The sequence below is a fragment of the Armigeres subalbatus genome, chromosome 1 (genome assembly GCF_024139115.2).
Source record: "Armigeres subalbatus isolate Guangzhou_Male chromosome 1, GZ_Asu_2, whole genome shotgun sequence".
Classification (NCBI taxonomy): Eukaryota; Metazoa; Arthropoda; class Insecta; order Diptera; family Culicidae; genus Armigeres; species Armigeres subalbatus.
In genome coordinates this window covers 23,233,108-24,386,540 of record NC_085139.1, presented here as the reverse complement: position 1 = coordinate 24,386,540, position 1,153,433 = coordinate 23,233,108, and the positions used below count along the sequence as shown (strand labels likewise).

Genomic DNA, 1,153,433 nt, shown 5'->3' with positions numbered 1-1,153,433 from the left:
GTGATGGGGTTTCTGTCAAACCCCTATGCCCAGTTGCAGTCGTTCAATGTGAGGGTTTGAATGAAGTTTCTGAAGCAGGTGACCTGATTGTCGCAATGAAATGTCAGTGTTGAGTCGAAAATCATGACACCGTAATTCGGTTATAACAGAGCTATGATGTTGTTGCAGATAAGTCGAGCATGGTATATTGACTAGCGGTCGGTACCCTATCTAGGATATTTTCTCGTCCCTTGATGACATTTACTTGTAATCATAGCGGGAGAGTTTAACGCTTGGGCAGTTGACTGGGATAGTCATCTCTCCAACTTTAGGGTATCTTGCTAGAAGCGTGAGCATGGAAAAATGTTGTTTGGCTGAACCAACCGACTCATGAATCGCGTGTACATCGCACTGGATAGATGACTGATCCAAGATGAAGGGGTGACGCGGGATATTCGTCTAGCAATCATCAGGATCCAGAAAAATATATTAAGCTCGTTTAGTGGAATGTATTAAACCGTCTAAGACGAATTAAGTACTGTCCATTTAATTACACCAGTTAATTTTCGTTATCTTTGCAGATACGTATTTCGACCACAACTGTGTGGTCGTCTTCAATGTCTTGTACTAGTCGAGTCAAGTACAAGACATTGAAGACGACCACACAGTTGTGGTCGAAATACGTATCTGCAAAGATAACGAAAATTAACTGGTGGAATTAAATGGACAGTACTTAATTCGTCTTAGACGGTTTAATCATCAGGATGTTCACTTCTGTATTGACTATATCCCTAGCAGAACAACAAGGTAGATAAGTACTATCAGTGTGACGAGTCACGCGTCCATGCTTAGGAAAGGACAACATAAGGGACACGTCAAACTATGTACTATGATGGAATGACACGGTTGCAGAAATTCGTGGAAATTTTCAAAAAAACTAAAAGAAGGCAGCGACGTGCTAGGACAGATTACGACATAACAGAACGACGGTAGATCTACAATGCGGCTAGGAGTAATATAACGTCCTCTAAAATATTGCTTGATTGCGGGCCTGGGGGGGTCTAGACTAGTGTAAAGGGGTTTCGTTTTAGTGGGACGGGTACGGGTAGGATCAGTTAAGACAGTGGTGCTCATCTAGCGGCCCACGGTTGGATTTGAGAAATGTGAGAACTTCATTGAAAATGCAATTTGCTATTTGATTTGCGTTGGATTTCTTACAGTGCAGTAATATTAATTCTCATAGTTTTATGAGAGAAATTTTCATATTGTTACAAACAGGTGATGAATTGAAACTCATATGTGAATATGTACATTATGTGTTTGTTTGTTGTGTTAATTGTTTCCGTTCTGTAGTTGGGTGCGTAGCTCTGAGAAGTTTAGTGCAATTATTCAGTTAAAATGGAAACCAGAACTAGCAAAAAACGGAAAGTGGCTGATGAAGGACGAGTTTTCCAGGAGGAGTGGTCAGAAATGTTTTTCTTTACGTGCATTAATCAAAAGCCTGTGTGTATTGGTGTGAAGGAGCTAAATGTGAAGCGTCACTACACTGAATATAATCTGGTAGTAAAATTAACAACTCAAGCATGTTCAATTCTACCATATCAGAATATGGTAATTTTTACTATACCCGGGCAGAAGCTATGAACAGAATAACAAAACATGATATGGTTTTGATTGATATAAAAGATAAGCACAAAACCCACCTTCGTACAGTAAAATGGTTGATATCCCAGGTAAGTTGATTGTTTATTTCCCAATAATAAAGGCAACCGAATTTACATCGTTTTAAAAGGGTTTCAGAGTATCGAACTTAGCGCTCGAGAGCAGAGGTCAGCAAGACGATTTTTCATCTGCAATCCTCGCTACAATCTGAACGTGCTTCGGAATGATCATTTACAACGACGTACATTTTTGGCCTTCCCCCTGCAATACTAACATCATTTGATTCAAACGAACGAAGAACAACTCAACATGTGGATGATGACGGAGAAAGGACAACTTTTCAGGAGGAGACTAGATCCGAATCCGCTTACTCAAGCCGCGGAACAGCGGACATGCAATTTGGCGACGCTTCTCAACACGACGATCTGCTAAACCAAATCTGACCCATGCGTAATACAAAATATAGAAAAGCATTCAAATATTATTTATGGAAAGGAATGAAATAAACAACAAAAATGAAAAATTTACTACGATCAGAGTAAAAATGTCTATTGTTAATATTACTATGGTCACACCAAGCGCATGGTAATAGCAACTATAATGTTTACCGCTCTGCATGGTATATTCAACAAAATTATGTAGTCAAATCACAGTGAAATGTCAAAATATACAGCGCAGTGAAATCAACTGCAGCCATGGTAGATTCAATCTTTATTTCTAGACCAACATTTGAAAAGGGCGTAACGGCCAAAATTTATTCTTTCTGAATCTTCGTCTACATATATTGCTATATATGTGGACGAAGAATCAGAAGGAATAAATTTTGGCTGTTACGCCCTTTTCAAAAGTTGGTCTAGATTTGTAGTCTGCACAAATCAAGTGGTAAAATGTTTTTAATTTTACACTCGATTTAGTCGAAATTACCATGTCGGTGTCGGTGTGGCGCTGGCTGGAAAATGTGCTGAGTTGAGGGGAAATTTGAGCAGCCAGCAAAACTTTTTTGTGAGAAGAAGCAAGAAAACGAGTTGGGCACTAATCAAATATAATATATTAACAATATAGCTCACTTCATAAATCTCCATATATTAGGCAACGGACAGCATAATCACACCATCTTGCGTCACAAAGGGTAACTAACGCCTGAAAACGATAGCCAAGGGGTGCCATAATTGCAAAAATTACACTTAATTTACAATGTTTAACTATTTGAATTAAATATTTTTAAAATTTTATTTTCCAACTAAGGTATCAAAATGGGGTCCAAGGATAATTTCTAGCATATTATTTCGACATGTTATACTGCATATTGCATTCTACTTTTAAACACCCCTCGGAAGGTCTCTTTATTACATTGCTTGCCCTTTGTGACACCGCGTCGTTACTGTGTTGTCCGTTGGAATCAGCCAGAGTGAACTATATTGTTAATATAGTTTATTTGGCACTAATGCAAGTTTCAATATCGCAGAAAAACTCGCTTCCCATTCCAAGCCATTTTCTGATGGCAAGCTCGATAAGGAATGTATGGAAGCTGTTGTTCAGATGATTAGTCCCGAAAAAAGCCGCATCTTTGCGCGGGTGACCATCACCAGGCGAGTTGAAGACATTGCTGAAAATTTTGTATTGAGTTTGAAGGAAAATGCTGCTAGCTTTAAATTTTATTCAGTGGCGCTGGATGAGAGCACGGATATATCTGACACAGCTCAATTGGCTGAATTTATCCACGGCATATCCAAGAAATTCGAGAACCATTTTTTGACAATACCAGTTTTCAGCTAAGGGCGGACACAAACACGCGAAAACTGGCCAAAAATTTACACAATTTTTGAAGGGTTGCATACAAATGCATGAACCCGCATAGAAAAATATTTTACATTATTTTTTCCACGAATTTTTTTCACGAATCGTTTTTCGATTATACATTTTATGATTGGATTATTTATGGTATCGTAGTAAATTATGCATCAATTGTACCATGAATAATTTTGACGATAGCCTTTACAATTTTTGAAATTTGGATGATACACTGAACGGGTCGTAAAGTATCGTTACCATTCGAAAACGACCTTTTTTGCGAACATAAAAAATACTGTATCATTGAGGTTACAATCACTTTATCATGCATTCAATGATTCTATAAATCTAGATTGCTTTGAGAATAGGTCGTATGTGCAAAAGAGAGATTCTCTTTGTTCACGCTCTCTTTCACCAATAGATCGGCAAGTTTAGCATTTTCTGCTACATTTTCACTTTAGCACGCTAGACAAAGTTATTATCTTTAGATATCTGTCAAAAAATCCAACATAAATTTGTGTATAGCTTTGTAATAATCGAAAGAGAATGTAACCGAAGAGAGGCTCTCTTTTGCACATACGACCTATTCTCAAAGCACTCTAGAAATAATAATCGTCTGGTGTATGATGGAAATTAAATTATGAATAGTTTGACAGTTTTCATCTGTATCATAAAATCATAAAAGCGCTAATACTTGAAGAATTATCATTCCATAGATAGAAACTGAATAATATTACCGATTCGATGAATGGTTCAGCTTCATAAGCTTTATAAGACTTTCGGCCTTGGAAAACTTATTATCAAATGTACATATTTTCCTATATACGTTTATGTATGCTTATAATTATTTATTAATTCATTTATTTATAAATTATGTTTGAGCTTGTTTGTCTGTTCTCTGCTCCTAATCATTTTAATAATGAGAAAAATATATTCATTAATTATTGGAAAACATGAAGGTGCAATAGGACGGGGCCAAATGTGCTGATTGAAAGAGATGGCGCCACAACATTTGTAGTAAAATTAATTTTCTTGTGTGGACAAATCACCCGTTCTCATTAACTACGCATCACAGCAATATGTGACCTAGGTAAAAATATTTTTTAAATTATTTTTATTTTTGATACCCTTATTGCATTTTACAGCTGAAAACAATAAACAGGATCTGATTACGCTCCATACTATACTCGAGCGGTTTACTACAAATTTCTTTATAACTGCTCTCCACCTAGAGTGTACGCAGCATCGCCACCTGTCGTCTGATAGTGTCAATATCGCAATTTATACCAGCACATTTATGGATAATTCATTTTGGCGTTGATTGAGAACCTATTCGGCTTGGAATCTCTGTTTCGTTTGATAAGAAGTTATGGATATCGAACCTTGTTTGAATGTATTTCACTTATGATCAGCCATCGTTTCTTCATTTTCACTTTTCGTGAAATATTGTGGTAAGCAATTTCAATGAATTGTGTTTTAACGGAAGTTATTAAAAAAACAATTCCATGCACGGAAAATATGGAGATGCTGTAAGTAAAAATGTGGTAAAATTTTATCATCATTATCATTCGCTTGTTTTCCATCGCTTTTGTTACCGCTTAAACCTAGACCAATATGTACACTAATGCACATAAGTATTCGTAATGTTTTCAAAGTAATCTATCTGAATTTATGCGAATACTTTTGCCCATCAGTGAATGAGTCAGGGCACTAGACTAAAAACTGTGTCCCATCCTAAGACGTCGAGGACCCAAGGAGTGTACATTAATCTTCTTAGCAGTCACTCCCAACGATTCGTCAATCATCTTTCCCCCTGAATGTGAAACGGTTGGTACGGCTGTCCTCGTTTCTTCCTTTCGTAGATTCAAAACTCTTCGTTGATCACGTTATTTATTGCTAAATAATTTGATTGCCTAGGAGTTATGGATTATCTCCCAAATTCAAGCCTGCACGGTGGGCCTGGCCGTTTTAATACTTGTGTCATATTTATAATATGCTGCAAATATCAATGCAGACAAGAAAATGCTCGGAAATACAACCGACATTTCCCGGATGCTTTTCAATACTGGCTGTGCATGTGCTAAGACAAGACAAGACAAGATATCGCAATTTATACCAGCAGGTGTACTAGCGTTACTGACTTGATTTGAAAGGGCCTCATGCGGAATTTTAGCTAGAATGCCACTAGTCTCGTCCTATTGCTCATCTTCGAAAATTACCAGAAGCGTTGGAGCGATTCTCCCAGTACCATTGCATCGTGCACCAGGAGAACTTCTGCGCCAAAAACGTGGGATTCAAAGGTGTAATGAAAAATGTCATCAAAACAGTTAATGTCATCCGATCACACGCATTGAACCATCGAGAATTTAAAACACTTCTAATAGACACGGATGAAGAATATGGTAAAGTACCATATTATACTGAGGCACGTTGGCGTATGTATTGCGCTTTGGTCCAGTTTTGCTCCAGTCTAAACAAGCGCGATCTTCAATAGTTTGCAATAGCCATCGAGCATAAGTAAGTGCAGTGCGTGTTTTATTCGTCGGGAAAATAATAAAATATCTATTTGGTATTGCGCTTTGCCCCGGTAAAAGCAAGTGCGATCCTCCATAGTTTGCTGTTGCTATCGGGATAATAAGTACAGAGTGCTGCGCGTCCGTTCGGTTGTCCAAAATGCGATTCTCCTCAGTTTTCATATGCCACCAGGCGTGCATGGTGTCACTTTTTTATAGTGGCGAGACAGCAAATTAGGGTTATTTCCCATCCCATAGATCGCAACACTTACCAAAGTGTATCCAGATAAAGTACCTAATACCACATCCCAAGACAATCGTGGAGATGCAGAGGTGTTCTCGGTCTCTAGTAGTATCGGGAGTCGGACTAACAATCCTTCCCTTTCTATATGACCGTAAGGACGTGGCCGGCGCCGTTATTGACTTCAAATATTTGAGCTCCCGAAACGTGTAAATTGAGAATTGGTAGCTAATCCCAAGCCTCATTTCTTGTGTTCTCTGTACAGTTTCGCAAGTTCTTGTCAATCAAGGAGTAGCAACTACGAATTGTGCGATCATAATGCTCATGGTCATGCTCAGCAAAGGTAAACTAGCGATGTATTTCGATAATGCGGAGTGGTTCGAGTCCCATCGAAGGTGCAAGTGGTTACCTCCAATACATTTTCAAATGAATATCTTCCACCTAATGTACAAATTCACATATGACTTCTCAGAACATTATGAATTAATGTCCAATTCGAATGGTTTAATACCCGGTATACAGGCAATTAACTTTGATTGAACTGGACAAGCTCTTGTTGTGGGAGAAACAGATGAAAAATCTGAAAATTGCCAATTTTTATACTCTCGGGAATGGCAACGTGTCGTCCAAATATTTTCAAAGCGCATGACAAAATTCTAAAACTTATCTCTGCTCCATTCAGTGCTGATGCCGCAGATAATATCCAAATGGTACTGATTGAATTACAGTGCGATACGGGACTGCGAGAAAAAATTTGATCGCCATGGGGTTCTGGAACTCTATGCCAAATTTATTCCGGAAGACCACTTTCCAGAGCTGCGAAAACATGCTCTTTTCGTAGCTTCTTTGTTTGGATCCACATTCTACATGTATTTGTGAACAACCATAATGAAGCATGCAAAGTCAGAAGCTAGAAATAAGAAATAAGATAACTGATGAACATTTGGGCAGTTCCTTGCGGTTTTCGACCTCTGAAGTCTGAAGGCTGATCTTGATAAGCTTGCTCATGAAAAATGTAAGTGATCCATGCATTGGAATGCGACATGTTTTTTCTCTCTATTGATTTTCAAATAAATTTAATGTGATATAAATCTACATTTTGTTGTATACAATTGTTTCATTTTGGAAGAAAGAGCATTGCTTTACATTTCAGAAAGATCAACTAGTAACGAGTCATCAAAATAAGCTGTTTTGTATTAATTATAAAAACCTTATTGCGGCCCGTGGCATTGGCGCAAAATTTCATTTTGGCCCGCTGCAAGTGTGTACCTGAGTACCACTGCCCTAAGCTCTAAGGTATTTGGTCGGGCTAGTTCCGCTGCATGGCCCAATGTGCTTGTAGGCACGCTTCAACAATTTCAAAAAGTTTTTACATTTACATAGGACATAAATATTTGTTTGTGCATAAATATGTATGTATGTATATATGTGATACCGTGAGTAATGAGAACTTCAGCAATTATTAATAGGATTATTAATTGTCCTCCGTAAAACATTGTCGATTTACCGTTAAATTCTTAAAAATCAGAAGCTGAACATTTGTCATAAATTTGCACGCTGGGATTTCGTCAAACAAGTTGTTGGAACAGAGAAGCTTTAATTTCAATTGTTACTACGACGCACTAAATGGTAAAAGCATATAGTATACAGACATATGGTGAACTGAACCAAATTTGGAAGTCGTTTGTTGTAAGCATCAAATATCATATGATTTGATTTATGTTTTGTTCGAATAACTTGTTCAAGGAAATCCTAGCGTGCAAATGACAAATGTTCAGCATCTGAATTTTAAGAATTTAACGGTAAATCGACCATTAGCAATTATAATACTCAGATATCCAGGGAAAAAGAGGAAATAAATATAATAAATTAGCTATATATGTGGACAAAGAATCAAAAGGAATAAATTTTGGCTGTTACGCCCTTTTCAAATGTTGGTCTAGATTTATCTATGTTTTATATTCCCCTTCCTCAGCTCAGCACATTTCTCGTTTAACTTTCATATTGAGTTACGCTATATCGAGAGACTACATGCAGACATCACCTCAATTCGTCGAGCTGAGTATATAACACTAAGGTTCACTAAGGTCTCTAAGGCCTTACACTAACGCTCACTAAGGCCTTATATCAACAATTCGTGTTCGGAGTGAATTTGTAGCCTGTTGCATACACCATTCAAAGTATTATCTAGTCCAATGAACAATAAATCGGAAATAAGACCCTGAAAATACCAGCAACCAAATTGCAAACCGGTATACCTGTATTACATCCAGATCATTTTCGACAAATGAAAACTGAAAAATCTCGTCACCTTTCAAAGCAAAATCAAAACTTCCGATCGATAGATCATCGGGCAAGGAAACATAACCTCCAATAAGTCCAATTCATCCACAGAAGCATTATTTAACAAACTAACCATAAAAGTGAAAATTTTCTCAGCCCCCTATTGGGAACGTAATCGGTTGTTTAAAAGCGTGTCATTTGTAATCATTACATGACACTTCTACCGCTATCGGCAGGCATCCTGGTCGTTCCCTTCTGCCCCATTCATGTTTCGCCTTTTCCCTAAACAACCATTCGCCAAGCAATGAATAACCAACAAAAGCGCACCCTTCCTTTTGTTCGGCTAAATGGGCCAGCAAATGCTAAGGATCCGTTCCGCCCAGCGGGACGTCTTGGCTTTTTGATGCAATTCCGAATCCGCACCGTTTGGTCATTGATGACGAGGTCGGTCATTCGATGCTGCTCATTGTTGCAATCGGAAAGTCATTTCCAACGTCGTCGTCGTCGTCGCACTGGGTCCAGCAAGGGATGGCACATCCGGTCGACGGTTTCTTTGCTTCCGATATATATTGTCACAACAAAATCCTTTGTTGCATTGAAATTGCATTTTTATTTTCGAACAGATTATAAATAACTCCGAAAGAGGCTGTTTTTGTGAACCGAAAATGTGCGTTACGTCGCGATCAAATATTTGCCAGATCCTTCAGCGATCGAGAAAGTTGTTTATGAATCAGACGTTCGGAGAACTGAGAAAATTGTGGCTCACTTGGTGTGGTGCAGCAGCAGCTGGCCTTTTCCTGTCGCGTCGGGAATGAAGAGGCCGCGGGATGTTGCTTGAAGCGTGTTTTTGTATCGAATAGCGGAGGGCAACCAGGGTCGAATTCGTACCACATATATGCATCATTTGGGCATTGATGATCAATTCAGAAAATCTGAAAATAAAGTATATTTGTTCGATCTACCTTATGCTTATGCATACTGTCCCGTGATCAGTTTTAGTAGAATCATACTCAATGCTAATCATTGAAGCCTCATGCATCGCGCTTGAGTTTTTCACGCTGAATCGCATCGTTCGCCCTTTCGCCAATCATGATCTCGTTCCAAAAGGCATCAAAACTCATTATGGATTTATTATCCACTGTTTAAAGCGAAAAAAGTTAACTCAAGGCATTCACCAAGGAAGAACACATTACAATCATGCAATGATGCAAATCACGAGTCAAATCATGAACAATTATCTGGGCCATGAGTTTGGTGGGATTTGCCTTGCGCTTGATTTGAATCGCGCAGGAGATTTGAGATTTTAATATTTTACCAACACTTCCCGTGACAGCTTTGGAGATGCAGGGATGTGTGACACCCGAACCTCAAGGGGTATCGCACTTCTGCTGTTTGGTTTGTTTCACTGATTTTGAGTGAACTTCTGAAAACTTGTTAATCACGAAGTAACTAGCACATATTGTGTGGTCACCATGCTCGAGTTTGTGCATTGCCATCCCAGGTTATTGGTAGTCAAAAATATTACATGCCTTTTTTTTATTTTTAATAATCTTAAATTAAAACTGGAGCATTCAACTTATTTTGCAAATCCCCCATCAAATCCGACTCTGCTACGAGAGATTCACTACTCATTCCCGGGCTAGGGCCACGAAACAGCGCAACGGATGTTGCAACATCCGGTAAAAGGATGGCTCGATGGAAGGAAGTCAGTACCGTCCAACCTACCAGCAGCAGCGCGAATCATAGGTAAACAAACAAGATTTTGCAATTTTCCATTCATGCATATATATTGCTTAAACGGAACTAATATATGGAGCGCCGGCGTGCTGGCTCGTCATGGCGGCCACGTTGTTGCATACCAACCACGTCAACGCGGATGGAATGAGCGATGTGTACGCAAAATAAGGACGAATTTATATTATACATATTGGTGGCTGTTCCAAGTTTTCCTCTATACCTACTTCCGAAATGGGGGGAGTATGCAAATTTTGGATGGATCTCTTTTCGGTCGAATGTCGTCCTTGCTTGACAAATGATGCTCGCATGCTGGGGCTCATATGTGACAAGGGGTACTCCAATGGTTAAAAAGGACTTCGGACCATGTTTTTTGAATATTTAGAATACTGTCCTGATCTCCATCCCACTGAACATATATTCATCTCATCGCGAAACAAAGAAATACAGCACCAATTTTGTCGCTCACCGCTGAAAAAATTACAAAAATAAGAAACAAATCAAATTGCTTTTGATGAGATGAATATCGGAGCTATGAGATGAATTCCAGCAGCAGTTCCCCTATATGGTTTCGAAGAATTTTGTCATTGCTAAATTTGTTGAGGCCGGAAAATGGAAAACCCCTCGTTGGATGTTCAATGCTGATACCAACATATGTGACACCAGCGTGCCCATGCAATCAACTGAGCCAGAATTGATGAATAAGGTGAAAAGGACTATGCCTTTTCTCAATGCTAATGGCGATTATTCGTTGCTTGTCTCTGTGGAAAGCAATACGATACATCTAGGGTAGTCGCATGTATAATTGTGTTACAAGGTACACCTTACATATAGTTCAGGTTTGTTTGGCAATAGTCCGTTTAACGTTGTATACGATGATGTCTTATTTATTCGAGTTGAAAATAAAAGAACAAAAAGTCGAGTCAAGTACGACACACTGAAGACGGCCTTACTGTTGAAGTCGAAATACGTATCTGTCAAAATACAATTAAGTGGTGGAATTCAATGGGATTGTACAAACTCGTCTTATGACAAGAGAAAAAGTGCGATTGCAACCCTGGTGGATTCTCTTTCGAAATCACTGATGGATTCCCTTCAGAATTGCTGATGGATTCCCTTCGGAATTGCTGATGGATTGCTTTCAGAACTCCAGAAGGATTCTCTTAGGAATCCGTGAAAGATTCCCTGCGGAATCCCTGGAGGATTCCCTGCGGAATCCCTGGAGGATTCCCTGCGGAATCCCTGGAGGATTCCCTGCGGAATCCCTGGAGGATTCCCTGCGGAATCCCTGGAGGATTCCCTGCGGAATCCCTGGAGGATTCCCTGCGGAATCCCTGGAGGATTCCCTGCGGAATCCCTGGAGGATTCCCTGCGGAATCCCTGGAGGATTCCCTGCGGAATCCCTGGAGGATTCCCTGCGGAATCCCTGGAGGATTCCCTGCGGAATCCCTGGAGGATTCCCTGCGGAATCCCTGGAGGATTCCCTGCGGAATCCCTGGAGGATTCCTTGCGGAACCCCTGGAGGATTCCTTGCGGAATCCTGGAGGATTCCCTGCGGAATCCTGCAGGATTCCTGCGGAATCCTGGAGGATTCCCTGCGGAATCCTGGAGGATTCCTGCGGAATCCTGGAGGATTCCTGCGGAATCCTGGAGGATTCCTTCGGAATCCGTGAAGGATTCCCTCCGGAATCCGTGAAGGATTTCCTCCGGAATCCGTGAAGGATTCCCTCCGGAATCCGTGAAGGATTCCCTCCGGAATCCGTGAAGGATTCCCTCCGGAATCCGTGAAGGATTCCCTCCGGAATCCGTGAAGGATTCCCTCCGGAATCCGTGAAGGATTCCCTCCGGAATCCGTGAAGGATTCCCTCCGGAATCCGTGAAGGATTCCCTCCGGAATCCGTGAAGGATTCCCTCCGGAATCCGTGAAGGATTCCCTCCGGAATCCGTGAAGGATTCCCTCCGGAATCCGTGAAGGATTCCCTCCGGAATCCGTGAAGGATTCCCTCCGGAATCCGTGAAGGATTCCCTCCGGAATCCGTGAAGGATTCCCTCCGGAATCCGTGAAGGATTCCCTCCGGAATCCGTGAAGGATTCCCTCCGGAATCCGTGAAGGATTCCCTCCGGAATCCGTGAAGGATTCCCTCCGGAATCCGTGAAGGATTCTCTCCGGAATCCGTGAAGGATTCTCTCCGGAATCCGTGAAGGATTCTCTCCGGAATCCGTGAAGGATTCTCTCCGGAATCCGTGAAGGATTCTCTCCGGAATCCGTGAAGGATTCCCTCCGGAATCCGTGAAGGATTCCCTCCGGAATCCGTGAAGGATTCCCTCCGGAATCCGTGAAGGATTCCCTCCGGAATCCGTGAAGGATTCCTCCGGAATCCGTGAAGGATTCCTCCGGAATCCGTGAAGGATTCCTCCGGAATCCGTGAAGGATTCCTCCGGAATCCGTGAAGGATTCCTCCGGAATCCGTGAAGGATTCCCTCCGGAATCCGTGAAGGATTCCCTCCGGAATCCGTGAAGGATTCCCTCCGGAATCCGTGAAGGATTCCCTCCGGAATCCGTGAAGGATTCCCTCCGGAATCCGTGAAGGATTCCCTCCGGAATCCGTGAAGGATTCCCTCCGGAATCCGTGAAGGATTCCCTCCGGAATCCGTGAAGGATTCCCTCCGGAATCCGTGAAGGAATCCTCCGGAATCCGTGAAGGATTCCTCCGGAATCCGTGAAGGATTCCTCCGGAATCCGTGAAGGATTCCTCCGGAATCCGTGAAGGATTCCTCCGGAATCCGTGAAGGCGTCCCTCCGGAATCCGTGAAGGATTCCCTCCGGAATCCGTGAAGGATTCCCTGCGGAATCCGTGAAGGATTCCTCCGGAATCCGTGAAGGATTCCCTCCGGAATCCGTGAAGGATTCCCTCCGGAATCCGTGAAGGATTCCCTCCGGAATCCGTGAAGGATTCCCTCCGGAATCCGTGAAGGATTCCCTCCGGAATCCGTGAAGGATTCCCTCCGGAATCCGTGAAGGATTCCCTCCGGAATCCGTGAAGGGTTCCCTCCGGAATCCGTGAAGGATTCCCTCCGGAATCCGTGAAGGATTCCCTCCGGAATCCGTGAAGGATTCCCTCCGGAATCCGTGAAGGATTCCTCCGGAATCCGTGAAGGATTCCTCCGGAATCCGTGAAGGATTCCTCCGGAATCCGTGAAGGATTCTCCGGAATCCGTGAAGGATTCTCCGGAATCCGTGAAGGAGTCCCTCCGGAATCCGTGAAGGATTCCTCCGGAATCCGTGAAGGATTCCTCCGGAATCCGTGAAGGATTCCTCCGGAATCCGTGAAGGATTCCCTCCGGAATCCGTGAAGGATTCCCTCCGGAATCCGTGAAGGATTCCCTCCGGAATCCGTGAAGGATTCCCTCCGGAATCCGTGAAGGATTCCCTCCGGAATCCGTGAAGGATTCCCTCCGGAATCCGTGAAGGATTCCCTCCGGAATCCGTGAAGGATTCCCTCCGGAATCCGTGAAGGATTCCCTCCGGAATCCGTGAAGAATTCCCTCCGGAATCCGTGAAGGATTCCCGCCGGTATCCGTGAAGGATTCCTTTCGGAAGTCACATAATAAATAATAAAAAAAAGCTCCCTGCAATAGAGTGGCTCCCTTTGAAATATCTACAAAAATACTTCCGGAATCGCAAAAAGATTTTATTCCAAAAGAATTCTCTTCGGATCCCAAAATAGAGCGCAAATTAATCGTAGATCTTGATGACAACCCTTACATCCAAAAACTTAAGAACACTGACGACAAAATAGTATCAGGTGCCCTAACGAGTTTCGTACAAACGATGATGCGTGGCATCGGCATGGCCGTGATGGAAAACGAGTGCGCTACGACGATGTCATCCAACAGGACGTTTCTGCATGGGAAATATGTTTATGTTTGTGTATAAAATTATTGAGTTTTGTTTCGTTTATGTAACACATTTGGTTCAGCTACTTCACATCATCTTCGAGCATATCGATGTTTATTCAACTGCAACCGACTGGATCGAAACGTTTTCTGGGTTTTTCTATTCCAATCACCCTCTGCACTCCACAGAAGCTGCTTGTCAAGAAGCGTGGCTGTCAATTTGTCCCAGAATGATGAACCTTTCAGAAGTGTGACCCTCTATTGTGTATCTCTCTTCAAGAGCACTGTGCTGCATTCCATTCTGTGTCCTGTCGCTCATCGCTATTGTGCGCAATGACCGGATCCAAAACCACAACCAACATTGCTCCTCTTGTTGTAGGCGAGGACGCGTGTGCACAATGGATGTCCGTCCATGTCTTTCTTCAAGTGCCCCCTAGACGTCAGCCGCACTACATCTATCGAGTGTATTTCTTTAGTTCAGTGCGAAAGAGAACAAAACTGTAACAATTTTTCCTATGCAATCCAAATAGCAGAACAGAAGTACAAAACTTTCCTCTGCGTTTGTTATTTCATAGGCACACATTCGTGAAAGAGAAAAACAAACTACACCCTCGAGCGTCTCGGAAAGTTTTTGCATACGGTACGTACTCAATTGTACGGAAAATAGTTCCACCAATTCGAGCAACCTGTTTCCGATAGAAAAGGTAAGGTAATCATCCCGGCGAGCATGCCGGGCCGGTACTACGCCACAAGCAACAACGGCCCATTCGGTTTGTGACTCCCACTCTCGCGTGTTCGATGCCACCAGCTGCGATGCAAAGTGGGTTGTAAAGCCGCAAAAAAAAGGCATGAAAGAAGGGGAAACGAAATCCAGAGAATGAAAGTTTTATTACAAAGGATTAGAACATGTTCCGTTTAGGTCCGTATCTGGTAATACCGATGGTGGGGTGTTAAGTGGTTTGAATTTTACAAATGCCTTTTTCATTGCAATCTTTCCGGCGGTTTTCTTCGGATTTTTTTGCGGCACTATGTGGGGAAGTTTGAGATTAACTCGGGTTTTATCCACAGGCAGTAACGGCACCCCTCTGTCAGGATTGTTGGTCCATGCGTAAGCACTGTTTTATGAAGTGGATATTTATGCTGTGTGACAGTTATTATTGTTTGTGCATTTACCAAGAACAACACTCAGGCCCGGTGAGGATAGGAAGAATGGGGAAGTACCTAAACATACTTGTCCAGATGTTGGACTTTTCCATAGCGGTTGAGTGGTTAATGGGCGAAGATGGAACGAACAGGTCTGCTTTCCAACGTAGGTGAACATTGGAAAATTTGTGTTAACGCCAGTTATTTGTCGTCACAACAGCTGTTTTGGAAATTTTTATGATAGTAGTTGTAATGACCAGAGAAATTTGTTTAGAGGAGCATAAATGTTCAATACAATTATCTTCATACTGCATGGTTCGTGTTGTGAATTCGATGACCCTAGAGAGATCGTTTTGCTTACTGAACAGAAGGACATGCACAAATAATGTTTCACAACAATAAATCGGAACTTCAGGGTTTTGTGAGGTTTTGATAAATTATAATTAAAGAAAACACTTTTTTTTTTAAAGATATTTAATTTTGATACACATAGTTAATTATTTGTCTTAATAGTTTGTGTATCTCCTCTGATTAATTGATATTTCACTTAATCCATAATCTTAGTAGCAGTGGAATTAGGGGCTCGTATATTTCATCCAATACCATTTTATACTTCAATTTACACTAATGATGGGATCCCATGAAAAATGCTCAATTGATTCTTTATTTTATTTAAGGTGAACTTTATTTAAGTTAAACTTTCCCGAATTCAACGACCTTGCCAAGCACTCCTCTTCGGCAGACTTAATCATCAATGTCAATAAATCCGAATCATTGAACGTACACACGGCGACCCCTTCCAGTTCTCCAGTAGTTGAGCAGTGGTGAATTTTGAAAGCTTCCAATATCTTGGTAGCCATATGACGTCAGACGGCGGTACCAAGATCGGCATAGGCGCCTTTGCGAGTTAAGGAAATATCTTTAAAAACATAATCTTAATAAAAATATGAAAGAAGTCAACCGAGATCTAACCTAACAACAGGTTAAAGCGATAGCTGAACATCGCGCAGGATGAAGATCTTTCAAGTCAACCCTTTGCACCACTGGGTGTGTACAGGACCCATGAGTAAGTGAGTAAGTTTCCAAATGAACCCTTATTTTTTGACGCCTCTAAGTATTTTTAAAATTTAAAACAAAAAATCGAAAAAGTGTGCTTTCTGCCGATTTTGAACGAACATCGAGTCATTTTTTCAGGCCGGTTCACACGTTCAGCACTTATTCGGTTTTGTTTTCGATTTTTTTTTCAAAAGGGACTTCAAAAAATAAGCCAATGAATCGACTGAGAAAATAAAGCAAGATAAATTTTTAACAGGAAAGGGCAATTTTAATTTATTTTTCGGGTATGTTACTGTAGCGGAACGTGATCCGGAGTTCGAATCGGAAAATTGAGCTCGTCGCTAAATCGACGATGGATGAGACATCGCTTTCTTTATCGCAATAGCCACCTCTTCCAGTGCCATTACATATTTTGATTTTCCGATGAATCTTTTTCTCCGCATGTTCAATTACATGGGCTACCTTTAGCCGAATTCCGGTCAAAAATTCTCTTGAAAGAAAAGGAACTCTCGAAGAGATTTTTGAAATTTTCTTATCATGAAATTCCGACGAAAGTGTGGAAGAAATTTTTTGACAGATGAGAAAGAAAACGAGAATTTAATTTTCTTCGATGTTTTTTAGGGAGAAATTTGATAAGAGATTTTTTAAGGATGTAATTTGAAGGTATAATTGAACCGTTTGTTTGAGAAACTGCATATGTAACATTTTTGGCCAAATGAGATTTTTATATATTCTAAATCCTCGTCCAAAAATACGTATTCTGGCAAAAAATAGGAAAAAAAAAATTTGTTCAGGAATGTATGATTTTTTTTTCGTTTGTTTGAGAAACTACATATGTCCACGTACTTTGAAGAGCAATTGTGGAGTACTAATTACACTTTTTGCACTGAAAGTGCCCCAGGGTGTTGAGTTTTGCCAAAAACTATTGATCTGTATCGAAGAAATGTTGTTGTTTTCTCGAAATAGTGTAAAATAGACTTATGCAGTTTCTCAAACAAATGATTCAATTGTGTCTTCACTTTCCATAATGAGTGTATAATAATGTGGGAAATATTCTCCATTCTCTTGCAATGACAAGCATGGAAAAGCTTTCAATATATAACTGTTGAAATGCTAATAAAACGCTGAAGTTAAAAATCTGATCAAGTTCCAGTTGGAATGTAGAGCAATATAAAAAGAAGAAGAATCGCATTTGCTTGATTATTTGATTACATTTTTTCAAGGCAAACATTCCAAATCATCCTAATTATTTCAATATCATGGTATGTGCACAATCAACTATCATAAATAAAAAAATACAAATTGCAAAAAAGCTAAAGCTAAAGCTAAACTAAAGCTAAAGCTAAGCCAAATGGTAATTTTTCGGTATATTCGAGGTAATAATGTATATAATTGTAATGTGTATAATTGTAGCATACAAGAAACCCAAAACATGAAACAGGCATTAATTCGCAAACGAAAAACGGTTGACAAATAATTTCCCTTGAAAAAAGGCCAAATACATTCGGCCGAAACGTCGGGTAATTTCAAAATCTAGCCGTTTTGATTATCCTCAGACTGAGAAAGCCACATCCTTAAGCAACTTTAATTCCAGTCGACAATTAACAATAAATACGAGGTAATAAAATTAGAGCATTCTTTATTTTTACACAGTTAAAAATCACAACAATGTTGCTGTTACTGCATATTTTCATCACATCACTGCGAAAGCAAGTTTTATTTTCGATATGAGGATGTTTTGAACAATCAGTATGCAAATAGTTGTCAAAAGACGTCTAGTGGAAAATATGTAAACTAATATTTCTTTTCGCTATAGAAATTTCATTTTTTTTTCTTTCTCTTCAGTCTATCGGAATCCGGTATGAAGAGAAAAAAAAATTGGGAAGAGAAAGAGAATTAAAAAATCTCTTTTTATAAAGAAATTTTTCAATTTTTTCCTGAACCTTCGGAATTTGGCTGCTGATTTCGAAAAATTTGGTTACGCTATGCCATAAAAATTTCCTTTAGAAGTGGAACCAGAACATCTGTACACTCAGCGAACTGGACTATCGAAATTCATAACTGGCGCCTTATGAATCTTCGACAGATTATTCCACCAACAGTGCTTTTTATTTGCAGTTACCTACCTGAATATTCAAGCGTCAATGGGCGTGTGGTCTACATACCGGCCTCTCGACCCCGACGTCCATGGTTCGATCCCAGTCTGCCGCACTAAACTTTTTTTTTAAAATGAAAATCATCGTTCATAAGGCAACATATTGAAATTCATAACGATTCCTTGTGGCAAATTTTCATAAGGCGTTTGATTGAAAATCATACGTCCATTTTCCTTAGTGTACACTGGAGTTCGAGGAATTTGAAAGAAAATTTGCGGGTTAGTCAGCCGCAGAAGCCGTTCGAATCCCAAACAGTTCTTTGTAGGACTACCAATTTTAATGCCAAAAGAGTTAATAAGCGCCAACAAAAATAATTTCCCAGTCACAGGTACCGAACTATGGGGTTCTGGCTAGTACTTTGAAGATATCCTTTAGATAAACTCTCTTTTGTATGGTCATGCACAAGTCCGATTAATTTTCAATCATGCGCGTTTCTCAAAGAAAGCCAAATGAAAATCAAAACCTTGCAAGAAAGTTTTCACTTGTGTACTACTGTCGCCGCAGACGGTTGCTCAACAAGTTTCCATCAAATCACTACAGATGCCAGCGATTTACTGCTAAAATGCTACAGACGTCATTATGGTTTTTGGCTGGGACCGCTACCAATAACTTTCTCGTGGTGTATCAGCTCTCTGATTACTGGTTTTATCGTTTAATGAAAGCTACCAGCAAATAAACTCTCTTTTGCATAAAATGCTGGACCAACAAAAATCCGAATTATGTTGAATAATACGCCTTTTTAATCAATAACAGCATCAATAACATGCTATCATCAGAGAACACTTTCAAATGTTAATTCGTAACAATTTTATTTTCTGACTATTTTACAATCATCCACCCGAAACAGATTCGTGAAACAAGTGAAGCGTATCGTACCGTGGGGCATCAAAATCCGTACACTTAAGCACCTTAAGAAAAAAATCACTAGAAAATAGAAATCGAATGCATATGAAACGCTTGTCATTAAAACAGGAGCATGAAGGCTTCTACTTTTGAAGTGTTTCACATTTTTACACATTAAAATTCACGAAAAACATGATAAAATAATAAATTAAATCTACTACTCGAAATCCGTACAGTTATTTGTTATCTAAATATTTAAATTGAAGCTGACTGACTGACTAACGTACAGTGGTAAATAGTTCAATACGCACCTTGGGAAGCGATCCTTTCGATTTGTATTCTGCTTATCTTATATAATTAATCGCAATTAGCAATTAAAATGCAGTTACTTTTGGGGCCATTATGCTCTACGCGCAAAAAATGGAGGCAGAAACTCCGCCGTTGGTGGGTAGCAATTTGTTTTTTTAATTTTATTGTTTTAATTTCAAAGCCTACTTTTCATTTCAATGCCCTAAAAGCATATTGTCAAGTAGGGGAAACTGGGGTAATATGCACCCCCGGGGCAAAACGACCCTTTGACGTTTTTAAGGACATTTTCGGCAGATTTTCAGGAGTTTTTACAACAGCGCATGTAGTTCGGATCTCGAACTACGAATCTAGCAGTAAACATTCTTGAATGTATGTCTCAAACACCACCAAAAAAGCTAAAAGGTCGTTTTGCCCCGGGGGTGCATTTTACCCCAGTTTACCCTATCTGAACAGGATAAGATAAATTATTTTTAAATTAATTAACTTTAAACCCCTTTAATTTATTCTTGTCTCATGAGGTGGACGGATTTGGGTCCCACACGGTCCTATCGTGCTAAAATTTTGGCACATTTTTTTTATTTCAGCTAAAATGAACATTTTAACAGGCTGAGCCATTCAAATTTCCAATTTTTGCAAAATAAGGGATGGCGTACTTCACGGGAAATTTCCTCTGCTGGAGTGATAAGTTGAATAGTACGGAAGAACGCTAGGTCCAGGAGAAAAGGATGATTCGATCTGTTCTATCGCTGGAAAAACCAATTGAACGTCTATATCAAAGACATCCACTTGCACTACATTGCTAGGTACTCCATCCACAGCTCTATCAACGTCATCTTGAGAGAGTGAATAGCTTGAGAATACACTTGGAAAGTGTTTAATGAAAAGGGTGCATTTCTCCTCAGTATTCAGTATGTCGTGATCGTCCAGCTTACTTACTTTTAAAATTTACGAAAGACCAAAACTTTTTGGGGTGTCGTCGGAGATTTTGTTGCGTGAGATGAACATAATGTTTGTGGCGGAGTTTGTTATCGTCGGAGCGTCGATAATCATTGCTGGCGATGTTGAAGTTCCGTTTAGTAAAGGCATACCGTCGCACAATGGTCGGATTCGTCAAATTTAAATCGATAACTCAAAAACTATCAGTGCTAGAGTTTTGACGTCTTCAGAAGAAATGATCTAAAAGAAAAGATTTATATTTGGTGTTAGTTGCCACTGTCCGTTGTCTAGGTGTTCAGTCTACACGACCTCTGGTCGAAGACTGTGTTTCTGTCTTTTATTCTACCGAATATTTGGAAAATCCTAAAGATGGTATATGTGTTCACATGAAATTCCTTATTTTTCATACAAAACTAATATTATCATCAAACAGAAGTGGACAAAGATGGACAAATGAAATACCATGGATTTGATGGGCCTGCATGTATACTTTCAGAATACGATTGAATTATTTATTATTTATTTATTCAGACTAAGGCCGAAGTGGCCTGTGCGGTATATAAGAGTCTTCTCCATTCGGCTCGGTCCATGGCTACACGTCGCCAACCACGCAGTCTACGGAGGGTCCGCAAGTCCACCTGATCGATCCACCTTGCCCGCTGCGCACCTCGCCTTCTTGTGCCCGTCGGATCGTTGTCGAGAACCATTTTCACCGGGTTACTGTCCGACATTCTGGCTACGTGCCCCGCCCACCGCAGTCGTCCGATTTTCGCGGTGTGAACGATAGATGGTTCTCCCAACAGCTGATGCAACTCGTGGTTCATTCGCCTCCTCCACGTACCGTCCGCCATCTGCACCCCACCATAGATGGTACGCAGCACTTTCCTTTCGAAAACTCCAAGTGCGCGTTGGTCCTCCACGAGCATCGTCCAGGTCTCGTGTCCGTAGGGCACTACCGATCTAATGAGCGTTTTGTAGATTGTCAGTTTGGTACGGCGGCGAACTCTATTCGATCGGAGCGTCTTGCGTAGTCCAAAGTACGTACGATTTCCAGCCACTATTTCACTAGGGTTTCGAAGGGACTCGAGAATGCCCCTGAAACTCGAACTACGCACATCACCCGATCCATGATCGCTTTGATCAACCGTATCGGTTTATCCGGAAATCCGTTTTCGTGCATTAGCTGCCATAGCTGGTCCCGATCGATTGTTTTTTTTTTTTTTTTTTTTATTAGCTTTATTAAGGAGACTTGCAGCCCCAGGCTGGCTCGCCTCCGGAGGCCGATCGATTGTATCATATGCGGCTTTGAAGTCGATAAATAGATGATGTGTGGGCACGTTGTATTCGCGGCATTTCTGCAATACCTGGCATATGGCGAACACCTGGTCTGTGGTAGAGCGTTCACCCATAAATCCCGCCTGGTACTGCCCCACGAACTCTTTTGCTATTGGTGTTAGTCGGCGGCATAAAATTTGAGAGAGTACCTTGTAGGCGGCGTTCAGCAATGTGATTGCGCGGTAGTTGCTACAGTCCAGCTTATCGCCCTTTTTGTAGATGGGACACACGACACCTTCCATCCACTCCTGCGGCAGAACCTCATCCTCCCAAACCTTGCCTCACCACCGTGTTTAAACAGCTCTCCTGGTAGTTGGTCAACTCCAGGGAAATCTCCTCCTGGATTTCCTGGAGATTCGGAGCCGGAAGTCGCATGTCCTGCGCACGTGCTCCTAGGTTCATTACCATACCGCCACCGTTGTCTGCCATATCGCCATTCAGGTGCTCTTCGTAGTGCTGCCGCCACCTTTGGATCACCTCACGCTCGTTTGTAAGAAGGTTCCCGTTTATGTCCTTACACATATCGGGCTGTGACACGTGGCTCTTACGGTTACGGTATGAACGGTTCAACTTCTCATAGAACTTTTGTGCGTTATTAGCGCGGTACAGTTCCTCCGTCTCTTCATGGTCTCGATCTTCCTGCTGGCGCTTTTTCCTCCGGAAAATCGAGTTTTGTCTGTTCCGCGCCCGTTTGTACCGTGCCTCGTTCGCCCTCGTGCGTTGTTGCAGCAATCTCGCCCATGCTGCATTCTTCTCCTCAACTAACTGCTCACATTCGCCGTCATACCAGTCGTTTCTCTGATCCGGAGCCACCGTGCCTAGTGCAGCGGTTGCGGTGCTTCCAATGGCGGATCGAATATCTCTCCAGCCATCTTCAAGAGATGCTGCGCCTAGCTGCTCTTCCGTTGGGAGTGCCACTTCCAGCTGCGCGTAGTCTTGGGCTAGTCTACCGTCTTGTAGCCGCCCAATGTTTAGCCGCGCGGATGACTCCGACGCGTGTTGATCACCGTCGAGAGTTTTGAGCGCAGACATACTGCAACGAGGTAGTGGTCGGATTCAATATTCGCACTGCGGTAAGTGCGTACGTTCGTGATGTCGGAGAAGAATTTATCGTCGATTAGAACATGATCGATTTGGTTTTCCGTTTCTTGATTAGGTGATTTCCATGTGGCCTTGTGGATATTCTTGCGGAGGAAGAAAGTGCTTCGGACTACCATTCCGCGGGAGGCTGCAAAGTTTATGCATCGTTGGCCGTTGTCGTTCGATATGGTATGCAGACTATCCGGTCCGATGACCGGTCTATACATTTCCTCCCTTCCTACCTGAGCGTTCATGTCACCGATGATGATTTTGACGTCCCGCAGTGGGCATCCATCGTATGTCTGCTCCAGCTGCGCATAGAACGCTTCTTTCTCGTCGTCGGATCTCGCTTCGTGTGGGCAGTGCACGTTGATGATGCTATAGTTGAAGAAACGGCCTTTTATCCTCAGCTTGCACATCCTTGCGTTGATTGGCTGCCACCCAATCACGCGTTGGCGCATCTTTCCCAGCACTATGAAGCCGGTTCCCAGCTCGTTGGTGGTGCCACAGCTTTGGTAGAAGGTAGCCGCTCGATGCCCGCTTTTCCACACTTTCTGTCCTGTCCAGCAGATTTTCTGCAGCACTACGACATCGAAGTTGCGGGGATGTAATTCATCGTAGATTATCCTGTCGCAACCTGCGAAACCTAGCGACTAGCAGTTCCATGTTCCAAGCTTCCAATCGTGATCCTTTATTCATCGCTTGATCATTGGTTACGTATGTTGATTATAAAGTCTTATTCTTGTGAGATCTTAGATGTCAAAGAACATATGCTATGCACTCATTCTATTTTATGTATCACAGAAACAATCATATTGACCTTTGATTCCTCGAGTAGACCTTAAGGCGTTACTCCAGGGATTAGTATTACCTAGAGTTCAAAAGAACAATATGGAACAAAATAGTCTACTATTTCTTTTGGATCCCAGAAACCTTTGGAACCACTTTTCTAGGCCTAGAAAACATGGGTAGGACAATGCCTTGACTGTCCCACTCAGCACCATTCATGCGTAGGACATCCTACTTGTCCTACCCACTCCCGGCGCCACTGCTTGTGGCCACCAAATAGATTACGGAATCAACATATCTTATATGCACAATATAGATTTCGTTTCAGTGGAATCGAGAGTAGGACTTTTCCTTAATTGATTCTATATTCTTCTATCACTTTCTTTGCTGTTTATTTACATTTTAGCCCGCATCGTTTGAATTCGCACAAAAATGCAGCAAAATAAAATCGCTTGCTCATAATATAATTGGTTTTTCGTCCAATTTTTTTTCCGTGCTTTAGATGATAAGTTAAATGATGGGCAATCACATTGGAAGTAAATAATTTTGACCATTATCTTCGTTAAATTCAAAGATTTGCCTAAGGTCGCATATTGAACGTCTCTCTCCTACCGGCTGTTAACTGTTTTTGAATCAAGAAAATTATTTAGCTCTTTTTTAGTGAAATGTTTTCACTGTCATAAGACGAGTTTAGTACAATTCCATTTAATTCCACCACCTCGTATTACTTTTACATATACGTATTTCCAGGGGCAACTCGTCCATACGTTCTACCTGTTCATGGAACAGGTAACCATTTTTAGGTCAGAAGTAAGAAATTAATGTCTTGGCAATTAATTATTAGGGCAAATAATTTACTCAATAATTTTTTTAAACAAAGCTTCACGTAATATTTCTAATGATTTTAACATCTAAACATCTAAAGAAACAAAATATTTCGTAGGCAGATCAAGTTAATGCCACATGCCGTACAGTCAAATGTCAAATGCCGTACAGCTGAATGTGTGTTTTTCCGAAAAACCACACCCCATCACATATAAAGCTTTTGCCAGTCGTACGATCTATAATGAAGAACCATCAGCAGCGCTGCCATAAGTCAAATTTTAAGTTTTGCGTCATGATAAATGATTTGAAATAATTTCCTCCTTGGTAGGGTAAGGGAGGTATTTTGGACCACTTTAGGAGATGGCCGAACAATTTTGTCGAATAAAAGTTAGATTTTGTAATAATACTTGATCAATGCCCTATGCAACTAAAAAGTGGTGAATGCTAAGTAGGATTTGTAGGTAAAAATGTTGTAAATCCCACTGAAAGAACCAAACTACCATAAATTCTGAAGATATGTAAGATTTAATTTTGGACCACCTGTTTTTATTTTGGACCACCTGTTGAACATATTTTGGACCACTCGAACAATTTTGTATTGCTTGCAAAGTTATGTTACTATTGGATTAAATTAGCGATCTCCAGCATTTTCGGCGTTTTCATCCTGAAAGTCCTTGTGAAGCAATACATTTTTATAGGCATTCAAAGCTTAGAACAATATCTACAAGCTTAGGGTATTGAAACTAATTTCAATGTCAGTACCACTCGGTACAGCATCATCAAAGCAAAACAAACTTGTGGCCCATTGCCGTGATGTATACACCTGCATACATACCCTGCATATTTTTTATGTAGTTTGTTAGATCTGTTCCATTTGCGCCATTGATAGTAGTGGGTTGCCTGGTTCTTCCTTGCTCATTGCATATTCTTTTTCAAAACGAAACATAATCGTAGAACGCGGAACTCTGTTGCATTGGCAAACAGCACGGACGGAGAGCTATAGCAAAGATTGGTTCTTGGCGAAGAGATTTCTCAACTATTCTGCTCACAATCGCATATTATGGGACAAATATGGATAGGAATTACAGCAAAGGTGGGACTGATATGCGATCATAGGCAGTATTTTCGTACGGAAATAATAAAAGCAGTTACATGTTGGGTTAATAGACATTTTTCTAGGGCTTACATCAATAAACGGTAATTTATAAATGCGGTATGAACAGTAATTTATGAATGGTTTGATACTAGAGAAACAAATGGTTGCTAAAAACAAAAGTTTAAGAGATCTAGAACTTAAAAAGAAGATATGTCGAAAATATGTTCAGTTCAATGAAAAATGAACCTATTTTGGACATGCCTCAGAATACTGTTTTTAAACTTAAAATGTTTTGCTCGAGATATGAAACTGCTTCAATTAGGTTTTAATAAGTCAACAACATCATTCACATGGTTTAAATCTATGTACAAATAAACTTACAGCTTTTGAAAGTTGACTTCAATTTTACAATGTCGTCATATTTTTGGTCTAATCCAGCCGGCATGGGTAAATACGTGAAAATATTCTTAATAATTGCAATATTTTATAAGAAACAAATGTAGGAAATACCTTATGGATAGTTTCTTTGTGCAATAAAATTTAAATATTGCACGTTTTATTTAGTTTTGTGTGATATAAATACAAAATTCAGCTAGGTGGTCCAAAATAAGAGCCCGGTCCAAAATACAGCCGTTACCCTATGCTCACTCGTTCTCCGCGCGCAGAGAACCAGCGTGAGCGTTGCCAGCTTTCTCCGTTTTCTCACATCATCCTCTTTCGCATGCGAAGCAAGCACGTTTAGATGCAAGTTCTGCCATGCGCGCAGGAGTCAAACCCGTTCGACGCGCTGCGAGAACAATCAACGATGCGCGCACCTTCGGTTAGACTCGATCGTAGTGTCGGGCTGTGCTTTGCCGAAAGGCGCACCGCGCACGCTTTCGCGCCGATTATTGGAAACAGAGCCTGAAATATTCATCTTCATGAAGCAACTTCAGTCCGAATTTTGACAAACATCGCATTAATATTCAAAACATAGAATGACATAGTCAGACGACTACTCCACGAACTCATTCATTCGACTGTCACTGAATGTGTTTACTATGTGCAGAAAAAAACACAATTAGCATTGTTTATGTTGATGTTTACCGTTGAAAGTGCCTCGCGGATAAAAATCGGATTCAGTCCTGTGCGATAAATCACTTTACTGCTTTGAAACGTGTTTAGATTTCAGATAATTTATCAATTTGTAAAATGTGCATACATATTCAATGACTAATGTTCAACTGAATATTGACTGTCTAGAGCCGACTATGAATGTGTCTGGAAGTGAACTGACAATTGAAGAAAGGTGGACTTCACCAAAAATTTTCGATTATTTTACACTCTGATTGGAAACAGTTTGTTTTTCTTTTTTCTCGTGATGAATATGCAATGCATCAAGAACAATATTAAATTAATGTTTGCGTTTTCAAAAGAGAGATTAAATAATGCTTTTTTACGAATACTCAAAATCAATCAACATAGAGAAAAAGGTATAGTTTTCACTAAATTTGAAAATTAAATAACTGGAACACATTTCAGCTTCTAAATGTGACTCATTGGCCGTCACAATCTGGGGTCGCATCAAACAATAATTGTATAATTATATACTAATTATATACTATAATTATTATACTAATAATGGTTAATAACATTTCTTTCATAGCAACAAAATATGTGAGAGTTTAAATATTAGCGGCGATGGGACCCGTGTACCCTGAATGGTGGAATGAGCCGATATGAAAGAGCTTTATTCTGAGCAATATCCAATTATTGCCAACTGTTACCAAGTTAGATTTTAGACGATTTGCGAGAGTCTAAAATTTTAAGTGTATCTAAATTTAAAACATTTTTGTAACAAAAATTAGTCATTTATTGTTTTGTAAATCTTTTCTATTTAAATTGTTTTTTTCTAATATTTGGTTAAGTTGTACAAGAAAAGGTTGTACTATTAGATTAAATGTCCAACTTTCATTCGAAACCACTCAGCTTGATGAATTTTTTTTTATCAGCATGGTAGAACAGGTGTAGCAAAAGTCCACGAGACGCCCCTGATTTCGACCTCAACTATGAGGCCGTCTTCGGTGTCTCGTACTTGACTCGACTTGTCGCATCTTACCGCATGGCTACGGAAAGCCCCAACAAAAATAAAAGTAACAATTTATTTTAAAATTTGTGAGAAAATCTAACAGTCACTGACTACGTTTCTAGATTCAGTTTATTTACTTCAGCCAGATGAGTTGAAACCAATGAAATCTTTTCCTGTATGTATATTGTATAAGCAACGCTTCACAGCATATAAGATTGATACTGCTATGATTTTTTCCGCTTCCGACAACTCATTATCAACGGCTGTATTTACATCTAACTACAAACATCATTTAATACAGAAATTCTCGCTGAAAAGCGCTCACTAAAACACCCACGTGATCCTGGCTTTTGATTAATATGCAATATACAGTTTATTCTCATATTAGAAATGATCGAACCAAGAATAATGCTTCTAATTTTTTTAAAGCATAAAAAGAGCATTCACACTGTTCATCGTTTGATCCATATCAATTTGCCTGCACGTGCTCTGTAAATGTCCTGCCGGTTGTCTGGCAAATGCGACAATCCCTGCCGGGGATTAGCCATCGCAATGAATTGAACAATAACAATCCGTCAAAACAATTCCACCGTTGACACGTTTCGTCGCTTCTGATTTGACAACTCGGTTACAGCGCGACGGCGCGGCGGTGGCGGCGGCGGCTTCCGAATCACCCACCACCACTATTCCGTCAGCTGAACAGTTCCATGAAGCGTGAAAATGTGCAATGAGATTTAATCCGGCTAATCGTTATTTGAATACACGCACGGCACACGGACGGGTCCGACGAACCCTTCACATTTGCCTGTGGGTCGATCGAATGTAAGAGCAACCGGAATAATCACCCCACTGGCACTGTACAGCGCCGCACTGCCTGTACCAAACCAATCCTCGAAAGATGAAAATAATCGTTTGTAACCACTTTGTCCAGATGCGAATGAGCTACCGAATGTGTTCGATGCGGTTCCGATTCATACATTCGATATTTACTGGCGCGAAAAAAAAGAACCCAATGCAGATTGGAAGGGCAAGAAATTCAGTTAATCTGCGATTATTTTCGCTGACAGTTTACTTCGGTCATGTGCGTCAGGAAAAACAAAACGAATCGTGTTGCTGTTCCCGGTTCAGACGATCAAAATCCTCCAAATAATCGCCTCCTGCACATAGACAAGTGTTTGCTCGTAACAGCTGGTCGAAATACTAAAACATGTAACGTCAGTCGTCAAAACATTTCAATGGCATGCATTTTCATATTTTTATTGATTGATAATATTGATCTAATAATTGGTTAGTTGATTTACAAAATAAAAACAAAACACTTCACTGTGCGATATTTCCATCACCGTTCATTGTCATCCCATCTCGTGCCGATTCAAACGATAATTCACGCCAATATTTATATGTGTAATGAAACGAAAAGCATCGCCCAAACAATTGTTTTAAATTGTTTGGCCGGGTAAAATATTTATCGCTATAAATATTATTATTAGTACAAGTAATTATTTATGTATGTTGTATTCGTATATTACACGCAAACATACGAGCGACTAAGAGCGATTGCTGCTACTGGCGCAAATTGCCATCATCAGGATTCTACGGGCAAATAGAGGCTCGACGCACACATTACACAGCACACAACAACTGTTGTTGGGTGCGGTGCGATTTGCGTCACTTGTTCACTTGTAAACAATTAAAACAGTTTCCAGGCTGTATCAATGGTGTCTGCTCGGGAGGAAATAGAGGGGAGAGGACATAAAAATAGCAAACTGTAATTGTTGGTCGGAGTAGGGCTATAAACAATCGAAAATCTGGTTGATTTTTTTTTGTATTTTGTTGCTGGATTATACGATAATTCAACACTGTACAAGATTATTGTTATTGTTGTGCTCTGGTATTTACATTTTGATTAGAATTGAAACGCGTCCCTAGACGTCTTCAGACGAAATCGGATGCATGCAAATGTCTAGATTGGGGCTAATTAAGACCATCAAGATTGCAAATGCGTCAATCCTAAGAAGATAGCAGCCAGATGATATGAGATATACCTCTCTTATATCATCTGGCTGCTATCATAACAATCATGATAATCATAGTAATGGGATTATTCTACCTTTAATACTAAATTAATACTACTAATTCCATGTTGCTTGAAAATAAAAAAAAGTAGAATGTCAAGAATACAAATAAGCTGGGAAAACATGGCACACCCTGAGGAGAATAATAAGGTGAATAGAACACAAAAGAATAACAATGAAATTCAAAAATTTTGAAAGAATTTGAAAGTATTTGCTAGAAAAGTAAGAAAGTCGATAAGGTTAAAAAACATGTAATTTGAATGATTGAAACGGTTTTTCAAGTTCTTAATTTTAAACGGAAACGTCTACTCCCACCAAGCATTTCAAATATCAACCGATCAAATCCTGCCACCCATGTCAGGCACAAGGATTCGTTGTTGAAACCATTCAATCTCCGAGTCATCGATAAGGTCATCTTGGGGGGCATTTTCCCAGCCAATTTTCTCCAATTCTCAGCATACCGCCAAGCAACCACTTGTTCGGTATTCATTCGTTGGTTGGCTGTTTGGAGAATGTATCACTGTATACACTTCCCTGAAAGGAGAGCGATGATGGTCGCGTAGTTCTTTGCCAAACATCAATATTTACCCATCTTTAGAGTGTTTGAATGAAAAATGTCCATAAACCCTCCAGTCAGTCGTGTGTCCTGCCTTCCGCCGCGTGCGACCCGGATGGTGGGTCCACTTTTTACTCCAACACTCTCGCAGTCACCCGGGAAAATGCAGCAAATACTCGGAAAAGTGCGGAAGTGAGAGTCCTTCCTCGTCGTCGTCGTCGTAGTCGTCCACGCGTACCTTCTGACCAATAGGCAATGCGAGGGAGCAATGGCGCGAACTCGCACTGTCGCAAGATGGATGATGGTGGATGCTGCCTGCAACGAACAATTGCCTATCTTTGGGGGAAGGTCACCATTGCAGCGGCGCGTCGCTCCACGTTGGTGGGTGAGGGACTTTTTTGTAAGCTCCTGGCTCGTCACGATGGAGCAGCGTTTTCCAAATTATTGGATTCTAGTTTTTATAGGTACTGAGGAAAACACTGTTGAACTATAAGCAGGCACGATATTCTCATTATCATTGGGATAACAAGACAAGTAGCTATGAACACTTCACATAAAGAAATATCATTCATGAGAATGAAAAAAATCATTGGTTAAAATAAAAAGTTTCATTGGTCCTTTTTCGTAGAGAGTTGCGTATCTTCAAGAAAATAGTCCGACAACTGTTGCTTTCAAAGTTTATCACCCTTTCGAAAATTAAAAGTTTGAACTTTTGGAAATTATTCGGAAACACGAGGAAAATATCCAGACGTTCCTGCAGGAATTCCTAAAAAAATATCTCCCAAGCGTTCCTTTAGAAATGCTCCCAAAATTCTTTCATTTCCCTTCGGATATTTGCACCAGGAATCTCTCCATAGTTTATTGAAATATTGGTTCAGAAATTCCTCCAGTTTCCAGAAATTTCTTCGGATCTTCCTTCCGATTTCCTCCAGAAACTCACCCAAGAATTCATCCGGGAATTCCGGCGGAAATTTCCCTAGGAATTCATCTGAAAATTATTCCAGAATTTACTTCAAAATTCAACTCTGGAGTTTCTTCCAAAAATCACCTAAAAATTCCTCCGGAAGCATCAAAACATTTATCCGTAAATTTTCCCAGAAGTTCCTCTGAAAAATCGACTAGGAATCTTATCGAAAATTTACTAAAAAAATCCTTCAGTGCTTTCAGAAATTTCGTCAGAAATTTCTCCAGAACTTACTTTAATATTCTCCCCTCCGGCAATTCCAAAGGAGTTCTTTCATAATGGCCGATGTCCACGTAGCGGTTTTTAAGCTGCACAACTACATTTGCTGCTGGATACCTTGCGTGGACGCTTGGTGCACGCAGCTTAAAAAAAAAACCGTTACGTGGACGTCGGCCCTAAACTCACCCAAAAGACCATCGGGAAACTCCCCAAGGAGCTCCTCCAAAATTTCTCCGGAACATTCATCCGGAAGCTCCTCAAATAATGCACCGGAAATTACCCCACAAATTCTTCCAGGAGTTCCTAAGGAAATTTTCTTCAGAGTTCCTCCAAAAATTTCCCCAGAAATGTCTCCGGAAGTTAATCCAAGATTCCTCTGGTAACTTCTCCAGGAATCTTTCCGGAAGTTAATTCAAAATATTTCTCCAGATATTCCGTCTGGAATTCTTACGGAAATTGTTTCAATGACTCGTCTTGCATTTCTCCCAGGAGTTCTTTTGGAAATAAATTCTTTCAGAAAACTACCTATGAATTCCTTCACAAATTTAGCCAGAAGTCTTTTCAGAAACTCACCCAAAAATTCATCTGGAAATTCTATCAGAAAGCCCTCCGGGAATTCACACCACATTTTTTTAAAAGAATTTCCAAAGGATGTTCAGAAAGAGTTGCAGTAGAATGCTCCAAAACGATTGCTGAACATAGTTCTGAAGAAATTCCGGAGAGAAATTTCGAATGAATCACAAAACTTCATTCTGTATTTTTCAAAGGATTCCTCAATTCCTTAAGGGGATACGGGAAGCACAAACAATCATCAAATCGTAATCATTTTCATCATTGAATGCTTAATTTTTTTTCTACAACAAATATGATTTTGAAAAAGTATCAGCGGCGCGTGCTTACTCTCCATCTACATGCTGATACATTTACAGTTACATCAAACAACTAAAACCCGAAATACGACGCTCCAAAGGTACGAGGTGCTAATGCTAGAAAGAGACAAAAGATAGGCAAAATAACACGGTGTGTAGTGCTTCCCCAAGTCACCTTAAGGATTTACTGGATGAATTTATTCTAGAAATTTAGAAATTCCTGAAATAATTTCTGAATGAATTCCTGAAAAAAAAAATCCAACGGAATTCCTGAACTAATTTCTAAAGAGATTCTCCTTAATGAATTTCCGAAGGAATACCTAAAACAATTTTTGAAGCTAAATTAATGATTTCGTGTGTGTTACTTCTACGTGAAGTTAAACGATTTACAATGATATGGAAATGCTAATATCATCTTCCAAACTTGGACGTACATGTTCATGATAGCATTAGAGGCGAAAGTATAGAATTGATAGTTCCGTTAGGATACGGCAGGCATGAAGTATGTTTTTATAGAAGTCGATTTGAAAGCGAGCGGAGGGCAATATTTGTGATGGCACATATCGCACGACCTTCCTTCTGCCAAGCCCCCGTATGAAGGGGAGGAAGAATATCAGTGTGGAAGCTGATATATCTCCACTGGCAAAAGGAAGGTGGTTTGACTTGCTCATATGCCATCGCGTGCGGAAGGATTTGCTATCGACGAGTACTGTCCCCAAATTTCTAATATGACATCAGCATTTAGTCGAATAGGATTTTATTGCACAATTCTGTTTTCTCATTGCGTCCGTCTCGTCGCAACCAACTTGGCTGCCTCGGAGAGAACAAAGCAGAGAAAGGCACTGCTGCTGTACCGTCGACCAATAACAGCTTAATTGATGGATGCCCCACCAAGGGTAGTACACTAAATTAATGATTTCGTGTGTGTTACTTCTACGTGAAGTTAAACGATTTACAATGATATGGAAATGCTAATATCATCTTCCAAACTTGGACGTACATGTTCATGATAGCATTAGAGGCGAAAGTATAGAATTGATAGTTCCGTTAGGATACGGCAGGCATGAAGTATGTTTTTATAGAAGTCGATTTGAAAGCGAGCGGAGGGCAATATTTGTGATGGCACATATCGCACGACCTTCCTTCTGCCAAGCTCCCGTATGAAGGGGGAGGGAAGAATATCAGTGTGGAAGCTGATATATCTCCACTGGCAAAAGGAAGGTGGTTTGACTTGCTCATATGCCATCGCGTGCGGAAGGATTTGCTATCGACGAGTACTGTCCCCAAATTTCTAATATGACATCAGCATTTAGTCGAATAGGATTTTTATTGCATATTAGAAATTTGGGGACAGTACGTACAAATCGTCGACGTCCAAAAGATGAAAGACATATCAATTGAAAGAGTATTCCTAATGGATTTTTTAAATGACTTTACAACGAAATTTCCAATGCAATATTGGTGGAGATTTCTAAAATATTTTCCGAAGAAATTTCTGTTGGAAATTCGGAAGGAATATTTGGAAGAATTTTGAAATAATTCCTTAAGGAATTCCCTAAGAATTTCCTAAAGAAATATCGTGGAGGAAATTCAGAAGAAACACCAAGGTTTTTTTTTTATTTTATAAAGAATTCCGGCAAATAGATTCCTCGATATTATCTTCATAGTCTCTGTATTAATCTGAAATTTTGAAAGTGGATTGTACGCTCGTCTGTGTGATGGCAGGCTTAATATCAAATTGATTACAATATGGCTATTCTAAAGGCGTTCACAGTAGATTGTCTGAATCTAGTATACTCTACTCCTCTTTTCTTCTCTTGAAGAGAAATAACCAGAAAAGTATTTCTGGTTATGTTGAATTTTGAAAATAAGTATCATCCTGAGACAGTTTGATATTTGTTGATTAACCGTGACCCTTACGACCACAGGTCTGTCGACATTTATCATCGACTGTAAGGTTATCTAAAATAATCAAACTGTCGCGACGAGACCCCCTGCTACTGATCAACTTTGACTGGTCAAGCTATTAGTCTAAACTGTTATCAAATAACCAGTTACGGATGATCGTACGAAGGAGAGATGAAACTAGTTATCGATGATGATGAACACCGACGAATGGACCAAAACAATAAGTGGGAAGAATTGTAAATCATCCAGGTACAACGAAGTTGGTGTGATTCTCTACAAACTAAATCTTCTTATATTAGTGATTAAAATCTAAAATTCTTAAATTTAATATACGGCTAGATCAACAAAAATCCACGGCATATGATGCCTATAGATTAGTGATTACTGTAACTAGATTATGATGATGATGATGATGATGATGGTCTCGCCACATACCCCTACAAAGGTTTGAGCTAGACGATTTATCTTTAAGATATTTAATTGTGATCAATTTAATCAGATTTTGCAAAACAATAAACGATCCGATTATTTTCACAGATATAAACAACAATACAAATTATCATCGCTTTCCAGCAAAAAATATAAATAAGTAAAAAGAACCGTTGAGTTCAACTGCAGATGTTCGCAAGCATCATCAGTGATACAGCGAGTCCGATACAAATACAAAACTTGTGATACCTCTCGCATGATGCCAAAAGTTTCGTCAGGAATCGCGCACTCAAACCATTCTCGCTAGTACCAATCAATTTACTGTACAAAGCTCGACAACATTCAAAACTTGTGTTACCTCTCCGTAGATACCAAAAGTTTCGAGAAAATCGCGTTCTATCTGAGAGCTCCCTACTTTTCTGTAGTATCTTTCAAACAGTTTCAAATATTTCAAATTGTAGTGATAAATACAAAAAGTCATTTATACCTGTATTACGCGCGCGATTCTCAAACTTTCGTAGACTACACATAAAGAATAAAAGTTAAAACACATCAACAAATAAAATACCATCATCATCATCGAGGCGAACAATATAGTCTATAAGCGCCCTAATGAAATAACAAATCATTTACATTCGTCCAAACAAAAATATCCGTTATCACAAACTTCGTCAAGATACACAATTAGTCAATAATAAAAACTTAAATAAATAGCTGTTTAAAAAACAGCTTTCACGTGTGAAATGCAAAGTCTCTTGAACTGTGATAGTGTACTTGCTCGCTTGATGTGTGCAGGCATCGAATCGAAAACATGTATTCCTTTATAAAACAATGAATTTTGTGAAGCACCATGTATAAAATAAGGTGTTCTTATTTCTTCCGCGTTTCTAGTATTATATCCATGAATGTCACTTCCTCTTTCAATTCGATTACACAAATATCGTGGCAGCAATCTATTTATTATTTTAAAAATGAACACCATAGTCAAATAAACAATTCTCTGCTTCACTGATAACCATTGCAAAGCGTCCAACAAAAAGAAGGAGGAAGTGAATCTATTACATCTCAAAATCAAACGCATTACTTTATTCTGCAAACGCTGTAACCTCGATATTTGTGTTTCATTAGTTAGAAATAAAATGGAAGCACAAAAGTCCAAGTGAGGAGAGATGATTGACTTGTACAACTGTATTTTACTCGCAACAGTTAATTCGTTTTTTAATCGACATAAAATTCCATACTTCTTGGCTATTTTCTTGATGACATTGTTGATATGAGAATCAAATTTCAATTTATCATCAATAATCACGCCAAGATATTTAATTTCCCAAACGCGATCAAGTGTTTCATCATCAATTTGAACGGAAACATTACCAATGACTCGATTTCGCGAAATTACCATGTATTTAGTTTTGCTTACATTCAATTTCAACTGTTTGTACTTCAACCATCTACTTAAAGAACGCAAATCTGTGTTCAAGCGTGAAACTGCATCTTCGATAGTTCTAGCTGCAATGAATAATACGGTGTCATCCGCGAATAGATTAATATTACAAAATCGTAAAACCCGTCCCATGTCATTAATATACATAATAAATAAAACGGGCCCTAATACACTTCCTTGTGGAACACCAAGATTATTTTCCATAGGATTTGAAACACAATCATTAAAAGCAGTCTTTTGAGTTCTGTCAGACAAATAGCTTCTAAACCATTCATATGCAGAGCCCGAAATTCCAAAGCGCTTTATTTTTTCCAACAATAAGGGCCTAGAAATTGTCTCAAATGCGCGTTTAAGATCCAAAAATACAGCAATGATAGTATCTTTACGCTCCATGTTCTCTTTCCATTTGGCTAACATCAAGTTCAATGCGGTTTCACAAGAATGTCCTTCTCGATATCCCGATTGTTCTTGTATTAGCAGGTTATTACTATTCAAATATGTAACTAACTGGCCTTTGACAACAAGTTCTAATATTTTTTCTAATGTGTGCAACATGTTGATGGGACGAAACTCTTCGGCTTTAATCGTTCCAGCAACTTTTTGAATAGGAATCACAAGAGATTCCTTCCATACCTGCGGCACGTGCCCGGTTCTCAGTGATTCATTTATGAGGTCCAGCAGTTTGTGTCCAATGACATGAAAACAATCTTGTAGAACTCTAGCGTTAACGTTATCAACTCCAGCTAAATGTTTACCAAAGCAAAATCTTCGGTCTACTATACGGATTTGAAAACCCCCACAACATTCTTTTAGAATTTTGTGAGTGGGTAAGCGATGAATCGTCGATGTACCAATGCAAAACATGCTTCCGTGCTGATTCGAATGACACCCGCATGTTTACATTTGATAAATGTCGCTAGTGGGAGCACTTTCAGTGCGCTGGCGCTGGCATAAACGAAGCTGTGCATAGTCGTCCATTTGTGTGCAAGAAGTGCATCTCTGAGCTACCAGGAAACCAACGAGTGCTGAGATCCCACACCAAGGGAATAACGATCACCAAATCGTCCGAGGCTAGAGCCCTCTCCTCTCGTTATGGCAGCAAAGTATCGTCAATGCGCAGTGGTAGTTCCCGGTCATCAGCCGTGAGAGGACGGCTGAAATTAGCGGAACAAGAAGCCAAGATTAGGCTGAAGGAGATCGAAGAGGAAGAACAACTTCACAAAAGCGAGCTTGCGGAAGCACAGCGGCAGTTGGAAGAAAAAACGAAGCAATTAGAGGAAGAATCAAATTTGCGTCAGCGGACACTGGAGGTGAATCGTGCGCGGCTCGAGAAACAACAATCGATCCGGCGCGAGTCTTTAGAGCAACGGAATATATTGAATCCGGTAGTATTATAGAATCCGTTGCGGATTCTGTCGACAAAGTGTCTAAATGGTTGACAGCTCATCCATCAGGAAGAATGACCCAAAGGAAATCAGCAGGTGTACTATGTATCCCTGCTACCACAATGATTCCTTTGGCTCCGACTGAAGTACCTGGGACTTCGTCCAGTAGGCTCACCAAGCAACAACAAATCGAAATAGCGTTTGCATCCAATTCTGAACAAACAAACGGCCTTCGTATCAGAAGTTGCAGCAGAAATAAAAACCTTCAAGTACAAAGCCTGTTTCGAATTCAGCACCGCCAGCTACCGTCGATAATTTATTTGGTCCGTCTGCGATAACTATGCTCGCACAACGCGAACAAAAACCTCTACGAGACGTTCGTTCGGTTACGGTCAGGGAATCTATTCAACAATTTGTATCAGATTCGCATCCTTTTTACGATACGCGGTCTATCCCCGCCAGGTTGGCGTCGTGTCCACCAATGATGCGTCATCCCTTCGATCGGCATACAGCTGGGGCTAATTTTGTATCGAAAGAGCCGTGATGGAACACACCCATCCAACATTATCCTCGGATGTCATCCAGGAATACGGATCATTGTAATACTTCGGCCGATCCAATAACGAGATCCTCTTCAGGATTACGGTCATCCCATCGCTAGTACAAATACAGGTCAATTGACAAATCCACCACAAATACGCTAAGAAGAGAATTCGTTTTCTCAAGAGAGCAGCCAGGGGTTCTCAACACACAGCAGATAGCGGCGTGGCAGGTTGTAGGAAAGGATCTGCCCATGTTGAACGGAAATCTAACAGATTGGCCGATGTTCATCAATACAAAGATGCTTCACAGGGCATGCTCGGGTGGCCGTGGGTAGCCGACATCTTCTTCCTGCAAATGTACCGCAGGTTGTCAACAAGCTTCGGTTCCTCTACGGGCGGCCTGAGCTGCTAATTATGTCTCTTCACGAAAGAATAAGAAGAACTCCGGGTCCTAGACAAGATAGGCCTGAAACCATTCTTGAGTATGGACTGGCAGTCCAAAATTTCGTCGACCACCTGCAAGCAGCCCATCATCAGGGACATCTTTCAAACCCGATGCTAATGCAAGAGCTGGTGGAGAAGTTGCCCAGCTCCATGCGAATGGACTGGGCGGTATTCAAAGGAACGCAACCGCGAGCTACTGTTGTAATATTCGGCGTGTTTATGTCGAAGCTCGTAAGCGCGGCTAGTGTAGTAAGTTTCGAGCTACCTATGCTTCTGAAACGCCAGAACAACGGGAAGCTACAGCGTTTAGCAAAAACACAGGAGAGAGCGCGAATCCAGACATATTCCACTGAGGAGCACCCTCGTGTCCAGCTAACAAGTGCAAACACACGAAAATTTCCGAAATATTGTGCTGTTTGCGATCGTGAAGGGCATAGAGTAGCTGAATGTTCGAAGCTTAACCCTTATGCGGCCGACGGGGTACCCGTGTTCCTTTTTCAAATTCAAGTGGTGATATTTCAATGAATTTTTATAGCTGAAAGCTGAAACTCGGTGACATCTAAGAACTCCATAAAATGTAGCATCTTTGAGAAAATCACGTTGATACAGTGAGGAGGGACGTGGGGAGGGGCATCTGATTGTTTTTACCACGTGGATGGCCGACAGGGTACCCGTGTTCCACTAAATTGATATTTTCATAACTTTAACAATTTTCAACCGATTTAGATAATTTTGACAGTTTTGGAAACAGAAACTCATATACTTTTTGCCCATAGTCAGGGTTTACAGATTTTGTCCATGGTTATACAAGAAATCTTTGAAGTAAGACTTAAGAGTCTACACACGTAACCGAAGGACTATCAACCAGTTTCGAATATATTACATGCTCATTGCGCTTCTTAGAATAGTCGGTGTTCACAGTATACATTCTGGGTCTTCAAAAACCCCTGGAGTAAGGCCTAAGTCACCCAAAAAATCCCTGGAATAAGATCTTATGGTCTGCTAACGTAACCAAAGGTCTATCGTGCAAATTCAAAAACGGTACATGCTCTTTATGGTGCTTAGCATATAATGCTTTCACAGTATATGTTCCGGGTCATCCAATGACCTTTTCTTAAAACATGTTTGCATTCCAAGTAGTTCTTGTTGCTGTCATTGGTAGTAGGTAGTCTACGAACTCCATACAGTCAAGGTCTTCGGATCAATCTCCGTAATGGAGGCAGTTATCGGAGAATAAACAAGTTGCATGACCCCTTCTTGGTATATGTTTGAATTCCAAGTAGTTCCTGTTGTTGTCGTGAGTTCCAGGTAGTCTATGAACTCCACACAGTCAAGGTCTTCGAATCAATCTCCGTAATGGAAGCAGTTATCGAAGAATAAACAAGTTGTGTAACCCCTTCTTGGCATATGTTTGTATTCCAAGTAGTTCTGGTTGTTGTCGTGGGCTCTAGGTAGTCTACGAACTTCATAGATTCAAGGTCGATGGATCAACCTCCGTAATGGAGGCGGTTATTGAAGAATAAACATGTTTTGTGACCCCTTCTTGGCATATGTATGTTTTTCATGCAGTTCTTGTTGTTGTCGTCAGTTCCAGGTAGTCTACGAACTCCATACAGTCAAGGTCTTCGGATCAATCTCCGTAATGGAGGCAGTTATCGAAGAATAAACAAGTTGCGTGACCCCTTCTTGGTATATGTGTGTATTCCAAGTAGTTCTTGTTGTTGTCGAGGACTCCAGGTAGTCTACGAACTCCATAGAGTCAAGGTCTGGGGATCGACCTCGGTAACGAAGGCAGCGTTTGAAGAATAAAAAAGTTTTGTGACCCCTTCTTGATATATGTTTGTATTCCAAGTAGTGCTTGTTGTTGTCGTTGGCTCCAGGTAGTCTACGAACTCCATAGATTCAAGGTCGGTGGATCAACCTCCGTAATGGAGGCAGTTATTGAAGAATAAACAAGTTGTGTGACCCCTTCTGGGTATATGTTTGTATTTCATGTAGTTCTTGTTGTTGTCGTGAGTTCCAGGTAGTCGACGAACTCCATACAGTCAAGATCTTCGGATCTATCTCCATAATGGAGGCAGTTATCGAAGAATAAACAAGTTGCGTGACCCCTACTTGGTATATGTGTGTATTCCAAGTAGTTCTTGTTGTTGTCGAGGACTCCAGGTAGTCTACGAACTCCATAGAGTCAAGGTATGGGGTTCGACATTGGTAATGGAGGCAGTTATTGAAGAATAAACAAGTTGTGTCACGCCTTCATGGTATTTGTTTGTATTCTAAGTAGTTCTTGTTGTCATTGGTACCAGGTAGTCTACGAACTCCATAGAGTCAAGGTCTGTAGATCAATCTTCGTAATGGAGGCAGTTATTGAAGAATAAACATGTTTTGTGACCTCTTCTTGGTATATGTTTGTATTCCAAGTAGTTCTTGTTGTCGTGGGCTCCAGGTAGTCTACGAACTCCATAGATTCAAGGTCTGTGGATCAACCTCCGTAATGGAGGCAGTTATTGAAGAATAAACAAGTTGTGTGACCCCTTCTTGGTATATGTTTGTATTTCATGTATTTCTTGTTGTTGTTGTGAGTTCCAGGTAGTCTACGAACTCCATACAGTCAAGATCTTCGGATCAATCTCCGTAATGGAGTCAGTTATCGAAGAATAAACAAGTTGCGTGACCCTTTCTTGGCATATGTTTGTATTCCATGTAGTTCTTGTTGTTGTCGTGGGCTCCAGGTAGTCTACGAACTCCATAGAGTCAAGGTCGGTGGATCAACCTCCGTAACAGATGCAGTTATTGAAGAACAACTGGGAGGGACGGAAGGTAGCGGTTTTGCTCCAATACCTTTTCCGAACTTAATCTATTACATGTTGTGCATATGCCTAATCGAGTTTCAGACATAGTAATTAATTTCCACTCCGGTGGCTCAATACCCGGAACATAGGCAATTAACTTTGAATGTACTGAACTCGAAAGGCGATCTCTCTTCGCTTATGTGGTCGGGTTGGGATCTGACGACCAACTGGCGCAATCTCACACAACCCTACTTCATCGAGCGCCGTTGGTGATGAAGCAAGTGTGTAGGAGCCAGATAACACTAAATACTCATCCTACTTGGTTGGCATTGTACAAAAACATATATGAGAGAGTTAGTTCTGAGAATGTATTGCGAGAGTTCGGCTACATGCCCGGTGCTGTGAATTTGGTTTCATCAGTACCCGCTAAGCTGTGGAGGACGACGGAGGTCCTTCGTAGCTTAGTAGGGAAACACCTGTCTAGCGTACTGGTTTCGTTGGATCAAACCCCACCGAAGTTCTCTAGATCAATCTCCGTAATGGAGGCAGTTGTCGAAGAATAAACAAGTTTTGTGACCCCATCTTGGTATATGTTTGTATTCCAAGTAGTTCTTGTTGTTGTCTTGAGCTCCAGGTAGTCTATGAAATAGAGTCAAGGTCGATGGATCAATCTCCTTAATAGAGGCAGTTATTTGAAAATAAGCAAGTTGTGAGACTCTTGGTCTATGTTTGAATTTTAAGTAGTTATTTTCATTGTCGTGGGCTCCGTAATGAAGGTAAGGCAAAATACGTGGATGGAATCCGTATTTTTTTGTCGAAGAGACGTACAAACTTATCAACAGGTACTAATAAATGATTCATAATAAGCTACAGTCAGTGAAAGTTATTTCATGAAAATCTTTATTGTTTGCGGCAAATTGGGTCGAAAACGCACAACTGTATTTTTTGTTGATTTAACTTTGCTGCGTCGCAGCAAGCGTGAAATAATAAAAATGACAGTTGTGCGTTGCTTCCGTATCGAGTGGTGTGCCCCCGAAAACGCGAGCACTTTGAAACTTGGATTCCGTAAGGAGTGACCTTAAAGACCCTCTAGATATTCGTGTAAGCCTAGAAGTCTAACTCCATAAATTTCTAGGATGACCATTAGCATATGCCATGAACAGGCTGATATATCTCTGGTGCAGATCCTAATGCCTTACTTCAGGGTTTTCTTGGATGACCATGAACATTTAAAATGGGTGCATTCTATTCTACGTACTATAAAAGGCATGTATAACTATTCAACTAGGCCGAAGGAACTCTGGTTACGCGTGAAGTTCTTGCTGATTGTTCAAGTGTTCTCTTGGATACCCATGAACATATGCAATGAAAGCGGTATATTCCATGTACCAAAAAGGGCATATGCCACTTTTGAAACAATCCGAAAGGTTACGTGTGAAGATCCTGAGGCCTATTTTAGCATTTTCTTGGAAGACCATAAACATATGCAATGGACGTATTCTATTCTATGTACCTCAAAGGGCATGTACCACTTTTGAAACAAGCCAAAAGATCTCTGGGTACCCATGCAGATTTAAAGTCCTATTCCAGGGTTTTTTTGGATGACCATGAACCTATGCAATGGGCGCAATCTATTCTATGTACCACAAAGGGCATGTAACACTTTTGAAAAAAATCTGAAAGATCTTTAGTTACGCGTGTAGATCTTAAGGCCTTTTCCAGGGTTTTCTTGGATGACCATGAACATATGCAATAAAGGCGTTCTATTCTATGTACCACAAAGGGCATGTACCAGTTTTGAAACAATCTAAAAGATCTCTGGTTACGCGTGTAGACCTGAAGGCCTTTTCCAGGGTTTTCTTGGATGACCATGAACATATGCAATGAAGGCGCCATAGGACTTATCCGAGAGATTTCTTCGATAGCGCAGAACATATGTAGTGATCACTTTTGATTTCAAGATGCGCAAAGAGCATGTACCACTTTGAGACAAGTCCATAGACCCATGGTTACGAGTGTAGACCTTAAGGCCTTACTCCAGAGATTTCTTGGATGACTCGGAACATATACTGTGAAAGCATTCTATGCTAGTACCACAAAGAGCATGTACCGTGTTTGAATTTGCATAATAGGCCTTTGGTTACGCGGGTAGATCTTTAGGCTTTACTCCAGGGATTTCTCGGATGACTAGGATTTCATTTCAGGGATTTTTGCATTACCCGAAGCATATACTGTTAACACCTTCAATTCTAAGAAGCGCAAAGAGTTTGTAGCATATTTGAAACTGGCTGAATGGCCTTTGGTTACGCGTGTAGACTCTTAAGCCTTACTTCAAAGATTTCTTGTATAACCATGGGCATAAGCTGTAAACCTTGACAATAAGCAAAAAGTATATGAGTTTCTGTTTCCAAAACTGTCAAAATTATCCAAATCGGTTGAAAATTGTTGAAGTTATGAGAATATCAATTTAGTGGAACACGGGTACCCTGTCGGCCATCGACGTGTGTTTTTTTTATTGGCCGCATAAGGGTTAAGCAGCTGAGTTTAGATGAGCGTTGGAAGACAATACAATGCAAAGGTTTGTGCAGGACATGTCTAATCAACCATGGAAAGTGGCCTTGTAAGTCGTGGTGCGGATGCGGGGTTGAAGGATGTCAGTTAAAACACCACACCCTGTTTCATTCGTCGTCTGTTTCAGCCACTCCGACTCATTCGGTGAACATTTCCTCGAGCCCGCTTCCATGCGGCCAAAACCAAACACTGTTCAGGATCATCCCGGTTGTTCTTTATGGAATCAAGAAGAGTGTACTATATTTGCATTTATAGATGAAGGATCACAGATCACAATGTTGGAGGAAAAGGTAGCCAAGGAGCTTGGTGGGCAGGAAACTTGAAGCGCAACGAGCGGCATTCACAGGAAAAGAGCATGCAAATAGCAGGAAAAAATAGCAACAAACGTTTCGAACTTCGACAGGCTCGAACGGTGAGCTGTTTAGTCTTGCCCACACAACAGTTGAACTTCCGTGAAATAAGCGATCGTTTTCCACATCTTAAAGGGCTACCGGTTGCAGCATATGATTATGTTCGGCCAAAACTGTTAATCGGGTTGGATAATCTTCGCTTTCGTGTACCGTTAAGACTACGTAAATGGGGACCGCACGACCCAATCGCTGCAAAGTGTCGTCTTGAATGGAGTATCTACGGAAGTACATCGACCAATCCAGCAGTGACAGTTGCAGCCAACTTCCATACTACAGCGGCAGTCTGAAGAGTCTGAAAGTCTGAAGTCAAAGAGTTATTGAGTCTGAAGAGTCTGAAGCAAAGTCTGAAGAGTTATTGAACGAGCAGTTATACGAGATTATTTCACATTGGAAAGCTGTGGCTCCCGCCGACAAACTTGAATCCGAAGAGGACAAAAGAGCAAGGCGGATACTCGAAGAGACGACACGACGTATTGAAACAGGACTTCTCTGAAAATCAGAAAAACCAGAGTTTCTGGACACCTATCCCATGGCCCTACGTCGTATAAAATCACTGGAGAAAGAGTTGCAGAAGGAATCAACGATGATGCAGCGTGTACAAGAGCAGTTGAGCGGTTTCGAACAGAAAGGTTACACACACAAGATTGGCGTTGCAGCGTGGGCTACCGTCGATCAACGGAGAGCCTGGTTTCTTCCTCTGGAAGTTGTCACAACACGGAAAATACCTGGTAAAATCAGATTGATTTGGGACGCCGCAGCTAAAGTCGAAGGCGTAACTATTATTTGTTGAAAGGGCCCGAGCTCCTAACACCTCTGTCGAGGGTTCTCAGAGGCTTTCGACTATTTCCAGTAGCTGTTTCTGGGGATATAAGGAAGATGTTTCTCCAAATTAAGCTACAGCCGGCGGACAGAAATGCACAATTTTTCCTGTTCCGCCCCAGCCCTGACGAAGCGGTGTAGACCTATGCAATTGACGTCACGATGTTTGGGTCGACGTGCACCCCATCATCGGCGCAATACGTCAAAAACGTGAACGCCCAACAGTTTTCCGAATACTATACTCGAGCTATAGTTGCCATCAGATACTTTCAGTAACAGATGCCCAGGAATGGAGATGGGTTTCTTCTGGAATAAATTCCGCTGACTTGGCCACAAAGTGGAGAGCATTCTTCGGGAATTTCGTTCAAAATTTCTTGGTGATTCGAGGTGATCTTTCGAAGTTGCATCCCTGCAGTGCCGGGAAATGTCATTTCGATGTCATGACTCATGGGACTAATTTGCTAGTAACATAGTTAATCCAACACACGTACAATCCCATTTAATTCCACCACTTAATTGTACCTTGACAGATACGTTTTTCGACCTCAACAGTAAGGTCGTCTTCAGTGTCTCGTACTTGACTCGACTAATTCGAAGTCGAGGAAGTACGAGACACTGAAGACGACCTCACTGTTGAGGTCGAAATACGTATCTGTCAAGGTACAAATTAAGTGGTGGAATTAAATGGGATTGTACAAACTCGTCTTATGACAAGTGGGGAAACATTTGTTGATTGTGAACGATTCTATGAACGACGACGGCTCGGCAACTTGCAAATTTGCATGGCCTTGCATGGCCTTGCAGGAAGGTTACCATGTCATCATATTTGGGCGTTGTGTTGTCTCGAGAAACCTTCTTGTCGAACGCGTCTCGAGTGATATAATTTTCATCTTCACGAAGTGTGTTACGGTTAAAACGGTGGCTGAGTTGGTAGACTAAACTCGTACTCCAGCTTTCCGTTGGTTCTCCAAGCTTTTTCAGGATAGCGATGTTCCGATGTGTGATCGCTCCCACCTAGGTTTAGAAGCACTCCATTTTCTCCAACATGACTGGTACTAAATTCGCTTGTTCCTCGGCATCCTCGGCAGTTCCTAATCAAATACTTCAAACGCGGTTATCAAAACGGATAGCAAATTTAAATAAAAAAGTTTGCACAGAGCAGTGTGCCCAGACCACCAGTCTTTCAGACAATGGTTCTGGAAAAGCACAATTATATTGAAATTAGAAATTGTAAATTAAAATTTCAAAGAAAGTCGGCTCCTTAATGCCTAATGGCGCATGAGCCTGTTAAATAAATAAGAGATTAAAAAAAATATATATGCACTTTAATCCATGACGGTTTACTATTTCAAAGTTCATATCACAATCATGATCGAGCACAATTTACATCTACTCCTTTGTCTCGTATCACAGAGCCCAGTCACTAACCAGAACTTGGGAAATGCTGTCGCAGCCCCACTTATCTAATATTGTCCGGTCCTAGTCTTCCGTGCATCAGTCACCATCGTCGTCGTTGCCGACGCGACGGTCGGCCGATGTAAACCCGGAAAATTATTTGTGCAGAAATCTGGCCCGTTACGAAAAACCGCGAGCTCGCGTTCTATTTGTTCGCCATGTTTTATATTTGCGTGACTTTAGACAGGGATTGGATTGGCCGGTGTCCGTAAACTTTTTCCCTCGCTCTCTCTCTCGCATACTCTACCTATTGGTGGACTCTCCTCGTACCGGGAAACACGGAGCTTCTGATGCGGTGAGGCTTTTCTGGTGCGTATTTTTTCTCGGACTACTTTGTTTTCAAAGTGCCTGCCTATTAGCGGCGCCCGCTTGATACTTTTCCTTAGCCGAAAGTGCAGTAGGCGGCTCTTCTCTTCTTTTCCGGTGCGGAGGGCAAACGAGCGAAATAGAAGTGATTACTTTGGCAAATAACGATTATGGATAATTGCAATCGCTTCAAAATTAAGTCGACTGTTTATGTTTACTATGTGATTGGACGAGCAAATGTTTGCGCTCCTGTTGTTTAGGCTTTTGCGCTGCTGCGTTTTTTCGCCAACAACCTGAACGAACGAACGAACGTTACCTCCGCACTGGGAAGCCGATAGGTACCCTACTCTACCAGGAGGTGGTGTTTGTTGATCGTAGAAAATGGGAACGAAAATATTAGCACACTAAACAGAATGCGGGCATCATCATAGGGAAAAAATCACAACCGTGTGCCTGCGTAAAATTAATAAATTGCATTTTCTTGTGTGTGAAATGCTGCTGCAATGGTACTTTACAGAATTGTTTCAGCTTATTTGACTAACCTTCAAGTTGCTTAATATGATATGCTTATTTTTATACGAGGTTCTTATATTTTGAAACTATGTACCTTATTTGCCTAATCAATTCCGGGGGAAAACGCCTTTTGGGTATTCCCTTTTATTATCGTATTTGGCATGGCCGTAATAAAACTAGACCAAAAGTTATGTAGATTAGGCAAAAGAAGTGTCAAAATAAAAGATAGGTAGTTTGAAAAAAAAACGAAGTTTTCCACATTCTGTTGAAATATCTAATATTTCGGCGAGGCAAAACAAAAGATATTTTAGTTACAAGATAAACATTGTCGCCTCGGTTCCCTTTGTTCTGCTGTCCGAAACATGTGTGGTACCTAACTGTCAAAGCGTATGTATTTTTCCTTCATTGACATTTAGATCCCCTATCCTCGACAGCAAAATATGTTCCGGACAGCGAAGACAGCGACAATGTTTATCTTGTAACTAAAATATCTTTTGGCAAAACGCCCTAGGGGAACTAACCTACAATGTACTACGCGTCTCCATGCCACGAATGCGTTTTGCCTCATGAGTTTTCCGGCAACTAAATAACACCACTTTTTTAAAACGTGAATATTATCAATAAGATTGAAATTCTCTTCAATTTGCAAATGACTTCAGCTAGCTATATTGTTTAACTGTTGCATAAGATAAAAATACCCATAAAAATCGTATCAGCTAAATCATTAAAGCTGATCCGACAATTGTATGGGCGGACTATAGAGGTTTATCTCGTTAACCCGACTGTCAAATCCATACAAATGAATCAAAACAAAATCACAGCACAAATTTGAAAACTGACAACATAATGTGTTTAAATGGGTGTTGATATTTTTAAATCCGGAAAATTCTGAATTAGCGAGATCCGGACTAACGAGTCGTCGGTTTAGTAAGGTCCGGGTAAGCGGGAGGAGCCGAAAGATCGGCTTGGTCGAGGTTAAGGAGTACAAGAAAAAATATGTGGATGGGATGGGGCCTAAGTAGCGATGTTGTGGCACGTTCATTGCTGATTGACGAGGTGTAGACAGGGATAAACTGTAATGATACAAACAAACGATTTTTCGAGCGAAGCGGGTGGGAACAAGGTGGACATGGCCTCACAAGAGACAGGGGGTTCAGACAAAGACATTGATTCGTTTTAAGAAATTATACACAAGGACCATGCAATCTAGATCAAGCTTACCCAACACATCTCTGTGGCCTTCCTTTCCTGGTTTCCCTCGGGCCCGGAGGGATGCACATAAATCGGACCTGGCAACATCGTATTTAGGACAGCTCCAGACAATGTGGTTGATGTCTTGGTAACTTGCACCGCAGTCGCATCGATTGATGAGCGTGATGACGAGCAATTGTGAAAAACTCGTTTAGCGAAGAAGGGTTATCGCTCCTGGATTTCACCTCATAGGCCCTTTGTTCATCCTATGAAAAATCAAGCATTTTGTTTTTTTTTTATTTTAGGGATTTTTTCTGCAGTGATAACTTTTTCATGTTAGCGATATTTTGTTTGGCGATGAGATGAATAATATGTTTAGTGAGATGGAAGACGGAACAGTTCCCCAATGTAGTGTTAGTTTTGGCACTGCAATTTGAAGGACTGCATTATCAATTTACCGCAGATTTTTTTTTTTGGATTGGTAACTCTATTGAAAGGAGGCTTCCGAGCCTCTTGAAAGGAGGCTTCCGAGCCTCTTGAAAGGAAGCTTCCGAGCCTCTTGAAAGGAGGCTTCCGAGCCTCTTGAAAGGAAGCTTCAGAGCCTCTTGAAAGAAGGCTTCAGAGCCTCTTGAAAGGAAGCTTCCGAGCCTCTTGAAACGAGGCTTCCAAACCTCTTGAAACAAGGCTTCCAAGCCTCTTGAAAGGAGGCTTCGGAGTCTCTTGAAAGGAGGCTTCCGAGCCTCTTGAAAGGAGGCTTCCGAGCCTATTGAAAGGAGGCTTCCGAGCCTATTGAAAGGAGGCTTCTGAGCCTCTTGAAAGGAGGCTTGAGGCCTCTTGAAAGGAGGCTTCCTGAGCCTCTTGAAAGGAGGCTTCTGAGCCTCTTGAAAGGAGGCTTCGAGCCTCTTGAAAGGAGGCTGAGCCTCTTGAAAGGAGGCTTCGAGCCTCTTGAAAGGAGGCTTCTGAGCCTCTTGAAAGGAGGCTTGAGCCTCTTGAAAGGAGGCTTCTGAGCCTCTTGAAAGGACGCTTCTGAGCCTTTTAAAGGAGGATTTTGAGCCTCTTGAAAGGAGGCTTCCGAGCCTCTTGGAAGGAGGCTTTTGAGGCTCTTGAAAGAAGGCTTTTGAACGTCTTGAAAGAAGGCTTCTGAGCCTCTTGGAAAGGAGGCCTGAGCCTCTTGAAAGGAGGCTTCCTGAGCCTCTTGAAAGGAGGCCTGAGCCTCTTGAAAGGAGGCTTCTGAGCCTCTTGAAAGGAGGCTTCCGAGCCTCTTGAAAGGAGGCTTCCGAGCCTCTTGAAAGGAGGCTTCCGAGCCTCTTGAAAGGAGGCTTCCGAGCCTCTTGAAAGGAGGCTTCCGAGCCTCTGGAAAGGAGGCTTCCGAGCCTCTGGAAAGGAGGCTTCCGAGCCTCTAGAAAGGAGGCTTCCGAGCCTCTGGAAAGGAGGTTTCCGAGCCTCTTGAAATGAGGCTCCCGAGCCTCTTGAAACGAGACTTCCAAGCCTCTTGAAACGAGGCCTCCAAGCCTCTTGAAACGAGGCTTCCAAGCCTCTTAAAACGAGGCTTCCAAGCTTCTTGAAACGAGGCTTCCAAGCCTCTTGAAACGAGGCTTCCAAGCCTCTTAAAACGAGGCTTCCAAGCCTCTTGAAACGAGGCTTCCAAGCCTCTTGAAACGAGGCTTCCGAGCCTCTTGAAAGCAGGCTTAGGATCCTCTAGAAAGAAGGCTTCCGAAGATCGCTTGAAAGGAGGCTTCCGAGCCTCTTGAAAGGAAGCTTCCGAGCCTCTTGAAGCGAGGCTTCCAAGTATCTCGAAACGAGACTTCCAAGCCTCTTGAAACGAGACTTCCGCGGCTCTTGAAACGAGATTTCCAAGCCTCTTGAAACGAGGCTTCCAAGCATCTTGAAACGAGGCTTTTGAGCCTCTTGAAAGGAGGCTTCCGAGCCTCTTGAAAGCAGGCTTCCGAGCCTCTAGAAAGAAGGCTTCCAAAGATCTCTTGAAAAGAGGCTTTTGAGCCTCTTGAAAGCAGGCTTTCGAGCCTCTAGAAAGAAGGCTTCCAAAGATCTCTTGAAAAGAGGCTTCCGAGCCTCTTGAAAGGAGGCTTCCGAGCCTCTTGAAAGGAGGCTTCCGAGCCTCTTGAAAGGAGGCTTCCGAGCCTCTTGAAAGGAGGCTTCCGAGCCTCTTGAAAGGAGGCTTCTGAGCCTCTTGAAAGGAGGCCTCCGAGCCTCTTGAAAGGAGGCTTCCGAGCCTCTTGAAAGGAGGCTTCCGATCCTCTGGAAAGGAGGCTTCCGAGCCTCTGGAAAGGAGGCTTCCGAGCCTCTGGAAAGGAGGCTTCCGAGCCTCTGGAAAGGAGGCTTCCGAGCCTCTGGAAAGGAGGCTTCCGAGCCTCTGGAAAGGAGGCTTCCGAGCCTCTTGAAAGGAGGCTCCCGAGCCTCTTGAAACGAGACTTCCAAGCCTCTTGAAACGAGGCCTCCAAGCCTCTTGAAACGAGGCTTCCAAGCCTCTTGAAACGAGGCTTCCAAGCCTCTTGAAACGAGGCTTCCAAGCCTCTTGAAACGAGGCTTCCAAGCCTCTTGAAACGAGGCTTCCAAGCCTCTTGAAACGAGGCTTCCAAGCCTCTTGAAACGAGGCTTCCAAGCCTCTTGAAACGAGGCTTCCAAGCCTCTTAAAACGAAGCTTCCGAGCCTCTTGAAAGCAGGCTTAGGAGCCTCTAGAAAGAAGGCTTCCGAAGATAGCTTGAAAGGAGGCTTCCGAGCATCTTGAAAGGAGGCTTCCGAGCCTCTTGAAAGGAAGCTTCCGAGCCTCTTGAAGCGAGGCTTCCAAGTCTCTCGAAACGAGACTTCCAAGCCTCTTGAAACGAGGCTTCCAAGCCTCTTGAAACGAGGTTTACAAGCCTCTTGAAAGGAGGCTTCCGAGCCTTTTGAAAGGAGGCTTCCAAGCCTCTTGAAACGAGACTTCCGAGCCTCTTGAAACGAGATTTCCAAGCCTCTTGAAACGAGATTTGCAAGCCTCTTGAAACGAGGCTTCCAAGCATCTTGAAACGAGGCTTTTGAGCCTCTTGAAAGGAGGCTTCCGAGCCTCTTGAAAGCAGGCTTCCGAGCCTCTAGAAAGAAGGCTTCCAAAGATCTCTTGAAAAGAGGCTTTTGAGCCTCTTGAAAGGAGGCTTCGGAGCCTCTTGAAAGCAGGCTTTCGAGCCTCTAGAAAGAAGGCTTCCAAAGATCTCTTGAAAAGAGGCTTCCGAGCCCCTTGAAATGAGGCTTCCGAGCCTCTTGAAAGGAGGCTTCAAAGGCCTCTTGAAAGGAGGCTTCCGAGCCTCTTAGAAGGAGGCTTCCGAGCCTCTTGAAAGGAGGCTTCTGAGCCTCTTGAAAGGAGGCTTCCGAGCCTCTTGACAGGAGGCTTCCGAGCCTCTTGAAAGGAGGCTTCCGAGCCTCTTGAAATGAGGCTTCCGAGCCTCTTGATAAGAGGCTTTCGAGCCTCTTGAAAGGAGGCTTCCGAGCCTCTTGAAAGGAGGCTTCCGAGCCTCTTGAAAGGAGGCTTCCGAGCCTCTTGAAAGGAGGCTTCCGAGCCTCTTGAAAGGAGGCTTCTGAGCCTCTTGAAAGGAGGCTCTGAGCCTCTTGAAAGGAGGCCTGAGGCCTCTTGAAAGGAGGCTCTGAGCCTCTTGAAAGGAGGCTTCTGAGCCTCTTGAAAGGAGGCTTCTGAGCCTCTTGAAAGGAGGCTCTGAGCCTCTTGAAAGGAGGCCTGAGCCTCTTGAAAGGAGGCTCTGAGCCTCTTGAAAGGAGGCTTGAGCCTCTTGAAAGGAGGTCTGAGCCTCTCTTGAAAGGAGGCTTCTGAGCTCTTGAAAGGAGGCTTCCTGAGCCTCTTGAAAGGAGGCTTCTGAGCCTCTTGAAAGGAGGCTTCCGAGCCTCTTGAAAGGAGGCTTCTGAGCCTCTTGAAAGGAGGCTTCCGAGCCTCTTGAAAGGAGGCTTCCGAGCCTCTTGAAAGGAGGCTTCCGAGCCTCTTGAAAGGAGGCTTCCGAGCCTCTTGAAAGGAGGCTTCCGAGCCTCTCGAAAGGAGGCTTCCGAGCCTCTCGAAAGAAGGCTTCCGAGCCTGTTGAAAGGAGGCTTCCGAGCCTCTTAAAGGGAGGCTTCCGAGCCTCTTGAAAGGAGGCTTCCAAGCCTCTTGAAAGGAGACTTCCGAGCCTCTTGACAGGAGGCTTACGAGCCTCTTGACAGGAGGCTTACGAGCCTCTTGACAGGAGACTTACTAGCCTCTTGACAGGAGACTTCGAGCCTCTTGAAAGGAGGCTTCCGAGCCTCTTGACAGGAGGCTTCCGAGCCTCTTGACAGGGGGCTTCCGAGCCTCTTGAAAGGAGGCTTCCGAGCCTCTTGAAAGGAGGCTTCCGAGCCTCTTGAAAGGAGGCTTCCGAGCCTCTTGAAAGGAGGCTTCCGAGCCTCTTGAAAGGAGGCTTCCGAGCCTCTTGAAAGGAGGCTTCCGAGCCTCTTGAAAGGAGGCTGAGCCTCTTGAAAGGAGGCTTCTGAGCCTCTTGGAAGGAGGCTTCTGAGCCTCTTGAACGGAGGCTTCCTGAGCCTCTTGAAAGGAGGCTTCTGAGCCTCTTGGAAGGAGGCTTCTGAGCCTCTTGGAAGGAGGCTTCCGAGGCTTTGGGCTTCCGGAGGCCTCTTGAACGGAGGCTCTGAGCCTCTTGAAAGGAGGCTTCCTGAGCCTCTTGAAAGGAGACTCTGAGCCTCTTGAAAGGAGACTTCCTGAGCCTCTTGAAAGGAGACTCTGAGCCTCTTGAAAGGAGACTCTGAGCCTCTTGAAAGGAGACTTCCGAGCCTCTTGAAAGGAGACTTCCGAGCCTCTTGAAAGGAGACTCTGAGCCTCTTGAAGGAGACTTCTGAGCCTCTTGAAAGGAGACTTCCAGAGCCTCTTGAAAGGAGACTCTGAGCCTCTTGAATGGAGGACTGAGCCTCTTGAAAGGTGGCTTCCTGAGCCTCTTGAAAGGAGGCTTCCTGAGCCTCTTGAAAGGAGGCTGAGCCTCTTGAAAGGAGGCTTCTGAGCCTCTTGAAAGGAGGCTGAGCCTCTTGAAAGGAGGCTTCTGAGCCTCTTGAAAGGAGGCTTCTGAGCCTCTTGAAAGGAGGCTTGAGCCTCTTGGAAGGAGGCTTCTGAGCCTCTTGGAAGGAGGCTTCGAGCCTCTTGGAAGGAGGCTTCTGAGCCTCTTGGAAGGAGGCTTCTGAGCCTCTTGGAAGGAGGCTTCTGAGCCTCTTGAAAGGAGGCTTCCTGAGCCTCTTGAAAGGAGGCTTCTGAGCCTTTCTTTGACAGGAGGCTTCCGAGCCTCTTGACAGGGGGCTTCCGAGCCTCTTGAAAGGAGGCTTCCGAGCCTCTTGAAAGGAGGCTTCCGAGCCTCTTGAAAGGAGGCTTCCGAGCCTCTTGAAAGGAGGCTTCGGAGCCTCTTGAAAGGAGGCTTCGGAGCCTCTTGAAAGGAGGCTTCCAAGCCTCTTGAAAGGAGGCTCCCGAGCCTCTTGAAACGAGGCTTCCAAGCCTCTTGAAACGAGGCCTCCAAGCCTCTTGAAACGAGGCTTCCAAGCCTCTTGAAAGCAGGCTTAGGAGCCTCTAGAAAGAAGGCTTCCGAAGATAGCTTGAAAGGAGGCTTCCGAGCATCTTGAAAGGAGGCTTCCGAGCCTCTTGAAAGGAAGCTTCCGAGCCTCTTGAAGCGAGGCCTCTTGAAAGGAGGCTTCCGAGCCTCTTGAAAGGAGGCTTTCGAGCCTCTTGAAAGGAGGCTTCCGAGCCTCTTGAAAGGAGGCTTCCGAGCCTCTTGAAAAGAGGCTTCCGAGCCTCTTGAAAGGAGGCTTCCGAGCCTCTTGAAAGGAGGCTTCCGAGCCTCTTGAAAGGAGGCTTCCGAGCCTCTTGACAGGAGGCTTCCGAGCCTCTTGACAGGGGGCTTCCGAGCCTCTTGACAGGGGGCTTCCGAGCCTCTTGACAGGAGGCTTACGAGCCTCTTGACAGGAGGCTTACGAGCCTCTTGACAGGAGGCTTACGAGCCTCTTGACAGGAGGCTTACGAGCCTCTTGACAGGAGGCTTACGAGCCTCTTGACAGGAGGCTTCCGAGCCTCTTGACAGGAGGCTTCCGAGCCTCTTGACAGGAGGCTTCTGAGCTCTTTGACAGGAGGCTTCTGAGCCTCTTGACAGGAGGCTTCTGAGCCTCTTGACAGGAGGCTTCTGAGCCTCTTGACAGGAGGGCTGAGCCTCTTGACAGGAGGCTTCTGAGCTCTTGACAGGAGGCTTCTGAGCCTCTTGACAGGAGGCTTCTGAGCTCTTGACAGGAGGCTTCTGAGCCTCTTGAAAGGAGGCTTCCTGAGCTCTTGAAAGGAGGCTTCCGAGCCTCTTGAAAGGAGGCTTCCGAGCCTCTTGAAAGGAGGCTTCCGAGCCTCCTGAAAGGAGGCTTCCGAGCCTCCTGAAAGGAGGCTTCCGAGCCTCCTGAAAGGAGGCTTCCGAGCCTCCTGAAAGGAGGCTTCCGAGCCTCTTGAAAGGAGGCTTCCGAGCCTCTTGAAAGGAGGCTTCGGAGCCTCTTGAAAGGAGGCTTCCAAGCCTCTTGAAAGGAGGCTCCCGAGCCTCTTGAAACGAGGCTTCCAAGCCTCTTGAAACGAGGCCTCCAAGCCTCTTGAAACGAGGCTTCCAAGCCTCTTGAAACGAGGCTTCCAAGCCTCTTGAAACGAGGCTTCCAAGCCTCTTGAAACGAGGCTTCCAAGCCTCTTGAAAGCAGGCTTAGGAGCCTCTAGAAAGAAGGCTTCCGAAGATCGCTTGAAAGGAGGCTTCCGAGCATCTTGAAAGGAGGCTTCCGAGCCTCTTGAAAGGAAGCTTCCGAGCCTCTTGAAGCGAGGCTTCCAAGTCTCTCGAAACGAGACTTCCGAGCCTCTTGAAACGAGGCTTCCAAGCCTCTTGAAACGAGGTTTCCAAGCCTCTTGAAAGGAGGCTTCCGAGCCTTTTGGAAGGAGGCTTCCGAGCCTCTTGAAGCGAGGCTTCCAAGCCTCTTGAAACGAGACTTCCGAGCCTCTTGAAACGAGATTTCCAAGCTTCTTGAAATGAGGCTTCCAAGCATCTTGAAACGAGGCTTTTGAGCCTCTTGAAAGCAGGCTTCCGAGCCTCTAGAAAGAAGGCTTGCAAAGATCTCTTGAAAAAGGCTTCCGAGCCCCTTGAAAGGAGGCTTCCAAGCCTATTGAAAGGAGACTTCCGAGCCTTTTTAAAGGAGGCTTCCGAGCCTCTTGAAAGGAGGCTTCCGAGCCTCTTGAAAGGAGGCTTCCGAGCCTCTTGAAAGGAGGCTTCCGAGCCTCTTGAAAGGAGGCTTCCGAGCCTCTTGAAAGGAGGCTTCCAAGCCTCTTGAAAGGAGGCTCTGAGCCTCTTGAAAGGAGGCTTCCTGAGCCTCTTGAAATGAGGCTTTGAGCCTCTTGATAAGAGGCTTGAGCCTCTTGATAGGAGGTTTCTGAGCCTCTTGAAAGGAGGCTTCTGAGCCTCTTGAAAGGAGGCTTGAGCTTCTTGAAAGGAGGCTCTGAGCCTCTTGAAAGGAGGCTTCTGAGCCTCTTGAAAGGAGGCTTCTGAGCCTCTTGAAATGAGGCTTCTGAGACTCTTGAAAGGAGGCCTGAGCCTCTTGAAAGGAGGCTTGAGCCTCTTGAAAGGAGGCTTCTGAGGCATCTTGAAAGGAGGCCTGAGCCTCTTGAATGGAGCTTTCCGAGCATCTTGAAAGAAGGCTTTCGAGCCTCTTGAATGGAGGCTTTCGAGCCTCTTGAAAGGAGGCTTCCTTTGCATCTTGAAAGGAGGCTTCCTTTGCATCTTGAAAGGAGGCTTCCTTTGCATCTTGAAAGGAGGCTTCCTTTGCATCTTGAAAGGAGGCTTCCTTTGCATCTTGAAAGGAGGCTTCCTTTGCATCTTGAAAGACTTTCGAGCCTCTTGAATGGAGGCTTTCGAGCCTCTTGAATGGAGGCTTTCGAGCCTCTTGAATGGAGGCTTTCGAGCCTCTTGAATGGAGGCTTTCGAGCCTCTTGAATGGAGGCTTTGAGCTCTCTTGAAAGGAGGCTTCTGAGCCTCTTGAAAGGAGGCTTCCTGAGCCTCTTGAAAGGAGGCTTGAGCCTCTTGAAAGGAGGCTTCCGGAGCCTCTTGAAAGGAGGCCTGAGCCTCTTGAAAGGAGGCTTACGAGCTCTTGACAGGAGGCTTACGAGCCTCTTGAAAGGAGGCTTACGAGCTCTTGACAGGAGGCTTCCTGAGCCTCTTGACAGGAGGCTTCTGAGCCTCTTGACAGGAGGCTCTGAGCCTCTTGACAGGAGGCTTCCGAGCCTCTTGACAGGAGGCTTCTGAGCCTCTTGACAGGGAGGCTTCTGAGCTCTTGACAGGAGGCTTACGAGCCTCTTGACCGGAGGCTTCCTGAGCCTCTTGACAGGAGGCTCTGAGCCTCTTGACAGGAGGCTTCTGAGCCTCTTGACAGGAGGCTTCCGAGCTCTCTTGACAGGAGGCTTCTGAGCTCTTGACAGGAGGCTCTGAGCCTCTTGACAGGAGGCTTCTGAGCCTCTTGACAGGAGGCTTCTGAGCCTTCTCTTGACAGGAGGCTTCCTGAGCCTCTTGACAGGAGGCTTCTGAGCCTCTTGACAGGAGGCTCTGAGCTCTCTTGACAGGAGGCTTCCTGAGCCTTTTTCAGGAGGCTTCTGAGCCTCTTGACAGGAGGCTTCTGAGCCTATTGACAGGAGGCTTCCTGAGCCTCTTGACAGGAGGCTTCTGAGCCTCTTGAAAGGAGGCTTCCTGAGCCTCTTGAAAGGAGGCTTCCGAGCCTCTTGAAAGGAGGCTTCCGAGCCTCTTGAAAGCCTCTTGAAAGGAGGCTTCCGAGCCTCTTGAAAGGAGGCTTCCGAGCCTCTTGAAAGGAGGCTTCCGAGCCTCTTGAAAGGAGGCTTCCGAGCCTCTTGAAAGGAGGCTTCCGAGTCTCTTGAAAGGAGGCTTCCGAGCCTCTTGAAAGGAGGCTTCCAAGCCTTTTGAATGGAGGCTTTTGAGCCTCTTGAAAGGAATCTTCCGAGCCTCTTGAAAGGAGGCTTCCGAGCCTCTTGAAAGGACTCGATCCTGAGTCACATCCTTTTATATCACATACAATATAGTACGAGCCGCTCAACGTAATACGCCAAGATCTAGCATATTTGTCAAAATCTATGACAAGGATTTGAATTAAATTTAACCATCATCGAGCTAAGAAGCTTTAATAACGCTAAAAAATAACAGAGCTATGCATAGAAATAGTCATTTCATGCAATTATACTCAGCAAAAGTTGTTTCTCACAAAACTTTCTCAGTCAACTCCGGCTCCAACGATTTTGAGCGGAGTTTTAAGCGATTTAAAATTTCCGGAGGAATAATTTCTTCCAACTTGGGAAGCGGGGTAAGAAGTTTGGGAGTAGGGTGACAAACGGCCGTTTTAAGGCGAAACACATCAAAATCCACTTTTCGAATTTCCTCATGATTGTGAAGATACAATACCCAATAAATAGCAACAGAAATGTAGTTTTCAATTTTATTCAACTACAGCATTTTCAAAAATACGATTTCCATATGATTAAAGGTGTGATGGAGCCCATCGTTTTGGAACCCGACGCGCTTGTCTTTAAATTCCCCTCTCTTCATCAGCGGCCCATTCGTCCGACGTGAAGAGAGGACGGCTTTGAAGAATCGTAAAACGAAACTTTTCGCCTCGTTCGGGAAAGATTTGCGGATGGTGACCAAGGAAAAATCTCCAAGGCGTTTACTTTCCGCTATGTACCGAAAAACTTTGTTAATTAAAATTATAATACTTCTTTGCGATATAACCGACCGACCAGATGGTTCGGGATTGGTGCAGTTGGATGTTGAGTGGGGTGGAGGCGTGTATGAAGTAGGTACGGTACGTTGTAAAGATACATTCTAGGAAATGTGTATCTTCCGCAATTTTTCACTACAGGAAGAAACGAAGTTTTAAAATCAGTTTTGATTTACTCGTAAGAAATGAGATTGTGTATTAATTAGCAAGCTTTTTTAAATTCGAACTCCCTGTTTCTCATTTTCTCAAGGCCCGAAAACAAATCTAACAGTATTGCATATACAATGCATCGCATATACAGATTCTGAAAGGTTTTAATACATACAATAGAACATTTTTATACAGATACTGTATTTGGAAAATGCTAAAATTTATACAGATTTTGTAAGGTTTTTTATGCAGAACTGTTTTTAAATCTACCCGCCACTGGTTGGGTGAACGAATCAAACCGATTTCCGGTTTGACCCTATCACGTTTACGAAGCTATCAAACATCTAATTTTATCATCACATTACTTCGGTTTGTCATTGTTTCCAAATTTGTTCTTCAATTCATTGTTTCTCCAAAATAATCAGTTACTGTTATTATGCAGGCTTCGTTTTCCACATAGGAAACGATTCTCGCCGATTACAATGTTGTAATTAATTTCGCTTCAGGAAACCTTTTCTCCCAGGTCACGTGCCACCTTTCCCCATCGCACATCGTCCGTCGGTTAGAGGGACATCAATCCCAACCGAAGCTCGCTCCTCTGGGTATGTATTTAGTAAAAATAGGGTCATCATCCCGCTCATCGCCAGTTTATTGCGTGCTTAGTCGTTCGTAGGTGTCCTTCCATTGGGACCGTCGACGGAAGAGGTTAAAGTGTTTAAATTAAAAATAAGGTCACGTGCCGTGCTTGTGCCGAACCACCCACCCTCGGGATCGCCATCGTCGCTTCCCGTCCGCGCAGTACCCAAATGAAGCGCAAACTCACACGGAGTGAATTTTGCTCCCTTGCAGGAGACGATGCAGACACGCGACGTATCCTTGATTGAGTACGTGTGATTGGTGTCGTGCGTGGTCTTTGTGGCCTGATAGCCGACCAACCAGTCGCAGTCATCCCGATTCCTATTCTGCCAACGCCTGGCTAGAGCCGACAGGAAAAGTTCGCTCCGAGGTTTATCGCCACCGAGTCAAATGCTTTGTTCTGACAGTTTTGCGTGATCTAGATGAGGACAAGTGGATTTAGATTGATTGGATACAAGCAATTTTTGAAGTGGGATGCTGGAATATTCCGATAAACGGCTGTGTTTCTAAACACCATCATTGGAGTTCTCACAGGTTTTGATTTTAGAAAATACTATTTTATCTATTATATACGAAATAAACAGGTAATTGAATTTCCACTTACATCTATCATCTTTTCTACCATAACTTGTTTGAATTTTTATTCTTGTATATTCTATATCAAAATTATGCACAAATCGCGCCTGTGGACAATTTCATCCCGAACGAAAACTTAAATAATGTAGGCATCCGAACCGAACCGACTCCTTTGGCGTGCCCGTTTGTCTGCGTCTGTGAAAAAGCAAACAAACATTAATGATCAAACATCTGCCACCATTTGATCCTGGCGGGTAGTATCCTGTCGGTATATCTGAATGTTCCACATTATAACACACCTCAAAGCAGGCGCTTTGCAGAAAGGGGCGACCCCGTTGGACGTATGAATGGAACAACAGTAAGCCATGAAGCAGTTACCAACCGTCCGAGACCGGGGAGTGATACCAGTCAAAGCCTACTCGATTGATGTACGGGCACTTTTACCTTTTTACCGTGCGTTCGCTCGCAAGTGATCAGTTTCAACCTTTTATAAAGTTGTTACTTTTTGTGTGCACAGGATGACTGTTTTGGTTGGACAATGAATTTTATCATCGGCGAAATAACGAGGGATGGATTGTTTTGGCTTCATCCACCGTGTGAAGGGTGCGAGTTGAAATCGTATTAAAGTTGATTTAAAATCCAGTGGCAGATCATAAATTAAGGCATTAGGTATTCTGCCCTGCCGATTACATGATTGGATTATAAGTAATGCTTTTGGTTATTAATTGTAATTCTGGCAAAAATTTTCAATTCGATGCATTTGCAGAGGATGAAATTTAAAACTGTGTTTTAAGCATTGTGTGAGAAGTGTTCTGTTGGAATTGTATTCGATGTCATTTGCCAGATTTCATGGAATAACATTTTTGATAGAGAGCGATTGGAAATAATTTTATCTTTCGTCGGTAATATGTTTTAAACGGCTATTAGTTCACTCCTGAACGACATTCCTCAAAGCCCCGAATAATCACATGAAGGGTGGTCTGTATTGGGTATTTTTGTCAATTTCGGTAGATGTAGGTACGCTGACTGAAATAACAGCGCCGTCAAGTGTCAGCATTGGGACAGATACCAACTGTCTTATAGATTGGCATTCTAAACGAAAAAGTGACGCGGCATATGACGGTACTCTTTCTATAAGCCATTTTATGAGACGGGTCAAATGACAAAAGACAGGACACCTTCATTCATTAATCAAGGAACACATGTTAAAATAAGTTCAATGATGACGATTCTTGGCGAAACAAATTGGCATTCAAATCAATTGACCTTTCCCGTTATAATTTTTTGCATAGTTTTATAGTCGATTCTTTGATAATTTTGAAGGCTCTAACTATTATGGAAATTAAAAACACAAAAAGGAAAAAAGTTTTGCACTTTGAACCGGTCTGAAGATTTGGCCTAATATTGGACAAAGCCAGACGAATGTTACGCCGAAATAAAATTGCAGCTGTTTATTTTTTGACATTCTCGTAGGAACACGGCAGGTATTTCCGTCCATCGTCGTAGGGGCTAAAACCAACGAAAACAACGTCCATTTGCTAGAACTGCACTATAGCAAACCGTTTCTCCTGAGTTTACGATTTAGTAAGGATGAGTTTGGCAAAAAAGTGTCTCTTTTATCGGTTTTCGAAGCTATGACGAGCAGACGAAAATGCCTGTCTTAACCTTATACCAAGTTTCCGTAAAGGCTAAAGGATCACTCCAAAACCGAACTTTTGATAGAACGCTCGGAAGCCTATTGTGTTATAATATATAGAAATATATGTTATAGAAATCAACTCAGCTCGACGAACTAAGGTTATGCTTGTCGTTTCAAAAAATCATCGTGTTGGATAGCCGGGGAAGAGTTTCCTTTTCGTTTTCGCCGGACAAATCAATTGACCAAAAATGCCATTTGAAAAAAGGCCATTTGGCTGAAATTTGCAGTTGGCCAAACATGACATTTGACCGAAAAAGTGATGATCCCAACTGTATTTGCTATATTGTATATGCCATTTCTGGGCAAATTTATCCCTCGAGCGGTCATCGGAAAGCCCTCTGGAAGATCCGGAACTTCCGTAAAATTGGCCAATTCTAAAAGTTCATCCCAGAGCTTCGCGATTTTTGATAACTATTCATTCTGGCAAATTGTGAGTTTAATAAACAGTTAAAACCTTCTGTGACCTATAAATGTCCCAGAATTGGTCCTCCGGAACATCCGTAAAAGTGACCAATTCTAAAAGTTAATCCCAGAGCTCCGCGATTTTTCCGTAACCATTCATTTTGGCAAATTGTGGGTGCAATCAATAGTAAATGCCTTCTGTGACCTCCAAATGCCCCAGAAATAGTTCTCCGGAAGATCCGGAACATCCGTAAAATGGTCAATTCCAAAAGTTCATCCCAGAGCTTCGTGATTTTTTGACAACCATTCATTCTGGCAAATTGTGGGTGCAACAAACAGTTAATGTCTTCTGTGAACCCAAAATGTTCCAGAAATGGTCCTTCGGAAAATCCGGAACATCCGTAAAATGACCAATTCTAAAAGTTAGTCCCAGAACTTTGCAATTTTTTCGGAACATCCGTAAAAATGGTCAATTCCAAAAGGTAATCCCAGAGATTCGCATTATTTCGTAATCATCCACCCTGACGAATAATGGATGCAATCAGTAGTGAAAGTTTTCAGTAATTCCAAAAAGCTCCCGAAACGGTCATCCGAAAGATCCGGACCATGCTTAAATGTGGCCAATTTCAAAAATACATCTCAGAGCTTCACAATTCATTCATAACCGAATCGCCTGTGCAATAAATTGTGCAAGTCTTCTGCGACCCGCAAATGTTCCCAAAAGGAGCCGATACCACAAAATCATCCCAGAGCATTGGTATTTTATTCGGAACCCTTCATACGGGCAAATTGTGTACGCAATAAATTGTTTAAGTCTTCTGAGATGACCAAAAACGGCCCTCCGGGAAATACGAAACATTCGTAAAAGTGGTCAATTCCAAAAGTTCATCTCAAAGCAAATTCTCGAAACTGTTTATATCATCGAATGGATTATGCAATCAATAGTGAAAGTCTATTGTGGCCCGAAATGACCACAATACGGTCCTCAAGAAGCCCGAAACATCCGTAAAATAGGTTAATCCTAAAATTTGATCCCAGACTTGAGCACTTTTGTTAGTATTCACGTAGTAGAGGTGAATTATATGTGGAGTAAATAGTGAAAGTCCTCTGTGACCTACCAAAAGTTAATCACATTCGATATTCAGACATTAACATTAACATTGTTAACGGCTCCGGTTCTCCGGGAAATTTGGGATGTCCGCTGAAATTATGAATTCCAGAAGTTTATCCCACAGCTCTGCATTTTATTTCGAAAACATCCATTGCGGAGAAGTGATTGTTCAATCAATACGGGAAGGTGGGGAGACTTGATCCCCGGAGAGACTTGATCACCCCCTGTTTTATCGAGAACTAAAGTAGTTTTGTTCTAGCGTATTTTTAAGTACAGAATGTGTTTTGACTTTCCCAAAGATTTTTTTATTGGCCACGCAAAATTTGAACGACTTTTCATGACAATGACGAAATGCTTTCGTTTTTTCATAGCACAAAGCCATAAATATGCTTAATGATCTGTACTGATGAAAATGTCAACATTCGATCAAAGTTTTAGGATATTTGGATTTGAAGTTATTGCTTCAATATGAGGACCAAGATGAATACACAGCTAGGTGCTTCAATCTGCCCAGTTTATGGGCGAGAAGAAGGCGGGGGTGCAAAATTCATTTTCGGTGCAAAACATAAACAAACTGGCTGGCTCTTCCATACTAAAATCCAAGATGGCTGAATCGTGAATTTGGCAGATTGGAACACCTAGTGGTGTATTCATCTTGATGAGGACACTTGATCCCCCATTAGTTTATTTATTTTATTTCGTCAACCAACGTAAACTAGCACATATACATATACATGTTTGTTTTTGTAATGCTATAGTATGATTAAATAATAGTTTTTTTTTAGTAAAGTGATGTATAATTTTGATTTTGAATTTATATTGCTGAATTTGTAATGTTTGTTCTTTGAAAATATTGTCTAATGTTATGCCGAGACATTGTTAAGTCAATAGTTTCGCAGTGTTGATTGTAAATAGTCATCATTTGGTTGAGTGGCTCAAATTCGGCGTAATTTGTTTGGCAGTGGTTGGTTTAAAATAATGTTCTATGTCGAAGTAGCCGAGAAGGTATGTAAAAATTAAATTTCGATAATTCTTAGAAAGTCTGTGTGGAAATCGCTTATGTTTATTTATTGTTGGTTGTAATACATCGGAAATCAGAATATGGGATCAAGTCAACCCAGTCTCCCCTAGTTGGAATTTTCTAGGACGTCTAAATGTGCACAAAACCGTCCTCCGGGAGATCAGGAATATCAGTGAAAATGGTCAATTCCAAAAGTTCATCCTTGCTGATTTTCGCTTCCATTCATATGGGTGAATTATGTACGCAATCAATAGCGAAAACCCTCCGTGATATGCAATGACAATAATAAAAGTCAAGTCAAGTACGAGACACTGAAGACGGCCTTACTGTTAAGGTCGAAATACGCATCTGTCAAATCACATGGTGGAATCAAATCAATTGGTGGAATCAAATGGAATTGTACAAACTCGTCTGATGCCAAGTATGACAACATTCCACTGATAGCTCAGAATAATTTTCTTATCAATAATAAAAATTCTTTCTTTACGAACATCCGTAAAAGACGCCAAATCCAACAGTTAGCGTAACAGATCATCATTAGTCAGCGACGGCGGCGTGGTGGCGTTCATCGTTAAATTCCTCCGAAGCTTCTCCAGAAGCTCCTCTGGAAGTTATTCAAGAACTTCCTTCGGAAGTTCGTTCAGAAGTTCCTCCGGTAATCCCTTCAAAAGTTCATCAAGTAATCCATCTGAAAGTTCCTAAAGGCATTCCTGTAGAAGTTCTTCTGAGAACTCTGAGAGTTCTTCCGCAAATCTCTCCAGAAGTTCATCAAGTAATTCCTCGGGAGCTGCTCCGGGAGCTCTACCGAACTTCTTCCAGAAATTCTCAACGAAGTGTGAATCCGGAAGTTCCTCCGTGAATTCTTTTTCGAATTGGCCACATTCACGGATTTTCCGGATCTTCCGGAGTACCATTACCGTACAGTACCGAAAACTTTTATTATTTATTGCAAACACAATTCGCCAGGATAGGTGGTTACGAAAATATCCCGATGCTCTGAGATATTCTTTTGGAATTGAGCACTTTTACGAATGAACTGGATCCTCCGGAGGACCGTTTCTTAAGCACTTGGAGGTCACAGAAGACTTTCCCTATTAATTTGAAGTTTTGGAATTGTTCACTTTTACGGATGTTTCAGATCATGTTTCAGGATTGTTTCTACGACATTTGCAGACCACAAAAGACTTTCACTATTAATTGCACCCACAATTCACCAGAATGGATGGTTACGAAAAAATTGCTGTACTCTGGGGTGAACTTTTGGAATGTCCACTTTCATGACATTTTGGAGGCATTTTGGAGGTCACAGAAGATTTTCATTATTGATTGCATCCATAATTCGCCAGAATATATTATTATGAAAAAATACAAAGCTCTGGGACGAACTTTTGGAATTGGCCACTTTTACGGATGTTCCAGATCTACCCAAGGACCGTTTCTGGGACATTTAGGGGTCACTGAAGACTTTCACTATTTATTGCACGTACAATTTATCAGAATGGATGCGTACGAAAAACTCACGAAGCTCCGGGATGAACTTTTGGAATTGGCCATTTTACGGATGTTCCAGATTTTCCGAAGAACCATTTCTGTGGCATTTGACGGTCACAGAAGACATTTACTAATGATTGCATTCACAATTTGCCAGAATTGATGGTTACGAAAAAATCGCGGTGCTCAAAGTTACGTCAAAGAGCGGAAGATTTAAATTGAAAACTGGGCAATTTCCGAGGCTGTCAGGTGAGAACTATTGCGTGTTAGTACTATGTACATTTTCAAAAAAAATCGGCGAACAGGTTGGAGATTCTTTCTGAAGAATCAGCCACAGTGTCTCTGAAGGACATTTCAGCGGGATATTGCTTTGATCGTTTGTGATTCTGTATGAACTTCCAAAAAGAAGTTGGATCTTGTTCTGCTGTCGTCTCAATACGGGCAATGTAACAGCGAAATGCTTCATTTTGACATTCCTTGAAAAAAGCTTTTAATGAACGGAGGTTGCTATGGTTTTCTAGCGTACGGGCTCGAAAATAATGGGCCAAACACAATTGATACGTTTGCGTGCGTTTTGACAGTTTTCCCATGAGAAAACTGTCAAAACGCACGCAAACGTATCAATTGTGTTTGGCCCATAACGCTTACGAGACTTGCGGACAACATTGCGAAGATGCTGTAGCTCAGCTGTCCACCAATGCTTGTATGCGGGTCGTTTTCGTCGTCTGTGCGGAACATGTTCATCTAGGATTCTATACATAATATCGTAAAACGTACCTACCATTTCGTCTGCGTCCTGTTGGCAAAACATCGCTGCCCAATCAATTGCAGAAACAGCATTGTTCAGCTCACCAAAGTTACAGCGTTGAAAATCGTTATTGTTACATTGTTAGTTTGATCCGAGCTTCCACTGGTATACTTCAAATGTGCGTCATTGATGTCAATGCGAAGAACAAATGGCAAGTGATGTGTGTAGAGATGTCGTAAAATCCCGATTAATCGATTAGTTACTAATCGATTACTCTTGATTCTTGTCGATTATTGAATCGATTAATCATTGTATAGCAATCGATTCAAAATTAATCGATTATCACAACGATGAATCGATTAATCGAAATAATCAATTAATTTTCGACATCCTTATGATGTCGTAAAATTCTGATTAATCGATTAGTAACTAAACGATTACTCACGATTCATCTCGATTATTGAATCGATTAATCGTTGGGTAATAATCGATTCAAAATTAATCGATTATCACAACGATGAATCGATCAATCGAAGTAATCTCTAGATGTGTGTCAATATGTATTGATTTGCATTTTGAAAAATATTCGTCTGGGTTTAACCTTCTTTCGTGTAAAATGATGATTCTGAAAAGAACCCTTCTGTTTTCAATAATGCGTTTTTCCAAACTCAAGTCGAAATCTGAATCTTTAGAAAATTTCACTTCATTGCTACTGCCGGCAGTGTGAGCCACTGATTTATCGCTGAAACGCGTTAGACGCCATCCATAATAATAGATGTTCGCAGCATCTCCCTTCAACGAACGCTTGCGCTACTGCCAACGCCTAGCGTTTATGATTTGCGCTTTGAAGAAAATGCCTTGACCCTTGTTATGTACGAGAGCACGATGCCGATGCTCAATGCCGAACGAAAGGAGAGCCACCAAGCCGGTGCCAATGGTACCGGCCGCTAATGGGGCAGAGCTTCGGCCTCCATTGTAATCGGATACTGACGAGTGGAGGTCCGGTTTTAGGGACAGAATCGGTAGAAAGTCGCTCCTGCTCGGGAATCAACCCTTTCTTCTTATTAAATTTTGGTGCTAAAATATATGTACGGATTTTCTTTTCGCAATGCGCCACTATAAGCAACGAAGCAATGGTCCGGAAATTGCGCATAAACTTCTTTTGTGTTCTGCTGCTGTTGGCGACGACAAAATATTAAAGAGTTGGACAAAATTTTAAAAAGTTCTTCGATCAATTGATACCAACATTTCCAGAATCGGTTGAAAGATGACCGAGGCCAATTAGCCAATTTGAATCTGCAGAATGACTCCGCTATCCTCCTAAAGGAAGTCAAAAATAATAACTACTGCCACCATCCAGTCGAGACCACAGAAGTTTTCGTCAAAACTACAGTTCCTCATTCTTAAAAATTCGAACCGACAATCCCAATATTTTATTATGAAGCTGTAACCAAGGAGGCATGCTATCGATCCATGATTCGTTCATTAGTTAGGGTACATGAGAAAGCTTGTCGATCGGGTAGACAACGATCAACCGCACTGCTACAGACCGCACTACGTCCTCTTCAATGCGTCGTGCAAGATATCTTCTGGCCCTGCTGTGATGTCCTGCTGGTTTTGCAGCATGTTGTATGTTATTTTTTTTTGGTCATATATGAGTTGCAGTAACCTAAGTGAAACATATCTGCTGCTAGGGCGCTTGCTTGCAGATTTCGTCTCCACTTTTTCGAATTGTTGTGCTGACACACTTTCATATACGCTCTCGAATTTCTGTTGGTATCGATTTAAGGTTCGGGTAACAGGTAACCAGACTTTCAGTCCAAGGCTGGCTCGTCTCGTACCACATCAGTTGATTAATTATCAGTGTCGGTGTGATCTCTGCACACAAAGTCTCACTGGCGTATAACAACACAGATTTCACATTATAGTTGTAATTCAAAATATGGTATTCGACTAATCTGATTGGAGCTTCATAAGTTTCGTAATTTCGTAAAAGCAGCCCTAGTTTCCTGATCCGTGGTCTTATGTCGATCTTGGCTCCGCTGTCCGACGCTGAGTGGCTGGCAAGATATTGAAAGCTCTCGACCTTCTCCACTGCTTGCCTGGCTACCGTAAAGTTGCAGGGATTGTTCATGTTGACATCCAACGATTTGGTCTTGTTACCAGTGATGGCAAGACCTGCTGTAGAGGAGCGTTCGTCCAGGTCGTTCAGCTTACTCTGTATATCTGTGAGTTGTTGTCATCATCAGCCAAACTAACTTGTTTATGCGTTCCATAGTAATGGGATGTCAAACCAACCTACGGTTTCGTGCACAGTCAATCGCGCCCACCATGATCTCGTCGTTACGATGAGGTATAGTAGCGGAGATGGAACATGCCCTTGACGCACTCCAGCGACTACTCGTAGGGGATCAGACAAAGTTTCGTTATGTAAGACTCTACACGTAATAGCATCGTACTACGCTGCGCTGAAACCGACGATTTTGTCCGCATCTCCCTTGCCTCTAAGCGCGCCCTACAGATTAACGGCAGAAATCTTTTTCGTAGTCCATGAATGCCAAATAGAGGGACTCTTGGAACAATGCAAAGAACATTATGCCCCGCCAGTTACCGTACACCAACAGATCCCCTTTTTTGGGACTTTCCCTAAGGCGACTAGCATCCAGATGGCCAGAAAAATCACGGAGTCCCAGATATTGCAAATTGGTTGATATATAATTTGCGCGGATAGCAAAGGATCAGCTTTGAACATTTTTACTGTTATCTATCAATCGACCTCAGGATTCCAGTAGGATTTTATGCTTCGAATGGCCGATATAGTCTCCTTCCGCGATGGATCTTCTAAGTTGATACGAGTACTGTGTTACTCCGAAGATTCATCGCTGCAGGATATTGAACCGGCCATTCGAAGCACCGTTGACGGATCGTGCCAAGAAATTGATAGCTGGTCAGACCTCGAAACTAGCAAAAGCTGTTCGGAGTGATGGAACCAACGTTTTAGTTGATTAGTTGGATATGTGATTAATTATGGTTTTATCTCGTTTTTTCGACGGCAGCCTTGGATTGATCTTTACTCACCTGAGGCGTCGTGATATATCGTAAATGAGGCAAATATTGCTGGTTGTTGCAGTTTTCCCCTCATCGTCGGCCAGCAAGTCCATCCACGCTCACCTGTCACGTTTGCAGCAGCGTTTGACTTCATGTTCTAAAGCCGAATACCGTTTATGGGTCAGGTGGCTCCTCAGTAGGGTGCGGCTTATTTTTCGAATGTTTCCGAAACCTGGAATTCGTGTGCCCAAACGCTTTTTTTTGGCAAAAAAAGAGTAGCCTCAGAATTTCAGGCCAAAATATTGAAGTTTAGAGGTCGCGCAAAGGCCTTTAAGGTCACTCCTGACAGAATCCAAGTTTCAAAGTGCTCGCGTTTTCGGGGGCACACCACTCGATACGGAGGCGGCGGACAACTGTTATTTTTGTTGATTCAGCTTTGCTGCGTCGCAGTATGCGTAAAAAAATAAAAATGACAGTTGTGCGTTGCTTCCGTATCGAGTGGTGGCCCCCGAAAACGCAAGCACTTTGAAACTTGGATTCTGTCAGGAGTGACCTTAAGGTGATTTTTTGACCATCAAGTTTAGACTTTCATAAAAATAATCATAACTTAAACAATTTTCATCCGATGTACAATCTTTTATAATTAATCTCTTGAGTATTAAATTTGGTTGTGTAAAAAACTTTGTGGAACAAATAGCCTTTATTGGAAGTATTTATTTCATAAAGGTCGTAAGCTCGCAATTCAAAGCGATAGCCGAGCTATGACAGAAACGGTTTTCATTCCACATTATACACATTATGGTATTAAATTATAATCACGCTGTAGTCTGATTTTCTTTATATTTTTGGAAGAAGGATTTTAATATTATATTGATATGTTGCGAAGACCGTAAACCATAAATTCCATAAATTTGTATTGTTTGAAGAACTTAGTGTTAATAGGTAACGTTCTATTAGTAGCTGATCGAAGAACGGTAAATGATTATGCTGGAAGGTTCGATTTACTCATGGTAAATCCGGGACAGTAGATTCATAATAGTTGTACCTTAATCAAAAATGTACACTGAACTGCAATGTAGTTCGGCAATGTTTTGATCATAGTGACTACGGTTTTAATAGACCGGACTGTATGAGCAATGGTTTATTAAGGATGTTCTTTTTTCATCTTGACATATATTTTATAGGAAGAATTCTATCAATATAAGATTGATTGTGGTACGTAGACCATTAATAATGAGTTATCCTCATTTAATAATGTAAATGTAATCGCTGAAACGTGTAGGTGTTCGAAGAACTTGAAAGTCAAAACCACAAATCTCATGTAATGCACCTTTAAATCTTCATGGAATTGGCTTAAAATTGTCCGCGAGATTTCTTTCAAGCTGCCCGACCATTAAAATGGAGGGGTGACACTTTGAATCTGGAATAATTGAAAATAGTAAACAGGTCTTCTAATTTTTAACTGATTGAAGAACGGTAAATTATTATGCGGGTAAGCTCTCATTCTAAACAGCTTTTCATCATGGCATAACATTGCTAATACGTCAAAACAATAAAACATAATGAAATTCTTACAGGTAATGCAGTTTTCTAGTAAATTTACTATGCTTAAACAGTTTTATACGACAACGGTATAATTTCATATGAAAAGAAACTATAAAATTTCAAATGTGCTATAAAAATAATAAAATTATGGCCTACTATGGGGCGTCTTTGTTTAATAAAAAAATTGGTTTGCAGTATTTGGTCTAAAACATTGCAAAATAATGTTTTCATTAACTCAGTTTGTTCTAAAAAAAATAGGATACAAATTTCTCTGTGATTTCACATAAAAATATCCGGATTCGGCTGATATTTGACAAAGTTAGAGCGTTTGTAAAACTGATTTTCCTTAAAAAAGAAGAAATCTTCATCAAAATCTGCATATTACCATCATTTGGAGCTGAATTCAAAAATATCGTGAAAACATTCCATGTTCCAACTCATGTTCTTTGTTTCATGACAAAAATATCTCCACCAAAAACTATCCCCGGCTCATCAATGTTGGTTCTTCGATAGCTGCATCACAGTTAGGTCGAATGAAGTCAAAACCGTTGCCTCTTTGAATTGGAAAGTTTTTTATATTGTATCGAATTATGCGTAGAAGGAACGATTTGTGGTGGTGTTTGGAACGTAAGACTGTGAATGAAACTGTTGTCTACGAAATCAAATTAGGCTAGAAAAACTCCACTTGTCATAAGACGAGTTTGTACTATTCCATTTAATTCCATCACTTGATCTATTTCGACCACAACACTCAACAGTAAGGCCATCTTCAGTGTCTCGTACTTGACTCGACGAGTCTTGACTTGAGTCGAGTCAAGTACGAGACACTGAATACAGTTTTACTGTTTAGGTCGAATTAAGTACGGATCCGGTAAAGTTACAATCAAGCGGTGGAATTAAATGGGATGGTACGAAATCGTCTTATGACAAGTGAAGAGAAGACATTCCACTTGAAGATCTAAATAATTTTCGTAGTAGAATTTATTTGAATTTTTTGTTTTGCAATTCTTGGAAATTTTTGTCTAGGAATTTGTCAACAGTTGCAATAAGGAATTACTTCATAAAAACTTACGCATTATAATATTCAGGAATTGACCCAATAAGTTTTTCAGTATTTATCAAAAACTCTTTCATGGATTCTTCAGAAGTTCCACCAGCAAATGTTTCCCAAAACTTACCTGGATCTTTCTTAACAATTTTATATTGCAGCTCCTCTAGAAGTTCTTTCACATATTTTTTCATAACTAGCACCGACGATAATTTCAGATATGGCTACGCGAAGTCTACAGGAAGATTCTCTGGGAACATATTTTTTCCTCTTTATTTACGTTGTGTGTAACTCCAGTTCATCAATAGCTAGAAATGTACGTTTTGTCATTCTATCTCCCTCTCCTACTGTTCATGTAAAGACTATTAAAGCAAGATACTCAAAACCATATCTTGAGATGTTTTTTTGCACAGCAGGATCCGAATGTGTACACTCTGATATAAAATAAAAATGTATTCGAGTAGTAATCACACTTTCATTCAATGAAATAATACTTTATGCCCTAAGAATGCTCCCTGGCATATGATAAATTTCGTTCCAAACTCGCCAATAAGAGAAACAAACTTCCAAGACCCTATTTCGTTCTATCTCGTCTAGATAACCTTCCAGAACAGGGGCCTTAGTGCAACACCCGAATCGCATCAGTCAACATGGGAATGGGACCGGGTTGGACATTCCGAACGTCACGCGAGCATACAGAAAGATTACAAACGGCACACTAAACACTCTCAAGAGATTGATTCAATATTTGCGACGGCAAATATTTAGGATATACACAACAACTAAGCAGGCTGGGAAGTTTATTCACCACCCTTCAGTACAACTTACACATACCGCATCGTTTGAGCATGTTTATTATACGAGGTGACGCGTTGCTAAGGAAACCGATGTCGGGGCAACAGGTTGCTTGGTATTTGGATTGGAAACCCATTGATTTCCGATTGTCGAAGTTGAACTGTAGCCAGAGCGACACGGACCGACCAACCGTCAGGTGATTCCGGTAATGGGCGATGGCGAACAAATTATTCCATTTGTAATCTCACCGTACGATGCTTCAGTACAGAGCATCGATGCGGTTGAACATTTGGAGGTCGTTCCGGGAAGGTTGCTGGCAACCGGTTTACTGCGTATTTGCTAATTCAGCTCCAAACATGGCTGCCGGCAAATGATATACGGTTCGGAACCGAGAGATAACACCGCCCTTGCCGTCAGCATCTCGTTCTACACGGGATGAGGCGGTGTTTAGTGCTGCTGGTGCTTTTATATCTAATTAATTATTTTATTTGGAGCTATTTGCTCAGGCAACGATGCGACGATGACGACGACGGCGACGACAGCTTAGAGGACAATAATGGTGACAACTGCACGGTCGGTGATGCGATGATGTTGCTTTTCAAGGGTTTGTGCTATGAGATAATCTTTGAATAAGAACCAAAACCCATTGAAATATGATTCGTTCTTAACACATTCACTCGAACATTTCCTCATTACGTCCCTAAAATGTTTGATATATGAGATTGTTCGAAATATCTCATACCCTTAAGGCTGATACCAGGACTGATACTGACTGAACTAAACGAACGTCGTGTTGATGAAGAGATGCAAGCATGTTTGGATGCATTGTAGTGCCACACATATCCTACCTAATTTGCCGTTTTGTGTAGCATTTTAAATGCAGGTACATTGCGGTTTCGCCTTGCGGTGCAGTTCCAGGCTAGCGCTGCGTTTGCCGTCGGGCTGGCCACTCGTCGGATGGCAACGATTCAGGGAAATATGCAATCATTTGAATATGGTTGCACTCGGGTTTGGTCTACCACCACGCTTTTGCGGTTGGATACTGGTTCAATCTAAACAAGGCCCGGTCGGTGTTTGGAATAGATCCCGAGGCAGATCCAGCGTCACAGCGTCAGAGCTATACTAAAAATTGAAATTATAAATATCTCTGCATCTGGGATGAGGAAACGATGCATTAACAGAAGTGGCAGCCATTTGTGCAAATATTTTTTCTCTGATACCTACATTTCTATCTCGCAACCTTGCGGTATGCAGTCGCGTCGATTTGCGTAATTTTTCGTGTCTCATCGAAGTAGTAAGGACAATTGATGTGGGTTTGTCATTCTCAAACGGCCTGCATAAAAATAACTTTCAGGAAAAAAACTTACCATGGGAAAGTGTGCCTTTTACATTGCAAAAGTTCTAACTCTAAGTGTATTCAATACTTATGTAAAACTTTGTGCATTTTAGTCAGCATTCAATGTTTCCAACTTTCCCACTAGGGTAAATACTGGCGGTATGTTACGACATTGATCATCAATTCCAGTTTCACAACTGTACCCACGTGAGCTACACCACTGAGCAGCGAGGCGGCACATTTAAATATGACGACGATTTACTGCCCGTTTAAGACGCCTCACGGAGTACGTGTTTTTCTCGGCATTTATGAGGCCCCGAGAAAGCACACCGTTCTCTTATCTAACGCAAATAGTACGGCGAACTGGAAAAAGGAAATATATTAATATAAATGAAATTTATTGTCCTGTTGATTGCGATAGTCGACTACGTGAGACCGCGGCAACGAAAGCCATTCGTCGAAAGATCATCGCACCCGGTCTGGAAATTGGAACATTATATTCATTCAGAGACCGGCGGCAGCGAATAAATGGGAATGTACATCAGAACTCCATTTGTATTAGCACGAATTAAATTACTCATCTGCTTCAAGTGTAGGGCGCTAAACCAGGCGAGGATCGTGCGAAGCGTTTTCGAGAGTTAAATGGATAAAAAGATGGCGTCTTTTATTCTTCCTCCAACGGTCGTTCGCCACCGCCACTTTGAAGAGCCATTATATTTTAAAACGATTTCCGCCCTGTTGAGCCGCTGCTGGGTAGTGGTGGATCCCCTTCTTACTCTGCTACTCCGAGATTGACTTTCAAGTTGTGAGGCGGTGTGGTGTGGGATATGACGAATTCATATAGCTTTGATAGCGGCGGAAGGAACGTGCGCACATTATCGTTTCTCATGTTTTGTCTCAGACGGCGATGGCGCGGTGGTGGCATATCCCCGTCTGTGTGGTGCGGTGATGCAAAAGTGAGAATTTTAATTGATATTTATGCAACGAGTGGCAAAAAGATGACTTTTCCGGAATTACGTTTATCCAACAAGTCTTGCCAACAGAATATACGAGTCAATATTTCTAATTAAAATAGAAAACCTAACAGCCCTATTAATACAAGAATTCAATGGCTACCGTTCAGAAAAGCTTAAATTGCTAATAAGTTAGGAATATGTATTCATTTTTTGAGAAGAATGGGGGGAACATGTTGATAGTTTTATGCAACATAGCAAAAACCAAAATTTTACAATTTTCAGTAGAGGTGTTTGCAAAGTTTCAGGTAATATTTTATCTTTTTCTTTGGAATCAGTGTTTGAATAAATTTGGGCAGAATTCAATGAAGTCATGTTCAAGAAAACAAGTGTACTTCAGAAGTGATCGGATACAGTTTTTCTTTTCTTTTCGGAAGTGAGAGTTGGGCATTTTTCGTATTTTGTGTTTTTTGCTACCGATCCGGTTTTTTTTTTTTAAATTTCGCTAATGTTATTGTGAAAAGTTTCTGTGGAAAAGGCAGCTATGAATAGACGCTCAAGGTCAGATACACGCACGCGTTAGTCAGAACCTGAAATAGGTACTTGAAAAGTTACTTGCATGATAATTCAACGATTTCCTGGCCAGAAGTCTCCATTACTATTTTAACAATGATGAATAGCCCTTGTTAACCAACTGCTTTGGCGGGCAGTGTAATTCGCCTCCGTGCGGTAAGCACTAGGCGATTTAATGAGTTAGCGAGGCTGATCCCAAGCAGCACACATGTTCCACATGGGTTACTGTAACTGATATGTGACCGAATTCAGTCACAATCAAGTTGGTGCAACCAGTTTTGTCTGACGTGTGCTGCTCGGGATGCCAGTAAGGTCTCAATTAAGATTCAGACAGACACGTTAAAGGTTGTGTGTTTTCGTATATTGTTATATTGGGTAAAGCAAAAGCTGACAGCCGAATAATTCTACTCTCGATGGAGACCTACCGGTTGTCGGTGTTCGGCTGCACGGGAGTGTGCCGATTATTATCATAAATGTTTTTTTTTAGACCGCATCGTGCTTTCGTGCTGTGCGGTTCTTTCTCTATTTGCGGAAGGAAGTTTTTAATACTACCCGAAGCTATTTTAATTTCAACGGTGCTTCTTAGCGCTATTTGTACCCACTGATCCCGTTACGATCTTTGCAAGGACCCGTGCCTTCGTTTTACGTTGGACCCGTTTGCGGAAGTAAAATTCCGACAAGCGGTGGTAATCCTGCAGGGACACCGTTCTGGGAAAAAACCTCTTAGAAGGTCACGTCTCCACGCTCAGCCATGAGCATTAATAAAAACAAGAAGAAGGGGGAGTCTCTGAATTCTCCACTTCCTTCAAAGAAACAAGGTTTCAAGACCGTCCTGCCTAAGCGCGGAAAAAATAGAAGGAAGCTGGAGAATTCAGATATTCCTTCTAACTCTAATATCGGAAATAATTCTTCTCCAATCGAACTGAGCAATCAGTTCGATTTGATTAATGATGAAATTGAGCAAATCGAATCTACCTCTAGCCCAGGTGATTCGATTCATGTGAAAAAGCAAAGGATTCCGCCAATTGTGGTATCTGTTGCCGAGTTTTCTGGCTTCCGGAATGAGATTTTGAGTAACCTTCAGGGGATCAAGGTTTCATTTCAGATTGCTAGGAAGGGTGACTGCCGCGTTTTGCCGGCATCCTTTGACGATCGCAAATGTCTTCTTCACTATTTAACTGAGAAGCGCCATAAATTCTTCACATACGACGACAAAACTGAGCGATTGTTCAAAGTCGTCTTGAAAGGTCTCCCCAGTGATGACAAATCACTGGATGATATTAAAATTGAAATTTCTCAATTACTTGGATTTTCACCAGTCCAAGTAATTAAGATGAAAAAGAAATCGCATTCTGGTACTTCCCAGAGGGGCATTTCTCAAGAATTTTATTTAGTTCATTTTAACAAAAGTGAACTAAATAATATGAAAAGTTTGGAAAAGGCTTGTATTATGTCTCATGTCCGTGTTACATGGGAACATTTCCGCAGGCCTGGGTGAAATTTCCAAAACCCTACCCAGTGCCGTAAGTGCCAAAAGTGGGGTCATGGAACCAAACATTGTCACATGGTTGCTAAATGCATGATTTGTGGTGGAACCTCCCACGCCAAGGATGCATGTCCTTCTGAGAGAAGATTTCAATAAATTTAAGTGCGCAAACTGTGGGGGCAATCATAAATCCAATTTCTGGGAATGCCCTTCACGCAAAAAAGTTTCGAATTCCCGTGCAAAATTGATGACGGGAAATTCCAATCGGATCCCAGATTCGACGGGTAGACATTTTTCAAACGCTCAAATTTCGAAACCGGTTACCGGTCGAGCAATTCATACCCACCACAATTCACAAACAAATTTTGCCGCTCGTCAACGGGTAGCAAGCACTTCAGTAAATTCCAATTTTTCCAATGTACCTACGTATGCAAACATCGCTGCTGGTAGACCAAATTTCTCTTCTCAAAATGAGGTTTATACCCATGTCCCAACGGAAAATAACGGTCATGTTGTTGATTCAGGTAGCATGACTGCTTCCGATTTTGATTTTTAACTGAACAATTGCATCACATGATTGATGCAATGTTCAAAGCAAATACCATTCCTGAAGCTGTTCAGGTTGGTATAAAGTACACACAAAAAATTGTTATCGGACTCCGTTTCAATGGATCCAAATAATTGTGTGAAAGTTCTAAATTGGAATGCCCGCTCTCTAAAGGGTAAGGAAGATGAATTATTCAACTTCCTAACAGTTCATAATGTGCATATTGCCATTATAACTGAAACGTATTTAAAACCAGGACTCTCCATTAAAAGAGATCCAAACTATTTTATCTACAGAAACGATCGTCTTGACAGCGCCTGTGGTGGGGTCGCCATTGTCATTAATAGACGTATCAAACATAAATTATTTTCTTCGTTCGAAACCAAAGTTTTTGAAACCTTGGGAGTTTCTGTTGAAACAAATTTTGGACAATTTTCCTTCATTGCAGCCTACTTGCCTTTTCAATGCAATGGGCAGCAAAAGAATTTGTTGAAAGCTGATCTTCAAATTCTGACTCGCAACAAATCAAAATTCTTCGTAATTGGTGACTTCAATGCCAAATACCGTTCATGGAATAATGCTCAAAGCAATTCCAATGGTAAAATTTTATTTGAAGATTGTTCTGCGGGATATTATACTATTCAATATCCCAATGGACCAACTTGTTTTTCTTCCAGTCGAAATCCTTCTACAATTGATTTAGTTTTAACGGATTCAAGTCAGCTGTGTGGCCAATTGGTAACTCATGCTGACTTTGACTTCTGATCACCTTCCTGTGACATTTGAAATCTCACAAGAAATATTTATAATCCAATCAGCTCTACTTTTAATTATCATAGAGCTGATTGGGATTTAGAGAAACGTATATCGATAGGAATTTTGATGTTGATATTCCTCTCGATACCAAAAGTGATATTGATAATGCTCTCGTATCTTTGACAAATTTAATTGTCGAAGCCAGAGGCATTGCAATTCCGAAATGTGAAGTTAAATTCAACTCCATTATTATTGACGACGATCTTCAGCTACTGATCCGTCTTAAAAATGTGAGAAGAAGGCAATACTAAAGAACTCGCGATCCCGCGTTGAAAGTTATTTGGCGAGATTTGCAAATGAAATTAAAAACGTTTCGCTATTCTGAGAAATACCAACTTTGAGAATAATGTCTCGAAGTTGGATCCCAGTTCGAAACCCTTTTGGAAATTAACGAAATTTTTGAAAAGCATCAAAAGCCAATTCCGGCGCTTAAAGAGGGAAATAAAATTTTATTAACAAATGGCGAAAAGGCTCAAAAACTTGCCCAGCAGTTCGAGAGTTCCCATAATTTTAGTCTAGGTCTCACTAGTCCAATTGAGGATCAGGTTACACGGAGCTTCGAAGACATTCTCAATCAAGAGAATGTTTTTGACCCTTCGTTGGGAACCAATTTGGATGAAGTGAGATCTATTACTAGAAAATTTAAAAATATGAAAGCCCCGGGTGATGATGGTATTTTCTACATACTTATCAAAAAACTTCCTGAGAGCTCTTTATCCTTTTTGGTTAATTTATTTAACAAATGTTTTCAATTGGCATACTTTCCAGATAAAGGGAAAAACGCCAAAGTTGTTCCAATTTTGAAGCCGGACAAAAATCCAGCTGAGGCTTCTAGTTATCGCCCAATCAGTTTGCTTTCTTCAATAAGCAAACTGTTTGAAAAGATTATTTTAAATAGAATGATGGTTCATATTAATGACAATTCTATTTTTGCTGATGAGCAATTTGGTTTTCGCCATGGGCATTCAACCACCCATCAGTTATTAAGTGTAACGAATTTAATTCGGCTCAACAAATCTGAAGGATATTCGACTGCAGTTGCTCTTCTTGATATAGAGAAAGCATTTGACAGTGTTTGGCATGAAGGTTTGATTGTAAAATTGATGAATTTTAATTTTCCTCTGTACATCATTATACTGATCCAAAATTATTTATCAGATCGCTCGCTGCAGGTAAACTATCAGAATACTAAATCTGATAGATTACCTGTAAGGGCTGGTGTCCCCCAAGGCAGCATACTGGGGCCCATATTGTATAACATTTTTACTTCTGACTTACCTGATTTACCACCAGGGTGTCAAAATCTTTGTTTGCAGATGACACGGGCCTTTCAGCCAAAGGGCGAAGCCTTCGTGTCATTTGTAGTAGATTGCAAAAAGTTTGGATATTTTCTCCACTTACTTGCAAAAATGGAAAATTTCCCGAATGCTTCCAAAACTCAGCTTATAATTTTCCCACATAAGCCGAGAGCTTCTTATTTGAAACCTTCTAGCAGACATATTGTCACTATGGATGGGGTTCCAATTAATTGGTCTAGCTAAGCTAAATATTTAGGACTTCTGCTAGATCAAAAATTAACTTTTAAAAATCACATTGAAGGCCTTCAAGCCAAATGTAACAAATATATTAAGTGTCTATATCCACTTATAAACAGAAAATCAAAACTTTGTCTTAAGAACAAACTTTTGATTTACAAACAAATTTTTAGACCTGCCATGTTGTATGCTGTGCCAATATGGACTAGAAAGAAGGCACTTCAGAGGATTCAAAATAAAATTCTGAAAATGATTCTGAATTTGCCTCCGTGGTATAGTACCAATGAACTTCATAGAATTTCTAATATTGAGACATTGCAACAAATGTCCAACAAAATAATTTCCAATTTTAGACAAAAATCGTTGCAATCTTCTATTGCAACGATTAGCTCCTTGTACCCTTAGTATAAATTAGGTTAAGTTTAGTTTAAGTAGAAAACATTGTAATTCCTACATGGTTTAATTTAACCAGAGGAAACATTCTAACTGCCAGAGGCAATTGAAATGTATTAATAATAACTAAAAGCGTAACATAGCAAATAAGGATGATAGTGTTAAGAAAACACCGAACACCTAGTCTAAGAGATGAATGCATGTATTAGATAATTAGCAAATAAAATTAGTTAAAAAAAAAAAAAAAAAAAAATCATAAATGTTTACATTCCTTGCGCCGTTAGATAAGAAAAAAAAGCAATTTGATCTAGAACGCTATTCCCCCTGTTCCTACTTCCCTAGTAGCACAGCTCAGATCGGTTTGATTGCAGCAACTCCAATGTGACTGGATTTGGTCGCATATAAGTCACAGTGATTGATATGTGACAAGTGTGCTACTCGGGTGGTGATATGAAGGGACTGCTTTAGTCGAAGCGTTCCAGGAAGGTGACCTCGTCACTCTCAATGGCAGGTCCACCACCTGTTACAACGGGCACTCTGCCACATTTATTAAAGTCATTGCGGTAAGTAGATCCGTCCTACCGCGAGAAATCCGGTATCGATCTGTACGGTAGCAATCACTACTCTGGAAAGATTTCCACCAGCTTTTCTCCTCCTGTTGACATCAAGAGACGCCGTTGAAAATATGGTGAAGCGGATTGGGAAGTGTACGAGCGCACCATGTCGATCGCTTGCGCGGACCAACCTCCCTTCACCGATTTCACTGTCACGATCCTTGCTGCCGCTCATTGAGCTATCCCGAAGTCCAGTGGTCGTCCTGGCCGTTTTACACTTCGATAGTTGACCGAGGAAACGGCGTGCTGTCAAAGCTAGGCGCAAGGCTTTTCGCGCACTAAGAAAGCTCAGCACCGACCACCCTCTCAGAGCTGACGCCCTGGAATGCCACAAGGAAAAGCACCGATCAGTTGAACCAGCCTTTTTCAGCCTCCGATTGTTCAAACTCGTTAACGATCTTTGGGAAAACCGTACGCTTTTGAATGAGTGGATGAAAATTTTCGTTGTACTAATCCCGAAGAGCAGCGTAACAAGACGTCCAACTTTAGACCAATCTAGCTCTTTCGCGTCCAAAACCGTCGGGAGAATGGTCAACTACCGACTCAGGGGGAAATTGTAAGCCGACGGAAGGTACGGTCACCGGCAACACGCTTCTCGTCCAACCTGTAGCACCAGCTCATATTTTGCCAACTTCGAAGTGTATGAAGAAGGCATGCATTGGCTGCACAGCATCAGACGAGTTCCCCGAAGAAACCGGCGTTCCCTAAGGGTCAGTCCTAGCGGCAACGCTCTTCCTCTTCGCTATGGACGGGGTTTTCAGCGTACCGACGACATTCTCTTGGTCGTGATCAGCAGGAGACCTGGAAGGACCAGGACCAAAACTCAGGCGGAAGTAAGTACCAAACCGTAGAGAAAAAAAAAAACCGTACCAACAATAGAACCACCAGACTAAAAGTTGGACAATCAGAACGTCGACTCCAGGGGCACGTTCACCTCAATTCAGGAGATTTACGCCTGCTTCCGTCTACTCCCGCTGAAGCTGCATACGTTGACGTCTGCATTATTCAATTCCAACACCGGGTTCTGATGGCCGCCGCAGAGCCACTTCTTTCGTGGCTGCCACTTCAGGGAGATTCAGGATCCCTCTCCTCGACGAGACTGACTGCATCCTAGGAAATGTTGCCGGCACCGGGGACCAGAGGTGCAGGTCCACTGGCATGGAGCGAGATGCTAGCTAATGCCTCCTGCAAGGATAGACCACACCATTGCCACCCGGTTGAAAAGCGGAGAAAACATTGACGAATTAAGAAGATCTGCTCTGGAACTGTTAGGAACACGGCTCCAGAACCATGGGATCCGGTACACCGACGGATCCGTCTCCAGCCGCAGGGTCTGTTTTTGGAATCCCCGGACCCGGTATAAATGGATCAGTGTCTAGCCATCTAGTGCTGCCATTTTTGTCGCCGCTACGGTTCCAGCCAACAAGCCGAATGCGATCCTCACAGATTCAGCCAGTGTCGTCGCCGCCCTCCAGAGTAACACTCCCTACATCCATGGATCCAAGGAATTCTCGCTGGCACGACGTCAAATACCTGATTCGCCAGGATCCCTTTGGCATCAGCGGTAATGTAGGTGCCGATGCTCATGTAAGCGTTGGACATGAAGGCCTTCCCTATACTCGCTCCGTCCCGCTGGTTGGCGTTAAAAAGCGTTTAAGAAGTGTCGTCGGCCAGAATTGGGCACGGATTTGGAGCAGCAACAACTCACTACCGTTAAAGAAGATTAGAGGCACTACCGGTCCTTGGAGTGAACTGGCGTCGCAGAAATAATAGACAATCGTCTCGAGATTATGAACTCTCACAATTTTGGTGGGGGCCCTTTATGGTTTCCTTGTTACCTTTGTGAAGTCAGGAACAGCATCTGCAGATGTCCCAAATTCGAGTATCAAAGGGAACTCTATAGGATCCCTGGCAGTATTCGGGACGCTCTAGCCGACAACGAAGCCAAAGTGGCAGCTCTATTCTGCCTTTTTAGGGCTGCTGGGCTCTATTATGAGTGGCTATTATGAGGCTCTATTGAGAGTGCCGCAGTGTCGGTGGAATAGATGTGTTTTGTTTGCGCTCTAAAACTTTTAGTATTTTCGAGTGTATTTTAACGTTTTTAAATTGATATGTGTAGTTAAATTGATGCATCCAATAATAACCAAAGTGCTGCAAGCGGGGGATTGGGATCAAAGAAGTTGAAATAGGAAGAAATTTATCGATTTTCCATTTTGTTATTTATTAACATGGCGTGATTCGTGATCGGATGTTTTCGGACGTTCGGATTGTGTCGGTTCTCACTGCTGTCAATGAAAGTCTAAAAACACGGCAACAATATCCTGAAATGCCGTTCGTGTGAAATATTTCAGTGCTTGTATGCTAGTTCCACGTCGTGGATTTATTAGTGTGGGGATGTGACAAGTGATAGTAACAAGAACTACCTAAAAGTGGGTGGTTCACTCAAAACTGTACCACAGATAACAGATATTGAAGCTAGAACAAATTTTATTGAAAATCCTGTGTAAACTTTTGAATTGATATACGTTGGCCCACTACTGTCATCTACTCAACTGATTGCAGCTGAATTACAATCGTCGAACGCAGCCAATGCATTTGACAGCCGCAATCGGGCTGCGTTTTCAATAACAATGATCCTTGCGCCATCTCCAATCGATTGCCAAACGCGGTCCCAATTTAAAATACATTTGAATTAACGGTTGCGGATGTTTACACACGTATGGGATATCAGCCTCAATATCTGTTATCTGTGACTGTACTATGGGCCAAAACTCAATTTTGAGTCAAATGAAAAAAAAGACAGGCAACATTTGAAGTTTCCGAATGCCTGTTCCACGACGCAAAAATAAAATCGTATAATTTCTGGTGAATATCGTTTTGAAAAATGCAAAATAACTGTGCAATAAGTGTCTTGTGAATATAGAGTAAAAGCTTGCAGTGCAATGCAAGCTTATAAGAGTGTTTATATGTATTAGTGCGAGCCTCAGTTGGACGTTGTTGGTGCATATGATGCCACACTGCATGATTCAGCCTCGGTTGTCTCGAAACTCGTTATCATCCAGGAAATTTGGTGAGGATGTTCCATTATTGCTATATTATTCCAATCGTTGAATATCTTGTGCTATTGTCGTGTATCAGCTCTTTCATTATTCCCTTATCGGTGATGTAATTTATCTGCAGATGTAGGAATAGCGTGTGTAAAGTAGAACTAGGAATAATAGGGGGATTCACTTAACGGCGTAAACATTTGCGTATCTGATTATTGAAAATTTTTATATGCAAATGCAAGGGACATATTTCAAATCGCCTATGAAGCATTTCTGTAAACAGATGTGCAGCAACCTACGACGTTAAGTGAATACCCCTAATGTGTCGCATAAACAGAATCGACTTCATAGTTAACATACTTTCCTTTATTTTTGTTCCGCGTTTTTCAATCTTGTCTTATTTTGATTGTGGACACAAGAATCAATAAATTATATTAGTAGTACTTTTTTGTCTGTATATATGATCGTTGAGTTTCGTCAAAAGCTCTTTCAAAGCTTAGTTTCATCGACAAGAGTCCTGTTCAATGAGAACTGAAAATAGTTTAACTAAAAACATTCAAGTTATTTTCTTAACTATGAAACGTATCTGATTCAACGAGGGGATTGTGTTTAGTTTGAGGTGCGACGTTAGATTTTTGGTCATCATTTTTAAAGTTGTTGAAAATTATAATGTTATTTACACCGAAAGCACCTCATAATATTATAGCACAGATTAGTCTCAATGTTCGTTGAATTCCTAATCTTGCGTATAAATCCATTTTAGGAGAGTCTAACATTTTGTATAATTCTTAGTAATTGTGTTGTCCAATTTCTGTCATTCTGGTTATTCACTAAATACGTTCATTTGTTCTTCTAACCATAGGCTAGGCTTTATTGCAGAAGCGAAAAGCAAAATAGGTTAACCTTCTGTCTGTGCTCAAAAAAACTTACGTTGTCTGTGCTCTGGGGTCAAATTGACCCCAAATTGAAGTTGCTATAACTTTTTAAATGTTTGGCCAATTTTGGATTTTTGGGGCTGTTTCGAAAGATAATTTAATCATCTTTCAGGTCGTTACCAAAGATTGACTATTGGTGGGCGGGTACATCGCAGGGAGGGGTTTTAGTGGACAAGGGTACAAAAACAGTATTTTTTCATGATTATTTTGCTAATATCCGAAAATCCTACCCGTTTTGAACTGCACCTTTCTTAAAAAGGTTATGCAGGAAGGCATGTGCTTTGGCATGAGGCGTTGATAAGTTTAGAGCTCGGCCGCCAGGTGGTGGTATATTTGAATTCATTATTGTAGACTACTCAAGATATTCCGATATATATATATATATATATATATATATATATATATATATATATATATATATATATATATATATATATATATATAGAATTCTTCTCAGTGTAAATATTCTTATCGCACAAATTTAAAAATTGGAAGAAGTGCTCATTATATTGAGCATCGCTTTGTAGTGCTAGACATCCTGAACAGTGTTGCCGAATACAACTTGGGTGTAGGTATGAGGGATCTCAAGCTTAAGCAATATTTCATAAATGCAAGAATATTGCAAGTACACTAGCGAAGCCTATTTGTAAATTTTCTAATTATTTATTCCGTCACATGACAGTTCATTCCTACCAGATGAACTTTGTCGTCAGACGTCATCTTTACAAATTTCAAATTTGTTTAACAAGAATATTTACAATGAGGAAAATTCCATATACATATCGGAATTACTTGAGTAGTCTGAAATAATGAATTCAAATATACCGCTACCTAGCGACCAAGCTCTAAACTAATCAATGCCTAATATCAAAGCACACGCCTTCCTGTACTTTTTTGAAAAAGTGCAGTTTAAAATGGGTAGGATTTTCCGATATAAGTAAAATAAGCAAAAAAATCACTGTTTTGTACCCTTTTTCACAAAAAACCCTCCCCGCGATGTACCCGCCCACCTATAGTCAATCTTTGGTAACGACCTGAAAGATGATTAAATTATCTTTCGAAACAGCCCCAAAAATCCAAAATTGACCAAACATTAAAAAAGTTATAGCAATTTCAATTTGGGGTCAATTTGACCCCAGAGCACAGACAACGTAAGTTTTTTGAAAAAAGTATCGGCGAGTTTTACCAAACTACCAAAAAATAGGAGAATCGGTTGAAAACTAAAAAACACATAACATACAAATCGTAAATCAAGGAAATTGCGTCATACAAAAGTGAGTAAAAAGGTTTAGTATAATTATCAACTTATTGCACGATGTTTTTCTTCATGTTCGATTACCCTAAGGGGATCGTTTTGCCTAATGATTAAAAAGTTTTTCCCAAAATTTAATAATTATATTTTAATAATTATCCCCAGAAAACAAGTCGGAATGTCAGAGTTTCGCGAGTGAATACCTAGTCTAAAACTAAATATTGCTGCCTCTATTGGCTTGATAAATCAAGAACGTTTAAAGAACAAACAATAAATAGAATAGATATAAGTATATACTCTTTCGACAGCCGGCTGGCAAGAGTTTAAATTAGAAACATATAAACAACATATGATATGGGTCGAATTGCCAGCTTGAGGCAAACATCCTTGACCTATCTTACCCTACCCAAACACCAACTCCGTAGAACTTATGAGGGCGTCGCCAAGTCGGGGGCCTCTCACTAAGTAAGTTCTACATCAACATTTCCTTCCATATCCCTAGTTACGGTAAAGATGGGCGTGGCCGGGAGTAGTGATCCTCATGCTTTTGTTATTTTTGTGTTAGACTGAAATCAAGAATCCCTCCCCTTCTTGATTTCTGATAGCATTCTACATAGGGATTTCAAAAGAAAAACATGAGTATCACTAGTGTCCAATCTACGAAGTATATCGTAACAACGCTAACGCTAACGCTAACGCTAACGCTGGGCTCTATTATCAAATCTAGAGTTAGATTCAGCAGGGTAGACGAACTGCTCTTAGTGCTGAAGCATGGAACACAAGTCAGCGTGAAACTCCCATCCGACAAAAGACAGGCCCAAGAACTCCTGATTGAGCGCTTAGAAGAGAGGTCTCTGGGCACCAAAGCATCTCTGCAGTGTAAGCAGCTGGATGAAGCTCGGTGGCAGAGGATCTTATCTCCGCGTCGACGATGTCGACGTTGCAAAGAGGAAGGGCATTTTGCGGAGGCCTGCAATAAATAAGGCGCAAGGCCCCTGGGTGTTTCATCTGCTCGTAACCATATTATGGGAGGACCTACTAGTCGTTTCGGCGGTGGTAACCTACGACGCTGTTCTTGTAGATCCGTACTGTGTCCTTGCCAAAAGGGCAGCCTTCTATGCTTAAAATAATGGTTAATAGATCCATAGGTATGTGAACAAAAAATTACGCTCCGATTGAGTTTTGATTACTTTTGGAGCGTAATCATTTTTCGTGGACTGAGCAAAACTATGCAATTCTGCACTTAAACTCAAACGACGCTCTTCCTGCAGAATCGCAAACGAGATGGAATATTATTCTACCAAAACAGACATCAACAGTCAGCACAGCTGAAGTACGACCCAGGGATGCCAGATACAATTTTTATAAGTCTGTTTCAATCTCAGCAAAATGTCTGTATTTGCTTTTGTAGAGTTTAGAAAATACAGGAATTAGAAAATTATTTAAAAACCATGCACTTTTGACAACGTAGAATAACGAGGTTCCAATAATAAAAAAAATCGGTTTAAAACGTAGTCGAGTCAAACACGAGATACTGAAGACAATTAAGGTTGCTGTTGAGGTCGAAATACGTATTCTTGAAATTATTTGAAGGATATAATCAAGCGGTGGAATTAAATGGGATAATTCATAATACTATCTCGTCTTATGACAAGTGAAAATATGTATGCAATTTTCTAACTGAAAATCCGCTGGGAAGTCCAAAAGAGCCCCGATAGCTCCTGTGTAGCATTGGACAGGCCTAGTATCAACGATTTCGCGCAACTTTTTTTTTTTTAGTCTTTATTAAGGTGTTTTTTTAATCTACAGACTAAGTTCAACACCGGTTTTTGCGCAACTTACAGATGGCACTGTTTATACATTTGTTCGTTTTGCATCATTTTCACCATATGAATTGTATACGTTGCATTCGGTGACTGGGGATAGTTGCATATTGGTGACTGGGGATAGAGCACTTATTCAATTAAAAATAGCCTTCCTCAGCTAAACAACTAGCTAACTCAGCTTAAATTGTTTGTAAGGATGTGACATGGATGGCATTGTCCGTATGTCTCGCCTTCGAAGCACTTTGAAGCATTGAAGCTTTGTGACGATTATGTTTAAGTTTTTTTGTAAACACTCTTTATTACCATGTCAAACAGAGTTATTCTTGCGGGACGCTTTTACTATCTTAGTTTGTTTTGGTCGGCTGATGGGTAATGATGCACAAATTGATTGAATGAAGTAGGTTTGTATCGTTTTTGTTGGAACGCAAACAGATATGCTTGTTTGCCAAAGTCTCTTTTAATTTGTTAAGAGAAACATTTGCATAGATCCGATCCAACTCCGATAATACCCAACTTCTAAGTTTTGGTTTCAAAACAAGTTTATTTTGAAAACTAAATGTTATAATGTTCAAGAGTTTTTTTTTATTGTAGTATGGAGTTTGAGTAGTATTGAGTATTGTAGTTTGAATTATCGAGTACACGTATTCGTACCGTTGAATCTAAGTGCAATGGATGCAATGGAATGTGTGACAGAAATTTTCTACTTTTTGATGGCTAGTGTCGGCTACGAGGTTGGTTAAGTTTCGAAAGATCGGGGTACTTTTTGAATGTTTTTCAACTATCTTTTGGAAAATTTAAGGTGCAATTTTAGATGGGACTTGTGAAGAGAAAACGTAACGTCATCTGCATTCAGGCAAACGCTACCACCACGAACTATCAGATGCATCAATCATCTTTGAAGAGTATTCCAACATAGTCGTAATTCCTGATATTATATAGTTATGAATATGTTTTATTCCGATATGAAAACCATTGCGAAACATAAATTACACTTTCGTGAATTGAAAACACTTATAGCGCTATGAAAAGTTGGTCAACTGTTATAGGAAGAAGAATAAAAGACAAAACCATAAAAAAGAAGAATAGTTTTCGCATGCGTTGTCTTGGGGAGCGATAGAATTCAATAAGAAGAGTTATTGCGAGTTTCCGGTAGCGGATAGAGCAAAACTACCAACGCGGACACAAAGCAAACAAAACTGGAGGGCTACAGCACCAACAAGACAAATAAAGCCACAAATCTCAAATTAATACATATATTTGGGGCATTTGCCCTAATCTTCCTCTCACTACATTCTCATCCCTACTCTCTTCGTCTTACTTCTCCTTCTCTACTTCTTCCATCTTACAAATTAATTTGTTCAGTACTCACGGTACCACCTAACGGGGCGTCCCCCTACGTTTCGCCTGTGCTGCGATCATCTCGCCGCCGCGAATCTTGCATGCCGCTCCCGATGTTCGCACCGACGATACTCCTCTGCTGGAGACCCCTCTGGCCATCCAGTACGACCGGGTTGCTGGATGGGGTCCCTCCGAGGCAGTCGATACTCTCGTCGAAGATGACGATGTCTCCGCACACCACAGCCACCAAACTTGCACCAGTGCACACCACTCGACGGTTTCGAAGCTGGTCCCCACCGATAGCTACGATGCCCTCGCCAAGGCTAGCACGCTCCTTTCCTCCAGCCAAACAGCAACGATCGCGCACCGACGTCGGACGAATTTGATCCGGCACGAAAAACGAAATCCGGCATAAAAACCCTATGGATGTAGGTCCACTATCAAAATGATTTCCTTCTCCCTAAATGCCTGAGAAACTTACCCAATAAGTGGGGTGTTTTGTGCTGCCTAGATTCCGCTCCGCAAGTGGCCTTCGATGCTTGTAGCAGTCCACTGTTATGCGATGCGTCTTGGTCTCGTTTTTCGTATGCCAGCTACGGCGATTTATCGAGAGGTTACTTTTTTGTCGATTCCGACGAGAAATAGGAATTTACCTTATGTTCGTTGAGCTTCAGTGTTCTCGCCGAACGCCGACGTTTCCAATTGCCCTTTTGGCGACTTTCTCCGGCAAATTTCGGGAATTCACGTGCTGTGTCACCTGATTCGGGGAAAAGTGGTTAAGATCAAACCGTTTAGTTTGCCTCCTGCCATCTTACCTCACGTTCCGTACCTCTCACGTGCCCAATGTCCGATTTCCAGTCCCTCTTAACGAGATCCGATGGTACTCGTGCCGTAGGTTTTACCCCGCTTTTTAACAAGTGAACCCGTCTTGGGCTGGATATGGTTCTTCGTCTGTTCGTACGACAACGGAACCTCACGAGCACTTCAAAATCGCAGAACTGGCAGACTTGCACAACTGTTTAATGGTGCGGCACTGGCTAACTTACGGTTTTTGCCACCTTCGAGGCTGACACAATGAAACCGGAAAAAGATTATATTTCTCTCCTACTGCTGCTGATGCTGTGTTTGGTGGTGTGCGTTTGTTTTGTTTTGACATTTGGCGCGCCGCTTTACGAAAGGGCTTTTCACCAGGGTCGGCTTGCTGTGCATTCGAAGTGACGGTTGATGCGTTCTCCGCATCCTAATTGCAGTATTTTCGTTTGTACTTACGCAGGTTCTCAAACTTATCGTGGCTAACAAACTTAAACGTAACAGAGTTTGATTGGTGTAGCCGTAGATGAATCACAATTCTGCGTGGTGAATGTTCAAATTCAAGTGTTTCTTCTGTTTCTTCCTCTGCGTTGGTTGGACGCCCGCAAGAAGTATGGTGTTATTGTGGATTGGAAGAATTACAATTCTGCGTAGTGGGACGCACATTCAAGTGTTTCTTCCTCTACGATGGTGGAACGCCCGCAAGAAGAACGGTGTTACTGTGGATCGAAATGTTCGCAATTTTGCATGGTGGGACGGTCGCATTCAAGTGTTTCTTCCTCTGCGTTGGTGAGACGCCCGCAAGAAGAATGGTGTTATTGTGGATCGGAATGATCACAATTCTGCGTGGTGGGACGCCCGCATTCAAGTGATTCTTCCTCTACGATGGTGGGACGCCCGCAAAAAGAACGGTGTTATGGTGGATCGAAATGTTGACAACTCTGTGTGGTGGGACGCCCGCTTTCAAGTGTTTCTTCCTCTGCTTTGGTGGGACGCCCGCAAAAAGAACGGTGTTGTTGTGGATCAGAGTGATCACAGTTCATCCAAGAGCCTCTTGCTCAGCGATGGTCGATGGCCTACAAGTAGTTTGGTGTTGTGGATCCGAAAGGTCACAGGTACACGAGAGGTTTGATTTAACTGAGAATAGATATTCGGCCATGATTTGGAGCTGTTTATCGTTTTTTTAGTTGCGGTATCTGGTTTTTGTTACTGGTTGTTTGACAACTGTGAATGCACAGTTGATTGGGCGTGTGTTCGAAAAAAAAGAAGAAGTAGTGGTAGTGATTTGAGGTACAAGTGAAATGTTACTTCACGAGTTGCGAGTAAAATTGGGAGTCAAGACGCCCACTGCACCGAAGTTCCTTGAGAGTGGTCTCCCATATTTAGGTGTGTTATGGTGTGCCGGGAATGATTGTTTACTGGAAATTGTTTTTGTAGCATGATGAGAGAGTAACCGAATGATACATAAATATGTCGTAGGTGTTAATTTTTTTTCATGCTGAAGTAAAGGGTGATAGCATTTTTTTTAGAACAGAGGAGGCATTGGACAGGCCTATTATCATGAACAGGCCTAGCATGCAAGTGTCAAATGACAGATGCTGTCAGTCATCGTGAGTATACACATTCGCAGCCAGTCAATCCCATCTTCCTCACGAGTGCAAGCAGTGCAAACATGATGGGTGATTAATATGCGCGATGTTGAATTGCACTGCTCCACTCGGAATTCCACAAGTATTCCTTTCGAAAGTCTAAAAGGAATCCGTATGAAAGTAGAAAGTCCAAAATAATTTCGTTCCGAAGCTCAACAAGGTTCCGTTCGGATAGCCGTGATTTAATTCATGGATTCGGGAACACCAGTCACGTTTTCCAGAACGTTCCAGAAAACGTGACTTTGTTCCCGAATCCGTGGCTGTTGTTCACGAAAAAATACACCGTGAACTTGTTAGTTCACGAATTTATGAACGTTTTTTTTGCGTGTAGTTTTGATTAGTTTTATTAAATTCATTTTAACATTATTTTCAATGAAAAAGAGTGTAAATTAAGCTTTGAAAATACTCAACAAATCACAGTGCTTAAAATCAGTTAAAATGATGCGTGACAGTACCATATTGATGTATGAAGTCACAATCCTGGTATGATCACGGTTGTGGTATTGGTAGTAGTCTGGCAATATCGATGTACCGTCGTCGGGAGTGACAATGGGTCAAATAGGGATGAGAATGGGTCACTGTTTCAGCTACTTAGAATGCTTGTAGAATAGATTGAATGCATCTGAGGGCAAGAAGACCAAAATATAAGAGACCTTTTTGAACGATTTTGCTCTACTACCTCTAGACTGCCGGTGAGAACGATGACCCATTCTCACCCCCCAGACACATTGACACCCCGATGGCGGTATAACAGTCTTTTTTATTGGTCCCAAAACAGGTACTCAGGGATATTTAGCATTGGCCATGGCATTTGCAGTGTAGCCAATTTTCAGAGATTTAATAGAATAATTAGATTCTAAAATTTCAAAGATATATTTATGTATCGACCAACCATTTTTGATATCAAAACTGTATTAATCACAAAGAGAGATCCTCTTGGAAACATCATGGTTGCCGTGATATGACCACTGCCACTCAATTTCCCCCTATATGGGAATCGAATCTTCCGCACGTTTTGAAAATGCCAAATTTTCTATCTTTCGGCAAAATCGATTTTTTGGTAACTTTCATGAACAAATAATTGCATCCAATGACGTTTTTGAATAGCTAATTAAATTCTTTATCAAGTCCATCAAGAAGCGTGCAAATCTGTGCATGTTACATTGAGAAATATCCTAAACAAAAAGTGCGGATCATGTGTGTCCAGTTTCCCCTATAAAACCTAATCGATCCTGAACAAAGTTTCCGTGCTCTAGACTTCATTAGTGAAGTTTTTAGAATGCCAATAATATCTTCAGGAAATTACCTTAGGTAAGACTAGGCTTCATTTGGAAAATCTGTTTTGATCAACTTTATCAAATTTTGCTTCAGTTAGTTCAGCGGATCGCGATTCCCCTATGTAATTTGCTTGTATTCCAGCAACTACACATATAATGATTTAAATTCTGTCTAAATTTCTACTATTGCTTAAAGAATACGTTGACATGCACTAATCCTTCACCAAATGAGCTTTTTCTGCGTATACGTCTAAGAAATCCATATTTTTGAGCACCGCGGCTATCCTGGAAATTGATCTGATCGTTCATACCGCAACATATCATCAGGCTTCACTTATTTTTTCTCGTTCTCATCGCATTTTTTAACCATCCATCCCGCAGTCGATCAGCCTCCATCATCATTCCCTAGAAGCGACCATCGTTCGGCCCATTCGGAGCTGAAACAAAACGAAAGCAAATGCCGAAAACAAAAAGGCAAGCCCATCCCAAGCGGATCTCATCTCATATTAAATTTCAATATTTTATTTCATTTGTTCCCGGCAAATATTTGAGAACAGACATTTTATTTTAAGGCGGTTCACTCCCATGCCCGACGAATCGGTGCAGCCCTCCGAATGTATGATGTTGATGGATTTCGATGCCTGTCCCCACCAATATTTCATTTCATTAGGCATCGCGGAGAAGTTTCGCATTTTCGCGAGCTAAATTAGTGACGCTGTGATGTGGCGTGGGAAAATTAACCACTACAATTGTGTACTCCAGCACGGAGCTTCCAAACATCATGGCAAACAGTTTCGCTAATTAATCAACCAAAGCGAACAGGCAGGCCTAATCTCTAATCCAATCATCGAAAAACTCGGTCAGCCGACGATAATCGTTAGTTAGTGGCCAGCGAAGCAGAGGCCTTCGTTCATGAACCACGTAGATCCTAATTTTGCTCTGTCGTAAGTTCGGGTGGACTTTTCACGATTCTTTCAAGCATTCATGAGACACTAGATAAGACGTTTTGAATTCGAAAATCATCCTTAAAAACGGATTACGCGGTTCTTAAGTGATCCTTTTCGATGCCATCCCTCCACAACCAAGGCAAAGGCTTCTTTGCAGGCTACACATATCCCGTGTGTGTGCCACCCGACCGACTGCCAAATACAAACTCACATAGATCTGCATCAATTTCATAATACGAGCACAAATATTTGCTCCCAGAGAAATCTGTTACGGAATTCCCTGTTGTTGGTCATTTAATTAAATTAATATAATATGACTGAGTTGGTGGCCTGTTTGATGGTTGTTGGATGGTAAAGGCTGGCCAGCTTGGCTGCGCTCGCTATTGCCTGACCGCAGTCCGAAGCGCTGAAATTTCGGAGCTCCGAGCTCGTGCATAGAAGATGATGCACGTTGGGCTCGGGCGGTGCGGGAGCGAGATAAAAAGCCACCCTCGCATTCACATTAGATTAGATATATCAGATGCCACCCAGCCGCGTGCACCACTTGACCACCGCACCGCCAGGCAAACGACTGCGATTGGTTTCGGTTGTACGGTTCGGTTGGTTAGTAATATTATAGGAAATATTTGCCGAAGGCCAATAACAAGGGGCCTACAAATGGACGCTGACGATAGTTTGGCGGCGGCGGTTCTGATTTGGCAGTGTTGCTGAGATTGGGAACGTTGTGTTAGCGCAGTTTGTGTGCGTTCGAAGTTGTCGTGTGTTTGAAGATTGTCACTTCTTCATGACACTCTCCTATCTTAGTTCTTGTTGGAAATTTCAGCCCAACAACCGCCTTAACATCTAGTGTAGATCTGTGTAGATAATCCGGAAACTTCTGCTTTCAGGGCTAACGTAGCTTCATGGAATGTGGTTCATTATTGTTAAATTTTGTTGAATACGGGCATAAGTTTCACGAAAATGCCTGGACTGGAGACAGCTCCAATATCTTGTTTTATATAACAGTTCTTAACTGTTTTTGAACCTACGGTTGATCACAATGTAAAGAGAGCGATAACCGCTGCTATCACAAAAGAGTTTTTCAATAAACCAGGTTTCCTCATTTTCAAGAAAACTTGGTAGCATCTGGCGAAAATTCTCTTTTTATGGACATCACATCAAATTAATACATTCAGTTCCTCAAGTCTGTAATCTTTCATCAGCAATGATCCATTAGAACTCATGCTTCAAAAAAAAAAACTTCTACCGAGGCACATAAAAGAGCAGATGCGTGCTTTGGTCGAAAGATCATTCAAGATTACCTTTGTTTGGGTCCTATCTCACTGCTCAATCTAGGCAATTAGAGGGCGGACTCGCTTGCAAAGGCGGGCGTACGTGAAGATGAGGTTTACGATAGACAAATCTTGAACAACGAGTTTTTCACATCAGTTTGTCAGAGTGCTCTTTAAAGTTGGCGAAGGAATTGGACACAACGAATATGGATGTCGGCTATTTTTCAAAATTTCTGAAATTTCCGAGCTAGCGTCGTTCTGAGGTGGGGATATAAGTGGAGGCAGAATTGACCTTGTCGGTATCAAATTAAGTAGGTGCGGAACCGATTACGATGACATCGATCACGTAGTTTGGTTTTGCTCAAAAAATGAGGCTCAAAATTTTAGGCGTTTCTGGGGATCGTGATGCCATTCATAGTTTACTTTTTGCTTCGGACATCAAAATCTAATACTTTTATTTTTTTATCTCCCGTCTTTTAGTGGAATGTATTCAACCGTCTAAGACGAGTTAATTGGAGAGTACTTAACTCGTCTTAGACGGCTTTCGTCAAATTTTTTCTTTGTATTGTCTCTACCATTCTGTTCCGTAGAGCTCCGTAACTCTGGCCATCCGACCGATGCTCCCAGTCGAACCGATCCTCGAGCACGACGACACACCACTTCTTCCTTGGCGCCATATGCCCAGATGAGCAGCTTAAATTCCCTGATCATAAATCCTTAGTTTCGTCTATCTTTAAGCATTGCAAACCTAACCTCGAGTCATCGAGGAAGTAGATTTGCAGCGAAACCTTGCCCGGCATGTAATCGAAATGGACACAAAATACGTAAGTGTCACAAACTCAAGGAATTGACCGTAACAGGAAGGTGCAAACTAGTGGAGGAACAGAAGTTGTTCAGGCGATGTTTAGTGGGCAACGGCAAATGGCCATGCCGAATAAACCAACCTTGTGGGTTGAATGGTTGCACGGAAATGCACCATAGGATGTTGCATCTAATCCACACTGCGGAATCTGAAGTTGCGTCAGGTCCATCAGCTATAGTCTCAACCCACCATTGCTCGCTACGGTCAACATTATTCAAAATTCTTCCAGCAAAATTGCCTGCAGCCAGAAAAATCGTCAAGACCTACGCATTTTTAGACGACGGATCTAGTCACACGTTGTTGGACCAAGGCCTGGCAGACGAATTAGGCCTTGAAGGCGAAAATGTTCCCCTCTGTCTCCAATGGACAGGAAATGTAACAAGAAAAGAAGCTACTTCGCGGCGAGTAAGTTTGAGCATCTCGAACGTGAATGGAAAAGCTCAGTACGATATGTTCGATGTTCGAAATGTAAAGAAACTTGATCTTCCTCGGCAAAGCGTGGATTATAACCAACTCTCTAACCAGTTTCCGTACTTGCATGGTCTTCCGATCGCGACTTACCACGACGCAGCTCCCCGTATTCTGATTGGTGCAAACAATGCCAATTTGATTCTAATACTGGCTCGTCGTGAGAGAAGAATTGGAGAATTAATCGCAACTAAAACGCGACTTGGGTGGACTGTATTCGGTGGAGCGAAGCGTTCAACTGAATCTGCGAATATCATGGTCCATGTATGCGAGTGTTCCCAAGATGCTTCATTACATGAGCTTGTCAAAAATTACTTCACGATCGATAATCTTGGGGTAAGCGGCCCAGTTCTGGAATCACTAGAGGATCAGTGGACTCGGAGAATTCTCGCTTAACTTTTCAAAAGGTCCTAAGTAACATTTTTTTCATGAATTAATTTGAATAGCGCAATCAACACACCAATATGAAAGCTTTTGATTGCAGTACTCAAATTAATTCATGAAAAAAATGTTACTTAGGACCTTTTGAAAAGTTAAGCGAGAATTCTTCAGGAAACAACTAGGCGCACACCATACGGCAAATTTGAAGCTGGGTTACCGTGGACTAATGATGACGTCGTAATGCTGAACAATTATCACTAGGCAGAAAAGCGTCTGCAGTGTCTTGAGAGAAAGCTACAAAAGGAACCGGAACTGAAATGGAAAGTTGGTATCTACCATTGGGTGTGGTACGTAATCCTCGGAGGTTAGATAGAGTACGCGTTGTCTGGGATGCTGCAGCCACAACAAATTGGGTTTCATTAAATTCTCTCCTATTGCTTGTACCGGATCTACTGACGCCTCTGTTAGCAGTGTTATGCCAGTTCCGTCAACGCCAATACGCTGTATCAGCTGATATTCGTCAGATGTTTCATCAGATTATCATCAAAGAAGAAGATCGACAAGTACAGCGATTCTTGTATCGCTTCGATCATCGCACTACTCCGTCAATATATGTATTGGATTTGGCTACATTTGGTGCAGCTTGTTCACCTTGTTCAATTCCAAGGAAATTCTACGAAAAGTAGGTGAGAACGTTCATGGAGCCGCGAAGAATTTTTCTGCGGAAAAAATGACACTTACGGAGCGTGTTTTGGGAATGATGTGGATGACCGAGAAAGACGTATTTGTGTTTTCAGCACAATTTCGAGAAGATCTACTACCTCTTCTGTCTGGTAAAATTGTTCCCACCAAACGCCAGGTCCTTAGGGTTGTAATGAGTTACTTCTACCCACTTGGAATTATTTTCAACTACACTATCCATGGGCGAGTACTTCTCCAGGATATTTGACGATCGAACGTCAATTGGGATGATCATATCATCGAGAAATATTGTTTGAACTGGCAACGATGGGTTTTGAAGACTCCACAACTAAATCTAGTTACAATTCCTCGTTACTTTCCAGTTACGTTACTTTCCAGATTATGATCCAAATAGCTATGACTCCCTGCAACTCCATGTCTTTGTGGACCCTGGAGACCAGGCTTATAGTACCGTTGCTTATTTTCGCATTGTAGATCGAGGTGTTCCAAGATGCGCATTAGAAGCCGCCAAAACAAAAGTTAGGCCCCTAAAGCCTCTATCCATCACAAGGTGTGAACTTAACGCCGGTGTTATCGGAGTTCGATTAATGAAAAAAGTTGAACATAACTATTCGCTTCCTATTTACAAGCGTTTTATATGGACAGATTCAACCCTAGTAACATTTTGGTTTTATGCTGGTTTTATAAAACTCTTCTAGAGTAAATTATGCTCTTCAAGAGCGTGATAAAACTTAAAATGTTACTTGGGAACTACAGTCCTATCCTGGCTGCGAGCAGATCCTCGAAAATATCGGCAATATGTGGCACTTAGAGTGTTCGAAATACTTACTGAAAGTGATCCGAAAAGTGAATGGTACAGAGGACCCAACTTCCTTCTCCAACCGGAGACAGAATGGATTATAAAACAACCTAAAATTATTGATCCTCCAGAAGAGCTCAAAATAGTCAATGTTCATCAGCAAATATCATGTGCCTCCGCTGTGGACTTCACTAACTTCTCTCAATTAAACCCTTTGCTTAAGAGAACTGCATATCTTCACCATTTTCGAAGATGTTGCGACCTGAAACCAAGACATCCATCTGGAGAAGTCAAGGTAGTGCTGACCAAGGAAGATTACGAATCTGGTGAGAGAAGTTGATGGAGAATGGTTCAGGAGCAAGAATTTCCAAATGAGGTTGCAACACTAAGGAGGAATACAACATTACCAGTAAAATTAAGTTCTTTATCGAAACTGTCGCTCTTCATTGATGATGATGGATTGCTTCGGATGGAGAGTCGAGTTGATCCTGAAGCGGCATATTATGCTTTCAATTTTCGCAATCCTATTGTTCTTCCAAAACAATGCCACGTAACGGAGCTGTTAGTGTTACACTATCATCAGCGATTCGGGCACGCTAATGTTGAAATCGTTGTCAATGAGTAAAGACAGCGCTATTATATTCCAAGGCTCCGGACTATCGTGAAGAGGATCGTGAACCCAAGAAACACCGAAAACATCATTATTAACTAAGATCTAATAATGATGTTGAATAAAGGTCGGGAAAATGAATAACAAAACATGTTATGTTCAAGGAAAGCTATGATAAGGTTTTTGCAAAACATACAGCAATTTGATCAGAGAAGAAGTTTCATACTACATTCTCACAACTTGCTGATAACATGTCAATTTTTGACATTTGTTTGGTTTTTTGAGATGTTTCGTTTTATATTCTCACAACATAAAACATGTCTACAGGAAGATTTGACGAACAAGGTCATAACATGTTTATTGCTTGACATTTGTTTCGTCAGAATATATACCATAATGATAGAAGTTTAAGGTGGTTATACAACAAAGCCACAAATCGGCCATCTTGGAAACCACGTGCTTTTTCTAGTGATTTTTCAAGAGCACGAATTGAGAGAACAACAACGCCCATGAAGATCGCAACATATGTAGATCGTTTGATTACTCATGCTAAGCAATCGACGTTAATTTCAGCATTGTACAAAAAATATTACGCTGGTTTTGGACTTTTGATAACAGGAGTAGAAAACCGTGTGGTGAATTTGAAATTCACCACATGGCTTGATTGTATAATCACCTTAACGTAATTTCAACATCTTTTAAGATCAATGTTATGAACGTTCTTCATCGACCCTGTTGTCTATCGACAACTCTCCATATTGTTTTTCTTTTGCAGATTCGAGAATTTGTTTACAGAGACGTAGAACGATCGACGATCGCGTCCAGACGTGTTTTTTTAATAAGCAGAACGATCGGCCGGTCATCGAAATTTTGTTCTGCTTTGTGCGGTAAGCAGAACGATCGGCCGGTAACCGAAATTTTGTTCTGCTTCGTGCGTGTGAGTAAACTAATTAGAAAGTGAAAGTTTAAATCGCGTCTAGACATGTTTTCTTTAGTAAGCAGAACGATCGGCCGGTCATCAAAGTTTTGTTCTGCTTTGTGCGGTAAGCAGAACGATCAGCCGATCACCGAAATTTTGTTCTGCTTTGTGCGGCCTTTAATATTTTTTTTAATTTGTTTTCATCGATCAAACTACACGCTATACACGGCATACCGTTTACCAAAACGAACCCTGCCACACTCCCTACCCCATATATCCAACATCCCAGTGATTTCTCGTGGAAGTGCAGATGACTCGTCGGCTTCTATCAAAGCGAGTATCACGTCAACAATTTCCCACCTATTCCCTAATTGACCTGTATTCGGACACGGCCGGCGCTGGTATTGCTTATTTTTGGGTCACCAGTTCTTACACATTGAAGATGATGTTAGTCCCAAACTTCATCTGTTGGTTCTCTGTGTAATTATAGCTGACCTGGCAATAACGGAGTAGCAACCGTGGGCGGTCAATCATGCTCATGCTCATGCTCATGCAGATTCGAGAATTTGTTTACATATCAATTTCAAAATTATGCTTTGGCATAGTTATAATTTTCTTCAATCAATGGCGTATGAATTTAGAAGAAGTAAAATGAAAATTTAGCCAATGAAACATGAGCCGCATATAATGTTTCGACCGAGACTTCGAAACAAATTTGATTTATTTATTTAGTTTGTATATGTTTATTAATATTGTTAAAATGATGTTCATCATTTCATGCATGCTCGTTTTCATTCGTTTTCTGTATAAAATTTCTTTCTTTCAACGTGTTGGTCTGCATTTTTGTTTTGGTACCGTCAACTGGGGGGAAGATGATCATTTTTGAGACAAAACATGCAATAACAATGTGTGTTTACATTTTAAATCGAAACAAATATTTTCAAAACATGTACTGCTATAAGTTGCAATAATCAACAACTTTAGTTTTCTGAAATGCGTTCGCATTTATTAAAATAAATTAAATTATCACACATTTTTTGAGTAATCTGGTTTGGGGTGAAGTTGATCAAGACAGCTCTACTAAAATCATTATGACCTAGTAGTCAAAATATACTAGGTTATTTGTATGAATGTTGAATTTACTACGTAAAGAAGTCTACGAAGTCAATATTTGAAACGAAAATAGCGTCATTTATGACTATCTCTCTCTTTCTTCCACAAAATGCATTTTCATGATTATAATCGAAAAACTCGGATTTCTACCTAGCGGTAACATTACTTGAACGGAGAATATTGTTGACTACCGTTTCATAAAAAAATTTGGCACTTTTGACTGACACATCAAATGATCATCTTCACCTCAATGATCATCTTCCCCCCAGTTGACGGTATTCAATTTGGCAGAGCCATGTTGAAAGTCGGTTACTGAAAACATCCTTAGTACTTAAGTTTAGTCTTGTGAATGTGCAATCAAAAACAAGGTTGCAACTAAAAGTTGTTGAAAATATTGATAATTTTTGCGCTGTTCGGTTCGTGTGAAAGTAATCAAAGCAGTTTTTCATACCAAAACGTAACATACTATATGTTCGAAAGATGTATTTTTTACACTCATACAACAAATTGTGTTACTTGGGAAGTGCATGTGGTGTCGAGTACATAATGCTATTTCATCTCCCCCAAAAATGCCAGCACTGCCTCAACCTCGAGTTTAACCCTACATACGCCTGGAAATTGGCATTGATGCAATATCTTACGCCCCTTTACCTGCGTCGGATTGGACTATTTCGGTCCAATGATCATCAAGCGAGGTCGCACAAATGTTAAACGTTGGGTGGCATTGTTCACTAGAGTGGGGCGCAGTCAGGTATCTGGCAACCCCAATCCTACCCACTACGTTTGACAATAGCCAACATCTTTGAGTTTCCCATTGTCCTGTTGAAATAGGGTTTCCCACTGACAATTCTTTTTTGTAAACAAACCACTATTCCGAAGTGATTTTTTCCAAATAGACGTAATTATTTTTCACCATTTTTCAAGAACTTGTGCGAAAGTATGAATGCGAGGTGTATTTCAACAAGAATATTGATGTCTTTAATCAATTTTCATATTTCAATCGACACCAAGCGCTCTACTTTGCCAAAATATTATGTTATTTAAAATATGTTTTCAATGGCAGGTTTCAACGATTATGATTACGCCTTCGTATTAAATTAATCGATGATTTTGATGCTGCACGGAACCGCGAAACAACTCACTTTATGGTTCCTGTGTGGGGCAAGACAGCCCTGTTATATACCACTCTATATTATATACTGTTTATGCCGAGCAAGCAGCTAAGCATCGGCCCTCTCAGTCAGAGTCCAACAGTTATCCGAGTAAGGCGATACCTCCGCCGAGTGCAATAATGCGCAATGGGTGATTTCCTGGCGCAGCAGCAGGTCACACATTTGGCGACAGTGGCAGGTTTTACTTCTCATTTCTTTGTTAGCATCAAGTGGAATAATGTTAAAACAATTATGCCTAATAATAATACTGCGTCATGGAAATCACCCACTGCGCAATCTCAGAGAAAAACGTCAATTCCTGAAAGAAGAAGGAAGTTGAATTTTTTTGTTTACGTTGGAAGCGGTGCTGCGAATAGGAAGAGTCGCGGTAGCGTGTTGGTAAGTGGAACGAAGAAGACTCGAAATTGTTTGCGTGTTTTGAGGACCGCCAATAAAAGATTAAATGATTATGTTTGCGTGTTTGGAGGACCGCCAAGTGAAGATGAAATGTTTTGCGTGTTTTGAGGACCGCAATGGCGTGTTTGGAGGACCGCCAAGTAAAGATGAAATGTTTGCGAGTTTTGAGGACTGCAATGGCGTGTTTGGAGAACCGCCAAGTGAAGATTAAATGTTTTGCGTGTTTGGAGGACCGCAATGACGTGTTTGGAGGGCCGCCAAGAAAAGATTAAATGATTATATTTGACTAGTTTTGATGGCCGCAATGGCGAGTTTGGAGGACCGCCAAGTAAAGATGAAATGTTTTGCGTGTTTTGAGGACCGCAATGGCGTGTTTGGAGAACCGCCAAGTAAAGATGAAATGTTTGCGAGTTTTGAGGACTGCAATGGCGTGTTTGGAGAACCGCCAAGTGAAGATTAAATGTTTTGCGTGTTTGGAGGACCGCCAAGAAAAGATTAAATGATTATATTTGGCTAGTTTTGATGACCGCAATGGCGTGTTTGGAGGACCGCCAAGTAAAGATGAAATGTTTTGCGAGTTTTTAGGACCGCAATGGCGTGTTTGGAGGACCGCCAAGTGAAGATGAAATGCGTGTTTTGAGGACCGCAAAGGCGTGTTTGGAGTATCGCCAAGTAAAAGAAATTTTTTTGCGTGGTTTGAGGACCGCAATGGCGTGTTTGGAGGACCGCCAAGAAAAGATTAAATGATTATGTTTGGCGATTTTGGAGAACCGTAATGGCGTGTTTGGATGACCGCCAAGTAAAGATGAAATCTTCTGCGAGTTTTGAGGACCGCAATGGCGTGTTTGGAGGACCGCCAAGTAAAGATGAAATGTTTTGCGAGTTTTGAGGACCGCAATGGCATGTTTGGAGGACCGCCAAGTGAAGATGAAATGTTTTGCGAGTTTTGAGGACCGCAATGGCGTGTTTAGAGAACCGCCAAGTTAAGATGAAATGTTTTGCGTGTTTGGAGGACCGCAATGGCGTGTTTGGAAGACCGCCAAGAAAAGATTAAATGATAATGTTTGGCGAGTTTTGAGGACCGCAATGGCGTGTTTGGTGGACCACAAAGTAAAGATTAAATGATTTGTGTGTTCTAAGAAAAGAAGTGATATTGTGCGTGTTCTGAGTACCGCAATGGCGTGTTTAGTGGACAGCCAAGTAAACATTAAATGACTTACGTGTTTGGAGAACCGCCAAGTAAAGATAAAATGATAAAAGATAAAATGATTTAAAGTAAAAATGATTAGGACCGCAATGGAGTATTGGGAAGCTAGCCAAGTGAAGCTGAAATAATTTCCGTGTTTTAAGGACCCCAATGGCTTGTTGGGACGACGCCAAGAAAAGTTGGGATTTTTTTCTGTTTGTTTTGAGAACCGTAATGGCGTTTTGGGAAGATCGCCAAGTAAAGTTGGAATGATATGTGAGTTATGATGACCGTCAGATTGGAAGGAAGGTTTGCCAGTTGGAACGCAGTTCAAAGCATGGTGTGGGCGTTTTGAAAGGATTACCGCACATAGTTGAAATGGTTTGATGCTGAAAAACTCAAGGGTGTGTCAAGAGCACTAGAAAGCACAAAGCATGTTTCTGAGGAGACAACAATGGGGCGTTGATCCAAAGTATCTGCTACGTTTTGACCAGGCAAGTCATTTGATCATTTCAGTTAAATTCATTTGACTTGCCAAAGGTTTCTTTTCGTTCAAGTGCGTTGAACGAAGGAGTTTAGACTTTCAAATCAAGCGACTTGGTTAGTTCACTTGCGCAATCTAAGCTTAGTTTAAAATTACCAAAGACTCACCGTGATGCCGAAAGTTTGGCAACAGCGTCCATCGTGCATTCGTGCATGCCGTCGCTACGACACTTCGGGTTGAATGAGAAGTAAGCAGCATGGAGCGACTGATAGCATGCAATGCGACAGTTAGTGCTCTTCCAAACTGACTGCAGCGGAAAGGCTGTACATTTGGAAAGCCTGCTCACCTGTATCAAATATCTAGTTTGTCTCAGCCTAGCAGCCAAAGTATCGGTACCATAAGTGTCAAAATCCATAATAATCTGCCAAATTCTGCTTATTGTAGCATGGTTTGATAAAATGCTTCTGATGAATACGGTGCTACCAGAAGCCTATGCTTCTTCTGGATCGCCGAATAGGGCAAAAAAACGCGAATTAAAAAAAAACTGCAAAGGCACGTAGAGAGAAAGTAATATTGGAGTTTCGAAAGTTGTGGATGCAGCGATGGCGCTTTTGGAGAGCCTTGATGGCAAATTGCAAAATAAAGTACTAAGTTTAGCAATTGTGATGTCCCATCGCGAAGTGCAACTTGGTGCAGCTAATATCGAATGTCATTAATAATATTTAATATATCTTCAACCATGTTGGTTAAGGTTAAATCATACCCAGATTTTAATATTGGAACCCTAATGCTTTGGAAAAAAAAAACTCGCTCATAATATTGAAGAATGCATTATGCTTGAGTTTTATTTCATGCGAAATCACGATGTTGCATTCCAAAAATGATTAAAATCTGCCGAGGTCTATGTTATATTTATACTTCAAAATTATCTCTTGTCTTATGAGAAGAACACTGCGTTTACAAAGTGAAGCATAACGATGATAACCTTACATGTCGTAGTTGCTACTCCGTGATTGACCTGAACAATCGCAATTGCATAGAGAGCCAATTGCTGAATCATGATATATGCATTCCAACATCAATGTGCACAGGGGTCTCCAGTAGCCTTGCAAGCTAAGGCGTAGGATTGCCAATCCGGAGATAGCGAGTTCGATTTTCGGTCCGGTCTAGGATGTTTTCGGATTGGAAACATTCTCGACTCCCTGGGCATAGTGTATCCATTGTACTTGCCACACAAGATACATACTCATGCAATGGCGGGCATAGAAAAGCTATCAATTAATAACTGAGGAAATGCTAATAGAACACTAAGCTGAAAAGCAAGCCAAGTTACAGTTGGAATGTCGAGCTATTGAAGAAGAAGAAGAAGAAGAAGAAGAAGAAGTGCACAGTTTAAAAGCTCTAATGGTGGTTAATAAACGGCGGTGGCCACGTCCTTTTGGGCTACCGAATATAGGAAGGAATTGAAGATGCAGTCACTCGCCCACTGCAAACCAAAACCACGTCTGCACTCGCCACGAGAATTTTATTGGAATCTACGGGATAAGCTCTATGGAAGAAATTCATCTTCATTAACGGGTTGCCAACCTAATAGTAACAAAAGGGTGGAATATTCAAATTGGATGCCGAAGCGATGATTTCTAACCGTTACTGCTAGAATTAGTCAAGTTGTAGATAAAGGATAGAAGATGGAAATGGTATTCACTACATTTCCAATCTTTGCGATTGTTAAAACATTAGAAATATATAGAGAGAAAAAGTTGGAGAATTGAACCTGAGATTGATCCTACGACCTGCTGCGTATGAGGCAGAAGTAACGAGCATATGATCAACTTTTCTTACATGTTATGAGCACATCTCAGAATAGAGTACATAAATCCGTATCATTTTGTTATGTTCGTTTGCTATGGCAGCTAATACACGAATGTGAGATTTCAGATAAACCAGCAAGATTAGTCAAGGCGAGTTTGATCGGGTAAAACGAGTGTTTCAAATTACATGAATGCTTCCGATTCTTCCCGGAATATTCAGAGTTACGCTTTGGTATAGATTCACTCTATTAGTGAGATTTGTATAAGATCCGTTCAGAAATGTCAGCATTGGTGCTTTGACACGTAACTTTAACAAGATGGAGGATATCGTTTCAAATTTAAACAGAATGTGGCACATATAGTGATATCGAAAAATATTTCTAGAGAATGTGTGTGTGATTGAAAAACGGGAGTAAAAAGAGCGGATAAGAAATGCCGAATTTGCTTATCTGCTATATGATGCCGTTAATTTTGCTTGAGTAAGGAATGAAGGCTTTTGAAGGTATGCGAGGATGCACAAGAAAGCGCCGAACTGCAAGCGTGTTTTATCCATGCGAGAGAGTGGGTGTTTATGACATCCTAGCATGCGATATACAGGCAAGAAACCCACATTCGGACATAGTGCGTTGTATTTGCATAAAGATGCGCTAAACAACGCATCAGTTAGTTTGACAAATCACACTTCGAGAGAAAGTTCGGAGCTGCTATTATGGAGATTATTGTATTCGTGTACTTTGTTTCACCGGAGATCTACAAAATCTGTACCAACAAAGGAATTCGGAAACGCATCTGTAGTAGGGGTCTTGGGCATCTTGAGACGGGTATGGTAAATGACATGAACATTCGGTATATACATTAGCCATTAGCCCTAGATGGGATAGTGATAAATGAGAGAATGAGCCTACAGTTTTGTGAAATATTTCGTAGGAGAAGATCGTGGTGTTGAGTTGCTGTGCTTTGCCCAGCAGCTGAAGATGGACACGATAAAATCGTAGTAGAAAATCATACTAACTTTGCACTCTATAAGACGCTCCGACCGTATTAACCACCTACAAAATGTGACGGCCCTCCACAGGTAGAAGACCAGAACAATACTCGTGGAAGCCCAACTTGCAGTTGGAGTCTTGGAGCATATGGAAGAGGTGAATGACCAACTGTTAGAGGAAACTTCATCTGTTCAAACCGGAAATATCTGATCATTGCCTGAATGTCGGGCAATATTCCAGTGGAAATGGTTTTTGATTTCCTTGACCTTTGAATGCCATGTTGCGTGCGGCAATTTAATCTTTATAGTGGTATTATTACCAAAAGTTACAGCTCAATAATACATTTGCAATAAAAGAGAAAACCAAAGACAAGTTATAATTGCAGGAGACCAAGGAATGTAAAATAACAACATTGCCAATGACAACGACATTATCCTCTCTTGTAAATGTTGGGACAAACTCAACTCGCAATAAGCGTTTGTCCCAAACTGCAACAGAATAGGACAATTATCGCCTGCCACGCATTTTGAGAAGTAGTCGGTTTCTGATTATGTTTTTGGTTAAATTAGTATCAGTTATCATAGATTAGACATAAACTGTTTTGACATGATTTGCGTTTTACTTCTAAAATAAACAAGTTATCGCAGTTTGAAAAGTTCACAACAATTACCTCTCCATGTTTGTTGCAAATAAAATGGAACGCAACAATGTCTTTATCCTCTGCAGATGGGGACAAAGGGTTATCGCTATTCTCTTTTGTCGCTTGTTTTTTGCATTTTTCAGCGACAATTACATTCCGTGCAGGAGACTAATGAAAAATCCGGAGAGAAAGGGGGATGTGTGGGGCAAGACAGCCCTGTTATATACCACTCTATATTATATACTGTTTATGCCGAGCAAGCAGCTAAGCATCAGCCCTCTCAGTCAGAGTCCAACAGTTATCCGAGTAAGGCGATACCTCCGCCGAGTGCAATGATGCGCAATGGGTGATTTCCTGGCGCAGCAGCAGGTCACACAGTTCCTTTCACTCAAATCCGGCCTTGCGTGGAAGAAGCCAAAAATAAGTTAAATGCAAAAAAATCTGGTGAGTAATTTGCCTTTACTCCTGTATTGAATTTTCACCCACTATGAAGTTTCACCAACTCAAATTTATGTTATTTTCACTCACTCGAGACTATGGTGAAAACAACTCAAATTTAGCTTCTTCCACGGAACAGCACACGTTGGGTCGATGCAGCTCTCTTTGTTTGTAATATCATTCATGAGAGGGAGTGAGAAAACTACCTAATATTGAGTTAAAAATTTGAGCTCCGAACTCAAAGTTGAGTTCTTTAAACTTTTTTTTTAGGTTCTTTATTTTTTCTGTTTGGCATCAGAAACATGGCCGCTTCGCAGACCCCTGGGCGCAGTTGTATGGAAAAACGCAAACTTTGTCCGATCAAGTGAGATCAAAGTTTTTCTGAAACTTTTTGGGACACCTATCAACTGTGCAAAATATGAGCTCGATTATTGGTGGCGACCTCGCATGCTGCATCGCGTTTACAATTTACATGGAGATTAGTATGGGAAAACTTACTTTTCACATTTTTGGTATTAGCGGCTTCAATTTATCATCAATCACGTGACTCAATACGTTAGCATATAGTCTGGAAGATGCCGAAAGACTTTGCAGAAGAAGGTACGTAGCTGGAAGGTCTACAAAAAATGTTATTACGTTTCGAAACTTGATGGTTCAAACCATATGAAAGAAATCAATGTTTCTGCCAGCACTACCGGACGACCTATGGTTATCGAAGGGCAAACCCATCTTCCTTGTTGTCGGTTTTTTTTCTTTGTGAAATGATTCAGGATAGCTCCCATGAGCTCTAAAACCCTAAAAGAACAATTATTTTGAAATAACACTCAGTTAAATTGTTGGTCTACGTAGTTCGCCAGTGCTGGCAGAATAAACGATTTTTTGCATATGGTTTGAACACTCAATGTTCAAAGCGTTATAACTTTTTCGTGGACGTTCCAGCAACGTGCTTTCTTCAGCAAAGTTTTTCAGCATCCTTTGGGTTATACTTTAAAACAATGTCCCACTTGGTTTACGTTGAACTGAAACCTCTAGTAGTAGAAATTAAGCATATGCGGTATTTCGAAAAATTTCGTTTCAGGCGATTCGAAACAAAATTCCGCGGAATTTCGCGGAGTTTGAGCATGGCGAAATCTGATTTCTTGATTTCGTTTCGCTTCGTGAAATTGCAAAAAATTCGCTTGAAAAACTAGCTTCTTACGAAATTTAACGGAATTCCGCGGAATTTCGAAACAAATTTAAACTTAAACCAGACTTTATATTATCAAAAGTTTTGGCTGCGCCGCTGAACAAAATCTTAAGATTGTTTTCAAAATTTTAGGCTATACAATTTTTTTTATTAACGCTTACTACATAACCCCATTCTCAGTCGACAAATACGTATGTAGTTTTCTTCTATAAAACGTCTTCAGTGTTTCCAAGATTCAAATTTAAATTTGGTGATATTTTTTTACTATTTGCACAATATGAATGCGGAATCGATCGTGGGACGGCAGCTAGTCCGGGAGAACGCGAAGTGAAAAAAATCTACCTCGTGTAGCAGAAATTTGTTTAACTATAGTGTGCAATCGATCGTGTTGATGCTGATCACGTCAGCTAGTGTTGGAGAACGCGAAGTGATAAAACTAATGTCTGCATCGAAGAGCACAACATTATTTAATGCGGAATCGATAGTGTTGTAAAAGCTTATTAAACGCAGCACATTGATCTTGCGTTAGATTGATTTGAAACACAGTTTTCGTCTTCTTGTTTTCAAAATAACTTCGTTTACAATAAATATTTAAATTAATTGCATATTATTCGGCAACTCGGCCGTACAAAAACCATTTTTTTGTTAAATATCTTGGCTGTGCATATGCACAGCATATGTTTCGAAATGGACAAATTGATATGAAATTTGCGAAAAAGAATCCACGTGTCTTGGAGGGACTCGAACCCTCAACCTCCTACTCTCTAGATAGGCGTGATAACCCCTACACAATTTTAAAATTATTTAACAAAAAATGGTTTTCGTACGGCCGAGTTGCCGAATAATATGCAATTAATTGTAATCAAGTGTCGGTCTTTCACCGTCATTAGTCGTCTGAGTACACGCGACCGCTTACGTAAAAGGCAATCAAACTCATCAAATGCTTTAGCCAAGCAAGCCTTTGGCACAGCAGAGTGCGATTGAATTCGCATTCTATACCGTCCCGCCCAGACAGTTACTGGGGGGCATGGAGTGCGATCCTCTCGTTTAATAAACAATGTGCACTCGCTTGGCTGTGGATATACAATAGTAAAAGCACATGTGGAGATTGGACAAATCAAGCATCCGAAAGATATTCAATTTGCAAAAAAGAGCTAACCGCGGTGGAGGTTGGTACTCGGATTCTGATGGCTTTTCCGCAAACGTGACCTTTAAGTGGTCTTGTTGTGTAGGGGTTATCACGCCTATCTAGAGAGTAGGAGGTTGAGGGTTCGAGTCCCTCCAAGACACGTGGATTCTTTTTCGCAAATTTCATATCAATTTGTCCATTTTGAAACATATGCTGTGCATATGCACAGCCAAGATATTTAACAAAAAAATAAATATTTTTTTATTTACTAGCAGACCCGACGAACTCCGTTTCGCCCAAAATTGAGGTATGAAGAAATAGGTGTTTCATTTGTATGGGAGCCCCCCTTTTCAAAGCGGGGAGGGGTCTCGAACCATTTTAAGAACCTTCCCCGGCCCCAAAAACTTTTGCATACAAATTTTCACGCCGATCGGTTCAGTAGTTTCGGAGTCTATAATGTTCAGACAGACAGAAATTCATTTTTATGTATAAAGAAGAAGAAGAAGATTTATCTTCATCTTCAGTTTTAACTAAGCAATACAGGCTTTTCAAGGAGTAAACGTCATAAAAATCTACAGCGTTCCGGCGCATTAAACCTAGTACGGCGAAAGCCTTGGCAGTACTCGTTGCAATATGCTCATTAAAATTCAGCTTGCGGTCAAACGTAACTCCCAGGTCTTTTATGGAGCTCACACTTTTCAGTTCGTTTCCGCATGCCGAGTAACGAAAGTTTATCTGCGTTCTGCATCTGGTACAACTTATTGAGTTGCATTACGACGCATTTATTTCCATACCATTTGAACAACACCAGATGGCTATGACATCTAGTTCTTGTTACAGCGCAAGACAATCGGTCAATGATCGAATAATTCGAAATATTTTCTTTCCAAATCGTCGGCGTACATGAGGCGATGGGATCGAACTTTATAGCATAAGTCGTTCACGAAGATGATGAAAATCAGCGGCCCTAGGTGACTGCCTTGTGGCACTCCGTATGGCGTAGGAAATGTATTGGATGAGACTGTGCCTAATTTAACGAAGAATGACCTACCAATCAGGTAAGAACGCAGCCAAGTGATAATCATGTCAGGAAATCCCAAACGTTCTAATTTCTTTAAAGTTAATCCGTGAGGAACTTTATCGAAAGTCTTCGAAAAGTCGATGTAAATGCTATCAACTTGACATCTCTTCTCCAGGTTAGAATTCAGCATGCTAGTGTAGCTCATCAGGTTTGTTACAGTTGAGCGATTTCGTACAAAGCCATGTTGGTACTCAGAGATAACAAGTTTAGCAGCCACATACATACGTTCATGAATTAGCAGTTCGAGTGTTTTGGCCAGACAACTAAGAATCGAGATTGGACGATAGTTTTCAACATTATGGGAGCCTTATGAATTGGAGTAACTGCTGATATTTTCCACTCATCTGGGAAGACTCCTAGCGCAAACGACATGTTGAACAAAATGCAAACTGACAATCCTAATGCGTCAGCACACGTTGAATGCAGGAGGTGGTCTATCTGGAATAGTGTCTGGCTACTAATGTTTTTGAAATTTCAGCTATGGAGAATACGGGACGCGGAAAGTTCATGTTGTATGCTGGAAGAGAGTTAAGAAGGTCTGTCGAATCTGGAGGAGGGTTCGTATTGTACACCGACTTGAAAAATCTTGCGAATAGTTCAGCAGATTATTATTTGCAGTGATGTTATTTGATGTAACATCAGCAAAACTCACAGTGGATAACATCGCATGCGATTTTTTTCCTGGTTTTAATGAAGCGCCAGAAAGCTGACGGGTTCGATTTAACTTCATTTTGTACACGGTGAACATACTCACGAAAGGTAGACGACACGAGATTTTCGTACTCCGATTCAACGGTTTGATAACTGGTATAAAATTGATCAGATCCGGGAGCAGACGCTCCACGATGAATTCCTTTGAAAGCGGCTTTATCGCCGATTTAACATATGCGGCAAGAATGCGGTGATTTATCACATACTGCCTCTTCTGTTATTATAACTCTATTGGTCGCAAAACAGTTATTTGACTTCGAAAAACTGAAATCAGAATTGCGTACATAATGTAAAACCAATTTAATAAAAAATTCGCGGAAAAAAATTAAATTTCATTTCGCTTAGAAAAATTTCGAAATAAATCAACCTTGATTTCGTATCGTTTCGAAGTCTCGAAAGTAAATCTACATTTTGTTTCGTTTCGATCCGAATCAACGTAGACATTTTAAATTTCGTTTCGTTTCGTTTCGTTAGGAAAAAGTGTGTTATCGCATACCCTTAGTAGAAATGTAAAAATATACGTTCTCCCATACTAATTTTCATACAAACTACCAATCACAAAGCAACCAATCAGTCCCAAATTCTGCACAGTTGTTCAGGACCCAGAATGGCTTCGAAAAACGATTGATTTGAAAAAATGACCATGACGCCCCACTCTATTGTTCACGTACCTGACTGTAAGGGCAGTGCATCTTGAAGTTGTGCATTCCTTATCAACCGAATCGTCCAAAATGGCAATATCACGTAGAGGATCACCGAAAGAGATTTTTTTCGTTTAACTTATATTATGCTTTGTCTCTGTACGGATGGTTCTTCCAAAACCTTTGAGCATATAAAATTTTTTGGGGGGTTAGCTTTAAGCTGCAAATTCATTTCAATTATTAACGAATGCATGAATTATTGCTTATAGGTCTTCTACTCACAATTTTTGGTGACACAACTTTCTAAATGGTATCACGATATTTAGCCAAACATTTACACCTGTTTCAACATTAAATATACTCACGGTAACTAGCAAGCTTATAATAACAATTTTGAAGCAGATTTTAGATATGTAGTATGTGATAGCACGTTATCCTAAATATAAAGTAGCATTAGGTAGGTATTTCAATATAAGTAGCTAATTCTTCATTTTTACCTGTAGATCCCATTGACTACCTTGAGTTTCTTCGAGATTCAGTTTGATTTAGGATTAACGAGACAGCATAGGAAATATTTTAGATTAACACTAATTATGGATATAATATTATAAGACTCTGGTTTAAGGGATTATTAAAATTCCGACTGAAATTGTGATGATCGTTTTCTGCTTAGAACTGGATAGATGACTTTCACTTTTCTTTGTCCTATACCATCGCATTGATACCTAATAGCTATCGGTCACTCTGTTTATATCTGGTCATTCGCTAGCCTTTATAATCGCTCTCTTCTCAACTGAGCGATTCCAAGCAACAGCATCAAAATTTAAGAAAATTTTTAATTCATGATTTTCTATTGAGTTGAAACTTTGCACAGTTTTTCAATTTCATCTAAATCGTCATTTTCGATATCAAATCTTCATATTGAGTCACGACTAACTTTTCAAAAGGGTGTATGTGAAAATGGTTCAAAATATTTAAAAGCTGCACAGCAAAAACGGAATGTTCGATTGTTATGATTTTTTCAGCAAAGTTAGACAACTAAATGGTGATTCTTAAGAAAATGTGCACAGTAAAAAAAAATTTTTGCCTTTAAAAATATCATTTTTGTCACAAAAACTCAAATATCTCAAAACCCTATCTTTTTCGAACGTAATTTTTTAGGAAAACGGTCCATTATATTAGCTATCTACCATAAAAATTTGGTGATGGTAAACTAATAAACAAAAAGTTATGACATTTCAAACATTTCACAATTTTCACATATAGTAAACAAAAAAAATTTCCGTGTATTTTTTTTTCAAGAATCACTGATTTGATGCTGATTTTATTGTTAAGGGCCTTGCGTGAGTTAAACAAGTTGTTTGTATGATATTCCATATTTATGTATTCATCGATATTATGTATATTATATGTATAAATATTATATGTATAAATAAATAAAAATGAATTAATATTATCCTAAGTATTAAATTAAATGTGGCAGTTACACAATGTTGTTATAGAAACTCTAAGAGTTTTGGGTTTGAATTTTGGTATGGGTTATGATATCATGAAAACAGTTTATTAATACTTATTTTTTATTTTTTTATTCAAATTTTTAAAATATCGAACACTTTTGAATTATTATCAGCACAGTTTGAGTATAGTTTTGCTTTAATTTTATTTTCCGACAATGGAATGAAACAGTGAAATGGGTTCCTTGGATCGTTTTCGCGTTATTAAATTGCTCGCTGAGCTCTGAAGCCTTTATTTCGTACTCTTCAGTAGTAGTAAAACAAAATGATAATTTGGTTAAATCTTTTTCTTTTCTACGATTTGCCCAATCAAAAAGTTCTTTCGCAGTTTTAATTGGATGCTCACGTTCTTTGGCTAAACTTGCTCTTGTGGCCATGCGCTTTATTGTTCCTCCAATAGCATCACAAGGACCTTTGCCATGTGATGTAGCAAAAAAATGCCATTCTGCATCAATTCCGTACATTGATTTAAATTGACATAGGCTCGAAAAATTCTTACGATTTTTGTACTGCGACGCTGCTCCATCAGACATGAAATATATCTTTTTGACTTCTTTATGCTTATCAACGCGTAAAAAGTTAATCATTTTTCAATGAACAAGTTTACGGATACTGAATCGTGTCTTAAATCTTCGGAAATTATAATAAAACTTAAGTGTTCAATTTGCGTACTTCCATTAAAATAAATAACGAATGGATGAATTGTAGCTTGTTGTACGTTCCAGTGATGGGACTGCACTTCATCTTGCAATACAAAGCTGTAATTTTCAGAAAAATCACAAATGACTAAAATTCACCATTTTGTAATGTATTTTCGTATTTTTAAGAGGCTGGATTGTTCTGTTTTAATGAAATCGTGAGGGATTAAACTTTCTAATTTCAAGCAAAAATATGACACAAACTCATCTACAGGTTTTACAATAGTTTCTATGTCACACCTATCCGTGGTCACCCATTGCTCAAATGATAACTGATCAATATATTTTTCTTCAAACTCAGCGAATAAAGTATTTTCCAATGATGAAGAATCTGGACAATCCGAACAAGATCGTAGATAGCAATTTGATGTTGTATTTTCACACAAAAGACTACCAGTTAACATTTTAATATCCTTTGTTAAATTGATTCTTTTCAAACTATGTAAAATAAGATTAATATTCTCATGGGTTGTGCACACACACATTATGTGTTCCTGAATTGGAAAGAAGCTTACATTGCCTTGGCCGAAGGCTTGCAAATGAGGAAAAACCTATTTTAATATTATCGTGAATTTCCTTGAAGCGTGTGTACGCTTCTTTCAAAGTCGTCATCATTAATCGTTTTTGGATTGCTTGACGCTTTCCATCTTTTTTTACTGATACATAATCTTTTTGACCAGGCATAGCTCGACTTACTTCATCATCTTCAAAATATTGACAAAATATTCTTTTGTCTCATCTGTTAATGCAGTACTAGACCTAGTATTTTTGGTTGAAAGACAGTTATTCTTCAATTGTTTTGCCTCTTTTACTGTATTTCTATTGGTTTTGAACTCATCAATGGCATCCTGAATAGACCACGAACTTGGCAGCATCGACAAAATCAATAATTTCTAGGAACTTTTTTCAAATGGGCCTAATTGATTCTGACCTTGATTTTTGGAATAGCGATTGGGATCTTAATTCTAACTATTTTGGTCAATTAATGCACCCAACAGAAAGAATAGATTGCAAACTATCGGGTTGTAACGTTAGTTGAATGAAATATGTTGAATAGAGAGAGAATGAGTCGTTTCAAATTTCAAGGTCAAATACAGTTAGGCCTATTTGAAAAAAGTTCCTAGATTTTTCTTTCCTTGTCGTGGCTGCATTCGAGAACCTTTCCTTCATATTTATAATTACCTCATCGTAGTCTGTATTTTCCACATCATCAGGTCCTAATTTGAAGAGGTTTCTTCGTACAGCTTCGTTTATTTCACGGTATTTTTTCTCCGGGAAATAAACGTAGTCCATCTTACTCCATTTAATCGGAGTCACTTTTATCCCAGCTATGCCCTCGTTAAAGCGTTCGATGTTGACCTTTTGGATACACTCATCTTCCGATTGATTTGTTGAAACAGATTTCGCTGATGGTACGGTGGCAAGGCTCTCAGCACTTAATACTTCTGGTAATTCCTCAGTTGTTGTCGATACATCTGGCAATTCCTCAGTTGCTGTCGTTTTCGAACTTCCTGCGCTCTGCTCAACCGATGATATACAGATTGCTCTTTTGTCAACGTTTAGACGGCAGGACGTGCAAATGCGTAAATTTGTATTCAATGTGGACATTGGAGCATAACCAGTCGCTTTCAGTTTATCTATGGTGCTTTCGGTGAGATTTCGTAACTCTTTTGAACACCTTTTTCCATCAAACGGCCTACAACAGTTGAGAAAGCGGCTACTCATGTTGTTCGTAATATTTAAATAAACAAAATCACTTTTAAGTTTTTACTGACTAGTTTGGTGTCATTTGCTTGACTGAAGAAAAAAATTACTATAAGATCTTTAACAACCTTAGTAGTAGTAATTTTTTTGCTTTTTCGTGAAACATTGTCATGGTATGTACCTATCATGCATTTGTTGCATACCGTTTCCTCCCGATCATAAAGTCTATTCTCTAAGAGGTATATTTTTGCAGGTAAACTATAGACGTACACGTGTATATAAATCTTTGATTTTGCAGCTTTTGTCTTAAAAATAACATTTCTGATATGTTTCTATCAACGTTATTATCAACAGGTTTCAACACTATTAAAAGAATTTTTCGCCAGTCACGTGCAATGAAAATTATGACACTATCAATACTTTTGATCACAACACTGGATCGTGTCTAAGTTTCTTATAGATGCTATGAATAATTAAATCAAAATATCATGAAAACAACTTGTTTAAATCACGTCCCTTAACAATAAAATCTGCATCAAACTGCAATTCTCGAAATAACTTACACAGAAAAAAATTTTTTACTAAATGTGAAAATTGTGAAATGTTTGAAATGTCATAACTTTTTGTTTATTAGTTTACCATCACCAAATTTTTATGGTAGATAGCTAATATAATGGACCGTTTTCCTAAAAAATTACGTTCGAAAAGATAGGGTTTTGAGATATTTGAGTTTTTGTGACAAAAATGATATTTTTAAAGGCAAAAAAAAAATTTTTTTACTGTGCACATTTTCTTAAGAATCACCATTCAGTTGTCTAACTTTGCTGAAAAAATCATAACAATCGAACATTCCGTTTTTGCTGCTGCCTCATCGTCCCCAACGGCACAGGGGTTCTCATCGTGACATTCCCCCACCCGTGAACATGGGGGGAGGGGGATCCTGGGGTATCCTTGACGCCTTCATGTTCACCAGTCTTCATGATATCAAGTACCGCTAACTTTACTGCAGCTCGTCGAAAAATTCCCGATGTGGTGCGCACTAGAGCTTGCCTAGTACGTCCATCTCTTCCACTGAATCCACTGATTCTGACATGTTCCACCAACTATCAAGACTAAATCACCTACTTCCAGCTCCCGCGTTTCTGCGTACCATTTTGAACGACGGGCTATGACCGGCGTGTATTCTCTTACCCATCTATCCCCAGAAATCGTTACAGGAAACTTTGCTCCGGTTGGCACGAACGCTGCTGCTCCGAGTCTGCTTCGCATCCGAAGAACTCCATTATCGTCGAGATAAAGCCAAGTTTTGTAGATTGGACTTGAAACGCAAGGTTGTCGTGCCTCCGATGTTCCTTTTGAAGAAGAGAGAACTGCGATTTCCTCGGGGAATGATTCTGCCTGAGTTAGTTTCCACAACGCTTCTTCAGGATTTTTAAATTCATTCTGATTTAGAATTACCAGCTGCAAAGTCGCACCGCTTCTCTTGCGACGCAGATTTTTGATGAAACGATGGACGTATGCCAACGTACGTTGCATTCTTTCAAATCGGCTGAATCTAGCTGCTTGAAAGGGATTGATGACCTATGTATGCACTGGATGGAGTTCTTGTTTTGTTGTAACATTTTGACGGCGTTCAGGTCAACACTCTTCGCTTTGATGCAAAAATGCAGGACCGCTGAACCATGGGTTATCTGCTCCAAAATCTGAACCTTTTCTCCACTTAGTGGCTTTGTCTGTACACCGTCGAGAGTTTTGATCGCAGGTATACTGCAACGAGGTAGTGGTCGGATTCAATATTCGCACTGCGGTAAGTGTGGACGTTCGTGACATCGGAGAAGAATTTACCGTCGATTAGAACGTGGTCGATTTGGTTTTGGGTTTCTTGGTTAGGTCATCTCTATGGCCTTGTGGATATTTTTGCTGAATCGTGACAACTCATGAGTGTAAAACCGACAAAAATGAGATTCTGTGAATGGAATCAAAAGATTGGCAACGCTGTAAGAAGAATTGATAACACTTGCTCAACATATATTGAGTCCACTCTTTCCTTTCGGCTCACATATACCCCGCTCCCTATTTTCATTCATAATGTCCATAAGATCAACATAATTCATTTCCCAAATGACCAAACAACACCGTAAAAGCATCAACTAGCACTCCGGTGCCGGTCACATTCAAAGCCGAAAAACTAATTTAATCAGATCAATCTAATCAAAAACTAGATTTATATTTATTTGAACATGAACCAATTAATCGAAAAATACCCTGACGTTGGCCAAACAACAGTCGCGAGCAATCATCGCATCGGACCCGGCAATGATGATGATTCCTGAAGCGGGAACAACTCCCACCAAAATGTGCATACTCAAACCCCGGGAAAAAAAGGTGCCTAGCGTCCGGCAAATCCCGATGGAACTCGGAGCATTGCCTATTGACACGGTTGAACAAATGAATACCAAATGAGCATGTGCTTTTCCGATTTTCGGAGATTTTCGTATAACCGCACTCGAAACTTGGCAAACAAGCATACCGACCAACCAACAACAGCGGCACCGTGATCGACAAGGTGCTGCCGGAGAAGGGACAGGGGAAGAAAAATCAGGTAAAATCTCCGCAAGCCGATTTGCCGCAAGAAACGCACCAGCAAACAAAGGAATAACATCGGGGAAACTATTCACAACAATCGAAGGCGTGCACCGGGAACTTTTGCGCACATAACAGGATTAAAAATAATTAGCAAAAGTCTTATCCCTTCTTCGTTACGGGTGCCTCGGAGAGAGGAAGAAAATTTGACTTTTATGTGTATCTCATTTTCATTATTCAGAAGATACGCGTTCTTGTTCAGGGGATGGTGCAACCACGGTTGAGGGTATGCAGCATTAAGTTGCTTTACGTCGAAGCCGAAAATAGAACTTTATTATTATTGGGCATTCGTTGAAGCTTTGGGTTTTAAACATGTGTACATTATTGACTCATAGATTCATTATCGCTAAAGGTCGTAATTAACTAAAACCCACCAGTGTAAAAAAAGAACTGGGTGTATGTAATATGTCACTTGAAAAATTATGGACGACAAGTTGTAATCAAATATTGAATTGAATTGATCAAATCCACTTAAATTCCTGTGATTTTTGAGAAACCCAAAAAATAGCTTTGAGGATCGAAATAACAACGATTCGACATACCGCATACCCTCAAAGTTAAGCGCATGTCTTTTGTTCAACACTTTCTCGTCCTTGATTGCTCCGTTGTTGGTAGCGTTTGTGCTGAGGAGCATCCGTCTCTCGACCGAGGACCGGGGATTATTGTCTAGTACTTCCGTTTCGATTTTGTGCCGATGTAAATATCGGAAAGAAAGGGGAAAAGAAATTGGATTTTTTTCTCTGGCAATCGTTTTTTCTTCCATGTTGGCAACTGTTTCTTATTGAGCGAACGGAGAATCCAAAAGATCCCAACAGACATGTAAAAGTGCCCTCAAGTGATGCTACAGGGATGAAAGGAAATGAAATCTTGCATTGCAAATTAATTCCTGATGCGGAGATGATCGGGCAGGTAGAATTGATTTCGGTCTTTTCCTATCATGAGATGAAAAAAATATGTACGTCACGTGTAGGTTTTCCGTTCAAAATGTTAAAAATTGTTATAATATGAATTCAAATTTTTGTGTTTCTTAACGATTACACAATTTCTCATCAAATAAGAATAGGGTTATGCGCTAATTCGTCCATGGCGCTAGCATTCGTCATATCAAATTCTAAATCACTAAATACTCGCGAATCGTAAACTAAAATAATGAACTAACCATCTGGCGAGATAGAAAAAAGTGTACACTACGATCTGCATTCATTTAAATTACATTCCGGTGTTACTTACTTGAAATACAGTTAAATTTAACTTTGCGACTGTGACTTTTTGCACAATTTCCTACGTTATCCGTGCGACGAAGGAAAATCCAGTTCGTTCACTGCTGTAGAAGACGCGCAACACCGTCACCAAAATCAACTTAATTCACTGCTTTTCACCACACTTTTTCACATAAATTTCTCACGGCGCACTAAATAAAAGCAATGTTTATTGCTCAAGTGAAAAATAATTGAAAAATAACTACCGGAAGGCGTTCAAATGATCTGTTTTTCAAACTTTAGAGCGTTTGAAATTTATTTCCTTCGTCGCCTTGTTTATAGTCGAAAACGCGTTGCCAAACTGGCAGTTTGAACTGAAATAATCTTATGTTACACATCTGATAATACATCATGCAGTCAATAAAAGTGGGTTTTTCAATTATTTTCCGCTAGTGTAATAAAAGAAAAGTCTTCCAAATAAATATTTTCCATACACACTCGTCATTCACACTAAAATTTTCCACTATTCCAAAAGTTTGGAACAGGAGAAATAATTTCATAACAGAAATCAGTTGGCAGCACTACCCACGTACATGTTAAGCATGTGTGTTAGTTGTTTGACAGACTGAGGCATTTAACTGAATTAGGGTCTCGCCGACATTTCTCACCAACACGAACGCAGGTTCGTGGTTGCAAACAATCCCATTTGATTTTGCCGTGACAGCTGCTCGTGGTTGCAAACAAACCGAGTAAAAGTGTGAGTGAAACGTGCGTGTACGTACACGATCGCTGAAAGCCTAATGGCAGCACAATCGAAACCATTTTTATGCGGTCGAAATGGGATTGCAATAGGAAATTTTTGTTAACTGGAACCGAAATAAACTTTTAAGTTTGACTTTCAAAATGGACCGAAACGAACGTTATTCTGCATAAAGTCACAGATAAGTCGTCCAGTTATCCAAGAAATGGCTTGAGCTCAGGAACAAAGATTTGCAGTCCTGTTTTAAGTATGGTACATGCTCCTTGTGGTACAGAGAAAGAATACGTAAATGATCAATTTTCCGGTTTCAAATATGGTCCATGCTCTCTGTAGTACAAAGAACAGAATGCGTTCACTGCATATGTTCTTGGTCATCCAAGAAATCCCTGAGTAAGGCCTTCCGATCTACACGCGTAACTGAAGATCAATTTTCCGGTTTCAAATATGGTACATGCTCTCTGTAGTACAAAGAACAGAATGCGTTCTCTGTCTATGTTCTTGGTCATCCAAGAAATCCCTGAAGTAAGGCCTTTCGATCTACACGCGTAACTGAAGATCAATTTTCCGGTTTCAAATATAGTACATGCTCTCTGTAGTACAAAGAACAGAATGCGTTCACTGCATATGTTCTTGGTCATCCAAGAAATCCCTGGAGTAAGGCCTTTTGATCTACACGCGTAATTGAAGATCAATTTTCCGGTTTCAAATATGGTACATGCTCTCTGTAGTACAAAGAACAGAATGCGTTCACTGCATATGTTCTTGGTCATCCAAGAAATCCCTGGAGTAAGGCCTTTTGATCTACACGCGTAACTGAAGATCAATTTTCCGGTTTCAAATATGGTACATGCTCTCTGTAGTACAAAAGAACAGAATGCGTTCTCTGCATATGTTCTTGGTCATCCAAGAAATCCCTGAAGTAAGGCCTTTCGTTCTACACGCGTAACTGAAGATCAATTTTCCGGTTTCAAATATGGTCCATGCTCTCTGTAGTACAAAAGAACAGAATGCGTTCACTGCATATGTTCTTGGTCATCCAAGAAATCCCTGAGTAAGGCCTTCCGATCTACACGCGTAACTGAAGATCAATTTTCCGGTTTCAAATATGGTACATGCTCTCTGTAGTACAAAGAACAGAATGCGTTCTCTGTCTATGTTCTTGGTCATCCAAGAAATCCCTGAAGTAAGGCCTTTCGATCTACACGCGTAACTGAAGATCAATTTTCCGGTTTCAAATATAGTACATGCTCTCTGTAGTACAAAGAACAGAATGCGTTCACTGCATATGTTCTTGGTCATCCAAGAAATCCCTGGAGTAAGGCCTTTTGATCTACACGCGTAATTGAAGATCAATTTTCCGGTTTCAAATATGGTACATGCTCTCTGTAGTACAAAGAACAGAATGCGTTCACTGCATATGTTCTTGGTCATCCAAGAAATCCCTGGAGTAAGGCCTTTTGATCTACACGCGTAACTGAAGATCAATTTTCCGGTTTCAAATATGGTACATGCTCTCTGTAGTACAAAGAACAGAATGCGTTCTCTGCATATGTTCTTGGTCATCCAAGAAATCCCTGAAGTAAGGCCTTTCGTTCTACACGCGTAACTGAAGATCAATTTTCCGGTTTCAAATATGGTCCATGCTCTCTGTAGTACAAAGAACAGAATGCGTTCACTGCATATGTTCTTGGTCATCCAAGAAATCCCTGGAGTAAGGCCTTCCGATCTACACGCGTAACTGAAGATCAATTTTCCGGTTTCAAATATGGTACATGCTCTCTGTAGTACAAAGAACAGAATGCGTTCTCTGTCTATGTTCTTGGTCATCCAAGAAATCCCTGAAGTAAGGCCTTTCGATCTACACGCGTAACTGAAGATCAATTTTCCGGTTTCAAATATAGTACATGCTCTCTGTAGTACAAAGAACAGAATGCGTTCACTGCATATGTTCTTGGTCATCCAAGAAATCCCTAGGTAAGGCCTTTTGATCTACACGCGTAATTGAAGATCAATTTTCCGGTTTCAAATTTGGTACATACTCTCTGTAGTACAAAGAACAGAATGCGTTCACTGCATATGTTCTTGGTCATCCAAGAAATCCCTGAGTAAGGCCTTTTGATCTACACGCGTAACTGAAGATCAATTTTCCGGTTTCAAATATGGTACATGCTCTCTGTAGTACAAAGAACAGAATGCGTTCTCTGCATATGTTCTTGGTCATCCAAGAAATCCCTGAAGTAAGGCCTTTCGTTCTACACGCGTAACTGAAGATCAATTTTCCGGTTTCAAATATGGTCCATGCTCTCTGTAGTACAAAGAACAGAATGCGTTCACTGCATATGTTCTTGGTCATCCAAGAAATCCCTGGAGTAAGGCCTTCCGATCTACACGCGTAACTGAAGATCAATTTTCCGGTTTCAAATATGGTACATGCTCTCTGTAGTACAAAGAACAGAATGCGTTCTCTGTATATGTTCTTGGTCATCCAAGAAATCCCTGAAGTAAGGCCTTTCGATCTACACGCGTAACTGAAGATCAATTTTCCGGTTTCAAATATAGTACATGCTCTCTGTAGTACAAAGAACAGAATGCGTTCACTGCATATGTTCTTGGTCATCCAAGAAATCCCTGGAGTAAGGCCTTTTGATCTACACGCGTAATTGAAGATCAATTTTCCGGTTTCAAATATGGTACATGCTCTCTGTAGTACAAAGAACAGAATGCGTTCACTGCATATGTTCTTGGTCATCCAAGAAATCCCTGGAGTAAGGCCTTTTGATCTACACGCGTAACTGAAGATCAATTTTCCGGTTTCAAATATGGTACATGCTCTCTGTAGTACAAAGAACAGAATGCGTTCTCTGCATATGTTCTTGGTCATCCAAGAAATCCCTGAAGTAAGGCCTTTCGTTCTACACGCGTAACTGAAGATCAATTTTCCGGTTTCAAATATGGTCCATGCTCTCTGTAGTACAAAGAACAGAATGCGTTCACTGCATATGTTCTTGGTCATCCAAGAAATCCCTGGAGTAAGGCCTTTTGATCTACACGCGTAACTGAAGATCAATTTTCCGGTTTCAAATATGGTACATGCTCTCTGTAGTACAAAGAACAGAATGCGTTCTCTGCATATGTTCTTGGTCATCCAAGAAATCCCTGAAGTAAGGCCTTTCGTTCTACACGCGTAACTGAAGATCAATTTTCCGGTTTCAAATATGGTCCATGCTCTCTGTAGTACAAAGAACAGAATGCGTTCACTGCATATGTTCTTGGTCATCCAAGAAATCCCTGGAGTAAGGCCTTTCGATCTACACGCGTAACTGAAGATCACTTTTCCGGTTTCAAATATGGTACATGCTCTCTGTAGTACAAAAGAACAGAATGCGTTCTCTGTATATGTTCTTGGTCATCCAAGAAATCCCTGAAGTAAGGCCTTTCGATCTACACGCGTAACTGAAGATCAATTTTCCGGTTTCAAATATAGTACATGCTCTCTGTAGTACAAAGAACAGAATGCGTTCACTGCATATGTTCTTGGTCATCCAAGAAATCCCTGGAGTAAGGCCTTTTGATCTACACGCGTAATTGAAGATCAATTTTCCGGTTTCAAATATGGTACATGCTCTCTGTAGTACAAAGAACAGAATGCGTTCACTGCATATGTTCTTGGTCATCCAAGAAATCCCTGAGTAAGGCCTTTTGATCTACACGCGTAACTGAAGATCAATTTTCCGGTTTCAAATATGGTACATGCTCTCTGTAGTACAAAGAACAGAATGCGTTCTCTGCATATGTTCTTGGTCATCCAAGAAATCCCTGAAGTAAGGCCTTTCGTTCTACACGCGTAACTGAAGATCAATTTTCCGGTTTCAAATATGGTCCATGCTCTCTGTAGTACAAAGAACAGAATGCGTTCACTGCATATGTTCTTGGTCATCCAAGAAATCCCTGGAGTAAGGCCTTCCGATCTACACGCGTAACTGAAGATCAATTTTCCGGTTTCAAATATGGTACATGCTCTCTGTAGTACAAAGAACAGAATGCGTTCTCTGTCTATGTTCTTGGTCATCCAAGAAATCCCTGAAGTAAGGCCTTTCGATCTACACGCGTAACTGAAGATCAATTTTCCGGTTTCAAATATAGTACATGCTCTCTGTAGTACAAAGAACAGAATGCGTTCACTGCATATGTTCTTGGTCATCCAAGAAATCCCTGGAGTAAGGCCTTTTGATCTACACGCGTAATTGAAGATCAATTTTCCGGTTTCAAATATGGTACATGCTCTCTGTAGTACAAAGAACAGAATGCGTTCACTGCATATGTTCTTGGTCATCCAAGAAATCCCTGGAGTAAGGCCTTTTGATCTACACGCGTAACTGAAGATCAATTTTCCGGTTTCAAATATGGTACATGCTCTCTGTAGTACAAAGAACAGAATGCGTTCTCTGCATATGTTCTTGGTCATCCAAGAAATCCCTGAAGTAAGGCCTTTCGTTCTACACGCGTAACTGAAGATCAATTTTCCGGTTTCAAATATGGTCCATGCTCTCTGTAGTACAAAGAACAGAATGCGTTCACTGCATATGTTCTTGGTCATCCAAGAAATCCTGGAGTAAGGCCTTCCGATCTACACGCGTAACTGAAGATCAATTTTCCGGTTTCAAATATGGTACATGCTCTCTGTAGTACAAAGAACAGAATGCGTTCTCTGTATATGTTCTTGGTCATCCAAGAAATCCCTGAAGTAAGGCCTTTCGATCTACACGCGTAACTGAAGATCAATTTTCCGGTTTCAAATATGGTACATGCTCTCTGTAGTACAAAGAACAGAATGCGTTCACTGCATATGTTCTTGGTCATCCAAGAAATCCCTGGAGTAAGGCCTTTTGATCTACACGCGTAATAAAAGATCAATTTTCCGGTTTCAAATATGGTACATGTTCTCTGTAGTACAAAGAACAGAATGCGTTCACAGCATATGTTCTTGGTCATCCAAGAAATCCCTGGAGTAAGGCCTTTTGATCTACACGCGTAACTGAAGATCAATTTTCCGGTTTCAAATATGGTACATGCTCTCTGTAGTACAAAGAACAGAATGCGTTCTCTGCATATGTTCTTGGTCATCCAAGAAATCCCTGAAGTAAGGCCTTTCGTTCTACACGCGTAACTGAAGATCAATTTTCCGGTTTCAAATATGGTCCATGCTCTCTGTAGTACAAAGAACAGAATGCGTTCACTGCATATGTTCTTGGTCATCCAAGAAATCCCTGGAGTAAGGCCTTCCGATCTACACGCGTAACTGAAGATCAATTTTCCGGTTTCAAATATGGTACATGCTCTCTGTAGTACAAAGAACAGAATGCGTTCTCTGTCTATGTTCTTGGTCATCCAAGAAATCCCTGAAGTAAGGCCTTTCGATCTACACGCGTAACTGAAGATCAATTTTCCGGTTTCAAATATAGTACATGCTCTCTGTAGTACAAAGAACAGAATGCGTTCACTGCATATGTTCTTGGTCATCCAAGAAATCCCTGGAGTAAGGCCTTTTGATCTACACGCGTAATTGAAGATCAATTTTCCGGTTTCAAATATGGTACATGCTCTCTGTAGTACAAAGAACAGAATGCGTTCACTGCATATGTTCTTGGTCATCCAAGAAATCCCTGGAGTAAGGCCTTTCGATCTACACGCGTAATTGAAGATCAATTTTCCGCTTTCAAATATGGTACATGCTCTCTGTAGTTCAAAGAACAGAATGCGTTCTCTGCATATGTTCTTGGTCATCCAAGAAATCCCTGGAGTAAGGCCTTTCGATCTACACGCGTAATTGAAGATCAATTTTCCGGTTTCAAATATGGTACATGCTCTCTGTAGTACAAAGAACAGAATGCGTTCACTGCATATGTTCTTGGTAATCCAAGAAATCCCTGAAGTAAGGCCTTCCGATCTACACGCGTAACTGAAGATCAATTTTCCGGTTTCAAATATGGTACATGCTCTCTGTAGTACAAAGAACAGAAGGTGTTCTCTGCATATGTTCTTGGTCATCCAAGAAATCCCTGGAGTAAGGCCTTTCGATCTACACGCGTAACTGAAGATCAATTTTCCGGTTTCAAATATGGTACATGCTCTCTGTAGTACAAAGATCAGAATGCGTTCACTGCAAGTGTTCTTGGTCATCCAAGAAATCCCTGGAGTAAGGCCTTCCGATCTACACGCGTAACTGAAGATCAATTTTCCGGTTTCAAATATGGTACATGCTCTCTGTAGTACAAAGAACAGAATGCGTTCTCTGCATATGTTCTTGGTCATCCAAGAAATCCCTGAAGTAAGGCCTTTCGTTCTACACGCGTAACTGAAGATCAATTTTCCGGTTTCAAATATGGTACATGCTCTCTGTAGTACAAAGAACAGAATGCGTTCACTGCATATGTTCTTGGTCATCAAGAAATCCCTGAGTAAGGCCTTCCGATCTACACGCGTAACTGAAGATCAATTCTCCGGTTTCAAATATGGTACATGCTCTCTGTAGTACAAAGAACAGAATGCGTTCACTGCATATGTTCTTGGTCATCCAAGAAATCCCTGAAGTAAGGCCTTTCGATCTACACGCGTAACTGAAGATCAATTTTCCGGTTTCAAATATGGTACATGCTCTCTGTAGTACAAAGAACAGAATGCGTTCACTGCATATGTTCTTGGTCATCCAAGAAATCCCTGGAGTAAGGCCTTCCGATCTACACGCGTAACTGAAGATCAATTCTCCGGTTTCAAATATGGTACATGCTCTCTGTAGTACAAAGAACAGAATGCGTTTACTGCATATGTTCTTGGTCATCCAAGAAATCCCTGGAGTAAGGCCTTTCGATCTACACGTGTAACTGAAGATCAATTTTCCGGTTTCAAATATGGTACATGTTCTCTGTAGTACAAAGAACAGAATGCGTTCACTGCATATGTTCTTGGTCATCCAAGAAATCCCTGGAGTAAGGCCTTTCGATCTACACGCGTAACTGAAGATCAATTTTCCGGTTTCAAATATGGTACATGCTCTCTGTAGTACAAAGAACATAATGCGTTCACTGCATATGTTCTTGGTCATCCAAGAAATCCCTGGAGTAAGGCCTTTCGATCTACACGTGTAACTGAAGATCAATTTTCCGGTTTCAAATATGGTACATGCTCTCTATAGTACAAAGAACAGAATGCGTTCACTGCATATGTTCTTGGTCATCCAAGAAATCCCTGGAGTAAGGCCTTTTGATCTACACGCGTAACTGAAGATCACTTTTCCGGTTTCAAATATGGTACATGCTCTCTGTAGTACAAAGAACAGAATGCGTTCACTGTATATGTTCTTGTTCATCCAAGAAATCCCTGGAGTAAGGCCTTCCGATCTACACGCGTAACTGAAGATCAATTTTCCGGTTTCAAATATGGCACATGCTCTCTGTAGCACAAAGAACAGAATGCGTTCACTGCTTATGTTCTTGGTCATCCAAGAAATCCCTGGAGTAAGGCCTTCCGATCTACACGCGTAGCTGATGATCAATTTTCCGGTTTCAAATAAGGTACATGCTCTCTGTAGTACGAATAACAGAATGCCCTCACAGCATATGTTCTTGGTCATTCAAGAAATCCCTGGAATAAGCAATTTGATCTTCACGCGTAGCTGAAGATCAATGTTCCGATTTTAAATATGGTTTATGCTCTCTTCATATTGAATACATTTGTGTTGAACTTGATGTTAAACTTAAAAAACACACAAATAAAGGGATGATTCAAATATGACGTCCACTATTTTTTTAGATTTCTAGACCCCCCTCCCTCCTCTGTCACGCTTTTTTGTATACCTTGTATATGCAGTGTCGCAAAATCTTACAAACCCTTCCCCTCCTAAAACCTGTGACATCATTGTTGAACGACCTCAAAGAAAAAAAAACCCAACTTAGTTCACCGAATAGTGATACTGCCTTTCTCGCATTTAGTCAAGACACCAACCTTATATGTCGCTTATATGGCTCGGTTTAATGTACCATTTTCGTAATAACTTTCAAACGCGATCAACTAGGCGTTGCCTTCTATCGAATAAAACTTGTTGCGAGAAAATCGGCTAAGGATTGCTATAAGAAAAGTTGTCTAATGTTTTTCTTAGCTTTTGTGCACACATACACACACATACACACACATACACAAACACATACGCACACATACACCACCGGAACTGTCGGACCACCTCTGCAACCCGAAGACGAAGACGGCGCAATGCGCGAAAGCGTCCCCTGCGATAGCCGCCGGTAGTCGGGGCACCATCAGTGCGGAAGTTTCCTTCACCGGAACTGGTGGACCACCCTCGACGCCGGGGGAAGTCAGGAGGATTCGAGTGAGGAAATTTGCGGCACGACCGCCGAGGGATCGAGACAACGTAGAAGTGGATCTCAGCAAGCCAGTCGGCGAACTAGCCTAAGCTAGGGGCCGGAATTTTAGAAGAAGTGCATGAGAACAGCCCCCCCCCCAGTGGTCGCAGCATCCCGTGGTACCGGGGGGATCGAGGCAAGAAGGATAAGGGACCCGGTTTATCCGGGAGGCACATTTTTAGCAGGTCGGGAGGAGCCCATCCCTGTTCGCCTTCGATCATAGTGTGGATGCTCGAGGTGTCTGTCGCGCAGATTTTTGGTGGCCTTTAACCCTTGTAAAAAAAATAAAAAATACACACACATACACACATGCATACAGTTCGTTGAGTCGAGTAGATTGGTATATAACACTATGGGTCTCCGGGCCTTCTATAAAAAGTTCGTTCTTGGAGTGAAATGATAGCCTTTCGGTACAACTTTGTTGTATGAGAAAGGCAAAAATAATGGGTACATTATATATTCAAAACAGACCTTTATATCGTTTTTTACGCGTGTCGATCTGAAATGATCCACTTCAGGTATTTCTTGGATATCCGCGAACGGCTTTCATGCGCAGATTCTGTTACTGTGAAACCTCCATGAGTCGATATTAAAGGGACCTTACATTTACAAAACCATCTTGTAGATCATTGGTTATGCATGTAGATCTGAAAGCCTCCACTTCAGGTATTTCTTGGATAACCGCAAACGTCTTCCATACGCAGATTCTGTTATATGTACTACAATGGGTACATAACATTTAAAAAACAAGCCTGTAGATCATTGGTTAAGCGTGTAGACTCGAAGGCCTTCACTTCAGGTATTTTGTGGATAACCGTGAAGATCTTCCATACGCAGATTTTATTATATGTACCACAATGGGTATATTGCATTTACAAAACAGGCCTGTAGATCATTGGTTACGCGTGTAGATCTGAAGGCCTCCACTTCAGGTTTTTTTTGATAACCGTGAAGATCTTCCATACGCAGATTCTATCATAGGTACCACTATGGGTATATTGCATTTACAAAACAGGCCTGTTGATCATTGGTTACGCGTGTAGATCTGAAGGCCTTCACTTCCGGTATTTCTTGGATAACCGCGAACGTCTTTCATACGCAGATTTTGTTATATGTACTACAATAGGTACATTACATTTACAAAGCAGGCCTGTAGATCATTGGTTACGCGTGTATATCTAAAGACCTCCACTTCAGGTATTTCTTGGATAACCGCGAACGTCTTCGATACGCAGATTATATCATATGTACCACAATGGATATATTACATTTACAAAACAGGCCTGTAGATCATTGGTTACGCGTGTAGACCTGAAGGCCTTCACTTCAGGGATTTCTTGGATAACCGTGAAGATCTTCCATGCGCAGATTCTGTTATATATACCACAATGGGTAAACTACATTTACAAAACAGGCCTGTAGATCATCGGTTACGCGTGTAGACCTGAAGGCCTTCACTTCAGGAATTTCTTGGATAACCGTGAATATCTTCCATACGCAGATTCTGTTATATGTACCACAATGGGTATATTACATTTACAAAACAGGCCTGTAGATCATTGGATACGCGTGTAGATCTGAAGACCTCCACTTCAGGTATTTCTTGGATAACCGCGAACGTCTTCGATACGCAGATTCTGTTATATGTACCACAATGGGTACATTACATTAACAAAATAGGCCTGTAGATCATTGGTTATGCGTGTAGATCTGAAGGCCTGCACTTCCGGTTTTTCTTGGATAACCACGAACGTCTTCCATACGCAGATGCTGTTATATGTACTACAATGGGTATATAACATTTACAAAACAGGCCTGTAGATCATTGGTTACGCGTGTAGACCTGAAGGCCTTCACTTCAGGGATTTCTTGGATAACAGTGAAGATCTTCCATACGCAGATTCTGTTATATGTACCACAATGGGTGTATTACATTTACAAAACAGGCCTGTAGATCATTGGATACGCGTGTAGATCTGAAGACCTCCACTTCAGGTATTTCTTGGATAACCGCGAACGCCTTCGATACGCAGATTCTGTTATATGTACCACAATGGGTACATTACATGAACAAAATGGGCCTGTAGATCATTGGTTACGCGTGTAGATCTGAAGGCCTTCACTGCCGGTATTTCTTGGATAACCGCGAACGTCTTCCATACGCAGATGCTGTTATATGTACTACAATGGGTACATTACATTTACAAAACAGGCCTGTAGATCATTGGTTACGCGTGTAGACCTGAAGGCCTTCACTTCAGGAATTTCTTGGATAACCGTGAAGATCTTCCATACGCAGATTCTATCATATGTACCACAATGGATATATTACATTTACAAAACAGGCCTGCAGATCATTGGTTACGCGTGTAGACCTGAAGGCCTTCACTTCAGGAATTTCTTGGATAACCGTGAAGATCTTCCATACGCAGATTCTATCATATGTACCACAATGGATATATTACATTTACAAAACAGGCCTGCAGATCATTGGTTACGCGTGTAGACCTGAAGGCCTTCACTTCAGGAATTTCTTGGATAATCGTGAAGATCTTCCATATGCAGATTCTGTTATATGTACCACAATGGGTATATTACATTTACAAAACAGGTCTGTAGATCATTGGATACGCGTGTAGATCTGAAGACCTCCACTTCAGGTATTTCTTGGATAACCGCGAACGTCTTCTATACGCAGATTCTGTTATATGTACCACAATGGGTACATTACATTAACAAAATAGGCCTGTAGATCATTGGTTACGCGTGTAGATCTGAAGGCCTTCACTGCCGGTATTTCTTGGTTAACCGCGAACGTCTTCCATACGCAGATGCTGTTATATGTACTACTATGGGTACATTACATTTACAAAACAGGCCTATAGATCATTGGTTACGCGTGTAGACCTGAAGGCCTTCACTTCAGGAATTTCTTGGATAACCGTGAAGATCTTCCATACGCAGATTCTGTTATATGTACCACAATGGATATATTACATTTACAAAACAGGCCTGTAGATCATTGGTTACGCGTGTAGACCTGAAGGCCTTCACTTCAGGCATTTCTTGGATAACCGTGAAGATCTTCCATACGCAGATTCTATCATATGTACCACAATGGATATATTACATTTATAAAACAGGCCTGTAGATCATTGGTTACGCGTGTAGACCTGAAGGCCTTCACTTCAGGAATTTCTTGGATAACCGTGAAGATCTTTCATACGCAGATTCTGTTATATGTACCACAATGGGTATATTACATTTACAAAACAGGCCTGTAGATCATTGGATACGCGTGTAGATCTGAAGACCTCCACTTCAGGTTTTTCTTGGATAACCGCGAACGTCTTCGATACGCAGATTCTGTTATATGTACCACAATGGGTATATTACATTTACAAAACAGGCCTGTAGATCATTGGATACGCGTGTAGATCTGAAGACTACCACTTCAGGTTTTTCTTGGATAACCGCGAACGTCTTCGATACGCAGATTCTGTTATATGTACCACAATGGGTATATTACATTTACAAAACAGGCCTGTAGATCATTGGTTACGCGTGTAGATCTGAAGACCTCCACTTCAGGTATTTCTTGGATAACCGCGAACATGCCCCATGCACATATTCTATTCTATGTTTCACAATGTACACATATCATATTCAGAACAGGCCAATAATAATTGAATTCATGTTGTTTTTATTTAACACGGTATGATACCGCATAAAAAACTAATTTGGTGTACTTGTAGAAATCGCACACCAATACCAACAGATTTATTTGACAGCAATCCATCGAGTTTTAGACTGGACGAATGAAAATTCTCATGGACGTAATCAGATTTTCATAAGACAAATTTGAAAAATTTGAAGGGTATTTTTGATTGCCGATTCTCAATAAACTATGATTTGTTCAATGCGCTAATAGTACACAATGAAAACTAGGAACTCTAAAATACGTGTTGCATACAACTTAGTTAGAGTAAGTAGTTGGGCTGGCGTATAAATTAGATTTGAAAACCAAGCACTACCTACTACGACGGGAATTAGCTCACTACCCTAATGCTTGTTTAAAATTCCTCGTTACAGTTATCGGGGTGACACCGGCTTGTAATTCCCATCACGTTTACCGCGGCCATTCAAAATAGCCGTGACAGCAACAAAAATGAGCCTATTTCATTGTCCGTTTTAAAAAAAATCCCCAGCCCTCTTGCGAACAGTACAAACAACTGCAGTTTACTTTGAAGGAATTCATACGTGCTTCGTTTGATTAGAGTAGGGAAATTTCGCTTCGATTCTATGGAGCAAAACTGCTGCCGTTGCTATCTTAGCCAAAATTACATCAGATTTTTTTTTCTGTTTCTAGCACCTGACTTCTTTCCTAGATCAGTGATACCGAGCGCATGCCTTCACTTAGTGAGCAGATGCATTCGCAGTAAAGTTTGACAAAAACATACACGTGGGCCACATCCCGAAAAAGTCAACTTGAGTGCATTTGTAATCTACACAGACCGTCACGGTGACAACGATGACAACCGGTCGGTGCCCGCCGGTGAATGTTCTGGAGATGAAGTTTCGAATTTACGACGTCTCCGCAGACAAGCCAGGAACGGAACGGAACGCAGTCAGTTCCATTTCTTCCCCGGCAGCATGATATCGCGACGCGTGCAAAGTTTACCCAAGGTACACATCCGCAGTTGTGCGCCATTGCAGCAGCAGCAGCAGCTTTTCTCCACACACGGACCGTACAGAGATATTGCACTGAGAACATTTCGCGGGACATTCACACGTGTCCGGAACGGCCGCTTGTAGGAGCCCGTGCGGGAACGAAAGAAGTCTGTTGACAAGGTTCTTTTTAACTAGTCTGACGCATAGGATCGTATTATTGCAAATTAACTGGCCAAAATACTAGAAAAAATATGTTTTATTTTCCACAATTAATTCTCATATGGATTTGTCCTCTGAAGCATCTCCAAACTACAGACAGTCCAGAACAATGAATTGGAAGAATTGATGAATATAAAAAAATAAATGTAAAAAATGATAAGAAACAAGAAACAAGAAACAAGAAACAAGAAACAAGAAACAAGAAACAAGAAACAAGAAACAAGAAACAAGAAACAAGAAACAAGAAACAAGAAACAAGAAACAAGAAACAAGAAACAAGAAACAAGAAACAAGAAACAAGAAACAAGAAACAAGAAACAAGAAACAAGAAACAAGAAACAAGAAACAAGAAACAAGAAACAAGAAACAAGAAACAAGAAACAAGAAACAAGAAACAAGAACAAGAACAAGAACAAGAACAAGAACAAGAACAAGAACAAGAACAAGAACAAGAACAAGAACAAGAACAAGAACAAGAACAAGAACAAGAACAAGAACAAGAACAAGAAACAAGAAACAAGAAACAAGAAACAAGAAACAAGAAACAAGAAACAAGAAACAAGAAACAAGAAACAAGAAACAAGAAACAAGAAACAAGAAACAAGAAACAAGAAACAAGAAACAAGAAACAAGAAACAAGAAACAAGAAACAAGAAATAAGAAACAAGAAACAAGAAACAAGAGCAAGAAACAAGAAACAAGAAATAAGAAACAAGAAACAAGAAAAGAAAAAGAAACAAGAAATAAGAAACAAGAAATAAGAAACAAGAAATAAGAAACAAGAAACAAGAAACAAGAAACAAGAAACAAGAAACAAGAAACAAGAAACAAGAAACAAGAAACAAGAAACAAGAAACAAGAAACAAGAAACAAGAAATAAGAAACAAGAAATAAGAAACAAGAAATAAGAAACAAGAAACAAGAAACAAGAAACAAGAAACAAGAAACAAGAAACAAGAAACAAGAAACAAGAAATAAGAAACAAGAAACAAGAAACAAGAAACAAGAAACAAGAAACAAGAAACAAGAAACAAGAAACAAGAAACAAGAAACAAGAAACAAGAAACAAGAAAAAAGAAACAAGAAACAAGAAACAAGAAACAAGAAACAAGAAACAAGAAACAAGAAACAAGAAACAAGAAACAAGAAACAAGAAACAAGAAACAAGAAACAAGAAACAAGAAACCAGAAACAAGAAACAAGAAACAAGAAACAAGAAACAAGAAACAAGAAACAAGAAACAAGAAACAAGAAACAAGAAACAAGAAACAAGAAACAAGAAACAAGAAACAAGAAACAAGAAACAAGAAACAAGAAACAAGAAACAAGAAACAAGAAACAAGAAACAAGAAACAAGAAACAAGAAACAAGAAACAAGAAACAAGAAACAAGAAACAAGAAACAAGAAACAAGAAACAAGAAACAAGAAACAAGAAACAAGAAACAAGAAACAAGAAACAAGAAACAAGAAACAAGAAACAAGAAACAAAAAACAAGAAACAAGAAACAAGAAACAAGAAACAAGGTGCCGCTTATTTTCTTTAGGTATGCTGAATTTCGTTCATAGACTGTAGCCGACTCCTCTTGTAGAACGGTTACTCTAGTTCCATTTTTCTTGAATACCTCACATGGCGCAGGGTGAAAGGTTGTAGTCAATTTGTTTCCGGGATTCAGATTCTGCATAAAAACCTTATCTCTTTCTCTAATTAGTGATTACGTGGCCTTTAGATTATAGTTTTCTCTTTCACATGCTCTAAACTTGGAAGTGCAATCCCTGTCTCTGTATTCATCACTAGTTGAAGCCATCTCGATGTCCTTTAGCGATGTTATTTTGGTTCTTATTGTTCGACCCATGAATAGTTCTGAGGGAGTTTTACCAGTTACAGAATGGGGAGTAGAATAATACATCATAAGATATTCTTCTAAATCCTTTTTCCAATCTCTTTTTAGAGCGCAACCGATTTAAAGGCGTTTTAGCAAAGACCGGTTTTGTCTTATTACTTCCCCATTCTGTTGAGGCCAATATGGTGTGGTGAAATTGAGAAAGATTCCATTTCCTGTCCTGTCTTGCGTTATCGAGTGTGATCGTGCGAGGAACACCCAACCGCTGGAAAAAATTTCGAAGACTATCAGGCTGTTATTTGCATTATCTCTACTTCTTTACTTCGACTGGAATAGTCGATAATGACCAGAAGATAATCGCCACTCGGAAGAGGTCCAAGGAAATCAATGGCGACATCAGTCCACGCTTCACTTGGCAACGGCCTGCTCCGCATTGGTTCCGGTCTCTGTGGCAGTCCTACTAGACGGCAGCCTTCGCACCTAGCGACAAATTTTGAGATCTCTTTGTCCATCCCAGGCCACCAAACTCTATCTCGGAGTCTCCTTTTCATAGCTGATTCTCCTGGATGTCCTTCGTGTGCGAGATGTAAGAAACGTTGACGCAGACTACCAGGAACCACCATTTTATTTCCTCTTACAACTAGTTCCCCAACAATGCCAAGTTCATTCTGAAACGCCTCAAATGGTTTTAGCTCCACATTATCCCATACTTCACTGCGAAGAGCATCACGAACTAAAGCGATCTCTCGATCATTGGCTGTCGTACTTTCAATCTCGCTAATGTCGATTGCAGTAGATTCGAGTAAGGTACCCCAGGGCAAATGAAAATACGGGGTAAGTGGGTACTATGGCTGCCGATTAATCGGTGAACGTTTTTAATGGTAACAATGTTCTAGAGAGATGAAGCAAAATTATCAACGAATTCGCCTGACACAAAAAAATTTGGAACCAAAACCATTTGCGGCTCCATGCTAATGGTATTGTTTAATCATGACTTTAAACTACCGGCAAAATCTATTACTTTTATTTTAATTCAATGAATTTCCAACAAAATAGTCGTTTCTAAATTCATCATTGATGTGGAAAGTGAATATTTTGAGCAATTAAATAATTGTGTGACATCAAAAACGATTTAAAAGTTTTGATCAAAGCCAAAATCTGCCATTTTCACTTTCCCTTGATTTTTAACATACATGTGGCAAGTGGGACATATTTGAACAACATTTTCGATAGAGCCATTTTACTTGTTGTTAGATTGTTGTCTAGTGAAAAATAACTTCGACACTCATATATCATATGGATCTGAATCAAATGCAGTTGATATCGTTGGTTTGGTTGTTATGAAGTAGTGTACAGTTGATTTACCAAATGTTTATTTTACTATCTGTAAATTGTCTCCCTCATGGAAAAGAGCAATGGTTATAACTATGCAAAATTTTCCGTTTACAGTGCAAACAATCTATTTATTCTACAATAGATCAACAGGTTTTGTCTTGTGTTTTGTTATTTTTAAACTTTGCATCAGATTAACAGATTTTCAGATAAATAAAGTGCTTAAGACATAAATTGGCCATTTCGTTCTATTACAAATTTACAACACCGCCTGAATAAAAACGTTCCTTTTGAAGTTCTCATTTATGTAATAATTTGTGTTAATCAGAGAAACATTCATTCGAAAAGTGAACAAAGATTTGCTTATCCCTTTCGTCTAACACATTTGGTAAGAAAGTAAGCTAATGTAAAGCCAGACAACAGACAATAAAACAGTAAACCGGCTGCTGTCTTGTTTTATTATGTGCTAACATTTTAATCCCTTTCTTTTGCTAAAAAAACAAAATTCTGACAAGCAATAAACCTCCATCCATGATTTGAAATACTACGACTCAGAAATTACATGAACATTATATCTTCATTTTTCAAATTAGTTTCGTTCGACAGTATAGAGCAAAATAGGTCCCACTTGCCTCGTTTGAAGGGGTAAGTAGGTCCCACAGGTAAATTTATTTATGTCACTACCAATATTTTTGTAACTGTGTAAATGGCTTACAACACGTCTTTACTTCAACAACGGAAGCATATAATGATGTATCCGTGGTTAATGTCCTGAAATACCCTGTTTTCTAAGTATGCGTTAGCGGTTTTGCTGAACTAGCGTTTTTTTAGGTCCCACTTGCCCCGGGGTACCTTATGGCGAGAATGAGAAACTTCTCGTTGCCTTCGGGACATTCAGTTTTAACAAGGTGATCAGTCAGTCTAGATAGGGGATCTGCAGTATTCGCTGACCCTTTCCTATACTTTACATCATATGTGAATGACTGCAATCGTAATACCCATCTCTCTATACGGGCGCAGGGGCGGGAAGTAGGTGCGAATATCGTTTCAAGCGGTTTATGATCCGTTTCAAGTTCAAATCGACGTCCTACTAGATACACGGAGAACCGCTCGACTGCTCACACTAGTGCTAATGCTTCTTACTCCGTTATGCGTCAATAAACGTAGGGGAGATGCTACTGTTCCCAAATCCGGTAGGATTGCATAGGTGGACAATTCCAAAAAAAAAAAAAACTTCTGAATTTCTTCGGCGTCTTTTGGTGTCTGAAACGCCTTTAATGCCTCAACTTCATTTTCTGCTGGTTTGTTTCCGTCACCTGAGAGATGATGACCCAAAAAATCTAGCACAGTAACTTTGAACAAGCACTTCTTTGCATTGAGTAGCACAATGCGGTTCTTCAAAATCCCTAACACTTTGTTTAAACACCAATCATGCTCTGCTTCATCAGCGCCAAACATGATGGTGTCATCAATGAAGCTGATACAGTTTTCACACTCTGCTAGTATTTGTTCGATGATTTTTTGAAACATTTCGGGGGCACAAGACACTCCAAACATCAGACGTTTATATCTGTAAGTACCACGATGTGTTATAAAAGAGATGACTCATCTAGTTCGATTTGATGAAAGGCGTCTTTTATATCTAACTTGGATAAACTTTGCCGATTTTATCCGATTCAGAAAATCGTCAATAGTGGGCATGAAATGATATTCGCGTCTTATAGCACGGTTTGCTATTCGCATATCTACACGGATCCTTAGTTCCCCATTGTCCTTCACAAGGACTGATAACAAATCACTATATTGAGTTACCTTTTCAATAATGTCCGACGATTCGAGCTGATCTAATTTCTCGTATTTGCTAATTCGACCGAGCTTTATTCCCTTCATTTTAGGGAATGGTGTTGTATTTTAGAGCTTTAAGATAAATTAAATTGATTATTGTGGTTGGTTATTTGTATATGTTCTTATAATGTCTTACCCGATATACTCCCTCGTGCATCATGGGAGGTCCTAAACGCAAAACGTTCAGTTGTCGCGCCGTTTCCTTACCGAGTAATGGATGATTTCCATCCTTGATGACATAGAATTGCGCTTCGCTCTTGGTTTGATGATCCTCCCGGGCAAGGATGTTAACGATCATTCAGTAATTTGCGTTCGATCATTTAGTAGTTTGTCAATAACAAATTCCAGAAGCCGAATTTCAAAATATATTGTATGGTGGACTTCGAGTGCGAAGGTTTTTCTACAACTCTGCCTAATGGTTCGTTGTTTGAATTCCACTAGTAACGGAGTTATAGCTATAGTTTCAGTAACTTAGACTAAATGATAACAAAATTTCAATCATTTAGTTTAAGTTACTGCAACTAGCGCTCTAACTCCTTTATAAGTTGAATTCTAATAACGAATCATTAGGCACAGTTGTAGAAAAACCTTCGCACTAGAAGTCCACCATACAACATGATTTGAAATTCAGCTTCTGGAATGTGTTGTTGGCAAACTACTAAATGATCGAACGCAAATTACTGAATGATCGTTAACATCCTTGCTCCCGGGAAGATGTCACTCCCGGGAAAACACAACCTCAATACCACTCCGCGCTCGAAATCAGCAACACAATCAAAATCCTTTAGTTCCTCTGCGAACTGGATTCCTTTCTCGGCGCCACTGTTGAGACCTCGGTTGAGACCACGTTTCGGATTATTCGTGAGGATTTATAAAAGAAATTAGCTTGGCGAAACACTTTTATTGTTACGCTCATCCGACCTAGTAAAGTAACTGTGACTGTTTTGTTTATGTTTATTTTGTGTGAATCCCCGAGTAGAAAAATACCAATTTATCTAATGCTAGCATAGGGTGTAACAAAGACAAAAACAAAACAATAATAAAATGTTGGGTGACCCGCAAATCGGCTAACCTGATTCATCTATGGTTTCGAAGCCATCAGCTAGGCTGCTCGAGGAGTAACTAGAGGATGCTTGGGAATTTGTTTCAAGTAATTCGTCTCTCGATGTTATGCCAACGATATCCTCTTCTCGCTGTACGTTTCGATCTGCTGCTACATGGTGTCCCTTAAATGCAAGCTCAACTGCTTGCAAAGTTAGTTCGAGCGCTTGAGGATTTACTGTAAAATAAAAAGGTTTTACTGTATTTTTCAAGGTTGATATTGATATAGCAAAAATAGTTTATTTGTAAATGAAAAACAAAACAAATAAACTGACGAATTTCAATGTTGAAGCAGGATATTAATGCTTACCTCTTGAAGGACCAGGTTCCTGCGACATCTTCCTTCTAAGCTTCTTGTGGATCATCGAATCCAGCTTCATTTGTCTTGGCTGTCCCAAGTGTTGTACCGAATTCGAAGAGTTCGCCGTTTGATGCACTTTGTAGTGCTTATTGTAGTTCGCGGTCGTCACTTGAAATGATGCTTCTCCCGTGATGTTGTAGAATAACTTTATTATGGAAGCATCTTTATGATAAAATCTTTCTCCATTACTTTTCCGTGTTCGGGTATGCCTTCACCTTGGACGAAATTTGCTAATCTTTGCTGGAAACGCTCTACAATTTTCACGATAGTGGCGTCCGAGAAACCGTCATTTGGTGCACGAATTGGTTCAGAAGAAATATTTTTCGTTACATTACTTTTTTGATTCGGCACTTCTATTCATCTACCAGATCAACAAACTCCATTCGTTGTCTCGAACTAATTTTCGATAGCCGTTGAGAGCCGAACGGTATCTTGGTAGTGGATTGTGCTGTTTAAGTAGTTCCTCCAAGTCCAGATCGGTCATCGTTTTCAAGCCAATATAACTGTCGTATCCCGTATCAATGAGGAAATTGCGGATGGCTATTGGTACAGGACCACTCAGTTCAAATACTGCCCAGAGGGAAACATCTGGCTGAGCATCTCCTTTGGGTTTCCTATTCGTTTTAAACACGAAGTTCAACATTTAAAGTCATCATATAATTTGAAGAAAAAGAAAACATAGAACGTTAAATGCAGATTTTTACCATCTTTGTTTAGAACAAACAGGAGGCTATTTTCGTCACTATAATTTCCAAGAGTATCGCCTTGATAATCACCGTTCATGCATCACCTCAGTTCGTCGAGCTTAGTCGTTTTGTATTATTATTATTTATTCAGACTAAGGCCGAAGTGGCCTGTGCGGTATATAAGAGTCTTCTCCATTCGGCTCGGTCCATGGCTACACGTCACCAACCACGCAGTCCACGGAGTGTCCAAAAGTCATCTTCCACCTGATCGATCCACCTTGCCCGCTGCGCACCTCGTCTTCCTGTACCCGTCGGATCGTTGTCGAGAACCATTTTCACCGGGTTACTGTCCGACATTCTGGCTACGTGCCCGGCCCACCGCAGTCTTCCGATTTTCGCGGTGTGAACGATGGTTGGTTCTCCCAACAGCTGATGCAACTCGTGGTTCATTCGCCTCATCCACGTACCGTCCGCCATCTGCACCCCACCATAGATGGTACGCAGCACTTTCCTTTCGAAAACTCCAAGTGCGCGTTGGTCCTCCACGAGCATCGTCCAGGTCTCGTGTCCGTAGAGAACTGCCGGTCTTATAAGCGTTTTGTAGATATTAAGTTTGGTACGGCGGCGAACTCTATTCGATCGGAACGTCTTACGGAGTCCAAAGTACGTACGATTTCCAGCCACTATGCGCCTCCGAATTCCTGTGCTGGTATCGTTGTCGGCGGTCACCAGTGAGCCCAAGTACACAAATTCTTCAACCACCTCGATTTCGTCACCACCGATAGAAACTCGTGGTGGGTGACTTACATTGACCTCTTTTGAGCCTCTTCCTATCATGTACTTCGTCTTCGACGTGTTGGTGACTAGTCCAATCCGTTTAGCTTCGCTTTTCAGTCTGATGTAGGCTTCCTCCATCCTCTCAAAGTTACGTGCCATGATATCAATGTCGTCGGCGAAACCAAATAACTGGACGGACTTCGTGAAAATCGTACCACTCGTGTCAATCCCTGCCCTTCGTATTACTCCCTCCAAAGCGATGTTGAATAGCAGACACGAGAGACCATCACCTTGCCGTAACCCTCTACGCGTTTTGAAGGGACTCGAGAATGCCCCTGAAACTCGAACTACGCACATCACCCGATCCATCGTCGCCTTGATCAACTGTATCAGTTTATCCGGAAATCCGTTTTCGTGCATTAGCTGCCATAGCTGGTCCCGATCGATTGTATCATATGCGGCTTTGAAATCGATAAATAGATGATGTGTGGGCACGTTGTATTCGTGGCATTTCTGCAATACCTGACGTATGACGAACACCTGGTCTGTGGTAGAGCGTTCACCCATAAATCCCGCCTGGTACTGCCCCACGAATTCTCTTGCAATTGGTGTTAGTCGGCGGCATAAAATTTGGGAGAGTACCTTGTAGGCGGCGTTCAGCAATGTGATTGCGCGGTAGTTGCTACAATCCAGCTTATCGCCCTTTTTGTAGATCGGACACACGACACCTTCCATCCACTCCTGCGGCAGAACCTCATCCTCCCAAACCTTGGTAATCACCCAGTGCAGCGCTCTAGCCAGTGCCTCACCACCGTGTTTAAACAGCTCTCCTGGTAGTTGGTCAACTCCAGGAGCTTTGTTGTTTTTCAGCCGGCCGATCTCCTCCTGGATTTCCTGGAGATTCGGAGCCGGAAGTCGCATGTCCTGCGCGCGTGCTCCTAGGTTCATTACCATACCGCCACCGTTGTCTGCCATATCGCCATTCAGGTGCTCTTCGTAGTGCTGCTGCCACCTTTGGATCACCTCACGCTCGTTTGTAAGAAGGTTCCCGTTTATGTCCTTACACATATCGGGCTGTGGCACGTGGCCCTTACGTGAACGGTTCAACTTTTCATAGAACTTTTGTGCGTTATTAGCGCGGTACAGTTCCTCCTCTCTTCACGGTCTCGATCTCCGCTGGCGCTTTTTTCTCCGGAAAATCGAGTTTTGTCTGTTCCGCGCCCGTTTGTATCGTGCCTCGTTCGCCCTCGTGCGGTGTTGCAGCAATCTCGCCCATGCTGCATTCTTCTCCTCAACTAACTGCTCACATTCGCCGTCATACCAGTCGTTTCTCTGATCCGGGGCCACCGTGTCTAGTGCAGCGGTTGCGGTGCTTCCAATGGCGGATCGAATATCTCTCCAGTCATCTTCAAGAGATGCTGTGCCTAGCTGCTCTTCCGTTGGGAGTGCCACTTCCAGCTGCTGCGCGTAGTCTTGGGCTAGTCTACCGTCTTGTAGCCGCCCAATGTTTAGCCGCGGCGGACACCTCCGACGCGTGTTGATCACCGTCGAGAGTTTTGAGCGCAGACATACTGCAACGAGGTAGTGGTCGGATTCAATATTCGTACTGCGGTAAGTGCGTACGTTCGTGATGTCGGAGAAGAATTTACCGTCGAATAGAACGTGGTCGATTTGGTTTTCCGTTACTTGATTAGGTGCTTTCCATGTGGCCTTGTGGATATTCTTGCGGGGGAAGAAAGTGCTTCGGACTACCATTCCGCGGGAGGCTGTAAAGTTTATGCATCGTTGGCCGTTGTCGTTCGATATGGTGTGCAGACTATCCGGTCCGATGACCGGTCTATACATTTCCTCCCTTCCTACCTGAGCCTTCATGTCACCGATGACGATTTTGACGTCCCGCAGTGGGCATCCATCGTCTGCTCCAGCTGTGCATAGAACGCTTCTTTCTCGTCGTCGGATCTCCCTTCGTGTGGGCAATGCACGTTGATGATGCTATAGTTGAAGAAACGGCCTTTAATCCTCAGCTTGCACATCCTTGCGTTGATTGGCTGCCACCCAATCACGCGTTGGTTTGATAAAAGCATCCGAACACAAGTATTTAATCGCATTAACATGAATAATACCACAAAAGTTCAACTCAATGGATGCAGTGGTTCTACGCCCCAACAAAAAAAAGCATGTATAATAAATTATGAAACAGTATCAATTATTGTATTGTCAGAGCAATTCACCAACTTGTGAAATAAAATATGACTTATATTCATCGAGGATAGCTGCAATAGTGTTCGGCGTTCGCTGCGACATCTGTTGAAGTTCCATCATTGAACCAGTGTTTCTCCATTCTTCGGGTTGGATAGCGCCATCAGCATTGATGTCAACTGATCCTCTAGGGGCATAGCGATGATTTTTACATTTCATGAAAAAATGTGAAGAACGCATGCATATTGCAGACACATTTTTTTTATATATTTACCGGTTTATGCTCTAATGTTGTTCGAAAACCTCGCCAGCGAATAGCAGCAAGCCTAAATTCGCTTTCAGAAACACGAAGAGCACTAGAGACGGTAATTTATTTTAAATCGATCATAGATACATTTAGAGTTGCTACAGGTTTCATAAAACGGGTAGAAACTTTGGGGGACACAATCGAGTGTCTCAAAGATTTCTGGGGTATAAGATGTGTAGAAATAAGTCGAAACAAATACTAAAGTGTCGAAACAAGAATTGAAGTGTCAAAACGAAAAAAAAATGAAGAAAGTTACGATAGTGAAGAAATATTGAACTGGTGCAAATAGGCTCTACCAACTAAGAGGAGCCCGAGAGGGTCGACATCATGGACAGTTGGCATAATTCAATAGGAATTCGAACTGCTTAGCAACTTCTGACCATGTTTCTGTCCTGGGGTTCTAGAAAGAATAAGGTCATCTAATTATTGTTTTTTTTTCATTCTACAGGAAAATTATAAAGATGAGATTGTCGAAATTTCGAACGAGTCGTCCACGAACATTCCGGATTCACCTCCAAGCTCATCATCAACGAATCAGGCATCTTCGTCAAAAGCAATGGCTACATCTCAAAAGCGTAAAAGAAGTGCTGTCGACGACGAATGGCGTAAATGCTGGTCAACTCTTATGAAAGAATTATCCGATAGTAAGAGCCGATGTCAGCAATTTGGCGAATATGTTGCGTCATATCTCGACATGATGCAAGAAAACATAGCAGAGAAAACGAAGCCAAACATTCAATTATACATTGCCAAGTTTTTAGCGAATACAGATTCACACGATGTTCATGATGAAACGGTGGAGGAAGAAGTACTCTGCTCGACAGAATGGCTGGACGATGAATAAGCCTTTTGACGCAAACTACGTCTAAGGGGAAGATATCAATCGATTCGCAAACTCTCCACCAATTAGCCAGTGGTATTGAAACTTTTGATTCCAATCCTTGGTAATTGCCTACTTTTAGGGTATTATCAATTATTGAACTGGAGGGTATAAAAGGGGTAGTCCAGCTACTAGACAGTAGAGTCCCTACTCTCTCACAGAGTGGAGTGGGAAGGACTGCTAAAATTGGGTAGTAGGGTAGTAGTGTCGATGGGATGGTTCCTTCTCTTCTATATAGAGTACGAGGTTTTAAGTAGTTTACGTCGAGCGGTCGTGTCTTTTATACAACCCCAAGATTTTTTAACGTAAACTACGTCTAAGGGGAAGATTCGGATGCAGGGTGTAAAATGAAAATTTCAAAATTGAGGACTGTCACAAAATCATGTAAGATTTTGAGCGTTACTAGCGCATTCATCTTTCGATGGATTTTTGAGATTTATATATCAATCGTCTCGGGAGCGCTGCCCCACTGAATTTCTAGACGATGGATGAGTTCATATTTCATTTAATAATTATAAAAGTGCATTGATCTACCAGGTCAACCTCGCCTTTTCATGGATTGAAAGTAACTCAGCATGTCAATACAAGTCCTAAGATCTGTTGCGCATGATTTACAATTATTATTAGTTCAATGCAGATGTTCTAGATTCTCCAAAACGTTCTGGAGTTAAGATTAATTAGTCTAACAGGTCAACCACGCCTTCAGCTGAACTGAGAGCAACTCAACATGTCTATACAATTCCTATAAGCTCTTTCGCATAATTTGCAATTTATTTTATTTAAATGCAGATGTTTTAGATACTCCAAAACGTTCTGGAGTTGAGACGAATTGGTCTACCAGGTAAACCTCGTCTTCTTCTGAACTGAGAGCAACTCAGCACGTCTATAGAAGTCCTATAAGCACTTGCGCATGATTTGCAGCTCTTATTAGTTTAATGCAGATGATCTGGTTACTCCGTAACGTTCTGGAATTCGGATCAATTGGTCTACCATACAGATAGTAGAATATATAGATGAGCGAAAGCATGCTGGTTTCGTTTTTTATATTTTCATTGAAATCGTGACGTCATGCTCGCTTGGAGACACGTTTGACAGTTTGGTTGTAGACAGAGGATTTATCTTCGCTCATCTATAGATTCCACTATTTATAGTCTATCACGTCAACGTCGCTTTTTTTTTTAACTAAAAGCAACTCGGCATGACCATACAAGTCCTAAAAGCTCTTGCGCATGAGTTGCAATTCATATTAGTTCAATGCAGGTCAACTGATGTACCAGGTCAACTTCGCCTTTTCATGGACTGAAAGCAACTCAGCCAAGGATGTTATCGATCACTTAGTAATTTACATTCGATCATTTAGTAGTTTTTCAATAACTCATTTCAGAAGCTGAATTTCAAAATGTGTTGTATAGAGGACTTCTAGTGCGAAGGTTTTTCTACAACTCTGCCGTCTCTCGAATGATCCAAGTGCTTGCAAGTCCTCCTCGAGCATTGTCCATGTTTCGTGTCCGTAGAGAACTACCAGTCTTATTAGCGTCTTGCACATAACACATTTGGTGCGATGGTGAATCTTTTTTGACCGCAGTTTCTTCTGGAGGTCGTAGTAGGCCCGACTTCCACAGATGATGCGCCTTCGTACCCACAAGCATGTACTGCTCGAAGCATTCACCACCAGTCCAACTTTTGTTGCTTAACGTTTCCGGCGAGTGTACACTGTACAGTTCTGCCACCTTTGCAAATGTTCGTCTGACAATGTCCATATTTTCCGCGAAACAAATAATTTGACTGGATCTGTTGAAAATCGTACCCCGGCTGTTACACCGGCTCTCCACTGACACCTTCTAGCGCAATGTCGAACAAAAGGCACCAAAGTTCATCACCTTGTATTAGTCCCCGGCGCGAGTCGAATGTACTGGAGTGTTCGTCCGAATTTTTCACACAGTTTTGCACACCATCCACCGTTGCTTTGATCAGTCTGGTAAGCTTCCCAGGGAAGCTGTTCTCGTCCATAATTTTCCATAGCTCTACGTGGTCTATACTGTCATATGCCGCCTTGAAATCAACGAACAGATGGTGCGTTGGGACCTGGTATTCACGGCAATTTTGAAGGATTTGCCGTACAGTAAAGATCTGGTCCGTTGTGGAGCAGCCGTCAACGAAGCCGGCTTGATAGCTTCCCACGAACTCATTCACTAATGGTGACAGACGATGGAAGATGATTTGGGATATCATTTTGTAGGCGGCATTAAGGATGGTGATCGCTCGAAAGTTCTCACACTCCAACTTGTCGCCTTTCTTGTAAATGGAGCATATAACCCATTCCTACCACTCCTACGATAGCTGTTCAGTTTCTCAGATTATGACTATCAATTTGTGCAAGTGGCTAGCTTTTCCGCGCCCATCTTGATGAGCTCAGCTCTGAATCATCCTTACCAGCTGCTTTATTGGTCTTTAGCTGTTGGATGGGATCCTTAACCTCCCTCAAGGTGGGTGCTGGTTGCCTTCCAACGTCCGCTGAACTGACGTAGTCATCTCCTCCGCTGCCTTGACTTTCACTGCCTGTACTCTCAGCGCCATTCAAATGTTCCTCCTAGTGCTGCTTTCACCTTTCGATCACCACATGTTCGTCCGTTAAGATGCTCGCATCCTTATCCCGCCACATTTCCGCTCGCGGCACGAATCCTTTGCGAGATGCGTTGAGCTTCGGATAGAACTTGCGTGTTTTTTGAGAACGTCACGGCTGTTCCATCTCCTCGCACTCCGCTTCTTCCAGGCGGCGTCTCTTCTCCTGAAAAAGGCGGGTCTAATGTCTCCGCTTCCGTCTATTACGGTTCACGTTCTGCCGGGTACCTTGCTGCAGCGCGACCGCCTGCGCTGCATCCTTCTCCTCCAGAATCTGTCTGCACTCTTGGTCGAACTAATCGTTCCGTCGACTTCGTCCCATCTACCCGACGTTGTTCTCCGCTGCGTCGTTAATGGCTGCTTTGATTGAATTCCAGCAGTCCTCAAGAGGGGCCCCATCGAGCTCACCCTCTTCCGGCAACGCTGCCTCGAGATGCTGCGCGTATGCAGTGGCGACATCAGGTTGCTTCAGTCGCTCTAGGTCGTACCGCGGCGGTCGTCGGTACCGAACATTGTTGATGACGGATAGTTTTGGGCGCAGTTTAACCATCACCAGATAGTGGCCAGAGTCGACGTTAGCGCCACGATTATGTCCTGACGTCGATAATGTCGGAGAAGTGTCGTCCAACAATCAGAATGTGGTCGATTTGTGATTCTGTCTGCAGTGGTGATCTCCAGGTGTACCAATACGGGAGGCTGTGTTAGAAGTAGGTGCTGCGAATGGCCATATTCTTGGAGACGGCGAAATCAATTAGTCGTAGGCCGTTTGCGTTTGTCAGCCGGTGAACGCTGAACTTCCCAATAGTCGGTCTAAACTCCTCCTCTTGGCCAACCTGAGCGTTCAAATCTCCTATGATGATTTTGACGTCGTAGCTTGGGCGGCTGTCGTACCCACGTTCCAGCTGCGCGTAGAATGCGTCCTTATCATCATCAGTGCTTCCGGAGTGTGGGCTATGGACGTTGATTATGCTGAAGTTGAAGAACCGGCCTTTGTTCCTCAACTTGCACATTCTTTCATTGATCGGCCACCACCCGATCACGCGCCTTTGCATATCGCCCATGACTATGAAAGCTGTTCCCAGCTCGTGTGTGTTGCCGCAGCTCTGGTAGATGGTATGATTACCTCTAAACGTTCGCACTATTGATACCTTCCAACAAACCTCCTGCAGCGCTACGATGCCGAATCCACGGTCCTTGAGCACATCGGCGTGTATGCGTGTGCTCCCGATGAAGTTGAGAGATTTGCAGTTCCACGAACCGAGTTTCCAATCGCTAGTCCCTTTTCGTCGCAGTGGTCTTCGCCGATGGTTCCGGTCCGTACTCTCTTGTTGATTGTTCGTTGCCTATGTTTTTAAAGGCTGGTTTGCAGGGCCTGACAACAAACCCCCTAAATGTCCGGAGGATCATTCCTCCTTATTCCCGGTGGACCATGGTGCACAGTTTCATATAGAGTCCCTTGCTGGCACTCGAACGATGATCAGCCGACCCTAACATGGAGAACAGACGCTGTTGTGAGCCGATCCTGACATGGAGAACAGATGCTCAGTAAGATTTGCACCTCCGCAGAGGAGCAAACCCCCCCTTCCCCGAACATAGCTCCCGATCTTCCCTAAGGTTGCTCGTATCCCGGCCAGCACCACGGGGAGGTAGGGATAGGAGTTGCTGGGTAAGAGGCTAAGGACCGCGAGATGGGGTCTATTTTATTCCTTCAGGTACTTACTTACTTACTTAAGGATCCTGTACACCTCCGGTGGTGCAAAGGGCCGACTTGAAAGATCTCCATCCTGAGCGTTGCCCGGCTATCGCTTTAACCTGTTGCCAGGTTAGATTTCGGTCGACTTCTTTTATTTCTTTATTGAGGCTTCGCCGCCATGAGCCTCTGGGTCTGCCTCTGCTGCGATGTCCCGCTGGGTTCCAGTCTAATGCTTGTTTACAGATTTCGTTTCCGCCCCTACGTAGGGTGTGGCCGACCCAGCCCCACTTCCGATCCCGAATTTCTGTTGCTATCGGCCTCTGGTGACAACGACGATGGAGCTCATTGTTTGAGATCCAGTTGTGAGGCCACCACGCCCGAATTATATACCGCAGGCATCTGTTAATGAACACCTGCAGCCGTTGAGTGTTCTCCACTGATACACACCATGTTTCGCTAGCGTATAACAGCACAGATTTCACGTTAGAGTTGAAAATTCGTATTTTGGTGCGTTCACTTATCTGCCTGTTTTTCCAGATATTTCTTAAACTCGCAAAGGCAGCCCTTGCTTTCTTGATCCGTGCGCCTATGTCGATCTTGGTACCGCCGTCCGACGCCATTTGGCTACCAAGATATTGGAAGCTTTCAACATTCTCCACTGGTTGCCCGGCTACTGTGAAACTGGAAGGAGTCGCCGTGTTTACATCCAACGATTTGGTTTTGTTGACGTTGATGACTAAACCTGCCGAAGAGGAGCGCTCGGCAAGATCGTTGAGCTTACTCTGCATATCAGAGCGCCGTTGCGCGAGGAGTGCAACGTCATCAGCCAATTCGAAGTCGTTTAGATGCTCCATGGTTATAGGCTGCCATAACAGCCCGCGGTTTGGTTCACGGTCAATCGCACCTACCAGAACCTCATCGATTACGATGAGGAACAGTAACGGTGATAGGATACATCCTTGCCTCACACCAGCTACGACCCGGATAGGGTCGGACAGGACCCCATTGTGCAGCACTCTACACGAAAAGGCCTCGTACTGTGCCTCGATGAGGCCGATGATTTTCTCAGGAACTCCCTTGCGTCTCAGGGCTCCCCACATATTCTCGTGATTGAGACGGTCGAAAGCTTTTTCGTAGTCAATGAATACCAAGTAAAGGGACTCTTGGAATTCGTTGACCTGCTCCAGAATGATGCGCAGCGTGACAATATGGTCCACACAGGATCTTCCGGCACGGAATCCGGCTTGCTGCCGCCTTCAGGTACGCGAAGTACCAATGGTACGCTTTACCCAGCATTTGCCGTGCCAAATGAAAGAATCATGAGTTCTTTGATTAATTTCGCATGAAAGGCAGTCAATGGCAGAAAAATGTTGTGCTTTATATTAAAATTAAAATTTCTAAATTATTTTAAAAGATATATGCAAAGAATAGTGACTATTCGACAACCTTAACATATTCCTTTAATTCACCAAGTTTAAAGTGGTAATAAACAAAAAATAACACACTTTCATGCCCGGTCACCGACATTTTTTTTAAAGATTTTTGTAGCATGCAATTTATCCTTCGCATTTCTGTAGATATTGAAGGGGCAGATACATAAACATCGCGTGACATCTCTCATTGAGAATGAGAAATTGCAGTACTGGATATTGCTGCGGCGGCCAAAGAAGCTAAACAATGAAAATAGGTCTGTAGAGTTTTTCAAATCCATCTAGAGTTCCAAGTTATTCCTGATTTAGCTTTTAGTGCTAGAGCCTTGCAATCTAAATAACCTAGAGTAATAATTGGGGCCCTCCTTAGCCGTGCGGTAAGACGCGCGGCCACAAAGCAAGACCATGCTGAGGGTGGCTGGGTTCGATTCCCGGTGCCGGTTCAGGCAATTTTCGGATTGGAAATTGTCTCGACTTCCCTGGGCATAAAAGTATCATCGTGTTAGCCTCATGATATACGAATGCAAAAATGGTAACCTGGCTTAGAAACTTCGCAGTTAATAACTGTGGAAGTGCTTAATGAACACTAAGCTGCGAGGCGGCTCTGTCCCAGTGTGGGGATGTAATGCCAATAAGAAGAAGAAGAAGAAGAAGAAGAAGTAGAAGAAGAATAAGAAGAAGAACAATTGGAAATTCGGCAAAATCACTAGAACACTTTTTCTGGACAAATCTGCAGAAAGAAATCCCTTCGAAATGTTTAGATTTGATGCAGCCTTTCAATATGCTATTTCGCATTTGTAAGGATTGTCCAGAAATGCAATGCATCTTTATGGATTTGTTTTATTTAGGAAGCTCAAGATCATACACTCGATTTAGTAAAAGAAAGTACGCACAAATTCTGGAGAAACTTGAAAATTTTAAAGGATTGATCATCTGCTTATAAACTTCATTGCAAAATTCAGGTTTGTTAGAGATTCAACGCTAACCTAAGCAATATTGAGCACCCTATGCAGTGATTCGTACAGTACATTTTTGCTGCTATTATCATGTCACATTGTTTGTACCAGATAGGGTATCTGTTCCCATATTAATAACAGCCCGTATATTAATCTCAACCGTCGATACACCAAATAAAAAATCAATTTGATTACAATTTCTCACATCGTATGTACACAATAATGAATAGACCACCTTCTCCAATGTTTGGAATATTATTTAAAATTTCGTTTGAGTAATGATTTAGTTCACAAGACTCAAATTATTAAAAACAAAATTATAAAACACATTTTTTTCATTTTCATTTTCCTACCTCTGAACTGTTGATTTGATGCACTGCTTGATTGCTACTAGCAGATTCATCTCATTTCACGCCGCTGTTTTCCACTCAATTTCAAGTTAAAACGAATGAATCCTTTCAAAATACACTTCACAACACATAGAGCACATCACAATTTCACTATAAATATAATCATACTTGAAAAACTAACGCGATTTCCCATAGTTTGATATAGGTTTATTTCGAACAACGTCTAAATTATTCTTGTCCGTATTCCAAACTATTTACATGGCTTGGAGCATCGGCAAGGGTTGCCGACCTAGATTTTTATTTCAAAAATGCTTGAATGAACTTTTACTGTGAAATTCAACTCTTATGTTTGTAAAACAAGGTATATCGAAGAGATAAGCTATGACAAATATAAAATTAAACTGAAAAGTTGGAAAACTACAACGAAAACTGGAGTTTTGTAATTATATTTTAACTCAAATACAAAACATTGAATAATTCGGCATCACTGCAATCATATCATTACGTATACACACAAGTAATAGTGTGCGTATTTTATCTTGGAAACAGTATTATTGATATAGGTACAGGCATAGGATTAACTTTTTTTGAATGTTATTGAAATAGGTGCATGGCAGTGATAATGTTTTTTAGCTGAATACTTCTATAATGTGATAACAATTTCATTTTTGAAGTTACCAAATTGTTATCAATTAAAAATGACGTGAGCCGAGCATAATTATTCTCATGTTTCTTGATTATTGGGTGAGAAATAAATGCATTTCATATGCGCATTGGCTTATTGTTATTGATATAGGAACAGATACCCTAGAATGTTGCACAACATTCTCTTGTGACAATTATAGTGTTGTAGACACATGCCATTCATGACAATGAATGTATTACCCGGGAGTCGTTCGTATTATGTGACAATATTCGTGCCGCCTGTGAATGTATAGCTATATCACAGACAAACAGACGTAACTCTTCATACAAACTGTTCGAAAAAATATCGTCATTCGCTTTTCAGAAAACACTACTGCCATCTGTTATCAGAATCGCGAGAAACAGAGTCGGCCATGATTATTTCCCATTTGACGTTTGCTCCTAACGCATACATCTATATCAATCATCATCATCATCGTCATCAACACAGAAAACATTCAGCAGCATGTACACTAATCAAATGTCAAAGCGATTGAACACTAGCGCCTCTCTTGGCACAATCGCGTAGCACAGATGTATTTCAAATCAACCGTTGAACACGTGAACGATGTTGAAATGGGAAGTGTTACGTCTGTTTGTCTGTGGCTATATATTATGATGGTAGTGCAAAATGAATGTTCTGAGCAGTCATAAAGGTATGATGCTTATAGAAAAAGTAAATTAGTAAACAATTTGTTTCGTTTGGCTGCTTTGGGGCCGCAACTTTAGGTAAAGGCTTATGGCGGGTGGGGTAAGCGCAGAAAATAATTTATAACGAAACAATTTTTCATAGGGGAGGAGGTTCAAACCCCGGAGAATTCACTTTCGTACTGAGTGTATCGTCATTTTATATTCCGAGTAAGATTTCTCGAAACAATGAATCGTCAAACGATGAGACACTTCTTATATATTTAAAAGCTATTGCTGCTCTGAAAAAGAATGTTTTTACAGGCTTAAACACCATTTAAATAATTTAATATTTCAACTATTCGAGCCAGATTTATTTTTAACCTGTTTTTGATTATCTAATCTAAATAAAAATGATATTTCTAGACGTATTTCAAAAAAGCACTAAAAACCAATATAAGGCCGTTACAAATAGTTAATTCTAGAGTGCTTTGAGAATAGGTCGTATGTGCAAAAGAGAGCCTCTCTTCGGTTACATTCTCTTTCGATTATTTCAAAGCTATACACAAATTTATGTTGGATTTTTTGGCAGATATCTAAAGACAATAACTTTGTCTAGCGTGCTAAAGTGAAAATGTAGCAGAAAATGCTAAACTTGCCGATCTATTAGCGAAAGAGAGCGTGAACAAAGAGAATCTCTCTTTTGCACATACGACCTATTCTCAAAGCAATCTAGAATTGACTTTTTGTCCTACTGGTCTCCGATTGGTCAAGGGCTGGGGGTGGTTGAAATAAAAAATAAATATTAAAATGAAAAAAATCAAAAAACTCCCCGGATTTGTTAAAGAATGTTTTGAAAATCCTCAAAATTATCCGAATTTTATTTTGTTGCCCCCTCAAAATATTATTTTTTGGCATAAAAATCCGAGGGGGGGGACAAAATAGATTTTAAATATTTGTATCGGCCTAATAACAAAAAATAGGCTCGTACCTTTAATTGTGTGACAAGTAATCTTATTTTCTTGGTTGAACCACATTTGTTTAATTTCAAAATTTTGATTTTTATTGTTGAAAACCCAGGTTGGGGAAACTGGGGTAATAAGCACCCTCGGGGCAAAACGACCCATTTGCATTTTTGAATACATTTTCAGTAATTTTTCCAGAGTATTTACTACAGCACATGTAGTACGGATCTCTAACTAGCGATCCAGTAGTAAAAATTTATGAAAATATTCCTGGAACATCGCCGAATATGCCAAAAAGTCGTTTTACCCCGGGGGTGCATATTACCCCAGTTACCCCTAATTCCGCTAGCGGTTTCCACTTCAGTTTGATGTCAGTTACACCAAATTGAAGAGTCAAAAAACTCCATAAAAAAGATTTTTAAAACAAGTTAAAAATTATCAAATATCAAATAATCAAGAACTATTGCCTAATACGTTACACATGTAGCAGTACTCGTTTTAAAAATATGAGAAAAGCCACTTACGGAGGAAATTATCAATGTTCCTCCGGATCACGGCACTATAGATCGTGGTAACGGAATGATTGATAGAAGCATAATTCGTAACCTGATTGCAGTTCAGGATAGCGATCCGTTTATTGATAATATGTTAGTCACATATGCTGAAGTCGTAGTCAACGCTAGATGTTAGCTTAGATTTTTTGATGTCGTCAGTCAGCACAAACAGCATACTTCTTGAAAAAATATCAGCATAAACACTTTCAAGGACACATGTTTACACTAATTTACTTTGAAAAAGATACACGCCGAAAAAGCTACTAAATCAATATCGATAATCCGTGAACGTGAATTTTGAAATAAACGTAAGAAATGGCTCAACGAAAACGATTTTTAGTGGTTTTTTCCACTTTGTATAAATTAGCGTAAACCATTCATCTTTCTTAAATCTTTTACTTGCTTGTATATGCAAATCGAGTTTTCAAAATATTGTAATTATTGTTCATTTCGGGTGGCCAATACCCGGAAAATAGGAAATTAAACTTATAAATCCCAAAATCCGCGTAAAGAAAGCACAAAAAGTGAGCTCAGCGTATAATTAACTGTACTATTTTCAAATATTTAGCTCCATTGGTGATGCATTCATCACCTTCAAAATTATATTCCATTCGTTTAATTTGTGACACATTTTATGTCGCATAGAAAAATGTCACGGTAGCTCATGACTTCTTTTTCTGTCATGCTACAATAATTTGTGTTACACGACTGTCATACATGCAACACGTGACCATCGTGACAGATTTACAGTTCAAGACAGTACATTTTAATCCACTGACCCTATGCCATTTGAAGCTCAAACAACTAGGCTAGGTGTACCAGTTGTGGCTATAGCACCAGTTATCGCACTAGTGCTTTATATGCGAAATGACCAATAAAATCACTGCGAACCAAGTTCATATCGATAAAGCATATTCATATGACACGATAACACCTTTGATTTCCTCCAAAACAAGCAAAGCATAATTGTAAAAATTGATTTTGCTTAATTTTTAACGTTCTTTGCACCAGTTGTGGCACTAGTGGTCCCAATTTGGCCAGTCCCATAAGAAAACAATGGGATTTGCCAAATAAGGAACCAAAATTAAGAATAGTGCCACAACTGGTGCATGCGTTCCTATTATGGATTAATCAATTTTGAAGGTAATAACAAATTTTATTGTGGTTTTCACAGCTATTCTAAGGAGCATGAAGTAAAACCTTTCGCTTGATATATAAAGTCCACCCACATGCCTTTTACTTATTTTTAAAAAAATAGTTGTTCTTAAGTATGGCGACAATTGGTACACCGACCCTAATACAAAGTTTCATGTTGATTTAATATCAAGACCATACAGGTAGTTCAGTAGTTTACTTGAATTTTCTTTGTTCAATCTAAATCTCAGATATCTCAAAATCTGACAAAATATATCTGGCAATTGACATTGATGAATATCTTTCGTGCTTAGCATACATCTAGCCAAATATAACAATTGCTCGAAGTTCAAAAACCTAATCAAATAGATTCAACTTGCTGTACTGTTTCGAAGAAAGAGATAATGAAGACAATTCATTCTCGGCATTTATGCCTATCAGTGGCGCCGGGAGTGGGTGGGACAAGTAGGACATGTCCTACGCATGAAAATACCTGGGTAGGACAGTCGAAGCATTGTCCTACCCATGATTTTGATAAGAATATACCATATGAATATCTAAAGGGTCTAATTTTATAATTATCAGTACTGTTCTAGATCGAACAAATATCATTCAAAGTTAATCAGAGATTTGAAAGTTTCAAGGTTTCCGTACGGCCGTAATTGTAAAGGAAATTTTTTTTCCAAAAGGCTCCTCAGAGTCTGTGAGGATTTTTGGGTATTCCTTCTATTCCAAAAATGCTCAATGATGTATTGAGATTTTCCAAGAAGTCTTGAAGTTTTTTATAGTTTCTTATTTTCTATAAAATTGTTGAAAAATTTCTGCAAGTCAGGGAGCAGGCTAAGTAAATTTATTAAATTTTAATAGATTTTCAGAGCAGTAGGTGAATTAACCATAAGTTGTAGATTTTCAACAATGATATAGCTTAACTTAATTCATCCTAGATGGTTGTACTTGTACTCCGGAACCAATCAGAACTTGTGTAAATTGCACTACGATCCAAGATAATAATAGTTGGAATCTACCATATTCTGGAAGGAAACTTTTCAGCAGCGCTAAAATATAGAGCCAGCCAGCCAGCCAGTTAGTGTGGAGTTGTTGTTGCTACTAGAGACCGACAGTACCTGTGCATCCCCACGATATAACATTTCGTTAATTCGGTAGGATAGAGATCGATTATTCACAAAGGAATGTTATGTATAGTCTATGCCACATTTTTTTCAAATAGGAATTGAGCCCACGACCTCCTCTCTGTAGTTGCTAGACTAGTTTCCAAAAGCTCAAAATCTAAACAATCTGCTAGTACATCTGCTGTACTACGAAATGGTGAGGCGACATCAGATTTGATATTTTTTAGGTTTCATAACTCACAAGCTCCAATACTCACGCTTCCACAGGTCTTTCGATGGCAACTGACCGCCAGCTTTTGTCCTTCTGACATCAGCTAGATTGAGAGGGTGCGACCTGGGGGCTTGCCTAGGATGTGGTGGAGTTTGACAGTGGGCTCTGTTGAACTTCTATAAAAAGCTACAAGTATCCGCAAGCATGCCCTATCATGCCCTGTTCGAGTCTGTTCATCATGGAGGTGCGGCTCCAACAGCGTCTATGAGAGAAACAGCTCTGGAAACTTCAAATAGATGATTGAAATCTGTAGAAATCACAAATATACCTACGTTTTCATGAAGTTTTAGAAGTTAGTAGTTTAAAATTCGGAGTAACATTATTCTCGAGATTTCAGAAAATGTACTGAAACCTCTAAATAGTACTAAACACCCTGAAAGATTATTGATCGTTCTTTCCTGGTAAATCGCAACAATGTTTTTAAGGCTTTGGTCCGATTCGTGAATCAAAATCGAATTAAACTTAAAAGTGACAGTTCAAAAATTTCCAAAAAACCCTGCTCGCAGAGCAAGATTACTTTTGACAGATATTCAATCATGTTTGATAGATGTTTTGTTGGTCTTGCTGGGTAGCACCAGCCATTCTTATGAGCGGGGGATTTCATAATTTCCGAACTGTCACTTTTAAGTCTAATTCGATTTTAATTCACGAATCGGACCAAAGCCTTAGGCTTTAGCCTTAGGATACAAATACCTTAGCCTTAGGATACAAATTTCTAGAAGTTAGTAATAATTGCTTAATGATCAAATATTTTACAAAATTTAAAGAAATCCATAACCACTTCTAGAAGTTTGTCAAGAAGCTCGAAGATCTTATTTTATGTAAATGCTCTATAAACTCTGGAAATGCAATGTTGCCTGAATAGCCTTAGAGAGTTTTATAACTTAGGGTTCATTCACAAATTACATAACGCTAAAATAGCCCATTTTCAACCCCCACCCACCCCCTCGTAACGTGTTTTGTATGGAAGGGTTCTAAAATTTGTATGAGCCATAACGGTTGGACAGACACCCTCCCACTCCCTAAAGCGTTATGTAATTTGTGAATGGGCCCTTATCTGTGGATGTCCGAAAAATCCCTTGTAATCCAAAAGGATCTCCGGAAAGTCCGTGAAATTTCCTAAAAGTATTTTATAGATTTGATTACCCAGTAATAGCTTAAACTTGAACAGCTAAAACTTGAACAGTCTAGAATAATATTTCATTCATATTGAATAAGAGTAGTTTCAACGTAACAAAATATTATTATGACCTAAAAAATATATTTTCGACATGTGACACACGCGAACTTTGTCATTTCTCTTTTTTGATTTTTTTGTCCTACCCACGTCTCAGAAGGTGGCCGCGCCTCTGATGCCTATATATAATGGAATGGCTAGATATGTGCAATACTTATACAAAACATTTAATACTCTTTCGGGTGCTTGGTATATCCTAGGTGGGGCTAAACCACCCCCCCCCCCGCATATCCACCAAGTAGTTACGCCAATGCATCCACTGGAAAAGTATCACTCAGTTATCTTTTTATTTACAAATCTATATGTATAATATTGCTGTAGCTGGCGTCAAATTTATTTCAATGAATGTTTGTTTGTTTTTTTCTTTATTTAGTTTGACATAATTTATTGAAACAATGGGTTGACCGATTTATTTGAGCGCAACAACAGGCATTCGACGGGGAATTTGGTCCCATTGCATTGTTTACTATTAAATATTAGAAAATTGATCGAATTAGTTTAGAACTTAAAATTTCCTGGTTGACGAGCAGAATTACTGAAGTAGAAACTTTTGACAACTCAAATCGACAGAACGAACCACAGTGCGATTGTTGGACAAAATGGTTTGAGGCATTAATGCACACGCGCCAAATTTGCAGCGGAATTACACTGCAAAAGTAGGTAGGACATGCGGTGATGTGGAAAAGTTTATTCGTCGCCATGGTTTAACCGCTTCCGAGGATACTCTTCCAGCAAGTCATTCTGGTGATTACATTAGGCGCTGCGCTGCCTGCGACAGTAGTCCTAGGCTAGCACAGACCAAACCACTCTTTTGTTACTGCACTGCAGCAATCGCGACATCAGCGTCGGTCTCTTTTCCGTGGGAGCCATTTTTCGCAGTCAAGTCAAGTTCTTCGTGTGTGCGACAAAAAAGAAGGAATGAACCGTGAGACGCATTCGCGAAAGCCAGAGGCCTTTAGGCGCTGCTTCCGTCGCAAATGTATCCCACAGGTTTATGACTGCAGACAGTTGTCGGCAGGGATGATCTGGAACTGCTGCACTGGAACAGATAACAACGTGCTGCTGCACTATGTCTATGTCATCTGGGACAAGAAGCAGATAACACACATTGTAGGTTGCCGTAGTGAGTCGTCGCTCGGTTGGATTGTAAGCTACGCGTACGTGGCGTGAATCGCGAGAGATGTTTGCACAGGTAAAACAAAGTGTAGAAACAATTCTCTGATGGGAAGAGTGAACGCTAATGGCTAGATAGGGAATGAGATTCCGTGGAATTTCATTTGTACCAATGGTTGTTATGTTTTATGATGTGCATAGTGGAAATATGCTATTTTAGAAGAGATGCATAAGAGATGCTATTTTAGAAGAGATGTGTAAAAACTGTCGTTGGAATATTAACCAAACAAGTCTAGCCAGAAAATGTTACCGAACTTCATTGAATTAGTAGATAGTCGGCTGGGTTAAAAAAGGACTTGCTGTGACTTGGTTTTGAAATTGTTTCCAAAGTTTTAAACTCTCATTGCTAGGAAAAAATGACGGAATTTTGTTGTAACCTTTTGTCTGTGCTCTGGGATCATATTGACCCCACATTGAAATTACCATAACTTTTCTATTGTTTGGCCAATTTCCTATTTGGTCTGTTTCGAAAGATAATTTAATCATCTTTCAGGGTGTGTCCTAAGATTGACAGGTGGGTGGGTGCCTCGCGGGGTTGGGTTTTCTTGAAAAAGGGTACAAAAACGGTGAATTTTTATGCTTATTTTACTTATATCTGAAAATCCTACCCATTTCGAACTGCACCTTTTCAAAAAGGTTATGCAAGACACCGTGTGCATTGTCATGAGGCATTGATTAGTTTAGAACTTGGTCGCTAGATGAGGTATATATAGTATATCTCTATTCACCAATTTCACTCCTTGCTCCCCACCTTGCACCTCTCACGTCTGGTTTCTAACTTTGTACCCATTTATCAATTCTCATATTCCTCTTCTGGCTTTTTCACTTCTCATTTCTCACACAAAGTATCTCGCTTAATACTTCTCACATTCTACTTCTTGCTTCTCACTTTTCACTGATCACATCTTTTTCGCACTTCTTACTGCTTACGTATCGCTTGTCAATTATCAATTCTCAGCTTCTCCCATCTCACTCCTCACATCTCATATCTCAAACTCCAGTTTACAATTCCCGATTGATTATAAAATAAGTGAGCGCTTTTGAGTGGCATTCCCAATTTCAACTTCTCACTTGTTGTTTCTCACTTCTCACTTCTCATCACTGACATCTTCTCACTCATCCCTTTTCACTATTATCTTCTCATTTTTCAATTCCTACTTTTTCACTTTTTAATTGATAATTATTTAAAAATAAATTATTAGTGGCACACGCCCATATCATACTATGTCATCTAAAGTCAAGCATATCTGACGAGCGCATTTTATCTTGCATGCAAAGTTTTTATTAAAATGTGCGATTTTTATGAAAAATGTAATAATGTTAACTTTTTAGAAACTTGGCACCATCTTTACTAATTTGTCTCTCCAGACATATACAAAGAATGCCCGAATGGAATCACAGACTATCTAATCACTAGAATAGCACTAGAAATGCCATCCCCTCCTCGAAAAATCTCAAATACTACAAGAAGCTTAATTGTCACTAAAAATCAGGTAGTCAACAGTCTATTAACCTGCTAGATCAACTCAAAAAATGGACCATCAAGACGAAAATAACAAAACGTTAACAGCACCCACATAACTAGCAACAACGACAATAACATCACCACCAATACCACCCACAATCATCAAATTTGCCACCACTTCAAGAAATTCGAATTCATAGCACCCCTTTCTAGGGGGGTCTCGTAGCGTAGTTGGCTACACGTTCGCTTTACAAGCGGATGGTCATGGGTTCGATTATCAGCCCCTCCACCAAACCCTTGTCAGTCGCCGGATGCGCAGCCTATGCGGTGGCGTATGTGGGGTTCGTAAACCCCTGGTCCCCGTACCGGCCCCGGCCCTAGATGTTCCCATTGCATAGACTGAGCCTACACCCAACCAGCGGATGGTAGATTTTGATACAGTTCTGCATAAGAACCTTACAGAAACTGTATAATAATTGAGCATATACAATTTCGGAAGATTTTAATACAATTGTTGTATATTGAAATAATACAGATTTGTATTATTTTAATACAATATTTGTATAAAAAGCTTACAGAATTGTATATGCCCAGATTTTATACAATAATTGTCAGATTTGTTTTTTGGGTGTAGGGCGGCCGCTGGTGCGAGGAAGAACTTGCCTCCACAGGCAAGTACCTCCTCTATTTCGTATCGACGAACATCCACTGTCTTCGATTCTTATTCGGAAGAGAACCAAACAGCCACTCACCAGAAATCAGAAAACTCAATATACTACAAGACAGCAGACCGACTTCAAGTAGACTTAGCGGCTCTCAATCTACAATACCCAGCTGTCATGAAACGTTTGTTTTACAATGGAATAAACGTAGCATGTCGCGAAACTATCCCGAATTCAAGAAAATCGTTGACGACAACCAACCGATAACAATCTGTGTCCAGGAAATAATGACGAATAAAATCTACAATTGACTCATAAACAAATACCACTGGAATATAAGCAGCCGTCCGGAGAGTCTCGGGAAGGGACATCCCTCAACAGTCAAGAACTGACTGATGAATTGAACGTTCTACTTCATACTCTTGAACCTCGCTTCCTTTTCCGTGGAAATTTTATTGCTGCCCATGAAGCATGGCGAAGCACAAAATCTAATCTACCTAGGACAAATGGTATTCCAAGGAATAAACGTCAGTTTTGATGGAACGATAGAGTAAACGAAGTGGTGAAAAAACGAAGGAAAACTAAAGAATTAAAAAAATCTTTAAGATGATGATCCAGAGAAGATCGAGTTCAATAGTTCAACAAAGCGAATCGAGAGCCACCATAGATGCTGCCAAACGAAAGTCCTGGGCAGATTTCCGAAAAATCTTTTCTAAGGGATCTAGCGCCTCCCAGCTATGGCAAAGTTATAGTAAACTTAATGGAAAACACAGATCAAAAGCCCCAGGAGTCACAATCGAAGGAACATACACGAATAGTATTCCACAGCTACATCTGCCACTGCGGGCTATCCGGAAAGCTTTCGGAATTCTAAAGAAGAAAGAAAAGCGGACGAACTGAACCTCGAATCTGGCGGCGAAACTATAATCAACCAAAACTGTACAGTGGATGAATTCTTCCAAGCTCTTTAAAACTCAAATGGGACTACTGTTCGAGCCGATTAGATAAGATAACTTATCTAATAAAGCATCTACCATTCCACTGCAAGGTGAGCCCACTACAGGCCTTCAACAACATTTGGTCTACAGGTAAAATTCCAACAATATGGAAGCAGAACCTGATCATCCCGATTAAAAATGCCGCTGGGAAAACTAACAACATAGGCAACTATAGACCCATATCACTCACTAGTTGTTTATCGAAAATAATGGAACGCATGATAGCCGATACCTTTTTGGAAACGCATGGAACTTTTTTTTTAGTTTGGATTTGCTGCTCCAAATAATCTTAGAATAAGGCTTAAATTAATAATTCAAAAATCAACTATAATTGTCTGTGTTTGCACACTCTCATTTGCTTCTTTCTTCAGTGTTAGATTTTTTAGACATAAACAAACTAATAACGTTTTAATAATGCGTTGTAAACTTTATCTTCTTTTTAAACTATTGTACGTTTCTGTTGCCATAATTAGATAATTAAAGGTACAGTCGCCTCTCTACATTTCGATATTGAAGGGACCATCGAGATAAGGAGAGATCGAGGAATGGAAAGAAAATTTAAATGGGTTCTAGATTGAAAAAGGCTCGTTGCTGTGGAAAACGACAACAAAACAAATGTCATCTCTTGTTGTTCATGTGCTTGTTATTGTAAAAAAATCATCTAGTAGCCTAGAAATATGAATATATCAACATAGGGAAAGACAATCCTGAGCAAAATATGACCAGAACACATCGAGATAGAAAGATATCGAGATAGGGAGGTTATCGAGATGTAGAATGCCCAAATGTATGTAAATCGAAGGGACCGAGAAAACCATCGACATAGGGAGAGATATCGAGTTATAGAACATCGAGATGTGGAGAGTCGACTGTATATGCCTGCTCGTGAAACAACAACCAGATGCATAATAAATTGTTATTTGAATTGTAGTTGAACAAGTGAATTAAGAAATACTCTATCTTGAATAACCTGCATAGTTTAGTTGTCCTCATTTTTATCTCGTTGCGATCCACCAAATAAAAACCTACGTATTCGACTAACCTCAGTCCTCTTACTGCTGCTTCCAAAGGTCCTCCACCAGGAACGCACTCAGCATGTGCCGCAATTCCTCTTTGGCGTATTCCTGTGGCAGGAGCAGCTTCTCCAGTGCGCTTCTTATCAGCGCACAGCTGTTGATACGGGGATCCTGCGCGAAGAACAATCTTATCAGGTACGCTAACCACTGGGCGATTTCGCTCTGACACAGCCGATGCTTCGGCGTTGGACAGGGGAACATTTTTATCACCGAGCAAAGGTCAGACAGCTTGGGCTTCAGCTCCTCGAGACGGACCTAGGCCAACTCATCGTCGATTGCGTCCCGGATCAGGTCGAATTTCTCGTTCAGCTCGATAAAATCCTTCAGAATTTGACCCTTGATGGACCAGTTGGAAATTTGTTTGACGTCCTCGAATTCATTTAGCAGTGACTTCAGGTAGGGTATATCGTCATTGATCACGCAATCCGCCGCGATATGTTCCATGATGACCTCGTGCGCTTGGGACCACTGCTTGGCCTTCAGCAGAAACCGTGCCTGTTGATGATAATCGAACCGCGATCCAGCCCGTACAGCTTTAGCCCAGAAGATCCAGCTCTCCGGAATGCCCAATTCTCCGACGATGAACTGCTCTCGTTGGAGGTACTCCGCGTCCTGCTCGTCGTTGTCCGTGGTCAGTTGTATGTACCGATAGAGCAGATCCTGGATGGTTAACTCCCGCCGTGATCGGTCACTCAGATGCAGCAGAACGTATATCGACCAATGCCACAGACCGTGATTTTCCAGTTTACTGGCGAACGATACGTGCAGTTGGCTTCGGGACAGTTCCGAACAGTGCCGGTATCCGAGTGTTTCTAATATTTGGAGCAAGAACCACGATAGACGGAAGTCGAGCGTATCTGGCGTGTGAGTGACGGGGTTCAGTAGAGACTCCAACGGGTGAGAACGCTTGGAGTATAGTTTTAGGAGATGGAACCGGATGTCGTGGATTGGTTTAGGACTGTCAAGTTTGACTCGCGGAGCATACGCTGGTGTTGGAGGTAGAGCGAAGAATTCACTTGATTCGAAAGACTTTTCGTAGTTGATGAGAGCATCGGTGATGGAGGCCGAGGCAAAGGTACCAGAGATGAAGAGCGAGTGCTTTCAGCCATCCAAGGTTTTCGAAGATGTTGATTGCTCCGTGCGTTGAGGATAACAACGGAATACCAGCGATGAGCATAAAGAGTTTAAGCCGACGCGAGTCAATGAACTTATCCGCTTTAACGTCCTGCCAAGAGCTCAGCTGATGCTGTACGAGTCGACGAACCGTCGGACCCCCGGATATCTGGGCCAACAGCATTGAGAGATTGATGTCGATATTTTCGAATGCTAGCTCGCATGCATCCAGAACTTTGTGGGTGCAAATCAGCACTAGTAATTGATCAAGATAATGTTGTTTTTTGCCGTTCAACGTTGCTGTCACCTCCTTGGAGCTAATATCGGTAACGACCTCCTCAATCCACTCGGAAAATAGATCGCGTCGGAACATGATGCTCATGTAAGCGCTTTCTTCAACGTCTTCCAGCTCAGCTCGCTAAATGATCAGCGAGCGCTGCATGTTTCCCATTGGCCACGTAATGCGGACAATCACTGCCAGGAACCTTACGAACAGTGTCGTACAGCTGAATCTTTAGATGCGCTTCAACGGTTTTAGTGAATTGTATTGTAATTGTATTTCGTCAGACGATCGGATGCTGAGCATTTGCGGTGCAGCCGGGGAGTAGTCATTGCTGGTACGTCCCGCGAAGAAACGATGCAGATCACCAATATGCATTGTTTGGACCCTTTTGAGGAAAGCGCAATTTTCAACCGTGTTTAGCTGAACCAACGCTGAAGGGAAGCTCCAACCGACCTTGAATTTGCGCCCATGGAGAATGCCAGATCCGATTTGTTGTTTAGAAATCTGGCGAGTACGGATTTTTGGAGAGGTATTACGATGCTGTTCGAATGAACCAATTCCACTTGGGGCTTAACGATCAAGGGGAGCGACTTTGGTCCGATCGGACGAGGGATTTCCGAAAAAATGGTAAGCTTGGTTTTTTGTTGTTCCTGGAAGTTTTTACTCGTAGATGTTGTGAAAAGTGGTGCTGGAGTTCCATAATCATCCATCTGAATGGATTCAGCGTCTGCTACTTTTGGTGACTCGTTTCTCATGTACAAACTACTGGCGAGGTTTCTCCCGAGTCCAAAATATGGCTTGTTGGGAACCATCTGATCGGGACTGTCTCGGCCACCATCGGTCATATCCGATATTATGGACCTACGGTCGAAATCATCATCCACGAAAAATGAAGCCTTCATCAGCTGCAACTTGTGTGAATCCGTACCCATCCCAAGAGCCAACGCGGCAGTTGGACTGGTCGGTGCCGAATTATCCGCAACCATCATCAACTTAATTCCTCTTGGCCAACGACCTTTTCCCGATTGATTACTTTACCATGCTTTTCGTCTCCGGCACCGATCATCTTAGCCTTTTTCGGATCCACAGGCACCTCGTCCTCATCGCTGTCACTCAGTCCGTATTTGGAGAAATGCTCCACTTTGAACACCCAGCTTCCCGTGTCAGGGCGGTACTCTAGGAATCTGGTGTCATGTTTATCGCACACGCGGCGTAGCTTTCCCTCATAATCCATCCGCGCCAGACGTTGCGGATCCTTGATCGGTTCATGCAAGGCCTTATCATGGGGCCACACCTGATCTGTGCTTTGCGGTTAAGACCCTGCCCAACCGGGGGCTTGTTCTCATCGTCCGGATAGAGGATCACCTCCTTGTGACGAAAGTGGACAATCTCGTCCAGATTCAAATTGGCCACGTCAATCAACTCGTTGAAGTACACATTACCGTACACATCGGCCAGCATCCTCGCCTTTACCTCCAACGCCACTGGCCGGTTGCTGCAGGCCGACGATCGAGCCGCCCGATCCACTCGGTGAAGATCCGGAATCAATGCATGTGTTCTCTTTGACGAGCGATTGCGAAGCAGACGATGGGGCGAATTCTTTGATGGTTGTTTCCAGAACCGTTTCCGAGAGGCGATTGTTCTGTCGGACCTTATCCAGAGCGTTTGACTGGAGCCAAGAAACGCGACGACTCGTGTCGTGTCGACCGAATGAACCGGGATTTGGTTGTGAAACGATTCTCTGGGGGCATGATCTTCTTTAACGATGGAATCGTTAATTGAGTTTGGCTGTCCTGCACGATTTTGAATCGTGATGGTCGATGTTGAAGCTTTCGGTTTGATGATCAGACGTTTGGCGTTTGGTTTGAGCGAGAAAGATTCCTCTAAGGTGCTGTCATACTCTTCGAGTCCTTCGAATAACGACTTCTTCGAGAAAGTGGCTACCCCAACGGGCTTCACGCGAACACCACTCCCGGCGACTTTGGGGGACACTTTGAACTGTTGATTGGCAACTTCGAGTATTGCCTTCTGAGCTGTTGGATTTGTCGGTTTAAATGATTCAGCCGTGGCTCCGGTCAGAAGTTTTATGCCTTTGAAAATAGGATTATCACCATACGGGGACGTGACCATGGCTAGAATCTGTTGGTGGATGGAAACCGCGGCTTGAGTGGGTTGTCCAACGACTCCCATTCCCATATTAGTACCGGGTCCTGTACCAAAACCTCCGGTGCCGAGAGAACCGAAGGCACCAGTTCCGAGAACCTCCGGTGTTGGTGGTTGTGCCAAATCCACCAAACGATGGGGCCGTCGATGCCGGATTTTGTCCGAAAGAGCTCTGAAGCGTACCAAATGTGTTCGCTGGTTTAGCGCCGAATAAACTTCTTCCCGTGGTATTAGTTGCCGTGGTTGACCCAAAGCCGAACCCAGGTTGCGTTGTTTGTGCTCCTAAACCTCCAAACGGAGTAGCACCAGCTGTACTCGTAGTAGTTCCAGAGAATAAACCTCCAGTCGGCTGAGTCTGACTCTGCGTTCCAAAACCTCCAAAGGTGGATTGACCAAAAGTATTAGTAGCTGGAGTTGCCGTTTGACCAAATAATCCGGTTGTCGATGCACCAAAGAACTCTACACCCAAACCAATTTGCTTTCCGTAAAGGAAAAGGTAAGACAAAATATCTAGCGGAATTAGATGAAATAATTACGGAAGCAGCTAAAACAGAACAGCACTGTGAAATAGTGACCCTAGACATAGGCAAAGCCTATGACAGGGTTTGGCACCGAAGTGTTATGGAGGCCATAGTTGATCTAAATGATGGCTCTTGAATGAACAAATTCATAAATAAATTTCTCAAAGGACGCAATGCACGAGTTAGCTCCGCTGGACATTTATCGCAATCTTTTAATCTAGAAAACGGAGCTCCACAGGGAGCCGTACTCGCGGTGTCCTTATTTTTGCTTGTGATGAACACACTAGTACATAAAATTCCCAAAATCGTTAAAATATTACTTTACGCCGATGATATTGTCACCATTTCTTTTGGAAAACGGTTTTGCTGGAAAGAGGCTACAAAAAGCCATAAACGCTGTAGACGACTGGGCTAGTGACATCGGACTAGAACTATCACCCACGAAGTCAACAACGATGCATTGCTGCAGAATGAAACGCCACAAAAAAATGGCACTTGGAGGGAGCTAACCTTTTACTGGGAAATATACCACTTCAAAGTGAAGACCACAAGAATTCTAGGAATCCACTTCGACCGAAAATGCTCTTTTAACCAACGCGGTAAAAAATAAAGGAAGACTGTCTATCTCGTCTAAACCTACTAAAAGCAATCTCCAATAGAGCAGATCGTAAAACCCAACTGTACATACTGCCGCTAACCGCAAGTCGAGCACATCTGTATATGGGCCTCCATATACAGATGTGCTCGACTTGCGGTTAGCGGCAGCATAGGTGAAGCAACAATTGTTTCCAAGGTTCTCTATGGAGCAGAGGTTATGAGAAAAGATAACTTCATAAATCTTACCAATTCCAGCATTGTGCAACAATTGCGCTTATTAAAAAGCGTGCTCTATTCTGGGAAAAAATGCCCAAAGGTAGAAACCTTATTTGGAAAAATGCTAACACAGCATTTGAAGAAAAAACGGGGAAAGTACTACCTCCTATCCAAAAAGCTCAAACAAACCCTTCCAGACAATGGCACGAAAATGGATCTAGAACTGATTAAAGACTAAAAGCTGAGCTCGGAGCGGGCCAAGCTCCACAACGCGCATATGCGGTCTTCAGAGAACTAGTTGAACGGAGCTACCCAAGCAGCACAAGTTAGACAAAAATGGTTGCAGCAACTTGATTGTGACTCAATCTGGTCACATATGAGTTGCAGTAACCTATGTGGAACATGTGTGCTGCTAGGGTATATTCACCATTCCCAGTGGTATACAGATGGCTCACTAGCACAAGGAAAAGTCGGACTTGGGTTGATAGAACCCTCAACAAGAATTAAAGCAAGCTTACCTGACCAATGCTCCGCTTTCACAGCTGATGCTGCAGCACTAGCCATCGCCACGAGGAATGCTAAAGGTAGTCAGTGACTCAGGCAGTTGTCTAGAAGCATTGGAAACCGGGAAATCAAAACATTCATACATTCAACAAATTGAACGAGAAGCAAAGGGAAAAAATCTACACTACTGCCGAATTCCCGGGCACTCAACCACTCCAGTAAATGACAGTGGAGATAAGGCCGCAAACAGGGTCGCCTCAACAATCGACTAACGGATGCTGTACCCAGGCAAGATCTGTTGAAATGGTGCCTTGGAGAAATCTGGAACACCCACCAAAATACATGGCATGCAGCACCAAGAAGCAGCATGAGAATCATTAAGCCAACAGTCACATAACATAAGTGGATCTTCGAAGAAAATCCAATCCAAAAGTTGACCCCCTTTTGATGAGCCAAAACTGTTATAATTGGGAACGGGAACATCGTTCTGTCATTTTCAAGTGTAAACAAATACCATTGACCATTGCACGAGTCAAAATCTCCATATAAAAAAAATTGTAAACATTGCCCTCATGAGAAGTCACTCCCATTTAAACACGGGTAAAAAAAATGTAAACATTGCCCTCATATGGTTTCCGATGACGTCATGGTGCAATCGTTAATATGATCAGAAAATTATAACACTTTTTTCCAAGACTACAAAGAGCAAGATCTGTAGCCAAAGTATAATGATATTTATTTTTCTATCATCAATTTTTACATTGTTTTTAAAAATGACGGATTGCATCCAAAAGAAGGTCTCTCCTATGCTGTTACTAACTAATTTATATTTGATGAAATCTAATTTGATTTATTTGTACGGTAAACTTCTATTTTCAGGCGATTTTTGATGAAATGTTCGTCTTTTATCCATTTTAACTTTTTTATCATACGAAAATAAAATTTCTCTAAAATTGATATAATATTTTCGAGTCAGCATGGAAAAAAATCTAGATTTTATTCAACATGTGTAGAAAAGTATATTCCTTAGAACTGTTCTACATTGAGAACGAATCTTTGTATACGCAGTCTTCGGTTTTTTCGAAAGGATGACGAGGGATACACCAATGTTTGTCTACGATGCGCAAAAATCACAAAATAGATAGATTAGAAGCAACATTATAAATTATCAATCGTACGAAAGCAAACTCGCTTATCACAATGCAGGAGAGTATCGCAACTGTGAGGTGCTTCCAATTTGGATATCATATTAAATGAAAATGTGATGATTCAACATTGAAATCAAGATAATCTTTATCATGCAATGAAGCACCTAATCTGAATAGGTTATTACGATGTGCGATATTAATGTTATCTCTTTTCATGGCATTCTTTTCATTATTAGAACATTGCTTTTGGGTTGATAGTATTTCGAATACTCTTTATCAAAAGTAGAGCAATTTCAAAGACACGTAAAAAGGAAACAGAAAACACCAAAACTGTTCATTGAACATTTAACTGAGGGTAAATTCAGGTAAATATCGATATTTCTTCAAAATTAACCGATAAATGAAACTCTACTTGTTGTTATTTATAGCTTAAGGAAACATAGTGTAGAAGACTTTTGAAAGACAAAAAGTTGGTTACATACATGTTAGAAAAAAAGTCAAATTCGGGTGCGATGCCACACCACTGGGAGAGACGCCACATGGAAATGTTTGAGAAATGCGGTTAATAAATATGCTCATAGCAATGAAGGAGCATTTCATATGCTTTTCGAATAAAACATAATATTTCAACCAAGCACCAAACAAATTCATCGTTTACTGATTAGGAGCCCGTGCGCGGTGTACGAATGGATTTTGTTCGAGTTTGTCGAATCAATATCAATACAATATTAAATCAGTTACATACCTTAAACTCCTTGCTTTTCTACTTTAATATTGTTTACCCCAATCTCCAATTAATTATAAAAAAACAAATTCAGCTCCTAAACACCCAACGCCACTAGGGAAAATCTTTTGTAGAATTCCAACGCGAATCGTATTCAGATATACAATATAAGTCGCATGACCCCTTGTTAGATCAAATACTGTTATACTATCTTCTGACGTTTCGATGTTCCGTATAACAAATAAAAAGTGTTATAAGGGTACAACTTTTGCTACCCGAGTTACACATATGTTATGTGCAACAGTGCTTAAGTGGAAGGATAGATGCAACAGGAAGGAACAAATCATTCTAACTAGATTACCATATCTTCGAAAAACGAGAACCGGGCCAATGTGACATGTGCAACAGAAGCGTAACCGTCCATCATATCCCGAGTAGACGAAAATAGCTCAATAATATCAAATTTCGATTAGATAGCAAAATGTGATATGGACATGATTGATATAAGAGATAAAATATCAGACGACAATATCAATATTTTGCACTAAAATATCATGAGGAGATCAAGTTATGCTATTTGTAAGAAGTGATACATGATACATAGCATATCTTGATATTTAAATGATATTCTGGTGCAAATGTTTGATATTGTTGCCTGTTCTATTATCTCTTATATCAGTGGCGTAGCCAGAAAGTTGGTCGGAGGGAGGGGGGTTTCTGAACATTTTTTGTAGTTCGAGAAGGTTCAAAAAAAATTTCTTCTAAAAATTTTACCCCGGGGGTGGGGGGTGGGGAGGCTTATGTCCAACACCACAAACCGAAAAAAAAAACGAAAAAAACCAAGTCAAAGCAATTTTTCACGCAGGTTTATTGCGTTTATCAGTTGAAGAAGTGCATGAATCTTGCGTAATATAAATCAAGTCGGCTTGATACACATTTTCAAAGAAGCCTTGATAAATATCTCTCTACAAAACGATGTATTATGGTTGAATTATTGATTAATTGGCATGATGAGCCGGCAGATTACATCCCGTTACCCTACTAGATAACAATAAGAAAACAGAAAAAAATTTCATAAAATATGTCGAATAAATTAGAAGGTGTAATCAATTATAGAGTAAAATATTTTTAGTAAAATATAATATATGATGCATAAATTAGGGTCAATTGAAAAAATGATTTAAGGTCACTCCTGACAGAATACAAGATTCAAAGTGCTCGCGTTTTCGGAGGCACACCACTCGATACGGAGGCGGCGGACAACTGTCATTTTTGTTGATTCAGCTTTGCTGCGTCGCAGCATGCGTGAAAAAATAAAAATGACAGTTGTGCGTTGCTTCCGTATCGAGTGATGTGCCCCTGAAAACGCGAGCACTTTGAAACTTGGATTCTGTCAGGAGTGACCTTAAATTACTACAGTGCCATAGCGTTCTAGTACTTATGCTTTTACTGTTTTTTCTTAGGGCACTTGATGCCAACAACAGTCGATATGCAATCAATCTCCGTCCTGGAATGGTTTCTTGCCAAAATCTAGCCAACAGCAAAACTTGCCCAGAATGCATTTCCCGATTTCATGATTCCTTGAGTGAAGAAAGTGTTTAGCCTTGCCTCACCATTGAAGCTTGCCGACCAAATTAAGCAAACCGGTTTCGCTGTGATCAAGTACGAGACACTGAAGACGACCACACAGTTGTGGTCGAAATACGTATCTGCAAAGATATCGAAATAAATGCTGGAATTAGATGGAGAATACTTAACTCGTCTTGGACGGTTGAAGGTTCCTTTGTTTGAAAATAATGGTTCAAAAGATGCAACAAACCCCCGATAGTTCTATAAACGGATTGAGGATTTTCCATGGCCCAACGTCAAACTACGCGGATGATAAACAACACTATGATGCAAGCTAATTGGATTAGTCAAAGGAATTACTCGGTTGTATAGAGTTGATAGGCACATGTATTGATTTGGATATTTACTCTATAGAGGTGAGCCAGCCTTGGGCTGCAAGCCTCTTTAATAAAGAAACAAAAAAAAAGATATTTACTCTTGCTGTTCTATAGAATATCAATCTTTATTAAATGCCGTTTTCAAAACTATCTTTAGTATCAAATCATTTTCTAGTTTCATTTGCGTTTCGATTGTGACGCTAATGCATGGTTGACCAACCTTCAAGCTCATGGCAACCAATTGTCGTTAACATTTTCTTAGAAAATGGTGAGCATACACAGCGATCGGATGCCTCACCTTCAAGCCTGATCACGGGTATGTAACATTTGTGGAATTCTTTTGTTTGAATTCGATTTCATGAAACCGACCGTACGGTGATGTACGTCAATGATGACTATTTGCTTTTCACACATCGCGTGCATTGAGCGGGTAATGAGAATTACGTTTTCAGTTCGAACGACCAGCTTCTTCTTTGCTAATAGTAGGAATAGTAGGTGATTTCGTGCCCTGCACCATCTGGCGACTTATGATTCTGTTTAAACCCTAATTGATTTTTATCAAAGCAAACTAATCGCATCGATGTGCATTTGTAAGCAGATTAGCTCAGGCCTAATGAACTCGACGGATGAGATCTTCTGTGCCAAACACGCACTGCTTACGACTATTTAGCAGCTCATTCAATCACGATAATACTCTCTGGCCCAACGTCTCACCAACCCTCGGAATCCCACTAATCAGACAATCTAGATCGGTTACGCTGAAATACCTTCCGTCCCTTGTCGAGCTTTATTCGCTTTTATTATCGTTATTCATTGAGTGCACTATGTTCAATAAAACCCCGAGAATGGCCCTAATTCCATATTGCGCATGGTACAAATCGGTGTCAAAACACCCACCAAACCCATCGCCGGCATATCGCCGCCACCGCACCACACCGCCGACGAGAGAAAACCATTGTCGTCGGTTGAAAGGAATCACCCCTCCGCAATTAACGCACGCTCGCAGAGGGACGATAAAACCTGCGTCGCCCGCCGCACACCGAACATATGATATAAATAAACTACCTACCGAGTAACAACAATAACAACATGGGCCATTTGCAGGGGTTTTATCTGGGCTGTGGTCCAACTGTGCTCTGGTCTGGTCTATATAGTTGGGGTGGCGCTGTGATTCTCGGATATGGGTTCAATCGGTTTCGTTTCTTGGGTTGGATTTCGGAAAACAGAGTTAAACGCAAGAGTCGCTACAGCTCTATAAGGGAAGTAAGGCTAATATGTGCCCCTAAGCCAATCACTAAATTTATCGATGGTTTTATCTGAAAATGTGTATTTTGTAAGGGCATTTTCATTGGTAATTTGGAACAATCCTTCCAGGAATTCAGAAGCAATTCGATAGAATTGTCCTCAGAACTTCAGAAGAATTTCCATAATAATTTGAAAAAAACAGAAGAATTATAGGAAAAAAATCAATGGTAAAAACCGAAATAAAATATGATGGAGTTTTCTTTGAAAAATCACGATTTTCCCGCTATTTTCGATATTTTTATTTCCAAATAAATCAAAATTAGGACATAATTTTCTGACAACCGGTTTCACATATGTTTCTGTTACTCCCTGTAAGCCAAAAGATCGCGTAAACTTTGATTTAATATATTAATTATTTGCCATAAACGGTTTGCGTTTTTGTTCGCTTTCTTCCATCGCTGGTCGCCGGTATTCATCCCCTACGATTTATCTCCAGCGCGCTGGCTATGCTGCTGGCTGGCGACCGACGCTTGCTCACTGTCCTCGCGCGCACAGAGGGGTTGGTTGAAAGCGCGCTCGCACTCACTCACCGAAGACTGAATGACGACGACTGTTTTGGGTTTTCAGTAGAGTAGAAACGGTCGGGTGTGTTCGCTTGGCTGGAAATGAGGGTGATTTTAATTTGATTTTATTATATTGCATTTAATTCGGTGCGCTCGCGTTTGCTTCCCCCTTTTATGTCGGCGATGACGAGACGACAACGAAACGGATTCTAGTAGTATGAAAAATCAAAATATACATCCCACCGAGGAAAAGCCAGTTTCTCACTCCCTCGTACAGGCCCTTTGGGGGAGGGTGGCTACGGAAAATGGGAACGTGATGATTGATCTTCGTGGGTTTTGTTTGCCTTTATTCTCTATTTTTCCCGATGACGACAGCCGACAAATGGGGAGGATGATGCCGGAGCCGGGATTTGGGGGTGAGAAGGACTGTTTCTGCGCGCGCGTTTTCGGAGCTCGCTTTGCTCTATCTTTAATTGAATGGGGGTGTTTGCTTTCTGTTATTATGTTTCACTTTTGTCTGGCTCGAGTTTGGGTTGTTCCATATAAAGTCCTCCGCATACAATGTAAGCAACCAACATCATCATCATCATCAGCTATGCTCGGATATAGGATATGAGATGGTGCAGGAGTTTTTCCCTTCGTACTGTATTCGGTTTTTTGAATGGCAGGACGACAGATGATATTTTCTAGGGCGTATAACAGCCGTATCGTATAAACAACTTTTAAATTAGGAACACAAAACTTAGGGATTGGCAAATCGTTAGTGGAACGGCTCATTGTTGTGGATTTCATGGCTAATCGTGCGATAATAAGTAATATCTTAATTTGATCATATGCCATTCGGCAGGGTGTATCAAAGTTGGATATCTGGCAATGACCACTTTATATGGTACATGAAATTTGTGTTCAGATGAAATAACACTTTCGATGACCTAAACCGAAAGATTGCCATCAGTTTCTCTGAACCTTAAAGATCCAGTAATTTCTTTGTTCGTAATTGGAAATTTTCATATGAATCATTTTGATTTCTTTATGGAAAATTATTCTTTTATAATTGCAATTTATTGCTCATACTATGATTCCTCTATTTTCAGATACCTATTTTTTTAATGTAAAAATTCTTATTTTTCAGGGAGAGTTTTTAATTTAGTCATTGCCCAATTGTGACAGTTTGTCCCGAAATCCGTCATGATAAATTGTGCCATTTTCAGTTTTGACGACATTTGCGGGCAAATGTCAACAAAATCGATGAATAAACGATGAAAAAAACTAGACCTGTGCGCCGATAGAAATTTTATCGGTGGCGGTGTGATAGATCACTTTAAGCCAGCGGCGGTGTCACGCCGTTGGTGATCGGCGTAATTCCTCTGGGAGTTCGTAGAGAAGTTCTTCTAGAAATTTCTCCGGAAGCTCCTCCAGGAATTCCTCTGGATGTTCCTCCAGGAATTCCTCCGGAAGTTCCTCCAGGAATTCCTCTGGAAGTTCCTCCAGGAATTCCTCCGGAAGTTCTTCCAGGAATTCCTCCGGAAGTTCCTCCGGGAATTCCTCCGGAAGTTCCTCCGGGAATTCCTCCGGAAGTTCCTCCAGAAATTCCTCCGGAAGTTCCTCCAGGAATTCCTCCGGAAGTTCCCGGGAGAAGTTAAACATTAAACAAATGAAAAAAATCAAAAAACTCCTCGGATTTGTCAAAGATTATTTCGTCATATAGAAGAGCAAAATGTATCCGCAATACAATCCGCACGAGCTATCAAAGGTTCGATAGCGAATCCGATCATTGACTGATCCACTTCATCCAATTTTCCCTCCATTCCTCGATCTCACCCTATCTCGATGGTCCCTTCAATATCGAGATGTGGAGGGGCGACTATAATACTAACTCGTCTTATGACAAGATTGTATAGATAACAAAATTTAAAAACAACCTCTATGATTTTTTTTCTGCGGCGCTGCCGAAATTTTTAGTAATTCGAAGTATGATATTAGTTTAATTTAGTTTGGAAAGATTTCGCCACGCTCAAGTTCCGCGGAATTTCGTTTCGAACCACCTTAAACGAAATTTTTCGAAATATGCTCACATTAGAGAATAATAGAAAAAATATGAAAATATGAAAAAGCAATAAAACTAAGCATTTTTCCATAAATGAGCCCTTCTTTAAAAACGTTTAAAGTTCAAGGAAAATTTTATCAATTTTATTGCTTTTTTGTATTTTTTATGGAAATTTTCTCGGTCCGCAAGGTCCTTGAAGAAGACAATCCTCCCTTGGACGAAATACTTTTCGGGAAGTGCGAGTAGCATTTTTTTTCATTAATTCTTCTAGCCAGATGTTCCTTGTATGTTGCGTATGTTTTGCATGGCAATCAATGAATGCCGAAGTACATATTCCAACTCCCAATAAATCAGCTGAGAATATATAAACGGTCATTTAATCATCGTATATTATTCTGTGGAATTGATCTTTAACATATCATCTGCCTTTGTTGCCATTCTGAGCTAAATCGGGCATACCGAACCAATTTTCTGAACGACAGAATAACGGCGGTGTATTTTCCTAAGCATTTTGGCTGAAACCACCAATCTTCAAATGAAAAGCACCAGCTCATGCAACAAGAGATTGAGCGATTTTTTTTTTCCGTGATTGATTTGCCCACCCACACAGATGAAAATATGTTGTGATTTTAAATGTATTTTCATGCACATATTCGGAGCATATAAATAAACGTAACATTCAATCGATCTCACTATTCTTTCAAATTCAAAGAAATGTAAACGGTGCTTTCTTGTAACATTCAATCGAATTTAATAGAATATCGAATATTAATTCGTTTGATAAGATAAGCTGCAATTTTACATGTCGTTGAATTTTCAAAATAATTTGCTGTGCAAAAGCAAAAACCTTTTGTTTCCTGGGCCAGTCTAATGGCCAGGTACCTATATAACGTGTAACGTATTAACTGAATTTAGTTCCTCAATTTGAGTTCAACATGCGATTACTAACTTCGACCTTGAGTTGGGCGAACCGAGAGCTTTAATAGCTGCTTGGCTATCTGAAAAGAAGCATATTACTTTGCCCTTAATGTGTTGTTGCGTGCGGATTGCGCTCCACACAAAATGGAAAATATTTTCGCTTGAAAAACTGTACAGTGTCTACCCGGTGAGTGGGACTGTTCCTATCTCAACGCACGCGAGTAGACACCTGCACTCGCTCTACCTTCAAGGAGGGAGCCGTCAGTGTAACAAACAATCCTGTCCGACGTGCTTCTCTCTAAATAGGCAGATGGCCACTCATCCCGCGAGGAGAATTTTGTTGAAAATTACCTAAGAGGAAAACTACTAGCGGGTGTGAGATCACTTGGAGAAAGGACAGTTCCAATCAACCATGAGCTGTAACAACGAAGTGTGTGTGTGTAGAATTACGATTTACAGGATTCTCTTCCATGAAACCGAGAACCCATAATCGGTAAGTACAAGAAAGTGCTTCTTGTTTGAGATGTATGTGTGGTGGGACCAGTGTTGCCACTTATTTTTCGAACCTCACCTTCATTTTCAGGCGTAAAAATCTTTTTCACCTTTATTTGTGAGCAAAAAATCTTGAAAAAAATCTTTATGTACTTAAGGCTGAAGCGCATAACATCGTTCGTCATTTCGCCCGTCAAAATTGACATTTTCTCGTGAATAAACTGTCAAATTCGACGAGTTGATTGGCAAACTTGTCTTTGTGCTCCAGGCTTAAACTTGAATAGGTGCTTAATAGCTGAAATATTCACTTTTTTTAAATATACAAATATTTTTAAATCTGTTGGGTTTTTTTTAGAAGCAGGTAGATATTTGTAATGAGAGTATATTTTGAAACGAGTTTCGAGGTATTTTTGTACCATCCCATTTATTGCAAATCAAGGTGACCAAAAGTTATAAACCTTTCAGGTTTGTAGTGTGAATATTTTTACTTTTTGCATTTTGAATTGAATTGCAACGTTAAAGCCATCTTGGCAATTCCTTTCTTTTTAACATAACATTTTTAACGCAAAATAGCATTACTCGTGCTGGTATACCGTATATATATTCAGTCGGTTACTAACCAAAGTTTTAATAAAGTTATTCGGCCAAAACAGCCTTTTGACAGCTGCTGCCGAATGAGGGATGAGATAGAAATGTTGATGAACTTTCTTAATAATTGAAATACCAGCTTTCCTTCTCGCCTTCTTTCCTACCGCCCAGCGATGTCTCGCAACTTTTCGTCGTATCGGCTTGCTCTTCGATCTGATTAGTTTTGCAAAGATTTACACCCCTGAGCTCCGCAAAAGTTTGGAATCTTCTTCAGGATCGAACTGAGACTGGTAATGTTCTCCAAATTCTTTGGATCGATGAGTCAAGCTGTCTTAAGAACGGGATGTTTGCTTCACCAGCTCCACATAGAAATTACATGCGAGAGAATAGAAAGTTACCTTCAGCGGTTAATCAAGAGGTCCTGCCAGATTATCTGCCGCTAGCCCTACGTAGGTCTTCATTTTCTCGTGAAGATGTTGTTCAAAGTTTTGTAAGCCATTTGTCTATGATATTTTTAAGAAATTCATCTTTCTAGATGTTGGAAAGGATAATCAGAGAAAGCGATTTAATTTCACTGTACATGTTCGTATACTCAGGGCTTTCCTATTGGAAAATACGATTGACTTTATTAACAAGCAGTAGGTCATCCCGAGTAGAAGAAAATAGCTGAATAATATCAAATGTTGATAAGATAGTAAAATAAGATATGAACATGATTGATATAAGAGATAAAAGATCAAACGACAATATCAATATTTTGCATGAAAATATCATGAGGAGATCAATTTATGCTATTTATAATAAGAGATCAGTATCATGTGCCATTAGTTTGTTCTTATCCATAGCATATTTTGATATTTAAATGATATTTCGGTGCAAATTTTTGATATTGTTGCCTGTTCTTTTATCTCTTATATCAATCAAGTCTATATCATGTTTTTTATTCTGTTCATGACTTCTACCAGGGATGGGATCGTAGAGGTGACGACGGTGGCGCTGAGCAGTTCAATAATTGTCACAGTTCGAATAGAACATAAAGTACATGATAAGCTTTGAAAAACGATCAACATTCCGTTTAACTACTGAGTCAAGCGATAGCCATCTGGTAGCTGACGGATTATACTAAGTGAAAGCTGCCTTATCGGTCATGATATCGGATTAAAGTATCGGCCAAAAATGAGAAAAAAAAACAGAACACTAAATTTCAAAATGCACAAAAATCTTGAAAAATCTTATTTCTTCAAAAAAATCTTTAAACTTTATATAATCGATGCTTAACGTAATGTCGAGAAGAGATGTCGGTTTTTAAGCATCTGGTGAATCCATTTGATTATTATATTAAGTAGCCCATGACAACGTGCGGCTTCCAATAATGCATCGAAAGACACGTTGTTAAAGGCACATTCAATATCTAAGAAGGCACCCAAGCATGATTGCTTTTGAGAAAATGCTTTCCCGATGACGTAGAGAACCTTGGGTAGAAGAGTCACGGTGGACGTTCCAAATTGGTAAACATTAGAGGTGTGCGCCACCGCCGACAGTTTTTGACAAGCCACTGCCGCCGTTTTAAATTTGTCACGCTGCTAATCGAAACATTTACACGCCGATTTAAATTTGAAAAAGGTACCAGGATTTTTCGTGCAAATTCCGAAGATGCAGCGGTATTTCAGCAGAATTTCCTGATTGATCCCAACAACATAGCGTTGAAACTCCAAAGATTTTTTTGTGAAAATATCAATGATTTCCTTGAAAATTCTTTGTGTGAAAATTCTGAAGGATGTTCCGTTGAAATCCAAACAACTTCTCGTTCAAATAAAGTGTTTGAACAGAGAAGCGTCATTTGTCAGAAAGCCATTTAACCGAAGGCCACAAGGCCAAACGTTGTATGGCAAAATACATCGTTTGTCCGAACATTCGACCGAAGCCCACAATTTTTTTTTTTGCTGAAAATGTCCTCTGCCCGAAGTGATTGACATTCGTCCGAAAGTGTCGTTCAGCTGAATCGGTTATTTTGCCAAACAAATTTAGTCGAATAGGTTATTTGGTAGGAAATGCCGTTTAACCGAACTGCAAAACGAACATTTCTACCAAATGGTATTTCCGGCCAAATAATATATTTCGTCAAAAGATGGCATTTCCAGCCAAATGACCTGTTATGGCAAACAACATTTTCGGCCAAATTACTAAATCACATTTTCAGTCAAACCATTTTTGATCTAATAACCGTTTTGGATCAACGTTCAATTCGACCAAATGGAATTTGGTTACATGACTTTCGCCTCAACGCGTTATTCTGCCAAGTAGCATTAGAACAAAGAGCTTTTCGCCGAACAACGGGTAGGGGTATTTGGCCGAAGCAGTGTTGTAAAATGGCACGGCAAATGCTGAGTAAAGCGTACCATTGATACTTCGCGTACCTGAAGGAATAAAATAGACCCCATCTCGCGGTCCTTAGCCTCTACCCAGCAAATCCTATCCCTATCACCTCGTGGTGCTGGCCGGGATACGAGCAACCTTAGGGAAGATCGGGTAACCAACCCCGGTGGTAGCTATGGTCGTATGCTGACAGGGAAGGGGGGAGGGGTTTGCTCCTCTACGAAGGTGCAAATCTTATTGAGCGTCTGTTCTCCATGTCAGGATTGGCTCTTAACAGCGTCTGTTCTCCATGTTAGGAGCGACTGAACATCGTCCGAGTGCCTGTGCACCATGGTCCACCGGGAATAAGGAGGAATGATCCTCCGGAAATTTAGAGGGTTTGGTGTCAGGCCCTGCAAGCCAGCCTTTAAAAAAACATACGCAACGAATAATCAACCAGAGAGTACGGACCGGAACCATCGGTGAAGACCACTGCGACGAAAAGGGACTAGCGATTGGAAACTCGGTTCGTGGAACTGCAAATCTCTTAACTTCATCGGGAGCACACGCATACTCGCCGATATGCTCAAGGACCGTGGATTCGGCATCGTAGCGCTGCAGGAGGTTTGTTGGAAGGGATCAATGGTGCGAACGTTCAGAGGTAATCATACTATCTACCAGAGCTGCGGCAACACACACGAGCTGGTAATAGCTTCCATAGTGATGGGCGATATGCAAAGGCGCGTGATCGGGTGGTGGTCGATCAATGAAAGCATGTGCAGGTTGAGGATCAAAGGCCGGTTCTTCATCTTCAGCATAATCAACGTCCATAGCCCACACTCCGGATGATGATAAGGACGCATTCTACGCACAGCTGGAACGTGAGTGCTGCCCAAGCCACGGCGTCAAAATCATCATAGGAGATTTGAACGCTCAAGTTGGCCAAGAGGAGGAGTTTAGACCGACTATTGGGAAGTTCAGCGCTCACCAGCTGACGAACAAAAACGGCCTACGACTAAATTGATTTCGCCGCCTCCAAGAATATGGCCATTCACATCACTTACTTCCAACACAGCATCCCGTATCGGTACACCTGGAGATCACCACTGCAGACAGAATCAGAAATCCACCACGTTCTGAATCATGGACGGCACTTCTCCGACATTATCGACGACAGGACATATCGTGGCGCTAACATCGACTCTGACCACTATCTGGTGATGGTTAAACTGCGCTCAAAACTATCCGTCATCAACAATGTTCGGTACCGACGACCGCCGCGGTACGACCTAGAGCGACTGAAGCAACCTGATGTCGCCACTGCATACGCGCAGCATCTGGAGGCAGCGTTGCCGGAAGAGGGTGAGCTCGATAGGGCCCCTTTTGAGGACTGCTGGAATACGAGACGGCGTGGAGCGCAGCGAGCAAGGTGGGCAGACCAGGTGCATAACGACTTGGCGAGCGTGGGGCGCATTCGAGGATGGAGAGATGCGGCCTCAAACCGTATTATGTGGCGTCAAATTGTTGATTCAGTGTTATCTGTTTAGGTGTTAACTAAATAAATGAATGAATATATCAGAGTGAAAAATCTACAGATTAAGTGGATATTTGCGATGTTGATATCATAATTAATTTCATTTTATTGCGCTGAACTACATACATTATTTTGCCGGCGGGTGGTATACAGTCTTATTATTTACTCAGCTTGCACCGTTAATTTAGAAATCGATTTTTTATTTTTGATGCCAAATGTCTTAGAAATGCATAAAACGTCGAGGTTTAGAAAAGTTTTTTAGACATAGAATTTTTTTTTCGAAATCGATTTTTAATGCATCGCAGCATGCGTGGAATAATTAAAATGACAGTTGTGCGTGGCTTCCATTTTGAACGGGATGCCCTTGAAAACGACAGTGCATTTAGTTTTGGATTCCGGGAGGCTTATCTTTATCGTCGTACTCATAATTTGGTTCATAGTACGCATTTCCCTAGTTATAAATTGGAAGCTCAATTCTTGACTGTGGCAAGCTCAATAAATACATTATGCCCAGAATGATTCCCATCCGAGAAAGTCAATTACCTGACGAGGATCGAATTTGCCGTCTCCGAATTATCAATCCTATATGCAACCAGCGTATGGCAGATTTAAATACAGTTCTGCATAAGAAACTGTATAATATTTTGGCATTACAATTTTGGAAATTTTGACCATTGAATTGAGATCTTACAATTTTGTATTATTTTAAATATTTTGATACAATATCTATATCAAAATCTTACATACTTTGTTCAAAATCCTTGTATAATTGTCTTATTTTGGCATATTTTATACAATAATTCGATAATTCGATTGATTGTTCGATTGTTTTTTTTATGTATGCTTTTGCTCGCAAGGCAAACTTGAGAGACGAGGCCTAGACTATTACTACAGGCCGGACTCGATTATCCGGAGGCTCGATTATCCGGGGCTCGATTAAGCGGAAAAAATCGCTCGATTATCCGGAGTAATATTTTTACCCATCTTACAAAAATAGAAGTATTATCTTTGAGTATCCGTTACGTATCCAATATTTGCAAGACATGATAGTGACTTTCTCGGTTTCCTGGGAGCATCCATAAATTACGTAACGTTCAGAGCGTGGGGGGGGGGCGGTTGCCTGAAGTGTGACAATCCATACAAAAATTTGCAATGATTCATACAAAAAGTGTGACATAGGAGGAGGGGGGTTGAAAATGGCCATGGAAAATGGTTTGCGTTACGTAATTAATGGATCTTCCCAAAGGGACTGTTCATAAATTACGTAACGGTTTAGGGGAAATAAGGAAGTCAGACCAAGCGTTACGATCCGTAAAAAAACAACCTTCCATAAGTTACGAGAGGGAGGGTGGGGTAACAAAATTCAACCTGTCGGATTTTGTGAAAGAACCCTAAGGGAACGAAAATCAAGAACATTCATAATTGGTCATTTTATGAATTTCAGTTCAAAGCACCGATATTTTTTTAAGCATTCGTATGTATATTCTGAGTGCAGCATTGACTTTGTGATTCATGCCACCAAATGGTCCTTCGGAATATCTGTAATGGATTCATTCACAAATAACTTAACGCTAAATTTGAAGATTTTGGACCTCCATCCTCCCCTTGTAACGCTTTTTATATGGACGGTTTAATTGGTTTGTATGAATCGTAATGCACGGCCTGACCCTTTCCCTTTTCTTCCAGCGTTACGTAATTTGTGAAGAGTTTCAATATTTATATGAAAAAATAATTATTTCACCAACGGTGGTCCATGTATGGATTAAAACACATAGTCATAGTAACAACAAATGGTGCTGAAAAATCCTTGTGTTTATGGAACATCAGTAAATTACGTAACACTTAGAGGGGGAGGGGGGTTTCCTGAACTGTGACAATTCTTACAATTTTTTTAGATACCTCATACAAAAAGTGTGACATAGGGGGGAGATGGGATTGAAAATGGCAATTTTTGCATTACGTAATTAATGGATCTTACCTAATGATGAAATGAATATTTTCATTTTCGAAAGAATCACTCGGTGGCCACACTGTCCTACCAAAGTACTCTTTAATGGGTAAAAAAGTGCCCATTATGAAGTTAAATAGTTCAACTCATTAAAAGAGTAAAGAGCGTTTACTCATTAATGAGTAAACCGTTTATACGTCAATTTAACGAGTGATTTATACCCACTATCACCGAAAATTTTGGCCGCTAAATGGGTGAAATTCACCCTTTATTATTTTCAAAAAGCATCTACCGTGATGTTAATTTTTCAATTAATTAAACAGTGGAATTATTTGCAATCATTTTATTTATTGCATAATGAATTAATATGATAATACATTGCACTAGTAAACTAATAGCCATTATCCCAAGTCCTATATTCCCGGCGTCAAATCGCTGCGTTTTCCGTCAGCGGTTGGTTTTCCTGGAGATTTTCAGTGAACACGGGATAGCGTAACACCAACAGCTCCTGACGCGGTGTTCCTCCCTGAAACGGCAGGGGATGGGGTGTTCTAGTCAGTGTTATCTGGCCTTCGGATACCGGCAAATGCAGAGAAGGATAGTTTGCTGAAATAATCAAAAGTTATTGTTATATTATTCTAAATGAAATAAAAATAGTACTCACGTTAATTTCGTTCGCTCGAAATTGGTTCCTCCCTAGGATCAGCCTGCCTCGTTAATTCAACATCAAAACGTTCAAGTTGATTTTCACCCATTAATGGGTAAACACATTTTCCTAAGAAATGGGGTAAAAATACGCATTATACAAAATTTCAAAGTACCCATTATTTTGACAGCTTCATATACCATCAAAAAATGGGTCTTTTTAACTCTTTAATGGGTATTGCTGGGTTTACAGTGTAGGAATCCGCAGGGGACAAGAAGGCAAGGTGCGCAGAGAGCAAGGTGGATCGATTTGAGGTCCCTCCGTGGACTACAAAGTTGGCGACGTGTAAATACAGACCGAGCTGAATGTAGATGAATTTTATGTATTGCAGAGGCCTTAGTTTGAATAAATCAAATTAAATAAATTCCGATGTTAGAATGTCAAATGGTACTATGCGATGAAATTCATTATTTTTTGTTTTATTTCATGGACGTTCAGGAATTTTCGGAAGGCCACGACATGTATAAACCAGAACATCGAATGCATCTGAAAAATCTTAGTGCTTAACGATAAAATTTAGAAGTTTTCTTTTTTTTTGATCCTCCACACGGTGGTTAGAGGTGTGCGCCGTCGCCGCCGACAGTTTATGGCAACTCCAGAGGATTTCTCTTGAAAAAATCTATTTTTCTTGAGAATTCCATATATTTTTTCGTTGAAAAATCGAAAACGCTTTTCGTAAAACTAAATGCTTTCATTGAAAATTCTGATGAATTTCCTTCGATATCTCGAAAATACTACCGTTGAAATTCTAAGTAAATTTCTTTAAAAATTTTAAAGAAAGGAAGACAGGATCACCGTCTTTGACCAAAGGTCGCACAGACTGAATACTTAACACTTAGCATTAGACAACGGACAAGACATTCACACAGCACCCAGTGGACCAGCGAAGCGTTTTCCGCATCACGAAATGTTTTATCCTCACTAGGGCGAAAAACAAACTCACACTCTATGGCAGTGATCCCCAAAGTGCGGGCCGCATGCGGCCCTCGAAGCCTTTTTCTGCGGCCCGCGAAGGGTTTCAGAATATACACTACATGTGGCCCATTGACAAACATCACATCCAGGAAAAGCTTTCATCGTGTCCAGTTTTTCGTTGTACTCTGGCTGGCCATATATGCCTACATACATGTCAAGTTCACATCATTATGATGGTCAAGGAACATGTAAGCCAAGAATCTTTTTATCATCATGATTAAATAAATTTCTTACTTCATACATGCTATGCAGGCTAACGACAACATACTTTGATGGTATTTTATGCACTTTTACCAAGCTGAATATATAACGTTCTTAGGTAAAAATAATGTTGTCATACATTGCACCCTAATATGAATTCTTTCATTCTTCAAAATAAGTTAAGTTGTGGCAAAATTCGATTGAAAATTGCTTTATTTATAATTCCTGAAAATGCGTCATGTTAACGTACTTCACACTAAGAAAAATGTTCAACGAAATCAAGATTTTGTCATGCTGCGATTAGTTGGGATGATGGAGAAAAGGTTTCCGGAAAATTCAATTACTTGGAAATAATGGAAACACGGTAAACAGTTCAGAGTTCAGATTTACCGTCAGGTCGCCATTCACCGTAATTTTCATTAGGTTTACGAAAATATTGGAAAATACTTTATTTCAACATCAGCACCATTAAAGAAGTTCAAAAGAATCCTATCGAGTAATTACTGTGAAGTGAAATATAACTGTTCCAACAGCTGTTTTGACGTTAGAGTTTGTTAACATCCTGCGGCTGTCTGCTTTCACCTTTGTTTTCAGCCATCAAGTATAATCTACGCTCGCTCAATATCAGTGGAAAAAGTGAATATTTTATTGTTATTTATCTGTTAATGTCCATGCGATTGAAGTGTCAGGTTTGAATTTTGGTTTTACGTATAAAATTAAGCCATAATGTCGGTAATACTCCATTCTCCACCAAATAAAAATGCATGGCGAAAGGATCCCCCAGAAAAAAAACTGTGTCAATTCACCGGCCATCGAAATCGTGAGTACTATGAATGATACTGCCATAATTTTGTACAGGTTGGGCAGAAACAATGGGGATGGGTTTTCCGGGGATGACTTGTTGGTTATAAGAGTTACGTGACGCTAATGAGCATTGATTTCTGCACCTGCAATATAATTCTTTTGATTGATTATGTCCTTTCTGTGTTGCACAAAAACACATAAACTTCACATGTTTATGCTTAACTAAATGAAAAACACGAATAACATTTTAAAATCAATGTTTAAATTCATATTTTAATTAATTCAAATGAAAAGTTCTTATGCACGGTGAATGCGTACCTACCCACACGGTGAATGGTGCCCTAACACGGCGAAAGGATACTCCAAAATATCACTGAAAAATCATCGACATCCACCTATCTTGCCAAAAACAGATAGTTCCTGATTTTCATTCGAATTAAAACAATTATTTAAGGTTCGTGACGGTGTTCAAGCGTATAATTTTCCATTTGAATTATATGAAGAGCTCTAAGATTTGCTAAATTTCCTAAAATCCACGGTGAATGGCGGCTTGACGGTACTCAATTTTCTATTCAATACTGCTGGTAAGTGGTTGTAGTTCGACTGGCGTAATTGTTCTTATTTTCTGAATTTGTTAGTTAAAGATATTCAAACGGGTTTACATTTGCAGAGTCCGACGTTTCGGCCCGTTGTTGAGTCTTTTTCCTGATGAGCATTTTCCTTGAAAAAAGATCAAATAAACGAGCTGACACGTCGGGCGATGCAGGTATAATCCCGTTTGAATATCTCAGATCGAAAAAGGCAAAAAATAAGTGCTGCTGGTAAGTTCACCTGGCTATAAAAACACGTACAAACATGCTGTCGTTATTTGCAACAACTTTCATTGAACTATAATCATCGAGGATAAAAACAGTTCAAACTCTTAAAATCGGTCGACAGGTGTTTATTTGGTAAAATAATTTTGCCAACTAAGCCGAGAAGATTTTGTTGTGAAAGTAAAATTTCACGTTAAGTCCGCTATCGCAGAAATGTGTAATAATATGAACTAAAACTCAGCTACGCTGTAGAATGTAATGCCCCTTCAAGTATGTTTTTAAAACAGATTCTTTGATTACTTTGTATTATACATACTTCAAAATTCAATTCGAGATGATAAACAAATATTGCCAATATACCGCGTCCCGCTTCATCAGTTCAAAATTGCCTCGATAGTGAGCAGGCTGGGGACCACTGCTCTATGGCTTGCAAATACGCTTAGACTAGTGACGCCACTAACCACACGGCCACGAAGCCCACCAGGTGCAAATTTCATAAATTTCCCGGGCAAATTATAAAAAAATTCCTTTGGGAATCTCAAAGAATTACCTGCGGAAATTTCCAAGAATTTCCTGTTGAAATCAAATGTTTTGACGTATTTATCTGAAACTCGACTGGCATTTGGCCGAAATATACATATGGCCAATAATGTCGTTTGGCCGAATAGGTCATTTGGCTGAAAAGTCGTAATCGAATAGGTCATTTAACCAAAAAGACTTAAATGGTCGTTTGGCATACAAGGACCATTTGGCCGAAATGAACATATGGCCGAAACTGTTGTTTGCCCGAGCTGCCGAAAAAAATCGATTGACAGAAAATGTTGCTTGGTCGGACGAATACGGTCGAAAACTGTTTGGCCAAAAATGTCATTAGGCTGAAGATCATACGGTCGAACTGATAATTTGGCCGAAAAAGACGTTAACTCCGACAGCTCATTTGTACGAAAATGGCATTTGGCTGAATGGGTCAATGTATTTTGCCATATAATCCGATCAGCCGAATAACATTTTCGGCCAAATTGTCCTTCCTGCTAAACTACCGTTTCGGTCAAATAGAATTTTCGACGCAAGGTATATTCGACCAAACGACCCGTTAGAGCATATGGCTTTTTCAGCCTAATGACTAGTTTGGTCGTACCTGTAGTGAGCAGATATTAGAAATCAAACTGTTTAAAATGTTTTGGAAGGAAAAGTTATAGCGATCATTATTCTTAACATGAATGTGAATGCAAAATAACATTCATATTGAATTTCAATATTAAATGATTTTCAATTTCAACTTTGCCCTGTATGCCTGTATTATTCCATGGACTTATATGATACATAATGTAAATACATAATCAACTTAAGTCGACAATGCACAGTATATTCAATGATTTGCATGTGCCAGAGAAGAACAAAAAAAAACAAAGCTGCTTAGTTGAGCAAAATGAGACAGAGCAATCGATGAATGCATATTACTAAGAGCATCCAAATGTGAATGAGCGTTAAATAAAGACGATTGAGAGCATGACAGAGAGCGGCGTATATTTGACTTGGGTTGTATTGTATTTCGAAGGCATTGAGGACGCTCAGTTTATTGACGATTTTTCACGCGGATAGACGTGTTCGGTCAGTGTTCGGCAACATCGAAGTTTGGATACGACAGTACCGTCAAACCGTTTTCCACATAATAACCGTATCGAACAAATGGAATTCAGCTAGTTAGCTTTCGGCTTAACGTATTATTCTGCCAAGTGGTATTCGACTTTCCACGTTCCACCGAATGATTTTCAACCAAATGACCCTTCGTCTTTTGAAAATTTTCTCGTAGAATTTCGGAAGAATTACTAATGGACAACATAAAAATTTCAATTTTGAAATTCCGTTGGAAACAGTTTTTGTGAAAGTTAAAAAAAAATCACAAGGAAATTCTGTTTAGTGGAAACTCCGGAAAATTCTCGACGAGAAAAAAATTCGAAGCGTACATGCCCGGTGGCATAGGCAAACTTCTTAACAATTTCCCGTAAAAATTAAAAAAAAAAAATCCGGTGAAAACTTTAGAGCATTTCCTCTTGAAAGTTCGAAAAACTTGGAAGAATCTCCTGGGGAAATTCATTAGATTTTTCCGGCGAATTAAAAAGATTCTCCCGTTAATTTCTTTAAAATATCCTGAAAAAAAAACTTTACGTTACGAACGTAATAAATAAATCACCAAGCCCTCGCCGACCAAAATTATGACGAACGCCGCCGCTGACGATTTCTGGATCGGCGCTGACCTCTAACGGTAGTCAGAACTCATGAACGCACCAACGACATATTTTATGAGATTTTATATAACTAAAATAAAGATTATTTGAGCAAAAGTTAAATTTTCAGCGACAACAAAAAAATGGCTCGACTATCCGGAGGTTTCGTTTATCCGGAGTAAAATTTTTTTCAGCACTCCGGATAATCGAGTACGGCCTGTAGTATTTTTCGAAAACGCCATATTTTGTCCTGAAAGCGAATCTTGCCCGGAACAGACTATTATGTAAATGTAACAAGAGAAACAAATAAGAGGTGAAAATTGCACATTAGGGAGATAGATTCAGTCCTTTCCAACAATTCACATTTTTTTGCATTGCAGCAGTAAAAAAAACGATTTTGATTTTTTTTCCAAGAGTGGACATTGTGTGTCAGTGTTTTTCATTCAAGCGCTACCAAAGAACTTGCAGATTGATTTCGAAAATGTTACAGACTATTGGTTTGATTTAAACACTTGCTAGAAATATTGTGAAATTGGAGTTGTTGGAGCGATTATTCAAACAGTGAGAAAAACTGGAACAATTGAAATGTGCTTCGTTTAACTATAATGCCAATTTAAAGGAAGTAAAAAGCTCTTTTAACAAATCTCGCTTAGCTTTTCAAAAGGTCCTAAGTCACATTTAATTTGAGTATTGCAATCAACAGATTAACATACGTTGATTGCATTATTCAGATTAAATCATGAAAAAAATGTTACTTAGGACCTTTTGAAAAGTTAAGCGAGAAATCATCACTTTTCGCTGTGGTAAGAGAAGTTCAAGCACTTCTAGTTGACACCTAATATTGAAAATAGTGGAAGGAGTGTCGTCCTCGATAATTCTCGCCGATGCACAGCGTTTCACCATCGCATGATTTACTGACTACCAGGTGGAAAGCTTTTGATCTTTGCCGCACCATCAACAACCAACTACCACCATATCGCCATATCCGCAGGTAATGGGTACTTAATATTTTGCGTCCCATCAGCGCGACTGTAGTGTGCAGATGAGAGTTATCCAGTTATTGCATTATAGTGAGCACTTTGAAGTGCATTCCAACTTGCGGGGCTGGGTTGACATAATCAAGAAACTTTGAAGTTTTCCCCAGGCAGCATTAACAATTCAAATTGCGGTCGAAGAATGTTTGCTACTTTCGTCAAGTGGTAAATTTTAATTGATTTTTTTCCCGGAACGTGACATGATTAACCAAACAGGTTGGAAAATGAGTGCCGAAAACTTGCCACCTCTGCTTACGGAGCCGGCTTGATGGAGTTTTATTCTAATCGAATATACACGGTAGCCACGTTCCAAGTTTCGTCGTCGTTGTCGGCGTGTCGATAGAATGATGGGCTCTAGTGCTGCATGCCAGGAACATGAACGGGCGCTGCGGATTCGAGGCCAATGATACCACATCACACCGTCGTCGCCGAATACGGGGAAGCGTAAAGGGTTGAAGAAAGGATAAATTTTTAATTGAATTCGTGACTTCGTACTAGAAAATACAAAATTGTACTTTCGCTTCGCTTCGCGCGCTGCTCTCGGAGGTCCTTGCTGGAGCGTAAAATTTAATTACTTTTTGGGTAGTAGGACTTTTGTTTTTATTTCATTAAAAAGAGATTTCTCGCTTCACCGGCGAATGATCGTTCGACGCACGGCAATGTGCGTTGGCGTGGGGATTGCGCTCCCATTAAAGCGGCATGGCACAAGCACCCGGTTGTCCTGAAATGCGGGTCCAAGTTGATGTTGAAGTTCGTCGACCGGGAAGTATTCAAATTAACCACTTATGCATTAAGTACTAAAATTTTAATTAATCAACCATTGATCTGTTATAGATTCTACTATGTCAAACATACACTCATGAAGCATTTACGGAGCTTTTTTTGGTAAACTAAAAATGCCACAGTGGCTAGGAAGGTTCTGTTTTCAGAGCGCAAATATTCACCAATCAATTACATGTTGATTATCAACTTTCCAACGACTGTTTGCGGGCAGACCGGTCCCGTCACGCCACAATAGTAATAGCTCTGTGCCGCATCTACGTCGTACATTCACCGCATACACACTTGGAGAAATGTCGGCGCCGCGCGCCGTCCGCCGTCCTGCCAGGCAGCTGGGGGAGACAGCTCCCAGCGAAAAAATCAAAAGCGGTTTGTCAAACACAAATATATTTATCGGTACAAACGGAAAAGTGGAGTGCAATTGGAATGTGTGCCATTTGTGGACAAGTTGTCCTACCCGAGGAGCGTCAAATATTTTCATCGCACACAGAAAAAGTCAAGGAGCTGTGGCAGCTCAAGCCCAGAGGAAAAAAATGTATCGTTTGTTGTGCCACTATAGAACTGAACCTCGATTGCCGTTGTTTATTGTTTGTAGGAGTATTATTATTGTTTCTCGCGCAAACAGTTTAATCAAGGTGGTAGGAAGGAACAATGACAATCAAGAGCTACTCCACTGTCGACTGTTTGATCGGATTGTACATCCCATTAAAACCCACCCAACACGATCCAATCCAAACATCTCACCTAGTTTCGTCTATTAGCATTAGCCTGATCGGTAATCAAAACCAGTGGAAGAATAAATGTTTGAGCTGTTTTTATCTATCGCTAAAGTAGCATGTTTACAGCACGCCTGAATTATCTAATTAGTTTACAAATCCAAAAATCCGAATCAATATTGTCCCAAATACTCAACATGATTATCTTTGGTCAAACATGCGCTATAATCGCCATCGAGTGTACGGCCGGGGCCGAAGCATTTGGCTAGCTGTGCTGGGCCAAAATAGCGCTCTCTCCGCCAGATTGTCGAGCGCTTTTTATCGTTCGCTGCGTCCCGTGTCCCGCGAGTCAGCGTGAATTCAGCGGTCACGATTTTTGGAGTTTTTCCCTTTTTCACACATGTGCGCGATATTAACATCCCCCGCCGGTTCGCCCTATCAACAACCGTCGACAGTCAGAGTTGGTCAACACAGCGATAATAATTTAATACGCGCAACAAAATATACACAACACAAGGTATAATCAGTTATAGAATTCCGTGACTCATTCTTGTTGAAAGGCATGGAAAATTTGGATACCTATTTTAAATCTTTTCTCACTAAAAATGGTTGGTCCAACAGGATTGAAAATGTAGTTTTGAATGATGACCTGTTTAATAACTGATTTCGGTTTTTTCGCGTAAGCATAAAAGAAAAACGCGTAAATCCGCGTCAAAAGCCCGCGGAAATCGTGGCTTTACATTTGTCGTGAAATTCAGCAAATCCGACCTTTGTGCAGAATTTTGATTTCCGGAATCCCGCATTAGGAATCTTTTTGTCGTACGGAACCAAAATAGTCGTCAACACCAAAATAGTGTGGCGGAGCCGAAAAACTCACACATTGGTGAAGGGCATCCGCCCTGGATGCCGGTGGACTTACGTAGTGATCAATGCGGAATATCATTTGCGAAACTGCGTGCCATGTTGAGAAAACTCCGTTAGAATCCAGGATCGGGAATAAATCGAAGCCTTAACATCTGATTTGTGTTGGGGAAGAGGCCCCAAAATGCTCCCACCCCGATGCAAAACGCCTTTCGGGTATTTCCTTATATTTACCGTGTTTGAGATGTTCTTAACAAAACTAGATATAAAATTATGTAGGTTAGGCGAAAAAGCTTTAAAATAATGGGGAAAGGTCGTTTGGCCGAAATAGATTCGGCCGAAAGCCATTTGGCCGAATGCCACTAGGCCGAAACGCATTTGGCCGTAAGGGTCGTTTGACCGAATGGGCCATTTGGCCGAAAGGGCTATTTAGCCGAAAGGGTAATTTTGGCCGAAAGGGTCATTAGGCCAAAAGGGTCATTTGACCGAAAGGGTCATTAGTCCGAAAGGGTTATTTGGCCGAAAGGGTCGTTTGGCCGAATGGGTCATTTAGCCAAAAGGGTCATTTGGCCGAATAGTTCATTCGAAAAGTAAGAAATGAGCAGTGAGAAGTGAGACGTTTCACTCCTCATTTTTCTCTTCTCACTGTAAAAAGTGAGAAGTGCGAAATGAGTAGTGAGACGTTTTACTACCCTCTTCGCACTACTAACTTTTCACAGCGTAAAGTGAGAAATGAGCAGTGAGAAGTAAGACATCTCACTCCTCATTTCTCACTTCTCGCTGTAGAATGTGAGAAGATTAAAATGAAGAGTGAGGAGTGAGACGTCACACTTCTCAATCCTCATTTCTCACTTCCCACTGTAAGTGAGACGTCTCACTACTCACATCACGCTTCTCACTTTTTACAGCGAGAAGTGATAAATGACGAGTGAGAAATGAGACGTCTTACTCCTCACTCTTCCTTTTTCTCCTCTCACTTTTTACAGCGAGAAGTAAGTTATGCGAAGTGAGTAGTGAGACGTCTCACTACAGATGTTATGCCTTCCGCTTGTGAACTCTATAATGTTATCAAGTTGCTCGACGACCACCCGCATTCCGGGTAGTGGCCTGAATATTGTATCCATATCGCAAAGTAGTCACAAGTCTAGATTATAGACACTATAGACAAAGACGAGTGCAGCCAAACGAGTTCTCAATTAGGGTGCCAAACGAGCATGACGTCACGATTGCAATCCAAGCAATGTTATGTGTGGAGTCGAATTCATGTGGTATACTTCTCTATTCGTACTTCTCACATCTCACGTTTTATCTCATTTTTCACTTTTCACATCTCACTTCTCACATCTCACTTCTCACTATTCACTTCTTGCCTCTAACTTTTCACTTCTCGATTCTCACTTCTCAACTCTTTGCTTCTCACTACTCACATTACACACCTCACTTCTTCCTTCTAATTTCTCTCTTTTCGCTTCTCACATTTCAAATATTGCTTTTTATTTCTCACTTCTCGAATATCATATCTCACTTCTTACTTCTCACATCTTACATCTCACTTATTGTATTGAATTTATCACTTCTCAATCCTGCTCCTCATTTGTCGCTTCTCAATTCTCGGTTCTCGCTTATCACTTCTCGTCACTTCTTGCTTCTTATATCTTACATATCACTTGTCGTATTGAACTTCTGACTTCTCACTTATAGTTTCTCATTTCTCGGCTCTCACTTATCATTTCTCGTTTCTCACTTTTCACATATCAATTCTTCATCTCATTTTTCACTATTCACTTCTCGCCTCCCACTTCTCACTTATCGCTTCTCACTTCTCGCTTCTCTCAACTCACTTCTCTCCATTCACTTCTTACTTTTCACTTCTCTCCATTCACTTCTTACTTCTCGCTTCTCACTTCTCACATCTTACTTCTCGTGTTGAATTTCTCACTTCTCAAAATTACTTCTCATTTGTCACTTCCCACTTCTAGACTCTCACTTATCACTTCCCGTTTCTCACTTCTCGCTCCTAACATCTTACATCTCACCTCTCGTATCGCATTTCTTACTGCTCACTTGAAGCTTCTCATTTATCACTTCTCGTTTCTCACTTCTCACTTTTCACATCTCACATCTTTATCTCATTCCTCACTTCTCACTATTCACTTCTCGCCTCTCACTTCTCATTTCCTGCTTCTCACTTCTTACTTCTCACTTTTCCTTTCCCACTTTTACTTCTCTCTTCTCACTTCTCACTTCTCGCTTCACATTCCCCACTTCTTACTGCTTCTCACTTCTCACATCTCACTTCTCTCAACTAACTTCTCTCCATTCACTTCTTACTTCCTACTTCTCACTTCTCGCTTCTCACATTCGCTTCTCACTTCTCACTTCTTGATTCTCGTATTGAATTTTTCACCTCTCAATAATACTTCTCATTTGTCACTTCCCACTTCTAGACTCTCACTTATCACTTTCTGTTTCTCACTTCTCGCTTCTAACATCTTACATCTCACCTCTCTTATCGCATTTCTCACTAGTCACTTCTCGCTTGAAGCTTCTCATTTATCGCTTCTCACTTTTCACATCCCACATCTTTATCTCATTCCTCACTTCTCGCCTCTAACTTCTCATTTCCCTCTTCTCACTTCTTACTTCTCACTTTTCGCTTCCCACTTCTTTCTTCTCTCTTCTCGCTTCTCACATCTTAAATCGTATCTAATTCCTCATTTGTTACTTCTCACTCTTAAATCTCATTTCCCACTTATCGCTTCTCACTTCTCGCTTAGCGCTTCTCACTTATCACTTTTTGCTTCTCATTTCTCCCTTCTCACATCTCACATCTGTATCTCATTACTCTCTTCTCACTATTCACTTCTCGCCTCTCACTTGTCACTTATTATTTCTTTCTGCTTATTTTTTCTTGATTGATGACTTGTGAGGGAAGTCAGATTTTTTTCCTTTTTTGGAAAAGATGTTTAATATTGATACACATAGTTTAGTTTGCCATTTTAAGGTGTTTTTATGAGATATTGCGAAAAATGATTCGGCTGCCAGTGAGACTTGAACCCGCACTATTCCATTAAGTACACGGACGTATTATCAATTATACAACAGCTGCCCTTGCGAGAAGTTGTTCCATAACCAGCTAATAACGATGGGATATCAGTCAATTCCCCGTATCTATCGAATCTACTTTGGCAACATTTGACACCCTGTTCTCTATACCCAACTATGTGTATCAGAATTGAACAACAGTCGGTTGCGTTTGAATCACAAACATGTGCTTCTATTTATTGTATTGAGGCGGGTTTGCTTCTGCAACAACAATAGAGGCTCTAAACATCTTTCCCAAAAAAAAAAATCTACTTAAATTTCACTTCTCGCTTTTCACTTCACACTCCCCAAGCAACGCCGCTTGTTTCTCAGTAAGTAACAACAACTGTAGTGTGACTTACTAAAGGTCTGAGTTATGCTCAACGCGTCGTATTTGGAACTCCTTTGTGACACAAAAAGCGCAGTGGAGTCTATTTGCAACATCTTGCGGCTACGATGAAAATAAAAACACAAAAATCAATCGAAAATCGAACCATGGCCCTTGAGATTTATAACCTTCTACTATAACCATCACATCACCAATTCTATTTAAAGATTCTGCTACAAGTGCACTACATAAACAACAAAGTCATTTGTAACTTAATTGTACCTTATACGGAACATGCAGGGGACTGTCAAAAAAAAAAACTGCTCAGCTGAGTTCAAAGTGTTTTGCAACATATCAGAAACATTGTCGTAACAGCAACGAACCAAAGGGTTATCAATTCTGCAACTTATCTGTTTTGTTTCTGATATGAAACACATTGAATTCCAAATCACCCAAGAAGTCAGATACGTGGCATATTGCGACGCCACTTAAACGGAAATGAAACATCGTGTGTTTCTGAAACTGGAAAGTGGCTTTAATGTGACTCGATGTATTGCCAGTGTCTTCAATGCAATTTATTAAGAACAAACAGCTATTTGAAAGATGTTGCGCATGCTGCTTGGGTCCTCACTTCTTCCATCTTGCTTCTCACGTCTCACATCTCAAATATTACTTTACATTTCTGATTTATCACTTCTCACCTCCCACATATTGTTTCTCACTTTTCACATATAACTCCAGAATTCTAACTTATCCCCTCTCACAATCTCACTTCTCGCTTCTTACATCTCACTTCTTACTTCTTTTTACTTACTTCTCACTTCTCACTTCTTACTTCCTCACTTCTCGTTTCTCGCTTCACACTTCTTACTTCTCTCTTCTCACTTGTCCCTTCTTGCTTCTCACATCTCACATATTAATCCTTATTTCTCATTCTCACTACTCACTTCTTTCTGCTCACTTCTCATTCGGCCTAACGGCTGTGGTCAAATGACCATCGGGACTGACTGCCTTCGCTCTAATGACCCAGCATCGTCTTCTTCTTCTTCTTATTGGCATTACATCCCCACACTGGGACAGAGCCGCCTCGCAGCTTAGTGTTCATTGAGCACTTCCACAGTTATTAACTGCGAGGTTTCTAAGCCAGGTTACCATTTTTGCATTCGTATATCATGAGGCTAACACGATGATACTTTTATGCCCAGGGAAGTCGAGACAATTTCCAATCCGCCAATTGTCTAGACCGGCACCGGGAATCGAACCCAGCCACCCTCAGCATGGTCTTGCTTTGTAACCACGCGTTTTACCGCACGGCTAAGGAGGGCCCCCAGCATCGTACCTCCATCAAATAATCTCCCTTTTTTCGAAAGCTTGAGATCCTTCGTACCTACACCCAAGTTATTTTCGGCAAAATTGTTGTTTTTTTGAGAAAATGGCTTTTTAGGACAAACATTTGTGGGATGTTTTTGGAAATCGATTTTTTGTTGATGCCAAATGTCATAGAAATCCATAGATCTAGTGTCATCTCGAACATTTGTTTTCCAAAATGATTCACTTTTTGGGACTTGAATTTTTTTTCGAATTCAATTTTTTTTTGTGGCAAATGTTTAGAATTTTATGAAACGTCGAAATCTGGTGTTACCTCGAAACAACAGCAAACATAAATGTTGTGGTACAGTCTATTGCGAAAATTGGAAGCCAGCATGTCGGACAGTAATCCGGTGAAAATGGTTCTCCACATCGATACGACGGGAACAAGAAGATGAGGTGCGCAACGAGCAAGGTGGATCGGACAGTAAATAAATGAAAAGATGCTGCTCCGGCCTAATTAAGAATGAAAAAAAAAAAAATAACGCTGTATCATGAAGAAATGAGAATTCGGCATTAATTCGAATTTGTCATCTGTAATCTATTTCACAGACAAGTGAATTGTCACACTAATCCCTAAACCATCCTGCCGTATTGGGTGCGAATTGGAACATATGAATTTAAATTACCCCTGTTCTATTCTGATGGGGAAGTCGTTGCGTTCAGGTTCAAAGTTAGTGGTGATTTAGTCCGCCATATGTACAAACGTACAGCACCTCACTGCACTGACGGATTCCATCCCTTGAAATATTTCCTTCTATGATGCTTTTACAGTGCCGGTCGGACGAAATTAAACTTCTTGTGCAAAACTCTAATATTGAAGCAATGTATTTCTATTTCGATGTAATACTAACCCATGCAATGTATTATTACTTCATCAATATTTGACCGCTACTGTCCCGATCGAGACAAGCATGACTGCCATTAACGCATCAAGCGCAACATAAATAAACATCACCCGCAACAACAATTACACACTCATTGTATTCAATTTAATTTAATCCACCCTCATCGTATCGTCCCGGTCACAGCCGAATCAAGATCCCGCCAATTCCCCCGGTTGGTTGCTGGCACTTGGTTTCTATGTAGCGAGGAAGATATGCGACTGCTGATTGGGTTGCGGCATATTGGCGACGACGACGTCGGCTATTGCTTATCAGACGCAGCGTGGAACACATTTGCAGCGATTTGTCTTCATTATGTTCGGCACTCTGGAAGGAGAAACCGAAAATCTGTACTCAACAAATGGCAGTAGCACAGCGCCGCAGGATATTCCAGCGCCGGAGAAGGGTCGACGGAGGTAGGAGGGAGCTTAAACGGAGATAAAGGATGTTTCGTGGTGTAGCGTTCTCGTTGTGCAGTCGGGGCGCTCTCCGGATGAAGTGTAACACTGCAGGGGCAATAAAATAATAATGACAGTAATCCTTCTTTACTCATCCTCGTCGACAGGCGGATGCCGTTCGGTTCCTGGCTGCGGGCAGAAATGCCGTCTGACAGGCTGAGGCACAAGTGGCACAATTTCAGTGCAGTGAAGCGACGGCAGATTTAATGAATTGTTGGAAACTGCTGATGGCTTCGATTCGGGAAGATCCATTTCAAAAGCGCTCCACGATGAACTGACTTTCCAGGTTGACCCGATCGCCATACTGTGCCAACTCCATCATCATCGGCTTCTTTGCTTCTTCTTGTACTATGCCAAACTAAGTGTCAGCGGAGATTCATTGATGATTTAAATTGTTTTCAGGTGTGCTACTGTGTGCTGTACTGTTATTCCTAGATAAAATGGTTGATCTAAAAAAAAAACACCTGGCATTTATTGTACCAAATCTGTGTACTCTTTTTGTATAATAACTCAGATTGGAAGCCCGAAGAACTTTTTAGCTCTCAGCTCACATTTTAAGTTTTCTACGCAAGCTTAAAACAATATTTGAAATTAGATAAAAGAACTAATTTGAAAAGATTGTGTTGGTCAAGATGCAAAAAGTTTGTACAACATCATACAATTCTATGTGTCGGCATAATCGAAAATATGACGGCACACTGATCTGGTCTTGGAAATAGATCTTTTTCAAGCCTTCGTTTGACACCCGTCTAACAAAACAGTTTCTTGCCCAGGGGCCTATCGCCTATGCCTAGCACCCTGTACCAGCAACTCTGGCAGCACACATAGCCGATGAGAAATCGTGTGGAAAAACAAAAAGTTTTCAAATACTAAAACTCAAATATTTGCTCAATTGACTATTTATAAACTAGAGCACCTGTTCAAATTTTTCCCCTTTGAGTCGTATTTATCGCCGTTTGGTGCGTGTGCTGTCGTGCTGTAGCGCTAAGCAGAAGAGCCTTTCCGGGAGAGAGCCATTCTGGTGGAAATATGCGCTACAACCAGCTTTTTCGCTGCAAACTCGGAAAAGCACGGCGTGAACGTTAAAAACTGGGCTTTCGTTTGGACAGGATTGCTCCGGGTGCCCGTTCAATAACGCCGGGATCCATATTTCATGCCTGACGGTCAGCGACGTCAACGCTGGACAATCTCGGAGGCTCGCGTGCAAAAGCGGCATATTTCTCCGGCAAGCTCAGACAGCGACGCGCTGATGCTTGCTAGAGCTGCCGACAGGGTTTTAAACTTCACCATATGGTTCATTATATTATTGCATATGTGCTGCACTTTGCGCGGTGCGGGCGTAGGTGGACCAGCAGAGAGGGCCCTTCCGGCAGGAGTAGAGGATTCGATGGCACTTGACGCCATCCATCGACAACGACGCACGGTGCACCCTTTTCTCGTTTGATTTTGATGGATAAATATCAACCGTGAACGACTTTTGTTGTTGGCACTGCTAATAGAATAGGCTGACCTGACGGTTCAATGGTAATTGAAGTCAATCATATCTACCGGCGTGGGTATGGGTTTGTAAAACTGCCTTCAGCAGTTATTGAAAAATGAAGATGATTTTTCTAATTCAGGAAAACTTTTAGCTAGTAAAAGAATCTAAGTCTTTGTCAAATATCTATCTAATTTACTATAACTATAAAAAAGCATCACAATGATTGATTGGTAATTATTAGAGCAGAACATTTTAATTTCATCATTTGGTTGTAATGTTCTCGAATTCATCACCTCATTGGCTTTACATACTCCACGGGGTCATTGCCTCCTCGCAGCTCATTCAGCACTTCCACAGTTATTATCTGCGCGGTTTCTAAGCCAATTTTGCCATTTTAGCATTCGTATATCATGGGGCTAACACAATGACACTTTTATGCCCAGGGCAGTCGAGACAACATTGCCTAGATCGACACTGGGAATCGAACCCAGCCAGTCACGAATGCAAAAATGGTAACTTGTTTTATAAACTTCGCGATTAATACCTGTGGAAGTGCTAAATGAACACTAAACTGCGAGGCTGCAATGTCCAAGTGGGTTATGTGATGCCAATTAGCAGAATAAGAACACGTGTTTCACATAAGTTACTGTAATTCATATGTGACAAGATTTAGTCACAATCAAGTTGCTGCAGCCATTTTTGTCCGACTTGTGCAGCTCGGGATGTTCATAAATACTTCCCACAGCAATATTACTCTGATACGTTACTTAACTTCATAATAGGTTGTTTTGCCCTATATAACTTAAAACACTGTTACAATGAAAAAAAATCGATCACAATCTGAAGTACATAATCACAGACGTTTTCTAAAGGTGCAGAGGATTTCTCGAATGGCCAAATGCATGCTATCATCAATAAAAACTTTCATGCTTTTATTTTCTGCAACGTTAGAAGCATCTACCAAAAACTGCTATAGAAATAATCAGCTTCGGAAGCAAACACTCCAGGATAAATTATTTTAATTTTAAAAGTGCTCCAAATGCAGATATATTGGCGGTGATAATGTATTTCAGCTTGTTTTACAAAGCTTTGCAAAAAAATGCCTCATCTTCACACCAACCAGCGCGCTGCAGAATGGTTGGCAGATTTCAATACAGTTCTGCATAAAAATCCTGCAAAATCTGTATAACATTTAGACATATGCAAAATAGGGTGATTTCAATAGAATCATTGTAGGGGAAGTGTACCGGTTTTGGCCACCTTAGTGCCTAATTGGGTTAATCCTGAAAAATGTATATTTTTCAAAAAATATCGATCAGTTTCAACAGCAAAGAAAGATAAGGGATATATCTCCTGTTAGAACTAATGATACCCTCGATAATTGCTTTACTTTTCGAGTTATAAGAGAAACTGGCAAAGTTAGGAACTTCTACTTTTACTTTCTAAGCGTATAGGTGTCGACTAGTTATATGATAGTATAATGAGAGATTATTTATATTTACGAGATATTATTCAGCCATTTTGAGCTCGGGGACATGCGACTCATAATGCATGGTGACTGTCGATTAATCACAACAATTTAACATTAAATTCATTTTATAAATCCAATACATTACAAGTCTTTCGATTATTACTTGGAAAGTTGCTTAAAGGCGTCCAGGATGGTTGTGATTTGTAAATGGCTCCAAAACAATATTTAATATAAAATAATAATATAAAAAAACAAAATTATCATACAAAGTATTGAGACGTCAAGCTAAAAATGATTGAACTGAGTAAAAAAGTACACTGATGTCGGTTTTTACACGAGGGATACGTTCTGTGTAAATCAAAACCACGTAAATGCCGACAACCGCATAAATTCTTAAATCTGACTTCACCCAAAATCGATTTTTCACGGTTTTTCCGTGTTTTCAGCATTAGGAAATGTTATGGAGAAATTCGCGCAAAAAATGCGTAAGTCGCGTAAAAACGAACTCAATGTAAACAATATCATTTTGTTGGAGCAAGTTGACACAATGGAGAACACCAAAACTCTTCCTAGAACAAATAATTGATGTAATTCTTCTCGGTCAGCTGATAGACGAATAACGAAGAATGATGATGCCTCAGAATAAAAGGTTAAATAAATTGAAAACTAACTAATTAATTATTTAAAAAAAATCTTAGACATTCACTAACTTACACTATCACATATTCATATATTAGCTCACTCTTTTTTTCATCTACTCACTAGCTGATTCTCTTACTCATTCATTTATATAACCTGTAACTCTTTCACTTTTTCGCTCAATCAAATTCTCAATCAGTCACTAACTTGCACACATATATGCTCATTATCTCTAACTAACTAACTTACCCACTAATATACTTTTTCATTTGCTTACGTTCTCACTGAATCCACCCACCCACTATCTCGCATACTCACTTGCTCATTTACTCACTCACTTTCTCATCTATTGATTAATTCGTAATTATTCTTACTCTTATTATTATTATTTATTCAGACTAAGGCCGAAGGGGCCTGTGCGGTATATAAGAGTCTTCTCCATTCGGCTCGGTCCATGGCTACACGTCGCCAACCACGCAGTCTACGGAGGGTCCGCAAGTCGTCTTCCACCTGATCGATCCACCTTGCCTGCGCACCTCGCCTTCTTGTGCCCGTCGGATCGTTGTCGAGAACCATTTTCACCGGGTTATTGTCCGACATTCTGGCTACGTGCCCGGCCCACCGCAGTCGTCCGATTTTCGCGGTGTGAACGATAGATGGTTCTCCCAACAGCTGATGCAACTCGTGGTTCATTCGCCTCCTCCACGTACCGTCCGCCATCTGCACCCCACCATAGATGGTACGCAGCACTTTCCTTTCGAAAACTCCGAGTGCGCGTTGGTCCTGATTTCCAGCCACTATGCGTCTCCGAATTTCTCTGCTGGTATCATTTTCGGCAGTCACCAGTGAGCCCAAGTACACAAATTCTTCTACCACCTCGATTTCGTCACCACCGATACTAACTTGCGGTGGGTGGCTCACATTGTCTTCTCTTGAACCTCTTCCTATCATGTACTTCGTCTTCGACGTGTTGATGACTAGTCCGATCCGCTTGGCTTCCCTCTTCAGTCTGATGTAGGCTTCCTCCATCTTCTCAAAGTTACGTGCCATTATATATTTGACGTCGGCGAAGCGAAATATCTGGACAGACTTATTGAAAATTGTACCACTAGTGTTAGGGTAAATGATATATTTTGGACATGTACATATTTTGGACAAGCCTGAGCTTCTTCGATCAATTTTAGATAATGTGTAAGAAATTTTTTATCGAAAGTATGATCATTGCATACTTTTACCTCAACTCTAGCGGCTCCTAATGAGAATTCACAAATCAACTATTATTTATCTTTAAAATTACCTAAAAAGTAAAGCTTTCTACCAAAGTGCCTGCTGGACGCCAGTATGCAGGAGAACATGCATTATAGGACTCTTCGTAACATGCACCTGAAACACGTTTAAATTGGTTCAAACGGCAATCTTGAGGTCTTGCGGCCAAAGTATGATTGTAATTGAGAAACTAACATATTCCAATCGCTTAACATGAACATGAGACGGATGAAAAAGGAGTGACCAAAATAAAGTTATGTTTTTATGCATCAGACATTTATTGGTCACCCCATGTACAGTACATGGATGAACCATTAATTGCCAACTTTCAGGCTGTTTTCAATGATATCGATAAGATTGCGAAACAATGTTAATTTCTGGTTTAATCTATGTCAGTTAAGCAAATAAATGCATTTAAATGAATGTGGATACGTGTAGGTAAGTCATACCATTGAGATCTGTGGGTGGCCATTTTTAAATTAGGAGAAAATGACTCTGTCCAAAATATATGCATTTTCCATGTCGAAATTATATATTTGATGTCCAAAAAGAAAATATTTCAGTTCGCAGTATATCACAGTTTTCAACTAGTAAACGTAATTTACTCAAAAATTGGACAATGGAGATACAAGACTAATCATAGGTTATGTATTTGGATGAACCTAGTGGTTTTCAATTGTTTTATACTATTCAATCTCGATATATTTTCTAATGAATGTCCTGCGCTTGTCCAAGATACATCATTTACCCTAATCCCTGCTCTTCGTATTACCCCTTCCAAAGCGATGTTGAATAATAGACACGAAAGACCATCGCCTTGCCGTAACCCTCTGCGAGTTTCGAAGGTACTCGAGAATGCCCCTGGAACTCGAACTACGCACATCACCCGATCCATCGTCGCTTTGATCAACCGTGTCAGTTTATCCGGAAATCCGTTTTCGTGCATTAGCTGCCATAGCTGGTCCCGATCGATTGTATCATATGCGGCTTTGAAGTCGATGAATAGATGATGTGTGGGCACGTTGTATTCGCGGTATTTCTGCAGTACTTGGCGAATGGCGAACACCTGGTCCGTAGTGGAGCGTTCGCCCATAAAACCCGCCTGGTATGGCCCCACGAACTCCCTTGTAATTGGTGCTAGTCGACGGCATAATATTTGGGAGAGAACCTTGTAGGCGGCGTTCAGCAATGTGATTGCGCGGTAGTTGCTACAATCCAGCTTATCGCCCTTTTTGTAGATGGGACACACGACACCTTCCATCCACTCCTGCTGCAAAACTTCCTACTCCCAAACCTTGGTAATGACCCAGTGCAGCGCTCTAGCCAGTGCCTCACCACCGTGTTTAAATAGCTCTCCTGGTAGTTGGTCAACCCCAGGGGCTTTTTTGTTCTTCAGCCGGCCAATCTCCTCCTGGATTCCCTGGAGATCCGGAGCCGGTAGAATTATGTCCTGCGCGCGTTCCCACAGGTCCATCACCATACCGTCATCTTCGTCTGCCACATCGCCATTCAGGTCCTCTTCGTAGTGCTGCCGTCACCTTTGGACCACCTCATGCTCGTTCGTAAGAAGGTTCCCGTTTATGTCCTTACACATATCAGGCTGTGGCACGTGGCCCTTACGTGAACGGTTCAACTTCTCGTGGAACTTTCATGTGTTATTAGCGCGGTACAGTTGCTCCGTCTCTTCACGGTCTCGATCTTCCTGCTGACGCTTTTTCCTCCGGAAAATCGAGTTTTGTCTGTTCCGCGCCTGTTTATATCGTGCCTCGTTCGCCTTCGTGCGGTGTTGCAGCAATCTCGCCTATGCTGCATTCTTCTCTTCTACTAACTGCTCACATTCGCCGTCATACCAGTTGTTTCTCTGATCCGGGGGCACCGTGCCAAGTGCAGCGGTTGCGGTGCTTCCAATGGCGGATCGAATATCTCTCCAGCCATCCTCAAGAGACGCTGCGCCTAGCTGCTCTTCCGTTGGGAGTGCCACTTCCAGCTGCTGCGCGTATTCTTGGGCTAGTCTACCGTCTTGTAGCCGCCCAATGTTAAGCCGCGGCGTCCGACTTCGACGTGTGTTGTACACCGTCGAGAGTTTTGAGCGCAGGCATACTGCAAAGAGGTAGTGGTCGGATTCAATATTCGCACTGTGGTAAGTGCGGACGTTCGTGATGTCGGAGAAGAATTTACCGTCGATTAGAACGTGGTCGATTTGGTTTTCCGTTTCCGTTTCCGTTTCCGGGAAAGAAGGTGCTTCGGACTACCATTCCGCGGGAGGCTGCGAAGTTTATGCATCGTTGGCCGTTGTCATTCGATACGGTGTGCAGACTATCCGGTCCGATGACAGGTCTATACATTTCCTCCCTTCCTACCTGCGCGTTCATGTCACCGATGACGATTTTGATGTCCCGCAGTGGGCATCCATCGTATGTCTGCTCCAGCTGTGCGTAGAACGCTTCTTTCTCGTCGTCAGGTCTCCCTTCGTGTGGGCAGTGCACGTTGATGATGCTATAGTTTAAGAAACGACCTTCAATCCTCAGCTTGCACATCCTTGCGTTGTTTGGCTGCCACCCAATCACGCGTTGGTGCATCTTACCCAGCACTATGAAGCCGGTTCCCAGCTCGTTGGTGGTGCCACAGCAACCTGCGAAACCTAGCGACTTGCAGTTCCATGTTCCAAGCTTCCAATCGTGATCCTTCATTCGTCGCCTAGGTCTTTGCCGATTATATCGAGTCGCATTATCTCTTATATTGTTCGTAATTATTGGTTTTCCAGGCGGCTTATTGGGTCGGCGCAAACCTTCTGTCTCGCCGGAGGGCCATCGTGTCAGGGCTGTTTAGCGTCCCACCTAACACCAGGACTTGGGCTTGTGCGCGTAGGCGGAGCCTACTTGCGGATACATGCAGCTTTTTATAAAGGTTTAACAGGGCCCACTGTCAAACCCCACCACATCCTAGGCAGGCGCCACAACTCGCAGATGGCCTGGGAGGGATCGTCAAACCCTTGGACATAGGCCCTGCTACCCCGAAAGATAATCTACGTGGCTTATAATGAAAGGGATCTCCATTTTTCAAAATAATCTCCATTTCATACCTAGTTTCAGGAATTGACGGTTTATTATAATATAAGTAACTTTCACAAAAAATATCCAAAAATTGTGCCAACTGATCTTTTGTTATTTCTCCAATGTTTCGTTTAACAACATCAAGAACATCTGAGCTAACATTGCATATTAATTGTATATTTACCTTTTCATTAAGTTTGGTTTGAGGGTTCGAGTTAAAATTGCTAATTTGATTAGTTTTAATATTTCGATTAATTACTGTCCGAATTTCTGAACGCATAATGACATCTCGTCCAATGATAGCATCAACGTGACCAAGCACCCTATCTGGTACTATGTACAACGAATTTAATTCTGTAAAAGATATTTTAAATGTTAATAATTTTAATGCATTCGCCTAATGTCTTAAGCCTTCTCCCACCTATACCCTGATAACGTTTGCTTTTGCAATTTTGAAAAAAAAACATTGTTTATCAAATAAACCACGTCGTATAAGTGAGATATGGCTCCCAGTGTCGAATAAAGCTTTAAAAGAGTTATCAAAATTGTCAAATTTGAATTCTACCAGTCCATTATATTCTTCGTCAGTAAAATCGTCTTTCGAACGCTCATCATTTATAACTGCGTTGATAACGGGCTCTAACTCGATATTCTGTATCTCGATATTTTGCCTAACTCGATGAAATTCAAAGTCCCTTGAATCTAGCATATTGCGCTCCCCCCTTAAGTCGATATCTCCCTTACTCAATATTCCCTAAGTCGAAGTAATTTTCCAAAGCATTTTCACCTCGCTAACTCGATGTTGTCAGAAACAGTACATGCACGACGTAGTTAGGAGTGAAAAGTGATAAGCGAGAAGTGAGAAATGAGATATGAGAAATAAGAAGTTAGAAGTGAAGAATAAGAAGTGAGATATGAGAAGTTTTATGTGAGAAGGGAAGAGTAAAAAATGAGAAGTTATATGTGCGAAGTAAGAAGTGAGATGTGCGAAGTGAGAAGTTAGAAGTGAGAAATGAAACGTTAAAAGTAAGAAGTGAGAAATTCGAAGCGTGAAGTGTAAAGTGAGAAATGAGAAGTAAGAAGTGAGAGATGAGTAGTGGGAAATGAAAAATGAGAGGTGAGAAGTGAGAAGTTAAAAGTACGAAGATCGAAGCGAATAGTGAGAAGTGAAAAGTAAGAAGGAAAAAGTGAGACCTGATAAGTTAGAAGCGAAAAGTGATGAGTGAAAAATGAGAAGTCAGAAATGAGATATAAGAAAATTTTAGTGAGAAGTAACAAGTGAAAAATGAGTTGTGAGAAATTAGATGTACGAAGTGAGAGGTGAGAAATTAATAGTGAGAAGTGCAAAGTGAGACGTGAGTAGTGAGAAATGTGAGATGTGAGATTATTTTCATCGGCTTTTTTCGGTGAACATTAATTTAAACTAAGCAAATTACCGGACGTTTCGACCTACTAATATGTTCGGTCATCATCAGCGTTTTTTAAATACAATATTTTAATTAATGATAACTTACATGCTATAGAGAAAATCTACTCCCATCACTTCTCTGCTTTTGTTTTGTACATCAGTCGTTTTGTGTGGTATGCAGGCCTGGGATTTGTCACCTTCATACAGAGAAACCATGCGACAAAACCAAAGAGAAAACAGTCACCTCAAACTGGACAACAAAACCTAACCAACGTAGCTCGATACAGCGTACTACTGGTCTCTCGCTCCGACAAGACATTTTGAATCTTGTCACATACTTATTTTGTTACGATATAGTTGTCGTGTGACGCTCTCCATCACGACTAAGGTTTTGCGCAACCAGACGGATTAGAATAGTTGTCATGGTTATTGACAAAAAAGTTCGTCATGTCACCTTCGAATTTTGTCGCGACAAAAATTGTTGTCGTTGTCAGCAAAATGTTGTCATTATGAATTGATGACAAAATGTGGGGAAACCACTGAAATGGTGTGGTTTCTGGGTTTATCCGTTGAAGCCGGCTAATGTGTACGGCATAATAATAATGTGTCGAATATTGGTGATTTTAGTCCAGCTCCTCCTGTTTAACCAAAATCCGTCATTTAATTACATATCTAAAATGTATGTTTAAAAATCACGAATGGTTTGTAATGATCTATATCCAGAAATCTTTTAGGCGGGCCATTAACACTCGAGCACACAAGCTGTTGTATTTTGAACAACATAAACCAAAAAACATACCACGCTGTACATAGCATGAACAAGCCCGCATGAGCGTTTCATGACAGTACACTTATCACGTAAGCACTTATGGGGGGAGTACTATCATTTTCTTACTCTCCATATAAATAAAAAATAATGTGTAAAAAAAAATTTTACATGGGGAGGGGGTTTCGAAAAAAACACAGAAAAATGCAGCGTAATAAGTGTACGGCCCCACAACAGTAAATGTATCGAATGTTCCTTAATTGCCCCTAATGTAGGATATTCGCTCAAATAAAATTCCGTATTTCTCTTATACATAAAATATTGCAGTCAAATAAACGTCTATCAGGCAATTGCTACAAACGGTGTACCGGTCAGAATCCACTGAAGTAGATATTTACGCGGACGATTGTACTGCGTAAGTCAAAACCGCGTAAAAACGACTTTATCAAAAATCGCTGTTTCGTTGGCTCCGATTTTTTTTTCAAAACCACGTGAACAAAATCGGTTAAAAAAATCGTATTAATCCAAAACCCGCTTGAAAAGCACGAAAACTCAATAAACCGCGTGAAAAGCGAGCAAACTTGCGTTGCATTAAGGCTCAGTTATTCGACACTGGGGGATCTTTCTCTATGCAAGAGACACTTGTTTTTTTTGTTTATATATTAGGCCGTTACAAATATTTAATATACTTTTTGTCCTACTGGTCTCCGAAAGGTCATAAAAAAATCAAAAAACTTCTCGGACTTCTCTTAAAGAATGTTTTGAAAATCCTCAAAATTATCCGAATTTTATTTTGTTGCCCCTCAAAATAATATTTTTAGCAAAAAAATCCGAGGGTGTCGGGGTGACAAAATAGTTTTTAAATATTTGTATCGGCCTTATTATGTACGTAACAACGCAAAAATTGAATTAAATTTCTTACTTCTAAACAGAAAATCTGTCAAAGAAAAAAGAAATAATTAATTATAAAGTGCCCTTTTCGGTATGATAGGTTTCAAATTTGTCCGCTGCTATTGCTCCTCCACGCAGATGGACAAATAGAAGATGCGACATAACTTACTTTCGGGACCAATGTTGTGTCGTGCACAGAGTAGAAACTGTATGCGTTGTAACACTTTTGTCGCAGATGTGTGCTCTAACAAGACATACAACAAAAGCTAATTGTCGCGGTTGGAAAAAGTTGTCATCTGGTCGTGGGGGTCCAGTCGTGCGACGGAAAACTGGAAGTTGACAAGTTTTTTTTGACTGACCATGTTTTTATGTATCTTGTCAGGTGTCACTGACAAACGCGACAATTCCCAGGCCTGGTGGTATGTGTGTCCTTAGGTTATAGTTGTTTTGTTGTTATTAATTTTTCAATTAGACCGTTATACGTCGATCTGAATCTGATGGAATCTCTCTGCAAATTCACTGTATTCTCTTCTCCTCTAATTTTAATATAAAAGGTTTCTGCTATGAGTCTTGTGTCTGTTCTAGGTATCTCGTCTAGTATTTGTGTTTGTTCAAAATTAAAGCAGTGTCCTTCGTTGATGGTATGTTGTTTTTATGTTGATTAACTATTGATTGATGGTACTAGTCCAATGCTTGATACATTCGGTTGGCATTCACACCTTCTTTGCACATCATTTCTTGATAAATTTCGATCCGGAAACGAATTTGCTGTAAATCCATCACCGTGACCACCACTTGTATAGGCTTGACTGGGTTGTAATGACAGAATTGTAGCATTCATAGTGTATTGAGCAGCGATACCTACAGATTCTTGTCGAACATCAGCCTGTAGTATTCTGTCAGCAGCTTCAGAGGAAGCATTACAATGATCACCGGAAGGATGCAGTTCATTTGATGTCTTCTGACTTCGCAGGAACATCCCACTTCTGATAATGTGGAGACTTCAATAAATACAACCAATCTGATTGAAGTTGTCTCATAGAATAATCTTTATTAGTCCTCATATTGTCAAATGTCCAATGTCTCAGTCCATTGCCTACCATGATCGAGTTACACAGATACATTAATATTATTTACTACACTCCCCAACCTCCCACTAAATTCTGTACGGCGCTACCCGTGACTTTCGCAGCCAATGCATGATCCCACGATACCGAAACTTATGCGCCCGATCCATGAATCACGGACTGCGATTACGTTTCTGTGGATAATCCATCCACACTATGTTTAAGATCCGAAATCTTCCTAGACCATAATCTGTTCCAGGGTTGTTAATCGATGAATTATCGTCGTTAATTTAACGCCAACTTTGATAACGATAATGGTTGTACGATGATGTTTCGTTAACGATAAAGTGAGCGTTGATTTAACGTTATCGTTATCGAGTTGATTTAACGATAATTATCGAGTTAACTGTAACGTATACTACAGTTAAAAGTACAAATATTCTCAAAGTTGGTTTTACAAAACCTATTTCAAGCATAGCATCGCCTTCAAATATTCAGAATCGCGTTTAAATCGTGGATTTAATTGAAATTCGAGAAAGTCACCGAATTTACCAATCATTAAATTTCTTACAAAGTCTTAGTTTTCAATAGTAAATAATCTGAGAATAGTTTAAATGTCTTAACTGTTTAGTTTGGTTTTATTAACAAAACTTCTATTTTGAAGATGCAAAACACCCAGTTAAACGATTATTGTATGACCAACAGTGAGGACAAAATTCCTCAGCCTAACCGAATCATACTGAATAGGGGACGAGGTTAGTTCACCAATTCATTGAGAGTATTTTTACTCGGTGCTAGAATGCAGTAATGCAGGTCGCTGCATCAAATATTGTTTTAGAGTTTTATAAAATATGAACTTTACCCCTGAACATTGAATAAAATCGTTTTTAAATCAAAAAATAAGTTTTCTAATGAAACTTCGAAAAATCCCGGGATCCCGGTATTTCCCGAGATATTCGAACAAGTTCATCCCGCATCCCGGGACAACGAAAATGGCCGGGAAATTGAAACTCTAATTCAAACGTTTATTTTATTTATATTATATGTTAACCATGTTTGATGGAATTTATTTTCAATGTTGTAATCATTTTAATATGTTAATTTAAAGATTTTGTTGTTGTTTTATGTAAAATTATTGGGTTACCCGACGGTTTTTACTTACAAGACTTTCCTATAATATTCGAGAACCAACAAATTTAAGATTTCTTTCACATGAACGTTATAGTTGGGATTTTATATATGTAAATAATTCAAAATACGTAATCATGCAGAAAGCTATTCTACAATTATGAAAATTCCGAGGTTTGCAAAGTATTGAATACTTTGTTATAAAAATGATAGTCAAGCAATTTTTAGTTTCAAGTTCTAATGCTTTGCTAAATCTGAACTCTCACACTAATCTTGCCAGCAATAAAGAACGTGGACACTGAGATTTTAACTGGAAAGGTTGCTTTTTCTCCTGAAAAAGTTGAACTGCGACCTCAGTTTGTTGTCAATTGTTGAGAAGATATTTTTCGTGAACGTAGCGTTAGTAGCATAAACTTATCAATTGTAGAAGGAAACAATTTCCAGTTGCTTTCCACTTCAGATTATTTTTGCATCAAGCGGAGCTAATTGGCGCCCAAAACACCAAAACAAGGTGTCGCAGTTCCGAAGCAGTTTCCTACTTATAAATTTTCAAACCTGATTGCTTTCGGTTCGGATTCTTCCACCCGGCAAACAAATTGACACAAACCACACCGCAGAGAGCCGTCGCTGTCGTCGCTGCTCAGGTATTCGGCGAGGACGAGGCACCGAGAGGGACTAAGGACTCCTTCTCGGTCGAAGGCAAATTATTTACCGTCATCATATAGACATACCATTTTGTGGCAAATATTTTCACTGCGCAAACATTCCATTGGTTCACTCTCTCACTTGCTCACATTCACCGCATCGCATCGGCTGGTCGTTTTCGTCGTTGCCAGTATAGTAGTGGGGTGATGGGCGGCCGAGGTTTGGAAAATGCATGGGGGGTGGCCGAGACGAAAGTGAGATGCCACCAAAGTGAGTGAGTGAAGTTTACCGACATCTTTCTGTTTTTCATCGGATGCAGAACGGAAGGATGGGGCCTGTCGCAGACAAGCAGTGGGCACCTACGGCAGATGCAAAGTGAAAATTGTCGATATGTTTGTTGTTTGGAGCGAAACGTCGCCCATCATCGTCCTTTTGGTGGTATGATGGCCGAGAATGATGGACTTGTTTTGATTTTTAGTGTTTGCATCACTATGAGTAACAATTATCGCTTGTTTAGTCGGCCAATATTATCACTTCGTGTGGTGTGTCACTTCAAATTGGGAAGCAAGCTGATATTGGATTTGTTTCTAAAATAAATTCTTGATAATATTACAAATTTCGATGTAGCAAATATTTACTGTTAAGTTTGATAATTTGTTTAAAAGTCCGATTGTTTGTGCTTGTCAGTGCCAAAGATTGTTCTGAATGCCTACTGAAAAAAAACACCACGTTCGATAGCACCAACTCAATATCCTACTCCAAAGATAGCCGAGCCTCTCGTTGGTCGCCTGGTGGGTGCGCTTCGGTGAATTATTTATGGCCAACAATTATGATTCGACATCCGCAGGGATGCCGATAAATCGAAGAGTGCTTACCACGCACTGAATAATGAAGCAGTGGCAGCGAAAAAAAAGCCTGCCCCAAAGTCAACACAGTCAACCGATACCGGGCCAAAACTGCCTGCGTCCGGATTGTCGCATTAATTTGTTATTGTTGTTATTTCGCTGCTGTTCAGCAGTCATTTTTTCCGAGGAATATTTTTCCACCAACAATGACCCCCGCGGGCCGGCAACGGGAAATAAAACAACATTAAAAGTTCGTTTTCATAGGCCCGGTCAAACAATTTTTCCGAATGAATTTTTAATATCAATATTTAACGTTTATACTTTTTGTTAGCGTATTTGTCTGGCGTTTGAAACGTCTACGGATCTCAGGCCCCGCCAGTACAAGGGAGCGGAAGGGACATTGTTCCGCTCGTTTGCATTGTTGTAGCGCTTGCATTTCAAAGGACAACAGTCATAATAGTAAAACAGCACTCAAAATGGGAGCGGAAAAATCCGATGGTCAAACCGAGTCGCATTGTTTTTGTTTTCCATCAACGGACGCTATTATCGTGCTTAAAACGATTATGATTCCAAACATAAATTTCCATCAATATTTGCGCGAATCAATCAATTAATGAGCATGCGTTCGAGTTGGCGGAATATTTTGAAGCGAGCATAAAAAAGAATGTCAGCAAACAGTTTTTTGTTACATTTTAATTAGTTTTTTATGCCGATCACCGTGCGGCAATTAAAAATTCCATACAAATTAATTGTTGCAATCAGCCATTGTTCGCACTACTTTATGGCCACATTGTTGTCGTGCCGGACAACAACCAACGACGTACAAGTTTATCAAATATTAATCGTTCGGTTCAAATGAGTTGAATAAATTTGTCGTGAAATATAATTTCCACTACAAAAAAAAAACAGTTGTCACCTATTTGTAAATATTTTATGGAAAAGGTTGTTGAATTTCCATAATGTGTTTGTTGGCTGGAAACCATCACCACATTGAAGTCATCATCAGCAACTGCATGATAGTGAAAATATTGTTGCCGAATCAATTAGTAGATGTCTGGTTTGAAGAAACGTATGGTGGCAAGCTGGTGACATGCGAATTCTTCGAATTACTCGAATATCAGACATTAACATTAGAAGTATTAGTTTTCCTTCTATTTATTTCTCTTTTTGACTGTTAATGATTACGATAAATATCAAAAGTTTAAAATATTGCTCGAAACAGAACGATCGATAAAAAGACAAGATGTGGATGTTTGTTTTTAATTTCATAGATTTAATAGAGGACTATAGCGTATTTGAAAACCATTTTTTCGTGCATGCTTCAAGTGAGCAAATGTGAAAAACTTTCACTCCTGCCTGTCGTTTGGTTTTGGAGTTATGTGCCCCTGAAAGCGCCAGGTATAGTTTTGAAATTGGATTACAGCGCGATTCACTTTAAGGGCCCTCCTGACGGAATCCAAGTTTCAAAGTACTCGCGGTTTCAAAGGCACACCATTCGACACGGAAGTAACGCACAACTGTCATTCCTTTTTTTCACGCATGCTACGACGCAGCAAAGCGGAAACAATAAAAATGACAGTTGTGCGTTGCTTTCGTATCGAATGGTATGCCCTTGAAAACGCGAGTACTTTGAAAATTGGATACCGTCAGGATTGTCCTTAAGTGGCGATAACACGTATTAGTCGTATTTTGAATGTTATTTGCTAGATAACTCCTGTGATTTTCTGTGATAGCAAGCCTAGCAGCGGATCTGGACAGTATGATTGTTCACGTGAGCAAATACATAGTTATTTCCAACACTTTTAATGTTAAACTTGCTTCAATTCAAATATGTAGTTATCTTAGCTGAGATAGACTAAATTCGACACACCTCTACCTTTCTCTTTGGAAGCTATTTCAAAGAAATTCCGAAGAAGGAATATTTTCTGTAACCGTATCGACGTTGCGAAATTCGCTTTGTTCGTCAGCTTAAGGGAGTTCAGCAGTGGAATCATTCCTTGACCATTACATACTTGTCCTATTTATTCACGTTCTGTAGATCCGCAGATCACCTATGAATCGAGATAAGAATTGACGGCCTCCTCTATACACACAATTTCTTAAGATTTGTCCCACCTATTCAGTTTATTTGGAAATTCCTGTTTATCAAACTAATATTTGTACTGGAAATTTACTCTCGTTCTCTCTCCGACGCTCATCTGATTTCGATATTTACCACGGCGAGTTGCCTTTCAGATTGCATACGAACGCAGCTCACTAGTATGCCATCTAGTCAGCGCCATCATGCCGTTCCAATCTTGGTGCGTGATATCGTCCGACGAATCGGTCCTCAATCCTAGTCCCGTGGTGACGACGGACAGTTATAGTGTCTATGTTTTGCATGGCAGCGACGGAAAAAAAAGAGAACCTCAAAATTCCGAGTCGAAATTGTGTCTAAATCGGTAGCACATCACTAAACGTACATATGAATATGAATCCATCGATGGTGAGACGGAATCTTTGTTACGATCTGCTTAAAGGTTCTGTGTTACAATCGTAAACATGGTTAGTTTGTCAACTTGTCAACTAACGGCTTTAATTATTTCATACAAAATTATTGCCGCAAACATTTTTGAGAAAAAATGAAAGACAGCGTTATTCAAAACTTTGAAAATTTTGATTTTCCGTCGTGAATTCCATAAAATAGTTTGATATTCGAACGGTTTAAAGGCAAAAAGGAAAAGTGGGAACTGGAGTATTCGGTCCAGGTTTTGAGGTCTGAGGGAAGGGTTTTCCGTTAAAAAATCACGGGGTGCTCTCCCTGAGAAAATCGCCAGATTTAGCCCGCCAGAATGACGTTGTCAGTGTCACCAAAATTATTTCAGAACGAAAGAACGAAAGGAACTGGTAGCAATGGAACCAAAAAAATCCGGATATTTCTCCAGGAATTCTGTCGGATATTAGGATTAGGATTTTTTTAAGCATATTCCTCCAAGCATTTATCCGGGTTTTTTCTTCAAAGATCTTTTCAAATATTTCCTCAGGAAATCCTCCAGATCCTCCAGAAATTCCACCACATGTTCATCTAGAAATTCAACCATAAATTATTCCAAATATTTTTCCAAGAATTGCAAAAGGTCGAAAGACAAAAAGTTGAAAGGACAAAAGTTCGAACGAACAAAAGGTCGAAAAGCCGAAACGTCGAAAGGGAGAGAAAGTCGAAAGGACAAAAGGTCGAAAGGGATAAAAGGTCGATCAAGAGCAAGATGGGTGTATTCCAAAGGAATTTGTGAAATGCTTCAAGCAGTCAATCGAAGTTGAAGAATAAGCAATTTTCAAAGAAGGAGTAATTATCATGAAACAATAATATAAGTACATATCTGGATAGTTCTGCTAAAGATAACAAAGATCGTTGATTCAAGAAATGAATAAAACTTGTATTATACGAGATTGGTTCTCTCCGTTTCTGTTTCTTGTCTACTTCGACCTTTTGTCCCGTTTGACCTTTTGTCCCTTTCGACCTTTTGTCTTTCGACATTTTGTCTTTCGACGTTTTGTCTTTCGACCTTTTGTCGCTTACCCATCCCGTCTGACGTTCCGTAGGATATTTTGTCAAGGATTCAGATATTCTTCCAGGAACTTTTCTGAGTATTACTTCAGAAATTCTTCCCCATATTCCATCACGATGATTTCTGATATTCCTCAAAAAATTCAACCGGTTGTTCTCCCAGGAATTTCTTCAAATATTCAGCCTGCCATTCCTCCGGATGATCTTTCAAAAATTCTTCCGGATGTTTGCTCATGATACTCTTCCTGTAATTTCTCCGTAGATTCCTCCAAGTATTCCTCCTGGAATGTTTCTGGATATTCTTTCAGGAGTTCCTTAGTATATGCCTCCAGGAATTAGGAATTTCTCCGGATAATCACCCTGGCCCTGGATTTTTTTTTATTTAGAAATTAGGTTAAACGCCAAACCGTTGTAAGCAAAGGTGACGTAGGACTTCGTAGCTATACGAAATGGATGGTATTTGTCATCATAGTTTGTGTCTTTTGAGCAAACAGCTCGGAGGAGGTCAATCTAATGAAGAAGCCGAACAGCAGCTCCCAGTTGGATGGACTTTGAGTCTCCAACCGTGGAAAAGGGATTGCAAAGCATCACATCCCCAGAACCAGCGGTTGGCCGAAAAAAAAACGTTTCCATGGTGGAATCCTACTGTCCGTTCAGCCGTCAAACTCTGTGGCAATAAAATGCGTGCTCTTCAGAAAGTTGCTAAGGGGGAACGTAAGGATTCCATTCAGCTTGCGGAGTTCCAAGCTGCCAGGAATGCATCGAGAGTCGTCATAAACAAGGCCCAACAAGCTAGTTGGGATGAATTCATCTCATCCATCAACCTGGAAATCTCATTAAAAAAACTGTGGGACAAAGTCCATAAATTAAATGGACATAAAAACAACAACCCACAAAAATCCGAATCAATAACCAAATCACCGACAACCCATCGCTAATTTCCGGACATCTTGCTGACCTTTTCATGATCATCATCGGCCAACTTTTCAGATCTGTTGTGTCACTAAAAGCTTCTCAAAAATCCTCCCTTACTTGCTTTGATACTGACAATAACAAGCTATTCAAAAATCTTCCACGCATTGGTAAAACCATCTGGATTAGTTTTCCGATCCCTAAACTCGACAAAAACAAATACAGTGCCGACAGTTACCGTCCTATACAAAGCTGTATCGGGAAGATTTTTGAAAAGATGATCAACAGGTGTCTCATTGCTCTCATGGAGTCCCAAGAACTATTCGACAATAGGCAGTTTGCTTTCCACCCCACAGAAGCACCGAAGAATCTCTTGAGAAATGAGGAATCGCAATGGAGCTTCACGGTCATGACCGGCAACACCCGCTCTGAGGTGAGGAATCAATATAATGGAGATCTCCGAGGCCAGACTCTTCCTGATCTGTATGCAGTCCATGATCGATGACATAATAATCTTTTCCTTCCATAACTTCAAATCACTGGCCAGAAAAAGAATTCAATCCGTCGTTAACACTATCTCCGAATGGGCCGATAAACAGGGCTTCACAATGCCCCCAAAAATTCTAACTCCTATACATCAGCAAGAACAGAAAAGTAGTTGGTAAGCTACCCGATACCACCCTGAAAAACTGTCCCATAAAATTCCAAACATCCCTCAAAATCCTTGGTGTCCACCTGGGCCGCACTCTGGGCTTTGTTCACCATGCCGATACCGTTTGAAGGTCAAACGAAAAGCGCTTGCAACTAGTTGAAGTGATCGGATCCACAATCTCAAGCGGACAAAGGACAACCATCATTCAGATCATGAATGCCTGGGTGTTGCCAAAAATGTTCTACGGTGCAGGCCTTTTTAGTAGAAGTGATGAACGCAGAACCAAAAAACTTCGTCCTCTGTATAACGAAGCTTTCCGCTATGCGTATTCATCACCAGTCCCATCTCGCCCATTATGTCTGAATGTGGTTAACTTCCTTTCGAGCACTTCCTGGCGGTCGGCGATGAGGAGGGCTATCAGATGGCTCAGCCTTGGTGGTCGCAAGGTAGTTCCATTAGTCAATAGAGCAAATAACGTACTCAAATCCTTTACAAACAACGAACTACCTCCCCAACATCAGTTCTGCCCTCCCCACCCTCTGTTCCATATTTAGTGATGAACCGTATTATAGCTTCAAACCTCAACACCCACACTACCGACCATCATATTTAGCGACTGATTTAGCGTCTCGAAGAAATGAACTCCTCCTCCTCAAACCATCCCTGGCTTCAGGAGGCTGAAGGACTGGCTGTGGCCAATAACGCTGCTTTCTGCCGGGAAGCTTGCCCTCAGGCTGTCTCTGTTTCCTCCATGGATACCATGAGATGGTTCAAGGAATCTATTCGAGAGCATTGAGACTCCGAATTGTTCTGGTCAGACAATAAAAACCCGAAATATCGTCACACTCTCTCCCGTCTAAAGAAGATCCATAAAGTACGTCACGCAAAAATCGGCGATTTTCAACCCCCGTTTCCCCTTCGTCTCACTTTTTGTATTCAACCTCTCCCTCCCCCCTTAGAGCGTGACGTACTTTTTGGATGCCCCCCTACGAATCGGTCACACCCGCCCTACTCATAGCTGCATACTCAATAAAAACGAACCCCAATTCTGTGCCACTTGCAATACTCCCCTAGTAAACTCCCATTTCCTATCAGAATGTTACGCTTATGCAACGCAACGCTTGACTTTAAACTTGAGTAGCACATCCGTAGAGATACTTTCGCCACCAATGGATTGAATTCCTGAAGGACACCGACTTGATCGACCAGCTGTGAGCATCAACTTTTGGGGATGAATGACCTTCTAGTTTAATATCCCTCAAAAACAAACCAACAACCACCACGCGTGCTATTTTGATCGAGATTCCGCAGAGAGTGGGCCACTCTCCCGGAACCGAAGTATCTCGGAGAGACTGACAAATTGTAAGTGAAATACCCCAACTCCAAACTCACGGTTTGAAACCGACCCATCCGTAAACCTTTGTTCAAGATTTCTGTATTGGTCAAGCAAGAGTTCTGCCATCGAACTTCTAAGTGTCTCTGAATTGTCTTCTCTGTGAAATTGTTGCATTGTCTATGGTGGCTGAAAAGGAGTGGATAGTTGATTGGAAGAGTGGTAAGGTTTTAGAACCACATTACGCGGACATTTGCTACCCACGAATGAGTACGATAACCTTCCCAACAGATGGCTTCTATTTTTTATTATTTATTCCTTTATTTATTTGTTAAGTCACGTGTGTTACTTAACCGCTACTGTGCGGAGATCTACTGGGATATTCTGCTGTGCAGAATCCACACAGAATCTATTTTTAGATTTCCATTATCATCATTGTTGTCGTTGCCAGTCCATCTAATCGTGAGTCCATTGTGTCCGTTTGTCCATGTCGTGCATCCAATGATCCTAGCATTATTGTTCGTTTGCCGTTTTTATCCGGGTACGTTGGAGGAATTCCTTCTAGAAGAACAAGTTGTCAGTCGTCATCAGGCAGCCATGACGATAGGCGCGTCTCCCAATACGCCACCGCATGGACTGCGCATCCAGCGACTGACAAGGGTTTGGTGGAGGGGCTGGGAATCGAGCCCATGACCATTCGCTTATAAAGCGAGCGTATAGCCAACTACGCTACGGGACCCCTTAACAGATGGCTTTTGTTGGTGATAATTCAGAGAATGAAAGTCGCCATGTGACACGAGGAGGATCGAGAATGGGCAGCAAAGTACTCGAGAATGGGCATCCTCTAGCATCTCGGCTGCATACACGTCACACCGACTCTGTAATCGTTGTTCCGGTCCGTTCCGTCGGCTGCCTGCCAGCGAAGCCAACAACGCTTTTACCCCGCCGGCCCAACTATCGCCCGTCGCTTAATACGTCGATCAAATTAAGGAATAAGATTTTCGTAGCGGTGAGAAGATATTGGGTATCTTATTTCGTCCGGACAAGAAGACTTCCCGTTGCAAAGACAGACAGCTCAGCAAACGAAAGAGGGTGGATGATTGGGGAACTCGGCAAGTCCGGCGAAACTCAGTTCAGTCGCTGTTGTTGTCAGGTACAGACGAAATAGTCGTGCTGTTTAGTGTGTGCAGCCTTTGTGATACTGATATATTGCTGATGGATAAAGCGTACAAAACGGCACATGATCGTTCACTGTACATTAAATTCGTCTCCCGCGATGCAATGGAAGAATCGATGAAGAAGAACACAGGAAGTTTGTGTATACAAGTGGAACGTCGGTAGAGGTGCGATTGGAAATCGCAGGGTCGAATGTGGGTAACGTCTGTGTGTTAGATCTGCCGCCGCAGGTTAGCGATAAAAGCTTATCGCTGGTGTTCGGACTGTTTGGAAAAGTAAGAGAGAAATTTCCCCCGGCATTGGAATTAAGACATCTGTATACTGGAGTTTGAGATGTACATATGGAGGTATGAAAGAGTATTCCTCTATCGATAGATGTAGCCGGCATCAAGGGTATAATTTTCTTCGATGGACTTAGGGATACCTGCTTCCTGTGTCAACTGCTTGACTGTCAGACTCGTGTCGTCAAGTACGTCGGATGAGGACTACATTGAAGCTCCAGAAGAAAATCCGAAATCAGGAATCCAGAAGAAATCGATAGCTCATGAGAAGGTACATCCGGAGAAAAAGGTTCGTAGAAAAAAAAGATGATACACTGAAAGAGTTGGCTGTAGCGATAAAGGAAGCGGTGTTTTATCCACCGGCAAGTCAGCAACCTGCTCAACTAACCGGTTCGGGCTCTGGATCAAATTCCGCTTCTATAACACACCCAAAGAGGAAGTGCGTGCGGAGATCGTATAATTAATAGTATTTTATATTTTTGTAACAATACAAAAATTTACTCTTGACTCCGTAGAGTTTTTACAAAACAACTAATCCTAATAAATAAACAAACCGAAAAAAACGTTTAATATCTAGTGGCTATAAGCCTTTGGGAATCTACTGGATAGCCTCTTATTGACATAAGCGATGAAAAACATTTCTCAATATTTCTCTTTTTTTCCCCAGCTTGGTGCCGGATTGACAGAGTCAAATAACTACTCCCTCTGTTCCCTCTTGTCATCTCTTACCTTCTCCTGATGACCAGGGGGAAGCCTTTTTTTATTATTTTGATTTATTTGAAAGGCTCAACCGCTAATAAGCATCACAGAGCCGGATTGCTTTTAATTTGTATAACATATTTCTTCTTATGATTAATTTAACTTTTGCTTCCTCTCGATGGAGCCAATTCACTTTTGCCTGTTACAGCTGCCGCACTTGAGAAACACTGTTCAGGACAAACTTTCTTTTTCTCGTTCGCAATGCGAGCTGACCGCTGTCGCTTCGTTGATCCAGTGATGTCGCTTGAGTTTATTGATTCGGAGCTAGAAGAAATTGAACTATCGTCGCCGTCATCCATATTACCATAGTCGTCATCGGGAGAGGTGCAGTTGTTGCTCACCAATTCAGCAAGAGTACGTTGTTCTGTTTCTTTTGTTTCCTCAGGCCCGTCACGAGAGCTCGAGGATTGAGCGTTGCTTAGTGGAGGGAAGTCTTATGGCTTCTTTTTGTTTCCACCGCAGTACCTTGTGTTTGGTTGGAATTTGTTGGCGTGCACTTTTTTTCGGATGCGCTGCTTGGCCACATAGATGACACGGCGGTTTTTGCCCATTGTATGTGCACAAGCTTTGAAATCCGTTTATTGTGATATAGGACGGTATTGGTTGCTTGAGCCTAATGTGCACCACTCGCACACCGTTAAAGCTGTCGGGGAAGTAATACCTCCATCGTTCTTTTGTAATCGATGTTAACGTCCCGAATTGCCGCATTAAGCCGTCAACGGTGGCATCTGTCACCGTGGGTGTCAGATCATGAACACGAACTGCAGTCAATTCACTATACACATAAACGTGGATAGAAAATTTTTTTTCATCACACCAGAAAAAGTGTTTTAAATTATGCTCCGTTTCGTATCTACAAGCAACTTCAAAACTGCACATTTCGATGCAAACGCACTTGCGGATATTATGAAACTGTATCTGTTTCCCTTCCGATAGTTGCAGTTTAATTTCACTTTCCAGAAACTTGTGTACTTTCGCTGCATCAGGTCGCACGGGAAGTACACTGAAATCGACCACAACCGTATTTGGACGCTCCCGATTCATTGCAACCACTGAGTATTCGTGACGAGATAAGTAACAAAGTGAAAAACACGTCCGATAGGTAGTAGCGCTGGCTGTCAACTGGGGGAAGTATTCAGAGGGCTTTCCTTATGACCCTAAAATAGTACGACGCGTCCCATCTGACCACCACCGATGGGCTCTACGTCCAGGCCGAGTATTGGTTTGCGGAATAGATGACCCCACCTGCGACATCGAGGGCAGTTTTGGGGAAATCAGGATCGTTAGCGGGGTGTTATGTTGTAACGCGGCGTTGGATATTTTTGTCAAAGGACTCCCAGCCGAAGGCATCATAGCATCATTTTGGCCTCTTGGTGATATTGAAGAGAGGCGTTAGCCATGACTTCAATTGGGAAATGGTTGTAATCGTAAAAGTTGGAAGACACCTCCCATTTAAGCACGGGGAGAACGGGACCGGCTAACGTTGGTAGTCGAATGGCCGTTGAGAAAGATGAGTGAACCATCGTTAAGGGGACTAAATCTGTCACCTTGGAAGATTCGAGTAAGGCAACACCACAAGGATCCGAATTTGTACCTCCCCAAGCCGGGTGGTAGGCGTAAACATCTCCTAAGAGAAGGGTGGCAGAAGGGGTGATGTGTCATTCGGCTTTTTAATGCCAGGGTGCGTCCACAAGGGAGGTACTAATTCACCAGACTAATAGGAACTGGGAAGTTGTCGCTTAACTGAGTTACGTTAAAGGGAAACTACTGATGAATTCCGATCAGCAAGAAATACCAGGTGCTGATACCTACCGCCAAATCACAAATACTTCATTGGAAATGATATTAACACATAAATAAGAAAACGTCCCAAATTTCGTAAGTGTCTTACCAACTAAAAATGGTAGTATAAAAATTGAACAAAAATCACCTTAAGTTTTAAAAGTATTGGAATTTTGGCAGTACAGCAAGAAATTTAATAAAAAAAAGCAAATTCATAGGTATTTGACGTGTACAAAGATTTTTTTAATAGAATTTGCGTTTCAAATGTTTTGTCGCAGAAGCTTAAAAAAACATAGTTTCAAATATATTCTATAGCAGAATTTAAAAAAAATCACAAATCAATTAGATTTATTTTATGCAAAACTAAAGAACTAATCAAGTAAACGGAACCATATTTGGTATCTGAGCGGTTTTGAAGACAAGAAATATTTCTGTTGTGGTTCGACACGCTCCCATAAAGAATCCATTTAGTAAAAAAAGACAGGAACACCGTTTTCGACCAGAGGTCGTACAGACTGAACAATTAACACCTAGAGACAACGGACAGGACACATTACACCCAGTGGACCAGAGGAGAATTTTTCAATCACGAAAAGTTTCCTCTTTACCGGGGCGGGAATCGAACCCACACTCCCTAGCACATGCGTCTAGACGATTGATGTCGCTAACCGCACGGCCACGAAGCCCACAACCATTTCTGAAAAAAAAAAAACAAATGTAAAAAATAGAGAATTTATCAATTTTAGGCGAGACGAAGTTCGTCGGGTCTGCTAGTCTTAAATTGAGAAAAATATCCTTTTCGTATATTTAAAATATTCATAGCTAATTCATAATTTCGAGTTGGAAGTTTAATGTTCTTACCCAGGAGGTTTGGGTTGAAGATCTTGCATTTAAAAACTGTATAAACGTGCAATTAACACAAACAGTAGTGAGGCGACATTATCTCGTTTGGTGATGATAAGATGGCAAAATCTATTTTAATCATTTGTAGTACATTGCAAAGCCATAATTTTCTTTTATGTTTCATATACATTTTGTTTCATATGGAACTATTTGATTTTATTTGTAAATTTTTTATGTAGTTCCCGAAAAGTCATTGGTGGGATAAAGCCACAATGAATATTGATGAGTTCGTCAGATTGCTTTAAAATTTGGAAAAGTACCATGGATGATTTTTGTTTGTGCGTCTATATTGAAGATTTTCAATTCAATCAAAACAAACGATTTCAGTTCGTTTCCTATCACCTTCCATTGATACAAAATTGGTAAAAAAGTGCACTTTTTCGGACCCGGCAAACATCATCGTTGGCAGCATCGACGCATCGTAGGTCCAGGATTCTTCAGCCCCCTCCCTCTGTGCATGTGTCTCCACCGATGAGTGAAACGTTTGTCCGGCGGGAATCGTTGGTACCACCATCGTCGGCGGCGTTGTTGGTTGCCGTTCTCCGGGGACAATCTAGTGCAAATAAAGCGCGAGATATGCTCATGAACGGTCGGTCCAGCCGTCACGTTATAGGTTCGAGTCGGACAAGCAAAGACCCAAAAAGCTGATGCACGCCGCCCAGCAAGCGCACAGACGAGACCAAAACAGAGAAAGGAAAGTGAGATAGTGAGAGCAGTGCCTATTTGTTCGATAAACAACGTTGTTTGATCTAGAGTCGATTTTTGTTTGATTTCTTCATGAAAGCATCTCCAAGTGCAGCAGAAACAGCATGGCGGGAGACAGAGAAAGTTCGATAAGCCAGCTGATAGCAGCCCTAGGAGACAGCAAGAACACAGTAGGGTGTGATAAGAGCCACGTCGATGATGATGAGAAGGCGCGGACGAAGCCGATTGGGGTAGTTGTTCAATGTTCATAAAGTCCGTGACATTGGCATTGAAGGGAGCTATGTTGACAATGGAAATCAGTGTCGTTGCCAGCAGCAATTGGAGTAGAATACGAGAGTCGTTGAAATTGCAGAATGAGAAATCTATTGAAATGTTTTACCTATCCGACAAATGTGAGATGAACAAATGTAATGAAAGTGACTGCAGTATGCGACAATCAACAAAACTCACTTAGGCAAAACACGAACTATGCCTCTAATGATCAAAATTTCTAGAACCAATTTGTGCCCGTGTGAGGCAACAAGATTGTGTTACTGGCATCTGCAATTCAACGAAAATGCTACCGTGAGGGATGTTCATTGTTCCTGTTTTGATATTTGATTCCATTTGCAGTTACTATTCAATGTATATCATAATCAATATGTTGGGAAATGCTAGTAACTTTTCATTATTGCCTTTTGAACGCTTAAAATTTTCATTCCAATCCTTTCTCCCGATGCAACAAAGTAGAGTCATAATATTAAATGTAGACTTCACATATCTTCAAATTACGCGCACAAATTTTAAAAAATATAAGAACGCAACAACAAAATACAAAAACGGATGTACTACAAACATTCTTAAGCTAGTTTACATCCCCTGTCCATAACTTCATATCACTACGGTAATTTCCAGTCGAAACGTGCAACACCAGGCATCACTCATGAACCAGAAGAACGGGAGCCTATATTTGCTTCGGCAATCAGGACTTTTTGAATTGGCCCCGGAGCTTCATCAATATTTTCCGACATTGATTGCAACAAGCTCCTGTAGCTCACGTTGCGCTACAAAGAGCGCCTAATGTTGATGGGACATCGGGTCTGCCTATATACGAGCTCGTTACCCCAGTCAATATCGACACCTTTCTGTTTCCCGTTTAGGGCAGCCCTCTTCAGCACCGGCACCGACCGGTATGACGATGAAATTGTACTGGCAGCATAATCAGCATCAAGTTCAATTGTTTGACCGGTTCGCTAATTAAAAGTCGCAATGGTCACCTGACTTACAAACATTGGAAATGTGCCCCCGTAATGGAAAATGTGGAAACGAACATTTCACACTTGAGTGAATGGAAACTTTCTTATAACAGATCACGAGGGTTTCAGTTCGCCGCAGAGAAAAAGGACCTCGAATCATCGCGCCATCGCTATCAAAGTTGGTGACGGACGGCATTGAAGCAGGTCGTTTCATTAGTGGCAAATTGATGTCAATTAAATTTGTTTGATTACTCGTGTAGCTCTGAATTCGATCCGTCTCGAATCACGGTGCGGCTGGCAACGGTCGATGTTTGAAAGTTAAAAAAGCTCCTTTGTTCTCTGGCATACGAATAACAAGTGATAATGAAAATTGGAAAATCAAATTAAAAGTTCTTTCCCTGATGGACTCAAGTCTGCCTTCGATTATCCGGCGAATACTTTTTTTGTCAGGTAGAGATGAGTAACTCGTGTACCTTTGGAATACTAATTACGCGATTTGTGGCTTGGAGAGTAATTGAAGAACATCAAATTGAGTGTGACCAAAGTGTCATGAATTGATCCGTGATGTGAAAATGGATAGATAGTTTTTATTCTCAACATGATGACAACTGCCAATATCTGATTTGTGAATATAAGTTTATATATTTCTCGGCTGAACAATCAGCGACTGTCAAGCGAGGGCGTTGTAAAGCAATTCGCTCATGAGCTCGACGAACCAATTGGACACGTTGGGGCATCAAGATCAACACATCGACCGCAGAAGTACTTGGTACCACACAAGGAAAATAAAGAAAGGCTGGTTTGATGTGGAATGAAAAAGGCAAATCAGGAGTCGCATGCTCGTATCGGCTACATGTTATTAAAGAACAATATAAAGAACACGTCATTTAAAGTTTGTATGAAAATTACTGTGACCCTTTTTTGAAAGACCATTCCGTGAGATGGCCCATAAACTATTTAAAAATCATCAACACTTTGACTATATAAAATACTTCCTAAGCTGGACGGTATTTGTTGTTGCGAAGCAAATTCAAGAAGAAAACAAAAATGGTCATTATCAATATTGATGATTGTTAAGATGAGCTGGTAGTTTTTGCGAAACTGGTAACACTGGCAATGCCATATGCTTCCATACAGAAGCAATTATGCTGAATTGAAACTAGATTGTAAGTTTTTTCATTAATATGTTATGTTTATAAGTTATTAATAATAAATAAATTCTAGCTTTGAAGCTGTGTAAAATGAAGCACACTGCTGTCAAAAGAGTTTCATTCGCACCACACAAAAAACCATCGCAACATTGTTTTATGTCTTTAAGGTGAAGGTGGGTTGAGTACCAAAACAAAGCTTTGAAAGTATTGGTACAATACAAACTGTCATATACTGTGTGTATACTGGTGTCGTATTTATGAAAAAACAAAGAATATTAGTAGGGTGGTTCAAAAAACGACCCAGCTCCACCACGCTCACTTGATTCTGTCCCATGCTCCGAGTGTCCTCCAAAAGCCGATTGGAACAAAAACTGATTGAGAACAAGCCGATTTAAGTTTGTATGAAAACTATTATGGGAAACTAAACCATTCATTACACTGGCTACAGCTCCTCCCCTCCAAACGCTGGCGAAAAGAGAACCCACATAGCTGAAAGCAACATTCCAGAGACTTCACTGAACGCGTGCTTAGGAAAGATCCGTTGAAATAGCATTTTATGCTCCGCTCACCCCCATGTCACACTTTTTGTATGAAGTATCTGCTCCTGGTGAGATAGATATGTATCACAGAAAAATCTGGCTATTTTGTTGAATTACACAAACACAATGTCAGCGGAACGGAAACGGCAAATTTGACGGAAAATATATGAACTAACTGTCATTTTTGCCGTTTCCGTTCCGCCGACATTGTATTTGGGGCTTTATTATCATGCTAAAGATTTGCAACCTCGATTAAAATCGACTCCCAACTATTAGAACGTCCATTTAATATGCATTGTCTAGGGAGTTAAAGTTCTTGAATTTCATCCAGTCATATGGTCTTCCCCTCACAAGCGCCCAATCACGGAGTGCCACAATCAGAATAATGTAAAATTCAACCTCGCCATATCAACTGCCATACAAACCTGAAACGACCTGAGCACGGTAAGCCCCTATTCAAACCAACCGAAACCAGCGAACGACACCCAAAATATGAAACATAATCGACTGAGCGCGGCGGAGCAAAATCAGTTTTGAGCCACCCTGTTTATTAGTTTGCTGCTATCGGTACCGGTGTTTACATTCGCTCCGCGATCAGTTTTTAGTCGTTTTTTTCGAACAAAAATAGCAGTTTTTATTAAGTTTTCGCGTCAAACAAGTGACTGATTTCATAAAGTGATGTTTCATTTGCATTCCATCAACATTTCGGGCTGCTCAAGTGCGGAGAAGTGTGTAAAAAAAAGATTTTTTCAATGCCCTTTGAGAAGAAGTGGATTGCAGTGATAAACCAAAAAAACCGCGGACGGCAGTTAAATTGGCACGAAACTGCTGGTTTAGGCTATATTTCGAGCCGAAATGCATAGAACTTTTTGAAGAAACATGTTAATTATCACGGGAAGTACATAAATATACTGTGAACAGGTTAGTAATCTGAATATTAAAATTTTATTCGATGCTGTTCGATGCATTCGCATGTTGGTGGGAGAGGAGTGAGGGAGGTGTGGGGTTGACCCGTGGAAGGTCCGGTGCCATATTGACTGCCATCGTGGTACTCTTCCAACTATGTCCTTAAGTTTCCCACGATTCAGTATTTCCTTAGAAACTTTTCTTGCAAGCATCAAATCATTTCGCAACAATAACGACCTGTGTCCTTGTAAAATTTCCTTTGTTGCCGATGTACTCATATGTTTTTAGAGCTTAATGGGAAGCGTTGGGGAACGGTATTCCATAAAAGGTACTGGTTTCATAGTGATTTCCAAAAAATGAGAATGTTAGTATTGAAGAACAACACGAAATTGAAATCGCAGTTATTTTGCCTAAAGGTAGCCTCACACCACGGGAATTTGGTCCGCGGATTTTTCCCCCATTTTTTTTTACATATGCGATGTTTTCGGGATTTGGGCACGGAAAATTAAAATCCCGGCCCCATTTAAAATGCACGGGAATGAAAATCCGGCGAAAAATTTATCCGAGGTGTAACGTAGTCTTAACGTCCACCCAGGAACGGCTTGGCTGATAGCCTATCTTGGTTACCAGGTCCTAAGCCCTGGTAAAGGAGGAAGGTTGCGATGGCTGTTATTCATGGCCATCGTGTAAAGCAAAAATGGATAAACCCCAATGCCAAGGTGTCATGCGACCCGTGCCGAGGGCTGAATGGTTGAGGGGGTTCTAAACATGCTCAACCGCGAACGGAGCCTGGGGTGCACCGGGGCGAACACCCCAGTAAGCAGCCCTTACTGCACTACGGCGGGGCACTGGTGCAGCGGACATTTATTTCCCTAGCTACTCGTGGGACCAAAAATGAGTACAAATTCTACAAACAACCCTCAAGGTGACGACTGCCTCTCTCAGTCGTGTGAGAGCGAAGTGGAGAATACTCTGAGTCAGCTTGGCCTTACCGAAGACCAGCTACTCAGTAGTTCGCAGGAGAAGATGAAAATATCCTGCCCCTCAACGCCTATCTCCCGGAGCAGCACATGTTTCGACAAAGCTGATCCAGATCTACAACCCCCCTCATCGACCGACTCCAACCAGTTGGACATGGAAGATAACGAAGATGATGGTATAAGGATCATCATCAACCCCCAAAAATCTTTAGCAAGTAGCAAAGGATCCAAAGATAACAAGGGTTCTACAGAAGCCAAGGGTGCTCCGAGAAAGAAAATCCCCACACTCACACGCTCGCAGAGGAAGCAGCTTAGAACTCTCCGGGAGAAGGGAAAATACCGGAATGAGGCCTTGTCCATAATCCTGAATAAGGAGAGCGAGCCCACTTCCTCAAAACGCTCGAGAAACGACCTAGACAAATCCGCCACAGAGGACCCCAAACAAAAAAGGGTGAAGCACCATCTGGATCCGAGAGAGCGCGCCCAACAGTCCTCAAACCGCGCGCCTCAGAAAAACGTGTCTGGACAACAAAACCCACCCATGAGGAAAACAGCTGGTATCAGCTACAGTGATATGGCCAAAAGCGTGAAGGTCGGGATAATACCCAAAGACTTTCCCACCGTCCAACTCACTACAGCCCAGCTAGACCTTCTACAAGAAACACTCCTGCTCAGAGTAGTTCAACAGCGAAACGAGCCAATAAAACCCAAATTCAACAACCTCATCTACAAGTCCGGTTACATGGTTCTAATCTGTAAGGATCAAGAGACTGCTGAGTGGTTAAAGAGAATATCCCCATCCATGAAACCCTGGGAAGGTGCAGAGCTGATGGCAATGGACGAAGTGGCGATTCCACGTCCAGAGATGATCAGAGCATTCTTCCCACAAAGCTCCAGCTATGATGACGACCGAATAAAGGCTCTCATAGAAAGCCAAAATGACATCACAACAACTAATTGGCGTATTGTGAAACGATCCATTCTGAAAGATATTCATGTTGAATGGATCTCCACAGTAGAGGGTGCGTCGATGGAAAAGTTGAAGAAGTCCAAATACACCCTCAACTACCGATTTGGTGAAATCCAACTAAGGAAGATTACAGATCAACCGACTGCCGCTACCGCCAATCCGACTGGAAGGCCGACCCAAGAGCAATCTGAGGAGGCCTCCTGTTCAAGGCGAGGTTCGGCTAACTGGAAGGCCGACCCAAGAGAAATCTGAGGAAGCCTCCGGTTCGGGCGAGGTTAGTAAATCTCACCCCAAAAAGCACCATAAAGGCTAGTCTGTCCGCCTCTAAAGGAAAAGCTCGAAGCTTACATGCGACCCCTGCTCTAGTGGTACCAAACCAAAGGTATCTAAACAGGGCAAAGGGGTGCAAAAGCGACAGTTTGACCACAGAGGCGAAACTGGCGGGCCAGGTTGCTACAGGGAAGAGAGAAAACCCAGACTGTAATACCAAACGACATCCTGATGATCCGCAACATCCAAAGCCGGACAGTCGTCGTCCGGAAAAAGCGGGAACCCCGGAAATGGCGACTAAAGTTCTGCAAGTGAACCTCCACCATGCTGAGAGCGCCACGGGTGTGCTCTGTCGGAGGTTCACCAAAGAGAATTTAACCGTGGCCCTCATTCAAGAGCCATGGGTCAATAAATCCAGAATACAAGGTATTCCACAACACTCATGTAAGTTGGTATATGATGACAGCCAGCTTTCTCCTAGAGCGGCTATTTTATTACATAACAACTGTAAATACTTTCCAATTTCAGAATTCATAAAGGGACATCGTAGCGGTCAGGATGGAGGTACCTTCCGCCAGAGGGAGTAGAGAGATCTTGGTGGTCTCGGCATACTTCCCAGGTGACGTGGACGAAATCCCTCCTCCAGAAATAGCTGCGCTCGTAGCCTACAGCCACCGACACAACATCCCCTTCGTCATAGGGTGCGACGCAAATGCACATCACACCGTATGGGGAAGTACCAATATAAACACCAGAGGTGAGTACCTGTTACAGTTTCTCTCTTCCAAGAACATTGACATTTGTAATGTTGGTGACAAGCCCACGTTTGAAAACTCCATTCGTCAGGAAGTTTTGGACTTGACTCTATGTAGTCGGTCTATCTCTGATAAAATAAAAACTGGCATGTTTCTGAAGAAATATCAATGTCAGACCATAAACACATCATCTTCGAATGGGAAGGGGTCTAACGATGGAAAAACGTTTAAAGATCCTAAGAAAACTGATTGGGAATCCTACTCAGCTATCCTACGATCCGAAGAGTACATCATAGAAAGTCACATCAAGTCCATAACACAATTGGAAGATGCGTCCAAATCCATTAAACACAAAACCCTTAACGCCTACCAAGAGAGCTGTCCAACTAAATCAACTAGTTCGAGTAGAGACGTTCCATGGTGGAATAAAACTCTTGAGAAGCTTAGGAAAACTGCGCGTAGGGAGTTCAATCGTGCTAAGCGAACCGGCGATTGGAGCCTATACAGAAAGGCCCTGACGAACTACAACAAAGAAATAAGGTCAGCCAAACGGAAATCGTGGATTCTAATGTGTGAAAGCATAGAGAATACACCCGTAGTGGCCAGACTCCAAAAAACTCTTTCAAAAGACCACTCCAATGATGTGGGTAGCCTCCGAAAGACGGATGGTTCGCTCACTGTAGAGCCTAGCGATACACTGAGCGAATTGTTAAAGATCCACTTCCCTGATTCAATCCCTGAGTCGAGCATCGGCGACCAAGGCACTGGAATTGCTGTCTCAGATCCACAAGAGATCCAATCATGGGAAACAATCATGTGGTTGGCTTCATAAAGCTAGTCTCGCCAGAATGGGGGAGTCACATACTGTAACTCAGGATCTCTATTCATCAATAATAGATGGTCTTGAGTTCAGTCGATACCAAGGTATCTCAGTGACAAACATGTTACTGAGATAACTTGCGTATTTCACAGTAAAAGGGTATATCACAATAGTCCTAAAATCTGGACGCAGTGATCTTCACCCGACAAACGAGGAAAAAAAAAAAAAAAAGATAGTTTCCAAGCTATCAGCCAAGCCATTCCTGGATGGACGTTAGGCAAAATAATGATTTCAATTTCGTGTTGTTCTTCAATGGCACCCTGCTTACTTTTCAACTTCTATATACGATTTCATACTTGTCGCTCGCTTGCGATAACTTTCAATTCTATGTTTCATCGTGCTTTGTGAAGATGCTCCCTTCCACTTTGAGCTTAGGTAGTTCGATCTCACCGATAAACGCCAATGAAAATCTATCAATAAGAAAGTGTTTTAGTAATTCCTTTAATCATATCTTTTGGATGCCCATCGAGATGATTTCATCTATATTCATTCAAGAATTCATCTAAAAATGTTTACAGTGATTCAAACCAGGAAATCCTTTTGAAAAAATTCTAGAAATTTCTTTAACAATTTTTTAGAGTTTTTTTTTAAGAACTCCTCCAGGAAATCCATTGGGAAAAAAATCAGAAATTTCATCTAAAATTCCCCCATGAGTTTGTTCTGTAATTTCCATAAGAATTTAACCAGTAGTTTTTTTTTATTCGGGAACTTCTTAAAGAAATCCTTTCCAAGATATCTTTTAAGAACTCTTTTGAGTACTCCCATTAAAAATCCGTCGTGAATTCCAGCTGGAGGAATACATTGGAGCAGTTTTTTTTTATTATACCTTAAGTAATTCCTGGAATTCGGACAAAAAACCGAAACAATTCTTAGAGAAATTTTTTGGGAAATCTAAAAGAGATTTATCTTGGGATTTATATAACAACTATGCTTAATGTAATTTCAAGTATGAACACTTTCACTTAAACTCGAAATTAGGTCATTCATTTCATTGAAAACATCAAAGATCTGAAAATTTACGGACGTTTCGTTAATATTTCGCATGTTAATATGAAACTGTAAATAAAATGACTGAATTTCAATGATTTTTTAATAATTTACTGATAACTGGGAAAAATATCACCAATGAAAATGTAAAAAAGCTGTAGTACACCCAAAAAATTCTGCACGTTGTTTCCACCTGAAAAAGTACGTAGATTTTTTCCACCTGAAATTCACGTAACTTTTACCTGATTTTTCGATAGAATTTTCATTCTACGTTAAAATCAGGTAAGTTCTACCTGAGTTTTGGATAGAATTCACCGGACACATAAGTTTCACCTGAATTTTCTGAAGCATTTGCAGTTACGTGTGCACGTAAAATGTACCTGAAAATTCAAGTGGAAACAACGTTTAGATTATTTGGAGTGTACCTATTTCTATTAAATACTAAGCTGAAAATCGGTAAAAGGCAAACAACTTCAAAAATCATGGAGGCAACTGAGATTAAATGAGTAAGTATATTTCCCGAAGAATTTTAATAGAACTTTTGTAGGAATACCTGGAGGAACTCTCCGGAGAATTCCTGGAGAAGCTTCACGAAGAATTCTTGGGGGAATATCACAACTAATTTTTTAGGAACCTAAGGAAGAATTCCTCAAAGAAATTCCGAAACTTCAGAAGGAAATCACGAAGGAACTTCAGGAGGAATTCCTGGAGGAGCTACGGGAGGAACTTCCGAAGAAATTTTTTGAAAAGATTCCTGAAGAAGTGCTGGAGGAATTTGAAAGGAATTTGTTAGGAGTTCCGTTAAGAATTCTTAGAGAAACCTTCCGAGGAATTCCTGGAGAAGCTTCCCGAATAACCTGTAAAGGAAACTCCAAATTTATTCTTGGCGGTACTTTCAGAGGAGTTCCTGAAGGAACTTTAGAAAAAATTCTTGAAGAAACTTCCTGAGGATTAACTGTATAAATAACTTTCCAAAGAAATACTGGAGGAATTTCTGGGAAAATTCCTGAAGGTATTTCCGAAGGAATTCTTGGAGGAACTTGTGAGGAAATTTCTGGAAGAACTCCCGAAGAAATTCCTGAAGGAACTTTCAGAGGAAATCATGGAAGAATTCCTGGAGGAACTTCCGGAGGAATTCCTGGAGGAACTTCCGGAGGAATTCCTGGAGGAACTTCCGGAGGAATTCCTGGAGGAACTTCCGTAGGAATTCCTGGAGGAACTTCCGGAGGAACTTCCGGAGGAATTCCTGGAGGAACTTCCGGAGGAATTCCTGGAGGAACTTGCGGAGGAATTCCTGGAGGAACTTGCGGAGGAATTCCTGGAGGAACTTGCGGAGGAATTCCTGGAGGAACTTCCGGAGGAATTCCTGGAGGAACTTCCGGAGGAATTCCTGGAGGAACTTCCGGAGGAATTCCTGGAGGAACTTCCGGAGGAATTCCTGGAGGAACTTCCGGAGGAATTCCTGGAGGAACTTCCGGAGGAATTCCTGGAGGAACTTCCGGAGGAACTCCTGGAGGAACTTCCGGAGGAATTCCTGGAGGAGCTTGCGGAGGAATTCCTGGAGGAACTTCCGGAGGAATTCCTGGAGGAACTTCCGGAGGAATTCCTGGAGGAACTTCCGGAGGAATTCCTGGAGGAACTTCCGGAGGAATTCCTGGAGGAACTTCCGGAGGAATTCCTGGAGGAACTTCCGGAGGAATTCCTGGAGGAACTTCCGGAGGAATTCCTGGAGGAACTTCCGGAGGAATTCCTGGAGGAACTTCCGGAGGAATTCCTGGAGGAACTTCCGGAGGAATTCCTGGAGGAACTTCCGGAGGAATTCCTGAAGGAACTTCCGGAGGAGTTCAAAGAGGAATTAATGGAGGAACTTCTGGAGAAATCCCTGGAGGAAGTTCCGGAGGGATTCCTGGAGGAAATTCCAGAGGAATTCCTGGAGGAACATCCAGATAAATTCTTGGCGGAGCTCCCGGAGGAATTCCTGGCAGAACTTCCGGAAGAATTGCTGGAAAAACTTCCGGAGGAATTCCTGGAGAAACTTCCGGAAAAATTTCTGGAGAAACTTCCGGAGTAATTCCTGGAGGAAATTCTGGAGGAATTCCCGGAGGAACTTCCGGAGGAATTCCCGGAGGAACTTCCGGAGGAATTCCTGGAGCAACTTCAGGAAGAATTCCTGGAGGAACTTCCGGAGGAATTCCTGGAGGAACTTCAGGAAGAATTCCTGGAGGAACTTCCGGAGGAATTCCTGGAGGAACTTCCGGAGGAATTCCTGGAGGAACTTCCGGAGGAATTCCTGGAGGAACTTCCGGAGGAATTCCTGGAGGAACTTCCGGAGGAATTCCTGGAGGAACTTCCGGAGGAATTCCTGGAGGAACTTCCGGAGGAATTCCTGGAGGAACTTCCGGAGGAATTCCTGGAGGAACTTCCGGAGGAATTCCTGGAGGAACTTCCGGAGGAATTCCTGGAGGAACTTCCGGAGGAATTCCTGGAGGAACTTCCGGAGGAATTCCTGGAGGAACTTCCGGAGGAATTCCTGGAGGAACTTCCGGAGGAATTCCTGGAGGAACTTCCGGAGGAATTCCTGGAGGAACTTCCGGAGGAATTCCTGGAGGAACTTCCGGAGGAATTCCTGGAGGAACTTCCGGAGGAATTCCTGGAGGAACTTCCGGAGGAATTCCTGGAGGAACTTCCGGAGGAATTCCTGGAGGAACTTCGGAGGAATTCCTGGAGGAACTTCCGGAGGAATTCCTGGAGGAACTTCGGAGGAATTCCTGGAGGAACTTCGGAGGAATTCCTGGAGGAACTTCCGGAGGAATTCCTGGAGGAACTTCCGGAGGAATTCCTGGAGGAACTTCCGGAGGAATTCCTGGAGGAACTTCCGGAGGAATTCCTGGAGGAACTTCCGGAGGAATTCCTGGAGGAACTTCCGGAGGAATTCCTGGAGGAACTTCCGGAGGAATTCCTGGAGGAACTTCCGGAGGAATTCCTGGAGGAACTTCCGGAGGAATTCCTGGAGGAACTTCGGAGGAATTCCTGGAGGAACTTCCGGAGGAATTCCTGGAGGAACTTCCGGAGGAATTCCTGGAGGAACTTCGGAGGAATTCCTGGAGGAACTTCCGGAGGAATTCCTGGAGGAACTTCCGGAGGAATTCCTGGAGGAACTTCCGGAGGAATTCCTGGAGGAACTTGCGGAGGAATTCCTGGAGGAACTTCCGGTGGAATTCATGGAGGAACTTCCGGAGGAATTCCTGGAGGAACTTCCGGAGGAATTCCTGGAGGAACTTCCGGAGGAATTCCTGGAGGAACTTCCGGAGGAATTCCTGGAGGAACTTCCGGAGGAATTCCTGGAGGAACTTCCGGAGGAATTCCTGGAGGAACTTCCGGAGGAATTCCTGGAGGAACTTCCGGAGGAATTCCTGGAGGAACTTCCGGTGGAATTCCTGGAGGAACTTCCGGAGGAATTCCTGGAGGAACTTCCGAAGTAACTGGAGGAGCTTACTTATGAGGAATTCCCGGAGGAACTTCCGAAGGAATTCCGGGAGTAACTGCCGGAGGAATTCCTGGAGGAACTTCCGGTGGAATTCCTGGAGGAACTTCCGGAGGAATTCCTGGAGGAACTTCCGGAGGAATTCCTGGAGGAACTTCCGGAGGAATTCCTGGAGGAACTTGGAAGGAATTCCTTGAGGAACTTCCGGAGGAATTCCTGGAGGAACTTCCGGAGGAATTCCTGGAGGAACTTCCGGAGGAATTCCTGGAGGAACTTCCGGAGGAATTCCTGGAGGAACTTCCGGAGGAATTCCTGGAGGAACTTCCGGAGGAATTCCTGGAGGAACTTCCGGAGGAATTCCTGGAGGAACTTCCGGAGGAATTCCTGGAGGAACTTCCGGAGGAATTCCTGGAGGAACTTCCGGAGGAATTCCTGGAGGAACTTCCGGAGGAATTCCTGGAGGAACTTCCGGAGGAATTCCTGGAGGAACTTCCGGAGGGATTCCTGGAGGATTTTCCGGAAGAATTCCTGGAAGAATGTCCGGAGGAATTCCTGGAGGAATTTCCGGAGGAATTCCTGGAGGAATTTCTGGAGGAATTCTTGGAGGAACTTCCGGAGGAATTCTTGGAGGAACTTCCGGAGGAACTTCTGAAAGAACTTCCGGAGGAGTTCCTGGAATAACTTCTTTTGGAATTTCTGGAGGAACTTCTTGAGAAATTTCTGAAGGAACTTCTTGAGTAATTTCAGAAGTACTTTTGTAGAAATTCCTGAAGGAACTTCCAGATGAATTTTTGAAGGAACTTCCTAGAGGTATTTTCAGTGGAATATCTGGAGGCATGTCCAGAGGTATTTCTTGATGAACTTGCTAACGAACTTGTGAAGGAGCTTCCTGAGGAATTCGTTGAACTTTAAAAAAAAAACTCCGGGGAAATTTCTGCGCTTTAAACTATTTCACGCTGACCCACCCCACCGCGCCGTCATCGTCGATTTCTAAAGGCGTGACGCCGCCACGCTGCCGCCGCTGGCTGATCTATCACGACGCCGCCGTTAAAATTTCAATCGGCACACAGGTCTGCTCGACATTAATTTGTCGATTTTCGGAGCGGCACTATGTGAATTTCGAATGTCTTTAATTCTCCTTCGGTTACACTTTTTCAATGGATTGGATTGGATGAACTTCTATTGGCTAAGTATCGAGCCCAGTTGTCTTGGTAGAGCAGTTGGTTTGAAGTCCGAAATGATTTAGAGAATTTAGGACATTCGATTTGGACATTCATAAATCGTAAACCATGCACATTGTCTCTGAGCGCCAGTATGGACACGATGAATTGCTATTGGCTTTGTACCAAGCACAGTTGACTTGAAAGTTCAATTGGTCTGAACTGTAGAATGATTCGGAGAACTAAGGATATGCGGTTTGGACATATCTGAATCGTAAATCTTGCGCATGGCCTCTAAGGGCCTGTATGGACACCATGAGCTACTATTGGTTTCGTACCAAGCGTAATTGACCTGGTAGACCAAGGCTCTGACATCCCGAATGGTTTGGAGAGCCTAGAACATCTGTGGAAATATTGTCTTTATTAATAATTGATAATTATTTGCGAGCGTCTTGGTGGAAAATGTTACACGGTTAAAAAAAAGCTTCCTTTTACTTCCACTTATTCGTTTTTTGGTATCTACACAGAAACGTTTTTCATGCACCACTTGTGGACATCTTCAGTGTCTTGTCTTCATTCATTATTCGTCATCTTTAAAATAGTATTGGGTATATTTTTGAGAAAAAAACACAAAACAGCTTTAAAATCGTTCAAAGCACGATAGTCGTGTGCAATTTTCGTCCATATAAAAGTGGCCAACTGACGATCCTTCCTTCGAGGATTACAGGATGCAGGTAATGCTGACCAGCAATCTGTGGTCAGTTTCGGAAAATTTATGAGGACAATTTATGATCCGAGCACTGCACTGTGCACCGAACAGTGTGAGTTTTTTTAGCACTGTCTCTCGCTGGCACTCGGACGCCTCGCTGATTAGTCGCCCCTAACATGGAGTACAGGCACTGTTGTGAGCCGTATCTCCTTGACAAACAGACCCTTGGTGGGTTTGACTTTCAGAAAAATATATTAAGCTCTTTTAGTGGAATGTATTAAACCGTCTAAGACGAATTAAGTACTGTCCATTTAATTCCACTAGTTAATTTTCGTTATCTTTGCAGATACGTATTTCGACCACAACTGTGTGGTCGTCTTCAGTGTCTTGTACTCGACTCGACCAAGTCGAGTCGAGTACAAGACACTGAAGACGACCACACAGTTGTGGTCGAAATACGTATCTGCAAAGATAACGAAAATTAACTAGTGGAATTAAATGGACAGTACTTAATTCGTCTTAGAGGGTTTGACTTTGTTTAGTGTAATTTGAGTGGCACACCATTGCTTTGGTAGAGGCTACTTGTGAATACATGCTGCTTTGTATAGAAGATAACCAGAGTACATTGTCAAACCCCACATCCTAGGCAAGCCTCAAAAATCGCAGTACATAGTCTCCGCTAAACTTTGTTTTGTTATAGGTGTCGAAAAATATGGTTTCGTTTAGAAAGTTGAACTTAGGGGCGATCTATATACCACGTGGAAAATTGGGGAAGAGGTGGTATGGCAAATGTCTTTGGTTCATACGCATTTTTCAAAATTGATATGAACAAGTGTCCACGCGGGGCAACGGGGTATCTGAAACTGATCAAAACCTGTCCACGTGGTTTATAAACAGCCTCTTGAATAAATTAAAGAATCGATGAAGCACATAAAATTTTTTGACGGGAAGGGTTAAGAATTGAGCGCTTTGGAGCATTCTGATTCAAGTCGCCAGTTCTAAAATCAGCCCATGATTGATTGGGTGTTCAAAACTTACTTCATTGAGATGCTCTATGCGGACGAGATGCTCGATGCGGACCCCAAGACATCCGTTAAATTTCGTTTCGCAATATCTATACATATTAAATATTTTAACTGCTTAACTGTTAAATTCTAAAAAATCAGAAGCTAAAGATTTAAAAATAAATTTTAACGTTATGATTTCTCAATACAAGTTGTTCAAACACCATAGCTATAAGCGTTTAAATTCCTAAATCCTAACATGCCCGGGGAAGAAAAAAAAACAATTATAATATAGGCCATAGGGGAAAGGTTCGGCACTTCATCTCATAGCTCCCATTTCCATACGATCAAAAACAAAGTAATGAAAAGGAATTTGATTTATTTTTTTATTTCTGTGATTTTTTTTCAGCATTGAGCACGTATGTTAGCAAAAAGAAGCAACGAGATTGGTGCTGTATTTCATTGTTTTGCGATACGATGAATATATGTTCAGTGAGATGGAAAACGGAATGAATTTGCGAAGATTCATAATAAATTCCCGAATTTTGAAGAACAACGACTCTTAAGCGAAACACAGTTTAATGTACTGGAATGCTTGAAAACCACTTAAACCGGATTGAAATCGAATCGAAATTCGTCGCAACCTACATAAGACTTGCAGAGCTCACGAAAAAAACCGTTCGTTTACAGATTGTTCCGATGTTCATCAGCGTTTATTTCTTTTGTTTGATTTTCCAGAAACTGAAACCACTAAATCGACTTGGGAGACCTTGGAATCTCATCCAAATTAGCTGAAATTTGACTAGAGGGTTATTTTAGCATAAGAATTGTGATGTGGGGTTGACCGCTTGAATTATTGATACTTCTTAAAAACATGAAGCAGTATCAAGAAGGCGAGGGCTGCCTTTACGTTCTTTGAAAACATTTGGAAATTCAGGCAAATTGTCAAATTACTAAAATTCAAATAGAACACAGACATTTTTTTTTATTTTGTTGCATTTAGGCCGATACAAATGTAAAATTTATTTTATGTCGCCCCCCTTCAGTTTTCCAAAAAAAAATGAGGGGGCGAAAAAAAATTTTTTTTTGTGTTGTTTTTATTTTTTTTTAAATTTTGAACATTATGCATCACAAACAGTGATGGTGCGAAATATATCATTTATAGTTCATAAATTTGTCGCCAAGAGTATTTTAATAAAAATACGAGCATATATCTCTATTGGCATAAATATTATATATCCTATCAGGTCACAAATATCAAGGGGACTCTTGCTTACAGATTCCGTTTAAGCTCCTATGCAATATGTGGCCGACCCATTTCCATCCAGGTTCTTAAACATTTTTTTTATTGGTATTTGATGGTTTTTATGTGTTCGATATCCAACTGTAAGGTCGTCAGAATTATAAATTTAAGACATCATCTGCGTTATCTTTGCCTATATACAACAAGTTTCGCGATAGAGTAGTACATTCGAATTTCGGTGCGTGGATGAATCCGGTTGAGTCTCAAAATATTTCGAAAACTCGCAAACGTAGCCAGCCTTTCTAACTCGTGCTTCCATGTCGATCCCAATTTCGCCATCTGATGATATCAAATAGTAAGGGTCTGTCTCATTTGGAGAATTAAACTGAAATTAAACTTAAAAGTGACATTTCAATAATTATCAAATAACCCTGCTCGCAGAGCAAGATTACTTTTGACAGATATCGAATCATTTTGCATCGATGTCTTATTGGAATTGCTGGGTAGCACCAGTTATTCTTGTGACCGGGTTATTTGCTAATTTTCGAATTGTCACTTTTAAGTTTAATTCTCCAATTGAGACAGACCCTAAAGATATTGAAATCCTACGATCATCCGACTACTGAGAAGTTTGAGGGGCTGTTCCAGTTTGACACTCAACTACCTGGTCCTGCTTACGTTGATAGTGAGACCCGCCACAAAGAAGCATACGGTCAGCTCGTTGAGTCCAATTCGCACAAAAGAGCGTCACAGCACTAATATAGTATTTCGTGTTCATTAGCCAAATCAGAGTCGATTAAGGTATGGTACACGGTCAATCGCACCCACCAAGTTCCCATAGATTGAGAAGTAACAGTGGAGATGAAATGCATCCTTGCCTCACATCAGCAACTATTCTAAAGGGGTCTGACAAACTTCTGATCCTATCTGAAAATCCGTTGCATCCTTAGGCCAATTCCAACTTGTTTACCTGCTCCATAATGATTCGGAGCGCGCAAAATATTGCATCATAGTTGCTACAACATTCGCACAGACAACCGATTGACCTTAGATGTAATGCCTTGGATGGCTGCTTTTTGAAGAAAACTTAAAGTCCCAGTTTTCTTCAAAAAGCTGTTCAAACTGCCCGAACTAACTTTTCAGCTGTACAAGTCAGTGAGCTGAATTGAATTGAAGCAATAATCTCCAGTTTCAGCAGCCATCCTTTCTTCATCGGTAGGGAAGTCGACCCATGCCGCCTTTCCTGTCTGCAGCAGCGTCCGACTCCTACTTACAGAGATACAAATCGTTGTGGGATTCGTACTTCGATTTGCTCTTCTACACTCCTCAATCTTCCGACGGGTAATCATAATAATTTCTGTAATCCTGTAATCTATTTGCTGAGTGCGCAGTTCACCAAAGTTGTTCTCGTAGGTTTCGATAAAGCATTCTTCGTCGCCCCCTTCCAGAACATCCACTACCCGTGTTTCAATTGCTTGAACAAACGATCTCTTCACAGCTGGATCATCTAGTTCGTCTATGTTGATTCGTTACCCGAGCATCTCCTCCCATCGCTGAAATCGATCAATGCGTTGCCGGATCTCGCGAGTTAGACGATGATAGTCAAACGCGATGTCAACTAAAAGCTATTCTAAAAAAGTAAGTTGCTGGCTGCAGACGGGAAAGGCGGTTTGACGCCCCGGCCGACGATGGGAAGAAAGTCGAAATAACCGGCGATCATCGCTTACTGCTCGATATTTCACGACGCCTGATTGGAACAAGGACAAGTCCGTGGATGCCAGGGAAAGACGCGACATGTCAGTCACTCACCGATCTAACTGATCAGCTGATAAGTTGCTTGACCTTAGCACAAATTCTTCAAGTTTTGACGACTTATTCTAATTCGGATATAGGAAAAGGTTGACAAGTCTCCGACGACAGCAGGCAGGATTCCGGGTGATCATGTGAGAACCATACTGCCAAGCTTTGCGTCATCCTGGAGCAGGACAATGGATTTCAAGAGTCCCTCTATTTGTTACTGATTGACCATGGAAAAGCCTTCAATCATCTAAATCACAAAAAAAAATCTGCAAGACGTCCCTAGAAGCAAGGGAGGTCTAGACAAAATCCAGGCTCCTGCACAATGGAATCGCTAGCGTAAGGCAAGGATGGATGTATTATATCTCTGTTGCTATTGCCCATCGTAATCGAAGAAATCATTGGCCAATCTACCAGCCCACCACCATAGAACAATCGAATGACCTCGACCCAGATGATGATAATGCTCTACCAATGCAACATCGCTCTACCATGTAGAGTAAACTAAATGACCTGGTCGTACGCTCCCACTCATCAACGTCATTAAGACCAAATCATTGGATGTGAACAACTCCAACTCCACGGTAGACGGACAAACAGTGGAAAGGAGGTCGAAAGAAGGTCGTATGAGCAGAGATCAAATAGATTTGCAAATATTCATCAACCGATGTCTACGTTTTACAGCTCGGACCTGGTAGCCTTACAACTGGATCCCGAATGCTGAGCCCCATCGACTATGCCACCGAAATTCGATATTAACAGCAACTCCACAGTATGAACGAACATAGGCCGACCACGCTCACATAAGAACGGTGACGCGATCTCCAAGCAAGCGCTACACAGGAATTCGGCAGGACATCGCAGAAGAAGCAGAGCAAGAATCTCCTGGCTCTGAAACCCTAACAGAAAAATGAACGCACTAGATCATACTTGGGCCCTAGTCAAGGATGGAGATCTTTTACGTTGTACGTTACGTATTTACTATGTACCCCTAAGGGCCGTTTTTTTAGGCTGCGTGGATTTGGATCCCACTTGATGAATGCCACATGTATATGGTTGCTGACTACTGAGAAGAAAACCAATCAAAGTGTCGTATAGCTAATGTATTGTGTAACTTTGATTAACTATTTTTACAAAGTAATGGAGATTTATTTTAGAACTTGTTTGGAAGAATGTTTTATTTTTTATAAAACACGTGGAACTGTAGCTCTCAAAAATCTAGGTTGTTTTCAGTGTTTCGTACCTTTGCACAGTGTTGGGAAAAACTCAAAATCTCAAAATTCATAAACGATTCAAATCACTCGTGAGTTGAAACGCACCCCACTCAGCACATGCATTGATTTAAAATCGCAAATGAGTTAGTTCGCGCGGGAGCGTTCAATGATTAAGTTTTATGAATGATTTTACCAACACTGTGCATGGAGTAAGGTAAACGAAAAACTGCAACTAGATACCTGAGAAGACATCGCAGATCATGCGGGGGTTTGGAAGCGCCCAGGCAGCAACCGTTGTGCATGAGCCGAAATGACTTCCTTACGACTCTTGCATGAGTGAGTTTAGCGTCCATTGCATCCTCTTTACGGGTTGACCCGAGGTTGTATCTATGTCACCAACAAATAGCATGGCATTCCAATAATTTGAGGAACATGGGCTGATATGACGTGCTCCACCGATTCTGCTTCAGACTTCACATGTCTTCCGTAAAGTCGGAGAAGCCTGCAATTCCAAACCTATGCAAGAAATTTATAAAACAGCCAGGTTCAGACTACACATCTGTGATTTCAAAAGTACATCTGACCATTGCCCTTATTGATTCAACCAGTTTGAGTTTCAGACTTGATTTAAACATAAGTCTCTAATTCTAAAAGTACTTTTAAAAAAATGGTTTTATGGATTCAACGGCACTTTTCCAAAAAGAAAAACAAAAATTTCTAAAGAAATAAGCTCCAGATTTTTTTTTAATTTTATAAAGTTTATGCTAAATTCACAACTGGATAAATATGCTACAAATATTCATATCCTTTGCTTTCTCTCTTCTCTGTGAGGAAGTATTCTCTTCTCTGTGAGGAAGTATTCTCGCACAACATTTTTATCCGGATAGAATGGCGGGTGATAAATTCGTGAGCGCCGACTCGCCGGATAATTTAATTTTAATCCACAAATTTTCCTTCTCGTCGCCTCACCAGATAAATTTTACAAGCATATTTACAAAAATTTAGGACCGCAACGGGATTCGAACCCAAAACAATTTTAAAATGTTTAGAGCGCCCACTATAACCACGCCACCACATGAATTGATTGAAAGCGAAGGGAAAAACTGCTGTATTGAACCTTCTGCTTATCGTGGCGCATCGTCAGATTCAATCAGCTTGGAGAGGCAAAGTAAGCAGCATTTGATTTTCGCGAAACATGGGAAGAAGGATAACAATTTTTCGCACCATCGCTTGTGCCGGAGTTTATCGCACTGTAATTTATCCGGATAAAATGCATGGTGGAGTGATCTGTTGTCGCGTGAGTGAGTGAGAAATCCGAACCCTGCTCTAAAGATTCTTTGCTATCATTTTCCATTAAAATTTCAAATTTTTCATGGATTATTTGCATTTTGAACTTTTTTTTCGTTTCCTTGTTATTTTTTTTATTCCCCCCCTCGTACTTTTCAAGAGCTGTCGGACATAAAATAAATTTAATATTTGTATCGGCCTTATTTTGATTTTTACAAGTTGCCATTCCAAAGAGCTTCATAATTCCTCATTATGCGACATGCATGTTAATGAATGCCTCTCATACAATTTGTTTTCAGATAAGGCACCACGGGCCTCCCTTGATCATGAATATCTATTTGTAATTTCCAACTCATTCAACTGACATACGAATATCACCTTCGAAAACGCCCTGATAAGACCACACCAAAGCTCCCAATGCCGCAGGCGCCGATCCATAGCATGGCTACATGCACTCGACGCTGAAGCGGCCGGCTGAAAAACGCCAAACCGGTATCAGATGAAGCGCATTTCCTCGATTCTGGATTGGACTGTAAACAATCGGATTCGGTGTAGTTCGTATAGCATTCTTTTTTAAAGTAAGGAACGGCAAGGGTGCTGATATCGGTGTTGCATGTTTGTTGCGACCTAGGTTAGTTTTGCCTCGGCGATGATTGGCGGCGGCGACTGCGCGCGGAGCAAGAGCAGGGAAAACTGATAACGGAACTGCTCAACTGCTGGTACCCAATTGGGTAAACAGTGCATTCGTGCGACGACGGGTGACTTCCAGCTAGGACGACAGTCTGACACGTGAGATCAATTCTTATCAATTTTACTGGGATTATGGAGAAAATCACCCCTTCGACGGAACAAATCACTTTTCCGGTGAGCTCTCGGCGTAATCCCGGTGCATGATTGAGACTCGCATGTGATAGATTGCGCTTGGAAGGTAGGAACACTATCCCATTCTCAGACTGGTACGTGGAATGAGGAAAGCTCTTTGAGAGCAATATTCGCATCCTTAAATGCTTGCCTTCAATCTGGTCGTCCCTGACGCAAAGGGCAAGTTAACGAAAGTTGGCTCGTAATACACTCACTTTCGTATATAGTTATGGGGGGTATATTTCGGCAGCACGGGATCTAATCCTGGGACTTTGCTGCAGGTCACGAACTTTTCGAATGGAGTGTCGAGGCGTAGAGTCTGCGATTCAACTTAGAACGACGATGTTAGATATGTGATTTAAAATTTAGCAAAGGCTTCAACTCCAATTTTCTGTGCTCAATGGACTGGCGTATGTCTTCGTTCAACTTCGACGCTGTCTGGCGTCATACTCGGTGGTGCAATGCAGAGCAGCACCGAACGTGGTACGTTAGATCCGCTTCGTGTACATATATGTACAAATCCATTTAATTAAGTGCATACGTCAATATGTACGGGAGCAATAAAATTTCCTGCATATCGGAACGAGAATGAACAGACAAAAGAGTGATAGTGTGGATGGAGCTATCAGATAGTTGCTTGAATCGATGGCAAGGTATGCGAAGCTAAGAGAACCGATGTTGCATATTTGGCAGGACAGTAGAATGCGGTGAAAAGATTTTTTTATGCAAAGCACTTTAAAGAGATACTATGGTAGGTTGGTAAGGTTATCCTTTTCTCCCGATTTTGTTTTCGACTGCTTCTGCTTATCCTCTGAGACTCATTTTAGACTGCTCCAGAAGAGCTCGTTCCTGGGTGGGACAGTAAAAGCATTGTCCCAGCCATGATTTAGTAGATTATTTTATGTTATTATTTTAGCTACAATGCTGTTTGATAAATTTAATTAAGGTTAACTAAAATATTATTTCAACATTAGGCAGTGTAGCTTATATACACACATGAATAAATCTCAAATTTTGAAACATATTCACCGAAATCTCAACAGCAGTGTTCTGATAAATAATTTAACCCGTTTTTGGTGGCCTGTGCAATACATAAAAGTCTTCTCCATTCAGCTCGGTCCATGGCTGCACTGCGCCAACCACGCAGTCTGTGGAGGGTCCGCATATCGCCCTCCACCTGATCGATCCACCTTGCCCGCCGTGCACCTCTCTTTCTTGTTCCCGTCGGATCGTTGTCGAGAACCATTTTCACCGGATTACTGTCCGACATGCTGGCTACGTGTCCGGCCCACCGCAGTCTTCCGATTTTCGCGGTGTGAACGATGGATGGTTCTCCCAGCAACTCGTGGTTCATTCGCCTCCTCTACGTACCGTCCGCTATCTGCTTCCCACCATAGATGGTACGCAGCACTTTCCTTTCGAAAACTCCAAGTGCGCGTTGGTCCTCCACGAGCATCGTTCAGGTCTCGTGTCCGTAGAGAACTACCGGTCTTATAAGCGTTTTGTAGATAGTCAGTTTGGTATGGCGGCGAACTCTATTCGATCGGAGCGTCTTGCGGAGTCCAAAGTACGTACGATTTCCAGCCACGATGCGTCTCCGAATTTCTCTGCTGGTATCGTTATCGCGGTCACCATTCTTCAACCATCTCGATTTCGTCACTACCGATAGAAACTCGTGGTGGGTGGCTTACATTCTCTTGTGAGCCTCTTCCTATCATGTACTTCGTCTTCGACGTGTTGATGACTAGTCCAATCCGTTTAGTTTCGCTTTTCAGTCTAATGTAGGCTTCCTTCATCCTCTCAAAGTTACGTGCCATGATATCAATTTCGTCGGCGAAACCAAATAACTGGACGGACTTCGTGAAAGTCGTACCACTCGTGGCAATCCCTGCCCTTCGTATTACTCTCTCCAAAGCGATGTTGAATAGCAGACACGAAAGACCATCACCTTGCCGTAACCCTCTGCGCGTATCTAAGGGACTCGAGAATGCCCCTGAAACTCGGAGTACGCACATCATCAGATCCATCGTCGCCTTGATTAACCGTATCAGTTTATCAGGAAATCCGTTTTCGTGCATTAGCTGCCATAGCTGGTCCCGATCGATTGTATCATATGCGGCTTTGAAGTCGATAAATAGATGATGTGTGGGCACATTGTATTCGCGATATTTCTGCAATACCGTACGTCACCTGATCCGACGAACACCTGATCCGTGGTAGAGCGTTCACTTATAAATCCCGCCTGATACTGCCCCACGAACTCTCTTGAAATTGGTGTTAGTTGTAGGCATAAAATTTGGGAGAGTATCTTGTAGGCGGCGTTCAGCAATGTGATTGCGTGGTAGTTGCTACAATCCAGCTTATCGCCCTTTTTGTAGATGGGACACACCTCATCCTCCCAAACCTTGGTAATTACCCAGTGCAGCGCTCTAGCCAGAGCCTCACCACCGTGTTTAAACAGCTCTCCCGGTAGTTGGTCAACTCCAGGGGGCTTTGTTGGTTTTCAGCCGGCCGATCTCCTCCTGGATTTCCTGGAGATTCGGAGCTGTAAGTTGCATGTCCTGCGCACGCGCTCCTAGGTTCATTATTTAGGGCCATCAGTGAACAATATTGATTGAAATCGCTGTTATTTTGCCTAACGTCCACCCAGGAACGGCTTGGCTGATAGCGTGGGGACTATCATACCAAGACAGGCAAAATAACAGCGATTTCAACCTGCACATATTGTTCGGCGTTTGAGAACGGTTCTAGTGATCAGTGGCCTATTTTACCTGTCTTGGTATGATAGTCCCCACGCTATCAGCCAAGCCGTTCCTGGGTGGACGTTAGGCAAAATAACAGCGATTTCAATCAATATTGTTCACTGATGGCCCTTGCACACTTTAACCTTCTATAAAGAAAAAAATTCATACTTGTCGCTCACTTGCGATATCTTTCATTTCTGTTCTTCATTACTTTCGATTGCTCCCTTCTACTTTGAGCCTAGTGCGTATGTACTCACCGAAAAAAGCCAACGAAAATTTCAAATAAATAATCTTAGATTTCTCCAAGAATTCTTTTGGACATTCCGTCAAGAGTTCGTTCAGAAATCCCTCTAGGAATTTCTTCGGAAAAATCTCCCAAAAAAAATTAGGAAATAAATCTAGCAATTTAAAAAATGTTGAAATTTCTCAAGATATTCCTCCAAAAATTCAAAAAAGATTTTCTAAGAACTATTTCAGAACTTCCCTCAGGAATCCTTTAAGAACTTTTTCAGAAAATTCCTTTGGAATTGCTTCAGTAATTCCTTAGCAAATTCCATCAGGAATTGCTTCGTTAAATCCTCTCGAATCTTCTACTTCTTCATCGCAGGGATATGGTGCGACCCGAAACTCTTTACGTGCAGCACGCGCTGTTAGGAGCGAGCACGTTCGGATCGAGAGAGACGAGTAAGTGCAGTTTGTGCTCGGGGCTCTCAAAGAGCCATGCACAGGGTAGCACTCTAACTGCACTTTTTCGGTTCTGCTTCTGCATGACTTTCGAGCTTTGAACGGGGATTATTTCCCGCTATTGCGTTCTATAAACATATAGGGGCACGGCAGGTATTTCCGTCCATCGTCATAGGGGCTAAATCCAACGAAAGCAACGTACATTTGCTAGAACTCCACTATAGCAGAACGTTTCTACTGAGCTTACGATTCGGTACGCATGAGTTTTACAAAAAAGCGTCTCTTTTATTGGTTTTCGAGACTATGACGAACAGACGAAAATACCTGCCGTCTCCCTAGTTGATCGGAGAGAATATCTTTGCATATTCTTTGTTCGATATTTCATTATAAAAATAAATAAGGCAAATAGGGCAAGTCAATATTTCAAAGAGAATAGTTTGTTCATATGATTGCGTTAAATGCATTCTAATCATAATCACAGATAAATGTATATTTATATGCATTCTTTTTCAACATTGATTTACTTTGAAGCATCTTCTAAGTTTCCAAGAATGACTTTATGTAAATACAAATGAAAATAAATCAATTTTATCCGGAGAATTAAAACGGCCTAATCTCAAAATAAAGGTAAAAACTTCATCAGCAGAAATCAACAAGGAAATCGATATGTGGTGTTACGCATCCCGTTTCTTCCACAAAATCGCGGGGAGAGACAACGTAAAAAATAAAAACTCTCTTGGCAAGCGACTCCAATGTATATTATTATTATTTGGCAGGGCTTTATCATTATTGATCCAGTATAAATTGATAATTTTGATGGTAATAATATAAACGCTACTATTCGGCAAAATTCATTCAGATTCATCTACCGGTGATTAAAACACATTTTTTCAAATGGAAGAGTATTCCAGACATACTATATTCATGGATGATCAGTGTAAATAGAATAATAGTTATTTCTATGAACGGTACATCTGAACGAATCCTTGCTTGCATGAAACAAATTAATTTGAAATAAAAATTACTGTAGCATTTTACCCGCAATTAAACAGAGCCGCAGAGATTTTCAAAATAAAAAAAATATTTCCGAATAACATTCAACTTGAATCGGCTGAGATGTTTCTTTGATTTCAGTCATGTATGTATAACTACATAGTTTTCACTATAACTAACGTACGGGCTACTGCTCCCGAAATAATGCTTGTTTTGAAATAAACAACTGGATCTCATTTTTTTTATTCTATTTTATTTTAATTATTTTCCTTAATGTATATTAAAGAAAATGCAAAAAAAAAGTTCAAAAAATTTGCAAATAAGACGAACGTGTTGGATGGCTAGCATTCTAATGTTAATTAATTATTTTAGAGCGTCTTAGGGGAAATGCTACAAGGTTAAAAGACTATTATTCTTCCATTTACTTCCACTATTAACTTCCACTATTAACAGTTAATAGTGGAAGTAAATGGAAGAATAATAGTCTTTTAACCTTTTAACATTCTAATGTTGTTAAGCGAAAATAAACTATCAGAAACATTCACCGTCTACTTGTGGGAATTAAACATAATTCCTATTTTCTCGAAAACGCACAAAGTGCACTACCCGTGCTCTTCAAAGGGTAGTGCAGCCTTTGACTCGCACGCAGTTGTGAGAGCGCGCGCACCTTCGGCTCCGTAGCTCGCAAGATTTGAGAGTCGCGCTCCCGAAGCTAGGAGCAGCACCAACATTTTTCGCACCGCTCTGAGTATTTAGACAATCCCTGAATCAAAGGCTCTACATTCCAACTGGAATTTGGCCTTCTTTTCAACTTACTCTATTAGCATTTCCTCAGTTATAATTTTTTTCAGTTATTAAAGCTTTTCTATGCCCGCCATTGCATGAATATGTATCTTGTGTGGCAAGTACAATGTATACGCTATGCTTAGGGTGTCGAGAACGTTTCCAACCCGAAAACATCCTAGACCGGACCGAGAATCGAACTCGATATCTCCGGATTGGCAATCCTATCGGATATACCTTCCGAAAATCCTTCACAAATTTCTTCTGAAATATCTACAGAAAATATTTTAGAGGTTCTTTCGAAATTCCTTCTGAAATTCATTTACGGATTCCTTCGGAAATTTCATTAGGCTTAGAAAATTAGCTTAGAGTTTTCATTCGTTTTTTTTTTCAGAAATAACTTCGGAAATCTCTTAGTAATTCCTACAGGGGTTCTTAGCAAGCTCCTTGACAATTTTTCCTGAAATTCCGATAAGAATTATTTCAAAACTACCCTAAGCAATTCCTTGGAAAATTTTCAGGGTAATCTGTAGAAAAATTTCTCAAGTATGCTTGGTAACTTTAGAAAGAAATTTCTCAGGAATTCATTTACAACATTCTTCATTACTTTTGCTTTATTTTTCGGGAATCTCTTTAGGAATTCATTCAAAATTAAAAAAAAGATCAGAATATTTATTTATAATTGCTTCAATAGGACTTGACCGAAAGACCCCTGATGAGTTTCGAATAGCTTCGTTATATGGAGGTTGAAGGGTTTTCAAATTCACTTTGCTACCACTGCTTGTCAAACCGAGTCCAAAAGTCATTTCTGGGATTAGAACAACTTTTGCTACGCGCTGTAGAGTCTTTCTTGATCCGCCATTCATTCGGTTTCCAATTATTTATGCTGTGTGCTGATTTTCTTAGTTCTGCAGTGTGTTTTTTAAAGTTAAGATGTTTATCTACAATAACACCCAGAATACGTGTATATTGCGCTTCCGGAATAATTCGTTCGTGTATTTTAATGGTTGGCATTTCTTGGTGCTTGCGTTTCTTACATATATGCATAAAACTATATTTTTCGGTAGAAATCGTCATTTTCATTTCTTCAGCCCACATCCCTAGCCTATGTGCTACCTTTTGAAGTTTTTTCTCGTGGTTTTATGGTCTTTATCAGTAACTACTACGAGGATATCATCAGCATAGATGTATATTTGTGCTCCTTTGGGAATATGGGCAATGGACCCCTGTGGCACTCCAGTAGCTTGCGTTTTTGCAGTTGAGAGAGAGTTTCCAACCATCACACGAAAACTTCTTTCTGTCAGAAAATTGCGGATGAAATGCAACATATGTCCATTGACGCCCCAGCTTCGATACTATTTGTCCCCTGTATGCCTTTTGAAAATCGATTGTTAACAATTCACAGTGTTCTCCACTATCAAAAGGTTACCGAATTGCTTGTTGGAATCCACCCCTCTTTCGCACCGAAATGCATATTGGTGTCGGTTGAAACAATGGTTGCCCTCCAGGTATTGTACGAGTCTTCTATTGACCATACGCTCCATTAATTTACTGAAGCAGCTCAGCAAAGTTATTGGACGACGATTTTCCACCTTCTTCGAATCCTTCCCTGGTTTCGGTAACGCTATTATTAGCCCCTGTTTCCATGAAGGTGGTATATTTCCAGTGCGCCAGATATCGTTGATTGCTTGGAGCATGGTCAGCTTGATCCTGAATGGGAGATGACGTAACATCGCGTAACTGATGATAATTCTTCAATGGTGAAATATTGATTGAGTTCCGCATCATTATGTAGGGTCGTTTCACCTACGGGTACCTTACTTGGTATGATGGTTGCAGAGACGGATTCAAAGTAATTGGCCAAGTGCTCTGCTATCAGGTTTTGGTCTTCGATAGTTTTATCTTTTACTACAAGAAATTTACTCTTTTTTCCGCAAAATGAGTTCACTCTTCTCCATAGCTCATTTGTGGGTGTGTCGGAGCAAAAACTAGCAACAAAAGCATCCCAAGATGCTTTTTTTGCATTTTTGACAAACTTTTTTGAAAAATTTCGAGCTAACCGGAACACTTCTAAAGCCTTACATTTCCGTGGATCTTCATCAGCCATTTTTTAAGTTTTCTCAACTTTTTGCGCCTATTTCGAATAGCTGCATGAACTTCGTCGTTCCACCAAGGAACTGATTTACTATCAAGTTTTTCAGATGTCCTTGGGATCGCTTGTTTTGCGGCGAAATAAATGCGATTGCTCAGTTCTTCGACAGAGAAAATTTGATTGTGAGGAATTTGTTCCAGCAAGATACTTTCGTATTCGTCCCAATTTGCTTGCTCGTGTAGCCACCTTCTACGTTTCGGTTCTTCAGGTTTTCCATTAGGTAGAGTTATAACTATTGGGAAATGGTCACTTGTGTCATTGTCATCTTCTACTTTCCATTTGAACTTCTCCAATTTCCTGTGACGAAAATGTGAGATCAATTGCTGAAGTAGATCCAGAGCTTGGGTCAAGTCGAGTGTGATCACCACTATTTAGTATAGTGAGATTATGGTTTTCTATGATTATTCCCTTCGCGTCATGCTTGCTACTCCCCCACAATGGGTTGTGTGCGTTAAAATCTCCTAGTAGTACCAGTGGTCGAGGAAGTTGATTGATGAGGTTCTCGAGCTCTGTTTCTAGTTCTCGTGGTGGAGTGTGACACTGAATGTAAATTGATACATAGGTGGCCTTAACCGGGTGATGTACTTGTGCGGCAACTGCTTGGAGAGCGGTATTCCCCAGTCACATTTCAAGTTTTATTCCGCTCTAGAAATGGTTTTCAAGATCAATTTATAAGATCTAACAATAAAACCGAATAATACACGGCAACCTTATGATGACCACTATAAGAGTAAGATATTGCCAAGTGACCCTCTCCAGATAACCACTATAAACCTATTATAAGAGCATTAAGAAACCCTTTTTAAACCACCCGCAAAAAAGGGAATTTGGCTGCGGCAGCTGTCAAAATGTTGCTTTGAAAAAAGAGAAACAAAACATTGCAGAAAAATAATAACAAAATGGATTGCTGATGAAAATTATGATGATGACAACAAAATAATTTTTTTTTCAGGTTGTATTTACGATTCAGTACCATTGAAAAGGTGTGCGCGTTTGGTTTTATGGGTAAAGCTGGTGAAAAAATAAGCTTGAACACCACGCGCCGGCAATATAACGTGGTTCATTGAAATAAAACGAAAATATTTATTACCACAACGTCTAGGATGCCCACTAAATCGATTAGTACTTTTGCCCAAATTATTATTAAGCAGAATCATTTACAAGCAAAAGTATAATACGCGTTGAAAATGTCGTTAAATCATGAATTTCAGTGATATATTTCACTGACTGCGAAATGCTTATCCATTTTCAATATGGCCATCATGGAATTTGATCAGAAAAAAATTACTTTTATTGAACACCGTCATAAACTCTTCGCAATGCAAATATTCTTATGGGGGTAATTCATTTGACCACATTATGACCAAAATTTGAAGCTTTATTCGAGCGTTGAAAATTTGATTCATTACGCTCTTCAACACAACCATAGATCTATTCATATGGTTAATTGGCATTTGACGTTTGGAGCTTTTTTCAACAGACTTTTGAGAGCTTTATTGATAACAATAAGATCGCTAATAAAACTGAGCTATTAGCTGAGTGATTGCTGTCATAAATCCGCAATAAGAATTAGATAAATCCAAGAAGCATGGAAATTGTTACTTGGGTTGAGCATGAGAAATTTGTCTGAAGAAGAACGATGAATGACCAAGCCAACACCGTTTTGGGTGCTGGAAGTTGGGCCAGGACGAAGGGACCAGTCGTATTCGGCATGGTAGAATCGTCTCATGAAATGTACACGTGATAAACGGGTTTTTTAAGTTGCGATGATCGTAGGCTTAAACTTAGCAACGATCGTTTCAAGTAGCGCGCTTGGATTCCATTTATGTTCCACTGGATGGCAACGCACCGATTTTGAGCGCTTGACTTCTCGGTTCCATATAGTGATGTTTTCCGAGATTGTTGTTCATAATTAGGGACGCTACTTGGGTCGCGAATAAGAAGCATGATCGGAATAATATGAGAAGTACCATTAAAGAATGGAGTTCCAGTCAAGGAAAGGGCAGTTATATGCCTGTCCCGATGGGGTGCGTTTGGTTGAAAATTGTTGACATTTGGATGTTCTTGGTGTCTACTAGCGTCTATTTGGATGTTTTGAATGAGGTGATTTGATAATTCAGTTCTGTCTTCGAAGCGAGGCAGACCGCTCTAAGAGATTCATTGTCAACGGTTTGGGGTATTGCATCCCGGACAAATCGTCTACTTAGAGGCGCTCCCATTTCTGAGAGTGGCGGGAGTACTACACATTCCTCACCACCAAGTCTGTCTTCGTCAGTTACGTTGAGAAATAAAGTGTCAAAGCAAGTTTCAGTATTGAGGTCAGTAACATTGTTCAAATTTGGATGTTTATGATTTTTTGTCGTATTCGGGTCCATGTGGGCGTCGTGAGAAATTATGGCTTCTGTTTTCAAACTCGGACATATCGGTATCGGATATTTCCTCAACGATTTCTTCATGGTCAATGAGCTCATTTGTGTCTTCGTAGATTTCCTTTATTGATAGTTGGTCCGTTGTCCGTTTTGGAGGTGGGCTTATTGAATTCGGGTTACTTTCGTTACTGCAATATCCTGGTTTATCGCAAACTTTGCCTTCCTGCATTTCACGCACTCCGCTACAGTTGTGACACCTCTTAGGGCCTGGAAACTTCTTGCCAACATGACCATATTGGAAGCACCCGAAGCATAAAGTCGGGTTAATAAGGACGGTAATAAGGACGGGTAGGGAAGCGTAGAAGGCCAACTTTGACGTGTGTTGGGTATGTCGTGGTTCCGAAGATGAGAATGATCGCCGGAGTGTTCACCATGTTGCCGTCGGCTCGCCTAGTTATTCGTTTAACATGCTTCACGCCTTGGATTTCCAAGTTCTCTTTCAGCTCATTTTCGTCGTAATCAATTAAGGTCCAGCGTGGAAATGACACATTTGCAAGAGTTAAGCATTGGGTTATACCTTATAGTAATTTCGGTTCCATCAATGAGGCTCGTCAACTTCAGCAGTTTCTCGACTTGTGTTGGATTTCTTATTCGTAGGATGTAGCGTGCACCTTGTTCTTCTGTAGATGTCGATTCGATTTGTCCAACAGATTTCTCGACACTCGTTCCAATCAGAAAGTGATTGGTGGGCAATGGAAGATACTTATCGTCACCGATGCTTTTTCCTAACATCTGCAGGATGAACAGGCGACCAAACTCGTTTCTCGCATCCATAAATCCAGGAAGACGAGGGCCTGCAGGCCCTCCGGGGTCGCCCCCGCCGCCCCGGAACATTTTAAACTCACTCACTCCTTTTAGATTTGATGATGTCGGCACACGGGAAAATGAAAAAGGACCAATTGGCAATAGTCACCTATTACCTACCCCAACGTGAGTTATTTTCTTGCGCCGAATACGGATCGATTCGATAACAGTCTCACTGTATCGTTAAAGTTCACTTTTTATGTACAACTGCTTCTATGGTTATCAACCCATACACGCGAAGATGGTTAGATGGGGAAACAAAAGCAACGCTCCGAGAAGATGTGCTTGGTCACTATGAAATGTACTGTTTTTATGCACTATTACGCACTTTCCGCATATCCTTACCAAAATGTATTGCGGAAACTTTGCTTCGAATCGAAATTCGCGGATATTTACTCGAAAAAGATTGTTGTTATCGCGCAGCCAAATGGCATCAACCGTATCCCGAGTACGATTGATGTCCATTAATTGTATTTTCATTAATTATGCACAATGTTTATGGTTTTTGGATCTCTTAATTTACGCTTGATATACGGAAAGCTTCGAAAACGTTATAATAAAGGGGCCGTACTTTCTTTCCAACTTCATGATAATTGTATGATATTCCAAGTTTTAAGAGAACTTTGAAGATAAGGGCTGATGGGGAAAGGAGCTCCATATAAATAGAAAGTAAAACTTTGGGATGGTGAGTTTGAAAGCCTAGGAAAATCCTTCACTTAATAAAAGTAGAAACGAAGATGATTTGTTGATATTTAAAAAAAAATCAATACAATTTTTATAATTGCGAGAGTTTAATAATTCTATTTTTTATACTAAAGACTTGCGGCGTCATACACAACTGAGCGCCCGTCAAATAAAAAAAAAGTTTAAAAAATCCTTATATTCGCACTAATTTTTGAGATGTTGTTCGATTTTTGTATTTTTGTTTTTGTTTTTTATACAATTCTGGAGATATTTTAAGGATGTTTGAAAATCATTGAGATCCGGAAGATGTTATTTAAGTATTGAATTAAAAACACTTCAAAACCGTATTTTGAGATTTCATAAATAAACATGATACTGGGGGCAAAAATACGACTATCACTCGATCTCACTTCGGTTTTCAACAGGAACTACAATATATTTACTGTGAGAAATTCTCGTTCTCGCCAGAGTTTTAAATTTCTGTGATTGCGCATAGTTAGTGGAAACAAATGAACAAATCTTGGGCTTATAATCATAGGGGCGTAACTGTATTCATCGATTTCTCTTAATCGATTTTATATTTTGTTAATTACTCAATTGTTTCAAAAGCTACAACCGTGATTGTTGATTCTGGTGCAAGATGCAATCAACCTTTATCACACCATACAGTAAAATCTTCGGAAAACTACCGCAATTTGCCACATCAATAAAAAGAAAACATCTGAGAAAAGAAAACGATGAATGCAGTTTCTCTCTTATGATTTTATACGCGAGAAATATTGGAATCAATCAACTTTATTTGTAATTAGCTTGATTTTTTATTGTTGTACAAGTTTTACTATTCATTCAGTCTACAAAAGAATTATTCTTCCTTATTCCACAGCTTCATATCCGTTTAGATCTACGTTCTTCGATCTCAACAATAAGACGAGAAAAGGCATATGTGTTATGTTACAAGAGACCGAGTTTTGTTAAACAGTGATCAACTTTGTGGCATACTTGAATAATATCTTATTTCTATTTTGGAGCCGAATTATCATGACCCTGAAAAGAAGACCCAGATTTCGGTGTGCGGAACCTCTCACTGCTCATCGTAAATTTATTTGATCTACATTGAAGATCTTTTGCTCTTCGTGGCTTGGGCAATGGCCGTAGTTCCGTAGATAAAGCTCTAACGATTTCATCCACACAGCAAAACATTTAAAAAATTCATATCTCTTGTGCGCAATACATTTTTGGAACATTAAAATAAAAGATACCCGTTCTTCCTTCTTAAAGGTCAAGATTTGATAGTAAGCCCATGTATGTTTAGTTTACCACTCATGAAACTACCTCATTCTACAAAACCATTTCGCTGTCTGAGTAGAAATTTCTGGCCTGGGTTATTGAAACCTCTCATTGCTCAAGATTATATCTGGTTTTTAGCATATCTTTGATACCTTAATCATATACACCACTTGTGAGGGGCAAAAACTATTATGTATCGGATGGACCCACTGAGACCTTTGAGATGCGAGAACTGGTGTCGTTCTTTTCAACGTTTATAAATTTGGTTGCACACATAGGATATACATTTATAAAATATTTAGCTGTGTGGATGAAGTTGTAAGAGCTTCATCTACAAAGTCCCAGCTGTATCCCAAACCGCGGAGAGCAAACAATAGTAGAAGGTTGCATCCGAGACACGAACGCCAATTGGACGTAGGATTACGTGAAGTGCAAAAGATTTTATTTTGAAATTGTGAATACGTTCCCTGGCGTTAGTTTTCCAAATTGGGGCTGTAAATTCAATGTGGGTTGGAATATCCTCGGCATGTTCGCATATCCTGGAAATAAATAAGCGAAAACCAGATTGTTGCTATAAACTCATTTCGGTTTATAACTAGAAGCACAGTATGAAATAAACAGAAGATCGGTAAACAACAACTTCCTCCATGAATATTTGGTGGCCCTGAAAAGGGCCGTTTGTTTATGTGGGCTTGAAGCCCTTTGAAGTGATGTACGCCGTGGTTCCGATAAATGTTTTCGGCTGTATCAATGCTCTGTTGGTCTAAATCTGTAGAAAACGAAGAAAAGAACAAAACGGGAAGAATGGTTCATATTAAAGACATTATGATCTAAATATTAATTTTGTTACCAAATATTCAAGCTTCATTTTCAGGAGCAATTATCTTTTTTTGCTATGGACTGTACGGTTGATGTCAATGATTAGTCATTCAGTTAAATCGTTCGCTCTGGCCGATGAACTAGTGGAACAACGACGATCAGTGACGATAATCCAATGGTACAAGTGGTGCATGGTGCAGGATGTTGTTAAAATATCTAAATTTCTATCAAAAATTACACTGACTGGAAACAAAAAAGTATAAAATTTTGTTACAATTTTATCAAAAAAAATAACATATCTTGTTTGAAATTTATAACATAATCAGATACAAAACATATTGTTTCTGTGCAGTTGGAAATTTTTACAGGTCGTGACAGGTCTCCAGGTTGTGATCAACAATCAGAAAAATAGTTTTTGTCTGAACAATAATATTTTTCAAGAACATGAAACTAACAACATTATAATTTAGGCAACATTTTCAAATTATATCAGCGTTGTGATATCTTTGGCTGGGAGACTTTGCTACATCTGTTTTAATTGCCTTCTGTTGAGCAATTCGCTGTTAAGCATTTTTCAAATCATATTATGATAAAATCCTGTTACAACATTTGAAAGATAATGAATACTAAGAACAAAATTGTATCAAAATAAGTTATAAATATCACAATATGTTAAAATTATGTTCAGTTTCAGTTATGCCCTTCTAGTCGGGATGGTATGCTACGATCGGCGGTAGCAAGGCTCAGAGTAACATCGTCAAGGGCGTCAAGCATCATAAACAGCTTCGTAAACGACATCTTCGAGCGTATCGAGCTGGCCAAGTCAGCCGTCTCGGCGGGGTTCCAAAGTCGTCGCCAAGCCGTCAGCTCCTAGTGAATGAACGAGGACGTAGCTCCGCTTAAAACGACCCTTTTCAGTGCCCCAGCCCTGTTCAAAGTGGTACCGTACCGCGCACGCAGGAAATCAAAATTTTGAAATGAATTTCCATTGTTACTGGTGAATTTATGATTTGCCGCTGGAACACGATAAACGCCATCCATGCTAATACATTGCTTTGAAGCGTCTCCCTGCAAGGCTGCTACCGACAGCGAGTTTCGCCCGTCACCAAGTGATTGTGATTTGCATTTCGGAAAACATATTTGTCTCGGCTCAACCTTCTTTCGTATAAAATGATGATTCTGTTTCCAATTATACGCTTTTCCAATAATAAACAGCAAAAATGCCGAAATCAGAATCTAGAGAAAATTTTATTTGCTACTAACGCAACTCAATGGTATGAGACGTCATTATTAAAGATTGTGCTGGTGCTCGGATTAAAGACGATATTCAATAGAAAATTTACTCAACTGTTAGCATTTTTCAGACTTATTTGAATACGGCGTTGTTGTATGAATGATGTCAATAAATTTTTGCAGCGTCTCCGAGAAGCGCTTGCGATTCTTCTGCTGACGGCTACTTTCTGCTGCTCCCAAGCAATTATGGGTTGCACTTTGAAGAAAATTCGTCTCAACTCAATGGTTGGTATGATAGTTCTGATAAGAATCAATTTGTTTTCCGCAATACGCCTATTCAATCACAAGCAGCAACAAAGCTTATGATTTGTACTTTGAAAAATATTTGTCTCGGCTCAACCTTCTCTCGTGTGAAGAACCCATTAGTGTTCAGTAATGCACCTTCCCAATCACAAGCAGCGATAAAACCGAAGCAGAATCTAGAGAAAATTTCATTTCATTGCTACTGGCCCCAATGTCAGCCACTCGATAATTTGCTGTTAAAATGCAAAAGACACTATCCATGTCGGGGCCCCTTCTTAGCCGTGCGGTAAGACGCGCGGCTTCAAAGCAAGACCATGCTGAGGGTGGCTGGGTTCGATTCCCTGTGCCGGTCTAGGCAATTTTCGGATTGGAAATTGCCTTGACTTCCCTGGGTATAAAAGTATCATCGTGCAGTAACACACATGTTGTAGAGTAGTTACAGTAACTCTTAGGCATTCAAATTTGGTCACATTTGAGTTGCTGCAACCAAATCAGTGTGAGTTGTGCTACAAGGGTGCTAGCCTCATGATATACAAATGCAAAAATGGTAACCTGCCTTAGAAACCTCGCAGTTAATAACTGTGGAAGTGCTCAATGAACACTAAGCTGTGAGGCGGCTCTGTCCCAGTGTGGGAATGTAATACCAATAATAAGAAGAAGAACCATCCATGCGAATCAATTTTTGCAGCATCCCCCTCCGAAGAGCACTTGTGGAGCTGCCGACGCCAAGCGATTATAATTTGCACTTTGAAGTAGTAAAAGAATGAGATGAAGAGGCTGGTTATGTACGATAGCTCTGGCATAACCAGCCTCTTCAAAGGAACGAAGGCAGAGTCGATGCCAATGATACGGCTCCCAAAGGGGCGGGGTTTCAGACTCAATTCAAACGTATTCTGACCAGCCGAATGTAGTGAATACGATAGACCATCTGATTATTTAATATATGTTTAGACCATTTATGTGAATTTCTCTGAGTGTTAGAAGGTCCACTGTTTCAAAGCTTTCAATTTTGAAAAGTTTAGACAGAAAGCGCATACGTTGATGCACAGATTGACGAATGCGACAAACGTCATTCAATCGTGAGAGGTGCGACTTAGTAATAAAGGAATGAAGGGAAGTAGAATACACCGACACCGAAGTCGGGTTTTATCGATAGAATCGGCAGGACAATTGCATCGCAGCGCCAAACCAGACATCACCGGCGTTGGAAAGGGTGCGGAAAAGGCAACAGCGCTTATGATTGCTACGGGCGGCGGCAGCAACGTTCAGAGAAACATGATCTCATCGAAAGCATCGAGCATTATAAACAACCTCGTAAACGTCATCTTCGTACGTAGCGAGCTGGTTAAGCCCGCCGTCTGGGAGGGTTTTAGAGTCATCACCAAGTAAGTCAGCTCCTACTCCTAGTGAATGAACGAGGACGTAGCTACACTTAAAACGGCCCTTTTCAGGGCCACAGTCCCACTAAAAGAGGAGAGGAGTTTTCGTACCGCGCACGCCGGAAAACAAAATTTTGAAATAAATTTCCACTACTGATGCCACTGTCAGCCAATTTATGATTTGCCGCTGGAACAAGATAGACGTCATCCATTCTTATACATTGTTTTGAATCGTCTCCCTGGAAGGAGCACATGGGCTGCTACCGACAAAGAATTTTGCCCGTCACCAAGTGATTATGAATTGCAGTTTTTGCTAAGTTTTGTCTCGACTCCACCTTCTCTCGTGTAAAATGATGATTTTGTTTCCAATAACGCGCCTTTCCAATAAACGGCAAGAATACCGAAATCAGAATCTTGGGAAAATCTCATTTGACTGCTAACGCAACTGAATGATGTGAGACGGCATCATTGTTTACTTCCCTCAATTTTATTGCAACCTATTCCAACTTTCTACCGTCGCCAAGCGGTTATAATTTGCACTTTGAAAAAAATATTTCGGCTCAACCTTCTCTTGCATACAATGGTAGATTTGAAAAGAATCGATTTTGGTCCACCATGCGCCTTTCTAATCATTTATAGCAAACAAACGATAGTCCGTACCTGGCGTAAAAATTTCACTTTTCTGCTAAGTAGCCACTATTAAAAAAACATTTTCAGTGACGCCACTGGTATCCGAGGACCGTAATCGATGCCATTTTTGCAATCAACCCTTTCTTCTCAAAAAAATTTGGTCCTGAGAAGAACCGATTTTCTTTCCCCAATGCGCCACTAACAGCAACTAAACGATAGTCCGAAGATTGCCGAAGATTCTGGCGACGGCCTCTCGATGATCCGCTTTCTGCTGAGACTGCTGATACGGGCGTCATCGTTGTGTCCGCTCTTCGAGAAAACTTAATTGAACTGAGGATTGGAGTCGAGCCCGTAAGTTGCATGATTTTGATGTCTGTTCTTGCGATGCACATACGCGATTGGTTGGTTTACCGATTTTTCAGTACCTGGTAGAATTCAATTGCTCAATAGTTTTAGTTTAACACTTTGAATGCATTTTTTCCGATAGTTGAGCAAAATTTTAAAGAGTTCGTCGATCGATTAACACCAACATCTTTAAAATCGGTTAAAAGACGGCTGAGTTATTAGCCCATACTTCCTGACCACTTTTCGTGACGGTCTCAAATTTGAAACTGCAGAATGACCCCCCTATCTTCCGGAAGAACGTAATCCTACGTCAAGACCTACGATGTGGGCCAAATAAAATAAGCCTCATAAGTAGGGTATCTCAATAACTAGAACGAAACAAAAGTTAGTAGTATAAATAGTATTTGTCGGTGGTGTTCAAGGATGTTATCGATAATTTAGTAATCTGCGTTCGATCATTTAGTAGTTTGTCAATAACTCATTCCAGAGGCTAAATTTCAAAATGTGTTGTATGGTGGACTTTTAGTGCGAAGGTTTTTCTACAACTCTCCTGAACAGGTCGATGTCCGAATTCCACTGCTAAAGGAGTTACGGTGCTAGTTGCTATACTAATACTAAATGATAACAAAATATGCAATCTACTACTACTACTACAAACTACTAAATGATCGAAGGCAGATTCCTAAATAATCGATAACATCCTTGGTGGTGTTGGTTGAAAAGCAGAACAAGTTTCAGTAGGAATGTAGAGTCATTGATGAAGAAAAGAAAGATCTTAGTAAATAGTATATCAGTCAATTGAAGTTTGAATCGTTGTAATATTTAAATGAAATTATGAATTTTCCTTCATAGGTATTTTATTTAATTTCAACCAGTTTAGTGGATGTGGCACCAAAGCGCGAATCGTTGCTTAAACGAGCTCGCTTCCTAACAACGACTCCAAGCAGCCAGCAGCGACAGCAGCACCGACGGCACAAGCAGCCGGTAGTGCAGTCATCGCGTCGAAGAACACATTAAGGACATGCGCATATTAGCAAGTCAATAAATTCCAACCCCTTTTGCTTGCGTCCGGAACGAACCTTGCCTTGGAGTGGTGGAAGCAAACGACGAAGGCGGGCGGTGTGGAAGCCGGGAATGGCGATGGGGGAGACGCCCGGTGGTGCCCCATCATCATTATCGTCACATTGTCAGTTTCGTTCGAGGTCCTCGAAAAAAAGGCCATTAGCTGGAGGAGCACTTTTGTATTATAGCAGCGCGCGCGAGGGTGGAGTATAAATTTGTAATTTGTAATCTTAACGAGTTACGGTGAGACAACTTGAATCAAACAGAATTTTCTTTCAGAAGTTAGATTCTAATTTTTAAAGCCGTTTCATACGTTACTTTCAAATGCTTATTTTCTGATTGCGAACATTGATTTTTACGATATTGTCAAATATTAGTGTGTTTATTACTTCAAGCAAGTATGTACATTATTGCTAGTAGTAGTGCCAGACTCAAATCTTCAAGGCATAGTTTCGTAAATATTATAAAATTTGTTTCAAAATTCTCAAACTGTCATCTCAGTGTAACCCTTAACTGCCGAGTTCTCTTATCATTCTGGAAACAGCTCCAGCATTATTTCATCGTCATGTCATCATAAATTTCCGAACCGTTTTGCCATCATTGGCAGCGGCAGAAGCTTTCACATTCCACTTCACATGTGCCGTCTGCTGTCTGCTCAATGTACACTGAAACGCCTTCGTCATCACCATACTCCACATATATTTTGAATACAAGTTTATAGTCGATATGCTTTACAGCAAACGCCCGCTCGCTCAACTTTTGTAGGGCAGCACCTACGTGACTACACCCGAGCGAAGAATACTGTCTGTTTATAAATCTGCGATTTGCGGAATCTGCATAACATTCGTATAGAGTTGTATCGAACACCGACAGAGTCTGATTGGATACGTTGAATACATATCACTCGGTTTGACGTAGATGTAGAATCCGCAAAATGGCCCAGGGACCCCGTTTCATCAAAAAAGGCTCCTATCCAGGACCTTGACTCATCCATCCGATAACTCAGCTCAACCCAACGATGCGATGCGGAGTTGTTTGTATTAAAATGTGATTTTGTTTCGGCGAAACAGCATACATATTTTATATATGATATACATTCCCGCCCATTCCTCTCCAAGCAATCAACCTTGAAAGCATCTGATCTGAAATATTCCATTTTATAATACACGAAGCCGTGGTACATGATGAATTGGCGTGTTCTCCCTTTTTCGGAAAAGCAACAATGACAAGCCCGATGAATTTTCGGTGGATCAAGCGAGATTGGGGGTTTGGTGGGTTGCGTTTGCATCGTTTCTGTTTGCCGGCACTCGTGGTGACTGGCAGCAGCGCAGCAACTATGGAGAGCATCATAAATATTTCAGCCGTCATCATTCGTCGATTCGCAAGCCACTAGATTTTCGATGCTGTGGATGGTCGAAAAAGCGTTTCTCTTTGCCATACCGATCCTGTTGTCACGGATGGGCTGCACTGTCGTGCCACTAGCAAAAGTGTTATCTATTTTTGACACAGAATAAGTTCACCCTTCATTGGTTGGATTTTTGAGTATCTGTAACAGATGTTCTCAAACTTAACTTGCTGTGGTACTTACTGTGATTTTACTTGGACACTGCCTAGTCGAAAATGCCAATGGTGCTTATTAATTCTGCCTTGTTACTGACCTGGTTTTGCGAGTGTCGGCTGTGAATTCTTGGTATCAAGTTGGCAACCTCGATCCTGACGGTTGACTCTCAATGCGATGGAGAATGTTCCCGTATGATATCAAATCATCCCCTTCTCTAATGCTATCCCGGTCGATAGCTCGTAGCCGTATTCCGTCAACCAAAATGCCTATTAAAATTTATGCATATCTTTTGAAATTGATTGCCAGCTGCTTACGCATTCCACCTGCGCGGTTTGCGGCCGAGCATGGAAGTGCCATTTCGCACAGCGTTGCTCATCTTCTATAAATAACTGGCTGCGCGCCTTTCCCACCGATGCTCATCTCATATCATACCCTTTCGACTTTGACACATGAATGAAGACGAAACTGTCAGTCAGCCGGGAACCGAAACGAAGGAGCCCTTGAGTGGGTACCTGGTTTCCGAGATGACAAGTGTCAAGTTTTGTTATTCTTACCACCCACCCCCACGAAGAGACGGTTTTACCCATCATCACCCGGACTGCGGTACGACAGGGTACGTAACTGTCCAACGTGGGATGCTGCAGAAGATGAAAACATCACGTTTCTCATCCGAACCGAACTCGAGGTAACCTAAGTTCTCGGTTTCATTCATGAAAAAACTGCACCTTCTCGAGTGCCGGAATCGAATGCAGTTTTTTTTTCTCATTCATCAGAGCTGCATGGGTGGGTGTGAATGGCCCATAATGCATCAATAGGATGTCAAAAAATGAGGATGACACAAACAAAAACTAATTTGGAATTGAGCGATTATGTATAGAGTGATTATCCATATAAGATGTGAATAATTTTTCATATAGGTACCATTTTGTAAAATTAATTAATCCAAATATCAAGTATTTTTGTCAAACTATTCGGAGCTTGTTCAGTGGACTGTTTTAGTGTTTTAATATTGAGAATTTGTTAGAAAACGTTACATTTAAATAAATTTGGAATAAAAAGTTTATACCGCAAACAGCTTCAAATATTTTTATATATTCGAAGATTTTTTCGCTCAGTAGGACTGCATATTGGACTACTCTCCTCCAACATCCAAAGCAAGTCAAAAGTTGTGTGGTACGGCAAGGCGACGAACGCGATGATGGAGTGGATTCTTGCGCTTTCAAGAGAGGTGTGATAGAAAACGGTTGGAATAATAAACGACATCGAGAAAATGTTCGCTCTTGATTGGGCTTCTGCAGAAATGCACCTTTTCTGAAAGGAAAGCACATCTTCCGGTATTGAGGAGCTACTTGAGCGGGACAAGACGTGACTGCGTTGTTGTCGTTGGGAGGTTCCATGTCGATGATTGTTTTTCTTTGAGGTAATTGAATTGCCAGCCTAAATTAGGTATACCGACTAGGCTAGACACGGTGGTGCGCTCAAGTTTTTCCAATTCGATAGTAAGCGTGACGTATTTTATAATCTCGTAACTTGAACTGGTTTTCGATGCTATTTCACCTCATCATTCCTGCTCGAGTGTCCATTATTTATCCCCGATTTTATTACGATTAAAAATTGTGTTCAACTTATCAATTCATTCAGCCATTTCATTTGAAAGTTTGGGGTCAACTTACACTGATATCTTTTGATTTCGTCGTACAAATTCAAAACCAGATGTCGTCCATAATTTACGGTAAGGAAAAATTTTACTTCTAAAAGTTCAATAGACTCTTCAAGTGGTAACCTAATTTGATTGGTTGCCATCTTTTAAGACGGTTGGTTCACCTCTGCATTGGAACTTTTTGGTACAATCAGCATCTCTTTTTTTTTCAAACCTTGCGAAGGTTATTTTGGGTAGCTGTCTAAAGACAATCTGGTCGTCTGGTCTTTTGTAGTTTTAATCATTGTTCATTGCCCAACTGGTCGGTTTTGTATGTCCTTCTTGATGTTCAAAATATCTCGAAGCTCGGTTGTGAAGCAATGCTTCAGGTTTCCTGAAAGGACATTCTTCTGTTTCTTTATTTTTGAGATAGCTATGTCCTGGAGCATTCCCAATAACAGATGGACCTTAAACAGGTTAAATAACAGGTACTGCCGATGCAACCAAGTCCAGAAAGGTACAGCCACGGTACTCTACGGCCAATCTATTGGTGGAATTAAAGATCGTCAATCTTCATCACAGCTGGTCTTGAAAACTGCGATCCAGGCGAATCTGGATATGTTTCGTACCACGTTGCAGAATTGCATAGACGAAGAAAGCTTCCCCGATTGCTGGAAGGGGCAAAAGTTAGTTCTGCTAGTGGTACCGGGTAAGCCACCGGCCCGAGCAGCACACTTGTCATATACCAGTCACTGCGACTCATATGCGACCAAATCTAGTCACATTGGAGTTGCTGCAACAAAATCGATCTAAACTGTGCTACTAGGGGTGGGACCCATCGTTGGGAAGCTTCTGGAGAAGGTCATCCTTAACAGGCTGGCAATCCACACAGAAGGGGAAAACGGGTTTTCAAGCATTTAGTTTGGGTTCCGGGAGAGCAGGTCCATTGTCCATGCCATCTAGATAGAGGTGTGTGCCACCGTGCCACGACGCCGTTGATATATGTGTCGGTGCGCCGCCGTTTAAAATTTGGCACACCGCTGATCTATAATTTTCCACGACGAATCAAATTTGAAGAAGTCCGCAGAATTTTCAGTGGAATTTCCGTGAAATTGAATTTTAAACGGAAAAGGGTAGTTCGGAAGAAAGCCATTTGGCCGAATACAACAAGGCTGAAAGTTGTTTGGTCGAGTATGTCGTTTGACCGAGTAGACCATTTGGTAGACTATCTAGCCTCAAGTTATTCGGCCGAAAATGTCATTTGATCAAACAATTCATTTGGTTGTAAAAAATCGGTTGGCCGAATATGTCTTTTGACCGGAATGGTCGTTTCCCCTGAGGTGAACCAACCCAGGGCTGGAAACCACAATAATAAATAAAAAGAAGGAGGCTTCCGAGCCTCTTGAAAGGAGGCTTCCGAGCCTCTTGAAAGGAGGCTTCCGAGCCTCTTGAAAGGAGGCTTCCGAGCCTCTTGAAAGGAGGCTTCCGAGCCTCTTGAAAGGAGGCTTCCGAGCCTTTTGAAGGGAGGCTTCTGAGCCTCTTGAAAGGAGGCTTCCGAGCCTCTTGAAAGGAGGCTTCCGAGCCTCTTGAAAGGAGGTTTCAGAGCCTCTTGAAAGGAGGCTTCCGAGCCTCTTGGAATAAGGCTTCCGGTCATCTTGAAAGGAGGCTTCCGGGCATCTTGAAAGGAGGCTTCCGAGCCTCTTGAAAGGAGGCTTCCGAGCCTCTTGAAAGGAGGCCTGAGCCTCTTGAAAGGAGGCTTCCGAGCCTCTTGAAAGGAGGCTTCCTGAGGCCTCTTGAAAGGAGGCTTCTGAGCCTCTTGAAAGGAGGCTTCTGAGTCTTTTGAAAGGAGGCTTCTGAGTCTTTTGAAAGTAGGCTTCTGAGCCTCTTGAAAGGAGGCTTCCGGGCCTCTTGAAAGGAGGCTTCCGGGCCTCTTGAAAGGAGGCCTGGGCCTCTTGAAAGGAGGCTTCCGGGCCTCTTGAAAGGAGGCTTCCGGGCCTCTTGAAAGGAGGCTTCCGGGCCTCTTGAAAGGAGGCTTCCAGGCCTCTTGAAAGGAGGCTAACGGGCCTCTTGAAAGGAGGCTTCCGGGCCTCTTGAAAGGAGGCTTCCGAGCCTCTTGAAAGGAGGCTTCCGGGCCTCTTGAAAGGAGGCTTCCGGGCCTCTTGAAAGGAGGCTTCGGGCCTCTTGAAAGGAGGCTTCCGGGCCTCTTGAAAGGAGGCTTCCGGGCCTCTTGAAAGGAGGCTTCCGGGCCTCTTGAAAGGAGGCTTCCGGGCCTCTTGAAAGGAGGCTTCCGGGCCTCTTGAAAGGAGGCTTGGGCCTCTTGAAAGGAGGCTTCCGGGCCTCTTGAAAGGAGGCTTCCGGGCCTCTTGAAAGGAGGCTTCGGGCCTCTTGAAAGGAGGCTTCCGGGCCTCTTGAAAGGAGGCTTCTGGGCCTCTTGAAAGGAGGCCTGGGCCTCTTGAAAGGAGGCTCCCGGGCCTCTTGCAAGGAGGGCTGCGGGCCGCTTGCAAGGAGGCGTCCGGGCCTCTTGAAAGGAGGCTTGGGCCTCTTGAAAGGAGGCTTCCGGGCCTCTTGAAAGGAGGCTTCTGGGCCTCTTGAAAGGAGGCTTCTGGGCCTCTTGAAAGGAGGCTTCCGGGCCTCTTGAAAGGAGGCTTCCGGGCCTCTTGAAAGGAGGCTTCCGGGCCTCTTGAAAGGAGGCTTCCGGGCCTCTTGAAAGGAGACTTCCGGGCCTCTTGAAAGGAGGCTTCCGGGCCTCTTGAAAGGAGGCTTCCGGGCCTCTTGAAAGGAGGCTTCGGGCCTCTTGAAAGGAGGCTTCCGGGCCTCTTGAAAGGAGGCTTCCGGGCCTCTTGAAAGGAGGCTTCCGGGCCTCTTGAAAGGGGGCTTCCGGACCTTTGAAAGGAGGCTTCAGGCCTCTTGAAAGGAGGCTTCGGGCCTCTTGAAAGGAGGCTTCGGGCCTCTTGAAAGGAGGCTTCCGGGCCTCTTGAAAGGAGGCTTCCGGGCCTCTTGAAAGGAGGCTTCCGGGCCTCTTGAAAGGAGGCTTCCGGGCCACTTGAGAGGAGGCTTCCGGGCCTCTTGAAAGGAGGCTTCCGGGCCTCTTGAAAGGAGGCTTCCGGGCCTCTTGAAAGTAGGCTTCCGGGCCTCTTGAAAGGAGGCTTCCGGGCTTCTTGAAAGGAGGCTTCCGGGCCTCTTGAAAGGAGGCTTCGGGCCTCTTGAAAGGAGGTTTCCGGGACTCTTGAAAGGAGGCTTCCGGGCCTCTTGAAAGGAGGCTTCCGGGCCTCTTGAAACGAGGCTTCCAGGCCTCTTGAAACGAGGCTTCCGGGTCTCTTGAAAGGAGGCTTCCGGGCCTCTTGAAAGGAGCTTTTCGAGCCTCATGAAAGGAGGCTTCCGAGCCTCTTGAAAGGAGGCTTCCGGGCCTCTTGAAAGGAGGCTTCCGGGCCTCTTGAAAGGAGGCTTCCGGGCCTCTTGAAAGGAGGCTTCCGGGCCTCTTGAAAGGAGGCTTCCGGGCCTCTTGAAAGGAGGCTTCCGGGCCTCTTGAAAGCAGGCTTCCGGGCCTCTTGAAAGGAGGCTTCCGGGCCTCTTGAAGGAGGCTTCCGGGCCTCTTGAAAGGAGGCTTCCGGGCCTCTTGAAAGGAGGCTTCCGGGCCTCTTGAAAGGAGGCTTCCGGGCCTCTTGAAAGGAGGCTTCCGGGCCTCTTGAAAGGAGGCTTCCGGGCCTCTTGAAAGGAGGCTTCCGGGCCTCTTGAAAGGAGGCTTCCGGGCCTCTTGAAAGGAGGCTGGGGCCTCTTGAAAGGAGGCTTCTGGGCCTCTTGAAAGGAGGCTTCCGGGCCTCTTGAAAGGAGGCTTCCAGGTCTCTTGAAAGGAGGCTTCCGGGCCTCTTGAAAGGAGGCTTGGGCCTCTTGAAAGGAGGCTTCCGGGCCTCTTGAAAGGAGGCTTCCGGGCCTCTTGAAAGGAGGCTTCTGGCCTCTTGAAAGGAGGCCTGGGCCTCTTGAAAGGAGGCCCGGGCCTCTTGAAAGGAGGCTTCCGGGCCTCTTGAAAGGAGGCTTCCGGGCCTCTTGAAAGGAGGCTTCCGGGCCTCTTGAAAGGAGGCTTCCGGGCCTCTTGAAAGGAGGCTTCCGGGCCTCTTGAAAGGAGGCTTCCGGACCTTTTGAAAGGAGGCTTCCGGACCTTTTGAAAGGAGGCTTCCGGGCCTACTGAAAGGAGGCTTCCGGGCCTCTTGAAAGAGGCTTCCGGGCCTCTTGAAAGGAGGCTTCTGGGCCTCTTGAAAGGAGGCTTCCGGGCCTCTTGAAAGGAGGCTTCCGGGCCTCTTGAAAGGAGGCTTCCGGGCCTCTTGAAAGGAGGCTTCCGGGCCTCTTGAAAGGAGGCTTCTGGGCCTCTTGAAAGGAGGCTTCCGGGCCTCTTGAAAGGAGGCTTCCGGGCCTCTTGAAAGGAGGCTTCCGGGCCTCTTGAAAGGAGGCTTCCGGGCCTCTTGAAAGGAGGCTTCCGGGCCTCTTGAAAGGAGGCTTCCGGGCCTCTTGAAAGGAGGCCTTCGGGCCTCTTGAAAGGAGGCTTCCGGGCCTCTTGAAAGGAGGCTTCCGGGCTTCTTGAAAGGAGGCTTCCGGGCCTCTTGAAAGGAGGCTTCCGGGCCTCTTGAAAGGAGGCTTCCGGGCCTCTTGAAAGGAGGCTTCGGGCCTCTTGAAAGGAGGCTTCCGCGCCTCTTGAAGGGGGGCGTCTACGCGTCTTGAAAGGGGGCCTGCGGGCCTGTTGAATGGAGGCTTCAGGGCCTCTTGAAAGGAGGCTTCCGGGCCTCTTGAAAGGAGGCTTCCGGGCCTCTTGAAAGGAGGCTTCCGGGCCTCTTGAAAGGAGGCTTCCGGGCCTCTTGAAAGGAGGCTTCCGGGCCTCTTGAAAGGGGGCTTCGGGCGCTCGTGAAAGGAGGCTTCCGGGACTCTTGAAAGGACCTCTTGAAAGGAGGCTTCCGGGACTCTTGAAAGGGCCTCTTGAAAGAAGGCTTCCGGGACTCTTGAAAGGGCCTCTTGAAAGGAGGCTTCCGAGCCTCTTGAAAGGAGGCTTCCGGGCCTCTTGAAAGGGGGCTTCCGGGCCTCTTGAAAGGAGGCTGGCGGGCCTCTGGAAAGGAGGCTTGCGGGCCTCTTGAAAGGAGGCTTCCGGGCCTCTTGAAAGGAGGCTTCCGGGCCTCTTGAAAGGAGGCTTCCGGGCCTCTTGAAAGGAGGCTTCCGGGCCTCTTGAAAGGAGGCTTCCGGGCCTCTTGAAAGGAGGCTTCCGGGCCTCTTGAAACGAGGCTTCCAGGCCTCTTGAAACGAGGCTTCCGGGCCTCTTGAAACGAGGCTTCCGGGTCTCTTGAAAGGAGGCTTCCGGGCCTCTTGAAAGGAGCTTTTCGAGCCTCATGAAAGGAGGCTTCCGAGCCTCTTGAAAGGAGGCTGTCGAGCCTCTTGAAAGGAGGCTTTCGAGCCTCTTGAAATGAGGCTGTCGAGCCTCTTGAAATGAGGCTGTCGAGCCTCTTGAAAGAAGGCTTTCGAGGCTCTTGAAAGAAGGCTTTCGAGGCTATTGAAAGGAGGCTTCTGAATCTCTTGAAAGACCTTCCGAGCTTTTTAAAGGAAGGCTTCTGAGCCACGAGGCTTCTGAGCTTCTTGAGAGTATTCCGTATTTTCGAGACTCTTGGGAGAAGTCTTCCAGACCTCTTTAAAGGAGCTTTCCGAGGCTCTTGAATGGTGGCTTCCGAGTGACTTAAAAGGAGGCTTGGGAGTATTTCACTTTTGGTTTTTGTGGTTTATGCTAACGTAAAAACAACACGACACTAATAAAACGCGACGTGAGAAAAGACATAACACTTATCGTGTGTACACTCGTCAACTAAGATTTGTTTTAAATTACCGTTTAATTCGACCGGTTTCTGGCGCGATGTTGTCTATCATCAGGACTATGTCCAACCGAAACCGGAACAAAAAATTACCCCCAAATTGGATTAAAACGAGCGGAAGGGCTTGAAGATTGAGATTTGTGAATGATTTTACTAACACTGGAGCTCGTGACTGGTAGAAGGGATGTTTTAAAAGTGACTTCCTCAATCTAGGTTAATTAAGAAGACTGGTTTGACATAACCAGCTTTGAAACAGAAATTTCTTCGAAATATCCGCTGGAGATTCGCTGGAATTTTCACGAGAAATTTCCACGGAAAATTCCTCAAAGCTCCCGCGAAGATTGTTCAAAATGTGTATTTCAACAAAAAAAAATCTTTGTTTACAATGGAAAATTGCTCAGAATTTTCTTTGGATTTCTACAGCAAATTCTATGTATTGTCCATAAGAAAATCTTGGGAAATTCCATTGGTCAAAAGCGACAGACGGCCGAACTGGTAATTTGGCCGAAAAAGAGGTTTGCTCTAAAAGGTCGTCTGGCCGAAACGATGCTTTGGTCGATGAAATCATAAGCCTGATAATGACGTTTGACCATTTGGCATACGGCAAAATGTCAATTACTGAACGGATAATATGGTCAAAAATAGTCACTCGTTTAGCAAAATGGCCTCTCTACACACTTAAATCATTTCACAGATTTCGGTGAATTTTGCTTCAATTCACCGAAATCTCAACAGCAGATTTGTTCGGTAATTATTTCACCGATTTTCTGCGGTATTTTCCTTTGTTCAACTGTCAAAACCACCAAAAAGTCTGTAAAATTTTTACCGAACGGTTCTGCTGTTGAGATTTCGGTGAAATTTCACAGAAATCTGCGATTTATTTTAAGTGTGTACATTTTAAGTCGATACTGGCCTTTAACCCAAAAGTCATCTAGCCAAAATCCATTTCATTCCAGTCATCTAGCCAAATTCCATTTAGCCGAACTGAACGTTTATCTCGTTTATTAACGAGCCGAACTGAACGGCCGAACTGGTTGATTATTTGACCAAAAATGCAATTTGGTAAGAATGATCATTTGGCAGGAAGAGCAATTTGGCCTAAAAATGTCCTCTCTGCCAAACAACCATTTCCTCCAAATGGTATTTTCTGACGCAAACTGGACCGTAGCCTAACGGGAAGGAACACACGTAAAATCTAAAACATTAAAGACTTCTAATGTCGTTTAAACATACCACAACAGATTCACGATACTATAGACCAAAAACCCGCACTCCCGGCTCTTTCCACGGTCTCGGTTGAAATCATCCAGTGTGGTCCCAAATTGCCTCTGATAGGTTATGAGGTTGTTTGAATCGTGTCCGGGGTTGTTGAGGCCTCAAAGGCTATCAACCTTCCCGATCTAAATCCTTTGCCATCATAAACCTACGAATGAAACTGCCATCTCATTCCCTTATAACGTATCGGATCTGAAAGGGTTTTCATCCTTCTGAACCCTCTCAAGTCCCTCCCCTTGGTTTGGAAGTTCACGAAGCGACCTGTGAAGCTTTGGCGGTGTTAATCTTAGATGAACTTGAACGTTCATTCTTTGAATTACGTGGAACATTTAACATACATGCGTTGAGTGAACTTGTCAGGTGTCGAATTGGTATCTATATTGAATATTTTATACAAAAAGATCTAATGAACATTGAACCATAACTTAAATACAAGATTAACATAACAAGAACCAAAATAATTTAAGTTAATTAATATCTATTCCATTTATTTGCCGTAATTATCTATTATAGTTCTATTTACATATTTACAATAGCCATCATGCTACATAGTCGTTTGGCCGAATAGTTTATTTAAAAAAAATCTGTTTGGCCGAAATGGTTATTTTGCAGAAAGGACATGTTTGGGCCTACAGCAGCATTCCTACTTACAGCATTTTCGGTCAAATGATCTATTCGGTCTAACGATTTTTTCGACGAAATCGGCCAGTTCGGCCGAATGTCCCATCCGACTGTATGCTACATTTTCGGGCAGACCATTTTTCAAAGACGAGAACATTCTGGGCATGAGAAAAACCATGTGTAATTAATAATTCAGATCAAAGTCTGTGTTATATAAATTTTTCATTATTTAAGTGTGATAAAAAGTATTCGAGCATTGGCAGTAAAGATCAAACTTGAATTACGGAAGAAATTGGTGGGAAGAAACCGACAGCCTCTTAAACTTATTCAAACAAGTCATCAGTGTTGCAGTTGTCTACCATTATATGAAAGGTTGGCTCATCGTCGGATGCCGTAGAAATAGGAATTGACTGGGGTAGAAGCTTTTGCAAGATCACTTTGTTTGTAATTACTCCTGCAAACGGATCGTTGGACTGGCAATGACTTTAGGGATGGCGGAATAAAAAACCCTTGTATTTTCTCCAAATGTCGCAGAAAATTATGACTTTCAAGAGCGAGCTCGGCATATCGAATGGCATCTCGAGAACCAAAGAAATCATCAGGGAAAGATTTTCGCATGCTGTGTTTATGTTCCGTCGTATGACCGGTTAGGGAAAACGACTTTTCGACCAAAGTAACAGTTCGGCCCAAGGTTCGGCCCGTAAATTATTGAAAGCTTCTGTACGAGTGGTATGATATGATTATGAACGAGCCGCTATCGACCGGCTCAATTTCATCAGAAGACAGCTAAAGAGGTCACAGCTAGAGGGTCTTGTTTCCCGGACTATAAAAAATCCCAGGATCCGGGATTAAATTTTTCGTTATCCCGGGATATCCCGGGATCCCGGGATAAAAATAAAAATACTTGCAAATTTCAATTTCATATATTTATTACATTTTTAAGAATGGTAAAATATGTATCAGGTCAATTTACTAACGACTCGCCCCTTGTCTACTCGCTTGCAATTCGGTGGGTGGCACGACGCCATGTTTTTGCAGCCATGTTTTTTTTTTGTTTTTGCATATTTGCAACATCTCAGTGTAAAATTCATGATAGTATGTGTTCGTTTACTAACATCACATATGATTCTCTTTAGGATACAAAACTGTCGGTGGGATACGGTCGCGCAATGTTGGCTGTAAAACAAACCTACTGTGTGAGATCGGGATGCCACCGGGCTGCTTGTAATACGTTTTAATAAACGTTAAGGCGTTGATGCTTGAATCCGACAATAAATAATTCTTATTAGTTATTTCAGGGGGCAGCAGGGACTATGTCCAAGGGCTTGACGATCCCTCCCCAGGCCATCTGCGAGATGTGTGGCTTGCCTAGGGTGTGACGGGGTTTGACAGTGGGTCCTGTTAAATTCCTATAAAAAGCTGCATGTATCCGCAAGTAGGCCCCACCAAAGCGACCGTGTGCCGCTCAAAGCGCACAAGCCCAAGTCCTGGTGTAAGGTGGGACGCTAAACAGCCCTGACACGACGGCCCTCCGACGAGACAGGAGGTTTGCGCAGACCCAATAAGCCGCCTGGAAAACCAATCATTACGAACAATATAAAAGATATTGCGACTCGAATTAATCGGGAAAGACCTAGGCGACGAATACAGGATCACGATTGGAAGCTTGAACATGGAACTTGCAACACTTGCTTGGAACACTTGCAAGTCGCTAGGCTTCGCAGGTTGCGACAGGATGATCTACGATGAATTACATCCCCGCAACTTCGACGTCGTGGCGCTGCAGGAGATTTGCTTTTTTTTTTTTGGTCTTTATTAAAGTGATTTTTTATATAACAATAAGTTCTTACTTACTTCCACTTACCGCAGTGCGAATATTGAATCCGACCACTATCTCGTTGCAGTATGTCTGCGTTCAAAACTCTCGACGGTGTACAACACGCGTCGAAGTCTGACGCCGCGGCTTAACATTGGGCGGCTACAAGACGGAAGACCAACCCAAGAATACGCGCAGTAGCTGGAAGTGGCACTCCCAACGGAAGAGCAGCTAGGTGCAGCGTCTCTTGAAGAGATATCCGATCCGCCATTGCACAATGGGGAAATCCGATTTCAAAGGTGGAAAAAATTGATAACTTTCTTCACGAACAACTTACAGAAGAGATCAAGACCTTATTCGAAAGATAATTTTGCAAAGAATTCAGTAAGTGCTGTTTCATGGACGTGGAACGCTTCTGTATGTAGTTATCGAGCTCGTTTTGCCCTGATGCTCCATATATCGCGAGTTGCCAAACTATTTGTCATTTTATCTTTAAGACATTGTTCTAAAATTGCGTTTATCTCTTCACTGTGGATCCACAGAAGGGCACTAAATATATTTTGTTGGTAAAAGTTCGAAATTTAAGGGACTTTGGGGTCAAATAAGCATCAAAGTGCATTTTATGTGCAATTTTCATGTATTCTGTAAAAATAGTAATATTTACAGATAAGTGTTGATATTATTGTCTCACAGTGTTGAACAGATATTGACAAATGTTTGCCGAACAAAAATTAATAAAAATAATCGTTTCACAAATGTTCTATTTGGTTATTTATTAAAAGTAAAAAAAGTAAAAAAGTAAAAAACGGTTTTTAAAAACTTTTGAATAGCACCGATGCCAAACATTTCCAAACCATACCCGATAGCAAAACTAGACAGTAATAGTCATATGTTATGAGTCTTGAAGTGATCATAGATAGGAGGTGATGGGAGATACTCTTTTTTCTTACCTTTTTGCCCAAATTCCCCTATGAAACAATATAGCTCAATGATTCTGAGCAAGGAAATGATGTAGTAATGTTAATTTAATTGATATTTTCCAATTATATAACGAAAATAACAAATAATCATATAATTCATTAAAAATATTGAATTATAGGGGATTTAGGGGTCATACAGCTCATATAATGTAATTTTTTATACAAAATAAGATAACTTTTCTCACGAGCGACTCACAGATAAGTTTAAGGGCTTACTCGAAAGCGAATTTTCCAAGAAATTCAGTGAGTGATGTTTCATAGACATGAGACACTTCTGTATGTAGTTATTGAGCTGGTTTTGCCCCAATGCTCCATACATTAAAAATATTCATATTATGGTACTTTCATCTTTTAAAAATTACACTGAAATTCTGTTTTCCTCTTCATTGTAGATCCATACATAGCACTATACATATTTTGTTGGAAAAAGTTGGAAATTTAAGGGATTTTGGGGTCAAATAATCATCAAACTGCATCTATGTGAATTTTTCATGTAGTCTGTAAAAAATAATAATACGCAAGAAATCATTTGCACTATATTACGTCGAATGAACATTTAGGGTTAATATACGGTGATTTAAAGACTTGTAAGCATTGATGTAGCTCTACATATGGTCAATTTTGGCGAAATCTACAGCCTATTGGTTATTCAGATAATAGTTTATATTATTGTCATAAATTTTTTTAACAGAAATTGATACCATAAAAAAAAACAAATATCCATATATTACATTAAAAATGGATTTTTAAGATATTTTGGGACAAATAAGTGAAAAATTCATTAATTATGTATTAAAAAAAAAGTTTCTGAGTCCTGAACCCTATGATTTTTTTTTCAATGCAATCTACGAATATTTGTTATTTTTATAGTATCATTGACAAATTATAATTGAATCAATGTTACTCCATCATTTCTTAACCCAGAATCATTGAGCTTTATTATTTCATAAGGGGAATTTGGGTGAAACGTCATAAGAAAAGAATATTTCCTATTTATTCCTATCTATTATCACATCGACTAATATATTTACTCTTATCTAGTTGTTCAAACGGGTATGGTTTGGAAATGATTGACATCGGCACTTTTCAGAAGCATTTAAAAAATCGGGTTTTACCCAAAAAATCACAAAACAAAACACTTGCGAAATGATTTACTTCATTAGTACAGTCAAACCTCCATGAGTCGATATTGAAGGGACCATCGACTCATGGAAATATCGAGATGTGGAATAGGAAATCCTCGGGAAGCTGTTTGAAGGGACCATCACAGTAGCCCAGAAAATATTTTTTAATATGGCATAATTTGCTTCCATGAGTCGATATCGAGTCATAGAACATCGACTCATGGAGGTTTAACTGTAATTGAAAAATGAAAAATTCGCGTAAAGTGCAATTTAATGCTTATTTGACCCCAAAATCCTTTAAATTTTCAACTTTTACCAACAAAGCATGTATAGTGCTTTTCTATAGATCTATAATGAAGAGGAGAACACATCTTTAGTACAATACTTAGAAGCACGAAAGCACGAAAAATATGATATGAACTGTGATGTATGGGACATTGGGGCAAAACTAGCTTAATAACTACATACAGAAGTGTCTCACGTCTATAAAACATGTCCCACTGAATTTCTTGGAAAACCCCTTTTTCGAATAAGCCCTTAATCTTCTATGTGCGTCGTCCGTGAAAAATGTTATACTATTTTGAATAAAAAATTACATTATATGAGCTGTATGACCCCTAAATCCCCTATAATTCAATATTTTTAATGAATTATATGATTATTTGTTATTATCATAATATCATTGGTAAACTATGAATTAAATTAACATTAGTACATCATTTCTTTGCTCAGAATCATTGAGCTATATTGTTTCATTGGGGAATTTGGGCAAAAAGGTAAGAAAAAAGAGTATCTCCCATCACCTCCTATCTATGATCACATCAAGACTCATAACATATGACTATTCTTGTCTAGTTGTGCTATCGGGTATGGTTTGGAAATGTTTGGCATCGGTGCTATTCAAAAGTTTTTAAAAATCGTTTTTTACTCATTAAATAACCAAATAGAACATTTGTGAAACGATTTACTTCATTAATTTTTGTTCGGCAAACATTTGTCAATATATGTTCAACACTTTGAAACAATAATATCAACACTTATCTGTAAATATTATTATTTTTTAAAGAATACATGAAAATTGCACATAAAATGCACTTTGATGCTTATTTGACCCCAAAATCCCTTAAATTTCCAACTTTTACCAACAAAACATATTCAGTGCCCTTCTGTGGATCCACAGTGAAGAGATAAACACAATTTTAGAATAATGTCTTAAAGATAAAATGACAAATAGTTTGGAAACTCGCGATATACGGGGCATTAGGGCAAAACGAGCTCGATAACTACATACAGAAGCGTTCCACGTCCATGAAACAGCACTCACTGAATTCTTTGCAAAATTCCCTTTCGAATAAGCTCTTGATCTCTTCTGTAAGTTATTCGTGAAGAAAGTTATCAATTTTTTCCACCTTTGAAATCGGATTTCCCCATTGTGCATTGGTAGCACCGCAACCGCTGCACTTGGCAGGGTGTCCCCGGATCAGAGAAACGACTGGTATGACGGCGAATGTGAGCAGTTAGTAGAAGAGAAGAATGTAGCATGGGCGAGATTGCTGCAACACCGCACGAGGGCGAACGAGGCATGATATAAACGGGCGCGGAACAGACAAAACTCGATTTTCCGGAGGAAAAAGCGCCAGCAAGAAGATCGAGACCGTGAAGAGACGGACCAACTGTACCACGCAAATAACACACGAAAGTTCTATAAGAAGTTAAACCGTTCACGTAAGGGTCACGTGCCACAGCCTGATATGTGTAAGGACATAAACGGGAACCTTCTTACGAACGAGCGTGAGGTGATCCAAAGGTGGCGGCAGCACTACGAAGAGCACCTGAATGGCGATGTGGCAGACGAAGATGGCGGTATGGTGATGGACCTGGGAGAACGCGCGCAGGACATAATTTTACCGGCTCTGGATCTCCAGGAAAGCCAGGAGGAGATTGGCCGGCTAAAGAACAACAAAGCCCCTGGGGTTGACCAACTACCAGGAGAGCTATTTAAACACGGTGGTGAGGCACTGGCTAGAGCGCTGCACTGGGTCATTACCTAGATTTGGTAGGAGAGCAGTTTGCCGCAGGAGTGGATGGAAGGTGTCGTGTGTCCAATCTACAAAAAAGGCGATAAGCTGGATTGTAGCAACTACCGCGCAATTACATTGCTGAATGCCGCCTACAAGGTACTCTCCCAAATTTTATGCCGTCGACTAGTACCAATTGCAATGGAGTTCGTGGGGCAGTACCAGGCGGATTTTATGGGCGAACGCTCCTCCACGGACCAGGTGTTCGCCATTCGCCAAGTACTGCAGAAATGCCGCGAATACAACGTGCCCACACATCATCTATTCATCGACTTCAAAGCCGCATATGATACAATCGATCGGGACCAGCTATGGCAGCTAATGCACGAAAACGGATTTCCGGATAAACTGACACGGTTGATAAAAGCGACGATGGATCAGGTGATGTGCGTAGTTCAAGTTTCAGGGGTATTCTCGAGTCCCTTCGCAACCCGCAGAGGGTTACGGCAAGGTGATGGTCTTTCGTGAATGCAATTCAACATCGCTTTGGAATGGGTAATACGAAGAGCAGGGATTAACACGAGTGGTATAATTTTCAATAAATGCGTCCAGCTATTTGGCTTCGCCGACGACATAGATATTATGGCACGTAACTTTGAGAAGATGGAGGAAGTTAAGCGGATCGGACTATTTATTAACACGTCGAAGACAAAGTACATGATAGGAAGAGGTTCAAGAGAAGACAATATGAGCCACGCACCGCGAGTTTGCATCGGTGGTGACGAAATCGAGGTGGTAGAAGAATTTGTGTACTTGGGCTCACTGGTGACTGCCGAAAATGATACCAGCATAGAAATTCGGAAACGCATAGTTGCTGGAAATCGTACGTACATTGGACTCCCCAAGAGGCTCCGATCGAATAGAGTTCGCCGCCGTACCAAACTGACAATCTACAAAATGCTCATTAGACCGGTAGTCCTCTTCGGACGCGAGACTTGGACGATGCTCGTGGAGGACCAACGTTCACTGGGAGTTTTTGAAAGGAGAGTGCTGCGTACCATCTATGGTGGGGTGCAGATGGCGGACGGTACGTGGAGGACCGAATGAACCACGAGTTGCATCAGCCGTTGGGAGAACCATCCATCGTTCACACCGTGAAAATCGAACGACTGCGGTGGGCCGGGCACGTAGCCAGAATGTCGGACAGTAACCCGGTGAAAATGGTTCTCGAAAACTATCCGACGGGCACAAGAAGGCGAGGTGCGCAGCGGGCAAGGTGGATCGATCAGGTGGAAGATGACTTGCGGACCCTCCGTAGACTGCGTGGTTGGCGACGTGTAGCCATTGACCGAGCCGAATGGAGAAGACTCTTATATACCGCACAGGCCTTAGACTGAATAAATAAATCATCCAGTTAAACGCTGTCCACAATCAGAGAGCGCGAATGCTCGATCTATGCTTTGCAAGTACTGATCTTATGCAGTATGTCCCCCTCGTAAAAGAATGCTGCCATCATCCGCCTTTACAGTTGGATATACGGAAATGTGTTCCACACAAGTTTCTACCAGCAGTTGAGCCGCTACAACTACAAAAGAACCAACTTCATAGAAATGAGTCGTTTTCTATCCACTATCAGTAGGGATGAAATTTTGAAAGGCTTGAGTTTAGAAACAGCAGTTGAAGTATACACATCAATTATAGTTTATGCGATTCTGCAAGAATTGCTACCACAACACACATGCATCCACCTTGGTCGAATATCACTCTGAAACGTTTGAAATCTGGAAAAGAAACTGGTTTTCCGGCCACCATGGTGTTGAATGGCAAGGAAGGTTGCTCTCGCTCTTCAATAACAAATATCTTTAGGGAACAATTTTCCTCTGTATTCACAGACGAACTTCTGGATCCACATCATGTTATCCACGCTGCTACAAATGTTCCTTTACGTTCCTCTGCTGTGACAGCCTGTGAGCTCATCCCTTAGTTTCACGAACTACTGTTGAATCTGCGTGTTCCCGCTTGAAAGGCTCTTCCAATCCTGGTCCCGACGGAATACCGGTTCTAGTAATGAAGAAATGCAGCGGTACTCTTTCACAGCCACTGTCATTATTATTCAACCTTTCTCGGTTTGTGTTTCCGGTCTATAAGAAAGGTGACAAACAGAACATTTCTAACTACAATTGGTGCACACTGAACAGAATGAGCTTTAATGCAAGCAAATACTCCGTGATTTCTTTTGCCAGAAAACGCTCAATAACGTCATTCAACTACTGTATTTTTATTATTATCTTTATTAAAGAGGTTTTCGGCCCTGGGCCGGTTCACCTCGTTAAGTACTACTGTATTTCCTCCACTCCAATCAAACGAGAAAGCACCATTAAAGATCTTGGTGTTCTGTTAGATTCAAAACTAACATTTAAGGAGCGTGTCCGCTGCATTACGGCCAAAGCATCCAAGTGCTTGGGCATGATTTTCCGCGCTGCAAAACACTTCGATGATATCCATTGCATAAAAACTCTCTATTGCTCTTTGATACTTTCTATCTTGGAATAAGCTGACGTTGTTTGGGCTCATTACTATCAAAATAGAATTCAACTATTAGAAAAAGTCTAACGCATGTTTATTCGCTTCGCCCTTCGAAGACTTCCATGGAGCGATCCGCTGAACCTTCCGCCTTATGAAGATCGATGTAAGTTAATTGATCTGGAGTTATTGGAGACACGTCGGAATGTTTTGAAAGCCTCGTTCATTTCTGATGTTCTTCAGTCCCACATTGATTGTCCTCGTGTACTAGATATGTTGAATATTGACATCCGTCGTCGTCATCTTCGTTCTCATGCTTCTCGTACAAACTACGGATATAATGATCCTATAAATAGTATGTGTCGTGTGTTCAATCGTTGTTATCCTGTTTTTGACTTCAACTTGTCCCGTGTTACCAATAAGAATCGTTATCGTAAGGTGTTAGCTAGATAGTTAGTTGTTAGTTAGTTAGTGCCTAAGCAGTGACTCTGAAAACTCGTACCATGCGAGGCTTACTTGTGTGCTCGCTCATACATTCAGCCCCTATCGTAAAACCATTTTCGACGCACGATACCAAACCCCGATCCAGTTGAACCTCGCCAATTCTAGGAGCGCCACACTCTCTCAGCGACGTCGAGCACGTGGTGGGAAGGTACGTTTCCATCTTCTATCCATCTCCAATATAGATTGTAAGGCACATTATATAAATTTAAAACAAGAGAACAATTCCAAAAAATTGATTGGCCTTCCCTGGTTCGCTCGAAAGTAAAGAGGTAGGTATAGGGTTACTCAGATTTCCCCGGTCCAAAGCCGACCCTGAGGTAACTGAAAAGGTGAGCTGGCCTGGGCTTATGGACGTCGACACCTCAGGACGTGTGGATGTCCAACCGGTGGTTACAAACTGTCATTTTCATTATTCCACGCATGCTGCGTCGCAGCAAAGCTGAAATAATAAAAATGAAAGTTGTTCGCTGCCTCTGTAGGGGAAGGAGGGGCAATATGCTCTAGCTAAGCAAACACTGCTTTATTGTCTTATTTGAAACGCTATTTATGGGTATTTTTACATTATGCAACAGTTAAACAAGATAGCTAGTTGATGCCATTCAAAAATTATTAAAAATCTCAATCATATAGATACTATTCACATTGAAAAAAAATGGGGATATTCAGTTGCCGGAAAACTCATGAGGCAAAACGCCTTTTAGCTGGCAGCTCCTAGGGAACAAAGCACCACGCGTCGGCGAATCAGCATTCTAGGTGCGATAGTTCGTGGAGACGCAAGTACATTGTAGGTTAGTGCCACTAGGGCGTTTTGCCTCGCCAAAATGTTAGATATTTCTTCAAAATGTGGAAATTTTCGGTTTCTCCGACCTTCTCATACACTATTTTGAAACTTTTTTCGCCTAACTTACATAATTTTAGATCTAGTTTTGTTACGGCCTTTTCAATGACGGTAAATATCAGGGAAACCACAAAAGGCGTTTTGTCTAGGGGGGGGAGCGTTTTGGGGCCTCTTCCCCTATTGAGTGGTGGGTCCAAGCAGTTTGACGAACCAAGCAGTTTGACTCCGCCAAGAAAACGCTTTGGTTGCTGCTTTGTTTGAACGTGTGTGAATTTGTTTGAACAACCATTTGACAGTTGGCGGCTCGGTTGAAAAAAACGAGCAATGGGTAATGTTTTCAACTTAACCGCGAGAAGACGTAGGACTTGTATAAACGTCACGTATTTAAATTTAACTTCTAACTTTTGGATCTATGGAGTTTGATTATAGGTATTGATATTGGTGCGGTAAGACGCGCGGCTACAAAGCAAGACCATGCTGAGGGTGGCTGGGTTCGATTCCCGATGCCGGTCTAGGCAGTTTTCGGATTGGAAATTGTCTCGACTTCCCTGGGCATAAAAGTATCATCGTATCATCATGATATTCAAATGCAGAAATGGCTTAGAAACCTCGCAGTTAATAACTGTGGAAGTGCTTAATGAACACTAAGCTGCGAGGCGGCTCTGTCCCAGTGTGGGGATGTAATGCCAATGAGAAGAAGAAGATTGATATTGGAAACGACAACTCCCATGCTGTGTAGTATTATTAGCAATATGTTTAATCAAAACTTCTGGAAATAAAAGTAATAATTAAACACATAATTAGAATTGCTTTGTTTCTAACTATTAAGCCCTTATTTACTCAAGCAAATATAGGGCATTTATAGATTTCTAATTGATGATACATAGTTTTTGAAGTTTAAAAATTCTATTTATAAAATTTTCAGACTTGGGCAAAATGTGCTATTTTAGGGAAACCGTCCCGTTTTCCAAACAAATAAATGGAAGTAATTATTTTAATAAACATTTTTATTTTTACCAGTATAGTTGATTTGTTTTGATGGGGAATCAGAACCATGTTTTAATGTACGTGTTGTTTAGTACCAAGCACAACTTAACATATGCTCAGTCATATGACATGACTAGTACCCATCCCGGGATCATATGGATGAGCAGACCAAATCTCTCTAATTTTATTTTTCTTCATCTACCACCGCTGCCCTCGCTGCCTCAGCCATCATCGGCCTCTAGCCGTGAACTCCGTGCGATGCGATGGGTGATTGCATCCACCACACCGACACCACTGCATCCGACCATCATCATGCGCAGAATGACAAAAAAATGCGCCCACTTCTTTCATTCATATTCGCAGACCCACCGGCATTCTTCTACCGCTGGCGCTGGTGACTGCATGCTGTCGCTGTGTAGGTAAACACAGCGAACGAACGAAACGAAAATGCGCGAGCAAAAAGCACGTCAGTACGCGCTGCTGTCACAAATTGTAATGACTCGCACACGGCAGGCACTGCTTCTTTTATACACAAAGAAAATCTTCCGGTAGACCCGAAGGCCCGTGACATACCGCATTCTGATGTCCGTGTTAGGAATGCACGGGATTGGTTACATATGAAATTTTTACTGGCTTTGACAAGAATTGAAATTTTCAATAGCTTACCGTTAATAATCTTAAGTTTCAATGAAATAGGCATGGTGGAGAGTGTCCGAGTCGATTGATATAAAATCTTAAAAATCCATCGAAAGAGAAAGGCGCTAGTATCGTTCAAAATCTTCCCTTCCAGCGTAACGCTCTCGATTTCCAAAAATCTAAATGACACCCAGTATAGTAAAGAAAGACGTAGGTCCTACGTCAAAAATTCAGTATAAGTATCTGTCCGGTCACGAAATATTAGCCTCGACAGTGGCAACCTTCCCACTGAAGGACTGCCTGAAATAAACCACAAGTTGGCTCAGCAGGGGATGTAGACTGTATCTCAGCCCTTCCACTGAAGGGCCTTCTAATCCGTGCGATAGCGACTGAAGGAAAACATTATTTTTAACTCTTATAGCCTTGGAAAAGGCTGTTTGCTTCGGCTAAGTGCAAAAAGTAAGAAAACGATCTTTTCAAATAACTGCGAATTTCTAGTAATGGTATAAAAAAGACTGAATGCTCTGCGAGCGAATGCACTTTTCTTTCATACCTTATTTTGAATCTTCTCTGCTTCCCAATTGGTGGGCCAATCAGCTACACTGTTAGGTGACTTTACCCATTAATGGGTACTATGTTATTGTTGATATTATTCCCACCGTGAAAAATTCACCCATTTTCCTTAAAAAGCGCCACTACCCATTAAAATGGGTAGTGCCATTTTTTCAAGAAAATGGGTGAATTTTTCACAGTGGGAATAATATCAACAATAACATAGTACCCATTAATGGGTAAAGTCATCTAACCGTGTAGTGTCGTGTATCCCGCTTCTTTGTCAGCCAAAGCGTCATCATCATCAACGCGTTCGAGAAGGGCTTCTTCTTTTTTACGCTTGTTGCTCGCTGCTGGCGTCTATTTCTTAACGGGACTTTTCGCTTGATACAGGCCAATAAGCCGGGCAAGCGAGCTTAGAATTGCAGTTCAGGTGGGAAGTAGGGTGTTCTTTTCTGAGACAACATTGTTAGTAGTAGAAGGAAATAAACACCCGGACATGGGATTTCGGGTGATAAGATTTAGAATTCATAACATGGGACGATCATTCAGTCACGTTCGCTTTGTGTGCGTTCAGTATCAAACAATATTTTTCTACATATTTTTTTCATCAATGCCAATATTGCATTGATCAATGCATTGATAATCAACGTGTATTTGCTTAGAATTTAGTTTTGGGTCGCGCGGATTTGGCGCAGAATGGATTTTCATGTCGCGCGGAAATGGCGTGGATTTGATTTTAGTCGGCGCGGAAAATATTTCAGGATCTCCGTAATGGAACGTACACACAGTCAAGCAGTTCGACCAACATTGACTCCACCTCTCGTTTATTCAAACATCCATCAAGTTTTACCAACAGCGGCACGAACAATCAATTTATTCGACCAACAATATCACACACGAACGACCGAAGCGCCAACTTGAGTACCAACCATCAAAAACTATATGAGGGTTTGTGCAACTTCACTACAAATGCTCAAACATGTTCGGTGAACCTTGACTCCACCCCCGACAACTCAAACCAAAATCAAACCGTTTTAATTTTTTCCAACCGAGCCGCCAACTGTCAAATGGTTGTTCGAACAACTTCACACACGTTCAAACAAAGCAGCAACCGAAGCGATTTCTTGGGGGCGGAGTCAATGTTCGTCAAACTGCTTGACTGGTGTGTACGTTGCATAACAACCCTGCAATTTCTATCCCGGAGGGAATTGAAAGCTTTGATATTGATCTCTATCATTGGCTCTCTGAAGAACCGTTTGTTTTTTGGACATACATGCTGCATCATGTGGCTTTTCTTCAGCCTGTCTCGGCTCATCACCGATGCCGGCCGGTCTCGGCTCGACTCTGCTGCTGCTGCTGGTATCTGCTCAGCATTGCTGCTTTGTCGGGTCTGTAGGGTGGACTGCTGCTGTACTGGCTAGGTTTCGGCTGATAATGGTGGCTTCGATGACTTCATTCCATGCTCCAAGGTGTGAGTGCTGTTCAATCGATGATGCGGTTGCTTCGCTTGTCCCGGTCAGAATGAAAGGAAAAAATCGCGTTGCGCTATTTTATGGCTTCTCGGCAGACCCAGCGGTTGCTCATTCGCTGGTGTCTGCACCAATCAGAACGTGGTAATGGAATGATGCAAGAATTATGCGGTACCCATATTTATAGGTTCCCTTGATCTTAATGTTTTTCATTGAAAACAGTTTCATGCCTATTGAAACAAGTTTTTCGGATCTTATCAAGCATGGACATGAAAGGCATACTTAAAATCTGTCGATTGAGGGGCTTACAGCAGAAATTCGTCCACTGAGACGAACGCTATTAACGTTTAAAATCTTTCAACACAGCGTAACGCGGTCAATTTGAATATTTTGAAATGACACCCGGTATAATAAAGAGAGACGTAAGTCCTACGTCAAAAGTTTGTCTAGGTTGAGTCTAGGTTCGCCGAACATGTTTGACCATTTGTAATGAAGTTGCATAAGCCCCCATATATTTTTTGATCGTTGATGCTCAAGTTGGCACTTCGGTCGTTCGTGTGTGATATTGTTGGTCGAATAAATTGATTATTCGTGCCGCTGTTGGTAAAACTTGTGTGTGTACGTTCCATAACGACCTGGCCAATTGTTCACCCCCAGACCATTCGGCCCGCCTGGGAAGCAATGTTACGATAGACGGGGATACCTTAGAGGTGGTCGAGGAATTCGTCTACCTTGGATGCTTGCTAACGGCTGATAACAATGTTAGTCGTAAAATTAGAAAGCGCATCATCTGTGGAAGTCGGGCCTACTACGGGCTCCAGAAGAAACTGCGGTCGAAAAAGATTCGCCACCGTACCAAATATGTCATGTACAAGACGCTTATAAGACCGGTTATCCGGACATGAAACATGGACAATGCTCGAGGAGGACTTGCAAGCACTCGGAGTATTCGAGTGACGGGTGCTTAGGACCATCTTTGGCGGTGTGCAAGAAGACGGTGTGTATCCAGAAGGTACCTGAGGCCGGAAGAGTACGGTGGGCAGGGCATGTTGCAAAAATCCCGGACAGCAACCCTGCAAAGATGGTGTTCGCTTCCGATCCGGCGTGGAGCGCAGCGAACGAGATGGGCAGAGTAGGTGCAAAAAGACTTGGCGAGCGTGGGGCCCATTCGAGGATGGAGAGATGCGGCCTCGAACGTTGAGCGCCTTCAGGTCCTCTTCAACTGCAGAAAGCCATCGTGTACGCGGCCTTCCTCGAGGCTTACGGCCTGATAATTTTCCGGCATACGATCAACGTGTTCAGCCCACCGTAACCTGTCGTGTTGTATAAGCTTAATAATATCCGGCCCTTTATACACCTGGTACAACTCGTGATTCATGCGACGCCGCCAGATACCGTTCTCCTGTTTACTGCCGAGTATTGTCCGCAGCACCTTTAGCTCAAACACTCCGAAAGCTCTCCGATCCATGTATCATGGAGGTATAAAGTAACCGGAAGAATCGGAGTAGTGTACAGCGCGAATTTTGTTTTCGTTTGCAAACTACGGGACGGGACTTAAGCTGGTTATCGCACGTCACTAATGTTCCAAGATACATAAATTCTTCTACCATTTCAAATTTTTCTTCGTTTTGCTGGTCTTGATCGTGAGTCGTATCCTCGCTGTCTCTTGCATGGCACGGCGATCAATCCAGATTATATCGATATCGTCTGCAATGCCCTGATGCATATGCAATCTTGTGATAATGGCACCGCTTCTCTAGCTCGAGCGCTATGTTGAACAGTAAAATCGAGAGTGCATCACCCTGTTTCAATCCATCTAAGGTTACAAATGATGTCGAAATTTCAGCCGCAACCCTTACACTTGATTTCGATCCGTCCAACGTTACACCAATCAGCCATATCAGTTTCGCCGGAAAACCATGTGACAGTTCTCAAATGAACTGCTGTCAAAAATTAGGTTACCAATGATGCCGACAGCAAGACTGGCAGCCCTTTGATTTATTTCTAATTTATGGCAAATTCAAATTGAAAAATTTCACACAACGTAGGGTAGAAATAGAACGAAATAATAAAGAATTTAGTTAGTTAGAGTCAAACCGCCAAAAGTGAAGTAACTCAATAAAAGTCCCGCAAAATCTCGAAAAGTTTTATTTTGGTTAAAATATAGTTGTGCCCAGTGAAAAGCCCTAAGGTGTCCGGCCGCACTAGTGTGTCCCCGGCCGTTTGCGAATCCCGAAACCCGTCGGAATCTACGATCCTGCCCTATCACCAAGTTCTGGCATAATTTGCACGTTTCAACCAACTAATATACGAAGAACCCCCGTTGGCTTTCGCAACTTAGCGGCTACTGAATTATCCCTAAAACCCCAAATTGAACACATAGTCGGAATATTTACAATCTATTTTCTGAATCAAAGCTTCCACATATACGTACGGAACGAAGAACAACTCAATGAAAATCCATTGGATATAGAGTGGATAAAAATCAGGTTCGGCCTTCCACTAATTTTGTTTCAGGTTTTCAGCATGATACCATTCTTCCACTCATGGTGAAAATTTCGAAACAAATAATAGTGAGTTTAACACAACAAATGGAAACGGCGGTGTCGTCTTTTAACGATGAGCACCCTAAACTTGGTGCTCGAGAAGTTCTTGTCTACACTTTTTGGCGCTGCTGCCAGCTGAAAATGAAGTCCATCTAAATAAACAGTCACTTTTTCTCAAAAATTGCATTCACTTTTTCATTGAGCCAACTGTAAATGTTTACCATTAGGTAATACGCTTGCATTTGATCTACTTTCTCACCTTTGTATGTTTTCTCATTGCATCAAGTCTGAAATGTTGTATAACATAGATGGAAACATCCCGTGTCGGGACGAACAGCGATTAAAATAAAAATTTATCAATATCAGACTTCAACTGTTTCCATGGTTTAAACATGTTTTAAAGATTCTCTTCAAAATGTATTGCACTCTCAGGTATGGTTTTAATATTCTACATTTCTAATAGCAATATCAATATCCAATTTCGTACCAACTTCCAATAATAGCTCAGAGCAGGCCACATGCCACAGCTTGTGTCGTTATCGTCACTGTCACACGAAGACTCAACCCTAATACTTAAAACAATACCCACTCGAAACGCCCTACTCTAAAAACAGCACCATACGTTCAATTGCTCTCAAATCCTTTTATGGCGCAGTAAAAACGGGAATTCGTTTAATTTCCGCATTCAACCCATTAAGCCAGCAGCGTCATCGCCGTACACTGAGTTCTCTCATAAGTGGCAGCATCGATTTTCAATTATAAGAGTCCGGCGGACTCGTTTCGCTGTCATTACCATTTACTATGCTGGCTCCGACATTCTACCTTGTACAAGCACCCAAATGAACCGAGTTGCATTGCTTTATCCGATTCATCCAAATTTAGTAATTATCGTTCCACGCCGACATCCTCTCGTCTAATCCAACATACACCGAGCAGAGCTTCATTTCCCCAAGTGCTCCCGAAAATTGGAAAGGAAACAGCAAAGGCAACATAATGTTCGCTATCTTTTCAACATTTTCCACTTTTATTGATTTTTCCTATCAATATTTCATGCGCCACACGACGACGAGAGGCGAAGCACCGCAGAGTGAGAGCAGTCAGTCAGGTTCGTTTGGCCCATGGAGGTGGCTCGCTTTCGTCGTTGAAGCGCGCAGACAACACGGGTTCTCGAGTTGACTCGACGGGAACAGAGTACGATGATGATGGTTGATGATGAACAACATTTCACAGCAAACTCTCCCCCACTCATCCAGCTGCCGCCACCCACTTGTTTTCCGACGTATGTATGATGGGGGCGGTGGGTGTGGGTGGACGGAACGGACCAGTAAATCATGCAAGAAGGAAGGACAGCTACGAGGAAAGTCATCCTTTCCCACCAGCAGCGAACACATCCGGAGGACACAGCCAGCTGCTCCAAACGTTTATGCGTTGGGAAGGGAAATCGGATGAAAAACTCGACCGGGACCCAACTCACAGATACTCTTGCAACGAGGGTAACTTCCATGCGATTGTGTGTTGTACGATGTACCGACGACGACGGTAAGGTATTTGCTCTTTGTAAATGTGTCATCGCCATCATCGTATCTCTGGAATCGTTCGAGCGAAGTTCCGCGGCGGGTGGCGGTAACCGGTCCTAGAGGAGAACATGAAGTATAGTAGAGGTGAATTTAAACGAAGAACTATGGCAAAGTGTTCTAACGATACCGATGCAATACTGCCGATTGACCTGTGTTGAGCTGACTTTCAGCAGTAGCTCTGGAATAACGATTTAACTCTTCATCGGTAGCAGATGTGCAAAATTATTACTGAAATGTTGAACTGTATTGGGTTGCTTGACTTAGTGAAACACGACGCACAATGACCAGCTGCTTCCTCCAAATACAGTCATCTTTTGCGCTTGAGCTGGTTAAGCCCATTAAATTTCTAGCTGTTTGTCTGAGATTTTACAGCTTTTACACATGAGACTAACCCAGCCAACAGAAAGTCGCATATGATTGCGAATAAGTATACAAGGTGGATGTGATATATACGTATATCATCTCCGCTTTGTACACTTATTCACTTTGATATACGATCTTGAATTTGCTGGGGGAGATACTTTTGCAAATGGCTCATTTCGGAAGCTGAATATTATGTCTGGTGGATTTATGCTACATATCCTAAATAATTGATCAGCAGTAAACTCGCCATTCGATCCTTTAAACGTTGACGCTCGGTCCTCGTTCATCTGGACTACGTTCAGTATCGCTAGAGACTCTAGCAGGACATGATCTCTAGCGTTAGTGAGCTGAGAGGCCCAATTCACTGCCCACGCGTTGAAGTCACCTGCTACAACTAATGGTTCAAGACTATTTAGTCTCGCTCCAAGATTATCTAACACCCTAGTATACTGCTCTATCTCCATCTAGGAGGACAGTAGCAACTCCAAAAGTAAACTCCGTTTACCTTTGCTGAAACAAAACCAGTGCCAGGATATGACTCTATCTACTGGATGGGGTACCCCCCGCAAGTCCGGATGGTCTCAATTCCGAACTTATCCGCAACCCAACTGCTATATGTTTAGCAGGGATGCGGTACGGGTCGGACAGGCAACATCAGTCTTATTCTAGTGCACCGATTGTTGTAGCAGCGCTTACGCTGCCTCGCAGTGGTTGAGATTTAGCTGAGCTACTTGTATGACGGAGCCTGTCTGGAGGCGGGCAGGCATGCCCACCGGATTGATGTTTGTTGTTTGTGGCAGGATCACGCCAGCCGGTCAGGTGTGAGTCTTGTGACCTTCAGCTCCACACCTCCGGCAAAGCCGACTCCGATCAGTACCTTTGCAGTCATATGACTTATGTCCGTAATCGAAGCACTTGAAGCAGGCCTGAAGTTGTTGGTTTGCGCTCACCGAGCATACCGACCAACCCAGCTTCAGCTTGACCTTATCCAGTAGCTTCTACCAGTAGGTACCTGGAATGAGGCAATCTGCGTTCCAGCATAACCTTACCGCAATCGAATCGAGGTATCCTGTATTTCAACTGATCTCTCAGTGAAGCTACCAGCCTTCAGAACGTCAGCATAGCTCTTACCACCAGCCTTGACGATAATTGCTTCGCCTCTGTCCTTCCTGCCATGACCATTGGAAGGTGTACCCTTTCCTCTACGGGCACTCCCCTTCTTGGCAAATGGCGCTTTCGCCTCCTCTACCGCTTTTCGATTCTGCTTCGCCTTTTTAGGAATCACAATTTCCCTCCAGGGCAGGCCTTCCTCCCGGCGAACTTCGGTAGTCATCGTAGAAGGAGAAACTAGTTTCCGTCGTTCCTTAGGGTCAGCAACCTGCTCAACCTTTTCCCGGCGGATCTTAGTAGCCTTCCTCTTGTGTACTAACGGCTTGGTGCTAGCTTCCTTCAGGTCGGTTGCCATACTGACCTTACTTAGCTTTGCAGTTGCTCCCGTGACAGCCATGCGTCTGCGGAGTTCTGCAGTCTGGCTTTTTGCCAGCTGCTTTTCTTCAGTAAGGACTCGAATCTTCAAATCGGCTTCCTTCCTGACCTCCACCGCTTGGCTCACTGCCAACTCTTTTTCCTCGGTAAGTTGACGGATCTTTCGTTTCGCCTCCTTACTTGCCTACAGCAAGGACCTCCACTCCTGCTTTGCCTCTACAACCATGTTGCAGAGGGTCAGCACGGACTTATTATTATTATTATCTTTATTAATGAGGTTTTCGGCCCTGGGCCGGTTCACCTCGTAAAGCACGGACTTCTTAAGGTCCTTGCTGTACTTCCCACCGTTGTTCAGAAAGGACATGATTACGTCCGTTTCGTCTGTAATCACCTCTATTTTCTGGCCTCCGCTCTCTTTGTGACTGGTCATCACTTTCGTTATGACTCTGGTCAGGGTAGCAGAGATGCTTCTGAAACCGAGAACACGTGTTCGTGTTCATAACGTTCTGAACACTGCACAATGTTCAAGAGCACTGACCTAACTTAGCAACTTGTATCCTAGGAAAACAAATTTAAGCCACGGCATGTTACACATTTTTCGGCAAGTAATGAAACACGTGGGCATCTAACGGTTAGAAATCAAGCATGTTTTTGCATAGTTCCAAATCTAAGGAATCTTAGTCATGGTAACTAAGGTAACATGGTAACGTTTTGCTTGCGTACCAACCTAGTGCACACTGAACTGTGTTCAGCGTTCAAAACTAAGAACACCAAGGCATGCTCTAGGCTCATGTTCTGTTCAGGATGCATCTCTTCAGGTAGCTCCGTCCATCTTGATCTCAGTGGGCGGCTCCTCCGACCTGCCATGCTCTTCTGTATCGTCTTATTGGCGATCGGTGGGGCGACTTGTTAGGGCCACTTCGTCTGTCGAAGGGATCCACCTTTTCGTCAGACGTTTCTCCCTCTTCACTCAATTTGGTTTTTTTGGTCGACATTTTGGTCCCACGAGTCGCGCGAGAGAAAAGGTCCGCCACGCCAGAGCTTCGCAATATCGTGGTAAGGAAACGTTATAAATACTGTGGGGATGCCCACGTACACCGCTCCGTTAGCGGCCTGCTATTTATTTAACCCCTCAGACCATGCATCCCCTTGGCACGGGTCACTTGATTCCGTAGGATTAGGGGTTACGGGACGTCAGATTATTAGCTGCACTGAAGTGCTCCTGATAATATGACCTGATTTACACTGCTACACACTGCTCAAAAGTATTTATATCCCCAGTGTAGCGGAAATACCGTTGGTACTCAGCGTACCTGAAGGAATAAAATAGACCCCATTTTGTGGTCTTTAGCCTTTTACCCAGCAAATCTTATATCCCTACCTCCCCATGGTGATGGCTGGGATACGAGCAACATAAATCTCCCCAAACCCGGTGGAAACTATGGTCGTATGCTGACAGGGATGGGGAAGGTTTCGGAAGTTCAAATCTAATCGGGCGTCTGTTCCCCATGTTGGGAGCGGCTCATAGCTTATTAGGTCTCTTTTATTGAAACTGATGGCGTGATCGTAGCATGCGTTGCGAATGGATATGTTTTTTTTTTTTTAGCTTTTCTAATTTGTATTTTTCGAATTTTGTAAGTTTCTATTTTTTACGATTTTACAATTCAAGTGACCAGAGAATATGAGTTTTAAATCTTCAGTTTTATATAAAATGCATGAATTACATTTGAGGAAGATGATGGAGCGGAGTAAATTAATTCGGTGAGACCAATCTGATTTTTCCAAGGCAATCAAATTAGTTTGCATAAAAACTAGAAATCATTTGGCATGATGTGAAATTTGACTTTCCATATGACACAATCACCTCATTTTTGTTGTCATCGCGTACCGCAACTGGAACATAGTCGCCTTGTGGGTTGTTGATCATATGGTTCGTATTTCGTGTTGCTGGCAGGAGTATTTTTCTTCTCATTCAAAATTGACGTGGCCAACTTTTGAAATAAAATATAAAAAAAAATGTAATAATCAAATTAGCTACATTTCCTAGGATTCCTCTCCTAGCTCACATTCAATCAATTAAAAAATGTTAGGCTTATTTCTTATTTTGTTTTTTTTTGTTTTTATTTTCGAGCTAGCAATGATACGGCACCAGAGAAATCGCAGTAATATGAAGCTAAGCTTTGGGGTGACGAGTCGTCTGACTAGAGGGTCATTTAGCCGAAAATGTCGTTCGGCTGAATTGATCATTTTGACAAAAAAGCCGTTTAGCCGAATAGGTCATTTGGTAGAGAATGCCGACTGGCCGAAATTGTTGTTTTGCAGAAAGAACATTTTCGGTTCAATTGGATCTTTCTGTAAAACGACCAATTCTACCAAACGGCGTTTTCAGCCAAATGAACTGTTAGGGCTAACAACATTTTCGATCAAATAAGCAGTTCGGCTGAATGTGGCTTTCGGCAATTCGATCTTAGGGGTCGTACACATATTACGTAAGCACTTATGGGGGAGGTGGGGGTTCTGTCGTTTTCTTACGCACCATATAAATAAAAAATCATTTGTATGAAAGAAGGGGGGTCGAAAATCCCAGAAAAATTGCTTACGTAATAAGTGTACGACCCCTCATGTAATTTGGCGACTTTCGGCCTAACATGTTTCATTCGAATAAATAAATATTCGCTGAATAACTTTCATCCAAACGACAGGTAGGGCCATGCGGCCGAAAGCCGCAAGCAGTTTTGTAAAATGTCATCTGCATGTCATTTGACTAATATGATAATAACCTTTAAGTTATTTATTATAACACTTGAGTAGTGCTATAATTTCGTCCAAATGTACATTCCACTAATCTCTCTAAAATGTCACGTGTCATTCGAATGACATTTTGCCTCCCACGTTCCAGATTACATATTTACAGCAATGTCTTGCTGGACAAAATTATGGCCACATTTAAGCGCTATAAGTTCGTCATACCTCATGAATTGATAGCTGACTTCTGAAAAAAGTTCTGGGAAAATTATACGAACGAATGCAAATGACATTTTATAACACGTAAGGCCGAAAGGTATTTGGGCGCATATACCTTTTGACCGAACAAACCATCAGGCTAGAACCTAACAAGTCGAAGATTTTATTTAGCTGAAATGGACACGAAAATGTCGTTCGCCGAAAAAGTCGCTAGCTGAAAAGGTTGTTTGGCTTAAAAAAAAAATGTTTTTTGGTCAAACAGGTGGATATTTTTGACCATATACAACCATTTTGGCTAAACGACATTTTCGGCCTTACAACCTATTCAGCCAGACGACCTGTTAGGCCCTCCTTAGCCGCTGAGGATGCTGAGGATGGCTGGGCTCGGTTCCCTGTCCGGACCAGGAAATTCTCAGGTTGAAATTTTTTTCGACTTCTCAGGGCATACATATATCATCGTGTTAGCCTCATGATACACGAATGTGAACATAGCTCGTAGCTCGGCTCTGAATCCTCACAGTTAACAACTGTTGAAGTGCGTAATTAACACTTGACTGCGAGGCGGTAATGTCACAGTTGGGGATGTAATGCCAATAAGAAGATACCCTAGTAGAGTCAAACCTCTATGAGTCAATGCAAATTATGTCATATAATTGTCCGTCCTAACAACTGCCTAATAGCCTATTCAGATTGGGCTATTTATGACTTTGTTAAGTGAGAGGGTATCCAATTATTACGAGGTGTTCAGACTGCAGCAAGATAATATATCTTGACGTTTCCATGTTTCCTCATTTGCACGCTAATACAGGGTTGAATTCAAGGAGAGTTTTAAAATTTAATTTGCGAAATCAAGCATTTGTGTGGCGACAATCGAACATTTTTTTCTGAACAAAGCTTCTACGAAAAAAAAGGGATTTTCGAAGAATATTTGAAGCTCTCATTAAGGATAATGAGCGAAGCTACATTCATTAGTTGGGTGCGCCGTTCTTCGGGGAATCAGACTATTCCTCAACTTATTTTTAAGTTTAAAAAGTATTTTGATTCTGTACTATGATCGAACAGAGATTTGATAGAAAAATTTAGATACTTTTGGGAATTCTCACAAATAAATAAAAAAAAGGACGATTGGACCAATTTTCAAGAAATATTATCGAACTAAAATGTATTTCACCCAGAATCTCCATGTATGAAGGGCAACTCAGCAATTTAATTTTTTTTCAAAAATGGAAACTGAACCATTGCGTTCTACTCGACAATCAATGATACAGCTTCTAACAAAATCGAATCGTTTGAATGTGATATAATTTAAACTGGATTTTGGATGAATTAATGCATTACCAATCCATGTTTTATTTAAGGTTATTCTACTTTATATATACATCCCATTCAAATCGTACAGTTGTCCCACGTGAAAAATGTTGAAATCCAAAGTATATTAAGCCATTCAAGGAGCAGAATTGAAACAATTTATGAAATCATGTTTATTCATCAAATATATTCGTTTTCCAACCATTCCTACGTTTTAAATTGCCTTCCGCATTGGCCCTTGAACTTTGAAAATTTATTCGATTTGTTCTATTAAATCTAGGTTTAAGTTAAATACTTCATGTTAATTCTAGAGAGCATCTGTATTTTAAACAATTCATGTGGAATAAGTGGAGAATAAATAATTATCATCATTATTTTTCATCATATAAAATGCTTTCCACAAAACCATCACAATCAGCGCCTGTGGTGGGGTCGCCATTGTCATTAATAGACGTATCAAACATAAATTATTTTCTTCGTTTGAAACCAAAGTTTTTGAAACCTTGGGAGTTTCTGTTGAAACAAATTTTGGTCAATTTTCCTTCATTGCAGCCTATTTGCCTTTTCAATGCAATGGGCAGCAAAAGAATTTGTTGAAAGCTGATCTTCAAATTCTGACTCGCAACAAATCAAAATTCTTCGTAATTGGTGACTTCAATGCCAAACACCGTTCATGGAATAATGCTCAAAGCAATTCCAATGGTAAAATTTTATTTGAAGATTGTTCTGCGGGATATTATACTATTCAATATCCCAATGGACCAACTTGCTTTTCGTCCACTCGAAATCCTTCGACAATTGATTTGGTTTTAACGGATTCAAGTCAGCTGTGTGGCCAATTGGTAACTCATGCTGACTTTGACTCTGATCACCTTCCTGTGACGTTTGAAATTTCACAAGAAGCCATTTATAATCCAATCAGTTCTACTTTTAATTATCATAGAGCTGATTGGGATTTATATAAAATGTATATCGATAGGAATTTTGATGTTCATATTCCTTTGGATACCAAAAGTGATATTGACAATGCGCTCGTATCTTTGACAAATTTAATTGTCGAAGCCAGAGGCATTGCAATTCCGAAATGTGAAGTTAAATTCAACTCCATTATTATTGACGACGATCTTCAGCTACTGATCCGTCTTAAAAATGTGAGGCGAAGGCAATACCAAAGAACTCGCGATCCCGCTTTGAAAGTTATTTGGCGAGATTTGCAAAATGAAATTAAAAAACGTTTCGCTATTCTGAGAAATACCAACTTTGAGAATAATGTCTCGAAGTTGGACCCCAGTTCGAAACCCTTTTGGAAATTAACGAAAATTCTTAAAAAACCTCAAAAGCCAATTCCAGCGCTTAAAGAGGGAAATAAAATTTTATTAACAAATGGCGAAAAGGCTCAAAAACTTGCTCAGCAGTTCGAGAGTGCCCATAATTTTAGTCTAGGTCTCACTAGTCCAATTGAGGATCAGGTTACACGATGCTTCGAAGACATTCTCAACCAAGATAATGTTTTTGACCCTTCGTTGGGAACCAATTTGGATGAAGTGAGATCTATTACTAGAAAATTTAAAAATATGAAAGCCTCGGGTGATGATGGTATTTTCTACATACTTATCAAAAAACTTCCTGAGAGCTCTTTATCCTTTTTGGTTAATTTATTTAACAAATGTTTTCAATTGGCATACTTCCCAGATAAATGGAAAAACGCCAAAGTTGTTCCAATTTTGAAGCCGGACAAAAATCCAGCTGAGGCTTCTAGTTATCGCACAATCAGTTTGCTTTCTTCAATAAGCAAACTGTTTGAAAAGATTATTTTAAATAGAATGATGGTTCATATTAATGACAATTCTATTTTTGCTGATGAGCAATTTGGTTTTCGCCATGGGCATTCAACCACTCATCAGTTATTAAGAGTTACGAACTTAATTCGGCTCAACAAATCTGAAGGATATTCAACTGGAGTTGCTCTTCTTGATATAGAGAAAGCATTTGACAGTGTTTGGCATGAAGGTTTGATTGTAAAATTGATGAATTTTAATTTTCCTCTGTACATTATTAAACTGATCCAAAATTATTTATCAGATCGCTCACTGCAGGTAAACTATCAGAATTCTAAATCTGATAGATTACCTGTAAGGGCTGGTGTCCCCAAGGCAGCATACTGGGGCCCATTTTGTATAACATTTTTACTTCTGACTTACCTGATTTACCACCAGGGTGTCAAAAATCTTTGTTTGCAGATGACACAGGTCTCTCAGCCAAAGGGCGTAGCCTTCGTGTCATTTGTAGTAGATTGCAAAAAAGTTTGGATATTTTCTCCACTTACTTGCAAAAATGGAAAAATTTCCCCGAATGCTTCCAAAACTCAGCTTATAATTTTCCCACATAAGCCGAGAGTTTCTTATTTGAAACCTTCTAGCAGACATATTGTCACTATGAATGGGGTTCCAATTAATTGGTCTAGCGAAGCTAAATATTTAGGACCTCTGCTAGATCAAAAATTAACTTTTAAAAATCACATTGAAGGCCTTCAAGCCAAATGTAACAAATATATTAAGTGTCTATATCCACTTATAAACAGAAAATCAAAACTTTGTCTTAAGAACAAACTTTTGATTTACAAACACATTTTTAGACCAGCCATGTTGTATGCTGTGCCAATATGGACTAGTTGCTGCAATACCAGAAAGAAGGCACTTCAGAGGATTCAAAATAAAATTCTGAAAATGATTCTGAAGTTGCCTCCGTGGTATAGTACCAATGAACTTCATAGAATTTCTAATATTGAGACATTGCAACAAATGCCCCACAAAATAATTTCCAATTTTAGACAAAAATCGTTGCAATCTTCTATTGCAACGATTAACTCCTTGTACCCTTAGTATAAAATAGGTTAAGATTAGTTTAAGTTGAAAACATTGTAATTCCTACATGGTTCAATTCAACCAGAGGAAAAATTCTAACTGCCAGAGGCAATTGAAATGTATTAATAATAACTATAAATATAACATAGCAAATAAGGATGATAGTGTTAAGAAAACACGGAACACCTAGTCTAAGAGATGAATGCATGTATTAGATAATTAGCAAATAAAATTAGTAAAAAAAAAAATCTTATGACGGCTTCATTCTTGATAACTTTTACTAATAGTTAGGAAATAGGCGTGATGAAGCTCTACTTTGCCACCGAAAAGTGAATCATATAGCTGACTCATAACTAATTATTAGTTCATTATAGATATTGGCAGTTAGCTACGAATAAGCTACTTATTATAGTCTTAGACTACCTTGACAAAGGAATAACAATAAAATAGACTAAATGTATGAACAGCTTCCACTTTTTACAAGACATAACTTACATTGAGTAGTATTGACACAGGACAAAAACCATGAAGAACCAATAATTTAGGCAAACAAAGTAATTCAACGAACGCATACTTCATACCTTCTGACCATAAAGACAAGAATGACATCGTACAGCTCAATCCATATGATTAAGAATGAGATAATGGGAGAGAATATCTATTAAAGTTGTAGATATAATGTTTTTTAAGCCAGTTCAACAGTGTCTTAATGGACGACACGACCCTTGTACGAAAAACTACTTCAAAAGTTATGAACTTGTCATTTTTATAAATCGGGGATTGAACGCTTTCTTATATTTTATCAAAAAAAAACTTCCGTCTCAGTTTATACGATGAAGCATTGGTCAACATGTTCCATATGAAACGGAAAAAGTGCTTCGGTCTATTTTGAGCGCGTACAATGACAATAAACGTCTAAAGAGCATAAAAACTGACAAAATAATTTAACTCTGACAAGAAAATGACAAAAAAGACTTTGAAGTACATATTACGATGTTAGTTAACATGAGACTTGTCTGACTATTTATGAACGAAATTCCCTCTGATTCAGTTGCAACAGCGTCTCCTTGGACGACATGTTCCGTGTACGGCCGGTTAACTGCTTTGAAAGGAATTATGCTACGGTATCATCAAAGGCCTGGTACAAAGGTTTCTACTTTAATCAGAGTCCGGCCAGTAAAACTAAATGAAACAATTTTGTTGTGTAGGGGTTATCACGCCTATCTAGAGAGTAGGAGGTTGAGGGTTCTAGTCCCTCCAAGACACGTGGATTCTTTTTCCCGAATTTCATATCAATTTGTCCATTCCGAAACATGTGCTGTGCATATGCACAGCCAAGATATTTAACAAAAAAAGGATTTTCGTACGGCCGGGTTGCCGAATAATATGCAACTAATTCATAAAAAAAATAGTACACCACAGATACCGAAGGAAGCTCCCAACAATATTCACTAAGCGTTTTAACGCGGTTTGTATTCCAACAATTTTATTCAGCAATTTCGAAATTTTATTTCATGTTGCATCAGATTTGAAGGGTTGTGAAATGTTAGTGTAGTTCAGTACATAGTGAATAGATGTGTATCACATGCGCTTTCAAAACCTTTATGTTATACTTACTGTGGACTAGAATCCTGGTTGGATTGGATCTTTTCCCCACTTCCATGGACATTAGGGTGTCATCAAATAAGTCTCATAGTGTGCAGGTGCGTAAAATTTTCCGTAGATTTTTTCGTTTCATCCCCAAAACATTACATTCAAATTCCAGAATTTTTTTCGTGGAAATCGTGAGAAACTTCACACTCGTTGAAATTTAAAAAAAATTCTCGTTGAAATAGAATTTTTGAACAAAAAAGAGTCGTTTGGCAGAATTCCATTTTGCCGGAGGCCACAACCCAACAAATATTGGAGGCGAAAAAAGCGCATATATCACGAAAAATAGTCCTCTGTCGCTTATATAGCTAAAATTGTTTGCTGGGAAGGCCAAAAGTTGCTTGGCCTAATACAGGGTGTCTGCAAATTATCAGTACAACAAAATATGTTTACATTTTTTTTATATGCGTTAAAAAACCAACATGCATTGTATGTTACTGTCAAACCTCCATGAGTCGATGTTCTATATCTCGATGTCGACTCATGAAAGCAAATTATGCCGTATTTTAAAATATTTTCAAGGTTACTGTGATGGTCCCTTCAAACAGCTTTCCAAAGACTCGTTATTCCTTATCTCGATATTTCCATGAGCCGATGGTTTTTCAATATCGACTCGTGGAAGTTTGACTGTATTAGAATATGTTTACATGAAACAAACTGCATTTGATCACATCAAAATGACCTCCATATCCTGAGTTATACGCCTTTAAATATGTTGAAAAATGATCACGATGATCGCACTTTTAATACCGATACTCCTGAGAAAATTTTGATAAGTATAGGATGATTTCGAATGTCTCAGTGACATATTCGTTGCTCTGCTGACTTCATTGTTATAACTTGCTGAGCTGTAGAACCCACAGAGCTGAGTGAGTCAATAACTTTTTGACCAAACAAACCATTTGGCTGAAACTAGCCTAGAGTTATTTTGCCGAAAATATCATTCGGTCGTACAGTTCCTTTGATTGAAAAAAAAGGTGGCCGAATAGTTTAATTGACTAAAATAGTCGTCTGACAAAAGGGGTATCTAGCCGAAAATATCGTTCGGCTGAATCGGTAATTTTGACAAAAAAGTCGTTGAGCCGAACAGGTCATTTGGCAGAAGATGCCGATTGGCCGAAATTGTTGTTTTGCAGATAGGACAATTTCGGGTCAAGTGGCTCTTTCTGCCAAACGACCATTTCTACCAAACGGCGGGTTCTGCTTAATGACCTATTGATGACATTTTCAGCCAAATGAACTGTTAGGGTGAGCAACTTTTTCGGTCAAATAACCAGTTCGGCCGAATGTGCCTTTCGGCTGTTTGTCGCTTTCGGCCAAACGTTAATTTCGGTCAATTCCTTTATGGACCTAATAATCGGGACAAACATTCAATTCGGTCTTATGGAATTTGGTAGATCACTTTCGGCCTGAAGTGTTGTTCAGCCAGCTAGACGAAGTGGCCTTAATCGGTCACCCCAAAAGTTGCCGGGGGAGGCGATGGTGAAGATCGTGGTGTGTCAGAAGAGGTGCCGGTCGACGTAAAAATGGACGGCCCCACTTTGACCAAGGTCATAAACTCGGTGGTGGCCAACCACGAGGACAGCGGAGGCCATACAATGGAGAAAACCTGGTCCTTAGACACGCTATTCTTGCTGATCCAGATATGTTCAGGGGCTGCCTCCAGAGATGCATGGACGAAGGAAACTTTCCAGATCGGTGGAAACGGCAGAAATTGGTGGTATTACCGAAGCCCGGCAAACAGCCGGGGGACCCTTCGGCGTACAGACCAATTTGCCTACTCGACACAGCTGGAAAGCTGCTAGAGAGGGTCATCCTGAATAGATTGTCGGCTTATACAGAGTGTGCTGGTGGCTTATCAAGTAACCAGTATGGTTTTCGTAAGGGCCGTTCTACCATCGAATCAATTCGATCGGTAACGGATACGGCCAAGATAGCGAGAGGTTTGAATAGGTATTAGGTACTGCGCATTGATTACACTTGATGTAAAAAACGCGTTTAACAATGTTAGCTGGACAGCTATTGTTGACTCCCTGCAGCGATTGAGAGTTCCGGATTACCTGTGCAGGACACTGAAATTTTTTTTTCAGAATAGGGTGCTGATATACGACACGGATGCTGGTCAAAAGTCGATCGCAGTGTCTGCGGGTGTTCCACAGGGATCGATCCTCCGACCGGTTCTGTGGGATATTATGTACGACGGAGTATTACGCTTAAGTCTCCCGGCCGGTGTGAAAATAGAAGGCTTCGCGATGACGTGGAGTGCTACAACAAAAGGGACTCGGTGTAAGTGCGACGTGTCGAGAGAGCAGCATCGCTGCTCAAATGGAAAAAAGCATGGGACACCGCAGTCAAAGGTCGTTGGACCCACAGACTGAATTCCGGATGTGTCCAACTGGGTCGATAGAAAACATGGTCAGGTCAACTTCCACCTATCACAGGTGTTGTCTGAACATGGTTGCTTTAAAAAATTCCTCCACAGTTTTGGCTTCGTAGATTCTGCGGAGTGTCCAGAATGTGTAGGTGAGGTAGAGTCGGCAGAGCATGTGATGTTCGCATGCCCGCGATTCGAGGTAGAACGCAATGCCATGCTGCTTGTTAGCGGTATGGATAGAACCCTGGACAACTTCGTCGAGAGGATGTGCCGGGAGGAAGATTATGTCGAAATTGCAGCGGTGGTGGCGTCTTGAACAAAACCAACGAATACAGTAAGGGCACCTGTGATGCAGTGAACACTTTGCTCACCCCGACAACCAACATGTCGCGGGTGGGCTGCGGGGACCTCCGTATGTAGATATAGAGGTCACTGCGGTTCATGCGCAGTGGTTGTTGTCCGGGTGCTCTTCTCCAACGTGAGATTACGATACGGCTAGGTTACTAAGCATATGCGGTATTTCGAAAAATTTCGTTTCAGGTGGTTCGAAACGAAATTCCGCGGAATTTCGCGGAATTTGAGCATGGCGAAATCTGATTTCTTGATTTCGTTTCGTTTCGTAAAATAACAAAAAATTCGCTAGAAAAAACTAGCTTCTAACGAAATTTAACGGAATTCCGAGGAATTTCGAAACAAATTTAAACTAATTCATACATTATATTATCAAAAAGTTTTGGCTGCGCCGCTGAACAAAATCGTTAAGTTGTTTTCAAAACTATAGGTTATACATTTTTTTCTATTAACGCTCACTAACCCCATTCTTAGTCGTCAAATACGTAAGTAGTTTTCTTCTATAAAACGTCTTCATGATTAAAATTTTTCCATGATTAAAATTTTGTGATATTTTTTTACTATGCACAATATGAATGCGGAATCGATCGTGTTGCTGCTGGTCATGGGACGGCAGCTAATCCGGGAGAACGCGAAGTGATAAAAATCTGCCTCGCGTAGCAGAAATTGTTTAACCAGTGTGCAATCGATCGTTTTGATGCTGATCACGCCAGCTAGTGTGGGAGAACGCGAAGTGATAAAACTAATGTCTGCATCGAAGAGCACAAAATTATTTAGTGCGGAATCGATCGTGTTGTAGAAGTTTATTAAACGAAGCTCAGTGATCTTGCGTTGGATGAGTTGAAATACAGTTTTCGTCTTCTTGTTTTCAAAATAACTTAGTTCGCAATAAATATTTTGTCGCTTACCAAGGGGGTTCACATGAATTACCCAAGTAACACGGTTTGTTGTATGAGTGTTAAAAATACATCTTCCGAACATATAGTATGTTACGTTATGGTATGAAAAACTGCTTTGATTACTTTCACACAACCCAAACAGCGCAAAAATTATCGATATTTTTAACGTTTTTCAGTCGCAACCTTGTTTTTGATTACACATTCACAAGACTAAACTTCAGTACCGTCAACTGGGGGGAAGATGATCATTTTTAAGACAAAACATGCAATAACAATGTGTGTCTACATTTTAAATCGAAACAAATATTTTCAAAACATGTACTGCTATACGTTGCAATAATCAACAACTTTAGTTTTCTGAAATGCATTCGCATTTATTAAAATAAATTAAATTATCACACATTTTTTGAGTAATCTGGTTTGGGGTGAAGTTGATCAAGACAGCTCTACTAAAATAATTATGACTTAGTAGTCAAAATACACTAGGTTATTTGTATGAATGTTGAATTTACTACGTAAAGAAGTATACGAAGTCAATATTTGAAACGAATATAGAGTCATTTATGACTATCTCTCTCTTTCTTCCAAAAAATACATTTTCATGATTATAATCGAAAAACTCGGTTTTCTACCTAGCGGTAACATTACTTGAATGGAGAATATTGTTGATTACCGTTTCATAAAAAAATTTGGCACTTTTGACTGACACATCAAATGATCATCTTCACCTCAATGATCATCTTCCCCCCAGTTGACGGTACTAAGGATGTTTTCAATAACCGACTTTTAACATTGTTTTGTCAAATTGAATACCAAAACAAAAATGCTGACCAACACGTTCAAAGAAATAATTTTAATACAAACACGAATGAAAACAAGCATGCATGAAATAATGAACACCATTTTAATAATATTAATAAACATATACAAACTGAATAAATAAATCAAATTTGTTTCGAAGTCTCGGTCGAAACATTATATGCGGCTCATGTTTCATTGGCTAACTTTTCATTTTACTTCTCCTAAATTCATTCGCCATTGATTGAAGAAAAATATAACTATGCCAAAACATAATTTTGAAATTGATATGTAAACAAATTCTTGAATCTGTAAAAGAAAAACAATATTGCCATTTGTCGATAAACAACAGGGTCGATGAAGAACGTTCATAACATTGAAATTACGTTAAACTTCTATCATTGGGGCATATATTCTGACGAGACAAATGTCAAAAAATGAACATGTTATGACATTGTTCGTAAAATCTTCCTGTAGACATGTTTCGCGCTTAGTTTCATAGGGGCGTAACTGTATTGATCGATTTCTCTTAATCGATTTTACAGTCGCCACCCTCCGGGTACTTCCAGTGCCTGGTTCCCGTGGGGAAGTGGCCAATTTTCGTTCAATCTTGGAACCCATCTTGCGACATGTCAAACTTCATGATTTTGCAAAACAAGTACACTGAAGTCTATTTCGGTGATTTTCGATCGAATTGGCACCTTCCGGGTACTTCCAGGTAGACCTGTGCGCAGATTGAAATTTTACCGGCGGTGGCGGGATAGATCATTTTCAGGCAGCGGCGGCGTCACGCCGTTGGTGATCAGCGGTGGCGTGGATCGCACAGAGGGACGAATCCTTAGAAAGAGGGTCAAAAGGTCATTTTCCAAAATGATGTATTCTATTTTTTAAATATTTTTCTCGCATTATACAGGTTATAAAACATTGTAATAAACTTTGGTTGAGTCAATTTGACGATTGTGCCCATTGGGGTACCTTTGAAGTTGGCATGAAAACTGTTTTTAACACCATTGATACTATATAAATATGAATTATGATATCTTTGCAATATTTTTCAAATTTGTTATTCAATCATTTCAAACTCAATACATCTTCAAAGATAACATAATCAACTATCAATTGCATACATTTTATCACAAATTCATGAAATATTAACCCTTGGCTTATGGAGTTGAATTTGGGCTTTTTTCGAAATTTACTCATTTCGTGGTGTTTTCATGTGGTCAGAAAACAATTTACCCATCATTACCCAGCACTGAAAATCGCATGGCTACTACTTTACATTATATATTTTCAAACTAAACGAAATTTAGGGCCCGCCAGGGCCCGCAGGTTTTTTTCGAGGCATTTGAAAATGACGTAAAATACATGAAAATGTATGTATATGTACTGAATGCTACAATCACAACACTCGTTATGAATGTAGTTGAAAATGATAAAATTTCATCACAGTAAGTATAATAAACCCATTTGTTCTCATTTTAAGCCATATTTGTACTTTTGACCGTCTTTTTTTCAATCCGTCCCACTGTGGATCGGCGTGAACCACTTTAGCATCTTATTCGACATCATATACGATCTTGTGTTGACTGGGACAATATGAAGTATGCTTCAGCATAATTACATAATTCTGAAGTGAACTAAGGTTTTAAACGAAATTTGAATCCGTATATGAAAAATTCCACAATTTCTTTATTTTTATATACTTACTTATATAAAACTGACATATGTAAAATTGAACAGATTCAGGAGCACACGCTCCACGATGAATTCCTTTGAAAGCGGCACAAATGCTGGGGTATTGCCAATGGTATATGCGGCGAGAATGTGGCGATTTATCACAGATTGCCTCTTCAGTTATTATAAGTCTTTTGGTCGCAAAACAAGTATTCGATTTCGAAAAAGTGAAATCAGAATTGCGTACATAATGTAAAACCAATTCAATAAAAATTCCGCGGAAAAAAAAATCAAAATTTCGTTTCGTTTCGAAAAATTTCGAATTAAATGAATCTTGATTTCGTATCGTTTCGAAGTCTCGAAAGTAAATCTATATTTCGTTTCGTTTCGATCCGAATCAACGTAGACATTTTAAATTTCGTTTCGTTTCGTTTCGTTAGGAAAAAGTGTGTTATCGCATACCCTTATAGGTTACTATCATAGCTTGCGATCGACGGGTGGTGAGGATGGATGCAGATTACCGTTTACCCTTGCTCAAAAAAAAAAGGTAATTGGCCCAAGTTTCATTCGAATAAATGGTTTTTCACTGAATGACTTTCGTTCAATCAACAGGTGGGGCCATTCGGCCGAAAGGTGTTTGGGCGAATATGTCATTTGACCGAACAAACCATCAGGCCAGAACCTAACTGACCAAAAATTTGATTTAGATGAAATGGACACACGGCCGAAACTGGTCATTTTGGTCGAAAAAGTCGTTTACTGAAAAGGTTGTTTGGCTGAAAAAATATTATATGGCCAAACCGGTGGATATTTTTGACCATATTACCCATTCAGTAAACAACATTTGGACGTTGGGCCAAATGTCATTTTCGGTCAAATGGACCTTTCTGTCAAACAACCATTTTGGCCAAGCGACATTTTCGGCCTCATATCCTATTCAGCCGAACGACCTGTTAGGCCCTCCTTAGCCGTGCAATAAGATGCGCGGCTACAACGCAAGACCAAGCTGAGGATGGCTGGGCTTGATTCCCGGTCCGGGCTATGAAATTCTCGGGTTGGAAATTTTCTCGACTTCTCAGGGCATAAATGTATCATCGTGTTAGCCTTATGATATACGAATGTAAACATGGTAACTCGGCTCTGAATCCTCACAGTTAACAACTGTGGAAAAAAATAGTGCTTAATTAACACTTGACTGCGAGGCGGTAATGTCCCCAGTGGGAGATGTATTGCCAATAAGAAGATACCCTAGTACAGTCAAACCTCCATGAGTCGATGCAAATTATGTCTATGAGTCGATGGTCCCTTCAATATCGAATTATGGATGTTTGACTGTAATACTAATTTCTACTAAATTCACATCAATTTTTTTAAAGGGAGAAACATAATATATTTGCATTCACATTTGTTTTATATTTTGCAAATGAAAATTTGTTGAACAGGTCTTCATTGAAGCGAAACAGTTCTTCATTAACCGAAATAATTGAATTAATTAAATGACTGTTATTTTATCTAATAATGGTTGCAGAATCGCATCACTTACCAAGGGGAATCCAGATCCGTGTAATTACGTACCTCGTTCCAACAACAATAGTCCTTCCTGTGGAGATGTTCTCGATTGGAACGCTTACTGGTTACATTCTCTTCAGATCAGCACCAAAAGGATTCTTCAAAACACGTTGCCGCCAACGACAGTCCTGATCCAGCAGGCTAACAACACCGAGGCGAATCAAGTTGAATTTTTAAAACACTTAATTGATTTATTACCTTGTTTTTATTCAATTTTCATACCTTATGACAAAAACGAGTGTGTGTGTTCTAAATTATCAGTTTAAATTAATTCTCACAGACCGTGCGGGTTTTTTTGCTGCACGGCTCTGCGTTGCTCATTCGAACGCGTCACAGTGTCTGCGCGCGCGGAGTGACGCCTTGTTCCATCGTAAATTACAATTTATAAGAGAATTTGTCCCATTTTTCTGTTTGTTTTGCTAAAACCTTTCGTTCCAATGTCTTTCTCTTCTCCATAACTTACTTATCTTAGTATAGTACCGAGTCATTCACAATTTGTTTCTTATTTCCATGTTTTTTTTCTATCTGTTCCGCTTGTGAGTAGTATTCTGTGAATTTAGAACGCTCAGATTGTTTGTTTGTTTTTTTTTTCGATTCGATTCTTTAGAGGAAAAATAAATGAGATTTTCTGTTTCCGAACATTTGTCTTGAATTGGTTCAATTAAATATACGAAGGTGTCTAACTACCGATTATAAGAGCTGAAAATAGAGGAAATGCTGATTTGCTTGGTGGCTGTGTACGGATGCTTTTGAGATGTGAGTTTGCACACGACCATTCTAATTCGTATTCGAAATTAACGCCGAATTCTTTCGGAGTGTGGAGCGGGTTTGGCTTACTTTGATTTGCACTACGGTTTTGTTTAGATTTGAAATTTGAAAGTTTACTGTACTTGTGTAATACTCCTAGGGGGAAACGAGATATTGTTGAGAGGAAATAAAGTTAGCTTGGTGGATAACGAGTGGCTGTAGCTGCGATTCTGACTTACTTGGAATGATTGATGATGGAATGATTGGACTATGCACCAGATTAAAACAAGAAAATAATAAAACTATTTACAAGATTCTTTGATTTACTTTGAATACTACTACTAGAGCTTTTGTTTTTGTTTTTTCTTATTCCTCAGCGTATTTTGTTTTGTGTGTGTTGTATATATAAAAGATTCGACTTAGACATAAAGATAATAAAATATGTACACCTTTGATTTAATATTGCGCGAAAAACTAAACGAACAAAATTTGCTTACTTTCCTACGATGACGATCAGAGCGTCCCTTCCCAGTTTATCCCCTAGTATTTACTCAGATTAAATTCACAAAATTAGTTGCCTATTTCTAGTCGATGGACTGTACAAAGGGGCCTTGAAACGGGATTTTCGAAGGATTCTCCGATGGAGGGAAGGGATTGTGGTGATACAAACTACTCATTTTTTTCCTTATAGCTGCTGCTGAAAGTGACGATTTGTTACACGATTTTTTTTTCTTAATTGCACATTTTGATTCCGTTTGCTGCGGGTTTTGGTGGCTCCTTTTGGAGCCAGTAGCTTGCGATGCTCCTATATTCGTCCTAGTTGGTCATAACTTGAAACTTAACATCCTTTTGTTTTCACCGAAGTTTGGTATACTGTTCGATTGTAGAATTGGAAAGGTTTGAATTCGAAACAGAAGCTATTTTAGTTTGACTACTTTGCACTACTTTTGACCGGGTTTCGTTTGTGGGGGCCGAAAAGGAAAATGGAGTTGGTTGAAGAGGAGAAGGAAGGTGAGTTGGGAGTGCGATGAATCAGCTGAAACGGAAGAAGAAATCGTGCGGAGAGAGCGCCGAGTGGCGAACAATGGAAAGGAAGACAGCGAGAGCGTTGACGGCGACGACGACGTCGGTGATAATCCAATTGCCATGTTTGCGATCCAATAATTTAATTAAAACTAAAGAGATAATTTGTTTATTTCACAGGTTGGCTCTAATGAGTGAGTGGTGCACGATCTTTGTGACCGCGGTCGGTGCGGCGGCGGTTTGGCACCATGAAATGCGTCGTCGCCCAATGGTCGCGGCCAGTGAAATGTGGTGCGCGAGTTGATGTGCGGTTATATGGAGGTCAGCTCGACGTCGATGAAGATTAGCGATCATTTTTCAGGAATTATCGAGTATGATGCGTGAAATGGAATTGGAAATTCAAAAATATTTCCATGTGACTCAACAACTGTTGACTCTTCAGAAAACGTCGGATTGATTATCTTTTTTTTTTATCCCAACACATATCTTGAGAGGAATTATATAACCATAACTTGGTTGTTTATGGATTTTGAAACTACTTTCGATCCTATCAATAATTTCTAAAATTGTGCATCATTCATTTCGCAAAATTTCATCAGAAACCCACAGCGCACTTCAACTGTTCAACCGTTGAACAGCTACCGCAGCTGTCTGACGAACTGTCTGGCTGTCATTTGAAACAAATAAGTGACCAAACAGAGTGCCACGGAAACAAACGGCTCATTCACGGGTCCAGAATCCGTCTTTTTTCCCTTTCATATATCCACCATTCAGCAACCATTCATTCATGTAGCACATCAACCGAATGGCTTTATGCCGTCCGTGTCTCCTCGACCGGTAATCACACTCATTAACTAGCAGCAAAAGCTGGCTCCTTACGGTGAGCTGCTACCTGTGCGGGGGGAACCGCATTGGCAGACCGGAGCTCGGAAGCTGGCTCGGGCCGACATGACATGAATTGCCCGCACTATTCGATGCCACCGATGAGGTACATACAACTGTGAAAATGCAATATGACCGGAGGTGACCTCAATTGGGGTCCTCTCCGCTCGCAGACACACTCAGCACAGTATCACGCGTGTACAAAAGGGTTATTGAGCAGCTCGAGCTCCTCCGCACGGGTGCACTGTTGTTTTACCGCGATGAATGTAGGAAAAAAAAAGTACTGATGGAGTCACCTAAGCGAAATCATGCCTTGTCTTGTGGTCCCAACGTTTGCCCATTTAAAACATACTGCCATAAGAATGTTAACAAAACTTCGATTTCGAATTGAAATGAAAGCCTTTCGGAGCAACCTTATTATACGCGAAACGCAAACCGAAACTTACCCAACGTGAGCATCAAGGCTCAAGCGTGCGTGAGTGAGAGAATCAATTAAAAGAAGCCATCAGCTAAAAGTTCGGTCTTGGAGTAGCCCACTTGACCGAGAGTGCTGCGACGACGGACGCGTCGGCCGGCCGTTAGCTTGTTGTTCTCCAGCTCAGGTCGTCACCCATCCACCGAACAACGCCGGTGGGGATGCTGCTGCCGGGATGACGGGCAGGCAACGTAATGTATGTAAATAGGTACGGGTAGACGGCCCACTACTTTCGAACTTTTATCGTAAATGAGTGAAACACGACGCACGTTGTCGATTGAAGTTTTCGAACGAGCAAAGCATCCATCGGCTGAACATTGAACATGCTGAAGAGTTTGACCATAGGCGGAAGCGTTTGTGAGTAGTCGATTCGGGGACGGGTAGCGCGACAAATTGACTGACCTTTCACATTGGCAATTGAATTGGAATCAATCGTTCACAATGAAGATTGAACGGTTGGAGAAGAATTGATGCAGTTAATTGGGCCAGGCACCTAAATTACGCAACATTGTAACACTATCCTCCTTGGAGGAGTTCACGGGAGCATCGTCAGAACATTGTTTTTCTTCACACAAGAACGTTACAGTGAAGTAAAAAGAGTCGAATTCGAATTTCATCTTGCAAACAACTTTTGGGATTTTTTGTTTCTTAATTTTGCGAATTTTATTAAATCTAATCTAATTTAATACGCCCGTTTTAATCTACTCAGAGACTGAGTAAAACTGTATTGTTGTCTCACGGAAATCTTACTAATTTTTCGTATACAGTGGAACTAGGTACTCAAAATTTGTTGGATTTTCCCTAAAAATATGGGTGGTAAACTCCGGTTTTGCATCTCATCTCTTCCTTGATCATGAAATCAAAACAGTTAGGAAACTAAGTTGATCTTACTGCAAGATTATCGATGTCCTGCCAAATTTAGAAAAACGTTCCAAATGAAAAAAGAAATATTTTGAGGACGCCGATTTTTTCAAAATTATTTCATATTATACAGACAAAACATAAGAAAAGCATTTTTTTTCGCCCGATGCTCAACCCAATTATTGGCAATACCAAATCTTCGTAAAATAATGGCAAAATCCCAAGAACACTTTACCAGATAAATCTGCTGAAAGAAATGCCTTCAATATGTCCAGAGGTCTACGATAGGTTGTGTTTAGCTACCACATTTTCGATAATTGATCATTTTCTTCAGATACGCTATTCATCATTCAGAAATAAAGAAATTAAGTGCTCGATTTGGTAAAAAATACTAACGACACTCTGGAAACACTTAAGGATTGATGACTTGCCAAGAATTTCAATTGAAAATTAGGATTTGTTAGAAATTCTTCTGTAACCTAAACGTTTTTTGCTTTTCTGTAACTAAAGCAATTTAAAAAAAATATATATATTGTCTCAATATTAAGACCATGTAAGCAGTTCAGTATTTTAATTCAATTTTCTCTTTCCAATCCACAGTGTCGTCGATTTCACGATCAAAATTGAACAACTTTTAAACCGTTGATTCCGGAAGTTTGATGCCTTCTACTAGATAAAAGTTACTTTAGGTAAACGTTAGACTGAACATAATGGAAAAAACTTGCTTAACTTTGTTAGTTTGAAAGCAAGAAACACTCCATAGTAAATCAAAATTCGTGTTTTGTTGGCCTAAATAACTTTGTAGAAGACCATAAAAATGTAAAAAACGGGTTGAAAAGTTATATAAAAAAACAACTGTGTTTAAGGGGGTCATCCTCATATAACGCTTATATTTCGATACCTCTAAAAGATAGAACTTTGGAATGTTCTGCAAAGTTTCTCGTAATACCAAACTTTACACTTTCTCTTAAGAAACCAATTCTCTATTTATGTTTTCGGCGACAAGAAAATTTTCATCTCACTTCTAGGTGGATTAATCATCAAACTCATTACATAAAAAGATGCGTCTTTTTATGCCTCAAAACTTTGTAGAAGACGCCAAACTTCCAAAATCAACGGTTTATTCAATTTTGATCGTGAAATCGAACACTGTGCAATCAAAATCTCAGAAGTTGTGTTTGTTTTATTAGTCTTTAATTCCTATTATTTGTTCAATAAGTATCCATCTTCTACTTGAGCAATGGCATGTGGCACTGAGAATCAAAAGAAGTAAAAAATCCTTCCTATTCAGCATTATTATCACAAAATGGGTTCGAAATACGAAAAAGATAAAGTAGATTGCTGTAATGTTTCGAAGAGAGAAATGGTACAGCGAAATCAAATATGTGCAAAGTAGCAAACATATTGGGAGGGGCTGATTTTGTCCTATGTGGAGCTAAAATCCCCCTAGCCCTTATATGTAGCTACGCCAATGTCCAAATGTGAATATTGGAAGGTTGGACAGGACAGGATGGACTCGAATATTTAAAGGCTTGATTATTGGTAAGCTCGATTATCCGTATATCGATTACACAAAAAATGGATCGATTATCCGAAATCCAATACACAAAACTATTTGTTTTGGTGATTTCTACTTGGAAGGGTAGCCTTCGATGAATGCGTTTCGTTCAAAGTTTAAGGAAGGTATTTTTGTCTGCATTTTTATTTTCGTCATAGTCTCTAAAACCAACAAAATAGACATTTTTTGCCAAACCCTTCCGTACCAAATCGTAAGCTCAGGAGAAACATTCTGCTCCATGAAAGGCCTATTCTCCTTCCTCTCACCGAGGAATGAAACTTTGGCAACCCTAAGAATTCATGGTCAGATGGTCATGTCGATCTTCATGACCATCTGACCATGAATTCTGAGGGTTGCCGAAGTTTCATTCCTCGGTGAGACAGACCCGGACAAGAATATTATATCACCAGTTTATATCCGAACCGAGTTTATAAGTCGTTACAACCAAGTGACTTGATTTTCTGTACATCGTTAGACATGTCCAGATACTAATCATGGCTGGCGAAATGATCGATCTCGCTAAACAAGCAAATAAAAACTTCCAAAACCACTCTTCCCAAGTAACATTTAAGTTTTATAACGCTCTTGAAGATCATAATTTACTCTACAAGAGTGTTATTAAACCAGAATAAAACCAACATGTTACCTGGGTTGTCATTTCTGAAGAATAACAAAGATTCCCGCCGGATCGGGCCTCATGCCCCCTGCTGCTCGAGGCTAAGGATCTGTTCACAAATTACGTAACACGTTTGGGTGGAGGGAGAGGTCCACCTTGCGTTATACTTTGCTACACTGAAAGGTGGGAGAGGGGGTGGGTGCTACCAAATGTTACGCGTAACACAAATGAAAATTTATGTTTCAATGACTGATTGAAACAATTGCTGCCATGTGTTGATCAAGACGATGAATCTGAATCCACTTCTTCACTACCCTTATATGCATAATTGTCCTTATTAGTCTTCTCAGGTTTTACTTTTTATCTCAAAGTTCTATTTTATGTAAATTTTTCGAAAATTGCTAAAGAAACATTAATAAAATAAAGTCAGCAAACGAATATTGTATTTCATAGCAGAACTAACCGGCTAAACTATTTGAACAATCATGAATGCAAATTCTTTGGCTTTAATGAATTCAATAAAAAAAGTTTTCTTATTAATTTTGTGAGGCAAAGTTACTAAATAGCCTACCGGTTGAATGCCAGCAAAGGAAAATTGTTGACCACACTATAAACGTTTTTTACCCTTATACATACTAGAATTTTCCGGGAAATGCTTTGTTTAGCAGACATTTGGTTTACAATGTTTGTTTTCAAAATCATGTACCCTCAAAACACAAAGTCCTTAATAGTCAGATTTTCGATTTGGTATAAGCATGCCTGACCGGCAGTACACGACCTATTCACAAGCGGCGTCACAGCTCAGAAATCTTGTCGACGGATTTTTTCCTATGTGTTCTTAAAATGTTGGAATGCAACGAGAACTTCGTAACGGGAAAATGGAAATTTCGCTTTTGAAATATTTAGGGGAACGGTTCGGCACTTCATCCCATAGCTTATATTTCCATCCAATCAAAAACAGAGCAATGAAAAGGAATTTGGTTTGTTTCTTCTTTTTGTGATTTTTTTCAGCAGTGAGCACGCATGTTAGCAAAAAGAAGCGACGAGATGGAAAACGGAACAGTTCCCCTGCATGGGAGCTAAAAAATCTGATGCAGCTTTCAGGGTTTGTAAGCAACATTGGATTCCATAAAAAATCGACATGAATTCCCGATAGGCTGTTCCTCTTCCGTACATCTCTTTGAAACCGAATTTTACTTAGCATGTTTCAATAAGCCACATTGTAATCTGTCTGATTGGAATGGAATAGAATAATATCTCTATCAGTTTGGGTTTTGATCATGTGAGGCACAACAGCGAAAAAATCTGCCTTTAAAATGTTTACAGTTACGTGTCACATGGGGGAGTGGAGTATCAAATAAATGTTAGTCTTTGTTACAAGGTGTATGAAGAGGTTAAAACTCTCCTATTTTTGCGTCACGTAATTTGTGAACAAACCCTAATAAGACAAAACACATTAGGCCTGTTCAAATATTACGTAACGCGAAAAATGTTGTTTTTAAGAACCCCCCACCCCCTCATAACAATCCGTAACAATTTTCAGAACCACCCCCACCCCTATGCGTAACGCGTAACAAATGCGATTTTTTTAAAAAAGATCCTAATTTTAGTAGAATTTGAAGGACGGTGCCATATATTATTATCTTTTGTATATTTCATGCTTTTTCAAAGAAAATGAATATTTTTTTGAATTTTTAAAAATATTTTTCCCTTTGGAAATAATTTGTTACGCGTAACAATATTTCGAAGGACCCCCATCCCCTATATCTTGCGCAACAAAGCGTAACAAAAATCAAACAACCCCCCACCCCCTATTGCGTTACGTAATATTTGAACAGACCCATTTCTAAATTTCACAGTAGGGGTCTGTTCACAAACTACGTAACACGTTAGAAATGAGAGCGCGTTATACTTTGTTACACTAGAAAGTGAGGAAGGGGTGGGTACTACTAAATGTTCAGGTATCAGGTATTTTTGCAGATTATATTATTTTATGGAATGACATTATTTTTTTCTAATTCGATCTTCTAAACCAAGTCAAATCTAATAGGGCTCACTAAGTTTGCAGAGTAATTGCATTTTAGTCTACCGCGTCAACCACGTAAGAGCTCAATTCAAACAAAGGAACGGTCAGAGATACATATGTCAACCGTATTAGTCATTAACGAAATCAAGTACAAAGCGGGGCGGACGTAAAAAAAAACACCAGACGTATGTTGCATTTCTAACAGAACTTCCCGAACGAAAAATTAGAATGATTTCAATGAAAAAGAATTTTAATAGCAATTCTGTGGGCCAATGTTCCTGAATTTCCTACCAGTTGGATGCCAGCAATGGAAAATTTTGAACTACATCGTGATTTTCCAGGACATACTTGTTTTAGCAGGTATCTGCCATCCAATGTTTGTCAAACGGGAGGTGGACAAAAACAAGGGGGGGAGTAAGCCTATCATCCAGGAGGCGCGATGCACCGCATATTACCCCCCTGACAAAAACTCCGAATTTTTCCGTTACGTAATTTGTGAACAAACCCTAGGCGGCTGACGACTGAAAACGAAACGAAATTTTCTGTAATTGTCTGAAAGTCTTTCAAATCAAATTGTTAATGACGTTTTGTAAACAAATATTTTTCACGACATTTTTTCGTGCGTAAAAAACCAATGAACCAATCTTTTATTTATCCACACGAAATATGTAAAAGTTTCAATCACCAATTTTGTATGTGTTTCAGATTTTTTTAAACTTTTCCCCCCATTTTTATGAACAGCATTTTTATGTTTAGATATATGTGCTGCTGTAGGTACTTGTGTACACATTCGAACCTCCTCAAATCCTCAAATGGTCGGGATTCTGTCAATACGCACCAAGCTCCAATAAAAAATTACCAAGTTTTGCGTACAAAATTACTTGTAGCAGTCCAAAAAAATCACAAACCGTATCGAACATTTCTCTCCACTCTCGTCTTTTTTTTCTTACAAGATTTTGGTCCCTGTGTATTTAATATAGAAGAGGATTATTAGTTGTCCTTGTCGAAACTACTTGAATTCCGTGGAAATGAATCAAAATACCCATTACGTATTCTCCTACTTGACATGATCATGAAGGTACTCTTAAACATTTCACCGTAAGTTTTTTGTACCCACACAGATCAAAATACGTTGTGATTTTAAATACATTTTGTGCACATATATGAAACAAGCAAAAAATCGGAAATATCAGTTGCTGCTATTTTTAATTCAAATGGAATCAGCTGAGCTTGTTTTTAATGTTCAATCTCGGTAAATTGACTATCGAACATTTATTTTTTCAGTTGCTTTTTTACATGTAATTACATTTCCAATGCATTTTGCCGAGCATATTTTTAATGGCACGAGATTCTTTTATTCTGTCAATTAAATCCTGTCAATTAACATTTTACGTACCCACGTAGCGTATTTCAAATCTATTTAGTTGCAACAACTCGGGTAATCGGGTCGCAGTAACTCGTTTATAACAAGTGTGCTGCTTGGCAATCGTTGAAATTAATTCATAAGGTTCAAAATTATAATGAACCTATGGTCAGCCTATTTCACCGGGACTTTACCCAATTGAATAATTTTGGGCTATCGTACTTCATAAGAATCAAAGAAGAAATCAAGAGAAAGGTGCATCTATGCTGCAAGATTGGGGCAAAAGAAAAGCTGGGGTTGAATTGCTTTAACGTTTGCAGTTATAAAACTTTATAATACTTCCATTTACTTCTACTGTAATCTACTATAGTAACATTTCCCCCAAGACGCTCTAATATAATAAATTATTTTGCGTTTGCTTTAATGTGATTAATATGCATACTGCTGAATATTTTCTGTATTGAGGAGTGATGACAATGATTTCTATTGCAGAATAGGAGTAAATACCATACGAAAATAATTTACGGCTGCCAGAGACTCATGTGATTCGATAATAGACGGAAATAGTGTTTTGTATTAATTGAGATTTTTGAACATTTTGGATGATTTACTGCGTCTGTTTGTATACTGATAAATATAGCGAGCTGATAAACGGAACAGTGGACGAAATGCATTCAATTTTCCACAAAAGTATCAACGTTGTCATCAACAATCATATTCCAAGAAGAGTTCTAAAGTCAAACCCGGTTTTTAGCAAACCATGGGTCACCCGAATTGAAAAATCTTCGAAATAGTCTGAGGAAAGCTCCCCAACGTTTTTATCGCTCAAGATCCAATAATGATAGAAAGATCGTCCGGGATATTTAAATCAAAAAAAATCGCTTACATCATCGTCCTACGAAACATAATCACCGAAAATCTCTATGACAAAGCGTCGCCAGTTCAACGTAGAAATTGCTTTGCACATCTCCCAACTGCGATATTTGTTTGGCTGTTATTCATCTGTCAACGAACGAAGTACTAGAAGCACTGAGTAATCTCGACGCCGCGCCAATTAAAGTGCCAGTACAGTCACTCTGCTTCAAGAAACGCGCCACAACACTTCCACTTCCAATTGCAAAAATATTTAACAGCTCCATACGCAATAAGACATTCCCGGCTAAATGGAAATCCCCAAGAATCACGTCGATCTATAAATCTGGGAATCGTAATAACGTTTGCAAACTATACAGAAATCTCTATTCTGTGTTGCTTAAGTAAGGTTTATGAAAGTTTAGTGCACAAAGCCTTGTACGATGCATACAACAAAGATTTATGAAACACCGATCAACTTCTACTAATTTGAAGATCTACACCGCTGCATTGACACGAGAAATTGAAGCAAGACGGCAGGTTCATTCAGTGTACATAGTCTTCGCAAAAGCCTTCGACACTGTTCCACACATGTTTTAGTGGTCGATAAAATGAAGCTCTTAGGATATCGGGAATGGATCACTGATTGGATTAACTCTTATCTAACACTTATTGAAGCATTTGTAGTAGTGATCAACTGTCGCTCTCGGTTGATCTCAATTGTTTCAAGGCAGCTTGTGCGAACACATGCATTAAAAACGTTTTATTGATCACTTGCGCAGCATCCTAGAATATGTCACCCCCATATGGTGTCCCTATCAAACATCACATATTCTCTCCATTGAATGCGTGCAAAAAAGTTCATCAGCTTTGCATTGACGGAACTTCCTTGGAGGAATCCATCCAATCTGCCACCTTATATGGATCGGTGTCAGTTGAGCAAACTGGAGATACTGTTTACAGGACGAGTAATCAGCAGCGAATGTAAGTTTTCGAACTTTCTATCGGAATTGTCGACTGTCCAGAACTTTTAGAACAAATCGCATCACACGTTTCAACCAGACGACTTCGACACTCCCTGCTTTTGGCTGTTGCTTACCACAGAACTAATTACGGCTTCAACAACACATTTGATTCATGTCTACGAGCATTCAACGATGTGGCAGACTTATTCGGTTTTAATGTGTCGAAAGATGTTTAGAAATTAAGATTGAATTTTTTTCGGCGATAACAGTCTTAATAAGTAGCCAAATACTTTGTTGCTCCTACATCCGACGTTCCGGTTAATTTATTTAACCTCTTCAAGGGGTTCTTAGATAAACATAAAAGTATTTGAAAGTCAACAATTTTTCCCGATTTACAAAGATTTTCTCACTTTTGCCCAACTATCCCTTACTTACAGGAGTATGTATTTTTGTAGTGCCCTACATTTAGTTGTCGTGGTTTTATAATGGCGTCCGCTTTTGCTATACGTGAAATATCGTTATTCGTTGTTTAAATTTTTGTTCAACAGTATTTTATAATATGTTTTTCTAGTGTACTCACTTCATACGTAGCGATTTTTGCGTACGACACTGTATTTAGTTTTTATAGCTACTTTCAAAAAGCTCTCTCTGTACTTGGTTAAAATTTAATTTGGACGCTCAATCGCTACGATATTTCACGTATAGCAAAAGCGGACGCCATTTTAAAACCACGACAACTAAATGTAGGGCACAACAAAAATCCATACTCCTGTAAGTAAGGGATAGTAGGGCAAAAGTGGGAAAATCTTTGTAAATCGGGAAAAATGGTTGACTTTCAAATACTTTTATGTTTATTTTAGAACCCCTTGAAGAAGGTTAAACAAAGTATTTGCTACTTATTAAGACTGCTATCGAAAAAAAATCAATCTTAATAGCAAAACTTCAGTCGTCAACTCCCAGATGATGTTTAGAAATAGAATTAGGGAAATAAAAAAAACTTTTGTTAAAACTTCAGTCTGTAAGCAAATGTCAAAGACGGTGTGAATAAATAAATTTAGTCAAGTGACATGCAGATGACATTTTACAACTGGTTGCTACTGATAATGCTAGCTTAAAATGTATGCATTATTCTTAAGGTATAATAGTGGTCCTAGAGCTCCGTTTAAAATCGATTAGTACTTCTGGAAATCCATAAAAGAGTATAAAAATATGCCACATGGAATGACTGTGTCTTGGCCGGACTCATTTTCACGATCGAACATTTCGAACTTAAGCACATTTTTCACTTCGGAGCTCTTTATGGCACATTAATTGAAATATTTCAATAGATAAATAGATCATTGGGAAGAAAATAAATGAATTAAACATTCATATTTTGCCATGCCAACATGAGCCATGTGTGATTAAAATCCAACCAACTTTTCTCAGCACGGATTGTACGTTTATCCAAGTAGGCTTGATGAGATGGATAAATATTACGAGTGCTGAAGAACACTATTTCTTGCAATGACGAAAAATGGGCGTGAATATTATAAGTATGGACCAAAATTGTTCAGTCTGATTCACTTCACATGATCATTGCCAAAAATACATGTTGCTGCAGAAAACTATCAGAATCTATACCATTTTGGCTCAAATCCCGAACATGGCTCATATTGCGAACACTAGCGTTTTAGTGCCCTGAACTGAAACTTTATCGGATTTCCGTATTCCGAATTCGAGTTCCTGTGGAGAAAATCAAACGAATAAAGCCAAATTGGCCATTTAGAAGCTAGTGTTTGGAATTTGAGTCATGTTCGGAATTTGAGGTAAAACGGTATTATCATCTCACATACCACAGCTCGACTAACCATGAAGCGATAGATGAACCTTTCCTTGGGGAATTTTGCTATCATGACTGTCAAACTATTACATTTATTATGTGATGCAGAAAATACACTATTGGAACACTTACCCAAGCTAATTGAGTAAAACGTAGTTATGTAACTACTGTCGTAATGTTGCATTAAAGCACCAAAATGAGTGCTATAATCGATAATGCCAATTAAAACTCTGTTTTATTGGTAATGAAAAGTAGGCCGTTTATCACCACGGCGCCTGTATGGGGGACCTTATGACAAAAAAATGAGCATAGCTAAAACTTTCACTACTTGAAAATATAGCTCTCCAGCTTTCATTTCGTGACTATTGGAAAAAAAAATGTAGCTAGAGGTTCCGAACAACTTTTTTGTTCTTCCTGAAGCTGAACTTTTTGAACCATCGATTATTTACCGCGTCCCCTATTAAATGAGTATCCTGGATTTTTTATTCTTCCAATCATCATATAAAAACTAAAGGGGAATCGATTATTACCAAGTTGTAGTCTAAATAACTTGTTTATTGGAGCTCAAGCATCAAAGAGAATAACGAAGCCATACTCGATTCATTTATGTTATCCTCTGAAAACAGCTATGAAAGGCTTAGATGGAGATTATGCAATGCATCTTATGCACATATACACCCAATTCTTTACCAACACATGCAAAAATTGAAACTTGAATAATATTGAATAAGTTTAATTAATGTCACAAAATTATTCAAAACGATTGATCATCAATCAATAGATCATGTTAAACAATAATATACCAACAGGGTACTATAGGGGCCTTCCTAAGCCATGCGGTAATATATGCGTCTACAAAGCAACATCATGCTGAAGGTGGCTGGGAATGGAAGTAAATAACAAGCGTATAAAAATCTAAAAAAAAATGTTTGCTGTATTTTGTCCTAGAAATCATATCGCTTCGATGCGTAGTTAATGAGAACGAGTGATTCTAACAAAAAGCAAATTCATTCCACTACAAATAATGTGGCTCTTTCAAACAGCAGCTTAGTTTTCACCCCATTTTTATAACAAATATTAACAAGTTTGGAGAGTCATTAGAAACGATTATTTCCTCCAGAAATACAATACAAATTCAAAATTTAGTTCACTTGTTATTTTCTAGTCGCATTATTGTTATTGGCAATCACTTTCAAAAACATTTAATTATTTAGTCAAGCCCGAGGTCAAGCCAAATATCACCAATAGGAAACTCAAACACAAAATCTGGACGATCCGAATCAAGCTAGTACTGGAAACGATTTTCCAAAGTTTGGATTTTTAGTCAAAAATCCTGCTAAAGGGATGAATTTTATGAAAACAAAATTATCACAAAGTTCAGAATAGTTAACCAACCAACGAGAATCATACTTCATCTGCATTTTCTTCTAAACGACACTTCTTCTAAACGACTTTTTTTCTTATGATTCTTGGAACAACCAGTAGACTTTGAAGTGATCGATGAGCTTCACTTTCATTCATCTATCTGAAGGAAAGAATCTAGATGAACAATGCTCAGAACCGTAATTTCAAAAAGCTTTACCAATAATTAGGCCCCACTAATATTTGTCAAAACTCAATAAAACATACTCCTTACTATCAAAACCAGAAGAAATCATCCCACATAGGAATGTCGAGAAAATAACTAACCTACAAATTTCCTAGACCGAACCGGGGATACAGCTCAGCCACCTCCTGGTCTTGGCATGCTCAAAAAATTGTTTGATAATATCATCCTTGGAAATATGATAAACAATCGTCAGGTTTTCAAAAATCCTTTGTCTTGAATGTCGGATTTCCATCGTTTTTCGAGCTCAATTAATCAATATGAAAAATCTCATGTATTTGGATTAATCTCCACAAACTTTTCTAATTTACATTTAAATCCAAAAAGTGTAGCAAAACAAAAGTATATTGATTAGGGAGAGATTGCATACCAGTGAGTTTAACCATTCCGAAGCTGTAATGTTTGCTAGCAAAATGTTGAATTTAATAATTTCAGCTCCGTTATACTTGTCCACAGGAAATGAAAGATAAGAAGCTATATTTTCACGTAGTTGAAATTTTAGCGATACTCATTTTTTGTGATTATATTGTTCTATCAAACACGCGATCACACAAGCGCGAACTGTGAAACTAAGTATGATCAGGAATTACAAAAAAAAAATCTGTTGTGACACTCATTGTGATGCTATAAAGGAAAACCAGTATTGGAAAAGTAGTAACATGACCACATTTTGCTCAATCCACTTCGGGGAGTGTTCAATTAGTCTATTTTCTGCGTCGTGAAGGCAATCAGACTAAATTCTTTTGGTCCAGATTTTTCCTATAAAATTTTTTGTTTTTTTTTGTCATTGTTAAAAATAATGTGTGCAAATCGTTGCAAAACTCGTTTTTTAGCACTCGTAGCAACGTATAACTCGTGCTGAAAATATCATCTATTTGCAACTAGTTGCACAAACTACTATTAAATCTCCCAGTCCCAATGGGGTTTTACTTGATATGGGCAAATGCTGCCACGCTGCATTGATCACTTTCAAATCTCTTGCCGAGAAAAATGCCGTAGATACTTCAAAAGTATAGGATAAGCATTAAGGGACAATGCTATTTATTGTAGCCATTCTAATTGAATGTTTTGATTTAATTAAATATGCTTCAAATACCGTATACGCAGAGTACATTGATTGAAGCTCCGAATTCCGAAATTCTTTTTCCGAATACTACACAAAATGGGGTTTCAAAGTCTATGAATCCGCTCATCAGAAAAAATCAGTCCCCTTTCATATTTCTGTCCACCAAGCATTCTAGAAGCAAAATCGGTTGGGACTCATTTTGTATTAGTTCCAAAATCAATAACGCCTGTTCTATAGAATTGATAACCAGCACAGGGAATTTTAGAGATTCCGCACAGCTAGCTTTGCATACTTTGACTTGCCAAAATAACGGTGAGATCGATTCTCACTTGCCTGTCATATTTCCGGGGAATGAAGAATCTCGTTTTTCTGGATACAGTGTACCAATTAGTCTGCTGTCATAGAAGCTTTTAATAAATATAAAATATTTCCATTTTGCTTCAGTGCGAAATAACAAAACACTGTTCTACAGCAAACCACACTGAAATTCCGTCAATATTTCATCGATCTAAACCACACTTCCATAGGATTTTTTTTCCTCAAACCGAGCAGCCCCAACACCCATCAGCTCCAGCTGAATAAATATTCCAAGTATCTGTACTTCAAAACTACTCTCAATTGCCCTTCTCCAAAAAACAAAAAAAAAACTGTGCCACTAAACAAGCACGGATCACAAACAATAGAGGACGAGGCACACGCGCATTTTCAAACTTCTATTTTCAGGCGAAAAAGGGCCTCCACTCAACTCCACCCGCGGGTGGACTCCTCACCGAAGGTCGAAAGGTTGTCCGAAACATCAAAGACCCAAGATCAGGCCAGCATTATTTCCTCCATCTCTTGAAAACGGGCGAAGTTGGGCGGACGCGAGCGCGCGTACGCGGGGGCTTTGACTGCAAAGCGAACCGAAGATCAACTTGAGTCTGGTTTCACTGCGCGCGCGGTGCGGTGGAAGCAGATATTATTATTCAGCAGTTTTTGCTTTCGGTTCAGCTTTTTCGGGCAGACAACGACAACGAAAGCACTTACAAAAGACAAATAAGCGCTTTGAGTGTGGAATAAGCAGCCGGGTAAGTGATCGACCGAATGACGGAAGTACGACGGGTGGACGGTGTTACGAACTTTTGAGACATTTCGGCGATTTAGTGGGACGCATTTAGGGTTTGAGTTGGAAGTTCAATCGCCTGTCGAAAGACCGGTTCTCTCTTCCTCCGCTGCTGAGGCAGGTTGTGGCAGTAGAAACGCAAAAAAATTACTCAATAAAGGATTTCATTTAATATGTCGATTGAGTAGTAAGCTCAATGATTGTTCCCCATCGAAACAAAACTAAAAAGTGATATTCCAATCAAGTATTGAACAAGAATCTTCCAATCAAATCGATAATCATCATTGGAATAATTGCAATTCATGCTGTCGCAACCTGCCTCCGCACCGGTTCGCTACCGATCACGCGCACGATCGTGTTTGGGTGTTTTGGGAGAGGAGCGTAGGTGGGATTCAGTTAAACGAGATACAGTCTGTAGGCTGGTTTTAGAATTGGAAACTATGATCAGCATCGGTGCTGCTACTGAAGGATGATCTACTGATAGAATTACCGTTGTTACTACTGTTGTTGTTGTTGTTGTGATGGTTGTTATTAAACTGATGAATGCTATTGTTGTTGTTGTTGTGGATGTTGCCGTTGGCTCCGTAGCAACCGTAGTAGTTCTTAAGTTTCACTTATGCCAACGGGTACTGATGTCACAAGCTCGTAGTTCCGGCCGATGCGTGGTGGTAACCGAGACTCTGGTGGTAGTAGGAGTCCTGTCCTAAAGCGGCGGCCGCTGCGTGTGAGTTCTGTAGAGGGCTTAGGCCGTTGTAGCCGGCGTACTGACTCATGTCGTACATCTTGATGTCTGCCTTGGACTCCGTCGGTAGTAATCGGGTGATGGAGAACGGATGACTAGAGGGCGTGTAGCCGGGAGGTTCCTGCTTCAGGTGCATCGAGTGGTAGTCGCTGAGTAGCGAGGGATGGCATCGATTCACCATGGCGGACAATTCCTCTTGCTGGAGCTGCTGGTGATGGGGCCCGTGCTGGGAATGCGATTGCTGCTGGGCTAGGCAAAGGTCCGCAGTGGCATGCAGCATGGCTAGGGCGTCGGTATCCTTACCGTGGGCGGTATTAAGCATTCCATGCGTATCGACGCTCACTTTGTGATCCCGATGATGATGGTGATGGTCTTCATGGTGGTCCTTTTTGTCCGGACTGGTCGCATCCATACTTTGAGCTGGGCTTTTGTGCATCGAGCGAATGATTTCTTTTTTCTCGTCTTTGAAGCGCTTCTGCCGACGAAGGTAGCACCCGTTTTCGAACATATTACCCGAGTCTGGATGCAGCGTCCAGAAGGAACCTTTGCCGGGTTTGTCCGGAGTTCGGGGCACTTTGACGAAACAGTCGTTAAAACTAAGCGAGTGTCGGATGGAATTCTGCCATCGCTGTTGGTTCTGCCTATAGAATGGAAACAGGTCCATAATAAATTGGTAGATTTCCGCTAGAGTTAACATGTGGTGCGGGTTGTTCTTGATGGCCATTGTGATAAGGGAGATATATGAATATGGTGGCTTAGCGTGCGTGTAACTCCGTCGGTACGTGGCGGTAGGTTTTTCATTCCTTACTCGCTGGAGGGCTGCGGAGTTGGGCGATACTGGTTCACCGAGTACTTCTCGACTACCAGCTACGCTGGAATAGCCGGTCATCGCAGCCATCGTACTCATGCCATTGCCTCCCATGCAGGAGCCCATGTTGGTGATTGGGGATCCCATGGAACTGTATCCGATCGGAGCAGACGTTAGGCATTGGCTCGACATGGTATTCATAGCAGCTCCCATTCCGGCCATTCCTGGACTTCCGAGCACGCCGGTGCCAAAGCTTCCACCTTGTGGAGAAACCGATGACATTCCACCGACCGTCATTCCCATGCTGTTCATGCTGTACGTTGACGTCATGGGACTCATATTTCCGCCGGCCATACTCGGGCTGTTGATCGATGTTTCCGGATAGAGTTTTTGCATTTTGATTTCACTACTGTCTTCGCGCTTGTTATCACTTGGAAATTTTGTCTAAGCCGTGCACAAACAAATCAATCAAAATCACTTCTTTTAATATAACCTCTGTGAGCGACTGTAACCGTAGCAGCATTACTACAGATCAATCATCTCCCGTTCTCAATCGCTCATACCAAATGGTTCACATTCCTGAATGCAATCACCGAAATTGTTTATCACTCCAATACTACACCGGTTATCTACGCCGAACTGTGCTTTGTTTATTTGTTCACACACTCGGCTGATGAATGGCGTTGTCGTCCCGGGGTATTCCTTCGATTTTCAAACTGGGGAGCTGAATCAACCTCCGTAATTTAAAATTCAATAATAAACACAAACAATTCAGGAACACACAAACATTCTCCCGTTCCCGGTCTCTTGTCGGGCTGTTACCGCGCGCGCCAGCTAGTCGAGTACACTACGTGCAGGATACGAGGCAGTTTGGTAATATCTTGGACACTCTGGGGGGCTAGTCACTCCCACACTCTACACACACCGAGTGTTTAATAGTCGATTCCTTTTCGAAAGCGAACACAAAGTGTCAACCGTCGTCTACGCTGTCGATACGTCGAGATGAACGAGTTTTGTGTGGACACAAAAACTTAACTACTTGTACACCGGCTGTTCTCGAGGCCCCCGATGGACTCTCTGGAGCTAAAGTCCTTCTTCACAGTTCACAGGACCGCTGGCAAACAAACTCGTAGAGTACACAGACACACGATGCCGTACCGGATTCCGTTCCCCTTGGGGAGAGTTTCAACAGGTTTCGTAGTCAACGTCGTCGAACGGTCGTCGGTAACTCTTGAGGCTCAAGGCTTAAGCGTTTTTCGGGGTTTCCACTACTCTGGAAAACAACGGTGGCTCCTTCCCTTAGCTCGGTTCGATGTTGACTCGTTGCAACCCAAACACCAGTGTCGTTTTACTGATTGGAAAAGCAAATATGTGCGCTTCTCTCCAGGCCACGCGAGATGGTAATATGGCATCCGGCACCGAGGCCCCAATCTGAAGGACTCTCCGTCGACGTTGCTGGTCACCAACACTACCACCGTCAACCAAGGACCACTACGTGCGTACTCGGTGCGTGCGTGACGACACAGCTTTTCGGCGGCGATAATACTCGTTCTCTTCTCACTCGGTGCGTGTCCACCGAGCTGTGTAAGTGTTTGAAAAATGTCCGAAATTTTCACGAAAAACACTTCAACGCCAATGTGCCGCTACACACATGCCACCGCAGCGCACGACAAACGATCACGGAAGAACACCTCACGAGAGCTCACTTGTATTCCCGCCTCCCGCGGAGCCAATGTCACACTTTCGTCACACGCGAAAAACTCCAAAATACTCGATAATCCCGGTGGAAATCCCGTCGTCGGGAGGAAAATCCCTAATCGGCGCACTTCAACTCCCGAGGAAAAAGCGTCAGCTCGCGCGCGCGAGTGCTTTATTATTATATTATGTTTATATATTATAATGTTGAACAAACTTTGTCTGCCTGCCTCCTCGGAATAACAAGATGTGACTGTTTGCAGAGGGGAATAACTACTATTTGGCTTTCAAACAATATTCGACTGAAGTGCCTAACTAAACTTTAAACACACATCCTCCTCTTGCGTGACGGAACACAGCACTGCAAACGTATTGGTACCGACATTAACGACACATTATCCAATCTCATACCCTCCATCCGACGCGACTCGGCAGTGAGACAGAACCAACGCAATCTCTGCGTCCCACTCTCGCCGGCTTCACCGACCAATCGCAACTGGAACGAACGGGAGAACGAGCCACAAACAAAGAAACTCGAAATTCACCACCGAGAAGAGCTGAATTCACCACACGTTTGCTGCCTGCACCACTACCACAAACGCGCATCATTACTCGTCAATACACCTTCCTCGACCGGTCGAATCACCGAAAAGGGGTGGAGCCAACTCGATTTTTCCAGCTGCGGCTGCATCTGCTTCGTTTGGTTGCATGGACCTTCGCTCGTTGCCGCCAGGACCAAGCGGAAAGACAAAGACCGCACTCGTTTCGGCGCATGCGTCCTACATCGGTGCTCTTCTCTCTCATCCATCGCACCCCATGCCGAAATCGATTTTCTCAAGGGACACGATTCCCTCGCATGCAGGAGCTACCCGTCAGATCAATGTGCGGTGAGCGTTTTCGATGAAATTGGACATTCGAATCCTGTCTGACCTGACCACCTCCCAATTCCATAGTCCCCCGAAAAAAAAGGTTAACAGTGAATTCGACACAATTCGCTGCTCGGCTCCCCACAAACGGGAGACCGCAGTCCATCATCGATCCGGATCGACTGTCGTCGCCGTTGGGTCCGGCCAACCGCAGGAATCGATGTCGTTACCCCACACCACCGCCACCAGCAGCGTCGTCACCTTTCGCTCTAATTGACATTTTATCGGAAAACTGCCGCCGCACCGAGCCACCCCGAAATATCAGACCGACTACACTCGCCACGTACGCCACGGTCGGTTGGTTGGTTGGTTGGTCGGTCGATAGGAGTTGACACTGCTGACACTTCTTGGGTGTCGTGACGAGCCCGCTGTAACTACACCGGGCCCGGATTCCGAACGTGTCATACAATTGCTGCTCAAAGTTGAATGGCTGTCTTCGCTATCGCCAGCATTCCCGATTTTGGGGCAGCTGCCGGGCGATTAGAGAGATCATTAGACGCTGGCTGGCCGGAGTTCTGGTGGATAGTCTTCGACGCAGTCCTGCCGCATTGTGGGAACATTGAATGGACAACTGTAGCTGCAGGTAATCAGGCGACAGACTCGAACGAGGATTAATCAATTAAGTGTGATTCGAGACCTGTGATAAGGCGCATCTGCCCGGTGCCCGTGAGTGGCTTAAAGTGGAAGAGGCCAGTTGGCGCAATAAGCGGCGACTGCTGGCCGGGTGGTGGGCTGATTGGGGTGGCGTGTTGGATCGGTGGGACGTGTGGCGAATACCGGATGTGTTGTAGAGAAGGATTTATGCCTGCAGGGATGATTCACCGTCTTGGAATACGGATTTGCTAGTTTGCAAGCATTGCATGCCGCACTGATAAGAAAATTCTGAAAGTTGTTAATCTGATTACGAGTTTTACGCGAGGATTAACTTGGGAACTGAAATATATTAAACGTACATTTCTAAGTAACTTCCAAGTGTTTGATAATGTTTGTGGTTTTTAGATATTGAGTGTGAGAAGGAAGAACAACAAATATTTATGTGTTGCATCCGTTTAGTGGTTCTGACTCGTTTCAAGAATCCGTCTATTACTCATCATCATTTATTCGCTTTCTTCGAGTTCTGTCAACTTCGAACAAGATTTTCACAGCCAAGAACCAAATTAGCTTTTTATGCTACCTTCCTTTGCTTATGGAAAACGCTTTTCGTGAATAAATTAACGAAATATCGGCATTATAAACAAAACTGACTTAACGTGTGTTTATCATTGTTGTCAAAAATAAAAACAAATTGATTCCAAAATCAAATTACTTAAAGTATAAACTACGTTTTATCAAGCGCATAGATTATCCTGTTGTATTAGTGTTGAACAAAATTATAATAAAATAATTTTTGGATTTTGTTAGGAAGTTAAATAAGTTTGTATATGTTTTCATGCTTATTATTTTTTTCTCTGAAAAAGTGATTTTCAACTTTACCTTATCGAGAAAATATTTCTTTTTTCCACAACAAATGCCTTACTTTTGAAATAAGTTAATTGAAAAGTCTGAAAAATTTATTCTTTAATAGCATTTTAAAGTATCATGGGGTTAGTTAATATCCTTCGACTGCCATGGACCCATTCGTGGGAATGTGCTAGTCTCTATCGATAAGAAACAATTTTTATTTCAATGATTTAAAACAAAATGTTTGCTCACGCAATGAAAATGTGCGGAACATTAAAAAACACTGCTCCAACTTATGGATTGCAGGTAGCTCAGAAATGTTGTATGTTGAACAACCCAATTCTCCACATAGACACGTTTTGGCAAAAATCTATTAATTTAACTCCCCACGCGAACTACATATAGAATTTTTCAACAAATGAAATTTATGTATGGTCTCTAATATGCAGTTATTGAATTTATGTGTGTATTCATATTGAACATATGTTGTATTTCAAAATTGCAAAAATGTGTATGCCACAATTATATTCAATACTAGCTGACCCGGCGAACTTTGTCTCGCCCAAAACTGATCAATTTGCTGATAGGGGAACGGTTTGCCACTTCATCTCATAGCTCCTATTTCCATCCCATCAAAAACAAAGCAACGGAAAGGAATTTGGTTTGTTTATTATTTTTGTGATTTTTTTCAGCAGTGAGCACGCATGTTAACAAAAAGAAGCGACGAATTTGGTGCCGTATTTCTTTGTTTAGCGATGAGATGGATATATGTACAGTGAGATGGAGATCGGAACAGTTCCCCTATATTTGTTTACGTACACAATTTATCTAAAAAACAAAACGGTTTTTCAAAATAATTTTTCCTTTTTTTGACATTATTTCATCATGACACTTTTCGAATTAATTTAGTAGCAAAACCAAAATTAACAAAAATCGATCTTTCCGTTATCTGATGATAATGTCAACTTAGATGACATGATTTGAAATTATCATACAAAATGCACGACAAAAATCATGCAAATTGTATTAAAACCCATTTCAACGAAAATATTGGGCATTGATCTTTAAAGTATTCCATTTAATCTTAACATTTTTCCTCGTAAATAGAAGAAGAAAAGGGATATAAATTAGCATAAATTGGGTTGTCTATTCTTGAGTGATGCGCGGTCGTACAAATGCCTACTTTGTTTTATATATATAGAAGATGAAGAATTTTCTCAGTGATATGTTCTCAAGGACACTCAGTACCGAGTCAACTAATGGTAGTGATATGATTTGCTTACTCCTGCGTTCGAAGATTGCACCAAGCTCACTAAAAACAACTATTCAGTTATCAACTAACATTCGGAAACTAATAATGATCGCCTAGAAGTGCAAATCAAGGGAGGATCATTTATATCTTGACAGCTTCGTGCCGACAATGAAGAACCCAAAGCGAAATTTCATCCTTTTGGGTATGGTCCGCGGTGTATGTTTTCTTATGAATGTTCAGTCTGCACAACTAGCCGATGAAATTGTATTCCCCAATCTTCGGATGTTTCAGTTATTTTCCTGATTCTGCAAATGTTTAAATATTTCGACACTGTTTTTCATAAGGGCGAATGTCGCAAACGTAAACAATGCCTTTTCCTGCAAATTCCTCAACAATTAGGACCGCTCTCAGCTAACAATCACTTGGAACTGATGGCGCTCCGCGCCTTTTATCGAACGGAAGTGGAAAATACCGCCAGAAGTCTCTAATCTTCGTGAAATCAGCAGAAGAAGTCAATGTTTACGTTTGCGACTTTCGCCCTTATGAAACAACAATGTCGATTTGCAGATTTAAAGACAAGCCAAAACTTGAAGACAAGGAATCCAAAACTAAATGCACTCGCGTTTTCAGGAGCACCCACAGAAGCCAGGCACAATTGTCATTTTTTTTATTTCGCGCATGCTGCGCCGCAGCAAAGCCTATGCGATGTGTTCGGAATTTTGGCACGGAAAATCAAAATCCCGGCCCCATTTAACATGCACGGGGACCAAAATCCGGCGAAAAATTTTACCGAGGTGTAAGGTACACTCAGAAATAAATGTATACCAAATAGGTTAAAAGTCATACTAATTGGCTATACTCCATTGCGCAGTGACATCACGCACTACTTTTGACAGGTACTGGTCCTGTTGTTTACATAGGATTTCATTTTAATTTTGAGATACTTCTATCATTCTTTGGATTATTACCTAAACTGATCGATAATTATCTATATTTGAATGCGGAATGTACGGAATGTCTTCAATATAGTGAAATATGCAGATTTAATTTGGACCAAAAAAATTCTAAGTCTGAAACGTAAACAACAGGACCAGTACCTGTCAAAATTGTGAGGTTATGTTTGCCGCGCGCAATGACCTATTCGCCTGGTTGACCCCGTATTAGTTTAAGCTTGAACAATACGGAGATAGTATACAGTCACTCTCAAAATTGAGCGTACAGTATGGATTAGTTGACTACATTCGAAAATCTCAAAGGAAATTAAATGGTTAGGGGGTCGTTCAACAATGATGTCACAGGTTTTAGGGGGGGAGGGGGTCTAAGATTTTGTGACACTGCATATACTAGGTATACAAAAAAACGTGACAGAGGGGGGAGGGGGGTCTAGAAATCTCAAAAAGTAGTGGACGTCATATTTGAATCGTCCCTAGCTCGGTTGTTTTTAATGCATTTCAATATTCATCCCTTCCTTCAATGTATGCGTACATAAAATTGTTGAAATTTTCTCTAAAGTTCATTTATTTGTGAGAGGTGAGTAGCATTGCTATTTAACAATTCAATGCCTGAGGGCAAAATAAATGCTTTAATTTGTATGTTTCATCGGCATCGTTTCTTATATATGATAGATAATCGAAATCGAGCGAGACATACGATTAATTTGTCAAAATTCAGTCGATAAATGATGAAAACAGATGTAAACATACAGAGAAAACGACAAATGTTAGGAATGACATAATTCAAATTTAGTATGTCTTTAACATAAATTTGTTTTTAAGCTCGATTATTGTCTCAGGTCTATCATTAAGAGTAATATTATTGAATCCAATCATTCACAGTCAAATTCTAAAAGTACAAGGTGCATGTTAAGGTACCGAACATAAAAACAGCTTTTCAATCCCTTAGAGCACTTTTGATTGAATATTGAAAAGATAGCTTAAAATCGTAATTTCATAATTAAATTTAGATTGAACTCCACGGTCTGTTACCATAAGGGATAAAATTGGATGATTTCCATGTGGCGAGTAAAAATAAACTTTTTTAAAAGTTCGGCAGCTTATTTAATGATATCTTGGTGAATTTAAATGATTCAACCAAATTTGTTCCTACGGTGACTGAGTCTTGAAATATAAAATGACATCTTATAATGTATCCGTGTGCTCCTCTTTTATTAATATTGTTATTAATGGGTGTCCTGAGCTTATAAGCTACCTATACATCGACTTTTAAATAAAGTTATACTTAATTTGAATTATGCCATTCCCAACATTCGTTGTTTTCTCTGTATGTTTACATCTGTTTTCATTATTTACCGACTGAATTTTCCCAAATTTATCGTATGTCTCGCTCGATTTCGATTATCTATCATATACTAGTCGACCCGGCAGACGTTGTCCTGCATAGTAGGCGAGAATGTGCGTTCCGAACTGCCCATGCAAATTTCGCATAGGAATCACAATTTTAGTTTTTCACGATTTGCTCAACTTTACTCGTAATTTTCGCATTAGAAAATATCATATAAACCCGTCGGAAACTATAACGAATGTTTCTGCTGAAGAAATGAAAAAAATCCATCCAGCCGTTTTCGAGTTATGCGGATACGAACACAGACCATTTCATTTTTATATATAAGATATAAGACACGATGCCGGTGAAATCCATATCTTGAGGCATCTATTTTGCCCAGCAGCATTGAATTGTTAAATAACATTGTTTATACATCTTACTTGTTCGCCATTTTGACCAAAACATGGTTTAATTTCAAAACATTGAATGTTTAAGTAGCGGATGTTTATTATTATAAATATAATCATGAAAAAAAACAATATTAAAATACATTAATCGTGTTTATAATAAGAATTTTTTTAGAAAAACATTAGCTGTACGCTCAATTTTGTCACATCTAATAGGCGTATTTTGAGATTATTTTCAAATAAATGAACTTTAGAGAAAAAAAATTCAACCATTTTATGTACGCATACATTGAAGGAAGGGATGAATATTGAAATGCATTAAAAACAACCGAGCCAACAATTAAATTTCCTTTGGAATTTTCGAATATATTCATCTAATCCATGCTGTACGCTCGATTTTGAGAGTGACTGTAAATTTAATTTATTGGCGCATTCCAGTATATGGGAATAGAATAAACACGTTTTAATGATTTTAGTTTTGTTTTTGATCTGTCATAAACAGTAAATAAAAAATCTTTCTATATCCTTCAATAAAGATCAGGTTACGCATATTATATTTTATTACAGTAGAATATATTTAACTGAGTCATAACATTCTATAATGGAATTGCAACGATAACTTTGTAAAAGGTATCCATGCTCGGTGTGCGAGATATTGGTCTTCCAGACCCGAAATCAACGTATGATGTTCCGGCGGATCGATGATGGCCATCCTATGCTCGGTCAGGATTTCCTCCTCCGTCATCTTGATGTAATTGTTCGACATGGGTCAACAAGTCCCCACTGATGACATCGTTCCACCAGCTGAGTGAATTGCTTCATATTCCAGTGTCCCACAGCCACCGATGCTCAGCAAATTAACCAAACACTAGGTCCGTCTCACCACGAACTACTTCCGTCGAGAACAGCGCGTTACCGTAGAAGTTTTTCATTTGAATTCCGTTCTTGTCCGGTCCCTGTGCGATCCAATTTGCGAGATTCATTTATGTTTGCCTTTCTTTTTGTCCTTCCCCCGATCAGCTTGAGTTCCGCCTTCATTCTGATCAAAAATTTTGATTTTAAATATCTTGTTTTATTTTTATTCCGCATCGATGACAGTCTTTTGCCTGGAAGCACCTGTAAAAGGTAATTTACCCATGTTTATCAAAATGTTTATCATTTTCTGGAGAATTATATCTATGAACTTACGTTTGAAAATGTGTATGATTCGCCATACGCTAAAGAGCTTCTATTCTATTGAACGATGATCAGTTTTTTGCGTTTTCAGAACATAAAACGTATCTCATCACACTTGAGAAAATCTTAGTTATACAACTTTAAATATTCCAGCACAAACCAGCCTTAGTATACATTTGAATATTTGATAGTATACATTTTATACAAAGCTGCTATGTTTTAATGTAAAAAATCACTAAAATGATTAAAATTTAAACTATTTGCGTTTATTTTAAATTCTGAGTGTAGCCTTAAGGCCTAGTACCAGTACGCTGATGATACGGAATGGGCTGACGGAAAATTTGATCAAATTACCAAAGTAAATTTGACAGCTGATTCAGTATGAAAGAAATGTCACTCTTCCGTACGGAATAATGGCACGGAATATTTTTCCGTAAGGAAAAGCGACCCATTTACTTTACCCAGTAGGCGTTATCAGCGTTACGAAATTGCCTGTACTTGTCAGCTCACGGAATTTCAGTAGCGGAATCATTCCTGGACCATTCCGTGTTCTATCTATTTGCACAGTACTTTTCAACAGCTACTATAACCTTAACTCTCTTGATGCGATGGATATTTTTAACAGCTACACTGAAAATAATTTAAACATTCATATTACTGGTTTCACACATAAATCTACACTTATTGAAAAGTATGTGGATGTAACGTGTATTTCCAGTCGCATATGTCAAAAATACTCTGCTGCAGCAGAGCAAAGGGAACCGAAGCGACAATCTTTCTTTGTAGTTTAGAATAAAGTGACCAGACGTCCCGGATTATGCGGGACAGTCCTGGGTTGAGCCTACCTGTTCCGCATTGCCAGGTGTCCTGCATTTTATGATGAATCTGTTACGTCTGGAAAATCTGTGAAATCCGTAGAAAATAGGTTATCTAGAAAATCTGTAACAGATTCGAACAATTAGAAGAAATAATGATTTTTATAGAGTCTATTGAACCTGGAGAATAAAGTTTTGAAGTTGCCAGTTTCGGTAAGTATAAAAGTATCTGGGGAATCTAAAGAATCAATAAAAGTTAGGTTGATTTCTCAGACTGGATTATTAGGAAACTGAAGCATTTGAACAACCTGGATGGTCTAGAGAATGCGCAAATATTAGGAATTTGTATGATCTACGGATACTAAAATATATGAAGATATTCTGAAAAGTTTAAGTCATGATCTGAATAGTAAGATCTTGAGTTAGCTTCAAAAACTGGGAAATTGAATACCGGAAAATGTGTAACATTTGGAGCATCCTTAATTCGGCAAAGATCTCAGAAAAAGCAGGAACACGGCTTACATAAACGGACAGTACCCAGTAGACCAGTAAAGAATGCTTCGTTTATCGCTTTTTTCACGACTGGAGCGTTCATCGGACCTTCTCTTCGTAGTACACTTTACACTATACGCTGAAAAAAATGGCCGATGGAAAGGGTCGTTTGGCCGAAAGTCGTTCAACCAAAAACCATTTGTCCGAATGCCACTTGGCTGAATATCGCGCTTCACTGAAAATCATCTAGCAGAATTCCATTTGGCCGAAACGGATATTAGACCAAAATGGTTTAGCCGAAAATGTCATTTGGTCAAGGAGAATAAAAGTATCATCGTGGCATAAAAGTATCATCGTGTAAGCCTCATGATATACGAATGCAGAAATGGTAACTTGGCTTAGAAACCTCGAAGTTAATAACTGTGGAAGTGCTTAATGAACACTAAGCTGCGAGGCGGCAATGTACCAGTGGGGGATGTAATACCAATGAAGAAGAAGATGGTGTTATTTGAAACTAAATACTTGCAACTTAAACGACATATTTACATGGAATAGAAATAATTTATCGTAAATTATTGAATGAAAATTACTTTAAAAAATCTAGTACAATCTTGTAATCCCCAAACCTTCAGAAAATTAAAATGTTTTGTACTTTGCAAAAAATGTTGGAGAAACGTGCGTTTAGGGTGGCAAAATAAAGTGCTTCTACCCTACCCCGTTTTTTAATCCTCTGGAGCTGATGCAGATTCTCGAAGCTCAGACCAGTTCAGACTTACAGTTTTCAAAATACCATCAGATATTTTCGATTCCGTAGATCATACAAATCCTAATCATTTCAACATGCTCTAGAGCCTCTAGGTTATTCAAATGTTTGAGAGTTTGACAAATCAACTCAACCTTTGTTGATCCTTCGAAATGCTTAGTTTTTTTTTAATACTTTGCAGATTGTCCAAATTCTCAAAATTATTCGAACCTTCCTTCTCCAAGCTCAATAGACCCTTTCAGACTGTCCTAATTGTGACTTTTTTCTGAGTATTCGGATCTGTTACGGATTACCTAAACTTCCCATATTCTACGGATTCTATACTCTCCAAACTTTGCAGATTCAAAAAGGAATGCGGGAAATTTTCCGAGACGCCTGTCACGCATAAGAACTGTTCATTAAAGTAAGTGGACACGTTTTTATGAATGGTTTAAGGTTAAAACTTAACAAAAAATTGGAAATTTTCGGTCTGTGTGTAAAGACATTGTTTACTTTTTTTTTGGAAAAAACCTTAGACATTCTGAGCGATAGGTCGGATCAGTTTATCAACTCGCAGATCAATTCTGCACAAATGGTACAGTGCATTTTGATGGACGACGAGATATAGGGTAAATCACTACTTGGGCCTATGGACCCGATTCCCGGCTCACTGCACAGGAAACTAATGATTTATACTGTTTGGAAGTCATAGGTTTATGATTGATAATTTTTAAAAAGTCTCCCATTTATCTATCACAATACTAAATACATTTCAACCACTTGTTTTACTCCTAATTGATCCAATTGTAGAAAATAAAAATGTAGATTTCAAAACTTCGCTCTCCGTTGCCACACCACTGAGCCGGAGTGATTCTTTCCACTTTTACAAAACGGTATCATCAAATAAACACCTACCTGAAAATCGTCACAGTGCTCGATATAACCATTGCATCACCACACCATAATTCTAAACACACGCACTTCAATTCTTCCTATTAGTTCGTTTCACTAGAACTTATTTAAACATATTAGAATACATTTAAAAATGTATTCTCAAACCGAACAAAAAATCACCTCGGCCCAAGAACTTCTAGCCGCACCGTGCTGCCAAAAGGCCAGGAGTATGAAAATGATCCTTCATCGTTAACATGAAAACTGTCTAATACGTTGACGCTATCATGTTATTTATAATTCTCTCGATTTCAAAAGGTGAAAAGAATATTGTTTTTAATTGTTTGGAAGCAATCTGGATGAGTAAATATATCTTCTCAACCAAATAAAAATGGACGCAATGAGAAAACAGAACTGTGCAATAAAAATCCTATTCGACTAAATGCTGATGTCATATTAGTAATTTGGAGACAGTACTCGTCGATAGCAAATCCTTCCGCACGCGATGGCATATGAGCAAGTCAAACCACCTTCCTTTTGCCAGTGAAGATATATCAGCTTCCACACTGATATTCTTCCCTCCCCCTTCATACGGGAGCTTGGCAGAAGGAAGGTCGTGTGATTTGTGCCATCACAAATATTGCCCTCCGCTCGCTTTCAAATCGACTTCTATAAAAACATTCTTCATGCCTGCCGTATCCTAACGGAACTATCAATTCTATATTTTCGCCTCCAATTCTATCATGAACATGTACGTCCAAGTTTGGAAGATGATATTAGCATTTCCATATCATTGCAAATAAAATTGATTATCTGGCATCTTGTTGTCGTGGAACGTGCATATTTTTGTTTACGCTTCATTTTCCACCGTCCCGAGAGAGAATGAGAGTAAAATGTTGAGAGATCGAGTAAAATTTTGTTTAGGCCGGGAACTTGTTTTACGTGTGCCGGAATGGCTAATCAATATGAATGAAATGAGTGCTGCACCTCGTTATTTTAAATCCAATAAAAGCTTTTTTGAACGATATTTAGCACGAATAGCTATTTTTTAAGCAGAAGTGAACCCCATTGCAGTATTATACAGCCCACAAATTGCTTCCTGTCATAAATATCAATTAAACTAGTTGACCCGGAAGACGTTGTCCTGCACAGTAGGCGAGAATATGCGTTCCGAACTGCGAATGCAAAGTTAGCATACACGCTTAAAATCAATAACACAGAGATATGTTTGCTTCACACAAAACGGACCTAATGCAGAACATCCTCTAGATGAGCGACAGTTACACAGCCACAAAAATAGCTCGTGTGGTTTTATTGAAGGTTGGATTTCAATATTTTCAACAGTATTTGGTTCCTCATGAAACAAGGAATCTGTACAAACGTTTACATGTTGAAAAGGACCGTTATCACGACCGTACGAGGCATTTTTGTGCCTGTGTAACTGTCGCTCATCTAGGGGATGTTCTGCATTAGGTCCGTTTTGTGTGAAGCAAACACATCTCTGTGTTATTGATTTTAAGCGTGTAGGAATCACAATTTTGTTTTTCATGGTTTGCTCAATTTTACTCGTAATTTTCGCATTAGGAAATATAATATAAACCCGTCGGAAACTATAACGAATGTTTCTGCTGAAGAAATGAAAAAAATCCATTCAGCCGTTTTCGAATTAAGCGGATACGAACACAGACCATTTCATTTTTATATATAAGAAAGAAGAAGGAGAAGAAGATAATGCAGTCGTACGCATGTTAGGCCGGGAATGGGGTAAGAAACCCTACGTCAAATTGGACACCAGTGCACTTCCAGGGCCACATTTTTTCAAAGGTGAACAGAGGACAGATATGCCTGATGACGTGCGATATATCCGAACCGAAAAAAATGGGGAAAAGTTTGTGGTACGGCAAGTAATTTGCTCCTGTGACTTAAGAGATCTCCGTATTTCACAAACAACGGTGAAAATTAAAGAAAATAATGTATCAAAAAACGACTTCTAACCATCTACCGAAAGCATATGGATCCTCTATTGTTTTGGTCAGATCTGGCATCGGCTCACTACGCTTCTGTTACGTGTTCGTTTGAAAAACAGGTATCCACTTTCATTAATGAACAGTCCTTAATCCGGGACTTAATTCTAATCACCTATCACATGATTGCAATGTTATGTCAGCAGCAAGCTAATGATGTGGTGATTCATATCCCACTTCTCCGTCTAGCCAAATGTTATGGAGTGTTTCGACTAGTGTTAATTTTTTCGAGCATCTAGGACAATTTTAAAATGTGAGGTCAGTCTCACGAAGATGTCTTTTTGGTGAGGTTACATCTATATTCTACACTCAGAAATTTTTAAATACTAAATAGGTTAAAAGTCATACTAAATGGCTATTCGCCTGGTTGACCCCATATTCGATTTCAGTCCAACTATACCTGGATAGTATAACTTTAGAATATTGTGATTTAGTATAGGTAGGCTTTATGGCTATTTAGTTTATTTTGGAGCTGGTTTATCGTTTTTAGGTTATGTCGATTTGTTTTCATTATTTCGTGTTTCTAGTTAAAAGTTCAAACAAACAAATTAATTCATTTTCAACTTTATTAGCTCAAAAATCGTAATAATAAACATAATAAGTCATGCATATGGAGAAATGTTGATCACCATTAAAATAACTTTTGGCACATAACGCTCTGAGGCTCCATTCTTCCGTGATACATATCGGCATACCGTTGTGTCACCGTTTTTTTCGATTGCGAAAGCCGTTTTCCATATCGCAAAGTCCTCCTCCAGCTCCTTCTTCACACAAGTATGTTGTTCCGCTCGATTGCGAGTGGACTTGAGGCTATTTTGTGGTTTCGTGGACGGGTAGCATCATCCGGCAAGGAGTGTACGGTTTTTGCTGGCACTCCTTAAGTTGTACTGCATTACACGGGTTTACACCATCTAAAACTTTTAGGTCCGTTTCAGCGTGTCGATGAATGGCGAATCTACAAAAAAGGACAATGTATTATAAAACTTTTCATACCTTAGATTCAATATCACTTTTCCTCACATTTTACACTGTTGAATTAAACTTATGCAATAAAAAAAATCAGCCGCCGATATGAATAAAATAAACCACGTGCGGGAAATCATCAGCTGACAGAATGCGAAACAAAAATATGTTCGCATTATTCTGGCATAGTATAAATTTTAATAATGTATAGAATACATTGTTATACTAATCGTGTATATTTTTGAAAAATAGCAAACGAGTATAATTTTAAACCGCTCTTGGATTTTATATATTTCTGAGTGTAATGCTTTCACCAATATCGTGATACAGTATTTACCAAATTTTGTCACTCCCCGATTTTATCACGTTTTCGACCCGATTTTGTCACCCCAAATAATTTTAAAATTTTTAATCGAGGCAAATTTTTTAGAATAATTTTTGTTTTGCGAAAAAACAAATGTTCCGAAACCACCGAAACTCCCCACACCAATTTTCTGGCAACGTCACTGATAGTTAATGATTATGCTTTCCTATAAATTGATCTAAGATTATGACGTTTCTTTATTTTTTTATGGTATCTTTCTTTATAGTATCGGAAACCTGTCTACCTAACAAGGAGCTGTATTTTCTCGATTGAACATATCATGGCAGCAGGGCCCAAAAATGGCTGCCACAATCGCCGTCCTCATATTTCTAAAAATCATGTTTTAATGCACAGCACACTGCAATGCAGTAAAAATTGGTTTTGCTCACATCACATCATTAGATTTCTTTCTTCAGAAGTGTTAGGTAAACTTGAAGATGAATTCTCGCTTAACTTTTCAAAAGGACCTAAGTAACATTTTTTTCATGATTTAATTTGAATAGCGCAATCAACACAAAAACATGGAAGCTTTTGATTGCAGTACTCAAATTAATTCATGAAAAAAATGTTACTTAGGACCTTTTGAAAAGTTAAGCGAGAATTCTTACGGCTTTAATTTTAAAACGATGTTTTATTGATCACTGAACCTACAGAAATCAAAAAAAATATGATAGGGGTAAAACAATTTTTTCATTTAATTCTTATTATGTCAAATTCTTGATGATGAAATTTTGAAATGATTCGCTATTATTTTTAACAGTTCTTAACTATCAACGAATGGAACATCAAACCAATGCCAATGTCAGGGTTTAGGTATGAAACGGGTTCCTACTTCGCTGTCCTGGGAGACGTCCTACAGGATGCCTTCGAAAGAGGCAGACACGCAGCCCTTCAACACGAAACAATTAACTATTCAACAAAGCATTACTCAGTTCTGTTTTGCACACAATTTGGGAGATTGTGATTTTTAACATTCCATGCACAGATGTTGCCTCATACTGTTTCCATTTCTTCCTTGAACTCCACGATGGTTACATATGCCTTTGAGTACTTCCTAAAAATCAATTCTGTTCATTTTTGTTGATTAAGGACAAGGTTGATATTAAGATCGCCGCTTATTTTGATCATTACAGTTATCGTAATGACGAATTTATTCTAGGGTTACTGCTCCTGGATATTCATCACACGAAAAACAAAGCAATGAAAGGGAATTTGATTTGTTTCTTATTTTTGTGATTTTTCTTCAGCTGTTAGCACGCATGTTAGCAAAAAGAAGCGACGAAAACGGTGCTCTTTGTTCCGCGATAATATGAATAGGGCAGCGGTTCTTGATCTGGTGCTCATGTTCCCCTGGGGGTACCTTTGTTGGTCTCTGGGGATACATGAGATAAAGGTGCGTAATGGCGGATGTTGTATTATGTGTAATTGCTCAAAAAATCTTATTTTATGATTGAACTCGAAATTTAAAACGATTAGTACGCTTTTATTGACTCTATTTTAATCATTTTACTACCAGATAGAACGGAGTCTTTTTGTTTTATTGAGGAAATTTGCCATCCTGAATAAAGAGCACAATCCTAGGGTTTGGATTTTGGAGAGATTCTAGAATCGCTGTACAAAAGTTTATGGTCAATATCTATTACGCCCATTTTGAAAGGGTCCACCAATTGATATTGTTTGTATTGAAAATTTATTTTCAAACGTAATAAGCATGTTTATTAAATCATAATTTCTATCTACTTCGTAACTGACAAAAACTAGCTCTCAAAGGAGTTTGAGACAGATTCTATAACATGCATAACGTCCTTATGGTCAAAAGAAACTTGCAACGGGACATCTTGTGACAAACTGGGCGTCGATTTTAACCAATTATTAGAGAGGAGTGCAGCGCGAGTTTTCTTCAAAATTGAAACATCGTCACATTTGGCCCCAAGGATGACGGTTTTCAAAAAGTCCGTAATAGCCCAAGAGTTCCTCAGAGGCTACACTCTAATTACGAATTCTACTAGCCACATTGGTTGGTGAAGGCAAAACAAAAAACAATCGATGTACAGGAATAAGGTACACCGGGACAAGTTGAAATGCGGGGTAAGTTGAAACGGAAGCTGTAATTTAGATAGGAAATGACCGAATGTTCTGATTATTTTCAATTTTTTTCAACAAACTACTCCCCTAAACGCACCTTCTGACTGCCATTCCCGGAAGATTGCAGCTTTCAAAAGCAATCCCTGTCATTGTTTATTTTTCGCCCTTTGCAAAATCCAAACCAACTATTTGACGTGCCAATGAAACATGTCTCAAAACGATGTTTGGAAGAGTTTTTTTGCCTTTCTCATACAACTAAGTTGTACCGAAAGGCTATCATTTCACTCCGAAAACGAACTTTTTATAGAAGCCTGGAATACCCATAGTGTTATATACTAATCGACTCAGCTCGACGAACTGAGCACATGTCTGTCTGTCCGTGTGTATGTATGTGTGTATGTGTGTGTGTATGTGTGTGCACAAAAGCTAAGTAAAACATCAGACAACTTTTCATATAGTAATCCTTAACCGATTTTCTTGCAACAAGTTACATTCGAAAGGTGGTAAGGGCTTGTATATCTCTATTGAATTTTGTGACGATCGGCCGTTGCATTCAAAAGTTATTAAGAAAATTGTTCATTGATCCCTTGATCGACGGTTGTATAAGGTTGGTGTCCTTGCTAAATGCGAGAAGGGTAGTATCACTTTTCGGTGAATTAAGTTGGGTTTTTCATCAAATTTTCACGGTGGGTAATCATTCAATGTTGAATAGCATAATGGTTATGAAAAATCGATGAAAGACCGGTTTTAATTTTTGTAGTTTGGTTGTATGATATTGCTCCGCATGTTCAACTCTTCGGGGCAAATAGAAATGCGTGGTGCGGGGCAAGTTGAAACAACGATTCAAAACGTCACTCTCGCATTTTAAAGTCATATTTTTTTAAAGAATTCAACATGATCTGTAAATACATACATTCGAAAAACATAAATTTATAAAAACATGCAAACTTCTGAAAATAAATTTAATAAATTTCCGCCAATTCCGTCGTGAATGCAATTCTCCTACACAGTTAAAAATTCTGAAAATTACACGCTATGTAAATATTTGAACCCATATTTTGTGTTCAATAGCCTTTAATTTTACATACAACTTTATCTTGTACGCAATATTCAATACAAGCTCCATAGTAACGACGACCTGTAATTTTAAAAAGTGATGGAAAAATGAGTCGAATCAAACGGAGCCTTTTTGTTACATCACATTAGCTGTAACATGTTTATACTGTGTACAATGAATGAAAAGAATGAAAAGGGGTCATGTTTAAACTGCAGTTTTGAGTTTCTTAATCTACTGAGCACTGACTCTCAGAAAAATAAAATGTAGAGTATGTACACATTTCGTTAACTCCACCTTTCACTTCCCCAGCTGCCTATTTCTCCAATCGAAGAGTTTATGAGAGATATGATGGCTGGTTAATTAATGAGCATTTATGAAGAAGCCACAACCGAATGAATCAAGTGCACAATATACAAGTGAAACAAATAATGAACCATCCTGAATAGTACGGTACGAATAGTACGAATAGTCCAAGTGGTCACCAGTAGGAGGAAATCAATTTGATAAATTTTCAGCGTAGTGCGTTCTCCCAAATTTGGTCTCTGAAAATACGCTTGTGACTTTGTTGTACACTGCCCTTTTTCACATAAAAGTCCCATGTCATTTTCACCAACATGAGTAATTTGCCGTTGAATTTATCAAACTTGTCTTACACGGAGAAATACACAAAAAAATCTAATAAATGGGAAAAAATTCTATCTTTCCAAAAATTTCACATAATCTTCTTTATCTGTAATTATTGCTGTGGGACAATTAAATGGACCATACTTAAGTTTATTTTTTTTATGTAAAAGAGTACCTATCAAAATCTGGGGAAAGTTGAAACAATGCATATAAAATAATAATTTAATTATACAAAATATGTATAAAAAAGTTTGTTAAGGTTGCTTATTTTTTATGTATAATCTAGCAAACACCGCAAACGGATTCAAAATATATCAAAGGGTGATTTTTTAAAGCACTTCGAATTTCAACTTTGAAAAAACCGTTTCAACTTGCCCCGGTAAGACAAAAAGGTTGATAAAGCTGGAATATTCGTACACAGAAATTTCTCTAGTCCGAATATGGGTATCAAAGTTCGTGGCTTTGCGAGAGGCTTATTACAGAAACATTTTCGAGAACGGATTTTCGACTTGTAGCTACCATTAACCGGAAAATTAATTCTAGATTCTTGGTTAATTATAAACTAGTATGAGGGCTTACGTCACAAACAATGATAAGCTAAACAAAATGTATTTTTAACATACCCTCGAAAAACCCGGAAAATCTCCAATGTTCGTAGTTCGATGATTAAGGTAAAAGATAGAAAACTAGAAGAATTTCTACGTCCGACGGTTTCGGTTTTATCAAATTCGGATTATTTTAAGCATTGAGTTTTGCAAATTTTTCTTTTCATCAGTTTTTGCGCTGAAGAAGCAAATCGTCAAAATCTGTACGGATAATTTGCAGACACCCTGTACATACTTGTATTCTCTTGGCAAAATGACTAGCCCAAACCGGGTCTAGTCTCGAAACCAGTCAACTTCAGCATGACCTGCTTTGTAGCAATGTATAATTTTGCTGAGCTATGGAAGCCCTGCATGCACATCACAGCATTATAATCTCTGTTTCTTAATTAAAATTTCCAAATCCTCAATTTTCAAAAGTTCTCTCAAAAACTATCTAATTCTATCACATTTCTGAGAACAGGAAATCAAATTTCTCAGAAGCTGACACTTTAATATCCTGGAATTTCGATCAGAATTGAAATGTTTTACTCAGAGTCCCATTTCAAAACATTTCAAATATTTAAATCTTAAACTAATAAAAAAGTCATAATTTCAATATCCTTTCAGAATTTTTTTTGCATCTTCGTCAGCATTACATTATTAGTTTTGATGTTTCAAGGCCATGTTATTATTTTTGGAATGCTAGCACGATGAAACTTTTATGTCCAGGTGAATCGAAAAAAATATAGACCAGACCGGGAATCGAACTCAGTCTCCTTCACTATGGCATTGCATCAGACGACTAAAATTTCGGGAACTATTTTATTTCAAACATCTTCTGTTTTACCTTTTCATTGGTAGCGTCTTAAATTTTAATTTGTATTCGTAATGTATTGAAAAAAGCTCGTTGCTTTGAAAAACGACAACACAACGAATATAATAGGGGTATTCACTAAACGGCGTAGGTTGCTGCGTATCTGATTATAGAAATGTTTCACGCACAATCATAAGGGACATATTTCAAATCGCCTATGAAACATTTCTATAAACAGATACGCAGCAACCTACGCCGTTTAGTGAAAACCCCTAATGTGTTTTGCCCAAAGATGGTCTAGTAGCCTAGAAATTTGATTATATGACATAGGGAAAATGAATCCTGAACAAAATTTGATTAGAACCAAGAATGCTAGTTGCGGTAACTTAAACTAAATGATTGGAATTTTGTTATAATTTAGTCTAAGTTACTGAAACTTTAGTTATAACTCCGTTACTAGTGGAATTCAAACAACGAACCATAAGGCAGAGTTGCAGAAAAACCTTCGCACTAGAAGTCCACCATACAACACATTTTGAAATTCAGTTTCTGGAATGAGTTATTGACAATCTACTAAATGATCGAACGCGAATTACTAAATGATCGATAACATCCTTGATTAGAACACATCAAGATAGATAGATATCGAGTTAGGGAGGTTATAGAGATGTAGAAAGCGAAAATGTTCGTGGATTGAAGGCGCCGAGAAAACCATCGACATAGGGAGAGACATCAGGATATGAATAATCGGGATGAATAGAGCCGACTTTATTTGTTTTAAAACAAATCACAAATGAATTAGACCGACCAAACTAAATATGCTAAGCATTGTTAATTAAACCTTTAAATTGCCCTTATCCTTAAGTACTATTAATAAAACAGAGTGTAGTTTCTAGAGATGTTTTTAAGTTTAATGGGAGAATCTTGCGAAGCTCCGTTGAAAATTCGGTTCCAACTTGCAACAGCATTTTTATTTTGAAATTTCATTAGAAAATACCATCAATAGTCATTGATACTGCTCGAACACGGACTTCAGGACAAACTAATATGGTTAGCGGAAGCAACTATGTGCGTAGTTCATGTTTAAGGGGTAATCACGATTTTTTTTTTAAACGCTTTTAAGAAGATTAAGGCAAATTGATTGTTAGTTTAATGTTTTAATTCTTCATATCATATAGCTTTTATATTTATCTAATGGAAAATCAAAGGTGGAAGATAATTTGATTTTTATCAATTTTTTGCGCTTTTTAGCAGATGCATAACCTATTTACAGAAAACTGTGCTACTTCATTCCTTAGAGATGAGATAAATTGGTTTTAGTGATTTTCTTTTAAGAAAACTATTAAACTTTTTTTGTGGTTTGTCTTCACCTGTCATGAGACGAGTTTAGTTTATTTAGTTCTATTTAATTCCACCACCTTGTGACCTTTTCCAGATACATATTTCGGCCTCAACTATAGGGCCGTATTCAGTATCTTGTACTTGTCGAGTCAGTCGAGTCAAGTATGAGACACCGTAGACGGCATTACAGTTGAGGTCGAAACACGTATCTGTAAAAGATGACTTGGTTGTGGAATTAAATGGTCTCGTCTTATGACAGGCAGTTATTTTTTATTAATGTGATTTCCTGCTATGAGCTGGTTAACCACCGATGCATTGGATGTCTTTGAATGAAAATTGTTGCATATTCCCAGCATGAGTGCAAATGTCGACCTGGTTTTAGTAATAACTCATTATTATTTAACGAAAATAGCCTCCGGTATGGGTTGAGTCATAGTTTAAAATATTTTGCTAAAAACCCAAGCCATTTCGATACATGCATCATATCTTTCCTTCAAAAATCAACACACTATCATGAAAATTGGTTCAATACCAAGTTTGTCTAACCGTGCTAAAACTCAAAAACGAAAATCAAACATCCTTCAAAATAATCCTCATTTTCTTTAAGGATGTGTATCTTTAAGTTCAACAGGAAGTTTCCATGCCGTGGTTCCCTATCTCTCTAACTTTTCCCTCCGTAGCATCCACACCAACCCCACCAACATCCTGCACAAGCGAAATGCGTCATACCGCCGCACACGGTACCAACTTCCGAGGAAGATTTTCGTCCCAAAAGTTCATCCAGGCAGGGTTAGCGAACATATCTACACGTAAAGCAAGACGCAAGCCAAGCAAACCAATGCAATGGAAGCACCAAACAAGCGGCCAGGCAGGCAAACAAAATGGCTGATAAGAGCATCTGGGACCAACAACGCTGCTGGCTGGCGCTGATCCCGTCTTTTGGCTTTCTTTGTCTGAGCTGAGGCTGACTATCGGCGCACTATCGGAACCGAATGGCGTTGCTCATGCTGTTTCTTGGAATTTTTCCGACCTGGCAGCGGGAGCACTGAATCCATTCCGGATCAGCTTGGTGTTGTTATTGTTGACGTCAAAGCGATAATGAAGGCGATGACTAAACTAGGTAGGTACTTATGATGGCGGTGGCGGCCGACGACGCGGTTGTGGATTTTCGGTGGAAAGTTGTTAGGAGCTCTACGATAATTTTCCATCCATTGTGGAGGATGAGTGCAGATTTAATCAATGAATGAGCAAACAATATTCTTTAGTTTCTGTCCATTGACGAAAGAACAAAAAACCTATCAAAAATGTGCCTTTTGGGCATTTCGACGATTCCTGAATCCTAAACATAACTGACTGTTTAGGAAATAATAACATAACATATCGTCGTAACACAAGAAGCAAATTGTTGGAATGGTCGAAATTGAATGCATCAATAAATTACTTGAGACTAATTAGGCAACTGATTTGCACACATTGGAGAGATAATTAAATTTGTGTATATAAGGAGGAAAAAAACATGTGACGGAATTAAATGTGAGCATATTGGACCACCATCTCCTGCAGGTTTGTGTTTGTATTTTCAACATCTTATAGCTGACGGGGTGGATGTTTTCCAAGTGGAGCAAGATGTTTCGTCCGACTGCAATGGACAGAGGGAGAAGACGGCGTTGGTGTATTACATTTTAATGCAAACAAGATGCTACTCGAGACAAAGAAGGACCTTGTTCGGAGTTCAAAAGTGTGGTTCCTCGAGCGGGGTGACCTGCACGCTAGGTACAAACGGAAGCGAATGACGCTAGGAAAGAAAGATGAAAGAGATTCATGGTGCTGTCTGGTACGGTTGTAGAGCAATGAATGTTCCTAACGATGTTTCTTTTTCAAAGCATTTACTGCATTTCTTATCTCTGATTTACAACCACCAATTGTGGTTCAACATCCAAGCTGCAGTTCATTGCATGGAGATAAAAATCTATTTGCTTGCTTATCGCGTGAAGCAAGAAAACTTAGATAACAAGAAAACTCTCCGCAAAGAAGTACATAGATCAATGGTACGTTTATTCAATTTTGAAAATATTTTCGTAACTATTAAAATTAATTTGTCCTCTAGCAGGAGAAAAAATGTGTCTGAAAAAGTCCTTGAATTATCAAGTAACCTAGCGGTTTTGTTATGCAATAAGTGTGAAGAAATATCTGTTACCATCTTTTCTATTGCCGAAACTCTTTTGAACCTTTTCAATCATCAAACGTCCATCGATATGAACCTCCGTAGCATTCAGAGATAATTATTTATTTGCATAAATGCTGAATAGTGGAAAACCGTGTGTCAGAAGAAAATACCGCAATGAGATCCGATGCGATATGGTCACATCGTCCTCATCCTTTCCTATTCCTTGATCCGGTCACGGTCGATGTGCTGTGAATGGCGTTTCTTAGTCATCCCGAGCTTCCTTGGTGCGCCATACAAGATAGGCATCGCATCCGACCGTGAGCAGAGATAAATATGAGGACATCTTTGGCAGCCATGTTTGACTGCATGCATTTGTGTTTGTATGTGACCGGGGGTAGCAAAAATAAGACGAAGAATTCCGGAGCTGGTGTGACACATTGCACACACTAACCGGCGGCAGTGCGGTGGAAGATATTTACCAAGAAAATTATCGAGTCATCAGAATATTTACACAATCAGGCGTCAGTTTTCTTATCTCCGACCAGTTGGCCCAGCAGGAACGACGACATATTGCCGTTCTGAAGGAATAAAATTGGCTTTTTTTATTGCCCGGTCTGGATCTTTGCTCGGTGTGGCTGAGTTGATTCGAGCCATGTGTTTCTGCCCTGGGATTATGGGAGCTATAATTCATTGTGCACGACTAAGGCGCAGCTGAGACTACGCTATGGAAAAATTCTTGAAATGCAACTTATACGGATTGCAGCAATTTTATATATTTTTTATCTACAATTCTATTTTATATAGCAATTTTATATATATTTTACTAACAGAGAGTGTCTTCATATACCGTTGTCGGGGGTGGCAATGGGTCAAATGGGAGTGAGAATGGGTCACTGGTTCAACCACTTACAATGCTTGTAGAATTAATAGAATGCATCTGAGGGCAAGAAGACTAAAGTATAAGAGATCTTTTTGAACGATTTTGTCCTTCGACTTCCAGACTACCGGTGAGAGCGATGACCCATTCTCAACCCCAAGACCCATTGTCACCTCCGATGGCGGTATTTTAGAAAGATTTTATTTAAAAGGCTTTCTATATTTTCTTTATATTTATCAACGCTAGCTTAAACCAGACTTCAGCAATTTATTCATCTTGCTAAAAGAACATTTGAATGAAAAAAATGTATTCCCAAGTGTAAGCAATAACAATGGATGTAGCAAATTTTCCCAGCCATAGAGATTACAAAACGCCGATATAATTAGAAAAGGTTGCCTAACCTGCAATGGGCTTAGTTTCATGTTTTCGAACATTAATCTTATTAAAACTTAAACAAACATTTTTGGTTTAATCAAAGTTGATTCCCTATATTCCGGAGAATAGACCACCCGACTTGGACATTAATTTACAATGTTCTGAAAATATCTTCCACATAATATACATATTCACATATGAGTTTTCAGAACAAACATTTTTGATTGTTAGTCACAATCTGGAGACCTATTACGACCTGTAAAAACTTCTAACTGCACAGTAACAATATATTTTGTGGACGCACTTAATATATAGCTGGACGCAAATTGTACCACTCGTGTTAATCCCTGCTCTTCGTATTAATCCTTCCAAAGCGATGTTGAATAGCAGACACGAAAGACCATCACCTTGCCGCAACCCTCTGCGCGTTTCGAAGGGACTCGAGAATGCCCCTGAAACTCGAACTACGCACAACACCCGATCCATCGTCGCTTTGATCAACCGTGTCAGTTTATCCGGAAATCCGTTTTCGTGCATTAGCTGCCATAGCTGGTCCTGATCGATTGTATCATATGCGGCTTTGAAGTCGATGAATAGATGATGTGTGGACACGTTGTATTTCTGCAGCACTTGGCGAATGGTCCGTGGTGGAGCGTTCGCCCATAAAACCCGCCTGGTACTGTTCCACGAACCCCCTTGCAATTGGTGCTAGTGGACGGCATAAAATTTGGGATAGTACCTTGTAGACGGCGTTCATCAATGTGATTGCGCGGTAGTTGCTACAATCCAGCTTACCGCCCTTTCTGTAGATGGGACACACGACACCTTCCACCCACTCCTGCGGCAAAACTTCATCCTCCCAAATCTTAGTAATTACCAGGGATTGAACTTATCATTTCATTATCATTTAGTGTTCAGCTAATAACTCATTCCACAGGCGGAATTTCAAAAAGTGTTGTATGGCGAACTTCTAGCGCTGATTCCCCTCTACAACTTTGTTCAAGGGTGCATTGCTCTATGTCTAATATTCACAGCGTGAAACGCTATTATCACGCAATATACTAAATGATAATAAGTGTTATTATCATTTAGTATATTAAAAGATACTAGCGTTTCCCGCGGTGAATATTAGACATAGAGCAAAGTACCCTCAGACAAAGTTGTAGAGGTGAATCAGCACTAAAAGTCCGCCATACAACACTTTTCGGAATTCCGCCTCTGGAATGAGTTATTGGCTGAATACTAAATGATAATGAAATGATAAGTTCAATCCCTGGTAATTACCCAGTGCAGCGCTCTAGCCAGTGCCTCACCACCGTATTTAAATAGCTCTCCTGTTAGTTGATCAACCCCAGGGGCTTTGTTGTTTTTCAGCCGGCCAATCTCCTCCTGGATTTCCTGGAGATCCGGAGCCGGTAGAATTATGTCCTGCACGCGTTCTCCCAGGTCCATCACCATACCGCCATCTTCGTCTGCCACATCGCCATTCAGGTGTTCTTCGTAGTGCTGCCGCCACCTTTGGATCACCTCACGCTCGTTCGTAAGAAGGTTCCCGTTTATGTCCTTACACATATCAGGCTCTGGCACGTGGCCCTTACGTGACCCTAGCAGCACACATGTTTCTCATTGGTTTCTGCACCTGATATGTGACCAGATTCAGTCACAATCAAGTTGCTGTAACCATTTTTGGTTGACTTGTGCTGCTCGGGAAACGGTTTAACTTCTCATAGAACTTTCGTGTGTTATTAGCGCGGTACAGTTGTTCCGTCTCTTCACGGTCTCAATCTTCCTGCTGGCGCTTTTTCCTCCGGAAAATCGAGTTTTGTCTGTTCCGCGCCCGTTTATATCGTGCCTCGTTCGCCCTCGTGCGGTGTTGCAGCAATCTCGCCCATGCTGAATTCTTCTCTTCTACTAACTGCTCACATTCGCCGTCATACCAGTCGTTTCTCTAATCCGGGGGCACCGTGCCAAGTGCAGCGGTGCGAATATCTCTCCAGCCATCTTCAAGAGACGCTGCGCCTAGCTGCTCTTCCGTTGGGAGTGCCACTTCCAGCTGCTGCGTGTATTCTTGGGCTAGTCTACCGTCTTGTAGCCGCCCAATGTTAAGCCGCGGCGTCCGACTTCGATGCGTGTTGTACACCGTCGAGAGTTTTGAGCGCAGGCATACTGCAACGAGGTAGAGGTCGGATTCAATATTCGCACTGCGGTAAGTGCGGACGTTCGTGATGTCGGAGAAGAATTTACCGTCGATTAGAACGTGGTCGATTTGGTTTTCCGTTTCTTGGTTAGGTGATCTCCATGTGGCCTTGTGGATATTTTTGCGGGTAAAGAAGGTGCTTCGGACTACCATTCCGCGGGAGGCTGTGAAGTTTATGCATCGTTGGCCGTTGTCATTCGATACGGTGTGCAGACTATCCGGTCCGATGACCGGTCTATACATTTCCTCCCTTCCTACCTGTGCGTTCATGTCACCGATGACGATTTTGACGTCCCGCAGTGGGCATCCATCGAATGTCTGCTCCAGCTGTGCGTAGAACGCTTCTTTCTCGTTGTCGGGTCTCCCTTCGTGTGGGCAGTGCACGTTGATGATGCTATAGTTGAAGAAACGGCCTTTTATCCTCAGCTTGCACATCCTTGCGTTGATTGGCTGCCACCCAATCACACGATGGCACATCTTACCCAGTACTATGAAGCCGGTTCTCAGCTCGTTAGTGGTGCCACAGCTTTGGTAGAAGGTAGCCGCTCGATGCCCGCTTTTCCACACTTTCTGTCCTGTCCAGCAAATCTCCTGCAGCGCCACGACGTAGAAGTTGCGGGGATGTAATTCATCGTAGATCATCCTGTCGCAACCTGCGAAACCTAGTGACTTGCAGTTCCATGTTCCAAGCTTCCAATCGTGATCCTGTATTCATCGCCTAGGTCTTTGCCGATTATGTCGAGTCGCATTATCTCTTATATTGTTCGTAATGATTGGTTTTCCAGGTGGCTTATTGGGCCTGCGCAAACCTCCTGTCTCGTCGGAGGGCCGTCGTGTCAGGGCTGTTTAGCGTCCCACCTAACACCAGGACTTGGGCTTGTGCGCTTTGAGCGGCACACGGTCGCCTTGGTGGGGCCTACTTGCGGATACATGCAGCTTTTTATAGAGGTTTAACAGGGCCCACTGTCAAACCCCACCACATCCTAGGCAAGCCCCACAACTCGCAGATGGCCTGGGGAGGTATCGTCAAGCACTTGGACATAGTCCCTGCTGCCCGGTCTTATTGGAAAGCACTTGCGATTTTTATGACTGGGTGATTCATGATTTTCTAAATGTTACTTTCAAGATTGGTTTGAATTAAAATCAGAAAATGAGACGCAGCCTGAAAGAAGTTTGATTTAAAAATGTTGTCTTCCTTTTACTTCCACTAATTCGTTTTTTGGTATCTACACAGATACGTATTTCATCCACCACTTGTGGACATCTTCAGTGTGTGTTTTTATCGACTAACAACACACTGAAGATGTCCATAAGTGGTGGATGAAAATCTGTGTAGATACCAAAAAACGAATTAGTGGAAGTAAAAGGAAGGCAACATTTTTTAAACCGTGTAACATTTTCCCATAAGACGCTCGCAAATAATTATTAACGAGTTTTTGTTTTTCGAGAATTCAGGAGTTGGTCCTAGTTTTCTTTGGTCTTTTGAACCGAAATTATTTCCGAATCTCGTTTACAACTTCAATTAATTTAATTTGGAAAACCAAAAATTATTTTAGTAATTTCTTCAAGAGTATCTTCTGGAAGCCCATCCTGAAATCCACCAGAAATTACCGTGGGGCATCAAAATCCGTAGCACCTTAGTTGAAAAAGTCATTTGAAAATAGGAATCGAATGTAAATAAAACGTTTGTCATTGAAACAGAAGCATGAAGGCTTGTACTTTTGAAATGTTTTACATTTACTCATTAAAAACTACGAGAAATATAATAAAATAATGGATAAAGTACGCTACTACTGAATCGAAATCCGTCCACCGAGGACGGATTTCGAATCAAAGGTTCAAAATCTGTACAGCTATTTTTTAACTAAATATTTAAATTGAAGCAGTCTGATTGATTAAACTACCACTGCAAATAGTTCAATACGCAACTTGAGAAGCGATCCATTCGTTTTGTATTCCGCTTATCTTATGTAATGATTTGCAATTAGCAATTGAAACACAGTTACTTTCGGTGCAATTATGCTCTACCCAAAAACAAAATGGCGGTAGAAACTCCGCGTTTGGTGGATGGTGGTTTGTTTTGATTTTTGTTGTTTTAATTTCAAAGCCTTCTTTCCGTTTCTATGCCCTAAAAGCTTACTGCCAAGTACCTGAACAGGATAAGATAAATTGTTCCCGAATTAATTACCGTTAAGCCCCTTTAATTTATTGATATATCATGAAGTGGACGGATTTCGGTCCCCCACGGTATTTAAAGAATTTATCCAAAACAATTTTTTTTTGTCTTTATAAGCGAGTCTTTCAGCCCGGGGTTGGCTCGTCTCGAAATCCAAAAAAATCTACAGTTATTCAATCAGGATTTCCTTTTGAAATTTCTCCAGGATTTTCTTCAACTCCGTCATTTTTTTTTTTTGAGTGTTACTCCAGGAAGTAGTCCTTTGAGAAATTAATCAGACAATTCATCGAAAATTCATCCATGAAAATATCTCAAAGTTCATAAAATTTATAGGGATTTGATCAAGAATTTCCTTCGCGAATTTCTTCAAGAACTTTTTCAAGAAATCCATCAGAACGGACTTGATTCATGAAATCTTTAAAGAACTCTATCGAATAATTCCAATTTTCGTTATTATCATGTGAAAGTGAAAACAGAGACATTTTCATTTTCAAAAGACCAAATGAAAATGTAGCGGGGTCCCGGTCATCTATCACATTACACGCACTCATGATGGATATGTTACTTTGTTTTGAAATCTTAATTCCAAAATAGTTAATAGATCTGGGAAAACAACGATGACTGACGATAAAATGATTATATTGTTCCTGATTCTCGAGTTAGAAGTAATAATAGTAACATTATTGGAGCAGAGTCAACATGTTTACAACACCTTGAGCAACTTTCATAAAAAAAAATCAGTGAAAATTTGGCGAAATTCTTTTCATGTTACATGTGAATTTCACTTAACTTCTCCTAATGGAAAATGAATGGCAGTATTTGTAGGCATTGTCAGGAGAACTTCAAATATATAATTACCAGGGAAATTTTCGTGTGCATTCCAGAGGAATTTCCGAAGGAATTACTGAAGCATTCCAAAACTATTCTCCTAAAGATTTTTTGGTGGAATGTTTTAGAAAATACCTGTTGAAATCCTCGAGGAACTTCCGGACGAAATCCTGAAGGGACTTCCGGATGAAATCTTGGAAAAGCTTCCGGACGAAATCCTGGAGCACTAGGAGCAGCTTCCGGATGAAATCCTGGAGGAGCTTCCGGACAAAATCCTAGAGGAACTTTCAGAGGAATTCTTCGAAGCACTTCCGGAGGAAATTCTGGAGGAACATCCGAACGAAATCTTGGAGGAACTTCCGGACGAAATCGTGGAGGAACTTCCGGACTGAATCCAGAAAGAACTTCCGCACAAAATTCTGAATGAACTTCCGGACGAAATCTTGGAGGAACTGCCGAACGACACCCTGGAGGAGATTCTGGACGAAATACTGCAAGAACTTTCAGAACTCTCGGACGAAATCCTGGAGGAACAAAATCCTAAAAGAACTTCCGGATGAAATCCTGAAGAAACTTCGGAAAGAATTCCTGGCTAAAATTCCGGACGAAATCCTGAAGAACCTTCGAACGAAATCCTGGAGGAAATTCTGGACGACATCCTGGAAGAACTTCCAGACGAAATCCTGGAGGAACTTTCGGACGACATCTTGGAGGAACTTTTGGAGGAATTCCTGGTGAAACTTCCGGATGGAATTCTGGAGGATTTTCCGAATGAAATTCTGGAGGAACTTCCGGATGACATCTTGGAGGAACTTCTGGAGGACATCCTGGAGAAGCTTCCGCACAAAATTCTGAATAATAATTCGAAGGAATTCCTGGAGGAACTTCTGGACGAAATTCGATAGACATTAGTCCACGCCGACCCACGCCACCGCCGCCGATAATCAACGGCGTGACGCCGCCTCCTTTACTTATGGATCCTGTACACCTCCGGTGGTGCAAAGGGCCGACTTGAAAGATCTCCATCCTGAGCGTTGCCTAGCTATCTCTTTAACCTGTTGCCAGGTTAGATTTCGGTCGACTTCTTTTAATTCTTTATTGAGGCCATTCGCCGCCATGAACCTCTGGGTCTGCCTCTGCTGCAATGTCACGCTGGGTTCCAGTCTAATGCTTGTTTACAGATTTCGTTTCCGCCCTTACGTAGAGTGTGGCCGACCCAGCCCCACTTCCGATCCCGAATTTCTGTTGCTATCGGCCTCTGGTGACAACGACGATGGAGCTCGTTGTTTGAGATCCAGTTGTGAGGCCACCAGGCCCCAATTATATACCGCAGGCATCTGTTAATGAACACCTGCAGCCGTTGAGTGTTCTCCACTGATACACACCATGTTTCGCTAGCGTATAACAGCACAGATTTCACGTTAGAGTTGAAAATTCGTATTTTGGTGCGTTCTCTTATCTGCCTGTTTTTCCAGATATTTATTAAACTCGCAAAGGCAGCCCTTGCTTTCTTGATCCGTGCGCCTATGTCGATCTTGGTACCGCCGTCTGACGCCATTTGGCTAACAAGATATTGGAAGCTTTCAACATTCTCCACTGGTTGCCCAGCTACTGTGAAACTGGAAGGAGTCACCGTGTTTACATCCAACGATTTGATTCTGTTGATGTTGATGACTAAACCTGCCGAAGAGGAGCGCTCGGCAAGGTCGTTGAGCTTACTCTGCATATCAGAGCGCCGTTGCACGAGGACTGCAACGTCATCAGTGAATTCGAAGTCGTTTAGGTGCTCCATGGTTATAGGCTGCCATAACAGCCCGCGGTTTGGTTCACGGTCAATCGCATCTACCAGAATCTCGTCGATAACGAAACAGTAACGGTGATAGAATACATCCTTGCCTCACACCAGCTACGACCCGGATAGGGTCGGACAAGACCCCATTGTGCAGCACTCTACACGAGAAGGCCTCGTACTGTGCCTCGATGAGGCCGATGATTTTCTCAGGAACCCCCTTGCGTCTCAGGGCGCCCCACATATTCTCGTGATTGAGACGGTCGAAAGCTTTTTCGTAGTCAATGAATACCAAGTAAAGGGACTCTTGGAATTCGTTGACCTGCTCCAGAATTATGGTCCACACAGGATCTTCCGGCACGGAATCCGGCTTGCTGCCGCCGGAGAGTCGCATCGATCTTCTCCTGAATCCGGGCTAGGATAATTTTGCATAGAACTTTGAGAACGGTACACAGCAACATAATGCCTAGCCTGTTATCGCATACAGTCAGGTCACCCTTTTTGGGCACCTTCACTAAGATACCTTGCATCCAGTCGACCGAGAAAGTTGCGGTGTCCCGAAATAAACGAAATAAACGATGCAGTAGTTGAGCGGATGTCATGGGATCAGCTTTGAGCATCTCGGCTGATATGCGGTCGACCCCTGGAGCTTTATTCGATTTCATGCTTTGGATGGCTGTTTGAATCTCTAGCAGTGATGGAGCTTCGGTATTGACGCGTGTTATACGTCGGGTCCTAGGCAGATCATGCCGAGGTGGCGATGGCCTGGCTGGAAAAAGTTGTTCGAAGTGCTCGAACCAGCGTTTCAGCTGGTCAGTTGGGTCGGTCAATAACTGATCATTCGCGTCTTTCACAGGCATCGTTGCATTCATCTTCGTCCCACTAAAGCGTCGAGAGATATCATAGAGGAGACGAATGTCCCCGGTTGCGGCGGCTCTCTCTCCTTCGTCGGCCAGAGAGTCTACCCACGCTCGATTGTCCCGTCGAAATGAGCATTTTACTTCCTGCTCAAGAGCCGCGTATCGTTGACAGGCTAAGAATTTGACTCCTCTGGTTTTTTATCGCTCTATCGTGGCTTTGGCTTCTCTTCGCTCCTCTATCTTCCTCCAGGTCTCATCGGTGATCCATTGTTTTCTCTGGGTGCGCAGTTCGCCCAGATTGTTCTCGCTGGTTACGATGAAGGCATTCTTTCCTCCTGCCGACGAATCCACGCAATGCACAGGCGTATTTCGCCGATGAGGAAGTGATGATCAGACGCGATATCGGCACTACGTTCATTCTGTACATCAAGAAGGCTCCGTTTCCATTTTCGGCTGATGTAGATGTGGTCGATTTGATTTTCTGTAAAGCCTACACGGGAGATTCACGTGACTTTGTGAACCAGTCGATGAGGGAAGAGCGATCCCCCGATCATTATGTCGTTATTACCACAAAATTCTACGAACAGCTCTCCGTTTTCGCTCATTTCTCCGAGGCCATGGCATCTCATAATGCGCTCATGGTTCGAGTTGTCAGATTCGATCATCGCATTGAATTCGCTCAAACAGATCTTGATATCATCCTTCGGAGTTCTATCTATGACGGCATTGAGTTGGCTGTAGTTCTCTTTGTCTTGCAGATGGGCAGCATCGGTTGGCGCATAACATTGGATTATAGTAAGGTTTCGGACCCGTCGTGTTCTAAATATGGCAACGATTATCCTTTCACTTATAGGTTTCTACATCATAAGCGCATAGTGTGCCTGAGCGCTTAGTAGGAAGCCAACTCCGCGATGTCGGGAAGCGTGTTTGTAATCCACAGTATAGTAGAATTTGTACCGACGGCATTCGGTGTTCTCCAAAGTTTGGCCAACGGACTTCACTCAGTCCCAGGATCTCAAGCTTCATGTGGCGTGCCTCATTGGCAAGTTGTGCCAATTCACCCCAGGGCTAGGGTTAAAACGTTCCAAGTTCCTATTCGTGTCCGTTGTTCGCGCTAAGACTCGTTGCCGTAAAATTCGTCCGCATTCTTTCATTATCGGATTCTCGAACAAATTGATGTTTCGGGAACAGTAGGTTGTTGGCCCAAGGTGCCAGCCACTGGGATGGGGCTGCCTTCTTTGGTATAGCTTCCGGTGAATAGCATTTCATACTCAGCCGCTGGATGCCAGAAAAGACGCTCGGTCAGCCGGGTCAAATTTGTTTAAAGTCTCACCCAACACCAGGACTAAGCTGATGCACTTTAACGGCACACGGTCGCTTTGATAGGACCTACTTGCGGACACATGCAGCTTTTTATAGAAGTTCAACAGAGCCCACTGTCAGACCCGGCCACATCCTAGGCAGACCCCACAGGACGCACCATCTCACTCTATCTGATGTCAGCAGGACAACAGTGCCCAGGATACACTACCAGCTAAGTACGCAACCCTCAGCTGGCGGTCAATTGTCATCGGAAAACCCGTGGAAGCGTGAGAATTGGAACTTGTGATGACCAGAGCTAAGGCGCTGCTTTCCGGATGTCAACTCACCATTACGTAGCCCAGCCTCATGATATTCAGAACAAAATGTATCTTGAACACAAATTTTAACAGAAAATAAACCTATAGAAAGAATAAAACAAATTTGATATCGTTGGGATGTGGTTTTAACAGAATACGAGAACTTCGCTGCAAAATATATGCTCAGAACGAATAGATATTGTTTGAGCGATAGTTCTATTTTCCAAATTACTGGACGTTTGAGCAAAACAGTTGTCTTCGACCGAAGGAGACTGCCAGGGCATTACTTCAGTTAACTTGTATTGAATTGGCGGCATTCAGCAATGTTTAGTGAAATATTTGTTTTTATTTATTTTATAGCCTTGTTATAGTGTTTTTTTTTCATGATTGGATGAAATTCATCACTTATAATGAGTCTGACCTTTAATCATAGCTTCCCCCCGTAGTTAATTAACTTTATCCATCAACCAATTATCTATAAATAACGCCATATACCGCAACGATCTTGCAATCAGTCTCACATAATCAGCTATAAACTGGAGCGCCATCGCCGTTGCTAATCCTTGCGATTGCGAATCACCTCCACCAACGACGACGATTGGCAATCAATCGATAACTGGGTCAATGCCAGAGTTCTTCGATAATACACCACCGACGACGATGACATCGACGACTATGCGGTGTGGTCGCATGCCACCGAAGCCGCCCACCCTCGAAGCGCCAGGGGTCATAAATAATCCCAAAAACAATGGACTCAATCAGCGCCCGACTGATACAGTTCAGAGACAATGCAATCGACTATGGTGACGGGGGGGTACCCCCAATAAAGTTCAATCCCCACCGTGATCGCATCGCCGTACGCGCTGCTGTAAGCCAGATTTATTGTTCTATACCCAAAAAGCCAATCGGCTTCTAATCGCTTCGATTGAGGACCGTGATAGGGCGATGGTAATTACTGAATTGAGTCGAACTTTGGCGGCGGCGCGGCATCGGTACGCACTGTAATTCATACTTTGTTTAAACGTTGATTAGAAAAGTTTTCTTCCTGGCTTCCAACCAATCGGTGGGCCTCCAAGTAAGTGAGGTACCTACTTACAATTCGGGCTGACAACTTTTGGACAACAAATTAGACATTAATCGATAAGGCCTGCTCTAGTCGGGGAGCGTGGTTTGTCTATTCGTGTTGCAGATGGGTGAGGTATGAGGACGGGTGGTTCAATGATTTGTTTTTGAATTATTTTTAATTTCCAAGTTGTTTACAACTGGTTTATTGTTTGACGGTAAGTCAATAGCCTGATGGCTACCAATGAATTCAGATTATAATCTGAGGGTAAGTAGCGATAAAGACTCGTATTGAGGAACTTGATACTTTCTCAGCTGGGGAGGGCTGGTGGCTGGATGAGGAAAATGGGAGTTGATGGTTTCAGCTGATTTTGTAACAGCAGCAAGCATTTTTGGAAGCTTTTTATGACTTGTCTGGTAGTGGGTCGATAATTGGCGTTCTGCTCCCCATTATTGGTCTGTAGATGTATGTGTGTTTATGAAGGTAATGGCGGATGCGGCGTCGGCGGTGGCACTGGCAGGTTGCCCCCATTCAGCGGCAGAAGCTCTGTTAAAGAGACAAGCATTCGGGTAACGGACATGCGTATTACGAGGGAGTAGTAGATATTTTTTGTTAGATGGTAGAGATAGGAAATGTACTATCTGTGCTCTGATGGTGGTGAACATGGCTCGTGATATCTGCTCAACCAACAGCACGACAAGTGGATATCAGCCGACGGAAGGTTGTGCGATCGATATTTCTCTGATATTTTTTTTTGTTTCTGCAAGGCATGCTTCCGACGGAGCTGATTGAAAGCTTTAAGGTTTATCGTTTCAAATTATGTTGGACAGTTTACACATGCCTCTGAATTGTTAGATAAAGGTTTATGTCATTTTCATACGAGTTCATTCAAATTGCGGCTTATATGTTCAGATTCATCCTTAAACAGTGATGTGATTTCTGGATTATTTTACAAATTAGAAAAATATTACAAATTAGTAGTGATTCGAAGGGTTGCTTTTGAATTTGCGAATACATTCCACAGAATCCGATATTGATAAATGCACTTCCATACTATCAACGCTGAATACATGGCACACAAAATTGTATTTGGCGAAATGAAACAGTTTCCATTGGAATACTGATCCATATTTATAAAAAAAACTAAAATTAAAACTATTACTTCGCGGAGTAAGACGAGAGCATACCGAATTTTGCAAATCGAAGTCTTTTCGGGAGTATTAGATAGGAGGAGGTATGCGATAGCTGTCTTGGTATTCATATCACAACCGTTGCAAGAGTTCAATCCAATGTTTCGTATTTTTTGTGTTCGTCTGCAGTTTTTAAGTGAGGAACGGATGTCCGAGGGTGGACACATGGTAATCACTTTAGAAAGAGCAATTGTATGGTAGTTGCAACAATCCAGTATAGAGTAAAAGACCCAATAGTGGAGGACTTAAGCACGTTCAATCCCTATTTCTTTGCTTACTCTAAGTATGTACTTTATTTAACTTACCTCAAGTGTACATGCGAAAGCTCCTCAGTCCTCAATCGGTTTTCAAACATAGATCGCAACAGAATCCATCATTGTTGCCCAAAATTATACTTTCAATTATATGTGCAGTGTTCCAAAAGTTGCGATATTTTTTAAATAAATCCCTTTGTTTTCACAGGGACAGGCAACTAAAGGAACACCATCGCAACTGAAGAAAATAAGGAAAATGTTCATGATACTTTACCGATTTTGATGCAAACGTATCTTTACCCTGGCGTAACCAATAATCTTATCTCGAGCTCCCTTCTAAATGATGTCTTCTCGCCACTTCCTCGGATTGTGAAGATGCCACGTTTGAATTTGGAGCATCCCACTTACGGAGATAATTCGGTGCCTGATGAAATTGCCTCATACTATAGTGTGTATAAAACCACTTGTTAACTTGTTAAATTCAATGTAAACTAAACAAGAAACATGTATGATAATAAACTATGATGTTATAGGATCTCCGAGTTTTACTGCAATTTGAATTAAATGGTCTGCCAAATGAACCACGACTTCCATCGAGTCACTTTCTGGGCTTTTTGATTGGTTCAGGTCCTATCTGTGTGATAGAAAACTAGCTATTGAAATAGGCTCCTCTGTTTCGGAACGGTTCACAAACGTTTTCTACTATGGAAGCAATCTAGGACCGTTACTATTCTCCCTTTTCTTAAGTGTTGTAGTCCTCGATGTTGGCGAAGGCTAATTCATATTATATACAGACGACGTGAAAATAAATATATGTTGTCGTCGATATATTATTGCATCAAGCTGCGTGTTGGACCAATCACATGACTTTGAGCGTGTTTCGTCCCAAGCTTTGATCGAAAGAAGTGCCCGCTCAATCACAAAGGATCAGAGCAGTCATTGCTCGTGAAAGGACGCATTTTTTTGTGAAAGGAGATTTTTCACTGCAAAATTTTCTCGTCAAAGTGGAATTAAAGACTAATTCCAGTTCTTCATGAGCACTGAAAAACAGAACAATTGTATGGAACATGAACGTCTTAATTAGTCTTTGGTGGAATTGTTTACAGAATTATGGTCAAAAATTTCTCCTAAGAAAAAATATATGTTTTTTATACTTCCCGTCATCCTTAATTGAAGTGTTCTGCTTTTTCATCAACTGAAGTTGCGAAGAGGTTCCTGCCTTTACAAGTCGTTAGTAGCAGCTTAAGATGAGCGTGCTAGTCGATTCAAACTTGGAGGTGGAACGTATACCGTTGGCCACAAAAGGAACTAAGATTTGATACGGTATTGATACATCGGTAAGTCCGTTCCTTCATTATTCATACGCGAGTTATCGCTCGGTTTGATTGTCGGTCGTCTATCGACTCCAAACATAATGTTTTTGGCGTTCCAGTAATTTTATAGGGGAACTGTACCGGTTTTGGCCATGTTCCTAATTTGGCCAGTTTCTCGCATATCTCCAAAAATAAAGCAATTTCCGAGGGTTTTATTAGCTGTAACAGAAGATATATCCTTTAAGATTCTTCACTGTGGAAAATAATCGACAGATTTTGGAAAATATGCATTTTTCAGGGTTGGCCAAATTAGGCACTAAGGTGGCCAAAACCGGTACACTTCCCCTATAGGGTACCAAGACATTTGATTAGATTGTCTAACCAAAATTGTTTAAAAGACTACTAACAGCAAATCAATAGTTGGAGCACCAGGCACAAAGATTATATAAAATGGCATTTCAATTGGGACATTCTATTGCCAATGTATATGACTTCATTTCAGGTTTTATTTGATCTTTATTATTTTTCTTTTGCTATGATTAGCTTGATTTACTAACACCAAAACTACTATAAACACATTACATAGTTTATTGTATTTCACGTATTCATTAGATTACTTTATTACTTAAATTATGAAGGTACGACCTGGATTATCAGGAGGAAAGGAGCATCACGAATGGAAAAATAATTTATTTTTTATAACTTCTAATTAAAACATAAGTTTCAAGAAGTAGCTAAGTCAAAATATGTTTATTTGTGATATGTCTCCTCGATTGCTACAATCCAAGAGTTAAATTGTACAGTTTTAATCAAGGATGAGATAAATCGTATAAAAATCATGCAACTCTCAACTTAAATTATCATAAAAACTTGGTAGTTTTCATTCGCATTATAATTTGAAACATTTAGCGTTAACAGCATCAAATATTGCTCATGATTTGGATAATTAATTACAAATGCATTAATGGACTCCATTGAGGGTATAAATGTTTAAAAAAAATCTAAATAAAAACATACTCATAACCCATACACGAAACATGTAAACATATGTAAAATAAAAAACAAAATGAACTTAAATATTAAAAAAAATTCTAGCTGTGCATCTTATTTAATTTCAAGTTGAGATTCAATAAGGGTTGCTGATTGACTGATCAATGTGATTAAATAGCCGTTATTTTCTCCTTATTTTTATTTTCATTCCCGTTGTTTTTGCACTTTCCTCGCGTTGAAGAAATAATGTTGCGGGCGGTCGACTTAAAACTCAAACACACAATCGATCACTTTGAACGATTGGTTGTTTATTCTCGCGAAGGATGCACAATTAAACAAGGTAATGCTAATATTCAAAAGATATGAACTAATAAGTAGAATAGAAGTTGCATAGGTCACATCACTTTCCATAGTGCATCCAGATCTATGTATCTGATTACCATACCCAACCAACAAAACTTCCTTCCCGTGGTAATTGTGGAGATGCAGAGGTATTCACTACCTACTCCACTTCCTACACTCCTCCCAGTGATTTCTCGTGGAAGTGCAGATGACTCGTCGGCTTCTATCAAAGCGAGTATCATGTCAACATTTTCCTACCCATTCCTTAATTGACCTGCATTCGGACATGGCCGGCGCTGGTATTGCTTATTTTTGGGTCGCCAGTTCTTACCCATTGAAGATGATGTTAGTCCTAAACTTCATCTGTTGGTTCTCTGTGTAATTACAGCTTACCTGGCAATAACGGAGTAGCAACCGTGGGCGGCCAATCATGCTCATGCCCATGCTCAATTGTTTACAGAATTGTGCATTGAAGATTTCTCACGCCTCGTACACCTCTCTATCGATGTTCCAAATGAGATTAAAACCAGCTGTACAACTCTTGTCAAGCGGATTTCGAAATATCCAGGCAGCACTGGGGACAAAATGTAAACGGTCGGAGACAGAAATTTGGGGCAGCATATGGACCAGAAACAAAGTATCAAACGTGCGTAATATTTTGAAGCAATCCTTAGCGTTGAACATGGTTGAACTACCAGGATGAGCAGATTCAAGCGATTAATTTTGCAACAGAATCGGTATAGGTAACCTACCAAATTTTCGCACCGATTGTCTGCCAACATATAATTCAACTTTAATTATATAAGAAAGTTTGAAAATTGTTGTTAATCTTGATTGATTTTTTAAAACGTCAAAAACGTATATTTGAGAGGCGGACTTGGTGGGCTAATTTTGGTCTAGTGGATACCTCTTCTGCCTTATAAACAGGAGGTGATGGGTTCAATCCCAGGCCCATGTCATACTTCATAACTCAATTTTAGTTCTGTCTGTGTCACGTTCTGCCAATACGGTTCTAACCGTTATATCTTTCATTGTAACACTTTCAAAATTTCCCGTGGCACCTATGAGAGGCAGTGGTGGAAATACTCGTTTCACGAGTAAGAAAAGAGTGAGAAACATGTTCCGAGGTTGTTTTATGACTTTTTGCAAATTAACCCGAATGACTCGTGAAGCTTCACGAACATATTTTTAGGTTCGTTTTTTTGTTTTCTCTGCGAGTAGTAGGTAGGCAAGAAAAAGGCTAAACAAATGTTCGCGAGTCTTTTGCATTGCCTACTTCTCGTTTTGTGAGTAAGGTTCTCAGATTTCCACCACTGATGAGAGGTCATGGATTTTCCTGCAGCTTTCTTGAATAGGTATTCAACTAATCAAATCTCTTCAAGTATAATGTAAAGTTGATCCTCAGACAGAGAGACAAGCCATCCCAGGACTGCAAGTAGTAATCTATAACAAAGCTACAAAAATCTTATGCCTTGCTGTGCGCATGCATGAACGTTTGTGATTGTTATTTAGGCGGTCCAAACTATCTTAGAACTATTTTTTGAATAAATCTCCGAGTCACCCTTCATCCAATTTAACAAATCTACAAATATTTCAAACCTGAAATTTTTCAACAATGTTCCTAGTGCTAATGAAACATCGACGAGCCAATTATTTTTTAACAAAAACATTTATATTATAATGTTTCATATTGCCATTCTACTTCCAACCTCATATCTTCAGATTTCTTGGATTATTTTGAAAAACCAGGTTCCCAACCCCCGGAAGTGGCCAATGCGCTCATATATTCTGCAAATTCTATTGTATTTGCATTGCAAAATCATGAAGTTTGATGTGTCGCAAGCTGGGTTTCAGAAACAATCAAAAGGTGACCATGACCACTTCCCTGGGGGAACCAGGCTCCCGGAACAACTGTAACCGGATTTTGGAGTTCCAAACGTGCAGTTTCCATTCCTACTATTGCAAAATGATGGATAAAAACTATTGCATCATTATTGAGAGCATTTACTTTTAGTTATCTACGATTGAAAAGAAGTTGACCTATTTTGACCCCATTTGACCCAGGGGACCCCTTCGGTTAAACCGTCCCCAAGGATCCGATCTCCAAATCAAAACATCTACACAAAAATATAGGGCTTAATGCATCTTTTCTCCAAATTTCATGCAAATCGGTCGAAAAACAAGAGAACGGTGGATTTTATAATTTAAAATCGTAGCCCGGGCCGAAACGGGTTAAAATAATTAAAACACTGAAAATTATTATGAAGACAGATTAAATTAAAAAATGTTTGTGTATTCTACCAAAACCTGTGTTACCGGATATCGGATAAGTTAAGAATTGATTTTCGCAGGTATTTTCAGCAACGCTGCACAGTAGGCCTAGCCGCTTTTATGTTTGAAGTGCATTTATGATGTGCTTCAAACATAAATATTGAGAAGAAAAGTGATAGATCTGTCGAATCTATCACTTTGCATTTTGCAAATTTAATTCTTTGCATCTATTAAAAAAAATCGCTGAAAATCTGATTTTTTCGGTAGACTATTAGATTCAAACTAAAGAATTGCGCGGCCGGTAATAAAATTAATCAGTTCAGTGCGTGATCTCTCATGTTTCGGACAGCAGAACGATCGCGTGGTCGGACGAAATATTGTGTTCTGCATTGCGCGGCCGGTAATAAAATTAATCAGTTCAGTGCGTGATCTCTCTTGTTTCGAAGCGGGCTTGGTAGTCATATGGCTACTGCTTCTGCCTCATACGCAGGAGGTCGTGGGTTCAATCCCAGGTCCGTTCCATTCCCCTACTTTGTATCTTTCTCTTTATTTCTCATGTTCTAGCAATCGCTAGAACTGGAAATGGACTTCCATACCGTTTCCATTACTATTCCTATACCTTCAACTTGAGTATTCTAACAGTAATCTGCTAGAATTGGAAATGAACTATAGAGCTCGTTTCCTACATCCAATTAGAAATTCCATCAGTTACCTTCTCCTACCTATCACATTGGCAGCTTGTTAACCAAGACGGACCTCTGCCTCTCCAAACTAACCCAGAAATTCCAACAAATTCCGCATGAGCTCGTGGCAAGTGCAGAGGTATATTCGGCTTGTAGTGGGCGAGTGATTGCATAATCATTTCCTCCCCCTTCCCTACATTGACTTGCATTCTGACGTGGCAGGCGCCAGTATGACCTAACAAATGAGATCACCAGTACTTGTACATTGAAGATGTGTGCTAGTCCCAAGCAAACATCTGTTGGTTCTCTGTGCAAGAACAGCTGATCTGGTCATAATGGAGTAGCAACTACGAGCAGTCAATCAAGCTCAAGCTCAAGACTATTAGATTCAAACTAAAGCACAATTTGGAGATCACGAAACATCTCATATGCCAGATTTTGAGATGCGAATGAAAGACAAATACTCGGAGAACATGATTGGGCTGATATCGCGACCAGGGACATCATGAAAGTCGGGGTTGACTCGAAAGACCATTTAGGCCCGATATCCACGTAGCGTCTTTTAAACGCTGCGTGCATACGGCGTTAAAAGGACGCATGTATGTATCAGGAAAAGCAGTAACGCAGCGTCGCCGCACCGATGCACACCTGCGTTTTTTCAACGCCACGACCTTACAACTTCTGATATGCCTGCACATGAGACGCAAATGAAAGAAAAATACTCGGATGGCAAGATTTGCCCAAGTAGCACACGCAACATCTTCCAAAAAGCACTTTATTTCTATTCAGTTTCATTAGGCATTGGAAAAACATCAAAGCATGAAAAAGTTGCATCAAGATGTCAAAAACGTTCGAATTGTGATCAATGTTTCATTAACATTGCAATGCAGTACGCGTTTGACATTTGGAAACAAACAACTAAAGAATACTGCACTGCATGTTGCAAACACGAAACAAAATCATCTAGTTGCATATTTTTTTTACCATGTAACTTCAATGCGTCTTTTAAAATTGAATTGTTTGTTTAAGTTAAGTTACAAATAAGTTGAGTGTATCTTCATGTTTGATTTAGCATCGTTCAACGTTTCGACAACTCACAATTTATTCCGGTGATGGTGCAATCAAGCTACGGGAAACCCGAGTGCGAAACTTCAGAATCGTATGGTTTTTATGGTGAGTTAACATGCAGTCCCTTCGATGTGTTGAATGGTGCTGTGGTAGAGTGAAGGACTATCAACCACAAGATCCATAAATCAAATCCAGTTTTATATTTTTATTTTATTTATTTTTGCGCTGTAATATTTTGCAACATTATTGCAATTTTACTGCAATCGAAGGATGTTTCCGTGGGCTCCACCCCTTGCGCTTTTTAGATTGTAAGAGAGTTATATTTGATGGCACATACATGAAGATTGTTTTTTTTCGAATAGTTGCAACACAGTGAAATGTTCAGTAGTGAAACAAGTTGTGCTGCTTGGGTGGTTGATACCACGGCTGGGAGCATCATAGAAGTCGGGGTTGATTCGGTATACCATTTGATTCAAACTCCAGGACACTTTGTAGATCCTACAATATCTCATACGTCACGATTCGAGACGCATATGAAAGACAAATGCTCGGAAAACATGATGAGGTTGATACCGCGGCTGGGGACTGGTTGATTCTGTAGAACATTTGATTAGAAGTTTCTAGAAGAGATCGATTATGAAGATGATATTTGAGGTTATTGCTTTCAGTCTTCTTATGCTAAAAAACGGGGTTTACTTTTTTATCCGACGTTTCGATTATATATATTGTACCTTCATCAAGGAGTCTGTGGACAATGATAGTTTATGTGGTATTGATGTTGTATGTTGTGTATAACCCGTAACGCTGGGTAGACACCTTTACGTGGTGTGTTACGAGGTATGATCTACCACGGTTCAATTGCCAGCTGCAGGCAAATCCTGACCCAACGAATACCTTCCTCATTATCCAACTCCGTGGTACTTATGAGGATGTCGCTAAGTCGGTGGCCTCTCGTTAAGTAAGTACCACATCAACACTTCCTTTCCCTCCTTAGTTACGGTGAAGATGGGCGTGGCCAGGAGTAGTAATCCTCATGCTTTTGTTATTTTTGTTTAAGACTGGAATCAAGGACCACTCCCTTTCTTGATTTCCGATAGCATTCTAGATAAGGATCTCAAAAGTAAAACATGAGTATCGCTAGTGTCCAATCTACGAATTACACCGTAACAATGCTAATGCTATTGATGTTGTATGTTGTGTATGTTCAGGATTACTTACTAACTAAGTCCAGTTTTATTGTTACATTGTCTTAGCATAAAACGTTTTGTCACAACTGTTTTCGGTAGGAACTGCGGAATTTGAATTTATAGGGATACCAGGAACTATCGTGCAATACTTTTTGGCGCCACTTCTATTCTGCTTGTATCGAACTGTGTTGCGATGACGTTCCTGTCTGTCTGTTGGCTCTTTTACACTGATTGTTTTTGAATGTGTGAAGTATGCCGGCATACGTACTGCTGAGGTTGTCTGTGTCGGTGCGCTTGTTGACTGTGTTCTGTGTGCTTATAATATGACATCTTTCTAGAATGTGTAGATTTTGTTTCTTACGACTAGAGTTTAGAACGTGTGTACGATCGAATGCGAAAACATGATGGTTCTCGATGGTATGATCGAGTAACGCTGTTCGTTCTTGCATTGCTGCTACCTCCTGATCTTCTGCTGATTTCCCTTGATCCCACATAGTTTGCAATCGGTTAGAACAGAAACCCCGTTTTTTTTAACATTAGAAGACTGAAAGCCATAACCTCAAATTTGATCAGAAGTCTAAGACAATTTGGAGACCAAACAACATCTTATACGCCTGGACTTGAGACGCAAATGAAAGAAAAATACTTGGAGGGTATGATTTGACTGGTACCGTGGCTGGGGACATCATGGAAGTCTATCATCAATAGACCTGTGCAGGAGTTCATGAAATTCACTCACCCGATGGATTTTGACATTTGAGCGGGTCGTCTTCTCGAACAAAAGTTCATTTTGCGTTCATTATGCGACCCGCTCAAACGTCATAATTTCTTGGGGGAGTTCATTTTGCGATAGTCTATAGTGTACTAACCCTGGTGGAGGCATCCATCAATTCTACTGTTGTTGTTCGACGGTACAGCAGCAGTGCCTTTACTCTGCTTTGTTCTCTCCGAGGGAGCTCAGTAAGTTGCGACGAGACGAACGCATGGAGAAACAGAACTGCGCAATTAAAACCCTATTCGATTAGATGCTGATGTCATATTAGAAATTTAGAGAAAGTACTCGTCGATAGAAAACCCTTCCGCACACGATGGCATTTGAGCAAATCAAACCAACTTCCTTTTGCCAGTGGAGATATACTTCCACACTGATATTCTTTCAATTTCTTTCAAATTTTTTTTTCCATTTAACATCAGATCTCGACGTGCATTTCTATTACTTTAGGCATCAAAAACAAAAATTCGATTTCGAAAAAAAAATCCTGCAAATTCCTCAACAACTAGGACTGCTTCCAGCCAACAATCACTTGAAACTGGTGAAGCTCCGCGCCTTCTACCGAAAGGAAGTGGAAAATACTGCCAGAAGTCTATAATCTTCCTAAACTCCCCAGAAGAAGCCAATGCTTACGTTTGCGACTTTCGCCCAAATGAAACAACAATCTGGATACAGCGATTTGAACATTTAGTTACAACGATTTTCTGAACGAATGAATCCCAGTGTTTAGTACTTTTCCCCTGCTATATATTTATCTCATCTAAAAAAATACCCATTGTTACATTTCGTACTTTAATAGAGTTGAACAATTTTTAACTCTTACCTAGACATCCCTACACTCAAAACAATTTTGTGTGACATTCTTTGTATTAAGCATTTTGTATCAAATTTCGCATGCAAACTGATCAGAGATTGTCATGCTTGTTAATCCAGCTCTTTGCATAAAGTCGGGTTATTTGCTTTCGATTAATACATCTAAAAGAATCTCGTTGGCTCCTCATAGAACAAGTGTATGGATCGTGTACAGCAATATAACTTTGACTCACACAATCTTCCCGATTCCATTTAGCTTGATAACAGAAAAGAACACAAATATGCATGGTGCTTATTCCACTCGTATAACTCATTGCTATCCCTGTTACCCTTCCACTTGTCACCTTTGGTCGCCTTTTTCCTCATCTGGTATATAGTCCAGATGGTTAGTGCGTCAATCGAGATGCGCTAAGTATGGAGTTTGATTCTGTACAGCAGTATACCACAGTAGATCTCGGCACAGTAGCGGTTAAGTAACACAGAGTGCCTAACAAATAAAGAAAGGAATAAAAAATGAAAAAAAGAGGGCGGCCCATCAAAAAAAATTAAAATAGTGATTTTTGAGCCACCCTACCATACATGTTACCAGTATAGTAGGGTGCCAATGAAATGTATGGGAAAAAATAGACCATTGAATTCCAACAACGGGTAGGGCTCAAAAGTTTAATCTTCTCAAAAAAGTCCCTATGCTAAATTTGAGCTCAATCGGACTTCGTTAAGGGTTTCAACGCAGCCAGCGGTCAAAGTTTGAGATTTTTGAAACACGAAATTTTCCCAAAGGTAGGCACGGACATTTTTTTAATGTCGAATGTATAAGAAATGCATGAAACGTCGAGATCTGGTGTTATCTCGAAAAAAAAATTAAATATAGAATGACTTTTTGAGATTTGGATTTATTTTTTAATATAATACAGTAGGGTGCCAATGAAAATTAACTTTCGATTTTCAAAAACGGGTAGTGCTCAAAAGTTTCATCTTCTTGAAAAAAGGCCCTATGCAAAATTTCAGCGCACTCGGACTTCGTAAAGTGTTTGATCATATCGGACAATGTTTGACTGTTTTGAAACACGAAAAATTTCCCAAGGGAGTACGGGAAAATTTCAAAATAATTTTTATTATGCCAAATGTCTTAGAAATGCATGAAACGTCGAGATCTTATGTTTGAATTGAAAAAAATAACATTTCGTGACTTTGAGAATTTCTGGAATCGGACGAGAAAGTTTCTTTCGCCCTGTCATTGGTACGGAAAGCCTTCATTCCGCTACCAACGATAATGGTCTGCGACTTGTAACCTTGGCTGCTGCTAGAGGGATGGCAATAAGCAGTACCGCCATCGGGGGTGACAATGGGTCTGGGGGATGAGATTGGGTCATCGCTCTCACCGGCAGCCTGGAGCTCGGATTGCAAAATCGTTCAAAAAGGTCTCTTATATTTTGGTCTTCTTGGTCTCAGATACATATACATTCAATCAATTCTACAAGCATTCTAAGAACTTGAAACAGTTACCCATTCTCACCCCCTTTTGACCCACCCCCGACGACGGTACCTGCTTCGCACGTAAGAATATCCGCAAACACACCTGGCAACATCCGAGTGGAGACACTTGCTCACAGATAGACCACGTGCTGGTCGACGGACGACATTTCTCGGATGTTATAGATGTAAGGTCCTTCAGAGGTCCGAACATCGACTCGGATCACTATCTTGTAGTTGCAAAAATTCGGGCGCGACTTTCCAGCGTCACGAATTCACGAAACAACAGAACGATGCGTTTCAATATCCAACGCTTGTCAGTTGAAGGAGTTGCTGAACAGTACCACCAGAAGCTGGACGAGCGGATAGGAGATGCCACCGGATCTGGCGACGTCAACAGATTGTGGGAAAATATCCACGAAGCTGTGACTACAACAGCGCAGGAAGTGTTAGGCACTGCACAGCGACGCCAACGAAATGGTTGGTTTGATGAGGAGTGCCAGCGAGTGACGGACGAGAAAAATGTTGCTAGGAGTCGAATGCTAGTGACTCGTACCCGTTCCAACAGAGAGCGGTACAGTGCAGCAAGGGCAGAAGAGAACCCGAGTAGCACACTTGTCACATATCATTCACTGTAGCTCATATGCGACCAAATCAAGTCACATTGGAGTTGTTGCAACCAAATCGAAGTAGCACACTTCCTACTAGGGAAACGAATCCACCGCAGAAAAAAAGGCAACACGAAGAGAGTGTGATAGCTGAAGCTGAAGGAGCTGAAGGAGAACATGGATAGAAACGATATGCGGAGGTTTTACGCAACTGTCAATGGCGCGCGGTATAAGACTGCGCCAGTGCTCGCCATGTGCAATGACCGAGAGGGGAATTTGCTGACAGACAAGATTTTGGTGGCAGCCAGGTGGAAGGAGCACTACGATTCAGTGAAGAGTAATGAGCTGTGGCAGATAATGTCCGAACATGGTTTTCCGGCGAAACTGATTAGACTGATATGTGGAACGCTGGATGGCTCGAAATCAAGTATTCGGATTGAAGACGAAGTGTCAACCTCGTTTGTGACCTTAGATGGATTGAAGCAGGGTGATGCACTTTCGAATTTATTGTTCAACATTGCACTCGAAGGCGCTACTAGGAGATCTGGCGTGCAGAGGAACGGCACTATCATCACACGGTCGCATTGACCTTATTGAAATCGATCGCATAGCAGTAGTGGAGGCTTTTGTCCCACTGAAGAGGGAGACGGCGAGGATAGGCTTAACCATTAACTATACCACGACAAAGTACATGGTGGCAGGTAGAGATAGGGAAAGACCTAGTGGCGTTGGTGGAGAGGTAGTGCTTGATGGGGATGTGTTTGAAGATGTTGAAGAATTTGTTTATCTTGGAACGCTTGTGACATGTGACAATGACGTTTCCCGTGAAGTAAAAAGACGTAATGCTGCTGCGAATAGGGCCTTTTGCGGGTTACGTAACCAGCTTAGGTCCGGCAACATGCAGATGGAAACGAAATTTGCTCTATACAAAACTCTGATTCTACCAGTGGCCCTTTATGGACATGAAGCATGGACATTAAAGAGGCCGACCGGAGAGCGCTCTCGGGGTTTTCGAGCGAAAAGTTCTGCGTACAATACTCGGAGGGAAACTAGAAAATGGTGTGTGGCGCAGACGCATGAATCATGAGCTATATCGAGTATACAAAGAAGAAAATATTGCAAATCGTATAAAATACGGTAGACTTTAGTGGGCTGGTCACTTAGTGCGAATGTCGGAAGAAAGTATAGCGAAAACAATATTCAACTGAGAACCAGATAGGGGCCGGCTACTTCGTGGAAGGCCATGAACACGCTAGCTGCACGCGGTGGAATCGGACCTGTGGACTCTGAACGTTCGGGGAAACTGGATGAATATCACCCAAGACCGATGATTATGGAGCTCTACAATACGCCAGGCATAGGTGTATCGACCAGCACCATGAACATTTCCCGAGAAGCTTACAAGACTGATAAAAGCAACGATGGATGGATGGATGGCGAAATTGTGTATTTAGTTCGGGTGAACAGTCCGTTCGAATTCCGGTGGAAATTTCAAAAAAGATGGATTTTTATGCCTGCTGGTGAGATGTCATGCGAAGCCAAGTGTAGCAGTCGGTATACAAACAACTTTCAACAGATACAGAAGATATTTGCTTTGAGGATAATATGAACATTGTCGACCGAACATTTGGAAAGGTGGCAGAACTGTATACAGCCGCTTGAAATTTGAGGTAATAAAAGTGTCGCAACAATACAGATTGCAATGCACCTGCTATCGCACAGCACCTTGATTCGCACGACAACTAGAGTTGACCCTGAGCTACCTGACAACTACCATGTCAGCAACACACCGAGCTGCCATTGCCATCATTACAAACAATTTGCATGACTATTGTTAGTGTATGAAACTTGTGCAGGTGAAAACGGTTTAATTTATACTATAATTAGCTAACTTAAATCTAACATTTCCTTATCTATACAGTTAGAATATTGAGGCATTACCCAGTGTAGCGGTCGCTTTTAAAATCGATAATTTATTAACAAAAACAACGGGTAAATATGAGCCTTGTTATATGTACAACTTATCCTAAAGTAAATCTAAATTACAGTACAACCAAGACGGAATTGCTAGTAGGACAGACAAGAATAGGTAGAAAAATACTAAACGTAAGTAACAGCTTAAAATGAATTTAAAACAAGGTCCTAAATCTACTAAAACGACCCAAGTTTGTCCAAGAATCCGCTAATATGCAATCAAAGCTCATATATTTATGTCTCTTTTAATTTGCTTCAAATGGATTTTTTAACCCTCACCTACCATCCACAAATATACGAGTGTTAAAAAAATCGGAAATATTTCTTTTATTTACCTGTCTGTTCGCTGGCGCAACATTAAAAAATTCGTTTCGGGGGCTTAAGTCGATATGTCTCAGAAGGGCGATAGTCAAAAGCGGGGGCATCTCCTGCGCTAGTTGTGAACTGTGATGTGACGTATGCCGGCAACCGGATAACAGTCGAATGATGGCTTGTGACTCGTGTGGACAGTGGTTTCATTTTGCGTGTGTTCATGTGGATTTGAGTGTGCAGGACCTGGAGTGGATTTGCGAAAAATGTCACGAGAAGACAGGTCAACATACTACCAACGCATCTACACCAGTCAAAGAGACGGGGACCATACTAAAGTCAGGAAACAACAAGCCAGCTGAGCATCATCTGGAGGAATATCTACAAAAGCAGTTAGAAGCCATGCAGAAGAAATTCGAACGGATGTTGAAAGAGAAAGACAACCAGCATATGCAAGAGCTGACCGAACAACGGAAGAAGTATGATCAGCAGCTGAGAGATACCGAGAGGCGCGTACTGGAGCGGATACAACACCAACATCGGGCAACTAATTTAGGAACCGGAGGCGGATTAACGGCGAGTTCGATTGATATTCAGCCCGCTCAAGGTGCCTTCGAAGGAGGATCAACATCAACCATGATTGGTATCCAACAAGCGCAGATGCAAGTAGGAGCCGGTTCAACGAGTAGCAGTGCGGAGAATCACCAACCTCAGTGGGAACTGGGAGTTGGACCGACAGCGAATTCAACTTCCCATATTTTCTGGAAGCCCAGAAGAATGGCCGCTTTTCTTAGCAAGCTACGAGAACTCGAGGAGAATTTGCGGATTTAGTGACGAGGAGAATATGTTGCGACTTCAAAGAAGCCTGAAGCCTGCTGTTCGTTACCGGTTGTTGCATCCTGCAAGTCTACCTGGAGTAATATTGACGTTGAAGACTCTATTCGGACGTACGGAGATAATTCCGGATTAATTAATAAGATTCGAGAGATGCCATCGCCGAAGGTGGAAAATTTACAAACGCTGATCGACTTCGGTGTAGCCGTGCAAAATGTATGCGCTACTATAACTGCTACAGGGTTAGATGAGTATATGTATAACGATGCATTACTTCGAGAGCTAACCGAGAGGTTGCCACCATCAATAAAATTGAACTGGGCATACCATCGTCAGACGTTGGGTAGAGTCACACTCTCGGAGTTCGGAGATTGGCTTGGGAAATTGGTCGAGGCTGCGAGCATTGTTACGATTCCATCGATAAGTATGCCAAAAGCCGAAAAACGCGGAAAAAGAGAAGACAACTTTATTAACCTGCATACAGAAAGTAATTCTAACTTCGAAGATCCTTCTGATGACGTTCAAGCCTCTGTTTTAAAAGGTTGTCTTGTTTTTTTTTTTTTTTTTGTCTTTATTATCGAGACTTTCAGCCCGAGGCTGGCTCGTCTCGTTTTGTCTTGTTTGCCAAAACAGATGCGGTAATCCAGAGACGTGCCCAAGGTTTCTAGAAATGGATATCGGATCCCGTTGGGTGGTTGTCAAAAAGCAGAAGTTATGCAGGAAGTGTCTGGGCAAACATTTCGGCGCCTGTTCGGTCAAAACACCTTGTGGGAGAAACGGATGTTCCTTCATGCATAATAATCTGCTACTTGATGACAAGCGATACAACAAGCCTGTCATACATGAATCGGCTAGGCCGATAAGTTAGAATTCGATGGTACAGAACTGTAACACTCATTCTAAACCGACTACTAAAGTCCTGTTCCGGTACGTGCCAGTGACGATCTACGGAAAAGGAAAACAAGTTACAACTTATGCTTTCCTCGACGATGGATCTTCAGCAACGTTGATGGAAAACAGTCTTCTCGTGGAGTTGGGACTTGAAGGATTACCTTATTCATTATGTCTCGATTGGACGGGTGGTCAACAACGAGAGGAGAACGAGTCGGTTGTGCTTTCTCTGAAAATTTCAGGAGTGAATAACAACAGCGAGGTGTTCGATTTGCCAGAAGTCCATACAGTTCGCGATCTTTCTCTTCCGAAGCAGTCGGTTTCAATCTCGAAAATGATAGCCAAATACAACTACCTTGAAGGGTTGCCCTTGGAATCATACGACGGTACATCCCCCCTAATCCTAATAGGCATGATTGGAATTTTAGGTGATGCCTTGAGAAGTGTTGAAGGAGGTGAGAACGAACCTGTGGTGTCCAAAACACGTCTGGGATGGATTGTCTATGGACCTTGTGAGATGGAGTCGGGCGCAACGTATTCTGGCTACAGCGGTCATCATAGCTTCCATATCTGTCCGTGCACCAAGGAAGAAATTAGTGATATTAATGCTGCTTTGAAGGAGTATTTTGCCATTGAATCTTTAGGTATCTGTGGATCAGTCAAATCGTTACCCTCGAAGAATGAGGAAAGAGCAATGAAGATCCTGTCCGCTGAAACACATTTGGAAACCGCTATGAGACTGGTCTCCTGTGGCGGTTTGATCGGGTACAGTTACCCGACAGCAAAGGAATGGCATTGAAACGGCTAGCGTGTCTACAGAAACGATTGAAACGAGACCCGGAGTTAGACAAGGCGATGCGTGCAAAAATGATCGAGTACGAAGAAAAGGGGTACATTCGACGACTGTCGGCAGCGGAGAAGGCAGAGAAGCATCCCAATGACTGGTATCTGCCGATATTCCCAATAATCAACGTGAACAAACCCGGCAAAATGCGGATTGTGTTTGACGCAGCTGTTTCACTCAATTCGTTTCTCCTCACGGGGCCAGATCAACTAGTGTCCTTGTCTGCCGTTTTGTATAAGTTTCGTGAATTCCGGGTCGCTGTTGTGGGTGACATTCGAGAAATGTTTTTCCAAGTGAAAATGAAGACGCAAGGTCAGCGGAGCCAAATGATTTTTTGGGGAAGTGGTGTCTTTGGAGACGAACCTGAAGTGTACGCTGTGGTAGTCATGACCTTTGGGGCGGCATGCTCACCGAGCTGCGCACATTATATAAAAAATCTAAATGCAGATAGGTTCGAGACACAGTTCCCAAGAGCAGTCGAATGTATTAAATACGAACACTGTTGGGTAACCGGCTTACCTCCTTCGATTTTTTGGCAGTGGAACCTTTACCGACTCCAACACTTCCTTGGGGACTTAGTTTTCGTCGTGTTAATCTTGCCGTGGGTGGATGATGTGGATCCGTCCTTAGATCGCACCACAGAACCTTCCTTCCACGAAACCCTTTTCCTTGGGAGTTTCTTCGTCTTACACCAATAACATTCGCGGTTTAAACTTATATACAGTTACTCAACACGACATTTATTGAAACCAAACTAATTAACTTTAACATTTATTTACGAACTACATTAACAACTACGTATAAATTAAAACCGGGATGATCCATTCCCGTCGGCGATCGGAGCGTACTGACTCTCATCTGCTACAACGGTCATCCTCTAGCCTATGGTCAGCCATGTGTAGAGCCTCTCCTACGAACGTTCGGTTGGTCATCAGGGAAAAGAATAGTGTTCTCTTCCCTTCTATTTGCTGCTCTCGATATCAGCCAGCCATCGGTTTGTGTTGCTGCCTTGTGATCCATGCAGATGGAAGATTTACCGCGAAACGATGGCGAAATCCAGACAACAGAACTGCAATTTCCATTGCCCATCATCTTGACTGGTCAGCGACTGGTAGCGACGGTGATTTTAACCCAGGGCTGTTCAGTCTCGCACAAACACTATGTTGACGACATGCTAGCAAGTGTTGAGACTGAAGAAGAAGCTGTGAAGCTAGCTAGCGATGTACGAACCATCCACTCTCAAGGAGGCTTCGAGATCCGCAATTGGCTATCGAACTCCCGTTCCGTCTTAAAAGGCCTACACAAAAACTATATAATGGAAAAAAATATGAGTTACTGTGCGGAAATGTCTACCGAAAAAGTGCTAGGAATGTGGTGGAATACAACTACGGATACATTCACGTTTAAGCTGTCGCCTAAGCATGATGTGGATTTACTTTCTGGTACAAGAAAGCCTACAAAGCGCGAGGTTTTAAAGACATTGATGGCCATATACGATCCCATGGGGCTCATCGCCAATTTCCTAATATATTTGAAGATTCTGCTTCAGGAAATTTGGCGTTTCAAATGCGGCTGGGATGACGAAATCACTGGAAAATTGGCAGAAAGATGGTTGACATGGGTCGAAGCGCTTCCTAACGTCCGTCAAGTTTGTATTCCCCGTTGTTATCGAACAGTTACTTCCTCCAGGTCAGCAAACAACGTGGAATTGCACATTTTCTGCGATGCCAGTGAGAATGGTATGGCTGCTGTAGCCTTCTTCAGGTTTGAAGAAGAAGGAATAGTAGACTGTGCATTGAAAATTTCTTTCTATTCCCCGTCTCGAACTTCAAGCTGCTGTGATCGGAGCTCGTCTTGCTGATTCCATTTCCAAATCACATCGAATGAAAATCACACGACGAGTTTTCTGGACCGATTCCCGTGACGTAGTTTTCTGGCTGAGATCTGATCATCGACGATACAGCCAATTCGTGGCTTTCAGGGTGAGTGAACTAGGTACTCGATACAACAGAAGTGGAAGAATGGAGATGGCTTCCATCCAAGAAGAACGTAGCAGACGACGGTACGAAATGGCAACGGTTGCCGGACCTACAGCCAAACAGTAGGTGGTTCCGTGGACCGGAATTCTTGTGGGACCTCGAAAGTGAGTGGCCTAGTGTTAGTGGTGATCACGGTACTACCTTAGAAGAAATACGTGCTAGTATTCTTCACCATTCAAGTATCGAGCCACTTGTAAACTTCGAGTGGAAACGACTAGTAAGGTCAGTAGCATATGTCCATCGGTTTGTTATAAATGCTCGTAAGCGGACCAGAAGGGAGACTGTCAATTTAGGACCATTAATGCAAGAAGAACTGGAACTAGCTGAGAACACCATCTACCAGATAGTACAACAAAATTACGTAACCAGCCTAGTAATTGCCGATTACCACAAAAAGTACCGCCATTAGAACCACAACACGGCCTTGAACGCAATTCGTCTGAAGTACAACATTCCCCGTTGTAAAATCCGCGTGGCATGTCTTCGTCCACCAGCAATGGGAAATCTTCCACATGCCCGTTTAGCAGCATACCAACACCCGTTTGCATACACCGGCGTTGACTATTTTGGCCCGATGTCAGTGCTCGTAGGCAGACACACCGAAAAAAGGTGGGGCGTTCTTCTCACCTGTATGACAACCAGAGCGGTGCACATTGAAATTGCACACTCGCTGTCAACAGATTCGTGCATTTTAGCACTACGCAATTTCATCGCGCGAAGAGGATTGTCAATAGAGTTTATAAGCGACCGAGGAACAAATTTCATTGGAGCTTCTAGAGAACTGCAAGAGGCCTTGGAAGGAGTTAACCAACAGAAGAGTATGGTTGAATTCGTCAGTCCAGACACAAAGTGGACGTTCAACCCTCCGGCCGCACCACATTTCGGTGGCTGTTGGGAGCGATTGATTCAATCAGTCAAAAGAGCGATGAAAGACTTCAACCTTCCACGACTACCGTCGGATGAAATACTGCGGTCGGTGTTAATGGAGATCGAGATGGTCCTTAACTCAAGACCCCTCACTGACATTCCGCTCGACAACGACTTTGAACTGCCCTTGACACCAAATCACTTTCTTTTGGGGTCACCAAATGGGATTAAGCCCCCGATCGCCTTCGATGACAGACCTATGGTACTGAAGAGATCATGGAGAATGGCCCAGCTATACGCAGACAAGTTTTGGAAAAAATGGGTAACAGAGTATTTGCCTACATTAACACGGAAAACAAAATGGTTCCAACCCGTGAAACCCATCAAGGAAGGCGACGTAGCATTGATCGTAGATTGCAATCTACCGAGGAACTGTTGGCCGCGAGGACGTGTGGTTCAAGTGATACAAGACGAGGACGGACAGGTCCGTCCTGTAACTGTGAAAACAGCCAGTGGACTTCTGGAGAGACCAGCCACCAAGGTTGCAGTGCTGGACGTTGGTGCAAACGATGATACGCCACCTGTACAACAGTGGCATAACGAGGGGGAGTGTCGCAACAATACAGATTGCAATGCACCTGCTATCGCACAGCACCTTGATTCGCACGACAACTAGAGCTGACCCTGAGCTACCTGACAACTACCATGTCAGCAACACACCGAGCTGCCATTGCCATCATTACAAACAATTTGCATGACTATTGTTAGTGTATGAAACTTGTGCAGGTGAAAACGGCTTAATTTATACTATAATTAGCTAACTTAAATCTAACATTTCCTTATCTATACAGTTAGAATATTGAGGCATTACCCAGTGTAGCGGTCGCTTTTAAAATCGTTAATTTTATTAACAAAAACAACGGGTAAATATGAGCTTTGTTCTATGTACAACTTATCCTAAAGTAAATCTAAATTACAGTACAACCAAGACGGAATTGCTAGTAGGACAGACAAGAATAGGTAGAAAAATACTAAATGTAAGTAACAGCTTAAAATGATTTTAAAACAAGGTCCTAAATCTACTAAAACGACCCAAGTTTGTCCAAGAATCTGCTAATATGCAATCAAAGCTCATATATTTATGTCTCTTTTCATTTGCTTCAAAGGGATTTTTCAACCCCTCACCTTCTTCTTCTTCTTATTGGCATTACATCCCCACACTGGGACAGAGCCGCCTCGCAGCTTAGTGTTCATAAAGCACTTCCACAGTTATTAACTGCGAGGTTTCTAAGCCAAGTTACCATTTTTGCATTCGTATATCATGAGGCTAGCACGATGATACTTTTATGCCCAGGGAAGTCGAGACAATTTCCAATCCGAAAATTGCCTAGACCGGCACCGGGAATCGAACCCAGTCACCCTCAGCATGGTCTTGCTTTGTAGCCGCGTGTTTTACCACACGGCTAAGGAGGGCCCAACCCCTCACCTACCATCCACAAATATACGAGTGTTATAAAATCGGAAATATTTCTTTGATTTACCTGTCTGTTCGCTGGCGCAACAAAAAGAATACATTATAGACAAAGTTCATGTCAGTGGGCTAAACCAAAAGCGACAGTGATCACATTGGAAGTAGTGTTACAATAGCTAATGGTGGATAAACTCGTCTACCTTGGATCCTGGCTGACGGCTGTTTCTAGCGTTAATCATGATACACGTCGGTGATCAAGATAAAACTGCTGTCAAAACAACATCAAATGTATCATGTACAAAATTACATGCGTCTTGCTCGAAAAGAACATGGAAGACATTGCAGCTCTTGAGTGACGCGATAGTTCAAGCTGGAAGGACACGATGTCAGAATAATGCCGGACACCAACCCGACAACCCTGTCGCTAACAATCCGGCGGGTACTTGGAAAAGTGAAGCGCAACGAACTAGGAGGTGAATGTGTGGCGCAGCCGAGGATAGAGGGCGTGAACCGAGTATTGTGGCGTCAAATTGTTTATACAATGATATCTGTTGGGATTTATCCTCATAAATTAAATGAATGCAGAAAAAGACAAATAATCATAATTGTGAGGTACTGTTTAATTGTTAAAGATCGATTTGGTTAGTATTTCTTTTTTTTTGGCATTTCCTAGCTAAAATAATTCAAATAACAGATCTCGGCCAGAACAGGGCGGGCCTGTGTTTTTTATGCATATTGAGCAGATGTTTTGAAAAAATGCAAATTTCATGATATCTATATGTTCGTAGAAACGTTAGCTATTGAGGCAGTAATTTCAATCCGAAATTGCAAAAAATGAACATGTATCATTATTTATCAATGAGTGAACTTATATAATTAGCAAAGTACATATGTAAAACGTAACATTCATTTCACCAGCCAGGATGTGATCTGGCAAAAGAAAGTTATAAATTATCCAATCATCCCTGCCATCTACGCATTGTCGACCTTGTCGACGATAACAGAAATAACGATTTTAAGAAATGGCATATTAACTTGCAACTTTTTCACACAAGCAACCACATCGTTCATTATTTATTTGCCGTTCAATTTAGCTTCTCGAATACCCTGAAGCGTCACATATATGCAAAGAAGCCAACAGCAGTCAGAGGGAGGTCTGAGAGATGTTTTGTTTTCCAAAAAAATCATCATATCATTACTATAATAAGCCAGAAACTCGTTATTACGAAACGTACAAACACAGCCCGTGCAGTGGCATTTTGTTGGTTGGTTGGTTGGTTGAATGGTTGGGTGATGAAAAAGTACTTATATCAAGCAGTAAGGCTCCAACCGGCTGCAACACCAGCAAGGATGGAAATCAGAGTGAGGTTTTTGGGGGAGGAGAAACTCCAGCTTCATCTTTTCAACGCACATTACCTGTTTGCACACGACGAAGCGTCTAAAATAAAAACCGGAATGTGAGATGTGATTTCTCTCTCCTACATCTGTGACTAAAAATGCCCTCCCCAGCTCCACAATCTTCCAGTTTTCACCACACGAAGCGTGCGTTGAAGCGGCAGGGCTGGTGTTGAATCAATTGAGCTATCTTTTGGAGAGATCAGGTTTGTAAAATCCTGCCTTTATACTCCTGACTGAAGTAATTGCTTTGATTCTGTAAAAAATAATAATAATGAAAATTTATACAACGTTTACAAATTTGGGTTTAGGAAACACATAAAATTCAATGAATCAAAATCAAAATAACAATTTTAATTTTTTTAGAGAGGACCGATTTTAAAACTTACAGAATGTCAGTACGAAAACGATGAAGTATCCGCACACCCAGACAAACGCATTGGCCTCCACCAACCCTGATGCAGCCATTTTGGGCTGAAAATCGTTCCGTTTTCATTAGGAAATCGTCAAAAATAATGCATGCGTCTGTGGTCGGGTGGTCGGGAGGTGGTGAGCAAACAGAGAGCATCGCCGTGTGGCCATCGTCGTCGGTCGTACCGAAAATGGGCTTCTCCTCCGCTCGAAAATGCACTCAGTTAATAATTAAGAAATAAACATTGTTAAAAAATTTCGACGATCAACAACGATCGCGCCCAGATTCGGGTTCGGGTGGTGCGGGAATTAATTTGTTTGTCGAAAGAGGTGAAGTGGACGCGGCAGATCCCGCAACGTGGCATGATCTTAGCCGCTTCAGAACCAACTTGATACCGGCCGAGCAGCCGAGAGAGCTGTTGATGCCTAAGAGACTTTGTTTCAAGCGCTGCCGAAAATAATGTTAAAATTGATAGCTTTGTATGAATATCTTGAGCAAATAGCCAGACGATGTGCATTGATAATCAGGTTTGGACAGTACGGAGGTGTTGTTTGCTGTCTTCAGCTGGCATGATATAGTGGATGATGGCACCTATGACGATGAGCATGCTAATTGGGTGAGGGCTTGTTTTCACACGAATGATGACACTTTGTTCGGTTTTGCAGATACCGTGTGACCTTGATTCCGTTTCGGTTCTAAAGTTTCTCAGGTGAGTACAACGTTCAAGTCCAAGACAGAACAATAATTACCAACAGCTGCAGCATTTCTAGTTCTATTTTGGCTTTTATAGGAAAGAAAATATTGCCTATTCATTGCTGTAATGATTGACCGCACACGTCACAATCGTGCTACGCGTCAAAAAACAGACAGTTATCGAGTGATGTTGTCTGAGAGGGGTGGAACATGTTAATTATCGATAGTCACCACGAGGAAGCGAACATCGAAAAATTCAAAGTCATTACGTCAACAAACAATAATCAGCTTCAAATTAACGGAAGAACAGTTCCTCATGAGTATCATTTCCATTCCGGCACAAAGCGAATGCCAGTCAGTCGGAGCGTTATGCATTTAGTTTTTTACAGCTGTTCAACATTATTTTTCAATACACTTTCTCGACAGATTGGTTCATGACTGGCGGAACGTTTTCTCCTTTTTTGAGTTACATAAATGATTTGGTTCGTATTTCTTGATTCATATATTGCTTCATTCATTGATCCGTTGAACTGGATTAGCAATAAAGTCAACAATTCGTATACTCAAGATATGATTGAAAATTGCAGCTCTTCAAAGATAAGAGATTTTATCGCACCATAAAATTCATGTCATAATAATCCGAACCCAGCTTATTCGATATAGAGTGTCGATAAGCATTTTTGCCAAACTTTCCATTCCTGGCCAGGCTCAGAAGTCAGAGGGAACAATATTATTGTGGTAAACCATCACTCGATAGTTGACGATGCAGTTGCTTAAGGTGGAGGTTTGTTGCGTATAATTATTTACATGTAGCAAAAACTTTTCGCGAATTCTGGAACATTTTCCGGATCTGTTTAGCGTTGTTGATATTTTCTCAAAGTATGCTAAGTATGAGCAAGCATAGAGTTACATTTTCAGTTCACAACACTGAACGCAACAGCTCCATCCCATACTACCCCGAATTCCAGTATCCAGAACACCATTAACCCGAAGGACACTACCAGGAAAATATTTCGAATCTAAAGTGTTTCATTCTTCTTCTTCTTCTTCTTCTTCTTAATGGCATTACATCCCCACACTGGGACAGAGCCGCCTCGCAGCTTAGTGTTCATTTAGCACTTCCAGTTATTTACTGCGAGGTTTCCATTTAGTTACCATTTTTGCATTCGTATATCATGAGGCTAACATGATGATACTTGTATGCCCAGAGAAGTCGAGACAATTTCCAAAATACTCTACGAAATGGAGTAATAGAGGAGATTATGTCTCTTTCAATGAAACGCGTTTGCCCAGCATTTCGCATCCAGAGGTAATACTCCTTTAAATTCCTTCTTTCCTTTAAATTACCGCCTCTTCCTGCTATGAAGTCAGGAGGAAATGCCACAGGCGCCCACTCTTACTCACTCTCCCACTATTACTCACTTACCCACTCTTACTAACTCATTCACTATTACTAACTGATTTACACTCAATCATTCGCACACTCACTCTTGCTCGCTCACTCATTCAATCTTTTTTCCTTGTTGGGTATTTTAATCACTGTGACCATTTGTTAGATCTATTGTGATATTTTCCCCGTGGTGGGATTTAGCAGTGGACTCTACTAAAATCCCTCCCAAAAAACCACAAGTGCCCGTAATCAGACTCTATCAAAGCGACTGTGTGCCGCTTCAATAGCACAAGCCCAGGGAGTGCTACTGGCACATCAGGGTTGATACCAGTAAGACCCTGATTATGGCATACTGGTTGCGTGTATTGGTCTTGTATTTGCATATTGTTATATTGTGAAGCGAGGGCTGGCAGTCTGATATTCTACTCTCTTAGTAGGGCCGGGTGACACCGACTCGAAACGGCGAGTGGGCTAATGGCTAGGCTGTCTTCCGTCCCATAAAACCGTGGCGGGCCTTGTAGCACGCTGCCCAATCCTACCATCCAGTTTTGCCTACTGGGTGGGAGTAGGCTCAGATGCCCTTTCCTGACTTGCGCTGATCTGGCTCTGAACACGCAAGTGTCAACCTCGCATGGCTCTCCTGCTTGCCGCAAGGCAGGCATAGATAACCATGGGATCACTAAAGGCGACTACTCCAGTAGGATTCGGCGGCAGCCGCAAGGGGGACCCATAAGCAATGAGTATTGAACGAAATCAATCTTTGGAGTTGGAGGTGACGGACCCCTTTGCCAAAAGGGGTCTAGCGAGGTCCCCTATTAAAGAGGGGGCGAGTGGAGTGACGGCTGCTGCTATTAGCAGTACCGCAGAGTCTCCAGTGGTGGTGGGGAGTAGCCCTGCCTGCACGCCTGACGAGCCACTACCAGGGATACGGGTGGTGGCCGAGCAACTCGACGAGATCATCGAGTTCGTAAGCGGCAGGCAGAACACCAACAAAGAGCTTAAGCAGAGTCTGTTGGTGCTCCGGCAAGCTGTTCGTGTCGCAAGACAAGAAAAGGACGCTTATATCAGGCATGTAGCGGCAGCAGAGAAGGTAGCCAAAGGTACGCAGACCAAGGCCCTCTCCTCCCCTAGCGGTGTTACTGCGGTGAAAGAGACGACCGCCCTTACGGCCAGTGAGGGCAAGAAAACGCCAAGTTCAAAGCGACCCAAACGCGCTACCATTAAGGCGAAGCGTCGCCTGGATGGTGCACCGGAGCCTGAAGGGCGTGTGCCCAAGAAGGCAAAAGGCACTAGACAGGCACAAGTTGCTGAGCCACAAGCTGGTCCCAGCCAGCCATCGGTACTCGCCGAAGAAGATGCGAATCCTTGGCAACTGGTCAGTAGGGAGCGGAAGTCAAACACCTACGAAGAAGGTGAGAGACAGAGGCGAGGCCTTGTTGGTGAAAACCGACAAGGACAAATACGCCGATGTCCTGAAATCGCTGCGAGCGGCCGATAGCCTTTCGGCCCAGGGCCAGGATGTGCAAAGCGTTAAACGTACCAAGAACGGTGAAATGATCTTGGTACTGAAGCGTGGCGCGCAATCCAGCGGGGTGGCTTACAAAAAGCTTGCCCAGGAGGTCTTGGGTGACGGCGCTCAGGTCAGGTCGTTGGGTGCGGATGTGACCCTCCAGTGTAAGCAGCTGGACGAGGTCACGACCGCGGAAGACGTCGTCTCTGCCGTCAAAGAGCAGTGCGGCACAGAGGTTGAGCGGTCTTCTGTACGTCTAAGAGGGGGATTCTTTGGTACGCAGGTAGCCTATCTCAGACTACCGGTGGCTGACGCCAAAAAGGTCACTGAGAAAGGGAAGCTGAAGATCGGCTGATCAGTATGCCCAGTAAGCGTGCTCCAGCCACCTTCAGTGGACAGGTGCTACCGGTGCCTTGAGTCCGGGCACAAGTCTTATGACTGCAAGGGCCCAGACCGAAGTAAGATGTAAGTAATTGTCGTCGCTGCGGCGAGGAGGGACACAAGACGCAGGAATGCGACAAGGCACCTAGGTGCCTTATCTGCGCCAGTAAGAAGCAGGCCCGGAACCATGCTATGGGCGGGCCTGCGTGTCCCTTCGGAGAAGCCGTGCAAGTAACACAGCTGAATCTGAATCACTGTGCACCTGCCCAGCAACTGCTGTGGCAGGCGGTCTCGGAGTCGAGGATCGATGTCGCCCTCCTGTCTGACCCGTACAACGTCCCTGCCTACAATGGCAACTGGGTGGCGGACGGGTCTAGGTCGGCGCAAATTGCACAACGGGAAGGTACCCCGTTCAAGAGGTTGTACACTCCTCCGCGGAGGGTGTCGCGATAGCCAAGATCAATGGGGTGTTCTATTGTAGCTGCTACGCCCCACCAAGGTGGCCAATGGAACAGTTCAACCAGATGATCGACAGGCTATCGGCCGACCTAGTAGGTCGGAGCCCGTTCGTTATAGCGGGAGACTTTAATGCTTGGGCAGTGGAATGGGGCAGCCGCTGCACCAATCAGAGGGGACAAGCGTTACTCGAGGCACTTGCAAAACTTGACGCAGTGCTTGTCAATGACGGAGCCAGTAGCACATTCCGTAGGAATGGGGCCGAGTCATGGATAGATGTAACGTTTGTCAGCCCCAGTCTGGTCTCGGACCTGGACTGGAGGGTAGACGAGGGCTACACCCATAGTGATCACCTAGCAATCCGCTTCAAGATCAACTATGGTGTGCAGCGTCCGAGGGCGGGTGATCCCTGTCAGGTCCGTGGGTGGAAGACCAATCACTTTGACAGCGAAGTTTTCACCGCGGCCCTGGGACTGGAGGCCAACACCGACAGTCTAAGCGGGGATGCGCTGGTAGCTGTCCTATCACGCGCGTGCCATGCTACTATGCCGAGGAAAGCCCTGCCAAGAAATGGCAGACGCCCGGTATACTGGTGGAGTGCCAAAATTGCAGCCCAACGATCAGCATGCCTCAAGGCTAGACGTAGGACGCAACGAGCCCGCACCGAGGAGGAAAGAACGGTCCGCCGGGAAGTGTTTCAAGCTGCGAGACTGGCCCTCAACAAGGCCATTAAGAGCAGCAAGAGAGCGTGCTTCGACAACCAGTGCGAAGGTGCCAATGCGAATCCGTGGGGTGACGCCTATAGGATCGTGATGGCCAAGACCAAAGGGGGCTCTTCACCCCCCGAACGGTCACCGGACCGGTTGGCGAGGATTATCGAAGTACTCTTCCCGTCCCGAGCCACAAGTCCCTGGCCTCCTCCTGCGCTGCAAGGCGCTGGGAGTGTGACCGAAATGGTGGCTCCGGTGACGAACGAAGAGTTACTCGCAGTGGCTAACACTCTTGCGATGAACAAAGCTCCAGGCCTCGATGGAGTTCCAAACAGTGCACTTAAGGCAGCGATCATAGCGAACCCGAACATGTTCAGGCCAGCTATGCAGAGATGCCTGGATGAGTGTCGTTTCCCTGAGAGATGGAAAAGGCAGAAGTTGGTACTGCTGCCGAAGGCCGGGAAGCCTCCGGGCGACCCATCGGCGTACAGACCAATTTGCCTGATCGACACGACGGGTAAACTGCTCGTAAGGATCATCCTCAACAGGCTCACCCCGTACGCAGAGGGTACGGATGGCCTGTCGAGTAACCAGTTTGGTTTTCGGAAGGGTAAGTCCACGGTGGACGCTATCAACTCAGTGTTCAAGACTGCAGAGGTAGCGATCCAACGGAAAAGGCGAGGAATTCGATACTGTGCGTTGGTGACACTGGACGTGAAGAACGCATTCAACAGCGCAAGCTGGGATGCCATCGCGCTCTCGTTACACCGGCTTATTTATTTATTCATCACCGTCTTCGACACTACATCGTACAGACTGTACTTATCTCCTAATATAACCTATCTTATAACTAAAAAATTCCGTTCATCAGACTTTTAAAAACATGTTTGGAGATATTAAAATCGTAAACATCTGAAGCAGAGTTAAATGAGCGAATGCAGGAGTCTAGTGGATTGTTATAACCATAATGCGTACGGTGATACGGAACGGCCAGTAAGTTAGAGTTCCGGAATCGTCTGGGGGGAACGTAAAACGGTATCTGCCCAAGGATCTCAGAACAGTCGATGTTGCCTTCGATGACGTCGAAGATAAATAAGCATTGCATTTTTATTCGTCTGGTAGATAGTGGTTCTAAGCCGATCAATTGACACCTTTCAGAATACGCAGGAAGATTGTTTCGATCATTCCAGGGTAACAGCCGCAGTGCAAATCTAACAAACTTTTTCTGGACGCGTTCGATGGAAAGTATGTGTGAGACATGGTACGGAGTCCAAACTGGAGCAGCATACTCTAGAACGCTACGTACCAATGTGCAATAAAGCGATTTCAATGCGTATATGTCAGTGAATTCGGAGGCGTTACGGCAAATGAACCCTAAGGTTGACAGAGCTCTGGCAGTCGTTATCCCTACATGCTCCTTGAATTGAAGTTTACTGTCGATGATGACTCCAAGATCGCAGATGGAAGTAACTCGTTGCAATATTTCCGTTCCTAAAATGTATTGGTGGTGTACTGGGTTCTTGGAACGAGTGAACGATATGACTTTGCACTTATTGTTGTTCACGCGCATGCCATTATCGCTGCACCAGATCATCATGTTGTTGATATCTTCCTGCAGGGCGGTGCAGTCATCAGGGAATTCTACGACGCGAAAAACTTCAAATCGTCGGCGAATGAGAGCTTAGAAGAGGACAGCATAACGCACAGGTCATTCACAAAAATGTTGAATAGCAGTGGACCCATTACACTGCCTTGGGGTACCCGGATGTAATACAGAATGAGTTGGAACTTGCTGAGTTGACTAGTACATACGAGGAACGATCAGAAAGATACGAGGAAATCCATTCCGTAATCCAGCTCGGGAAGCCTATGTGCTTTAGTTGTTCGATTACTAGGGTGTGAGGTACGGTATCGAATGCTTTCGCGAAGTCAACGTATACCGAATCGATTTGCTTTCTCTTTTCTATTTCTCTTGAAAGCGTGGACACGTAGCACATTAGATTAGTTGTGGTCGAGCGCTGTCTCATGAATCCGTGTTGATTGCTCGAGATAATTGGTGCGGCAATGGTATAAATGATGTTGTGCATCAGCTTCTCGAATACTTTGCTTAAGCAGCATAGTATGGAAATACCCCGATAGTTCGCCACATTTCTGATGTTGCCAGATTTATGAATCGGAATGATGTAAGCTGTTTTCCAAAGTGCTGGGAATGTCTTTTCATGTAGCGAACGGTTGAATAAAACCGTGATCGGAGTGGCTAATTCAATGGAGCACTTTTTCAGGAACAGAGGAGGAAATCCGTCCGTACCTGACCCTTTCTTAGAGTCAAGCTGTTCAATGGCTATTAACACTTCATCTACAGAGAACTGTTTGACGGGAAGGTTAATGATGTGCGAGGTAATATGGGCGAAGCAATCTTGACGAAGAACTGGAGAAACCTTGCTGAATACACTCTCGAAAAACAAAGAGAAGAGGTTGGCAGCTTCATCATTTGAACAAGCTTGCATATTGTTGTAGCTGACATTACTAGGAATTCTGGCTGATGATTTCCGTTCCTTTACAAAATCCCAGAAACGTGATGGATTCTGTTTTACAGAAGTCTCAACCACGGATATATAGTTTTCATAAGTGGATTGCAAAGCAAACTTGTAAGTTTCTTCCACCTCGCGAAGAACATGCCGAGCATCCTCGGACTTCGTGACAAAAAATCGCTGTCTTGCTTTTCTGAGTGTGTTACGGAGATTACGGAGCTCAGAGGTCCACCAAGGTTTGTTGGATGCAGAGTTAAACGATCGTCTTCTTCGAGGCACCAAGCCATTGCAAACCAAATTAAGCTTGTTGTAGAAGGCGGAAAGCGCCTCGTCGATAGTGCCAAACCGCAATAGAACATCCCAATCTGTTTCAGCGAAAGCGGCTTTCAAGAGGATGTAATCGCACGATATAAAATCGTAGGCGAAGTGATCGATGCCGTTTTCAGGTGATATTAGGTCACTATCATCAATTGGTAATCCGATTGGAGGATGATGACTGTCCATGGGTAGCATCGGCGTTACGGGCTCGAACGTGTCCATTAGCTCAGGCAGACTGACGAAAACAAGATCGAGGAGTTTTCCGTTGACGTTCGCGAAACTGTTAATTTGACATAGGCCAGATGCAAACATAGATTCGATGAGATTTTGTTCGTTATCGGAAACGGTATTGGAAGGTATGTGGCCATTGATTTCGTCATCTAATTGCCAACGCAAGTTTGGGAGGTTGAAGTCACCCAGAGACAAAATGATATCTGCATCAGAAGCTAGGTTAGCGACATGATGAACTGCATTAGCATGAGCGGCATACAAGTCAGCGTTCGAGTTAGGTGGAAGGTAAATAGCGACAATGTAAATCGAACGCGTTTTTGACTTCACGCAAACTGCAGTTTGCTCAAGTTGTTCGCTGTTTGACAAATGAATGGCCTCACAGCGGATGTGAGTTTTTACTGCAATCAGCACGCCACCACCGCGCGAGTGCTTGCTAGTTAATAAGCTTCGATCGCAACGAAACAGCACATACTCGGAAGAAATTTCAGCACTGTTGATGTCCTCCCGTAGCCAAGTTTCAGTGAAAACCAGAACATCATAATCACAGCTGGTTAAAAGCAACCGCAACTGAGCAATTTTGGTGCGCAGGCCTCTCACGTTTTGGTAGTATACCGAGAAACATGAATTTCGTTCGGGGCTCGACCTCGAAGTTGATGAGTTGCTGGAAACAGCCAATGTTACCGGAAGGGAAGTATTCTTATTGCATGCGTACTTGCCTGCGAAGGGAGGTTGGAAGACCCCTTCACCGCACTCGTACACAGGACCGGGATGGCTGCTGGACGCTGGCAGGAGTGGCTCGACTGTGACGAGAGGATTAGGGGCTTCCACGAGGCTAGCAGGCGTGCATCTCGATGACGTTGAGTGTGTTGAGGTAAGCTTGTTTGAAGATGATGGGCTGATGGTGAAATCGGTATGTGTGTTCACAACGTGCTGTGATGAACTCGAACAAGAAACAATGGATGCCGGGCTGTTAGAAGTAGTCGAAATTGGTGGGGGCATGACATTCTTATTGCAGGTATACTTGCCTGCGAGGGTGATTTGGGAGACCCCGTCTCCGATCTCATACACAGGGCCGGGATGTCTGCAGGGTGCTGGCTGGAATGGCTCGACTGTGACAAGGGGATTAGGGGCTCCCAGAGAACATACAGGCGTGCATCCCGTGGTTGTTGATGATATGATTGATGATGCTGGTTGCTTACGATCCATAAACGTGTTGGCTAGAGTTCGCGACGAGCTCGGGAATTTGCTGTTAGATGTAGTAGACTTTACCGGAAGGGAGTTGAACTTATTGCTTATGTACTTGCCTGCGAGGACAGTTTGGGAGACCCCCTTTCCGAACTCGAACACAGGACCGGGATGACTGCTGGTCGCTGGCTGGAAGGGCTCGACTGTGACGAGAGGATTGGGGTCTCCCAGAAGACTTTCAGGCATGCATCCGGAGCGAATAGTGATGAGTGTTGAGAGTGGAGCAGCTTCACATTTCTTGTAGTGTCGGAAGCCTTACCGCAGGTACGTTTTTTGTATTTGGTTCAAAGGGACGAACGGATATACCTTCTGGCCAGTACCAAGGATCACCCACAACACTTGAAGCAGTTTTGCAAACGGTTATGTTGAAGGAGACAAAGGAAAGATCTTCAATTTGCTTCCTGAGGTACTAACTTCGTGACTTTTACAAGGGACGAGTGTACGTTTGAGATTTCCATGACGTGTTTCTTGACATCCTCCTCGTGTTGATTGGGTTCGAAAGGGGTCACGTAGTACGATTCGACGTCATTATTAGCCATAGATGCAGTAGCTACTTTCAGTGATGTGCGATGAGATTCTGAAGAGCTGTTATTGGGAACTGGTACATCTTTAGGACTGTTGCTGGTGCGGTTTGAGCTACTAGGAGAGGACCGAGTTGCATTGCCACCAAACGTTGAAGTAGGTCGGTGAGGTGGGGCAGATGGTGTCGAAATGTTGATTCCTGTGGTTTTCTTTGTCAAGGTTTTGGAACAGGTTGGGAGATCGGAGATGATCTGCACACGTTTGTTAGATCCAACAACAAACTTGTCCGGGATTTGTGCAATAGAGCTGTTCATCTCATCCAGGACCTCGAAAAAGGACGTCTCATCACAGGACCTGGATCGATTGATAGGATCGTCGATGGGATCGTCAAAATTCAGCTTGTTAATGCTATCGAGAAAATTTGTTTGATCGGACGGATTGGTGAGTTTGTAGCTGAGTCGTAATCCATAGATAGTCTTATTCAAATTTCGAAGATTTTCACCATAGTTTCCGAGTCTTGTATCCATGGAGTCAGTGCGAATCAGTAACTCACGCAAGGCCTTCATTATTGTTTTTTCACGGTCGTAAACAGCTGGATCATAGTTCAAACGACAGGTTTCACAAAACCAAAGTAAGCCGTTTCTTGTTGACCAAGCAGAATAGTGAGACTTCGTCATCCCCACGCATGTGAAATGGAAAGAAAATCCACACGATCCACTACACGTGACTATTCTTGCTGAATCGATAGTTCTGGAGCAAATTTTACACGGGTCCATTTGGTAAAGATTGCTGTACTGTTACAATGTGTCGCAATGTACCGGTTGATTTCCGAATTTGTTGGTCGCCTACGGGTATGCAACTCTCTTTACATCCGAGGTTTAAAGCTCAGCAAGCAGTTTCAGTTTGTTGCTGGTAGATGGCGCTTCAGAGGATGGACGAACGTGGGGGTGGGTGTAAGAGATGAAGGGAAACAATTCACATTCACAATGTCGATACACACTGATCACTTGGTATTAAACCGATCGTAAAACGTTTATTTGCGATAGCAAACTCGACACGAAACGCGCGTACACAGTCGAACGAATTATTGGGCGACGTAAAAACATAAAAACAAACGAGAAAGAGGAGCTATGTTTGCAGTGAGCTTAACTCTTCAGTGTTGCCAGAATTAGGATGCTTAGCCTGCCGGTAGGACTGTACCGGATCTTGGAAAGCTACTTCCAGAACCGTGTGCTGCTATACGAGACCGATGCCGGTCAGAAAAGTGTTCCCATTACCGCAGGAGTCCCGCAAGGGTCAATCCTGGGCCTGGTACTATGGAACCTGATGTATGGCGGGGTTCTGAAGCTAAAGTTCCCTCCAGGTGTGAAGATCGTCGGCTTTGCTGACGATGTAACCCTAGAGGTCTACGGGGAGTCAATCCCCGAAGTAGAACTAACCGCAGAACACGCGATCAGCACTGTGGCGGACTGGATGAGTGCGAGAGGCCTTGAGCCCGCTCCACATAAGACGAAGGTGGTTATCGTCAGCAATCGTAAGTCGGCACAACATGCAGTTGTTCACTTGGGAGACGTCGCGATCACTTCAAAGCGGAATCTGAAGATTCTTGGGGTCATCATAGACGACAAGCTTACCTTCGGTAGCCATGTCGAATATGCGTGCAAGAAGGTTTCGACTGCTGTGGCGGCATTATCGAGGATGATTTCCAACAGCTCCAAGGTGTGCGCCAGTAGACGTAGGCTACTGGCAGGCGTTGCCGCATCTATTCTTAGGTACGGCGGCCCGTCCTGGGCAAAAGCACTGGGGGTAACCAGTTACCTGCAGAAACTGGAGAGCACCTACCGCTTGATGTGTCTCAGGGTGATATCGGCCTACCGCACTGTATCGCACGACGCATCCTGCGTGATAGCGAGTATGATGCAAGTCGGGCTGGTCATCCGGGAAGACGAGGGATAACTCCTCGAAAGGTAGGTGGACCCACCGGCTGATTCCTAACATATCAAGCTGGGTGGGGAGACCCCATGGGAAGGTTCACTTCCATCTGACACAATTCCTGTCAGGCCATGGCTGTTTCCGATAGTACCACCACAGGTTTAGGCACGCGGATGTCCCCGTCTGCCCTGACTGCCCAGGTGTTGACGAAACTGCAGAGCAAATACTGATCGTATGTCCTCGTTTCGACGTCGAAAGAAGAGCAATGCTAGACGTTTGCGGCCGGGACACAACTCCGGATAATCTTATCCAGAGGATGTGTCAAGCGGTTGAGAAGTGGAACGCAGTCTCGACTGCAACCACTCAGATTTCCTGCAGCTTGCAGAGAATCTGGCGCGCCGTGCAACAATCGACAAGCAGTACTAACTTGTGATTGGTTAGTTAGAGCGAAAGTGCCGAACGCGGAGAAGTGTGTGAATGGTCTGCCCATGCAGAGGTATTGGCGCAGCGGGTGGCAACCGAGATCGTCACCTCGAAGCATGGCAGAAGTGTGAATGAATAGGTGTATGTATGAACTGCACACGCCGCGCAGGGAGTAGCGCAGGAGTGTTGGTTCCTATGACTACTGATACCCCGCGGCGTGGCAGAGGAGTGTGGGTGAGCATCCAAGTCAGTCTCACACGGTACGAAAGGAATGAGCATACAAATCAGTCTCACACGGTATGTTTGAGTTGAGCGAGGTGAGTCAAACTCAAATGGTATGTCAGAAGTGGGAACCTAAGCGAAATGCCCCACAAGGGATGCCAGAGCGAGTGTTAGGTCGAATGACTAGAGTAGTATGTGTCAGCGCGAACTGAATGAAAGAGGTGAGCAGTCTCACATGGTATGATAAAGGTGGGCATACAAGTCAGACCCACATGGCATGAGAAGGGTGGGCACACAAGTTAGACCCACACGGCATGATAGAGGTGAGCACACAAGTCAGAATCATAGGAGCGTTAGCGTGAGTGCACGCATGGAGTGCATGAGCGTGAATCAAGTGTTTGGGTGAGCGTACAAGTCAGACTCACACGGTATGAGAGAGGTGGGCATACAAGTCAGACCCACATGGCATAAGAATGGTGGGCACAGTAGTCAGACCCACACGGCATGACATAGGTGCAACAGAGTATGTAGGGTGTGTTTGAGGGTGGGATAGAGTGAGCACCCAAGTAACTCGCATGGGACGGGTGCCTGTGTGAGCGAGAATGAGCGACTACGTTAAGTACTGCCATCCCCCAGAAGTAGTACTGGGAGGTAGTTCCTGGGGGATACGATGGCGGAGCCCAAGGGAGTTTAGTCGGTATTACCGGTACGGTCGAGTCCGACACTCCAGTACACTTCCGTGTGTTAGTTTGGCAACTACAATGCACGTGTGCTGGGTTAGTGTGTAAATTTTGAGCGTATGCATATCTCAACGGGGTAGTGTTCGGATTCAATATTCGCACTGCGGTAGGTTCGGACGTTTGTCATGTTGGAGAACAATTTGCCGTCGATTAGAACGTCATCGATTTGGTTTTCCGTTTCTTGGTTAGGTGATCTCCATGTGGCCTTGTGAATATTCTTGCGGGGAAGCCGCTTTGGCGCTTCTTACCCAGCACTTTGAAGCCGGTTTCCACTTGATTATGCCACCTAATGAATGATTCCATACAAAAAAGTTAATAATATTCATAACCCAAGTAACCAAAAGTTCGGATAAGAGGGAATGTTTTGGCTTAATCAGCTCGCATTTTAAGTAATTTTTTGTATGGTGGGAGCGCAAAAGTGAACTTTGAAGTTCCGTTAAGGAGCTTGGAACTCAATATGAACCAAAAGTGAACCAATTAGTTCGGTTAGGAACAAATTTAAGTAAAGTCTGAACTTTTGGTTGCTTGGGAAGTTAATGAAAAGAATTGGTTTTGGAATGTATGTGGCTACCGTAATGTATAAGATTTTTCTGATACATATCATTAAGCACCTGGTTTGGCAAAAAAAAAAATGACATTTTAATAATAAATAACATTTTTTTTTACGTGGTTATGATTAGCACGGGATTGTCTCCGGTTGTGGGCCTAGTTGCGTGTTTTCTCAAAACTGTTTTGAAATGAAAAAAAAAGAATGAAAAAGAACAAATTCACGATTTTTTTCTTTACTTGGAATAAGAAACCATATGTGTGTGCACGCTTTAATATTGACTCTGTTGTGTGCTGTCAACTTACAAGTTTGACATGGCTCAGAATTATCATAGGGGTAACGGCTCAAACCTTGGCCCATTATGCTACGGTTGAGCACATTTATCGTTATAAATCTTCATATATTGCATTTCCAACCAGAATTATTCCATCAGCCGGCTTGCTTACATTTGGTGTTGACGCCAAATAGCGAAAAACGGCGATGAATGTCCGCAATATCTCATTTAAACCAGCGAAAGTCTCGAGAGAAATTGACAAAATGTCGGCATCCTTGTCCCTATCAGGTGGATCATTTTTCAGCCCACTTGGGACGAGTGATTGTTGATTTCGAACATACGAAAGATAAAGATGGGTTGCTGTTTGTTGTACCAGTCATTTTGCTTGCGTTGAATAAAGACAGCATGCAATAAATAGAGAAAATCAAATCATCTGATTGAGCGTGAATTCTAATTGGTTGCATGTAAAATACTACCACACGGATTGTGAGAGTGCGTTTTGATTCCCCCAATAGCACGCTTACAAAGGACATGCTAACGAAAATTCTATTATATGAATCATTTATTTCCCAAATATTTACCATATTTGCTAGTGAAGAAGTTTAGAAAAATGAAAACTGTATTAAAAATTGCAATTGCAAAAAGGCTACATGTTCTAGCCCTCATGTTGTGCCTTCAAACAAATTGCATACTTTAATTATGGGCTGCCTCATAATTTTGAGATTTACTGCTAGATGAAACCATGGCAGTTGTGTTGCTCTCCTCTCGCGATACTCTCAAAGAAACTTTTGTTCCAAAACGTAAACAATGATTTAGGTGGGGATGATGCAAAATGCACTACTGAAGAAAGCCAATTATAAAACTTATTCTAGGCAATTCCTTGCTTTGTACTGTGCATAAACAGTTATAACTGAGCCAACTACCTGATATTATTACACAATTATTCATAAATACAATTATTGGATGCTTGTTTTCAACTCTGCCTGCATTGAAGTTTCATGATTGTTACGTGCGTTTGACTCCACTCCTCCCTATATCGATCAGCTGTTGTGAATCCTCTCAAATCTCTCACGTGTATCAACTTCCCGAGTTGAAAGAATACTTTTTCGGAATCATGTTACAGATCAAAATACTTTTTGCAAGCAATAGCATAGATCTAAATTATGATGTAATTTGACTTGAAATTATTCACATGAAATGACGTTGAAAGTTTATCTAATGAAATATATGATCCATTGTATCTTTCCATTATTAAATGAGAAAATGTTTGTAGGATTCGTGCGAAAGAAGATATTCATACACTAATTGAATCATTTATTTGCAAAATTCTGAAGAAAATGATGTATCGAACCCAAAAGGTTGATGCTTGAATCGCTTTCGCTTGAATCGTGTTTGAAAGCCGTAAGGTAGGCAATTATTCTTGGCATGTTCTGCGAATGAAAGCGATTATATCGTGTTTCGAGAAAAGCATCATGAGGCCCATTCACAAACTACATGACGTTTTAGGTTGTGGGAGGGTACATGTCTGAGCGTTAAGGACTTTTCAGAATCGTACAATATATTAAGCATTCTTAGAGGCTTGGTGTGGGTTGATTTTAGCGTTATGTAATTTGTGAATGAAACTTAACCGCTGAGTGGATTAACCTGTGTTTACAAAAATCAGCATCTCAATCGCAAGCATCGGATATTCTATCTGCAGCTTTCAGTTATTTTCTCCAGTACGGGTTATTGGTGAGAATGTTTTGATTTTAGAGTTTCACCTATACTAACGTAGTGCTACAAATCGAAAGCGCATGCCAACATTTGACTACGGGTGCCCCCAGTATTGTCCAGAAAAGTTTTGGTTGATAATGTGGCTATACTAATAGAAATTGTGAAATAAAAATGATAGCTGACATAGTGTGGTTGGTATCCATTCATCTGATGTGCGAAAGCAGGTATGTTCATTCAGAAAACTCTTTTATTGGGCAAAAGAAAAACTCTAGTACAGCCAGCCTGCATAAGTCAACAAAACATGGCTGCTAAAAAACCGAGTCAAAGTGATTTTTCACGCAACATAATTGCTTTTAATAGTTTAAGAAGTGTATAAGTCTAGAGTTATGAAGCAGATATATGTTTGATACACTTTTCTAAAGAAGCAGTGGTTAATATCTCCCTACAAATCGACGTATTATCGCTGAAATATTGATTAATTTGCGTGATGAGCCAATGTTACATCCAGGGCCAACATTACCGCCGGTTACCCTATTGTCAAGTGCCAAAAATTTTTCAGGTTGGCCAACATTCCAAGCATTCCAGAAGTTTACATTTTTTTTCAACTGGTGTACCTACTTAGGGCGATTCGGAGGTTGCTCTAATTTTTAACGGGCACATAAAAGTTTCGATAATTACTAACACTCTGATCTAGTTTGAAAATAGATAAGTTTTAAGGAGATGACTCACTTGAGAGGCATCCTCTATTTCCGTCTCCAACCCTAAATTGGATCGATGTGGGATGTTTTGTCCACGAATACGGAACTTTGTGGAAAACAATGATTTAGTTATATGTAGTTAGGGGTGCTGGGGGTAATATGGACATTAGACCTCTTCATGTTTTCAAAAAGTATCAAAAATTCAACCAGTCAGCCCTGAATCACAATTCTTATGCTAAAATAAGCCTCCTGTCAAATTTTCAGCCAATTCGGATAAAATTTCGAGGTGGCTCAAGTCAATTTAGTGTTTCTCGGCTATTTTCAATTTTGAAAAAAATCTAACGAGAGATATAAATGCCGAAAACTATCGCAACAACATCTATACGGAAGCTTTAGGTGTGCTCTACAAATCTTGTGAACAATACGATTCGTTCCGTTCACGTTTTGTCCATGTTAAAATGATTTTCAAGCTTTTAAGTGCATAAAAATACTGTTTCCGCCAAAAGTCGTTGTTCTACAAAATTCTTGAGTTTATGACAAATGATTGTTAATTTATTATATTATTATTCCTCTTTTTTCCCTGGACATTTGAGTAATATAATTGCCAATGTGCGATTTACCGTTAAATTCTTAAAAATAAGAAGCTGAACATTTGTTCGAACAAAGAAGCTTTGATTTCACTTGTTACTACGTTGCACTCAATGGTAGAAGCATACAGACATATGGTGAAATGAACCAAATTCGGAAGTCGTTTGTTGTAAGCATCAAATATCATATGATTTGATTTATGTTTTGTTCGAATAACTTGTTTGAAAAAATCCTAACGTGCAAATTAATTACAAATGTTCAGCTTCTGATTTTTAAGAATTTAACGTTAAATCACACATTGGCAATTATATTACTCAAATGTCCAGGGAAAAAATAGTCATGAATTCAATTGAGTCAATCGAGTCATGAATTCATGTCATGAATTCAAGAATTTTATAGAGTAACGACTTTTAGGGGAAACAGTGTTTTTATGCACTTAAAAACTCGAAAATCACTTTAACATGGTCAAAACATGAACGGAACGAATCGTATTGTTCACAAGACTTATAAAGCACACCTAAAGCTTCCGTATAAAGGTTGTTGCGATAGTTTTCTGCATTTATATCTCCCGTTAGATTTTTTTCAAAATTCAAAATAGCCTAAAAACACTAAATCGACTTGAGTCACCTCGAAATTTTATCCGAATTAGCTGAAAATTTGACAGGAGCCTTATTTTATCATAAGAATTGTGATTCTGGGCTGACCGGATGAATTTTTGATACTTTTTGAAAACATGAAGAGGTCTAATGGACATGCTAAGGAATTGCGTCATTTCCACAAGGAAAATGTCGTAACATTGGGGACCTAAACCACTTATGTCAATCTTAAATAGAAGCACTACGATGTCTTGAAGTCAAATTAGTGGAAAACAATCGGGTTTTGTAATTTTTTTGACAATGAAAATAAGGATGAAAAAATCTCGATTTAAAAATATGCGGGTGAAATGGACATAGTGTGTTTAGTAATTTAGTTGACAAATTGTATGCATTGGCTAAGCATCTCTGAAATGAGCTTCTGGAAATAAAAATGTTGGATAATATTTTATATATTGGTGACTTACAATGATTTTATTAAAAAAAAAACATGTTGCAACAATAAAAAATCACTTAAAAATACCATTTGTCTAAACAAAACTCGGAAATTTGAATTTCCTAATAAATGGTTGGTATTTTTGGAGGTAAGCAATACAAACTTTTCAAAATAAAATTTCGTTGAAAAAAAATGTATGTAATTCATTTGATCCATATAATCCACACCAGAACGTGTCAGTTTCACCCCACCGTGATCCAATTTATTAAAAAAATCTCAAAAAATTGAATTTTGAGATAAGTTATTATTTTAACCCGTACACAATCTTTGGATAGACTAATTTTGAGATTCTCGAGGATTATGCGGATTAGTTTTGCCGATTTCTGTTTTAAAAGCTTAAATACTGCACATCAAAAATTACATCATCATGGCATTTCAGCGACAGTTTACATTCAATCTTTAATAAACATAATAGTTTTCATTTTTTAATGTAATAAAACATGTTACACTCATAATTTGAAACAAACAATAAGATCCACTTGATGAAGTGCCAAATTCGTAACGATTTAGCTCAAACAGGACCCCTGTCCGTTTTACCCACCCTGTTCATTTTACCCCCACCTCTCTTATATAATTCTGAATAAACTTTGGCAAACATCGGTGACATCGCACACATCGTACGTAGTGTAAAAGCGTGGCCAAAACTATGTCAATCATTTTGTCGTCTGTAAATGCATTTAATATAAACAGCTAAGTGTATTTTTTTGTTTTTATGCTCTTTGCAATCATCTAGAAGTGAAGTATTACCACTTGGTGGGTTATTGCTATTTGATAAAGTACCCCTTAGCGCGAGAACGCTTCCTTTGTGAACTACAGCGTGTTTGCGACGAGTGGTGTCCACCTCTGGCTCCGCCAGTGAGTATGATCTTTCTTATGTTATCTTCATTCTTTGATTATTACCAGGGATTGAATCCTAAAGAGAATGAACAAGTCTCTCACTTATCATCTCTGTATACATATATGATATGTAGCATACCGCGAGATACTCGCAAGCTGTCATGATAGAGAACTGATTCGGAAGGCTATACCCCATGTTAAATTTCTTTTAGAAAGCTCAGAGCACTGGCTCTGATGATGCATTTCAACTTGTTCTACACAGCTGTGCAGTAACCAACACGAAACTAGCAAAAACAAAGCGAGAATCACCATTTTTCTGTGGGGGCTGCCTATCCGATTCTGTTTTTTCGCAAGTGTATACAAGTTTGATAAATATGTTATCATGGCTTGTTATGATTCGGAATAGTTTTTGCCTCTCTTTTATCGTTGATCTATTATTGTCAGGGGGGTTTTTTATGACTGATTATGCTCAAATTTGGCCTAAACATTCTTTGCATATCAAAGAATATTATTGCCAAATTTCATAAAATTCGGTCGACACAAACCCCCTGCCAATAATAGAACAAAACCTGCCAAAGCCGTCTTTTCCCCTAAATAAATTTGTCATCGGATAACGTTTCCTGCTTCGTAACATTAAAGGGAGCAGATCCAATAAATACGGAATGCAAATCAATCATTTTTATTTCTTAATAACCTTTTGCATCCCAAAAATGTGTATGCTTCTTAAGGATCCAAATTTTATTCTTCCTAGGAAGCGAAACATAATTTATGCAAGCTTTATTGCTCAAAACCATGATTATTTAATATTTTTTGTCCAACTATTTATGCAAATTTTACTATATTGAAGTAAAAATGTTGCTTGGACGAGTTTGGAACCTAATTAAAAGTTTTATTTTGTAAAAAAAATATTGCAAAAAAGGTATAAAAAAGCTTGCAATTATTATCATGATCATGAATGACCTTAAAGATTAAATTATGCTTAGAAAAATTTTACATACTCTTATTTTTGATACCTATATTGATTCTCATTTTGAAAATCATTACAAACTAAGGAAAAACACGATAAAACGTGAACATTTTTTCATGCACATTTGCGATAAAACTTGCAATAAAATTATGGTGATGTTCTGATACCCAGCATTGCTTACAAGTTAACAATATTGATTGAAACATCCCATGACATACGAGTATTACTATTTGAAAGTACAAAAACGAAAAATATTTTGGATATTTCTAAAAATATTGTTTTTGACATTTGACCAGGGTTTGGGATGAAATATTCCTCAGTTCAACGGTTTACATACTCGATAAATGATCGCAATCAAATTTCATGAAAGCATCTCTGGTTGCTGTATAGGTAGGTACATCCAGTTTGTTTGAAACTTCCTTGTACAGTAAGGTGGTGAGAATGTATCGATCATTTAGATATTATTCGTTCTATCCACATTCAGAAATGATTTTGAAATATGATTTAGTCTAGTCAGTGTACTTGTTGAACTGGAAAGAGAGTAAGGTCCTTGCACCACAACATTCAAGTAACAGAAACTGACCACAGCAAACCTAAAACCAACTGTACACGCGCTAATGACGGCGCACAATTTTCCACCGTTGAATATCCCGGCACATGAAGGAAGGTGTGAACAACACATCTCTCCTGCCCTATTGAATCATTCCTGGAACACTTTTCTACTCGACGACGGTTGACGATCGCCTCTTCCGACGCGTTGTCATCGATCCGTGAATAAAATGTGACAATGTGCCGCGTTGCGTTGTGAAATGGGGAAAAATGCCATGGATAATTTAATTATCGGACTCGTATTAACCAGACTGCGACGACGGGACGGGACAAATGTCCCAAACAGTAGCCTCACAATTTGACTTTGTGGCTGTTTGATGGACGCGATTATTTGAAAGATTGTTTCATTTCGATAGTGATCAATGGAAGATTATTAAATATTTTCTACTTTTCATCGAGTAGAAAGTACTCGTTTTAACACATTTAAAATTTGCTCAACACTAGTTCCAATTTGATGACGTAATATGCGTATAATCGCGTGATGTACGAAACAACATACGACCAGGCAGGTAGGTATGCATACATAAGTAATACATTGCATAATTTCACATATATTTATGAGCAATGCCCCTAGCAACTGTTTTCATACCAGCTCATCCCGGCTCTTTTGCTGTGCTACAACGTGATTTGAGGGATCTCTAATCGAGTGCCTTTGCACTCGCATTGGTATTAGACAAACCCAAAAGGTTTTATTTTGCGGCATAAACTTGTCTAAGGCATGCTTGGGAGTACGGCTAAAAAACGGGAGAGCAAATCCACTAGAAAAATGGTTAACCAGTCTAAAGAACACATTACAAAACTTCCGATCCAAAACGTAGGTCCCAGGATAGAGAGGAAGCCTCGTCGAAGTGCTGCCATCGCATCGTCTGGTACCGCTTTTTCCCTGGATGTTGTTATTCAAAGCAAGTAGGTATTATAAAAGAAGGGCGCAAACCACGACCGACAAATTTCGTGCAATAAAAAGGAAAATAATGAAAGTGTATTATTTTATTTTATTTACATTGGCTCTCGGGTTGGTTGGTTGGCTGGTAGACATGCCATACACGAGCGTATACACATCTACCTCCCTGCAGTGTTGCGGCACATATCCAGCGAGCAGACGAATTGCCTAAAGGGGAACGAGCGCAGAATGCTTCAGACTGGAAGGGAAGGCGAAATGTAACGGGCATAACAAGGTAGAGGTGATCGAGACATTGCATTGATTTCGGGCTGACACACTTTTGGCCGCAGGGAAAAAAAAGGATGAATTTTTTCTCCAGATGGATCACACCAGATTCAACCGAAAATATTGAGTAAAGTTACAGAGTGGGGAAGTTAAATGGAATATTACCTACACAGATAAAAATATGTTGTGATTTTAAATGTATTTTCATGCACATATTTGGAGCATGCAATTAAACGTAACATTCAATCGATCTAACTATTCTTTTAAATCGAAATGAATTTAAACGGTGCTTGCTTGTAAAATTCAATCAAATTTTATTGAATATCGAATGTTAATTCGTTTGATGGAATGAGCTGCAATTTTACACGTCGTTGAATTTTCAGAAGTATTTGCTGTGTATACTAAATCGTCTTCGGTATGATGAGATGATTTATAAAACTATTGTCTATATCATACGATCCATTTCATTACACAGGACAACAAAATCAGACAAAAATATTTGTGTTCGCGATGCTGTTGTATTTGTAGTTTGACCTCTAATATCGACTGGTGAGTGGCGTTAATGGTACATCGATCCATATCAGCACCATATAAGGTTGGTGTCTTGGATAAACGCGAGAAACGCAATATCACTACTCGGTGAATAAGTTGGTTTTTGCCTTTCTCGTACAACTAAGTTGTACCGAAAGGCTATCATTTCACTCCAAAATCGAACTTTTTATAGAAGTCTCGGAGACCCATGATAATATATACCAATCGACTCAGCTCGTTGAGCTGAACAAATGTCTGTCTGTCCGTGTGTATGTGTGTGTGCATACGAAAACCGAAAAAGATTATCCACTTTTTCATATAGTAATTCTTAACAAGTTACATTGGACGGGGGACAAACCCTAATTGATCACTATTGAATTTGATAACGATTGACCATTGCGATTAAAAGTTATTAAGAAAATGGAATCGAACTATGTAAGCGCCATATAAGGTTGTGTCTTGGCTCAATGCGAGAAAGGCAGTGTCACCACTCGGTGAATTAAGTTGTTAACTATCATGACTGTTAACTATCATGACTGCTACTAGCCCCCCTAAAATTTTTGCATTTTAGCATAAGTATTGCATATATTTAGCTCTTTGATCATGGGCGTAACTGCAGATAATGAATTCTATTCATTATCTCTCTCTTAGGAAGACTAAAGCAAATAGAATCTTTTTCAATAAGTTTTTGAATAACGGATAATTCAATTTGGAAATTTCTGCTGAAACAAGCTTTTTTGCGAAAGCCACGATACGTATCGGACAAAATATAACAGATAACAGATAATGATAACAGATAAACAATTACAATTTTATAATAATTATGAAAAACTGTATTTTAAAACAGGATTTCAGCTCCATAACGATTTACGATAATTTAGCCTGACAAATAAACGAAAGATTAAAAAACGTTTATATTCTACGAAATCCGTATAATAATGATGGCCCACAAAAAAAAATTATGCCTGTACCCCGAGTTGTGCTACACTCTAATTTGTATCTACTCAGTGGCTGAGTAAAATTGTATTGCCGTCTCTTTTCTTCCAACGGAAATTTTACTCAATTTCCATCAAAAGCAGGACTACTCATTGTTTTTAGTAGTCCTGCTTTTGACGGAAATTGCAACTTTACTCAGTCACTGAGTAGGTGAAAGTTAGCGTGTATGTGCTAAATGGTGAATGGTGGATAAATCAAAAATGGGTGTTCGTGTTTTCAAATAGTACGCAGAACTATCGTTCTGACACGACCACAAGGTAGACGTTGGACAACGTAAGGGCATCATTCCGATTGATCTGTATGCCATCGCCAAGCAATTGTGTTTTGTACTTAGCAGAATTTTCAGAGTCTTGAAAGAAAACTTCACGTGGCTGCTACTGACGCCATCCATGCGAATACATTTTTGAAGCGTCTTCTTCTGACGCGAGCTTGTGATTTTGCTGCCGACATGCAACTTTCAGCTATCGTCAAGTCATATTTTTTTGGAAAATTCAAACTATATTGAGTAGTGGCTGCCAGTTATTCAAAAAACGCATTATTGGAAATTAATTGGTTCTTTTGTGGATCATCTGCTTTCCGGTGCTCGCGAGCCATTTTGATCGGGATTCCGCAAAGAGCGGTTCGACAAGATTTGATGCAGCGAAGGCTTGGCACGAAGGCGTGGGTAGCAGTGGCAATGCTGAAAATTTATTCCAAATGGTGGAGGCTTAGCGAAAAATCATCGAGTGGCGGTCGGACAATTTCAACGCAAAGTTTGGATGCGTTTGGATGCAGTTAGTTATTCATTTAAACAAATTTATTGCATCATCTCCCTCCGACACGCGCTTGTGATTCTGCTACCGAAGAGCAACTTTCTGTCGTCGCCAAATGATAAATTTTGCACTTAGAAGAAAATTCTCGGATCTACCTTCCCTTGTGTAAAATAATGGTGCAGCAAAGAACCGATATATTTTCAATAATGCGACTTTTCAATCCCTAACAGCAAACAAATCGGAATATTGTAAGGAAATTTTATTTTTCTAATACTGATGATAGTCATTCGAACAAACTTATTGCATCATCTCCCTTCAATGCGCGCTTGCCAGAAACAGATCTTTGGAAAAGTGAAATATCAATGTATATAAAGAGACACAAACTATGATGACAAATGCCATCCATTTCGTATAGCTACGTAGTCCTAGGTCACTTTTGCGTACAACCCGATTGGGCTGCACCTTTGAGTTTTTTTTTTGGATAACTACGGGATACTTCGGTGCGTATAGTACGAATTCATCAGAACCAATTCTTCCATCAATCCGTAGCACAGCGTGGTCGTCGAGGAATACTGATAGCTTCCGAAGTGGACTACTAGGAGGCTGCTCCATATTCTTGCGGATCGTTAGCAATTCTTCGGGATACTCTTCGGTCTGCGCTAGTTTCCACAACAAAACTTCTGCTGCTTGTAACTCTTGCTTCGACGAAAAAAAAAAACAATACAAGGATCTTCGAACTTAGACTTTCTTTTTTGGCAGCGAGCGATTAAGCAATTAACCTAACTCATTGTTCTTAGTAATCGTTGAAATTTAGAGAAACGTTGATAAGCTATTAGGGTTTCCGGAACTGCTCGGAGATGGGCCTGTACCGAGCGAATTTCTTCAGGAATGTCTGGTGGCGAGTACTCATTTGGCCAAGATGACTCATCCTCGTAATGTAACGACGGTCCGGTGAACCAACGACCGCCTGTTTGAAGTTAGGCCCTTTTCCCCATTTCTTCGCGTCATATGCTACATTTAGTCTTGTTGGGACCCATCTCCAATCATCTACACTTGTTTCGCTCAAAATTTCACTGATCCTGTATGCCATAAACTGCCGATACTTTCGCTGGTCTGAACGAATCCAGGACTGCACCATTTTGGAATCTCCCCACAAAAAAAAACGACTGATCGGTAGCGTGTGATTGTCCTATACCGACGTCCCCAGGCGAACTCCAATAACTACAGCTTGTAGTTCCAGTCGCGGGATTGACATTATTGGATGTAGAGGAGCTACTTTAATTTTGGCCGACACAAGTGGGCAGCGTACTTGTCCGCAGTCAACAATTCGGAAATAAGCAGAACATGCTTATGCTTCCTCACTTGCGTCGACGAATACGTGTCCAGGAAAGTAGCAGCGAGGAATCTTTACCTGGTTGAGATTATTGAGCACCTTCAACCAGCTTCGCCATCGGGTGTCTAGGTTTTCTGGAATTTCATCGTCCCAATCCACTTGCGCTCTACAAATAGCTTGAATCAAGCATTTGCCTTCTACAATGAACGATGCAACAAGCCCAAGTGGGTCGAAGACATTCATTGTGACTCTTAGAACCTGAAGCACCAGGTAGGGATGATATTTTCCGACAGTAGATATAGTATGTCCAGCCAAAACTTAAGAGCAGAGGAAAGTTCGTCACTTTCTGGCTGCCATGTCAGGACTCGTTCTGAATCCATCGACTTCTCCGCAATGAAACTTCTCAATGATTCCATACTTTGCTTCCCAGCTTGGGGGTACTTGTTTGGAATTGGAAAGCAAATTATAGACTTCAAAGCCTGCACTTGCGTGAATTTCTTTCACCTCTACGCAATGCAAGCAGCTTCATCCACTGTATCTGAATTGTTTGCGTAGTCATCTATATAGGTGTTACCCACTATGGCCGCTGAAGCTTCCGGGTACACGTGTTCCCATTCGTATGCGTTCTTGTTCTTAACATATTGGACAGAGCATGGTGAACATGTTGACCCATTTGTCGCAACGTCCATCAAGTACTCCTCCACCAGATTCTCTGAATTGTTTCGCCTCAAAATCGCTGCGCTTGACGATCCTCCGGTCGAGTTACGATCTGGTAGAACATTATTTCTTTCAAGTCGCCCGTGATGGGAACTTCTCGCTGACGAAATCGGAACAACACAGATGGTAACGAAGTGAGAAGGTCCGTGCCCTTCATCAACATGGAGTTCAACGAAACACCACCCGTTTTTGCCGCAGCGTCCCACATGACACGTACCTTACCGGGCTTATTAGGATACTGTACCACTCCTAATGGCAAATACCAGACCTTTAAGGGTGCACTACTGCTTGCTTCTTCTTCGGTGCGCTTGCGTGTGTAAAGTCCCGTGATTAAAGGTAATTTGGAAACCGATGAATAACCAGAGGGAAATCATGTTTATCTCAAAAGACTATCCAATAAATTAATATAGAAAACACGTCTGTTTAGCTTAAGTTGTGAAGTCCTTCTCTTCGTTTATTTACATTTTCATTGCTACACAATTTTATTTTCACAATTTGACATTATTCTCATCTGAGAGAATATATCGTTTGCTCATTTCTCCGTATAGCAGAACTACTTGGTCATAACAGCGTGCATAGCCTTTTGCCTGATAATCGAGGATCTGTTTTCTGACATTTGCGTATAAATCCGGTTTCTTGGCCAAACTTCTCTCTAGACACAGCAATATCCTCTCTGCCACATATCGGTTATCAGGAAACTCGACACAGTCAATCTTCCACGATAAACCGTCCTCGGCATCTACTTGTGGAACTAGAGCGACACCCACGTTTTCGATACTGCTCAGTCAGCTTTTCCGTATATGGTCCAACCTAGCCTCGTTTTCGTCGCAACTGGTTCGCTGTACCTCCTTTCCCGTTTTTTCAATGTCAGCAACAGTTTGGCATTGTCGACACCAATCAATATACGAGGTGAAGCAGTAGAATAGCTGAGCACTGGAAGGCCTTTGAGGTAGTCGAATTTGTCTGCCATCACTTCGTACGGCAAAGGCTGTGGAGGAAGATCTATATTTTCAACGGTTTGAGAATTGCATTCGATTCGTTCGATATTACTGGTCCACTGCATGTACAAAGGTTCCACTTCGTTTTCAACGCCAAGTTCGTCTGCCAATTGCTTTTCAATCAACGTTTATGATGACCCATCGTCGAGAAATGCCAACGTATAGATCGATGCACAATTCTCGGGAAGAATCCGAAAAAGCACTGAACACGGAAACTGACAATGAACGTTCACTGTCGCTGTTGTGGTAGTCTGACTTCTCGCTGACGCTGTGGCTGCAGCAGTCGATTGTTGAGAATCTCTGGGATGTAGACGTTTGTGATGACGTGCGTCGCAGTTGCCCACGCCACAAATCGTGGTTTTTCATGACCATGGCTCAATTGCTGAGTGGTCTCCAACGTTTCTCCAGTAGCTTGCTTCCCAAGTAACAATCTCAATGCTTCGAAGATTTATGTTAGTTTTATAGAGGCTTTATTACGGCATGTAGAAATGCTTAAAGTTTTATGTTGGTTTTATTCAGTTGTCATTTAATTAGATCCGCAAGAGTACTTGAGAACTACGTTTTGAATTCTAATATAAAACCACAGCTTTTTAGGTTTTATAATGCTCCTGTGTTCCTCCTCAGAGATAAGAATGGAACTGACATAAAACCAACAGTTAAGTTATATGTTGGTTTTGATCAAGACTTATAAAAGCTGCCAATTGATCAACGATCAATTGAAACTATTACAGACTCTCAACTTGAGTCAATTTTTCTTGCACATTAAACACGGCTTCGGCTGGTATGCTGCAATAACGATCGACGGCAACCGCATTCCTTTTGCAGGTAAAAATCATATGCATAGTTTGTTGATGTGACAGCAGGAACTTTTTGGACTCTTGTTAGCAAACTCGTTTTTAATATTTGGATTATGCTATTAGCTGTGGATTTATTTTAAGTTAGTATAAATTTTTACTTTCTGCTTTAATAAGACTTACGTTATCAGTTATCAGATTTTATCTTTTTAACTGCCTGTCACTGTCCACAACCTTTTAGTTGATTTCATTCAGTCTGTGTATTACATGATTATTAATTTATTATTTTATTTCATTTTAAGTTTCATTACAAGTGTGCAAATCCAATAATCAATACGTGGAAAATAAATTTACCAACCAATAATGTACGTTTAGTTTAAGAGAATAGACATAGAATCAAGTTTTAACTTTTTAATGTTGTTTTTGTGTGTTTTGTTTTGCTAGAATGTTTATTACCTATCCTCGGTCCTCGATTCAGATAAATGTGTATATCAAAGGAAACCTTCGCTTTCAATCAGCGTAGTCGTGGTGCACAGTGGCTTTTTTCAAAAGATATTTTAGTTACCAGATAAAGATTGTCGCTGTAGTCGCTGTCCGGAACATCTTTTGCTGGCGAAGATTCATTCATTTATTTAGTTAACATCTAAACAGATAACACTGAATCAACAATTTGACGCCACAATACACGGTTCGAGGCCGCATCTCTCCATCCTCGGATACGCCCCACGCTCGCCAAGTCGTTCTGCACCTGGTCTGCCCATCTCCCTCGCTGCGCTCCACGCCGTCTCGTACCTGCCGGATCGGAAGCGAACACCATCTTTGCAGGGTTGCTGTCCGGCATTCTTGCAACATGTCCTGCCCATCGTACCCTTCCGGCTGGCGAGGATAGGGGAGCTAAATGGATACATTAATAGTAGTTTGTGCAACAAGTTGCAAAAAGATGATTTTTTCAGCACGAGTTGTACGTTTATCCAACGAGGCTTGCCGAGTTGGATAAACACTACGAGTGCTGAAAAAATCGAGTTTTGCAACGAGTTGCACACGCTATTTTTTGCAATGACGGAAAATGGACTTTAATTTGATAAATCTGTACCAAAACTGTACAGTCTAATTTACTCCACATGATCATTATTGCCAAAAAATTATGTTGCTGCTGAGAACAATCAGATTCCATGTTACCGTGCCACATTGCATAGTTCGATAAGCCGTGATGCGAAATATGTGCTTGCCTTGGGAAATTTTTGATGTCATGTCCACCAAACTATTTATTTTATTACGAGGCGCATAGAATACACTATTTGAGCACTTACTCAAGCTAATTCAGTAAAATATAGTCATGTAACTACTGTTCTGGTTGTTGGTGTTCCAAATGAGTGTTATAATGAATATTATGCAACCCATTTGAGTTGCATAATTGTCATTAAAGCACCATTTCGTTGGTATGGAAAAATAGGCCGTTTTATCACTCAAAGCCGAACTGTAAACCAGATATTATGATCAGGAATTGCAAAAAGTATTTTTTTGCAATTCCTGATCATAATACCTGGTTTACAGTTCGTGTGGCGTGTGGCTGAACCTCGGCCAAATATGGATTGATCAGGTGGAAGATTCGGGACCCTTCATAGTCTGCGGCTTGGTGACATGGACCTAGCAGAATGAAGACGTATACCTAGCAGAATGAACTGCGTAGGTTACTCCAGCCTCAGTTTCAGATATCAACAAACATCTCAAAGCACCCATATAATGTTAATGAACTAAAATTTGTTGATTTCAATCAGAATTTTGGAATTATTTCAATCGTGTGGAATGACGACAACATAGATTAACTTTAAACATGCATATTCTTCAACTTCAGACCGTATTTTACTTTACGTACATTACTTTCAATAACAAGAGCAAACCCCATTCCAATTCAGTCTGCAGGATGCTTTAAAAGTATTCAATCTTTTCCATCGCAGCCCCACAAATTTCAACCACCGCGACCGTCGTCTTATGTACATATGCATGCAGAAACTCCTGGGAACGTTTTTTCATATCTGAAGCAAACCGAAATAAAAATCAACCTGCTTCTTCTCATGATAACAAGTGGGTTGCGTTCTCCCATGAATAATTGAAACGTTTTGCAATTAATTTGAATGGGTGCCTCTCCTGGGAACTCTTTCGCCGAACGTCGACCGTCCGTATGTTCTCTCCCTCAAGAGTACGATGCCTATCCACTTGCTATTGTTGCCGACAAATTCATACGCCAAATACCGACCTACAACATAATCAATCTCAGATGGTGAAAGAGGACGTCACTCACCCTTATTCCTGCTGGTTGAGAGGGTGGTTTATTTTACCACCACGTGATCGCTTGTTATCGATGATTGTCAACGAGACTCGCATTTTGTGGTTTGAGGGTGGACGATTTGTGGTCGCGTTTAGGATTCTAATTGCGTTATATTAGAATGGAAATTTGTTCTCGAAAAAACAGCCGAACAGTAATGTCGTACACCAGATGGTTCCACATAAGTTGAAAGAACTAGCCTTTTACTTAAAAAAAATAGTGTTAATTATTTTATTTCATTTTTCCTTCATCAATTATTAAATTATTCGATGAATCATAACTGTTGCCTTCAGTGTTCACAAATCCAAAAGATTTGCAAACCTCACGTATTTATTGCCCAGAAATTTTCTAAAGCATCACCGCTCAAAATAGCAAGTAATGGTTGAAACTCACTAATAACAATTATCATTTTCCTTGCAAACCAATTAGCTGCCAATTGGCGATTCTCGTTTGGTTTAGGCAGCTTGCGATAACGCAAACTACAAAAGTCAACTCCACCCCGACTCGAGCGGATAGACATTTGCAATTGGCATCGGTTTAAGTCTAATTGGATCCGTCAATAGCCGCTGGCAGGGATTCACTAAGTTACCAGCTTGTTAAGGTGACTAGGATCAGCGCAGCGAATTCTTCTAACTGAATGAGCAAATACGAATCTTCCATACAAACACCTTTATTAAACGAGCAGTGAAGTGACTTCCTCGGAAACGCTTTCGTGGGGCTATTTGAATCCGGATATTTTCAGTGAAGTCATGCTTCCACCAGCCCCACCACCTGACGACAACGACTACGACTATCACGACCAAGCGCGTGCTTGAGCACCACTCAGTATGGAAAATTTCCACTTTCTCACCGATCGAGCCACGAGCATAATTTAATTAAAAATTTAATTCAATTTAAATAACGCACTCTTGGATACGAGCGAAGAAAATCAATTGAAAATCACTTCCCGTGGAAGACTCCGCATCCCGCAAGTAACAAAGGCGATGCAGCGCATCTCGTACCATTGCTCTACTTGTAAGCAGTTCTATTTTTGCATCCCTCCTGGCTTGGAATAACAATCTGCGCTCACGCGTGAAGGCTCACGTGTCGTAGCAACAACAAAACTGATGCACGAGTGACGTCCAAATGAACACACAGCGGACAAAGGGATGAACTTAATCAGCGCAACAACGGTCGTCGTCGTCGTTGGCGAGTGCTGGTGGCTCGCTGTGTCGATTAGATTGGTGAAGCATTTTCCATCCACCGCTGTTGGCCACTTATGCTCCTATGCTCTGAGATTGAAATGTTTCACGGGATAACGGGAAACAACAACAGTCGATCGGTGGCGGGTGTTTATTTTGCACTGTTTTTACATCATTTGATACGGTTGTTTGGCGATAAATCCCCGAAGGTAGCGACACGTGGTGGCGTTTTAAATGAGTGGGAAATGATTTGCGATGAGAACAAAGGCTGGAAGGGAATCATGAGCAATTTTAAATATTACGACCCGCTAGGTTCTGAGACTTGAATGTAACGAAGGGTGCAAATATTATTTCTGGAGTCCTTGGGTATAAATTTATTTCCCTACATGGTACACGGACAGGTATAGGATTCCTTCACAAAGAACATAAGCAACGGCCCTGAAACACTTGAGCCGATGTCAGCCGAGCCCTTAAGCATTTTTTAAAGGAGATGCATTTTTTAAAGAACTTTGAATAATAAATTAAAATTTGAGTCGAGTCAAGTACGAGACACTGAAGACGACCTTACTGTTGAGGTCGAAATATGTATCTGTCATGGTACAATTAAGTGGTTGAATTAAATGGGATTGTACAAACTCGTCTAACGACAAGTTAAAAAAATTTTCTCTTTCACAATTGTACCTACATAATATGATTGGTGTGTTTATGGACGGTAGTGCAGTAGGCAGAATATATGACTTTCCAGAAATTTCAAATTTATTGGAACATTACACCCTGGGGGCAGCAGCGACTATGCCCAAGGGCTTGACGATCCCTCCTCCGGCCATCTGCGAGTTGTGGTGCCTGTGGGGTTTGACAGTGGGCTCTGTTAAACCTCTATAAAAAGCTGCATGTATCCGCAAGTAGGCTCCGCCAAAGCGATCGTGTGCCGCTCAAAGTCCACAAGCCAAAGTCCTGGTGTTAGGTGGAACGCTAAACAGGCTCTCCGACGAGACAGGAGGTTTGCACAGGACCAATAAGCTGCCTTCAAAAACAACCATCACGAACTTACATAGAAGATAACGACTCGATGTAATCGGCAACGGCCTAGGCAACCAATGAAGAATCACGATTGGAAACTTAGAACATCAAACTGCAAGTCGCTAGGCTTCGCAGGTTGCGACAGGATAATCTACGATAAATTACATCCCCGCAACTTCGAAGGCGTAGCGCTGAGAAAATCTGCTGGACAGAACAGAAAGTGTGGAAAAGCGGGCATCGAGCGGCTACCTTCTACCAAAACTGTGGCACCACCAACGAGCTGGGACCGGCGGCTCAATAGTGCTGGGCAAGATACACCAACACGTGATTAGAACTGAGGATAAAAGGCCGTTTCTTCAACTATAGCATCATCAACTATAGCATCATCAACGTGCACTGCCCATACGAAGGGAGACCCGACGACGATAAAGAAGCGTTCTATGCACAGCTGGAGCAGACATACGACGGATGCCCACTGCGGAATGTCGAAATCGTCATCGGTGACATGAAGTTCAGGTAGGAAGGGAGGAAATGAATAGACCAGTCATCGGACCGGATAGTCTGCATACCGTATCGAACGACAACGGCCAACGATGCATAAGCTTTGCAGCCTCCCGCGGAATGGTAGTCCGAAGCACTTTCTTCCCCCGCAAGAATATCCACAAGGCCACATGGAAATCACCTAATCAAGTAACGGAAAACCAAATCGACCACGTTCAAATCGGCGATAAATTCTTCTCCGACATCACGAACGTACGCACTTACGAATATTGCAAATATTGAATCCGACCACTGTATGTCTGCGCTCAAAACTCTCGATGGTGTACAACACGCGTCGGAGTCGTCCGCCGCAGCTAAACATTGGGCGGCTACAAGACGATAGACTAGTACAAGACTTCGCGCAGCAGCTGCAAGTGGTATTCCCAACGGAAGAGCAACTAGAAGAGATGGAGACCGTGAAGAAGAGACGGAGCAACTGTACCGCGCCATTAACGCACGAAAGTTCTATGAGAAGTTGAACCATTCACGTAAGGGCCACGTGCCAAAGCCTGATATGTATAAGGCCATAAACGGGAACATTCGGGAGAGGCAGGCCTACGAAGAGCACTTGAACAGCGATGTAACAGAAAACGGTGGCGGTATGGTAATGAACCTAGGACCACGCGCGCAGGACATGCGACTTAAGGCTCCGAATCTCCAGGAAATCCTGGAAGAGATCAGCCGGCTGAAAAACAACAAAGCCCCTGGAGTTGACCAACTACCAGGAGAGCTGTTTAAACACGGTAGTGAGGCACTAGTTAAAGCGATGCACTGGGTAATTACCAAGGTTTGGGAGGATGAGGTTCTGCCGCAGGAGTGGATGGAAGGTGTTGTGTGTGCCATCTACAAAAAGGCGAGTAGCAGTATTGTAGCAACTACCGCGCAATCACATGACTGAACGCCGCCTACAAGGTGCTCTCCCAAATTGTATGCCGCCGACTAGCACCAATTGCAATAGAGTTCTCGGGGCAGTACCAGGCGGGATTTATGAGTGAATGCTCTACCACAGACCAGTTGTTTACCGTACGTCAGGTATTGCAGAACTACCGCGAATACAACGTGCCCACACATCATCTATGCATCGGCTTCAAAGCCGTATATGATACAATCGATCGGGACCAGCTATGGCAGCTAATGCACGAAAACGGATTTCCGGATAAACTGATACGGTTGATCAAGGCGACAATGGATCGGGTGATGTCCCTAGCTCGAGTTTCAGGGGCATTCTCGAGTCCCTTAGAAGTGCGCAGAGGGTTACGGCAAGGTTGAAACTAAATCGACAATATGCAGTAGCGAGCCCAACCAAGATGCAATAGACTCTCCGGTAATCCCAGGATCGGATAAATACTGGATAATCAAGGGTTTTTCGCGGTAAACAAAAACTAACAACACAGGAACTTTCACTTTTCTAATATAATTTTATTTTTCCTATTTGTAGCGTGTGCGTGATGTTCTGTGTAATAAATTTGTGTTAATTTGTTAAGTGTGACCTTATTTAGTTTTTGTACCGGTACAAACCGCTGCTCCTTTCCTTTGTTGAGGGCGGAATAGCCGACACAGCTACTCCAGTCCAGCTGTACGGCCAGAATTCTCGCCAGAATGACGAGGCGGGTGACGATGCGCACGACCGTCGGGCGGGCGTTGCTGGACATTGGCGGGCAGGCGTCTTCCTCCTTGAAAATTAGGGCTCTACGGCTCGAGGAATCGTCCGATGAAGGACGACAGAATCCTTTACGTTTTAGGCGCGGAAGCCTGACGACTTCATGGGCCGAACCGTGTGCTGGACGGAAAGCAGTTCAAAAGATGTAGAAAAAGAGACGTAGGAAAAGAGGTCCTAAAGGACACAAAGGAATTAATTCCAAGTTCCATAGTACAGGATTGGGAATTACCTGAACACTTTTACCCGGAGCTCACACTAGCTCCCACTAGAAAAGGGGGGGGGGTCACTTGGAATACTGCACTCTACTTCCACTTCACAGCACACGGACGCCTGATTTACTAAGAGGCCGAGTTTGGGCAATAGCTACTCTTTTATACCAAAATTTTCCCGCTAATTTTGTATTGCATTTTTCATCCACCATGACATTTGCAGAATTATGATGCCATGTTGGATATTTGAGAGCATCCTCATGTCTTTACAGTGGTACCAAACCCTAACGCTTCTGTGGTAGTTCTGCTGGTATTGCACGAGAAACGTGAAGGCTCCGATAAAACAATATAAAACAGAACAAAAATCAACAATTTGTAACCAAACGGTTACAAGGTGATGGTCTTTCGTGTCTGTTATTCCATATCACTTTGGAAGGGGTAATACGAAGGGCAGGGAACGACACGAGTGGTACGATTTCCAGTTATTTGATTTTGCCGACGACATAGATAATATGGCACGTAACTGGAGGATGGGGTAAGCCTACATCAGACTAAAAAACAAAGCTAAACGGATTGAACTAGTCATCAACACGTCGAAGACGAAGTATATGATAGGAAGAGGCTCAAGAGAGGACAATGTAAGCTCCGCAAAACGCTCCGATCGAATAGAGTTCGCCGCCGTACCAAACTGGCTATCTACTAAACGCTTATTAGACCGGTAGTCATCTACGGATACGAGACCTGGACGATGCTCGTGGAGGACCAACGCACACTGGGAGTTTTCGAAATGAAAGCCCTGGGTACCATCTATGGTGGGGTGCACATGGCTGACGGTATGTGCAGGAGGCGAATGAACCACGAGTTGCATCAGCTGTTGGGAGAACTATCCATCGTTCACACCGCGAAAATCGGAAGACTTCGGTGGACCGGGCACGTAGCCAGAATGTCGGTTAGTAATCCGGTTGAATAGTCGGTTAGTAAAATGGTTCTCGACAACGATCCAACGGGAACAAGAAGGCGAGATGCACAGCGGGCAAGGAGGACGCAAGTTGAGGACGATTTGCGGAACCTCCACAGACTGTGTGGTTGGCGACGTGCAGCCATGGACCGAGCTGAATGGAGAAGACTTTTATGTATTGCGCAGACCACTCCGGCGTTAGTCTGGTAAAAAAAAATATAAAAAATTCTTTGGCAAAGTTGACCCTAATTATGTCAAATAATCGACTGCGACAATAAAATGAGTTATTTTTTATTCACTACTAAAAATCAACACATATTTATTGGCAAAAATCCATAGATTTAACTTATGATGTATATCAGCGCACACTTATAAAATATATTTCCAAATAAACTTTATGTGTGGTCTCAAATCAGCAATTATTTAATTTATGTTTGGTTCTATATCGATTATATTCTTCTTCTTCTTCTTCTTCTTATTGGCATTACATCCCTAAACTGGGACAGAGCCGCCTCGCAGCTTAGTGTTCATTAAGCACTTCCACAGTTATTAACTGCGAGGTTTCTTAGCCAAGTTACCATTTTGCATTCGTATATCATGAGGCTAACACGATGATACCTAATGCCCAGAGAAGTCGAGGCAATTTCCAATCCGAAAATTGCCTAGACCGGCACCGGGAATCGAACCCAGCCACCCTCAGCATGGTCTTGCTTTGTAGCCGCGCGTCTTTCCCCACGGCTAAGGAGGGCCCCTCGATTATATTATATTAGGGTGCAGCTATTGCAAAAATTTATAACGGCGACATATATATCTTATATAGAGATATTTGGCAGTGTTGGGGAAATTTAAAGCAGAAACATGTTTGTTTAGGACTTGTACAAAATCTTATGAGTTAAATGAAAAAAGTTCCAGCATTTGAATGTAATAACGAATAAGGACAATAATGAAAAAATGGCATACAAAGCACCTTAGGTAGTTGTATTTAATTTTTTTTTTTTCATTGATTTACATTTATAGGATTCATTTATGTACATTATAAATGGTACTCAAGAGAACAAAACGATGATTTTTTTTTTCAATAACTTTAGAAGGCAATAGGATTCCATTCCACGTCGAATGCAACTTGTTGCGACAGATTGACAGAAACTTAGTTCCAAAAAGTAGGTATACAATCGCTAGACGTGCCTATAAACAATTAATTCAATCAATTAAATCTTACTAATTCCAAAAAACTTCATGTAAACGTCAATAAACAAAGTTATATGATGGGTAGGGTGGCTCAAAAAACACTTTTTCAAATTTTTTGATGGGCCACCTTCTTATTCGGTTCTATTTGATGCCCTGATGCTCTGGACAAAATTTCAGCCAAATCGGTCAACGTTTGGGCAGTGCTAAACTCGTTGGAAGTTTATATGGAAAAATGTATGCAGAAATATCCAAAAACAGTGATTTGCAGTTGGACGGCACAATTCACGATCAAGAACCATGATACTTATTCAGTTCTTGTAAAATAAAATACAGAATGTTATGCTGAAAACCGCGAGAAGATTAGAGTTTATTACATAAAGATATTAGCATTTTACTGGAGTGTCGTAGGGGTGAATTTATTTCTTTTCAAAGGTAAAAGAAACGAAATTTGCTCAAACCCCACTGCAGAGAAATGCTAATAACTTAGCCGGGCAAACTCGAATCTTCTCGCGGTTTTCTGCATAACATCCTGTATTACATTCTCCAAGATCTGAATGAGTATCATAGTTCTTCATCGTAAGTTGTGTAGTCCAGCTGCAATTTACTGTTTTTGGATGTTTCTGCATACATTTTTCCATATAAACTTCCAACGAGTTTAGCACCGCCCAAACGTTGACCGATTTGGCTGAAATTTTGTCCAGAGCATCAGGGCATCAAATAGAACCAAATAAGAGGGCGGCTCATCAAAAAATTTTAACAAAGTTTTTCCCATACTAATTTGAGCCACCCTAATGATGGGCATAGTGATTTTGAATAATTTGTCAACAAAACAAGGGTGCCAACAATCAAAATTTGCAGCCATTTTGGCATCACATTTCATTTCTAAAACATATTGGTTCAAATACTTTGTTGGCGATCACCATTGAAGCTTAAAACAGATTTTAATAGATACGATTTTTCAATTAAATCACTCTACTTTATGACATTTTAAAAACGGTCACTTATAATAAAATGATTTGTTTATAGTAGAAAAGTAGAGCTGTATATAGTCTATGGCCACACGTCGCCAACCACACAGTCTGCGGAGGGTCCGCAAGTCATCTTCCTCCTGATCGATCCACCTTGCCCGCTGCGCACCTCGCCTTCTTGTGCCCGTCGGATCGGTGTTGAGAACCATTTCCACCGGGTTATTGTCCGACATTCTTGCTACGTGCCGGCCCACCGCAGTCGTCCGATTTTCGCGGTGTGAACGATGGATAGTTCTCCCAGAAGCTCATGCAACTCGTAGTTCATTTGCCTCCTCCACGTACCGTCCGCCATCTGCACACCACCATAGATGGTAAACAGCACTTTCCTTTCGAAAACTCCAAGTGCGCGTTAGTCCTCCACGAGTATCGTCCAGGTCTCTTGTCCATAGAGGACTTCCGATCTAATGCGCGTTTTGTAGATTGTCCGTTTGGTACGGCGGCGAACTCTATTCGATCGGAGCGTCTTGCGGAGTCCAAAGTACGTACTATTTCCAGCCACTATTCATCTCCGAATTTCTCTGCTGGTTTCATTTTCGGCAGTCACCAGTGAGCCCAAGTACACAAATTCTTCTACCACCTTGATTTCGTCACCACCGATACAAACTCGAGGTGGGTGGCTCACATTGTCTTCTTTTGAACCTCTTCCTATCATGTAATTCGTCTTCGACGTGTTGATGACTAGTCCGATCCACTTAGCTTCCCTCTTCAGTCTGATGTAGGCTTCCTCCATCTTCTCAAAGTTACGTGCCATAATATCTATGTCATCGGCGAAGCCAAATAGCTGGACGGTGATGTTGCTCCTCAATGAAGCCGACGAAACGGAATAGCGGTTGCTTGCCGGCGGTTTGACGGACCTGCTAGTGGACTTCGTCCACGTGGAAATCCCCTTGCCTTCCCAGACCGATATGGTAACGGATCGGTCCGCTTCTGGGTGGCTGATGGTTGCCAGGAGTATTCCGTCCGTTGGAGGGGGGGGTGGGGTGTTGATAGCGTCGCGCTTGGGTGCAATTGTTTTTTGCGGGCGGGAAATCAAGCCAATCTGGCTGAAAAACACATTTCAACACAAGCACATTATATCACATTTAAAGCACATTTTACCTATTAGGACTATGGCTTTTTCCTAAACACCGCACACAAAACTTTACGCACACTTTTTAGGATCTAACTACTAGAAAACGAACAAATAATTAATTAAATAATTACATCTAACGCCACTATATGAAACTCACTTCAGACGATCGAAAAATAAATAATCAAACGCGGACACTTCCAACTCATTGGCTGATCACGGACGAAATGATTGAGTCCGTGAATCCTCAGATTAAGGAAGGTGTGCTCGGACACAACCGGAAGTACGTCATTTCCCGACTTCCTTCGTGTTAGGGTGGTCGGTATTGGCCATTTTTGTCAAATACCGGTTTTCGGTATTTGATGAAGTCAAAACCGGTAATACCGGTAGAATACCGGTTTTGTTGAACATTTCAGGTAGTGAAAGAAAAACTTTTGATTTGGACTTCTAGATGAAAAACGATATTTGTTGACAAACTTCAAATGCTGAAATCATTGCTTGTTGAGCTGGGCAAAGCGAAACTTAAGTAGACATTACATACTGAGCGACTCATCTCCCAATCCGCATTGGATTTTGTTAGCAATGTTGTCAACTACTGAGAATGCCCTCTATGGTTCAACCGAAGTAGGATGTATGGTTCCAAGACCTTCGAAAATCAGTGTTAAATACTTGCCCGTAATCCCTTCCAATTCATAATAGGAGAATTCCCTACGGATTGTATGCAAGATCCCCGGCGTCGACGTATTTGCCACCAGCAACGCAAGTGTTCTTCACAAGTTGTTCTAAAACCAGACAATTATTCATAGAAGCATCTTCTTCGTACCGATCGTCAGGTATGATCGTTGTCTCAGTTTCAACGATCGCATCAGGAATGATTAGACGCTTCAAGATCCCATACGCATGCTTAATCAAAGTAGCTCAGGATGCCTTGAAGAAAATGCAAAAATCGTTTGTGATTAATTGCTTCACGGCCGAATTATTCAAAAAAGCAAAAAGATCGGCGTATTTGGATCGTCTCTCTTGGATTCATTCTACAAAAGCATCGAAATAGTAGCGGAAATATCTGTGACTTGATTTGATAATAGTTCCAACGTAAATTGGAACGCCACGTCGGCTTCATATAGAGTGCAAAACTCACAGAGCAGTAGTTGCACAACAGCTTGAACATGTTCGAGGGCTTGAAGTATTTCAGCGTGCCTTGGCATCAGCCACTAATTAAAATCCTTTTCCGAATTCAGGACGTTTTTCATAGGTAATCTACGGAAAAGAACTACTACGTCTCGTACCGTTTTCAAAATTTCATTCATTGCGAGAAAATTCTGGACGACATCAACAATGTTCATTGAAGAAAAAGTCAGATTTTTTATACTGACGGTAATACTTTCAATATCGAAAATACCGGTATTTTCCGTCTCTAATACCGGTATTTTCGGTACCCAAAATTGGCCGGTAATACCGGTATTACCGGTTTCGGTAATACCGGTATTACCGGTTAGACCACCCTATAATCGTGTATGATCGTGGCCTTATTGTGATGGATATTGTGATGTGATTGATAATCTGACCTTATCCGAAAAACAAATGGCCTCGACCTTGGAGAGCTTGGCTTATTAGTAAATGCCCGCTTGCCTATGTCCAGGGAAAAAATATGTACATTAATTGGCGATTGAAAGACGGAACTTCTTAAATCTACCTTATATGTAAAAACTATTTACAAAATAATTTACAATTTTCCTGACCGCTACACGTTCTCGATCTTCCTGCTGGCGCTTTTTCCTCCGGAAAATCGAGTTTTGTCTGTTCCGTGCCCGTTTATATCGTGCCTCGTTCGCCCTCGTGCGGTGTTGCAGCAATATCGCCCATGCTGCATTCTTCTCCTCAACTAACTGCTAACATTCGCCGTTATACCAGTCGTTTCTCAGATCCGGGGGCACCGTGCCAAGTACAGCGGTTGCGGTGCTACCAATGGCGGATCGAATATCTCTCAAGCTGCTCTTCCGTTGGGAGTGCTACCTCCAGCTGCTGCGCGTATCTTTGGGCAAGTCTACCGTCTTGTAGCCGCCCAATGTTAAACCGCGACGTCGGACCTCGACGCGTGTTGTACACCGTCGAGAGTTTTGAGCGCAGGCATACTGCAACGAGGTAGTGGTCGGATTCAATATTCGCACTGCGGTAAGTGCGGACGTTCGTGATGTCGGAGAAGAAATTACCGTCGATTTGAACGTGGTCGATTTAGTTTTCCGTTTCTTGGTTAGGTGATCTCCATGTGGCATTGTGGATATTTCTGCGGGGAAAGAAGGTGCTTCGGGCTACCATTCCGCGGGAGGCTGAGAAATTTGTGCATCGTTGGCCGTTGGCATTTGGGGTTAGGGACAAAAGGTCGAAAGACAAATCGTCGAAAGGACAAAAGGTCGAAAGACAAAACGTCGAAAGACAAAAGGTCGAAGGGACAAATGGTCGAAAAGGACAAAAGGTCGAAAGGGACAAAAGGTCGAAAGGACAAAACGTCGAACAGGACAAAAGGTCGGAAGGACAAAACGTCGAACGAGACAAAAGGTCGAAAGGGACATAAGTTTGAGATTGGCAAGAAACTGAAACGGAGAAAATCAATCTCGCCCCAGAGTTGCCCTACACAGTTAGCAAAAACTCTGCTCTTTTGTATTTACATTTTTTAACGATTAAATGAAATTCATTCAATAAGTACCACTAATAGATGGATGTTTGAGTTTTCTAAATGTCACTTCGATCAAATACACCGGCGTGTACTATACGCCGGTGTATTTTAAATGCGTGCGCCTGCGTGGTATAGGACAACTCGGTCTCGCGAAATACTAGCTTTATTCATTTGTTATTAACAATCTTTTTTATCTATTTCAGAACTATCTAGATATTCATATTATTGTCTTATAGTAATTACTCATTCTTAAAAAATTGCTCATTCTTCAACTTTGATTGATTAGATGAGTGCGTTATTTCTGCTTAAAGTTGAATGCATTTCATAAATTCTTTTGGAATACATCCATATTAACTTGTTCTTGATAGACCTTTTGTCCCTTTCGACCTTTTGTCCTTTTCGACCTTTTGTCCCTCTCGACCTTTTGTCCTTTTCGACCTTTTGTCCCGTTCGACCTTTTGTGCCTTTCGACCTTTTGTCCTTTCGACCTTCTGTCCCTTTCGACGTTTTGTCTTTCGACCTTTTGTCCTTTCGACCTTTTGTCATAGATTCGTCATTTGATACGGTGTGCAGACTATCCGGTCCGATGACCTGTCTATGCATTTCCTCCCTTCCTACCTGTGCGTTCATGTCACCGATGACGATTTTGACGTCCCGCAGTGGGCATCCATCGTATGTCTGCTCCAGCTGTGCGTAGAACGCAACTTTCTCGTCGAAGGGTCTCCCTTCGTGTGGGCAGTGCACGTTGAGGATGCTATAGTTGAAGAAACGACCTTTTATCCTCAGCATGCACATCCTTGAGTTGATTGGCTGCCACCCAATCACACGTTGGTGCACCTTACCCAGCACTATGAAGCCGGCTCCCAGCTCGTTGGTGGTGCCACAGCTTTGGTAGAAGGGAAAGTGGCTATCTCCAATACATTTTTCAAATCAATATCTTCCACATAATGTACATATTCACATATGAGTTTTCAGAACATTGTAAATTAATGTCCAAGTCACAATATAGGCAATATAGGCAATATAGGTCCCGCAATATATGCAATTAACTTTGGTTGAACCAAGGGTTGAACTTATTGTTGTTCAAAATGGGACAAGCCCAGAAACTAGTAAAAGACACTGCATCAGCAGAATGATTATTGCACTAAAAATAGGAATTTGTTTGCTATGAAAAACGCTGTAAGATAGATGAACTTATTTCTCACAAGTTGTATCAAAAAATGATTAAAGATAATTCCTACCTTTCACGAAATCATCATTTCATTTAAATAGTATCTTTTATTAAGTTTTTGGGTTGCAATATTTCTGAAGTCTAATTGGACGCAATTTTCAGCCGTTCGGGCTTAGCGTGTAATTATTTTTTTTTTATTTTGATGGGCTTTATATAACAATTCATAGACCACCATATTCAACTGAAAGAAAGGTATGCAAATAGTGTAGATGATCCAAGCGCTATACATCGACGAACTCATCAAATATTTGCACAATACATATTGTATACATCTGATTTAGTGTTATCTGTTTAGAAGTAAGCTAAATAAATAAATAATAATCTTCTTTATGCATAAAAATGAATTTCTGTCTGTCTGAACCTTATTGACTCGAAAACTACTGAGCCGTTCATCGTGAAAATGTGTGTGCCGAGGTTTTTGGGGCCGAGGAAGGCTCTAAATATGGTTCGAGACACCTCCCTGCTTTGGAAAGGGGGCATTCAAATGAAACTGAAATTTCTACATAACTCGAAAACAAATCAGAGAATAAGTAAATTTTAGGCGAAACGAAGCTCATCGGGTCTGCTAGTATTATATAAATATGAATTGTTAAATCAACAAATTCATATTTCGTTTTTGCTTGACCATTTCTAACAAAACGCTGAGTAGGTTTTTAGAACAAAACTAAACTACGTATTCATTGATTCAGAATAGGATTCCGAGTAAAGGTAAATAAAAAATGTGTATATCATAGAATCTTGACCACAAAATTTATAGTTCAGCGTTCTTTTGTTCAACGGCGTAGCCGAAATTTTTTGATTAGATGAAGCTTGGTTATAAGCTTAGTTATAATTTACGTCGAAATTCCGCGGTATTCCATTTAATTTTGTTAAAAGCTAGTTTTTGCTGGCGAAATTTTTGGTATTTAACGAAACGAAATAAAAAAATCAGATTTCGCCATGCTCCCATTCGAAACGAAATTCCGCGGAATTTCGTTTCGAATGGCCTGAAACGAAATATTTCGAAATACCGCATATCCTTATCATTTTGTCACCTCTTCCCCTACAAACTTCAAACGCAAAGTGGAAATCGGGTATGAAAACAATCTGGTTCAAGCTCAGCACAATCGTTTGGCACCGATTAGCTTCGAAAAAGCATTGATTTGTAGCAATGGTCACGATACCCCACTCTAATATGTAGGGTAAGATGGTATAATATGCCCCCCCTATGGCAACTCCTTGATAACTTTTTACTTATCAACGCAATTTATGCAATTGTGTTATTTGGTAGTCCATGAAGTCGCAAATGCATTGCCCGTGAGTAGTCATTTAAAAATATTATAGATAACACGTAATAAAACTTTTTTGAAAACTCGTAAAAAATGGATTTCAAAAAGTGCCTGGGCACCAGGTTTGCAGAAATCGCTCTCAACAGATAACGAACAACGATAAAAGAGAGGCAAAAACTGTTCCGAATCCATAACAAGCCATGATAACAAATTTATCAAACTTGTATACAAGTGCGAAAAAACAGAATCGGATAGGCAGCCCCCGCAGAAAATGGTGATTTTCGCTTTGTTTTCGCTCCTTTCGTGTTGGTTACTGCACAGCTGTGTAGAACAAGTTGAAATCCATCATCAGAGCCAGTGCTCCCCATATTTGGAGCTTTCTAAAAGAAATTTATCATGTGGTATAACATCCCGAATCAGTCTTCTATCATGACAGCTTGCTAAAAAAGTTTCTCGCGGTATGCTACATATCGTATATGTACATATACAGAGATGATAAGTGAGAGACCTGCTCTTTCTCTTTAGGATTCAATCCCTGCTGGGCACCCACCTGGGGCGCCCCACCTTAACCAAAGACGTTTCATAGCCCTTCATTAGTATTTTATCAATCACATAATAAAAAGGTTACAAATTCTTATGTGCTTGACAATAAAAAAACCAACATAAGTCCATTTAAACAGGTTGGAATTACATTTCAATAGTTTCCATATCAATTCATGTTCCATCAATGAACACTAAGCTGCGAGGCGGCTCTGTCCCAGTGTGGGGATGTAATGCCAATAAGAAGAAGAAGTTTCCATATAATTTGGAAGCAACTGATGCAAGCTCGCCGCGCTTGTGTCCAGTTGGTAAGGGCATATTGTCCTGTCTACACTGGGGCGTTTTGACCAGTGAAACATGTTTTTGGAAAACGTTACATTTTTGAAGATGGAAGCAATTTTATGTTATATTAACCACTGAGAAAAGTTATTTTGTTGCCCAACTAAGTGTTCCAGTGCAAATTTTGCGGACAGTACGCTAGCGTCGCTCCAAAATGTTCACCAAACAAACATTAAAAGTTACATCAAAACTGTGATTTTTTGTATTTTGCAAATATTTTCGTTATGTAATACAAAAATATTCCCATATTCACATAGGTTTTACAAATATTCATAGGTACCAACTGTAGTTGACCCTTAGTTATAGTTTTCTAGAAATCAAAGGGGGCGGTTTGGTCAGGTGGGCGCATTATATCATCTTACCCTATATGGTCAATAACGGCGCCGGCCACGTGCAATCACTTGTCCACTGCAAGCCGAGAGCATACCTCTGCACTCGCCGTCACCGATTTTTTTATTGCAGTTTGAGGAATATGACAGAAGTTCGTTTAGGTTAACGGATTGCTAATGTGATAGGTATGAAAGGATGGTACTTTTAAGACAAGTTTAGTACTATTCCATTAAATCCACCACATTGTAATTTTTACAGATACCTATTTCGTAGTATTATAGCAGGTAAAAACATTCCACTAGAAAAGCTTAAAAGTTTTTTTATTGCGGTGTTTTTACTTGCCCAAGTACAAGAGAGGAAGTGTAACTACTGGATGCATCAGTCATTTTTTTTTCAATAATAAGGTCGTATCGATACTAATCCCCAACGTATGTAGGTACACATATAACATATTTTATTTTCAGTGTTTGCCAGCAACGGAAGCCGAATCTGCTCGACATCCAAATGTATCCAAACATTTCCAAACTGCTGAGTCACTTTTTCTTTTCACGTTGTTCTCCTAGGCGGTATCTCGTGATCCCGCCGTTGAGACTCTCGAGACGATTCGGAAACCTATCCAGAAAAAACAGAGCTCGAGAAGAGCATCACCTACTTGAGTCGACTTGAAGTATCCGCATTGCTGCGTCTTGGATCTTGATCTTGAAAGCTGGAATCAAAATGTTTTGGATTGTCATAGCAGGGCTGCCGGAATCTGGACCACACACGTAGCCTACGCCGAAGCTTGCAAATATGTAGGGTCTTGAAACATGATTTCTCCAGTGCAAATCGAATGCGGTGGCGAAACCGTTAATGCATTTCATCGTTTCATTTGTAGCGCTCAATCACGTGTGGACGTAAGTGTCGAGGAACGTGGACATCACTTCGTCAAAGTACTTTCTTTGTTTGGCAAACACAATCACCGCTATTGATTCCGTGTGGCTTGCGCTGCTCCCGCACCTCTTTCGATGAACCGGCACTTCAGGCCTCGGCACCAGTGAAGACATCAAAATTCGCACATACCGGTGAAATGTGCGCGAATTAATTGAACCTACCTGGAAGGTGATAATGGAACGTGGCGGCACACAGGGATGCACCTTTGTTTGTATGAAGTGCAGCAACGCATGTACGCGCAATCACACGGATCTCCACTAATCACCGGCTTGACATCAATCGCTCTCTTTATGCTTCACGAAATAATGGAATCCGCTATAATGGGAAGATTAGATTTTTTCTTAATTTTGCTCAACGGGGCCACCCAAGTTGTTGTTCAGATCTTCTGAAGTTCTCTTGGTATAAAACTTCAAGTAGTGACATCAACCTTGGTGAAGGCACTCGAGAGTCAACCGAATCTCTTCTTGATCACCGACCTTCTCCACACTGAAGTGGTGCACCTCACTCCAGTTCTGGAGGAAAGGGTCTAGCGACGAGTATCTGCATTATCATCAACCTGCTGTTTATGGGAGTCGGATCTTTGATCACTGATGATCCACTTTTTAAATTTGGAATGCAAGTTTTATTTCTCATCATCATCAACAATGGGTTGTAGTCAGTCCGAACAGTAGCTAAAATCGTTTTATATTTTGAGGAGGGGAGTTCACACGATTAATTCGGCGGAACCCTTGCTTCTCATAGTCCGGCACTCATCAATAATGCGAATGAATAATGGTGATCTAATATGACAGAGTAATTTCGGTCGAAAGTCACGTGACCGCACAAAGCCCATCGTTGTTGTTTTGCTGCGATGCGAGCGCAAGACTCGAAGCACTTAATTATTCATAACTCACGGAACCGCCAGAAGAAAATTACCAACGATGCGTTATGTCGCACCCATCACACCGTCGTCGTTGTCGGACTTCCGGCATGCACACCTCGTTTAACCCCATTCCCACAGGTCCGACTACTCACCCACAATCGACCGGTGGAAGGTCGCCACAACGCGTGCAGTCCACTTATGACACGGCGACGAGGACGACGGCGGCGGCATCGATGATGATGGTCATAAATGAAGGGTTTCTTACCGCGTTCTCGCACATCAAAAATACGAAAAAAAAAACTGCAACCACTCGCGGTCCGACGGGACCGGAATGACATCAATGGTTAAATGATGTCACCCTCGGCGACGCTACTTGCCCGTTCGGTATAGAAAGGAGGCTAATTTGGATCCCACACGGCTCGTGCTCGATGGCCTTATCAATGAAAGCCGTTGTCTGGCGGCCCCGGGACTATAGCCGATGTACCGATAGATACGATTCCATAAAAATGAGAAATTCAAGTGGAGTGACATTATTCATTATTGCGCGTAATTATGAAAGGCCGACCTAACGAGACGCGTGCACGTAGCCGCAGCCAAAAATGCGATGGCACTGAAGTTGGGTGATGACCAATTTTGTGACATTTAGCCTGTTATGATTGAAAGAAACATTATTGGAAAATAAATGAATATGGAGAAAAATTATTTGCCAAGATATAGCGCTTTTGAACTGCCCTTTCCTAATATGAAATTTCAATTGGGCATATTTTTTTCATTGCAGTGCATCTGACTAATAATTATAATGTGACATCATGACGTCGAACAGACTATTTCTCAAAATCGACGGTCGTGACAAGTTGGGTAGCTTTTCTTTGAAACAAACAGTAATTATTGATAACCGAGCTAAATAATATTAAGGGGGCATCCACAAAGTACGTCACGCTCTTAGGGGGAAGGGGGGGTTCCAAGCAGCGTGACGGCTCATACAAAAATTGTAGATGTTTAATACAAAAAGTGTGACGAAGGGGGGAGGGGGGGTTGAAAATCGCCAATTTTTGCGTGACGTACTTTATGGATCTTCCCTAAGTACTCGTTCATTCGACAAATTCATATACAAGACCTTTCGTTTCGCTTTGGATTGGACCACCCACCCACACAACGGCCACCAAACGAGAGAGAGACCCTTTTAGTGTACGGAATGCAGACATCACACCTGCACTCAATCACCACCTCGTAAGGCAGCTTTGAACCTTGCCGCGGCTCTAACATTCCTCGTCCTTGGGATCCTACGGTCTTTGTCCCTGCTGAAAAGTTTGAATATTTTATTTCAGGCAGAAAAACACCGCGCGCACCATCACCACACTCGAGGAGGTGGGCCGATCCTCTTCTATGCGGTCATCAAGGAAGTGGCACCTGACCACTTCCAGATTTGGCGATCTGTTCTATTGAAAGCGTTTGTTTTCTTAAACGCACTTTCGTCGGTGCAGGCTATTAATATTCAGACGGAGGAAAGGAATAACGTAAACATGCTAGCGCACGTTTTATGGTGTTTATAGAGAGAAAGAACAATATTCCAGGACGCACATGATTCTTAGTCATTTGTCGGCGAGGCTTTGAAACTCTTAGCGGATAGGCTATAACAATGATTATGAAAAGTGACATCGGATTGTTAGCTGGTTAGCACTTAAAATATACCCAATTCTATGCCGAAACATATTTTTGCGTGTGATTCGATAACTGATGAAGATCACCGCGCTGATTCATCCTCGTGTTATAATTCAAGTGCCAAATAGAAGTTAATGTATTTTCACTGCGTTCAAAAACTTCGACAATACAATTGTCGGATTACGAGGAATACACAATTATAACCTGTGTTGAACCCTCATACCGTGGGGCATTTTGATTATAAACTTTATTTAAGTGATTTTCAGTAATTAGAGACTGCATCGAGAACAGTACACCTGCACTTCAGTTTATGTAAAAATCTTCAGAAAATATGAATCAAATACGAATGAAACGTTCGTCGTCGATTCAGGTGCAAGAGGACTTCTATTTTAGGGGGAAGTGCCATTTGGCCGAATACTGTTCGGCCGATTGACATTTGGCCGATGGCCACTAGGCCGAAAGTTGTTTGGCCGAATAAACCATTTGACCGAAACCCATCTGGCCGAAACTCACAGACTAATTGGACTAATTCTCTTCGATGCGGTCATCAAGGAAGTGCCACCTGACCATTTGGCGATCTGTTTTAAGATAAGCGTTTGTTTTCTTAAACGCACTTTCGTCTGTGCAGGGTGTAAACTTTTAAACGGAGAAAAGGAATAACGTAATACGAATAACGAAAGGGTCATTTGGCCGAAATGGTCGTTTGACCGAAAGGGTCATTTGGCCGAATAGGCATTTGGCCGAATAGATCATATTAAGGGGCCCTCCTTAGCCGTGCGGTAAGATGCGCGACTACAAAGCACGACCATGCTGAAGGTGGCTGGGTTCGATTCCCGGTGCCGGTTTAGACAATTTTCGGATTGGAAATATTCTCGACTTCCCTGGGCATAAAAGTATCATCGTGTTAGCCTCATGATATACGAATGCAGAAATGGTAACTTGGCTTAGAAACCTCATAGTTTAATAACTGTGAAAGTGCTTAATGAACAGTAAGCTGTGAGGCGGCTCTGTCCGTGTGAGGGATTAATGTCAACCAAGAAGGTCATATGAAAAGTGAAAAATGAGGAGTGAGAAGTGAGACGTCTCACTGTAAAAAGTGAGTTGTGCGAAGTGGCAGTGAGACGTCTCATTACTCATTTAGCGCTTCTCAACTTTTACAGTGAGAAGAGAAAAATGAAGAGTGAGAAGTGAGACGTCTCTCTTCTCATTCCTAATTTTTCACTTTTCAAATAATCTATTTGGCCAAAAATCCTATTGAAAGGATCGAAGTGTGCTTTGATTGCGAACGGTTGATTTGTTTTTCGCAGCAGTTAATTATTCTGTCAAAATTTGGTGAAAAAAGGAAGAAATTTCAAGAGTTTATATTTAAGTGAGATTCAAAGTGACTTTCAAAGAAAGCAATTTGTGACGAATAACTGCTGTTCCCCTATCTACGACGGTTGGATGATTATTCAAGGTGTCCGCTGTAGTGAGAACTTGGATGCCATTCTACCCTAGTGCAGGGAAGTATAGACAGTTTGGCACTTTGGCGTTCGGAGCGGTGATGTCTACTCTTCCACATTTCCTCTGTTTCATCCAGAAAACTACAAAGCCATTTTTGAAGGATAGTGGTCAACGGTGAAACCGTAATCGGGCCTTAGCTATGATTTGGTGAGATCAAACTAATATTGTTGTACATTGTTTCTTGTGATCTATTTGAACTGTAGTTTTGAATGTCGCCCATTAATTGAAATATCATAGAACATATTCCTATGGCTATCGTTTTTTCATCATTTCTGCTTCATATATAAATCTACGTTTCTATTCTTTCCTATCAATTCTGTTGGTTTCCTACTATGTGCTAATCTTTTTATGCATAATTTACATCACTTATGATTCAAATATCGAAATAGTTTTTAGATATTGTTGAAGAGTGTTGAGTGCAAGTGTGTTCGCATTACGGTCGCGCGGTTTCAAAATATCTAATTCTGCAGTGTGGGCGAGTTAATTGGAAAGTGAAACAATCAGTTCAGTGCAGATTTGTTCGTGTTTTGTATTGGACGTAGAACGATCTGAGATCGCGTCCAGGCGTGTTTTCTTCAGTAAGCAGAACGATCGGCCGGTCTTCGAAATTTTTTTCTGCTTCGTGCGTGTATGTAAATTAATTAGAAAGTAAAAGTTTAAATCACGTCTAGACATGTTTTCTTCAGTAAGCAGATATATCGGCCGGTCATCATAGTTTTATTCTGCTTTGTGCGGTAAGCAGAACGATCAGCCGATCACCGAAATTTTGTTCTGCTTTGTGCGGCCTTTAAAAAATAAAAATAAATTAGTATTGTTTTCATCGATCAAACTACTCGCTATACACGACATACCGTTTACCAAAACGAACCCTGCCACAATACCTACCCCATATAACCAACATCCCAGTGATCTCTCGTGGAAGTGCAGATGACTCGTCGGCTTCTATCAAAGCGAGTATCTCGTCAACAATTTCCTACATATTCCCTAATTGACCTGCATTCGGAAACGGCCGGCGTTGGTATTGCTTATTTTTTGGGTCACCAGTTCTTACACATTGAAGATGATGTTAGTCCCAAACTTCATCTGTTGGTTCTCTGTGTAATTACAGCTGACCTGGCAATAACGGAGTAGCAACCGTGGGCGGTCAATCATGCTCATGCTCATGCTCAAATAACCTATTTGGCCAAAAATCCTATTCGGCCAAATGACCCTTTCGGCCAAACGACCCTTTCGACCAAATGACCCTTTCGGCCAAACGACCCTTTCGGCTAAATGACCCTTTCGGCCAAACGACCCTTTCGGCCAAATGACGCTTTCGGCCAGATGGGATTCGGCCTAATGGCCAACACCAAGTGGCATTCGGTCAAATAGCTTTCAGCTGAATGGGTTTCGGCCCAACGGCCCTTCCCACAAATGAATAAGAAGAAGACATAGTAAATAAACGATCTGTCAGCGAGCTAGCTTCTCTCTCTCAGGTCGAAGTGGTTGTTTGTCAGAGAGCGTCAGCCGACTGGCCATTTTTTTCGTAAAAGTCGTTTAGCCGACTGATTGTTTGGCAGAAAGGACATTTTCGGGCCCAATGACTCTTTCTGCCAAAACATCCTTTCTACCAAACGACATTTTCGACCAAATGATCTATTCGATCAAACGGCATTTCCGGTCAAATGATTATTTCGGGTGAACGGCATTTTCAGGTAAATGACCTGTGAGGGCGAACAACTTTTTTTTACCAAATTTATATCATTGGCCGGAAAATATTTGGCGCAAAGCCAATAGCACGTAAAGCCGAAAGTCATCCAGTCGAATTCCATTTGTCCGAAACGGTTTGTCTGAAAGCGACATACAGCCGCAGGGACATTCGGTTAAACGACGGGAAGTGCCGATTAGGCGAAGGTCACAAGACCAAAAGTTGTTTGGCCGATTCATGCGTCTGCGCCACACACCATTTTCTGGTTTCCCTCCAAGCACGCAGCACTTTTCGCTCGAAAACCCCGAAAGCTCTCTGGTCTGCCATCTTTTAATGTCCATGCTTCATGTTCATATAGGGCCACTGGTAGAATCAGAGTTTTGTATAGAGCAAATTTCGTTTCCGTCTGCATGTTGCGGGACCTAAGCTGGTTACGTAATCCGTAAAAGGCCCTATTCGCAGCAGCAATACGTTTTTTCACTTCACGGGAAACGTCATTGTCACATGTCACAAGCGTTCTAGATAAACAAATTCTTCTACATCTTCAAACACATCCTCATCAAGCACTACCTCTGCACCAACACCACTAGGCCTTCCCCTATCTCTACCTGCCACCATGTTTTTTGTCTTGGTAGAGTTAATGGTTAAACCTATCCTCGCCGTCTCCCTCTTCAGTGGGACAAAAGCCTCCACTACTGCTCTGCGATCGATTCCAATAAGGTCGATGTCGTCCGAAAAGCCCAGGAACATATGCAACCGTGTGATGATTGTGCCGTTCCTCAGTATGCCAGATCTCCAAATAGCGCATTTGAGTGCAATGTTGAACAATAAATTCGAAAGTGCATCACCCTGCTTCAATCCGTCTAAGGTCACAAACGAGGTTGACACTTCGTCTGCAATCCGAATACTTGATTTCGAGCCGTCCATCGTTGCACGTATCAGTCTAATCAGTTTCGCCAGAAAACCATGTTCAAACATTATCGTATGCTGCTTTGAAATCAATGAACAGATGGTGAGTCGGAAAGTTCTACTCCCGGAATTTATCAAGGATCATCCGCAGGCTAAACATCTGATCCGTCGTTGATCCACCCTCACGAAACCTTGCCTGAAATTCACCGACGAAGGACTCCTCAAGTGGTCTCAGTCTGTTAAACAGGATACGCGACAGGATTTTGTACGCCAAGTTCAGAAGGGTGATCCCTCTGTAGTTGGCACACTCTAGTCTGTGCTCATTCTTATATATTGGGCATACGAGGCCATCCAACCAGCCGGCAGGCAGTACTTTATCCTCCCATATTTTCTGGATAATGTGGTGGATTGATTGATGCAGCTGCTCACTTCCGTGTTTGAGAAGCTCGACCGGGATGTCGTCCTCCCCAGCAGCTTTACAGTTTTTCAGCTCATTTAGAGCATCTTAACCTCGTCCAGCGTCGTCACAGCTTCGTAGATATGTTCCCACAATCTGTTGACGTCGCCAGATTCGGTGGCATTTCCTATCTGCTCGTCTAGCTTCTGGTGATACTGTTCAGCAACTCCTTCAACTGGACAAGCGTTGGATATTGAAACGCATTGTTCTGTTGTTCCGTGAATTCGTGACGCTGGAGAGTCGCGCCCGAATTTTTGCAACTACGTGGTAGTGATCCGAGTCGATAACATCCGAGAAATGTCGTCCGTCAACCAGCACGTGGTCTCACAGATCAAGTGTCTCCACCCGGATGTTGCCAGGTGTGTTTACGGATATTCTTACGCGCAAAATAGGTACTGCTTATTGCCATCCCTCTAGCAGCAGCAAAGGTTACAAGTCGCAGACCATTATCGTTGGTATCGGAATGAAGGCTTTCCTTACCAATGACAGGGCGAAAGAAACTTTCTCTTCCGATCTGCACATTTGCATCCCCGATGACAATCTTTACATCGTGTGTTGGGCACTCTCCGTAGGCCTTATCAAGGCTCTCATAGAACTCATCCTTCACGTCATCAGGCTTATCGTTCGTTGGGGCATAGATGCTGATCAGGCTATAGTTGACGAATTTTCCCTTCATTCTCAACACGCGAATGCGGTCGCTTATCGGCTTCCACCGGATAACACGCTTCATATGCTTCCCGATCACCATGAAGCCAACTCCTCGTTCTGCTCTGTCACCGCCGCTATAGTAGATGTGATACTTGAATGAAGTGTTCGCGATGGGATCCACCACCCGGAATTCACGTACTCCAGTTCTGGGCCACCGTATTTCCTGGATTGCTGCCACACTCACGCCGACCTTCTGCAGCTCACGAGCCAGGGGCCCAACAGGTTCATTCAAAGTTATCTTGCTCTAAGATTCGACTTTCCAATCGTTGTCCTTTATTCGTTGCCGGGTCTATTGCCGTTGAATCAATTCGTTTGCTCTACTTTTGCCTTTCTTGGTAACTGTAGAATCTTCGATAGGCTACCTTACCATGGTTGCGCTACCTACATCGCGTTGAAGGGGCTGCCTTCTCGATGCTAACACGATGCAACATGGTGTGTACAGTTTAGATTAGAGTCCCTCGCTGGCACTCGGACGATGATCAGCCGCCCCTAACATGGAGAACAGACGCTGTTGTCAGCCGATCCTGACATGGAGAACAGACGCTCAGTAAGATTTGCACCTCCGGAGAGGACCAAACACTCTCTTCCCTGTCAGCATACGACCATAGTTCCCACCGAGGTTGGTTAACCGATCTTCCCCAAGGTTGCTCGTATCCCAGCCAGCACCACGGTAGGGATAGGATTTGCTGGGTAAGAGGCTAAGGACCGCGAGATGGAGTCTATTTTATTCCTTCAGGTACGCGAAGTACCAATGGTACGCTCTACCCAGCATTTGCTGTACCTATCAATAGCATGTCTGTGTAAATTTTGAAAGAACAATCTGCAGAAATTCCAAAAAACTTTACTTACACATTTTAAACAATTTAATATAGAAATTAATAACAATTTCCTGTAGAATTTTTTAAGCTAATTCCGGAAAATATTCCATGGAAATGCCAAACAATTTTCCTGTGAAATGCCAAAAACCTTTTTCTAGAAATTCCAAAGAAACTCTCATGAAAACTTCAAAGTAGTTCATGTGGAAAATCCGAAAATAATTTTCAATTAAGTATTTTGTAATTAGAAATGTTTTGATCACTCCGTGACTTTATCAAAATTAATTTATTATCTTTTTTCGGTGATAATTATACTACTCTAAGCGAAAGGGGGTAGATGAAAGTCTTGGTACAGTGATCACCACGTCACTATCCAAGCCGTTCCTGGGTGGACGTTATGTAACGTACATACGCTCAAACACGTTGGACCAACATGGTCTCCGCCTTTAAGGAAGCGCTTCGGTTGCTGCTTTGTTTGACCGTGTATGAAATTGTTCGAACAACCATTTGACGGTTGGCGGCTCGGTTGGAAAAATCAAAACGGTTTGATTTTGGTTTGACCTGTCGGGGGCGGAGTCAAAGTTCGCCGAACATGTTTGAGCGTTTACAGTGAAGTCGCACAAACCTCCATATATTTTTTTATGGTTGGTGTTCAAGTTGGCGCTTCGGTCGTTCGTGTGTGATATTGTTGGTCGGATAAATTGAGTGTTCGCGCCGCTGTTGGTGGTGCTTGTTGGATGCTTGACTAAACGAGAGGTGGAGTCAATGTTGGTCAAACGGCTTGACCACTGTGTACGCTCCATTAGGCAGAATAACAGCGATTTCAATAATGCTTGTTCTCTCATATGACTCTCTGCTAATCTTCAGTTTCTATTCATTTCAAACTTGCCGCTCGCTTCGGGGTCAATCGAATCTGTATCTTCATTACTTTCATCTACTCCCTTTCGCTTTGAGTAGTATAATTAGGCCGATACAAATATTTAAAATCCATTTTGTCTCGCCCCCCTCGATTTTTTTTTGCCAAAAAATAATATTTTAAGGGGGCCACAAAATAAAATTCGGATAATTTTGAGGATTTTCAAAACATTCTTTAACAAATCTTTTTTGATTTTGTCATTTTAATATTTATTTTTTACTAGTGGACTCGGCAGACGTTGTCCTGCATAGTAGGCGAAAATGCGCTTTGTGAACTGCCCATGCGAAATATCTATATGAATCTTAATTTTAGTTTTTCACCATTTAATCAATCTTACTCGTGATTTTCGCATGAGGAAATATCATATAAACCCGTCGGAAACGATAACGAACATATCTGCTGAAGGAATTAAGAAAATCCATCCAGCCGTTTTCGAGTTATGCGGATACGAACACAGACCATTTCATTTTTATATATAAGATTATCCCCCCCCCCTTGACCTTTCGGAGACTAGTAGGACAAAAAGTCAATTAAATATTTGTAACGGCCTTATCACCGAAAAAAGCCAATAAATTAATTTCGATAAACGAATATGTAAGTATTTTGGAAACTAAGAGATTTTTGGTGCAAAAGTTCTAAAAGTTCTTCCAGTAATGTCTTGAAAATGTCCCGAAAAAATCTAGAAAAAAAAATTAAGAAACAAACGCAATGAAAAAAATCGCCACGACGGTTCACGCCGCCGCTGACCAAAATTATGACGAACGCCGCCGCCGACGATTTTCGGACCGGCGCACACCTCTAGTCGACGACAGACGTAAGACTAGAGAAATTACCATCGACCATGACTTCAACGATCAATTTGAATTTGATTGATTGCGCGTTTCACAACTAGAGGCGCTGGCGTCGTAATCCTTCGAGTTTGACATTCCACTCCAGTGCCTTCTGGCGACAATGTCATATACGAAACATTGTTTCGTGCAATATGCTCGCAAGGTGGAGATAGATGAGTTGGACGATGGATTTTTCAGAAAAATGTCCAAGCTGTTACGTGTGTTTGTCTGTGCGTGATCTAACGCAAAGAGGACGACTTGATAGCAGCAAGATTTCCGTTGATTGAGTAAAAGACACTACCTTGTATTTCTCGAACCATAAGGAAATCCTTCATTCTGATAAGTAAGGCTTTACTACAGAGTGCTAGTAATGGTCTCCGTTACTCCGATTTCCTACAAATTTCCATTGGATGAAGTTGCTTCACATATCAGGGTTATTGTTCCATGCAATTGTTTTGGCTTGGGATACTAAAATTAAGTTATATGAACTAATTTGTAAAAGTAAACATGTTAGAGGGTCCATTACTAGCACACAAGGGGGGGTCCATAATAGGCAACAGGAACATGTGGAAATGGAACATGTAAATCAAATGGGGGGACCATAATACGTATGTAAACAAACTGGTTGCGTATTATGGTCCCGGGGGTGGCCATAATATGCAATCTGGCTACATTATTTTAAAATACTTATTTTAGTAGTAAAAATTAATGTTTTAGCATGTTTTATGTACGAAACGCATTGCTGATAACTGTTACTTGTCATCTGGTGCTACAGAATGGCAATATGTCATGAGTCTGACTCTAGCGAAGCGATTGACGTAAATTTCTGCCCTTAACGGGTCCATTACTAGCACTCCCTCCCTAACTGGATACTTGGTCTCTGCAAAGTATTTCAAACCTATGATTAAGAACACTGGTTTCATGCTTTGCCTTATACATGAGTAGATGTCACTGGCCACTCTTTGAGGCAATTAAACGTCAGAAATGTTCACTTATCAGAATACCAAAACCATATCTGAAATAATATAAAATATATGATTAGTAGAAAATTATTGAAAACAGCAAGAATGGTAAGCTTGATATCGTATAGATTTTTTTGTTGACAAAAAATAACAAATTTGTGTCATTGGTGAAAAAAGTGCATCAATAGATGAAAATTTCAGTTCAATGTCGGGAAACAGTTGATGTCAAAACATTTATGGCATCCGCCATTATGGCGAACGTGGAAAGCTGAATTCATTATTTTATCATATTTTTTGTAAGGCCGGTACAATACAAACTAAATATTTGTGACGGCTCAAAATAGAGACCTTTGCGCTCCTGTATCAACGATAAACGTGCCATTTGCATTCGTTTTCAATATCCCAGGCCCTTTGTCGCATACTGCGAGGTGCTTAAGTGTACGGATTCCGATGCCTCACGGTAGTAAAAATATTTTGGGGAGTCCGAAAATGAAAAAAATAGTACCTGTCGCCAGGGCCGGATTTAGGGGGGGCCGTGGCCCCGGGCCCCCACAAATCTTATGTACCAAAACCAACCTTTTTTGTACATTTTGGGGCCCCCACAAGCTGTCGGCCTCGGGGCCCCCTTCCGAATAAATACAGCCGTGCCTGTCGCCCACATACCGGGAATAGGTTCTGCTTTTTATTTTTCTTATATGACTCTAAATACCAAATGGAACTTGGCCTGCTATTCAACTTTGTATTCATTCAGCATTTCCTCAGTTATTAATTGAAAGCTTTTCCAATCGAGTGAAATCAAGGTTTTTCTGAATCTTTTTGGAACCCCAATCAACTGTGCAAAATATGGGCTCAAATAGTTGTGTCCCCTTTTTCCGCATCGCGTTTCAATTTTTTGTGAAGATTAGTATATAGAAAACGTTCTCTTAATAATTTTTGCTCCTAGCGTCTTCAATTTATCGTCACTCACGTGACTCAATACGTAGGCATATCCAGCTTTTTACGCTAGCCATAAACTAACAAGGGGTGAATCGAATTTTACATATGCTGTGAACTTATTTTAAAATAGTATCTTGGTAACCATGAACTACTTTCTGATCGTTTCGCAATGGCTGCACCAAACACAATACTATGAGAGCAAGGCAATTTTCCAATTCTAAATATGCGGAAGTAAACTGTGCGGAGACGGGATATAGTTGTCTATGTATCACAAATCTTAAAACCTTAAGAAACAAAAGAGATCCGATCCCCTAAAAGTTATGCCAGCGTGATTATTATCCGCATGTCATATTTCTGTTGGCAATGCTTGTCTAGCTTTGTTATCGTTAATAAATAATTATCACTTTCCTCGTAGATATTGTATTACTGTATTTATTTAAATTTTATTATGTACTACTTTTAAATAGATTATTTGCAATGCTATTCTCATTATTCATCAGGAACCAAATGATGTCTCCTAATCGATAGCTTAATTCAATTCAATTTGCACAAATAATACGGTGCCGGGAAGGAAAACCGTGAATAACGCAATTGCGTACCCGAGAAGCGTGCACATATTATAGGTACATTGGTACATCGCCAAACTAAGTTTATTATCTTCGCACCTAGAAAGAGCAAACATAAAAATATGTTTTTAAGGAAACAATTGTTTAAAAAATCTAACCTGTTTCAAAGCAAAATAGAGACAGTTTTTTTCTTAACTTGTCTTTATTTTAAGGCTCAAGCGCCATAAGGGATAACGGAGCCGTTATATCTTTGATTTTTAGTTACAATCATGATTTGCGTCTTATTTCATAATATTAGTTTTGGGGAGCCGAAAAACTCGCGGCTTGGCCGAGGTTAAGGAGTACAAGAAAAAAAAATAGGAAATGGGATAGGGCCTAGGTAGCGTTGTTGCGATGTTCTCAGTGCTAATTGACAGGGGACAAACTGTAATGATACAAACAAACTTTTTTTCCTGGCGGAGCGGGTGGAGACGAGGTGGACATGACCTTACAATAGACAGGGGGGTCAGACAAAAACATTGATTCGTTTTAAGAAGTTATGTACGATGGCCATGTACTCAAGATCAAGCTTACCCAGCACATCTCTAAAGTCTACCTTATCTGGTTTCCTTCGGGCCCGGAGGGATGCACATAAATCGGACCTGGCAACGTCGTAATTGGGACAACTCCAGACAACGTGGTTGATGTCTTGGTAACCTGCACCACAGTCACATCGATTGCTGTCTATAAGTCCTATTCGATAGGAATATCTACCCAAATCTCCTTCATCCCATTTTCGTTGCCAACTGATCAAAGTGTATTGACGTGCAATTGTGAAAAAATCGTAAAACGCGATTTTGCGCTCATATATATCGCCTTCCATAGCGCCCACCTTGGCAAGTGAATTTGCTTTCTCATTACCTGGAATTGAGCAATGAGAAGGGACCCATACCAAGGTTATAGTGTAAAAGCGATTCGATAGAGCACTCAATATAGTTCGTATTTCACCCAGGAAATACGGTGAGTGCTGTACCGGCCTCATTGAACGAATAGCCTCTAGTCCTTATGCGGCCGACGGGGTACCCGTGTTCCTTTTTCAAATTCAAGTGGTGATATTTAAATGAATTTTTATAGCTGAAAGCTGAAACTCGGTGACATTTAAGAACTCCATAAAATGTAGCATCTGGGCTCCAGGTAGTCTACGAACTCCATAGAGACAAGATCTGTGGATCAACCTCAGTAACGGAGGCAGTTATTGAAGAATAAACAAGTTGTGTGACCTCTTCTTGGTATTTGTTTGTATTCCAAGTTGTTCCTGTTGTTGTCGTGAGTTCCAGATAGTCTACGAACTCCACACAGTCAAGATCTTCGAATCAATCTCCGTAATGGAGGCAGTTATCGAAGAATAAACAAGATGTGTGACCCCTTCTTGGCATATGTTTGTATTCCAAGTAGTTCTGGTTGTTGTCGTGGGCTCTAGGTAGTCTACGAATTTCATAGATTCAAGGTCGGTGGATCAACCTCCGTAATGGAGGCAGCTATTGAAGAATAAAAATGTTTTGTGATCCCTTCTTGGCATATGTTTGTTTTTCATGTAGTTCTTATTGTTGTCGTGAGTTCCAGGTAGTCTACGAACTCCATACAGTCAAGGTCTTCGGAACAATCTCCGTAACGGGGGCGTTTATTGAAGAGTAAACAAGTTGCGTGACCCCTTCTTGGTATATGTGTGTATTCCAAGTAGTTCTTGTTGTTGTCGAGGACTCCAGGTGGTCTACGAACTCCATAGAGTCAAGGTCTGGGGATCGACCTCGGTAACGGAGGCAGCGTTTGAAGAATAAACATGTTTTGTGACCCCTTCTTGATATATGTTTGTATTTCATGTAATTCTTATTGTTGTCGTGGACTCCAGGTAGTCTACGAACTCCATAAATTCAAAGTCGGTGGATCAACCTCCGTAATGGAGGCAGTTGTTGAAGAATAAACAAGTTGTGTAACCCCTTCTTGGTATATGTTTTTTATTTCATGTAATTCTTGTTGTTGTCGTGAGTTCCAGGTAGTCTACGAACTCCATTCAGTCAAGATCTTCGGATCTATCTCCGTAATGGAGGCAGTTATCGAAGAATAAAAAAGTTGCGTGACCCCTTCTTGGTATATGTGTGTATTCGAAATAGTTCTTGTTGTTGTCGAGGACTCCAGGTAGTCTACGAACTCCATAGAGTCAAGGTATGGGGTTCGACCTTGGTAACGGAGGCAGTTATTGAAGAATAAACAAGTTGTGTGACGCCATCATGGTATTTGTTTGTATTTTAAGTAGTTCTTGTTGTCATTGATTCCAGGTAGCCTACGAACTCCATAGAGTCAAGGTCTGTGGATCAATCTTCGTAATGGAGGCAGTTATTAAGGAATAAACACGTTTTGTGGCGCCTTCTTGGTATATGTTTGTATTCCTAGTAGTTTTTGTTGTCGTGGGCTCCAGGTAGTCTACGAACTCCATATATTCAAGGTCTGTGGATCAATCTCCGTAACGGATGCAGTTATTGAAGAATAACTGGGAGGGACGGAAGGTAGCTGTTTTCCTCCAATACCTTTTCCGAACATAATCCATCATATGTTGTACATATGCATAATCGAGTTTCAGACATAGTAATTAATTTCCAGTCCGGGTGGCTCAATACCCGGAACATAGACAATTAACTTTGAATGTACTGAACTCGTAAGGCGATATCTCTTCGCTTATGTGGTCGGGTTGGGATCTGACGACTAACTGGCACAATCTCACACAACCCTACTTCATCGAGCGCCGTTGCTGATGAAGCAAGTGTGTAGGAACCAGATAATACTAAATACTCATCCTACTTGGTTGGCATTGACAAAAACATATATGAGAGAGTTAGTTCTGAGAATGTATTGCTAGAGTAGCCGAACTCTTATGCCCGGAGCTGTGAATTTGGTTTCATCAGTACGGAGGTCCTTCGTAGCTTAGTAGGGAAAACACCTGTCTAGCGTACTGGTTTCGTGGGATCAAACCCCACCGAAGTTCTGTAGATCAATCTCCGTAATGGAGGCAGTTATCGAAGAATAAACAAGTTTTGTGACCCCATTTTGGTATATGTTTGTATTCCAAGTAGTTCTTGTTGTTGTTTTGAGCTCCAGATAGTCTATGAAATAGAGTCAAGGTCGATGGATCAACCTCCTTAATGGAGGCAGTTATTTGAACATAAACAAGTTGTGAGACCCCTTCTTGGTATATGTTTGTATTTTAGGTCGTTATTTTCATTGTCGTGGGGTCCGTAATGAAGGCAAGGCAAAATACGTGAATAAAATCCGTATTTTTTGTCGAAGAGACTTACAAACTTATTAACAGGTACTCATAAATGATTCATAATAAGCTACAGGCAGTGAAAGTTATTTCATGAAAATCTTTATTGTTTGCGGCAAATTGGGTCGAAAACGTTATAAAAAGGCAAAAAAGGGTTAGGCAAAATCAGGGGTAGACAAAAGAGGGAGTGACAAAATCGGGTCAACCTCATCTGAGTGAATGAACGCATTCCTAGTACAGTAGCCGTTCGATAACTGCAAAATGTTTACTTTTCAGTTATCGAATGCCGTTCGATAACTGCAATGCACTCTAGACGTCAAACGGTTGTCAATCGACGTCAGATGCAATAAAAGTGAATTCAAATGTGCAGCGCAATGCAGCTGTCATTGAGTCTGACATCGGTTTGAAGTCTGATCCGATCCGGTCCGATAACTGTTAAACTGTTGCAACTATCGAATTGCAGTTAAAAAGCATTGCAGTCAAATGACTTGCAGTTATCGAACGTCTGCTGTAGTTTTTGTTTTTGCCATGGTACTAGGTAGTCTATGAACTCCATATAGGAATGATCTGCAGATCAACCCACGAACGGAAGGCTATTGGTATATGTTTGCATTTCAAGTAGTTCAAGTTGTTGTCATTAGCTCTGGGCAGTTATTGAAGAATAAACAAGATGTGAAACCTCATCTTGATATATTAGCATTCCAAGTAGTTATTGTTGTCTTGTTGTTGTTGGTTCCAGGTAGTATACAAACTTTATTCATATCACTAATATGAAGTTGTCTATTATTTGGAAATGCAAAATATAAATAAATTGGAACGATACAACTTCACGCCGAGAACGTGAGGGAAAAAACGGACTAATATCCCAAAGATCATGTTCCATATTAAAATTAGATTAAGGACACTCCTCACGGAATCCAAAGTTCAAAGTGCTCGCGTTTTCGGGGGCACACTAATCGATACGTAGGCGGCGCACAACTGTCATTTTTGTTGATTTAACTTTGCTGCATCGCAGCATGCGTGAAATAGTAAAAATGACAGTTGTGCGTTGCTTCCGTATCGAGTGGTGTGCCCTCGGAAACGCGAGCACTTTGAAACTTGGATTCCGTAAGGAGTGACCTTAACCCTTAAAGGCGCAAGGCGATTTTTTTAGGAATCATCGGAAATATTTTTAACGTAAATAACCATTGAAATCATTAACATTAAACGTATTTTCGGTTTGTTGTTTTAAAACAACATTGCGCATTCAAGGGTTAAAGACCCTCTAGATATTCGTGTAAGCCTAGAAGTCTTACTCCATAAATTTCTAGGAAGGCCATTAGCATATGCCATGAACGCATTTTATTCATGGACCCCAAAGGCATGTACCAAATTTAAAACAGGCTGATATATCTCTGGTGTAGATCCTAATGCCTTACTTCAGGGTTTTCTTGGATGACCATGAACATTTGAAATGGGTGCATTCTATTCTACGTACCATAAAAGGCATGTATAACTATTCAAATAGGCCGAAAAAACTCTTGTTACGCGAGTAGATCTACAGGCTTTACTCCAGAGATTTCTCGGATGACTAAGAACTCATTTCAGGGATTTTTGCATTACCCGAAGCATATACTGTGAACACCTTCAATTCTAAAAAGCGCAAAGAGGTTGTAGCATATTTAAAACTGGTTGAATGGCCTTTGGTTATGCGTGTAGACTCTTAAGCCTTACTTCAAAGATTTCTTGTATAACCATGGGCATAAGCTGTAAACCTTGACAATGGGCAAAAAGTATATGAGTTTCTGTTTCCAAAACTGTCAAAATTATCCAAATCGGTTGAAAATTGTTATGAGAATATCAATTTATGGGAACACGGGTGCCCTGTCGGCCATCCACGTGTGTTTTTTTTTGTTGGCCGCATAAGGGCTAGAGAACTGAGACTATCCGTGAAAATGAAATATTTATCAGAGGGAAGAGAGGCTATTCGCTCTAATCCATAGTGTATAGCCGTTAACTCTGCGACATATACATAGTGACAGTTATTTTCACTGATTTTTTTTATTAGTCACATATTGCTAGGGATGAATCGATACAAGTAAATACGAGTAAATACTCGATATTTTTGATTCGATACCAAGTACTTTTGGGATCGATACTTTTATACCGATACCAAGTAAGTATCGAATTGAAGTAGTTGATTCAATTGAGTACTCAATTCAAAATCTATTTAATATTATAAACCTAAATAGAAACACTCGTATTTTTTCGCAAGAATCTTTTAAATGTTAGTATTTAAATCGAATAAATACGTTCAAGTATTTATTTTTTGCTACGAACATTATTTTAATTTTTTAGTGGAATGTATTTACTTGTCATAAGACGAGTTTGTACTATTCCATTACCTTATTGTACCTAAGTCAACTGTTGAGGTCGAAATACGTATCTCTCAATGGTACAATAAAGTAGTGGAATTAAATGAAATAGTACAAACTAGTTTTATGACAAGTATTTCTTGCACTTATTTGTTACCGATCCTTTCCGAATTTTCTTCAAAGTCGATAATAAATTACGCAAATATCTTGTGTGATTTTAGTCTGCACTAATATTTGCAGCTGTTTTCTAATTATTTAGAATTTTACGTCTATATGAACATGAATTAAAAAATACGGCAACTATAAATATAATGATTTAAATAACAATTCGCTTACATCTAAAATATGTTCGCTTTTTACACACTATCGAGATAAGTTAATTATAAAATCGTTGGACCAATAGTAATGGAAAGTGCTAAAACCTTCCACTATTCAGTGTTTCATCCAACATAAAATATGAATGACTACTTGTGAGTGAAAAAATAAATTTACTTCGAATTGATGAGTACTCATATGATTCAAGTAGGTATCGATACTTTTATTCGATACTACTTGAAAGTAAATGTATCGATACCTTAGTGGTATCGTTTCATCCCTACATATTGCTAAGAATAATTTCTAAAAAAATTTGGTGGACAAAGCATATGCCAAAAGGGGTTATTCAACGCTTTATGGCACTATCGCGAAAAAAAATCTGGATAGTATGAAAGATGCCGAAATACATTGCTGATGAAGGTAGGTACGTCGCTGGAACGTCTACACGGAAACAAATCGGTTACCGATATCATGATTTAAAAATCATGAATTCATGAACCACCTTTTTTCATGAAATCATGATTATGACTCATGATTTCATGATCCAATTCACTAAAACCATGAGTCATAGCAACCGAAACCATGATCGTAATTCATGATTGCAATAAGCGTTACCCGTATAGCCGAATCTGTCAAACCGTGATGATAAGTTTTCGGCGTTTGATTTTCTTTATTGCTTTTTGAAATTGTGAAGTGTGTACTAAAACACTTAAAAATAGTGATAAAACATAGTTCTTTCGCTAATGTAAGTTGCCAAGTATAGATTTGAATCGTTGCAACTGTAAGAAGGCATCGGCATTTATGTGAACCTACGCTAAGTCGCGTTAAGTTTTGAGTCGAAATACCATCAGAAAATGCAGATGGCTGAGCAATTCTTCGTCGAAAGTAGATTAAGTAATATAGTAGACCAGTATTTGCCAGTACGAATAAACAACCTTTCTTCCTTTCATTAGGTAATTGTGCGGCGATCGTGAGATGTGTATACAGAAGTTGGATTGTGAGTTGCAGGCGAATAGACAAAGGCTTCTGGAAGCGAGATTAACCCTTCTTTGGGCATTAAATTGTGTCAAGAACAGCACATTATTATGATCAAAATATACACTATTGGAGTTTGGAGGTTCCCTTTCTCTGTGTCCATTGTTTTTCATGATTGCTGATATCCATTTTCTTCTGGAACTGCAAACAAGCATGTATAAATCACAAATAAGCCGGACACTCAGTCATGCATAATCTCCCATTTTCATGATTTTGATTCAAAATTTTAGATCAACTGACTCATGATTCTAAGAATAAAGCTCCCAGTTTCATGAGTTCAAATCATGATTTCAGATTTGATGACTCATGATGTCATGAGTCGTCGCTATGATTTGCTATTGGTACTCCAAATCGTAACGCATCAACGCGTTACGAAGAACAGATCATAAAACAAATCATGAAATCATGATTCATAATCATGGTGTATATTCATAACATGAAAAAGCACTAGGATCATGAAATCATGAGTCATATTTATCATTTTCGGGAATGGATTTGTTCCCGTGTATGAAAAATTGTATAACGCTTCGAAGATTGATTGTTCAACCCATATATAAGAAATCAATGTTTCTGCCAGCACTACCGGGAAACCTATAGCTCAATGCCAAATTTTCAAAACGACTTATCTTTTTTTGTAAACAACAATTCAAACGTGCGTCAATTTGTCGAATCTGAGAGCACACCCACGCAAACCAACACCATCAACAGGTAGCCGAAGTCTTCACCTACATGTTGTTGATTTGCGTGGGAGTGCTCTCACATTCGACAAATCGACGTTTGAATATTTGTTTACAAAAGCAGATAAGTCGTTTTGAAAATTTGGTATAGAGTTGTTAAAGAGCAAAACCCTTCTTCCTTCTTGTCCGCAATTTTAGTTTGGGAAATGATTCCGAATAACTCCAATTAGCTTTCCAGCCCTATAAGATCATTAATTTTGAAGTAACACTCATACAAATTATTGGTCCACGTAGTTCGGCAGTGCTGGTAGAATAAATGATTTATTTTTGTATATGACTTGAACAATCAATCTTTGAAGCGTTATAACTTTTTTGTGGACGTTCCAGCAACGCACCTTCTTCAGCAAAGTTTTTCTGCATCATTTGGATTATACTTTAACGCAATGTGCCACTCGCCATCTCCGGATTGGAAATTCTACTTCTTTGTACACAAGACAGTTCATTTTGATTTCGCCAGGTTCGCCACAAATAGCGGATGGTTACGTAAAAACAGCCATTGAAATTAAAATATTTATATCTTTACCCGAGTTCAACATGCCATCGAAAGTACATTCATCCCCCTTGCATCTCAATCAAGACGCCCGGGGCCGCAATAATTCCCAGCGGAACCAATTTCGTATCCTTCAACCCTAACCCTAAACAGCAGGTCGTGATTTGTTGAAATGAAAAGATTACCAACTCTTCGCTCCGAGCTAGTCCGTTGTTTTGGAATGGAATAAGGAGGTTTTAGTACGATAAACTTACGGAAGGGAAACCGCCCTCACAATACCGCTGCGGATTATTGCTCGAGAGGGGTCAAATTAGGAGCAGATTTGGCAACTGTCATCACAGCTTTTGTCTATTGGCGCGGAGTGGGGTGAAATCTGAATTTTATTGCCTCCTTCGTTCCCCCTCTGATAGCTTCAACCTCACGGGAGGTCCTGCGGCAGGATTATTAATTCTGTTGGAACCAACCGGTACGGGCAATAATGCCTGAAAAGAAACATTTTCGATACAATTCACACCCCATCCATCCGTCCCACCATCGGCAGTGACACGAAGTGTTTCAGGTGATGAGTAAGGTAGACTGAATCGGAGAAAGAGAACGTATCGAAAATATTCCGTATTTAACAATCACATGTTAATTAGGTTTGATAAACCCGACCGACAAACGACGACCACGAATATTTGGATGAATCCATCCGCCAAAGCCCTGTGCAATGGTGCTGGATGATGGATCTGCTAAGTGGCGTAAAGCAGGACGGCGGACTTGAACCGTCCAGATTAGAGAGCATATGTATAGGAATGAAAAATAGCCTCAACAAAGACCAACACACAAAACGATTAATCCATAATGTACTGCGCGCTACCGAAAGGTGTTGTGCCGCTCGGCCGAACGAAAAGGATTCTTAAGTCGTAAAAGATTGTGTTATCCTTTTGACCAAAGTTGCTCAATGGAGTGGGATATCGGGTCCGGTGTAGGTCGCTCTCCAGATGCTGGGGGCGACAGCGCTCAATGGAACCGTGACCGAGACACAGAGCGAGAGCTGCAGCAGCGCCCAAATGAAGTAGGTGAAGCAAAACTGATACCTGGTCATATTTTATCGTCTTATTGTGGTGCTAAGTAGGGGCCGCCACCGCCGAGACGAAGAAACTTCAAAGCAATCCCGAACAGAAGAAAAGGACGATTGTGTTGTCCAAGTGGTTTACCAGTGGCTTAGCAGGGATTTCGGTCGGTTTTGGTTGTGCACTTGGGCCGGACCGGAATTGAAGGTGCATTCGGTCGGGGCCCCGGTATTGGGATGATCTTTTGTTTTGCGGAAGATGGTAATTAGATTTGCTCGAATGGTCATGTGTGTTTATGAGGAAGTGGTTACTTTTTTCTACTTGTTTGAGGAAATGCTTTAGGGCTATCATCTGGCAATGATTATGCTCGACATTGAAGAATGGTCAAATAATAGTCTCATGGGATTTTTACTTTCTACGAGTGGGCTGGATTTTTTTCAGATATGCTGAATTTGTATTCTTTGTAACACAAAAAGCGCTGAAAGTGAAGTCTATTTGCAACATCGTATGACTACAAAGAAAATAAAATCACAAAAACCAACATGGAATCAAAACAAGGACATCATTTCTATTTGGAAATTCTGCCTACAAATGCACAACATGAACATAAACGTTATTTGTAACTTCGTAACAAACAAAGTGTTTTGCAACATATCAGAAACATTTTGAAAACAGCAATCAACTGGAATGTGACTATTTGTTCAACATATCTATTTTGCTTCTTATGTGCAACAAATTGAACATATAATGTTGTGCTATAATCATCCAAGAAAACAGTTGTGAGGCCGATTGTGACTTCAGTGGAATGAAAATGAAACATTGTGTGTTTCTGAAACTTGGAAGTGGCTTTCATGGGAATTGGTGTATTGCCAAAGTTTCCAATGCTATTTATCAGGATAAAGCCTGCAAATTGAAATGGTTTGACGCCACATCTCCATCCCTGGTTGCGCCCCATGCTCGCCGAGTCATTTTGTACCTGTTCTATCTATATTTTTACTGCGCTCCACGTCTTTTTGTTCATGCTGTCAGCGGAAACAATGTATCCAAGCATATCAACGACTGAACGATGAGATATGTCCACTCGAGAGAACCTGTCCTGGTTCTGGGCCAAGAATGTTAACTGCAGAAGCGTGGATTGATCATCTAGAAACCGTGTTTGCAAAATCGAGTGCCACCAATGAATTGTATGAACGCCAACAACAAATTGATTATGGATGTCCGGATGGATGAGGTACCGAATGAAGCTGTTGTTTCTTCTAGAACGGAATCAACGAAGCTTTGTGTATGTATTTTTGCCTATTAGAGGTTAACAATTCTTACAACCAATGATCGAACATACTTATAAAATAATTCATTCTTATTCTTTGAGGTCACTACTCCTGACTGAATCCAAGTTCCAAAGTGCTCGCGTTTTTGGGGGCACATCACTCGATTCAGAGGCGGCGTACAACTGTCATTTTTGTTGATTTAGCTTTGCTGCGTCGCAGCATGCGTGAAATAATAAAAATGACAGTTGTGCGTTGCTTCCGTATCGAGTGGTGTGCCCCCGAAAACGCGAGCACTTTTAAACTTGGATTCCGTCAGGAGTGACCTTAAACCTAGTTGGCGCTTAAATTAGAAACAGCATTGAATCCCGTAAAAGCAGCTTGTCAAGAATATCTCGCTCGGCGATGACAGTAGAAGCTGATAGTTTTCACATCGATACAGTGGAGCACTTGCGAAACCGTATTACAAAACTTCGCCAAAGTTCACTCGACTTCGGGCCCTTTACATGGAATTGATCCGTTTGATAGCCGTGACAAATAATGGAGCCTATTTTTCATCTCAAGAGCAGAATCTCGATAAGGATCTTGAGTCTGTTCGTAAAATTCGGGACAGTTTGGACGGAGTGTCCGAACAGCTAGCTTGTTGATGAGAGCTGCTCTGAAAGGACTTCTGTACGCAGTAGTCCTTTAAGTACTGGAATTTATTTGCTCCATCGACTACTACCCAGAAAATAATATCTCTAGTACTGGAGTGTCGTACAGCGTATCATGGTGCTTTGATTGCTTTAAAAATTGCCTAGGCAGCACTGCCTCAAGTGGAGCTTCCTTTCGTAACTGTTCGACAGCAGTCAGCTGACCGATATGGTGATGATACGTTTGCTACTACCTTAGGCAAAGACTTCGATGAAGCAAATCAAGAAGTGATGTATTTAGCAAAGAAGTTAAGAGAAATGAGGAGGCAGCTTGTACGCCTTCCCAGCACTCTCGAGCACTGTCCGAACTGCATCCACCGTCGATACTCTTTAACGGAATCCAATCTGCATCTTCGACAGTTCGAGTTCTCCCTCTGTACATTTCGTCAGCCTATTGAGGATGATTCTCTCCAGGAGCTTTCCGAGCGTGTCTTACAGGCATATAGGCCTGTATGCGGCCGGATTGCCGGGTAACTTTACTGGCTTTGAAAGCAACACCAGCTTCTAGTTCTTCCACATTCCTGGAAAATTACCTCCGTCCAGGCACTTCTGCAGCGCCTTCCTGAACATGTCGGTATTCCATCCGGACCGGGGGCTTTCTTCGCTTCAGGTGTTTCGCCGCTTCTGCAAGCTTGCTATTGGACACTTGTCGATCTACGGGATTTGCTTCTCCTTCTTCGCCGCACGGTGTTGGCTGCACATGGTCGGATCATGTTTCGGGAAGATATGCTCCACAATTGCTTTCAACTTGTACGGGCAGCTGGCGTCGCACAGTGATGCCACTCCATACAAAACACAGAAAAAAGTCTTTTCAATCACTTTTTGTCAACCGATTTTATTGCAACAAAGCTTATTCGATGTGGAACATTGTTAGCTTACACAACCTCACTTGATCAGTACAGTTGCTGATGAAGAATGTGTATAGCCGCCAGACATTCTAAATACTCACGCTCCTCTAATGTGAACGTATACTATACACATGTGGAAGTGTTGCCTTGACAAATGGATTGTGAGTGATTTGACTATGCGTCTAATTTGGGAATTTCGAGCTCGTTCAGCCGCTAGGTTGCGAAGGCCGACGGAGGTCCTTCGTAGCTTAGTTGTTAAAGCACCAGTCTAGCGTACTGTAGGGGTTCATGGGTTCAAGTCCCATCGAAGGGAAAGTAAAAATGTTCGATCTATTGAGCAACAGGGAAAACAAGACACTGACGAAGGAAAGGCTTACTACGCTTTTTTCAACGGTGATCCCAAAAACATGTTGACATTTGAAGTCAGAAGAGTACCATTGGAGATGTTGGTGGATTCTGGAGCAGATGCGAACTTGGTGACATCTGAAGCGTGGACGAAGTTGAAGCAAGCGGGGGTCGACGTTTGCAGTTCGTCGAAAGAAACCGAGCGTTCTTTCTTCTCTTACGGTAGTAGCAGTCTAGGATAGGATGTGACAACTCAATTGAGACTGCCTTGTTGTTTTTTAGTCGGTTGCTCTGACGAGGTGGTCGCCAGTGCAGCCAAAGTAATTTGGTACAAAATCTTCCAATTACCATGTATCAAAATTTGATGTTTTTCTTCCCGTTCCATCCACCACTATGTAAGAGAAGTGAAAGACTAACAGAGAGAAGTTTTCGCTACTGAAAAAATGACTTTTAGATCGAAAATGACGGAAAGGTGAATGATAATGCTTAAAATCAACAGTTTTAAACCTGTACAACCCTTGAGAATAATTTATATAGCGTTTGCAGTTCAATATAAATTTATTTCTTACCAAAAAAGTGGAACTCAAACATTTTCGTATTTTGCTTAATATCAACTTCTAAAGCCTGCAACACGGTCAAACTAACAACATGCTGCCCTACGGAAAACGCGCCGCTACCAATCGAAGTAATCGATTGTCATATTCAACCAATCAGCAACCGGTACGATTGTGACAGCAAATCGGTACGATTTTTACTGACTACTTGTCACATCCTATCCTAGGTAGCAGTCCACTTGAAGTCCGAGGAAAGCTTACGGCAAAGATTAAAATCGACGACAAAGTGACGGTTGCTGAATTCTACGTAGTTGAAAAGGAACAAACATGTCTGCTGGGAGACACAACCGCTAAACAGTTGCAAGTTCTGAAGATTGGTATGAATCTTAATTGTGTTGAGAATTCCGAACAGTTCGCTTGTATCAAAGATGTCGAGGTCCATATTCACATGCAGCCGGAGCTAAGCCCATAGTTCAACTGGTTAGAAGGGTGCCAATTCCAATCGAAGCAGAAGTTAACCGGAAACTAGATGAGATGTTGAGCAGGGATATTATCGAACCTAAAACGGGTCCAACTTCGTGGGTTTCTCCACTTGTTGTCGTAGCTAAGTCTGGTGGAGGATTGCGGTTGTGTGTAGACCTCCAGGTAAACCAGTCACTCCTACGGGAACATCATTCTATGCCGGTGATAGACCAAATCCTGGCCCGTATCGGAAATGGTGCAGTATGGAGTAAGTTGGACATAAAGGATTCTTTCTTACAAGTTATGATTGCTGCGGAATCTCGAGATATTCTCACGTTCATCACAGAGAAGGGGTTGTACAGGTTTAAAAGACTCCCATTCGGGCTAATAACAGCGCCGGAAATTTTTCAAAAGGTCATTGACGGAATTCTATGTGGCTGTGAGGGACCACAGTGGTACCTGGACGATATATTGATCGAAGGCAGTACACTTGAAGAGCACGATGCAAGACTTGAAAAGGTCATGACTAAACTCAGGGAGCGAGGGGTCCAATTAAATTGGAAAAAATGCCAGTTTAGAACGACGAGCGTTGAGATTCTGGGACAAAATATCACAAAATCTGGCTTGGCACCGTCTGATACAAAATTGGCTGCAATCATTGCTTTTCGTCTACCCACGAATGAGAGTAAGGTTCGTAGCTTCTTGGGCTTAGCGAACTACCTCAATAAATACATACCACAATTAGCAACTTTGGATGAACCCCTCAGAGAGATGACAAGGAAAGGGGTTAAGTTTTCTTGGGAATCACGGCAAGAAAAGTCTTTCCAAACTATAAAACAGGCAATGTCGGATGTTCGTGTACTTGGTTTCTATAATATTCAGGACAGGACTGCAGTAATTGCTGATACGAGCCCTACGGAGTTAGGAGCGATGCTAGTACAGACGGACAGCCGAGGACGTGAAAGGGTTATTAGCTTTGCTTCAAAATCACTTACGGATACTGAGAAAAGGTATTGCCAGACAGAGAAGGATGCCCTGGGATTGGTATGGGCAGTCGGAAAATTCCAATTCTATCTTTTGGGACGACAATTCGATTTGGTCACGGATTACAAAGCGCTTACCTGTCTGTTCACTCCTCGATCAAGACCGTGTTCTAGGATTGAGCGGTGGGTACTAAGATTGCAAAGCTTCAACAACTCTGTCGTTCACATTCGGGGTAATCAAAATGCTGCAGATGCGCTTACTAGACTCTCGTGTACGATTGCAAAACCCTTCGATTTATCGAAAGAGCTAGTTGTTCGACATATAGCTTCGGTTAGTGCTGAATCCGTTGCAGTTTCTTGGGAAGAACTGATACGTGAATCTCGAGATGATGCAGAAATCACAAACATTTTCAAATGCCTAAGTGAAGATACTATCGATTGTTTACCTGCTGCTTACCGTATAATTTCTACAGAGTTGTCAGATGTCGGAAGAGTTCTACTACGAGGAGATCGTGCCGTAGTTCCTGATAGTTTGCGTCAACGGGTCCTGAACATAGCGCATGAAGGACACCCGGGTGTGCGTATGATGAAGTCATACCTTCGATCTGCCGTTTGGTTGCCCAAACTAGATGCAGATTCGGAAAAAATCGTGAAAAACTGCCGTTGATGTATCTTGGTGTCCACTCCTGATGTTCCGGAACCTATGCTCCGTAGGTCGCTTCCTACTGGACCTTGGCAAGATATAGCTATTTACTTTCTTGGTCCACATTGGTCCAGCATTTACTGGTGATTGTAGACTGCTATAGCAGATACCTAGAAGTCTGCGAAATGAACTGTATCGATGCTACGGAGACCATTGGCCGTTTAAGGGCAATATTTGGTAGATTCGGAAAACCATCCTTGATCAAAGCAGATAACGGTCCACAATTCACCAGTGAGTAGTTCAGGGAATTTTGCAGTGACTACGGAATACAGCTGGTGAACACGATTTCATATTGGCCGCAAGTAGAGTCTCTTAATTCCAAGGACGGAAATCTTCGTTTTACTATCAGTTGCATCGATGCTCAGTAGGCAGCTTCGTCATAGATTCGTGTTTGTTTTGATCAGACGCTCGGCGATGCAGGCACGAACATCTCGCAGCATGCTGTCAAACTTCCATACCAAATTTACCGCCCGATCTTCAATAGCCGATTGATAATCGAGCGCAAAAAATTAATATCTACCGGGGCTGAAATGAATATTTTGAATTGTGGTTAATTTGCACCGATAAATGATGATTATTTTACTTTATATACTAAACAAATGCATATATTTTAGGAATCTGACTTCAAAATTTTGAATCCATGCCCCGCAGTATGAAATGATATTCATATTTTGAGATTTCAAATTGAATATCAATGTTCCAAGCTGAAGATTCATTTTGACACCGCACAAAACAACGCTGACACCGAGAGTCGACGCTTGCTGCTGTTCGTGCACATGCCGTCCTATTCATTCGCACATTCAAATTCGGAAAGGACTAGCAACTTGATTGTGTGTTGGATGTCAGCTGTTTGAGTGTAGTTGAACTGACTTTTTCTGTCCCTGGTGCTACGTGAGCTTTTGTAGCTCATGGCACACTGTCTCATCCATGTATACATGAGAATTAACTTAATTCTCATGTATACATGGATGAGACAGTGTGCCATGAGCTACAAAAGCTCACGTAGCACCGATTCAGTGTGACGAGAGAAGCTAGCGCGCATAAAATAACTAAGTGAGCGTGTCTCAATGTACGTCTCATGAGACTCATCTCATGCGCTAGGAATGCATAGCTGGCGTTACTTAGGCGACGATATTATTGAATGAAAATTTCCCGCCCAAGCTGTTTTACGCATCTCCGCTGTTGTTTGCAAAGGCTTGGCATGGCAAACAGCGCATGAGCTGATCGCATTGAGATGTCTCAATGCGACTCACCAATGTTAATGTGAGCTAGACAAGCTTCATGAGACTCGCGCGCGCTAAATTTTATGTGCGCGTAGCAGTCGTTGCTCAATCTCATCCTTTTTTGTACGCGCGCATGATGTCTGGCCGCAAGTCGAACGACAAAACCGTTCAATTTTTAAACGGCTACATATTGCGCAGGAGCTTGGCAAAGATTGGCAAAAAGAGCTACACGAGTTCCTTCTTTTATATCATGCGACCAACCATGCAACGACTGGTGAAGCACCTTCGAAGCTGATGTTCGGACGTCGAATACAAAGCAGACTGCCCCATGTTCCAGTTCACTTCGATGACGAGGCAGTTCGCGACTTCGATACTCTGCAGAAAGAGAAGGGTAAGAACTATTCTGATAGGAAGCGCCGAACGGCATATAGCGAAATTCGAGTAGGTGACGCTGTCTTCGTAAAACAAATGAAGAAGGAGGAGTGGCCCAAAGGAGGAGTTTGAAATGGTAAAAAAGTGTGGAGCAGATGTTATCGTCCGTTCACGGCTTACCGGTAAAGAGTTTCGTCAGAACACTGTGCATCTGAAGAAAGTTCCGGTGGGACGGGATGAAGGGCAGCTATCTCCAGACAAGGAAATTAATCGGACTGTAGAAACCGGCATGGATGAGAAAGCATCGAATGATCGTGGAGCCGTCCTTCCTCCGGAAAATATAGTTCGCCGTCAACGTGATCGACAACAGTCATCTAAATTCAAAGATTATGTACCTTACTAGCTATTTGAAAGTGTAGGAGGGGTTGTAGGGTTTGGGAGCACTGAAATAGATGTGAGAAGGAAGACGGATTGCTCGATTGAGCAACACGCTACACGGTGGCTGCGAAGAGAAGAGAGAAGGGAACTGAAGAAAGAGAGGGGGAGGGGAAGAAGTCTGGGGAGTAACGGAAGAAAGACGCGAATAAAGGTGATCTGGAAAATAGATGTATTGCTGTTGAATTCTGTGACAATCCCGAAAGATACCGACGACTCTTCAGTTACCTCCAATACATTTTTCAAATCAATATCTTCCGCATAATGTACATATTCACATATGAGTTTCCACAACATTGTAAATTAATGTCCAAGTTGGGTGGTCGATCCCCGGGATCTCCGGAAATAGGCAATTAACTTTGATTGAATTGTTACACTGTTTGCTGTAGAAAATGAGCCAGATCGACGGGCCTTTGATCTTCGCCCCAATACGCGTCCCCCCAAGGACTGGCGTCTTCTTTTAGGCATAGTTCCATGTAGCAGTCTGACTTGCTAAGTTGGATAGCCCGTTTCAATGCGGTTCTTGCCTCAAGGAACTCCGCCTTGCGTTCCTCTCTCTCTGGTTCCGTCCTTGCTGTCTGTGCCTGCTTACGAGCTTTGAGGCAAGCAGCGCGTAGCGTACTTAGCCTGTCCTTCCACCAGTAAGCTGGACGCCGATTGCTTATTGGTTCCAGTTTTCGTGGCATTGTAGCATCGCAGGCCGTTACCATCCTTCTTGTTAGCTCGGCCACATAAACGATCTCGGTACTGCTGCCGGGTCGAAGTGCCTCAACGAATAGGTCTTAGTTTTCCACCTCCGTTCATTGGTCATCTTTCTCCGTGTTGCACCAGGGTCGCTGAGGGTGTACTCCTCGCTAAGTCTCCAGTCCACGCTTGCCGTCAACGAAGAATTTCAGAACGTGATGTCGATGATAGACTTCCTCCCATCTCTACGAAAAGCGCTCACGGAGTCTTCATTACACAATCTTCTAGAGCTCCTAGAGCTTCCTGCAAGATATACCCTAGGGTGGCTCAAATTAGTATGGAAAAATTCCAATTTTTCGATGGGCTGCCCTCTTATTCTGTTCTATTTGATGTCCTGGTGCTCTGGACAAAATTTCAGCCAAATCGGTCAACGCTTTGGCGGTGCTAAACTCGTTGGAAGTTTATATGGGAAAATGTATGCAGGAACATCGAAAAACAGTGATTTGCAGTTAGACGGTACAGTTTACGATGAAGAACTATGATACTCATTGAGATCTTGAAGAATTTAATACAGAATGTTATGCTGAAAACCGTGAATAGATTAGTATTTGCCCGGCGAAGTTATTAGCATTTCTCTGCAGTGGGGTTCGAGCAAATTTCGTTTCTTTTATCTTTGAAAATAAATAAATTCACCCATACAACACTCCAGTAAAATGCTAATATCTTTGCCCAATAAACTAATCTTCTCGCGGTTTTCAATATAACATTCTGTATTTAATTCTACGAGAACTGAATGAGTAATCATAGTTCTGCATCGTAAATTGTACCGTCTAACTGCAAGTCACTGTTTTTCGATGTTTCTGCATACATTTTTTCATATATACTTTCAACGAGTTTAGCACCGCCCAATCGTTGAAATTTTGTCCAGAGCATCAAGGCATCAAATAAGAGGGCGGCCCATCGAAAAAAATAGAAAAAGTGTTTTTTGAGCCTCTTTAATATACCGTCTTGTGTTGATCACTCGACTGCCCCATTCCACGACCCAGCCATTGAAGTCACCTCCTATGACTACCGGTCTTACTCCGATCAGCTGGTCAGTTAACTGGTCCAATATCTGGCTGAACTGCCCAACATACAATTTAGGTTGAATAAGCTAGTTTTTTAGCTGAAGAAGACTATTCTTGACTGAATAAGCGCTTAACCTGCCTCCGATGTTTGTTGGGTGCTCCACGATCCACCTTGGAGGTGCATAGCAGCTGCATATGAAGACTCCGTTGATTTTGGCAATCACGAATGCTTCGCATGATCTCTCTACCACTTCTTGAATTGGTAATTTGCCCATAACTTGTATCGCAGCCATACCCGTTCTATCTATCACTCAGTTTCCGTTGAAACATCTATCCGCTGATTTGTTCACCTCTGGGCGGCTTTTAATGGGGCATTTCGACCATCCAACCGTCAACCGACGTCAAAGTTGTAAAACATGTCGGAGCGTGTATAGGGCCTCTTATGAGCAGCCAGCGGTTACTGGCAGACGAATCATCGCTGTTTGTGTGCTTACGCCTGCCCAGGCCTGACAATAGTCGTTATCGTCGTATGAAGAAAGCGAAAAAAATAAAGTCTTCGTCATAACATTGCACGACGCACGCATAACACTGCGCCTGCAGTGCACCCCACAGCTCCTCTTCCGACGTGGTCTTGTTTAGATCTCGGCACAAAATAACCATCTCTGGAGTTAAGGCTTTGACTTCCGCCTCTGAGCCCAACGATTTCGCAATGCGCTGCTGCATAATCGAGCTATGAACCGCGGGGTCCTTCTTTAACTCGAAGAGCATCTCTCCGGTTTGTGTACGCTTGGTCCTTATCACGTTTTCGCTCAAGTCCTTCCACTCAGGATTTTCTCTAACTTTTTTGAGAAGCGCAGCATATGTCGTAGCGTCGTTAGCCTTGACTAGTACAACTTCCCCTTTCAATATGATTAGTCGTTGCCAACGCATTGTCAGTGCACTGGTGCCCGGTTGGATGGAACTGAAAACATTTTTGCCTTTTCGTACAACAAAATTGTACCAGAAGGCTATAATTTTAATCCAAAAGTCAAATTTTGATAGGAGGCTCGGCGGCCCATAGTGTTATATACCAATCGACTCAACTAGATACACTGAGCACGTGTCTTTTTTCTTCCTAAGAAATGGAGGGGGAATCTGCTTAACAGACATCCTGGGTTGTCCAGGAAGTGAGGGGTTAGGGACCACCTCCAACAGCAAACGAGGGAGGCAGGACTACACCTCCGACCCGCTAAACCGTTTCCATTGCCGCCAAGCCCATAGTCCCTTCGGTACAACCAGAAAGTAATGCTTCAAAGGGGGTCCAGTGCACAACGCAACCTCGAGGTTAGTTGCGTCCCAGCCAACACAAAATCGCATATGTTAGCGAATAAGTGTACAACGTGGAGGCGATATAGGCGCATTCCTCCATTTAACTGCATGCAAAGTGTACGTATATGGCCTCCACTTTATACTCTTATTCGCTATGATATACGATCTTGTGTTTGCTGGGGTGTCCTTGCAGCATCGAACATCGTGACTCGCTTTTTCAGAAGAACACCATGGTATCGTGCCAGCGCATTGCCGGCTTTCCAGGTGGCCTTACCACGCCCTATGTCCTCGGAAGGTGGGAAGGGTCGACTTCGCGCCTGCTTCCCTCTGCACGACTGGTATCAAGAATGATGATGCCGCGTGCACCTCAATTTGACCTCTCTGCGATAGGGTCTATTCACCAACACACAGAGGGACTTGCCAACGCGATACCTACGCCTGCCTCACCATTGACGAGGACCCCTTTCCGTCCTCGGGCTCGGAACCCGCCCGGTTGACCGACGCCGCGAAAGCGACGATACCATATTGTTCTTCGCGCGGCCACTTGTTTGATAAAAGGATCGAGTCCGATCACAGCGCACCAGTATGACCCATGAAGCCGACTCCGAACCCTTGGACACCCTCTTATTTGAGCCTGAACTAGCCATCCTTGAGTCCACGCGCCACCTTCTGTGTAGCTCCGAGACGATATGGACGATAGCCGATAAAACGGCGTTCCAGCCAACTTCATTTTTACACATCCTCCGAACTAGGTTGTCCGGGGTAGTGTCCAGACCACATGTGGCAAGCATGTGGTCACGCATTGCGCGAAAACGTGGGCACACGAACAACACGTGTTCCGCCGTTTCCTCTAAACCTGCGCACATCGGCGAGGCCGAGCAAGCCAGCTGCGTTACCTGCACTGTGATTTTGCAGCACGCTTAAACGCCGGGAACTTCGAACCCTCAATGGGGTGCTTGCTGTTTACAGCTTTGCTGGAACAAATCAAACAATTGGGAGGGTTCGTGCAGCATTGTGCCTTATGTGTCAATCCGTAGCGTCGGCAGAGCTTGCTTCTGTCGGACCCTTTGTAGTCCCATTGCTTGTGCCCCGGTGCCAGGCACTTGAAGCAAACTTCGGGATGCTCGTATATGCCCACAGGGCACACCGACCATTCCACCTTGACGCTCCCTAACTTGACTACCTTGGAGGCGTCCGCTGCAGATAGCCGAACCAATGCTACCTACGTCTCTGCCGGACCTTTCCGTAGCCGAATGGCTGCGCTGGGCGTCTCCACTTCACACTGGCACCGCAGTGCCGTAGCGAGCTCTTCGACTTCGGTGATCTCGTGCAGGTGTTTAACCCTTAGATTCACCTCCGTTGAGTGCCCTCACCTTGACCGTCTCGCCTAGGACTTCCTCCTCCAACTTTTTGTAGGCGGCGCCCTTTCTGCGAGACGCCCCGCTTCAGCTCGAGGATCATCTCGCCCATCCGTGTACTTCTTATTCGACGTACGTCGGTGCCGAGTTCACCGAGCTTAACGTCACTCCTCATCGCCTTCAAGACGTCCGAGTACTTAGCCTCGTCCGTCGTGATGACTAGGGCATCGCCCTTGGAGCGATTGGCGCCTACCCTAGACTTCTTGCTACCCTCATTCGCCTTCTTCTCGGCCCTTGACGTCTTTGGTTTCCTCTTGTTCATGACCAGGGTCCAGGAGGCGTCATCGCCCTCTATTTTCCTGATCTGGTGCGGATGAGAGCTCTCACCCTGCCGTAAACCCTTACCACCGTCTTTCCAGGTCCTTCCTCCCCCGGTTTTGGAGGTACCTGACCGGGGATCAGCTTCCCAGCTCCATTACCCTTGTTCGCGGTAGTAACCCTCCGCGTTTTGGAGCGGCCCCCAGAGAGATCATCCCTTGGAGACTGTCTCCGCCGTTTTTGTGTCTGCTCCGTTGGAGCAGTCACCCCCGACTTGCCCACGAATACTTGAGCCTCAGTTTGGGTAGACTTTGGCACCACTGTCTTCGCTGGCATGCCCTCGGTCCCTTTGGTCGCACCCACTCACTCTAGCTGATGTCAGAAGGACAACAGTGCCCAGGCTGCACTACCAGCTAAGTACAAAACCCTTAGCTGGCGGTAGATTGTCATCGGAAGACCCGTGGAAGCGAGATTGGAACTTGTGAGTACCAGAGTTGTGTAGGTCGCTCCTTCCCAGATGTCAACTCATCATTTCGCAGCCCACTGAGCACATGTCTGTCTGTGCGTGTGTGTGTATGCGTGTAGCCCATGTTTTTTTCTGAGCGTATTTCGTATAGGACTTGATCGATTCGAGTGCAACTGGTTTCATTCGACGGAGCAAAATCCCTAGTTGGACACTATTGTGTTAACGTTTTTGTTTTTCAATAAATTAAGCGATTGGATTAGGCTAGATGTACCAGTTGTGGCTATAGCACCAGTTGTCACACAAGTGCTTTATATGCCAAATGGCCAATCAAATCACCGCAAACCAAAGTTCATATCGATAAAGCATATTCATTATATGATACGATAAAACCTTTGATCTCCTAAAAACAAGCAAAGCATAATTGTAAAAATGGATTTTGCTTAATTTTTGACGTCCTTTGCACCAGTTGTCGCACTAGTGGTCCCTATTTGGCCAATCCCATAAGAAAACAATGGGATTTGCCAAATAAAGAACCAAAATTAAGAATAGTGCCACAACTGGTGCATGCGTTCCTATTATGGATTAATCAATTTTGATGATTATAACAAATTTTATTGTAGTTTTCACAGCTGTTCAAAGGAGCAGGAAGTAGAACCTTTCGCTTGATGTATAAAGTCCACTTATTTAAAAAATAGTTGTTCTTATGCAGGCAAAAAAAAGCGTTCCCGAATTCGTGAACCAGCAAAAATACACCGTGATTTAATTCATGGATTCGGGAACACCAGTCACGTTTTCCAGAACGTTCCAAAAATCGTGACAGTTGTTCCCGAATCCGTGGCATTTGTTCCCCAAAAAATACACCGTGAACTCGCTAGTTCATGAATTCATAAACCCTTTTTTTTTGCGTGTGTATGGCGACAATTGGTACACCCACCCTATATGTATTAAAATTTCTCAATCAACAAAACTACACATTGAAACATTAAACTTTTTAGCCGTGAGTAATTTTTAAGCAGCGTGGAAGAATTGCATCAAATATTTTAAACGCCAAGATGTAGGCAATTAACACTGCACTAATTCAAATTCAACATATTGAATTGAGAAAGGCATCATCACCACGGGAGGATAAACTTGGGTTTTTATTCAGGGTTCGGGTTGGCACTGACTCAGGTTTAAAAACGGAATTTATCATGTGTCTGAAACTCGATTTGTGCAATTGCATAACATGTGAATGATTTAGTTCGAAAAATGTATTGGAGGGTTACCCGGGTTAAATCGAGTTACATTCTTACTCCGGGTGGCCTGGAATATAGGCAATTAACTTTGATTGTACTGAACTCGAGTGCCGGTCTCTTCCCTCGCTTATGTGGTTGTGATGAGATCTGACGACCAAACTAGTACGATCACACAACCCTACTTCATTGAGCGCAATTGCTCAGTGTGGGGTTAATATCCGGAATATAGGCAATTTACTTTGATTGTATCGTACTGCGCTTTGATGAGGCTGGCGATTTAATCCGGAACTCCTTTGCGTCTATTGAAACTCGTTGACTTCCTCCAGGATGATACGGAACGTGACGACATGGTACACGCATGATATTCCGGGGTGGAATTCTGCCTGTTGACGTCGTTTTCTTCTGTATCCGCTTTAGGATAACTTTCCACAGAACTTTGAGAACAGTAACTGATGATCAATGGTATTTAATATAAGAGTGTGTTATTTGTTTTCTTTATTGTTTGCCAATATTACATTTCGAACATATGGATGATTTGAATTGAAAATTGACCAATATGAGAATGAAATAATTCATATTCCTCAATATTCCGCCTTTTCAACTTTTACAAATATATCCTGCATTTTGAATTATTCGTATTATGACGGAGAAGATTTCTTTTTTCCACGGTATTTGAACCTAGTGACCAAAGTTCACATTTAGTGTCTTCATCTGAAATTTTAGTAAATGGGATAAGTCATACTGTTATTTGTTCGTCGTTTACAGTAAGTACATTCCAGGCACATTGAAAGATTCGTATCACCACAGTTTCTGCAGATTGAATTAGTAGGTTGAAAGTTTATTAATAGAAACGTTTTCAAATGTGTGCACTATTGATCAGGGTGAAAATCTACAAACGCATTTCCAGTCAAATTTAATTCTAAACTATTTAATAAATATACACCACAGTTGGTACTATCTCGTTACACACTCATAATGAAAATTTTCCAGTCTTTCAAATTATCCACAATTATTCACGCTATCCTTGCATTCCGAAAGAAGCCATCCATTGTCACGAAAAGGCGATCAAACGCAAGTTCAATAATCTATATTTTTGTATGTTGTTTATGGACTGATTCAACGAGTCGAAGTAAAGAACCGTTTGTGCGTTGAAATCAATTAAAACCATCCAAAAGTGCATATTGAACAGTAATGGCGCGATCCAAATCCGTTTATTATTGTTACTTATGTTTTAAATCAATATTCAATATCATTCTCTGATTGAGTTTGTTTAGTGAATATCGTGGTTGAATCGTGAAATCCTATCAGGTGAAAGTCGCATTGTTCCGCTTTTTCCAACATCAACTGTGCAATGTCCTCTAGACAGGGAATGAATCCAAAAGTGAATGCAAAAGTCTCTCACTTTTCAGGCTATATCTCATGATAAATTTCTCTTTCTCTCTCGATACCACGGGGATCGAGACGTAGAGATTCCAGCTCTTTACGCATAGTTCGCATTTTTGTTAATATGGTGGAAACGTCGTCCGCCACTGGTGTTGGCTGAGTCGTCTGGTTTGCTGGGGTAAGGTTTCTCTGGGCGGCTTCAGCATAAGACCGCTTCGGCCTACGGGTAGGTCCAACCGTAGTCCGCTGTACGTCGTTTTCGGCTTTGTAGCCGAGGCATGATCAGCTCAAAATACCGCGATGGTTGCTGTTACACCTACCGCAGAATTTCGGTAGATCACATCTTCTATCCTCGTTGATCGGGTTGGTACCCGAACAATTCCCACAGATGCAGTTTTGTGCCTTGGAGCAAGCTGTGATGTGGTCAAATGACCAACAACCGAAACACTGCATCGGAGAAGGGTAGTAGGGCCTAGTTGAGCACCTCAAGGAACCGAAGAGGATATATTCCGGTCTTGAGGTCCCACGGATGGTGAAGACGAGCGTGGAGGGGTATCAATCCTTCCGTCGCCGACTTTTTTGGTGATGCGGTGAACTTCGTCCACTTCTTGATCATCCAGCTCCACGCGTAGCTTTTCGTTATCGTAGTTGATAGCATCCCTGCAGTAAATAATGCACTTAATCCGGTTGTGCACCGGATGGGGGATAACTTTAATCGCCGTACCGTTCTCCGGTTTCTTCATCTTGGTCAGTTTGTCGAAATGAATCTGGCTCCTGACTTTTAGCGCATAAGACCTTCCGGAAAAGCCGAGTCTATGTTCCCACCTGAAAAGCGATGGACGGACTTTTTTTTATCAGGAAAGGGCAGAGGGGAGATATTTCCGTCAACTCCTTGTATGCGTAACACCATCAGGTCTCCGTGTTTGTCCCTAGGGCTAGGATCCATAAAGATTGGAAGGGTAAGGCTTGTGTGGCTCCCGTCAATTTTCCTAGGTGGGTAATTGTTTCGGAAGGTTGGTCCTTCCCAGGTGGGGAGGGGCAGACTTTACAGACATCTCAGACCCCAGATAATACCCCAAATCTGGAAGCTCTTACCCTGAATGCGTTGGAGGGATAACTCAAATCGAACCAGAATGGGCTAAATTCGGAAAACGTCTTATCTTCAAAGTGTCGTAACTAGATGACTAATGTAGTTACAACCTTCGGACTTTGACCAAGGGGGAAGCCTCCCTTAGGAGATCCGATTCTATGGGGAGGGGTAGGGGGTTTATTGTAACTCAAGGGAAGGAGGGGGCAAATGCAAGGAAAATTTAATTAAAATTTAATTTAAAATAAAATTTCCGGCTGGGGCTCCGCCGATATAGATGGACCGCGGTCTACTCTTCGCAGCATCTCGAACGATATGGCTCGGGCTCGTGGAAAGCTGCATTCTTGTATTCAATAAATTTTACCATTCGCGCGACACGGTGGCCGTGACATGGAATGGAGAGTAACACGAAACGTAAATACAGTAAAATGACTTTATTAAAACAAGATTAAAATATTCGTTAGGTAACACGCGCTTCACTTTCATCGTCCATAATGAATCACTCGCTTTACAGCATCGTCTGCTGACAGGGCCGGCTGCCAACAGTGAGCACAGCTGAATTAAAACTTCTCATGCGTGTAATGGTAGGGATGTCCATAGGTCCCAACATCTCCCCTCTTAGTAGAGATTGTAGGCATCAAACCACTTAGGCTGTTTCCGAATCCTCGTAGATCGCCGTGGTAACTGTATTGCTGATTCTGTCGTTTCAGGCGTGAAACTAATAAAGGTAGGTGGATTTGAATACAGCTGCTGATCTTCAACTAATGACGACACTTCCACTCCAGGGTCAAACTGCCTTGAACCGACGGCTGAGCGTATACTCAGTGGATCCTCGATTATAGAAATGTTCCGCGGGTTGAAATGTTTTGCGATTCTGACGTAATGGTAGCAGGCGCAGAGTTGTTCACAGGTAGTGTCATTGGTTTAGGAAGCTGCAGATTCCATTCTGCCAAAAGAATATCCATAGGAAGTTGGATTTCTCTAGGCTTAATTTGCTGATCAACGACACTGACACTGACACTGACACTTTAATAGTCGTCTGTTCTCAGCCCAAACATTGTACATACTGCTCCCAATTCTTTCTTACACTTTAGCAGGAGCCCATCGCCAAGTGTTCTTAGTATGGATTTGGTCGTACACCCGATCCCCTTTATCAAACGACCGTAGTTTTCCATCTTTATTAGCCACTTGTACTGGAGGAGCTGGAGGGCGCAAGAGTTCCAAGCTTGTGCGAATTGATCTTCCAGAAATAACTTCCGCTGGTGCTTTACCGTTTGGTGTAGAGGGATTTGGGATGGTTCGGTAGGTAAGCAGAAAATTATCGAGAGCTGCCTGTATGTCTTCTCCTCCCTGTCGAATTTTCCGGATGGCTCGCTTGAACGTGTCGATGAAACGCTCGGCCTGCCCGTTAGATTGTGGGTGATACGGTGCCGTGGTGATGTGGTCGATTGCGTTGTCGATACAAAAACTAGCAAACTCGGCACTCTTGAACTGCACACCATTATTATCGCTGACTAACGTATTCGGCATTCCAAAACGTGCGAATATGCTTCGTAGAATAGAAATCGTTGCTGATGAAGTTATAGTTTTGGTTCGCACAATCTCAACCCACTTCGAGGAGGAGTCAACGATCAACAGGAAGTAGTCACCTTCAAGCGGCCCCGCATAACCAATGTGTACGGCTGCATAGTTTTCGGCCACGGTTGTGGTGGTGACTTAGGAGGGCTCTTCGCAACGGATGCACATTCCCTGCAAGCATTCACAAATTCAGCGATGTCTGCATCAATCGAAGACCAATATACGTAGCTGCGAGCTACTACCTTCATTCGATGTATTCCGGGATGTCCTCGATGCAACTGATGAAGACAACGATCAAGATATTGTTCTGGAATGACGGGGCACTCTCCGAACATCTCGCAATCGTGGACAACCGAAAATGAATCCTGTCGGTCGTAGAACTTTTGGACTTTATGATCGGCGATAGTTGACCTGGTTTTGGGCCAACCATGCAGCAAGAACCGGCGCACTTCTCTAAGTACCAGATCTTTTTGGGTCGCATGTTGAACTGCTTTAAAGCTGAAAGGAACAAATTTGATGGTATTTGTGGCGACTGATCTCAAATCTTTCTCAAGTATAACACTTGAGCTATGACATAATCTTCTTCTGGTCTTGCATGGTGCGCTATAAGGCGTGAAAGAATATCCGCACCGACGTAAATTTGTCGGTGCTGACGTACTCTATACGGAAATCGTACAATAATAGCTGCAATGCCCACCGTTGTAATCTATTCGCCGTGTACACTGGTATTCCAGTCTTGGATCCGAAGATTCGGAGAAGAGGAGCATGATCCGTTTGAAGAAGAAAACTTCGACCGTACAATATTCGGTGGAACTTGGTCACAGCGTACACGATGGCAAGGCCTTCACGGTCCGGTTGGCCGTATTGCTTTTCAGCCGGAGTGAGTGCATGTTGTACTACCTTGATAGCTCCATCAGGCATCTTGTGGCTTATTGTAGCTCCAACGCCTACTGAAGAGGCATCAGCCGACACGATGATTGACAATTCCGGATTGTGATGCGTGAGCAGGAGATCGGAAGACAGAATTTGTTTAAACTTATCAAATGATTTCTGGCATTCTGGTGACAATTCGAATTTTCATCCAACTTTCAGTAACGCGTTGAGAGGATAACGTAACGTTCGCATTCCGGAGACAAATTTCCCATAATAATTCATCGCCCCGAGGAATGAGCGAACTCCGAAAACATCCGATGGTGGTGGTAGAGCTTGAATCACTTGAATTTTGGCGAGATCTGGGCGCAGCCCTTGTTGATCGATAAGATGTCCCACATATTTTATTTGATTCTGTCCAAAAGAGCACTTTTCCAACTTAACCGTGAAGCCATATTCCTGAATTCGATGCAATACGGCTTTTAAATTCCTCTCATGATCATGCTTTATCAGTCCCTCCAATTATCACATCGTCGATGTAGTACATAGCATACGCTACTGGACGCTTTGCACGGAACACTGGTGTCTTACCTGTCTTCAGCGTAAGATGGATCTTTGCTTTGGTGCACAAGCCCGGTGTATTTTAAAATACGGATGGAAACAATTGCCCAAGAGATTCTGAGGTGAGTTTCAAACAGCTGATTTGATTGCAAAAGTTTTCCATTGGAACCGACCATAAGTTGAATGTGTCGATTAGGTAGATTCCCAATAAATGCAATGGTTGCTTGACGACGTAGAAACGACCTATGTGACTGAAACCTCCGAAAGTGACTTCGCATGAAAACTCCGACTCAAGCTGCAGTGGGTGTCCTGACGCCGTGGATGCATTGATTGTCACATTTTTTATGAAGGTTGATCGATTCTTCTCTACGTCTGTTCCTAAACAACAGTAATGTCGGACGCTGTATCAAGTTGTAGTTGGACCGGATTTCCAGCTAACTGCACTGTTACAAATTTTCGCTGCTTCTTCACGCTGCTCACTAGATTATTGGTGGCATACAGTGCGACAAAATCTCAACCAGTGAGGTCAACGGGTGCACAGTCTCAAAGCAAACTAGCGTGGTCTTGTCTTTTTTTTGCTTGTTTCGCATCGTTCATTGTTTCGCAAACTACGTTCATCGCATATCGGGAGCCCGAATGATAATTGAATCCAAAACAGTGGTCTACTTATATTATTATTAACGGTCAAAAACTTCAACGGGTAGCTAAGAAACCAACCTAGTCCTCCTGGAACGCACCCCGATGATTCTGGAGGTACGATAAGAACGACGCGCCTACCTAACTGGATGTTGAGTGATGATGAACTCGGCCAATCTATGATATTACTCATGCGCCGCAAAATGGATTCCCAGGGCAACGAACACCCAAAACCAAAAACGAACACCCCTACCTAATCCATTCATAGTTAGCACATCGATTGATTTGGCAGTTGGGGTGAGTGATACAATGAAATACTCTATCAGCAAGGAAGGTCGTGGAACTCGTTACCTTATCCGCACTAGCTCAAAAACAGTGTACAATAAGGCGATCACTATATCCCAACTAACCCATGGCTCTTTAGTTGAAGTGATTTCACACCCCTCATTGAATACAGTGCAAGGCATAGTCTACGAACCAGACTCTATAGATGTTGATGATACAGCACTTTTGGAATACTTCAACCAGTCTCAAGGTGTGAAGTCTGTCCGCAGAATCACTAAGCGTGTTGACAGAGACATTCAAAATACTCCACTAATAGTATCATCTTTCCATGGCACTGCCAGATTTCGTATATTCCGGAAGACTTCGAGTTTCCGTTCGTGTGTATTAGCCTGCACCAATGATTCGCTTTAATCGCTGCACTTTTGGCCATCCCCGCAAATATTGTAGACAAGCAAGCTGTTGTCAACAATGTTCACAAACGCATGATAATACCGACGGAGAGCAATGTGATGGAGAATTTTTCTGTAAGAACCGCAAGGGATCTCATTATTTTACCTCACGATCTTGTGCACGATACAAGGACGAAGAGAGCATCATTCGATTGAGAATCGATCGCAAAGTTTCAAGCGCTGAGGCACGGCGGATTCATTCAGAAAAGAACAGAAAGAATACTAGGGCAAGCGAGATTCAAAAAAGGTAAAATTAGTCCGAATTAGCAAAAGACTAATAAACGGAAACAACGTACAATTTTGGCTATACAAGAACACCACGTTCGACACAATGATACACGCAATCTATCACCTCTACTTCGTGGAAAGTACACATGGCGCACTGTGACTGGCAACAATACTTTCCAAGGGACCGCTCTCGCGGTATGAATCGTTGAAACACATTTAGTGTTTATCCACATATAGTGACATCCAGCTAAACACACCAATGCTTGCACTTGCAATAAAAATTATGGGACAGTTTCGCTGTACAGTCGTTAGTCTCAATGTTCCTGTTCAGTCATCCTCAAATCTAGAACATGACTTTAACCATCTAATCTCCCAACTAGAACCACCTCTACTGATACTGGGGGACTTTAACGCACATCACGTGGCATGGGGTTCTCCTCGTGACGATAGCAGAGGAAGAGCAATAGTTCGAATTTGTGATGATTTTGAATGATGGAAGCGACACGTAGGGTAAATGATGTATCTTGGACAAGCGCAGGACATTCATTGGAAGATATATCGAGATTGAATAGTATAAAACAATTGAAAACCACTAGTTGAGGTAAAAGTATGCAATGATCATACTTTCGATTAAAATTTTCCTACACATTATCTAAAATTGATCGAAGAAGCTCAGGCTTGTCCAAAATATGTACATGTCCAAAATATATCATTTACCCTATACGCGCGGTGAGAGGAACACCGCGATCGATCTATCGCTTTGTTCGAGTAGTATCATCATCAAAGTCCGCTGGTGCATTCATCGGGAGACAGCAGGCAGTGATCATTATCCAATTGAATTCCTTGATAATAATAGTCCCCGAACTACTGGCAGAAGACGTAGATGGGTTTGCCAATGCGCGAATTGGCCAGTTTTTGAATCAGCTATCTGTAACAACATAAATGTCGATCGAGAATACTCCCCAGTGGAATTAAAATCACGACGTAAGGTGCTAAGGGCCTGAAATCGTGCTCTGCCAGATGACTCAAATCGTAACGCTAAAAAAGAGCAATGGCAAGCAGCAAGAAGGGAATGTAGGTCAACAATAAAGAAGATTAAAAAAGACTCGTGGCAGCAATTTATATGGTATAAGCCTCCTTTCAAACACGCAGGAAGTTTGGCATAGACTAAATGCACTAAGAGGGAAGATACGCCACACTGGTTTTAATTTAACTATTGGATGCCATCAAACCGACGAGCCTAAACTGATTGCTGTCGAGTTGGGAATATATTTCAGTTCTATTTCTGCGCCATCGTTATACCCAGACTCGTTCCTAAGGAAAAAAGAACAAATTGAGCGGAATCCAACACTTTTCCCTATCAATACAAATCACCCCTGTGAACTGTACAACAAACCCTTCTCGATGTCTGAACTCCTATGGGCATTAGACCACGCTACAGGACAATCCCACGGACCACGGACCAGACCTAATAGCGTACCCAATGTTAAAACGACTTCCTATTCATGTGAAACATAAGCTCCTCGACAGCTATAACCATCTTTGGAGCAAAGGGCATTTTGCTGGAGAATGGAAACAAAGCACCGTTATCCCGATTCCAAAATTAAGAGCGGGATCAAAAGAAGCGTGCGATTTCCGTCCCATAAGTTTGACAAGCTGTAATCGGAAAATTTTGGAACGAATAGTGAATCGTCGTCTAATAATATGCCTTGAAGAGCGACATCTCTTGAATCTTCATCAACACGTCTTTCGTCAAGGTCACGGAGCATCAACGTACTTCATAGAGGTGGAAAATGTACTTGACCTAGCGCTGAAGGAAAATCTCCATGTAGATATAGCCACTCTTGATATTTCAAAAGCGTACAATCGTGTATGGCGTAAAGCATTCTCCGTCAACTTAAGGAATGGGGATTTGCAGGTAATTCACCCGCCTTCATTCGATCATTTTTGTCCTCTCGTTGCTTCAGAGTAGCTATCGGAAACCAACTTTCACGCTATTATGTAGAGGAAAATGGAGTCCCACAAGGATCGGTCTTGGCAGTATCGAGTCCATCTTCAAATGCCTCTCAAAAGATGTGCGTATAATTGAATATGCAGATGATATAGTGCTGATCGTGATAGGATAAAACGCGACGCGTGTCCGTATCAAAATGCAAGCACCAATTAGAGCAGTTGCGAGATTTGCGATTCCAAATGGCCACAGACAAATGTTCTATTTCTCACTTATGCAAGCATAGACACAACCCTTGGTTTCGAGTCATTACCGTAGATGGCACTCAGATTCCCTACAAGAAAACAATCAAAATAGTTGGAGTATCTTTAGATAGACACCTCTCGTTTAACCACCATTTTGAGCAAATGCGAGCAGATCTACACAAAAGGAATAATCTCGGGAGAATAATTAGTCGGTACCAGACAACCAGTAACCGTAACACTATCTTAAATATTGGCAATAATCTAATTCTTTAAAAAATCTTCTACGCTGTAGAGATTACATGTCGTAACTACGACCTTTTTATAAAGACGCTGGCACCATTTTATACTTGTCATAAGACGAGTTAATACAATCCCATTGAATTCCACCACTTAATTGTATCTTGACAGATACGTATTTCGACCTCAACAGTAAGGCCGTCATCAGTGTTTCGTACTTGACTCGACTTGGAGAAAATGATCGCAGCTTACACTATTTATACTATGCGTAGGTATAATAATTCTAGGTACTTATCTAGTTACATTTACTACTGTGTTTACTTCTACTCGCTTGTTGCGCTTAATGCTTAGGTATAAACTTGAAGAGCCAGGAGCTACCATTTCCTTGATCTTTATTCAACAACCGCGTTTGTACCTGTCGGTAGATTTCCAAGCTCTCAGCAACATCAAGTTTCCACGAAGAAGAGACATTTCTTAAAATTTTAATGTTTGATGTCGTAATTGAATGATTTTCCTGATATACATGTTCATCTACCTTAGACCTAAACTCATAATTTAATCCCTTATCAGTTTCCCTCTTAGCCTTACTTACTTCTGCAATATGTTCTTTGAACCTTACATCTAACGATTTTTTTGTTTGACCTACATATACTCTATCACACTGTGAACAATTAATTTGATAAACCCCGGCCTTATTTAACATTTCTACTCTATCCTTCGTGGAGCCCAACAGTGTCTTCAGTTGATTGCTTCTGCTGGAGAATACTAAATCGATGCCGAATTTCCTCAGTCGATGGCGTAGCTGGTGGGTGATGTGTCGATCATAGGGGACCGATACCCTCTTCAGCGGTTCATCGATCGGTGTCAGTGTTGTCAGTTCGTTTTTCCGTAGGTTCCTCTGCTTCTTGTTGATGATTGCTTGTATTGTTCTTTCCTTGTATCCGTTGATCCTCGCTGTTTCCAAGATGTGTTGTAGCTCCTTCGTTTTTCCTTCTTCGCTCAGGGGAATCGTCTGCATCCTGTGGATCATGTGATGAAAAGCTGCCATTTTATGCTGATACGAATGATTTGATGTGTATGGGATGACTCTCATGGTGTTGGTGAGCTTCCTGTAGATTTCGAAGTCTAATGTTGCATTTGTTCCCTTGATAACCAGTAGATCCAAGAAAGGTAATTTACCTTCCTTTTCCCCCTCGTGGGTGAATTTGATGTCCTTATGCACGTTGTTTATCGCTTCCAAAATCCTGGGTAGATCTTTCCGGTTGATAATGCTGAAAATGTCGTCCACGTATCTCCACCATTTCTCGGGTAGTACTCCTTGTTCCTCTAGGTTGTCCTCCAAATTCGCCATGAATAATTCGCACAAAAACGGTGATAGCGGATTTCCCATAGGTGCACCCTTCGTTTGTTTGTAGAAGCTTCCACGGAATGTAAAGTAGTTCTCATTCATGCATAATCTTGCAAGCTTGAGGTACATCTTTACTTTTCCTCGCCATGCTGTATCCGTCCGTTGTTCTAGTAGCCAATCCTCCAAAAGGTTCATAGCATCCTTCACTGGAACGCTTGGGAACAATGCCGCTACGTCGAATGATACCATGATGTCCTCTTCTCCGATGTTTCCTGATTCCAATATCCTCTTGGTGAACTCCTGGGTGTTCACAACTGATCTGCATTAAATAGCCGTTCCCCAGCAGATCAGTTGTGAACACCTAACTTTTCTAACCATTTTATAATAAAATGGTCCGCGAAGCTTCAGGCGTTCTCCCCTTATCACCAAACAAATATGTTTGCGTCGAAGCCGGAGTTTTACCATTCAACTACTTGTTGACACTTGTAGTTGCTTAAAGTGCAGTTTCATATATCGAAAGATCAAACCCAAACCCTCCTGGAAGCCTTCTTTTTACGGTAGCAAAAAATCTCTATAGTACTCTAACAGGAGGTCGATTTCCAAGAGCAGCATCTTTAAATAGAGTGAGTGACCGGAGTTGGATTGAATCGGAACCTCGAATTGATTGGTGACTAAAGCAAAAAATATCAACTTCAGATTCTTCATTGAAACCTCGAGCAGAATTTCATTCGCTAGTAGCAAGCAAGTACAAATCCCACTTCAAATTATATACAGATGGATCTAAATTCGGAAGCAAAGTTGGATTCGATATATACGGTCCAGATATTACTATATCCTTTAGATTACCTAACCGCTGCTCAGTCTTCTCCACAGAGACAGCAGCCTTAACGCTAGCCGTAGAAACAATAATCCCTTGCAGTCGTCCTGTAGTAATCTTCACTGATTCAGTCAGCGCTCTGAAATCTTTGTAAAGTAGTAAATCCCGCCACCCTTGGATTCAAGCTTTGAACAAGTACGGAAACCCAAACATAACATTTTGTTGGGTTCCTGAACATAAAGGAATTGCTGGCAACGAAGAAGCCGACAGACTTGCTGCTTCGGGGAGAACCAATCAGCGCCAGAAAACTAAAACCCCCGGCGGCGACGTTCGAAATCATATAGAAGTAACCATAAAAAGCCCCTGGAATAAGATATGGTTCAGTGAAACCCAACAATTCTTCAGGAAAGTAAAGGGTACCACAGAGAAATGGATCGATAGAGAAAAGCGTAAGAAAAAAGGACTAAACTATAAGGAAAAGGTAAAACTATAAATTATTGGACCCCGCATCAAATTGTATCTTAGCAATCCACGAACTTTTCTTTTCATACGAGGTGAATGAATTTGAATGAATTTAAAATCTCGTTAATAAAATAAATAAATAAATAAATAAATATTTTGAATTTGTATGTACCAGTGCCGTATGTTTACCAGAATATGTTTTAGGGATTTTTTTTTGGATCCCAGAATCCAAAACTAAATTCACAAGCGTTTTCAAGAACACATTGAAAACGAGAGTAGATATAAATTTGGAATCCAAGAGGCTTATCTTTAAAATTTTCATAAACTTCTTAGGTGCGATTACATATTTAATTTTTATCATGAACATTATGACAGTTCAGTTTTATTATGATAGAAATAAAAAGTATAAAGACGGCCTTGTTTCGTGTACATTATGATAGATAGCATGAGAACTAATCTAGTTTGTCTTCTTATCGCATAATGTGTTCGATCAAACGAGTAACTAAATAAGATATCAGTAATTTCATATTTTTCATATGTACACTATATGATACTAATCAAAATAATATCAAATTGAAATATTTTTTGATTTTGCTCGATATAATGATTATCATAATGAAAACTTATTATGTAAACCGTAAAAAAATGCCCGATATCAAATTTTTTTTTTGTTTTCCGTGATTTCAAAAATTGTTATCATTTTGTTTGTTTGGATACTACAGTTAGATCTAAATTTTTGATGTGATTACTATTAACCACCAAAATTTGATATTGCAAATGAAAATATCAAAATATCAATATAAGTTTTGAGTTTTTGCTCGGAGAAGCTTTCAGTTTTTCATGTGATCCATTGTATTGCATCGGAAACAACGACAAATATGATAAAATGATGAATAAAATTAATACATTCTCACCGTGGACGGATTTCGAATCATAGGATAATATTCCGTACAGCTATTTTCTAACTAAAATTATATTTAACAAGTTTATTTGTGGACGTAGTAGCGTTTATTTTTTGAGAGAATTTCTCCGCATGCTGCGTCTGGTTGACTAGTCACCAGATAAACAAACAGGGCTATTATATAAACTATATTAAATTTTAAGCAGACCGATTGACCAGGCTGGCACTGTAAATAGTTCAATACGCATCTTGAGAAGTGATCCCTTTGATTTTTATTCTGCTGATCTTACTCTGTTAATTGTTTTTCAATTGTGATATTTTAATTTTGGAACATATTTTCCATTTCAACGGCCAGAAAGCTTACTGTCAAGTCAGTGGCGTAGCCACGGGGGTGGTTTTGGGTACAAAACCCCCCCCAGAGACAAATTTTTTGGAAGAAATTTTTTTTTCGAAAAAAAAAAATGTTCAGAAAACCCCCCCCAGACCAATTTTCTGGCTACGCCACTGTGTCAAGTATAAGATCAGGATAAGATAAATGATTCATAAATGATTTTCCTTAAGCCTCCTTTAGTTTAATGATATCTCACGAAGTGAGATTTGGGTCCTCCACGATAGTTCCTAGGCGAAACTTTATGAGTCTTTTCTTGTATGGAAAAATTTTGCATGAAATAATTTTTATTTTTTCATCAGGCCATTTCTCATTTTTTCGCATACCGTTACCCGCTATTCGAAAGTCCATGAAACAAGCTTTTTAAAAAGTTGGAAAAGAGTTACTGTGGCTGAAGATATTGGCAGTTGAACAATGCATTGGTTTTTCAACATCTAAATAGTGCTTGGTTCTGATGCCTATATCTCGATACCCATGTGGCTTAAAGTGCTGATATGCTGGGGTTTAATCACATAACATAAGTGCAACTTCGAAGCGAAACCGTAGCAAAAAGTTGGCCCCCTTTTGCTTCTCGCCAAAGCTGTATAACTGGTATAGGAAACATCGTTCATCATGAGAAAAGCAACACGGCACTAAAAAGTGGTATAAAAGTTAGGCCCTGCACGAACAAATAAATTAACCCAAAATTTGAGTGTAATTGCATATTATTCGACGATTCGGTCACGATTCAAAAAATCTGTTATTTCACTTTGTATAGGATAAAGTGCCCAATAGTGGACCCTCCAGCCATTTTTGCATTATTACAGCACAATGTAAACATTTTGCTATGAAATTCCATCCGGAGAACATATCTGACAGAATTTGATTACATGCATTGGAAATGCTATGGAAAGTAGAATTAGATGATTTTTTACAATTTTATAAAAAATAAACATGAGAGTGTCCAATATAGGAATATTTTTGGGGGTCCATAATAGGGAAGAAGAACGTCACGAAATGGAACATGAAAATCAAATGAAGTGTCGACTATAGGGAAGCAAATTCCTATTATGGACCCCCAGGGGGTCTACTATAGAGCGAATTCAGTCAGACTTCAAAAGGTTAATTTCAACGAATAACGTCGTGTATTTGAGTGTTTTATGTATGTATCGTGAAGAGGAGATGCAGAACTTGTTATTAGATATCCTGCAGACTTAATATGTTTCAAATTTCTACTCCTTTTGCCAGGAAGAGCAAAATTCCGCTACTAGGAGGTCCACTATTGGGCATTTTACCCTACGTTTTATTTTCTCAATGAATTATGAAATAAAATGTACGGGACTTGAAGCATCAAATATACATATATCTCATTTTTAAGGTATCAAAAAAGATTAATTTTTCAAAATCAGGCCTTCATTAGGCAGAATAAATGTTCAGCACATTCAAAGTTAATTGCCTATATGCCGGGTATTAGGCCACCCGGTTTGGAAATTAATTACTATGTCTGAAACTTGATTATGCATATGTATTGTTTTGCTATTTGTGGGAAAGATTCGGTGATGAGTTTTGTCTGTTTGTTTTTTGGCATGATTCGTTACTAACTGATGCTAAACGGCAGACAATCGAAATTGAAAATTTTGGAAGGGCTCGTGTTGTCGTCACAGCCCTTAACGTTTCCATTGAAATCGTGACGTCACGCTCGTTTGGAGACAGAGGATTTATCTTCGCTCAATCAAATGTTTCAAACTTAATTTTGTAATGATCAAACTGAGGAATTTGATTAAATCAACCGAAATTTTCAAAGTAGAATGTCTCCCAATGGGGACAGGCATTTTTGAAAGAAAAAAGGTGACTTTTTCACGGTGGGAATAATATCAACATAAAAACAGTGCCCATTAATGGGTAAAGTCATCTAACCGTGTAAAGTTTGATTGTGTTTACTATAGGTTTTTCCGTGTTTCGAAAGTGAACTGGTATAATCCCTTTGACATTACAATGTTCTCTATACCACCTCTGAATCAGTACTTGGGTACATCTTTTTGAACCTGAGTTACACATATGTTATGTGGTTTAATGCTCCGCAGCATTAGCTTTTAGTAGGCCAACTTAAATTACACATTCGGAGAAAGTCGATTTTTGATATTCGGCCACCTGATTCTCGATAGTGGCAGGGCTGCGATACCTAGCCACGTTATAGGATTTCCATCTAAGGAATAGCTGACGTAACACCGCATTTCTTGTCCAGCCCACCCGCTACGGTTCAGACGCTGTTTTGGGCCGCCCCTAACATGGAGAACAGACGCTTATGTAGGTTTGATTAAAGTCCCCCCACTCCAGGACTAGGCTAGTGCGCTTTGACCGGCATACGGTCGCTTTGATAGGGCCTCCTTTTGCGGGTATATGCAACTTTTTATAGAAGTACAACAGAGCCTACTGTCAAACCCTTACCACCAATCCTAGGCAGGCGCCACAAATGTTTATTATAGGATTTAAGTCAACCGGCGAATGAGATCCACCAAGCCGAATCCCGTTTGACATTTAGATTGCGCAGGGTAGGTGAAAATTCCCAGCACGTTAGCTGAGGAAGTGCCAAAACCCATAATAATAGTAATAGGTCCATAAGTCAGTCCAAACATCTACACCGAGGTCACCTGGTGAATTCCACAAGTTTCTGCGTCAACAAACAGGAGAAGATTCGAAACACGGTACCAAGATACCAATCAGATGTTAAATTTAACAACCATCTACATCTGCAGAACCGTGTAATCCTTTTTTATACTGAAGGACATGACCGTACAGAATTGAACAGATACCCAAACAGTTGATCTAAATCTTCACTTACCGTTTTGATCTTGATATGATGAAACTTGTCAAAAAGCACTTTTCAGATTATGTTTGCCTAAGCAAATGCCACTGCACTGCTTATGCATATAATCTCCAGATGAAGTTCGCGAAAATATCTTCAATCAATTAGCCTAATTGAGTCCATTTGCCCGAGCTCAAGTCCATTGCTCGCAATGTTTGACCGCTCCGCTGCTGGCACCCTGACCAACCCGTCGAAGGAGATTAAACGACCCAACAGAGTTGAGAAATCGCTGCATCAATCTTAAACGCTTAATCCATTTCCAATTTGCTTATGGCAGTAGCGCTCCTCGCTTGCTCCACATATTGCATGCAGATATTGGCCTTTGCCTCCGTCGTCGGTATGAGTACACTCGTTCGTCATAATATCACTTCGATATCGGAGCGCAAAGTGGGCAAACAAAGTCCGAAAATTTAATCAAATAAATGTGAACTGAAACTGGCCGACGTCCGGCGCTGAAATCCATCCATCGCTCGCTCACCCGGCGAGCTCTCGAATTCCAGCCGAATCCTTGCCATTTTCTTCATTAGGCTGATGGTCGGTCCTGCCGGGCCTTGGCGTGGCCGTGCTCTTTTTCGGTGGGAATCTGAGTAGTTTGGCAAACAAAGGCATCTCAGGATAAATAATAGCAATGTTTTCCGCTTGCGGGGTGAAATATGTCTGCTTGAGTTGACCGTTACTGACTGATGGTCAATCGTTAATTGCCATTACGTACTTAGTTGATTGCATTGATTGAATATTGGAAAAGAGCTTCTTATTTGTAGATTATGCTCGATTCTTTCAAAGTACCGACATGTTCTATATAAACAAGTTTTCAAGCTATCATCAACGTGAGAATTTGCGGCCATTTATCTGATTATTGCTTTCAAGAATCAAGATACGCTTCTGCTCTGTGACTTCCATTTTTCTGGGCTGGGCTCCGATGAAATTTGATATCTTTTCGTTGCCCTTCCCACGAAACCATTTTTTGCTCTTGAACTATCCCTTCTATTGGCAGCCAAAAATGTGTAATCGAGCTTTCTGGGCACGTCCATGGTTCAAATAACACTAATGAAGTTAAGAGCCATAAGAGATGAAGTGATCGATTCGACTGACATCGAATGTCATCGTCACCGGAAACGGGTTCTCCCGAAATTTCAATCCTCCATACCAGCGCGGGCGGAAAGGTAAACGAGGGTGGTCCACTGCACTATTCAAATCCAACAAATGGCCCTATAAAGCGAGAACACAAAAACTGGAAAACTAACATTTTCACAACACTTTGCTAAAGCCCCCTTCAATCGAATAGCCCCCCCATCGCAATCAATAAACATGTTTCCATTGATTAAGCTTTGTGCCACCAAATTACGCGCATTCTTCGCCGTCCAAGTTGATTTTAATTGTGCATTGGATCGCCTGCCGCCCGATGCCGGACGGTACGGGGTCAATAAAAACGTCCATCAGTGGGTGCGGGAGGATCAAAGCGAATCTTACAAATGAACCATTCTCACCCGCTCGCTTGATGACTGCGACGAAGACCTCGGCCCCGGGACGCAGGATTTATTGCGGGGTCATAAAGCACCCAAGTGCACTGCCGCAGCGTGCATCGGTCAAGGATTGAGATGCAGCTTGGTTCACACAGTTGAAATATTGCTACTGCTGCTGCTGCTGTTGCTGGCTCCCTCACTGATTAGCGTGAGGATGAAAGATGTGAATCGAATTTGTAGAATTGTTGATTCGAAAGAACATTCGGACGCATATCGTGGTTACAAATGAATGACAAAACTGTGAATGATATGTCGGGTCGCCAAGCCACTTGATTGATTGTGAGATTTCATTCTAATTCGAGAGAAAACTGGTAGATTTATTTTGGATCCCACGCTGCTTCGTCACACACGCCGTATACCAAAGAACTGTATGTTCAGGTGAGCGGCTGCGTGCTTTCAGGGACGTTCAGGACAATCGGAGGATGTTACAGAGTTGCGGGACGAATTCCACCAATACCAAACGTACTTTGAGTTTAATAATGTCCATGGTACCTCCAAAAATTGTAGGAACGCTCATTTTCAAAATCGCAAGACAGCTTATTCGAAATTCTTTGGTATACAGAATTGGTCCACTCAATGGTAGTGCAAATATTAAGTTTCCAATAGTTATTAAATTTCAGACAAAGTTCAATACGAAATTCTTGTAACCCTTTTTTCCTATTCGGTTGTGCAGCTACGATCAGCTATTTTATAATTATTTTAGTATAATTTGCATTGTGGTATTGAGAAGTTATGCAGTTTAAATTTGTTTTTATTCATACAAGCGGGAAATGAGAATAAAGGAGGGAAATGTTGGAAAAAAGTGAGACTTCTTCTTCTTCTTTTAGGCATTATGTCTAGGCTAGTCGAAACAATTATCAAACCAAAAAATTGCCTACACCGGCACCGGGAGTCGAACCAAGCCACCCTCAGCATGGTCTTGCTTTATAGCCGCGCATCTTACTGCTAGGCTAAGGAGCGCCCTATTTTTTTCAGTTTATACTTCCTGAATCTCGTCCTTTTCTTTGGTTCACGGTTGGATCAAACAACACAAAATTTGAGTTGGTTTTGATCTGGCATATCTTTCATTCCAGCCGTTGTTATCAAACACGGAGAAAGAAAACTACGATAGCAGTTCGACGGGAGGAAGTCAACTTTAGGTTTAAGGGGTTGAACTCAAATAGCCTTTCGGTATAACTTTGTTGCACGAGAAAGACAAATCAAGTATTTTGGCCATTATTTCTAAGGTAATAGTCCAATCTGATCAGTTTTAAATAAAAAATGGAGCAGCAATTTGAGCAATTTTTTTACGACGAATTTAAAACCCTGATTAATCCACCTAGCGGTGATAGTGCCTTAATCGTGCAAATGAAGAGTTATATTTTGTCTATAACTTCCGAGCCCATGGTCCGATCTGGCCAATTTCCAATAGGACACAATGGGACAGAATTATGCGTCGAATGTTGCTTGTTGCAAGCAAATCGGTTAAGCTAAACTTGTTGCAAGAAAATCGGTTAAAGATAAGTGCCTGAAAAATGAGTGATAATTTTTTTTAATTATTTTGTAAAAAACCCAGATTAATCCACCTACAGTGAGATTTTGACCCTTCCTTATTCATAAGGAAATATTGTCAGACTCCAATATTTAAAACGAGATAAATCAACTGAGTTTCCCACGGTGATTGAACGTATAAAGTGACAAATTAATTGCCTATCAAAAGGCGGATATCATGGGTTGAGTGACAACAAAATGAACAAAAACGCACTGTACGTCATGCTGCCTATCTATTAGGCGCTCGTCGGATTGCATAGCTATTGTAACATGGTTAGTAACTAGCGTAACGCTGGTGGCATATACATCATATACATATACTCGTAATTTCCAGAGACCTCGATATTAATTAATCCAGAACTAACTAAATCAGTCATTGATCTGAACGAAACTTAATAGCGTTCAATAATAACATATATTTCGCCTTATGGATGTCCAATTTTTTAATACCAATCATGTTTAATACCTTAAAAATGAGTGAGATTTTTATGTTAGTAAATTTCAGAATTTGCACACATACGCACACATACATGCATATAAGTGGTCTATTAGCGTCTCAAAACATGCTCACATTTGCTATCTAGCTTCCTCTGAAGAAATTTTTAAAATCCCTTTAAATTTTTACGTTTTTGCTTTTCTGAGAAGATTGTTTGGTACATGCTTCTATATGTTGCTCAATTAAAATGAATTGTTCCTTTGAAACAAATGAGAAAAATATGCATATTTCCATATCATACCATTTGTCATAATTATATTTTCAATATTAAAGTGAATTTGTTCCAAATACCATACATTTTACTTCATAATTTAAGAAATTTATTGTTAGATTAATACGTAACACGCCTGCGTAACGCATACAAAGCGAAATTATATACACTTCCGAAGGAAGGGTCAAAAATGTTTTTTGGCCATAACTTCCGAGCCCATAGTCCGATATGGTTAATTTCAGGCTAGTGCCATCCTATTGTTTAGCCCATCGCCAGTTCGTAGCCAGGATGTCCTGGGCTATAATTTTTTGACGTAAACTACGTCTAAGGGGAAGACTCGGATACAGGGTGTAAAATGAGAATTTCAAAATTGGGGAACGTCACGAAATCATGTAAGATTTGTAACATTAATAGGTCCTTTATCTTTCAATGGATTTTAAAGATTTATATATCAATCGATTCGCAAACTCTCTACCAATTTGCCAGTAGTATTGGAACTTTTCATTATCAACGCTAAACTATTGAAAATTTTAGTTCTTTCATGCATCATGCATCTCCTATTCAGCGCGTTAAAATCCTTGGTAATTGCCTACTTTTAGGGTATTATCAATTGTTGAACTGGGGTGTATGAATGGGGTGGCCCAGCTGCTAGACAGTGGGGTCCCTACTCCCTCACAGAGTGGGAGATGCTGCTAAAGCTGGGTAGTAGTGCCGATGGAATAGGGGAACTGTTCCGTTTTCAATCTCACTGTACATATATTCATCTCATCGCGAAACAAAGAAATACGGCACCAATTTCGTTCTTTCTTTTTGCTAACATGCATGCTCACTGCTGAAAAAAATCACAAAAATAATAAACAAATCAAATACCTTTTCGTTGCTTTGTCTTTCGTAGGACCAATATCGGAGCTATGAGATGAAGTCCAGGAGCAGTAACCCTAGTTCAAGAGAAGGATATATAGCGGAATAATTGTTTGAGTGTACTTTATTTGGTTTTACGCAGTTTACGTCGAGCGGTCGTGTCTTGTATACAACCCCAAATTTTTTCATACTGCGTTTCAATGATGACAGCGGGCTATGTCTATTGATGTAGACCTGTGCGCCGCCGCGCCACGCCGCCGCCGCCGACACTTATTGACGTACGCCGACGCCGGTCAAGGTGTCGGCGGCGCGCCATACGCCGGTTGGCTCGACGCCGCCGAATTTCGTATTTCACGCCGATGATTAGCGAACACAAAAATCACAGTATGCAGATCGTTTGCATCTGCCGAACCATGGCAACCTATCAGGCATTAATTAAATAACTGTTATACCTTAGATTTGATTGCTTCTATCTCTGTCACTTTTACCCGCATTGGCGTGTTAAATGTTAGATCACCCAAGATCTTATTGGTTACAGAAAGCAATAATGGTAACTTGGCTTCTGAACCTGGAGCACGATGGGATACGTGACCTACCAAATTGAACTTTTCCTTCACTCTCATTCATTTATTTAGTTAACATCTAAACAGATAACACTGAATCAACAATTTGACGCCACAATACACGGTTCGAGGCCGCATCCTTCACTCTCCTTGTACTTAAATAGCCAGAATTGTTCTAAAAATAACGGTTTCGATTTAATTTGATTAACAATTCCCAAAGCAATTTCTTGGTTTTCCTGAAATAATTTCCGAAGGAAGTTCTGGAGAAAGTTCTGAAGGAATACCTGAAGAAAATTCTTAGTCTTGAGGAATTTCGGAGGTTATCTCCGTCTGGAAGATTTTCTGAAGGAATCCCTGGAGAAAATTCTAAAGGAATTCTTGGAGGAATGTCCAAAGAAATTCTCTAAGAAATTTAAGCATGTCGGTAATTCCTTTAAAAGTTCCTTTGAAAATTGCTCACTGTCAGAATTAATTGTAGGAGAGTTTTTTAGGAATCTTCAGAAAAATTTGTTTCATTTGTGGAGGTTTTTTGACGGAATTCCTGAAGAAATCGCCGATCGAATTCCTGACGGAATTTATGAAGGTATGTATACTAGAATGAGTTTCTTGATGACTTACCGAATAAATTTTCTGAAGAATTATTAAAGGTATTTACGAAAAAAATATGTAGAAATTTTCGAAGGAGCTCCTGCAGTAAGTTCCCAAGGAATTCTTGAGAATAATCGAATATCCGCAATCTCAGGCGTGGTAGCGGGTCACTTTTTTGTGACTTGGTCACTTTTTTGGGCAAGTCACTAAAAAGTCTCTTTTTTTTCGAGCTCAAATCACTAAAGTCACTATTTTCAATTATTTTGAAACTTTTGGCTAATTTTAATCTTGGCCAATTCCTAGAGTTCATGGCGGAAATTGAATGACGGATCGGAAAAAATGACCGCTAAGTGTCTTTTTGTCTGAAAGTTGCTCTTAACTTCTTCGTGACTTAATATTCGCTTTGAAACTTGGCCAACCGTTTGACTTCATGTTCTTACGGGATTTTCGATAATAATTTATTGAAAGGATTCCATGTCATAGTTTATAAACTATAAGTGATGCAAACAGAATGCCCGCATGGATTTGTTGATTTTATAAGTTTTTCCAAAAACTATTTAATTTCATTTCATATTAATTGAACTGTTTATGTTTATATTAATATTTTCAATTTTAGATATACTTTCCAGTGTTTCAAGCAAACTGAAAGTGAGCAAGGGGTTGGTCGAAAGGTCATTAATGCATTCCTTAAGCAAACATGCATGTTTTCCATTAGTTGCAACAAATAAATATATCAATTTTGTAACATAAAATGAATCGAAATATTCAAATCTGCATCGGTGTTTGATAATTGTAATGGAATTTGAGATGGTTTATTGATTACGTATCAATACTTGTGAATTTTTAAAAATATATTCAGATGATATTCATCTGAAACGGAAAATGCATAAATTTTAGATACTCAGATATAAAAAATCGTGAATGTTTAAAATTTTTGATGATTTTGAATTTGACACACACCGTATGATATTCCGAACAAACTGCTTGTTCAGACATGTCATTAACAAAAAAAATAGATTTTTTTTAATCTCTGGCAAGAATCTGTGCTGTAACTAATTCTAAAATAACATAATTTCGACGCAAATATCACAGTTTTTTTAAGACGGGGAGAAGATTGTTGTTTTTTTTTTGTAAAATAAATTATAATTTCGATTGCCGTACAAAGCTTTTGGAATGTATAAAAAAGTTTTGTTCTTGATTGTTTTTTTCTTTCCAAGATACAATGCATAACATAAACAATTCTAGTTACAGTATATTTGGCCATGAAGAAAAAAAGGTCTTTAGCGATAAAATATAAATGCTTGATAAGATTTTTAAACATTTCCATTTGTTTTCATGGATTCATTGAATTTGCTTGAAGTAATGAAGCTCATGAGTTTCCTAAATATTTTTGAAATCATAAGAGGGCAAACCCTTAATTGAGGGTCAAACTAAAAGGGGTGTAAGTGACAAAAACTTAGTTTTGAGAAAAATGACTGTTAAGTTTTTCAATATTTTTCCATACAAATCGTATGAAGATTTTAAAAATAACTAATATACTGGGAATTTTTAATTTTTTTACAAATACCCTACTAAGTATATCAATATATTGACGCAAAGTTCTAAAACCAAAGCATTTTTTGCTATAGTCAAGTCAAAGTTGACCAAAATGTCACTTACACCCTTTTGCTTCTGACCCACTCAATTGTTTACCCAGTTAACTAACATGTTTCGTACAATGGAGTCGTTTTTTACGCAGGTGATTGGTATTTCCCGAAAACTTTGTAAACTTATGTGGAATTTGACCCGCGTAAAAACTAGTCTGACAACGCTTGTAGGAAACATGCGCGCGTAGTTTTATTTTATCGGAATTGCTTAATTTTCCTCGGACACTTTCTTATTATGCTTACTAGTAAGTTGTCCATTTATGTTCGTAAAATTCATGATTTCATAATGTAGATTTACTGCTCCTCGACTTCATCATATAGCTCCTATGTTCATCCCAAAAAAAAAACAAAGCAATGAAAATGAATTCAATTAGTTGCTTATTCTTGGAATTTTTTAAACAGTGAGCATACATGTTTGTGAAAAGATACAATGAAGATTGTGCTGTATTTGTTTGTTTCGCGATGAGATGAATATATGTTTAGTGAAATGGAAAACGGAACAGTTCCCTTTATGAATATACTTTAAAGTGGGATGCTTTTTGCAAGTTTTATAAAGAAAGTTAACGACAGAGATTCTGACCACAGACTTATAAACGTGATGAGTCGAAATAATTATATGTCTGAAAATAATTAAATAATTAAATATGTACCATTGCCACATAAAAGTCAATTTTTTGTCACTTCAACAGAAAGTGACTATTTGGTCACTCTTTCTGGAACTGAAAGTTACTTTTGTCAGCATTGGTCACTAAAGTCACTATTTTGAACGACATTGGTCGCTATTAGCCCTGCAATCTCTATATTTTGGGAGTTTTTCTTGGCATGTAATTTTGAGTCAAAACTGAATTTGTTTTACTACTGGCCGGGTTTTTTAAGAAATTTTGGAGAAATAAAGGAATTTCTATGTAAATTCCAATAGCTGTTTGGAAAATCCATTTAAAATTCCTTCGTAAATTACTTTCAGAATTCCTTCGAATATTCCTTCAGAAACTCATTTTAAAATTCTGTTCGAAAATATTTTAAGGTTCTTTTTCAATTATTTCTTCAACAATTGAGTCGGAAATTTCTTCAGGAATTTCTACGAAAATCTCTTTAGAAAAGCTACCAAGAATTATTTTGGACATTTATCCAGGGATTCCTTCAGAAACCCCTTCGGAAAGGGATTTGAAATATTTTCAGAAATTCTTTTGGAACTTCCTCCAGGAAGTCTTTAGAAAATTACTTCAGTAAACCATATAAAATAACTGCAGGAATAGTTTAGGAAAGAATTCGAATTTGGAGAAATTTCTAAAGGTATTTGAGAGTTAAACTTATTTTCAAATAAAAAAAACACTTAAAAGCGTTTAAAAAAAATGAAGCAATTTACAAACAAAATTTCCGAAGATTTCGCAATAGAAATTCTGAAGAGATTCCCGAAATAATTCTTAAAGTAATTTTGAAGGAAATTTTCGAAGGTCCACAGAAATTTCTGGGAGAGTTGCTAAAGGAATATCCCAAGGAATTCCTATAAGAAATTTGAAAAGAAGTCCTGAAATTTTTTTTCAAATGAATTCCAGAGGGAAATTTCTAAAGAATACCAAAAATATCTTCCTAGAGTTTCCGAAGAAATGTTTTGAGGAATTATTGAAAGATTTTCTATTAGAAATTTCTGAAGGATTTCTCCCAAATGGATTTTCGAATGTATTCCTAAAACAGTGTCCGTAGGTATTATCGTAGAACTTCTTGAAGGATTTTCATGGGTATCTAATTCTTAAAGGAATTTTCAAAGGAATCCCTAAAAATAGTTTCGAATGAATGACTGAAGAAATTCCCAAAAGACTCCGTGGAAGAATTTCCGAAGAAAACCCTCAAACAGAAGGAAATTCCTGATGGAACTTTTGAAGAAATTTCGGAAAGAATTTCCGAAGAAATACCCTAATAAATTTTCAAGTGAATTCTTGGTGGAAGTTCTGAAGGAATTCATTAGGGAAATTTTTAATTAATTCTTAGAATTCCTTTCTCGAATTTTCTGAGGAATATCTTGAGGAATTTCCACATGACTTTCTGGATTTATATCCGAAGTACTTTCCAATGAACTCATGTGCTGTGGTGCGGAAATGTTCTAGTGGAGGATGTAATGCAAACTTTTACTGTGGAGATACAAGCCATTAGAATGTTCCCTATTAGAATGTTCCCCCCATCAGTCTGACTGAGACTAGCAATTGTACAAAAAACCCTAAAATTCATAAAATGCCTTGCTGCGTGATTTTTTTCTCAGCTCAAAATTCTTCACGCCGATTCACGCCGCCGCCGCCGCCGCCGAACATTACTTACGGCGTGACGCCGCCAACGCCGCCGCCACCGGTGTAAAAATGGCCGTACGCCGCCGCCGTTCACAAATACTTCGGCGCACAGGTCTACCACAGAACAATTCATGAATTTTGAAAACGTCGTATGACCAAATGAGAGACTTTCTTCCATTAAGATCTCTTTCACTAATATCGACGCTAGTTTTGCATTTATTACAACATTTCCACCTCAAAACGCTAGACGAAGCTATTTTCTTCAGATCTCGGCGAGAAAATCCGATGTAAATGTTAGTATGGCTTCGTAATAATCGAAAGAGAAAGTAATCAAAAAGAGCCTATCTTTTGGACTTACGACGTTATCACAAATCACGCGAGAATTGGTTTTAATCTGCAAAACGGGTACACATTTTTTTTATTCAGCTTACATCTAAACAGATAACACTGAATCAAAAATTTGACGCCATAATACACGATTTGATGCCGCATCTTCCATCATCGACGGAGCCCAATGCTCGCCAAGTCGTTCTGTACCTGATCAGCCCACTTCGTCCGCTGCGCTTCACGCCGTCTCTTACCTGCCGGATCAGAAGCGAATACCATCTTTGCGGGGTTGCTGTCCGGCATTCACGCTACAATCCCTGCCCATCCTTCTAGCTAGATGCTTCTGGATGCTGGGTTCACCGTAGAGCTGGACTAGCTCGTGATTAATTCTTCGCCACCACACACCGTCTTCTTGCACACCTCCAAAAAATGTCCTAGGCACCCGTCTCACGAATATTCCGAGTGCATGCAAGTTCTCCTCGAGCATTGTACATGTTTCATGTCCGTAGAGAGCAACCGGTCTTATTAGCGTCTTGTACATGACACATTTGGTGCGGTGGGGAATCTTTTTTGATCGCAGTTTCTTCTGAAGTGCGTAGTAGAACCACAGATGATGCGCCTTCGTATTTCACGACTAACATTATTATTAACCGTTAGCAAGTATCCATTGTAGACGAATTCATCGACCACCTCGAACGTATCCCCGTTTATCGTAACACTTCTCAGGCGCCCTTCCACCCACAAGCATGTCCTTTGTCTTCGATGCATTCACCACTAGTCCAACTTTTGTTGCTTCACGTTTCAGGCGGGTGTACCGTTCTGCCACCTTTGCAAATGTTCAGCTGACAATGTCCATGTCATCCGCGAAACAAAAAAATTGACTATGGTTCTGTTGAAAATCTTACCCCGGCTGTTACACCCGGATCTCCGCATGACACCTTCTGGCGCAATGTTGAACAACAGGCACGAAAGTTCATCACCTTGTCTTAGTCCCCGGCGCGATTCGAACGAACTGGAGTGTTGACCCGAAATCTTCACACAGTTTTGCACACCATCCAGAATGCCGCCTAGACATCAATGAACAGATGGTGCAACCTGGTGTTTACCGATTTTTTTTAGGATTTGCCGTACAGTAAAGATCTGGTCCGTTGTCGTGCGGCCATCAACGAAGCCGGCTTGATAACTTCCCACGAATTCATTCACTATTGGTGACAGACGAAGGAAGATGATCTGGGATATCATTTTGTACTCCGAGCAGCACAATTCAGGAAAAATGGTTGCAGCAACTTTGTTGTGACTAGATCTGGTCACATTTGAGTTGCAGTGGCCTATGTTGAACACATGTGCTGCTAGGGAGGCGCCATTAAGGTCACTCCTGACGGAATTCAAGTTTCAAAGTGCTCGCGTTTTCGGGGGCACACCACTCGATACGGAAGCAACGCACAACTGTCATTTTTGTTGATTTAGTTTTGCTGCGTCGCAGCATGCGTGAAAAACTTTGAAACTTGGATTCCGTTAGGAGTGAACTTAAGGATGGTGATCGCTCAAAAGTTCTCACACTCCAGCTTATCGCTTTTCTTGTAGATGGGGAATATCACCCCTTCTTTCAACACCTCCGGTAGCTGTTCACTTTCCCAGATTCTGAATCTCAGTTTGTACAGGCAAGTGGCTAACTTTTCCGGGACCATCTTGATGAGCTCAGCTCCGATACCATCCTTACCAGCTGCTTGATTGGTCTTTAGCTGTTGGATGGCATCCTTAACTTACCTCAAGGTAGGGGTTGGTTGACTTACGTCGTCCGCAGAAGTGACGTAGTCATCTCCTCCGCTGCCTTGACTTTCACTGCCTCTACTCTCAGCACCATTTAAATGTTCCTCGTAGTGCTGCTTCTACCTTTCGATCCCGACACGTCAAGATGCTCCCATCCTCCCATCCTTATCGCTGCATATTTCGGCTCGCGAAACGAAGCCTATGCAAGATGCTTTGAGCTTCTGATAGAACTTGCGCGTTTCTTGAAAACGGCATAGCTGTTCCATCTCCTCGCACTCCGCTTCTTTCAGGCGGCGTTTCATCTCCTGAAAAAGGCGGGTCTGCTCTCTCCGCTTGCGTCTATAACGTTCCACGTGTTGCCGGGTGCCTTGCTGCCGCACTGCATCCTTCTCTTCCAGAATATGTCTGCACTCTTTGTCGAACCAATCGTTCCGTCGACTTCGTACCACATACCCGACGTTGTTCTCCGCTGCGTCGTTAATGGCTGCTTTAACTGTATTCCAGCAGTCCTCAAGAGGGGCCCTATAGAGCACACCCTCTTCCGGCAACGCTGCCTTGAGATGCTGCGCGTATGCAGGTTGTTTAAGTCGCCCTAGGTCGTACCGCGGCGGCCGTCGGTACCGAACATTGTTGATGACGTATAGTTTTGGGCGCAGATTAACCAACACCAGATAGTGGTCAGAGTCGATGTTAGCGCCACGATATGTCCTGACGTCGATAATGTCGGAGAAGTGCCGTCCATCAATCAGAACGTGGTCAATATGTGATTCTGTCTATAGTGGTGACCTCCAGATGTACTGATACGGAAGGCTGTGCTGGAAGTAGGTGCTGCGAATTGCTATATTTTTGGAGGCGGCGGAATCAATTAGTCGTAGCCCGTTTTCGTTCGTCAGCCGATGAGCGCTGAACCTTTCCACTAGTCGGTTTAAACTCCTCCTCTTGGCCAACCTGAGCGTTCAAATCTCCTATGATGATTTTGACGTCGTGGCTTGGGCAGCTGTCGTACTCACGTTCCAGCTAGGCGTAGAATGCGTCCTTATCATCATCAGTGCTTCCGGAGTGTGGGCTATGGACGTTGATTATGCTGAAGTTGAAGAACTGGCCCTTGATCCTCAACCCGCATATTATTTCATTGATCGGCCACCACCCGATCACGCGCTTTTGCACTTTGAAAGCTGTTCCCAGCTCGTGTGAGTTGCCCTCTGGTAGATGGTATGATTGACTCTAAACGTCCGTACCATTGATCCCTTCCAACAAACTTCCTGCCGCGCTACGATGTCTAAATCACGGAGAACAGACGCTCAGTAATATTTGCACCTCCGGAGAGGAGCAAACTTCCCTGTCATCATACGACCATAGTTCCCACCGGGGTTGGTTACCCGATCTTCCCTAAGGTTGCTCGTATTCCGGTCAGTGCCACAAAGAGGTAGGGATAGGAGTTGATGGGTGAGAGGCTAAGGATCGCGAGATGGGGTCTATTTTATCCCTTCAGGTACGCGAAGTACTAATGGTACGTTTTACCCAGAATTTGCAGTGCCTACGCGCCGTGCTGGGTAACCTAATACCCCACCAAAATCAAAATCAAATCAATTCGTGAATTAATATCGAAATAAACTTAAAAGTGACAGTTCAAAAATATTCAAATAAACCTGCTTGCAACGCAAGATTACTTTTGACAGATATTTAGGGTCTGTCTCATTTGAAGAATTAAACTTAAAAGTGACAGTTCAAAAATTAGCAAATAACCCGCTCATAAGAATGGCTGTGCTACCCAGCAATTCCAATAAGACATCGATGCAAACTAATTCGATATCTGTAAAAGTAATCTCTGCGAGCAGGGTTATTCGATAATTATTGAAATGTCACTTTTAAGTTTAATTTCAGTTTAATTCTCCAAATGAGACAGACATTTAATCATTTTTGATACATGAGCAATAGACCTCTTCACGTTTTCAAAAAATATCAAAAATTCAATCGGCCAGCCCAGAATCACAATTCTTATGCTAAAATAAGCCTCCTGTCAAATTTCCATCCAATTCGGATAACATTTCGAGGTGGCTAAAGTCGATTTAGTGTTTTTGGTATTTTTTCAATTTTGATAAAAATCTAACTAGAGATATAAACGCCTAAAACTATCGCAACAACCTCTATACCGAAGCTTTTGGTGTGCTCTACAAGTCTTACGAACATTATTGTGGTTCATTTCGTTCACGTTTTGGCAATGTTAAATGGATTTTCGAGCTTTTAAGTGCATAAAAACACTGTTTCCCTTGAAAGTCGTTGTTCTACAAAATTCTTGAATTCATTACAAATCATTGCTAATTTATTATTATATTATTCCTCTTTTTTCGCTGGATATTTGCGTAATAGAATTGACAATGTGCGACTTACCGTTAAATTCTTAAAAATCAGAAGCTGAACATTTGTCATAAATTTGCACGGTAGGATTTCTTCATTTCTTCTTCAAGTTGTTCGAACAAAGAAGTTTTGATATCACTTGTTACTACGATGCACTAAATGGTAAAAACATACAGACATATCTGCCGTAATCTGAAAAAGTGACGTATAGGCCATTTTCCAAAAATGGTATTAACGAGTACTACTCATCGAGCTCTTTAACAGAAAAATGGAAAACATGCATGTTGTAAAATGGCTGTTACGACACTTTTCCAGATTACGGCAGATATGCTGCAATGAACCAAATTTGGAAGTCGTTTGTTGTAAGCATCAAATATCATATGATTTGATTTATGTTTTATTCGAATAACTTGTTTGAAGAAATCCTTCCGTGCAAATTTATGACAAATGTTCAGCTTCTGATTTTTAAGAATTTAACGGTAAGTCGCATATTGTCAATTCTATTACGCAAATATCCAGCGAAAAAAGAGGAATAATATAATAATGAATTAGCAATGATTTGTAATGAATTCAAGAATTTTGTAGAACAACGACTTTCAAGGGAAACAGTGTTTTTATGCACTTAAAAGCTCGAAAATCCATTTAACATGGCCAAAACGTGAACGGAATGAACCACAATGTTTGTAAGACTTGTAGAGCACACCAAAAGCTTCTGTATAGAGGTTGTTGCGATAGTTTTAGGCGTTTATATCACTAGTTAGATTTTTTTCAAAATTGAAAATAGCTCAAAAACACTAAATCGACCTGAGCCACCTCAAAATTGTATCCGAATTAGCTGAAAATTTGACAAAAGGCTTATTTTAGCATACGAATTATGATTCTGGGCTAACCGGTTGAATTTTTGATACTTTTTGAAAACGTGAAGAGGTCTAATGTGCAATTCTCTGTGGAATCTAAGGTCGATTTATATTTGTATTTTTTGATTTCCCAGAAATTTTGAATATACATCCTTAATGGCCAAAAAACAATATCTGCATCATTGGTTTGCCATTTTAACTCTGGTGTAACATTTGACAAGGGCCTAAGCAAAAACACCTTGAACACTTTCAAAAAATATAACTTGTCCTACCATTCTGGTGTCTTGGTAAAGTTTTAGGTAATCAATGGGGCTATGTGAAAAAAATATTCAAACATCTATATGTATAAAACTCAATGTTTGTATGTTTGTATGTATGTACAGCATAACTTCTGAACCCATTGACCGATTTCAACCAAATTTGGAACACAAGTTCTTTATATTAAGGAGACGACGATAAGAGGGTTAGGGATGTTTTTTGGAAAAGTGGGAGGGTGTGGGGGGAGGGGAATTGCTTAATTTTTTATCAACCTCATGAACCCTTTGGCCGATTTCAGCCCAAAATTTGAACACACATTCTTCATCTTAAGGAGACGACGATGTGGGAGGGTGTGGGGTAGGGTGGCTCAAAAAACACTTTTTCAAATTTTTTGATGGGCCGCCCTCTTATTCAGTTCTATTTGATGCCCTGATGCTCTGGACAAAATTTCAGCCAAATCGGTCAACGTTTGGGCAGTGCTAAACTCGTTGGAAGTTTATATGGAAAAATGTATGCAGAAATATCCAAAAACAGTGATTTGCAGTTAGACGGTACAATTTACGATCAAGAACCATGATACTCATTCAGATCTTTTAGAATTAAATACAGAATGTTATGCTGAAAACCGCGAGAAGATTAGAGTTTTTTAGGCAAAGATATTAGCATTTTACTGGAGTGTTGTAGGGGTGAATTTATTTCTTTTCAAAGGTAAAAGAAACGAAATTTGCTCAAACCCCACTTCAGAGAAATGCTAATAACTTAGCCGGGCAAACTCTAATCTTCTCGCGGTTTTCTGCATAGCATTCTGTATTAAATTCTTCAAGATCTGAGTGAGTATCATAGTTCTTCATCGTAAGTTTTGCCGTCCAACAGCAATTCACTGTTTTGGGATGTTTCTGCATACATTTTTGCATATAAACTTCCAACGAGCTTAGCACTGCCCAAACGTTGACCGATTTGGCTGAAATTTTGTCCAGAACATCAGGGCATCAAATAGAACCGAATAAGAGGCCCATCAAAAAAATTGAAAAAAGTTTTTCCCATACTAATTTGAGCCACCCTAGTGTGGGGGGAGGGGAATTGCTTAATTTTTGATCAACCTCATGAACCCTGTGGCTGATTTCAGCCAAAAATTTGAACACACATTCTTTATTTTAAGGAGACAACGATAGGGCGATTAGGGATGCTCTTTGGAAAAGGGGGTGGGTGTGGGGGAGTGGTATTGCTTAAGTATTGATTAACTCAGTGTACCTCCTGAATCCCTTGGCCGATTTCAACCAAATTTGGAACACATTATTTTTTCTGTCTAAGGAAGATCATATTAGACTGGGTAGGAGCGTCATAGATGAATGAGAGAGAGGGTATATTTATTAAACTAATAGTTTAGTATACCTTTCTATCGCATGGGTGAATTCAATCCAAATTTGTAAACATGTATTCTCTACCTAAAGGAAACTATTATAGAGAGGCTGGGATGGACTTTTGGAATGCGGGAAGTTATTGGGGTTGGGTATTGTTTAGAAAACGACTTTTGAATCCTTTAGACATAATTTAAATTCCCTACTATTTAGTTCATCCGAGGTTCCTTGACATTGTACAATGTTCCAAAAACTCATTCCTTAGAAATAGCGAACCCTCGACAATAACATTTTCCCGGAAATAACATTTCTTTAAAAATGACTTTAACGAACATGATATTTCCCGAAAATGATACTTCCCGATACACATATCCCAGATTATGACATTTCCCTGAAAATGATATATGCATTAGCATAACACTATTTGGCCTAAGGCCATTCGACATGAAAGGGCATTTGAGATAATTATGAACAGCATCAGAAAAACCTTTCATAGAAAGCATGCATTTGCTTGGTATAAATCAATGATAATTGTATAATTGTTTGCCCAGTGAAAAGCAATGATTAATGTGCTTCCTTCTAGATGGTGGATGTGATTGCTTCTTAAAAAGTAGGCATTCGCCCGTAATAAGGCAATGGTGAGTGTGATCTCTTGTTTTAAACTATGCGTTTGCCCGGAATAATGCATCGGTGGATGCTTTTCCTTCTTTAGAAATACACGTTTTCCCGGAATAAGGCGATTGTGGGTTACCCAACAAACATTCACTAGTTTAACTAACATCAGTGTGATGATTCAGTTCAGCACTGTGTTGAATTATGTTTGTACTATTTCTTATCGCAACTTCTGTTCAGGCATTGTTCACACAATTTTGGAGAAGTTATACAGCTACAACATCTCATTTTGAAAAACAACTTTATTACCTAATTCGTTAAACCTTTAATAAGCATTTTACTTAGCCTTAATTCAGCTACATGTAAATTCTTCGAAAATAATAACGCATTGAAAGTAACATCATCAAGATCTCCATTGAACGTATTGCAATTGCTATTTCCAAATAATCATTTTAAAATTTTCCTAAGTCGGGTCTCGAACTGCTGACATTTGATCATCCGCCGGTAACGTTGCCATCCGCGCCATCCTTGATTTGTAAGTTATGGCTTACTCAATCCAAAACATAAATTCTCGGGTACTTATTCAAAAGGACGTATGTGATTTTGTAAACAAAGATTGAAACGTCGATTTATCCAATCTGATGGCACTCCCACGCAAACTAATACCACCAACAGGTAGCCGAAGGCTTTCCCTACCCATATGTGGTGATGGTTTGCGTGGGAGGGCTATCAGATTCGACAAATCGACGTTTGAATCTTTGTTTACAAAATCACATACGTCCTTTTGAATAAGTACCCGAGAATTATCGTATAGACTAACGCAAAATGAACTCCCCCAAGAAATTATGACGTTTGAGCGGGTCGCACAATGAACGCAAAATGAACTTTTGTTCGAGAAGACGACCCGCTCAAATGTCAAAATCCATCGGGTGAGTGAATTCGATGAACCCTCTGCATAAGTCTATCGCTGAATACGAATCATAATTGGACTCTTAATCAACAAGTCAATCTGTCAAAGTACAGTTTGTTAATAACTGTACAAGATTTTTATTTCAACCATTGTTGAACCAGTAATAACCATTCAACACTGGGAAAAAAAATAAAAAATTATGTCAAAAATATATAAAATAAAATAAAATTCGTCTTCAATGATGGCGTTTATGAAAATTTAATGAATTTATGTTCGACCTTGCTCTGAATCTCTGAATAACCGGTTGCGATATGATTGTGCCATCAATACCACACATGCAGCGAGAAAATAACTACACATATCGAGATTTATTTACATATAGAAAAACAACTAGTATATAGGAAATCTGTAACAGACATGCAATATGGTCGATTTTCATGAGTTTGATTTTGTTCATTTCCGCACAACTTTACAACAACTGCATGAATTTTCTTCATTGCTCCAGCAATTTTGTTCGTTGTAGTCTCCAACAGCGTTATACCTAGATCAGGAATTAGTTATGTGTCACGAAACAATTGTGTATTGCCCCACGAATATAAAAAGCCTGAGTGTTCTTGACAATGAATCCAACAATGTCTTGAAAATGAATTATAATTTTCCTATCCAAATATCATCAATTCAGGCCTACGCGATTTTCTTTCAAACGAAAAAAGCATAAACTATTATAATGTTTTCTTGCACTGTGCGATAAATCCGGCAAAGATAAAATCCAATGGTTAAGAAGGAAAACGGTTAAGAATAATGTCTAACTCTTGCTTATCAATCTACTATTCAAACTTAATTCGACCACCCTTTTAGAGAACTACATCATAGTCGAACAGAGAATTTTAAAAAATCATTAGTTCAGCACATTGATAAACTTCCCAAATGTGCTGAAATGTGATAAAACTAAAACGTTAGTTCGACCTCAAATAAAGGTGGTAAACAAATAAATAGGCCAAGTCGAATATTAGTTGGATTAAATGCTGAGATGAAATCTGTCTAGCGAATTATTCAGTATCCATTTTATTCAGCCATGAAGATTACAAATAAACAATAATTCAACTTAGATGCTTATTTGTAGCTTATCGTTGTTTGTTGGGTTTGATCCCTTCTTCAAAATCAGTCAATGTTTCCAAAAATTAAATGGTGAAGTGTCAATAGATAAACACAATTTCCCGATTGTGAAAAAAAACTGCGGAACAAACTGACAATTCCGAGCAAAGGCCGGGTACATAAAAAGTTTGTATCTCAGAAACGGCTGCACTTAGAAAACAATTGACGTATACATTCTCCATTGGAAATTTAACGTACTTTCATAAAATCGAATTGATAAATAATATTCCAACCATTTTTGAAAAACCAACTTATTTAAAAAAAACTCAAAGGCGCAGCCCAATCGGGTTGTACGCAAAGGTGACGTTGAACTACGTAGCTGTATGTAATGTACAGATTTTCAACTTTTGTGTTTGATGAGACCAAAGCAAGCGTTTTTCAAGCCCAGGGCAGTACTGTAATTTCTCATTTTCAATGAGAGATGTCACGCGATGTTTACATATCTGCCCCTTTCAATATCTTTAGAAACGCGAAGGATGAATAGCATGCTACAAAAATCTCAAAAAATATTTGTTCCGTGACAGGGCATGAAAGTGTGCAATATCTGCTTTATTTTAGTGTTTATTACCACTTTCAACTCAATGAATTAAAGGATTATGATTAATTTATCGACTAGTCACTATTCTTCGCAAATATCTATTAAAATAACTTAGAAATTTTAATTTTAAAATAAGGCACAACATTCTTTCATGACTGTCTTTCATGCGAAATTGATCAAAGAACCCACGATTCTTTCATTTGGTCGCCTGAAATTAAAAAAGGTGCTTTGGTCTCTGTCTTATGACGATCACGACCTATTCCAGTACTGGCCCAGGGTGAATCTGGTTTCGTTGTTTATCCTGTGCTCCTGAGATTGAGTGAGCATTACGTACCCTGGTGATGTATATAGTTTTTGGACCAATACTTGAAAAGAATGATTAAAATAAAATTTCCAAATAATCGAGGATGAACAACACTCTCAAGCGATCACATATCCAAATTATCAATTGATAAAACGCGCTAGAGAGTAAGAATCGTTTGATAATTGTATTTCTATTCAAAGCATTGGTAAATGCTACTACATAACACCAAAACACAATGCCAAATATCCGATTGAACTTCATTATTGGCATTAAATTGGAATTATTGTATTAAAATTATTAATTTGTGTTTATTATCAATCGATTCTAAAATTTGGAAAGTTATGGCCGATGACAACTCGCCTACTTTTCACACCTGAGAAGTTATCAAATGATAATGAATTATTGGCAGGGGCTGATTTTCTACTCGCCACTGTCACATCCAGGCGCTATCGTATATGCGCAAAATAGCCAGCATGAGTTAACCGCCAGAAATTTGTATGACGAAAGACATCTAACGCGGGTTTTCTCAACAGCAGGAGCTTTTCACGAAAATCTATTTGGTACCAGTTATGTAGGAAGGTGTCTGCTACTACCCCTACCAAATATTTTTTCGATTAAGTTGCTTATTTTCGAGATATTAAACCTTTGATGCTTTTCGCCATACTGATTTCCGAAAGCTAACTCCTTGTGTGCCGCTGTAAGCACGCTCGAAGCAGGCGATTCATTCCAATAATTATCGTATGAGAATGGGTCAGCACAACCCTGGCTGATAGTGTACCGCTGCGCTGCAACCATCACCGACGCAACCTGGAACAGAGACTAACCAAACCACCCGCCACTAAGTCAGTCAAAAACTCCGGTGTCTTATTACAGAAAAGCCTATGTGGTAGCTGGTCTGTCAACGGCGTTTGGTGGTCATCCTATGGATGAAGTCAGAGTAGACGCGACAAAGAAGTATTGATAATAATTATTATTCCTTCACGTGGGTTGCGCGGACATTGCGTTTACTCCGGCAGACACCTAGGAATCAGCAAAAATGAGCCAAAGAAAGCTTCCCAGAACGCATCCACTGCAGCAGCGAAGAAGATTCCAAGCACCTATATCTGCATAGACGTAAGCGAGAAGCTGCCGTCAAACGCTCCCAAGCTTTAGAGAGAAAACGCGCGTTTGAGTTAGCGGAAACGAACTGCACTGCATAAAGGCCTGTAAGTTGCATTAATTTGAAGTCTATGCTGGCTTGAGGTCTCCAGTTAGCCTTTGGAACAAAGGCGTAGTATCCGGTGATGGCGAGAACGATTGTCGATCCGATATAGTATGTTTTCGAGTGGGAAACATTCTCGATACACTGGGCATAGTGTATCCATTGTATTTGCCACACAAGATACATACTAATGCAATGGCGGGCATAGAAAGCTTTCATTCGTAACTAAAAAAATGCTAATAGATTACTAAGTTGAAAAGCAGGCCAAGTTCCAGTTGGAATATAGTACTATGGAAGAAGAAGCTTGCGATGCACTTACGAGATTGACTGATTCACCGAAACCGATTGCTAATTATTAGCAAGTTTTCAATAGTAAATATTATCATACATAAATATTGTAACACACTGGAGTCGATTTTTACGCGGAGGATATGGACCGCTTAAATTAAAACAACGTAAAAAATAGCGTAAATCCTAAAATATGTCTGAATAAACCGCGGAAATCCCAAAATTTGAATGAAAAAAAAATCGCATAAAAAGCGATTCGTGTAAAAAAACGCGTAAATAACGACTTCAGTGTACATCGGGTATGAAGCGTTGACTCTTCCTCGATCGAATGGTCCAAGAAAATTTAAAATCCGTTGAGAAACGGCTAAGATATTAACGAACAAAGTCTATCATATTTTCGTGACGTTTTTCGATTTTTTGTAATCGTAAAGTGTACCCCAATATAGAAAAGACAGACGTAGTTCTACGTCAAAAAATATGTAACTTTTTTGTCCATCATTTCTCCATCATGATCCATAGTTCAAAATAATACATATATTATCTGCTACAACATATCAAAAATAAAAAAATATTGAAAAAATCGTTTTTGAGAAAATCGATTTTTAAGTTTTATTTTCAATGTTTGAATATTTTTTTAACAGTGTATTTTTTTTCACATAGCCCCATTGAATACCTAAAACTTTGCCAAGACACCAAAATGGTCGGACAAGCCGTTTTTAGTTATATTCTTTTGAAAGCGTTCAAGGTGTTTTTGCTGAGGCCCTTGTCAAAAGTCACACCAGAGTAAAAACGGGAAACCAATGATGCAGATATTGTTTTTTGGCCATTGAGGATGTATATTCAAAATTTCAGGGTAATCAAAAAATACAAAATTGAAATCTTGACAAAAAATCGTGATTTCACAGAGATTTGCTCAGATTTTTTGTTGGTCTTGCTGGGTAGCATTCTTATGACCGGGGAATTAAATAATTTCCAAACTGTCACTTTTAAGTTTTATTCGATTTTAATTCGCGAATCTGACGGAAGCCTTAGGCTTTGGTCTGATTCGTGAATTAAAATCGAATTAAACTTAAAAGTGACAGTTCGGAAATTATGAAATCCCCCGCTCATAAGAATGGCTGGTGCTACCCAGCAAGACCAACAAAACATCTATCAAAAATGATTCAATATCTGTCAAAAGTAATCTTGCTCTGCGAGCAGGGTTATTTGAAAATTTTTGATCTGTCACTTTTAAGTTTAATTCGATTTTGATTCACGAATCCGACCAAAGCCTTAGATGTCGCCAATGCGCACAAATAATATTCAATAAGCGAAGCTTAGCGTGTATCAAGGGAAATCTTCCCGCGGGGACACGAAAGCTCCACTCCCGGTTAGAAATAAAAGCGATTATGTTTGGTTGTTTGTTATTCTTGCATCAATTCCATTCGATGTCAAATATGTAAACATTTGAAGGTAATCAATATAGATATTTTAGGTTTTAATTGGTTTATAATGTATTTTAGAGAACATAGATAAAAATTTAAATTACACACAATCAAGTTTTGAAAGTTGAGACAAAGTACTCAAATTCAAATACTTCATTCTTACCGTGCAGGCGTGCAGCACCCTCAGGTTGTTTAACACACACATTTGTTTTCAACACATTTTTTTATGAAAATTAAGAATTTTTAAAGTAGTAAAACTGGAAAAAAACATATGGAATATTGCAGTTTACATACATGGTTTGATCATAATCAGTAAATCAAAATCTTTCAAAAACCCATGTTAACTTAACAAAAGTCAGCTTTCAAATTGTACCCAATGTTAGGTTGAACCAATTTATCCGACACTGGGTTGAAACTAGTTGGTAAGTAGTCTCAAATAAGCGTGTCAATAACGCGTATGGATAAAGCTCTGAAAGCTTTGAGCACAGGCAACAACCATGTGTTATGCTTTGTGCTTTCGTGCGGTTTACACGCTGAGCTGTAGCTACTCTGAATTAATTCGTGTCAACAGATGGGCGTTGGTAAAACGAAGCACACACCCAATTATCCCATTCGATCAAATAGAATTTTTATCCACTTGCACTGGGTAACGGGAGTTCTCGGCAAAATGGGTACCCAATTCATCGGTGTGACTGAGATGGTAAGCGAGAATTGACTATTTAAATTTTATATAGTGATTCTGGATAATGTTAATGTATATTATGTACGTGTGGTAAAGTGTGCTCGCAACAAGTTGCACAGGATATATTGGACCCCATCGAATAATTTTTAAACTGGCTTTCATATATGAAGCCGCTGAGCAGAGATCTTGCTATGTAGATAGTCGCAGCATGGTTTGGTTGTGTAGGTTGATGATTCGTGCTAGCCACATCATGATAGACGAACAAAAGCATGACTGAGAAACATCACGGTTGACGACTGCTGAATTGATTGGGGAACGAAATTACAAGAGGCGGAATTGCAAAAGATGGAATCCATAATTATTTCTTTTCTCTATTTTAGGCATTTGCCTGTCTGTATTTTATTATTTGAAAACTCCCATCCGCTCGGTCTAAGTTGAATTGTCCGTATAGTGATGCCTCGCATATAAAATTTATTTTGCCTAATTGCGTGGAGAAGAATGCGACTGTGATGGTCAGTGAGCTTCGATTTACAACTAGACATGTGCGCCGGCATATCATCGGCGGCGGCGTCGTGGTGGTTACCTTTGCCTCGGCGGCGGCGGCTTCACGGCGGCGCGCCGTTGACTTTTATCGGCGGCGTGATGGAAAATTCAATGGCTGAAAAAATCAATTCTAACCCCTGAGCAATGTTGAGAATTAGATTTCGGAGTCATAGAACTAATTTGTCTCCAGTAGCCTTGCGAGCAAAGGAGTAGGATTGCCAATCCGGAGATGGCGAGTTTGATTTTCGGTTCGGTCTAGGATGTTTTAAGGTTGGAAACATTCTCGACTTCCTGGGCATAGTGTATCCATTGTACTTGCCATACGAGATACATACTACAGTGATCGTTCGCTAATTGGGGCACGACCTCACCCCAACTAGCGAATGCCGTTCGCTAATGGGCCAAACACAATTGATACGTTTGCGTGCGTTTTGACAGTTTTCCCATGAGAAAACTGCCAAAACGCACGCAAACGTATCAATTGTGTTTGGCCCATAATTGGGGCGCTTTGACAAGCGTCAATGTTGTTTACTTTTTGCATTGAACAAAGGAAAAACGCGCCAGAAAATATCGATCCCGCCAAACACGGAAACAAAACGTCAACGCGTTTTTGACATCACATTCTGACGTTTAGCTGCCAATTATTTCGCCCCATCGCCCCAATTAGCGAACCCCCAACTAAAAAGCGCCCCAACTAGAAAAACCCCAATTAGCGAACGTTCACTGTACTCATGCAATGGCGTGCACAGAAAAGCTTTCAATTAATAATTGAGGAAATGCTAATAAAATACTAAGTTGAAAAGCAGGGCCAAGTTTCAGTTGGAATGTAGACCATTGAAGTAAGAGTAGTAGAACTAATTTGTCAACTTTTTTCAAAAGTTATTTCCAATTCAGTATTTTGATACACTCCAGTCGTTTTACTTCTCAATATATCTAAATTTCTGAAAAATTCGAACTACTATTCTTTGAGTTACATACAGAATTGGGCAATTTTTAAGTGGCTGCATTTTTTTAGATATTTTTCCTGAAATTTGGTTGAATTTGCCAAAAAAGTTCTCGATGGAGCTCTTGAAGGAATTTCTGGAGGAAACTAAGAATCCTATAAGCGTCACGCGTTGAGGGGGGTGGGAGGCTTTCGGGAAGCGTGACTTCCTGCAGGAATGCATCCAAAAATCAATTTTAGAAGGAATTTTCGAATAAATTTCCGAAGAAATTTGAATACATTTTTCCCTAAAGTTACCTTTACCTATGTTGGTTGTACACTCCGTGTTGTTCGGAGCAAAACCGGCTGTAATGTCTTGTTTCAGATCACTCATTCTTGGACCGCTAGTCGCCAGTCTCCCTGCACGCCGGCCGCACGCGCATCTTCTTCGTTTGCACGCAGCCAGAGAGTGCGGGTTCTACCCCGGAGCCCATGTCCTCTTCTAGGTTCTCTGCTAAATAAGACTTTTGCAGGTCTATCTTGCGGCATACGCACTATATGTCCAGCCCACTGTCCTATGCCGTATTTTAGAAAGTTAATAGTTTTGAGATAATTCCTATGGAAATTTCATGAAAATTGTCGAGGAACTTGCAAAGAAACCCCTAGAGGAATTTCTGAACAAAATACAGAGGAAATTCCTAGAAGAATCTTCCTAAGAAATTCGGAAATTAATTTTCAAAGGAATTCCTAAGCAAATTTCCAAAGCTTAAAGAAATTTCCAAAGTAATCCGTAAATGAATTTCTTAAAGAGTCTTAGAAAATATTTTGAAAATTTCCGAAGGAACTCCTTAAACATTTTCCGTTGATATTCCAAATGGAATTTGCGAATGATTTACAGAAAGCATTTTCGAATTTCTAAACAAAGTTTTGGAATATCCAAATGAACTTTCATAGAAATCTAAGACTGTCGGAAGTTTCTTCAGGAGTTACTTTAAAAAATTCTTCAGGAATTTCTTCGGATATTCTTTAAGGAACTTGTTTCTTGGAACAGGATTTCTTAAGGAAATTTCGTCCTAGAACTTTTCAAAAAAATAAAAAAGAGTTCTCAAAAGAATTTCTGAAGGAATTTTCGGAAGAATACCTTAATGATTTTCCCAAGGTTTCCCAAATCCGAACTAATTCTTTTAATTGATTCGAACTAATTCCTGAAGAAAAGGATTTCTCGAAGAAATTTTCGAAGGCATTGCTTAAAAAAATTAAAGAGTTGCTAAACAATTTTCGAAGAAACTCTTAATAGAATATCTTGAGGAATTCCTTAAGAAATTTCCGGAGGAATAAAACCCAAAATCGTCGGCGGCGCACAGGTTTATTTACAACCAGTGTCAAAAGCAGTTCCAAGTGATTTTGATCTTTGAAAGTTATGTATCACATACTGTACCGACGATCACGACAGATTACCAATACCGGCTATTACGGACAAGCCTTTACCACCATTCTCGATAAATTTTTGTGTTACTATTTGGATACGGGAACATCCACTTTGGTGCTAGAAATTATTAATTTATTAATCACGTTATAGTATCTATGATAACTAGATAAAGTTTTCCCACAAAACTCTGCATGAGCTAGATAAATATTGATAAATTGATTGATGATTGTTTTACTGGACACATTTTTTGAAAAGCTCAGTGTACGGAAAATTCTTTGGCGACGGTTTATTGGGCGTACTTTTTGATATTTTGAGTACTAACAAACCAAAGGGGCTTGATCAGATATCGAATGAATCAAGGGTGCAGCAACTCTGGAAAGGTATTAGGTATTTTATAACTGATTTTTTATGCGCATATGCTGTATGGACATTTTTTTTGACAGATAATTAATAATGTACATGAAAGATATGAACGGTAAAATGTGTATTGTTCACTCCATTGAATTATAATGAATTTTCAATTCGTCACAGCAGACCACACAGCTCTAAGTTATTAAAACTACCATATTAAATTATAATTTCTGCAACATTTTAAACCTGAAGCAGCAAGCACACACCTCCTAGCGTCCATTTGGCCGGTTTTTCCTTCGACTTCAAGTTGAATGTCCACACGTAAGTGGGTCCGCGATCCCTACGAATCAATAAATAAAATTAATTTTTGTTATCGAGCTCCTTATACAAATCAATCTCACCGTGTTTTATAAACGGGACATTCGTAAATATTCTTCGTCTCCTGTTTGTCCTGCGTGATGGCTTTGATGAATATCACAGGCATTTGCGGGAACAGCTCCTTCAACTGTGAGCTGGCAATCGACCCGATAGTCGTGTCCCATCGAGCCCCTTCCATGTACAGCCCATTTACATACGCGCCTTCCCTCGGAGGGGCGCTGATGTCCTCTTTGAACTTCTTGGTGACGTCGCAACTGAGACACATCTTGTCCAGCGGCCATTCGTTCTTGCGAGCAGTCTGTTGCATAATCGCAGTGAGGAAGCTCTGCGGATTGAAGAAACCTGCCAGCCATACCGACGACGGAAGATTGAAATCGTTAGACCACGCTTCCAGTTCCTTGATGCGAATCGTCAAATCGGCAAACCATGACTGAAGTCCAAACATAGACGGGTACGCCCGTTTGGTCCAGCTTTCCGGAACGGCATCGAAGAACAGCGACGCTTCCAGGTTCTCCATGTCCGACGTGATGGTGAGTTCTCCTTTCAAGCCCAGCATCAGTTCACGCAAGGATCGCTTCATCTCTCGAACGAGAATGTTCATTCGTTCGCACTCCTGGAAGGCGACAATCACAAACGGAGTTCTGTCCTCCACGCGAGCCATCAAATCTGCCATGTTGAACTCTTCCGGGAGTTTATCGGTGAAGTCTTCGATTATGGTTTTGACCACGTCTTCGCGGCTTACGGTCGATCCACTGGCAGCGCCCGAATCTCTGGGCTGTAGCTCGAATATTGTTTTAAACAGCTGTTCCGATAGGGTCGTTAAAAAACCGATTTCCGCATTTGGATGGAGCCCGTAGAGGTACGGAGATTCAACGGGTAAATTGTCGTCTATGTAGTTATGGTATCCAGCGTAGTCCAGATTCGGTGGAGCTGGGAATCCGGTGCAGAGATTTAGATCACCGTCAACCAGCTCAGGTTGCATCAGTTCTTCCAGGTACGTCCGACAAAGTCGTCGATCCCAATCGTCAGTGATGTGACCTCCGTACATGATTTCGCCGAAGAGGTAGCGGAGGTCTTCCCATGGGACACGATTGTTGGCTTCCAAATAGTTGTAGAGTACGTACACGCTGATTGTTAGATCACCTACGTTGAACGGATAGACGCGGTTCCATCCTTGGGGACCAAACTTTCTCCGTTCGGCGACCACTGCATGGAAGTAGCAGAGAGAAAACAGGATTGCTTTGAACTCAGCTTCTTTGCCGCACATTTCCAGGGTTTCTTGGTTGAAGTTGTCCAATGCCTTATGAATGTTAGCCAGCATTCCCGTAGGAGGTTCGTTGGTGATCTTGATGGCCGATTCTAAAATTCCTTGAGGAATGATGTGGTATTCGGCCGATGGCGCTGGTTCAGCACTAATAAAAAGACGATAGTTTTCGTTGGCAACTTCCAGAGTAGCTTCCATCTTCTTCTCCAAGGTAGGGAGCCATTTAGCAACCAGATGGATATTTTGCAGAATAACCCAGTGTCCATCGCGGGACGCGTCATCTATGGCCTTCTCGGCGACCACTTCTTGGCCTTGGCCCAGTGAAACGTTGTAGAAGTTGCCATGATCCGTCGAAAATCGCATTTTTTTGCCAAGCTTTTCGACGTCTTTCAGCGGATCGACGCCAGGCGATAGGATGAAGAACACCGGCGTTGATGAACTGGTTTCTCTAAATGATTTGTCGAACTCCACCATGCGAGCTTCAACATACTTTGCACCAAGTTTCTCTTCAACGAAAGCCCGAACTGCGTAGGTCATGCGATCAGGTCTCAAACAGCGCATAATACACAATCGCTGCAAAGCATTCTTATTCTTCCACTCTCCAGGCATTTTCTCTCGCTCAGGACACTCGGATTCGATAAGTTTTCTCCATCTCTTAGCAGATCCTTCAATATCCTTATCCAGCGATCGGAACTCATCCATGTTGGCCAGCGCTTTGATACCTCCCCATCCAGCGTTGGTTAGGAAGTCAAATGGCGATGTTAAATTTGGTGTGTACGGGAACCTCAGCAAGAAATCCAACTCCGCAGGGTCGATTTCCTTCGCGATCAACAGGATCTGTATAGCCATCTGAGCCATGAAAATCAATTTGTCCTTCTCGAATAGACCCCGACTTGTGTACATATGAACGGCGAATGTGATCGAGTCGATCAGATTGAAGACACGATCCTTAAGTTTCTCAGCAGGTGGGGTACCAGCAATGGCGTCTTTGAAGACGATCGTAAATGCCTTGAGCGAAAACTGATAGATTGGGTTGATTTTGTACAGGTCGTTCAGGATGAAATAGAGAATTGATGCACGCTCAGCTGCCGGACGGTAGCTCTCGCGAGCTACGTCAATCATTTCCGAGGTTTTCTTGCCTTCACGTACTTTGACCTCCACTTCTGCTGCTGTCTTTTTGGTCTTTTCCAGATTGATGACCAAGCTGGCGTCCTCGAGTACGTTCTCGCCTGCGGAGGATAATCGACTGAGCAGATCATCTTCAAGCATTTTGAGAGTGATTTTGAACGTGTTCTGTTGCATTGTTAGATCCGCCTTTTGCTGTTCGAGATCCGGTCTTTCAGCCTTGACGACTTCTGCCAACAGTTGCTCTTCAAGACCATCACGCGTTACGGTGAAATTGATCAGCGTTGTTTGCGCCTGCATTTCCGGTTTGTAGTGAGGATTCGCCAACTTGGTTTGCAGAATCAGTTGGAATGTTGGATTGTAGTCGATCTCTTTCTCACCCATTCGTAAGCAGCGCCCCTTTTTGACCAACATTCGTCCCAAAAGAGGATCAAGTACGGCATCGACGGTTTCACCAATGTTCTCGATCAGCAGGATGCTTCCGTTGACGACGCACCGCTCGATCACGTCCAGGTAACCTCTAGCTGTTAGACGGAGCACAGTTAGATCGTTTCCGTATTTCTGTTTAATCCATTTGATGCCTTGTCTGTGGAAGGGAACAAAATGAGAATTATGAAGCTTCTTCAATGAGCAAACAAGTCATACAGCTGCGGATCAATCATCAACGGCCAGCGTGATGAATACGTCAGGATAGCCGCATTTTCCGAAGACATTCGATCCGATGGAAGTCCTTCATTATTCCAAGATGCGATGACAGCGTCATCGACTATCAAATTAAGAGGGTCAACTCCTTCGGTGAAGGGAATTGCCGGCTGTGGAATACACATTTGAGATTATTTGAGGCTGTCGGCATACGGACAACGGATTTTACCTTGGACAAACGGAAGGTCGGTATCCACATTTTCTCCTGCAACTCAACCCGGTACCGTCTGGTGAAACAACCGACGTAGCTGATAAAGCAAGCAATCAAAAGCACGTCACCGGGCAGGGTCACCGTTTGACCCTTCAGCTGAGCTATCGATTCCCGCCAACGCACATTCTCCGACGCCAGTCCATTCACCAGACGGTGGGCCAGGTCTATCGTAAAGGCCGTCTTGTCCGCCTCATCTTGACACTTCTGTTTCTCTGCCAGCGCATCGTTAAACTCGGCTTGGATTACACCGAGCTGCTCCTCCAGTTCGTTAACTCGAATCGTCAAGTCCATCAGTTTGTCCTGGGCTGCCTTCAATTCGGCTTCAGCTTCCTTCAAAGCTCGTTCTTTGGGCTCCACCACAAGATATACTTGGTAGAACCTGTGGATGTTGATAACCCAGGCGCATAGACCGGCTGCGGCAGCCGACTTAGCTCGGATCTTTTCTGGATCGAAGTCCGGATCCTGCGAACAAACGATAATAAAATACTCAGCTTAAGTAACTATTCATCCACACATACCTTGAGATACTCTTGCAATGCTTTGATCACATCCGGTTGAATATGTTCCTTGTCGTAGTAAATGAGGTCGTTCAAAAACACGTCAACCTTGTTCATCATCAATTTACACGACTTCCAGCTGCGATCCTTCGGGATTTTTCCTTTCGGCGAGAACAGTACCAGGACCGCGGCGCAGACTCTCACAACTTGTTCAGGAGGAGATCCGAAAGACTTCAATTCAGTGAGATTGTTCTTGTCCAAAGTATCCAGAGCCTGCTGAGCGGCTATCAAAGCCGGTTCAGCTTTTCTCAAATCTTCCTCGCAAATCTTGGCCTTTGCTCCGACGTCCTCCTGAATGACTCGAACTTTCTTCTCCTCTTCGGCGGCAAAGTTTTTCTCCTTCTGTACCGTTTCGTTGTTGGCACTGACGCTTTTGATAAGCTTGTCAGCGGCTTGATTCTTCTTCTTCAAAACTACCTCCTGCTCGGCAAGCTGAATCTGTAGGGAGTCAACCTGTTCTGCACATTCTGCCAGCTTCAGGATACCGCTTTCAAGTCGATGAACTCGGTCGTTCAACTCTGTGTGCTTCTCTTTGACAAATTTGGAGTACAGTGCAATCAACTCCAAGAAAGACTTCGGCGTGGTGTAGTTGTACCGTCGCTCGTTCTGAAGGTAGATTTGCGACATTTCATTGACAGTTCCGTGAACGTATGCCATGAATACGGCGACCGGTTCGACCAAATCTTGCTGGAAAAGAAATATCTTTATTAGATAGCTGATTTTTTTGTACTGTTATCAGAATCTTACCGGCATTACTTCAACCTCCGAAAGGAATCTGTTCGATACCGACTCGAGTGCAGTCTTGGGCCACTCGTGGAACCAGTTGATCGCGGTACAATTGACTAACGCTGGGAACTTTCTGGAACGCACTCGCAGCGTGGAACCAACCGGCGAGAAACACAACACAATCTTAAGCGACTTCCTTACCTTCTCGATGAAATACTTCCAACAGTTCTCCTTCGAATCGAGTATGCCCAGCTGTTTGACCTCGTTTCGTAATGCATTGACAATGTTGTCGATTTCGTCTTCAGGGAACAGCTCCGGAATCTCTCCGGACGCCAAAAGATCGTTGATCAAAACCAGGAACGACTCCTCCGCAACTTGGGCATCGGTCATCAAAAACATACACGGAACATTTTTGACACCAGACTTCATGTACAGAACAGCCAAGTCCGCTTTCAGATCCGGTATGCCATATCCCTTCCTCAACTGAATTTGCGAAACTTCTAACCCGGAGATGAACGCCGCCAATCTGGATAGCGACTGCTTTCCGGAACCTCCCACTCCAATCAGCAGAGCATTACCTCTCGGACCTTCCAGAATTCGATTAATTCGGCAAACATGGCTCATGGCATCCTCAAACAGCACCAAGTTCATTGCCCCAATCATGTCGTTGTAGTTGCTTTGTGCTTCCTCCAAAGTTTTGTTCAAGGTTTCCCAACTGGCGACGGGCATATACTTGGGATCCACCAAACCCTCAGCGAAGTGACAGTAGATGATTGGATTGGAGAAAACCTTATTCTCGTCAAACTCTTCAAACGACTTCTTCACCACTTCGGATCGGATCTTCCGGAACGTGTCGATATCCCGGTCGTCAACCAGCTTGTCGCTGTAGACTCGAGTCGCTTCGTGAACCCACAGTCGGATCAAGTAATTAGGCTCAGGACAAGTCTCTCCGTTTGCGAACAGCATGCCCTGGAAAATGTTGGCCAGATCACGCAGGTTGAACACGTAGTGGAACTTGATGGCCGTCGGCAGGAAGCTCTGACCCATGCGCAGATGAAGGCTTAAGGCGCACGATACCAGAGCGGCACAAATTTTCTGCGTTGGCAAGGAGAACTTGTTGAGAGGATTTGCAAGATGTTGAGAAAGGATCGAGTAGTAGATGTGGTAGAGCGGATCACCCGACGGGAAGCTCACGGCAAAGACGCAGAAGTGGCGCTGAAGACGAGAGTCTATGGTGAACGATCCGGCCGTTGGATTCATGCAAGACACAAACTGGCAATTGTGAATTTCTTTGAGCGTGAGCTTGGTGCGATCGTACCAGTGCCGATAGTCCATGAACTGTCGGATCAGGGTGTGAGGTTGGACTGTTCCGTAGGCGTCCACTTCAGGCATGTTCATGTCATCCACGAAGTAGACCATGGTTTTGTTGCCCGGTGGACCAAAGTTGCGACCCGCTTTCTTCTCCAGAGGTTTCTCCAGAACACGTTGAAGCATTTCTGATGTGGTGTAGAAATTGAAGGGGACGTTTGTGACGGCATACTTGTAGGACAGATTGTTGAGTTTGTCCGCTGTAATGACACTCTTTCCAGATCCTGCACCTCCAATTAGCATGACGGGGTGATTCGCCTCGATTAGGATGTCCATGAACCAACGAAGTCTCGTGGTTTCCGCAGTTGGAACGAGAATTGATTGCAGCGGAATATCGGTGTCCAGTTCAAAACTGGGAACAAGATCTGTCCAGGGGTTGAACTTTTTCGTCTCAGGGTCGATATAGTAGTTGAAGATTGTTCCACCAGGAGGGAATCGAATAACTTTGAACTCGTTTACCCACCATTTGTGGAATTCGTTACGCCAATCAACCAACTGGTCCTGGTAAAGTGAGGATCCGAAACCCCAGATAACAGCAAACACGTAGTAGATTTCATACCACTCTTTGGGACTATCGGGCGGAATGTTCACCGGAGTTAACAAGCAATCCAGCAAATGACAAGTCATCTGTATCATGGCAATCTCAGATATTGGAGTAATCTTCTTGAACCGTTTTTGCGCTTCGATCAACGGTGGAATGTATTTGTCGAATAGAACTGATAGGATGCACTTTTCAGCCTGAGTCTCTCGGGAATCAATCCACGATGCGACGAACCTGAAACGATACATAAACTGAATTTCCCCACCTTTATGATTATCGGACACCAACTTACGGATTCCATCCTAGATCCTGGGGGTTGATATATAAAATACCAGCTCTGGAAACTGTAGCCGGCGTGGCTGTCCTCAGGTTGGAAATTTCAAACAGCAAACGCATTTCTTTAGTTAGAGCAATTCGCTCATTACTAGCCAGAGTCAGCACCTTGTTGTCATCCATCACCGTGTTCAAACTCTCTATCCACATCGGGTCGATATCGCCGTCCAGCACAATCCACTTGGGTCCGGTTCCACCCATATTTGCCTGATCACGCATAATCACCGAAAACAACCCATCTTTCCATTCTCGCGTCGCCGGGTTGATTATTCCAAACAGTTCATCGTTTGTTACGGCCTTCGGATCCAGATCATTAAAATATGGCTTTCGCTTCTGATTCTGATATGTTTTGAACAACGTTTTCCAGACTTGACTCTTTCCAGTACCGGCAAACCCCACGATGAACACCGAATGGCGCACAGCAAATAGTTCCTCCAGCTGTACCACCTTCAGGATGAAGCTATCCTCCGGTTGCAGTTTCAACTCAATGGCCGACTTACGAATCAAGCGTTCAAAATCTGGCGACCGCTTTCTGGGAACATCCAACGCAGGGAACAGATCACCTATCAGTCCCATGAAGACGGGAACGTCATCCGTCACAATTTTCGGAATGTTGAAATCTCGTAGAGCTCGCATCAACACCTGGTCCTCCGGTCGTTCTCTGTCGCCTCTCTGAAATAGAACATTGTCATCCATCAACTAGATAAACCTAATAAACCGGCCGCATCATACCTTCAACGACCCGGCCACCACCAGCACCGACTTAATCGCCCGCAGACCCCAATCGTAGTGGTCCTGCTTGGACAGCAGCTCCTTGCACAGCGTGTACAGCGTGATGAACTTCCGAGCCAGCAGGCGCGCCTCCTGGAAACCCTCGGCCACCAGCATGATTTCGCAAATCAGTTCAAAGTCCGGCACCACCATCGCGCACGGCCGGAACAGCGCCTTCAGGTTCTCCGGCAGCTCGGTACGGCCCGCGTAGCCCGGGTTCATCGTGATGAAGATACCCACCGTCGGGATGAGCGAGATGATTTCGCCCATAAAATTGAATTTCTCCTTCTTGCCCTATTTGTATGCAAATTTAATTACAGCTTTCGGCTATTGCATTGGTGTCGGTATTTGGAGGTCACAAAACACATAGATATAACTAGCTACTAACAACGCTGGGTGTTACGAGTATGAGTATGATGTGAAATCGGTCGAACGTGTAGATGCGCCGACAGTTGAAAGGAAAACTAAAAGAAATCAACCAATGATGGAGAGTCAATGCAGCCAGCCAGCCAGTCAGTGGGCCGGAGGTGACGAGGCTTTTATTTTCTGCATGTGGCGAATGGCAACCAATCGGTAATAATGGAAGAAAAAGTGATGGGCCTTTTTCGGCGGCTGGCAGATTAGATCGAATTCGCTCATGGTAATGGTTCAGTTGATGGTCATAAAAAGCGATTGAATGTCGTTGAAAGTTTCGAAGCTTTAACATTGGTTTCGCGTTGTTTGAAAAATCTATGATTTGATGCATTGATGGGTTGTTGAGTGTGGATGTATGAAAAGCAAACAAGTGTTATTGGTTAACCAGATTTTTGTTGCGTTGCCATCCGTTGGTATTTGATAGGATACCACTTGGTGCAAGAACGCTGCCTTTGTGAACATTAGCGTGAATGCGATAAATGGTGCCCCACCTCTGGCTCAGCCAGTGGTAGAGTCACCATTTGGAGTGTTACTCTAATGTTGCTGCAATTCCTATACAATGTTAAAGCAATGATGATGCAATGTCTGAGCATTGCTAAAGAACATTTCAGGCAATTCTCATGCAAAATAAATGAAACGCCAATGCAATTCTAATGCAATTGATCATATCACCTAATTTTTAGTATCGAACGAGTTATTCACCTGATGAATAAAATAAAAAAAAGTTTTATGACATCTTATAACTTGCTGCATGACAATACAGTGAGCTCTCAGTTACTCGATATTGGAAGACCATCGAATAAATATAATCATCGAGTAAGGGCCAGTTTCTTTATTTACGATTAGAGCTTAAAACGTGTTCAAGCGCACAAGTGAGCATCGCTCAAGAGTTAGCAAGAGGAAGAAATCAGGACTCAAATTGAGCAAATTTGTTTACGATCAGCTGCCACCACTACAGAAGACTAGTTTTTGGCATGCATACCCTAAAAAGATCCCCGATTCAACACCAGCTCCTGTCATTAGACAACCAATGGATGCTACAGTGAAAACGTTTTGCTCAAAGGCTACCTTAAGGTACACGGGGACCAAAATCCGGCGCAAAATTTTCCCGATGTGTAAAGGCCACCTTTAGGTCCTCACACCTCGGGAATTTGGTCCGCGGATTTTTTCCCCATGCATTTTTACATATGCGATGTTTTCGGGATTTCGGCACGGAAAATCAAAATCCCGGCCCCATTTAAAATGCACGGGGACCAAATTCCGGCGGAAAATTTTCCCGAGGTGTAAGGCAGCCTTAAGGTAGCCTTTAACACGTACGTCCCCAACCCCCATTTCACGACAAAACTCAAAATTCAAATCCACGCAGCTCAGTCAATTTCTAACGGATTTTCAAGCAATCTTCTGGAATCGATCACAAAATTCCTATAGTTTTAGGAACCGTGGTCAATTTTTGTGCAATGGCCATGGCTCCGGATATATTCCGGGGAGTACTGGGGTTACCTCCCTCCCGGAAAAAATGGTCACTGGCAGATCGGCTTCGAAATCCATCGTGCGACATGTCAAACTTCATGATTTTGCAAAACAAGTACACTGGAGTAAATTTCGGCGACCTTCGATGGAATTGGCCACCCTCCGGGTGCTTCTAGGGTCTGGTTCCCTTGGGGAAGTGGCCAATTTTCGTTCAATCTTGGAACCCATCTTGCGACATGTCAAACTTCATGATTTTGCAAAACAAGTACACTGGAGTACATTTCGGCGATTTTCGATCGAATTGACCACCTTCCGGGTACTTCCAGGACCTGGTTCCCTTGAGGGATTGGCCAATATCCGTTCAATTTTGGAACCCATCTTGCGACATGTCAAACTTTAATTTTGCAAAACAAGTACACTGAAGTACATTTCGACGGTTTTCGATCGAATTGCCCACCCTCTGGGTACTTCCAGGGCCTGGTTCCCTTGAGGAAGTGGCCAATTTTCGTTCAATCTTGGAATCCACCTTGCGGCATGTCAAACTTAATAATTTTGCAAAACAAGTACACTGGAGTCCATTTCTGAGATTTTCGATCGAATTGGCACATTCCGGGTACTTCCAGGTAGACCTGTGCGCAGGTTGAAATTTTACCTGCGGTGGCGTGATAGATCATTTTCAGGCAGCGTCGGCGGCGTCACGCCGTTGGTGATCAGCGGTGGCGTGGATCGGCGTGAACCAGTTTCAAGCGTCAAAATTTCTTCAGAAGTTCGTCAAGGAATTCTTTCAGAAGTTCCTCCACTAGTGATTTTAAAAGATCGTCAAGAAACTCCTTTGAACATTCCTCCGTAAGTGCCTCTGGGAAGTTCCTCCAGAAACTTCTCCTGGATTTCGTCTGGAAGTTCCTTCAGGAATACCTCCGGAAGCTCCTCCAAGAATTCATCTGGAAGTTCCTCCAGGATTTTCTCCAAAGGTTCCTCCGGAAGTTTCTCCAGGAATTTATCCGGAAGTTTCTCCATGAATTCTTCCGGAAGTTCCTCCAGGAATTCCTCCGGAAAATCCTCCAGGAATTCCTCCGGAAGTTCCTCCAGGAATTCCTCCGGAAAATCCTCCAGGAATTCCTCCGGAAGTTCCTCCAGGAATTCCTCCGTAAACTGTAATTGGCTACCTGGAATTCCAGGAATTCCTGGAGGATTTTCCGGAAGAATTTCTGGAGGAACTTTCGGAAGAATTCCTGGTAGTACATACTGGATAAATCCTGAAGAAACTTCCGGAAAAATTCCTGGAGGAACTTCGGCAGGAACAGGCAGGAACTTCCGGAGGAATTATTGGAGTAACTTCCGGAGGAATTACTGGAGGAACTTCCAGAGGAATTACTAAGAAAACTTCCGGAGGAAGTACTGGAGGAATTTCTGGAGGAATTACTGGTTGAACTTCCGGAGGAATAACTGTAGGAACTTCCGGAGGAAATACTGGAGGAATTACTGGAGGAACTTGCGGAGGAATTACTGCAGGAACTACCGGATAAATAAGTGTAGAAACTTCCAGAGAAAAACTGTAGGAACTTCCGGAGGAAATACTGGAGGAACTTCCGGAGGAATTACTGGAGAAACTTGCGGAGGAATTACTGGAGGAACTTCCTAGAGGAACCTCCGGAGGAACTCCTGGATGAACTTCTGGAGGAATTCCAGGAGGAACTCCGGGAGGAATTTCTGGAAAAGATTCGGGAGGAATTCTTGGAGGAATTCCTGGAGGAGCTTCCGGAGGAATTCCTGGAGGAACTGCCGGAGGAATTCCTGGAGGAACTTCCGGAGGAATTCCGAGAGGAGCTCCCGGAGGAATTCCTGGAGGAGCTTCCGGAGGAATTCCTGGAGGAACTTGCGGAGGAATTCCTGGAGGAACTTCCGGAGGAATTCCTGGAGGAACTTCCGGAGGAATTCCTGGAGGAACTTCCGGAGGAATTCCTGGAGGAACTTCCGGAGGAATTCCTGGAGGAACTTCCGGAGGAATTCCTGGAGGAACTTCCGGAGGAATTCCTGGAGGAACTTCCGGAGGAATTTCTGGAGGAACTTCCGGAGGAATTTCTGGAGGAACTTCCGGAGGAATTCCTGGAGGAACTTCCCGAGGAATTCCTGGAAGAACTTCCCGAGGAATTCCTGGAGGAACTTCCGAAGGAATTCCTGGAGGAACTTCCGGAGGAATTCCTGGAGGAACTTCCGCATAAATTCCTGGAGGAGCTTCCGGAGGAATTCCTGGAGGAGCTTACGGAGGAATTCCTGGAGGAGCTTACGGAGGAATTCCTGGAGGAACTTCCGGAGGAATTCCTGGAGGAACTTCCAGAGGAGCTTCCGGAGGAATTCCTGGAAGAACTTCCGGAAGAAATTCTGGAGGAATTCCTGGAGGAACTTTCGGAGGAGCATCCGGTGGAATTTCTGTAGGAACTTTCTGAGGAATTCCTGGAAGAACTTCCGGAGGAATTCCTGGAGGAACTTCCGGAGGAATTCCTGGAGGAACTTCCGGAGGAATTCCTGGAGGAACTTCCGGAGGAATTCCTGGAGGAACTTCCGGAGGAATTCCTGGAGGAACTTCCGGAGGAATTCCTGGAGGAACTTCCGGAGGAATTCCTGGAGGAACTTCCGGAGGAATTCCTGGAGGAACTTCCGGAGGAATTCCTGGAGGAACTTCCGGAGGAATTCCTGGAGGAACTTCCGGAGGAATTCCTGGAGGAACTTCCGGAGGAATTCCTGGAGGAACTTCCGGAGGAATTCCTGGAGGAACTTCCGGAGGAATTCCTGGAGGAACTTCCGGAGGAATTCCTGGAGGAACTTCCGGAGGAATTCCTGGAGGAACTTCCGGAGGAATTCCTGGAGGAACTTCCGGAGGAATTCCTGGAGGAACTTCCGGAGGAATTCCTGGAGGAACTTCCGGAGGAATTCCTGGAGGAACTTCGGAGGAATTCCTGGAGGAACTTCCGGAGGAATTCCTGGAGGAACTTCCGGAGGAATTCCTGGAGGAACTTCCGGAGGAATTCCTGGAGGAACTTCCGGAGGAATTCCTGGAGGAACTTCGGAGGAATTCCTGGAGGAACTTCCGGAGGAATTCCTGGAGGAACTTCCGGAGGAATTCCTGGAGGAACTTCCGGAGGAATTCCTGGAGGAACTTCCGGAGGAATTCCTGGAGGAACTTCCGGAGGAATTCCTGGAGGAACTTCGGAGGAATTCCTGGAGGAACTTCCGGAGGAATTCCTGGAGGAACTTCCGGAGGAATTCCTGGAGGAACTTCCGGAGGAATTCCTGGAGGAACTTCGGAGGAATTCCTGGAGGAACTTCCGGAGGAATTCCTGGAGGAACTTCCGGAGGAATTCCTGGAGGAACTTCGGAGGAATTCCTGGAGGAACTTCGGAGGAATTCCTGGAGGAACTTCCGGAGGAATTCCTGGAGGAACTTCCGGAGGAATTCCTGGAGGAACTTCCGGAGGAATTCCTGGAGGAACTTCCGGAGGAATTCCTGGAGGAACTTCCGGAGGAATTCCTGGAGGAACTTCCGGAGGAATTCCTGGAGGAACTTCGGAGGAATTCCTGGAGGAACTTCCGGAGGAATTCCTGGAGGAACTTCCGGAGGAATTCCTGGAGGAACTTCCGGAGGAATTCCTGGAGGAACTTCGGAGGAATTCCTGGAGGAACTTCCGGAGGAATTCCTGGAGGAACTTCGGAGGAATTCCTGGAGGAACTTCCGGAGGAATTCCTGGAGGAACTTCGGAGGAATTCCTGGAGGAACTTCCGGAGGAATTCCTGGAGGAACTTCCGGAGGAATTCCTGGAGGAACTCCGGAGGAATTCCTGGAGGAACTTCCGGAGGAATTCCTGGAGGAACTTCCGGAGGAATTCCTGGAGGAACTTCCGGAGGAATTCCTGGAGGAACTTCCGGAGGAATTCCTGGAGGAAGTTCGGGAGGAATTCGTGGAGGGACTGCGGGAGGAATTCGTGGAGGAACTTCGGAGGAATTCCTGGAGGAACTTCCGGAGGAATTCCTGGAGGAACTTCCGGAGGAATTCCTGGAGGAACTTCCGGAGGAATTCCTGGAGCAACTTCCGGAGGAATTCCTGGAGGAACTTCCGGAGGAATTCCTGGAGGAACTTCCGGAGGAATTCCTGGAGGAACTTCCGGAGGAATTCCTGGAGGAACTTCCGGAGGAATTCCTGGAGGAACTTCCGGAGGAATTCCTGGAGGAACTTCCGGAGGAATTCCTGGAGGAACTTCCGGAGGAATTCCTGGAGGAACTTCCGGAGGAATTCCTGGAGGAACTTCCGGAGGAATTCCTGGAGGAACTTCGGAGGAATTCCTGGAGGAACTTCGGAGGAATTCCTGGAGGAACTTCCGGAGGAATTCCTGGAGGAACTTCGGAGGAATTCCTGGAGGAACTTCGGAGGAATTCCTGGAGGAACTTCCGGAGGAATTCCTGGAGGAACTTCGGAGGAATTCCTGGAGGAACTTCCGGAGGAATTCCTGGAGGAACTTCGGAGGAATTCCTGGAGGAACTTCCGGAGGAATTCCTGGAGGAACTTCCGGAGGAATTCCTGGAGGAACTTCGGAGGAATTCCTGGAGGAACTTCGGAGGAATTCCTGGAGGAACTTCCGGAGGAATTCCTGGAGGAACTTCCGGAGGAATTCCTGGAGGAACTTCCGGAGGAATTCCTGGAGGAACTTCCGGAGGAATTCCTGGAGGAACTTCCGGAGGAATTCCTGGAGGAACTTCCGGAGGAATTCCTGGAGGAACTTCCGGAGGAATTCCTGGAGGAACTTCCGGAGGAATTCCTGGAGGAACTTCCGGAGGAATTCCTGGAGGAACTTCCGGTGGAATTCCTGGAGGAACTTCCGGAGGAATTCCTGGAGGAACTTCGGAGGAATTCCTGGAGGAACTTCCGGAGGAATTCCTGGAGGAACTTCGGAGGAATTCCTGGAGGAACTTCCGGAGGAATTCCTGGAGGAACTTCCGGAGGAATTCCTGGAGGAACTTCGGAGGAATTCCTGGAGGAACTTCCGGAGGAATTCCTGGAGGAACTTCCGGAGGAATTCCTGGAGGAACTTCGGAGGAATTCCTGGAGGAACTTCCGGAGGAATTCCTGGAGGAACTTCCGGAGGAATTCCTGGAGGAACTTCCGGAGGAATTCCTGGAGGAACTTCCGGAGGAATTCCTGGAGGAACTTCGGAGGAATTCCTGGAGGAACTTCCGGAGGAATTCCTGGAGGAACTTCGGAGGAATTCCTGGAGGAACTTCCGGAGGAATTCCTGGAGGAACTTCCGGAGGAATTCCTGGAGGAACTTCCGGAGGAATTCCTGGAGGAACTTCCGGAGGAATTCCTGGAGGAACTTCCGGAGGAATTCCTGGAGGAACTTCCGGAGGAATTCCTGGAGGAACTTCCGGAGGAACTTGCGGAGGAACTTCTGGAGGAATTCCTGGAGGAACTTCCGGAGGAATTCCGGGAGGAACTTCCGGAGGAATTCCTGGAGGAACTTCCGGGGGAATTCTTGGAGTATCTTCCGGAGGAATTGCTGGAGGAACTTCCGGAGGAATTGCTTGAGGAACTTCCGGAAAAATTCCTGGAGGAATTGCTGGAAGAACTTCCGGAGGAGCTTCCGGAGGAATTTCTAGAGGAATTCTTGGATAAGCTTCCTGAAGGAACTTCCAGACGAAATCCGGGAGGAGTATCTGGAGGAATTTCCCAGAGACACTTATGGAGGAATATCTGAAGGAATGTCCAAAGAAATTTCTTGACGATCTTTTGAAAACCTCCTGGAAGAATTCCTGGAGGAACTTCTGAAGAAATATTGGCGCTTGAAACTGGTTCACGCCGATCCACGAAGCCAACAATCACCAATCACCGCCGCCGTCACGCCGCCGACGCTGGCTGAAAATGATCTATCACGCCATCGCCGATAAAATTGCAATCAGCGCACAGGTCTACCTGGAAGTACGCGGAGGGTGGCCAATTCGATCGAAAGTCGCCTAAATGTACTCCAGTGTACTTGTTTTGCAAAATCATGAAGTTTGACATGTCGCAAGATGGGTTCCAGTATTGAACGAAAATTGGCCACTTCTCCAAGGGAACCAGGCCCTGGAAGTACCCGGAGAGTGGTCAATTAGATCTGACATCGCCGAAATTTACTCCAATGTACTTGTTTTGCAAAATCATGAAGTTTGACATGTCGCACGATGGATTTCGAAGCGGATCTGCCCAGTGACCATTTTTTCCGGGAAGGAGGTAACCCCAGAACTCCCCGGAATATATCCGGAACCATGGCCATTGCACAAAAATTGACCTCGGTTCCTAAAACTATAGGAATTTTGTGATCGATTCCAGGAGATTGCTTGAAAATCCGTTAGAAATTGGCTGAGCTGCGTGGATTTGAATTTTGAGTTTTGTTGTAAAATGGGGGTTGGGGACGTACGTGTTAATGGAAAGCTGTGACATAAGAAAATGTATCACAGCTGAAAAACAACAGTGCGAAGCATATTTCGCTTCTACATAACAGGAGTATTTTAGAACATCAATCCATCGATCAGTTGAATAATTTGTTATTTACTTCCTCAGATTAAGACCGGAGTGACCTGTGTAGTGCATAAAATTGTTCTCCATTCAGCCCCATGGATGCACGTCGCCAACCACGCAGTCTGCGGAGGGTCCGCAAATTGCCTTCCACCTGATCGATCCACCTTACTCACTGCGCATCTCGCCTTCTTGTGCCGCGGTGTGAACGTTGGATGGTTCTCACAACATCTGATGCTACTCGTGGTTCATTCGCCGCATCCACGTAATGTCCGCCATCTGCACCCCACCATAGATGGTATGCAGCGCTTTCTTTTCGAAAACTGTTCCTCCTCGAGGATTATCAAGGTCTCGTATCCGTAGAGGACTACCAGTCTAATGAGAGTTTTGTAGATAGTCAGTTTGGTACGGCGGTGAACTCTATTCGATCGGAGCGTTTTGTGCTGGCATCGTTTTCGGAGCTCACCAGTGAGCCCAAGTACTCGAATTCTTCTACCACCTCGTTTTCGTCACAACTAATACAAATTCGTAGTGGATGGCTAACAATGTCCTTTCTTGAGCCTCTTCTTATTATGTACTTTGTCATCGACGTATTGATGTAGGTTTCTTTCATCTTCTCAAAGTTACGTGCCGTAATATCAATGTCGTTAGCAAAACCAAATAGCATAACGGACTTCATCAAAATCGAACTACTCGTGTCAACCCCTGCTTTTCGTATTACTCCCTCAAAACGATGTTGAATAGCAGGCGCATTTCGAAGGGACTCTGAAACTCGAACTGCGCACATCACCCGATACCGATCGCCTTGATCAACCGTATTCGTTTATCCAGAAATCGGCGTTCGTGCATTAGTTGCCATAGCTCATCTCGATCGATTGTATCACATGCGGCTTTGAAGTCGTTGAATAAATTATGTGTGGGTACGTTATATTCATGACATTTCTGAATTATCTGACGTACGGCGAATACCTGTTTCGTGTCAGAGCGTCCGCTCATGAATCCCGCCTGGTACTGCCCCACGAACTCTCTACAATTGGTGTTAGTCGACGGCATAATATTCGTGAGAGTAACTTGTAGGCGGCATTCAGAAATGTGGTTGCGCGGTAGTTACTGTAATCCAGCTTATTACCCTTTTTGTGTGCCCCACTACTTCTTCCATCCACTGCTGTGGCAGAACCTCATTCTTCCAAACCTTGTTGATTAACTAGTGCAGCAGTCTTGTAGTGCCTCACCACCGTGTTTAAATAGCTCCCCTGGTAGTTGATCAACCCCATGGGCTTTGCTGTTTTCAGCCGGTCGATCTCCTTCTGATTTTCCTGGAGATCCAGAGCCGGAAAACATATGTTCCGCGCGTGCTCCCAGATTTGCAAGCATGCCGCCATATTTGTTTGCCACATCGCCCTTTAGGTGCTCTTCGTAGTTCTGCCCTCACCTTTGGATCGCCTCACGCTCGTTCGCAGGATGGTTCCATTAAACTTCGTGCGTTATTAGCACGGTACAGTTGCTCCATTTATTCACGGTTTCGATCTTTCTACTGGCGCTATTTCCTTCGGAAAATTGAGTTTTTTCTGTTCCGCGCCCGTTTGTATATTTGCGTACATTTTCCGTCATACCAGTAATTCATCTGATCTGGGGCACCTAGGCACCTAATGCAGTAGATCTGGCGGATCGAATATCTCTCCAGCCATCTTTGAGAGAAGCTGCACCTATCTGCTCTTCCATTGGGTGTTTCTGCGCGTAGTATTGGGCTAGTCTATCGGCTTCAACGCGTGTTGTCACCGTTGAGAATTTTGAGGTCATGCATACCGCAACGAGGTAGTGGTCGGATTCAATATTCGCACTGCGGTAAGTGTGGACGTTTGTGATATCAGAGAAGTATTTGCTGACGATAAGAACGTGGTCGATTTGGTTTTCCAGTTTTTAGTTAGGCGATCTCTATGTGGCCTTGTGGATATTCTTGCTGGGGAAGCAAATGCTTTGTTCGATATATAATGCAGACTATCCAGTTCGATGACCGGTCTGTACATTACCTTCTTTTCTACCTGATCGTTCATGTCACCGATAATGCATTTGGCGTTCCGCAGTGGGCCTCCACAGCTTTTTATAGAAGCTCAACAGAGCCCACTGTCAAAGAAGAGTGATCGTCAAGCCCTTGAACATAGTCCCTGCTGTCCCCTTGCGGCAGCTGCTGTTACTCTACAAACTGGATGCTTGAGTAAAGAAGTTCTGGGCAAGGATGTTATCGATCATTTGGTAATCTGCGTTTCATCATTTAGTAGTTTGTCAATAACTGTAGTGATCAGAGTTAATGTTTGGACCTCTAAATGTCCGCACATCTATAACATCCGAGAAATGGCGCCCATTCACCAGAACGTGGTCTAGCTGGTTGCAATTCACACCAATTGGGTGTCTCCAGGTGTGCTTTCGGATGTTCTTTCGTGCAAAGTAGGTGCTACTGATGGCCATCCCTCTGGCAGCAGCGAAATTTACTAGCCGTAGGCCGTTGTCCTCCTTAGTCGTGCGGTAAGACGCGGTAAGAAGTGCGGCTACAAAGCAAGACCATGCTGACCATGCAATTGGAAATTCTCTCGACTTCCCTGGGCATAAAAGTATCATCGTGCTAGCCTCATGATATACGAATACAAAAATGGTAACCTGGCTTAGAAACCTCGCAGTTAATAACTGTGGAAGTGCTTGATGAATACTAAGCTGCGAGGCGGCTCTGTCCCAGTATGGGGATGTAATGCCAATAAGAAGAAGAAGAAGAAGGCCGTTGTTATTGATAGTGGAGTGAATTTGCCCCGTATCCTCAACACACACATTCGTTCGCTAATGAGTTTCCACCGCATCACTCGCTTCATCTGCTTCCCCATCACTATGAAACCAACTCCATGCTCTGCTTTTCCGCCGCCACTGTGATAGGTGTTATATTTGAAGCCTTCACTATAACGAAATGATATCTACAGCCAATCAGCAACTCGGGTTTATTTTCAAAAACTACCAGAGATTTTCATGACCCGCTATTTTTTTGATCTATGTACTATGTCTTAGTGAGGTCCATACTCGAATCGAATATTTGTAGGAGAGACAAATTTGCCGGCCATCTTGTCCCAGCTGGGCCTATATGCTCCTGAGCGGATCCTTCGACAACGAGGCTTCCCAAGACTTGATGCCAGGAAGACATCAGACTTCATTAAGTCTTAATTTGTAACTTTAATTTTTTACAACTGCCGCATCTACTGAAAGTCACAATATACTGCTGTCTGACAAAACATGCTCGTAGTGTTGAAGTAATTACCTCCGTAGAATACGATTACACTTTGAAGTCTCTTGTGTATGCTATTCAAAACACAATTTTTTTGGAACAATTCTGAGCTTGAGCTTGCTTGAGCTAGATTGACAGCCCGTAGTGGACGTTCGTGATATCAGAGAAGTATTTGCTGACGATAAGAACGTGGTCAATTTGGTTTTCCAGTTTTTAGTTAGACGATCTCCATGTGGCCTTGTGGATATTCTTGCTGGGGAAGCAAATGCTTCGTTCGATATATAATGCAGACTATCCAGTTCGATGACCGGTCTGTACATTACCTTCTTTTCTACCTGATTCTCATGTCACCGATAATGCATTTGGCGTTCCGCAGGCATCCATCGTATTTATGATCCAGCCTTGCATAGAACGTTTCTTTCTCGTCGTGGGGTCTTCCTTTGTGTGGGCAGTGCACGTCGATGATTCTATAGTTGAAGAAACGGCATTCCACTCCAGCTTGTACATCCTTGCGTTAATTGACTGCCACCCATGCACACGTTGGCACATCTTGCCAAGCCCTATTAAGCCGGTTCCCAGCTCGTTGGTGGTGCCACGGCTTTAGTAGAATGTTGTCCAGCAAATTTTCTGCATCGCCACGACGCCGAAGTTGCGAAGATGTAGTTTATAGTAGATTATCCTGTCACAACCTGCAAAACCAAGCGACTTGCAGTTCCATGTTCCAATAAGCTTCCAGTCCTCATCCATTATTCGTTGGCTAGGTCGTTGCAAGGCCTGGCAACAGATTAAAGCGATAGCCGGGCAACGCTCAGGATGGAGATCTTTCAAGTCGGCCCTTTGCACCACCGGAAGTGTACAGGATCCATGAGTAAGTAAGTAAGTAGGTCGTTGCCGATTGTATCGAGTCGTATTATCTCTTATGTCGGGCATGCGCAAACCCTATGTCTCGTCGGAGGGACTTCGTGTCGGGTCAGTTTAGTGTCCCACCCAAAACCAGGACTTGGGCGTGTGCGCTTTGAGTGGCATGCGGTCGCTTTGGCCAAGACTGCTTGCGGATACATACAGCTTTTTATAGAAGCTCAACAGAGCCCACTGTCAAAGGGGAGTGATCGTCAAGCCCTTGCGGCAGCTACTGTTACTCTACAAACTGGATGCTTGAGTAAAGAAGTTCGGGGCAAGGATGTTAGCGATAATTTGCTAATCTGCGTTTCTCCATTTAGTAGTTTGTCAATAACTGTAGTGATCAGAGTTAATGATTGGACCTCTAAATGTCCGCACATCTATAACATCCGAGAAATGGCGCCCATTCACCAGAACGTGGTCTAGCTGGTTGCAATTCACACCAATTGGGTGTCTCCAGGTGTGCTTTCGGATGTTCTTTCGTGCAAAGTAGGTGTTACTGATGGCCATCCCTCTGGCAGCAGCGAAATTTACTAGCCGTAGGCCGTTGTCCTCCTTAACCGTGCGGTAAGACGCGGTAAGTCGTGCGGCTATAAAGCAAGGCCATGCTGAGGGCGGCTGGGTTCGATTCCCGCTGCCGGTCTAGGCAATTTTCGGATTGGAAATTGTCTCGACTTCCCTGGGCATAAAAATATCATCGTGCTAGCCTCATGATATACGAATAAAAGAATGGTAACCTGGCTTAGAAACCAGCTGGGCCTATATGCTCCTGTGCGGATCCTTCGACAACGAGGCTTTCCAAGACTTGATGACAGGAAAACATCAGACTTCATTAAGTCTTAATTTGTAACTTTAATTTTTTACAGCTGCCGCATCTACTGAAAGTCACAATATACTGCTGTCAGACCAAACATGCTCGTAGTGTACCTCCGTAGAACACGATTACGCTTTAAAGTTACACTTGTGTATGTTATTCAAAACACAAATGTTGTGGAAAAAACTTTATTTCTGAGCTTGAGCTAGATTGACAGCCCGTAGTTGCTATACTCCATTGTGACCAGATCAGCTGTTCTTGCGCAAAGAACCAACAGATGTTTACTTGGGACTAGCACTTCTTCTTCTTCTTCAATGTATAAGTATTGGTGATCTCGTTTGCTAGATCACACTGACACCTACCACGTCAGAATGCGTGTCAATTTAAGGAAGGGGGAGGAAATGATAATGCAATCACTCGCTCACTGCAAGCCGAATATACCTCTGCACTTGACACGAGTTCATGCGGAATTTATTGGAATTTTTGGGTTAGGTTCGAGGGGCATAGGGTTCGTTTTGGTTAACGAGCTGCTAATAGTTGGAATTTCTAGTTAGATTCATTTCCAATTCTAGCAGGTATATGACGGTATGGAAGTCCGTTTCCAGTTCTAGCGATTGCCAGAACATGAGAAATATAGAGAAAGATAAAAAGTAGGAAAATGGAACGGGCTTGGTATTAAACCCACGATCTCTGCGTATGAGGCAGAAGCCATATCAAAAGTTATGGCCTAAATACGATTTATGTACAAAAACACGCCAAGAAATTCTCACTCAATTTATTTAGTATACCTGATGAACGAGAAAGGCACAAACATCGCTAGGTAGATCAATCAGGGTGTTTGTCAATAATAGGCAGGGGTTTTGCAAGAATGACAGTTCATCACTGCATTACATCAAATATAGTACCTAATTTTAAGTACTCTTTAAGTACTTCATGCATCTCCCTCCTTCTTCCCTTTGTCGTCTTGAATGAAGAGCAAAATTACTCAACAAGGTCAGTAAAGAAGTGGAAAGCCAACGTTAAATAATGTCATGTTTACAAAAATTGAGGAAAATTTAAACAACTTATGGTTACACTAAATTAATGATTTCGTGTGTGTTACTTCTACGTGAAGTTAAACGATTTACAATGATATGGAAATGCTAATATCATCTTCCAAACTTGGACGTACATGTTCATGATAGCATTAGAGGCGAAAGTATAGAATTGATAGTTCCGTTTAGGATACGGCAGGCATGAAGAATGTTTTTCATAGAAGTCGATTTGAAAGCGAGCGGAGGGCAATATTTGTGATGGCATATATCGCACGACCTTCCTTCTGCCAAGCTCCCGTATGAAGGGGGAGGGAAGAATATCAGTGTGGAAGCTGATATATCTCCACTGGCAAATGTGCCATGCCATGCGTCCAACATGTACGTCCAAGTTTGGAAGATGATATTTCCATATCATTGTAAATCGTTTAACTTCACGTAGAAGTAACACACACGAAATCATTAATTTAGTGTACTTCCCTCGGTGGGGGCATCCATCAATTCAGCTGTTATTGGTCGACGGTACAGCAGCAGTGCCTTTCTCTGCTTTGTTCTCTCCGAGGCAGCCAAGTTGGTTGCGACGAGACGGACGCAATGAGAAAACAGAACTGTGCAATAAAAATCCTATTCGACTAAATGCTGATGTCATATTAGAAATTTGGAGACAGTACTCGTCGATAGCAAATCCTTCCGCACGCGATGGCATATGAGCAAGTCAAACCACCTTCCTTTTGCCAGTGGAGATATATCAGCTTCCACACTGATATTCTTCCCTCCCCCTTCATACGGGAGCTTGGCAGAAGGAAGGTCGTGCGATGATATATGCCATCACAAATATTGCCCTCCGCTCGCTTTCAAATCGACTTCTATAAAAACATTCTTCATGCCTGCCGTATCCTAAACGGAACTATCAATTCTATACTTTCGCCTCTAATGCTATCATGAACATGTACGTCCAAGTTTGGAAGATGATATTAGCATTTCCATATCATTAACTTATGGTTAGTTTCCAGTCAAAAATAAGAATATTTTACTTAGCATTAAAAAAAAAAATTTATAGAAAAAATAACTACTTAATATTGAGTTTCCACTGAACCATCGATTTGAGTGAAAAGTACCTCAGTTACTTTTTTCAAACCATGTATAGTAACAACATAGTACACATCGTGAATTAGGCAACAGACAACACATTCACACCATCTTGCGTCACAAAAGGTGACTAACGCCTGAAAACGATAGTCAAGGAATGCGATAATTGCAAAAATTACACTTTTCTCACAATTAAAAAAAAAAAATACATTTTTCGCTATGAACCTTTAAGTCTGCCTCTGCTGCGATGTCCCGCTGGGTTCCAGTGTAATGCTTGTACACTGGATTCTGTTTTTACACGATTTACATTTTCTCAATTTTGCACTCATTCTAAATGTTTAACGCATATTATTTACCATATGATTTTGCTTTGAATTATTTAGGATTTTTTGTGTATTTAGTTTCCGCCCTTACGTAAAGTAATCGAAAATTTTTGGTGAAGTCTACCTTTCTTCACTTGTCAGCTTACTTTCAGACGCATTCATTGTCGGCTCTGGACTGTCAATATGCGATTGAATATTAGTCACTGAATATTTATGCACATTCTACAAATTGATAAATTATCTGAAATCTAAACACGTTTTAAATTCATGGTTTATGTGGTCGGGTTGGGATCTGACGATCAACTGGCACAACCCTACTTCTTCGAGCGCCGTTGCTGATGAAGCAAGTGTGTAGGAGCCAGGCAATACTAAATACTCATCCTACTTGGTTGGCGTTTGTACAAAAATACATATGAGAGAGTTAGGGCTACGTGCCCGGTGCTGGGAATTTGGTTTCATCAGTACCCGCTAAAGCTGCGGAGGACTACGGAGGTCCTTCGTAGCTTAGTAGGGAAAGCACCTGTCTAGCATACTGGTTTCGTGGGATCAAAACTCACCGAAGGGAGCGGTTACTCTCCAATACCTTTTTCGAAATAAATCTATCACATGTTGTGCAAATGCATAATCGAGTTTCAGACATACTAATGCCAATTATGTTTTTTTTCTGCACATAGTAAGCACACTCGTAGAGTAGTCGTTTGACTAATTCATTTTACGTTTTGAATAATCAAGCGATGTTTGTCAAAATTCGGACCGAACCTTGGAAGCTCTGATTGGAAGCTTTCATCATTCTCCACTGATTGTATGGAAGGGGTCGCCGTGATTTGAATTTGTTGACGTTGTTGGCTAAACCTGCCGAAGTGGAGCGCTCGGCAAGGTCATTGAGCTTGCTCTGCATATCAAAGCGCCGTTGAGCTAGGAGTGCAACGTCATCAGCTTCACAGTCGATGAATACCAAGTAAATGGATTCTTGGAACTCGTTGACCTGCTCCAAAATGATACGGAGCGTGACAATGTGGTTCACTCAGGATCACACATTCCCGCCCGGAATCCGGCCTGCTGCCGCCGCCGGAGAGTGGCATCGATCTTCTCGTAAATCCAGGTTGCATAGAACTTTGAGAACGGTACACAGCAACATAATGCCTCGCCAGTTATCGCTTACTGTTATGTCAATCTACCTTAACTAAGATACCACGCTTCCAGTCGTCCAGAAGAGTACCTGTGTCCCAGATATTACGAAAAAAAAAAAACGATCCAATAGTTGAGCGGATGTCATGGGGTCAGCATTGAGCAACTTGAATGATATGCGATCGACCAACGGGACTTTGTTTGATTTCATACTTTGGATGGCTGTTTGAATCTCTAGTAGTCATGAAGCTTCGGTATTGACGAGTGTTATACGTCTTGTCCTAGGCAGATCTGGCTTCCACCTGAAAAGATGTTCGCAGTGCTCGAACCAGCGTCTCAGCTGGTCAATTGGGTCGGTCAATAGCTGATCATGCGTCTTTCACAGGTATCTTTACATTCATCTTCGCTCCACATAAGCGTCGTGAGATATCGAATAGGGGACCAAAATGGTCGTTTGGCAGGAAAGGCATTTGGCCAAAGAAGTTGTTTGCCCGAATAGGTCATTTGGCGAAAATGCCTTTTCGCCAATATAGACGTTTGACAAGAAGATCAATTTGGCCGAAAATCTCGTTTGGCCGGACAGGCGGACAGGTAATTTTGCTGAGAAAGTCGTTTGACAGATAAGACCACTTCGCAAAAATGTCATTGGCAGATAAAGTCGTTTAACCGAATGGTTCAATTGGTTGAAAATGCTGTTTGGCAAAAAATGCCGTTTTGGCGAAAGGGGCGATTTGGCTGAAAATGTCGTTTGGCCGAACACGACAAAAAGTGTGAAATAATGAATGATAATTGAGAAGTACGAAAAGACAAATAAGTGAGAAGTAAGTAGCACCATTGGCGTAACTACAGGGGGGCTAGGGGGGGCTATAGCCCCACCTAGAATCAAATTAGCCCCCCCTAGAATTTTTGCTACAGAGAGTGATTTTTTTTCATTGTATCTCTACGAAACACTACAGCAAGTTGATTACACTTTATTAAGTTTTTGAACTTGGAATAATTCTCGCCCGATTTTTGAAAACATCGAATGTCAAAAGGAGAGGTCTCCGGTCCATCAACCCCATAACTAAGGGTATCCTACAACAAACGTACGTATGAATTGATATAAAATTATTTACGTTTTCCTTTTATGAACAAAAAGCCAGTAAAAAAGGCGCTTGGTGCGGTTTGGCAGAACCCCGACCATATACAAATAATATCTGGCTTTCTAACATAATCCTGAAAGATGCTTCGCATTCCAGAAAGAATTATGGTTAGAATCCATTCGAGAACTGAGTACAGTATGGCCAGGCCATATCGTATCTTTTTCTTTCTTATTATTTGTCTGGTAAAGTTCGTCAAAACTTTGAGATTTCAGGGGAGGTAAATGAAACTTGAACGAATTCATACAACTCCTATGACTTCTTATGAAGTCAGGGCTAATGATAAATATCGTTTGTTATATCCAAGTCGTCGAAAGATGAGTTGAAATGGTGAACTGGTAGACCAACTTTTGAACAATATACATTAGTTTGGTTGAGCGTCGGGCGAAAACGATAACTTTTGTTAAAAAATTGTTGACTGTTGAAAAATAGATTTTTGAAAAGTTAGCCCCCCCTAGAATTTTTCGTTAGTTACGCCAATGAGTAGCACCACACCGAATTGGTAATCCTACCTATGTATTTGCTAAAGACTCCCATAGTAATAAATCATTTATGCGTGAATAGTTTTTTTTGAAAAAGTAGAAAGTTTAATTTTTCTTCTTTTTTAGAGCAAAAGGCTATCATAACTATAGCAATTTGATAGTCCAAATAAACTCATTATTGCTAGAATTTACATGACCATTCAAAGCATCACATCGAACAAAGCAGATGCTAAAAACTTGCTCCTGACACACGCTCAACAGCATTCAATGATTAAAAAAAGTCTCATAATTAAATTTTGTTTTTTTTTACTGCTTTCTCAATTTTTACCATGACTTTAATGTGCAAAAAAAAAACGTTTTATAAGCCCGTCTGAATGTTAAAGAACATTGTAACATGTAAAGCAACGAACAATTGTCCTCTAAATAGAAATATGCCAATTGAATAATCAAAGAAACCGACAACATAAATTAGTAGGTGCCAACGGTTACAAAAAACAACATAGATCAAACAATAATTCGATCTGCAACTGTATCAAGCCGCGAGCATCGTTTGGCCCACTCCTTCCAGTCATCCAATTCCAGGCGATAGAAATTTAAACGAGAAAGCAAAAACAACCTTTGCGGAATCTTGATTGCGTGAAATCGTCGTTACGAAGACAGCAACCATTACTGAAGGTTCCGTGACGGTGTGGTGTCATCCTTCAATAGAAACGCCATCCTGCCTATCCAATGCAACCGGTTCAGTAACATGGCTCACACTGGGGCAGAACGGCGTTTTCGTTGGACAGAGCTTCCAGTAGTGTGAATCCAATATGGAAAAGAATAGTTTTTTTTTGTTCGTGTTATATGGTAGCATTAGTGCACTTAAGAGTACTTTTGAAAAATTGAGCAAAATAAGCTAACAAAAATAATCAGACAATATTGCCAGTCAACCAAATGTTAAAAATGCTGCTGGTGGCTTCGTCCAACAAAAAAACGACTCCTGCTCCACTGGGTAGTGGTTTTACGTATCGCGGAATTTGATCGGATCCAATTCGCCCGATTGGTCTTTTGCACTGCACGTGTGTGTCGCCAGTGGCAAGATTGGAAATTTTGGCCACGCTTTCGAATGCAGGGTGGCAATTACGACAGATGGGGTCAATCAGCAACGTTGGTTGGTGGAATTATTTAGATTAGCCAGTGGCGGCGAGATTGTATTCTCGTGCTACCACCGCACTATCAGCGCCCTTCCTGCTGGTTGGAATAGAAAGTACGAAAGCCGGAGTTCTAGAAAAGGTGCTTCACTGTGAAAGAAGTGTTTGAATGTCATTGGACTGAAGGGCATTAGGTCGAATAAGCAAGGCGCTGGAAATTCGTGATACAAGCAAAGAAAAATACTTGACAAAGAGAGTCTGATTATCGTCAAGCCAAATATCATTTAGGCAAATTACAATCGACCTATCAAACGTCGGACCTAATGTTCATTTGATTTTATGATTTTCGACACTTAGATCCTCAAGGCTGGCATCGAGTTGATGTTATGCCGTCGAGGAATTTACGCCATGCAGTATGTGTTGTTTGTGTAAAGGTAATGTGAAGTGCACACATATAACAGTAATACTTTCACAGGAGATGAATTTCAATGAGAATACCCTCCCCAGCTTGAGAAAGGTGGCCCAACATCGGTGACGCACGAGAGGGCTTGAAAGTGTATCATCGAATCATACGATACAGCTCGAACGAAAAAGTTCTCTACATGCCTGTTCTCTAGTAGCTACTGTAACATTAGCCATACGAAGACGGTGCAGCTAACATGGTTTCTCTAAAGTTTTACCTTGATATCACTAAGGGTTGCATATTTTTGTTCACCCTTCACACCAAACCACACCGAAAAAAGACATAAAGTGTACCAGACAAACGAAATGAAAAGAAATACGATATACAATCATACTAACACACACGTCCGACAGGGAACAGACGAGCTCTGTTTCCGATTGCCGTCATTTTCTATATCCCCTAATTGGGTTTCTAGGAACCGGCTAATCCCGAAATCAAAAAACGACAATCCTGGCGCATTAAACCTAATTACCTTGATTGCATCCTGGATCGATTTCACCTGAACGGCCACCACCGACAGGACCTCGACCGAAATTCGGTTGAACTCATCAAAGCACCCCCAGGCTCCGGTCTGCGACAGACCTTTGTAAATGTTTCCGCATGATTTATAATCCATCTGTTCGGAGCAGTTGAACACGTACACCATGATGCCGAGGGCCCGTCCCAAATCCTTGGTGGTCTCGGTTTTCCCCGTGCCGGCTGGACCCGCCGGTGCTCCACCCATGATTAGATGAAGTGACTGTGGAAGAATTTTTCAATGTTTTTAATGACATTTTTCTAATTGGTGGACTGATACTAACCTGGGTCAAAGTGATGTAGCACCGATCGGTCAGCGGAGTGATAACCAAACGAGGAGTGTTGCCGAGGTACTCATAATCATAACGGAACTGGGCGTCGCAAATGTTCGCGTAGCAATCACTCAAATTAGTGTCCCAGCGATGTCTCAGCTGACTTTGCCACTGGAATGCTTGCCCGGTTTCGACCTTCTGTGTGATCATCTTGGCCACGACATCTCGCGAATGAACATCAATCGTACAAATTGTCATAATCTTCTGACGATCCCCTTGACTGAGCTCACCGCACAGCAGCACAATCAAAGCGTTCAGTTGGATAATTTGCTTCTTCTGGTAGTCCTTGAGAGCATTTTCGTAGCCTTCTTCAAGTCTGGCGAATGCCACGTTGACCTCCGTAGTCCACCAGATCTGTGTCGCACAGAGAGCCGGCTGAGCGGGCCAATCGAAGACCCACTGATCTCGCGGTTTGTCTTCGTACGCATTGACCGACTTTTCGAACAGATCGTGAAGTGTGACTCGCATAGAATCCGTAACGCGATTCAGCCAGATCTCGACTTTTCCACTGCAGTCACAGTTTTCCTTGAAGGCTACGTACTCTTCGTTCTCTTTGGAAATCATTCCAGCTGCACTTTTCTTCGAGAACTTGGAGAACACCAACTTCGCTAACGAATCGTACAATTTGGTCAAGTGCTTCGCCACCAATTCCGGCTGGTTACCATTGGACAGAATATCCAATAAATCCGCGGACGAGACAAAGTAGAACCTGGGATACGCCAGTCGTTTTGTTTCCAAATAATCGTTCAAAGCCTTTTCGCAGAGTACCAGATCGGTAAGTAATCTTTCCAACTTATCGCACAAACCCTCCTTGTTGGTAGCTTTAACAATGTTTGGACTCGCTGCCACTTCACCCAAAAGCTTCTTGAACTCTTTATCAATCCCGTCGAATCGCTTTGAATCCTCCGGTAGCTGACTGCGGATATCCTCTGATCCGATAAATATACTTTCCAGATACATCCATTTCCGTTGCACCTCGAACCAAGCCGTGATGACCTGATCAGCGTTCGACAGGGACAGCTGCCACTTGGAAACTTCCGTCAGGAAGAAGGCAATATATTTCGATGACATCAAGTTCTGCAACTGCACCTGATTCTCTTCGAGCATTTCGATTACTTCTTCGGAAACTTTCAGTAGCTTCAGACCGGTACGTTCGTGTGCATCATACTCGAACTCCAGATCCCGCCAGGCGACTCCCAAGTCGCGCAGTATCTTCTCCATGCCCATCTCTTTGACCGATTTATCGACGATAGTTTTCACTTCCTCTTCGTAGTTGTGCAGGTTCAGCTCCAGCAGGTCGGCCAGGGTTGTCGAGTTGTCCATCCGGAAACGGACCTACATGTGTAATGGTATGTGCATATGCATATGTACGTGAAGATCGCCAGGAAGAAAAAGGTCAGAAAGTAATAAATCAGTTAAGGAAGTTGTGTAATTTGTAATTCCATCCTGTTCGTCGGACGGGGTACAACAAAACAGAAACCCATCCACAAATGTGAGCAAAACGGGAAAACAATGTGCGACTAACGGCCAGAAAGTTGGACTTTTGCGATGCACGGTGATTCAGAAGTTTCGGTGGAAAGTTTTTATTTCAATCCTTAGGTTTGCGATAATGTCAGTCTGGTATCAAACTAATAGGGCGAAAAACGAAGTTGCTGATGAAGGTGCAAATCTTCATCTAACATATAAATTACATTTTTTTAACTCGATATGGTTGAAATTCTTTTGCAGTGAACAATGTTTTACTTCAGGAAAACCAGACCCTTCGTATCACCGTGTTCCGCTGCATTGGGATGGAAGGAAGTTGAAGTTCATGGAAAAACAAGCGGAAACCAAATACGGGGGCAAAAAGCGGACCGACTTGACTCGGCCCAGTTCCAGACTGGCCGTGGCCAGTCGGTCGGTGTAAAACAGTTTTAAATTATGTGTAACTATAATGCCAGTCAGTGCAGTCAGTGGTGTGTACGAAACGGGAAATGAGTGAACCTTCTACGTATATGGAGGAACGAACGGCCGTACGGCAGACACATACCAACATTTCTCTCCCATAAGTTTTCAACAGCTTAATTGTGGCGTTTCGATGGACGGGTGGCGGCATTGTTCGGTAGGGAGAGAAAGAAAAATGCTTACTGTATAAACGTGTTTACACACTAAAAAGTTTGTGCGCAGCAAAGTGGGGGTGAAATTTTGCCTGCACTTTTATTTGGTGTGTTTCTTTCGGCTTCTGGGTATTGCTGTGTTGCAGTTGCGGGTAAATTGCTTTTTGGATCTCTATTTGTCGAGTTAAATTAAATTCTAAATAGTTGGCTCGAGCAGAAACTCTGGGTAAACTGAAGTTGGGGCGACACTCGAAACGAAAGGACGGAAATAGAGTTCTTCCCAAGCAGTGGAAGCGATGTTTGAGCAATGGACGGAACTGCATGCGGGCTGGAAAGTTGATCCGAAGAATGTAGATAAATTTAGTTTGGAAGCGCGGTTTCCTTCAGTATTAAATGTTGAAAAACTAATAATTGGCTTTCATACTGAAGGAATGAACTTCAATGGTTATAATCATATTTAGGATTTCGAAGCTCCATATTTCAAAGCCGAATACTTAAATTACTATGCGCAATTATGTTTTGAATAATTAAACGAGATAAGTTTGATCATACTAGCAGGATTTTGGTAAAGGAAACAAGGATGCGAGAAGTGTGATGTTCATACAAACATTGCAAATCAGCATACGAAAATGGGTAGAGGAAGGGTTGAAATGATACTTAAATCAAAAATATGACATCCAAAAAGGGTTTCAGAAATCAGGAGGCCCATGCAGTTTTAAAAATAACTTCGCTGGAAATGGGAAGAAAAACATTTCATGAACTCTAGGAATTTTGAAGATGTTCGGGGGAATCCTTACAGGAATCTTACAGGAATTCGATGAACTCCTTGCAGAGCTTCAATAATTTCCTCAAAGGAGTTCAACTATTTTTCAATAGTATGTTACTGCGTTCTATTAATCGATATCGCAACTGGAGTCCGCTGAAATCCTGACGGGAGTTCGATGGATTCCTAACCGGAACTCGATAAATTCCTGACGAGAACTGGGGAATTCTATGAATTCATGACGGGACTTCGATGAATTCCTAACCGGAACTCGATGAGTTCCTGATGAAAACTCGATGAATTCCTGTCCGGAATGCGATGAATTCCTGTTGATAATGAATTTTTGACCGGAATTCGATTAATTCCTGTCGGAAATTCTAACCGGAACTCGGTGAATTTCTGTCGGGAATTCGATGAATTCCTGGCGAGAATTCGATGAATTTTTGACGACAATTCAATGAATTCCTGACGAGAACTCGATGAATTCCTGAATAGAATTCGATGAATTCCTGACGAGAGTTCGATGAATCCCTGTTCGGAATTCGATAGATACATGAAGGGGAATCGATGAATTCCTGACGGGTAATCGATGAGTTCCTGACGGGACCTGTCCGGAAGTTCGATGAATTCCTGTCCGGAATTCGATGATTTCCTGTCCGGAATTCAATTAATTCCTGTTAGGAATTCGATGAATCCCTCTCCGGAATTCAAAGAATTCCTGTTCAGAATTCGATGAATTCCTATTCGGAATTCAATGAATTCCTATTCGGAATTCGATGAATTCCTATTGGGAATTCGATGAATTCCTATTCGGAATTCGATGAATTCCCGTTCAGAATTCTATGAATTCCTGTTCGGAACTCGATGAATTCCTGTTCGGAATTCGATGAATTCCTGTTCGGAATTCGATGAATTCCTATTGGGAATTCGATGAATTCCTATTCGGAATTCGATGAATTCCCGTTCAGAATTCTATGAATTCCTGTTCGGAACTCGATGAATTCCTGTTCGGAATTCGATGAATTCCTGTTCGGAATTCGATGAATTCCTGTTCGGAATTCGATGAATTCCTGTTCGAAATTCGATGAATTCCTGTTCAGAATTCGATGAACTCCTGTTCGGAATTCGATGAATTCCTGTTCGGAATTCGATGAATTGCTGTCTGAATTCCGGTCTGGAATTCGATGAATTTCTGTCAGGAATTTGATGGATTCCTGTCTGGAAATCGATGAATTCTTGTCTGGAATTCGATGAATTTCTGTAAGGAATTCGATGAATTTCTGTCCGAAATTCGATGAATTCCTGTCCGGAATTCGTTTTATTCCTGTTCGGAGTTCGATGAATTCCTGTCTGGAATTCGATGAATTCCTGTTCGGAATTCGATGAATTCCTGTTCGGAGTTCGATGAATTCCTGTTCGGAATCCGATGAATTCCTGTTCGGAATTCGATGAATTCCTGTCCGGAATTCGATGAATTCCTGTCCGGAATTCGATGAATTCCTGTCCGGAATTCGATGAATTCCTGTCCGGAATTCGATGAATTCCTGTTCGGAATTCGATGAATTCCTGTCCGGAATTCGATGAATTCCTGTCCGGAATTTGATGAATTCCTGTTCGTATTTCGATGAATTCCTGTTCGGAATTCGATGAATTCCTGTTCAAAATTCGATGAATTCCTGTCGGAATTCGATGAATTCCTGTCGGAATTCGATGAATTCCTGTCGGAATTCGATGAATTCCTGTCGGAATTCGATGAATTCCTGTCGGAATTCGATGAATTCCTGTCGGAATTCGATGAATTCCTGTCGGAATTCGATGAATTCCTGTTCGGAATTCGATGAATTCCTGTTCGGAATTCCTGTTCGGAATTCGATGAATTCCTGTTCGGAATTCGATGAATTCCTGTTCGGAATTCGATGAATTCCTGTTCGATATTCGATGAATTCCTGTTCGATATTCGATGAATTCCTGTTCGATATTCGATGAATTCCTGTTCTGAATTCGATGAATTCCTGTTCGAATTCGATGAATTCCTGTTCGAATTCGATGAATTCCTGTTCGCAATTCGATGAATTCCTGTCGGAATTCGATGAATTCCTGTCGCAATTCGATGAATTCCTGTCGGAGTTCGATGAATTCCTGTCGGCATTCGATGAATTCCTGTCGGCATTCGATGAATTCCTGTCGGAATTCGGTGAATTCTTGTCGGAATTCGATGAATTCCTGTCGGAATTCGATGAATTCCTGTCGGAATTCGATGAATTCCTGTCGGAATTCGATGAATTCCTGTCGGAATTCGATGAATTCCTGTCGGAATTCGATGAATTCCTGTCGGAATTCGATGAATTCCTATCGGAATTCGATGAATTCCTGTCGGAATTCGATGAATTCCTGTCGGAATTCGATGAATTCCTGTTCGGAGTTCGATGAATTTCTGTCCGAAATTCGATGAATTCCTGTTCGGAATTCGATTAATTCCTGTTCGATATTCGATGAATTCCTGTTTTGAATTCGATGAATTCCTGTTCGGAATTCGATGAATTCCTGTTCGGAATTCGATGAATTCCTGTTCGGAATTCGATGAATTCCTGTTCGGAATTCGATGAATTCCTGTTCGGAATTCGATGAATTCCTGTTCGGAATTCGATGAATTCCTGTTCGGAATTCGATGAATTCCTGTTCGGAATTCGATGAATTCCTGTTCGGAATTCGATGAATTCCTGTTCGGAATTCGATGAATTCCTGTTCGGAATTCGATGAATTCCTGTTCGGAATTCGATGAATTCCTGTTCCGAATTCGATGAATTCCTGTTCGAAATTCGATGATATCCTGTTCGGAATTCAATGAGAGTTCGATGAATTCCTGTTCGGAATTCTACAAATTCCTGTTCGGAATTCGATGAATTCCTGTTCGGAATTCGATGAATTCCTGTTCGGAATTCGATGATTTCCTGTTCGGAATTCGATGAATTCCTGTTCGTAATTCGATGCATTCCTGTTCGGAATTCAATGAATTTCTTTTCCGAATTCAATGAATTGCTGTTCGGAATTCGATTAATTCCTGTCCAGAGTTCGATGAATTCCTGTCCAGAGTTCGATGATTTCCTGTTCGGAATTCGATGAATTCCTGTTCGGAATTCGATGAATTCCTGTTCGGAATTCAATGAATTCCTATTCGGAATTCGATGAATTCCTATTCGTAATTCGATGAATTCCTGTTCGGAATTCGATGAATTCCTGTTCGGAATTCGATGAATTCCTGTTCGGAATTCGATGAATTCCTGTTCGGAATTCGATGAATTCCTGTTCGGAATTCGATGAATTCCTGTTCGGAATTCGATGAATTCCTGTTCGGAATTCGATGAATTCCTGTTCGGAATTCGATGAATTCCTGTTCGGAATTCGATGAATTCCTGTTCGAAATTCGATGAATTCCGATCCGGAATCCGATGAATTCCTGTTCGGAGTTCGATAAATTTCTGTTCGGAATTCGATGAATTCCTGTTCGAAATTCGATGAATTCCTGTTCGGAATTCGATGAATTCCTGTCCGGAATTCGATGAATTCCTGTTCGGAATTCAATGAATTCCTGTTCGGAATTCGATGAATTCCTGTTCGAAATTCGATGAATTCCTGTTCGGAATTCGATGAATTCCTGTTCGGAATTCGATGAATTCCTGTTCGGAATTCGATGAATTCCTGTTCGGAATTCGATGAATTCCTGTTCGGAATTCGATGAATTCCTGTTCGGAATTCGATGAATTCCTGTTCGAAATTCGATGAATTCCTGTTCGAAATTCGATGAATTCCGATCCGGAATCCGATGAATTCCTGTTCGGAGTTCGATAAATTTCTGTTCGGAATTCGATGAATTCCTGTTCGAAATTCGATGAATTCCGGACCGGAATTCGATGAATTCCGGTCCGGAATTCGATGAATTTCTGTTCGGAATTCAATGAATTCCTGTTCGGAATTCGATGAATTCCTGTTCGAAATTCGATGAATTCCTGTTCGGAATTCAATGAATTCCTGTTCGAAATTCGATGAATTCCTGTTCGGAATTCGATGAATTCCTGTTCGTAATTCGATGCATTCCTGTTCGGAATTCGATGAATTCCTGTTCGGAATTCGATAAATTCCTGTTCGAAATTCGATGAATTCCTGTTCGGAAATCGATGAATTCCTGTTCGGAATTCGATGAATTCCTGTTCGGAATTCGATGAATTACTGTTCGGAATTCGATGAATTCCTGTTCGGAATTCGATGAATTCCTGTTCGGAATTCGATGAATTCCTGTTCGGAATTCGATGAATTCCTGTTCGGAATTCGATGAATTCCTGTTCGGAATTCGATGAATTCCTGTTCGGAATTCGATGAATTCCTATTCGGAATTCGATGAATTCCTATTCGGAATTCGATGAATTCCTATTCGGAATTCGATGAATTCCTATTCGGAATTCGATGAATTCCTATTCGAAATTCGATGAATTCCTATTCGGAATTCGATGCATTCCTGTTCGGAAATCGATGAATTCCTGTTCGGAATTCGATGAATTCCTGTTCGGAATTCGATGAATTCCTTTTCGGAATTCGATGAATTCCTGTTCAGAATTCGATGAATTCCTGTTCGGAATTCGATGAATTTCTGTCCGGAATTCGATGAATTCCTGTCCGGAATTCGATGAATTCTCGCTTAACTTTTCAAAAGGTCCTAAGTAACATTTTTTACATGATTTAATCTGAATAATGCAATTAACGTATTTCATGTTAATCTGTTGATTGCAATACTCAAATTAAATCATGAAAAAAATGTTACTTAGGACCTTTTGAAAAGTTAAGCGAGAATTCCTGTCCGGAATTCGATGAATTCCTGTCCGGAATTCGATGAATTCCTGTCCGGAATTCGATGAATTCCTGTCCGGAATTCGATGAATTCCTGTCCGGAATTCGATGAATTCCTGTCCGGAATTCGATGAATTCCTGTCCGGAATTCGATGAATTCCTGTCCGGAATTCGATGAATTCCTGTCGCAATTCGATGAATTCCTGTCGGAATTCGATGAATTCCTGTCGCAATTCGATGAATTCCTGTCGGAGTTCGATGAATTCCTGTCGGCATTCGATGAATTCCTGTCGGAATTCGATGAATTCCTGTCGGAATTCGATGAATTCCTGTCGGAATTCGATGAATTCCTGTCGGAATTCGATGAATTCCTGTCGGAATTCGATGAATTCCTGTCGGAATTCGATGAATTCCTGTCGGAATTCGATGAATTCCTGTCGGAATTCGATGAATTCCTGTCGGAATTCGATGAATTCCTGTCGGAATTCGATGAATTCCTGTCGGAATTCGATGAATTCCTGTCGGAATTCGATGAATTCCTGTCGGAATTCGATGAATTCCTGTCGGAATTCGATGAATTCCTGTCGGAATTCGATGAATTCCTGTTCGGAATTCGATGAATTCCTGTTCGGAATTCGATGAATTCCTGTTCGGAATTTGATGAATTCCTGTCGTATTTCGATGAATTCCTGTTCGGAATTCGATGAATTCTTGTTCGTAATTCGATGAATTCCTGTGCGAATTCGAGGAATTCCTGTTCGAATTCGATGAATTCCTGTTCGGAATTCGATGAATTCCTGTTCGGAATTCGATGAATTCCTGTTCGGAATTCGATGAATTCCTGTTCGGAATTCGATGAATTCCTGTTCGGAATTCGATGAATTCCTGTCGGAATTCGATGAATTCCTGTCGCAATTCGATGAATTCCTGTCGGAATTCGATGAATTCCTGTCGAAATTCGATGAATTCCTTTCGGAATTCGATGAATTCCTTTCGGAATTCGATGAATTCCTGTTGGGATTCGATGAATTCCTGTCGGAATTCGATGATATCCTGTCGGAATTCGATGAATTCCTGTCGGAATTCGATGAATTCCTGTCGGAATTCGATTAATTCCTGTCGGAATTCGATTAATTCCTGTCGGAATTCGATGAATTCCTGTCGGAATTCGATGAATTCCTGTCGGAATTCGATGAATTCCTGTTCGAATTCGATGAATTCCTGTTCGGAATTCGATGAATTCCTGTTCGAATTCGATGAATTCCTGTTCGAATTCGATGAATTCCTGTTCGAATTCGATGAATTCCTGTTCGAATTCGATGAATTCCTGTTCGGAATTCGATGAATTCCTGTTCGGAATTCGATGAATTCCTGTTCGAATTCGATGAATTCCTGTTCGAATTCGATGAATTCCTGTTCGAATTCGATGATGAATTCCTGTTCGGAATTCGATGAATTCCTGTTCGAATTCGATGAATTCCTGTTCGAATTCGATGAATTCCTGTTCGAATTCGATGAATTCCTGTTCGAATTCGATGAATTCCTGTTCGGAATTCGATGAATTCCTGTTCGAATTCGATGAATTCCTGTTCGAATTCGATAAATTCCTGTCAGAATTCGATGAATTCCTGTCGGAGTTCGATGAATTCCTGTCGAAATTCGATGAATTCCTGTCGAAATACGATGAATTCCTGTCGGAATTCGATGAATTCCTGTCGGAATTCGATAGACTCCTGTCGGAATTCGATGAATTCCTGTTTGGAATTCGATGAATTCCTGTTCGGAATTTGATGAATTTCTGTCGTATTTCGATGAATTCCTGTTCGGAATTCGATGAATTCCTGTTCGTAATTCGATAAATTCCTGTTCCGAATTCGATGAATTCCTGTGCGAAATTCGATGATATCCTGTTCGGAATTCAATGAATTCCTGTCGAGAGTTCGATGAATTCCTGTTCGGAATTCTACAAATTCCTGTTCGGAATTCGATGAATTCCTGTTCGGAATTCGATGATTTCCTGTTCGGAATTCGATGAATTCCTGTTCGTAATTCGATGCATTCCTGTTCGGAATTCAATGAATTTCTTTTCCGAATTCAATGAATTGCTGTTCGGAATTCGATTAATTCCTGTCCAGAGTTCGATGAATTCCTGTCCAGAGTTCGATGATTTCCTGTTCGGAATTCGATGAATTCCTGTTCGGAATTCGATGAATTCCTGTTCGGAATTCAATGAATTCCTATTCGGAATTCGATGAATTCCTATTCGTAATTCGATGAATTCCTGTTCGGAATTCGATGAATTCCTGTTCGGAATTCGATGAATTCCTGTTCGGAATTCGATGAATTCCTGTTCGGAATTCGATGAATTCCTGTTCGGAATTCGATGAATTCCTGTTCGAAATTCGATGAATTCCTGTTCGAAATTCGATGAATTCCGATCCGGAATCCGATGAATTCCTGTTCGGAGTTCGATAAATTTCTGTTCGGAATTCGATGAATTCCTGTTTGAAATTCGATGAATTCCGGACCGGAATTCGATGAATTCCTGTCCGGAATTCGATGAATTTCTGTTCGGAATTCAATGAATTCCTGTTCGGAATTCGATGAATTCCTGTTCGAAATTCGATGAATTCCTGTTCGGAATTCAATGAATTCCTGTTCGAAATTCGATGAATTCCTGTTCGGAATTCGATGAATTCCTGTTCGTAATTCGATGCATTCCTGTTCGGAATTCGATGAATTCCTGTTCGGAATTCGATAAATTCCTGTTCGAAATTCGATGAATTCCTGTTCGGAAATCGATGAATTCCTGTTCGGAATTCGATGAATTCCTGTTCGAATTCGATGAATTCCTGTTCGAATTCGATGAATTCCTGTTCGAATTCTATGAATTCCTGTTCGAATTCGATGAATTCCTGTTCGGAATTCGATGAATTCCTGTTCGAATTCGATGAATTCCTGTTCGAATTCGAGGAATTCCTGTTCGAATTCGAGGAATTCCTGTTCGAATTCGATGAATTCCTGTTCGAATTCGATGAATTCCTGTTCGAATTCGATGAATTCCTGTTCGAATTCGATGAATTCCTGTTCGAATTCGATGAATTCCTGTTCGAATTCGATGAATTCCTGTTCGGAATTCGATGAATTCCTGTTCGAATTCGATGAATTCCTGTTCGAATTCGATGAATTCCTGTTCGAATTCGATGAATTCCTGTTCGAATTCGATGAATTCCTGTTCGGAATTCGATGAATTCCTGTTCGAATTCGATGAATTCCTGTTCGAATTCGATGAATTCCTGTTCGAATTCGATGAATTCCTGTTCGAATTCGATGAATTCCTGTTCGAATTCGATGAATTCCTGTTCGAATTCGATGAATTCCTGTTCGAATTCGATGAATTCCTGTTCGAATTCGATGAATTCCTGTTCGAATTCGATGAATTCCTGTTCGAATTTGATGAATTCCTGTACGGAATTTGATGAATTCCTGTCGGAATTCGATGAATTCCTGTTCGGAATTCGATGAATTCCTGTTCGGAATTCGATGAATTCCTGTTCGGAATTCGATGAATTCCTGTTCGGAATTCGATGAATTCCTGTTCGGAATTCGATGAATTCCTGTTCGATATTCGATGAATTCCTGTTCGATATTCGATGAATTCCTGTTCGATATTCGATGAATTCCTGTTCTGAATTCGATGAATTCTTATGTTCGGAATTCGATGAATTCCTGTTCGGAATTCGATGAATTCTTGTTCGGAATTCGATGAATTCTTGTTGGGAGTTCGATGAATTCTTGTCCGGAATTCAATGAATTCATGTCCGGAATTTGATGAATTCCTGTTCGGAATTCGATGAATTCCTGTTTGGAATTCGATGAATTCCTGTTCGGAATTCGATGAATTCCTGTTCGGAATTCGATGAATTCCTGTTCGGAATTCGATGAATTCCTGTTCGGAATTCGATGAATTCCAGTTCGGAATTCGATGAATTCCTGTTCGGAATTCGATGAATTCCTGTTCGGAATTCGATGAATTCCTGTTCGGAATTCGATGAATTCCTGTTCGGAATTCGATGAAATCCTGTTCGGAGTTCGATGAATTCCTGTCCGGAATTCGTGACGATAATTCGATGAATTCTTGACGAAGTTTTGATGAATTCCTGACGTTTATTCGATCAATTCCAGATGGGAATTCGATGAATTCCTGTCAGGAATTCGATGAGTTCCTGTCTGGGATTCGATGAACTCCTGACGGGATTTCGATGAATTCCTTTCGGGAGTGCGATGAATTCCTAACCGGAACTCGTTGAATTCTTGGCGAGAAATCGATGAACTCCTGACGAGAATTCGATGAATTCCTGAAGGGAATTCGATGCACTTAGAGAATAATAAATCTTCTCTTTAAGTAAAAATTGAACATCGTTAGGTAATTATTGCCTTTCTCGTATACTAAGTATACGTAAAGGCTATATGTTCACTCCAAAAACAAACTTTTTATAGAAGGCTCGGAGACCCATAGTGTTATATACCAATCGACTCAGCTCGACGAATTGAGGTGATGTCTGTGTGTGTGTGCGTGTGTGTGTGTGTGTGTGTGTGTGTGTGTGTGTGTGTGTGTGTGTGAGCACCAAAAGAGCAAAAGTTTAGCTCACTTTTTGCACTTACCCTCAACCAATTTACTCGCAACAAGTTGCATTCGACGCAGTATACTGCCCCATTGTTTCCTATTGAAAATTGGCCGGATCGGACTATGGGCTTGGAAGTTATGGCCAAAATACTTTTCCTCATAAAAAAGCGCGTAAAAAAGTCTAGCTCATTTTTAATGCACTTACCCTAAACGGATTCCCTCACAACAGACTGCATTCGACGCAGTATACTGCCCCATTGTTTCCTATTGAAAATTGGACGGATCGGACAATAGGCTTGGTAGTTATGGCCAAAATACTATTTTTTACAGCACGAGAAAGGCATCATCACCGCTAGGTGGATTAATCTGGGTTTTTTTTTGACGAATCATGGTTGAGATTTGATTGTTGACTTTGTTAGGCATTGTATCAAATCTTTACCACATTAATAAATATTTTTTTTTTAGAATCTTATGAATTCCTCCCAGAAGTTCGAATTTCTAATACTCTTGCAATAGGTCTCGTAAAAGTTTCCAAAGATTCGATATTTTTAAATTTGATTGTTGCTGATCCGGTGCATGCATTTTTCGCCCACTCACCTTTATCAATATATCCTCACCACCTACAATATCTGGGTCAATATAACTGTACGAACTATCTCATTCATAAAAATTATTTAAATTTACCTTCTGTCCATAAAACTCATATCCTTCGTATCTCAACTCACCTTAGTAGCGTGCATCAACTCGATCCAATGGCGCTCTCGGATCGCAGGATTCTGCAACTCCGTAATGGCCCGTAGCGACGTCAACAGATTCTTCAGCACTGCTTCCACGTGCAAGTAGGGATTCCACGAACGCATATCTTTGTCCAACTGGCGTATTTGTTTGCCATAGTTTTTGCACTCGACCTCCATCGCTTCGACGTCGATTTTCTTCCACGGTGTCTTTTTCCAATCGTCCACACAAGATTCCACCGCATATACAAAATCCCATATCTGCTTGACCATTCGGATCTCCTTCCGACACAGCCGGAGCTTGTTATCATCCGGAGGATTGAGCTCGAACAGTGCCGCAGAGTCACAGAGGTTCTTCATTTGCGTCTCCATGATGTTCAGCTCCAGGTTGACCTGATTACACATCTGGTACACATTCTCGCAGGGAACCTTGAAGAAGGCCAACTTCTTGAAGCCCTCCCTGTATAACTTGGAACGGATGTCAAATAGCGTTATTCGCTTCTTAATCAGATCAACCTGGTAGGTCTGCGCCGGGGCGATCTTCTCGCGCACTTTCGACGCCGTCTTCTTGATGTGTAACCATCGCTCCGGCAGTTCGGCGAATTGTTTGTAAACGAGTTCATCGAACTCGACATTGAAACCCTTGAGGAGATCGACGGTCGCCTTCAGAGGTTCGAACATGCTATCGTACATGTTCTCCCGCTCCTTCAGCTTGTTCAACGCAGACAGGATCTTCAGCAGTGTGGGGAAATCTTCTTCGGTGGCTTCGAGGACGAATATCTCATCGCATTCGTTGGCAAACTCTTCCAGTTCTTGCAGGCTGTCGACAACCTTGTTGATCAGATTGTTTTTGTATAAGTTCGACCATTTGCTTATTTCTATGAGGAGCGCTGTTTTGAAGTGGCGCAGGTCAATCGATAGCCAAACGTCAAACACTACGGAGACGTTCAAGTTGACGAAAACCTTGTCATACAGGTCATAGTAACTTTCGATTTGCATTTTGAACTGGTCAAGTGTTGGTGCGACTTCTCGAAGTGGTGTCTCGGTAGACAGAAGCATTTCCATCTCGTCGGCTGTTAGTGGACGCCCATATTTGAGAAACTGCTCCAAAATGCTCTGCTTGTCGTCCAACCATAGGTAGTTGTAGTCGTGGAAACGCTGAGTGTACTCCTCCGCTGTCCGAATCGTCTGGATAACTCTGTTAACGATGGAATCCTTCATCTGTTCGATTTCGATTTGATTCTCCAGGTGGTCTGAAAAGGAATATGTGAACCGTTACTCTGTGGACAGCTTCAGCCGAACTCACCAAAATAGGTCAACAAAGTAACCTCCCCATTCTCGTCAGTTCGTTCACTTTCCGGTGGTTGAGCAACCCTTGGAGTAGTGCTCATACAGTAGATGTCTATCAAAAGACCTTCCACCAAAGCCAGGAATCCACTGGAATCGAAGGCGTCCAACGTCGGCACGAAAAGAGTTTTCGGTGGGTGCAATTCAAATTTGATTTCAAACAATGGTGCATCGTTGCCCGATCGGTTTTCCATTTCGAACTTGATGTACTTCACGCTGGTGTAAACCGACTCCATAATTTCGTTCGAAACCAACGTATCCACATACTCTTGGTAGGGTCTGAACAAAGATAGCTGCGATGCAGTTCGTTCAAGTTCCGAGTGTTCTAAAGAAGAAACTTCCTCCAGCGTATCTGATTGTGACGCTTCTCCTTCTTCGTCCGCAGCTTTTTCTCCAGATGGTTCTCTTTTGACGGATAACGATTCATCCGTACCTTTGGTCTTAACGGACATATCCGAAACTTTCTCTTCGGATTCAACGAAAAAGTCGAAGTAATAGCGGAAATTTTGCTCCATAGACACATCGATCAGTTTCTTGGTATCGAAGCATTCCTGAAGCCGTCGCGCAACCTTACCGGGACGATCATCGATATCCAGCAGAAGATCTTTGCTTCCGTCTTTGCGTTGGTAGAGGGGAACTTGGCCCCAGCTTCTGATGCTGTCCAGGATCTTTTTGATGTTGTTCTGCGCCTTCAGTACCCGCGAATGCAAATTTTGCAGCTTGTCGTAGAAATTCTCGATGAAATCTGGCTCGTAGTTTACCCAGTCAATGCTTCCAGAACAGGCCTGCTCGACTATTTTGTCGATTTCGGCAATTTCCTTGTGGATGAGCTCCTTCTCGCATGGGACACAGTTTTTGGTTATCTCGTTGTACCACTCGACAATCCGCATCAACTTCATTCGTGCTTGCTGAGAAATAAGAAATGTGATAGGACAAAGCAGTTCAAAACTATGGAGAATTGTCATACCCAGAGGTCTTCCTCGATATCGGAAAACTCCAGCGCTTTCTGTGGAATGTTTGAAAGGCCCATACGTTTCATGTAGCGAACTTCCAGTAAAATCATCACCAGCACGTGGTTAAAGTTCATTACCAGCAGGTGGTCTTCCGCTCTAACGAGCAAAGCCTTCCGCATGTGCGTTGCAATCTTTTTGGTAACACCCGCGCTCCACTCTTTGAACAGTTTGAGCTCGAATTCTTCCAACAGTCTCATCAGCTCCTTGTAGTTCTTCATGACGATATCGGCGTCATCTCCTTGAAATAAGCTGCAAGTGAAATGGAAAATGAACGTAAAGCGATGAAAATGTATATTTCAGTTTAATAATTATGCATTTGTTTTGGTTTAAGTGAATCCGCAATCATTCAAGGCGTCTTAGACTATGAGTCCGTCTGTATATGTCGGACAGTAATCCGGTGAAAATAGTTCTCGACAACGATCCGACGGGAACAAGAAGGCGAGGTGCACAGCTGGCAAGGTGGATCGAACAGGTGGAGGACGATTTGGAAGACGAGCGTTTGCTCAATGCGAGTTCTTTGTCCTTTGCGGAACGTATCCCCCGTGTAAAAAAAGAAACGGGTGTAGTACAAACTCGTCTTACGACAAGTTTTATATAAGGGGGCAGCAGGGACAGCAGGGACAGCATGATGTCCAAGGGCTTGACGACCCCTCCCCAGCTGTCTGCGAGTCAGGGAGAACTGCCTAGGGCGTGGTGGGATTTAGCAGTGGGCTCTGCTAAAATCCCTCCCAAAAAACCACAAGTGCCCGTAAGCGGACTCTATCAAAGCGACTGTGTGCCGCTTCAAAAGCACAAGCCCAGGGAGGGAGTGCCAACTGGCATGTGGAGTGTCCCTACTTCGGTAGGGTAGTGCGTGAGCTGCTTCGGCAGGGAGTGAGTGATCTGTTTGTGCTGAGGCAGGAGTGTCATAGCGAGTCGCCGCCGCTATGGCAGCCTCGAAGCGCAGCAGAAGTCTGAGTATGGACTGCACATGCTAAGGTAAGAGTGTCGTAGCGTAGTATCGTTGATTAGTCCCCACATACCGCTATCGACACCTCGAGGCATGCCAGTGGAGTGTTAGAATAAGTTGTGGAGTGTACCTACTTCGGTAGGGTAGCGCGTGAGCTGCTTCGGCAGGGAGTGAGTGATCTGGTTGTGCTGAGGCAGGAGTGTCATAGCGTGTCTCCGCCGCTATTGTCACCTCAAAGCGCAGCAGAAGTCTGAGTATGGACTGCACATGCTGAGGCAGGAGTCGAGGTATCCCATCGACACCTCGAGGCATTGCAGTGGAGTGTTAGAGTGAGCACCTGAAAAGGGTCACATGGAGCGAATGGTCTTTGGAGAAGCTGCTTCGGCGGCAGGGTAGCAGTGGGTTGTACCCACACACCTACAGTTGTGCACATGTGGTGCATGGGGAGTGTCCCTGCTTCGGCAGGGTAGCGTATGGTCTGCTTCGGCAGTGGTGTGATTGATCTGCTCGTGCTGAGGCAGAGTGTCGTAGCGCAATATCTGTAGGCCCAGGCAGTTACCGCTATTGACACCTCGAGGCATGGCAGCGGAGCGTCCGGGAGAGCATCCAAGTAAGACTCAAATGGAGTGAATGGGGTGCGAGCACCCAAGTCAGTCTCGCGTGGGACGAGTGCCTGTGTGAGCGATAATGAGTGAGTACGCTTAGTACTGCCGTCCCCCCAGAAGTAGTACTGCGAGGTAGTTCCTGGGGGAAACGATGGTGGAGCCCAAGGGAGTTTAGTCGGTATTACCGGTATGGTCGAGTCCGACACTCCAGTACACTTCCGTGTGGTAGTTTGGCAACTACAATGCACGTGTACTGGGTTAGTGTGTAAATGCATTCTCCATTGTAAAAAAAAAAAAAAAAAAATTTTTATAAGAAGTTGATCAGTTCACGTAAGGGCTGCGTGTCACAGCCTGACATGAAAGGGAACCTTCTGACGAACGAGCGTGAGGTGATCCAAAGGTGGCGGCAGCACTACGAAGAACACCTTAAGAACATTTTCGCGCCACTGAGTGGGAAGTGTTCCCTCCAAGAAAGAGGAGGAGAATATCGGAAGACGAGATGGTTTTACCCGGTAATGATCCGCCGGTAAACGGAGTACAGTAGCCTCAAGCAGCTCCGAATTACCAACCGGGATCTGTCTTTCAGCACCTACAAACGTCGTCCAATCCAGCCATTCGTCCTTCGATGTTGCAATCCAGCGGCGCTCAAGCCACAACATACGTACCACAGGGGTAACAACAAGAGCAGTCTCAATTTATCAGTCCGCCGGATGATCCGATGATTATGCATTTTCTCCAGCATTTGCAAAATCAGATTCAACTGCATATGAACATGCAGTTCCAGCAACATCGGGCACTTTTGAAGCAACAAGAAGAAATGTTTCGATCGGCATGGAAGGCGATTAAAATACATGTTCCGACTAGCTTGGAGCAAATCCTCGATTTGCTAGCGAGTAACATCCGAGAGTTACGTTATGATCCGGACCAAAACATTACGTTTACTGGATGGTACGTGCGCTACAATGATTTATTCGCCAAATACGCTGTTCGCCTCGACGACGAAGCCAATAAGCCGAAAGTCATTTGGCCGAAATGGTCATTTGGCCGAAAAGGTCATTAGGCTAAAAGGGCCATTTGGCCGAAAGGGTCATTTGGCCGAAAAGGTCATTAGGCTGAAAGGGTCGTTTGGTCAAAACGGTCGTTTGGCCGAGAGGGTCGTTGGGCCGAGAGGGTCATTTGGCCAAGAGGGCCATTTGACCGAAAGGGTCATTTGACTGAAAGGCTCATTAGGCCGAATAGGTCGTTTGACCGGAATGGGGCGTTAGGCCGAAAGGGTCATTTGGCCAAGAGGGCCATTTGGCCAAAAGGGTCATTCGACCGAAAGGGTCATTTGGCCGAATAGGACATTTGACCGAAAGGGTAATTTGGCCGAAAGGATCATTTGGCCGAATAGTTCATTTGAAAAGTGTTTTAATTAGGAATGAGAAGGGAGACGTCTCACTTCTCACTACTCATTTCTCACTTCTCGCTGTAAAAAGTGAGTAGTGAAATGTCTCAATACTTACTTCGCACTACTCACTTTTCACAGTGAGAAGGGAGAAATGAGGAAAGAGCGCTGTGAAAAGTGAGTAGTGCGAAGGGGTAGTGAGACGACTCATTTTTGCTTATAAACTTCCAGGGCATCAAATCGAACCGAATAAGAGGTTGACCCATCAACAAATTTGAGAAAGTATTTTTTGAGTCACTTTAGAGGAGGGTCATAAGCAGAGTGTAAAAAAATCGAATTCAGTAATGGTAATATGGCTTAGAAACTTCTTAGTTATCAACTGTTAATGTGGATGCGACGCGATATTTTCCATCCCCCACTGGAATTTAAACTAAGGAGACAGCCACGTTAAAGAACACGTATGAGAAATCGTCCGGAAATTTGTTTTGAAATTCCTCCGGGAATTTTTTTCGGTTTTTATCTTGGAAATTCCTCCAGAAATAATTTAGAAAATTACTAATCATTATTATGGACACGCTTTTACTGATTTCTTTGAATAATACCATGGAAAACTGATCCAGAAATTCCTTCGGAAGTTCCATCAGGAATTGTTTTTAAAAATCCTAACTAATTTAGTATTTTTTTATATATTAATAAAGAATTTCCAAGGGAATACTCAAAAGAATTTACAAAGCAACCCCTCTAATTGATTTCCTGAATAAATTCCTGAATTTCACAAAGAATAGCTTCGGAAATTCTCCTTGAATTCTTTAGAAGATGGCAAAACGTTTTTGCGGAACAACGATGCATTAACGTTCACTACATTTTCAATAGATTTGATTGGTACACTTATTCAAATATTTTTATAGATTTTTTCATCTTTTGAGAGAATTTCACTCATGATCACGGGGTATTGAATTTTCCCTGATTATGTCAGGAATTCCCTGATAATTCCAGGTATTTTCCAGGTGGGGAGAAATTCCCTGATAATTCCAGGTTTTCCAGGTTTTTCCAGGTAGTAGACACCCTGCGTTTATATATTAAAACATCTGATAGGCTGTAATATTCATTTATTTTTAGAGAACGTTACATAATATGGTGAAGTTCCATAAATAATAAAATAATAATACCGGGCTCAATGTGAACGCACTGGAACTTTTGCTGAGATGTACCAAGTAAACTGCAAGAGCAGCAGCCAATAACAGCTACCGCAGATAGGAAACCAAAGAGAATCTTAACAGTCCCCAAAATCGCAACAGTTAGGCATTGCGGCCACAGTTTAGATGGAAGTAAAGGAGGATGAGAAGTAACTTCGATGTCGTAATGAATATACTTGCTACGCCCTGTTCAAACCTGGAACTATTGAAGAACTAAACTGGTGAGCACGTTCCAATTATTATACTTTTATTTCTTCAATCGCTATATAAAATTTTAAATTTCTGAAATTGATCACTAAATACGCACAGGGCACTGTTTGCTTCTATTGCCGCGGATATTGTGGGAGTCCCAGATATCCGGTTCAAGCTTTAGCTAGCAACGGTGGCTCTTCTCGGCCTTCTATTCCCTGAGTAGCTATTACGAATAAGGGCGTCCTTGTGAAGTTTTGCTGTACCTGTTATGAACAACTAGTACATCCCATTCCCTACACTCACTAATGAAACTTGCCTTGCTTCAGAAGTGAATCCTTTTTGTAGTACTAGTCTTCGTAACAAAAAGGGCACCATTACGGAGCTTGAGATCTGATCAAATTATTCGTAGTACTACTTGACCAACACCCCCAGCCGGGTAAGGGGTAGAGGATGACTCACACACACACACACACACAGGAGACAGCCACGTTGCCTTGAGTTCACGCGTTCAAGTTATTTGATATATACAAAATTGCATCCGCAATGAATCGATTATTCTATGTCATCTATGCAGTTATTGGTCCAAAATTTTACACGAGGATAAAGTCCATCCCAAAAAAACATGTGCTACTTACGGAAACTCGACCATACTAAGCTCACTGATGGGCTTCGTAATGCGATCGCGCAGTTTATGAATCCAAAGAATTGCTCCCGCCACCGGCGGAAATGTGGTATCAATGGGAAGCCCTTCCAATCCCTGCTTCGCATAGCCCGCGCATCCTTCGTCGTAGATCTGCTTCACTATGTTGAGATCGTTATTGTACAAGTGTACGATGTTGGTTATTTTTCGGTGCACATCCGGCAGAATCAGCGGTCTGTTCAAAAGGGAACCGGAGATTGTCACCAGCTTTACCAGCTGGTCAACATTGAAGCACTCGTCGAATGCGAGCACAAACTGGGCAGCCAGTTTCCTCTCCAGTACGTCGGTCTTCGATTGGTACTTCGCTCGATCACGTTCAAAGCTACCTTCGTCCGGACTCGGATCCAGCGGATCATATTGGATTAGTCCCCAGCGGAGATACAACTTGTTGAAATCATCGAAGACGTCCTGGATTTTTCGGCTGATGGCTCTACCCCGAAGCCCTCCAATTTCAACCTTCTCCAGCTTTCGAAACTCGGTAGCTGTGTAGAAGATCTGCTTGATCTGCTCCAGGCGAGCCATGTATGAGTCCAAGCGGTCGAATATCGTTTGCAGCCGAAACGTCCAGGAGCTTGGTTGTGTACTTGGTTGACGGAAGTCATCCAGTCGTGATCGAAAGTCATGAAATTGCTCCCTGACAAAAAGTAAATATGAATAATATGAGGAATCGCGGTAGAATTGAATAACGCTTACTTGTAATAAGTCAAAATATCGATAACGTTGCTGATCTTGATCAAGCATTCATCCGGTTCACCCTGGAAAAGTGATCCTGGATCAAGGCACTTGGTCGCCTCAGCGATCATCATGTTGCTGATCATCTTGAAAAGAATCATCATTCGTGCGTTGCTTCCATAGTAGAAAGAGTGTCCCCACATCATACAGACACAGTGCAACATCGGGGCAATCAATTCCATGGAATCGGTGAACTCGGTGCTCTCGAAGGTTTCGAAATGCTTTCTCTGTTGGAAAAATTACATTTTGCTACTAATGCTATTGGAAATAATAAAAAAAAAACTCTCATACCAATGGCTTTAAATAAAGCGTGATATCATCGGCTTCGTGAACCGCTTGAACCACGCTTTGAAAAGTGCTTTTGAACGATGAATAGTACACGGAATCTATCCCCTCCAAGATGACTCCAATCTGTCGAACCCGGGGTTCCAATAGTTGGGTGTAGATATTCCGCAAATTGTCCCTTCGTGCGTCCCAAAAGGTTAACTCCTCCAGAGGCGACGGATGATGACCGTCCTTGAAAATGCTTAATGAATCCTCCTTGAGAACGTCGTTGATCTGGTAGGCCCACTTGATGACGATTCCCTCGAGCGAGTTCTTCATTTTTAGCGAACAGCCATCCAGATTGCTTGAATTGCGAGGAAATAAATCGGTACGATTCTTTTTATTAGTCTATAAGAAGCAATTTGTGTATGAGAACACTCACCCTTCGGCAACCTGCAGCCCGACGCTTTCCACCTCGCCGATCGAAATGGGCATGGGCAGAAGTGTTTGATTGATGATGTTACCCTTCACCTGTGGGTAATAAAAATTAATACTCGGCTGATTTAGTGGCTCGAATTGGAGAAAATTAGCATCAGACGACCAGCACGTGGGTGTAGGCCGTTCCGTTGCTGTGTTATTTTTATGGCTGCGCCATAGAGGAGCAAACGTGCTTAACATCTCCACACGTCGCACGGTGGTAGGTCAGCAAATGAAAATCGAAAAATGCTTTGAGCATTATCTACCATAAATAGCAAGTCATTGTGTTTTCGAAGTGACCAATCCAAATATTGTAGAATAAACTAAGTATGCAGATTCTACACTAGTTTGAATAAAACCATACAAATTTCGAATATAAAATGAGGAACACAGAGATTTTATCAAGCAATTATTTAAAGACCCGCCACCGCGCAGCGACTCCAGCACTAAATTAAGGCAGCTCGATTCTTTAATGTCTACTTGTCACGAAACAAAAAAGCACGTGCGGATCGACCTCGGCACGAAAATATGACAGTCGATGGAAAATTTGCGCACCAGAACGATGTGGGTGTTCTCCGTGATAAGTGGTTCCTCCTCCCTCCACTTTCCCATCCCAACCGGTTTTTACACAACCAGAACGGCAACACCTACCTCGGTAATGATATTCCGCAGGTCCTGAAAGTGGCTGTCGACGTCCTTCTTGATTACATCCGGCCAGCCTTCCTGATTCCGTGGGTTGCTAATAATCGGGTAGAAGATCTCGTCCATTATCACGGCAAGGTCATCGATCGGGTTCGCCGACAGGTCACCGTACATGATTTGCTAAAAGCGGAAGCAGAACCAACAAATGTGGCGGTGATTAGTGACGTAAGCTGAATTGTTTTAGGACAGGGTATAATTTGTTCACGTGTTGCAAAGTTGGTCAGTGGTTTTGTGGTTCTGGTATGACCTTCAGCAGGGACCAGATTGTCAAGGCTGTGGACTCATTTATTGTGATGATTTACCCTCTACTTAAAGGGCATTGAGATTTTTAGATGATGCGATTTAAATTATCGGGACATACATTGGTTTATCTTGAAATGATGAGTTACTAAGCCATTGGTCATTTGTCAACTATTAGAATAAGTGAACCAGCCATGTAGGGTAGGACCGTGCAAGATGATGATGATCCTTAACCCTTATGCGGCCGACGGGGTACCCGTGTTCCTTTTTCAACTTCAAGTGGTGATATTTCAATGAATTTTTATAGCTGAAAGCTGAAACTCGGTGACATCTAAGAACTCCATAAAATGTAGCATCTGTGAGAAAATCACGTTGATACAGTGAGGAGGGACGTGGGGAGGGGCATCTGATTTTTTTACCACGTGGATGGCCGACAGGGTACCCGTGTTCCACTAAATTGATATTTTCATAACTTTAACAATTTTCAACCGATTTAATTATCTTATCTTGACAGTTTTGGAAACAGAAACTCATATACTTTTCGCCCATTGTCAAGGTTTACAGCTTTTGTCTATGGTTATACAAGAAATCTTTGAAGTAAGACTTAAGAGTCTACACACGTAACCGAAGGACTATCAACCAGTTTCAAATATATTACATGCTCATTGCGCTTCTTAGAATAGTCGGTGTTCACAGTATATATTCTGGGTCTTCAAAATCCCCTGCAGTAAGGCCTCAGTCATCCAAAAAATCACTGGAATAAGATCTTATGGTCTGCTAACGTAACCAAAGGCCTATCGTGCAAATTCAAAAACGGTACATGCTCTTTATGGTGTTTAGCATATAATGCTTTCACAGTATATATTCCGGGTCATCCGATGATCTTTTCTCAAAACATGTTTGCATTCCAAGTAGTTCTTGTTGCTGTCATTGATTCCAGGTAGTCTACGAACTCCATACAGTTAAGGTCTTCGGATCAATATCCGTAACGAAGGCAGTTAACGAAGAATAAACAAGTTGTGTGACCCCTTCTTGGTATATGTTTGTATTCCAAGTAGTTATTGTTGTTGTCGTGGGCTCCAGGTAGTCTACGAAATCCATAGAGTCAAGATCTGTGGATCAACCTCCGTAATGGAGGCAGTTATTGAAGAATAAACAAGTTGTGTGACCCCTTCTTGATATATATCTGTTTTTCATGTAGTTCATGTTGTTGTCGTGAGTTCCAGGTATTCTACGAACTCCATACAGTCAAGGACTTCGGGTCAATTTCCGTAATGGAGGCAGTTATCGGAGAATAAACAAGTTGCATTACCCCTTCTTGGTATATATTTGTATACCAAGTAGTTCCTGTTGTTGTCGTGAGTTTCAGGTAGTCTACGAACTCCATACAGTCAAGGTCTTCGAATCAATCTCCGTAATGGAGGCAGTTATCGAAGAATAAACAAATTTTGTGACCCCTTCTTGGAATATGTTTGTATTCCTAGTAAAGCTTGTTGTTTTTGTGGGCTCTAGGTAGTCTACGAACTCCATAGATCCAAGGTCGGTGGACCAACCTCTGTAATGGAGGCAGCTATTGAAAAATAAACAAGTTTTGTGACCCCTTCTTGGCAAATGTTTTTTTTTTCATGTAGTTTTTGTTGTTGTCGCGAGTTCCAGGGAGTCTACGAACTACATACACTCAAGGTCTACGGATCAATCTCCGTAATGGAGGCGTTTATCGAAGAATAAACAAGTTGCGTGACCCCTTCTTCTTGGTATATGTTTGTATTTATTGTAGTTCTTGTTGTTGTCGTGAGTTGCAGGTAGTCTACAAACTCCATACAGTCAAGATCTTCGGATCAATCTCCGTAATGGAGGCAGTTATCGAAGAATAAACAAGTTGCGTGACCCCTTCTTGGTGTATGTTTGTATTCCAAGTGATTCTTGTTGTTGTCGTGGGCTCCAGGTAGTCTATGAACTCCATAGAGTCAAGGTCTGGGAATCAACCTCAGTAACGGAGGCAGTTATTGATGAATAAACAAGTTTTGTGACCTCTTCTTGATATATGTTTGTATTCCAAGTAGTTCTTGTTGTTGTCGTTGGCACCAGGTAGTCTACGAACTCCAAAGATTCAAGGTCTGTGGATCATGCTACGTAATGGAGGCAGTTCTTCTTCTTATTCTTCTTATTGGCATTAAATCCCCACAATGGGACAGAGCCGCCTCGCAGCTTAGTGTTCATTAAGCACTTCCACAGTTATTAACTGCGAGGTTTCTAAGCCAGGTTACCATTTTTGCATTCGTATATCATGAGGCTAACACGATGATACTTTTATGCCCAGGGAAGTCGAGACAATTTCCAATCCGAAAATATCCTAGACCGACACCGGGAATCGAATCCAGCCACCCTCAGCATGGTCTTGCTTTGTAGCCGTGCGTCTTACCGCACGGCTAAGGAGGGCCCCTAAAGATTCCAGGTAGAGTTCCAGGTAGTCTACGAACTCCATACAGTCAAGGTCTTCGAACCAATCTCCGTAATGGAGGCAGTTATCGAAGAATAAACAAATTTTGTGACCCCTTCTTGGCATTTGTTTGTATTCCTAGTAATTCTTGACGTTGTCGTGGGCTCTAGGTAGACTACGAACTCCACAGATCCAAGGTCGGTGGATCAACCTCCGTAATGGAGGCAGTTATTGAAGAATAAACAAGTTGTGTGACCCCTTCTTGGTATATGTTTGTATTTCATGTAGTTCTTGTTGTTGTCGTGAGTTCCAGGTAGTCTACGAACTCCATACAGTCAAGATCTTCGGATCAATCTCCGTAATGGAGGCAGTTATCGAAGAATAAACAAGTTGCATGACCCCTTCATGGTATATGTGTGTATTCCAAGTAGTTCTTGTTGTTGTCGAAGACTCCAGGTAGTCTACGAACTCCATAGAGTCAAGGTATGGGGTTCGACCTTGGTAACGGAGGCAGTTATTGAAGAATAAACAAGTTGTGTGACGCCTTCATGGTATTTGTTTGTATTCTAAGTAGTTCTTGTTGTTGTCATTGGTTCCAGGTAGTTTACGAACTCCATACAGTTAAGGTCAGTGGATCAATCTTCGTAATGGAGGCAGTTATCGAAGAATAAACAAGTTTTGTGACCCCTTCTTGGTATATGTGTGTACTTCAAGTAGTTTTTGTTGTCGTGGGCTCCAGGTAGTCAACGAACTCCACAGATTCAAGGTCTGTGGATCAACCTCCATAATGGAGGCAGTTATTGAATAATAAACCTGTTGTGTGACCCCTTCTTGGTATATGTTTGTATTCCATGTAGTTCTTGTTGTTGTTGTGAGTTCCAGGTAGTCTACGAACTCCATACAGTCAAGCTGTATGGAGACAGTTATCGAAGAATAAACAAGTAGCGTGACCCTTTCTTGGTATATGTTTGTATTCCAAGTGATTCTTGTTGTTGTCGTGGGCTACAGGTAGTCTACGAACTCCATAGAGTCAAGGTCGGTGGATCAACCTCCGTAACGGATGCAGTTATTGAAGAACAACTGGGAAGGACGAAAGATAGCGATTTTCCTCCAAAACCTTTTTAGAACTTAATCTATCACATGTTGTGCATATGCATAATCGAGTTTCAGACATAGTAAATAAATTCCACTACGGGTGGTTCAATACCCGGAACATAGGCAATTAACTTTGAATGTACTTAACTCGAAAGGCGATCTCTCTTCGCTTATGTGGTCGGGTTGGGATCTGACGACCAACTGGCACAATCTCACACAACCCTACTTCATCGAGCGCCGTTGGTGATGAAGCAAGTGTGTAGGAGCTCATCCTACTTGGTTGGCATTGTACAAAAACATATATGAGAGAGTTAGTTCTAAGGATGTATTGCGAGAGTTCGGCTACATGCCCGGTGCTGTGAATTTGGTTTCATCAGTACCCGCTAAGCTGCGGAGGACGACGGAAGCTTAATAGGGGAAGCACCTGTCTAGCGTACTGATTTGGTATGCAATCTATTCTATATACCACAAAGGGCATGTTACACTTTTGAAAAAATCTGAAAGATCTTTGGTTACTCGTGTAGATCTTAAGGCCTTTTCTAGGATTTTCTTGGATTACCATGAACTTATGCAATAAAGGCGTTCTATTCTATGTTCCACAAAGGGCATGTACCAGTTTTGAAACAATCTAAAAGATCTCTGGTTACGAGTGTAGATCTTAAGGCCTTTTCCAGGATTTTCTTGGATGACTTGGACTTGGAATGAAAGCACTCTTTTCTATGTACCACAAAGGGCATAAACCACTTTTGAAACAAACTAAAAGATCTCTGGTTAAGCGTGTAGACCTGAAGGCCTTTTCCTGGGTTTTCTTGGATGACCATGAACATATGCAATGAAGGCGCCAGAGGACTTATCCGAGACATTTCTTCGATAGCGCAGAATATATGTAGTGATCACATTTGATTTCAAGATGCGTAAAGAGCATGTACCACTTTTGAGACAAGTCCATAGACCCATGGTTACGAGTGTAGACCTTGAGGCCTTACTCCAGAGATTTCTTGGATGACTCGGAACATATACTGTGAACGCATTCTATGCTAAGTACCACAAAGAGCATGTACCGTATTTGAATTTGCATAATAGGCCTTTGGTTACGCGAGTAGATCTTTAGGCTTTACTCCAGAGATTTCTCGGATGACTCAGACCTCATTTCAGGGATTTTTGCATTACCCGAAGGATATACTGTGAACACCTTCAATTCTAAGAAGCGCAAAGAGCTTGTAGCATATTTGAAACTGGTTGAATGGCTTTTGGTTACGCGTGTAGACTCTTAAGTCTTACTTCGAAGATTTCTTGAATAACCATGGGCATAGGCTGTAAACCTTGACAATGGGCGAAAAGTATATGAGTTTCTGTTTCCAAAACTGTCAAAATTATCCAAATCGGTTGAAAATTGTTGAAGTTATGAGAATATCAATTTAGTGGAACACGGGTACCCTGTCGGCCATCCACGTGTGTTTTTTTTGTTGGCCGCATAAGGGTTAATACCTTCTCAGAACGCCAATTTCAAAGAAAACGGCAATTTTTATAAATGTGACTTAACTGAAACTCTGTTTTTGATTAGTTCAAATATACTAACGGTCTGTCTCAATTGGAGAATTAAACTGAAATTAAACTTAAAAGTGACATTTCAATAATTATCAAATAACCCTGCTCGCAGAGCAAGATTACTTTTGACAGATATCGAATCATTTTGCATCGATGTCTTATGGGAATTGCTGGGTAGAACCAGCCGAATCTATACCATTTCGTCGAAAGACATTTCGTCGAATGACATTTAGTCGAATGACATTTGGTCGAAAGGACATTACGTCGAATGGACGTTTGATCGAAGGGACATTTAGTCGAAAATGATGTTTCAATCCACTAGAGACGTAGGACGTTTGGTCGAAAGGACACTACGTCGAATGGACATTTAGTCGAAATCAGATTTTAGAATGAAGAATCTTCGTACATTTTGTCGAATGACGTTTGTTCAAAAGCGGATTTTCGAATTAAAAATCTTGGTACATTTAGTCCAATAACGTTCCGTCGAATGGCTATTAAAAAAAGAACTTTGGTTAATAACAATTAAGAATGAATGATTTATTGTGGTGTTTATAAAAGTCACATAATTATTGCTCCAATATTGTTCAAAGAATGGTGGGTTCATAAAAAGAATAAATAATACGAAAACGAGAATATTCCCGACTGGATATTGACTATGGCGAACCCCTCTAACCGACTACGATGAATCTATTTCACCTGGTCAAAAGAAATTCAGTTGAATGATGTTTCGTCAATAGATATGACGTCGAATAGATTAGGTCATATGACCATTTGGTCGGAATTAAATTTTCGGCCAATAATTAACGAATTACGGTTGGAATTTTATTCTGAACTAATTATTGTATAAATATTGAGTGAAAGAAAGAGTTTCAATGAAAAGAATAAGAAAACCATTTCCATTCGACTAAACGTCCTTTCGACGAAATGTCATTTGACCAAATGTCATTAGACTAAATGTTCCAAAGCCGACTACGATGAAGTATTGGCAAAATAACATTGGTATCATTGGTTTTTGACCATGTGCCGAAAAATAGATTAGAGGGTATTTCACCATCAGTACCTAATATTTTACTATTTCTGTAGGATTTAATTTTTCGATAATCCACCAGGGTCTCCAGCAGTTTCTGTTAGCTGCTGGAGACCCTGGTGTTTCTGCAACCTCATTGACATCCGTATACGTTTCTTTCGCTGCTGATTGAACTTCCTCATGTCCACTGAATTCCTCTAATCAGCTTATCAATGTGTTTTGTGGATTATTTACTCAAATTTAACCAAAAATCTATTGACGAATTATCTATTTAACTAATTACCTATTACCGACTAAACACTTCCAACATTCGACTAAATGTCCTTTCGACTAAATGTCCATTCGACCAAATGTCAATTCGACTAAATGTCCATTTGACAATATTTCCATTCGACTAAATGTCCATTCGACTAAATGTCCCTTCGACCAAATGTACTTTCGACTAAATGTCATTCGACTAAACGTCATTCGACGAAATGCCATTCGACGAACTGTCCCAAAGCCTTCTTATGATTGGGTTATTCGCTAATTTTCGAACTGTCACTTTTAAGTTTAATTCTCCAAATGAGACAGACCCTAAGGGCCTAAAATGACAAATCTTTCTCAAATCGTACGTTATATTCGGGTAAATGTCACGTTCGAGGAAATGTCATTTTCGGGGAAATGTAATATTGGCGAAATTGTTTTTTAAATATATGGCATATTCGAAGAATTGTCATTTTCGGGTGAAATGTCCTTTCCGGACAAATGTTTCCAAGGATATGATACTTGCGGAAAATGTTGTCGTATATATGTTATTTCCGGATTTTTTTTAATTTTTAGGGAATTTTTCGATTAAAAAAAACGTTTTCCGGGGATTTTAAATCTAAAATAACCTAACTAAAGAATGGGAAAATTGAAGTATGCTCAACTTCCGACATGCCCATCGTACATTATGCCTTACGTCTTCCACGCCTGACGTACTGATGCTTAACATTGCACACTTTACTCCTCGCTTAAATCTCCCCCTTTTCCGTTCAACAAAATCGCCTGTTTAGGATAAAGGATATATGTCAAAATTTTTGAGAATATGAGTTTTACTAACGTCGTCGTTATCTAAATAATATACCGCCTGCCCCTTAACAACCGCCCGCTCTCTCTCCAATTCCTCTATACTCGTCTCCTTAGGATTGAGAGTACGTGTCCCAAATTTGGTTCAATTGTGCCCATGCGTTTGAAAGGTATGTGAAAAAGTTCGTTTCATTACAATGTCCCTCCTTTCTTTCTATTTTGACCCTCTTATCTATTATATAAACGTTTTATGTATGACTGACGATATGTGTTCCAAATTTGGTGGAAATCGGTTGAAGGGATCAAAAGTTACAAAAGATCGATAACTACACAATACCCCCTCCAAATCCTCCCATTTTTTCCTAATGACTCTTTCAATCCCTTTGTTATCTATCCCTGGGGATAGGGACTGTGTGTTCCAAATCTGGTTGAAATCGGATCTGGGGTATCAAAGTTACCCTAATTTTCTCATATTCTAGAGAGTTCCCTCCTCCCCACACCTTCCCCCCTTTGTTATCTTCACCTTGGAATAGAGAATGTGTGTTTCAAATTTGGTTGGAATCGTACCTGTGGTTTGAAAATTTTATTGTCTTCTAAAGAGTTCCTCTCCCCTCATACCCTCACTACTTTTCCGTTGCCCCTACCACCCACTTTGTTAGCCTTTTCTGAAGATAGTAAATGTGAGTTCCAAATTTGGTTGAGATCGGTCAAGTGGTTCAGAAGGAGTTAGCGAACATTCATACATACCTAGTAGTGGTACTGCCTTTCTTGCATTTATCCAAGACACCAACCTTTTCGGTTTGGTTCACCTTTCTCTCCATAACTTTTAAACGCGATTGTTTATACCACCTTTAGAATGAAACTTGTTGCGAGAAAATCGGCTAAGGATTACTATGTGAAAATTTGGTTACATTTTTTTTATCTTTTCTCACACACGCACGGACATACAGACATTTTCTCTGTTCGTTGAGCTGAGTCGATTGGTATATAACACTATGGGCATACGAGCCTTCTATAAAAAGTTCGTTTTCGGAGTGAATTAGGTACCGTTTGACTCATATTCCGAACACTCACTTTAAAATTGCCGTTTCAGCTTTATTCTCGTAATTCTTTCCCTAAGATCTTGAACTCGTTTGTAATCTTGATTCTCAGTACGGAAAACCGATGAAAAACTTTGTTTTAGGTCGCTAGAACGCCAGTGTTCGGGGGGAAGGGCCATTTGGCCGAATACCTTTCAGCCGAAAGGGTCTTCTTCTTCTTCTTCTTCTTATTGGCATTACATCCCCACACTGGGACAGAGCCGCCTCGCAGCTTAGTGTTCATTAAGCACTTCCACAGTTATTAACTGCGAGGTTTCTAAGCCAAGTTACCATTTTTGCATTCGTATATCATGAGGCTAACACGATGACACTTTTATGCCCAGGGAAGTCGAGATAATTTCCAAGCCGAAAATTTCCTAGACCGGCACCGGGAATCGAATCCAGCCACCCTCAACATGGTCTTGCTTTGTAGCCGCGCGTCTTACCGCACGGCTAAGGAGGGCCCCGAAAGGGTCTATTGGCCGAAAGGGTCATTTGGCCGAAAGGGTGGAATAGGACATTTGGCCGAATAGGCCATATGACTGATTAGGACATTTAGCCGAATAGGACATTTGAAAAATGAGAAATCAGGAGTGAGAAGTGAAACGTCTCACCTGGTAGCTTAGTTTGACAAAGCTGAACCTCTCCCTACGATCTTCTTATCAGGACGCAGACGGACAATGGACTAGCTTATGATGAGCGCTTGTGTGCAGTAATCAGCACTCTACTACGTATTGCCCAATGTTTCGGATTTCATAAAGTTTCGGATGAGAGGTAATTGTGTTCATGTCACACGACAACGGCGGTGGCTCAAGTGCCGAAAACAATAGAACAATGACGTCAAATTCACACTTCACGAATAAAATTTTGTGCATGTTGGACGTCTGCAATCAGCTGATCAGGAATGATTACACTTTTTGATCTACTAACACGAACAAAAGGAACGCTCAACCGGACCTGTGTAAAATAAAAGAAATTGCGCATTGACGACTCTGGTCCGCGTGAAAGTGCTGTCAGACTCGTTAAATCGACGTTCGAATCCCCGCCCACAAAAGCTAATAGGTCGCTTTGGAAATTTAGTATTGCGGTTAAGCAAGGCTCAGTTCTATTATACACCCAGGTTTTTTTTACGTGGTTGAAATTAATTAATTTCTCGGTTAACTTGAACTTTCACAGCGTTTGAAATACCCCCTGAATTTTCTTGATTTTTTTTGTAAATTTTGTCGTGGGGTTAACTTATTGTTTCTTTGACGCTGAAGGTCTTAAACGACTAAAACCAAACCGTGTAAAAAAAGCTGGGTGTACGCTTAAATTTTTACACCGATTTCGGCTGTGTAAATCTCGGTTTTAGTTCAAAAGCTTTTTTTTAACTTAAATTCGTTTATTTCTGATTTTTGTTTGTTACATCATTTTCAACATTTCAAGTGGTTGGCCACTCGGCCCTTCATCTTTGATTTTGAATCATAGGTATAGTTGGAATTCAAAAGTAATTTATAGTATCTAATGTATCAGAATAACCTTATGGAGGCATTGATTATTTTGGAAAATTTGATATCCTAACTACCATGTGGCCGGGGTTCAGCCAAATCAAACCAAGTGCCAACTAAAAAATGCTAATTTTTCTGCCCAAGATTTCATAATACAGATTAAGTTGACCAAAAATCTTATCAAACATCCATCAACCACATAACTGAAGATATCCTACAACAAATTTACGTATGAATTGATATGAAATGGTTTTCGTTTTCCTTTTACGAACAAAATATCACAAGTCAGTCAAAAAGCCGCTTGGTGCGGCTAGGCAGAACCCCGACCATGTACACTAATATTTACAATAAAAATTTGATAACCTAAATTGGAACTAGCGCCCTAATTGGAGTCTGATCCGAATGCAAGCAACGGACCCTAAAATTTTCTTTACACTCACCAAAGCGTTCATGTAAGGTTTTTATCCCGGCCAGACGGTGGACCTCAGATTTTCTTTTCCTGGGAGGGATGTTGAGGATCATCTTCAGGAATTTGTTTTGGACCCGTTCAAGTTTGGGGTGGTGGGTTTTAGCGCAGCTCTCCCAGACCGGCATGCCGTATTCGATCACAGGGAGGATGATTTGCTTATTTTTCAGGGACAATGACGACCAACGGTTGATTGAAGGGTACAGTAGTTTCAACAGAACGTTACACTTCGTCACCGTCTTGTCATCCTGTTGCCTGAAAATTAGCTTACTGTCGAGGGTCAAGCCAAGGTAATCGGCTTTATTGGCCCATTTAACAGTCGTGCCATTGAGGATGATTTTCCAGTCCCCAGGCGTAACACGTTTAGGGGATTTAGAGTCGGGGAAAATAATGACCTGGGTCTTCGTCGCGTTGATACAGATCTTCCAGCTGGTGAGGTACTCTGTCAGGGCATTCAGGCCTCGATGGAGTTTTGCCACTAGCGCTCTAAACACTCTACCGTTGTAGACGATGGAGAGACAGAGACAGAATGCCGCCTTCTGGAGGTTCTGGCATATCGGGGGTGGTAATTGTTGATGATTTTCACCAGGTAGCTGGGAAGATTGTAGCGTAGTTTGTACACCAGGCCATCATGCCACACATTGTCGAATGCCTTCTCTACATCGAGTAAGGCCATGGCAGATATTTTAGAGACAAACTTGTTCCGTCTGAGGACGTTGGTAACTCGACTCAATTGGTGTACGGTTGACCGACCGCGTCGGAAACCAAACTGTTCCTCGAGCAAGATGTTGAGTTTTTCGGCAGACTCAAGTAACCGGTGATGAATAGCTTTTTTCGAATAGCTTGGATAATCCTGAGAGAAGGCTGATGAGACGATAACTTTTGGGGGAGGAAGGATCCTTCCCAGGCTTCCGGATGGGGATGACTTTCGCTGACTTCCAGGACGATGGGAAGTAGCTGAGCCGGAGACACTGATTAAAGATCAGCGAGAGGTGCTCAAAGAACGGAGCACTCATGTGTTAGAGCTGGAGATTCAGGATGCTGTCGAAGCCTTGCGCCTTCATGTTCTTCAATGATTTGATATAGGCCGTCAATTCGCCAGCTGAGATCTCCAACTCCTCCGAAAAGTCGTTGGGAATCAAATGGATTTTTTTTGGTGAATATCTTGGTTGTGCATATGCACAGCACATGTTTCGAAATGGATAAATTGATATGAAATTTGCGAAAAAGAATCTACGTGTCTTGGAGGGATTCGAACCCTCAACCTCCTACTCTCTAGATAGGCGTGATAACCGCTACACAACAACACCACTTAAAGGTCACGTTTGCGGAAAAGCCATCAGAATCCGAGTATCAACCTCCACCGCGGTTAGCTCTTTTTTGCAAACTGAATATCTTTCAGATGCTTGATTTGTCCAATCTCCACGTGTGCTTTACTGTTGTATATCCACAGCCAAGCAACGGGAAGTCCCTACACCCATGACGAGTTCGGGAGAAAATAACGCCAACGCGACGAAGCGAAAACGTAATCAGCGAACGAACGAGAAAAAACACTTGGGAAAAAATGCGCGAGAAAAAACACGTTCGTACGTGCTGCTGTCTCGAACTGGAATGGAATTCCTAGTTCAAAAGCTAAATGGACGTTCAGGTTCAGGTATAGCCAAAGATATTTTCAATACAAAATCAAAACTAAGGATTGCAATATTGTTCAAATGATACTATACATAACTATAACTGTATCCGTCGTGGTCATTCCGCCTTTTCTCTATCTATTACTAAAAACTTATCGAGAATGAAGACTATGAAAGATTGTTGCATACCATTATTGTAAGTTGTGGTACTTTTTAATTATGGCTCTTTATAGTATCTACTCAGTGAATCCAACAGTCTGTTCCCTATAATTGAGCATGAGCATGAGCATGATGGACCGTGCATTTCGTAGTTGCTACTCCGTGATCGACCAGAACAATCGCAATTGCACAGGAAACCAATGGATGGAAGCATGGGATTTTGCTCTCAAACCTCAATGTGCGCAGTCCGAGAGCTCTAGTATTTTGGATAGTCGATAACGGCGCTGGCCACGTCCTCACGGTCAATGGGGATGGGAACTCACTCACTGCAAGCCGAGAACACCTCTGGACTCGCCACGAGTTCCTGCTGAATTTTATTGGAATCTTGGGGTTAAGGCTTTATGGCAGTGGTTCGTCTTGGTTAACGGGTTGCCAATGTGATAGTTATGAAAGCGTGGTGTAGCATTCTAATTGGATGCCGAAACGAACTTTTTCGCTCATTTCGAATTCTAACAGTTACCGTAGCAGCACAATCCAAAACGATTTGGTTGCAGCAACTCAAATGTGACTAAATTTAGTTACATATGAGTCACAGAAACTTTTGTGCAACATGTGTGCTGCTCGGACCTGCTAGAACTAATGAAGTTGTATGTATAGGAATAGAAGATGGAAACGGTATTAAAGCCCATTTCCTGTTCTAGCGATTGCTAGAATATGAGAAATATATGAAAAGATACAAAGTAGGAGGAATGGGACGGGCCTGGGATTGAACCCACGACCACCTGCGTATGATTCAAAAGCGGTAGCCATATGACCACCAAGCTCGTTTCCAACAGTCTATTCCCTATAATTGTCGATAAACTTGAACATCCCAGTCAACACAAAATCGTATATGATGCAACATAAGATGCTAAAGTGGAGGTGATATGCGTACATATTGTATGAGGAAGTACCTATATGGCCTCCACTTTAGCATCTTATGTGACATCATATACAATCTTGTGTTGACTGGGATACTTTCTACTGGTAAAATTTAATCATGGTTACGACTTCTCGTCATCAGGGAACGCATTAGAAAAGTATTTCCGAAAAGAAGGGAACTCGCATCATTATCACCGATACCGATGAAAAAGACCTCTGCCCGACTGCACTACTATTCAAGGCTACAGGCCGCGGTGTCCGTTGGATCACATGCGTAATGTGCGTAGAAGATCATTGCGTCAATGCCAGACCATGGTAACACAGTTCAGATCGATTTGGTTGCAGCAACTCTAATCTGACTGGATTTGGTCGCATATGAGTCACAGTGACTGATATGTGATATGTGTGCTACTCGGGGATTATATGTAACGCGGCACTCAACAAAATAGTCAACATGTGATACCACTACAACAGGATATATGTCTTTGGTTACCAACTCAGTGCTAATGGCGTAAGCTCACCCATCCAAGGGGATTTTATGCAGTAACTACCGTTGACCATCGCTGAGACCGCTACCGACGGCATGATTACCATTAAATTTTCTACCACTTTGAAGAAAATTTCGTCTCAAATCAACTCTTTTTCATTTAAAAATGGTGGATCCGGAAAAGAACAGATTTACACTCCTTTACAACTACTAACAGCAACCAAACAATTTTCCGTATCGCAGACGAGTATTTCACTTGCTGCTGATAATGGGGACTTGGTATAAACTACTACAATGTTACTTGAATGCTGCTGATGATGGCCACATGATGATTTACAGCGACAATTTGCTGTTAAAATGTGGCCGTTATCAACATCAGCAGCACTCAAGTGAAATTTTTCAGAAAGTTTTGATGAAGCATGGAGTGTCCATTGTCAGCAGCAAATCAAATCTCGCAAGATTTGGACAATCGTTTGATTTCTATTAGTGGTTGGTAATGCGTAAATAGGTTCTTTTCATGGGTCTTCCACGAAAGGCTGAATCACATAAGGCTGAAAACTCGTAAGGCTGAACACGAAAGGCTGAAAAGTAAAAATCTCACATAAGGCTGAAATAACAAAAGGCTGAAACTCGAAAGGCTGAAAAATCGTGAGAAACCAATATTAGGTACGGTACTGTCGTCGAGGGTGACAATGGGTCAAATAGGGGTGAGAATGGGTCACTGAATGAATGCTTGTAGAATGCATTGAATGTATCTGAGCACAAGAAGACTAAAATATAAGAGACCTTTTTGAACGATTTTTCTCTACGACCTCCAGACTGCCGGAGAGAGCGATGACTCATTTTCACCCCCAGACCCATTGTCACTCCCGATGGCGGTAACATAGAAGGGAACAAGACTTAATTGTTCTTGGTTCTTGTATTTACTTTTTGATTCTCGCTAGATTGCTTTCAATTTTTTCATTCTTTATTCTTCTCTCTTCTTTCTTCTTCTTTTTCCTTTTTTTTTTATTTTTCCTTCTTTCTTCCTACTTCTGTTTTCTTCTTCCCCCATTTTCCTTCCTGTTTCCTTCTTCTTTCTTTTTTCTTCATTCTTGTTCCTTCTTCTTTCTTCCTTCTTCATTCTTCCATCTTTATCCTTCCTTCTTCCTTGTTTCTTCTTGCTTCATCATTACTTCTTCTTTCATCTTTATCTTCCTTTTTCCTTCTTCCTTCTTCCATATTCTTTCCCCAATCTTTCATCTATTTTCCTTCTCCCTTCTTTCGTCTTCTTTCTCTCTTTTTCCTTCTTATTTCCTCCTTCCTTCGTCTCTGTGAAATTTTTATTCTTTATACTTTATTCTGTATTCTGTATTCTGTATTCTGTATTCTGTATTCTGTATTCTGTATTCTGTATTCTGTATTCTGTATTCTGTATTCTGTATTCTGTATTCTGTATTCTGTATTCTGTATTCTGTATTCTGTATTCTGTATTCTGTATTCTGTATTCTGTATTCTGTATTCTGTATTCTGTATTCTGTATTCTGTATTCTGTATTCTGTATTCTGTATTCTGTATTCTGTATTCTGTATTCTGTATTCTGTATTCTGTATTCTGTATTCTGTATTCTGTATTCTGTATTCTGTATTCTGTATTCTGTATTCTGTATTCTGTATTCTGTATTCTGTATTCTGTATTCTGTATTCTGTATTCTGTATTCTGTATTCTGTATTCTGTATTCTGTATTCTGTATTCTGTATTCTGTATTCTGTATTCTGTATTCTGTATTCTGTATTCTGTATTCTGTATTCTGTATTCTGTATTCTGTATTCTGTATTCTGTATTCTGTATTCTGTATTCTGTATTCTGTATTCTGTATTCTGTATTCTGTATTCTGTATTCTGTATTCTGTATTCTGTATTCTTTATTCTTTATTCTTTATTCTTTATTCTTTATTCTTTATTCTTTATTCTTTATTCTTTATTTTTTATTCTTTATTCTTTATTCTTTATTCTTTATTCTTTATTCTTTATTCTTTATTTTTTATTCTTCTTTATTCATTATTCTTTATCAATTATTCACTATCCAACCACTCAACATAGTTGGTACAACATATCGTATGGTTGGGATTCATTTCATCCCATCAATTTCAGCCTTTCGATACGTTTCAGCTATCTGATACTTTCAGCCTTTTGAGCCTTTCAGCCTTTCAGGATTTCAGCCTTATGAGCATTCAGCCTTATGTGTTTAAGCCTTTCGTAGGACACCCCTTTTCGTGGGTGCCCTACGAAAGACTGAAACACATAAGGCTGAATACTCATAGGGCTGAACTCAAAAGACTGAAATCTCGAAAGGCTATAAGTCTCACAAGGCTGAAAATATCAAAAGAACGTATACAGAAAGTGCTAGAAGTTTCGTCCAACGAATACAGCGGCCTGTCCCAGTGTGCGACGCAGCAAAGCTGAAATAGCTGAAAAATGACAGTTGTGCATTGCTTCCGCATAGAGTCTTGTGCCCTTGAAAACGCGAGTAGATTCAGTTTCTGATTCTGTGAGGATTTTTCTTAAACTTTTAATATTCAAAATTCAGAGAAATCATTCCAAATTAAAACCTTTTTTAGTTGTTCTCATGTTTGATAGGTTATACGAGGTGAACCGGCCCAGGGCCGAAAACCTCATTAATAAAGATATTAATAATAATAATGTTTGATAGGAAAACTGTCCCGATCTCCATTGCACTGAACATATACACTGCCCATGATCGCATATTTGTAACATTTGCATTTTTTTTCGATTTTGAGTTTATCTTATAAATCGTTCCAAAATTGTTGGATCTTTAAGCAGGTCAGATAAAATCAGGAGGTTTGTTCTGAAAAACTTGAAAAAACTACCAAGTTGTTTTGTAACATAGAGCAAAATGACCGCATAACTGTAACACTGGAGAATTCTGTCGCCTGTATGCCTTGTGTATCGAACAAAAATTAACGCAATAAATTTGTACTCAAATATCAAGTTATGTAAATATTGCTACCGAAGAATTCGAATGGAAAATGTTTTTATATAATTTTTGGCAATTTTTAGAAATTTATTGCGATTTCCATACTTATGCGTATCACAAACATTATCCATCCATTTCTCCCATGCCTACTTTTGTCGATTGTTACAAATATGCGATCATGGGCAGTACACTCCCCCCACAATTATGGAACACTTTTGCCAAAAAGTAATAATTTCACAATCAAATTCACTGTTTCCAATGGAAAATGATTTTCTATCAGCAATATTAGATATCTACCTAGCAATCCATCATGATTTTGACTGCTTCACATGCTCAAAATGCTCTAAATTTGATTTATTCGAAAACAATTGAATTGATCAGTGTTCCATAATTGTGACCACGGCAAAATTTTCCCACAGTTATGGAACAGTTTAGTATTTCCTGTATAAATCGCTTCTCAATCATTGTTTGTATCGAATTCCACGATCGTAAGCAATAATTGTAGGTTAGTGTTATATTGCAGCAATAACATAGCAATAATTATTAAATTAACAAATTGATAAATAAACAAATCAATAAATCAAATCAATAAATATATTGCAGCAATAACATGCTATAACCCGTAACTCTGGGTAGACACCTTTACGTGGTGTGTTACGGGGTAAGATCTACCACGGTTATATTGCCAGCTACATGCAAATCCTGACCCAACGAATACCTTCCTCATTATCCAACTCCGTGGTATTTATGAGGGTGTCGCTAAGTCGGTGGCCTCTCGTTAAGTAATTACCACATCAACACTTCCTTCCTTTCCCTAATTACGGTGAGAGATGGGCGTGGTCAGGAGAAGTAATCCTCATGCTTTTGTTATTTTTGTTTAAGACTAAAATCAAGGACCACTCCCCTTCTTGATTTCTGATAGCATTCTAGATCTCAAAAAGGATCTCAAAAGTAAAACATGAGTATCACTAGTTTCCTATCTACGAATTACACCGTAACAATGCTAATGCTATTGCAGCAATAACATTGGTGGTTTGTATGAATTTGTGGCTTATATTTGCATTAAAACGGTTTCATAATATGGTTATTTGCAATCGATTTGAAGTCGAATATTTTTGTTGAAATCAAACCTATTTTAGATGGGATATATATCACATAGCGGAACGAAAGCTTAGATCCTAAAAATGGTTTTCATGTATTAATATCTACAATTCGTCGATTTTGTGGCGTGTTAGAAGTAATTGTATACTGAGAAAGTCGTTAGGCGTTCCATAACCGTGGGGGTAGTGTATTCATCTCATAGCGAAATAAAAAAAAATACAGCTCTAATTTTGTCGCTTCTTTTTATCAAAATGCGTGCTTACTGCTGAAAAAAAATCACAAAAATAAGAAACAAATCAAATTGCTTTCCATTGCTTTGTTTTTATGGGATCAATATCGGAGCCATGAGATGATTCCAAGAGCAGTTCCTCTACAACCAATTATTTTCAATAATCCCTATTTCCAATAACTAATGCCAACAAACCCAAAGTCAATGTCCTGTAAAAAAGTAAAAAGACTTAAGCTCCAGGTGTATTGGTTAAAAGGTGCGTAAATTCAATACAGTCATATAGAAGTCGATCTAGAGTACCACGATACAAACAATTGACATACGGTAAGCGAACATTTGCTGTTAACTCGTTAGTTAACTGTTAACTGTTAGCAACGCAAGGTCCGTTTTCCCACTACCAATAAATGCATTACATATAGCTACGTAGTCCAACGTTACTTTTGCGTACATCCCGATTGGGCTGCACCTTTGAGAAGTGGAACATTTGAATCAACACTAAATGAAGGCTCATACCCAAACCATACCTCAGATTATTTAATCTGCTGTCTACAGGCGAGGCAGTTTCAGCGAGAATCGTGACAATCCAGAATTGTCAAGAAATCCTGACTTCGAATAATAAAAGCTTTAACATCCAGCTATGATCAACAACAAGTTAGCAAACATTGAGAGAGAGAGCGTTCACCATGTGTAGTGGCGTATAGTTTTCGTGGTCCTACCTCAAACACATTCAGTGGAAAAACTATGAATGAAATGCCGTATCCATGTGCGTTTGAGTATGAATGATTTTCTGCATAAACAAAAAGCCACCCCAAATTACGTTAGAAACGAAATAACAAACAGTGACAAATAAAAAGGGACTTATTTCATTCATAATGCGTTGCCAATGGTTGTTATTTGGCTTGAACACAAACTTTCATGTTCTAATGCTTGAGGTGATAACGTTATAATAAGCAAGCAAAAGAGTGTAATTAAATTCAAAAATCAGTTCAGGGATCTATCAAATGACTTACCTCTCGAATGCTGTCTATGTCCAGCACCGTTTCTTTGATCTTGACAAAGAAACATCGTTTCCCTTTGCCGGCTGCCGGGAAGAAGTGCGTCGGAATGAGGGCTCCGGCGTTGTTCAGGGTGATGATAAGCCGCCGGACGTTGGCGCGCTTCACCCATTCCATGACTATAACCTTCAGCTCTTCATTGCCCATCAGCTTCTGCCACTTTTCTTCCTTGAGCCGCATCGTCTTCAGGATATAACTTCCGACGAACGCAGCACAGGGATCCTCCTTCTCCTCTTTCTTCTTCTTGTCATCCGTCATCTTCTGTTGATCCTGAACGGATCCTGTAGATCCTCTCCTGGTTGGCTTGATACAATCTCCAACGGTTGCACTCAGTACAAAACAAATATCGCGAACAACCAGATTTTTGACGTCTGGTCACGGCCAACTGCGTCAGCGGAATGAACTCCACCTTGGGCTTGGAATTGGAAACTTTCGCAAAACAGGGAACCGACTAATTTCCTTCCCCCTGGCGGACAAGCAAGAGCAGGAGCAGGAAGCACCCTCGCTCCGACAGTGCAATCGATCATACAACAACCAGTACATATGAGAGCTACCCTACCCTACCGAGGGCAATAATGGTGGTAACCAATGCGAACGGTTTCGAATGAGTCGGAAAAATGGAAAACTTTCTCATTTGCAGCTGGTAGATAGGTACTTGGGCTTCTGGGTAAGTGCCTGCAAACCAAATCGGAAATGCCACCCTACTGAGTGCCCGGGGCTTTCGTTTCCACACTTCCAACATCATCAAACGAATAACAACCAATTGGATCATATAGTGAGATGGCAGCCAATGGTGTGCATCATTGGCGTACCTGGCTGGGAAATGGGCATTAATTCTTTTATGACTCAGACATAATTTGCTATTGATTAGCTCTTTTCTTTTTTTGTGACACAACATGAAATTCCAATGACTTATTAGTGCACAATTTCTGTATCTTCCACAGTACAGAATCTAATGGTTGATGTTATCCCTTCAACACAAAATATGCAACCCAGCTACGCCAATGGCGACGAGCACGAAAGTAATTTATTTTTACACACATCACTCTGCATTTACCTATAGGACTTGATGCCATTAATTCCAGTTTCATTGAAGGTTCGGTGTTAGCCAGGAAGCGCGCAAATTTCATTTCTATCAACACGATCAACTAACCGTTTCGTTCCTTCCCAGCGCTTTCGTGGAAAAATTTAAGGCTGCGGAAAGATGAGTGAGTGCGAGAACTGTTTGCAACTCGCGGCGGGTAGTAGTTAGTAGGAAAGTTTCGTGGTTTATTGTTTGAAGTTCTGCAGCGTGGCTGGCAGTTCATGGTGGCCGTGAGTTACGTACGCCTTCCTTGCTACCAGCAACCGAGCGTACTTGCGGTGGAACAAATCGTTGGCCAACGAACGGGCTCGGTTTGTTCGAAACAAAACAACAAAAACAATCTGCAAACTAAAAACTACTCAAAAGTGTGGCGGTGAGTGAAGGATAATTTTTGTTCGCCGTTGTTTATTAGGTGGAATTATTTCCCTTTTGTTGGTTTGGCGGGAAAGCATTGTGCAGTAGTTGGTGATTAACTGAATTACATGTGATATCGCATGTACTTAGTTTATAAATTCAATGCTCTTAATGAAATTTACACTCTACTCGATCAAATAGATTCAATAACCGGACTGTAGAAAATATATATAGAACACTGTCGTACCCAAATACCAATTACTGAATTTTATTTCGTTATTTGATTAAATAACAATAGCAATTATTGTAGTGGCAAGTCCATTCGGTAGATACGTAAATTCTACTACAATTAATTGCATTTTATTCGGCAACTCGGCCGTACGAAAACCATTTTTTGTTAAATATCTTGGCTGTGCATATGCACAGCAAATGTTCCGAAATGGACAAATTGATATGAAATTTGCGAAAAAGAATCCACGTGTCTTGGAGGGACTCAAACCCTCAACCTTCTACTCTCTAGATAGGCGTGATAACCCCTACACAACAAGACCACTTAAAGGTCTCGTTTGCGGAAAAGCCATCAGAATCCGAGGACCAACCTCTACCGCGGTTAGCTCTTTTTTGCAAATTGAATATCTTTCGGATGCTTGATTTGTCCAATCTCACCAGATATACAACAGTAAAGCACATGAGCAGGAGGTTCAGGTTTCGAGTTCCTCCAAGACACATGGATTCTTTTTCGCAAATTTCATATCAATTTGTCCATTTCGAAACATGTGCTGTGCATATGTACAGCCAAGATATTTAACCAAAAAAATCCTACTAGTTGTGTTCTCATATTCAATTGCAACTGAGTTATCTATGTGTTGAGTTGAAGATGAATAAGCACTTAAGTTATAATTTGTTACCAACTAAACTGGACGTCTACATCCCTCTATAAGTCGAAAGAAACCCTTATTGTTCTTATCGTTGATTATAACAGTAGCAACGAGGATTTTTTTTTCAACTTCCTGTACTTTCCACGACTTTCCGGTTACCGTCATGCTTTTGACATACATTTTATCAGCATAAGTTGATTTTGGCGAAAAGAGATTGTAGATTTTTGTTTTTGCCCTCGTAACGCTGGGTAGACACCTTTACGGTGTAAGATCTACCACGGTTACATTGTCAGCTACAGGCAAATCCTGACCCAACGAATACCTTCCCCAGTATCCAACTCCGTGGTTGTAGGGATGTTGGGCCGTTACCTTCGATTGGCACTGGTTCCGGTTAATTTTTGGGTTTCGGTTGGTGGGGTTTTGGTTTCCTTGGATGGTTTGGGGTTCCTTCTTCGGATTTCTCGCCTTTGCCAAATGATCTGTACGCACTTTTACACTGCCAAACTACATTTTTATTCACTCACAATACACAACATTTATTAATTTTCATTACACTACACATTTTAGACATTTAACACTTAACATTTATTTCTTCTTACAGACTAGACATTTAGGTTTGTGCTATTCGGTACGGCGATCCATTTTAAACTAATTAATGATGGTGGATTTCTCGGGTGATGGGTTCGTGCTGCTGTATCATCCCTTCGCCAGTTACGTAGCCAGTGATCGACCTCAAAAAGGGGTGGGGAACTTGTTGGTGCGTTCCTCAACATTCTCCTCCACCCTGAAATTTGTAGAATTTCTGAAAAGAAAGAAAAGAACCTCTCGGAACACGGGTGGACGACATGGCAACGCAATGTAACTCAACTTTGGTTCTCTTCGTCTGGCGGTTGATTAGCTGGTGGTAGTAGGCATACTTTCTCCACAGGACGCTTTAGGTATCCAGTGGCGGTTTTGACGGACACCACCCTAACGACTCCATCGCTGCCAGGATGTACTTCCATTATGCGCCCAAGTTTCCATTGGGCCGGAGGGGAATTTTCGTTCTTCAGGACCACGAATTTTCCAACGGTGATCTCAACTGGTGGTTTCCAACGCTTTGTCCGGCTCTGTAGTAGCGACAAGTACTCCGTTCTCCACCTACGCCAAAATACCTGTACCCTTTGTTGATGATGATAAGGACGCATTCTACGCGCAGCTGGAACGTGAGTACGACAGCTGCCCAAGACACGACGTCAAAATCATCATAGGAGATTTGAACGCTCAGGTTGGCCAAGAGGAGGAGTTTAGACCGACTATTGGAAAGTTCAGCGCCCACCGGCTGACGAACGAAAACGGCCTACGACTAATTGATTTCGCCGCCTCCAAGAATATGGCCATTCGTAGCACCTACTTCCAACACAGCCTCCCGTATCGGTACACCTGGAGATCACCACTGCAGACAGAATCACAAATAGACCACGTTCTGATTGATGGACGGCACTTCTCCGACATTATCGACGTCAGGACATATCGTGGCGCTAACATCGACTCTGACCACTATCTGGTGATGGTTAAACTGCGCCCAAAACTATCCGTCATCAACAATGTTCGATACCGACGATCGCCGCGGTACGACCTAGAGCGACTGAAGCAACCTGATGTCGCCACTGCATACGCGCAGCATCTCGAGGCAGCGTTGCCGGAAGAGGGTGAGCTCGATGGGGCCCCTCTTGAGGACTGCTGGAGTACAGTTAAAGCAGCCATTAACGACGCAGCGGAGAACAACGTCGGGTATATGGGTCGAAGTCGACGGAACGATTGGTTCGACGAAGAGTGCAGACAGATTCTGGAGGAGAAGGACGCAGCGCGGGCGGTTGCGCTGCAGCAAGGTACCCGGCAGAACGTGGAACGTTATAGACGGAAGCGGAGACAGCAGACCCGCCTTTTTCAGGAGAAGAAACGCCGCCTGGAAGAAGCGGAGTGCGAGGAGATGGAACAGCTGTGCCGTTCTCAAGATACACGCAAGTTCTATCAGAAGCTCAACGCATCCCGCAAAGGCTTCGTGCCGCGAGCCGAAATGTGCCGGGATAAGGATGGGAGCATCTTGACGGACGAACGTGTGGTGATCGAAAGGTGGAAGCAGCACTACGAGGAACATCTGAATGGCGCTGAGAGTACAGGCAGGGAGAGTCAAGGCAGCGGAGGAGATGACTACGTCAGTTCAGCGGACGATGGAAGCCAACCAGCCCCCACCTTGAGGGAGATTAAGGATGCCATTCAACAGCTAAAGACCCATAAAGCAGCTGGTAAGGATGGTATCGGAGCTGAGCTCATCAAGACGGGCCCGGAAAAGCTGGCCACTTGCCTGCACAAACTGATAGTCAGAATCTGGGAAACCGAACAGCTACCGGAGAAGTGGAAGGAAGGGGTTATATGCCCCATCTACAAGAAAGGCGACAACTGGAGTGCGAGAACTTTCGAGCGATCACCATCCTTAATGCCGCCTACAAAGTGAAATCCCAGATCATCTTCCGTCGTCTGTCACCATTAGTGAACGAGTTCGTGGGAAGTTATCAAGCCGGCTTCGTTGACGGCCGCTCGACAACGGACCAGATCTTTACTGTACGGCAAATCCTTCAAAAATGCCGTGAATACCAGGTCCCAACGCACCATCTGTTCGTTGATTTCAAGGCGGCATACGGCAGTATAGACCGCGTAGAGCTATGGAAAATTATGGACGAGAACAGCTTCCCTGGGAAGCTTACCAGACTGATCAAAGCAACGGTGGATGGTGTGCAAAACTGTGTGAAGATTTCGGGCGAACACTCCAGTTCGTTCGAATCGCGCCGGGGACTAAGGCAAGGTGATGGACTTTCGTGCCTGTTGTTCAACATTGCGCTAGAAGGTGTTATGCGGAGAGCCGGGTGTAACAGCCGGGGTACGATTTTCAACATATCCAGTCAATTTATTTGCTTCGCGGATGACATGGACATTGTCGGCCGAACATTTGCAAAGGTGGCAGAACTGTACACCCGCCTGAAACGTGAAGCAACAAAAGTTGGACTGGTGGTGAATGCGTCAAAGACAAAGTACATGCTTGTGGGCGGAACCGAGCGCGACAGGGCCCGCCTGGGAAGCAGTGTTACGATAGACGGGGATACCTTCGAGGTGGTCGAGGAATTCGTCTACCTCGGATCCTTGCTAACGGCTGACAACAACGTTAGTCGTGAAATACGAAGGCGCATCATCTGTGGAAGTCGGGCCTACTACGGGCTCCAGAAGAAACTGCGGTCGAAAAAGATTCGCCACCGCACCAAATGTGTCATGTACAAGACGTTAATAAGACCGGTAGTCCTCTACGGACATGAAACATGGACAATGCTCGAGGAGGACTTGCAAGCACTCGGAGTATTCGAGAGACGGGTGCTTAGGACCATCTTTGGCGGTGTGCAAGAAGACGGTGTGTGGCGGCGAAGAATGAACCATGAGCTCGCCCAACTCTACGGCGAACTCAGTATCCAGAAGGTAGCTAAAGCCGGAAGGGTACGATGGGCAGGACATGTTGCAAGAATGCCGGAATGCAACCCTGCAAAGATGGTGTTCGCTTCCGATCCGGCAGGTACGAGACGGCGTGGAGCGCAGCGAGCGAGATGGGCAGACCAGGTGCAGAACGACTTGGCGAGCGTGGGGCGTATCCGAGGATGGAGAGATGCGGCCTCGAACCGTGCATTGTGGCGTCAAATTGTTGATTCAGTGTTATCTGTTTAGATGTTAACTAAATAAATGAAAATGAAATGAACCCTTTGTTGAATCACCTGAAATTGGGTCAGTCGGTTCGTTGGGAGGTGTAGAAGATCCGGATCTGGTAGCTTGCGGAGCGATGTTCCAATTAAGAAATGGCCAGGTGTAAGTGGTTCGAAGTCATTCGGATCGTCTGACATCTCCGTAATAGGCCTGGAATTCAGACAAGCCTCCACCTGTACCAGAAGAGTGTTGAAGTCCTCGATCGTCGCAGGGTTATCACCGATAACTTTCAGGATGTGGATTTTTGCTGATCGCACTGCTGCCTCCCATAGGCCTCCAAAATGGGGAGCAGCAGGGGGGTTGAAGTGCCATTGTATGCCGTCCTGAGCACTGTCTTGGCTGACCCTGTCCTGGTGATGCTTACTACGAAGTAGATCGAACAACTGCTGCAATTGATTTCTTGCCCCAACGAAATTTGTGCCATTGTCTGAATACACCTCAGAACAATAGCCTCTTCTTCCAATGAATCTTCGGAATGCCTGGATGAAACGGTTGGTCGAAAGGTCGGATACTAATTCCAGGTGAACCGCTTTTGTGCACATGCAGACGAAGAGTGCAACATATCCTTTCACTGCGGGTCTCCGGGGTCCTGGGCGAATATGGACGGGGCCGAAATAATCGACGCCGGTCTTGGAAAATGGCCTTGCGACTGTAACTCTTGCCGCAGGCAGCTCTCCCATGAATTGCTGCACCGCGGTTGGCTTTACTCGAAAGCAGCGTTGGCAATTATGGACAACGTTCCTTGCCACACTGCGCCCCCCTAGAGGCCAGTATTTCTGCCGTATTGTTGCCAGTAGCAATTGAGGCCCTGCGTGGAGTAGGCGCTGGTGATAATATTGGATTAGCATTCTGGTGAACAGATGGCGAGCAGGTAAGACCATGGGGTTTTTGGCGTTATCCGACTCCTGTGAATGACCCAATCTCCCGCCGACTCGGATTACATTGTCTCTTGACAACTTTGGATTGAACCATCGTAGTGATGAGCTCTTTGGTATTGGTTTCTTCAGAGAAAGAGATTTCCATTCGCTCGAGAATTCTTCCTGTTGAAGATTGCGTATGATAGTGATTTCGGCTTCACCTAACTCCTTCACTGTTAGAAAACCGGTCGGCTTCGGATCCTCCTTCCGCAGTATTCGAATCAAACGCTGCCAGATTGCTGTTTGCCTCAGCACATCTGTGTACGAAGGGAACTTGGAAATGTACCAGCCCACAAAACCTTCGGGCTTTTCATTAGCACAATGTGCTGTTGAACGAAACTCTGCTTCAACATCTTGTGCAACGGGAGTTGCTGATGAACTTGGCCATTCTTCTCTCATCTTCTTGAGCCATGGTGGGCCTTCCCACCATAGTGTGCAGGTATGGATTTGATCGGGTCCAATACCTCGGGATATTAGGTCCGCCGGATTGTCCACTCCGGCAACATGGTTCCATGAATATTTTTCGGTTATTCGTTGGATCTTGGCTACACGATTGCCAACGAATGTTGTCCACATTGAAGGATTTCCCTTAATCCATTGGAAAGCGCAAGTTGAGTCGGACCAAAAGAACACCTCCATTGGAACCTGGATCGACTCTAGGATTTTCTCTGCCAACTGCGCGGAAAGCAATGCTCCGCATAGCTCCAGCCGGGGAATTGATTGGCGCCTCAACGGTGCCACCTTGGATTTTGATGTCAATAAAGCAGCCCAAACTTCTCCTTTGTGATTCTCGCTCCGGATGTACGCACATGTTCCATATGCACGCTCTGAGGCATCCGAGAAGATATGCAAATGAACCTTCGCTGATTCTGGTAAAACAACGCAACGTTGAATGATCAACTCGTTCAGTCGGGGTAGTTGATGGTGAAAAGCCTGCCATTCTGCCAGCAGCTTCGGGGGTAAAGGCTGATCCCAGCCTAATCGGTTTCCTTCCTCATCTTCTTGCGTCCAAAGTAATTGCATAAACAGCTTCGCTCGCAAGATGACCGCTCCGATCAAACCAAGTGGATCGAATAATGAGGCTATTATCGAGAGTACCTTCCGTTTTGACAGATCATCGTCAAAACTTGGAATACAGACCTTAAAGCGGAATTTGATACGATCGGTTCCTGGTAACCAAACCAAATCTAGGGTTTTCACAGATGGGTCGGGGTCTAGCGATACTTCTTCGGTATTGACGATCGCTAGATTTTCTTTGGGAATATCTTTCAACACTTTTGGACAATTTAATGCCCAATTTACTTACGAAAATCCACTTTTGGATAGCATCGAAACGAGTTGGGTCATCAGCTCCATATCTTCCTTTTCGGTGTTTGTACCAGTCAGGACGTCATCCATATACACGTCCTTGTTGACAGCCCTTACCGCCATAGGGAATTGGAGTTGCTCATCTTCAGCTAGTTGCTGCAGCGTGCGCGTAGCTAGATAGGGAGCAGGTTTGGTACCGTAAGTAACGGTGGTTAGTTCATACCATTGGATATCGGATTGTTCATCTGTCCGCCACAAGATGGTTTGGAGAGGAATGTCGTCTTGACAGATGAGAATTTGGCGGAACAAGTTCTCAACATCGGCAACCAACATAATGCGAACCATACGATAACGTAGGATGATTGCTCGTAGATCGTCCTGGATTACTGGCCCTACCAGCAAGGCATCGTTGAGAGACGTTCCTGAACGTGTTTTGAATGATGCATCGAATACAACTCTAACCTTAGTCGTTGTACTGTCCTGTTTGACAACTGGATGGTGTGGAAGGAAACACCTTTGGAGGGAACCCTCTTTCCCTGTATCGACCACCTTGCGCATGTGCCCGAGTTGTCCGTACTCCACCATGAACTGCTTGTACTGTTCGTGTAGCTCTAGATCCCTATCCAGTCTACGTTCCAACCATAAAAGTCGTCGAAGCGCAATGTCCCTTGACTCGCCCAATTCGACTAATTTGTCATGGTTCCTTGGATACGATACGGTGTACCGTCCATTTTTGGATCTCCGCACGGTTCGCTTGAAATGCTCCTCGCATCTCTCCTCTTCTGGGGAATAGTTGTTGCTGGTTTCCAATTCTTCGCAGCTCCAAAACCGATTGATCAGCTCCTCGAAACCGGTAGCCATTGCTGTGTAGCAGGATTTTTGGACTACAGCACCGGCATCGTTGACCACACCAGAAACAATCCAGCCAAAAACAGACTCATTCAACGTCGGGAGCCCATTTCCCAAAGATATCTTTCTGGATTTGATGAGATCAAAGAAATGTTGGATACCAATCACCAGATCGACAGCAGCTGATTCGAAGAAGGATGGATCTGCCAGTTCCACACCTTCAGGTATTTTCCAATCTGCACGTCGGACACTTGTAGTTGGAAAATTCGACGTAACGGTCGGAAGCATGAGAAACTCCATGCTCTGCGAGAATGGTGAAACTCGCGACTTGATTTTGGCTTCGACGCGATGTCGCACCTTCATATTAGACTGTCCGATTCCCACAACGTCGATGTTCGAGCGCTTTCGCTTAATCTTCATTTTCTGACAGAGGCGCTCTGCCATGAAATTACATCCAGATCCTGAATCTAGGAGCGCCCGAGTTGGAAAGGCTACTCCTTCGTCGTCATCCACTAGAACGATGGCGGTGACCAGAAATACTGGAGCTGAGTGATCGATCGCCATATTATAAGACACTGTTGTATCGTCGGCTGTGTTGGAATTGGTCTCACTAGACGACTGTGCACTACTGCTGCTTGGTCGATCAGCAGAGGTACCCCTTCTAGTGGTATTTTCGGAATGGAAACACACTAGTGTATGATGCTTTCCCTTGCAGCTACGGCAGACATATTTCGACGTGCACTCGTTGGCCTGGTGACCACATCGGAAACAATTTCTGCACAGCGAATGGCTCCGTAGCAGTTTATCTCGAGATGACACAGACATCCTCTGAAACGCTGGGCATTGGAAGAGCAGGTGGGATTCTGAACAAGCTAAGCAGCGTAATCCAGTGTTGTAAACTGCATTGTGACTCGATCGGGTGAGCGATGGTTTTCGGTAAGGCATCTTCGGCGTTTCTCTTTTCTCGGAAGGTTTCAACGGAAGGGATCCAAGAATCTTGATCCTGGTCTGCAGAAAGTCGATCAAATCCTTCACCTTATCCTGCTCCTTTGTAGCAGAATTCTCCTCCCAACAGCGCCTTGTGGTTGGGTCCAATCGGGAGCACATGATTTCCACCAACAGCAAGTCTTTGTAATCTGCTGGCTGGACGATTTGATCCAAAGTTTGGATTACACGTTCGAACTTCTCCAGCAACGATTGAAGTTCGGATGCAGACTCCTTCCCGAGAGACGGTAATTTGAATAGGGTTTGCACCTGACGTCTTTTCAGCAACTTGCTGTCGTTGTACCGGTTCATAAGTGTCTTCCAGGCTACTTGGTAGTTGATATTGGTGATGGCTAGTGGATCTATCAGCGACTTGGCTTCCCCCGCCAAACAGCCCTTCAGATAATGGAACTTTTCGACATCAGGTAAGTCCGCTTTCAGGTGAATCAACGAAGTGTACAGGTCACGAAAGCTTAGCCATTCGTCGATGTTTCCATCGAAGGTTTGCAGCTTAATCTGCGGTAGACGCACGTGTTCCGCCACATCATGCATCCCAGAGCCCTGTGCTCGATCGGAAGTGGTCTGTCTAGGTTGCTCTAGCTGCTTCAGTCGATCCAAAATCCTCGCCTTGTAGTCGTAATAGCGGTTACCATACTCTGCACGCTCCTTGCTACAGCTTTCATATCCATCGGGATAATCATCATGGGTCTCGATTGCATTCAGCGCCTCGTTGATGTTTTCCCAGAGCCCGTCAAAGTTTTCCATTCGAACGGTCAGTTGATTCGCTGTGGTTTCTGCATTGAGTTGATCAACGAAAGTACAGATTTCGTTGAAGAGACACTGATGAGACTTCGCCTTGGTTAACAGAATTTTCATCGACGGCAGCTTAGGCATGGTTACGAATTTCACTTGCACTACAGACACAAAGAAATAAAGACTTCGGTGTAATAACTGCGATTCGTCCTAGCTTCGACAGGACATAAACTGTAGAGTTTTTATTTACCTTCGGAAACAATTCGGTGCGCTGCTCTACAGCTATGCCGAATGAATGCTGATGTCAATCAAATCGTCCTCAATTAACGTTTAGTATCGGTTGACTAATCAAACTTCAACTCGATTCCCAAAATTTTCGTCCAAATTTGCAATGCCAGATCGATAATTCGAAAGGAAAACTTCAATGTAGTATCAACGGCTGAGTCCAGCTTCGGCTGGACATATACCAGTTCTCACTAACCTCACAAAACAATTATTTGCTCAAAAATATCCAAAAACAGTAAAAAATAAAAAGTTTAAACTTTTTCAAAATGTGCGTAGAGTGCGTTTTACACCGGCTACCCCCTCGCACATATGTTCCACAAAATTTCGAGAGACGTCGTAGGTACATTTAGCCAGTCAGTCGTGCGCATTCATAACAGATTCGGAAACAAAACAATCGGTGTAGTGAACTGTCGATCCTTGCTTCGGCAAGAACATATACTGAGTGCAGTGCAATATAATTATTTACCTTCGAAAAAGGAATCTCGTACGGCTGCACCCTTTCGGGTAGTATAGTGGTGTTGTACGGGTCAAGTGAGTTGATAGTGTCGATACGCTAAGCTAATGCGATTGTGCTTCGGTGATTGATGACCAGGGACCATTAATCAATTCCAGTGATGTGTCGTCGGTTCGGGATGGATGCCAGTGTAGTGTCTCGGTTGTGTGCGTGTCCACTCGATTCGCACAGGTGATGGGATCGATGTTTGTTTACGTTCGCCGGGCAAGTTGATCGTCGAATTTTCGCGTGTGAAAATGAAGATTTTTTGTAGTAGAGATCCAGAATCCTAGCTTCGGCAGGACATATTCTATTCGGGTATATTTACCTGGACCGACCAGGGCACCTTGCCCATTAGTTGGTGATGAAGAACGTCGGAATATGGATTTTTACAGCAGTAAGTAAACAGCTGATTGATGACGACGATCGTGACGGGTTCTCACACAAGGTAGTGATGATGATCCAATTTGCGATCGGCTGCGGGCTTTGGCGATGGCGAATATTTGTATTCGAGTGGAAAGGTGAGTGGCGCAATGGTGATTTATGGCGTTTTAGTGCTTCGGATAAGTGCGATTCTCAATGGCGATGATTGAATCCTTAAAGTGCGGGTTTTTTGGCTGCTGAATGTCTCCAGACACCCGGTTCGATGGACCAAATGTAGGGATGTTGGGCCGTTACCTTCGATTGGCACTGGTTCCGGTTAATTTTTGGGTTTCGGTTGGTGGGGTTTTGGTTTCCTTGGATGGTTTGGGGTTCCTTCTTCGGATTTCTCGCCTTTGCCAAATGATCTGTACGCACTTTTACACTGCCAAACTACATTTTTATTCACTCACAATACACAACATTTATTAATTTTCATTACACTACACATTTTAGACATTTAACACTTAACATTTATTTCTTCTTACAGACTAGACATTTAGGTTTGTGCTATTCGGTACGGCGATCCATTTTAAACTAATTAATGATGGTGGATTTCTCGGGTGATGGGTTCGTGCTGCTGTATCATCCCTTCGCCAGTTACGTAGCCAGTGATCGACCTCAAAAAGGGGTGGGGAACTTGTTGGTGCGTTCCTCAACAGTGGTACTTATGAGGGTGTTGCTGAGTCGGGGGCCTCTCATTAAGTAAGTACTACATCAACACTTCCTTCCCCTCCCAAGTTACGGTGAAGATGGGCGTGGCCAGGAGTAGTAATCCTCATGCTTTTGTGATTTTTATCCTAGATTGAAATCAAGGACTACACCCACCTTGATTTCTGATAGCAATCTGAATAAGGATTTCAAAAGAAAAACATGAGTATCACTAGTGTCCAATCTACGAAGTACATCGTAACTCCGCTATGCTATGCTAAGTGTTTGTAGATTTTTGTTTTTGTTTTCTTTCACTATTGCATTTCACGCGTGCCGTGCCGGCTGTGTAAACTACAATTACGGCGTCTAGTCATATTGAAAAAGAGTTTATTACTTCCATCGTGAGGTAGACGGTTTTCCTTGAAGATTTTTCGTCATCCATTTTGTTTTATTTGGGAAAAATGCCTATTTTTTGCTTTCAATATTTCGCAAACAATTAATACAAAAGATTTTTAGTTTCCATATTTAACACATTATTTTACTACCAACTATCAAGCTCATTCGTCCCATTGGGCACAGCGTGAGCGTATTTCTAAACGACATATGGCTTTACAACACTACATCTTAGTGTCAATTACATATCATTATTTTTATTTTTTTCGCTGCTTCTGTTTTTCGCCTTTTTGTTGCGCCCACATCTGCTTTATCGACGTGATCGATGAAGTCCTCGACGCTGTTACAGAGGTGCGCGGTGGTTCAATTCAAGTCCATTGTCGTGTCCGTTTTTTCATTGCTATGGGGGTCTGGTTGCCATTATTCGTGTGTCGTAAAGAGGGTCATTGTCAGTCGCTGTCCGATGATTGTGATCACGAGCGTTCCCCCAAAGCGTCGTTATTCACGCTGCACCTTTCAGCGACTTGACGAAAGGTAGTTGGGGGGGCTGGGAATCGAACCCATGACCATCCGCTTATAAGGCGAATGTGTAGCCAACTACGACACGGGACCCCCCTATTTAACACATTATTTGTAGACCTATGCGCCGCCGCACCACACCACCACCGCAAGTGATTTTCTCCACCGCCACTGCCTTCAAAAATGATTCTCTGCGCAGCTGCATGAAAATTCACGGGTCCGCGACGTTAGGCATAAGGACGTTAGGCATAAGTACGTTAGGCATAATGGACGTTAGGCATAACGGACGTTAGGCATAATGTACGTTAGGCATAATGGACGTTTGGCATAATTCTGCCTTCTTCATGTCATGGGCTGTTCTTTGGGTCATTTTATGCCTAACGTCCATTATGCCGAACGTACATTATGCCTAACATCCGTTATGCCTAACGTCCATTATGCCTAACGTACTTATGCCAAACGTCTTTATGCCTAACGGGGTATACCCAAAATTCACCAAGCAGCTGAACATTTTTAGCCATGGCGACGGCTATTGGAAATAGTCCTCCAGTTTCTTACATTTTGTTGATCATTTTTAACTAGTAAGTTCATCCTATCAGAAATACAGATTTTCAGTCAAGTTCATATTACATTTATGTACTTCCAAGTACGCACAAACTATTAGATGGCGACCTACCCACAACCGTAATTAGTAAAAAGTTGAACAATTTCCGCATACATAACAAGAATACTTTTGACCGACATAGAATTGTTTTTGACAGATTGAAAAGCACCAGCGATTCTTATGACCGGGTGATTTTTGATTTCCGAACTATCACTTTCTAGTTTCATTCGATTTTTAATCAGGAATTGAGACGCAGCTCAAGAAACCAGTTATTTGTAGGGATTTGAGAAATTTCTTCCAGAAATTTGAAGAAAATCCTATTAGAATTTCTTTGGAGTTTTGATCTGGAGTTATTTAAAAATTTCGTTTAAAAATTCAATTTATTTAATTTGGAAACTCTAAAAGATTTTTTTTTAATTCTAGGAATTCTTTTCGCTTATACTTGTTTTTTTTGGGTTTCTCTTGGAATTTCTTCAGATTTTTCTTGTTCCTTTATTTGATAGGCCTCTCTGTGTTACTTAACCGCTACTGTGTCGAGATCTATTGTGGTATTCTGCTGTACAGAATCCACACAGAATCTACTTTTAGATTTCCATTATCATTATTATTGTCGTTGCCAGTCCATCTCATCGTGAGTCCATTGTGTCCGTTTGTCCATGCCGTGCATCCAATGATCGTTGCATTGTTCGGTTGCCATTTATCCGGGTAACGTTAGAGAAATGCCTCCGAGAAGAACAAGTTGTCAGTCGTCATCAGGCAGCCGTGACGGTAAGGCACGTACCCAAAACGCCACCGTATGGGCTGCGGATCCGGCGACTGTCGAGGGATTGGTAGAGGGGCTGGGAATCGAACCCATGACCATCCGCTTGTAAGGCGAACGTGTAGCCAAGAAACGGGACGGGACCCCCAAGAAATTATTTTAGTAATTTAAGAAGGAAGCAGGAAGCTCATATAGATTTTTTTGGGGAACTTATAGAAGGATTTTAAAAGTATTCTTGAAGAAGTTTCCGCTGAAACTCCTGGAAGAACTCGAGGAACAGAAGGCAGGAGAAAGAATTTCCAGGAGCGAAATTTGAGTGGCAGTATATTGGGGCACTTCTGGAAGTAATTTTCTAAGTAAGTAAGTAAGTCTAATAGTAAGTCTTCTGTGGGAATTGCTGAAAATATTTCAAATATATATATAATTTTAAGAGAGGTTTGTAGAGGAACTAATGGATTATCTAAATTTTCTGGAGGAATTCATAAATGAATTTACAAAAGTTTTCTTAAAAAAACCGGGGATATACTTCTGGAAGAATTTCCGGGGGTGAGGTGGAGTTGATTTCAGTTCAGAATAGGTATTGGAGGGTAACCGCTCCCTTCGGTGGGGTTTGATCCCACGAAACCAGTACGCTAGACATGTGCTTTCCCTACTAAGCTACGAAGGACCTCCGTCGTACTCCGCATCTTATCGAATAGTGGAAATGTTTAGAAGAATTTCTTTCCGGAGGAACCTCAGGGAGAATTTCAGGAGAAATACCTTGGGGAAAAACTGGTGGACGTACAAGGAGACCATCCATTAAAATATAAATAATTCACGGAGAATTTTCGTAATAGTTACTATGGAGCTATGGAAGGAAATTAGGAGGAAATGGTTTAGAAACTTCCGGAAGAATTTCTGTAAGAATCTCCGGAGGAATAATCTGAAAACTCCCGGATGAACTCCCTTAGGAGTAATTTACAATGTTATGAAAACTCATATGTGAATATGTACGTTATATGGAAGATATTGATTTGGAAAATGTATTGGAGGTAACCACTTTCCCTTCGATGGGACTCGAACCCATGATCCTACAGTACGCTAGACTGGTGCTTTAACCAACTAAGCTACGAAGGACCTCCATCGGCCTTCGCAACCTAGAGGCTACTGAACGAGCTCGAGATTCCCAAATTGGACGCATAGTCAAATCACTAGCTATCCATTTCTCAAGTCAATACTTCCACACGTGTATAGTACACGTCAACATTAGAGGAGCGTGAGTTAGATGAAGAATGTGTATAGCCGCCAGACATTCTAAATACTCACGCTCCTCTAGGAGAAACTTCCTGGAGGAACTTCCGGAGGAATTCCTGGACGAACTTCCGGAGGAATTCTTGGAGGAACTTCCGGAGGAATTCTTGGAGGAACTTCCGGAGGAGTTCCTGGAGGAACTTCCGGAGGAATTCCTGGAGGAACTTCCAGAGGAATTCCTGGAGGAACTTCCGGAGGAATTCCTGGAGGAACTTCCGGAGGAATTCCTGGAGGAACTTCCGGAGGAATTCCTGGAGGAACTTCCGGAGGAATTCCTGGAGGAACTTCCGGAGGAATTCCTGGAGGAACTTCCGGAGGAATTCCTGGAGGAACTGCCGGAGGACTTCCTGGAGGAACTTCGGAGGAATTCCTGGAGGAACTTCCGGAGGAATTCCTGGAGGAACTTCCGGAGGAATTCCTGGAGGAACTTCGGAGGAATTCCTGGAGGAATTTCGGAGGAATTACTGGAGGAGATTTCGAAGGAATTCCTGGAGAAATTTCCGGAGGAATTCCTGGAGGAACTTCTGGGGGAATTTCTGGAGGAACTTCGGAGGAATTCCTGGAGGAACTTCGGAGGAATTACTGGAGGAGATTTCGAAGGAATTCCTGGAGAAATTTCCGGAGGAATTCCTGGAGGAACTTCTGGGGGAATTTCTGGAGGAATTACTGAGAGAACTTCCGGAGGAATGCCTGGGGGAATTTTCGGAGGAACTCCTGGGGGAACTTCCGGAAGTATTCCTGGGGGAACTTGCAGAGGAATTCCTGGAAGAACTTCCGGAGGAGTTCCTGGAGGAACTTCCGGAGGAATTCTTGGAGGAACTTCCGGAGGAATTCTTGGAGGAACTTTCGGAGGAAATTCTGGAGAAACTTCCGGTGGAATTCCTGGAGGAACTTCCGGAGGAATTCCTGGAGGAACTTCGGAGGAATTCCTGGAGGAACTTCGGAGGAATTCCTGGAGGAACTTCGGAGGAATTCCTGGAGGAACTTCCGGAAGAATTCCTGGAGGAACTTCCGGAGGAATTCCTGGAGGAACTTCCGGAGGAATTCCTGGAGGAACTTCCGGAAGAATTCCTGGAGGAACTTCCGGAGGAATTCCTGGAGGAACTTCCGGAGGAATTCCTGGAGGAACTTCGGAGGAATTCCTGGAGGAACTTCCGGAGGAATTCCTGGAGGAACTTCCGGAGGAATTCCTGGAGGAACTTCCGGAGGAATTCCTGGAGGAACTTCCGGAGGAATTCCTGGAGGAACTTCCAGAGGAATTCCTGGAGGAACTTCCGGAGGAATTCCTGGAGGAACTTCCGGAGGAATTCCTGGAGGAACTTCCGGAGGAATTCCTGGAGGAACTTCCGGAGGAATTCCTGGAGGAACTTCCGGAGGAATTCCTGGAGGAACTTCCGGAGGAATTCCTGGAGGAACTTCCGGAGGAATTCCTGGAGGAACTTCCGGAGGAATTCCTGGAGGAACTTCCGGAGGAATTCCTGGAGGAACTTCCGGAGGAATTCCTGGAGGAACTTCCGGAGGAATTCCTGGAGGAACTCCATTCAGATGTTCCTCCTAGTGCTGCTTCCACCTTTCGATCACCACACGTTCGTCCGTCAAGATGCTCCCATCCTTATCCCGGCACATTTCGGCTAGCGGCACGAAGCCTTTGCGGGATGCGTTGAGCTTCTGATAGAACTTGCGTGTATCTTGAGAACGGCACAGCTGTTCCAACTCCTCGCACTCCGCTTCTTGCAGAAGGCGTTTCTTCTCCTGAAAAGGCGTCTATCGCGTTCCACGTTCTACCCGGTTCCTTGCTGCAGCGCGACCATACGCGCTACGTCCTTCTCTTTCAGAATCTGTCTGCACTCTTCGTCGAATTAATCGTTCCGTCGACTCCGACCCCTATACCCGACGTTGTTCTCCGCTGCGTCGTTAATGGCTGCTTTGACTGTACTCCAGCAGTCCTCAAGAGGGGCCCCATCGAGCTCACCCTCTTCCGGCAACGCTGCCTCGAGATGCTGCGCGTATGCAGTGGCGACATCAGGTTGCTTCAGTCGCTCTAGGTCGTACCGCGGCGGTCGTCGGTACCGAACATTGTTGATGACGGATAGTTTTAGGCGCAGTTTAACCATCACCAGATAGTGGTCAGAGTCGATGTTAGCGCCACGATATGTCCTGACGTCGATAATGTCGGAGAAGTGCCGTCCATCAATCCGAACGTGCTCGATTTGTGATTCTGTCTGCAGTGGTGATCTCCAGGTGTACCGATACGGGAGGCTGTGTTGGAAGTAGGTGCTGCGAATGGCCATATTCTTGGAGGCGACGAAATCAATTAGTCGTAGGCCGTTTTCGTTCGCCAGCCGGTGAGCACTGAACTTTCCAATGGTCGGTCTAAACTCCTCCTCTTGGCCAACCTGAGCGTTCAAATCTCCTATGATGATTTTGACGTCGTGGCTTGGGCAGCTGTCGTAATCACGTTCCAGCTGCGCGTAGAATGCGTCCTTATCATCATCAGTGCTTCCGGAGTGTGGGCTATGGACGTTGATTATGCTGAAGTTGAAGAACCGGCCTTTGATCCTCAACCTGCACATTCTTTCATTGATCGGCCACCACCCGATCACGCGCCTTTGCATATCGCCCATCACTATGAAAGCTGTTCCCAGCTCGTGTGTGTTGCCGCAGCTCTGGTAGATGGTATGATTACCTCTAAACGTTCACACCATTGATCTCTTCCAACAAACCTCCTGCAGCGCTACGATGCCGAATCCACGGTCCTTGAGCACATCGGCGAGTATGCGTGTGCTCCCGATGGAGTTGAGAGATTTGCAGTTCCACGAACCGAGTTTCCAATCGCTAGTCCCTTTTCGTCGCAGTGGTCTTCACCAATGGTTCCGCTCCGTACTCTCTTGTTGATTGTTCGTTGCTTATGATTTTTTAAAGGCTGGCTTGCAGGGCCTGACACCGAACCCCCTAAATTTCCGGAGGACCATTCCTCCTTATTTCCGGTGGACCATGGTGCACAGTTTCACTTAGAGTCCCTCGCTGGCACTCGGACGATGATCAGCCGCCCTAACATGGAGAACAGACGCTGATGTGAGCCGATCCTGACATGGAGAACAGACGCTCAATGAGATTTGCACCTCCGAAGAGGAGCAAACCCCCCCTTCCCTGTCAGCATACTACCATAGCTCCCACCGGGGTTGGTTACCCGATCTTCCCTAAGGTTGCTCGTATCCGGCCAGCACCGCGAGGAGGTAGGGATAGGAGTTGCTGGGTAAGAGGCTAAGGACCGCGAGATGGGGTCTATTTTATTCCTTCAGGTACGCGAAGTACCAATGGTACGCTTTACCCAGCATTTGCCGTGCCTTCAGTGTATACATTGTTACTCAATAAAAGTTTTACTCAGAACTCATATGAATGATCAACAATTATTTTACGACTTAATCAATAACAAGGCGACTCCAGTCTAGTAATCTATACAATTTTCATTGATTGTAGATCAGGACTATCTGAGCTGATAGTCCTCCAGCACTCCTCTTCTTCTTCTTCCACTTCAATGGCTCTACATCCCAACTGGAACTTGACCTGCTTTTTAACTTAGTATTCCATTAGCCTTTCCTCAGTTATTAATTGATTACTTTTATATGCCCACCATTGCATGAGTATTGGGTATGAATCTTGTGTGGCAAGTACAATGTATACTATGCCCAGAGAGTCGATAATGTTTCACATGTTTTTTGACAAGGTATACCGTGCAAAACCCGCAAATACTTCAAGGCGCAATAAGTTCTTCAATCTTGAACTGTTCAATACAGTATGCAAAGCAGAATTCTGGTTCCGTAAAACCCCGTTCCACCACATGGAAGCTTATTGAAGTTTGGAAAGAGATGCACGTTATCATATGTAGCACAGAAACTTGTCCTTTCTTTCAGTCCACGTCGACCGGTTAAACGGCTTGAGAAAATAGGATTTGACAGAATAACAAAAAAGCTGTTATACTGCTTCGTAATACAGCTACAGTAGTTTGTGGAAACGACGGTAAACGGTAAAGGACAATCCGTTCCTTCCGTATTGAAGATGCAAACTGAGTTTCATTCGCGGGAATAGCCTAACATTGATTCAAATGTAAAAAAGCAACAAAAGAGAGTGAAATTTAACCTTTTTGTGAGTTTTTGAAAACCGTCTCTTATTTTTTGTCTTTTTATCTTAAATTTCAATAATGGCATTATATCTACTATTTGCCTTATACCGGACAAACGCGCTCATTTAAAGAGACATTATTTCCTTTGTTCGCCTTATACTGAGCAAACGCCTTAAATTGCAGCAGGCATTATCTCCTTCGTTCATCTTATACTGCGTCCATTTAAAGAAGGCATTGTCTCCTCTGTTTGTCTTATACCGGGCGCATGCAATCATTTGAAGAAATAATTATCTACTCTATTCGCCTTATGCCCTGCAAACGCATTCATTTAAAGAAGGCAATATCTTTTCTGTTCGCCTCATAACGAGCAAATGCGTTCATTCAAAGAAGAAGGCAATATCTCCTAATTTCGTCTTATATCGGGCAAATACGTTGAATATTCAACAGATTATTCGGGCAGTTACGGTCCAGGAATTCCTCCGGAAGTTCCTCCAGGAATTCCTCCGAAAGTTCCTCCAGGAATTCCTCCGGAAGTACCTCCAGGAATTCCTCCGGAAGTACCTCCAGGAATTCCTCCGGAAGTTCCTCCAGGAATTCCTCCGGAAGTTCCTCCAGGAATTCCTCCGGAAGTTCCTCCAGGAATTCCTCCGGAAGTTCCTCTAGGAATTCCTCCAGAAGTTCCTCCAGGAATTCCTCCGGAAGTTCCTCCAGGAATTCCTCCGGAAGTTCCTCCAGGAATTCCTCCGGAAGTTCCTCCAGGAATTCCTCCGGAAGTTCCTCCAGGAATTCCTCCGGAAGTTCCTCAAGAATTCCTCCGAGTTCCTCCAGGAATTCCTCGGAAGTTCCTCCAGGAATTCCTCGGAAGTTCCTCCAGGAATTCCTCCGGAAGTTCCTCCAGGAATTCCTCCGGAAGTTCCTCCAGGAATTCCTCCGGAAGTTCCTCCAGGAATTCCTCCGGAAGTTCCTCCAGGAATTCCTCCGGAAGTTCCTCAGGAATTCCTCCGGAAGTTCCTCCAGGAATTCCTCCGGAAGTTCCTCCAGGAATTCCTCCGGAAGTTCCTCCAGGAATTCCTCCGGAAGTTCCTTCAGGAATTCCTCCGGAAGTTCCTCCAGGAATTCCTCCGGAAGTTCCTCCGGAAGTTCCTCCAGGAATTCCTCCGGAAGTTCCTTCCGGAATTCCTCCGGAAGTTCCTCCAGGAATTCCTCCTGAAGTTTCTCCAGGAATTTCTCCAGGAGTTCCTCCAGGAATTTCTCCGGGAATTCCTCCGGGAGTTTTTCCGGGAGTTCCTCCAGGAATTCCTCCGGGAGTTCCTCTAGGAGTTCCTCCGGGAGTTCCTTCAGGAATTCCTCCGGAAGTTCCTCCAGGAATTCCTCCGGAAGTTCCTCCAGGAATTCCTCCGGAAGTTCCTCCAGGAATTCCTCCGGAAGTTCCTCCAGGAATTCCTTCGGAAGTTCCTCCAGGAATTCCTGGAGGAACTTCCGGAGGAATTCCTGAAGGAACTTCCGGAGGAATTCCTGGAGGAACTTCCGGAGGAATTCCTGGAGGAACTTCCGGAGGAATTCCTGGAGGAACTTCCGGAGGAATTCCTGGAGGAACTTCCGGAGGAATTCCTGGAGGAACTTCCGGAGGAATTCCTGGAGGAACTTCCGGAGGAATTCCTGGAGGAACTTCCGGAGGAATTCCTGGAGGAACTTCCGGAGGAATTCCTGGAGGAATACCTGGAGGAATTCCTGGAGGAACTTCCGGAGGAATTCCTGGAGGAACTTCCGGAGGAATTCCTGGAGGAACTTCCGGAGGAATTCCTGGAGGAACTTCCGGAGGAATTCCTGGAGGAACTTCCGGAGGAATTCCTGGAGGAACTTCCGGAATTCCTGGAGGAACTTCCGGAGGAATTCCTGGAGGAACTTCCGGAGGAATTCCTGGAGGAACTTCCGGAGGAATTCCTGGAGGAACTTCCGGAGGAATTCCTGGAGGAACTTCCGGAGGAATTCCTGGAGGAACTTCCGGAGGAATTCCTGGAGGAACTTCCGGAGGAATTCCTGGAGGAACTTCGGAGGAATTCCTGGAGGAACTTCCGGAGGAATTCCTGGAGGAACTTCCGGAGGAATTCCTGGAGGAACTTCCGGAGGAATTCCTGGAGGAACTTCCGGAGGAATTCCTGGAGGAACTTCCGGAGGAATTCCTGGAGGAACTTCCGGAGGAATTCCTGGAGGAACTTCGGAGGAATTCCTGGAGGAACTTCCGGAGGAATTCCTGGAGGAACTTCGGAGAAATTCCTGGAGGAACTTCCGGAGGAATTCCTGGAGGAACTTCGGAGGAATTCCTGGAGGAACTTCCGGAGGAATTCCTGGAGGAACTTCGGAGGAATTCCTGGAGGAACTTCGGAGGAATTCCTGGAGGAACTTCCGGAGGAATTCCTGGAGGAACTTCCGGAGGAATTCCTGGAGGAACTTCGGAGGAATTCCTGGAGGAACTTCGGAGGAATTCCTGGAGGAACTTCCGGAGGAATTCCTGGAGGAACTTCCGGAGGAATTCCTGGAGGAACTTCCGGAGGAATTCCTGGAGGAACTTCCGGAGGAATTCCTGGAGGAACTTCCGGAGGAATTCCTGGAGGAACTTCCGGAGGAATTCCTGGAGGAACTTCCGGAGGAATTCCTGGAGGAACTTCCGGAGGAATTCCTGGAGGAACTTCCGGAGGAATTCCTGGAGGAACTTCGGAGGAATTCCTGGAGGAACTTCCGGAGGAATTCCTGGAGGAACTTCCGGAGGAATTCCTGGAGAAACTTGCGGAGGAATTCCTGGAGGAACAAAGGAGGAATTCCTGGAGGAACAAAGGAGGAATTCATGGAGAAACTTCCGGAGGAATTCCTGGAGGAACAAAGGAGGAATTCCTGGAGAAACTTCCGGAGGAATTCCTGGAGGAACTTCCGGAGGAATTCCTGGAGGAACTTCCGGAGGAATTCCTGGAGGAACTTCCGGAGGAATTCCTGGAGGAACTTCCGGAGGAATTCCTGGAGGAACTTCCGGAGGAATTCCTGGAGGAACTTCCGGAGGAATTCCTGGAGGAACTTCCGGATTAATTCCTGGAGGAACTTCCGGAGGAATTCCTGGAGGAACTTCCGGAGGAATTCCTGGAGGAACTTCCGGAGGAATTCCCGGAGGAACTTCCGGAGGAATTCCCGGAGGAACTTCCGGAGGAATTCCCGGAGGAACTTCCGGAGGAATTCCCGGAGGAACATCGGAGGAATTCCGGAGGAACTTCGGAGGAATTCCCGGAGGAACTTCCGGAGGAATTTGGAGGAACTTCGGAGGAATTCCCGGAGGAACATCCGGAGAAATTCTTGGAGGAACTCCCGATGAATTCCTGGAGGAACTTCGGAGGAATTCCTGGAGGAACTTCCGGAGGAATTCCTGGAGGAACTTCCGGAGGAATTCCTGGAGGAACTTCGGAGGAATTCCTGGAGGAACTTCGGAGGAATTCCTGGAGGAACTTCGGAGGAATTCCTGGAGGAACTTCCGGAGGAATTCCTGGAGGAACTTCCGGAGGAATTCCTGGAGGAACTTCCGGAGGAATTCCTGGAGGAACTTCCTGAGGAATTCCTGGAGGAACTTCCGGAGGAATTCCTGGAGGAACTTCCGGAGGAATTCCTGGAGGAACTTCCGGAGGAATTCCTGGAGGAACTTCCGGAGGAATTCCTGGAGGTACTTCCTGAGGAATTCCTGGAGGTACTTCCGGAGGAATTCCTGGAGGAACTTTCGGAGGAATTCCTGGAGGAACTTCCGGAGGAATTCCTGGAGGAACTTCCGGAGGAATTCCTGGAGGAACTTCCGGAGGAATTCCTGGAGGAACTTCCGGAGGAATTCCTGGAGGAACTTCCGGAGGAATTCCTGGAGGAACTTCCGGAGGAATTCCTGGAGGAACTTCCTGAGGAATTCCTGGAGGAACTTCCGGAGGAATTCCTGGAGGAACTTCCGGAGGAATTCCTGGAGGAACTTCCGGAGGAATTCCTGGAGGAACTTCCGGAGGAATTCCTGGAGGTACTTCCGGAGGAATTCCTGGAGAGTATTCCTTAGAAATTCCTGGAGGTACTTCCGAAGGAATTCCTGGAGATACTTTCGGAGGAATTCCTGAAGGAACTTCCGGAGGAATTCCTGGACCGTAACTGCCCGAATAATCTGTTGAATATTCAACGTATTTGCCCGATATAAGACGAAATTAGGAGATATTGCCTTCTTCTTTGAATGAACGCATTTGCTCGTTATGAGGCGAACAGAAAAGATATTGCCTTCTTTAAATGAATGCGTTTGCAGGCCATAAGGCGAATAGAGTAGATAATTATTTCTTCAAATGATTGCATGCGCCCGGTATAAGACAAACAGAGGAGACAATGCCTTCTTTAAATGGACGCAGTATAAGATGAACGAAGGAGATAATGCCTGCTGCAATTTAAGGCGTTTGCTCAGTATAAGGCGAACAAAGGAAATAATGTCTCTTTAAATGAGCGCGTTTGTCCGGTATAAGGCAAATAGTAGATATAATGCCATTATTGAAATTTAAGATAAAAAGACAAAAAATAAACTCAAAAACTCACAAAAAGGTTAAATTTCACTCTCTTTTGTTGCTTTTTTACATTTGAATCAATGTTAGGCTATTCCCGCGAATAAAACTCAGTTTGTATCTTCAATACGGAAGGAACGGATTGTCCTTTACCGTTTACCGTCGTGTCCACAAACTACTGTAGCTGTATTCCGAAGCAGTATTACACCTTTTTTGTTATTCTGTCAAATCCTATTTTCACAAGCCGTTTAAAAACCGGTCGACGTGGACTGAAAGAAAGGACAAGTTTCTGTGCTACATATGATAATGTGCATCTCTCTCTTCAAACTTCAATAAGCATCAATGTGGTGGAACGGGGTTTTACGGAACCAGAATTCTGCTTTGCATACTGTATTGAACAGTTCAAGATTGAAGAACTTATTGCGCCTTGAAGTATTTGCGGGTTTTGCACGGTATACCTTGTCAAAAAACATGTGAAACATTATCGACTCTCTGGGCATAGTATACATTGTACTTGCCACACAAGATTCATACCCAATACTCATGCAATGGTGGGCATATAAAAGTAATCAATTAATAACTGAGGAAAGGCTAATGGAATACTAAGTTAAAAAGCAGGTCAAGTTCCAGTTGGGATGTAGAGCCATTGAAGTGGAAGAAGAAGAAGAGGAGTGCTGGAGGACTATCAGCTCAGATAGTCCTGATCTACAATCAATGAAAATTGTATAGATTACTAGACTGGAGTCGCCTTGTTATTGATTAAGTCGTAAAATAATTGTTGATCATTCATATGAGTTCTGAGTAAAACTTTTATTGAGTAACAATGTATACACTGAAGGCACGGCAAATGCTGGGTAAAGCGTACCATTGGTACTTCGCGTACCTGAAGGAATAAAATAGACCCCATCTCGCGGTCCTTAGCCTCTTACCCAGCAACTCCCATCCCTACCTCCCCGCGGTGCTGGCCGGGATACGAGCAACCTTAGGGAAGATCGGGTAACCAACCCCGGTGGGAGCTATGGTAGTATGCTGACAGGGAAGGGGGGGTTTGCTCCTCTTCGGAGGTGCAAATCTCATTGAGCGTCTGTTCTCCATGTCAGGATCGGCTCACATCAGCGTCTGTTCTCCATGTTAGGGGCGGCTGATCATCGTCCGAGTGCCAGCGAGGGACTCTAAGTGAAACTGTGCACCATGGTCCACCGGAAATAAGGAGGAATGGTCCTCCGGAAATTTAGGGGGTTCGGTGTCAGGCCCTGCAAGCCAGCCTTTAAAAAATCATAAGCAACGGACAATCAACAAGAGAGTACGGAGCGGAACCATTGGTGAAGACCACTGCGACGAAAAGGGACTAGCGATTGGAAACTCGGTTCGTGGAACTGCAAATCTCTCAACTCCATCGGGAGCACACGCATACTCGCCGATGTGCTCAAGGACCGTGGATTCGGCATCGTAGCGCTGCAGGAGGTTTGTTGGAAGAGATCAATGGTGTGAACGTTTAGAGGTAATCATACCATCTACCAGAGCTGCGGCAACACACACGAGCTGGGAACAGCTTTCATAGTGATGGGCGATATGCAAAGGCGCGTGATCGGGTGGTGGCCGATCAATGAAAGAATGTGCAGGTTGAGGATCAAAGGCCGGTTCTTCAACTTCAGCATAATCAACGTCCATAGCCCACACTCCGGAAGCACTGATGATGATAAGGACGCATTCTACGCGCAGCTGGAACGTGATTACGACAGCTGCCCAAGCCACGACGTCAAAATCATCATAGGAGATTTGAACGCTCAGGTTGGCCAAGAGGAGGAGTTTAGACCGACCATTGGAAAGTTCAGTGCTCACCGGCTGGCGAACGAAAACGGCCTACGACTAATTGATTTCGTCGCCTTCGTGGCCATTCGCAGCACCTACTTCCAACACAGCCTCCCGTATCGGTACACCTGGAGATCACCACTGCAGACAGAATCACAAATCGAGCACGTTCGGATTGATGGACGGCACTTCTCCGACATTATCGACGTCAGGACATATCGTGGCGCTAACATCGACTCTGACCACTATCTGGTGATGGTTAAACTGCGCCTAAAACTATCCGTCATCAACAATGTTCGGTACCGACGACCGCCGCGGTACGACCTAGAGCGACTGAAGCAACCTGATGTCGCCACTGCATACGCGCAGCATCTCGAGGCAGCGTTGCCGGAAGAGGGTGAGCTCGATGGGGCCCCTCTTGAGGACTGCTGGAGTACAGTCAAAGCAGCCATTAACGACGCAGCGGAGAACAACGTCGGGTATAGGGGTCGGAGTCGACGGAACGATTGGTTCGACGAAGAGTGCAGACAGATTCTGGAGGAGAAGGACGCAGCGCGGGCGGTCGCGCTGCAGCAAGGTACCCGGCAGAACGTGGAACGTTATAGACGGAAGCGGAGACGCCTTTTTCAGGAGAAGAAACGCCGCCTGGAAGAAGCGGAGTGCGAGGAGATGGAACAGCTGTGCCGTTCTCAAGATACACGCAAGTTCTATCAGAAGCTCTACGCATCCCGCAAAGGCTTCGTGCCGCTAGCCGAAATGTGCCGGGATAAGGATGGGAGCATCTTGACGGACGAACGTGTGGTGATCGAAAGGTGGAAGCAGCACTACGAGGAACATCTGAATGGCGCTGAGAGTACAGGCAGTGAAAGTCAAGGCAGCGGAGGAGATGACTACGTCAGTTCAGCGGACGATGGAAGCCAACCAGCCCCCACCTTGAGGGAAGTTAAGGATGCCATTCAACAGCTAAAGACCAATAAAGCAGCTGGTAAGGATGGTATCGGAGCTGAGCTCATCAATATGGGCGTGGAAAAGCTGGCCACTTGCCTGCACAAACTGATAGTCAGAATCTGGGAAACCGAACAGCTACCGGAGGAGTGGAAGGAAGGGGTTATATGTCCCATCTACAAGAAAGGCGACAAACTGGAGTGTGAGAACTTTCGAGCGATCACCATCCTTAATGCCGCCTACAAAGTGATATCCCAGATCATCTTCCGTCGTCTGTCATCATTAGTGAACGAGTTCGTGGGAAGTTATCTAGCCGGCTTCGTTGACGGCCGCTCGACAACGGACCAGATCTTTACTGTACGGCAAATCCTTCAAAAATGCCGTGAATACCAGGTCCCAACGCATCATCTGTTCGTTGATTTCAAGGCGGCATACGACAGTATAGACCGCGTAGAGCTATGGAAAATTATGGACGAGAACAGCTTCCCTGGGAAGTTTACCAGACTGATCAAAGCAACGGTGAATGGTGTGCAAAACTGTGTGAAGATTTCGGGCGAACACTCCAGTTCGTTTGAATCGCGCCGGGGACTAAGACAAGGTGATGGATTTTCGTGCCTGTTGTTCAACATTGTGCTAGAAGGTGTCATGCGGAGAGCCGGGTGTAACAGCCGGGTACGATTTTCAACAGATCCTGTCAAATTATTTGCTTCGCGGATGACATGGACATTGTCGGCCGAACATTTGCAAAGGTGGCAGAACTGTACACCCGCCTGAAACGTGAAGCAACAAAAGTTGGACTGGTGGTGAATGCCTCCAAGACAAAGTACATGGTTGTGGGCGGAACAGAGCGCGACAGGGCCCGCCTGGGAAGCAGTGTTACGATAGACGGGGATACCTTCGAGGTGGTCGAGGAATTCGTCTACCTCGGATCCTTGCTAACGGCTGACAACAACGTTAGTCGTGAAATACGAAGGCGCATCATCTGTGGAAGTCGGGCCTACTACGGGCTCCAGAAGAAACTGCGGTCGAAAAAGATTCGCCACCGCACCAAATGTGTCATGTACAAGACGCTTATAAGACCGGTTGTCCTCTACGGACATGAAACATGGACAATGCTCGAGGAGGACTTGCAAGCACTCGGAGTATTCGAGAGACGGGTGCTTAGGGCCATCTTTGGCGGTGTGCAAGAAGACGGTGTGTGGCGGCGAAGAATGAACCATGAGCTCGCCCAACTCTACGGCGAACCCAGTATCCAGAAGGTAGCTAAAGCCGGAAGGGTACGATGGGCAGGACATGTTGCAAGAATGCCGGACAGCAACCCTGCAAAGATGGTGTTCGCTTCCGATCCGGCAGGTACGAGACGGCGTGGAGCGCAGCGAGCGAGATGGGCAGACCAGGTGCAGAATGACTTGGCGAGCGTGGGGCGTATCCGAGGATGGAGAGATGCGGCCTCGAACCGTGCATTGTGGCGTCAAATTGTTGATTCAGTGACATCTGTTTAGATGTTAACTAAATAAATTAAAAATGAAATGAATGTATACACTGAAATGAAGTATAGACTTAAAATAATGACTAATTTGGGGTACTGGCCCTTTGCGGGTAGTGTCACATTCAGAGCAATGGCATTTGGGGTAGTGGCTCATTCGGGTTAATGGCGTTCGGGATAGTGGTTTCCGAGGTAATTGCATTATGGGTAAAGGAATTATGGGTAGTGTTGTTGAGTCACGAGAGTACGTGATGACACGCTTCCGGTTTCACTCCACGTCACATTTAATTAACTTTCGATCCTTTCTGGATCATTTTTGCCTTTCTCGTATACAAAGTATACGTAAAGGCTATATGTTCGCTCCAAAAACAAACTTTTTATAGAAGGTCCGGAGACTTATAGTATTTTATACCAATCGACTCAGTTCGACGAATTGGGGTAATGTCTGTGTGTGTGTGTGTGCGCAACCCACTAAAAAACTTTCTCATTTTTTAAGCACTTAGCCTTAACCGATTTGCTCGCAACAAGTTGCATTCGACGCAGAGTCCTGTCCCATTGTTTTGTATTGAAAATTGGCCAGATCGGACTATGGGATCAAAAGTTATGGCCAAAATATAACTTTTTATACAAAAAACGGCCGCGTAAAATTTTTTACTCATGTTTAAGGCACTTATCTATGGCCCTCATTTTTTAGGCACTATGATTATGGCCAAAATACTATAACACACGAGAAAGGCTCCATCACCGCTTGGTGGATTAATCTGAGTTTTACATATTCCGAAGATACCAAAATCTAGAAATGCCAACGGCTTCGCAAAGTGACTTACAAGATTTTTTAAACCTTATCTTCTATTTTCTTATCAATCTAAATCCTTCCAGGTAGGTATCAACTTATTTTTTTTAAGGTAAGGGGCGCCCATCGAAGATTTCTCCAAGGACACTGGGAGTCAACTTTACGGCTCCGGCTGCCATTTAGCACATCTGATGTAAACTATAATTCAAAACAATTTCTGAAACTATAGTGATTGAGCATATCCGAATTCCTTAATAAATATTTGAAACCAAATTCAATTTGGCATGGTGCTTGATATGTCGTTTTCCACCAATACTTAATTATACTCACTCACAGAACTTCTCTGACACTGGCTTCGAATATCCGGTGTGCCCCGTATTATAATACTTTTATTTGAGGTGACCAACCAGAAGCTCGTTACCCGATGCTGGTTGCAAGCAAAACGATTCTGTATCTGCACGTGGCGATTCTGTAAAACGTGTCGCAGGCCTATAAAATAGGTAACTCCGAGCAGTTGAAATAGTTCCTTCCTGTCCCATACGGCGATGAACTCTGAACCCAGTTCTAGTGAAACTGGAAAAGTGTGGCAAAGCATTACATCTGGTGTGGTTTCAGACAAACCATCGCCTCCCCCTCGTTCGAGTTTTGTTCAACAAAACTGCAACCAACAAGCACCTTCAACGCAGCTAAGCTCAGTAACCAGGGCAAGTGCGGTGGAGCAGATTTCCCTTCACTAATGCCTGCTGGTGGTGTTGCATTCGCTGGATGCTTGTAAGCACAATATACTTTGCGATGAGCAGAACGAAATTGTTCTTCTGCATTGTATGTCTACTTTCATTTATTTTGTTCAGACGAGTCGAAACTAACATTTTTTTTTTACTTTTCTATATAACGAAGTTGTATTCTGAAAGGATTATAATTTCACTCCAAACCCGAAATGGAAGCTAACATCTGAGGGTGAGGGGTGACGTGAGGGCGGATACATTACACAAATTTATGATTTTTTACCTTTAATAAAAAAAGATCCCTAAAACGCAATGACTGTATGTATATGAGAAAATGGAGTCTGCTCTATGAACCACCATGTGAAGAACAGTTTGTTACAAAAATTTACAAAAATCCCAAAAAAGTTTCCTCAGGGAATTCCAAAAAAAGAATTCCGAATGGATGCTGAATTATAGTCCATAAAAATTCTCTCTTGATATGTGTGCTTTTCGAGAATAAGTTCACATTATCCAAATTCAAGAAGTCGAAAGGTATAACAAATTTTTATTAAGACATTCAAACAGAAAGATGATTTTGAAGTGAAATTTGCACCTTTCAGTTTTTTTTGGCGCAGCACAGTGATTTTTTTAATAACGACTCACTTTGAATAACAAATACCTTTGAAGCGCTTCACGAAACTAATAACAACATTGCTATGTCATTTTTATAGCAACACGCCGGTGCCATTTTCAAATCTTCAAAAAAGCCCAACACTAACATTAACCTTGTTCTCTTTACCACCAGTAATTATGCCACATCACACATAATTGGCAACCAGCCGCTCAAGTTTTGTAATAACCATCACCAGCGAGGGATAAAATTAACACCTGGAAGACACGTGCCCTAGGTCCACAAACCCCCGACGATAGTGACCTTGGAAAGTGATCAAAACAAACTCCAAGTGCCGTTGGTAATCGATGCCTTAGACTTTCCGCCCGGTCTGACCGCAACTCGTATACCGAGAATCGTGCCACCAATCCACCGTCGTGTGGCAAAGCCTTCAGAAAGCAGCACCAATGCCAGCGACGACCGACAACGACGACGACGCTGTGAATATTCATGAGAATCCTCACGCTTCTCCACCCGTGTGTGCGAGAGTGTAGATTTCGGTTGGGGCTTGCCACTGACCCAGATTGTTTCGCTTGGGCGCTGCCGATTACTAATGATTCCATCCTTATCAACAGCGCAGATCCACGGTCGGTTCCTGTGGTGGGTGGATTCAGTCGTTCGCGTTCCTAACCACAACTATAGTCAGATGCAGGTTGATGAGTTTGTATAGGAAAGGAACGATTTGGACGTTCCACTGGAGGGCGATGTTGACCTCTGTCGGCTCGATGGAGACTATCCAGCCGGCCACCTTCAAGAATGGGGCACGTTCGAGCGTTAGATGGTGTTGCCACTATCCCTCAGTTTGTACTTCTTATCGGCAGATATTATCGAAGAATATCCAGCTGAAAAGGTATATGCACAGCATTTTACAGAGTCGGAGCAGAACTTGAGACTTAAATCATAGAATCAAATATCATTTGATAAAATTTAACATGAACGCTTCTGGCATACCAAAGCATTTTGATATCGAGCTTCAGCTAGTCCAGATGACAAAATTAGAATTAAAGCTGTAAAAGTCGCCGGTCCCCCCCATATGCGTTTGACATCGTTTGTTTTCATCATATAAGAAAAGAAAATTCTCGATCCAGCCCTGAACCTGACACGGCCACTAGAACAGAACTCTGCTGGAATTTAGTGACTCAACGTGCCATATTTTTGATGAGCGTGGTGGCGGGGAATTCCGGTGTGTTGCTTTTGCTCCGATGGATCATAAAACAGCGATATCGGGCGGACGCGAGTGGCCGGTGCGGTCGTAACTTTATGGGTTGAAGTTCGGCTGGCGGTGACTGACTGCTGCTGCTGCTGCTGCTGTCGCTACAACATAGTGTGAAGGAACGTGTACCCCAGGACAGGTGCCAAGTTCGTAATTCAGCGGCCAGAAACGACCGTCAAGGCATGTCCTTAGCCCAGATTTTCAAGCAGTGGAAGACGTTATTAGATTATGGAAAGCTTTCTCCCGCCATATCGCAGGATGTTTGATGGCAAACATGAAGTGAAACAATCAGTTTTGTGGCGGATAATCAGAGGGAGGAAGCTTTTCAAGGTTTTCGGTTGATGGGTTTCTTCTTTCGTTGGTAACTTTCTACCCTGTCGGTGAACTTGTTCAGTATGAACAAGCTTGAACGCAAGTTTATGACATCAGCTGAGATTGTGACGACTACGATTAGCCATAAGTTCTATTGATTGAAACAGGTTTTCAGGTCAAGTTTATATTTCATGGATTGGAACGAAACGAATATTATTGTGATTATTAATTTGCACAGAATGCAAACATTGTGGTATACTGTTTCCCGTAGTGTGTTACGGAATAAGATATACCAAACTGAGCCCTACTACCCTCATGCAATTTTCGAACTAGGGCATTTAGTTATCGTATTTAGTTCTCGTTACCAACAGAAGTCTAAGGAATAAAACATGATACCTTTACCCTGCCGATGGTTGAAAGACTCAAATTTTGAACTCCGTTTAATATAAGTAGTTCTCGAAGCAAATATCAAGTAGTTATCGTTACCAACAGAAGTCTAAGGAATAAAACAACCCTGCCGATAGTTGAAAGACTCAAATTTTGAGCTCCGTTTAAGGCTAAACCGTAGGTATGCTGCGGTAGCTAATATTCCACTAGCAATACTTTAAAGAAATAAACGCGGTGTCCATTGCCCTCGAGATAGACGTTTAAGTACTACTAACTCTTCATGAACTAGTAAACAATGTTAGTGAGAGGAACATACGGAAATTCTTGTTACTGTGTGTGTGTGTCATCCTCTACCCCTCACCCAGCTGGGGGTGTTGGTCAAGTAGTACTACGAATAATTTGATCATATCTCATGCTCCGTAATGGTGCCCTTATTGTTACGAAGACTAGTACTACAAAAAGGATTCACTTCTGAAGCAAAAGCAAGGTTTCTTCAGAATGTGCAGGGAATGGGTTGTACTAGTTGTTCATAACAGGTACAGCAAAACTTCACAAGGACGCCCTTATTCGTACCAACTACTTAGGGAATAGAAGGTCAAGAAGAGCCACCGTTGCTAACTAAAGCGTGAACCGGATACCTGGGACTGCCACAATATCCGCGGCAATAGAAGCAAACGGTGCCCTGTACGTATTTAGTGTTCAATTTTTAATTTGTTAATTTATAAAGTAATTGAAAAAAGAAAGGAAATTGGAACGTGCTCACCAGTTCAGCCACTGTCAAAATTCCTCCAGTTTTGGACAAGACACATCAGGAATATTCGAGGGACGACATCATTTCAATGCGCAGCTAATCCCCCTTTGCTTCATTTGAAACTGTGGCCGATTTGGCAGCTACAAGGTTCTTATGAGGTTCGTAGCTGTGAAAGTTCTGGTGGCAGTTAGTGTCCAGGCTGCTGTGCCTGTCGCAAATAAAATGATTCAGGTCGATTACAGTGATATGCGAATATTCCATTGCATTCCCGTCCATCATCCATACTGAATCGAAGAGCTCCCAGCAGATCTGTGTCCCATACATTGGTCATCGCCATTTCCGATCGTCAACGCCATAGTCTCACTGAACACTGAGCAGCTTTCCGGAAAATATGTGGACCATCTCAACGGAGAAGAGCCAGTGACGCAGAAGCGTAAACCTTAGATATTTGATGCAGTTTTATCCCTTGCTGCTGCTGGTTTTTTGAGTCTTCCATTGCATATTGTGCAGGAATGGATCGTTTTTCTCCGGCTTCGAGAACATATTTTAATTAAAACAATTGGAAATGACGGGAGCAGAAAATTACACGTCATTTCGCCAGCACGGCACACTTCCACATACGGAAATTCTTGTTACTGAACAAATTCTTTTAACTTGGAATAGTTTTGTAGATAGTGCTGAGCCCCGGGTTTAATGATTTACTGACTGGGTATTATCTCGAAGCAGACAAGAATGTGCCCAGGGATCCGATGCATGGCCAAATAACAGTATTACTATTCTGTTCTCTCAAGAAAGAATTGATTTGGAGTCAAGATAAGAACGTTACCATTCTATCATCATTAAGTTTTAACTCTGGAACTTTGTTTAACGATATTTGCGGTATATTTTGTATCTTTAAATAGTTTAAATATCCAATTTAAAGGCAAATATCATTGGCAGTATCGTACAATCAAATGGTAAAATGTCACAAATAAAATAAAATAGTATCGTAGATCTAATCTGAAGTGGCATCTACATTTAGTCTGCACATGAGATAAGACTTTTTTGATGTCTTAGCTGTAACGGTTTTCATGGGTATTTTTACTTCATGCAACAGTTTAACAATATAGCTAACAGATGCCATCTTAAAATTGCAGAATATTTCAATCAAATTGATAATATTAACATTTAAAAAAAGTGGTGATATTTCGCTGCCGGAAAACTCATGAGGCAAAACGCCTTCTTGTTGGCAGATATTAGGGAACAAAGCACCACGCGTCGGCGAATCATCATTCTGGTATGGACAGTGCGTGGAGACGCGTAGTACATTGTAGGTAAGTCCTCCTTGGGCGTTTTGCCTCGCCGAAATGTTAGACGTTCCATCAAAATGTGGAATATTTCGGTTTTTCCAGCCTTCCTATCTTTTATTATGACACATTTTTCGCCTATCCAATAATTCATAATACGGTAAATATGATAGGGTGGGCGTTTTGGGGCCTCTTCCCCTATGTCAAAATACCTTGTGACAAAATTTTATAAATATTTCAAAATTTATGGGATTAATTTTCAATTTCCGAGCAAAAAGTTAGAGACATGTTTTAGAGTGAATCATTCACCAGCATAACCTTCTGTTGTTTTACCCCTCTCTCGCCCATGGTGTCTGTAGAGCACCTTCAAAACTTTGCACCTTCTAACCTTCATAGAATTGTTTCAACAAGAAAAGGTAATATTTGGCACATCTTTATGGTTCCATTAGACTGCAAATATAATCAATTGTGAGTACAAATAGTTAGACTATTGAAAACAATCAATTAACTATTGATTAACAATCAAACACTTTTTTTTCCGTTTCCGCTAATTTTAGCTATGCCAAATAACTTTTGTTCTAGCATTTTTCTCAAAGATGATTCCTTCCTATTGAAATCTTTGAAAAAAGTCATGAGCGGGAAAAAGTTAGTTGTTAGCTGTACAAAAATAGTAAACTACAATTATCTCACTTTTCAAAGAGGTGCGGACAAAAACACGAAGTAACAAAAAATTACGATTTTTTCAAAATATAATAAAAAGTGGAATTTTTAAATTTTATTTTAATTTTTACTTTTAAACATGCATTAAAGATTTTATTACTGAAATATATCAAACACTTTTCCAATTCTAAACAAATGGAATCAACAAAAAATAGTCAAAATGCACTGTCTAAAGCCGGTCTGGGCATGAGAGAGGTAGGGAAAAATAATTTTAGGAAAAAAAAAAGTCAGAAGACAAATCAAAAGAGCTATAGAAAGGGCTTATTGATTTCCCGTGCTGAAACCCTTTATCATGAATATAAGTGAAGGAAAATGTGCAAATAAAAATAACAAGAATCTCAACAAGGTAAGGACATACCGAAGTTGATTTAAATGATGTTGAAAGTAGCCTCACACCTCGGGAGTCTTGTCCGCCTACTCATGCAACTTCGTCGTGAAAAGTAAAACAAATCCTGGTTAATTTATAGGCTGGTTTACAGCTCCGACTCTCGGAGATTTCCGCCAGATTGTATTTAAAATCGGGCCCAAATTTTCATTTTGTACAACGGAATCCCATAAATCCCTCCCACACATATGGAAGCGAAATTTGTAGACAAGCTCCTGAGCTAGACCATAAGGTTGGTTTACAGTTCGGAAAACGAAATTTGCAGACAAGCTCTTGAACTAGACCTTAAGGCTGGTTTACAGTTCGGAAAACGTGTCCGCAGGATTTGTTACGGAATTTTGCTCCGGGTTTTGTCAGGGAAAATTTTCTGCCGATAGGTTTCCACTTTCAAAACATTTTCCGTGATTGGGTTTACAATTTAGGATTTTTCTTCCGGATTTGAGATCTGTGTATCCGCGCCCGTGCTTGAGTTTACACTTTTGGGTGGTTCGGATTTCTTTATACAAACACACACGAGCGACAAGAGCCAGGAAGATAACGACACGAGGGAGAAATACCGAGAGAAAAGGAGAGAGTGAGTAAGAAAGAGATTGAGTGGGAGACAGAGAAACAGGAAATTAGTGAGCGAGTGAATAAGTGAGTGAGGGTGACTGATTGAGAGAGTGAGTGAGTGAGTCAAAAGGAGGGTGAGAATTAGTGAGTGAGTGAGAATGTTTGAGTGAGGGAGAGAGAGTGAATAAGTGAACGAGTGTTTGAGTGAAAGTGAGTGAGTGAGAATAAGAATGTGTGTGTGGGAATGAGTGTGTGTGAGATTGACTGAGTGAGTGAGAATGAGTGTGTGTAAGATTGAGTGAGTGAGTGGGTGAGAGTGCGTAAGTGAGAAAAAGTGAGAAAGTGAGTATGAATGAGAGAATGAGTAAGAGTGCGTGAGTGGGAGTGAGTTAGTAAAAGTGAGTGATTAAGATTAAGTGAGTTAGTGAGCCAGAGTTAGTGAGTGTGAGTGAGTGAGTGAGAGTAAAAGAGTGATTGAGATCAAGTGTGTGTGTGTGAGATTGAGTGAGTGAGTGAGTGAGAGAGATAATGAGTGAGAGTGAGTTAGTGAGAGTTAGTGAATGAGTGAGTGAGTGAAAATGAGTGAGTAATAGTGAGTGGGTGAGTTAGAGTGATAAAGTTAGGATGAGTTGGAGCGACTAAGTAAGCGAGTGAGTGAGAGAGAGAATGAGTAAGTGAGTGGATAACTTACTTCACATTTTTCACTTATCCCCTCTCATTCTCACTACTCACTACTCTACTTATTTCTCACTGCTCAATACTCATCTCTCACGTCTCACTTCTAATTTTAGACTTCTTACTTCTTATTCTCATTGCTTATTTCTCACTACTCATTGATCACTGCTCAATTCTCATTTTTTTATTTTTCGCTTCTCATTACTCAGTTTTTTCTTTACACTTTTCATTACTCACTTCAGATTTTTAGATTTTTTTTTCAAAATAAATTTCCGTCAGAGTTTACGTATTTTCCGTGCGGAATAATTTTAAACCGAATTGTTTCCCCGCGGAATTTGCATTTGTAGAGAAGGGATTTTTCACCGTACGCTTTTCTCGCGATTGGGTTTACATCTTGGAAAATTATTTTTTCGTGTAGACTTCTTCTCCTGTCACAGGACACGCATCCCGCTCTGATTTAAATTACATGGGAGATCAAATTTCAGAACACGTTTTCCAAGCTGTAAATCAGCCTTAAAGTATGCGAGGACCGAAATCCGATCAAATTTCCCCTCGTTTTGAAACTGCCTTAAAATCGACTTTGTTCAGCTGATTTATAAATTATTTTTCAATGTTTTTCAACAGTGGATGATTCAGAAATATTCAGTATTATTCAGAAAGACTTTGAATGATTCTTAATGTTTCGAAAAGAATCAAACGATGGAAAATATGTGGTAAAGCACATTTGAAAAAAAAAAAGTTGAATTACCTACTTCGCAAGACAAAAAAAAATCGAAAATGAACTCAATCTTGAAATAAGAATGTCTGTCCGCTTTATTTGATTGACATTGGGGAGTGACCCTATTTTCATGATATACTCGCCTATCAAGTTACCGGTTTCATTCAATCCACTGATGAAATTGGCCTTTTGTCATTAACTTTTTTTTCGTTCTAGCAGGAAGTAAATTATCGAGTGGCCGTCACAAACAGCAGCAACACGAAGTGAAATCTCAATGCAAGGTTCAACACAAGGTTCAAACAAACGGTTCTGCGATAACATTTATTTATTTATTACTTGTCTTCGAACTAATCGTACAGACAGATACTACTAACTAGTTATACTACTTTTAAACACACAGGATATCGAACACGAACAACCGTTGAAGAAGGATTCTTCTGCTAGCCAGAGATGACAGATGAATTAATCCACAGCGATGCTCATATTGTGGAAGGCGGACGGGGTCATTCCACGGGAGTCGACGAAGCGCAAATCGAATGAAATTTCGTTGAATTCGCTCGATCCGATTACTCTGCACCACATGATATGGAGCCCACACGAGGACAGCGTATTCCAGTGTACTGCGGACCAGGGCACAGTAGAGAGATTTCAAGCAGTATATATCTTCAAACTCCTGAGCGTTTCGTTTTATAAATCCAAGCATTGCATACGCCTTGGCGGTTGTTGTACTTATGTGCAAATTTAAGTTGAGCCTAGAATCTAGCTGGACGCCAAGATACTTGACGGTGCTGACTCTTGTGATACTGGCGGCAGACATATTATAATCGAAGACGGACGGACTTCTCGATCTACTGAACGATATCACATTGCATTTTTTAACGTTGATTTCCATTCCATTTAGCGTGCACCAGTTTACCAATGCGTCGACGTCAGCTTGGAGAGCACAGCATTCTACCAATGATGACACAACTCGAAATAATTTCAAGTCATCAGCGAACATCGCTTTCGGGGATTTAATTGTGGTGCAAAGATCATTTACAAAAAGCACAAATATGAGTGGACCTAGGTGACTTCCTTGTGGAACGCCGGAAGAGATAGCGAAGGAATCCGAGCAGGTTCCGTTAATGCGCACGTACGCTTTACGCTCAATTAGGTAGGAATATATCCAACGAGTCAGCCAGGTGGGTAGGCCCATTCTGTCCAATTTATCAACAGCCAATAAATGCGGCACTCGATCAAACGCTTTGGTGAAGTCAATATAGATGGCGTCGACTTGCTGCTGATTCTCTAGGGTATTGACCAAAGAAGAAACGAATGACATGAGATTGGTCGTGGTAGATCTTTTTTTCACAAAGCCATGTTGATGTTCAGAAATGATATGATGTATCTTCGGGTAAAGCGCGTCGTAGACCAAGCTCTCGAAAACTTTTGATAAGCAATTCAGGATCGATATACTCCGATAGTTTTCCACATTGTGAATGCTACCAGATTTGTGCAGAGGGGTGATAGCAGCGCTTTTCCAAATGCACGGGAACGTACCTTCCGACATTGAAAGATTGTAGAGCATGGAAATGGGACCGCTCAGTGAGGCAGCGCAGTTTAGAATAAAAACGGTGAAAGTCGATCAGGTCCGATGCTTTTAGAGTTGTCCATCTGTTGAAGCTTTCTCAGCACATCATCTGTTGAAAAACTGAATAGCGAAACGTTGAGGTCATAACGCGGCAAACTGTCCAAGTACGCTTCAGACGAAGGTGATCGGTTTTCACTTAACACGCTCCGAAAGAAAGACGAGAACAAATTTGCTGAATCAAGTGACGCTTCAGCTGTAACTCCATTGTAGCAGACACGCTGAGGAATTCCATTCATCTGCTTCCGGCTCCTAACAAATTACCAAAAAGTGCTTGGATCGTCCTTGATGTTCTCCTCGGTTCGACGAATGTAGCAGCTAAAGCATTGCGCGCGCAAAGAGTTATATTCGCCCTCTAAGTCACGTAGCTCAACTTTATGCTGTTCCGATTTCGACCGAAAATATCGTTTCCGAGCTTTGCGCAAACGATTCCGAAGACGTTGCAGTTCGTTGTTCCACCAGGGTTGTTTCGTCATTTTTTGTCGGAAACGTTTCAATGGAACAGCATCACGAAGAATCGAGTATAGACATTTAACATTGGAACTGTTGAAAATTTATTCTAAATGGTAGCGTCATAGCGTGTGGCCGTCGGACAGTAGCAGCACGAAGTGAAATTTTATCGCATGGCTTGGACAAACGTTTGGTCGCTGTAAGTAATCAGAAAGATGCATTGTAAGAAGAAATTTGCTCACTGAAAAAAAATCATCTCAAATAAACACACACTTATCATTCCGGACCTTGCAAGGATATTTCACGATTCGACGACGGTCTACCGACGCTATCATGTTGGAAAATTATCTCAAATCATCCCCTCGAAAAATAAGCTGTGATCCTGAAAAGCTGGGACCGCTCTCCGATGACGATGTCGACGAAATGTCTATAAAATGTCTCGCCCGCTCAAGCCGTCGGTGATGTAATTCAGTTCGATTTAAAAGCAGAACATTTTCCAGATTTCTTGTACACTAGTCCCACATATATGGGTCACTTTATAACAATTATTGGAGTGACTAATTTTGCATGTCGATCAAATGGAAATGACCCATATTAGTGTGGGACCCATGATGGTGGGGTCAGTGTACTTGTTGAAATCAATTATTTCCAATAACGCGCGAAAACTTCTATGACGTCAGCCATTCGATGATTTACCGCTGAATAGGTACAGACGCCATTCCTGTGGATTAATTAAAAAAAAAATTCCGGTAATATTTTATTGCTAATAATGATTTATTTATGGAAATTTAGTATTTTTTTCGTGGAACATTTTATTTTTTTTTTATGGAAAATTCTTATTTTATAATTGCAATTTTTGCTTTTAAAAGTGCTTATTTATTTTTGTTTTGTTGAAAAAATTTAATTGTTTATGGAAATTTTGTTTTACTTGTGGAAATTTTATATTTAGTTATTGCTCATACCCTGATTTCTTTATCAGCAATTTTCTATTTTTTATGGGAATTTTCTAATTTTTTAGGGGGAGTATTTATTTTAGTCAACAATCCCCACTCTATGATATGTCACAAAATAATCTATGAATGCTTCAAGGTCAACCAAGTACATGTCTAATCTTCTTGCTTGCACAACTCGTAAGGGTGATTGGATGATGATTCCCTATCCGTCTAGGATCTTTGCCTGGTTCAGGAATAGGGATACCTTCCTTTCGACTCTCCGGAATTTTAGCAGACTCCCAGATCTCGTTGATCAGTTTTAGGAAAACTGCTTCTATATTGAGTGGAAGATGTTGCAGCCTAATCTGGAATTCGGTCCAGCGGATTGGCCCTTTCCGTGACTGATAGCCAACATTAGCTCGTCCATTGTGATGTCTTGGTTTATTCGACTATCTATCTGGATCTCTTCAGCAAAGGGGCTCGGTTATTGGTAGGACTGATGGTTCTTAGACTTTCTCGAAATGATCCGCTATTGCTTCGGCGATCTCTTTGAGATCCTCCACTATCCTCCCTTGAAATCGAAAGGTAGGTGTAACGGATTTCTGTTTTACCACTCAGACTTACGTTCTGCAAAACGAGGGTCATCTGGGTATCCGGATTGAAGTAATGTGCGAACTCTTCGCAACTTTCTCTCTTCGATTTTCTAATGACTCTACAGTTGTTTCTAGCTAGTTGAAAATGCTGTACTGCTTCTTTCTGGTTAGGGTGGTCATCTGGCGACTTCTTAATCCTTTACTTCCTCAGACCACCATCGAATCAACTTGTTTCCTATTTTTGCATTTGTTCGAGGAATGAACTTTTTAGCACTTGTTTTCACTATTTTTGTAAACTCTGCTACACTGGTTCTACGTTGGTCGTTGAAGTCCTCAAAGCCTCTGCAGTCTGCTCACTAGTAGCACCACTACCTTCGTTTAGTTTGTTCTGGAGCTCCCATCCCAATCAAGGATATATGGCTACCTCACCACCCGTCGATCGCAAGCTATGATAGTAACCTAGCGGTCCGTATCATAATCTCACGTTGTAGACGAGCACCCCGACAACAACTACCGCGCATGAACCGCAATGATCTCTATATCTACATACTGAGGTCCCCGCAGCCCACCCGCGACATGTTGGTTGTCGGGGTGAGCAAAGTGTTCACTACATCACAGGTGCCCTTACCGCACTCGTTGGTTTTGTTCAAGACGCCATGGCGCGCCACCCCCGCTGCAGTTTCGACATAATCTGTTGAGATGCTGTGTTCACCGCATTCCATATAGCTTCCTCCCGGCACATCCTCTCGACGAGGTTGTCCGGGGTTGTATCCATACCACAAACAAGCAGCATGGCATTGCGTTCTACCTCGAATCACGGGCATGCGAACATCACATGCTCTGCCGACTCTACCTAGAGGAAGACTCTAGGAGTATGTCAATCGGCATCATTCCAGCTATAAAGCACACTGCCTCATATGATATGGTGCGATATGCACTCGCGAGTTCGCGACACGTAGGCACATCAGCCGGTGTACTCTGATCAATTTCTTTACATTGTACTCGGCTTCTAGTGCTACGGCCCATGCCGGCACGCCATAACGGATGATAGACAATGCTACGCCAGCTATCAGCCTACGCACTTGACTATGCACCGCCGATCTGTTGGACATCATTCGTGATAAAGATTTTATCGCCAATGAAGCCCGCTGACATGCATAATCTCAATCGGTGCAGGGAGTCAGCAATTGCTGCCCAGCTAGCATTGTTAAACGCGTTTTTTACATCAAGTGTAATCAATGCGCAGTACCTAATACCTTTTCTATTTAAACCTCTCGCTATCTTGGCCATATCCGTTACCGAACGAATTAAGGGCCGACAATCTATTCAGGATGACCCTCTCTAGCAGCTTCCCAGCTGTGTCGAGTAGGCAAATTGGTCTGTATACCGAAGGGTGTTTACCAGGCTTCGGTAATAGCACCAATTTCTGCCGTTTCCATCGATCTGGGAAGTTTCCTTCGTCCATGCATCTCTGGAGGCAGCTCCTGAACATATCTGGATCAGCAAGGATGGCGTGTTTAAGGGCCAGGTTTGGAATACCATCCGGGCCTGGCGCCTTATTGAGCTTAAGTTTCCTTTCGGCTACGATAAGCTCTTCGTTAGCTGCATCGCGTCAGCATTGACAAGGCAGCCCCTTCAACGCGATGTAGGTAGCGCCTTGGTAAGGTAGCCTACCGAAGATTCTACAGTTACCAAGAAAAGCAAATGTGAGTAAATGGATTTATTCAACGGCAAAATACCCGGCAACGAATAAAGGACAACGATTGGAAAGCCGGATCTTGAAACGTGAGAACTTTGAATGAAGCCGCACGTGTTGAGCTCCTGGCTCGTGAGCTGCAGAAGGTCGGCGTGAGTGTGGCAGCAATCCAAGAAATACGGTGGCCCAGAACTAGAGAACGTGAATTTCGGGTGGTATCCCGTGGGTATCCAGTAGCGAACACTTCATTCAAGTACCACATCTACTATAGCGGCGGTGACAGAGCAGAACGAGGAGTTGGCTTCATGGTGATCGGGAAGCCGATAAGCGACCGCATTTGGGTGTTGAGAATGAGGGGCAAAATCTTCAACTATAGCCTGATCAGCATCTATGCCCCAACGAACGATAAGCCTGATGACGTGCAGGATGAGTTCTATGAGAGCCTTGATAAAGCCTACGGAAAGTGCCTAACACACGATGTAAAGATTGTCATCGACGATGCAAATGCGCAGATCGAAAGAGAAAGTTTCTCTCGCCCTGTCATTGGTACGGAAAGGCTTCATTCCACTACCAACGATAATGGTCTGCAACTTGTAACCTTTGCTGGTGCTAGATGGATGGCAATAAGCAGTACCTAGTTCGCACGTAAGAATATCCGCAAACACACCTGGCAACATCCGAGTGGAGACACTTGCTCACAGATAGACCACGTGCTGATCGACGGACGACATTTCTCGGATGTTATAGATGTAAGGTCCTTCAGCGGTTCGAACATTGACTTGGATCAGTACCTTGTAGTTGCAAAAATGCGGGCGCGACTTTTCAGCGTCACGGATTCTCGAAACAACAGAACGATGCGTTTTAATATCCAACGCTTGTCAGTTGACGGAGTTGCTGAACAGTACCACCAGAAGCTAGGAGATGCCATCCGATCTGGCGACGTCAACAGATTGTGGGAAAATATCCACGAAGCTGTGACTGCAACAGTACAGGAAGAGCTAGGCACTGCACAGCGACGCCAACGAAATGACTGGTTTGATGAGGAGTGCCAGCGAGTGACGGACGAGAAAAAAGTTGCTAGGAGTCGAATGCTAATGGCTAGTACCCGTTCCAACAGAGAGCGGTACAGTATAGCAAGGGCAGAAGAGAAACGAATCCACCGCAAGAAAAAAAAAGGCGACACGAAGAGAGTGTGATAGCTGAAGCGCAGGAGAACATGGATAGGAACGATATGCGGAGGTTTTACGCAACTGTCAATGGCGTGCGGCATAAGACTGCCCCAGTGCCCGCCATGTGCATTGACCGAGGGGGGAATTTGCTGACCGACATGGAATGAGCACTTCCAAGATTTGTTGAACGGTGAAAATGAAGGTGTATTAAGGAGCAGGATGGACATGGTCGGCGACGGTCAAGCTGTGGAACCACCAACGCTGCACAAGGTTATGAAGGCTCTAAACGAGCTGAAAAACAGTAAAGCTAGGAGTGATTTCCAGTAAGTAGTATGGAACTTTGAAATTTACTGATGAGAAAGTGTTGTTCCAAAAAGAACCATTTACAAGTTCCATATGAAAACTATGTGTTATGTTCAATGTTGTTGATTTCAAAACAACTTGTTTCAGAATTTTCTTGTTGATTACAATAGTTGCATTAACCGAAAACATGCAATCGCACTACTTCTTGTATCTGAGTGTAGTGAAATGGAATGATACTGTGGCAAAAAATATCGACAAGACCGCGTGGATTAGAATCACAGCTCTGCATGAAAAGACACTCGCGTTCAAGTGTTTCATCCTCTGCGTTGGTGGGCCGCCCGCAAGATTGTGTATTGAAATGATCACAATTCTGCGTTGTGGGGCGCCCGCATTCGATAGATTCTTCCTGTGCGTTGGTGGGGCCCGCAAGAAGAATAGTGTTATTGTGAATCGGATTGATTACAATTCTGCGAGGGTGGAACGCCCGCAAGAAGAATAGTATTACTACAGACCGGAATTATGAAAACTTTGTGTTGTAGATCGTCCGCAGGCAAGATTTTTATTTCTCCACAATGGAAGAATGCCCACAAGAAGTATGGTGTTATCGTGGTTTCGTAAGGTCACAAGTGCTCGTGGCGATTGATTGCATTGAGAATAGATATCCGCCCATGATTAAGAATAGTTTAGACTTTTCCTGTCCGGTTTCTAGTGTTTGTTACTGATTGTTTGACATTTACAGTAAATTGAAATAGACGTGTGCTCAAAGAAAGTAAATTTAGTAGTAGTACTGATGATTTGTACTAGAAGCGGACTACTAGAAGTACTACAAGGCCCTCCTTACCCGTGCGGTAAGACGCGCGACTACAAAGCAAGACCATGCTGAGGGTGGCTGGGTTCGATTCCCGGCGCCAGTCTAGGCAATTTTCGGATTGAAAATTGTTTCAACTTCCCTGGGCATGAAAGTATTATCACAGGCAAACAGACATAACACATTGAACATTCACTCATCACATTCATCGTCGTTCAAACACTAATGACATCTGTTGATTTTAGTTAGTTGGGCAAACCACGAACCAGATGGCGGTAGTGGGCAAACGTCAAACACGAGCAAATCCGATGTGCGCGCCACGAGTAGTCGTTTGGCCTACTAATGATTATTTGAATTGATCAGTAAATCAGTGAACGATGGATATTTGTCGGGTGTTATGTCTGTTTGTCTGTGGTATCATCATGCTAGACTCATGATATACGAATGCAAAAATGGTTACCTGACTTAGAAACCTCGCAGTAAATAACTGTGGAAGTGCTCAATGAACACTAAGCTGCGAGGCGGCTCTGTCCCAGTGTGGGGATGTAATGCCAATAAGACGAAGAAGAAGAAGTCTACAAGCATTCCAAGTAGTTAAAACAGTAACCCATCTTCACTCTCATTGGACCCATTGTCACCCTCGACGATGGTACTTGGATAGTTTGTGTAGATTTTTATTTATTTTTTTTACAAAAATAAAATTCAAGACGTTTAGTTGTAATGCACTTCAGTTGTGGACTTTGTGGACGGGAGTAGGGGGTGCTGCTCAAATGATTATTTTCCATTCTGTGTAAACACTGAAATATCCAAGAAGTATCATGTGAGATGCATTATTTACAGAAAAATGTCAACTTATTTGGAAAAGTCCTTCTTGTGTTCTTATTATTCCTACTTTTCATTATTGTATTCTTATCATCTTTACCTTATCATTGTAAATTGCATTACACGCATTCTTAAGACCGTAGAAAACTTATAATCCCCAGAGCCACTATAAAATTTAATTCCATTTCAAAGGAACTACTTCCCACAGAGCAAGGCTACGTGTCCTGACTGGATTTAGTTGGACCGGAGCTCATGAAAGTTAACTTGATGCTTTCAAAGAAAATCGTCGCCACAAAAAATCCAACAACTCCAGCTGCTCTGGCCACGAAAGTGAAGAAAAAATGAAATAAAAAGAAACGATTATCATTCCTCACGCGGTTAGAGGTGGGGATTGTGGAAAGCAGAAAGTAAAATTCAAGGTCTTGAAGCAGGTGCACAAAAAGCTCCAGTGCCATTTGAAACCAGCACCACCACCAGTGACATTGGTGACCGGTATACTGAAATGAGACAATTTCATTGTACGAGCAGCCATTATTATGCTAAAGAACCAGAGTCAACAGCCTGACAATCATTATTTCTGACTCTAAAATGATGTGGCGTCTTCTTGTGTCATTGAAACTGGCGCCATCGTCAGCACTAACGGCAAGCAACTTGTCAGCGTAAGAGCGATTATGCGACAAGTTTGCCACTGCGAGGTGCGAAGAAATCGCACAGCAAACGAGTGCGTGCAACACCACTCGCGAACAAATTAGATGATTTATTAGTGGCGGAACGAATCACACAGTCTATTTTCGGTGTCGCTATCCTTGAATTGAGAAATCAAAGTGAGCTTTCCGCACGCTACCGACGAGGGTGGGAATAACAAGCTTATTGGTCTTTCGCATGATACTTTCCGAAGTTCATCTGAACAAGTGCGTGACTGTCATGCTTACGTGGTGGAAGTTTCTCCCTCGTTTCAGTTGAGGTGGAATCGGAGGCATCATACAAATTGAAGGACGCGACATTTTATGACTTTTAATTTCTGAACATAGGAAGAACAAAACAAGAACAGAAATGGAACAGAACAGAAACAGAACAGAAACAGAACAGAAACAGAACAGAAACAGAACAGAAACAGAACAGAAACAGAACAGAAACAGAACAGAAACAGAACAGAAACAGAACAGAAACAGAACAGAAACAGAACAGAAACAGAACAGAAACAGAACAGAAACAGAACAGAAACAGAACAGAAACAGAACAGAAACAGAACAGAAACAGAACAGAAACAGAACAGAAACAGAACAGAAACAGAACAGAAACAGAACAGAAACAGAACAGAAACAGAACAGAAACAGAACAGAAACAGAACAGAAACAGAACAGAAACAGAACAGAAACAGAACAGAAACAGAACAGAAACAGAACAGAAACAGAACAGAAACAGAACAGAAACAGAACAGAAACAGAACAGAAACAGAACAGAAACAGAACAGAAACAGAACAGAAACAGAACAGAAACAGAACAGAAACAGAACAGAAACAGAACAGAAACAGAACAGAAACAGAACAGAAACAGAACAGAAACAGAACAGAAACAGAACAGAAACAGAACAGAAACAGAACAGAAACAGAACAGAAACAGAACAGAAACAGAACAGAAACAGAACAGAAACAGAACAGAAACAGAACAGAAACAGAACAGAAACAGAACAGAAACAGAACAGAAACAGAACAGAAACAGAACAGAAACAGAACAGAAACAGAACAGAAACAGAACAGAAACAGAACAGAAACAGAACAGAAACAGAACAGAAACAGAACAGAAACAGAACAGAAACAGAACAGAAACAGAACAGAAACAGAACAGAAACAGAACAGAAACAGAACAGAAACAGAACAGAAACAGAACAGAAACAGAACAGAAACAGAAACAGAAACAGAACAGAAACAGAACAGAAACAGAACAGAAACAGAACAGAAACAGAACAGAAACAGAACAGAAACAGAACAGAAACAGAACAGAAACAGAACAGAAACAGAACAGAAACAGAACAGAAACAGAACAGAAACAGAACAGAAACAGAACAGAAACAGAACAGAAACAGAACAGAAACAGAACAGAAACAGAACAGAAACAGAACAGAAACAGAACAGAAACAGAACAGAAACAGAACAGAAACAGAACAGAAACAGAACAGAAACAGAACAGAAACAGAACAGAAACAGAACAGAAACAGAACAGAAACAGAACAGAAACAGAATAGAAACAGAACAGAAACAGAACAGAAACAGAACAGAAACAGAACAGAAACAGAACAGAAACAGAACAGAAACAGAACAGAAACAGAACAGAAACAGAACAGAAACAGAACAGAAACAGAACAGAAACAGAACAGAAACAGAACAGAAACAGAACAGAAACAGAACAGAAACAGAACAGAAACAGAACAGAAACAGAACAGAAACAGAACAGAAACAGAACAGAAACAGAACAGAAACAGAACAGAAACAGAACAGAAACAGAACAGAAACAGAACAGAAACAGAACAGAAACAGAACAGAAACAGAACAGAAACAGAACAGAAACAGAACAGAAACAGAACAGAAACAGAACAGAAACAGAACAGAAACAGAACAGAAACAGAACAGAAACAGAACAGAAACAGAACAGAAACAGAACAGAAACAGAACAGAAACAGAACAGAAACAGAACATAAATAGAACAGAAACAGAACAGAAACAGAACAGAAACAGAACAGAAACAGAACAGAAACAGAAACAGAACAGAAACAGAACAGAAACAGAACAGAAACAGAACAGAAACAGAACAGAAACAGAACAGAAACAGAACAGAAACAGAACAGAAACAGAACAGAAACAGAACAGAAACAGAACAGAAACAGAACAGAAACAGAACAGAAACAGAACAGAAACAGAACAGAAACAGAACAGAAACAGAACAGAAACAGAACAGAAACAGAACAGAAACAGAACAGAAACAGAACAGAAACAGAACAGAAACAGAACAGAAACAGAACAGAAACAGAACAGAAACAGAACAGAAACAGAACAGAAACAGAACAGAAACAGAACAGAAACAGAACAGAAACAGAACAGAAACAGAACAGAAACAGAACATAAATAGAACAGAAACAGAACAGAACAGAAACAGAACAGAAACAGAACAGAAACAGAACAGAAACAGAACAGAAACAGAACAGAAACAGAACAGAAACAGAACAGAAACAGAACAGAAACAGAACAGAAACAGAACAGAAACAGAACAGAAACAGAACAGAAACAGAACAGAAACAGAACAGAAACAGAACAGAAACAGAACAGAAACAGAACAGAAACAGAACAGAAACAGAACAGAAACAGAACAGAAACAGAACAGAAACAGAACAGAAACAGAACAGAAACAGAACAGAAACAGAACAGAAACAGAACAGAAACAGAACAGAAACAGAACAGAAACAGAACAGAAACAGAACAGAAACAGAACAGAAACAGAACAGAAACAGAACAGAAACAGAACAGAAACAGAACAGAAACAGAACAGAAACAGAACAGAAACAGAACAGAAACAGAACAGAAACAGAACAGAAACAGAACAGAAACAGAACAGAAACAGAACAGAAACAGAACAGAAACAGAACAGAAACAGAACAGAAACAGAACAGAAACAGAACAGAAACAGAACAGAAACAGAACAGAAACAGAACAGAAACAGAACAGAAACAGAAGTTCTCCTGTATTCTCGCATTGTCAGTTCTCATAACCCAAAAGACAGTTCTTGTAATTATTATTTGACATCACTGGGCTGCCAAATCGTCAAAAAAACTATCTCGAAAATTTTAAAATAGTTCATCTCATCATTTAGTTCAGAAGAATGTTTCAATCATAGAATCATTTTCCTCCACCGAGTCATTTGAAGCAGGAGCATAGCAATAACTCATACGAGTTTCCCACTTCAATGGGTTTCTCACTTTTCGTTTAGAAAATTCAATTCCCTGAGGCCACCAAAGGAAAATAGTTTAAAACTTTTTCTCTCACTAGAACTTCCGTATTAGCGCCTGCCGGTTTTCGCAAGCCACGTTCCCTACCCCTTTGGGGCAGAAATGCAAAACAGTAATTTCATCAGATTAAACCGTTATTTCTCGTGGGTATATTCGCTAGGCTTTTCCGCAGCAGAGCAGCGTGATAGAAACAACAACCACCGCCACCGTAGACAGATTCCGGTGGAGCGGAAAGGCTTGATTCTGAGTGCGGCCGATGACGATATGGCGATGACAAGGACGTCGCACAGTGGGCAAGATTCATTAGTCTTTAAGGTATCGGATCTAGAAGTTGATTTAATGAGACTACTTCATAAAACGCATCTTCGAAAAACACTCGAATTACAAACACAATTCAATCCAATGTACATATTTTGACCAGCTCCTATGCGAAGGTCCTTCCACTGTACGACACAACCAGAGCTTGGTGGCAATGAAAGCGTTGTTTGCGGTATGTCGTTGTCCGGGGCTTCTGCGGTGACAGTTACTCTGCCGATGGCACTTCCTATGATGTGACTATAGGCCACCGAATCATGATGCACTACGAAAGGTGATTTTTGTTTCAGCAGCAGTAGATCACCAATTCTGGCATATTAGCATAGTGAAATTCTGAGCTCTAACACGGGTGCGACGAGTTGGGAACCCATGTTCCGATCACAAGATGCATGTCCTTGAGTGAGCAAACTTTAAGAGCACCGTTGTTCCTGGTTGAATACATCGCGCAGACCGAAATCGGAGTAGATTAGTCTGTCTTCCCAGTCCGGGCGGATCCGGTCAGCGAGTGGGATGAATGACAGAACGTTGTTGGGTCGCAGATCGGTACATGCTGGGATGGGTTGGTTCTATTATCGTTCTCTTGCTGTATAAAGTGGCAAAAGTGAGCCTTGCAGGCATGAATAATTCATTCCAAATTTATACCAGTTTTCCACGGCTGGGGCGGCAAGGAGGATGACAATCACCGTACGTTGTCTTCGGTATGGGAGTGTGGGAGTGACGCAAGACATCAGAAATATGATGTAATATGCAAAACAAGTTTTTCGAGTGGCAGAGGGAGACAGGCAAGGTAGTAGTTATCGTTGGAACTAATTCGCTTTCAGGAGAAATTGTTGGTGCGTGAAATGTTTGAAGTGAATAGACAAAGTTTTCAATAGAAAATGAATATGAATTTTAGGGTCGAATAGATTTATAGCCGAGATGAATACTTATGAAATGATGCAGTTTGCCTTTTGTTGACAAACTGAACAGTTTAATCGTTGAAGTTTGATGGATGTTGTTCACTCGATGATGTGCATAATGCAATAATGTTGTGTGTCGGATATTCAAAACAGACGGAGTAATTCAAGCTTGTGTTGGCAGCGGTTAGTGGTATGGCGATTAGATTTTGCGTCATATCTATCTTCTATATAACATCCCATCCGCACATCCGCTTTTGGGTTATCGGACCTTTCCATGATCTCAACATATAACTGCTGAAATGTTGCACAAAAAAATCCAAATCATGTTGCACCACAATAATTTAAAATAATCATTTCTGCTGTTGTGCGCTTCTGCGGCAGATGAAATAAAGTTTAAAATTTTATTCTAAGGGCATTTCACCACACGTTTCTCCAATTCAACACGTGGAGATCGACCCTGATTGAGTCACTCACCCATCGAAAAATCTAAAATCCTTCCCACTAAACATAAAGCGACGACTTGTCACTCCGCAGAAGCGCTGAGTAGCACCCTGCCGAGATTGAATTCTCTGCGCCATCAGCGTGCCCTTGACAGCTGGATGGACCTCCATCACCCGCGTCACGACCGCACGAAAAGCGCTAAGGCCTACCGATTTTCCTCTCATCAGCGCTATCCTCCTCCGATTACTTCCCTTCCCTTTGCCAGCAGGGAGCCAGTTAGCAGCAACACTTTCCCTGCAAGACGGTGCTAATAAATAAAAATGCAATTATCCTTGAACTGGATGAAAACTGGAAATGCTTGCGCTTTGACTCGACTGCCTGCCCCAATACGTCTACAGGTGAAACGCAAACACATCCATTCGCGTCACACACTCACGAAACCGCCCCAACAGGGCACGAGCGGGCCCCTTCAAGAAGTTGGGAAAATCTCACGGACCGGGTCCGTTCGTCCAGCGACGAAAGGACGAACAAACGACCACTCTATAGGGCAATAATAATAATCATCGAGGTTTCGTGTGTCGCAGGCAGGTGCCCGCCGATTATCGCCTGGAGCCCTCGCCGTGGATTAATTCAGAGGATTTCCCTGCCGGCCACAGTAGTGATTTGTCGCTAGACGCGTTGAGTTCTCCGGCGTGTTCAGTCCGGGAAACCATGCGGACCTCGCTGGATGATTCCGGGAGAAGCTTTATCACTGCCATGTGAAGTTGCCTTGATTTTCTGTTACTGTGACAATTTTCTGATAATCTGTGCGTGGAGTTTGGGGCAATCTAAAAGTAGTTTTTTTTGCAAATATTGTGCAAAGTGTGAATTAATGTGAGACAACTGGGATTAGTTATAAGTGAAAACATGGATACGTAATTTCGTAGAATAGTGAGTGAATAGAAAGAAATTAGTGGGAGCTTGGTGGAAGAGTTTTAGAAGTGATTTTCTACCTTATTATCTTCGTAATAATAAGTGTTAGAGAGTTGGACCAAATTGAGAAAAAAAACAGCCCATCATGTATAAAAGTCCTCGAAGAATCCATAAGGTATGTGAACCCTATTTTAATTTCCAAGATTGAGTTTTCATTTGAATACTTTTCAAGACTATGTGAAATTCGTTGTGTCACATTTTGTAAAATTCACATCGCATGACATTGTCAGATTTCTAGAAAAACAAATATGTTAGATTTTCCTTAATTTTTTAAAAGTTTTCAGCAAATTTGAATATACGCTGATACATCAACTACACAATAACCATACAAATTCTTCTTCTAATTACTTCCATTGCAGTTTTCTGATGTATTTTGAGTTTATTGGAGGCTTTTAAAGAAGGGATAATCTTTGAAAAAAAAATCAGTTTTATTGATTTGTTACATTTTTATCTTACTAATATTTATTTATTTACAAGCATTTTGTATAGCAATGGAGATAAAAAAATTTACAACGCATTTTTTTCTCAGAAATCCCACGAATTAGGATTTTAGAAATGAATACTATAGTTTACAAAAAATATTACGGAGCTACACTGAAAGAACCCGGCCAATCACTGAATTTCATAGAACAATACTGCCCATGATCGCATATTTGTAACATTTGCATTTTGGTTTATTTTGTAAATCTTTTGTGAATACTACCCACAAACTCAATCATTTCCAGCTTACCACAGAAAACCAAGATAGTAAAGCCTATTTTACTGTTGTGAGATTAGATGCAGTAAATTGAGCTTTCTGAACGATTCCCACGCTTTCTACAAAATGAACAAATATGCGAATGTTTCAAATATGCGATCATGGGCAGAATAGGTAGCTGCATTTTTCCAAGTAGTATTATAAAATGTGGTATAGAAAATTTACCTTGAAACAGCTCTATATCCTGTGACTCCCTTGTCTTGTCTTGTCTTAGCACATGCACAGCCAGTATTGAAAAGCATCCTGGAAATGTCGGTTGTAATTCCGAGCATTTTCTTGTCTGCATTAATATTTGCAGCATATCATAAATATGGCACACGTATTAAAACGGCCAGGTTCACCGTGCACGCTTGGATTTGGGAGAAAATCCATTACTCCTCGGCAATCAGATTATTTAGTAATAAATAACATGATCAACGAAGAGTTTTGAATCTACGAAAGGAAGAAACGGGGACAGCCGTACCGACCGTTTTACATTCAGGGCGAAAGATGATTGACGAATCGTTGGGAGTGACTTTGCTAAGAAGATTATTGTACACTCCTTGGGTCCTCGACGTCTTGGGATGGGACACAGTTTTTAGTCTAGTGCCCTGGCTTATAAACTGATGGGCAAAAGTATTCGCATAAATTCAGATATATTGCTATGAAAATATAACGAATACTTATGTACATCAGTGTACATATAGGCCTAAGTTTAAGCGCCATTACTCGCTCTCTGGAACGAGAAAAAGAAAAAAGAAACAAAAGCGATGAAAAACAAGCGAAAACTCATAGGACGATAAAATTATACCATATTTTAACTTACAGCATCTCTATATTTTCCGTGCTTAGAATCTTTTTTTAAATTACTCCCGTCAAAACACATTTTATTGAAATTGCTTACCACAAATTTTCGTGAAAAATGAGTGAGGAGTAAAAATTAAGAAACAAAATCAGAAGGGTTATGTACAAGACACAACCGCCCAACGTAAACTACGTAAGGCAGTTTTGTTCATTGAGGATTGTAGTGCCATCATGCATGAATATTTTTAGCAAATTCATTTGATTACATATTTTTCGAACAAAACTAGCGTATCTTAAGATATGAAAATTGTTGGATACGACAATTGTTTGAAAACTATTTACTATCAAAAACCCAATTTTTTTCCTCAGTGGTAATGATGCCTTTCTTGGATCCGAATTGCCTACATTTGGGTTTTGAAGCATTTGATGAAATATTTCAATAGAAGAAGCCCTAGGGGAGCATCCTCTTTTCCGTTTGCAACATTTATTATTCAGAAACATTCCAATCATAGTCATATCTTGTTTTTCGTGCATCACTAGATATCATATAATGTCAATCAAGTACCAAAACCCAATTAATTTGGTTGCGATGCGCGCGATTAGTAAACGTTGCGGACGGGAAAAGAGGGTGTGTATGTTATTACAATCTAACTCCCACTGGCTGGCTGTGTCACTAGTGGTGGTAAAATCTCAAAATCTCAAATGTCATCGGCAATTCAAACCATGCGTGAGTCAAATCCCATCAGAATCATGGCCCAGTGATTTGCTCATGATTCGAATCGCAATTTCCATCATTGCATGATATTTACGTGTTCTTCAATGTTGAATGCATTGAATTAACTGTCTTTCGTCTAAAACAATGGCTAATAATGGCATATATAAACAAAACATACGCCTCGATTGCGTTTTGACGCTTTTTAGAACGAAATCATTTTTCGGTGAGTGAGCGAAGCGACGCGATTCTGACCGAGAAACCCAAGCGCGATGCTCCTCCTACAGAATCGCAGGCGAGTTAGCTCGTGCATGAAACCTCGGTGATTCAGATTTGAGTATGATTTTACCAACACTGAGTGTCACTATGGATGAAATATCCGTGAAATATCATTTTATCAATATAATTGCAAGACTTTTGAATCAGGGATCAAGAAGGTGATAACTCTATTGTAACTCATATAGCCCGTTTCAAGAACGTATGCGTTCCGAAGTTTTTGTCGTGTACAATAAGTACCGCATGATTGCACCCACGTAGCTATTATAAAAATATCTTAAGTGCATTCACACTTCCTGAATCAAAGTTAAATCCTTCTGACTCAGGTGCGCATTTAATTGGACAAAATATTATTAGGCCGATATAAATATCTTTTAAAATAAGTCTCCCCCCTTCTGATTGTTTTGCTGAAAAACAACAATTTTAGGGGCAACAAAAAAAATTCAGGTAAATTTTGAGATTTTTAAAAACATTCTTCAACAAACCCGAGGAGTTTTTTTAAATTTTTTTTTACATTTTAATATTTATTTTTTACTAGCAGACCCGACGAACTTTATTTCGTCTAAAATTGATTTATTCTCTGATTAGTTCTCGAGTTATGCAGAAATGTTTGGTTCATTTGTATGGGAGCCCCTCTTTCCAGAAGGGGGAGGCGTTGCAAACCATCATAGAAACATATCTTCCCTTCTAAAACCTCCACACGCCAGATTTGGTTTCATTTGCTTGATCTCGAGTTATGATGAAATTGGTGTTTCATTTGTATAGGAGCCAGGTTTCAAAGAGGAGAGGGGTCTCGAACCATCTTAAGAACCTTCCCAGGCCCCAAAAACCTCTGCATTTAAATTTTCACGCCGCTCGATTCAGTAGAAGAAGAAGAAGAAGATTACCCCCTCCCACTTGACTTTGCGGAGACCATATCTTAATCTTCTATATATGAACATAAAAATGAATTTCTGTCTGTCTGAAGCTTATAGACTCGGAGACTACTGAACCGATTGGCGTGAAAATTTGTATGCAGAGGTTTTTGGGGACGGGTAAGATGATTCGAGGCCCATCCCTTCTTTGGAATGGGGGGCTCCCATACAAATGAAACAGAAATTTCGACATAACTCGATAACTAATAAGAGTATAAATCGCTTTCAGGCGAAACGAAGTTCGTCGGGTCTGCTAGTCTTCTATATAATAAACATGAGTTGAGATTTCCTTCCTGACGATTTAACTCGCGAACGGCTTGATCGATTTGCAAGATTTTTCCCCTAATCGATTCGTTTTGAGATCCGCAAGGTTTGTATATACAAAAAGTTGGTGAATTTAACAGGGAAATGTAAAAAATCATTAGAATACTATTTTAGGTCAGCTGTTGAGGAAAACAAAACAAACGGACGACGGTCTCGAATTTGGAAATTTTCATTTGCCACCCTGTATCCGAGTCTTCCCCTTAGACGTAGTTTACGTCAAAAAAAAAAACATCAAGAAAGCCTCCAGGTTCACAGAGAAAAGAGGAATGAGTCAAAGATGTTGTTCACCAAATAAAAAGAACCATTTTTCATTGACAAGAATATTGCATGATTTCGTTTCATCAATTTTAGCATGGTGATAAAAACGCAATACTGTTGAGATCGTTATAAAATCGGATGCTCGTGGATTAGCAACGCGTACTTGGAGTTTTAAAAAGGATCTATGGTGGGTTGCAGATGGCGGACGGTACGTGAAAAAGGTGAACCACGAGTTAACATATTGCATGAACTGTGAAGAGAACCATCATTCGTTCACAACGCTAAAATCGGAAGACCGCGGTGGTCACGTAGCCAGAATATCGAGCAGTTATCTGCCATATCCGGAAAATCTCACTAGACAATCATAATTTCAAATAAGATATATGAAATAATTTCACCATAAATGATTGCATTTGCATTTTCGAGCGCCAGCAGAAAAAAAAATGAGAAACATTAATCCATGCTCAAAATATATTCATATAGGCCGCGACGAATTTTCACAGTAATTGAAATATTTAGAAAATTTACACCAGTTAATCGTATATCAGGATGCTACCAGATATGTATATCTGAATCTTGTTCTTTAATCATGAGACATTTCTATTTGAAATTTTATGCAAACATTCGTCACGTCCCCTGTAGGGGAAATATGTATAAAATGCGCCGGTTGATTAAAATGCGCTACCCCATTTTCTCAGATAATAACACATATTACGTCTCAAAATAAAAAAGCAGCTCTAAAGCCAATGACCATTTGTAAGTCTCCGCAAAAAAATTGGTAAGGGAAGATTCATGATTTACGTAACGCAAAAAAAATAACAAAAATGTTTCTGATAAAACTTGATAGTATAATAAGTTAACAGACCCTCTTTCTCTCTCTCTCTGAGTGATCTAAGTAGGTGTAGAGTGGAAAGGATGCAAAAAATATATCCGTCATTTTTTTATGAAATTTCTGACTTATACCTAAATTAAAATTAAAATGTTTATTGGGGTTTGAGAAATAAAACTGCAGAATACAACGTCACAATTCAATAAATCGCGAAGATGTGGCCCTCAAGGTCACCGCATCCAAAAGCGTGTACGTATATGTTTGCCGTCTGCCTACTGTCGGATCTCTACTATCGAAACCGGACATTGAGAAAGCTGCTGCCATCCCAATTCAGCTCGGATCAAATGAAGTGCAAAATTGAATCGTAGTCATCAAAACTGCTGCCTTTGAACCAAACGATGGCGCATCTTCTTCAGCAATATTAACCCGGTTTCCAGCAGGGTTTCTGGTGCTATGGATTTAGTTGGTCAGCAATTTTTCCCGAAGGATGTATGAAAACATCGGAGCATGATATGCATTTGGTGAGATCAACCCAATATTATTTTAAATTCTCTGTTGCTATCTTTTTTGACTGTGCCTTTTAACTGTCGTATCCTTGGTCTAATCATTGGTTCTCAATTGATCATTTTTCCTCAAAAATCTTCTACTGAATGGGTACGGTACCTCATACTCAAGCCGACTTTCACATCAGTTATTTAAGACGTCATGCATTTATGCTAAATAACGTTTTAGTTAAAATCTGTTTTTAAATTTTTTAATAGATAATTTTATTATAGTTTTCTCATTATTGATATTTTATAAATAATTCTATTAAGAACTATGCGTAGTTGAGTCGTGTCCAAAACTAAAACTAGTGAGCAATTTCCAATTATTTCCTTTCTCTCTTTTGTTGCTATATAAATTTGAAAATTTGATAATAAACACTAAATACGTACAGGGGCCCTCCTTAGCCGTGCGGTAAGACGCGCGGCTACAAAGCAAGACCATGCTGAGGGTGGCTGGGTTCGATTCCCGGTGCCGGTCTAGGCAATTTTCGGATTAGAAATTATCTCGACTTCCCTGGGCGTAAAAGTATCATCGTGCTAGCCTCATGATATACGAATGCAAAAATGGTATACTGGCTTAGAAACCTCGCGGTTAATAACTGTGGAAGTGCTTAATGAACACTAAGCTGCGAGGCGGCTCTGTCCCAGTTTGGGGATGTAATGCCAATAAGAAGAAGAAGAACGTATAGGGCATCGTTTGCTGCTATTGCCGCGGATATTGTGGGAGTCCCAGGTATCCGGTTCACGCTTTAGTTAGCAGCGGTGGCTCTTCTCGACCTTCTATTCCCTGAGTAGTTAGTACGAATAAGGGCGTCCTTGTGAAGTTTTGCTGTACCTGTTATGAACAACTAGTACATCCCATTCCCTACACATTCTGAAGAAATTTTCTTTCTTCAGAAGTGAATCCTTTTTGTAGTACTAGTCTTCATAACAATAAGGGCACCATTACGGAGCATGAGATATGATCAAATTATTCGTAGTACTACTTGATCAACATCCTCAGCTGGGTGAGGGGTAGAGAAGGACACACACACACACACACACACACACACACACACACACACACACACACACACACACACACACACACACACACACACACACACACACACACACACACACACACACACACACACACACACACACACACACACACACACACACACACACACAGACCCTCTTTCTCTCTCTCTCAACACTATTTGTATGATTGATCTTTTTTATCAATCGTAATACTTGAGCTTTCCTTCCCTTTCTTCCTATACATCATTGATAAATTTGTGAACGGTCAGCTATTGCTAAGCTATTACGACAACTCTCTTCAAAAGAAATATGCACATTACCAGTACAGAAGATCTGGAAAAATATACTACTGCGTGCTTAAGCTTTTTATTATTATGATTAATCCACTATTTTTTTTATTATTGAAGAAATTGGAGTTAAATGGCAAGAGATGGAATTATGTAGCTGTGGCTGATGTCATATTTTCCTAAATACCATAGCCATCTTTCAGCTTTAAGAATTATAGTGTAAACTAAATCAAAATGGATGAATCTCACCGGTTAACTGTTTATGAATTCTGCTTCGAGCTCCACACATGCCGTATCTTATGTGAATATGACCAAGTGTTTTTGCCTTTCTCGTACAACAAAGTTTTGCCTTTCTCGTACACCAAAGTTGTACCGAAAGGCTATAAGACTACTCCTAATAAACAACTTTTGATAGAAGGCCCGGAGACCCATAGTGTTATATACCGATCGACTCAGTTCGACGAATCGAGGTGATGTCTGTATGTGCGTATGTATGTGTGTGTGTACAAATTTTGTAGACACACTTTTTGGAACTTAGCATTACCCGATTTACTCGCAACAAGTTGAATTCGACGGGGAATGCGGTTTGTTATTGGAAATTGGCCCGATCGGACATTGCATTTCGGAATTATTGAAAAATCATTGTTTTTCCCAAGGGTCCAAGCATAGCAGTTAAATAACTTGGAACTTTTTTTTCAAAATCGAAAAAAAAAATTTCTAAAGATTATTTTTGAAATTTCTCTAGTAATTGTTCCTTGTATTGTGTCTAGATTTATGATACACATTTCCATGAAACTTATTGCGAAACGCTTTGAAACGATTAAAACGCTTTGCATAATTTTGGTTTCAGTTGAACTGTGTAAATCTGTTGATTGTTTTTGGAAAGCTATTCAGGATTTATGGGATACTTTTATTATAATTTAATAAGCTATTCCTCTACAAGGAATGTCTCATCCTAGATTTAGTTCGAATTTCTTCAAAAATCAGTTTGATTAGATTTTTTCAGGTTTGTTTATTTGTTCGGGTTATGCGTGCATAACACTTTACCAAAACACGGTTCATTGTGATATCTTTTAAGTTAGTAGGACAGGGACATTAGTCAACGTCCTCGTGGTGACTTGAGGAGGTAAGCGCCGCCACGCCGACGCCGGCTTTTTTTGCATCGGCGCGCCGATGTCACGCTGATTCAAATTTTCAGTGGAAACACCGAAGATTCAGTGCAATTTCCGTATAATTTCCTGATAGATCTTCACAACATTACGTTGAAACTCCAGAGAATTACCAATGAAAGTACCAATGATTTTCATGAAAATTCCATATAATATCTTGATAAAATTTCGAAAAGCTCTCCGTAAAAACTAAGCGTGAAAATTGCGAAGGAATTTCCGTTGAAATCCAAAAAAATATTAAAATAAACTTTTAAACGGAAAAGTTTCGCTCGGCAGAAAGCCACAAGGCTGCAAGTTGTTAATCCGAATATGTCGTTCAACCGAAAAGAATATTTTGTGGAAGCCTACCGGAGAAAAGCTTGAGAGCAAATCGATAACTTGTTTTAATGTTGTGAAATCATCGATTATGTTTACTTAATTTGATATCTTTTTGGTCGTTTTAACGATTAAAATAACAAAACGTATAGCAGAAAAATCTTACTGTGACATCAAATCAAAAACTATTCCTGCTGTCGATGAGAACAAATTGAAAACTTACTTTGATATTGGTTTCCGATACCGAAATAAGTACACAGTTTGATGTCATATCATTCAATTTAGTAAACTACAGCAAAATGAGATCAAAATATATAATCAATCATGATGATTCATTTTTGAAAGCAAATTATGAATCAATTTGATGTCAAAATATGTTTTCCATATGCTCTCATTTGCTGAAAAACTCGTGAATATGTCTTTTGGCAAAAATATTAATTAGACGTAATGGACATTCGGTCGAAAGTGTTGTTCGGCTGGATTGGTTATTTTGAATATTTTCAAGACAATAACGAAAGAATCTCTTAAATTTCGCCTCTAAATTTGATGAACTTCTGAAAACTATTTTCAGATTTTCCACGGGAACTACTTTCAAGTTTCGAGAACTCTTTGAAATTACGAAGAGGAGCTCTTTGGATTTATGTACCATGGAAAATCGTTTGGGATTTACATGAGAATCTCCTTAGAGTTTGCCCGGGAAGTTCTTCCAAATTTCTACAGGAAAATAGTCAGAATATCCACGGAAAGTTCCTATTGAGTTTCTGTTAAGTATTCTTTGAAATTCACACAGAAAATTGTGACTGGAAAACGAGATGCTTTAACGTTGACTTACTCAATCTGGATTAATTAAGATGGTTAGTTTTTTTTAATCTTTTATTATAGTAATTATTTCACCGGGAGAAGTTTTTTGGATTTCTTCAGAAAATTCTTTCTATTTTCGATAAGAAACTCTTGGGAAATTCCATTGACTGAAAGCGACAGTCAGCCGAACTGGTAAATTTGGCCGAAAAAGCCGTTTGCCCTAACAGAACGGGAAATATGGTCAAAAACTGACCACTTGTTTGGCGAAATGCCCTTTTTATCAATTGACAAAAAATGGCTTTTCTGCAACCTTCTCTGAAAAGTGTCGTTCGGCTGAATTGATCATTTTTCCAAAAAAGACGTTAAGCCGAATAGGTCATTTGACAGAGAATGCCGTTCTACCGGAAGGGTTATTTTGCAGAAAGGACATTTTCAATCAAATTATCTTTCCTACCAAACGGCATGTTCGGTCAAATGATCTATTTAGTTAAACGATTTTTTTCGTCCAAATTACCAGTCCGGCGAAATGTCCATTTCGGCTGTATGTTGTTTTCGGTCAAACTAAATTTTTGGTCAAACCATTGTCGACCTGATAACGGTTTCGGATAAACGTTCAATTCGGCTTAATGGAATTTGGTTAGATGGCTTTTGGCTTAAAGGCCGGTATCGACCTAAAAATTTTTGGGCTGATGAACTTTTTCGGCTAATCGACCTGTTAGGGCAAACGACATTTTAGGCCAAATTACCAGGTCGGCCGTATTTCGCTCTTGGCCCACGAAATTTTTCAAGAATTTCCTATGGACAATACACTAGTCGTTCGATAGTTGCAACTTGTTTTCGTTTCAGTTAGCGAATGGCGTTCGAAAACTGCGACGCATTCTAGACGTCAAACAATCAGATGACGTTAGAATAGAAGTGCACCTGGATTGTGCAACACTTTGCAGTTATCATCGACATCGTTTTGAAGCTCAGCTGTCCAACAACTGCAAAACGAATGTTACTTTCAAAATGCAGTTAAAAGCATAGCAGTTAAATAACTTTCAGTAACCGAACGTCCACTGTACACAGAATTTCCTGTAGAAATCCAATAATTTCGAACAATTTTACGTTGAATTCCAAAGTTTTTTTTATTGAAATTTACATTTTGAATAATACTCCGCGGAAATTCTAAAGAAGTTTCCGTTAAACTTACGGAGAATTTCTTGTGAACATTCCAGAGATTTTTTCTTGAAAACTCCTTAAAGTCTCCCGCAGAAATTCTTAAGAAATTACTATTTTATCGTTGGCCATGCTAAACTAGCCGTCTTTATTATTCTAGACTGAGATAGCTAACGGTAAAACACCCATCTACCATATCGCCGACGAATATCGGACCGGCGCACACCTCTACCGGAGATCCCTGCCCAGTCAACACAAAATCGTATATGTTGTCACATAAGATGCAAAAGTGGAGGCCATATAGGTACTTCCCCATATAATATGTACGTATATCCCCTAGCAGCACGCATGTTCCACATAGAGTACTGCAACTCATATGTGACCAGATTCAGTCACATATAAGTTGCTGTAACCATTTTTGTCTGACTTGTGCTGCTCGGGTCGCCTTTACTTAAGCTTCTTATGTTGCATCATATACGATTTTGTGTTGACTAGGTGGGTGATGTGCTATACTAGTGCTCCATATCTCACCTATAGATTTTTAGACTTTTAAGTCGATTTCTTATTTTCGGTTCCTTAACTAATACAAATAAATTGTTCTATTTCACATACTGTGATTCGTGATATCGGCGCCACCCTGAGGGCTGGCGCCCTTGGCGGGGCCCACCCGGGCCAACCGCACGTTTAGACGCTGACTCCATGAAACAGTTATACGGGTCAAGTAATCGTTTTTTTTTGCGATATCTGGGAGGTTCGTAAGAAGATTAAATTTGATGTTATCACAACCAGTTTCAGAGTTGTTCGATGGAATAAGAGACATATATGGACCCAGCATTGAGAATGATCCACCCAAAGAACCGGGATCAGTTATTGAATCTCGAAATAGCAGTTTAGCTGGTACGGAATCTAGACAGACCTTTTTGTGGATTTGATTATCCATTGGTTGGAGTATTCTTCACTCTCGTTAGTAAAAATGCGGTTGCGCATGTTGCGGGTCGTTCTTCAAAGGATTGTCAATGAGGTTTCTCGTGATAGTGCCTCGACAAAACGTCACCAGTGGCTAAGTTTTTTAGCCTTGAGAATATTTTTGAGCTCTCTTTCAAGCCTCAAGTACTCTTCGAAAAGCTCTGATTTTTCAGAATACAACTTATTTCATTCATCAAACCACCCAGGAGTGGCCGGTCTTTTTATGAAGGACTAGCAGCCCGGCGAACTTTGATTAGCCTAAAATTGATTTATTCATTCATTCAATTTATTTTCATTTATTTAGTTTACATCTAAACAGATAACACTGAATCAACAATTTGACGCCACAATACACGGTTCGAGGCCGCATCTCTCCATCCTCGGATACGCCCCACGCTCGCCAAGTCGTTTTGCACCTGGTCTGCCCATCTCGCTCGCTGCGCTCCACGCCGTCTCGTACCTGCCGGATAGGAAGCGAACACCATCTTTGCAGGGTTGCTGTCCGGAATTCTTGCAACATGTCCTGCCCATCGTACCCTTCCGGCTTTAGCTACCTTCTGAATACTGGGTTCGCCGTAGAGTTGGGCGAGCTCATGGTTCATTCTTCGCCGCCACACACCGTTGCACACCGCCAAAGATGGTCCTAAGCACCCGTCTCTCGAATACTCCGAGTGCTTGTAAGTCCTCCTCGAGCATTGTCCATGTTTCATGTCCATAGAGGACAACCTGTCTTATTAGCGTCTTGTACATGACACATTTGGTGCGCTGGCGAATCTTGTTTGACCGCAGTTTCTTCTGGAGCCCGTAGTAGGCCCGACTTCCACAGATGATGCGCCTTCGTATTTCACGACTAACATTGTTATCAGCCGTTAGCAAGGATCCCCGTCTATCGTAACACTGCTTCACAGGCGGGCCCTGTCGCGCTCGGTTCCGCCCACAAGCATGCACTTTGTCTTTGACGCATTCACCACCAGTCCAACTTTTGTTGCTTCACGTTTCAGGTGGATGTACAGTTCTGCCACCTTTGCAAATGTTCGACCGACAATGTGCATGTCATCCGCGAAACAAATAAATTGACTGGATCTGTTGAAAATCGTACCCCTGTTACCCCGGCTCTCCGCATGACTCCTTCTAGCGCAATGTTGAACAACAGGCACGAAAGTCCGTCACCTTGTCTTAGTCCCCGGCGCGATTCGAACGAACTGGAGTGTTCGCCCGAAATCTTTACACAGTTTTGCACACCATCCACCGTTGCTTTGATCAGTCTGGTAAGCTTCCCAGGTAAGCTGTTCTCGTCCATAATTTTCCATAGCTCTACGCGGTCTATACTGTCGTATGCCGCCTTGAAATCAACGAACAGATGGTGCGTTGGGACCTGGTATTCACGGCATTTTTGAAGGATCTGCCGTACAGTAAAGATCTGGTCCGTTGTCAAGCGGCCGTCAACGAAGCCGGCTTGATAACTTTCCACGCACTCATTCACTAATGGTGACAGACGACGGAAGATGATCTGGGATACAAAGATGTTATCGATCATTTAGTAATTTGCGTTCGATTATTTAGTAGTTTTTCAATAAATCCAGAAGCTGAATTTCAAAATGTGTTGTATGGTGGACTTCTAGTGCGAAGGTTTATCTTCAACTCTACCTAATGGTTCGTGGTTTGAATTCCACTAGTAACGGAATTATAGCTATAGTTTCAGTAATTTAGACTAAATGATAACAAAATTCCAATCATTTAGTTAAAGTTACTGCAACTAGTGCTATAACTCCGTAATTAGTTGAATTCTAACAACGAACCATTCGGCAGTGTTGTAGAAAATCCATCGCGCTAGAAGTCCACCATACAAAATATTTTGAAATTCAGCTTCTGGAATGAGTTATTGACAAACTACTAAATGATAGAACGCAAATTACTTAATGATCGATAACATCCTTGCTGGGATATCACTTTGTAGGCGGCATTAAGGATAGGTGATCGCTCGAAAGTTCTCACATTCCAGCTTGTCACCTTTCTTGTAGATGGGGCATATATCCCCTTCCTTTCCACTCCTCCGGTAGCTGTTCGGTTTCCCAGATTCTGACTATCAATTTGTGCAGGCAAGTGGCCCGCTTTTCGGGGCCCATCTTGATGAGCTCTGCTCCGATACCATTATAACCAGCAGGCTTCATTGGTCTTTAGCTGTTGAATAGCATCCTTAACTTCCCTCAAGGTGGGGGCTGGTTGGCTTCCATCGTCCGCTGAACTGACGTAGTCATCTCCTCCGCTGCCTTGACTTTCACTGCCTGTACTCTCAGCGCCATTCAAATGTTCCTTGTAGTGTAGCTTCCACCTTTCGATCACCAAACATTCGTCCGTCAAGATGCTCCCATCCTTATCCCGGCAAATTTCGGCTCGCGGCACGAAGCTTTTGCGGGATACGTTGAGCTTCTGAAAGAACTTGCATGTTTCTTGAGAATGGCACAGCTGTTCCATTTCCTCGCACTCCGCTTCTTCCAGGCGGGCATATAAAAGCTTTCAATTAATAACTGTGGAAATGCTAATAGAATACAAAGTTGAAAAGCGGGGCCAAGTTCCAGTTGGAATGTAGAGCCATTTAAAAGAAGAAGGAGAAGTATAACGCAGCTAACAGCCCCTGTGATCTTTGTGTATTCCGATTTCCTCTTGTATTCGTGGACGATGAATAATAAACGTCAATTGACAATAAGAACAAAAGTCAATAAGAAGAAACGTTTTTGCAGGACACGTCTTTGTTCAAAATTAGAATTGGTTTGATAATATAACATAAGCATATGCGGTATTTCGAAACATTTCGTTTTAGAGCATTCGAAACGAAATTCCGCGGAATTTGAATATGGCGAAATCTGATTTTCTGATTTCGTATCGTTAAATTTCGAAAATTTCGAATGAAAAATCAAACTTTTAACGAAATTAAACGGAATTCCGCGGAATTTCAAAATTAATTTTTAATAATTCTAATTTCCATATCATAAAAAATAATTCGGCTGCGCCGCTGAATAAAGCCATTCAAACTGCACTTAAAATTTTATACATATGAATTCTTTCACTAAATCTCACTACGTAATACAATTTTGTATCTTCAACAGAAACGCATTTAGCTTTCCACTTGAAAATTTCTTCGATGTTTTGTTAAAAGTGTTCAAGGTTTTATACATATTTGGTTAATGCATATTTGTTAATTTAAATAATATTCACTTGTCATAAGACGAGTTTGTACAATCCCATTGAATTCCACCACTTAATTGTATCTTGACAGATACGTATTTCGACCTCAACAGTAAGGCCGTCTTCAGTGTCTCGTACTTGACTCGAGTTTCGACTAAAAAGCTCAAAATAATTATTTTTAACTAAATAATATTGTTCAGTGAAATAACGATAATTTGTAGATCTCATCGTTTTGGTATGCTATATTTTTATGCAATGAAATGGAGATGATGACGTTTCAAAAGTTTTCCTGATTTAGTAGATTGTTTGATCTTTGCAGATTTTAGAATGCTTCAGATTTGGGGCATTCTCTGATATCTCATTTATTTCGTATTTTGGAACTGATTTATATCTTTCCGATTGAGATCATTGTCATGACTTAAACATTTACCTTCAGATATTCTTGATTCCGTATATCATGGAAATCTATAATTTTCTCACATTTTCTAGATCCTACAGATCCAGATTATTCAAATCCTTAAAAATCGTACCGATTTTCTGTCACAATCGTGCCAGTGCAGACGTGCTGCTGGTTTCCAGTGTTGTCCTACACTCAAGGCAAAACATTCTTTGATATTACTCTATCTAAACGATTTTATAGTCATAACTAAATAAGTTCAACTAATAGAAGGATATATGGATTTTCTAAATGTCATGTCAAACTGTCAAAAAAATGCACAACAGAGCCACAGGAGCGCGCGCACTGAAAATACACTGGAGTGTTTTTACTGTAGTGTATTTTCAGCGCGCGCGCTCCTGTAGCTCTGGTATGCATTTTTTTGACAGTTTGACATGACATTTAGAAAACTCAAATATCCTTCTATTAGTTGAACTTATTTAGTTAAGACCATAAAATCGTTTAGATGGAGTAAAATCAAAGAGCAGAACTTTTCGCCCTGAGTGTAGGACAACACTGGTTTTACCAGTTAACTTTTAGCAATAATCGTAAATGTCTGCGTTCTAGTTTTGGCATAAAATTAGTTTATATTTAACAGCCAAGGCCTAAACATTATTCTCGAGGTCTGAAAAGATTTATAACAGTTGATTTTAAGAATTGTATTCATTTTTTGTCATTTTTTTTATCAGTTTTTTTCTTTCTGTGAAATGAAATCTTTTGTGCTTTAATCTTTCGCTTCTCATGCATAAAAAATTGGGTTACACTGGCGATCACCTCTTCAGAGCTACAGACTGAATAGTCTCGATCGAATTGTCATATCATGTCCTAATTGTGACGCTTTGTGTGTGTGTGTCATCCTCTATCCCTCACCCAGCTGGGAGTGTTGGTCAAATAGTACTACGAATAATTTGATCATATCTCATGCTCCGTAATGGTGACCTTTATGTTACGAAGACTAGTAGGGTTACTGCTCCTGGACTTCATCTCACAGCTCCGATATTGGTCTCACGAAAAACAAAGCATCGAAAAGGCATTTTGTTTGTTTATTATTTTTGGGATTTTTTTCAGCAGTGAGCATGCATGTTAGCAAAAAGAAGCGACGAAATTGGTGCGAAATTTCTTTGTTTCGCGATAAGATGAATATATGTACAGTGAGATGGAAAACGGAACAGTTCCCCTACTACAAAAAGGATTTACCCCTGAAGCAAGTTAAGTTGCTTCAGGAAGTGTAGGGAACGGGATGTACTAGTTATTCATAACAGGAACAGCAAAACATCACAAGGACGCCCTTATTCGTACTAACTACTCAGGGGATAGAAGGTCGAGAAGAGCCACCGTTGTTAACTAAAGCGTGAACTGGATACCTGGGACTCCCACAATATTCGCGGCAATAGTAACAAACGATGCCCTGTACGTATTTAGTGTTCAATTTTCAATTTTTAAATTTATAAGGAAATGATAAAAAGAAAGCAAAGATTTGGAACGTGCTCACCAGTTTATCCATTATCATAATAGTTCCGGTTTGAACAGGACGCATCAGGAATATCCGAGACGATGACATGATTACAAAGCGTTTAATTTCGAGAAATCAGACCCTAGCCTTTCGCTATACTGATTTTTGTGAGTTAGCTTCTAGTGTGCCGTTGTAGGCGCGTTCAAAGTGGGTGATTCATGATATGATCCTCTCATAGTCAATTTAGAGAACACACATTGAAGAAAAATATAAAATGAAGAAAGAAAAAGAATTCGAAGAAATCAAACGATTTGGAGCATGATTGGAAATGTTGAAATGTAAAATAAGGAATAAAGAGGAAAAGAATGGCAAATTATAACAAAACAAAAAGCTTCTCTGTTAGCTTCCGCAGGAATTCTTGATCTCTTCATCAGCAGCGGATTGAAGTTCACCGATTTGGAGCTTCCGTGTTCTTTTTTCTTTGTATAAAAAAGTGCTGGATGCGAAAAAATGATGCACAGAAAACCAAACACGTCTTGATTCGAGCACAGAACACTACGTTTTCTGTCAAGAATTGTGACGATTTATAACGCAAATAACAGTATTATTTACGGAAATTTGTTCTTTATTTTGCTACGCTGCAGAAATAACAGCTTTACAGATTCATCATGGAATCCGAAACGTTTTCCGGGGTACCAGGAAATGTGATGCAAGTAGACTGTCCCACATGATCCGGGACGTTTGGCCATTGTAAGCTAATGCCTACATGCAGATAGCGTGAAGATGTTGCTAGAGTCAGCGCATCCCACGGATATTATTGTTAAGGTTCAACTCCCACCGCAGCGCACCACAGAATTAGTGAAAAAGTGATGAAACGAAAAAAAGTTTTCATCTAGCAGTCACGATTTTCGTTTATAGCGTGGTTAACTCCATAAAAAAAAGTGGTGGATGAAAAATGCCCCTTACTATAAAAAAAACTCACAACGTGAAAAAAACTACTCGCTTATTAGAAAAAGTTAAGTTTTGTATTGTAATCAACAGCTTCCATACTGCTTAGATCTGTCTTTTACAGATTCAATAAATCTTCATGAATTTGGTCGAAAATTTACTTGGAGACTTTATTCAAGATGTTAATTGAAATGGAGGGGTGGCACTTTGAATCTGTAATACTTTTCAAAATGGTGAACAGATCTAATCAATATTAATTTTCACTGAGGTCTGTTGGAAATATTAAGCGATGAATATTTTCAGGTTGTTTATGGTGAGGAGTATACTTTTGAAAATGGTGAATAGATCCAAAATGATATGTTACTTACCTATGTCCTTTTGTAAAATTAAGCTAGATTCTCGCTATGGCATTTGGGTAACAATTATGTAGAATGAAATCACTATTCTAGTTTGAATCTGGAGCAAAATAGAACAACCTCGCTTGTTCTCCCAGCAGTGTACAACAATTGTTTTAAACATTTTCAATTAAATGAAATAATTATGTTGCTGTCAAGCAAGGCGCCGTAATTGCAAAGTGGATTGATTTGTATTTGTAAAATAAATAAAAGATCTCCTCGGATTTGTTAAAGAATGTTTTGAAAATCCTTATAATTTTCGGATTTTTTTTTGTCGTCGCATCAAAATTTAATTTTAGAGCAAAAAAAATCTAGGGGGGCAAAATTATATGCTAAAAAAACTATTTAATAAAAATTCCGCGTTTCGTAAAATTTCGAATCAAATGGACCCGGATTTCGTTTCGTTTCGTAATCTCGAAAGTTAATTTGAATTTCGTTTCGTTTCGTTCCGATCCAACAGTAACATTTCCAATTTCGTTTCGTCAGGAAAAAATGTGTTATCGCATAGCCTTAATATAACATTTAGAACTTTTCGTCTTTTAAAATTAGCAAACATGTCAATTGTTTATTTCCATTGGTTATTCATTCCAACACAACTCGCCTTTCTTATCACAGAAGAGAAACCACGATCCAACCACTGCCAACTGTACCATATCTGCTCTCTGTTTGATTACTCGAAACTTTATAGTTTTCCCTCAATCCACCTGGGCACTAAAAACCGGAGAAAATGTGTAATATCTACTTCGAAACTGTGGCTGCGATTTTCGCGCGAATGCGTCAAGAAGTGTAATACCATCAGTGAATCTTCTTCGGTCCATAAAAAACCAGTCGTAAAATCTTGCCCCAGTTTTGCCATACCGTGTCGTTGGTCTCGGTACCTACGCAGCATCCCTACCTCTGATGAAGATTGATGCCATATTACGGGCACAGTACTAATGCAGCCTTCGCTTCAGAGCACCGACAATGGCACGCGGAAATGCCTCACACGCGGAACTCATTTACATTTCGCGTCATCTTTTAGTAGCGCGCATTTTGCGCCACGCATGAGTACCCACAATCATGAAACAACCAACCAAACCATCCGTCCAAAACGGGTAGAAGGAGGTGTGAAATCATTTACCATTTATACGCTGCAATGGCCAATGCGCGCGCGACGTGATACCAACTTTGCTACAAACTCGCGCGGTTGTAGTGCGGCGGAACAATGGGCGACGGACGGATGTTATCCGGAATGCGAGCGTGTTTTATTGCTTTGTATTCAGTGTAGTGCAGAGTACGCCAGGCACAATAATAATCAAAGGGAATGTTCCCCGGGTACTTCCGGGTGCTTCAAAGTTTATTGTTTCTTACCTTTGGGGCGTTGCGTGTTGCGGAAATGCGAGTAAATTGTAATATTCGTAAGTGAAAAAGAAATGCGAATTCTATGAGGTGGTGAAAAGATATGTCTTTTTGCGTTGTGTATGAAGCTCAGAAACTCTCAAACAGGAATTAAATGGATAATTATCGTAGGGGAACTGCTCCGTTTACCATCTCACTGAACATATATTCATCTCATCGCCAAACAAAGAAATACGGCACCAATTTCGTCGCTTCTTTTTGTTAACATGCGTGCTCACTGCTGAAAAAATCACAAAAATAAGAAACAAATCAAATACTTTTTCATTACTTTGTTTCTCGTAAGATGAATTCCGGAGCTATGAGCTGAAATCCAGAAGCAGTAACCCTATATAATCGAAGACTTAAAGTAGCTAACACCACACATTTCCATGGATGCTTTGGTGATATGTTTTCTGCAACTCAAATTCATGTAACTTTGATTCGGAAGATTCATTTTATAATTGACAATATGATGCTTTTCTGTACAAACAATAATGGAGTACAATTCATATTAAAAAAATTCATATGCCATTTTTACTAAATCCATAAGTTCTCATGGGTGCATATCATTTAATTAATTCAGTTGAATGAACATATTAATAACCAACTCCGTTTAGTATTCTACTGAGACGCTAATCAATCAAATCACAATGAGATACTAACTGATATAATGGCGTCATCTGTAATTCGCCACTTTCACATCTCCATCATCATCGTAAAGATACGAATAGAAGTGGTTGTTCAGTGAATGGCAGAAGCACTTCTTTTGCACTTGGATAAAAAAATATTATCACACTCTTCAAATATTACGAGGAACATTTGCCGAGAGGATAATGTAGATTTTTATTCCATTTATAACGACGAAAGCGTAATAAGGGAATAAATCAAAGATTCTGGTTGTAAAAGTTGAAGCGCACGGCTCTTTGGTACGTGTGGAAGTGATGTTCTCGTGAGTTAGGGTTACGAGTTCATATTGTTTGTTTTATTTCACTACCTTCAGCAGGAAAAAATAATTATCGATTCTGTCAACTGCTTCAGCAACTTATTAACTGTTGGGCAAGGGAAGGACCCAAATTACGAGATACTTTTTCGAACCGTTTTCTGGCATCAAGACTCAAAGAAAGTACATCCAGTGACGTTCTGATATTTGCAATACATATACCGGAATATATTTGTTTTCTTATCGATATATTCGCTTTTGAAATCGATTCACCGAATCAAAGCGTACGTAAAATGGATTTATTCGCAGATTATATAAATGCTTCAAATTATTTCTTATGACTACCCTCACCCACACACTCGTAGCAATATTTGTTTTCAAAGGGTAGCACGGACTTCAAAAGTGTTGTGTGAATAGATAGGAGAAGGAATGGTTAAGCAATGATTTCACCAAAGAAATTTATGAAAAACAGATACCTATGCGTGTATTTATTCAAATCATCAAACATGTGTTCAGTTTTACGATTATTTAATAATTTGTGATATTCAAAAAAATACTCACTGACTAATATTCATTCCGAAAATTGACGGTGCTGAGCCGAATATGAATATGACTGAGAATTCGCACCACTGATTATTACACACTTTGTTATAAATAACAGCCATCGACATAAGTGTGTTATGCATTCCTGATCGGGACTCCCGGACAAATCACTTCTGCTGAGGTCATCACCATCTCGTAGGTCCTTCCATCAAACTCGGTCGTGATCCCTTTCCAAACCGGAAAATTGTCCGTGTTCTCGGAGTGGATATCGATTGTTGGCTCACCTTCCTGCCATCTTTCCGGTCCGTTTAGGTGGCCTGCAAATCCCGGATTAACTTAATGAAAACCTAGGCCGAAATACATCGCACAAATAACAAGTACACTAAATTAGGAATAAAACAAGCGATCTAGCTTCACAAAAAGAACAAACTATTATGTCGAGACTCCGGGCCGGCCATACTAGGATCTCCCACAACTCCGGTCTCAATGCGACCTGTGCGAAGTTAGGAATAGTGTAGAACACTTCGTGTGCAGATTCCCATAGTACGACTACCCCAGGATTTGCTACGGAATCCCAGCTAGCATTCGGGCGCACTAGCTGATGACGATGCGATAGCCTTATTCTGTTTTCTGAAGGATGCAAGACTGTACCAAACATCCGGATACCAAATGACGGCCAACAAGAGTGTTCAAGTTCACATTTTCGATACAAACCACCGACTTTCAAATCAACTCATCACATTAAACGAAAACACTATCCCAGCAAAAAAAATGCATGAAGCTACTGGGAGTTATCGAGGCTCGGCACCTTAACTTCAGGAAGCATTTCGAAGACACCCGTAAGTCTAGGGTAAATGAAACTAATTTCCAGGAAGCGAACACGAAGCGACCGTGCTGTCCGAATCCGTGTCGCGGGGGCAGTCATCAACAGTCGGCTTACATGCGGGATCGAGTTGACGTCCTGCAACATTCCAAATCTTGCACCGGTATACAACAGATTTATCCGGGCTGGACGGTTGAGTACCTGGCGAAAAGAAGAACAGCGGACGGTACATATAGCCTATTAGACAGAGCAAACGACATTTTCCAACACCAGTGTCAACTAACACTTCCTAAGATTGCCACGCAAGGCGCAAGACTGTGGGACAGCGCCAAACAGAAAATCGACCTATTCCTGAAAAGAAACCTGCGAAAGGTCCAAACCGTATACAGGCGCAAAGCATCTTCAAGCAAAGGATCCAGGAAAAATACATCTCGCACATCATCCGGCACACGGACGGCTCCAAGGCCGAGGGCAAGAAAGGTATCGGCATTGAAACCGACGAAGGCAAATCAGCATCCTACCGCCCGCTGAACTCCTGCTTGGTCTTCCGCCATCTTCCAAGCAGTTACCTTGCCAAGCTAAAACCCTACAGTCGTCGTCACCGACTAGGCTAGCGTACTCTTAGCTATCGCTGCCGAATCAAACCGCCATCCTTTCATTCAAGCAATACAGCAAGCACTCAACCAAAACATCACCCTGATGTGGGTCCCCGGGAGTTCAGGGATACAACCCAGTCAGAAATGCATAACAAAATTATAACTCAATTCTATCAATTTAAAACGTGTTATAATTAGTTAATTCGATAAAGATGTGTCTTCGGCCAGTTTTATTTCATACCAAAATTATAACAACAACATTAGTTATGTAGTTATTTACACAAAATAATTTCCTACACGTTTTGTAGATTAGGGCAGCAGGGACTATGTCCAAGGGCTTGACGATCCCTCCCCAGGCCATCTGCGAGTTGTGGCGCCTGCCTAGGATGTGGTGGGGTTTGACAGTGGGCCCTGTTAAACCTCTATAAAAAGCTGCATGTATCCGCAAGTAGGCTCCGCCAAAGCGACCGTGTGCCGCTCAAAGCGCACAAGCCCAAGTCCTGGTGTTAGGTGGGACGCTAAACAGCCCTGACACGACGGCCCTCCGACGAGACAGGAGGTTTGCGCAGGCCCAATAAGCCGCCTTTAAAAACAACCATTACGAACGACATAGAAGATAATACGACTCGATACAATCGGCAACGACCTAGGCGACGAATAAAGGATCACGATTGGAAGCTTGGAACATGGAACTGCAAGTCGCTAGGCTTCGCAGGTTGCGATAGGATAATCTACGATGAATTACATCCCCGCAACTTCGATGTCGTAGCGCTGCAGGAAATCTGCTGGACAGGACAGAAAGTGTGGAAAAGCGGGCATCGAGCGGCTACCTTCTACCAAAGCTGTGGCTCCACCAACGAGCTGGGAACCGGCTTCATAGTGCTGGGAAAGATGCGCCAACGCGTGATTGAGTGGCAGCCAATCAACGCAAGGATGTGCAAGCTGAGGATAAAAGGCCGTTTCTTCAACTATAGCATCATCAACGTGCACTGCCCACACGAAGGGAGATCCGACGACGAGAAAGAAGCGTTCTATGCGCAGCTGGAGCAGACATACGATGGATGCCCACTGCGGGACGTCAAAATCGTCAACGGTGACATGAACGCTCAGGTAGGAAGGGAGGAAATGTATAGACCGGTCATCGGACCGGATAGTCTGCATACCGTATCGAACAACAACGGCCAACGATGCATAAACTTTGCAGCCTCCCGCGGAATGGTAGTCCGAAGCACTTTCTTCCCCCGTAAGAATATCCACAAGGCCACATGGAAATCACCTAATCAAGTAACGGAAAACCAAATCGACCACGTTCTAATCGACGGCAAATTCTTCTCCGACATCACGAACGTACGCACTTATCGCAGTGCGAATATTGAATCCGACCACTACCTCGTCGCAGTATGTCTGCGCTCAAAACTCTCGACGGTGATCAACACGCGTCGGAGTCGTCCGCCGCGGCTTAACATTGGGCGGCTACAAGACGGTAGACTAGCCCAAGACTACGCGCAGCAGCTGGAAGTGGCACTCCCAACGGAAGAGCAGCTAGGCGCAGCATCTCTTGAAGATGGCTGGAAAGCTATTCGATCCGCCATTGGAAGCACCGCAACCGCTGCACTAGGCACGGTGGCTCCGGATCAGAGAAACGACTGGTATGACGGCGAATGTGAGCAGTTAGTTGAGGAGAAGAATGCAGCATGGGCGAGATTGCTGCAACACCGCACGAGGGCGAACGAGGCACGATACAAACGGGCGCGGAACAGACAAAACTCGATTTTCCGGAGGAAAAAGCGCCAGCAGGAAGATCGAGACCGTGAAGAGACGGAGGAACTGTACCGCGCTAATAACGCACGAAAGTTCTATGAGAAGTTGAACCGTTCACGTAAGGGCCACGTGCCACAGCCCGATATGTGTAAGGACATAAACGGGAACTTTCTTACGAACGAGCGTGAGGTGATCCAAAGGTGGCGGCAGCACTACGAAGAGCACCTGAATGGCGATATGGCAGACAACGGTGGCGGTATGGTAATGAACCTAGGAGCACGCGCGCAGGACATGCGACTTCCGGCTCCGAATCTCCAGGAAATCCAGGAGGAGATCGGCCGGCTGAAAACAACAAAGCCCCTGGAGTTGACCAACTACCAGGAGAGCTGTTTAAACACGGTGGTGAAGCACTGGCTAGAGCGCTGCACTGGGTGATTACCAAGGTTTGGGAGGATGAGGTTCTGCCGCAGGAGTGGATGGAAGGTGTCGTGTGTCCCATCTACAAAAAAGGCGATAAGCTGGATTGTAGCAACTACCGCGCAATCACATTGCTGAACGCCGCCTACAAGGTACTCTCTCAAATTTTATGCCGTCGACTAACACCAATTGCAAGAGAGTTCGTAGGGCAGTACCAGGCGGGATTTATGGGTGAACGCTCTACCACAGACCAGGTGTTCGCCATACGTCAGGTATTGCAGAAATGCCGCGAATACAACGTGCCCACACATAATCTATTTATCGACTTCAAAGCCGCATATGATACAATCGATCGGGACCAGCTATGGCAGCTAATGCACGAAAACGGATTTCCGGATAAACTGATACGGTTGATCAAGGCGACGATGGATCGGGTGATGTGCGTAGTTCGAGTTTCAGGGCATTCTCGAGTCCCTTCGAAACCCGTAGAGGGTTACGGCAAGGTGATGGTCTTTCGTGTCTGCTATTCAACATCGCTTTGGAGGGAGTAGTACGAAGGGCAGGGATTGACACGAGTGGTACGATTTTCATGAAGTCCGTCCAGTTATTTGGTTTCGCCGACGACATTGATATCATGGCACGTAACTTTGAGAGGATGGAGGAAGCCTACATCAGACTGAAAAGCGAAGCTAAACGGATTGGACTAGTCATCAACACGTCGAAGACGAAGTACATGATAGGAAGAGGCTCAAGAGAGGTCAATGTGAGCCACCCACCACGAGTTTCTATCGGTGGTAACGAAATCGAGGTGGTTGAAGAATTCGTGTACTTGGGCTCACTGGTGACCGCCGATAACGATACCAGCAGAGAAATTCGGAGACGCATAGTGGCTGGAAATCGTACGTACTTTGGTCTCCGTAAGACGCTCCGATCGAATAGAGTTTGCCTCAGTTACTAACTGACTATCTACAAAACGCTTATTAGACCGGTAGTTCTCTACGGACACGAGACCTGGACGATGCTCGTGAAGGACCAACGCGCACTGGGAGTTTTTGAAAGGAAAGTGTTGCGTACCATCTATGGTGGGGTGCAGATAGCGGACGGTACGTGCAGGAGGCGAATGAACCACGAGCTGCATCAGCTGTTGGGAGAACCATCCATCGTTCACACCACGAAAATCGGAAGACTGCGGTGGGCCGGGCACGTAGCCAGAATGTCGGACAGTAATCCGGTGAAAATGGTTCTCGATAATGATCCGACGGGAACAAGAAGGCGAGGTGCACAGCGGGCAAGGTGGATCGATCAGGTGGAGGACGATTTGCGGACCCTCCGCAGACTGCGTGGTTGGCGAAGTGCAGCCATGGACCGAGCTGAATGGAGAAGACTTTTATGTGCAGCACAGGCCACTCCGGCCTTAGTCTGATAAATAATAATAATTATGGAAAAATCGCTAAAAAATGTCACTCATGTTTCAGGCACTTTTCCTCAACCGATTTGCTCGCATTAAATTGCATTCGACGCAGAATGTCTCATTGTTTCTTATTGAAAATTGGCCAGATCGGACTATGCGCTTAGAAGTTATGGTCAAATTACTATTTATTGTGAAAAAGAGTTCAAAAAAGTCTAGCTCACTTTTTTGGCACTTAGACTTCATCTATTCCCCAAGCAACACAAGTTCAACAAATCTGGTTGCAGTAACCATATTGTGACTGAATCCGGTCATATATATGTAAGTTACTGTGATTGATGTGCAATATGTGTGCTTCTCAGGTCGCTTGCAACAGATTGCATTCGACGCAGAATCCCATTGTCCCATTGTTTCCTATAGAAACTTGACCGGATCGTACAGTTGGGTCAGAAGTTATGACGAAAATACTAATTTTAAAACTACAAAATAAAATGCCATTTTTTATTCTTATGCTCATCCGATTTGTTTGCAACAAGTTGCGTTTGGCGAGAAATTTTGTTATGCCTTTAAACAAATATGAAAAATAAGACCAATCCACATATTGGTGTTATTTTAGATTTTTCCAAACCTTTTGAACGAACGAGAAAGGCACTATCACAGCTATGTGGATTAATCTGGGTTTTTAAGTAACTCTTGAAAATATCTGGGTGGAGTTATCGTAGGAACTCCAGGAGAAATTTCCGGTGGAATTCGAGAAGAAATTCTTCATGACATATTTGTAGAAGAACTTCAGAACGGAAATGTGCAGGAACTGCAGGAGAAATTGCTGTGGGTTCCTCACGAGGAATTTCTGGCTGAACTTCAGGAGATATTCGTGGAGGAACTTCAGAAGGAATTTATGTAGAAACTCTCTAATATCATTTTGTATAGCTCCTTCAGGAAATCCAGGAGGAATTCCTGGTTGAACTCCAGGAAGAATTCATAGAAGAACTGCAGGAGTAATTTCTGTGAGATTCTTCTGAATGGAATCATAGACGATCTCCACGAGAGGTTTCTGGAAGAACTCTAGAAGGTATTCAAATTCCTAAGCTCCTAAGCTCACAAATTCGTCAATTCCCAAATTCCTGAATTCCTAAATTCATAAATTTTTGAATCCCTAATTTCATAGGGGGGATAACGGTTCCGGCAGGTTTTGTTCTGCTATTGCCAGGGGGGTTTCTTTAACTAATTATGCTCAAATTTGGCCTAAACATTCTTTGCATATCAAAGAATATTGTGGCCAAATTTCATAAAATTTGATCAGTAATAGAACAAAACCTGCCAAAGCCGTCTTTTTCCCTAATTTGCTAAATTCCCAAATTACTAAATTTCTAAAAACACGAATTCAGAGGTGAACCAGTCAAGGAAAGCCTCTTTAATAAAGAAAAACCCAGATTAATCCACCTAGCGGTGATGGTGCCTTTCTCGTTTTTTTTTTCGAGTGAGTAATTTCTACGCACTTTTGGAATGAAGAAAAACATATTTTGGGCATATCTATCGAGCCCATAGTCCGATCTGGCCAATTTTGAATAGGAAACAATGGGACATGTTTTTGCGTCGAATGCAACCTGTTGCGAGGAAATTGGTTGAGGGTAAGTGCTAAAAAAGTGAGCTATAAATTTTTACGCGCTTTTTTATGAGAAAAAGTATTTTGACCATAACTTCTGAGCCCATAGTCCGATCCGGCCAATTGTAAATAGGAAACAATGGGACAGGATTCTGTGTCGAATGCAACTTGTTGCGATCAAATCGGTTAGGGCTATGTGCCTGAAAAGTGGGCTAGAATTTTCCACTCGTTGTTGCCTAAAAAAAAGTATTTTGACCAGGGTTTCGACTTTTCGTTTCAATGAGACCAAAGCAAGCGTTTTTCGGGCCAAGGGAAATTCTTGTTTCTTGGTTTATGTTGAGGATCATCTTTCACCCATCAATCTTTTCTCTAGAATTAGCATTGGAAGATGAACGAAAATCTTGCCTATTAGATGAAAATCCTTTTTCGTTTCATTACTTTTACCTCTCGCTCACTTTTCGCGAGAATTATCGCAGAACAATTATAAAATTGTATGGCCGCGCCGGGATTCGAACCCAGAATAGTAACAATAATAGCTGTGGGGATGCGCTTACTCTAGCCACATCACCACGTTATCTGTATGAAAGCGTTAAGTTATTTGTTCCACATAAGCTACTACCATTTGCCTTGATGATGCCCCGAAAAGACTCGAAAATGAAAGAAAACGAGCAAACCAACGTTTAGCGGCAATCGAAGTGAGCAAAAAATTGTTATCACTCTCCAGGCTGTTTTTCTTTCCCGAAAAGCGATTTCTCCCCGAAAACTTGCGTGAGGGAAAATCATGTGCTCCTGAGATTGAGTGAGCATTACGAACCCTGATTTTGACAATAACTTCTGAGCCCATAGTCCGATCTGGCCAATTGTCAATAGGAAACAATGGGACAGGATTCTGCGTCGAATGCAACTTGTTGCGAGCAAATCGGTTAGGGCTAAGTGGCTGAAAAGTGGGCTAGACTTTTCCACTCGTTGTTGCCTAAGGAAAAAGTATTTTGACCATAACTTCTGAGCTCATAGTCCGATCCGGCCAATTGTCAATAAGAAACAATGCACTATGGTCCAGGATACAGATTTACGCGGAAAGATGAATTTTACGCCAAAACTATATTTTTTAGAAAAAACTGTTATTCTACAAAATTGTTTGAAATAGTAAGGCCATCATTATGGTTCTACCAAAAAATAGGGTGGCCCATCATATAAAAAAAATTAGAAAATATTTTTTTTATTTCTCAGAATATTGACATGTTATGTTTTACAAAGTTGTAGTGCAGCTTATTCCAATCAATTTCGCTAAAAAAAGTTTTTCTGTAGCTCTTAAGTTGGCTGATTTAGAGCAATTTTACCTAATTGGATTAGGGTGTACCTCACAAAAACAGTATTTTTTATCTCCTTTTTTTGTTTTACATTTCTCGAAAAAGTCGTGTTCAGGTGACTTTTAGAGCTCAAAAAAATGCAACTTTTGATGGGTAAATACGCTCAATATCTTTTTCCGATCAAAAGTTATAATCGTTTTTCTGTCAAAATTACATTTTTTTCATTAGTTGATATCTCCGGTTAGGGCAGACCACAAAAATATATTCACACGGCATCTGAAAGAGAAATTAATATTCTTTATTATATCAAAAAATTGGGGATATGTTATTTTTTTATCTCAAGTTTCATCAATTTTACTAAAATCATATTTTTTCAAATAAATTGATATAACTCGACAACGGAAGATGATACAGACGACATTCTTATAGAAAAACACGCGTTTTAAAAAGCCCCAAAAGTTTTCAGAAGATGACTTCCGTGAAAAATAAAAAATGAAATGAGCAGATCATAAATATTCTTTTTTGAGGGACACCCTAATCCTGGTAAGTAAAATTACTCTAAACAAGTGAGCTTAAGAGCTACATAAAAAGTTTATAAAGCAAAGTTGATGAGAAAAAGCTGCGCTACAACTTTGTGGGACATTTTATGTCAATTTTCCGCAATATAAAAAAAATAAAATTTTACATTTTTATAAAATGGCTCACCCTATTTTGCAGTAACTCTATAATAAGGGCCCAAGTATCCAGAACAACTTTGTAGATTAAATTTTGTTTCTTAAGCATATTCAGACCGAAAATGCATCTTTTCTCGTAAATCTTGCAATACGATGATAATGATAAAATTTATAAAAAGTGTTTAAGCTGTAGATTTTTTATCTTTCATTTCTCACGAATGTCATCTTCTGAAGACTTTTTCGGCTTTTCAAAACGCGTGTTTTGATATAAGAATATCGTCTGTATCTTCTTCCGTTCTCGAATAATATTAATTTATTTGAAAAAACATGATTTTAGTAAAATTGATAAAACTTGTGATAAAAAAAATAACATATCCCCAATTTTTTGACATAATAAAGAATATTAATTTCTCTTTCAAATGCCGTGTAAATATATTTTTTTGGTCTGCCCTAACCGGAGACATCAACTAATGAAAAAAATGTAATTTTGACAGAAAAACGATTATAACTTTTGATCGGAAAAAGATATTGAGCATATTTACCCATTAAAAGTTGCATTTTTTTGAGCTCTAAAAGTCACCTGAAGACGACTTTTTCGAGAAATGTAAAACAAAAAAAGTAGATCAAAAATACTGTTTTTTTGAGGTACACCCTAATCCAATTAGGTAAAATTGCTCTAAATCAGCCAACTTAAGAGCTACAGAAGAAGTTTTTTTAGCGAAATTGATTGGAATAAGCTACGCTACAACTTTGTAGAACATAACATGTCAATATTCCGAGAAATAAAAAAAATATTTTCTAATTTTTTTTATATGATGGACCACCCTATTTTTTGGTAGAACCATAATGATGGCCTTACTATTTCGAACAATTTTGTAGAACAACAGTTTTTTTCTAAAAAATATAGTTTTGGCGTAAAGTGCATCTTTCCGCGTAAATCTGTATCCTGGACCATAGTGCAATGGGACAGGATTCTGCATCGAATGCAACTTGTTGCGAGCAAATCGGTTAGGGTTAAGTGCCTGAAAAGTGGGCTAGACTTTTCCACTCGTTGTTGCCTAAAAAAAAGTATTTTGACCATAACTTCTGAGCCCATAGTCCGATCTGGCCAATTGTCAATAGGAAACAATGGGACAGGATTCTGCGTCGAATGCAACTTGTTGCGAGCAAATCGGTTGGGGCTAAGTGCCTGAAAAGTTGGCTAGACTTTTCCACTCGTTGTTGCATAGAAAAAAGTATTTTGACCATAACTTCTGAGCCCATAGTCCGATCCGGCCAATTGTCAATAGGAAACAATGGGACAGGATTCTGCGTCGAATGCAACTTGTTGTGAGCAAATCGGTTAGGGCTAAATGGCTGAAAAGTGGGCTAGACTTTTCCACTCGTTGTTGCCTAAAAAAAAGTATTTTTACCATAACTTCTGAGCCCATAGTCCGATCTGGCCAATTGTCAATAGGAAACAATGGGACAGGATTCTGCGTCGAATGCAACTTGTTGCGAGCAAATCGGTTAGGGCTAAGTGCCTGAAAAGTTGGCTAGACTTTTCCACTCGTTGTTGCATAGAAAAAAGTATTTTGACCATAACTTCTGAGCCCATAGTCCGATCCGGCCAATTGTCAATAGGAAACAATGGGACAGGATTCTGCGTCGAATGCAACTTGTTGTGAGCAAATCGGTTAGGGCTAAATGGCTGAAAAGTGGGCTAGACTTTTCCACTCGTTGTTGCCTAAAAAAAAGTATTTTTACCATAACTTCTGAGCCCATAGTCCGATCTGGCCAATTGTCAATAGGAAACAATGGGACAGGATTCTGCGTCGAATGCAACTTGTTGCGAGCAAATCGGTTAGGGCTAAGTGCCTGAAAAGTTGGCTAGACTTTTCCACTCGTTGTTGCATAGAAAAAAGTATTTTGACCATAACTTCTGAGCCCATAGTCCGATCCGGCCAATTGTCAATAGGAAATAATGGGACAGGATTCTGCGTCGAATGCAACTTGTTGCGAGCAAATCGGTTAGGGCTAAGTGCCTAAAAAGTGGGTTAGACTTTTCCACTCGTTGTTGCCTAAAAAAAAGTATTTTGACCATAACTTCTGAGCCCATAGTCCGATCCGGCCAATTGTCAATAGGAAACAATGGGACAGGATTCTGCGTCAAATGCAACTTGTTGCGAGCAATTCGGTTAGGGCTAAGTGTCTGAAAAGTTGGCTAGACTTTTCCACTCGTTGTTGCCTAAAAAAAAGTATTTTGACCATAACTTCTGAGCCCATAGTCCGATCCGGCCAATTGTCAATAGGAAACAATGGGACAGGATTCTTCGTCGAATGCAACTTGTTGCGAGCAAATCGGTTAGGGCTAAGTGCCTGAAAAGTGGGCTAGATTTTTTGCGCACATACACACACATACACACACACACACATACACACACACATACACACACACAGACATCACCTCGATTCGTCGAGCTGAGTCGATCGGTATATAACACTATGGGTCTCCGAGCCTCCTATAAAAAGTTTGTTTTTGGAGCGAACATATAGCCTTTACGTATACTTTGTATACGAGAAAGGCAAAAAAAAACGTGAATTCCCATGTTTCTAGAGTCCTGAATTCCTAAATAATTGAATCTCTAATTCCTTAGTTCCTAAATTCGTCGCTGCCCACAACCAGGACGTTATGCAAGAAGATTCACTCCTTGATTGTGTGCTATTCAAAAGACGGCATCTATGCCCCCCATTTACATTCTGTCGTCTTATGCTTGTTCGTACCCTAGCAAACGGCTTTCAATCTGTTGATTTTCAAATAATAAATTACTTTACCAGTTCAGATGGCAGTTTTCAGCCTGGCCAGCGCACTTGCGCCGCGATCCAACTTCGTTTCTCCCAATGACCATAATTTTATCAATTGCACAAATCAAACAAATTCCAATCCCGTTTTCTCGGTAACATTTTTTTTCTTGCTTATTTTTCACAAACTGGATTTTAAGAAACACAGATAGAACCAACTACTGATGAAACATAATGTTAATTTTCATTTGGCATAACATTTTTGGTTTCAATTCGAACGGCTTTCATACAAGCAGCGCGGAACGACTTGCAAGCAACATATTGCGACTTGTAAGTATTGCGAAATGGGCCCTCCTTAGCCATGCGGTAAGACGCGCGGCTACAAAGCAATACCATGCTGAGGCTGGGTTAGATTCCCGGTGCCGGTCTAGGCAATTTTTGGATTGGAAATTGTCTCGACTTCCCTGGGCATAAAAGTATCATCGTGCTCATGATATACGAATGCAAAAATGGTAACCTGGCGTAGAAACCTCCCAGCTAATAACTGTGGAAGTGCTGAATGAACACTAAGCTGCGAGGCGGCTCTGTCCCAGTGTGGAGATGTAATGCCAATAAGAAGAATAAGAAGGAGCTACCACGGTGATGCTACCAAAACAGTCCATTTTCGCAATTAACTCTTTCTTTCCATAAAATGCTGGTCTTGAGAAGAACCAAACCTGTCCTCAGTGCGCTTTTCCAATAACTAACTGCAACCACACGCATGTCGGAACCTTGCGTCTCAATTTCACTTCGTGCTGTCCAGCATGGCCACTGCATTGCGCGAGACCACAACAGAAGCCATTTTTGTAATCTATCCGTTCTTCGCAATAAATGCAGGTTCATTGATGTTAAATGGCGACCACCACCAATGCGATGGTTTTCCGTTGAAAATGCAACCAGTTTGTATTGAAGAAATCAAAAGATAAGGTTTTGTTTTGTTCTTCCTCCAAATTGTGGGAAATGGATTTGTAAAGTTTCTCCAACAAATGATTCAATTAAATACGCAAAACAAGTTGAAATATGCCATTAAGTTTCAAAACTCGTGATAATAACCAGCTATTCATTTCTCAACTCTGAACTCAAAACTCATCATCCTTGTTCTATCACTCCAGCACCATCCTCTTGCAACAGTCCCACATCATCTTACTGCTGCAGCAGTTGGACGGATTCGCCCGTCAATGATGACTCGGAAATGAAGGTTTTCCTCTAAAATTAAGTAATTATCACCCTCCGGGCAGCTTGCCGTTGCAATTGCATTCCATCTGCACTCTTCCATTGCTCCAAAAGCCTTTGCCGCCCGTCGTCGGTGCACAGAGACCCGGGTCAGCAATTTATCGCCCTCTGCTGCACCAACTGCTTCGCATAACTCCCTCTGGGCGGCGCGGCATGGGGCGGTAGCAGAATACGCTCACAGCACAGACAAACCCATTACCCGTTCTTAGCCGTCAGGACGTGGGGGGAGGACGGGTCCCGGGAGAGAGAGAAATGATTTCCACCATAAATTTTTACGCGTCTGCACGGATGACATTCAACCAGTAGTCCCGTGCGATGACAACCCTGTGCGGCCCTTCCGGAAATGGTGTCATTGGACAACGGTTATGGTGGATGACGACGCCGGTCTGGTAGCGCCGGAATGTTCCCACGTCTCCATTTCACACGAGGTCACTGTCTGGGTAGTTGGTTCTGGCCGTTTCAGTTCGATTCGCATGGGAGTATTTTTTTCAAGTTTCCACAACTTTAACTTCGTAAATTTTTGCAACGAATTATTCACAAGTCCTGATTTAAAAATCGTAGAAAAGACTGTCATAGCTGATTAAATGAACTTAATTTCAAACAGCTTTAGGAAAAGATTAGAAAAAGTGGAACTTTAAAAATAAAAACAAGAATAGGCAAGTGAATTGATTAACCGATTCGAATTCTCTAAACCGCTTGTTTTATTTTCTTTCAATTCAAATGAGTTTAAGTCAACAACGTAGACATCAAAGTAAAAAGAAACATCGATGGAAATTTTTAAAAAATCAATATATTTTTATTGATATTGAAAATCAAATGTCTACAATATTCTAAAGCTTTTCTTAAGAATATTTAATTGCAAAATGGTCTTCATAACAATTATGTAACTTTCACCAAATTCACCAAAATAGTATTCAGTATTTTCCGAGTGATGAAAGAATAGTCACCACTAAACAGGTAATAAATAAAGTTGATGCTTAAGAGTTAGCATTACCATTAAAGTTTCATTCATGCTTAAAGCCAGGATTTCCAGAGACCTTGAAAGAACCTTGTATTTGTTTGATGGCTACCACCACTGCCACCCATCTTCCGCCCTAGTACTAAAGGTCAACTGATGGGCCATCCAGCTTCTCGTTTTTTTCCACAAGGGATTTCGGAAGCAGCAGCAAAATTGAAAAAAAAACTTGCCCAAGATAAAAAGAAGAAACGAGGGATCCGGAATCCCAGTCGAACAATTCAGAATTCTATCGCCAGCTCCCAAAGTTTTGCTGCTGGCTTGGCGCTCAAGTGGCGTTAATAGGCGGGATCATAAAATTTAATAACCAACAACGGACATGGGCGGGCGGATGGGCCGGCGACTGAGCGTCGTTCGTACCGCTAAGAGGTCGGCGTACCTACTGCTGCTTTACGAGGAGGGAGTGGAATTGAAAAGGGTTGAAGTTCTATTCTTTATTTCACTCACAGTGCCGTTGGGGATGGGCATTTTTTTTTTCACTCTGCGGAGCTGGAAGCTTCTTGGTTGCCTTCCTCGCTGCGACGTACTAGGGGTATGCGGTTTCACATCCGAATCGCTTGAAAAGCATATTTGGATATTCAAAAAATCGTTGTACACCCTTTCGATTTAACATCCCAATTCAACTCGTAAGAAACCAAATAAGCAGGTCCTCCGACTGGCATAATGAGAAGAATGATCTTAAAGGTGGTCTTTTACGGCACATTGCGGCAGGGTACTACAAACCAGGGATTGTTAGAGTATAAAAGCGTAAAAAGAGAAAATTAATTGTGAGAGCTGGAAGAACCGTCAGTGTCGATACAAGTACTTGAATTTTGATTTTATTGCAACCGTTAAATATCAGAATAATTTAGTAAAATGATCACGTGGATAGCATGGACCAAGGTCACGAGCGCCTTGAACCGGAACGAAAGCATTCCCTCCCAATCAACTAGCGGCGGCTTCGACTTCGGCTTCGTGTCCGGCTCCGGCTTCGGCTTCGACTGCGGCTCCTTGTCCGTGCACGACGACCACTAGTTGGACACGGTATTCTGCGCTGGTAGTGATAGAAGGCCGTCCGTATGTATGGCAGTCTTTGCTGATCGGTCAGGCAATTCCAAGCGCGAGCTCCCTGACGAATCACTTCCACCGGATGAAGGCCGCAGTGCTTCTTTCGATAATCGCGCAGAAAATTGATGTACGGATTCCTGGAATACTTTCCCGGTTTGCAGCTTGAATTCCTGCGCGGAGCGGATCCATTGGCCATCGTAAATGGCTGCGATTCGACACTTGAGAGGTATTATGTCTTCGATGAACTAACTTGGGCTGCCTCAAATATTTGAAATGCTGTCTTGTGTCAATTACATCTTAGGTTACTTCGATCGACCAATCTATTATTCTTATATCCTAGATTCTTATGATCTGAAACTGAATCCAACCAATCCGAATAGCGACGCCCGGACTAGTGACACTTTTTTTTAATCCGACACATTTTGCACCATTTGAAAAGGGCCTTATATTAAACGTATCACAACGTTAATATTTGAATCATTTGCGTTGCGTTGTAACGAAGTTTTTGTTTTGTAAATTGCATACTGATAGCTGTCATGTATATTCAATTGATGATCCGAAAAGTTTAGGCATGAAAGCTACCATTGCTGGCCACGCCCATATTCTCCGTTACTAGGGAAGGGAAGGAAATGATGATATGACATCTACTTAACGAGAGGCCAGCGACTCACCGACGCCCTCATATATCATAGGATTACCTCCCGATTACATGCACACGGGTCTGATGGGCATTACAAGAATGATCTGGGAACTGGTAATGACAAGTGATGGTCCAAATAAGGAGCGTAGTTGTTATGTGGGTGATCAAAAACAGTTAATAGAGAGCAGGTTTTTGTCAATCAGGCTTCTCATCTTCTTCTTCTTCTTATTGGCATTACATCCCCACACTGGGACAGAGCCGCCTCACAGCTTAGTGTTCGCTAAGCACTTCCACAGTTATTAACTGTGAGGTTTCTAAGCCAGGTTACCATTTTTGCATTCGTATATCATGAGGCTAGCACGATGATACTTTTATGCCCAGGGAAGTCGAGACAGTTTCCAATCCGTAAATTGCCTAGACCGGCACCGGGAATCGAACCCAGCCACCCTCAGCATGGTCTTGCTTTGTAGCCACGCGTCTTACCGTACGGCTAAGGAGGGCCCACGAAACATCAGATAAGATGATGAATATCAGAAATTTAAAGCCAGTGAATGGGAGATTTTATTGTTCCACTGCATCTACCAATGCACATTGGTCCAGGGAGGAGACAAAGTGGTAATAAGTTTTTCAAGCCAGACATAGCAGAGATAAAAAAAAACTTTGTTCTACAAAATTGCTCCTAACGATTAGGGGCTTATTGAGGTTTTCATAAAAATTAGGGTGGGCCACATTTGAAAAAAAAATGAAAAATAAAACTTCAAGACAAAATTTTCAAAACGACTTATCTGCTTTTGTAAACAAAGATTTAAACGATGATTTGACGAATCTGATAGCTCTCCCACGCAAACTAACACCATCAACAGGTAGCGGAATCCTTCACCTACCTATTGATGGTGTTGGTTTGCGTGAGAAAGCTATCAGATTCGTCCAATCTTCGTTTGAATCTTTGTTTACAAAAGCAGATAAGTCGTTTTGAAAATTTTGTCTTGACTTTTTCATTTGCAGAGATACTGCTATACAATGTTCCGCGAAGTTATAGTTCAGCCAGATTCCAAGAATTTTGCTAAAAAAATTATTTCTCTAGCTCTTAAATTGACTGATTTAGAGCAATTTTCCCAAGTTTACTGTGCGAACTTTTTCAAATGCAAATATGTATCTGAACCTACATTGTTAGATTGTGAAAAACGATTCCCCTATGATAGCGGTTTTCAACCTGGGGTACATGTACCCCTGGGGATACCTTCGCCGGGCCCAGGGGTGCCTCGGGCAAAATGCATAATGGCGGATGTTTCACAATTTCAATCAAAATTTAGTGATGTAGTGTTGATATATGCATTTCACAATTTTGTCTTGTACATAATATGCATGGCGATCAGTAACATCCCTCCACAACCAGCACTGTAGATGAAGGGCTGTAGGACAAAAGATCGAAAAGGCAGGACGTCGAATGAACACATTTTACAAATATTCTTCCAAACTGGATGTTGAATGATATGTTAGGAACATGCTTCTGAACTAAAATTTAGAGTCAAGAGGTACTCTTTCAAGAGGCCCGGAAGCCTCCTTTCAAGAGGCCCGGAAGCCTCCTTTCAAGAGGCCCGGAAGCCTCCTTTCAAGAGGCCCGGAAGCCTCCTTTCAAGAGGCCCGGAAGCCTCCTTTCAAGAGGCCCGGAAGCCTCCTTTCAAGAGGCCCGGAAGCCTCCTTTCAAGAGGCCCGGAAGCCTCCTTTCAAGGGGCCCGAAACCTCCTTTCAAGAGGCCCGGACGCCTCCTTTCAAGAGGCCCGGAAGCCTCCTTTCAAGAGGCCCGGAAGCCTCCTTTCAAGAGGCCTGGAAGCCTCCTTTCAAGAGGCCCGGAAGCCTCCTTTCAAGAGGCCTGGAAGCCTCCTTTCAAGAGGCCCGGAAGCCTCCTTTCAAGAGGCCCGAAGCCTTCTTTCAAGCGGCCCGGAAGCCTCCTTTCAAGAGGCCCGGAAGCCTCCTTTCAAGAGGCCCGGAAGCCTCCTTTCAAGAGGCCCGGAAGCCTCCTTTCAAGAGGCCAGGAAGCCTCCTTTCATGAGGACCTTAAGCCTTCTTTCAAGAGGCCCGGAAGCTTCCTTTCAAGAGGCCCGGAAGCCTCCTTTCAAGAGGCCCGGAAGCCTCCTTTCAAGAGGCCTGAAGCCTCCTTTCAAGAGGCCCGGAAGCCTCCTTTCAAGAGGCCCGGAAGCCTCCTTTCAAGAGGCCCGAAGCCTCCTTTCAAGAGGCCCGGAGGCCTCCTTTCAAGAGGCCCGGAAGCCTCCTTTCAAGAGGCCCGGAAGCCTCCTTTCAAGAGGCCCGGAAGCCTCCTTTCAAGAGGCCCGGAAGCCTCCTTTCAAGAGGCCTGAAGCCTCCTTTCAAGAGGCCCGGAAGCCTCCTTTCAAGAGGCCCGGAAGCCTCCTTTCAAGAGGCCCGAAGCCTCCTTTCAAGAGGCCTGAAGCCTCCTTCAAGAGGCCCGGAAGCCTCCTTTCAAGAGGCCCGGAAGCCTCCTTTCAAGAGGCCCGGAAGCCTCCTTTCAAGAGGCCCGGAAGCCTCCTTTCAAGAGGCCCGGAAGCCTCCTTTCAAGAGGCCCGGAAGGCTCCTCTCAAGAGGCCCGAAGTCCTCCTTCAAGAGGCCCGGAAGCCTCCTTTCAAGAGGCCCGGAAGCCTCCTTTCAAGAGGCCCGGAAGCCTCCTTTCAAGAGGCCCGGAAGCCTCCTTTCAAGAGGCCCGGAAGCCTCCTTTCAAGAGGCCTGGAAGCCTCCTTCAAGAGGCCCGGAAGCCTCCTTTCAAGAGGCCCGGAAGCCTCCTTTCAAGAGGCCCGGAAGCCTCCTTTCAAGAGACCCGGAAGCCTCTTTTCAAGAGGCCCGGAAGCCTCCTTCCAAGAGGCCTGGAAGCCTCCTTTCAAGAGACCCTGAAGCCTTCTTCAAGAGGCCCGGAAGCCTCTTTTCAATAGGCTCGGAAGCCTCCTTTCAAGAGGCCCGGAATCCTCCTTTCAAGAGGCCCGGAAGCCTCCTTTCAAGAGGCCCGGAAGCCTCCTCTCAAGAGGCTCGGAAGCCTGCTTTCACGAGGCCCGGAAGTCTTCTTTCAAGAGGGCCCGAAGCCTCCTTTCAAGAGGCCGGAAGCCTCCTTTCAAGAGGCCCGGAAGCCTCCTTTCAAGAGGCCAGAAGCCTCCTTTCAAGAGGCCCGGAAGCCTCCTTTCAAGAGGCCCGGAAGCCTCCTTTCAAGAGGCCCGGAAGCCTCCTTTCAAGAGGCCCGGAAGCCTCCTTTCAAGAGGCCCGAAGCCTCCTTTCAAGAGGCCCGGAAGCCTCCTTTCAAGAGGCCCGGAAGCCTCCTTTCAAGAGGCCCGGAAGCCTCCTTTCAAGAGGCCCGAAGCCTCCTTTCAAGAGGCCTGGAAGCCTCCTTTCAAGAGGCCCGGAAGCCTCCTTTCAAGAGGCCCGAAGCCTCCTTTCAAGAGGCCCGGAAGCCTCCTTTCAAGAGGCCCGGAAGCCTCCTTTCAAGAGGCCCGGAAGCCTCCTTTCAAGAGGCCCGCAAGCCTCCTTTCAAGAGGCTTAGAAGCCTCCTTTCAAGAGGCTTAGAAGCCTCCTTTCAAGAGGCTTGGATGCCTCCTTTCAAGAGGCTTGGAAGCCTCCTTTCAAGAGGCTCGGAAGACTCCTTTCAAGAGGCTCGGAAACCTTCTTTCAAGAGGCTCGGAAGCCTCCTTTCAAGAGGCCCGGAGGCCCCTTTCAAGAGGCCCGGAAGCCTCCTTTCAAGAGACCTGGAAGCCTCCTTTCAAGAGGCCTGGAAGCCTCCATTCAAAAGGCCTGGAAGCCTCCTTTCAAGAGGCCCGGAAGCCTCCTTTCAAGAGGCCCGGAAGCCTCCTTTCAAGAGGCCCGGAAGCCTCCTTTCAAGAGGCCCGAAGGGCTCCTTTCCGGAGGCCCGAAGGCCTCCTTTCAAGAGGCCCGGAAGCCTGCTTTCAAGAGGCCTGGAAGCCTCCTTTCAAGAGGCCCGGAAGCCTCCTTTCAAGAGGCCCGGAAGCCTCCTTTCAAGAGGCCCGGAAGCCTCCTTTCAAGAGGCCTGGAAGCCTCCTTTCAAGAGGCCCGGAAGCCTCCTTTCAAGAGGCCTGGAGGCCTCCTTTCAAGAGGCCCGGAAGCCTCCTTTCAAGAGGCCCGGAAGCCTCCTTTCAAGAGGCCTGGAAGCCTCCTTTCAAGAGGCCCGGAAGCCTCTTTTCAAGAGGCCTTCTTTCAAGAGGCCCGGACCCCCTCCTTTCAAGAGGCCCGGACCCCTCCTTTCAAGAGGCCCGGAAGCCTCCTTTCAAGAGGCCCGGAAGCCTCCTTTCAAGAGGCCCGGAAGCCTCCTTTCAAGAGGCCCGGAAGCCTCCTTTCAAGAGGCCCGGAAGCCTCCTTTCAAGAGGCCCGGAAGCCTCCTTCAAGAGGCCCGGAAGCCTCCTTTCAAGAGGCCCGAAGCCTCCTTTCAAGAGGCCCGGAAGCCTCCTTTCAAGAGGCCCGGAAGCCCTTTCAAGAGGCCAGAAGCCTCCTTTCAAGAGGCCCGAAGCCTCCTTTCAAGAGGCCCGGAAGCCTCCTTTCAAGAGGCCCGGAAGCCTCCTTTCAAGAGGCCAGGAAGCCTCCTTTCAAGAGGCCTGGAAGCCTCCTTTCAAGAGGCCCGGAAGCCTCCTTTCAAGAGGCCCGAAGCCTCCTTTCAAGAGGCCCGGAAGCCTCCTTTCAAGAGGCCTGGAAGCCTCCTTTCAAGAGGCCTGGAAGCCTCCTTTCAAGAGGCCCAGGCCTCCTTTCAAGAGGCCCGGAAGCCTCCTTCAAGAGGCCTGGAAGCCTCCTTTCAAGAGGCCTGGAAGCCTCCTTTCAAGAGGCCCGGAAGCCTCCTTTCAAGAGGCCCGGAAGCCTCCTTTCAAGAGGCCCGAAGCCTCCTTTCAAGAGGCCTGAAGCCTCCTTTCAAGAGGCCCGGAAGCCTCCTTTCAAGAGGCCCGGAAGCCTCCTTTCAAGAGGCCTGGAAGCCTCCTTTCAAGAGGCCCGGAAGCCTCCTTTCAAGAGGCCCGGAAGCCTCCTTTCAAGAGGCCTGAAGCCTCCTTTCAAGAGGCCTGGAAGCCTCCTTTCAAGAGGCCCGGAAGCCTCCTTTCAAGAGGCCCGGAAGGCTCCTTTCAAGAGGCCCGGAAGCCTCCTTTCAAGAGGCCCGGAAGCCCGCTTTCAAGGGCCCACGAAGCCTCCTTTCAAGAGGCCCGGAAGCCTCCTTTCAAGAGGCCCGGAAGCCTCCTTTCAAGAGGCCCGGAAGCCTCCTTTCAAGAGGCCTGGAAGCCTCCTTTCAAGAGGCCCGGAAGCCTCCTTCAAGAGGCCCGAAGCCTCCTATCAAGAGGCCCGGAAGCCTCCTTTCAAGAGGCCCGAAGCCTCCTTTCAAGAGGCCTGGAAGCCTCCTTTCAAGAGGCCCGGAAGCCTCCTTTCAAGAGGCCCGGAAGCCTCCTTTCAAGAGGCCCGGAAGCCTCCTTTCAAGAGGCCCGGAAGCCTCCTTTCAAGAGGCCCGGAAGCCTCCTTTCAAGAGGCCCGGAAGCCTCCTTTCAAGAGGCCCGGAAGCCTCCTTTCAAGTACCTCAATTAATGCAAAAGTGCGTAGGGGTACCTATCAAGAAAAACCCAGATTAATCCACCTAGCGGTGATGGTGCCTTTCTCGTTCGTTCAAAAGGTTTGGAAAAATCTAAAATAACTCCAATATGTGGATTGGTCTTATTTTTCATATTTGTTTATATGCATAAAAAAAAATCTCGTCAAACGCAATTTGTTGCAAACAAATCGGATTAACATAAGAGCAAAAAATGGCATTTTATTTTGTAGTTTTAAAATTAGTATTTTCACCATAACTTTTGACCAATTGTACGATCCGTCCAAGTTTCTATAGGAAACAATGGGACAAGATTCTGCGTCGAATGCAATCTGTTGCGAGCGACCTGAGAAGCACACATATTGCACATCAATCACAGTAACTTATATATGACCGGATTCAGTCACTATATGGTTACTGCAACCAGATTTTTTGAACTTGTGTTGCTTGAGGAATAGATGAAGTCTAAGTGCTAAAAAAGTGAGCTAGACTTTTTTGAACTCTTTTTCACAATAAATAGTAATTTGACCAGAACATCTAAGCCCATAGTCCGATCTGGACAATTTTCAATAAGAAAATATGAGACATTCTGCGTCGAATGAAATTTAATGCGAGCAAATCGGTTGAGGAAGAGTGCCTGAAAAATAAGTGACATTTTTTTAGCGATTTTTCCATAAAAAAATGGAATAATTTTCGATCCCATAGTCCGATATGGCCAATTTCAAATAGGAAACGATAGAACAGGATTCTGCGTCGAATGCAACTTGTTGTGAGCAAATCGGTTAAGGATAAGTGCCCGAAAAATGAGTGACGATTTTTTCATATGATTTTGTATTTTGGCCATAACTTTCAATAGGAAACAACGGGACAGGATTCTACGTCGAATGCAACTTGTTGTGAGCAAATCGGTTAAGGATAAGTGCCCGAAAAATGAGTGACGATTTTTTCATATGAATTTGTATTTTCGCCATAACTTTCGATCCCATAGTTCGATCTGGCCAATTTCAAATAGGAAATGATAGAACAGGATTCTGCGTCGAATGCAACTTGTTGTGAGCAAATCGGTTAAAGATAAGTGCCCGAAAAATGAGTGACGATTTTTTCATATGATTTTGTATTTTGGCCATAACTCTCGATCCCATAGTCCGATATGGCCAATTTCAAATAGGAAACAATGGGGCAGGATTCTGCGTCGAATGCAGCTTTTTGCGAGTAAATCGGATGAGGATAAGTGCCCGAAAAATGAGTAACATTTTTTACACGATTTTTTCGTATGATTTTGTATTTTGGCCATAACTCTCGATCCCATAGTCCGATATGGCCAATTTCAAATAGGAAACAATGGGACAGGATTCTGCGTCGAATGCAGCTTTTTGCGAGCAAATCGGTTGAGGATAAGTGCCCGGAAAATGAGTGACATTTTTTACGCGATTTTTTCGTATGATTTTGTATATTGGCCATAACTCTCGATTCCATAGTCCGAACTGGCCAATTTTAAATAGGACACAATGGGACAGGATTCTGCGTCGAATGCAACTTGTTGCGAGCAAATCGGTTGAGGATAAGTGCCCGAAAAATGAGTGACATTTTTTACGCGATTTTTTCGTATGATTTTGTATTTTGGCCATAACTTTCGATCCCATAGTCCGACATGGCCAATTTCAAATAGGAAACAATGGGACAGGATTCTGCGTCGAATGCAACTTGTTGCGAGCAAATCGGTTGAGGATAAGTGCCCGAAAAATGAGTGACATTTTTTGGGTAGTGTTGCGCACACACACACACACACACATACACACACACATACACACACACACACATCAATTCGTCGAACTGAGTCGATTGGTATATAACACTATGGGTCTCCGGGCCTTCTATAAAAAGTTTGTTTTTGGAGCGATCATATAGCCTTTACCGTATACTTAGTATACGAGAAAGGCAAAAATGGTAAAATTTTCGATCCCATAGTCCGATATGGCCAATTTTCAATAGGAAACAACGGGACAGGATTCTACGTCGAATGCAATTTGTTGTGAGCAAATCGGTTAAGGATAAGTGCCCGAAAAATGAATGACATTTCTAACGCAATTTTTTCGTATGAATTTGTATTTTGGCCATTACTCTCGATACCATAGTCCGATTTGGCCAATTTCAAATAAGAAACAATGGGACAGGATTCTGCGTCGAATGCAACTTGTTGCGAGCAAATCGGTTGAGGATAAGTGCCCGAAAAATGAGTGACATTTCTTACGCAATTTATTCGTATGAATTTCTATTTTGGCCATTACTCTCGATCCCATAGTCCGATTTGGCCAATTTCAAATAGGAAACAATGGGACCAGATTCTGCGTCGAATGCAACTTGTTGCGAGTAAATCGATTGAGGATAAGTGCCCGAAAAATGAGTGACATTTTTTACGCGATTTTTTTGTATGAATTTGTATTTTGGCCATAACTTTTGATCCCATAGTCCGATCTGGCCAATTTCAAATAGGAAACAATGGGACAGGATTCTGCGTCGAATGCAACTTGTTGCGAGCAAATCGGTTGAGGATAAGTGCCCGAAAAATGAGTGACATTTTTTGAGTGGTTTTGCACACACACACACACATACACACACACATACACACACACACACACACACACAGACATCACCTCAATTCGTCGAACTGAGTCGATTGGTATATAACACTATGGGTCTCCGGGCCTTCTATAAAAAGTTTGTTTTTGGAGCGATCATATAGCCTTTACCGTATACTTAGTATACGAGAAAGGCAAAAGGTTGAGAACAGCTGCCCTATGAAAACGGAAATGGAATGTTGATTGGGTTTACTACATCAAACAACCATTCTGTCATACAAGTGGCCACGAAATAAATTTTGAATCGCATTTGTCATCATACAAGGCAAATACCGTCGTGCGGGGCTTCTTTTGACTCCGGAGACCGGAGGCTACTTTGGATTTTTAGTTTTTTTTTAAATTAAACGGAAAAAAACACCAAATTTGAAACAGAAAGTTTCCATCCAACTATCAACAAGTAACCCGATTGATGAAAATGACAATTACATAGTAATTTTCGTTTTGATTCTTGTTTTAAAATGTCCAAAGTAGCCCCTAATCGAAAGAAGCCCCTCACGACTGTAAGTAATAATCCCACAAAAGCTTGGATCGAAACTATTTGGTCCTCCTCTCGAAACAACCCCAAATATGACTATAGATATTGAGCTGTGCTACCAGATGACTTTGAGTACGAGGAAGACCTGACCGGAAAAGAATTCCACGATGTCGGAAAATGGTACAAAAATGGTATGAAAATTTGCTCTGAGTCGACTTGTGACAAATTTCCATACGACGATTCGTTCATAAACATCAATCATCAATTTATTCGGATAATTCGGATTCTGACTGATATGGAGAACAACGCATATGTTATTGGGCACAAATTAATTACAACTGGTAAGATTTCTGGTGTTCGCTTCCGATCCGGCAGGTACGAGACGGCGTGGAGCGCAGCGAGCGAGATGGGCAGACCAGGTGCAAAACGACTTGGCGAGCGTGGGGCGTATCCGAGGATGAAGAGATGCGGCCTCGAACCGTGCATTGTGGCGTCAAATTGTTGATTCAGTGTTATCTGTTTAGATGTTAACTAAATAAATGAAATGAAAGATTTCTGGTAACACACGTTGATATAAATAACAACCACTGATACTGATACCTTAAGAAGTCCGTGCTGACCCTCTGCAACGTGGTTGTAAAAGCAAAGCAGGAATGATCCGCCAACTTACCGAGGAGAAAAAGTTGGCAGTGAGCCAAGCGGTGGAGGCCAGGAAGGAAGCCGAGTCGAAGATTATTAAAGGTTATGCTGGAACGTAGGTTGCCTCATTCTAGGTACCTGTGGCTGACGCCAAGAAGGTACTGGATAAGGTCAATCTGAAGGTGGGTTGGTCGGTATGCTCGGTGAGCGCAAACCAACAACCTCAGGCCTGCTTCAAGTGCTTCAATTACGGACATAAGTCATATGACTGCAAAGGTCCTGATCGGAGTCGGCTTTGCCGGAGGTGTGGAGCTGAACGTCACAAGGCTCACACCTGCCAGGCCACACCGAGGTGTTTGATCTGTGGTCCTGGGACAGACAACAAACACCCATCCGTTGGGCAGGCCTCCAGACGGGCTCGGTCATGCAAGTAGCTCAGCTAAACCTCAACCACTGCGAGGCAGCGCAAGCGCTGCTACAACAATCGGTACACGAAAAATAAGACTGATGTTGTCTTGCTGTTTGACATTGCCTGGGCGAAGGAAACTTCCCAGATCGTTGGAAACGGCAGTGATTGGTGCTATTGCCTAAGCCTAGGAAATCTCCGGGAAAGCATTCGGCAAACAAACCAATTTTCCTACTCGAGACAACTAGTAATTTGTTAGAGAGGGTGATCCGGAGGTTACCAGTGAGCCCAAGTACACGAATTCTTCAACCCCCTCGATTTCGTCACCACCAATACAAACTCGTGATGGGTGGCTTACAAAGACCTCTCTTGAGCCTCTTCCTATCATGTACTTCGTCTTCGACGTGATGATGACTAATCCAATCTGTCTAGCTTCGCTTTTCAGTCTGATGTAGGCTTCCTCCATCCTCTCAAAGTTACGTGCCATGATATCAATGTCGCCGGCGAAACCAAATAACTGAACGGACTTCATGAAAATCGTACCAGTCGTGCCCTGCCCTTCGTGTTACTCCCTCCAAAGTGATGTTGAATAGCAGACACAAAAGACCCATAACCTTGCCGCAAAAGTGGAGTTTTCTTGTAGGCACCCGAAAACGATACATAGAATACATCTGCATCGGCTCCACCCCAGTACCCCGAATCCCAGTACCCCGAATGCCATTACCCTGAAGGCCACTACCCCGAATGCGACAGTGCCCCGAAAGTCATTACCCCGAATGGGACACTACCCCGAAATCAATTATCCCGAAAGGCAATTAGCCCGAAAACATTTAGAATCTATAGTATTCTATTATTATGTTTAACATCAACAGATATCGATGAATCGCAACAGTGTTTAACCAACCAGTTTAACCAACGGTTTTGATTTTTCTTCTAATTAGCTTTAACACGTACGTCCCCAACCCCCATTTTACGACAAAACTCAAAATTCAAAACCATGCAGCTCAGCCAATTTCTAACGGATTTTCAAGCAATCTTCTGGAATCGATCACAAAACTCCTATAGTTTTAGGAACCGAATTCAATTTTTGTTCAATGGCCATGGTTCCGGATATATTCCGGGGAGTACTGGGGTTACCTCCCTCCCGGAAAAAATGGTCACTGGCAGATCGGCTTCGAAATCCATCGTGCGACATGTCAAGCTTCATGATTTTGCAAAACAAGTACACTGGAGTACATTTCGGCGATTTAAGATCGAATTGGCCACCCTCCGGGTACTTCCAGGGCCTGGTTCCCTTGGGGAAGTGGCCAATTTTCGTTCAATCTTGGAACCCATCTTGCGACATGTCAAACTTCATGATTTTGCAAAACAAGTACACTGGAGTACATTTCGGCGATTTTAGATCGAATTGGCCACCCTCCGGGTACTTCCAGGGCCTGGTTCCCTTGGGGAAGTGGCCAATTTTCATTCGCTCTTGGAACCCATCTTGCGACATATCAAACTTCATGATTTTGCGAAACAAGTACACTGGAGTACATTTCAGCGATTTTCGATCGAATTGGCCACCCTCCGGGTACATCCAGGGCCTGGTTCCCTTGGCGACATGTCAAACTTCATGATTTTGCAAAACAAATACACTGGAGTACGTTTCGGCGATTTTCGATCGAATTGACCACCCTCCGGGAAGTACCCGAAGGAAGCAGGGCCTGGTTCCCTTGGAGAAGTGGCCAATTTTCGTTTACTCTTGGAATCCACCTTGCGGCATGTCAAACTTCATAATTTTGCAAAACAAGTACACTGGAGTCCATTTCGGTGATTTTCGATCGAATTGGCCACCTTCCGGGTACTTCCAGGTAGACCTGTGCGCTGATTGAAATTTAACCGGCGGTGGCGTGATAGATCATTTTCAGCCAGCGGCGTCACGCCGTTGGTGATTGGCGGCGGCGTGGATCGGCGTGAACCAGTTTCAAGCGCCAAAATTTATTCAGAAGCTCCTTCAGAAATTTTTCCAGAAGTTTCTTCACGATTTTTTTTAAAAGATCGTCAAGAAATTCCTTTGGACATTCCTCCAGATATTCCTCTATAAGTGCCTCTGGGAAAATCTTCCAGATACTCCTCCCGGATATCGTCTGGAACTTCCTTCAGGATGCTTCTCCAAGAATTACTCCAGGAATTTCCTCCAGGAATTCCTCCGGAAGTTCCTCTTGAAATTCCTCCGGAAGTTCCTCTAGGAATTCCTCCGGAAGTTCTTCTAGAGATTTCTCCGGAAGTTCCTCTAGGAATTCCTCCGGAAGTTCCTCTAGGAATTCCTCCGGAAGTTCCTCTAGGAATTCCTCCGGAAGTTCCTCTAGGAATTCCTCCGGAAGTTCCTCTAGGAATTCCTCCGGAAGTTCCTCTAGGAATTCCTCCGGAAGTTCCTCTAGGAATTCCTCCGGAAGTTCCTCTAGGAATTCCTCCGGAAGTTCCTCTAGGAATTCCTCCGGAAGTTCCTCTAGGAATTCCTCCGGAAGTTCCTCTAGGAATTCCTCCGGAAGTTCCTCTAGGAATTCCTCCGGAAGTTCCTCTAGGAATTCCTCCGGAAGTTCCTCTAGGAATTCCTCCGGAAGTTCCTCTAGGAATTCCTCCGGAAGTTCCTCTAGGAATTCCTCCGGAAGTTCCTCTAGGAATTCCTCCGGAAGTTCCTCTAGGAATTCCTCCGGAAGTTCCTCTAGAAATTCCTCCAGAAGTTCCTCTAAGAATTCCTCCGGAAGTTCCTCTAGGAATTCCTCCAGAAGTTCCTATAGGAATTCCTCCAGAAGTTCCTCCAGGAATTCCTCCGGAAGTTCCTCCAGGAATTCCCCGGAAGTTCCTCTAGGAATTCCTCCGGAAGTTCCTCTAGAAATTCCTCCAGAAGTTCCTCTAAGAATTCCTCCGGAAGTTCCTCTAGGAATTCCTCCAGAAGTTCCTATAGGAATTCCTCCGGAAGTTCCTCCAGGAATTCCTCCAGAAGTTCCTCCAGGAGTTCCTCCGGAAGTTCCTCCAGGAATTCCTCCGGAAGTTCCTCCAGGAATTCCTCCGGAAGTTCCTCCAGGAATTCCTCCGGAAGTTCCTCCAGGAATTCCTCCGGAAGTTCCTCCAGGAATTCCTCCGGAAGTTCCTCCAGGAATTCCTCCGGAAGTTCCTCCAGGAATTCCTCCGGAAGTTCCTCCAGGAATTCCTCCGGAAGTTCCTCCAGGAATTCCTCCGGAAGTTCCTCCAGGAATTCCTCCGGAAGTTCCTCCAGGAATTCCTCCGGAAGTTCCTCCAGGAATTCCTCCGAAGTTCCTCCAGGAATTCCTCCGGAAGTTCCTCCAGGAATTCCTCCGAAGTTCCTCCAGGAATTCCTCCGGAAGTTCCTCCAGGAATTCCTCCGGAAGTTCCTCCAGGAATTCCTCCGAAGTTCCTCCAGGAATTCCTCCGGAAGTTCCTCCAGGAATTCCTCCGGAAGTTCCTCCAGGAATTCCTCCGAAGTTCCTCCAGGAATTCCTCCGGAAGTTCCTCCAGGAATTCCTCCGGAAGTTCCTCCAGGAATTCCTCCGGAAGTTCCTCCAGGAATTCCTCCGAAGTTCCTCCAGGAATTCCTCCGAAGTTCCTCCAGGAATTCCTCCGGAAGTTCCTCCAGGAATTCCTCCGGAAGTTCCTCCAGGAATTCCTCCGAAGTTCCTCCAGGAATTCCTCCGGAAGTTCCTCCAGGAATTCCTCGGAAGTTCCTCCAGGAATTCCTCCGGAAGTTCCTCCAGGAATTCCTCCGGAAGTTCCTCCAGGAATTCCTCCGGAAGTTCCTCCAGGAATTCCTCCGGAAGTTCCTCCAGGAATTCCTCCGGAAGTTCCTCCAGGAATTCCTCCGGAAGTTCCTCCAGGAATTCTCCGGAAGTTCCTCCAGGAATTCCTCCGGAAGTTCCTCCAGGAATTCCTCCGGAAGTTCCTTTAGGATTTCCTCCGGCAGTTCCTCTAGGAATTATTCCGGAAGTTCCTCTAGGAAATCCTCCAGAAATTCCTGGAATTCCAGGTGGCCAATTCCAGTTTTACGGAGGAATTCTTGTAGGAACTTCCGAAAAAATTCCTGGAAGAACTTCCATAGAAATTTCTGGAGGAACTTCCGGAAGAGTTCATGGAGAAACTTCCGAAGGAATTCCTGGAGAAACTTCCGGAGGAATTCCCGGAGGAATTCCTGGTGGAACTTCCAGATGAATTCCTGGAGGAATTCCTGAAGGAACTTCCAGGCGAAATCCGGGAGGAGTTTCTGGAGGAACTTCCCAGAGGAATGTCCAAAGGAATTTCTTGACGATCTTTTAAAAAATCTAGTGGAGGAACTTCTGGAAGAATTCCTTGACGAACTTTTGAAGAAATTTTGGCGCTTGAAACTGGTTCACGCCGATCCACGCCACCGCTGATCACCAACGGCGTGACGCCGTCGCCGCTGCCTGAAAATGATCTATCATGCCACTGCCGGTAAAATTTCAATCAGCGCACAGGCCTACCTGGAAGTACCCGGATAGTGGTCAATTCGATCCTAAATCGCCGAAATGTACTCCAGTGTACTTGTTTTGCAAAATCATGAAGTTTGATATGTCGCAAGATGGGTTCCAAGCGCGAATGAAAATTGGCCACTTCCCCAAGGGAACCAGGCCTTAGAAGTACCCGGATAGTGGTCAATTCGATCTAAAATCGCCGAAATGTACTCCAGTGTACTTGTTTTGCAAAATCATGAAGTTTGATATGTCGCAAGATGGGTTCCAAGAGCGAATGAAAATTGGCCACTTCCCCAAGGGAACCAGGCCCTGGAAGTACCCGGAGGGTGGCCAATTCGATCGAAAATCGCCGAAATGTACTCCAGTGTACTTGTTTTGCAAAATCATGAAGTTTGATATGTCGCAAGATGGGTTCCAAGAGCGAATGAAAATTGGCCACTTCCCAAGGGAACCAGGCCCTGGAAGTACCCGGAGGGTGGCCAATTCGATCGAAAATCGCCGAAATGAACTCCAGTGTACTTGTTTTGCAAAATCATGAAGTTTGACATGTCGCAAGATGGGTTCCAAGATTGAACGAAAATTGGCCACTTCCCCAAGGGAACCAGGCCCTGGAAGTACCCGGAGGGTGGCCAATTCGATCGAAAATCGCCGAAATGGACTCCAGTGTACTTGTTTTGCAAAATCATGAAGTTTGACATGTCGCAAGATGGGTTCCAAGATTGAACGAAAATTGGCCACTTCCCCAAGGGAACCAGGCCTTGGAAGTACCCGGAGGGTGGCCAATTCGATCGAAAATCGCCGAAATGTTCTCCAGTGTACTTGTTTTGCTAAATCATGAAGTTTGACATGTCGCACGATGGATTTCGAAGCCGATCTGCCAGTGACCATTTTTTCCGGGAGGGAGGTAACCCCAGTACTCCCCGGAATATATCCGGAACCATGGCCATTGCACAAAAATTGACCTCGGTTCCTAAAACTATAGGAATTTTGTGATCGATTCCAGAAGATTGCTTGAAAATCCGTTAAAAATTGGCTGAGCTGCATGGTTTTGAATTTTGAGTTTTGTCGTAAAATGGGGGTTGGGGACGTACGTGTTAACTGTCATTCCTGTCATTATGACCTGGAAAAGTACTATTCTACGAAATGTAAGAGATCCTCCCAACAGAACGCGTTTCCCGGTATAAGGCGAACAGAGGAGATGATGCCTTGTTTTAATGAACGAGTTTGCCCGGTATAAGGCATACAGGGTAAATATGATCTTTTTTTAATAAACGCGTTTGCCCGGTATAAGGCAGAAAGTGGAGATGATCACTTCTTCAAATGGACGTGTTTGCCCGGTATGAGGCAGACAGCGGAAATGACGCCTTCTTTAAATGGACGGGTTTGCCCGGTATAAGGCACATCGAGGAAATAATGCCTTGTTTAAATGAACGCGTTTGCCTGGTATAAGACAGACAGAGGAGATGACGCCTTCTTTAAATGGACGGGTTTGCCCGGTATAAGGCAGACATAGGAGATGGTGCCTGCTTTAAATGGACGGGTTTGCCCGGTATAAGGCAGACAGAGGAGATGATACCACCTTTTAATGAACGTGCTTATACCTTGATAAGGCACACAGAGGAGATGATGCCTTCTTTAAATGGACGGGCTTGCCCGGTATAAAGGAACAAAGAGAAAATTATTCCTTGTTTAAATGGACGCGTTTGTCCGGTATAAGGCAGACAGAGGAGATGATGGCTTTTTTAAATAGACGCGTTTGCCCGGTATAAGGCAGACAGAGGAGATGGTGCCTTCTTTAAATGGACGGGTTTGCCCGGTATAAGGCAGACAGAGGAGATGATACCACCTTTTAATGAACGTGCTTATACCTTGGTAAGGCACACAGAGGGAATACTGCCTTTTAAAAAGGAACGTCTGTTCGATAGAAGGGGAAACAAGATGATGCCTTCTTTAAGTCAACGCAACTTCCTGGAGACGAACAAGATCTCCCTCTCTCTCACTCTCATACACAAACTCTCACTCACTCACTTCCTCTGTCTTACTAATTATTACTCATTCACCCGCTCTCATTCATTCACCCACTTTTACTCACTTAACCACTCTTACTCACTCATCCACTTTTACTCATTCATTTACTTTCAATCATTTGCTCTCTCTTTCTCGCTCACTCTTACTCACTCACTCTTACTCGTTTACTCTTACTCGCTCACTCACTAACTCTTACTTGCTCACTCACTCTTACTCACTCACTAAATGACTCACTCACTCTTACTCACCCATTCACTCCCTCGCCGATTTTAAGATTTAGACCACGCTTCATCCAGAATCCGTTGCTTTTACTACAGTGACCAAGAAACAACTTCTACCTTGTTGCCCTAGTAGCCATGCTGACGTAGACCGCAATTGCCTCCAACTCTCTGCATTGTGCATGAAAACGTGCTGCATAATCTCCCCCTGTCATTCAGTAATCTTGAAGAGTGCCATACGAAGTGGAACGGGATCTTACGGAGTAAGAATACTTAGTTCCATACTGCATTAAAACAGTTTCAGTTCCAATTATTGTTCATTCATATGAAATTTGAATAAACTTTTATTGAGTAACATTTTTTTCATTGAAATGAAGTATTAACTTGAAATAATGACTAATTCGGGGTAGTGGCTCATTCGGGGTAATGTCCCATTAGGGGTAATGGCATTCGGGGTAGTGACTCGTTCGGGGTTGTGGCGTTCGGGGTAGTGGCCTTCGGGGTAATGGCATTATGGGTAATGGAATTATGGGTAGTGTCGTAGAGTCATCTGCATCACACTCAAGAATGACATAGCTCGTGATGCCAAAGTAACAGCAATGACAACCCCAATTCATAACTAAAAGAAGTCTCGATAATAAAGTAAACAAATCCTGAATTCTGAACATTCCTAACTCCCTTCGTTTGAATTAGCGTGGTTTAAAGCGAAATCAAGGAATTCTAATTGACCGAACGAATCTTCGATACTGAGACTGAGATACACGTAATTAGCATGCTGTCTTCACCATTAGCTCAAACCAACCTTAAATCATATTTTTATGAATCGTACCTACCTATGTACTTCCCAGTACAAAAATTAAATCAGCACCCGCTAATAGCCGAACAAACCTACCCCAACAGCAATGGAAATATTGTACAAAACCAAGTGCAAAGCTCACCCACCCCGAACATTTTTCGATCCTTCCGGGAGGTTGGGCAGCATCAGTCATTAATCATTTTCTCCGCTCCCGTTCGTCGTCCCTAATTCCAGCTTCTGCTCCTGTTTGGCTACTAATTATAACTCGTGCGAAAGCTAATTAGGATTACCGAGTTTTCGGAGTCTTTCGGTTTGGATTGGGTTCCCGTGGATGTTCGCAGACCACCCCAGCCGGCTTCTTTGTTCCAGAGTGGTGAAAAAGTTTTCCACTGCGGTTCGATCGGTAGCAATTTTCTTATCGCTCCAAAACAGAGCGGACTGTCCACAAATCTGTGTGTGCGGGTGCTGTAGCGTTGGTCCGAGCCACCGAGATTCAGAGATGATTATTTCGGTGACCCAGCACTGAGCTTTAGGGTTTTTCATTTCCATCGAAGGACTGCGACGCAATCACCACAGAATAATGAATTACCTTCGCTGAAATCCTAATAAAGTTATTATCCGTCAAGTGCACCAAATTACGGTGCAATTACGTAAAGCACCCGTTTTCGTCCGGGGGAATGAAATGGTTTTGCTTTACAATCTGTTTCATCGTTCCACGGGCGGGCTGCGGCGTCATCGTTCGCGGTGGCGTTGTGATTGCAACCCGCGATGAAAGGGTGGAGCTTAGAATGACAGTAATTTCCATGCCCAAAGTCATCCCGTCGCTGTGCTGGTTTCATGAGATGGCAGCGGAGTAGAGGGGTGGGTATTGAGGAAAACATCAGGTGAGGCGATGATAGGGCAGCATTGTGGCGCACTGCTGCATCAGTAACCGCACTTCTGTGGGTAAGCTTCAGTAGATTCGGAGGGTGATGCGGTATCCAAACGTGGGCGAAGTTTCCACTGGCTACCGGTGTGCTAACCGAGGTGAAGACTTCAAATAAACCTGGTAGTGGTAAAGGCCGTCATAGGTCTGAATGGGAATGGTTTATTCATTCGGCTATGGTGGAGCGGGAAGCTTAGCAAGTTTAACGCTTTATGAAGTGACCTTGGAAATGGTTTGCAAATATTTTAGTCACTGGCGTGGGGAGGTAGTTATTCAATTATCAATTACATCCTCATGTATAAGTTATATTCGGAAATGAAGTATTTTAGCACAAAATTTTAGCCTAATCTCCGTCGTTCTTTATTGGTATAAAAACATATATGCGTTGGCGTTTGATTTGTGTAAGAATGAAGATTTATTAGTCACTTGCCAATTATGCTCTCGCCGGCAATTAGCCACGAACATAATGCTATTTGATTTTGCCGTGATGGCTGCTCGTGGTTGCAAACAAACTATGACTAAAAGTATAAATTGTGCGTTAAGGATTAAATTGGACATAAAACAGTGTAAGCGATTCTTAGTCGATTTTAAGAAACAAATAACAGTGTGAGTTGTAGAAGATGACGAGTTCTGCTTTAACCAGAACAATTCAATATTTGTGGTCACCCGGTTAGTTCCCGGTTTAACCGACTTCTATCTATCACTTGTTCCTCATACGCAACCGTGAATAGGTTTTTGAGCTTATTTGCCCGTAGTACGAATTATCGTTAAACGAATTCATCATGTAACCGTACGCAAAATCGTATAAGGCAGCGGTTCTCAACCTGGGGTACATACACCCCTCCTGAGCAGCACAAGTCAGACAAAAATAGTTGATGAAACTTGATTGTGACTGAATCCGATCACATATAAGTTGCAGTAACCTAGTTGGAACATATGTGCTGCTAGGGCTAGGGGTACCTTCACTGGCCCCAGGGGGTACCTCGGACAAAAATGCGGAATGGCGGATGTATTACAATAACATAATTTATTGATAAAGTTTTGATGATTATGTAGTTTTTTATTCCAAAGCTTTGATTTGTAAAAAAACCAAAGCTTTGTAACCTTTCAAGAGGCTCGGAAGCCTCCTTTAAAGGAGCTCGGAAGCCTCCTTTCAAGAAGCTCGGAAGCCTCCTTTCAAGAGGCTCGGAAGCCTCCTTTCAAGAGGCTCGGAAGCCTCCTTTCAAGAGGCTCGGAAGCCTCCTTTCAAGAGGCTCGGAAGCCTCCTTTCAAGAGGCTCGGAAGCCTCCCGAGCAGCACAAGTCAGGCAAATCTGGTTGCAGCAACTTGATTGTGACTAAATCTGGTCACATATGAGTTGCAGTAACCTATATGGAATATGTGTGCTGCTAGGGCTCCTTTCAAGAGGCTCGGAAGCCTCCTTTCAAGAGGCTCGGAAGCCTCCTTTCAAGAGGCTCGGAAGCCTCCTTTCAAGAGGCTCGGAAGCCTCCTTTCAAGAGGCTCGGAAGCCTCCTTTCAAGAGGCTCGGAAGCCTCCTTTCAAGAGGCTCAAGCCTCTTTCAAGAGGCTCCAGAAGCCTCCTTTCAAGAGCTCCAGCCTCCTTTCAAGAGGCTCGAAGCCTCCTTTCAAGAGGCTCAGAAGCCTCCTTTCAAGAGGCTCAGAAGCCTCCTTTCAAGAGGCTCAGAAGCCTCCTTTCAAGAGGCTCCAGGCCTCCTTTCAAGAGGCTCAGGCCTCCTTTCAAGAGGCTCAGGAAGCCTCCTTTCAAGAGGCTCTGGAAGCCTCCTTTCAAGAGGCTCAGGAAGCCTCCTTTCAAGAGGCTCAGAAGCCTCCTTTCAAGAGGCCTGGAAGCCTCCTTTCAAGAGGCTCAAGCCTCCTTTCAAGAGGCTCAGAAGCCTCCTTTCAAGAGGCTCAGGAAGCCTCCTTCAAGAGGCTCCAGCCTCCTTTCAAGAGGCTCGGAAGCCTCCTTTCAAGAGGCTCGGAAGCCTCCTTCAAGAGGCCTGGAAGCCTCCTTTCAAGAGGCTCAGAGCCTCCTTTCAAGAGGCCTCAGAAGCCTCCTTTCAAGAGGCTGGAAGCCTCCTTTCAAGAGGCTCAGAAGCCTCCTTCAAGAGGCTCAAGCCTCCTTTCAAGAGGCCCAGAAGCCTCCTTTCAAGAGGCTGGAAGCCTCCTTTCAAGAGGCTCCAGCCTCCTTTCAAGAGGCCCGGAAGCCTTCTTTCAAGAGGCTCAGAAGCCTTCTTTCAAGAGGCTCAGAAGCCTTCTTTCAAGAGGCTCGGAAGCCTCCTTTCAAGAGGCTGGGAAGCCTCCTTTCAAAAGGCTGGGAAGCCTCCTTCCAAGAGGCTGGGAAGCCTCCTTTCAAGAGGCTCGGGAGCCTTTTTTCAAGAGACTCGGATGCCTCCTTTCAAGAGGCTTGGAAGCCTCCTTTCAAGAGGTTTGGAAGCCTCTTTCAAGAGGCTCGGAAGCCTCCTTTCTAGAGGTTCAGAAGCCTCTTTCAAGAGGCTCGGAAGCCTTCTTTCTAGAGGTTCAGAAGCCTCCTTTCTAGAGGCTCGGGAGCCTCTTTTCTAGAGGTTCGGAAGCCTCTTTCAAGATGCTCGGAAGCCTCCTTTCAAGAGGCTCGGAAGCCTCTTTTGAAGAGGTTCGGAAGCCTCCTTTCTAGAGGTTCGGAAGCCTCCTTTCAAGAGGCTCGGAAGCCTCCTTTCAAGAGGCTCGGAAGCCTCCTTCCAAGAGGCTCGGAAGCCTCCTTTCAAGAGGCCTGGAAGCCTCCTTTCAAGAGGCCTGGAAGCCTCCTTTCAAGAGGCTCCAGGAAGCCTCCTTTCAAGAGGCTCGGAAGCCTCCTTTCAAGAGGCTCAGGCCTCCTTTCAAGAGGCCCGGAAGCCTCCTTTCAAGAGGCTCTGGAAGCCTCCTTTCAAGAGGCTCAGAAGCCTCCTTTCAAGAGGCCTGGAAGCCTCCTTTCAAGAGGCTCGGAAGCCTCCTTCAAGAGGCTCAGAGCCTCCTTTCAAGAGGCCTGGAAGCCTCCTTTCAAGAGGCCTGGAAGCCTCCATTCAAGAGGCTGGAAGCCTCCTTTCAAGAGGCTCGGAAGCCTCCTTTCAAGAGGCTCGGAAGCCTCCTTCAAGAGGCTCGGAAGCCTCCTTTCAAGAGGCTCGGAAGCCTCCTTTCAAGAGGCTCGGAAGCCTCCTTTCAAGAGGCTCGGAAGCCTCCTTTCAAGAGGCTCGGAAGCCTCCTTTCAAGAGGCTCGGAAGCCTCCTTTCAAGTGGCTCGGAAGCCTCCTTTCAAGAGGCTTGGAAGCCTTCTTTCAAGAGGCTCGGAAGCCTCCTTTAAAGAGGCCCGGAAGCCTCCTTTCAAGAGGCTCGGAAGCCTCCTTTCTTGTACCCATTACTTGCAAATTCGCATTCCAATCAAGTCGAATACAAGAAACCAAATTATTCGGTCTGACTGTCTAATGATAAACGCTGAAAATGGGAATAGATGTGCTTTAAGCCTTTCTCCCTTTACCTACGAGGAACTAAAACAGCAAATTGCTGCACACCATCGATTACTGAACTTCCTCGACGAACGCCCCTGAACTCATTTTGTCACATTCCAATCGCACCTCAAGCAGCTATCGAAGCTCAACATAAATCTAATCCCGTGCCAATGCGTCGTTCATTGTTATTCAGCATAATATGTGATCGATCTGAAGGTACAATTAATGGAACCGGTGTCACGGAAAACTATTAACAAATTCGTAAAGCCACCAGATTGGCTTGTAGTTGGGTGCGTAGGAGTTTATACAAGATAAAATCTAATCGTTTTGGTACATAGTAAATACGAATTGAAATCAAATTTTCCCAAATTATCAACTATCAAGATATTAATCTGGTTATTTTTTATACGAAAACATTAAATAATTGCTTCGTTATGCTAGTCGATTATTTTTCTCATCTATTCAGAGCTGAGGTACTTCTGGTTCTATTGGTTTCTATCATTTTAATACTTTTAATTAAGAGTATTTACAGATTTAAGTTTCACTTACACGCTACTTTATTAGTACAGTAAGCTCCAGTTCTTATTCAAGTTGATTGACTTCCTCGCAATGGATTCTTTTTCCAGTAGCTCACCCTATTGCACCAACATTCAACAAACATCCTGTGAAATACTGAGCTAACAATTTGTTAAATTCTATGTTTTTTTTGCTCCCCGTAGTGTTTGCCCAAAGCCAGACAAGCACATTTCACGGTCGATGGGATGGCATATTGTGCGAGTGACAAAGTACTAGATCCACATTTTTCCTATTCGGCTCCACCAATTCGGCTCCACCACTGCACTACCCCAAAGCGTCACTATTTGAATAGTTATCAAATTCGCACGTCCCGTGTGCGTGTGCATGAATGTGAATCGCTAACCAGCACGTTGAAGCGACGACGCGACGTGGTGTTGCCCCCCAGCTCGAAAAAAAAATCCAACATCTATGCCGGTAGCAAAATTTTGGTGCAAATCCAAAAGAAGGGAAAATATGGGCGCTCATACCGCCATCCATCTCGATAGATACCTACAAGTTCTTTTGATTGCTGAGTGAAAAAAGAATTCGATGCTATTTATTGACTTGTACACAGAATCATGTTTTTACGCGATTTACGTTTTCTCGAATTAGCTCGCATGAAAACAGCATCACCATCTGATTTATTTTAAATTTTTTAGTGTTTTTGGAACATTTTGCATAGATTTCGGTGTTAAATCCAACTAGCCAAAAAATTTCGTGTAATAACAGAATTCTGTGTGGTTTGTTTGCAGTCATCATTGGACTGGTTTAGAACTGAAAGGCATAATAGACCGGTTAATAATAAATTAATAATAAATTCAGGTTTAATATGAAAATTATTACTTAGATTTTATTAGTGCAATGTCTGCACTTGACATAAGGCGAGTTAGTGCTATCCCATTTAATTCCATCACTTGATTGAAAATTCAGTTTTTTTTGGTGATCCGTTAATGAGCTGCATTTCCAGACGTTTGACGATCCTTCCTCTGCGAGCTGTTGTACTGACTAAAAAGTATATAACAGTTTGGCTGTGTGAGCGGCTCCTTGGAACTTATAAAGCTACAAATCTGAAAGCAAGCATTACCTTTGCGATCTTGTGCCGATAACAGCATACAAATCCAGTCCGGGTCCCAAATGTGGGAGCCCGATGATGCTGTTAGTCAAATTACGGTATTCTACGAAGAATTTGATATTTGTACTTTGAAGTAGTATCGTTGCATAGTTTTGTAAATTTTAGGCTATCATACAAATGGTTCAATTGAATTCTAATAATTAGGATTTTCGACTTTCAGTCACACGAAAATGTTGATAATTTCGAATCAATGCCAACATTTCGATCCAGGGTATGGATCTTCATCAGGGCTCCAAACCTCCGTATCGAAGGGCTGTGGCTGAGAGCCAAAAATCCTAATTGATCATATCCTCATGTAAGATATAGTGTTGTTGACCTATCGCAAATATTTTTTTCTGTGCCGGAAGCCTTTCTCAAGTCAATATGTCCCGTTTGCATCCGATTGTAACAATCGAAACCAGTCTAACACCATTTTACCTCATCCCTGTTTCGTTATTCAGTTTGGGACCGAAAATTATTTTATTGCCTGATTGGTTTGTACAATCCTCCATCCTCCCATCCAGCTCCAGTCAGCCAGTCAGTCAGTCAGTTATGCCCACCATTCGGTATCCAGTCAGAGCGCCAGTGGGGGGTTGGTTCAGAAGGATTGCCCCAAAGGTACTTTCTTTTTTGTTTCTGCTCGCACCGCACCGGCACGTTTGTTTCTGACAGTTGTTGTACACATTCACAACAAATTCACACCAATTGTGCCCGAACAAAACGAATGGTTTGGCGGAGGTTTCATGATGTGGTTCGCGAATGTGGTGTTGTTGGTTTTCGCTCGTCACAATTTTATTGAAGAATCAGTTTCGGTTTTTTTGCTGCTTTTGTTCTTGTTGGGATTGGTTTCATTGTACGGATAGAGGTGCATTCACTCGGAGTCGGTGATAGGCACTCTCGATGTAGAAACTTCTATCGGGCGGTTGATGGATAAGGATTGGAGTTTATTTTTTCGTCGTTTCATTGAGAGTGTTTTCTGATCAATGCGCTTTTGATGAACGGTGACGCATTGATGTGGCAGCTGGCAACAGGATTGGATTTGAAGGATTGATGAAATGCTAACATTGAGGCGAACGCCAATTATTATTGCAAATATTGAAAAGCATACCCAATTCTTCTACGAAGTATAATCTGGACTTATAAAGATAAAAACTAATGAAACAACAGACAGAAGATGATACAACCAACATTTTTCCAAGATGGAGCGGCAAATTGCTTTCAATCTGTGATACACCAAGCGCCTCCATCAGTATCCCCTTATTAACCGTTTCCTTTTCCCGCTTCTCGTTATGCATCGTACACTCTATCAAGTAGTTTGATCAACATTGACGCCACTAAAGAGGCTGCACTCATAACAAAGAGATGAAGTGTCAAAATTGGAACAGCGCATTTGCTGTCAAATCGGTTGTTCCAATCGAGCACAAGATTGTTAAAGGTAGGAGTATTGCGTATCTTTGTTTTTAATCCAGGCTCGTTAGACGCCACCCCTCGTTTAAGTAATCAAGCATTGACCATTTTCTACAAACCGAGCCACGAACATTCAATTTATTCGACCAACAATATCACACATGAACGACCGACGCGACAACTTCAAAATCAACCATCAAACCAATACCAAATTTTCAAAACGACTTATCTGGTTTCGTAAACAAAGATTCAAACGTCGATTTGACGAATCTGATGACACTCCCACGCAAACCAACACCATCAATACGTAGGTGAAGGCTTCTGCTACCAGTTGATGGTATTGGTTTGCGTGGGAGTGCTATCAGATTCGTCAAATCGACGTTTGAATCTTTGTTTACGAAAGCAGATAAGTCGTTTTGAAAATTTGGTATTGAAACAATATATCAAGACAAAATTTTCAAAACGACTTATCTGCTTTTGTAAACGAAGATTCAAACGACGATTTGACGAATCTGATAGCTCTCCCACGCAAACCAACACCACCAATAGATAGCGGAAACCTTCACCTACCTATTGATGGTGTTGGTTTGCGTGGGAGAGCTATCAGATTCGTCAAATCGTCGTTTGAATCTTTGTTTACAAAAGCAGATAAGTCGTTTTGAAAATTTTGTCTTGATATGAGGATTTGTACGACTTCACTACAAATGCTCAAACATGTTCGGTGAACTTTGATTCTGCCCCCGACAGGTCAAACCAAAATCAAACAAAGCATGAACCGAAGCATTTTCTTGGGGCGTAGTCAATGTTGGTCCAACTTCTCGCCTTCTAGTTCCCGTTGGATCGTTGTCGAGAACCATTTTCACTGAATTACTGTTCGACATTTTGGCTACGTGCCCGGACCACCGCAGTCTTCCGATTTTCGCGGTGTGAACGATGGTTGGTTCTCCTAACAGCTGATTAAGGGTATGTGATAATACACTTTTTCCTGACGAAACGAAACGAAATTTAAAATGTTTATGTTGATTCGAAACGAAACGAAACGAAATAAAGATTTATTTCGAGACCACGAAACGATACGAAATCAAGATCAAATTAATTCGAAATTTTTTAAAACGAAACGAAATTTCACATTTCTTCCGCGGAATTTTTGATGAATTACCTACTTATGTAGGCAACTTAAATTAAATTTTTGGAAGTCAAAAATGGTCGTTAATAATATTTAATTTAAATTATTTCCTACTGGTCTCCGTGTTAAAGAATGTTTTGAAAATCCTTCAAATTATCCGATTTTTTTGTTACCCCTGTAAATATTATTTTAAGACAAAAAATCCAAGAGGGGAGACATAACTGATTTTAAGTATTTGTATTGGCCTTACTGTTATTGGAAGACTATGGAAGCGGTTTCAAAGGAATTAGTCGTGAAGCGTTTGCCCCCGAATATGATCTGTTTTATATCAGTTTGCAGTTCTTCTCGTGATGAGTATTTAACGGATATAAATCTGTTAAAATTCTTTTTTGCAATTCCTGATCATTATATCTGATTTACAGATCGTCTTTGACTGATAAAAGGCCTACTTTTCCATACCAACGAAATTGGTGCTTTAATGAACATTATGCAACTCAAATGGGTTGCATAATATTCATTATAATACTCATTCGGGTACTATAATGAAAAACTCACATCAGAGCAGTAGTTATATGATTACGTTCTGCTGAATTAGCTTGGGTAAGTGCTCAAATAAAGTATTCTCTGCGTCGCGTAAGAAATTTAATAGTTTGATGGACCTGACAACAAACATTTCCAAAGGAGAGTTCATCTATCACTTCACGGCTTATCGAACTATGCAATGTGGTACGGTTACGTGGAATGCGATTGTTCTCTGAAGCAACATAGTTTATTAAAACATTATAATTTATTGACAACAATGGTCATGTGGAGTAAATTAGACTGTACAATTTTGGTACAGTTTTCTCATATTAAAGCCCACTCGGCAAACCTCGTTGGATAAACGTACAACTCGTGCTGAAGAAAATCATCTTTTTGCAACTAGTTGCACAAACTACTATTTTCACCTTAAAATTAATTGCATAAGCATACTCCATATCGTCCTATAGATGAGCAAAATGTATCCTCAATACAATCAGCACGAGCTATCAAAGGTTCGATAGCGAATCCGATCATCGACCGATCCTCTTCAGAGGTGGATAAGCATATGAAATTTGTATATCTCGCGCTTAGCATCATAGGGGCGTAACTGCGATGATCGATTTCTTTTCGTCGATGCTTTTTTAACAATACAGCAAATTTAGACAGCTTACCATGTATTTTATAGTTTGAAGTGGTAAATGATGGTTGCATCTTTCTTTAGAAGCAATAATCATGGTTGTCATTCTCCGTGATGTACTATAAAGTAAATCGATTTCTTCAATTAAGGCTCAAGAAAAGTTATACGATGAAAAGAGCTTTCTGAATGATCTATCACCAGCGTTGTGTCGTTTGTCTCTTTCCGTCCTTCGAAAAATTATAATTGTAGTAGTGCAACACTGAGAAATACTAAAAACACTCATTCAAAAAATACGGATCTGTGTAGTGGTTTGATGCTAATCTTCGTTCCAACTTAAATGCAAGAAACAGCTGCTACAGTATGAGCTGAACCTGAAGGGAATCATGAGTATATACTTTCAGCAATTCTACTGATCTTCCCATCCGTTCTGGACGTTCTGGAAAATTCCATACATATATCTAGAAATACCCACGACTCTGCAATGTTACATACATATTTTGCAAATAGTCAAACAATATGACAAAATTTTAAACCTTCAGGACTGTATATATATTTAGTTGATTCGCTGAATATTGACTGTTACATCACAAATAAGTTATATGGAGCATCTTCAATCCTCTAAGAAAATTTATTTTCATTTTCAGTGAGATTCAAATTGTAGTTTGAATGTGAAATGTTGCACATTTTGTTTTTCTTGGGGCCTTCTTCATGCTCGCCTATATTACCTATTGAACGGTGCTTACTTATATGCTTAAACCTGGCTTGAGGCTCAAGTGGAGGTGAAGGCCTTTAGTAGGAAAGAGGCACCCAGAAAAGACTTCGTCAAGGGCGCTAGCGATCCACGACTTTGCTTGCTAGACAAAGTTATCAGCATAACTAATTCTTATTACGAACATTTACACTCTAAGCCTGACGTACTCAGAATTGCTCTAAATCCTACGCATTTTTGTTAAAAATAGAATAACCCAAAAATTAAGTAAAAGATACTTTTTGTTCTCTGTTGAGCATTTCCAACAAAACACTGAAGACGTTTCCTAGAAGAAAATTAAATACGTAGGGAAAACAATCCGATAGTCGTGGGTGTTCTTTTAGTTGTGGTAGTACAGTGTGGGTTACATCTACAAATTAAACGCAGCAACCCATTGTGTTCAATGATAAAACGATATGTCAATATACGAAGCAAGTGAGAACAGTTTTGATTATCTTCAAAAACTGGTAAATATCTGGAAAATACTTTACTAAATTTTCGCCTGTGCACCAATAGTAATACTATGTTCGCACTAGGGCCTTGTGACATGTTATTTGGCTATCTTGATGAGCTTTCTTTTGTCGATAATTTGAACAACATGGGTCTCCAGTAGCCTTGCGAGCAAATGAAGAAGAAGTTATTCAGACCATAGTGCGAACATAGTATAAGAAAACAATGGGATTTGCAACTATTGGAAAACGAATTAAAAAATACCGCAACTACTGGAACAGTGTACAAATAATTTGAGTAGTTATTTTAGGACGGAATACATGCGAAGGAAGCATTTTTCTAATAAAATAGATGGGGAACGCTTTGGAATGTATACCCAAGGTAAGTGTAATGTAATTTCGTTTAATTCAAGGAAAATGAATATTGTTGGAACGTGTTTAGTTCCTCCAATATTGGATTATAAACCCTATTTGTCGACTCGGAATAAGGTTACGTAAATAGTAGGCGTAATATAAATACATAGCGTTATATAACGCATAGGCAACGAAATTCAAAAACATCCTCTTTGAATTATCTCAGCGGCGCAGCCAAAATTTTGAGTAATTTGAAGTCTGATCACCTGTCATAAGACGAGTTTATACAATCCATTGAATTCCACCACTTAATTGTATCTTGACAGATACGTATTTCGACCTCAACAGTAAGGCCGTCTTCAGTGTCTCGTACTTGACTCGATATACGTATCTGTCAAGATACAATTAAGTGGTGGAATTCAATGGATTGTATAAACTCGTCTTATGACAGGTGAAAACATTCCACTAAAAAGCTCAAAATAATTTTTTTATCATTGAAGTCTGATATTAATTCAAATTAGTTTAGAAATTCCGCGGAATTCCTTTAAATTTTGTTAAAAGCTAGTTTTTGATGGCGAAATTTATGTAAATTAACGAAACGAAACGAAATCAATAACTCAGATTTTGCCATGCTCAAATTCCGCGAAATTTCGTTTCGAACCACCGACTTCGTGGAAATCGTACCACTCGTCTCAATCCCTACTCTCTTCGTATTACTCCCTTCAAAGCGATGTTGAAAAGCAGACAAGAAAGACCATCACCTTGCCGTAACCCTCTGCACGTTTCGAAGGGACTCAAGAATGCCCCTGAAACTCGAACTACGCACATCACCCGATCCATCGTCGCTTTGATCAACCGTGTCAGTTTATCCGGAAATCCGTGTTCGTGCATTAGCTGCCATAGATTGTATCATATGCGGCTTTGAAGTCGATGAGTAGATGATGTGTGGGCACGTTGTATTCGCGGCATTTCTGCAGTACTTGGCGAATGGCGAACACCTGGTCCGTGGTGGAGCGTTCGCCCATAAAACCCGCCTGGTGCTGCCCCATGAACTCCCTTGCAATTGATGCTAGTCGACGGCATACCATTTGAGAGAGTACCATGTAGGCGGCGTTCAGCAATGTGATTGCGCGGCAATCGCCCTTTTTGTAGATGGGACACACGACACTTTCCATCCACTCCTGCGGCAAAACTTCCTCCTCCCAAATCTTGGTAATGAGCCAGTGCAGCGCTGTGCCTCACCACCGTGTTCCTGTTCCTGGAGATCCGGAGCCGGTAAAATTATGTCCTGCGCACGTTCTCCCAGGTCCATCACCATACCGTCATCTTTGTCTGCCACATCGCCATTCAGGTGATCTTCGTAGTGCTGCCGCCACCTTTGGATCACCTCACGCTCGTTCGTAAGAAGGTTCCCGTTTATGTGCTTACACGTATCGAGCTGTGGCACGTGAACGCCCTTACGTGAACAATTTAACTTTTCATAGAACTTTCGTGTGTTATTAGCGCGGTACAGTTGCTCCGTCTCTTCACGGTCTCGATCTTCCTGTTGGCGCTTTTTCCTCCGGAAAATCGACATGGACATAGTCCCTGCTGCCCTAATGAAAGGGCTTCATTGACGATAAAATCTTTATCGCGAATGATGTCCAACGGATCGGCGGTGTAGAGTCAGAGGTGCGTAGACTTATAGCGGGCGTAGCATTGCCTATCATCCGCTACGGCGTACTAGCATGGGCCGTAGCACTAAATATCAAGTACAACGTGAAGAAACTTATCAGAGTACACCGGATGATGTGTCTACGAGTCACAAGCGCATATTGTACCATATCATATGAGACGGTGTGCGTTATAGCTGTGATGATGATGATTGACATATTCCTAGAGGAAGATGTGGAGTGTTTTAACAAAGGGACTCGGTGCAAGTGCGACGTGTCAGGATAGCAGCCTCGTTGGGTTAGTAGGAAGCATGGTCAGGTCAACCTCCATCTATCACAGGTCTTGTCTGAACATGGCTGCTTTAAAAAGTTTCTGCACAGGTTCGGGTTCGCAGATACTGCGGAGTGCCCGGAATGTGTAGGTGAGGTAGAATCGGCAGAGCATGTGATGTTGAACGCAATGCCATGCTGTTTGTCAGCGGCATGGATACAACCCCGGACAATCTCGTTGAGAGGATGTGTCGGGAAGAGGTTATATGGAATGCGGTGAAAAAAGCGTCTTAACAGATTATATCGAAACTACAGCGCTGGTGGCAGCTGCAGTAGAGACTTTTGTGATGCAGCCCTAGCAGCACACATGTTCCACATAAGTTACTGTTTCTCATATGTGACCAGAATTAGTCACAATCAAGTTGCTGCAACCATTTTTATCTGACTTGTGCTGCTCGGGAGTGAACATCATATTCACCCCAACAACAAAAAGTAGAGAGTTGTATTAAATATACGACCGCAAATTGAACGTAGAATTATGTATAGGGTGGGTGTACCAACCAATTGTCGCCATACATAAGAACAACTATTTTTTAAAAAATAAGTAAAAGGCATGTGGGTAAACTTTATATATCAAGGGAAAGGTTTTACTTCCTGCTCCTTAGAACAGCTGTAAAAACCACAAAAAAATTTGTTATTATCCTCAAAATTAATTAATCCATAATGGGAACGCATGCACAAGTTGTGGCACTATTCTTAATTTTGATTCCTTATTTGGCAAATCCCATTGTTTTCTTATGGGAGGGATAGGGATAGGGACCACTAGTGCGACAACTGGTGCAAAGGACGTCAAAAATTAAGCAAAATCAATTTTTACAATTATGCTTTGCTTGTTTTGGAGGAGATCAAAGGTGTTATCGTATCATCTGAATATGGTTTATCGATATGAACTAAGGTTTGCGGTGATTTGATTGGCCATTTGGCATATAAAGCACTAGTGCGACAACTGGTGCTATAGCCACAACTGGTACGCCTAGCCTAGTGCGATAGTGGATGCGAAATCTGATCCTCAACATTTTGTGCATGTTCATGCCGGATGGCTAATAGCCGAGATGTAGGCTATTTACTGTTAAAGTGTAATTTCAACATTGGCTAACGAAATTGAATTTCTCAATAGTTAAGGTGGTTATACAACAAAGCCAGAAATCGGCCATCTTGGAAACCACGTGCTTTTAATAGTGATTTTTCAAAATCACGAATTGAGAGAACCACATTGCCCACGGGGATGAAACATCCGTAGATCGTTTGCTTACTTATGCTAAACAATCGACTTTAATTTCAGCATTGTGCGAAAATTATTACGCTAAATTTGAACTTTTGACAATAGGAGTAGAAAACCGTGTGGTGAATTCAAAATTCACCACATGGCTTGATTGTATAATCACCTTAAATGCATTGAATCAATTGTAAATTTTGGAATGACCCCCCTATATTACCGAAGGACGTGATTCTACGTCAAATCGTCGCAGGTGGGCTGCGGTGACCTCCGTATGTATATACAGAGGTCATTGCGGTTCCCGCGCGGTGTTTGTTGTCGGAGTGCTCGTCTTCTACGAGAGTTTATGATACAGACCGATAGGTTACAATAATAGCTTGCGATCGACGGGTGGTGAGGTTACCACCCTTGAAGTCAATGTTGTGTTATAACGTCGAGTTGGCATAGACGTGAGCGTTCTAAATGATCCTCCCCTGAATTGCCTACATTACGGCTCTTGCAAACGCTGTATGGCGAATCAACCAACCAAGCTTAGATGGTTCAACACACCATTTTCTTCATAATTTTTGAACGCATTGACCGATCGTGATTGAATTCAATAGGGGGTCGTACACTAATTACGTAAGCCCTTTGGGGGGGAGGGGGGTCTGCCATTTTCTTGCGCTCCATATAAATAGAAAATAATTTATTTGGGTAAAATCTTACATGGAGGGAGGGGTGGTTGAAAAACCCATAAAAAATGCTTACGTAATTAGTGTACGGCCCCTAGGGATCAACTAGGGTTTGTCCCAAGTCGAATGCAACTGGCGAAAAAAACCGGTTAAGAATTACTATATGAAAAAGTGGCTAATATTTTTCGATTTTCGTGTGCAGCTAAGTCGATTAATAATATAACATCATAGGTCTCTGAGACTTCTATAATAGTTCGATTTTGGAGTGAAATGATAGCCTTTCGGTACAACTTTGTTTTTTTGTTTGTTTTTTGATATCCAAGTACATGATGAGGATTGATTGTCCATCATTCCATCTTTCTTGAAGAACTCGCTGCAATACATATAGATGGTTAACTGTCTAGCACTCTAGCAAAAAGGGAGCCTGGTGAGCTCCAATTTCCGTAAAAAGATTCTGTAGTTTTATCAAAATCCAGCTGGCATATATCTTAGGGGTCGTCCATATACCACGTGGACAGTTTAGTGGGGAGGGGGTGTATGGCAAATGTCTACGGTCCGTACAATTTTTTTAAAATTTATATGAACAAATGTCCATGCTGAGAGAGGGGGTATCCAAAACTGACCAAAATCTGTCCACGTGGTCCACGCTAAACATGAGCTCTTAGCATAGGGCTGGTCAAACATTAAAAATTGTAGCGACGAAACGTTCAGAAAGCGAAGAATTTGTGCACAAAAATTAAGAAAAGTTCATGAAAAACTAGAGCTGATTGAAATAATATATCTAAACTAGTTGGACGAATATGTCGCTTGTTTGTAGTATATCTAATGAAGTTCCGGAGCACCCGGTTGTATCCCCTCGATCCGGAGCAATATTTGAGAAACGGTTGTTAGAGAAGTATATCGTTGAAAACGAATGCGATCCTATAAATGGTGAACCGTTGAAGGCGGAGGAGCTAATCGAAATCAAGACTCCACCAATCGTTCGTCCGAAGCCACCGAGCGCCACCAGTATTCCAGCCACACTGAAAATGATGCAAGACGAATGGGATGCTTTGATGTTGCATGCATTTACACAGAGACAACAGTTGCAAACAGCCAGGCAGGAATTGTCTCATGCCCTCTACCAGCATGATGCGGCCTGCCGTGTGATCGCTCGTCTCAACAAGGATGTAGCAGCTGCCCGTGAAGTATTGGCCACTCTGAAACCACAAACCGGCGTCGCTTCCATTCAGTCGTCTATTCCACAACCGTCAATCGCCGCGGAAGCTGGCGGAATGGCTACACAGCCGATTGAGCAAGCCGGCATGAGCGCAGAAGTAATTCAGAAGCTCCAGGACAAAGCCACAGTTTTGATACAGGAGCGAAAGAAGAAGGGTCGTACTGTTCCGGAAGAATTGGTCAGTGCGGAAAAGATTCGTGGTTTTCTCACACTTGCTTCACATCCCGGTCTCCACTCAGCGAGTGTTCCTGGAATCTTGGCATTGGATATTAACCATTCTGATCAAAGTAAAATTCTGACGGGAGGAAATGATAAAAATGCCACCGTATTTAACAAAGACACCGAACAAATCGTGGCAATTCTCAAGGGACACACCAAAAAAGTCACGAAGGTCATCTTCCATCCAGAGGATGACACCGTTATTACAGCTTCTCCTGACGCTTGTATTCGGATTTGGAACGTCCCGACCTCCCAAACGCAACTGCTTCTTCGTTGTCACGATGGCCCGGTCACTGGTTTGTCTTTGCATCCCACAGGCGACTACCAGGGTTGTTACGACTACGCGGATTTCGCGATTTTCGCGGATTTCGCGGTTTTCGCGGATTTGGCGCGGATTTACATAACGATTTTAGGGTTTCGCGCGGATTTGGCGCGGATTTAGTTTTAGTTGGAAATTTAATAAATAAAATGCTAAATTTAAGGAAGTTTATTTGAAAATTAGTTTGATGCCTATCTATAGATGGGCTTTATTTTCATTAGCAAATGTTGTTGAGAACAAATTTACGTTTGAAGGTTATTAACATTATTTTTTGGATATGTCCAAGTCCTTATTTTATGGCATGCATTACACTCTCAAGTATTATTTAAACAAATGTTATGATGAGAGATACGCCACTTGTTGTCATTTTTAATCCATTCTAAACCGCACACAAACCATGTCTACTGGAGGACATGAACACCAATTTTCATCTTGTCAATTTATTTGTAGTTCCAAGATATTTACAAAAGAGTTATAGCAATGATCACAGAAATTTCTTTAATAATTACTCAAAATAGAACCGAGAGTTTTTCCGCAGGAAGTCACCAATCAATTTCTGCAAGAATTTCTAAAGCGATTTCCGTAGGAATTCATGAAGGGATTTCTGCAAGTAAGCTATGAAGATTTTCCGCAGGCTATTTGTGGAGAATTTACTTGAACTCACGACAAAATTCCCAAATGAGTTACAAAATAATTTCCCAAGGGAATTTTTGTAAGAATACTCGGAGCTAATTTGGAGCGACTTCTGCACTTCAGCAGATTCAAGGGCCAGTGGCGTAGCCAGAAAATTGGTCTGGGGGGGATTTTCTGGTAAAAAAAAATTTTCGAAAAGAAAATTTCTTCCGAAAATTTTGTCTCTGGGGAGGGTTTTATGCCCAAAACCACCCCCGTGGATACGCCACTGTCAAGGGCAGTTGGATTTCTGCAAACATTTCCATGAAAATTTCTGGGAGAATTTCCGGAGGATGACCCGCAGAAATTTCTGGAATGAATCTGCGCATGAAAGATGATTTTTTTTAAATGAAGTTCCAGTAAGAATGGTCAAAAAAATTTCTGCATGAACTTTTAGAAAAGCTTGTTACAAGAATTGGAGGAGAAATAACGTTGGAGTTTTCGCAAATTATTCTGCCGTATTTCCAAAGAAATTTCTTCTGAAATTTCTAAAAATATTCCTGTGGAATTTTTAAAGGAATTCACGTTTGATTCTAACTTAAAAATCAAGCTTGAGCAACTATGTTAGATTTTGTATTATTTGTTTCTTGATATGTATTCAAATGTTTGTTTTACAGAAGTTTAGTTTCAAAAACGGAGCTTCATTGTCTAATTCCTTAATATCTACGCAAGTTTGTCTTGTGATCAATGACTATAACAAAGCTGCATAATTAATTACTTCAAAAGAAATTGCGATTTTGGCAGATTTTTTAATATTTGCCACGTTTATCTTTAATCAATTATTATCAAATCTGGCCTTAACATTCATTTGTATATCAACGTACTTTGTGCCGAATTTTATAAAGTTCTATCAAAAAAAAAAGCCCTGACAATAACGGAACAAAACATGCCAAAGCCATCATCTAATCCAAAAGGCGGTGTTTATGCAAATAGTTTTGACTGTTTAGTTCTTGTTCCCTTAGATTCAGTACTTCTAATGGTGAATAAGGCCATTTAGAAGAGTTGTAATACTTACTGCGGTTTTATTAGTCCTATTAGCATTTTGATACAATCATATGTTGCAGTTTTAAATCATATTTGAAATCAGTAATATTGTAAAAAAAAGAACTTGTAAAAAAGAACTTGAAGAGAAGACTTTCAATAAATTGTTATGCAAAAATTGACATATACTGTGTATTTAATTAGAATTTAGATCTGGATCGCGCGGATTTGGCGCGGAATGGATTTCATGTCGCGCGGAAATGGCGCGGATTTCATTTTAGTCGGCGCGGATTTGGCGCGGAAAATATTTCAGGATCTCCGTAACAACCCTGGACTACGTACTGTCCACTTCCTCCGACAAGCACTGGGCCTTCTCGGACATTCGTACCGGCCGCCTGCTCACGAAAGTGCCAGATCCAACTGACATCGGTCTCACCATGGCTCAGTTCCATCCTGATGGTTTAATTTTCGGCACGGGAACTGAAGACTCGCAAGTAAAAATTTGGGACTTGAAGGAGCAGAGCAATGTTGCCAACTTCCCGGGACACACCGGCCCTATTACGGCTATTTCATTTTCTGAAAACGGTTACTATCTGGCTACGGCAGCCGACGACGCTTGCATAAAACTGTTGGATTTACGAAAGTTGAAGAACTTCAAGACGATTACCCTGGATGAGGGCTACGAAGTGAAGGATCTTTGCTTCGATCAGAGCGGAACCTATCTGGCGATTGCGGGAACCGATATCAGAGTTTATCTGTGCAAACAATGGCAAGAGTTGAAGGGAGGTGCTTGGTGGCCTTGTGTCACTGCTTCTGCCTCATAAGCAGGAGATTAAGGGTTTGATCCCTGGCCCTTTCTAATTTCCTATTAGATAATTTCATTAATCATATAACTCAATCTCTTTGCAAATCAAATTCTCATTGCTAGCAAGTATGATTCTAAATATAGAATTGTTATAAAAAGCTGCCTGTTACTTAGTAGCAGTAAATAAAATGTAAAAATAGATTGGTATTCATTTGTACCCGCATACGAATGCTATATACGGTCGCTACGCTCGTGCAGGCCTCATACAAGTAAGAATGTGTGAGGTTGATGTGCGGGTAGCGATGGTGTGGTAGACGTGTGCGTGGTATTAGAATCCAATAGCATTCAAATTCTAATTGTAAAAAATGAATCCCTTTAGAATTCACTTTAATACTTTCTCATTACTCTAGTACTTCTAATTCTCATTCATATATTCCTACCCCATAGATCGCATCACTTACCAAAGTGAATCCAGATAATATATCCCTTCATACTAACACAATATCCTATCCTAAGACTATCGTGGAGATGCAGAGGTATACTCGGTCTCTAGTAGCAACGAGAGTTGAACTAATAATCCTTCCTTCCCTTGATGACCGTAAGGACGTGGCCGGCGCCGTAATTGACTTAGTCAAATGCATTGAATTTCCGAAATTTGCACATTGAGAATGGTAGCTAAACCCAAGCTCCATTCAATTGGTTCCCTGTGCAATTTCGCAAGTTCTAGTCAATCACGGAGTAGCAACTACGAATTGTACGGTTATCCTGCTCATGCTCATGCTCATGCAAACAATGGCAAGAGTTGAAGGTATTCAATGATCACACCGCGCTGGCAACAGGCGTACGTTTTGGCAAACACGCTCAGTATGTTGCGTCGACGAGCATGGATCGAACGCTCAAATTGTACGGAATTGAGTAAGGACGCATATGATAGTTGCAGTAAGTAATTGACGCCGGTCAGTATACCGCAAGTCTGACGGTATTTGAATAATAAGATTTACTCTTGCGCTTGAGACTCTTCTAATTGAGCCATCATTTGGATATGATAATTAAATGCAGTTGTACCACTTTGAAAAAAATATAGACAGCCCCTTATAAGTTGTGCAGCTTAGAGATATTCGACGATAGATTTGGGGTTCTTTACCATTCAAATCGGCATGACTAAAGTGTGTTTCCATTCGGTAGGAATCACATTGGTGTTCCACGCCCTCACAAGAAGATGATGATGCTCTGCGATGGTTCAATGGTCACAATATTTGAAAAACTCCGCGTATAATGAGTCAACGCCTGATGATTTTCCGTTTTTAATGATGCTCAATATATGACTTCTACAAGAGTAGGAGCCACCATCACCGCTGAATCCTGTGACTCCGCTAGTGCATCTGGAATTTGAGATAGATCATTGTCCAGTCTTCATGACGAATTTTCGTTGCTGTTGTTCTGATTAAATTACGTTTCTTGTTGAATCGTTTAAAATACTAAAAGGTTCGATTAATCTGCTCACCGACAGGGTACTGATGAAGATTTTGAAAAAACTTTAATATTCACTTGAGATGTGCAGAATGATTGACCCCAAAAAACATCTCTTCACATCGGCCAAAACTTTCCGGTTCTTCCTCGTAGGAGGATTCCGTGAAATGCTGCCTAAAACATCCTTTGCGGTATTATACACCTTTGATTTTAACAGTTGCCATGCCTCATCAACGGTCAAAGATGTCAAAGATGATATAGCTGCAATTTGACAAAAGTAATCGACTTTATTTTAATACCTGAACTGTCGAGTTGAAAGCGAATGTAAGGCATGTTTAATCTAAAACCAGTAGCAAAGCAGATTCAAAGTAAATTTGGACGCATTCAAGTGATCATAACTCAAGAATTAAACAACATACACGGTTGATCAAAACGTTAAACAAAAGGGTATTTATTCAGCTTTCAAATGATATATAACAAGTTATTACATTTCACCGTTCCGAACGAACTGTCGTTCTTTACTTGTGATCGATGCCATCATGATCTGCACAGTCGCAGGTGACACTGTATCGGCGAACTTATTCCACTTTAAACGCATTTGTTGTGCATTTGTCACTTCTTTACAACATCATCGAAGCTTTCGCTTGACAATTGCCCAAAAGTTTTCGATCGGTCTGAACTCAGGGCAATTCGGAGGATTAATCTCTTTGGCGACGAAATTAACATTGTTTGCAGCATACCATTCTAGTACCACCTTCGAGTAGTGGCAGCTGGGTAGATCCGGCCAAAACAAAACCTTGGTCTTGTGCTGCCGAATGAAGGGTAAAATCCGCTTTTTAGACACTCTTTAATGTTAAGTTAACGACGTCATTGTGGAAGATGTGATGAAAACCTTGGTTTTAAGGCCACAACTGCAGATTCCTTGCCAAATCATTAGTTTGTAAGGAAACTTATCAGCAAAAACAAATTTATACCTGGAAGGGACATCCCCACGACCAGTTGCCAGATAAAATTTTCATCCATTTTGACATAATTTCGTCAAAACTCATTCGTATAATAATCGTGCTCACTTTTTGGCCACTAAATTTTGGTTCAGGGAGCGATTCGGATGTTTACTAGCACAAAAAGACTTATATCCTTCTCTTGAAAGGATGTTACGCACGGTGGAAAAGTTGGAATTGTATTTCTTTGCCAAATCACGTATGGAGACACCTGGATTGCTTTTCACGTACCTCAACACCTTTCTCCTCAGCTCTTTGTTCCTGGTACCACTTTTATGATAGATGCGCTGTGCTCTATCCACACTCAGAGTGTCCTTGTACCGTTTGATTACAAGACACACCGTTGACTTTGGGAATTTCAACACTTTTGCTATTTTTGAGGCAGACCACGAAGGGTTCTCTAGATGTTTGTGCACAATCCATTTTCTTTTTTCAAGTTCCATGATCCGTAATTTCAAGATGCGTCGACCAATGAAGGAAGACTTTTCACCGATTTCTTCGTCAATGAAACATCAACTAATGCCTTTCAAATGTTTTTTGTTCCGATCACCAGGGGCGTGGTGGTGTATTGAACAGTGTGTCCAGATTTACTTTGAATAGAGCTTTATTTTGATCATAACTTGATGCAAATATGCTCTCACTACGGGTTTTGCAGAATATTATAAACCTTTATTTTTTGCACAAAAAGTTTGACACAAGGAAATAATGAAACAACGCACCATGCGTCTCCACATGCTTGTATGCTTTATGATGAACATGTTTAAAACTTGGAACTTGGCGTCTTTAACAAAGTTTTTCAGGAGAAATTTTGCTACTTGTACTACTACTTTTGCTATTATTTATAATCAATTATGATTAAAAATTATCACAAAAATTTAAAAAAGTTTTCTGGACTCCACATAAACCTTTAGATACCAGGTTCCTGAACACCCCTGAATATTAAGTGTTATTTAAAGTGTCTATTAGCCACTAAACCATTTAATCATTGCTGCCGACAGATTTTGAAGCCGTAGTTGGGTGCTGAACTTACTAATCCGTTATATGATGGAACAGCTGAAGCTGAAATATATTTTCATTAGAATAAGCTGTGTAATGAGCTTATTCTAATGAAAATTTCCAGTGTACCAATGCTTTGCTTCAGTTCCTAATCAGCAATTTCTCTTGGTTTCGGCTACGCCGGATCAGATATAAGAAGCTGTGATTTCACTATCTTTATAATTACAATTTGTATTGTTTCACTGTCCCTCAAAGGTATTGGACTCTTGCATTCAATTTTTCAAATTTCACTAAACACCATTTTTGTCGAATACTTTCTCAACTGCAAGCATAATATTGTGCCGCCTGCAGTTAAACCAGTTCAGCAACTAGCACCATGATGACAATAAGAGGCAACATTTACCCACAATTTTCTTATTTCTAACAAAATGTAGACTGAATTCACGAGGAAATTCAGTTTCACTGATTCGCAAAGCATTGTCATTCCACGATCGAGCATCATATATCAACTTGACGAAGATCGATGAGAATGGCTTCAACAACTCCGGTTGCAGTCGGAAATATTCCTCAGATGTCCAACATTGTAGCCAGTCAGATTGATGTTCACTGTTGGACTTGACATTCACAATGAAACACTATTCCCAGCAACAGCTCAATCAAACAAGATATTTTCCTCTGCTTTATTTCATTCCCTTATAAATGAGTCCAACCCTCAACCAGCAAACAAATAATAAATCCTTGAACCCGATTTTCCTCGCTCTATCCCTTGGGCTCTATTCATTTTCCCAAGTGGTGTTCAGTACCTGACCCATTTCCACATTGAACCCCTCTTACGAGAGGCCCACCCCTGTCAAGGTCAACAGTGCTGTGCGGTGTGGTGAATGCCCAAGTGCTACGCGGATAAACGATGGTGTAAGTCGCCTTGGAATTGCTCCATTACAGTTCTTCTTCCGCAGGCAGACTTCGTCCGTATCCGGAGTATGCGGGACCAGGGGTCGGTCGGTGGCTCGTTGTAACGATAGTAAATGTAACATCATAAAAAAAAGCCGTGAAGGCTCCCCCGAAAAGCGGAAGCGAGAGAAACTTTGGAAGAAGCAGGAAATTCCGTTTCCACTCCAGTCAGTATGCAATTCAACTGACGACGGAGCCAAGTGGAAGGCACAAATCCCGTCTCGTCCTGCTCGCTTCTGCGGTGGTGTCGGTTTGTGGAATTTCCTTATATTGTTCATTTGAAGATGGTTTTTCGCAATTCACTTTATATTTGAACGGTTACTATTTTTTTGGTCACTGGTTTAGTGTTGCTGTCTGTAGGCTAAAACAGTAGCAGTGCACTTTATGGACGATATGATGGTGGTTTCAACAACCGCAAGCTGTTTTCCTGCGTTAGTTTATTCCACTCCGCTCGATTGAAGTGATATTCAGCGGTGTGGTTAGGAATGGCTATGATAAAAGAATTAAACGTTACACAACGACTCATCTCGACATGTTTCTGTTTGACTTCTACGATAAGCTTATTTTTTATACATTTTATGTGATAAAATCAATTCGACTGATCGGTAATTCTTCTTTTTCGGCTAATTGCAGTCACGAATACTCAGTTCCTGGTGGGTACAGACTAGAATCGGTTCTCTTTATTTTTTTTGTGAATAAGGACGATCATTACGTTTGATATTTTTTCTCTTTTGAGCATGAGCATTATGACCATACAATTTGGGATTAGCTACCCATTTCGTTTGCAGTCCCTGATAAACTATTTGTTGTGACCGTGGGTTTCATCCATACTAAGCTGTGTAATCCGTCTCTTGATAAACACGTCTATCTTTCTTCAGATTCGTTGAAAGACTGAATCCATCGAATAGCAGAGGTTTTTCCTTATGTCGTTTTCGTTTTTGCGGTGTAGCTACACTCGTGCTACACTTTTGCACCGAAAATGTTCGTTTTTGATTTTCGTGCTACACCAGTGTAGCATTTTTCTTGCACTGAAACAAGCAGTGTAGCACCAGAAAAAATCAGAGTGTGCCGTGTAGTGTAGTTTGTTGTCAAGTTTCTCCCTTTGTTATTGTTTTATTTTTATGGTATCCAACAGGTATCCATAACAAACAAACCCAACTGCACTCAAAACGTTCGTTTTTGCCGTGCAAAATGCTGCACTAAACGGTGTTGCTACACCTCAAAAACGAAAACGACATTAGAGTCCTTAGTTTGTTTATTATTTCAAGGGTTTCTATGTTCATCTTCTTATGATAACATTAATATACTTTATTATTATTATTTTTTCAGTAAATTCAATTGATTTTATTTATACATATCTTTATTTTATATATCACTACATTACTCTCTATTTCTACTCTTATTGAAAAATTTAATGCAAGTGCATGTCTTTGTATCTATTAGGAATAACAATATTTCGTTTTGGTCTTTCAACTCGCTCTGTAGCTACGTTTTTTTCATTTGTTTCTTACTCCAGTTCACAGCTTAATTGTTGTTTTGTCCTCTTGTGATAGTTCATAATCGTGCACTATTTTCTTAACATCCTGGACATTTCTGGAATATTGAACTTCATGATCGCTTCTAATTACAACTTTTGCTCCCTCTCTGGCGATGACAGTAAACCTTTCAGCTCCAAATGTCGGAACCGTTCTGAGCTTTTTATTTAGAGCTATAGAAGAACATCATCACCCACTGTAATGTTTGAATCCTTTGCTCTTCTTCTATCATCTGCATATTGCTTAGCCTTGAACTTGTACAACTCGTCCTTCTCTCTTATTTCCCTTTGGAATGAGGGTCCTGTAGTGAATAAGATAAGAATGAGGAGTTATTGCAAAATACCACTGAGATTATTTACTTGTAACGATATGAACTCATTTATTGATCCATTTTGATCAGCGTGTATAGTGCTATCTTGTGCTCCATGGTAACGCAAAGGTGTTTTCGGTTATTCGTTCGTGTTGGAACGAATCGATAACAGAGTTCAGTTTGCTGAGTATTGTTGCGACGAACGGTCGAGCTTGAAAACCTCGTCCGGGTCACGACAATGACGCAGCCGGTAGAATTCAATTCAGTTTTTTTAGTTGGTTGAGCTCCCTGTCTACTTTTGTTGGAATCGGTGTCATCGGAATCAGGTAAATAAAAAAATATGTGTTTTCGAAAAAAGAAAAGAAAATGGAAGACAAGGTAAAAAAAACCTTGAGAATGCTAAAGTCCCCGGTAGGCTCCCTGACGGAAGGGCAGAGGAGTAGGCCGGGTGGCAAAAAAAGGTGCAATAACTCCTCATTCTTATCTTATTCACTACAGGTCCGTTGTCGCTTTGGATTATGAGCGGGCATCCCCAAACCAAAAATACTTTATTCAACGCTGCATTAGTTTTATCGGCATCCATACTATACATTCCAATGACATTGAAATATCTTTAATTTTGTTTTTTTTACATGTATAATAGAAACAGATGTATTTCAATTGTTTTTAAAATAACATTACCTGGAATATAAAGCCTGTCCACGTTAAATTTCGGACACCCAACTTCATACGTGATTTTTTTAAATTTTTACAAACCACTGATTCGAACCATTTATATGTCAGCAGGTCATTTCGCTTCGGGTGCTTCTTTCAGCATATTTTAGCTGTCGTCCAAGTTGATGAAATGGCGACAAATCAATTGGACATTATCTGGGTGTCCGAAATATAACGTGGACAGGCTTTATATCAACGATTACGAGAAATTCCCCTTTTCCAAAGTCCTTAGCGGTGGAAAAAACAATCTGAAGATTTTCCCAAGGACCATGAGGCTACAAGAAAATTACCTCATGGTCCTTGGGAAATTCTTCAGATTGTTTTTTTTCACCGCTAAGGACTTTGGAAAAGGGGAATTTCTCGTAATCGTTGATATATCCAGCTTTCCACGCTCACCATAATGGCGGATGCTATAAATTTTTTGACAATAACTGCTTCCCGACACTGAACTGGAATTCCCATCATAGCAAACGTTCATATCCCCGTTACCAACGACATCCATTGGTTTGTTTATTTTCTTATCAACAAAGGAATTTGTGCAAGATTTTTTAACTTCCTTTTAAATTATTGAAACATTTTCTAATTTTTATCTTATTTCAGACATTATCTTCGGTTGCCCCAATCAATAAAATAGGAAGTCGTCAAAAAATATTTTAAGTATATGCTCACTTTTTGCCTAAAGAATCTGCGAAGGAAGGACAAAATCACTATTGACATTTTTTTCATTCAACGGTGCTATTGATTCCTAAGAATCTTGAGATATTTGAACTTATCATTTCGGGATATTACCCGTTTTTTTACATCTTCTGATGTCTGACCATACCATAGATCTGTAAACCTCGACGCTCCTCTGTTAAAAAAACTAAACGGAATTGATCTCCGGAAAACATTTTTTTTATTATCTTTATTAATGAGGTTTTCTGCCCTGGGCCGGTTCACCTCGTAGGAAAACATTTGTCAAACGCTTCGCAGCATCAAACCAAGTGACGTACTAAAACTATGTTCCACTTTCAAATATCAGAGTGGCTTAGAGTCGTCTATAGAAAAGGTTGACATTATGAAGCTTCGAGAATTAACATTAACGAGATAATGTAATAATTGGATATACCTAATGTTTCAATTAGTTTTAGTAATTTTCCCTCTTTCCTCTCTACTAATTTGATAATTGGATATACCAAAGATTTGACGGCATCCCCGAACATGATAAGTTTTAATCCGTAAACTGTTATTTGATGGGCATTGCATGAAGAACTCAAATAATATCCAAATCATGACCACGTTCTATAAATTTTACTTTTGATCACCGTTGACCTTACACCAGCCCTGCCGTCCTGATTAGTCACGCTTAGTCGACAACTAAGAAGCTTTCTACTAAAGCAAAAATTTGTTTTGGTCTATTTTAGCTAATTGAAACTCAGATTCGCCTTCATAGGTCTCAGTATAATAGTTACTATCAACTGTGTGTACAAAAATAGTAAACCAATTGGTTTTAAATGCCCCACCCCCTTCCCCCCTCCCATGGCTCTCTCTTGGATTCGAACCAAGAGCATCAACAAAACCGCCAGATTGATGCGTGTACGCTATCCACTCGGTCACGGTTAACTTGAAAGTTATTACTGTTATAAAATAAAGCCTCTCTTGTCTGAAAAGTCAGAAAGTCGGTGAGCGTTGGTTCTGCGCTCTCCACCCTCATTCGTGTTAATTGCTTCGGGTAGTGAACTACCATGGTCTGCTAGAGAGAGCGAGTACGCGCAAAATCGATGTTGCAACTCACGCGATGCAAAGTTTATAGTACGATCTTGATGTGCTTGACTACAGGTGTGGGCAAAAGATATTTTAGTTACCAGATAAAGATTGTCGCTGTCGTCGCTGTCCGGAACATCTTTTGCTGGCGAGGATATGGGAGCTAAATGTCAAAGAAGGAAAATCCATACGATTTGACAGCTTGGTACCCAACATGTTCCGGACAGCAGAACAAAGGGAACCGAAGCGACAATCTTTATCTAGTAAATAAAATATCTTTTGCGTGGGCACCCTAAAGTAGTATTTGTTCAACGAAAATTCTTTCTTTTGAGGGAGAAACTCTCAGCTGGGTTGCCGACGATGGCCAAAGGCGACCGAATGTGACGTCACGTCTGGTATACTCAGTACAATTTTATAACAGACGTGACGTTTCACTACGCCCGCCCACTACTGTTACATTTTGTTAAGGAAATTATTTTGAGCTTTTAGTGGAATGTCTTCACTTGTCATAAGACGAGTTTGTACAATCCCATTGAATTCCACCACTCAAGTCGAGTCAAGTACGAGACACTGAAGACGGCCTTACTGTTGAGGTCGAAATACGTATCTGTCAAGATACAATTAAGTGGTGGAATTCAATGGGATTGTACAAACTCGTCTTATGGCGAGTGAACTCTTACGATATAAGCTCTTACAAGCTGCTTTTCTATTCTAAATATATAAAAATGATTCCTTTGAGGCAATATAACTCCCAAACGGATGTACTTCTCATGAATCGATTTGTATTGAGATCAGCTGTGTTTATATTTATGAAGATTGAACATTTTGCCGGGAAAGTTGGAGTATTATTAGAATACAACGTTTTCATGTGTTCTGGAGAAAGCCATCAAGCTCGAACTTAAATCCATCTATTAGGGGGAATGACGGCTTTGGCAGGTTTTGTGCTATTATTGTCAGGGGGGTTTTTTATTATGCTCAAATTTGGCCTAAAAATTATTTGCATATCAAATTTTCATAAAATTTAGTCGACAAAAACCACCCTGACAATAATAGTACAAAACCTGCCAAAGCTGTCTTTTCCCCTATTATTATTATTAATTTCTTTATTAAAGTGCTAGCTAGCTAGAGTGCGGCGCTACAATCAACTAAACGATTGACAGTTAGATCTTAGTTCTCAATAAATACATTTAATACAGGTTTCGCACTAAAGCCTTCTTATGTTATTCGGCTATCTTGATGAGCTTTCTATTGTTGATCATTTAAATAACATGTTATTCAGGCCGTAGTGCGAACATAGTATAAAGACATCAAATTATAGTCGTATCACCGCTCATAAAAAAATCTACTGGTTCGCTTATTTTAGTCGCAACGAAAATATGCGTCAGATAGTCGCCCAAACAACATACCTCCAGAAAAAAGTAACTTTGTAATTTTTGAAGATTTGGTCATTTGGTGTTTGTGTGTGCACAAAGAAATCTCACCCCTTTTTTCGGGCATTTATCCTTAATTATTTAGTCGCAACAAGTTGCATTCGACGAAGAATCCTGCTCCATTGTTTCCTATTTAAAATCGACCACACCATGGGCTCAAAAGTTATGGCAAAAATATTTTTTTATATGTAAAACCCGTGCAAAAAAATCCTAATCATTTTTCGGGCACTCCAGTAGTAAACATTTTTAAAAATATTCCTGGAACACCGTAAAAAATGCCAAAAAGTTGTTTTACCCCAGTTTCCCCTAAGTCATATAAAAAATCGATCCGATCGCACTATGGGCTCAAGAGTAAAGGCTAGAATATTATTTTATAAGCAAAACTTGTGCAAAAATCTCACTTATTTTTCGGGCAATTAACCTAAGCCGATTTGCTTGCAATAAATTTACATTCGGCAGCAATCTTTACAATGCAAATTTTTAATTTAAGCGAAGGTGGAAAATAAGTCCCTTTTACCTATTAGTGTTATTAGAGACTTCTCTTACATGTTTATCAATTATTTTGAATAAGAGAGAAATGCATCATCATCAGTAGGTGGTTTAATTAGGGTTTTTTAGATGTTGCTGCCACGTATCATAATAAGCACAATTATGGGCTTCGTGGCCGTGTGGTTAGTGACGTCAGTTGTCTAGATGTAAGTGTTCAGTCTGTGCGACATCCGGTGATTCTGTCTTCTGTCTTTATAAACGCATATAGATGTGGATTGATGAAAAAATGGAATATATTCCCATGAAGTGCTACTTGGATCTCTCTAATGTATAACACTTTATGCATTTATTACATAGTGTATTTATTACACGAGAAAGTACCATTACTGCAAGGCGGTTTATTAATTTTGTTTTAGCTTAACTTAACTGTACATGTAAATGGTTGCACTACGATCCAAGTGAATAGAGGTTAGGATTTACCACCTATTCTCAAAGTACACGTTTCAGCAGATAACAAATTGAGATCAATAATGGAGCTGCGGCCAAGTCCTTGCAGTCAGTTGGAAAATGAGAAGAATGTTAGTGTGGATTTATTGTAGCTACTAGAGACCGAGAATACCTCTGCATCTCCACAATTACCACGGAAAGGAAGTTTTGTTAATTGGGTAGGGTAGATAAACTGAAGCATAGGTCGAGGATTCACCAAGGAAGTGGATATAGTTCGTGCCACTTTAAAAAATAGGAACGAGCCTGGGATCGAACCCACGATCTCCTGCTTGTAAGAGAAAAGCGGCAGTAACTAGACCACCGATAAAAAGTTATTGATTCGCCATACACACACCATAGCAAGCAAAGCATGCATTTGCATGCTTGTGTAATACCTATATTGTGTAGAATCACCCTATAGTCAAAATAAAGATCATAAACCAAATATTGCATATATTAAGATCATAATATTATAAAGAATAACTTACGACAACTTTACGCCAATTAACTGTATCATACCGCCGATGTCCCAGAATTCCAACTGTTCTACGACCATGCTGCCATACTGCTGCCGCTGATAAACGATCCTTTTAAACGAATTGACGTGCACGTGATATGCACTCTGCTAGACAAAACAGAAAATTTCCACTCTTAATCGCACCAGCACGCACTATAAAATTCTTTCAAACTTCAGGAAAATTCTTCTGATCGAACTGGCGTGCTAAGCGATAGCACGTTGCAACACACATTTATCACGTACATATTTTCTCCTGCACAAAGCATAAATCAGCATAAATCTTATTAACACAGCAGGAAAACACTTTTGCACTTCGCATTGGTGCGCCAAGCACCAACATTATTTCTGCTAAATTAAGCAAGTATAACATTTTCCTTATATAACTTAAATAACTCATAGGCATTAGCTGGAACTGATGTGCCAACCAACAGCGATCCACTTTGCGAATAATGCCTGATCACATCACAATACTCCTGAACGAAGGAACGTGCAAATTCACCCTAATTTATAAAGAACAATGAACCAATACGAACTTCAAAACATATTCTCGATAACAAAACACTGAAGAAGTTACCAAGTTTTAACCGAAAAACTAAATTTACACATTTATGGGATTATTAAATTTTTCCATTCACTAGTAAAAGTTGTGTAAATTGTATAATTTATTGGAAATCTCTGGATGAATGTTTGGAGGAATTTCATATAAAATTTCTTAAAGATTTTTTGGTGCAATTCATGAAGAATTTTTTGGAAGAAATCTCTGGGTAGCTTCCGGCGGAATTCCCAAGGGAGTTTGCTAGAGAGTTCTTGGGGAATTGCCGGAAATTTCTGAAGGAATTTCGAGAATTTTCTTTAAAAGTTTTGAAATAATTTTCGAAGGATTGTCTGGGTAATTGACGGAGAAATTCCTGAATAAATTTCCGGACGAGTTCTAGGGAAACTTCTGCAGAATCTCTTGGGGGAATATACTTGTGGAATTTAAGGATTATAAATTTCCGGAAGAATGTTTGAAGGAATTCTTTAGCAGGATGTCTTGAGTGAATTGATTAGGTGTTTCTGGAAGAATTTCTGAAAGAATTTCCAGAGAAATACCAGGACTTTGTGTAGAAATTTACGGAGGAAAGTTTGGATAAATTTCCAAAAGAAATCTGCAAACATTTTCGAACAAATTTCCGAAAAGAAAAATTATTTTGAGCTTTTAGTGGAATGTCTTCACTTGTCATAAGACGAGTTAATACAGTGCCATTGAATTCCACCACTTAATTGTATCTTGACAGATACGTATTTCGACCTCAACAGTAAGGCTGTCTTCAGTGTCTCGTACTTGACTCGACTTCGAGTCGGAGTCTTCTAATTATTTAAATTTATTTAAAATTATTAACAAACTACCAATTCCATCCAATTTATACAGAAATTATACCTTAAATGGAATCATCAATGGAATTTTCGGAGGAATTCCTAGATCAATTACCGAAGAGATCCTGAAAGAATTCCAGTGGAAACTTCAAAATTTTCCCTGAGAGATCCCGGAAATTTCTCCGGGAGTTCCTGTGGGAATTCGCCCAGGAGTTCCACCGGCAGTTACTCCAAGAATTCCTCCAGGATTTTCTCCGAGAATTATTTTGTTCCTACGTGAGTTCCTCTGAATATCTAGAGAATTTCCTCCGGGAAATCAGTCAGGCTTTCTTTCTAGAATTCATTTAGGCTTCTTCAGGAATTTATAAAGAAATTCCTCCAGAAGCTCCTCCGAGAATTTCTCTGGGAGCTCCTCAGGGAATTCTCCCGGGAGGTCCTCTGGTGATGATAATGATAATCCAGCTACATACTCCTACAAAGGTTTCAGCTAGATGAATTCTCCAAGATTTTTCGAGTTCCTCAGGGGTTTCTCTGAAAATTCTAACGGGAGTTTCTTCACAAATTCTTCCAGGAGTTACTTCGAGAACTCCTCCGAGAGTTCCACCCGCAATTCATCCGGGAGTTTCTCCGGGAGTTCCTGCGGGAAGTCCACCAGGTGTTCCTCGCCAAATTCCTCCGGGAGCTCCACCAGTAGCTCTTCCAGGAAATCATTCAGGCTTTTTTCAGGAAATCATTTAAGCTTACTTCACAAATATAACTGGAAATTCCTCCCGAAGTTCTTCCGATAGTTTCTCTGGGAGGTCCTATAGGAATTCTTCTAGGAGTTCTTCCTGAAATTCCTCTGGGAGTTTCTCAAGCAGTTCCTTCGGGAATTCCACCGGGAGATCCACCGGCATTTTCTCCGAGAATTCTTCCGGAAGTTTCACCGGCAGTTCCTCCGGGTAATTTTTTGAATAGGAACTGCCAGAGTAAGTTCGGAGGAATTCAGGGAAATTTCCAGAAGAATTCTCGGAGAAACTGCCGGTGGAACTTCTGGATGAATTTCTTCAAGAGCTACAGGAAGAATTTCCGGAGGAAATTCTGGAGGAATTCCGGAGGATCTCTCGAAAGAACTCCTGATAAACTTCCGTAAGAATTCCAGGAGGTACTCCTGGAAGAATTCTTAAGGGACCTCCCGGAGGAACTCCCAAAGAAATTCTCGAAGGAACTTCTGGAGGAATTTGTAGATAAATTCCTAAAGAAAGCCTGAATAAAATCCCGGAGGAATTAGTGGTGGAACTCCCGGAGGAATTTTCAGAGGAACAGCCGGTGTAAAACTCAAAATTGAATTTCTTGAGGAACTTCCAAAATCCCATTTCCCGTGAAATTCCTGCCAAATATCTTCCAGAAATTCCCTGTGAAGTTCCTGGGGGGATTCCTGGAGGAATTCTTAGAAAACCCCTTGGAGGAGCTTCCGGAGGAACTCCCACAAGCACTTCCGGAGGAATTCCTGAAATAGTTATTGGTGAAGTTCCTGAAGGAATTTCCGGTGTAATATCTGAAGAAATTCCAGGAACAATAGCAGGAAGAAGAGAAATTCCCGGATGGAATCCTGAAAGTATTTGCAGATGAATCAGCTACAGAAGTCCCGGGGTTTCTTTAGAAGAAAATCCTGGAAGAACTCTTAGAGGAACTCTCAAATTAATTTCCGAATAAAATTCTGTAATAAATTTCGTGTGAAGTCCGGAAAGAATTCCAGGACGATTCCACGGAAAAATTCTCGGAGAAATTTCTAAAGGAATTCCCAAAAAAATACTTGGAAGAACTTCCGGGGAAATACTTGGACGAATTCCTGGAGAAATTACTAAAGAAATTTCTAGAGGAATTCTTGGATGATATTCTGAAGTAATTGCGAAAAGAATTCCAGAATGAAATCCTAGAGGATTTCGCTTTGTAATTTATGTAGGTATTCCTGGAAAAAAATATGGAAGTTATCCCGGAGGTATTAAAGGAAGAGTGCCTATAGGTACTCCCGAAGAAGTTCCTAGCAGAATTTCCTAAGAATTTTTTTTATAGATTTACAAGTGTAATTATGGAGCGAAGCTGGAGGATTTCCGGCATAAATTTCTGAAGAAACTCCTGGAGGAATTAAGGAAAATATCGCATCAAGTATGAAAACCTCAAGGAGAAAATGAGATAACGACAAAGTAGATAAAATAAAAAAAAATGGAGGAATTATGGGAGGAAGTTCCGTATGTATTCTTGAAGGAACTCTCGAATGGATTCCTGAAATAAATACCGTAGATTTTTCTGGAAGAATAGCTGAAGAAATGTCTGAGAAGAAAATAAATCTTCAAGGAATTTCCTTATGAATTTCATGAAAAAAATTTTGTGAAGGGTTTCTATAAAAATTTTAGGAGGAATTACAATTATATGAGAAGAATTTTCGAACGATTTCCAGAGGAATTCGTGGACAACTTTCCGGAGGAATATATGAAGTTCCCGGGGATTTTCTAGAAGGATTTATTATTATATTATTATTTTGTAGGAGGTAGAGAAAGGAAAATATCGCATCAAGTATGAAAACCTCAAGGAGAAAATGAGATAACGACAAAGTAGATGAAATAGAAAACGGTTCATGAATTTCTTAGTGAACACCTAGAAAGTCAGAAAACCACTAGATAAGATTTAAAATTAGGTTGGATTATAAATTATGTACGGATCTTCAGATCTGATGACCAGATAAATACCATGTTTTGATTCACTTCAAATTTGTTTTATTTTTTAATGAACCATTGTTAATAAATATCAAAAATCTTAGCAATGAAAATATAGGTTACTTGGTTGTTTGCTTGATTTTCGTCAGCTTCAATGCGCTAAATTTAAATGTTTTCAAACCAGACGCGCCCGACGTTGTGACACTGATAATTTAGAACATTTAGTACAACAATGCGTTACGCGTCACACTATTGTACAATAGCAACGCACTATTGTAATCCAGCCTTGACCAACTGAGGACAGAAGAGACTATTCGGCAATCCTATGGTCAGCTAGCTAATGGGTTTTCCACAACATAAAAAAACTCACAATCACTTCACGGAATCCTGCATACCCTAATAAGTTTTTGGGAATCATTCGAAGTTCAACCACCTATTTCATTAAAAAACATTCTCACCGATTTACACCTATAGTACGACTGTCGACCGAAGCGATTCGCTTACTTTTACCGCGACGAAAATAAGTAGGTACTTACAAAATCTACACAACACGCACCGCACTAATAAATTATTTTTCTGGCTGTCCGAAGCAGAAAAATGAACGCGCGCCCGCAACATTCAAAACCGTACTGACGAGCAAAACAAAACACGCACTAGGGTAGGAGTACCAGTTATAGTAATATTAGTATCTGTTTGATGTATATAATAATACGGAATACACTTTATGTAATCCAAGCGTTAACTAGAAGTATTTCTTTTCTACCGTTTGCTGTTAATTTTTTACCGTAATTATCTACATTAGTTTTGCCGAAAAGTTGAGAAGGACAAGGATGTTATCAATCATTTAATAATTTGCGTTTGATCATTTAGCTGAATTTAGAAGCTGAGTTTCAAAATGTGTTGTATCGTGGACTAGTGCGAAGGTTTTTTACAACTCTGCCTAACGGTTCGTTGTTTGAATTCCACTAGTAGCGGAGTTATAACTATAGTTTCAGTAACTTAGACTAAATGAACAAAATTCCAATAATTTACTTTAAGTTACTGCAACTAGCACTATAGCTCCGTTATTAGTTGAATTCTAACAACGAACCATTAGAAAAAGTTGTAGAAAAACCCTCACACTAGAAGTTCACCATACAACACATTTTGAAATTCAGCTTCTGGAATGAGTTAATGATAAACTACTAAATGATCGAACGCAAATTACTAAATGATCGATAACATCCTTGGAAAAAAAGGCTTTGTGCTAATGATTACTGTTATAGTCCATTTAAAAACAAGTGGATGAGTAGCGATTTGGCATGTGTCCACTCAGCGAACTGGACTATCGAAATTCATAACTGGCGCCTTATGAATCTTCGACTGCTTTTTCCATCAACAGTCCTTCTTATACGCAGTTACCTTCCCGAGTATTCAAGCGTCGATGGGCGTGTGGTCTACATACCGGCCTCCCGACCCCGACGTCCATGGTTCGAACCCAGTCTGCCGCACTTTGCTTTTTTTCAAATAATAATCATCATTCATAAGGCAACATATTGAAATTCATACCGATTCCTTGTGGCAAATTTTCATAAGGCGTTTGATTGAAAATCATACGTCCATTTTCCTCAGTGTCTGTTTTCCACGCATGTGAGTTTAAAAAACCGATGATATTGGTGTCTCATTAGTTTATTAAAATAGGGCTCTGCACGGACGAATCTATTTCTCTTTCGTTCTTCATGAAATTTGAAATTGACTGGCCTTGTTGTTTTCTAATTTCTTAGCAGCAAAAAAGAGACAAAGCAGTCCGTGTAGTGCCCTATAGCCTTAATATATCACGGATACCACCGTTATTGGTACACTGACCCTACCGATGAACTGTGTGATTGCAACCGTAGCACTGACCGCAGCACTGACAACCAAGCGAAAAAGTACCTGTCGCCGAAACGAGAGAGTGAGTACATACCAAATGCGTGATGGGAAGTGAGTGGAAAACAGTTCTGCCGCCGCCGGACAGTTGCGAGCGTAAGCAGCTACCATCATTATCATCATCATCATTAGTAATACGCGTTGCGCTTAAAAAACACCACGTGCATCTTGCCAACCATCTCTAGAATTTGTGGTTGAGAGACATTCATGGTGATAATATGCGCCCCAGTGAATTGAAAGTCGTTCGTTCGACTTGAACGCGAATTAAGCGTCTTATAACAATTTTAGCAACATCAAGTAGAAAATGTCACACTTTTGACATGCCAATGGGTTGATCAATTCACTTGCCCAATTCAAACTTAATTTTAGAGTTATGTCTCAAATTTGATCGAACAGAAGTCCTGGTCTTTTCACTCTACTTAGGATTCAATCCAGGTTCAGACGGATTTGTAAAAACCATCTGAGAGTTAAGCGGAGGCGAAGAAATTGGACATAGTCCTTTACCTGCATAAAATAACAGATCCTCATTGTTGTGCGCTTTGTTCAAAATTTGAAATTGAAAAAGAATTACTTGAAATTTTGGTGTTTTACCTTACTTTAGAAGGTTTGAATAAACAATATTAAAATCGATCAAACGTATTCCATTTATCTAGAGATGGTCAATCAAAGCCATATTTAAAATATCGATAATGACTTGTTAGATATTTCATGCGGATGTTGTACGAAATCAATACCGGTAACCAGCAGCTGTTTTCCACACCCGGACAGTGAGATATGTACTTCATGTGAGCAAATAGTTACTTTTTACACCTGTTATGTTCAACTTAGAAAATTATTTAAAGTTTTTTGTGGTATTTGAGTGGCACACGGTCGCTTTGCTATGGCCTGCTTGCGGACACATGTAGCTTTTTGTAGATCTTGTAGCATTTTGTAGATTAAATGAAAAGTACTAAACTCGTCTTAGACAGTTGAAGACATTCCACAAAAAGAAGCTTAAATATTTTTTCTGGTTTTTTGTAGATGTTTAAAAAAGCCCACTGTCAAACCACAACACGTCCTAGGCAGGCGCCCTAACTGTTGTGTCGTGGGGAGGGGTCGTTAATCCCTTGAACATTGTCCCTGCTACCCCAGCCCAGGCGGACTCTGTCGCACTCGAAACGCTCACCACCAATCCAAAATTTGCTGCTTCACGTTTCAGGCCACCTTTTCACGTTTCAGGCCACCGTACGTTGTAGGCGAATCCTCGGTCCTCCAGCACATTGACAAGTATCCGCTCCAAATGATGTTGTGAAATTTGCAGTGCCACGAACCGAGCTTCTAATCCCTAGCTCCTTAGAAATTCGCAGTTTTCGAATGTGCGCCTTAAAAACCGCCCTATGGTATCAGCGCCCCCTTAAAATATAAGCGACTAAGTAGCTCATATTTTACGACGACAGGGCTGCCTTACACCCACTTACAATCTAACGAATGCAGAATCTCAAAATTCTTAGGAATTAATAGCACCGTTGAAAAAAAAGTCAATAGTGATTTTGTTGTCCTTCCTTCGCGGATCCTTTTGGCAAAAAGTGCGCACCTTTGAGCATACTTAAAACATATATTAGCGACTTCCTATTTTATTGATTAATTGGGTCCTCCGAAATATAATGTCTGAAATAAGATAAAAATTAGAAAATGTTTCAATAATATAAAATGAAGGTTAAAATTCTTGCGCAAATCTCTTTGTTGATAAGAAGATAAACAAACCAATGGATGTCATTGGTAACGGGTATATTAACGTTTGCTATGATGGGAATTCCAGTTCAGTGTCGGGAAGCAGTTCTTGTCAAAAAATTTATAGCATCCGCCATTATGGTGAACGTGGAAAGCTGGATATTCCAGGTAATGTTAATGGAATTGGTGAATTTTTCTTCGAAAGTTGTAAGCAAGTTTTGCATTTTTTGACGAAGTTTTCAGCTTCTGTGCTCATACCAGGCCACCAAAAATATTCACGAAGAATTTGTTTTGTTGAGGCAATACCCATGTGTCCCCGTTGTGCTGATTCTAAAGCCTTGCTTTGCAAACGATCAGGGACTATGATTCGATTATCCTTGAAAACCAAACTTCCTAAGGTACGCAGGTGATCAGTGTGGTAGTAGCGGATTGTGTTAAAATAATAATAGAAGATACGAAATGGAAGCATGAATTATTTGAATGAGATTTGAATTTCTAAATCGAAGCAATCGGCGTTTCGAATAGTAGGTGCCCATAAGCACACACTCAAAATAATTGTCACTTTAATTCCACTATAAAAAGTCATGCAGACTTTAAAAATCGAAACTTTCATCGGCCTTACTGGAATCAAATAAAACTTACTCAAATCATAACTGCATCTTAATGAGAAATGTAGTGGAGTTCATTAGAAAACATAGAAAATAATATCTATATACTCTTCTAGTGAATTCTACTCAAAATGAATGTATGAAAAATATATGAGTGCGATTCTCAGAGCGAAATGTATGTTTATTAACAATCGCTAATGAAACATTTTGCAGAAGCATTATGAGAATGATTTGCAAAAAATATGTTCGAGTGTGAATTAATTTTTGACTCCTTTTTTTTGCCCTCGTCCGCTTCTAGTGGATGGGATATCAACTACAGGGACAATATGAAAAAAAAATATCGAAATTTCACTTGAAATTTAAGTACATGGCCAAACGAAAATTCACTTAAATTTTATTTTAGTTTCTAGTGAATTAAGATTAATGAGTGCCATCATTAATGAATCATTTAACTTTTACACCCGAAACTACATGGAAAATATCTGCATATGTTTTCAAGTAGCTTCTAAGTGAAAATTATTTTGAGTGCACGAATATGAGCTCGATTGACAGAACGAAACAAAGCACGGCATACAAAAAACAAGGCAGGCTCATAACCTATGTAAACATTCATTTTGAATGTAAACATGTGTTGTCACTACTATCTTCGCTCAAGCTGAACCGAGACGATGCTCTACGGTCTCAGCATGCTTACTTTTGCACTCTAACATGTAGCGATAAAATATGCGTCACTCTGGAAGTGTCATTTTTCTTACGAGCCTACCTTATTGTCTGTATACCGTGGAAACAAAGAAAGAGACGACACTAATCCGAATATTAGGTACATCGCCTATTAGAGTGGCCCAAGCTTATATGGAAAAAGTGAAAAGTCTGGAATTTCAAACCTTGCTCCCTTAAATGACAGTTTGGAGGTCCCAGAAGCTCCCCTGAAAATTTCAGCTCAATCGGTCCAGTGGTTGGCGTGCGCAAATGGCTCAAAGTTCGAATGGAAAAAGTGACCCAAATGTATGGGGAAACGCAACCGTTTCAGTTTTTTGCTTCTAGATGGCGCTATAGTCGACGGATTCCTGTTGTGGACAAAATGTAGAACCTTTTTGCCTTTCTCGTACAACTAAGTTGTACCGAAAGGCAATCATTTCACTCCAAATTCGAACTTTTGATAAAAGTCCCGGAGACCCACAGTGTTATATACCATTCGACTCAGCTCGATGAGCTGAACAAATGTCTGTCTGTCCGTGTGTGCGTGTGTGTGTGTGTATGTGTGTGCGTGTGTGTGTGCACAAAATGCCATAAAAAACATTAGCCAAATTTTCACATAGAAACTCTTAACCGATTTTCTTGCAACAAGTTGCATCCGACAGAGACTAAAACGCTGTTGATCACTATTGAATTTCATAATAATTGCAAATTGCTAAAAATAGATAATATTAAAATAGTGATGAGACATAGTCACATAGAACAATAATGTGTTATGAAAAATGACTTGCATCTATGAATATTTTTAAAGTTTATCCGTGGCTTGCTTCCATTAAGAGATTCATCGTACTATAAAGATGCTCGTGTTGCACGCATTTAGGCGTAAGTATGCTCTTCATTGAGTTTCATAGTACTATGAAATTGTCCGAAAGTCAAAATTCGAACATAGGAAATTCGAGAAACTTTTGGCAGCGCCATCTGTCGTCTACTAGTGTAAATTTTCTATCATAACATTAGACGGTGTAACTGTTTTGCCTTTCTTGTACATCATCGAGGTGTAAGCGTAAAGGCTACATTTATTACCTTTTTGCACGAGAAAGGCGCCTTCACCGCTAGGTGGATTAATCTGGGTTTTTATATAAGGAAGCGGCTGGTGAAGACCGGATATAAATCCCTTTGAAATTGGCCAAGTTATAAGCATCCAAAGTCGAGGGTGTCGAGCGAGTCCCCCAGGGGTGTTTAAAATGAGAGCAACGTACCACCGACCATTGCGGCGGCGATGCAGGCATATTCTGTGCCGTGCGAAATTGAATGTATGATTATCACGCAATCTCGCGAATTTTTATCCGATTGGTAAATACTTTCCGTGCTCTGCACAGTAGTGTAGCTAGAGACGGAGGGGGTGACTTACCACTGAAGTCAACGAGCTGAAGTTTTTAAGGAGAGAAAAAATTCATGAAATATTTCTAAAGAGTTGTTTTCGGACATCGTGATGCCCGTTGCATCAATTTTAGAACGATATGATATAATCGTTACAGACAGAGGGACAGTAGGACAGAAAGACAGAGAGACCTGGGATATTATATAAGTTATATATTTTTCAAACAACAGTTTTAATGTTTATAGTATAATTTATTAACTGTATAAAACTACAAAGTTATCAACAAACAACACTTATACCTATATTAATTATTTATTTCAACTGCTAGGGCTTCCTTTATAACAGAGCGAGTGCAACCTGGAAAATTTTGCCTATGCTGTTGAACAACTTTGAGAAGATATTGAAGCTGTTCTTCATTTTTTGTCAGTTTTCCACAAAAATCTTGAACTTGATCTTGAACTCCTCTTTCAGCACAGTCATTCACTACCAAAAATGAATTAATTTTATTTCTACTTTGAACAAATTCTTCCAATTCATCCCATATCTTTGAGAAAATTTGCAGATATTCCAGAAATTTCAAAAAAAATCATCGTATTTTGAGAAACAAAATCCGAAAGCGTACAAGAAGTCAACTTATCGATCGTAGATACTTTCAATTTTATTTTTCTTACTTCATCACCCTTACAAGATTTTAAATTGTGTGCCTTTTATTTTCTCTCATCAGTACATATTTCTGGGTCGAAAAAAGCCAGAGCGACCAGTTCTTCACTCAAGTACCATAGATGATTTGCAAATCTTGAAGCCGCAGCCATATACACATTTCTTGATTAATCAGGGAAAGCATCTCGTAAAGTTATCAATTTTTTTGCCAGGTTTAAATCATTTCGTGCTGCTGATGAGGGTAAAGGAGCTTTAAACCAAGACCAAATGTAAACTCGTCAAATAAAAGCACACATTACTGGAATTTTTCGCCTTTCATCATCGGTCATGTCAAATTGGCCTCTAAACAGTCATATTTTAAGACAATATATTGCTTTCGCCATCCATCTGGCATTGCTATGTGCTCCTAATGGTGAAAATTTAATTCTTTTCACACCAAGAAATGCTAAAGATAAATTTAGCAACTCTTTATAGTCTTGTCGTTGCTGTTGAATATTGAGTTGGTTTTTCAAAAATTCAATCAAATGTTGTGTTTCACCACCAAGGATCTCAATAATGTTTTCGTCTACCATATTTTCATCAAAGGATTGATCCATAGTAGGCCATGCCGATTTAAATTTTATAAAAATACTTGAAGAAGGGACTTTTGAAGGAAACAGTTTTTCCCAAGCTGCTGTCATCAAAACTTCGGCAATATGATGCCTACACGCCAGCCATAAAAGATCTCTGCCAATCCGCTTCTCGATTAGGGTAGAAGCGCCTTTTTTGATTCTTGTATTTGCTGCTGTTGTATCAAATCCCATTGCACAGATGCGATCGCTTAGTTCCCATGCATTCATCAATTTGCAAACTTCGTTTGCCTGTCTTTCACCAGTTCCAGAAGACAAGCAGCTGAACATTTGCTCCAGAAGGTACCAAAACTGGCAATCTTTCTACTTTGTCAGTACCTGAAAAGAAAAAAAAAATCAGATAGATTCTTTAAAAAAAAGTTAAAAATATGTTACAAATAGCTTCTTAAAAAAAAAACAAATATTACCAAATGTAATCTAAAATCGCAGGAAAGAAATTCCAAATAACAAAAAAAAATCTATCGATTACTTTAAATCATGCTTAGTTAGAAGATATCCAAAAATCATAACACAGAATAACACATTTCAATGCTATAAAAAATACTCAAATATATTACCTGTGAGATCTTGAAGCAGTTTTTCATCCCAATGTACAACAAGTGATCCATTTAGATCAAAATTCTTTGGATGTTTTGAGCAATCTCTTCGCGATATTCTGCACGGGCCCTTGAGATTGTTTGTCTGCTAACGGTAAAATCGTCTGAAAAATAGATAAAGTTGATAAAGATTTTGTTTTAGTTACAAGATACTATCAATATAATAAAATTAAACTCAAGGAGAAAGAACAATACAATAAAAGTATTGTTAAGGAGAACTTACCTAAGTTTAGTCCAGCACTTGTTAAAACCGCAGAAATAACATACATTGCATTTCGGTCGCTTAGTCCAATACGGTCTAGGGTGGCAGCTAGTGTAGGAGTCATTATTTACTTCGCTCGGAAAACGCTCTACTAGTGGAGGGTTTCTCATCTGGAAGCAAGACATAAAAATATTAACATATAGTAAAAGTTACCATCTTATTTGATTATATTCTTACCTCCTCCATCAATAGTAAAAACGCTGGTAGCTGATTGAGATTCCAAGGAAGGCTCTGGTTCCGTTGTTGGTTCTTCTTCGATTTTGCCTTTTTTAACTCTCGCAAAGGCAGATCCAGGCCTTCCAACTCCCCTTTGCAGAATAAGGAACTGTTTATCCTTATCGTTTTAAATCAAATTTAATGCATTTCATCGAGCAATGTCAAACAAACAATCAATCAAATTATTAATGAAACTAGACTCTTGCTCTTTCTGTTTATCTCACGCGTGAGAAGATTTTTTGATAATTGCTCGCATTTTGTTAAATACTTTTAGGAGCTTAACAACAGCATTGTAGTGTTGCATTAGAGGAATTCTATATTTCTCCCAAAAAATTTGAAGTTCAGTTACTACAGTTTTAGCAGCTGGTTTTATACGCAAGTGTTGATTTTTCATTATAAAACGCATCCGACTAAGCACATCACTGTTTGAAGGCAACTTTACACCTTTAAAACTTTCAATTGGGACAACATGTTCCATACTTAATTCCTCCTTAGATTTTGAATCCATTTTATGTATTCCACTTGCACGATCAAATATCACTTAACAAAAGCAAGAAGCATATTTTTCTTGCAGGACCAGTGGTTTTGAAGATACAACGATTTGAAGAGTGAAAAATTAGTTACGTTATATCGAGGTATACCTGTAGAAATTAAGAGCTTTTATTTGATTTGTTAATACAACAAATAGGCCTAATGATTTGGGAGTTACAATTTTATGAAACATTAAAATTCTTGAAATGATCGATTTTTCTGAATACCCTATATTGAAATTGGTCACCATAGAGCGGAAATAATAAAATGGGTCCCCATACCATGCGTTACCCCATACATTTGGATCACTTTTCCCATACAAACTTTGAGCCATTTGCGCACGCCAACCACTGGACCGAATGAGCTGAAATTTTCAGGGGAGCTTCTGGGACCCGGGTGCAAGGGTGAAAATTCAGGATTTCATGCATTTTGGGCCAGTCTAAAGTTCCATGGCCCGCATTTTCTCAACGCAACCGAGGATAACTGGCCACAACAACAACTTCCTCCTGCCAATACCAAGACTGAGCTACGAGTAGTGCATTTGTTTCACGGTTCAACGCTTCCAGGACAGCTGATCGACGAAAGCCGATTTTCCAAGTGGAATGTTCTAGTGAGATCCGTAGCCTGCGTGTTTCGATTCGTTTCCAATTGTCAACGAAGAGCACGTGGCGAGCCCATCGAAACTCTCAAGCACAGCAAATAATTTTGAAAATTCATTTATTCATTTTTCATTTATTAAGTTAACATCTAAACACATAACACTGAATCAACAATTTGACGCCACAATGCACGGTTCGAGGCCGCATCTCTCCATCCTCGGATACGCCCCACGCTCGCCAAGTCGTTTTGCACCTGGTCTGCCCATCTCGCTCGCTGCGCTCCACGCCGTCTCGTACCTGCCGAATCGGAAGCGAACACCATCTTTGCAGGGTTGCTGTCCGGCATTCTTGTAACATGTCCTGCCCATCGTACCCTTCCGGCTTTAGCTACCTTCTGGATACTGGGTTCGCCGTTGAGTTGGGCGAGCTCATGGTTCATTCTTGCCGCCACACACCGTCTTTTTGCACACCGCCAAAGATGGTCCTAAGCACCCGTCTCTCGAATACTCCGAGTGCTTGCAAGTCCTCCTCGAGCATTGTCCATGTTTCATGTCCGTAGAGGACAACCGGTCTTATATGCGTCTTGTACATGACACATTTGGTGCGGTGGCGAATCTTTTTCGACCGCAGTTTTTTCTGGAGCCCGTAGTAGGCCCGACTTCCACAGATGATGCGCCTTCGTATTTCACGACAAACGTTGTTGTCAGCCGTTAGCAAGGATCCGAGTTAGACGAATTCCTCGACCACCTCGAAGGTATCCCCGTCTATCGTAACACTGCTTCCCAGGCGGGCCCTGTCGCGCTCGGTTCCGCCCACAAGCATGTACTTTGTCTTTGACGCATTCACCACCAGTCCAACTTTTGTTGCTTCACGTTTCAGGCGGGTGTACAGTTCTGCCACCTTTGCAAATGTTCGGCCGACAATGTCCATGTCATCCGCGAAGCAAATAAATTGGCTGGATCTGTTGAAAATCGTACCCCGGCTGTTACACCCGGCTCTCCGCATGACACCTTCTAGCGCAATGTTGAACAACAGGCACGAAAGTCCATCACCTTGTCTTAGTCCCCGGCGCGATTCGAACGAACTGGAGTGTTCGCCCGAAATCTTCACACAGTTTTGCACACCATCCACCGTTGCTTTGATCAGTCTGGTAAGCTTCCCAGGGAAGCTGTTCTCGTCCATAATTTTCCATAGCTCTATGCGGTCTATACTGTCGTATGCCGCCTTGAAATCAACGAACAGATGGTGCGTTGGGACCTGGTATTCACGGCATTTTTGAAGGATTTGCCGTACAGTAAAGATCTGGTCCGTTGTCGAGCGGCCGTCAACGAAGCCGGCTTGATAACTTCCCACGAACTCGTTCACTAATGGTGACAGACGACGGAAGATGATCTGGGATATCACTTTGTAGGCGGCATTAAGGATGTGATCGCTCGAAAGTTCTCACACTCCAGCTTGTCGCCTTTCTTGTAGATGGGGCATATAACCCCTTCCTTCCACTCCTCCGGTAGCTGTTCGGTTTCCCAGATTCTGACTATCAGTTTGTGCAGGCAAGTGGCCAGCTTTTCCGGGCCCATCTTGGTGAGCTCAGCTCCGATACCATCCTTACCAGCTGCTTTATTGGTCTTTAGCTGTTGAATGGCATCCTTAACTTCCCTCAAGGTGGGGGCTGGTTGGCTTCCATCGTCCGCTGAACTGACGTAGTCATCTCCTCCGCTGTCTTGACTTTCACTGCCTGTGCTCTCAGCGCCATTCAGATGTTCCTCGTAGTGCTGCTTCCACCTTTCGATCACCACACGTTCGTCCGTCAAGATGCTCCCATCCTTATCCCGGCACATTTCGGCTCGCGGCACGAAGCCTTTGCGGGATGCGTTGAGCTTCTGGTAGAACTTGCGTGTTTCTTGAGAACGGCACAGCTGTTCCATCTCCTCGCACTCCGCTTCTTCCAGGCGGCGTTTCTTCTCCTGAAAAGGTGGGTCTGCTGTCTCCGCTTCCGTCTATAACGTTCCACGTTCTGCCGGGTACCTTGCTGCAGCGCGACCGCCCGCGCTGCGTCCTTCTCCTCCAGAATCTGTCTGCACTCTTCGTCGAACCAATCGTTCCGTCGACTTCGTCCCATATACCCGACGTTGTTCTCCGCTGCGTCGTTAATGGCTGCTTTGACTGTATTCCAGCAGTCCTCAAGAGGGGCCCCATCGATCTCACCCTCTTCCGGCAACGCTGCCTCGAGATGCTGCGCGTATGCAGTGGCGACATCAGGTTGCTTCAGTCGCTCTAGGTCGTACCGCGGCGGTCGTCGGTACCGAACATTGTTGATGACGGATAGTTTTGGGCGCAGTTTAACCATCACCAGATAGTGGTCAGAGTCGATGTTAGCGCCACGATATGTCCTGACGTCGATAATGTCGGAGAAGTGCCGTCCATCAATCAGAACGTGGTCGATTTGTGATTCTGTCTGCAGTGGTGATCTCCAGGTGTACCGATACGGGAGGCTGTGTTGGAAGTAGGTGCTGCGAATGGCCATATTCTTGGAGGCGGCGAAATCAATTAGTCGTAGGCCGTTTTCGTTCGTCAGCTGGTGAGCGCTGAACTTTCCAATAGTCGGTCTAAACTCCTCCTCTTGGCCAACCTGAGCGTTCAAATCTCCTGTCGTACTCACGTTCCAGCTGCGCGTATAATGCGTCCTTATCATCATCAGTGCTTCCGGAGTGTGGACTATGGACGTTGATTATGCTGAAGTTGAAAAACCGGCCTTTGATCCTCAACCTGCACATTCTTTCATTGATCGGCCACCACCCGATCACGCGCCTTTGCATATCACCCATCACTATGAAAGCTGTTCCCAGCTCGTGTGTGTTGCCGCAGCTCTGGTAGATGGTATGATTACCTCTAAACGTTCGCACCATTGATCCCTTCCAACAAACCTCCTGCAGCGCTACGATGCCGAATCCACGGTCCTTGAGCACATCGGCGAGTATGCGTGTGCTCCCGATGAAGTTGAGAGATTTGCAGTTCCACGAACCGAGTTTCCAATCGCTAGTCCCTTTTCGTCGCAGTGGTTTTCGGCGATGGTTCCGGTCCGTACTCTCTTGTTGATTGTTCGTTGCTTATGATTTTTTAAAGGCTGGCTTGCAGGGCCTGACACCAAACCCCCTAAATTTCCGGAGGACCATTCCTCCTTATTTCCGGTGGACCATGGTGCACAGTTTCACTTAGAGTCCCTCGCTGGCACTCGGACGATGATCAGCCGCCCCTAACATGGAGAACAGACGCTGTTGTGAGCCGATCCTGACATGGAGAACAGACACTCAATAAGATTTGCACCTCCGGAAAGGAGCAACCCCCCCCCCCCCCTTCCCTGTCAGCATACGGCCAAAGTTCCCACCGGGGTTGGTTACCCGATCTTCCCTACGGTACGCTTTACCCAGCATTTGCCGTGCCTTTACCCAGCATTTTTGAAAATTCAACGACGTGTAAAACTGCAGGTTACCCCATTAATCGAATTAACATTCGATATTCAATTAAATTTGATTGAATTTTACAAGCAAGCACCGTTTAAATTTATTTCGATTTAAACGAATAGTGAGATCGATTGAATGTTACGTTTATTTGCATGCTCCAAATATGTGCATGAAAATACATTTAAAATCACAACATATTTTTATCTGTGAGCTGACGACAAATCTACGGAATTTAGTAATCACTGTGATTTCATTAGTAAATGTGCCCTTGAAACAAAATGAATATCGACAAGCCGAGAACATTCTGTTTAAAACAACGCAGAGCAATGTGTTTTGAGATGAAGTCAAGATTCTTGAAAAAATTAAGGACTTAGCACCATCGAAATGGTTCCCTATACAAGCTGACGTCCCTTCTAGATGACGACCACCTTCTAAGGATGGAAGGACGTTGCGATAAAGCCGAACATCCGCTCCAACGGAGCAGACACAAAAACGGAGGAGACAGTCTCCAGGGGATGAGCTCCCTGGGGCCGCTCCAAAATGCGGAGGGTTACTACCCCGAACAAGGGTTGTGGGGCTGGGAAGCTGAACCCCGGCCAGGTACCTGGAAAGGTCCGTCCACCTAGGAAAGCCGTTTGGCTACGGAAAAGGTCGGCAGGGACGCAGGTAGCATTGGGTCAGCTATCTGCAGCGGACGCCTCCAAGGTAGTCAAGTTAGGGAGCGTCAAAGTGAGATGGTCGGTGTGACCTGTGGGCATATATGAGCAACCCGAAGTTTGCTTCAAGTGCCTGGAACCGGGGCACAAGCAATGGGACTGCAAAAGCCCTAACAGAAGCAAGCTCTGCCGACGCTGCGGATTGGAGGGACATAAGGCACAATGCTGCACGAACCCTCCCAATTGTTTGATTAGTTTCAGCAGCAAAGCTGTGAACAGCAAGCACCCCATGGGGGGTTTGAAGTGCCCGGCGTTTAAGCCGATTGCCAAAGTTTACGGGGTCTTCTTCTGCAGCTGCTATGCGCCTCCTCGATGGTCGATCGAGCAGTTCGGTCGTATGCTGGATTGTTAGACGGCTTACTTGATGGGGCGTAGGCCGGTGGTGATAGCGGGGGACTTCAACGCTTGGGCCGTGAAATGGGGAAGCCGATCCAACGAGGGCAGATTCTGCTGGGGTCACTGGCCATGTTGGATGTGGACTTGGCTAATGTCGGTACCAAAAGTACCTACAGCTGGACCGGGGCCGAGTCGACTATCGACGTTGCGTTCTGGAGCCCTGGCCAAACGAGTAGATCGAACTGGAGGGTAGATGATGGCTACACTCTAAAGGGTCTTATTTCCCGGCCAAAAAAATCCCTGGATTCGGGATTTTAGTTTTTTTATCCCGGGAAATCCCGGGATCCCGGGATTAACATAAAAATAAATGAAAATCCATTTTTTTTTTCAATGATAATAATTCAGTTCAATTTATTCATTTGAAAAGTTCACAACATAACAATAACTCATTTAATAATTCAGTGCATAATTACTCGATTTAAATGAAAAATGATTTGAGAAAGCACAACTCGTTGATGCTTGAATCCTGTAGAGATGATCTTTTCTTGGTGCAGATATTTGCCGAATCAGAAAAAACTCTCTCGCTATCCGTGGATGTCGGTTTGATGGACTTCAACGCTTTGTACATATTCTTCAGTCCCGGTGTTAGCTCGCCAGTTAGCTCAAAAAGTGTAAGTTCTTTTTGTTTCACTTTTTGGACACTGAATGGTTCACGTTGGGTATTGCTCGTTTCAGCATGTTGCTGAATCATATCTTCGAGCTCCTTCTCAAGAGATGCGTCATTTATATTCAGCTCAGCTGTTGCATAGTCGGGAGTAGAATGAACCGTTGACATTCTGTAGAGGCGATCACATTCTTCCTTCACAAATTTCATCAATTGACTCCGGGGAATGGTTGGGAGCTCCGTTGAAACAGTCGATGTCGATGATCCGCTATTCTGAAGCCATCTCATGAGCGAAACAAGCTTAGGATTTCGCCGTTCTTCGATTCGTTTCAGAATAGCCTCGTGGAGTTGTGTTGCAAAAGAGTTAGCTTGGCTTTTTAGTTTAGTGAGCAAAAAGTTCAAGCTACCTTCAGCAGTCATGAGAGCTGCGTCCCTACGGCCCAGCGCTTCCGATACTAACCTAATAGGCTTCAGGGCGCCGTGCAATGATTTTATCATATCCAGCTCTTTGTCGCTAATGATCACACTGCTAGGCACACGTAATTCCATTAGTGCTTTCACAACACAGTCATGGAGCTTGATGTGTAGCTCAAACATGGTCTCAGTGCTGTTGCAGCGGGTTTTTATGTCCGGAAGAAGCTGATACTGCTTGTGGAAGTGTTCCATTACCTTCTTTTGCAAAACCGAATTCTTTACGGGTGATTTGCGGAACATACGAACAACAATTCGTTTGAGAACACTCCCAAATTGTTTGGTTTTGTACAAACCTATAATAAGAATTTAAATTGATTAATGTCGAAAAAACAACTATTTAATGTATATTACCAGGTACATATAATAATCACTCTCGTCCTTCAGTTCATTAAAAAAAACATTTGTTCACTAAGTACATTCGATAATTACACTTGATAAACACTTGATAATTACATTAATTAAGAACTAACTACGTTCACCGACCGATAATCAATAACTGACTGCCTGAGGCCCTGTCTGGTCCTATTTAATAATGATATTTGCTGATCGAGCAAATAGCCTAAAAATGCTGATCAACCGATACGCTGCTGTTGATGTCACTGTTGTCGGGCGGGTGCAAATGCTGACCTTGCATCCGGTCGCACGTTATGCGTCAGGGGAATCCCGACTGTAGCTATATATGTTCTTGCCATTGTCCATTGCATCAGTTTCGGCATCGTCGGTTTCGTTAGGAGATTCTCCTTCTTCATCGTCAGAGTCCGAATCTTCTGAATCTGAGATTAACGCATCATCCGTTTCACAGGCAGAGTCCGAGCGATAAAGGACATCCTGAACAGCAAGATGCAGCCCGTGGTTATAGCAAAGTTGATGGAAATATGGTACCATCCTTCCGAACTTCACCATAACCGATGCACCGTCTGATGTGACCGCTGCGATGGAGCTAGCATCAAGACCAAAACCGTTGATCATTTGTTCCACAGCTTCCACTATTTTTTCCGCAGGGAACGCTCCGCGAATCCGAACCAGCCCTAGGTTGAAGAAAGAACCATCCGCAAAATGAAGATTCACGTTCAAATATCGCTTGTTTGCGACACTTGTCCATTCATCTGTCGACATACTGACAAGTTCGTTATTCGGGCGATTTTTTTCCGTCAATTCTTGCATTGTTTGCTTTTTGGCGTAGTCGCAGAATTCGTGGACAATGAAATACCGTGGACAATGAAATTGAAATACCGTCAGCTGCTGCCAACCGGGCAACAGTTTCACAGAGCGTTCTCCATTTCAGAAACGGAAGTAGCGAGGACTGTTTGATAGAAGACACTGGTTCTGCGGTATCCAGCACTTTTCATTGCTTCAATGGCACCACGTTGGAATTGGATTCCCGCTGATTTTGAAGGTTATGCTTATTTTTCAGGTGTCGCCATAATCCGCTAGTCGAACTACCCTTGCACGAAATAATTTTCGGGCATTTGAGACACTGCGCTTGTTCTCCAGGAAGCTTCTTGAACTCTTTCCAAACATCGGCCATAGCTACTGAAATAGTATTTACTTAAAATCAGATATCTATATACAAAGATAGTTCAAGTGCAAAACCTGCTTTTGATGGGTACTGACGGAAATTTTAAATTTAACTTCCTTGATCTTGTTCGCGGTTCACAATCAGATCAGATCTTGATGCGGTGCCACGTTCCTGCGGGGTTTGCGCGATGCAGACGTGACGTTGCGCTTTTGATGCGTTACCGTTATGATAGTATATTCATTAACCCATTTGAATACAGGTTTACTGTATAAAAACCCAGATTAATCCACCTAGCGGTGATGGCGCCTTTCTCGCGCAAAAAGGTAATAAATGTAGCCTTTACGCTTACACCTCGATGATGTACAAGAAATGCAAAACAGTTACACCGTCTAATGTTGTGATAGAAAATTTACACTAGTAGACGACAGATGGCGCTGCCAAAAGTTTCTCAAATTTCCTATGTTCGAATTTTGACTTTCGGTCAATTTCATAGTACTATGAAACTGAACGAAGAGCATACTTACGCCTAAATGCGTGCAACACGAGCATCTTTATAGTACAATGAAACTCTTAATGGGAAGCCACGGATAAAATATTCATAGATCCAAGGCATTTTTCATAACACATTATTGTTCTATGTGACTATGTCTCATCACTATTTTAATATTATCTATTTTTTGCAATTTGCAATTATTATGAAATTCAATAGTGATCAACAGCGTTTTAGTCTCTGTCGGATGCAACTTGTTGCAAGAAAATCGGTTGAGAGTTCCTATGTGAAAATTTGGCTAATGTTTTTTATGGCATTTTGTGCACACACACACGCACACACATACACACACACACGCACACACGGACAGACAGACATTTGTTCAGCTCATCGAGCTGAGTCGAATGGTATATAACACTATGGGTCTCCGGGACTTCTATCAAAAGTTCGATTTTGGAGTGAAATGATAGCCTTTCGGTACAACTTAGTTGTACGAGAAAGGCAAAAAGAGGAATCTAATAGTTTTTTGAGCGTAGCAATATTGAATTTATATGATGGATGAAAAATTGAGGCTGTTTATGATGAGTAAATACGGTTTGTATGGCGAGTTAAATTGATAAAAGTCATATAATATAATTTCGGGATATCCCGGAATGTGGGTGCAAAAATCCCGAGATTCGGGATTTTCCAGATCCCGGGATATCCCGGGATTTTTGTCCCGGGATTTCCCGCACAATACCCTCTACTACACTCACAGCGACCACCTGGCGGATCGCTACAGTATCGAATATACGACCAGCATTCAGCGGACGGAAGAAGGGACGAGGTCTAGCCCTCGTATGTGGAAGACATCATACTTCGACGACGAGGTGTTTAAGGAATCGCTCCGCCGTGAGCACAATACTCTCGGTCTGAGCGGCGAGCAGCTGGTAACAGTACCTTCGCGTGCATGCGATGCCAGCATGCCTAGGAAAGTCCACCCTAGGAATAGGAGGCCACCGGCTTACTGGTGGACTCAAGCAATTGCGAACCTGCGCCGCGCCCGCCTACGGGCAGCGAGCACGCACAGAAGAGGAGCGTGTTGAACGACGGGTGGCGTTCGTGGCTGCTAGAGCCGCTCTGAAGACTGAGATTAGATCAAGAAAAAAAGCCTGCTTCAAGGGCCTGTGTCAAAGTGCCAACGCGAATCCATGGGGTGATGCCTATAGGGTCGTAATGGCCAAGACACGTGGGGCGATGGCCCCTACAGAGCGGTCTCCAGAGATGCTGGAGAGGATCATCGCGAGGCTTTTCCCACGTCATGACACAAGTCCCTGGCCTCACTTTGTGGAGCTGCCAGGGTGGCCAACTAGGGAAGAGTAACTGTTGCGGAACTTGCGCGGATTACACAGTCCCTTAGTGTAGGTAAGGCGCCAGAACCGGATGGTATTCCGATCCTGGCCATCAAAGCGGCCATTGCTGAGGCTCCCGAGATGTTCAGATCTGTCATGCAGAGATGCCTGGACGAGGGAGCCGGTATATAGACCAATATGCCTGCTTGATACGCCGGGGAAGGTGCTCGAGAAGATGATCCTCAACAGGTTGTTGACACGCACGGAGGGTGCGGATGGTCTGTCGAGTAACCAGTTTGGCTTCCGAAATTGTAAGTCGACGGTAGACGCTGTCTTGTCGGTTACCAAATCCGTGGAGATAGCTATCCAGCGTAAGAGAAGGGGAGTTCGCTGTTGTGCAGTAGTTACTCTCGACGTGAGGAATGCATTCAATAGTGCCAATAAGGTAAAGACAAAGGTGCTGTTTGAACGAGATGGCGCCACAACATTTGAAGTAAAATGAATTTCCTTGTATGGACAAATCATCCGTTCTCATCAACTACGCATCGCATCTATATGAAAAATAGGTCAAAAAGCAACAAATAATTTTTAGATTTTTTGTACCCACGACTTGTTTTGCAGTTCTAAACGATAAAAGAGATTTCATTGTACTTCCATACTAAATTCTAGCTGTATACTTTCAATTTCTTCAAGACTGTTCTCCACCTCGTGTGTGCGGAAGGAACATTGAAAGCTTACGATATCGAACAGCAGATGTCACTAGTGTATATGCAATATTATATTAATACAAACACGCAGCAACACCACCTGTCGCCTGATAATGGAAATATTGCAATTATACCATCAGGTGTAGTGGCTGATGTTAAAATGTTTTGAAAGGTCCTCAAGCGGAATTTTTGCTAGAATGCAACTGACGACGTCCTATTGGGTAGCTATTGCAGATGCGCTCCTGCGTCTTGGAATTCCCGAGTACCTGTACAAGATTATCGGAAGCTACAGCCAGAATCGAGTACTGGTATACGACACGGAGGCGGATTGGAAGTGCGTTGACATAACCTCAGGGGTTCCGCAAGGTTACATACTGGGTCCGGTGTTATGGAACGTCATGTACGACGGTGTCTTGAGGTTGAAGTTCCCGATGGGCGTGGTAATCGTCGGCTTCGCTGACGATATTACGCTGGAGTTCTACGGCGAATCGATCGAAGTGGCGGAATTGACTCCAGCCCACTCGATCGCAATTGTGGAGGAGTGGATGAGTTCCAGGAAGTTAGAACTGGCTCACCACAAGACTGAGGTGGTTGTTGTTAACAATCAAAAGTCGGAGCAACAAGCGTTGATAAGGACAGGCAACTGCGCGGTCACCTCTGAACGCTCCATCAAACTCTTGGGGGTAATGATCGACGATAAGCTCACTTATGGTAGCCACGTCAATTACGACTGCAAGCGTGCCTCCACAGCTATAGTGGCATTGTCCCGGATGATGTCCAATAGCTCTACGGTTTATGCCAGCAAGCACAAGCTTCTGGTTAGTGTCGCTCTGTCTATACCGAGGTATGGGGGGCCAGCTTGGGGCACGGCCCTGCGTATTAACTGCTACAGAACGAAGTTAGAAAGTACGTATAGTACGATCGTTATCGGTGAAGGTATAGAGTGCTTCGATATGGGCGGCAAGAGAGGCACCCGTAGGACTGTCAGGTTGGCCTCAATAGTCAAATGGCAGCGTGCGTGGGACAGTTCCACTAAGGGTAGATGGATACATAGGTTGATACCGGAGATAGGTACGTGGGTCAAGAGGTGCCATGGGGAAATCACTTTCCACCTGACCCAGGTCCTTGCAGGCCATGGTTGCTTCAGACAATATCTACACCGGTTCGGACGATCGGCCTCACCCGAGTGTCCCGTGTGCGCAGGTTAAGAGGAAACGGCGGAACACGTGTTGTTCGTGTGCTCACGTTTTCGCACAATGCGTGACCACATGCTTGCCACATATGGTCTGGACACTACCCCGGACAACCTATTCCGGAGGATGTGTAAAGATGAAGTTGGCTGGAAAGCGTTGTATCGGCTATCGTCCAAATCGTCTCGAAGCTGCACAGAAGGCGGCGCGTGGAATCGAGGAATGGCTAGTTCAGGCGCGAATAAGAGGTGGTCCAAGGGTTCGGAGTCGGCTTCATGGGTCATACCGGTGCCCTGTGGTCGAACTCGATCCTTTTATCGAACAAGTGGCCGCGCAAAGAACAACATGGTATCGTCGCTATCGCGGCGTCGGTCAACCGGGCGGGTTCCGAGCTCGAGGACGTCAAGACTGGGACAGGCGTAGGTACCGGGTCGACAAGTCCCTCTGTGATTCAGCGAATTGGCCCTATCGCAGAGAGGTCAATTTGGGGTGCACGCGCCATCATCATTCTTGATACCAGTCATGCAGAGAGAAGCAGGCGCGAAGTCGACTCCTCCCCTCCTTCCGAGGACATAGGGCGTGGTTAGGCCACCTGGAAAGCCAGCAATGCGCTGGCACGATACCATGGTGTTCTTCTAAAACAGCGAGTCATAATGTTCGGTGCTGCAAGGACACGCAGCTAACCTCGAGGGTGCGTTATCCACTGGCCCCCCTTTGAAGCATTACTTTCTGATTGTACCGAAGGGACGACGAGCTTGGCGGCAATGAAAACGGTTTAGCGGGTCGGGGATGTAGTCCTGCCTCCCTCGTTTGCTGATGGAGGTGGTCTCTATTGCTTTGGAAGAACACCGTACCAAAGACCCTTCACGTTCGTTGGTATTGACTACCTTGGTCCAGTACAAGTGTCGATAGAGCGCTGCATAGAAAAAAGATGGATCGCAGTCTTCACTTGTTGGTCGTTCGAGCGGTCCACATTGAGGTGGCCCATTCAATATTGACTCATGGCGGTTTGACCGTAGTTAGTAGTAGTTCTTGGCAAAATAATATTCTTGGTTAGAAATATTGTAATAGAGTGCCTCTAACTTCATTATATGATACGTGTAAAGAAGTGTTTTAGCTGCATTTTTGATATCGTTAGGTTAAAACTGTCACAATATTTATAACAATTCGGCATCATCATATTCAGAGGACTATATTCAGCATAGTTTGTTAGATGATAGTTTAAAGAGAATAATTGTCGATGTCGTAGTTATCGTGACCGTACATAAAAGTTCAGGTTTGATAATAGCTGTGGGGAGTCAATATTGTCACGACGCACTTTCAGTGTTTGAATGTCAATGAGCTTGCAATGTTGGCAATGGAAATACGACCCTACCTAACTTGCGAAGTGCATATAATATTTACGGAGTTACTTAGTATACAATACACTTTTCAATAAGTAAAAACCCCGATTAATCCACCTAGCGGTGATGGTGCCTTTCTCTTGCATTATAAAAATAGTATTTTGGCTATTACTCTCCAGCCCATGGTCCGATCTGGCCAGTTTTCAATAGGAAACAATGGTAGATTATTCTGCGAATGCAACCTGTTGCGAGTAAATCGGTTAAGGATAAGTGCCTGAAAAATGAGTGGCATTTTTTTATCAATTTTTCTATAAAAAACTGGTATTTTGGCCATAACTTCCGAGCCCATGGTTCGATCTGACCAATTTTCAATAGGAAACAATGGTAGAATATCCTGCGTCGAATGCAACTTGTTGCGAGTAAATCGGTTGAGGATAAGTACCTGAAAAATGAGTGACATTTTTTTTTTGGGCGTGTGCGCACAGACACACACACACACACATACACACACACACACACACACACACACACACACACACACACACACACACACACACACACACACACACACACACACACACACACACACACACATACACACAGACATCACCTCAATTCGTCGAGCTGAGTCGATCGGTATTTAACACTATGGGTCTCCGGGCCTTCTATAAAAAGTTTGTTTTTGGAGCGATCATATAGCCTTTACCGTATATTTAGTATACGAGAAAGGCAAAAAGGAAACAAAAATGTAAAATAACTGGGGCACAATAAAGAACTGTAGCTTTAAAAAAAAAGTTAAAGCAGCCATTAACGACGCAGCGGAGAACAACGTCGGGTATATGGGTCGAAGTCGACGGAACGATTGGTTCGACGAAGAGTGCAGACAGATTCTGGAGGAGAAGGACGCAGCGCGGGCGGTCGCGCTGCAGCAAGGTACCCGGCAGAACGTGGAACGTTATAGACGGAAGCGGAGACAGCAGACCCGCCTTTTTCAGGAGAAGAAACGCCGCCTGGAAGAAGCGGAGTGCGAGGAGATGGAACAGCTGTGCCGTTCTCAAGATACACGCAAGTTCTATCAGAAGCTCAACGCATCCCGCAAAGGCTTCGTGCCGCGAGCCGAAATGTGCCGGGATAAGGATGGGAGCATCTTGACGGACGAACGTGTGGTGATCGAAAGGTGGAAGCAGCACTACGAGGAACATCTGAATGGCGCTGAGAGTACAGGCAGTGAAAGTCAAGGCAGCGGAGGAGATGACTACGTCAGTTCAGCGGACGATGGAAGCCAACCAGCCCCCACCTTGAGGGAAGTTAAGGATGCCATTCAACAGCTAAAGACCAATAAAGCAGCTGGTAAGGATGGTATCGGAGCTGAGCTCATCAAGATGGGCCCGGAAAAGCTGGCCACTTGCCTGCACAAACTGATAGTCAGAATCTGGGAAACCGAACAGCTACCGGAGGAGTCTTTCCATCTACAAGAAAGGTGACAAACTGGAGTGTGAGAACTTTCGAGCGATCACCATCCTTAATGCCGCCTACAAAGTGATATCCCAGATCATCTTCCGTCGTCTGTCACCATTAGTGAACGAGTTCGTGGGAAGTTATCAAGCCGGCTTCGTTGAAGGCCGCTCGACAACGGACCAGATCTTTACTGTACGGCAAATCCTTCAAAAATGCCGTGAATACCAGGTCCCAACGCACCATCTGTTCGTTGATTTCAAGGCGGCATACGACAGTATAGACCGCGTAGAGCTATGGAAAATTATGGACGAGAACAGCTTCCCTGGGAAGCTTACCAGACTGATCAAAGCAACGGTGGATGGTGTGCAAAACTGTGTGAAGATTTCGGGCGAACACTCCAGTTCGTTCGAATCGCGCCGGGGACTAAGACAAGGTGATGAACTTTCGTGCCTGTTGTTCAACATTGCGCTAGAAGGTGTCATGCGGAGAGCCGGGTGTAACAGCCGGGGTACGATTTTCAACAGATCCAGCCAATTTATTTGCTTCGCGGATGACATGGACATTGTCGGCCGAACATTTGCAAAGGTGGCAGAACTGTACACCCGCCTGAAACGTGAAGCAACAAAAGTTGGACTGGTGGTGAATGCGTCAAAGACAAAGTACATGCTTGTGGGCGGAACCGAGCGCGACAGGGCCCGCCTGGGAAGCAGTGTTACGATAGACGGGGATACCTTCGAGGTGGTCGAGGAATTCGTCTACCTCGGATCCTTGCTAACGGCTGACAACAACGTTAGTCGTGAAATACGAAGGCGCATCATCTGTGGAAGTCGGGCCTACTACGGGCTCCAGAAGAAACTGCGGTCGAAAAGATTCGCCACCGCACCAAATGTGTCATGTACAAGACGTTAATAAGACCGGTAGTCCTCTACGGACATGAAACATGGACAATGCTCGAGGAGGACTTGCAAGCACTCGGAGTATTCGAGAGACGGGTGCTTAGGACCATCTTTGGCGGTGTGCAAGAAGACGGTGTGTGGCGGCGAAGAATGAACCATGAGCTCGCCCAACTCTACGGCGAACCCAGTATCCAGAAGGTAGTTAAAGCCGGAAGGGTACGATGGGCAGGACATGTTGCAAGAATGCCGGACAGCAACCCTGCAAAGATGGTGTTCGCTTCCGATCCGGCAGGTACGAGACGGCGTGGAGCGCAGCGAGCGAGATGGGCAGACCAGGTGCAGAACGACTTGGCGAGCGTGGGGCGTATCCGAGGATGGAGAGATGCGGCCTCGAACCGTGCATTGTGGCGTCAAATTGTTGATTCAGTGTTATCTGTTTAGATGTTAACTAAATAAATGAAAAATGAGCTTTAAAAAAACGAGAAATCACAGTCTAGGGTGTATTTTCACCACAAAACCCAATTTTCTATCATACACATATTTCATACAAAACATTTTTATATTGCAACTTTCTTCTAATTTCACTTCTCTTTTCTTCAACAGGTAATTTTTGATTATATGTTGGCAGCTCCTACACAAAATAGAAGGAAAATACTTTTTTGGTAAGCATGACTATGTTACATATATTCGAGCTAATTCAATATAGAATTGTTAATCAAAAACACTACCAGGCTGCTTCATCCAGTTTCTCATCTTCGAACTATGATAGTAATCCAATTTTCAGAAACCGATTTTCAAGCTCTGCAAATTGAGCAAGATCTGGAAGATTGTTGCTTCGATTGTTCCTTTCCAGCCTGTATCGGACCGGGTGTGATGGAGCCCGCGCATCAGGCCACAGAATCCGGTTTACCGCGACCACAGCCGATCGACCGGTACTTTTCCCTTTCGATTCAGCTTCAATGGGCTGGAAATATTCGCGAAATCGTCCAAACCAGCGCAGCCGTTTCCTTTTTGCCGTCGCCCTCGGTAGCTATAGGTCCAAATTACTCGAAGCAGGAGTGCACACGATGGCTTTTACGACAACGGCGACGACGGTGAAAATTAAGCAAATGGGACGTAACATCATTGGAAGTACGGCGGAAATGGGAATATAAGTAACCCTGAGCATTAAATAACCGGCAGCGCCACGCTGATTTTGCACTGTTGGTGTCAGTTATGTGCTTGACTTATTATGGGTTCCATTATTGCAGCTCGTCAAACCATGGCCTCCCTCCAATATTTTTTTTCTCCATCCAACAATTGCTTAGCCCAGTATACACAATTAATTTGCAAAACTGTTCATGGCCACATCGCCCTTGCGTGAGACCCTGCCATGCAACGAACGTCAAATCACAAAATCTTTGATACGGCCTCAAGCAGAAATGCAACCATCTCCTACGTTGAAGCTCATCCGTTGTGTGTGATAGGTTGGTCTCTCTACTGGATGAGCAGTCTTGCACTGAGACGTCCAGCGGCGATGGCGTTTGGTTGGTTGCTTTCACGATGAGCGACGATGCATTCGCAGATTTTGGTTCAAGTCGTCGTCGCCGTTGATCGCCCGAAAGAAGCGTGGATTTGAACGCGAATCATCCCAATTTGCCCTCGCCATCGCACAAAAACGTCATTTGCAAAATTAGTCATCCATCACTGATGGGAGCGTTGTTGGACCAGTTGAATGTCGATGCATACATATTGGGAGCTTTTGACTGTTGACCAACCGGTTGCTTGCATGAGCAATGCTTCGCGGTTCAGATTCAGACGCCCGATGGCTATTGATGTTTAGATGGTGCCTTTTCCCAGTACTGTATGTGTTTGTATGCAGATCTCATCCATAGTAGAGTTGGTGAAAGACTTTCGCTCGAAATCGAGCAATTCATTGCCATAATTGTGGTTATGATTTTCGTATTGATGACATAAAATGTATGTCATAGCACTAAAGCCCTTATAATTTTCGCTTGGATAAAAAGATAATTGTTGAACTAAACGAACCTTTTCAAAACAGATTATTAAATATTTGCACAAACGAACGTTTTATCGCAATTATATATTTTTCAGCCATAAGCTAATGTATGAAACTTCTAAAGGTTGGTTTAGTTAGAAAAGATTTTCGACTTCACCTTCAAATATTTTATTGTGTTTAAGCAATTAAATCACCTCACGTCAACCAGTTGCACCACCAACAAACAACCGTTGAAAACACTCAAAGCAGCTGCTCCTCATTATCGCTGGTGGCCGCATCGCCGTAAACTTGGTCTGTAATTCGTTTTCTCCCGTCAGATTCCTGCTGTTGAAGCAGGAGAAAATCCAGCTCCGTCGTCATTCCGAACACCGACGACGACGACAACGATGTGACGACCGGCGGTACACTTCGGAGGACATGGATTAATTTTCCATCATTCCTTCTGTGCTATAGCGTCCACACTCGAGTGGATGTGGTGCTGGTAGATTCATCCACGCTGGCCAAACATCCGTAACGGGTAGGCGTCCAAGCTGACCTACCGAACTGTTGCCACTGCACCGAACTATGCTTGGAAAAACTGATTGGACAGGTGAAAAACGATGCGGTTAATTCGCGGTGGCATTTTTATTTATCTCGTAGCTATGCCTCTTCGGAGGACGGTGTGGTTGTCCAGTGTCAGACCGCTACCAACTGGACTAGATTCTCACATGGTGCGCAATGGATGATGATGATAGCGTTTCTCGCCTTCTCGGTTTGAAAGTCGTTGTCGTGGTCATTATGCTGCAATCGCAGTGGCGAGCTTCCCAGCGGAACTTGAGCACAATTTACAATCGATTTGAAATACAAAAATATCTTTATCCATTCATTCATCATGTTACATACAAATCGGCTCAGCTCGACGAACTAAAGCGATGTCTGTATGTGTGTACGTGTGCATTTTTTGCCTTTCTCGTATTTTTTTATAGAGGGATGAAGGCAAATCTGCAAACAGACACTAGAAATCATCCCCCCAGGAACTGCCTTCCTGCATTACTTCTGGGAGATAGGCAGTACTTAATGTACTCGCTCATTCATGCTCACACAGGCACTCATCCCGTATGAGGCTTACTTGAGTGCTTTCTTTAGAATTCTCTCTAACAAACCCTGACACTTTTCCTGACGCACCATAAGAGTCTCACTTGGATGCTCACCAATAACATACTATGTGAGTCGAACTTGGGTGCTTACCCTTTACGCACCATGTGAGACTAACTTGGATGCTCCAAGGCTACGTCATCGGCAAAGCCGACGATCTTAACACCAGGAGGGAACTTTATTTTCAGAACCCCATCAAACATAAGGTTCCATAATACCGGTAATAGGAACGCTTCTCTTACCGACATCGGCCTCGTATAATAGTTCACGGTTCTGGCTTCCCGGCCTTCGGCAACAACACCAATTTCTGCCTTCTCCATCTTCCGAGGAATCAACACTCATCAAGGCATCTCTGCAGAGCTAGCCTGAACATGTCCGGGTTCGCTATGATTGCTGCCTTGAGAGCGCTGTTCAGGGCTCCATCAGGCCCTGGAGCTTTGCTCGTTCAGGGATTTGGGAATCACGAGTAACTCTTCGTTCGTCATCGGAGCCACCATTTTGGCCGCACCCATATTGTCTTGCGGTTCAAGAGGACTTGTGGCTCGGGACGGGCAGAGTACATCGATAATCCTCGCTAAACTATCCGGGGACCGTTCAGGGGATGAAGAACTCCCTTTGGTCTTGGCCATCACTATCCTGTAGTCGTCACCCCACGGATTCACGTTGGCTCCTTTCGCATAGGCTGTCCAAACACGTTTTCTTACTACTCTTGATGGCCTTGTTAAAGGCCAACTTCGCAGCTCATGGCGGTCCGCTCATTCATCCTCGGTGCGGGCACGTAGGATAGCTACCAACGCATCCCCGCTTAGGCCTTCAGTGTAAGCTTCCAGTCCCAGGGCTGCGGCGAAAACTTAGCTGTCGACGTGATTGGTCCTCCACCCACAGACCTGACAGGGATTCCCGGACCTCGGATGTTGCATGTCATAGTTGATCTTAAAGCGAATTGCTAGATGATCACTATGGGTGTAACCCTCGTCCACCCTCCAGTCCAAGTCTGGTGCCTGACCAGGACTGACGAACGTTACGTCAATCCATGACTCAACCCCGTTCTTTCTGAACGTGTTAGTGGAACCATCATTGCCTAACACTTTGTCGAGCTTCACTAGCGTCGCTAGTAACGCTTGAACCCTTCGATTGCTGCAACCCTTCGACATGCTTACGACCCACTAGGTTGGACGATAGCCTATCCATCATCTGGTTGAACTGTTCTAATGGCCACCTTGGTGGGGCATATCAGCTACAATAGAATACAACACACCATTGATCTTGGCTATCGTGACACCCTCAGCAGAGGAGTGTACCACCTTTTGGATCGGGTACCGTCCAATCGTGTAAATAGTCACCATTGCCGTTATTGACAGGGACGTTGTACCGGTCGGACGGGAGGGTGACATAGGTCCTCGACTCCAAGACCGACTGCCACAGCAGCTGCTGGGCAGTTTCAGAGTGGTTAAGATTCAGCTGCGTTACTTGCACGGCATCTTCTTGTTTGTCTCTCCGATGGGACACGAAGAGCGACGCATAACGTGGTTACAGGCTTGCTTTTTGCTGGCGCAGATGAGGCACTTTGGTGCCTTATCGCATTCCTGCGCCTTGTGCCCTTCCTCACCACAACGACGACACAGGTTGCTACGGTCTGGGCCCTTACAGTTGTAGGACTTGTGCCCCAACTCTAAGCACCGATAGCACCTGTCCACTGAAGGTGGCTGGTGTTTGCTCACTGTTGGTTTGGGCACTTTTTTCAAAGCTTGGTGGCCGGTTTGGACAGCGTGCTACAAAGCTCGCCACGGTTTTATGGGGCGGAAGACAGCCTAGCCATTAGCCCACTCGCCGTTTCGAGTCAGGATCACCCGGCTCTACTAAGAGAGTAGAATACCAGACTGCAACATTACGATATCCAAGACAAGGTCCGTTAACACGCGACCAGAATGCCATAATCAGGATCTCACTGGTATTGATCCTGATGTGCCAATTGGCACTCCCTGGGCTCTTGTATGCTTTGAGCGGCACACGGTCGCTTTGATAGGGCCTGCTTGCGGACACATGCAGCTTTTTGTAGAGGTTTAACAGAGCCCGCTGCCAAGCCCCACCACATCCTAGACAGGCCCCATAGCTCGCAAAGACGGCGAGGAGGGGTCGTAAAGTCCTTGGACATACTCCCTGCTGCCGTCCCACAGCATGTGAATCATTAGAAACGCGCCTCTATTTCCGATGAAACCATTAACAAAGTCCCGTATCGCTCCGGGGAAAACGTCCGGTCCATTAGAAGGTTTCCTCTGTTTCCTCGGCATTAAACCCAAGCAGCACAAGTCAGGCAAAATTGGTTGTAGCAACTTGTTTGTGACTAAATCTGGTCACATACGAGTTGCGATAACCTAAGTGGAACAAGTGTGCTGCTAGGGAAGAAAAGATGTCGCACTCAATGTTCAAGCAATCCAAGTGGTCCGATCGAAGCCTCACGCTTACTGTTCGGGTGGTCTTCAACAGCAGAAGCCAGAGAGATAAGGTCGCTAGTACTAAAACGCTACTTAAAAAAAGAATGCAGAATTATGCAACTTGCAATCCGCCGTGCCGTTGGAATACCGGTTTACAGTCAATGAAATGCTTTCGATCCATACCTTCCGCATCCGGAACCTTGCTTTGAGACTCAAGCAAAAAAAAGCCATCCAATCCATTTCATCCGTGACGACAGGACCTCGGTCCGGTTAGCTGGGCAGAAACGGTACGTTCCTGTCGAAGGCTGCAACGAACTTCTCAGGCTTACTCGATCCGGTGCATACATGGACGAGTCCACCGTGTTTTTCGACGCAGGGTCTGCAGACGCCTCCTCTCAGTAATGATTTTTTATCACCACGCTAACGTTCCGTAACGATATACGAAAATCTACAACAAAACGCCGAATAATAACAATTTCTCTTATTTGTGACTTGGTCACCTTAATATAATGGGACTGGAAAGACACATTGACGAGATAAAACTTCTTCTGGAATACCATTTCTTTGCCGTTACTGAGACGATGCTGAAATCCTCTGCTTCTGTAGGACCGATCCATGTACCAGACGTACAAATTCGTAAAGCACTCTCTGCCCTCAAACCGTGGACGTGGAAGAAAATCGTGTGGCAAGATCGGCCTTTACTTGCTGAAAGGTCTAAAGGCCATTCCAGTGCTCAAATCTACCTTCGACCCAAATGTACCTTTGACTCAAAGGTTCGAATACCTCGCTGTGCAGGTAAAAATTAACGACTTTAACATCAGAATCGTCACTGTGTACAATCCGCGAGAGTACGAAAAACCTTTTTTTTGACGTGCAAGATTTTGCTTTCGATCGAATTTTCGTTGTCGGTGACTGTTGACTCACGGGTGAATTTGCGGGTAAAGTTTCGGACATCTATATAGCAAACTCGATTAATTTGATTGGGATTAGCTTTAAGCTGTAAATATTTAATCTTTAGTATTTTGTATAGTTCATTTTTCATCTTACTTACAGATTTTAGTCCACTTTTAGCTTAAATTCACCTAATTACCGTTATAGATTCTTGTACTTTTTCGTATCTAGATGTTTACAATTCTCGGGTACTTATTCAAAAGGACGTATGTGATTTTGTAAACAAAGATTCAAACGTCGATTTGTCCAATATGATGGATCTCCCACGCAAACCAACACCACCAACAGGTTAGTGAAGGCTTCCTCTACCTGTCTGTGGTGATGGTTTGCGTTGGAGTGCTATCAGATTGGATCAATCGACGTTTGAATCGTTGTTTACAAAATCACATACGTCCTTTTGAATAAGTACCCGAGAATTTAAGTTAGTTATTTTACAATTCATTTATCAATTTTTACTTACATAGGATAAGATAACTATAGATTTAAGCCCAAACGAATGTAGAAATATTAAATTTAGGATAAGTTTTATAAACCATAAACCACATTAAGTTTTTACTGTTTTTTTTTGTTTATCTGTTTTGCTATCGTACTTCTAACGAACTCATATTTCGCTTCAACAATGGTTTGACCATTCCGTTCTTCGGTATGAGTGCCAGCGCATTGTATACACACGGAAGGTAAGGACTATCGCCAACATTCCTTGACCCGATATACCGGAGACTTGCTTCGGTTGTACCATTTTCGGCGATATCCAGAAGTGCCAACTTCGATGCCGCTCCTTGCAATATTCCTCCACTTGTTTGCACATCAGCGGCACGAATCCTACCGTCCTTTCCAGCGTACGTTCGGAGTACCTTACCCCGAATCCAGCCATTTCGTATTCCATTTTCAACGATGATTACAAGATCTCCAGATTGTAGTGGCTTCACATCGTTGAACCACTTTGTACGTCGACAAATACTCGGCAGATACCCAGAATCTGTCTTAAGTCTGTTAAACATGTCCCCAATTTGTTCGTAGTGCGATTGCTGTGCAGGTAGGTGCTTTCGGTGGTTGAACAACTCTGCTTGAACTTACCATCAAGAAGTGATTGGGTGTTAAAGCTTCGTCATTCTCAGCTGCTACAGGCATATAGGTCAGTGGTCCTGAGTTGACCATCGATTCAACCTCGACCAGTATCGTATAAAATGTTTCCTCATAAGGGTTTTTGGAAGTTGACAGTGTATTCAGGCCGGTCTTGACGGACCGAATCAAACGTTCCCACAAACCTATAATATGGGGCGCCGCAGGTGGGTTGAATCGCCACGAAGTTTGTCGGTTAGTGAAAGTACTTGACAGAGTTTTGTTGATTTTTGTAGCTCTTGCCTCAGTTCTTTACTAGCACCTTGAAAGTTAGTAGGGTGGTTGAGCCAATAAAAGTGGTGTACCAGTAATAGTGGAAACGCGATTTTCGCTAGATGTAGTGTATTTTAATTTTTCAAATTACTTCATATACAATAGCGGCCGCTCAAAAAAGGTGAATGTGTGCGAAAAGTTTACAAATTTTCCGGAAAAACATTGAAAACATCATTTTTTCTTAACTTTTTGGCTCCCTTGCACCAATAATAGTGAGGCGTTCCTATAATAGTGAATCCCATAAGAAACCAATGGGATTCACTATTATAGGAACAGAAGTTGGCTAGTGCCACTATTACTTGTCCATGTACCAGTCAATGGAGGAAGCGATTTTGAAAAGAAAACAATATTTTGAAGTATCAACAACATTTTTCCTGAAACAGCTTTCTGCCAATAGATTTACATCACAGAAAATATATTCCTATCAATAGATATGAATTAAACAATTTGGACCTGTCACTAATACCACTATTACCGGTACACCGACCCTACCTTGGTCACTGTAAATCTCCTGCGGAGCACCTCTGCCAATATGCAAGAGTCGGTTAAGAGAGTACTAGCTACTTCAAGATGTACGACGCGGATGGTTTGGCATTCGAATAAGACTACCCATCTCTTAACATTACTCCTCCCGATACGAATGAAATATAGGCTTCAATAGTCAACTCCGACAAACGTAAATGGACTAACGTACGCTGATAGACGACATTCAGGAAGCAGAGCCATTCTAGGGGCGAAAGCAGAAGATTTGTGCACGGTACACCATATACAGCTCTTTGCAACCGCGCGAACAACATTTCTGAGGCTCGAAATGTGATACTTCTGCCTGACCTCATTGACCACGGTCTCATTATTACCGTGCCCGTACCGTCGATGGTACCAGTCGATAATTAGGTTGGTAACGTAGTGATTTTTTGGAAGAATCACTGGAAACCGTGTATCAAATGGTACAAAGCGTGCTGCTCCAATACGCCCATCCACTCGTAGTACGCCAGCGTCATCCATCTTTGGTGATAATTTGCGAAGAGGGCTAGAGTTGTAAAGTCGCGCTGCTTCACTCGAAGTGTGTTGCTTTTGCCTGTGGATCTGAACTACCTCATCCGGGTACGCTTCCGATTGCATCCAATGAAATAGCACGATCTCAGCTTTCTGAAGCTCACTTCGCGTTAAATGTGCACATTCTTTAGTTGACCCAAAAGACGTCTTTTTGCATACAACGAACAAAACCGGATTACGTATACCACTGTTCGCTGCAGTCTTTCCCATTTCGAGAAACGCTTGTATTCGATGAACGACTCGGAAGATTTGCGATGATGTGCATTCAGTATACAAAGCTCTTCGGTAGAATCCGGTTCCGGTAACAAATTACAAGGCCATTGTGACTCTTCTTTGTACAGGAATTCTGGACCCACAAACTATCGTGAATCCTGTTTGAAGCATGGACCTGCGTCCCACTTTGTCGCTTCGTCAACGACGTTAAGCTAACCGGGAACCTTTCGCCATTCTTCAATTTTCGTTTCACTTAGAATTTCACCAACTCTGAACGCTACAAATTGTCGATACTTTCGTTGATCCGACTGAATCCAGGATAGAACCGTGCTCGAATCACTCCAGATCAAACGACGATGAATTGGTAGGGTGTGACTTTCTTGTACAGATTTCACTAGACGGCTTCCTAGCACCGCTGCCTGGAGTTCCAACCTCGGGACTGAAAGTGGCTTCAAACGGGCTACTTTGGACTTTGCAGATACCAAGGTACAACGAATCACACCTTGATCGATGATCCGGAAGTATGCTACACAGGAAAAGGCCACCAAGTTTGCGTCCACAAACACATGCAACTCTAAGTTATCTAGGCTGGGTAAATCGTATCCTGGGAAGTAACACCGTGCTATCCTAACTTTTCCCATCTCACGGATTGCCCGGATCCATTGACACCAATTCTTATAGATGTTGTCCGAAATCTCCTGATCCCAATCCACTTTGCTTCGTCAGACATCTTGTATCAAACACTTGCCATGAATTACGTAAGCAGCCATCAGCCCCAAGGGATCAAATATGCTCATGACAACACGGAGAACTTCTCGTTTTGTCGGGATCTTATTTCCGTTGAGTAAGAGTTCAATATCTGCTCTCAAGCATAGCTAGAATATGAATTCATCTGTGTCAATTCCTTAGCCTCCTCCTTAGCCGCGCGGTAAGACGCGCGGCTACAAAGCAAGACCATGCTGAGGGTGGCTGGGTTCGATTCCCGGTGCCGGTCTAGGCAATTTTCGGATTGGAAATTGTTTCGACTTCCCTGGGTATAAAAGTATCATCGTGTTAGCCTCATGATATACGAATGCAAAAATGGTAACTTGGCTTAGACACCTCGCAGTTAATAACTGTGGAAGTGCTTAATGAACACTAAGCTGCGAGGCGGCTCTGTCCCATGCCAAAAAGAAAGTAAGAAAGTGTCAGGTTACTACTGCATCCCGAGGACCCTCTCAATGCCCGTTGATTTATCCACCAAAAATTTTTTGCTTTCGTTCATAGAACTTCCTGTCAACCCGTTTAACAACTCTCACAGAATTTGATAGCCAATTACGAAGTTCGAACCGAGCTCTGGCGTGGAGTTCTTTCACTTCCACAGCAATACGTATGGCTTCCTCCTCTGTATCTCTACTATCAAGATAATCGTCAACGTAATGATTGTTTGTTATAGCGTCTACTGCTTCTGGAAAATGGGTTCTCCACTCTTCCGCATTTCTATTTTTTATATACTGCGCCGAGCATGGAGAGCATGTTTACCCGAAGTTTGCAACATTAATCACGAATACATCAATTGGTTTCACAGGATCGTCGTGCCAGACAAAACATTGAGATAGTTGATCCTCAGGGTTTATGAGGATTTGAAAAAACATTTCCCTGATGTCATCAACCACAGCGACCTGACGTTGGCGGAAGCGATACAGAAATGCCTGAAGTGATGTAGGGAGGTCCGGACCTGTGAGCAGCAGCGAATTGAAAGACACCCCTTCAACCTTCGCTGCTGCATCCCACACCATACGGATTTTTCCCGGTTTATTCGGGTTCAGCACTAATGCAAGAGGAAGAAACCAGGTTCTCCGCGGATCAACGGTGTCCAGCTCATCCTGCATTACCTTGCGTATGTAGCCCTTTGCTTCCAAATCGTTGATATGCTTCTTTACCTTGTCGTACAATATTGAGTCCCCTAATAGCTTGCGATCGAGACATTTTAACCGGCGCTCCGCCATCGGACGGCTCACGGGAAACTCGATGTTATCGTACCGCCGAGAATCTTCCAGAAGTCATTCGATGCGTCGTTTTCTCCATTATTTCACGCGCTCGTCGGTCGTCATCGGCCTCAAGCACCGGTGCAAGTTTAACCCCAGTACTTTCAACGGAGAAGACATTCTCAACCAGAGAGTGTAGGTCAGAATCACTAGATACAGCACAGACGTGTAAAAGACAATGTTCCGGTGGATTATTCAGGCCTTCTACGTTTCCGTACACAGAAAAAAATAATAAAAAATAAACAGCGCGTAAAACCTGACATGCGGAAATTTACGCCATTATATGCTGAAATGGTCTTCTTGCTAACAAGATTGTTTACAACTTGTATTCAATATTGACGATTCACATCAAAAATTGTATACATTTAGGCAATATCCCGTGTGGAATTACGCTAATAATGGCGTTCCATTTATGTGCATGATTTTTAGCGTAAATTTCGGTGGATTTTTCTACCTGTGTAGATTGTCCACCCTAACTTTATTTTCGTTGCAACCGGCTCACGGGGTTTACCCATTCGTCTTTTCAAAGTTACTAGCAAGTCAGTGTTATTCAGCCCAATCAAAATACGTGGAACTTTTCCCCCATAGCTTTCCACCGGCAATCCTCGAAGATATGGGAATTTGTCCGCTAGATCTTCGTAGCATAACGCCTGTGATGGTAAGCCCAGACTTTCCACGCGTTCGTTCGTACTTCATCCAACGTATAGCGTTTCTCCCCAGTAGTGCTAGAGATAGAGACTCCAGGTTGACTTCTAGACTAGAGACTTTAGAGAATCATTCGAAACCGAACGACGACAATTGAAGGGACTACACTGGAAAACGCAACCAGGCAGCTTCGTTGATCTCAGCAGCGAAAAAACGGTATGGTGAGACGCTCTTTTCCCACGACCTCCCAGCAAAAAAGCTCTGAAGCAACCTTCGACGTGAAGGGTGGTATGGACTTCTAAAGTACTGTGCAAATAGATAGGACAAGTAGCGGTCAAGGAATGATTCTGCTGCTTAAATTCCTTGCACAATACGGAGCTGACAAGGAAAACGAATAATTCTGCAATACCGTGGGGCATCGAAATCCGTACACTTAAGCACCTTAGTATATGAAAAAGTCATTAGAAAATAGGAATCAAATGTAAATAAAACGTTTATTATTGACACACGAGTATGAAGGCTTTTAATTTTGATGTGCTTCACATTTACTCATTAAAAACTACGAAAAATATGATGAAATAATGAATAAAATCAACTACTGCTGACTCGAAATCCGTCCACCGTGGACGGATTTCGAATCATAGGATCAAAATCCGTACAGCAATTTTTTAACTGAATATTTAAATTGAAGTAGTTTGATTGACTAAACTACCACTGTAAATAGTTAGATACGCACCTTGAGAAGCGATCCCTTCGATTTGTATTCCGCTTATCTTATGTAATGATTAGCAATAAGCAATTAAAACATAGTTACTTTTGGTGCAATTATGCTCTACCCAAAAACAAAATGGCGGCAAAAACTCCGCGTTTGGTGGGTGGCGATTTGTTTTTGATTTTTGTTGTTTAAATATCAAAGCCTTGTTTCAATTTATATGCCCTAGAAGTTTACTGCCAAGTATCTGAACAGGATAAGATAAATTATTCCTGCATCAATTACCTTTACCCCCCTTGAATTTATTGATATCTCATGAGGTGGACGGACTTCGGTGCTGTACGGATTTCGGTCCCGCACTGTAGCAGGCGCGCGGCAATCGAGAAAATACATACTGGCATCTTCTCTTGCGGAATAATGCACTGATGCATTATTCCGCAAGTAAAGTGACGTTTTGTGAAGTTTTCTCTACATAGCATTTGTTTTTTTTTTGTGATTCATTTTAGGTGCACTATTTTTTCGGATCTGGTGTACCGATACGGAAGGCCATGTTGGAACTAGGGGCTGCCATTGGCCAGGTATTTGAAATCGGCGTAATCAGTTGGGCTGTTCTTGTTCGTCAACTAAAAGCTGCTGAACTTTCCAATTGATGTTCTGAAGCCCTCCTCCTGGCAAACCTGAGCGTGCCTATAAACCCCATGAAGATTTGGATGGCATAGTTTGGGCAGCTGTTACTCGCGTTTGAGCTGCATGTCCAGTGTCTTATCGTCATCAGTGCTTTCGCAGAGTACCTGCACCTCTGTTTATCGCTGCTCGTGTATGTTGGCACAGCACTGGTAAACGTTTGTTAAATTGATCGCTTTCAACATACTTATAATGCAGCGCTACAATGTTATGGCCCATCCACAATGGTGAGCGCAGCGGCAGGTTTTGACAGAAAATACATGGGTTAATTGTCAAAACGCGCCGCAGCGCTCATCATTGTAGGGGCCCCTTTAGTGTTAGTTTTGCTAACAATCCCTCGCAGAAACATGCGAGTCCCGGAAGGTTAACAAGGAGAACAGAGGCTCGATCGCACCTTCTTGGTGAACAGACGTCCGATCAGGTTTTCAACTCCGGTGAGAAATAAACGCCTTCCCTTGTCAGCAAATGACAAAAGCTCACATCACGACCGGCGATGAAAAGATAAAAGTTGCATGGCATGAGGTCAAAGACCTAAAGGCCTAAAACATGTTAAACATGAATGTTATATCAAATAAAATTTATAACCTCATCGAACAACTTTTTGAAAATTCTTGGAGTTTTTCTTCAAAGAAGGAGTATGAAATTGAATGTGTTCGTAGGATTAAGATTCAGGGTTTCGACTTTTCGTTTCAATGAGACCAAAGCAAGCGTATTTCGGGCCAAGGGAAAATTTTGTTTCGTTGTTTATGTTGAGGATCATCTTTCACCTATCAATCTTTTCTCTAGAACTAGCATTGGAAGATGAACGAAAATCTTGCCTATCAGATGAAAATCCTTTTTCGTTTCTCACTTTTCGCGAGAACTATAGCAGAAAAATTACAAAATTGTATGCCCGCGCCGGGATTCGAACCCAGAATAGTAACAATAATAGCTGTGGGGATGCGCTTACTTTAGCGACACCACCACGCTATCTGTATGAAAGCGTTAAGTTATTTGTTCCACATAAGCTACTACCATTTGCATTTATGATGCCATGAAAAGACTCGAATATGAAAGAAAAAGAGCAAACCAACGTTTAGCGGCAATCGAAGTGAGCGAAAAATTGTTATCACTCTCCAGGCTGCTTTTCTTTCCCGAAAAGCGATTTCTCCCCGAAAACTTTCGTGAGGGAAAATCATGTGCTCCTGAGATTGAGTGAGCATTATGAACCCTGATTAAGATTAATCGTCAAGAGAATAGTAGTCAAGTAGATTTTGTAGTTCTTTATCAAGTTCTCTATCATATCAAATTGCCGTACATTGTTATGCTTTTCTATAGTTTTATTCTTTCTATTATTATTATCATTTTTATTTATCCCTATAAAAATATATACAAATAATTGAAAAGATGTCCAACGTAAAAACCACAGCATAAACGGTCGGGGTTCAGCCAAATCACACCAAGCGCCAACGAAAAATTACCGATTTTTCTGCTCAAACTTTCGTTTAGCAGATTTAATTGATCGCAAATCGCATCGAATATCCCTCAACCCCATAACTGAGGATATCCTACTGCAAATGTATGCTTAAACTGTTATGAAATTATTTCCGTTGTCCTTGAACGAACTAAATATCACATGTCAGTCGAAAAGCCGCTTGGTGCGGTTTGGCTGAACCCCGACCAAATAACATAGATTGAAAAAATCCAGGATGAATTCCTGGAGGAGTTTACGGAGAAATTTCTGGAAGAATTCCCTGAGGAACTCCTGTATTCCCGAAGATATTACTGCAGGAATTCCCAGATGAATTTTTGCAGGCAGTACCAAAGAAATTCCCGGGGAAATTCCTGAATAATTTCCAAATGAATCCATGAAAGAGCTCCCTAAGGAATTCCTGGAAGAATTCCCGCAGAAATTCCCGGAGGAATGACAGGAGAAATTCCTTGAGCAATTTCTGAAGAAATTCCAAGCGGAATTCCCATTAGAATTGCTGAATAAATCCCTGGAGAAAATCTTAGAAGAATTCCTGGAAGAATTTTCGAAATAAATCCTGGAGGAATTGTTAGGAAATTCTCAAAAGAATTCCAGAAGGAATTCCCGAAAGAAATCTCTGAGGATTTCCTGAAGAAAATCCCGGAAAAGTTTTGGAGAAATTCTTTGAGGAAGTCCTGGAGAAATTTCCGTAGAAACTGGGAGGAATTCTTGGAGGAATTGCGGAAGGAATTCCAGGAGTAATTCCCGGAGGAGCTCCTTGCGGAATCCCAGGAAGAAATCCATACGGAATTACCGGAAGAATCCCCGGAAGAATTTTTACAGCCATTTCTGGAAGAAATCTCATATGAACTCCCACAGGAACTTTGGGACGAAATAGCGGAATTCTTCCTAGAGTTTTTCCCGGAGGAATTCCTGAAGACATTCTTGAAAGATTTTCTAGAGTAATTTCCGGAGGATTTGTTTAAGGAAGTCCTGCAGGAATTCCAGGAGGAAATCCTAAAAAAAACTCCTGGTGGAATTCTTAGAACAATTTCCGGAAGAATTTTCAGGATGTGCTCGAAGGAATTCCTGAAGAAGTTACAGCTTCTAAAGGAATGCTCGAAGGAATTCCGAGAGGAATTCCCGATGGAATTCCTGGAGGAAACCAAAATCCTCTCCTTCGGATTTTCTTCAGGAATTCCTCCGGGATTTCCTTGGGGAATTTCTCCAGGAATCGCCTCGAGCATTCATCCGAGAATTTATCCGGGAATTCCTTCGCGAAATCCTCAGGGGATTCCTTCGGAAAGTCCTCCGGGAATTCCATTGGGAATTCCTTCGGGAATTTATCCGGGAATTCCTCCGGGAATAATTTCTGGAGGAATTCCCGAAAAATTACCAGAGGAATTCCCGAATTATTATCAAATTTTTGGAGGAGTTCCCTGGAAGTGCTGGATGAATTTCAGGAGAAAATCCCGGAAAAACTCCTGGAGGAATTCCTGGAACAATTGCTGGAGGAATTTTCAGGAAATTTTCGAAGGAATTCCTGGAGGAAATCCCGAAGGAATTCTTGGAAGAATTCCCGGAGAAATTCCCGAAGAAATTCCCGCAGGAATTCCCGAAGAAATTCTCGAAGGAATTCCCGGAGGAATTATCGAAGGAATGGATTGAGGTTTCGTACAGGAATTTCTCCGGGAATTAGCCCGGAGTTCCTCCGGGAATTACGCAGTGAATTTTTCCGAGAATTCCTCCAGGAATTCCTTCGGGAATACGTCCAGGATTTCCTCCAGGAATCCCTCCAAGAATTCCTCCAAGAATTTTTCCAGGAATTCCTCTGGATCTACCCCCAAAAATTTCTCCAGGAATTTCTCCAAGAATATACTCTTCTGGGACTTCCTCCAGCAATTCTTGGAAAATTCCTGGAGGAATTCTTAGAGGACTTATTGGAGAAATTCTTGGAGAAATTCCTGTAAAAATTCTTGGAGGAATTCCCAAAGGAATTTCTAGAGAATTCCATCGAGAATTTCCCAAAAATTCCTCCGTAAGTTGTTTCTGGAATTACTTCAGGAGTTTTCGCGGGATTTCCTCCTGGAATTCCTCCGGGACTTCCTTAATGAAATCCTCCGGAAATGACTCCCTGAATTCTTTCAAAAATGTCTTCAGGAAGGAGGAATTCTCGAAGAAATTTCAGGAGGAATTCTCAAAGAAATACCCGATGGAATTCTTGGAGGAATTCCCGAAGACAATTCCGGAGGAATTCCTTCGGGATTTTTGCTGGGAATTCCTCCGGGAATTCCTGCGGGAATTCCTCCGAAAATTTCTTCGGGAATTCCTCCGGAAATTGGTGTAATTCCTCCATAAATTCCTCCGGGAATTCCCCTGGGAATTCCTCCAGAAATTCCTCCTATAATTTCTCTAGGAATTCTTCCAATATTCTCCCCAAGATTTCTTCCAAAAATTCCTCTAGGAATGTTTCAATGAGTTCCTCCAGGATTACCTCGAGGAATTCCTCCGAGTATACCTCGAGGAATTCCTTCGGGATTACCTCCAGGAATTCCTCCCGAAATTTCTTCAGAAATACCTCCAGGAATTCCTTCGGGAATTCTTCCTGGGAGTATTCCCGGTTTGCTGGGGGTATTTCTGAAAGAATTTTCGGGGAATTTCCAGAGAAAATTCTCGGAGGAAGAATTTCTTCACTAATTGGCCCCGGGATTCTTCCACTAATTGATCCAGGAGCTCTCCCAGAAATAGTTCTATAAATGGCTTCAGTAGTTTCTTCATCAATTGCTTCAAGAATTTCTCCAAGAACTCCTTTAGGGATTGCTCCGGAAATTTCTTTCAAAATTATCCGGGAATTACTCTAGGCATTTCTGCGGAATTTCTTCAATAATTGCTTCAGTATATTCTTCAGAAATTCCGCCACTAATTGCTTCAAGAATTCTTCCAGCATTACCTACAACTTCGTTCAAGCACTCATCCACTAATTCCTCAAAAAAAAATTCCACTTATTGCTCCAGGAATTTATCCAGCACTGCTATCTGGACTTCCTCCATGATTTCGTCCAGAAATTTCTCCAGAGTTTCTTCAAGGAACTCCTCCAGGAATAGGTCACCTAATTGCTTCAGGAAATTCTCCACTAATTGCCTCAAGAAATCCTCCACCACTTCTCTAGGATTTTCTCCAGGAACTCATCAGGAATTAATCCAGGCATTCTTTCCGAAATTCCTCCAGGAACTCTAGTGAGAATTTCTCCATGAATGCCACCAGGAAGTTTTGCGATCATGTCGCCAGAAATTATTTCCGAAATTTCTTTGGGAATATTTCCAGAATATTCTCTAGGAATTCCCTTCAAAATTAATCTAATCTAAAATTTCTCCCAGAAGTTTATCCGGAAGCTCAACGACTACACTGGCATATGGGACAAACTAAAAGTTTTTTTTTTAAATTTTCTAATTAAATAAATATTCGTATTGAACGGTCACAATAAGAATGAGAAATATGACAATTACAGGTTCAAATTTGAAAATGACTAAAATCCATGTGGAACTGATATGCGATCGTAGGCGTTGTTCATCAATAGATGATTGCGGTAGCCGTAGCGTGGACTCCATTTTACCATTTGTGTCATGGAAGTTGGAGGCATAATTGAGTCAAAAAAACCTGAGTGAGTTTGTCAATATGGTAAGAAAGCATTGCTCGGACTAGAGAAGTCAGTAAAATCCAACTTTGGAGTGGGCTGGTCGATGGTCGCCTTTGGATCCAGGCTCGTCAAGAAACAAAACCCAAACTGTTTAGGGAATTGGTCGGTGATTTGCTTATTGTGTTATTCGAGCTGAACAAATATTCAATTATTCAATACAGATGCTCTTGCTCAGTAAAATTGTCCATGATTTTCTTCGTACCCTTGCTTTGAAAATGTTTACTCGTATAATGAAATGAGATAAAAACTAGCAATTAGTAACTGCACTAATTGATTCGTTTTTCATCGATCCACAAGATTTTTGTTTTGGGATAATTTGAAGTCATGATTTTAGTCAATTGAAGTCATGATTTTGTTCGAGCTGCAAGGAGTTTTTCTATATGTCACGAGCAACCAATTGGAATACAGAAGAAGTCATCGTTGCCAGAAGATGCCATCGCTGCTGTAAAACAATGTAGTACCAGGAGTCACTCGATGAACTGCCGATAGCCGATCCCGATTAGGGAACGGAAGTGAAGCCGCGACGGCCTTACCTCAAATAGAGCTGGATACAAAATCTGCAAAAAGATTTAGATTAAAACACAGCAGAATATCGCGGCTATGGCAACTCCAGAAGCTGACGACCGGTGGCACTGCCTTCACGAAAAAACGATGATTTCCACAACGCCATTGAAGCTATCAATCTATCGAATCTATTCTGTTCACCGTAGGGCAAAATGGAAATGATTCACAAAGTCGATTGCGAATAAAGCAGCTCTCAGGCATCATGAAGCTTTTGCGTTTGGTACTGTATTTTCTCCGCTTGACTCGCAACACCACCAAATCGACTAACGAATGAAAACAGAAATTTTTTTTTTTTCGCCAACTGTTTTTAATTGTAAAAATTCCTTTGGTAATAACTCGAAATTTTCCTTGACCGTTTTCCTTGAGAACTGCATGGCGTACACAACAACACCAAAAAGAGCGTACCTGAAGAACAAGCCGACTTGGATGTGATGAAGCACTTTTTTCTGTGAAGGACTGCTGGTGGACAACAATGAAGTTGCAGAAGAACCAGAGCACCGTACCACTACTGATCGCGGTGCAAGGCGCTCTTATTTTCAACGTACGACAGCCATTGAAGTTTCCCACGAAATGATGGAAATCCAATCAAACGCTGCATGTTCGATCAGATTCCGATATCTTTAATTAAAATGCTGACCTTATTCGTACTACCTGTGCTGGTACATCTATATAACAGTTGGTAAAACGCCATAATCGATTCACAATCCAGTGAACTCTCCCTTACTCGATATTGAAGGGACCATCGAGTTAGGAAGGTATCGAGATAAGGAACATATTTATATTTGGTCGAATACCGTTTGGCTGAGTAGTTAAAATTTGTTTCCTTGTTAAGTGAAAAGAGAAATGAAATTTTCGAAGTGAATAGTGAACAGCGAGAGCTGAGAAGTGAGAAATGAGATGTTCGAAATAAATACAGAGTAGTGAGAAGCGAGTACTGAAAAACGGAAGTGAGTATTGTGTATTGAGATGTGTGCAGTAACATGTGAGTAGTGGAAAGTGAAAAATGAGAAGTGAGAAGTCAGTGGCGAGAAGTGAGTGATGAAAAGTGAGAAGTGATAGTTGCGAAGTGAGAAGTAGGATGTGAGGAGTGACATAAACAGAAGCAAGGAGTGAGAAATGAAAGATGATGATTGGGAAGTGAGAAGCGTGATATTGATTAGTGAGAAGTGAATGGAGATATAAGTCGGAAGGAAGAAGAAAGATAAAAGAAAGAATAAGAAAAAAGAACGAAGGAAAGAGAAAGAATCTTTTTTCTCACTTTTCGTTCCTTGGTCCTCACTTCTCACTTCTTCCTAAGCCCTTCTCATAACTTACTTCTCACGCCTTATTACTCACTTCTGACTACTTACTTCTTATTTCACTATATCACTATATCACTTCTCACTATTCATTTCTCATTTCACACAACTTACTATTTATTTAACTTCTCATTTTTCACTTTTCACTTCTCACTTATAACTTCATATATTTCACTTCTGATTTCTCATTTCTCACTTATCACTTTTCACTTCTTGCTACTACTTTACACTTTAAATTTCTCGCTTCTATCTTCTCACTTCTCATTTCTTACTTGTCACTTCTCACTTCATAATGCGGATTACTCACTTTTAATTTTTCACTTCTTACTTCTCTCTATTTATTTATCACTCCTCATTTTTCACTTTTCACTTCTCACTTTTTTATCTCAATTCTCATTCATTTTCTACTTATCACTTCCCTCTTCTAACTTCTAACTTTTCACTTCTTACTTCTCATACCTCACTACACAATTCGCACTTCGAAATTTTCACATGTTACTTTTCACTTCTCATATCTCACTTCTCCCTTCTCATTCATAACTTCTTATATCTTCTCTGCTCATTTCTCACTTATCACTTTTCACTTCTGACTTATAACTTTTCACTACTCACTATTATTTCGCACTTAGAATTTTTCACTTCTAAGTTCTCTTTTCTCGCTTATCTCTTCTCGCTTCTCACTTTTCACTTCACACTTCGAATTTCTTACTTCTCACTTCTCATTTCCACTTTTCACTTCTCACTTCTGGCTTCTCAATTCTCACCTATCACTTGTAACTTCTAACTTTTCACTTCTCACTTTTAACTTCTCACTTTTCATTTTTCACTTATTACTTTTCATTTCTCACTACTCACTTCGCAATTTTAATTTTTCACTTATTTCTCACTTCTTACTTAGCACTACGTACTTCTCACGTCTCATTTTTCACTTGACACTTCGAATTTCTCACTTCTAACTTTTAACTTCTCATTTCTCATTTCTAATTCGAGTTAGCGAGGTGAAAATGCATTGAAAAATTACTTCGACTTAGAGAATATCGAGTAAGGGAGATATCGACTTACAGAGGGAACGCAGTGTGCTAGATTTCATCGAGTGAGGGAAAATATCGAGTTAAAGAACATCGAGTTAGAAAGAGTTCACTGTAGTTCCTAACGATTTGGAGGAAGACGCCGGTATAACACCAATTCAGAAAACAAGCAACTTATCTGAACCCCAGCCGCTTTCAAAATACTAGAGAAGATCCTTCTCGAACAAACTGTTGGGGACGTGGACGCTAACAAACTACTTGCATCGAACAAATCGGGTTACATGAAAGACCACAGCACAACATCAGCTTTGGTAAAAGTAACGCATGACATATACGACCACTTTGACATTGACCAGTGCACAGCTATGGCCCAAGTAGATTTTTAATTGGCCTTCAATTGTGTCGAATTTTATGGAAATGGAACCAGCTACCTTTGACGATCAGACAGAAACACATGATAAGCAAACTTAAGGAAGCACTCTCTTTATCTTCCTTGACCTAAAATATGGGATAACCTGTAGGCTTTCGTTATTACAATAAATTATAGTAAATAAATAAAGAAACAAATAAATAAATGTATGAATAAATAAATAAATAAATAAATAAGGCCATTACAAATATTTAATTAACATTTTGTTCTGATGATGAAAAATAAATACTAAAATGAAAAAAAAACTTCTCGGATTTGTTAGGGAATGTTTTGAATATCCTCAAAATTATTCAAAATTATTGGCGAAAAAATCAGAGGGGGGGGGGGACAAAATAGTTTTTAAATATTTGTATTGGCCTAAATAAATAAATAAATAAATAAATAAATGTTCATACATACGACACACATTTCATTCTGAACCTGGCCACTGTGTCGCCCGTGCAGGCACTCCGTGCCGGAAGCATCGCTGCTCGCGCGATATCGCCCCTATAGGTATGCCACCAAGTCGCGCGGAACGCGATTCATGGTCGTGACCCGAATTGCGGCTGGGTGGGGAAGTGCACAAAAATCGGGACCAAAGATTGTGATCACGAACCTTGTGGTGTGGTGTTATGGAGGGCCGGCAGTGACATATATTTGTTCGCGTTCACGTTCAGATTGGGGCCAGCAGCAACTGGTCGTTTCGTTAAAAGTGAAAAAGAACTCATCATGCACTCACGTGACGGGTTCGGAAAGTTGTTGAGAAAGGGAAGTCTACTGTGAGAGGATTAAATTGTTTTAGTTTTTTTTATTGTTACAGTCCTATAACACGGAAGCCAGACGGAGAAGTTGCTTCGTTAGTGAATTCCGGAAGCCTTAAAGTGCATGTCATATTTAGTTCCGTCACAAACGTTATAATGACTATAGTCGCGGTTGAAAGCGGATCTTAAGTTTATTTCAATTTTATTTTCAGTATGATTGTTTGGTTTTGATTGCACAAATCCTAGATTGTATAAATATTTGAAACTAATTTGTTGCATATATGTTTCTGTTATAAACCAGTTTAGCATAATTTGAAGGAGAATGTTATTTACAGAGCAGAGTAGGTGCAAGTCGAACGATCCAAACGAACGTTTTATTGAAGTGTGCAACATGTTATCGGTTTGCATTTCCATTGCCTTAGGAAAGTTATCGTGTGCGTCCAGATCTGAACGTTCATAGTTCGAAAGACCAAACAGTAAACGCAAACCATATGTTTTTGTGTTCATCCTTTTATATTATTCGATCAAACGGATGCTTAAACATTGAAATTCTCCAGATGTCAATCAGAACGTCAACTGAGCATGTGAATATTCAAATTCAAGTTCATTCTACGGCATGCTTTGAGTTCTATTCCGCCCCTTTTGCGCCTCCCAACTGGAAAAAGTAACTCAAAGACAAATCCAAATCCCATCACCCTCGTCAAACACGGTGTAAGGTCGATCTGCATTCCCTACGGAGGAAACGGTCGGTGCCAGCAGGAAATAAATGGTCCGTCTGAAGGCTAGGATGGTATCCGTCCGATACCTAACCTTCCGAAGCGGTTGGGTGTCAATCAATCAGGTTTGCGGTCAGTGATGGTCACGCGAAATGTCTCCCCGAGGGGGCCTGGTTATCGCCATAAATATTGCACGGCCCACCATCAATGGACGATTACCTTCCATGGCAGGAATAGTGCTGACTGAAATTAACGCAGCTTGCAAGCGGTTCCTGCCAGGACCATGGCGACACGATGATGGTGCCAGTTGATGAATGTAACCCTGCAGCCCGTCAAAGGCGGCTCTTCCCACGGGAAGAGTTATACGAGCGAATAATGGCCACTTTACACGCTTAATTTGATTTGTGCGGTGACCTTCGAGCTGCAGTGGGCTGGGTATGAAAAATCGAATCACAAATAAGTGAGTTGTTGATCGGACATATCATTCACTGTAATTTTCTCTTAACACAAAATAATAAAAAACATATTTTTAGGAGATAGAAAACGATACAGAACGGGTCAAGCGCAGATCTCCGTGGCGTTGTCCTCCCTGAGGCTTTTGATTTGGCGACCCTGAGCAATGGTTTTGCCAACTTTTTACTTTTCTCGTGCAACAAAGTCGTACCGAACGACTATCATATTTCACTCCAAAACCAAACTATTTCAAGGAGGCTCGGAGTACCAAGCGCTATTTACCATTAGAATCAGCTCGGCGAACTAAGCAAATGTTTGTCTGTCCGTGTGTATGTGTATGTGTATCCGTGTATGTGTATGTGTGTCCGATCAACCGTTGCATTCATAATTTGTGAAGAAGATGAAATGTTGAAGCAAAGGTGTTTTCCGCCTAATCAGCATCTAATGGTAAGTTCCCTGAAAATGTAAAGGAGAAGCATCGACAGTGCCAAATTATTATCAAAGCATCTATAAAAAAATAGTGGGAGGAATTCCTCAAATCAGTTAACCCGGTTCAATTAGCCGTTGAACCCTGGGGGAGAGTCAACCCTGGATTATTTGTATTATAATTTATTTAAACTAAGGCCGAAGTGGCCTCCCGAGCAAAGCTTGAGAGCAAATCGATAACTAATTTTGTTGTTGTGAAATCGACCAATTTAGATAACTCAGGTTGATATCCTTTTGCTCGTTTTAACGGTTAAAAGATCAAAATCTTCAGCAGAAAAATCTTACTGTGACATCAAATCTAAAAAACTATTCCTGCTATCGATGAGAGCAAATCGAAAACTAATTTTGATATTGATTCCGATAACAAAATAAGTACACAGTTTGATGTCAGATCATTCAATTTAGAAATCAACAGCAAAATGAGATCAAAATATGTAATCAGTCATGATGATTCAAATTTGAAAACAAATTATGATTTCAATTCGATATCAATATCAAAATATGTTTTCTATATGCTCTCATTATGTTTTCAGACTTTGCTCGGGCTGTGAGTCTTCTCCATTCGGCTCGGTCCATGCCATGGTTACACGTCGCCAACAACGCAGTCTGCGGAGGGACCGCAAGTCATCTTCCACCTGATCGATCCACCTCGCCTTCCAGTGCCCGACGGATCGTTGTTGAGAACCATTTTCACCGGGTTACTGTCCGACATTCTGGCTATGTGCCCGGCGCACCGCAGTCGTCCGATTTTCGCGGTGTGAACGATGGATGGTTCTCCCAGCAGCTCATGCAACTTCGCCTCCTCCACGTACCGTCCGCCATCTGCACCTCACCATAGATGGTATGCAGAACTTTCCTATCGAAAACTCCAAGTGCGCGTTGGTCCTCTACGAGCATCGTCCAGGTCTCGTGTCTGTAGAAGACTACCGGTCTAATGAGCGTTTTGTAGATAGTCAGTTTGGGACGACGGCGAATTGTATTCGATCGGAGCGTCTGGCGGCGTCCAAAGTACGTACGAGTTCCAGCCACTACGCGTCTCTGAATTTCTCTGCTGGTATCATTTTCGGTACCCAAGTAGCACAATTTCGATCGATTTTGTTGCAGCAACTCCAATGTGACTGGATTTGGTTGCATATAAGTTACAGTGACTGGTATATGACAAGTGTGCTACTCGGGTAGTCACCAGTGAGCTAAGTACACAAATTCTTCTACCACCTCAATTTCGTCACCACCGGAAGCGTTTTCTAAAGACCTTCACCGCTGAAACGCTGAACCATCCCCAAGTTCCTCCAGAATTGTCTACGTCCCCAATTAACCAACCCATCTCAGCTACCAACTTGTAATTTGGCCTGTACACAGGCATAGAAGAATCCCCGCAATTCATTAAAGGAAACCGAGCCTGAAATGATCGGACGTTGACGAATGATTGGCGGCTGAGTTATTTGATACTCATCCCGAAAAAAAAGTTCTTCTCGAAACGTTTCCAAGCACCGCTCGTTGATAAGCAGATCAACCACTGGCTTCGTAATAAGCTGGAGGCAGAAGGAAGACTTGGCTTTCAAAAACACGCTGTTGCTCCGGGTACGGTATAGGCTCCTATTCTACCAGCCCAGCCGATCAGGACACGTTCAAGCGGGGTAAGCATGCCGACCACGAAGGCGTTGAAGCCTTCTCGCCTTTGCTGAAAACTTCTTCACTGGGTGCACCTTAGATCATTTTAGGGAATCCAGTATCGAGTTGCTACCAATAGAAAATGTATGTACTCCAAGAGACAGTCCTGTCTGTTATAATCCTAATCGCCATGGCCGGGATTTTTCTTTTTAATTTCAACGCCTAACATCTACGGTATTGTCTACGTCGAAAATATATATTCAACAGGGCGCACCCGAAACAGGACTGAATCCGCGACCAGTGTGGTCCTTCGCTAGTCCATTTCGGTGGGATTCTCCATGACTACCAGTAAATGCTTTCGCGGTCATATCTGCAAATTGAGTCACCAATCATCCACTTTCATTTCAATAAGACTTTTTTCGTCCTACTATCTTCTTCCTTCTACATTCTTACTTATACTTCTTCCATAACCATTCTTCATGCTTCCTTTTTCTTTATTATTTATTTTTTCTTCTTTCTTCTTTCTCCCTTCCACCTTCTTCCATTTTTCTTTTTCCAACATCCTTCTTTCTTCTTCCGTCATTATTTATCCTTATTCCTTTTTCAGTCTACCTTCTTCCTTTTTCCTGCTTTTTTCTTCCATTTTCTTCCTTATGCTTTTTTCTTCCATTTCTTACTTCTTCTTTATCCTTTCTATTTTTTTCCTCCTTCCTTCTTCTTCCACCATTCAATCATTTTCCTTAGTTAACTTTCCTTTCAGTCGATTTTCATCTCCTTCTATTTTTTCCTACTTTCTACTACTTTCTTCCTTTTTTCTTCTTTTGTACTTTTTCTTCCTTACTTTCTTCTTCTTGCTTGTTTCCTTGTATTTCTGTCTTATTCCTTCATCTATCATCATTCTTTCTAACTTCTCCAACGTTCTTTCTTCCTCCATCCTTTTTCCTTCTCTCTACCTCCTTTCTACTTCTTTCCTCTCTCCTCCTTTTTTCTTCTTCAATCTTCTTTTCTCTTTCTTTCTTCTAACTTTATCGTTCTTCCTTCTTCTTTTTTATTCCTTCTCCCTTCTTCCTTTTTTCCTTCCTTTTCCTTCTTTTTTCTTTCATCCTTCTTCTTCTTCTTCTTCATCTTTTCCCTTCTTCCTACTTTCTTCTTTATTTTTCCTTCTCACGTCATCCATCTTCCATTTTATTTCTTACTTCTTCCTTCTTCTTCTTTTTTTCTTTGTTATGCTGTCTTATTTCTTCATCCATCGTCATTCTTCCTAACTTCTGCATTCTTGATTCTTCCTAAATACTTTTTCCTTCTTCTTTCATACTTCTTTTTTTACTTATTCCTTCTTACTTCTCCTTTTTTTCTTTCTTCCTTCTCCCTTTTCCTTCCTTATTCTTCTTCCTTCTTCCATCATCCTTCTTCTTCTTCTTTACTATTCAATATTTTGTTCCTTTTTCTTTCTACCTTTTTTCTTATTCCTAAATTGTTCTTCATTTTGCCTTCTTCCGTTATGCTTCTTCCATTTTCCTTCTTACTTCTTATTTCTTTTATCTTCCTTTTACCTTCTGCCTTCTTCGTCTCCAATCTTCTTCGTCCCTTTTCTTTTCTTCATTCTTCCTTATTTCTTCTTCCGGCTTCTTCTTTCGCTCTATTTCTTCATTCGTCCTTATTCTTTATTCCCTTCTTCTGCTTCCTTTTTTCTTTTAACTTCCTCCTTCCTTCTTCTCCTTCTCAATTTGTCTTCTACCAGTAATTTATTTTCATCTTTTTCCTGCATCTTATTTTTTCTTCTTTATTTTTTTATGTCTCTCTCCTTCAACCTTCCTTTTTCGTTCTTCTTCTACCTTCTTTATTCTACATTTTTTCCTCCTTTCTTTGTTATTCTTTTTTGTTTCTCTCTTTTTGCTACATCCTTCTTCTTTGTTCCATCTATCTTCTTTCTCTTTTCTTCTAACTAATTGCTTTTTGATTTTTTTTTGCTTTTGTATCCCTCTTCCTTTTTCTTGCTTCTTTCTTCATTCTTTTTTATTCATTCTTTCAATTTCTTCGTCCTTGTTCTGTTGCTATTCTTGTTTCGACTCTTATATTTCGTCTATCTTCCTTCTTATTTCAACCTTCTTCTTTCTTTTTACTTCCTCTTTCCTCCCTTTTATTAATTCATTCATTTCCTTCCATCTGCCTTGTTCTTTTGTTATTTTTCCTTCATCCTACTTCCACCGTCAGTATTCCTCAACAATTCATGTGTCTACCTCCTTTTTCTCTTTTCTCTTCCACCTTCTGCATCCTTCCTTCTGGCTTCTGCCTTCTTCCTTTATCCTTTATTAATACCTCATCCTTCGTCCGTCTTCTCTGTTTCTTCTCCGTCTTCCCTTCTTTTTTATTTTTTCTTTTTCCTTTTTTTCTTTTCTTGTTTCTATAGCCTTATTCTCTTCTCTATCTTCTTCCTTTTTTCATCTTGTTTCTTTCTTTTTCCTTCTTCCTACATTCTATTACTTCTTGCTCATCTTTTTTCTCTGTCCATTCTTATTTCTTATTGCTTCTTGCTTCTTCTTGCTCCCTCCAAGTTTGTATCTACTTTCTGTATCTTTCTAATTTCTTTTTTTTTTCTTTTTCTTTCTTTATTCTTTCTTTCTCCTTCTTCCTGCTGCTTTCATCTTCCTTCATTTTTTAATCTGTCATCTTCCTTCTTCTGTTTTTGTGCTGCCTTTTTGTTTTTCCCATATTTCTTTTTCTTCTTGTTTTGCCTTTCTCGTATACAAAGTATACGTAAAGGCTATAGGATCACTCCAAAACCAAACTTTTGATAGAAGGCTCGGAGACCCATAGTGTTATATATCAATCGACGCAGCTCGACCAATTGAAGTGATGTCTGTATGTGTGTGTGTGTGTACAAAAATGTGAGACACACTTTTTGGTACTTAGCATTATTCGATTTGCTCGACGCTGTTGCAGTCGACGCGGATTGCAGTCTAGTTGTTTCCTATTGAAAATTGGCCCGATCGGTCATTGCGTTCCAAAGTTATTGAAAAACATTGTTTTTCTGCCAAGGGTCCCCCCTTGGAAAAAAAATGAAAAACGTTTTTTTTTTTTTTAATATGTTGCAGCAATGCATTCAAATGACCGCAAATGCATATGAATTGATGGAAAGAGAAAATCTATCCCCCTAAAGTTCTATTTCAACCTCTCTTATGTGTTATTCTTATTTTTTTAATGCGCGAGAAAGGCATCACCAACGCTAGGTGGATTCATCTGGGTTTTTTCTTCCTTCTTCTCTCATCCTTTGTCTAACTTCCTTTTTTATTCTTCATATTTCATTCTACCTACTTTCTTATTCTTACTTCCTATTTTTCCTTCTTCTTTTTTATTCCCTTCTTCCTTTTCAATTCCGTTTTCTTCATTCTACCTTCTTCGATCTACAATTTTTCCTTTTTCTTCTTCTTCCACTTTCTCTTTTTTATTCTTACTACTTCTTCCTTTATCATTTTTTTCTGCTCTCCTGAAGAAGGCTCCATTCTTCTTTCTTCTCCATTCATCCATCTTCCTGCCTCCTATTTCCTTTTTTCTTCTATTTCTTCCTTCAGCCTTTTTTCAGCTTACTCATTTCTTCTTTTTTTCCACTTTCTCCTTCCTCTGTTTCATTCCCTTCTTCCATTTTCATCCTTTTTCTTCATACTTCCTTATTTATTTTCGCTTCCTCCTTTCTCATTTTTTTCCTATTCATTATTCTCCCAAACTTCACTTATTTTCTTCTTTCTTCCTCCTTCTTTTTCTTTGCATTTTTTCCCTGATACTTTGTTGTTCTTTCTATTTCCTTCTTTTTGACTTTTAGTACACTATTTTTTCTTTAATCTTTCTTCCTTCTGCTTCTTTCATTTTCCTTCATCCTTCTTCCTTCATTATTATTTCTTCCTTTTTTACCTCCTACCTTCTTCCTTCCTATTTTTTTTCTTTCTTTTTGCTTCTTTTTTTCTCGTTTTCCTTCTTCCACTTTCTTACTCCTTCTTTCTACTTTCGTCCTTCTTCCTTTTTCCTTCTTTCTTCTTTCTTTTTCCGTCTTTCTTCTTCTGTCTATATCCTTCTTTTTTTCTTCCCTTTGTTTTCCTTCTCCTTCCATTTTTTTTAATCATTCTTTTCACATACTTAATTCAATTACATCTTTCTTCGTTCTCCATTCATTCCACTCATTTTTTTTTCTTTTGCTTCTACCTTTTCCCTCTTCTTTTTACTTCCATCTTCCTTGTTCATTTGATATTCTTCCTTCATCCTACTTCCATCGTAATCATTTGTTCAGCCTTCATGTTTCTCCATGTTTCGTTCTTCATCCTTCGTCTTCCTTTCTTTTCCACCATCTTCTTTCTTCTTTCTGGTTTCTCCCAACAACCTTTTTCCCTCTTCCTTCTTATTTCTGCCATCTTCTTTCTGTATTACTTCATCCTTCTGTATTCTTAACTCTTTCATCTTCCTTTTCCCATATTTCTCCATTTTTACTATTTTCTTTTCCCCTTTTTGTTTGCATATCCTTCTTCTATTCTTTCTCTTCTTGTTTCTTTCTTCTTTCTTTTTCTTACATACCTCTTCTTTTTCACATCTTTCTTATTTATCCATTCTTCTTCGTAATTGCTTCTTACTTTTTCATTCTTCCTACTTGTTCTACTTTGTTTTTTTTTTAATCTTTATTTAGGTGTTTTTTTAATTCTAGATTAAGTTCAACACCGGATGGAAAGGAGCTTGAGGAGCCCCCTTCGCGGTCCAACCAAGGGTACCGCCACGATGCATATTTGTGTCTGATGAAAAGAGGGAAGGATGGGCCGGAGGGGCCCAGTACTACTTTGTTCTTTTGTTTCTCTTGTTCCTTAGTAACTCTTCCTTCTTCCTACTTCTTGCTACTTTCCTGCCCTTCCTTTATCAATCTTTCCTATTCCTTCTTCCTTGTTTCTTCTTTGTTTTTCTTTATCTCTTCATACTTCTTCCTTCTTCTTTCTGCCTTTTTCCTTCATCCTACGTTTAACTTCCTTTTTTGTACTTCTTTTTCCATTCTATCTTCTTCCTAATTCTTAATCCTTTCTTTTTTCTGCCTTTTTTCATTTTCTTTCCGCTTTCTTAATTCTACCTTCGTCGATCTTTCATCTTTCAACTTCTTCTCCTTGCGCTTCATCTTATTTCATTTTCCTTCTTCCTTTTTCTTTTTCCTCCTTTATTCTACTTTCTTCTTCTTATTCCTTTTCATCCTCCCTTCTCCCTACTTGCTTCTTCCTTCTCCTTTCTTCAACCCCTCTTCTTTTTCTATTTTATTCTCCCTTCTCCCTACTTGCTTCTTCCTTCTCTTTTCATAATTCCCTCTTCTCTTCTGTCTATTTTCTCCCTTTTTTTGGCTTCCTCCTTCCTTCGTTTGTTCTACTTTCTCCGTTTTCTTTATTCATTCTTCCGTCATCCTTCATTTATTTTCATCCTTTTTCCTACTTCTTTTTTTCAGCAGAGGTGAACCAGCCAAGAACTGAAAGCCTCTTTAATAAAGAAGAAAAAAAAATTCAAATACTAATTTTTCCTCATTTATTTTCCTCGCATTATTTATTTGTATTCCACTTTCTGAATTTTTCCTTCTTTCTTCGTACATTTTCCATCTCTTTTTTTCCTTCTACCTTCTTCTTTCATTATTTTTCTCTTTTTCTTCTTCCTTCATTTTTTAAATTTTCCTTTTTCTTCTTTTTTATTACCTTTTTCTTCTTTCCCCTTTTTCATACTATTTCTTCTGTATTATTTCTTTTTTCTTCCTTATCTTATTCCGTTTTCTTCATCCTTTTACTTTTTTATTCCTTTTATTTTATCGATTTTTGCTACTTCTTCTTGTTAATCCTTTTGGCGTTTTTCTTTTTCCTTTTCATTCACTCTTCTTGATTCTTTTTCTTCTCTTCTTCTTGCTTCAATATTTTACCTTCTTTTTCTATCTCTCCTCATTTCCATCCTCCTTGTTTGCCTTTTTTTTTTATTTTGTCTTCCTTCTTTTTTTGTCATAATGCTTTTTTCTGTATTCTTTCCTTCAGTACTCCATACTTCCAATATTCAAAAAGTGGAACGTCTCTTTTTTCTCATTTCTACCTTCTGTTGTCTAAGTTTCAACCTTTCTTTTCCATTCCAAGCTTGGTATATTTATTATACCATATTTCCTTAAGATTTGCGATCATTTCTTTTCTTTCGATTTGTTTGAAACAACTGAAATTTTTCTTCAGCAAATCAATCACGAGCGCGGATTTCAGCCCATTGTGCAACGGAACCGAAATAGCAGTCAGTGAGTGATAGGCAACGAATCCTGGGCACAAGTTCGCAGAACACATCTTGATTTTACGACCGGCTCTCTTCAGCCGCCCCAGTCAGTGCTGTCGAAGAATCGTGGCTATTGTCGCTCCATCGCCTCCTGGCATAGTCCGAGTTACGAATGGTTGGTTACGGTGTGGCGGCGAATTCTCGTTTAGGAATCGCAATTAGGCACAAAATATCCTCTACCGAATGATATGAATCGCTAACCACGTATGATCTGAGAGCTCGAATAGTTCAAACGGTTGAATGGATAAAGACATCAAACTGGAGGAGCTGGGTTCGATTCCCAGATGAAAGTTTCTCGTGAACTTTGACCACAAAACTAATGATACATATGCGTTTGCAACAAACTTTCCAAAATCATAGGTTGGCATTGAAGGCTCCCTTTTTGTGGCAGAGCAGAGCATTGGAGCTCTAAGTTGAGAGTCGTCAATCAGCTTATTGCCGTAACCAATAAGCCTTCAAATGCCCAGAAGAAGAGAAAGTTTGATCTGCGAGCTACGCTGGGGGCAGGTGACGTTGATGCCTGATGCGTGTGAACTATGCCAAGAGTTACGAAATTTTCGCAGAAATTGTTTGGCGATTTATGGCTGGTGTGGGCCCAATCATCGTGGGCCGGGAAAAGGGATTCGAGGGGAGATTTATTGAACCACTTGAAGCACACACGTCTCGAGGAAGATTGATGCGTGGTGAGAAGGTGCTTCCACGTGATTTTCTACGTGCTTTGGAATATTTTCCTAACGATTGTACGCAGGCATTTTCCACGATAAACGAGCCCAGAACTCGTTAAAACGAATGATGAATAAATTAGAATAATCGTAAAAAAGTATAAATTAAATACACATTTCGAGCATGAAAATGTGCATTCCGTAGAACAAAGGAATCTTAATGGGCACGAAACATTGTTTATCGTTCAATCACTTAAATTGCTGAATCATATTTTGAAAATTGAATACCGACCAAGTTCGATCAGCCTTGCTCCGAGCCAAGATTCATAATTCATTTTTTTTTTCGTTCGACTCATGTCTGACGGTGGCGGCAAAGTCAAATCCTTCACCCGAACCTAATGCTGCGTCTCCATGCCCCATAATTGGAAAAGTATGATTCTCACTTTCTGCCGCTGGAATGCGGCACTTTTGGGCGTGTTATGGTTTCCTGTGCCGGGTTCGGTAGGGATGGTAAAACAACAGAAGCCGATTATGTTCGTTCGGTCGTTGATTTCCACTTGAATGGGACACTTAATGCAGTTATTATAACATTCCACTGGAAGTGGGTGCCATTTCGATGGTGAGTTTTTTTTCCGGGCCCTTGACGCGATTTTGTTTATGGCGTTGAGGAAGGTGCCACAGCGCCGTCGTTGGGTCCAGCTTAGCAATTTTTCCCATGAATATTGACGGTAGCAATTACGATTCCGTGGGCTTTATTGATGTTTCAGGTTGAATTTATTGCGGCCGATCGAGGGTCTGGATGTGACATTGACCTGGATTTTTAAAAGCCTGTGTGGAAAAAATAAATGAGATTCGTGGTTCAACGAGTTCAAGTTTAATTGCACCTTTATTGATAACAAATTTGTTTCCCGCATAGCCATAGTTAATGACGTTCGCAAGGTTTAAGGTGTTAGGTTTTATGGAAAACTCTTTTTATTACTATGCGAGTGATAAGTAAAAACAGAAGAATTTTGATTGGGTAATGTACGGCACATATAACTGTCGATAATTTCGGCCGTTCATTATGCAAAAAAAAAAATTCATTCCCCTTTTTTCTCATATTTAATAAAATTATTTGCTCACCAATGCGTGACATATTTATGGACACTGAAGCGAGAAATTTCGAGTTCGACATTTTCATGGCTTTGTGAAACTATTATCAACCATAAGATTGTTAAACTTGTTCGAGTTTTCTAAATGGTCTACAAACAGTAAACGTACAACAGTGTCACCAAAACTTCCAACATTCACACTTCATCGCATCCAACCTGGGTGTTGAACTCCATAAATCTTTTTTTTCTTGAAGGATTATAAAAATGCAAAATTATAGCACCGTAGCCCTCGACTCGACATGAACTTGCCAATCTGACATTTCGGGGCCTTGAATAGGGTTTCTCGACAGCGATAGTTGTCCCCGTCAACGCAATGCTGAGTTCACAATTCAACCATGACAGACGGGAACCGTTCGAAACGTTACCAGCTAACATACCACCCTCCATCGCCGGCTTCGGTCCACATTTCTGTTGTCCAGCTTTTCTTTTAGTCGTCTACAGAAGGCGAAGGTTGTTTTCGTCTTGTCGAGAACGACATCGAGCTGGTCGCAGTCTGAGTTGATTTTTGCTTGCTGCTGCACCTGGGCTGCAGCCGGCTGGGTTTTTCTATCAGAACTTGTGTTTCCTGCTGGGACATAGAGGGTCAGCTGTTTTCTTTGCCAGTTGGAAAATTTACTTTCGAAAATGTATTCACTTGAACAACAATTGCTACCTGTCTGTTTGGTATGCAATATTTGCACTAATGCTTCCATGTTGTCTCTACCGAAACTAATGAATCATCCAGGCTCTGCTGTTGTTCGTTTACTCTGGAAGGATGCCCTTCTTCATACGTGTACAGCCACCCCTTTGGGGTACTGCAAATGTTACTACCCTACTACTATTCAGCGGGGCTTAGGACGCATGCCAAGAAACTACTCTTCCGTCGATGAAAAGGGAATGAAGCTCTGCAAAAGCTTCTTGCCCAGAAAAGGCTTAGCCCGACTGTTAAAGAGAGCGCTGATTGACGTCAATGTAGAGGGACGAAGGTCGCACTTATTCTTGCCGGGCTTTCCTTCCCTTAATCGGTTGCATTTGGATCAAGGACGGTTTTAATGTTTGATGAAAAGAGAAGCGAACAGATTTAAATTGTTTACCGCTTGGTTGCAGTACTAGGAAAGGCATTGATTTTCTGCTTTAGTTTTGGCCTGAATTCGTGCCACATTTATTGATGTGTTTAGGATTTGAAGTTGCCGTCCAAAAACTCATTTTGATACAAGTTTTGAAAATAATCCATTCACTAACCAGTTCAGCTCGAAGGGCCTGTCTGTTCGCGTATATGTTTGCATTGCATTTGCACACTGCAAAAAGAGGAAAAAGAGGACAATTTGAAAAGTTGAGAACATTGCTGTTCCCTGGGTTCGGACAGTAAGTTTTTTCATGTGATCCTTTAGCCATTCTTTGCACCTGTTTTATTTACCTTACTTGAATTTTATTTATTTTTTTACTGATGTATCAGAAAGCCACAGAAATAAGCAGAAACGAATATTGAAGATGTCATTGAAAATGGAGGGAATTTTGAGCAGGATATAGGAAATTGAGCTGGAGAGTAAAATAAGCTCTTCTAACACCTGTTAATATCTACAACTTAAAGCAAGTGAAAAATATCACTATTCTAAATAATGTTTCTACTTATGTAATAGGAACTTGGTCATATTTGAACATGATGCAATAGTGTCCGGTACTCGGGGACACTTTTCTGAACCGTGAAAATTGTCACCAAAATACATCATCCAAATACTCGCCCAAAAACGTGTTAAAATGATAAAATATAGTTTGTATGAATCATCAATGATCATATTTTGTGTATATGGTATACAAGTAAACATAATCCGGATAATTAGAGAGCTTTTCGTTAAATGGCTTATGTGTCCGGCACTGGGGGATCTCCCCCCATATTTAGGCAGCGTCCCTATTTCCGTTCCCATGATCAAATTATCAAATAACGGCGCCAGCCACGTCCTTGTAGTCAGTTAGGAATAGCGCCACTTAGGCCGAAACCTTCCGGCCGAATAGGTCATCTGGATGAATTGGACATTTGGCGAAAAGGACATTTGGCTGAATAGGTCATTTTAAAAGTGGGAAATGAGGTGGGAAAAGTGAGACGTCACAACTTCTCACAGCTTATTTTTCACTTCTAACTGTGAAAAGTGAGTAGTGCGAAGTGAGAAGTCTCACTAAAGACTCAAATATTTGGCCCAGGAACTGCTCAGTGCCAGAAGACAATGACCTAAGCCCCAAGCTGCTAGTTTAGCCACGGCAGCACAGTGGGGCGGGCTCTAAATGTTATTCAAAAATAAAGACGGGTGGCCGGCAGGCATGTACGGCAGGTGAATGCGGCCGTTGATGCCTTTCAACTGTGAGCGACGATGGCGGCTGATGAAGGCACCTACGGCTGACAACTGTTGGCAAATGCGGCTCAAGTGTGGCCGGCGCGAGCTGTTGATGGTGGAGCAGGTAAAGGCGGATCAAGGGCGGCTAACGAATGCTGCGGACGAGGATGACTGTCGACGGTTGAGAGCTGTTCAGCCGTTGATAGCGGCCAACCAATGTAGCGGGAAATAACGGCTCAAAAAATAAAGGGCGATGAAAAATGCGGCTCGATTGCCGCGGCGTGTAGGATTCACCGTTGTGCTGTGGAGAGCGACCGGTGACAGTAACCGGCAAAGGCTGCTGAGGTCGGGCTTGCGAAAACCGCGAACGAGGTGAGTAATGAGTGCGGCTCAACAGGTGGAAGCGGGCAACGAATGTAGCTGGCGATGGCGGCTCGAACGGGTATGGGCGCTGACCATTGTGGTCCAATTGCTGTGGCGAGTGCAGTTGACAAATAGCGAGGGCAGGTGACGATGGCGTCTGGCCAAGGCTGATGGAATTCGGCTTGCTGATCCCTGGAGCGAGGGTAGCTGTCGAAGGTCGACAGGTAGATGCCGATTCAGGCCACAGTGGTGTCAAATTTGCTCGTCCGATCCACTTTTTAGTTTTAAACTTTCACCTGATTTTCACCTGGCTATTTTCTCGTATACCAATAGCGAAAGTGTCTCGCCTCTAACACAGTCAGTCACTAACTGCCTTCTCTCCCCGAACTTTTTCCGAACTGCTTTCCCACCTTTTGGCCTCAAACGCACGTTCCCCATTTCCGATCCACTCTACTATAGCACCCACCATGACGGACCATAACTCGAGCAAGACGCTACGCCACACCATTCTGACGTCAAATACCCGGATCAGCTGAAGTACCTCAAACCTAAATCCCAACTTCGTCCATCCTGAAATTAGGTAATCTAACCTTGAGTCGCCACGAGTATCTTGGTTTATGTCCCTCTCCCCTTTACTAACTGTTGATAATAATGATTACTAACTGTTGATAAATTGTAAATATCATAAAGAGTCTCGGCTCCGTTAAGTGTTATGTACGTTATAGCCTGTCAAATAAACGCATTAGATAAAAAATATAGCACCCATCGAAGATGAGTGTCCGTCCAACATTGCGTTCTTCAATGTCGACCACCCCATTCAAACTGACCGTTTATCAAACTACCCCTAATATAACAGAATCTAGATTAAATTTCTCACGCTTGTGATTAAACTTTTCACACCAAATGTTACCTGGTGGAAACAATTGAGACGTCTTACTTCCCGCTTCGCACTACTCGCTTTTCACAGTGAAAAGTGAAAACTGAGACGTCTCACTACTCACTTCTCACTTTTTACAGTGTGGAGTGAGAAATGAGAAGTGAGTAGTGAGACGTCCGACTTCTCAATTCTCACTGTAAAATGTGAGTAGTGAGAAATGAGTTGTGAGACGTTTCACTTCTCACTTCGCACTACTCACTTTTTACAGTGAGAAGTGAGAAATGAGGAGCAAAAAGTGAGACGTCACACTTCTCACTGTGAAAAGTAAGTAGTGCGAACCGAGTATTGAGACATCTCACTACTCACTTCGCGCTTCTTTTATTACACGCCTCTTCTCTCACTTCTCACTATGGAAAGGGAGTAGTGCGAAGTGTGAAGTTGGACGTCTCATTACTCAATTCCAAAGAATTTGCAGAGGAACTCCCGACGAATTTAGTTATGGATCCTGTACACCTCCGGTGGTGCAAAGGGCCGACTTGAAAGATATCCATCCTGAGCGTTGCCCAGCTTTATCGCTTTAACCTTTTGCCAGATTAGTTTTCGGTTGACTTCTTTTATTTCTTTATTGACGCTTCGCCGTCATGAGCCTCTGGGTCTGCCTCTGCTGCAATGTCTCGCTGGGTTCCAGTCTAATGCTTGTTTACAGATTTCGTTTCCACCCCTACGTAGAATGTGGCCGACCCGGCCCCACTTCCGATCCCGATTCATCTTCGCCCGCTTAAACGTCCTGAGCTATCGTAGAGGAGACGAATGTCCCCGGTTGCTGCGGCTCTCTCCTTCATCGTTGCGAATCATTACATAAGATAAGCGGAATACAAATCGAAGGGATCGTTTCTCAAGGTGCGTATCGAACTATTGACAGTGGTAGTTTAGTCAATCAATTTAAATATTTAGCTTAAAAATAGCTGTACGGATTTTGATACTTTGATTCGAAATCCGCCCACGGTGGACGGATTTCGAGTCAGGAGTAGTTGATTTTATTCATTATTTTATCATGTATTTCGTAGTTTTTAATGAGTAAATGTGAAACACTTCAAAAGTAGAAGCCTTCATGCTTCTGTGTCAATGACAAACGTTTTATTTACATTCGATTCCTATTTTCTAATGACTTTTTCATATATTAAGATGCTTAAGTGTACGGATTTCGATGCGCCACGGTACCAGTATATAAATACCTTTTGGTAATTTTGCAAATACGCCGTTCATCGCAATCATGAAAAGAGACCCCGCAATGACCGATCCTTGGGGAACCCCGGTTTCTTCTCTCACTAATTTAGACTCTTGATTGCCGACTAGGACCCTGAAAGTGCGATCCGACAAGAAATTCTTAATGAATCGCAGCATATTCCCGGTGATTCCCCCGGATTTCAGTTTAACCAGTACATCTGGTGTCCAAGTACGACTATACTGCCGCTAACCGCAAGTCAGACTTATCTGTATATGGACGCCATATCCAGATAAGTCTGACTTGCGGTTAGCGGCAGTATAGCCCTTATAAAGATCAAGTGAAGTTAACTCTATGTGGTGGGATTTATTTCTGGCTTCCTGATTTCTCGCTTAACTTTTCAAAAGGACCTAAGTAACATTTTTAATGAATTGAATTGAATTGAATTAAGTACTGAAATTGAGTACTGAAAACAAAAGCTTTCATGTTGCTCTGTTGATTGCGCTATTCAAATTAATTCATGAAAAAAATGTTACTTAGGTCTTTTTGAAAAGTTAAGCGAGATTTCATCGCCTGTAGTCCAAGTAACCGTTATCCTCAAGAAATTCGGTGAGTCTTCTATTGGCCATTCTTTCCAACACCTTGGAGGCCACACTGGGTAGGGCAATGGGTCGGTAGTTTTCTGCCTCGTTCGATGAGCCCTCACCCTTCGGTATGGGAACCACGTAGCTGGTTTTCTAGTCAGCTGGAAGCGTTCCATTTCAACACTCCTTGTTTATTGTGTCCAGTAGGCCGAGCCTACTGTTGATTGATAGGTTTGTGAGCATGGGGTTACCTAAACTATCTGAGCCAGACGATTTGCCTTTACCCTTTTGTAAGGCGAATTCCAACTCCGCTAAGAAGAAAACTTTTTTTGTTGGTTTTCGAAACTACGACGAAAAGACAAAAATGCCTGCCTTAACCCTACCACCTTCAGTATAACTTGAACCTACATTCAAAGTTGAATCAGTTGGGCAAAGTTAATTGCCTACATTATGAACAATCATAACCATTTTAATAACACAATTTGTTTTAGTATAAGCTACTTTTTATGTAACACATCGAGTTATATTTTTGTTCAATTAATACCGTATTTAGTAATATTTTTGTTAAAGCTAGAAGATTCGCAACGGCGCAACGGCGCTCTGATATGCAGAGTAAGCTCAACGACCTTGCCGATCGCTCCTCCTCGGCAGGTTTAGTCATCAACGTCAACAAAACCAAATCGTTGGATGTAAACACGGTGACTCCTTCCAGTTTCACAGTAGCCGGGCAACCAGTGGAGAATGTTGAAAGCTTCCAATATCTTGGTAGCCAAATGGCGTCAGACGGCGGTACCAAGATCGACATAGGCGCACGGATCAAGAAAGCAAGGGCTGCCTTTGCGAGTTTAAGAAATATCTGGAAAAACAGGCAGATAAGTGAACGCACCAAAATACGAATTTTCAACTCTAACGTGAAATCTGTGCTGTTATACGCTAGCGAAACATGGTGTGTATCAGTGGAGAACACTCAACGGCTGCAGGTGTTCATTAACAGATGCCTGCGATATATAATTCGGGCCTGGTGGCCTCACAACTGGATCTCAAACAACGAGCTCCATCGTCGTTGTCACCAGATGCCGATAACAACAGAAATTCGGGATCGGAAGTGGGGCTGGGTCGGCCACACTCTACGTAGGGGCGGAAACGAAATCTGTAAGCAAGCATTAGACTGGAACCCAGCGGGACATCGCAGCAGAGGCAGACCCAGAGGCTCATGGCGGCGAAGCCTCAATAAAGAAATAAAAGAAGTCGACCGAAATCTAACCTGGCAACAGGTTAAAGCGATAGCCGGGCATCGCTCAGGATGGAGATCTTTCAAGTCGGCCCTTTGCACCACCGGAGGTGTACAGGATCCATAAGTAAGTAAGTAAGTAGAAGATTCGCAGCAAATTTTGGTATACAACTACTAATGGAATATGTTTCATAACAACTGCTGTTATAATAAACTGCTGTAACAGATTAACAAATTCTTATATAAATCTGTTACTATCTACTGGTCGGGTGGGTTCTGAATTGTTCGGCCAAAGCATCTACCACGACCGTTGGGTCTCGCTGTACAATGCCATCGATTTTGAGAGTAATCCCCTTGGCTCTTCTTTTCCCTGCAAGCTATTGATGCGGCGCCACAGTTCGGTTGTTGACTGGTCCCCATTGATACCGTCGAGAAACTCGGTCCAGCTCTTCTCCTTCTTTTCCCTGACTGTCTGCCTGCAGTCGTTTCGAACAGTCTGGTACACTGGATTCTGTTTTTACATGATTTACATTTTCTTAATTTATTAGCACTCTTTCAAAATGTTTATCACATATCAATTACCATGTGATGTTTCTTTGAATTATTTAGGGTTTTTCGAAACATTTTGCAAAGACTTTGGTGGCAAATTGAAGTCACACGATCAAAATTACAAGCGAAAAAAAATCATGAAAAAACAGAATCCTGTGTAGTTTGTGTGGAGTTGTTATAGTTCGGGGCTGCCAGGTTGCAGTCTATCCTTCCCTTTCTTCAGTGCACTGAGAGCCTTTCGTCTACATTTGACCGCCTTTTTAGGAACCCACTGAGATTTGAGACTTTATTAACCAGATTTTTTATTGTGCCACTTTTTTAATTGTTTCCATGCGATTGCCGACTCCTTTTTGCTGAGGTCCCTGGATCATTCTTTTCATGTCTTCAATTTCCCTGTCCTTACTTGAAGCTGTCACCTTTGCAAAAGATTCAGCTTGACCGGGGTCGGAGCGAGATTCGTATTTTATCGTGCTTGGGCGTACGTTTCACGCGGTGAATTTCCACTTCCTTTACGTATTCCGGACATTTCCGGCTTGAGGTGGGGTGATCGTTGTTTCGGCAGAACTTACATGCCTGTTGTTCCGTGCAGTGTGGGCGGGTTATTGTGGAATTCGTGTCCTCTGTGTCTATGGCAGCTTCGACTGGGTGATGTGTGGCGCAGTTGCCACAGATCTGAACAGCACAAGGGCACCTCTCACCTGTGTGTCCAAACTCCCAGCATTGGAAACAGCGCATGGGGTTAGGATAGTAATCCCTTGTTTGGCACCTGGACCATCCGAACTGGATATGTTCGGGAATAACGGTTCCTGCGATTGAGAGCACCATCGCTAGCGTGTTCACCAGCTTGCCTTCTGGAGTTCTTTGCTTTATCCTATGGATCTCTTTCACGTCTTGGTCCTGAAGTACTCGTCCGGAATGTCAATAACATCAAAACACGCATTTTACGATGTTTAGGTGCGAATGCTCAGCGATGGAGATAGAAATGCCGTCGCTAAGTTTGTCCATTTTTAGGAGTTTTTGGTATTGGCTCACGTTGCGCACTTTTAGCGTGTAGGGTGTATCGCGGTTCTCCTTATTGGGTCCATCGATCACTCCTCCGAGGAATGGTTCCACTGATTTGCGAAGAAGAAACGGATTCGCTGGCAATGGACCGTCTAATCCCTGGAGACGCAGGATTTGCAGTGGACCGGACGAATTTGATGGATCCATAAACAATGAAAGTCTTCGACCCGTAAACACACCATCCAACTGATTGGATACGTTGCCATTACCGGGGCCGCCGCAAGGTGTCTTTAACCTAAGAGGCTTAATTTAAAAAAAAAATCAGTATCTCTGAAACACCCACTACACGAAATTATAGGTTTTCCCCTTAAACGTAGGTGGATTTTTAAAATGTTCTATCGGGGGTAATTTTTCCATACATTTTTAGGGGGTTTAATCCACTATCATTTGAAATTTCTATGGAGTTTGCACCAAAAATAGTGAAAAAAAAATATAAATTGTTCTAGATCCCCCGATAGAAGATTTAAGTTTACCCACAACATGAAAGAGGAGATCATATACGTTCACATGGTAATTTTTGAAAAATAATATTTCCCCTAAAGACACCGTGCCCTATGTCCCCTAGGCGATAGGAGTGGCCCGTGACCAACTCCATTGTCCCGCACACGCGCCGCCAACCGGCACGGGCGGTTCGATATTCGCGAAACGAGAGACGCACTACGTATGCGTGACTGTGTACCGACGATACAAACGAAACCAAGATGCACTGGTGTGATGAACCACGCCGGCGGAAAAGATCACCCAGTTCTTGTTCAATGCAACCATTCTACCACACGCGGTGGAGAAAGCAGAAAGGCGCGCTGCCGCTGTTCAAGGTTAACACACTACCGCACTAGCCGTTTTCGATCGTCAATCGTATGACGTACCACGCGTCTCCACCGAACCGAAAGGAGAAAATTCACCGCACTAGTTGCTTTGCACCCGAGAGATCAGCCGAATTGAATCCGAATGGAAGTAGGGGAAGAGGCCCCAAAACGTCCCCCTGAGGCAAAACGCCTTTTGTGGTTTCCCCCATATTTACCGTCATTAAGATGGCCGTAGCAAAACTAGATCTAAAGTTATGTAGGTTAGACGAAAAAAGTCGAGTCAAGTACGAGACACTGAAGACGGCCTTACATTTGAGGTCGAAATACGTATCTGTCAAGATACAATTAAGTGGTGGAATTCAATGGGATTGTACTAACTCGTCTTATGACAAGTGAAGACATTCCACTAAAAAGCTCAAAATAATTTTCTTAACGAAAAAAGTTTCAAAATTGTGTATGGGAAGGTCGTCCTAGGGCAAAACGCCCTAGTAGCACTAACCTACAATGTACTTGCGTCTCCACGCACTATCCATACCAGAATGCTGATTCACCGACGCGTGGTGCTCTGTTCCCTAGGAGCTGCCAGCTAAACGGCGTTTTGCCACATGAGTTTTCCGGCAACAGGGTATCACCACTTTTTTGAAATGTGAATATTATCAATATGATTGAGATTTTTGACAATTTTTGAATGGCATCAACTAGCTTTCTTGTTTAACTGTTGCATAATGTAAAAATACCCATGAATAACGTTACAAATAAGACAATAAAGCAGTGTTTGCTTAGCTAGGGCATATTGCCCCCCTTACCCCTAAGCCTCGATAAAGAAAAAAAAAACAATAGCGCACGCTTGAAAACGACTGCTCATAATGCCTTCTCAGACTGAACTGCGATGTGACCCAACGAATTATCCGATTAAATTTCAAGAACTCGTCTAGAAAATATTGAAGAATTTGCCAAGGAAATTTCAGAGAATTTCTCGAAAGGATTTTTAAGAATTTGAAATTTTTTTTTTCAATTTTTGAAAATAAGTTTCCGAATAAATTTACATAAAAATTAGGGACATTTTCTATTTTTCAATAAATTTTAGAAAATAAAACCGTGGAAAAGTAGAAGGTTGTTAACTGACGTTTATATAAGGTTGCTGTTACCGCCATCAAATTGCGATTGAAATGTAGTCATCAGGCGTATCATGCGGACTTACAGTATAAATTATTAAAAGATAATCAAAATGTGCGTTTTTCACTTGAAGTCCTGAATTATCTGCGTTTCTGTTTTGTAATTTACAGCAAACTTCTTCAACTTTGTCCTGTGGTGGTCCGAAAAAGAATCGATTTATTTCCAATAATGCGCATTTCCAATAACTAACAACTTGAGAGAAAATTTCTTTTGAATGCAACTGACACCAACTTCAGCCATTTGATGATTTATGAATAAATGTTGGCAGCGTCTCCTTCAAACAAGTGCTAGTGATTCTGTAGTGTCTTTAGACTAGCTCAAAGGGAAATGTAGCTAATGTGTCGTTAGACCAAGAAATACGCCATCCAAACATATGATTACCTTAACAAAACTCATGTTTTATTCTCCTACTTAGTCTGATTTCTACGATAGCATGCTTTTGATTATCGTTCCTATTTCTACTACAATGCTCAAGTGACTACTCACGATGGGCCCATCTCACTTTTGCTTGCACTAACACACGTCGTCCGCTTGCGCTTTGCCACTCGAAACCTCCCTGTCATGTGTTGGGTGGAGACGTTGACGAAGAGAGCCGTTGCCTGGTTGAGCCTAGCTTTCCTTAAGCGACGGTGCGGTCTCCGATCGCCCGAACACCAATGCCGTCGATCTCTGGTTGATTCGACCACCGATAAATCGCTGCTCTCGTTGTTGTTGTCCCGAAAAAAGGCCCTAATGGCACAAATCGATTAGGCATCGAATCACTTTTGCTTTATGTACCGACTTACTTCTGTTGTGGAAGGCCTTGGTGCTCGCTAACGTGTGGTCGGTGTCTCTCGCCGATTATTGCCTCCGGTGCATGTACGGTCCGTCTGCACTTCTACTGAATTTCTCCCTGCGTGGTGTGTGAACGTGGACAGATCGCTGACCGGTATAGATAGAATGTGCGCGCCTGATAACACGTGTAGGTGATTTGCTTTAACTGCGCACTAATTACTAGTGAAACGATGTTCAGCCACTAAAGCGTATGCCGATGTTGACGGAGATTTAGGGTGTTGTCGCTCGAAACCTATGTTGGCTTTTCAATAGTTGCAATCACCGATTTTAAATAGGTTCGACGGTTAGACACACAGTCAGTAACACGTACGCGCCTTCGGGCACTGTTCACTCCGTACTGCCGTAGTGTTCTATGGCTTCGCAGTTGATGATGATGAATCGTAAGTGGTGAGTACAGTCGATGCGTGAGCAAGATAATTTGCTCCATCTGATGTGCTTGCAAGCGGACGACCTATGTGTTACATTTCGATACTATCGTCTACTGGATAATTTCCCTAATGCTAATATGACTCATACTATTATGGTTTAAATAACTGTTACGCTAAGAGTTGATGCAACAATTCTGCTACCGATAACAGCTTTCTGTCGTCGCCAAGCGATTGTGATTTGCACTTAAAAGAAAATCTTCCTGAATCAACCTTCTCTTCTGTCTGTATCATGATGGTTCTGAAAAGAATTGATTTGTTTTTAATGCGCCCTTCCAATCTTGAACAGAAGCAAAATCAGAATTTTGAAAAACAAATTCACTTGGCTTACGCCAACGTCAACCACTCGATGACTTGCCGCTGAAACTTGATAGATGCCTTCCATGCGAATACAATTTGCAGCGTCTAGACGAGTGCTAGCGATTTTGCTACCGACGGCAGCTTTCTACCGTCAACAACGAATACAAGTTGCACTTTGAAGAAAACTAGGAGGATTCCTTGCCAGCAGTAGATGTTACGCCAGTGACGACAGCGACAATCTGCCTCTATAGTTCATTACGTCGGGGGTGACAATAGGTCAAATGGGGGTGAGAATGGGTCACTGTTTCAACTATTTAGAATGCTTGTAGAATTGTTTGAATGTGTCTTAGGACAAGAAGACTAAAACTATAAGAGAGCTTTTTGAACTATTTCGTTCTACGACCTCCAGACTGTCGGTGAGAGCGACGACCCATTCTCACCTCTAGACTCATTGTCACCCCTGATGGTGGTATTTCTACAATTTATGAAAAGTGTATGATATTTCGAAAGAAAAAATCAGAAGGGTTATGTACAAGACACAACCGCCCAACGTAAACTACGTAAGGCAGTTTTGTTCATTGAGGATTGTAGTGCCATCATGCATTTGATTACTTATGTCACTGGTTTTGAACAAAACTAGCGTATCTTAAGATATGAAAATTGTTGGATACGCCAATTGTTTAAAAAATTTACTATGAAAACCCAAATTTATTCCTCAGTGGTAATGATGCCTTTCTACGATCCGAATTACCTACATTTGGGTTTTGAAGCATTTGATGAAATATTTCAATAGAAGAAGCCCTAGGGGACCATCCTCTTATCCGTTTGCAACATTTATTATTCAGACACACTCCAATCATAGGCATATCTTGTTTTTCGTGCATCACTAGAAAACATTAAATGTCAATTATGTACCAAATCCCAATTAATTTGGTTGTGATGCGCGCGAGTAGTAAACGTTGCGGACGCGAAAAGAGGGTGTGTGTTATTACAGGCCGGACTCGATTATCCGGAGTGTTGAAAAAAATTTCACTCCGGATAATCGAACCCTCCGGATAATCAAAGCATTTTTTTGTTGTTGCTGAAAATTTAACTTTTGCTCAAATAATCTTTATTTTGGTTATAGAACATCTAATAAAATATCCCGTTGGTCCGTTCAATGATTCTGACTACCGTTAGAGGTCAGCGCCGATCCGAAAATCGACGGCGGTAACGTTTATCATAATGTTGTTCGGCGATGGCTTGGCGATTTTTTTTTATTATGTTCGTAACGTAAATTTTTTTTCAGAATATTTTAATATATTAGCGGGAGATTTCCCCGCAAAAATCTAATGAGCTGGCCCAGGAGATTCTTCCAAGTTTTTCGAATTTTCAACTGGAATTGCACTAAAGTTTTCACGGGAATTTCTTTGAAATTTTCACAGGAAATTGTTTAGGAGTTTGTCTATGCCACCAGGCATGCATGCTTCGAATTTAACAGAATTTCCCTGTGATTTTTTTAATGTTTCACAAAAACTGTTTCCAACGGAATTTCAACTGGACTTTTTTACGAAATTTTTTTCGATTTTTGAACGAAAAAATATAAGGAATTTTCAAGAAAAATAGCCTTTTCACGAGAAATCCTCTGTAGTTTCAACGGGATTGCCATAAACTGTCGGCGGCGACGGCGCACACCTCTAACCGAGTGGTCCTCCGGGAAATCAGGAGGATCCCAAAAAATGAAAACTTCTAAATTTTATCATCAAACACCAAGATTTTTCTGATGCATTTGTTTTGACGTAAACTACGTCTAAGGGGAAGACTCGGATACAGGGTGGCAAATGAAAATTTCCAAATTCGAGACCGTCACGAAATCATGTAAGATTTTGAACTTTAATAGCGCCTTTATCTTCCTATGGATTTTTAAGATTTATATATCAATCGACTCCGAAATGCTCTATCAATTTGTTAATTATATTGAAACCTTGGGCTATGAACGTTAAAATATGGTATCGGATCATTTAGGCAGCACCCTCTTTTCTTGTCCGCAAGAGTTTCGTTTCGGCCGTCGCCGTTCAGTGCGGTTGGCTTTTGGACTCTGCTTTTTGTGCGGTGTTTCGCACAAAAAGTAGAACAATGGAGCCGGACCAGTGACCGCGGTCGGAACAAATGTAACAAAAATGCGTAATGTAGTGCATGGTGTATAAAAAGTGATGCAGATAGGGCATGTCTGTGCAGGCATGAGACGATCAATTGAATCATTTGTTTGAGAAACTGCATAAGTCCATTTTACACAATTTCGAGAAAACATCAAAAAACTGTTTTTGAACAAATTGGCACCGAATCTTTCGATTTTTTCGATACAGATCAATAGTTTTTGGCAAAACTCAACACCCTGGGGTACTTTCGGTGCAAAAAATGTAAGCAGTACTCCACAATTGCTCTTCAAAGTACGTGGACATATGTAGTTTCTCAAACAAACGAAAAAATTTTCATACATTCCTGAACAAAATTTTTTTTTTCGTATTTTTTTGCCACAATACGTATTTATGGACGAGGATTCAGAATATATAAAAATCTCATTTTGGCCAAAAATGTTACATATGCAGTTTCTCAAACAAACGGTTCAATTGTTATCAATGCCAATGCCCTTGGGGCCCATTCACAAATTACATAACGCTTTAGGGGGTGGGAGGGGGTCTGCCAGAGCGTTACGGCCTATACAAATCTTAGAAACCGTCCATACAAAAAACGTTATTAGGGGGTGGGTGGGGGTCGAAAAGTGTCAATTTTGGCGTTATGTAATTTGTGAATGAACCCTTGCTAGTAATGCAATTGGCGCTTTGATGTTGCATGAAGAAGAAGAAGCAGAAAGATGATAATCGAAAAAATCTCCACGGGAAACCATACGAAGAAGTTTTTAAAACTCTTCCCGAAAATTCTAGAAGCAATTTAATTTAAAACGGTAAGCAGTACGGGGTTGGACTTTTCTTCTACTGTATGATAAATACAATATTGCTATTAAAAAATTTATTTTGTGATATTACACTCAATACATTTATATTAAAAACGACTTTTTTTGCAGACTGAAAACTAATAAGGCCGTTACACAGATTTATTAAAAATTAGGGTTAGCTACCGCAGATGTCACTTCAAACATTTTCTCTGCTGCTTGGCATGGCAATCTACGATGACAACTGCAAATATCAGTTTTTTGTTTCAGTGTATTGAAGATGTTTTGGCTTGCGGTAGAACTTTGACAGCTGCGGAAGAACTTTACGGAATTCGCAAAACGGAAAATTTTGAAAAGATACGCAATATAAATATTTTTTTAAAATATGTCTCCCCCCCCCCCCTTCGGATTGTTTTCCTCAAAAATAACAAGGGGCAACAAAAACATTTACCGGATAATTTTGAGAACTTTCTAAACATTTTTTAACAAATCCGAGGAGTTTTTTTATTTTTTTTTCATTTTATTATTTATTTTTTACTAGCAGACCCGACGAACTTTATTTCGCCTAAAATTGATTTATTCTCTGATTAGTTCTCGAATTATGCAGAAATTTTTGGTTCGTTTGTATGAGAGCCCCTTTTTCCAGAAGGGTCTTATCTTCCAAAACCTCCACACGCCAGATTTGGTTCCATTTGCTTGATCTCGAGTTATGATGAAATTGGTGTTTCATTTGTATAGGAGCTAGGTTTCAAAGAGGAGAGGGGTCTCGAACCATCTTAAGAATCTTCTCCGGCCCCAAAAACCTCTGCATTCAAAGATTACTTTTAGATTAGAAGAAGATTACCCCCTCCCCCTTGACTTTGCGGAGACCCTAATTTTTAATAAATCTGTGTAACGGCCTTATTAGTTTTCAGTCTGCAAAAAAAATGCTCAACAGTTTTCCCAAGTCGTTTTTAATATAAATGTATTGAGTGTAATATCACAAAATAAATTTTTTAATAGCAATATTGTATTTATCATACAGTAGAAGAAAAGTCCAACCCCGTACTGCTACCGTTTTAAATTAAATTGCTTCTAGAATTTTTGGGAAGAGTTTTAAAAACTTCTTCGTATGGTTTCCCGTGGAGATTTTTTCGATTATCATCTTTCTGCTTCTTCTTCTTCTTCATGCAACATCAAAGCGCCAATTGCATTACTAGCATTAAGGGCATTGGCATTGATAACAATTGATCGTCTCATGCCTGCACAGACATGCGCTATCTGCATCACTTTTTATACACCATGCACTACATTACGCATTTTTGTTACATTTGTTCCGACCGCGGTCACTGGTCCGGCTCCATTGTTCAACTTTTTGTGCGAAACACCGCACAAAAAGCAGAGTCCAAAAGCCAACCGCACTGAATGGCGACGGCCGAAACGAAACTCTTGCGGACAAGAAAAGAGGGTGCTGCCTAAATGATCCGATACCCTATTTTAACGTTCATAACCCAAAGTTTCAATATAATTGACAAATTGGTAGAGAATTTCCGAGTCGATTGATATATAAATCTTAAAAATCCATAGGAAGATAAAGGCGCTATTAAATTTCAAAATCTTACATGATTTCGTGACGGTCTCGAATTTGGAAATTTTCATTTGCCACCCTGTATCCGAGTCTTCCCCTTAGACGTAGTTTACGTCAAAATATAAATGTTTTCTATATATCGATACCTCCCTAACTCGATGGTCCCTTCAATATCGAGTAAGGGAGAGTAGTAGGGCAAAATTTTAAAGAGTTCGTCGGTCGATTGATAGAAAAACCTCTATCTCAAATTTGAATCTGCAGAAGAATCCCTTTATCTTTCCGAAGGACATGATCTTACGTCAAAAATATTAAAAAATCTCCCGACAACCAAATGCAATAAAATATTGCCATACCGCTGCCGTTCTCTTACGCCGTGACGCCGAAAACGCTGCCGTCACCGAGCAAAATCGCGACAGACGCCGCTGCCGTTGATTTCGGGACCGGCGTCACCCCTATCATACACTCCAACACAACACAACTACACATCTCCAAGGTCGGTCCAGAAAAGACGTTTCGTAGTTAGGACGGACAAGAAAGGAGTCGATTATAGTCTACCCTAATCATGCACTAATAATAGTGGCTTGCAACTTAAGTCGAGGGATAGATAAAAACTGGGATTTGGGTCGCATCACAGTTAAACGATGGAAAAGCATAGTACATGATACGGCTGCGAAGCCGTTTTCGCTGGCGTTGACAATCATATGTAGCTCAATTTCTTCTCCAGCGTTAGGATACGGCAGGCATGAATAATGTTTTTATTGAAGTCGAACGGAGGGCAATACCCATTACCTATTAAATCTCACTATCAAAATTATACATTCGCCTTTCTAGTGTTCGCCAGAATTCTTTTATTAATTAAAAAAAATGCAGCACAAAAATCAGCTGTAAACTAAAAACTGAAAATTTGGTTGGTTTATAAATCTAAGTGTGCAGTTCAAAAAATAAATCATGGCACAATAATGAATCGCTAACTAACTTGCCATCGGCTGTTCCGCCACCGCCACCGGCTCACTGGATTTAATAAGCTCATCTCGGTTATTATTTTTAATGCTCCCTCTGGAGCTCTGATCTACCTACATATGCACCAATAACACAATGAGTGTGTGTGCATCCTGGCCGAATTCGATTAATTGTTTCCCGTGTTGTATGGAAATTGATTTTTAATTTCCATGTTTATGCATAGCCTCGGGGGAACCCAAGCTTCCGGTTACCCAAGAGAACAAATTGATTGCTGCTGTTGCAGCCATACATTTTTTTGCTGGTTCCGTTCAACCATTTCCATTTGTGCGAATTAATAAAAACCAATGTTGCAATTAAGTTCGATCAGCTGTGGGAAATTCGATTACAATGTACACGTGTGCTTACGTTGCGAAGTGCATACATGTTCGGCTGATCTAGGAAATAGTTTACATATTTATTGGATTTTTGTTTACTTTGAAGTGTAAATCGGCATCGATTGGATTTTCCAACTCAGTATGCCGGAGAGTAAACCTCAAACGGGCACATTTGCTCGAGGGCAGACTAAAAGTTTTCCTCGACTTGCGGTGTTCGATATAGCCGGCAAACATCTATTGTTTGAGAACTTCTATTGCGACCAACCTCACGTACGCGCATTCGGAGACGGCCGGCTAACGTCGTTCTCATCCTGGGATCAAATTGAGTTTATGTTTTCTCCTAGCGCAATGGGCCAAACAACTGGACATACATACATGTTGCTCTGGCTGAGCAACTAAATCATGAACAGCTTTGGATCTTTCAAAGTTTCGCAACAGAGTAGTCGTTCTACATTTCGAAGGGAAAATACTAAATATTCTTCAAGGATAGCCCATTGTGACACTGACTGGGGCACAATAATCGGGTTTTGTAGCAAACATGCCGCCAGGCTGCTACTGCTGCTGCTGCTACGCGATGGGAACTTAAAGAATGATCTAATAACAAAATCGAAAAAGTTTCTACGCCGCGCCGCCGCGGTATCACAAGAAGGAGCAACAGCAGCCGGAGGCTCGTTTTCCGCACTTCCGTCCACCGTGAGCTTGTTGGCAGATATGTTGGTGGTGCATAGATAGTTCTTTTGTTCCGAGTTGTGATTGGGTGGTACCATAATTTTTAAGCCCGAACTATTTTGCTGTATTCCTAAAAAAATGATTCATTTTCGGTGCATGGTTTGTACTTAACCACGATTTAAAAGTTTGATGCTTTGATTGTAACGCAGGTCTGGTGCGGAAAGAAGAATGCTGTTCAAGTAGACCTCTACCCTATGTTTGAAAATAGCTTTGTGGCAGAACAAAAAAAAAAGATGGAATCATGGAACTGATGCCACAGGCCTTCCGAAGACCGAAATGTGTATGATGAAAGAAACTTTCAGTACGCTTAGAGAACAGGAACTGTCCGAATAATTTGAACTTTTAAAATGACGATTGTTTTATTATGTAGTTTTGTTATTGGGCAATTTATTTGACCTCTGCATTTTTTGAAAAGCGGAATATCTGGATAAGCTGATGCGGTTGGTCAAGGCAATGATGGATCGGGTGGTGTGTGTGGTTCGAGTTTCACTGCAGTTCGAGGGTTACGGCAAGGTGATGGTCTTTCGTGCCACCTCTTCAACATCGCTTTACAGGTAGTAATACGAAGGGCAGTCATTGACACGAGTGGTACGATTTTCACGAAGTCTGTTCGCCGACGACATTGATTTTTTTTTTTTTTTAATTACCGTTTATTTGAAGGCTCAAGCGCTCGAAGGCATAACGGAGCCGAAAGTCAATTGAAATTTTATTACAATTTCAGCTTTTGCTTCTTATGCTCGTATGTTAGGGTTGGGGAGCCGAAAAACTCGCGGCTTGGTCGAGGTTAAGGAGTACATAAAAAAAATAATTGGATGGGATAGGGCCTTGGGCTTATATTGGTGTCCGTAGGTAACGTTGATGCAGTCTTTCCATGATGATTGGTGTGGTGCAGAACAGGGACTGTACTGTAATGATACAAGCAAAACGTTTCTACCGAGCGGAGTAGGAGAAAACAAGGTGGACATGGCCCTACGAATGGGGGAGAGGGAATTAAACAATGACGTTGATGCGCTTCAAAAAATTGTGAACAAGGGCCATGTAGTCAAGATCAAGCTTTCCCAACACATCTCTAATGTCCTCATTTTCTGGTTTCCCTCGGGCCCGGAGGGATGCATATAAATCGGACCTGGCAATACCGTATTCGGGACAGTTCCAGACAACGTGATTGATGTCCTGATAGCCTGCCCCACAACCGCATCGATTGCTGTCTGCGAGCCCTACTCGATAGGAATGCGCGTTTAGTGAGTAGTGGTTGGACATTAGCCGACACATTACCTTAATAAAGTCTCGACTAAGGTCCAACCCCTTGAACCAAGGTCTTTTCGAAACCTGCGGGAGAATGGAATGTAACCACCTACCCAAATCTCCTTCATCCCATTTTCGTTGCCAACTGAGCAAGGCTTGCTGACGAGAAATTGAAAAAAATTCATTAAAGGCGATTTGACGCTCGTATATATCACCTTCCATAGCGCCCACCTTGGCAAGTGAGTCCGCTCTCTCATTACCCGGGATCGAGCAATGTGAAGGGACCCATACCAAAGTGATAGTGTAAAAGCGATTCGATAGAGCACTCAATATGGATCGTATTTCGCTCAGGAAATACGGTGAGTGCTGTACCGGCCTCATTGAACGTATAGCCTCTATTGAGCTGAGACTATCCGTAAAAATGAAGTATTGATCAGAGGGAAGAGAGGCAATTCGCTCTAATGCGTAGTGTATAGCTGCTAATTCTGCAACGTATACGGAACAAGGATTTTGAAGTTTTCGAGCGGCGCTATGCAATACGTTGAAGACACCAAATCCAGTGGATTCATTTATTTTTGACCCGTCGGTGAAAAACTTGTTGACGCAAGTGACATGGCTGTATTTACTTGTGAAAATAGGTGGTATACACTCCATTCGGAGTGGATCTGGAATTCCATGGATTTCTTCTCTCATGGTCAGATCAAAAACTACAGAAGAACTGGAGGAGTCTAAGAAGCAACCACGATTGGGAACATTCGAAGAAGGGCCAATCTCCAGGCTCATGTACCAGTAGTATAGTGTCATAAATTTTGATTGGAAGTTTCGTTCGATTAGCTTCTCAAAATTTTCAATTACCAATGGATTTAAAACCTCACACCGAATAAGGAATCTAAACGATAATTCCGCGATGCGATCTGATAAAGGAAGTACTCCCGCGAGTACCTCTAAACTCATTGTATGAGTCGAGTTCATACTGCCTAACGCGATGCGGAGACAGCGATATTGAATGCGTTCGAGCTTCAAAATATGAGTTTTCGCGGCGGCTTGGAAACAAAAACTCCCGTATTCAATAACCGACAAAATCGTTGTACGATATAGCTTTATCAGATCTTCTGGGTGGGCTCCCCACCACGTACCGGTAACTGTCCGCATGAAGTTGATTCTTTGTTGGCATTTCTGATACAGATGTCTAATGTGCATTCCCCAGGTGCCTTTCGAGTCGAACCAGACCCCTAAGTATTTATGTGAAATGCCTTGAGAGATTTTCTTACCCCTAAGATGAAGCATTAATTTTGCTGGCGTATGCTTCCTAGAAAAGACAATCAGCTCAGTTTTCTCCGGAGAGAATTCGATACCCAGCTTCAAAGCCCAAGTAGACAAATTGTCCAGAGTATCTTGCAATGGTCCTTGCAGATCGCCCGCCCCTGTTCCTGTAAAGGAGACAACAGCGTCATCCGCAAGCTGTCTTAGCGAGCAATTTTCCACAAGACATCCATCGATGTCTCTAACATAAAAATTGTAAAGAAGGGGACTTAAACATGAGCCCTGGGGGAGACCCATGTAACTAATTCTTGAAGTTGTTGAGTTTCCATGAGAAAAGCTCATATGTTTCTCAGACAACAAGTTGTACAAATAGTTATTTAGTATTGGTGAAAGCCCACACTCGTGGAGTTTGTCTGAAAGGACGTCAACGCAAACTGAGTCAAAAGCCCCCTTAATGTCCAAGAAAACTGAACCCATTTGTTCTTTTTGAGAATAGGCCAGTTGGATTTCTGTAGTAAGCAACGCAAGACAGTCGTTCGTTCCCTTGCCTCTGCGGAATCCAAATTGAGTATCTGATAGAAAGCCATTTGATTCGACCCATCTGTCGAGCCGATTGAGAATCATCTTCTCTAACAGCTTCCGTATACACGACATCATCGCGATTGGACGGTACGAGTTATGATCCGAAGCAGGTTTATCGGGTTTCTTGATAGCGATCACCCTCACTTGTCTCCATTCATCCGGAACAATGTTGTTTTCCACGAATTGATTAAATAAGTTCAACATGCGCCTCTTCGCGACGTCTGGGAGGTTTTTAAGCAAGTTGAATTTAATTCTGTCCATTCCTGGAGCGGTATTATTACATGAAAGGAGAGCAAGTGAGAAATCAACCATCGAAAATGGGGCGTCCACCTCGTGTCGACCGGAGGATGCTTCGCGTGCGAACCGTTGAATTGGGACGGAATCCGGACACACTTTTTTGGCGAAAGCGAAGATCCATCGGGAAGAACTTTCCCTATCTTCGTTAATCGATGACGCGTTACGCATTCTTCTCCCGACGGCCCAAAGTGTTGTCATCGACGTTTCGCGCGAAAGACCATCAACAAAATGGCGCCAATAACCGCGTTTCTTAGCATTTGCGAGACTCTTAAACTTACATTCAAGAGAGACATAACGATCGTAATTATCTCGAGTACCACGCTTTCGATAGTCCTTAAACGCGTCGGACTTTTCCCGATATACTTTGGTACACTCTTCATCCCACCAAAGAGGAGAAGGTGGACGCCGACGTATTTGAGATCCCGGTATTGATCGACGTTGTGATTGAACTGCGCTGTCTAGGATTAGCCCGGAGAGAAACTGATATTCCTCCAGCGGAGGAAGAATATCGACCGAATGCTCACCGACGATGATCGCCTCAGTGTATCTTCCCCAGTCAATGTGTTTCGTGAGGTCGTACGCAATGTCGATCTGGCGAGACTGACACGATCCATTGGTGATTGAGATTTCGATAGGCAAGTGATCACTACCATGGGGATCTTGAATTACTTTCCACGTACAGTCCAATGTTAGTGAAATCGAACAGATTGAGAGGTCAATTCTACTTTCGAGTCCTGAAGGTGCCACACGTGTTGCCTCTCCGTTATTTAAATATGTCATGTTGAAGTAGTCGCACATGTCGTAAATCAACGAAGAACGGTTGTCATCGGTAAGTTCCCCCCAGGCCGTACCGTGTGAGTTAAAGTCTCCTAGAATCAACCGTGGCTCAGGCATAGCACAGCAGATTTCGTTAAGATCTCTGCGTCGCATATAAGCATTCGGCGGTATATACACAGAGGCTATGCTGAGGCTTTTCCCTCGTATGGTGACATGACATGCGACTACCTCGGTGCCTGTCATCGAGGGGAGATCTATTCTGTAAAAGGAGTGGAGCTTGTTGATCCCCAAGAGCACCCCTCCATATCCATCTCCTCGATCTAAGCGAATAATGTTGAAGTCGTGGAAAGAGAGAACTTTGTCTGGAGAAAGCCATGTTTCACTAAGAGCAAATGCGTCACAGCATGAGCTGTGAACTAAAAACTTAAACGGATCCAGGTTTTTAAAAATACTCCTACAGTTCCACTGTAGAACTACGATCTTATCCCCGACCTCGTTGGTTAAATTAGCCATCGAGGGATAAGATTGAATCAAGAACAGGCCATTTTGAAATCAATTGCTTCAATAAGGGTTTCACCAGTGAGATTATCATGTTGATAATGTTTCTCACTGCGGGAGAGATTTCTAGTGTATTGAAGATGAAATCCACAATCCCAGAAAGAGTCATTTTGTCAGGTACTTCAACATGGTTATGTTGAACCGCCTGATGATTTTGTTGCTGATGTAAACTTTCTGGGCAAAAAACTGGAACAGCTGGGGTTTTAGATGTTCCCGGAAGTGGCGGGAAATTGCCAGCCGCAAACTTGAACCCAATAGAAGACATTTTTTGGGGTTTCCCACCACTTGCTAATTTTGCAGGGGAAGGTCGAGTACTCTGTTCAACGACAGGAACATTTTGAGAAGCGTGTTGGTGCTGTCGCCTGCATCTTGCTCGCTTTCTTTTTGTCCCTGTTTCGATGACAGTGTATTCTTCACCGTCCCCAGAGTCTGAGCCTTGATCATCTAAGGGCAGGGAAGAGAAGACATTTGAGCTGGCGATAGAACGGGTTGATGGAACAGCGGCTGGGGCAAGCGTCTTCAGCATTTCTGCATAGGATCGCCTCGACCGCTGTTTTATTGAGCGGATTTGATGTTTCTCCCTCTCTATATACCGAGCACACGCAGTAAGTTCATGCGGAGCTTCGCCACAGCAGGTACATTTCGGTTGATTACTGCAGAGACCCTCGGCATGCTGCTCACCGCATTTGCTACACCGTGGTTTATTGCAGCAGTAGGTCTCTGTGTGACCAATCTGCTGGCACTTTTTACAGTGCATTACGGTCGGTATATAGAGGCGCACTGGTAATCGAAGTTTCCCTAGAACAAGGTGGTCAGGAAGGGCAGAACCAGAAAAAGTCACACGATACGAATCAGACGGTTTTTTGGTGCCATCTTCTGACACGTAGTTCATTTGTCTGACATCAAGAATCTGAACTGTTGGGACCGCTCGATTTTTAAACCCCCCAGTACCAGTCTTGATGTCAGCACATGTTAGAAACGGCTCGGTGACCACTCCTGCTATCTCGACTTCACTGCTTGCGATGTATACGTGATATTCCAATCGAAAGAGCTCGAAGGCAGCAATTCTGTTAGCCTGTTCACGATCACTTACAGTGACTCGCAACTTATTACGGCTTGGGGCATTCACTTCAATAATGCCCTGAAACGATTTTGCCAGATCTTTTTCGATTCGCAATTTGTTTAGCGGTTTACCTTTGGGCCGAAAGAAAACCAGAAATGGGCCCTTAGATCCGGGCGGGTACGCTTTTAGGCGGGGGGTCGCCGGGGGTGTTGATCCACTTGCCTGGTTAGTATCCATAGGATCAGGAGAAGGCAGGTTTAAAATCCCAGGAGAATTTGAGTTGTTGACTTGAACGTTTACCTGTTTTTGCAAAACAGTTTCATCGGGAGTTAAGCCGGTTTCATTAAATTGCTCGTATTCCGGGGATGGAATGTAATCATCGTCCGAAATTTCAAATCGCGAATCACCCCCGCCTTTGTCATCAGTTTCCATTGCGGAGAATGATCACCGCAACGAAAAATAAAATGATTCTAATATCGAAACAAAGAACACGCAGAATATTGCGGTTATTCCAAAAACGAAAAGGAGAAAAGCGGGAAAACGTGCTGTAATAAGGGGCAGTCTCCGCGTTGTAGCTTGTAATACTAGCTGCTGTTAATAACCCAACTCGTCAAAGAAAAAAAAAAAGAAAAAAAAAATGGCGGGTAAATGAAAAAGTGAGTGGGACAATTAATAAAAAATAAAAAGAAAAAAAAAATAACGAAAAAAAAAATGTAACGAGAAAAAAAAAATAACGAAAAAATATAACCGAAGAGAAAAAAAAATGTAAAGAAAAAAAATATAGCGAGAAAAAAAATACAACGAAAAAAAAATATAACAAAAAAAAATATATAACGAGAAAAAAAATAACCTTTATCTGATGAACTTTTAGTATAGTTCTACTTGCCAATTTACTACCAGTTCACAGTTCCACTTGCCAATTAAACTACCAATTCACAAGATGCGAGACTCGCAGCGAGAGACCGAGAACAACAGACGAGATATTTACCGACAGTAACAGCTTTTTGTAGTTAGGTAGCGTACCAGCGTCGATGGCGACTCCTCTGCAGGCAGGCTTTTGTCGTCGTATTGGCTGCTACGATGGGGATGGGGGCTTCGCTAGCAAGATGATTGCCGCACTTTCTGCTGCTGGCGATGATGCAGCTTTTGGAAGGGTTGCGACTTGCGATCCGGCAGGTTGTCGTAGCCGGAAGTGCCTTTAACAGACACACCGGAGGTCTCGGCCAGGGTGTGCTGCTTCCCTGTCACAGGGCACAAAACGCGTTTTTAAAAACGGGTGAAAAAAACTTCTAATGAAGAAAAACACTCCGAGAATTTCACGCGAGATGAGAGCAATAAAAAAACAGACTGCTCGCTTCTAACGAAGAACAGGGAATGATGACGACATTGATATTATGGCACGAAACTTTGCGAAGAAGAAACAAGCCTACATCAGACTGTAATTGAACGTACACACGGTCAAGCAGTTTGACCAACATTGACTCCACCTCTCGTTTATTCAGACATCCATCCAGTTTTACCAACAGCGGCACGAACATTCAATTTATTCGACCAACAATATCACACACGAACGACCGAAGCGCCAACTCGAGCACCAACCATCAAAAATATATGGGAGTTTGTGCAACTTCACTACAAATGCTCAAACATGTTCGGCGACTCCACCCCCGACAACTCAAACCAAAATCAAACCGTTTTAATTTTTTCCAACCGAGCCGTCAACTGTCAAATGGTTGTTCGAACAACTTCACACACGTTCAAACAAAACAGCAACCGAAGCGTTTTCTTGGGGGCGGAGTCAATGTTCGTCAAACTACTTGACTGGTGTGTACGTACACGTAAAAAAATAACCTTATATGTTATGACAAAAAACCATTCGAAAATACTTATACTCTTCATTATGCCACCTAATGAATGATCGCGTATCAAAAAGCTAATAACATTCATAAGTTAATGAAAAGTATAAGTTTCGGAATGTATGTGACTAATGCGAAGTATAAGTTTTTTCTTATGCTACGTACACACCAGTCAAGCAGTTCGACGAACATTGACTCCACCCCCAAGAAAACGCTTCGGTTGCTGCTTTGTTGGAACGTGTGTGAAGTTGTTCGAACAACCATTTGACAGTTGGCGGTTCGGTTGGAAAAAATTAAAACGGTTTGATTTTGGTTTGAGTTGTCGGGGGTGGAGTCAAGGTTCGCCGAACATGTTTGAGCATTTGTAGTGAAGTTGCACAAACCCCCATATATTTTTTGATGGTTGGTGCTTCGGCGTTCGTGTGTGATATTGTCGGTCGAATAAATTGATTGTTCGTGTCGGTGTTGATAAAAATTGATGAATGTTTGAATAAACGGGAGGTGGACACGGTGTGTCTATGGGGAGACATTATTTTTCAAAAATCAGTATCTCTGAAACACCCACCACGTGAAAGTAGATGCTCTCCTCTTTCATATAGTGGGTAAACTAAAATGTTCTATCGGGGGATCTAGAACAATTTTAATTTTTTTCACTATTTTTGGTGCAAATTCCATAGAAATCTCAAATGATAGCCGATTAAACACCCCCAAAAATGTATGGAAAAATGACCCCCGATAGAACATTTTAAAAATGCACTTACGTGAAAGAGGAAAACCTATACTTTCGTGTAGTGAGTGTTTTAGAGATACTGATTTTTTGAAAATAAGCCTCTTCGGACAAACACACCGTGTGGAGTCAATGTTGGTCGAACTGCTTGACCGTGTGTACGTTCCATTATACATATCATTCAACGCCTGCTTTGGCAAAAAAGTATTAGAAATCTTAATAATAAACAACATAATTTTTTTTTACGTGTAGCATAAAGGGAAGCTAAACGAATTGGACTAGTCATCAACACGTCGAAGATCAAGTACATGATAGGAAAAGGCTCAAGAGAGGACAATGTAGGCATCCCACCACGAGTTTGTATCGGTGGCAAAGAAATCGAGGCGGAAGACGAATTCGTGTACACTGACCCCACAATCATGGGTCACACACTAATATGAGTCATTTCCATTTAACGAATGTGCAAAATGGAGTGACTTATTATTGTTACAAAGTGACCCATATATGTGGGGTCAGTGTACTTGTGCTCACTGGTGTCCTTTGATAACGATACCAGAAGAGAAATTCGGAGACGCATCATGGCAGGAAATCGTACATACTTTGGACTTCACAAAACACCCCAATCGAATAAAGTTCGCCGCCGTACCAAATTGGCTGACTACAAAACGCTTATTAGACCGGTAGTCCTCTACAGACACAAGACATGGACAATGCTCGGTGACATCCAACGCACACTTGAAGTTTTCCGAACCAACCAAGAGAGAAAAAAAAGCTCTAGCAATGCCGATTCAATATGAAATAATGTCATAAGGTACATGTAGACAAAATGAGAACTATCATCTGACGTTCTTTGGTTTCACAAATCACTTGCGCATAATCAAGTAGTCACTTGCGCTGTTGGGTGTCGTCCACACTTACACTGTTGATGCTATGCAAAGCCCTCTCCTTCAACCACTTACTGTGTGATGTTTGTTCGCCTTTTATAGCCTTTATCACTATGTATGCAACAGCATATTCTCTAGTACGCAGCGCTATTGCCTGTGTCAAGTGATAAGTGTCTTGCAGGAAAGGTTGCGTTATTAGCATCTCGTCACTGCAGAACCATCCATCTTCGGCACTGGATACACACACTTTTTTTTATATATATATATATATACGACGGCGTGCCTTTTTTCAATATAGATCTTTTCACTTATAGATCTTTTTCACTTATAGAATTTTCACTTATAGAACTTTTTCACTTACAGAACTTTTTTTTTACTGTTAGAACTCGCGCGAAATAAGTCGGTACTGTATTCAGGTTACTAGTCACTGGTCGCCATAACATAGTCTATGTTAGCAGTGTCTGAAATTCAGATTGCTTAATAGTTTCGGTATGCATCGAAATGCATTGAAAACATAGTCTGGTCAGAACCAGAGTGTTCTGGTTTGGAACCTGGTTCCTTTTATTTATTTTCCAATCAATCGGTTACATTTACATACTGTGCTAGAAAGGATAGACGCCTGGGACGCGTGACAATATTTCGGTTATAGCTTTTGGGTTGAAACTTGATCCTTAGCAATGACATGTGCGCACTCAGTCCTCGATGCAAACTGTTAACCATGTTGCACCAGGCCATCGTTCGCGCTCATGCGGACCTGACCTATTCGTTGTAACAAAACATAATATGCTTTTATTGCTAGTGCTGATTTACGAGGGAAAGATGTTTTGGGTCGATGCTATATAGCACAAATGAAAGTGATAAAAGGATAGTAAAAGGGAAAATAAATTTTAAAATGTGAGAGTGAGGAGTAAAGTATAAAAAAGAATTGGAGACGAAATGTAAAGAATTTGAGAAATGAGAACTATGAGGGAGAAGTGAAGTGAAAGCAAGAGATTAGCAGTGAGAAGTGAAAAGTACAAATTGAAGTGAGAGTGGTGTGAGATGTAGAAACGAAAAGGAGAAAGAAAACAAAAAGTGAAAAGATAACGTGAGCAATCGAGAAGTAAGAATTGATAAGTGAAAAGTCAGAGGTCAGAAGAACTTTTCACTTTGAGAGTGAGAAATGCAAGAGGAAGTTCAAAGTGAAAGGAAGAAGTGAGGAGCGAGATGTGAATGGTACAAATCAAAGTACAAAGTAGTGAGTGAGAGAGTAAGAGAAAAGTAACAACCAAATAAGTGAAAAGTTAGGTGAAATGGATTTTTTTAACTTATTCTTTATTCTTCTCATAATTTCTTCTCCTTCTTCTTGTGTAAGTAAGAAGCGAAAATGGGAAGTGAGAGAAGGAGAGTACAAGGTGAAAGTACAATTGAACTTTTTTTCTCACATCTCTTCACTTTTTACTATTATTTCAACATCTCACTCCTCACATTCAACTAATAAAGAAACGGCATTCAGCCAAATGGCATTCGCAAATGACCCCTAAACCATATTCTAATAGAGGTAATAAACCATAAGTAGAAGATTGTCGCTGGTCCCTTTGTTCTCGTTCCCAAACATATTGGGAACACAACTATCAAAAGCTTGTAGAATAGATTAGATGTATCTGAGAGCAAGAAGACTAAAATTTTAACTTTCGGGCTCACACCGTTGTAAAAGTACAACAGGTTCGGAAAAACACGCTTCTCGCTCACAACAGAGCGGGACTGCGTAGCGGCCATGAAGGAACGTCCCGGAAGGTTAAAAGACCTTTTTGAACTATTTCGTTCTGACTCCAGACTCTCAGGTGAGAGCGATAACCCATTCTCACCCCCAGACTCATTGTCACCCTGATGGCGGTACCTCTTATATTTCTACATGTTATGAAAAGTGTTTGATATTTGGAAGAAAATATAAATGTTTCTCTATCTCGTTTCATCCTAACTCGACGGTCCCTTCAATATCGAGTAGGCGAGAGTTCACTGTAGTAGGTAGCAAAATTTTAAAGAGCTCGTCGTTCGATTGATACCAAAATCTCTATCTCAAATTTGAATCTGAAGAGGATCCTTCTATCTTCCGAAGGACGGAATCCTACGTCAGAAAATATTGAAAAATCTCCACAATCATAATAAATATTACCACGCGCTACGCCGAAACGCTGCTGCAATCGCCGAGCAAAATCCGACAATTCGTTGATTTCGGGACCGGTGTACACCTCTATCAGTATGAAACGAACTGTGTTCGTCGATAATGTCCAAAGTCGGTCCAGAGAAGATGTTCTCGTAGTTAGAATTGACAAGAAAGGAATCGATTATTAGTCCACCCTAATCGTGCACTAATAGTGGTTTGAACAACTCAAGTCGAGGGATAGATAAAAATTGGGATGTGGGTCGCTTCACTGTTAAACGACGGAAAGCATACATAATACGCATGCGAAGCCGTTTTCGCTGCGTTGGCATCGTGTATGCTTAATTTCTATTCCAGGGTTAGGATGCAGACATGAATAATGTTTTGCCTTTCTCGTATCTAAGTATACGTAGGATATGAGTCATCAAAACAAACTTTTATAGAAGGCCCGAGACCCATAGTGTTATATACCAATCGACCTCAGTTCGACGAATTGAGGTGATGTCTGTGTGTGTGTGTGTGTGTGTGTGTGTGTGTGTGTGTGTGTGTGTGTGTGTGTGTGTGTGTGTGTGTGTGTGTGTGTGTGTGTGTGTGGTCAAACCTCAAAAATGTCACTCATTTTTCGGGCACTTATCCTCAACGATTTGCTCATAAAAGTTGCATTCGACAGGATCCTCATTGTTTCCTATTTGAATGGCCAGATCGGACAATGGGATCGAGATTATGCCAAAATACAAATTCATACGAAACATCGCGTAAAATGTCACTCATTTTCGGGCACTTATCCTCAACGATTTCTCCAACAAGTTAGTTCATGCAGAATCCTGTCCCATTGTTTCCTATTTGAATTGCCAGATCGGACTATGGGATCGAGAGTTATAATAATAATCATACAGAAAATCGCGTAAAAATGTCACTCATTTTCGGCACTTATCCTCAACTCGATTTGCTGCAACAATTGATCGACGCAGAATTCTGTTCCATTGTTTCCTTTGAAATTGGCCTGATCGGACTATGGGATCGAGAGTTATGGCCAAAATACAAATTCATACGAAAAAATCGCGTAAAAATGTCACTCATTTTTCGGGCATTGATCCTCAACTCGATTTCCTCGCAACAAGTTGCATTCGACGCAGAATCCTGTCCCATTGTTTCTTTTGAATTGGCCAGATCGGACTATGGGATCGAGAGTTAGTGCCAAAATCAAATTCATACGAAAAATCGCAAATGTCACCATTTATATGTATTTACTGGTCGCTCAAACAGATTGCATTCGACGCAGAATCTTGTCCCAGTTACCTTAGAAACTTGGCCGGATCTGACTTGAGTCAAAAGTTTGGCGAAAATACTAATTTTAAAACTACAAAATAAATGCATTTTGCCTTTCTCGTATCTAAGTATACGGTAAAGGCTATATAGTCACTCAAAAACACTTTTTATAGAAGGCCCGGAGACCCATAGTGTTATATACCAATCGACTCAGTTCGACGAATTGAGGTGATGTCTTTGTGTGTGTGTGTGTGTGTGTGTGTGTATGTGTGTGTGTATGTGTGTGTGTGTGCAAAACTACTCAAAAAATGTCACTCATTTTCGGGCACTTATCCTTAACGATTTGCTCGCAACAAGTTGCATTCGACAAGATCCTGTCCCATTGTTTCCTATTGGAATTGAGATCGGACTATGGATCGAAAGTTATGACAAAATACAAATTCATACGAAAAATCGCGTAAAAAAGTCACTCATTTTCGGGCACTTTCTTCAAACGATTTGCGCACAAAAGTTGCATTCGACGCAGAATCCTGTCCCATTGTTTCCTATTTGCAATGGCCAGATCGGACTATGGGATCGAAATTATGGCCAAAATACAATTCATACGAAAAATCGCAAAAAGTCACTCATTTTCGGCACTTATCCTTAACTGATTTTGCTCGCAACATTTGCATTCGCTGCAGAATCCATTGTTTCCTATTGATAATTGGTCAGGTCGGACTATGGGATCGGAAGTTATGGTCAAACTTTTTGCCTTTCTCATATAAGTATACGGTAAAGGCTATATGATCGCTCAAAACAAACTTTTTATAGAAGCCCGAGACCCTAGTGTTATATACCAATCGACTCAGTTCGATGAATTGAGGTGATGTCTGTGTTTTGTGTGTGTGTGTGTGTGTGTGTGTGTGTGTGTGTGTGTGTGTGTGTGTGTGTGTGTGTGTGTATGTGTGTGTGTGTGTGTGTGTGCAAAACTACTCAAAAATGTCACTCATTTTCGGCACTTATCCTCAACCATTTGCTCAACAAGGTGCATTCGACGCAGACTCCTATCATTGTTTCCTATTTGAAATTGGCCAGATCGAACTATGGGATCGAGTTATGACCAAAATACAAATTCATACGAAAAAATCGCGTAAAAATTCACTTTTCGGCACTTATCCTCAACCGATTTTCGCAACAAGTGCATGTTGACGCAGAATCCTGTCCATTTTACCTATTTGAAATTGGCCAGATCGGACTATGGGATCGAGAGTTACAGGCAAAATACAAATCCGTACGAAAATCGCGAAAAAATGCTCACTCATTTTTCGGCACTTATCCTTAACCGATTTGCTCACAACAAGGTGCATTTGACGCAGAATCATGTTTCATTGTTTCCTATTTGATGTGGCCAGATCGAACTATGGGATCGAGAGAGTGGCCAAAATAGAAATCCATACAGAAAAATCGCGTAAAAATGTCACTCATTTTCGGCACTTATTCTCAACGATTTGCTCGCAACAAGTTGCATTCGACAGAATTCTGTCCCATTGTTTCTATTTGAAATTGGCCAGGTCGGACTATGGGATAAAAAGTTATGGCCAAAATACAATTCATACAAAAAATTCGTAAAATGTCATTTATTTTCAGGCATTATCCTCAACCAGTTTGCTCGCAAAAGTTGCATTCGACGCAAAATCCTGTCCCATTGTTTCCTATTTGAAATTGGCCAGATCGGACTATGGGATCAAGAGTTATGCCAAAATACAAATTCATGAAAACGCGTAAAAATGTCATTCATTTTCGGCACTTATCCTCAACCGATTTGCTCAAAAAATTGCATTCGACCAGAATCCTGTCCCATTGTTCCCTATTTGAAATTGGCCAGATCGAACTATGGGATCGAAAGTTATAAAATACAAATTCGTACGAAAAATCGCGTAAAAATGTCACCATTTTTCGGGCACTTTTCTCAACCGATTTGTCGCATTAAATTGCATTCGACGCAGAATGTCTCATATTTCTTATTGTAAATTGGCCAGATTGGACTATGGGCTCAGATGTTAGGTTATTACTTTATTGTGAAAAGAGTTCTAAAAAGTCTAGCTCATTTTTAGCACTTAGACTTCATCTATTCCCCAAGCAACACAAGTTCAACAAATCTGGTTAGTAACCATATTGTGACTGATTCGGTCATAAGTTACTGTATTGATGTGCAAATGTGTGCTTCTCAGGTTCTCGACAACAGATTGCATTCGACGCAGAATCTTGTTTCATTGTTTCCTATGAAACTTGGCCGGATCGTACAATTGATCAAAAGTTATGGCAAAATACTAATTTTAAAACAACAAAATAAATGCCATTTTTGTTATCTCATCGATTTGTTTGCAAAATTGCGTTTGGCGAGATTTTTTATGCATATAAATAAATAGAAAAATAAGACCAATCCATATTGGTTTATTTGAGATTTTTCTAAACCTTTTGAACGAACGAGAAAGGCACCATCACCCGCTAGGTGGATTAATCTGGGTTTTTATAGAAGTCAGTGGAGGTAATATTTGTGATGATATAAATCTCACTAGCAAATCTATACTTTCGCCTCTAAACCTATCGATGAAACATGTACGTCTAGGGTTTGAAGATGATATTAGCATTTCCACATCATTGTAAATCGTTTATTTTTTCGTAAAAGTGATACACATATCATTAAAGTTAAAGATTCGATGTTCTTGATCTCACGGTCACGAGCTGTTAAAATCGATATAAATTTGAGAACGATACGTAATCCCTTAAGTGTGAGCAATTTGGTAAGGGGTATTGACCACCAGTTCGACGGTCATCGTTTGGACCACTGAGTGCAAATTCCTCTTAGTGGTCCAAAAAAGAGCCCCAGGTGGTCCAAATACATCCTTTATTGCCGCTGTCGATTTTTCGGAAGCAGTAGACAGAATGTCCCAAACACTTAATTTCGTTAGTTGTCAATACTATCCTATACCACGATCTAGTGTTCGCCAGAATTCTTTTATTAATAAAAGAAATCAGCACTAAATTGCTGTAAACTGCTGTAAACTTAGGTTTGGATAAAACTAATTGTGCAGTTCAAAAAATAAATCATGGCACAATAATGAATCGCTAATCTCAACTTGCCATCGGCTGTCCACCGCCACGCTCACTGGATTTAATAAGCTCATCTCGATTTTTTAATGTTCCTCTGAACTCGATCTACCTACATATGCACCAATAACACAATGAGTGTGTGCATCCGCCGAATTCGATTAATTGTTTCCCGTGTTGTGAAATTGATTTTATTTCCATGTTTATGCATACCTCGAAGACAAGCTTCCGTTCAAGAGAACAAATTGATTGCTTGTTGCAGCCATACATTTTTGCTGGTTCCGTTCAACCATTTCCATTTGTGCGAATTAATAAAACCAATGTTGCATGTTCGATCAGCTGTGGGAAATTCGTTACAATGTACACGTGTGTTACGTTGCGAAGTGCATACATGTTGGCTGATCTAGGAAATAGTTTACATATTTATTGGATTTTTTTTTACTTTGAAGTGAAATCGCTCGATTGATTTTCCAACTCGTATGCCGGAGTAAACCTCAAACGGCACATTTCTCAGGGCAGACTAAAGTTTTCTCTCGACTTGCTGTTTGATATGGCCGACAACTCATTGTTTGAGAACTTCTTTCGACCAACCTCACGTACGCGCATTCGAGACGGCTGCTAACGTCGTTCTCATCCTGGGATCAAATTGAGTTTATGTTTTCTCCTAGCGCAATGGGCCAAACAACTGGACATACTATACATGTTGCTACTTGCTGAGCAACAAATCATAACTTTGGATCTTTCAAAGTTTCGCAACAGAGTAGTCGTTCTACATTTCGAAGGAAAATACTAAATATTCATGGGATAGCCCATTGTGACACTGACTGGGCACAATAATCGGGTTTAAACAAACATGCCAGGCTGCTGCTGCTGCTGCTACACGCGATGGAACTTAAAGAATGATCTAATAACAAAATCGAAAAGTTTCTACGCTCGTATCATAAGAAGAGACAACAGCGGCCGGAGCTCTTTCCACTTCCGTACCATTGAGCTTGTTGGCAGATAGTATAGTTCTTTTGTCCGAGTTGTGATTGGGTGGTACCATAATTTTAAGCTGGAACTATTTTGCTGTATTCCTTAAAAATGATTCATTTTCGTGCAGGTTTGTACTTAGCCGATATAAAGTTGATTTTGATTGTAACCAGGTCTGGTCGGAAGAAGAATGCTTTCAAGTAGACCTCTCCCTATTTTGAAAATGCTTTGTGGCAGAACAAAAAAGCTGAATCATGGAACTGATGCCACAGCCTTCGAAGACCGAAATGTGTATGATGAAAGAAACTTTCAGTACGCTTAGAGAACAGGAATGTCCGAATAGTTTGAACTTTTAAAATGACGATTGTTTTTTATGTAGTTTTGTTATTGGGCATTTATTTGACCTCTGCATTTTGAAAAGAATATCTGGATAAGTTGATCGGTTGGTCAAGGCAATGATGGATCGGGTGTGTGTTTGGTTCAGTTTCACTGCAGTTCAGGGTTACGGAAGGTGATGGTCTTCATGCTCTTTAACATCGCTTTACAGATAGTAATACGAAGGGCAGTGATTGACACGAGTGGTACGAATTTCACGAAGTCTGTTCGCCGACGACATTGATATTATGGCACGTAACTTTGCGAAGAAGAAGCGCACATCAGATAGGGGAAGCTAAATGAATTGGACTAGTCATCAACACGTCGAAGACTAAGTACATGGTAGGAAAAGGCTCAGAGAGACAATATAGGCATTCCACCACGAGTTTGTATCGGTGGTGAAGAAATCGAGGCGGAAGACGAATTCGTGTACTTGTGCTCACTGGTAGTACTCTGATATGACTGAGTGGAGGTAAGAGAAATTTGTTTTGAAATTGTCTTCAATAGGTATTGAAAATGGGTAGAAGTTGTCTATGGTAAATGATAAAATCCATGGTTCATAGTCGATTTTGCATTTTATAATTTGTTAAGAAATCTCTTCCAATGATTCCATCTATTTGGAATTGGAAAACTCATTTTGACTATATGAAATTTTTGTTGAAGCTGTATACCATCAATTATTATATTAGCAGAAGGTACTACTCTAAAAGAGTGAATTCCCACCATCACTGCTATACCTGATATGATGCACTTTTCTTTCTTCTTTGGATAATAAATTTGACTAGGTTTTACTTTTTTGACTTTTATTATGGCAGATATATCAGATCCTGTGCTCAATAATAAAATTACACTGAGTTTCTTGATAAATCTATTCAAAAATAACATATGATTCGAGAGTCGAGGCATTTATGGTAAATGCCGACCAAACTATCATTCCTAAAAATTGGTGTTTTGTATTGGTTTGCCGTTGTTGTTGTTGGTAGAGATGGGTTTGTGGTACCTGTTGGGATTGTTGCGATAACTGGTTGTGCGTGTTTGAGTTGTATTGGTTGTAGCTTGAAGCCACGTGGAAGGGTATGAAGAACGATTCATACTCTTCCTCGTCCCCTACTCTATTGTCCTCTCTGAGTTAAATTTTTGTCCTCGGCTGTAATTACTCTCAGAAATTCTGAAAATCAGGACGATCCATTGTTGATTTGTCTAGGTGGATGAAGAATGGCCATTGTCTGTAACGTTGAAAAGAATTTCCACGGTCGTTGGTAAATCTACAACGGATTTGTCCATGTCCATGTTGAAAATGATTACGTTTTTGCAGTGCAAACTTGCATGCTTGCATACCGTTTGGTAGTAAACGACTTTTTTCTCCGTCATTATCATTTTTCACGTGTAGTTTTTGTATGGTGCATCAACTATTTTTGTGAAACGTACCTGCTTTGAGAAATAAGTTTTGTTATCTTGGTTAGATATTCCACCAATCAAAGCTTCCAGCACCCACTTTTCTTTTTGTGGCCATCTGGTTAGCTTTGCTCGGCTGCAGTATTTTTCCTCTACATACAAATTTGAAAGTTTTTGCGTTAAAGAAGTTGAACTTGTTCACAAAAATCATCTAAGGGATCTTTTTTTTGTTTCAAGGCAATCAATTTTGCCTTTATGTTGTCTGAGTTGATTTTTGGCGCACACTGTTTCCTTTCCAGATTAATAAGAGTTTGATCAAGATCTATTGCTCCTCCAATTTAGCTTGGCGAGCAACTGAGTGAGACGTGTTTGAACAAATTTGAAAATCTGTTTCCCCTACATTTACTTTTTTTTGCGCGGGTGTTGCCGCTTCAAATTCCGTTTCTGTTGTAGATTTGAATAAATCTACCGCGTCTAGGAACGCATTTAAATTATCAGGATTTCCATCATAAGATTTGGACCAGGGGCTGTCCCTAACTTAATGTCAACGGTAGGCATTTTGATGGGTTTACTTTGGAACGATTTTGATTGATGAATGGATTTAACAGCTAATTTAAAACGATTTGGATTTTTGATTAACTTGGACTCTTTGAGAATTTTTATACAGCATTGGAATTGTAGTTTTAATTCCTGCGTATTTCAAACACTCATTTGTTCTCCACTCATTAAATTGAAAGAGAACTCTCTCGGAAGTTTTGTTAGAATTATTTTATAAGTTTTTAGTAGATTAACTAAGCTTCTGAGTTTTTTCTTGAACATTTCCTGGTTGACCTAGGACGATTTTTATTCTTGTTTAGATTTTGAAATTCTTTGTTAACACTTTCGTATAGTAATTATTAATTCTTCTTTGGACATGTCACAAATTTATTAGAGAAAAAAAATATTTTCGACTCACCACTCTTAATAAATTATGCCAGTATGCGTCCTCCTGCGTTGATGCTGGCTGCTTCTCGAGGAGGTGCGTCAAATTCAGGCCCTTGTTTGTAGATATCACCACTGCTCCAGTGATGCTCGCTTGAGAACCTTCACTTGCGAATTCTAGAACGGACTTCTTTCAGTTGGTCTTCGATCGCACCACCACTATGTTGTTGGACCATCACTTTCTTGATTTTTGCGCCATTGTTGTACGCTACTACAATTTTGCACTTCGACAAATTCTTCTTTTGATTAGTAGCTGAAGAAATTGCTTCCAGTACAATCGATGGGAGTTCGTTAGCGGATATTGTCCCATCGTCTCGTTTCGCAAATATCTCGTTAATTAGTTTCAACATTTCTGCCATATCGAACACTCTTTCTAACATATCACGTTCACTTTGTCTTCTTGACCTCAGCGCGGGATTCACGTTGGTAAGATCTTTCCACTGCATCGAGAACATCAATTGACCGTTATGATCTGTAATACCGGAAAATCCTTCTTCGACTTCTAAACCTCTATCGAAACCAATTTTCTTATCTTCTCTATCGGATGCACTTCTTTTTCTTTGCTGCGGGGCTTTATCATCTGCAGTTCTTTGGTTCGGTCAAATCACTTGCGCATAATCATAGTAGTCACTTGCGCTGTTGGTGTCGTCCACACTCACACTGTGTTGATGCTAGCCACGCAAGCCGCTCTTTCAACCACTCTTACTGTGTGATGTTTGTTCGCCTTTATTATAGCCTTTATCACTATGTATGCAACAGCAATACCTGCTAGTACGCAGAGAGCGCTATTGCCTGTGTCAAGTGATAATGGTGTCTTGCGGGATGACAGAGTTGCGTTATTAGTGACGATCTCGTCACTCGAGAACCATCTCACTTCGGCACCTGGATACACTATACTTTTTTTTTTTTCAAGTACAGTATATATAATATGTAGCCATATATATACGACTGGCGTGTAGCACCGCCTAGATCTTTTTCACTTATAGATCTTTTTCACTTTATAGATCTTTTTCACTTATAGAATTTTTCACTTATAGAACTTTTTCACTTACAGAACTTTTTTTTTACTGTTAGAACTCTCGCGCGAAATAATTCGTGGTACTGTATTCAGGTTACTAAGTCCACTTGGTCGCCATAACATAATAGTCTATGGTTAGCAGTGTCTGAAATTCAGATTGCTAACCGTAGTTTCGGTATGCATCGAAATGCATTGAAACACCTGTAATTCACGTGGTCAGAACCAGAGTGCAATTCTGGGTTTTTGAACCTGGGTTCCTTTTATTTAATTTTCCAATCAATCAGTTTAGCAATTTGCATACTGTGCTAGAAAGGGATAGAGCGCGCCTGGGACCAATGCGCACAATATTTCAGTTATAGCTTTTGGGTTGAAACTTGATCAGTCCCAGTCAATCAGCAAAACATGTGGCGCACTCGAGGTGCCTCGATGCAAACTGCTTACGCATGTTGCACCGAGGCCATCGTTCGCGCTCATGCGGACCTGACCTATTCGGTTGTAACAAAACATAATATGCATTTTATTGCTAGTGCTGATTTACGAGGGAAAGATGTTTTGGGTCGATGCGTGTATAGCACAAAATGAAAATTGATAAAAGAAAAGTAAAAAGGGAAAATAAATTTTAAAATGTGAGAAGTGAGGAGTAAGAAGTATAAAAAAGAATTGAGAGACGAAATGTGAGAAATTTGAGAAATGAGAACTGTGGAGTGAGAAGTGAGAAGTGAAAAGCAAGAAGTTAGCAGTGAGAAGTGAGAAGTGACAAATTCGAAGTGAGAATTGTGAAGTGAGATGTGAGAAACGAAAAGGCAGAAAAGAAAAGCAAAAAGTGAAAAGATAACTGTGAATCGTGAGAAGTAAGAATTGATAAGTGAAAAGTCAGAGGTCAGAAGTTAGAACTTTTCACTTTGAGAGTGAGAAATGCGAAGTGAGAAGTTCAAAGTGAAAAGGAAGAAGTGAGGAGCGAGATGTGTGAATGGTGACAAATCAGAAGTACAAAGTAGTGAGTAGTGAGAAGTAAGAAGAGAAAGAAGCAACAGCTGACAAATAAGTGAAAAGTTAGGTGAAAAATGGATTTTTTTTAACTTATTCTTTATTCCTTCTCATAATTTCTTCTCCTTCTTCTTCCTTGTGTGAAGTAAGAGCAGAAAATGGGAAGTGAGAAAGGAGAGGTACAAGGTGAAAAGTACTGATTCCGAACATTTCATTTCTCACATCTCAATTCTCACTTTTCACTATTAATTTCGAACATCTCACTCCTCACATTCACTTAATAAGGAAACGGCATTCAGTCAAATGGCATTCTGTCAAATGACCTTAAACCATATTTCTAATAGAGGTAATAAACCATAAATGAAGATTGTCGCTGCGGTTCCCTTTGTTCTCGTTCCCAAACATATTGGGAACACAACTGTCAAAAGCTTGTAGAATAGATTGAATGTATCTGAGAGCAAGAAGACTAAAATTTTAACTTTCGGGGGCTCACACCGTTGTAAAAAGTACAACAGGTTCGGAAAAAACACGCTTCTCGCTCACAACAGAGGCGGGACTGCGTGAGCGGTCCGGGATGAAGCGAGTCCCGGAAGGTTAAAAGACCTTTTTGAACTATTTCGTTCTACGACCTCCAGACTGTCGGTGAGAGCGATAACCCATTCTCACCCCCCAGACTCATTGTCACCCCTGATGGCGGTACCTCTATTATATTTCTACATGTTATGAAAAGTGTTTGATATTTTGGAAGAAAAATATAAATGTGTTCTCTATCTCGTTTCATCCCTAACTCGACGGTCCCTTCAATATCGAGTAAGGGAGAGTTCACTGTAGTAGGGCAAAATTTTAAAGAGCTCGTCGTTCGATTGATACCAAAATCTCTATCTCAAATTTGAATCTGAAGAAGGATCCTTCTATCTTCCCGAAGGACGGAATCCTACGTCAGAAAATATTGAAAAATCTCCCGACAATCAAATGCAATAAAATATTGCCACGCCGGCGCGTGACGCCGAAAACGCTGCCGTCGCCGAGCAAAATCACGACAACCGTCGCCGTCGTTGATTTCGGGACCGGTGTACACCTCTATCAGTATGAAACGAATTGTGTTCGTCGATAATGTCCAAAGTCGGTCCAGAGAAGATGTCTCGTAGTTAGAATTGACAAGAAAGGAGTCGATTATTCTAGTCCACCCTAATCGTGCACTAATAATAGTGGTTTGCAACTCAAGTCGAGGGATAGATAAAAATTGGGATGTGGGTCGCTTCACTGTTAAACGACGGAAAAGCATACATAATACGCATGCGAAGCCGTTTTCGCTGGCGTTGACAATCGTATGTTGCTTAATTTCTATTCCAGGGTTAGGATACGGCAGACATGAATAATGTTTTGCCTTTCTCGTATACTAAGTATACGGTAAAGGCTATATGATCGCTCCAAAAACAAACTTTTTATAGAAGGCCCGGAGACCCATAGTGTTATATACCAATTCGACTCTAGTTCGACGAATTGAGGTGATGTCTGTGTGTGATATAATTATTGTGTGTGTGTGTGTGTGTGTGTGTGTGTGTGTGTGTGTGTGTGTGTGTGTGTGTGTGTGTGTGTGTGTGTGTGTGTGTGTGTGTGTGTGTGCATAACTGCTAAAAAAAATGTCACTCATTTTTCAGGCACTTATCCTCAACCGATTTGCTCGCAACTTAAGTTGCATTCGACTGAGGGGATCCTGTCCCATTGTTTCCTATTTGAAGTTGGCCAGATCGGACAGTATTAGGATCCGAGAAGTTATGGCCAAAATACGAAATTCATATTGCAAAGCATCGCGTAAAAATGTCACTCATTTTTCGGGCACTTATCCTCAACCGATTTGCTCGCAACAGAAGTTGCATATCTGACGCAGAATCCTGTCCCCATTGTTTCCTATTTGGAATTGGCCAGATCGGACTTATGGGATCGAGAGTTATAGCCAAAATACAAAGTTCATACGAAAAAAAAATCAGCGTAAAATATGTCACTCATTTTCGGAGCACCTTACTCCTCAACCGATTTATGCTCGCAACAAGTTGCATTCGACGCAGAATTCTGTTCTATTTGTTTCCTATTTGAAATTGGGCCCTGATCGGACTATGGGATCGAGAGTTATGGCCAAAATACAAATTCATACGAAAAAATCGCGTAAAATGTCATCATTTTTTTCGGGCACTTATCCTCAACCGATTTCACTTCGCAACAAGTTGCATTCGACGCAGAATCCTGTCCCATTGTTTCCTATTTGAGATTGGCCAGATCGGACTATGGGATCCGAGAGAGTTATGGCCAAAATACAAATTCATACGAAAAATTCATTAAAAAATGTCACTCATTTATATGTGTGCTTCTCAGGTCGCTCTAAATAGATTGCATTCGACGCAGAATCTTTGTCCCATTGTTTCCTATAGAAAACTTGGCCGGATCAATACAATTGAGTCAAAAGTTATGGCGAAAATACTAATTTTAAAACTACAAAATAAATGCCATTTTGCCTTTCGTATACTAAGTATACGGTAAAGGCTATATGATCAGCCTCCAAAAGTAAAACTTTTTATAGAGAAGGCCGGGAGGACCCATTAGTGTTATATACCAATCGACTCAGTTCGACGAATTGAGGTGATGTCTGTAATGTGTGTGTGTGTGTGTGTGTGTGTGTGTGTGTGTGTGTGTATGTGTGTGTGTGTGTGTGTGTGTGTGTGCAAAACTACCAAAAAATGTCACTCATTTTCAGGCACTTATCCTTCAACCGATTTGCTCGCAACAAGTTGCATTCGACGCAGAATCCTGTCCATTGTTTCCTATTTGGAATCGTTATTGAATCGGACTATGGGATCGAAAAGTTATGACCAAAAGCCTGGGTTAGAACGAAAAATCGCGTAAAAAGTCACTCATTTTCAGGCACTTATCTTCAAGCGATTTGCGCGCAACAAGTTGCATTCGACGCAGAATCCTGTCCCCATTGTTTCCACTATTTGCGAATTGGCCCAGATCGGACTATGGGATCGAAAGTTATGGCCAAAATACAAAATTCATACGAAAAATCAGTTAAAAATGTCACTCATTTTTCGGGCACTTATCGCCTAACCGATTTTGCTCGCAACAAGTGGCTGGGGAAATTCGCTGCAGAATCTTGTCCATCATTGTTTCCTATTGATAATTGGTCAGGAATTCGGACTATGCGGATCGGAAGTTATGGTCATCCATTTTTGCCTTTCTCGTATACTAAGTATGGTAAAGCAGCATGATTGCTCCAAACCCCTGCCTTTTTGCCTTTCTCGTATACTAAGTGTACGGTAAAGTATATGATCGCTCAAAAAACAAACTTTTTATAGAAGGCCCGAGAGACCCCTTAGTGTTATATACAATCGACTTTTTGCATGGCCTGGAGACCTGTTAGTGTTATATACCAACGATCTAGTTCGATGAATTGAGGTGATGCCTGTGTGTGTGTGTGTGTGTGTGTGTGTGTGTGTGTGTGTGTGTGTGTGTGTGTATGTGTGTATGTGTGTGCGCAAAATTGAGGTGATGTCTGTGTGTCAATAATGTGTGTGTGTGTGTGTGTGTGTGTGTGTGTGTGTGTGTGTGTGTGTGTGTGTGTGTGTGTGTGTGTATGTGTGTGTGTGTGTGTGTGTGTGCAAGGCCTACCAAAAAATGTCAATGCATTTTTCAGGGCACTTATCCTCAACCGATTCTGCTCTGACAACAAGGTGCATTCGACGCAGACTCCTGTGTCATTGTTTCCTATTTGAAGTGTGGCCATGATCGAACTATGGGATCGAGTTATGACCAAAATACAAATTCATGCACAGAAAAATCGCGTAAAAATGTCACTCATTTTTTCGGCACTTATCCTCTTGTAACTGAGTTTTGCTTCGCAACAAGTTGTATTCTGACGCAGAATCCTGTCCATTGTTACCTCATTTGAAATTGGCCAGTATCGGACTATGGGATCGAGAGTTACGGCAAAATACAAATCCGTATCAGAAAAATTCCTTGCGTAAAAAATGTCGCATGCTCATTTTTCCGGGCACTTATCCTCAACTTGATTTGCTCACAACCTGAGTCAAGCAAAAATTTTGACGCAGAATCATGTTTCATTGTTTCCTATTTTGGAAATTGGGCCAGAATCGAACTATGGGATCGAGAAGTTGTAATGTCATAAATAGAAATCCATATGAAAAAATCGCGTAAAAATATGTCACTCATTTTCGGGCACTTATTCTCAACTGATTTGCTCGCAACAAATGTTGCATTCTGACGCAGAATTCTGTCCCATTGTTTCCTATTTGAAATTGGCCAGATCCGGACTATGGGATCAAAGAGATTGTAATGAAAATACAAATTCATACAAAAAATTGCGTAAAAAATGTTACTTTATTTTTTCGGGCACTTATCCTCAACTGATTTGCTCTCGCAAATAAAGTTGCATTCGACGCAAAATCCTGTCCCATTGTTTCCTTATTTGAAATTGGCCAAGATTTGGACTATGCGGATTAAAGAGTTATGGGCCAAAAATATACAAATTCATTTGAAAAAATCGCGTAAAAATAAGCGTCATTCATTTTTCGGGCACTTATCCCCTCAACCGGATTTTGCTCGCAACAAATTGCATCTCGACGCAGAATCCTGTCCCATTGTTCCCTATTTGAAATTGTGGCTGATCGAACTATGGGATCGAAAGTTATAAACCAAATACAAGTTCTGTACGAAAAATCGCGTAAAAATGTCACTCATTTTTCGGGCACTTTTCCTCAACCTGGATTTGCTCGCATTAAATTGCATTCGACGCAGAATGTCTCATATTTTCTATTGTAAAATTGGCCAGATTGGACTATGGGCTCCAAGACAGTTATGGGCTTTCAACATTACTATTTATTGTGAAAAGAGTTCTCTAAAAAGTCTAGCTCACTTTTTTTAGCAGTACTTAGACTTCATCTATTCCCCAAAGCAAACACAAGTTCAACATAAATCTGGTTGCAGTAACCATATTGTGACCATTCAGTCATATATAAGTTACTGTGATTGATGTGCACAATATGTAGTGCTTCTCAGTGTTGCTCGCCAACAGATTACAGTATTCGACGCAGAATCTTGTTTCATTGTTTCCTATAGAAACTTGGCCGGATCGTACAATTGGATCAAAAGGTTATGGCAGAAAATACTAATTTTAAAACAACAAAATAAATGCCATTTTTGCTCTTGAAATGCTCATCCGATTTGTTTTTACAGCAAATTGCGTTTGGTGAGATTTTTTATGCATATAAATAAATATGAAAAATAAGACCAATCCACATATTGGTGTTATTTGAGATTTTTCTAAACCTTTTGAACGAACGAGAAAGGCACCATCACCGCTAGGTGGATTAATCTGGGTTTTTTTATAGAAGTCGAGTGGAGGGTAATATTTGTGATGATATAAATCTCACTAGCAAATCTATACTTTCGCCTCTAAACCTATCATGAAACATGTACGTCTAGGTTTGGAAGATGATATTAGCATTTCCACATCATTGTAAATCGTTTAACTTTTCGTAAAAGTGATACACGCATATCATTAAAGTGTAAAGATTCGATGTTCTTGATCTCACGGTCACGAGCTGTTGCTAAATCGATATAGAATTTGAGAACGATAGCGTAATCCTTCAAGTGTGAGCAATTTAGGGTAAGGGAGGTATTTTGGACCACCAGTTCGACGGCTCATCGTTTGGACCACTGAGTGCAAATTCCTCTTAGTGGTCCAAAATAAGAGCCCCCGTAAGGGTGGTCCTAAATACATCCTTTACCCTATTGCCGCTGTCGATTTTTTCGAAGCAGTAGACAGAATGTCCCAAACACTTAATTTCGTTAGTTGTCAATACTTTATCCTATACCACGATCTAGTGTTCGCCAGAATTCTTTTATTAATAAAAGAAATCAGCACATAAATTAGCTGTAAACTTTAGCTGTAAACTATTAGGCTGAAGTCAAAACTATGTGTGCAGTTCAAAAATAAACTGCGACACAACAATGAATCGCTAAATAACTGTCTGCCATCGGCGGTTCCGCCACCGCCAGCTCGGCTCTCACTCTGGATTTAATAAGCTCATCTCGGTTATTATTTTTAATGTTCCCTCTGGAGTTTGATCTACTCCACATATGCACCAATAACACAATGAGTGTGTGTGTGTGCATCCCAACCGAATTCGATTAATTGTTTCTGTGTTGTATGGAAATTGATTTTAATTTCCATGTTTATGCATAGCCTGGGGGGTTCTAAGCCTCCGGTTACCCAAGAGAACAAATTGATTGCTGCTGTTGTAGCCATACATTTTTTGCTGGGTTCGGTTCAACCATTTCCATTTGTGCGAATTAATAAAACCAATGTTGCAATTAAAGCTCCGATCAGCTGTGGGAAATTCGATTATAACAAAAGCACGTGTGCTTACGCTGCAAAGTGCATACAAGTTTCGCTGATCTAGGAAGAAGTTTTTATGGTTTACTGATTTTTGCTTACTTTGAAGCGCAACCGGCATCGATTGGATTTTCCAACTCAGCATGCCGGAAGAGTAAACCTCAAACGGGCACACGGCTCGAGGGCAGACTAAAAGTTTTTCTCATGACCAGCGGTGTTTGATATAGCCGGCAAACATCTATTGTTTGAGAACTTCTATTGCGACCAACCCCATGTACGCGCATTCGGAGACGCAGTCATTAATGCCGCCTTGTCATCCTGGGATCAAATTGAGTTTATGTTTTCTCCTAGCGCAATGGGCCAAACAACTGGAGTTATTTCGATCTTGAACTAGTAGCAAATTGGGTTTTTAGCTAACCTTATTTGATCCAGCCCATACATACATACATGTTGCTCTGGCTGAGCAACTAAATCATGAACAGCTTTGGATCTTTCAAAAGTTTCGCAACAGAGTAGTCAGTTCTACATTTCGAAGTGAAAATATTTAAATATTCTTCAAGGAGGTCAGCCCATTGTGACACCGACTCAGGTCAATAATCGGGTTTGAAGCAAATGATGCTTAGGCTGCTGTTGCTGCTGGTTAAGCGTTGCTGATGGAAATCCAAGAACAATCTAATAACAAAATTCCAAAAGTTTCTTATGCTGCGCCGTCATGGTATCACAAGAAGGAGCAACTGCGGCCGGAGGCTCGTTTTCCGCACTTCCGTCCACCGTGAGCTTGTTGGCAGATAAGTGCATAGGTAGTTCTTTTGTTCCGAGTTGTGATTGGGTGGTACCATAATTTTTAAGCTGGAACTATTTTGCTGTATTCCTAACAAAATGATTCATTTTCGGTGCACGGTTTGTACTTAACCTCGATATGAAAGTTAGATAATTTGATTGTAACGCAGGTCTGGTGCGGAAAGAAGAATGCTGTTCAAGTAGACCTCTACCCTATGTTTGAAAATGGCTTTGTGGCAGAACAAAAAAAAGATGGAATCATGGAACTGATGCCACAGGCCTTGTAAAGACCGAAATGTATGATGACGAAGAAACTTTCAGTACGCTTAGAGAACAGGAACTGTCCGAGTAGTTTGAACTTTTTAAAATGACGATTGTTTTATTGGCGTAGTTTTGTTATTGGGCACTTTATTTGACCTCTGCACCTTTTTGAAAGCGGTAAATATCTGGGAGGGCTGGATGGTTGGTCATGCGCCGATGGATCGGGTGATGTGTTTGGTTCTAGTTTCACTGCAGTTCTAGAGGGTTACGGGAAGGTGATGGTCTTCCGTGTCGTGGCCACCTCTTCAACATCGCTTTACGGAGGTAATGTTTTACGAAGGGCAGTGATTGATGCACTAGTGGTACGAATTTTCATTTAAGTCTGTTCAGCTACTTGTTTCGCCAGACGACATTGATATTATGGCACGCACCCTATGGTGTTAGTGCTAGCCCAGGCTTCATCACACTGTATCGGTAGAGGAAGCTAAAATGGTCTGGACTAGCCATCAACATCGTCGAAGACAAGCAGCATGGTAGGAAAAGGCCCAAGAAGAGAGTACAATATAGGTATTCCACCACGAGTTTGTATCGGTGGTGAAGAAACGAGGCGGGAAGACGAATTCCGGTGTACTTGTGCTCACCGGGTGTCCTCTACAACATACCAGAAGAAATTCAGGAGACGCATCATGGCATGAAATCGTATACTTTGGACTTCACAAAACACCCCAATCGAATAGAGTTCGCCGCCATTACCAAATTGGCTGACTACAAAAGCCAATAGACTGGTAGTCCTCTACAGACACAAGACATGGACAATAGACCTCTTGACATGTTTTCAAAAATATCAACCAAACAAGTCAGCCAGAATCAAAAATTCTTGTATGCTAACCTTTTTCAGAAAAAATTCGAAATTGGCTCAAGTCGATTTAGTGCCATTTTGGGCTATTTTTCAATTTTGGAAAAAATCTAACAAGAATATAAACGTCGAAAACTATCGCAACAACCTCTATACGGAAGCATTTTGGCCTTGAACATTACAATTCATTCCGTTCGCAACATTCAAACTAAGATCATTTTCAGTTCTCTTTAAATTGCATAAAAAAAATTAAGCCCTCAAAAACCTCTACAAAATTCCTGAGTTTATAAAATGATTGTAAGTTTATTATATTATTATTCCTCTTTGAAAATTTGAGTAATTGCCATTAAATTTTTATCGTTAAATTCTTAAAATCAACCCATTTGTCATAAATTTGCGTTAGGATTTCTTCAAGCAAGTTGTTCGAACAAAACATAAATCAAATCATATGATATTTGATGCTTACAACAAACGACTTCAAATTTTGTTAATTTCACCATATGTCTGCATGCTTTTAACATTTCGAATCGTAGTAACAAGTGAAAGTTACTTCTTTAAAGCTTCTTTGTTCGGTGAACAAAGCGAAGAGGCTGATAATGCCTTCTTCAAAGAGCGTCTGCCCTGTATTTTAAAATTTAACAAGGGTAAATCGCATGCTTTCAATGAATTGCAAATTTCCGGTATAAGCCATGGAGTTAGTAATTTCTTCTTTAAAATGAACAATCTGACAGGTATGCATAAGACAGAAAGGAGGGTAACCAAATGGATGAATCTGCCCAATAAGAGCAAAGCATGTTGAAGTAGTTTTCGACGTTTCCGAACCAACCAAGAGAAAAAAGGTAAATGCCGATTCAATATTAAATAATGTCATAGGTATAATGCGAAAAACAAAATTTCTATTTTCATAGCAGTGGATGCATCTGAGATAGAGACCATATGTTTTGTTTTAATGCCTTCTTAAAAAGAGAATATGCTTTCATAAGGCGAAGGAGGGGTAGTTCAATAAAAATTGCATCTGCCCAGTGCACATGGCGGAAGAATTCATCTGCGTACTAAGGCTGGAGTTGAAAATGCTTTTTTTAAACATCTACACGGTGTAAGGCGAAGAATTCCTTCTATTAAATGGATACATCTGCTCGGTATAACGACTTTACCTATTACCTATTTAGCTATGAAATGAAGTCCAGGAGCAGTAACCCCGAATAACTTTAAACTGGAACAGATATTTATTTTAATTTGAGAGCTGTTTAACGAAGTTATTATGTTTTCTCTTTTGATGTTAGTTATGCCAACATATTTTGACAATCTGCTTTACGCGTACAACATTTTATGTCTAGAATATTGTATTTGTCGTCACCCTAGTTTTACTGCTTATGGGAAGAATATTAAAAACTATGATAATATACTCTATAGCAGTGGTTCTCAACCTTTTTCTTGAGAGGTACCCCTTCGAACTTTTGCATTTATTGAGGTACCCCCTAATTTTTGCGCTGTAATTTAAAATAAGTTTAAAATACTCTCAAGAAAAATGGATGTGAAAACTAAAGGGATATATGACTTTCCAAAAAGTTGTCTGAAATAATCCGTTTTCCGAAATTCCGTTTTAACTAAAATTAATTTTATACATCAAGCTTTCTACAAGACTTTAAGGACTTATGGAGACTTCCAAGCCTCTTCAAGGGAAACTTCTATAGCTTCTTAAACGGAATCTTCTCAGTCTCGTGAAACGGAACTTCCAAGCCTCTTAAAATAATAATTCGAGCGTCTTGAAAGGGAGGCTTGCCGAGCCTCTTGAAGGAAACTTGCCGAGCCTCTTGAAGGAGGCTTGCCGAGCCCACTTGAAAGGAGGCTTGCCAGGCCCTCTTGAAGGAGGCTTGCCGAGGCCTCTTGAGGAGGCTTCGAGGCCTCTTGAAGGGGCTTGCCGAGCCTCTTGAAAGGAGGGCTTGCCGAGCCCTCTGAAAGGGGCTTGCCAGGCCTCTTGAAGGAGGCTTGCCGAGCCTCTTGAAGGACTTGCCGGAGCCTCTTGAAGGCTTGCAGGCCTCTTGAAGGAGCTTGCCCGGGCCTCCTGAAGGAGGCCGAGCCTCTTGAAGGGAGGCTTCGAGCCTCTTGAAGGAGGCCAGGCCTCTGAAGGAGGCATGAGCCTCTTGAAGGAGGCTTGCCGAGCCTCTTGAAGGCTTGCCAGGCCTCTTGAAAGGAGGCTTGCCGGGCTTCTTGAAGGAGGCTTGCCGAGGCCTCTTGAAGGAGGCTTGCCGGGCCTCTTGAAGGAGGCTGCCGGGGCCTCTTGAAGGAGGCTTGCCAGGCCTCTTGAAGGAGGCTTGGCCCTCTTGGAAAGGAGGCCTCTTGAAGGAGGCTTGCCACCTCTTGAAGGAGGCGCCGAGAGCCTCTTGAAGGGCTTGCCGGGCCTCTTGAAAGGGGGCTTGCCGAGCCTCTTGAAGGGGCTTGCCGAGCCTCTTGAAGGAGGCTTGCCGAGGCCTCTGGAAAGGGGCCGGGCCTCTTGAAGGAGGCTTGCCGAGCCTCTTGAAGGAGGCTTGAGTTCAAAATTGAAAGCCCAAAACACTCTTGACAGGCCCACCTCCAGGCCTCTTCCGAATTAGCTTGACGGAGACTTATTTTTAGCATAAAAGTGATTCTGGAGCTGACCAGTTGAATTTTGATACTTTCTGAAAACATGAAGAGGTCTAATGGACATCTCAGTGACATCAACGCACACTTGAGTTTTCCGAACCAACCACCAGGAAAAAGAAAAAAAGCTCTAGTAATGCCGATTCTTGAATATGAAATAATGTCATAAAGGTACATATAGAGAATTTCCAAAAATTTCTATTTTCATAGCAGTGGCTCTGAGAAGAACCATATGTTTTGTTTTAATTGCTAAAGAGTTGCTTTATTAACGTGTTCAAAATTGATTTCGATGCACATGGCGGAAGAAATTCATGCGTACTGCTGGAAAAATCACAAAAATTAGAAACATCAATATTATTATCATTGCTCCATTTTTGGTAGAACGACTTTACCTATTACCTATTTAGCTATGAAATGAAGTCCAGGAGCAGTAACAGAATGCTGCATAGCTGGAACAGATATTTATTTTGTTTAGGAAGCTGTTTAAACAAAGTTATTATATTTTCTCTTTTGATGTTAGTGGAACATAATACTAACATATCTTTGACAATCTGCTTTGCAGCGTACATTTGGCATTTGTATGCAAGAATCATTGTGTTTGTCGTCACCTGGTTTTACTGCTTGCTGGGAAGAATATTAAAAACTATGATACTTAATACTCCATATTGGTTCTCAACCTTTTCTTGATTGGTACCCCTTCGAACTTTTTGCATTTATTGAGGGTGCCCCCTAATTTTTGCTGTAATTTTAAAATAAGTTTAAAATACTCTCTCCAAGAAAAATGGATGTGGAAACTAAAGGATATGGCTTTCCAAAAGGTTGTCTGAAATAATCGTTTCCGAAATTCGGTTTAACAACAAATTGTTTTATACATCAAGAAACACCTGCAGACTTTAAAGACATATGAGACTTCCAAGAAATACTTCAAGGAACTTATGCCATAGCTTCTTAAACAGGAATCTTCTCAGTCTCTCCAGTGAGGCAGTGAACTTCCAAGCCTCTTAGATAATAGTCCAGAACCTCTGAAAGGAGAGCTTTGACACACCTCTTGAAGGAGGCTTCCAGGCCTCTTGAAGGGAGGCTGAGCACTCTTGAAGGCTTGAACTCGAAGGGCTTCCGGGGCCCTCTTGAAGGAGGCTTCCGGAAGGCCTCTTGAGGGAGGGGCTGAGCCTCTTGAAAGGAGGCTTCCAGGCCCTCTTGAAGGGAGGCTTCCAGGCCTCTTGAAGGGCTTCGAGAGGCCTCTTGAAGGAGGCTTTGGGCTCTCTTGAAGGAGGCTTGGGCCTCTTGAAAGGAGGCTTCCGGAGGGCCTCTTGAGGAGAGCTGGGCTTCCAGGCCTCTTGGAAAGGGAGGGCTTCAGGGCCTCTTGAAGGGAGGCTGTCAGGGCCTCTTGAGAGAGGGGCTTTGGGCCTCTTGAAGGAGGGCTGAGCCTCTTGAAGGGAGGCTTTGAGCCCCTCTTGAAGGAGGCTGAGGAGGCCTCTTGAAGAGGGAGGCTTCCGGAGCGCCTCTTGAAAGGGAGGCCAGGCCTCTTGAAGGGAGGCTGGCGGAGCCTCATGAGATGGGCTTTGGGGGCCTCTTGGATGGGAGGCAGATATCCAGGGAGCCACCTCTTGAAGGAGGCTTCCGAGGCCTCTTGGAATGGGGCTTCCGGGCCTCTTGAGGGAGGGCTTCCAGGCCTCTTGAAGGAGGGCGTTGGGGCCTCTTGAATGGAGGCACAGGCCTTTGGAGATGGAGCTTCCGGAGCCTCTTGAAAGGCTTCCGGTGCCTCTTGAAGTGAGGCTTCCAGGAGCCCTCTTGAAGAGGAGGCTTCCAGGCCTCTTGAAGGAGGCGTTCAGACCTCTTGAAGGAGGCTTCCAGGCCTCTTAGAAGGAGGCTTCCGAGGCCTGCTCCTTGAAAGGAGGCTTCCAGGGGCCTGCTTGAAAGGGAGGCTTCTGGGCCTCTTGAAGGGAGGCCTCTTGAGAGGGGCTGACCTCTTGTAAAGGGAGGCTGGGGCCTCTTGAAAGGAGGCTTCCAGGCCTCTTGCAAAGGAGGCTTGCAGAGGGAGGGCTCTCTTGAAAGGAGGCTTCCAGGCCTCTTTTTGAAGGGAGGGAGCCTTCTGAGCTCTTTTGAAAGGAGGCTTCCGGAGCTCTCTTGAAAGGGAGGCTGGGAGGCCTCTTGGAGAGGAGGCTTCCAGGCCTCTTGAAAGGAGGCTTTGGAGCCTCTTGAAGGAGCTGGAGTCATGGAGCTTCCAGGCCTGAAGGAGGCTCTGAGCCTCTTGAAGTGAGGCCCGGGCCCTTCTTGAAAGCTGAGGCTTTCTCGGGGCCTCGTGAAAGGAGGCTCTGGAGGCCTCTTGAAGGAGGGCTTGCCTTAGTGAGCAGCCCTGAGCCTCTGAAAGGAGGCTTGAGGCCTCTTGGTAGAGGCTTGGAGGCTCTCTTGAAGGAGGCTTCCAGGCTCTCTTGAAGAGGAGGCTTCCTGAGCCTCTTGAGAAGGAGGCTTCGAGCCTCTTGAAAGGAGGCTCCGGGCCTCTTAGAAAGGAGGCTTCTTGAGCCTCTTGAAAGGAGGCTGGAGCCTCTTGAAAGGAGGGCCCGGAGCCTCTTGGAAGGAGGAAGGAGGCTTTGAGCCTCTTGAAGGAGGCTGGTCAGTGATAGCCACATTCACTGAAGGCCTCTTGGAGGAGGCTGGGCCTCTTGAAAGGGAGGCTTCCAGTCTCTTGAAAGGAGGCTTGGGCCTCTTGAAGGCCAGGCCTTGGGCCTCTTGAAAGGAGGCCAGGCCATTTTGAAAGGGAGGCTTCCAGGCCTCTTGAAGGAGGCTTCCGGACCTCTTGAAAGGAGGCTTCGGAGCCTCTTGAAAGGAGGCTTCCAGGCCTCTTAGAAGGGGAGGCTTCGGGCCCTCTTGAAAGGAGGCTTCCAGGCCTCTTAGTAGCGAGGCTTCCGAGCCCTCTTGAAAGGAGGCTTCGGGGCGCACTCTTGAAAGGAGGCTGGGCCTCTTGAAGTGAGGCATGCAGAGCCTCTTGAAGGAGGCATCAAGGCCTCTTGAAGGGAGCCATCAGGGCCTCTTCTTTGAAGGAGGCGTCCAGGCCCTCTTGAAAGGATGGTATCCGGGCCTCTTTGGAAGGGAGGGCTTCCAGAGCCCTCTTGAAGGGCATCCAGGCCTTTGAGGCCTGTTCTTGACCTCCAGAAGAGGCTTCCGGGCCTCTTGAGAAGGGAGGGCTTCCGAGACCCTCCTTTGAAGGGCTTCCAGAGAGCCTCCTCTTAGAAAAGGAGGCTTCAGAGCACTTCTTGAAAGTGGAGTGCCTCGAGCCTCTTGAAGGAAGCTGAGCCTCTTAAAGTTGAGGCTTCTGGGCCTCTTAAAAGTGAAAGGGGCTTCTGGAGGCCCTCTTCAGAAGAGGAGGCTTCCAGCAGAGCCCTCTTGAAAGGAGGCTTCGCGGGCTCTCTTGAGGCTGAGGCTTCCAGGCCTCTTGAAAGGGAGGTCGAGCCTTCAAAGGAGGCTCTGTTCTCTTGTCAGCCTTCCATTCATTTTCCGAAACTGACCTCAGATTGTTAATCGGCCACACTTACATCCTGAAATCGTCGGAGGAAGGATCGTCAGTTGGTAACTTTCATATGGACGAAAATTTAGCACGAATATCGTGCAGGAACGATTTCATTGCTGTGTTTTCTCAGAAATGTACCCGATATTATTTTGGAGATGATGAATCATGAATGCAGACAATACTTCTACAGATTTTCTGCATACCATTCTGGATTTCAGAACCTTGATCTAGCAGGTCGATTACGCTTGGTACGAAAATAGTAGCAACTCATGGTGTCCACATAGGTCCTTAGAGGCCGTGCGCATAATTAACGATCTGGATATGTTCAAACCGGATATTCTAAGTTCTCCAAATCATTCTGAAGATCATACCAATTGATATACTAAGTCAACTGGGCAGATTTAAATCGTAAACTATGCACCTTGTCTCTGTGCGCCAGTAGCCAGACACAATCGATTGTTACAGGCTTTGTTCCAATCACAGTTGACTTGCAAGATTAATTGGATTGAGCTCTAGAATGATTTGAAGAACTTAGGATACCTGGGTTGAACATATCTAAATCGTAAATTATGTGCATGACCTCTACGGCAATGTATGAACACCTTCTTCTTCTTTTACTTCTTCTTGTGGATTATGGACATATCTAGATCGTGGCCTCTAAGGACCTGTATGAGTTGCTTTTGGCTTTGTATTAGCCCAGTTGACTTGATAGACCAATTGGTCTGAATTCCAGAATGATTTGGAGAACTTAGGAGAGCATCCGTTTTGGATATATCTGGATCGTAAATCATGCGCATGACCTCTATGGGCCTTTATGGACACCATGGATTGCTATTGGCTTTGTATTAGCCCAGTAGCACAAGTCAGACAAAAGCGGTTGCAGCAATTTGATTATGACCAAATTTGGTCAAATATGAGTTGCCGTAAGCTATATGAAACATGTGTGCTACTAGGGTAGATCAATTGGCTCATTTGGCCGAATAGGACATTTGGGTAAATAGGGGCCATTTGTCTGAAAGGGTCATTTGGCCAAAAGGGTCGTTTGGGTGAAAGGGTCATTTGGCCGAATGAGAAATTTGACCGAAATAGACATTTGGCCGAAAAGATCATTTGGCCGAATAGGTCATTTGAAAAGTGAGAAATTGGGAGTGAGAAGAAAAACGTTTCAATTCTCATTCGTCATTTCTAAGATCTCACTCTAATAAGTGAGAAGCGCGAAGTTAGTAGTGAGACGTCTTAATATCCACTTCGAAAAACGAGGAGTGAGAAGAGAGACGTCTCTTTTCTCACTCCTCGTTTGTCACTACTCATTGTGAAAAGTGAGTAGTGCTAAGTGGAAAGTGAGACTTCTCACTTCTCACTTTGCGCTTCTCACTTTTTACAGTGAGAAGTTAGAAATGACGAAGCAGAATTGAGACGTCTATCTTCTCACTCCTAATTTCCCACTTTCAAATGACCTTTTCAGCCAAATGTCTTATTCGGCCAAATATCCTTTTTGGTCAAATGACCCTTTCGCCCAAACGGCCCTTCTCTATTGGGTCAATTGTCCTATTCGACCAATTAAACCTTTCGGTCAAACGACCCTTTCGACCAATTGACTCTTTCGGCCAAATGGTCAAATGACTCTTTCAGCCAAACGGCTTCCCGAGTAGCACGTAAGTTGCACATCGATCACAGTAACTTATATGTGACCAGATTAAGTCACAATTAGGTTGCTGCGACTAGTTTCCCTTGATTTGTGCTGCTTGGGTTTTCTCTGTTCGGCCATGTGTCCTATTCGACCATGTGTCCTATTCGGCCAACTGTCCTATTCAGCCAGATGTCCGTTTCGGTCAAATGACCTATTCGTCCGGATGACCCTTTCGGCCGAATGACTTTCGGCCAAATGGTTTGTTCGGCCTTGTGGCATTCGGCTAAATGGCTTTCGGTCGAATGGGTTTCGGCCAAACGACTCTTCCCCGCAATATGCACACTATTTAGCACAAAAAAATGTCCCGAAAATTTATTTCCTAATCTTCAAGAGGGTGAATTTTGAAAACGGAACTATCGTTAAAAAAAACTGATAATGATGAATGCTGGGAATGAAAGATTTGTATCGGTCGCCCTTTTCTAATACGGACCTGCAATTAAAAATCGGAAAACGAATACGTTAAAAAACGTTAAAAAGTGGGATCTGCAGCGACAAACGCTTGGTTTATTGCAAAAAAAAAAATACTCGCTCTCTGAATGATTCACCGTGCTACGATTGGATTCTAGCGTCGTGACAAATCTGAATTCTTTCCCATCTATTTCGTGAACATTTAATTAAACATAAAACCAATCATGCCACACTACCCTGATTGGATAACACTGATTAGACATACTTAAAACCTACTCACGCACGCCTCAATCTTAAGCACTTCTACGCTAGCGCGGCAAATACCAGCTACGGCGTCGTCGTCGGCGATGATCGGCTGCAATAAAATTACACTTCTGAAATAAGCGCCACGCTTCTTCTGCCAAGGACTAGGACCGCGTCGAACCGTAGTAATATCTGGAATTCCGATGCGAGTCACGAAGTCGCACTCCGATTACCATTCAGCTCTTGTTTCCTGCCTGGACACAACGCGGACAATGGTGATTAGTACCTTGAGGACTAGAGGTGGGGGAAGGTCCTTCCATTCACCGTGAAGCGAACGAAGATTATTGTCTTTCCACCACTACACCGATTGGTTTATGATGGAAGGCTTCCCAGCCTCATCCCCGTCGCTTGTGGACCTAATTTCGAAACAAAAAAACCTTCAACGTAAACCTCCTTTTTCTTTCATTAAGTTTGATCTTTTGTCGGAGTTAATTGAAATGTCCTTCTTGCTCCATTTTTTTTGCTCCCTCGGATTGGTAATTTATTCCGATTGAGAATCGGCCGATTGAACATTTTGCACCACTCAACCGTTCTACGGTCAGCAAGTCGGGCAGCGAGCAGAGCAAAAACCAATTAGTGACGATAAATGAATGTATAAAAAATTGATCCCTTTCGTGCAGATGTCGCCATTCGCCGGTCCTCGTCGTCACCGGTTGGTTCTGCTACAGCTGAGCAAAAGTCCCGAATCAACCGGTGGGACGGCAAGCGAACCAACCGCTGACTGACTGGATTAAAATCCTACTCTGGCTGGATGCGAGAATGTTCATTCGGTGCACCATTTCATTATGTTGATTATGTACTTTTCCGTTTTATTAGATGACATTGCGTCCCAATCTTTTGATCTAGCGCGTGGCGATTACATTTTTTGCTCGGTTTTCTTGGAGTTTCAATGTTGAATGAAGTGCAATTTAAAAGCCCTGATGAATAGAGAGAGAGAGCAACGACGTCAAGGGCGGGAGTGCTTTTGCCGCCCATCGATCGAAAATAAATAGCAATTTGACTGTGAACTTGGGTCAAGTGAAATCAAATATGGTGCAAGGATTCATGGAAATGTTAATTATTACGATTGTGGGTGTTTACTTGGACACGCAACATACATTTTTTTTCGGTTGCTTGTTAACCTTTGCGCTAGTGATTTACATATTTTTTGCTTAACCGCGGATTAATGCAATGAGATTTCTGCTAATATCATTAGCATTTAAGAAATAGCAACGTTGAACCAGCCCAAATACCATGGACGTTTTGATCTAACTAAAAAATGACTGGATGATTACCAAAATTTTCCCAACTGTTCCTTCGTTATTTAAAACTGGCATTAATGCCACAAATCGTTCGTCCTATTCGTTCTATCCTTGTTCTTATGAAATGGTAATTCATGTGGCAATTAAGGTATGTAAAGCAACAAAGAACTTTTAAATAAACCTATGAAATGTTCCCATTTATATGCTTTTACTTTTCCTTCACAATCATAAAAGATGATACAGTACAAGCCCATTTCTATTTTAGACAGCATTGTTATTCGAGCATTTCGTGTCATTCGAAAACTGAAACGATTCAGGAATACGACTTCCTATTCTCGCTTCAAATTTGTTTCATTCCCGAAATGTGTTCATTTTCTTATGCCCCTTCCGGCAAATGAAGCTTTTGTATCCGTCGCAGCTTTCGTCGTAATCTTCATCAAATTGTCCTATTTTTTCGCAAGCGCCGCCATTCCAATCGAATGGCATCGACAATGACAGCAATATACATTTTCATAAAACGAATTACCGAAGTTGGTGCTCATTAGAATTTGTCCAACAACGACCGCACCACAACCAGTCGGTCGGTTGGTCGATTTTACCTTTCCCTCCACTACCCGGAGCTGGTTGTTGGTGCTGAAAGCACGTCTTGATGTACCTCATTTAAGCGTTGACTGCTGCTATTCTTCCAAAAATCCAATCCCCTCAAGGTTTGGCCCCACCTCCTACCAAAACTCGTTGCCTACGAATTTTTAAATGGTAACAACGGTAACAGCTTCAACCAAGTTCTTTGAACAAAATGCGTGGATCGATCAATTGGTTGCCAAGGCTCCGGGGGATGTGTTCATCATTTTCTGAAGCACATCATCAAACGCCAAACTCATTCACAGAAGGCGAACTTCGAATTTTCTTATACCGCTGTGCTGCTGTGCGGTTGTTTAGTCACACAGTGTAACCAAATTGCTCTACGGAGAATTTGAAAATTTGAATTTCCTCATTTCTTTGCAAAGATAATTGAAAATCAAACACGGTATTGTTCAACCCCGCGATGCGTGGTTTCAGTAGCATTGAGATGCAACATCCGTCCGTATTGTTGTGATGAAAGATTTTCGTTCTCTTCCTTCAGCAGGGCAAACAAAATGAAAAGAACATGGACAAACAGCGAAACCATACGCAACCAACCAGAAGTACAAATTGTTATCATTCGCTCGGAAATCGCATTAGCATTCACTTGAATGGGTCCTTTGTAGAGAGGCAGCCGTTCACTGCCTCCGTCCTTCCTTGTGGAAGATGGCGTGTTCTTCCCTTCGCTCGTTCGATTGCGTTGGCTCGGAACACGTCTTTTCCTGCATTTCTGCGGAAATCTTCAAACCGAAAATAACACTATCGTCCCAACTTGTTTCAGTCGCTAAAATCACTTTGAAAGATGTACTTAAAACATTATTTTGGATTTCAGTCATTTTAGTAGCGCTTCTCATCCCTATTGAAATTTTTGACAATATACCGATATCTCCTGAATATTGCTGTTTATAGCACTGTTTTCATTTATTACATTATTAAAGTGTGATTTCTGCGCCATCGTCATTAATAATAATACAATCACATATAAAATTAGTCCTATCTGGCGCTTCCTCTATGGAGTGCGTCAGTTCCGGCAAAAACACTGGCAGGATCGGCGTCTTTCAGTTGCACTTGTTCTGGTTTAAATCATGTTGGCCGTTCATCAGTAGGTATGGGGTTCAATACTTACCTCTCTGAAGGAATTAATGTATATGGCCCATGAGGTCCACATAGTTTGATCCATTCGTTGATAGCGGTGGTCCCGAAAATTTGAAGTTTGGCTGCAGCTAATAACTCCTCTGTCCAAAGTGGAGGCAACTGTATGATTCCTCTTGTCATAAATATCTCCCTGGTTAATGAACACGTTGCGCTCCGTCGAATTTCTCTCAGGAACGGATAGATGTTGTTGTTGGATTTCACTTCATGGCATTTTTTCGACTCGTCAAGTTATTTTGAATGTTTATCTACAGTTGCGCTGTTTTTCAGTTGCTTTTCCGCTTAATAGCTTTGTCTCGCTTTTATTTGCTGAGTGCGGCAGATATTCGCGTAAATCGTACTCAAATCCAATCCGCTCGCCAAACTTTTTTTTGATCTAACATACGGCAGGTTAAGGTTGAGTTATGGTTCACTGCTTCTATGAATTAGGTGTTGGGATCGGACGGTGGTTTAAGGTTCTCAATGTTAAAAGCATTAATGGCTCAGAATTTGAGCTAGGATCCGACGGTGGCTCTGATGAAATATGAACATCACTTAAACGGCTGTCTAATGAACTAATCGCACTAGTTATTGATTCTGTTGCGGCATGTTGGTTAGAAATAATGTTCTCTGCTGAAGACTTTAATTCATCAAGTATATCCAGATTGGAGTTCATTGTGAAACTTGCTGCTGTGTCAATGGACAGCTGATTGAGCTGATTTATATCATTATTTATGTTGCGCAGGTCAGTTGATAAAACTGCTGACATCGATTTCATAGTTGCTTCCGTATTTTCCTTAGCAGCCTTCATCGCTATATCGAACATCGTGGTGATGTGATTTTAATTGTACTTACGCTGCCAACTAAACTGCTATTTTTGTTTATGGTAGATAGCTCATTTTTATGCTCGTTAGCAAAAGCTCCATACCTTCGAACGCATCGTGAACTGCATTGGGGTTCACCTGTTGCGCTGAGCGGTGGATAATTTCCGTGTTACTGTTGATTATTTCCGCTAATTTGGTCTGCTGTTCGGTCAGCGCTTTGATCTCAAAATTCAATGTTATTAACGTTTGGCATGAATTGCAACAAGGTATAATGTATGAATTAGGATCAATCCTCTTATCAACTTTTTCCTTAGAGAACTGCGCTGAACAGTTATTCTACGCATGCTGCATGGAAGGTACGCGTACACCCAACACAGGTCCACATTACCGCGTCGTCGGTAGAATCGAGTGAGCAAATTTCGCAGTTCATCGCACCAATCAAAATAAACTGTAAACGTGAGCAAAACAAATTAAAATTGAAACGCGTGACCGGGAGTAAAATAAAAATACGTCCACACCGATTGACGACAAAAACACGAAAACAGAAGTGATTAGTAAAATTTAATCAGCAACACAACACTTATGCTACTGTTTCACCCAAATATATGGCGAATTGTAATAATAATTTGTGCAACTTTTTCCGAGTTTTGCAGAAAGCTGCTCGCATTATTTTTGGAATGGCAAATAATGGACTTTAATATGATAAGTCGACTCCAAAAAGTTCATTGTTTTAAAGTTTAAAGTTCAAGCTCAAAACTCTTTCTAGAAGCAATATAACTAGCCTCTCCTTTGAAATCGTTCAATTGAACTAAGGCTTGTGCCAAAGTTTAACACATCAGAAGCCCAATTTCTAAGGGTCTGTCTAATTTGGAGAATTAAACTGAAATTAACACCCAAAAGGCCAAGCTCTTTGAGAAAGCGTTTTTTGATTTTGAAAAAATCATAACTTTTTTATGTTTTGACCAATCTTGATGAAATTTTGATACAAGTCCCAATTTTTATTCTAGTTTTGGCTGCACATTGAGTTTTTCGGAATTTCTGGATGGTTCCGGAATTATTCCAGATTCCCTTGGGGTACTAGCAAACTGGTGTTTGGGGTATTTCGCCAGTTACTAAATTTTTCTCCATGGAACCCATATCAAACAGTATAAAACAGTATTGCCACACTAATAACGAGTCTCATAGCAATTTTTCCGAAAGTTAGTCTTCCATACAGACATCCCCAGAAAGCTTCCAAATGTCCCCAGGGAACCAGTAAAGGGGACAATTTCGAGTTTGCTCCGAAACATGTCGTGCGACGGCTCTTTATTCACAATTTTTCATGAATATACTCGCTATTGTTATAAAACTGGTCATTGGTCAGTTTGGACACTCTTGTGACACCCTGAATGCCCCCAAGGAACCTGGAAAGGGGACAATTTCGACAAACTTTCAAAGAAGGCTCAGAAATTCATTGGCTCTTGAAATTCAAAAGCATGTTTTCCATGCTATGTTTCGCGATTGACCATTGCTTAAAAAGAGATAAATAAAATGGGGTAATAAACCATAAATGACTGTGCTTTTGCTAACGATAAAAAGTCAGTACTGCTAATAGGTGATTCAATATGGATTTTATTATTTCTTACCCGAGCAGGAGAAATTGGCTCAATAATACCTAATTCTGTTATTGATACCATACTCTGTTGAGAACTAGCCCTGCATAAGAGGTAAAATACCAAAGGAATAATACCAAAAACTAATGTGCACAATACTTAAGCCATAACATACTCAGTAATTAAATTGAATATCAATACCAAATGCATAACCAATTATTATTCGTTTGGTATTGTAATACCTAAACATATTATGCCTCAAGTATTCTGCTTTTAAGTTTTTGTTATAATTTTTTGGTATTTTACCTCTTATGCAAGGCTACTTCATATCAATTTCTGTTATCGAGGTCGTCGCTCCTGCTCGGGTCCAGTCTAAAGGTATGCGATAAGATACTTTTTTCTGACGAAACGAAACGAAACGAAATTTAAAATGTCTGTGGTGATTCGAAACGAAGCGAAACGAAATAAATATTTACTTTCGAGACTTCGAAACGATACGAAATCAACGTCCATTAATTCGAAATTTTTCGAAACGAAACGAAATTTAAATGTTTTTCCGCGGAATTGATTTTACATACATTATGTACGCAATTCTGATTTCATTTTCTCAAAGTCAAAAAACTGCTTTGCGACCAATAGAATTATAGTTACAGAAGAAGCAGTCGGTAATAAATCGCCGTGTTCCTGTTTAGCAATGGCGATAAGCATTTGTGTCGCTTTCAAAGGAATTCATCGTGGAATGAGTGCGAAATCTGATCAATTTTATATCAGTTCAGCTTTATATTAGTAAGTATGTATATAAAAATATAGGAATTGAGTGTTTTTTTTGTGACCTGATTCAAATTCTATTTTAAACCTTATTTTATTTAAGACTTATGTGGTTATGCTGAAGCATACTTCATATTCATCTATCGGCGTGGTTTTGTGGTATTAAGCTAAATCAAAACCAGAATATAAGAATATAGTATATGCATGCATACATTTGCTCGCTAGACGAATTCTCTGCGCCACGGGAAAGGAATTCTTTGGTTTGTTGAAAAGGTAATTCATGTGAAGCCACCTTGGTAAAATATTTATTGTAAACGAAGTTTTTTCTGAAAACTCGAAGACGAAAACCGTGTTTCAAATCAATTCAAGGCAGAATCATGTGCTTCGTTTTTTCCCGGGAATCAACTTCTATCTATCGTGGAGAATGACTTGAAATAATAATTTAGGATAAAAATATACATTCGACCTAAAGGGATTGATGCTTGTAAACATTGTCCTCATATGATCAATGAATTGTTGAAAATTCTGAGATTTTTTTCTGTTCAGTTCGAAAAGCGGTAACTCTTTCTGCAAAACGTTCGCCACGTCATGAGTATTAGTTGGCGAAGATTAGGCAACTGCTATCGTTCAAGAACAAAATATGCTGTGTCTGGATGACCTCCGCTATGTGCTACATTTCCATAATGTTCGCTTTCATCCTTGAAAAAGACGACATTGAGAGAATTTGTTATATTATTTGTATTGTTGCCGGAGAGTTTCTAGCATCAACCATTCTGAAGCTCGACCATATATTTTATTTAATACAAACAATCTTTTGGTCAAGGTTGATGGAAATACCGTTTTGATTAATATTACGAACATTTGAGCGTAGTTCCTCATTAAATTTAGGGTATTTGAAAATACATATTTTAGAAAATAAATTGTCACAGAAAAAAAAATCAGCCGAACGCTTGATGGCCATACCGTACTTTCTTAAATGATTCTTTCAATCAAACTAAGTTTTAAATTTCGAAGAGCATCAAAAACGCAGTTGTATGACCTCCAAACCTAAAATCTGTTTACTTTTATACTCTAACATGTCCAGATAGTTCTCTTTGGCTCATAATAATTTGAAAGCGGCCCATGATATCCCAAGTAACATTTCAAGTTTTATTCCACTCTAGATTTGGTTTTCAAGATCAAATTATAAGTATAATCAATAAAACCCACTATTACATGACAGCCTTTTGATGACTGCTATAAGAGTAAAATTTGACCAAGTGGCCCATTCTCGAAAACTACTATACAGCTATAATAAGAGTATTTATAAAATCTTTTTAAGGTACCCGCAAAAAGGGGAATTTGGCTGCGGCATTGACAGTTGTTGCTTTAAAGAAAAAGAGAAAAAACTTTGCTATCAAATAATAACAAAATGAATTGTTCATTAGAATTACGATGAGGATGACATATGAAAATATTATATTTTTCCAGGTTTCTTTTTCGATGTACTGTCATCGAAATGAGGTGCGCGTTGGATGTTGTGGTGAAAGTTAATTAAAAACTAAGATTAAAAACATGCGCCGGTAAAACAATGTAGTTCTGGGAAATACATTGGAAATAGTTATTGCCACCGTATCGTAAATGTACACTAAATCGATTGGAACTGAGCCCGAATTATTTGTAATTTGTTAATGGTATCCGAAAAGGTGTGGTAAACGTCAAAAATACATTCTAAAAAAGGAACTTCAGTGATAAAATTCACTGATTTGGAAACTCTTTTCCGTTTCCAATATGGCTATCATTAATTTCGATGAGAAAAATGTTGCTCTTATTGAACACCATTATAAACTCTTTGCAATGCAAATATACTTATTAAGGTAATTCATTTGACCACATTATGAGCAAAAATTGTGGCTTTATTCGAGCGCTGAAAATTGTATTTATTACGCTCCTCAGCACAACCATGTATCTGCTTATGAATTGAATAGGCATTTGACGTTTGAAGCTTTTTCAGTATATTTATGAGAGGTTTATTGATAGCAATAAGAGCGCTAATAAGAATGAGCAACTAGCTATGATGATTGCTCAATAAGAATTAAATAAATTCAAGAAGCGTGGACAATGTTACTTGGGATATTCAAATGAAATATTTCAGACATATCTCGAAACCAAAACGAGTGTTCGGAACATAAGTCTGTTCGGTACTTGAATCAAATTTAAAATATTTTAACATAATAATTTCCCACGATATTCGGGAAACTTAATTGTACATCCCGGAAAACGGGAATCACGGGAAATCGTTTCTCGAAATGCAAGCCCTACTTAAGGCCTTCTTAACTCTCAAGCGGTGATTAATCATGCGCTACAACCTGGTTTGAGGCATAAGAGGTGAAGAAGTTGGCATTTAATAAAAAAAAAAGGGGCGCTCTAAAAATACTTCACAAGAGCCTCAGGAAACCACGCCACGACTTCCCCTCTTTGACAAAGTTGTACTGATCTGATTCATGTCTGATTACATTTACACTCTGAGCGTTTATTGGGTTTTGTTATCATTAAGTTTTGAAATCAGCGGCGCAGCCAAAATTTTTGACAATACACGACCGCACGAGACAGTATGGTTGAGGTCTAAATTTGTTTTGAAATTCCGCGGAATTCCGTTAAATTTCGTTATAAGCTAGTTTTTTTCTAGCGAAATTTTTGTAATTTCACAAAACGAAACGAAATCAAGAAATCAAATTTCGCCATGTTCAAATTCCGCGAAATTCCGCGGAATTTCGTTTCGAACCAGCTGAAACGAAATTTCTCGAAATACCGCATATGCTTAGTACAGTCACAGGCAGAGGCGCATTCACGTTTCGAGTCGTGGGTAGGACAATCTAGTTTTCCGCGAGCAGTAATGGCCGCCTGTTTGCATGTGGGCTAGTCTTTGATTCGACGATTGTGGAAGTCAACTGCACCCACCGTTCCCAGCATTCTGACCAATGTGGTAAATAATAAGGTGCTGATGAAGTGGAATCAAGCCTTCTAATATACCACATTGATCGAAATGCTCGGAACGGTAGGTGCAGTGGACCTCCACAAACGTCAAATCAGAAACTAGCTCACAGGCAAGCTGGCGGCCATTACCGATCGTGGAAAACTGGATTAGGAAAGGCGAGTTTTGGTAAAAAATTCTGGTATTAACATTAGCATTAAGTGATTCGCATTAATTTGTGGGTATTACAAGCCGAATACTGTGGTATGAGAGTAGCATCTCCGCTGGAATCCGTTAACACAGAGGCACTCTCCAATAGTCGAGATTTGTCCTGGCCACGTGCTTACGAATATTGCAGAGGAAATAATGGACACCTATTATATAAAGATGCGAAGAACTCTACGACGTCTCATAGGTGCCACAGGAGGTTTTGCAACTGTTAATGTGGAAGGCATAACAAAAGGAATCGTTTTGGTGCAATACGAAAACACTAATGCATGCATAATAGGAAAGGGACGAGCCTGTAATTGAACCCGCTTATAGTGAACTTCGTGGCCGTGTGGTTACCGACCACTGAGCTGGTTCCCATTTGACAAACCGTTCTGGTGTTGTGAAATCGATGCATATTCTACCTACATATACTGCCGCAGGAAGCATAACCTTCCCATGTTAATATGAAATCCATTTCAATATAGACCAGTTATGCTTGCGGTGGCAATACAATCAATTTTAAATGATTTAATCATGACTTGAAAAGCTCTTGCGAAGAAAACTCACATAATTAGAGATTTTTCAAATTTTCAGGACAAATATTGATTTTCCAAGATTATTCAGGCCTTCTAAGAATCAGACATACCATCGTCGGGGTGACAATGGGTCAAATGTTGGTGAGTATGAATGTATCTGAGGGTAAGAAGACTAAAATAACCTTTTTGAACGATTTTGCTGTACGACCTCCAGACTGCAGGTGAGATCGATGACCCATTCTCACCCCCCAGACCCATTGTCACCCTCGATGGTGGTACATGAATTCTTACGATTATTGAATATAACTCGGGTACTTATTCAAAAGAACGTATGTGATTTTGTAAACAAAGATTCAAACTTCGATTTGTCGATATTATTAATATGGTTATGGATCTAGCGATTCAAAGCCAACTACCAAAAAATCTCACGATTGTAAACTAATCTTTTTCAGAGCTTAGAAGTCTTCACCGACCAGATTTCAAGCGGGATTTGGGATGTTTGTGATTCCTCATTTTTTTTTTAATCTTTATTAACGTGATTTTTTCGTGTAATGAAGTTCATCACTTAATTCCTCAAATTTAAATAAATCTTCTGAGATTTGCTTTAAACTTTTTTCCGTGGGCTTATTGGAAGCCATTTAAACGTGCTTTATCATAACTTCTAAAAATGTTTCTAATCACATTTGCAGATTTCAACAACTTCTATTTTATATCTGGAAAACCTTTAGACAATGGAAGTTTTCGATCATTTAGTAAACTGGGCTCGATCATTCAGCGAACTAACGAATGACTAAGCTAAATTCTAAAATATGTTTTATGGTGGACTGCTTGTGCGAAGATTTGGCTACACCTTCCCTAAAAATTCGTTGTTTGAATGCCATTTATAACGAAGGTAGCGCTACTTGCAGTATCTTACACTAAATGATTTAGACGTTGTCCTTTTAGTAGAAGTTACAGCAACATGCGCTTAAACTTCGTTTTAGTGGAATTTAAACAACGTTTTTAACTTGATTAATTAATGCAAGCCCTGGGCTGAAAGTCTCGCTAATAAGGACATACAAAACTTGGTTAAAGTGATTTTTCAAAGAGACATCGAGTTCATTACTTCAAACAACGGTTAGTTTGGCGAAGTTGTAGAAGTCTACTATACATCACATTTAAAAATTTAGCCGCTGGACTGTTATTGACAAAATATAAAATGATCGAGCCCAAATTACTAAATAAACGAAAACATTCTTCATCCTATAAATCTCTATATATCATTATATGACTATTGTTTAGACTCTAATTAACTTTGAAATCTCCATTTGCTAACACACTGCCAATGACTTCATCTTACCATAATCATGGGTAGGAGTGCATAATGGTGCATCTTATCGTAGGTGTTAAATCGCTGAATAGATAGCATTTTGTTGGTTGCTCTCCAGAAATTTTTTTGGTTCCTCCCAAAAATTTGGAAGCCATATATTAGCGAAATTTAGATGTTACCCAAATTATATGTTGATCACCAATGCTTTAACGAGTAACAAGAATGAGGATTCATTGCAGTGCGGCTCTTCAAAAGGATCAGCTTATTGATGCGCTTGTGGATATTTGTTGTATTTTTATGGTATTTACTCACCCTCAACGCCACCCTGGTAGTGTGATGAAATCTCAATATTCACTTTTTCGTAACCACAGATTAGAGCCACTTATCAATAAAGTTCACTATTAACTAGCTTATAGACGCAAATTGCCGCCGTAAACCAAAGCACTTGAGCAAAGTGCATGCACAGCACACGAAGCGACAAACTAAACTAAGTGTGAAACACAACACGTCAGGTGTACCCTTACCTTACCAAACTTTGAACCTGGGTTTGAAAATGAACTCGAACTCAAGTTCGGGTTTGAGTATATCATCGTGCGTTGCGGTTCGAACGGAAGGAGAGAGTACAAACCGAGGACGCGTACTCTTGTACCGAGCGAGTTTGATGTTTGTTGGGAAGACTGGGTAGGACAATGCTTTGGCTGTCCTACCCAGGAAAATTCATGCGTAGGACATGTCCTACTTGTCCCACCCACTCCCGGCGCCATTGGTCACAGGCAATTCGAACAAAACTTCAGTTCTTGTTCTACACGCTCATGTAAATTACAAACGTATTTTGAACATACACAGTTGAAGGTTATTATTAGGGGTGGTGGAAATTCGCGGCAATTTTTTTATAATTTCGCGGACAGCCAATTCAGAAAATCTGAAAATTCGCGGCAATTTCGCGGTAAATCATATTTCGGTGCAAAAAATAAAAAAGACAATGTAGGTTCCATATTTATTTAAATTGTAGCGTTTATTAATTTCAAATAATTTTTTTAAATTATTTTTTTGCATTACTGGTCAAAGGCCAATTTTTGCCCGTTAACTATTGGCGCTGGGAAGTGTTGATTAAATTGTACTACGTTCAGCATCTACCGAGTTTCCAGGAATAGACAGATATTTCACCGCTATTTTGAAGTGCTGAGGAAAACGGAAAGAGGCCGAATGAGAAAACATAGATTTGAAACATGTCACGAGACGATCAACGTTAGAAACTTTTTCTCCAAACTTCGCCGATCAATCCCATAATGTGAGTATTGCAGGTCATGTGAATTCGGTAGTAGCCCTTTGAGAATCAATAACTTTCCTAAAGAATCCATATTTTTTAAAGTTTGTCGAATTGATATTGACTAGGTCAAGAAATTTACTGAGGCAAAAGAATGGAATAAAATTATTGACGGGAAATGTTAATTTCGCGGTTTTTCGCGAAAATGTTTAAATTCGCGACTAACATCAAATTTCGCGGCTTCCGCGAAATCGCGAATTTCCACCACCCCTAGTTATTATGTACACACAAGTCTGTGCCGTTTTCCATTAACGCTAAGCTCCACCGCCTTGTTTTTCGCTGACATGTATACTCTCCAGTGTGACGGTCCGTTAAATCAACGCCCGCTTTATACTGATTGTACAACAATACCACTTTTGGTTTCTTTACTATCAGCTGCACTTTATCCTGAAATAATTTATCATTTATTGTTAAATACAGTAAACATGTAAGTATGGCTATCGAAAAACTAACTTTCGCTTTGAGTGACTTTCCCGTCAAAGTAGATCTTCGAGATCTTCTAGCTGAAATTGAAAATTTTGACGAATGCGATTTCGCAGGGACCTAATTTATCTCGACAGTGTTTTTCTTCTCGTGTTTCTCAATAGCTTCGTCTTCCATTGCATCCGGCTCTGATGATAATAAAAGGATCACTTGTCATAAGACGAGTTTGTACAATCCCATTGAATTCCACCACTTAATTGTATCTTGACAGATACGTATTTCGACCTCAACAGTAAGACTGTCTTCAGTGTCTCGTACTTGACTCGACTCGACTCGTAAGTACCTATTCTAACAGTTTTCAATAAATACCAAAACCCACATGCTTCAGAGAAAGAAAAAAGGCTTTAAAATTTTCTCAGTTACGCGTTATATGGGGGAGGGAGGGGTGCGAAAAATGTTATTTTTTGTTACGAGGGGGAGGGAGGGGGTCAAAAGCTCAGATTTTTGCGTTACGTAATTTGTGCACAGATCCTTATGTATCAGATTGTTTTCAGATGCGAAAGCAGCCGTCTTCTCTGGGTACGACATTGGCCAAGTCCGTATGGTCGACTCCCGAAAAAATGTGGTCGTTTGTTTAGGTTATAAAGAGAGAAAATCTAACTTGCATTAAAAATTATGTGTTTGTAGCCTGTAATACTCAAGAAAAATATGAAAGTGCGTTCTGTGTAATTGAAAATTGGTAGAAAATAATAAAAATCATGTTTTGGGATCTATTACACGCAGAACGTGTAAATGAGCTCTGTGACACTCAATTTGTGAAATAGCAATTGTTTTTTACGATGTTTGTGAAGTGATGCGAATTAAGATATGTTTTTCAAACAAATTATTTTTCAAGGTGGTATCCCTGATAGGATAAACATTAAACAATCATCCCCCTGAGAGGGTAAGAAATAATTTCAATAATTCGGCAGTGTAAAATCATCATCAGGGAGGCAAAGTCGTGGGAGGAATTCATCGCACCCTAAACCCGTCTCAGACCTACGCCGAACTGTGGAGGCGGGTAAACTCTATTCTGCCGCTAATTCGAGAGCTTTACCCATCCATCTCGATCAGGGCAACAGTACAATTTCCGACCTTGCCAAGGTTGCCAATATTCTCGGTTAATACTTTGCCTCCCTGTACTCGGCTGGATTCCAAAGGACCATTGCCACTCGTGGACCACATATAAGCACCCTTATTCCTACGAACCACCCCTCCCCCTCTCGACTATCTGTTGAACCAGCCCTTTACAGCAGGTGCACTTGCCGAGAACTCGGGGACCTCATCCGGTTCGAATGAGTTGGGGTATTCAATTCTCAAACGGCTCCTTCCGGTCGTTAAGGACCATTTTCTCAAACTTGTCTTTGACCTCTGGAAAAACCCGCCGACTCCGTGAGAAGCTGAAGACGGTGATAGATTTCCAACAACGCACTTTTCGCCTAGCGCATACTTCGCCAATCTGGGCAGCGTGCTTCAAGAAGCGTACAACGATGGAAAGAATGTTGACTTGGTTTCACTTGATATTGCCAAAGCATTAAGTATAGGACCTGGATATCCCTAGTCCTTCGCAAATTACAGGAATGGGGAATGCTTGCCTTTGTAAAAAAAAGCATTCTCATTGGACGGACCTTCCAAGTGCTAATTGGCGGCACCGCAGCTGATGAGTTCTCTGAAGAGACTGGCGTTCCCTAAGAGTCGGTTATGGCACTGACGTTATTTCTGCCATGGACGGGGTCTTCGGAGTTTTAACTGCGAATGTGTACATCTACTCGTCTATGGGCGAACCAGAATTGGAACCCAGGCGGCGGTCAGGGTTGGGCTTTATCCGTCGGTTTCAGCATGAACGCCAGAAAATGTGTCCGTGGGCACATCTGCTACAGCCGTTATCAGCTAGCGAGACCTGCTATGAAGCTAGGCACTGAAGCCACACCCAACCGAAAAATGGATCGGTTGCTCATGGTCGACAGAGACCGAAAACTTAGATTTTTACCACACTTCCGAGCAGTGAAGGTGGCTTGTAAAATCCGTATGATCCCTATTAGAACCTTCGCGAAAAAGCACCGTACCAATAACAGGAACACTAGACTGAGAATCGGTGAAGCAAATTACTTTATGGTCTCGAGCTAATTTGCTCGGCCAACCGAAATCTTATCGATCCTCTCACCTGTCTTCAACGGTTACATCCGTCTAGCCTCCTACCTGTCTCCACCCACTCCCGCCGAGCAGCATACGTCAATGTCGGTGTCATGCCCTTTAACCATCTAGTCCTCACGGCTATCTGCAAGAAAGCTGCCTCATTCGTTGTGGCCACATTCAGTGATCACGGGATCCCTCTCCTCAATGAGGCAGATCGGATCCTAAGAAGCGTGGCTCGCATCGGTTTCCCCCAGTGGCGCGGGTCCACTAGCACGGAGTAAAGGGCTGGCTTATTCATCCTATTAACATCGATAATACTATCGACGAGCTATTAGGAGATCTGTCTTGGAACTAATTGCAATGGGTTTCCGAAATAGCGAGATTCTGGACTGACGGATCCGGAAATTCACGATTCAGCCATCTTGGATTTTATTATGGGAGAGCCAGCCGGTTTGTTGTCGTTTTGCACTGGAAATTAATTTTTCACCCCCGCCTTCTTCTCTCCCATAAACATGGCACATTGGAGCACCTAGTAGTGTATTCATCTTGGACGGATCCGTCGTCAGCCGAGGGGTCGGCTTTGGAATCTCAGGACCTGACCAGGTCGAAAAGTCTAGCTCACCAGTGTAACTTTTTTTTTCGGCCGAAGCAGTTTTCGCCTGGATTCCCGGCTACTGCGGCATTAGGGGAAACACCGAAGCCGATGCCCTGGCCAGTGTCGGACACGAGGAGCTACCTCACACCTGTTCCGTCCTGCTGGCCTACGTTAAAAAAATAGACTAAGAGTGTTTTCGGCTAGGATTTGGAGCAATAACAGATTATTCTTGTTTAAGAAAATCAAAATCACATCCCAGAAAGAATAGAAAATCATATCGTAGTTCTGGATCGGTCACACAAAATAATCTGTAAAATAGAAAATAGGGTGGAATACTTTACAGATTACAGTAACACTCTACAGATGCCCCAAGTAGGGCCACCCCCAAAATCTTTATGGGATGTCTGATAGTATCCGGGACGCACTAACGGACAATAGAGCTTTGATGATAGCCCTTTTCTGTTACTTTGAGGGTGCTGGCATAAAGTTCCCAATATAGTGTTTGGGCACCCCAAACACGCTCCCCTCGATATGTCTTTTTGGTAAAGGCGAACGGACCTTCCATAGATATAAGTCACTAATAGATATTGTTATTTCGCTATTGGAACTTATATGATGATTTTGTTCTGACTTATCGCATATCAACTGTAAGCTCTTCGATTATCTTTCATATTTTGCAGAATCGATCAGCTCCAAGTTCTTTATAATGCGTTGATGACATAACATAACAGAGTTGATGAAAATGTGATCACTGATCTAGGGAAAATTTTGTGTTAGTTCATGCTTGTTTTATTAACTTTTTCTGCAATTTTCGGAAGTTTCTGTGACAGGTGGCTCCTAGCTTGTTGTCAGTGCCAGGGCTGACAATAGTCATTCTCGTCGTATGAAGAAAGCGAAAGAAAATTAATCTTCGTCATAACATTGCACGACGCAACACCTATTTGTTTTCTTCGCGCCGCATGCGTACCACGACGATAGTCGCGCAGCCAAAAAGTTGGACGATTTTCGTCGTCACTTCTTCACACAATTGATTGTCGACGTCATTATAGACGGACTGGTAAAAAGCATAATAGCGTCTCAAATAAACAAATAGTAGGAAATTTGGTAACATAAATGTATCGAAAACATTCATAACGCTTTCATACGTTGCTTCAAATTCATTATTACAAAGAATTAGTAAAAATCTTCGCATGGCAGCTGCCGCTTGAAGAATGACGGTATGAAGCCTTCGTTCTTCGATGTCGTCAGGACGATTTGGTTACACGACGAAAGCTAACGTCGTGCGCGTCATTGACGATGTGTAGAGTAGCAATGAAGACAATGCAACTCGTCGCTACTGTGGCATTTCGTGCTATGACGATGCCGATTGTCAGCCCTGGTCAGTGCTGCCAAAAATAAGTAAAATTTATCTTGTTCACTTATTTTACACATTTTGTTCTGAGAGTTTTCAATGTGAATTTTTTTCTACAATAAATTAATTAAGTATTTGCCTAAAATGGTTTAACTGGCCTCTCTAAAATACCAAATTTCCCATTCTTTTAAAATAAAATTAGAAAATGTTAAAATTCCAACTTTTTTTTCGCTCTTTGTACACACTTAAATTCAGAATCTCAGCTCGGTAATATTTTTTACTGATTTCATTCGGTAAAAGTCAATTCGAGCTCTCGCAGTTATTCAAAAGGAGTCTACCGATTTTCGTGAATATTTTTGCCGAATCTCACTCAGCTGATCAAAATAAAATACTGATCTCCAGTAGTATAAATTATTGAACAACTCAGTTCCAAGTAAAACTTCCTGTAATTGCCAAAAATGCCGATTGTTCAGTAAAAATCAATGCGTTTAACTAAGGTTTCGGTGAAATAAGTACAGTTTTCAGCAAAGCTCGTTGTGACGCTATCACCGACGGTGGTTGCTCAGTGACACCATATTTGAGAAGTACACATTACCGATTCATTTGTTGTTGCACAAGTGATTTGTTTTGTTTAATTAGAAGGCTGAGCAGTACATAGAGTAGAGTAATATTTTACGGGTCAAAAGTTGAAAATCAAAAAATCACTTTTCGACGACGATAGTCAAACGATGAATTACCGTCAAATTGCTGAAGAGCGCCACCGTATTGAATAAATTTACTCCACTAGCATTCCGCCCACGGCCGTCACTGGTAATGATACTGATGACGCCATCGAATCACCAAACGATTATGATTCGCACTAAATTCGTCTCTGGTCAATCTTGTCTTGTATATAGTGGTGACCATGAAAAGAACCGATGTATTTACAATAATGAGCCTTTTGCATTGCCAAAGGCTCAAAAAAAAAATTGGAAAGAAAATTTCGCTTGACTGCTACTGACGCCAACATTGGCCGCTGAAACGCGATAGCAGCATCCATGCGAATAGGTACATTTTTGCAGCGTCTCCCTCCGAGCGCTTGTGATGCTGCTACCGATGGCAACGTTGTTTCTTTCATCATCGCCATTAATGTTGCGCTACACGGTGTGCCTGTGACCATTATTAACGAAAAAAAATGTCCATCCATTCTGAACTCGCCTTTCGAAAGATATAATATCCAGGCGTCTGCAATAAAATTTCAAAATCTTTCATGTAGGGAATCGAAAGTTATAGCAGCTACAAATTTAATGATTTTGCGTTCAATATTTCACTAATATGCAACCACATATACCGTGAATTTCCTCCTGATTACATAAAATAAATTATCATCAAATATGCAATTTGCAACCTTAATCAACTATAACCTAAAACCTATTCTTTAAATAATAGGAAAAAATAGCAAAGGATGTGAGAGATAACATTACACTAATATCAATGACAAAATAAACAATACAACCACAATACAGTATTCAAATTACAAAATTATTGCACTTCAATCTCCTAATCATACCAAAGCGTGAATATTGTCTATGACAGACAAGTAACTACACTCTGTATGATGATTCTGCTTTTATTAAATATGATAATAGTTGGTAACATAGAATACCGCGCTGAAACAATGTTGTCTTGCTTGGGCATAGGGTAGTTAGTAAGACTAGTAACCAACATTTAAACAACAATGTGTATCATTTGTTGTCAGTTATACAACCATCATCCAGTTCGATTCAAGCTGTGGTACGAAAACGAGTTCCATTTGGAAAAAAAATGGGAAAGGCTAGATCACACTAGGAAAACCGCCTTTTACGAGAACGGTAGACGGAAAAAGCATATATGCACCACTTCGGAACGTCTCAACAATTTAACTGACTTGCTGAAATACGATACATTTACTTCATACATTAATGCATTTACTACATAAATTAACTGACACAGGGAATTCTAGTATCCGACTAGAAGATGGAAACCATCGCATTTCCATAAAGCCAGGTAAGAAAATGATAGATTTTAAAAGACTGAAACTATTTAAGAAATATTTCACTGTCATGAGACGATTTTAGTACAATTCCATTTATTTCCACCAAATCATATTACATATCGTATTTCGACCTCAACTGTATGGTCGTCTTCAGTGTCTCGTACTTGACTCGACTCAAGTCGAGACACTGAAGACGACCTTACAAGTCAACAGACTAAATACTCACGCTCTTCTAATGTGGACGTGTACTATACACATATAGAAGTGTTGGCTTGACAAATGGATTGCGAGTGATTTGACTATGCGTCCAATTTAGGAATCTCGAGCTCATTCAGTAGCCTCTAGGTTGCGAAGGCCGATGGAGGTCCTTCGTAGCTTAGTTGGTTAAAACACTAGTCTAGCGTACTGTAGGGTCGTGGGTTCGAGTCCTACCGAAGGGAAAGTGGTTACCTCTAATACATTTTCAAATCATTATCTTCCACAAAATGTACATATTCACATATAAGTTTTCATAACATTGTAAATTAATTTATGTAGTAAATGCATTATTTTATGAAGTAAATGCATCGTTTTTCAGCAAATCAGTTAAATTGTTGAGACGTTCCAAAGTGGTGCATATATGCTTTTTCCGTCTACCGTTCTCGGAAAAGGCGGTTTTCCTCGGGTGATCTAGCCTTTCCCATTTTTTTTCCAAATGGAACTCGTTTTCGTACCACTGCTTAAATCGAACTGGATGATGGTTGTATAACTGACAACAAATGATGCACATTGTTGTTTAAATGTTGGTTACTAGTCTTACTAACTACCCAAGAAAGACAACATTGTTTCAGCGCGGTATTCTATGTTACCAACTATTCTCATATTTAATAAAAGCAGAATCATCATACAGAGTGTAGTTACTTGTCTGCCATAGACAATATTCACACTTTGGTATGATTAGGAGATTGAAGTGCAATAATTCTGTAATTTGAATACTGTATTGTGGTTGTATTGTCTATTTTGTCATTGATATTAGTGTAATGTTATCTCTCACATCCTTTGCTATTTTTTTCTATTATTCAAAGAATAGGTTTTAGGTTATAGTTGATTGAGGTTGCAAATTGCATATTTAATGATAATTTATTTTATGTAATCAGGAGGAAATTCACGGTATATATGGTTGCATATTAGTGAAATATCGAACGCAAAAATCATTAAATTTGTTACTGCTATAACTTTCGATTCCCTAGATGAAAGATTTTGAAATTTTCATAGCAGACGCCTGGATATTATATCTTTCGAAAGGCGAGTTCAGAATTGATGGACATTTTTTTTCGTTAATAATGGTCACAGGCACACCGTGGCTACCGTAACCGTCGCCTTTTTTGTAATAAACCCTTTCTTCTCATAAAATGTTGATCCTGAAAAGGATTGGTTTTCAATCTAGGTATAATGCACCTTTATAATCAGTCACTGTAACCAATCGTTTATTCGAACCTTGCGTAAAATTTTCACTCCGTTGTTCGATGACCGCTCGATGATTTAACGTTGAGATGCCACGATATCCGCGTAATTAAAAAACGGCCGGATGGATTTTCTTCCTTCCTTCCTTCCTTTAGCAGATATGGTCGTAATCGTTTTCGACAGGTTTATATAACCTTTCTTCATGCGAATATCACGAGTAGGGTTGAGTAAATCATGAAAAACTAAAATAAAGATTTGTACGGAAATTTCTCATGGGCAGTTCACAACGCGCATAATCGCCTACTACCGCGACTGATATGCCGGGACCGTAACCAATGTAATTTTTGCCATCAACCCTTCCTCAGCTTAGCTTAGCTTAGACTGATGCCATTTTTTCAAGCAACCCTTCCTTCTCATCAAGTTTTGGTCCTGAAAAGAACTGATAGTCTTTCCACAGCGCGCCTTTCTACTCAGTAATATTGTTAAACCGTGGATTGCGTGAAAACTTCACTTAAGTGCTGTCGGCGACGGCCATTCGTTGATAAACTTTCTGCTGAGACTGTTGCTACCGACCGACGGCATCGTTGAGGCAGCTGAGTGCTGCTGTGCGGCTCTCGTGTCTGCTCTACATGTGATTAAGCATAAGATGTTAGTCCGTAAGTTGCACGATTTTGATATATGTGCTTGCGAAGCAGATACGGGATCGAATGGTTAACCGATATTTAACAGTGCCTTGCCAAAATAAAATTTTTAGTTGGCGCCTTCAATCAATATTTTTAATAGTTAAGAATAATCCTAAAGAGTTTATTTATTTCTTACCAGACTAAGGCCGAGGTGGCCTGTGCCGTACATAATTGTCTTCTCCATTCAGCTCGGTCCAAGGCTGCACGTCACCAACCACGCAGTCTGCGGAGGGTCCGCAAATCGTCCTCCACCTGATCGATCCACCTTGCCCGTTGTGCACCTCGCCTTCTTGTTCCCGTCGGATCGTTGCCGAGAACCATTTTCACCGGATTACTGTCCAACATTCTGGCTACGTGCCCGGCCCACCGCAGTCTTCCGACTTTCGTGGTATGGAAGATGGATGGTTCTCCCAACAGCTGATGCAACTCGTGGTTCATTCGCCTCCTCCACGTACCGTCCGCCATCTGGACCCCACACCCCACCATAGATGGTACGCAGCACTTTCCTTTCGAAAACTCCCAGTGCGCGTTGGTCCTCCACGAGCATCGTCCAGGTCACGTGTCCGTTGAGAACTATCGGTCTAATAAGCGTTTTGTAGACCGTCCGTCTGGTTCAACGACGAACCCTATTCGATCGAGCGTTATGCAAAGTACGTACGATTTTCTGCCATTTCCATACGATTTCTCTACTTACTGGCATTGTTATCGGAGTGAGCCCAAGTACATGAATTCTTCAACCACCTCGATTTCGTCCCCACCAATACAAACTCGTGGTGGGTGGCTTACGTTTTCCTCTCTTGAACCTCTTCCTATCAAGTACTTCGTCTTAGACGTGTTGATGACTAGTCCAATCCATTTAGCTTCGCTTTTCAGTCTGATGTAGGCTTCCTCCATCCTCTCAAAGTTACGTGCCATAATATCAAAGTAGTCGGCGAAACCAAATAACTGGACGGACTTTGTGAAAATCGTACCACTCATGTCAATCCCTGCACTTTGTATTGCTCCCTTCAAAGCGATGTTGAATCCTAAAGAGTGCACCGATCGATTGATATTAAAATCTCCGAAATTGGTTGGAACACGGTTGAGTTATTGGCTCACACTTCCTGACCATCTTTCGTGACGGTCACAAATTTGATTAAGCAGAATGGCCATTTTATCTTCGCGTCATGATAAGAAGATCTATGAAAGGTCAACTTACCTACTAGATCCCTATACAACGTACGCTCGTAAGCATAAGCATACATTTTCTAAGAGATCCACCTGATATTCAATCTTTCAGAAAATGTGGGAATTGCTGTTCAGGAATTCAAGGAAATGCTCAACACCTTCAGAAATTCGTACTATTATTGACACTTTCGGTCAAATATGTTATCTCGTTTTATGGTCTCGGTCAATTCGTTGACTTATTTAAGGTCAACGCTGGCCCAAGAAACCCATTTTTTTGACCAACTGGAGCGGGAGCGTTACGTAATTTATGGATGCTTCCTTTTTTGTTTTATATTTTGAAAAAAAGAGGGGTCAAAATGCGTTAGAGGCGTCTAAAAATATGGGCTCGCTAGGACAGGTTTCCTTCAATAAATTAAAGAATCGGACGAGCGAACAAAATTTGTTGACGGAAAAAGTCAGTGTGTTTCGGTCTTAAAATTATTTCAGAATTTCATGAAAAATCTCTAATAATTTCGCATAAAAATACTTCTACTGTAAGTTTTTTTCCTGGAAATTCTTCAGAAACACTTCTAGGAATTCATTCAAGAGCTTTTCCTGGGCATTTATCGAAAATTCACTCAATATTATGTCAAGAGTTTAATCGCAATTTTCTTCAATATTTCCGACCACGAAATTGCACCTGGATTTTTTCAACAACACTCCAGATTTTTTTTTTAGAGTTTCATCCCGTTGGAAAATCCACCTATTTCATTAAATCCTACACGATTTTATCCAAAAATTCCACCAAGATTCAAGCTAGGAATTCCTTCGCGATTTTTTCTGCAGGAATTTATTCAATGAATCGTCCAGGAATTCCTTCATGAAATCTTTCAGGAACTTCCCGGATTCGTTCCTGGAAATTTCTAGAAAATACCATGACGAGCTCCTGTTTGAGTTACAACACGAATTTCCCGAGAAATATCCGTGAGCTATAGAATTTCTGGAAGCATTTCCAGGGTAATTTGAATGGACCATTCCGAGAGAAAACCTGAAGGGGTTTCTTGATGATTTCTGTAGAATTTTATAGGGGACTTTCGGCGCAGGAATGATGCATGGAATTAGTTCACGCTGATCCACGCCATCACATCACAACTGCCGGCGACTACCAACAGCGTGATCTACTACATCGCCGCCGATAACATTTCTATCGATGCACAAGTACATAAATTCAAGATCTCCTCACTATTTATCGAAAGAGCCCTGAAGATCACAAATGAGACCAAAATCGAAACGAAAGAGGGATGAAGTTGTATTTCCCAAAGTATTTTGGATGAAACCCCATACAAGCGATTGAGCTGAAAATTTCGGAGATTTATCTTCTCATCTAAAGGTACAGTCCCCCGGTTGAATTCTAAAACTTTTTGTTTCCTGGGCCAGTCTAATGCACATGGATAAGACTTTCATACACATTTGTATAAAAAGTAATTAGTTTTGTGTATGCCACGCTTTCTAACTAGCCTTGCTTAGTTCTTATGGATAAATGTAAGGAAAACCATACAAATTACGTATCAACAAAACGAACAAACTGTAGGTTCCCTGGCACTCGATTCAATGGACATTGATCCTGCAAGATTGCAGCTAATTCATACTCCAAACGTCAACAATTACCGAGCATTGTTTACAGTTTTCCCTGACGCAAACTTTCACTTTCCACAAGGAATGGGTGCTCAATTTAACATTTGCCGTGCCCATCAATCAAAATCCGAAACGTGAACCACTGCCATCCGTTAGTAGGTTAGAGCAATATTTGATCACTAGATTGCCTCATACAAACAAATCCTCGAGCTATGGTACAATACTCTGTACTCTTTATTCAAACGGATTTGTATTAGTTCAAATTTGAGATACTGCTACTTCAGTTATCGAAGTTGATGGAAATGTAGGCACAAGTTCTCTCACACTCTCGGAGGTCCCCTCCTTGGTTGAAGCCTTCGATTCTCTCAACCATCGCTCAATTTCCCTGTTTTGTATCGTGTATTCGTAGGGTACCAGATTCCTCAACTACTTTCGAATAGGAACTTCGACAGGCAGAACGACCTGTTTCCCCCCTTTGGAAGCGATTATGTTTTGTTTCAGCTCGGCACAAAACATTGGAAAACGATTCACAGAGGCCGAATACCGACGTAACCATATTTAATCGATGTACAAATAAAAGCACAGACTTAGAGGTTTCAAATATGAACAAAATAAGTACGAATAGTCGTATGTAATTCAATAACGTTTCGCACAAATCTCGCTTAACTTTTCAAAAGGACCTAAGTAACATTTTTTTCATGAATTAATTTGAATAGCTCAATCAACAGAAAAACATGAAAGCTTTCGATTGCAGTACTCAAATAAATTCATGAAAAAAATGTTACTTAGGTCCTTTTGAAAAGTTAAGCGAGAAATAATAAAGTTACTATTTTTTTTATCATATTCCAAAATTATCTGAAAATTTATTGTTTCCCATATAGATACTAGAGTGTATACGATAACAAGCTCTGATATGTCTCGTAAAACATCTATAAGTTTACTTCGGTGGCTCCAAAGCTAATAATTTCTAATCCGATATGTTCGATATCCTGCCACTCTGCTACACCGTTGTTGGTGTAATGCCGAGGTGCCGGAATTTCCTTCGATGGGGTGGATGTGGAGTCGGCTACGGGCGGCAGGTTCACTACAACTCGCAGGTGTTCTCGAGGAGGTCGCGTCAATAAAATACTGGCACAACACCGCTTGGGCCGAGGCGTCCGTCGCGTCGTCGGTGGGGTACCCAGACTGGAGGAAGGCGCGCACTGGCCTCCTTGGGGTTCTCTTCGATCTGGTGGGGGGTAGGTGTTCTACTCCAGTCAGCAGAACCGTGTCAGTCAACGGTCTACAACGTTCCGCGTCGGGTGCAGGTGCTGCCGCGTTGGCTCGTCGGGTTCTTCGCGTTTTCGGGACTCGCTGGTGAAGTTTATTTTCGCAGCCAATCTGCTCTAAAATGAACGACTTAACGTGCTGGATTTAATTAAACCCAATTGCACCAAGTGATCTGCTGGCCGGGGTGACGACGAGTGTGCAAATGAAGATAATGGGTTTAGTAATCAATTTTAGTGCCAGGTTGGCGAGGGAGTGAATCGTGTAGTGAAAAGGAGAAGTTTGTGCACCCCCAAGTGTCCTCGAAAGAGAAATTAAACGAAAAAGTTTTTTGTGGAAAGTTTGTGTTCTTTGCAAGTGGTTTCAGTGAAGTATGCTTCGGGAAGAAAAGCATATTTCGGCGTTTCAGTAAGGTGTGGTGCCGCCGTGAATCTAAAAATCCCATTCCTGCACGGGGTGTTGTGATTTTGACCCAATTAGGATGACAGCCCAGTAGAGAAGTGTCTGGGCCAAACAGTTTTTTCGAGGGGCATGATTGTGTGCTGCTGAGTGAACGGCTCTGGTGTGGTATTGAACTGATTAATTCATTCGCTCTCTGTGTGCTCATTCGCTTTTTATTCGGGGTTGCTGCCGGAGGAGTTATCGAACGAGTCTGGCAGTCGGGCTAGCAGCGGTGAGTGGAAATCGTTATTCTGACTCTGACTACCCACAGGCTGGTAGGTGCCTGATAGAGAATAGTCCTTGGCGCTTGGAGCTTGGCTGGCCGTCAAGCTGAAGTTGTCGGACGTCGACGGGTGGGATTTGTTTTGGACGTGCCGGAATCTATGGTAACTGGCTATCGAGAGGATGTACTGTGCGAGTCGTTGCTGTGAATGAGAGAATGTGAGCGCTGACCATGCCGAAGCTATTTCGGTTGCGTTCAGGCATCTGATTGGACTACATAGTATAATAATTGTTCCAGTTCTTTATCTTATAGCTCCCATATTCATCCCGTCGAAACCAATGGAATGAAAAGTCAACGAATTCGTTGATTGTTTTTGTGATTTCCTTGCTTTGACTACGCATGATAGCAAACAGTATTGAAAACAATGAAAGGATTATTATTTAATTCAAAGATAAAATAAATATGCAAGAGCGAATCAGCTCATAATTGAACTCTTCTCGAAGGAAAGAAGCGAAGAAGAGTTCATATAGGAATATAGGAATAGCTTTTGAATCCTGACTGAAGACCATACACTCCTAAATTGATTAACACAATTTTTTGTTTCATTCCCAACAAACGGGGCTGTACTGGAACAACATGCCATGTTACTCATTTTAGTGTAACCGATTATTAGTTTCGATTTTCGATGAGATCATTTCACACAGTGAGAGAGCAGTCGGAAATCGGACATAGTCTCAATTATATGTTTTCAAGTTGATGTTAATGGAAGACAACTTTTCATAATGATATGGAAATGCTAATATCATCTTCCAAACTTAGACGCACATGTTCATGATAGAATTAGAGGCGAAAGGAAAATTCTCCGAAAAATCATATTTTGCTGCAACTTATGCAGGAAACGTTCGCTATCATTGCTATCCGAAGAGACTCTGCAATTCGATGCAAAGTCACTTACACATATCGTGTGTATATGAGGCAATACACAGCGACTGTGCATGTCTCGCACAAAACTTTCACGCAGTGTGAGTTCTGGTCAAGGCGTCACCGTGATGTGTGAAAATTATTCATGCGAAGTGTACTAGACTTTGAGCGTGTATAACAATTATTTTGAGAGCTTCAAAAAGAAATACGTTAATAATTTTCCAGAAAATGTATTGAATGAACTTCTGATATGATTTCAGAAAGAATCTATCGATTTTTTTTTCAGAATTTAAAAGAAAAACCGGAATAGTGATATTTGGGAGAACTTTCAGGAGTCTATACAAATATCATGTCAACAAAACTCTACTCAACGATGATTTTCTTAAAATTAATTCAGACAGGCTCCTATCCTTGGAAGAATTTTTCACGGAATATCCAAGAATATATTTTCGGGAACTGTTTGGACAGCTTCACGTTTGTAGTATTACCAAGAATTGTATTAATTTGTGCTTTCAAAAGGGTCGGATTGATAAGATTTCAGCTCGGCATTCAGCATGTTATGTTACATGGAATTTAGCTGTATAGGCATTTTGAGTGAATTGACTTTTAAGTCGGCTATCTGAATCGTTGGACCATTGCTGCAGTCATTTCATTAGATTTGTTCTTTGACTGGTTCAGTTATTCGAGTATCCGAATCATACAACTTTTTAACTATCAGTGAACCTATAAGGTTTGTTCTAAACAACATTTGTATTGTGAGCATTGTTCTAATACCACATTGGCCGCTTTGAATAACATTCCAATATTTTTACCTTAGACTTCCTCAAAGATCTTGTGGTACATGCTTAGGCTACCGAGGTACGAGCACCGGAACCATGATTTGAACCTTGAACCACTCGTCCCAGAGACCATTTTAAGGCTGATCATAACAGTTACATTGCGGTGCGGGTAACGGTCGACCAAGTTGTACCATTGCCGAAGGAATGTAATATAGTCTTGGTGCTCCCGTTTTCAACATTGTTGATTGTGGCGTTGTAGGCGTTCCCAAAAATTAAGTCACTTTACAGCGAAAGCAGTGTTACTCGCAGTGTTGTTAGAATTATTCCTCAATCATTGAGGCTTCATGCACGAGCTGACTCATTGCGATGATGTAGGGCGAGCATCGCGCTTGAGTTGGTCGGACAGAATCGCATCGCTTTGCTCACTCACCGAAAAATTATTTCGCTCTAAAAAGCGTCAAAACGTAATCGTTTATATTTTTCGTTAATATTTGGTTTACATATGGATTTATTAGCCATTGTTTCAACTGAAAAAAAGTTAATTCAATGCATTTAACAATGAAGAACACGTAAAATCAGGCTATGATTCTGATGGGATTTGAACCTTCGATGGGACTTGAGAATTTCAAATTCAACAAAACGGAATTCGGGAAGTTACCTATTCAATGCCTGTTTGTGCGATTGAGAAATGCACGGGCGTAAGAACATGCAGATCTTTTGGGTCATTGGGCACTGGGAATCTATGACAAAAGGACGAAAGGACAAAAGGTCGAAAAACCAAAAGGTCGAAAGGACAAAAGATCGAAAGGCACAGGAAGTCGAAAGGGACAAAAAGTCGAAAGGGTCAAAATGTCGAAAACGACAAAAGGTTGATAGGGGCAAAAGGGCAAAAGGTTAAAAGAGACAAAAGTTCGAAAGGGACAAAAGGTCGATCAAGAACAACTTCATTATAAGTTGGGTGTATTCCAAAGAAATTTGTGAATTGTACATCAAAGTTGAAGAGTGAGGCAATTTTCAAAGAAGGAATAATAACTATGAAAAAATATTATAAATATCTGAATATGTATCTGAATATCTGAACATCTGAATGTATGTTATTTATTTGTTGAAAATTGTGAAAAATTAAAGAACAGAGCTTTTTCTAACTGTGTAGGGCAACTCTGGTGCGAGATTATTTCCGTTTCAGTTTCTTGTCTATTTCGACATTTTCTCCCTTTCGACCATTTGAACTTATTGATCCTTTGTTTCTTTCGTCCTTTTGTCCCGTTCGAAGTTTTTTCCTTTTGACTTTTTGTTCGACGTTATGTCATTTTCGACCATTTGTCCCTTCGCCTTTTATCTTTGTCTTTCGACATTTTGTCCCTAACCCGGGCACTGGGATGATGGGCCATGAATTTAGGCACGCTTAAGGCTGAGCGTGGATAATCCAAAAAGTGTCACGGAATCAGTGTCAAACGGTCGAAGGTCAAAAGGTCGAAGGAGTAAAGGTCGAGAGGACAAAAGGTCGAGAGGACAAAAGCTCAAAAGGACAAAAGGTCAAAAGTACAAAAGGTCGAAATGACAAAAGTCGAAGGTAAAAATGTCGAAGGTTGAAAAGTCGAGAGCACAAAAGGTCGACAGAACAAAAGGTCGAAGGAAAAGAAAGTCGAAAAAATGATAAAAGGTTGGAGGAAAAGAAATATGAAAAAATAACTGGGTCAAAAGGTCTAAAGGACGATAGATCGAAGAGACAAATGGTCGACAAAAAAAATCGAATAGACAGAGATTAGAGGTTTCATTCTATTAATCATAGGCTGTTCTTACGGGTTATGCCTTACATCTTGAACAGACGCTATTCTAGAGTTTACTTAACCTTCTAAAACCCTTTTTTTTCGCTCAAAATTACTATTTTGCTTTCTAAAACCTATAGAACTGAACACATAGTGATGAACTCATTATTTATTAAAAAAAATCACTCTAATAAAGATTAAAAATAAATCTGAATAAATCTGAATAAATCTGAAATCTTTAAATTTGCGAATTCATCAATTTCACCTTCATAAAATTTTGTTTTCCTAGTTCATATTGAATTTTAAACCAGATTTGATTAAGCAATAAAATTTATATTATTGATCGACATCAAACACTTTTTGAAATCTGAACAGTTAAGGACATAGTTGGAAGAGTACCACGATGGCAGACAATATGGCACCGGACCTTCTACGGGTCAACCCCACACCTCCCGCACTCCTCTCCCACCAACATTCGAATTCATCGAACAGCTTCGAACAAAAGTTTAATATTCAAATTACTAACCTGTTCACAGTTCACACTCCGCACTCTGACAAATTCCAGAAATAGCTACATGGGCCTTCCCCAAGGATCATGTTTAAGTCCCTTGCTTTATAATTTCTATGTTAAAAATATTGACAATTGTTTGGAAGGACAATGCACACTCAGACAACTTGCAGATGATGCCGTGGTCTCTCTAAGAGGTCCATGTGCAGCTGTCTTGTAAGGACCATTGCAAAGTACCCTGAATAATCTGACTGTTTGGGCCAGACATTTGGGGATCGAGTTTTCACCGCAAAAAACTCAGTTGGTTGTGTTTACTAGAAAGCGGTACCCAGCTCAACTGAAACTAAAACTGTTGAATGATGACATCAACCAATCTTTATCTTCTAAATACCTTGGGGTCGTGTTTGATTCTAAATGTACTTGGAAACTCCATTTTGAGTATTTGATACAAAAATGCCGGAAAAGGATCCATTTTCTATCTCCGGAACCTGGTGGGGTGCTCACCCGGAAGACCTCATCAAACTCTATAGAACGACTACTCTCTCTGTTTTAGAGTATGGCTCTTTCTGCTTCCTCTCAGCAGCTGATTGCCACCCGATCAAATTGGAATGAATTCAGTATCGTTGTTTGCGTATTGCCCTTGGCTGCATGCATTCAAGGCATAACATGAGCCTGGAGGTGCTTGCTGGAGTCACTCCTTTAAAGCACCGTTACTGGGAGCTCTCACTTAGAATACTCATCAAATGTGAAACAAGTAACACACTTGTCTTAGATAACTTCGATAAATTGCTTGAACTGACTTGTCGTTCAAGATTCCTTAGAGTCTATCTCAACTACATTTCTTCAGATCTTTGTCTTCCGTGTTATAATCCACCTCGAGTTCACTTCACCAACGACAGTTCCTCAATTGAATGCGATCTGTCCATGAAATACGCTATTCAAGTAATACCAGATCATCTTCGACAAATATCTATTCCCTCACTTTTTTCTGAAAAATATGAACATGTCAATTGCAACAACAGATATTTCACTGATGGTTCTCGCATTAACGGATCCACTGGCTTCGGTGTTTTCAATGTATCTTCAACCACCTTCCGGAAACTTCAGGAACCGTGCTCGGTTTATGTTGCTGAGCTGGCAGCAATTAACTTCGCTTTGGGGATAATTCCCAATCAGCCCGTAGACCATTATTTCATCTTCTCGGATAGTCTTAGTTCTATCGAGGCACTCCGGTCGATGAAACCTGTTAAGCACGCATCTTACTTTCTTACAAACATAAGAGAGCAGATGCGTGTTTTGGTCGAAAGATCATTCAAGATTACCTTTGTTTGGGTCCCATCTCACTGCTCAATCTACGGCAATGAGAAGGCAGACTCGCTGGCAAAGGTGGGCGCACAGGAAGGTGAAGTTTATGATAGACAATACTCGAGCAACGAGTTTTTCCCATTAGTCCGTCAGAGTACTCTTCAAAGTTGGCAAAGGAATTGGACACACAACGAACTTGGACGGTGGCTATTTTCCATAGTTCCAAAAGTTTCTGGGCGAGCGTGGTTCAGAGGTGAGGACTTAAGTCGAGGCTTCATTCGCGTGATGTCGAGACTTATGTCTAATCACTATTCACTAAACGCACATCTGTACAGAATAAACCTTGTCGATAGCAACTTATGTAGGTGCGGAGCCGGTTATGATGACATCGATCATGTAGTTTGGTCCTGCTCGGAAAATGACGCCTCCAGAGAGCAATTATTGGATACCCTTGTGGCCCGAGGTAAACAACCCTTCAGGGAAGTTCGCGGTGTTTTGGGAGATCGTGATGTTGTCTATATGCAGGCCATTTATAGTTTTCTTTGTGCTTCTGACATCAAAATCTAACATTTTGTTTTTTTTCTCTCTTTAAAATTTTTTTTTTGTTCTGTCTCTGCCTTTTTGTTCCGTAGAGCTCCATAGCTCTTGCCATCCGGAAGATGCTCCCAGTCGAACCATTCCTCGAGCACGACGACACGCCACATCGTCACTGACGCCAAATGCCCGGATGAGAAGCTGAATTTTCTGATCCCAAATCCTAAGCCCCATCCATCCTTAAACATTGTAAACTAACCTCGAGTCACCACGAGTACGCTGGCTTCTTCCCCCCTCTTACTAACCGTATAATAAAATGATATTGATTGTATATATCACAAAGAACAATGGATCCGTAAAGTGTTATACACGCCTGAGCCTACCAAATAAACGAAATTGGGAAAAAAAAACCTGTTCACAGCATATTTATTCACTTCCCGTGATAATGAACATGTTTATCCAAAGAGTCCTATGTATTTCGGCTCGAATAATATTCTAAATCAGCAGTTTCGTGCCAATTTATTAGCCGTTCGCGATTTGGTGGGTTCATCACTGCACTTCACTTCTTCACAAAGGGCACTGAAAAAATTAAGTTTCTACTCACTTCTCCGCACATGAGCAGCCCGAAATGTTGATGGAATGCAAATTAAATATCACTTTCCGAAATCAGTCACTTGTTTAAACCGAAAACTTAAAATGAACTGCGATTTTTGCCCGAAAAAAAACGATTAAAAACTGATCGCGGAGCGAATGTCAACAACGGCACCGGCGGCAGCAAACTAATAACTAGGGTGGTTCAAAAAATAATTTTTCTCCGCCACGCTCAGTCGAATATGATTTATAATTTGAGTGTCATCCGATGGTTTGAATAGAAGCTTATCGTGCACAGAAATATAAGAATATTCAACAGCTTTAACTCCATAGACAATCCATATGGAATGGTCGTTCCAATAGTTGGGAGTCGATTTTAATCGAGGTTGCGAATCTTTAGTATGATAATTGGGCTTCTCAGAAGGCATCAGTGAAACGTGCAATTCAACAAAATATGTACCCAGAATTTGTCAGTGATATCTATCGCACCAGGGGCAGATACTTCTAGTCTAGTCTAGTCTACACTATCGCACCAGGGGCAGATGCTTCAAACAAAAAGTGTGACATGGGGGTGAGTAAAATGCTATTTTTGCGTTACGAAATCAACACGTAAAAAAATTTAATGTTATATATTATTAAGATTTCTAATACTTTTTTGCCGAAGCAGGCGCTTAATGATATGTATAAGAAAAAACTTATACATCGCATTAGTCACATACATTAAAAAACTTATACTTTTCATTAACTTAATAATGTTATAAGCTTTTTGATATGGGATCATTCCCGAGCAGCACGCATGTTGCATAAAAGTGTCTGTGACCCATGTGCAACCGAATTTAGTCACATTTGAGTTGCTGCAACCAATTCGGGCTGGAATGTGCTGCTAGGGATTCATTAGGTGGCATAATGAAGAGTACACTGGATTTTGTTTTTACACGATTTACATTTTCTCAATTTTCCACTCATCCCAAATGTTTAACGTATATTTATTATCATGTGATTTTTCTTTGATTTATTCTGGATTTTTTGAAACATGTTGCGAAGAGTTTGGTGGCAAATTGAAGTCACACGATCAAAAATACGAGCGAAAAAAAATCGTGTAAAAACAAAATCCTGTGTATAAGTATTTTCGAATGGTTTTTTGCCTTAACATATAAGGTTATTTTTTTACGTGAATGGATCTTTCCTGCGATGCGGTTTTCGTTCAGTGAAGACTCTGGAATGTTGCTTTCAGCTATGCGGGTTCTCTTTTCGCCAGCGTTTGGAGGGGAGGCACTTTAGCCAGCGTAATAAAAGTTTCAGTTTCCCATACTAGTTTTCATATAAACTTGAACCGGCTGCGCTCAACCAGTTTTTGTTCAAATCGGTTTTTGGAGGACACGTGGAGCATGGGACGGAATCGAGTGAGCGTGGTGATGCTGGGTCGTTTTTGAACCACCCTACTAATATTCTTTGTGTTTTTTTATGAATACGACACCAATACTACTACAGTATATGACAGTTTTTATTGTACCAATACTTTCAAAGCTTTGTTTTGGTACTCAACCCACCTTCACCTTAAAGTTAAAAAAAAAATCAAGGTACCCCGCTGAAGGCGGTTTTGGGATTTAGAATGATACTAGTTGACTGCATTAAATGAAACAATAATACGAGTATTTTCACAAATTACGTAATACAAATTTGTGCAATTACATACCCCTCCCTACTTTACAGCGTAATATAACGGTTTCTACAAATAAAAATAAATGTGTTGTATTCGTTTGCATTTACTTCAAAACAAATTTTACTACCGTTAAAATGTATCGGCCTTTGAATACTTAAAAATAAAATTGCTCTCATTAGTATATGGTACTTTGAACCGAAAATTATATATTTTGAATGATCATTGGTGGAATTCCGATTTGGCTAAGCGAAGGAAGCAGTGTAGAAGGAGTTGGAACAGACGCCATTCAGCAGGGACGGATTCTTTCAAGTTGGCTCGCAAAGCTTACAAGAAGGCTCTACGATCTGCTAAAAACTGGCTGGAAACTACGGCAGGAAAAACCTTTGTGCAAATGTTTCCAATTTGAGTGAAGCCAGTCGATTGAATAAAATTCTTGCGAGATCCAAGGATTTCCAAGTTGGCGGAATTCGCAAACCAAATGGCGACTGCACCTCGTCTGATGAAGAATCATTAGAGCACTTATTTGATACGCACTTCTCTGTATGTGTCGATATAACATCTACCGTGGGGCATCGAAATCCGTACACTTAAGCACCTTAGTATATGAAAAAGTCATTAGAAAATTGGAATCGAATGTAAATAAAACGTTTTTCATTAACACAGAAGCATGAAGACCTCTACTTTTGAAGTGTGTCACATTTACTCATTAAAAACTACGAAAAACATGATAAAATAATGAATAAATTCAACTACTCTCGACTCGAAATCCGTCCACCGTGGACGGATTTCGAATCAAAGGATCAAAATCCGTACAGCTATTTTTTACCTAAATATTTAAATTGAAGCATTCTGATTGACTAAACTACCACTGTAAATAGTTCGATACGCACCTTGAGAAGCCATCCCTTCGATTTGTATTTTGCTCATCTTATGTAATAATTCGCTATCAGTAATTAAAACACAGTTACTTTTGGTGCAATTATGATCTACCCGAAAACAAAATGGCGGCGAAAACTCCGCGTTTGGTGGATGGAGATTCGTTTTTGATTTTTGTTGTTTCAATTTCAAAGCCTTCTTTCCATTTCTATGCCCTAAAAGCTTTCTGCCAAGTATCTGAACAGGATAAGATAAATTATTTCTACATTAATTACCTTTAACCCCCTTTAATTTGTTGATATCTCATGAAGTGGACGGATTTCGGTGCTGTACGAATTTCGGTCCCGCACGGTACGGATGATCCAGATGTCTTTTCATGTAGCTATGGGTCTTGGGCTTAACAGTTTTGCTCCCTACAAATCTCCAGGGGAGGATGGGATTTATTTCGTTTTACTTCAGAGAGGTTTTGAGCATATCAATGTTTTGAAAAAGCTTTTAGTATGCAGTTTTGCTACTGGGTATATTCCCATATCCTGGCGAGATGTCACTGTAAAGTTTATCCCAAAATGACCAAAAGGAGGACGTGCTTCGTATGAAGAAGCAAAGAGTTTTAGACCCATCAGTCTGACCTCATTTCTTCTGAAATTGTTAGAATGTATTATCGATCATCACATTCGTGATGACTGTTTGGTAAACATGCCTCTTCATGCCTTCTAAATGTTAATCAACATGCTTATGGTAGAGAATCCTGTAAACCGCAGTTCTACACACACTTCGTTGTTACCGCTTATGGTTAATTGGGACAAAATTATCCATGCTCCAAGTGATCTCACACACGATAGTAGTTTTCCTTACATATAGGACATTTTCAACACAATTCCCCTCGCGGGATGAGTGGACATCTGGCTATTTGGAAAGAAGTATGTCGGACAGCATTGTTTGTTACACTGACGGCTCCCTCCTCGAAGGTAGAGCAGGTGCAGGTGTCTATTCGCGTGAGCTGAGATTGGAACAGTCACACTCACTGGGTACACACTGTACTGTCTTTCAAACGGAATTATTTGCCATCATGTGTAGAGTGCAATCTGCACTGCAGCAATGCATTATGGGCAAAGTAATATACTTCTGTTCAGATAGCCAAGCAGCTATTAAAGCTCTCGCCTCGGCCATCTCAAGGTCGAAGTTAGTAATCGCATGTCGAACTTAAATTGTGGAACTGAATTCAGTTAATACTTTACTCCTTATATGGGTACATGGCCATTCTTCCATAGCTGAAAACGAATTGGTTTATGAGTTAGCTCGTAATGGAGCATCACATGACTTTATTGGTCCTGAACCAGCTATTCCAATATCCAAGTGTTGAGTGAAGCTTTTGATCAACTCTTGGGCTGTCACTCAGCACAAATAGTAGTCTGGTAGAAGTCTGGATTCATGTCATCAAACAAAATTGTACATACGGGAGCCATCTCCGGTAGTAGCAAGCTATTTAGCTAATCTGTCTATACAGAATTGCAGTGTCTTAGTCAAGGTCTTGACAGGTCACTGCCGACTGAACTATCACATGGCAAATATTCAACGCGTTGAATCATCTGTTTGTGATAGTTGTGAATCCGATTATGTAACTTCTTATCATCTAATATGTAACTGCCCAGTCTATGCACAATTGCGCTTCAAAATATTTGGTAAACACTTACTTAGTGAAATTGACTTCAGAAACCTGAACCTTCAGAGTATTTTGTTGTTCATAACCCGTTGTGGTAAGGTGCTATAAGCTCTTGTACGCCTATGCGTTGTATGCCCTCTTCAAGGGCCCTTTTCCAAACATCCCCTTTGTTCTCCCATCCACATTCCTTTCCTTTTGTTCACTTTCTTTTCCGTCAGGTGTGTGATGAAAAAGGCTGTGAAGGCGATGGCACAAATCTCCCAAATTGAGGTGAACGTGCCCCTGGAGCCGACGTTCTGATACCTGATACCTGATGGGTCTCGGGCTCAAGCACGTAACTACTGAATCGATTCAATGGGCACTTAACAGTTTTGCTCCCTACAAATCTCCAGGCGAGGACCTTTTCGCCTTCGACTTTTTGAACTTTGACTTTTTGTTGCGGTAGTAATATTTTTACCTAATCTACGTATTAATCGCAGCAACCCATGCATTCTTCCAATTCGTTGACCTGTCATTATACGAAATAGAAGAAAACAGGTTGACAATTGCATCAAAATCGGTAAAGTATCAATAAAATACCTTATCCTTCTCTCTACTTTGCACCAATAGTTGCGGTAGTGTTCCTATAGTTGCGAGCCCTATAGGAAAACAATGGGATTCGTAACTACACAGGATTATATTTTTACACGAATTTTTTCGCTCGTATTTTTGATTGAGTGGTTTTGATTTGCCACCAAAATCTTTGCAACATGTTTCAAAAAATCCTAAATAATTCAAATAAAAATCACATGGTCATTCAGTATGAGTGCAAAATTGAGAATATGTAAATCGCGTAAAACAGAATCCTGTGTATAGGAACACGAATTAAAAAATACCGCAACTAATGGAACACTTCACCGAAATAAAGTATGGCCGTGGTGTAATCGAACAAATAGTCGTGCTTAGTTCCTCCCCTATTGGATCTTTTCCCTAGCTCACTTGAAGGCAGAATATCCATATAGAATTGGTTTTGGTGGTGTGATGGAGTATAGAAATTTGCAGATCTCAAAGTCCATGGTTCAATTCCCAGTTGGTTTTTGTGTTTTTATTTTCATTGCAGCCGTAAAATGTTGCAAATGGACGCGGTGTTCATGAATCCGACCTTTGATTGGTCACACCGCAGTTATTGTTACTCACTGAGAGACAAGTGTTGTTGCTTGGGATGATCTTCAACACGTGAAGCCTTAGCCATTTTTGAAGGTAGAAGTCCTTGGCGAGACTGTTGGCGCAATCAATCTTGTGATTATGAATGGGATTTGGCCTGCACCTCCTCATGTTACCGGCTACATCGTGCACTCCAATGAAGTCGGTAACATGATACGTTGGAATGAAGCCTCTTACATGAGATTGAACTGCAAACAACTGTCTAGGCAATTCTTAAAAAAATTTCAGCGCAGTACCAAGTGGATCAGTCTCGTTGGAAAGCTTCGCCACCTGCGACAAAGGTGGGTTTGAGGGTGGTTTAGACGAAAATGATGGGGTGCGATGAGTATGAAGTCGGATTGAAAAACGGGGATGATTCAAATCTCATCTCATTGTGTTTGTTCCGCTGTGAAGCTATATAAACCGAGGTGGGTTTAAGTAAGCAGAAGGAAGGAGGCTTCGGCTGTTGCTGTTAATGTTCGACGATGGTAACAGTGTTGCAGTGCATTCCATGTTTATTTGTATTTGTTTCATAATAATCTTCATCTGACATCTGATGTCTCTGATGACTGCATTTCATCATAGATATAATTCCATTGAAGGAGCTTACTGAGCTTTCGACATCTTTCAGATGTATAATCTTCAGAGTTGCCTTTTCATCATAGCTTCATGACCACGAAAAGTATAACGAGCGATGATTACAAGGGCGCGAGGAGGGCTTCACTGCTTCATGTTATCTTATTTGGGCAATTTCTTGTCACGGGACCTTGTCTTGTCGAAAACGTTTCTAGCGATATAGTTTTCCCACTCACGAAGTGTATTCTGGTCCGGGCGAAGGTCGAGTTCAACGAATTTTAGAACAGAATTTAAGCTCATTTCTAAGGCCAAAAGTATCTATTTTATCAAACAGCTTTTTGTATCCCATATGGAACTTTTCACCAAGCTCTTTGCGGAAAATCTCCATCTGCAAATTCTCTGGAACACAAAGCTCCCCCTCGAAACGAAAATAGAGAAGTAACATCGGCCTTACTCCTAAACACTCGTCTGTAAAGAAACCTATTTCACATAAATTGTAGTACCATGCGTCTCCATCCTCTCCAGTAAGGCGGCTTCTATATTCCCCTTTCAATGTCGAATGTCAAAATTGTGTTGTGATACTCTATCGACGTATGGTGTCATAGAACCTAAATACTAACAGACCCATACCTACCTGGATACCTGGTTGCTTACTGCGTCGATACACCTATGCCTGGCGTATTGTAGAGCTCCATAATCGTCGGTCTTGTGCGATGTTCCTCCAGTTTTATTATATTGTTTTCGCTATTATTGCTTCTGACATTCGCACTAAGTGACCATCCCACTGAAGTATGCCGTATTTTATACGATTCACAATATTTTCTTCTTTGTATACTTGATACTGCTCATGATTCATGAGTCTGCGCCACACACCATTTTCTAGTTTCCCTCCAAGTATTGTACGCAGCACTTTTCGATCAAAAACCCCGAAAGCTCTCCGATCCGCCTCTTTTAACGTCCTTGCTTCATATCCATAAAGGGCCACTGGTAGATTCAGAGTTTTGTATAGAGCAAATTTCGTTTCCGTCTGCAACTGCATGTGGCGGGACCTAAGCTGGTTGCGTAATACGTAAAATACTCAATACGTGTGTACGCTACATTATAATTGAAATCAATGAGCCGGAAATAAAAATTCATAATTTCCGTTCAAAGACATTTTGATCCGAATATTCGTTGATTCCTACCATAAATCAATTACATTAGACATCAATATCCTTAATAAACAGCGACACAGTTTTTTTTTCCGAAAGCTGCTACAGAGACTAAGGCTTCGGAATATTCATATTTCAAGATCCGACCTTCCAATCGTTGTCTTTCATTCGTTGTCGTTTAATCCATCTGTATGCTCTACTTTTAAATCTCTTTTGGTAACTATTGAATCTTCGGTATAGGTTACTTTAGGCACCATCAAGCGAGCTGCCATCTCGATGCTGACACTATGCACAACATTGTGCACAATTTTGCTTACAGTCCCTCACTGGCACTCGGACAATTATCAGCCACCTCTAACATGGAGAATAGAAGTACGATTAGATTTGCACCTCTGGGCAGATTTAAAGGCCCATCGAAATGTTGTACAATGCTATTGATACATACTAAATATTAAGTTATTTGTAGTAATATGTTTCACATGAATGACGTGGAACAGATTACTTCAAATAACTCAATATTTAGTATGTTTTCATAAGGCTTATATCTACGTCTCGATGAAAAAAAGAGAGAATTTAAACATTTCAACTCCCGGTGTCAATTTTTCCACATAAATCATTTCAATATTTTCCATTTTATAAATTTGGAAAAATGTTACATTCGAGTACCCTTTATTCGGATGAAATTCACTCGGGTAAATGTTATTCTGGTTTTACGTTTTCGGGTATTTGTTATAGAATCCATGGCCGAATAATTCATTTGGACGAATTGATCATTTGGCTGAATATGTCATTTGGACGAATAAGTTATTTGGCCGAAAGTGCCGTGTGGACGAAATGGTCGTCTGGTAGAAAGGGCCATTTGACCGAACACATCAAATTGCTGAAAATGTCGTTTGGCGGAAAATGACGCTTGGCCGAAAAGGTCATTTAGCAGAGAAAGTCGTCTGGCCTAAACGGTCGTTTGCCAGAAAGGGTGAAAGTGAGAAGTGGGGAATGAGAAGTGAAAAATCTTGAGTGGGAAGTGAGACGTCTCACTTTACCCTTCTCATTGCGAAAAGCGAAAAATTAAAAGGAAGATTCGCCTAGTGGTATATTAAGCCATCGGCATTAGGCCGAGAAATTTCTTTGACCGAATAGGTCATTTGGGCGAAAGTGTCGCTAGGCAGAATGGGCCACTTGGTAGAACGGGTCATACGATCGTTAATGTTGTTTGGTCAAACAATGGTAGATGTGAAAAATGTGAAGACGTCGGGGTTTCGCTTATATCCTTTTTGTAGACCGCTAACATGTTCGCTGACTTCTAGCATGTAGAAAAACACCGCTTTTGATAGATCCACGAAAGAGGCAGAGCATAGGAGTCATAAATCCTTCAATGAGTCTATGAGAAAGCCGGAGAGGAAACTATCATGCCCTGGATTGAAGGATGATTTATTGCTGATTATTTGAATTAGAAGTAGCGTGTCTTGCTGATCGTTCAATTTTCTCTATGGCTAAATTCTTTTCAGTTAAAACGTTCGCAAATTTCGCTGAGAAAAATAGACAAATTTCAAGAGTGGTACCAGCTCTCACTCAGTTGAAGATCATTGTCGATGGCAGTCCAGACTCATTGGTCACATATTTCCAAAACTGCTGACATTGTGATTGAAATATTCACGTACCGTGGGGCATCGAAATCCTTACACTTAAGCACCTTAGTATATGAAAATGTCATTAGAAAATTGGAATGTAAATAAAACGTTTGTCATTGACACAGGCGCATGAAGGCTTCTACTTTTGAAGTATTTCACATTTACTCAATAAAAACTTAGAAAAACATGATAAAATAATGAATTAAATCAACTACTCCTGACTCGAAATCTGTCCACCGTGGACGGATTTCGAATCAAAAGATCAAAATCCGTACAGCTTTTTTTTAACTAAATATTTAAATTGAAGCAGTCTGATTGACTAAACTACCACTGTAAATAGTTCGATATGCACCTTAAGAAGCGATCCCTTCGATTTGTATTCCGCTTATCTTATGTAATGATTTGCAATTAGCAATTAAAACACAGTTCTTCTGGCGGCACAAACTCCGCGTTTGGTGGGTGGAGATTTGTTTTTTATTTTTGTGGTTTTAATTTCAAAGCCTTCTTTCCAATTCTATGCCCTAAAAGCTTACTGTCAAGTATCTGAACAGGATAAGTTTTATTATTCCTACATTAATTACCTTTAACCTCCTTTAATTTATTGATATCTCATGAGGTGGACGGATTTCGGTGCTGTACGGATTCCGGTCCCGCACGGTAGTACTCCGCTGAACATAAGATGCAGGCATCGCTTGCAGAATCTCAAGAACTTACGATTGAGAGTGACGTAACTTATTTTGTAAACAAACATTGGAATGCAAATTCCTGCTTGCTTTAGTATTTCATGAGAAAACCATGGTGTGTATCCGACAGTATAAGTTTTCATCTATCAGATAAAGGAAATAATTTTTGACGGAATTGATAAAACAATATTTGTTTCTAAAATAAGTTACGCCCAAATCGCAAATCAGTCCCGATCTGTGCCTAACCAGGATTGTTAAAAGTTCGAAGAGCATTTATCTGCCACGGTGAACCGCTTTTCTTTTGCTAAAACATTTGAGTTCCAGCAGAACTATTGGCATCATTAGGATCCAGAATGCTCTCCTAATCAATTGAAACTGCCATTGGAGGAGTGGCTCCATGAAATACCTGGCAAGTTTAAGTCATTCGTTTGACGTCCAAACCTGCTCAGGACAGATTTAACAGCGGTTAATATGGGAGGAGAAGCTGTCATCGAGAGAAAAAGTAGAATCATTGAAATTTCACACGGTGTGGTATAGCAAATGAAGTATGTTTTTGTTATAAAACAAATAATAAAGATGTTTTTCAAAAAAATCTTGGTTTAAGGGGTTAGAATTTCAAAAGCACATAAAATAGACATGATATCTAGATTTTAATACATTCAAAGTTAATTGCCTATATGCCGGGTATTAAGCCACCCGGAGTGGAAATTAATTACTATGTCTGAAACTTGATTATGCATATGTACAACATGTGATAGATTTAGTTCGGAAAAGGTATTGGAGGGTAACTGGGGTCGTGGGATCAAACCCCACCGAAGGGGCGGTTACCCTCCAATACCTTTTCCGAACTAAATCTATCACATGTTGTACATATGCATAATCAAGTTTCAGACATAGTAATTAGATTTTTGGGGGGGGTCCCGTAGCGTAGTTGGCTACACGTTCGCCTTACAAGCGAATGGTCATGGGTTCGATTCCCAGCCCCTCCACCAAACCCTCGTCAGTCGCCGGATGCGCAGCCCATGCGGTAGCGTATTGGGGAACGCGTCTTACCGTCACGGTTGCCTGATGACGACTGACAACTTGTTCTTCTCGGAGGCATTCCTCCAACGGACCCGGCTTAATGGCAACTGAACAATGCAACGAACATTGGATGTACGACATGGACAAACGGACACAATGGACTCACGATGAGATGGACTGGCAACGACAACAATAATGGTAATGGAAAATCTAAAAATAGATTCTGTGTGGATTCTGTTCAGCAGAATACCACAGTAGATCTCGGCACAGTAGCGGTTAAGTAACAGAGTGCCTAAACAAATAAAGAAAGGAATAAAAAAAAAAAGTAATTAGATTTTAATATTTTTTTTCGAATAAGCAGTTAATATACTAACACTTAGTTTTATTCGACGGGCTCGATAAGTGAATTACCGATTTCTTAACAGCTGAGTTCTCGGTAGTTACCTCGGTAATCGAATTCTGCTATCGAGTTCTCGGTTCAACATTAATGATGATGAACTGTCAAAATATACCGAGCAGATTTGTAATGCTTACTGAGCTCTCGGTAAAAAAGTACTGATGGATTTGTAACAATTAACAAGAGAGTACGGACCGGAACCATCGGCGAAGACCACCGCGACGAAAAGGGACTAGCGATTGGAAACTCGGTTCGTGGAAATGCAAATCTTTCAACTTCATCGGGACCACACGCATACTCGCCGAAGTGCTCAAGGACCATGGATTCGGCATCGTAGCGCTGCATGAGGTTTGTTGGAAGGGATCAATGGTGCGAACGTTTAGAGGTAATCTTACCATCTACCAGAGCAGCGGCAACACACACGATCTGGGAACAGCTTTCATAGTGATGGGCGATATGCAAAGGCGCGTGATCGGGTGGTGGCCGATAAATGAAAGTATGTGCAGGTTGAGGATCAAAGGCCGGTTCTTCAACTTCAGCATAATCAACGTCTATAGCCCACAATCCGGAAGCACTGATGATGATAAGGACGCATTCTACGCGCAGCTGGAACGTGAGTACGACAGCTGCCCAAGCCACGACGTCAAAATCATCATAGGAGATTTGAACGCTCAGGTTGGCCAAGCGGAGGAGTTTAGACCGGCTATTGGGAAGTTCAGCGCTCACCGGCTGACGAACGAAAACGGCCTACGACTAATTGATTTTGCTGCCTTCAAGAATATGGCCATTCGCAGCACCTACTACCAACACAGCCTCCCGTATCGGTACACCTGGAGATCACCACTGCAGATAGAATCACAAATCGACCACGTTCTGATTGTTGGACGGCACTTCTCCGACATTATCGACGTCAGGACATATCGTAGAGGTAACATCGACTCTGACCACTATCTGGTGATGGTAAAACTGCGCATCAACAATGTTCGGTACCGACGACCGCCGCGGTACGACCTAGAGCGACTGAAGCAACCGCCACTGCAAACGCGCAGTATCTCGAGGCAGCGTTGCCGGAGGAGGGTGAGCTCGATGGGGCCCCTCTTGAGGACTTCTGGAATACAGTCAAAGCAGCCATTAACGACGCAGCGGTGAACAACGTCAGGTATATAGGACGAAGTCGACGAAACGATTGGTTCGAAGAAGAGTGCAGACAGATTCTGGAGGAGAAGTACGCAGCGCGGGCGGTCGCGCTGCAGCAAGGTACCCGGCAGAACGTGGAACGTTATAGACGGAAGCGGAGACAGCAGACCCGCCTTTTCAGAAGAAGAAACGCCACCTGGAAGAAGCGGAGTGCGAGGAGATGAAACAGCTGTGCCGTTCCCATAAAACACGCAAGTTCTACCAGAAGCTTAACGCAACCCGCAAAGGCTTCGCGCCGCGAGCCGAAATGTGCCGGGATAAGGATGGACGCATCTTGACGGACGAACGTGTGGTGATCGAAAGGTGGAAGCAGCACTACGAGAAACATTTGAATGGCGCTGAGAGTACAGGAAGTGAAAGTCAAGACAGCGGAGGACATGACTACGTCAGTTTAACGGACGATGGAAGCCAACCAGCCCCCACCTTGAGGGAAGTTAAGGATGCAATCCAACAGCTAAAGACCAATAAAGCAGCTGGTAAGGATGGTATCGGAGTTGAGGTCATCAAGATGGGCCTGAAAAAGCTAGTCACTTGCCTGCACAAACTGATAGTCAGAATCTGGGAAACTGAACAGCTACCGGAAGAGTGGAAGGAAGGAAGGATTATATGCCCCATCTGCAAGAAAGGCGACAAGCTGGAGTGTGAGAACTTTCGAGCGATCACCATCCTTAATGCCGCCTACAAAGTGATATCCCAGATCATCTTCCGTCGTCTGTCACCATTAATGAATGATCTCGTGAAAAGTTATCGACGGCTTCGTTGACGGCCGCTCGACAACGAACCAGAGCTTTACTGTACGGCAAATCCTTCAAAAATGCCGTGAATACCAGGTCCCAACGCACCATCTGTTCGTTGATTTCAAGGCTGCATTCGACAGTATAGACCGCATAGAGCTATGGAAAATTATGGACGAGAACAGCTTCCCTGGGAAGCTTACCAGACTGATCAAAGCAACGGTGGATGGTGTGCAAAACTGTGTGAAGATTTCTGGCGAACACTCCAGTTCGTTCGAATCGCGCCGGGGACTAAGACAAGGTGATGGACTTTCGTGCCTGTTGTTCAACATTGCGCTGGAAGGTGTCATGTGGAGAGCCGGGTTTAACAACCGGGGCACGATTTTCAACAGATCCAGTCAATTTTTTTGTTTCGCGGATGACATGGACATTGTTGGCCGAACATTTGCAAAGGTGGCAGAACTGTACACCCACCTGAAACGTGAAGCAACAAAAGTTGGAATGGTGGTGAATGCGTCAAAGACAAAGTACATGCTTGTGGGCAGAACCGAGCGCGACAGGGCCCGCCTGGGAAGCAGTGTTACGATAGACGGGGATACCTTCGAGGTGGTCGAGGAATTCGTCTACCTCGGATCCTTGCTAATGGCTGATAACAATGTGGCGGCGAAGAATGAACCACGAGCTCGCCCAGCACTACGGCGAACCCAGTACTCAGAAGGTAGCTAAAGCCAGAAGGGTACGGTGGGCAGGACATGTTGCAAGAATGCCGGATAGCAACCCTGCAAAATTGGTGTTCGCTTCCGATCCGGCAGGTACGAGGCGATGTGGAGCGCAGCGAGCGAGATGGGCAGACCAGGTGCAAAACGGCTTGGCGAGCGTGGGGCGTATTCGAGGATGGAGAGATGCGGCCTCGAACCGTGTATTGTTGCATCAAATTGTTAATTCAGTGTTATCCATTTAGATGTAGACTAAATAAACGAAATGAAAAATGAATGGATCTGTAAAAATGTAACCGACGGCTGTAATTCAAAGAACCGAGTAAAATGTAATTTAATATTAATCTTACTCATTGGTAACAAACAAATAAATGGAATACAAACTTTTTAATAGCCTTTTAGTTTATTTCAAAACATGTTTTTTTTTTTTTGCGGATTGGGGGAATATTTAATGTTTTTTTTCCCTGTCTCCTCCAGTAGTGCTACTTCACTCACATCTCCGGAGGCAACCTAAAAGATAGGTTGGCATAGGATCGCATTTTCTTCCAGAATGTTTGTATTTAGAAATGTAGCAATTTGTTCAGTAAAAATCCAGGGAAAACAGTAATTTTATAGAAATCACATACCTGCGGATTTATTATACACTAGGATCTATGAAATTAGACAAAATTGATTGAAAACGAAGGATCTGCAGCAGCGACGTAAAATACTTGTTTTGAATATTTGTCTGGAAATTAATGAAATAAATTTATCAACAAAACTCTGTAAACTACAAACATCTCTTGGTAGATGCTGGCAATAATATTGAAACATACCTGAACATAAAGTTGGTATCATGTTTTTTTTCTGGTACCACTAATCAAGTGCGAAAAAAAAAATCGTGTAATGAAATTGAACCGATTCCTAGTCGTAAAAATGGCGTCACATCAGGAGGCATGTGGTCGGAAACTCAGTTCGGTATTTGCTTTACGGGTATTCAGTAAAGCACTATTGATTTTACTGAGTGATCGGCATATTTTTTGACAAGTTCAGAACATTTTCTTAGAACAGAGTAGATCGGTAATGCTTATTACCGGAACTCAGTATTTTTTTTTGAACTACTGAGATAGCTGTAAAAATGCAGAAATCAATAAAAGCATATCAATAAACAGAGCTCTCGGTTCAATTTTTCTTTTACCAATAAAATCAGTAAATAATGTTACCGAGCTGTATGTCTCGATTTAAGTGTGTTAAGATTGTTGAATTTCTAACCCCACAAACTAAAAATTGTTTAAATTTTTTTTATAATCTTCTAGAAGCATTTTAATCCCCATTTTCAATATCATGTCATGTCAAATTTCCAAGATTTTACTTTTTCCCGAAACTTTTCCAGGTGGCAGCACTGTTGAAGGAACCGCCCCCATGCACCTCCTCTGATAATTTTTCGAATGCTGTTATGAATCCGGTCGCAACGAAAAACTTCATGTACCGAATCAAATATCTGACTAAATGGCATGTTCTCATGGAGTTATGTTACAGTGAAGACGATCGGTGGCTGCTAGACGATATTCTTTTATGGAAGAATGTATGCCTCCAATATTATGACAGTATGGTAACAGTTTGCAGAGAAGACTGCAGAGTTACTGTATTTTACTTGCCTGTCTATTTTCTTCCAGCTCAAACACGAGACCGGGACGACTGTAGTTTACTGGGAGGATGGGTTCTACTGTGATTAGTGAACTAGGGGCCTCCTAATGACTGACGCACTAGGAGAGAACCGACATTTTTGCTGATTGTTGGTGAAGAAGGTCTAGACGCTGAGAATACGATGAAACGATTTCGAATGATGGATGATTTGATCGGAGTTGCATGGGGAAATCTTTATGAGACGTGGTACTTGCCTAGAGACATTTCTGCTGATTCCAGACACAGGACCGGGACGATTTTTGAATGATAGAAGAGAAATCGCGACTGTGTGTGGGGGCTTTAGAGGCTTCCAAAGATCTTAGGGCAAGCGCGTATCATGACAAGTTTAGCGCTAATAACATCTCTACCATCTGCTTTATTGTTCTTGAGTTGTTGGATGGCGTCACTTACTTCCTCCTTTCAGAATTATTCCAAAGTGTGTTATAAACACTGATGCGAATCCAAAAAGTTTTATAAAAAGTATAGGGTAAAACGTCCTATCGTTGTATTATGTCCTAATGTTGCGGTAGTGTTAAAGTAGTCCATTCTGGATATCATAACATTAAAAACAATTGTGGGTACGCTAAAACTCTTCGAATTAACAACTAGAACAGCTTTTGTTTGACAATATTCCGTGCAAAATGATGAAAAATCAACATTTTTCGTTAAAAATTTGAATCTTTTGAGCCTATTGTTGCAGTAGTGCTAAGGTCCTATTGTTGCGGTATCGTTCTCCATAAGAATTACATGCAATACCGCAACAATAGGACTAGCCTCCAAAAAATATCGCAACTGCGTCCTATTATTGCGGTAGTTTGTTTTTATTGTGATAAAAACAAATCAACATAAGTTCAGCACAATTGACGTAATATTTACGAAACTGTAGTTAACGAGCATCCTATTCAACTTCTACAATGTGGAAATCGACCAACAGGTAACTTTTGAAGAATTTTTGAAATCAATTTTGTTTTCACACGGTGCTTAACCCCTCCATAATAGGTCGTTTTACCCTATTCTGGATGTGAAACAAGACGAAAGCCACTTTTTCTGGGCGATATCTGGCCCTGCCTTCAAGTCTCTCATAGATTTTGCCATTATTCATATAGGGGATAATATCGCATGGATAAAATAAACAATACAAAAGCGTATAACAAAGGCAGACGATGTGAAGCTATTCCTATACAATGGTCTAAGGGTATGTATCAGTAACAAAATTATGCGAATGGTTTTTATCGCTCATTCAAAAATTTCGAAATAAAAAGCCGAAACGAATCGGTTAAAGGTATCAACAATTCCACATGAAATGGATCGAAATGCACATTCAATCCCCCTCCATTTAACACCAAACGCCTATCATCGAAAACATTCACTTTCCGCCACATTGTTCCTATGCATGGTTCCAATTGAAAGTTCACCGTTGGAAGCACGGAAAGGTCACCAGCACTATATCACCGAATGATTGCCATTGCGCACCCACGTCTACCTTGTATCCTTTTCGATGCATAAGTGATACGGAAAAATGCAACAATCGGCCCACCCACGCGCTCACCCTCATTGCTTCAGGTCGAGGCGAAATGGCTCCACACGTAGAAATATGCTCAGGAATTCCGAATCACATTCGTACCGGTTCGGATCGGTCCCGGACGAATAACGGTCTAGTCTTTGGGAGTGCGCTGGAGAGGGTTCAAGTTTTTATGTCTTCCGCTTCGACTTCATCATTTCCCCCACCCCGTTCGCTGTCCTCAATCGTCCGAACAGCAAGTAGATAGTCCTTGCCCTAGGATGCGTGCAGTTCCAGTTCGATTCGCTGATTGTCGTTCCGCATAGGAACGAAACTGGTAGGGCCGCGAAACCATTTGTCATACGACCGTTCGGCGCAAAAGCTGGGCACTATTGGCGGAAAATGGCGCCATTCCGTTGATTTACTTATGAAGTCATTTCCCTTTACCTGAATGCCCTGTGCTCTCCGTTCCGGGGAAATTGTGTCTACGTATACAACAAGGTGCCGAGTTGCGACCCTACCCAACAGCGAAGGGCTTTGTTTTCCGATTCATAACAAATTCGCAACGTGTGTGGTTCCAAGCATTTCGTATCGAAACGACCGGTTTGGCAGCGAATGTAATTTTATTTGAATGAACATAAACAGGGAACGCGACCCAATGGTAATCATCGTTCGTAGCGGTGGAACGCAGCCAAATGGAAAACTGGAGCAGCAGGAATTTGTACCGAGAAAACAACAACGCGGAATGATGTTATAAATGGTTTCATTTCACGGAATCGACATCGGAAACTGGGCGAAGTCCGTAAACCTAAATATTTCGATTAACTAATTGGCGATGAGTTTCGACCCAACCCTAATTAAACTACTTTTGACCGGAATTCGGCAATCATTTTCACTTTGCCATGAGAATGTTCCTCACGTATTATTACGGCATTCTTTTCCTTTTTGAATAGTGCATATTGCAACAATCTGAGTTCATGTTTTAACTTTACTAATTCAATTCTCCCTGCTTGCTTCTGAGTGAATGAACCCAAAGTTCAGAAAGTAAATAATTTCAACCATAGGAGAATCCACTCACTCGATTGCAGCAAATTTTGCCCTCCCGTTCGGACAGACAAACTTTCAACCAGTCGGTGAGTGTTTTGATTGATAAGGAATGATTCCAAAAATGGTTCCTCCGGGGGAATGTGCACAAACAATTTCCGTCCATCGTCCACCAGAAACGATACCCTCGAGAGACGTGGGTTTGAGTGCAGCTCGCTACCCCAAAAGCAACAATTTATCTTATCAATGTGTTCGTTCAACCGGGGAGAGTTGCTCGCATCCCATACGCCCCTCGGTCGTCGTCGCTGTCGACGGTGGTGGTCGCGGAGGCCGGTCATAACGGGATGCTGAGTCCTGTGAGTGAGACTTTCTGGATGGACCTGACTACGTAATAAAGTTTATTATCGAATCGGTTTCGGAACGACCGGACCCGTCAGAGCAAAATGGCAGACGGTTTGCCAGTTTGTTTGAATTTCATTATGCAGTGTGGTTTTGAACTAGTATTTAATTTAATTAGTCTTATACACATGTGAGGAACGGTCCGAACGACGAGCTCGGTTGTCAGAGCAGAACGAGTCGAGGCCAACTTCCTACTGGTGAAGCAGATGGAGCAGAATCCAAATGGGGATATGTGCGTTGTTTGAGTACTTTGAGCAGGCAGCCCGAAGGCGAGCGTGCTCTTTTGATAGCCTTCATGGCCGGACTTTGCAACGTACGAAGGTTTCAGGTCCTTTTCACCTGCGAGGTTGCGTTGTTGCGCTGGTTCAGTATGCTCCGAGCATATATAAATTTCTACACGGCTATTTTACCTAATGGAATTAATTATGGCACTGGACCACTGAGCTGGACGATAATTCAGTTGAAGCAAGAAGTTTATGACTCAAAGTTGGTTTGAAACTTTGAGGCTCACCCGTTTAGAGAGAGAGAGCAAGATTTCAGTGCAGTTTTGGTTCGCATGATTTTGTACAATGATGAAACCTGTCTTGTTGACAAATTTGCACAAAACTAAACGCGATTTGTAAAACCTCACCTGAGAACAGAAAAACTAATAAGAACTCGGGAACAAACCATTGTTTGGCAGCTTATTTTTTCTTACTTTGATTTCCCAAAAAAACAGGTTTCTATTTTGGATTGGATTTGGAGTGGATTTGGATTAGATTTCGATTGGATTTGGATTGGATTTGGAGTGGATTTGGAGTGGATTTGGATTAGATTTGGATTGGATTTGGATTGGATTTGGATTGGATTTGGATTGGATTTGGATTGGATTTGGATTGGATTGGGATTGGATTTGGATTGGATTTGGATTGGATTTGGATTGGATTTGGATTGGGATTGGATTGGTCTTGGATTGGTTTGGATTGGTTTGATTGGTTTGGATTGGTTTGGATTGGTTTGGATTGGTTTGGATTGGTTTGGATTGGTTTGGATTGGTTTGGATTGGTTTGGTTGGTTTGGATTGGTTTGGATTGGTTTGGTTGGTTTGGATTGGTTGGTTTGGATTGGTTTGGATTGGTTTGGATTGGTTTGGATTGGTTTGGATTGGTTTGGATTGGTTTGGATTGGTTTGGATTGGTTTGGATTGGTTTGGATTGGTTTGGATTGGTTTGGATTGGATTGGTTTGGTTGGTTTGGATTGGTTTGGATTGGTTTGGTTGGTTTGGATTGGTTTGGATTGGTTTGGATTGGTTTGGATTGGTTTGGATTGGTTTGGATTGGTTTGGATTGGTTTGGATTGGTTTGGATTGGTTTGGATTGATTTGGATTGGTTTGGATTGGTTTGGATTGGTTTGGATTGGTTTGGATTGGTTTGGATTGGTTTGGATTGGTTTGGATTGGTTTGGATTGGTTTGGATTGGTTTGGATTGGTTTGGATTGGTTTGGATTGGTTTGGATTGGTTTGGATTGGTTTGGATTGGTTTGGATTGGTTTGGATTGGATTAGGATTGGATTAGGATTGATTAGGTTGGTTTGGATTGGTTTGGATTGGTTTGGATTGGTTTGGATTGATTTGGATTGATTTGGATTGGTTTGGATTGGTTTGGATTGGATTTGGATTGGATTTGGATTGGATTTGGATTGAATTTGGATTGGATTTGGATTGGATTTGGATTGGATTTGGATTGGATTTGGATTGGATTTGGATTGGATTCGGATTGGATTTGGATTTATATTAAATTTGGTTTTATTTTGGATTGGATTTGGTTTGGAATTGGATTGAATAAAATTCTGTTTCTATAACCACGTATAATTTTTTTTGCTTGCCAAAGCCAATACTTCTTTGCAATTTTCAAAGAATGTATTCTTGCTAGATGCAATCTACTGTCAAAATATCAGAGCTAAAATCCACTCTTTGACATGTAATCGAACCGACTGTTATGTCGCCTCGTGCGCAGTTATTTCAACAAAAATCCTTCCTGTCTGACATTATTCGCTTCTGCCCAAACATATTAGATGGCAGCCAGAGCTCAGATAATAGATCTCTCAGCCCTCCCCTACATTCCGAAGGTACTGGTTGCATGGCTGCGGCTATAAGAAATAGACTCCGCATCCATTCAGTAGCAGCACCAGAGCTCTCTAACCTTTTCCCTCAGAATACGACACCAACGGCGACGGCTTTGGAAAGCGATTGCGATTGCGATTCCGATGTGACGCAGTCCTAAAAGTGCAAAATGAGCATCTGACCTATAAAGTCGTGATTTATGTTCCCCTCGTTGACGCTCCTCGCCGATGGCTCGACGCGACTTTGGACACATGAGGTGGAAATTCCGTGTATGTGCGATATCGACGATGTTTTATGCACTTTCCGCACAGAGCTATTTCGAAATCTCGGTAGGTACCGCGGGCAAAAGTTATTCAGTTGCAGTTCTGTTGCGGCAGTTCTTCTTTAAATAAATATACTCAAACGATACCCCGCAAACATTCTCCCGCCACGCTCCAGTCCCGCCAAGGGAATCGAATTGTGCATATCTTTCTTTCCGGTTTTCTGTCTGCACGAAGCCCGGTGTCGCGACCGTCGCCGTCGTCAGTCGTAGTGCGAATTATGGCAAGTTCCGTTCCAGGTGCATCCCCCGACTACACTATCCACGGCGAGTCATTTGAAGCAAAAAGTTGAACCATCCACCACCTAACTAAACAAATTTTGTGCGGAAATCGCCAGTAGACACGTTCGTCCAAACCAATTTGCCATGGATCGTGATTTGATAGAGTTCGTTGGAGTGCAGAAAGCTACAATTGCATGTTGACTATGCCGACATTTTCATCGGAGACATTATGCAAGAGAAAAAGGGAGGTGGAAAACTTTGCGCCGTTAGCTGTTGTTTGACGAAATCTAAATACTTTTATTTAAAGTTATTGGAAATTTAAATAAGAAATTCCGCCTGTACATTTTTAATATGTTTAGCATGATCTGAGATGAAGTTTTTACCCTTTCATTTAATAATTCATTAAAAGTTCTGGTGATGTAAAGGCCTTTTCTCTTCTTCGAAGGAACTTCGAGGCCAGAATTCATATATTTCGGATTTTAAGGTGCCTAAATCGTATTAACTATCCCCTTCAATTGCTAGGTCGTCGGCCACACCAGGGCTCGCTTTAAGGCTACTGTGGAAACTGTTCGGGTTGCAACCTGATTGCAGACGATAGGAGGTGTGGTCTACAAGTATTACAAAAAGTGTAACAGCTGGTCGCATATTATTTGGAATAGACCAGCAAATATTGGAGACGGGTAAAGCGCTTTGTATCGTCGAGTGATATTCGGACCCTACGTTGTGCTATTTTTGTCACCAAATTTCACTTTAAACGCACGCCTTTAATTTGCCAATTTGAATTTATTTGTCGCGAGAAAACTACAAACTTTGTTCCGAGCTCAACAGCCTATTTAAAATTTATTTACGTAATAGATTTATTGCACGGACAACCAAACTATACTGACTACATAAAGATTAACCTATGCTCCCGAACCCCTATGCTGGCTGGTGCTGGCTGTACTGGAGAGCACGCTTGTATTGGTGCAAACACTCTATTCAAAATGTCAGTGAGGGGGTTCGGTTCACAACACGCTTATATTGCCAAAAGTCGTTTCTCTGGTGAGTAGAGCTCTCACCCCCAGACCCCAACGAACAAGATATTGGTACCTATTTCCTCTTGTCATAAGACGAGTTATTTCTATCCCATTTAATTCCTCAAATAGATTGAAACTTACAGATACGTATTTCGACCTTAACCTTACTGTTGTGTCTGTCAGTGTATCGTAATTGACTAGACTTAAAATAGGCAGTTGCTTTCGTAACCCTCATTGACGCAGCTTTTTAACTGTCAATCTTTTATCGATGTGACCGTGGTAAGTAGGTCGATTCTTCTAATCCTGAAATCGGAATGGGAAGCGGGCCCCACTTGTACGGACGTAACCACTTTCCTGTATGGTGCTACGACGAAGCTGACTGAGACGAGCATGAGCGCCTTCTACTTAACCGGATTGACAATCCCGAGCTATCCTAGACGCTGTCCTCCCATTCATACCACAAACCAGTTTTCATCTGGGACGTCAGGCCCTCCGATGTTGTTCCGTTAAAGCTGTTAAAGTTAGAAGAAATGCTCTCCGAGCTTCAAGGAGGCGGTTAACCTGATCACCCCTTGAAGGTTATAGTGCCTTAGAGAATTACATGGAGAAACATCGTCAATGTTAAACCTTTATTAAAGAAGTTGAGAGAAAAAAATGAAAAAAAGATGTTTTGGTTCCGTGAATCTTTCACAATTGGCAGCTAAACTGTGGAGGAAGAACACGTCCCTCACGATGCTTCCGAATTCCGTTCAATTTAATCGAACCTCATTATTGCTGCAAGGTCATGGTGAGACTGGTAAATCGCCGTATACAGGAAAGGTTGGAAGCTTCCAACAGCCTGCATTTGAGCCAGGATATGAGACGAGTAACTACTTTGCGGCACATGGAGATGTCCTTCGGGATGCCTTCAAGCAGAGATAAAAAAAAAACGATCTAGTCACCCTAGGTATCTCTATCACCTAGTAACGGCGTTCAATCGCACGTTCAATCTGATCCAGACGCTTTAAAAGCCTCACAGAACTAGTCTTGCCTACCGTAATGTCAATGTCCTATCACCAACCTTCGATAGCTACGTTAGAATCGCTTCTGGTCTCCCATGGATACCAGCCGATTCTGGATAACGGGGCATTATGGGGTTCAGCGAACGTTACAGCGGGCCTTCTGATTGGGGTTGGGTACCAAGGTAAGCGCTTTACCACTTCGCCCCCCCCCCCTAATCTAATCTAATCAAATCCTCCCTGAATGAAACCGAAACCATTGAGAGGTTTGAGAGAATCGTCAGTCAGGATTGGGAGAACTAGTGGATTTCTCAAACATAACACAGCTCTGTAAAGTGAAGGGTACAACAGCACCTATTGGCGTTAGAATAATGCTCTGGTCATCATGTGTGAATTGTGACAATTCTCGCTTAACTTTTCAAGAAGACCTAAGTAACATTTTTTTCATGAATTAATTTGAATATTGCAATCAACAGGCGCATAGGAAAGAAATTTTACTTGGGTCCTTCTGAAAAGTTAAGAAAGAATTGTGTTGATGAAAAGTATATGATATAGTACAGCGGTTCTCAACCTTTTTCTTGAGAGGTACCCCTTGGAACTTTTGCATTAATTGAAGTACCCCCTCTCAAAATTAGGCTTCCAATTATTTTGAAAGAATAGTACCTAGCCCTTTGAAGGGAAGCTCCTTTGAGCTTTTGTATCCCTTTGAAGTAGGCTTTCGCGCCTCTTCATTAGAGGCTTCAGAGCATCTTGTAGAGAGGCTTCCGAGCCTCTTGAAGGCAGTATTTGAGCCACTAAAAAGAAGGCTTCCGAACCACTTGAAAGTAGACTTCTGAGCCTTTCGAAAGAAGGCTTCCGAACCACTTGAAAGTAGACTTCTGAGCCTTTCGAAAGAAGGATTCTGAGCCTCTTGAATGGGGGCTTGCGAGCCTCTTGAAAGAAGGCTTCCGAGCCTCTCGAATGAAGCCTTCCGAGCCTCTTGAAAGGGGGAGGCTTCTGAGCCTCTTAGAAGGAGTCTTTTGAGCCTCTTGAAAGCATGCGTTTAAGTCTCCTGAAATGTGGCTTCCTACTCTCTTGAAAGGAGCCTTCCGAGCCTCTTGGAAGGAGGCTTTTGAGCCTATTTAAAGGAGGCTTCTGAGCCTGGAAGAAGGTTTTTGAGCCTCTTGAAAGGATCTTGAAAGGAGACTCCCAAACATCTTGAAAATAGGTTTCCGAGCCTCTTGAAAGAAGGTTTCCGAGCCTTTTGGAAGAAGGCTTCCCAGCCTCTTAGAAGGATGTTGAAAGGAGTCTTCCGAGCCTCTTGAAATGCGGCTTCTGAGCCTCTTGAAAGAAGGCTTATAACCCTAGTAACATTTTGGTTTAAAACTGGCTTTATTACACTCTTGTAGAGTAAATTACGGTCTCCAAGAGCGATATAAAACTTAAAATGTTACTTGGGAAGTCTGGAAGGAAGCTTTTGAGTCTATCGAAAGGAGACTTCTGAGCCTCTTAAAAGGAGGCTTCTGGGCCTCTTGAAAGGATATTGAAAGGAAGCTTCCGAGCCTCTTGAAAGGAGGATTTTGAGCCTCTAGAAAAGGAGGATTTTGAGCCTCATGAAAGGAGGCTTCTGAGCCTCTTGTCAGCCTTCCTAGCCTCTTGAAAGAAGGCTTCCGAGCCTCTTGAAAGGACACTTTAGAGCTTCTTAGAGGGAGGGTTTTGAGTCTCTTGAAAGGGATTTTTGAGCCTCTTGAAAGGAGGTTTCCGAGCCTCTTAGAAGGAGGCTTTTGAGCCTCTTGAAAGCATGCTTTTGAGCCTCATCAAATAAGGCTTCCAAGCCTCTTGGAAGGAGTCTTCCGAGCCTCTTGGAAGGAGGCTTCTGAGCCTGGAAGGAGGTTTTTGAGCCTCTTGAAAGAAGACTTCTGAGCCTCTTGAAAGTAGGCTTCTGAGCCTCTTCAAAAGAGGCTTCCGAACCTCTTGAAAAGATATTGGAAGGAGGCTTCCGAGCCTTTTGAAAAGATATTGAAAGGAGGCATTTGAGCCTCTAGAAAAGGGTGCTTTTGAGCCTCTAGAAAAGAAGTCTTTTGAGCTTCTTGAAAGGGAGGCTTCCGAGCGTATTAAAAGAAGGCTTACGAGCCTCTTGAACATTATCACTTGAGGCAACCTAATCACTTGAAAGGAGGCTTCTGAAGTGCCCAGGAAGCTTCCGAGAAGAAGGCCTTCAATCTGCTTGGAAGAAGGCTTCCGAGATGCGTAGAAGGATGCTTCTAATCCTCTTGCAACGAAGCAACCGAGCATTAGTGAAACGACGACGTTTTGCTCATTCGATCTTTTGTTCTGCAGCTCTTTATACATACATTGTGCTGGTTGTGGAAGGCAGAATTCAATTGGGATTTATTGATCGCATTCCATATTATATACAATATAAATTTTTGAAATAAAAATACACAATTATCAATACTATATCAATGAGTTTTGATTGGAATTGTAATACGTCCGCCGTCACGCATTTCTGTCCGAGGTACCCCCTAGGGCCAGCGAAGGTACCCCCAGGGGTACATGTACCCCAGGTCAACAACCTACTGTTCCCGAAACATCAATTTGTTCGAGAATCCGATAATGAAAGAATACGGACTGATTTTACGGCGACGACTCTTAGCGCGAAACAACGGTGTCGGCCCTTTGCACCACCGGAGGTGTACAGGATCCATAAGCAAGCTCACCAAAAGTGAGTAAGAGGCGAAGTGATGAAGGTCCAAAGCTGATCTGTTACTTATGTCCTTCTGTAAAATAAAGCTAGATTCTCCCTGTGGCATTTAGGTAACAATATTTGACTTTAAAAACATTACACAAAATAAATTTTCTCCGCGAAATCTGAATTATGCATTTCGTTTCGTAAAATTTCGAATCAAATGGACCTCGTTTTCGTTTCGAAGTCTCGGAAGCAAATCTGAATTTCGTTTCGTTGCGTTTCGTCAGGAAAAAAATGTGTTATGGCATACCCTTAGTACCTACTCAAAATAAGATAATTAACTTGATAATTAATTTATATTTCAATTCAGGCTGATCAGCAGAAACCCATGTTGTATCTGCTTCGAAAACAATGCCGAATCAGCGATTTATTCGCCACAACAGCACCCTTCAATAATTTGTCCAAACACAGCTATCCAGATTTTTACGCTAGCTAGAAATTTACAAGGGGTGAATCAAATTTGACATATATTAACGAGTCGTGGCTCGATTTAATTCAAAAAAATATATTTATTTAAACACTTTTATACATCTTGACACTACGCGTACACGAACTGAACTGAATTTGATTAATAATTGTATAGACCTCGAAACCTCACAGCCTATTTCAAATCTGCTGACTCCAAAGGGTCCGAATAACTTCGTTAGGAATGAAGGTTGTTGCAGAATGTATCGTGTCATTTTAAAGAGAAAACATTATTTGGACAATTTCTGGGGAGGAAATTTCGTTGAATCTGTGTTTATTTGTATTGTACAATTCAATTATTGTGCTATGCGCTTTCTCTATCTGACCATTTGACTCTGAAGAGGATGCAAATTCGATGTTTGTACCAAAGTTGGCCAAAAAATCTCGAAGTTGGATACTAGTAAACGAAGCTTCATGATCGCAAATAATTTTCTTAGGTGATCTGAACGTTCTGAAATATTGTGAGAGTGCATTTTTAACGTCAGTTAGGTTCCTAGAATCAATTTGTATAAGCTGTAGGTGTTTCGAAAAGGCGCATATAAGGGACAAAAAGTAAAACTTGTTCATACTAAAGATACCCATGTGTACTCTATGGAATGGTCCATTCTCAATCGGACGAGGTGAAATCTTAATGTTATAGGGTTTGCGTTCATACTTATGTTGAGCGCAAATTGGACAAGAATTTATAAATTTTCGAATTTTCATTGCCATTCTGGGGAAAAAATACGAACGTTTAATGTAATTTTCTACTTCAGAAATTCCACGATGAGCCCGTTCGTGTTCCTTTTTAATGATCATATCTTGTCTTATTTCTAGGGCAACATCCTCTACCAAGTTTTGGGTAATTACGAAGTGACCTGCATCCGAAAAATTTACTCTATAGACGTCCTGAATTAGTTGTAGCATATTCTCTGGAGCGAGAATTGCTGTCTGTTTTCCATTTGTGTATGTTTTTAGGTTATTTGTTATGGATTCGAATGAATGTTGTGGGGAACAAATAGTTATTCTTCGGAAATTTTCGAAAGGGTGTTCGGTAAGAATACTATTAAAATTTGTTGTTCTAAATATAATTTGGTTTCTATAATTATTTATCGATCTCTCTGTGAAGTGTACGAAAAAATCATCTGATGATACTGCTGAATGGACAGTATCGTCATCGGATTGATTGTTGTCATGGGATGTATTGGCATGTACCTCCAGGTTGTTATCGTTATCTTCGGTTTTTCGACTTAAAGCATCAACGACAACATTCGCTTTTCCATTCTTATATGAAATATCGAAGTCGTATGTACCCAATTCGAGGCGCCAGCGAAGTACTTTTGAATTTTTGGTAGCTGTTTGTATAAATGTTAACGGTTTGTGGTCCGTTACCAATTGAAATTTGTTTCCATGTAGATAGGATTTAAATTTATCCACTGCCCACATGATTGCAAGTGCTTCCTTTTCGGTTGTTGAATAATTTATTTCGGTTTTATTTAACGTCCGACTAGCAAAGGCTATTGGTTTCTCCCCTTTGTCCTGTATTTGTGATAATACAGCACCGAGTGCAAAGTTGCTTGCGTCTGTGGTGAGGATGAATGGTAATTCGAAATCGGGGTATGTTAAAATTTGATCTGACGCGATAATTTCTTTTAATTTTTTGAATGCGTTTTGATACTCTACGTTTTCTATGTCAACCGTGCTTTCTAATTTAAGACACTTAGAAAGGGGTTTTGTTATTTTGGAGTAGTCTTTGATAAATCTCCTATAGTACTCTGTCAGTCCAAGGAACTGTTTGATTTCCTTTTGGTTTCTGGGGATAGGCCATTCCTGGATTTTTTTCACTTTCTCTGGGTTGGGTTTAACTCCCTTAGGTGTGATAATATGCCCAAGGAATTCTGTTTCTCACTTGAGGAATTCGCACTCATCTAACTGAATCTTCAGATTAAATTCAGAAAGGCGAGCTAATATTTTGGATAAATTTTCAAGATGATTTTGAAGATTGTATCCTATGACAATGATATCGTCCAGGTATACGTAGCAAATGACTCCGATATAACCAGATAGTACATTGTTCATCACCCGCTGGAAGGTTGCGGGAGCATTCTTAAGGCCAAACGGTAAATTCGAAGTGACCCTGTGCTGTTGAGAATGCTGTTTTTTCTATATGGTCAGGATCCATCTCAATCTGGTGGAAACCTGATTTCAAATCAAGTGTTGTGAAATATGCAGATTTCCCAAGACTGTCCAATATTTCTTCGATTTGGGGAATCGGATACTTGTCGTCTATCGTTTTCTCATTGAGTTTACGATAGTCGATTACAACTCTTACTTTCCGTTTTCCCGATGCGTCCATTTTCTTTGGGACAACTCAAACGGGGGAGGAGTATGGACTGATGGAATTTTGAATTATGCCATGATCTAGCATTTCTGCGATCAGTTCTTCTACATCTTTTTTTAGTGCATGAGGATATCTGTATGACTTTGAATAGACTGGCTGATTGTTATGAGTAAGGATTTTGTGTTTGATTGCTGTTGTAGAAGTAAGTTTTTCATCAGATTTCAACAAGGTCTGCTTGTGTTGTAGGATCAATTGAGTTAGTTGGTCTCTTTTAAACTTGGATAAATGATTGGTTCTAATGAGGTTATTAATGGTATCAACAGAGAGCGCTTCGTGTTTATTTGTCGGGATTGAGCTTAATGTTTCGAAATTGTTCACATGAAGTTTCAAATTCTCGGTTCCAAGGTTAGGAGTTTCGTTACTGTTCGTTGTTATTCGTACAGTAGTTTTATTATCCGAAGCTTTATAGAGGCCTGGGCATATTGTGATACTGTCGGACAATTTTGAAAAATTTGGTACGAACCAATCTCCGTTATTTTGAGTGGGTAAGGTTATGACGTGGTAGAAATTTTGTATTTTGTTTGGGTAGTACTTTTTGAATAATGTTTCTATGCCTGAAATAGTTATAGTTCCTTTTTGATAATTTATTTTTGGCGAGAAATTCAGATCCCAATAATCCATCAAAAAAGTCGTGGAAATTAAGTTCGTAATAAGTTTGAGCTGGGATACCTAATCCAAGAAGATTGTATTTTCCTTTCACATTGACTATATTACATCCTGTAACGTTCTTGATTCTTGTTTCGGAAGTTTCTTTGCGGTTTCTAAGCAGTCCTGGTTTGATTAGATTTTTATTAGCTCCCGTATCAATGAGTAGCCGGATTTTTTCCATATTTTCTTTGTTAAAACATTCTAAGTAGGGCAGAAAGCTATCTGGAAATTTGCTTGGTAATCTGCAGGGGTTAAATCAGACTTTTTGGTTCCCCTTCTCTTCATTTATTCATTTATTTAGTGTACATCTAAACAGATAACACTGAATCAACAATTTGACGCCACAATACACGGTTCGAGGCCGCGTCTCCCCATCCTCGAATACGCCCCACGCTCGCCAAGTCGTTTTGCACCTGGTCTGCCCATCTCGCTCGCTCGGATACTGGGTTCGCCGTAGAGCTGGGCGAGCTCGTAGTTCATTCTTCTTGCACACCGCCAAAGATGGTCCTAATCACTCGTTTTCGAATACTCCGAGTGCTTACAAGTCCTCCTCGAGCGTTGTCCATGTTTCATGTCCGTAGAGGCCAACCGGTCTTATTAGCGTCTTGTACATGACACATTTGGTGCGGTGGCGCATCTTTTTTGACCGTAGTTTCTTCTGGAGCCCGTAGTAGTTCCGACTTCCACAGATGATGCGCCTTCGTATTTCGCGACTAACATTGTTATCAGCCGTTAGGAAGGATCCGAGGTAAACGAATTCCACGACCCACCTCGAAGGTATCCCCGTCTATCGTAACACTGCTTCCCAGGCGGGCCCTGTCGCGCTCGGTTCCGCCCACAAGCATGTACTTTGTCTTTGACGCATTCACCACCAGTCCAACTTTTGTTGCTTCACGTTTAAGGCGGGTGTACAGTTCGGCCACCTTTGCAAATGTTCGGCCGACAATGTCCATGTCATCCGCGAAACAAAGAAATTGACTGGATCTGTTGAAAATCGTACCCCGGCTGTTACACCCGGCTCTCCGCATGATAGCGCAATGTTGAACAACAGGCACGAAAGTCCATCACCTTGTCTTAGTCGCCGGCGCGATTCGAACGAACTGGAGTGTTCGCCCGAAATCTTCACACAGTTTTGCACACCATTCACCGTTGCTTTGATCAGTCTGGTAAGCTGTTCTCGTCCATAATTTTCCATAGCTCTATGCGGTCTATACTGTCGTATGCCGCCTTGAAATCAACGAGCAGATGGTGCGTTGGGACCTGGTATTCACGGCATTTTTGAAGGATTTGCCGTACAGTAAAGCTCTGGTCCGTTGTCGAGCGGCCGTCAACGAAGCCGGCTTGATAACTTCCCACGAACTCATTCACTAATGGTGACAGACGACGGAAGATGATCTGGGATATCACTTTGTAGGCAGCATTGAGGATGGTGATCGCTCGAAAGTTCTCACACTCCAGCTTGTCGCCTTTCTTGTAGATGGGGCATATAACCCCTTCCTTCCACTCCTCCGGTAGCTGTTCAGTTTCCCAGATTCTGACTATCAGTTTGTGCAGGCAAGTGGTTAGCTTTTCCGGGCCCATCTTGATGAGCTCAGCTCCGATACCATCCTTACCAGCTGCTTTATTGGTCTTTAGCTGTTGGATGGCATCCTTAACTTCCCTCAAGGTGGGGGCTGGTTGGCTTCCATCGTCCGCTGAACTGACGTAGTCATCTCCTCCGCTGCCTTAACTTTCACTGCCTGTACTCTTAGCGCCATTCAAATGTTCCTCGTAGTGCTGCTTCCACCTTTCGATCACCACACGTTCGTCCGTCAAGATGCTCCCATCCTTATCCCGGCACATTTCGGCTTGCGGCACGAAGCCTTTGCAGGATTCGTTTAGCTTCTGGTAGAACTTGCGTGTTTCTTGAGAACGGCACAGCTGTTCCATCTCCTCGCACTCCACTTCTTCCAGGCGGCGTTTCTTCTCCTGAAAAAGACGGGTCTGCTGTCTCCGCTTCCGTCTATACCGTTCCACGTTCTGCCAGGTACCTTGCTGCAGCGCGACCGCCCGCGCTGCGTCCTTCTTCTCCAGAATCTGTCTGCACTCTTCGTCGAGCCAATCGTTCCATCGACTTCGTCCCACATACCCGACGTCGTTCTCCGCTGCGTCGTTAATGGCTGTTTTGACTGTATTCCAGCAGTCCTCAAGAGGGTCCCCATCGAGGTCATCCTCTTCCGGTAACGCTGCCTCGAGATGCTGCGCGTATGCAGTGGCGACATCAGGTTGCTTCAGTCGCTCTAGGTCGTACCGCGGCGGTCGTCGGTACCGAACATTGTTGATGACGGATAGTTTTGGGCGCAGTTTAACCATCACCAGATAGTGGTCAGAGTCGATGTTAGCGCCACGATATGTCCTGACGTCGATAATGTCGGAGAAGTGCCGTCCATCAATCAGAACGTGGTCGATTTGTGATTCTGTCTGCAGTGGTGATCTCCAGGTGTACCGATACGGGAGGCTGTGTTGGAAGTAGGTGCTGCGAATGGCCATATTCTTGGAGGCGGCGAAATCAATTAGTCGTAGGCATTCGGAGGTGAACTAGCCTTGGGCTAAAAACCTCTTTAATAAAGATTATAATAATAATAATAATTAGTCGTAGGCCGTTTTCGTTCGTCAGCCGGTGAGCGCTGAACTTTCCAATAGTCGGTCTAAACTCCTCCTCTTGGCCAACCTGAGCGTTCAAATCTCCTATGATGATTTTGACGTCGTGGCTTGGGCAGCTGTCTTACTCACTTTCCAGCTGCGCTTAGAATGCGTCCTTATCATCATCAGTGCTTCCGGAGTGTGGGCTATGGACGTTGATTATGCTGAAGTTGAAGAACCGGCCTTTGATCCTCAACCTGCACATTCTTTCATTGATCGGCCACCACCCGATCACGCGTCTTTGCATATCGCCCATCACTATGAAAGCTGTTCCCAGCTCGTGTGTGTTGCCGCAGCTCTGGTAGATGGTATGATTACCTCTAAACGTTCGCACCATTGATCCCTTCCAACAAACCTCCTGCAGCGCTACGATGCCGAATCCACGGTCCTTGAGCACATCGGCGAGTATACGTGTGCTCCCGATAAAGTTGAGAGATTTGCAGTTCCACGAACCGAGTTTCCAATCGCTAGTCCCTTTTCGTCGCAGTGGTCTTCGGCGAAGGTTCCGGTCCGTACTCTCTTGTTGATTGTTCGTTGCTTATGTTTTTTTTTGGCTGGCTTGCAGGGCCTGACACCAAACCCCCTAAATTTCCGGAGGACCATTCCTCCTTATTCACGGTGGACCATGGTGCACAGTTTCACTTAGAGTCCCTCGCTGGCACTCGGACGATGATCAGCCGCCCCTAACATGGAGAACAGACGCTGTTGTGAGCCGATCCTGACATGGAGAACAGACGCTCAGTAAGATTTGCACCTCCGGAGAGGAGCAAGCCACCCCCCCCACTTCCCTGTCAGCATACGACCATAGTTCCCACCGGGGTTGGTTATCCGATCTTCCTTATGGTTGCTCGTATCCCGGCCAGCACCACGGGGAAGTAGGGATAGTAGCTGGGTAAGAGGCTATGGACCGCGAGATGGGGTCTATTTTATTCCTTCAGGTACGCGAAGTACCAATGGTACTCTTTACCCAGCATTTACCGTGCCTCATTGAAATGTACTTTGAATATAAATCCAGAAATTCGTTTGAAAATTCCTGAAAATATTTCTCAGTACATTCGAAAATAGAATAATATAATTATTATAGAATTTCTCAAATGAATTCCTTAAGAACTTCCTCCAAGAATTCCCTTGAAAATTTATTTGAGTATTTCTTTGGAAATTCATTCCGAAATTGCTTCAAAAGTTCCTTTAAGAAATACATTGTAAACTACTTTAGATATTGTTTTGGAAATTCCTTTACGGAGTGGCAGCTCTTACTTTGCCCCGTTCAATGTGCAAAAACGATACATAAGAAAATCTGAATGTTCCATAAATCGCTACCATAAATCCATAAAATAGTTCAGGAGATGCCATAAAGAATAATTTTATGATCCATAAAATAGATCCATAAAAACTATATTTTGATCCATGAATTTTCAAATATGCGCAATTTTTATCCTGATGATGATCCATAAATTCAGTAATATGATCCATAATTTTGATAATGTGATCCATAATGCTTGGAAAGAAGGCCAATGAAACTTTATTAATTGATGCACACTGTAGGATATTCGAATGATGAAACAGGATATTTATATCACTCGGATAGGGATTTCAATTGGCTTTATTTCACTTCACACAGCCTGTCACAAACCACCCACTCGCTCTCGGTGTCGGAAACTAGCTGTCTCCTCATCATCTATATCAGTGCCTACTTTGATCTCTGATACTATTAGGGCAAGACCCTACACACACATTTTTTAAAATCTATGTATCATTTGGCAAAATTTATGGATCATATCACCAAAACAATGGATCATTTGAACAAAGCTATGGATCAATTGGCCAGAATTGTGGGTCATATTATTGAAATTATGGATCATCATCACCAAATGTTCAAATGTGAAGTTTTATGGATAAAAATCTAGTTTTTTATGGATCATTTTCCAAAGAATCATGTCATACGTAATTCCTTCGGACATTCTTCTGGAAATTCCTTTAGCAACTCTTCCAGAAATTCCAGTGGAAAAACATTTCTTTTAACTGAATTCTTTCGGGAATCTGTTCAGAAATTCTTTTGGGAAATCTTCGAAAATTCCTTTAGAAATTCCTACAAATTAGATGTCTTTCCAGAATCACTCCTGTAGGAATTTTGTATGGTTTACTGATGGAATTTCTTAAGGACTTTCTAAAAGAATCCCTGGATGAACGTCTAACTCATTTCCTGGTGGCTTTTTAAGAAGATTTTTGAAGAAAATCCTGGAAATATTTTCACCTTCATTCTTAACCCGTTTCGGCCCGGGTTACGATTTCAAATTGTAAAATCCAACGTTCTCTTGTTTTTCGACCGATTTGCATGAATTTGGAGGAAAGATGCATTAAACCCTACATTTTTGTGTAGATGTATTGATTTGGTGATTGGGTTCTTGGGTACGGTTTTATCGAGGGAGTCCCCTGGGTCAAATGGGGTCAAAAATAGGTCAACTTCCTTTTAATCGTAGATAACTAGTAGTAAATGCTCTCTATAATGATGCCAGCGTTTCTATTCATCATTTCACAATAGTGGGAATGGAAACTGCACGTTTGGACCTCCAGAATCCGGTTAGAGATGTTCCGGGAACCTGGTTCCCCCAGGAAAGTGGACATTTTTTTAGTTGTTCTGAAACCCAGCTTGCGACACATCAAACTTCATGATTTTGCAACACAAATATAATAGAAGACATTTGAAGAGCATCTGTGCACATTCGTCACTTCCGGAAGGTCCCTGGGAACCTGGTGCCCTCAGGGAAGTGGTCACTTTTTGATTGACTCTGAAACCCAGCTTGCGGCCCATCGAACTTCATGATTTAGCAACGCAAATACAATAGAAGACATTTGCAGAATATCTGACCACATTGGCCACTTCCGGAGGTTCCCTGGGATCCTGATGCCCGAAGGGAAGTGGTCACTTTTTGAGTGGTTCTGAAACCCAGCTTGCGACACATCAAACTTCATGATTTTGCAACACAAATACCATAAGAGGCATTTGCAGAGAATCTTGGCACATCGGCCACTTCCGGGGTTCCCTGGGAACCTGGTGCCATCAGGGAAGTGGCTTTTTTTAATTGGTTCTGAAAAACAGCTTTCGTCATAACCACCCAAGGTTGTGAAATGCAGTAGGTTTACAGGAAACCTCCGCAATAGGTCATTGTACCCAGATACTCTGCCAATGTCTTCAATTGCATTTGTATTGCAAAATTAGAAAATTTGATGAGTTGTGAACTGGGAAACATTAAAAAGCGACCACTTCCCTGAGAGTTACATTTTCCTAGGGAACCTCAGGGAGTGGCCAATGTGCCCAGATGCTCTGTAAATGGCTCTAATGTCTAAACAGTCCATTTGTGATGAAAAGAGATGAAGTTTGATGTGTCACAAGCTGGGTTTCAATCGACTCAAAAAGTGGGAACTTTCCTTGGGGCACCTTGTTCTCAGGGAACCTGCAGAAGTGGACAATGTGCTCAGATGCTCTTCAAATGCATTTTCTTTTGTATTTCTTTTGTATTTGTATTGAAAAATCATGAAGTTTTGCTGCGTCGCAAGATGGGTCGCAGAATAAATCAAAAATAGGTCTTTTCCCTGAGGGCACAAGGTTTCCAGGGAACCTTCGGAGTGGCTTATGCGCTGCAAATGTTTTCTGTTATATTGGTGTTGCATAATCATGAAGTTCGATGTGTCGCCAGCTGGGTTTCAGAATCACTCAAAAAGCGACCACTTCTCTGAGGGCATCAGATTCCAAGATAATCTCCGGAGGTGGCCAATGCGCTCAAATGTTCTGCAAATGTCTTCTATTGTATTTGTGTTGCAAAATCATGAAGTTCGATGTGTCGCAAGCTGGATTTCAGAATCACTCCTAAAAGGCATCAGGTTCCCAGGGAACCTACGTAAGTTGCCGATGTGCCCAGATGCTGAGCAAATGCCTTCTATTGTATTTGTGTTGCAAAATCATGAATTCAATTTCGATGTGTCGCAAAATCATAAAGTTCGATGTGTCGCAAGCTGGGTTTCAGAATTAATCAAAAAGTGACCACTTCCATTGGGGAATCAGGTTCCCAAGGAACCTCCGGAAGTGGCCAATGTACCCAGATGTTCTGCAAATGTCTTCTATTATAAAGATCATCCCTTACTGCAATTCATATGTGACCAGATTCAGTCACACTTAAGTTAAGCAACAATTTTTGTCTGACTTGTGCTGCTCGGGATGGAGTTTGATGTGTCGAAAGCTGGGTTTCAGAATCAATCAAAAGGTGACTACTTCCCTCAGGGCTTCAGGTTCCCAGGGAACCTCTGGAAGTGGCCAATGTGGTCAAATGTTCCGCAAATGTCTTCTATTGTACTTGCGTTGCTAAATCATGAAGTTTTATGTGTCGAAAGCTGGGTTTCAGAACCACTCAAAAAGTGGCCACTTCCCTTGGGGCATCAGGTTCCCAGGGAACCTCTGGAGGTGGTCAATGTGGTCAGATTTTCTGCAAATGTCTTCTATTGTACTTGCGTTGCAAAATAATAAAGTACGATGTGTCGCAAGGTGGGTTTCAGAACCACTTACAAAGTGACCACTTCCCTGAGGGAACCAGGTTCCCAGGTACTCTCCGGAAGTGGCGAATGTGCACAGATGCTCTGCAAATGTCTTCTATTGTATTTGTGTTGCAAAATCATGAAGTTTGATGTGTCGCAAGCTGGGACTCAGAACAACTAAAAAAGTGACCACTTCCCTGGGGGAACCAGGTTCTCGGAACATCTGTAACCGGATATTTAGGTCCAAACGTGTAGATTCTATTCCCACTATTGCAAAATGATGAATACAAATAATTGCATCATTATTGAGAGCATTTACTACTAGTTATCTACGATTAAAAGGATGTTGACCTATTTTCGACCCCATTTGACCCAGGGGACCCCCTCGATAAAACCGTACCCAAGGACCCAATCACCAAATCAATACATCTACACAAAAATATAGGGTTTGATGCATCTTTCCTTCAAATTTCATGCAAATCGGACGAAAAACAAGAGAACGGTGGATTTTACAATTTGAAATCGTAGCCCGGGCCGAAACGGGTTAAAGGAATAACCGAAAGAGAACCTGAAAAGATTATCGAACAGAATTTTTAAATGAATTTCGAAAGGAATATCCGAAGGAATTCTGATAGTAATTCACGAAGGAATTTTTAATGGATTTTTCAAACAAATAGCAATTGGAATTTACATAGGAACTCCTATATTTCTCCAGGAATTTCTTCAAAAATCAGGACACTAGTGGAACAAACTCAGTTTTGATTCTAGAATCAAGACTACAGCCAAAAAAAACTCCCAAAATATCGAGATTGCTGATATTCGGATATTCTCAAGAATTCCTTGGGAATTTACTACAGGAGTTCCTTCAAAAATTTCTACATTTTTTTTTTCGTAAATACTTCGAAAGATTCCCTAGGAAATACATTTGGGAATTAATTCGGTAAATCATCAAGAAACTCATTCTATCGGGAATTTCTCCAGGAATTCGTTCAAAAAACCTCCTCAAATGAAACCAGGTTTTTCTTTGAAATTTCCTTCAGGAATTGCTTCGGAACTTCCTAGGACATTAGGAAATTTCTTTAAAAAAATCTTCTGGAAATTCCTTCAAAAATTCTTCTAAGATTAATTTTGACAATTCCATCAGAAATTCATTTTGGAATACTTTTAAAAACCTTCTACCCATTCAGATGGGTACATTTCTCCACAGTTTTAATAGATTTTATGCGCAAGAAGCCATCCCTCGGAAATCTCAGTAAAGGATTGCGAATCTTTTTATCAGTCCGTTGGATTTCTCTGTTCAAGGAGATTCTCACTATCCCGCGGGCTTCGCGTAAGTGTCTCTGCTTACGGGTCCGCCACCTTCGGTTTTGCCCTTCATACAGCAGTGCATAGAAAGCAGAACGGTAATTAAATTCGATTGTACTATTGTACGTATGCAGAGCAAGAATCAATCTAGGATGGTGGTTAACTACATTATGTATACATACATGTGTGTGTGTTTCCATTCTGCCTTCCACTGTCCGGCAGTGCTATTATAAAAGACACATGTTTTCATCTATTTATTGATATTTTTTCTATCTTTAGATGAAAACATTTTTAGTCCTGGAGATAGAAGGTGATAGCTCTACTGTGAATTCAAAAATCCTATTACAAGAAGCTACAGACCACAACTTGAGATAATTTTCAGCACAGTAAGCCCCGCATAAATATGCATTAAGGAACTATCAAATTTGAAATTCCGCTTCTACCGTGGGGCATCGAAATCCGTACACTTAAGCACCTTAGTATATGAAAAAGTCATTAGAAAATAGGAATCGAATGTAAATAAATCGTTTGTCATTGACACAGGCGCATGAAGGCTTCTACTTTTGAAGTGTTTCACGTTTACTCATTAAAAACTACGAAAAAGATGATAAAATAATGAATTAAATCTACTACTCCTGACTCGAAATCCGTCCACCGTGGACGGATTTCGAATCAAAGGATCAAAATCCATACAGCTATTTCTTAACTAAATATTTAAATAGAAATAGCCTGATTGACTAAACTACCACTGTAAATAGTTCGATATGCTCCTTGAGAAGCGATCCCTTCGATTTGTATTCCGCTTATCTTATGTAATGATTTGCAATTAGCAATTGAAACACAGTTACCTTTGATGCAATTATGCTCTACCCGAAAACAAAATGGCGGCACAAACTCCGCGTTTGGTGGGTGGAGATTTGTTTTGATTTTTGTGGTTTTAATTTCAAAGCCTTCTTTCCAATTCTATGCCCTCAAAGCTTACTGTCAAGTATCTGAACAGAATAAGATTAATTATTCCTACATCAATTACCTTTAACATCTTTTAATTTATTGATATCTCATAAGGTGGACGGATTTCGGTGATGTACGGATTTCGGTCCCGCACGGTAAATCTATCATGAAAATGTACGTCTAAGTTTGGAAGGTGATATTAGCATTTCCATATCATTGTATTGTTGAAATTCATAAAAGATAGAAAGTATCACAAACCTATTCCTATTTTGGAATTCAACCTCACTTTAGATCGCTAATGATGTTCAACAACTGCTTGAATGTCCGTGGACATTTTTTTTCCTGACAGTGAAGGAAACTCTTTTGTCCTTACTTGGGGATGTTGGACACTGTGACAAGGTACTAAGCAGCAGCATTGCCCCACTATGACGGTATGCAATGATTTATGATCTGCTCTAAGCCTGATCCCACCACACTCACAGGCAAAAAGGCTCCGCGGAGAAACACGTACGAGTCCACCATCTCGCCATGCATCGCCGAGCAAGAACAATAATCTAGCCAGCAGATTCTAGCGGTAGTGTGGAAACTATTCACGGCTCGGTGTAAGACCATTTGTGTAATCCTCGTCACGCAATGCCAAGTCGGTTATTATCATTCGCTGAGCAGACATCATTCACACGTGTTTGATAACAGAAACGCGCATAAATTTCCACCGCCAAGTGCCTCGAATGCTATCCCTGCATAGTTCTGGAGCTGCTTATCGGTTTCAGCCGAATAACACCCCTAAGTTCCAACCGCATGCATGCACACAAACAGTCACATACCATCGCAACCGTTTCCTCCGTTGCTGCGTTGCTTCGTAATTCCTCAACCGACCAGCAGGGCAGGTGTTGAAATGCGGCTCATTCCGATGACAGTCGCAGACTTCTAAACGGATTGGTTAGTGTTCCGGAACGTAGCATGTTCACATGAATGATTTAATTAGGCAACCCTGACTGACTGGCTGAATGCCACCGGTTCTGACACGGCCGCGTGACGAACCCGCCCACCGATATGTGCGGACAGCACCGACTGGAATGCGATGAGTACTTAGTTTGTATCAACAATAATAATTATGTGTGATTGTCCTGGAGAGGGCGGCGGTGGTTGGGGTTCCTTCAGGTGGAAAACTTGATGAAGTGGCGCGCGCGAGTGGTTTCGCTGGGTTCGGAACTTGGCTCCACGGCTACACACAAAGTTTCAATGGGGGGGTAGGAATGTCATTCGATGGAATGTTTACGATTAGATTTGACGGTGGATGCTGGTACAATTATGTGGGCGATAATTAGTGGAGACATGCAATGATGTTTATTGCAGCGAAGTTTATTGGATCGGTCCACTGGAATTGCTTCAACGGTGAGTGGCTGCAGCTCGTCAGTAATTGTACAATCAGCGCGGTTCTAATTATTAATGGCTACTGCCAAACAAGTCATAAATATTGTGTGCTCAATCGGAAACTTGCACTACTGAGTCAATTTTGAGCCCGAACACAGATACTGATACTGCGTTCCTCATCAATGTTGCAAGTAATTGCCGCAAATACAATAACGTTAGCCCTTATCGTGAATAGGAGAGTTTTTTTATATTTCAAGCAGAGCATAAAAAAATCACCATGTGAATTAACACCGACGTTTGACAATCGTCGAATCAAATGATTACGACTGAATTTTTTTAGTCGTTTATTCTGATGTAATCCTCTGTTTCCGAAACAAAATTACTATCAATGCTGTGTTCATCGAGCAGCATGGAATCATAAATCACTTTTATTTATTCTTGCAAGAACAATTGGTGCATCCACCGAGACCACACATTCCCAATAAGTCAATATTGATGCATGTGGAGGTGAGTACCTCGAATTTGCATGTAAATCGCATGGAAACTTTGCTACAAACACACTATCAATACCTGCCCGAAGAAAACCGGTACGAGAGGCAAACTGAACCACAAGTGGTTCTTTTTTCTGACGAGTTACAACGTACAAGATGGGAATGGGAAGTTTACCAGAAAGGTGGAAGATGTAAGACGGGTGCAAACATATTTCTAGCATAACTTTTGATCAGGTCGAATCTTGTCCTTTGGTTGATACAAAACTGCAATAAGTTCCCAGTACATGTCGATTAACCATCGAAATCGAAATTCATAGACTGACTGACTTATTTCTGACTTAAGACCTTTTCAAAAATCATGCCTCATTTGTAAATGTTTGTTTAAGTTTTCTCTTATATCGTTAGAGGAAAATATTATTTCAAATAAATCTTCAATCCGCACTAAGCTGGCACCCCCGGTTTTTGCCGAGCGGTTCGGAATGTTTCGGGTTTCTGGTTCGCACTCACAGTCAGAGCACGGGTTAAGATTTATTCCCCCTTCTCGTACTTACACTTTTGTGACCACCGTCGTCGTAGGTGGCCACCCACCGACACACCGGATGCAGCCCGTTGTGGGATCAACTTTCAGACATTCGGGTTCAGGTGCTGCTGGCTGCGTGAAAACTCGCCCAAAACTTCCCGGCTGGGTGGCGAATGAAGAAGAGTGAAGCAGCCTGACTTTAACCGACCCACTCACTCGAGGCGCTACTGCTGGTTTCCGCTTCTTGTTCTCCCGGAGGAAAATGAGGTCGACGGGCGGGTTTTCTGCTCGAAACCAAAATGAATTTTCAAGATTTGGCCGTCGTTGTTGTTGCTGTTAGACCCATGTGAAATGTGAGTCTGCTGGCAGAGACCATACGGTGCGGTGTGTGCACACACTTCTTGCAGTAAATATTTAAATAAAGTTTCTCTGATTTATTTCACCTGGGAAATGTTCATGTATGCGTGGGGACAAGGGGAGGAAGCGTAAAAAGATGAAGAACTTGAGAGCCCGAAATGAAACTACTTTTTCGTGCTTTGAACCTCAGAGAGTAAGCTAAGAATATCAAAGGTAGGGCAAAGTTTGGATGATGTGAGTTCGTCTTGTTTATTTCTGGCAAGTGGATCGGATTTCATCTACTTGATGGAAAAGTGCTTCTCGTATGTTGCTGATGAATTTTTCGCCTTGATTTATTCAGGTTACGCTTGGAAAAAATAAATATGTGCTAGTTTGAAGATGCTACTTAAGTGTTATTTCGTACAAAATGATATAAACTTTTACATTAAGACTGAGGAACTCAGTTCTAGCTAACCTATTTCCACCTGATCATTCATCAGACTGTTGAAAAATAAGAGATTCGACATATCAAACGAAATGAAGTTGTTGAATTTACAATTTACTATCTGCCAATTAGTCATCGCGTTGACTATTTACCGTATACACCCAGTTTTTTTTCACACCGCTGGGTTTTAGTCGATTACGATCTTTAGCGTTAATGAAACTATGAGTTAACCCCATGAAAAAATCACAGAAAATCAAAGAAAATGCAGGTGGTATTTAAAAAGCTGTGAAAAATCAGGTTAACCGGGAAATTAAAGAATACCAATTGTGTAAAAAAATATTGGGTGTAATAAGGCCGGAACAAATTTTATTTTCTTCCTCTGTCTCCATCCCCATAGAATTCTTGTAGCTTTATTTTATTAATTCAGGGGAGGAGCTCACAATTGTATTGAAAAATTAATAAAGTATTGAGAAACTGTCTTAGACGAGTTTAGTACTTTCCAGTTAATTCCACTACGTTTCAATGCAAAGTACTGAACTCGTCTTAGACAGTAGAAGTTGAGAATTGAACAGATCATGCTGTTCTTTGAGGTCGTTGTTGGCCCCGACAAAATTAGTCGCGTTGCCAGCGATTAGCTTGGCACATTTTCCACGTCGAGACACGATTTTTTGCAAGGCTGCAATGAATGCTACTAAAGTTAGGGATCCTGCTAACTCCAGGTGTATTTTTATTTTATTTTTTGTTCGGGATGAACCACTGCGTCCATTTAATTGAACTTTTGTAGTATACCCGTGTCATTTGTTTAGTGCATGTCTTTCTGCTCCATTTTTATTGGGAAGAAACGAAGTAGTCGTTTTCTATTCAGTTTTCCTAATTATTCAGCGCTCTGGAGCTTGTAGATTCATGTCGATGGCTTCGAAATCACCCTAAAATTGAGTTACGTTTTTATAATTTACTCCATTGACTCCATCCACAAGGCGCAAAAGATGGGTTATCTAAAAGTTAATTATAGTTGTTCCATGCTCTTCCGACCAAGTATTAACAAGAATAGTAAGAACTAGACCCTAGTGTGGTAGATCTTACTCCGTAATGCACCACCAAAAAGGTGTCTACCCGGCATTACAGGCTCCGTTAACTGCCTGGCAAATTGTTTTACCCCAGGCCATTCGTCCCCTCGGCACGGGTCGCCTGACACCTTGGGATTCGGGGTTAGGGAGGTCATATTGTCAGCTTCAGTGTTGTACCGAGCCTGGCGATATGAACGGATTTACACCGTTACGCACCGTTCAGAGAATCCATATCCCAGCGTAACGGGTTAACTCCAGATGTATACTAGTAGCACAGACAAACAGACGTAACACTAGAAAAAATACCATAGACCATGACTTCAACGATCAATTTGAATTTGATTGGTTGCGCGTTTCACAACTAGAGGCGCTTGCGTCGTAATCCTTCGAGTTTGACATTTCACTCCAGCGCCTTCTGGTGACAATGTCATACGAAATATTGTTTCGTGTAACATGCTCGCAAGATGGTGGTAGAGGAGTTGGGCGATGGATTTTTTAGAAAATCGTTCAAGCTGTTACGTATGTTTGTCAGTGCTAGTAGGGTGGTAATGAAAATGAAATTTTCGAATTTCAAAGAACGACATTGCTCACATGTTTCAGTACCCCCAAATATGACCCCATGCTAAATTTGAGCTCAATCGGACATGATTTAGGGATGCCCATGAAGATTTTTCCAAGGGGGGGGGGTGTTTTTGATGCCAACTGACTTAAAAATGCATGAAAGGTCGAGATCTGATGCTACTTCAAAAAAAAAATTGAAAGAGATCGATTTTTTCTCTTACAACTTTTGGAGAAATTTTTTCAGATGAATTTTTTTCATCGAATTTTAACACCGGACGTTGCATAAGCGTTTTCGTAGCCAAAAATATCTCCATGTGCAAAATTTGAGCTAAATCAGACATGATTTAGGGTTGTTCAAATTTAATCAAAACTTTTTTTTTCTCACAAGGGGGATTTTTTTTTTTGTTTTTTGATGCGAAAGGACTCAAAATGCATGAAAGTTTGAAAATTAATTTTTTGAAGAAAATCGACTGTTTTGGGACTTTGAAAAAACAAACGCAAACATTTCCTAAGCCCCAATGCAAAATTTCATTTCCATCGGACATGATTTAGGGGTGCTCAAAATCTTGAGATCAGATTTACGGAGAAAATTATCAGATTGCTAGGCAATGTTTATTACACTGAGGTTTTTACGCGGCACCACATGAACTCAAAGCACAACGTATAGAGATCAAGAAAACTGATAATGTAGAAACACGGTTCATGTCATTGCGGAACTTTTTTAACGGATTTTTTTATCGGATTATCGAAATAACACCATTTTTTACGTCGGCTTTTAAACAACGCAGTTTATTTTAACGCGATTTTGATTTATAATGAAAAACATCGACGTGAAAAAACCTTTGTGTATTGATCTTAGGTGAAATAGATAATCCTGATTTGTAAAACAAATAAGTAAAGGAGTTTGAAAAGTAATTCAAGAAATTACGTGAGTAATGTAAAAAACCCAGATTAATCCACCTAACGGCGATGATGCCTTTCTCGTGCATCGTAAAATGTACTGAAAAAATCACATAAGAAAGGTCAAAAAAGCACTTTAAGGGAATAGATCGCATATTTTCTATCATTTTGCATGTTTTTGCATTAATTACTATGCATTCAAAGCATCCTTGAAAAAAAAATTTTTTTTTTTGGATTTTGGATTTTCCCAAGTCTGTTGAAAACAAGCTTTCGAGCCTCTTGAAAGGAGGCTTCCGAGCCTCTTGAAAGGAGGCTTCCGAGCCTCTTGAAAGGAGGCTTCCGAGCCTCTTGAAAGGAGGCTTCCGAGCCTCTTGAAAGGAGGCTTCCGAGCCTCTTGAAAGGAGGCTTCCGAGCCTCTTGAAAGGAGGCTTGAGCATCTTGAAAGGAGGCTTGAGCCTCTTGAAAGGAGGCTTCCGACCCTCTTGAAAGGAGGCTTCTGAGCCTCTTGAAAGGAGGCTTCTGAGCCTCTTGAAAGGAGGCTTGAGGCCTCTTGAAAGGAGGCTCTGAGCCTCTTGAAAGGAGGCTTCCGAGCCTCTTGAAAGGAGGCTTCCGAGCCTCTTGAAAGGAGGCTTCCGAGCCTATTGAAAGGAGGCTTCCGAGCCTATTGAAAGGAGGCTTCCGAGCCTCTTGAAAGACTATAAATAAAAAAAATTCACAGTTCTGGTTATTGAAATTGTAATACATCCGCCATTACGCATTATTGTCCGAGGTACCCCCTGAGGCCAGCGAAGGTACCCCCAGGGGTACATGTACCCCAGGTTGAGAACCGCTGTTCTGAAAAGCTCAGATTGTTTCGGACTTTTGTACATTTTTCGGTGTCACCCAACTAACTGTAGAATACACTGTTTTTGATCCTCATCTACTGAGAGTTTGGAATTATAATCTTTTATCAATAATATACCTCGTTCTGCTACAGTGTTGGTAAAAACTCAAATTCTCAAATCTCATTCACCATTAAAATCAAACGGGAAGCAAACCTCGCCCGACTTATGGCTTAGAGAATCGTTTAGGATTCGACTCGCAATTTGCATCATTGCGTCGTTTTTACAAATTCTTCTTCGGTAAATTCATCGGAATAACTTTCTTTGCTTGAAACAATGGATAACAAATCTATACGTAAACATAAAATACCCTTCGATTGGGTATTGACACTTTTTAGAGCGAAATCATTTTTCGGCGAATGAGCAAAACGATGCGATTCTGCGTGAAAAACTCATGCGCGATGCTCTCTATGCAAAATCGCAAGCGAGTCAGCTCATGCATGAGGCTTCGGTGAGTGAGATTTGAGCATGATTCTACCAACACTGGTTCTGCATTGTCATTCACTACATCCAGGCTTCGAACTCGCTTCTTGGCAATTTGATACTTCTCTGAAATACAGTGTCGACCAGATTTTGCCACTCCTTGATTTTGTCTACCCCCGATTTTATCACGTTTTCGACCCAATTTTATTACGTCCCGATTTTGTCACGTTTTCGACCCGATTTTGTCACCCCAAAAAATTTTAAAACGTTAGTCGTTCATTTAATTTTTGTAAATAAGAACTCAAACAGAAATGATTTTCGTGAAATAACTTTCACCGCCTTCGGTTTATTATAAATCATTTCTTGTATTTGTCAAGGATTTTTCAAGCCTTTTCAACAAGAAATAACGGGTACCGTTCGCACATTTTACCTTTTCAAGGCATAAACTGATTCATATTTGTAAAATGAATTAAAAAATTGGAAATAATTTTTTTCCGATTTTGTTACATTTCCTATTTTATCACCAAAATTCACCAAAGGGGTGATAAAATCGGGATACAGTGTTGACCCGATTTTGTCACTCCCCGATTTTGTCTACCCCCGATTTTATCACGTTTTCGACCCGATTTTATCACGTCCCGATTTTGTCACGTTTTCGACCCAATTTTGTCACCCCAAAAAATTTTGTCATTCTTTTTATTTCGTAAATAATACCAAAAATCACATTGATTTTCATGAAATAACTTTCACCACCTGTAGTTTATTACGAACGACTTCTGAGTACCTGGGAAATATTCTGTAAGCAATTTCGACAACAAATAACGGGTACCGTTCACACATTCGGCCTTTCCAAGGCATAAAATGATTCATATTTGTGGAATGAATTAAAAAAAATGAAAATATTTTTTTTCCAATTTTGTCACATACCCTGTTTTATCACCCCAAAATTCACCAGGGGGGTGATAAAATCGGGATATTACTGTATCACTATATTCCAATGTGAACATCGATGTCAAGTATAGACTCCGGAATTTCTAAAGCTTTGAACAAGCTTTCAATATGGTTGCTACCTTGCATGAAATGTGCAACTCGATCGTTGAAATTTCATGCGCCTCAACTATAGATTTTGCAGAATCAATTTCCTGTGCCTCTGTAAATGATAAGATAATTAGAAACTCATAGTCTGAATATATTTAAGTTAAAAATATTTACCTGGTGCACGAATGGCTTGGATTACTTTTTGTTTGTCCGCTGGATCTAAGTTCTCATCAAAAAGGCACAGTCCGATGAGGGTGTTATCCAAATACTGTAAATGGGTTGAAAAGCCTTTGTGCACTGATTTTGCAACTTCCTCATCGTAAGCCTCACAATTTTTCAATAATATTGATAAATTGAGGTCATTATTTGCCGATATTGCCTACAAAACCAGTTTTTCAAATAAATTTTCACAATGAAGACATTGAATCGTGCTAATCGATCTCTAGTGCTGTTGGGCATATTATACGTGTGCCTATAAATGAACATTTTTAAAGAGTAAATGATTTTTGCCATCCACCTTGCATTATGGAAAGCATCAGGAGCTCTAATTTGCAATTTTCCATCAAGTTTTCCACCCAAAAATATTATGGCAAGTTGGATAACTTCCCGATAATCGGTGATGTTGCTCTTTAAGTTGTCGTCCAAAAACTCTAATAAGGAACTTCTCTCGTTTTCTGTTTTTGATGATTTAACGAATGTATCGTTCATACCTGAGTGACACGAACTCTTTTCTAGGCTCGATAGAACGATTACATTCGCGAATTGTTTTGAGGTGATTTTAAAACACGGTGGCTTAAGCGCCACTCTCGAATAGAGACCACCGGTCGTGTTCTCTATTTGCCCGACTTTTACAGACCCTTTACCTCTGGGGACTCTCGAACGGTCGCTGGCTCTAAAATTACTTACGCTTAATATTTACTTCCCCACTTCCCACCTACCTGAACTTGCTCAATCCACTGAAAAGAGAACGGGAAGCAACTTTCGAAGCCAACTTTAAAACTGTAGCCATGGCAAACGTAATGGGAGTGAATTTTCCCAGCCCCGTGAAACGCAATACAACTAAAACTCAAGCTAACTTCTTCAAATTACTTAACGGCATTTATTCTCTAATTCGGGTTGGACGTATCGGTACGGAATGGAAAATAAGAGCTAATCATGGCCATAAAATAACAAGCTCACATACCTGCGCAGGTTTTTTGCTTCTCGATGCACTGATGCGTTGGAAGTACTCCGCCGAGAAGATGGCGACGATGTCCTCCGACCAGGTTGTGGCGATGGCGGCCGATTGGTTTTCCTTGCAGATTAGCGCACAGCGATGGAGGTCCGTCTGAAATCGCTTAAAATTTCGACATTCGGAGATTGTGAATTTTCGAATTGTAGGGAAGCCCAATTAGCTGTCTCTTAAACATTTTGTCTAAATGTTTACACGCTCCTCTTTTTCGTCCGGTGTTTGATGCAGTTGTGTCGAATGATGTGAACATAATCCTTGAAGAGAAAAATATATGAATTATTATTACAGTTTTAAATAAAGAAATTAACACAAAACATACTTGTCTTCAAGATCCCAATCAACAATCTCATTATATACCGCTGTGGCTTGTTCTATCCCTGTTGAATTTTGTATTGGCGGAACAGCTAATAATTTTCGAATGCTTTCACCAGAGACAATTATGGCCAAATGTTTAGATTTCTCCAGCGCCTTAGATGGTGAAATGTTAGGACCTTTGAATCCCAGTGTACTGTCAGGTTTGCTTGTGGCTTTCAGATCGATTTGTTTCTGTACACGAATTTCTTTCCTAGATTTTCTGGCAGACTCTTTGTTCAACAATAATGTCGAGACGTCATGTACCAAGGAGTTAACGATAGACGAAATTAAAAAAAAATGCATTTCGGTTACTAACTTTCCAAAGCAGCAGCAACCTCGATCGTGACTACATTTTTCAACTGTTGTTTGGTACTCCGGCTTGATTGAGAAGGACTTAAAACCACATATTGAAAAAGCACAAAGAAAATATAAAATATAATGAAATAGAAATGCTTGCTTTTTCAACAAAACTTGCTATAACATAGAATGTAAAGTATTCGCCACTAGAATTTTTTAGTACGTTCCAGGAATCTGTAAACTTTCTCCACTATTACAAACTGAAGGGACGGACTCGCTATGTCTTTCAGTTTGTGACGATGATTCAAAATCACTTGCTGTTAGAACATTAAAGCCTCTTTGTTGGTTTTTTTCTCATAAGTTTTGTTTGTATCTGATAGCATTTTCCGCATCGAATTTTGTTTGTTCGGTTTGTTCTTCTTTAAAGGTATTGATCGAGATGGTTTCTGTAAGGTACAGTTCATTCGTGCCTCCAGGATTCTCATATGCCTCCTCAAAGTCACTGCATGAAATTGTATCTGTCCACGTGTATTCGTTTCTTGATTGTTGGTCCGCTGTCGCTGTTCTTGCAAGTAGCGCATTGCTTGCTTTTCCAACTTGTTCTTCGGTTTACACTTCTTTCAGATGTCGAATAAAACTCCCATAGAATCAGTAAAGTATTGCCTCTTCTCATGTTCAGTCGTCTATTGGCAGCCTATTTTTCTGTAGATCTCTCCAATTTTTATGGTAACGCAAAATTTTAAATTCAATTGCCCTATTACCAATCACTTAGTTAATTTGTTTTATTTTCCATACAACTATCAACGCTTCTGTTGTTATTTGCGCACTTTGCCTAGCAGTTTGTTTCTCAGCTCTAAAATGAAACATGAACTCACGAAGAATTTTACCATACGACGGCAAATTAGATTACTTGGGAAGCAATGGCAAATATTCCCCAACAAACAGAATATCTTCCATTTTATGAAAAACTCAAAGGTGCAGCCCAATCGGGTTGTACGCAAATGTGACGTTGAACTACGTGGCAGTATTAGTATTTTTCGTGATTGTTTGCTGAGATTGAGTGAGCATTACAAACCATGGTGATGTATATAATTTTTAGACCAAGATTTGAAAAAGATGATGAAAATAAAATTTTCAAATAATCGATGATAAACAACACTCTCAAGCGATCACATATCCAAATTATCAATTGATTAAAACTCGCTAGAGAGTAAAAGTCGTTCGATAATTGTATCTCGATTCGAGGCATTGGTAAATGCTACTTTTGAACTTATTTTCCTTATGCTAATAGATTACTAAGTTGAAGAGCAGGTCAAGTTCCAGTTGGAATGTAGTGCTGTGGAAGAAGAAGCTTGCGGTGCACTTACGAGTTTGACTGATTCACCAAAACCGATTGTTAAACTGTTACTAAGTATTCAGTAGTAAATAATAATAAGTAGTAAATAATAATGTAAATAATGTAACACACTGGAGTCAACTTTTACGCGGAGGATATGGGATGCGTAAATTAAAACAACATAAAAAACCGCATTAATTCCAAAATATGTTTAAATAAACTGCGTTAATCCCAAAATTCTAGTGAAAAAAAATTGCATAAAAAGTGATTCGAGTAAAAATAAAACGCTTAAAAAACAACTTCAGTGTACATCAGGAATGAAGCGTTGACTCTTCCTTGATCGAATGGTCCAAGAAAATTGAAAATCCATCGAGAAACGGCTGAGATATTCACGATCAAAGTCTATCATATTTTCGTGACGTTTTTCGATTTTTTGCAATCGTAAAGTGTACCCCAATATAGAAAAGACAGACGTAGTTCTACGTCAAAACAATAATAATAAACATTGTGACTGCTTTCACTTCTAAAGTCATGACAATATGACAAATATTCAAAAGTTGTCGAATGTGTCAAACATAAAATTGAGAATAAAGATTTGACAATTACTGCCGACATTTGGACGGACTGTCACACGACAAGAAGTTATTTAGGAGTGACATGCCACTATTTAAGCCCACAGATTTCTTCGAACATCCAAGAAATTGATTTGGGTGTCTACATCCTCAATGAGCGGCACAGTAGCGCGTATATCTCAACATGCTACGAAGAGATCCTCAGACAGTGGGCGATTTCAAAAAACCAAATAAATTTGATTGTAACTGACCACGCGGCAAACATGGTTAAATCCGTCGCTGATACATTCTCTGAAGATAAACACATTGGTTGCGTAGCTCATGCAATCAATCTGGTTGCCAAAAAATCCATTGAAACTACAAAAGGACTACCGGAACTGATCGACAAAGTAAAAAGGATTGTTGCCTTTTTCCGTAGATCTACTATCGCCACTGATCAGTTGCATAAGTTGCAGATCGAGGATGGCATAAGAAAACCACCTCTGAAAATAACATATTTCGTACCAACAAGATGGAACTCGGAGTTAATCATGTTTCAACGGTTTCTCGAGCTTTACGATTATGTACAAATCATAATGTTAGATCAGGATCGCGCATCTGAAATGGTTAAGCAAGATAGTGAAAGGAATTTGGAGGAGGTTGTGAGGCTGCTACAACCACTTAATGAGGTGACAGAGGATTTGAGCGGAGAAAGTTATGCAACAGTAAGTCGAGTGTTGCCCATTATAAATTGTCTTACCAATTGTATCACCTCCATCAAACCACTATCGCCGATTGGTAAGGGTATGCGATAACACACTTTTTCCTAACGAAACGAAACGAAACGAAATTTAAAATGTCTATGTTGATTCGGATCGAAACGAAACGAAATAAAGATTTCATTCGATATTTCGAAACGATACGAAATCAAGGTTCATTTAATTCGAAATTTTTCGAAACGAAACGAAATTTTAATTTTTTTTTCCGCGGAATTTTTATTAAATTGTTTTTACATTATGTACGCAAATCTGATTTCACTTTTTCTAAGTCGAATAACTGTTTTGCGACCAAAAGAGTCACAATAACAGAAAAGGAAATCTATGATAAATCGCCACATTCTCGCCGCATGTACCATTGGCGATAAGACAATACCCCAGCATTTGTGCCACTTTCAAAGAAATTCATCGTGGAGCGTGTGTTCCCGAATCTGATCAATTTTATATCAGTTTTATATCAGTAAGTATATACAAATAAAGAAATTGTGGGATTTTTCAAATACGGATTCAAATTTCGTTTAAAACCTTAGTTCACTTAAGAATTATGTAATTATGCTAAAGCATACTTCATATTGTCTTGTCAGCGTGGACTAAGTACTGACTTAGTCAAAATTAGAAAATGAATGCTTAGATTTATTTTTTTATTTAGTGGGATACTCAATTATGTATCCACATCTGCCAGGCGTATACGCATATAGAGAATTGATAATACTAGACCAACATTTGAAAGAGCGTATCAGCCAAAATTTATTCCTTCTTATTCTTTGTCTACATATATAGCATACATTTGCTCACTAGAAGAATCCTGTGCACCTTTCTAAAATGAATTCTATGCGAAGATCTAGAAATGCCCACAAATCTGCAATGTTCCTTACATGTTACATATTGTGCAAATAGTCAATGAAAAGCTTCCCGAGCAAAGTCTGAAAATATGATGAGAGCATATAGAAAACAAATATGAATCATCATGATTGATTACATATTTTGATCTCATTTTGGTGTTGATTTCTAAATTGTATGATCTGACATCAAACTGTGTACTTATTTGGTTATCAGAACCAATATCAGTTTTAGTATTCGATTTGCTCTCATCGATAGCAGGAATAGTTTTCGATTTGATGTCACAGTAAGATTTTTCTGCTATACATTTTGTAATTTTAACCGTTAAAACGATCAAAAAGATATCAAATTAAGTAATCATATTCGGCGATTTCACAACATCAAAACGAGTTATCGTTTTGCTCTCAAGCTTTGCTCGGGTTATTAGCTTGATTGTACACATCGTAGTTGCTACACTGATAATAATCCTGTAGTAAATGCGACAACAGAAAACTGTTTTGCATTACTATGACATGGAATAGTACGAATAGAAGTTAAACATAATGAATGTTACAATGATCTAGTTGATGCTACTATGTGTAAGCTGTCAAACTGTCACTGTTACTCACAGTTAAATTTACCATGTGTTCTACAGCCAAAATTACTATGTGTATAGTTGTAATCAAGATGAATCATAGTTACGATTTCTATAATGTATAGTAAAACAGATAGTCACAAAAGTCAATCATTTTCATTCGCCATATTTAGTTTTCATCGAGTTTGGTTCGAATTGGTTTTTATAAATTATTGTTTAATTGTATATTTAATTGAACATAGTTTGTTCCACCTAATTTATGTGGTAAGTAGTATTCAATTAATACGCATAACACATTGAGCAACGAAACCGCATATTTTCAGGAAAATGGATCTCAGTTCCTGTCCCCGACTCAATTCCGGATCAGTCCATCTCGAAATTCATTTGCTTCCAATTTGCTGGCTGAGGCTCGGGCTGAGGAATTCTTTGCGATGCCACTGCCTTCAAAATCAGCGGAATCGGAAGCTCCGGAGTATCTAACTCGTGATGACGTGATATTAAGAATTTTAAACGGAAATATGCGGTCCGCAACATTATGTTTCATCTGTTTTACCTTATTTCGAGGTTTCATAAAAGAGCTACAGTAATGCGTCAAGACGGTAACAACTGAAATATAATAAAATTACATATATTTAATAAAGTTTAAATCAATAAAACTAAATTTATTTTTTTACTTCAATGTAAACAAGAAAATACCATTAACCATACCTATAGTATAATGTGACTGAACTTCGTAGTCGAATCTACCATGCGGATATTATGACGTACATGGTAAAATCACGTATGAAATAGTAAAACCTGCTGTATAACGCATCACTGCGAACGTCATAGTAAAATCACCAACAAACGCAGTGGTTTCAAATGTGTTTTGCGTTCTGCCAAAATCAAGTGGTAAAATGTTTTTAATTTTACACTTGATATGGTTAGCGTTACCATGTCCTTTCTTTCAGTGTAATCATGATTGATCGAGAGACAGCAAATATGCACAGCTCACCAATTAAATAATATTCTTGGGATACAAAAAAGTTATTCTTTTTGTATACTTGCTTCGGTGTTTCCAATTCATGACCAATAATGATGCTGGTCACGTGCTTATAGTCAATTTAGGATTATATAAGAGACCAAGGAATGCTCTGCATCTCCGAGAGCGCTACGGGAAAGGAATCGTTGGTTAGTTGAGAAGGTAATTCTTGTGAAACCCCTTGGTGAGCGACAAAATATGTGCTCTTCGATGCAGACATTAGTTTTATCACTTTATGTTCTCCTACACTAGCTGGCGTGATCAGCATCAACATGATCGATTGCACACTGGTTAAACAAATTTCTGCTACGCGAGGTAGATTTTTTTTCACTTTGCGTTCTCCCGGACTAGCTGCCGTTCCATGACCAGCATCCACATGATCGTTTCCGCATTCATATAGAAGAAAACTACATACGAATTTGTCGACTAAGAATGAGGTTATGTAGTACGCGTTAATAGGAATATTGTATAACCTAAAGTTTTGAAAACAACTTTACGATTATGTTTAGCGGCGCAGCCAAAATTTTTGATAATATAAAGTATGTTTTAAGTTTAAATTTGTTACGAAATTCCGCGGAATTCCGTTAAATTTCGTTAGAAGCTAGTTTTTTCTAGCGAAATTTTTGTAATTTTACGAAACGAAACGAAATCAAGAAATCAGATTTCGCCATGCTCAAATTCCGCGAAATTCCGCGGAATTTCGTTTCGAACCACCTGAAACGAAATTTTTCGAAATACCGCATATGCTTACCGATTGGGAAAAATCTCCAAGGATCCTTGTTGCGCGAAATCCAGTCTCGATTTTTCGCTCAAGTGGTAGGTATTTAGTATTTATATTTTCCATTACTAATTTTCTGATTTTTTTTCAGCTGACGGATCTTGTTCTGATGATGACGAAGAATTTTTCGGAGAGGATCAGTCACCGAAGAATGTTGCCAATACAAGTGTATGGGGTTTCCATGAGGTAATGGTTCAGCATCATAACACCCGAAGGATAAACATATGGAAATCTGATATAGTGGAGAAGGAAATCGACATGTACATGAAATGCCCCGTTAAATCCCTGGATTGCGATATTTTTCGATATTGGGATGAGAAAAAAAAACTTATTTCCATTCTTATACCAAGCCGCTCTGACACTTTTACCACGACATCGCGACATATGTTCCATCCGAACGTTTGTTTCCAAAAACAGGGCGCATCCTGAACGAAACACGTACCAGCCTTGATCCTGAAAGGGTGAATAGGATCATTTTTCTGCACAATGTCGATAGTACGACTTTTAAAAACGCAAAGTAACTTATGCAACACTAATCGTTATTTTTGACGTAAACTACGTCTAAGGGGAAAACTCGGATACAGGGTGTCAGGGTAGAAATATTTCACAGTCAATGCAGTGAAAAACATGGATCTCAGTCTTATCTGCAGTCGCCTTCATCGCCGCTGTGGTGAGTGCGACTGGGTGCAGCCGAAAAATCATTTCCAACACCGATGGTTCAATTTCGCATTCAGCCACTCACAAGTCGCTCTGACAGGCTGCTCAGTTCGCCCCTTACCGTATGACTGTGAGTGGCCCATTTAAACGCGTAGTGATTTTTTTCAATTTGCTGGGTGAATGTGTACATTTTGCTGTGGTAAATTTCATCTTCGCGGCGCAGTGGGTGATGTGAGTTCTGTTGTTTACTTTTCTGCCTCTCCGGGAATGTGAGGTTGATTTCAAAGCAGGAAGAAAATAAAAACATGATATAAAAAAACATCACCTTCATCCAGTGCTGCCGAAAATGTACAACCCTGCAGGGTGTAAAACGGAAATTTCCAAATTCGAGACCGTCACGATATTAGGATAGATTTCAAACGCTAATAGCTCCTTTATCTTTCGATGGATTTTCGAGATTTTATTATCAATCGAATCGGAAACTCTCCAGCAATTTTTTATGCCCATTGGAACTATTGAATATTAACGTAAAAACATTGAAAATCCCAATTCTTCAGAAACCCAGTAAAATTTCAGGGTTTCGTTACGGCTGCCATATGCGGTTGGTTCTTGCGCTCTACTTTTGTGCGGTGATTCGCACAAAAACTAGAACAAAAGAATCAAAGCCATTACCGCGGTCGAAGCAAAAGAGTAATGTTTAAGAAAAAGTGCTTTAGGTGCTGGACATGTTCGCCCTTGCTAATCTATCTTCTATATATATATATATATATATATATATATATATATATATATATATATAAAACTCAATGTTTGTATGTTTGTATGTATGTTCCAACATAACTTTTGAAACCATGGACCGATTTCAACCAAATTTGGAACACACATACTTTATCTTAAGGAGACGATGATAGGGGGGATAGTGATGCTCTTTGGAAAAGGGAAGGGTGTGGGGGGATGGGTATTGCTTAGTTATCGATCAACGCAGTGTAACTTCTGATCCCCTTGGCCGATTTCAACCAAATTTGGAACACAAATTCTTTATATTAAGGAGACGATGATAGGGGGTTAGGAATGCTCTTTGGAGAAGAGGAAGGGTGTGGGGGGGGGGGTATTGCTAAGTTATCGATCAACTTAGTTTAAACTTTGAACCCCTTGGTCGATTTCAACCAAATTTGAAACACAAATTCTTTATATTAAGGAGACGAAGATAGGGGGTTGGCGATGCTCTTTGGAAAAGGAGGAGGGTGTGGGAGGGGGAGGAATATTGTTTAGTTATTGATCAACTCAGTGTACCTTTTGAACCCCTTGGCCGATTTCAATCATATTTGGAATACACATTCATATTACGGAGACGACGATAGTGTGGTTAGGGATGCTCTTTGAAAAAGAGAGGGTATGGGGGAGGCGTATTGTTCAGCAACCGATCAATTCAATGTAAGTCTTAAACCCAATGACCAATTTGAACCGTATAAAATATTGTCTGTCCTAAGGAAACAATTTTAGTGAATGTGGGTAAGTCATTTGAAAAGGAGGAGGGTGTGAGAGAGGGGTATTGTTTAGTTATCGATCAATTCAGCATAACTTTTGAACCCATTTACCGATGTCCACCAAACTTGGAACCCATATTCTCTGTTTAAGGAAGACTATATCAGACTGGGTAGAAGTGTCATAGCTGAATGAGAGAGAGCATATTTATTAAAGGAACAGTTTAGTATACCTTTTTATCGCATGGGTAAATTCAAACCAAATTTGAAAACACGTATTCTCTACCCAAAGGAAACTATTATAAAGAGGCTGGAAGGGACTCTCAAATCCTTGACAATAACATTTTCCCGGTAATAACATTTCCCCAAAAATAACGAAAATGATATTTCCCAAAAATGATTCTTACCGATACACATATCCCAAAATATGATATTTCCTTGAAAGAAGCAGGTCATTAAAATAACACTATTTGGCCTGAGGTCATTCGACATGAATAAAGCATGCATTTGCTGGGTATAAAGAAATGATAATTGTTACCCTTCATCGAAATCATGGTTTGCCCAGTGAAAAGCAATGATTAATGTGTTTCCTTTTGGATGGTGGATGTAGTTGCTTCTTTAAAAGTAGGCATTTAACGGAATAAGGCAATGGTGGGTGTGATCCCTTCTTCAAAAATTTAAATAATGAATGAATAAAGCATCGGTGGATGTTTTTCCTTCTTTAGCAATTGACGTTTACCAGGAATAAGGCTATTCAAACCAACGATCCCTTCTTCAAGATCAATCAATGTTTACAAAAGCTTTCTTTAAATCAAATGTTGAATTATCAATAAGTTAACACAATTACCCTGTTGACCAATTGGTTTTATCCTTTCCTAATTGTGAAAGAAAAACTGAAAACCAAACTGGCAATTCCGAGCAAGGCCGGGTACATAAAGCTAGTAATTATTTAAAGCTTACACTGATGGACATAATTATACTTCAAATTTTCATTGTAATCCCTCTAAATGCATAAACAGGTTTATGTTAAAAGGAAATCCTAGACTAACATTATAAAGCCAATTTTGACGTAAACTGCGTCTAAGGGGAAGGCTGGGATACAATTTATACAATATTTCAAAATTGAGGACTTCATGAAATCATGTAAGATTTTGAAGTTAATAGCGCCTTTATTTTTTAATAAGTTTTTAAAATTTGTTTATCAATAGACTCGGAATCTCGCCACCAGTTTAAAAGTTTTATTAAAATTGATTATTAACTTTAAACAAGGTTATCTTACCATTTGGGCAGCACCCCTTAAAATAATACTTCAAATAATTTAATAGCCATTTATTAGGCAATTACCTTTGAGATGCATTAACCACTCTAAGTCGAATAGGTAAAAGTCGAAGAAAGGCATCATCACCACTGGGGAATGAATTCGGGTTTTTTTAAGTGAAAATTTTAAATTGTCGCATTCAATTCTTTTCATATTTTGAATTACGTCAATTTTGTTCGACATCAGTAACATCAGCAGAGATTCCATGTTGCCGTGCCACATTGCATAGTTCGATAAACCGTGAAGCGATAGATGTACTTGCTTTTGGAAATTTTTGATGTCATGTCCATCGAACTATTTCATTTATTACGCGACGCAGAGAATACACTATTTGAACACTTACCCAAGCTAATTCAGCTAAATGTAGTCATGTAACCACTGTTCTGATGTTAGCCAAATGAGTGTTATAATGAATATTATGCAACCCATTTGATTTGATAACGTTCATTGAAGCACCCATTTCGCAAAAATGCATGTAGTTCGTAGGGACGGAGAAAAGCGACATAGGGTGATATATCGAGATGTAGAGTGTCGACGGTAATTGGTGCGCGATCGGTGCAGAAAATATACTCGCGAAATACTAAATCGTGGGAAAATCAATTTCACGTAAAAGAATTACATAAATATTAATAATGAGCAACAATCCGATCGCTTCGGAAAAATGACTGTCTTACATATTAGGAAATATTCTATGAAGTCTTCGGGTTGGGCCGCCACACAAAATGATCATATAAGGGGCGATTTCTATAGTAATTTCCATACAAGTATCAAACTGCTTGTGCTCAGTCAAATTACAAACAAATTAGTTAAAAATTAAGGAGGTTCATTGAAATAGCAAATGTTATCGTTCAAGCATAGGGAAGCCAAAAAGGTCAAAATTTGAATCACTCTAAGCTCATGATCAAACCAGTGACATAGGCAATCAAATGAATTATCTTATAATCTGTTTTACGTAGTTTACGTCGGGCGGTCATATCTTGTATATAACCCTTCTGATTTTTTTCTGTTAAAAATGTGCAATAAAAGCCAAAATGTGATAAAGTTATTATTATTGTATTTTTTATGCATTATCGGATATCGGGTCCGATATCGATAACCGAAATCCGACCAAACTTTTTCGCCACTCTTCCGGGAAGGTTTGGTCAACCCACATTTGGTTGACCAACTGTAGGAACCGAATCTTGTTAGAAGGCGGTAGCTGTTCGATCTTAGGGTGCCCTATCTCGTCGGGATCGGTGGATTTCCCATTGCTGCTGGAGAGGGCGAACGACAGCTCGGCAGTCGAAAACGGTAGATTGAAGCCAGAGTTGTGTGAATCCATGGGGACCAGCAAGGACGAAGTGCTACCAGTGATTGCCCGCTGGAATTCGTTGGAGTAGACGCGGGCTGACAAAGTACTCCCCACCTTCGTGGGGGCTACTTCGATGGGGTCGGTGGGATCGGTGATGGTACTACCAGGTGTATCGAGTTGGATGGGAAAAGATCTTCTACTAAGCGCGTTGACTTTCCCCCAGAGTTCGGCAGCTGATTGAGCCGGGTAGACTGAATTGAGGAAGTCCTCCCACTGTTTACTCTTGGCTTTACATATTACTGCCCTGCATTCATAGTGATTTTCTTTGTAGGCCTAAAGGGCATTCCCCTTATCAGGATGACCAGCGGGAAGGCCTTTCTTTCACCAGCGGAGTGCCTTTCGTCCTGGCCGGGTGCTGGTTAGCGGGATGAAGGCAACTGCGCCTTCACGACAGTTTGGGTGAACTCAGGAAGGGTTGTGGGCGCGTTCCGTTCAAACGTGCTGATGTGGAGGTCATATCCTTCCCAGTTGGTGGCATCATAACGCCATCTTGGCCTCCGGGCGATACCCGGGGGCGAGGCATGAACGGTGGCCGAAATCGAAAAGTGTTTACTCCCGGATAAGTCCGCGGGCGATCCATTGTTGAGTGGTACAAGATCCGCTGTTTCGAACGATTCACGTAGAGTGGTACCTCTGGGATCAGTCCTAGAATCACCTCAGGGCAAGGATGTTATCGATCATTCAGTAATCTGCGTTCGATTACTTAGTATTAGTAGTTTGTCAATAACTCATTCCAGAGACTAAACGTCAAAATATGTTGTATGGTGAACTTCTAGTGCGAAGGTTTTTCTACAACTCTGCCTAACAGGTCAATTTTTGAATTTGACTTTTAACGGAGCTGTTGCGATAGTAGCAGTAACTTAAACTAAATGATAATAAAATTGCAATCATTTAGTATAAGTTACTGCTACTGGAGCTATAGTTCCGTTACAAGTTAAATTCAAACATCGGCCTGTTAGGCAGAGTTGTAGAAAAACCTTCGCACTAGAAGTTCACCATACAACACATTTTGAAATTTAGCCTCTGGAATGAGTTATTACAGATTACTTAATAATCGATAACATCCTTGCCTCAGGGTGATGCGCCCCTATCGGACCACTATCACCACGGAATGCCGGTGTAGGACCTATTTTAATGGTTCACTTATACGTTTCTTCAAGGGAGCGATCCAAGGAGTCATGTGCGACCCAATTGACCACCTGCAGGCCAATGATCCACGGCGGACTGTCGTGCGTTAACAGCTCCATATTGGGGATAGGTCATTCCAGAAGCTGATGATGTTCCACTGGAAACAGAAGTTGACCTCCAATGGAAGTGTGGGGGTCGGAAAAGGAACAAACAGACTACCTTAATCTGATCCGTTGGAAGGTTGGGGGGATGTGCTCAACGTACCAGCCGAGTAGTGCTGGTCAGTGGAGAAGAATATAGATTGTGTGTTGAGATCATGTCCCTCGGATGTATCCGACGGGTGATCGACGGGTGATTCTTGTGCGGTCTGGGTGTTTCCTGGATCCAGAAACAGGGCAGAGAGGAGCAGCTGGATGAAGATGCTGGAAGATGAAGGACTTACAACCCAGGTTCGAGTGCTTGGAAGGCTTAGGACGCTGTATCTGTTGGGACTCATTGCCCGGGTTGGTGTCCGCGGGGTACCCGAAAGATAGCCTGAAGGGTAGGGTGGCTCAAATTAGTATGGGAAAAAATCAAGTTTTTTGATGGGCCGCCCTTTTATTCGGTTCTATTTGATGCCCTGATGCTCTGGACAAAATTTCAGCCAAATCGGTCAACGTTTGGGCGGTGCTAAACTCGTTGAAAGTTTATTTGCAGAAAAATATGCAGAAACATCCAAAAACAGTGAATTGCAGTTGGACGGCACAACTTACGATGAAGAACTATGATACTCATTCTCTTACATCATCTTGAAGAATTTAATACAGAATGTTATGCAGAAAAACGCGAGAAGATTAGAGTTTTCCCGGCTAAGTTATTAGCATTTCTCTGAAGTGGGGTTTGAGCAAATTTCGTTTCGTTTACCTTTGAAAAGAAATAAATTCACCCCTACAACACTCCAGTAAAATGCTAATATCTTTGTCTAACAAATTTTTATCCTCTCGCGGTTTTCAGCATAACATTCTCTATTCAATTCTACAAGAACTGAATGAGTATCATGGTTCTAGATAGTAAATTGTGCCGTCCAACTGCAAATCACTGTTTTTGGATGTTTATGCATACATTTTTCCATATAAACGTTGACCGATTTGGCTGAAATTTTGTCCAGAGCATCAGGGCATCAAATAGAACCAAATAAAAGGACGGCCCATCAAAAAATTTGAAAAAGTGTTTTCTGAGCCACCCTACTGAAGGGATTACTTCCCGAGAAGTTTAAGGAATCCCCAGGAACGCTGGTGTTACTCACCACGTCAGACGTTCTAACGGACAGACACTTAAACTTTATGGTTGACACGTTGCTCCTCGAAGTCTCGTCTCCCACGTCGTCCGTCGGGAAATGCTAAGCGTCCCGAGTACACCTAACGGGAAACGCTACACTCCCTCGGAGTTCTCCGGAGTACTTTGCACTTGATAATTTACTTGCAGGGAGAAAAAGCCCCACTCTTGGGGAAGGGTTATTTGGCTTAAACCTATTCGGCCGAAAGACATTTGGCCGAACGGGTCATCTGGCCCAATACGACATTTGGCTGAGTACAACATTTAGCCGAATACGTCATTTGTCCCTAAAACAACATATGGCCGAATTGGACATTCGGCCTAATAGGTAATTTGGCCAAACAAACCATTCGGCTGAATAGGTCATTTGACCGAACATGTCATTTGGCCAAGCAGGATATTTGGTCGAATAGGTCATTTAAAAAGTGAGAAATGAGAAGCGAGACGTCTCACTTCTTACTACTCATTTTTCGCTGCTCACTGTAAAAAGTGAGACGTCTTACTTCTAACTCCTCATTTCGCACTTCTCACTGTGAAAAGTGACTAGTGCGAAGTGAGTAATGAGATGTTTTACTTTTCACTTCGCACTACTGATTATTCACAGTGGAGTTAGAAGTAAGACGTCTTACTTTTTACTCCTTATTTCTCGCTTCACACTGCGAAAAAGTGAGTAGTGAGACGTCTTACTACTCACTTCTCATGTCTCACTTGTCACTGTAAAAAGTGAGAAGTGAGTAGTGAGAAGTGGGCCGCTTCGCACTCCTCACTTTTCACAGTGAGAAGTGAGAAGTAAAGAGTGAGAAGTGAGACGTCTCACTTCTCACTCCTCGTTTCTCACTTTTCACTGTGAAAAAGTAGTAGTACGGAGTGGGTTATTGAGACGTCCTCTACTAACTTAACGCTTCTCACTTTTTACAGTGAGACGTGAGAAATTAGGAGTGAGAATTGAGACCACTTTCTTCGCACTCCTCATTTCTCACTTCTTACTGTGAAAAATGAGAAGTGAGCAGTGAGTTGTAAGACGTCTCCCTTCTTACTTCGGACTACTTACTTTTTACAGTGAGAAATGGGAAATAAGTAGTGAGAAGTGAGACGTCTCACTTCGCACACCTCATTTCTCACGTTTCAAATGACTTCTTTGGCCAAATGTCCTGCTCGAGCAAATGTCATGTTCGGTCAAAAGACCTATTTGACAAAAAGACCTATACGGTCAAATGTCCTATTCGATCAAATGACCTATTTGGCTGAATGACCTGTTCGGCTATATGACCCTTTCGGCTAAATTATTTTCGGCCTAATGGTCTGTTCGGCCAAAACTTTCGGCCTAACAGTGTTGGTAGAAACTCAAAATCTCAAAGCTCATGGATGATTCAAATCAAGCGTGAGTTGAAACGCACCGAACACAGCACCTAAAAACTCATGGATGAGTTGAATCATCTATTTGAATCATCGTGGGTTTTCTTTTGTTCTCCTTCGTTAAAAACAGTGAATTGACGTTTGTCGCATAAAACATTAGACACTCTTTTATGTATAAGCAATAAATTGCCCCCAAATTGATTTCAAATGCGTTTTTAAACCAAAATGATTTTTTGACAAATGAGTGAAATGATGCGTTTTAGCATGTAAAATTCAAGCATGATGCATTCCTTTAAAATCGCAGACGATTTCGTTCGCACGGGAGCGCTCGTTGATTGAGATTTATGAGTGATTTTACCAACACTGCGGCCTAGTGGACTTCAGCCAAATGGCATTCGCTCGAACGGTATTTGGTCAAACGGCCCTTCTCTGTTAGTATAAGTTTGCTATTCGCGTGCTGTTTTCTTTGGAAATACAATAATGGCATGGATTTATTCAAATATTTCCACTTCAATGCGAAAAAGTGTACTTTTGTTAACGTACGCAATTGTTGCTAGGACTGCGATCAATAGTAGCGAACTGTCAATGCCGTATTCTACCCTACTTTACTTGCAAGTATATCTGGAGTTTCCTTAAAACCATTATTGTTTTCAATTAATTTAATCTAAAGATGCATCACTCGTACCTAAGCGTAACCACAGCTGTCTTTCCAATTACATCCTTAATTACGGTGCTTATGCATTTCACTAATGAAAGCCAACAACCCTTCAAACGCTAACGTCCTACAGTTTATGTTCCCATGCCCTTTCCTTGGAGCGAATAGTCTTTTCGTGCGGCAATAACTTAATGCTTACGCTTTGTCTTTCTCGCACGTGGTTCGTTTTTCCGCGCCCCAATCTTTCTCTGCTTTACGAGTGGCGCCCAAATTAATTGCAAGATTATCCACTTTTCGTGGCAATAATTTTCCGACATTATTGCCCGCATGGGGGCCTCAAAGCAGCCAGTTTTCTGCGGGGTTGATCCCAAACTTGGCAGAAGCCAGCCCATCGTGACAGCCCCACTCGTCCTCTCGGCCAGGGTATAATGATAATGAGCGCCGCGCCGGGTTGTTCCATTTTTGAGAGGAAGTTTTTTCCTTCTGTGGCCAGAGTTTCCTCCCCATAATCGATTTCCCCTGGATGTTGTTTTGTAAACAAGTTCCTGAAAATGGCGTTTGTGGTTTTTTCTTCGTTTTGGGCAAGTTTTAAAATTGGCACAAGTTTTATGGAGCCACCGGAATACACGAGGGTGGTCATTTCGGGCTGTTATGCGAATTTTTCGGGCGAGGGATAAAATTGGTTTCCATGCGGGTCGGGATTGTTGTGCCACAATCAGGCACCATAGTTACCATTTCCGAACGGCGCGGAGGGATGGGTGGTGCGAGTAAAATGTGACCATGAAGTCAACGGAAGCGCGTTACGCCTAATGGAACGTGAATAAAATTGGAAAGCGGGAATATGTCAACAAGACTGTTAAAGCTTGCTGCCATGGAGGGTGATCACATGTTTTGATGAGCTGTCAGACCACGCAAACGGAGTCTGTTTGTTGAATGCCATCAAGTTCAATCAAAGTTATGTTTGCTCAGTTATTGTGACCTGGAGAAATCCGACACCCAGGAAGCATGTCAGTTTTTACATTATTTATTATACCCAATTTATTCTCTTAGCAATTTTCTATTATTCAAGACAATGATGAACTTTGTAGTAGGCAGCCGATTCCCATTTGAATCATTTCAGATCAAACATGTTTGCAATTAATCCAACTAAAGCCGGAAATTAAACGAATAAAACGTTATTTGCATATGACCAAAAATTGAGACCAAATAAATTAAAACAACTTTCTGACATAAATCATCAAATATGATAGACATAATTGGCTTCCCGATAACCTCAAAACAAGGACATCCTCTGCAAAATAGTTCGCCATCCAATGTGATGCTGCTATCCGCAGAGTTCCAACTCACCTAGTTCTCGACATTATATGCTTCTAACAAATTGCACTGCTTGTTGAATAATAAACCGATTTCGAACAATTTCAATCCTTGTCAATACACATAAAGTGGAGAAACTCTCTGCATGCACATTCACCCGACATTTACTTTGATGTCGCACTCCACAATGCCGCTGTTGCCGTCACAAAAGTGCGTCCTCCAAAACTGAGAGGCCAAGCCTTGCCCACTCGCGCTGTAGCATGAAACGGTCCCGGCCATCATCCGAGCGAATCGAGTTCGTTGTGATCCCTGCTAAAAGGCGATAAGGTAGAATAACATTTCACCGCCAGGACCAGCTATCCGTCCGTCGTCATCGTCGTCAGGTGTGCAAATCTCCGGACAGTTACAACTTCCCGGCGACCGAACAGTCGGAGTTGAATTTCCTCGCTCCGGGCGCCCAAACCAGGATAACCAACTGTCGGCATCCTCGTTGTCGTTGACAACGACGCACATGGAAGTGTGTTCCCCAGCCCCTCTCTGACCCTCGCGTTCGGCAAAGGGGATTGCGCCGGGATGCGAAATCCACTTCATTTCGCTCCGAGTGAATGTGCTGCGGAACGGAAACCAAAGTTGAACAGCGACTTTGCCCTTTGGGGCGAGCAAACGCTTTTGTTGCTGGTGGGATTCTACATACCTACTCCCGCTTACTACTCCAGTACAAGATTGTAATTTTCTATGTAAACCCGAAGGCGGTCCGTTACATCGTCGTTCCAGTCGCGATCGGAGCTAGGTATTTTCTGGAAGGGTGTACCAGAAAAATCCATTTTATGGTAATTGGAATATTCCTCTACTATTCTTAATGACATTGTTTTGATTTGATACTGGAATTTATTTTCGGTTATGGTTTGTTAAGGAAGGAAGTAAACTCGAATGCTCTTTTTCGCTTTTCCTTGACGTCCAGAGTAGATTTTTAGATCATTATGATCGTCAATTGGTTATCCAATCAATTACAATGCAATCTATTTAGACTAAAATTTGATCATTTCTAAGCCCCTTTCATCGTCAGTCTCTACACCATTGATTCACAATATCGCAGAACTCACCCGGGATGTGATGCACCAGGGGAGCAGCACAAATTACATGCGCCGTGCGAGTTTCGGTGTGTTTGCTCTTTGATACCGGTTAAATACTTGAGTGAGAGGTGTTTCCTCTGTTTCCTATTCTGGTATCGGGAGACGAAAATGGTGGAATCTGCAGGGGACCGGGCGGACGCAAGGGCTCGCTTCAAGTAGAGATTTTGCGCTAGGAAACCCCCAAGAGAAGGTAATCGAGACTGCACCACCGCACCGGTACAATGGATGGTGCCGACGTTGTTTTCCGGGAACTGAGGCTGCATGAAGTGCTGCACCACCGCTAGAGGCTTGAGGCAAAGCGTCATGTTGTGCAATTGAAATCTAGCTAATGCGCTTGATGAGCTAAGTGGAGCTTTTGTAGTGTTGGCTGTTGCATTCACTCAGCAGCAGTATGCGTTACGATTACATTGCCATTTGTTATGATCGTAGCCCGAATAGAGTTAATCATTTTGATTGTGATCCATTATGAATAGTTCAAATTTGATGAGACAAATATGTTGGAATATTGCCTCAAACGTTGATGGTACCTAGTGGATGAGACGGTAACAATTCCAGTAAAACCTTGAATGTTTCTGGCTTGGAAGGAATCCACTTATTTATTGTTGATGGGATACAGGGCTGTCATGGACACCGAACTAAATCGTCAGCTTGTGTTTTATTAGTTTGCCTATAGAGACAGTTTTGGAAAAAGTTTGATATGAATAATAGCGATGGTCTGCAGATTGATCACTTAATCATATTTAAAAAACCCAGATTAATCCACCTAGCGTTGGTGGTGCCTTTCTCGCATTTAGTTGAGACACTAACCTTATATGGAGTATATATGGTCCGATGTACCATTTTCTTCATAACTTTCAAATGCAATGACCGATCGTTATAAAATTCAATAGTGATCAACAAGGCTTTGTCCCCTGTCGAATGAAACTTGTTGCGAGAAAATCGGTTAAGGATTACTATACGAAAAGTTGTCTAATGTTTTTTATAGCTTTTGTGCACACACATACGCACACACATACACAGACACATACACACACACACACACACACACACACACACACATACACACATACATACACACGGACAGACAGACATGTGCTCAGCTCGTCGAGCTGAGTCGATTGGTATAGAATACTATGGGTCTCAGAGGCTTCTATCAAAAGTTCGTTTTCGGAGTGAAATGATAGCCTTTCTCGTACAACTAAGTTGTACCGAAATGTATTTTATGTCAAGAACAGACAGAGCGATTATTTTCGAACAGGAACGCAAAAAACTTATAGTATTTAATTTGCGATTCCGACGTCTCACCCGAAGGTACTGGGTGTCAAATCAGAATAAAAAATTGGGGACCGTCACGAAATCATCCACACCCAGCCAGTGGATGGTAGATTTTAATACAGTTCTGCATAAAAACCTTACAGAAACTGTATAATAATTGGACTTATGCAATTTCGGAAGATTTTAATGCAATTGTTGTATTGAAAACTTACAGATTTGTATTATTTTAATACCTGTATAAAAAGCCTGTTCGCCATACGTCAGGTATTGCAGAAATGCCGCGAATACAACGTGCCCACACATCATCTATTTATCGACTTCAAAGCCACATATGATACAATCGATCGGGACCAGCTATGGCAGCTAATGCACGAACACGGTTTTCCAGATAAACTGATACGGTTGATCAAGGCGACGATGGATCGGGTGATGTGCGTAGTTCGAGTTTCAGGGACATTCTCGAGCCCCTTCGAAACACGTAGAGGGTTACGGCAAGGTGATGGTCTTTCGCGTCTGCTATTCAACATCGCTTTGGAGGGAGTAATACGAAGGGCAGGGATTGACACGAGTGGTACGATTTTCACGAAGTCCGTCCAGTTTTTTGGTTTCGCCGACGACATTGATATCATGGCACGTAACTTTGAGAGGATGGAGGAAGCCTACATCAGACTGAAAAGCGAAGCTAAACGGATTGGACTAGTCATCAACACGTCGAAGACGAAGTACATGATAGGAAGAGGCTCAAGAGAGGTCAATGTGAGCCACCCACCACGAGTTTCTATCGGTGGTGATGAAATCGAGGTGGTTGAAGAATTCGTGTACTTGGGCTCACTGGTGACCGCCGATAACGATACCAGCAGAGAAATTCGGAGACGCATAGTGGCTGGAAATCGGACGTACTTTGGACTCCGCAAGACGCTCCGATCGAAAAGAGTTCGCCGCCGTACCAAACTCACTATCTACAAAACGCTCATTAGACCGATAGTCCTCTACGGACACGAGACCTGGACGATGCTCGTCGAGGACCAACGCGCACTGGGAGTTTTCGAAAGGAAAGTGTTGCGTACCATCTATGGTGGGGTGCAGATGGCGGACGGTACGTGGAGGAGGCGAACGAACTTCAAATTGCATCAGCTGTTGGGAGAACCATCCATCGTTCACACCGCGAAAATCGGAAGACTGCGGTGGGCCGGGCACGTAGCCAATAATCGGACAGTAATCCGGTGAAAATGGTTCTCGACAACGATCCGACGGGAACAAGAAGGCGAGTTGCACAGCGGGAAAGGTGGATCGATCAGGTGGAGGACGATTTGCGGACCCTCCGCAGACTGCGTGGTTGGCGAAGTGCAGTCATGGACCGAGCTGAATGGAGAAGACTTTTATGTGCAGCACAGGCCACTCCGGCCTTAGTCTGATAAAATAATAATAAAAGCCTGCAAATTTGAATATTCATTCGAAATTCATTCGAATTTCCATCGGAAATTCATTCGAATTTCCATCGGAAATTCATTCGAATTTCCATCGGAAATTCATTCGAATTTCCATCGGAAATTCATTCGAATTTCCATCGGAAATTCATTCGAATTTCCATCGGAAGTTCATTCAAATTTCCATCGGAAATTTATTCAAATTTCCATCGGAAATTCATTCGAATTTCCATCGGAAATTCATTCGAATTTTCATTGGAAATGCATTCGAATATCATTGGAATTACCAATTCGAATCAATTTCCGATGGAAATTCGAACCAGTTTCCAATGGAATTCGAATGAATTTCCAATGGAAATTTGAATGAATTTCCGATGGAAATTCGAATGAATTTCCGATGAAAATTCGAATGAATTTCCAATGAAAATTCAAATAAATTTCCGAAGGAAATTGGAATGAATGTCCGATGGAAATTGGAATGAATTTCCGATGGAAATTGGAATGAATTTCCGATGGAAGTTGGAATGAATTTCCGAAGGAAATTCGAATCAATTTCCGACGGAAATTCGAATGAATTTCCGATGGGAATTCGAATGAATTTCCGATGGAAATTCGAATGAATCTCCGATGGCAATTCGAATGAATTTCCGATGGAAGTTCGAATGAATTTCCGAAGGAAGTTCGAATTATTTGCCGACGGAAATTCGAATTCATTTCCAACGGAAATTCGAATTAATTTCCAACGGAAATACGAATTAATTTGAGACGGAAATGCGAATTAATTTGAGACGGAAATGCGAATTAATTTCCGACGAAAATTGGAATGAATTTCCGAAGGAAATTCGAATGAATTTTCAATGGAAATTTGGATGAGTTTTCGATGGAAAATCGAATGAATTTCCGATGGAAATTCGAATGAATTTCCGATGGAAATTCGAACCAATTTCCGATGTAACTTCGAATGAATTTCCGACGGAAATTGGAATGAATTTTCGATATAAATTAGTATGAATTTTTGATGGAAATTCGAATGAATTTTCGATGGAAATTCTAATGATTTTCGATGGAAATTCGAATGAATTTCCGATGAAAATTCGAAGGAATTTCCGACGGAAATTGGAATGAATGTCCAGTGGAAATTGGAATGAATTTCCAATGGAAATTGGAATGAATTTCCGATGGAAATTCGAATGAATTTCTGATGGAAATTCGAATGAATTTACGAAGCAAATTCGAATGAATTTCGAATCAATTTCCGATTTCCGATTTCAAATGAATTTTCGACGAATGAATTTTCGATATGAATTAGTATGAATTTTTGAAGGAAAATCGAATGAATTTTCGATGGAAATTCGAATGAGTTTTCGATGGAAATTAGTATGAATTTTCGATGGAAATTCTTATGAATTTTCGATGGAAATTCGAATGAATTTCCGATGAAAATTCGAATGAATTTCCAATGAAAATTCAAATAAATTTCCGATGAAAATTCGAATGAATTTCCGAAGGAAATTGGAATGAATGTCCGATGGAAATTGGAATGAATGTCCGATGGAAATTGGAATGAATTTCCGATGAAAATTGGAATGAATTTCCGATGGAAATTCGAATGAATTTCCGATGGAAATTCGAATGAATTTCCGATGGAAATTCTAAAGTATCTCCGATGGCAATTCGAATGAATTTCCGATGGAAATTCGAATGAATTTTCAACGGAAGTTCGAATTATTTTCCGACAGAAATTCTAATTAATTTCCAACGGAAATTCAAATCAGTTTCCGACGGAAATGCAAATTAATTTGAGACGGAAATGCGAATTAATTTCTGACGAAAATTGGAATTCGAATGAATTTCCGATGGAAATTCGAATGAATTTCCGATGGAAATTCGAATGAATTTCCAATGGAAATTCGAATGAATTTCCGATGGAAATTCGAATGAATTTCCGATGGAAATTCGAATGAATTTCCGATGGAAATTCGAATAAATTTCCGATGGAAATTCGAATGAATTTCCGATGGAAATTCGAATAAATTTCCGATGGAAATTCGAATGAATTTCCGATGGAAATTCGAATGAATTTCCGATGGAATTTCGAATGAATTTCCGATGGAAATTCAAATGAATTTCCGATGGAAATTCGAATGAATTTCCGATGAAAATTCGAATGAATTTCCGATGGAAATTCGAATGAATTTCCGATGGAAATTCGAATGAGTTTCCGATGGAAATTCGAATGAATTTCCGATGGAAATTCGAATGAATTTCCGATGGAAATTCGAATGAATTTCCGATGGAAATTAGAATGAATTTCCGATGGAAATTCGAATGAATTTCCGATGGAAATTCGAATGAATTTCCGATGGAAATTCGAATGAATTTCCGATGGAAATTCGAATGAATTTCCGATGGAAATTCGAATGAATTTCCGATGGAAATTCGAATGAATTTCCGATGGAAATTCGAATGAATTTCCGATGGAAATTTGAATGAATTTCCGATGGAAATTCGAATGAATTTCCGATGGAAATTCGAATGAATTTCCGATGGAAATTCGAATGAATTTCCGATGGAAATTCGAATGAATTTCCGATAGAAATTCGAATGAATTTCCGATGGAAATTCGAATGAATTTCCGATGGAAATTCAAATGAATTTCCGATGGAAATTTGAATGAATTATCGATGGAAATTTGAATGAACTTTTGATGGAAATTCGAAAGATTTTCCGATGGTAATTCGAATGAATTTCCGATGGAAATTCAAATGAATTTCCGATGGAAATTCAAATGAATTTCCGATGGAAATTCAAATGAATTTCCGACGGAAATTCGAAAGAGTTTCCGATGGAAATTCGAATGAGTTTCCGATGGAAATTCGAATGAATTTCCTATGGAAATTCGAATGAATTTCCGATGGAAATTTGGATGAATTTCCGTGGGAAATTCGGATGCTTTCCGATGGAAATTCGGATGAATTTCCGATGGAAATTCGGATGAATCCGGAAATCCAAGCCTCTTGAAAGGAGGCTTCCGAGCCTCTTGAAAGGAGGCTTCCGAGCCTCTTGAAAGGAGGCTTCCGAGCCTCTTGAAAGGAGGCTTCCGAGCCTCTTGAAAGGAGGCTTCCGAGCCTCTTGAATTTTCGATGGAAATTCGATTGAATTTTTGATGGAGATTCGATTGAATTTTTGATGGAAATTCGAATGAATTTCCGATGGAAATTCGAATGAATTTCCGATGGAAATTCGAATGAATTTCCTATGGAAATTCGGATGAAATTCCGATGGAAATTCGGATGAATTTCCGATGGAAATTCGAATGAATTTTTCGGAAATGAAAATTTGGAATGAATTTCCGAAGGAAATTCGAAAGAATTTTCGATGGAAATTAGTTTCAATTTTTAATGGATATTCGAATGAATTTGAAAAAATATTGGAATGAATTCTCGATGGAATTTTGAATAAATTTCCGATGGAATTTCGAATGAATTTCTGATGGAATTTCGAATGAATTTCCGATGGAAATTCGGATGAATCCGGAAATCCGAGCCTCTTGAAAGGAGGCTTCCGAGCCTCTTGAAAGGAGGCTTCCGAGCCTCTTGAAAGGAGGCTTCCGAGCCTCTTGAAAGGAGGCTTCCGAGCCTCTTGAAAGGAGGCTTCCGAGCCTCTTGAAAGGAGCCTCTTGAAAGGAGCCTCTTGAAATGAGGCTTCCGAGCCTCTTGAATGGAGGCTTCTGAGCCTCTTGAAAGGAAGCTTCCGAGCCTCTTGAAAGGAGGCTTCCGAGCCTCTTGAAAGGAGGCTGAGGCCTCTTGAAAGGAGGCTCTGAGCCTCTTGAAGGAGGCTTCCAGGCCTCTTGAAAGGAGGCTTCTGAGCCTCTTGAAAGGAGGCTTCCAGGCCTCTTGAAAGGAGGCTTCTGAGCCTCTTGAAAGGAGGCTCTGAGCCTCTTGAAAGGAGGCTTCCGAGCCTCTTGAAAGGAGGCTTCCGAGCCTCTTGAAAGGAGGCTTGAGCCTCTTGAAAGGAGGCTTCTGAGCCTCTTGAAAGGAGGCTGAGCCTCTTGAAAGGAGGCTTTGAGCCTCTTGAAAGGAGGCTTCCGAGCCTCTTGAATTTTCGATGGAAATTCGATTGAATTTTTGATGGAGATTCGATTGAATTTTTGATGGAAATTCGAATGAATTTCCGATGGAAATTCGAATGAATTTCCGATGGAAATTCGAATGAATTTCCTATGGAAATTCGGATGAAATTCCGATGGAAATTCGGATGAATTTCCGATGGAAATTCGAATGAATTTTTCGGAAATGAAAATTTGGAATGAATTTCCGAAGGAAATTCGAAAGAATTTTCGATGGAAATTAGTTTCAATTTTTAATGGATATTCGAATGAATTTGAAAAAATATTGGAATGAATTTTCGATGGAATTTTGAATAAATTTCCGATGGAATTTCGAATGAATTTCTGATGGAATTTCGAATGAATTTCCGATGGAAATTCGGATGAATCCGGAAATCCGAGCCTCTTGAAAGGAGGCTTCCGAGCCTCTTGAAAGGAGGCTTCCGAGCCTCTTGAAAGGAGGCTTCCGAGCCTCTTGAAAGGAGGCTTCCGAGCCTCTTGAAAGGAGGCTTCCGAGCCTCTTGAAAGGAGGCTGAGCCTCTTGAAAGGAGGCTTCTGAGCCTCTTGAAAGGAGGCTTCTGAGGCCTCTTGAAAGGAGGCTTCGAGGCCTCTTGAAGGAGGCTTCTGAGGCCTCTTGAAAGGAGGCTTCTGAGGCCTCTTGAAAGGAGGCTTGAGGCCTCTTGAAAGGAGGCTTGAGGCCTCTTGAAGGAGGCTTCCGGGACTCTTGAAAGGAGGCTTCCAGGCCTCTTGAAAGGAGGCTTCAGAGCCTCTTGAAAGGAGGGTTCCGAGCCTCTTGAAAGGAGGCTTCCGGGCCTCTTGCAAGGAGGCTTCCGAGCCTCTTGCAAGGAGGCTCTGAGGCCTCTTGAAAGGAGGCTTGGGCCTCTTGAAAGGAGGCTGAGCCTCTTGAAAGGAGGCTTCTGAGCCTCTTGAAAGGAGGCTTCCAGGCCTCTTGAAAGGAGGCTGGGCCTCTTGAAGGAGGCTTCCAGGCCTCTTGAAAGGAGGCCTGAGGCCTCTTGAAAGGAGGCTTCCAGGCCTCTTGAAAGGAGGCTCTGAGCCTCTTGAAAGGAGGCTTCCGGGCCTCTTGAAGGAGGCTGAGGCCTCTTGAAAGGAGGCTGAGCCTCTTGAAAGGAGGCTTGGGCCTCTTGAAAGGAGGCTTCCAGGGCCTCTTGAAAGGAGGCTTGAGGCCTCTTGAAAGGAGGCTTCTGAGCCTCTTGAAGGAGGCTGAGGCCTCTTGAAAGGAGGCCTGAGCCTCTTGAAAGGAGGCTTCCAGAGCCTCTTGAAAGGAGGCTTCCAGGCCTCTTGAAAGGAGGCTGGGCCTCTTGAAGGAGGCTTCCGGGCCTCTTGAAAGGAGGCTTCTGAGCCTCTTGAAGGAGGCTGGGCCTCTTGAAAGAGGCTTCCAGGCCTCTTGCAAGGGAGGCTTCCGGGCCTCTTGAAAGGAGGCTTCCGGGCCTCTTGAAAGGAGGCTTCCGGAGCCTCTTGAAAGGGAGGCTTCTGAGCCTCTTGAAAGGAGGCTTCCGAGCCTCTTGAAGGAGGCCTGAGCCTCTTGAAGGAGGCTCTGAGCCTCTTGAAAGGAGGCTTGAGCCTCTTGAAGGAGGCCTGAGCCTCTTGAAAGGAGGCTTCCAGGCCTCTTGAAAGGAGGCTGGGAGCCTCTTGAAGGAGGCTTGAGGCCTCTTGAAAGGAGGCTGAGCCTCTTGAAAGGAGGCTTCCGAGCCTCTTGAAAGGAGGCTGGGGCCTCTTGAAAGGAGGCTTCCAGGCCCTCTTGAAAGGAGGCTTCTGAGCCTCTTGAAAGGAGGCTCTGAGGCCTCTTGAAGGAGGCTGGGCCTCTTGAAAGGAGGCTCTGAGCCTCTTGAAGGAGGCTCTGAGGCCTCTTGAAGGAGGCTTCCGAGCCTCTTGAAAGGAGGCCTGAGCCTCTTGAAGGGAGGCTTCCAGGGCCTCTTGAAAGGAGGCTTCTGAGGCCTCTTGAAAGGAGGCTTGAGCCTCTTGAAAGGAAGCTTCCGGGCCTCTTGAAGGAGGCTTCCAGGCCTCTTGAAAGGAGGCTTCTGAGCCTCTTGAAAGGAGGCTGAGCCTCTTGAAAGGAGGCTTCCGGGCCTCTTGAAGGGAGGCTTCCGGGCCTCTTGAAAGGAGGCTTCTGAGGCCTCTTGAAGGAGGCTGGAGCCTCTTGAAAGGAGGCTGAGGCCTCTTGAAAGGAGGCTTCTGAGCCTCTTGAAAGGAGGCTTCCAGGCCTCTTGAAAGGGAGGCTTCCAGGCCTCTTGAAAGGAGGCTTCTGAGCCTCTTGAAAGGAGGCTTCTGGGCCTCTTGAAAGGAGGCTCTGAGCCTCTTGAAAGGAGGCTTGAGGCCTCTTGAAAGGAGGCTGGGCCTCTTGAAAGGAGGCTTCCGAGCCTTTGAAGGGAGGCTTCCGGGCCTTTTGAAAGGAGGCTTCCGGGCCTCTTGAAAGGAGGCTTCCGAGCCTCTTGAAAGGAGGCTTCCGAGCCTCTTGAAAGGAGGCTTCCGAGCCTCTTGAAAGGAGGCTTCCGAGCCTCTTGAAAGGAGCCTCTTGAAATGAGGCTTCCGAGCCTCTTGAATGGAGGCTTCTGAGCCTCTTGAAAGGAAGCTTCCGAGCCTCTTGAAAGGAAGCTTCCTAGCCTCTTGAATGGAGGCTTCCGAGCCTCTTGAACGAAGGCTTCCGAGCCTCTTGAAAGGAGGCTTCCGAGCCTCTTGAAAGGAGTCTTCCGAGCCTCTTGAAAGGAGGCTTCCGAGCCTCTTGAAAGGAGGCTTCCGAGCCTCTTGAAAGGAGGCTTCCGAGCCTCTTGAAAGGAGGCTTGGAGCCTCTTGAAGGAGGCTTCCGGGCCTCTTGAAAGGAGGCTTGAGCCTCTTGAAAGGAGGGCTGAGGCCTCTTGAAAGGAGGCTTCTGAGGCCTCTTGAAAGGAGGCTTCCTGAGGCCTCTTGAAGGGAGGCTGGGGCCCTCTTGAAAGGAGGCTTGAGCCTCTTGAAAGGAGGCTTGAGGCCTCTTGAAAGGAGGCTTCCGGGCCTCTTGAAGGAGGCTTCCAGGCCTCTTGAAAGGAGGCTTCTGAGCCTCTTGAAAGGGAGGCTTCTGAGCCTCTTGAAAGGAGGCTTCCAGGCCTCTTGAAAGGAGGCTTGAGCCTCTTGAAGGAGGCTTCCAGGCCTCTTGAAGGAGGCCTGAGCCTCTTGAAAGGAGGCTTGAGGCCTCTTGAAAGGAGGCTTCCGGGCCTCTTGAAGGAGGCTTCCAGGCCTCTTGAAAGGAGGCTTGAGCCTCTTGCAAGGAGGCTTCCGGGCCTCTTGCAAGGAGGCTTCCAGGCCTCTTGCAAGGAGGCTTCCGGGCCTCTTGCAAGGAGGCTTCCAGGCCTCTTGCAAGGAGGCTTCTGAGCCTCTTGCAAGGAGGCTTTGAGCCTCTTGCAAGGAGGCCTGAGCCTCTTGCAAGGAGGCTTCCTGAGCCTCTTGCAAGGAGGCTTCCGGGCCTCTTGCAAGGAGGCTGAGCCTCTTGCAAGGAGGCTTCGAGGCCTCTTGCAAGGAGGCTTCCTGAGCCTCTTGCAAGGAGGCTTCTGAGCCTCTTGCAAGGAGGCTTCCGGGCCTCTTGCAAGGAGGCTTCCGAGCCTCCTGCAAGGAGGCTTCCAGGCCTCTTGCAAGGAGGCTTCCAGGCCTCTTGCAAGGAGGCTTCCTGAGCCTCTTGAAAGGAGGCTCTGAGCCTCTTGAAAGGAGGCTTCCAGGCCTCTTGAAAGGAGGCTTCTGAGCCTCTTGAAAGGAGGCTTCCAGCCTCTTGAAAGGAGGCTTCCGAGCCTCTTGAAAGGAGGCTTCCGAGCCTCTTGAAAGGAGGCTTCCGAGCCTCTTGAAAGGAGGCTTCCGAGCCTCTTGAAAGGAGGCTTCCGAGCCTCTTGAAAGGAGCCCAAGCAACACCTCTTGTTTCTCAGTGAGTAACAACAACTGTGGAGTGACATACTAAAGGTCTGACTTATGCACAACGCGTCGTATTTGGAACTCCTTTGTGACACAAAAAGCGCAAGAGGTGGAGCCTATTTGCAACATCTTGCGGCTACAATGAAAATAAAAACACAAAAACCAACCGGGAATCGAACCATGGACCTTGAGATTTGCAACCTTCCACTATAACCCTCACACCAACAATTCTATTTGGAGATTCTGCTACAAGTGCACTACATAAACAACAAAGTCATTTGTAACTTCATTGTACCTTATACGGAACATGCAGGGGACTGTCAAAAATAAAATGCTGCTCAGCTGAGCTCAAAGTGTTTTGCAACATATCAGAAACATTGTCGTAACAGCAATGAACCGAAGTGTTATTAATTCTGCAACTTATCTGTTTTGTTTCTGATATGAAACACATCGAATTTTAAACCACCCAAGAAGTCAGATGGGTAGAATATTGCGACGCCACCTAAACGGAAATGAAACATTGTGATTTTCTGAAACTGAGAAGTGGCTTTAATGTGACTCGATGTATTGCCATTGTCTTCAATGCAATTTATTAGGAACAAACCCCTATTTGAAAGATGTTGCGCGTGCTGCTTGGGAGGCTTCCGAGCCTCTTGAAAGGAGGCTTCCGAGCCTCTTGAAAGGAGGCTTCCGAGCCTCTTGAAAGAAGGCTTCCGAGCCTCTTGCAAGGAGGCTTCCGAGCCTCTTGAAATGAGGCTTCCGAGCCTTTTGAAAGGAGGCTTCAGGCCTCTTGAAAGGAGGCTTGAGCCTCTTGAAAGGAGGCTTCCAGGCCTCTTGAAGGAGGCTGAGGCCTCTTGAAAGGAGGCTTCTGAGCCTTTGAAAGGAGGCTTGAGGCCTCTTGAAAGGAGGCTGGAGCCTCTTGAAAGGAGGCTGAGCCTCTTGAAAGGAGGCTTCTGAGGCCTCTTGAAAGGAGGCTTCCAGGCCTCTTGAAAGGAGGCTTCCAGGCCTCTTGAAAGGAGGCTTCTGAGGCCTCTTGAAGGAGGCTTCCAGGCCTCTTGAAAGGAGGCTTCCGAGCCTCTTGAAAGGAGGCTGAGGCCCTCTTGAAGGAGGCTTCTGAGCCTCTTGAAAGGAGGCTCTGAGCCTCTTGAAAGGAGGCTTCCGGGCCTCTTGAAAGGAGGCTTCTGAGCCTCTTGAAGGAGGCTTCCAGGCCTCTTGAAAGGAGGCCTGAGCCTCTTGAAAGGAGGCTTCTGAGCCTCTTGAAAGGAGGCTCTGAGCCTCTTGAAAGGAGGCTTCTGAGCCTCTTGAAAGGAGGCTTCTGAGCCTCTTGAAAGGAGGCTTGAGCCTCTTGAAAGGAGGCCTGAGCCTCTTGAAGGAGGCTTGAGCCTCTTGAAAGGAGGCTTCCGGGCCTCTTGAAAGGAGGCTTCTGAGCCTCTTGAAAGGAGGCTTCCTGAGCCTCTTGAAAGGAGGCTTCCAGGCCTCTTGAAGGGAGGCTTCAGGCCTCTTGAAAGGAGGCTTGAGGCCTCTTGAAGGAGGCTTCCAGGCCTCTTGAAGGAGGCTCTGAGCCTCTTGAAGGAGGCTTCCAGGCCTCTTGAAAGGAGGCTTGAGGCCTCTTGAAAGGAGGCTTCGGGCCTCTTGAAAGGAGGCTTCTGAGCCTCTTGAAAGGAGGCTTCCAGGCCTCTTGAAAGGAGGCTTCCTGAGCCTCTTGAAAGGAGGCTCTGAGCCTCTTGAAAGGAGGCTTCTGAGCCTCTTGAAAGGAGGCTCTGAGCCTCTTGAAAGGAGGCTTCTGAGCCTCTTGAAGGAGGCTTCCAGGCCTCTTGAAAGGAGGCTTCCAGGGCCTCTTGAAAGGAGGCTTCCAGGGCCTCTTGAAAGGAGGCTTGAGGCCTCTTGAAGGAGGCTTCCAGGCCTCTTGAAAGGAGGCTTCTGGGCCTCTTGAAAGGAGGCTGGGCCTCTTGAAAGGAGGCTTGAGCCTCTTGAAGGAGGCTTCCAGGCCTCTTGAAAGGAGGCTTGAGCCTCTTGAAGGAGGCTTCCAGGCCTCTTGAAAGGAGGCTTCTGAGCCTCTTGAAAGGAGGCTTCTGAGCCTCTTGAAAGGAGGCCTGAGCCTCTTGAAAGGAGGCTTCTGAGCCTCTTGAAAGGAGGCTTCTGAGCCTCTTGAAAGGAGGCTGAGCCTCTTGAAAGGAGGCTTCTGAGCCTCTTGAAAGGAGGCTTCCAGGCCTCTTGAAAGGAGGCTGAGGCCTCTTGAAGGAGGCTGGGGCCTCTTGAAGGAGGCTTCCAGGCCTCTTGAAAGGAGGCTTCTGAGCCTCTTGAAAGGAGGCTTGAGCCTCTTGAAGGAGGCTTCCGGGCCTCTTGAAAGGAGGCTTCTGAGGCCTCTTGAAAGGAGGCTTGAGCCTCTTGAAAGGAGGCTTCTGAGGCCTCTTGAAAGGAGGCTTCTGAGCCTCTTGAAGGAGGCTTCCGGGCCTCTTGAAGGGAGGCTTGAGCCTCTTGAAGGAGGCTGGGAGCCTCTTGAAAGGAGGCTTCTGAGCCTCTTGAAAGGAGGCTTGAGGCCTCTTGAAGGGAGGCTTCCTGAGCCTCTTGAAAGGAGGCTTCCAGGCCTCTTGAAAGGAGGCTGGGGCCTCTTGAAGGAGGCTTCCGGGCCTCTTGAAAGGAGGCTGGGCCTCTTGAAAGGAGGCTGAGGCCTCTTGAAGGAGGCTCTGAGCCTCTTGAAAGGAGGCTGGAGCCTCTTGAAAGGGAGGCTTGGGCCTCTTGAAGGGAGGCTTCCGGGGCCTCTTGAAAGGAGGCTTCTGAGCCTCTTGAAAGGAGGCTTCTGAGCCTCTTGAAAGGAGGCTTCTGAGCCTCTTGAAAGGAGGCCTGAGCCTCTTGAAAGGAGGCTTCTGAGGCCTCTTGAAAGGAGGCTTCTGAGCCTCTTGAAAGGAGGCTTCTGAGCCTCTTGAAAGGAGGCTTCTGAGGCCTCTTGAAAGGAGGCTTCCTGAGCCTCTTGAAAGGAGGCCTGAGCCTCTTGAAAGGAGGCTTGAGCCTCTTGAAAGGAGGCTTCTGGGCCTCTTGAAAGGAGGCTTCCAGGCCTCTTGAAAGGAGGCTTGAGGCCTCTTGAAGGAGGCTTCCAGGCCTCTTGAAAGGAGGCTCTGAGGCCTCTTGAAGGAGGCTTCCAGGCCTCTTGAAAGGAGGCTTGAGCCTCTTGAAAGGAGGCTTCTGAGCCTCTTGAAAGGAGGCTTGAGCCTCTTGAAGGAGGCTCTGAGCCTCTTGAAAGGAGGCTTCCGGGCCTCTTGAAGGAGGCTTCCAGGCCTCTTGAAAGGAGGCTTCTGAGCCTCTTGAAAGGAGGCTGAGGCCTCTTGAAGGAGGCTTCCGAGCCTCTTGAAGGAGGCCTGAGCCTCTTGAAGGAGGCTTGAGGCCTCTTGAAAGGAGGCTTCCGGGCCTCTTGAAAGGAGGCTTGAGCCTCTTGAAGGAGGCTGGGCCTCTTGAAGGAGGCTTCCAGGCCTCTTGAAAGGAGGCTCTGAGCCTCTTGAAAGGAGGCTTCCTGAGGCCTCTTGAAAGGAGGCTTCCAGGCCTCTTGAAAGGAGGCTGGGCCTCTTGAAAGGAGGCTTCCAGGCCTCTTGAAGGAGGCTTGAGCCTCTTGAAAGGAGGCTTCCAGGCCTCTTGAAAGGAGGCTTGAGCCTCTTGAAAGGAGGCTTCCTGAGCCTCTTGAAGGAGGCTTGAGCCTCTTGAAAGGAGGCTTCCAGGCCTCTTGAAGGGAGGCTTCCAGGCCTCTTGAAAGGAGGCCTGAGCCTCTTGAAAGGAGGCTTCCTGAGCCTCTTGAAAGGAGGCCTGAGCCTCTTGAAAGGAGGCTTCTGAGCCTCTTGAAAGGAGGCTTCTGAGCCTCTTGAAGGAGGCTCGAGCCTCTTGAAAGGAGGCTTCTGAGGCCTCTTGAAAGGAGGCTTCCGGGCCTCTTGAAGGAGGCTTCCAGGCCTCTTGAAAGGAGGCTTCCGGGCCTCTTGAAAGGAGGCTTCCGAGCCCTCTTGAAGGAGGCTTGAGCCTCTTGAAAGGAGGCTTCCAGGGCCTCTTGAAAGGAGGCTTGGGCCTCTTGAAAGGAGGCTTCTGAGCCTTCTTGAAAGGAGGCTTCCGGGCCTCTTGAAAGGAGGCTTCCAGGCCTCTTGAAGGGAGGCTTGAGCCTCTTGAAAGGGAGGCTTCTGAGCCTCTTGAAAGGAGGCTTGAGCCTCTTGAAGGAGGCTCTGAGCCTCTTGAAAGGAGGCTTCTGAGCTCTTGAAAGGAGGCTTGAGCCTCTTGAAGGAGGCTTCCAGGCCTCTTGAAAGGAGGCTTCCAGGCCTCTTGAAAGGAGGCTTGAGCCTCTTGAAAGGAGGCTTGAGGCCTCTTGAAAGGAGGCTTCCAGGCCTCTTGAAAGGAGGCTTCTGAGGCCTCTTGAAAGGAGGCTTGAGCCTCTTGAAAGGAGGCTTCCAGGCCTCTTGAAGGAGGCTCTGAGCCTCTTGACAGGCGGCTTCCGAGCCTCTTGAAAGGAGGCTTCCGAGCCTCTTGAAAGGAGGCTTCCGAGCCTCTTGAAAGGAGGCTTCCGAGCCTCTTGAAAGACGGCTAGCGAGCCTCTCGAATGGATGATTCGGAGCCTTTTGAAAGGACGCTTCTAAGCAACTTGAAAGTGATGGATATTCGGATGAGTTTTCGATGGATATTCGGATGAATTTCCGATGGAAATTCGGATGAATAGATGCTCTCCTCTTTCATATAGTGGGTAAACTAAAATGTTCTATCGGGGCATCTAGAACAATTTTTATTTATTTCACTATTTTTGGTGCAAATTCCATAGAAATCTCAAATGATAGCCGATTTAACCCCCCCAAAAATGTGTGGAAAAATGATTTTATTAGAACATTTTTAAAATGTACCTACGTAAAAGAGGAAAACCTATACTTTCGTGTAGTGAGTGTCTTAGAGACACTGAGTTTTTTTTTTTGAAAATAAGCCTCTTCGGACAAATACACCGTGACACCCAATTCACATTTGAAATTCATCCCAAATTCTCCAGTATTATACGAACTTCTATGTAAACCATCCGAACTTCCTTGAGGATGAGCATGAGCATGATGACCGTGCATTTCGTAGTTGCTACTCCGTGATCGACCAGAACAATCGCAATTGCACAGGGAACCAATGGATTGAAGCATGGGATTTGCACTTCAACCTCAATGTGCACAGTCCGAGAGCTCTAGTATTTTGGAAGGTCGATAACGGCGCTGGCCATGTCCTCACGGTCATCGGGGATGGGAAGGAATTGATGATGCAGTCACTCGCCCACTGCAAGCCGAGAACACCTCTGCACTCGCCACGAGTTCCTGCGGAATTTTATTAGAATCTGGGGGTTTGGTTTTTTATGGCAGAGGTTCGTCTTGGTTAACGGGTTGCCAATGTGATAGTGAAGAAAAGGTGGTGTAGTATTCTAATTCGATGCTGAAACGAACTTTTTCGCTCATTTCGAATTCTAACAGTTACCTACTAGAACTAATCAAGTTGTGGTTATAGGGGGATAGAAGATAGAAATGGTATGAAAGTCCATTTTCAGTTCTAGCGATTGCTAGAACATGAGAAATATATGAAAAGATACAAAGTATGAGAATGGAACGGGCCTGGGATTGAACCCACGACCTCCTGCGTATGAGGTAGAAGCGGTAGCCATATGACCACCAAGTCTGTCTATGTAAACCATCCGAACTTCCATGTAAAAAGAAAACTTTACGAACGACAATGGAGAAATCAACCAAACTTTCACGGAAAACTTGTCACTATTTCCAATGAAGATTATTTTGAAACTCAGCCGAAAATTCGTCCGAATTTCCATCGTTAATTCATCCGAATTTGAAAAAGAAATTCACCAGAATTTCCATTAAAAATTTATCCAAATTTTCATCGCAAATTCATCCGAAATACCATCGGGAAATTATTATAAAAAAAATCATTCAAAAATTCATCCGCATATCCATCGGAAATTCATCCGAATGTCCATCGAAAATTCATCCGGATTTCCATCAGAAATTCATCCGAATTTCCATCCGAAATTCATCCGAATTTTCATCGGAAATTTCGTTTGAATTCTCTGTGGAAACACTGATTGAAGTTTCAGAAATTCTCCTAATAATTAAGGCTTGTTTGCGACAAAATCCAGACGAATTAGTTCAGGAATAAAAAAATATCAGTTAAAATATTTCCATAGCGCGTAATTTTTAGAATTTTTAACTGTGTACCACAAATAGTTTCAAAATGTTTCAAAACAGTGCCAACAGAAGTTTTTCCGCAGTTTCCTGATCGTGAGGCCTGTTTTTTTTTCTTCTAGCGGCTCACCACAATAGTTTGTCGAACCTGCTCTTCTGTCGCCGCCATAATAAACTAAGTTCTTGAAATATTGGCAAAAAAAATATTTTTAGTGAGAAGAAACATACGTATGATTATCACTTCTCGAAATATTCCACTCACTGATGTGACATTTTGAAAATTAGACGTATACAGAAGTGTACAGATTATGTTGCTAATAAGCCTTATGGACAATATGTCTAACTGAGATCATATATCTCTTCGCGAAGCAAAAAAAAATACACCAATTTGTCTTTTCTTTTGGCTACACATGCGTGCTTACTGCTGAAAAAAATCAAAAAAAGAGAAACAAATCAAATTTTCATTGCTTTGTTTTTTGTTGGATGAATATCGAATCTATGGTATGAAGTAACCCTGTTTGCGTTCAAAGTACATACATACTGCCGTAATTTGAAAAAGAGACGTATACGCCATTTTCCAAAAGTAGTGTTAACGAGTAGGACTCATCGAATACTTTAACAGAAAATTGGAAAACATGCATGTTGTAATTTGGCGCATACGTCACATTTCCAGTTTACGGCAGCATAGTTGCTGGGATAATGATCTGTGATTTCTGCTAATGCATGATGCTTTATGCTATAGAAATTTGTATTTTAGGATAGCCAGCTATGCAATTTATCTACTTCCAACTCTATCATCTGCAGTTGAATCCGCACCTGATTTCCACGGAAGAGCGATTGCAATTAGCCAACTATTTGCTACATCACCACTGACGTCTGCATCACAGGATGTGTATATCGCAGCCGGAACCGCAAAATGCGTGCAACATTGTAGCTCATGTCTGTGGGAGCAATCCAAAGTGCCGGGAGGCACTCGCTCGTACCGAATGCACAAAAGCTCGCGCGCTCTCGACGTGATCAGCATAGCAAGTGGTTGCTCCACCAGGTGCCGGAATTGTTTGCACGAGTTGCCACATTACTGTCGCCCTTTTGTGTACCAACCTGGATGGAAGCACCGTGTGCCATGGCCGCCACACACACCCTTGACTCCAAGTACTTGCGCTGCTCCGACTCGGACGTGGCCGCTTAGGGAAGACGATCTCAGTTAAGCAAATATCAACTAAGTTGAAATGGTTTACCTACGTATCTAAATTTTACTCACTTGTGGTCCTCCATTGTACCGCAAGTGAGTAAAACTCGTAGATAGATAGCTGAGCGATTCCAAGCAACAGCATCAAAATTTAAGAAAATTTTTAATTCATGATTTTCTATTGAGTTGAAACTTTGCACAGTTTTTCAATTTCATCTAAATCGTCATTTTTCGATATCAAATCTTCATATTGAGTCACGACTAACTTTTCAAAAGGGTGTATGTGAAAATGGTTCAAAAATATTTAAAAAGCTGCACAGCAAAAACGGAATGTTCGATTGTTATGATTTTTTCAGCAAAGTTAGACAACTAAATGGTGATTCTTAAGAAAATGTGCACAGTAAAAAAAAATTTTTTGCCTTTAAAAATATCATTTTTGTCACAAAAGCTCAAATATCACAAAACCCTATCTTTTGTCGAACGTAATTTTTTTAGGGAAAACGGTCCATTAGGTTAGCTATCTACCATAAAAATTTGGTGATGGTAAACTAATAAACAAAAAGTTATGGCATTTCAAACATTTCACAATTTTCACACATAGCAAACAAAAAAAAATTTCCGTGTATTTTTTTCAAGAATCGCAGATTTGATGCTGATTTTATTGTTAAGGGCCTTGCGTGAGTTAAACAAGTTGTTTGTATGATATTCCATATTTATGTATTCATCGATATTATGTATATTATATGTATAAATATTATATGTATAAATAAATAAAAATGAATTAATATTATCCTAAGTATTAAATTAAATGTGGCAGTTTCACAATGTTGTTATAGAAACTCTAAGAGTTTTGGGTTTGAATTTTGGTATGGGTTATGATATCATGAAAACAGTTTATTAATACTTATTTTTTATTTTTTTTTATTCAATTTTTTAAAATATCGAACATTTTGAATTATTATCAGCACAGTTTGAGTATAGTTTTGCTTTAATTTTATTTTCCGACAATGGAATGAAACAGTGAAATTTTTGGGTTCCTTGGATCGTTTTCGCGTTATTAAATTGCTCGCTGAGCTCTGAAGCCTTTATTTCGTACTCTTCAGTAGTAGTAAAACAAAATGATAATTTGGTTAAATCTTTTTCTTTTCTACGATTTGCCCAATCAAAAAGTTCTTTCGCAGTTTTAATTGGATGCTCACGTTCTTTGGCTAAACTTGTTCTTGTGGCCATGTGCTTTATTGTTCCTCCAATAGCATCACAAGGACCTTTGCCATGTGATGTAGCAAAAAAATGCCATTCTGCATCAATTCCGTACATTGATTTAAATTGACATAGGCTCGAAAAATTCTTACGATTTTTGTACTGCGACGCTGCTCCATCAGACATGAAATATATCTTTTTGACTTCTTTATGCTTATCAACGCGTAAAAAGTTAATCATTTTTTCAATGAACAAGTTTCCGGATACTGAATTGTGTCTTAAATCTTCGGAAATTATAATAAAACTTAAGTGTTCAATTTGCGTACTTCCATTAAAATAAATAACGAATGGATGAATTGTAGCTTGTTGTACGTTCCAGTGATGGGACTGCACTTCATCTTGCAATACAAAGCTGTAATTTTCAGAAAAATCACAAATGACTAAAAATTCACCATTTTGTAATGTATTTTTCGTATTTTTAAAAAGCTGGATTGTTCTGTTTTAATGAAATCGTGAGGGATTAAACTTTCTAATTTCAAGCAAAAATATGACACAAACTCATCTACAGGTTTTACAATAGTTTCTATGTCACACCTATCCGTGGTCACCCATTGCTCAAATGATAACTGATCAATATATTCTTCTTCAAACTCAGCGAATAAAGTATTTTCCAATGATGAAGAATCTGGACAATCCGAACAAGATCGTAGATAGCAATTTGATGTTGTATTTTCACACAAAAGACTACCAGTTAACATTTTAATATCCTTTGTTAAATTGATTCTTTTCAAACTATGTAAAATAAGATTAATATTCTCATGGGTTGTGCACACACACATTATGTGTTCCTGAATTGGAAAGAAGCTTACATTGTCTTGGCCGAAGGCTTGCAAATGAGGAAAAACCTATTTTAATATTATCGTGAATTTCCTTGAAGCGTGTGTACGCTTCTTTCAAAGTCGTCATCATTAATCGTTTTTGGATTGTTTGACGCTTTCCATCTTTTTTTACTGATACATAATCTTTTTGACCAGGCATAGCTCGACTTACTTCATCATCTTCAAAATATTGAACTACTATTTCTTTTGTCTCATCTGTTAATGCAGTACTAGACCTAGTATTTTTGGTTGAAAGACAGTTATTCTTCAATTGTTTTGCCTCTTTTACTGTATTTCTATTGGTGTTGAACTCATCAATGGCATCCTGAATAGACCACGAACTTGGCAGCATCGACAAAATCAATAATTTTTCTTTCCTTGTCGTGGCTGCATTCGAGAACCTTTCCTTCATATTTATAATTACCTCATCGTAGTCTGTATTTTCCACATCATCAGGTCCTAATTTGAAGAGGTTTCTTCGTACAGCTTCGTTTATTTCACGGTATTTTTCTCCGGGTAATAAACGTAGTCCATCTTACTCCATTTAACCGGAGTCACTTTTATCCCAGCTATGCCCTCGTTAAAGCGTTCGATGTTGACCTTTTGGATACACTCATCTTCCGATTGATTTGTTGAAACAGATTTCGCTGATGGTACGGTGGCAAGGCTCTCAGCACTTAATACTTCTAGTAATTCCTCAGTTGTTGTCGATACATCTGGCAATTCCTCAGTTGCTGTCGTTTTCGAACTTCCTGCGCTCTGCTCAACCGATGATATACAGATTGCTCTTTTGTCAACGTTTAGACGGCAGGACGTGCAAATGCGTAAATTTGTATTCAATGTGGACATTGGAGCATAACCAGTCGCTTTCAGTTTATCTATGGTGCTTTCGGTGAGATTTCGTAACTCTTTTGAACACTTTTTTCCATCAAACGGCCTACAACAGTTGAGAAAGCGGCTACTCATGTTGTTCGTAATATTTCAATAAACAAAATCACTTTTAAGTTTTTACTGACTAGTTTGGTGTCATTTGCTTGACTGAAGAAAAAAATTACTATAAGATCTTGAACAACCTTAGTAGTAGTAATTTTTTTGCTTTTTCGTGAGCATTGTCATGGTATGTACCTATCATGCATTTGTTGTTGTTGAAGATACCCGTTTCCTCCCGATCATAAAGTCTATTCTCTAAGAGGTATATTCTTTGCAGGTAAACTATAGACGTACACGTGTATATAAATCTTTGATTTTGCAGCTTTTGTCTTAAAAATAACATTTCTGATATGTTTCTATCAACGTTATTATCAACAGGTTTCAACACTATTAAAAGAATTTTTCGCCAGTCACGTGCAATGAAAATTATGACACTACCAATACTTTTGATCACAACACTGGATCGTGTCTAAGTTTCTTATAGATGCTATGAATAATTAAATCAAAATATCATGAAAACAACTTGTTTAAATCACGTCCCTTAACAATAAAATCTGCATCAAACTGCAACTCTCGAAATAACTTACACAGAAAAAAATTTTTTTTTACTAAATGTGAAAATTGTGAAATGTTTGAAATGTCATAACTTTTTTGTTTATTAGTTTACCATCACCAAATTTTTATGGTAGATAGCTAATGTAATGGACCGTTTTCCCTAAAAAAATTACGTTCGAAAAAAGATAGGGTTTTGAGATATTTGAGTTTTTGTGACAAAAATGATATTTTTAAAGGCAAAAAATTTTTTTTTTTACTGTGCACATTTTCTTAAGAATCACCATTTAGTTGTCTAACTTTGCTGAAAAAATCATAACAATCGAACATTCCGTTTTTGCTGTGCAGCTTTTAAATATTTTTGAACCATTTTCACATACACCCTTTTGAAAAGTTAGTCGTGACTCAATATGAAGATTTGATATCGAAAAATGACGATTTAGATGAAATTGAAAAACTGTGCAGAGTTTCAAATATTTTCGAAATGGTCGCTCAGGATCGACTGACATGCCCCCGTGGAATGCCTCAGCTACATGCTCGCATAGAGTAAGATTTTTCGATAAGTCGCTAATGAACCTGAAAGCATTGCTGGAAGACAGGGGCTGCTGCTGACTGTGCATCTGTGATGCTTGTTGGAAGCGAACTTGGAGCCGGGATAAAACTTTCCATAATTGAACCAAAATTGAACCGCAGCAGCATGGATCTTGCCACTTCCATCGCATCGTCACGTTGCTTCGGCTTTCCGCCCCAGAGCGAACTCAAGTCAATTAGTCTGCCGGCGGAGCAGCTCAATCGAATTGCGGTGTTCCGCACAGTTTCATGCACACAGTTCGTGGTTAGTTTCCCTTTCCAGACGAGGACGGTGGTGGTTGGATCCACTGCTGACGGAGAGCCTGCAACTGCTGATCGAGGATTAGATTTCTCCGCCAATCGAAATCGTGCCGGCGGTCTAGTGTCGGGTTTTACCAAAATCTTGGCAGACTAAGCTGTTTCATGTTCGGGTCGGAATGTGAAGTCAAGCTTCAGTGTGACGACTGGGAGCTGGTTTAATTTTTGCTACTCATTGTTAGGGTAGGATTCTATTTCCTTCATGACTACGAATAAATTCGTTATGCCCTAAATTTAACAATCTGTCGCAATGTAGGTACGGACATCAATCGATAAACCTTTCACCCACCGTTGATTAATGACTTTTTCCCGAAGGCCTTAAAGCTCCGCCGGATTTTGGCACAGCTTTGTCGGTGTATCTCCAAATCTGGAAACTAGGTTAATAGAGTGCGGCAGCACGGTCAGTTCATCCGACTTGATAGGCAGTCACCGAGCCATCCAGCTGCGACTTCGTTGTGCCCGTAATTAATTTTGTCAATCGGCGTCGCTTCTGTTTGTTCAGTTCACACCCAACGCCGTGTTTTTTTCATGTAGTTAATTAAACGCAGATCCAAGCGACAATCCCCAGCAAGTCAGTAGTGTGTCACCGTGTGCTAATGCCATGTGCTCCCGTCACGAGCATATCACATCACGTGTGAGAAAGAGAGAAGCAGCTAATCATTGCCACTTGGGGGTGTGTTGATTGCGATTTGCACTGACTGGCGAAGGCCGTTCCGGAGGCTGGGAACAAAAAGCCTCTCAATAATAAAGCAGATAGGCTGGCAAACAGTAGTGGAAGTAATTAATCAATGTTCAGTCAAATTTGACCTTGTCACCTTGTCATCTATTAATCAAGGCTCGTAGTTTCGGAACACTCATTAAAGTGCGGATTATGTAAGAACTATTGAGTGGAAAACAATAGAGTGGGAGTATAATTTACTGTCATGCTTTAGAGAAATGATTATGGGCTGAGGTGTATTAGCGATTTTTATACACATTGCCCACGTATTGTTGGTTGAATATGATTAATTATTGAACTTAAACTTATCGAAATATTATGCGATTCAAATCGCATCGAAAAATTATAATATGGTAGTGGAGATTACCGGTTCGAAAATCGCCGACGACGTTTGGCGTGATTTTGCTAGGCAATGGCATTTTCGGCGTCACGCTGACAGTCATTTTAGTCGGCGGCGGCCTGATACGGCTTGGATATTTATTTTTATCCATCCGTCTGTCTCCCGAAGTTTTTCTAGATTTTCAGAGAAATTCTTCTGACTAAAAATCTTAAGAAACCATATCTAATTAATTTCCGTAGTTCAAGAAACTGAAAATTAGTTGATAATGCTACCACACTAACCCATAGTTATAAAAAAATATAATCTGTGGAAATAAGTTTAGCAATTTTTTTGATAGAACTAAACGATGGCGAAAAAACGCCAGTGTTTTTGGAGATGATTGAACGTTTTAGCAATCTACAAAACATTCCGAATCAACCAGCAAATAGCCCGGAGTTCATCACAACATATCTGACATTGAACATCCGGGAGTCTACTATTCAGAAGATGGGCTCGTTTTCAACCGTTGTTGGTACTGAAAGTGCGAAATGGCGCAGACGCTTGAATCACGAGTCGTACCAAGTGTACACAAATGTAGACATCGGTAGGCTGACGATGAAAGTGAAACCAGCAGAAGTGATGTTTAGCGACTAAAATAAAAACTCCCCCTAAAAAATTAGAAATTTTCCATAAAAAAATAGGAAATTTCCAATAAAGAAATCAGGGTATAAGCAATAAATAAATATAAAATTTCCATAAACAATTGAGAATTTTCCACAAAACAAAAATAAATTCGCACTTTTTAAAGCAAAAATTTTACTCATAAACATTTTACACTTTATACAGTTTTTCCACAGAAAATTAAAAACTTTCCACGAAAAAATCAATAAAGAGCAATAAAGCAATATAAAAATTTCCGTAAAGAAATATAAAAAAAGCAATAAAATTAAGCATTTTTCCATAAATGACCCCTTCTTTAAAAGCTTTTAAAGTTCATAGAACATTTTCTCATTTTCATTACTTTTTTATATATTTTTAAGGACATTTTCCCATTTTTTTATTGCTCTTTATTAATTATTTTGTGGAAAATTTTCAATTTTTTATGGAAAAAAATATTTATTTCGTGGAAATTTTGATTTCTTTGTAGAAAAATCTTCTTTTATAATTGCAATTTTTTAGGGGGGTCCCGTAGCGTAGTTGGCTACACGTTCGCCTTACAAGCGAATGGTCATGGGTTCGATTCCCAGCCTCTCCACGAAACCCTCGTCAGTCGCCGGATGCGCAGCTCATGCGGTAGCGTAATGGGAGACGCGCTTCACCGTCACGGTTATCTGATGACGACTCCAACGCACCCGGATAAAATGGCAACCGAACAATGCAACGATTATTGGATGCACGACATGGAAAAACGGACACAATGGACCTCCAATGAGATGGACTGGCAACGACAACAATCATGGTAATGGAAATCTAAAAATAGATTCTGTGTGGATTCTGTACAGCAGAATACCACAGTAGATCTCGGCACAGTAGCGGTTAAGTAACACAGAGTGCCTAAACAAATAAAGAAAGGAATGAAAAAAATTGCAATTTTTGCTTTTAAAAGTGCTAATTTATTTTTGTTTTGTGGAAAATTCTCAATTGTTTATGGAAATTTTGTATTATTCGTCTAAATTTTATATTTCAATACCAAATTTTTAAAACGACTTATCTGGTTTTGTAAACAAAGATTAGAATGTAGACGAAACTGACAGAACTCCCACGTAAACCAACACCACCAACAGATAGCAAAAGCCTTCACCTACGTGTTGCTGTTGTTGGTTTGCGTGGGAGTGCTATCCGATTCGTCGAAACAACGTTTGCATCTTTGTTTTCAAAAGCAGATAAGCCGTTTTGAAAATTTGGTATTTTTTTATTTATTGCTTATATCCTGATTTATTTATTGGCGATTACCTAATTTTTTATGGAATATTTCTAATTCTTCATGGAAATTTTATTTTGCTGCCGATGTTTAGGGGTCGTACACTTATTACGTAAGCATTTTTTCTGGATTTTTCGACAACCACCCCCCCCCTGGTAGGATTTTTTTCATACAAATGATTTCTTATTTATATGGAGCGTAAGATATTGACTGACCCCTCCTCCTCCCATAAGTGCTTACGTAATATGTGTGGGCCGTACTTAGCAGAGAACATGGAAAAATTGTTGTAGGTCGAAGGACAAAAGGTCAAAAGATAAAAGGTTGAAGGGTAAAATTTCGAAAGGACAAAAGGTCGAAAGGACAAAAGGTCGAAAGGACAAAAGGTCGATGGGACAAAAGGTTTCCTTCCTTCAATTCTTTTTCCTCCTTTCTTCTTTATTTCTTCTTTCTTCCATATTTAATTTTCTTTATTCCTAACTTCTTTTTTTTCTTTTTTATTCCTTCTGTCCTTCATCTTTCTTCCTTCTTTCCACCTTTTTTCTTCCTTCTTCTTTCCTTCTTTCTTCCTACTTGCTTTATTCTTTCTATCTACTTTTTTCTTCTTTTTTTCCTCCTTTCTTCCTTCTTTCTTCCTTATTTCTTCTCTCTTTCCTATTTTTCTCTCCCCACTTATTTTCTTCCGTTTTGTTTCCTGTTTTTCTTTCTTCTTTCTCTTACTCTCTTTCTGTTTTCCTTCTTTACTCTTTCTTTTTGCTTTTCTCTTCCTTTTTTTCTTCCTACTTTCATGCTTCTTTCTCTTTTCTTCCGTTTTTCTTTTTTCCTTCTTTCCTATTTCCTTCTCTCTTTTTCCCTCCTTCCTTCCTTCTTTCTTATTCTTCATTTCTCCCTTCTTTCTTTCTTCTTTCTTTCTTCATTCTTCCTGCTTCCTACCTTCCATTTTTCTTCTTGCATTCTTCCGTCTCTATTCTTTCTTTCAACCTTCTTTCTTCCTCCTTTTTTCCTTCTTCCTTCCTTCCCTTCTTTCTTCCTACTTTCTTTCTTTTTTCCTCCTTTCTTCCTAATTGCTTCTCTCTTCCTTCTCTATTTCTTCCTTCTTTCTTTCTTCTTGCTACTTGTTTCTTGTTTTTCTTCCTACTTTCTTTTTTCTTTCTTCCTTCTTTTCTTCTTTCTTCCTCCTTTCATCTTTGTTTCTATGTTCTTCTTCCTTCTTCCTTTCTTCATTATTTCATCCTTCCTTCCTCCTTTTTTTCTTCTTTTTCCTTATTTTTCTTCTCTTTGTTCCTTATTTCTTCAATCTTTTTTCTTTATTTCTTTTTTCTTCCTTCTTTCTTCCTTCTTTCTTCTTTCTTTTTTCCTTCCTTCTTCCTTCTTTCTTCCTTATTTCTCTCTTCTTTGTTACTCATTTCTTCCAACTTTCTTCTTTTTTGCTGTTACTTGCTTCCCCCATCTTTTTTTTTTTGCTTTATTGTGGCTTCTCTTCTTCTTCTACTTCCTTCCTTCTTCTGTTTTCTTTTTTCTTCCTTCTTTCTGGCTTCCTTCTTTTTTCCTTTTTCCATCTTCTTTCTTTCTTCGTTCTTTTTTCCTCTTCTGTTATTTTTCTTTCTTCCTTTCTTTTTCTTACGATATATGTTTCCTCCTTTCTTCTTTCTTCCTTTTCGCTTCTTATTTCTTTTTTCCCCCGTTCCTCACTTAACATATCGTATTTCTCACTTGTCACTTTTTACTTCTTATTTCTTCCTTTCCACTTCTCACTTATAAATTTTCACTTTTCACTTCTCACTTATCATTTATCTATGCTCACTACTTCCATTTTGCATCTCACTTGTCACTACTCACAACAACCATCTCATTTCTTGTCTTTTTGTTCTTTTGATCTTTTGCCCTTCGACCTTTTGATCTTCGGCGTTATGACACATATTCGACCTTTTGACCCTTCTACCTTTTCTCCATTCGACTTTTTGCCATTTAGACCTTTTGACCCTTTGACCCCTGTGAGGAAATCATCGAATTCCTGTGAGGGATTTATCGAATTTCCGTAAGGAATTTATCGAATTCTTGTATGGAATTCATCGAATTTTGTTTTGTTTTTGTCTTTATTTAAGAGACTTGCAGCCCGAGGCTGGCTCGTCTCCGAATTCATCGAAATCTTATAAGGAATTCATCGAATTCCTGTGAGGAGTTCATCGAATTCCTGTGTGGAATTCATCAAATTCCTATGAAGAATTCATCAAATTCATTTGAGGATTTCATCGAATTCGTTTGAGGAAATCATCGAATTCCTGTGATGAATCCAACGAATTCATTTGAGGAATTCATAGAATTCCTTCGAGGAAGTCATCGAATTCCTGTGAAAAATTCATCGAATTCCAGTGCGGAATCCATCGAATTCCTGTGAGGAATTCATGGCAGTCCTGTGAGGAATCCTTCAAATTCATGTGAGGAATTCATCGAATTCCTGTGAGGAATCCATCGAATTCCTGTGAAAAATTTATCAAATTCCTGTGAGGAATTCATCAAATTCGTGTGAGGAATTCATCGAATTCCTGTGAGAAACTCATCGAATTTCTGTTAGGAAGTCATCGAATTCCTGTGGAAATTCGATGAATTCCTCAAATGAATTCGATGGTTTCCTCAAACGAATTCGATGAATTCCTTAAATGAATTCGATGGATTCCTCACAGGAATTCGATGAATTCCTCACAGGAATTCGATGAATTCCTCACAGGAATTCGATGAATTCCTCACAGGAATTCGATGAATTCCTCACAGGAATTCGATGAATTCCTCACAGGAATTCGATGAATTCCTCACAGGAATTCGATGAATTCCTCACAGGAATTCGATGAATTCCTCACACGAATTCGATGAATTCCTCACACGAATTCGATGAATTCCTCACAGGAATTCGATGAATTCCTTACATGAATTCGATGGTTTCCTCAAACGAATTCGATGAATTCCTCAAATTAATTCGATGGATTCCCCACAGGAATTCGATGATTTCCTCGAACGAGTTCGATGAATTCCTCACAGGAATTCGATGAATTCCCCACAGGAATTCGATGAATTCTTCAAAGGAATTCGATGAATTCCTAACAGGAATTCAATGAATTCCTCACAGGTATTCGATGAATTCCTCACAGGAGTTCGATTAATTCCTCACAGAAATTTGATCAATTCCTCACAGGAATTCGATGAATTCCTCACAGGATTTCGATGAATTCCTCACAGGAATTCGATGAATTCTTCACTGGAATTCGATGAAATCCTCACAGGAATCATCGAATTCCTGTGAGCATAGATAAATGATAAGTTAGAAGTGAAAAGTAAGAATTTATAAGTGAGAAGTGGAAAGGAAGAAATAAGAAGTAATGTGAGGAATTCGTCGAAATCCTTTAAGGAACTAATCGAATTCCTGTAAAGAATTAGAAAGCAATCGAATCAAAATCAAAATTTTAAATAATAAAATATGTTTTATGAAGCCCACCTTTCTTCGTCGTCTGCCTCTTTGTTGTCCATATTCGATTAAAAAAATTTCATTTAATGTTTATGTACATGCAACAAATTAATAAAATTCTTGCAAACGGTGCAGTACTTTCATTGGAAACGTCAATGCAATGTAGTGGGAGATCGAGTCGATTGATAAGAATATGACTAAAATCCATCGAAAGATAAAGACGTTATTAGATTTTGAAATCTCTCCTTATTTCGTATTGGTCTCGAATTTGAAAACTTTCTGTATCCGAGCCTTCCCCTTAGACGTAGTTCACGTCAAAAGTTCGTTTAGATTTATCTCCAACTTGTTAGTCTTCTCAACAATACGCATTTTGAATCGCATGACCGAACACAGAAGTCACTAGTGGTTGCACTTTGGAAAAACCGTCACAACTTCACCTTCTTTCCAAATATCAAATATCAATCCTGAAAAGAACCGATTTATTTTAAATTATGTGCCTCACTAACTGCAACCACTCGAACGCACAACCACCATCCGATGGCTAGCCGCTACAGACGCCGCCGATGATCACTTCCGATTGGTACACGGACGTGAATGACGCACTACTGCTGCCAGGACCGCCACTGCATCGAAAAATTGTTGTCGCAGGGACCATTTCTGGACACCCTGGTCCGCTCTCCTTTAAATCTTGAATGAAAATGACGCGCGCGAAGTAGTGGGCCAAAAGTGTAATGAATGATGTAAGTTCTGATGTCCGTGTTGGGGATGCATGAACGTTAGTTAGGGACTAAATGTCAAAAGACAGAAGGTCGAAGGGACCTATGGTCGAAAAGGACAAAATGTCGAAAGGAACAAAGGGTAGAAAGGACAAAACGTCGATCGGGGCAACAGGACGAACAAGAAAAAAGGTCGAAAGAGGTTGAAGGTTGAAAGAACAATAAGTCGAAAGGAGAAAAAGGTTGAAATAGACAAGAAACTGAAACGGAGAGAATCAATTTCGCACAATAAAAGTTTTATTCATTTCTTAAATCAACAATATTTTTTAGTTCAATCAAAGGTAATTGCCTATTTCCGGGGATTAAACCACCCGACTTGGACGTTAATTTACAATGTTATGAAAACTCATATGTGAATATGTACGTTATGTGGAAGATATTGATTTGAAAAATGTATTGGAGGTAACCACTTTCCCTTTCGAGTACCATCGAAGGGAAAGTGGTTACCTCCAATACATTTTTCAAATCAATATCTTCCACATAACGTACATATTCACATATGAGCTTTCATAACACTGTAAATTAACGTCCAAGTCGGGTGGTTTAATCCCCGGAAATAGGCAATTACCTTTGATTGAACTGAACTTGAGTTGCGTGCTCTTGCCTACGCAATGCGGTCGGGTCTGAGCTTGACGACCGACTGGCAAATAGCTTACACAACCTCACTTGATCAGTACCGTTGCTGATGAAGAATGTGTATAGCCGCCAGACATTCTAAATACTCACGCTCCTCTAATGTGGACGTGTACAATACACATGTGGAAGTATTGGCTTGACAAATGGATTGCGAGTGATTTGACTATGCGTCCAATTTGGGAATCTCGAGCTCGTTCAGTAGCCGCTAGGTTGCGAAGGCCGACGGAGGTCCTTCGTAGCTTAGTTGGTTAAAGCACCAGTCTAGCGTACTGTAGGGTCATGGGTTCGAGTCCCATCGAAGGGAAAGTGGTTACCTCCAATACATTTTTCAAATCAATATCTTCCACATAACGTACATATTCACATATGAGTTTTCATAACAATATTTTTTATCTCTAACAGAACTATCTAGATATTCATAATGTAACCTTCTTAGAAAAAAGCTCATTCTTCAACTTTGATGAGATGAGTGTTTACTTCTAATAATATATTTTATAAATTTTATAAATTTCTTTGGAATACACCCAACATATTATCAACATGTTCTTGATCGAACTTTTGTCCTTTTCAACCTTTTGTCCCTTTCAACCTTTTGTCCTTTCGACCTTTCGTCTTGAACGGGATTGATCAATTCTGATTTCAACCGGGTTTAGAAAAAAAGAACATTTTCAATAGCTTAACGTTAAAGTGACTCGGGGAGGCACTACACACCGTGTTATTTTTTCTATCTTTTGTCCCTTTCTAGCATTATCAGCTCGTAATTTTGGAGCGGCGTATTTCGGTTTTCAGTTGTTTGATGTAACTATAAATGTATCAACATGTAGATCAGCTTGGCAAATTTCTGGAGAGTTTCCGAATCGATGTATAAGAGAATCCCGAAAATCCATTATTGAAATATCAAAACGGTATTCGCGTTTGAAATCTCTCCTAATTTCGTGACGGTCTCGAATTTGTAAATTTTCGTTTTACAATCTGTATCCGAGTCTTCCCTTTAGACGCAGTTTACATCAATAACCATTTGTGCTAAATAGCCAAATCACTTTGCACTGTCGATTCCAAAGAAAATTCAGTAGGTACTGGTATTTTATCATTATCGGCTTGAGTGATGCGTTTCTTCAATAATTGGAAGTTGATTTGCAGCAACTTTCCACAATCAACACTCATTGAGGTCACTTATCTTAAATCAGATCGCACGTGATGTCAAATCTACGCCAGGGGCCACCCAGCAGTCGATGAGCAGCATGTTTGTCGACCTCAAAAGAGTGCACACTTTTACGGGACGGCATTTTCATCTACAGCCAAATTGAAAAAGAGAAACACAAGATTCTCAATTCTGATTGTCGCCAATTCGAATGACGAATGAAAATGTCTTCATCCAGACTTATTCAAAGTGGAAGGTATCATCCAGATGCCTTCACCCACAAATATTGCGATATTTCGCACGTTTCTTGGAGCGGTGAATTTCTTACGCGAAACTTGAGTCGGTGATGCAGCAACTTCGGCGCCAACTTTAATCATTTCATACCTACTACCACACTTTTGCAAGCTTGTTTATGGCAGTTAGCTTAAAACTTACTCTTATATTATTACGGGAAAGATAATTAATTAGATATGTGTAATATTAGAACATTATTAAATAATGGAACTAATTTTGTTCCAAACACCGTTAAACCTCCATGAGTCGATATTGACTCATGTAAATTTCAAGTTGTGGAATAGAAAATCCTTAAAATGCTCTTAAAGCGGACCATCACAGTAACCCAGAAAATGTTTTTTTTAATATCGCTTTATTTGCCTCCATGAATCGATATCCAGTCATAGAGCATCGACTCATGATGGTTTGACTGTATAGACATTTTTTTTCTAATGCCATAACATAGAACTGGTAACCATAGATCCAAACAAGTGAATAGCGTTCCGAATGATATTTTTAAATTGAAGTATCTTTGTTTTACAAAGTAAACATCAATATTCCTCCGATGCTATTTTTCGTGGTGGAAATATATAAAGCAGGTACTTTTGTGGATTATTTTAACATACACCAGGAACAACCTACAAATCTACAAAACAGAAGTTCAGCTTCTGCAAACCTGACTACCCCATAAATACAGTACAAATCTATTGTTTGCATGATCATTAGCGAGATAACGGCGCTCCAGTAGGTAACTTACGGAACACAATATACAGCTCGTTCCGCGCTCGCAATTCACTGCAACAACCACCGAAAAGCACCGACAATCTCTCGCTCGGTGTATGAATTTACACTCGGCGGGCTCTTCCCCATCTCCACGGCTGTAGATTCAGTGAAATCTGCCGCAGTTTACCCGTGAGCAAAGCCCACTACAAGGATTAACCAGCACCGTATCTGCAAACGCGGGCGGTGTGCTCTTCCTACGAACAAACACACCGCCGCCACTACTGACTGCTTACCGAAGAAATAGGTTAATTGCTGTGTTTATACCTTCGGTGCTTGATTCCGGTGCCGCTGCGCTCGTTCATCCGGTTGGAAGGTTTCGCATCCGTCCGTGTGCTGGTAGCTGGGCCCTTGAGCGAGCAAACTAGGATACGCAAGCAGTTAAAACCTAGCCTTGGCTTCGTTCCGAAACATTCCGCGGCGCCACTTCCTTCTCGTCTGCGGTGTGGTTTGGGTTTTTGGGCTGGATGCCGTCACGCGCCTCGCCAGCCAGAGCGGCCGTTGATCGTCCAAATGCATGAGGCGGCGCGCGCGAAAGTAGGTAGCTCGAATCAATATTTATGTGGAGCATCGCCGTCTTCGGAGTTTGCAGCGCCCGAGTTACGATAGCAGCAGGACGTCGTCTGCAAGGTCACCGGCTCGGTTCAGTTTTCTCCACCGGCGATGTCATGTGGTGAATGGTAAATTTTCCACCCTTCTTGCTGTCACGATAAAGGTGTGACTAATTGACAAGGCTGTGCAAACTTTCAATGGTTTCTCGCGTTATTTATGGCCAAGGGTGGGGGATGTTCGGGGAGGAGATTTGTCCCAGCCGTAAAATTAACGAAGATGAATGTATCCAGTTGCTTAATGGTGCGAAGACGTTGGGACCTTTTGTCGTCGTGACTCGCTCCATCAGTTTCAGGTTAACTAACTCTTCGTGTTACCCAGCTTAACTGGATGTGTATTTCAAGGAAGATACATTGAGTACGCCACGTGAAATTTTTTAAGACATCTACAAATTTTGGAAGGAACAAGACGGACGTCGATTCATTTCGTTAAATCGTAACGTACTTAAAGAACGTTTCCTAGCGAACATATCGAAATGTATAATTAAGAAAAAAACCTTGTTTGGAATCAACAGCTGGTATTGTAATGAACTTTATTTATTAAATATTATATTTATTGTGACTTTATCCAAGCGTTGTGACTATCCAACTTTTAGGCACCACTTGATGATGTATATTCAAGACACAATGTCGATGTGGATGGAACGTGTTTTCGCGACGAAAGGTGGCACTCGCAACGATTAAGGGGGAATTGGATACCTAGAATCGATGATTTTATATCCTTGGTGCAACAGGTTCACCACGAGCAGCTACCAACTAAACGTCAAGTTTTGTGCATACACACCCGGAGACAAATGTGACGCCAAGCATTGATTGTCGAACAAATTGGTCACCTTTGAAAATCAAAATATCGCGTCTCGGTGAGCTCAGGTTGTATCTCCTATCTCAGGTCAGATTGTTAAGTCAAGCAAAAGTTAGTTGTTTACATTTTGAATGCTTTAGCCCATATTAGTAGGAATAATAATGCGATGCCACTTCTAGTAACATCTAGAAGAGTTTTGATTTAATCATCATTTCAATATGAAGCAAATATGTATGCGTGTAACTTTTTTTAAATTCTGGTCATTTTGGGACACCAGTGACAACTTAAACTCAATCTTATCACTAAGTAATCGATATTTTGCTCCTCAAGCATGATTGTTTTGTATCAAAATCAATGTTTGGCGTTCTACCTATTTCCGGGGTTGTAGACATTAGAACATTCGATCCAATGGGTTTTCTTGCCGTTTTCGTGATCCCAACAAAATCTTGGTCCACGATACAAGAAGATCCATGAGTTTGTAAGAAGAAATTTTGTTTTCTCCGGCTCACCTTGTTTCTTGTTCAGAAACCGTCACTCTCGTCTAATGATGATCGAAATCGTTCATAAATACGCACAGTAAATTGTAAAATTTTCATTTTTTTAAGGAAAAATATTCTAAAAATCAAAGAGCAATGTTCTACTTATATCAGAGCAAGTTCGTGGAGAGGGGTCCCCCGATCCCAAAGTTCCACTTGGTCAATTTCTAATAAAACACAGTGGTACAGGAGTCCCCGTAGATTGCAACTTATATTATAACTATATTATCCCAAGCAAATCGGTTGATGTTAAGTGCCCGAACAATGAGTGAGTATTGTGCAATCAATAGTGGGAATTTTCTGTGACGTCTAAATGTCCACTAAACGGTCCTCCGAAAGATCTGGAATATCAGTAAAAATGTTTCATTGCAAAAGTTCATCTCACAGCTTTGCTAATTTTTGCTTTCATTTACATGGGCGAATTATGTACGCAATCAATAGTGAAAATCCTCTGCGAAATACAATGACAGTTCCTAAAAGCATTCCTCTATATGTTCTTCCAAGAATTCATCCGGAAGTTCCCCCGCAAATTCATCCGCAAATTCCTCCAGAAGTTCATCAAGTAATTCCTAGGGAAGTACCTAAAGGCATTTCTCCGAGTATTCTTCCAGAACTTCTTCCGGGAATTCCTCCAAAAGTTCTTCCGAAAGTTTCTCTGCCAATTCCTCCAGGAGTTCTAAAGGAAATTCCTCCGCGAATTCCTTCCAAAAATTCCTCCGGGAATTCCTTCAGAAGTTCCTCCGTAAATTCATTCTGAAATTAGTCACTTATACGGATGTCCCTGATCTTCCGGAGAACCATTTCTGGGGCATTTGGAGTTCACAAAAGACATTTACTATTGATTGCACTCACAATTCTCCACAATGAATGGTTACAAAAAAAATCGCGAAGCACTGGGATCAACTTTCCGCTTTCCGATGACCGTTCAAGGGAATAAATGCCAAGAAATGGTGTATACAAGAAACAGTTGGAATCATCAGAGCACATATTTATAAGCAATTTTGTGTTTCGAAAAACAGAACTCGAAAATTAGGTGCCAATTTGAGAAACTCAAACAGTAACACTCTTGTACAGGTTCCTTGAGAACTAGAGAGGTCAAGTTGGAAGTATCACCCCATGGCACTAATTTTATGAACCTACAGGTTTCGTTTTGTGCCTGAAGATCAAAAACCGGTTAAAATCTTGGGTCCAAATGGACCCAAAGCACAATGTCTCACTTTTTCTGTGGAGCCTCTGTTGCGTTACAAAGTTGCAGCGTTGTTAGGGAGGGGGGGGGGAGGTTGTGAAGGGCCGTTTGTTTGGCCGAATTGGATATTTGGCCGAATAGGTTATTTAACCCTTATGCGGCCGACGGGGTACCCGTGTTCCTTTTTCAAATTCAAGTGGTGATATTTCAAAGAATTTTTATAGCTGAAAGCTGAAACTCAGTGACATCTTAGAACTCCATAAAATGTAGCATCTGTGCGAAAATCACGTTGATACAGTGAGGAGGGACGTGGGGAGGGGCGCCTGATTTTTATTACCACGTGGATGGCCGACAGGGTACCCGTGTTCCCATAAATTGATATGTTCATAACTTTAACAATTTTCACCCGATTTAGATAATTTTGACAGTTTTGGAAACAGAAACTCATATACTTTTGCTTAGTCGGTGTTCATAGTATATATTCTGGGTCTCCAAAAACCCCTGGAGTAAGGCCTCAGTCATCCAAAAAATCCCTGGAATAAGATCTTATGGTCTGCTAACGTAACCAAAGGTCTATCGTGCAAATTCAAAAACGGTACATGCTCTTTATGGTGCTTAGCATATAATGCTTTCACAGTATATGTTCCGGGTCATCCAATGACCTTTTCTTAAAACATGTTTGCATTCCAAGTAGTTCTTGTTGCTGTCATTGATTCCAGGTAGTCTACGAAATCCATACAGTCAAGGTCTTCGGATCAATCTCCGTGATGGAAGCAGTTATCGGAGAATAAACAAGTTGCATGACCCCTTCTTGGTATATGTTTGTATTCCAAGTAGTTCTGGTTGTTGTCGTGGGCTCTAGGTAGTCTACGAACTTCATAGATTCAAGGTCGGTGGATCAACCTCCGTAATGGAGGCAGTTATTGAAGAATAAACAAGTTGCGTGACCCCTTCTTGGTATATGTGTGTATTCCAAGTAGTTCTTGTTGTTGTCGTTGGCTCCAGGTAGTCTACGAACTCCATACAGTCAAGATCTTCGGATCAATCTCCGTAATGGAGGCAGTTATCGAAGAATAAACAAGTTGCGTGACCCCTTCTTGGTATATGTGTGTATTCCAAGTAGTTCTTGTTGTTGTCGTGGGCTCCAGGTAGTCTACGAACTCCATAGAGTCAAGGTCTGGGGATCGACCTCGGTAACGGAGGCAGCGTTTGAAGAATAAACAAGTTTTGTGACCCCTTCTTGATATATGTTTGTATTCCAAGTAGTTCTTGTTGTTGTCGTTGGCTCCAGGTAGTCTACGAACTCCATAGATTCAAGGTCGGTGGATCAACCTCCGATAATGGAGGCAGTTATTGAAGAATAAACAAGTTGTGTGACCCTTTCTTGGTATATGTTTGTATTTCATGTAGTTCTTGTTGTTGTCGTGAGTTCCAGGTAGTCTACGAACTCCATACAGTCAAGATCTTCGGATCTATCTCCGTAATAGAGGCAGTTAACGAAGAATAAACAAGTTGCGTGACCCCTTCTTGGTATATGTGTGTATTCCAAGTAGTTCTTGTTGTTGTCGAGGACTCCAGGTAGTGTACGAACTCCATAGAGTCAAGGTATGGGGTTCGACCTTGGTAATGGAGGCAGTTATTGAAGAATAAACAAGTTGTGTGACGCCTTCATGGTATTTGTTTGTATTCTAAGTAGTTCTTGTTGTCATTGCTTCCAGGTAGTCTACGAACTCCATAGAGTCAAGGTCTGTGGATCAATTTTCGTAATGGAGGCAGTTATTGAAGAATAAACAAGTTTTGTGACCCTTTCTTGGTATATGTTTGCATTCCAAGTAGTTCTTGTTGTCGTGGGCTCCACGTATTAAACGAACTCCATATATTCAAGGTCTGTGGATCAACCTCCGTAATGGGGGCAGTTATTGAATAATTAACAAGTCGTGTGGCCCCTTCTTGGTATATGTTTGTATTCCATGTAGTTCTTGTTGTTGTCGTGAGTTCCAGGTAGTCTACGAACTCCATACAGTCAAGATCTTCGGATCAATCTCCGTAATGGAGGCAGTTATCGAAGAATAAACAAGTAGCGTGACCCTTTCTTGGTATATGTTTGTATTCCAAGTAGTTCTTGTTGTTGTCGTGGGCTCCAGGTAATCTACGAACTCCATAGAGTCTAGGTCGGTGGATCAACCTCCGTAACGGATGAGTTATTGAAGAACAACTGGGAGGGACGGAAGGTAGCGGTTTTCCTCCAATACCGTTTCCGAACTTAATCTATCACATGTCGTGCATATGCATAATCGAGTTGCAGACATAGTAATTAATTTCCACTCCAGGTGGTTCAATACCCGGAACATAGGCAATTAACTTAGAATGTACTGAACTCGAAAGGTGATCTCTCTTCGCTTATGTGGTCGAGTTGGGATCTGACGACCAACTAGCACAATCTCACACAACCCTACTTCATCGAGCGCCGTTGGTGATGAAGCAAGTGTGTAGGAGCCAGATAATACTAAATACTCATCCTACTTGGTTGGCATTGTACAAAAACATATATGAGAGGGTAAGTTCTGAGAATGTATTGCGAGAGTTCGGCTACATGCCCGATGCTGTGAATTTGGTTTCATCAGTACCCGCTAAGTACCTGTCTAGCGTACTGGTTTCGTGGGACCAAACCCCACCGAAGTTCTGTAGATCAATCTCCGTAATGGAGGCAGTTATCGAAGAATAAACAAGTTTTGTGACCCCATCTTGGTATATGATTGTATTCCAAGTAGTTCCTGTTGTTGTCTTGAGCTCCAGGTAGTCTATGAAATAGAGTCAAGGTCAATGGATCTACCTCCTTAATGGAGGCAGTTATTTGAAAATAAACAAGTTGTGAGACCCCTTCTTAGTATATGTTTGTATTTTGAGTAGTTATTTTCATTGTCGTGGGCTCCGTAATGAAGGCAAGGCGAAATACGTGAATGGAATCCGTATTTTTTTGTCGAAGAGACTTACAAACTTATTAACAGGTACTCATAAATGATTCATACTAAGCTACAGGCAGTGAAAGTTATTTCATGAAAATCTTTATTGTTTGCGGCAAATTGGGTCGAAAACGTGATAAAATCGGGTTAGGCAAAATCAGGGGTAGACAAAATCTGGGAGTGACAAAATCGGGTCAACCAAATCTGAGTGAATGTACGCATTCCTAGTATAGTAGCCGTTCGATAACTGCAAAATGTTTACTTTTCAGTTATCGAATGCCGTTCGATAACTGCAACGCACTCTAGACGTCAAACGGTTGTCAATCGACGTCAGATGCAATAAAAGTTCATCTAAATGTGCAGCACAATGCAGCTGTCATTGAGTCTGACATCGGTTTAAAGTTTAGCGGTCCGATAACTGTTGCAACTATCGAATTGCAGTTAAAAAGCATTGCAGTTAAATGACTTGCAGTTATCGAACGTTTGCTGTAGTTTTTGTTTTTACCATGGTACTAGGTAGTCTATGAACTCCATATAGAAATTCAAGTTGTTGTCATTAGCTCTGGGCAGTTATTGAAGAATAAACAAGATGTGAAACCTCATCTTGATATATTAGCATTCCAAGTAGTTATTGTTGTCTTGTTGTTGTTGGTTCCAGGTAGTATACAAACTTCATTCATATCACTAATATGAAGTTGTCTATTCTTTGGAAATGCAAAATGTAAATAAATTGGAGCGATACAACTTCACGCCGAGAACGTGAGGGAAAAAACGGGCTAATATCGCAAAGATCATGTACCATATTAAAATTAGATTAAGGACACTCCTCACGGAATCCATGTTTCAAAGTGCTCGTGTTTTCGGGGGCACACCAATCGATACGGAGGCGGCGCACAACTGTCATTTTTGTTGATTTAGCTTTGCTGCGTCGCAGCATGCGTGAAATAATAAAAATGACAGTTGTGCGTTGCTTCCGTATCGAGTGGTGTGTCCCCGAGAACGCGAGCACTTTGAAACTTGGATTCCGTAAGGAGTGACCTTAAAGACCCTCTAGATATTCGTGTATGCCTAGAAGTCTTACTCCATAAATTTCTAGGATGACCATCAGCATATGCCATGAACGCATTTTATTCATGGACCCCAAAGGCATGTACCAAATTTGAAACAGGCTGATATATCTCTGGTGTAGATCCTAATGCCTTACTTCAGGGTTTTCTTGGATGACCATAAACATTTGAAATGGGTGCATTCTATTCTACGTACCATAAAAGGCATGTATAACTATTAAATTATGCCGAAAGAACTCTGGTTACGCGTTAAGTTGTTGAGGATTGTTCAAGTGTTCTCTTGGATACCCATGAACATACCAACCAACATACCCATGAACCACAAAGCGCATGTACCACTTTTGAAACAAGCCAAAAGATCTCTGGGTACCCATGCAGATTTAAAGGCCTATTCCAGGGTTTTCTTGGATGTACCACAAAGGGCATGTAACACTGTTGAAAAAATCTGAAAGATCTCTGGTTACGCGTGTAGATCTTAAGGCCTTTTCCAGGATTTTCTTGGATGACCATGAACATATGCAATGAAAGCGCTCTTTTCTATGTATCTCAAAGGGCATGCACCACTTTAGAAGCAATCTAAAAGATCTCTGGTTACGCGTGTAGACCTGAAGGCCTTTTCCAGGGTTTTCTTGGATGACCATGAACATATGCAATGAAGGCGCCAGAGGACTTATCCGAGAGATTTCTTCGATAGCACAGAACATATGTAGTGATCACATTTGATTTCAAGATGCGCAAAGAGCATGTATCACTTTTGAGACAAGTCCATAGACCCATGGTTACGAGTATAGACCTTAAGGTCTTACTCCAGAGATTTCTTGGATGACTCGGAACATATACTGTGAACGCATTTTATGCTAAGTACCACAAAGAGCATGTACCGTATTTGAATTTGCATAATAGGCCTTTGGTTACGCGAGTAGATCTTTAGGCTTTACTCCAGAGATTTCTCGGATGACTAAGACCTCATTTCAGGGATTTTTGCATTACCCGAAGCATATACTGTGAACACCTTCAATTCTAAGAAGCGCAAAGAGCTTGTAGCATATTTGAAACTGGTTGAATGGCCTTTGGTTACGCGTGTAGACTCTTAAGCCTTACTTCAAAGATTTCTTGAATAACCATGGGCATAAGCTGTAAACCTTGACAATGGGCAAAAAGTATATGAGTTTCTGTTTCCAAAACTGTCAAAATTATCTAAATCGGGTGAAAATTGTTGAAGTTATGAGAATATCAATTTATGGGAACACGGGTACCCTGTCGGCCATCCACGTGTGTTTTTTTTTTGTTGGCCGCATAAGGGTTAAAAAGTGAGAAATGAGGAGTGAGAAGTGAAACGTCTCACTATCTACTTCTCACTACTCAGTTTTCACAGTAAGAAGTCAGACGTTCCACTTCTCACTGAACATTTCTCACTTTTCGCTGTGAAAACTGAGTAGTGCGAAGTAGATAGTGAGACGTTTCACTTTTCACTCGTCATTTCTCACTTTTTAAATAACCTATTCGACCAAATATCCTATTCGAGCACAAGTGACAAATGAGAAGTGAGTAGTGAGACGACTCTCTGAAAAAAGTGAAAAGCACAATGTGAATAGTGAGACGTCTCACCAATAGAGGTGTGCGCCGGTCCGATATTCCCCGCGGCGGCGTTTGTCAGAATTTTGGCCAGCGGCGACGGCGTTCCCGGCGTCACACCGAATGCCATTTTAGCCGGCGGTGGCGTAAATCTGCGTGCCGATTTTATTATTACGTTTTCTCAAGTTTTTTTTTGCATTTTGTCGGGATATTTTCAAGAATCTTTTGAATTTTGCCGGACAAATCTGATGAACTTCCCTGGATAATATTTATTTGAAAATTATTTTCGGGAACTACTTTGTTTTGTGATTTTGTTTTTTAATTTCATCGGAAAATTTGTCGGAATTCACATGAGAAACTCTTCAGGATTTTTACAAGAAATTCTTTCAAATTTCTACAAGAAAAAAGTTCGAAATATCCATGGAAAGGTCCTTTTGAGTTTCTGTTGTGTATTCTTCACTAGTTTTGTTCAGGAAATGTTCATGTGATCTGAAAAAAGTTTATTTCGGCCTCAAAATAAGACTTTTCGCTTTTCGGATCCTAGCTATCCAGAAACTTGTTATAAAACAGTGATGGAGAGTCAAATTAAAAACCAAGATGAATACACCACTAGGTGTTCCAATCTTCCAAATTCAAGATTTAGCCATTTTGGATTTTAGTATGGGAGAGCCAGGCGTATCTGAAAGTGACTCCAACCACCAATCCACTCAATTTAGAATTATATTTTATTGACTCAACTATTTACAGAGCCCAGTAGTGCTTCCAATTTACCGACAAACTCACTTCATAATTGGATTTTCTAATTCGAATAGATTCTATGTAGATTTTGGTCATCAACCAACTCACTCAATAGTTGGGGTTTTCTTGAACCGACTTAATCCAATATCGACCCCGATCATCGATCAGCTCACTTCTTAGCTGAAAGTTATCAAACTAACAGTTCCAATGATGTCTTCAAACCATTGACATACTTCAAAGTAGATTTTTTCTTGGTCTCTCAGTCTCAACAAACAAATTAAGCTGAATTTGCTAGTTTTTTGGCTGAAGAAGTCTATTTTTTACTAGTTTAACGCTTTACCAGCTGCCAATGTTTGCTGGGGTAGGTTCGATGGCGATTTGGGCCACTAACAACTCCATTCCAGAGACGAGTAACAAACAGCGTCAGAGTTGGATTTTTTTGACGTCAATGAGTCTAGTTATATTCCTTCAAATTATCGACCGGCTTAAAATTTTTCTTGATCCGAATAGGGCCGATGGTGATTTCAGCCAAATAGATTTTCATGATCCAACTAGCTCCGACAACGACTCTTACCAGGGATTGAATCCTAAAGAGAATGAGCAAGTCTCTCACTTATCATCTCTGTATACGATATGTAGCATCTCGCGAGAGACTTTTTTCGCAAGTTGACATGATAGAGAACTGATTCGAGAGGCTATAACCCATGATAAATTTCTTTTAGCTCCAAATGCGGGGAGCACTGGCTCTGATGATGCATTTCGACTTGTTCTACACAGCTGTGCAGTCACCAACACGAAATGAGCGAAAACAAAGGCAGAATCACCATTTTTCTATCAATCCGATCTATCCGATTCTGTTTTTTCGCACTTGTATACACGTTTGATAAATTTGTTATCATGGCTTGTTATGATTCGGAACAGTTTTTGCCTCTCTGTTATCGTTGTTCGTTATCTATTGAGAGCGATTTCTGCAAACCCTGACTCTTACCATTGACCATCTCACTTTAGGGTTGGATTTTATTGACCCAACTAGGTCAAGTTGTGTAGGTTCACGAAAAATACATTTTCCTTTTGATTTGCGTACGTTTATTCTATCTTTCGGAAATCAATTAAAATTTTAAGAGTTTTTTTTAGGAATCTTATGGTTATTTGGCAATCCATACTGCATTGACCGTATATGCGTACATAGAGTACAGAGGGCTTTCAGAAATAATTGAAGAATTATTTATACAGTGGATTGTGATATTGTTTTTTTTTTACCCCCGTCTCTCTACTCAAATCTCTCAGCACTGCTCTGCAAAGGCCGCAGAATATTCTGTGAATAGTTGAAACATACCACAAAATTTCCAACATTCTTAGGGGGATTTCCTGCAATATACAATTCCTGAAATGCAAATTGTTATCCAAATGCAAAATATTATACTTTTTTTCCTTTGTAGAAAAAGAACATTTCGCCAAGGGCACCGGAATTTCACGCTACGGCTCTGATTGTTTTGCATTCTAATTGTATTATAATTGTAGAAGATCGCAACTGGTAGAAAAGATTTTTCATCGTTGGCTTCCTCATTATAGATTAAGTAAGACGGTTCGTTTGGCATAGCATAGAATGTGGATTTTGGCATAAAATTCTTTGGATCTCAACGGGAAATGCTGGGAATTTTCTATTTCTACAGGAAATTCTTCGTATTTTCCATAATAAGTCATTGAAAAATTCCATTAGCCGAAAGCGAAATACAGCCTCACTGATAATTTGGCCGAAAAAAACGTTTTTTCTAACAGGTCGTTTGACCAATAGGTCATCAATTCGAAACGACGGGTCATACCGCAAATGTCAATGACTCAAACTATGGTCAAAAATATCGAACCGTTTGGCCAAATGACATTTACTCTCTACTTTTTTAAGCTGATACTAGCATTTAATCCAAAAGTAATCTACCCAAATTCCATTATGCCGATTTGAACGTCCATCTGGAACTGTTATCAGGTCGAAAATGGTTTGTCCAAAAATGTATTTTGACAGATAGCAATAACAGCCGAAAGTAACATTCGGCCAAACAAGTAATTTCGCAGACAATGCAAGTTTTTTGCTATTTTGCAGAATGCACATTTTCGGGCCTAGTGATTCTTTCAGACAAATGACGATGCCTACAAAACGGCATTTTCGATCAAATTTCGATAAAAAAAGTCAAAATTTCTAAATTCATTTTCGTTCAAACGACATTTTCGGCCAAACGGCATTTTCAACCAAAAAGACTTAAAAAGTAAAGACGCGAGGGACGATTCAAATATAACGAGAGATTTCTAGACTCCCACTCACCCCTCTGTCACGCTTTTTTATACCTAGTACTGTCACAAAATATTAGATTCCCTCCCCCACTAAAATCTGTGACGTCATTATCGAATGACCTCACGTAATTTTGTTCAATGGTCATTTGACAATAAGGCCATTTCGCCAAACAAGTGGATATTTTTGACCATATCACCAGTTCAGTAATGACATCTGGACCAGACTACCTGTTATGGCAAATGGCTTTATCGGCCAAATTACCAGTGCGGATGTATTTCACTTTCGGCCAATGGAATTTCCCAGGAATTACTTATGAACGAGATGAAGAATTTCCTGTTGAAATCCAAGGAAAATCCTTAAAAACTTAGAACAATTTTCCGTTGAAACTCAAAGAAGTTTTTGTTGAAATCTACGTGTTGCACAATCTTCCGCGGAAACTCTGAGAAGATTTCCGTGGAAAGTTAGGAAAATTTCTTGGGGAAGTTCCAAAAAGTTTCCCGTAAAAACTCCTTGGAGTCTCTTGCGGGTATTCCAAAGATTTTTCTGTTTTGACGTTGGCTATGCCAAGCCAGTCATCTTTATTAATCTATATTGAGAAAACCAACAATAAAACATTCTTTTTACCTGTCGCAATCTCCTATAATAATGAAGAACTTTTTGGGTAAATTTCGAAGAATGCTCAATAGAAACTTAATAGGAACTTTCCGTGGATATTCCGATTATTTTCCTGTAGAAACTTGGAACATGTTTCCGTGAAAATTCTGATTCAGGTTAAAGAGATTCGCATGTAAAATTCGAACTATTTGCCGCTGAAACTCCAAACAATTTCCTTTTGGAATTGCAAAGAGTTCTCGAATCTTCAAAATAGTTCCCGTGGAAAATTCGAAAATATTTTCCAAATGAAAATACTTAAAAAACTTAAAGAACTTTCTGGGGGAGTTCATCAGATTTTTTTTCGACGAAATTCAGAAGAATCTCCCGTTAATGTCTTTTCGGTTGAATGTCCTTTGAGGCCAAAATGGCCCGTTATTTTTCAGCCAAAGGAACTGTTCGACCAAATGACACAATTAGGCTAGATGGGCTTCTGCCAAATGGTTTATTCGGTCAAACGTCATATTCGGCCAAACAACTTTCAGCGCTCCCGTTCGAACGAAATCGTCTGCGATTTTAAAGGAATGCATCACGCTTGAATTTTTCATGCTAAAACGCATCATTTCACTCATTTGCCAACAAATCATTTTGTTTTAAAAACGCATTTGAAATCAATTTGGGGGCAATTTATTGCTTGTACATGGACGCAGGGTTGGGAAAAATCAAATTTTCGAAAAATCGAGAATGATCAAACTCACCCGCGATTTTACTTTTAAATTATCAAGTGATTAAAACTCGCCAGCGATTTATAATCGTTTGAAAATCGTATCTTGATTTGAAGCATTTACCGTTACATTTTGAACTCTTTTTCCTCACTAGCATGAAGCTATAACGCCAAATATAAGATATAACGGGACTGTTATCAATTAGCTATTATTAGTGAAGATTAATGATTGAATGAAAATTCTGTGTTTATTATCGTTTGAGTACAAAATTTGAGAAGTTGTCGCCGGTGACAACTTGCCTACTGTTTTCACGTGAGAAGTTTTCACATGAAAATTGCAATTATGATCGTCTGATAATGATTAAGCACAACACTGCATGGAAGAGTGTCTAATATTTTATGTGACAAACGTCAATTCACTGTTATTAACGAAGGAGAACAAAAGAAAACCTACGATGATTCAAATGAATGATTCAACTCATCCATTAGTTTTTACTTGCTGAGTTGGGTGCGTTTCAACTCACGCTTGATTTGAATCATCCATGAGTTTTGAAATTTTGAGTTTTGTTTTTTTTAGGCTTTCTGTCGAACGATACTTTTCCGTTCAAAAATTCTATTTCAACGAGAAATTATTCAGATTATAATGGGAAACTCTTCGCAATTTCCACTCGAAGTTTTTCTTAGTTTTTACGGATAGCTTTTCGAAATTACAACGAAAAATGGTATGAAAGTTTCAAGGAAATCATTGGTATTTTTACGAAAAATTCTCTGGAGAGAAATTCTACGAAAATTCCACCGAATATTCGACTTCTTCAAATTTCGATCGGCCTGGATAATTATAGATCAGCGGCGTGAAGAATTTTGAACGGCAGCGCGCCGATAGAAAAATGTCGGCGGTGGCGACGTACCAGAAACTGTCGGCGGCGGCGGCGTGGTGCGGCGGCGCCCACCTCTACTCACCAATCACTTCGCGTTTCTCACTTTTTACAGTGATTCTCATTCCTTAAAAGTGGGAAGCGCGAAGTGAGTAGTGAAACATCTCATTTCTCACTTTGCGCTTCACACTTTTTGCAGTGAGAAATGAGAAATGAGAAGTGAGAAGTAAGACGTCTCACTACTCACTTCTCATTTTTGTCACTGCTCACTGTAAAAAGTAAGAAGAGAGAAGTGTGTAGTGTGACGTCTTACCTCTCACTTCGCACTATTCACTTTTTACAGCGAGAAGTGAGAAATGAGGAGTGAGAAGTGGAACGTCTTACTTCTCACTTCTCACTGTGAAAAGTGAGTAGTGCAAAGTGGGTAGTGAGACGTCTCACTACTCACTTTTCGCTTTTAACAGTGAGCATAGCATAGCATATGTGATTGTACAAATCGTGGGTGACTATACAATGCTCAATTGAGCTATCTACTGTATATTGTCGCAAATTGGTACTTGGGACTAGTATTTTTTCCTATACAGTAGCAGTTGTATACCTGGCCACGTCCTTACAATCACGGAAGGGAGGGAAGGAATGTTAGTTCAACATCTACTAATGAAGATTCAGGAAACCCATACTACCTTCATAGATGTCTCGGGAAGGAAAATTAGTGTTAGTGGGTATGGTGAATAATAGGAAGCGTTTGTCAATAATAGTATATGTTGAAAAATTATTCAAAAATATTTATCCAAAGCAAGACAAAGTGACCCGGATCTTGAAAATGTTTCGTATCATATCCAAAGCACGTTCAAACGCACACTTATTCACCGAATGTTGAAAATAAAACCACAAACTCGTGTTTCACGAATGTTCTGCGTCCTACCTAAAACACGTCCGATGTTATTTACTCACAGCGCGAGAAATTTTTGCTTACTGAGCAGAAACACGACAAAACAGGCACTGATTGGTTTTCATTTCGACTGCACAGAACAACAAAATCGGCCCGCGTGAACTTTTTGCTTACTGAACAGAAACACGACAAAACAGGCACTTCACTTCTCGCTTTTTACAGTCAACAGTGAAAAATGAGTGAGTGGTGAACCGTCTTACTTCTCATCCCTCATTTCTCACTTTTCAAATGACCTATTCAGCCAAATGTCCTACTCGGTCAAACGTTCTATTCGGCCAAATGTCATTTCGGCCAAACGTCCTGTTCAGCCAAATATCCTATTCGGCCAAATGTCCTATTAGGCCAAATGTCCTATTTGGCAAAACGTTCTATTCGGCCTAACGTCCTATTAGGCCAAATGCTCTATTTGCCAAACGTCATATTCGACCAAATGTTCTATTCGGTCAAATGTCCTATTCGACCGAATGTCCTTTTCGGCCAAATGTCCTATTCGACCCAATGTACTATTCGGCCAAATGTCCTTTTCGGCCAAACGACCTTACTCCGTTTCGGGTGTGCTTGGGTCGAAATGGACCCAAATGCATTCGGGAGGTTAAATTTGTTATAAGCCCAGCTCATTTCATTCAAATTTTAAATCCTTCAGAAAGTCATTTTGATTAGAGGATCACTGTGATCACATGTAGTATGATTTGTAAAAGTTATGTATGTAGGTTAAAATAATTCGGCATTTCGGTTCATACAATATTTACACGGTTCTACCACTACCCGATTTTATCAACCTCCGATTTCTTCACGTCCCGATTTAATCACGTCTTCTTCTTCTTCTTCTTCTTCATCTTCTTCTTCTTCTTCTTCTATGGCTCTACATTCCAACTGAAGTTTGGCCTTACTTTTCAACTTAGTATTCTATTAGCATTTCCTCAGTTATTTATTGAAAATTTTTATATGCCCGCCATTGCATGATTATGTATCTTGTGTGGCAAGCACAATGAATACACTATGCCCAGGGTTTTGAGAATGTTTCCAACCCGAAAACATTGTACCGAGAATCGATCTCGGCATCTCCGGATTGGCAATCCTATGCCTTTGCTTGCAAGGCTACTGGAGACCCCTAATCATGCATTTGACCCGATTTTGTCACCCCAAATTTTTTTGAAAATTTTAGTTTTAGTTTTGTAAATAATATCACAAACAACAATGATTTTCATGAAATAACTTTCACCACCTGGGGTTTATTGTGAATCATTTCTGAATAGAGTCTGTTCATATATTACGTAACGCAAAACTCGTTGTTTTTCGTAACCCGCCACCCTCTCGTAACAATCATGTAACACTTTTAAGAACTACTCCCACCCCTGTGCGTAACGCGTAACAAATACTGGTTTTTTAAGTCTTAGTTTTGATAGGACCCCTTATATTTTGCGTAACAAATCGTGCCAAAATTTGAATAACCTTCCATCCCCTTATTGCGGTACGTAATATTTGAATAGGGGCCCTCCCTAGACGTGCGGTAAGACGCGCGGCTATAAAGCAAGACCATGCTGAGGGTGGCTGGATTCGATTCCCGGTGCCGGTCTAGGCAATTTTCGGATTGGAAATTGTCTCGACTTCTTTGGGCATAAACGTATCATCGTGTTAGCCTCGTATATCAAATGCAAAAATGGTAACCTGGCTTAGAAACCTCGCAGTTAACATCTGTGGAAGTGGTTAATGAGCGGCTCTGTCCCAGTGTGGGGATGTAATGCCAATAAGAAGAAGAAGAATATTTGAACAGACCCATACCTGTCCAGAATTTTGTGAGTTTTTTCGACAAGAAGTTACGGGTTGCGTTCCCGTATTTCGCCTCTTCAAGGCATAAACTGATTTATATTTGTGAAACAAATTGAAAAATTGAAAATAAAAAAATCCGGTTTTGTCACATTTTCTATTCTATCACCCCAAAATTCACCAAACAGTGATAAAATCGGGACATCATAAACACATTTCATCTAGTTATAGAGCTTGAAGTCTGAATAGGCCCTAAATCGGATAGAAATTTAGTTGCTTCTTTTAAAGCTTAGCTTAGCTTAGACTGACTGTACATATCAATGGTTGATACTCCGTGATTCGTCAGAACTCACTTCGATCCAAGTGAATAGTGGTTGGGATTTACCAGCTATTCTCGAAGTGCACGTTTCAGCAGCTCGCAAATGTTAACCAATAACGGCGCCGGCCAAGTCCTTACAGTCAGTTGGGAAAGGAAGGGAATGTTAGTGTGTGGTTATTGTTGCTACTAGAGACCGAGAATACCTCTGCATCTCCACAGTAACCACGGGAATGGGGGTTTTATTAGTTGGGTTGGGTAATCAGAAACATAGATCAGAATTCACAATGGAAAGTGATGTGATCTACGCAACTTCTACACTACTTCTACACTACTAATAAGAACGGATTTCGCAAAATATAACACACATCCGTATTAGTATTCTAACTTATCGAACGCACAAAGAGTAACACAATATATTTTTGATGATCGTGCGATCGCTCTACGGATTAACCAAAACAAAACACTAATATTTTATTGTTCATCCATCGTAAGGATTAACAATCAATGGCACAAAGTGGGCGATTGTTCATAAAGTTGGGCGAAAGTTGATAAAGAAAGGGCGTTAATAGTAAAGTTGGCTTTGGCCTTGTTACAATATCCTCTTGTATCATTTGTTTGTTCTTAATCTGAGCCAATGGTTATTTGACTTAAATACAAACTTTCACTATTCTTCACTATTCACAATTAAAAATTAATACGTTTGCTGAACGGATTACGTATCATAATGGAAAGCAATATAGCAGGATTTCTCTTGGAAATAATTTTGAGACCAGATTTGTCATATGACTTACCTCTCGAATGCAGTCTGTGTCCAGCACCATTTTTATCTTACCATAGAAACATTTTTTTTGTATGAGAACCCAGTGTTATTGAAGGCGAGGCGCCGGCTGTTTGCGTTTTATCCACGTCTAATTGTGCAATACGTTCTTAAATGTTGCTTATGTTCAGCTCTTAAATGTTGATTAACAACGGTGCCATCCAAATCATCTGTATCTCCTATGGCACTAGATGTCAGAAGTTTAGTTGCTTCTTTTAAAAGACTTTAACGAATTTTGATTGTACAAAGATTCCCATCTCAGTGACATTATGAAATCTGCATTCGTATCCAGATGCCAACATCCATATCGTGTCCATTTAGAACCACTGAGGCACGGAAGCTTCCCCCTTCCGGCCAAAAGTAAATTTGCGAGAGAAAGAAATTGTAATCCAGCCCCATTGTTTAGTAGCGCACCGGATGTTAATTTCGAAAATGTGCTCCACTGCTGATAGTGATGCTGTTTGCCGGTTACTGTCAAAGGGAGCTTCCTCCTCCTGTTACTGGCGGCCTTTCATTTCAAGCACTCGGTACCACATCGGGCTTTGGCTGGCTGGATGCTTGGGTCCGGCAGGCAGGCGGAGAACGTAAAAGTTTCACAACTTCCTTCTTCTTTTGTGTTTGCTTCCGTCCTCGTCAAAAGAAAGTCGATGTAAGGAGCGCAAGCTTTGCGAATACGATTCCAGCCAGTTGTAGTAGTAGTATGTAGGTGGTAGGAGATAATGGGGAAATATGTGCTTTTGTAACACTGCTTTCGCGTTCTCTGCTTGTGGATAAAATTTTATAATATATTATGCAAACCCCATTGGATTCAATATTGATGAGCAAAAGCCATTCTTTATGGAACTTTTTGAGTGAACTAACCGTCTAACTCATGTAACGAATTCTCCAGATATAAAACCGCCCATCATGGACAACAAAATGGATCGTTTCTGACTACTCTCACTCATAACACCGGTACTAAAGTTTGGAATAAAGTAAGCAACTTGTTTCTCATTCTCTAGGAGGAAAAAAAAGGAACAACTTGGATGCTCGTTTCCATCTTGGCATTGTGTTTTGCGCGAACTGCGGGATGTTCGCTCAGTTGAGGGGAAGACACTAATTCGCATCGTCCTCGCCGTCCTCGTGGTAGTTTTCTTTTAGCCATCCACTCCGGTTTGGACCGGAGGCCATTTTTGTGTTTTTCTTTGTTTTGTTTCGAGGTGGAGCTGCAACGCGGAGATGGGAGCAATTCGGACGGATGGAGTAAAAGTTTTTGCAGTTGAAAAGCCGCCTGCGGCGCACTATGGCAATTTATTATGAAAGGAAGTGACCTAAACATATAAAACCATCAATCTTGTGTGGTATGAACCCAAATCATAAAATGGATATCTCTTCTAGATTATGAAGATTCATCGTGCTTTAAAAATGGATTTAAAACCTATCCTTTACTTGGAATCGAGAACCTTATTTCAAGGTTTTTAACCACCAGAATTCTCACAATGTGACGCTTAAGTTTACATGCGAAAGTTTTACCTATTAATGTTGGCTAAAGGATTTTCCTTCAGAAGTTCGCCAAAACTATCGATCATCAATCTTGAGACAAAGACAGATTTTCTCCGTTAGGTTAATTCTTGGCGGTCCTACAGCCAAGTGTTAACTATCATGCCACTAATCAGAATTCCTAATGACAGAAGCGTAAAAACCCCGAATTAACGCTAATGGGTACAGGCAGCTGCATTTGGCGAAATTGCGGCCAAGAAGTGAGTCGTAAATTTCGTACGTAATTTAGTCCGCTTGACTTGGAGTCGTTGAGTATCTCAGCTTGAGGTGGAGGCAGACTGTGAGCCTCAAAAAAAATCGTTTGTCTCGCCGGCGAATTGTGGTAAAAAAACAACTGAAGCGTAATGCATTTGCCCACACTGGATCGATGCGCGTGTTTTCTTTAGGGTAGCTGAATATTTGAAATTTTTATGAGACATCTAAAAAATGCGATGAACTCCGACTGAGATCAACGTTATGAAAGCAATTGGGTGCTGTTAAATTTACCTTTCTTGAATCATTAATTTGAGCAGGAGAATGACCACTCAAGAATATGTAATGCGGTGCTGAATAAAACAGCTTTGTATAAGAAAATAACAAGAGAAACGAGTTTTTACAATTATATCTTTCTTAATTGTGATTTTATATTTATACATGTAGATAAGATGTAATTGTAGATAAAATAAAAATAAAATCACTGGATCAACAGAGAGCGAAATGAGATCTTGAGAGGAAGTGTGTGTGTGTGTATATGTTTGAGTGCAAATGCCCTTCATCGCTAAAACGGATAAATTAATTTTCATTGATTGATTGATATGTTATAAAAGTCAAATAAAATCCTGAAATAATTTTCCTATTCCCCGAACATACAGTATGAAGTAGTAAGTATAAAAGCGTAGTGTAGCGTGCAAACTAACGTTCCGAAACAAAAAGTAAACCGTCGCACCAAATCCCATCAGTTGACTTTCAGTGAGTTTAGTGTTCTCAGTGCCTTGTGAAACCCCCCACCGTTGTGAAAAGAATCCCCCCAAACACCACCGAAGATGAAAAGTACTATCCGGTCGTCAAATAAATGGAGGCGAAGCGAAAGCAGCACATACCAGCAGTCCTCCCCCAGCAGCCCACGGGCACGGTTCCACGACAGCTGCATTCGCCTCTGAAGGCCCCCACGCGCGCTGGTGGTGGTGGTGGTGGCCCAACCGTGCACAAGCGAAAACCTTCGGCCCTTGCCAATCGTGACCAGCAGCTGCCGGGCAGGCCGAAGCATACGGTCAAGTTTAAGGAACAGGGCGACCAGGAAATCCTCGTAGTGACAGTCGAACCCCCGTTGACCCCTTCGCCGGGAAGCGCTCCACCGTCGTCCTCGTCGCAATTGACGACCTGTCAGCTACCGGCGCTTGCCACCACATCGGAGTCTTCCGACCGGCCCGGTACGGCGGCCGCCAAACACAGAGGGGGAACACCCTATCCCAGTAATACTGGGTCCGACCACCCGCCCGGCGGACGACAGGAAAAAGTTAAATCAACCGAACGGAGCAGCAAGAGTGCAGCAAAAAAGTCGGCGACGTCCGGTGACGCCGTCCGCCACCAGCAGCACGGTCAACGGCTCTCGGAAGGATGTACGACGCTTATGTACGCCTGCCAGCAGGGTCTCACCGAGGAAATTGTTAGGGAATTGCGCGAAAAGGTAAGTGTGTTGCTCCTTTTATGCTCCTTTACCTTTATATTCAGGTATTGAATCTTGAGTCCCGGAATAATGTGGAGTGTGGATGACAAGGTTTTCATAATGAATAATGACGGTTTCATTCTTGATGATCGGGTTGCAATGGCGAAATAAGCTGGGATGCTGGGGTGAACTTTTTTATTCCAATTAAAGAAATGTAATACACTTAACACTCTTATAACGGCACTTATTTGGAGGCAGAGCATAAAATATTCACCTTCACGAAGCAACTTCGTGACAACGTGAAAAAATAATATGACGTGAAAAGAATTTTTGCTTTAATTACTACATTTTCACTTAACTTATTGATTTTTCGACAATTTTAAATACGATACATAATCATAGCAATCTAAAGACCCAAATTAGATATGTAAATATCACATGTTCTAGGTATGTATTTTTGATATGGTACGTCACATGCTCCCAGCAGCTCAAACATCAATATTCCTTGCGATTCTTCAATCAAATTGGATATAACGAAAGATCTATTTGTTTTTTTTTTAATAACTAGCAGACCCGACGAACTTCGTGTCGCCTAAAATTGATTTATTCTTCGATCAATTCTCGAGCTATGAAGAAATTAGTGTTTCATTTGTATGGGAGCCCCCCTTTCCAAAGCGGGGAGGAGTCTTGAACCATCTTAAGAACCTTCCCCGGGCCCATAAACCTCTGCATACAAATTTTCACGCCGATCGGTTCAGTAGTTTCCGAGTCTATAAGGTTCAGACAGACAGAAATTCATTTTATATTAGGTACTAGCAGACCCGACGAACTTTGTTTCGCCTAAAATTGATTTATTCTCTGATTAGTTCTCGAGTTAAGCAGAAATGTGTGTTCCATTTGTATGGGAGCCCCTCTTTCCAAAAGGGGGAGGGGTCTCAAACCATCTTAAGAACCTTCCCCGAGCCCAAAAACCTCTGCATGTAAATTTTCACGCCGATCGGTTCCGTAGTTTTCGAGTCTATAAGGGTCAAACAGACAGAAATTCATTTTTATGTATATAGATATAGATTTGAACATGTTCTTAGTGATCATTTGAACCAAATTTAATATGAATTGAATACATGATCCATTCCAGGCTATTCATGAATTCCAATAATTAAAGTACAGGCCTTAAGGAAAATACACATAATGGAAAATCAATTCGCTCCTTCTAGAAATGTAACAACCTCTTAGTGATCATTTCAACCAAATATGATATGACTGGTATGCATGTTCCATACAACGCCAACCAAAAATTCGAGTATAGGCCTTAAGGTCAATACGCATAACGAAAGATCTATTTTCATCTTTAAAGAATTCATCTTGCTGTTAGTGATTTTTTTAAATTAAGTAGGACTAGGTAGTAGGACTTAAGTAGGATTTCTTGTTTAATGCTTATCCAATTTGGTTCTATAGGTTACTAAGGGTTTTGCAAAATAGATAACAGACCTTTGGCTAAGCATGACGACTTGAAGGCCTATACACCAGTGAATTTTTGAATGAACTGTAAAAGAACAGTTCTAGAACGCTCATCCCATTCTGGTTATGCGTGTAGAACTTCATAACTTCAGGGAATTCTTGGATGACTCTTTGCATCAGAAAGGGCACACACTATTGTTAAAAAAAATCTGCTTTTTTTGTTACACGTGTAGACCGTAAGACCCATGCTTGAGGGAATTCTTGGATGACCTGGAACGGAACGGCTATTGAAGGCGGCTCCAGGCGTAGGGATTAAAAAACGCATGAACCATCAAAAAACAGACTTTTAGTTACGCGTGTAGGTTTGAAACCTATATTCCAGAGATTCTTGGAGCACCTTTTTGACTGACTTGTAATAATTTGTTCGCACAAGAAACACGGGAATCATTTCATATCAATTCATACGTATATTTGATGTATGGGATCCTCAGTTATGGGTTTTGGGGATATTCGATATGATTTGCGATCAATTAAATCCACTAAACGAAAGCTTGGGCAGAAAAATAGATGATTTTTCGTTGGCGCTTGGTGTGTTTTGGCAGAACCCCGAGCAAATAGAGCCGAAGCCATTTAAACATATAAATTTGGATTAGACCATTGGGTCTATGCAAAAAAAAAACATTTATTTTCCTTAACAAACACTTTTACACATTTTTGATTAGCTTATTACTACTGATCACTACTAGAACGATGTTAACTACTTAATTGCTGATAACTAAAAGAGGCCGATCGAAGGTTCGATCGGGCTTTTGTAACCTAAACTTGCTGACAGGGCAATCCTATGGGCACGTTGGTCGGCTTGGACTTTGAACTCGGATGGTGTGACTTGATAACTGCTGATCCGGTAATTTGGTTGATGGTGATTGGACTGGTCCGTCACGTAATTCCTCCGGGGGGTAAGACCGAACGTCCTCGTTCGATTGAGAAGGGTTGCACTTTTCCAACTTCTTGAGTTTCCTATCCTTTTTGAGATGTTTTACTTTGATAATGACTTTCTTCCTACGTAAACAAATAATTGCGAATGTTATGATAATTAATGTTGTGGTTGAGAGACCACCAAAAAGTCCATAAAACCATTTTTTGTGTTCAAATTGTTGCAGCTGAATATGGTCAATGCGATGTCGATTATTTGAAGTTACCAAGCTTGAACTTGATAAGTTTTGTTTCTGGATTAGTTTCTTGTTGATTGATAAACTCGGGAATACTCCTGTTAACTGAACTGTGCTGCTGAATGTTTCCTCTGAAGTGAATGTATTGTGTGCAATGATCAGAGTGCAGTTTTGGAAATGTAGTAGGAAATTTTCAGTCAGTTTCCTATCATGGGGTCCACAGTTTGAACTTAAGTGTTCATTTATTGCATTGTTAATAAGAACCTTATTTCCAGGTAGTGCTATGAAATCGGTAGAATTTGTCTGAAGTACTGTGCAGTGACTTTCCAACCCCATTATAATTGGGAAGAGGCATACATCTGAGAAGGGGTGTATGTCGTGGAATTGTTGGATTACATTTTCGGGATGAATTAGCTTAGCGCTTCCTCGGGGAAATCAGTCATTATTTTTGCTCGTTAATAATAGTTTCAATCAGGAAAATTTCCTTAAGAGTTAGTAACTTACTGTTTGACAGTGATACTCGAGCTCTCAGGATGGCATCTTCAATCTCTTCGAGGATGTTGTTCATCGTATCCAGGGATAGAAGAAGCGTGATGGCATCAGTCTCTTAAAGAACAATGTCGTTGACTGATGTGAGTTGGTTAACGGTGTTGGTCATCCTTGAAATCCTTTCGTTGATGACTTGATTTACCTTGATTTGTTCGTTTGACTGGTCAATCAGGGTGTTGAAAGTGATGTTGATAATCCGTAAATCATCTGCGTCCGGTGTTCCCGCGAGCCATTTCCAACTTTTGCCGATGATGTCCCATCGTTTTGGTCTATTGTTCCTAACTGGTTGCAACTTGTAAAGATTGTCGGCTTACTGTCTACTTTTTCTAATAATTAGATCTGACATTGGTAGATCTCGATCAATTTTCCGGGAAAGCTCTAAAAACAAGGCAACATTTAACTCTAACATTGTTAAATTTATGGGACGTAAAATTTTGATAATTCCTGTTTGAATGTAGCAATTTTGTTCTTTAAGTAATAGTAGTGGGTTTTGATGAAGATCATCGATTTCTAGATACTGGCCTAACGCCTGTCCTATTAAGAGAAGCGATAAAATTCTAAACATTTTCAAACTTTTTTCAATCTTTTTATTTTATTTTTGTTTCTCTTTATTCTCCTAGTATTTTTAAATGTTTTCTCTTCTACTTGCCTAGCTATTGTGGGGACTGCTCTTGGATTAAGTTTTTTCCTAATATTGGGCTTTACAAATACCCTTTAACCTTCTTCTATTATGGGTGGGTCTTCCTTATTATGATTACTTCTAGTTTGAACAAATCTTGCTTTTTCGATATTACGTTTGACTTTAGAAAAAAATTATGTGGCTTCTCTTGAAATATCCTGAGGATTAATTTGGTTGCGCTGATTAAAAAGGACCTCGTTCGGAGCGAACAGGGTTGCTGAGTGTATGCTGGAATTATATAAGGGAATACAGATTGAAATTAGTCCTCGTGTATTTAGGTTAGGGAATTTATGTTTGTTGGTGTTAAAGATTTCTATTATAGTTGAGTGAGTTTTTTCGACTCGTCCATTACTCTCTGATGATGAGGCGTATGTCAAAGAAACTCATAAATGGGCCAAAAAGTCTTTCAGTTGAATTGATCTGAAAGTTGTCTCGTGATCCGTAACAATTTGTAATGGTGTACCGTAATTACCAAAATATCTGGCGAGAGCGTTTTTAACATCTACTAGGTTTTTCGAGTCTATTGGGATCACCTCTGCCGTAATCTGGAAAAGTGACGTAACAGCCATTTTACAACATGCATGTTTTCCATTTTTCGGGTAAAGATCTCGACGAGTAGTACTCGTTAACACCATTTTTGGAAAATGGCATATACGTCACTTTTTCAGATTACGACAGATCTGTGCGAATTTAGAAAAAGAGTCAACCATTGATAGAGAGCTATATGAATTGATTGAAAAAATATCCATGTGCACTCTGTCTATCGGTTTTGTTGTTGCTGGCCTTGGTGAAATCTTGATGTTGTATGGCTTCCGCTCATACTTGTGTGTGTGTGTTGCAAACCGTGCAAGTGTTTATCGCAGTCCTGATCCTGTTGTGCATCCTCGGGAAGAAATAGGCTCTTTTCAACTGGTTCTCCACCTCCGTGATTACGCGATGTGCTCTTTCATGTTCCTTAGTGATGAGCAGGTTTTGTCTCTCTTCGGTGCAAACATCTTCTACTTGGAAATGGGTTATAACAAAGTATCCGGCGCTACTGAAATGATTTTTGTAACATTGTTGAATGAGGTTGAGGAGTGTACCGTTTCCAGGTCTTCGGATGTGTCGTCAGGTGTAATGTCCACGTCTGCGTTTGAAGAAGGAGAATGGTTTGCCATCGAATCTGCGTCTGAATTGTCTAGTTCGTTTGCATTGACTTCATGTTTCCTGCTGAGCGCATCAGCAACTACGTTGGTTTTACCTGTTCTGTATACAACGTCGTATTTGTAAGTTTCCAATTCTAGTCGCCATCTTATAAGTTTTGCGTTTTTAGTCGAATTTTTAATGAAAGTGAGTGGTTTATGGTCTGTAACTTGAGTGAATTTGTTTCCGTGTAAGTAGTTTTTGTATTTTTCGACCGCCCACATTATAGCTAACGCTTCTTTTTCCGTAGTAGGGTAAAACGTCCTATCGTTGTGGTATGTCCTAATGTGGCGGTAGTGTTTAAATAGTCCATTCTGGATATTATACCATCCAAAACAATTGTGGATCCGCTAAAACTTTTCGAATATACCACTAAAACACTTTTTGTTTGGCGAAATTCCGTTCAAAATGATGCAAAATCAACATTTTTCCTTAACCCTTATGCGGCCGACGACGGGGTACCCGTGTTCCTTTTTCAACTTCAAGTGGTGATATTTCAATGAATTTTTATAGCTGAAAGCTGAAACTCGGTGATATCTAAGAACTCCATAAAATGTAGCACGTTGATACAGTGAGGAGGGGCGTGGGGAGGGGCATTTGATTTTTTTTACCACGTGGATGGCCGACAGGGTACCCGTGTTCCACTAAATTGATATTTTCATAACTTTAACAATTTTTAACTGATTTGGATAATTTTGACAGTTTTGGAAACAGAAACTCATATACTTTTTGCCCATTGTCAAGGTTTACAGATTTTGTCCATGATTATACAAGAAATCTTTGAAGTTAGGCTTAAGAGTCTACACACGTAACCGAAGGACTATCAACCAGTTTCAAATATATTACATGCTCATTGCGCTTCTTAGAATAGTCGGTGTTCACAGTATATATTCTGGGTCTCCAAAAACCCCTGGAGTAAGGCCTCAGTCATCCAAAAAATCCCTGGAATAAGATCTTATGGTCTGCTAACGTAACCAAAGGTCTATCGCGCAAAATAAAATACGGTACATGCTTTTTATGGTGCTTAGCATATAATGCTTTCACAGTATATGTTCCGGGTCATCCAATGACCTTTTCTTAAAACATGTTTGCATTCCAAGTAGTTCTTGTTGCCGTCATTGATTCCAGGTAGTCTACGAACTCCATACAGTCAAGGTCTTCGGATCAATCTCCGTAATGGAGGCAGTTAACGAAGAATAAACAAGTTGCGTGACCCCTTCTTGCTATATGTTTGTATTCCAAGTAGTTATTGTTGTTGTCGTGAGCTCCAGGTAGTCTACGAACTCCATAAATTCAAGGTCTATAGATCAACCTCCGTAATGGAGGCAGTTATTGAAGAATAAACAAGTTGTGTGACCCCTTCTTGATATTTATCTGTTTTTCATGTATTTCTTGTTGTTGTCGTGAGTTCCAGGTAGTCTACGAACTCCATACAGTCAAGGTCTTCGGATCAATCTCCGTAATAGAGGCAGTTATCGGAGAATAAACAAGTTGCATGACCCCTTCTTGGTATATATTTGTATTCCAAGTAGTTCCTGTTGTTGTCGTGAGTTCCAGGTAGTCTACGAACTCCATACAGTCAAGGTCTTCGAATCAATCTCCGTAATGGAGGCAGGTATCTAAGTATAAACAAGTTTTGTGACCCCTTCTTGGCATATGATTGTATTCCAAGTAATTCTTGTTGTTGTCGTGGGCTCTAGGTAGTCTACGAACTCCATAGATTCAAGGTCGGTGGATCAACCTCCGTAATTGAGGCAGTTATTGAAGAATAAACAAGTTTTGTGACCCCTTCTTGGCATATGTTTGTTTTTCATGTAGTTCTTGTTGTTGTCGTGAGTTCCAGGTAGTCTACGAACTACATACAGTCAAGGTCTTCGGATCAATCTCTGTAATGGAGGCGTTTATCGAAGAATGAACAAGTTGCGTGACCCCTTCTTGGTATATGTTTGTATTTCATGTAGTTCTTGTTGTTGTCATGAGTTCCAGGTAGTCTACAAACTCCATACAGTCAAGATCTTTGGATCAATCTCCGTAATGGAGGCAGTTATCGAAGAATAAACAAGTTGCGTGACCCCTTCTTGGTACATGTGTGTACTTCAAGTAGTTCTTGTTGCTGTCGTGGACTCCAGGTAGTCTACGAACTCCATACAGTCAAGGTCTGGGGATCGACCTCGGTAACGGAGGCAGTTATTGAAGAATAAACAAGTTTTGTGACCCCTTCTTGATATATGTTTGTATTCCAAGTAGTTCTTGTTGTTGTCATTGGCTCCAGGTAGTCTACGAACTCCAAAGATTCAAGGTCTGTGGATCATCCTACGTAATGGAGGCAGTTATTGAAGAATAAACAAGTTGTGCGACCCCTTATTGGTATATGTTTGTATTTCATGTAGTTCTTGTTGTTGTCGTGAGTTCCAGGTAGTCTACAAAATCCATACAGTCAAGATCTTCGGATCAATCTCCGTAATGGAGGCAGTTATCGAAGAATAAACAAGTTGCGTGACCCCTTCTTGGTATATGTGTGTATTCCAAGTTGTTGTTGTCGAAGACTCCAGGTAGTCTACGAACTCCATAGAGTCAAGGTATGGGGTTCGACCTTGGTAACGGAGGCAGATATTGAAGAATAAACAAGTTGTGTGGCGCCTTCATGGTATTTGTTTGTATTCTATGTAGTTCTTGTTGTTGTCATTGGTTCCAGTTAGTCTACGAACTCCATAGAGTCAAGGTCTGTGGATCAATCTTCGTAATGGAGGCAGTTATCGAAGAATAAACAAGTTTTGTGACCCCTTCTTGGTATATGTGTGTACTTCAAGTAGTTCTTGTTGTCGTGGGCTCCAGGTAGTCTACGAACTCCATAGAGTCAAGGTCGGTGAATCAACCTCCGTAACGGATGCAGTTATTGAAGAACAACTGGGAAGGACGGAAGATAGCGGTTTTCCTCCAATACCTTTTTAGAACTTAATCTATCACATGTTGTGCATATGCATAATCGAGTTTCAGTCATAGTAATTAATTTCCACTCCGGGTCGCTCAATACTCGGAACATAGGCAATTAACTTTGAATGTACTGAACTCGAAAGGCGATCTCTCTTCGCTTATGTGGTCGGGTTGGGATCTGACGACCAACTGGCACAATCTCACACAACCCTACTTCATCGAGCGCCGTTGGTGATGAAGCAAGTGTGTAGGAGCCAGATAATACTAAATACTCATCCTATTTGGTTGGCATTGTACAAAAACATATATGAGAGTGGCTTAGTAGCTTAGTAGGTAAAGCACCAAGTTCTGTAGATTAATCTCCGTAATGGAGGCAGTTATCGAAGAATAAACAAGTTTTGTGACCCCATCTTAGTATATGTTTGTATTCCAAGTAGTTCTTGTTGTTGTCTTGAGCTCTAGGTAGTCTATGAAATAGAGTCAAGGTCGGTGGATCAACCTCCTTAATGGAGGCAGTTATTTGAAAATAAACAAGTTGTGAGACCCCTTTTTGGTATATGTTTGTATTTTAAGTAGTTATTTTCATTGTCGTGGGCTCCGTAATTAAGGCAAGGCAAATACGTGAATTTTTTGTCGAAGAGACTTACAAACTTCTTAACAGGTACTCATAAATGATTAATAATAAGCTACAGACAGTGAAAGTTATTTAATGAAAATCATTGTTGTTGGCGGCATATTGGGTCGAAAACTTGATAAAATCGGGTTAGGCAAAATCAGAGGTAGACATAATCTGGGAGTGACAAAATCGGGTCAACCTCATCTGAGTGAATGTACGCATTCCTAGTAGTTTTTGTTTTTGCCATGGTACTAGGTAGTCTGTGAACTCCATATAGGAATGATCTGCAGATCAACTCACGAACGGAAGGCTGTTGGTATATGTTTGCATTTCAAGTAGTTCAAGTTGTTGTCATTAGCTCTGGGCAGTTATTGAAGAATAAACAAAATGTGAAACCTCATCTTGATATATTAGCATTCCAAGTAGTTATTGTTGTCTTGTTGTTGCTGGTTCCAGGTAGTATACAAACTTCATTCATATCCCTAATATGAAGTTGTCTATTCTTTGGAAATGCAAAATGTGAATAAATTGGAACGATACAACTTCACGCCGAGAACGTGAGGGAAAAAACGGGAAAAAAGATCATGTACCATATTAAAATTAGATTAAGGACACTCCTCGCGGAATTAAAGTTTCAAAGTGCTCGCGTTTTCGGGGGCACACCAATCGATACGGAGGCGGCGCACAACTGTCATTTTTATTGATTTAGCTTTGCTGCATGCGTGAAATAATAAAAATGACAGTTGTGCGTTGCTTCCGTATCGAGTGGTGTGCCACCGAAAACGCGAGCACTTTGAAACTTGGATTCCGTAAGGAGTGACCTTAAAGACCCTCTAGATATTAAGATATTAAGGCCTATTCCAGGGTTTTCTTGGATGACCATGAACCTTTGCAATGGACGCAATCTATTCTATGTACCACAAAGGGCATGTAACACTTTTGAAAAAAATTGAAAGATCTTTGGTTACGCGTGTAGATCTTAAGGCCTTTTCCAGGGTTTTCTTGGATGACCATGAACTTATGCAATAAAGGCGTTCTATTCTATGTACCACAAAGGGCATGAACCACTTTTGAAACAATCTAAAAGATCTCTGGTTACGCGTGTAGACCTGAAGGCCTTTTCCATGGTTTTCTTGGATGACCATGAACATATGCAGTGAAGGCGCCAGAGGACTTATCCGAGAGATTTCTTCGATAGCGCAGAACATATGTAGTGATCACATTTGATTTCAAGATGCGCAAAGAACATGTACCACTTTGGAGACAAGTCCATAGACCCATGGTTACGAGTGTAGGCCTTAAGGCCTTACTCCAGAGATTTCTTGGATGACTCGGAACATATACTGTGAACGCATTCTATGCTAAGTACCACAAAGAGCATGTACCGTATTTGAATTTGCATAATAGGCCTTTGGTTACGCGAGTAGATCTTTAGGCTTTACTCCAGAGATTTCTCGGATGACTATGACCTCATTCCAATGATTTTTGCATTACCCGAAGCATATACTGTGAACACCTTCAATTCTAAGAAGCGCAAAGAGCTTGTAGCATATTTGAAACTGGTTGAATAGCCTTTGGTTAAGCGTGTAGACTCTTAAGCCTTACTTCAAAGATTTCTTGTATAACCATGGGCATAAGCTGTAAACCTTGACAATGGGCAAAAAGTATATGAGTTTCTGTTTCCAAAACTGTCAAAATTATCCAAATCGGTTGAAAATTGTTGAAGTTATGAGAATATCAATTTAGTGGAACACGGGTACTAGGGTGTCCCAAAATTGGACCAAGTCTGGGATTTTGGGGGCTCAACCTTCAAATGAAAGCTTAGGGAATAACAAAAGAAAAATTGTTCTACGACAACTCTGGGAAATGACGTTTAGGGGTGGCCCCGACGCATTTATGAAAAAAGTGCATTTTTATAGGTAACATCGAAAATACCGGTATATCGGAAAGAAATTCGATGAAACCCATCCATTTTATATTTTTTACATTTAACTTAGGGTCTATACTTTATGGTAAAACTTTGATACCGCATGTTTTAGCTCTATATATTTTTCACTGATGCTTTAAATGCCCAAAAATGATGAATTTTTCTTAATATTTTTTTTATTAATGCATCCAAAACGGGTATCCATCATAATGCTTTCGAAACTAGGTTCGAAAAGGTGGGGAATTTTATAACGAATATTTTGCTAAAAACAGCAACCTCCTATCTCTATCCGTTTAAAAGTTATTCACGATTTACTGCAGCCTGGAAAAAGACTTTTTGAAATTTCGGATCATAATACCTGGATCATGTTTAAGTAAAGAAACGCCTACTTTTCCATACCAACCAAATGAGTGCTTTAATAACCAATATAGCATTCATATGAGTTGCATAAAATTGATTTTAATACTTATTTGAGTGTTATAATGGAAACCCAACGATGGACCAGCAGTAACATGACTGACTACAAATTGTTCAGTTAGTCTGGGTGAGTACTCAAATAGATTGATGAATATGGTTTCAAAACTACCCATAGGTAGGTTCAGCTATCGTTTCATGGTTTGGTGAGCTGTGCAATGTTTCACGATAACATGGAAATTAATTGTTTTCTGACCAACAGCATAGCGTTGGCCTTAGCGATGGTAACTGATAAATGTTCCGTAAAACGAAGCTTACTGTCGAGAACGATTCCAAGGTCTTTGATCGATGTACCCCTCTGAAGCGCTGTGTGACTCAGACTATAGTCATAGGTTAAATAAGAAGATCGGCAACGAGAGAATGTTATGGCTTTGCATTTAGTCGGGTTCATCTGCAAACCATTGATTTTGCACCAGTTTGCAACATTTACAATATCAGTATGTAAAGCACAACAGTCTACGAGCCATTTTTTGGCACGGTATATTTTCAAATCGTCCGCTCTAAGCTGTTTTCTGGAACTCAGGTTGTTACACAGATCATTGACGAAAAAATAAAGATGAGCGGACCTGGAATACTGCCCTGCGGTACTCCAGAGGGAATGTCATAGGCATCAGACTTGGCGCCTTGTACTTTAACGAAAGCCTTGCGAGAGGATAAGTACGATTTTAATCACCGAATGATCCAAGTAGGTAAGCCAAGTCTCAAGGTTTTCTATCGCTGGTGCATGTGGCACCTTGTTAAATGCCTTTGAAATATCAAAATAAATAGCGTCGACCTGGCTACGGATCTGCAATTCGTCTAGCACTGTATGAGTGAATGCCACTAGGTTGGATGTCGTCGAGCGCTTTTTCATGAACCTTTGTTGAACCTTTGTACTCGGAGATGATAGACTGTACTGCTGGGTATAACACGCGTGCAAAAACGCTCAAAAACTTTGGCGAAACAGTTCAAGATTGATATCAGCGATAGTTCTCTACACTATGTATGCTACCGGATTGGCACACGGGAACGATCGAAGCAAGCTTCCAAGCTTCCGGGAAAACACTATTGTGAAATAATTAATATTGAGCAGGGTTAGTATCGCTCACTCAATCTCAGGAGCACAGATTGCTCCCTCATGAAAATTTTCGGGGAGAAATCACTTTTCGGGAAAGAAAAACAGCCTGGAGAGTGATAACCATTTTTCGCTCACTTCGATTGCCGCCAAACGTTGGTTTGCTCTTTTTCATTCATATTCGAGTCTTCTCGTGCCATCTTCAATGTAAATGCTAGTAGCTTATGTAGAACAAATAACTTAAGGCTTTCATACAGATAGCGTGGTGATGTGGCTAGAGTAAGCGCATCCCTACGGCTATTATTGTTACTATTCTGGGTTCGAATCCCGGCGCGGCCATACAATTTTGTGATTGTTCTGCGATAATTCTCGCGAAAAGTGAGTGAGTGGGTGAAAGTGATGAAACGAAAAAGGATTTTCATCTAATAGGCAAGGTTTTCGTTTATCATCCAAGGCTAATTGTAGAGAAAGATTGATGAGGGAAAGATGATCTTCAACATAAACAACGAAAAAAGATATTCTCCCTTGGCCCGAGAAACGCTTGCTTTGGGCTCATTGAAACGAAAAGTTGAAACCCTGATATTGAGCGTCTTAGGGGAAAATGTTGCAAGGTTAAACATTTTTTCAAACTTCAATTTACTTCCACTATAATCCAATTCCAGATTATAGTGGAAGTAAATGGAAGTTTGAAAAAAAATTTAACCTTAAAACACTATTATTTATAGATCGATTGAAAATTGAAGCAATGGTCATTGTTAGGGATGAAGCACATTATTTGATGAAGGTGGGCCATGAGTGATCGGGTCCCTGTAATTTTGATGTGTCAATCGAGCTGAGAGCTTCTAAAATATCCACATTGCTAAAAGTGACTTGAGTAAGCCGGAAGGATACGACGGAAGACTTTCGATGTAGCTTTGATCCAATGGTGGAGGATTGTCGTCATGTACTGAGCAGAAGAAGCTGGCAAACAAGTTTGCTCCTCTTACTCGGCATATGTTCTCCATGTTAGGAGCGGCTCACAACAGCGTCTGTTCTCCATGTTAGGGGCGGATGATCATCGTCCAGCGAGTGCCAGCGAGGGACTCTAAGAGAAACGACCCAAGTAGCACACGCAACATCTTCCTAAAAGCACCTTGTTTCTATTCAGTTTCATTAAAGGCATTTGAAAAACATCAAAGCACGAAAAAGTTGCATCAAGATGTCAAAAACGTTCGAATTGTGATCAATGTTTCATTAAAATTGCAATGCAGTACGTGTTTGACATTTGGAAACAAACAAACAAAGAATACTGCACTTCATGTTGCAAACACGAAACAAAATCATTAAGTTGCATATTTTTCACCATGTCACTCCAAAGCGTCTTTCAAAATTTAATTATTTGTTTTAATTAAATTGCAGATAAGTTGAATATGTCTTCATGTTTAATTTAGCATCGTTCAACGTTTTGACAACTCACATTTTTTTCCTGTCTGTGATGGGACAATCAAGTTACAGGAAACCCGAGTACAAAACTTCATAATCGTATGGTTTTTATGGTGAGTCAACATGCAGTCCCTTCGAAGTGTTGAATTGTGCTGTGGTAGAGTGAAGGACTATCAATCACAAGATCCATAAACCGAATCCAGTTTTATATTTTTATTTTATTTTTTTTCCGCTGAAGTATTGCAACGTTATTCAAATTTTACTGCAATCGAAAGATGTTTCCGTAGGCTCCACCTCTTGCGCTTTTTAGATTGCAAGAGAGTAATATTTGATGGCACATACGGAAAATTTGTTTATTTCCGAATAATTACAACACAGTGAAATGTTTAGTAGTGACACAATTTGTGCTGCTTGGGTGTGCAGTGCGCACCATGGTCTACCGGAAATAAGAAGGAGTGGCCACCCGGAAATTTAGGAGGTTTGGTGTCAGGCCCCAGCTTTTAAAAAACATTCGCAACGAAAGAGTACGGACCGGAACCATCGGCGAAGACCACTGGGACTAAAAGGGACTAGCGATTTGAAACTCGGTTCGTGAAACTGCAAATCTCTCAACTTCATCGGGTGCACACGCATACTCGCCGATGTGCTCAAGGACCGCAGATTCAGCATCGTAGTGCTGCAGGAAGTTTGTTGGAAGGGATCAATTGTGCGAACGTTTAGAGGTAATCATACCATCTACCAGAGTTGCGGCAACACACACGAGCTTGGAACAGCTTTCATAGTGATGGGCGATATGCAAAGGCGCGTGATCGGGTGGTGGCCAATCAATGAGAGAAAATGCAGGTTGAGGATTAAAGGCCGGTTATTTAACTTTAGCATAACCATCCTCCATAACCCACACTCCGGAAGCACTGGTGATGATAAGGATGTATTCTATGCACAGCTGGAACCAAAGCACGACAGCTGATCAAGCCACAACCTTAAAAATCCTCATAGGATATTTGAACGCTCAGGTTGGCGAAGAGGAGGAGTTTAGACCGACTATTGGGAAGTTCAGCACTCACCGGCTGACGAACGAAAACGGCCTACGACTAATTGATTTCGCCGCCTCCAAGAATATGGCCATTCGCAGCACCTATTTCCAACACAGCCTCCCGTATAGGTACACCACTGCAGACAGAATCACAAATCTGTTCTGATTGATGGACGCTACTTCTCCGACATTATCAACGTCAGGCCTTATCGTGGTGCTAACATCAACTCTAACCTGCGACCAAAACTATCCGACATCAACAATGTTCGGTAACGACGGTCGCCAAGGTACAACCTAGAGCGACTGAAGCAACCTGATGTCGCCACTGTATACGTGCAGCTTCTCGAGGCAGCGTTACCGGAAAAGGGTAAGCTCGATGGGGTCCCTCTTGAGGACTGCTGGAATACAGTTAAAGCAGCCATAAACGACGCAGCAGAGAACAACGTCGGGTATGTGGGAGGAAGTCAACGGAGGAGGAGATGACTACGTCAGTTCAGCGGACGATGGAAGCCAACCAGCCCCCACCTTGAAGGAAGTAAAGGAGATCACCCAACAGCTAAATACTAGTAAAGCAGCAGTATGATATTGGAGCTGAGCTCATCAAGCTCATCATCAAGCTTGAAAACGAAAATAAACATCTTTGTGGCTGTAACTTTTTTATCTTTCGACATTTTTTTCGCAACTTTCACCAAAAGAAGCGGAATTTATTCAAGTTTTAGTGGCTCTATAGATGTTTAGGACTGGCCAGTTATTCCGGATTTCAAATGGATGTTAGCTTTTGGCCATGTGCCAGAACATATACTCCGGAAATGATTATTGTAGATATTTTGAAGAGAAACGGCGCATAAACTATACCAAATTTGATCAGGAATTTGATCGGTCCGAAATATGGCCTGTATTCCGGAATCCGGACGTTTCGCCTGAACCTGTTACGGGGTCTCTTTACGGAAACAGGCGAGTACCATCATGCGACCCATCATACTTCATGATTTGAAAAATTATGTTATTCTATGGTAGTTTTGTACTTTCTGGACCGTATTTGAACCGATTGGAACCTGTAAACGGTTTTACCATGAGCCAGTTCAAAGGACAATTTTGGAAAATAAACAAACACTATCTTGGGGGCAGCAGGGACTATGTCCAAGGGCTTGACGATCCCTCCCCAGGCCATCTGCGAGTTGTGGCGCCTGCCTAGGATGTGGTGGGGTTTGACAGTGGGCCTTGTTAAACTTGTATAAAAAGCTGCATGAATCCGCAAGTAGGTTCCGCCAAAGCGACCGTGTGCCGCTCAAAGCGCGCAAGCCCAAGTCCTTGTGTTAGGTGGGACGCTAAACAGCCCTGACACGACGGCCCTCCGACGAGACAGGAGGTTTGCGCAGGCCCAATAAGCCGCCTTTAAAAACAACTATTACGAACAACATAGAAGATAAAACGACTCGATACAATCGGCAACGACCTAGGCGACGAATAAAGGATCACGATTGGAAGCTTGGAACATGGAACTGCAACAATTAATTGCATATTATTCGGCAACTCGGCCGTACGAAAACCATTTTTTTGGTAAATATCTTGGCTGTGCATATGCACAGCATATGTTTCGAAATGGACAAATTGATATGAAATTTGCGAAAAAGAATCCACGTGTCTTGGAGGGAGTCGAACCCTCAACCTCCTACTCTCTAGATAGGCGTGATAACCCCTACACAACAAGACCACTTAAAGGTCACGTTTGCGGAAAAGCCATCAGAATCCGAGTACCAACCTCCACCGCGGTTAGCTCTCTTTTTTGCAAATTGAATATCTTTCGGATGCTTGATTTGTCCAATCTCCACATATGCTTTACTATTGTATACCCACAGCCAAGCGAGTGCACATTGTTTATTAAACGAGAGGATCGCACTCCATGCCCCCCAGTAACTGTCTGGGCAACTGCAAGTCGCTAGGCTTCGCAGGTTGCGACAGGATAATCTACGATGAATTACATCCCCGCAACTTCGATGTCGTAGCGCTGCAGGAAATCTGCTGGACTGGACAGAAAGTGTGGAAAAGCGGGCATCGAGCGGCTACCTTCTACCAAAGCTGTTGCACCACTAACGAGCTGGGAACCGGCTTCATAGTGCTGGGAAAGATGCGCCAACTCGTGATTGGGTGGCAGCCAATCAACGCAAGGATGTGCAAGCTGAGGATAAAAGGCCGTCTCATCAACTATGGCATCATCAATGTGCACTGCCCACACGATGGGAGACCCGACGACGAGAAAGAACGTTCTATGCGCAGCTGGAGCAGACATACGATCGATGCCCACTGCGGGACGTCAAAATCGTCATCGGTGGCATAAACGCTAAGTAAGGGAGGAAATGTATAGACCGGTCATCGGACCGGATAGTCTGCATACCGTATCGAACGACAACGGCCAACGATATATAAACTTTGCAGCTTCCCGCGGAATGGTAGTCCGAAGCACTTTCTTCCCCCGCAAGAATATCCACAAGGCCACATGGAAATCACCTAATCAAGTAACGGAAAACCAAATCGGCCACGTTTTAATCGACGGTAAATTCTTCTCCGACATCACGAACGTACGCACTTGTCGCAGTGGGAATATTGAATCCGACCAGTATGTATGCGCTCAAAACTCTCGACGGTGATCAACACGCGTCGGAGTCGTCCGCCACGGCTAAACCTTGGGCGGCTACAAGAAGGTAGACTAGCCCAAGACTACGAGCAGCAGCTGGAAGTGGCACTCCCAGCGGAAGAGCAGCTAGGCGCAGCATCTCTTGAAGATGGCTGGAGAGATATTCGATCCGCCATTTGAAGCACCGCAACCGCTGCACTAGGCACGGTGGCTCCGGATCAGAGAAAAGACTGGTATGACGGCGAATGTGAGCAGTTAGTTGAGGAGAAGAATGCAGCATGGGCGAGATTTCTGCAACACTGCACGAGGGCGAACGAGACACGGTACAGTTCGTCTGGGTGTAGTATACATTCCTCCGGATCAATCTAGAAACCGAAGCAATATCAGAATCATATTAGCGCGATCTCTGCAATCGTCTCATCCTGTGACATTCGCACTGCTCATATTCTGTTTGGTGATTTTAATTTACCTGACTTATGCTGGCGTGCCACACCCGCGGGTTAAGCTTACCCTGAGCCTACCGATTCCACTTTTTCCAGTATTGCTTTCTACGATGGAATGTCGGTACTGAACCTGAAACAACTGAATGTTACAAAGAACTGCCTGCTACGAACGTTGGATCTAGTCTTCGTCAGCGAAGATGCCTTAACAATGTGTAATCTCGTTGAACCATCCGAAGCTCTCATACCAATCGATCCATTACATCCTCCATTCATCACCGTGGTACGATGCCCGACGCGAACAGTCTTCTCTGAGGCCGTAGATGATGGAATGCTGGATTTCTCTAGAACTAACTTTGAACAACTGAACCAGGCTCTTCTCTCTGTTGACTGGTCTCCCCTGTACTTAACGCACGACGTAAATGAAGCAGGCTGGTTCTTCACTACTACGTTAACGCTACTATTTCCAGAGTTTGTGCCTGCCCCACGCGGTCGCCGCAAACCACCTTGGTCCAATCATCGCCTTCAATTTTTAAAACTGCAACGTGCAAGTACCTTGAGGATTTTCTCCAGAAATCGGATGTAAATAGAATAAAAGAATGTTCAACATTGCGAGTTCGAAATATAAAAACTATAATCGGGTGATTTATGCTCGATATGTGGTACGAAAACAGGGTGACCTTAGAAAAGATCCTAAGCGCTCTGGTCTTCTGTCAACGAGAAACGGAAGGAAACTGGCTTACCGTCAAGCATGTTTTTAGAGAAAGAAACATCCACTAATCAAGATGAAATTGATGGCGCCATAACGGATGTTCCGTTAAATGCACTGCATACAGTCATTCATGAGCAGGCTTGTAAAATGTCATCTGCATGTCATTTGACTAATTTGTTCATAACTTTTTTCAGAAGAAAAATTTACTTCATATTTTTAGATGTACTCATAACGCTTGAGTAGGGCTTTATTTTTGTCCAAGGGTACATTGCTCTAAATATAACATCTGAGGCTGGAGAGTGAAAACTTTCCAAAATGTCACGTGTCATTTGACATAATGTCATTTGAATGACATTTTGCCTCCCACGCCTCAGATTACATATTTACAGCAATGCCTTATTAGACAAAGTTGTAGGCACATTTAAGGGCTATAAGTTCGACTTACCTCAGGAACCGATAGCTAATTTCTGAACAAGTTCTGGAAAAATTATACAAACAAATGCAAATGACATTTTACAACACTGTTCATGAGTTTGATGATGAAGATGTCTTGAGAGCTGTTAGGAAACTGAAACCTTCGTTTGCCCCAGGGCCTGATGGGATTCCTCCCATTGTGTTGACTAAGTGTCATGTCGCTCTCTGTGGGCCTTTGAGAGCAATTTACAATAAATCCTTGGCTGTATATCTGTATATCTCGCCAGACCAACATGGATTCTTCCCTGGCAGATCAATAGCAACAAATCTAGTGCAATTCACTTCACTGTGCTTGAAATCTATGGAGCTCGGAATTCAGGTAGATTCGGTCTACACGGATCTTAAATCAGCTTTCGATAGAGTAAATCATCGTATTCTTCTGGCTAAATTAGAACGCTTAGGAGTAGCGACAAACTTAGTAAGGTAGATGGAGTCCTACCTTATCGGCCGACAGCTGAGCATGAAATTGGGAACTACTGAGTCTGAACCTTTCGGCAGCAACTCCGGCGTGCCACAAGGAAGCAATCTAGGGCCTCTGCTTTTCTCCTTGTTCTTCAACGACGTATGTTTTGTCATGCCCCAAAATTGTAAAATTGTTCATGCCGACGATTTGAAAATATATTTGCTCGTTAAGTCACCAGACGACTGCCAATTGCTGCAAATGTTGATCGACAAATTTTTGGACTGGTGTAGACGTAATTTCCTGAAAAAGTGTGTGAAAAAGTGCACCATAATATCGTTTGCCAGGAAAAAATCTCCCATTATCTGGGACTATTACATCGGAAACGAATCAGTAGAAAGGAGCCGCGTTGTGAAGGATCTCGGCGTTATGCTAGATTCTGAATTAAATTTTCGGGAACATTACAGCCACGTCATCAATAAAGCCAATCGGAATTTAGGGTTCATCTTCCGGATTTCTTCGGAGTTCCGTGACCCATACTGTCTGAGGTCACTATACTTTAGCTTAGTTCGGTCTATACTGGAAACAGCAGTTGTTGTGTGGAGTCCTGTTCACAGCGTTTGGATCGAAAGAATTGAGAGAATCCAATCTAAGTTCATAAAGTACGCGCTTAGATTTCTTCCTTGGCAAAGACCCAATGATTTACCATCTTATGAGAGCCGTTGCCGTTTGCTAAATATGGATACACTACAGAAGAGACGGAACGATATGAGAGCCACATTTGTTGCCAAAACACTTCTAGGTGAGCTAAATGCCCCATGGATCCTCGCTCAAATTTGCATGAATATTGTCCCTCGGCCACTACGACACCGAAGATTTTTGAGGCTTCAACAACACAGGACAGATTATGCACAGAACGAACCAATAAGAGCTATGTGTTCTTTGTTCAATTCATATTATTATTTATATGATTTCAATGTTAGTGCTAGAGTTTTTCGTCTCCGACTGTCGAATATTTAATTTAATTCTACTATTTTTTTTAGCAAATAAGTGTTCATGTAGGCAAAATTGTCCGATGCATGTATCAATAATAATAATAAAAACCCTGATTAATCCACCTAGCGGTGTTGGTGCCTTTCTCGTGCAAAAAAAACTAAAAAAAATGATTGAGTGTTTTTTTTAGCGTGTTTTGCGCATAGAAAATAGTATTTTGGCCATAACTTCTGATCCCATAGTCCAATTTGGACAATTTTCAATAGCAAACAATGGGACAGGATTCTCAGTCGTATGGAACTTGTTGCGAGTAATTCGGCCAATGTTAAGTTCCAAAAAGTGTGTCTACAAAATTTTGTACACATGCACCACATCACCACATCACCACAATTCGTCGAATGGGGTCGATTGGTATATAACACTATGGGTCTCCGAGCCTTCTATCAAAAGTTTGGTTTTGGATTGATCATATAGCCTTTACGTATACTTAGTATACGAGAAAGGCAATAATAGATACAAACGGGCGCGGAACAAAGAAAACATGTAAGGACATAAACGGGAACCTTCTTACAAACGAGCGTGAGGTGATCCAAAGGTGGCGGCAGCACCACGAAGAACACCTGAATGGCGATATGGCAGACAACGGTGGCGCTATGGTAATGAACCTAGGAGCACGCGCGCAAGACATGCGACTTCCGGCTCCGAATCTCCAGGAAATCCAGGAGGAGATCGGCCGGCTGAAAAACAATAAATAAATAAACACGGTGGTGAGGCACTGGCTAGAGCGCTGCACTGGGTGATTACCAAGGTTTGAGAGGATGAGGTTCTGCCGCAGGAGTGGATGGAAGGTGTCGTGTGTCCCATCTACAAAAAGGGCGATAAGCTGGATTGTAGCAACTACCGTGCAATCACATTGCTGAACGCCGCCTACAAGGTACTCTCCCAAATTTTATGCCGCCGATTAACACCAATTGCAAGAGAGTTCGTGGGGCAGTACGAGGCGGGATTTATGGGTGAACGCTCTACCACAGACCAGGTGTTTGCCATACGTCAGGTATTGCAGAAATGCCGCGAATACAACGTACCCACACATCATCTATTTATCGACTTCAAAGCCGCATATGATACAATCTATCGGGACCAGCTATGGAAGCTAATGCACGAGAACGGATTTCCGGATAAACTGATACGGTTGATCAAGGCGACGATGGATCGGGTGATGTGCGTAGTTCGAGTTTCAGGGGCATTCTCGAGTCCCTTACGGTAGAGGGTTACGGCAAAGTGATGGTCTTTCGTGTCTGCTATTCAACATCGCTTTTGAGGGAGTAATACGAAGGGCAGGGATTGACACGAGTGGTACGATTTTAACGAAGTCCGTCCAGTTATTTGGTTTCGCCGACGACATTGATATCATGGCACGTAACTTTGAAAGGATGGAGGAAGCCTACATCAGACTGAAAAGCGAAGTTCAATGGATTGGACTCGTCATCAACACGTCGAAGACGAAGTACATGATAGGAAGAGGCTCAAGAGAGGTCAATGTAAGCCACCCACCACGAGTTTCTATCGGTGGTGACGAAATCGAGGTGGTTGAAGAATTTGTGTACTTGGGCTCACTGGTGACCGCCGATAACGATACCAGCAGAGAAATTCGGAGGCGCATAGTGGCTGGAAATCGTACGTACTTTGGACTCCGTAAGACGCTCCGATCGAATAGAGTTCGCCGCCGTACCAAACTGATCTACAAAACGCTTATAAGACCGGTAGTTCTCTACGGACACGAGACCTGGATGATGCTCGTGGAGGACCAACGTGCACTGGGAGTTTTTGAAAGGAAAGTGTTGCGTACCATCTATGGTGGGTTGCAGATGGCGGACGGTACGTGGAGGAGGCGAATGAACCACGAGTTGCATCAGCTGTTGGGAGAACCATCCATCGTTCACACCGCGAAAATTGGAAGACTGCGGTGGGCCGGGCACGTAGCCAGAATGTCGGACAGTAATCCGGTGAAAATGGTTCTCGACAACGATCCGACGGGAACAAGAAGGCGAGGTGCACAGCGGGCAAGGTGGATCGATCAGGTGGAGGACGATTTGCGGACCCTCCGCAGACTTGGCGAAGTGCAGCCATGGACCGAGCTGAATGGAGAAGACTTTTATGTGCAGCACAGGCCACTCCGGCCTTAGTCTGATAATAAATAAATAAACCGATGATACTTTTATGCCCAGGGAAGTCGAGACAATTTCCAACCCGAAAACTGCCTAGATCGGACCGGCAATCAAACCCAGCGGGTGGCATGTCAGCGGAGCAGTCAGCATGCTCTTGCATTGTAGTCGCGCATCTAAAAAGGGCCCCTTCCATATAACCGAACCATATAAACCCATATAAGATTATTGTCTTGGATAAACGCGAGAAAGGCAGTAATACTACTCGGTGAATTATGTTAGCTTTTTAAATCAAGCTCTACATATTGTAACCAATCGTTCTAAATCACCTATCGTCCGGAATAAACCCATCGCCATTGGTTTTTGTTTGGCTTTTCCGCAGCGCAATCCCCTTCGCTTCCATAGTCAGTCCATCAATCAGTGAGCGCCTAAAGCTGAATATTTTGATTTTTCCACTAACTGGAGTGTCTGATCTGTTGCTGCCTACTCTGAATAACTGCGTGGTTGGAGATTTGACGGAAATCCTCTTTTCAGCGAAAGCCGTCCAGTTTGACGTCTATCGGCTACTTCGCAAGGCGGGAGTAACACACACAGAGCGCGCACTCGAAACGGATAGCCCCCGGAATGTTGGATATATTTACACGAGAGCGGCTTCGATTGCACGGCTTCAGGGCGATTACATCCAATCCGGCCCTCCCTGTAGGTAGGATGTTTTCAGACTTGAGTGGCTCGACGGATCTAAAGCCGCTTCCAGATGGATGTTGATCTTTCGCGGGAAACGGATTCCGTGTCGACAAAAGTTCGAGTGGATCAATACAAGTCGTTTGTTGCTACTGATTGGAAGGAGGTTCTCTTCATAATTTTATTGCGATTTCTTTATTGCTCGTTAAATTTTTACAATCTAATTGATTTACGATTTGTGCTCAGATAAACGAAAAAACTGACAAAGTTTTGTAGTTACAGAGCTGTTAGTTCAATGGACGACAAAAAAACGAATTTCCGTAAATTAGACACAAAATTAGATAAATTAGACAGGTTAAGTTAATGACAATTTTGAAGAGTTGGGAAAATAAGAAAAATTACATAAATTAAAAAAATTGATTCATCTTTATTTTTAAAATTCTGCAGACCTTTGTTGGATTTAACTTTTGAAAGGACAATCTCAACAGTTCATGATGAAATTTTTTCAGTTTCTGCTACACACTGCTCAAACTTTCATACAATGAAAGTTGTCCTATACATAAATAAATCCTAGAATTATTAAACGATTAAGTTGCATTGTTATCATTCGGCTGCGTGGCGCTTGATGATGATTATCTGAAAGGGCTTTTAGGATTTATGTCATGCTTATGACCATGTCGTGACGTGTAACATGTTTAGCTGCGGGCATCCGGATACTTAAATCGAACCTTATAGTTATCTTACCTCAGGAGCTCATGCACATTCATCGCATCTCAATGGATTCGAGTTCAAAGGAAGCGTCCGTCACGGTACGAACGACACATAGGAAAATTGGTAAATTATACGGAAAATTTCCTTAACGCAATTTTCCATTCAATTCGAAGCAAGACCAGTTGCTGATAAAAGCAGCAGTCACTGTAAGCCAGTCCACCGCCATCCATACGCTCTACCGCATTAGATAGATTGCTCAGTCGGGATGTTGATCCTAGTCCTGTTCTGTCGTCGTACTTGCAACTGGGCAGAAGATGTCATCATGACGGGACAAAAACTGCACCCAACAGATCTAATCTTCTTCCGACAAATTGTTGAGCACCCGGCGCACTTATCGCACTCCCTCACTGACACACAAACACACAAATAAATAGTCAGCCGTATTCAGCAGATCCGGTTGGCTAGGTAGTGAGTTGTGAAGCAATTTTCCAATTGTAGATAAACCATGGATTTTCCACCCTATCCGAGTCTCCCTTCCCTCGGGTTGCTTCCTATCACCCGATTGCAGTCGTTCCCGTTCTTGCTGTGTAAGGATGCAAACAAGCACAAACATACATCCACCCGGTTCCCATTGTAGATAGGTATTCACAAAGATTGAACTTTTAATGGTGCAAAACGAAAGTAAATCTGAGGTATTTGCATAAAGCTTCTTAACCTTTTACCACCCCTCACGGCAGTATGGCTTGGGACAAACAGTGGCGCTCTCAAATCTTTGATGATAAAGGAATCAGTTCTGGAAAAGAAGTCGTCTCAAGTGGGATCTCCTCCGAGCGGTGCATTTCTGCTTCGTGCTGACGGTCGGTCGCCAGCTAAGGGTGTGCCTGATGTGAAACATTCTGTGCGTCAAACAATGAATTCTATAATTTCTTGGTGACAAAACGGGAATAAGATTAGGTATGTCAATACTAAGTACTATCTCAACAAAAAGAAGAAAAAAAGGCGGAATAAATGTATTAAAAAGGTGATTATTCTAATATTGTTTAAAAAATGTTTTCCTACTCCTAGGTTTAGATTTGGTTGCAAGTAAGATAGTTTTTGGTAATGGCAACGAAAGTAGAAGTTCTGAAAATTAAATATTTTTGATGGATCTCCCCTCCCCTCATCTTGAGTTTGTTGTGGAAAAACGTATGCAACCCGCATACAACACGCCAAGATGACGAAGTTCTGTGGAAAGAAAGCACTTTTGCTCCATGACTTTACACCCCATCTCATCCTCCGGTCCGGAAACCATCCGTGTGCGATGAAAGGGAAGCGAAATAGTGAAAACCGAGGAGTGATGCAAGATGTGGTTATGTGCACCTCCTGTTTATGCTTTTGATCGCTTGCTAGCGTTATGGCATTCGTCTTGAATCCCGACGGTGGGGTGGTAAACATAAGCAGCAATAACAAACTATCTGACGGGAGCGAGGCGATGCGCTCAGCAACAAGACGATGCGATGGCGAATGGAAGCGCTCCTGCAAGCAAGTAAGCAAATGCATTCCGTATAAAGAGGTTTGAGTGGTGCTTTGAATGCACATCAGCATCACTGACTGGCTGGTTCATACTCTCTCGCAGTGGAACGCAGCCTGATTGGAAATCAAATATTGGTCCACGGTGGAAGCTATCGGAATAACGCAAGCTCGACAGCGCAGTTCAATCAGATTTTGCAAATATTAATTTTCTTTTCAAGGAAGTCAACTGAAGCCGGTGGTTTTCCGTTTCTTATTTCTGATCGCAATTTGTTTTTGCGTGCTTAGAAAGACACTTGTTTGAACGAGTGCAACGTAGGGGATTCATTGGTACCGTGACAGCTTGACTCAAAGTTTTTGACTGTATTCCTGTATATTGACCTATTCGACAAACTATTTCCATTGAATTTAAATTCAGAACGTGTGACCATTTATAGCATGTTCACAATGCGGATCGATTTCATTTTTTCATCCAAAGTGTTTGATGTAATCTTGAGAAGCACAACTATGTTCACATGTTATGCTTTCGGGATACTCGGGAGGGAAGTATAAACTGCGAAAATATTACTTTTTCATGCTTAATACAGTATTGTGTAAACTTTTGATAAAACAGAAACAACATACATACCAGTCAGACAAACAACTGAGCATCAATTGGTTCCGTTGACGATTAGCTGTCTGCCACTTCTCATAATATGGTGATGAGGTTGAATGTGGTATCTTGTGGGTTGTAGATTAGATTGTTACTGACATGGGAAGATCCATAAAGTACGTCACGCAAAAAATGGTGATTTTCGACCCCCCCTCCCCCCTTCGTCACACTTTTTGTATTAAACCTCAAAATTTTTTGTATGAGTCGTCACGCTGTTCGGAACCCCCCCTCCCCCCTAGGAGCGTGACGTACTTTGTGGATGGCCCCCATGACGATGATCTTAAGGCGTTCTATAAATATTGAAAATTACGTCTTCGATTGATGACTTCTTGCCTTGTTGTGCATTATTGTGGATAGTTATTCTGCTGCTGACTTCCGACTTGGTCTTGATGATGACTTGATGGGTGGCATGATTGCGGGCTGGACTGCCAATCCAGTTGGATGTGACGAACAAAACGATGAATGGCCTGACTTCTGTGATAGAGTTGGACAACGATTTCAACGGTACCGAGGTGTTCTATGGGCTCTATGGCGTGATGTTGGTGTTTTCTCACCCAACCGGCGGTTGTTAGATTTTCTAACAATTCTGTACAAGAATCTACCGACACTACCAACACACTACAACTATCTGTTTAGATGTAAACTAAATAAATGAACGAATGATAACATATAATCAAAATTTGCTGTAGAGATAATTTAAAATAACAGGATGAAAAATTAGCAACAAATCTTATTCGTTGCTGAAATTTTTTTTCGGATCTTTGTCGTTATTATCTCCGACAATTACGGCTGAGATATTAAAGTTCGAATCCTATCATATTTTCGTGACACTCCTCGATTTTACAATCGCAAAGTGTACCCCGGAATAGAAAACACGGATGTGTAGTAGTTCCACGTCAAAACACTATTTTGTTCAGCACCCAACCGGCGGTTGTAAGATTTTCTAACAATTCTGTATAAGAATCTACCAACACCTGTATAAAAACTGGGCATATGCGAAATTGTTAGCACACCGCCAAATTCTTGCACACCGCCAAAGATGGTCCTAAGCACCCGTCTCTCGAATACTCCGAGTGCTTGCAAGTCCTCCTCGAGCATTGTCCATGTTTCATGTCCGTAATAGGACAACCGGTCTTATAAGCGTCTTGTACATGATACATTTGGTGCGGTGGCGAATCTTTTTCGACCGCAGTTTCTTCTGGAGCCCGTAGTAGGCCCGACTTCCACAGATGATGCGTCTTCGTATTTCACGACTAACGTTGTTGTCAGCCGTTAGCAAGGATCCGAGGTAGACGAATTCCTCGACCACCTCGAAGGTATCCCCGTCTATCGTAACACTGCTTCCCAGGCGGGCCCTGTCGCGCTCGGTTCCGCCCACAAGCATGTACTTTGTCTTTGACGCATTCGCCACCTGTCCAACTTTTGTTGCTTCACGTTTCAGGCGGGTGTACAGTTCTGCCACCTTTGCAAATGTTCGGCCGACAATGTCCATTTCATCCGCGAAGCAAATAAATTGACTGGATCTGTTGAAAATCGTACCCCGGCTGTTACACCCGGCTCTCCGCATGACACCTTCTAGCGCAATGTTGAACAACAGGCACGAAAGTCCATCACCTTGTCTTAGTCCCCGGCGCGATTCGAACGAACTGGAGTGTTCGCCCGAAATCTTCACACAGTTTTGCACACCATCCACCATTGCTTTGATCAGTCTGGTAAGCTTCCCAGGGAAGCTGTTCTCGTCCATAATTTTCCATAGCTCTACGCGGTCTATACTGTCGTATGCCGCCTTGAAATCAACGAACAGATGGTGCGTTGGGACCTGGTATTCACGGCATTTTTGAAGGATTTGCCGTACAGTAAAGATCTGGTCCGTTGTCGAGCGGGCGTCAACGAAGCCGGCTTGATAACTTCCCACGAACTCGTTCACTAATGGTGACAGACGACGGAAGATGATCTGGGATATCACTTTGTAGGCGGCATTAAGGATGGAAGCCTTTGCGGGATGCGTTGAGCTTCTGATAGAACTTGCGTGTATCTTGAGAACGGCACAGCTGTTCCATCTCCTCGCACTCCGCTTCTTCCAGGCGGCGTTTCTTCTCCTGAAAAAGGCGGGTCTGCTGTCTCCGCTTCCGTCTTTAACGTTCCACGTTCTGCCGGGTAACTTGCTGCAGCGCGACCGCCCGCGCTGCGTCCTTCTCCTCCAGAATCTGTCTGCACTCTTCGTCGAACCAATCGTTCCGTCGACTTCGACCCATATCAGTAGTGTTGTAGGGGTGAATTTATTTCTTTTCAAAGGTAAAAGAAACGAAATTCTCTCAAACCCCACTGCAGAGAAATGCTAATAACTTAGCCGGGCAAACTCTAATCTTCTCGCGGTTTTCTGCATAACATTCTGTATTAAATTCTCCAAGATCTGAATGAGTATCATAGTTCTTCATCGTAAGTTGTGTAGTCCAGCTGTAATTCACTGTTTTTGGATGTTTGTGCATACATTTTTTCATATAAACTTCCAACGAGTTTAGCACCGCCCAAACGTTGACCAATTTGGCTGAAATTTTGTCCAGAGCATCAGGGCATCAAAGAGAACCGAATAAGAGGGCGGCACATCAAAAAAATTGAACAAAGTTTTTCCCATACTAATTTGAGCCACCCTAAAGATAGATGTCCTTCAGTTCTTCTTGTACCTGCCGGTCGGAAGTAACCACCAGCTTTGCAGGGTTGCTGTCCGGCATTCTTGAAATATGCCCTGCCCATCATACCCTTCCAGCTTTAGAGATCTTCTGGGTACTGGGTTCACCGTAGAGCTGAGCGAGCTCTTGTTTCATCCTTCGCCGCCACACACCATTCCCTTGCACTACGCCAAAGATGGCCCTAAGCACGCGTTGCCGTTATTAGAACTATAAATATTTACAACTGACTTATCTTACCAAACTGACTTAAGTATGTTTTTGTATGGCTAACTTGCTCGAGCTTAGTATAGCTGTTGCTTTCAATGTTTAATAGAATGAAAGGTTAAAAATTAATTTTAATTAAGTGTTTATGTTCATAATGGAGAGAAGTAAGAGCAGAGTTCGTGTAGAATATTAGTAGTTAGAAGCTGTTATACTCGATCACTGCACATATTAACCGATCTTTGATGCCAAATCTCGTCAAAGTTCGAATCAACGGACTAGGAAAAGCATGTTTGATATGTAACCTATTCCGGTACCTCTACAGAACTCTGAGAAATGATAATTCAAGATATGGTACTTTGACGTGAATGGAAGCTGCGGCTTTTTCCAGCTACTAGCAAAGCCATCAATTGCTGCCTCAAAACCATGCTCGAGTTTCAAAGAGCTGTATCTTGCGTACACTTGTTTTAAATCATTCAGAACTTGCTGATTGAAATATTAATTAGAAAATTGTTAATGTTTTAGCAGAGTAATGACGTAATCCGAAAGATCGGGATTCTAATGAACTCTATGCAATTTGTTGATGCCTCATCTGTACTTGGTTCACCCATAAATTTATGGGTGTAGTGAAGGAGATAAGCAGAGGTTCATTTTGTTTCTTTATTAACGTGTTTTTAAAAGTTCAAAAATTTATCTTCGTCGTAACCGAAAACCAAAAAGAATATGCACAAAGCTTGTATTTTTTTTTTCTTTCTCTTGTGCATTTTTCCTGATGTTTTCCTTGGTTCTCGAGATCTCATTCTATATGCCGAGCTCACTCTTGAAAATCGTAGCTTTTCCTTACCGCCATCTTTGGAGTCATTACCAGTCCGATGATCCTTTTGCGGGGAAGTCTCAGAATATGACAAGGCTCCGTCAATTCAATTGTTACAGCATCTGATGAAGATCTAACCTGCTATATAATGCTTAACAGCTGCACTACTTTAAACAAATCTTTAAGCTGTTGTTTTTTTTTTCATCAATTTGTTCCATACTACAATCTTTACTTCTGATGCTCGAATACATTTGTGAATACAATAAAAAAAATACAAACTTTAATCTGAATGGCATTCAACAAAGAATCTGCAGCCTGCACGTGAATTCATGAATGTTTCTGAACGAGAGGTAGCATACTTGAAGATAGACGGCTTCTAGCCATACAAAAAACATACCTAAGTCAGTTTGGTGAGCTTAATCAGTTGTAAAAATTTATAATTGTGATAAGGCAACAAATGCTAACTGGTTGAAAACAACTTGGACCACTTTTTGGACGGCTTTGAAGGTATTTAGGGGATATTATTGAATTAAAATATAGATTCTTTTGCAATTTCTTAATTAAAAACTTCAAATCAAGATTTCTCGAGATTCCTCCTAGGGATTTTTTTAAAAATTGGTCCAGAGGTGCAGAATTGCCACAGAAATCGAGCCCTGTACTTGGTTTTGATGGACATTTTTATTTTATAATAACGGTCTACCGGGGCACCGTGGTTGGACTATACTGCCCAAGATAGCATATTTGTAACAATCGACAAAAGTAGGCTTTGGAGAAATGGAATGATAATGTTTGAGATCGCATGAGTATGGAACTCCAAACGATTTTCTAAAAATTGTAAAAAATTACATAAAAACCTTTTCCAGTTGATTTCTTCGGTAGCAACATTTACATTACTTGGTACTTGAGCAGAAATTAATTGCGTAAGTTTTTGCTCGATACACAAGCCATACAGCCGACAACATTATCCGGTGTTACTGTTATGCGGTCACTTTGCTCAATGTTACAAAACAACTTGGTAGTTTTTTCAAGATTTTCAGAACAAACCTTCTGATTTCATCAGTCTAAGAAACAACAATTTGGAGACGAATCATAAGCTTAACTCAAAATCGCAGAAAATTCAAATGTTACAAATATGCGATCATGGGCAGTATACGTCCGTGTTCTTTATTCCGGGGTACACTTTGCGATTGCAAAATATAATAGACTTTGAACCTTAATTGCTCAGCCTTTTCTCAGAGTTAATATCTCAGCCGTTTTTGTCGGAGATAATAATGACAAAGATCCGAAAAATTTCGCCAACAACGAAAAAGAAGACAATTTTGCTGCTAACTTTCCATCCCGTTATTTTATATTATCTCTACACCAACTTTGGTATTTTGGCCTTAACTTCTGATTAAATAGTCCGATCTGGCCAATTTTCAATAGCAAACAATAGGACAGGATTCCCTGTCAAATGGAACCTGTTGCGAGTGAATGTTAAGTTCCACCAGGTGTGTCTACAAAATTGGCACACACACACATACATTCGCACATACAGACATCACTTCAGTTCATCGAGATAAGTCGATTAGTATACAACACTATGGGTCTCCGGGCCTCTTATCAATCATCGTTTTTGGAGTGATCATATAGCCTTTCGGTACTGCTTTGTTGTACGAAAAAGGCAAAAAGCATCGTATTCTCGGGAAGATCGGGTTCTGATAAACGCTTGTTGCGATGTACGTTTGTCAGCAATATGCTTCGTTGACGACAAAGGGTAGGTATATTGAAAAGATATTATAGTTACAAGATAAAGATTGTCGCGGTCGTCGCTGTGCAGAACATCTTTTGTTGGCGAGGATGAGGCGCTAAATGTCAATGAAGGAAAAACCCCTACGATTTGTCAGTTCTGTACACAACATGTTTCGAACAGCAGAACAAAGAGAACCGAAGCGACAATCTTTATTTTGTGACTAAAATATCTTTTATATATTGCTTCGCGTTGCTCGAATATTGATTCCCTGAAAAAGAGTCAACGCTTTCATATAATCTTCTCAAACATTGAATGTCAGTTATTTATCTTCGATAATTGTTAAAAAAAAGTTTCGAAGTAGGTAAACAAGCACAGGCAACGAACAATCAACAAGAGAGTACGGACCGGAACCATCGGCGAAGACCACTGTGACGAAAAGGGACTAGCGATTGGAAACTCGGTTCGTGGAACTGCAACTTTACCGGGAGCACACGCATACTCGCCGATGTGCTCAAGGACCGTGGATTCGGCATAGTAGCGCTGCAGGAGGTTTGTTGGAAGGGATCAATGGTGCGAACGTTTAGAGGTAATCATACCATCTACCAGAGCTGCGGCAACACACACAAGCTGGGAACAGCTTTCATAGTGATGGGCGATATGCAAAGGCGCGTGATCGGGTGGTGGCCGATCAATGAAAGAATGTGCAGGTTGAGGATCAAAGGCCGGTTCTTCAACTTCAGCATAATCAACGTCCATAGCCCACACTCCGGAAGCACTGATGATGATAAGGACGCATTCTACGCGCAGCTGGAACGTGAGTACGACAGCTGCCCAAGCCACGACGTCAAAATCATCATAGGAGATTTGAACGCTCAGTTTGGCCAAGAGGAGGAGTTTAGACCGACTATTGGAAAGTTCAGCGCTCACCGGCTGACGAACGAAAACGGCCGACGACTAATTGATTTCGCCGCCTCCAAGAATATGGCCATTCGCAGCACCTACTTCCAACACAGCCTCCCGTATCGGTACACCTGGAGATCGCCACTGCAGACAGAATCACAAATCGACCACGTTCTGAATGATGGACGGCACTTCTCCGACATTATCGACGTCAGGATATATCGTGGCGCTAACATCGACTCTGACCACTATCTGCTGATGGTTCAACTGGACCCAAAACTATCCGTCATCAACAATGTTCGGTACCGACGACCGCCGCGGTACGACCAAGAGCGACTGAAGCAACCTGATGTCGCCACTGCATACGCGCAGCATCTCGAGGCAGCGTTGCCGGAAGAGAGTGAGCTGGATGAGACAAAGACAAATGGGACAAACAAAGCAGCCATTAACGACGCAGCGGAGAACAACGTCGGGTATATGGGTCAAAGTCGACGGAACGATTGGTTCGACGAAGAGTGCAGACAGATTCTGGAGGAGAAGGACGCAGCGCGGGCGGTCGCGCTGCAGCAAGGTACCCGGCAGAACGTGAAACGTTATAGACGGAAACGGAGACAGCAGACCCGCCTTTTTCAGGAGAAGAAACGCCGCCTGGAAGAAGCGGAATGCGAGGAGATGGAACAGCTGTGCCGTTCTCAAGGAACACGCAAGTTATATCAGAAGCTCAACGCATCCCGCAAAGGCTTCGTGCCGCGAGTCGAAATGTGCCGGGATAAGGATGGGAGCATCTTGACGGAATGAACGTGTGGTGATCGAAAGGTGGAAGCAGCAAGGAGGAGATGACTTCATCAGTTTAACGGTCGATGGAAGCCAACCAGCCCCCACCTTGTGGGAAGTTAAGGATTCCATCCAACAGCTAAAGATCAATGAAGCAGCTGGTAAGGACGGTATCGGAACTGAACTTATCAAAATGGGCTCGAAAAAGTTGGCCACTTGCCTGCAAAAACTGTTAGTCAGAATCTTGGAAACTGAACAGCTACCGGAGGAGTGGAAGGAAGGGGTTATATGCCCCATCTACAAGAAAGGCAACAAGCTGGAGTGTGAGAACTTTCGAGCAATCACCATCCTTAAGGCCGCCTACAAAGTGATATCCCAGATCATCTTCCGTCGTCTGTCAGCATTAGTGAATGAGTTCGTGGGAAGTTATCAAGCCGGCTTCGTTGACGGCCGCTCGACAACGGACCAGATCTTTACTGTGCGGCAAATCCTTCAAAAATGTCGTGAATACCAGGTCCCAATGCACCATCTGTTCGTTGAGTTCAAGGCGGCATACGACAGTATAGACCGCGTAGAGCTATGGAAAATTATGGACGAGAACGGCTTCCCTGGGAAGCTTACCAGACTGATCAAAGCAACGGTGGATGGTGTGCAAAACTGTGTGAAGATTTCGGGCGAACACTCCAGTTCGTTCGAATCGCGCCGGGGACTAAGACAAGGTGATGGACTTTCGTGCCTGTTGTTCAACATTGTGCTAGAAGGTGTCATGCGGAGAGCCGGGTGTAACAGGCGGGGTACGATTTTCAACAGATCCAGTCAATTTATTTGCTTCGCGGATGACATGGACATTGTCGGCCGAACATTTGCAAAGGTGGCAGAACTGTACACCCGCCTGAAACGTGAAGCAACAAAAGTTGGACTGGTGGTGAATGCGTCAAAGACAAAATACATGCTTGTGGGCCGAACCAAGCGCGACAGGTCCCGCCTGGGAAGCAGTGTTACGATAGACGCGTATACCTTTGAGGTGGTCGAGGAATTCGTCTACCTCGGATCTTTGCTAACGGCTGATAACAATGTTAGTCGTGAAATACGAAGGCGCATCATCTGTGGAAATCGGGCCTACTACGGGCTCCAGAAGAAACTGCGGACAAAAAAGATTCGCCGCCACACCAAATGGGTCATGTACAAGACGCTAAGACCGGTTGTCCTCTACGGACATGAAATATGGACAATGCTCGAGGAGGACTTGCAAACACTCGGAGTATTCGAGAGACGGGTGCTTAGGACCATCTTTGGCGGTGTGCAAGAAGACGATGTGTGTGGCGGAGAAGAATGAACCACGAGCTCACCCAACTCTACGGCGAACCCAGTATCCAAAAGGTAGCTAAAGGGTACGATGGGCAGGACATGTTGCAAGAATGCCGGACAGCAACCCTGCAATGATGGTATTCGCTTCCGATCCGGCAGGTACGAGACGTCGTGGAGCGCAGCGAGCGAGATGGGCAGACCAGGTGCAAAACGACTTGGCTAGCGTGGGGCGTATTCGAGAATGGAGAGATGCGGCCTCGAACCGTGTATTGTGGCGTCAAATTGTTGATTCAGTGTTATCTGTTGTTATCTGTTTAAATGTAGACTAAATAACTAACTACTTATGGTAAGCGAATGTATCCAGTTGTAGACCTTGTTTTAGACCTAGAAAAGAGAAAAAGGAGAAGTGAGTAATGAGAAGTAGGAAGTGAGAAGTGAAAAGTGAAAAGTGTTAAGACAAAAGTTAACTGAAAACTGGAAACTGGGAACAGAGAGCTTTTTCCTCCGTCTTTTTTCCTTTTTTTTCTTCCTTCTTTTTTATTCTTAACTTTCTTCCTTCTTTCTTCTTGCGTCTTTCTTCCTTTTTTCTTCTTCATTCTACCTTCTTCCTTCTACCTTCTCCCTTCTTCCTTCTTCCTTCTTCTTCCTTGCTTCTTCCTTCTTCCCTATTCTCTCTTTCTTCTTCCTTATTCATTCTTCCTTATACCATCTTTATTTTCCATTTTTTCACCACCCACCCATCTTGTTTATGGTGCTGGGACAAATGAACCTAGTGCAGTTTACCCCAACCCACCTGACAGTCCATCGTGTGACCCACACTTCAATAGACAGGTTGATTAATCTCGAGCCCTGGTGAAGATTTAAACCCCCGGATCGGAACGTTGGCAATGATGATGATGATGATGATGGTCCCGCCACATACCCCTACAAGGGTTTGAGCTAGACGAGTTATCTTTAATATAATTAATTGATATGAATTTAATCAGATTTCGAAAAAGAAAATCGATCCGATTTCTTATGACAGATATAAATTTGAATATTTTACATCACTATACAGCAAAATTTGAAATTATCAACATTTTCATGTGACTGAAAGCCGAAAATCCTGAAAATTAGCAACTAATCCAGTCGAAATCTCCAAAAATCAACAATGGCGACAAATGCACACACGTCATTTTACACAGAAGTCAAAGAGCGATACGGACAATATACTGTAATGCTATTCAAGCAGTATGCTAACAGCAATACCAAACTAGGCAATATGCAAAGTCGTAAAGAATTCCTGCTGAGATGCCGGAGATCCGGAATTACACCATCTCACATCGTTCACTCACTCCGATGTGCCCATGAACTACTTGCGGCGCGAAGTCTTTATTTTCCATTACTTTTTTTCTTTCTTCTTTCTTCCTTCTTCATTCTTCCTCCTTATTTCTTCTTTCATCATACTTCCTTTTTCTTTCTTCTTTCTTCCTTCCTCCTTTTTTTTTCTTTTTTTCTTCTTCACAATTCCTTCTTCAATCTTCTTTCTTCCTTTTTATCTCTTTATTTTGAGTTTTTCTCTTATTTCCTTCCTTCCATCTTATTCCTTCTTCTTTTTTGCTTCTTTCATCTTTCTTCTTCTTTCTCTCTTCTTCTTTCTTCCTTCTTCTTCTTCCCCATCTTTCTTCCTTCTTCTTCCTTCTTTCTTCCTTCATCTTTCTCACTTCTTTCTTTCTTCATCTTTCTTACTTCTTCTTTTTCCCTCTTTCTTCTTTTTTCCTTATCCTCCTCACTTTTACTTCTTTTTTTTACTTTTTATTTTTCCTTCTTCCTTCTTCTTTTTCTTCTTCTTCTTTCTTCATCAATCTTCCTTCTTCCTTTTTCCATCTTCCTTATTATTTTTTCTTTCTTCCTTCATAGTTTTTCGTTCTAACTTCTTCCTTCTTCCTTCTTCTTTCTTATTTCTTCCTCTTCCTTCTTCCTTTTTACTTCTAGTGATAGTGAAACACAAACAAAATCACGCCATTTTTTTTTTGCTCGCACAAGAAACCAGAATGACCCATAAACGTTAACGTTCCCCTACATGTTCAATAGCAACAACTGTTATAAAAAAAAAATGACTGTAACAATATAATAATTTTTGATATAAATCTGTTACCATCCACTACACTGCACTGGTCGGGGTCCGTTTTAATAAGCATTGTATCAAGCGTTCGCCTGAACAGTCGCTTGAACGATGCTACCGCAAATTACCACATCTCCGAAATATACAAAGCCTTAGCGTGAAAGTTCAGCGCCCTTGGCTATCCCTTTTTGGACTCCCTTTTCTCCCCCGATTAGCTCTTTTAACACATCCTCGTTCAAACTTTTTGTTAACTATTGCTATTAGCATTAGCATTAGCATAGCATTGAGCAATTCGCACAAATTCGTAGGTGGTACAAGCCAAGACTATTGTACGAGAGTAGCATCAATTTCATCCGCTACCTCAGGTAATGATTTGGGATTAATCATTTACCTCTTAGGTGGAAGCATTGCACTCTCCAATAGTCGAGATCTGTCCTGGCCACGTCCTTGCGAATGCTGAGGAATGGGAAGGATGGTTAGTTGGACACCTACTTAAGAAAGATGCAGAGAACTCTACGACCTCTCATAGGTGCCACGGGAGATTTTGGGATTGTGTGGAAGGTTATAACAGTAGGAACCGTTTTGGTATAACGTGAAACACAGAAAGAGCTAAGATAGAAATACAAAGTAGGAAATTGACGAGCCTGGAATTGAACCCAGGCAGAAGCGGTAGCCACTAGACCACCGAGCTCGTCTTTGGCTACTGAGCTTATGAGTTAGTTGCAAAAACCTTATGAGACATCATTACACCAGTATATTTCCCAGAATATTTCCATTCCCAGAATATTGACGATAATCGAAAACATTCTTGAGTTCAGATATTAGAGATCTACAAGGCCAACAGAGTGATTCATAGGTTGCTGAGCTAGTGTGTTAGTTGGAGGAACCCCATGGGACATAATTACACCAGTATATACAAATCATCTTCTTCTTCTTCTTCTTCTTGGCATTATATCCCCACACCGGGACAGAGCCGCCTCGCAGCTTAGTGTTCATTAAGCACTTCCACAGTTTTTAACTGCAAGGTTTCTTAGCCAGGTTACCATTTTTGCATTCGTATATCATGAGGCTAGCACGATGATACTTTTATGCCCAGGGAAGTCGAAACAATTTCCAATCCGAAAATTGCCTAGACCGGCACCGGGAATCGAACCCAGCCACCCTCAGCATGGTCTTGCTTTGTAGCCGCGCGTCTTACCGCACGACTAAGGAGGGCCCTCATATACAAATCATATCATCCCCAGAATATCTACGATACCATCCATGAGTTCAGATATTGGAGGTCTAAAAGACCAACAGAGTGATTCATAAATTCTGAAGCTTTTTTGTTAGTTGGAGGAGCATCATGGAACAACATTACACCATTCTATAAAAATCACAGTATTCCAAGAACAATTACGGAACTCCAGAATTTTATAACAGAGTGAAGCATAGGTGATTGGAGTGATGAAAGCCTCCTTTCTAGGGTCTTGGAAGCCCCGTTCAAGTGGCTCGTAACCTTTCGGAATTTTTCTTTCAAGAAGCTTGGAAGCCTACTTTCAAACGACACAGCAACGTCATTTCAAGTTCATCAAAGCCTTCTTTCAAGAGGATCAAAAGACCCCTTTTATGTGGCTCGGAAGCCTCCTTTTGAGAGCCTTAGAAACTTTCTATTGAGGGACTCGGAAATATTCTTTCAAGAGGCTTGGAAGCCTATTTTTAAAAGGTTCAGAAACGTCATTTTAAGATGCTCAAAAGTCTCTTTTTAATAGGTTCGAAAGCACTCTTGAAAGATAATCTTATGAGTTACGCTTATTAAAATAGGGGATACCTCAATGAGCATGAGCATGAGCATGATTGACCGCCCACGGTTGCTACTCCGTTATTGCCAGGCCAGCTGTAATTACACAGAGAACCAACAGATGAAGTTTGGGACTAACATCATCTTCACATCAGCAACAACATAACAACATCAGCAATACCAGCGCCGGCCGTGTCCAAATGCAAGTCAATTAAGGAAAGGGTAGGAAAATGTTGACGTGATATTCGCTTTGATGGAAGCCGACGAGTCATCTGCACTTCCACGAGAAATCACTGGGATGTTGGATATATGGGATCGGGAGTATGTGGCAGGGTTCGTTTTGGTAAACGGTATGCCGGGTGTAGCGTGTAATTTGATCGAGGTTAAACAGAAACACAATCGAACGCGCACTGTGAATTGACTAAACGACCGCACAACGCAGAACAAAATATATCGAAAATCACGCAATCCTTCTGCTACTAAAAGAAACACGATCAGACGCGCACTAAACTTTTATAGGTTAATTACCATACTCGCTCGCACAATGCAGAATTAAATATTTTTATGATTGCGCGATCGTTCTGCTTGCTGATGGAAACATGATCAAACGTGCATAAAACTATATTTGCTAACGAATTTACTCACCGCACAACACAGAACAAAACATGTCGATGATCGCGCGATCGTTCTGTGTGCTTGAGGAAACACGATCGGACGCGCACTACACAGAAAAAAGTACATACAATTGAGTTAATTGTACTCCACATTGGGTATCAAGTTCAAATTTGTAACGCACTAGATAGTAGATAGTTTTCTAACCCTCCTCTAATAAATGATATTAAAAATAAAGAGAACTGGGTTAAAATTTATCATGGCATTAATGCAAAATATTCACTGGATTTTAATGTATTCTTACGGTTGTATTTTTTCCACACAAGGGTGGATGAAAGGATTCCAAAAGTTAGTTAATTTGCGATTCGATGTAAACTTTTACTTGCTAACTTAATAACTCACTCGCACAACCACAACACATATTTAGATGATCGCGTAGTCATTCTGGGTGGTAGAGAATACACGATCGGACGAACATTTGTTCATCTACTATTCAAATGATGCTCATAACATTATACACTTTTTGACACATATCACCAACAACTACATGAATTAAAACTGAATTAGACTCATTCACCTTTCATTTCATTCAAAATACAGCAACACATTTGCTCTAAAGTTCATTGTCATTGTTTCTATGCATTCAAATATTCCGTATTTATTTTAATTGATTTTAATTGCATTTTTACGCGTTATAAAAATTAAAGTAATAAATCATTTAAAGGAAAGCCTCATACCGCAGAAACAGGCAACGAAATACAAAGGTGTAATTGCCATTTTGGTGAAAAACGAGTTAATCATACTGCCACCAGAAATTAATAAATATCATATTCTGCAATTATTTGTAACCCAAATTGTCATAAAAATTTCGGATGAATCCTGTAGAAATTCGGGAGAAAAAAATCCCGTTAAAATTCGAAGCAACTTCCCCTGGAAATTTAAAGAGGGACATCGAAACAATTTCTCGTGTTGAACAATCGCAAGTTCCACTTTTGGAATTTCGAAAGATTTTTCCTTTGTAAATTGGAAGAATTTTTCATGGAAATGATGAAATGATGAGATTCTCGATAAAATTTGTTTTTTTTTTCGCCGAGGAAAGTTCTTTAAGTCCAGCTTAAAAGTGTTTTCTCGCGAGTTTAGTGCCATATCATCACTGTGTGATTTCTCACGAACGTAGAACAGTTGTGTAAGCGCACTGGAAAACACGTCCGACCGATAGGAAGACAACAATTGCACTGATAAAATTTGTTGTTTTATCAAGTTATGCAATTATTTACACCATTACCTCACACGACTCTGTCAAAAAAAAAATACCACCTGGAAATTTTTTCTTCTTAATTTAAAGGATTTTTTTTTTAATTTATGTGTTTTTGAATTCTAGATTAAGTTGAAGAGATCCCTTTGCGGGCCGACCGTGGGTTCCGCCGATGACGATGAAGCAGAGTTAAATTGAAAGATAAGAATCATCCCTGGCAAAACATCTTAGTTAGTAAAATTTAAAAAAATGTTCTTAAAATTGAAACCAACTACAACTTATAGAACACATGTTAGAAGCAATATTAAAAGTTTTGTATACTTATTGTAATTCATGCAATGATTACAATTACAATTATAATATCAATAATTATACCGAAAATAATGAAAATGCTGAATATAAACAATAAACGGTGTCACTTAACACGCCTACGTTTTACATAGTTATTCTTCTGCCATCTTCTATCATTTAAAATAAAAAGTAAAACGGCAAACCTAAACCTAAAATTTAATTTTGCGAAAGTAAATTCCACTCACCTTATGGACTTATGGACTTACTGGTGTTTTCCATATCATCGCAACTCCGAGCAGATGTTGGTTTGGTGAGCAATGAGGAGAGAATATTGTTCTTTTGGGTCAGCATTTCGTTGTATCAATAAGGCCTTCGTCTCCGTTTTCCGTTTTCATCGTCGTCGTCGTCGATGTCGCCGCTGTAGTCGTCAACCTTCTACCGGAACTGCTGCATCCTTCGAAATCTTTATTTGTTTATCGAAGCCATGGTGTGTATCTTCTATCAGCAAAGTCTCCGATAGGTACTTGAAGTCGAGGTAAAATATTCGCGATAAACGATTATAATTTTCAATCAATAACGTCGAAAACCGAAAAAAAAGAAAAAAAATCAACTTTTTGTTAACTATTGCTATTCACCAAATATTCATCGATTTCGCTTTGTTTTTTCATATAAGGTACACTGGGGGAAGTGGAAAAAGGGGGTAAGTGTAAAAATCGACTCGAAAAATTGGAATTGTACATACTTTACAGTTTTTACCACATCATAGCATCATGCAATGTTATACTTTGATGCTCACACTAATACTATGTTGAAATTTGTATAACACATACACTAACACGGTTAACGCTTGAACTGTAATTTTAGGTTTCGCGAAAAATTGATATTTGCATTCATAAAATTAATTCTTATTTGCACCAATTGTTCTTTTTTCAAGTGAATTTATATCACAGGTGACCATTACAATACAATTAAACTAATCCCATTCAATTGGTAGTGGTGTGTACCAAGAAAGCAAATATTTCAATGATTTTACACTTACCCCAGGTATCAAACACTGCGGGGGAAGTGTATAATGTTCTAATTACGCAATTTTTTTCTTCCCTCAAGGGTTTATTTCGATAGCTGTGAATCTTAATATGTTCCTTCTTTGTTATCATTGTGATTCCAGTGGTGATTGGACTCATATAAATGGGAAAATGCCTGATTAATCCACCTATCGGTACTGATGCCTTTCCCATGTTTTCCATATGAAAAAAATATATGAGAAAGTTAAAAATAGCACTGATAGGTAAATATATTGTATAATTCACATTAATTTTTATTCCTAACAAGTTTCGCCGTTGAATGCAATTTTTTTCCGAACAAATCGGTTAAGGATAAGTGCTTAAGAATAGCTGATAATTTTGTACGTGCTTTGCGCACACACATACATACAAATACGCACATACAGACATCATCTCAATTCGTTAAACTAAGTTGATTAGTTTATAAGCCTGTAAGTCCCATTTTTCCTTTAAAATGTTCATCTTTGCGGCGAACATATAGACTTTACGTACACTTAGTGTCCGAGATGGCAAAACCAGCCTTTCCCTAGCTATTACGAAAATTCCTTGAGGATCTATTCCGTTAAGGTAATGAAATTATTCCACAAAAGATACTCAGAGCAATTATCGTATTGATTTTAGTTATATGAAACTACTCATCACTATTGAAGGTCAAGGCAACATGGGTTTTCCACTTACCCCATCCCACTAGGGTAAGTGGTAAAACAACTCCTAATTTTAAAATCTATTTCCATAAATTTCAAGCGACCAAAATGGTATGAATTACCGCACAGTTGGTGCAAAATTGACTGTTTTTGATAGCCCATTTTGATTGAACGCATTCAAATAATTTAAACTGGTTTTACACTAATTCAAACATGCACTATCGATTTTTCCTTTTCCACTTCCCCCAGTGTACCTTATATGAAGTCGTACATGTTTCTGGTTTATTTGAATCGGAAATGTAATTAGATTGAATGCCGGTCATTTTTGTCTGAATAAACAGAGAAAATTTATCCATTTATTATTACAAAAGAACTTTCTGAAACCGGGTTTATTATGGTTGTAGTCTCCAAGGAAATGCTGCTTCTGAAAACTGCTGGTCGGTGAATAGCTGGACAAGCTTATCTAGCTTTCTTCTGGCTCCGGCGAAGTTTGTTGCGCTGTCAATCATGGTCAGAAATAATGTTCTACGACGTGATGAGAACCTTAGGGAAGATCCATTAATTACGTAACGCAAAAATTGGGAATTTTCAACCCCCCCTCCCCCCTATGTCTCACTTTTTGTATGAAGCGTCTGAAATTTTTGTATGAGTTGTCACACTTCGATGGACCCCCCCCCCTCTAGCGTTACGTTATTTGTGGACGTTCCCTTATTGAAGTTGCTAAGAACGTATGTTGAGATGCAGCAATTCAAATGTGACCAAATTCAGTTGTATATAAGACACGGAATCTTTTACACCGCATGTGTGCTGGTTAAGAATTAATATCCAAGAAATTATTCAACTTCTCTTGTGCGATGACATAAGCTGAGAGGAACTTACTATCTGAGCCGTACTAATATCTGAAGCATATTTCGTATTAAATTTCAAGATATTGCGAGACAGGACTTTTTGAGGATTATAGAAAACCTTTTTAAGATAAAATTTCTGCAAATTTAAAAGAACGGGATTGTACCAACGTCGTGTAATGTTTTGAATTTCGTAAAGAGCATGCCAGAATGTGTGTTTCTTGGGGACATTGGCTATTAAAAAGAGCCAGTGTTCAATAGCTTAACTTCATGGAAATAGTAAACATTGAAATTCCTGAATGATTTTTCATAATCCATGTTTACATAGTTGTAGAAATATTAAATTAAATCGAAAAATCTGCAGAATATGTATAGTTGGTCTTCTCCTGGCACGGAAATATCTGACTCATAAACATAAGCCAAATCTTGTCATAACCACTGACAACAATGCGGTTACGGGGAAACCGTTACAAACAGCCTTTTCCTCACTCAGCAATTTCCCAATTCCCGCATAACAACCGAAACAATCATAAAAAGAGGATTATCCTACCGCCACAAGAGCCGAAATCAACTCGAATGCCGACACATTCCGCCTGCATGAATCGCCACATTGTGTCATTATCGTTGTCCTCCACTTCTTCACGGCCATCAGCAAAGTCATCATCTCTGCGCTAGCTTCCTTTTTTCGCTCTCCCCTGAACGAAACTTCAACGCCGCAATAAATAATTTTCCCTTCAAAGGGAGAGACCCCGACGCAGACAAAAAAAAATCAGGCATCCGGACGAAAACTCGTGATTGTGATTATGATTATGGAGGTTTTCCCACCACCGGGTGGCTGACTGAAAAAAAAGGCGATTGCCATGACCAGCCAGTCCCTTGGGGGAATCCTCCATCATTCGTCCCCGGAGACAAAAGCCGCGTCTCAGCAGAATCCCCCTCCTTTGGCACCGACCGACGACGACGACCCACCTCGTCATCATCGTGGCGGAATCGAACGATTTTCCGAATCGTCTTCCAATTCGGAAAATTCGTCGATTACGCAAGAGGATGAAGATTAAATCAAAACTTATTATTTATTTATCCGATTCTGAATGGACGCCACCGTCGCCCCCTCGAGTGAAAGCAAGTGAATCGGATTTCGATTGTGTCCTCCCACTTGGCCGAGTTCCCATGGAAGGTTTTCCCCGGCTGTTCTCGTGTTCCATATTTCACTCATTCAACTGCGCTATCTTGTCGGCAGACGTGAGCTGCGTGAGTGTTCATAATTTATGGCCGAAACTCCCCCGTTCAGCTGCGTTGAGCTACGGCTCTGGCTGCCGTGGATGGTGATTGAGATTTCTTTGGGATAAACTTTCCAAACCGTTCGGAGCCACATTTGGCACGGGTCAACGGGTTTAGAATCTTACTGCAGACTTCGGGTGCTGCGATGTGATCCGGTTTTGTAAGGGAGACGCTCCAGTTAATGGTCTTTGATTGGGAACCGTTCAAGGGAGCGATAACGATGGGTCACTGGCGATAACTCCTTTAACAACGTGAAGCGATGGGTCGATCTGGCATGAATAGGATTACGATAGGAACGAACCGTTTACTTACTGAATCGTTGGGAAAAGTAAACGTACTGGCAACTGAACTTTTTTCAAATTATTTAATGGGGAACAGATCGGCTCAATATTTTGATCTGACGTATCATTCAGCGTCATCTGGACGACGTTGAGACGAAAATCGTCAGCGGTGGCGTTTGTCGTAATTTAATCAGTGGCGGTGACATTTTTGGCGTCACGTCGAAAAATTCAGCACGAAGAAATTCGAAAAAAAAAGTCCTGAGGTAGTTCATAATGTTTTTCCAAGAAAACGCACTTTTTTTAGAAAAATTCAAAAGAGATTTAATATACAAGGCGCGATTCAAATATGACGTCCACTACTTTTTGGGATTTCTAGACACCCCTTCGCTCTCTGTAATGCATTTATGTACCGTGTTGACTAAAATTCCGAACATGGCTCATATTCCGAATACTCGCTTTTAAATGGCCATTTTGGTTTTGTTCGGGAAATTCTCACCATAGGATATTTAATTCATTTGTAATCTTGATCATCAGAACTGAGAACCGGTGGAATATTTAGTTTTAGGGTGCCAAAACGCCAGTGTTTAGAATATGAGTCATGTTCGGGTTTTGAAGCAAAACGGTATACTTAGTATATGTACAGTCACAAAATCTTAGACCCCATCCCCCCTAAAACCTTCGACGTATTGATAAATAGGCCGATCCGCTTTGCTTCCCTCTTCAGTCTGATGTAGGTTTCTTCCATCTTCTCAAAGTTTCAATGTGAAAGGAGGCTTCCGGGCCTCTTGAAAGGAGGCTTCTGGGCCTCTTGAAAGGAGGCTTCCGGACCTCTTTGAAGGATGCTTCCGGGCCTCTTGAAATGACGGTTCTGGGCCTCTTGAAAGGAGGCTTCCGGGCCTTTTGAAAGGAGGCTTCCGGGCCTCTTGTAAGGAGGCTTCCGGGCCTCTTTGAAGGATGCTTCCGGGCCTCTTGAAATGAGGCTTCCGGGCCTCTTGAAATGAGGCTTCTGGGCCTCTCGAAAGGAGACTTCCGGGCCTCTTGAAATGAGGCTACCGGGCCTTTCGAAAGGAGGCTTCCGGGCCTCTTGAAAGGAGGCTTCCGGGCCTCTTGAAAGGAGGCTTTCGGGCCACCTAAAAGGCGGCTTCCGGGCCTCTTGAAAGGAGGCTTCCGGGCCTCTTGAAAGGAGGCTTCCGGGCCTCTTGAAAGGAGGCTTCCGGGCCTCTTGAAAGGAGGCTTCCGGGCCTCTTGAAAGGAGGCTTCCGGGCCTCTTGAAAGGAGGCTTCCGGGCCTCTTGAAAGGAGGCTTCGGGCCTCTTGAAAGGAGGCTTCCGGGCCCTCTTGAAAGGAGGCTTCAGGGCCTCTTGAAAGGAGGCTTCCGGGCCTCTTAAAAGGAGGCTTCCGGGCCTCTTGAAAGGAGGCTTCGGGCCTCTTGAAAGGAGGCTTCCGGGCCTCTTGAAAGGAGGCTTCGGGCCTCTTGAAAGGAGGCTTCCGGGCCTCTTGAAAGGAGGCTTCGGGCCTCTTGAAAGGAGGCTTCCGGGCCTCTTGAAAGGAGGCTTCTGGGCCTCTTGAAAGGAGGCTTCCGGGCCTCTTGGAAGGACGCTTCCGGGCCTCTTGAAATGAGGCTTCTGGGCCTCTTGAAAGGAGGCTTCCGGGCCTCTTGAAAGGAGGCTTCCGGGCCTCTTGAAAGGAGGCTTCCGAACCTCTTGAAATGATGCTACCGGGCATTTTGAAAGGAAGCTTCCGGGCCTCTTGTAATTAGGCTTCCGGGCCTCTTGAAAAGAGGCTTCCGGGCCTCTTGAAAAAAGGCTTCCGGGCCTCTTGAAAGGAGGCTTCCGAGCCTTTTGAAAGAAGGCTTCCGAGCCTCTTGAAAAGAGGCTTCCGAGCCTCTTGAAAGGAGGCTTCCGAGCCTCTTGAAAGGAGGCTTCCGAGCCTCTTGAAAGGAGGCTTCCGAGCCTCTTGAAAGGAGGCTTCTGAGCCTCTTGAAAGGAGGCTTCCAGGCCTCTTGAAAGGAGGCTTCTGAGCCTCTTGAAAGGAGGCTCGAGCCTCTTGAAAGGAGGCTTCTGAGCCTCTTGAAAGGAGGCTTCTGAGCCTCTTGAAAGGAGGCTCTGAGCCTCTTGAAAGGAGGCTTCTGAGCCTCTTGAAAGGAGGCTTCTGAGCCTCTTGAAAGGAGGCTTGAGCCTCTTGAAAGGAGGCTTCCAGGCCTCTTGAAAGGAGGCTTCCTGAGCCTCTTGAAGGAGGCCTCGAGCCTCTTGAAAGGAGGCTTGAGCCTCTTGAAAGGAGGCTTCCAGCCTCTTGAAAGGAGGCTGGGCCTCTTGAAAGGAGGCTTCCGGGCCCTCTTGAAAGGAGGCTGGAGCCTCTTGAAGGAGGCTTCAGGCCTCTTGAAAGGAGGCTGCTGAGCCTCTTGAAAGGAGGCTTCCTGAGCCTCTTGAAGGAGGCTTCCAGGCCTCTTGAAAGGAGGCTTCCGGGCCTCTTGAAAGGAGGCTTCCAGGCCTCTTGAAAGGAGGCTGGGCCTCTTGAAAGGAGGCTTCCGGGCCTCTTGAAAGGAGGCTTCCAGGCCTCTTGAAAGGAGGCTTCTGAGCCTCTTGAAAGGAGGCTTCCAGGCCTCTTGAAAGGAGGCTGGGCCTCTTGAAAGGAGGCTTCCAGGCCTCTTGAAGGAGGCTTCCGGGCCTCTTGAAAGGAGGCTGGGGCCTCTTGAAAGGAGGCTTCCGGGCCTCTTGAAAGGAGGCTTCCGGGCCTCTTGAAAGGAGGCTTCCGGGCCTCTTGAAAGGAGGCTTCCGGGCCTCTTGAAAGGAGGCTTCTGGCCCTCGTGAAAGGAGGCTTCCGGGCCTCTTGAAAGGTGGCTTGCCGGCCTCTTGAAAGGAGGCTGGGCCTCTTGAAAGGAGGCTTCCAGGCCTCTTGAACGGAGGCTTCCGGGCTTCTTGAAAGGACGGCGTCGGGCCGGTTGTAAGGAGGCTTCCGGCCCGCTTCAAAGGAGGCTTCCGGGCCTCTTGAAAGGAGGCTTCCAGGCCTCTTGAAAGGAGGCTTCCAGGCCTCTTGAAAGGAGGCTTCCGGGCCTCTTGAAAGGAGGCTTGAGGCCTCTTGAAAGGAGGCTTCCAGGCCTCTTGAAAGGAGGCTTGAGCCTCTTGAAAGGAGGCTTCCAGGCCTCTTGAAAGGAGGCTTCGAGCCTCTTGAAAGGAGGCTCTGAGCCTCTTGAAAGGAGGCTTGAGCCTCTTGAAGGAGGCTGGGCCTCTTGAAGGAGGCTTCCAGGCCTCTTGAAAGGAGGCTTCCAGGCCTCTTGAAAGGAGGCTTGAGCCTCTTGAAGGAGGCTTCCAGGCCTCTTGAAAGGAGGCTCTGAGCCTCTTGAAAGGAGGCTTCCAGGCCTCTTGAAAGGAGGCCTGAGCCTCTTGAAAGGAGGCTTCTGAGCCTCTTGAAAGGAGGCTTCCAGGCCTCTTGAAAGGAGGCTTCCGGGCCTCTTGAAAGGAGGCTTCTGAGCCTCTTGAAAGGAGGCTCTGAGCCTCTTGAAAGGAGGCTCTGAGCCTCTTGAAAGGAGGCTTCCGGGCCTCTTGAAAGGAGGCTTCTGAGCCTCTTGAAAGGAGGCTTCCAGGCCTCTTGAAAGGAGGCTTCTGAGCCTCTTGAAAGGAGGCTTTGAGCCTCTTGAAAGGAGGCTGGGCCTCTTGAAAGGAGGCTTCAGGGGCCTCTTGAAGGAGGCTTGAGCCTCTTGAAAGGAGGCTCTGAGCCTCTTGAAAGGAGGCTTCTGAGCCTCTTGAAAGGAGGCTGAGCCTCTTGAAAGGAGGCTTCTGAGCCTCTTGAAGGAGGCTTCCAGGCCTCTTGAAGGAGGCTTGAGCCTCTTGAAAGGAGGCTTCTGAGCCTCTTGAAAGGAGGCTTCTGAGCCTCTTGAAAGGAGGCTCTGAGCCTCTTGAAAGGAGGCCTGAGCCTCTTGAAAGGAGGCTTCTGAGCCTCTTGAAAGGAGGCTTCTGGGCCTCTTGAAAGGAGGCTTCCAGGCCTCTTGAAAGGAGGCTTCTGGGCCTCTTGAAAGGAGGCCTGAGCCTCTTGAAAGGAGGCTTCCAGGCCTCTTGAAGGGGCTGGCCTCTTGAAGGAGCAGGCCTCTTGAAGGAGGCCTTGAAGGCTGAGCCTCTTGAAAGGAGGCTTCCGGGCCTCTTGAAAGGAGGCTTCCAGGCCTCTTGAAAGGAGGCTTCGGGCCTCTTGAAGGAGGCTTGGGCCTCTTGAAAGGAGGCTTCCAGGCCTCTTGAAAGGAGGCTCTGAGCCTCTTGAAAGGAGGCTTCTGAGCCTCTTGAAAGGAGGCTTGAGCCTCTTGAAAGGAGGCTTGAGGCCTCTTGAAAGGAGGCTGAGCCTCTTGAAAGGAGGCTCTGAGGCCTCTTGAAAGGAGGCTTCCAGGCCTCTTGAAAGGAGGCTCTGAGCCTCTTGAAAGGAGGCTTCCAGGCCTCTTGAAAGGAGGCTTCTGAGCCTCTTGAAAGGAGGCTTCTGAGCCTCTTGAAAGGAGGCTTCCAGAGCCTCTTGAAAGGAGGCCTGAGCCTCTTGAAAGGAGGCTTGGGCCTCTTGAAAGGAGGCTTGAGGCCTCTTGAAAGGAGGCTTCCGGGCCTCTTGAAAGGAGGCTGAGGCCTCTTGAAAGGAGGCCTGAGCCTCTTGAAAGGAGGCTTCCAGGCCTGAGCCTCTTGAAAGGAGGCTCTGAGCCTCTTGAAAGGAGGCTTCCGGGCCTCTTGAAAGGAGGCTGGGCCTCTTGAAAGGAGGCTTCCGGGCCTCTTGAAAGGAGGCTTCCGGGCCTCTTGAAAGGAGGCTTCCGGGCCTCTTGAAAGGAGGCTTCCGGGCCTCTTGAAAGGAGGCTCTGGGCCTCTTGAAAGGAGGCTTCCGGGCCTCTTGAAAGGAGGCTTCCGGGCCTCTTGAAAGGAGGCTTCGGGCCTCTTGAAAGGAGGCTTCCGGGCCTCTTGAAGGAGGCTTCTGGGCCTCTTGAAAGGAGGCCTGGGCCTCTTGAAAGGAGGCTTGGGCCTCTTGAAAGGAGGCTTCCGGGCCTCTTGAAAGGAGGCTTCCGGGCCTCTTGAAAGGAGGCTTCCGGGCCTCTTGAAAGGAGGCTTCCGGGCCTCTTGAAAGGAGGCCTGGGCCTCTTGAAAGGAGGCTTCCGGGCCTCTTGAAAGGAGGCTTCCGGGCCTCTTGAAAGGAGGCTTCCGGGCCTCTTGAAAGGAGGCTTCTGGGCCTCTTGAAAGGAGGCTCTGGGCCTCTTGAAAGGAGGCTTCCGGGCCTCTTGAAAGGAGGCTTCCGGGCCTCTTGAAAGGAGGCTTCCGGGCCTCTTGAAAGGAGGCTTCTGGCCTCTTGAAAGGAGGCTTCCGGGCCTCTTGAAAGGAGGCTTCCGGGCCTCTTGAAAGGAGGCTTCCGGGCCTCTTGAAAGGAGGCCTGGGCCTCTTGAAAGGAGGCTTCGGGCCTCTTGAAAGGAGGCTTCCGGGCCTCTTGAAAGGAGGCTTCCAGGGCCTCTTGAAAGGAGGCTTCCGGGCCTCTTGAAAGGAGGCTTCCGGGCCTCTTGAAAGGAGGCTTCCGGGCCTCTTGAAAGGAGGCTTCGGGGCCTCTAGAACGGAGGGCTGCTGGCTTCTAGAAAGCAGGCTTCCGGTCCTCTTGAAGGAGGCTTCGGGCCTCTTGAAAGGAGGCTTCCGGGCCTCTTGAAAGGAGGCCTGGGCCTCTTGAAAGGAGGCTTCCGGGCCTCTTGAAAGGAGGCTTCCGGGCCTCTTGAAAGGAGGCTTCCGGGCCTCTTGAAAGGAGGCTTCCGGCCCTCTTGAAAGGAGGCTTCCGGGCCTCTTGAAAGGAGGCTTCCGGGCCTCTTGAAAGGAGGCTTCCGGGCCTCTTGAAAGGAGGCTTCCGGGCCTCTTGAAAGGAGGCTGCCAAGCCTCTTGAAAGGAGGCTGCCAAGCCTCTTGAAAGGAGGCTGCCAAGCCTCTTGAAAGGAGACTGCCAGGCCTTTAGAACGGAGGCTGCCAAACCTCTTGAAAGGAGGTTTCTAAGCATCTTGAACAGATGCGTCCTCTTGAAAGGAGGCTTTCATGCCTCTTGAAAGGAGACTTCCAAGCCTCTTGAAAGGAGACTTCCAAGCCTCTAGAAAGGAGGTTTCCAAGCATATTGATAGGAGGCTTTCACGCCTCTTGAAAGGAGGCTTCCAATCCTTTTGAAAGAAGTCTTGTGAACATCTTGGAATGAGGCCTTCGAGCTGCTTGGGAGAAGGCTTCCGAGAAGCGTAGACGGATGCTTCTAATCCTCTTGCAACGAAGCAACCGGGGTCTCCAGATAGCCTTGCGTGCAAAGGCGTAGGATTGCCAATCCGGAGATGGCAAGTTCGATTCTCGGTCCGGTCTAGAATGTTTTCGGGTGGGAAACATTCTCGACTCCCTGGACATAGTGTATCCATTGTACTTATCACAAAAGATACATACTCATGCAATGGCGGACATAGAGAGCTTTCAATTAATAACTGAGGAGATGCTAATAAAATACTAGTTCCAGTTGGAATGTAGAGCCATAGAAGAAGAAAAATGAAGTAACCGAGCTTTCCTGAAAAAAAAAACCTTCATGCCTCTTAAACGGAGGTTTCCGAACCTTTAGATTCTTAAATTTAGTGCATTGAAGGTTTTTAAAATTTGCGCATTCTACTTTTTGTCCGTTTGATCTTCTGCAGCCCTCACTGTGCTGGTTGTGTTGTGGCTTTGTTTTATTATGCCACGCATATTAGGTACAAGACATAATTCTGAAATCAAAAATACACAATTATCAGAACTTTATCAATAAGTTTCGATTGGAATTGTAATACGTCCGCCATTACGCATTTTTGTCCGATGTACCCCCTAGGGCCAGCGAAGGTACCCCCAGGGGTACATGTTGAGAACCACTGAGACCTTCATATCTACATAACTTTCATTACTTTTCCAATCCCTTCATTTCCAATCATACACCAAGATCGAAAAGAACCAGCTGAGCGATTCCTGTTAATTATAAATCTCTCGATTTCAAAATGTGAAGAAAATATTGTTTTTATTTTCTCAACCAAATAAAAATTATTTTGAATAAAACCCTCTGGTATCACGTTGTCATGGAAAGTGCATATTTTTGTTTACGTCGCATTTTCTACCGTCCCGAGAGCGAATGACAGGTTTAGATTTTGAGAGATTGAGTGACAATCGCTTATGCCGGGAATTGAATCGAAGTATGCCGGAAAAACAATAGCTGTGACTGAAATACGTGCTACACCTCGTTAATTTAAATCAAATAAAGGCTTTCTCAAACGATGTTTAGCAATAATAGCTACTTTTTAAGCAAAATTGAACCCCATTGCAGTATTACACGACCCACAAAATTCAGGAAAAGTTGTTTCCTGTCATAAATATCAATTAAATAATGCAATCGTACGCATGTTAGGCAGGGAATGGTAAGTTGCTTTTTATGTGTTTTAATAATCGTTTAAACATTTATTTAGAAAATGATTTCCTTTCCAAATAAGTTATCACAAAACCAACGAATCATCATCCGGGGAGCTGCCACACAGACCAATTCCAATCCCGAAAGAATACATTTCATTCCCGATTCTTCCAAAACAGACCGCTCCCTTCAGAGAAAATCCCTTTTTTCGTTTCCGCTACGCCTCACGTCCTCACGCATATTCGCTGACCAAGAAGGGTGTCAGGTCCCCGACCTCAAAGTTGAACGTTGTCGAAGCTATCCCCAACATCCGATCCGGGTGACCTACTGATTAGGTTCAGCGTCATTGTTGTTATTGCGTTCAACCTCTTTATCAAATTGTTTAACCGGCCCAATTCACGTCGTGACTTGAATTAGCTTCTCGGTCTACCGATTTCCATTGGAACGATGCGAGGGAGGAGAGAATGTTGTTGGTCATGAATTTTCCGAAGACCTGTCCACTCAGATTCGAGTGCCCTGTAGGGTTGTTGTGAAACATTTTCATTTTTTCTCATTCGACATCAAAAATCAACTAACCAACGGAATTGCCTTTACGAAAATCAGAAAGGGAGCTTATAATCGGAAGTTTTAGCCTTTTCTCTATAAAGCGAAGACGCAGCAAGTAATAGCACCGGCACGGTAGTCCGGAAGGGTCATACGACAGACCGACCGTCCCATTCCAAATAGGATTCGGGCCAAAAACACAAACTATGTAGGTAATATCATCAGTTTGTCGCCTGAATGGGCAAGAAAATTGAAAGCCCGGCTTCGGTCTTTGAATTTTTGTAAGTTTAATAGATAAAATGCCATAAATGTGATTCCGGGTTTTGCCGGGCCATGAGCTGCTTGGTTTGGCAGGATTGGGTGCCCAACACGCTGCAAACTCGGTTATGGCACCCGGTTCGTGTGGTCAATCTGCAGCCAGCGCTGTCCAATACGGAGGACCGTTTCATGTTGCGCTCGGACGATGAACGACTGGGAGCAAGTTGCGATGCATGAAACTGGTATGTCCAGATTAAATGTGTATAAACAGAACAAATGCGAATGCCGGGTTTATTTCTGGTGCCAAAGTGAACAAGCGTAATGTGTGCTGGCTGGTTAGAGCTGGCAGGACCTGAATTCATTGGAGATACATACCGAGTGTTTTGTGGCAAATACGACACCAAAAGACTTGTGGTATCCTTCCAGTTGTTTCGGTTCGTACAGCTGACAGTGACTGTCACACAGTGTTTCTCGGTGTAAATCTGCGGTTCGGAGAAAATGCATAGATGTGGAGCTTCTTAAGGGGCAGTTTTCTTAATTTTACCAAATTTTCTTAATATTGTTCAGTATGTAATTGTGTTAATTTTTGCCAGTCGTAGAGAAGCAACTATCTGTTCAACTACGATGGGCACCGTACCGTTGCCCCTCCAAATTTACAATCATTCTACTTCTCTGACGTCCTGGTATGTTTCCCTCGCTCCCTGTTTACACAATTTCTTCGTCTTCAATTCTCCACCCTTGGCCCTATCGGGCAGATTGTTTTTCTACTGCGCTTTTATGCTCTGTACAAAAGTCTCCTAAACCAATTGACATAATAGCTCCGGACCAGCACGTTTCCCTTTCCACTCCGCACCACTCTGGTTCTGATGCTCGAAACATGCTCACTCTAGGTACGATACAAGCAGTTCGGAATTCGTTTCGCACAAATTAGGGTCATGTCCTGGAAAACGAGACCCCAGCCAAAATGCCATTTCGTTCGGCGACTCGACGAGTCAGCAGCATCCGAACCAAATTCCCTAGATCCAGAAGAAATTGATTCCGGATTCATAAATAATGTTATTCGAGTTAATTTCGGTAAAACAATCTTAATCGGATGCCGGGATGCGTTACGGTTCGAGATTAGGTGTGTGAGGCAGAATGAAGAATAATTTAATCAAAGCTTTGCGCTCCGGTGGTCACCTGAGTGGGCAAAAGTGGACTGTCTCGCTAGACTCGACCGCAGAATTTCGTGTGACGCGTGGGAAAGTGTAGATCCACCGTTGGACTAGGTAAATTAGGTTACAGCTTGTCCACGCTCCTGAAGCAGCACTTGATATTAGTCGATTGGAGAGTGTTGTGCTAAATTATTGAAGACGGTTGCGAACACGTGTATGTATGGTGATTACGCTGACCGAAAGCTCATTCCCTTCGAGTGGAGCTTTGTTATTATTCCGAGCGCAAACAGATGAGATCTAATTGAGAGTCCAATCAGTTCTAAGGTAGTCAGTTGATTAGATGGCTCCCAATCTTGATTAAATCCCCACCTTCCGAACCCGCCAATGGATGCTATCAAAGGTGCGGTGACTTTGTAAGGATATCATCCGACTTTGGTCGACAGCAGCATTCATCGCATTCCGGTGAAAAACGGTGTCGAACATTTCAAAAACACTTGGCGCCCTATTCCATCCGCACAGGATCTCTGCAGCTGAATGCAAGTGGTAGGAATCGTTCAAAGTCAACACATTGCCGTTGAAGGGTCCTCTGTGCCATGAGCTTCCATGCAGGTGCACTAACTGGCTGTGTTGGTTTGGTAACCGTAAAACAAACCATGTCCCATCGAGCGTGAAAAAGGGCTTTGCAGTGTGAAACTGCATTCCGGGTTGTGCCTTCGTCATCGTCGTCGGTACAGTGCAAGGCAATGCGATGGTTCCATCGAAATACTCACCGACCAGCCATATGAGCGTCAGAGAAAATACGACCCAACGGGTGTCGGTTGCTAAATCAAAGCAGGCTCATTCTTCAGCTTTCGTTCGAAAACAGAGGAGTCTTTTGCCGAGTGAATTCCAGCACAGTGTTGCCAGAAAACACAGCAATTTAAATGTAATAAAAATGGATCGCCGTCTTCGACCAGAGGTCGCACTAACTGAATGCCACCTAGCAATAGACAACATACATATAACGCACTCAGTGAGACAGTGGAGAATTCTTCGCTTTACGAAAAGTTTTCTTCCTGCAGAGGGCGAGAATCGAACCAACATTTCTTAGCATGCGAATGCCACTAAGCTCGCAATTAGTTTGCTCTTCAGTAATAGTAACATTCATGAAAAGTTCTATGACACTATGTATAATGGAATTATTGAAGATATCTTGTGAAATTGCCACAGAATTCCAGGAACAAATCCCAGTAAGGGCAGTTTCGTGAAAGCTTTACGCAAGAAAAGGTTATTTTCACTCTTTTATAATCAATTCTCATAAAATTGTATACAGATCGTCACGCTTCTCGAAAACCCCTTCTCCTAAAAGCATGACGTACTTGTATAAGTAATCATATGCAACTTCATCGAGGCGTTTCAAAAATAAAATCGTAAGAATTTTATAGAAAAGGAATTTTAGATTATGTTTGAACAAAATAAAAACACTTGGGAATTAATTCGTACGATGATTTTCTTATAAATTCCATGTTGAAGATACGCATCATAGTAGCTTGCAATAAAATATTCAATCATAGTAATCTATCTGTATAAATGTCAGACAAATAAATTTCATTCCATTGTTCACCATCAACCTAGCTAAACGCATTTTTTCCTTAACTCTAAGAGGTTGTGGACCCAGCTAGAGCTAGGAGTAATAAGTTTTTTAAGGTGTATCTCGCTAGAAAACCGAAGCGAAATGGAGTCAAAACTCGGTATTGAAAAACTCACGAACGAAAACTACTCTCAGTGGTCATTCGAAGCAGAAATGTTATTGGTACGTGAAGACTTGTGGAAGTACGTCGTTGATGCAGCTCCAAACCCGGTCACTAATGGATGGACTACAGGGGACAGGAAGGCTCGAGCGACGATTGCTTTACTGGTGGAAAAACGTCAACATCCGCTTATTCGAGATGCCACAACTGCAAAGGAAACCTGGAGTCGGTTGAAAGAACAGCACCAGAAGACAACAATGTGTTCAAGAGTATCACTCATCTGCCAAGTCTGTGATAAGAAGCTTTTAGAAGGTGGAGATCTTGAAGCACACATTTACGAGCTGGAGGAGCTATTCTCAAGACTCCAAGGTGCAGGTAAAGATTTGGGAGAAGATGTTCAAGTGGCGATTCTACTGCGAAGTCTTCCGCTGTCTTTCGAGAGCATTCGGACGGCGCTGCTGGTTTTGAAGGACAACGAGTTGAAGATGAATTTCGTCAAAGGAAAAGTTCTGGATTACGCTAGAAAACTACACGAGGCAGATTCCGTCGTCGGTGAAACTGCTCACAAGGTAGAAGCTAAGAAGCTAACTTGCCATTGCTGTGGAAAAAAAGGACACAAGAAGAAAGATTGTCCAGCTTATCAAAAAATGAATCAGCAAGACAAGAACGGAAGCAAGTATCCGAAGTCGAAGAACAGGTTCAATAAGGACAAATCGTACGCTTTCATTTTGGATGGAACTGATCGGAGGAATGTGGACTGGATCATTGACTCTGGAGCAACGTCCCATGTTTGCTGTAACGAAGCGTTTTTCGACATCCTGAAGTCAAGCTCAGAGAAAAGTGTTTTCCTCGCAAATGGTAAGGAAGCCAAAGTTCAAGGTGCTGGTTCCGTGAAGATTTTTTGCGTCGATTCTGATGGTGGTCGGACAATCGTAACCTTGTCTGATGTGCTGTATGTCCCTGGATTGGAAATGAATCTCATCTCGGTTAGTAAGCTGATTGAGAAAGGCGCAAATGTCGAGTTTGGAACAAACGGTTGTAAAATTTTGTCAAAAAAAGAAGTTGTTGCTGTAGCGTTCAAGTATGGTGGCCTCTATCGATTAAAGATTCACGGCGAGCAAGCATTGATTGCTGGACAGAGTCATACGAAGAACTGTTAGCATACATGGCATAGGCGTTTAGGTCACCGAGAAGCAAGCGTTATTCAACAGATCATCAGTAAGGATTTGGCGAGTGGAATTCAAGTACATGATTGTGGCATACATGAAGTGTGCGAACCTTGCCTGGAAGGAAAACAAACGCGGAAGCCGTTTCCGAAGTCCACTGAGAAGAAATCAACAAAGGTATTGGACCTGATTCACACGGATGTTTGCGGCCCAATGGAATCGTCCTCGTTAAGTGGATTCAAATATTTTGTTACAATGATAGACGACCATAACCGTTTCTGTATACTATATTTTTTGAAAAAGAAGTGTGATGTACCAGAAAAGATTCAAGAATACGTTGAAATGGTTAAGACGCAACATGGTTGAGTTCCAAGGGCCATTCGATCGGATAATGGTGGAGAGTACACAAGTTCAGCTCTACAAAGGTTTATTAAAAGAATGGGATTCTAGCGCAGTACACTACAAGTTTTTCGCCACAATCCAATGGTGTTGCTGGTGAGATGACAAGATGCTTGCTCACGGATGCGAAACTGAACAATCGGTTTTGGGCAGAAGCTATGAATACGGCAGTATATCTTCAATACGTACTTCCGTCGTCATCTGTTGGCACTACTCCTCATGAAACATGGTACGAACGAAAGCCTGACATGAAGCATCTGCGCGTATTTGGATCTCAAGCTTATGTCCATGTCCCGAAACAACGGCGTAAGAAACTCAAGGATTTATGGTTAAAAATAATATTCTTTAATGATGTTCTATTGTGAGCCACAATAGAGTTACCGTAATTACTATTAATTTAAATGTTTTTTTAATGATTTTTTATTAGGGGAGTTTTTTCGAAACCCGGCGAGTAACTCTGCCGAAATTCGAAAGAAATCTCTTGAATTCCTGCGTGAAGTTAACTTGAATACCGGAGAGCAGTTCTTCCGAATTTCAAAAATGAAGTCTACCATATTCCACCGTGCACAAGTTCCGATTAAGTTTTTCACGAATTACATCAACGTACTCTTAGAAATGCGGTGAAGAATTCTCCCAAATTCCGAGCATAAATTTTCTTGAATTCTGGCAACTAGTTTCCAAAATTCTATCGAAGCATTCTACCACACTCTAGCCACATTTGCGATTATTTCTAAGTAATCTATTTAAGATAAAAAAATTGTACAGACAGGATACGGAGTATAAACTGAACAAAATCGAATCTAGGGTCAAACAGGAGAAACCCGGTTAGCATAGATTTATTTCAGAGTGTAGATGTTCTCCCGGAATCCAGCATGAAACTAGTTCCCCTAGTCTAGTCTACGCATACACAGCCAGTTCGCGAAAGAATCCTGGAAAGTGATAGGTTCGACTACATCTACCACTTTTTTGTCAAAATTTATATTTGAAGCAATGTAGTTCAAAGGCGAATATTTTTTCCGAGTTCCGATAAGAAATTCTTCCTTATTTCGACTGGACTTTAAATTCAACGAAAAGTTCTTTCAAATTGCGATTGAGAATTCCTCTAAATTCCAACCAGGAACTCTCCCAAAATTGGCCGAAATTCCAGAAAGGAGTTCTACCTAACTCGAGCAAGAAATTCTCCAGCGAGGGTCTTTCTCGAATTCTGATGAAAAATTCTCCGGAATTCCGACGAGAAAGTCTCCTTAAAATGCGTAATAATTCCATAATTCTCGACTTTTGGTTAAGAAATCTCCCAAATTTCGGCGAAAACATTTCTAGAGTTTTGGCAAGGATTTGTTCTGCATTCCATCTAGGAATTCTGCAAAATTCTAGGGAAGAATGCTGCTGGATTCTGACGACGAACTCTTCTGAGTTTCAGGCGAAATCTTCCAAACTTTTTTCCGAATTCCGGCGAAAAACTCTTTTGAATTTCGGTAGTGAGCTTTCCTGAATTCCAGAGTGAAGTGTTTCCGAATTTCACAAGAATTCCTCCAAATTTCGATCAGTAATTCTTTAAAATTCCGAGAAGTATACCTGATTACATGGTTGGCTACAGCACCGATACACCTATGCCTGTCGTATTGTAGAGCTCCATAATCGTCGGTCTTGGGCATTGTTCCTCCAGTTTTCCCGAACGATTAGGGTCCCAGGATCGATTCCACCGCGTGCATGCCAGCGTGTTCGTGGCCTTCCACGAAGTCGACGGCCTCTATCCGGCTCTCTGTTGAATATTGTTTTCGCTATTCGTTGGAAACTTTCTCGACACCCTAATCATAGTGTATCCATTGCACTTGCCACACAAGATACTTACTCATGGCGGGCATAGAAAAGCTTTCAATTTATAACTGAGGAAATGCTAATAGAATACTAAGTTGAAAAGCAGGCCAAGCTCTAGTAAGAATGTAGAGCCATCGAAGAAGAAGAAGAACAGCCCACAGAAGTCTACCCCATTTTATATGATTTACAATATTTTCTTCTTTGTAGACTTAATACAGCTCGTGACTTTTCTCTCGAAAGCTCTTCGGTCCGCATTTTCTAACGCTTCATGTCTACAAAATTTAGCTGATTAGGTAATCCATAGAATTCCATATTTGCGGCAGCAATACGTCTTTTCATTTCATGGGAAACGTCATTTTCACAAGCCACAAGGGCTCCAAAGGAAACACATTCTTCAACAACTTCAAATATAACGAGCACTACCTCAGCGTCAGCAGCAAAACCCCTAGGTCTACCTCTATCTCTATCCGCAATCATATACTTTGTTTTGGTGGAGTTGATGGTCAAGCCTACCCTCGCCGGCTCCTTTTCAGTCTCTTCTACTGCCCTGCAATCGATTCCAATGAGGTCGATGTCGTCCGCAAAGCCCAAGAGCATATGCGACCTTGTGATGATAGTGCCGTTAGTCTGCACGCCACAGATCTCTTTTTTCCTCCCTCCCTTTATTAATGTGAATTTTGATATTTGAATCAGTTCTTCACTCGTCGCATGGATCATGGCCAGAGGCACTTGGAAGGGGAAGGGGGTTCAAAATGGCCATTCCAAGTCCAACCTTGGGAGCTTCCATAGGCAAAGTTTAATGAAGAATGGAAATTAAGACTAACATTGATAAAACTTATAACCAACACTTAGAAATTTCAATAAATTTTGGTTTGAAGTTAAAAACTAGTCGAAGAAAGTAACATAGACAAAACATATGTGAACGATTTTAGTGTTGATCCAGCAACCCGGTACCAGTCGTACAGTTGGGATCCAGGTAACCATTGGTGGTCTTGAAGCCGGACCTGTTGTCGTTCAATGCGCTGCTCTCCGGAGATGCTAAAATAAGCTCGCGAGGACCATACCCCAGAAGGGAATTTGGGACATCGACATAAGTAATTTTCAACAGTGTTGTCAACCTCGTAAACGTCGCAAATTATTCGGAAGGGACTCCCACCGAAGTTGTGTGAGAGCCGCGTGTGTCCGGGTCGGAGCCGAGAAAGAATTTGCTGGTCCTAGAGATTGCTTAGGTCCATCCAAGCCGATGTGGTTCACTTGATTTGCCGCAGCTGTCCAGTAGTAGAAGCTCTCCAGGATATTTCCCAGATGTCTCGCACTGATAATCTTCCTAATTTTTTTTAGCTGATTTAGTAATAATTTCACTGAGTACGTGCAGTGCAAATTAGCTAAAAAATAAAAGGAATATTACTCAAATATTCATCCTGCTCCTTGATTAAACTTCATGTTTACCGTTAACCAAATTATAAGTGTTCTTTTCCCTTGGCTGCCACTATAGTCTAATTTGTCAGTAAATTCCCCTCTCGGTCATTGCACAAAGCAGGAGCTGGTCCAGTCTTATGCCGTGCGTTGTTTACAGTCGCGTAAAACCTCCGCATATTGCTTCTACCCATGTTTCCCTGAGCTTCAGCTATCACTTTCTCGTGGTGCTGCTATTCCTTTCTGCAGTGGATTGATTTCTCTTCTGCCCTTATTACACTGTACTGATCTCTGTTGCAACGGGTACGAGCCACTAGCATCCTTATGTAGGTGTGGAACCGGTTACGATGACATCGATCACGCAGTTTGGTTCTGCTCGAAAAGTACGCCTCCAGAGAGCAACTATTGGATACCTTTGTGGCCCGAGATGAACAACCCTTCAGGGAAGTAAGGAGGTGTGTTTTGGGATGTCGCGATGTCGATTATATGCAGGTCATCTATGTCTTTCTTTGCTTGACTGATATGATGTTTTCTGTCATGTGGCTTGTGTGGCCAAACGACATTTTCAGCCGTTTGATTCGTTCAACCAAATTACATTTTCGGCCAAGTGACCCATTTCATATAAATATGTTCGGTCTTGCCACTCGTCCGGCCAAATAAAATTTTCTGCCATGTGACCTATTCGCCAATTGTTATTTTTGGCCGCAAAGCCATTTCTACTGGCCGAATGCCACTAGGCTGAATAAGCCATTATGCCAAAACCCATCAGGCCAGCAGTCATTTGGCCGAACGGGTCATACTGTTGAATAGATTATTTGATCGATTATGTCATTTGGCCGAAAAAAATATATGACCCAATCCCGAGTAGCACAATTTAGACCAATTTAGTTGCAACAACTCATATATGACTGGATTTGGTCGTACATAAGTGACAGCAATTCGTTTATGACAAATGTGCTGCTTAGGAGGCTTCTTCAGCTGAAAAACTAGCTTATTCAGATAAAATTGTTTGCCCGGATATGTTTTCGGTTAATTAGGTCATACGGCCAAATATGTTATTTGGCCGAATAGATCATTTGACGTCTCACTTCTCACTTCTCAATAATCATTTCTCACTTCTCACTGCAAAAGATAGAAATGCTCAGTGATAAGAGAGGCGTCTCCTTTCTTATCGAAAGTGATAAGTGAGAAATAAGGAGTGAGAAGTGAGAGGTTGTTTCACAATGATAAGTGAGAAATTAGGAGTGAGGAGTGAGAAGTGAGACGTCTCTCTTTTCACTTCTTACTCTTCATTTTTCACTGTGAACAGTAGGAAGAGCGTAGTGAGGAGAGGGACGTTTCTTTTCGCAGTGAAAAGTGAGAAATGGTGATTAAGTAGTTAGAAATGAGACGCAAAATGACCTATTTGACCAAATCATATATTCGACCGAACGACCTATTGGAACGAATTACTTGTTCAGTCAAATGACCCATTCGACAAAATGATCTATTTAGCCAAATGACCTCCTCGGCCTAATGACGTGTACGGTCAAATGACCTATTCGGCCAAATGAGTCGTTCGAACAAATGACCTGCTCGGCCAAATGACCTATTCGGCCAAATGACCTGGCTTAATGACATACTCTGCCAAGTGACCCCTCCGGTCAAATTACTTTCTGCCTAATGGTCTGTTCGTTCAAATGGTGTACTCGTCCAAATCTCTTTCAACCTAGTGGCATTCGGCTGAATGGTTTTCGGCCAAGCGGCCCTTCCCAACAAAAATGAGTGTTTGTTAGTGATGATAAACTTCGAGAACGCCTGGACCAATCTTGGCGGTCTCTTCGGATGATTTGTTCCTTTTCGGCCAACCAAGGTTTAGGAAAAATAATAAAAAATACGAAAAAAGTATGAAAATTTCCTGGGAAAAGCTGGATTAGGAAATTTTGTTAAAACTGCATTTTTCTATATAAAAAACAAATTTTCAATTTTGGCTTGATGGTCATATGGCTATCACTTCTGCCTTATACGCCTTTCCATATTTCCGTTAGGATCATGAAAAAGGATCTGACGAGAATATCAGTATTTTTGTCCAGAAGTATCATAAGTATATCCGTATATGGCTGCTGTAAGAAGTTAAATATGTCGAATTGATGAGAAGACTAAAGGAATAATTTGATATGTTTTACGTTGGATTGCTTTTAAAGCGGCACAATCATTTGTCACATTCCAAATGTCGTGAAATTTTTGCATGCATCTCAGACGCATCTTGTTCAATGTTATTGTTTCGTTTACACTGCTTAGAGCCATTATGTACCATAAATCTACAGATCAAAGCCTAACCTTCCTTAAAATCAATCTACTGTTTAATAATTATTTGCGAGCGTCTTAGGTGAAAATGTTACTCGGTTTAAAAAAAAATATCTTCCTTTTACTTTCACTAATTCGTTTTTAGGTATGTACACAAATACGTATTTCATCCACCACTTGTGGGCATCTTCAGTGTGTTGTTTATCGAAAACCGTGTCAATCTAATGATCAATAGGTTCTTCATGAATATCTGTCTCGCTGCAACATGTTCTTGTCCCATAGATTTACTAAAATACTACCCGAAGCTGAAATTGATTAGGATACATCTCATGAATTGTTTGATTAGGTATGAAGAATAATACAGCATCAAGATTAATAAGTTGAACATAAATTTTAAAACACTGTGATCTCTCGCACTTGCTATTTTGTAATTCTGGCTGCTTGAATTTTCTTCTACAATATGGTCCCTTCAGTACCGGAATTTAGGGCAAGTGAGCCGCACGACATTTATTCAGCAACATGTCTATTAAACGACATAGATAGGTTTGATTATATTACCAGACATGGTGAACAGAATATCTTCTTCTTCTTATTGGCCTTACATCCCCCATTGGGACATTGCCGCCTCGCTGCTAAGTGTTCACTCAGCACTTCCACAATCAACCGCGAGGTTTCTAAGCCAAGTTACCATTTTTGCATTCGTATATCATGAGGGAAATAAGATGATACTTTGATGCCCAGGGAAGTCGAGATAATTTCCAAACCAAAAATTGCACCGGGAATCAAACCCAGCCACCATCAGCATATGTCGTTTTCGGTTATTGCTGGGTCGAACCTAGTTCTGCACCGGATCCGCTCTAACTGCTGTCAAAACGTTCGGTTATTCGTTCAGGTTGGATCGCGATCCGCACCAGATCCGACCCAAAATGAATTAGGTTCGCTCTGCCGATTTATCGAGATCCAACCTAGGTTCACCAATACATTCGAACACAAACTGTCAAACTGGTGTTTATGTTTACGCTAAAGTGAAATGAAAACGTAAAAGACACGGATGGATATTTGATTTTGTTTGTTTCATTTGTTAAATTTATCAATTTTGTTGCTGTTTTTAACGCAAAAATGGATTATTTTAATTTTGTGCTGTCTTCAAGCTTCTCTGATGGTGAATCGCATTCCGATATCGACATATTTTTCGCTGATTACCTCAGATGGTAGCTCCATTATAAACAAAATAAGGGTTGAAAATTTTGTCGAAAATATGATTTATAAAATGCAGTGACGAGAAGGTAGCTGCTATTTATTCACTATTACATTGTGTATTCGAACATATACTTTAGGTATAATTGCTCTATCAATGGGAAAATAGCGTACCAGAGTATCTGCCGCTATGAAGTTATTTATACCAAAATGTTCATACCATTATTTTATTCATTATTGCAGTTCTGTGCATAATTTGTTCAAGGTTACGGATTTGAAGAACATAAACATAATGTATTAACCCTGACATTAACCATTTATAAGGCTTTGGCAACTATATTGACATGAATAAATTTATTGTATTTATTTATAAATGATTAATCATAAATATATTCAAATGTTTATTTAGGAACAGTTTTTATACGAATGGAGCATAATTTTTGAGTGGAAGAAGGGTTTTTACTTGCAATTCATTAAAAAACCGACAAAGACATATTTTATCCCATTGATATTTAGGGAAGATCCATTAATTACGTAACGCAAAAATTGGGCATTTTCGACCCCCCCTCCCCCCTATGTCACACTTTTTGTATGAAACATCTGAAAACTTTGTATGGACCGTCACACTTTGCTCAACCCCCCCTCCCCCCTCTAAGCGTTACGTAATTTGTGAACGTTCCCTTATTATGTTGAATCTCCTGTTTAGATTATGCAGTGAAAAATGATTTGCCTCTCTTGTATATTTGGTTTTTGCAGTTCTGACGAAATCGCAATTTATCCCAAAGGGGGAAAAATAGCAACAACAAAAAATGCAAAAAGCAAAATAGAATGCTGTTCAACTCTTGTGCGATCTGATTATTTGTTTTAAAATAAAAAGCCCCAAATCTCAATTGCTTTCATATTTTTTTGTTCTGTTCCATTTCAATGACATAATTGATAATTCAAATCTACTGTAACACAATCACTGTTACCCAAAAAGCCATATAGAATCAGCATAATAGTTTATCGGGAAACACGGATTGGCATAAATTTCATGGCAATCCACATTGCCGTCGTCATTCATCACAAGCTCCTAATCATATTAATTTATTGATGGATTAATAGTCATTTTAGTCATTAAACAATTAACAGAAGAAACGTCTGATTTCCCCCATAATTCATAAAACAAGAAAAAAAGAACACTAATAACAAAATTCAGTATTTAAAATATGTCTGTTTCTGCCAGCTGATAAAAGTGCGAATTGAAAACAAAACAGATGATAAGGATTAAGTTCTCACTAATACCATCATACTGACTCGATCCCGATTCGTTTTTCGTTCGGTTATTCAGAGTCGGGGTCGGACCTGACCCAGGTTTAAAACCGAAAACGACAATAGACTTGCTTCATAGCCGCGCAATCTTACCGCTGGGCTAAGGAGGGCCCCTACAAAATTTTATATAGGATTATCAAATTCACTTTTTATGATCAATTTTATAATGAGCGTCAACATTGAGTTTTTGAGCGGAAAGAAATGAAACATCGAAAAAGTGTGTAAAATAGAACGAAAGAGAAATTGTTACTAGCGGCCAATCAGTGGAAACAATATTATCTGTATGTGGCCGCCTGCACAATAGCTCTATAGCCCATAGAAACTCGTTTCAAAACGTATCAGAAATTGATTTTTTGCATTTTTTTCATTAGTGAAAATTTAAGTGCATATCGATTTTGAAAGCATATCCTCATATTGCCCTCTGCTAATCTTCAGTTTCTATTCATTTCACACTTGCCGCTGGCTTGCGGTGTCAATCGAATCTGTATCTGCTACAGAACAAATTGCTTAAGGTACACGGTTAGAAAAAAGTACCTAATATTAGGTACTTTTCACTCAAATCGGGGGTTCAGTGTGGGAACCCAAAATTAAGTAATATTTTCTTGAAATTAAGTAAAATTCACCTAAAATTAAGTAAAATATACTTAATTTTAAATAGAAACTAACCACAAGTTATGTAAATTTCACTCAACTTTTGTAAACATGAGATTACTCAACGTTGGGTTCCCACACTTTAATGCCCTTGTTGAGTGGTTTTGCTCTTCATTTTATGACAACAAAGGGAAGAGGGAGGGAGTTGCAAGAGAAAAAAAGTACCTAAAATTAGGTACTTTTTTCTAACCGTGTAGCACAGTTGCTCCGCTAAAGGAGAGTTCACTGTAGTACAAAAAAAAGTCTTAGTTTCAAAATGAATTTGTTTTATTGTCCAGCATTAATTACTGAACGTACACCAGATGCAAGTTCTCCTGTCTGGCATCACTTTCGTTTCAAAACCAAAAAGTCCTTCCTTGATATCAGGACTCTTACCGACGCGGCGATGTTACTGTCGTCATCGACATTTGTTTGCCGTGCTTTGGAATGAGCATTGCAGCTGTTTCGGACGCGGCGTCCTCATACGGTTGCCAACTGCACATGACTTTCGTTTGCTGAGGTTAGGGTAAACTCGTTAGCGACATAAACACATGCGAACGTACACACCACAACTGCTTCATAGTTTGGTCCGGGGTGTTTTGGTAGATACGTACCTCGCCGGGTGGAACAGTAAACGTCTTAACCTGTAACTGCTGACTCTAACTGGCGGTAGAATTCATTAGCCCGAGGAATAGTTGAAGGAAGGAATCATTGTACGTAAAAGTTGATGCCGGGTAAGGGGTTCCTACCGGCATCAATGAAATTCAACCAACCGCCGTTGCTATGTCGACACATGGCGTGGAATGGTTTGTTAAGTTGTTCTGCCGCAGGGGTGTCACACGAGCCATCAATGGTTTCGCCAGAATCTAACGAAACAGGTTGCAAATAATCAATTGAATGTAATATGTACTTACACTGTTTGTATCCATAGTGTTTAAATGGTTGAAAATATGTTGGTGTAGTAAATATAATTGATTTATGTTATAAAATATATTCATATCATATTCAGGGCCTCATTCTTTTGTTAAGAGCATTAACACTTCTACGGGAATTCGATCCAAACTGGGCACCCTCATTTCTGATAGAACTTAACGAACCTTCGTCAGGATTTGCCCCTTGGAAACGGTATCCAATGGTTTCCATGGCTTACTACTTTGCATTATATGTTTTTCGCAACCAAACAACAACAAAGTTTCAACCATAGAACACCATACCGTGCAGCGTTCAGAAGCCACAATATTTACTCGAAATTCTCGTTCAAAACCCAAAATTTTCCATCTGTGCAGTCATAAACCGAGATAAACCTTGAACGTATGTGCAATCGGCCGCGTGTGTATCCGCATGGAGATTGATTAATTCTCGGCTTTTGGCTCGGGATTGGATTTTGTGAACTCGTTTGCTCGTTAGCAAGTCGCACACCAACGACAACGCACCCAGGTCCCATTGCCTCCATTATTTCCCTTGGCAGTGAAATTTTCTAACCGAAATTTTCGTTTTTCTCCCCCTCATCTAATTTACAGCCGGACGTAGTCCATCGGCGGGACCGGAACAACCGCGGGGCCCTTCACTACGCCAGCAGCTCGAAGGACATCGTGGCCGCGGCCAGCGTCGCAATGGTGGCCCCGGAACTGATCGAACAGGCCGATGAGGACGGGTTCACGCCACTGCATCTGGCCGTCATACAGGGCAACCTGCAGCTGGTCAACCTGCTGCTGGCGAACGGGGCCGACGTCAACGCGCTCGACAACGAGGGCCACTCGGTGGTGCACTGGGCCACAGGTGAGTCGATACGTAGAGTATGTGGATGGGCGTATGTTTAGATGGGACCTGTTGTGAACCATATCTGGACGGTAGATTGCCGTTCAAGGGATTCGGTGCCGCACGGGTTTATCGCCGTATAATGATGGCACATTGGGGGTTTCTGATCCGTGTGCGATGATGCTTACAAATGAAGGGTCACTTGATTTTACGTAGCTGAATTTTGGAAAACACCTTATCGTTTTGATGATCGACATTATCGGTAGATATGGACGACATACAGGATATTAAGAATAAATAAAACTCTATTTCAAATATTGACCTAACTGTGCCTGGAAAACCATTGTGTTTTCATTCCTTTATGAAATTGAAATTTAATTCAAATTCACAATTGTTTAAGTTGGTCATTCACAATTTTTCTTAAACTTGAAGGGTGAATTGTCGTTTTGCTTGATTTGGTATGTAGTGGAGTCACTTGTCCAACTACAAGCCCAAGTAATTGTAACTGTATGAATCTGTTTTATTTTACCTTCAGTTTAAGTGCAACTACGAGGTCTCCAGTAGCCTTGCGAGCAAAGGCGTAGGATTGCCAATCCGGAGATGGCGAGTTCGATTCTCGGTCCGGTCTAGGATGTTTTCGGGTTGAAAACTTTCTCGACACCCTGGACATATAGTGCATCCATTGCACTATGGTCCAGGATACAGATTTACGCGGAAAGATGCATTTTACGCCAAAACTATATTTTTTAGAAAAAACTGTTGTTCTACAAAATTGTTCGAAATAGTAAGGCCATCATGATGGTTCTACCAAAAAATAGGGTGACCCATCATATAAAAAAATTAGAAAATATTTTTTTTATTTCTCGGAATATTGACATGTTATGTTCTACAAAGCAGAGATGCATCCTGAACAGAACATGAGCCAAGAGCGCGCCTTGGTGTTCTATGTTTTGAACTCTGAACACAGTTCAGTGTGCACTGGGTTGGTCCGCAAGCAAAACGATCATAGTAACTAAGATTCCTTAGATTTGGAACTATGCAAAAACATACGAGCATGCTTGATTTCTATCCGTTAGACGCCCACGTGTTCCATTACCAGCCGAAAAATGAGTAGCATGCCGTCGCTTGAGTTTGTTTTCCTAGGATACAAGTTGCTAAGTTAGGTCAGTGCTCTTGAACAGTGTGCAGTGTTCAGAACTTTTTGAACACGAACACGCGTTCTCGTGTTCAGATGCATCTCTGCTACATAGTTGTAGCGTAGCTTATTCCAATTAATTTTGCTGAAAAAACTTTTTCTGTAGCTCTTAAGTTGGCTGATTTAGAGCAATTTTATCTTATTGGATTAGGGTGTACCTAAAAAAAAAACAGTATTTTTGATCTACTTTTTTTGTTTTACATTTCTCAAAAAAGTCGTCTTTAGGTGACTTTTAGAGCTCAAAAAATGCAACTTTTGATGGGTAAATATGCTCAATATCTTTTTCCGATCAAAAGTTGTAATCGTATTTTTGTCAAAATTACATTTTTTTCATAAGTTGATATCTCCGTTTAGGGCAGAGCAAAAAAATATATTTACACGGCATTTGAAAGAGAAATTAATATTATTTATTGTATCAAAAAATTGGGGATATGTTATTTTTTTATCTCAAGTTTTATCAGTTTTACTAAAATCATGTTTTTTCAAAAAAAAATAATATAACTCGACAACGGAAGAAGATACAGACGATATTCTTATAGCAAAACACGCGTCTTCAGAAGATGACATTCGTGAGATATGAAAAATAAAAAATCTACAGCTTAAACACTTTTTATAAATTTTATTATAATTATCGTATTGCAAGATTTACGAGAAAAGATGCATTTTCGGTCTGAAGCATACTTTTAAGAAACAAAACTTGTTCTACAAAGTTGTTCTGGATACTTGGGCCCTTATTATAGAGTTACTGAAAAATAGGGTGGGCCATTTTATAAAAATGTGAAATTTTATTTTTTTTATTTTGCGGAAAATTGACATAAAATGTTCCAAAAAGTTGTAGCGCAGCTTTTTCCCATCAACTTTGCTATGTAAACTTTTTATGTAGCTCTTAAGCTCACTTGTTTAGAGTAATTTTACTTACCAGGATTAGGGTGTCCCTTAAAAAAGAATATTCATGATCTGCTCATTTAATTTTTTATTTTTCACGGATGTCATCTTCTGAAAACTTTTGGGGCTTTTTAAAACGCGTGTTTTGCTGTAAGAATATCGTCTGTATCTTCTTCCTTTGTCGAGTTATATCAATTTATTTTAAAAAACAAGCATTTAGTAAAACTGATAAAACTTGAGATAAAAAAATAACATATCCCCAATTTTTTGACACAATAAAGAATATTAATTTCTCTTCCAAATGCCGTGTGAATATATTTTTTTGGTCTGCCCTAACCGGAGATATCAACTTATGAAAAAAATGTAATTTTGACACACGATTATAACTTTTGATCGGAAAAAGATATTGAGCATATTTACCCATCAAAAGTTGCATTTTTTTGAGCTCTAAAAGTCGCCTAAAGACGACTTTTTCGAGAAATGTAAAACAAAAAAAGTAGATCAAAAATACTGTTTTTTTGATCCAATAAGGTAAAATTGCTCTAAATCAGCCAACTTCAGAGCTACAGAAAAAGTTTTTTTAGCAAAATTAATTGGAATAAGCTACGCTACAACTTTGAAGAACATAATATGTCAATATTCCGAGGAATAAAAAAAATATTTTCTATTTTTTTTTATATGATGGGCCACCCTATTTTTTGGTAGAACCATAATGATGGCCTTACTATTTCGAACAATTTTGTAGAACAACAGTTTTTTTTCTAAAAAATATAGTTTTGGCGTAAAATTCATCTTTCCGCGTAAATCTGTATCCTGGACCATAGTGCATTGTACTTGCCACACAAGACACATACATCCGATTCTATTTTACACGGGGGTTGCATTCCATGTAAGAAAAATTTTCAGTTCAAAATTTGAAAATGCGTGTAAAACAAGTTTTTTGATTTCTCGACGAATCACGCACATGTAAAACAAATCCGTGTAAAAACAGAATCGGGTGTACTCATGCAATGGCGCGCATAGAAAACCTTTCAATTAATAACTGAGGAAAATCTTTTCCTTCAATATCTTTGTATTACAATCAGAATTTGACCTGCATTCCAACTATATTAGTATCTCCTCAGCTGATCACACTTATTCTTGTTTACGTTCAAACGCGCTTTCGAACGAAAGTCGATGGTCATTCTGTTTTACGCCAGCAAAATTAATGGGGAAACGATTCGAACGAATCGCATTCGTGCATTCGTCCGTCCGTAAACAAGAATATAGAGGTGAATAAGCCTCGAAACGAAACAAAATCATAGTTCGCGTGAATCAACTTTTTTTTTACACCGCGAAATTTTTATTGATTTGTTTTACATAAATTTTAATTTCATGTTTTCAAAGTTAAATAATTGTTTTAACAGCAATAGTCCGTCTAAGACGAATTAAGTACTGTCCATTTAATTCCACCAGTTAACTGGTATACATTCCACTAAACGAGCTTAATATATTTTTCTGAGCAATAGTCCTTTATTATTGTTTCCTTGGGTTAGTAATGTGTTAGCTGGTACCTGCTGTTGCTACCGAAACACACGTTTTGAGTTTTTTGTTGATCAAATTTGAAAAAAAAAATCCGGGTTGCAACCATACCTTTTTGTGCAACTTTTGAAATCTGTACGAGATGTATCACAAGATCTACATTTTTGTAGCTCGATGTAGCACTATGTAAACTGGGATTGCTTTTACGCGGGTTGCTTTCAAGTGATTTTTGAACGCGGATTTTGGGATTTACAAGGTTTTGATTTAACGCGTAACATTTCCCCACGTAAAAACCGTCTTCATCGTACTGACGTTATGGAAATTGGAGTTAAAATCAACATTAAATTTCTTCTGAATAGTATTGTGCCTTGCAACAAAATGCCAACTCTCGTGATTATTTTCCAAGGCTCCCATAGATGTATATAATTTATAAGCAGTAAAAATAGCACGAGCTGTCAAAGTATTCACCACGTGGCGGCCAAATTTAAAAAAAAATGTCAAATTTGTAAAGGTACAGAAGGTACAGATTTTTTTTTTGAGGTTCCTATGTTTTTTTCGTTATTTTCGTTGCGACTAAAAATAAGCAGAGAAGTAAATTTTTTTGAGCGGTACAATAATAAAAGTTAATAAAATTCATATTAGTATCGCATCGCCCATAAGGCATAACTGTCCCAAACAGATAGAAAATCAAGCAAACATGGGACAACCCAGGAGCCATGTGAGCAAAGGCGTAGGATTGTCAATCCGGTGAAGGCGAGTTCTATTATCGGTCCGGTCCAGGATGTTTTCGGGTTGGAAACATTCTCGATTATACAAGCATAGTGTATCCATTGAGTTTCCACATGCAATGGCGGGCATAGAAAAGCTTTCAATTGATAACTGAGGAAATGCTAATAGAATACTAATTGAAAAATCAGGCTAAGTTCCAGTTGGAATGTAGAGCCATTGAAGAAGAAGAAAAACATGGGACAATCATGCTTGCAGCAGTAACATAATCGTATCAGTTTTGTCTATTTTGAAAATATGATTAAAATGATCTTAATTAGTCATCACGAGTTCCGAAATAATGTGATCTGCGACAGTTTCATTTTGACTTCTTGAACAACTTTGTAACAGACTGCAACGTTCTAAATCTTATGGATTCCATTTGGAAGGCAGTTATGGAGTTGGAGTTTTGCGATCTGGATTAGAATTGGCTTTTTTCAAGAATACCTCGCATTCGAACCATCAAGCAAACAGCAGGATTCCCCATTCCTAAACACCTCCGTTCAAGTCTTATATAAGTAAGATCCATCCAATATAATTATTACAATTATTTTCCACCACATATAACTAATTCACCAAGAGGCACAATTTTTTATTGAAAACAATTTTAAAGGAATTCAGTTTTTACTCGAGTAAAATAGTTATCAACATGCCACTGTTCGGAATGCCGTCACAATTATTTTCGTCTGTACAGTTTTATATGATACTGTATCTATTTTTTTTTTATTTATTTGGATTACACTACATGGACTTCTCTTCACCAAAATAACCGAAAATATTTCAATTAAAAAACCCATAACAATTATCAGCTTCAGATGCCTTTAAACTATTATGACGATGTTATTAGCTGCAAACTACTACAAACATAGAGCTGCTAAAGCGAGCCACAACAAAACCTTACTTCTGTGCAAACGATTATTATACAAAGCCCGTAACATTCATCCAGCCTGTACAATTTCGGTGTTAGGTACTGTCAGTTAACAACTCAATTTCCTTTTCCAAACGACTTTCCACGCAAACAGCACACTCGAACCCTAAGTCATTATGGTGATCACGACATTAAACTTTTTGCCTAACAGTAATTGTTAATCAATTTTTACTCAAATTGTGCCAATCGATTCGTAGGTATAGTTTTTCAGCAATCTACGAACCGTTGAATCTACAAAACTTTCTGTTGTTGTAGTTATGTTTTTGCTCTAACACACTTCTACTTTTATGTAAACGGAACTAAATTTTTCTAATGATGTTTAGACAATGCATTACAACTGCAATAAAGGAACTCATAAGAGTGAACAATAGTTAAAAAGCTAAATAAAAACATACACAAAAGAAAACAATGAAAAATAAACTATATGTAGAATAAACTATAATTAACTAAATATGTCTGGCTGTGGATTCTTATTTTAGCTCAAATCGATATAAAATAAGGGTTGCTGAATGACATTAACTTTCCTATTACTTTCAATAGGGTTTAAAGAATCGTGAATATCTCCTATTTTTAATTTCAATCACGCTTCTTTTCTACTTTCCTAACGTGAATGATAATGCGGACACTTATCCCAAAATTCAAATGAACAATCGCTCACTTTGAGCGATTGATTGTTTATCCTCGCGAAGGATGAACAATTGAACAAGATAAAGAAATGCTGATAATGTTGTATAGAAGTTGCATAGGTCACGCCACTTTCCATGGTGTACCCGATCTATGTTACTGATTACCCCACCCGACTAACAAAACTTCCTTCCCGTAGTAATTTTGGAGATGCAGAGGAATTTCGGTCTCTGGTGGCAACAATAAACACAAAAACCCTGATTAATCCACCTAGCGGTGATGATGCCTTTCTCGCTCGTTCAAAAGGGTTGACAAACATATTAGAAAAGTCTTATATAACACTAAAAAGGGCTTATTTTTCACATTTGTGTATGGCAGCTTTACTTTGTACCGTTAAATGCACAAAAACGATCCATAAAACCCAGATTAATCCACCTAGCGGTGATAGTGCTTTCTCGTTTCTTGTGAGTGAGTAATTTCTTCGCACTTTTGGTATGAAAAAAAGTATTTTGGCCATAACTTCTGAGCCCATAGTCCGATCCGGCCAATTTTTGATAGGAAACAATGGGACATGATTCTGCGTCGAATGTTGCGAGTAAATGCCTAAATAGAGAAAAAGAATTTTTCTTGTAAAAACTGGCCATAACTCTGAAACCCATAGTCCGACGGGGCCGGTTTTCGATACGAAACAATGGGACAAAATACCGCGTCGAATACATTTTGCTGCGAGCAAATCGGTTGAGGATAAATACCTAAGAAATTAAATGGTTAAGGATAAGTGCCTGAAAAATCAGTGAGATTATTTTGCGTACACACATACACACACAGACATCACTTTAATTCGTCGAAATGAGTCGATCGGTATATAACACTATGAGCGAACATATAGCCTTTAAGTATACTTTGTATACAAGAAAGGCAAAAAGAATTTTGGTCATAACTTCTAAGCCCATAGTTCGATCGGGTCAATTTTCAATACGAAACAATGGGACAGGATTCTGCATGGAATGCAACTTGTTGCGAGCAAATCGGTTGAGAATAAATTCCCAAAAAGTGAGATAGACTTTTTAATGTGCTTTTTTACGAAAACAAGTATTTTGGCCATAACTTCTAAGCCCATAGTCCGATCGGGTCAATTTTCAATAGGAAACAATGGGACAGGATTTTTCGTCGAATGCAACTTGTTGCGAGCAAATCGATTGAGAATAAGTGCCCAAAAAGTTAGCTAGACTTTTTGCGAACATACTCACACAGACATCACGTCAATTCGTCGAGCTGAGTTGATCGATATACACCACTATGGGTCTCCGGGCCTCCTATAAAAAGTTCGTTTTTGGAGCGAACATATAGCCTTTACGTATACTTTGTATACGAGAAAGACAAAAAGTATTTTGGCCATAACTTCTAAGCCCATAGTCCGATCGGGTCAATTTTCAATAGGAAACAATGGGACAGGATTCTGCGTCGAATGCAACTTATTGCGAGCAAATCGGTTGAGGATAAGTGCCCAAAAAGTGAGCTAGACTTTTTGCGCACACACACACATACACACACACATACACACACACATACACACACACATACACACACACATACACACACACAGACATCACTCCAATTCGTCGAGCTGAGTCGATCGGTATATAACACTATGGGTCTCCGGGCCTCCTATAAAAAGTTCGTTTTTGGAGCGAACATATAGCCTTTACGTATACTTTGTATACGAGAAAGGCAAAAACATTCCCTTCCTTTCACAACTGACTGTAAGGACTTGGGCGGCATCTGCGAGCTACTGAAACGTGCATTTCGAGAATAGATGGTAAATCCCAACCACTATAATCTGTCTGAGCTAAGCTAAGCTTTATCGGTGAGTACAACATCTAATGCTCACCTGAGATACGTTATCTTGATGCGATGGGTGGACTTCCGCCACTAGCACTGAGATGGCAACCAAAGACATATCGTGTCGTGGTCAGACATCTTGCATGCGCTCAAAAAAGGATAAGATTGACCAAAGACTGCTACGGGCGCATACAATTTGAATCTGTGTCAAAATGTCGAAGGACAGAAGATCGAAAAGACAAAATGTCGAAAGGACAAAAGGACGACAAGATTAAAATTTGAAAGGCCTGCTGAGGTTGAAATACGTATCTGTCAAGATACAATTAAGTGGTGGAATTCAATGGGATTGTACAAACTCGTCTTATGACAAGTGAAGACATTCCACTAAAAAGCTCAAAATAATTTTCTTAACAATTTGAAAGGACAAAAGGTCGAAATGACGAAAGGTCGAAGGAAATGAAGATTGTAAAAAAAATAACAGGATCAAAAGTTCGAAAGGACATAAGATCGAAGAGACAAAAGGTCATCAGAAAAAAAGACGATTAGACTGAGATTGGAGGTCGCTTTCTATTAATCATAGGGTGTTTGAACGAGTTATGCCTAATATTTTGAGCAAACGCTATTCTTTAGAGTTCACTAAGCCCTCTAAACCCGAATTTGTATTCTCGCTCAAAATCACTATTTTGCCTTCTAAAACCGATCTGAACACATTTTAGATAAAAAAAATTCAACTCAATTTCACTTTTTTTGAATTTTGTTTGTCTAGTATAGAATTAATTTTTAACCAGACATGTTCTGAAGTTTATATTATTGATCGACTTAAAAACTTTTTGAAATCCGAACAATTGTAAATTTCAAAAAAATATCAAAGTACCCCATTTAAAGGCGGTCTTGGGCGTTAGAAGGTTACTAGTTGACTTCAGTAAATTAAACAATAATAAAAGTTTCGGAGACGAGCCAGCCTAGGGCTGAAAGTCTCCTTAATAAAGACAAAATAATAATAATAATAATAAAGGTCCATTCAGAAATTACGTAACGCAAATTTAGGCAATTCCATACCCCTCCCTACTTTACAGGGTAACGTAACGATATCTAATTATAAATGTAAAATTGACGTTTATATTTACTTAGACACATATTTTTACCTTTTTCAATCGTCTTTTGAGCACATGAAATTAAAATTATTATTAAAAGAAGATGGTATATTAAGCCAAAAATGATATTTTTCGAATGATCGTTTTGATGAAAATGAGTAGTTAGCATTAGCATTAGCATTAGCATTGAGCATTTCGCACAAATTCGTAGGTGGTACAAGCCAAGACTATTGTATGAGAGTTGCATCACTTTCATCCGTTACCACAGATATTGATTTGGGACTAATCGATATCTTTTAGATGGGAGCAATGCACTTTCCAATAGCCGAGATCTGTCCTGGCCACGTCCTTGCGAATGCTGAGGAAGGGGAAGAATGGTTTGTTGGACACCTACTTAAGAAAGATGCAGAGAACTCTACGACCTCTCATAGGTGCCACGGGAGGTTTTTGGGATTGTGTGGAAGGTTATAACAGTAGGAATCGTTTTGGTAGAACGTGAAACACGGAAAGAACTAAGATAGAAATACAAAGTAGGAAAGAAACGAGCCTGGAATTGAACCCACCACCTCCTGCTTATAAGGCAGAAGCGGTAGCCACTAGACCACCGAGCTCGTCATGTTTTGATGAAAATGAGTAGTTCTTCACTTATTCTCATCAAAATAATCATTCGAAATATATCATTTTTGGCTTAGTTTCAGGAATTAAAATTTAAGTAAGTAAAGCCTAGCAACATTTTGATGAAAATATTGATTTGACAATATACCTCTGAAAATTACTATAAGTTTGAACAAAGGCAAAATTGTAGAATGAAATATTATCAGGTGGAATACCAATAAATATCAATATGCGAATCTTGAAACAACAGCCTATGATTAAAGGAAGAAAAAATCAACGATGAAATATTATCAGGTTAAACACAAATAAACATAAATATGCAGAAAAATGGTTGATTAATTCTGAAATATTCGCCTTATTTTTTGTAATTTCGACCTTTTATCCCATTTCACCTTAGAACTATTCAATTTTTTGACCTTTCTACCTTTTGACCTTCGAACTTCCGTCCTACAACTGAAGTTTCTATCCTTTGTTCCTTCGACCTTTCGTACTTTTGACCTACTATCCTTCGACCTTTTAACTTTCGATCTTTTGTCCCTTCGACCTTTTGACCCTTCGACGATTTGTCCTTTCTACTCTATGACTCAGATTTTTTGTTTCGATCTTTTGCCCCTGCGACCTTCTGTCCCTTCGATCGTTTGACCCTTCAACCTTTTGTCCTTTTGACCTTCGACCTTTTGACTTTCGACCATTTGACCTCTGATAAGATAAGTTGATACTATAGAAACTAAATTATGATTTTTTGTATCCTAAGTTACCAGTTTCGTAGAAAACTCGAGTATTATGACTTTACAACGTATTAGGACCACCTGATCATTTGGTCTCGGAGCGGACATCCCGGAATAGGGCCCTTTAGTGGCAACAAATTCATTTAGAAAAACCCTGGCAATATGGGTATCAACATTCTTGAAGAGCCAGGAGCTACCATTTCCTTGATCTTTATTCAACAACCGCGTTTGTACCTGGCAGTAGATTTCCAAGCTCTCAGCAACATCAAGTTTCCACGGAGAGAAGAGACATTTCTTAAAATTTTAATGTTTGATGTCGTAACTGAATGATTTTCCTGATACATATACATGCTCAGCTACCTTAGACCTAAACTCATAATTTAATCCCTTATCAGTTTCTCTCTTAGCCTTACTTACAGGGGTTAGACAAAAAGGTTGAGATAGGTAAAAATAAGTCGAAATTCAAATCAGCATAACTTTGTGTATAATAATCCGATTTTGATAAAACCAGGACCATCAGTAGCGCACACTCTTCTAGTATACTGTCCCGCTGCAAAACCTGAGATTGGTCCTTGGCCACCGGAAGTGTTCCGGGTTTTCCGAGGGTATGTTCAAGATGCATTTTTTCCACTGCTTGTCAATTTATGTGACGTTAACTTTCATCATGTTTTATGCTTTCTTCGAAAACTAGAACTAATATGCCGACCAATGGTGGCTGTAGATCGAGAATCCATCTAAACTACACAGAGTACGGTCATTTCCGTAAAAACGGTACCGGGAACATGATGAAATGATAACAGATCAGAATAAAGCAAATATGAGTTACTGACCTCATGGATTTGCGAGACGATGATTACAGAAACATTTCCAGAATGATAGTGTCCCCTGCACCTCTTATAGCAGGATAGCAGGAGGGGCCGGTTTTGGCACCATCTGGAACCATGCATATATGGTCGTCAAAATCCATGTTTTCCCAAGACGATGAATATAGTATCTTTATTAGAGATATATTGTGAGGACTGTAAGACTCTTTGGCCAATTTGTAACAGGTTCCAGAAGTTCTGTGAAAGTGACATTTGTTCAGGGTGTATGGCCAATCCCGTATCGTTTTCACGAAAATGGCCATATCTGTGCGTATACCTAACGGGTTTTCAATCTGCAGCCAGCATTGGTCAGCATATTAGTTCTAGTTTCTGGGGAAAACATAAAACATGATGGCAGCAAACGTTATATGAAATGACAAGCAGCAGAAAAAATGCATTTTTAACATACCCTCAGAAAACCCGGAGCACCACCGGTGGTCAAAGGCCAATTAGACGTTTTGCATAGGGCCAGTATACTAGAAGAGTTTCCGCGTCCGATGGTTCCAGTTTGATCAAAATCGGATCATTCTACGCAAAGTTATGCTGATTTGAACTTCGACAATTTTTTGCCTATCTCAACCTTTTTGTCTAACCCCTGTACTTCTGCGATATGTTCTTTGAACCTTACATCTGACGATCTTTTTGTTTGACCTACATATACATACTTTATCACACTGTAAACAATTAATTTGATAAACCCCGGCCTTATTTAGCATTTCTACTCTATCCTTTGTGGAGCCCAACAGTGTCTTCAGTTGATTGCTTCTGCTGGAGAATACTAAATCGATGCCGAATTTCCTCAGTCGATGGCGTAGCTGGTGGGTGATGTGTTGATCATAGGAGACCGATACCCTCTTCAGCGGTTCATCGATCGGTGTCAGTGTTGTCAGTTCGTTTTTCCATTTTTCCTCTGCATCTTGTTGACGATTGCTTGCATTGTTCTTTCCTTGTATCCGTTGATCTTCGCTGTTTCCATGATGTGTTGTAGCTCTTTCGTTTTTCCTTCTTCGCTCAGGGGGATCGTCTGCATCCTGTGGATCATGTGATGAAAACCTGCCAGATACGAATGCTTTGATGTGTATGGGATGACTCTCATAGTGTTGGTGGGCTTCCTGTAGATTTCGAAGTCTAATGTTGCATTTGTTCCCTTGATAACCAGTAGATCCAAGAATGGTAATTTACCTTCCTTTTTCTCCTCGTGGCTGAATTTGATGTCTTTATGAACGTTGTTTATCGTTTCCAAAATCCTGGGTAGATCTTTCCGGTTGATAATGCTGAAAATGTCGTCCACGTATCTCCACCATTTCTCGGGTAGTACTCCTTGTTCCTCTAGGTTGTCCTTCAAATTCGCCATGAATAATTCGCACAAAAACGGTGATAGCGGATTTCCCATAGGTGCACCCTTCGTTTATTTGTAGAAGCTTCCACGGAATGTAAAGTAGTTCTCATTCATGCATAATCTTGCAAGCTTGAGATACATCTTTACTTTTCCTCGCCATGCTGTATCCGCCCGTTGTTCTAGTAGCCAATCCTCCAAAAGGTTCAGAGCATCCTTCACTGGAACGCTTGGGAACAATGCCGCTACGTCGAACGATACCATGATGTCCTCTTCTCCGATGTTTCCTGATTCCAATTTCCTATTGGTGAACTCCTGGGTGTTTACAACAATTAGCAGTTTACGGAGGAACAATTAGCACACCTCAACAAGGGGTTAGGGTATGCAACAACCCAGAAAGCGGACCTAGAGCAGATTTTTTTTTGTCTTTATTAAGGAGACTTTTAGCCCTAGGCTGACCTAGAGCAGATAATCGTGGATAATGAGACAGCGATTTCACGAAATGTTGATCAACGGGACCAGAATAGTGTGAGAAACATCGTAGCAGACGCCATCAAAGCAGGACATCATGGGACATCGAACAAAGACGAGAGGAGGATTTTAAAGGAGTTGAAGGAGAAACCAGTTTACTACATGAAGGCGGAGTTTCCGCAGGAAACGCAGTGGTGATAATGGACAAAGAGGACTACGATGAACAGATGACGACAAAAATCAACGGAGGACCATACAGGCATTTGAGAGTGGACCCACTACCCGGACTTATCCGACTTACGGATAAAACGATAAAGGAATGCAAGACGATCATCGGAGAAGCCCGGGTTAAAATGACGAACCCTGTGTTACCAAGGATCAAAGGACCCCCAAAGATACATAAGCCAGGTACAGAGATGCGATAAATAGTTTCAGCAGTGGGATCCCCTACACAAAACTTGGCCAAGTGGTTAGTCAAGGAGTTCCAGAGTATGCCGAAGCCCAGGAGTTCACCAAGAGGATATTGGAATCAGGAAACATCGGAGAAGAGGACATCATGGTATCATTCGACGTAGCGGCATTGTTCCCAAGCGTTCCAGTGAAGGATGCTCTGAACCTTTTGGAGGATTGGCTACTAGAACAACGGGCGGATACAGCGTGATGAGGAAAAGTAAAGATGTATCTCAAGCTTGCAAGATTATGCATGAATGAGAACTACTTTACATTCCGTGGAAGCTTCTACAAACAAAAGAAGGGTGCACCTATGGGAAATCCGCTATCACTATCAAAAAATAGAAAATTGAAAAATCCGATTTTGTCACATTCAATATTTTATCACCCCAACATTCGCCAAGGGGATGATAAAATCGGGATATTACTGTAGTAAGAAGTGAGAAGAGAGAAGTAACAAGTGAGATGCGAGAAGTGAGAAGAGAGAAGTTTAAAGGGAGAAGAAGGAAGAAGCCGGAAGGAAAAGAGAAAAAAGGAAAAAGGAAGAAGAAAGAAGTGAGAAGGAGCAATCTGAGAAATGCAGCAAATAAGAAAGTGTGGATCTATTGCATCTACAGCTTCTAATTAAGCACAATGTTCAGAATGCTCAGTGCAGTGGTAATGATTGACCTTCAGGAACATCAAATTTGAAACTATCCAGAGGCTAGTTCATAGCCGTTATCGCACGCGGAAAACTGGATAAATATCAACATTATTGAAACTGCTCGGGAAGCATGCTTTTATAAGCTAGGCCTTCAAGAACGTTTGCCATCGAAACGGCAGACCAGCAAAAGTGATTGAAAATAGTCGGGCAGGTAAATTTCACCTCTCTTACTCGATATTTTCAATATCACATAAGAACGAGCCCGCATTGAGCTAAAGAACAGTCGTGGTTTCAGAATAACTTACTTGGATTTTTTTAAATATATGTTGCTAGTGTGCTCAACTTTCTGTGCATAGTGTATCCTTTGTGCTCACCATACAAGACACACAGTTAAGCAAGCTTTTAATTGATTTACTGTGTATATACCTATAGAATTCCAGTTGGCATGATTAACCATTGGAGAAAAGAAAATAGCCAGATGTTAAGAAAATTATGTTTAGCTTTTTAGTGGAAATTCTTCACTTGTCTGAGACGAGTTTGTACAATCCCATTTAATTTCACCACTTAATTGTACCTTGACAGATACGTATTTCGACCTCAACGGTAAGGTCGTCTTCAGTGTCTCGCAAAGTCGAGTCAAGTACGATGGCAGTATGATACATAATAACATAAGCTTTTGATTAAAATAAATATGCATCCTGATTTTTTTTTGTAATGTCCAGAAATAAGAAGGGTTTCCTAAGAGATTGGTGAAAAACCCGAGCAAATCAGTTGAAAAACAGCTGAGATATAGCCATTTGATGGTAGCGTTGATTTTAGCATAGCATAGCATATGTATATGTATGCCGATATGCTTGATCAAATTATTCATGGTGACACCTTTTTTATGGAGCCATGTGTCCAAAACACGAAATTTAATACCTCTTTCAATTCGCAATATGTCAAAAGAAATAAATTTTAAACAAATTAACGAGTCCTGATTTGAATCTTGACAAATTAATACGTCAAATAAAGGTCAACTCAAACAAATATCTAATTTGTTTTTGAGCAGTAACATTTTAAAAGTTTACAACTTATTTTAGATACAGTCCTTATCACACTTGAGCATGAGCATTATGACCGCACAATTCGTGGTTGCTACTTCGTGATTGACTGAACTTGCGAAATTGTACAGGGAACCCAAATAATGGGGCTTGAGATTAGCTACCCATTCTCAATGTACACGTTTCGGGAGCTCAAATATTTAAAATCAATAACGGTGCCGGCCACGTCCTTACGGTCATATAGTAATGGAAGGATTGTTAGTCCGACTCTCGTTGCTACTACAGACCGAGTATACCTCTGCATCTCCACGATTGTCTTGGGGTAGGATATCGTTTTAGTTATAAAGGATAATTTATCTGGATTCACTTTGGTAAGCGATGCGATCTATGGGATGGGAAATAACACAAATATGAGTTAAAAGTTAAAACATACACGCCCGGTGGCATATGAAAACTGAGGAGATTCGCGTATTGAACGACCGCACGGAAGCACAACACTATGTACTCACTTGCTCGATGGCTACAGCAAACTATTGAAGAACGCGCTTTTATCGACCGCGCGCAACATGCGCATGAGCCACCGAACACAAGATAGATATTTTATTTCTTTCTCGACGACTAAAACACGCACGGCACTTACTTGTTCGATGGCTACTCTTATTACCGGCCGCGCAATGCAGAGCATAATATTTCGGCCGATCGCGCGATCATTCTGCTGTCCGAAACAAGAGAAACCACGCAAGGAACTGATTAGTTTTATTATCGGTCGCGCAATGCAGAACACAATATTCGGCCGATCGCGCGATCGTTCTGCTGTCCGAAACAAGAGAGATCACGCACTAAACTCATTTAGATACAGTCCTTATCACACTTGAAAAGTAATTCACTGTATTCAATAATGTCACAAAACCGCAATTGTCATTTTGGCAAACTCATATAATATTTTTTTATATCTATCTATTTTTTATATCTTTATATATTTTTTTTATATCAAGATTTATAAAGTTCATCACATAATGAAACAAAAGTTACCGTCGTCGGGGGGTGACAATGAATAAAAAAAGACTCTAAATTAAGGCTATTTCAGAAAAAAGGAATAACGAGGGCAATGGATCAACTATGAGAAATGCAAACTAAAATATGTTTCCTACCAGGTAGAATATAAATAGAAGAGATAGCTATCACTGGCGGAGACGGAGGTGGGGCACCACACGATGCAATCACACTATTGTTTTCATAGGCTATTGCTCTTGCGCTAAGTGGTGCCCCACCAAATAACAATAGCTGGCTCTGCCAGTGATAGCTATATATGTGATTGTGGAACCGAAATTAACTAGTGATTGGTCTACTTTTTCATAAATGTACCGTCAACTGGGGGGAAGATGATCATTTTTAAGACAAAACATGCAATAACAACGTGTGTTTACATTTTAAATCGAAACAACTATTTTCAAAACATGTACTGCTATACGTTGCAATAATCAACAACTTTAGTTTTCTGAAATGTGTTTGGATTTATTAAAATAAATTAAATTATCCCACATTTTTTGAGTAATCTGGTTTGGGGTGAAGTTGATCAAGACAGCTCTACTAAAATCATTATGACCTAGTAGTCAAAATACTGTAGGTTATTTGTATGAATGTTGAATTTACTTCGTAAAGAAGTCTACGAAGTCAATATTTGAAACGAAAATAGCGTCATTTATGACTATCGCTCTCTTTCTTCCACAAAATACATTTTCATGATTATAATCGAAAAACTCGGATTTCTAACTAGCGGTAACACTACTTGTACGGAGAATATTGTTGACTACCGTTTCATAAAAAAAATTGGCACTTTTGACTGACACATCAAATGATCATCTTCCCCCCAGTTGACGGTACCTATATGAATACAGATGAATGAGGAATGAGGATCATCTCCTGTCAATGTTCTAACGACATATACTATAAGAGTTTCCGCGTCCGAACGATCATGGACTGGATCCGTAAATGTCGCCAACAAGCAATGAAACTTGTCAGCCATAAGCACTATAAAATCGTTATTATCCATTAGGTATCTGGCCTTGACTGAATTATTGTCTATCATAGCATTATTCCTTTTCATTTTTGAAATCGTGATTTCAGAAGATAAAAGGTTTTACATAAACACACTTTCCTCTATCAAGCACATAAAACTCTTCATGAATGGTTTTTAACTCCCTACTGTTTGCTTTACCTATTCCATACTCTTCGCGTTCATCAACCCACCTCCCTCATGAACTCTGATGGCAATGCTATTCGCTCAGTATGTGGCGAAGTGGAAGCCCTCCGATCGGTACTGGCAGCTGGAGCCGATGTATCCACCCCGGACATCAACGGAGGCAGCCCGCTGCACTACGCTGCCCAGATGTGCGGCGCCAACTACGAGGGCAAAACGGCCCGTGCCTCGGCCAAACTGGCACTGGAAATTCTCGGCACCCTGCTGGCCCATCCGGATACTTCGGTTGAAGTGGAGGACAAGGATGGCCGCCAACCACTACTCTGGGCGGCATCGGCTGGCTCTGCCAAAGCTGTCCTGGCTTTGATTAAAGCCGGTGCACAAGTCGAGAGTGCAGATAAGTATGAGACATGTTATCGATAATAAATCAAACTCCTTTACACGTATTCTTACTATTTCAGGGATGGACTAACAGCTCTTCACTGCGCGGCATCTCGAGGACATACGGAATGTATAGACACGTTGATTAATCTTTGTGGAGCGCATACCGATCAGATTGATTCCAATGGGTGCACAGCACTGCACTACTCTGTGACGTTGGGTCACGCAGACGCTACCTCTTTGTTACTCAAATTGGAAGCCGATCCCAATCGGCAAGACCGGAAAGGTCGTACTCCGGCCCACTGTGGCTGTGCAAAAGGACAAATAGAAACGGTAAAAATCCTGCATGTTAAAAAGGGCAATCTTTGGTTGCGAAACGCCAAAGGTGATTTTCCGGTTCACGACGCTGCTAGCTCTGGGAGAAGACAGTTGGTACAGTGGTTGCTTCAAATGAAACCAAAGCATATCAACACACCAAGCAACGATGGAAGGACTCTGTTGCACATTGCAGCTGGGCACGACAACGTAGATATGTGTAAGCTGTTGCTGGAATCCGGAGCAGAGATGAACCACTTGTACAGACCGGCAAAAGGCTCACCGATGACACCACTTGACTATGCTCTTGTCAAGGGCTTCCGATCGACGGCAAAGTTTCTGCAGATGCAAGGAGGACTACCAGCAAACAAGCTACGCATGTCCAGCCGCCAACAGAAAATACTTCCGGACATCGATAAGGTGGAACCACTGAAACTCACCGAGAAGGAGGAACTGATCGACTTGAAGACTTCTAAGAGATACGTGGTTTACATGAATTCAAACTCCGAGTCCGAAGGTCAAGACGAACGATCACACCGCAAGAGCAGACACAAGCGAAAAGGAAGTCACCGAAGTCGAAGAACTAGTAGCTGCAGTGACACCGTGTTCCTCTACAGGGAAGGAGCAGCGGATATTAGTCGTTCACGAAGCAACGTCGAATTGAACCGAAGTCATCACCACAGGCACCGCCACCGAAGCAGTAGTTCCTCATCAGCTTCCACCAGCGAAACGTCTTCAGATGACTGCTGTAAGCACACCAAACGCAGGCACAAATGCTACAAGAAGTGTTCATCGAAATCGGCCAGATCGAAGGATCGATCGCACAGGGAAAGGGATCGGGACCGTGAAAAGGAACCCAAGGAACCGAAAGAGTATGAGTTTATGTATGCCGAGCAACGCGAACCTGGCAAGCCACGAAAGGCAGGGGAGCGTACGGGAAGAATTGTTTTGAAACAGGTGCACAGTGGATCGTCGGAAAACGAGTCCCCGGAAAGTGACAGACGCGGCAGTTCACTGCGACTGACGGGAAAAACAGGTTCATTGCTGACAGTTCCAACGGAGATGTTGGGGATGCCAGACGAACAATCACTGCCGAAACAACCACCAAGAGCTGAGTTCAATATCCGTAAGGCGTCGGATACGAAAAGCGATGACAAGTCCTCGGATACAAGTGTGAAAAAGGTGAAGAAAGGCAAGGGAAATGGCAAAAAGGGTAAGGCAACGGGAAAGGCACACGCGAAGAAAACCGATTCTCCCAGTGAGGAGGACACGAAGGATAAAGAAAAACTACAAGCCGGGGAGAAAGTAGTGACGGAAGCGCAGGTGCATCCGGTTCCGGAAATTATGATGAAGTCCACGGAAGACGATGGAGCAGCAACGGATGCAACGTATACAATCGATCAAAAAACAAAATCGGATAACGAGGGGTTTAGTGAATCAGAGACTGCGGATAAGGTAAGAGGGAAAGTGAAGGAAAAACCGGAAACAATAGTGGAAGCGAAAGAAGAGGCAGCGCAAGAAGTTTCACAAGCGATCCCTTTAGAGGTAAAGGAGGAGGTGGTACCGGCTCCAAAAAAGGAAAGGCCAAAGCTAAAGTCAAGCAAGGACAGTAGCAGCAGCCGATCGAGCAAATCCAAGTCAGATTCGTCGGAGAAGGAAATGCCAAAACCAAAATTGAAGCCGAAACCTAAGGAAGAAGAAACAACTCCTGTTGTGGCTGAGCCTGAGCCACAGCCACCATTACCACCTCCTCCTGCACCGGAACCAGAACCAGAAATACACGTTGTGCCAGAACAAGAACCTACTTATGTGGAACCTCTAATAGTTGTGGAAGCGGCCAAGCCTGAGGAGGAACAACCTCCGGCTGTGGTGCCAGATACTGAACCTGTTGCTGCAGCTGCCGAAGGTGAAGCAGTTGTGCCACAAGAACTTCAAGTAGCAGAGCCGGAGCCACCTGAGCCGGAACCTGGACCAGCACCGGAACCAGAACCAGAACCTACACCAGAGAAAGTAACCGAACCCGAACTTGAACCCGTTGAAGAGTCACCAACGGAAGAAAAAAGCTCTGAAGTCGAAGAATCACCTTCGAAGTCAAGCGAAGATCAAACCGAACAGCAACCATCAGAACCCGAAGAACCACCAAAAACCGAACCGAGTACTGATCAGGTTTTACCCAGTGAACAACTGCCACCCATTTCGGAAGAAGACACTGAGAAAAAAGTTAGCTTCGATAGAGAGCGGCCAAAATTAAGGAGGTCAGCGGAGTCTTTGGTGGAGCACGTCGAGGAAGAAGAAGTTCGAACGGAAGAGGATGCCGTAGTACCATTGGCAGCAGCTGCTGCTGTAGATCAAGAAAAAGTCGACTCAACAAGAGGATTTTACGTGAGCCTCGCAGAGGGCGAAGAGGGTGATGAAAAGAAAAAGCGTAAACTGAAGAAGCGGAAATCCAAGGAAGACAAAGCGTACGAAGAAGCACAAGGCAGCAAGGATCAGGATTCTGGCTTTGAACCAAGTCCACAGTCAGTGCGCAGCAAAGCAACGGTGTTCGACCGACCAACGAGTACCGCTGTATTGACAAAGAGGCCTGCATTTACGATGGTAGAAGAACGGGCGGTCAGTTCGAGACCGGACGGTCGGAAGCCTGGTGACAAAAATGCGGTCAACATGACGACCGTGCAGCAGTCCATCCAGCGCAACATTCGGAGGTAGGTTCTTGTTTGCATGTTTGGTGTTGTGTGTAGATTCTCGAAGGCACATTAGAAGACTAGTCAGATCATAACTAAACTCATTTTCAGAAAGTCCTTTGCCTATTCCTTTCCCAATTAGCTTTCATCGTGTCCTGTTCACTATATTTCTCACAAGCCCACCCAATCGTACCAAGCTCTAGCAAAACTCTGAAGTGGAACCACCCGTGTTATTGTTTCAGATGAACATTGAACAGTAAACAGACTCTCATCCTGTCAGCTTCCATACATTCCGTCCCTGAAACAGTGCAAACAAACCATTGAATCAAGCAGCAAGACTTACGAACCATTTTCCATGCTTGATAGAACCTCACTATTGCATCCCATCCCCAAAACCCGAGTAAACCTGTACAACCGGCAAACCTTCCAAACGACCGTCAAGCACACCGAGCCAGAAAAAATAAATCTTTCTTCCGAGCTACCCCAGTCAGTAGCGAGTCGAGCGAAACTGAGAAAATAATTTTCCGATAGGACGACAGGAGAAAGAAAAGAAAAACGTAGGAACGGTGGCCATAAACTAGAGCTAGAGAAATTCAATGTAACTTTTGGTAGAACCCGGCCACTGGCGTCCCCGGCAGTACCCCCGATTTGGTCCGATTAGATTCGCGTCCCTCTACCCTCTCTTCAATGAAGCCGATATTTCTGTAGCGCAGTGTTTTGTGAGTATTGTTTTCCAATCTTTTAGTAGAAATCTGTTGGCCGATGATGCTGTGTAGTATAGAAACGTAGATGTAGGATTCTGCCAGTAAGCGAGTAAGAGTTTTGTGCGCAGTTGATTCGTTTTCTTTTTTTTCCAAATGGAATCGACCAGCCGGATCGATTTGAACCGTAGATAAATACCGGCCCTGCCAGCAGTGTGCGCTGAAATTTACAGTCGGAAAGTGAAGAGCGAAAAAATACAATTTGGCATGAAAAATGTGAAATACGCAGAAATTTTCCTAAACTTTTAGCTATCTCATGTTTTGTGCTTCAGTCTCGCTTCGAGGGAGAAAAAGCCGCTTAACGGTGGAACTTAGACGGATCATTGGCGTAGCAAGAGTGAAAAGCTGGAACCATTTTTTTGCAGGTTCCATCCCTTTTTCTTCAAATCCATTTCACGCAGATATCTTATCCATAATTACTTTTATTCTTGTTTATGGACGAACGAAACTTTCGAATGAATGTGATTCGTTCGAATCCTTTGTCCATTTGATTTTGCTGGCGTAAACCATAATGCGCAACAACTTTCGTTCGAAAGCGCGTTTGTATGTAAACAGTAATATCTAAAGGGAAACGAACCGACACGCTTGCTTATTTAAAAAAGTTTTGTCTCCGATAGAAACCACCCCAGAAACTTCTTGTTTCTCTGAAATTTACTCAAGAATTCTTCTGCAACTCCGGCTGAACATTGTTGATTGAAATTTCTTGTGAGATTTGACCCTGGGACGCCTGGGGGTTTGAGGTCTTGACCTGAGCCCCATGGGCCTGGCTCTGCTACGATGTCTTGCCGGATTCCAGTCCAGCGCTTGTATGCAGATTTCGTCTCCACTCTTTCGTAATGTGTGGCCGACCCACCTTCATTTACGCTCTCGACTTTCTGTTGATGTTGGTTTTTGATGGTATCGTCGATGGAGCTCAGCATTCGAGATCCAGTTGTGAGGCCACGAGGCCCGAATAATAAAACGAAGGCATCGGTTAATGAATACTAACAGTTTCTGCGTGATCTCTGCTGATACACAACAAGTCTCAATGGCGTATAACAATACAGATTCCACGTTAGAGTAGAATATTTAGTTTAATAGTAAAGTTATGACTGGAGCTCCAAATATTTCGAAAAAGCAGATTTGGCCTTTTTGATCTGTGCTCCTATGTCGATCTGGATTCCACCGTCCGACGCTAACTGGCGTCCAATATATTGAAACATTTCGACCCTCTCCTATGATATGTTTCATCCTCATTTAAGTCCTCATTGAGTAGCCGGCCATACCGTAAAGTTGAAGCGGTTGTTCGTGTTGACATCCAACGATTGTATCTGGCTGACGCTTGGTGAGACCCACTAAAGAGGAGCGTTCAACCAGGTATTTTAGCTTACTCTGCAATATAATCAGCCAAATCGAAGTCGTTTAGATGCTCCATAATGATAGGCTGCCAGAGCAGCTCATGGTGTGGTACACGGTCAATTGCACCCACCATGACCTCATCGCTTACGATGAGGAACAATAGCGCAGATAGATTACATCCTTGTCTCACTCCAGCGACTACTCATATAGGGTCAGACAAAGCTTCGTACTGTGCTTCTTTGAGGCCGACGATTTTGTCTGGAGGTCCCTTGCGTACAAGGGCGTCCCACAGATTTTCGTGGTACAGACGATCGAAAGTTTTTTCATAGTCAATGAATACCAGATAGAGGGACTCTTCGAACTCGTTGACTTGCTCCAGGATGATACGAAGCATTACAATATGGTCCACACATGATCCTCCATGGCGGTATTCTACCTGCTGCCATCGAAGATTCGTGTCTATTTGCTCCTGTATCCGATTTAAGATAACTTCGCACAGAACTTTGAGAACAATGGACAGTACCCTGGTGCCCCGTCGATTGTCGCACACAGCCTTGTTATGGGATCATCACTAAGACGCTCTGCATCCAGTCGGGAGCATTGCAGGATTTCATGCTTCGGATGGCTGATTCAATCTCCTGCAATGATGGAGCTTCGGAGTTGACGTGGGTAATGCGTTGCACTCTTGGCGGCTCATCCCGTGATGCTGATGGTTGGTCGGGCGTCGAAGCTTGAAGAAGTTGTTCAAAGTACTCGATCCTACGCTTCAGCTGTCCCACTCAGGCGTCGTGAGATATCGTAGAGGAGACGAATATCGTCAGTTGTTGCAGCTTTCTCCCCTTTGTCGACCAGCGAGTCCCACGCTCGCTTGTCCCGTCTGCAGCAGCATTTACCTTCCTTCTCTAGAGCCGGATACCGTTGGAATACCTCTGGTTCTTGTCCGCTCTATCGTGGCTTTTGCTTGCTTCTCTATGCTCCTCAATTCTCCGTCAGGTTGCATCTGTTACCCACTCCTGTCATTTAGGCATTCTTGCTGACTGTCCAGTCCACTGCTCTTCTACGCTGCCACCCTCCGGAACATCCGCTGCCTGAGTTCCAAGTTCTCCAATGAACGATCTCTTCCCAGCTGGATCTTTTAATCGGTGTGTGTTAAATCGCCGTTCGAGTCTCTTTTCCCATCGTTGAATTCGAACAATGCATAATCGGATCTCGCTAATTAGAAGGTGATGCGATGGTCAGACGCGATTTCAGACATCAAGAAGGCTCCGGCTACATTTTTGGCTGATGCAGATGTGGTCGATTTGATTTTCAGTTTGTCCATCCTGAGAGACCCACGTAACTTTGGAGAAAGAGCGATCCTCCAATCACCATGTCGTTATTGCCACAGAATTCTGCAAACAACTCTCCCTTTTGACTAATTTCTCCAAGACCATGACGTCCCATGACACGCTAATAGTCCATGTTGTCGGAGCCGCTCTTCGAATTGAAGTCGCCCATGTAGATCTTAATGTCAACTTTCGGAACTTTCTCCACGACGGCATTCAGTTCACAGTAGAAATTCTCCTTGTCATGTAACTCTACAACATCGGTTGGTGCTTAACATGGGGTCGTGAGGTTTTTGACTCGTGTTGATCAGCGCAGCCTGGGCGCTTACCAGGAAACCAACTCCTCGGTGCTGGAGAGCATTGCTCCCTCGAATACCGGAATATAGTAATACCTGTCCTGACGGTAGTTTGTGTTCTCCAAAGTTTGTGGACTTCACTCAGATCCGGAATTCTGAGCTTCATGCCCCGTGCCTCGCTGGCGAGTTGTTCCAGCTTACCTTGCTGGGCTATCGTTAAAACATTCTATGTTCCAATTCGAGTTCTTTGGTCTTTCATATTCAGCCGCTGGTTACCAGAACAGAGGCTGTTGGAGTCGTGCCTCCTTGGTGAACAGACGCATGATCACTTGGGTCTCATTTGTTGACAGTTCCAGGCTAGCACGCTTTAAGCGGCACTCGGTCGCTTTGATAGGGCCTGCTTGCGGATACTTGCAGGTTTTTATCGATGTTCAACAGAGCCCACTGTCAAACACCAACACAACCTAGACAAGCCCCCAGGTCGCTCCCTTCACTCTAGTGGATGTCAGACGGACAACAGTACTAAGGCTACACTACCAGCTGCAACCCGTATCTGGCGATCGATTGTCATCGGTAGACCCGAACTTGTGAGTTATGAACAGAGCTATGTTTGACGCTTCTTACCAAATGTCGTCTCACAAATTCGTGGCCCAAAAAATCCTGTGGAAAATATTCAGGAAAATCCCTCAAAATATGTCTTCAAGAATTTCTATTGATACTGTTAAAAATTCAGTGATTTCCTATGGTAGTTTTTCTCAGGAAAAACTGTGCGGAAATTCATCTAAGATTTTCTACGAAAATTTTCCGAGAAGTTCTGCGGAATTTCCTACGGGAGTACTTGCTAAAACTCCTTTGAAAATCTTTAGCAATTCTAAAGAAAAACCTTCAGAATTATGTAGAAAAGCATATAGAATTTTTCTTACGAATTCCTGCGTTAGTTTTTCAAGTCTTTTCTGTGGTAATTCATCAGGTAATTATACCAAATTTGTGTACCGTCATTGGGGGTGACAATGCAATGGGTCAGTACCCTCACCGACAGTGTGGAGGTCGGATTACAAAATCGTTCAAAAGGGTCTCTTATAATTCAGTATTATTGCTCTCAGATACATTAAATCTATTCTACAAGCATTCTATGTAGTTGAAACAGTGACCCATTCTCACCACCATTTGACTCATTGTCACCCCGATGAAGGTAAGAACTTCCATAATAATAAGGTTTTCTGAGAAAACTCCTGTGAAACTCCTTAGAGAATTTCTGCGGCAGTTTTGTAAGGAATTCCTGCAGAAATTTCAGAAAATCCACTCAAATTTTTTTCCTGGGAATACCTTTCTAAAAAATTCAATTTGCCCCAGCAATGCCTTCAAAAAACCTCCGGAAATTTTTGCGGATTTTCTTGTTAATTTTGTCTAGAGTTCATCATTAACTTTTTGAATTTTGCCGGGAATGGAGATCTCCCCGGGCTGAAATTCGTATGGAAGCTCTGCGAAAATGCCTAAGGTAATACCTGTAGTAGTTCCTCCCAAAATTCAGCAGGAATCCATCCGAGAATTCTTCACTTGTCATAAGACGAGTTTGTACAATCCCATTTAATTCCACCACTTGACAGATACGTATTTCGACCTCAACAGTAAGGTCGTCTTCAGTGTCTCGTACTCGTACTATGCGGAATTGTACAAGCTCGTCTTATGACAAGTGAAGACATTCCACTAAAAAGCTCCAAATAATTTTCCTAACGAGAATTCTTGTTAAAATTTCTCCCTGAATTTTTGTTGTAGTACTTCTGGGAATTTCTACGGAATTTCATTTCAGTTTTCCACCGGAAAGAATTTCACTTTTTTCCGGGAATTCATGCTGAAATTTCGCCTTATTTTTTGTGGGGTTTATTGTCTACAAATTTCTACGGAAATATGTTACTTCCTTCCTGATACTTCCTGATGTAGCTCCTACGTGAATGTGAAATATATTCCTTCGGGAAATCCTACAGGCCCTGCACTGCCGTAATCTGAAAATGTGACGTATGCGCCATTTTACAACATACATGTTTTCCATTTTTCTGTTAAAGAGTACGATGAATACTACTCGTTAACACAATTTTTGGAAAATGGCGTATACGTCACTTTGTCATATTACGGCAGTGCAGAAGCTAGCTGTTCCTACGGAAACCCCTCTGGTAATTCCTATGATGTTTTCTCCAGTAATTCCTGCCGAAATTCTCACAGGAGTTCTTGCAAAAATAGCTTTGCAAATTGTTATTGGTGGGAAACATTAGTTTTTTGAAAATAATTGATTGCGGAAAGTTTGAGATGATTTTTATTTAGGTGAATAGGTCAAACCAACGACCAATATGGTTGATCTACATTCACCGCCTGTAATATGCGACACGTGGTGAAAGTTTCTTGTCCGTGATGGTCGTTCTGGTGCATACATTTGAAGTAAGCTATTCAGAAGAATTGATTTCACCAACCAAAAATTCTGGCGACCCAAACGGCTTTTCTACGCTCCAGAGTCTATAAATCTATAAAATCTATAAAACAGTTCAGGAGTATCCATAAAGAATAATTCCATAACTCCCTAACTAAGCTAATCCATAACTAAGCTAAAAGCTAGCAATGATTTGGAAAATAGACTCCTTCAGGCATGTACAAGGGAAACAATAATATTCCTGCCATTTTCCTATGAACTTATGACAAATGATCCTTAAATATTTAACCATATGATCCAGACTTCTAAAACAATTGTGCATCAATTAATATTTTTATTGGTCTTCTTGCCAAACGTTATGTATGATCCAAAATGATGTTTCCAAAACGTCATTTGGCCGCATAGGTCATTTGGCCGAAAGGGTCATTTGACCGAATAGGACGTTTGGCCGAATATGTCATTCAGTGAATAGTTCATTTGAAAAGTGAGAAATTAGGAATAAAAAGAGAGACGTCTCACTTTTCATTCTTTATTTTTTTCTTCTCACTTTCAAAAGTGAGAAGCATGAAAGGAGTAGTGAGACGTCTCACTACTCACTTCGCGCTTCTCATATTTGACAGCGAGAAATGAGAAATGAGGAGTATTTCAAAAGAATTTTTCGTGGAGCGTCCCTAAATCTGATGAGTTTTATAAAGTTACGTACCTTTAAGTTATGTGTTTAAGGGCTTAACGATCTTTCTCTGGCCACTACTAGTTGTGGGGCTTGCATAGATTGTGGTCTTCTGAACTTACATAAAAAGTTGCCAATATTCGCATAAAGACCGTACCAAACCTGGGTGGGATTTCAAACATGCCACCACGGCCCACTGACGAAACAGGATGTTAACGCAGGCCCTATAAAGCCACATGTAAGACCAAAAGTTTCATCTTGAACTGCTTGTTGGGTTGTTATGCAAGTTTCACAGTGCATGCAGATCATTTTTAATTTTTACTTATTTAAGCAGTATCTTTTACTCAATTTTCGGGAAAATTATAAAACAAAATACGTATTTATGGATTCATAAAGAGATAGCGTAGTACATTGGGGTCACTTTCTACAATTTTCATTTTTAAGCGACATTTTCTACGCAGATTTAAGAATTTACGCGATTTTTTTTTAAATATTTTTTTCAAAGTTCTTTACGTGGTTTTCTAAAACGATCGTGAAACACGCCAGAATCACAAACAAAATCTGTTCAATCAAAGGTAATTGCCTATTTCCGGGGATTAAACCACCCGACTTGGACGTTAATTTACAATGTTATGAAAACTCATATGTGAATATATACGTTATGTGGAAGATATTGATTTGGAAAATGTATTGGAGGTAACCACTTTCCCTTCGATGGGACTCGAACCCATGACCCTACAGTACGCTAGACTGGTGCTTTAACCAACTAAGCAACAACAGTAGCCGCTAGGTTGCGAAGGCCGACGGAGGTCCTTCGTAGCTACACGTACACCTATCTTCAGTATGTGTAAAAGTCTGAAGAAAATACAAATCAAACACTCACTCGAAAATCTTGAATTCTGTATAAAATCTGTGTATAACGATTCTGCAAGGTTTTAATACGAACAATGTAATCTTTTATATAGATCTTATTATTCTTCATTGGCATTACAGTATTCAGTAAGTACTTCCACAGTTATTAACTGCGAGGTTTTTAAGCCAAGTTACCATTTCTGCACCGACGCCGGAAATATAACCCAGCCACTGCTTTGTAATCGCGCATCTTACCGCAATAAATATACTGTATTGAAATAATAAAAAAAACTGTAAGATTTTATTACAAAGAGGCCAAAATGTCATACAAATTTTGCCAACGATTTTAGTCAGAACTGAGTTAAAACTTTCCGTCCATTAGGTGAATGCAATTAAGACGTTCGACGATGAAACATGTGCTCGAGGGCCTTTATTTTTGTAATGTTTCACTTTAAGGCATTAAAACCTTAAAAGAACATGGTGAACAAAATCAACAACTCCTAAATTGAAATCTACCCACCGTGGATGGATTTCGAATCAAAGGATCAAAATTCATCTAGCAATTTTTTGAATAAACATTTCAATTAAACCATTTCCCCATGTAGTATCACGTTGTTTGTCAACATCCTCTTCCAACTGAGAATATTTTAGTGAGCGTCTTGGGATCCGATTCCTTTGATTTATTTGCCACTAATTTTACTTTATGCAATTTGCAATTAAAACAGTACCTTTTGGTCAATACTCGAACAAATGGCAGCAAAATCACTGCATGTGCTGTGTTGCTATATGTCTTTGGGTTATGCTCAAAACATAAATGATCTGACAGGTAAATTGTTTGTAAATTATTTGCCTCAACAGATTTAGAAGCTGTACATAGTTTGGTCCCCCGTGAAACTGTTTTATGGCTGCCTTAATTTATTCAAATCTCGTTGTTCATGATGACACACCTCGATTTTGTCGTATTTATACTTGCAGGTAAAAAAATGAATTATTTCAAACTAAATTTAATTTCAATCAACTGAATAAATATTTAAACTCGGGCAATACCCCTCTTGCTTCATTATGTGGGACATTGCCGAATAATGTATTCTCTGTTGATTCCCATACCTAGCAGTGGAACGCATCCGGGTGGGTAATAATTCTGTAAATATGCTGGCAGCAACAGTGGTAGCATTATCGAAGTATAGAAAGTCATTCTGTGGCGTCATTTTGTGGCTCATTTGGCCCGAAAGCCTGTTTTACATGTTGTATTCTAATTAGTATAAAGTCTATTGATTCGCATAATAATTGACTTACAATAGTGCACAAATGTCTGCCTTCTTTGTAGAACGCTATCCGTGGTCAAAATACTGTTAGAATAACATGTTTCAGATGTATTCGACGGACTAAAATGGCGGCCGAAAATAGGACCAACAGTCTGCTGACATGGGACCAAGTGATCGCGATTTTAGAATCTTCATTTTTGTTTTTATGCTGTTGAATCAAATCAATTGATTTCATTTTCGGCAATAATGAGATGACAATAATAATATTTTTGGCAATAAGCAATGAGATGACCACTTCTGCGCGAAGTTAGTCGCATTTTACATTGATATGGAAATGCTAGAAACTTTTTTTTATACAGGAATGGATTTTTTTATGCGAGCAGAGGACAATTTTGGGGACGTTATAAATCGCGCACGACTTTATGTTTTCATTTGAAGAGGAAAGGGGTCGTTTAATAATTACATAAGCACATATGGCGGGAGGGGGGCCTGCTATTTACTCACTCTTCATTTAAACAAAAAATAATTTGCTTGGGAAAAATCTTACGGGGGGAGGGGGTTCGAAAAACCAAGACAAAATTGTTACGTAATTAGTGAACGACCCCTTAAAGCAAGAGTATCAGAGTGGAAACTGATCTCTCTGCATTGGCCTGTTGTGATTCGAGAGCTTACCCGGTACAAGGCATCAGTGCACAATGGTCCGATTCAGTTATTTAGCAGGAAAAAAATATTTTCCTCCGTTTTCGTTCTATTTAGACACTTGGTGTCTAGTTGCAAGGTGCTGCGTACCATCTACACTGCCAAAAATATCTATATAAGATATATGTGTCTCCGTTATACATTTTTGCAATAGCTCCACCCTAATATAATCGATATAGAACTACACATAAATTAAATAATTGCTAATTCGAGACCACACATAAAGTTTATTTGGATATATATTTTATTAGTAGTTCGCGTGGAGAATGGTTATGTGTGCGCTGATATATATCATAAGTTAAATCTATGGATTTTTGCCAATAAATATGTGTGGATTTTTAGTAGTGTATGGTGTGGTGCAGATGGCGGACGGTACGTGGAGGAGGCGAATGAACCACGAGTTGCATGAGCTGCTGGGAGAACCATCCATCGTTCACACCACGAAAATCGGACGACTGCGGTGGGCCGGGCACGTAGCCAGAATGTCAGACAGTAACCCGGTGAAAATGGTTCTCGACAACGATCCGACGGACACAAGAAGGCGAGATGCGCAGCGGGCAAAGTGGATCGATCAGGTGGAAGATGACTCCGTAGACTGCGTGGCTGGCGACGTGTAGCCATGGACCGAGCCGAATGGAGAAGACTCTTGTATACTGCACAGGCCACTTCGGCCTTAGTCTGATTAAATAATAATAATCGGATATGTATTTTAGTTTAAATTTGAACTTTTGCCGAAGGTAATTTACTCAATATATAGTAAAATACTAGAAAATTTAATTTTTTTCGAAGAAATTTTCAAAGTCGATTTATTCAATTTAAAAAAAAATACGTTCCCGTAATTTTTGCAGTAAAAGTTACTATATATGTGCCCTTTCAGATAACACCTTCAAAAAAAATTAATCGAACCATCTCCATGAGATATAGGCATTTTGAGATTGCATAGTTTTTTGGTATAAATTGCATATAACTTTTAAATGGTAAGACTTATAAACATGATGTGTTCAGCAAAAACATGCACCATCACTTGCTCTTCATTTCTTCTGAAATCCGCATTCTCGTAAAACTCAAAACAAAAAGGATAGAAAAGAAAAACTGATTTTTTTGGGGCCACCCTAGGTTAAAATCGAAAATTTAATTTACTGAACTCAATTTATGTGCTAGACACAAGGTGTCTTCGGCAAAGTTGCATCAAATAATGTTTACTGCAAGTTTACTGAAGAGGTCATCCACAAAAAAAAAACCGAAATAAAAAAGTTTAATTTCAGTCTTGAGAAACGATAAGGACCACCCTATCGAACTTTTTGTTCGAAGAAGCAATATTTTATTATAAACAACTTCACTGAAGACACCAAGTGTCTAAATAGAACGAAAACGGAGGAAAATAGTTTTTTCCTGCTAAATAACTGAATCGGACCATTGTGAGTGTATGGATGTATGCCATCCCTTCTTTTGTGACTTGCAGGGTTCGGATTTCTCACTCACTCACGCGACAACAGATCGCTCCATCATCCATTTTATCCGGATAAATTACAGTGCGATAAACTCCGGCACAAGCGATGGTGCGAAAAATTGTTATCCCTCTTCCCATGTTTCGTGAAAATCAAATGCTGCTTACTTTGCTTCTCCGAACTGATTGCATACGACGATGCGCCACGATAAGTAGTAGGTTCAAGACAGCAGTTTTTCTATTTGCTTTCAATCGGTTCGTGTGGTGGCGTGGTTATAGTGGGCGCTCTATACATTTTAAAATTGTTTTGGGTTCGAATCCCGTCGCGGACTTACATTTGTATGAATATGCTTGTAAAAATTTTCTGGAGAAGTAGCGAGATGGTGAATTTGGAGGCGCAAAAAAATATCCGGCAAAGCCGGTGCTCACGAGTTTATCACCCGTCTTTCTATCCGGATAAAATATTGTGTGAGAACACTTGCTCAAAGGAGAATATGGAAAAATTGCACTCCGCTGTTGGGATCAATCCTGGGTTTTTATTCATATGAGTGAGAATTCCGAAGCCTGGTGACTTGGTCATTTCGAACAATGTTTTTATTTCGAAGAAATGTTATTTTGGAAAAATGTTATTTTCTGGAAAACATTATATAGGGGAAATGACGGCTTTGGCAGGTTTTGTTCTATTATTGGCAGGGGGTTTTCTAGAACCAATTATGCTTAAATTTGGCCTAATCATTATTTGCATATCAAAGACTAGTGTCGTCAAAATTCATAAAATTTGGTTAACAAAAACCCCCCTGACAATAATAGAACAAAACCTGCCAAAGCCGTCATTTCCCCTATAAAGGAAAAGTTATTTGTTTTCGGTGAAATGTCTTTTTTGAGGAAAGTATAATTTTCAGAGAGTATCGGAAAAATGCTTTTTCAGATAAATGTTATTGTCATTGCCGCCGCGAAACAATGTCGAATTTGTTTTTAAAAAGTTCCATCTTAGGTTCCCAAGTAACATTTTAAGTTTTATAACGCTCTTAAAGACCATAATTTACTCTTCAAGAGTGTTATAAGTGCTGTCAAAGTGTTTTATTATTCGCTCAGGTTGGAACCTGGGACGGGACTTGCAAAGAGGAAAAAATGTAACTTCAGCTGCTGCCAGTCAACTGCTGTCACGAACTGTCAGGTGCAACCAGCACCTTTTTGAGTGAAAGTATTGGTATCCCCACACTCCGGAAAAATTACCGAATTCGGTAATTCATTTACCGAATTCTCAACAGCTGAACTTTCGGTAATGACTTCGGTAAACCAATCGATTACCGAACGACCTGTAAAATGTATCGAACAGCAAGATTGTCAAATTTACCGATGGTTCGGTAACGTAGCACCGAACTTCTGTAAAATAGCTTTTTGTTTTTTTCGCTGGAAAATTAAATCCAAAAAATATAAATAAAAAAATAGATTCTTCTACTTATGCTTCCATTTCAAATAATGCTTTATTGTACTGTCGACATTTTAACATTATATAATATTGTTTAGAATAGAACATGCAAAGCAGGAAGTAGAGCCTCGCCATTTGCGATCGGAGGGGCATCGGAATCTCCGATTCAGAACTGAGCAGACGCCGGAAAATATCAGGGATCGAGTCATTGGCCGAAAAACTACATTTTCTCATTCCAAATGTCAATCAGCAGCATGTAACCAGTGTATGAGCAGGCATCACCTGGAGCAACGGAAGTCATCTCGACTATAGGAGCTGGTAGACCATGAAGAAAAAAAAAACAAAAGCTATCATAAGCAAAATTATTGTTCTGTGTTGCTATGAATTATTACTTACTCACTCTGAATATTATCACCGTTGTTATCACCATTCATTTCAAAGCACAAATTTATTAATATCGCAAGTGGGATGAAACATTTGAAACAAAAAATTTCCTGCTCTCAACCATGCGGAAACGAACATTGAGTACTTGACGTTTAAAGTTACCGAAAATTCGGTTATTTCGTCGATGTCATTTTAGATTTACCTTATTTTCGGTAAAAATGATGACAGATATCGTCATTTACCGAAGTTCAGCAAAATGCTATGTCAACACGAGTGAAAATACCGAAATATTTGTAATTTGCTAAATTACCGAAAACTTTCGGTGATTTTAATTACCGAACTCTTGAGCTCTTTCTAAGTGTGCAAATAAAATATTCCGCATCATTTTTGTTTTACGAAGACTTTTTACTTTAACGAGTATTCCAAACCATCCGTTTAGCTTGTTAATAATCAGTAATTAACCTGTGTTTTGTTCCCGTTATAAAAATCCTTATGAAAATGAATTTACTAATTCATGAATTGGATACACTTTTATTGTGCTCAGAAGGGTCCACCTGGGGCTTAGGTGGAACAGTAAAGTAAACAGTTGAAGCTCGATGGTCAAGTGTGATGAAAAGAAGAACAAGTGTCAAAACAAGAGAAAAGAAGCAGCGTCTTTGCAGGTCTCGTCTCAGGTGGGAACTAGTTTCGCACTAGTTCAACCCCAAAGCTGTCGGGTTCGCACTGTGTTGTTTCACAGTTTCACAGTTTCACAGTTTCACCAATACAACTGCACTTCAACTGTCAAAACCATATGGATGGAATAAACAAGCCGAAGGGAAATACAAACCACACGCCCGTTTCAAATCACTCAGAGACTGAGTGAAATTGTATTGCCGTCTCTTTTTTTCCCACGGAAAAGTTACTCAATTTTCGTAAAAAGTGGAACTACTCAAATTTTGAGTAGTTCCACTTTTTACGAAAATTGAGTAACTTTTCCGTGGGAAAAAAAGAGACGGCAATACAATTTCACTCAGTCTCTGAGTGATTTGAAACGGGTGTGCAGAGTAAAAACGAAACTGTTTGTGCATTTAACAAAGAATGCGCATCGAAATCCGTTTACGGGGAATTTCTTATTCCATGATATTTGTCTACATTTGCATTATATGTGAATTCCCTTAGGACTTTTTCAGTAATCCCAGGAGAATTTGTTGAAACGGAAATATTATGGGCCTTCAATAATTCATTTGCAATTTGTTACAAAATACCCCCTTTAATTATTTAAGTAGTTCTTTAAAAAAATCATACGAATTTTTTTCGAAGAATTCTTATAATTCTCCCAGGTATTCCTCATAGATGTCTTGTATGCATTCCATTGCGAATTCTTCCAGAAATGTATTAGAGCAATATTTTAGGCATTTCTTCATATTTTTCCAGAAATTTATCTGGAAATTCCCCCAAGAGTTCTTACGAAATTTCTTCCAAGAATTTCTCTGGAAGTTCCTCCAGGAATTCCTTTGAAAGTTCCTCCATAAATTCCTCTGGAAGTCCCTCAAGAGATTTCTCCGGAAATCCCTACACAAATTCCACCCGAAGTCTATCCAGGAATTCTTCCGGTAGTCCCTTCCAGAAATTCCTTCGGAAGTACCGGAGTCCCTTCAAGAATTCCTCCGAAAGTTCCTTCAGAAATTCCTCCGAAAACTTCTCCGGAATTTTCTCCAGAACTCCTCTAGAAGTTCCTTTAGAAACACCTCCGGAAGTCTCTACAGAAATTCCTCCATGAATTCCTTCGGATGTTCCTCCAGAAGAACCTCCGGAAGTCCCTCCAAAAATTTCTCCGGTAGTTCCTCCAGGAATTCCTCCGGAAGTTCATCCAGGAATTCCTTCGGTAGTTCCTCCAGGAATTTATCCGGAAGGAATTTCTGGATTAACTTTCGGAGGAATTCTTGGAGAAACTTTCGGAGGAATTCCTGGAGGAACTTCCGGAGGAATCACCGCAGGAACAGCCGGAGAAATTCGTGGAGGGATTTCCTGAGAAATTCCTGGATGAACTTCTGGAGAAATTCCTGGAGGAACCTTCGGATGAATTCCTGGAGGAAGTTCCGGAGAAATTTCTAGAGGAGCTTCAGGAGGAATTTCTAGAGGAACTTTCAGAGGAAATTCTGGAGCTTCCGGAGGAATTCCTGATGGTGCTTCTGGAGGAATTCCTGAAGGAATTTGAGTAGGATTTCGTGAATGAATTTCCAAATGATTTACTGAAGGAACTTCCGGAAGAATTTTTGAAAGATTTTTGGGAGGAATTCCTGAAGGAATGTTCCAAGGATTATCTGAAGGAACTTCCGAATGACGAGACGAGCCAGCGTAGGGCTGAAAGTCTCGCTAATAAAGGCAAAAAAATGAATACATGAAGAAACATCCGAGGGAATTCCGGAAAGGAACTTCGAGTGAACTAGTGGAGGAATTCCTGAATAAGCAGAAAGGAATGGAAAATCCAGGGTAGATATCCATCCAAAAGCAAATTTTGTAATTCGCGAAAATCATAGCGCCTACTTGATCGTTTTTATCAGGATCTTATTCGTTATGGCCCACAAACTGCCAGTGCACTGGTAAAGTCCGGTATGGTGATCATATGTTTCGAATCAAAACAAACACGATGTCACGCACACCACCATATCCAATGACAGATGGAACTGAAAACGTTTTTTTTTATTCAGGGTTCGGGTTGGCACTGACCCAGGTTCAAAAACGAATTCGACATTAGTGTTCATTATGCACTTCCAGTTATTGAGTTCTCCAAGCGCAGTTTTTCGCACACCAACGTCACTGTATAGGATATATAAAATAAAAGTGGGTGGTAATCTTGTAGCGGCAAAAATATCACGAATACTTTTGGAGGAAGACAGCACACATTGACAGGAATACAGAGAAGTCACGCACACTTTCATTTATTTGGAGAAGTCAATTAACTGACAAGCTACACGGAAGAAATAATCTACCCAATAGTGAGTTCAATACACCCAGCCTCGAACATTCGTACGGGAAGCCAAAATTGAGTAAATGGGGTCAAAGTACACTGAACCAATACATCAGCCTTATAACGCCTGACAGTTGATTCGTCCCAGCCCTTTAACGAACATCATACGTTTTCGGCATGATCAGCATTCGATCGTCCCCGACACCTGTTGACAAGCACCAAATGCGAATCATCCAAAATCCGAATGGTAGGGTAAAATGCCCAATAGTGGACCCCCTAGTAGCGAAATTTTGCTCTTCCTGGCATAACGAGTGGAAATTTTCAAAATATTAATTTTGCGTGATATCTAATATCAAGCTCTGCATCTCCTCTTTACGATTCATACATAAAACACTCAAATACTCGACGTTATTCTTAAAATTAACATTGTAAAGTCGGACTAAATTTGCCCTATACTAGACCCCCTGGGGGTTCATAATAGGAAATTGGTTCCCTATAGTCGACATTTCATTTGATTTTCATGTTTCGTTTCGGGACGTTCTTCTTCCCTATTATGGGCCCCCCAAAATATTCCTATAATGGACACTCTCGTGTTTATTTTTTATAAAATTGTAAAAAATCAACTAATTTTACTTTCCGTAGCATTTTCAATGCATGTAATCAAATCATAGGACTGTAAGGTAGGTTCTCCCGATGGAATTTCATAGCAAAATGTTTCCATTGTGCTGTAATAATGAAAAAATGTCTGGAGGGTCCACTATTGGTTGGGGGTCCACCATTGGGCACTTTACCCTAGCCAAAACAAAAATCGAATAGAATTGAATCGTTTTTGAATGAAGCTCATACCTTATACAGATGCGGTCTTTATTGTTTCTGCATGAAATTCAAGTGATGAATATTCTGAAGATTATAATAAATTTTTCGTTTTTAAAATAGAAAGAAACATGCTTTATTGATTCATTTTTATTTTAAACATTTTGAACCATTTTAGTTTACATAGTACAGTGAACGTCCGCTAATTGGGGTTTTTCTAGTTGGGGCGCTTTTTAGTTGGGGGTTCGCTAATTGGGGCGAAACCCAATTAAAAAGCAGCTAAACGTCAGAATGTGATGTCAAAAACGCGTTGACGTTTTGTTTCCGTGTTTGGCGGGATCGATGTTTTCTGGCGCGTAAAATTTTCCTTTGTTCAATGCAAAAAGTAAACAACATTGACGCTTGTCAAAGCGCCCCAATTAGCGAACGGCATTCGCTAGTTGGGGTGAGGTCGTGTGAGTAAAAAAGAAGCGGGATTTAAATTGAAAATAAAGTAATAATCACGGATGTTCAACCGAATTAATAGTAATCGGAAAGCTAATTATGTTATCTCTATTTGACGTTAAATAAGAATGTAGCCAGACATATTTTGTTAATTTACGTTTATTGCGCGTGTGTTTGTCGCTTGCCGTAACCAGTATACTGTAATCAGGATCTCACTGGTACAGTAGACGTTCGATAACTGCTAGTCATTTAACTGCAATGCTTTTTAACTGCAATTCGATAGTTGCAACAGTTTTGCAGTTCTCACCGCTAAACTTCAAACTGATGTCAAACTCAATGACAGCTACATTGCGCTGCACATTTAGATGCACTTTTATTGCATCTGACGTCGATTGACAACCGTTTGACATCTAGAATGCGTTGCAGTTATCGAACGGCATTCTTTAACTGAAAAGTAAACATTTTGCAGTTATCGAACGGCTACTGTATTAATCCTGATGTGCCGGTTGGCACTCATGTTGGGCTTGTGCGCTTTGAGCGGCACACGGTCGCTTTTCAGTCAATATAAAGTCGTACATGGTGCAATACAAGATGCTAAATTGGAGACGATATAGATACCCGATATACATACATGTTGTATGGAGAAGCACCTATATCGCCTTCACTTCAACAGCCTACACGACACCATATACTTTCATGTGTTGACTGGGTTTGATAGGGCCTGCCTCTAGACACATGCAGCTTTTTGCAGAGGTTCAATAGCGCCCACTGTCAAACCCCACCACATCCTAGGCAGGCCCCTTAACTCCCAGTGGCCATGGGGAGGGGTCGTCAAGCCCTTGGACATAGTCCCTGCTGCCCCCTCTAATAACTGGTTTTCAGCGGGCTAAAAGTTATTGGTGGTTTGGTGCAGACAATGTCTTCGCATGGAATGACAAAACATACAATGAACATCAAAAGCATTGTACGCTTTTCGGATGATTTTCATTCGATTTCAAGTGGGTGTGTCAGATGTAACAGGGGAGCATATGGTAAAGGGAGGGATCGTATTTCAAAAACGCGGAATGCTAATTCAGTCGTTCCAAGGAGGATACTTTGGTTCAGTGTAGTTTGCCTTTACTCCCATGTTAAAAAAGTACACGCAAAAAAATATTGCAGTCGAAACTACCATTCCAAGGGTTATTTTAAGAATATGCACCGACGATTTTCAGCAGATAACAAATCCGTTTGATTTTACCATTTATTTATTTATCATCAGACTAAGGCCGGAGTGGCCTGTGCTGCACATAAAAGACTTCTCCATTCAGCTCGGTTCAAGGCTGCACTTCGCCAACCACGCAGTCTGCGGTGGGTCCGCAAGTCGTCCTCCACCTGATCGATCCACCTTGCCCGCTGTGCACCTCGCCTTCTTGTTCCCGTCGGATCGTTGTCGAGAACCATTTTCACCGGATTACTGTCCGACATTCTGGCTACGTGCCCGGCCCACCGCAGTCTTCCGATTTTCGCGGTGTGAACGATGGACGGTTCTCCCAACAGCTGATGCAATTCGTGGTTCATTCGCCTCCTCCACGTACCGTCCGCCATCTGCACCCCACCATAGATGGTACGCAACACTTTCCTTTCGAAAACTCCCAGTGCGCGTTGGTCTTTGATTTTACCATGCGCGCCGTAAAAATCTACTGTGGCCCATGCGGAATGTTGTCACATGAACTGAAACAGTGCTGAATTTCTTTGAAACTATGGTAAAATTTACTGAAACTTCATGATAGTTTTAAAAACAGAGCGTAGTCTACAAAATAGTAGTTATAACCACGGAATTTTTCTCTGTGTACCCAACAGAAAATTTATTTACCCAACTGGAGGTTTATTTCACTCAATTTTAAGTTCAATCAATAAACTCAAAGTTGGCTCCCGTATTGAACTGGCGTCGTTGGATTGTTTCGCTCTTTTGTTTTTGACAACAGAAGAAAGAGTGGATGAAGGAGAAAAATTAACTAAAAAGTAAGTTAAAAAAACTCAACGTTGGGTACTTTTTTTCTTCCGTGTAGGGTAGGATGTGACAATTTAATTGTGACTGCCTTGTTGTTTCTTCAGTCGATTAAAAGATATTTTAGTTACTAGATAAAGATTGTCGCTGTCGTCGCTGTCCGGAACATCTTTTGCTGGTGAGGATAGGGGAGCTAAATGTCAAAGAAGGAAAATCCATACGATTTGACAGGTATGTACCACACATGTTTCGGACAGCAGAACAAAGGGAACCGAAGCGACAATCTTTATCTAGTAACTAAAATATCTTTTAGTCGATTGCTTCGACGAGGTTGTGGCCAGTGCAGTGCTTCCGAATATTTTTATGGAAAAATCCGCCAAATAATATATCTAAAAAATAATGTTTTCTCGTTCATTTCTTCCATTATTCGCATGAGCATGAGCATGAGCATGATTGACCGCCCACGGTTGCTACTCCGTTATTGCCAGGTCAGCTGTAATTACACAGAGAACCAACAGATGAAGTTTGGGACTAACATCATCTTCAATGTGTAAGAACTGGTGACCCAAAAATAAGCAATACCAGCGCCGGCCGTGTCCGAATGCAGGTCAATTAAGGAATGGGTGGGAAAATGTTGACATGATAGTCGCTTTGGTAGAAGCCGACGAGTCATCTGCACTTCCACGAGAAATCACTGGGATGTTGGATATATGGGGTAGGTATTGTGGCAGGGTTCGTTTTGGTAAACGATTTGCCGTGTATAGCGTGTAGTTTGATCAAGTCAAAAGATAATCGAACGAACACTAATTATTTTAATTACCGACCGCACTAAGCAGAACAAAATTGTCGATGACCAGCCGATCTTTCTGCTAACCGCACAAAGCAGAACAATATCTTCGATGACCGGCCGATCGTTCTGCTTATTGACGCGAACATCTTCATCGAGCATCTTCACTTTCTAATTAATTTACTCACCCGCACAAAGCAGAACAACATTTCGATGATCGGGCGATCGTTCTGCTAACCGCACAAAGCAGAACAAATTATGTCATGACCGGCCGATCGTTCTGCCTACTAAATAAATCACGACTGTACGTGACCTTTCAAGCAACAAACAAACATGATCTACTTTTTTTCCTTAATTCCGACAGAAAATTTGATACTCCTAAATAAACGTCTCTGAGGCATGTTTCCAAGTACAGCATTGCGATTAATTAAATCTATTCACATATCGACCGCACAAGCAGATCAAAAGCTTCTGAACAATCTGTATATCATATAAAAACACACTCTGATCTATTTTCTATTCAAAGAATTAGCTATGCCTAAAATGCATTTTCTACAAACAAAAGTTGACAAAAGAGATATATTTGAAATAGGCTATGAGAAGGAAGATTTGAAGATAGTCAAAATAGAAGGCAAACAAAGGCCAGAATAAATATAGGGTATCTGCTCCACTACCAATGCTCCCATATCAATAACACTCGCAAAACAGGCAATTTAGGCTAAACTTGTGTCGTGTTTTGTTGTTTTCCGGCGTTCTCACTGCTGAAAAAAATCACAAAAATGAGAAATTAAACAATTTGCGCACCGATTCCCTGTTCTCGAATGGTATTGACCCGGGTACATGGTATGAATCAGAGCATTAGTGATTGATCATAGATTTAATCATGATTAATGAATAATGGGTTATTTAATCATTATTCATTAATCATAGTCATACAAAAAATATGATTTAATCATTAATCACTAATCGTTAATCATATAATTTTAAATTCAATCATTAATCACTAATCATATTCATAATTGTTTTGAGTTTATTCATTAATCATCAATTTTAATCATTGCATACATCGCTTTTATTCATTAATCTTCAATCAAAATCATATAATTTTATACCCTTCAATAACCCAATTTGGAAGAAAGGTTACTTGACTATTGATCACTATGCAAATCATTTAATATGATTATTCATAATCACTATTCATTAATCATATCGATCGTTAATCATTAATCATACACATATTCTGTCAACATTTAATCACGATCGATAATCGTTAATCATACTTCAAACGTTTTATTCATTAACACGTACGTCCCCAACCCCCATTTTACGACAAAACTCAAAATTCAAAACCACGCTGCTCAGCCAATTTCCAACGGATTTTCAAGCAATCTTCTGGAATCGATCACAAAATTCCTATAGTTTTAGGAACCGAGGTCAATTTTTGTGCAATGGCCATGGTTCCGGAGATATTCCGGGGAGTACTGGGGTTACCTCCCTCCCGGAAAAAATGGTGACTGGCAGATCGGCTTCGAAATCCATCGAGCGACATGTCAAACTTCATGATTTTGCAAAACAAGTACACTGGAGTACATTTCAACGACTTTCGATCGAATTGTCCACCCACCGGGTGCTTCCAGGGCCTGGTTCCCTTGGGGAAGTGGCCAATATCCGTTCAATCTTGGAACCCATCTTGCGACATGTCAAACTTCATGATTTTGCAAAACAAGTATACTGGAGTACATTTCGGCGACTTTTGATCGAATTGGCCACCCTCCGGGTGCTTCCAGGGCCTGGTTCCCTTGGGGAAGTGGCCAATATCCGTTCAATCTTGGAACCCATCTTGCGACATGTCAAACTTCATGATTTTGCAAAACAAGTACACTGGAGTATATTTCGGCGACTTTCGATCGAATTGGCCACCCTCCGGATGCTTTCAGGGCCTGGTTCCCTTGCGGAAGTGGTCAATATCCGTTTAATCCTGGAACCCATCTTGCGACATGTCAAACTTCATGATTTTGCAAAACAAGTATACTGAAGTACATTTCGGCGATTTTCGATCGAATTGGCCACCTTCCGGGTACTTCCAGGTAGACCTGTGCGCTGATTGATATTTTACCGGCGGTGGCGTGATAGATCATTTTCAGGCAGCAGCGGCGGCGTCACGCCGTTAGTGATCAGCGGTGGAGTGGATCGGCGTAAACCAGTTCAAGCGCCAAAATTTCTTCAGAAATTCATCAAGGAATTCTTCCAGAAGTTCCTCCACTAGTTTTTAAAAAGATCGTCAAGAAATTCCTTTGGACATTCCTCCGTAAGTGCCTCTGGGAAGTTACTCCAGAAACTCCTCTTTGATTTCGTCTGGAAGTTCCTTCAGGAATTCCTCCGGAAGCTATTTTAGGAATTCATCTGGAAGTTCCTCCAGGAGTTCCTCCGGAGGTTCCTCCGAGAATTCCTCCGGTAGTTTCTCCAGGAATTCCTCCGAAGGTTTCTCCATGAATTCTTCCAGAAGTTCCTCCAGGAATTGCTCCGGAAGTTCCTCCAGGAATTCCTCTGGAAACTGGAATTGACCACCAAATTTCTGGAGGATTTTCCTGGTGGAGCATATTGGATAAATCCTGAAGGAACGTCCGGACGAATTCCCGGAGGAACTTCGGCAGGAATTCCTGAAGGAACTTCCGGAAGAATTCCGGTACGAATTTCCGGAGGAATTACTGAAGGAACTTCCAGAGGAATTACTAGAAAAACTTCCGGAGAAAGTACTGGGGAAACTTCCGGAAGAATGAATGTAGGAACTTCTAAAGGAATTACTGGAAGAACTTCCGGAGGAATTCCTGGAGAAACTCCCGGAGGAATAACTGGAACTTCTTGGAGGAACTTCCGGAGGAACTCCTGGAGGAACTTCGGGAGGAATTCCTGGAGGAACTTCCGAAGGAGTTCCTTGAAGAACTTCTGGAGGAATTTCTGAAAGAACTTCCGGATGAATTCCTGGAGGAACTTCGGGAGGAATTCCTGGAGGAACTTCCGGAGGAATTCCTGGAGGAAATTCCGGAGGAATTCCCGGAGGAAATTCCGGAGGAATTCCTGGAGGAAATTCTGGAGGAAATTCTGGAGGAAATTCAGGAGGAATTCCAGGAGGAACTTCCGGAGGAATTCCAGGAGGAACTTCCGGAGGAATTCCAGGAGGAAATTCCGAAGGAATTCCAGGAGGAAATTCCGAAGGAATTCCAGGAGGAAATTCCGAAGGAATTCCAGGAGGAAATTCCGAAGGAATTCCAGGAGGAAATTCCGAAGAAATTCCAGGAGGAAATTCCGAAGGAATTCAGGAGGAAATTCGAAGGAATTCAGGAGGAAATTCGAAGGAATTCCAGGAGGAAATTCGAAGGAATTCAGGAGGAAATTCGAAGGAATTCAGGAGGAAATTCGAAGGAATTCCAGGAGGAAATTCGAAGGAATTCAGGAGGAAATTCCGAAGGAATTCCAGTAGGAAATTCCGAAGGAATTCCAGGAGGAAATTCCGGAGGAATTCTTGGAGGAAATTCCGGAGGAATTCCTGGAGGAAATTCCGGAGGAATTCCTGGAAGAAATTCCGGAGTAATTCCTGGAAGAACTTCCGGAGGAACTCATGGACGAACTTCCGGATGAATTCCTGGAGGAACTTCCGGAAGAATTCCTGGAGGAACTTCCGGAGGAACTTCCGGAGGAACTTAGGAAAGAATTCCTGGAGGAATTTCCGGAGGAATTCCTGGAAAAACTTCCGGAGGAATTCCTGGAGGAACTTCCGGGGGAACTCCTGGAGAAACTTTCGGAGGAAGTCCTGGAGGAACTTCCGGAGGAAATCCTGGAGGAACTTCCGTAGGAATCCCTGGAGGAACTTCCGTAGGAATCCCTGGAGGAACTTCCGTAGGAATTCCTGGAGGAACTTCCGTAGGAATTCCTGGAGGAACTTCCGTAGGAATTCCTGGAGGAACTTCCGTAGGAATTCCTGGAGGAACCTCCGTAGGAATTCCTGGAGGAACTTCCGTAGGAATACCTGGAGGAACTTCCGTAAGAATTCCTGGAGGAACTTCCGTAGGTATTCCTGGAAGAACTTCCGTAGGAATTCTTGGAGGAACTTCCGTAGGAATTCCTGGAGGAACTTCCGTAGGAATTCCTGGAGGAACTTCCGTAGGAATTCCTGGAGGAACTTCCGTAGGAATTCCTGGAAGAACTTCCGTAGGAATTCCTGGAGGAACTTCCGTAGGAATTCCTGGAGGAACTTCCGTAGGAATTCCTGGAGGAACTTCCGTAGGAATTCCTGGAGGAACTTCCGTAGGAATTCCTGGAGGAACTTCCGTAGGAATTCCTGGAGGAACTTCCGTAGGAATCCCTGGAGGAACTTCCGTAGGAATCCCTGGAGGAACTTCCGTAGGAATCCCTGGAGGAACTTCCGTAGGAATTCCTGGAGGAACTTCCGTAGGAATTCCTGGAGGAACTTCCGTAGGAATTCCTGGAGGAACTTCCGTAGGAATTCCTGGAGGAACCTCCGTAGGAATTCCTGGAGGAACTTCCTTAGGAATTCCTGGAGGAACTTCCGTAAGAATTCCTGGAGGAACTTCCGTAGGTATTCCTGGAAGAACTTCCGTAGGAATTCTTGGAGGAACTTCCGTAGGAATTCCTGGAGGAACTTCCGTAGGAATTCCTGGAGGAACTTCCGTAGGAATTCCTGGAGGAACTTCCGTAGGAATTCCTGGAGGAACTTCCGTAGGAATTCCTGGAGGAACTTCCGTAGGAATTCCTGGAGGAATTTCCGTAGAAATTCCTGGAGGATCTTCCGTAGGAATTCCTGGAGGAACTTCCGTAGGAATTCCTGGAGGAACTTCCGTAGAAATTCCTGGAGGAACTTCCGTAGGAATTCCTGGAGGAATTCTTGGAAAAGCTTCCTAAATGAACTTCCAGACGAAATCCGGGAGGAGTATCTGGAAGAATTTCCCAGAGGCACTTATGGAGAAATATCTGGAGAAATGTCCAAAGGATTTCTTGACTTTTGAAAAAACTCGTAGAGGATTTTCTGGAAGAATTCCTGGAGATACTTCTGAAGAAATTTTGGCGCTTGAAACTGGTTCACGCCGAACCACGCCGCCGCCAATCACCAAAGGCGTGATGGCGCCACACCGCCGCCACTGGCTGCAATTGATCTATCAGGCCACCGCCGGTAAAATATCAATCAGCGCATGGAAGTACCCGGAAGGTGGCCAATCCGATCGAAAACTACCGAAATGGATTCCAGTTTACTTGTTTTGCAAAATCATGAAGTTTGACATGTCGCAAGATGGGTTCCAAGTTTGGACAAATATTGGCCACTTCCCCAAGAAAACCAGGCCCTGGAAGTACCCAAAGAGTGGCCAATTCAATCAAAAATCGCCGAAATGTACTCCAGTGTACTTGCTTTTCAAAATCACGAAGTTTGACATGTCGCAAGATGGGTTCCAAGATTGGATGAATATTGGCCACTTCCCCAAGGGAACCAGGCCCTGGAAGTACCCGGAGGGTGGCCAATTCGATCGAAAATCGCCGAAATTTACTCCATTGTACTTGTTTTGCAAAATCATGAAGTTTGACATGTCGCAGAATGGTTTCCAAGATTCAACGAAAATTTGCCACTTCCCCAAGGGAACAAGCCCCTGGAAGCACCCGGAGGGTGGCTAATTCGATCGAAAATCGCTGAAATGTACTCCAGTGTACTTGTTTTGCAAAATCATGAAGTTTGACATGTCGCAAGATCGGTTCCCAGATTGAACGGATATTGGACACTTCCTCAAGGGAACCAGGCCCTGGAAGTACCCGGAGGGTGGCCAATTCGATCGAAAATCGCTGAAATGTACTCCAGTGTACTTGTTTTGCAAAATCATGAAGTTTGATATGCCGCAAGATGGGTTCCAAGATTGAACGGATATTGGTCACTTCCTCAAGGGAACCAGGCCCTGGAAGTACCCGGAGGGTAGCCAATTCGATCGAAAATCGCCGAAATTTACTCCATTGTACTTGTTTTGCAAAATCATGAAGTTTGACATGTCGCAAGATGGATTCCAAGATTCAACGAAAATTGGCCACTTCCCCAAGGGAACCAGGCCCTGGAAGCACCCGGAGGGTGGCCAATTCGATCGAAAATTGCCGAAATGTTCTCCAGTGTACTTTTTTTGCAAAATCATGAAGTTTGACATGTCGCAAGATGGGTTCCAAGATTGGACGAATATTGGCCACTTCCCCAAGGGAACCAGGCCCTGGAAGTACCCGGAGGGTGGCCAATTCGATCGAAAGTCGCCGAAGTGTACTCCAGTGTACTTGTTTTGCAAAATCATGAAGTTTGACATGTCGCAAGATGGATTCCAAGATTCAACTAAAATTGGCCACTTCCCCAAGGGAACCAGGCTCTAGAAGTACCCGGTGGGTGGCCAATTCGATCGAAAATCGCCGAAATTTACTCCATTGTACTTGTTTTGCAAAATCATGAAGTTTGACATGCCGCAAGATGGGTTCCAAGATTGAACGGATATTGGCCACTTCCCCAAGGGAACCAGGCCCTGGAAGCACCCGGAGGGTGGTCAATTCGAACGAAAGTCGCCGAAGTGTACTCCAGTGTACTTGTTTTGCAAAATCATGAAGTTTGACATGTCGCACGATGGATTTCGAAGCCGATCTGCAAGTGACCATTTTTTCCGGGAGGGAGGTAACCCCAGTACTCCCCGGAATATCTCCGGAACCATGGCCATTGCACAAAAATTGACCTCGGTTCCTAGAACTATAGGAATTTTGTGATCGATTCCAGAAGATTGCTTGAAAATCCGTTAGAAATTGGCTGAGCTGCATGGTTTTGAATTTTGAGTTTTGTCGTAAAATGGGGGTTGGGGACGTACGTGTTAATCATAATCGTTAATCATTGTGAAAAATTATTTTAATCGTTAATCATAATCATTAATCATTGTCAAAAATGAAAAAAATCATTAATCATAATCTTAAATCATAGACTTAAATGATTTAATCATAACCAATTTAATCATTCTTTGGAAGCTTTATTCATTAACGCTCTGAGCAAAACTATGTTCTTCCTCATTTAGTCTTGCCAGCAGGAGCAGATGCGTAGGGTTCCCAATCCGAAGTAGGTGTGTCAGTTCCTGTTTGTCTGGTTTCTAGCCAACGCTGTTTTAAGGCAAGCCAAGTACCCGCGATATTGTAGAGCAACGATCCAGTACCAGACTTTGTGTCCCACGCCGCCTGCATCTCCATCCATGGTCCATCGTGATTATTTGGTGATTCCCTCCATACACAGTTTATAAAACATTTTGGTATCAAAAGAACACTTCACATTGAAAAAATACTGGATTGGAAAAAATTGGTGACAGCGAATTGTAAACCCGCCCTCTCGCGACCTCGTTCATTTCTTCCATTATTCGTACAAAAACATGTTATGTACCATTGGACATTTGTTTGTATGGAATTAGATAAGTTTTACAGTGAAATGGATAAAAAGTTGTTTAATAATGCTTCAAATCGAGTGTTTTAATTTAAAAACTTTTAAATAAGCATAACTTGAGAATTATGCATACATCATTTGCAGTCAAGCATAAATTCATTTTACCCAAAAAAAAAAAGAACAAACTTTTGAATTTTGTCATAAATTTAAATTTAAATACCCAGCAACACGGCCAAGCTAACAACAAGCTGCCCTTTTAAAAATGTGATACCGCCGATCGAAGTAATCGATTGTCATTTTCAAACAATTAGCAACCGGTACGATTTTGACAGAAAAACGGTACGATTTTTAATGTTTCCAGGCACGTGACTCAAGTTTCTACTGACGGTGGTTAGCTCTACCTCGACCTCCTGAGTCCTGATTTCCTGCTAATTTATAACATCAATAGATCACGATCATAGAACCGGTCCAAAAGAATGGATGGTATTCAAACTGCATACTGCTTTCTTCTCTTTCGAAATTGTGCCATCGGAGACACATCTTTCCAAATATCCGCTCTGGTTGGGCCAAAAACCGTGCCGCCCCAGAATCAAAATCCTTGCTACGCCAATGATTCCCCAAACCACCGATTCCACTTGGAAGTAGATAGCCGTGGCGCGCAGTAAATTTGTAGAGTTAGCATTTCCTTGCCAAGAGTGGAGCAACCGTAGGAGATCCAGTAGGTAAATGTAGCAAAAATTAAGCGTTGAAAAATCGCACAACATATTGGAGTTACGTGCGTTGAAATGCTAAGGAAGTAGATCCTATTCGTATAGTCCATCCATTGTGTGTAGTGTAGAACTAGAAGCCCCAAACGATTTCTAAATTCAATAACAAGCGGGGGAAAGTCATTCATCACATCTCATCTCGCTCCATGCTCGTTCGGTCGAAATTGGCATTGCTTCAAGGGCATCCCTTCATTCCGTTTCCATACGAAACATATCTGTCCAAGTTCTCATCCCCATTCCTCATCAAAATGCGGGCTTTATCAGCAGATACCATCCCTCAGTCAGCTCGTCAGTCAGTCAGTCAGAGTTTGCTTGCTACCCTTCAACTGCTCTGTGTGTGTTATCAGTTTTTTCCAATTTTGTGCTCCTCAAATCAAACGAATTTATTTGCTCTCTTTCCTATTTCCCTGACCACTTGTTCCTTTCAAAAAAATACCAACTCACCCAACATTGTATTCCTTCGGTATCCAATCACCGCAAACGCAACAAACGAAAACCCAACATCCCCCATTCCCTTCGGTCCTTTCCCCCCACATCGGACAACCAAAAATCCTCTTCCAGATATTACATGGAGAGGAAAATTTTCCAACACCTGCTCGAGCTGAAAAGCCTGCAGATCCGTTCGACCAAGGTGAACGAGAGTGCGCTCGTGAAGCGGGCCGTCGACGACTATCACAAATCGACGATCGAGCTGGGCTACGAGACGGGCTCGACGCTGAAGCGCTACCCCTACTCGGAGTACTCGTTCAAGAACTTCGAGCTGTTCCTGTACGACACCCTGAAGAGCCTGCAGAAGCGCGAGACGTACAACTTCCAGAACATCTCCGAGGTGTACGACGAGGTGAGTACCGCACTCAGAATCATACATGTAATGGGTGTCTAACAGACGAATTACGGCACGGCAATTGAATTGTTATTGAATGCGCCGTTTTTACGATCTACGGTGTGCGGCAGTGGGGGGTGAATAACTGTCTGGATGTGGAATAAGTTCAGTTTGGTAGCTGGAAGATTACTCCGCAAAATGGTGGAAATTTTTCAAAAAAGCATTTAACAGCGAGCAAGAAAAATTTGATTTGCTGAACAATTATTTTTATTACTATATTTGTATTCCTATTGTTCATTTTGAATGTTTGAGATAAGTTTGCAACATATTCTGGGATGTGAACATTTTAGTCAATTGGTTTCGCCCACTCAGGAGCGCAAAGTTCTGCGTACGGTACAACAACATGATGGGTGTGTTGTGCCACTGTTGTTTTATGGGGTTTACTGTTTTTGTGCTTGATTCACTCGATGGATGAAGACGTAAAACCCGTTGAATTGTTTTGCTCTGAGAAGGATGGGATTAAACAGTTCCATCAAACTGATCCCGTTGAGTAACGTATGTGTGTGTTTGTAAGCAGAACCGAGAACGCGTGCCATGATGCTTTTATGACAGTGATCTTTGTTGTTACTGGAAAATGTAATTTCCACAGAAGTTTATTTTCATAATCGTTGGAAGCGAACCGTGTGCTCATCAATGTGAATAATTGATTCTAAGCTTTGAATTGGGTATTTCGGGTGATACTAGAGCTTTAATTCTAAAGCATATTTAATTATATCTTGAACATAGCTTTAAACAAAATTGAAAATAATTAAAATTAATCCAATATTTAAAAAAAAAAAACGGCAAAGTAAACAATTGAAAAACCAAAGTATTGAGGTTCTCAAAAGAGTTGAAGAAATGGAGGACTGAATAAATGAAGATTTGAAGAACATTCCAACTAAATAACCAAAATACTGAAGAACCAACTAGATGAGAGGAAGGAACTGAAGATTTGAAGAACTGAAAACAGAAGAGCAGAAAAACTTGTAATGTTAGGAATGAAAAAAATCTGAAATACGAATTACAATCAGATACTATCTGGAATCCGGTCCAGTATTCCATTAAAAATCCTGACCATGTAGATCTTCTATATAATAAAAATGAAATGGTCTGTGTTCGTATCCGCATAACTCGAAAACGGCTGGACGGATTTTCTTCATTCCTTCAGCAATTATGTTCGTTATCGTTTCCGACGGGTTTATATGATATTTCCTCATGCGAAATTCACGAGTTAGGTTGAGTAAATCGTGAAAAACTAAAATTAGTATGGCAATTTTGCATGGGCAGTTCACCGCGCGTTTTCGCCTACTATGCAGGACAACGTCTGCCGGGTCACCTAGTTTAGAATAAATATTCTAAATTTTATCAATTCTTTTAGCCTACGATATTTGTATTGTATAGAACTTTAACAAATTATATCAATAATATTTTATGAAAATAAGTTTTTATGTCTAGGATAGGGGATCTGTGCATCGTATCTTTATTTCAAAACAGAAAACTCTTTGCAGGTGCATACAATGTAGGCGGACAATAAACGCATACCTTCAAATTATCCACCAATCAATTCCGAATAAGTACGATAATAAATCATCAACTGTCAATTAGTGTTGCGGTCACATCCCCGTCAGTGGCAGGCATCAATTTCCCTCAACCTAATTAAAATCCTTTCTCGTAACTGTATCGAATGGAACAATCGACCTATAATCACCATCCGCACCATACTGTTCGGATCGGAGTCCGCCTTGGTCGGTGAATTGAATATCCGTTCCGTGACTAAATCAACTCACGTCAACGGAGCCCCCTTCGGAGGGCAGGTCCACGCGCCCGATGGGAAGAGTGTCGATTACAATTGCAACTTTTACTACCGCTCAATAAAGCGTCGCCGTCGTCCGTGAGTTTGTGATTACTCTATTTATACTACCGCCATTGCATTGCTAGCCAGTAATTTGTACACCCGGGCAACGAACGGTGCGGTGCCACCCTGGGCTGCAACAATAGTAAATAGTTCCAATTTGTGCGATTGTTTCTAGCGAATGGATGCAATGGTCGTACTGAGGAGGAGGGCAATCAATAATTCAAATGTTGAGTTTTGTGTGGAGCTTTTTATCACAATTATAATTTTTTTTTTACAATTTTAATGATTTTAAACATTTTTCCTTGAAAGGCTTTCAAAGATTCATTTCGTCGTCAAACTGCGTATTGCAATTTGAGGCACAGTAGTTTGGTCGAAGAAACATACCAATAATACCAGATTTTTTTTCTTTTTTTTTATTTTTGTGAATTGGCAAAAAGTCATTTGACATAAAGGCCATTTGGCACACATTTTGTATAATTGTGAACAACGTCAAAAGTAAGGGGCATAACGAAGAATGGTGGATGTGATCCCTTCTTTAAAAGTAGGCACTGGCCCGGATTAAAACAATGGTGGAAGTGATTCATTCTTTGAAAGTAGGCGTTTTCCCGGATGCCATCTTGAAAAATAGGCCTTTTCTCGGATTTAGACAATGACATATACGATCCCTTCTTTAAAGGTCACTCCTGACGGAATCCAAGTTTCAAAGTGCCCGCGATTTCGGGGGCACACCACTCGATACGGAAGCAACGCACAACTGTCATTTTTGTTGATTTAGCTGTGCTGCGTTGCAGAATGCGTGAAACACACAAATGACAGTTGTGCGTTGCTTCCGTATCGAGTGGTGTGCTCCCGAAAACGCGAGCACTTTGAAACTTGGATTCCGTCAAGAGTGACCTTAAAGCAAGCGCTCGCCCTGATTAAGGCAATGGTAGATGTGATCTCTTTTATAAAAGTAAGCGTTGGCCAGGGTTAGGGTAATGGTGGATGTCCCTAGTAGCACAATCCACGCTCATGTGATTGCAACAACTCAAATGTGACCAAATTCGGTTGTATATGGGTTACTTTAACTACTTTACAACATGTGTGTTGCTCGGGGTGATTCCTTCTGTACAAGTAGGCGTTTACTCGGTGTGAATGGGGTTTCTTCTTTATGCCAAATGTCTGTTATGTCAAATGACACACACTTTTCGTGCAGTTCAAAATTATGCCAAATGTATGTTATGCCAAATATCCGCTATGCCAAATTGTGAACCACAACCCTGTTAGGTATAATGACGTTTCCAGGTAATAAAATATCGTATATGATATTACATAAGATGCTAAAGTGGAGGCGATATGAATACTGCCCCATACAATATGTACGTATATCGCCTACACCTTAGCATCTTTTGTTGCATCATATACGATTTTGTGTTGACTGGGTTAAGCAGAGGATTTTGTGTTGACTTGGTTAAGAATAGCCCATGACAAAAAAAGGCAAAATTGTGCCAAACGTCCATTATGTCTAACGTCAATTATGCCTATCGTCCTTATGCCTAACGTCGCGTATGCTGGAAGCGACGATCCTCATGTCCAATCTAGGGACCTTCCGCAAGCAAAGAATACAATACATAATAATTAATAAAGAAAATTATAATAACACATTTTAAAAAACTCCAAAACTTGGTTGGTTGATAAAAATAAGCTGATCAACTAAACAGGGTAAAGGACATCAATCACGGTAGGGAGAAGTTGTCTTCCGCAAACTGGTCATAACCAGAGTCTCCTAATTCTCGGGTATACATGGATGAGACAGTGTGCCGTGAGCTACAAAAGCTCACGTAGCACCGATTCAGTGCGACGAGAGAAGCTAACGCGCGCATAAAATAACTGAGTGAGCGTGTCTCAATGTACGCCTCATGAGACTCATTTCATGCGCTAGGAATGTATAGCTGGGGTTACTTAGGCAACGATATTATTGAATGAAAATTTCCCGCCCAAGCTGTTTTACGCACCTCCGCTGTTGTTTGCAAAAGTTTGCCATGGCAAACAGCGCATGAGCTGATCACATTGAGATGTCTCAATGCGACTCACCAATGTTAATGTGAGGTACACAAGCTTCGTGAGACTCGCGTACGCTAAATTTTATGTGCGCGTAGCAGTCGTTGCTCAATCTCATAATTTTTTGTACGCGTGCATGATGTCTGGTCATAACGTCAGTTTAATGATGACAAAGATAAAACAATATTGCAGAAACGGCTCACTCTGAGTGGGGAAGGTGGTTTGGCTGAAATTCATTCGGCCGAATGCCACTAGGCCAAACAAGCCATTAACCCGAAACTCATCTGGCCGAAAGTCATTTGGCCGAACGGGTCATCCGGCCGAATAGGTCATTTGGCCGAATAGGAAATTTGGCTGAATAGGACATTTGGCCGAATAGGTCGTTTGACCGGATAGGACATTTGGTCGAATAGGACATTAGGCCGAATGCGACATTTGGTCGAATAGGACACTAGGCCGAATAGGACATTTGGCAGAATAGGATATTAGGGCAAATACGACATTTAACCGAATGGGACATTAAGCCGAATACGACATTTGGCCGAAAAGGACATTTGGTCGAAAAGGACATTTGGCCGAATAGGAAATTTGGCCGAATAGGACATTTGGTCGAATAGGACATTTGGCCGAATAGGACATTTGGCCGAACAGATCATTTGGCTAAATAGGTTATTTGACCGAACAGGTCATACGGCTAAACAGGTCATTTGGCCGAATAAGTCATTTGAATAGATAGAAATGAGGTGTGAAAAGTGAGAAGTCTTACAAAGTGTGAAGTGAGTAATGATGAGTGAGAAGTGGGCGAGCGAGTTAAGAAGTGAGACATCTCACTATCCATTTCTCACTTTTAAGACGTCTCACTTCTCACTCTTCATTTCTCACTTCTCATTGTGAAAAGTGAGAAGTGAGTAGTGAGATCATTTGACGAGACGTCAAATGATACTTCGGCCGAACGACCTATTCGACCTGTTCGGCCAAATTACCTATTCGGCCAAATAACCTATTCGGCCTAATGACTTATTCGGTCAAATGACCCATTCTACCGAATGAATTATTCTTACAAATGAGCTATTCAGCTAAATGACCTATTCGGCCAAATGACCTTTTCGGACAAATAACATATTCGGTAAAATGACCTATTCGGCCATATTACATATTCGGTCAAATGACCTATTCGACCAAATGGTCTGTTCGGCCAAACAACTTTCGGCCTAGTGGCCTACGGCCAAATGGCATACGATCAAACGGTATTTGGCCAAACGGCCCTTTCTCTGACAGCTTTTATATTCGTATTGCATAGGATTTTGCGGTTGTTGAGGAAACGATGTTAGGGAGGAAACCCCTTCGCACACCACCTCCACACCCTCCTCCTCGGTGGCCATGTTGAGATTATGGTTGACGGGCAAGGGACTTACGACCTGAGTTGGGGTGTTCGGGTAGCCTGTTCGCGAAGGGGTCGGGATTTGCAGCCCTGGAAAGACCAGGGAGGTCCGAACACCTCTGTGGGTGAGACCTATACTTGGGTTGGGGTGCCAAGGAGGTCCAAGCTGGATCTAGATCCAGTGCTACAGTCCATCTTTGATGACTTGCTGGTCCTTGAGGCTTGAGGTCCAGGGTGCCGCGGCTTCTTTAACATTTAACATTAACCATAGATCATTAATTAACGGCTACGCAGTCTCATATGATTAAAACGAGTTTTTATTCGTCTGACGTTTCGACACGGGATTAGTGTCTTCGGGGGAAGCTGAAAGTTAAAGACAGTTAAAGTTGGACAAAACATAAGACAAAAAGCGAACAAATCATTGTAAGACTAACACCAAACATAATCAAAGACTGTATAATTAGTATATGTATTAAATTTTAGCTTCCCCTGAAGAAGACACTAATCCCGTGTCGAAACGTCGGACGAATAAAAACTCGTTTTAATCATATGAGACTGCGTAGCCGTTAATTAATGATCTATGATTAACCCCCACAGTCGTTTCCCAAAAAAATGATTATACATTAACAGTTGCGTGATCCATTGCAGCCCATTGGTTTTCCCAATCTTGGCAGACGATCTTTTTGATCCAGGCTTTAACGTCAGCCGAGGGAACCGATGTTGTAAAACGCCAGCCTTGGTGAGTGACTCAGAATGACAGCTAGAATATCCACAGTGCCCTAGGGTTCAGGCGAAGTTTGCCTATGCGACAGCTTTTAGGCAAATAGCCGCCAGCACACTGGCGCAAAATGGGAAGACACTTGCTTCGATGCAGGCAGCCTCAGCGGGTGTGGAAGTCCGGAAGCTATGCAGACGTACTGGATGAAGACTGGGGCGAGTATGTTGTCAAGCTCACGACGTGCCACACAAGTCAGTTCCAGTCCGTCTGCTGTCAATCAGCGCTTGGCCGATACGATACCGAGTGGCCTTGTTGCGATGATTGTTGAGAAATACTTCCGGTTGTGCCACAGCGATGCCCTAGCGGTGCCGTCGCTAAACCAGTACTTGTTACAACGTTCAGTTGATGTATTTGTGCGATAAACGGTTGTGCTTCGTTTGATGATCTAAACTGGACTCTGGGTTGTACTGCTGACCTTGGCTGTTGTGCTGTCCATGTTCTTGAAGTCTGTGTTGATGGAAACATGTGAGGCGGAACTAATTTAACCATGGAAAATTGTCATGACGCAGGGTAGTTCAATTGAGATGATGTTACTTATTTGGAGTTTTTACAAGATCGTTACAGAACTGTGACCGGTCGTAAGGGTCAGTGTTGGGAAATGTACATTAAAACACTCTGATTATGCGAATATTTACATTTTTCAGTCAAATTTCATGCACCAAACAAGCCGAAACCGTTTGCCAAAAACATGTACGCGACATCGTGACGTTTTTTTTGACAATGAAGCAAACTGTTTCAGAATCGAGTTTAATTATATGTGGTGCAAAGTCTAGAAGGAGTGCTATCCGTAGGCAGTGTTGCATTTGAACGCGTTCAGTTTGCGTTCAAAAATATTGAACTGAACCCGTGATCATAAGAACAGCACGCGTGTTCCGTTCAAAAAATTGAACTCCAAGGAGGCTTTGCTTGAACACAGTATGAACTTTGTTATTCACTCTGTCAGTTCGTTCACACCACTGCTTCCGGTCTTCTGTTCGCCCGCTATGTAATCAAACCCTGAGATTAAACCAAATAATTCAAGTAGAGTCCATAAACATGTGTCTTCCCATTTAAACCATATATCTTTTAATAATTGCACAAAAAAACTATTATTGACTTTTTGCCTTTCTCGTATACTAAGTATACGGTAAAGGCTATATGATCGCTCCAAAAACAAACTTTTTATAGAAGGCCCGGAGACTCATAGTGTTATATACCAATCGACTCAGTTCGACGAATTGAGGTGATGTCTGTGTGTGTGTGTGTTTGTGTGGGTCCCTTATCCTCCTTGCCTCGATCCCCCCGGGACCACGGGATGCTGCGACTACTTCGGGGGGGGGGGGGCTGTGCTCATGCACTTCTTCTAAAATTCCGGCCCCTAGCTTAGGCTAGTTCGCCGACTGGCTTGCTGAGATCCACTGCTACGTTGTCTCGATCCCTCGGCGGTCGTACCGCAAACGCCGTCTTCGTCTTCGGGTTGCAGAGGTGGTCCGACAGTTCCGGTGGTGGATGACGTCCGCACTGGCGGAGCCCTACATACCCGAAGCACTTCCTTCTTCTTTCTTCTTTCTTTCTCTCTGTGTGTGTGTGTGTGTGTGTGTGTGTGTGTGTGTGTGTGTGTGTGTGTGTGTGTGTGTGTGTTTTTTTTTTTTTTTTTTTTTTACAAGGGTTAAAGGCCATCAAAAATCTGCGCGACAGACACCTTGAGCATCCACACTATGCTCGAAGGCGAACAGGGATGGGCTCCTCCCGCCCTGCTAAAAATGTGCCTCCCGGATAAACCGGGTCCCTTATCCTCCTTGCCTCGATCCCCCCGGGACCACGGGATGCTGCGACTACTTCGGGGGCTGTGCTCATGCACTTCTTCTAAAATTCCGGAACCTAAGCTTAGGCTAGTTCGCCGACTGGCTTGCTGAGATCCACTGCTACGTTGTCTCGATCCCTCGGCGGTCGTACCGCAAACTTCCTCACTCGAATCCTCCTGACTTCCCCCGGCGTCGAGGGTGGTCCACCAGTTCCGGTGAAGGAAACTTCCGCACTGATGGTGCCCCGACTACCGGCGGCTATCGCAGGGGACGCTTTCGCGCATTGCGCCGTCTTCGTCTTCGGGTTGCAGAGGTGGTCCGACAGTTCCGGTGGTGCATGACGTCCACACTGGCGGTGCCCTACATACCCGAAGCACTTCCTTCTTCTTTCTTCTTTCTTCAGCAGGTTGGCAATTCAAGTGCCGAGGTCGGTCCAACGATTCCGGTTGGCAGAAGACTTCCGGTTCGCTGGCGCCCCGACGACCCGAAACCAAACACTGCTCACTGTGCAGGATTTCGCTCCAAACCGACGCTTATTTGCTGGTCCCTTCTCCATTGACGCTGCAGCTCTGACAGTATTTGCGTCACGACTCTGCTTACTGCATTCCACGTACCCTCATCGCGACACATTCGCTCTGCGATGTTGTCCGCCCGTAGGGCAGGCATTCCTCTACGTACTTCCGCAAACCTTGGGCAATCGAATACCACGTGTTCTGGAGTCTCCTCTATGTTGATACACGCCGGGCAGGATGGCGATGACGCATGGCCACACCGATGCAGATAGTGACGGAAACAGCAATGTCCGGAAAGGAACTGTGTGAGGTAAAAGTTCACCTCTCCATGCTCCCTATACACCCACGTCGACACATTGGGGATGAGCCGGTGGGTCCACCTTCCATTATCCGCATTGTCCCACTCCTGCTGCCACTTCACCATAGAGTCCAGTCTCACCGTCTTCCTCACATTTCTGGTATCTCTCCGTTGGTAACACTCGATATCCTCTGCTAGGGTTATGCAGATTGGAATCATCCTGCGATAACGCAAACTGCCTCCGAGGAAATGGTTCGGTACGCACTCGCGACTCGAACGGCCATTAGGCGAAACACGCTGTTCAACTTTCTGCGGTTACGTTTCGTCTTGAGCGCAGCTCCCCAGGCTGGAGCTCCGTACCTCAGTATCGAGGATGCTACTGCTGCCAGAAGACGCCTACTGCTGCTTTTAGGACCACCCACGTTCGGCATGATCCTTGCAAACGCACTGACCATTTTAGATGCCTTTTCGCAGGAATAGTCTACATGGGTGTTGAAATTCAACCGGTCGTCGATCATCACTCCTAGATGCCTCAAAGCCCGCACGGACGGTATGTTGTGCCCTCCTATGGTAAGCTGGATACGCTGGATCTCGCGGCAGTTGCTAACCAGCATCACTTCTGTTTTGTGGTGAGCAAGCTGCAGTTTGACTCCATTCATCCAGTTTTCAACTGCGTCGGTCGTCTTCGCCACCAGCATTTCTACCTCTTCCAGCGACTCTCCGGTTATCGTTAGAATGACATCATCCGCGAATCCGAAAATCTTCACGCCTTTGGGCAACTTCAGTTTTAGAACTCCGTTATACATAATGTTCCACAGCGTCGGGCCTAGAATGGAACCTTGCGGAACACCTGCGGTAACCCTAATCGACTTCTGCCCCGAATTCGTTTCGTAAACCAGGATCCGGTTCTGGAAGTAACTTTCAATGATTCTACACAAGTAGTCAGGAACCCGCATACCGTGCAGCGCTGCGGCGATAGCCTCCCAGCTGGCACTGTTAAGGTGAATCGCGTTAAAGTCCAATTAAAAATCGACATAGCGCTTTAAAGGGCACATAACTCGAAAAGTAAACGACAGGCAAAAGCGGAAAGTAGTTTTTCACCTTTGCTCACTTGCAGCATACACGAAAAAATGGTTCACAGATGTGCTAACCGCCTAAATATTTACATTTGTGTGAGCAAAAACGCGAGGTGAGGGATAGCACGGCCATTGTGCCTGCCATTTTTGGACGCCGCCGTAACTCACCTTAAAAGCGTTTTTGACGTCAATCGTTACTACAGCGCAGAATCGATTGCCGCGCCTCTTCTTCTTGGCCGCTTTCTCTGAAACTTCAATGACCGTCCTGATTGCGTCCACCGTCGATCTGCCTTTTCGGAATCCGAACTGCATTTCCGATAAGCCGGTCTCGCCTTCAGTGAACTGCGTCAGCCGATTAAGGATAATCCTTTCCAGAAGCTTCCCCAGTGTATCCAGCAGGCAAATGGGCCTATACGATGCTGGATTCCCCGGCGGTTTCCCTGGTTTCGGCAGCAGCACTAGTTTCTGGATCTTCCACCTATCCGGAAAGTTACCATCTGCTAGGCATTTCTGCAGCACCATCCTAAACAAATCTGGAAACGCCAGTATCGCAGTTTTTAGAGCCACGTTTGGAATTCCATCCGGACCCGGAGCTTTCTTCATCTTCAGACCTTTCGCCACTGATGCCAGCTCGTCGTTGGAGACTTGCATACCTGCAATGGTTACTCCGTCTTCATCTGCGTACGGTGTAGGCGGCCACATCGTAGAATCATGCTGCGGGAAGAGACCGTCATCGATGACCTTCAGCTTGTCCAGACACATTTCCGCTGGCGTCACTGCACCCTTGATCCTCGCTGTTACGACCCGATAAGCGTTGCCCCAAGGATCAGCGTCAGCTTCTCGGCACAACTCCTTGAAGCAGTTGGATTGGCTGACTTTAATCTCCCGTTTGAAGGCCGATCTAGCTTCACGGAAGATTATCTTACGCTCCTCTCTGACTGTTTCAGACCTTGCTCTCTGAAAGTGTCTTCTGGCTCTGAGACACGCAGCACGAAGGCTAGCAAGAGTATCGTTCCACCAGTAATTTAGCCGCCGGCTTTTCCTTGGCTCCAGTCTCCTTGGCATCGTCGCATCGCATGCCCTCGCAAGAGTTTCTGTCAGCTCGTCTGCATCCAGATTTGTAGCGCCGCTGTCCGCTCGGAGTGCTTCGATAAAAAGATCTTTGTCGAAGTCCTTCGCCTTCCATTTTCGCCCGCTATTCCTAATCTCTCGCCGTACCGTCGGCATTCGTGTTCCAACACAATACCGGATCGCCTGATGATCACTATGTGTATAGTCCTCACTAACTCTCCAGTTCATGTTCCTCACCAGCGACGGACTGCAGAACGTGACGTCGATGAAAAAAAATGCGAAATGTACTAACGGTACCTTCGTTGCACAGCCTGACGTCCAGCTTTGCCAACGACTCCAGCAAACTGTAACCTCTGGGGTTAGTCAGCCTGCTTCCCCACTCCACTGCCCAAGCGTTGAAGTCGCCTCCGATGATTACCGGTTTTCGGCCGATCAGCTTCTCCGTGAGTGAGTTCAGCATCCGGTTATACTGCTCCAAAGTCCATCTTGGGGGTGCGTAGCAGCTACACACGAAGATCCCGTTGATTTTGGAGATAACGAAACCTTCGCTTGAGCTGTCTACCACTTCTTGAATAGGGAATTTGCCCATCACTTGGATAGCTGCAATCCCCGATGAATCCGCCACCCAGTTGCCGTTGTCAGGAGGGATCCGATACGGTTCAGTGTGTGTGTGTGTGTGTGTGTGTGTGTGTGTGTGTGTGTGTGTGTGTGTGTGTGTGTGTGTGTGTGTGTGTGTGTGTGTGTGTGTGTGTGTGTGTGTGTGTGTGTGTGTGTGTGTGTGTGTGTGTGTGTGTGTGTGTGTGTGTGTGTGTGTGTGTGTGTGTGTGTGTATGTGTGTGTATGTGTGTGTGTGTGTGTGCGCAAAACTACTAAAAAATGTCACTCATTTTTCGGGCACTTATTCTCAACCGATTTGCTCGCAACAAGTTGCATTTGACGCAGAATCATGTCCCATTGTTTCCTATTTGAAATTGGCCAGATCGGACTATGGGATCGAAAGTTATGGCCAAAATACAAATTCATACAAAAAAATCGCGTAAAAAATGTCACTCATTTTTCGGGCACTTATCCTCAACCGATTTGTTCGCAACAAGTTGCATTCGACGCAGAATCCTGTTCCATTGTTTCCTATTTGAAATTGGCCATATCGGACTATGGGATCAAAAGTTATGGCCAAAATGCAAATTCATACGAAAAAATCGCGTAAAAAATGCCACTAATTTTTCGGGCACTTACCCTCAACCGATTTGCTCGCAACAAGTTGCATTCGACGCAGAATCCTGTTCCATTGTTTCCTATTTGAAATTGGCCAAATCGGACTATGGGATCGAAAGTTATGGTAAAAATACAAATTCATACGAAAAAAACGCGTAAAAAATGTCACTCATTTTTCGGGCACTTATCCTCAACCGATTTGCTCGCAACAAGTTGCATTCGACGCAGAATCCTGTCCCGTTCTTTCCTATTGAAAATTGGTCATATCGGAATATAGGATCGAAAATTATACAATTGTTTGCCTTTCTCGTATACTAAGTATACGGTAAAGGCTATATGATCGCTCCAAAAACAAACTTTTTATAGAAAGCCCGGAGACCCGTAGTGTTATATACCAATCGACTCAGTTCGACGAATTGAGGTGATGTCTGTGTGTGTGTGTGTGTATGTGTGTGTATGTGTGTGTGTGTGTGCGCAAAACTACTCAAAAAATGTCACTCATTTTTCGGGCACTTATCCTTAACCGATTTGCTCACAACAAGTTGCATTCGACGTAGAATCCTGTCCCGTTGTTTCCTATTTGAAATTGGCCATATCGGACTACTAGCAGACCCGACGAACTTTGTTCCGCCTAAAATTGATTTATTATCTGATTAATTCTCGAGTTATGAAGAAATTAGTATTTCATTTGTATGGGAGCCCCCCTTTCCAAAGCGGGGAGGGGTCTCGAACCATCTTAGGAACCTTCCTGGGCCCCAAAAACCTTAGCATACAAATTTTCACGCCGATCGGTTCAGTAATTTCCGAGTCTATAAGGTTCAGACAGACAGAAATTCATTTTTATGTATATTAGATGGGATCGAATGTTATGGCCAAAATACAAATTCATACGAAAAAATCGCTAAAAAAATTTCACTAATTTTTCGTGCACTTATCCTCAACCGATTTACTCACAACAAGTTGCATTCGACGTAGAATCCTGCCCCGTTGTTTCCTATTGAAAATTGGCCATATCGGACTATGTGATCGAAAGTTATGGCCATAATACAAATTCATACAAAAAAATCGCGTGAAAAATGTCACTCATTTTTCGGGCACTTATCCCTAACCGATTTGCTCACAACAAGTTGCATTTGACGTAGAATCCTGTCCCGTTGATTATTTTTTTTAAATTGGCCAGATCGGACTATGGGATCGAATGTTATGGCCAAAATACAAATTCATACTAAAAAATCGCGTTAAAAATGTCACTTATTCGAATAAAATTATGTGGATAACTTATTTTCGATACAGTCCTTATTGAAAATTGGCCAGATCGGACTATGGGCTTAGAAGTTATGGTCAAATTACTATTTATTGTGAAAAAGAGTTCAAAAAAGCCTAGCTCACTTTTTTAGCACTTAGACTTCATCTATTCCCCAAGCAAAACAAGTTCAACAAATCTGGTTGCAGTAACCATATTGTGACTGAATCCGGTCATATATAAGTTACTGTGATTGATGTGCAATATGTGTGCTTCTCAGGTCGCTCGCAACAGATTGCATTCGACGCAGAACCTTGTCCCATTGTATCCTATAGAAACTTGGCCGGATCTTGGGTCAAAAGTTATGGCGAAAATACTAATTTTAACAAAATAATATGCCATTTTTTGCTCTTATGCTCATCCGATTTGTTTGCAACAAACTGCGTTTGGCGAGAATTTTTTTTATGCATATAAACAAATATGAAAAATAAGACCAAACCTTTTGAACGAACGAGAAAGGCACCATCACCGCTAGGTGGATTAATCTTATTTATTTATTTAATTTTTTTAAATTTAATTTTTATTTAATAAATAGTTTAGGAACTTGATGGAAATTTATATTTCCTGCAAGTCAAGATTCGAGAAAATGTGTGAAGAAAAAGAACCCGTTACGTTCTTCTGATTTTATCTAATTCATGTTTTAATACAGAAAATAAATGATTTGTTTAGATGCCATTGTAAAGTTTTCATGCTTTGAATCTCTTACGCATTTTAGCGGTTTGTAAGTTTGATATCGGTACCACTATTAGGTTTCGGCTCATTTCCGCATTCTATCGAACTCAATAATATACATATGAAAAATTAATGCGAGCAAGTGTCTACATTTTGTCTACAGGTTTTAATCATGCATCTATTCATTGGCGAAAACATAATATATATATACTCTTCTTTCAGATAAATAGTTCCACGATTTCCCAAAACTTGTTATCATGATTCAAATAATAAGATTGAGGAAAAGCTTTCATAAGACACGTTTATAGTGTATAGATATTATTTAACTAACACGTTGCCAATTTCCAATTATACAAATAAAGATAGATAGAAATAAAATGAGAATCCGCCATCCTTGACCAAAAAAAAAACACTATTGTTATTAGAACAACATCCTCGTTCGTCTTCTCTTATGGGAATTCAACTCAGGATTTGACTGATCAAATATACTAAGGCGGTAGTACCGATTGCTTACGGATTGGTGACCATGTTTCGACGGAATGCTATTTAATAGGGCGAATAATTGACCCACGCCATTTACAAATCTCATAATCCAAGGACAATCAGCCAATAATTACCGATGGAATAGGTCGATTAAAGCTGCCAAAGTTTCTACGAAACAATTTGGTATTTACAGCCATGTGTAGAGATAAAGTACTTCAGACAGCAATACAAAGTACTGGAAGAAGGGCTGCTGTTCAAAAATCGAAGCTATTTTACCTGTCTTTGACACGAGTTAGTCCTATCCAATTCAATTCCACTGTTTGTAGTCCTTTTGAGTCATTTTTTTTCGTGTATTAAGGATCGGGAAATTTTTTTTCGGATGAGCAGCTAAAATTCCATGATCTTGAATTCTAAGCCCCGCCTTACCACGAGAACGTTGGCCTACGTCATGTTCTGAGTCACATTTCCATAATGTTATTACGGAAAGTACAAAGCTACATAACATTTTCCTAATTTCCCTTGAAATTCTGAATTAACCGTTGACTGAAGCCCCTCAATTATAAGTCTATTTACTTTGATTGAATTATGATTAATTTCAGTCTTTGTTATACATATACGTTAATATTTAAAAAAAATAAGACTTTATAAAGGCATCAGATTGTTCAATTTCACTTACGTGATATTTTGAACGCGTTCAAAAATAAGAACTGAACGCAGAGTTCAAGAGCCAAATGAAAATTCTGAACGATGATCCAAGATTGCTGTGATCAAGTCCAGATTAAAAGAACGAACGGGCTTTTCTTAGCACGCGTTCAGTTCAAGATGCAACACTGTGTAGGTACTGATTTATTCGTTCTTATCTCCAAAAAGGAGCAAGCAGTAATGAAATGACTATTTCCCACCAAAAACGGTTATACGTTGTGAAATTATTGTGGAAAACATTAATTGTGGGAGAGAAAATGGTAAAAGCATGTGCTGACTGTCGTCTGCTTGGCGTGGCTGCTGCTACCGTTGTTTTGTTTTTCTGTTATTGCATAGAAGAATGAATGGTAAAACGAAATGTCAACCATTCCCGTCCCTGGTAAGGGTTGTTGAGCTGTGGGTCGTAGCCCACTTGCGTATTTGATTGAAGGACGTTGCTCGGGATTCACGAAGAAAATGGTTCTGTAGACAAAACTGGGTTCAAAACGAGAATTTCCTGAGACATGCGTTGCATGTTGCTCGCTAGATAATGGTACATTAGAGGGTCCAAATAACATTCCTCCTGCCACTGCTGTTTGATTGCTGTCCCAATGTGCTGTGAACGATAAAGAGCTACTAGCTTTATGTATCACTGGAGCTGCTTGCTGATCAAGAATCGGTTGTAGGTGACTTGGATTGTTGGTTTGTGAGCAAATCACTCGCTGTGCGATTGTAGACCTTGGGTGATTATTTGACGTAATTTGCATCGATCTGGTACTGGTCCGTCCCAGTGCCTCTGGCAAGAGCAAAGAAAAGCTGGGCTAACGAAAAAGGTTGGCTTATTAGGTAACCTAGTAAGTCCGACGAGACTCGAAAGTTCTGCAGCGTCAGAGCCCTGGTAGCTATAAACCTTTGAAAATTGGCTGGTTAGCCACTATCACTGATGCGAGTGATGCAAAATACTGCCTGAGTGGATTGGCCATATCCATCGAATCGGAAATAGTACGGTCGTGCGAATCGATGCGGAGGGGGAAGACCCACGCTTGCACTTAGCGCATTGAGTTTCCTTCATAGTTCTGTGGTGGATTGGGCCAAAGTGAGTGAGTCAAAGATCCCAAAGTTCCAGTTTTTGACAGCAGTGCGTATGGATGTGCTTTTGCTTGCGCAGTTTTCCAAAGGTTTTTTTTCTTGTTCGTTCGCTGTGTTTACGTTTTCGCAGCTGCCGCAGGTACAACTAGAGCGGAAGTGGAAGTGTTCTTTTGTGTTTGTGAAGGGCAATACGCCGGATTTGTGCCCGAAAATTCGCCAATTGATTGCCAAGGGACTGAAATGAACTTTTCGGCTCTGCAACGAGGGCTTGACAGTGATGCCGGCAAACAAGGACCATCATCAATTCGTTTTGGGGTTTCTCGAGGTCCACAAGTATAAGTACTACACTCATGACCACCCCGGCATGGATCCGCTCAAGGCTTTGCTGCGAGGAATCCACGACATGAAGGAAAAGGAGTTCCAAGCAGAACTTGAAAGTTGCGGCCTGAAGCCAGTGGCCGTGCACAAGGTCGCTCGTCATGGCATGCACGCAAAAAAAAAGCGTTCATGAATTTGTGAACTAACGAGTTCACGGTGTATTTTTTCGGAAACAACATTCACGGATTCGGTAATTGAAGCGGGCTTGGTAGTCGTATGGCTACTGCTTCTGCCTCATACGCAGGAGGTCGTGGGTTCAATCCCAGGTCCGTTCCATTCCCCTACTTTGTATCTTTCTCTTTATTTCTCATGTTCTAGCAATCGCTAGAACTGGAAATGGACTTCCATACCGTTTCCATTACTATTCCTATACCTTCAACTTGAGTATTCTAACAGTAATCTGCTAGAATTGGAAATGAACTATAGAGCTCGTTTCCTACATCCAATTAGAAATTCCATCAGTTACCTTCTCCTACCTATCACATTGGCAGCTCGTTAACCAAGACGGACCTCTGCCTCTCCAACCTAACCCAGAAATTCCAACAAATTCCACATGAACTCGTGGCAAGTGCAGAGGTATATTCGGCTTGCAGTGGGCGAGTGATTGCATCATCATTTCCTCCCCCTTCCCTACATTGACTTGCATTCTGACGTGACAGGCGCCAGTATGACCTAACAAATGAGATCACCAGTACTTGTACATTGAAGATTTGTGCTAGTCCCAAGCAAACATCTGTTGGTTCCCTGTGCAAGAACAGCTGATCTGGTCATAATGGAGTAGCAACTACGAGCAGTCAATCAAGCTCAAGCTCAAGCTCAACAACATTCACGGATTCGGTAATACAGTCACGTTTTCTGGAACGTTCTGGAAAACGTGACTGGTGTTCCCAAATCCATAAGTTGAATCACGGTGTATTTTTGCTGGTTCACGAATTCGGGAACGCTTTTTTCTGCGTGTGGCGAAGAAGCATCGCAACCTGCTTTATCTGGTCCATCTGTAGCACGGCTCCACCACCTGGAAGGACCTGAAGCTGATTAACGTCAGAAATTACACCGTCGTTGACTGGGAGCGATATCGGCCAGTGCACCATACGACGTCACGTCAGTGCACCAACTGTTTCGGCTCCATCCTACAGCGAATGACCCCCGCTGTCTCCTACTGGATTCCGCCGGCAGCCAGAGAACGAAAACGTCCCACCGAAAGAATCTGCTCCGCTCTACACTCACTCGACTCACTACGACTCTGAGCTCGGATTCCCTTACTCGGCTGAGTCGGTCCGGCGTCCAACCAACAATTGACTTGTACATCATAAACATGAACGATCATGTCTCCCAGCCTGCCGGCTACCAGGAGCTCAGCTTGGATCACTACCCAGTGGCGGAAGTGGGATTCTCGATCAATCTGCAACAGCATTCCCGGTGAAGCTACCATCGTGTTGACTGGGGCCGGTTCCAAAGATGTGTGGAGGACAACATCGAATACCAGTGACATCCTGCCACACCGAATGAAATCGTCGATCAGTTCCATTTCATACAAGAGGCGATCGTCCACCCCCGCGAACAACATGTTCCAAAAGCTCAACAGGTAAGCAACACCCTAACCATTGATACACTCACCAAAGATTTGATCCGTTTGCGAAATGTTACTTGCAGGCAGTACCAGCGTACTGGGCGTAGATACGTTGTAATCGCATGACAAAAATCATACAGGACAGAATGGTTTAGTTCCGGAATAGTGAGTTCTTCAATGAGATCCACGATCTTCCAGACTGTGCTAAGCCGTTCTGGAAACTGGAAAAAATTCTAAAATCAAAACCTCGGCCCATTCCACCTTTGATCCCATTAGACAACTATGGCTCTAAGGATCGCTTGATAACTCTTGCAGAGAAGGTCACTGAAATAGATCTTCACTTTGTCAGCTCAAAAAATCTTGGACAGAACATCGTCAGTCCACATCAGTGTTGTCCTACACTCAGTGCGAAAAATTCTGCTCTTTGATTTTACTCCATCTAAACTATTTTATAGACTTAACTAAGTAAGTGCAACTAATAGAGCGATATTTGAATTTTCTAAATGTCATGGCAAACTGTCAAAAAAATGCACTCCAGAGCCACAGGAGCGCGCGCACTGAAAATACACTGGAGTGTTTTCACTGGAGTGTATTTTCAGCGCGCGCGCTCCTGTGGCTTTGAGGTGCATTTTTTTGACAGTTTGAAATGACATTTAGAAAATTCAAATATCCTTCTATTAGGTGCACTTACTTAGTTAAGACTATAAAATAGTTTAGATGGAGTAAAATCAAAGAGCAGAATTTTTCGCACTGAGTGTAGTACAACACTGGTCCACATGAAGCAGCCATTAACGAGCTTGCGAACATCATCCATCTGACTCCAAACGACTTCTTGAAGTAGTTGGACATCACAACTGACGAATTAATGACCTATATCAAATCATCAAAAAAACATGAAGTCCCCATAGGCTTCGACAGCATCCTAATTCTCGAGCTCAAACACATGAGTGCTTCATTCTTTGAGCACCTTTCCCTAATCTTCAATCAGTGTCTGCGACTCAGCTATTTCCCATCGTTCTGGATGTCTGCGAAAGTCATTCCCATTCGGAACCCTGGGAAGGATCCTTCTTCCCCGATAAGCTATCGCCCCATCAGCCTTCTCTCAGGGTTATCCAAGCTGTTTGAAAAGGCGATTCACATCCGGTTACTTGAGTCTGTCGAACACCACAATATTTTGCTCGAGGAACAGTTTGGGTTCCTATGCGGTCGATCCACCGTGCAACAACTGACCCGAGTTACCAACGTCTTCAGACGGGACAAGTTTGTCTCAAAACCATCCGCCATCGCCTCACTCGATGTCGAGAAGGCATTCGCCAATGTATGTCATGATGCCCTGGAGTACAAACTACAATGCCACAATCTTCCCAGATACCTGGTGAAAATCATCAACAATTACCTGTCGGAAAGGACATTGCGGATTTCAATCAGCGGAGCGAGTTCCAATGCGCACAACATCGTCCCCCAAGGCAGTATCCTCCGGCCCCTGTTGTTTAACCTGTTCAACTTCGACATGCCAGAACCTCCAGAAGGCGGAATTCCGCAAAACTCCAACGAGACCTTGATGACCTGCAGTGTACCTCACGAACCCGGCGGATACCCAGTTCATCATTTTCCATCACTCTAAACCCTTCTAGAACACGAACATCTGAGGTCCACCGTCAGGTCGGTATCAAAACACTTCAGGAGCGCTATGGTGAGTGTAAGGCGAAGTTTAGGGTTCCTTGTGCCTCTTCGGACCAGATAGCGATTAGGACGCTAGTTCCAATTTAGGTTATCAAATTTCGTAGTGTAAATTAGTAGCTAAGTTATCAAATTATAAGTTTTAAGTTAAAGACTACTGTTACTAGCGCGAATGACTATACAATCTGCTGACACACCGGCCCTACAAGTGCTACGCATTGATAGCTATGTATTAGCACGAACTTTGCTCATGATCGATTGAATGATCATGGAGGCGCATGGTAGCGTAACGCGTCTAATCAGAGAATATTTTTATATTTCCTTTTTTCGAAAATGAGAAAGTTTACCTTAAATACAAAATTTCTCATTTTCGAGCTAACACTTATCACTCTACTGTCACAGTGTTTGTTGGGTAAAAAAGTTGGATCATATTGGTCCTAAGTTTGAAGACATCATAGGGTTGCTCAAGTTACTCACAACAAGGATGATCTAAAATTGAATAAAAATGATTTCCTTGAGGGTGCTAATTTTTATTTTGAAATAGAATATTGGAATAGTATACAAACTAGTTTCCGCCTTCGCAATGTTCCTAGCAACGCGTCTGCCATTACTAGGATGTTGGTAACGGCAACTCTATTTTATTGTGCAAAATTTATCTTGGCACTGAAACGACTAATGCAACACCAGAAGAGGAGCCGGGTCTCGTTGTCGTGCCGTCGTCGCATCCAACGACGATGACAACAAGGACGGGGACGACAGCTTTTAATGACGAATGCCCGACGTGACATTTGTGCTGCGCAAGATTAATTAAAATGTTGCACAAAACTGAAGAGACAGAGAGCGAAAGCGGGACCATACTGCTGTGTCATCAAACGAAGCGATGATACGTTTTCGCTACATTGTTGTTTTATTAACTTACCGTGAGCGGATTCTTAACTGTTTTTGGGATGATTAATTAAGTTGGAGTCTAATCAAAGCTTAGGATGAAGTTGGTTCACATTGATGAGTACGGCGAATCTAGGAATCGGGTTCAACAAAAACATACAACGACCTTGATGTTACTGCCAGAGAGTTAATTAGGTTTATTTTCAACTTTCAGCATTACTTTTAAATATATCAATTTTGTTTTCGTTATATTTCTGAATCGTAGTTTCTCTTCTTTCTATATATTCTAAAAACTATTTTTCTTTCCTTTCCTATCTATCCGACTTTCTCGCATCTTCTCATGCCATCATGGTCTACAACTTCTAACGCCATATCTTTACCCCATCATCAACGCGCCATTTTTGTTCCACCATCTTGCGCGCCTGCATCCCCCCGCGATGTGTCTGTGGCTACCACCTTCTTCTAACCATCAATCACGAACGCGCATCGCACAAATGATCATCACCCACGACCACACCCATCCACATACCCCGCATCGCCGTGTCATCATTAACAATGTCCCGTCTCGGTGTTCGTATCGTTGTTCATGGTCGCGTCATCAGCAAGAGGTATGCATGACAGATGAGGTACCATTTATTATATGACGAAAAGCATTTTTCATTTGGCGGTGACGCCACGCTTGACAGTGTAGTGTGTTGTACCCGGTTGTGCATATTTAGTGCTTGCGTTAGATTTTGCTAGCTGATGCCCCCGAAAGTATTCGGTTTGATTTATTTTCACATTTCGTTACATTTATTAGCTTTGGTGTTGCACTTGCTGGATACAAAAGTTTTGCGTTTTTCGCATGGCTGGGAAATTGATGACCGTTACTAGAGCTTAGAATGCTTTCAGCATGTTAACTACTGTTTTAGATTGTGGATTGTGCTTTGACGTAGGTTTTTATTAGATCGGCTATTAAGGTGAGTTACGGCGGCGTCCAAAAATGGCAGGCACAATGGCCGTGCTATCCCTCACCTCGCGTTTTTGCTCACACAAATGTAAATATTTAGGCGGTTAGCACATCTGTGAACCATTTTTTCGTGTATGCTGCAAGTGAGCAAAGGTGAAAAACTACTTTCCGCTTTTGCCTGTCGTTTACTTTTCGAGTTATGTGCCCTTTAAAGCGCTATGTCGATTTTTAATTGGACTTTAACGCGATTCACCTTAACATATGTTTACCTTTATCTATATCTAATATTCATAAGAATGATAATGTAGCTGCATTACTTAGATAAATGTATGTTGATCACATCTTCGCCGGAAGTTTTGGCGATCGCCTATGTTATTTCTTAAAGCTGGACCCCTTCTGATATATCCGTACAGCATCACGATTGATGGTGCATTTCACAGAATACCGTTTTGATTCGAATTCCCGGACGCTTCGAAAGCAGGACAACTTTGTTGTTTTTTTCTGTTTTTGAATTACCTGAATAATGGATCAAACGTAGGGTAAGACGGTATAATATGCCCCCCCTAAGGCAACTCCTTGATAACTTTTTACTTTTCAACGCAATTTATGCAAACTTTGTGTTATTTGGTAGTCCAGGAAGTCGCAAATGCATTGCCCGTGAGTATTCATATAAAAATATTTCAGTTAACACGTAACAAAGCTTTTTTGAAAAGTCGTGAAGAAATGAATTTTAAAAAGTGCCTGGGCAATACGCCCCACCTCAACCAAAGACGTTTAATTGACCTTCATTAGTATTTGATCAAGCCCATAATAAAAAGGATACAAATCCTTATGCGCTTGGCATTAAAAAACCAACATAGGTCCATTTAAGCAGGTGTGAATTACATTTCAATATTTTCCATACAATTTGGAAGCAACTGCTGCAGGCTCGCTGCGCTTGTGTACAGTTGGTAAGGGCATATCGTCCTGCCTACACTGGGGCGTTTGGCCAGTGAAACATGTTTTCGAAAATCGTTACATTTTTGAAGATGGAAGTAATTTTATATCATATTAACCACTGAGAAAAGTAATTTTGTTGCCCAACTGAGTGTTCCAGTGCAAGTTTTGTGGACAGTATGCCAGAGTCGCTCCAGAATATTGAGCAAACAAACATGAAAAGTTACATTAAAACTGTAACTTTTAGTATTTTGCTATTATTTTCATTGTGTAATACAAAAATACTTCCACATTCACATAGTATGATGGGTTTACAAATACTTATAGGCACCAACTGTTTTTTACCCTTAATTAGTTATAGTTTTCTAGAAATCAAAGGGGGGCGTTTTGGCCAGGTCGCATTATACCGTCTTACCCTATCCATTGTGTTTGGCCCATAAGTTTTAAAACATCATGAACAATCCGTGATCGGTGTCTAAAACTAGAAAATTTCGAGATTAAATTGATTGATTGATTGTCTTTATTAAAGAGGTTTTCAGCCCAATGCTGGCTCCCTCTAAGGCATGCCATTTTCATTAGCATATTTTGTTCTTCTTAGTCTGCGCGGCTTAAGACTTTGCATTGAAGAAGCTAAACACGTATTATCCATATTCAATCATATTTAAGGGGTAGCTGTGATTTCTTAACATAGTATGATAGCAAACTTTGTAATAAGTTGTTATAAATGGATTTGAAATACGTAGCATTATTGCTTTTATTATGATTTCCAGGTGTATGGATTTCGAGACAAGTGTTAGCAATTGCTTCGATTGCCGGACATGCTTTTTTAACGAAGGTAAAGGAAATCTGCCACCAGACACCTGGGGAGGCGTACCCAGGTAGTGTGGAGATGGGATCACCACTCCCGACCCACTAAAACACACTCCTTCCTCTCCAGTCATTCTCCCGGCCCGCAATTAAGCAATACTTCGGGGGATGAATATTGGGCATTGCGCCCCTTACATGATTTACACAAGTGCACGTATGCACCTCAACTTTCCTGATACTTCCCATGCACCACCTGTGCACAAAGACATACATTGGCATCACGTGTACTCCAACACTCACCCACCTGGGCCGCGAGACCACCAACAAGCAGAGGACCAGGTACCTTGCAGGGGGTAGAGTTGGTATCTAACGACCTAGTTGGTCTACAATTAGTGTAGTAATCATCCGTCTTGCACCGGAATAATTTCCACTTGTCTTCCAAGCCGGAGGTGACCCTAGGTTGAAGGCCCCTATGTTGCTCCTACCTCAGCTATAAGGCAGACCCTTTCATGTCACCCAATTCTGAGGTGCCGCAGAGGTATCTGCCCACGACACTGTTGCATTAACTCTTAAAGTACCAGTTATTTGAACCATAATCGAAAAGTCTAAGTTCTGTCGCAGGCAGATTAACTATCTAGGATTTGTACTTTACGAAGAGGAATGGAACGTAAATCCAGAGAAAACGGAGTGCATAGTCAAATTCCCAGCCCCAACCAACGGGAAAGAGCTGCAATGATTTTAAAGGCTGTGCAATTGGTATCGTCGATTCATCGTAGACTTTTCGAGACTGGCGGCGCCGCTCACAGATCTAATGAAAGCCAAAGTAAAATTCAAATGGACCAACTTGACCGAAGAGTCCTTTCTGAAGCTTAAGGCTGCACTTTGCTCCGCACCGGTTCTGGCTATGCCCGACTATTCGAAGCCGTTTGCTATCGCACCTGATGCTAGCGACGTTGCTATAGGAGCAGTGCTAACGCAGGAGTTTGATGGGGGAGAGCATCCAATATGCTACTTTTCCAAGAAACTAACAATCGCGGAACGCAAATACTCGGTAACGCAGCGAGAATGCTTGGCGGTAATTCGAGCGATTGAAAAATTCAGGGGATATGTGGAAGGAATACACTTTACAGTTTTCTGCGATCACGCTGCACTAAGTTATTTAAAGTCTATGAAAAGTCCCACAGCGCTTATGTCCAGGTGGCTTTTACGATTGAACGCTTTTGACTTCAACATAAAGTACAGAAAAGGTTCGATTAATGTTGTTCCCGATGCACTATCGAGGATCGTGGCAGAAGTCAGATTTGAAGTTGATGATAAACAGGAGGCATGGTATGAGAAAATGAGAAATGGGGTTGAAAAGAATTCATACAGGTTTCCAGACTTTCGCCTGATACAACGAGATCTGTTCAAAAACTGTACAATTCAGGACGAAACAGGTAAATCTGCTCACCGTTGGAGAAGGGTTGTACCACTCAAGGACAGACTAGATTTGATCAAGCGATTTCATGTCTCTCCTTCGGCCGCCCACCTAGGTGCACAAAAAACAACGCAGAAATTACAAACGCATTATTATTGTCCCAACATGTTTGATGACATAGGCCAATATGTAGAAACGTGCACGATCTGTAAATCTAGCAAGGCGCCGAATTATACGATGACACCAAAGATGGGCAACCTCAAACCCGCTCGTGTACCTTGCGAACTAATTTCAGTAGACTTCGTGGAACCTTTCACACGTTCACGCAAAGGCAACACGGTATCTGGTCATTACAGATTGGATAACGAAATACGTGATTGCTCATCCAATGCGGGCTTCAGATTCAATGCAGATGGTAGATTTTTTGGAGCAGCAAGTATTCCTCAAATTCTCTCGTCCACGCATAGTACTCTCAGACAACGGCAAACAATTTACATCGGTGGCATTTAATACACTTCTAGCACAAAACTACATCATCCTAGCGAAAAACAACATATGAAAACAGCATATTACTGTCCAATGGTCAATAATGCAGAGAGAGTAAATCGGGTGTTGATAACGTGTGTTCGTGCATTACTAGAAGATGATCATCAGGCATGGGATGAGCAGTTACCAGCAATAACCGATACAATCAATAGCGCACAATATGACTCAACATCAGTAAGCACACATGTCGCCAATTTCGACAGAGAGCTAAATTTTGCACCGATTTGTACGTTCAACAGGATCTCAATACACCAGATGACCCTAAAATTGCACAAGACATTCGATTATCGGCCATTAAGCGTATTCATGAATTTGTGTTACAGCGCAGAAGGAATAACCACGAAAAATTTAAGGCACGGTACAATCTAGGAGCAAGAGAAGTGAAATTTAACGTCGGAGACTTAGTTTGGAGAAGAACGTTAACACAGTCTTCGAAGGTGAATCAGATAAACCGCAAACTGGACCCGAAATTCGTTCCGCCGATGGTAAGAGAACTTCGAGGGTCAAATATCTACGTACTAGAAGATGTTACGATAGGAAAAAGAGGGCAATATCACTCAAATACATTTTTTTCTGATAGATATCAAGGCAGACTAAGAGAAAAATTGTACAGATATAGGAAAGCACCTGCGAACCATGAGTGGAAATGCCAAGCAAATACCATTTTTATGAACGATTAAGACGCAATCCGGTGCAGCTAGAAACAACTTAAATCAACTACCTACTCACCGTGAGGGGCAGCAGGGACTATGTCCAAGGGCTTGACGATCCCTCCCCAGGGCATCTGCAAGTTGTGGTGCCTGCCTATGATGTGGTGGGGTTTGACAGTGGGCCCTGTTAAACCTCTATAAAAAGCTGCATGTATCCGCAAGTAGGCTCCGCCAAAGGGACCGTGTGCCGCTCAACGCGCACAAGCCCAAGTCCTGGTGTTAGGTGGGACGCTAAACAGCCCTGATACGACGGCCCTCCGACGAGACAGGAGGTTTGCGCAGGCCCAATAAGCCGCCTTTGAAAACACCATTACGAACGACATAGGAGATAATACGACTCGATACAATTGGCAACGACCTAAGCGACGAATAAAGGATCACGATTGGAAGCTTGGAACATGGAACTGCAAGTCGCTAGGCTTCGCAGGTTGCGACAGGATAATCTACGATGAATTACATCCCTGCAACTTCGATGTCGTAGCGCTGCAGGAAATCTGCTGGACAGGACAGAAAGTGTGGAAAAGCGGGCATCAAGCGGCTACCTTATACCAAAGCTGTGGCACAACCAATGAGCTGGGAACCGGCTTCATAGTGCTGGGAAAGATGCGCCAAAGCGTGATTGGGTGGCAGCCAATCAACGCAAGGATGTGCAAGCTGAGGATTAAAGGCCATTTCTTCGTCTATAGTATCATAGTCCACACGAAGGAAGACCCGACGACTAAAAATAAGCGTTCTATGTACTGCTCCAGTGAGCAGACATACGACGGATGCCCACTGCGGGACATCAAAATCGTCATCGGTGACATGAACGCACAGGTAGGGAGGGAGGAAATGTATAGACCGGTCATCGGACCGGATAGTCTGCATACCGTATCGAACGACAACGGCCAACGATGCATAAACATTGCAGCTTCCCGCGGAATGGTAGTCCGAAGTACTTTCTTCCCCCGCAAGAATATCCACAAGGCCACATGGAAATTACCTAATCATGTTTCGAAAAAGCAAATCGACCACGTTCTAATCGACGACAAATTCTTCTCCGACATCACGAACAACCGACCACTACCTCGTTGCAGTATGTCTGCGCTCAAAACTTTCGACGGTGTACAACACGCGTCGGAGTCATCCGCCGCGGCTAAACATTGGGCGGCTACAAGACGGTAGACTAGCCCAAGACTACGCGCAGCAGCTGGAAGTGGCACTCCCAACAGAAGAGCAGCTAGGTGCAGCGTCCCTTGAAGATGGCTGGAGAGATATTCGATCCGCCATTGGAAGCACCGCAACCACTGCACTATGCATGGTGGCCCCGGATCAGAGAAACGACTGGTATGACGGCGAATGTGAGCAGTTAGTGGAAGAGAAGAATGCAGCATGGGCGAGATTGCTGCAAAACCGTACGATGGCGAACGAGGCACGATAAAATCGGGCGCGGAACAGACAAAACTCGATTTTCCAGAGGAAAAAGCGCCAGCAGGAAGATCGAGACCGTGAAGAGACGGAGCAACTGTGAAGCAACTGTGAGCAACGGAGCACTCTATGAAGTTCTATGAGAAGTTGAACCGTTCACGTAAGGGCCACGTGCCACAGCCTGATATGTGTAAGGACATCAACGGGAACCTTCTTACGAACGAGCGTGAGGGGTTGACCAACTACCAGGAGAGCTATTTAAACACGGTGGTGAGGCACTGGCTAGAGCGCTGCACTGGTCATTACCAAGATTTGGGAGGAGGAAGTTTTGCCGCAGGAGGGGATGGAAGGTGTCGTGTGTTCCATCTATAAAAAGGGCGATAAGCTGGATTGTAGCAACTACCGCGCAATCACATTGCTGAACGCCGCCTACAAGGTACTCTTCCAAATTTTATGCCGTCGACTAGCACCAATTGCAAGGGAGTTCGTGGGGCAGTACCAGGCGGGTTTTATGGGCGAACGCTCCACCACGGACCAGGTGTTCGCTATTCGCCAAGTACTGCAGAAATACCGCGAATACAACGTGCCCACACATCATCTATTCATCGACTTCAAAGCCGCATATGATACAATCGATCGGGACCAGCTATGGCAGCTAATGCACGAACACGGATTTCCGGATAAACTGACACGGTTGATAAAAGCGACAATGGATCGGGTGATGTGCGTAGTTCGAGTTTCAGGGACATTCTCGAGTCCCTTCGAAACGCGCAGAGGGTTACGGCAAGGTGATGGTCTTTCTGGTCTGCTATTCAACATTGCTTTGGAAGAGGTAACGCGAAGAGCAGGGATTAACACGAGTGGTACAATTTTCAATAAGTCCGTCCAGCTATCAACCATCCATAGTTCACACCGCGAAAATCGGACGACTGCGGTGGGCCGGGCACGTAGCAAGAATGATGGACAGGAATTCATTCTGAATTTCACCAGAAATTCATTCTGAATTCCACCAGGAATCCGTCCTGAATTCCACGAGGAATTCGTTCTGAATTCCACCAGGAATTCATTCTGATTTCCACCAGGATTTCATTCTGAATTCCACCAGGAATTCATTCTGAATTCCACCAGCAATTCATTCTGAATTCCACCAGCAATTCATTTTGAATTCCATCAGGAATTAATTCATTCTGAATTCCACCAGGAATTCATTCTGAATTCCACCAGGAATTCATTCTGAATTCCACCAGGAATTCATTCTGAATTCCACCAGGAATTCATTCTGAATTCCACCAGGAATTCATTCTGAATTCCACCAGGAATTCATTCTGAATTCCACCAGGAATTCATTCTGAATTCCACCAGGAATTCATTCTGGATTCCACCAGGAATTCATTCTCAATTCCACCAGGAATTCATTCTGAATTCCACCAGGAATTCATTCTGAATTCCACCAGGAATTCATTCTGAATTCCACCAGGAATTCATTCTGAATTCCACCAGGAATTCATTCTGAGTTCCACCAGGAATTCATTCTGAATTCCACCAGGAATTCATTCTGAATTCCACCAGGAATTCATTCTGAATTCCCCCAGGAATTCATTCTGAATTCCACCAGGAATTCATTCTGAATTCCACCAGAAATTCATTCTGAATTCCCCCAGGAATTCATTCTGAATTCCACCAGGAATTCATTCTGAATTCCACCAGAAATTCATTCTGAATTCCACCAGGAATTCATTCTGAATTCCTCCACGAATTCATTCTGAATTCCACCAGAAATTCATTCTGAATTCCACCAGGAATTCATTCTGAATTCCACCAGGAATTCATTCTGGATTCCACCAGGAATTCATTCTGAATTCCACCAGGAATTCATTCTGAATTCCACCAGGAATTCATTCTGAATTCCACCAGGAATTCATTCTGAATTCCACCAGGAATTCATTCTGAATTCCACCAAGAATTCATTCTGAATTCCACCAGGAATTCATTCTGAATTCCACCAGGAATTCATTCTGAATTCCACCAGGAATTCATTCTGAATTCCACCAGGAATTCATTCTGAATTCCACCAGGAATTCATTCTGAATTCCACCAGGAATTCATTCTGAATTCCACCAGGAATTCATTCTGAATTCCACCAGGAATTCATTCTGAATTCCACCAGCACTTCATTCTGATTCCACCAGGAATTCATTCTGAATTCCACCAGGAATTCATCCTGAATCCACTAGGAATTCATTCTGAATTCCACCAGGAATTCATTCTGAATTCCACCAGGAATTCATTCTGAATTCCACCAGGAATTCATTCTGAATTCCACCAGGAATTCATTCTGAATTCCACCAGGAATTCATTCTGAATTCCACCAGGAATTCATTCTGAATTCCACCAGGAATTCATTCTGAATTCCACCAGGAATTCATTTTGAATTCCACCAGGAATTCATTCTGAATTCCACCAGGAATTCATTCTGAATTCCACCAGGAATTCATTCTGAATTCCACCAGGAATTCATTCTGAATTCCACCAGGAATTCATTCTGAATTCCACCAGGAATTCATTCTGAATTCCACCAGGAATTCATTCTGAATTCCACCAGGAATTCATTCTGAATTCCACCAGGAATTCATTCTGAATTCCACCAGGAATTCATTCTGATTCCCACCAGGAATTCATTCTGAATTCCACCAGGAATTCATTCTGAATTCCACCAGGAATTCATTCTGAATTCCACCAGGAATTCATTCTGAATTCCACCAGGAATTCATTCTGAATTCCACCAGGAATTCATTCTGAATTCCACCAGGAATTCATTCTGAATTCCACCAGGAATTCATTCTGAATTCCACCAGGAATTCATTCTGAATTCCACCAGGAATTCATTCTGAATTCCACCAGGAATTCATTCTGAATTCCACCAGGAAGTCATTCTGAATTCAACCAGGAATTCATTCTGAATTCCAACAGGAATTCATTCTGAATTCCAACAGGAATTCATTCTGAATTCCAACAGGAATTCATTCTGAAATCCACCAGGAATTCATTCTGAATTCCACCAGAAATTCATTCTGAATTCCACCAGAAATTCATTCTGAATTCCACCAGGAATTCATTCTGAATTCCACCAGAAATTCATTCTGAATTTCCACAGAAATACATTTTAATTCCCCCAGGAATTCACTCTGAATTCTACAAAAAAAAATCATTTTGAGTCTCTCAAAGAGTTCCTGCTGAAATACCTCAGGAATTAATCCTGAATTTTGCAAGGAATTCTACCAGGAATTTAGTCTGAGTTCCACCAGGAATTCATTCTGAATTCCACAATGAATTCATTCAGAATTATCTAAAAAAAGCATGCTGAATTTCCCCAGGAATGTATCCTGAATTCCTCCAAGAATTCATTCTGAAATCTTTAAGAAATGCATCCTGAATTCTACAAGGAGTTCATCATGAACTCTTCAAGGAATGCATCCTTGTTTATTGGAGGAATTCAAAATGAATTTTTATGGGGAGAATCAAAATGAATTCCTGGGGAAACTTAGGATGAGTTCAGATAGAATTTCTGGAATTTTTTTGAATGAATTCTTGGAGGAATTCAGGACGAATTTCTGGGTGAGATGTAAAAAAAGACAGAAACACCGTCTTCAACCAGAGGTCGCACAGACTTAACACTTAACAACTAGCATGAGTCAACGAACAGGACATTCACACAACACCCACTTTTCGCTTTACGAAAATTTTTCTCCTTACCGGGGCGGGAGTTGAACCCTCACTCCACAGCACATGCGTCTAGCTCTAGACGATTGACGTCGCTAACCGCACGGTCACGAAGCCCACAAGAGACAGGAGATCTCCAGAAATAATTTCTGGAGAAGCACTAACAAGAATTTTTGGGGAAACTAAAAGAAGAATTCTCGCTTAACTTTTCAAAAGGACCTAAGTTACATTTTTTTCATGAATTAATTTGAATAGCGCAATCATCAGAACAACAAAAAAGCTTTTGATTGCAGTACTCAAATTAATTCATGAAAAAAATTTACATAGCTCCTTTTGAAAAATTAAGCGAGAATTCCTGCAGGCACTCAAAAAAGAAGTCGGAGGAGGTCGTGGGTTCAATCCCAGGCCAGTTCCATTCCTCCTACTTTGTATCTTTTCATATATTTCTTATATTCTAGCAATCGCTAGTTCTGGAAATGGGCTTTCATACCGTTTCCATCTTCTATCCCCCTATACCTACAAGTAGATTAGTTCTAGCAGGTAACTGTTAGAATTCGAAATGAGCCAAAAAGTTCGTTTCGGCATCCAATTAGAATAAACACCACCCTTTAATTACTTTCACATTGACAACCCGTTAACCAAGACAAACCTCTGCCATAAAACCTAACCCCAGATTCCAATAAAATTCCACAGGAACTCGTGGCGAGTGGAGAGGTGTTCTCGGCTTGCAGTGGGCGAGTGACTGCATCATCAATTCCTTCCCATCCCCGATGACCGTGAGAACTTGGCCAGCGCCGTTATCGACCATCCAAAATACTAGACCTCTCAGATTGTGCACATTGAGGTTGGAGAGCAAATCCCATGCTTCCATCCATTGGTTCCCTGTGCAATTGCGATTGTTCTGGTCGATCACGGAGTAGCAACTACAAAATGCATGGTCATCATGCTCATGCTCATTGCTCATGCTCATGCTCAAATCTTGGTTCGGTACGTCTAGTGTTAATGTACGAAAATAGAAAAAAAATATATAAAGCTCTTTTAGTGGAATATATTCAACCGTCTAAGACGAATTAAGTACTCTCCATTTAATTCCACCAGTTAGTTTTCGTTATCTTTGCAGATACGTATTTCGACCACAACTGTGTGGTCGTCTTCAGTGTCTCGTACTTGACTCGTACTTGAGTCGAGTCAAGTACGAGACACTGAAGATGACCACACAGTTGTGGTCGAAATACGTATCTGCAAAGATAACGAAAATTAACTGGTGGAATTAAATGGAGAGTACTTAATTCGTCTTAGACGGTACGAAAATAGGTAAGTCCATTCAGAAAACTTCACCACTAAAACATTTTTTCTGGAAATGCTAATAACATTTTTCCTGGAAACATACAAAACCTTGGAGGCTAAGGCTTAAACACCCAACAATAGTACACGAATCTCATTGTGGGCCACAGCAGGTCCTAACATATCGTTTGCGTTTAGAAGTTAGCCGTAGAACTTGGCAAGTTGGGTTAGTGAATTCGATATTCAATATTCAATATTCAATTTCTAATTGTTTGTTTTTAAAAGGCCCCAAAACCTTACCCTACAACAATTTGTAGTTAACCTCCAAGGGCCTTTACAAAAGCAAATTATTTTTGGAGGGTCACTACAAATCGCTCCGTTAGAATACGGCAGTCATTTCAAATGTTTATATAGGAGTAGGTTTTTAAAGCGAGCGGGGATCAATGTTGAAGGTGGCTGGGGTCGTTTCCTGATCAATTCTAGGAATTTTTTTCGACTCTCCTGGGCATAAAAATATTATCGTGATAGCATCGTGATGTACAAATGCAAAAATTAAGGTTGAATGAAAGTCGCAGTTCATAACTGTAGAAGTTCTGCGTGAGCACTAAAGCAGTGCGGCAGGACAGTTCCATTGGAAGATGCTAATGTGACGAAGAAGAAGTAGGACTATTTTGGTGACGATTTAAATCGAACAACCACTAAGTTAACACTAAGTAACTAAGTAACAACCACTTATCTTTTTCTTCGTTGAATAGACAATCCGATCCTTCCATATCGTGTTTGCAAGCTTGTTTTTTCCTTGACACAGATCCGATACTTTGGTGCTTTGTGGCAAGCCTGTGTCATATAACTTTCTTCACCATATCTCCTGCACGGTTTACACTGGACCCATATAGCCTCAGGACTTGTGACAGAATTCGAAGCACCTGTGGCACCTATCCACTACGGATGGATGTGCGAGCAAAGCGTGAGATCAAATCGATAGCTTGTGTTGATGTTGTACAATCGCCCACTTTGATTATGATTACTTGGATTGGTTGTTTTAACAGTTAAAGCAACAAAAATACAACAGAAAAAGCTTATTGTGACATAAAATTGTAAAAATATGTCTGCTGTCGATGCAAACAAATTGAAAATGGATTTTGATGTTGGTTTTCTATAACAAAATAATCAGTTTAATATCAGATCATATAATTTAGAAATCAACAGTAAACTGAAATCAAAATAAGTAATCAGACTAAGATATCAAAATTTAAAAACAATCTATAATTTTATTGTGATTTTGATATTAAAATATGTTTTTTATTTGGTCTCATTATGAACTCAGACTTTGCTCGGGTGGTTTCTGTTCACAATATGCACAATAATAATCAGCCCATCTTAAGCTTCCTGATTTTTATCACCTTATTGGCGTCCGTAATTGATGCGAAACTGGACTGAAGTGGACGTTACATCGACTTCACTCTGGAACTTGATGGCGGGCATAAGGTCTTCTGCCAATTTAAACTCCTTCAGTTGTTTGCACTAGAGAGACACATCGTATGCCCTAGCTACCCGTGTTTGAGAATTGGCATCATTTGCGTTATCATCGGCGATCGTTGATTTGCAAGAATTGCCGATGACTTTAATGTCGTCGTCCTAATTCAAATGTATGCTCTTGAAGATTTTCATTCAGTTTTCCATGAAAAAACTTCAAGTGCCGGCATGTTGCCAAAAAGCAGCTGATTCAAATGGCACTGATCACTAAACTTATTAAAATTTCAAAAAGTGTCATAGAATTGTACGAATCATATCTGCCTATAACAGTATCCAAGCTTCTTGAGGCAAACCGACTTCAGCCATCATTAAGAAGAGTTCCAGCTTCGATGTCCTGAGCCACCCTACCGTCTACCGTCATCTTCTTACGTTTATAGGATTCAACGGGCAAAAATAATACCTGGACTATCTACAGTAAAGCTGATTATTTAGATTTACAATCCTGCGGTATTTATATAATTTTTCTCGTCTGTCAAAATCGTCCAACAGTCGTCACGCAGGTCATGTATTTCATCAGTTGGCGACTGTGGCACGTTCAGATTAACACAAGGTGTGTCATGGCAAATGAGGACAAAGCGAACCGGTGAGGGGCCGAACGGGAGAGACCATCATCACCAGAAAATTGGACGTGCAAATTTATGTAAAACGATTCGCTGAGTTTGTATGCATGAACGGAGCAAATTTTAATTTAGTGAAGCGCGTCAGAAAACCGCTCCACGAAGACACACCCCATACACGTTTTGCAGCTACAGCTCCGGTAGAAACTACACACAGAAGCAGCCAGCTATTCCATTACACTAAATTTCCCAAGTGTTCATCTTCAACATAAGCGCTGGGAAAAAAAACTTGCTCAAGTGATGATGGGATCCGAGAGTAGTTCAGCAAAACCAGCAGCACCAGCAAAAAAACAATATTCTGCTGCTCTTGGCTTCCGAATGAGTGGGGGAAAAATCTCTCGCTAAAGTAAAGAAGTAATCGCTTCAACATTTTTTCCACTCGGGGAGACCAGGCATAAATGACCGAACCGAAGCACCACCACCGATGCTTACATTTTCCGCTTAATCCACGACTTGATTCACCTTCACCGAGCACTGATAAATTGGATCATAAATTTGTGGAAATTATTTCCTATTGAAATTATTCGAATAGTTGGCATCAGTTGGACGGAGCTCACCCCGGGAAAATTATGAGCCCGAAAAGCGAAACTGAAATTTTCCACAGTCGCTAAGTGCAACGGATGGGTGAGCGAGAAAAAAAAACAATTTCCACTTGGATGCGGCATGCCACATTATTACTGCTGGATGGATGCTCGCGTATCCGAACCACGTGGTGGTCCAATATTCGTGCATGCTGGGTACCACACTTTCAACCGAAAGACTGCTGATGGAGATCTCTGAACGTGGGGGAATGTTTGACACTTTGGGATGGCGAAAAAAAAAATTCAGCATAAAGCTGCTGAGCGGTGAAAAATCGCATTCTTGAAGGGATGATGGCGAGGCGAACCACCGCACACCATAATGGAATTACAAGGTGTTAATTAGATAAACAGCGCTTTCTTTGCATAGCTGGAGGCTATGGGTGGATGTCGAGATCTGGTTGTGCGATTATCCGCTTGTGCTGCATTAAACATAAAGCGAATTGGGTTAAAGTTTTTGCTTTATTCACCTTCGTGCGGCAGTTGATGCTCCGTCGCCGCTGCTTTGCTGGAAGAATCATCAAAGCTTTTAAGATAGTCCAATGAATGAAGGGTATAAAAAATCTACTGTGGTTTCAGTGCAGTAAAGATCCCGTTGTGGAACTCAATGAAGCTTTTTCAAATAACTAACATAAAATCGTACATGATTCCACAACAGATTCCATAGTGGAGATAATATATTGATCAGATTAACTTTAACCAAATTTGTTAAAATTAGTGTATTCGTATTTGTCGTTGAATAAAATGTGTAGTTATGGATGCTGGTTGTGGGTGGTGCAGAGTTTAAAAGTTCTATTCAGTGTTGTCCAGTAGAAGCATAATTGGTAGTGAAAATTTCCCCCTTATGTGCATTATTCAAACACGGTAACCAAATACTATAAAAAAGGCTTTCCATGCATTAAGAAGCGGTAATGTAGTTCGAACTTTAGTCAAATATGTAATTGTAGATAATTGTTGCACTGAGATCAATCTTAATCTATTCTCTTTTTTACAGATCTATTTAAATGCTTATTGGTTTACATATAAGTATATTTTAAATCTTATAATGTTGAATACATACTTCATCATCATTTGAGTAAGTCATTTCACACATCATTTTTTACCTTTCCTCCTTAACGAATGACAGACTCATGTTAAAAATAATGCTGGGGACCAGTTACTGAAACTTTAATGACTTTTTCTCACTATATAGTTTCACATTGGTTTCAGTTCTAGTGGACTAATTCATGTTGCCTGGTTTTAACCCGCTTTATCTTCTATTTTACCCCAATATATTCCTAGGCGGAGCGCCGATCTAGCCCCGACGTTAGTAGATACGAGCGAGCCTTGAACTGCACCACCAAGACTCACCGCTGCCTTCATGCAACCCATGCATACACGGGGATCCCTTGCGCAGCCTACAGTAAGCATTCCACATGCCTGATCTCATAAATCCCAACTCCTAATCGTTCGATATTTCCATCATCCTCAGTTCCCATGATGAACCACCACACGATGCCCAAGCTCGGATTTGGCCAGTACAAATCGTCATCCAGCGGGGTTGGGAGCTTTTTCCTGCCGAAAATCCTCACCAACCCCACCGACCCGAGTTGTCCCGGGAGTAGCGCCAGCTATCTGACACCGTTCGGCGGCGCCGGCGCAAGCAAGGTAGCCCTCGAGTTGACCCACGGTAGCAACAAACAGGTCATAACACTGCCCTCGGAAAAACTCGATAGCAATAAGCGATACTATGTAACCTTTACCCTGAACCCTAACGACAGTGAACCAATCCCTAGCGCTAGTAGTAGTAAAAGTAGAAGTAGAACCGATCCGCCCGATCCGGACCCGCCGGGTTCGGGCGGCACTGACCAGTTTTTGTTATCTCCCACCACCACAGGGAAGTCCGCGGAAGGTCAGCCTCACCCCCAGCAGCAGCAGCCCGCTTCCATTGGCCAACCAAGGCAGCAGCAATCCGAACACGCTGGTGATGCCCAGCATCCGGCCGAACGGCAGCAACAGCAGCCCCACGCAGGCTCCCTTCCAGCTGTTGTAGAGGAAGATTCGAATCTCGAGTCGAGTTCGGGGCCGTCCCCCTTGGGGTAGCAGCTTTTACAAAGTGTGCAATCGTACTGCCACAATTGTTCCAAACAATTGCTCTTTAAAATGTGTATTTTTCGATTCAAAATTATGGCTCTATAGCCAGTTGTTCAGCGAGATATTACCCAAATATGTTTGTACCGAGGTATCGATTGGCGTGTTGAAATTTTAGAAACTATTCTGAACCGACTTTGTTGTCGGCTTAGGAATCTTATCGTGCAATGTGTAGGTGGCTTTAAAAGTGATTGTAAAATGTAGAATTCATTTTATTTTATACTGTTCTGTTTGTTCATACTAACTCTTATGTAAATATCGAAATATACAGAATTCTATACAGTAATATTTGGTGAGCCCGGGTCATACCTGGGGGAACCAGATGGTGTCTTAACAACGGATGGTGTTTTCACTTCAAAATATTTCCATGAGGCGTGCAAGTCTTGGGTCCTTCCATCTATTGTTTCGTGTTTGATCAACACTCAAAAAACATATTTAACTTCTGAACATCCACATCCACATACGATTATTTATTATGACATTGAAATGAAAATCAGTTTTTTTTTTTCATTTTATATCGTTGTAGCTATTCATTCAGTTTCTGAAACATTCATAAGGTATCAGTGATTTCTTTTACCGTAAGTAATATATTTAAATAAATTAACCGATGTTTAAAAAATTTCACAAGGGATAATCCTTCTGATCGGACAATTAGAATACTTTGACCAAACAAACGCAGCACGATCGTCAAAAATGTTTCATTTTACAATGCAAGGTCTGTAAGTTGTACTTAATTGTGTTTTCGTTTAACCGGTAGCTAGAACAAACTCTGCTGCACTCCCTATCTAGTGCTTTCTCGTGGAAGTGCAGATGGCTCGTAGACTTCCATCAAAGCAAATATCACGGTAACATTTCCCATCCCCATCCTTGATTCAAAAAGGCCAGCGCAGGTATTGCTCAATTTTGGGTCACCAGTTCCCACACATTGTGGATGTGGTTAGTCTTTATACATCATCCGTTGGTTCTATTTGTAAATATAGCTGACCTGACAAGAATGGAGTAGCAACCTTGGGTGGTCAATCTTGCTCATGCTCTATCAAAAGTATCCCGACACGTTAGCTTTTTTC

At 41.6% G+C, this 1,153,433-nt stretch overlaps 7 protein-coding genes and 2 pseudogenes across 11 annotated transcripts; 3 read left to right on the top strand and 6 right to left on the bottom strand.

The window, feature by feature from the left end:
- Window positions 1–89,279: 89,279 nt before the first annotated feature.
- LOC134206029 (uncharacterized) lies at window positions 89,280–97,976 on the bottom strand. The gene is made up of 5 exons (XM_062681713.1): window positions 97,850–97,976; window positions 90,165–90,350; window positions 89,989–90,092; window positions 89,817–89,928; window positions 89,280–89,755 (listed from the first exon to the last, which is right to left on the bottom strand). Exons 1-5 carry the CDS (start codon window positions 97,974–97,976, stop codon window positions 89,391–89,393), a joined length of 894 nt encoding a protein of 297 aa, XP_062537697.1. The 3' UTR covers window positions 89,280–89,390.
- Window positions 97,977–165,027: 67,051 nt separating this feature from the next.
- Window positions 165,028–170,643, bottom strand: LOC134206028 (nuclear pore complex protein Nup98-Nup96-like; annotated as a pseudogene).
- Window positions 170,644–330,772: 160,129 nt separating this feature from the next.
- On the bottom strand, window positions 330,773–335,143 carry LOC134208183 (protein fork head). Its single transcript, XM_062684240.1, has one exon. It carries the CDS (start codon window positions 333,527–333,529, stop codon window positions 332,219–332,221), a length of 1,311 nt encoding a protein of 436 aa, XP_062540224.1. The 5' UTR covers window positions 333,530–335,143; the 3' UTR covers window positions 330,773–332,218.
- Window positions 335,144–461,447: 126,304 nt separating this feature from the next.
- LOC134206026 (uncharacterized) lies at window positions 461,448–463,990 on the top strand (annotated as a pseudogene).
- Window positions 463,991–479,430: 15,440 nt separating this feature from the next.
- Window positions 479,431–480,846, bottom strand: LOC134206024 (uncharacterized protein K02A2.6-like). The gene is made up of 3 exons (XM_062681710.1): window positions 480,725–480,846; window positions 479,619–479,896; window positions 479,431–479,549 (listed from the first exon to the last, which is right to left on the bottom strand). The coding sequence occupies exons 1-3, from the start codon at window positions 480,844–480,846 to the stop codon at window positions 479,431–479,433; spliced, it is 519 nt and encodes a 172-aa protein (XP_062537694.1).
- Window positions 480,847–519,259: 38,413 nt separating this feature from the next.
- Window positions 519,260–590,145, bottom strand: LOC134222716 (dynein beta chain, ciliary). Of its 2 annotated transcripts, XM_062701882.1 has the most exons (20): window positions 589,726–590,145; window positions 570,729–570,899; window positions 570,043–570,131; window positions 569,628–569,964; window positions 569,298–569,563; window positions 568,540–569,238; window positions 563,530–563,824; window positions 562,522–563,470; window positions 561,207–562,468; window positions 550,183–550,212; window positions 548,106–549,488; window positions 547,778–548,044; window positions 527,073–527,405; window positions 526,300–527,012; window positions 524,120–526,241; window positions 523,334–524,059; window positions 522,774–523,277; window positions 522,548–522,714; window positions 519,537–522,488; window positions 519,260–519,475 (listed from the first exon to the last, which is right to left on the bottom strand). In XM_062701882.1, exons 1-20 carry the CDS (start codon window positions 590,026–590,028, stop codon window positions 519,376–519,378), a joined length of 13,668 nt encoding a protein of 4,555 aa, XP_062557866.1. In that variant the 5' UTR covers window positions 590,029–590,145; the 3' UTR covers window positions 519,260–519,375. The 2 variants fall into 2 exon arrangements, with proteins under 2 accessions (XP_062557866.1, XP_062557873.1); XM_062701889.1 differs by lacking the exon at window positions 550,183–550,212.
- A 2,804-nt stretch (window positions 590,146–592,949) lies between these two features.
- Window positions 592,950–600,824, bottom strand: LOC134206023 (uncharacterized). Its single transcript, XM_062681709.1, has 3 exons — window positions 598,106–600,824; window positions 596,842–598,063; window positions 592,950–593,226 (listed from the first exon to the last, which is right to left on the bottom strand). The coding sequence occupies exons 1-3, from the start codon at window positions 600,822–600,824 to the stop codon at window positions 592,950–592,952; spliced, it is 4,218 nt and encodes a 1,405-aa protein (XP_062537693.1).
- A 42,113-nt stretch (window positions 600,825–642,937) lies between these two features.
- Window positions 642,938–1,152,692, top strand: LOC134222701 (ankyrin repeat domain-containing protein 12). Of its 4 annotated transcripts, none has more exons than XM_062701871.1 (9): window positions 871,396–871,803; window positions 997,153–997,967; window positions 1,065,207–1,065,465; window positions 1,082,736–1,083,048; window positions 1,083,109–1,086,048; window positions 1,114,678–1,114,957; window positions 1,151,518–1,151,638; window positions 1,151,708–1,151,883; window positions 1,152,113–1,152,692. In XM_062701871.1, exons 2-9 carry the CDS (start codon window positions 997,353–997,355, stop codon window positions 1,152,266–1,152,268), a joined length of 4,860 nt encoding a protein of 1,619 aa, XP_062557855.1. In that variant the 5' UTR covers window positions 871,396–871,803; window positions 997,153–997,352; the 3' UTR covers window positions 1,152,269–1,152,692. The 4 variants fall into 4 exon arrangements, 3 of the variants coding, with proteins under 3 accessions (XP_062557858.1, XP_062557855.1, XP_062557848.1); XM_062701864.1 differs by having other exon boundaries at window positions 1,151,708–1,151,919; XM_062701874.1 differs by lacking the exons at window positions 871,396–871,803; window positions 997,153–997,967 and adding an exon at window positions 642,938–643,331 and having other exon boundaries at window positions 1,151,708–1,151,919.
- On the top strand, window positions 712,060–716,674 carry LOC134208182 (pre-mRNA-processing factor 19-like). Its single transcript, XM_062684239.1, has 3 exons — window positions 712,060–713,144; window positions 715,130–715,576; window positions 716,396–716,674. The coding sequence occupies exons 1-3, from the start codon at window positions 712,181–712,183 to the stop codon at window positions 716,512–716,514; spliced, it is 1,530 nt and encodes a 509-aa protein (XP_062540223.1). The 5' UTR covers window positions 712,060–712,180; the 3' UTR covers window positions 716,515–716,674.
- Window positions 1,152,693–1,153,433: the final 741 nt, after the last annotated feature.

Coding starts and splice junctions, on each gene's coding strand:
- LOC134222716 (XM_062701882.1), bottom strand. CDS start 590,028: ATGACGGATGACAAGAAGAAGAAAGAGGAGAAGGAGGATCCCTGTGCT. Junction 570,900..589,725: donor ACATAGACAGCATTCGAGAG/GTAAGTCATTTG, acceptor TTCCGCTTTTAG/CAAATCATGTACGGTGACCT. Junction 569,564..569,627: donor CGCTTTATTTAAAGCCATTG/GTATGAGAGTTT, acceptor TTTTTCCAACAG/AGAAAGCATTTCGAAACCTT.
- LOC134208183 (XM_062684240.1), bottom strand. CDS start 333,529: ATGCAAAAACTCTATCCGGAAACATCGATCAACAGCCCGAGTATGGCC.
- LOC134208182 (XM_062684239.1), top strand. CDS start 712,181: ATGTCGCTTGTTTGTAGTATATCTAATGAAGTTCCGGAGCACCCGGTT. Junction 713,145..715,129: donor GCATCCCACAGGCGACTACC/AGGGTTGTTACG, acceptor CCCTGGACTACG/TACTGTCCACTTCCTCCGAC. Junction 715,577..716,395: donor ATGGCAAGAGTTGAAGGGAG/GTGCTTGGTGGC, acceptor AACAATGGCAAG/AGTTGAAGGTATTCAATGAT.
- LOC134206023 (XM_062681709.1), bottom strand. CDS start 600,824: ATGCCTAAGCTGCCGTCGATGAAAATTCTGTTAACCAAGGCGAAGTCT. Junction 598,064..598,105: donor CGTTTCGATGCTATCCAAAA/GTGGATTTTCGT, acceptor ATTGTCCAAAAG/TGTTGAAAGATATTCCCAAA. Junction 593,227..596,841: donor AAGAGCTCATCACTACGATG/GTTCAATCCAAA, acceptor ATTTTGGCGTAG/GTGGAGAACGGAGTACTTGT.
- LOC134206024 (XM_062681710.1), bottom strand. CDS start 480,846: ATGCCTGATGGAGCTATCAAGGTAGTACAACATGCACTCACTCCGGCT. Junction 479,897..480,724: donor ACCAAGTTCCACCGAATATT/GTACGGTCGAAG, acceptor TATTCTACGAAG/CATATTCGCACGTTTTGGAA. Junction 479,550..479,618: donor AAATCCCTCTACACCAAACG/GTAAAGCACCAG, acceptor TGCGCCCTCCAG/CTCCTCCAGTACAAGTGGCT.
- LOC134206029 (XM_062681713.1), bottom strand. CDS start 97,976: ATGATCATCCCAATTGACGTTCGATCGTCAAATATCCTGGAGAAGTAC. Junction 90,093..90,164: donor GGACATTGGGCACGTGAGAG/GTACGGAACGTG, acceptor TCCCCGAATCAG/GTGACACAGCACGTGAATTC. Junction 89,929..89,988: donor TGAAGCTCAACGAACATAAG/GTAAATTCCTAT, acceptor AAATCGCCGTAG/CTGGCATACGAAAAACGAGA.
- LOC134222701 (XM_062701864.1), top strand. CDS start 997,353: ATGGAGGCGAAGCGAAAGCAGCACATACCAGCAGTCCTCCCCCAGCAG. Junction 1,065,466..1,082,735: donor GGTGGTGCACTGGGCCACAG/GTGAGTCGATAC, acceptor CTATTCGCTCAG/TATGTGGCGAAGTGGAAGCC. Junction 1,151,639..1,151,707: donor GATCCCTTGCGCAGCCTACA/GTAAGCATTCCA, acceptor CATCATCCTCAG/TTCCCATGATGAACCACCAC.